Consider the following 1,038,279-nt stretch of genomic DNA (forward strand, 5'->3'; position numbering starts at 1 on the left):
TTTAGTTTAATGATCATTTGTGTTTTATTTTGGTAAAAGTGATCAAAGTTGCTGTGAATTTACACAATAGAATGCCTGCTTACTATTATGTTAGTTTGTTGAACCAGTGAAAAAGTAAATCTCAAATATATTGAGAGGAAGATGTCCATATGAGATGATAAAGAAACTAAATAAATCAGGCTTAAAAGAAAATACCTTTACAAAATATTCAAATTAGTTTATGTGTAAGATAATAAGCTGAATCTTTGGTATAAACTAAGCACTAGGGAGCTATATTACCTCTTTAATATCACCCAAATCTCCATTTGAGAATTACATTGGTTCCAAGAAATTAATTTGCCAATTATGTACACACTTTTATTTCCTAAATATTTAGAAATTTTTTAGTGGTTAGGACTAACTTAGTAGGATTTGGAATGATCCTGAAAGAAACGGATGTGTTTCCTTCCTACTTTCAGATAACATATGTAAATATCCAGATGAGCAATCAGCGATGGGTTCCTCTTATGTCCCAGTGCTAGGAAAAGATGTTTAAGTAATACCCAGCATCTCTAACCTCAAGTTGAGCTTTGGAAACAAACAATACGAGTTTTGAATTTCTGCTCTACCCCATTATTACTTGTGTGATCTTGGAGGAGTTACATAATTTCTCTGAGGCTCCATGTCCATAACTACACAAGGGATAAATTAATAACTCCTTCACCAACTTCAGTAAGGACTGAATTAATTGACTAAAAGTGCTTGGCATAATCCTTCACACATGACAAATGCATAACAAATGGAACCTATGAGATTTTACAGACTAATTTTTGTCCTCATGCATTTTAAGCAATATGTTCACTACCTGCCAATCTGTTTTATACATTTCAAAATGTGACACTCCCATACACAGTATCAAAACTTCATGCAGGTAGATCAAGGTGGAGACCAGTCCTTCAGCTCACCCGGAGCTTAAATAATCCCCAGTCCTGCATGGCACTGAGGAACCTGGTGTCTTTGCCACTGGTTCACCCTTGGTACTGGGAGTGCATCTGCCTCTGGAAATGATCAGTACATTAGTCTGGCAGGAGAAAGGAGGCTGCCTATAATCTGTCCTGAATGAATCAGTATCATATATATATATATATATATATATATATATATATATATATATATATATATATAAAGGGTCAGTGATGTATTGACTATTTTGTAAAACAAACTTACCATACCTTATCTATATTCATATCTAAATAAATAAATGTTTTCACCTTTTAATCATAACCCCAAGAAGATATACATGCAAACACAGAAACACACACACACACACACACATATATCCATCCATCCTATGGTGGTTGCCTTTGCTAAAAGTCTTGAAATACTCGTATTTTGAAAACTGCCTTTAAAATCTATGGTCCCTATGCACTATTGTTCTTTATGCTTTCCTCCTCATCTGGGAGTACCTAGAGAGGCCACGATTATCTTCTCATTCACTTGTCCCTGGGGCTTCTCTCTTACATGTGCTCAAGAACAAGTATTTTCACCTTCCATGCAAGCTGGTTCTCCTCCCACCCATATCCAGTCCTCTTTTGCTGATATGTGCTGACACAGTTTTAGCAGACCAACTTCCAATGATACCTCTGCCATTAAACAAGGTTTACCCCCAAGCAGGCACTGCTTCCAATATTAATGGTCTGATAACCCCAAGGTGCTGATGAGGTACTATATTCTCAGGGTTTCCATTAAATAGAAGCTGCTGTGTTCTGTACGTAGAAGAGAACATCCTGTTCATTCTTGGGCTACCTTCTGTCATGTGGGCACTGAGCAGAGATGGCTGGCTCTCCATCAGGATCCATTCTCCTCTTTCATATTACACAGTTGTAATTAGGACGTGGCTCCCTAGCCAGGGACAACATTTTTCTAGCCTTCCACATAACTAGTGTAGGCATGTAACTAGCTCTCACCAACAGAATGATAGTGGACGTGATGTATGTCATTTTTTGGACCAAGACCTTCAGGAGGTGAAAGTTGTTTCTCCACATTGCCTTTTCCTTTTCTAGAGGAAGGCAGAGCCAGACAATGGAAGTGGGCTATGTCCCTGAACTGTCTTCTGGAGGAGAGCCACCAACCAACCTGAAACGGCTACCTTGGAGGGGTTCTATGAACAGGATATAAACTCCTATATTGTTTGGACCACTAGTAATTTGGTGTCTATTTGTTACATCTGTTTAGTTTATTCTAACTACTATCGAGTAGTTAGGACCTTGTATCCTATTAACCTACACTTGTTAATTAAATCAATTATCCAGTTATTGCCTACTATCCCTGCCAATTCTATCTTCACTATTGAATCTAGCCCTAAATGCCTGGGGTATTATTATTTGGTCAAGTTTTTATACCGTAGTCCTTGGGATAAGATCATTCCCAAGGAGATGCCAGGAGTGTTCAAACATGTAACTCAAATTAGGCTGCAGGTGGGAACCTCACCTCAGTTATAGCTCCATCCATTTTACTTCCAGGAAGTTTGTCATAACCTTGGTTCTTCTTCAGTACGAGTTTTTATTGATAGATCAGATCCACGTTTCCTTTCTTTTTCCATTTATACCTTAGCACCTTTGTTCCTATCCTTTGCATCTGGCCCTCTAAATTCTCAGATTAGTCAATTAATACTCAGCTTTCCAGCTGCAAGAGAAATATTACTACTCATCTCTCCTTATGTCTCTGAATGAGAGACCACAACTTATGCCCAAGTTTTCATGTCTTTCTTTAAGTTCTAGGTAAACTTCCCATCTTTCACATCCTTCACAATCCTAATGTTTATAGCCAGTAACCATACATCATACTATGCAGGGTCACACTTTCCATAGACTGAGGAAATGTGTGCATTATTTCTATTTGTACACCTTAATATGTGGGTAACAGAAAATATAAGGTAATATATTTCTGGAAAATTCACACAGTGACTTTTGGACATATTGTGGTAATTGATGACAAATACCTAGTTCTGAGCAGATGAGAAAGCATTGATGAACTGCAGGAAATGGTACATTATGTGGAGAAACTATATTCTGCTCCATTTTTTTAATGTATTTCCTTGAAAATTATCCCTCTGGCGAAACAATCAATTTTCGTAAGTAGGATCCTTATTCCTCATGATTCCATCTTCTTTGGGTCGGACCTGGAAATACTTCCTTCATTGATGCCTTTCCATTTCATCTAATTCATTCCAGCCCCTAGTCTCCTGCCTTATTAATCTATTTTTTAATGTCTCTTAATCATCTCTCTCTGTTCTGGCTCTAATGCAGCAGTCTACTGATACCTTATTGAGCATTACAATCAACATTCTTCTTTCTTTTTATATAATTACAACTATATTATCAGTTTTAAGCCAACTTTCAGATTCCCTTACTGGGGTTTTTTTTTTTTTTTTTCATTTTTTAAAAAAATCACTTAGTTTAGATTCTCTAATTCTGAGGACACAGCTTAGAGTACAATTCGACTATAATTTAACAGAGGCTCAGTCATATGGAAAACTTAGAAAACCATTTGATTTTAAGATGGGATTCAGAGGATAGAACAGAGTAAGCCCATTCCTGTCCATCTGTATACACTTATGCATAAGAACACACTCATGTTTACCCCCTCTCTCTCTCACACACACCTACATCCAGCTTCTTTTGCATATACATCTTTGATGGTGTTTTAGCAACTTGGTTATTAAAGAGTGATCCATAGATCAGCAGCAATGGCATCACTGGGGACTTTTACAGATTCTGAGTCCTTACTCCAGACTTCCTGAATCAGAATCTGCCTTTTAAAAAGACATCTGAGATATTCGCTTGCACATGAGAAGTCTGAGAAGCACTGCTCTGGGTGGTCTCCCATGTATTGACTGTTGCAGCTTAACTCATGGTTTCTCAGATCCAAGAACATAGCAAAGTAAGAAAGAAGGAAGGTAAGAGGGATGGCAAAAATCCCAAGCAGGAAAGCACTGAGACAACATTTCTTGAATGCCTTCCACATGACTCAGGCCATGAGTCATACTAGGGACTTTCTCAAGTGTTTTCACATCATCAGCATTACCTATGTAGGTGGCTGTAGCAGGTACTCCAGGAACACCAGCAAACATGAAGGACAGGGGCAAAGGAGGGGCAGATTGGAGACAATTTGCTCCCTCCTTGGATAAGGAGCAGACTAGGATTTCTCTATATATGTACTTTAAGGATGAGTTAATAGACCCTTTTCCAATACGTCAGAATGCTTTTTTTTTTTTTTTTAAGCATCATCCAGGCATGAGGCTCTATTTAGTTCTTCTAAACTTAAGTCATAGTAGATAAGAAAAAAAGAAAGAACAGTCAACCTCTGACTCAGAAAAGATATTAAATAACTCATGCACTGACTTCAAAGGAAACAAGAAGGAAGTGCAGTGACATCCTGGGAAACTTATAAGTATCTGTGCTAATAGCCAAGGCTGATTTTAAGATAAATGGACCTATTATTCCCCAGCACACATAGTGAATTTTCATCTTTTTTGGCTCATGTACAGCTTTTGGGTCTGATGAAGGTACTGAAAACTCTTCCCTCAGAGAAACATAAACAAACAAATAAATACACAGACACACTACTACATAAATTTAAAGATATGTTTGTGTGTGTGTGTGTGTGTGTGTGTATATATATATATATATATATATATATATGCCTTAAAACTTATCCATGGTAGCCCCAGGGATCCAAGGGCTCTATAATAAGGACTCCACAATAATAATAATGACTCTTTTCCATTTTCCCCTCTCCTATTAATATTAATACTATTATTATGCTTTAGATGTTCTAAGTGTCTTGACTTTGGCATCTGTATTTTTAGGATTTAGTGACTCAGAGCATTATTTCATGCCATTCTCAAGATCTTGGCACTCACATGAGGAAGAATTATAACATTTCTTATGGAAGAATAAGGCAAACATGCCATATCTTATGAGATTGGATTGAGTTTCAAATGACAACTGCCAAAGGGAAAGTTCCCTTCCAGAACACAGAGCGCACGACACAGTCACTCAGGCCATTTGGGGCTGGCTTGATTCCTAAGTTATTATAACAAAATGAGACTTGAACTACTGCCTAATTTCCTTGTATGCTCCCTAATATTATTAAGGATTGCAATTGCATGAATTTTTAAAATGTCCTTGAATTCAATTTTTCAGTTTATAATTCTGACATTGTTGACAAATTTTTTAGTGTGTATTCTGTTATCCCATTGAAAATGACAAAAAACATTGTTTTAGAAATCTTTTATAGTATTATTTAGCCAAGATGTATTTGACACTGTATTTCCACACCTAATAATAATCCATATACTTTGTGTCTGTATTTGGAGCATAAGAAAATAATAAAAATCAAGGTAAATATGAATGTGATTTAGAGGTAGAAAATGTGGTGGTTTTAAATTCATAAACCTGCTCTATCAATGTGTATACATTCAGATTCCTATATATTCCTCTCTGTCTACATACCAGATTTAATGAAAATTCTCTTTATTTCTATCTGACTATAAAAATTACCAACAAAGCAAATTAGGGAGAGAAAAAAGTAAAAAGGAAAAATATTTTCAAAACAAAGAAAATGTGTTAATATTTTAAAGCATGTTTTTCCTTTTATGCATTTTTAAACTAGATTTTTGTACATGGAAAATATTATATGGAAGCATCTCTTTAAAAACTTTTTTTCTTCCTGTCCCTCTTCTTCCCCTAATCCCATTCCTGAGATCAAAGTACATGTTGTAATATGTGTCAATACTTTTTTTCTTCTTAGCATTGAATATATCTCACTGAGTGGTTATACCACATTTTATTTATCCATTTATCAGCTAAAAGACATTTGGATTATTTCTACATTTGATTATTATGAATAATGCAGCAATTAACGTTATGAATAAGATTATGCAAGGATATATATTTTCATTTTGATTGGGTATATATCTAGGAGGTAAAGTGCTGGGTCATACAGTAACTCTACATTTAATATTTTGAAAAACACAAGACTGTGTTGTGATGGTGTGAAAGAGATCTAACTTTGTTCTTTTGCTTATGGATATGATATTGCCCCAACATCATATGTTGAAAAGACTATTCTTTCTTTATTGACACCCTTGTCAAAAGTCAGCTGAATGTAAAAGTGAGGGTTTCTTTCTAGACTCTCAATTATTTTGTAGTGATCTAACTATCTATCTATTATCTATCTCCTTAAACCACATGACACTGTCTTGATTACTGCAACGTTACAGTAAATTTTGAAATTGGAAAGTGTGAGTCTTCCAACTCTGTTCTTTTTCAAAATTGTTTTGTCCATTTTTAAGTGCCTTAAAAGTACTTATAAATGTTTTCAAAGAAGCCAGTTAGGCTTTAAGGGGGTTGTGTTGAATCTGTAGATCAGTTTGTAGAGCACTAACATTAAGTTTCTAATATGTGAACATGGGATGTCTTTCCACTTACTTAGATCTTTAATTCAACAATATTTTGTATTTTTCAGAATATAAGTTTTGGACTATTTTTATTAAATATATTCCTAAGTATTTTATTCTTTTGATGCTATTTAAATGAAGTTGTGTTCTTAATTTCAAGATTGCTCATTGCAAGTGCATTGAGATACCACTGATTTTTGTATATGGATCTTATATTCTGCAACCCTGCAGAACCTTGCTGTTTCTTGGTTCTGATAGATTTTTAATTAATTCCTTGGAATTTTTTACCTACAAGATCATGCTATATACAAATAGAGGTAGTTTTATTTCTTCCTTTTCAACCTGGATGACTTTTATTTCATTTTCTTGCCTAATTTTCCTGGTTAGAACTGGCAGTACAATGTTGAATAGAAGTGATAATAGGGGACATTTTTGTCTTGTTCCTGATCTTAGGAGGAAAGTACCCAGTTTTTCACTGAAGTTTTGGTTGTATTATTTTTAGCTCTCTACTGGTTATTTTTTGGAACTCTAAATAACATACCTAATTATATCTATTGACTTTCTTTTTTTTTTTTTTTTCTGCCTCAGGAACTGCCTTTTTTTCTTATTATGTTATGTTAATCACCATACATTACATCATTAGTTTTTCATGTACTGTTCCATGATTCATTGTTTGCGTATAACACCCAGTGCTCCATTCAGTACATGCCCTCTTTAATACCCATCACCAGGCTAACCCATCTCCCCACCCCTCTCCCCTCTAAAACCCTCAGTTTGTTTCTCAGAGTCCATAGTCTCTCATGGTTCGTCTCCCCCTCCGATTTCCCCCCCTGCATTTTTCCCTTCATGCAATCTTTTTTCTTTTTTTTTAACATATAATGTATTATTTGTTTCAGAGGTACAGATCTGTGATTCAACAGTCTTGCACAATTCACAGCACTCACCATAGCACATATCCTCCCCAATGTCTATCACCCAGCTGCCCCATCTCTCCCACCCCCCACCACTCTAGCAACCCTCAGTTTGTTTCCTGAGATTAAGAATTCCTCATATCAGTGAGGTCATATGATACATGTCTTTCTCTGATTGACTTATTTTGCTCAGCATAATACCCTCCAGTTCCATCCACGTCGTTGCAAATGGCAAGATTTCATTCCTTTTGATGGCTGCATAATATTCCATTGTACATATATACCACATCTTCTTTATCCATTCATCTGTCGATGGACATCTTGCCTCTTTCCATGTTTTGGTTATTGTGGACATTGCTGCTATAAACATCGGGGTGCATGTACCCCTTCGGATCCCTACGTTTGTATCTTTGGGGTAAATACCCAGTAGTGCAATTGCTGGATCCTATGGTAGCTCTATTTTCAACTTTTTGAGGAACCTCCATACTGTTTTCCAGAGTGATTGCACCAGCTTGCATTCCCACCAACAGTGTAGGAGGGTTCCCCTTTCTCTGCATCCCCGCCAACATCTGTCATTTCCTGACTTGTTAATTTTAGACATTCTGACTTGTGTGAGGTGGTATCTCATTGAGGTTTTCATTTGGATTTCCCTGATGCCCAAGCAATGTTGAGCACTTTTTCATGTGTCTGTTGGCCATTTGGATGTCTTCTTTGCAAAAATGTCTGTTCATGTCTTCTGCCCATTTCTTGATTGGATCATTTGTTCTTTGGGTGTTGAGTTTAAGAAGTTCTTTATAGATTTTGGATACTAGCCCTTTATCTGATATGTCATTTGCAAATGTCTTCTCCCATTCTGTCACTTGTCTCTTGGTTTTGTTGACTGTTTCTTTTGCTGTGCAAAAGCTTCTTATCTTGATGAGGTCCCAGTAGTTCATTTTTGCCCTTGCTTCCCTTGCCTTTGGCGATGTTTCTAGGAAGAAGTTGCTGCTGCTGAGGTCGAAGAGGTTGCTGCCTGTGTTCTCCTTTAGGATTTTGATGAACTCCTGTCTCACATTTGGGTCTTTCAACCATTTTGAGTTTATTTTTGTGTGTGGTGTAAGGAAGTGGTCCAGTTTCATTCTTCTGCATGTGGCTGTCCAATTTTCCCCACACCATTTGTTGAAGAGACTGTCTTTTTTCCATTGGACATTCTTTCCTGCTTTGTCAAAGATTAGTTGACCATAGAGTTGAGGGGCCATTTCTGGGCTCTCTATCTGTTCCATTGACCTATGTGTCTGTTTTTGCACCAGTACCATACTGTCTTGATGATGGCAGCTTTGTAATAGAGCTGGAAGTCCGGAATTGTGATGCCACCAGCTTTGCTTTTCTTTTTCAACATTCCTCTGGCTATTCAGGGTCTTTTCTGGTTCCATACAAATTTTAGGATTATTTGTTCCATTTCTTTGAAAAAAGTTGATGGTATTTTGATAGAGATTGCATTAAATGTGTGGATTGCTCTAGGAAGCACTGACATCTTCACAATATTTTTCTTCCAATCCATGAGCATGGAACGTTTTTCCATTTCTTTGTGTCTTCCTCAATTTCTTTCATGAGTATTTTATAGTTTTCTGAGTACAGATTCTTTGCCTCTTTGGTTAGATTTATTCCTACGTATCTTATGGTTTTGGGTGTGATTGTAAATGGGATCGACTCCTTAATTTCTCTTTCTTCTGTCTTGTTGTTGGTGTATAGGAATGCCACTGATTTCTGTGCATTGATTTTATATCCTGCCACTTGACTGAATTCCTGTATGAGTTCTAGCAGTTTTGGGGTGGAGTCTTTTGGGTTGTCCACATAAAGTATCATACCATCTGCAAAGAGTGAGAGTTTGACTTCTTTGCTGATTTGGATGCCTTTGATTTCTTTTTGTTGTCTGATTGCTGTGGCTAGGACTTCTAATACTATGTTGAATAGCAGTGGTGATAGTGGACATCCCTGCCATTTTCCTGACCTTAGGGGGAAGCTATCAGTTTTTCTCCATTGAGAATGATATTTGCTGTGGGTTTTTCATAGATGGCTTTTATGATATTGAGGTATGTACCCTCTATCCCTCTACTCTGAAGAGTTTTGATCAAGAAAGGATGCTGTACTTTGTCAAATGCTTTTTATGCCACTATTGAGAGGATCATATGGTTCTTGTTCTTTCTTTTATTAATGTATCATATCACATTGATTGATTTGTGGATGTTGAACCAACCTTGCAGCCCAGGGATAAATCCCACTTGGTCGTGGTGAATAATCCTTTTAATGTACTGTTGGATCCTATTGGCTAGTATTTTGGTGAGAATTTTTGCATCCATGTTCATCAAGGATTATTGGTCTGTAATTCTCCTTTTTGATGGGATCTTTGTCGGGTTTTGGGGTCAAGGTAATGGTGGCCTCATAAAACGAGTTTGGAAGTTTTCCGGCACTATCTATTGACTTTCTACTTGAAAGATAGAGACAATAATGCATGTTAAGTTTCTTCTATTTTTCCTTTTTAATTCATCACCTTCAAATTTATATCTATCCATCCATCTAAAGAAATTCAATTTTATATTATTTTTCTTTCATTTTATAGCCAGAAATTCTGTCTTCTATTCTTTGTCTATGGGTTGAGCTTTATACCCAATATAAACAAAATTGACTGCCATTTTGGCATATAAATGTTATTTATCATAAAACAAAAAAAATTTGATGTAAGGAATAAAAATTCATCAAATATTTACTTAAAGAAAGCATGCTTCAAGACCATAAAGACCACTAGATTCTTTAAAAATATATTTTGACTTATATTTACTTCTTTGGATCATAATTATCTGTCATTTCTTGTGTTTAATGCTGCCCCCTGTCTTGTATTTTTTTTTCATTTTGTATATTTAATATTTTAATATGGGTTTGATGAGTGGTAACATTCTGACCATCTATCAATACAAAAAGAGATCTTAACTTAATACTGAAGTGATTGTTTGGTTAGATGTGTGTATTGAATATTTCTTCACTATGTCTTCCCTTGGAAACACTACCTAATGATGTCAATATGATATTTTTATCTATCTCTTTCTTTTATAGATAGTATTTTATTTTGAAATAATTATAAATGCACAGGAAGTTGCAAAGTTAGTAGAGGAGTCTCATATACTCTTTGCCCAGTTTCCCCCGATGATTATATTTACACAATTGTAGTACACCATCAAAACCATGAATTTGACATTTGTACAATGTGTTCATATAGTTCTATGCCATTTTATAATATGTGTATATTTGTATAACCACCACCACAATCAAGATACAGAACTGTTTCATCACCACAATGATCTACCCTGTGATATTCATTTATACTCATGCCTATCTCCTTTCCCTCACCATCCCTAATTTCTGGCAAACACTAATCTGTTCATCCCTATAATTTTGTTGTTTTGATGATATTACATAAGTGGAATCATACAGAATATGACTTTTGGAGACTGGCTATTATTTTTCACTCAGAGTAATGCCCTTGAGATTTATCCAGTTGTGTATGTCAGTGGTTCTTTTCCTTGTATTTCAGAGTAGTATTCTGTGGTATAGATGTATTGCAATTTGTTTACCCATTCACTCACTGAGAAACTTTTTTGCTTTTTCCTGTTTTTGACTATTATAAAGAAAGCTGCTATTAAAATATATGTACAGGTTTTTACAGACATAAGTTTTCATTTCTCTGGATTGAATGCCCAGGAGTGGAATTGCTAGGTTGTATGATAAATGTCTATTTTGTTCTTTTAAAACTCAAACTTTTTCAGAGTGGCTTCACCATTTTATATTCCCATCAACAATATGTGATCCAACTTCTCCTTATTCTTGCCAGTATTTGGAATTGTCACTTTTTAGTTATTATAATAGTTGCATTGTGATGTCTAATTGTAGTCTTAATTTGCATGTCCATAATGGAAACTGTTGAAGATTTTTTCCTGGAATTATTTGCCATCTGTATATCCTGTTCAGTGATGTGTCTCTTCATGTCTTTGGCCATTTTCTGATTAGATAGCACTTTTGTTTTATGTTTGTCATTTTCTAAATGTTGAGTTCATTATATATTCTAGATATAGTTTCTTTCTTATATATGTGATTTGTAAATATTTTCTTCTAGTCTGTAGTTTGCCTTTCATTTTTTAAAAATTTTTTATTTAAATTCAATTTAGTTGACATATAATGTATTATTAGTTTCAGAGGTAGAATTTAGTGATTCATCTTTGCATATAACACCCAGTGCTCATTACATCCAGTTCCCTGCTTATTGCCTTTTCATTTTCTTAAGAGATTCTTTTGAGAGCAAAAACTTTAATGTTGATGAAGCCTAATTTATCAGTATTTTTCTTTTATGGATTATATATTTAGTGTCATGTCTAAGGATTCTAAAAAAGCCTTATGTCCCCCAAATTTTCTCTTATGTTATATTTTAAAAGTTGTATTTGTTTACATTTAACATTTAAATTTGTACTTCATTTTGTGTTAATTTCTGTGAATATGCAAGTGCTAGAGGGTTGAAAGACTATCTTTGCTCCCCTGAATTGCTTTTTTACCTTCATCAAAAATTGACTGGTCATATTTATGAGGACTATATCTGATTTCTCTATTCTATTACATTTATCTATTTGTCTATCCTTCCTCCAACACCATACAATATTGATTAATATAACTATATAATAAGCCTTGCAAACAGGTAGAGTGATTCCTCCCATTTTATTCTCCTGTTTGAAGTTATTTTAGCTACACTAAAACATACATGCAAATACTATATTTTATCTTTAATATATAAATATAATAAAAATATTTAAAATACTATATATTTATGAAACATTTCTAAAATATTGTATCTTATGATATTTCCACATAAATTTTAGCATCCTATTATCCATATCTACAAAAAGATCATTTGGGGATTTTGATAGGCATTTTCCATAATAACTTGTATATTACTTTGAAAAGTATAACTTGTATATCACTTTGTCTGGTTCTGATATCAGGATAATACTTCCATGAAATGAGTTAAGAAGTCACCCCCCTCTTTGATTTTGTTGTAATCGATACAGACCTCATGTTAATTACTCTAAATGTTTGGTAGAATTTTATAGTGAAACCATCTGGGCTTAGAGATCCTTTTTTTTTTTTTTTTTTTTGTAAATTTTAAATTATGAATTCAAATTCCTTAATAGTTGTAGGCCCATTCAAATTACTGATTTCATACTGAGTGAGTAGGAAATTTATACTTTTTGAGGAAGTGCTCCATTTCACCAAAGTAGTAAAATGTATGTGTGTAGACCTGTTGCTAGTTATATCCTATTACACTATAATGCCTGCTAAGTGCGTAGCGATACTTCTAGTTTCATTTCTGTTATTAGTAATCTGTGTTTTCTCTTTTTGTAAGTCTTGGAAGATGGTTGTAAATTTTATTTACCTTTCCAAAGATCTATTTTTTTCATTGACTTTCTCTATTGTTTTTCTGTTTAAATTTTATTGATTTCTGCTCTTAGCTTTATGATATCATTTATTCTGTTTGCTTTGAGATTATTTCCCTCTTCTTTTCCTTATTTCCTGAAGTGGAAGTTCAGATTATTGATTTGAGACTTTATCTTTTCTAAAGCAAGCACTGAATGGTATAAAATTCCCTTGTATCACTGCTTTACCTGCATCCACAAATTTTAATATTTTGTATTTTTATCTCCATTCAGTTCAATTTCCTTTGAGACTTCCTCTTTGACCCATGTGTTGTTTAGTTTCCAAGTGATTGGAGATATTTTTTTGTTTATCTGTTTTTTTTTTTATGATGTTATGTTAATCACCATACATTACATCATTAGTTTTTGATGTAGTGTTCCATGATTCATTGTTTGCATATAACACCCAGTGCTCCATTCAATACGTGCCCTCTTTAATACCCATCACCAGGCTAACCCCTCCCCTCTAGAACCCTCAGTTTGTTTCTCAGAGTCCATAGTCTCTCACAGTTCGTCTCCCCCTCCGATTTCCCCCCCTTCATTCTTCCCCTCCTGCTATCTTCTTTTTTTTTTTTTTTTAACATATAATGTATTATTTGTTTCAGAGGTACAGGTCTGTGATTCAACAGTCTTACACAATTCACAGCACTCACCATAGCACATACCCTCCCCAATGTCTATCACCCAGCCACACCATCCCTCCCACCCCCCACCACTCCAGCAACCCTCAGTTTGTTTCCTGAGATTAAGAATTCCTCATATCAGTGAGGTCATATGATACATGTCTTTCTCTGATTGACTTATTTCAAAAGGAATGAAATCTTGCCATTTGCAACGACGTGGATGGAACTGGAGGGTATTATGCTGTTTATCTCTTTTTGATTTCTATTTTGATTTCACTGTAGTCAAAGAACATGTTCTGTATGGTTTTAGTTCTTTTAAATTTATTGAAGTTTGTTTTATGTCCTACGATATCTTGGTATATGTGTATTATATATCTATTCTGCTGTTGTTGAGTGGACTGTTCATTAGTTGTGAGATCTTGTTGGTTGGAGATATTGTTGAGGTCCATATTCTTGATAATTTTCTTTTTCTTATCAATTTTTGAGAGATTGAAGTTTCTTTTTTCTTTAATATCTATCCTTTCAGTTCTGTTTTTCTTCACATATATTGCCACTCTACTGTTTAGTACATAGACGTTTAGAATTTCTCTTTGTGCTTAAGTGATCCTTTTATCATTACATAATATCTCTTTGTGTCTCTGAAAATTTTATTTGTCTGTACTCCACATTACCTGATATTAATATAGTCAGTCTTGCTTTATTTTGATTAATTTTTGCATGGTATAAGTTTTACAATTCTTTTTGTGTCTGCCATATGTATATTATACTTGAAGTGAATTTTTCTAGAAGCAGACATGTAAATGAGACTTTGGGAGGTAGAACTTTAGTTCACAGTTTTCTCAGTACTATACACCAAAGTTACTTGACCTTCGGTTTTCAGGGAGAAAAATTATTTAAGTAAAAATTTTATATAATGCTCATATTGTGATAACCATTCTAAATGACCATCTGACTATGAGCTTCAGTACTCAGAATCTCTTTTCAGTCAACCAACATTTATTAAACAAATATTTATTGGGAACTCATTATACTGAAACTGTTCTGTTTATGTTGGACAGAAAAAGACAAGTAAATTTTCATAAAGGCTTTAATGGAAATAATATGGGGTAATGTAAAAGAAAGTGATTTGAAAAAGTTCTCTAATTGTGTGGTCAGTGAAGATATCTTAAAAGATATATCGATCTTTGAGCTGAGATTTGAATATCAAGCAAAAGACATCCGTGCTGAAAATTCTTGGCAGATTTGTAAAGAGGAGATGTGTAAAGACACAGTCTTTACTGATCAAAATATGTAAAACTGTAATATGACTTTCTAAGACATTAGTTCCTCAATATCAAAAAATAAAAATAGTATTGTTTTTGTTAATGATTTTTCTACTTTTCAGCTTTCCAATAAGACATAATGTTCTTTTATTAACACACTACAGTCACTCTGAAGTTCTTCAAGTCTTTATTTTGGCCTACTTTATATTTGGCTTTTATTTGTTAAAGCAGTTTTTAATGTATCCTGAAAGTTATAAGACCAATATATTTTGCCTTGAACTTAGTATCTTCATGCTGTAACTTAAAATTTTTTTTCTTTGACTAGATAGTAGGCTTACGTTCCTAGCCAGTGCATTTTCAATTATTTACAAGGCAATATGTAATTATTAAAAATTAATACAATCATTGAATTGATTCTTTAAAGTAAATTTGCCCTTTATATATTCTTATATATTAGTATTATCAGAACAGGTAAAAAGCTCCTACTGAAGATACCACATTTAAATACAGAGCTGCTTTTTCTGACTTGAGGTAGGGTATGCTACACAGGCCCAGGTCAGTTAGAATCTGTGTTCAGGCAGGTCAAACATCCATATTTGTAATATCAGTTAAAAAAGCAAGTATAAAATTATAAAAATCCATTGTATTGTATTGTTAAGAGAGAAGGTTGGAGTAAGAAATTTAGAAGTAGGACTATAACAATTTCCATTTGGATCTATGTGTAAGTGACCTTTGTTATACTATCTTCTATGGAACTTAGGAGGGAAACCATTCTTATTTAAAACTTTTATTAATATTAATTCACCAATAATGCCAATATATGTACTCAATTCACTTCCTAGTTTACTTGGAATCACCTCCCTCTCAATATTTTCCACAATTTTAAAATTAAAAATAAAATAAGCCTTTCTTATATGCGAAGGACCACGTACATACATAGTCTTATATTTCATATTAAAAGTTGCCCTGGAGCACTTCTAAACCTTCTCTTAGAAAAGCAAACGCACACACACTTAGGACTTCCTGATAAATACAGACCTCAATTTCACCGGTAGAACATCTCCCAAATTAGTTTCTGAAAGCGAGCAGTTCTTTACCTTCAATACTGAAAACTCACCTTATCACAAAGGAAGCCACTGTTCCTGGTGCCCACTTTATCACAATCACAGGGTTTGCAAACATCCATGGCGGAAGGATCTGCACCAACTTGTCGGAAAAAGTAATCCTTACATAGCTCACAGTTCCTTCCTGCGTCAGAGAAAGGTTATGCATTATGACTTCCAATTCATTAAAATCAGCTGCATAATTCAAAATTAAAGACTGTATTCCTTTGAGGGAATTCTATAATTTTCGGGACGTCCATTTTAATGCACCTTTCATCTCTACCTGCCAATTTAGTGATCCAGAGCATATGAAACAATGAACCTGTTACAAACTGTGCTTTACTTCATTAAACTCCCATCTGTTATATAATACCACACTTATAAAAAGCTCTGCTTTGTTGGGGCCCATACATTTTGAAAGAGTTTGTTTCTAAACTTAAAACTTTTCTTTATTTCTAGGACTAGGCACTTAATCTAAATCAAATACGAGAAATGTTTATGTGTGAGGTAGATGATGGTTATACAGTTGGAAGCAAGTAGGCATGCAGTATTAGAAATATTTTTCAAGGGGCGCCTGGGTGGCTCAGTTGGTTGAGCGGCTGCCTTCCGCCCAGGTCATGATTCCAGGGTCCTTGGATCCAGCCCCATGTCAGGCTCCCTGTTGAGTGGGGAGCCTGCTTCTCCCTCTACCTGCCGTTCCCCCTGTTTGTACTCTCTCTCTCTAATAAAAAAAAAATTTAAAAAAAATATTTTTCAAGAACTAGATCTTGTTTTAAAAAAAAGGACACTGTTCTAAATACATTATTCTATAGTTAACATTATTAAAAGCAAATGTTTCTCTGCTTATGGCCATTATTTTTTATTTCAAATAGCAAAGTAGAAATTGATTATGTTTAGATATATTAGAAATATGAGGAAATTCCTATAGTTTACAATTTATTATTTAGAAATTTTCTCTTGCCATTTTATATATTAAAAAAAATCTATACTGGGGGGGTTCTAAAGTAAATGTGAGTAGTATATAAGACCACTGAAAGAAGCTGAGTTAAAACTCAAGACTATCAATTCCCCTTTAAACATTATGTACTCTACTCTCTTCAAATATTATTAAAATTGGCTCAATATCAGAAGACTATAGAAATAACTTAATCAAGTGAAAAACACATTCTGATGGATATTGGCCATGGACTAATTAAAAATTAAATGAATTTATAATATTTCTAGAATATTTCTATTTGCATATGCTGATGACTCCTGAATTTCTATCTCCAATCTAGAAATTCCTTCTTTATTTATCATTCAATGAATATTTATTGAGTGATTACCATGTTTCAAAAACTGTGCTAAGTGCTGAGAAATACAGCAGCAAGCAAAAATACATATTATACCCCTTTCACAGAGCTTTCTTACAATCTAATAGGTAAGATGATGCCACTAAAGTATATAGATGATACTGATCTATTCTGAGGCATCACAGTAAGGTTTATCTTAAGAGAAGAGTTTCAGGAGTTTCTATTTGTCCACAAAAGTTTCTCCTGTGTCTCCTGGAAATACTGTGAACATTTCCAAAACAGAATTTTCCATTTTCTCCCTAAGCTTTGATCATTTTGTGTTTCCTATCTCAATGGCTGGCACCAACATTGACCCTGTTGTTCAAACTGGAATGTTAAGATTGAGTCTTGACTCTTTCTTTCCCTTTCCTACACCCTACACTTTGCTCAGAAAATGCTGTCACTTTCCATTCCACATATCTCTTGGATCCACTTCTCTCTATCCATACCACCTTAAATGTACTCGAGCATTATTTCTTACCTGGACTACCACAGTATTCCAAACCACTTTTGGCCCTCTCCAATCCATTCTCCACTTTATAACAGCTGTGTCTTTCTAAAACACAAAACTTGTTATGTCTCTTTCTTGTAAAATACCCTCAAGTGGCACCTATTCACCTGAGGATAGAAACCAAACTCTTCATCATGGTTCATAGAGCCTTCTAGATCTGGCCCCTGCCTTCCTTCTTAGCACCTTCTCTTATAATCTTCCATTTGTCCTTCCATCAGTTCTTTCAGGGTGCCATGTTCCTCTCTCCTCTGGGCCATTGTACATCTGTTACTCTTACTAGAGATCTTTGTCACCACCCCCCTAATTCCCTTCCCTCTCACTCTTTCACCTGATTAACTCCTACTGCACTTGCCCTATCTTAGCACTCATCAGACAACTTTGTAATTGTTCCTTTAATAGTGTGCCTTTCCTACTATGTAATAATCTACACAAAGACAGGAAAATTCATTATCTTGTTCGTCTTTATATTCCCAGCACCTAGCCAAGTTCTGGTGACATTTTAGGTCATCAATAATTATGTAATAAATCCATTCATGCTTCAGAGCGGTACACTTTCAAATCCATCAGATTTGGACCATTATATTTTACAAATTGAGATACTGCCTCTTTCTGCTTTTCATATACCAGCCCTTCAGAGAATAGTAATTTTCAACGATGAGTCAAAATGCTGTATGCTTTTAGAACAAGACTTTGATAATCATCTTGTGCATTTAATTAGCATTTTTAAAAAGTGTTCTCAGATTACCAGGATCCTCGCCAAATCTGAACGAACATAAACATCACTACATGAAAATCCAGACAAAATGGAAGATCAAGGTCACACAAAGAAACTTAAGGGTATACATACTCAAACTAACAATTCCTGAGTTTTCCAAAATATACTCATGGTTTAATCAAATGGCCTGTACTTAAAAAAAATAGAACTTTCCTGAAAAGATATAGTCGAAGATTAGAGTGCTATTTCTGAAAACTACCTAATTATTTGGATTCATGAAGATTTAATGAACAAGCTTTACTTTTCTAACCTAACAGTATCATTTTTTAAGTTCTTATTTAAATTCCAGTTAGTTAACATACAGTGTAATGTTAGTTTTTCAAGTGTACAGTACAGTGATTCAACACTTCCATACAAAACTGGGTGCTCATCACAAATGCGCTTCTTAATCCCCATCACCTATTTAACCCATCCCCCCACCAACCTCCCCTCTGGTAACCATCAGGTTGTTTTCTATAGTTAAGAGTCTGCTTCCTGGTTTCTCTCTTTTTCCCTTTGCTTGTTTGTTTTGTTTCTTAAATTCCACATGAATGAAATCATATGGTACAGTATCAAAACACTTTCTTAAGTGAGATAGCAAAAACATAGTTTAAAATGACATGCATTGTATAAGGCACATGGGTCTCAAAGGCCAAATCAGACTTTGTTATTTGTTATCTATGATTTACTAGTTACCTGTCGTGTTATGCTCACAATCATCACAGACCCCTCCACCTCCTTTGTGGTGCTCAAATGGAAATGGGTCCACTGAGATGTTGTAGTGGCAGCTTCTGGAATGGTTGTTGCATTGACAAGGTTTACAATTGAAAGCATGTACTTGATCACCTTGGTGGAAAGGCTTATCATTATAAAGAGGCAAGCAGTGATCACACTGAAACAATAAAGTAACAGAACAATAAAGAAATATAAAGCATTTTTTATGTAACAGACACTTGCACTAGATGCAAAACTAATATCAAAGAGTTAAAAGCCAGCAATAATGTTTTTGAAAAAATGTTTTATAAATCAGAAATTAGCATATTATAGGCATGGTAGTGTGAAATGGTAAGTGTCCATACAAGCTGAAACTATGCAAAACGATCTTAATAACCAATGAGGAAAGTTATTATTGTTCAATAATCTTCAATTTTTTTATCAAAACATTAAAACGTAGCTTCTAGTTTGGGGTTCCACAAGTAAAGAGATTGGAGTCACCACTCTATCCTAACAAGTAAAAAGAAAAATCAACAACTCTTCTTGATCACTAAGGGGAAAAAACAGGACAAACTGTCCCCAAGACTGGAAGGACAGACTGACAGATAACACAGAGTCTCAGTGACAAAAGCAGAGACTCACTAGCAGAAGCTTCCTTGGGAACCGTTTCCAAAGGAGGGGGAAAAAAATCTCACTGTACTTAACAAATTGCTGGAAGTTCAGTAGGAACAAGTCTGAGAATTGAAGACTCCAAGGGGACCTAGTTATAAGGGGGGCTCCCAAATATTTTGTGAGATTTACTTCCAGGAGTTTGACCAGGTTCTCACAGTAAATCTTAGGGGAGTATTTCCTCATACTTCTGGCAGAAAGAGGAAAAGGGAACCATTTTGAAATAAATCAGTGCTCACTGCACTTCTTAACAATATCTGCCTTCAGGAGAAATTAGTGAACCAGAGCCTAACCTGCTGGGATATTATCAGAGCCTGACTTAGGGAAGGGAAATACCCAACTCCAGCCCACTCCAGTCATCCTGTCCCACCTATGGGTGGGAGAGACAGAGAAGCAACTCCAAAGCTCACAGTCCAAAAGCACAAGCTCACTAAAAGACTGAGATCTAATCATAGGACTATAGAGTGCTTCCCCCACACTTCACCACATTGCTAAAGGCTTGTGTACAGCAGTTCCTTTTACCAAGCACAACATCTGTCTATGAAGAAAATATTACAAGGAACACTAAAGGCAAAACAAAACAAAAGAAAAACAAAAAACCACTGCACAATTTGAAAAGAAAGAGCAAGCATCAGAATCAGATGTGTAAGGAATGTTGGAATTATCAGACTAGGAATTTAAAACATCTATGATTAAAATGCCAAGGTCTCTAATGGATAAAGTAGACAGCATGCAGGAACAATGGTTGGGCAATGTAAGCAGAGAGATGGAAATCCAAAAAAAAAAAAAAAAAAAGAAAGAAAGAAAGAAATGCTAGAGAGAGATTACACAGAAATGAAGAATGCCTTTGATGAACCTATTAATAGATTGGACTCAGCTGAGGAAAGAATTTCTGAGGTACATGATACAGCAATAGAATCCTCAAAAACTGAAAAGCAAAGAGAACAAAAACTGAAAAAACAAAACAGACAATACAGGACACTGGGACAACTAGAAATGTTATAACATACACATAATGGGAATACCAGAAGGAGAAGAGAAAAAGGAATAGAATAAATATTTGAAACAATAATGACTGAGAATTTCTCCAATTTAATGTCAAACACCAAATCTCAGATCCAGGAAGCTTAGAGAACACCAAGCAGGATAAATACTAAATATATATATATGTATATATATCTATACCTGGGCCCATAATTTTCAAACTACAGAAAATCAAGGATGAAGGAAAAATCCTGAAAGAAGCCAGAGTTTTAAAAACACCTAACCTGTGGAAGAACAATGGTAAGAATTATATCTAACTTCTCCTCAGAAACCATGCAATTACGAGGAGAGCAGAGTGAAACACTTAAGTGTTGAGAGAAAAAAAGCCACCAACCTAGAATTCTGTACACTGCAAAATTTTCCTTCAAAAGGGAAGGAGAACTAAATACTTTCTCAAACAAAAATTGAAATTTGTTGCCAGTAGAACTGCCTTGCAAGAAATGTTAAAAGTTCTCTAGAGAGAAGGAAAATACTATAGGTCAGAGACTTGGATCAACATAAAGAAATGAAGAACATCAAAGAAAGAATAAGTGAAGGTAAAACTTTAAAAATGTTCTGTCAGTTATAAATATGAAAGGAAATAAAAATTATAATAGACTAACATTTAGTAGGCTATAAGTTAACATTTGAAACTTTGAGAATTAAATTGTTTTATTTCTTTGTGAAAAGTTAAGTAGCTTGAATCACGCTTGCTTTCTTATTCTATGACTTCCATTCTGAGCAAGCATCCTGTCTATGCCTTGGCGAATGGTCATATTGCTTTGTAAGTATGGATGGGTTTCCATCATTTCCATCTTTGTGCTTTCAATGTCATCTTCACCCTATTCCTCATAACCACTGTCCTCATTTTTAAGTTAGCCTTTGTTGAATTGCTCTAGCTGCATATATAAAGTCTTTCAAATGGCAGGGCTGGTCAGCTATTTCTTCTGTGAAAAAAGGAATGCTCGATTCCCCTTTTTTGAATTTGTGTTTCTGAAATGTCACATGGGTTTATTACTGACAGACTAGGAAGAAGCACAACTACAGGCTTCATTGAATGGATGTGCACTGACCAATCCCCAACAGACTTTGAAAGAAGAGTCACGAATGGTCACTGATCATGATATGCATTGTTTCACAGTAATTTGTAGATTGAAGAGCCAGCAGCTAAATCTGTACTTTATGCAATTACTCACAGTTAATATACCATAACAACTAATATTTGAACCATGCTGTTGGAGGATTGGTATTATCTAACTATGGTAACTGAAATTCATGTAAATTAGAATTGTACAAAGAGTATTTTTAAAGATTTTATTAAATATGGCCAAATTCCTTCTAAAAAAAATTAAATTCATAGTCCTACCACCAGAAATATCTGAGAATGTCCATTTTATGTTCTGTTCAACTTAAAACTTTATCTCTTCATGATTTTAAGAAAAATATTAATCCCTGTTTTAGTATGTAAGTCTTTGGTTACTAGTAAAGCTAAATGTTTTTCAACTGGTTCTTGGTCAAACATAATCTTTTTTGAGGAAACTTCATTTGTATTTTGCATATTTTTTCTCATTGATTTTAACTATCTTATTATATATTAAGTACATTTTTCTTTTGCCAGCCAAATAGTGAGGATTTAGTTCATAATTTTCAATATATACTTATATTTTACTTTTTTCTTCTACTTCACTTCTACTTTGTTGGCCAAAATTTTCAGCAAAACAGGTAACATACATCACATAGTCATGATGGTACATATTTGTATTATTTCTGAATTTAATGGATATGTTTTTAAAGTTACAACCTGTCTAATGATGTTGACTATCTCAGGTAAATTATCATTTAAAAGAAGAATTATCTATTCCAAAATAACAAGATGCTTTTATATAAAAAAAATAATATATTGTCCATTTTATTTAAATGTCCTGATTTAAATATTTAACCTACTGAGTTTATAAATTGTTATATAGGTTAGTAAGTTAATTAGAATCTATGCTTGCATGCTTAGAATAAACTCAACATTATTAATGGTAACATTTTAATGGAGAATCAGTATGTACTTCAACTTATCAAGTTAATTTTAATATCTGGATGATCAGAAAGAAAATTCTTATTTTGTACACACCCTAAAACCTACTATAGTTTGTCAAGTTATATTGCATATAAAGTATGACTGATTCAAGATAAGATTTAAAATAATAGGGGCACCTGGTGGCTTAGTCAGTTAAACATTCAACACTTGATTTTGGCTCAGGTCATGATTTCAGGGTTGTGAGATCGAGCCCTGCATTGTGGCTCCATGCTCAGTGTAGTCTGCTTGAGATTCTCTCCTCCCTCTGCCCCTCCTACCACTCACACTCTCTGTCTCTAAAATAAATAAATAAAATCCTTAAAAAATAATATATTACATACATAACAGAATTTCTGAATTATTTTTCTTGCCCTTCCATTTTTTTGTAAAATACTTAATGAATTCTAAAAGTGTCCAATTTTTTTGAGTTATATATTTAGATTATGAATTAGGGAGAGTCAAACCATGTAACATCTCAAAAATTCTCCCTATCTATTCATAATAATGATCCCAGGCAATTTGTTTTAAGACTGTTAAAAACTATTTTGATATTTTGGACAACAAAGCTTATTTCCTTTTACTATTTTCTACAATAAATGCTTAATATTTCAGAACAGTTTGACACATTTCATAATCATTATTGGGACAAACTGCAGTCAAAAGCATTTTTGCCAATTATTTTCCTCTACCAGTTCATAGTTGAACAATTTTTCCCTTAATATTTTTAAAGTTAGAAAGAAAAAAAAATATTTAAGAATTTAATTGTCCAATGTGTCACGATTTTATGGTATTCTGAAATTTTTAGCAGGAAAGCACACAGTTTTTCTACTTAGCTGAGGAAAAGGAAAACAAAAGACAAAGAGGGGAAAATGAGAATGGAAATATCACAATTTTCCCATCATGTAGTGCTGCATTCCAATAATTGGCAACAAGTGCACTCTTCCATTTTGGTCAATTTTTAAAAACTGGTATCATATTCTTTTTGGAGTGATGAAGATTCTTTCTCCCCAAAACCATTTCTCACCCTTTGGGCTTGGATAGCTGCACCTTTTCTCTTTTCCCATAGCACTCGATACCTTGACCATGCTCCTATCACTTTGAACCAAAATTATTGGTTTACTTACATGTATCTTCCAGTAATTGAAAGCTATTGACTTTTGTACTCCCTGTGTCATCTACACAGAAGCTTAATAGACAATTGCTAAGCTGTTAACTGAAAATCCACATGTGACAATAACATTAATATCCAAAGTAGTCATTCTTAAGAAAATGTAGAGAGGGGAACAATGGGAACAATTAATAAACAGGGTAAGGTTATGTAAAGACTTCAGAATTGGTGGTTATTAGGTGATTTGCAATAACCAACTTACAAATAGAAGTCATTTTGTAAAAGAAAGATAGGTAGCAGTCAGAATCAGAATACTGTCAGTTATGGCTCTTTGCCCCCAAAAAAATTAAAAGTGGAGGAATTGACCTCTTCAAGTTTTCTTTCACCAGCAACAACCAATTGCCAATCAAATTATATAGAATCCAATGTTCGATATTAGGTATTAACTTGAAGTCAGACATTTTAATTCAATTACTGGTACTGCCACTAACTAACTATAAAAGGTAACATGAAATGCAGATTCTCTGTGCTGTGCCCTCTATGAAGCATTTAACGTGGGTTATTTCGTTGACTCCTTTAGGCTTTGGGTCACATAAATATCTCACATCTGATTTCTGTTTCTTGATTCGCTAGCCCTGTGCTCTCACATAATTAATTCTACCTTTTTAAGCCTTATTTTTCTCATTTATAACATGGTGGTAATAACACCTGCCTCATAGCGTTGCTGTAAAGACCAAGCGCTTAGCAGACTGTCACATAGTAAGCTTTCAGTCAACATGGCCTACTACTTTATTAGATTGGCAACTGAGGGTTAAAGAGATGAAGTAACATGAAAAATATCATTGGACAGGCAGTCCTTGAATCTACTTTACCTCTGTGAATCTCAGTTTCTTCATCTCTAAAAGGAAGACAACTCAATACCTTAATTATTTTTGACTCAAAATAATCTGAAGATAAGTGGTAATATTTAAATAATGTCCAACACAAAGCCTGGCACATATTACATATTCAAAATCTGGAAGTTACAAGATGGAGGAGGAGGAAAGAAGAGGAAGAGAGGGGTAAAAATCCAACATTGGTGTTGATCTCAAGTTTGAGTGACACCAGCAGAATGTAAGACTGTCCTGGCGCAATATATTAACTATAACATTTAACAGGGGATTCTCTGATCATAAATGTTCTAGTGCATGGTCTGATTTAGAGGATGTAGCCTACAGAATGGAACAATGAGCAATTCATGACCAAGATTCATTTCTACTTAATTTTATCATCTGTAGCTGTAGTACAGAGAAGGTCTTATCTACACTTACTTCCTAGGAGCCAACAGATATCATTAGCATACAACCATCACTTCTTCTAGTGGGCTTAACTGTGGGGGAGATATGTTCTAACTGGATAAATGGAAGAATAAATGAAAACTCACTTTCTGAGTTCCTGGCTTCGGAGGAGAGAAATGAGCTCATTAAGTTCTCTTCCCCAGGTCAATTAGCCATGCAATTAATCTCATTTCCAATTTAAAAAAAAAAAAACTCTATTCCATTGCAAAACTTTGGCCAAGTGCAAAATTTTGCTACAAGACAATGCCAGAAGCCTATTTTTTTTTTTACTTCATTTGAAAGTCTTCGTACTGACAACTTTGTTCACCCAGTGATGGTGTTTTTATTAGTCAACTTATGCTTTCTTGAATAAAAGGTGGTGGAAGTGATGATATAGAATCTGTGGTCCTGTCATACTGATTACAGATGCAGTTTGTCTTACAAAGCAACTGCCGGCTGTTTGAGTTTGAGATGTTGCCTACATGAGTTAGTGGAGTAAATCCAGCAAATCCATGCCTTTGATATTTTTATGAAGACAACATTTCTGTTTTTTATTGTGATCTAAAAAATAAATCTAAGATTTTACCTTTACTGTTAACCTAAAAGCCATTATCAAAAAGGCTTGTAAATTAGACTACACTAATTACTATAGCAATGCTTCAAAGATACAATCCTGGCTTTTTTTTAACATTTAAAATCGAAGAGGAATTTGCCACTGACCTAATGGAGTGCCTTGAGTACTACCAACTAGCTGTGATTGAAAATGGCTAGCCTCCCTTCTGTGGACAATAAAAACCCTGCAGAAATATTGGTACCATTTTATCTCTACTTAAAGAAAACAGCATAGCTATCATTCACAACTCTCAAATTGAACTTTTTAAAAAATATATTATCGTACTCGGTTGGCAAGAGTTTGTAGAAAAAGCCAGAGCAGACACTAGTCCGAAGACAGCAATTTATTCACACCTGCCAGGACACTCCACTGAACGCAATAATTCCAGTGGGAATGCAGAAAAGTACATTTCTAAAACTATTTGAGAAAGATTTTTTTTAAATTGTGAAGAAAAGGATACAATGCCCCAAAGGGAATGGTTTGAAAATGCCATATATCTTCAAAGAAATATAATGAGTAATTATTTTACAGTGCTTCACTTTTAAGTTTTGAATTGCCATTGGTATTTACAAAACACGGAAATTCATAGCAAGAGGGAGATAAGATATAGAAATATATCCTTTGGAGGTCTCCTCAAGATATATTAAGGTTTTGTAGGGTTTTTGTCTCTAAATAACATATAATATTTTGAGAAAATAGTGTTAAATGTACAGACATCACCTTGTCCAAATTGGTGTGAAATATAAGCAGAAGTCTATTATTCTGTTTTTTTTTTTTTTTGGTCCACATAAGACCAAAACTTGGAGTTTTCTACAATATAGTATTTAATATAAATAAAAATCTGAAACTTAAAAAAATTATAAATATAAATGTAGAAAAGTATTCAAAATATAGTTTGAATTTAAAAACAAAGTTAAAGATAACATGTAAAGTATAATCCTATTTTCTAGAGAGGTAGATTCATCTGTGGATATGGATATAAAGGCTACAACTTTAAGAAGATAGAGACAGATAATACAGATTTACAATAACAATAATAAAAGATCTGTAAGGATATAAACTTAGAGCATTTGCCAAAGTTATCTATGGGTGGTGAAGTTACAGATGACTTTACTTTTTATAAGTTTATTTTTTCCACAGGATGCATTTATTACTAATGCATTAAAAAATGGAGGGCAAATAAAATACAACTGCATGGATAGTTACAAGCAAATTATACATAATTTGCATGTAACACTTCACAAAGAAAAGCTAAGAAAATTAAAATGTTCCAGTTTTAAATTATACACAGATCAGCAAGATACTACAGAGAAAATGATTATCTTTTCAAGTACAATGTAGGCTGAGTTTATGAATTACCAGCAAACAGTATGAATTTTTTACCGATATAAATGTTTCCAAACAATGAGATTAATAAGGAGTTTGAGAGATGACAGTTGAAATTTCTGTTGTAAAATTTGATTTAAAAGATACAGAACTAAATGACACACTGACACATCAGCCTTTGGTCTTAAGGACGATGCTGTGTTACTATCATTTTGTGTGGTTTACAAAGAGATAAAAGACAAGCAATACTTTGTAGTCTATTCTTTGATTATAAAATTTCATGAAATTTAAATTTTTGGTTTCATAATTGTGTCTCTTTACAATTCCTTCCAGATAACCCAGAGAACCATGACAAAATAGAGTAACGTTTGAGTAAATGATGAGCCTCATGAGTAAATTTTTGAAATCTCCCAATTTTTTCCTATCTTTTCTATCAATGACTTTTAAAGTTTTATTTAAAACTTAGGAACATTTGTGTATATTTTATGCAGTTTCTGAACCAGATGGTTTTCTATTTAATGTTTTCCCAATCTCCAGTTGATCATTTGTCACTTTCAATTATGGTTTCTTCTCTAACAACTGGATTCCCCGTGATAAGTCCCTGGATGCTCAGATTATAAGATTAAACAATTGGTATATCAGGGTTGAGGACCTTTATTACTGATTCATTTAATTGTTTTCATTTTGATAGCTTCTTAAGGGCTACTAATCAACCCCATGAAGTTGCAGCCAAACACTTAGACATATTCAGGTAGGATAGTCATAGAACAATCAGTGAATCTAGAAGACACAAATAAAAATCTATTTTATTGCATTATACTGTAATAATACACAATGGTATTTCTGTCTTTTGGATCATTAAACTGGAATAGTATTCTTTTGTTACCATTATACACTAGCAATGACAATATTCCAAAAAATAATCCACAGGTCCAAAAGCATTTGTACCAACTCACACCCATCACTCTTACTTTTGATCCATTATTTATGAATACCTTCAACTTTACAGAGAAAATATGAACTTTATATTTATTCAGTCACTTATCCAACAGTCTTTAATGACCATTATGTATCTTTGAAGGAAGAAAGAAGAAAATGTCTTCTTAGCCAAAGATACATCAAATCCCTGGGAGGGCTGGTGGGAGGGGTGCAGGGGTTGGGGGCGGGTGGAGAATCTCCCTGAAAGTTACAGAACTGCTCAACATACTTAAAAGACTCAATGCCCTTTGAAAACTCAAGTTCAGAAAAATGACCATGAATCATCAAGAAAACAGCTTGTCTTCAAAATTCACAGATTAAGAAAACAGAGAAGTGAACTATCTGCTTTTGAATTATTTCAGAAAATGTATTGAATGGTTTCTTAAATGTTCATTTTAAAAATCACATCTGGAGGGGTGCCTGGCTGGCTCACTCAGAAGAGCATGCAATTCTTGATTTCCAGGTTATGGGTTCAAGCCTCACGTTGGGTGTAGAGATTCCTTAAATAAATAAAAAACTTTAAAAACTTTTAAATTAAAAATAAAAAGTTATATCTGGAAAATCTGTAAGAAGTAGTTAATTCCCCAGTAATGGTAAACAATGAAATATTTATTTTTCCTTAAGTCTAGTACATAACATACAGACTAAAATTTTAGGGGCACAAAGGACAACTACGGGTGCTGCCTTATTTTATTAAACATTTATAGAGAAAATAGCATATTGTCTATACTTTTTAAATCACTGCAATTATCATGGACTATTTTAATAATCCATTTACTTATCTGTTGTCCTTATTTGACTCTAAGCTTCTTCAATCAGAAACTAGATTTTATTGATGTAATCAACCACAGCATAATGCTTGAAACATTGTAATTGCTCAATAAATGTTTATTAAGAGAATGAACAAATGAATGTATAAATGAGTGAATAAACCAATGAATGGGTGATACAACAAGAGCTCATTTCTATTAGTGAATTCATTTCCTTCATTCCTGGTTCTAGCAAAAAAACCAAAGTGAAAGAAAATTATTTCCTTTTCTACCCTCAATAGTAAAATTCCCACAAATGTCTTTATCTAGGCAATGCTTTTCATGCAATAAGAATAGCCAATATGTTATGGTGTCAGTCCTAAGTTATTCATATTTACCAGCTAAATCTCTCCAATAACCTATAAAGTATGAGTTATTATTACCTCCATTTTACAGATGGGAAAACTGAGGAATAGGAAAAAAAAAAACAATTTTCTGAAGTCACCTACTAGAATGACAATTAGTATAAAATAGAATGTAAAAATTCATAAGGATAGCAATGCTTGCTGCATTTTATTCATTAAAATATTCCTAGTGCCTAGAAGCCCTCACACATAGTAGGCACTCAATTTACATATATATGAAAAATATATATTATATATATATAAATATATATATATGTATGTGTGTATTTGTATGTATAATATCCTCTTTGTTCTCCTTTAGAACTCTCACTCCTAATCACCATGTTATGCTGGCTCCAGGGATAGAAAATGCTCTCCAGGGAGAGAGGTGTTGAGTGCATCCATTATGACTAACTGTCCATAATAACCTCCTTCTGCTCAGAGCCTAAACTGGAATGACAGAGTCCTGGAAACCCAAGGTTGGAGACCGTCCCCCGCTACCTCCCACAGCTGGAAAAATCAGAGGTATGTAGGCAGCCCCTGCCTGTGTGGGAAGGGGAGGAAGGCAATCTGTTCCAAAGTGAAAAATTATAAAACGCTCACTTTTTAGAAGTCAGTATGGTACTACTTACTGAGCTAAAAGAGGCAATTTGTTCAACTATTCCCAAATGGTGTAAATGAATTAGAGATCTTCTGAAAGTCTGTAAATTACTCCTTTCTCATCAGATCAGTATGTTGGAAATTTTAAGAGCCTAAATCTCTAATAATAATAATTGTCCTCCGGCTCTATTCACAGCTTCCTCTTTCCTTTGGATGTAGCAGTTCAATTGTAATTCAAATGATGTAGTTTCAGGATAATTTCTTTTGTCTACTAGATAGAGAAATCATCTTTATAAACATAAAAACTTCAGTGTACTCTTATAACTACTTTTTCCAATAGAAGTTTCCCTATGCAGCTCTAGTGCTCCAATCACAAAGGTATGATTAGACAAACTTGCAAATTTCTTATCAATGATAGACTGGGCGGGTGGGGGTGTGTGAAAGCACAGATGAAACTTCCAACTGCATAGAGAATCTAGACAGAAAGTGGCTCAGTGCTTTGCACATGATAGGTGATCAATATGTTTTATGAATGCATGAATGAATGATCTAATAGATTGTTTACATTTATGACATGTTCAAGGACTGTATTTTAATGTTTCTAGTATTTATTTGAATAGTAACATTAAAGGTTTAAAGATAAATGCAATATTTTCCAGCAGATTTTTACCTATAGATTATTATGTAATCTCAGTTAGCAAACCCCAAACAATTACCATGCCTTGCCATTGAGAAGGCAGAAATCTTCATGTATTTATCCTTCAATTCTTTCCTCAGTAATTATCTTTCCCCTGGTTAGAAATTCTCATATAATTAAAGTGCCCACAGAAAATATGTACTTAGCTGCTCTCTAGGTGCTGAAATTAATAGCATAAATTAAATACTAATACTATTGGACAAGACTGATCAGACATTTGTGGTAATACAATGATCATGAACACTTAACATACATAGCCTGACAATTCAACCATTAATACATGTTGGCTACTTTTAGAAACTTTCTAATTTATGCAATGCCTTGTCTGTACCTCTGAAGGCAAATTTCAATGGAGCATTAGAAAATCATCCAATAAAACAAATTTCGATAACATGGGAAACAAAATCAACATTTGTAAAAATACAGACTGTAGGGGGCGCCTGGGTGGCTCATTTGGTTAAGCATCTGCCTTCAGCTCAGGTCATGATCTCAGGGTCCTGGGATCGAGTCCCACGTCAGGCTCTCTGCTCTGCAAGGAGTCTGCTTTTCCCTCTCACTCTCCCTCTGTGGTCTCCAACCCACCTCTCAAATAAATAAATAAAATCTTTTTTAAAAAATAGAGACAATAAGCAGAATCATTTGGAAAACTGCTTCAGTTCTACACACAGTCTGTATGAAAATATAACTGATGGGGTGGCCTGGGTGGCTCAGTTGGTTAGGTGTCTGACTCTTGGTTTCAGCTCAGGTCATGATCTCAGGGCCGTGAGATCAAGCCCCACATGGGGCTCCATTCTGAGTGCAGAGTCCTCCCTCTCCCTCCCTCTTTGCTCTTCTCCCCACTTGTGCTCCGTCTCTCTCTCTCTCTCTCGCTCTCACTCTAAAATAAATAATATCTTTAAAAAGACATATAACTGATAGTCAATAAACGTGTAAGGAGGGAACTTCTGATTGTGAATGCAGACAATCTAACAATGTATAGCTGTTGAATGAGATTTGTACGACCGGCACTGCCATCGTATTAATTTTGAATACTGGTCATTGTTTAGTATTTGATTTCTCCCTTGGCCTGCCTGCCCTTCTTTATTGCCTCTTTCTCTTTAATTGTAGAACTTGTCATGGCACTAAATAGAAAAGACACATATGAGCAGATGAGACACTTTTCTCCCAAAAGTCCAGAAGGAGGACTTTATGGTTTCTTCCAGTTTGTAGATAATGGCCAAGCCAAGACAATTCTATTGAAAGGAAACCATAATAATTTACCCCTGATATGCCAGAAAATGTGGCCTGGAATAGAGAACATATTTGTATAGGATAACCTGCACTATTTTACAAAGGAAGTCAATGAAGAGAAAATGGGGTCATCGTATTAAAATGTTCTTTACATGTACCTCTTCAAAATACAGATTCATATTTTAAGAAGTAAAATACATTACTTCTTAAAGATTTTATTTATTTATTTATTTTAGAGAGAGAAAGAGAGCACATGTGTAAGCAGGGAAGGGGAGAACAGGAAGGAGAGGGAGAAAGAATCTGAAGCGGATTCCTCACTGTGGGCGAGCCCAACGCCGGGCTTGATCTCATGACCTGGAAATCATGACCTGAGCTGAAACCAAGAGTCAGGATGCTTAACCACCTGGGCCACCCAGGCACCCCACCATTATGTCTTTTAGTTTTTAGGGTTTCTCTACACTTAATGAGTAGACACAAAAATGCATCTGAGTTACTATGTGGATAGGAAAATATTTTATATTGGAATTTTTATCTAATGTTAGGGTTGAGTACCAGATTAGTAAATTTTAAAAATCCTTTCATTAGTATAGCTACATTTAAATTTTTCTTTTAAGATTTAAAATGTCACTGATGTTTATATTATCTATTAATTACAAATTGTTGGTCTGAATAATTTGTTAGCACTAAAGTCATCTCCATTCATTATAGTAATTAGTGTCTGCCAGGAAATCTTTTTTGACTTTCACAAATGAAAGTCCTTCAATATTTTCAAATACTTGCATCTGTAATCAAGATGTTATGGCTTTACCGTAGCATAATGTTCTACACATAGAAAGCATTTCATAAATATTTGTTGAATGAAGCTAGCAAATGATCAATCTTCACATTAGAACTATAAAGGTACACAGTAATCATGAATTTTGTTACAGTCATTCCATGCTGCAGAGTCACCTCCCCTCTGTTTTTAGCAGTAGCATGAATACTTAACATAGATGATATGTTCCTGATAGATTAATAAATCCTATTATAATATTTTAGGAAAATTATATTAAAATATTTAGGACTGAAAAATTTATAAATAATAAAAAAGCAAACAACTGTGTTCTTTTATTCACCATCTGACTTAAAAAACAAAACACCACAATATACGTTCCACTCTACCAGTAACACCTGAACTTAGTAATATTCACTCACATGCTTTTCTTCATACTTACACTTTATATTTTTGTATTACTTAGTAACAGTATTGTTTTGTGTGTTTTAAATTTTACATAATGGTTTACTCCATATTTTATTCTACAAGTTTTTGTATTCAATTGTTTGAGAGTCTAGTCACGTTGATGTAATAGCTATATTCATTCAGACTCACTGCTATAAGTACCCATTTAAATATTTGCAAATTGTTTTCCCATAGTGGTGGCACCTTCCCGTCAGTATGGATGAGTTGTCAGTAATCTACACCCTTGTCAGCAACTGAAATTTTCAGATTTTTTGAATCTTTACCAACCTCATGAAAATAAAATATTATCTCATGGTTATGATTACTGATAACCAGTAAAATTGCAGATGTTTTCATATGTATGTATATTGATCCTTTGAGTTGTCATTTCTAGCCTCTTCTGCAAATTACCTGGTTCAATTTTCTTGGCCTGTTTTTCAATTAGTCTGTTTTAAAAGTTCCTTTTGTCTGTTATATGTGTTGTGTTGCTAATATAATCTGCTAATCTGTAGCTTTTCTTTTTTTTTTTAAATGGTAGCTTTTGATGAAGAAGCTTCTAATTATAATGTAGCCACATTTATTAGTTTCTTCCTTTATAGTTATGCTTCTTGTATTCAGAAGTTGTAAAGACATACTATATTTTCTGTGGAAAAAATTTTTTTTTTAAAGATTTTATTTATTTGACAGAGAGAGACACAGCGAGAGAGGGAACACAAGCAGGGGGAGTGGGAGAGGGAGAAGCAGGCTTCCCGCTGAGCAGGGGGCCAGATGCGGGGCTCGATCCCAGGACCCTGGGATCATGACCTGAGCCGAAGGCAGACGCTTAACGACTGAGCCACCCAGGTGCCCCTGTGGAGAATTATTTTTAAATTAAGTTTCCTGTTTGTAATTTTGGCATATAAAAGACGATTATTTTCATGTTTCTATCCTATATCTAGCCACTTTACTGAATTCTCCTTAATATTTAATAATTTGTGGAATTTTTTTGCATTTTCTGGCTAATTATCTTCAGATATTGGCAGCTCAGTTCTTTCTTTCTAATTTTTAAGAGTTTATTTCTTTTTCTTATCATATTGAGTTGGCTAGATCCTCCAATAAAGTACAAAATAATAGACATCCTTGTCTTATTCCTGATTTTGAAGGGAATACTTTAATGGATTTCCCATTATATGCACTGTTCATACCAGAAAACTGCAGGTGTTCTTTATCAGGTTAAGAGGATCTTCTTCAATGGAGAGTGTTCTAAAAACACTTGTCTAGATGTGTGCTTTTTTCCAATTCTATTGAAATGATCATGTTTTTCCTTTCTTGGTGAATTACATTAATAGTTTTATTAATATTAAATTTCACTTGCATTCCTGGGAGAAACCCAATATGTCTACTATATATTATTGTTTTTATAAAAAGCTAGATTTGTTTCATCATTTTAAAATCTTTGGCTTTGTTTACATGGGAGAGTGATCTTAATTGTACTCTCCTTGTTTGATTTTGCATCCTGGCCTCCACAATTTATTCTACTGACACAGTTCAAAATAAAGCACTATGCCTTCAGATAAAACCCTAGCATACTATATATTTAACTTGCTTATTTTACTTCTTTCCCCCCTACCCCCACCACCAACTCCTGACAGAATGTAAACTCTTCAAGAAGAGGAATTGTATTTTGCCCAGAGATGTAAACCTACTGCTTAGGAAATGACTACTCAATAAAATTTTGTTGGATTAACAAAAGGTTCATAATTTTAGTTGGGGTTTTTTCCATCTATTTCTACTTTTCTTAACTCATTTGTATAATAGTGAAATGACTGTATGCATTCATTTACTTAGAACTATTTACTTAATATGTACAATGTGTTGTGATTACAAATTCTATATAATTCATTGAGACTATTGTTATCAATTAGTATATGATCAATGTTCATAAATTTTCCATGTGATCTTGACATGAATGTGCATTTTTTCATTATTGGATACAGAAATCTATTATACCAAGCTTCATATTAGTTCAATTCTCAATTATTAAGGATTTTAATTTTTTAACTGCCTGTTTGATTAATTACCAAATGAGATATATTAAAGTCTCTTACATTGATGTTGGATTTGTCAATTTCCCCTTCCAGTTCTGTCAAATTTTGCTATATAGTTTTGGATCTATGTTATAAAATGCATGTAAGTTTAGAATTATATCATTTACCATTATGTAATAAAGCACCTTATCTCTAATAAAATTTTTGCTTAAAATCTATTTTACCTAATATTATATAGCTTAAGCAGCTTTTAAATTTTTAAACTTCATGTGTGCTGTGTTTTAGGTATATGTCTTACCATCTCAACATCAGTGCCATCTGAACCATATTGGAACCTGAGGCCAAATAAAAATATGTACCCCTATATACATTTATAAAATATCCCCCTGTATTAGGACCCAAGTGGAGAAAGTTAATAAACACTCTATTATCAAAAAGTATAGCTATATATAACTCGTCATCTTGACCAATCTGTTTCCAAACCACTGCCAACCTCCATATGAGGCAGATACAGGGTAGCCTTACAGAACTGTTAGGAAGGAACTATGGCTGACTGGAAACAGTTCTCATTGCTTAGTAACAAAGAGTTACAAAACAAACAACATCTTATTTTTATTTGAAATGTTTATATATTTTTCCTCATAGATTTTACTATCATTTTGCCTTTTTTAAGTATTATATTAAAATATTATTTATCTTGATGCATAAGTTTTTTAGTGCCTTCTTAAAATTTGTGCCTAAGGTACTCTCTCACATTAATGCTCAGACAACAGTGGATATTATATTTTTTGTGTGTATGACAGCACTCCTGACAAGTTTAACACATTTGTATTTGTTATGATTATTGATATATTTGGACTTTATATTTTCTATATATTTTACTTTTTATTTCCCTCTCCTTTTTTGCCTTATTTGGAAAAAGAAAGATGTTTCCTTTTTATTCTCTATATTTTGGGGAAGTTATAAACTACATTTCTTCTCTTTTGCTGTGTTATTCTTAAATAAAAATGTTGCTTAAGTTAAAATTTGAAAATATTCCACACTCTTCGAGAATAACTCAAGGACTTTTGGGGCGCCTGGGTGGCTCAGTCAGTTAAGCAGCCATCTCTTGATTTTGGCTCAGGTCATAATCTCAGGGTTCTGGAATAGAGCCCCACCTTGAGCCTCACATCAGTCTCCATGCTCAGCAGGGAGTCTGCTTGAGGATTCTCTCTCCCTCTGCCTCTACCCTGGCCCCCACTTGTGCTCTCTCTCTCTAAAATAAGTAAATAAATTTAAAAAAAGAATAATTCAAGAACTTTGGTCTCTTTAAATGCAATCATCATTGTCTTAAATGCTACTTTTTCAATAGAGTATAATTTATTTTTATTTTCTTTATTATTAACATATAATGTATTATTTGTTTCAGGGGTACAGGTCTGTGATTCATCAGTCTTACACAATACACAGTGCTCACCACAACATATACCCTCCCCAATGTCCATCACCCAGACTATAATTTTAAAAGCATTTTCAAGTTGACAGAAAAATTGAGAGACCAATACAGAGTTCCCATATACCTCCTGCCCCAACCTATTCACAGAATCCCCAACTTTCAACATCTGGCATCAGAGTAGTATATTATTATAAACTGATAAACCTAAATTGACAGATTATTAATATCCAAAGTGACAGTTTTTACATTAGTGTTTACTATATTTATGTGGGTCTATTTCTATTCCATTTCACTGATCTATTGTTTATTTTTGCCAAGACCATATTGTTTTAATTACTGTAACTTTAATGATAAGTCTTGAGGTCAGGTAGTGTCAGGAGTCTGACTTTGTCTTTCAATATTTATTGTCTTGGCTATTCTGTGTCTTGTACCTCTCACATGTGCAGAAGACATGAACAGACACTTCTCCAAAGAAGACATACAAATGGCCAACAGACACATAAAAAAATGCCCCACATCACTAGCCATCAGGGAAATACAAATCAAAACCACAATGAGATATCAGCTTACACCAGTCAGAACAGCAAAACTTAACAAGACAGGGAACAACAAATGTTGGTGATGATGTGGAGAAAGGGGAACCCTCCTACACTGTTGGTGGGAATGCAAACTGGTATAGCCACTTTGGAAAACAGTAATACAGAGGTTCCTCAAGACATTAAAAATAGAGCTATCCTATTTTTAATACCCCAAAGATACAGATGTAGTGAAAAGAAGGGGCACATGCACCCCAATGTTCATAGCAGCAATGTCCACAATAGCCAAACTGTGGAAGGAGCTGAGATGTCCTTCAACAGATGAATGGATATAGACGATGTGGTTCATATATATAATGGGATATTACTCAGCCATCAGAAAGGATGAATTCCTACCATTTGCACCGACATGGATGGAACTGGAGGGGATTATGCTAAGTGAAATAAGTCAAGCAGAGAAAGACAATTGTCATATGGTTTCACTCATATGTGGAATATAAGGAATAGTGCAGAGGACCATAGGGGAAGAGAGGGAAAACTGAATGGGAAGAAATCAGAGAGGGAGACAAACCATGAGAGACTCTGGACTCCAGAAAACAAACTGAGGGTTGCAGAAGGGAGGGGGTGGAGGGAAGGGGTAACCAGGTGATGGGTATTAAGGAGGGCACATGACATGATGAGCACTGGGTGCTATATGCAACTAATGAATCACTGAACACTACATCAAAAACTAATGATGTACTATATGTTGACTAATTGAACTTAATTTAAAAAAAAAAAGAAATAATGTGTGGATATCCACAAAATAACTTTCTATGATTTTGATTAGGATTACATTGAAGCTATAGATAAATGTAGGAAGAACAGACATCTTGACAATATGGAGTCCTCCTGTGTATGAACATGGGATAACTAGTGCAAGGATTAATAATAATAATATCACCATGTGCCAGAGAGGAAATGAAATTCTAGGCCTTGACTCACTAAATGTACAACTAAAATAGATTCTATAATATGAACTGTCTGAATGCTAGTTACATAAAAAAATTAATTCACTAGTATTTACAAGATTAGAGTATAAAGTGAAATATATTTAGAGTAAGATCTTTCTGTGAGCAAACAAAAAACATTACTGGGAAAGCTTGATGTGTAATAAAAATATGACTCAAGTTAGTCATGATGACTCATACTTTTGGACTGTAGTGCTCTAAAGGAACACACTTTCTAAAATAACAGGAAATATTAATTTACATAATAAGCACTGTAGAGTGTGATGTTGGCACCATTCAAATTATTGAATGGTAGAAGGGCCTATTATACAAAATGTTTTAAGCTGGCTCTGTTATTTATAATACTAACAAAAATGCATACTGATAGCTTGATTGTAGTTAATTCATAAAAGCCATGATTAATGCTATAAAAGGGTCACAAATCAGAGCCAAAGAATAAGAGAAGTATTCATGGTTACTAATAAATTGCTCTGTGAACACTTGGCCACCCTTTCAGGTAATGATGTCACAAAATGATGAAAGAATAGCTAAGTAGCCAACAAAGTGCCGGTGTTTGGCGGAGGGACTGGTGATTGCATCACTCTTAGCCAAGAGCCCCTGAAAGATGAACATAACTAAAGGATTATGGAAATTAAAGGAAAATGAAAATGAAAAATCATAAAGATGCAGGTTTCAACTGATAACACATTCCTTAAAGCTAGGTTCTATCAACACTTGAATTCTTAGAATAGGTAAAGAGAAGAGGAGGAGTAATGGGTATACCGTAACTATGCAACCATGTTAGTTGACGTATAATATACACACCTAAGCCTCCAATTCCTAGGTTGTATTCTGTATCTAAGACTTGAAGCATACTTTTTGATAGTTATAATGGAATTCTTGAGCAGGTGAACCAGAGATACATTATTACAATAAACCTAATAGCACAAGTAGTTAGGAAATTATTTAAAAAAAAAAAAAAAAAAAAAAGGCGAGGGGACTAGCAGTGGGGAGGGGAGGAGTTTTAGAAACCTATGTACCAAAAGAATGCATGCTGTATAACTCCATGATATAAAATTTTAGAACAGGCAAAACAAATCTATAGTGACAGAAGGCAGATTGGTGGTTTCCTGGGATTGAAGTTTGGGGAGGAGGCATTGACTGCAGAGGAGTACAAGAGAATATTTGGAGACAAAAATATTCCAATCCTGAATATAGAGATGATCACACAAGAGTATATATTTGCTAATACTCATCAAACTATACATTTTTAAATGGGTACATTTTATTGTGTGCAAATCATTTCAGGAAAGTTGCTTAAAAAGAAAAATCACTAGTTTTGCAAGACATTATCATGGTTCAAATTGAGAAAAGGGTACAAGAAATCTGTATTATTTCATACAACTGTACATGAATTTACAATTATCTCAAAATAAAAAATTCACTTAAATTTTAAAATACATGTATACAAGTAACAGTGATTATCTGTTATCCAAAAATTAATTATTTAAAGAATATATGTGTTTCTTATCAAATGATTCACAAAGAGTGAAATGCCATGTAATCCTGAATTCTGCTTTGAAACATTCAATTCTGCTTGAAAGTTACTGAATAGCATATAGTCTTTTGGGATTTGTTTTGCTCTCGATGAATCCTAAAGTGGAACCAGTAAATTATTCACGGTTTCAGTCATTTCTAGAGAAGAAATGTCACAAATACTCTAAAATTATTCTCTATTAATGAAATATGCAATTATCATTTATGGTATGCACCATACATTAATATGGTGTGTACATACTTACAACTGCCAATACAATACCAAAATATGTCAGAGTTCCTATGCAGTAGCACTGAGGAGAATCACTGAGCCCCTCCAAGGTAGATGTTTTAGGTATCACAAAATACAATGAAATATTTAAGAAAAAAGTAAGTGTGGCTTGAGGTGTAACTCAGGATCAGTGGGGTCTTCAGTAAGTTTTTCTTAAGGGTTTTTGTTTTGTTCGTTTTTAATTTTATGACTGGATAAAAGAAATAGGATATACCAATGGAGTTATGAATTAGTCAGTCTTGCTATTCCCAGAATAATTAATCATGTATTCTAGCTCTTAGTGTAAGTCTTAATCTATTAAGAGGGCCAGGTATTAACATAAGTGAGGTCACCCAGATATAAGACTACAGATAGTAGTGAATATGGTAGTAAACCAAAGAGTGATACTGCTCCAAAGAGGGTAATTGTTACCTTGCGTTAGGCTGTCATGGGGAAACGTAGGCATAGTGTTGGATTGTTTTCTGATTAATATAAGCCAGAGATGCAGGAGGAGGAGGGAGGAATAGGAGGAGGAGGCGAAGGGAAATTTTTTTTTTTGGAAACTGAATAACAAACTATTTAAACACTGTTCCCACCTGTGGACCACCAGTTTGTGACAGCAACTTTATAAACTAAAGAATGCTTTATGTAGAAAATTCCCTGGAATGGCTATGTATCAGAACTTGCTTCTGAATTTACCATTCTATTCCTTTCTCCCAACTTCATTCATTTTCACTTCCGCTAAGAACACTTTCTTATAGAACTGCCAATTGCCAAGAACTGGCATATTCTCAAGGCTTACGTTTTCATCTGTTTGCCAAATGGCTGTAATGCAATTCACAAAAGCCCTGTTTATTGAGTAATATTATTAATGGTTAGCATAATACTGTGAAATTGAAGACATTCTTTTTGGATTATGTCCAGATCTTTAAAAAGAACATTGGTTCCAATAGAAAATGGGTGGCTTATATTCAAACTTATTATTTTAAAAAGTAGAACAATGTGAAAAGAATTTGAATAAGTATATTTTCAAATTATTATAAGATACATTTTTCAAACCAACACCAAAGAAATACAAACAATTATAAGAACATATTATGAGCAACTCTATGCCAGCAAATTAGATAACCTGGAAGTAATGGATGCATTCCTAGAGATGTATCAACTACCAAAACTGAACCAGGAAGAAATAGAAAACCTGAACAGACCTATAACCACTAAGGAAATTGAAGCAGTCATCAAAAATCTCCCAAAACACAAAAGCCCAGGGCCAGATGGCTTCCCAGGGGAATTCTACCAAACATTTCAAGAAGAATTAATACCTATCCTTCTGAAACTGTTCCAAAAAATAGAAATGGAAGGAAAACTTCCAAACTCATTTTATGAGGCCAGCATTACCTTGATCCCAAAACCAGACAAAGACCCCATCAAAAAGGAGAATTACAGACCAATATCCCTGATGAACATGGATGCAAAAATTCTCACCAAAATACTAGCCAATAGGATCCAACAGTACATTAAAAGGATTATTCACCACGACCAAGTGGGATTTATCCCTGGGCTGCAAGGTTGGTTCAACATCCGCAAATCAATCAACGTGATACAATACATTAACAAAAGAAAGAACAAGAATCATATGATCCTCTCAATAGATGCAGAAAAAGCATTTGACAAAGTACAGCATCCTTTCTTGATCAAAACTCTTCAGAGTATAGGGATAGAGGGTACATACCTCAATATCATAAAAGCCATCTATGAAAAACCTACAGCGAATATCATTCTCAATGGGGAAAAACTGAGAGCTTTCCCCCTAAGGTCAGGAATGCGGCAGGGATGTCCACTATCACCACTGCTATTCAACATAGTATTGGAAGTCCTAGCCACAGCAATCAGACAACAAAAAGAAATCAAAGGCATCCAAATTGGCAAAGAAGAAGTCAAACTCTCACTCTTTGCAGATGATATGATACTTTATGTGGAAAATCCCAAAGACTCCACCCCAAAACTGCTAGAACTCATACAGGAATTCAGTCAAGTGGCAGGATATAAAATCAATGCACAGAAGTCAGTGGCATTCCTATACACCAACAACAAGTCAGAAGAAAGAGAAATTAAGGAGTCGATCCCATTTACAATTGCACCCAAAACCATAAGATACCTAGGAATAAATCTAACCAAAGAGGCAAAGGATCTGTACTCAGAAAACTATAAAATACTCATGAAAGAAATCGAGGAAGACACAAAGAAATGGAAAAACGTTCCATGCTCATGGATTGGAAGAACAAATATTGTGAAGATGTCAATGCTACCTAGAGCAATCTACACATTCAATGCAATCCCCATCAAAATACCATCCACTTTCTTCAAAGAAATGGAACAAATAATCCTAAAATTTGTATGGAACCAGAAAAGACCCCGCATAGCCAGAGGAATGTTGAAAAAGAAAAGCAAAGCTGGCGGCATCACAATTCCAGACTTCCAGCTCTACTACAAAGCTGTCATCATCAAGACAGTATGATACTGGCACAAAAACAGACACATAGATCAATGGAACAGAATAGAGAGCCCAGAAATGGACCCTCAACTATATGGTCAACTAATCTTTGACAAAGCAGGAAAGAATGTCCAATGGAAAAAAGACAGTCTCTTCAACAAATGGTGTTGGGAAAATTGGATAGCCACATGCAGAAGAATGAAACTGGACCATTTCCTTACACCACACACAAAAATAGACTCCAAATGGTTGAAAGACCTCAATGTGAGACAGGAGTCCATCAAAATCCTAAAGGAGAACACAGGCAGCAACCTCTTCGACCTCAGCCGCAGCAACTTCTTCCTAGAAACATCGCCAAAGGCAAGGGAAGCAAGGGCAAAAATGAGCTATTGGGACTTCATCAAGATAAAAAGCTTTTGCACAGCAAAGGAAACAGTCAACAAAACCAAAAGACAACTGACAGAATGGGAGAAGATATTTGCAAATGACATATCAGATAAAGGGCTAGTATCCAAAATCTATAAAGAACTCATCAAACTCAACACCAAAAGAACAAAGAATCCAATCAAGAAATGGGCAGAAGACATGAACAGACATTTTTGCAAAGAAGACATCCAAATGGCCAACAGACACATGAAAAAGTGTTCAATATCGCTCGGCATCAGGGAAATCCAAATCAAAACCTCAATGAGATACCACCTCACACCAGTCAGAATGGCTAAAATTAACAAGTCAGGAAATGACAGATGTTGGCGGGGATGCGGAGAAAGGGGAACCCTCCTACACTGTTGGTGGGAATGCAAGCTGGTGTAGCCACTCTGGAAAACAGTATGGAGGTTCCTCAAAAAGTTGAAAATAGAGCTACCATATGATCCAGCAATTGCACTACTGGGTATTTACCCCAAAGATACAAAAGTAGGGACCCGAAAGGCTACGTGCACCCCGATGTTTATAGCAGCAATGTCCACAATAGCCAAACTGTGGAAAAAGCCAAGATGTCCATCAACAGATGAATGGATAAAGAAGATGTGGTATATACATACAATGGAATATTATGCAGCCATCAAAAGGAATAAGATCTTGCCATTTGCAACGACGTGGATGGAACTGGAGGGTATTATGCTGAGCAAAATAAGTCAAACAGAGAAAGACATGTATCATATGACCTCACTGATATGAGGAATTCTTAATCTCAGGAAACAAACTGAGGGTTGCTGGAGTGCGGGGTGGGGTGGGAGGGATGGGGTGACTGGGTGATGGACACTGGGGAGGGTATGTGTTCTGGTAAGCGCTGTGAATTGTACAAGACTGTTGAATCTCAGATCTGTACCTCTGAAACAAATAATGCAATATATGTTAAGAAAGAAAAAAAGAAGAAGAATGTAGCAGGAGGGGAAGAATGAAGGGGGGGAAATCGGAGGGGGAGAAGAACCATGAGAGACAATGGACTCTGAAAAACAAACTGAGGGTTCTGGGGGGGGGGTTGGGAGGATGGGTTAGCCTGGTGATGGGTATTGAGGAGGGCACGTTCTGCATGGAGCACTGGGTGTTATGCACAAACAATGAATCATGGAACACTATATCTAAAACTAATGATGTAATGTATGGGGATTAACATAACAGTAAAAAAATTAAAAAAAAAAAAAAAGATACATTTTTCAGATATGTAAGTCCCACATGTATTAAAATACTTTGAATAATAACAATAAGAGAATGTCATACTTATGAATGCTTTATAAAATCATTTCTCATTTTCAACACATTATTGGAAATATCATAGGACTGAGAAATCATTCAACAGTCTATTGACTTTTTCCCTTCAACTACACTTGCCAAACTTTGCTAAGTGAATGATATTTGTTGCTTTTTTATTTATGGCTAAATTCATAAATTATCAAAATATGTCAAGGAAGAAAATAACAAAAAAGTCAACTTTTTACCTTTGTTTCTAAAAGACGCTTAATGTCTAAATAAGAAGCATTAAAATGTATTCTCAACCTAAATTATAGTTAATTATTTTGCTAGTTCATAATCCAACAGTCACCACCTGAGACCAAGCCTGAAAATCCCAACTTGACTTCTGAAACCAATCATGAGCCTTGATTCATTTAATGGCTCTATTTTTAAGGGGAAGCATGAAATCATCCAAGAATCATAAAATATCAATCACTCAACTGTGAGCAATTAGAGAGAGAGAAAGAGGAAAAAATGGGATGGGATATCAAAAGGAAAAGGGAGATGGGTGTAGGGTTTGAGGGGATGAGAACTAACTAGTCAAAACAAAGCCAGAGGAGCTCAGGAAACAATATATCATATGAAAGCATCACCCAGTCCTTAATTTGCATATACCGTATAGATTCAGATCAAGGTGCCTTACTAAATTCATCCCAGAGTGTTTTTTAACTGAGCTCTTGGTGAGTTTGGGGAGGAGGGGTGAGCTTAATAAAAGATATTACTGATTGCAAGGAAAAGGGAAGTGTCTATTTTAAAGAATCAAAAGGAGAAGACACTAGGAAAAATAAAATAAAATGTCACTTTAACTTTAAAATCAAGAACAAATCAAAATGGCAAAAACTTAAACACACAATTATGGCTAAATAAAGAGTGAATCAATCAAGTTCATCCAATTAATTTCCTTTCTGGGACAATATGATAAGCCACACAATCAAACATACTAAAATCAATGCTTTTTAAAAAGATTTTTTTTCTCATGATACTTTAATCAGACCAAATTCAAAGCCTCTCGATGTTAGAAATCCAAAAAAATGTAAAAGATTCCTCCCTTCAAAGCAATTATCAACCAGTGATGAAGACTAAACGTATAAATTAAAAGATCAGCAATATAAAGCAATGATCTGGAGAGTAAGTTCAAAGGAACATCTGAATTAGAACATAAAAGTTTTGGCTTGAGCACATAGAAAGAAAGAAAGCTATAACCAAATCAAAGACTGAGTTGAAACTGAGGGCCAGGACTACATCCTAAATGTGCTAGAGGAAGTCTGCATTGTAGATAATATTCTTGCTACTGAACTATATGCACTAATGTTGTCACTGGAAACAAATTAGATCAGATTAAGAATCTCAGAAGACAGAAATGGAGTTCCTAAAATCTTGATAGATGGTTTTTTAAAAACAAGATGTTCCATGATATCTTTAAAAAAAGCGACAGAGAAAAGTGAAGTGACTAATTAAACACACATACAGGGCAAGGCTTAGGAGACAAGTCAAGTAGGAATCTATGAGACTGTGCTACATTGTGAGGTTAATAAAAGAAATCACTGATTGCAAGGAAAGAGAAATATGAGTCTCAAAGAATCAAAAGAAGAAAACACCAGAAAAAATATAATAAGTATCACTTTAAATTTAAAATCAAGAACCAATCAAGTTGGGAAAAAATTAAACACACAATTATGGCTGAATAAGAATGAATCAATCAAGTTCATCCAATTAATTAGTCCTTACACTGTAAACAATTTTAAATATGTATATGACAAAATATGTCAATAATTTTCTTCATGGCTCTGATACGTTTCTTTGTTTCTATTTGTATTTGTTTTGCTTATAAAGTCCCTAGCTTTAGATTTAGAAATTTTATTTTAATCCTTACTTTAATAGATTTACAATTATTTTTACATTTAAGTCTTTAAGTCACCTTCTTACTTCTATACATGCCATGAAGTAGGGCCTTAACTTTTTTTTTCCAAATTGACATCAATTGCCTTAAATATCACTTACCAAAGACTCCATACTATTTATTTTTTATTACTGGTATGATTGTTACTGCTGCTGTACTTGCTTTCATATCAGCTGTTACTGATGTTGATGCTGGATATTTCTATAAATGAATACCTCTCAATTTCTTTTCCATTTACCCCTTTTTCTTAAAGATGTGGCTAAATCTCTACTTCAACTATGAAACTTCCCCTGACCACCATAGACAAACAAAAGTAACATAATCTCTGAGTCATTTTACTATAGATTTTCAAATTAATTAAAATTACTGATATCAGCAATGAATTCAACTTAATTGCCACAAATTCATAAAGATCTCTCTGCATCAAAAGAGCAAAGACTCTTATGCTGCATAGACACCTTTGTATAAATACTCTTTAGATGCTGGATTCAGACCCTTATTTTTAGTGCCATTCTATCCAGACACCTTAAAAATTGTTTAATAAAACATGAAAATGCTGATGAAACAAAGACAAAAAAGTAAAATAAAACCCCAAGTTTCAATCTTAGGTGTTATTTTTCTGATAGAGTTTATTTTTAAAAATGACATTTTCATCTTTTTGATGGCTTTTCTTTTTTCTACCAAAAATTTCCTGAAATAATTGATATTTCAGGCTCATATCTATTTATTTTTATTCATACCCAGAAGGTAGACCAAAATTAAGTTTAAAAAATTTATATTCGCCATTTCACCACCTCCCTCTCTCCTCCCCCACTTTTTTTTTTTTTTTAAGATTTTCATGCATCTAACGAGAACTCACATGAAGTCCTTGGGTGAAGCTTTCCAGAGAGCAGAGGCATCGATAGGGCTGGCTTGTTGTGTCACATTTATCAGCATGACCATAGCACTGACATCTGCGAACAGGAACATCAGACAACTCCTAAGTCAACTCAACTATGAATATATTTAAGGGCCTGTGAATATATCCACTGGGTGGATCCAAAAAGGAAGTCAAGTATGCTAATCAACACAAAATTCAGTTTCTCGTTTATCATATAGATGTTCATGAAAGTTTTTAATTAATCCTAAAGTATTGGATAAAGTGTCATCAATATCCAAATCACATTGTTCTGAGAAGGTAATTTTCAAGCCTCCCTGGGAAAGGAGTCGAGGGTTGTTAAAACTTATATCAACTATGTGGCAAACTTGCCAGGAAAGGCATTTACTGAAACTGTTAGAGACACAATTAAAACTATAAAGTTTAAAATAAACTGCAGAATGAAATTAACATATTTCAATTATTTGGGTTTTTTTTCCCCAAAATTAGATGGTGAATATTTAATAGTATTATTATTTACATTACGCTATTACTAAACAAACAATACTTATTTGGTATTCTGGTCTGTTTTTAAAGATGTACTTTATTTACAGAGCATATCACTCTTCTAGCACAACTTGATTCTAAATATAATCTATATGTACCATTTCCATAACAGAGAATATCCCCAGCTAACCATGTTTTGATATTGTGTGAGCAGTGTTCTCAATTATAGTCAGATGTTTATAAATTATTTAGGGAATATTAGATTTTTCTTCCTAGGAAGACAAATATCCCCCATATAATTGTGAATTGTGAACTCGGGGAGACCAAGTCCCATACTTACAAACTAGCTGGTAGTATAGTTGTAACTTGAAATCTAGTTCCTGCTCTCCGATTTCAAGAATACTTGAAAATTATGTTCTAGAAAAAACCTAGCAAAACATTTGGTAAATTATTTCCAAGCCCGATTCAGGGTATCATACCTTCTAAACCCAATTTTAACATTTGAAAATTGATTCTATAACAATGTGGTCTTACATACAGAAAAGAATTACATACAGATCTTTCCAAAAAATCTTAGAGTAAGAAACCATTTCAAAATGTGAAACTTGGAATCTGGCTTGCTCTAAATCTTAATGTATTTTTAAATAAGTATGGCAAAAATCTCATTGAAAACAAAACTCATAGTGAAAAGGACACTGCAATCAAAGCTTGGTAATGAACGTTACCTCCCAGTGATGGTGATTTCGTCGACTGCATAGTATCTGTGCCTGAGGCTGACAGGAGTCTCAGTTGTATAGTACTGTCCCTGAAAATGAAGTCTTATTTGTGTGGCTTTTACAAACTCTTGAAGAGATGGGGTGTTATAAAAGTCATTGTAGCCAGGCCGATGATTTGGTCCAGGTGTTAGGATGCTAAATGTGACGTTACCATGGGAATATGGAGTAAAACTGTTGATGAAAGAAATCTGAAGTCATGAAAAGCTATTCATATTTTTAACGAAGCAGAGTCACAACTTTGAGACATTACTACCCAATATTAGTAACAGCTTAAATTCTCCATTCTGGGAAAACAAACATATCTCAGATATTTCATGTGCAAACAATATAATTGCATCATAGAAAAGTTTAGTAAAACATTTCCTTGAGGGCATACTAAAATTATATTAATATAGATAACTTGCTAAAACAATCTGAAAATCAGATTATAAAGCCCAAATGAGACTATAAACAAGAGATACTCTCAAATCTTTTATGAGAACTTTAAATGCAATTTTAAACTCAAGTTGTGGGGGAGTCTTAGAAGAATCTGCCTCAAGAAGGTTGGTGGTGGAGGGAAGTCTCTTCCAGCCTAATGAGTTAGTCTACATGTTGCTTATTATCAACCCATTAGTCTATTAAAATGAACTCCTTCAAATATAATTATTTGTTAAATATTCATACGTGGAAAGCTGAAGACAGTTGACAGAATCAGGATTTTCCAATTTTCCATTATTTTCCATTCCAAAAGCTCTGCAATTTCTAGCAAAAAATTGCCAGTCCTCCCAATCTAGGCTGTCCTCCTTCTTCCTTTGAATCCTTATTGCTGTTGGTTGTGGACTAAGGAATTGAATGATAATATAAAACACCTGAAAATGGATAAGTTAATCATTGTCTTTAAAGTTTGACCCATCAGTATAAATCAAACCAGGGACTTGTTAGTTTCAAATATAATAGCTTACTTCCTCATAATGATAATTATCAAATATTTATCAGACATCCAGAGACTTCATAGCCCTATAGTAAAAGTAACACATTCTACAATTGCATATCCATCCCTTCTCAAGGATTTTATAAATTAAGTGCAAATTAATATTAAGTTTGATATAAAGACATGGAAAAAGAACCTTACTTCCATGACATAATTGTTATATATGTTCTTCTTAAGTAGTTAGCTAGAATAAGCACCTCAGTTTTTATTAATTTGTACTACTTAATAATAAAAAGAATTAATTTTTGATATCTTATATGATTTCATACAAATATCTAAAAAAATAGGCCCTTCATATTTTCTTTTAGATATTTTTATTTCATATATTATTATACACTACTTTAGTGAAGTAATGTTCAATCGCCTAATTCACCTTGTAGTAGATTGAATTTCATCCCCAAATATGTACGTTCAAGTACTAACTCCTGGTACCTGTGAATGTGACCTTTGGAAATAGGGTATTTGCAGATGTAACTGAGTTAAGGATCTGAATATGAAATCATCCTGGATGAAGGCTGGGCCTTACAACAGAACGAGGAAAAAGAACTGACACAGAGAAACAAGGAGGAAGGTCCCTGCAAATAGAAGCAGAGATGGGAGTTATGTAGCCATAAACCAAGGAACACCAGGAGCCACCAGAACCTGGAAGAAGCAAGGAAGGATTCTGCACTAGAGCCTCTGGAGGGAGAATAGCCTTGCCAATACTTTCATTTTGTACTTCTGATCTTCAGAACTGTGAGCGAATATATTTCTGTTGTTTTAAGCCATTAAATTAGTGGTGATTGGTTGTGGCAGTTACAGGAAACTAATATACCCCATTATTTCAAATTACCTGATACTGTCCATTTTCCAAATCTATTGAAATAGTCACTCCTTGATGAAGCTGGGTAATATTGGTAAACACTTGTGAAACCCAGGAAGTACCAATATCATTATCATTGACAAAAGAAAGAGGATGGGCTTCAGGATTCAGCCGTAACACCCTATCAGTGGTGGTATCTTCTGCGTCATTAGGAATGCAGTACCGCTGTCCCAAAGGATGGACCCTAGGGTGGCTGCCAGGGCAGCGGCAATGTGACTGGATATGCAATCTGAACAGATCTCCAGAAAAAACTTCCAGAATCTCCCTGTTGGTGTAAGAAACAGACTATAAGGACAAATAGCTCAGCAGTAATAGAACTTCCAAGGGTTGTTACAAATGAATATCACTATGTTAATGCTTTGATGACTTTCCATTTAATTTTAATTATTTTCTAAACAGGACATAAAATCAAACTCATTCCTGGCCAAACAAGCATACTCATAAAATGGATATTAGAAACAGTAAGTTCTTAAGCGTTTATTTTTACATTGAGAAGCGTGGGCGAGCCCTTGTCTGATTATTGAGATATTTATTTACCTATCATAATGTTTTATTGTACCTATTTGTGATGAAAAAGAAAGGTAACATTCATTCAGGCTGTTAAACTGACTTACCCCAAAAGTGAACAATAATATACTGAAAATACTAAGGGTTATAGATAGTGTCTCCAATTCATCCATGGGAAAGAAATAAAAAACAAGTACCATTTTATCTGCTGTTGTTTTAAGTAAAGGGACTGAGGCCAAGACCATTTGTCAGTAGTTTCCTGGGACTCATCAGTACAGATCTGGGCCCCCTAAAGTGCTTCAGCGGCTTCAGATCACCTGGCAGCTGCCAAGAGCCAAAGAATAATGCCAATTCCAGGCAGACATATTTAATTTTTCCATTAAGGGCAATATTCCTGTTCTAGGTCAGAATTAGTCATTCTATTTATAGGCATTCTTTGCCATAATACTTTTCCAGACATCTCAGGTAGGCCAACACCAGTAACCCAGGTCTAACTAGGGAGACCAGGCTTCTTCTCTCGGATTCCAGTGGGGCGGATGAGTCCGGCGGTTTTTCCCATTCACTAAATCACATGAAATCATGCCTTCTTCTTTAAATCTTTTTGATATTTTCCAACTGATACTGATGAGGAAAATCTGTGTCCGAGGATGGCCCACCGAGCCAGCAAGAGAGTCCCAGTCCTTGACCCCGGGGTTCTTCCAGGTTCTTTTCCCTGCCCCGCTTCCCGCACGCACCAATCCGGGTCCTTCTCCCTGCCCCACTTTGTGCACTTACTTAGTGCCAAGTATGTGGAAGTAGAAGTGTATAAATTGCCCCCTTTGTTTGTGCTCAGGGCTCAGACCTTTGGAGACCACTCTCCTCTGAGCCCGCCAGTGTTAAATAAACCTCCTATCCTCCAAGATCTCTAGGCACCGGTTGGTTCTTCCATCGGGCGATCCAGTCCAGGTTCCGTAACAAAACCAGGTTTTGAATGGGACCAAAAGTGATATCTTGGCCCCCAGGAAAAACCTCATCAACCCCCCCCAAATTATTGCAACAGAATTTTAGACAGAGGTGATTTAAAGGATAGTGAGACTGCTGGCAGGGAATCTCCCTAATAATAGGTTTAGTAAATTAGTAATTACTAAATTACTTACATTACTTGAATTAATTAGTAAATTTAGTAATTACTAATTAGTAAAGTAATTAGTAAAGAAAGTTTATAATTCTAATGGACATACCGCTGACCATAGCAGCGCCTCAGGAGCAAGGCTCCTCAAATTGACAAGAGCTACTCCTGTCATTTGGAAATTCACCACACTAATCTGCATCTTCCTTTAAGAAATATGAATAAACATCATTCTTTCTGATCCTTAATAGAAGTAAACCACATCAACAAATCCATACAACAATATACTATTACACAATCAAATCATTACTTGGGAAAGAAACTTCAGAGGACATCTAAGCAGAATTTCACTTGAACTTTTCTGAAGAGAATGAAAATCTATGTGTCTTTAAGAAACCCTAGGAAAGATTCCCCACCTACTCTCAAGTTGAGGAAATACTTGATTAACACTAGTCTAAGTCTATATAACTTTTGTTCACTGGAAATAGAAAAATATATAACAAAAATACTCATTCTTCTTGTCTCCAAGTCTAATAGCTCAGTCTCTTGAGACTTTCCCATGTATCAAAATAATCATTTTCATTGTTCTAAATTCTCAGTACTTACAAATTCAACAAAGCAATTTTAAAAGGCAGATAGAGCAGTCTCTTACATATCAGAAACTACTTCATATAGAACATTTAAAACAATGTACCCCAAATTCTATAATACAACTTGTTCAAAAATCTAGTTTCCTTAGAGAAAATCCTGTGTAAAGAATTTCATCAATTTCATATTATAAGGAATTACCCAACAGAGTAGCACTAGTGAATAACAACAATAGACTAAGCCAAAGCAAACACTGTAAACATTAATTGGGTGATATTTGTCAAATGCTGTAAAGATGAAAATAATATAATCTTTTGTAACTCTTACTTAAGCGAATTCAGGAATTATTCTTACACCTCTTGAGATCTACAACACCACATTCACTTACCTGTTTGTAAGTGCCACTTGGTAAAATCGAAAATCTTGCATTCTTCCAACAAACTGCTCTAATCCTGCAGAGGACATATAATATACATAATATAAAAAGTCGCAGTTTTCCAAGCAGAGGCTGACAAACATGCAAGTGAAATTCCTTTAAAGCTATAAAATTTTCAATCATATTTATATCAGAGCCCTTTCGAACTCCTACAGACCAACATATGTTTTGCCTGTTCCACATAATAATTAATAGTCATAGTTACCTCCACAGACATTGCAGAATTTAAGTCAAAGTGAGTATTTGCCCAGCCTATTTACTGGCCTAATTTGTGGGTCAAATAAAAAATTTGTTTAGTATTTCTTTTAATTGGGATATAGCTGACATACAATGTTACATTACTTTCAAGGGTACAACATCATAATTCGACAACTCTATATGTTATACAATGCTCACCGCAAGTGTAGCTCCCATCTGTCACCATAAAACGCATTACAATACCATTGATTCTATTCCCTATGCTGTACTTTTCATCCCTGTGACTTATTCATTCCATAACTCTCCAAATCAAATTTCTTTCTAGTTTATAAACCTATAAATCTATCATGTTATCAGCGCTAAATTTGATTGTCATCTACTTTCAACTGCAATTTCCAGAGCATTTGCATTGCCAAGAGAAAGACTCCCCACCTGTTCTGTCATCCCCCCTGTTCTGTCTCCAAGCTCCAGAGTATCACTTTGGGTCATCTCCAAACTTAGATTAATGCCTGGTCTAGAAAATCTCCAGTAAATGAGGATAAATTGAAAACCTCCTACTCATAAATTCTGAGTTATTCACATGTATCAATGGCATTCTACCTCAGTCTCAAATTCCATTATCTCCTGAGAATTCTTCAAAGACAAGCCAGATTCAAAGCCCACTCTTCACTGAATTAGGTGAACTTTCAAGGTGTAGGTAGATATCAACCTTAAACCACTTAATATTATTTTATTGATTCATTTAGCAAATATTTATTTAGGATTTAATAACAGATAAGCCCAAGAGAGTGGGAACAGAAAAACCTAAGGAAACTACTACCTCTAAGGGCTTTTTTCTTATGCTTACAATAATGAGAAAAACTTGATTAAAATGGCAAAATTCTAGCTAGAGTTTGGATCATGGGAACACAAAAGGGGATGTGATTGTACCTTCTTGTACCAATTCAATAATTAAGTGGTTTTTAATTAAATTTAGAGCAATGGCCAACTTATCAAATGACCATTTCCTCAAATGTGGTTTTTTTTTTAAGCTGTACTCCTTTTATTTTGTCTTGATGATAGAGTTTTAAAGAATATTTGACCGGGCGCCTGGGTGGCTCAGTTGCTTAATCGGCTGCCTTCGGCTCAGGTCATGATCCCAGGGTCCTGGGATCGAGTCCCGCATCAGGCTCCCTGCTCTGCAGGGAGCCTGCTTCTCCCTCTCCCTCTGCCTGCCTCTCTGCCTACTTGTGCTCTCTATCTCTCTGTCAAATAAATAAATAAAATCTTTAAAAAAAAAAAAAAGAATATTTGACCAATTTTTGCTCCAGCTTCTTGCTGGTAACATGGAAGAAACTAGGGCAGAGTAAGGATATATCTGATGAATAGAAGATGCAGAGTAGAATTAGCACACTGAATAGTCTGAGATGTTGATCTCAGAAGCAAGAGGATGAATGAGCAAAGAGGGTGACACTTGGCATAAAAAGAGTATGTGTCTGTGTAAATGTGTGTGTGTGCATGTGTGTGTGTATATATATATATATTATAAAACTTTATAGAAATTTTTAAACCCCCAACACAGTTTACTTTAAAATGTATAATTAAAAGAAATAAGAAAATGTGATAAAATATCCATTGGTGGATTGGCCATCTAGAAAACTTGATAAATTGACCTGGATCCATGATCTAAAGCTACGCAAAAGGGAATGGCATAAGGAAGGATATGCCTTTCTTGGAGATAGGAGGAAAGATAGGAAGAACAGATATGAATACAGTTAAGTCAATGTGTGCTGTGTGCTTTTGTCTGGGGAGTAGGGAAGACAAATAAAGGAAATTAGTCATGATATGAATTTTCTTTCTGATGTAAGAGGTAATGTTGTCTTCCTAAATGAAGGAAGCTAGATCTACCTCTTGTTTATTTCTTCACCTTCACCTATTCACATCCAATCCACATCCTTTATAACCCATGCTCTATTTCTACACCCTGAATTTAAAATGGCCCATTGTTAAACGTTTTATCTCAATTAACCCAGAAAATACAGATCATGAAAAATAAGAGATAATCATTTGTGATTTTGAAAGGCCTAATACAACTGAAAGCAAAAATGATGAATGCTTTGCTTTTGTCAAAGCCAGAATCATGGCTTTAAATTGTCAAGGTGGTTTTATTCTTTTATACATTAATTCAACAAGTATTTATTGTGAACCTATTACATGCTAGGCACTTTTTTTAAAATTTTTTTTTTATTAACATATAATGTATTATTTGTTTCAGGGGTACAGGTCTGTGATTCATCAGTCTTACACAATTCACAGCACTCACCATAGCACATACCCTTCCAAATGTCCATCTCCCAGCCACCCCATCCCTCCCACCTCCCTCAACTCCAACAGTCAGTTTGTTTCCTGAGATTAAGAGTCTCTTATGGTTTGTCTCCCTCTCTGGTTTCATCTTGTTTCATTTTTCCCTCCCTTCCCCTATGATCCTCTGTCTTGATTCTCAAAATCCTCCAATCAGTGAGACCATATGATACTTATCTTTCTCTGATTGACTTATTTCGCTTAGCATGATACCCTCTAGTTCTATCCACGTTGTTGCAAATGGCAAGACTTCATTATTTGATGGCTGCATAATATTCCATTATATATATATATAATATATATATATATATCTCACATCTTCTTTATCCATTCATCTTTTGATGGACATCTAGGCTCTTTCCATAGTTTGGCTATTGTGGACATTGCTGCTATAAACACTGGGGTGCATGTGTCCCTTCCGATCACTATATTTGTATCTTTGGGGTAAATACTCAGTAGTACAATTGCTGGGTCGTAGGGTAGCTCAATTTTCAACTTTTTGAGGAACTTCCATACGGTTTTCCAGAATGGCTGCACCAGCTTGCATTCCCACCAACAGTGTAGGAGGGTTCCCCTTTCTCCACATCCTCGCCAACATCTGTCGTTTCCTGACTTGTTAATTTTAGCCATTCTGACTGGTGTGAAGTGATATCTCATTGAGGTTTTGATTTGGATTCCCCTGATGCCGAGTAATGCTGAGTACTTTTTCATGTGTCTGTTGGCCATTTGGATGTCTTCTTTGCAGAAATGTCTGTTCATGTCTTCTGTCCATTTCTTGATTGGATTATTTGTTCTTTGGGTATTGAGTTTGATAAGTTCTTTATAGATTTTGGATATGTCATTTGCAAATATCTTCTCCCATTCTGTCAGTTGTCTTTTGGTTTTGTTGACTGTTTCCTTTGTTGTGCAAATCTTTTTATCTTGATGCAGTCCCAATAGTTCATTTTTGCCCTTGCTTCCCTTGCCTTTGGCAATGTGTCTAGGAAGAAGTTGCTGTGGCTGAGGTCGAAGAGGTTGCTGCCTGTGTTCTCAAGGATTCTGATGGATTCATGTCTCACATTTAGGTCTTTCATTCCTTTTGAGTCTATTTTTGTGTGTGGTGTAAAGAAGTGGTCCAGTTTCATTCTTCTGCATATGGCTGTCCAATTTTCCCAACACCATTTGTTGAAGAGACTTTTTTCCATTGGACATTCTTTCCTGCTTTGTTGAAGATTAGTTGACTATAGAGTTGAGGGTCCATTTCTGGGCTCGTTATTCTGTTCCATTGATCTATGTCTGTTTTTGTGCAAGTACCATACTGTCTTGATGATTACAGCTTTGTAATAGAGCTGGAAGTCCGAAATTGTGATGCCACCAGCTTTGCTTTGCTTTTTCAACATTCCTTTGGCTATTCAGGGTCTTTTCTGGTTCCATACAAATTTTAGGATTATTTGTTCCATTTCTTTGAAAAAAGTGGATGGTATTTTGATGGGGATTGCAGAATGTGTAGATTGCTCTAGGTAGCATTGACATTTTCACAGTATTTGTTCTTTCAATGAGCATGGAATGTTTTTCCATTTCTTTGTGTCTTCCTCAATTTCTTTCATGAGTATTTTATAGTTTTCTGAGTACAGATTCTTTGCCTCTTTGGTTAGATTTATTCCTAGGTATCTTATTGTTTTGGGTGCAATTGTAAATGGGATCGACTCCTGAATTTCTCTTTCTTCTGTCTTGTTTTTGGTGTATAGAAATACAACTGATTTCTGTGCATTGATTTTATATCCTGCCACTTTACTGAATTCCTGTATGAATTCTAGCAGTTTTGGGGTGGAATCTTTTGGGTTTTCCACATAAAGTATCACACCATCTGGAAAGAGTGAGAGTTTGACTTCTTCTTTGCCAATTCAGATGACTTTAACTTCTTTTTGTTGTCTGATTGCTGAGGCTAGGACTTCTAGTACTATGTTGAATAACAGTGGAGATAGTGGACATCCCTGCTGTGTTCCTGACCTTAGGGGGAAAGCTCTCGGTTTGTCCCCATTGAGTATGATATTCACCATGGGTTTTTCATAGCTTTTATGATATTGAGGTATGTACCCTCTATCCCTACACTGTGAAGAGTTTTAATCAAGAAAGGATGCTGTACTTTGTCAAATGCTTTTTATGCAACTATTGAGAGGATCATATGGTTCTTGTTCTTTCTTTTATTAATGGATTGTATCACATTGATTGATTTGCGGATGTTGAACCAACCTTGCAGCCCAGGAATAAAATCCACTTGGTCATAGTGAATAATCCTTTTAATGTACTGTTGGATCCTATTGGTACCGGTTGAGACCTGATTTGTGATCCAGGATGTGATCTATTCTGGAGAATGTTCCATGGGCACTAGAGAAGAATGTGTATTCTGTTGCTTTGGGATGGAATATTCTAAATATATCTGTGAAGTCCATCTGGTCCAGTGTGTCATTTAAAGCCTTTATTTCCCTGTTGATCTTTTGCTTAGATGATCTGTCCATTTCAGTGAGGGGGATGTTAAAGTCCCCTATTATTACTGTATTATTGTTGATGTGTTTCTTTGATTTTGTTATTAATTGGCTTATATAATTGGCTGCTCCCATGTTAGAGGCATAGATATTTACAATTGTTAGATCTTCTTGTTGGATACACCCTTTAAGTAGGATATAGTGTCCTTCCTCATCTCTTATTACAGTCTTTGGTTTAAAATCTAATTTGTCTGATATAAGGATTGCCACCCCAGCTTTCTTTTGGTGTCCATTAGCATGGTGAACGGTTTTCCACCCCCTCACTTTAAACCTGGAGGTGTCTTTGGGTCTAAAATGAGTCTTTTGCAGACAGCATATCGATGGGTCTTGTTTTTTTATCCAATCTGATACCCTGTGTCTTTTAATTGGGGCATTTAGCCCATTTACATTCAGGGTAACTATTGAAAGATATGAATTTAGTGCCATTGTATTGCCTGTCAGGTGACTGTTACTGTATATTGTCTGTGTTCCTTTCTGGTCTATGTTGCTTTTAGGCTCTTTCTTTGGTTACTTTTCAGTATTTCTTGTAGGGCTGGTTTGGTGTTTGCAAATTCTTTTAGTTTTTGTTTGTCCTGGAAGCTTTTTATCTCTCCTTCTATTTTCAATGACAGCCTAGCTGGATATAGTATTCTTGGCTGTGTATTTTTCTCATTTAGTGCTCTGAATATGTCCTGCCAGGTCTCTGTGAATAAGTCTGCTGCCAATCTAATGTTTTTACCATTGTAGGTTACAGACCTCTTGTCCTGAGCTGCTTTCAGGATTTTCTCTTTGTCTCTGAGACTTGTGAGTTTTACTATTAGATGTCGGGGTATTGACCTATTTTTATTGATTTTAAGGGGGATTCTTTGTGCCTTCTGAATTTTGATGCCTGTTTCCTTCCCCAAATTAGGGAAGTTCTTTGCTATAATTTGCTCCAATATACCTTCTGCACCTCTCTCTCTTTCTTTTTCTTCTGGGATCCCAATTATTCTAACGTTGTTTCACTTTATGGTATCACTTATCTCTTGAATTCTCCCCTTGTGATCCAGTAGTTGTTTATCTCTCTTTCTCTCAGCTTCTTTGTTCTCCATCATTTGGTCTTCCATATCACTAATTCTCTCTTCTGCCTCATTTATCCTACCAGTTAGAGCCTCCATTTTTGATTGCACCTCATTAATAGCCTTTTTGATTTCGACTTGGTTAGATTTTAGTTCTTTTATTTCTCCAGAAAGGGATTCTCTAGCATCTTCTATGCTTTTTTCAAGCCCAGCTAGTATCTTTATAATTGTCATTCTGAACTCTAGTTCTGACATCTTACTAATGTCCATATTGATTAGGTCCCTGGCAGTCGGTACTGCTCCTTGTTCTTTTGTTTTGAGGTTTTTCTGTCTTGTCATTTTGTCCAGAGGAGAAGAGATGAATGAGAGAACAAAATGCTAACAGGGTAACAATGACCCCAGAAAAATATACACTAAACAAATCAGAAGAGACCCGAAACCGGGGGGAGAAGAAAGGGAAATAAATTAAAAAAAAAAAAAAAAGAAAAGGAATATGATCAGGTTGGTGAATAGAACAGAGCCCCATACTAGATTTTTGGGTGTATTTTGGTCTGTTAGAAGAAATTGCCTCCCAAAGTTTTAAAGAATGAAAAACTTATAGATATACAAAAATAAGGGTAAATACAATGAAGGGATGGAATATGACTGTGAAGATGAAAATTAAAAAAGATTTTAAAAAAGGAATTGATAAGAAGTTGGTTGAAAAAAGAATGAAAAAAAATTTAAAAAAAGAGAGAAAGAAAAATGTGATCAGGCGGGAGACTAGGACAACATCATACACTAGATTTAGGGTATATTTTGGTCTGTTAGAAGAAAGTGTATCCCAAAATTTTAAAGAAAACAAAACATATATATACAAAAAATAAGGTTAAATACAATGAAGGGATAAAATATGACTGTAAAAATGAAAATTAAAAAAGATTTTTAAAAAGGATTGATAAGATGTTGGTTGAAAAGGGAAGAAGAAAAATTCAACTAAAAAAAAACAGAAAAAGAAAATTTTAAAAATTAATTTTGAAAGACTAAAGAATCATGGGAAAAAGCCATGAATTCTATGTGTTGTATTCCCCTAGCTCTGGGGTTTTGCTGTTCTCATTGATCAGTAAACTTGGTCTTGGCTGGCTATTCTTGCTGATCTTCTGGGGGAGAGGTCTGTTGCAGTGATTCTCATATGTCCTTGCCAGAGGCAGAATTGCCCCGCCCCTGCCAGGGGCCAGGCTAAGTAATCTGCTCCAGTTTGCTCTCATAGCTTTTGTTCCCTGAAATCTTTCCGTACAGCTTTGGAGGACGAGAATGAAAATGGCGGCCTCCCAATCTCTGGTCCCAGAGGAGCTGAGAGCTCTGGGCCCCACTCCTCAGTGAGTCCCCAGAGAAAAGCAGTCAATCACTCCACTCTCCCAGGTCTCCGGCTGCATTCCCTGCTCACCCGGCCTGTGACTGAGCATTTCCATCTTTTGCATATGACACTGTTTGGAGTCTCCATACCCAGTAGATTCCTGTGGTGAGCTCCCACGCTGCTCCTCCGGGGGAAGAAGGGGAGTCTCCCTGGATCTGTCGCTTGTTGGGTCATAGTTTATGGCAACCCTGAGCGGAGAGCCCACTCCTTGGCTCCATCTTTGAAGCCAGCTTCTCCGCTCTGATACCTGGGAGCTCTGCTGCACTCAGGCACCCCCGGTCTTTCTGTGACCCTGAGGGTCCTGAGACCACACTGTCCCAGCGAGGATTCCACCCCCTGCTTAGCCACTGGAGGGACGTCCTTCAGCGGAGCAGACTTCTAAAATTTCCAATTTTGTGCTCCACTGCTCTATCGCCAGTAGCTGGCTGACGGAGGCTCCTTCCTGCAATGGTCTATCTTCCCATATATCACCTCGGATTCACTTCGCACGTCTTACCTTCCAGAAAGTGGTCGCTTTTCTGTTCATAGAATTGCTGCTATTCTTCTCTTTGATCTCCTGTTGAGTTTGTAGGTGTTCAGAATGGTTTGATAGCTATCTAGCTGAATTCCTGGGACCAGAGGAAATTTAGGTCTCCTACTGCTCTGCCATCTTGCCAAGGCCCCTCTGTGCTAGGCACTTTCATGGATTCCAAGGATATACTGGTTTACAAAATAGGCACAAAACAAACAAAAAAACTTCTTTTTATGGAGTTTGCATTCAAGCAGCTAGATGAACATAGTAAATGAGCAATTTATATAATATCCTAGAACATGATAAATGCTATGATAAATTGGGAAAATTAGACCAGTTTGGAAAGCATAGACTGGATTTTTAATTTGGATGGTATGTTCAAGAGAGGCCTCATTGAGAATGTGGTATTGACAGGAGAATGGGAATGAATCATGCATATATGTAGGGGCAAAATATTCCAGACAGGAGTCAATGAATGCACAGACCCCTAAGGCAATATGGTTGGCATGTGAGAGGAACTGCAAGGAGCTAGCTTCCTGGGGCAGAATAGAAGGGAGGCTATTGGAAGAGTAGGTCAGACAAGTAACTGGCTGGGGGTAATGGGATTCAAATCATTAAAAACCTTTCAAACCTATTGTAAAGACTTTGATTTTTATTCTGAATGAAATAGGAAGTCACTGGAGGGTTTAGAGTAGAGGAGTGACATGATCTCAGGTTTATTCAAAGTGTTAAGAATAGAAGTAGTGAGAAGTAGAAGTAGCAGGGCCAGTTAAGCTATTACAGTAATACAACTGAAAGATGATGGTAGTCAGGCCAAGGTGTAGAAATGGAGGTGTACATTTCAATGCTGATAAATGAGAATTCACTTCCTATATTTTAATAATAGTTAAAGGGAAGCTCTGCTGCAGAGGGATAACGAAATATATTTTATCATCTATAAAATAAAGAGGCTGTGTTTTATGACCTTTAAAAATCATTTTAGTTTTAAGTTTTGGAGTATGAACATAGAACAATTACATCCTCTACTGCAGAATTCATATTTGAAGAAATTTTCCCAACAAAAAAGTTAGAAAAAGTTCTCTAAAGACCTAGAGTTAATGTGAATCATCCATTCCATGTAAGAGAATTATGATTTTGATTTCTGGGGAAAATGTCACAAAATATTTCAAGGATACAGTCATAAAAAATAGATTTTACTCATTTCTTTGCTAGTTACCAATTCTTTAACAATAGATATTCGTTGGAATAAGTATTTCATAAAAAGATTCTTCTTTGAAAAAATATTCATGTGGCAAAAATAGGTCTAAATAATATAAATAGATCAAGGAAATAGATATGGCTCATGCCAGAAATATCTCATAGTTGTCTATTCAGAAAACAGATAATGACTGGAAAAAATTAGTATATCCACATTACAACAGGTAGCACAGCAAAAATAGTTAAATGGGAAAACTGTGAGTAAATAATCTAATATATAAATCAGGGTAAAGACAAGTTTTCAAAAAGCGTAAATAAATAAATGTCACACAAATGGGAAAGGAAGAAATAAAACTGCCTCTATTCATGAATAACATGAGTGTCTACTTAGGGAATCCCAGTGAATCTACATAAAAATTACAAGAAGTGATAAGAGAATTTAACAATTTTACATGATACAAGTTAAATATATAAAAATCAATTCAATTCTTATATATTAGTGATGAAACACTGAAAATAAGTTTTTTAAAGTACCATTTATATTAGCCACAAACATGAAATACTAGTTATAAATTAAAACATGGCAGTGTATATAGGAAAAAATGCAAGACAATGATGAAAGAAATCACAGGATGTCATTAGGAATAACAGAATAAGAATAACTGACAATTCTCTCTGCCATAAAAGCAATGAAAACACTAGCAAAGAGTGCCAGATCAACTTCTCTGGAAATCTATAAATTAACCAAAGTTTTGTAACAATAGAGGGAGGATTTATTTTTTTTTTTGTCTGAATATCAGTAAGAATAGCATGTTTTTGTGGCATTTTAACTTCCTCTCTTCCCATCCTCCTCTCAGTGGTAACCTTGAAAATAAACATCCATAATAACAGTGAAAGGCAGCAGCCTGCAGCCATTGGAAAAATCAGAATGAGACTGGAGTTCTTACAAAACCCCAACCTCAGGAAACTGTCACTATTTAATCTTTCTAGCGATATCCTCGAAAACCCCATGAGCAAGACCTGAACAGACTCAGAGCTTATCCAGTGGAAAGTCTTTTCTCTAGGGATGTTTGTTGGGAACAATCAGTGGCAACTGCTTAACATTGCAGTTGCCTGAGGCAGTGATAACAGTTGGAGAAACAACAAACAAATCAAAAAAGTAAAATAGAAAAGTTGAAGTATGACATGTCCATGGGGGGCTTTACAAAGCTCTGAAACATTACTGGAAATCTAGAAGCCCATGCACATGCAAAGGGCTATGTGCATGGCCAAGAGTTCAGGTCTAATCTCTTCTCTCTGCTTGACCTTCCAGTTCTGCACAAGCAGGGAGTGGTGACTAAAGAAGACAGCTTACCCCCTTACATGTTGGAGGCACACTGCAACACAAATACAGAGCTTTTAGCAAAGACTGAAAAACTTATTCATTCTAGAAATTTAAGAAATTCTCTCTTCAATCCCTTAGCTGAGCACTAAGTTAATTGAACAGGGATTTCAGTGCCACATGTGACAATAATACAGACTTTATGTAATTCATTCAGGAAAGTCACTACACAAGCAAGAAGCAACAAACAGAAGCAACAACAAACCCCAGGAAAGGGAAGACTGATTTCCAGACCTGCTATATTATTTAAAATGTCCAGTTTTTAACCAAAAAAAAAAAAGAAAAGAAAAACTGACACATGCAAAAACAACAACAACAAAAAGAAACTATAGTTGATAGGTTGATACACAGTTGGCAGTGGGGGGAAGCAGCCACAGAAACTTGGCCAATTGTAAACCCATACAAGACTTTAAATCAACTAATTTAAATATGTTCAAAGAACGAAAGGAAATTATGAGAATGATGCCTCAGCAAATAGAGAATATGAAAGGAGACAAATTGTAAAAACAAAAATTTACTAGAGGAGTTCACCAGCAGATACAAAGGAGCAGAGGAAAGAACTAGTGAGCATGAAGATAGGTCAGCTGAGGTTACCTAGTTTGAGAAAGAGGGAAAAAAATGCAGAAAAATAAACAGAGACACAGAGACCTGTGGGACACAGGTGTTACACACAAGTGTACCAACATAAGTATAATAAGAATCCCAAGAAAGAGATAGAAAAAGGAGGAAAAAAAATTTTTTTTTAAATAATTACTAAAACCTTCTCAAATTTAATGAATACCATTAATCTACACATTTGAGAAGCTCAAGAACTCTGAGATGGATAAACTCAAAGAGATCCACACTAGATATATCATTATCAAACTGTTGGAAGACAAAGAGAAAATCATGGAAGCATCAAGAGAGAAATGATCCATCTGATACAAAGTATATTCAATAAGATTAACAACATATTTTTGAAAGATTTACTTATTTTATTTGAGAGGGAGAGAGGAAATGGGGGAAGGGGCAGAAGGAGAGGGAGAGAAGCAGACTCCCTGCTGAGCATGGAGCCCAAGACAGGGCTGATCCTACAACCTTGAGATCATGACCTGAGCTGAAATCAAGAGTCCACGCTTAACCAACTGAGCCACCCAGGTGTCCCAAGATTAACAGCATATTTTTTTTTAAAGATTTTATTTATTTATTTGACAGAGAGAGAGAGAGAGCACAAGCAGTAGCAGCAGGCAGAGGGAGAAGCAGGCTCTCTGCTGAGCAGGAAGCCTGATGCGGGGCTCGATTCCAGGACCCTGGGATCATGACCGGAGCCAAAGACAGACGCTTAACTCACTGAACCACCCAGGCGCCCCTTAACAGCATATTTTTAATCAGAAACCACAGAAGCCAGAAGGCAGTGGGATGACATATTTAAAGCACTAAAAGAAAAAAATTATTATCAACCAAATATTTTTTCAGTAAAACTATTCTTCAAAAATTATTAAGACATCCCCAGATAAGCAAAATTGGAGACAATTGTGACTAATAGACCTGCTTCATAAAAACTACTAAAGTAAGTTTTTATGCTGAAAGAAAAGGACCCTAGACTGTAACTCTAATGCACATGAAAAAATGAAGAGCCCCTTTAAAAGTAACTACAAAGATAAATATAAAAGAGAATATAAATGTATTTTTTAGGTGTAATTATTTTTTCTCTCCTGATTTAAAAAACAACCACATAAAACAATCATTATAAATCTGTGTCAGGGCACCTGGATGGCTCAGTAGGTTAAGTGTCTGACTATTGATATCAGCTCAGGTCATGATCTCAGGGTCTTGAGATGGAGCCCTACATCGGGCTCTGTGCTGAACCTAGAGCCTGCTTAAGATTCTCTCTCTTGCTCTCCCTCTGCCACTCCACTTGGGCTCTCTCTCTCAAGAACAAACAAACAAACAAAAATAAATAAATAAATCTGTGTTAAGGGGCATCTAACACCATAAGAATGACAATAACAAGGGGGAGGGAAACAAAACTATAGAGGTACAAAGTTTTTGTACACTATTGAAATTAAGTTGGTATTATTTAGAACTAGCCTGTTATAAAATGTTAACTGTAATACCCTGGGAAACTACTAACAAGATAATGAGTATAGTGAAAGAAATGAAAGGCGGTTAAGATGGTACACTCAAAAATATTAACACAGGGACGCCTGTGTGGCTCAGTCGGTTAAGTGGCTGCCTTCAGCTCAGGTCATGATCCCAGGGTCCTGGGATCGAGTCCCGCATCGGGCTCCTTGCTCAGCAGGGAGCCTGCTTCTCCCTCTGCCTGCAGCTCTCCCTGCTTGTACTCTCGCTCACTCTCTCTCGCCTATGCTCTCTCTCTCTACCAAATAAATAAAATCTTTTAAAAAAAATTAACACAAAAGAAGATAGTAATGGAGAAATAGAGGAACAAAAAAGACATATAGAAAACAAATAGCAAGGTGACATTTCAACTACCTTATCAATAATTACCTTAAATGTAAATGGTATAAACATCTCCCAGAAAAGTAGATATTGGGAGAATGGGGGCAAAAAACACAATTATGATCTAACTATGTGCTTTCTTTGAGAGATAAACTCAAAGAAACAAAAAGGTTGAAAGTTAAAAGGTAGAAGAAAGATATACCACATAAACTATAACCAAACACATTCTCAATAACCAATGGGTCAAGGAAAGAATCACACAAGAAAACTAGAAAATACTTTAAGACAAATGAAAATAAGCACACAACATATCACATTTCATGAGTTTCAGATAAAGAGATGCTTAAAGAGAAATACAGCTGGAAATATTTATATCAAAGAAGAAAGTAATCAAATCAATGACCTAATATTCTACCGTAAGAAACTAGGGGGAAAAAGAGGAAACTCCACCCAAAGCAAGCAGAAAGAAGGAAATTATAAAGATTAGAGTGGACATAAATGAAATAGAAAATAGAAAAACAATAGAGAAAACCAACAAAATCAAAAGTTTATTCTATGAAATGATTAGCAAATCTGACAAACATTTAGCTAGACTGACCAAGAAGACAAGGAGAGGAGTCAAATGACTAAAATCAGAAATGAAGGAAGGAACATTACAACTGACCTCATAGACATGAAAAGATTATAAAGTAATCCTATAAACAACTATATACTATTAGATGACCTAGATAAAATGAACAAATTCCTACAAAGGTACAAACTACTGAAACTTACTTAAGAAGAAACAGGCAATCTGAATAGAATTTTAATAAGCAAAGAGAATAAGTCAGTAATTTTTAAAAAATTATCCACAAAGAAAATCCAGGATCAGATGCCTTTACTGGCGAATTCTTCTAAGCATTTAAAGAAGAAATAGCACCAATCCCTCACAACCTCTTCCAAAAAAGAGAAGATGAAGAAACAATTCTCAAATCATTCACAGAGTGAGTTGACTCTATGATGTCATCTTATTCTGATACCAAAACCAATAAAGACATCACAAGAAAACAAAGTTACAGATCAATATGTTTTATAAATACAGTCAAAATTTTCAACAGAATACCAGTAAACCAAATCCAGCACCATAAATAAAAAGATTATATACCATAAGCAAGTGAGATTGATCCCAGAGATACAAGGCTGATTCAATATGTGAATATTGAATAATGCACAATATTGATAGAATAAAGGATAAAAAAACAAATGATCATCTCCATAGATGCAGGAAAGGCATTTACCAAATTCCAACACTATTTCATTATATTTTTAAGTAATCTCTACAAAAACACTACTTCATTAGGAAAACAAACTATGAAAGAAGGGAACTTCCCCATCTGATAAAGGGCATTTCTAAAAATCTACAGCTAACATTACATTTAATGGTGAAAAACTGAATGCTCTCCCCTACAATTAGGAACAAGACACAGAGTCCCCTTTTGCCACTTCTATTCAACATTGTTCTGGACATACTAACCAGGGTAATTAAGCAAGAAAAATAAACATTTTCCAGATTGGAAAGGAAGAAGTAAAACAAATGTGTACAAGGAGAAACTTACAATTACACAATTTTATAAATTATAAAAAGAGATGAAATCTAATTCTAGACTTGGGAACAAATAAGTAATACATGCTTTTATTCATAAAATGAGATATTAATAATGCAACTAAAATGAATGAACGAGACTTGAAGTAATTCTTAGAAACAATTGTGCAAAAACCAAGTTGAAAATATACTAAGAAGCCATTCATACACATTTTGAGAGAATGAAGATACAAGCCAGTATTATATTACTTAAGGATATTTACGTACATATTAGGTTGAACCATTTGAAATAGCTAATATTTAGCCATTTTTAACGTATAAAAATGGCAATTTTATATGATTCAACCTTATAATAAAAGCATAAAACATACATGAGAATGATACATGTAAATATAGAATAGGAAAGGGGATCTTTAAGAATCTTTAAAAATTGTTTTAAATACATTTTGAAATTTCAATGCTATAAATGTCCATTGCCTGGAAAAATCACTGATGTAAAGAAAGTGGGACATTTCTAAGTTATTTTAGAAAGTTAGATGCTACTATAAATGTTAAAGTCAAAAAAATGGTAATAACAGGTTAAGTTACTAAGACTAGATCTGCCCTTTGTGAACCAAAAATTTTAGAAGTAGAAGTATAATAATTGGCATAGATGCCTTTAAATAGAGATATCTACCCAGAGGTTAAAAAAATTAAAGATAACCACTGCATTTTTTTAGAAATAATATCTAGTATGATATCAAACTAAGAATCTTTATTTTTGAAAATAACAAATATTAAAGACTGAGCATTTTGACAACACCATTAATAGATTCACATATGTAAAAAACAAATCTGTGTCCTTTCAACAATGGCCTTTCATCATTCCTATCAAGAATTCAAATTGAAAATAAAGGTATGCATGAAGGGATCAGGTTAATTATCTGATCTCTATTCACTTCAATGTGACACTGAAGAAAACATTATATTCAAAAACAAATTTAAAAACAAATCATAAAAATCTAGAACTTCAAAATATGATGATTCTAGAATAGAGCATCAAAACAGCTTGCTCATTTACTTTTTTAATGCTCAAAATGGTAAGGGTTTTATGCCAAAAAAAAAAAAAATGGAATTTTTTTCTGGTTTTGTTGTTATTGTTAATGTTGTTTTGAGACATCAATAGCAAAGGATAAGAATATACTCCCATTGTTATGGAACCATAAGAAGAAAATAAATCTCCAAATAAAACTATCACTGCAGACAATAACAAAAAGCAAGCATTCGATGTACAGTTACATACAATTAATACAGGTATTATTATACAAATGTACAATACATACACTATTATAAAATTTCTTGAACTAAGAAATTTTGCAAATTCACCTCCAGAATCATTATTTACATTAGTAAAAAGAAAGTTGTTATCCTGAAGAATCAACAGATGGCCATAAAATATTCAAAAGTTGTAAACCACCACCAGAAAACAGAAACTTATGTGATGCTCACTTCATCCAATTCCTTCTCTTCACAACCAGCTTTCTCCAGTATCTACACTCAAAGCCTCTTTTTCCTTATCGTTCAGTCTCATTGTAAATGATCTAGATCCCTTTTCTCTCCTAGACCACCAGTGCACTCTTGATGGCCAACCTAGGTGTGATTCTCAGTTTTATAACTTCTTCTCCTTAATATTCTGCTGCTTGATATTATTAAAGAACATCTTGAAATGTTCTTCACTTGTCTTCTAATATCATAACCCTTCTAGACCACATCTGTATCTCCTCAGTTGCCTCTCCTCTTTAACCCCATCCCCCAAACTTCTAACTGTAGCTCTAGATTTTTTTCTACAGTTCTCTCCTTCAAGAATTTTGTCTGCTTCTAGAACTTCAAAAATAACCTTTATAAGGAATATTCTTACCTCTGTATCATTAACCCTAAATCAATCCTCAAATCCAGTCACCTGTTTCAAATGACCTTTTGTCACTTCTAGTAGGATATTCCTTTTCTATCTCAGATAATCAATGCTCATTCCCCTCAGTTTACTCGCTATGCTCTCCCTTCCCTCATCTCCTCCCATCCATTAACCATTCCCTCTTTTTCTTCTTCTCCCGTCTTCCTTCCTACCTCACATATGCACCCATGTACACACAAAACCCCAACATCCCTCTTTCTTTTTATGATACATCCTTGACTCCTTTTTCTCCTTTATTCAGTGTCTGCTCAACTACTGCTTTGCAACATTTTCTATTCTAATGAACAAAACAAGTTTATTAGATATCACTTCTGGAACATTACCAGAGAGGTAAGGCTGACTAACTTAAGCTGTACCTATAAGCTCTACCCTTTAGATCCTCCTACTCCATTCATTTATTGAGCAAACAGCAAATATTTACTGAATGCTACCATGTGACAGGCAATCTTCTAGGCTCTTGGGATACATCAGTGAACAATGTAAGCAAAAAAATCTCTGTCCTCACAGAATTTACATTCTAGAGGGCAAAACATACATATTCAACAAAAATAAGTAACTCCATTTTAAAATGGTAAGTGTCATGGGAGGAAAAAAAAAGAGCAGCATAATGAGGACCCAAAGTGGTGAACTGGTATTTGCAATTTTATTTTTTTATTTTTTTATTTTTTTTTTAAGATTTTTTATTTATTTGCGAGAGAGAGAATGAGAGACAGAGAGCATGAGAGGGAGGAGGGTCAGAGGGAGAAGCAGACTCCCTGCCGAGCAGGGAGCCCGATGTGGGACTCGATCCCGGGACTCCAGGATCATGACCTGAGCCGAAGGCAGTCGCTTAACCAACTGAGCCACCCAGGCGCCCCGAGGTATTTGCAATTTTAAACAGGGTGGTAGGGAAGATTTCATTAAGAAGGTGATATTTGAGCAGACCCAAATAAGAGAGGGAGTCAGCCCTGTGGATATCAGTATGTAAAGACTTCCAGACTAAAGGAAGTGAATACTGCAAAGACTCTAAGACAGAAGTGTGCTTCACATATTCAAGAAACAGCAACAAGGCCAGTTTGGGCGAGACAAAGTGAACACAAGAAATGATAGTAATAGTAAAGCCAGAGAAGTAACTGCAGTGAGATCATATAGGTCTTATAGGCCATCTTAAAAATCATGGCTTTCACTCTGGTGAGGTAGGACAGAGAAGTAACATGATGTGACTCATGTGTAATAGAACACACATGGCTGTGTGGGAATAAAGTGGAGGGCTAGGGTGGAGGCAGTTAAAAGACTTTGCAGTAATCCAGGCAAAAGCAGCAACCATGCCCTGGACTTGGCTGATTCTAGTGGAGGTGGTGAGAAGGAATCAAAATCTGGATATATTTTGAAGGTAACATCAACAGAACTCTTCTGACACATAACATATCACACGTGAGAAGAATTGGCAAGGATGACTCCAATCTTTTATTCTGAATTAGTGGAAAAATGAAATTGCCCTTACCTGAGATACGGAGGATTATGGAAGAAACGGTGTGTGGGTTCAAGTAAGAGATCTAACACATCAGAAGTCCAGTTTGTGAAAAAATAATTTTGAGATATAAGTTAAGCATCCAAATGGAGATTTTAGCTAGCCTGATGTAGCAGTTGGGAACTTAGGAAAGAGGCTGGGGGAAGGAGGACAGAAGGTAGATTTCAATTTAGCACTCAAGCCATTTAGATGGTATTTAAAACTGTGAATCTGGAGGTGAAGCTTAAGGGAGTGCATGTATATAGACTTGGGAAGAGAGCCAAGGTGTGAGGCCTGGGATACCAATATTAAGAAGTCAAGTGGATAAAGAGGAAGCAGGAAATCAAATTGAGAAGTAGCAACTAGAAACTCAGAGGCAAGCCAGGAGCTAATGTGGTCTTAGATGCCAAGTGAAGAAAGTATACCAATGAAGGAGTGATCTCAACTCATTAAATGATGTTGATGGGTCAAATAGGATAAAGATGTGAAATTAACTATTAGTTTATGATGTAAAGGTCAATAGAGATTTAACAAGTATAGTTTATAGTGGTGAGCTAAAGCCTGACTGTAGACAGTAGACCTGGAAAAGAAGAACTAAAGACAACTATCATTGACAAAACTTTGAGGGAGTTTTGCTTTAAAAGAGGAGCAAAGAAACAAAACAGTGTCTGGTGGAAAGTGGGAGTCAGAAAAAAAATTTGATGGAAGAATAACAACATATCCATATTCCTTGAAATGTTCCATTAATACTAGAAAAGTTCCATTAGATGTTACAATAATGGCTGGACTTCAACTTTGGATTAAGACATAGAAATTTGTGGGGTGCCTGGGTGGCTCAATCGGTTAAGCATCTGCCTTCTGCTCTGGTCATGATCCCAGGGTCCTGGGACAGAGCTGTGCATCAGGCTCCCTGCTTTTCCCTCTCCTCCCTGCTCCTGCTCTCTCTCGCTCTCTGTCTCTCTCAATCTCTCTCTCTCAAATAAATAAATAAATATATCTTTAAAAAAAAAAGACATAGAAATTTGCAAGGGACCATCACTTTGCTATTAACCCAATAATCAAAATATGTCAGATAAGCTACAAAATGATTTTTTAAAAGATTTTATTTATTTATTTGAGAGAGAGAAAGAGCAGAGAGGGAGAGAGAGAAGCAGACTCCCAGCTGAGCAGGGAGCCCGATGCGGGACTGGATCCCAGGACCCCGGGATCATGACCTGAGCCAAAGGAAGATGCTTAACCAACTGAGCCACCCAGGTGCCCCTATAAAATCATTTTTTAACCCATTAGAAAGTAGAGGACACAAAAAAATCTAAATGAATTAAAGTCTACAAATTAACAAGATTTTCACAGGAGAGATGGGACCCCAGGACTGCTTATCTCCCTAAAAGAAAACAGGAGGTGGGAGAGTGAGCCATACTAGGCTGGATCAAGAGCTTAGAATTCCAAAGAGCCCAAGCACACAGTGAGTCTGCACCCATCCTGATTCTATCTTTAAACATCTGAAACCAGTGGTGAATGACATAATAATGAAACTGTAATAAAGCCCACATCCAGATCAACTTCAAATCAGTTTGATGCTGTTCTTCTACTCATTTTCCCCCAATATATTCTCTCACTCACTCTCTCTCTCTCTCTCTCTCCTTAGAAGCCTGACAGAAACAGCAGTGCTCTTTTCTCAAAATATTATTCACTGTGTTTCCAGTCCTATATACAAAATGTCTAGCACACAACAAAAGTATTGTCAGACACATGAAGAAAATGTGGCCCATTGTTAAGAGAGGAAACCATCAATAGGCAGTGATGCATACGTAGCCCAGACATTGGAATTATCAAATAAGGACTTGAAAATACCTAAGACAAAAATACCAAAAGATCTAGTGGAAGTGGAGAATGACAATATGTGTGACTAGACTGGGGAAATTTGCATACAGAATAGAATCTACCAAAAAAGTAGCCAAATGGGAATGCTAGATATGAAAAGTATGATATTAAAAATGAAGAATTTTCTACAGAGACTTAACAGTAACCTAGATAAAAAAGAGAAAATGATCAGTGCATTTCAAGACAGGGCAAAAGGAAATATGCAAAGAGAAACACCAGGACCAAAGAATAGGGAAGACAAAAACAAATAAACAAAAATGCTCTGGATCTGTGGGATGATATCCAGTGCTCTAAAATAAATTTAACTGAAATTCAAGAGGAAGAGGAGAAAGAAAATGGAAAAAGGAAAGAAAAGTTTAAAGAGGTAATTATCAAGAACTTTCAAATTAATGAAAACATCACTTTACACATCTAAGAGTCTGATCAAACCTCAACCAGGGTAATAGTAAAAACTACACATAGGCACAACTTAGTCAAACTCTTAACACCAGAGAAGAAATCTTAAAAGCAGCAAGAGAAAAACAACTACCACATACAAGGGAACATTGATAGGAATCATGGTTGATTTCTCACCAGAAAAAATGAAGGCTAGAAGGCAACAATAAATCAAAATTCTTTAAGGTGTTGAAAAAAATAACAATTATCAATTCTATACCTAGTGAAAGTATCCTTCAGAAACAGAGATAAATTAAAGACATTTTCACAAAACTTGAGTGTGTTTCCCTCTGACTAAATTATAAAAAGTGGAAAAAGAAGATCTTCAGGGTGAAAAGAAATAATAGCAGGTGGAACATAGGGTTTGCAGAAAACAATGAAGCATATCAGAGAGGGCGAATCTTTAAAGAAAAAAAGATTATTTCATGGGGTTCACCTACACAAAATAACTGCACTTTCAAACACCTAGCACATCATTACTCTAACATTTTATCCCTCCTCACCCCAGGAAAATTTTGACTTTGAGCCAAAAATTAAATATTGTTAATGACCATTATTTAAAAATACTTAAGTTTCACAAAAATCAATAAACTTAATATCTAAATTAACAATATTAACATTAATATTTATGACAGCAACATTTTATTAAGTACCTAACATGAACCAAATACATATTATTTATAAGTTTTACAAGCACCTTGAAAACTATGTATACACATGACAAATTAGAAAATTTAGGAAGACAAATCAAGAAATTGGATTGAGAAGTGAAATTCTTTGCCAAAGTCACTTAGCTTTTAAGAAGCAGAGCTGGGATTCAAACCCAAAGCTGTCTGATTCTAAATCTCATGCCTTGCTTCTTAGGCACTAATTATTACAGCAATAATAATTTGTATGTACAACTTAAATGTCCAATGTAGATTTGTGTTTTGTCAACCCATGTTCAATTTAGAGTATATTATACTCTAAAGTATGTAGTATGTTATACTACATACTTGCTTTTTCATGTAATAACACATTATGAACCTACAGCCATGTCTCTACAAATAGACATATTTCCTTTTCCATTGTAGGTATAATTTGAAATTTGTTTAATGAACTCCCTTTGGATTTTTTTAATTGGTTCCAGTTATTTGTTACTTGAATTCTACAATGAGCACTTTTGAGTATATATTTAAGGCCTTCTCTACTTATATTCTTGAGATATATCCTGGAAGTACAATTCTTGGATGAAATAGTATTCACATTTTTACTTTTCATAGTTTGCCAGATTATCTCAAACTCTTTCCACACTAATATCATCTCTTTTTTATTCCTTACCAAACTAAGTACAAAATGACAAGCGTTGTTTGAATTTTAAATTCTCTGTTTGTTAGTCAGATGTTTTCAATATTTTCCTTTAGTGTTTCTGGCCATGGAATCATGCTAATAAAAGTCTTCAATATGCCAGGACTGTAGAAACATTTGCTCTTATTTTCCTCTACTACTTCATGATTATATACTTTACACTTAAATTTTGACTCATCTGCAGGTGTGTTTTTTTTTTTTTTTTTTTTTTTGGTATGGTTGTAAGGCATATACTTTTAATTTTTGTAACTTCATTAGCCAATTGTCCTGATTTATTGTTACATATCTTCTCTAGGACCATCTGAAACACCACCTCAATCTTTAAACTCCTCTTCACCTATATATATGCCTTGTTTCTATACTCTTCTTCCATTCTATTAGCCTGTCTTAATTAATCAATTTCTATACTTTTCTATTTCTTTTTTAATCTAATTCCAAAAATAATTCTCTCAGAAAAATTTTATCATAATCTCAAGTACAAGGAAAATGTCAGATGTTTCAGTATTTTCCTCCTCTGTCCTCTGTACCTAGCTGAGCTTACACATGTTAACCTATGGGATGCCAGCAGAAGTTAAAGGTAGTATTTCAACTAAAGAATGAAAAACAAGCAGATGAATTAAGATACAACACACAGCAGAAAACATGGAAGGGAAAGGAAGCTGGAGTTAGCTTTAGATGATTATTCTTTTCTTTCCTGTGTTTTCACTTTCTCAGATAAACAACAAATCTTCATTGATTCTTTAATGTCCAATTACTTTCCTAAGAAAGTGCTTCACACCTTTAAATACATAACATAGGGAAATTAGAACTCTGTTGATAAATGAGTTCAGAAGAAGCCCTGAAAAGGTTTGATTCGTATAATTTTGTATTTTTAAACCCAAAATTTGGGGGGATGTTATAGTTTATACCAGAGTGAAATTAGAGACTTGTAATTACATGTCTGCTACCATAACTCCTCTAGGTTTTATGCCCAACTGGAGGCATTTGAATAAACCTGCAATGGAAGAAAGTGCTGTAAGAAGGAACTGACACATACTGGTTGATAGAGATGGTCTAAGGTGTTTCTATTTGTATATTAAAAAATCAGCCCAACCAAATCATATTATCTCATTAGCATATATACTTTATATTTATACATATTTCATTAATATGTATACAGGGGTCAGTGAAAAGCATTTATCTGGTCAATGATTAATTTCCTAGGGGAGGCAAAAACAAGGCCTGCAGCAAGAGAAAGTGTCATTGGTAACATATTTTTCTAGAAAGTTATGGTAGTTAAAGATGAGAAACCCCCCCTCCCCCAGCCCACACACACACACACCCAAAGCTCTGCAGCAAGCCAACACTCATGTGAAAAGTTGTTGCTTCCTGGGTACAGAAACAGGGAAACAAGTTAAACCCAACCAGAGAAAGAGAGGAAAGACATCTTGATCTCCTTTGGGCCTTCATTTGATATGCCTGGGTTTGAGGCAGTGTCTGCTCAAAGCAGAGACAGCCGGCCCGGCACTGCATGAGAGCACCCTTAATTCAGCTCGCGGTAATCTCCTGCACAATTACCTCTCCTGAATGAAACCATCTTGGGTATGGAGAAAAGTATGGAGGACAGTGACTTAATTTTTTGATTAAAAAAAAAAAGGAGCGAGAGAAAGAAAATGATTTATAATAAGTCCATGGGAACATTCTGTACCTATCTCTTTTCTGATTAGAGAGGTGGCATGGAGCCTGGCTCATTAGGCAGAAGTAATGAGCCAGTCTATATGCCATCTCTAATTAGAGAAAAGATACAGTAGGTACAACTGTACCTATAAATTGATAGAATAAAGACAAAAATTATTTTAAAGTACCCTTTCCCTTGTAGCACTCTGATGCCCAAATCTTAAGGAGAAAATTGTAATAAAAAACTAAGCAACATTTGAAATAAACCCTTTCCAATGATATGTTTTCTAATCAGAAATTAAATTTATTTTTACATAGTTTAAAAACAAATATCATATTCAGTCCCCACTGTCCTTTTGAAGCACTCATTCAACATTTAGTGTACTGAAGAAGAATAGAAGCAAGTCATTTCAATCCCACAGTGCATAGCAGACTAATTTATAGCACTTTCAGATAGTTTGAGCAACATTTGGTGCAATAAAACACTTTTAGAAGTACTAATGGGGATTAAATATTGAAATAAGGCTCACAAGATTTAATGTTTTATTAAGAAATTCTGCATGCAGAGTACTTTATAAAATTCTCCAATACACTAATTACTCAAACCCAGTTTCTAAATATATAGTTTCCTTCAATTACTTTTTCACATAAGTTTAGTTTGATCGAAGAACATACGCAAATTAAAATAGAGTTATGTCTAGACATTTTGTCTTCTGATCTCTCAACAATTCTATAGAAAGATATCATTATCCCTACTTACAAGAAAATAGGTGTTCAAAGAGGTTAATAATAGTTGCCACTCAATGAATATTAACTATATGACAAGCAACATATACTACCCACACATGATCTCATATAATTCTTGTTATAGTCCTATAAACTATTTATTAAAACATCATTTCATAGATTAGAAACCTGAGATTTACAAAGGATACATATTTTCATCAAAGGCACACAATGGGATTGGATTTAATTCTAAGTTTTTTGACACCAGGGGTAGGAAATTTAACCACAGAGTTAGAATGTATTTTGAATAGCAAAAATACACACTTTTTCTCTATAAACTAGATCATGTCTAGACAACTCAGACCATAGGGCAACGCAAATTGAAATTTTGTATTACTTCAAAATTAGTAACACCTATCACTATCTACATGACAACTCCACAGCCATGACAATTTATGCATTTATTGAAAGTATTTGAAAAAATTGAGTGTCTACCATATACAACTGACAGGATTGTATAACTATTAGAATTAAAATTTAGCAAAGTCACTGGCCTTAATTAAGGTCAATATAAAAATTGATGGTATTTTTATATAATAGAAAATGAAGTTCAAAAACAATACTCAGTATAATTGCATGAAAAAAGAACCAACAAATACATAGAACTAAGTCTTACAAATGAGTGAGACTTCTGGACAAAAAATTAACAACATTGCTGGAAGAAATTAAGAAATGCATTATATTCATGGATTGGAAGATCTGATATCATATAGATGCCCATTTTCCCAAAATTGAGTTAATGATTCAAATCCCAGCAGAATTTTTGTGAAAATTGTAAAACCACTTCTCAAATTCATATAATAGCCAAGAAAATATTAAAAGGAAAAAGAGTTCAAAAATTAAGTACTTTCAGATTTTAAGACTTTTATAAAACTACAGTTATGAAAACTAAATATTTTGATTCAAGTATAGGCAAACAAATCACTGGAACAAAATAGAGAGCTCAGAAACAAACCCATCTTCACATATACAGGTATATGATTTGTGACAATTACCATGCACTGCAAGGTAGTGAAGAAATGATCTGTTTAATGAAAATAGTTCTGGGTCAATTAAATATTCAGGTGAGAAATAAAAAATTAATCTTGACCCCTACCTTATACCACACCCAAAAATAAATTCAGATAGAAAACAGACCTAAATTTGAGAGGTAAAATAATGGCATTTCTAACTAAAACGTAGAAGGAATATCTCCATGAGATCAGGGTTTGCAAAGATTTCCTAAACAGGACATAAAAAATACTAAGTATAAGAGAAAAATTAGTAAATTGGACTTCATTAAAATTAGGAACTTCTGTTGATTAAAAAATACCATTAAGTGTTCAGCAACTACAGTGTGCCAGATTCTAGAAAAACAGTAATGCTTTTCATGCATAGACTCTTTTGATCCTCACAATGGAACTGTAATGTCATCATCATCATTTTAAATTTGGGGTAACTAAAAGAATACTAGAACTCTAATTCAAAAGGATACATGCACCCCATGTTTATAGCAGCTTTATTTACAATAGCCAAGGTATGGAAGCAGCTGAAGTGTCCATTGATTGATGAATGGATAAAGAACATGTGAGATACACACACACACATACATATATACACACAATGGAATAATATTCAGCCATAAAAAGAATGAAATCTTGCCATTTGCAACATGGATGGAACTAGAGAGTATAATGCTAAGTGAAATAAGTCAGTCAGAAAAAGACAAATACCATATGATTTTACTCATATGTGGAATTTAAGAAACAAAACAAATGAGCAAAAGTTAAAAAAAAAATAAGAGAGAGAGAGGCAAATCAAGAAACAGACTCTTAATTATAGAGAACAAACTGATGGTTACCAGAGGGGAGGGGGTGGGGGGGTGAGTTAAATAGATGATGGGGATCAAGGAGTGCACTTGTCGTGATAAGCACAGGGTGATGCATGAAAATGTTGAATCACTATATTATACACCTGAAACTAATATAACACTGTATGTTAACTAAGTGGAATTAAAATAAAAACTTAAAAAATACATAAATTAAATAAATTTGGGGTTACTACATTTTAGAGTCATTAAAAAGTTGTTCCAAGTCACATGGCTACTGAGTGAAGAGAGGGGATTTGAATCCAGGCAGACTGACACCAAAGTTTAAGGTCTTAAGGAATTGTGCAGACAATTGTTCAAATGCATATGTAGGTATATATGTGTGTCGGCATGGACTACACAGATATAGAAACAGAGGTATAGAAATATAGACATATATAGTGATTTCTAGCAAATAACTGCTAATAATATTGAAATATTAGGAATAATCCAAATGCTCATTAATAGGAGATTGTTTTAAAGTTCTTGTTCCAGATATACAATTGTGCACAATGAAGCCATTTTAAATGAGAAGGCATATTAACATGGAATGTTGTCCATAACATTTGGAGGGAAAGTATTTATTTTTAGAGGGCTCAGAGAAAGCATATGTATTATAATTTCATTTTTGGAAAATTATAATTATAACCATATCTCCAGCAATATGTACTAAAATTCTGGAAGGGTATAAAAAAGTTAGCTGTGTCTATAAAGGTAGAAAAATGTAAAATATTTTTTATTCCATAGAGTTCTGTATTGTGTGAATTTTATTATAATGAGTATTTATTATTTAATAATACAATAATTCCATTTTTAAAGTGCAGGTGATTTATAGACAATTGTGCTAATTATTTCAAGATAATTCTAAATTCAATTTCTGTTTTTATTCAGGATGTAGTGTATAGTATCTTTTAAACCTATATGGCCTGTTTTTATGGCAGGAAGATACGAACACCATAAATCCAGCCTATTATTGTTGAATATTATTTTTTAGTCTCCAATACTCTAAGTCCTACTTTAAAATTCAAACCAAAAAAAATGAGAAAATATAGTTTATCATTCATTGTTCTTCTTTAAAAATTGATCTTAATAGGTTACCATTTAATTTTAAAGTTTCCCTAGTATAGTGGGTTGAAGAGTGATCTCCAAAATGTATGTCCACCTGGAACCTGAGATTGTGACCTTATTTGAAAATAGGGTCTTTGCATATATAATGAAGGATCTGGAAAGAAAAGCATATAGGATGGAGGGGGGTGAGAAATTTAACCACAAGTCCTCTTAGAAGAGAAGGGAAGAGGACACGGAGGAGAAGGTCATGTGAACATGGAAGCAAAGATTGGGTCTGTGCAGTTACAAGCCAAGGAGCACTATGGACTTCCAGAAGCCAGAAAGAGAGGCACAGAACTGATTGGAACCTCCAGAAGAAAAACGACACTGCAAACCCTTGATTTCAGATTTATAGGCTCCAGAACTGTGGGAAGAGGACACATATCTGCTGTATTAAGTCCACCCAGTTGCTGCTAATTTGTGGCAGCAGCCCTAGGAAACAAATAAACCTAGATATTTTAAAATATTATTTTTGACACTTTCTTTAGTAATACTGTAATTGGATAAAATAATTTTCTGAAGTCAGAATCTTACCATTTAAACTCTGTCCTATTTGTGTAGTACCAGAGGCAAAATCTATAATTGAACCACTTAGAGTTCTTGCATCAAATGCTGTATTATCCTCCTCCAAACCATTGATGAAGAAACTGATTTTTGTCTGATGCACCTGCAAGAAATTATCATCATTATTATTTTAATTGTGTAACCTTGTATTTTATAATAACTACATTTCAGCAGTCTTTCTCAAGTTAATTTCCTACTTCACTACTTTCTTCAGTTGGAAAGACTGAAAACAATTTATTTTAATGGCTCAATGATATATCTGTGTGTTTGTATATCTAGATATGAACCTACATATTACAGTTTTGTGCTGTGATATCTACCAGGGTATTCACAGGTATATATAACTATTTGTCCCATATATTTAAGCAGCTCTGACTGCCATGCCTTCATAACTTTTTTGAGAATATGTTGTTCCTTTAGATACTACATTTGTTACAACCATATTTGGAAATAAACAGAAATGAATACAAAAGGTAGAAATATTCAAAGCTAGATATACCAAAAATGTATAATATATGGATCTAATACAATTTAAGTTGTTAATAGGAAATGTTTCTTGTAAATATTTCCTTTATTAGTGTTGGTACCATAGTTGGTGATATTCAGCTGTATTTATTTCCCCAATACAGAATATAAAAATTTGACAAAAATATTCTAGGCTAATTAATCTGACAACCTAACAACTCTCTACATCAGGGATCAACAAACTTTTTCTGTAAACAGGCAGAGAATAAATACTGTTTATCTGCAAGCCAAGTGATTTGATTTTGTGGTCCAAATGGTCCGGGTCACAACTGCTCAACTCTGCTATTGTAATAGGACAGCAACCAGAAACAATACACATGTGAATGAGCATGGATGTGTTCCAGAGAAATTTTATTAAAACATTTGACCAGGGCGCCTGCATGGCTCAGCCAGTTAAGCATCTGCCTTCAGCTCAGGTCATGATCTCGGGGTCCTGGGATCAAGCTCTGTGACGGGCTCCCTGCTCAGAGGGGAGCCTGCATCTCCCTCTCCCTGTCCCCCTCCCCTCGCTCATGTTCTACCTCTCTCTCTCAAATAAAATCTTTTAAAAAATAATAAATAAAATAATAAAACATTCAACCAACCAGATTTGTTCCAGGAGTTGTGGCTAGATGATCCCTCAATTACATTATAATTGTGAAATTATGAAATTTTATTTGTGTGCAGTGATACCTGAATAGTCAATTCAAACAGTTACTCAGACTACTTCATGGATGGTATCTATACAAAATCTTCAATGATTGCATATATTTCTGAATAAACTGATCAGCTGTTTGATATCAACTTTAGTATCAACAAACAGTCCTGTTCAAGTGCTTTTAACTTGAATGTACAGGGAATCCCTGGTGCTCTAGCTAAGGGGCTGAAATGGCAAACAAAACATGAGGGGGGGAGTAGGGATAGGTGAAAGAGAGAAATACAATGTCTTGCAGTTGAAAGGCTAGATGCTAACATTTTAATTAAAAATACAATGAAATCATAGCATTCAAAATGCTATTCTCCTAAAACTTCCTCACAATAACTGATGAAAGTAGGCCATTCTCCAACATCTTTAGATCATTATGTGAGTGAGTGACTGTCTGACTTTTCAACAGCCCTCTCTCTCCAAGCAAGCAAACAAACCAATCAACTAATCCTGGGAGTTAACAACATGATTACTTGGGAATATTAATTCTTCAAAAAGTTATTCCATATAGCTTTTGTCCATACTATCTAATCTGCTTTTATTAAAACCATGTAGTTCTTTAAGTCTACCGACCCCATGTTACATTTTACTTAATTCTAAAACAAAGCCTTGACATAAAGACCCAAAACCACACACCAGCTCCTCGTGGGCCCGCATATATACCTCTCGGCTGGGTCGTAGGGCTGCATTTTTTTTGCAACCCATTTTTTACAGCCTGTTACTGTCATTTGGTGTTTGACTGTTATCATTATAAAAGATACAGGCTTTTCTACTTCGTTATTTGTAGCATTATCTCATGTTTTACAACATCTTTGTGCAACATGCAGGCACATGAAATATAACTAGTGAAAAGTTCTCGATGGTATTAATGCATAAAAAGGAATGTGGTTCCATCTCTACTGTCTTTACCCAGCCAAAAGCTGATGAACAGCCAATTTTCCTTTATCACATTAGCACAGCCATGAGGGAAACACATTTGTTCCAGTCAGCTACACTAAAGATACTATTACCAATCTAACATGTACGCGTTTTATATCAGCTGTACTCTCAGAGCATGAGAGAGCCAACAATATATTAACACTAGCATGACAGTTTATTTAAGAAAAGAAAATTGTCTCTGTAGAGGGACAGAAGTTAGAAATGTATGGCTAAAGCTCAGTGTCACTGGTCTAATAAAGGTAATAATTCTTAGGCTTTCTTTATAGCAGGTAACACTCCTGTGACAGTTCTGTCATATCATTCAAATAAAAATGTTGTCTTTTACAAGTTTAAGTGCACCTTTATTTTGAGTCAGATAGAAAGCATGTTTTTGATTTTCTATATTCACTGTATTACATCTGTAGTCAAGAGTTCAGGACCTTCTTCTCTTCTTTTTTTTTTTTTTTTATCAACTCATCACATATTTGCTTAGTAGAAGGATTCAGTGTCACTTACAGTGAATTCTGGAAGGATGTTTTCACTTTGTTGGTACTTACGAAATGATTAATGATGATCTCAAGCCACTCTCTTCTCTTGTCCCCTCCCCTATCAACCACCTTTCTATAAATAAGATTAAATCTTCTTTGGTGCTCTGTACCATGTTTTATATTCCAAGATTCTCTTAACTACTTTGCAGTTCTGGTCTGGGGCCCCATCACACTGGAACCGTGAAGATGCAGGTAGCTCTTGGCAATAGCTCATTCTGATGATCCCCTTGCCAGTTATCTGGAGGAATAGGAATATGTGTGGTGGAATTTCTGATTTGCGACAAGAAAGCCTTCTGCTGAAGTAAACTTCACACCCATCTCATTTTCCACCTCTCGGGGATTAGAGGAGTTTGTACGTGTTTATTGGTGTGGCTTGAAGGAACGAATTGGCCAAGCCAGTAGCAGTGGTAGAAAAGCCTTAAATCCCCTCATAAGACATTCAAAAAACACATTGGAAAGAAGATAGAGGGGAGCAGGTCATTCTCGACCCTTCATTCTCCTGAGGTTTTATATTTCATTTTAATGATTTTTTGGGGGGGGTCAAATTTGTGTCCCTATGGTAGTCTGTGCTCATTCCTTTGAGCACAAGAGTGTATTAGTTGTTTTTTGTTGCTGTTGTTTTAAGTAGAACTCCTGACCATTTTCATGCCTGATTAGATGGGGGTGTAATTCAAAATTCCAGAAAGTCACACAATAGCTGAGAAGCTACCAAGAAAAAAATTCAATCAAGTCCACCTGGAGTATCATAACTATCATCAGCTGTTCCACTGAAATGCCAAATCTTTGTTGCTTTTCTGCTCCTGCCGGCCACCAACAACCAAAAGAAAGTACTGACTGAGGCTAGGAAATATGCAGAATACCTGTGCTAACTCCCTCACCAGAGAAATCCTTTTCTTGTTGCTTATATTCTTCTAATTTCATTTTAATTCAATAAAGCTGGAAGCCAGTACTCACATTTCCCCTATAAATTATAAATAAAGAAAATAAAGTCATGATCCTTTTTCCCAAGGCACTTATATGTATGAATAATTTTAATAGACTAGATAGTGTTTGCATCACTATAAATGATGACGGTTGTTTTTGACTTAAGTACTGATTTAGTGCGGTTAATAAAGTGTTGTCTTTTTCGAAGAGTTGCTTTGAGAAGTTGTGCCTCAATCCATTCATGTATGGTGTATAATATAATTTTGACCCTTTCCTGTGGGACTTGTCTTTTCAGAACCAACTTACAAGCCTCCCAGAAATACCAGTTTCATTAATTTAACGGGTCTCATTTTAAAGCAAAACCATTTTAAGAATTTTGAATAATACCTTTTTTATAGATTTAATATAAAGTGATTTGGCAACATATCTTGAATTCAAATTTACCCTCAAAAGATGATGATGGATGATACAAATATAAAGATGATCATTTTGAATATTAAGAAATTCAGACAAAAAAGAAAACTACTGTGATATGAATCTGAAGGGAAAACTTTGTGGAAGAAACATGTCTTGGACTTTCTGAAATAGAAATTGCCCTAAAATAGAATTTCTATTTCTAGGTTAAAGAAGGCTTTGCAAAAAAGCATCCATAATTTTTTAAGCATAAGGAAGGCAATTTATTCTGAAAATTCCATAAGATTATTTTAAAATATCATAGTATGTTTTGTTCCCTTACCTGAGCACATGTGGAATGTCCCTCTTACTGCTTACTATCCTAAACCAAAAGTTTTCTGAGGTTCTTCCTTACTCATCCCATCCAATTTGATTTCTAACTAATCACCAAGAGCCAACTTCATCTAACTGGAGATGTCTCCTCACTGTCCGATGATCACACAGTGCTTAATTCCATCTCCATGCTTTGTCCAAGATATTTCTATGGGAATAACCTTGCTACTGTCTTTCACTTACCTAAATTTTTAGTATTTTTCAAACATATCTCAAGTCCTGCATCTTTCAATAATCCTTTTCCAGCTACTTCAGCATTATAAAAGTGTTCACATTTATAGAAAAATCAGCATGTTGGGCATTAAAATTGTTATGTGTATTTTCTCTGTTTATCCTTACAACAATCCAAGGAAGGTTTGTTATTTTATCTCTATCTTAAAGGTAATGAAACTGAATCACAGAGAATTGAAAACAAGAAGGTTACAATATTCAAGGTCACATAGAAAGGTTGATGGGTTCCAGAGGCTGTTCAAACCGATTTTTATTAGTCAGTTACACCCAGTTAGCATTTCGAAGTAACAGCCGTCTCATGTGTCAGACCCATCCGTGAGTCTTTCTGCTAGAACTCCACTCAGCGATGATTTCGGCTTCACGTCAAACACCTCCCACAATGAGAAGGGTAACAACCCCGATGAACTACATAATCACTTGTCATATTCCTGACACTTTGCTGAATGCTCTACTTACATTACCTTGCTGAGTTCTCAGATTGCCCTTCTGCAGCGCTACTACCCCCAAAATAAGGACGCTGAGTTTTAAGTGCTCCAGTGTCCCCCTTCTGCAGACTTGGGGAACCTTTCATCTTTGAACAGCTTTTACTATTATAAATGATTAAGCTGAAAAAGATCTCCTTATAACTTTAATTCATAGTTCCCAGCTCTAACTATTGAAACCACACCAGACAAATCCAATACCAATCCCTTTCCCATGTGAGAGCTCACAGATGTAAAGAAAGATGGCGTTTTCTCCTAACTCCTAAGTCTTCTTCAGGACAAATGTGCTTCGTTTCTGTTGTGTTCTAAATATGACATGGTTTGGGGTCTCTCTCTTCTTAAAACGTGGCTCTCTTCTTAAGTACTGCAATCTCTACATGTGATTTGACTTGCCAAACTGAAACAGGATTATCACCTTAATATAATCCAAAATTGCATGCTAGATTTTTGGCAATGACATCACGCAGCTAAAACTGATAAATTAAGTTGAGCTGACTACTCACTAAAATACTAAGTCTTTTCTTTCTTACATACTGCTTAAAACACATCCACCCCATCTTGTATTTATGCAGTTAGTTTCATGGACCCAAGGACAGAAATTTATATTTATCCATGTTACATTTCATCTTGTTAGATTCAGCCCATTGCTCCAGGCTGTCAAAATCTTTTTGGATGCTCTGTCTGTCATCAATGTATTTACCATCCTCCAAGATTTGTGTCATTTGCAAATTTGATGAGCGTGCCCTAAGTGCTGGGCAGAAGCTCAATAAATACTAATTGATTGATTGACTAATTGATACTCCAAAAATAAAACCACCAACACAATCTACACTGTTACAATTCTAAGCGATGAAGGCACCAGTTTCTAACAGATAAATGTGTCATATAAGGATTCATCACCTTTGCAGAGTGTCCTTGTTTACTAACATGAATTTTTATATAATTATAAACAGTCTAGTCTATTAAATATTCCCTATTGAGCCACATTTATACAAACAATATGAATAAAAGAGGTGAGGCAATTATTCTGGGAAGGCTGATTTGGCAGAAATTAATCACTTGGGTTGCCCTCAAATATTTGGAATGTGCATGTGTTCCCACAACTAGTTTGATTCACTAAATAACTGCTTATATTTTCATTCCCTTTGACCATATGAAAGATTCTACAGGAAAATGACTTTATACACAGATAAGTTCCTCAAAGATTTTTCTTGTTTTTATTTCTACTTTTCATTTTCCATGAGCTCATATGTTTTATTGCAACACTTACTCCTCTCCCCTCCTCCCATCTTCCCATCCCCTCATCCCATCCCTGTGCCCTATACACATACACACACTTTGCTTTTCTTTCCTCTCTGAGTAACTCAGACAAGCCAGGCCCTTGAAGTAGTCTATGCCTCAACATATTACATTTTCACTCTAGGTATGATGCTTTGGATTTGCTAGTTTCCCCTTCATATCTATTAAAGCTCTCTGTTTACTACAACCTCATACAAACATGCCTCCAACTAAATCCATCTCTAAAAATTTAACATAGGAACATAACCGGTTTTCTTCATCCTATCTTGACTGGATGGGAAACTCTCATGGCCACTTCCTCCCAAACTGTTAAATTACTCTCTTTCTCTTTTAAAAAAAAAAAGAAAGAAAAAAAAACTATTAGCTTACAGATATGTGTTGGAAAAATCAGCCAGTGGTCTGATTTATTGTTGATTTCCTAGGGCATGGGGATAGAGCCAGCCCATTTTCTGTAGATACTGGCTAGGAACATTTCATGTACAATTCCACATTTAAGAATGCTTTCAGTGGGGCACCTGGGTGGCTCAGTTGGTTAACAGATTGCCTTCGGCTCAGGTCATAATCCTGGAGTCCTGGGATCGAGTCCCACATCAGGCTCCCTGCTCAGCGGGGGGTCTGCTTCTCCCTCTGACCCTCTTCCCTCTCGTGCTCTCTGTCTCTCATTCTCTCTCTCAAATAAATAAATAAAATCTTAAAAAAAAAAAGAATGCTTTCAGTGTACAGATGATCACACTATTTTACACTCTTAATCATCTCACTATCTCATTGGTTCCCTTTTCTATTTTATCTATACAAAACAGAGGACTTCCAAAAAGTAACTAGAATTAGCTGTAAAATACCCTAGTAACCGTTCAGTATTTTATACCCCAAAATCTAGAAGTTATTTGTTATAACTATAATTTCCTCTCCTTAAAACTAAGTCAACTTATTTTGTCTTCCATGTTTAGCAAGGAAACTGATCATCACATCTTTCATTAAAAGCCATAGCTTTAAAAAACAAACAAACATAGCTTTTTTGAGAATGGTTCTACTGTTTGAATATTTAATGAGCATATTATGATATGCTAAGTGTTATGCTATACATAGGAGATATATAAAACACAGGTCTTTTCTATAAGGAATTTACAATCTGTAATGAAAATGGGCCTATAAAAGTTCTTCCAATGCAATGTGGCAAATGCAATAAAATAAATATGAATAAAATGCTTGGGGACAAGGATGAGAAACAGAAATAATCTTAGCATTCTGCTTCTCCAAATACTTCCCCATTTCTCTTGTTCCCACAACAGTGGTACTTCCCAAATGAGTTGTCTATATGTGCTTTGTCCTGTGTCTCTTTTCTTATTCTCTCTGTAATACAGTTCAATTAGTTTGTTTTTACTACTTAAAAAAACTGTCTCGAAATGACAGGTAAGTTGCAAGAACAGTATATTTTTTTTCTGAAACATTTGAGATTAAATTTCTGACATATCCCATTATCCCTGAATACTGTAGTGTATTTGCTCTTAAAAAAAGACATTCTTCTACATAACCACAATACAATCATCAAAATCAGAAAACTAACATTGACACAGCCTTACTATCTTATCTTCAGACCAATTCAAGTTTTGCCAATTGTTCCAAAAATGTCCCTTACAGATAAAAAAAAATCTAGTCCAGAATCACATGTTGCATATAGTTATCATGATTCTTAGGTTTTTGATCTGGAACAATTCTTCTAGCTTTCCTTGACTTTCATAATCTTAACACTGTTGAAGACCACTGTCATTTTGTAGGTTGCCTCTCAATTTGGGTGTGTCTGTTTCCTCAGGATTAGATGCAGGTCATTCAGTGATCATTACATTTTATCATGTATTATATAATTTCTATTTGTTCCATTATCGATAACTTTAATCTGTATGAATAAACTGGTATCTGTCAGGCTTCTGCACTGTAAAAATACACAGTTTCTCTTTGCAACTAATAAGCATTTTGTGAGCAGATACTCAGAGACTGTATAAATATCCTGCTTCTAATTAAGCTTTCATTGTTTACATTTATTTCTATGCAGACTCGTGAATCTGTATGTTATTCAGTGGGATATAATACTCCCAATATGTATTTCAATGCTCAAGTTGTTCCACATTGAGACAATGGAGGACTCATGAAGATGGATTCTGTGTCATATTGACATGTCCTCATAATTCTTTAAGCATCCTCTTGCTTTCTGATACAAAATATTCCAGGATCATCTTTACTTCCCTGCCCTAGCACCAGATATTTCTCCAAGAAATTCTGGTTTCTTTCTTTTTTAAGATTTTATTTATTTATTTAAGAGAGAGAGAGAGAGAAAGTGCAAGAGAACACGAGCAGGGGAGAGGGTCAGAAGAAGAGGAAGAAGCAGACTCCCCACTGAGCAGGGAGTCCAACTCAGGGCTCAATACCAAGACCCCAGGATCATGACCTGAGCCAAAGGCAAACACTTAACCAACTAAGCCACCCAGGCACCCCGAAATTCTGGTTTCTTAAGTGATCAGTGACATTGAGGAACAAAGATCATTGCTAAGTATATCATACTGTTTGGTTGCTATTCTCCCAGACCCTCCCTCTCCCTCTCAGTGGATAGAAGTAGGGACTATGAAGATGATAGATAGATAAATGATAGATAGATAGATAGATAGATAGATAGATAGATAGATAGATAGATGATAGATAGGTAGATGATAGATGAATAGGCAGACAGACACAGATATTAGGTATACACATACATACACATTTGCTTCTATGTTGTTTCTACATCTATGTATATATGCTTGCGTGCACACACACACATATATGAAGTGAGATTACACTGATAAATTCACTTCTAATCTAACACTCTTCATTCTGATTTTCTCTTTCCATATTTATAACTCCTTTTTCTGAAAGGGAGAAACCTACCTCCCCTTACCCTCAATAGGTGTACCAATTTGATGAATTCTCCTATACATCACTAATATCCTGCCTGCCACATCATAATAACTCCCTTATCATGGTCACCAACGATTTCCATGAGACTAAAAGCAAAGAGTAAATTCCCAGTTGTCATCTTACTTGGACCACCAGCCCCATTTGACAGAGCTGATGGTTCCCTCCTCCTTGAAACACCTATGTCATTTGGCTGCAAGTACATCAAGCTCTCTTCATTTCCTCTTATCCCTCAGGCTGATCTCAGTCTCCTTTGCTAGGATCCTCTTCTTGGACCTATAAATATAGAAGTGCCCCAAGACTCAGTCCTTACACCTCTTCTTCCTGAATATATAAGTAGTTCCTCGATAATATCATCTTATCTCAATGATTTAAGTAGCATCATTATGTTGATTACTCCTAAGTGATTATCTCTACCTTAGACTTCTAAACTAGACCACTACATCTATCTTTCTATTCAACATCTTTTCTTGGAAGTCTATTAGGCTTCTCAAACATAAATGTTCCAAAATAGAGCTCTGCTCTTAAGCCCCAACCTGCTTCTTCCACAGCTTTCCTCATCTTGGAACATTGCAACTCTTTTCTTCCAGTTGTTCAGCCCCAAACCCTTAGAGTCCTCCTCAACTCCTCTCTTTCCCTCATGCCTCTCATCTCTTCCATCAAATCCAGCAAATGCAGAGGTTCTACTTCCAAAATAGATCCACAATCCACTCACTGCTCATCACTCCTCTTGCTGCAACTCTGGCCCAAGCCACCACCACCATCCCTCCCTGTAATTTTTGCAGTGGCCCCCTGATTTGGTACAGGTTGCCCTTTGGTATATTCTCAGGACAGCAGCCCAAAGATTCTTGCTAAAACAAAAGCAGATCCGTGTCACTCTTCTGCAAAAATACCTTCAATGAGTTCTTACCCTGTGTAAAAGTTAAAGTTCTACAAAGCCCTACCCAATCTGGCCCCTTGTTATCCCTGGCTTATTTCCTATTAGTATGTTCCTGTACTCTCAGTTGTAGCTACACCGCCTTCTTCAAACATTCCAGGCACTTATTTTCCTCAGTCATTGCTTTTCCTTTTCCCTCTACTTAACATTAGTCCTACAGACACCTGCTGGCTTATTTGCTCATCTCTTTCAGATATTTCCTCAAATGTCGTTTTTAGCAAGCCTTTCCTAGCTACCCTATCTAGAACTGTAGTCTAGTCCTTCCTAGCCCCCTTCCTATATGATTATTCTCTCTATCCACACCTAACTTGCATATTTTATTTACTTTCCTTTTTAGCATTAGTCTCCTCTCCAAGCCTATATCATAAACTCCATGAGAGGAGGTTCTGTTTTGTTTCTTTTTGCTGTTTTATTCACTGCTGTTTCCTTATTCCCCAGAACAGTAACTAGCAACGACTGGGTACCCATTAAATTTTCACTAAATGAATGAAGCTTCCTCTAGAGTAACTCTTGAAGGATGAATAGGAATTAGCAAAGTACAAAGTGGTAGAGAATAGGAAAGAAGTGAGTTGTAGGAAGACAAAAACACAAGAAACAAGAAAATGGAGAGTCTTAGAAGTTACCCCACGCCTTCCATTTATGCTGATCAAGCTCCATTCTTTAAATTTTTCTTCCTTCTAATGAGTTGAATTTAAAATCACCTTTCTCACTTTTCTTCAAATATGTTCCAGTTTTTAAAATCCCTTTAAATTGTAATGTTAAAGTTAAATATCACTAAGTCAAATTACGCCTGAAAGAGGATAATAAAATTGGTGCATATTAGATTTCTGTTTATACTTTCAGGGAATAAGCCAAAGCCCTGCCAAGAGATGTGAACTCACTCCTGACCCAAAGTCAGGAGGGCCATCAATCAAACCCTCAACATGTGGACAGATACATAGGAAATCATTTCTGTGTACAGTCCAAAACTAAACTTCATGCCAGTACTCAATTGACATCTTAAAGATCCTGAGCAGTAATTTGTAAGTTGAAATGGAGTCCCACCATATGAAAAAACAGAGGTAACAATGCCTACTTATACTATGCCTGAGTTACTCCTACTAAAATCTTCAATAAGGGTAGAATCATCCATGAATTAATGAATGGATTATTAATCTTACATTCTTCAAATACATGCTTTTTCATAAGAGCCACCCATCTTCTAGGCTTTGTGTTCTCTTAGATTATTTTGTTTTTCTCTTAGATTTTTTAGCAGCTCCAATGATACTGAGCAAAACTTATTAAAAATCAGTCCATAAACTAAGTGAAGATGAGCCATTTTTGGCCAAAGGAAAAATGTGAATTTCTTTAACCTCCTTTAAGTACTGTATCATGTAATCTGATGTGAATTGCTTTGTCTTTAAAGACATTCTAGAATTGAGAATAAGGTCTTCATAGTGACCCTTGTTTAAAGGGCTCTCTGCCCTGAAGCTGGTGAGAGGATAATTGTCTAAGCAGTTTTTTCCTCAATCAGTAATGGAGACACACACATTTAACGTGGTTTAGACAAAAATAAATATTACACCAGCAAATAGGCATTCTTTTAAGGTAAGGATTATATCGGCCCTAAAAACAAAAGTAGCTATTTATGGGTCAAATGCAAAACACTCAGCAGTTTCTTTTACACCCCTTGACATTATCAAAAAAACAGGGATAATATCATCTGTTTGGGCAAAATAAATGTATGTTTTTATTACCATCTTTAGAACCTCATGCTAATAACGGGATTACCAGATACAAGTAGCACTCTTGAAAATAATATTCATTTTGTCTTTTTATAATTCCTATTTATTCATTTCAATTCTTACATATTTCTTCCCAAGCCATTTTCCCCCAAGAAAGCAGCAGCTGTCAACAAAAATCTGTAAATTTGGTGGGGCTGTGTATTTAGAATAGTTCACCTCTTTTTGAAAGCCTGGATTAGCCTTCTCCAAAGACTGGCAGGCCTCAGAAGCGTGAGGTCCAAAATAAAGATATTGTGTGGGGGGAAATATTTGCATGTTGATTTCACTTATTAAAAAGAAAAATGAGGTTATAATTCTTTTCAGTGTATCTTTAAAAAGGGTGAATCAAGAATAAAGGTGGACATTAAAAGGTAAAAGAATTAAAAGGTTAGGGTAAGAATTACGAGGCTTCTAATATCTACCATAGAAAAATTCAACTGAATATCCGATGTCTCTCACGTAACACCTGTGTCCAGGATATTTCTCTGAAGCTTTGAATCTCCTAATATCTGTAACATTTGTAGGGCAGGGTAACTTCCTGCCCAGGTAAGTATAATTAGGTAGTAGTTTATCTCTACTTTCTACAAATTTGCCTTTGAGTTATAATGTTCAAATACTCAATTTAAGTTGAGATTTTAGGACTTGAGACTTTTTTCTAGCACAGATTGTAGGGATGAAGGAATGTAGGATTAGCTGAGTCTTTATTTTTACCAAGACCTCAGCCTGTATGTTGCCCCTTGGAGAGACCTTTAATGCTGAAGCAGGCCCCAATAATCACCAAATAATTTGCTATAATGTTATCCTATTGTAATTCCTTGGATACTACTTTTCTCTCAATATATTTCTTGTTTAAGTTTTTGTCGCCCCCACCATCCCTGAACAAATGCATGCGCGCGCACGCGCACACACACACACACACACACACACAATAACATCAGCTCTGATCATTCACTGCACTCATCTTAGCTCAAGACACTTTTGACTCGAAGACATTTCCTTTCATGACTCTAACATCACTTTTCTATCCATGGCTTTCCCCCCATCCATTCTCTGTTTTCATCTCTGATACTCCTATAGGCGGGGGAGGGGGGCATCGGGTCTGTCTGTGGATATGATCCTCTTCACTCTAGACTGGATCCAAAAACTTGCAGCGAGCACAGGTGTGCTGTACAACTCCTCTTCTTGGCACAGGGACTCCCTTTCATCTTGGGGGCATCAGCCTGCCTCCTTATGGCCTGGGACCCACAACCTGTACTCCAAGCTGAGGTCAGATGTCTCTACTGCCTGCTGCCTCATGACGGGGAAGAGCATAGGAAGCTGACCCAGGTTGCCACTCCAAGTGCCTTCTGCCAAGTCATTTCCCTGGCAGTCTGCCAGACGTGCTTACTTACAGTACCCACAACACAGTGCTCTCCTCGGCCACAACTTTTCCCTCCCGTGTGTATTTTGGGCTGTGCTTTCTTCTGCTATCTACTTTCATAGATTCCTAAAACAAATGTCATAACAATGGTATTCTTTTCTATACCTCACAGTAGTAACATTTTTGATGGACTGCTGTTACATTTGAGCGAGTGAAAACTGTAAATCCCCTTCTCTAGCAAAAAAACAGCAAGGACATGATAAACTAACTGTAAGAAATGAATATAGGTACTGCCTAAGTACCTTATTCATAATGCACTTGAGATCTTATCAAAATTTCACTTCACCATTAGGCTTTCACACTACTCGGAATTAGCGTCTAAGTCATTTATACCATTAGACCAGCTAGATGACAGCAAGTCGTCAACAGATTTCTCAAGGATTTCTCTGAGGGACTAGAGACTTACAAGGGGGAGAAAGTGTCATTCCATCTGAATCCAACCATTACACCAATTGACCTGAAAGCTAGAAAGGTTCTATTTCTCTAAGGAAAATAAAACAATTGGAAAGCTTGAGTATCCAATCAAACAAATTACATTTACCTCCCTGGAGGACTACACCACTTCTGCTCTAACCAGAATTTAGAAGGAATATATATTTTAATGGACAAACTTAGCACAGGATACTGCAAAGGAACAGAAAACAGAATTAATAAAACTGCTATATGTAATTGAACCAAGAATCCATATAGGCATAAAAACTCAATCTTATTTGAAATAACATTTTATATGAACTTAAATCTAAGCACTGCATTTAAAACTAGATATTTATGGAATTAAGGGGGGAATTGGTAAGAATTCCAGTTTTATTTTGGATTTTCATTAATGATCTGCAAGAGGAATTAGTCTGTTAATGAAATCCAGAGATGACACTAAATTGATAGGTATTGCAAAAAGTCACTGAGAAATAACATAAAAGAAAATGTAAGAGGTCAGATATTGGGCAAGATCTGAGTATGAGATTCACTCTATTTAAATGGAAGGTCATTCCGAACAGACATTTTAAATAAAATCCCTTTCCAAGTAGCTGAAAATGTGTATGTGTTACTATCACTACCTTGTGTTTACTGGGAAACAAGACTGTCCCAGACACCAGGGAGAAAACAGAGCCAGAATCATAAAAAAATCAGAGGTCAGAAATGTCAAATGCAGAAGAAATAAAGTTCTAGGGAATGTGAGAGAAAGCAGTGTTTGCATCATTTTTCCTTGATATGAACAAGTTAAGAAAATGTGTTAGTTTGAAGTAAACTCCAGTTATCCTCTGTGCAGTAATAGTTAGAAAAGGCAGAATATGGGTACATTTGTGGAGGAAAAGGGTATTACTGAATTCATCAAGAGACAAAATAGGAGAGAAAAAAAATCACTAATTTAGTCACAGTTGTTTAACTGATAGAAGAGAGTACTAAGCCAAGCAATCATCATTGCTGGAAAACTACAAAGTGATCACCATCGTGGGAAGGAGAATTTTGTATAGTATAAAGAAAAATGATTATACATAATTTAGCAAAATTGTAAATGCTCATTCATCATTTAAAAAAATGTATCTTGGGCTTTTCATTCCATGACATTTTCCTCAATAACATCAGTCTTTACCAAACTCACCCCATTTCCTTTGTTTATAAATTTATTTGTAGTAAACCTCAACCATGCAACAGACATTTTGCTGTTCTTGACACATACAAATGAATAAGGTATTTGTCATGGAAGACTCAAACCCTACCTAATGCCAAATTTACCTATAAATAACTAATAAAATCTACCTATATGAAAAATATCATATAACCAATATATTTTTAAAAAGCAATGGTATAGGAGCAGGAGATAGGAGAAAAGGAGAAGGAATATTAAAGTGTTTTTTTTTTTTTTTATAAAAGGAAGTTGCATTTGTGCTGGTCACTGAAATATGTTTACAAGAGATCTGGGGGTTAAGAAGGAGAGAAGAAATATAAGGCAGAAGAAACTGAGTGAAGGCAGGATTAAAACTCGGATGAAGACCATGAAGTACATGGTTTTCAGAGACTCAGAAAACAGTGTGGTTAAAGCTCAAGGTACAAAGAAGGACAATGAGGCTACCAACATACAGCCTAGCAAATTCTGAAGACTCTCGAAAGCTTTGCTAAGAAAAGGACAATTCATTCTCTGGAGTATAAGCAACAGTGAGCATGCGGTTTGTTTAAACAAAGGAGGTATGTAACAGCATTTGTATTTTAGAAAGAAAACAATTTTCACTCTAGAGGTTGTTTTAGAGACAGAAGTAACTGAAAATACTGGAGGTGGGAAGTGGGAAGGGAACAGTTATAAATGGATTGCCATATACAAAGCAGAAGTTAATGAAGGCTCCTTTCCTCCTTCTAGTTCTCACTTGCAAGCCATGTTGTAAAGAATGTTCAAAACTTTACTGCTTTTCATCTTTGCTGCTCTTCTAATCTCTAGGTTACCAATGAAATCCTCTCAGTTTCCTATTAACTTTGTTTTTCCTTTAGTTTTCTCCTGCTACATATTTGAGTAATACCTCTCATCTGTATTATTTTTTTTTAAAGATTTTATTTATTTATTTGAGAGAGAGAGAATGAGAGAGAGCACATGAGAGGGGGGAGGGTCAGAGGGAGAAGCAGACTCCCTGCCGAGCAGGGAGCCCGATGCGGGACTCGATCCAGGGACTCCAGGATCATGACCTGAGCCGAAGGCAGTTGCTTAACCAACTGAGCCACCCAGGCGCCCCCTCTCATCTGTATTATTGTCTTGTTTCCCAAATCTCTCTATTCCAATACTGGATGATACCATTCATTCACTCACTCATTCAATCAAAAAAATATTTATTGAGAATTGACCACACTCAGACATGATGCCAAGCCCTGATGGGAAGAACAGTAGATATGGTAGAGTCCTTGACCTAAAGTTCTATGGTCTAGTGGAGGATACATTACGAACATTGAGTTACTTTGTACAAAGGAGAGAACAATACAAGGTATAGAGTATCCAGAAGCTATACATTTCTTATGTCTGTGAATGTAATAGGATACAATTTAGAAAAGACAAAAATTAAAAATATAAATATCAGAAACACTTGTAAAACTAATATCAACTTGATAAAGAACTTGGTTATAAGGAAAATGGTCAAAGACTTACCACTTATAATACCTAAATTTGGTTTTCCTAAGCTATAAAGTAATAGACTATAGAGTAATGACATTACCATTTTGTCAAAACAAACTTCGGAATCCATTTTTAACAATTTAGTTTCTATTTCTCATTTCACAATTTAGTATTATACGGCTGACTGGATGGAAAAAGTCTTCAATATAGATCAAATTTTTCCACATGGAATATTCCATGCAAATTAAACTATCCAAGACCAAAATTGTGGGATTTAGACCATTTTCTTCAGATGCCGAACATTTTATAATTATTAGAAAAGAAGATTTGGGGTATAAAAGTTGTTTTAATATAGTACATAGTCTCCAGGTGGGCCAAAATGCTTTACAAATTAATGATGTAGATATTGGCTGTGTAGTGACTTCAGTAGGCAAACACAGAATCTATTAAGTACTCAATAATATCCTTTACAGATCCTCAAACATTAAAATCTATTTTAAAGCGACACTTCCAAAATGTGTCACAGGGTCTTTAATGCCCTGCGCCACCAGAGACAGAAATAAAGGACCTTATTTTAACATTTAACCTGAAAGGACATTTTAACCTGCCTGCCCTCTTTCTTCCCTTCCCCCATTATTACACTGTCTGAATTAGGTATGAGGCAAAATTCTGGTATGGGAATTCAACTCAAATATCTCATTGAATAGCATCAGGATCTCTTGGCCCTCTAACCTTCTTTTTTGTCCGAATCTCCTGAGAGTCAAGCATGTCACATAGTAACTAGCTTCCCCTTGAATAGCATTATTGGAAAGCGGGGGGAAGTCCTTGTCCAGGACTGACAGACATCCTGCCATGATCCAGTTACCTAGTTATTTAAACTGAAAAACAACTAACTTCTGTAAATTTAACTCAGTGTGTTTAAGTATAACCATTATTCTCTCAAAAACAAAAAAACAAAACAACAACAAAAAACAAACAAACACCTCGCTTTCATGTAAGGCAAGGATGTCCAAAAGGTGTCTCCAACTGGAGAAGTCAATGAAACAACTGCATGGCAAAGAATAATACTTTTTCTACAAATGGGACTGTTTAAGTTTTCCCTTCCTGGGTGCTCACTTTAAGGCAACTGTAAGGACCTCCTCCTTCAGAATCTTATCTTTCACCAAAAATCCACAAATTTTGTGTTTGCCTTATGCTGCTTTTTGGTCGTTGCTGCCAGTAACCAACTAACTTTGTTTCTGTAGTTCTTCAAAAATTCGTTTCCATTCTTTGCATTTTAATATTTGGACTTAAAATGGAAATTGTAAACACACAAAGGAATTAGGACTCAGAAGATGAATTTTTATTGTGAATATAGTGAACAAGAAAGCATATCACTTTTAACATAAAAGCAGCTTTCTCCACATGTCATGAGGCATTTGCACAGGTCCTTGTTCTCAGTCAGACCCAAATGCAAATGCCATGTTAACAGAGAGAGAAATCAAAGAATGACATTGGAAGACAAGCCAGAGCTACAATTTATCTGCATAACGCTCGACAGTCCAATGGCAACTTCTAAGCTGCTGACACCACTTGCGGAAGCTCCTGCCAAGGAAACTCCTGCTGCTTTTTCTGTGAGGAAATTCCTGCCTTTTGTAACTTATTATGCAAGTCTTTCCCTGCCTCCCAACAGATATTCTTCAAACAATCAAATGGATATTGAAACTACGGTATTTAAGGGCAAATCAATTTTAATTTTATATGGCAAATTTTCACAAAGCTACGTATAATTGCAGGACCAGGACAAGCATGTGAAAAGTAGCGACTGAAGCAGAATAAGACAATTAACAGGAGCCGAGGGCCCCTTTCTTGAGCATCTAGTGTAAGTGAAAAGAGAAAGGTTCTGGGATGAAACTGACGAGCTTGAAATTGAGTGCTTTCATAGAGAGTCTATAAACTCCCGCATACATAATACTGGGACCAAATAAATAAATAAAATCTTGTGAGTACCACCTAAATGGTAAATAAATGAACATTATCATTTACTTATCTCCTTGTATTTTGAATCTCAGCTGTTATTTACAATATAGAGGAAAGATAAATGGCGGAAGTAAGCAATTAATGCTTCTATGATAAAAATTTTGGTTCAGGTTAACCCAACATGCTTCTACCAATAGATTATGATTCTTCACATCCAACTACTTACATAGCATTTCTTCAAGGAACAAATTTATGAACCAGGATATTTCTAACTATGATGAAACAACTTTTGATCTTGAATCTTGTATGTAAGCAGGAGTAAATTCTTAATCTGATATTAAGTTTTTAACCTGTTTTTTCTTCTCCACTATACACCCTCCATTGGCTTCTAAAAGAGATTTATATGCTGACAAGATTTATAGCTAATGGAACAGAAAGTAAACGCACACCTTAAATAATTGGCCTATTTTCTTCAATACAAATACTAGTCACATCCCTAATGGGGAAAGTATGACATTTCTTTATAAATTTTTTTTAAGGATTTTATTTATTTATTTGACAGAGACATAGCGAGAGAGGGGAACACAAGCAGAGGGAGTGGGAGAGGGAGAAGCAGGCTTCCCATGGAGCAGGGAGCCTGATGTGGGGCTCGATCCCGGGACCCTGGGATCATGACCTGAGCCGAAGGCAGACGCCTAACGACTAAGCCACCCACGTGCCCCGAAAGTATGATATTTCTAAATGCACTACGGTCTTGCTTCAAACACATTTTTATTTACCAGAGAACAGTTTTTCTATACATCCTACCTCCAGAACCATTGGGAATCATTTAGTTTTTATTTTAAAATAGAGCCAAGCATTTCCACTAATGCTCAGGTATCGGGTGGACAAAGTAATAGTGACTTACATTTACATCTTGCTTCCCAACTGTCAGTACATTTACTAGCTGTCAGTAACAGAGAAAAATAAAAAATTGACTGTCAGTTTTAAAAAAGAGTAAGAAAGAGAAAGTATACCAGGAAATATGGAGGAAGTAATTTTGAAAACTATTTTACCTACTTCAGCACGAGTTTTTCTCCTGCGTGAAATGTATAACTACGTAATTTGAATGGTTTGATGTGTTAAAATCGCAGATTCTAGAAAAGATGGAAATGCATGAGTAAAACATGTTTGCTTTGCAATCACTGTTTCCAAGCTAGGTTGAGGCTGATGTAAACACAGCTGCCATTCACGTCGTTAAATAAAGGGATTCCAGAGTTTTGCAGTGTTATTTGTATAGAACAGGAGACTTAGGCTCAGATTATTAGATCTATGTGTCCCTTACATTTCCCAATCAGAATCTTAATGAATTTAGCTGAAAAGTTGAGAATGGAGTAACACAATGAAGAAAGAATTCACACCATAACTGTAACTTTTCCCAAACAAAACCCCCAAGTCTTAATTATTTTCCCAACGTAAACATTTAGAAAAGCCAGTAAGTTTTTTACTTTATACTATATTGGATTATATGTATTTTATAGCTCAATGGAAATATTGTAGATATGTTACTTAAATTATATGCGCCTTTTAAAGAGCTAAATATTCCCAACATGAATACTTCTGTACCTAAGCTTTGAAGAGAACTCACAGGCCTAACTAACAGAAAAATAAAGGAATAATGATATGGCAAGTAAGTGTGGATATGTTCTTGTGGTATCCACAATCACGTGCCATTTTACCAAGATTTAAAGTTTATTAAATATGCTAAGCAAAATAAGTCAATCAGAGAAAGACATGTATCATATGACCTCACTGATATGAGGAATTCTTAATCTCAGGAAACAAACTGAGGGTTGCTGGAGTGGTGGGGGGTGGGAGGGATGGGGTGGCTGGGTGATAGACATTGGGAAGGGTATGTGCTATGGTGAGTGCTGTGAATTGTGTAAGACTGTTGAATCACAGACCTATACCTCTGAAACAAATAATACATTATATGTTTAAAAAAGAAAAAAGATAGTAAGAAGGGAAAAATGAAGGGGGTGAAAATTGGAGGGGGAGACAAACCATGAGAGACGATGGACTCTGAGAAAAAAACTGAGGGTTCTTGAGGGGAGGGGAGTGGGGGGAGGGGTTAGCCTGGTAATGGATATTAAAGAGGGCACGTTCTGCATGGAGCACTGGGTGTTATACGCAAACAATGAATCATGGAACACTACATCAAAAACTAATGATGTAATGTATGGTGATTAACATAACATAATAAAATAATATTTAAAACAAAGAAGTAAAAGTTTAATCAACAATGTCAAATATGGGGCAATGCCAATAGAGAAAAGGATTTGGCAAAAATTAAACCCCTAGTCTAATATTTCCTGAGAAAAATTTCAGTAAATCAGTGAAGTAGAAATTAAATTGTAGGATAAAAAGAAATACAGTTAAACAAGACATCCATCAACAACAGGAAGGAAGGAAGGAAGGAAGGTAGGAAGGGAAAAAAAAAGATGCTAGAACTCTCCCATCACGTGGGAATTTTCTGGCTATCATGTTACAATTGTTCATCAAGGAGACCCTTTGCAATTTATCATTACTCATCTGATTTAATGAAATTAAAACTGGATGAGTGTAGGTTATTTTTATTAAAATAATGAAATGGAATCATTACAGCATTCTGTCCAGAGATAACAAGTGGATGGACGAGAACATCAGCTGTGCATATATTTAAATATAGATTTACACATGCAGTATTAAGGAAGGTAAAAACAGGATATGAAATAAACATTAGGCATCAACTCTAAGCTCACTGTCAAGAGTACGCCCAGGCTTCTAACCACAGAGTTCAGCTGAAGGTAACTATCTGTCAAATGTAATCTGTGCAAGTGAATATGCTTAAGCTGGTGCTATGAATCAACCAAAATTGCTTTGGTCTTATTGACATTCAATTGCAAGAAGTTGCAGCTCATCCAGTCCAATAGACAGTCTGACAACACCAAGAGTGCTTCCAGTGACAGAAAGCTTTAAATATAGATGCAACTATCATCAAAATACACATGGAACTAAACTTTATGATCCTTCATAGCGTCTTTTGAAATTGGTCAGTCAGTCATCAACTGGTCATATGTGCCCCCAAGATCTCATCTCATTACTCTAGCAGCTGCCAGTTTGCTCAGTTAACAAACCATTATTAATCTTTTAAAAAAATAATGAATATAGATTTGATTGACAGGTGAAGTCCTCCTGGATTAGTATAAGAGTTTCTGTTGCATTGTGCTTAACCCCACCTCTTCACTTTGCAGATCTGCCTTTTATCTTTTCTACCATTTGAGACTTGCCCCCAATACATCTTAATAAATAATAACCAGGCATGCATGAAGAAATCCAGAGGGTCAATTTTAGACAATGCTTTGCAGATCTTTTTTGACATGTATTGAGTTTGCATAAGCGCTGCATTATACCAACAAGAGAACTAAGGTGAGGGAGGTTAACTGTCTTGCTTAGAGTTGTTTCCCCCGGGCACTGTGACCTCTCAAGCAGATTCTGCGGTGCCCATCTGCTTTTGTTCCAGGTCTTCATCCTATATTGAACAAACTTTCTATCTATTCTTTTTCTGTCTGTGCTTATTGCCAACCAAGAAAAACATGCTGAGCTTCAAACTGCTTGTGACACTCTAACTCCCTCTGTTAAATATCCTCAATCACTCCGTGCCTCAGTTGCCTTATCTGTACCTTCTTCATTGGGTAGTTCATAAAATGATACATTTAAAACCTTTGACTCAGCAAGAACCAATGGACATAGATGGGTGGATTGGTAGATTTTAAGTTTTTAAATGTTATATAATTACTGTTCTGTCCCTCAAAGAGCTTATAGTCTAAGAGAAATTGCACTGTTAGGGACAAGTCTTTATAGGATATAAGGACAAGTGTATAACTTTCTACATTTTATATATATATATATTTGGAGTATATATATATATATATATATATATATATATATATATATATATATACACACACACACACACACACATATTTGGAATATTTGGAGGTTGCAGAACTCTTGTTATCCACGGACTACATGTATCTAGTATGTAGATGCCAGGGATGTTGCTAAACATCCTGCAATGCACAGAACAACCCCTACAAAGATAGATAGATAGATAGATAGATAGATAGATAGATAGATAGATAGATATATCCAGAATGTAGCAGCTTCCTGAACTCTCATGCTAGCTCTTTTCTTTGGCAACCTGCTTCTTCTCTTGGGGAATCTCTATTACTTCCTTCAAGGCCTGCCTTGAACTATGAAGCTACATGAAAATAAATTGTGATACAATGTTCACTTAAAAAAAAGAAAAGGACAGAAAAAAAGGATAGAAAAAATTAGTATTATAGCAAAATTATTGGAGGGCATTGGTTGGATTTATCTTTTTTCTTATTTATTTTCTAAGTATTCTAAAAATGTGAGTTCTATAACTTTTATGATTTTTCAAATCTCATTTTATTCAAAAATGATCTTCCAAAAATGTCAACCCCACCTCACAATGATTTGTTTCTATTCCCCTTCTTGAGAATAGAGGGCATGGATGCACTGTCTTCAGTAACCTCAAGACCTCTTAAAAAGTATTGTGTGCATAGTAGACATTCAGGTTCTTTTATACTCATGAAGGTAAAATGCTTTAAGCAAGAGGATTTGACTGTTTACCAGGCAGATGGCCACAGAGGTTCTTTGCAACCTATTACATACAGTGGCAGAAGACATCTTTGCCAATCCTGACTTCAACACATGATCTTCCATAAAACATCCTGTGGACTTGCTCTAAGTAACTTAGTATTGTGTCACCAAAGAATACTGTACCACAAAAGACTTTCCCGCATACGGTAAAAAAAAAAAAAAAAAAAGCTTCCTTGACAACCTTATTTTCATAATTTTAAAAAATTATCTTCCAGCAAATATTTACATTATTTGAAAATTTAATCAATATATAAAAATACTAAAATGAATATATAGAACAAAGGTAAGAATTTAACAAGAATTCAGTAAGCCAAGTAACTTGCATTCTAGGGGTTGACAGAACACACTAAATGAGATTTAACTTCTAAAGGTTTATTTTGTCTAGGGGTTTAAAACACTGGTTATTTCCCACATGGCTTTTTATTTATTTTTGGTCAAAAAACTTATCAATTTTGATGCTTTTGTTTTCTTACATAGAAAATGGTAGTCAGAAATATGGATTAATGTTTCTAAAACACTGAAAACTAAAAAGGCATAATATAGGTCTTCTGATTCTGACCAAGATGGAGTAAACCAACTTCAGCCTATCTCTCCCTGCCAATGACAACTAAAAACTCTGAATAAAATACAAAAAGCAACCACCTGAGTGTTCTGAAAAATGAACCAAAGCAAACAGATTGTTCAAGGAAGTCAAAACCTGGATAATTAAAAATTTCTGATCTGTAAAAGATACTGTTGAAAGAATGAGAAGACAAGCTACAGACTGGAGGAATATTTGCAAAACAAATAACTAACAAAGGGTTTGTATGCAGAATACATAAAAGGCCACTGAAGCTCCATAATAAGAAAACAAAGAACAAAATATTTTTAAATGGGAAGATTTGAACAAATACTTCGCCATAAAGATGCATGGAGGACAAATAAATGCAGGAGAACTTCAATGTTATCAATAATCAGGAAAATACAAAACCAAACAACAGTAAGATAAATATCTATCAGAAAAATGGCTAAGATAAATGGATGAATGGATAAGAGATAAAGAAAGGAAAGGAAAAGAAAGATCTCTTGCAGATCATGAATGAAAACCTGAAATAAACTTCAATTCTTACTAATTTTTTTCTTTCTTTCTCATATCAAGCAAGTGCTGGTTAGGCTGCAAAGCAACTGTAATCTTACATTTTGCCGCTGGGAAAGCAAAATGATACAAAAACTTTGGAAAAAATTTGGCAATTTCTGATAAATCTAAACATACACATACCATACAAGCCAGTGATTCTGCTCCTAGATATTTATTCAGAAAACAAATCAGAGGTTGACAGTGTGGGAGGGTGGGGAAAGGGCAGTGATTATAAAAGAGTAACACAAAGGAATATTTGGAGGTTGCAGAACTCTGCTAATCACGGACTACATGTATCTAGTATGTAGATGCCAGGGATGTTGCTAAACATCCTGCAATGCACAGAACAACCCCCACAAAGAGAACTGTCCAAAATGTCAGTAGTGCTGATTGAGAAATCCTTCCCCAAAGCAATTAACCTCTTCAAGAATGTGACATATCAGGGTGCCTGGGTGGCTCAGTCCGTTAAGCGTCTGCCTTCGGCTCAGGTCATGATCCCAGGACTGAGACCCGAATTGGGCTCCCTGCTTAGCAGGGAGCCTGCTTCTCCCTCTCCTTCTGCTTGCTGCTCCCCCTGCTTGTGCACACTCTCTCTCTCTTTCTCTAATAAATAAATTATAAAAAAAGAATGTGACATATGCTAATAAAAATGTGAATACAAACAAAATCCAAACTTGGGGTAATTTCTATGCATTCCACTTATTCTGTTTCCAACCGCTTCACATCTATATACATATACACTAGTGGGTATTTCAATATCAAGAAGCAATAACTTTACTTTCACTGGCACTTGTTATACAAACACATAAGATTGAATCAGTTTAAGAATTATATCAAAAATGTGTAATAGAAAGACATGCGATGTGACTCAGGGAAACAGAAAGCCATACAGAAATGAGTCCGAGTGCAAGCAACGTTGAATCAAAACCTTCCTGCATGGGGACACAGTTCTGGTTTCTAGTATTAGGCTCAACAAGCAAACCTAATCTTTTTGTTTATGCTAAATCCAAAATTCCACATGAATTTTCTATGATTCTATTTGAAATATTACCTAAAATGTGTTTTCATTGTATACATTTTCCATGAAAGCATCCACTGTACATTCATAAAATAAGTCACCTATCATTAATGCTCATTTACACAAGTGTCAGTGATTTAGGACAGTATATCTAATAGGTTGCAACAAAAATTAACAACAGCTCATAATTATAGATGCTAATTTGGATAAGCTCTCACTAATTAATAGAAGAGTTTATCCTTGGTATTTATTTTAACCATGATCAAGCATTGCTTATTATTTTAATCAGTACATGAACCAGTTACACATGTTACAAATGAACATCAAACTACTGATATTAACACAAGAAACTCCTGGTCATGAGATCTGCAAATAATGATAATCATTTTGCATCCTAATGACTATTTTCCCCCATTCACACATCAAATATGCACTGAGGTGATGGCAATTGTAACACAGAAAGAGACAAGTCTTGAGGGTTTGTAAGTAGCTTTTCCACATTTAAAGTTGCTTCAAAAAGACATACCTGCCAAAATTAATGGAAATAAAGTAGAAAAACAAGTACAAATTGCATTACTTCCCCCCGAGCTCCATCTCCTGTTTCATATGAAACATTAGCAATTTTTCTTTCCCCTGAAGTGTTCACGGTCAGGTAAATTAGCTGAAATGTTGATGCGCTGATGCCAAGTTAAACGTTGCCCTTGCATCAAGCCTATATTTCTAATTGAGAATTAATCTTCTACTTGCCCACATGAAAGGAATGGCTCTCTGCCAGGAGCTAGAGTTGCAGTAATCACAGGCAATAAAGGACACACCTCGTTGGCCTAAGTGGTTATTTTACATATATCCAGTCTGATATTGGGTGCAGAAACAATTTCAACCTTATCTTTTAACTGCAATTTTGACCAAATAGTTGCTAAAAAGTTTTGCAAGAATCTGCAATGTTCACGTACAGGTTTCTCATCGGCACTTAACAATTAGCTAGCACATCTGAACACTGCTGTAATTTTATGCCAGATTTTTGCTTGTAAACAAGACCATGTCTAGCTTTGTTAGAATTGACTCTGCAATATCTGACCAGCATATTGTCTAATATGTCTAATATGTCTGACCAGTTGCTTTTTCGTTCCTATATCCAATTCATTTTACAAAAGATTCTTCCTTACTTCTCATCATTTTAGCCAATGTGTTTTAAATATAATGAAGTTTATAGCCACAGGCATTAAAAAATGGTGGGCAAGGTCCTACTGAAAACACTGTGACTTCTGGTTCTGACAGAGATGGAGTTGCCCTAGTCCTCCCAGATGCTCTCTCTATAATTAAAAAAAACTGTGGGCATAACACAACAAACAAGTATAGGACAACTCTTCAAGGTAGGAAGAAGGTGGCAAAAAACTTAGGGACCTTTGGATTGGAGGAACATGACAAGTCAGCACTGCATTTCCTTCCACCCTTGTCAGGGCCCATCAGGAACTGGACATTTATACTTGCCTAGCATCCATTAGACTGAACAAGGAAGTATGCGTCAGGGCTGTTTGGTACTTTATTTTTCCCAATCATTGGTGTCGGGGGAGTCTGGCTGAGAGCTGAGCCTCCAGCCTACTTCACAGCAAAGAGAATGAACGCAGGGTCATGTATCAGGGCTGGTCTATACTCCGGTTCCCACCCCACCTCCATCAAGGAAGCAGGGATTGGTGGGGAGCTGAGCCTCTATCCCCATTAGTACTAGTGAGATTGAAGTATGTGGTATGAGTTAGGGTCAGGCAATATCCCACTGCCCTCTTCACTTCCCTGTGAACTGGACCTTGTGGGAAGCTGAGCCTCCATTTACAGCTGGCATCAATGAGGTGCTAGGAGAGGGCATTGCTGAACATCCACTCCTCCTTCCCTTGGTGTCAACAGGGACCAGCAGGAAGCTTGGTGTCCACTCCCACCCCACAGCCACAAAGTGGTGTGACTCAGGAATGTGCCTTCTCCTCCCTGGGGGCAGTGGGGCTCAGTGGGCATTTCAGAATACATCACCATGCAGAAGCAACAGTGTGGTGCCAGCAGGTGGCTCACATTCCCTGGGAAGGTATTGAAGGGAAAGCTAAACTTCGACCCCACCCATCAGCAACCAGGCAATGTGAGACAATGCTCCATGTGTTTAGAGTGGTGGTGACAGGGACAAGTGGAAAGCATGTATATCCACCTGGCCATTAAAAAGGAAGCCAACTCCTTTCTATAAATTCCTTAGTGCCAACACCCCCAAAATGGCTACAGGTGATAGATTTGATCCAATTAGGATGATACAAGGGATTTGCATCCCAGAAAACAAACAACTTAAAGTTACATAATGTATGTCCATAATCTAAACTTTCCTCTTGGTCAACCTCTGCCACAGTGAAATTGACATAGGCTGAGTCTCCTCCCCAGGCCCCTGGACTCTTCTCTATCCCCATCCTTCCCACTGCAACACAAATGCCTTCTGTCACTTCTCCCCATTTTTTTCCATTCTTTTCACCCTCCCCAGATTGAGAAGCATGAACACTAAGCATAAACAAAATTGATTACTTTTCAAACAAAATTGGTTACTTTTCTACCTCTAGAATATGCAACTCAATTTTTTTAAGGATTATTTCATGCAATCTTTGGAGAAGAGAATGAGATCGCTTTTTCTGACACTAGCACTTATAATATACAATTATATAATATAATATATACAATTATATAAATAATCTATAAATATCAGTATTTTTTCACTGTTGTAGTTAATTAGAAGATTAAAAAACCTATTAAAGGGCGCCTGGGTGGCTCAGTTGGTTAAGCGACTGCCTTCGGCTCAGGTCATGATCCTGGAGTCCCGGGATCGAGTCCCACATCGGGCTCCCTGCTCAGCGGGGGGTCTGCTTCTCCCTCTGACCCTCCCCCCTCTCATGTGCTCTCTCTCATTCTCTCTCTCTCAAATGAATAAATAAAAATCTTTAAAAAAAAAAAAACCTATTAAAGCCTTTCCATTCTTGGAAAAGTTCTTTTAATTTGTTTTAATTTTAACTATTCTTTTTTTGGCTTATAGATATCTAAACTGGTATCTTGAACATATGCCTTTATTATGTATCCAGAGCAATGCAGCTGCTTGAAACACTTGAATGTTATATTTGAGAGAGAGAAATACCAAGGGAAACAGTATGGGAAAATAAAACTATTAAAGTCCATGTTTAAATAAAGTCATATTCTCCATTCCATTACCAAGTGATACATACCATAGGCCCAATTCTGCCCTAGGTTATATGCACACTGTTCTTTCTCTCTTTAGTGGTAATTGTTCATGTATAACTGAAGCCATCAGTTAGCCCTGTGGGCACAAGAATGCCTATCCTCAAAAAAAAAAAAATCACAAATTATCCGTCTTATTATATTTGGCTTTTAGATGAAAGTGACATAATATAAATGACAATTCCATTAAATAATATAGGTTTTAAAAAGCATTACCATCAAATTTTGACCATTACAAATTTTACAGGATTACCATAGTGGCATTTTCAAGACTAGAGATTGTTGAAAACAAATACGTAGACACTGGAAAATACTCTTTTGATAGCACTTTTCAATTTTACTAGTATATGTAATAAATGTGTACGATAATATTCATATATATTTTCCTTTTGTATTTTATAGCTGGAGGCTATATATTTATAGCTATTAGCTCTACTAACAGAGAATCAACCATTTTCAAGCAAGAAAAATTGCTAACTTCTTCAAAGACCATTTTCTGAGTTTAAACATTTATTTACTCACGGCTTGCTTTAGAACTTGATTGGAGGTGTTTCCATAGGAAAGGTCTTACCGAACTTAAATTTTTGCTATGAAGTATTAGACTGATAACACTCAGATCTGTAAAAGGTAAACATTATAATGTGATGTGTGATGATTTTCTGTTCATATTAGCTAACCTGTGTGTGCGTGTGCGTGTGTGTGCGTGCGTGTGTGTGTGTGTCTATGCATTGTTTATATACCAATGGCATACTAATGGCCAGTACCAAATAGATTGGATTAGGAACAGGTGGAAAAAAAAAAAAATGGGTTGCTTGTCAGGAGGAAAAAAACCAAACTCCAAGCTCTATGTAAACCTCTAATCTATTGTTTTTTTCAGCCTTTTTCATTTAAGACACGATGTATTTCTTTCGAAGAAACTCAGACCCCCACTCTTACTGAAACCTTTTGCTATTTTCACCTCCCAAGCATTTTTCCCCTGTTTTTGATCTACTGAACTTTTCCTTCCTCTTCTTCTCCACCTACTTAAATCCTATCTAGCTTCAAGAGTTAACTCACACCCTAACTTTTTTTTTTAAGATTTTATTTATTTATTTGACAGAGACAGCGAGAGAGAGAATGCAAGCAGGGGGAGTGGGAGAGGGAGAAGCAGGCTTTCCGCTGAGCAGGGAGCCCGATGCCGGGCTCGATCCCAGGACCCTGGGACCATGACCTGAGCCGAAGGCAGACGCTTAACAACTGAGCCACCCAGGCGCCCCTCATACCCTACCTTCTTTATTCATGTTTCCTGACATACCTGAATTGGAGATGATCATTTCCTGTCTGGAATTCAGATTATCTTATTTTGTTACACACTTTAACCCATCGAGCAAGGAAGGAGAGATAATCCTTGGCCCTCACCCAGACGAATGAAGACATAATGGAGTGTAGGCATCAGAATATTTTTTTAAAGTTTCTATGATGCTAATGATTTCTATAGTTGAGAATTATTGCCCTGAGCCGAATTCTAATTCATATATGCCAAGTACCAAAAATCTGATTCTTGGGTGCCTGGGTGGCTCAGATGGCTAGGCATCTGCCTTTGGCTCAGGTCATGATCTCCAGGTCCTGGGATGGAGCCCCACATAGGGCTCCCGGCTGGCTCAACGGGGAGTCTGCTTCTCCCTCTCCCTCTGCCTCTCTCCCTGCTTGTGTGCTCTCTCTCTCTCATATGAATAAATAAAATCTTAAAAAAAAAATCTGATTCTCTTCTAGTGTTTTTATTTAAGCAAATGAAACGTATCCACGCAATTGCCCAAGCCAGGAATCTGGGATTTATCACAACTCCCTTCCTTTAACCTCCAATTTCTTCCTTCAGCAAGTCCTTTGTTTTAAATTCCCAAACAGCTCTCAAACCTGACCACTTCTCTTCATATCTGCTATCATCTTTATAGTTCAAGGCATACTTCTATCTCACTGGGGAACATGAGCACAACCTAACAACCCTGTAATCTTGTCCTCATGCATACTGTTCTCCTTCATAGGAGCCAAAGGGGTTTTTATGAGAAGATCATCTGCTTAGGTCATATATTTTCCCCTCCTTCTCCTTCCTCCCCCATCACCTATTCCCTACCTAAAACATTTCAATAGAGTCCCACTGAAAACATTTGAACATGGTCAACGATGTTCTGTAAATATAGCTTCTTCCAACCCCTCTGGCTTATTGTACATGCTGTTCTAGTTTGCTGCCTTCTACCCACACTGGCCTTTTTGTTCCTCGCATGCAACATACTCTCTTTTATAAAAGGGTGTTTGCACTATTTGCTATGCATGTATAGAATGTCCTTCTCCCCTCTCTTTGCCTAGTTGGATCCTATGCATTTTACTGAATACATTTTGTTACCCACCGAATTGTGTCTCCCACAAAGATGAAGTCTTAATCCTCAGGGCTCATAAATAGGACCTCATTGGGAAATAGGGTCTTCCCAGATGCAATCAGTTAAAACGAAGTTATACTGATTTAGGGTGGGTCTTAATCTAATATAACGGCATCTTTATAGGGAGAGAAGACAGTGTGACACACGAAGGGAGAAGACAGCCTCGTGATAATGGAGGCAGAGATTTGGTGTGAGACATCTAAAAGCTAGGGATAGCCAGCAAATACCAGAAGCCAGAAGCAAAGAAGGATACTCCTCTACAGTTTTCAGAGAGAGAGAGAGAGCATGGCCTTGTGGACACCTTGATTTCAAATTTCTAACCTCAAGAACTGTGTAATAATACATTTCTGTTGTTTTAAGCTACCCAGTTGGTGACCTTTTTTTTAGGGCAGGCCTAGAAAACTAATACACATGTCTAATGTAATTTCTTCAAGTAAGCCTTCCTTGACTTCAGTGATTTGATCAAATTGTCCTTCATATGATCCCAGAGCACATATCACAGTTATAATTTTGCTCTTATTGGTGTGATTGTCTTTTTCTCCTAATAGACTGTAAGCTCCATCATAGCAGATGATAAGGTGGTTTATCAGACATTATTGTCTTTACACGTCACGTTTATGGTATAAACCAAATAGGCTGGGTTTCTCTTTGTTCCATATTTGTAATGGGTATCTAACACTTCAAGGAGTTACATGAGTTTCTTGAGGGTTGCACAATTTAAGTAAAATGTCAAAAATTAAAGCCTCGCCTTCTGACCAAATACTGAAAGTCACGTGCAAAAATGCACAGAGAATAATTTTTGCTTGCATGGTTTTACGTCTCTCCATCATCAAGTGGGAAGAATCCTCCTCTTATTTCTACTGTATCATACCATGCCTTGGTTCTGTACATCACGGATCTGGTGACCAGGACGGGGTAAGTGGGATATTCTTTCTTTAACCCACTATAGTCGTTCCGTTCCTGACTGCCATAAGCCAGAGACATATTAAGCAGAACTTTATATAAAATTACACTCTGTTGTGCATTTAAACCATTTGTCCCAATGAGGATATAGTTGTAAAATACATTAATTTTAATTATTTGTACAAATCATGCCAATATGGGAAGCATTACAAATATTTACATTACAAATATGTACAAAAATAATTTATATTTATTTTACAGATATGTCTTCAGTTCTTGTACTTTTGGGTAAGAGGATTCAAATAACTTTACTCCTTAGATCATCATAGTGACCTAGGTTCATGGCAATTTATTATTTATTTATTTATTTTTATTTTTTTTTTAGCTAAAGGTCAGAAAAACTAGAGATTATAAATCCAGGCTGTAAATCTGACTTAACCTACCTAAGGCTTATTTTTCTCATCTCTGAAATGGAGACAAGCCGATGACACAGAACTATTGTTAGCATTTGAAATTTAAGCACATACCATGTTTAATACAGTATACATAATCAGTGCTCAAAAACGGCAACTACTATTATCAGCATTTTTAACTAATTCTGAAATATAATTTGGTAAATTCTATTGATATTCAGTTAGTTTTCGATAACTAAAACTAGTCAACTAACTCGGGCGACATTCAGCAGCTGGTTACAAACAGAAGACTTTGCACAAATAATAACACTTGACACCTGCATCCACACATATCAACAGTTGCAGTTAAAAGCAATGGGACGTATTATACAATATGGATTGGGATTCTCTTGGAGTGAGGGCTGAGGTGGTGTTCCCATGAAAATCCCAGCACACAAAGCTTATTGAACTGAAGGAGGAAGCTTCCATCAGGTTGCATGGACATTCTATGCTCTTTCAATCAACAGAGACATGGAGGGCGCCTGGGTGGCTCAGTTGGTTAAGCGACTGCCTTCGGCTCAGGTCATGATCCTGGAGTCCCGGGATCGAGTCCCGCATCGGGCTCCCTGCTCGGCAGGGAGTCTGCTTCTCCCTCTGACCCTCCCCCCTCTCATGTGCTGTCTCTCTCATTCTCTCTCTCTCAAATAAATAAATAAAATCTTTAAAAAAAAAAAAAAAAAAAAAAAACAGAGACATGGAATACCTTTATAAAATGAGCACACGGGCATATACCCCAGAGATTAATTGAGAGAGTTGGCTTATCTATTCCAGCAAGTGTTAAATTGCATTTTCTTTTTCTCCAGAACTATCAATAGATTTCTTTTTTCAGATTGAATACATAAATCAAAAGAACATATTTCATGAACAAACTGTGATTATGAAACCCCTATTCTTCATCTATTGATTCCTAAAACTTGATTTACCATGCATTCTTTCCTTCATTGTATTAGATTAGAACTGCTCTTTTTCACCTCACCGTGGCTAGAACCATCTTTGGCTCTTGAACTGTCAGTGTATCAAAGAGCCTTCGAAAGAGCACAGAAAATGCATGCAACCCCACTGCCAACCCACGTCTTGTTTCCATGGTTGTACTACTTTGTCAGTTGCAAATTATAAATTGTTTTACTGTATTTCAGCATAATTACTACAAAGGTTACTATACTAATGATTCTTTCATGCTTTTTGTCCTATAAAATGTATAGAACTGCTTAAGGGAAAACCGTCTTTCCATAAGAAAGTCTGAGCTTTGACTTTTAAATGATAGGCCGCTAAATGTGAATACATTTCCAAGTTGTTCTACCCCCCAACCAATAACAACTGCTGAAGTAAAACTCTTTTATGTGTTTCAAAACTTTTTTTTAAGAAAGAAAATCAAAAGAGATCTCTTACAATAACTATAAGCACGTGCTGATTCAATTTGAAAACCAAGCTTTAAAAAATCTGCTAATGTTATCAGTGTTCCCCATTTGATAATAAAAAGTCTGAATGATTTTTTCCAGTTTTAGTACAAAAAATATGACATAACGAATTTCAGCTTGATATAATTTGAAATAGCCAATATATTAAACCCCAAAGTGAAATTTAAATTGGCAATCGTGTCAGATTCAAGTCCCTGAATGAATATTAATTTAAAAACTAATCATTTTCCAACAGGTTGAAGCTTCAAAATGCTAGTTCTTGAATAAAAGCTGTTAGATCCATTACTATGACATCTGGCATCTTTTGTTTAAGAAACTAGACCTCTAATGTTCAGTATGTCTGGCTCTTCCTGGCATCTTTTTTGCCCAGGGATTTAATTATTTAAAACTCATTTCTTTTTTCTGAATTTGGGAAATTAAAATTCTTATTTTACTGATGGAAAGCTGATACTGAGTGAACTGTCTGAGGTAGGGTGTAAGGTCAGATCTGTTAATTAATTTTATGTCATAGCCATTTCTTAAGTTAAATTCTGGTTTCTGAGCAAATTTTATAAGTAAAGGTATATGTTTTATTTTTACACACACACGCGCACGCACATGCATGCACACCCCATATAAATACATTGATGTGTGGCCATATTGGAGGATGAGTAAAAATATGCATTCACATTAATTAGACTTGCAATTTGAAATGAGACTAAACCAGATTATCAGTTATGTGTTCTATCCTATGCCCAGCATGATGGAAGTCTCTAATCCCCAAATCAAACAGAATTTGGATGTACGATATAATAATGCAACAGTAAGTTGCATTTTATATTAAAATATATTCTTTGCAGTTACACAGTGAAAGAGTTACAAGCTACATTTGTCTCAATATTGGCCAGAAAATCTACCAAAAATGTTTCTGTATGAATACCAGACAGCATGGGGAAGCAGAAAAAAGCACAAGCTTGATGGTCAGCTCACAGAGCTGGCTCCATCACTTACCATCTAGACAACCCTACAAAACGCAAGAGATTTCTAAACTCCAACTGTGCCTCCCCCCCACACTCCACTTACTTTTTTATGTGACTTCAGAAGGAATTCAAGGAAGCCTCCTTTGTCAAACCTCTTTTTACATAAGTAAGGAAACTAAGTCAAATGGTTTCATTAAAACTACAGAGTAGCATTACCTGAATAAATTATCCCTACATCTGATCTCTTGTCCTCCCCACCACTTTATAGCAACCTTTAAAGAATGAGCACATTCCTTTTAAGACATCTATAAAATGAATTATTACAAATTTCATAGTATCTTCAATGTATTCAGGCTGGTGTCCAACTTAAAGGAACCCTATGCAGATCTCCAATTTAGAATAAATAATCACTAATTTTCCTTTGAATGAATCCAGATTCTCATAATGCTAGGTTGTACCCAAATGCACCAAGAAAGCTAGGTGAACAAATGACTAATCTATACGATTTTTCTAATGTTTTAGGATTGTTCCGTCCTTTTAACTTACCATGTAGAATGGGGAAAAACTTATGTAAAAATAAATTTTAAAAAGTAGTACACAAATTGGAAAGGACAAGTTTTCTCTTGATAGTCCAACAGATATGAAATAAAGCAGCCTCATTAAATCACAAGTACTTTAACCTTTTCTTGAAAGAAGGGAAAGATTTAAAGATTTATAAAGAAATTTTTGCCTAAACTAGGAAATGACTCATATTTGACATGTATTGAAATGATAATGCTGATTTCAATAGGCACTCTAAGAGCATTTTACTCCCGGGAGAGTAATTCAGTCATGGTTACCTTTTCACATTTGGATTTTAAACTTTCTTTTGTAAAGCTTTTAATGCACTACCGCCTGCCAAAACATGGCACAGTTTCACAGATAAGGCAAAATAAAGAGAAGTAAAAAACACTTTTTATCATTGTTGATACAAAAATATGCAACAAACGTTACCTATGTGACATCTTCTACAGATTCCCTTTCTTCAACAGTTTCTATTTCCATATTTTTAACATTATAACCTAATTCTGCTGCACTGGTCAGTGGGTGGGATGGACAATTTCAAGATACAGAACAAATTAGTCCCCTATCTGTAACTACCGGAAAATGAGAGGTAAGCACAACCATATTAAACCCATCATGTGCTACACACAGGGCCTTAAAACCAGACATGACTTACCCTTTTACAGTGCCTTTCAAACCTAGTACTATGGAAATGTCGCTCACTGCCAACTGCATTTGATAAACTCCTATCCTAAGTAAAAGCTGAGTAGATAAGGCAAAACACACTGATTGGATATTCCTCTGCCAGTACCTTCCTATCGAAATCAATCATTGTCACCTCTCTGCACTCATATTTTAAATTTTCTTCCTAAGGCTTCTAATGTACTACTATGCCAAGACATGGTGGAATTTCAGTTACAATCAGGCAAAACAAGGATATGTACAAAGTGTATTGAAATCCTCAAGAATGATATCTGTGCTGAAATAAACTTTAAAACCCAGATAACAATTCCCAAGGCCCGCAAAGGAAGTCTACTTCCAAACTGCTTCAGGTTGCAAAAACAATGTGAGACATCAAAGATTACTGTCCTAACAAGAATGAGGGTGCAACTGTCCTCTAGTGTGAATGGGGTTTGCATGAACCACTCTTCGGCCACTCCTGGGAGCACTTGGGACGGGGACGGCTGCACATTGGACCTCTGGTATGACAGCCAAGAGTAGTAGCTTTTGGCTGCATTGGGCCATTCTAGGACCCTGAGGAGAAGAAAGGATAAACTCCGTCTCCATTCCCAGGAACTGTAAAATACCAGATTTCTCACCGTTATCTCAGCCTTTAACAGCTTCTAAGGCTAAAACAAACCGTGGCTGACAACTAAAGTAATCATATAACACTTTTTGAGCGTCTGAAGTATAAAGTTCATGAGTTCTAAGGTCAGCATTTTAATGCAACAACCAAATTTTATTCACATCATCAGATGCGATCTGGAAGAGACAGTTGTTAACAACCAGGCGGGAGGGTTCATGGTGCCATAACCAGTAAAAGCAGTACCAGGCACTGAAAGAGCCCTGCCACATTTTTTCAACAAAATACACTAACCAAATAAAACAAAAATTTCCGGAGGATGTTATCATCCCAAAGAGCATTGTCCCAAGCTTTGGTGGGAGTTTTCACAGCAATTTTGAGGGGGAACTGCTGGAATATCAAGAGATACATCACTAGGTCATTTAAATGTTATTTTTCTTTAGTTGTCATTTACACGTAAGTGAAATCTAAAAGCACTGCTTCAGACCTTGTGGGAAGATGCCATTTAAAGGAAAGACAGGAAGACTGATCCTTGTGTTTAACCAAATGTTAAATATTTTTTATTTTACTCACCTGCACACTAAGATGAATCCATTTCTTCACAAGAATTCTCCCCAGTGTCATTACTTTTATTGGAGGCTGCAAACCATTTACTGTGCGATAATAAAACATGGTCTCTTTCTCGGATATTGTAAGTTTGAACACAATCTGCCCATCCGCCGTCTTTTCTATAACACACCTTAGGAAGCAACCAGAAGAGAGAAAAGGTCAGCATCCAACCAAAAGACATGCTAAGGCCTTGTGCAGTTACAGTGGTGTGAAAACAACTCCAAACTCCACTCAGAGGGGCGCCCTAGTAAGTGCCTGAATGCCCTTATATTAAGAGCAGGTTTTACTCCAATTAAGAAGCCCTTTTATTTCAATAAAAAATAGAATTCTTATTTACAATATATTCCCCAGAACTTCAACACCCTTTATTAGAGATTCATGATGGAAACGCAAGTGCTTGAATCATCCAGCAAAACCAGCATTTAGCCTGTTGGCTCATTAGTCTTCTGCTATTTCTTTTATAGGAAGTGGCACAAGACACTATGTCCTGCTTGGGGACTGAGTCATCTGCGCAAATCTTTTTTTTTTTTTTTTTTAATAATGTAAAGAGAATTTAGTGTTCATAGAAGACTGGAAAGTGTTAGCCCTGAAGTCAGAATCGCTCTACTGAATTCCCATGATGAAATGGAGAATGGACAACTGCAATCTCTACTTCCTTCCTCATCAACTGGCCAGAAGCCAAAGCCAGGGTCTGTAAGAGCTCTCCCAGGCCACACAGCCCAACTGAGGCACTGAGAGGACATTGATGCTCTTGGATGAAAGGTCATACAATCGTCTAAAGACAACAGTGAAATAATATTTTGATAAAATAGAAGAACGTTCAGAAATTTCCTAGGTCTTATGTCAGGCCAATTACCAAGTTATTTTTAAAAAATCACTTCTATCCTCATCATAGTGGCACACTTTTCCCATCCCTTTAAATCGACAAATGGTGTTTTTATACATGTTTATTTTCTATGTTAATTTATGCTTCATATAAATTTTCTTATGTTGATTGTATGATTACATGTTTTGGGCCACTCCGTACCCACTGAACAGAAACAGCTATGAACGGAAGCCTCATTCCTCTCTATCACATTTCAATTTAATGATTCAACTTCTTAGCAGAAGAGAGAATATGATGAATGCTTGCTAGTAGCCTCCAGAGTGGATTATTCCCAAAGATCTGCTATTTAAAGACATATCTCACTGACATTAGCCATTAACATCTCCCCGAGTAACTAGCTCTTAAAGATGCTCATCAACCTGCATCTCACAAACAAGAACTCAACAGGGAGGAGAATTTCACCAGGTACTGGAGGAGTCTGGGTCCCTTTCTTCACCCAGCTGCCTCCTACTCAGCTCAGGCATCGCCAGGACTATGCCTGATCCTGGAACCTTCTCTCTGGCTCAGGGTTGCTTAAGCGGCCTTCCTTGGTGTTCAGTTAACACACTGTGCTGCATTAGTTAATGGCATGATGCATCTGTCTTCCCATTAGCTCATGAGTTTTCTCAGAACAGCAGAGCCATGTATACAGCCGGCCCTAAAAACCAAGGAGTCAAAGACCAAATCGAGAAGAAACAGCATCAAAGAAACAAAGATAAGGTGAGGCCAACCAAGAACTATTGCTAAAGAGGTTTTCAAACTTTCCTTAAAGGTCACGTTTTCCACAAATTGTCCCTTCTCACTTACATGTATTCTTTCTTGGAGTTGAGAGGTGAAAATAAGATTGGAGAACACTTACTAGTTACTATTTCACAGTTTTCCTATATTTTGTACATTTTTCTAGTGATAAAGTTATGAGGACAAGGATATTTTTAACACAGGCAAATAGGTTTAGTTGACAAAGTTTTTATATAAAGTAGAAATATGGCTTTATAGAAATTCTACTGTGATTTTTTTTAACCCTCCGGTGGATGGATATTTCTAAATCACTGGGATGAAAGAACTGTCTCTTGACCCGCCCACGCCCCACCCTTGCCTCCAGGTCTCCAGGTCTCAAACAACCTAAGAAGAGTTTGCCTCTACTCATTTTCCTTGAGTTTAAATCAACAAGTTTAAATTTGACCATTACTCAAGAATATATTTGCCAAATGCAGGCTTATTTTCCCAAGCTTACTGAAAATGCATTTCTTAATATGTTATTGATTATCTTCCTTGCTATTTTGTTTGCTTGTAAACATACTAGCTTTGGGAGATAATGAATGGGAGAGGAAGGCAGGTAGCAAAATATTTAGGAACTGGATTTATACTGCTCCTGGATAAACAATAATTGGATAATCCATGCTTTGTTTGTTTTACTTATCTCGTGCAAACACCTCAAAATTCCCCCAATTCCCATAGTTATTTTAGTTTTGAGAATGGAAATGACCTTGATGCATGGAACTCTCCAGACCGTAAACCAAGTACCACTGCCTCTATCAATACCTTCTCTGTCTTATTTATACAAAATGATACCGATAGAAGAAGAATTTGGTAGAGACTTATCCCATGGAAAAAAATTGGGGGGAAAAATAATTTTTCCTAGCCATATTTGTCAACAGACAATTTTTTTAAGACTCTTTGGATACTCTTTATATAAACTGAGTAGGTTGGATTTACTGACATTTCAAACAGTAAAAAAAAAAAAAAAAAAAAAAACCGGGTTTGCTTTTAGGGGAGATACAAAAATAGAGATAATGGTTTGTGATCATTTTCACTCCAAGTGAAGAAAAATGCCAACTTTCACTTGGCAAATTAAAACTAAACACCAAAGACATTTAAGTCATATTTGCTTATGAGATTATAAGACTTTTCTGGTTTGTTTCACGAGTTTTTAGATATTTGGCCAACACTCTCAAACAAAGAAACTGTCAGAAAGGGACGAGCCAAAAGCCCCTACAGGAAGACAAAAGATAAGCAAAAAATGCCTCCAAACTTCCTTACTTATTCAAATCTCCAGATTGGCTCTACAAACTGAGAGAAAACACATGGGAGGTCAGTTTTAGAAACTGTTGCAGAATGAAAAACAGGTGATTATATAGACTAACAAAAAATAATGTTAAGGAAGCCCCAGTCCAAACTCACCAAAGGCATTTCTACTGTGATCAATGGCATAAAAGCTTCTGGGAATCTTCCATGCTTACCTATATATTTCCTAACAGAAAACACCACAGGGTAAAGCACCAAAAGCTGTTAACTTTTCAGAGTTAGAGGATTATTCATTTATTCAACTTATATGATTGGGCATCTTCCATGAGTCAAACAAACATCTCTTCCTGGGAAAATAAGGATGAATAAAACACAGTCCTAAGCCCTTGGAGAGCTATCTGCCTGATGAAAATTTTCCACTCGGGGCGCCTGGGTGGCTCAGTCCTTAAGCGTCTGCCTTCGGCTCAGGTCATGATCCCAGGGTCCTGGGATCGAGCCCCACATCGGGCTCCCTGCTCCGCGGGAAGCCTGCTTCTCCCTCTCCCACTCCCCCTGCTTGTGTTCCCCCTCTCACTGTGTCTCTCTCTGTCAAATAAATAAATAAAATCTTAAAAAAAAAGAAAGAAAGAAAATTTTCTACTCTGGCAGGAGCAGGTTGTTTATAAAAACCTAGATCAGAACTTAGAAAATATCAGTTATTTGTGCCACTAGCCCCTACACCTCAAAACTCACACTGAGCCTGGCTGAGCCTCTAAGACCAAAGTTTTCGCTCAATGGCTGGAAAATAAATGAGACGTGGAAACAGATCTGCCTGCAATGAAAATATTTAACATATTCTTTTTTGAGGGCTCACTTCATCCATGAAAGAGAGAAAAAATTCTAAATTTAGTGGGGAAAGGTTGGAATGTAAACCTGAACAGGAAGACTATAACACAGGAGTTGATCTTCAATCGCACGAATTCCAGGGTTAGCCTTCATTTCTAGTTCAGAATTCATGTTGCAATAATCTTCACCACTACGGATGGTCCAGGACCCTAGGAAAGCTTACACTCACTCTACTACTTACATTACACTTCCTCGCTCAGGTTTCAACCACACAGCTAAAGTAAATGATGCCGGCAGCCTCGGAGAAGGAGGAGAAGAAAAGCAATTCTTGTGATTTCCGAAAATAAAGCTTGTGGAATTGCTCTGGCAGTTGGGACACAGATCATGCTTGTCTACCGTGACGCAGCTCCCAAGGCCTGTGGAGAACAGGGCAGTGTAGACGGCAGGTGAAGATCTATAGGGGCAATCCTGAATGCAAAGCCGCTGGGTACAGAACCCAAGACCCTCAGCAACAGCAGAGCTATGACAAAAAGTGCTTCGGTCTGGGAGTCCACACGTCGCTTGGGTTGGCACAAGGGACACGTTCTTGAAAGCTCCCACATTCTCCAGCCTTGGGAAGAGACCCTGCGAGTCAGCCAAGGAGATGGCAGCGAAATACGCAAAGAGCAAAGTTTCTGGGATGTGGGTTAAGAAGCGGAAGCCCAGGGAAAGAGCCAGGCAATGCATGTTCACAAAAAACCATGCTCCTCCTGGTGAAACATTCCTAAATAAATAATAAGGCCAATGCCGCTCGCCAGCCACGCTCTGAAGCAGGGCACCTTAAGTAACGTTCAGATACTCCATTTTCCAGAAACCGCAGATACGTTTTCACACTGAGGTAATACCAGAGACGTCCTTAGCAAAGGTGAGGACATGAGAAGCAGCTGGTGTCTGGGAAGCAAAAACAAAGTGTCAAGCAAAAGCTACTACATCTTTAAAATATAAGTTCATCCAAAGCCTGAGGACTTTGAGCCCCTGACAAGAAACATTATTGAACTTCTCAAAGAAAAAACATTTTGAAGTACCTTGTCCAGAGGAAAATACTTCTTCTTTTGGTAACTATCTTCCTTTTGTGGGGCAAATCAGACTCTTGAAGAGTCCACAGGACAACCAGCTTTATGTATATAGTTATACGCAGATACATATATATTTTTGTGCCTATATTTCATTACGCAGTAATTTCAGATGACTACTCTACCCCAGGGAATTAGCGCTATCTACTTAGCAAGGAAAAGAATTGCATAGATTTTCTTTACACATACACCTTATGTTGTAGCACACAGCTAACTTACAGATGTCCGAAATAAAGCTGCCAAAGCACTTTGGGCCTTTCCCCCCATCCCAGCATGTGCAGCAACTTTAAGCTCACAGTAAAGCTGATTAGAAACCCAACACCATCTGTCTGTCCTATGCCTTCGTATTTAACAAACGTTTGTGTTCGTGTTTCCTCATATGACTACTTATTTGTAGGTTAAATATGGACCCCTAATACCGTGTAAGTAATTGTATTGATAAATAAGCTGAATTACCATTTCTTTATTGCATTTCAACCAGTCCCCTCAGTGTGACAAATGGTTCTTCACAGGACCACTGTCCCCTGTTGCCTGGCAACACTGTGGTAACCCCTGGGTTACTCTCAGCAAATAGGCCACGGCAGCAGGAACGCTGCAAGGAAGACGTGGGTACCCAAGGAGAGTATTCTGCACAACAAACACTTGGTTACCTGAAACTCAGAGCGCAGTCTGCTTGGTGGCCCGCCTGGAACTGAGCTCCCCAAGCTTTCAGCAGGTGCTTCAAGCAGTGGGAGGGACCTGGATGGGGCCAGGCATGCATAATTTTAAAGTAGCAGTACACCTTATCCTATAATCCCCTTTGTGCCCCTCCCCTTTCCCCCGCTTTCATGCACCTCAATCCATTTAATCATGGAATCAAAATGATCTACCACTATTAGACAGTAACACAAGGAGTAATTTCTAGTGCTCTCTCTTTTTTTCTGGGGAGCAAAATGGAATTCTAAACCTTAATATATTGACGCCCTAGAAGCTTGGTCAGTGGATGTAAGTTTCTGTTGTTGCTGCCTTCTTCACCCCTGGAGACCCTCTTCTAAGCAGGCATTTCGCCACATCATGAGGAGCAGCTGGTGTTATTTCTAAATGTTGCATTTGGAAATGGAAGATTTTAATTCAACTACAGAAGCAATAGGATTGTTGACATTTTAGCTGCCTAACTGGATATGAATATGTGTATACTTATGAGTGCATTTTTTATGTCAATTCTATCGAGACTCTCTCTTTTCTACTATCTGGGATATCTCATCCTAGATGAGAAATATCCTAAAGCAACTGATACTTCTATCGCTCCATTCTTAGCTCATAAATGGAAAACTTGTTTGTGAAACAACTAGTCCATTGTGGTTCCGTTTTCTCTAAGTTATTTAGAGAAATGTTTAGAAATGAGAGAAATGTTTTATTGTGTTTCTTGTTGGTAAGGCAGCCAGAGACAAACCCCAAGTGTCATCTTTTCAACTTCCTTTACTTTCTCTTCAGTGAGAGATCTGGAAACCATAACCTTTTATATATCAACTTGATCAGAACTAGGTGCTTCTAGAGGAAACTTTCATCTTTTGTCAAAATATCCTATTTTCTACCTGTTGATTATTACAATCTTGCAAGGGCAACTTTCATTAAAAACAAATTCAAATTAAGACCAGCTAATATGTAGGGCCTTGGGAATTTGGGAAAATTGGAAATAGATACACAGGATGCAGTGAATTAGACAGATGCATCGTTCAGACCTGTTACAAAACATGCATGCTTGTCTTTAAGCAAGTTAACCAATCACTGGCTTCCCCTTATGCCTTGTGAATCCAAGGCCTAACTTTTTAAATTGTGTAACTACAGTATATCTTTTGGGTCACCATTCTGGGGATAAGAATTCTTCTACCACGTAACTGCTGCTTTGTAGTAGGAAGTCATGACTCAAAATAGACAATCTAAGATTAGCGAGTCTGCTCCACATTCAGAAATTCTGCCTGTAATTTGCAAAGGCAGATAATGGATTGACACATCCTTCAACTTTTGCAGTTCTGTCCTATCAATCCTGAGGACACATCTGGTAAATGAATTGGGCACCAACAGTTCCACCACCCCTATAACTGCTTGAGAAATAAGTAGAGAAAAAATAAAAGTGTACAGGAGGGAAGTTCAGCTAAACATGTAGCTGTAAGCTTTCTCTTCTTTTTTTTTTTTTCTTCATCTATTTTGGATCAGCTTGGCTGAGGTTGGATGGTCTGATTTGGCCTCACTATTTCAACTAGCAGTTGTCTTGACAGTTTTGGGAGTCTAATCCTAGGCTCATTGTGATAGCGGCAGAAAAATTCCCAGCAACGTAAGATGGGAGGCTGCCAGGTGCAAGGACTTTTCACACCTCTGCGGCCACCACATATGCTGATGTCCCATTGGCCGGAGCAAGCCACATGACCAAGCCCAGCCTCGGGGGCTATAAAATAGACTCCATGCTTCAAAGAAGGAATGGCAAAGTCGCACTGCAAAGGGGCACACGTACAGAGTGGAAAGAGTTTGTGACCATTTTGCGATCGACCACAGAGAGTTGCTAGCAATTTCTCTTCCTAGTTGTAAAGACATCATGTCACACTGAATCGTTATTTCCTTGTTCTGAAAAAAGTCAAGAAAATGGGGTTTTAGTTAGACAACTCTAAGCAAGTTCATACTCATTCTGGAAAAACTTACTGTAATAAGCTTAGGTTTTCAAGCACTTAAGAGAAAGTTTTAATGGGCAAAATCAAGACGTTATTTCCTATTCCTGGGTTTTTAGCACCCATGGAATTCCTATTAAAATTGTTGAACTTCTGGCATAACTGATCAAGGAAAAATAATGGATGTGTAATAAATACTGGGTATGAAAATACAGGCATAAACTAGGTATAACCTGATTATAAATATAAGAAAATAATTGTAGACAATTTTATGAGAATTGAACTTGAATTCTTAGACAAATTAGACAAATTCCTAAACACATTTCTAACCTAAGCTAATTCAGGAAGACAAGTAGAAACAACTCGAATTACACTAATTCTAATTTTTACAAACACTCTTACAAATGGAATAAAAGAGAATATTTCCCAATTTATTTTATGAGGCTAGTATAACTGATACACATATTAAAGAAAAGCAGACAGGAGAATATAAAAAAGAAAAATTATATGCCATTCTCACTAAGGTATATAAACGCAAAAAAAAAAATTCTGAATAAAACATAAGCAAATTGAATCCAGAAATGTACAAAAAAATTAAATCTCCTCACCAAGTTGGGTTCATTTCAGAATTACAAAATTTACTTGAACTTAAAAACATATTAATATAATTCACCATAAAAAATATATTAAAGAAAAAAATCCATGTGATATTTTGGGGACCAAAATCCTTAAGAAAAGATTATTAATTTAGAACCAAAAACTATTTATTTAGAACCAAAGCCCTTAATAAACTAAAAACATAACTTGACATAGGTTTAGCACTTTTGTAAAATCAGAAGTAGAATAAGGACATGCACCATCACTGTCTCTATTAAATATTTCACTAGCCAGTACATTGAAATAAGGACAATAAATACCGAGTAAGTACCAAAGTGATTATCAAATGAGCTCTCTCTCTCTCTAGATAACACAATCTAAAGACAAATACTTGACCTAAGTTCTAGAGAGAAGATGTACATATGATTCATGCTGCTCCTCAGTTTCTGGGGCTCTCTTTTTTTCTAGGCACAGTCCACTTGACCCCTTGTCAAGTCAGAGGTGGTCACGTGACATGCTTTAGCTAATGAAATATGAGCAGTGACATGTGTCATTACCCAGGTAAAGCTACAAGTAGTGGTGTGCAATTTACTATGTTTGCTCACTCTCTCACTCTGCCACGTCCAGATGGTGCTGCTCTGTCGGCCTCTTTCCCTGGCTGGGAAGACATAGATCAGAGTCCCCCCTGCCGACCCTGTTGAACATGTAGCATGTGTGAGAAATAAACTTTTATTGTTTAAAGGAACTTTTTTGAAATTTTGGTCTTCTTTACTACTGCAGAATAATTTAACCCAATCTGATATAAAGATCAATGGACAAAAATCAATTGCACTTGTCTATGCCAGTTAAAGAATGAAATAAGCAAACTAGAAAATGTAACTAGTCAAACGATGCTATTTATATTATAAGGTACTTAGGAAGAAATCTAAAAAGTGCATTAGTACTATGAAAAAAAACGAGCTAAGCTTTATTGATTAACATTTAAGAGACCTAAAACAAAGGGAGAGATAGATTATGTTCTTGGATTAAATGACTATCATAAGGATTATATTTTTTATATGGTAATCTATTAATCCAATGCAATTCCTATAAAAATCACAACAGAGTTATTTATGGAACTTGACAGACTTACCCTAGAGCGTATAAAGAAGAACAAAGAACTACGGTATCCAAGGCATTGCCGAAGTAGAACAAGGCAACAAGAATCTGTCTTTGCTAACAGATTTCAAGACATATATTAAAGCCATATAAAGTAGGAGAGTGTAACATTAGTGCAAAGATAGGGGAAAAAAATCCAAGAGAAACACAAAGAACCACAAGAAAATACATACCTCTTGGAACTTATATTTCTTTCTGCATATCAGTAGGAAAAAGACAAGTCAGTAAGAGTTGCAAGGAAAATTAATTACCCTTACTAGAAAATAAAAGGAAATTGGATCCCAATCTCTCACTAAATATAAAAATTACCATATACAGGTAGATTGAGACTTAAGTTAAAGCAGCAAAACTTTAAAGTCTTTTGAAATTAAAGAACACATTTTAATGCCCTTGAGACAGGAATGTATTTCTTAAAAGAGCACAAAACATAAAAGATAAATGTTACTACTTTAAAACTAAGAACTTCTGCCCAAATGTCCTCATACGTGGTGACATAAGCCATTTAGGGGACATGTCACACATAACAGAAGAAAGATTACTATACAAAATGTTTACACAATTCCTACAAATCAAAAGGTAAATACTGGAATTTTTCAAAAGATGTGATATGAACAAGCATTTCACAGACGAGTGAACACAAGGGTCCAATAAACTTATAGGAAGTGTTCAACCTTATCACTAATCAGATAAAGGCAAATTAAAGCCACAATGAGATTTTATTTAGATAGTATAAATTTTAAATCCGGAAAATGCCAATTGTAATGGACAGTAGGTAGTAACAGGAACCCTAAATATTTCTGGCGGAAGAGTAAATTGATGTAAATGCTTCAAAGAACAATTTGGCATATTTAGAAAAGTTGAAGCTACATACATCCTAAGAAACACAAGTTTCCACTTCCACACCTTCATTAGAAAACCAGCCCGTATATTCCACATGTGCACGACAGCTGGTTTTGGTAATGCCAGGAAGTTGGAAAACACTCCATGTCGGTGACAAATATCAATAAGTTGTTATCCTATTACCATGAATTCTGCTGCTTATCTCATTCTATATTATTTTTTTTCTTATTTATTCTCCTTTTCTCCCATCTTTTGTGGATTTCTGTGATACAAGTTGGCTATCGAAACAGTTCTCCAATCCATTACAGCATGTCTTCTGCCACAGGTTAAAATGGGTAAGCACAATTAAAGCATATTTAAAAAGAGGAGGAAAAACAACTTCTCTCCTCCACCCCATACATTTTCCTTGTCTTTTAGAATTACATAGTACCATATGAGCACTGTAGAAAAGACTTTTAAAGCCATGTGGGGAGACCAACTGAAAGACTTCAGCCACATCCCACAATCATCTACTCTATCCCTCTGCTGTTAGAATCTTTACCTTTTTCTACAAACACGAAGCACGTATTTTCTACACAAAACAGATTCAACATTCTGAAAAAGTTTAGGAAAATTCTTCCTATTTTTGAAAACTCTCTTCCATTTCCTTTTGCAATTTTCTGAACCAGTACGACCCTTTGCAATGCTTAACATTCAGAGAGTAAATGAAATCACTTTTTTCTTGGTGCATAGCAATAATTCGCCTGTCACTTGGTTTCCAAGTTCTTCCTAAGGCTGCTAAGACAAGGTACCTGAGAATAAATCTAAGAAACAGTATGTGAGTAAATGTGACATGTGTCACCTGCAGGAGAAAGTTTAAAGAAGCCAGTGCCGGAGTGGCCCCCTCCCCTGATGTGATTTTATCAAGACGGAGCATCCAGCATCTTGCAGGTTTCCAAATGACTACAACACCTAGAACACCCTGATTACCTGCAATGTACAGGTAACATGGGGAACATGTAGCAAAAGCAAGAAGTAAACCCATATGGTTTGAAGTCTTTGAGATGTTAGGATCGCTTGTTATGAGAATAAGGACTACCCCGTGTGGTACACAGGGCCTGCTGCATTTCCTTATACACCCACACAGGCACTGGGAAAATTGCCGGCACTCCTATTAAATGTTCTAGAACAAGGCTGGTACGCTGCATGGACAGCTAATGACCTAATCTGCAACCACAGTAATACATTTCCTCCTGTCAGCTGGCAGGCCTGACCCTGCAGAGGGGAAGCATCTACTTGCAGTGCCTAGAAGGGAGTTAGGGCATCTCTAATTTTCCCAGTGTATCTGAGAAAGCAGCAGCTAGCCGACCCACAGAAGCTAGTGTTGGATCCAGTGGGTCAGCAGATGAAGACCAAAACAAACAACTGACCACAATCTTCTCACATGGGTCTTGGAAAAGGAGATCATTTATTCTGGCAAGCAAGACTCTTCCAGAGAGGAAGCTCCCCAACAAGGGCCTGTGGGAAGAAAAGGACAGGTAAAGGGATGGCTGGAACAAAAGAATGAGACAGTATGTAAGGTGGAGGCAAGTTAAGTCAGAGAAAATAACCAGAACCATTGACAGGGGCATTGTGTGCCGAACAGTCTCACTTCCAGTCACCCACCCCCTATGGTGGGGCAACTAGGAAGTTCCTTAAGTGTCAGGAAGGAGCTACACCTTAATTCTAGGGAAAACTCAACGATGCCATAGAAGGGAAGCCATCTTTCTTGGAATGGGTTAGCCATTTACCCCGGGGCTCCATGGAAGTTGACTTCTCCCCATTGTTTGATTCTCAAAGGCAGGCCTAGAACCTCGATAATGGAGCATTTGCCTCCTTGAAAATATCAGAAACTTCAGAACGTCTCACAGCTAAGGATAAGAAGCCAGAAACTGATAAGCCCCAGGACAGCACTGCCTGATGGAACCAGAGACATATGCACAGAAAAGTGACCCTTGAGGGCTTAGTGGGCCACAGTGAAGGAATGTTTCCCAGTCTGAAGAGATAGTCACTGGAAAGAGGCAAAACGTCATGCCTCGTTGCTGTGGCTTAGCCCCATCTCCCATAAGATGTAGAGAAGCTGGTGAGGGAAGTATTATGTTTTAGAAAACCCCTCCTCCTCCCCCTACCAAAATAATAAAAGGTTGGATGAATGAACCATATTCCCTCCATCAGCCAGGGCATCAGGATGGGTGGTTAACCATTTAGTGGTTAAGAATGCAAGCTCCAGAGACAGCCTGGGTAAGAAGCCTGGCTCCCCTGCCTATTGCCTGTGCGTTGTTGGTGGGTTACTTTTCTTGCTTTGGCTTCCTCATCTATAAAATGAAAATGTGACCTATCTCCTAGGGTTGTTGGGGGATTAAATGTAGAGAACAAAAGCAATGACTGGGTTTTCACTATTAGCGTTCGTTATATTATTTTTTACTATTTATACTTAATGAGATATTTTGTAATTGAACATCCAAAAGCAAATAGAATAAGCACATTTGGAGAAAATGCTACCATAATATTTCTCTGTCATTAGAAAGTTTACCAAACACTTTCACAGATTACTTCATTTGATATTTATGACAACTCTACAAACTGGACAGAGACAACATCGCTCCAAAAATATACATGAAGAAAATGAGAATCAGGGCTTAAAAGTGCCTTGCTCAAAGTCACTTGACTGGTAAGTGGCAAAGCTTGGACAAAGCCCAGATTATCTGGATTGAGCCTCGTGCTTTTCATTTTATACCAAAGTTGAGCTAAGCAGGTTTCATGGAAGGGGGGTGGGGTGTTGAATTGTGCCTGGAAAGTTGATGGTTTTTATAGAGAACAATGAGCATTAGGTTGACAGAAACAACCTAAGACATTGAGCTTAGAATAAAGATTGTCCCACATTTATGGGACATATTTTTCCTATAGAAATATGTAGAGAAATACAATTCAGCCCTCTAATGTCGAATTTATCAGATTTCCAGATTTTTCTGAAAATGTTCAAAGCTTTAACAAGGGTATTATAAAGCAACTTTGAAGAGCCTCAGTTTTATATTCAATATCTAGGCCCTATCAATTCTTATTCTATTGCCTTGATCAAAATTGTTGAACACATGTTCTTATACTTCTTAAATTATGCAAACTCTCCAATGATCCAAGAATCGTATTTGTTTGAGGTATAAAAGCTTCACATAGATATTTCAGGTTACACTGGGACAGGAGGAGAACTTGATACCATTGATAGAATGTGGCAGGCCATCTAATTCCTGTCCATTCTTTCTTCTCAGCCTGGGTAAGGGCTCAGACTGAGCCTGGCAGATGAATTCAAGAGTGGCTCTCTAGCTCTGCGCCTGGCAGCGAAGTAACAGCTGGGAAGCAGTATGGGACAGTTAGCGGCAGGCAAAGTAATGGCTGGTGAGCAGGACAAATAGGTGGGTGTGGGTCTGAAAATGAAAATGACACAATGTGGGCAAGGACAGCAGGCAAGCAGAGCACAGAACTGAGCTCAAGCCAAACAGACAATCGGCAATAATTAAGGGTCAAGTTTCTACAAAGAGCCGTGCCCCTCAAAATGACATGGCGCCTCTTTCACAAGGTGGGAAACTCTGAATTGCCTGAAATCCATGGGTGTGTGGTTTCGAAACGTGTTTGGAAAAGTGCCGTTATCTTGAGGGGAGAATCATGAAGACAGAGCAGGATGCGTGGCGCAGGGAACTAAGCAGGGAGGGTGGTATATTTGGTCTTTGACACTCCAGCCGATTGAATAACACCTAAAACAAAGTGAGTGAAAATTAATGTGTGCTATATTTAGAGGAAATGGAGGACATAAAAGTCATGATGATGGGGACAAAAATTGCTTTGCTTAGGAGAAAAAAACAAATGTGTTTGAGAGTGTTTTTGTTTCGATTGCTGGGAAATAATCTGGAATATGCTATACTAGTAAACTCTTCTAAAGTGCTCTTTGTAACCTTCCATTGTAACCTACTTATGTGGCTTGTTCATATGATTTTTAGGTTCAGAAGCCAAAAGCTTCGAGAAGAGAGCAAGAAATAGAGAAATGGTTAGGACAGTAAAATTGGAACAAAATAGATCTGCAGAACAGTTTCTAAGACATATGCAAACACTCACATTATTGGTATAACTAAAGAGGATAGTTTGAGAAATAAGAGGTTTTACTAAGAAATTGCGTATAAGAGAAGTGACATGATGCTCAGTCCTGATGGGACAAAATATTGTTTGTATTTGAACCAACCCAGGTTTCCTGATGCCCAAGCCAACATGATTCCTACCTCACTCCATACTCATGAACATATTTGATTAGTATGTAAAATCAAAATGTGCATGAAGAGAGCAATGAAGGAACATGAGCCTGTGAACAATTTTTTGAAATAGTAACAATACTACTAATGATGCTGTGTGCACCGTATGTGTCAGACACCATGTGGGAAATAATAACCTGATCTAACTTCAAGCAATAGTTAATACTGCCCCTATTTTAGATATCAGGACATTGAGCCGTGGATATTAAATAATTTATTAAAGTCTGACAATTAATATTTAGGAGGAAAAACAAGATTCAAATCTAGCTCCATCTAAATCTTCACCACAATGCCAGGTTGTTCTTAAAAGCGTTAATCTCAGAGAACATTCCAATAGTAGATATTTTCTTTTATTCTAAATATAGCCCTTAAAATAATTAAGGTGATAGTAAGCATCTACAGTCTACCAGGCACAAGGCTACACTAATTGATGAATGGATACAAATCCTAAGAAAACTCTTGAAATTGAGGATTGGCCTTTTGCTTTAAGAAAAAAAGATTTTACTTCAGGAGGGAATAGAAAGCCCTCAGTTTAATTGTGATCCACAGAAGCAGCACCTTTTGGCTGTAGTGTGTTCAGATGTCTCCAGGTCTGTTGTTCTAAAATAACATTAATAGAGCAGGTTTAGAAGGATTAACTGAGAAAAAGCCATGAAGATGAAAAAATGTAGAGTAAAGCACAGTTTTGAATGAGTACTTGATAAGACTGAAGTTATTGGCAATAAGGGAATCACTTTATGTAGGGGCAAATGAATCAACTATAATTTTAACCTAAAGTACCACTATAGGGGTTGTAAAATTCTTTCTACTTGGATAAATACTCTCTCTTTCAATCACAGCTTGCATTGAGAATGCAATAAAGAGTAACCTAACTTAACAAGATACTATGACCACAAAAAAAGGAACTCTTTGTTAGGCAGTTGCAAGACTGACTACCAGAATTGAAATGGAATTGGAATACAGTCTTCAAATAACTCATCTAAAGCAGAGTAGAGTTCAAAAGAAATTAGTATGGGCAAAGGTCTGATGAGACATATAATAGGTGAGAAAGTGGGCTACAGGAAAGAATTACTTGAAGATTGACCATGGGACATACAAGATCTTCAGCAATTCTACAAGAAAGGGTCACTGTGCATGACTGTATCATATCCAGTTGAATACCAACACATAGCTAGTAATTAATGATTTGTTGAATGAATGAAGGAGTAAACAAATGATCCAAATCTCGAATCAGCTTGTGGTTGGGGTGCCAACCCATATGCTGGACAGCCATGCTCTATGTTCCAGTTTTAGCTTCAGGGGACATATAAAACCCAGAACTATAGCAAGATATACTAGCTTTGAGAGCTCCTAAAAACACCAACAAAAGGTAAATAAAGATATGGAAGACTGGCAAACAGAGGGAAAGAGAAACTAAAAGAGTCAGAGGGGAAAAATAAAAGAAAAAGAATTTTAAACAGGGTCAGAAGCCCCAAATGGACTTTTTAAAAAGTCAACATTCCATCTCTATGAATTTGGCTATGATAGTTACCTCATATAAGTGCAATCATACAATATTAGCCCTTTTGTGTCTTACTTATTTCACTTAGCATAATGTTCTTTTTTTTTTAAGATTTTATTTATTTATTTGACAGAGAGAGAGAGAACAAGCACAAGCAGAGGGAGAGGCAGAGGGAGAGGGAGAAGCAGACTCCCCACTGAGCAGCAAGCCTGATGTGGGACTCAGTCCCAGGACTCTGGGATCTTGACCTGAACTGAAGGCAGATGCTTAACCTACTGAGCCACCCAGGTGCCCCATCAGTTAGCAAAATGGTCTCAAGGTTCATTCATTTTGTAGCGTAGGGCTAGAATTTCCTTCCTTTTTAAGGCTGAATAATATTCCATTGTAAGTAGATATCACATTTTCCTTATCCCTTCATTTCTTGATGGGCACTAGAATTGCTTCCACATTTTGGCTACTGAAAATAATGATGGTATGAACATTGATGTACAAACATCTGTTCAAGTCCTTGCTTTCAATTCTTTTGGGTATGTATCCAGAAGTAGAATTGATGGATTACATAATAATTCTATGTTTAATGTTTTAAGGATCCACCATAGTGTTTTTCACAGTGACAGCACCACTTAAATTCCTGCCATCAATTTGTAAGTGTTCAAATTTCTCCATAACCTCACCAATACTTATTACCTCCTGGTTTTGTTTTGTTTTGTTTTCATTAATAACCATCTTATTGAGTATGAAGGAATATATCATTGTGGTTTTGATTTGCATTTCCCAATGACTAGTGATATTGAATACTTTTTCATGTGCTCACTGGCTGCGTGTGGGTTTTGACATAAATTTATACCTAAACATAAAAATCACTTATCCAAATTTCTTCTTTGTGATTACTTTATTGCTTTATGCTTAAAACTATGGAAACTTTCCTGTGATTGACAAGAAACTCATTTTGTGGTATAATTTTAAATTCAAGTATTGTTTTTAAAGGTAACTATCAACAGAGCACCATTTATTAAGGTCATCTCCATTTCTACTATAAATGTGACAGTGGCACTTTTATCATAAAAAATTATTACATATAAGATTTGTTTCTGAACTCTCTTATCTGTTATAGGATTCTGTTAGATCTTATACCTTGACTTCATTAAATATTAAAGAATTACATTACGTCTTAATAACAAGTGAAATAAGTAACCCCCCTTGTGTCCCCATCCTTTGAAAAAGTTACTGATGCTTCTTACAATTATTCTTTTTTTCTTAAGATTTATTTATTTGAGAGAGAGAGAGAGAGACCAGGAATAGGGAGGGGCAGAGGGAAAGAGAGAGAATCTCCAGCCAACTCCCTGCTGAGCTGGGAACCTGACATGGGCTTGATCTCACGACCCTAAAATCATGACCTGATCTGAAATCAAGAGTCAGATGCTCAACCAACTGAGCCACCCAGGTGTCCCACAATTATTCTTTTAGACTCTTTTGAATTGCATTACTCAAAATTGAATAAAGAAATCTTGTTAGCATATGTGAGATGATGTTAACATGTAAGATAATCTAAAAATAATTAACAATTTTTAAAAGTTTAAAATTTTATCCTTTCCTCCCATAAACATGGTACATCTTTATGTTTATTCAAGATTTCTTTTAAATTCCCAGGTAAAGGTTTTTAAATACAATTATTCCTAAAGTTCTCAAATATTTCTTTTTATTATTTTTATGTAATTTATATTTTCTCAAATGTCATGTATGACATAATTTATTTTCAGTAAAATGTTTAAATGATCATTGTCATATACAAAAAATGTACTTATGTTTTATACATATATATACCTGGTCAGCTTATTGAAATATATTTCAATTTTTCAGTTAACTTAGGTCTTAATTGCAGAATATCAATTGCAGAGTTGCTGATATTACCTCCTATTTTCTAATAGCTACTGCTTTTATTTTTATTTTATACAATATCACATTTTCTGAAACATTCAGAACAAAATTTAGTGATGAGGGTGACAGCAGGCATTGTTATATTATTCATTACTATAATGTAAATGATTCTTCCACCACTGGAAAACTATAAGGCCAAAACTGCAAAAATCACTTACTTTATTAAAAAGTCAACAATGGGGTGCCTGGGTGGCTCAGCCGGTTAAGTGTCTGCCTTCAGCTCAGATCATGGTCCCAGGGTCCTGGGATTGAGCCCTGCATTGGGGTCCCTGCTCAGTGGGGAGCCTGCTTCTTCCTACCCCTCTGCCTCTCTGCTCCTGCTCTCTCTCTCCTGCACTCATTCTCTCTCAAATAAATAAATAAAATGTTTTTAAAAAATGTATCAACAAGGTATGTTTGTATTTCTAGGTGTTATTCATACTGCTTCTACAAATTTTAATTCACGTTTCAAAAAGATTGTTTTTTCCATTTTGATATAACAGTGTAGCATTTTATTGATAGGTTATTAAATGTTAGATACCTCTACATTTTTGGAGGCAAACCCACTTGGTTGTGATATATAAGTAGATTAGATGCTGTGGTATTTTATTTAGGAATTTACATTAAAGATACCACCTCACACCAGTCAGAGTGGCTAAAATTAACAAGTCAGGAAATGACAGATGTTGGTGAGGATGCGGAGAAAGGGGAACCCTCCTACACTGTTGGGAATGCAAGCTGGTGCAGCCACTCTGGAAAACAGTATGTAGGTTCCTCAAAAGTAGAAAATAGAGCTACCATATGACCCAGCAATTGCACTACTGGGTATTTACCCCAAAGATACAAATGTAGTGATCCGAAGGGGTACATGCACCCCAATGTTTATAGCAGCAATGTCCACAATAACCAAACTATGGAAAGAGCCAAGATGTCCATCAACAGATGAATGGATAAAGAAGATGTGGTGTATATATATACAATGGAATATTATGTGGCCATCAAAAAAAATGAAATCTTGCCATTTGCAACGACGTGGATAGAACTAGAAGGTATTACGCTAAGCGAAATATGTCAATCAGAGAAAGACATGTATCATATGATCTCACTGATATGAGGAATTCTTAATCTCAGGAAACAAACTGAGGGTTGCTGGAGTGGTGGGGGGTGGGAGGGATGGGGTGGCTGGGTGATAGACATTGGGGAGGGTATGTGCTATGGTGAGCGCTGTGAATTGTGTAAGACTGTTGAATCACAGACCTGTACCTCCAAAACAAATAATACATTATATGTTAAAAAAAAAAAAGAAGATAGTAGGAAGGGAAAAATGAAGGGGGGGGGAATTGGAGGGGGAGATGAACCATGAGAGACTATGGACTCTGAGAAAAAATGAGGGTTCTAGAGGGGAGAGAGGTGGGGGGATGGGTTAGCCTGGTGATGGGTATTAAAGAGGGCATGTATTGAATGGAGCACTGGGTGTTATATGCAAACAATGAATCATAGAACACTATATCAGAAACTAATGATGTAATGTATGGTGATTAACATAGCATAATAAAATAAAATTTAAAAAATATTCAAGGATTAGAGGACTTTTTGTAAGATTTTTATATTTGGGTTTGTTACTTTACTAAAATCATTTGGCAAGTTTTCATTCACTGACTGTTATGGAAAAATGTTTATAAAATGGTAATTAAATGTCCTTTGGAAATTTTGGAAGAATTCAGAAAAAAAGTGATTGACCCTGGTGCTTTTGTTTGGGAAGGGAGTACAATTATTGAATAATTTTAAAATTCCCCCCCCAAAAAAATCCCCAGAGGAATGATGTCAGTAAGATGGCACAGTAAGAAGCCCAGAACACTTCAAATCCCAACAAAAACACCAATTCAGTAACAACTGATGGCCAAATTCCTTCTGTGAGAAATAAAAACTAATTGAAAGGTTCCTGCACACCAGGTGAACAAAATACCAAAATCACCAAAGCTGGAGATTCAAGACCTCTTATCACCAGAAACTCTACCCCTGGCACAGTGCCATGCAATCAAAAGACACACCAGCTCTTGGATTTCCTCAGGGGAAGGAGAGAGTTCATTCATGCATTCAGCATCTCAACTTTTCAAAGGGGAATCCCTAAATGACTGGCTTCAGTCTTGCCAGTCTTGGAGCTCTGAGAGATTGGAACAGTCTACCTGCATGGGAGAAAATGGAGACAATGACTTGACTAGTCGATATCAAGGCTCTTCCTCCCCCACCACCCTACCTCAGCACAGAGAAAAAAATCCCAGCTCTCAGCTTGCCTCTGGGGTGAGAAAGTGTTGATCGATGTGCCCAATGCCCCAACCTCTCCAGGGATAACCAGAGAATGGGCAACTCTCTTTTTAGTCATAGACTTTTGACAAAAAGAAACAGTCTAGCTATCTAGGGGCAATTAAGAACAGACAGACAGTTTGGCTGGCAGTTGCCATAGTCCCATCTCCCTCTTGAGCACAGAGTGAATGGCTGAGTAACCCAGCTCACAGCTTCTCCCTGGAGAGGGAAGGAGTTAGACACAGTATCCAAAGATCCAACTATTCTGGGAGTGGCCAAAGGAATAGGATTCAGTTTCACTTTCCCCAGTGCATTGGCAGGACACTAGATGCCTGGGGACAGCAAAAAAAAAAAAAAAGAAAGAAAAAAGAAAAAGAAAGAAGAAAGAAGAAGAAGAAGAAGAAAGAAGAAAGAAAAAAGAAGAAAGAAGAAGAAGGAAGAAGAAGAAGAAGAAGAAGAAGAAGGGGAAGAAAGAAGAAGAAGAAGAAAGAAGAAAGAAGAAAGGAGAAAGGAGAAAGGAGAAGAAAGAAGAAGAAGAAGAAAAGAAGAAAGAAGAAAGAAGAAAGAAGAAAGAAGAAGAAGAAGAAGAAGAAGAAGAAGAAAGAAGAAAGAAGAAAGAAGAAGAAAAAGAAGAAGGAAGAACGAAGAACGAAGAAGAAGGGGAAGAAAGAAGGAAAGAAAGAAAAAGAAAAGTGAGTTAGACTACCAAAAAAATTTAAGAGGCCCACCAGACTCTCTGGCTGGCCTGGTTGGTAGGTGTCTTCTCCTGTACAAGACCAATCTGTTAACAATAAGAGAGGTGGCCACTTTGATGTGAAAACACCACAACAGAGTCAAAGAAAATGAAAAATTAGACCAAGATTTTCCAAATAAAGGAACAAGATAAATCTCTAGAAACTGAACCTAATGAAATAGAATTACATAATTTATCTGACATGGAATTCAAAATAATGGTTATAAAGATGCTTACGGAGTTCAAAAAAGCAATGTATGAACCAAATGAGAATTTCAACAATGAGAAAATATTAAAAAGAAATCACAGTGCTGAAGAACCTAATGATTGAACTGGAAAAAAAAAAAAAATCACTAGAGGGATTCAACAATACACGAGGTCAACCAGAAGAAAAAAGTTAGTGAACTCAAGGACAGGTCAGTGAAATGATTCAGTCAAAGGAATAAAAAGAAAATAAGATTTAAAAAGGAATGAAGAAAGCTGAAGAGACTAATAGGATACTACAAAGCAGAGCAATATACACATTAAGGGGGTCTCAGAGGAGAAGAGAGAGAAAGGAACAGAAAGCTTATTTGAACAATTAATGGCTGAAAACTTCCCAAAATTGGCAAAAGAAATGCATATCAAGATTCAAAAGCCCAAAAGACAAAGAAAAAAAAGAATACAATAGAGACATTTATAATCAAATGTCAAAAGTTACAAAGGGATTTTTGAAAGTAGCAAGAGAAAAGGGATTTGTCATATACAAGGGAATTTCCATAAGATTTTCAGCAGATTTTTCAACACAAACCTTGCATGTCAGAAGAGAGTGGGGTGATATAGTCAAAGTGCAAAATGGAAAACAAAACAAAACAAAACCTGCCATCCAAGAATACTATACTAGGTAAAATTCTCCTTCAAAAATAAAGGAAAGATAAAGATTTTCCCAAACAAAAACTGAGGAGTTCATTACCACTAAACCTGCCTTACGAAATGTTAAAGGCAGTTTTCTCAGTTGAAAAGTTGCTTAAATAACAACACAATAGCATAAGAAAGTCTGAAACACCTCACATCTATCAGAATGGCTAAAATCAAAACACAAGAAACAACAAGGTTTGGTGAGGATGTGGATACAAAGGAATCCTCATGCACTGTTGGTGGGGATGCAAATGGTACAGCCACTGTGGAAAACAGTATGGAGGTTCCTCAAAAAATTAAAACTAGAACTACTCTATGATCTAGTAGTTACAGTACTTGGTATTTACCCAAAGAATACAAAAGACTCATTCAAAGGGATACAAGCACCCCTATGTTTGTTGCAGCATTATTTGCAATAGCAAAACTACAGAAGAAGCCCAAGTGTCCACTGATAGATGAATGGATAAAAATGTGTTATGTCTATAATGGAATATTACTCAGCCATAAAAAAGAATGAACTCCTGCTATTTGCAACAACATGGATGAACCTAGAGAGTATAATAGTAAGTGAAATAAGTACAAGAAAGACAAATACCAAATGATTTCACTCATATGTGGAATTTAAGAAACAAAACAAATGAACAAAGGACAAAAAAAGAGACAAACCAGAAACCAGACTCTTAACTCTAGAGAACAAAAAGATGGTTACCAGAGGAGAGGTGGGTAGGGGGATGGGGGAATAGGTAAAGGGGATTAAGAGTACATTTATCATGAAGAGCACTGAGTAATATTTGGAATTGTTGAATCACTATACTGTACACCTGAAACTAATATAACACTATATGTTAACTCTACTGGAATTAAAATTTTAAAACAGAAGCAAAAAAAGACAAATAGAGAATTCTGTACTCCTCTAATGGTGGTGAGTAAATCACTTTTAAACCTTATATAAACATTAAAGGCAAAAGTATTAAAAATAACCATAACAAAGAAATGGTAAGACATACACAATAAGTATATATATAAATTGTGACAACTAGGACATAAAGTGTAGGAAGAGGATTTAAGTGTAGTTTTTGTATGCAGTTGAACTAAACATGTTATCAGCTTAACATAGATATATTAAGATATATTAAAATAGACTATATATATAGACCAGAATTTAAAATAATTATAGCCATCAGATATTTTATGTAAGTCCCAAGGAACACACACACACACACACACACACACACACACACACACACACTAGAAGTTGCACAAAAGGGAAAACAATCAAAGCAGATCAAAACAAAACAAAACAGAGAAAAAGAGAGACAAAAGGAATAAAAGACTAACAAAACATTTAACAAAATGGCAGTAGTAAATCTTTATCAATAACTTAAATGTAAATGGATTAAATTCTCTAATCAAAAGAGAGTAATATAATGGATTAAAAAAAATAAGACCCAACTATATTCTGCCTACATGAGACCCACTTCAGCTTTAAAAACACACATATGCTGAAAGTGAAGGGCTGGAAAGAGATATTCCATGCAAATTGTAACCAAAAAGAGCCTAGCTGACTACACTTACATCAGACAAAATAGACTAAGTAAAAAACCATCACAAGAGAAAAGGAAAGACATTATATAATGATAAAAGGGTCAATTCACCATGAAGAATCATAAATATATATGCACCCAATATCAGAGTACCAAAGTACATAAAGTAAATATTGACAGAACCAAAAGGAAGAAATACACAGCAATAAAATAATAGTAGGAGACTTCAATATCCTACTTGCAATAATGTATACAACATTCAGACAGATCAATAAAGAAACACAGGACTTGAATATTATAAACCAAATGGACCTAGCATACATATACAGACATTCCACCCAATAGCAGCAGCATATACATTCTTCTCATTCACCCACAAAACTTTCTCCAGAATAGATCATAAGGTAGGCCTCCAAACAATTCTTAACAAATTTAAGAAGACTGAAATCATACCAAGTATCTTTTCTGAACACAATGGAATAAAACTAGAGATCAATAAAATAAAGGTAGAAATTTCACAAATATGGGAAAATTAAACAACATACTTTCAACAGCCATTGGATCAAAGAAGAAATCAAAAAGGAAATTAGAAAATACTTTGAGACAAATGAAAATGAACACAATCTATCAAAACCGATGGGACGTAGCAAAAGCAGGACTAAGGGGAAAGTTTGTTGTGATATGGGCTTACGTTAAAAAAGAAGGTTGAAAATAAACCTAACTTTATACCTCAAGGACCTAGAAAAGAGGAGCAAACTAAGCCCAAAGTTTGCAGAAAGAAGGAAATATAGAGCAGAAATAAGCAAAATAGAGGGGTGCCTGGGTGGCTCAGTCATTAAGCATCTGCTTTTGGCTCGGGTCATGATCCCAGGGTCCTGGGATCAAGCCCTGCGTCGGGCTCCCTGCTTGGCTGGAAGCCTTCTTCTCCCTCTCCCACTCCCCCTGCTTGTGTTCCCTCTCTTGCTGTCTCTGTCAAAAAATAAATAAAATCTTTAAAAAAAAGAAAAAAAGAAAAGAAATAGAGAATAAAAATTAAAAATGTTGTGGAAACTACATTTTCTGAAAAGGTAATTAGTTGACAAACCTTTAGCTAGACTAAGAGAGAGAGAGAGGATTGAAATAAAACAAACCATATTGAAAGAGGAGACAATACAACTGATGCTGCAGAAAGAACAAACAAAACAAACTCTAAGAGCTGATAAATTCAGAAGAGCAACAGGATACAAAATTAGTGATAGAAACATTACTGATTTTTGGGGCGCCTGGGTGGCTCAGTTGGTTAAGCGACTGCCTTCGGCTCAGGTCATGATCCTGGAGCCCCTGGATCGAGTCCCGCATCGGGCTCCCTGCTTGGCAGGGAGTCTGCTTCTCCCTCTGACCCTCCCCCCTCTCATGTGCTCTCTCTCTCTCTCATTCTCTCTGTCTCAAATAAATAAAATCTTTAAAAAAAAAAAAGAAAGAAACATTACTGATTTTTGTATGCTAACAACAAATTATCTGAAAAGGAAATTAGGAAAGCAATCCCATTTACAATAGCATCAAAAGAAGAAAATAATTAGGGATAAACTAAGGCAATAAAAAACTTATATCCTGAAAACTACAAAACATTGACAAGAAAATTAAACAAGACCAAAAAAAAAGAAATTAAACAAGACAAATGGGACAAAAGGCATCCTGTGTACATGACTTGGAAGACTGGATATTGTTAAAATCGCCAAACTCCCCCAAACCATCTATAGATTCAATGCCATCCCTATCAAAATCCTAATGACATTTTTTGCAGAAATAGGAAAAACAATCTTAAAATTCATATAAAACCAGAAAAGACTAGGAAAAAACATGTAATAAAATTTTGCTGTCCATTCTTGATAGAAATCAAAATTCTATTTAGCTGTGTTCGTTATAAGGCAATTCAATTATAAAATTTATATGAGGGACTCCTGGGTGGCTCAGTCGGTTAAGCATCTGCCTTTGGCTCAGGTCATGATCCCAGAGTCTTAGGATCAAGTCCCACAACGGGCTCCCTGCTCAGCAAGAAGCCTGCTTCTCCTTCTGCCTGCCTCTCCCCCTGCTTGTGCGCTCTCTCTCTCTGACAATTAAATAAATAAAATATTTAAAAAAACAAATAAAATAAAATTTATATGAAACTAAGGACAAATAGTTACAACAATCATGAAGAGGAAAAACAAGTTAGAGAGATAAAAAGAAGCTGGGAAAGGACACTAGTGGACAACAAGACATAATAAAGGTACAATAAGACATTGTGGGAGGGGTAAAAATAGACACCAAGGCAAAGAGAACAGAGAGCCCAGAAACATACTTATACCTATATAGACACTTAACTTATGAAAACATTGCACTTCAGAGAAGTGGGACAGGTATGTTGTTTTTGTTTTGCTCTTCTTTTTGCCATGATATGAAAGAAAAAAACTCAATACCTTAAAATTGGAAATTTCTGTTTATATAAAACATCAGTAAGACAGTAAAAAGGCAAGTCAAATAGTGGGATAAAACATTTGCAATATCTGATAAACAATCATTATCCAGAGTATATAAAGAACACCTACATATAAAGAACACCTGCAAGTCAATGACAGAGAAACAATATAGAAAAATGGACAAAATACTTGAATAAACTTTTCACATGAGGTCAGTAAACATATGAATACATGCCAACTTCCTCCACAATCAAAGAATTAAAAACAATAGCAATAGCTAAAATGAACCTCAATCAAAATAGAGGAAATTAAAAAGATAAGAAATACCACGTAGGGGCAAAGATGCAGTATAATTGGAGATCATATATGCTGCAGTTCTATTCCTAGGCTTAAACTGAAAAGAAGTGTGTACATGTTTACTAAATGACATATGTTTATATGTATTATCATGTTCATAGCAGTGCTATTCGTAATGGCTAAAACTGAAAATTCAAATCCAAATGTCCATCAACAATGGGATGGATAAATAATTGTTGAATATTCATACAATGAGACTCCATGCAGCCTTGAGAATGAACAGCTGATAACTACATGCAATGACATGTTTGAATCTCACAAACATGATGAGTGACAGAGCCATCCATGAAATAAAACATAACATAGATTGTATTTACATAAAATTCAAAACCAGGGAAGACTAATGTATTATGACAAAAGTCAATATAGTGGTTTCCCTAGAAGAGGTAATGCCTGAATGGAAGGAGGGTTAAAGGGGTAGGTGGGGGGAGGGGGGAAGAGGGGATGTTTTTGAAGGTCTGTAAATGTTCCATTTCTTGATTTTGATGCTGGCTACTTGGTATGTTCAATTTGTGAAAACGTGTTCAATTTGCATAAAACACACTTATGATTGGTACACTTTGCATATATGTTAGAATTCAACAAAAACTTAGGGGAAAAAAGCCAATCAGTGTCTGTATTTTAATAGGTGAGCTTAGTTCATGGATTAAATGTTATTATTTCTGATATTTTAGGGCTTACTTATTTATGCTACTATTTATCCCTGTTTCTGCCTTTAAATGGGTTGAACAGTTTTCCTGATCCATTTTCTTTACTCATTGATGACAAACTTATACATTTAATTCATACTCTTAAAAAATAATTCATATTCATATAATGATTACCTCCTTATGATTTTCTTCAAAATATGTAGAGTTCATCAGAATCTTTTTTCTAAAAGTCAAGGATTTCAGCATAGTTTTACTTGTTCCCACATTTATCGTCTTCCCTCTAATATGGGTGTGTCATTTTGAATGAGTTCCAAATTGCATTTTAAACTAATGGTCGACATTGACATGGACACATCCCTGAGTTTTACTAATGCAACTCAATATTCCTTCTTCCATTCCATTTATCACCCCCCACACATTTACCTTCCTGCTGAAGCAATGGTTTATTTTTCACAGGATGTCCATGAATGGTTAAATTTCTGAGTTCCTACATAGTTGAAAATGTCTTTAACTCATTCTCATATTTGAGTGATATTTTTATTTGGTATAGATCCTGCGTTAAAATTCTTTATCCCAAGATCTCCGATGTTCCACATCCTTCTGCATCCGGTTTTGCTGATAAGAAACCCAATATCAAACTGGTTATTGTGCCTTTGTAGGTAATTGGGTTTCCCCCATTCCCATCTTCAGAGTTTCACAATTTTTTCTTTCTGCAGTTTCCCAGTGTGGAGCCTGGAATATGGAGTCATTGTTAGAATTTTTGCTGCTAGACATAGTTAACCCTTTCAATTTGAAAATTCTTATTTTGCTGTCATCCTGGGACATCATCATCTGCCTATAGTTTAGATGGTTTCTCTATTCTATAGTCTCTGCCTTTTTCCTCTGGACATTTTATTAGACAAATTATTAAAAGTAATGTATTTATCCCACATATTTCAGATGTATTTCTCTTCATGTATTTGTACTACATTTGGGATAATTCTTTGTTCATCTTCTAGTTTACAAGAGGCACCTTTGGCTATGTCCCTTGGGCTAATCCAGCCAGCTCTTTGTTTCAATGGTAAAATTTAATTTTACTTCCATCTCTCTTGGTAGTTCAATTGTCCTGTCTTTTGCTCTGATATTAATCTTTCCATGGATACTTACTATGATTTTTCTAAAGTCACGCTTATAGTGCAAACTCTGTTAGAAACTTTCTCTATTTTGAATCTCTCCTCTCTCAAGTGTTGAGTTTTCCTCCAACGTTTGAGGAGTCCTGAATGCAGGCTTTTATACAGATTGTCAATTAGATAGTCTGCAATTTCTTTGTGGGCAACCTGATTGAAAAGACATGAAACTGAAGGCTAGTTCGTATTTCTGCATATTTAGAGAGAAAAGGTCAAGGAGATGTTTTAGTTACTGGTTTTGCAGGTGCCAATGTTTCGTGTTCTTCCCGTTCTGACCAGCCTTTCAGTCTGTTTGTCTCAAGCTCCCATACCTAACCTCTGTCTCTGTCATTTTTCCCTGGCCTAAGGAAAAGGAAAGGGGGATGCTGCCAGGATCAATCAAGTAGTGTAGCTGGAACTCATCAGCCTGTGGATCGCCTCTCTGCCCCGCCCTGCTCCAGGTGCTACTTCTACCTTTGTTGGCATTAAGGTTCCATTGAGCTTTCCACTCTGATTTATTTCTTCAATCTGGAACAATCTCCTTACCATCTATAATTTTCTCTCCTTGCTTTTGGCATGAAGATTCCCCCTTTGTGTTTCAGCATGGTTGTGGTGTTGATTTTTGGTCATCTTACCAACATTTTTTTAAGTCATCTCTACACCCATAGTGGGGCTCGAACTCACAACCCTAAGATCAAGAATCACATGCTCTATGCTCTATGACTGAGTGAGGCAGGCGCCCCCCCCAACATTTTTAATATTAGGGGGCACTCCGTGTGCTCAGTCACTCATTTTGAATAATATAAGTCTCAAAACATTCTTTAACATTGCTTTCTAATTTGTCAAAGTTAGGAGCAAAACTAAAGTTCTTTTGGTTCCACCATTAGTAGGGGGTGATTTAATTACATCTTCATTCATCTCTACTTTTACCTCTTCCTGATCTTAACAAGCTACTTTTGAAAATATTTAGGATCACTGTGACTTCTGCAGTTTACATTGCAAATCTTCTTTTGGATTGGTTTTACTGTTTCCTACCCAAATTTAGAACAATGTGATTTCGATCCTTATTTAGATTTCAATATTCTTTTTCTGATTTTTTATACCACTATTTCCTTATCCTTAATTTCTTGGTGTTGCTTCTTCTCTCACATAGCAGGAGTCTAGAATTGTGCCTGAAGAGTACCTTTTAGAAAGAATACAACGTGAATAGTGCCCTGATTGTTTGATACAATGCAGCGGCATGTGTATTTTGCAGAAAGAACACAGGAATTCTGTTTTTCTCTTCTGAGATTTGTTAATGTAGAAAAGAAGTCTGGAGTCAAATATGCAGTTCAGTTACACTTCAAGTCATTAATTAGTCTGAAACATGTTTTGAACATTGAAAGAATTTTAAACGAGTTTGATCTTAAGTACTTTAGGCTTGAATTTTAAAACCATTTGTGACAATTGCATTCTATGAAGCTTTTTAAAAAGGAAGAAACATCTACTTTCAAGTAAATAATGAAGTTTTTTTTTAAAAAAGAAAGGGCAATGGGCCTATCTACGAAACAAGTATCCATGTCATACAAGTACCCCTTCATTGTATTATATACAATCTCTCCAAAAGCATATTCACTAATCAACAAGCTGTAGAAGTTTTGCATTCTATGTAGGAACTAAGCAAAATCAGCTGTTACTTAGGCTAATTCCAATAATTTCTCTCTCATTTTCTCTTTGGAATCCCAGCCCTTCAATTACTAGAGCTACAAAATGGTACACCAACCAACTTGGTCTAGAATTTTCATCACTATTTTTCAGGACTAGCTTAGGTAAGAGATTTGAGAGTGCACTAATTTCAGAAAGACAATTTATAGGTCATATATGGGGGGGCCTTTCCAAAATACCGATTACTCTTCCACAAAATTTACTTTCCCTTCACATCCCCTCCTTCTCAAGTAGCCAAGCTTTTTGCTCATTGTCTCAAGGAAGGGATAAGAGAGGCCAGAAATAGAAATAAAATTAAAAATTCACTAAGAGACAGCTGTTATCTCTGTTTTTATAAATGAAAAAGTCGAGGATCACAGAAATAACCTGCCCAACATTACCCTGGTGGTAAAGGATAAGAGTTAGGATTCCAACCCAGGATGGTCTCTCTTCAGAGGCTACAAACCTGGGCTACACCCTAGACTTTATCAAATTCACCACTGCCATCTCACAACTCAAATCACTATGCAAGTTCATGAAGAACCCAGGCATCTGGACTCCCTCCCTCTCTCACCCCAGTTTATCATTATTGTGCTACAATCAGCAACTCACGGTCTTCACTAAACCGAGGGTATTGTGGTCACCAACACCTTCCCTACTCTGAAATCTTAAACCAAGAAATCCCACTTACAGCTTACAACCTTTATTTTTCCCACCTCTTTCTCACTCCCTCACTTTTAGTAAAGTACAGCAAGACCTCATGAAGAACCATGAATCCTTGCATCATCCTTCATTATCCCAGACTAGCCTCTTCACTCCACACTCCTACCCACACCATAAAGTCATTATATGAATCCCGGTGCTCTAACAGTCTCATCACTTTCGTTCTTCCATTTTACCCCTGCCAGTCCCAACCCAGATGCAGCCTTGTATTTCCCATGTATGAACTGCCAGCGGTTGCTGGAGAGACTCACTAGGCTATCTGGTTTGCTGCCACTATAAATCTAGGACTTCATATCCCAGTGGGACTTCTGAACACCATCCAAGAGTGTTTATATTGGTCATTTCCTCTAGAATTCCCCATGCAAACAATTAGCATTCCCTCAAGCCCTCCCTCATCCTCCAAAGCCCTCTTTCACAGTGGGCGATGGTAAATATGCTCCCATCCCCACTGACTACCCCTTCCTTCATCCTTACCTCTTGTTCTCAGGGACAGACCATGTCTTTCCTCTTTACATACAAAACTCTGAACTTCTCCTCTTCAGACTACTTCTGGAAATATACTTAAGATTTTCTTTTTAGGGGCGCCTGGGTGTCTCCGTCAGTTAAGCATCTGCCTTCAGCTCAGGTCATGATCCCAGGCTCCTGGGATAGAGTCCTGCCCCGGGGCTCCCTGCTCAGAGGGGAGTCTGCTTCTCCCTCTTCCTCTGCCCTCCCCCTGCCTATGTGCTCTCTTTCTCTCAAATAAATAAAATCTTTTTTAAAAAATTATCTTTTCCTCTGGTATTTTCTTTTTCAGCTACAAATATTTTAAATATTTTAATTCATTCATATAGAGAGAGGAAAAAGAGAAAGGGAAAGATGGCATTAGCCTTGCTCTTGCTGTAAGCTGTGTTCCAGATCTCTTCAAACTTTGTGAAAGTGGGGACGCCTGGGTGGCTCAGTCGGTTGAGTGTCTGCCTTCGGCTCAGGTCATGATCCTGGGGTCCTGGAATCGAGTACCACATCGGGCTCCTTACTCGGCGGGGAGCCTGCTTCTCTCTCTGCCTGCCACTCCCTCTGCTTGTACTCTTTCTCTCTCTCTTTCTCTAGCAAATAAATAAATAAAATCTTAAAAACAAAAAAAACAAAAACTTTGTGAAAGTAGTCTGAGCTCTTTGTCTCCATGTCCTCAAGCCTTTCTCTCATGTTTTGTTTTTAATTTGAGAGAGAGAGGAACCTTGGGTGGGGGGTGGGGGGAGGAAGCTGGAGGAGGGGCAGACTCCCCTGCTAAGCAGGGAGCCTGACACTGGGCTAGATCCCAGGACAGACCTGAGCAGAAGGCAGATGCTTAACCAACTGAGCCACCCAGGCACCCCCTTTCTCTCGTTTCGATCTCTATCCCACTCCATTGAAAATACCTTCCCTAAATCGTCACTGATCGCCTATTGGTCAAATCCACTAGACTATTTTCAGTTCTGTTTCTCTTCTGCCAAAATCTCTATTGAATGTAGTAATGTTACCTATTCCTACTTTTAAAAAAAGGGGGGGTGGGCACCTGGGTGGCTCAGTCGGTTAAGCGTCTGCCTTCGGCTCAGGTCATGATCCCGGGGTCCTGGGATCGAGTCCTGCATCGGGCTCCCTGTTCAACGGGGAGCCTGCTTCTCCCTCTCCCTCTGCCTGCCGCTCTGCCTACTTGTGTGCACGCACTCTCTCTCTCTCACTCTCAAATAAATAAAATCTTAAAAAAAAAAAACCTTTGCACAGTTAACATCCAGATATTTTCATTTCTGTCTTTTATGAATCCTTTTTCTGATCTTCAGATCTTTTGCCTTCTCGAGTATTCTTTTTTTCTCCTTCTAGTTCCTGTCTACAGATTAGAATCACTTGGGGTACTTTTTAAACAAGTTGAAGCTGTGGCCCCATCCTAGCCCAATTAAATCAGAATCTCTTTGAGGATGAGTCCGTGCATCAGTATCTCTGTACTTTTAAAAGTTCCTAAGATGATTCTAATCAACAGCCAAAACTGGAGGCTTATAGGTTTCCCAGAAACTAATTATTCTTATATGCATAAGCATCACCTAGGAAGAGTCCTTAAAATGCAACCCTTCAATAACTGCTTGCCAGGTATTTCTATTCAGTAGGATTTGAGTGGGATCTAAGATTCTGCATTTTTATTTTTATTTTATTTTATTTTTTTAAGATTTTTATGTATTTATTTAACAGAGATAGAGAGAGCACAAGTAGGCAGAGCGGCAGACAGAGGGAGAGGGAGAAGCAGGCTCTCCGCCGAGCAGGGAGCCCCATGCGGGGCTTGATCCCAGGACTCTGGGATCATGACCTGAGCTGAAGGCAGCCGCTTAACCAACTGAGCCACTCAGGTGCCCCGAATCTGCATTTTTAATAAGAGCACCAGATGATTCTCATCAAGCATTGTCCAGAGGAGCTCCCTTTAAGAAACATAACTTTAAGAATTTTCATCCATTCCCTTTCTTTTAGAATGCCTTCTAAACTGCCTTCTAAGCTTCCCCACCTGGATGTCACAGTCACCTGAAACTTAACCATGTCTACAATCAAATGTATTTCCCTGTCCCCTGCCCTACCTCTCCAGAACCCCATCGCTTGCATTGTATTCCCGCTCACTGCTAATGGCATCAGTGTTTACTCTTCATCAAGGAAGAAATCTCTGAGCCAACATCTTCTCTTCTTTCCTAATTCTTCACATCACATTGATCGATACAACCCTTTGATTCTATTCAAGAAACATCTCCACAAAACTCTCCTTCCTTCTCACTACATTGTTCAGGCTTTTGCTTAAGCGAATGCTACTACCTTCTGTTCTCTCTGCTTTGGGATTTGCACATTGCTGCCAGAATGAACTTTCTAGTAATGAAATGTGCAGCAGATGATAATGACTAGCGTTAAGTGCCTCGTAGATTCCAGACATTGTTCTAAAGATGACGCCTGTTGAATTCACTTACCCCTCACCCTCCTCACCCTAGCGCTTTGCCAGGGAACTGTTGTCTCTGTTTTACAGATGACAGTCCGATAATAAGAAACTTGCCCACGTGTACTTACCTAATAAGCAGCAGAGCCAGGGTTTGGGTCCAGGCACCTGTGTTCTTAATCACTCCACTGTATTGATGTCTGATCACATCGTTTTCCATCTTTCAGATCTTGGTTTGCTCTACATTGCCTACAGAGTAAAACAAAAGACTCTTCAGCACAGCACACAAGGCCGTTCAAATTACCTACACCTCCTACCTTCTCCAACTTTATTTCCTACCCGACCTCTTCTTGGCTCTGGCCTCGGTGAGATTCCCACTCTCCCTCCCTACCAGGTTCTCTTCTGGTTCCACAACTTTGCTGTAGGTGCTGTATCTTGCCTCTCTGATTCTTCCTCCCCACCTCCCACAGCTGACCACGCAATGCTTAGCCATCCTTTTAAAAATACGCTCATTGTTAATTCTATAAAAACGTTGCAGGTGCTTTCGACAAATAGCTGCCTGTTTATCTTGTAACATCACTCTTTCAACCTCTTAAAGACGAGTACTGTATATTATTCATTTTAGTAGCCAGTCTCCGGGAAGAGTGTCTGCATCAGTTTCCTAGAGCGACTACACAAATTAACACAAACTTGGTGGCTAAATCGAACAGAAAGTTCTTCTCTTGGTTTGGAAAGCCTAAAGTCCAAAATTAAGATGTCGGCAGGACCATGCACCTGCTGAAGGCTCTGGGAAGAATCTTTCTTGGCTTCTTCCAGCTTCTGGTGCTTCCTGGTGTTTTTGGCTTCTGGCAACGTAAAGCCAATATCTGCCTTTCTCTTCATGTGGTCTTCTTTGTGTTTCTTTCTGTGTACTTGCCTCTTTTATCAGGACACTAGTCATTGAATTTAGGTCCCACCTTATACTGAAGATGATTTCTCTTGAGACCCTTAATGAATTACATCGGCAAAGACCTTATTTCCAAATAATGTCACATTCTGAGGCACGAGGGGGACATGAATTTGGGAGGACACTATTAGATCTACTAAAGTGTCTAATAAGGAATAGTCAATAAATAATAATAGATTATTTGGTAGGAGGTAGGCAGAATGAACACATGACAGATGAATCAAAGGACTTATGTGTAGAATCTATAAAGAATTCTTTCAATCAATAAGACAATCTGATTTTTTAACTTTCTATTTTTCATCTACTTTTTAAAAAACTTTATTTTTTAAAAGTAGTTTTAGGTTTACATCAATATTGAGAAGGAGGTACAGACATTTCCTATATACTCTCTGTGCCCACACATGAACAGCCTCCCCCTTATCACTGTCACCTGAATGGCACATAAGCCTATCCTGACACATCATAATCAACCCGAGTCCATAGTTTACATTAAAGTTCACTCTTGGTATTGTACATTCTATGGGTTTGGACAAATGTAGCCTATGTCTCTCATTATAATATCTTCCAGGGTATTTTCACTGCCCTGAAAATTCTCTGTACTCTGCCTACTCATCTCTTCCACTCACCCCAGAAAGAAATTCTTTAAAGTCTCAAAATGTTCACCATAGTGGAAATTTTACTGGCCACTTCCCCTAAGAATGCCCTGCCTTACCCCCTCTTGCCGACCTTCCTCCTCTCCTCTATTCTCAGTATTCTCACCCATGTTTTCTTCCCACCAAATTGCTTATCAACAGGAATTCTAACTCTGATAAAGTAACATTTCTTTACTTCCTTACAAATATAAGTGATTGACACCTACTTGTGAGATTCACTGGATTCCCTCCACTCCAGTTTAATCTCATGATATTGCATTTGCTTATTTGAGTCATAAAATAATTATCTTAATTTTTTTCATTAAAAATCATTTTATCCCATTATTCCAAGAAGTTTTGGGGATACAATTAATTTTTCCATTTTACCATGGGAATGAGAATGAGCAGTATCTGCTGCTAATTCATAAAAATGGACTAGAAAATCCCAATCTGGAGGGGAGGGGAGGCGTGCTTTGGCTACTCTCAACATTGACTATTTTCTCATTAGATTAAAGAATAATATTAAACTCTGAATGGATTTCCTTAATACCAAAGAGCAGTCATTTTCCTTTGCCAGCTTTAAAACACAACCATCCTATTGAACACAAATCCCTGCTTAATTCACAATGTCAATTTTTACTGTTTTTATTCAATGATCCTGAAGTAAAATTCCCTTTTCTCCACAAAAATAAATAGATAGTTAAATAAATCCTACCTCTTGCAGTCGATACTTGCATAACCTTAAGCAAAGTCACCGAGCCTTTGTTTGTTCATGCATAAAAGTGGAATAATAATAATAATAGCATCTACCTCATAGAGTTTGCTGGGACAATGAGGTGAAATAATCATATAAAAGTGTTTAGTACCATGTATAGCGCATAGTAGGTGCTCATTAGAATTAGCTTTTATTACTGCTTAGACCAAAGTGTAATAAACAAAGTTTAAAATCAGAGACGAGAGAAGAAAAGCGAAGGAACTAAAAAGGGCTAAAAAGAAAAATAAGAGCTTCTACTCTGAGCTACACTGATCATCAGGGTTCTAACACAGTAGGTGTTCCTCTTGTCCTCCTCTTTCTCTGTCCACGAGATAACAAAACTCTTCTCAGTAACATGCTAACTGTTGGAAACTGATCTTCCAGCGACTCTGTGACACAAACATTGCTTCCTCTGAGGCTGTTTCTTGACCTTGTAGCCATCTTGACCGGCCATCTCATCTCTTCTAGCTGAAGCCCCTGCTGTTATTCAATTAAGCCTGGATACCAGACCAGAAGCTCCTGGACGGAGAGTCCCCAGCCCAGATCTCCTGTGGGTACAGCACGGAGCTCACCCAGGCAGAGCAGAGCAACTAACAGTTGGATTTAGAGCTTTCTGGTTCACCCTGCACTGCAGACAAAAAGCAATGTTCCTTTGGGTTTGCACAGTGTCTGGATGGAGTGAGTCATTTAATCCCATAAGGTAAATAACATCACATTTTAAATGGAACTCATTAAATACATTCATAAAAGCAATTAAGATATTTCAGTAACACCACAAAGCATTTATGCAACTCATAAAAAATACTGTTTTACTGATTACCAGCCTTCAAACACAGCTCTGAAATAGCACGTTTATCTTTAGCCTATTGATTAAGGAAATATGACATGTTGCAGCCAAATTTTGGCATGTTTCTAAATATTTTCTGAGTGTTGTAGATTATTTTTTAATATGAGAACTGCGAGCCAATCTCAGTAATCAACATTATATCTTCTAGAATCATTAGAAGATTTAGGAAGGAAAAGAAATGACACGTATGATGGTTGCATATCTAGAAGAAGACAACCAGGAAGGAATCGAGTGATTGTAAAAACTTTTCTAAAAACAGACAAATTATTTAAAAGTACATATAGGCCAATGTTGCTATAAATTTACTACCTCTGCTCACATATACAGGCAGAAATATTTCCTCCTCTATGTTTCCATGGCATTTCGAAAATGCCTCTAAGATAGGACCTTAGAGTGACTCGGAGCAGTTTCCCACGTAGGTCTTGTGGGACAATAAGCCTTAGAGGAGAAGGCAGTACAGTAGGTCACATGGGGGTCAGGCCAGGGGAGAGGACAGTAGAGCAGGTCACATGGGGGTCCACCCTGCCACTTACTCAGTGTGGGTCCAGGATAAAGTTACTTCACTCTTCTGTCTTATTTTGGGGGGAGAATCCATTGAGAAATATAAGTGCCCAATAAATGGTGCCTACATATGACATCATTGAAATAGGGCCATGTCCTTGGGCCATTTAACCTTGTCTTTTTTTTTTAATTTTTTTTTATTATTATGTTATGTTAATCACCATACATTACATCATTAGTTTTTGATGTAGTGTTCCATGATTCATTATTTACACATAACACCCAGTGCTCCATGCAGAATGTGCCCTCTTTAATACCCATCACCAGGCTAACCCATCCTCCCACCCCCCTCCCCTCTAGAACCCTCAGTTTGTTTCTCAGAGTCCATCGTCTCTCATGGTTCATCTCCCCCTCCAATTTCCCCCCTTCATTCTTCCCCTCCTGCTATCTTCTTCTTTTTTTTTTAAACATATAATGTATTATTTGTTTCAGAGGTACAGATCTGTGATTCAACAGTCTTGCACAATTCACAGCGCTCACCATAGCACATACCCTCCCCAATGTCTGTCACCCAGCCACCCCATCCCTCCCACCCCCCAACACTCCAACAACCCTCAGTTTGTTTCCTGAGATTAAGAATTCCTCATATCGGGCGCCTGGGTGGCTCAGTTGGTTAAGCGACTGCCTTCGGCTCAGGTCATGATCCTGGAGTCCCTGGATCGAGTCCCGCATCGGGCTCCCTGCTCAGCAGGGAGTCTGCTTCTCCCTCTGACCCTCCCCCCTCTCATGTGCTTGCTCTCTCTCATTCTCTCTCTCTCAAATAAATAAATAAATAAATCTTTAAAAAAAAAAAAAAAGAATTCCTCATATCAGTGAGGTCATATGATACATGTCTTTCTCTGATTGACTTATTTCACTAAGCATAACACTCTCCAGTTCTATCCACGTCGTTGCAAATGGCAGGATTTCATTCCTTTTGATGGCTGTATAATATTCCATTGTGTGTGTGTGTGTGTGTGTGTGTGTGTGTGTGTGTGTATATATATACCACATCTTCTTTAGCCATTCATCTGTCGATGGACATCTTGGCTCTTTCCACAATTTGGCTATTGTGGACATTGCTGCTATAAACATTGGGGTGCATGTACCCCTTCGGATCCCTACGTTTGTATCTTTGGGGTAAATACCCAGTAGTGCAATTGCTGGATCCTATGGTAGCTCTATTTTCAACTTTTTGAAGAACCTCCATACTGTTTTCCAGAGCGGCTGCACCTGCTTGCATTCCCACCAACAGTGTAGGAGGGTTCCCCTTTCTCTGCATCCCCACCAACATCTGTCGTTTCCTGACTTGTTAATTTTAGCCATTCTGACTGGTGTGAGGTGATATCTCATTGAGTTTTTGATTTGGATTTCCCTGATGCCAAGCGATGTTGAGCATTTTTTCATGTGTCTGTTGGCCATTTGGATGTCTTCATTGCAAAAATATCTGTTCATGTCTTCTGCCCATTTCTTGATTGGATCCTTTGTTCTTTGGGTGTTGAGTTTAAGAAGTTCTTTATAGATTTTGGATACTAGCCCTTTGTCTGATATGTCATTTGCAAATATCTTCTCCCATTCTGTCGGTTGTCTTTTGGTTTTGTTGACTGTTTCTTTTGCTGTGCAAAAGCTTTTTATCTTGATGAGGTCCCAATAGTTCATTTTTGCCCTTGCTTCCCTTGCCTTTGGCGATGTTTCTAGGAAGAAGTTGCTGCTGCTGAGGTCAAAGAGGTTGCTGCCTGTGTTCTCCTTTAGGATTTTGATGGACCCTGTCTCACACTTAGGTCTTTCAACCATTTTGAGTCTATTTTTGTGTGTGGTGTAAGGAAATGGTCCAGTTTCATTCTTCTGCATGTGGCTGTCCAATTTTCCCAACACCATTTGTTGAAGAGACTGTCTTTTTGCCATTGGACATTCTTTCCTGCTTTGTCGAAGATTAATTGACCATATAGTTGAGGGTCCATTTCTGGGCTCTCTATTCTGTTCCATTGATCTATGTGTCTGTTTTTGTGCCAGTATCATACTGTCTTGATGATGACAGCTTTGTAATAGAGCTGGAAGTCCGGAATTGTGATGCCGCCAGCTTTGCTTTTCTTTTTCAACATTCCTCTGGCTATTCAGGGTCTTTTCTGGTTCCATACACATTTTAGGATTATTTGTTCCATTTCTTTGAAAAAAGTGGATGGTATTTTGATGGGGATTGCATTGAATGTGTAGATTGCTCTAGGTAGCATTGACATTTTCACAGTATTTGTTCTTTCAATCCATGAGCATGGAATGTTTTTCCATTTCTTTGTGTCTTCCTCAGTTTCTTTCATGAGTATTTTATAGTTTTGAGTACAGATTCTTTGCCTCTTGGTTAGATTTATTCCTACGTATCTTATGGTTTTGGGTGCAATTGTAAATGGGATCGACTCCTTAATTTCTCTTTCTTCTGTCTTGTTGGTGGTGTATAGAAATACAACTGATTTCTGCCCATTGATTTTATATCCTGCCACTTTACTGAATTCCTGTATGAGTTCTAGCAGTTTTGGGGTGCAGTCTTTTGGGTCTTCCACGTAAAGTATCATATCATCTGCAAACAGTGAGAGTTTGACTTCTTTGCCGATTTGGATGCCTTTGATTTCTTTTTGTTGTCTGCTTGCTGTGGCTAGGACTTCTAATCCTATGTTGAATAGCAGTGGTGATAGTGGACATCCCTGCCATGTTCCTGACCTTAGGGGGAAAGCTCTCAGTTCTTCCCCACTGAGAATGATATTTGCTGTGGGTTTTTCATAGATGGCTTTTATGATATTGAGGTATGAACCCTGTATCCCTATACTCTGAAGAGTTTTGATCAAGAAACAATGCTGCTCTTTCTGATTACAACATCCAGAAAGAGTCAACCCTGCACCTGGTCCTGCGCCTGAGGGGTGGCATGCAGATCTTCGTGAAGACCCTGACCGGCAAGACCATCACCCTGGAGGTGGAGCCCAGTGATACCATCGAAAACGTGAAGGCCAAGATCCAAGATAAAGAGGGCATCCCCCCTGACCAGCAGAGGCTCATCTTTGCAGGCAAGCAGCTGGAAGACGGCCGCACTCTTTCTGATTACAACATCCAGAAAGAGTTAACTCTCCACCTGGTTCTCCATCTGAGGGGTGGCTGTTAATTCTTCAGTCTTCAATTCATAGTGCCCAGTGATGGCATTGCTCTGCACTATAGCCATTTGCCCCAATTTAAGTTTAGAAATTACCAGTTTCAGTAACCGCTGAATCACTGGTTTTCTCAATAGCTGTTCAAAATGTTAATAAAAGTTTTGTTGCATGGTAAAAAAAAAAAAAAAAGAAACAATGCTGTACTTTGTCAAATGCTTTTTCTGCATCTATTGAGAGGATCATATGGTTCTTGTTCTTTCTTTTATTAATGTATCATATTACATTGATTGATTTGCGGATGTTGAACCAACCTTGCAGCCCAGGGATAAATCCCACTTGGTCGTGGTGAATAATCCTTTTAATGTACTGTTGGATCCTATTGGCTAGTATTTTGGTGAGAATTTTTGCATCCATGTTCATCAAGGATATTGGTCTGTAATTCTCCTTTTTGATGGGGTCTTTGTCTGGTTTTGGGATCAAGGTAATGCTGGCCTCATAAAACGAGTTTGGAAGTTCTCCTTCCATTTCTATTTTTTGGAACAGTTTCAGAAGAATAGGTATTAATTCTTCTTTAAATGTTTGGTAGAATTCCCCTGGGAAGCCATCTGGCCCTGGGCTTTTGTTTTTTAGGAGATTTTTGATGACTGCTTCAATTTCCTTAGTGGTTATAGGTCTGTTCGGGTTTCCTATTTCTTCCTGGTTCAGTTTTGGTAGTTGATACATCTCTAGGAATGCATCCATTTCTTCCAGGTTATCTAATTTGCTGGCATAGAGTGGCTCATAATATGTTCTTATAATTGTTTGTATTTCTTTGGTGTTGGTTGTTATCTCTCCTCTTTCATGATTTTGTTTATTTGGGTCATTTCTCTTTTCTTTTTGATATGTCTGGCCAGGGGTTTATCAATCTTGTTAATTCTTTCAAAGAACCAGCTCCTAGTTTCATTGATCTGTTCTACTGTTCTTTTGGTTTCTATTTCATTGATTTCTGCTCTGATCTTTATTATTTCTCTTCTCCTGTTGGGTTTAGGCTTTATTTGCTGTTCTTTCTCCAGCTCCTTTAGGTGTAGGGTTAGGTTGTGTATTTGAGACCTTTCTTGTTTCTTGAGAAAGGCTCGTATTGCTATATACTTTCCTCTTAGGACTGCCTTTGCTGTATCCCAAAGATTTTGAACAGTTCTGTTTTCATTTTCATTTGTTTCCATGAATTTTTTTAATTCTTCTTTAATTTCCTGGTTGACCCATTCATTCTTTAGTAGGATGCTCTTTAGCCTCCATGTATATGAGTTCTTTCCAACTTTCCTCTTGTGATTGAGTTCTAGTTTCAAAGCATTGTGGTCTGAAAATTTGCAGGGGATGATCCCAATCTTTTGGTTCTGGTTGAGACCTGATTTGTGACCTAGGATGTGATCTATTCTGGAGAATGTTCCATGGGCACTAGAGAAGAATGTGTATTCTGTTGCTTTGGGATGGAATGTTCTGAATATGTCTGTGAAGTCCATTTGGTCCAGTGTGTCATTTAAAGTCTTTATTTCCTTGTTGATCTGCTTAGATGATCTGTCCATTTCAGTGAGGGGGGTGTTAAAGTCCCCCAGTATTATTGTATTGTTGTCAATGTGTTTCTTTGCTTTTGTTATTAATTGGCTTATATAATTGGCTGCTCCCATGTTAGGGGCATAGATATTTACAATTGTTAGATCTTCTTGTTGGATACACCCTTTAAGTAGGATATAGTGTCCTTCCTCATCTCTTATTACAGTCTTTGGTTTAAAATCTAATTTGTCTGATATAAGGATTGCCACCCCAGCTTTCTTTTGGTGTCCATTAGCTTGGTAAATGGTTTTCCACCCCCTCACTTTCAATCTGGGGGTGTCTTTGGGTCTAAAATGAGTCTCTTGCAGACAGCATATCGATGGATCTTGTTTATTAATCCAATCTGATAACCTGTGTCTTTTAATTGGGACATTTAGCCCATTTACATTCAGGATAACTATTGAAAGATATGAATTTAGTGCCATTGTATTGCCTGTCAGGTGACTGTTACTGTATATTGTCTGTGTTCCTTTCTGGTCTATGTTGCTTTTAGGCTCTTTCTTTGCTTAGAGGACCCCTTTCAATATTTCTTGTAGGGCTGGTTTCGTGTTTGCAAATTCCTTTAGTTTTTGTTTGTCCTGGAAGCTTTTGATCTCTCCTTATATTTTCAATGACAGCCTAGCTGGATATAGTATTCTTGGCTGCATATTTTTCTCATTTAGTGCTCTGAATATATCATGCCAGTCCTTTCTGGCCTGCCAGGTCTCTGTGGCTAGGTCTGTTGCCAATCTAATGTTTCTACCATTGTAGGTTACATATCTCTTCTCCCGAGCTGCTTTCAGGATTTTCTCTTTGTCTCTGAGACCCATAAGTTTTGCTATTAGATGTCGGGGTGTTGACCTATTTTTACTGATTTTGAGAGGGGTTCTCTGTGCCTCCTGGATTTTGATGCCTGTTTCCTTCCCCAAATTAGGGAAGTTCTCTGCTATAATTTGCTCCAATATACCTTCTGCCCCTCTCTCTCTTTCTTCTTCTTCTGGGATCCCAATTACTCTAATGTTGTTTCATCTTATGGTATCGCTTATCTCTCGAATTCTGCCCTCATGGTCCAGTAATTGTTTATCTCTCTTTTTCTCAGCTTCTTTTTTTTCCATCATTTGGTGTTCTATATCACTAATTCTCTCTTCTGCCTCATTTATCCTAGCAGTTAGCACCCCCATATTTGATTGCACCTCATTAATAGCCTTTTTGATTTCAACTTGGTTAGATTTTAGTTCTTTTACTTCTCCAGAAAGGGTTTCTCTAATAACTTCCATGCTTTTTTCAAGCCCAGCTAGTATCTTTAAAATCATCATCCTGAACTCTAGGTCCGACATCTTACTAATGTCTGTATTGATTAGGTCCCTGGCAGTCAGTACTGCCTCTTGTTTTTTTTGTTGAGGTGATTTTTTCCATCTTGTCATTTTGTCCAGAGGAGAATAGATGAATGAGAGAACAAAATGCTAACAGGTAACAACGTCCCCAGAAAATATACACTAAACAAATCAGAAAAGACCTGAAACCAGTGGAAAGGAAAGGGAAAGAAAGAAAAAAGAAAAAGAAAAAAAAAAAAGAAAAAGAAAAAGATAAAAACAAACAAAAACAAAAACAAAAAAAACAGAATATGATCAAATATGATCAGGCTGGTGCATAAATCAGCGCCACACACTAGATTTTGGGTGTATTTTGGTCTGTTAGAAGAAAGTGCCTCCCAAAATTTTATTTTATTTTATTTTATTTTATTTTTTAGTGCCTCCCAAAATTTTAAAGAAAGAAAAACTTATATATGTACAAAAATAAGGGTTAATACGATGAAGGGATGGAATATGACTGTAAAGATGAAAATTATAAAAGATTTTATAAAAGGAATTGATAAGAAGTTGGTTGAAAAAAGAAAGAAGAGGATTTAAAAAAAAAAGAGAATGTGATCAGGCAGGAGACTAGAACAAAGCCATACACTAGAGATTTAGGGTATATTTTGATCTGTTAGAAGAAACTGTATCTCAAAATTTTAAAGAGAGAAAAACTTATATATATATATATATATACCAAAAATAAGGGTAACTACTATGAAGGGATAGAATATGACTCTAAAAATGAAAAATAAAAAATATTTTTTTTAAAAAAGGGATTGATAAGATGTTGGCTGAAAAAGGGAAAAAGAAAAATTAAAAAAAAAAAAAGACAGTTAAAAAAAAATTAACTTTGAAAGACCAAAGAATCATGGTAAAAAAGCCAAGGATTCTATGTGCAGTGTTCCCCTAGCGCTGGAGTTCTGCCATTCTCATTGATCAGTAAACTTGGTCTTGGCTGGCTGTTCTTGCTGATCTTCTGGGGGAGGGGCCTGTTGCCGTGGTTCCCAAATGTCTTTGCCGGAGGCAGAATTGCCCCGCCCTTACCCAGTCCGGGCTAAGTAATCTGCTCGGGTTTGCTCTCCGGAGCTTTTGTTCCCTGCGAGCTTTCCGTACAGCTTTGGAGGCGGAGAGTGAAAATGGCGGCCTCCCAGTCTCCGCCCCGGAGGAGCCGAGAACTCAGGGTCCCGCTCCTCAGTGCGCCCCCAGAGAAAAGCAGTCAGCCACCCCCGTCTCCCCGGTCTCCGGCTGCACTCCGTGCTCACCTGGCCTGTGACCGCGCCTTTCTATCTCTGGCACACGACCCTGTATGGAGTCTCCAAACCCAGCAGATCCCTGCGGTGCGCTCCCGCGCCGCTCCTCCTGGGAGAGGAAGGGGAGTCTCCCCGGATCTGCCGCTTGTTGGGTCCCTGCTGGAGGAGCAGTGGCCCGACTGTGCCGCGGATCCCGGTTTATGGCAACCCCGAGCTGAGAGCCCGCGCCTGGGCTCCGTCTCTGCAGCCGGCTTCCCCGCTCCGATACCTGGGAGCTCTGCCGCACTCAGGTACCCCCGGTCTTTCTGTGACCCCAAGGGTCCTGAGACCACACTGTCCCACGAGGGTTCCACCCCCCACTTAGCCACTGGAGTGACGTCCCTCAGCGGAGCCGACTTCTAAAAGTTCCGATTTTGTGCTCCGCGGCTCTATCACTTGCCAGAAGTGGCCGATGGAGGCCCCTCCCCCGCTGTCTATCCTCCCGAATATCGCCTCGGATTCACTTCTCCGCACGTCCTACCTTCCAGAGAGTTGTTCAGAGAGTTGTTGCTATTCTTTTCTTCGATCTCCTGTTGAGTTTGTAGGTGTTCAGAATGGTTTGATCCCTATCCAGCTGAATTCCTGAGACCAGACGAAATCCAGGTCTCCTACTCCTCCGCCATCTTGCTCCGCCCCCTGGGCCATTTAACCTTGTAAATGACTCTGGTTTCTTCTTTGCTTTGGATTCTGGGGAGCTTACGGAACAATTTTTCTGACCATCTCTAGTAACTACAACTGCATGAACCCAAATGGTACACTTTCTGTGTGCAATTTGATCCCTGGTTTTGTTAATATTTACTGCCTTTATGTTTCCTTCCCTTCAACTGTGTCAGTTATCTGCCTCTACCTTTGTAAAAGTGTGTGTGTGTGCATGTGTGCATTATATCAAATATTCGTGGAACGGAGGAGTATAAGAATGGAAGTGAGTAAATAAATATTTTTTAAATTCTATCTGGTATAAATAAATAATTATGCTTACCTAATTATATCACAGTTGCCTTGTGTTGTCCCCACAGCAGACTGTGAACTCCAAACTCCAAACGCTTCAAGCAACATGTCTTTTTCACTACTCTATTCAATGATTGTTAAATAACAAAGTCCATTTCTTACTGTATTACTGTATTATGGATTCTTTTGCTCTTTTAAAAAAGATTTTACTTAGCTTTGCACAGTGGCAGTATTGTAGCCAATGAGGTTTATCCGAGGCGCGATTATTGCTAATTAAAAAAGATTTTACTTATTTATTTTAGAGAGAGAGTGCATGAGCAGGGGGAGGGGCAGAGGGAGAGAGAGAATCTCAAGCATACTTAGTGCTTAACAGGGAGCCCAAAGCAGGGCTCGATCTCAAGACCCTGGTATCATGACCTGAGCTGAAACCAAGAGTTGGCCACTCAACAGAATGAGCCACCCAAGCACCCTATGGATTTTTTTGCTTTGACCAGTAAGGAATCTGCTCAATTTTTTTAGAAACAGAGAAAAAAAATATGAGTTTTAACTAAATATTATGAATGCAGGTCGCCTTTATGTTAAGGGTAATTCAGAGTTAAGTAAACCAGACCATCTCAGGGTCCCATGGGAAGCCAAGCCAGGATTATAACCCCATACCCTGGCCATCCACTGATTTTTCCCTCCATATTTCAGCATATCAACTCTATGTTTATTAATAGGGTAATAGATATTCTGATTTCGAGATAACAGTAAAGTCAGCTTTTAATCAGTCTCAGAAAGTAAATTATGAATAAAAATAGACAGGGAACAGTTACACAGGATGAACTTGGACATTCAGCCCTCATTGCATAAACAAGCTCAAAATCCAACTAATGCTTTTAATAGACTCTACATAACTATCATTTGTCTCGGAAAGAGATAATAAATTAATGGTGTAAGCAGCAACCAGATTTATATATACATTAATGTCCTAATTTATGAAAACCAATTTGTGTGGTAGGGGAAAAAGAGTGCAATGCATTTCTCAATTTGTTCCCATGATCTCATTTACCTTATTACTTTGTTATTATTTGTAAAATTAATTGATTTCCCTTTTGCTCCACACTTTTCTCTGATTTTCTAGAAGGGGCAACAGCTGCTTTCTCAGTTCTGAAAGGCACAGGGAGCCAGTGGTGGCTGAGATGCTGACTAGTGGCTTGGTGCCCGTAAGTGCTGTGATTTCCCCTCAAAGCTCTGTCAATGAACCAGAGAACGGCTGAAAAGCAGGCCCTGCTATTCTCAGCACAGACTGACAATTTGTGCTAAATTGCATCGAATTTGGGGATCCAGACAAATGCCCACTCGGGACTAAGTTTAACTCACCTGGTTTCTCTGAGTAACAGATAAATCCCAATAGAGGAAAACAGTTTTCAAATAAAGAAAAGGAAACTTGAAATTTTCTAATGTCTCCGGATTTGTGGATGCTTCCTTACCTCTGCTCCTCATTCCTCCACTTTTGGGAAAATAATCTTATGTTCTAACCTAAGTTTGTTCACATTTTTCCAGGTTTGTGCCTGATTTTTTAACAGAATACGTGTGTCAGTATGACTTTGAAAGTTAAAACATGGGGCAAAGTATTCCCTGGGTATTAATAAGTAAAAATAAAGATAATCTTCACAACAGATACTAATGAAGAAGGTTTCTAGAAAATATCACAAAGCCTCATTGTATCTTAAATATTAATTTAGCCAAGTCGAATGGTACAATCACATTAAATCAGCTATCGATCATTGAGAGTTTGGGCATTAGGGTAAGTGAAAATTCCAAACTGACTGAAAAAAAAAATTACATTCACTAACTCTAACACATGACATTTCTCCAAGTGTCCCAACGAACAATAAGAACTAGCCAGACCCACTTCTTCCCCATCCTCTTACCTGACTGGTTTTCAGTCTCCTGACTCTCATGATTTTTAGCTCCTCTTCAGACCTTTCTGTATCCTTAATGATCCTTAACATTCCACCCTCACATCTTTTATGTTCTCAAATATCCTTATAGTCTAATGACTCCCTGTGCTTCACCTTTCCTTTCACAGGCAGGTTTCATACCTGTGTCTCTAACAACCTACAGGACATCTCTATCTCTATACCTGTGTGTCTAACAACCTGTGGGGCATTTCTATCTAAACCTGAGCAGCTCTCTCAAGGGCCACTAGTCTGCATGAAGTGCTCAGTCAGTCACCCTCGACTCTCCACCCCCGATATCCAATGGGTCAACGATATCTATCAATTCTGCTTCTTCCTCTCAGAACTTAAACAACATTCCCCTTGGAGACATTTGCATTTCCACTTGAGGTGATCTCCGTCATTGAGCCTGTCTTCCAGCCCACAAAACTTTCCATCTGATGTCACCATTCTGCCCAAAAGTTTTCAAGGACCTCTCCCTGTCTCTGAGAGAAAACGAATGACTTCATTACAATATTCATTCCATCGGTCTATCTAGTCACTCATCTATTTGTTTACTCAACAAATATTCACTCAGCCCTTCCTAAAAGCCAGGCACTGTTTATACTGAATGTGCAACAGGAGGTAAAATACAAGACCATGGCTTCTATGAACCCTGGCCCTTCATCCAGCCTCATCCAGCCTCATCTCCATCCTCTCTCCCTACTATACCCTACACTCCATTCACACCAATTTCTGAGTTTCCTAAATATGCTTTATACGTTCTACCTCCCTGTCTTTCACACATCGTAGGCTCTCTTTTATTTTTATTTTTATTTTTTTAAAGATTTTATTTATTTATTTGACAGAGAGAGACACAGCGAGAGAGGTAACACAAGCAGGGGGGAGTGGAAGAGGGAGAAGCAGGCTTCCCGCTGAGCAGGGAGCCCGATGCAGGGCTCGATCCCAGGAGGCCGGGATCATGACCTGAGCCGAAGGCAGATGCTTAATGACTGAGCCACCCAGGAGCCCCTAGGCTCTCTTTTAAAATGAACTTTTTTTCCCTCTGAATTGTGAATTCCTAATGATACTTAAAGACCAATGTCAAGTGTCACCTCCTCTGAGAAATACTCCCAGGCTGTCCTAAAGAGTGTGGAGCACTCATTGAGAACTCTCAGTAGGGTTTTATTCCTATGATAGACATCCTTCAATTAAACACATCTAAAAAGTGGCCAATAGCTAAGCACTACAGGATGGACTGTCGTTTTCTATTTATTTATTGCTTTTTTTTTAATTTGCAGCACCTCAAATAATGCCTTTCAAACCATTAAATGTATGTTGGGTAAAACAAATTTTTCTCATTCCACTTCATAAATGTAAAAAGCAAACTAGTTTGGTAAAATGAATTGTCTATTTCTAGTGATGGAGGCAAAACAAATGAATTTAAAATAAACCCTACTCCCAACTTTTCTGGGTGAAAGGAAAAATTGGTCTTCTGGCAATTTTCATTGCTGCAATTATTTTTATGACCTAGTTAGAAGGTAAATGAATGACCTAAATGAAAAATCTGTTGTAGATGAATGTACTGATGGGTTTCAGAACTTGAAGACAAGGTGCTTTTCTCACACATGCAGCTTTGAGATGTTCTAGGAAAATTGTGTGCTTCCACATCATTTACTCCCAAAAGTTAAGGATTTTGTGAGCACCTCTCTAATTACACTTTAAGATGTAAGTATGCAAAATGACCTCCTTTGGCCGTATTAGCAGTAGCTGTCTTATTCTCAACCTGCCACTTCTTGAAAGAACGTTAGTTTTTACCAATGGCTACTATTCACATAGTTTAGAATAAATGTCTTCACAGTCCCTCGGCGTAACTCAGGAAACTGACAGGGTAGAGCATATTCTCCTACCCAATCTCTCCTTTGCTCCCCACCCCCACCCCAAACCCTTTCCAAGGCACCAATGTAAAAACTAACTGATAACATTCTGTATTCTTCACCCATCGCTGGTCTATTATGATCTAAAACTGGGCTGCTTCTGGCTACCGGGTGGAAATCCCATGAGCATCTATTGCTACATCATTCAAAGACCAGCAGCCTGGGATTCTGAAACACAGGAGTAGAGGAACAGGAAGAGGCTCTCATGGGGCATTTGTTTCTTGCAGATTCATAAAGCCAAAGTCTTCCTGGCTGCTTTTCATACATGGGTTCATTCTTTGTTAAAAAGATATGGCATAAGGCTTAGCGGGTATACAAGAACTCAAGCTGTTGGATTGTATAGAAAGGGGGAAGGTATTTTGTCAGCTTTTGAGATTTCTTTTTAAAATGTGACCAGACATTCATATACGCATACAGACTTTCATTTTAATCAGCAACATGCAAATTGCATATTCATCTGGCTAGTCATAGGGCAGGCACTGTTCATAGAGATAGGGCTATGCATTATAGGCACAATTCTGGTGAAAAGGAATCTTTGTTTTAAAAAAAGTACTGGAGGTGAAAAGAAACAAGTGTTATAAAAGCAAACACAATTTGGGACCAGGACTCCTGAGATGTGGTTCTTATTTCTGGTTGCCTAGTACAAAGCCAATCAAATTTCCCATGATTGTTTTAAAAACGTCAATACAAACTCCACCATAAGATACAACTATTTGATTCCCAAATGTTTCTGTTTGCTACATTGGTGCAGTTTTCCTAACAAAAACCTTTTAGTTGATTATGAGTGAGTCATATTTCCATGCTGGCTTATTTTTAACAACGAATTCCAATGCAGTCAGGACTATTTTTGTGGCTGAATATGCTGAATGTTATTCCAGACTCTTTGTCAAACTCATCAGTATCATGCTATATACCTATGTTTAATGTTAAAATAATAATAAGTATTTATATACATTTTATATTTCTTATATGATAAAAAAGACTATTTTCACCCTACGCTTTTATTTGGTCAGTGATTATCTCTTTCACATCCTGGGGAGCATCAAATTTATACTTAATTGTAATACTCTACAGGAATGGTGAATCTGCCTTAACATTCCCACCCCCATACCTACTTCTGAGTCACAGGGAAGAGTCATGGGATGATTCAACTTCCGTTTGATCCCAGGTACATATGATGACTCTCTTTTCTTCTATTTCTATAACACATGGAGATTTTGGAAAACTATGGCCAATCTCTGCTTCCCTCTTCACCGCACTGACCATCTTTTACTGTTAGTACCTAATAATCGCCTTCCAAGAGAGGCTGCAAACTACATAAAAGTGAAGGTTGTCATCTGCTTTGTTCATTGCTACATCTCCATTGTCAGGAACAAGGATAGTACAAAGAATTACACGGATGAATCAATGTTTGAATAATAAGCTCAGAAGAAACAATAACTAAATTGCCTAGATATCTGCATCTTATTTGTTAAAATGTGAATAGTTAAGTAAATTTTGGAATTAAACATCAAATTGATAACAAAATAAATATACATAATTGAACAAAAATTTAAATAGATGAACAGAATACAGTCTAGAGTTCACAGAGAGAGAGAGAGAGAGATGTAGTGGCCTGCAACATACAGTCAAACAAGGTAAAGGAAGGACTTCTATGGGGCAGAAAAGCAGAGATGTGACCATTCCTTTATCAGCAACCAAGCTGTACCATACTTCTCTCACATTCATCTTTAAAAGGAAAGGGAACAAAATGAAGAGAAAGTAGACAAGTACCCCTCTATCAATTGCACTGACTTAGATTTGGGAAGTATAATTAAATATATGCATGAGATGATACTAACAGGATACACACCTCCCACCTGGTCCTATACTTGGTCTACCTTGACCCTTTCTCATTTCAGGAGCTCCCAAAGCTAGGGAAATATGTACACTGGGACCACTCCTCCATCATTATCTTGATTTTCACTTCAAAGTGCTTAGTCCAGATGTCAACCTATAAGAAAAGATGTGTAAGAATGTGAAATCCTACAGAACCAATTTTGTATGGTTCTCCTCCCATCTCCAGCTGCCACCCCCCTCACTCCAAGCTAGCAAAAGAAGGAGGAGCAGAGTTGAAGAGGGCAAAAAAATGCCCTGGTAAGTTTGATTACATAAGTGTGGGAAGGCCTTGAAGTCACTTAGGTGGAACCCAATGAAGTAGATGAGATACTTTGCCAGAATGCAAAAGCAGCAGTATAAGTCAGGAGCAGTAAGTGTGGGCAGGTTCAGTAGAGAAGACAGGACATAATATTCCTTTCAGTCCCCCTAGTTCTACCCCCACAAATCTCCAGAAGCATAGAGAACACAAGATAATTTCCCCAAATTTCCTATGCCCCCAAAAGAATTGTGTAGGTGTTGGGATATGCTCAATGTAAAGAAAGAAGGCCTTGCATTCAGGACAAAGAAGCTAAGAGTTCCTGACTGAAGACTTGAGACGGCACAGACTGATGGCCATTTTAGTTAAGGCATCATGGCCAGAGATTCTACATGATGCCATGATGCTATGGGAGTCCCAGGAATTAAATGGTACTCATGGGGGTAGAATAAAGAAGGGGAAAGTTTTAATTAGCTGAGTTAAAATGCCTGAGAAAACCCAGAAGTGGCTAAAACGTATTCAGCCATCAGCTGGAATGAGGACTCGATAAAGAGACTTACAGCATGATGGACAAAGTCCCACAGTACAGCTAGGAAGCATTCACATCTATTAGCATATATTGTAACTCCATTTGGCAAGATACATGCTGAGGATGACAAGCATAAGTGTAACTAAACAATCTTTAAAGTGTCATGAATACCTGAGAAGAGATAAATTCAAGTTTAATGCATTTTATCTAAATTGAAGGCAGCTAAAATAAAGGAGGCGGCAAAATACACTGTAGACACAGATGTGACCAATAATTTCCTTGAAAATATAGTTTAAAACCATTATTAATATTTTATATCAAATGAAAATATTATAGTACTATTTAAATTTCACTGTTCCTAGCAACACTGTCACCAGGAGGGAAAATGAGATGTTGACCTACTGTATTAGGACATGTATTTTAAATTTCTGCACACTGAGTCATTCCCTTACTTTACCAGAAATATTTGCTCAGGAGCTGGGTCAATGATTAAGGAGTACAGGATGATCAGAAAAAAGTCTAACCTTCTGATCCATAAAAAATATACATATACATGATTTTGATGTAATTATTATTATTATTTTCATTATTTTATTGTTATTCAAGAAGCATCATCATATATGCTTATGACCATGGACTCTAGAGTCAAATTCCAGCTCATTCACTTACCAGCTATGAAACTCTGCAGCAAGTTGCTTAACCTCTCAGTTTACCCAACTGTAAAATAGAGATATTCACCATACCCACCTCTCAGTAAAGTTAAGATAACTGAAAGAGGTATGACATAATAAAGCACTTGGAACAGAGTCTGGTACATAGTAGATGCTACTAAGGTGTTTATATTTACATATATTACTCCTGGTAGTAAGTTTGGTGGCATCTAAACAAAAGGGTATTTTACAATTTAAAAACCATACCTATACACACTTATCTATTTTAGTCTTCATAAGATCCCTTGAGAAGTAGGTGACACTGACCTCCACTGTTAAGAAAGAATACTGAGGTTTGGAGAGATTAAGTGACATCTCTAGTGAATGAAAGAGAATGGGATTGGAACCCCAGGCTCTCGACTTCAAATTCAGAGCTGTTGCCACAATATTTGCATTCTCGACTACACTTGACATGAATTGTTCTCCTTTTAGGGAAACATAGATAAAGGCAAGTGGAGCTAATACTACTTTATCCAGAGACATCCTATATGTAGACAGTGTGAATCAATGATGACAATGGCATCAGAATTGGGAAAGAATAGGTTGCACAGGAAGAAGTTGTCCTGGGTCACAATGCAAGAGACCAGCCTGGAGGACTGAGATCCATCCAAACCAGCAGAGCCACCTAAGGAAACCTCACTGTGCAGGAGGTAAGTTGTATACAAAGCAACCCCACTTCTGTGGATTGAAAGGCTGAACAAAGAGATACGTTGGTAGTCTTGGCTTGGAAGATCTTCTTTCTAATCATTGTAAGTGAAGTTGGATAAAATTTACAATGACCTTATGTGTCGGCGATTAATAGGACCTTAACAGACACCTCACCAAAGAAGATATACAGCTGGTAAATAAGCATATACAAAGGTATCCCACATCATCAGGGAAATGCACCTTACAACAACAATGAGATACCATTACACGCCTATTAGAATGGCCAAAATCCAAAACACTGTCAACACCAAATGCTAGTGAGGATGTGGAACAACAGGAATTGCTGTTGAGAATACGTTGCTGGTGAGAATGCAAAATGGTTCAGCCACCTTGGAAGATGAGCGGTTTCCAAAAAAAACTAACATATGCTTACCATATGACTCAGCAATTGTGCTCCCAGGTATTTACCCAAATGAATTCAAAACTTACATCCATACAAAAACCTACATATAGCAGTAATTGCAGCTTTATTCATAGTTGCCAAACTTGGAAGCAACCAAGTGGATAAATAAATTGTGGTCCTCCCAGACAATGGGATACTACTCAGTGCTAAAAAGGAATGAGCTACTAAGCCACAAAGAGACATGGAGGAATCTTAAATGGATATTACAAAGTGAAAGCAACCAATCTGAAAGGCTGCATACTGCAACAACAGGACGTTTTGGAAAAGACAAAACTATAGAGACAACAAAAAGATCAGTGGTTGTCAGTGTTGGTGGGGATTAAAGAAGGAGACATGAATAAGCAGGACAGAGAGGATTTTCAGGGTGGTGAAAATATTGTTTACTATTATAATGATGGATGCATGTCATTATACATTTGTTTACACCCATAGAACACACAACACCAAAAGTAAACCATCATATAAACATAAGGACTTTGGTTCATTCTAATGTGTCAATGTTGGTTTATCCTTGGTTAAAAAAAAAAAAAGTATCATTCTGCTAAGTGACGTGGATAATGGGGAGGTTATGCATATGTAGGGCTAGAGAGCCTATGAGAAATCCCTGTGTTTTTGTCTCAAGTTTGATGGAAACCTAAAACTGCTCTAAAAAATCAAGTCTTTAAAAAAAAAACTATATGAATAAGAATAAATAACAGTACTTTGAATGATGTCTGAGTGAGACCTGTCCAAGGTTAAAAATATGTCAGTTCAAAGAAATATGGAGGCCAATATTTGCAAAGATTATGCTGGAAGGTAATGGAAATAATCCTCACAATTAGATAATAGAGCCTTTCCATATTAACATAAATGATATTTAAAAATTGAAACATTAAGCCATAGTAAGCATAAGCTCCAATATTAATGGGGCACATAAACAGAAAAAAATGGCTTTGTGCTATTTAATCACAAAAATGGTTTAGTGACCCTTATCTGATTATGAAAACAGCAGAGGCAACTGTATTAGATAAATAGGACATTAAAAATACTGCTAACTGGTAAGCACCTTGAAAATATCCAAATGAATATATTTTTAAATCAAATTTAATAGTCACTGAAGGAATATTAAAGAGATGTCCTGGATATGGCTGTGACATTGGCAAATATGAACACATACAAAGAAAGTTAAAGAAAAGCACAGAATACCAGCTAGGAAAACAAATCACAGAGTGAAAGTTAAGAATTTGGTTAATTTAGTTAAGTCTTGGTTTCTGCTACCTCAGATACATCGATCTTCAGACCAATAAAAATGCTGAATAGTACAGTATGCTTTTAATGCATAATTACAACATCCTAATACTAAAAACATAGTCAAATAGTTTTCTCTGGAATTAGGTTTATTTTATATTAGGAGTCAGCTCTTCCAATGGACTGGAGAGAGCTTAAGAAAACCTCTCTAACATACCATACTTGAAGCTACCACCCCTCTTTGCTACCACTTCACTTGTCAGTGAGTGTCATGATGACGAATGAATGAGCATTGTTTGTCCTTCAGTGTTTGATTGTTGGTGGATTTGGTTTGGGACGATCCTGGCTACCCTTCTGATGTGCTCATTCATCTGCCTTTCTCCCTTCTTAAGGTGTTAGTATAATGGAGAAGAACTTTACCCCGGAAGAAGATGACTAGGTGTGGGATCTTGCTAAGCCTCAATGCTGTAACTTGTAAACTAGAGCGAACAATAATGCTTCATGGGTGGTTGCATAAAAGAGGTAATTGTGTGCTTGGTAGAACCCACAAGCTCAATAAATGTTACTTGCTCTTCTACACCTCACACTACACTTTTAGTTCCTGAACATTGCTAACTGGCTCCAATCCCATGGTTCAACCCACTACTGATGGCCATCTGGGAATCTCCTGATGTGGGCCATGGTTCTTTAAATTGCTCTCCTGGTACTATAACAGTGCATCTGAAATATGTATGTTAGATTAATTGTAGTTAGAAATACAAGAGAGAAATATATGTCACAGATAGTCCCAAAGAGCCGAGTAATTACCCCAAAACATTTGTTTCCATCCCAAGAGCAAAATTAGAATCACCAGACAATCTCAGCACCATACCACTGATACCCTAGAGCCAGAAGAGAAGTCTGACTGATGATAGTTGGTTGGAGCCTGTCCCACCTGTACTGGCCACTGTATTGTTAGGTTTGCACATTTAGTTCAGCTCTAGAGGTGGATATCACTGGGAAATGATGACTAGGGTTGGAAAGGATCTAGAATCAGAAAGGGCAAAACTTTCTGTCATTCTATGACATGATACTTAGATGTATTTTCCCCTTGCCACTTACCTCACAAAAACTCAACAGTCTATTCTCTCCTCATTTTTCATGGTCTAACCTTTTGAACTCTAATTTGGAGGAACGGACCAAAAATAACCTCTGTTAATAAAACCTTGTTGACTTGTTTTCTTTTGTATTCTCCAGGGAGCTGAATGTTTTCTTAAGGAGTTCCCAAAGAGATAGCTGTCTTTATGAATTCATTTTCCAATTGGAAAATAGACGTGAAATCTAAAAGAATGAGAAAGGCAGTGAGATAATCTAAAATGTATTCCGGCTGCTAACACCTAGGTTTGACATCCTTTCTCTGAGTTCTGGAAACTTCTCCAACCTTTCCTGTAAGAACTCTAGTGCTACTGTCAGCTGCATCCGGAAGAGCCAGCAATGGTTTATGTGATTCTCTCCCTTTTCCTTAGGAACTCCTTAATACCTTATCATCCACATGACTGTTTGTTCCCAGATACAAGTTACTGAGCACTTCCTATCTTGCAGGTGCCATCCTGAAACAAAATGTATAGGACCAAATGGAGAATGCTATGGGAGGCCAGCTAATAAATTCTACCATCTGCGTATTTCCATAACTCCCCATAAAACCATATACAGTAAATGATTTCCAACTGTGAATTTTGTGAACTCAGTTTTTATTTTTTTTAATCTGTCTCTGGAACTACTTCATAATGGGAATATATTTGTTTCTTTCATTTTTATCCAAATTCTCTTTGGAACCCAGTAGATTACAAAGGAAAAATCATTTTTCCAACCAGCATAATTCCCTACAACACCCTTAGCAAAAGGAGGAAGGTATCAGATTGTTAAGCAAATAATAGTTGGGTGTGACATTCAAAAAGATAGGAATGACTATTCTCATTTACAGACAGAGCAGTTGGAAGCTACCTTTCTTAATTGACAATTATAGATACAGTGCATCAAGTGGGTATGTGATAAATATCAGTGCTTGCTTGACTTACCAAATGTATTTTGCTTGGGAAAATATAAATGACAAATTGACCTTCAGATTAATAGCTACCATATTGGTAAAGTACAAATCACTTTTAACAGCCACATTACTTTAGGAAAGAGAAGCTTGCTAACTGCTCTTTAATTAACTACACTAATGACCTTAAGGGGATTAGTAGTCTTGTCTGATAATCAATAAGCATGGCGAGATTGCTGCCTCATAAACTGGGGTGGGAGAACCAAATTAATCTGCAAAGATTAGTTCCCCCTACTTTCTTCCTTATAGTTTGATTCTATGCAATCCTTAGGAAACTCATAATCCCAGACAAAAAGAACATACCAATAATCTATTTGTTCTGAAGATGTGTATTTATTCTAGCAAACATGGTTTAAAAATAATGCCCAAAATCCAAGTGATAAATAATAGGTCTTTGCCTACACATCATTGTTTGAATAATGCTCAAAAAGAATTCTCTGTTGCCCTATTTAATAAGTGATTGACTAATGGATTATAACTAACTGTACCACAATGAGATTCAGTTTCTTCATTTGTAAAATGAAAGAGGTGGCCTCGGTGAATGGATAAAGAAGATGTGGTATATATATACAATGGAATATTATGCAGCCATCAAAAGGAATAAGATCTTGCCATTTGCAACGACGTGGATGGAACTGGAGGGTATTATGCTGAGCGAAATAAGTCAAACAGAGAAAGACATGTATCATATGACCTCACTGATATGAGGAATTCTTAATCTCAGGAAACAAACTGAGGGTTGCTGGAGTGGGGGGTGGGGTGGGAGGGATGGGGTGAGTGGGTGATGGACACTGGGGAGGGTATGTGTTCTGGTAAGTGCTGTGAATTGTGCAAGACTGTTGAATCTCAGATCTGTACCTCTGAAACAAATAATGCAATATATGTTAAGAAAGAAAAAAAGAAGAAGAAGAATGTAGCAGGAGGGGAAGAATGAAGGGGGGGAAATCGGAGGGGGAGAAGAACCATGAGAGACGATGGACTCTGAAAAACAAACTGAGGGTTCTAGAGGGGAGGGGGGTGGGAGGATGGGTTAGCCTGGTGATGGGTATTGAGGAGGGCACGTTCTGCATGGAGCACTGGGTGTTATGCACAAACAATGAATCATGGAACACTATATCTAAAACTAATGATGTAATGTATGGGGATTAACATAACAATAAAAAAAAGAAGGAAAAAAAAATAAAGCAAAGGGAAAAAAAAAAAAAAAAAGAAAGAGGTGGCCTCGGGGCACCTGGGTGGCTCAGTTGGTTAAGTGTCTGCCTTTGGCTCAGGTCATGATCCCAGGGTCCTGGGATTGAGTCCCACATCGGGCTCCTTGCTCAGTGAGGAGTCTTCTTCTCCCTCTGCCTGCCACTCCCTCTGCTTGTGCTCTCTTCCTTTCTTTCTCTCTCTCTCTCAAATAAATAAATTAAAAAGAAAAAAAAGAAAGAGGAGGCCTCTAAGTTCCTTTCATTAAGTTTCTACATTACATTTTGAATGGATAATAATGGATTTATTTATGAATTATCCAATTTTTAGTAGCCAGTCAGCCTTGTGCAATCAGACTCTAAAGTTCTGGGCTAACGCTCATCTTCTTCTGCTCCCACACACTCAGCAAAAGCAAGCATGGTGGACAAGAAAGAATATTTGTACTGCATTATCAAGGTAAAACAAAATAAATAAATTAAAACTTTGAGCAGTATTTGATGCAATATGGCCCAGTGGAGAATGGAGGAGATGGGGGATGAGGTGGAATTTGGGAATAATAGTTTTGGAGCCACCGTTTTGTTCAATATTTGACTCATCTACTTTTAAGATTCATGACCTTAGACAAATTGTTCTTTTCTTCTCAACCTCAGTATCTGTGTATGAGAGGATTAGCGTTTAGATCATCAGAATTATGGTGAGTAAATGCCCTACATACATATTATGATATTTTCCATAGCAGATGCTTAGTACATGGCAGTTGCCTTTCCCATCCTATCCTCTGATGTTTCTGGGTCACAAGTAGATAGATCTCACATGCAAGTTGACATAGATATGTAAAATTACATGAAGTCTATATGCAATATAAATATATGGTATATAAATTCTACTCTTGTGTCTGAGTACCCATAAAACCCTTTGAAAATAGGACTATGTCTTATTAATCCATTGTTTTCAGCTCTCAGTGTAGTAAACACACATATCGATCAAACTATTAACTATACTTCGTAGTAGTTTATTGGGAGCATTTTTATTTATTTTAAACCTTTAATGTTGTGTTGAGGCTACCTAGCCAATGAGCCTACTTGCTAAAACTAATACGTAGGATATGATTTTTCTTTAATTATGTCAGTATTACCAGTTTTATGCTCATTAGTTTACTTATACAACAATTAAGCCAATGTCCCAGGGATTGTGTGAAGTAGTTTTAAATATGAAATGACTAATTTGATCACAAAAACATTATGTAGCTATTTAATATGTGCATTCATATTAGATAGGCTTTTTCTTAAGGTCTTTTCATAGTCACATTCAACTCATTTATTATCGTAAATGTATGTCAATTATTATGCAAGAAATACTGTAAGCCTTGGGGACTCCATGACCGTGGCCATGAAGGTGAGGAAAAGCTAGCATGAGATAACCCCCTATTTACTAGGAACATTAAGATAATGTAACAAGAGCCACATTTGCAGGATAATCTCAGAAACTTCAAAAGCGAAAAAACAAAAACAAACCACAGAACGTCTAGTGATGTTCCTGATATTTCAGAGACCCTTTACTAGGAATTGGCTATTAAACTTAAGTAAGCCTTCTAGGAGAGGAAAATGAAAAAGTTCCTTAGAACAAAATCTCTGAGCAAGGGAAAGAATCCTCCTTACCTGGTTGTAAAAACTGTTAACATTGCCCATATTCTAAGACTGAGAAATCCATACCATTTGTGGTAATGAAGCCCATTCTGAAATTCTTGTGTGAGATGCCTGCTTTCTACCAAACACTGTTATCCATATTTTTAGATCCCATTGCAATCCATATTTTTTCCGTTTGTGGAAAAACAGATAGAGAGGTCAGTTCACCTCCAGCACTGGTATAGCGTGTAAATGCTTAAATACTATTGTATTTCATTCCCAAAAGCTTGTATCTGGGCAAATGTTTCTGAAGCCATTCCTCAGCTTCCTCACCCTTAGGGGTGATTAGGACTCATGCCCTCTTTCCCTAAGGGCAATTTCGGCAGCCCCTACTCTGATCAGTGAAAAGACACTACACTATGTAACCATTGCTGATGCTTGTGGACTGACTGGGTTTTGCTCTTGGTAATTTGACCTGCCAATTGATCTTGAAAAACTGCTGAAATATATATATGTTTCTGGGGTCACTCAAGAGGTCCTATCATCAGAACCATGAGCCATCGCTATCCTTATAGTCATCAATTTAATCTAGAGCGTCATTATAAATTGCAAAATGCTTTGTTCAACTGTTTCCACATGGATGTGTTAACCTCAATATCACTACATTGTAGGAGGTCATGAGATTTTCTTAATCTCTCTCTTCCTGATCAGCCATTCCCATTAAAACAAACAAACGCCAACCATTCACACTCATAAATATTTCCTCAAAGTCCCTAGCTAGCAATGGGATAAAATAATAACAATTATAAAATTATCCTAAATTTCCACTGTGCCTACAAATTCAGTGAAGCCCTACAAATTCAAAATGTCCAGGATGCAGTGATACGACTGTCCGAGGAACAGCTACGGAAAATAAACACTCCTGGAACTAAGACTTCATTCTTGATTTAGCTCAAACAGTACTACAAAGTATTATACAATTGAAAGAGAGAATGATAGAGTATTATTATTATTATGCTATTAGATATTTATAGGCAGCAAGAAAATGAACCAGAAGGATAGAATATTCCAGAATGGGGGGTGTCTGGGTGGCTCAGTCGGTTAAGTGTGGGACTCTTGGTTTTGACTCAGGCCCTGATCTCATGGGTGGCAAGATCAAGCCCTGCCCCCCCAAACTCCATGCCTCCATGCTCAGTGGGGAGTCTGCTTGAAGATTCTCCCCCTCTGCCCTCCTCCCACTCTCTCTCTCTAAAATAAATAAATTTTTAAAAAGAACATTCCAGAATTGATTCAGTTGAGGATTGATGGGTCTGCTAAGCACTCCTCCTCCTTTCTCGCTCTTACACATGAGTCTGCCTGAAGCCTGAGAAGGCTGTGATTTTTACATTGTCTCCAAAGGCATGACTAAAACATCACAGGGGTAAATGCAGAACAGTGAGGAAAACACAGGTGTTGCTACCATCATCTCCCACGTGATCTCCATGGGACTTGGGCAAATCCTTTCACTTCTCCAGGCCCACATTCCTCTCCCATAAATATCCATCTCACAGGGCTCTTGAAGGTTCAAAGCCTATTTATATGAAGCACCTAGCAGGATGCTTAGGTTCAGAACAATGATTTTTAAATCGATGCTTTATTTTTCAAAAATTAAAATTAAAAAGGCAAATAATTCAGTGGTGTCAATGCCCATTCATCCAGATTAATTCATTAGTAGCTAATAAGGCCCAAAGAGAGCTGAATGGAGAGCAGAGAAGGTTCGGAGAACACACCTGTCCCCTGACCTGGGAGTGGGACCTGACAGAGGTCAGGGAGTAGGAGGTTACAGAAAGGTAAGCAAAGAGGATGCTCAGAAGCAGTTTTGTGAGGCATCAAACATAGTTTCTTTGGCAGTTTGCTCTGGACTAGCACTGAGTCTGGACAAGGATATTTGATCAGAGGGCAGTGTTATTAACATCCAATTATAAATTTTATTCTGGAATAGTCGTTTTCATTTCTGTTTCTCTCTTGCAGAAAACACTTTTCTCAGCATTCTCTCAAATTGGCATTTTCTTCCCTCACAATGGTGTTGGAGGTTCCAGTGATGGAAGACCTGACCGGAGGCGTGAAGCACATCAGGAGCCCGGGGTCCTACGTTTCGGTTGGATATATTGATAAACCACTCTGGAATCAGGTTGCAGATGCGTTCTGCCACAGATTATGAACTGGGGGCCAGGCTTGTGAAACTCTCGGCAAAGAGCATTCTTTTTATGTTTTTATTGCCTACAAAATGCCAGGAGAGTTTCCAAGTAAGAGCAATCACTGTTAAAGAAAATAGGACATAAAATAAACTGTTATTACCTGCAAAACAGCTGTATTTCCTTTTCTTCCCACAGATGCACATAAACACTCTGTATACTCTGACATGAAGAAATGTAATAGAACTTTTATTTCTGTAAACACTAGATATTTGTTCTTTGATAGGTAACATCTGAAAAAAAAAAACTGTACTTAAAATTTTATCAGCTGTTCCATGATCACAAAATTAAAGAAGAGATTTCACAAATTAATCTGATCCATTCTTGGTCTAAGACAAGGGATTTTCAAGGTTAAGAGCAAGGGTTGTCGGTCATCATTTTATAATATTGAAGGGGGCCTAATGTATAAGTTAAGGAAATGAGCATATTTTAATTGCATACTTTCTTTTCCTTTTATTTAAACTCATTGCTTTTCCTGATTGTCTTCTTTGAATGCTATGAATGGTTTCCCAGCACCTGTCTTATAGACATATTCTTCACATATCTAGAATCATGATTTTACAGCTGGAAGAGATGTCATATATAATTTAATGCAAGTCCCTTGTTTTCTGGATGATGGAACTGAGCGTTAAAAGATGACATGACTTGTGCAATGTCGTAGGTTTATCCCTCAACAAGACTCCAGATATTCTGGGCCTCTGTCAGTGTTCCTTTCAGGTAATGTGTTCTCTCTCTCTCTCTCTCTCTCTCTCTCTCTTTTCCTTTAACAGATCCTGCCTCAGGTTTACTTTACAAATAACCCAGGAGGACACCGGCCCCATGTGATAGAAGCCCAGGGGTCACTCCAGTCCTTCTGTCCTCACATCAGAAGGCAGAGGTCTCTGTACTTGAAGCCTTTGGAGGGGCCTGGGCACCTTTGGGAGCTGAGGCCACAGCTGCCACTGGGCCTTAGTTTGAACCTTGGCCTTGGCCTTTGGCAGGCAGAAGCTGAGAGCCTTGGTGATATGAGCAGGCAAATTCCTTGAGGTTGGGGTGAGCAACGTAGGCAGGTCAACTGAGCTTGCAAATGCTACCTAATTGAATTTAAGTACATTTTAAAAACTTCCAATATTGAGCAACATTTGACTCTGAAATCAAGTATTGGCTCCAAAATGAAGCAAGCACAGAACAAGCCACTTAATCACCTGCAATTGTTGAATGAAAGCTTCGTATGAAAGGAAGAAACGATTCCCCCTCTTCTTTCTAGTTTCTGTTATTTTCATCTTGCTTTATTCACACATCTATTTGTTCTTGGAGGCCACTTGGCAGGATGGATAAGACACAGACTCGAGAGACACATAGACCTGGATTCAAGCCTCATTCTCTCCTCCTTGTTTTCTGAGTGATCTTTCTCTCTTTCTCTGTTTTCTAACCTAAAAAGTGGAGATGCTAACATAGATCCCCCCAGGGTCCTGGAAACATAACCTGAAATAACGATGACTTCCTTTTCCCCTTTAAAAAAACTTTCTTTTTTTATAGGCCACAGTTCCTTTCTTGTGATTAAACTTTTACCTTACCTCCTTCTGATGAAGGTCAAAGAGTATGGATTTGGTGTGTAAAGTTTTATACATCACTTGTATCAGTTTGAAAACAAAGATGTTAAAATTTGAAAACTGCTTCCTATAAAACTTTATTAAAACTGGTCTGAAGTAGTAACTTAACCGCTCCCTGGTTTCACTGAGGGGTGGAGTGGGGATTGTGGGGTATATACAGAAAGCTAGATGATGACAGAATTACTTTCAAGAAAAATACTTCTCCTTTTAAACCTGAGTGAAATGAATAGAAACCCTAAATGGAAGGGAGGGGAGTGGGCAAAAGGATGACACCACATTCCCCACCCATAAAAGCATCTGGCACAGGGAGGATGTGTAGGAAAGGAAAACAGTATCAAGCCCAGATGGTAACCAGCTCTGACACAAGCCAGGGAAGTCTCTATGGACAGAAAGGCCATAAGGGATGCCTGCGTAGCTCAGTCAGTAAAGCGTATGCCTTCGGCTCAGGTCATGAGCTCCAGGTCCTGGGATGGAGCCCTGCATCAGGCTCCTTGCTCAGCAGGGAGTCTGCTTCTCCCTCTCCCTCTACCCCCTGCTTGTGCTCTCTATCAAATAAATAAATATCTTTAAAAATAAAATAAATAGGGCGCCTGGGTGGCTCAGTTGGTTAAGCGACTGCCTTCGGCTCGGGTCATGATCCTGGAGTCCCGGGATCGAGTCCCGCATCGGGCTCCTTGCTCGGCAGGGAGTCTGCTTCTCCCTCTGACCCTCCTCCCTCTCATGCTCTCTGTGTCTCATTCTCTCTCTCTCAAATAAATAAATAAAATCTTTAAAATAAAATAAATAAAATAAAATAAATAAAAATTTTTTAAAAAAGAAATGCCATATAGATTGCAGGTGAGGAAACACAAAATACAGTCTTTAAAAATTACAGATGGAAATGTTTGTGTCCGGGTAGAGGAAGAGAATTAGAATTGAGTCACCATTCTAATAATGATTGCTTTCTAAGACCTAGAACATTAATTTATGTCTATGCTTTCCTTTGGGATGTATTGTGAGATATACGGCAGTTTTAAGCTGGGCAATCACGTTGGGAGGGTGTCTGTGTTGCTGGGGGTTGAAAGAGCCAACTGGAAAGGCAAACATCCCCCAAACTGGTCTGCATGCTCTGAAATGTAGTTTAAGGTACAACTGGGAGGTCAACAATAGGCCCCTAATTGTTCTCATTCAGCATGCATTTAGTGCCTGGCATTGTTCGAGATCCCCTGAACCAATCTATTCCCCTTCTCTACCCCTCTCTCCCCAGGGGAGCTAACAGCTAGTTATTCTCAGTTCATATATTTCTTATTCAGGGAGAGTTTCTTCAACCCAGAGAGGCTGGATTAGGGCTCTCACTTCACACGCCTTAGAAGCCAATATTTCCTTTTTGTAAGAACTCATTGCAGTTTCAAAGCCTGTCCTCCCTCTCACCCCAAAATGTATGAATGCAGGGAATAAGCCCACTTTCACACATCCTTCTCCAGGGGCTACAGCACGCAGTGCATGACGGGCTCTCAGTCTACCTAGCAGACATTGTTCTATGCACCTGTCACATGGTGATGAGCAAAACAGACACAAACCCCGCTTTATGGAGCTTACCTTCTATGAGGGGAGACAGGCAATAAGCAAATAAGCAAGACATTCTCTAGAGAAATGTTTGATGGTGATGATGGCTCTGGAGAAAAAGGAAGCAGGAAAAGGGGATAGTGAGGCTGGGGAGGGGGTTTTCAGTTTTAAGTAAGTGATGAGAAAAATGTCACTGAGGGTTTGAACAATGATTTAAAGAAGGTGAAGGAGCAAGGAAATCTGTCGGAATGGTGTTTCTTGGTTGAATGAACTAGTAGATGAGAGGAACGGAGAAAGAACACACCTGCTGGTCTAGGGCCTCTGTCTAGGGCCTCCATCATTGGACTGGTTCCAACCTATGTGCCCGGTAGCACGATGGCAAGTTAGAAATGATCCAAATAAAAATCTGAGTAAGGAGCTCTGGCTTGGAGTTACTTGCTTTCTAGTTAGAAATACATGACTGGAAAGAGAAACCAGATCATGTGGTATAGATCCACAAGAAGTCAAGGAAAGGAAGGATGGACACCAGCTGGGGCCAAGTTCCTAGAGAAGAGCAGGGAGGGGCGGGGCACCAGCATGAGCAAAGGTGGGAAAGGAAAAAGGAACAGGAGACACAGGGGAGGATTTGATTTCTGGGACATTTGGAGATAAAGCCGGCTTGCAAGGGTGGGTCAGAGACAGAGAGTGTTTAATGCCAGAAAAAAGAAATTTTGTGCCTGATGTGACAGACAATTGTATTAACTAGCAGATTTTATGATGATTAATTTGAGACCCAAGATAGATGGAAAAGGAGCAGAGAGGAAAAGCAAGTCAATTAGTGTATGACAGCAACATTCAAAGCATGGAATGATGAGGGCATGGCACCAAATAGGGAGAGATGAAAAAGCAAGTAACTAACTGCAGGATGCTGGGCAAACCCTAAACCCTCTCAGTCCATGTTATTTTTTTGCCTGTACCATAAATGAATTGGGTCAGATAATACATGCAGTGAGTTCCATCTCTAATACGCTATGACTTTGTTTATACTATAAAAGGATAGCATAAAGAGAGAGATCTGTATTTTATATTAACCGAGCTACAATATTGCCTCTTTCCATGGTCCTACCATTAGCTATTGTGGGGATACCTAGACCAGCATGCTGAAATATTCATTGGAGGCTTCACTTAGAAAGTCTCTTTTCAAGATTCTTCTGAAATTCACATTCAAATCACTTCGAAAAATACAAAACTTCACATGTGTGAAACAGCGAGAGTTTTCAGAAATAGTTTACTTTATTCTGTGGCCATTGTGAGAAAATATCCAAAGCAGATAAGGAAAAAAAAGAGAGGGCTATCACTATTGAGAATTCTACAAGTCCACACTTACCATGTATGAAACCACAAAATGAGGTAGATACTAACTGTAAGAGCCATCGGTCATTTGAAAAACAGTAGCACATTGGCAACACCATCCTTTGGAGTCGAGAATTCTTGTTTTCCTTTCTCTCAGCTACATTGACTGTAGCCGAATTCATGTTTGGCAAGACTTGGCCCACATCAGCCTGGTAATTGACCAACTTGTCTACGGTGTGAGGAAATCTCAGGCAAAAGTTCTATATAGGCAAGTAAAGTAAAAGTTCATTGAGATTTTAATTTGGGGGATCTACCTTTAACTCAGTTTGACTATTCATAGATTGTTGTTTTGGATTCATATGCTAAACTAATAGTTTCATTCTGTTTTGGTGTTCTCACACTGTAGGGTAAAAGAAGTCTTCGTAAGAAATTTTAAAATTAGTTTTGTCCAAACATATTTATAACTAAGCCTGCTTCAGGACATCCGGTTGCCCACCAAGTGCCACCACCAATTCCAGTGTTCGTCTGTGTGTGTGTCCACAATTACTCTGGCATCAAATTGTTTCAGGACCATGACAAAAGTATAGAGGTATATTTACCATATAATGTGGTCTGAACATCAAATGCATGCTAAAAGTTTACACAATCTGCCTCAGAGCAGAGGGTTCAGAATAGCGCCTCCAGAGAAAAGTGGTCGTCTCAAATTCACAAACAGGGCTGACTCTGTAATTTGCAGGAAGTAGTGCAATATGAAAATATGGGGCCCCTGGCTCAAAAAAAGCAGAGGGAAAATGCATTTATGTTTCCCCCATGGATTCTCTCTTGCCTCATTATGGCCATTTTATCAGGTATTTAATATCCCAGCCCCTTGAGTGCAGGGATACTCCCCAGGCTAAGGCAGACCCTCGCAGACACCCACGACTTGGCTCCATGAGGTGGCAGTCCACCCGCAGCCTTCCCTCCACCTGCATTCACAATAGCACGTAAATGCCAAACGCGATAGGACCTGGGCTTTAGTGGCTGGCAGCACACTGAGCCTGTACTAAATAATCTGGTTTTAAGCACTCAGCATCATCGATCACTTAACTTACTCATTTGTTTTGTAGAATTGTTTTGTTGTATAATTGCATTAGAAGTGCACCTAATTTTGCATCTGTAACTATTTAAGTAACATTATTATAAAAAAAATAAGTAAATTTTGGAGATCTGGGGCTTTTTTTTTCCCTTTAAAAGCAACAAGATTATTAACTAGCATCAACTGCTTATAACGCCCCCTCCACTCTGCACCAAAGATGCCACAAACATGAGGTGGATTTATGAAGTGTTAAGAAAAAAAACCACCTCTGAGAAATCCTTGGGGAAGCATGTGGGAGGAAAACCACACCAAGAGAGTGATGAGGAAGAAACAAAACGCAAGAGATATTTGTCTTTGTCACTGTGGAGCAGGGAAAGAGAGTGGGGCCAAAAAAGGGAGGGAAAATGTGTATTATGAAAAAACTAATAACACTAGTAGAATTATGAGAAAAAAATAGACTTTAAAGAGAGAATGGATCCTAGAGCTAAGGCAGGAAAGCTCATAATGGTAAAGGTGTCATTTGCCAAAACCATCTAAGAGGTCTATAGCCCAAAAATAAAAAGAATTGACAAATCTACAATGAGAAATAAACAAATATATGATAGTAGGATAGTTAAATATACCTCTCTTAGGAACTGGTAGAATAGGCTGGTAAAATATCAGTAGAATTTTAAAATATTATAAATTGTAGACAATTTGATCAGTAAAATTTACCTAATGGAACAATATATAATGCTGGACCTAACAACTGAAGAATTCGCATTCTTTTCAAGCAAATAGGAACATTTATAAATATTGGCCATATAATGAGTTCCAAGGTTAGGTCTCCACAAATTTCAAAGGACTGAATTTGTACAGAGCATGTTGTCTGACCCTAGAGCAATGAAGATAGAAATTAATAACTGAAAGAAATCTAGAAATATACTTCTCAATAAACTATGATCAAGAAGAAATAGATCAGGATATTAGAAATCCTTTTGAATTTTATGTTGACGGAACAGTTAATGTTAGTGTATATAGTTGAGCAAAGGCTGTCAAAGAAGAAAGTTCGTAACATATTAGAAAAGAAGGAAAGACAAAAACTAAATTAGCAGGCATCTATTTCAAGAACTTAAAAAAACAAAGCACGTGATCTAAGGAACAAATAATGAAGGAAAGATTTGAGAACAGAAATTAACATAACGGCAATCTTCTAATAGAAGGGGGAAAAAATCCAAGTTTGTTTTTTGAAAAAACTTTTAAAATTCATAAACTTTGGAGAGAATGATTAAAAAAATAAGAGTACACAAGTACCCAATGTAAAGGAATTTCTAGTGGAAAAGGAAATGCCACCGTAGCAGGCTAAGCAACACCCCTGAAGATAGCCGGTCTTAATCCCTGGAACTTGCAAATGTTACCTTATTTGGAAAAAGTGTTTGTACAGATGTGATTAAGTTAAAGATCTTGAGATGGGGAGATTATACTAGATTATCCTGGTGGGTCCTAAATGCCATCACAAATATCTTTATAAGAGAGAGGTAGAGGGAGATAACATACAAAAAGAGAAGGCCAAGTGAAGACAGGGCAGAAAGAGATTTGAAGATTGGAATAATATGGCCACCAGTCAAGGAGTGCTAGCAGCCCCCCGTAATTGGAAGAGGCAAAGAGTGGATGATCCTCTAGAGCCTCTAGAAGGAATGCAACTCTGCTAACACCTTGATTTTGGACCAAAGAAACTTATTTCAGACTTCTGGCCTGAGAATAAATGTCTGTTGTTAAGCCAGCAAGTTTGGGGCAATTTGTTATTGTAGCCACAGGAAATTAACATAACCACTCTACAATAGACTTCAAAGTCATAACCTGAGAATTACATTATGAAAAAGGAAAATTATGAAATTTTCTTGCTCAGAAACAGAAATGGAAAAATTCTCAAAATATAAGCAAACCAAATTCAGTGATATATAAATAGATTAATATACCATGATGAAGTTAAGTTTATTTTAGGGAGGCAAAATTAGTTTTACAATAAAATAGCAATCAATACATGTTGCCACATTATCAGAATAAAGGAGAAAAATCTCAGAATGCCTCAGTACATGCAAGAATAAGTATCAGATGAAATTCAAAGTCCATGTATTATGAGAATTGTTAGCAATAAGTGGAAAAGAAGGAAACATCCTTAGTCTATTAAAGGCTGTCTATAAGAAACTTACATCAAAATTAAGGGTGAAATGTGAACCCTTTTTCTTTGAGATAGGCGAAAAGGCAAAGTTTCTTGCTCTCACCAGTTTTATTCAACATGGAATGAAGGACTTTACCAGTACAATGAGACAAAAGAAGTAAAAGATATAAGGACTGAGAGGGAAGAGATAAAACAGTAATTATGTGTGAAAGATATGTTTGGGTACATAAAAACCATAAATCATTAGATAATAATTTATCTAATATTTATCTAACAGATAATTATTAGAATTAATAGGTAAGTTTATCCAGGTTGGTAGATGCAAAATAAATATATGAAATCAATTGTAATTTTATATATTAGCAAAAAGCATGAAAATTTAAAAACTAACTATAGATATATATCCTTTATAAAAGTAGCAAAATATTTCATATGCTTATAATGTATATGCTATAAGAACTTTTTTAAAGATGCCGTTTTATTAAAAGCATAAAAAAGTTCAAGAAAAGTAAAAATGAGTGTTATACTCATGAATTGAAGTCTCAATGTAACATGGATATAAATTTTCTACAAATTGATCTATAGAATCAATGCCATCTCAATGAAAATATTAATAGGTATGTGTATAACTTAGCAAGATGATGTTATATTTTATACAGAAAGGCTAAATGACAAGATACTTAGCAAAAACACAACAGTTAAGTAGAATTGCTCTGTCAGCTATCAAGCCTTATTTTAAGTATTATAGGAAGTAATTAAGAATGTGCAGGATTGGCATGAAGATTGACGAATGAATAGAAGAGGGGACCCAGAAACAGACCTGTGTGTATCAAAGGTGACACTACAGAGCAGCAGACAAAGGTCAGTCTTCTCAGTAAAGGGTGTTTACACAATTGGATGTTCGTATAGATAAACAGAAAGATAGAAAACTTGGCCTCCACTTTATGTCATACGCACAAATCAATTCCAGATAATTGGAAGAACTAAAAGAGAAAGGTAAAACAATACAAATTTTAAAGGCGATGTTTGGAAATATTTTCGTAACCTCAATGAAGTGAAACATTTTAAAAAGTAGGGCACTAAAAGCACAAACTATAGAAAAAGATTGATAATTTGGATCATATTAAAATTAAGAATGTCTTCATCAAAGACAGCATTCAGAGGGTGAAGATGCAAGCCACAGAGTTGGAGAATGTATTTGCTATACATATAACCCCCAAATGCTTCATATCTACAAAATATTAAAAACACATACAAATCAATAAGTACAGATCATCAGAAATGTGGATGAGGCAATTGACTGAAACAGAAACTTCATAATAAGATATTCAAAGGGCTAATAAAAGTATAAAAAAATTGCTCGATATTATTAGTCCTCTGGGAAATGAAAATGAAAACCGTTATAAAATACTACTATGTAGTCATGAAAGTGACAAACTTTAAAAGCATGCAGTAACATTCAGACTTTTAGAATTTTCTCCCTGTTAGTGGGAAAGTATATTAGTATAACCACGTTAGAAGATAGTTGAGGATTAACTACGGTTGAATGGATGCAAGCTCTGCGATACAGCAACAGTGCCCTTTGGAGCAGAGTAACAAACGTACATAGAAGCCAGGTGGTGTAGCAAACAGGTTTCCAGAAGCATTATTTGTACCAGCAAAAATTATATACAACCCAAATATCCATCATTAGGAAAAATAAACAGTAGTATATAGCACTGAAGATAAACAAACTACATTAATCACAACAGGATGAATTTCTCAAGAGTAATGTTGATTCAAAGAATCCAGTCATGAAATGCTATATAGTGTATAATTCAATTTATATGCATGTCACAAGCAAACTTCTACTATGTTGTTTAGAGTCGTACAATTAGAAGAAAAAGTAGATCGTGATCATCTTTGTTTTAAGGAAGGGGCGTAGATGTGGTGTTTTTGAAGTTCACCATGTTCTAATTCTTGATTCGGTTGGTCCTTTCATGGGCATTAACTTCATGAAAATTCTTTAAAGGGTATCTATGTTTTATGCCCTTTGTATAAAAATATTTTAGAAGAAACATTATTTACTCTGAAAGTGAATGACTGATTAAAATGTCATGAAGATGATAAACATATGTAGTTGATGGTATAGACTCAATATTTATAAAGCCCTTAAATGAAAAAAACTACAAATAAATCAATGATTATAACTGGTGATTCGAACACACTCCTCTAAGAAACTCTAATATCAAGCAGACAAAAATAAACGGTGATTAAATATTAAATAACATTAATAATGTGCTAAAATGAAGATTTCATCCACCATTCAGAGTATTCACATTCTTTCTGAGCATAAGTGAACTTCCTCAGACACTGGATCCTAACTTAGCCACAAAGCAAGCTTTATTAAACTCCATGTTTCAACCTCATACACACTATGTTCTCTGACAGTAACAAAATATAATTAAAAATGAATAACAGCACATATTTAAAACAAATATTTAAAAACATACACCTGCAAAGAGATACACATACATAACATGCCAGTAGAAAGCCTTTAATTAGAAAGAAAATCATAAGAAAAATTGTGGAATACTTAGAAGTGAATACCAACAAAAACACTGCATGTCAAATTTTGTGGCATACTGCTAAAGCAGTATTTAGAGGAAAATTTGTGGCTTTGGATAGAGTCATTAAAGAATTAAAAATTGAAACAAAATTATCAAAGCATTTATGGTATATTAAATTACGGTTTCTATTTCTTTACTCCTGCCTATGTCTATACCACTTTGCCATGTAAATTTGAAGTTTCTTCCACAAAATTGCACAGTGTATTGCTCTGTTCTTTGACTGTGAACTCGGCTACATGATTTGCTTGGGCCAATGGGAAGTGAAGAGACATGAGACAAGTAAGAACTTGAAGTGCACTGGTACCTTAGGATTTGCTTTCTTGTGCCTTCTGCCACCATCATGGTAGAAGCATCTTCTGAAGTACCTGCTGGCCCTTCGGCCCAGACCTCAGAGTGAGACAGGAGGGGCTGACCTGAGCCAGCCAGACCCACAGGTTGAAGTAGAGCTCCTCAGTCAAGCCCTATCTAGACATCCCAGCCAACTCTGGAAATAAGTACCTATCTTATTCTACACTGAGGTTTCGTGGTTATTACCCAACAAAAACTGCCTGATAGGAAAATCAGTACCTAGAAATGCAATTGCTGCCATAATGAAAACCTAAAATATATGGAAATGGCTTTGGGACAAAGGCAGTGGGAAACTTGTATAGAAAGCTGAAAAATGTTATTGAAGGCTGACAAATGGCGGTTCCTGTTACGTACCGGCAACCCATTTGTAAAAGTTTTGCCTTCAGTAACTTGGAAGAAAGAAAATGAATCTAACAGATTTATGAGTTTGGGAAAGGTGGTTTGTAGTCAGAATGCCAGAAGCTTGAGTAGACTGCTCTTAACTGCCCATAATAAGGTACAATGGGAAAGAGATGGATTCAGAAATAAGCCAATTAGTTTGCAATCTAAATTTAGAGGGGCTATAGATCATTTCCATTGAAAATTCAGGTCTGATTACAACTAATAAGGACGTTCAGCAAATTCCCAAGTGTAAGATCAATGTGAAAATGCAGTAGCATTCCTTTATTCAAAAACAAACAACTCACTAACGCAACAGAAAATGAGTGGTATTTGGCAGTAGCTACATATCTATAAAGTACCAGGATTTGACTTAAAAAAATAAGCCTTAAAAAATAAGCCTTTATGTAGGTAATTTTAAAAAATCTCTACTAGGGCGCCTGGGTGGCTCAGTTGGTTGGGCGACTGCCTTCGGCTCAGGTCATGATTCTGGAGTCCCAGGATCGAGTCCCGCATCGGGCTCCCTGCTCGACGGGGAGTCTGCTTCTCCCTCTGACCCTCCCCCCTCTCATGCTCTCTCTCATTCTCTCTCACTCTCTCAAGTAAATAAATAAAATCTTTAAAAAAAAAAATCTCTACTAAAGATACAAAATATTAACAAAATGGAGAGAGATAACAGGTTCATTGAATTTGATTTATAAAAATGTTAATTTTTTTCCAATTTAATTTGTACATTAAAAATTCTAGTAAGATTTATAAAGGGATCATTTTGAAAACTTGAAAAAGCATTTTGAAATTTATGAGAAAGAATAAAATTTTCCAAAAAACTAAGAATTTGAAAAATAAGACAAAGTGTATATGGGTGACTAAAAGATGCATTCTCTCAGCTATTAAGGCAAACTATAAAACTATAGTAATAAAATAATAAAGTATAATATTAAAATATACTACTAATAAAATATAGTGATAGTATAGTAAAATATAGTAATAAAATATGGTATTATGTCAATAACATAGAGATTGTCCAAAGAGCAGAATAAAAAAGAATCAAGAAATAGACTTTTTAATATATGGTAGTTTGGTATAATATAGATGTGACATCACATATTGGTAGGGAACAAGGCAGTTGAGAAATAAAGCTTCTTATATCACATTAAAGATACCCAAATTGGATTATAAAAGACCTACTGGTGAAATTTATACTATAGAAATAATTGCAAAAAAAATAGAAACAGATTTTTAACTCTGAAAGCATGAGGATGAAACTGATGAATATGACTTTATCAAAATTAATAATACCTAGTGAACAAAGGTCAAAGTCAGTAGATGCATGACCGACTAGAAGACATTTGCAAAACCTGAAACTGACAGGATCAATATCTAGAATATACAAAGAACTCCTGCAAATGAACAAGAAAATGATAAGAACCCAATACAAAAAAGAGTTTGCTCTTTATAAACAGGTTATCAATACGCAGTTCACAGAAAAGAGAGCCTGATCTGGTACAAGAATAAGATGTTCAGAGAAGCTTAAGTCAAGACAACAATATATTAATTTTAAAATAATCAAATTAGTAAAAAAGTTAAAAGTAAAATGTATCATTTCTGCTGAAGGAAAATAAAACCCAAACAGACTGCTGCTGGGAGTTCAAACTGCTCTAATTGTGTAGAATAATTTCTGTAGTGAAAATAAACATACAAATGGTCAGTAACTCAGTAACCCCCCTCCTGGGCATATAACTTAGAAAAATAATTATATTGGTCCATAAGGGAAAGCACCCCAAGACGTTCATTGCATTATTGATTGTATTAAGGAATTGAAAGCAACCTTATCATTCATCACAAAGGGAACAGATAAAATGTGATGTGTGACTTCAGTGGTTTACTATATGCAGCAGATTTCTTCCCCAAACACGGGTAAGTCTTAAAAACCTAGTGCAGAGTAAAAAATAAGAAACAGAATAAAATAGTCAACCCAGCACAGTTTCTGTATATAAAAATTCTGATGCACACAAACCAACATTATGTAGTTTCCAAAGATTCACAGGGAGATTTATGGTGGGGGATGGGAATGAACTTGTTGCCGGAGAATGAGGACAGTATTCCTTGATCAAAGCAATAGGATTAATCCAGTCTTGTGTCCCATATGTCCAAATAAGAAAAAAAAAGATGTATTATCTACTATCCAATTTTGAGAAACTGTTAAATAGAGTTAATGTTTTAAGATACTAGTCTTGGGAGTCAGACAAATTGGATTCAAATTTAGTCAGACTGTGTACTAACTAGATGGTCCTTGGACAAGTCATTTAACTTCTTGGAGCTTCCTTTTCTTCATCTATGAGTTGGAGATATTAGTAGTATTTACCCCATAAAGCTGCTGGGAATATTAAATTTTATAATGCATTCAAAGAACTAGTATAGTGCCCAGCACATACTTATGTCCATGACTGCTTTCTAGGTAGAACTGCGCTGTGCATAGGCACGTGGATGCTGACTTTGTATTATTTCAGTGCTGCCCACTCAAGAGGGGCTCCCCAGAGCAGCAACTATGCATCTGGATCCAAGATACCTACATTTCCCCCTGCCCTAATGACTTTTTCTCCCAGTTTTAATTAGATTATTCTGGAAGCTTAGCCAGCCTCTCTCATGGAAAAGGGAAAAAAAATTTCACCATAATGAATACAAGATATTTTCTTAAGGGGCACCTGGGTGGCTCAGATGGTTAAGCGTCTGCCTTCGGCTCAGGTCATGATCCCAGGGTCCTGGGATCAAGCCCCGCATCGGGCTCTCTGCTTGGCAGGGAGCCTGCTTCTCCCTCTCCCTCTACCATTCCCTCTGCTTGTGCTCTCTCGCTCTCTCTGTCAAATAAATAAATAAAATCTTTAAAAAAAAAAGATATTTTCTTAAATTACCTAAATTCTAATAATAAGCCCTTGAGAGTATATATGTATCCCCATTTATTGAAGTTGAATAGACTTTAGTAACAAGGTTCCATAGCTGGTTAGTGGCAGAGCTGGGATTTGAACCCATGTATAACTGATTCAAAATCCACGCATGAAACTAGTAAGGCAAACTGCATCTCTTCATTGTTACCCCTAGTCTACTTCAGCACAATCAAATCTTACTAAACCAGAACAACAAGGAAGTCACATGGTGTAGAATTCCTTCCTTGTAAAAACATCATCTTATCTAAACATCATTTTACTTCTTATCCAGCCTGGAAATTATTCTCACCTACATATTTATTTCTGCGGAGGAAGGGATTTTTGCCATACATATCCTTAGAAATATAGTCTATATATCTGTTTTGATTTAAAAGCATAGAGTTGATACTTTAGGGTGAGTCGATTCATTTTGTTCACGAAGGGAAGAGTACCAAGGGAAAATACAAGTCTAGTGGAGATAACAAATCTCAGATTAATGCAAAAGGATCCACAGGGTATTTTTTTTTTTTTACCATGAATATTTACTATTTTTTCATTTGTAATGATATGAAACCACATATTTAAAAGGAGAAAACCCAACCCTTATCTAGCTCTAGACCTCATTTTAGAAACCGCTGTTCTGACGTTAGTTTTCTATGCTGTTATTTTTTTAATAGCAGATCGTTCCTCACTTCCCAACAAAACTGTGAAATTTGACTGAGCATGGCGGATGGCATTGGAGTGTGAATCGTGTGATTTAATGCTTCCGCTAGTCTGAAATGTTTTCCTGTTAGGTCCTTAGTCACCCCTCCCAACAGCTTGTTTGCATTTCCCAAAACCAGCTCTCCAAAGCTCAGTCCGTTATGGAACACACGGGCTTCTGTGATTTTTCACAAAGGTAACAGGCAGTTTTTGGTAGAGTGAGGTCCCAGCCTAATGCGACTGCATGTAACATTTGTATTGACTGAGCTTCATTGCCGCAGGGTCCTTTGCCAAAGCTGCATGAGAGGGCCTCTGGCAAAAATGATCCCAGGAATTCCGTATATTCTAGGACATTTAATTCTTTTTAAAAATAATATTGGAAAAAATAAATTATGCTCAAAGAGCATTTTAATTCATGCTTTGGGCTTCTGTGCTATTTATACTATGCTATTTAAAAGTATTTTTACACACACACACACACACACACACACATTTGATTTATGACCTTAAGTTTAAAACACTTCTTACTTGGGGCAAAATTTCTCATAGCCAAAATTCTGTGGCATGCTATGGCAATGCAGTACTATGTTGGGACGTCTTTTCTTTTTTAAGGTTGTACAACTGACAGCATAGTTAATTATTAATCTGGCTGGCATCTGTAATGAAAAAGGGAGTTCTCTCTCTCTCTCTCTCTTTTTTAGGTCACGGACTTAGTACGTAAGTCTCTCGTGAGGCTGCAATCATAATATTCCTGCAGCGACGGCGTCACCTATTGCAATTTTTCTGCTAATAAACAAATTTGAACTAGCCAGGAATCCTAAATTTTGAGACTAGTTGTTTATCTCAAATATACTCCAGAGAAATAGTAATGCAGTTCTGCTTTGAATTTAATTTAAACAGGAACAGGCAAAACAAATCTCTATGGAGGACATTTGACAATAATAAAATATTTCTCCCAGCGGGTGAGCTGGTAGCAATTGTATTGTTGCAATCCAAGCTCACGTTTCAGTAGGTCATTACCATCATAACAAGCCCTTGGACCAACTGGCATGGACATGCAACATTGAGCCCCTGATGGGCACATTATTTCAGACCTTTAACTTCATGGAGAACAAGACAAATACTCCTGGGAAAGGGGGATTATATTTTGAAATTCTTTTCTTTTCTGTTTTGTTTCATAATAAGATGAGGGGGGCAATCAATCTGCTGCTACTTGTTTCATTGTGTTCTTTCCACCCTACCAAGGGGCCCGAGAAGCTAGACTTCCAGATTCGAAAGGGCCTGAAACACTGATTTAAACCCTTCGGTAATCTCTGGGACTGTGGAAATAGCCATTCAGTATGCGAACCATCACGGATGAAACAAGAAACTGAAACAGACCCCTTTTCTTTTCCAGTCTGATCACAAATTAAACTTCACAATAAGCAAAGTGTACCTAAAGTTTTTGCATAGGCCCAAGAGTGAAATATTTGATCTCTGTTCTCATTTCTACCTCTTACTTACCTAAATCTGCAACTTGGAAAACGTAGGGAAGAGAGGTCATTCTGAGAAATGAATTTTGTTCGAATTTTGTTCCTGTTTTGTTTTTCAGTAGGGAAAAACAGGTAGTTGAGCCATACCTAAATTCATTTTCAAGCACACGGAAGGGTCAAATGAGGATTTTTTTTTTTTTAAAGGGATCGTGAGATATTCTGCACAAGGTTTTGAGCAGCTATCTCTACTTTCAGATGGGGCATAACCAGAGGATGTGGCTTGGGAGCCACCAAATAGAATGTGTCCCCCATGTGGCCAGGGAAGAACGGGTGGGAAGAGAGGACCAGCCAGTGTGTGGGGAAGGGTTGGGAGAAGTGGCGGTCAAAACAATCCAGGTGCATTTCATTGGCCTTGTGATTAACAAGGCTGAATCTTTTTGTCATGATATTAAAAAAAATTAGTCTAAAACTCTCACAAAAATTCAGAGCCAAGGTACTAGAAGTTTTTATTTTTTCTGGATATTCCTGGCCTATATGAGTAACATACAAAAATTTGAAGCATCATTTTCTCATGTTGTCTTCACATTACAATCACCTGGAGATTATTTTAAGCAGGCTCCATGCCCAGTATGGAGCCCAACGTGGGGCTTGAACCCACAATCCTGGCTCAAGACCTGAGCTGAGCTCAAGAGTCGGACGCCCACCCGACTGAGCCACCCAGGCGCCCCTGGAGATGGTTTCCTGAACTGTTCAAAAGCCCAGGCCACAACTAAACCCCAACCTTCCGTGGGTGGGATACGAACATCGGGAATCTCGAACACTCTTCAGGGGATTCCAATCTGTGGCCTAGTTTGGGAACCACTAGATTAAAGCAAAGTCCTTTATAAACGTCAGGTGAAAATAAAGGCGATCCCTTGACACAAACACATAACCCATTTGTCAGTTATTCCTTGTTTATCTATCAAGAAATAAACATGTTAAAACGTCAAAATCCTGTTTTCTTTTCTTTTACACCTGAGGCATCTCTGATAAATACGTCAATACCAGCGAAGTTACTGTCATAATTCAGAATTAGAAAAACCAGCAAGAGAAGTCTGACATCCAAGTTCCTAAAGGCGTTTGCGTGTGACTTACATATTTTTTAAGAGAGGACCTCGTTGGAAGATTACAGACACGCTTTCCCCTGTTGGGTCTGTATCTTGCATTGTGTCAGTTTCCGCCCAGGTACTTTGAAAATACCCAAAGGAAAACACCTCGGATCCTCTGCTGAGCTGTTGCCACTCGAAGGACACGAACACAGGAAAAGACCCTGTGTGATGCTGCAAGCTAGCGCAGCTTGGTGATTTAGGTAATCTCACGCCCCGAAATCGGATTGCGTTTAGTGGCCTTTGTGTCACCAGCCTGCGCTAGAGATCCAGCCACCTCGGAAAGGTGAGAAATACGGTGGGCAAACACAATGACAAAACACTCTCAAGATGGGCAGAGAAGCCAAGAAAGCACGTATCAGCACCTCGGTGATGGCTCCAGGAGGGTCCGGTGGACGCGCTGCTTGACCGGGAGCAACAAGGGCCGTAACCTCTCCGAGTGAGAAAAGCGAGGGGAGGCCATTTGCTGTGAGCAGTGCTGTTTAACCCTCTTGAATTCGAAGACAGCTCCCCCTCCTCGCGCACACAGATCTGTAAGCTCCGCTGTTGATTTCCCATTCAGGAAATCTGGCCGGCAACCCCCTGCTGCTCCACGAGGCCTGCAGCTCGCTGACGAGCTCCGTGCAAGCCCGTGATTTAATTGTGGATGGAGGGAAATAATAGGTATCTCTAGCAGGTTTTAATATGATCTTAAAATAGGGGGAAAGTTTTCTGTTATGACATTGACATAGAGGCGATGATTTTGAGTAATGCAGGATGATGTGGAGATGCTTTAAGATTAAATAAGAGCTATATAAAGGCTTGTCAGAATGAATTCTAATGTGCCATGAGACACTTTGCATACTCTTAAATATGCAAAATGTCTCTTGGCACCCTAGAATTCATTCTGACAAGCCTTTATATAGCTCTTATTTAAACTCCTACTTTATTTTTAGGGGATAGGTACTCAGAGATACTCTTTGAATGGAAGCAACAAAGGGCAGTGTTTATTGATTTCGTTCTTTAGTGGGGGGAACAAAAAGAAACACGATACAAAAGAGCAATCAAAAGTGGAAGCTTGTTTAATATTGCTCTACCATCATCCTGAAAGGCATAATAATTTGAGTTACACATCTGAACTGATTGGAGTTACAGAATCATATCTCCTTTTTGCATTTAACAATATATACAATATAAAATAAATACATTTACACAAATGGACATTTGCTGGAGCACACAGTATGGTACACATCACAAAAATATACAATTGATTGCTTTACAGATGTGAAGCCCATCTACAGCTATAGACATGGTTTTATTATTATTATTATTCTTTTTACTACTGGCTATAATGCAACTCCTGGATTATGATAAGCAGTTTAAATTTTTTGTCCTTTTACGATCTTTGCACATAAGACTGCCATAAAATGTTTTCCTAGGCAGGTAAACAGAGACGCTTAAATAATTAAAATACAATCACCAACACCCATTTTCTCTTCTATAAGAAAAATAGCAGTTTTAAATATTTCATATCTTTTATGTTATCATTTAAATGCAAAATAGTGGAATAAATACAACAATCTGATCTGATTGAAACACAAGTGTAACTACAGGAAGTCACACCATCCTATTGCTTTAAATAAGAACAAACCTCTAAAAGAAGCAAAATACAAATTTAAATCATATGGCAAAAACATACACTTTTATAACTTTCAAAAACTTCACATTAAGTAAATGGTCTTGCTTGAAACTTGAAAAAACTTACCTCGAGCGAGGTTTAAGATGAGCATTTTACCCTAAAGCCCGTGCAGTTCTTTTAGATCTACGTTTTAAGTTGTGTTTCCTATTTGTGAGATTCGTGTTCTCTGTAATGCCGAGAGTCACTTAAACTGAAAACTAAAATTTGTACTTGATTCTTTTTTCCCCATCTCCATCTGGTGTTTTCAGTTGGTTGGCTCTGTGTTCTGAAGCCCAAGTACTTTAATGTGATACAGTGAAAACAATGGATATAGCATATATATTTTACTTATATATAGTGTGGTTGAATAGTAGCAACTTAAACCCTGCACAAACGTTCTGGAAAATAATCTTTTTAAATACTCACATATATAAATAATCTTATAGAATCAGCACCTTTTGTTCCCAGGAGTTGTATTTTCTGTTGTTATTTTTTAAAGGGATGTGCCAATTTCTGAACTCCTATCACAGCTATAAATTTCAAGTTATTGACCATCTGAATGAATTGCTAATGATGATTTATCTAGAATCACACTACAGCCACTTCTCTACTGAGAAACCACAATCTACGATATAGTCCCATATAGCTAATGATAGATACACAGTATTCCTAGCACTAGGCTGATGAAACATCAACCCAAGGTATTTTGTTTAAAGCACACAAAGTAGCAATAGTTTTGGAAACGTGTCCGCACCAAAAAGTTTTGCAACAACACAGAGCTAGTTAATAACAACATCTGAGAGATGATTGAGTGAAAGCCATATATACAGCATTTAAAAATTAGACTTATCTATATTCTTGAAATATTCAAAGTTTTATTTCTAAGCTATACATTGGTATTCTATAATAAACCGTTAGAGAAATTATTCCTTGTTTTGAAAATATTATTATGATTTTGATGTGTATCTGTTCATAATGAGTACTTGTTTGGAGTTTCAATCTCTTAATTATTATTAGGAAGAACCTTATTACTGGTAAGGAATAGAATATACTACTGTAGTCTCCTGAGGAATTGTACATCCAATATTGTCTCTAATTCTACCCTGTGTCTAAAAGCACACACCACAAGAATTCCAAACACCACAAGAAGAACAAGACAACAGTCTTTGAATGCAACATAAAATTCAGAAAAGCACAGCAAACATGAAACATTGAAAAGCTGAACTACATTTCTTTTGTTTGTTAGGATTACAATTTTAATTACATCTGTGTACATAGAATAAGACTGTTCACATAGTACAGGGAGCAGCTACTAACACTGGTCCATTGGTATAGCATTTGATGGAGGTTACTGTTTATTGGTTATTCAGCGACTGTAGATTTCGGGGGCATCTAATTGATTTCTTCATTAGATTACACCTCTTAACAGTCTGGAACCTGACTGACTTTCTTGCTGTGAAAATACTGGTTGAAAAAGCACATATATTGGCTTAGCTCTTGGTAAAAACTGCAGATTAATTTAAACAAACATTCCTAAATGAATAAACTTATAAAGATTAGGTTTTAGAATTTGGTCAGGCATCTGCTGTCTTTGATGGTTTTTTTTTTTTTTCCCCCCAAATTCTGGCATTTGCCTTATTGCCTCTTAAATGAATACTGGCTCACAGCTCCTTCTGAGACAAGGTCTGTAACTTTGCAAACAAGCAGTATCTCATTCCTAACCACCATGGCAGCTAGAAATCATATGGCAACTATACCTCCCAGGTAGAGAGGTGCACTCCTGATCACTCTACGGATCTGTACTCCATGTGCAGTGCTTTATAGACGTGACTACTCGGAGTCACTGCAGGTGTAATCTAATCCTTTGTGTCAGTGAACATTTAGGTAAACTGGAGCTCATGTTAAGAAATTGATGTTTGGGACCAGACTGGCACACGACATAAATTGCATCCGTGATAATATGCACCTTCCCTTCAACTATTGCTTGAGTTAGTTAAATTCCCATATTAATAAATGGCTGAAAAGTGGTAAAGCTGGTACAAAAAAATCTCCATTTGTAAGAAGAAACAAAACATTTTTAAAAATCTTCCTTCAGGATTCATTTGTCCTTCATTATTGTTCATAATTGTTCAAAGCCAGCACAAAATTGCAGTATTCTTATTTCTCTTTAGTATTGCATGAATGAATAAAGCTTAAACTATTCCCTGAAAAAGTTACATAGTAGCTAAACTAACAAATACCTGGAAGACTTGAAAAAACAATTAAGGAATCAAATGGCTGTAACTGATCTAGATGGAAAAGCAATGATAAGAAGCAGCCGATGCCACGTTGCTTAAGTTGTCTAATTAGAGGCTGCTCCCGTGAAATCTAATACTGCACTCAGTCAATTTGTCTGTGTTGCACTGTACTTTTAGGTACGTTGGTTCTCTCTCTTTGATTCCTTAGTCATTGGGGACGTTATGGTTCACAACAAGCTCACTGGTATCCATATTATGGATCTCCATCCTTTGGCAGGCCTGGCTTCCATCTCTCTTCAGTTAGAGACCTCTTTTAAAAGTTCAGCAGCAGAAGGAAGGAAGGAAGGAAGGAAGGAAGGAAGGAAGAAAGGAAGGAAAGAAGGAAGGAAGGGAGGGAGGGAGGGAAAGGCAAGGCAAGGAAGGGGACAATTCCCTTACAACTAGAGATATTTCCAATTTAGGAGAGAGGGGAAGGACAAGAAAAGAGAAGGAGGTGAGTAGGAGGAGGAAGGAAGGACAGAGGGAAGGAAGGAAATGAAGGAGAAAGGGAACCAGTAATGAAGGAAGCCAAGAAATGAGGAAGAGGACAAATAAGGGAGGGAGGAAAAAAAAAAATAAGGAGGGAAGGAAGGGAGAAGGAAGATGAGAAAAGGGAGAAAGACACTCATCAGGAAGATACAGAGGAATCTGAAAGCTGCTTCATAGTCTTGCTGCTAAATGATCAGTGCAGTCCGTTGATTTTTGATGTTGGTAACTAAACTCTAAGTTTCTTCGACTTCACTCTGGGGTTTATTTTCCCTTTTTCGGCGTGCAGGACAGGAAGGCCCAGGAAGCTTTTAGTCAGACCTTGGCCTCCAGCATTTCCAAAAAAAGTTTGTGCATGGGCACTTTGCCTTCTAGTTTGATGTTGTAGAAGTGCTGCACTGCCTTGGTGGAGGTCTGCCTCAGCAGGGGCAGCGTCATCAGCATCTTGCCGGCCCTGCGCGGGTCTTCCATGTGCTGGCCGGCCTCGTAATCCTGCAGCGCCTCGTGTAACACGTCCTGAAGCTTCTGAACAGCCTCCACGTCTTCTATGTGCATGGAGTCTGTACAACAAAGCGCAACACAGAATCATGTCAATAATAACCAAAACCCATGTGGGGGAAGTTCCACAGTACACTTGATATTCCCTAAGCGCTAAGCTGTGATTTGCTCCGAGCACTTTCCATTTCCAAAAAATCTCTATTTTTTTTTTTTTCTAAATTTCCCTCCAGGAGATGATTTCCAATATGGATTTAGAGCACGGAAATTACTACCAAAATATCCATTATTTAAAAGTGCGTTTTTTTTTTTTTTCCTCCTAAGATGGAGCAATCAGGGAAGACTTTCTTTTAATAGATGACAATCTTGGTTACTTTATTCATTATCTCATTCATATATTTATTCACCCATTCAACAATTATCAAAGGTCATCTATTGAAAGTATTATTCCAAGTGCTATGGAGGTAACATTGTCTAAAATTATGATGTTGCCCTCAAAAAGCCCGTATTTCCCAAAAGGAAAAAAAAAGTAGATGACCAAGGTTTTAAGAACTCAGTATAAATACACCGAATTTGGGGCGCCTGGGTGGCTCAGTCAGTGAAGCGGCTGCCTTTGGCTCAGGTCATGATCCCAGGCTCCTGGGATCGGGTCCCACATCGGGCTCCCTGCTCAGCAGAAAGCCTGCTTCTCCCTCTCCCTCTGCCTGCCACTCTGCCTACTTGTGCTCTCACTCTCTGTGTCAAATAAATAAATAAAATCTTAAAAAATAATAAATAAATAAATACATTGAATTCAACACTATGTTCAGGTATAGACTATACAGAAATCACAATAAAGTGCTTATCCTTTCAAGATTTTCAGTGTACTGTTAAGTTCATCAAAGCATCCTTACACAGTCCGCTTCTACTGAAAAACAAACGAAGTCTTTAGATTAATGAGTTCTGAAATATTTTTCACATTGGTGAAGGTGAACTTTGCCCTTAAGTGACTCATTTAAAAATCTAATTCAATCAAGCAAGGAAAGGGTTAACAGGGTTGCCACAATTATTCTTTTGAGAAATGTGAGATGTGGGGGAAAAGAAAAGTTACTGCTCTAGCTCTAAAACAGACACTTAATTATATACAAGTTTGAATCATTTAGCACGTTTTATTGATTCTGATGACAGTTTATCTGTTAATTACACATAATGGAGTCTTTGGGGGATTCTTCATGTTTAATAATTCTTGTTCTCTGAGAATGCAGAGCTCTAAGATATATGTAGTTAGCCTAATCTTTCATATAATTCAAATATCAGTTCACATGCACAAAAAGAGAGAGGAAATGTAATTTAAAATCAAGGGGCTAAACATATGATAAAAAAAAATTATGGCAACATAATTAAAAGGCTGACAGTTATAACCAGGAACATGTTTAAAAATTTCTTTGTATTTTGTTGTTGTTTTTTCTCTTACACTGTCATTCTGAAATTTTTTCACCATATCATTGGTAAACTGACCACTGTTTACATGAGGTGGTTAATGACACGTTTCTCAAAAAGAGTTTTAAATAACTTGGAATACAGTGGCTTAGGAGGCTTTACCACTCAAGTCAACTCCTGCCTGGATGAGCCAAGAGGAGGAACTCTTCCAGGTTGTTAAGGTTGATAGAGTGGTTGATAGTGTCCCTGGTGGAACTCAGGACATTTCCCAACACATAAGCTAGCCGGTCCCTATAGATTGTTTCTACCCAGGCTTCTCTCCCCTCTGGGTCCTTTCAGTGAGACAATCCCATCCACTTCCTGCGTGCCTTCTCACAGCAACAAGCACACATCATTTCAAAGATGTCTACGGGCTGGCAATGTGAGAGAGGGAAAAACTGTCACGGAGCTCACAGCGCACACTGCATTTTTTTTTTTTTTTCTATTTTTCCTCTGAAATGTTATCTGAAGGGAAAATGGTGGGCCTGGACGCACACTAATGGTGAGCGTCCAAGGACACAAAAAACTGACCTTGCACATGAGGGAAGGGAGATAAGGTGGACTTACCCAATCTGTCCTGGGACTCAAAGCACTCGAAGTGAAAATGGGAATAAATGGATAGGGAGAAGAGGAACTGCATCTTTACAGACAATATTAAAACAAATAACTATTTTCCCACCAGACCAAAAAAAAAAAAAAAAAATCTGAACATAGTTAGGTCTAACTCGGGTTTCTTTGTATCAAAATATGCTGCTAGAATGCATACCACTGCATGTGGCATTTCCTTTGTTAAAAAAGAAAATGAGTTAAAATGATCTTCTGAGTCCATTTTATTCAACCTTCCATCTTCATCAAGAATCTTCTCTACATTCCTAATGAAGACATTTCCAGATGTATGTAGAACATTCTATTTTATAAGGGACAGAACTGCTCCTTAGAAATGTCTTCCTCAGATTTTTCCAAATTTGTCTACAACATCCGTCCTTCGGTCCTGGTTCTAAATACTGGAACGATACAGAATAAATGTCCTTCTTTTCCATGGCAGATCTTTAAATACTTGAAGGGACTGCAGAGTCACCTCAGCCCCCACCCCAAGCCTTGTCTTCCCCACTACTCTTGCCCAGCAGGAGATATATTATAGGATGTCACAGGAAATGAGGCGAGAACAAATAGCAGAGAGATATGCTCACAAACAGCAATTAAGACTTCAAACTATTCTTTAAAGGCTGTGATTTAGCTTGAGAGATTTAAAAATGATTTAATCAAATTACTATGATAATTTAACTTCCCATTTACAGAAAAGATTCTAACTCATTTTAGCTTTACCCATTCTCGGATCTGCTAATACTTCAAATGCAAACTCACTAAATCTGAACTATTTAATTAGACCATGATTCAGCTGGCAGACTGCTGAAGAAAATATTAATCTCCATTAGGGATCCTAGTTCAAGTTCTGGCTCTGTGGCTTTAATCTCTGTTTTGCTCTTTGGGCTACATTTATACATTTATGCTAGGCTCAATAGAACTGGCATTAATTTATGTAATTATTTAGCTTTGGTTGTTGGAGCTGGTTTCTTTTTAACTGTATATTTTAAAGGAAATGGTCCCAGTATTGTGCTAATGAAAACCAGTGAAAATTAATCATGGGAATCATAGGCTTAGGAACTAAGTAGACATGGTGAGCCTATCCATTAAAAACACTGGGTGAGTGGTTAAAAACAAGGATGTCTGGGCCCAAGTCCAGACCTATTAAACAGAAAATTTTAACTAGATCCAAGGCATCATCTGTATTTTTTAAATATCTAGGTGCTTCTACAGCCAAGCCAGGGTTGTGAACTACAAAACCAGACTGCTATTCTAAAAGAATCCAGATTTCAAAAGATAACCAGTGTTCACATGATGCACGTATTGTCAACCATATATTAAATTTCAACACTTAATAATAAAATAGAACCCCTTCATTGAATTCCAATATTTTATTCTGTGAAGTGGGACCATAAAGGAACATGTCTAGTTCAGATCACTACTTTGGGAAGGGAGCTAAATATCCTCACACCTACAGCTGCAAAATTTGGTGAGACTCAGAGTCATTGCAAAAGATGATTTGTCAATTGCCCACATGAATAGGGTAATAAGGGGTGAGCAGATGGGACTCTCCAATCACTAAAGGAATGAAGCACCACATGGTGGAAAAGATGGAGAAGTGAGCAAAGGTCTATTTCTTAAAAGATAATTTGATCTCAAAATTTTTATCTGCAATATATACGGAGCCTAACAGAGCGACCCTCCTGGCTGCCATCGGCTGGGTACTGAGGAACATTGGGTGACTGTAATGCAAACTAGCTCTTGATTGACATAGATAGTTGACCCTAAATTTCAAAAAATGGTGCCAATCATAAACTTTCTAGGAAGATGGCAGTGGCGGCAGCAAGATATTTTAATCTTTCCAAATCTGCACATAAAAAAAAAAAAAAACAGAACTAGATGGCCAAACTAAAAACCCATAGACAACACTCACAAATGAAACTAAGTGACAAGGTATCCCCAAGATACACACACACACACACAATCAGGATTCTGTGTGTTCCTAGCTCTGTCCACGGAGAAGGCCTAGGAAGGATGGCCAAGCCAGGAATGCAATAATTAGCAATGAGCAACCTAGTACCCAGCTTATAATTAGATTCCAGGCTTCAGCTGGGAAATATTTAAGATAAGTATGGAACATCTTATAGTAGATAGAAAGAACACTATCTACAACTACTAAGTCATTCAGAAAGATTCCAGAAGCCAACCTGAAGAGACTCCTGCTGACCCAAAATGGGACAAGTTGAGCTTCCACAAAAGGATTATAATTGCAATTAATTGAAATCCACTGAATAGGGATGCCCGGGTGGCTCAGTTGGTTAAGTGTCTGACTCTTGATTTCAGCTCAGGTCATGATCTCAGGTTGAGATCAAGATCTGTGTTGGGCTCTACACTGGACATGGAGCCTGCTTAAGATTCTCTCTCTCCCTCTCCACCTCCCCCTACACTGCCCCACTTGAGCTCTCTCTCTAAAGAAAAGAAATAAGGAAGGAAGGAAGGAAGGAAGGAAGGAAGAGAAGGAGGGAGGGAAAAAGGAAGGAAGTAAGAGAGGGAGGGAGGGAGGGAGGGAGGGAGGAAGAAAGGAAGGAAGGAAGGAAGGAAGGAAGGAATCCACCAAATATGTTTAAATAAATTTGAATATAATGACATTTTAAAAAGATAGGGCATCAATTCTTTATTTTGAAAACTGGCAAATGAAGGGAAAGAATCAAGCTCCTATATAAACTGAATCATCAGTCATCAATAAGAGATGAGAAAAAGCATATATATATACATATATATATACATACAGATTTATATAAATAAGTATCCCAATGATTGAATGTAAAAAAGAGATGAAAGAAAATCAAAGATCATCATTTTGCAACCCCCAGCAATGAATGGATTTAGGTAATGAGCATCAATAGCTGCTCACAGAGCACAGAGACAACCGGACGCCGTATGCCTCCCAATGAACAGCTCACTGCCTACAGGTGTCACAGGGATTGAACCTGAGCCTGATTAAGTCTCTGGATCCAGTTGTTAATTTGCACAAAATGCAAAGGGCAGAGAAACATGATGAACTGCACCCAGAGTATGCAATCTGTAACATCCAGACTGTGGGAAATTCTGCAGGTCAAATGCCCTGGCTTCTTCAACAGAGAAATTGGAAGAAAATGAAAATGAAAGATGAACTTTTAGATTAAAGGAGAGTTAAAAACTCCATTAAAAAATTTTTTTTGGAAGTGGGCAAGACTAAACTATCATGTCTGAGGATACACATTTAGTGATAAAGTCATAATGAGACATGAGGAAGTGATAAAAACTACAACAGGATAGTGATTACTTTTGTGGGAAAGGGGGGGGCAGGCGGTGAGATTGGGACAAGACACATGGAGGGGTTTCTGGGATATCTAATAAATTTTCATTTTCCATCCTTGCTCATATTGCCATTGTGACAGACAGCAAAATGGCCCCCAAGATACCCAGGTGGTCCCTCCCTGGAAGCTGAATGTTACCTCCTAGATTATCCAGGAGGGTCTTCAATGAAGTCAAAAGTATCCTTATGAAAAGGAGGCAAAGGAAGAAGAAGGCAAGGTATGGTGCTAAACTGCTGCCTTTGATGATGGAGGAAACGATGTAACTCAAGCAATGCAAGGAATGTCACTCTAGAAGCTGAAAAAGGCACAGAAACAGGTCCTCCCCTCGAGCCTCCAGAAGGATCACTGCCCTGTCTTTATCTAGTCTTTAACCTTATGAAAATGCTTCTGGACTTCTGACCTCCAGAACAGTGAGAGAATAAATATGTACTGTTTAAAGTCACCAAGTTGTGACAATTGGTTGGAGCAGCCATAGAAAACTAAGGCACTCCTTAAGTTATACATCCTGTTTGGGTGTGTTTTTCTTTTAAATCTATGTTTTATTTCATATTAAATTGGTGAGAGACAGAGACGGAGAGAGGGATAGTGAGAAACTTCCAATGGAATGGTCCCTTCTGGAAAGTAGTGAGTTAAGCAGAATTCCGAGCAAGCCGGCAGAAACACTTGGCAAAAATGCCAAGGAAGCTGTTCACATACCAACTAGGAGGTTGGATCAAAAGACTTTTTAGGTCTTTCCTAATGCAGGAAAATTATAATTCTAATGTTGGAAATAGTAATAACAATTCTTATTACGCGCTTTATCACGGCGAGAACAGAACTGATTTTATAGCTTTCCATTGAGACACACACATTTTGGGGGGAGGACTATTTTCCTCATTTCTGGCTCTGGCTATCAAGCCAGACTTCGACATTTATACCAGCCCCACAAATCACTCCTCTACTGTGTTTATATTAGGGGTTGAACCACAGATCCAGAGCCCCTGGTTTCTTTCCTCCCGGCTTCCCTCTCATAAATCCCAAATTATTGTTCCCATTATTCTGTTTACCTTGCGTAATCGGAATTCCCTGCTAAGACTCTTGTTTCTCTACAAGTACTCAAGGCCTCTCTCTCCCTCCAATATCTAACACCTCTCCAGGAGCTTTCTAACTCCCTCTACTAGAAGTGATAAAGACAATTATACTCAATAAGTGAATGTCGAGGGGCTCCTGCGTGGCTCAGTCGGTTGAGCGTCTGACTCTTGATTTGGGCTCAGGTCGTGATCTCAGGGTCCTGACATGGAGGACCCCACCCCCACCCCAATCCAGTTCCCTGCTCAGCAGGGAGTCTGCTTCCTCTGTCTCCCTCTCTCTCTGCCCCTTCCCCCACTCATGCACTCTCTATTTCTCTCCTTCTCTCTCAAATAAATGAGTAAGTAAATCTTAAAACAACAAGTGAATGTTGATAACAACTTGGGTGGTAAATATTTCAATCTTCCACAATATCATAAATGATCTGCACCATGCTAATGACCTTTTTATAAGGGATTAGTCATTATCTTAAGATCTGTAAATGAAAATAATGTTATATTATGTCATTCTCTAGAAGTAAAGCAATTGTATTTATGTGCTTATTACGCAGTTGGAAGCACAGACACTTGTAGCAAATATTTCTTACACTATGTCAAGGCATAGCGATCACTGAACGTGATAAGAAACACTTGAAAACCTACCTTTACTTTTTACATAAAAATTTGATATATCATAATAGGTATGAAATTAAAAGGTTACATTAAATAAAACCACCACCCACTTCAACTCAATCATATCATCTTAAGCAAAACTGAAATAATCCAAATAGCGATGGCAGATTTGAGCAAAAACCAAAGAAAAGTAGACTAGAAGATGGAAAATCATAATTTTGATTTCCCAGAGAGTAGTAATTATGGTTTGGTCTGGGTAAAAGTTAAATATAAATATCTACCTGCCACAAAAGACCTACCCATACTTATTTCTTATTAAATCCTATAAAGGTAGTAAACATTTTGTTTCCAAATCTTTTTTATCACTTTCAAGAGTGGTTTTATACTACGGGAACTCCAAGAAGACAGCAAGATAAAGTGAGTGCAAAATTCTAAACTAAATTAAAAGTACTAATTTCGGTTGGCAGATGTAAAATTGCATTGGCTAGTCTTCTGTGTTGATCCTTTTAAAGACGTTGTATCTACTTATTTGTGGAATAGAAATAGCTTATTGATAGCAAGGGACAGAGGGTCCAACCCTCTGCCTCATAGTGGTAACACATCTTTATCAGCTTGCTTCAGTTACCTGCAAAAATGCTATTGGACATGTCTACCTCACAGGCATGTCATGGAAATCAAATGAGATTCCCCAGCAAAAACTGAAAAAAAAAGAAGTGTCTACAGAAAGATTCTAAAAAAAGGATAATCACTTGATCAATATCTAAAACTAGGTCTAGAATATCACATCAGCAAATTTAGTCAAAATTTCAATAAAATTGTGTTTGAGGGCCCAGGAGATACTAAGGGACTGAAGAGGTTTTTCACTTTTATACTAATTGTTCAGATCCATGAAGATGTTAATATCCCTATATTACAAATTCAGCATTAATACACACATAACCACACACAAAATATGTGACCAAACTCACGGCCCTCACTCAAAAGTCACTGACATAAAAATTTTAGGCCATTTAACAATATGAGACATTATTCACCTGCCTCATGTTACAGACAAGAAAACAGTTATGTGATTAAAGCACGCATTCTTAAAGGAAGTAAAATTTGGAATTGGAAAGTAGGGAAAATCTCTCTTTTTAGGTAAAATGCATATCTATCCAGTACACAAACAGATACATATTTTCATGATATTAATATTTCATTGGGGACTTATTAAGAAAAAATATCTAAAAAGGCTACCCCAAGGGAGAGATAATGAAAAAAGACTGAAAAACGAGACCAAACTTATATGACTAAAGATGGCCCTCATTCCAGTCTCCTACAGTAATCATAAGCTTTCTATCCCTTGAAATTATATCACAATTCTACACATCAAACATTTGTTTTCAAGAACAAAATACTGTCAGGATGTGGTTATAATTACTTATGATTTGAAATTGATGACCAAAATATTACTCACAGCTTTATATCAACAGATGCTATTATCCTAGAAGTATGGTGTAGAAATAAAAAGAAAAGTCAGCTTTAAGCATAGATTCTGTTTATTCTTGAATGAGTTGGGCTCACAGGGCTCCAGGTTGGAGGCAGGGCTGGGGATACCACTTGGGATGAGTGACAGCTGTGAAGCTGGAGGGCCTTGTGAGCAAAAGAGAATGACCAGACTAAAAGTAATTCTTACTCTTAAAGTGCTTTAGTCTTCTACTATATAAAAATGAATATATCTCCTTGGGGCCAGTGATAATAGTTTCAAACAAATTCTTAAACATAAGAATCAACAGAACCAAACTGAGACAACAGAATCACATGAAATCATCTTACCCAAAATGCATGTAGTAATATTTCACTAAATTTTCCAATGAAGACATAAAATTAATTATAGAATCATAAAACTCCCCAAATGGAAAGAATTCTAGAGATGAGTCTAACTTCTTGGTGTATGGATGAGAGAACGGGGCCTAACAACATTATTACAATGTTAACATTGTGACTCAGATTTTCCTTTTTAAATTCAATTGCACCCTGGGGCACCTGGGTGGCTCAGTCAGTTAAGTGTCTGCCTTTAGCTCAGGTCATGATCCCGGGGTCCTGGGCCCCGGGATCGAGCCCAGCATTGGGCTCCCTGCTCAGCGGGGAGTCTGCTTCTCCCTCTTCCTCTGCTGCTCCCCCTGCTTGTGCTCTCTGTCAAATAAATAAATAAAATCTTTTTTAAAAATTAATTAATTAATTAATTTAAAAAAATAAATTCAATTGCACAAAGATGTATCAGGGAGAAAATAACTGCCTAAGAGAAAGCTGGTGCTCAAAAGTAAGAAAGTATATAGTTTAAGTGAGCCTGTGAGTTTCTTACCTTCAAAAATAATTGGGACAATTATTTGGGGTTTCCAAATATTTGATTGTGAGAATGACAGTATTGGTTCATAATATATTGGTTTTTTTGGGTTTTTTTTGTTTGTTTGTTTGTTTTTGCCCATATCCTTTAAGATAGGGAAAGTTCTTCCAATGGTGTTCCTGGTGCTGTAAGTATTCCTGAATTCACATATGCCAGAAACAGAGCTACAAAAATATATGACAGGTATTATCAAGAAGACAATTCTCTGTTTCCTGAGCATAAGCACAATATTAATAATTATTGAATAAAGGCAGATGTTTAAAATAAGCTGAAATTGAGATTAATGAGACATTGGTTGTTAATACCTACAGCCATAAAGGGAATGCTAAGATACCTATAAATATAACACTAAAATCGAATTTTTTTTTTTTTTGCACAAAAACTCACGTTCATCTGAAATTTCTAACTATTGAAAGAAAAACTATGAGCTTTTTAGGGTATCTTTGAAACCATTTTTCATACTGATGTACTTTTGAGCAGTTTAAGAATCACTGGATCTAAGCAAGAATGAATCTATAACTTTATTACTGTCATCCAAGTAATGGTCAAAAAATGGAATAAAATAGCATCATATTGACAGTATGAAAAAAAAGAAAAGATTTCTGAGTGGTTTATCCCATGCTAAAATGGTGCGGTTTGGGGGTTGAATGCAGGAGAGAAGGGTCATATTTATATAGCACACGAGAGGTGGCACAATTTAGACATCAATATAATCCTTAATCTTTTCTCCTTTATTATGAACTCTGATTCAATTAACTTTTCTTGGTATTGAGAAGTTAAAAAAAGTTACAAGCATTTGCAGAATAACTTTGTGACATGGAGAAATTTCCTGAAAGAAGTTAATGTTACTCACTACCAGTATAAGAGAAAAAAGAGAGGGCCTGTTAACCATTTCTGGTTTTAAACAAGAAAACCAACTAAGGAGTTCTTTAAAGACTTTCTGATCACCAGTCATTGCTCTCAAGTAGGTCACTTCCTCCTTCTAACAGCAGAGTCTGTGGTATTTGAATATTTACATATCAAAACACTAATGATTATACTTCTAAACAACAGACAGAAATGCTGCTACTAATTAATTCAGGTACTCTAAATTACAATCCACAGCCATAAAGTATATATCTAACACCTAAAATTATAAGATTTTAGCAATCTTGATCAAGTTTTAGCATTGCTCAGCACTCACAATTAGTTAATAATTTAAAAAAGCATTATGTAATATAAAAGATATAAAACATGCTTGCTGGATTTTAAACATAATTGACCAAGTAGACGTTTTCAATTAGAATCACTATATGACTACCAAACAGAAATTCTTCCCCAAACCATTGCTACAGAATTTTTCATCTGACGACGAGAGATGCTATAACACGAAGTCCATGCAAACTAATAAATTCTCGGAAAATTTCTCTCCCATCTCCCACTTTGGTCTTCTAGAGAGCCAGACCCGGGGCATCTGAGATGTTTGCATCAACAGTGCCACTTGTCATAAAGAAACCTATGTTACAGTTTCACAGGGGAGGAGGAAAAGGGAGGTGAATGGTGTGCTCAGCAATTAAAAGTATGCAATGCTAAACTCCATTATGAAGACAAATAGGAAAGTACAACTTCATTGTTGAAAACAATTTCCCTCCTATCAGTCCAAGGATGCATGCATCAATATTGTAGATGAACTGTTAATTACAAAATCAATTAAAAATTATTTCTAAAAACAGTCACGCGTCCCTGGCTCTCACGGGGGCAATTTGGGCAGAAGGGTCTCATCTCACTAGGACCGCGCCAAATCACAAAGTCGTCATCCACAAGTAAGCAAAAGCAATCTGGTTTTTCATTTTTCAGCGCGGCTGAGCCCAGCCTGAGATTGATCGTCACATATGGCCCCAGAAAACAAACTGTCAATACCTTGAATGCTGCAGAATTTGAACAAATAGCCGTCCGCCCATTCAAGCCACTCATTGCATCCCATTTAACAGATTTTATTGACAGTTTCCTTCTTGTAATTAAAGGGAAAACTACTGGCCAGCAACCAAGATAAAGTTCAAAGATAGGGTCAAAACAAAAGCAGATGGAGGGGCACGGTGTGACTGTCAATGGTACATAGCATCAGAGCACGTTATTGACACGCAGGTATCTAAAGATCGGCACGTCATTAAGGAGGGATCTATCCTGAACTATATGCAAATGCTAAAAGAGACTTAAGACCACAATAAAGCATTAGGAGAGGCACAAAGGGAAAAACAACAAAGCAGCAACGATTTTTACTTATCAGAGATTGCTATTTTAGTACGTTTCAGTTCAAATGTAAAGACTGTTTATTCCCATAATTCTTAACCCTTACTGCATAGGTGGACCTCTCAGAGAAATACTCCAGCAGAAGTTGCCTTCTGCAGAATTCCAGAATACAAGAAAACAAGAGTATTCTTTGATAAGCAAAATGAAAAACAACACTACATATGTTTTTCCAACTGCAAAATGTGCATTTATGAGGGGGGAAAAGTGCTTTCTGGGTACCCACCGTGCACACTTACTTTCACTTGTGCCTACAAGACAATGGAGGTAATTTTGTCCCAAGACTGTCCATTTACACTACAAGTTAGGAAATGCACAGGCTGGTAAAAGTTTCACCACTTTCAAGAAGTAAATATAATAAAAATAATTCAAGTGGACTTCTCTTATTTCTAACTTTTCACTAGAAAGCTGTAATGACTATAATTTTGCTGTCTCATACAGAATTTACAACTGGGTTTAGCAAATCCCTGAAGAAGAAGTCGAGGGAAGGGTAAAACTGAAATATTAAAAAATGTAACAATGACCATGTCAATATGCCAACCTGAATTAGCAAGAGCTATCGCTTTGAGGGTGACAAATTCTTCTTTCTCCAGCTTCATGCTCTTGTATTTCTTTACCAGCTGCAGGATAGCATTATTTAGGTCAAGAAGGCCTGCTAATTTGGACTGGTCTTCATCCATTATATAATCATCTGCATAGACAAGTTCATCCTCAAATGAAAGAGATCGGTATACGACACCAAGGATCAAAATTTCCATCCAAGCACTCTGCAGAAGGCTCATCTGGTCCGCCAGGGACAGCGTGGAGAAGCCTGCATGGGAAGATGGGCAGATCAAGTTACTTTAAAGCCATAATTTCATAATGCAACATTAGTTTCATATGGTAGTCGGCTTCTGCATCAGTGCTCAAAATTATGCTGAGCTTTGATTAGATGCTCTTAAATTTTCCCGATCATTTTGCGAATGGCAAAGTAAAAGTCACAAACCAGTTCAATTTGTTGGCGTTTTTTATAGGTTTTATAGACACAGGTGAGGTGACTATAACAAAAAAGTAGGTTTGTTTCTTTCATTTCAGAAGAAAATAATATGTAGCCTTTAAATATAATCGATTTCTGGCTACAGTTTTTATAAATGTCTTTCAGGAAGTCAGATTTTCATCCACTTCATGTCTAACAACTACTATTGATAAACAACATAAAAGTTAAAAAAAAAAAAAAAGAGCTCCCAAATAAAGGAAAACAGTTTAGACTCACACCGTAGAGTGCAATTTGGAAACATTTCTCATTGTAATAGTCAGATGCTCAGTGAATAATGAGTATTCGTACACCCCAAAGAGCCTTCTTAACTGGATATTTTGCACCCACTGATATATAACACGAATTCCTCTTACAGTGGTGTTTATTGGTATAAAAGAGAGTAGAATACTTTAGCAGCTTGGCCTCTCCACCAAATCAAAAAGCTGCAGTTTATTCTTCTTCTTAAGATCCAGTTATTTAAAAAGTTAAATATGGTGGCACCGGAGTTCCATGGATAGGATATAGGCAGAACCAGATCCTCAGTTTAAATACTGGCCCCGCTGAGCTCCTGGCTCTTTCACCGTGAGCAAGACAATTTACTTGCACCTCAATTTTTGTTTTGGGGACATACAAAATAACACCCAGCAAAATACTAATTTATAATATGCATTCAATAAATGTAGCTATATTAAATAGTATTTTTATCTGAAATATCTGGATGAGTCCTTTAATTCTTCACAAACAATCTGGTCTGAATTCACACATAACACACATACAGGCTTAAAGTTCCTTGTGAGCTTAAGAAAACATGCAAAAAAATGAAAAAGAAAATGTGGTTCAATAGCGAAAGAGGAAGTAGTAAAATTAAACCTAGTCAGGAGTAAAAATATTTATATCTCAGAGGGACTAGATCTGGATTCTAAACAGAAGTCTTAGTGAAGATACCTGATGATCAGCCACGTACTTTTTCCAAGAGTTCTAAAAAATAAATGTTTCTTAAATCTTCACTTTCATTTCTAATAATAATTTATGCCCAGGGATTGGTAATGCCCAGGGATTCCAAGGGTGAGCAACCACCCCTACGGTTACTGAGGACAATAGTACTATGATTTAAGATCCTGCCACCAATAATTCTATAGAAGGAGAAAATTTTAATAATGCAACTTATAAAATCTATTTTCACTCCTTCTCTAGACCCTGCTATCCAAATCATTACTATCCACTGCTGTCCAATCTTCTTAGTTTCCTGTTTATGGTCATTGCTTTTGTCTCATTTTTATTCATATCAAATTGTTCCCATCCCATGTGATATTAGAAACTACTGCACAATGAGGAAAAGAAAATGATTTCCTGCCCTGTTGGTGAAAACTAGTGGTTTGCCACTTGGCACCATTAACTGGAGTGTTTAATAAAATCATCAAGAGGGATTAGTCCAGCTTTTACTAAAGGCGGGTCTTAAGACATGTGTAAAAAGCATCTCTTTCATTGTTTATCAAGCCATTTACATATTACATGACAGATCTTCTTTTGAATTGGCGTCGTCAATCCTTCTTTCTCTTTTTCCACTCCTTTTCTTTTTTTGGTCATCCCATTGTGGGGTTACATAAATTTCTTATTAGAATTAGAGCTAAAACATGTGGTAACATTTTCAAGAGAGAGTCCAAGGAGAAAAATAATGACCTAGTCTGACTAGGTTAGGTTCCATTTGCTTTCGATCTTGAGACTGTTAATACTCACAGCAAACAAACCAATATTGCTCCTTTTGCTATCCCACTCCCCCCCCAAGAAAAGAGATGCGACGCACATCCAAATATCTAACTCAAGCAAAGGGAATGGTTGGGATTTGTTTTGTAAATGAAACAGATGAAGAAATAAATGATCATCTTAGGAAGTTATGAGCCAAAACGGATGAGTATTCTCCCTTTGCCTTCGTGTGCTCGCTCCTTTTCATGCTCCCAAGCAGTTTTTTCTGCTGCAGCAGATGGACAGAGTGCGTCGCCCAGAGCACCTTCCTGTGACAGCCCTATTCTCCCTCCCAGACACTGCTGTTAGTAAATAGATTTACACATTCTCCAATCTCCACACATCTTTCTGCCGAATAATTAAAAGCAGGATGATTAGTTTATTGAGTGGAAGGAGGAACTTTTTTATTGAGGTCCGTCCACGATTTTATCAGGCCCAGCACTTTTACGGTTGTCAAGAGGATGCAGGCATCCAATTTTTCTTATCTGCCTGATTAATACAAACGCTGTTTCAGGACGCATTAATTAACAGATACAAATCTACGTTCTCATGGAAGGATCAATACGGAGAAGAAAAGAGGCATCAATGTGAATTTAGTGCTGATGATGGAGAAGGCACGCTATCGACAGTTACGTGCACGGAAACTTTAAAGTTGCACAGGGGCCCTTTTGTCCCTGTGATTTACAAATGTGCAATTTTCAGCCATAACAAGGTTTCGTACATTTCTTTGGGGTTTAATTAAGCAAAAAACAATAAAATTTCATTTTTTTCCTAGGTTGATCCTGCAATTTGTTGGCTCTCTGTCGATGACTGTGTGTGTGTGTGTGTGTGTGTGTGTGTGTGTGTGTGTGTGTGTTTGAGAATCCTTCCTATAAACCTAACTTTTTTCTTTCACTTCTTAATGAAATAAAAAGAAAAAGGCCAGGGAGGATGGGGAGATGGATACAGCACAAAAGGTTTGACAAGTTTGCTTGCTTGATGTCCTCACATCTATTTCAGCTGGTTAAAGGAAGTGTAATTTTGCAAAAACGATAGGAAAAGGGACCATCCATGCTTTCCAGAATGTAAATAAAAGTCTGGACTTTTATCTCTTCGTGCTCTAGAAAGAGCTGAATCGCAATACTTTTAACCCTTTCCTACCACACCTCTGCATTCTGGAAGCTGGCACAAAGAGCTCTTATGCCCAAATACCTGGGTGACAGTGACACAGCCTTGTTAGGAGACTGTTGTGCTCACCTGGTCATGAAGGAGGCGGAGTACGTAACAGCTAACATCTGAATACCACAAACTTCTACCTGCCCTGCAGGAGTGCTCGCCATAGATACTTCCCATACATAACGACATGGATAAGATAATATTTTGACCAGCACGCCTGAGCAAAGTATAAAAGCCTAAATGGCCAAGATCTAAAATAAGCTGAGTTTAAGGAATTTTCTAAAAGCACAATGGCTCTCTTGGTGTACCCGTGCTTGTATCCAAATGACAATTACTTGTGTGCACCTGTGCCCGGTGCTTAGCGGTGTTTTATAGCAATCGGGCTACAAATGAGAGGTCCTCAGCACCTACACCATTTAGCTACCTCTCTCCCAAGTGAAATAAAATATGCTTCGCTGTTGTGTTGCTCGAACTTCATGTTTTGTACATCCCGGGATCTTAATCTTTGGTGTGTGACAGATTATAGTTTTAAATGTCCAGCCGTATTACAGCTTTTTAAAATACACTGATACATGGCACATTTTTTTCTCCTCCCCAGCCATGGCCCATTCCATGCATATTGCTGACAATCCTGATCTCTCTTCGTCTCCATCCTGGAATCAGTGCCATTTAATGTATCTCGGGCATTTTGCTAGCAGAATGACTCTCTACCTTGACCCACTGTTAAATAGCATGTTTATCTGCAATACAGCATGCTCCAAATAAACCAGATGACAGTTGGGAATAACATCATTTGGAAGGATTGAAAAGCATCTCAAGAGGCAGGTACCCCTGAAGTAATAGGCTTGAAGAAAGTATGTTTTGTGCCAACCCTCTTGCCTCCTTCCCCTAGAAACTTTGGAGGATGACAGTGGTACCATGGGCACTTGTCAACACTTTTTTTTTAGCCTGGCAAACTGATGCACTTTGCAGTCAACTTACAGAAAAGGCTAAGCATTTGAAAGTGTGAAGGGCAAAAAATATCTGACGGCTAGTCTTCAAAAATACACTTTCATTTCAGAAAGCATAAATGTTTATTTCCTGAGCGGAGTGTTGACAGAAATAGGCTGCAGTGCAGGCATTGGGGTTTAACCCCTGCTAGGCATTTTCTTCTCGGCTGCTTCCTTGAAACAGAGAGCAAGCATTTTAAATCTTCAGGGTGTCTGTTAATATCAGTTAATCATGGCATTGATTTGCCTGCTCACCGTTTTTGAACTGTAGTTTCTCTCTTCCACAAAAAATTGACAGTTTTCAACAAATAGCATATCATGCCAGAATTGTAATTACGCCGTAATGACTCACCGAGATGGTAAACGAAATTCACTGAGAGAAGCTGAGTGAGCACTGTGGCACAAGCTAGATTCTTTCTCTCCCATACAAATAAACCCAATGTTTACAGGAACTAGGGGAGAAAAGAATCACAATAGCACTAAGGTTTGGTCTTAGCTACCAACAGATACACAGATGCATAACCCTTGTTCGAGATAAACTTTATTTTTCAGCCAGTTGCTATTTTCATGTATGAGCCAACATACCATGTGTTGTATGATTCACAAAACACACAGCTCTGGGGTTGCACTGTGTGTGTATATAGAATATACAGAATTAACATCTATAGAGAGACCTTTATTCTAGTCTGCTTTTTAGAGAGATGGACTTTATGGGCTGGCACTCAGCAGGGGCTGGAGTTAGGCAAGTACAGATGGTCAAGTGCAAACGTGAAAGCTGGAATCTTTACTTGGTGCTATCAGAAGCACTTTATTGAAAACTTTATTATGGATGACAAATATTACCTATTACATTAGCACGTAAGCATTAGATACAATATCTAATTATTGTTATCTATTATCCTTTGAGTCTTTATTCTTTCAGTCTGACCATAAACCAGATTTCAATAATTCAGACTCCATTTCAATTAGTTGGGTCAAATACAAGAATAACTGACAAAAATGGGACAGCTCCCCTTCTTGGAATTTGATTCTGTTTTTCAACATTTGTTGATTCCCTGATAACTCTGTTTCTTTATTCCCATTCTTATACTCCAAGTAGGATTCACAGAGATTTTATGAAACCATTATTTTATTCATTTTTTTAAAAGATTTTATTTATTTATTTGATAGAGACACAGCGAGAGAGGGAACACAAGCAGGGGGAGTGGGAGAGGGAGAAGCAGGCTTCCCACGGGGCAGGGAGCCCGATGCGGGGCTCGATCCCAGCACCCTGGGATCATGACCCGAGCCGAAGGCAGACACTTAATGACAGAGCCACCCAGGCACCCTGAAACCATTATTTTAAAATAGTGGTTTCATAGGACAAATGTGAAAATCTGAAAGAACTCCAATTCAAAAAATTCCATCTATGTGGCAAACTTGACCACCATCCATAAAACTTAGCAAACAGTCTAGGTGATGGTGATAAATTAAAAGGAGGGTAGAATAGAATCACAAAAGCAGTATCTACCAGTCCAGGACAGAATTATCACTGTTAACTGACCACTCATGCTGATGATGGGAACAGCCAGAGGAAGTTTCAATTAGTCCACTCATGGGCACAGAAATTAAAAACATGCCTCCATGGCACTTGTGAAATGCTATCTTTAGTAATTGTTCCTTGTTTCCAAGGCCAGCTTGCTAGAAAAATTAAAAGTATAATAGCAGCTAAAGAAAGATCTTCCAAGTGGCTATGCAGGGAAGCCTCAAAATGGTGACCAGAGGGGTTTTTTGTTGTCGTTGTTGTTTTGTTTCTGTGAGTGTGGGAGGGTGACAACTGCCAACCTGCTTTGAAAAAAGGACTAGATATGGGGCAGATGACTGTAATACAAGAATACAGAGAATATCCAGATGAAGTGTACAGTTCCTCTGTGGAAATCCCACTTACCCACCTACTGCTGAATGATTACAGGGGCCCTAAAAATACTCCTTTAGCTTTCCCCAAACTCCCTGTTACTTGACCTCAACTTTACTTCTCCCATCCTTTCATCTAAGCCAGGAAGAAAGACAAATTATTGGAGGGCACGGAGAAAGGTATAGGCTGAGCTGCTTTAAAGGAATGATACCTAATGGCTTTCTTTTCCTTCAACTTTTATTTTGTACTAGTTGAAAACAAGAGAGCTCTGCCTGGAAAGTTTCCTTTTTGATGTGACTTAAGTTTGTTTGACCATGAAGAAAAAAGGAAGGCAGTGCCATATAAAGTAGGACTCTAAGAAAAAAAAATCTTGTAAAAGGGCATTTTCAGTCTCACTTTGGGATTAGATGGACATGGAGTAGGAAAAAAGCTCATTTTGAAGCCACATTTCTGGTTTGAAAGAAAAAGATCCTGTGCTTGACTCTGACTCACTCTACCTAATCACTGCTGGGACTGGTCAAGAAATACCACAGGGTGTTACAGGGCCCCGACCAGTAGTCCAAGGAGGATCGACCCAGCCTGTGCATCAGATATGCACAGGAAAATTCGGAGCCCTCATCAAATGTGCTCTAATATTTGATTTAAAAGGGTTAAGCGTCTGCCTTCGGCTCAGGTCAGGATCCCAGGGTCCTGGGATCAAGTCCTGCATCGGGTTCCTTGCTCAGTGGGGAGCCTGCTTCTCCCTCTGCCTGCTGCGCCCCCCGCTTGTGCTCTCTCTTTCTGACAAATAATAAATAAAATCTTTTAAAAAATAAAATAAAAAAATAAAAATCAAGCCTCCAAAATAAATGCATGTTGACTCTATCTGAATTTTGAGGATCTGTAGGATGACAGACATTTCCACAGACTTTTAAATAATCTGTGGGAAATAATTAATGTCAAATAACCCAAAGCTAAGGACTTACTGCCATTGAGTGATATATGAGGGAAGAGGCTAGCGTGGGGAACGGTGACCTTGAGGTCTGGAGATGTGGGTTCTAGGTCTACCCACACTATAACCAATAGTGTTAACTTGATCTCTGTTGTGGGTTGAATTGTGTCCCTCCAAAAGATGTTATAATCCTAACTCTCAGTACCTGTGAATGTGACCTTATTTGGAAACAGGGTCTTTATAGATGGTCAAGTTGAGATGAGCTCCTTAGGATGGGTCCTAATCTGACTGTAGCTTCATTAAAAAGGAGGAAATTTAGACAGAGACAGATACAAACAGAAGGAAAATGATGTGAAGGTACACAGAGAGAATGCCATTTACAAGCCAAGCGGTGCTTGGGGCCACCAGAAGCTGAGAGCGGTTCTTCCTCGCAGCCCTTGGAAGTAACCAACCCTCCCAAAACTTTGATCTCAGACTTCTAGCTTTCAGAGACGTGTGACGATACATTTCTGTTGTGAGCCATCTAGTTTGCAGTACTCTGTTACAGCAGTCCCGGCAAACTAATACAGACCCACAGTTGACTCCTCATCTGTCAAATGTGCAATGGAGACTAGACATCTCTGAAGAAGCTTCCAGTTCCAACGCTGTGTGATTTGGAGTAACACTGTGAGCAGTACTGACATGAAGCACAAGGCTGTGTGGGTAATGGTGAGCACCTCAGGTAAAGATCACTGGACTGGAAGTTAGCAGACCTAGCACTGGGGGCCACGGCTCCCGCCAAGTAACTGTGTAACTCTGAGCAATGCGCCAACTTCTCTGGTTCCTGCTTTTTCATCTGTAAAATGAGAAAGGAGAAAAAATGTTCCCAAGGGTATCCAGTCCTACATTATTCAGTTCCCAATGGTTCCACTGTAACAAGATTCAAATCAATTGCTATTCAGTGCATCTATGGTAAGTGAAGCACCATGCTCAGAGTTATATAGTATATCCATTAGGATATACAAGATGAGTACAATATAATCCCTACCCTCTGAGATGTTACAGCACAGTAAAAGTAAATTAGATCACAATGAGGAAAAGAAGGTAGGTACCATAAGGAATGATGAAAGTGCACGTACATGTGAGGGAGGAAAGATTGGTGTTTGGTTGTACACATCCTCTTCAATGTATCCATCACTTCTCTCCTTCCTGCCTCCCCACAGTTTTGGTCCAGACCTCCATCATCTCTTTCGGGATAAAGGGATATTGGTATTTCCTTCTTCCATCCTACCCATGGCTATTCAAGCATTCTTCTAAATATGAATTCTAAGTATGCCATCCACTGACCAAAATCCTTCCTTGGCTTCCACCCTCTGAAGGACAAAATGGAAACCCTCTGGCACAGGATGGCATTTCTTTCACTATTTGGCCCTTTTCTTCCTTTCCTGCCATATTTCCTGAAAAATCCTCTTCTGGTAACTCCTCTGTAGACAGACTAGCATGTTGAAAACTGGCGCATTTTTCCAACCCCAGAGCTCCAGTACTCCTCAGATTAATGGCATCATCATCCACCTGCTGCCTCATTCGCAGGCTTTCAATGATCTATCACCAAGTCTTCCTTTTTATATTTCCGAAATCAAGTGCATACACTCCTTTCCATTCCTACCACCATTATTGTTGTTCCTGTGTAACATCCATGGGCACAGGTGCAAATTGTAAAATATAAAAGTGGAGCTTCGGGGAAAGACAGAAGCAAGTAATGTAGTGAATGTGATGATGTGCCACCTAACAGATAGATCTTTCCCAGTGGGTTGCCATGTTCTCCGAGCTCTTAATAGTGGAGGCCTCCTCTCTTTCTTGTTCCTTGCTGTAATCCTAGCACCCGCAACGGTGCCTACCACATAGCAGGTGCTCAGTAAGTATGTGCCAAATCAATTAATGAATAATTCCTTAACAACTCATTGACTGGCTTTCAAAAGGAATGGGACACTAGGAATGAAGACAGCATCCAGATGTCAGTCCCCTCCCCTGGAAAGAAAATCTGAATATGCAACAAAAAAAAGTCGCCTCATTTATTTTTTCATAATTCAACAAGTGTTTATTAAAGCACTGATTATATGTAAAGCTCTTTGCTTCTAAGTACCTGTATAGTATATAGGATTTCCTCTGGAGCCACTTAAACTCTGATAAAGTCCTTTCTCAACATCAGCTAGTTCCTTTTTAATTTATAATTAAAGTTGACCTTTTAATCATATGGCCTAACTGCCTTCTCTTATATTTACAAATAACCAGTCACAACAGATTCCATGATAATGTTACAATGACTTTTATTATTTACAAGTATCTATGATTAATTTCTCTACTTTTTCCTACCAGTTTAACTATTTTGACAACGTGTGAATTTATTCTCTGTAGCTAGAACTTTAAACCTCTGAAATCTTAGCCGAGTCAGGAATGAAAACAAATACGCTTTGCTTCTTTCCACTTGCAGGAATAATAAAAAAAAAAAAACTGTAGATCTACTTTTTTAACATAAATTCTCCAGAGAGTCCACATCTAGTTTCTGTAAAACCCAAATAACTAGTAAAGGCACTTTCCACACTTTGAAAAAAAAAAAAAAATGGCAAGCAGATTGAGAAATCTTGGGTTTCCTTTCCCTGAATCAAAAACAGCAAAGAGAAGACAACGCAAGAAAAATGCATTCATACGGCATCTCCCTCTCACTCCATTTTCGAACAATGGGATTCTCACTGAGTAAATACTCACCTGTCAGGAGTGTCTGCAACACGACAGCCACTGAGCGGCGTCAAGGGAGTAAGGTGCCTTCCCATTTTCAAGCAGCAAATTAGACATTTACAAACAGCGAAGACGGTACTTGTCGGTTATGACCTTTCACTGTGTCTGTACAAGTAGGTGTTAATGTAATTTAAATGCCATTTAGACATGTTTCAGGTTTATCAAACTGGTTTGTATATCCATTCCTATGGAATAATTTTGAAGGAGAACCATTTCCACCTGCTGTAGGAACAAGCATGGCTGGAGATGGTCCTACGGAAATATTCTGAGCGAGTAAAAGAGGATCCATTTAAGTCTATAAGAAGTCAGGTTGGACCTTAAGGAAATCAAGCAGGGGGCCAAAACCACTGTTAGTCAGACAGGTAGTAGGTTCACATGATTTTTGTATGAAATTTTTCCCACCATTTTTCATACACATTTAGTTGAGAGTTTGGGCTTAAGGGCAAACAAGTTATCTCTGTTAGAGACGATAGTTTTTTCCAATTAAAATACAGATACGGGGAGAAACACAAGAAGATGAATTTTGTTAACATCAGTTTTAGGGTCAAATATATGTTTTTTCACCATCCAACATTAATAAACTAGCCAATAAATTATTAATAAAGCATGTCATTTGTCAGACTTCAGCAAGAGATAAATGTGTCTCAAATAGTCTTTAGAACTATTGGAGAAACAACCACAACTGTAACTTTTAGTTAACTTTTTTTTAAAAAACAACAAATTCTTGGCATGTTTTACTTTCCTCCATAATTTCTAATATTGGATTTTTTTTTTTTTACTGTTTCTGACCTAAAACAGATTTTAAATTAAAAATGAATTTTTGTGTATTTTTCTTTTGCCCACACATAAAGTTTAATAACTTTAAAAAAAAAAAAAAGAGATGAACTGCTTCTCTTGGGAACATTCAACCATTAAAGGAAATCTATAAATAGCAAGTTAGCCATGGTTGCTTTGTTTCTGTTATATGTGACCCAACATAATATTCTGATACTGAAGAATTTAAAAAGCACATTCCACACACTGGATAAATTAGGATTAAATATATACATATATATTTAATATTTATGTTAAATATTTATATGTATATATAAATTTACTGAGATAGCATAAAAGAGAAAATTAGAAGGAAAAGAGAAATGCTTGATCCACCCCAGTCTGACTTTGGATTAAATACTGCCTATCTACAGAAGGTGAGAGTTCAGAGTTTGTCCCAGTACATCAGCTTGCATTAATGAAGGCAGAGTTGCAGACTTTAAAGCTCAGGTTATCTTTTCTTTTTGTTATTTTCCCATTCGTGAAGGCCACAGCTACATGCATGTTAATGTACAGAATGACGTTTGCATCATGAAAACCTAGGTGATTTCATGAGCTCACCTAAAAACTTGAAAATGTCATGCCAGCTACCAATTACAAAAAAAAAAAAAATAGATTTGTGATCATCTCGTGTGCTTTCACTGAAATGACCAATAGCTGATTCTACGTGAGAGTTCTCTTATAATTTCTATTTTAATTTTAAATAACATGCCTTCAAATCTTTTCAGATTTACCTAATTGGTCCCTTGGTAGAGAAACACAAATTCTAACAAGAGCACTAATTGTTAAAGAAAGGGTATTTGTGGAGTTAACGCTAACATCTCTCCTTCTCTCGCTTTCTTACTAGTTACAAGTAAAGCAGAAAAACAAAAACAAAAACAAAAAAACCTTCAGGTGTGCTTTTCTTGATTTTCCCCAAATAGAAAGACACTATAACTCAGTGTCTCCAACATATGCTGCCCGAGAAGGAGGAGAGGCAGGAAAAAAAAATCAGGAGGTCTTCTGCATAAACACATGTTAAAGGATTTACAGCACAGGCCATTAAAAACAAAGTGTCATATGTATTCATGAAAGAACGTAGGAGAAATATGTTATCCATGAGATGCATGTCACAGATATGAAATTACAGCTTGCTGACCCTGAAACTCCACATTCAAATAATATTAGAAATCCTCACTCTCTATGCTTAAAGACCTGGGCATAATTTGTGCTCTGGACAGAATGAAAAAACAGCTTCTCTGAATTTCTAGCCCCGAGAGTTCGGTTTAAAGTCAGGCTCCCACACTATTTTTCTCGGTGGCTAATGAAGATCTGTTTACGAATATTTACTCCCAAGTTCACGGCTGGTGTTTGCTGGCTCAAGCAGAGCTAAGTCATTACGGCTTGGCATACGTTCCGCTGGGGAGGCTACAGTTACCTTCTCATTGACAATAGAGGCAACCCCTTCGAGTCCTCTCTGCCTTCCCTTCTTCCTCTCTTCACTGCCCCCCATTTGGATAACTGGCCAAATTAAAACAAAACAGAAACAAAAACATGAAACAACACAGCTCTTGGAATCCCCCAACCACATGAATGCAGAGTCGTTATCAGGAGTAAAAGGCTGCCTGTCGTATTTACCACGGATACATAATATACAAACCAAACCTGTGCCTCTTATAATAACTCTTTCGGAGACAGTGTTCCATTCAAAAGTAGAATGGAGGAGGGAAATGTAGCTGCGGTAAAAAGCTCTCACGCTATAATTCCTCTCCTCCCTAAATGAACAAGGGCACTCGGAGCACTGCACCGGAGTCTCCCTGCTTTGATCTGTTGGAAAGTGTATTTATCTTCGTATCCCACCTCTCCTCTACACTGTGACCAGTCCCTTTCATGTCACTGAGATCGTGCAAATAGACCCAGGAAATACTGGAAATTCCTATATGAGGTTGATTCAAGGAAATGAGCACAGGAAAAGGCAAACGTTCCTGTCCATGGCTGAAATCTGTTTGGAAGTTGCACTGTTTCCTAACTCGTTCTGAGGAGCATTAAGACTACCTCTGCAGGCAGAGACTCTTACGTCTGCAACAGTCCAAAATGAAAGGGGGGGGGGGGAAGGAGGGAAAAAAAAAAGCTGCCTGATTCTAATACACCTAATTAGCCATCGGCAGACTCTTAATTGCATACATTAGGATGATTCCATAGTGGAGATTAATTCTAAATATACCCAAGCAGCTGGTTAAGATGCCATGGATTACAGTGTGGACTGTACTTTTCCACTTAATTAGATATCAAAATTAAGCAGCAACAAGCATTTTGACATAACGGGGATCAAGCCGCTGCTTGGTATCCCAGAGCTGCACTAAAGTGACCGCTAAACAGAGCCGCACAGATGGAGAGATATTAAATGCCGCACTGGAAAGTAATTTCAAATAATAAAATATCAATATTTACATTTTAATTACCCCTACTGAGAGCCGCTCTGTCATTTTCACTATTGCCGACGCAGCAAGGGGTAGTGGAATGACATTGTGGCTCTGGATGCAATGACTATTTTGTTTCCATTAAAGAATGACAAGTGTTTTAGAGGCAGGGACGCTCGGTGTGTGAACAAGAGTGACAGCAGATCAGAAAATTCCTATTAAGGGACTAAATGCCTCAACAAGAGAATTTACTCTGAGCAGTAGCTCCTCCTTGAAGCCCATAATCCTTTCCAAATTTTCTGCCGAAAGTTTATTATTGGGGATGCCCCAGGGAAGTTTTAGTCTCCCATGAAATATTTAGATCTGTAAAACGTTATATGATGATTGTCAATTTAAAAACAATAATACTTGACATGAACAAATATCCAGGAGTTAGGTGTAAATTGCAATGATGTTAGGGGTTTCTTTTTTTTAAAATTTTCTCTCAGGTACGTCGATGGTGCCATTGATCATGTTGCCTTGAAACATGTCTGTTTCCTACTGGTACATGCATGGGATATGGCTCAGAATCATCATAATAAAAATGCTGGGCTTGTTTTCACCGTCTTGTCATTAGTATTTTATAGTACGCAACCATCTCAATCATAATTTCCTTGGCATGGAAAACAAAGTCAAGAATGGGTCATAATTTGTATGCACAAATGCACATACACGTGTATGTATACTGTATACTTTACTTTAGCTTCTGTTATTATTTAAAAACAGCAAATTCCTACCAGCTCCTATAGGCCCTCACAAAATTTAATTACTCTTTATGGGGTGTGAAGATGAGATAATGGAAAAAAATAAAAGGTATATATTAGTTGTGACATGCTGGATTCACAGGAAAATAAATGAAAACAGTAAAGTCTTCCTTTGGGGATGACTGTCAAAACTGTAGAGATCTTGAAAGAATTTTAATGCCTCCAGATATGAGAGAGTGCATGAGAGAAACTCCTTGGTCAGTATACTATCATAGGCAGTTAACTGACCCCCTATCTGGGAGCCTGCATTTATTTAATGTGTAGAGATGAACAACCATAAATGTGATAAATGGCTATAGCAGGAGGCTGAATAGAATTTTTTGAAGAAGAGGAAAGGGAAGTTGGGTAGTTATATAGACCCCTAGCACTCTCACTCCCATGCCTTCTAAAATAGCAGTTTTGAAGTTGGAATAAAAAGTTGCTAATAGCCACGGTCTACTCGCGCTTTTTCTCTAATTAGAAGGTGTTCCTCGTCACAAAAAAATAAAAGTGCCTAGGAAAGTTATTTCTTAAGCATCCCTAATGCTTTTAGGACAAGATAGATCCCCATTTCTCAGCGACTAGCACCTTTTAATTTCTGAAAGAGCCACGGTTGAAAATCTTAATTAATTGTTCCATACTGCTTCAGGATCATTATGCAATGTAATAAAGGCCGTGTAATTATGAAATTTTACAGCCATTACCAAGGCTGATGGCTCGTATTTCATCCTCAGCTGGACCCGATGGCTTTTAGGCACTCGGCTCCCCTTTGATGAACTACAGACAGATCTATCAGGCCCAAACAATATCCAGGCGAGGCAGCTATAATAGCTACCTACAGATGAAGCCATTGATAAAGATAAACTATAAATCTACACACACAAATGCAGGCACATGGCCTGGGGATGACAGAGAGAGGATGAGGCACTGGAGAAAGACAGTTGCCCCCACGGAGGTGGCCTCCTGAGTCTCTAGCTCATTCACTCCAGAATGGGTTGGATTTCATAAAAGACAGCGAAACCCAAGTGAACATCTCATTTATTCTCTGTATCTCGAAATCAAATGAGAGAAGGAAGGGGTGTGAGTGTGTCCATGAGCATTGTATTTAGTGCATTATTTAAAGGGCAGAAACTACTCAGATATCCTAACATCTATTTCAGTGGTTTAAAAAAAAAAAAAAAGGTTAGATATCTGGGACTTTTTTTTTTTTTTCCTGCACATAACACTAATATAGCAATTCAAAATAACTACTCTGAAACAAAGTAGATTATAGCTCAGGAGTATCTTTTTCAGAGATACTAATGTTTAAGAATATAATTTAAGAACAGAAACCCATGCCGAAATGTAGACAGGGAAAATAAAATCACATTCATATATCACTAAAACATTTGTAGCTCAAGCATATTTTCATTTTGGAATATAGGAATTCATATAGCCTAAGAATTGATAAAACTATGGTTTGCTTAACATGTTTCCAACAATATCTTTTTTTTTTTTTATTTAAGCATTTATGTAGATCATTTTAAATATCAAGCTCAATGGAAAAGGGCCATCCAGGAGGTTCATTTGACAACCATAAGTGCTACACTCCAGGGAGCATCTAGTTCAACTCTGCCTTTGGGATATGGCAGCAACTTCACAGAGCTAATGCCCTCAGTCCTTATGATGGCATCAGCCTCATGCTGGCTCATTTCATGAATATGACCAGACAGCCAGTCTGCAACATGGCTTATCCAGGAGAAAAAGCCCATCTGAGGGTCAATCCAATTCAGGCTGCAAGCTGAGACAGTGGACCACGCAGGGCAAGAAAGACAAGCAGCAGGATGCATGTACGCTGATTTTGAGATTGAAGACTGGCAGGGAGGTAGGGTGTATGTGTACATAAGGGGGGGGTGATGCCTATAAAAAAAAAGATATATTACTGGTTTAAGTGGCATTAAGTCTTTGGAAAGCACAGCTTGAAACACTTCACTGAGAGTACAAATGAAGAATGAGAAAAACTGGTTTCAGTAGAATGCTGGCTACTAACTAGCCGTATAACCTTGAGCTAGTCACCGAATTGCTCAATGTCCTTATCTACCAAACAAGGATGCTCGACTGGATGCACTAGTCTATAGTACATTCCATACTGAACATTCTATTATATTTGGTGTTCTTTGTTTTGGGCAGGAGAAAGTGTGGATCTGAAACATACCTTTCCTGCACGAATGGATGGTCTCTCTGACTGAATCCCTTTCTCGGCTCGGCTGTATTTTATTCTGCCCATGTGATCTCACCTCCCACTTTATTGAGAAATGAAGAATAATAGATATAAATGCCCTTGACCTGCTTCTCCTTCTCATCTATAACAGGACCAATTCCTAACACCTTCCCATTGTCTCTAAAGAAAAGGGACTGTTATTTCTTCCCAAGGAAGGTCTTTACTATGTTCTCAATCCCATCTGTTCTGGCCACCTTGAAGATTTGTTCCATCAATTTTCTGCTCAGCCTCTCTTCCTTTCTTGTGTTTATTCATCTCTCCTTCTCCTGAGTTCTCATTCCTTCATCCTTCTATTCTCATAAAATTTCCTCTCCTCACTGGCTCCTCCTCAATAGCTAGCTCTCTGTCTCTCTGTTGGTGTCTCTCCACTTCCCCCACCATCTCACCATTGGAATTCGCAAACAAATGGTATACTCACACTGCTCTGCACATTCATTTGCAGTCCACTGAAGTCGAGATCATGTCTCAGCCCCTCCATCCTACTATGGTCACCAACAATCACCTCATCACCAAATCCAATGGCCTGTCCTTCAAATCCTATTGGCTCTTCTGCCCTTCTCTTCCTTTCTGAAACACCTGTGCCCTGCCCACCCCCTGACATCGTACCACATATTTCTCCTGGTCTCCCTTCTTTTGTGCCAATCCTTTCCATGCCATACCTTCAATAATTCTGCCCTGGCTTCTTTTCTTCTCCCTCTACTGCTCTCCCCACTTCTAGGGATATAAGAAACCTGTGTTACAAGTACACACTTACTTCCAGCTCCCTGAAAGCCTCAGACAACTCATCTCAAAACATATTCCAAGGTATTCCCCAGAGCATCATCAAATACTCAACAAAATAGAATCAAAATTTTGTTATTTTCTTGGACTCTTCTCCAATGTCCGATTGCTTCTATGAAATATCCCTTAGTTGCACCTTTTATTTCCAGTCCCACTGCCTAATTCAGCCCTCCATTATCTTCCACCTGAACCCAACTCATGGTTTCCCTAACTTGGATCGGACCCCTTATGGATCTAGATCATAGATCACCTCTTCCATGCTCCTTTGATTTCTCTCTGTGAGGTCTCCTGAATCCTTCACAGCCAGGGGTCCATTCTCTTTTCTTTATTTCTTGTTCAGAATGATGGGGGTGGTAAAAGTCTATAAAATTCATTCAAGGCTTTATATGTGCCAGGCAGAACGCTAAACTCTTCCATGTATCATGTGTCTGTCATACTCCAGGCATGAGAGATACCCATGGGACAAAGGACTGGCAGGGGGAGAAAAACGAATAAAAATATAAAAATAAAAATACAGTAGTGCTATGGAGAAAATGTCCACAAAACGAGGGCAGAAAACGGGCACCAGGAAGGGGCTTGAGGAAGGAGCTGGAATTTTCAGCAGGGCCACCCAGGAAAACTGCCCTGAGGCTGGACCTTGGGGGAGATCTGAAGGAGGTGGGAGAGCAAGTCTTGCATCTCTCTGTGGAAGGGCATTCCAGGCAGAGGGAATGGCAAAGATGCGCCAGCTCAAAGGGGCCTTCTTTTTGAGGTTTGGAGGACTGCAAAGAGACCAGCGTAGCTGGAGAGGAAGAGAAGAAAATGGGGCTGGCAGCATCTCGTGGCGTGGACAGGGTACAAAGGTTCGTGACTTTTTGCAAACTTTTGCAGCTTTCACTTTGAGTGAGATGAGAAGCCACTGGGGACTTTGAGCCAAGAGGAAACAGACTCTGACTTGCATTTTAAAAAGATGGCTGGGTAGAGGAGAGCAGTGAGCAAGCTATAAGCATTTAATTCTCACTAAATCCTTACGGAGCATGTAGTAGTCCCTTTCCCATTTTACAGAGAAGAAACTGAGGTGCAAACCCACTCAAGGTCACATGGCTAAAAGTATTAGCGGTATGATTTGTACCCACACCATCTGAGTCCAGAACCTGTCATCTGACCACCGTGACGCCTGGTTCTCTACCTGTGTTCCAACCATTAACTATCCCTTCCCCAGACAGGCCACATGATAGTGTACTTCTGTGCTTTTGATATTTCTTTACCTCTGCATGGGATGCCTTTTCCCTTCCTCTCCACAGGGCAAGTGAAAACTATCCATCTATATTTGAAATAGTTTTCTATAAGCATTTCTTTAATGACTTAGGGAGAGTGACGCTCCTTCTCGACTGTTTCCTCCCCCACGACTTTGCCCTATTTCCACGATCACTTTGCATTGGCACAGCTGAAGTCACTATGTCTTCTGTGATATCAAACCGTTCATTCATCTCTGCATCCCCAGTGAGTGACAAACAGCATTTTTAATTGAAATATTTTGTATGTGTATGCCCAGAGCTTGCAGGGTGTCAAGGACCTAAATGGTCTTAATCCATGTCTAGGAAATAAAAAAATAAAGAAATGACTGGTGGGAAGGGAAAGTGGTCAGAGCTTGGGTAAGGGCAAAAGCAGTGAGTCTGTGGCATCTATCCCTCCCGCCCCTTACTGGTCCCACTTTCCACTCTAAAGGCTGGAAATCAGAATGCAGGGAAGATTTCCCACTGCTGCTGTCCAGTTAGAGGTGACTCAAGCAGCTGAATAATTCCTCAAGGGGAACACAGGATAAGCCTGAGAAGCTGGACGAGTTTGAGAGTGAAAAAGGAGCAAATGCATCCCTGAGCCCAAAAAGAACATGCTAAAAACCTTTGAAAAGGGCCCTCTCATCATATTCCCCAGCTTAACACCAAGCTACTGCTCCACATTCTTGGGTTTAATTCTCCAGCACTCCAGGCACCCAATTAATAGCAAAACACTTTCAAGGTAACTTTGGAAAGCTAAATGCCATAGTATGATCATGTTACCAGGTCTTTATTAAATGAGGTCCATAAGAGCATAGGATACAAGCCCAGAAAGCAGTTTTAAAAATTATCTTATTCACAGTGCTCATTTAAAAGACAAGAAAGCTGACAGCCCTTAGGAAAACAAATTCCATCATTATATTAGACACGTCGTATCAGTTAGCAATTGCTCTAATCAACAGCAGTGGGACTTAAACATTTGTTGTTACGATATATGTTTAAAATGGATTTTGATATGTTTGCTCATGTCCCATAATATAAGTTCAACATTCCAAATACAGTCAAGGAAATGAGGATAACCACTTTAAATGCAGAAATGAAGTCTAACCTCAAATCTTTGGAGCGATTGCTCCTCAGATACAAGGATAGAGTTAGGGGCGCCTGGGTGGCTCAGCTGGTTGAGTGTCTGACTCTTGGTTTCAGCTCAGATCGTGATCTCAGGGCCGTGAGATCAAGCCCCATGATGGGCTCCAAGCTAGGCAGGGAGTCTGCCTGAGAGTCTCTCCCTCTCCCTCTCTCTCTGCCCCTCCCCCTGCACACATTCTTTCTCTCTAAAATAAATAAATAAATCTTAAAAAAAAAAAAGGAAGAAACGAGCAGTCAACAGGGACATTTTTTGCCATGCCACATGAGATAATGGCTAAAATGTGTTTGTTGACAATTTATTGAATGAATTTGTTTCACAGATTGTACGTAAGCCTTTAATAAGGAGAGCATGTCCCTAACCTCATTTGAAAGTACAAAATTTTAATATGGTTGATCATTGACAATATTAATGCACAGGTGATTAAATAAAATGATGCATTTGAGGAGCACCTGGGTGGCTCAGTCAATTAAGCATCCGATTTTTGGCTCAGTCATAATCTCAGGGTTGTTAGATCGATGCCCCGGGATGGGCTCTATGCTCAGCAGGGAGTCTGCTTCAGAGTTTCTCTCTCCCTCTCCCTCTGCCCCTCCCCCCTTAAAAAAATACATTAGAAACTGCATGACAGTCAGTGGCCCTCTTCTTTCCCACCTCATTTTCTACCACCCTCCCCCATCCCAGGGGATTGCATTCTATTCCAACCAGCTGGGCATCCTTACTATTCCTGGAATATTCAAGCACACTCTTGCCTCAGGACCTTTGCAGATACAGTCTCTCCTATATATATTTTCTGTCTCCTCTATTAGAGCTTAAATTCCACAAGGGTAGGGATTTTTTTTCACTTTTGATCACTGCTACATCACCGGTGTTTAGCACAGCCTCACACAGAATATGTGCTTTATAAAATACTTGAATACAAGAATTTAGGGAAGAATGTCAATATGCTCAGCACAAGCATCATATTGTGAACTGTCTAGATTTTTAATGGAAATTGTTCAAAATGCGTTAGTTTCTTTTCCCATTTCAGAGCAAAGGAAGATCAATTAACTCAATTTGAGATTGAAGAAATACATACAATACTTTTATTTCAAAAATATTTCTTCAATCTGCTCTCTAAAGGGCAGTTTAAAAACATTAAGTTTTAATTAGACTGGAAGAATACTTAAAATTAGAAACAGGAAAAAATACCATAATAACAAAGAAATTTGAAATAGAACATATTTCCCCCTCTCTAATCATTCCAGGATATACTATCTGGCCACACTGCATGTAGAATTTATGTACTTTAATATTTCCACCTTATCATATACCTAAGATAGAGGTAGCTTTATAAGCCTTCTCTCTTATTAACACTCCCCACAGAATTCAGATACTGCAATTTTTATGTTCTGAAGAATCTCAGCAAAGCCAGTGGAGTCAGTGATTCATACATAAGGAAATGGGAATAAACTTCCATATTCCATGCAGAGAAAAAATTTGTAGATGATATATTACACATATTTTTCATTTATTACATATTTTTAATTAGAACAAAAAGGTATAATATCAGACTCATAACTGAAGCCTCTAACTGAAGCCTACACATGGCCATAGAGAAAGGACTTTACTTAATTTCTTGACTGGTTTATTTTTTTACCACAAAGTAGTCACTCAAATAAATATTCATTAAATGTATACACTCATAAGAGCACGTTGCCTCTATCAGTCAATATCCTGTTTGAAATAATAATGTGTTTTCAAACTTTTCATTTCTAAGTCCAATTTTAATAAAAAAAGAACAGTCACAAATAACTTAGCACTTACAAATTGACAGTAAAATGCAGATGTAATGGTGCTACGTACTAACCTCGGTTTCGGTTTTCTAGGATCAAGGCCTAGAAAGTACTTGAGCAATTGAACTATGGGACAAATAATAGCTAGAAGTAAAGACTAATTCAAAGCCAATTATATCTCAATCCGAACCTTTCTTTACTCTGGAGCTTTTACTAAGGTGTGTTCCTTAGAGTAAGTCCTGTTGTGCTTGATTAGGATTTTTTGCTACTTAAAATTCAACGGTTGAATTATTTCTAAAAAAAAAAAAAAAGGCCATCAAAGAATTTACGTTTTCATTCCTATTGAAAACTGGCAGTTTTTCAAGAGGTTTCTTTATAACCCAGGAAGATGACATTTACTAATGTGGTGAGGAGACAGGGATTCTCTTTCGAGGCAGGCAGCACTAATAAGAAAGATATGGTTCAATGTCCTAGGTATTCTTCCAAGTTTTATTAATTAGGTGGAAAGCCTACTTTCCCACTGGAATAGTGCAAGGTATTTATTAACACTTCAGCCCACAAATAGAACAAATGTACAGCAAAGGAGGTAATTATTAAATACACCGATCCCTTTATCAACTTGGCAGGGACAACCCAAAAGACGGTTTCTGATTATGATCTTTTTCATGATATTTTAATTGTGCTTCTTAACCTGCTAAATTAAAAACTACAGGGCAATCTCACTTAGATCACAGACAAAGGAGATCATATCAATTTGCAACAAAATGTATGAATGCTCCTATCTGCTTTAATTACATCAAGAATTTAACAGGCAAATTCAATAGGATCACAGAAGGATTGAGAGCTAAATGTTATCTCTTAGCCAATGGCATTATCATCTCCCGTATGTTGTTACACATTATGGAGTGTGAACCTCTGTTTAATAATAAGTTTGGGAAATAATGATATTTAAGTAAAGGAGGCTTGTTCTGAGTCTGTTATTTTTATATCAGCTACCCTATATATATCCTGGCCATGGGCATTAAGTTCTGGGACTAGAAGATAAGCCCCTGTCTCTTAAACCAAGTCAAGATATGGATTCCAAATATGCTTTTTCAATTTTACTTTATTCTGTGTCTGTAATCCACTTTAGACCAAAATCCTGCCAGAATCTCTTAGCCAAACCTGTAGTTTTTCTCAAGTAGTCCATTTACCTTTATCCTAAAACCATCATACCAAACTTTCTTGTGACCCCTGAGCATCATTACAGAGCAGGTTCCTGGGAGTGTCAACAACCAAGTTTTTGATTTTTTTTTCGTTCCATCCACAGCTTTGGGAGCCTGACCCAGGCCAATTTCCTGGTAACAAATTTACCTAAAACATGCTCTTTGGTGAGTCTTCAAGAACTGGATATACTCTACTACATTCTGTGGTTGTACTATGTGTGTTTTGTTGGGGGGGGGCAGGGAGTTTTCTGATTCTACTACTAATCCTGGTTGATTGATTCCTATTTTTTCTATGCTATTTGCAAAGGAAATCCACTCTAATGCTCAGATCCTGCTGATCTCCATTTTTTCCCCTCTTTCTGGTACTATCTTCTATCTCCGTCCCAGAAGTGAGACTTCTTATTTAATCACTTCAGCAAAATTCAAGCTTTTTGCTCCTAAAGGAATAAAATGATGCACTTCTTTTTGATTCCTTATGTAGTAATCCTTAGCACAAACACCTGAGACATTTCTTCTAGAACTCTACTAATCCCTGGCAGCTCTAAAAGAGTAAACAACTAATTTCCTTGAGCCCCAAGGCTGCAAGACCATCTTGGCAACCCAGGCACATATCACGTGAGCATTCCAGCGAGCTTCTAATTTCGTTTTATTATTTCAATATTAATGTCCAATTGTTACCTCTTGGAGACTTACTGCTAAAATTTTGGGTTGGAAATGCATGCATTTCAGTATCTATTATTACCATTATATCATTTATTTCCACTGCCTATCAAAACTACAATTACATTTGCAGTGTGTTCTCTCAGTTCATTGAAGAAAAATATAGTGCTCACCATCTGTTGAATGGTATTTTTACCCCATTCCAAAATTTGTAGCATTCCATCTATACTTAACATCATAATGACAAGTAAAGTCACTTACATTTCTTTTTAAGAGATAGAGCCATTTTTAAAAAAATAGAAAGAGGGGCGCCTGAGTGGCTCAGTCGATTAAGCGTCTGACTCTTGATTTCAGCTCAGGTCACGATCTCAGGGCCTGGGATTGAGCCTGGCATTGGGAGTCTGCTTGAGGATTCTCTCGCTCCTTCTCCCTCTGCCCCTCCCCCTGCACTCTCTCTCTAAAATAAATAAATAAATCTTTAAAAAAAATAGATCATAGAAGTTGTCATTTTTGTGTTTATGTTCAGTACATGTGAAGATGAGAAAAATCTTGGAAAATTGCTTCAAATGTCAAAATAACAGAAACTTGATCATTTGAATTTACGTATCTTGTAAAATGTATATAGCAATTACCTAAGCGATACTATTCAGGAGATAGATATGCATACAGGGTCAACTGTGAATTTGGAGAAAATCACTTCATCTTTGGGTCTTGGTTTCCTTATCTGAACAAAAGAAGAGGGTGAATATAACAACTTCATAGGGATGATGTAGGTATCAAATGCAAGTAAGGATCAAATTTATTTGGAATCATGCTGTAACCTAAGCATCCCTAGGCAAATGACAGTCATTGTCATTATTATTCTCTCATTGATGGCAATACTGATTCAGACTCAGAAAGGATGGTGGCATCTCACGTAGGTGTATTTCATTATCTAAAACTCCAAAACTTGGGGCGCCTGGGTGTCTCAGTTGTTAACCGTCTGCTTTTGGCTCAGGTCACAATCCCAGGGTCCTGGGATCGAGCCCCGCATCGGGCTCCCTGCTTAGCAGGAAACCTGCTTCTCCCTCTCCCACTCCCCCTGCTTGTGTTCCCTCTCTCGCTGTGTCTCTGTCTGTCAAAAAAAAAAAAAAAATCTTAAAAAAAAAACAACTCCAAAACATTTCTAAAGATTTCAGGTATCTTGGATAGAGTCCTTTAAAATGATTACATATTTCTCAGTCTTCTTAAACTATGTCTTCTTAAACTCAGTCTTCTTAAACTATGTCTATTATCAGGAAAATTAAATATTTAATTTTCCTGATGACTCAGAATCAGCATGCTAGGAACTGACAGATCATCCAAACTGCGCTGAGCTGCCCTGAGAGGTACCTGAGGAAGTGGGGCTGCCCAAACCCACATTACATAACTTCCAGTGCTAGGCTTCCCAGGACCTGATCTGCATTCCATAGTTTTGCATGCGGACTCTTATTTCCTAGTGCTGTCCCTGGGATTCCTTTTGGCATCAGTCTCTCCTCAGATTTGCTGTGTGCTAGAAGAGCAGGCTAGTTGGAATGGTTCAAAGGAAGAGTGTAAGTAGCCCTATGAGTGAGGGACTTCACAATTACAATACGTTTGGAGGTTACCCAGGGGTTTTTTTTTTTTCCTGTTTTTTTTTTTTCAATTATGCTCTAGGCTGCTCGAAATTTGACATATTATCCCTAAAATGGAGAGAAACTGAGTTGAAAAATAGTGACATAAAATTTATTGAAATGGAAGTTTCTGTGGAAAAATCTGGTTATTATGGTTTATTGGGTTTTCCTCTTAAATGATTGGAAAAACAGTTTAAGCATTAGAAAATGCCAATAAGCATTGAATTATATAGCCTCATACATGTTTATGAATAATTACCAAAGTATTTATGCAATATAGCAATGTTTTTTTACATATAATGACTTTATATAAACTTTATACAACTCATTGACAAGCTTATGACATATCCATCCCAGCTCACCAATTCTAAGCATGTCCAGACTAATATTAACATCTTTAGAATTATTCTGATGTTATTTGTATACGCTCATATAAAAGATCTGTCAAAAATTCAAATGTCTTTAAATATACATAGCATCTACCTGAGTGCTTAGAACATTTATCATTTAATGTTTATAAATTTTTATAAACATTATTTACATCAAATAACTAAGAAAATGTTTCTGTTTGGTGAATAAATACATATTTATATATCTGTTAAAATGCATATTGTTTATTCGATGTGCTAAAAGGGCTCCTTTTTCTCCATTATATGTGAATATGTAATTAATCCCATAATAAATATCTCCTATGAAATTTCCAAGAAAGCTCTTAATTCAAATGTGCCACAGTCACTTTTCAGGGTTCACTAACCTTTCCGTTTTATTTTTAAATACCAAAGATAAAACTTACAGCTTGGCCACAAAGTGCTGGAGCAAATGCATCTTGGCTGCCCAATAAATATTTATTGATCTGGTTGATGAAGGTGGCTTCTTGTGAAGTAGGCCTTCTCCTCAGTAATAAAGCTACCATATTTATTTATGTATGCATTTATAAGATTTACAAAACTGAATACTAAACTCACAAACCTTACGAGGATGATAGTTTACAACAGGTTTCTCAGCACTGCTGACATTTTAGGCTGAATAAGTCTTTGTGGGGGAGCAAGGGGGGAGGGGCTGCTCTGTGAGGTGCAGAATGACGGTATGACGCATCCTCCCAGGCCTCCCAGGCCTCCACCCACTAGATGCTCCTCCTTCCCTGCTGCTTTCCTGACTACACCCACCAAAATGTCTCTAGGCATCCCATCGCCAAATGATCCCTGTGAGGCAAAATTACCCCTGGGTGGGAAACACCAGTTGGGGCAATGAAAGACATCTTTTCCTTCCTAAATGAATGACGAGTTGTTGAGAATGATGGTATCAAAAATAGCGTGTTTTGGTCTCTGTAGCATCTTCCCAGACCTAATCATACACAGACTTGAGGAAACATTCCTCCATTTATGAAACTTGTCCCCAAGCAAAATTTCCATCTCTCACAGCAATACCAGGCCAAGTTCCTGGGTATGTGACCCGTACAGAGAGCCAGACTTGGTTTCATGCTCTGCTGTCGCCACCCTGGAATTCTTAGTAATTTTTTAACAATGAGTTCTGCATTTTCATTTTGCACTGGACCCCACCAATTATGTAGCCAATCCTGCAGTGACTATCATATCAACATGATTGGGACGCACCAATGAAATCTGTGTTTTGCCATGCCAGCAAAAGATTTTAAGATCCCCTCGTGCTAAACAAAAAAATCAAGTTGGAACTTTAAAACAAAATGAATGAGTTCATATCAGGAATTTGGGTTAGCACTGTAGATAAAAATCAGGGTCTGGAATCCAATAGATCTGAATTTAAATCTCACCTCCTCTGCCGTACTAGCTTTGGGAGCTCAGACAAATTGTTTGATTCCTCTAATATTTAATTTTCTCAGTTATAAAGTGATGTCAGAAGCAAACCACAATTACAGGGTAGCTCTGAAGAATAACTGAGGTAATGTACATAAAACAATTAGCACTGGACCTGGCACCTAGTAAGTGCTCAACGAACACAGCTCCATGATGATGATGACGCTGCCCAAATCCATTCTGGATTGGGATGAGAGAAAAAAAATTCCAACTCAAAAGTGTCATTGTACAGTTTTTGAAGGAAGTTTTACAGAGTTCAAAGAGTTAGTCTCTTACAATGAATAGTACTTACCCAATATTTTCCAATCACTATGGACAAAAAAAGTGTCAGATCTAACTTTTAAAAATGCTCTCAGGTGCTCAAAACCTGGCCCTGAATTTACATATCCAGGTCCGAATGTCCAGAGGAACACAGCCGAATGGGACTGCGTGTGCTTGACTGCTGATATCCCCCCTACGTCGATGGTGCGAGCGTGTGTGTTAATACATTTCATACATTAAAGATGTAAATTTTATTCTTCAAGCTGAAAGCCAGGTGATTAATTCTCATAGCATAGTGATCAATTGGTGCAGATGCTTCACCTGTATTAATGTTTGTTTTTGTACGCATTAGTAGCAGGAGAACACCAATAACACAGGTGTCTGACACAGAGCTGTGCGACATTCCCGTTAGCCGGCAAACATCGAGATCCGTAGTTAGGCTGCACGCAGCACTGCCAATTTTTTCAATTAGACCCATTATTGATTTGATGAAAAAGCAAATTAAACATACCATGGTGGTATGTAAATCGGTTAGAGAGAGCATCAGGTTCTGGTACAAAGCTTCAAAGGCACGAGCTGTATGGCTTTCATCAGCTGTAGCTCATAGGGGTTCCTGGCAATTGCTGCGATGTATGGGGTTCCTTGAGCTACATGGGCTGGCTGGCAAAACAGTCTCCTGGAAAGACCAGAGCTGTATTTAAAAAATTCATCACAGTCTTGCAGAAAGGAAAAGAAGGCTGGAAATCTACTAACTTTGAGAGGATATGGCGACTGAGGTGCAAAAGCTGCATAAAATTGTTTTCATGAGGTGATGGTGCATTCTGCCTCCCACGTGTACGGCATGCAGACGGCAGCCAACGGGCATACACAGGAGACGCTTAAGGAGCTGAGTGTGCTGTTTCAAAAGCTGTTTTGACCACTATCTCAAGCTACTGGATGTTTTCATTGTCTAAGTTTGAAACCTCCTGGCTTGTTTTTCTTGCCAAAATCTAAGCCAACTTCTGTATTATAATTTTATTAAAATTTGGAAGAATGTTCATTTTTCAATGAATGATGTTTCTCAGTCCTGCTAACAAATGGGGCAGAGGTATTGAAAATGGGCCCGTTTAACCTACACTGTTTCATTAGCAGAAGGAAGCCAATGCTTAACTAAAACATCTAAATACCTCTCTATAAATTTATCTTCACTGGATTTCTATACAAAAAGCCTTCAAGGCTTCAGGAAGCCTTCTCTGATTCCTAAAGTTAGAGCGTAGCAATGCTTCTTTGTTTATTTTTATCCCCAACAGACTGTGACTGTATCTACATGGTTTACTTTTGTATCCTTCCCTCAGCAGTGATTAGGTTACGAAGGTACCCAACACATTTAAAACAAATAAGTAATGCAGTCAGAAATTTAATTTTAGGGCGCCTGGGTGGTTCATTTGGTTAAGCGTCTGCCTTCGGCTCAGGTCATGATCCCAGGGTCCTGGGACCCCAGTGGGTCCCTGCTCAGTGGGGAGCTTGCTTCTCCCACTCCCCTTGCTCCTCCCCCCTGCTCATGCTCTTACTCTCTGTGTCCAATAAATAAATAAAATCTTAAAAAAAAAGAAATTTTATCAATTTTAAATAATAGATTTTATTAAATAATATTCCAATGAGTTTGCCTTTCTCACTGCAAATAAGAGAATCTAGTAAGCCAAAGGGTTGGCTTTGCCAAATCTTAAGCTCTAAGCTTTAACCATAAAGAGTATGATAAATCTGTCAAGACAAACTGGAATCAGTCAATGATGATTGGAAGTGCCACCAAAATAAAGTAGCAGGTGCACCGAGGTCATGTAAATTATGTTCTTCACATCCTATTTAGCAACTTACACTGGAGAAGGCAAGTAACTTTTGTCGAGAAGAAAGCAAAAGAACAAAAGTGATGTCAGTAACTAGGTGAGGCTAAGATGAAAAACAAAAATCAAAGAAAGAAGTATTGCAAATTTTAAATATCATCACATCAATGATTTAAAAGAGCCTTTTATATTAGAATTCAGAAAAAAGAGAAATAGACAAGAGACATTATTGGAAAAGGATGGAAAAATACGAATATTGACGGTATTGAGATAAACAGAGCCAAGCAAGATTGGGGAGGATCCTCCATTTGTGAGAAGTTAATTCCTATGAATGAATAAATGGATGAGGGAATGAATGAGTGAATGAATGATTGGATGGATAGGCAATTGTCACAGTTCATCAGAAGACACTGAGTTGCCAAGCATAATTTGGGAAAAGGCATTCAGATCAGCTATTCCAGCCAAATAATTTCATTTCTTATCTTTTGAATTATAACATTTTTTATTTGTCAACATTTCAGTATTGTGCCAAAAATTAACACTTACTCTCTTCCTTGGCCGAATCAGGGCACTGCATACGTGCACAACTTCGCAGAGAAGGGCTTAAGTGAAAAGAATACACTGTCCAAACAGAGAAGCTCTAAAAACGTGAAACTCAGAAAAATGAAAAGTTTTTGCTCCCTTCCTGCCCCGAGGGAGATTTTCTGTCAAAACAGATGAAGATGGTACAGATCCTCTGAAGAGTTCTTGGCTGTTTTTATTTTTCTTTATTTTTTACGTTTGTGAGTTCATTTTCTTTTTAACAGAAAATATAGGAGATTGGAGCTGGTACTGCCACGAGTTTCTGATAGGAGAGAGCATATGTCTCCTGTCATGTTGGCATCTGACTGCAAGAGCCGCGTGGAAGTCAGTTCAAGTCCTTACATCAAAGTTTGCTTGCCATTGTAGGGACGTTGTTAGAAGTTGAAAAAAAGCAATGTCCATTTGAAGCTCGTCTGTGAACTTTGCATGAACTGCTAGGAATAATGTAGTGTGATGACAAGCCAGTTATACCTTCCACTAAATTTGCTGTCTGGAATGAACTGAAATAGTGTTTGGTTTGTGTAATTACGTCCATCTATCTTTATATTCCAGCGGCATATCGCAAATTGAAAATACTAAAAATTGACTGTTGGTTCTGATATTTAATGATTGCCAAAGACAAGACGATGATTTATTGGTTACTTACCGATGTGACACATTTGCATCTTATTAGACGGAGATTACTATTCCTTAAAATGCGGACGAGGCCTGATCATGTCTGATGGATTGATTTGATTTGCAAATGTAATCAAACTAATAAGAGGGAAAAAATGAGCAATAATGCCTTGTTTTTCAACTGGCAATCACTCCCCTGCCAACAAGGCTGATATCCCTGACTAAGCAGCCTTTACACAGTCTTTCTGTCGCCTCAAATAAACAAAGGGATGCTAAGAGCTTGATAAGAGGATAACAAGCCAAGTATGGATGCAACATGGAGCCCACACCTCTGAACTGTGCTGCTGCAGATGAGAACAAAAGTTAACGGCAGGAGATGCAAGGAGACCTTAATCATCCTGAGCAAAAGCTCCTGCTGAAATCAGCTCCATATTCCCAGATTATGCCAAGGTAGATGGAGAACCCTTTCTTAAAGTAAAAACATTGCAACCCTCCCTAATGCAGTAGGCAGGTCTCTTTTCATAAAGACACTCCATTCCTGAGGTAGTTTAACCATTTAAAATCCAAATGGGTTCAGAACAACCCCCTCTATATATAGTTTGAAAACCTCTTAAAAATCCTTTCAGGCAGCTGCTGGCCCTCAGTTTGGTCCATGGGATACCACTGATGCACAGAACCCAGGGATAAAGAGCTGTGGAGGGGAAAACACTGAAATACTGGGCCAGGAGGCACGGCTGACATCTGGCTTAGATCACTCTCAAAACAGTTCTTCAGGACTCTTGAGTATGTGTGACAGAAAAATGAAAACAATGATCCTGAATGAGTTGTAAAGCAACACTCTTGAAATAAAAATCCAAAAGAAAAAATAATTCAAAAGAGATTTTGATAAGAGATCAACTCTGCCTCATAGTCATATAATAATGACAAAGAGAGACTCTCAAGAACAGCAATTATATATAGTATCAGGCCAATCAGATAGCAAGGAGGCCTCCAATATATATACTTTTTTCAGTGCAGGCGTGAATAGGTATTAGCTTGTTACAAAAATATATTACACACGGTATTTTTGTTGGGGAACTGAATATTACAGAGAGTTTAGGGAAATGTTGAATTGAATTTACAGAGCTTATTACCATATTCAGATATCTCAAATATTATCATAGTTGATGTTCTGAAGATAACATATCACCCATTCTCAGCCCATATAAAATTTATTCAACCATACAATCACAGCATGGTCAGACTCAGATTAAATAATAAATAATTCTATTCTAAATATGTCAAATTGCCTTGGAAGTTTGAGTTAAAGTTTCATGGCAATTACAGAGATGTCAAAACCTAAAACCCTCACTGAGTGTAACAGGTCAGATAACTAACCAGGTTAATTAGCATCCGTGGATTATTCACAAGAGAATTTTAACCAAATGTTATATACTGATCTGTCAGAGACATTGTTTCAAAATAGCATCAGTATTTACAGAGAAGTATATTCAAAGATGCTTTATAAATAAGGCCCACCTCATGTATTCATGTTATTTTATCCTTATGCTATCTAGACACTTAGTTCTGCACTAAGATCCTCCACTGAGCAATCTTGAGGCTACTTTGGCCTCTTGGCTATGTTTCCCCACCTCCAGCTTTAGTTAGGGATTTTTCTCTACTGTATCGCCCTGTATGCTACAGAAGTATTCTGAGCCATGCCTATAGATTAATAATCCCTCAGAAAGGGTTTCATATCTGATATATCCGGATATTATACCCAGGCTTTACCAAAGAATAACAAAAGAAAAGATAGGTGTATTGCTTATAATTTGCAGTATGCAGTTTAAAAATATATCACAATAACTTTTCCATAACATTTTCACTGCTAGTCTATCTTCAAGAAATGTGTGTCCAAATAAATACATGTATATGTATTATATAATGTAATATAATGTGATGTAATATAGAAGAGACATGAAGTTAACATGATAACTCGCTAATATTTAATACTATGCATAAGGATGCATACTTTTTTTCTGAAAAACTGGTAATGACAATGACAAATATCAGTAATGCCCAACTGGGAATTAAAAGACTGAGTTTTCGTCTCAACTCTGTCACTGACTAGCTTGTTACTCTGGATAACTCATTCAGTTTTCCTGGCTGTAAGTGTCTTTATCCATAAGTGAATTTATAAGTGAAGGCATTTAACATTCACTGAACACATACGATTAAAAGCCAGGGATGGGATTGGGCAGTTTACAAACATTAACCCACAGAATTGTCCTAGCAACCTATAAAGTGGGCATTATTATCCCATCTTACGCATAAATACACTGAGTTCATGGTATGCAGCAATATCAGAATTTGAATCATAGTCTCCAACTCTAAAGAGCACACTGCCCACTACAGTTTAGTAAATGAAATGCACTTAAAATGCAAAGTTTTAGCAAATGATCTCTAAGGTCCATTCTGGTTCTGTCATCCCATGATTAATTTTTTGGGGAAAGAGGTCTCTCTTCAATATTATTTCATTTGTTTAAAAAAAAAAAGGGTGTCACAAAGATTCCTCCTGGCATGTTCCTGAATAAACAAGTGTATTTTTAGAACTCTGGGGAAAGTCTCTCATAAAACACTTTACTTCAGAAAAATAGCAACTCATAGAAATAAATCCGAAATGCTATCAATAGTTACTCCATGTTTTTCCACAAAAGGTTAATCTGAGTAACATGCAGAGGCGAAACAACCATCAGGAGTGTATTCTTCTTTCAGATATATGGATCTGTGTTTAAGATACCCTGCCACTGGGCTCTGCCATGACACAGAAAAGCACAAGAATAAGTACAGATGGACCTTTTTTTTTTCCCCTAAAGTGCCGACCACATCGGGAGGAGCCAGTCTTTCCATGATCTCCCAGCTGCTCCTTCTCCCTGTCTCCCTCCTCAGCCGAGGGCACCATGTGCCCTGGCACAAACGTGCTGACTGGCTGAGGGGCCCACACTTCAGGTAATTAATCCTTTCCTAATGTAGGTTAAGCAGGTGTGAAGCCTCCTTCACAGAGAGAGGAGGGAGCCACTCTTCAGAGACACCCCTGGAGTGATAGCATTTATTAATTGGGCTCCGATGACTCTCTAAAACCAGACAGTCTGGGCTGCTGACCTGGACATCCAGTTATCCACTTGCTTCATCTAAATCCAGCTGAAGAAACTGGTCCTTTCCCCTTCTTGATCTTATAGTAATAATTTGCAGTCAGGGCTTAACGCCCATTTTGGCAACAAAAATATAATTTCTGTATTGGAAGCAAAATTATGTGATTCGTAGAGACTGGTAAAATTTTGGGATTAACTAAGTTGAATTGACTATAACTCTCAGAATTACCAAGGGGTGATGTTTATCCATTATATTTTCCTCTTTAACTAAGTAACAATGTACTACACTTTTTAATTCATTTAATAATACTGCACTGCACCATAAGAGATCCAAGTATATGAAACGTAAGCTGAACATTCCTTTTACATGGAGTTTGTGTATTTTGTACATCTTTCCTGACTCTTGCTGGGGGGAAAAACAGTTAGCAAAAATAAATAAAAAATGAAAGTTGTTGATTGCTTCAGAGAGAAAAATTGTGGTGTTTTTTTCTGGGAAAAAGAAAAATTTTCCTAAGAAAAATATCAAGGTATTTATAAACAAATGGAGGTGTTATGTGTTTATCAGATAGCATAAACTTCTTAGAAATTCTGGTAAATTAAAGTGATTTGGGCAGATTAAATAGGTTCTTTTAATTGGATTCGTCTAATTAAGAGTCATTTATGATGTTTGGAAGTGGGCTGAATTGGGAAAGAAGTAGCTTGATTTTAGGGAAATCACATGCCTATGGACAGATCAGATACATTGTTAAGACATCTGATGAGTAAAATGCCACTGATATGGAGAGTTGGGGTCACACTGGATATATTCAAAATAAGTTAGATTTTGGGACGCCTGGGTGGCTTAGTCACTTAAGCATCTGCCTTCGGCTCAGGTCATGATCCCGAGTACCTGGGATGGAGTCCCGCATCGGGCTCCTTGCTCAATGGGGAGCCTGCTTCGCCCTCTGCCTGCCACTCCCTCTGCTTGTGCTCGCTCTCTCTCTCTTTTTTAAGATTTTATTTATTTATTTGACAGAGAGAGAGCGGGAGAGCACAAGCAGTGGGGGCGGCAGAGGGAGAGTGAGAAGCAGGCCCCCCACCAAGCAGGGAATCCAATGCCGGGCGCGATCCCAGAACCCTGGGATCATGACTTGAGCCGAAAGCAGCTGCTCAACCGACTGAGCCACCCAGGCGCCCCAATAAATAAAATCTTAAAAAAAAATAAGTTAGATTTAGGGGCACCCGGGTGGCTCAGTCGGTTAAGCGTCTGACTCTTGGTTTCGGCTCAGGTTATGATCTCAGGGTCCTGGGATGGAGCACTGAGCGTTGGGCTCCCTGCTCTGTGGGGAGTCTGCTTGTCTTCCTATCTGCCCCTCCCCCACCTCTCTCTCCAATATTTTTTAAAATAAAATAAATTGGATTTATTGAATATTAAAGGAAAGAGACTAATAATATAGAGTTAAAGGGAGAGCACCTTGACTATGTGGACCCCAACTTCAGTTAATAAGGAATAGTCATACTGAACAGGAAAGAGGTCAATGAGCACCCAATTCCAGCTGTAGATTTTACTTGCCCCTTATCCTTTCTCTGCTCTGATAATCCCTCCACAGAAGCGAGGCAACAGTCTATTAGATCTCAATATCAAAAAATATTCCCTGATACTCCTCACACCTTTAATTCCTCCCCAAGTGCCCCTGGTGAGTTCAGTTCAACTTCCCTTCCTTTGCTTCATCCTCGCTCCAGCACTATTTCCTTTTACATATCAAAACCACACTTTGTGTCTTGAACCTGATGGTTACTTACTCACTGAACCTTGGTCTAACAAGGAAGTAGGCTGGCTTAAGTCACATAAAAGAACACAGCCAAGGCTGACATTCTTGGGAAAAAGGCATACAGAAGTGCCAAGCTGCATGGCTTTTCTCTACTGAGATTGTGATCCAAAATTATTTTAAATTCTCCTTATGGTGCTGAAGTAGTTCCATTCTTTACAACACACACAGCTACAAAGTACTAGCACTTTCAAGCTAACTATTCTATTTTGTATAGGATTATTCTTGAATATTTCTTTTCCAAAGTAATTAGGTTACTCCCTTGCTTTCATAAACTAATTTTGATATATACAATCCTGGATTACATAGCTATTTTTATCTACAAGATATAATGTCTTGTACCAGAAATTCTGAGTTCAGCTGAGTAATACAACTTCTTTCAAAAAGAAAACTCGGCAGTTAAATTTTTTGAAGACATCACTTCTCTCCGTGTTTAAAAAGTGCTTTTAAATTACTCTGTATTCTATAGAAAACTGTTTCTCTGATGCTTGAAGTCTCCAGCTGCCACACAATTTATATCTCTTTCTTCTGCTCTTTGTTTTTCAGCCATTTTCCCTGAATGTCAAAGTCAATTTAGTGCATTTCACTTTGCTGAATAAATCAGAGGCGAAATCCTTGCTAAAAGTGAAAATTTGATTTGCTAAAAGGAGCTTAGGGCAACTATTAATCAATATATCCAGAGTGTCAAAGCCAAGGCCAGGATAGACATGCATTCATTTGGAGATTGGCTGAGGCAGATAAAGGGGGACGCAGGGGAAAAGTGCAACCAGCCCACAGAAGGTAGGCGGGGTTAGGGTTGGAGGGAGGGTCAAAAAGGAGCAAAGAGAGAAACAAAACATACTGGCGTCATGTTCTGCTCTTCTCCCTCAAATTCTTGTTTTAGAGGTTAAAAAAAAAAAAAGATATTTTGATTAAGCATTTAAGCATATATTAATTATACTAATTATAGCAGCTCTCATATAACAATTTCCTCCCAAGACACAAAAGTCTTTCTTTAACTCATTAAGTAGCCTCGAGAAGAATCTAAGAGTCAGAAGTAACAGCTCCATTAACAGAATTCCAGAACAGAAAGAGTTGGGTCAGGTCTATAGGGTGTCAATATTTTGATAATCTTCAGGTAGATTTCAAGCTATTTCAGGCTTCTGAAAGATCATGACTTACAGTAAACCAAATGACTGGACTCATCCTATCACCTCATCATGCAAAAGAGTTTAACAATTACTAAGAACTTGCTTGAAAATGGTATCCTATTTTAGGACCTGGTACATATAGAAATCTTTAACACTCAGAAATTTAACAGTGTTGTTTTCAAAAGTACACTGAGTAATCTTTCTCTATGTAAGTTGGCTCAAGGTTCGGATTTTAATCTTTTCAAAATGCAGTTTTAATCATGTCACTGAGTTAAAAATGTTAATTGCTTCTATTGCCTTCAGTATAAAATGCTATTTCCTTTGCAAGAAACTCAAGATTTTTCATGATGGGGTCCTTGGCCACGAATCCAGTCCCATGCTGCTCCTCCCATGCTTCCATGTGACTCTGTGACAGCAGCATCACAGCCCACATCCCAGAGTTAGAGCTGTCCTTTCATCTCTCCGAATTACCCACTACACTGGGAGGGTCGTAAAAGCAGATCCTGTGCTGTATTCATGCTCGTGTGCATATCCATTGTGCACAATGCCTGACACAGAGCTGACTAAATGCTTTATGGAAGGAAAGAAGGAAGGAAGGAAAGATGGAAAGGAAGAAAGGCAAGAAGGAGGGAAGGAGGGAGGGAGGGAGGAAGGAATGGATTCAAGTTGGTTGAGCGGTGGAGCTAACATTTTGATATTTGGTGCGGCTGAAAGTCACTTGACTCACTTCTGCTCCGGTTTACCTATAACTCTCAATCAAATTCAAAGGCCAGTGAATCCAAACACAATAAGGGGGGGGGGGAGCATCCAATTTTAGCAACTAATCATTTAAGGAACGTTTCAACTACTCCGATGAGTAGTTAAATGGCAATTACCTTGTTTCATTAAAATTTGTGATCAGGCATATCTAGGGTACACTATCAAACACGTTGATTTTCACTGATCGAAAAAAGTGTCATACATTTCCTTTTTTATTCATCCTCCTTTCCTTGAATCTTGCATTTTGTAAATGTATAGACAAAATTGAAAGATAGGGCAAATATGTTACATTCACCTAAGCTTGTTATGAGAGGTAGGTAGGTAATCTGGAACAAATGATAGAGAACACAGGGGAAGGAGATGAGGACAGGGAAGAAAGACATAATGAAGCTACTGGTGAAAAGCCATTTAAGTTAAATATTCTGGGGGTCCAAGTAACATAAATAGGGTGAGTCAAACTTCCTGACTCTCAAGTTTGCTCATATATAAAGTGGGGATAATAAGAATAAAACCTACCCAGAGAATAACAACAGAATTGTTGTAGGTATCCAATAAATGTTTATGAAAGTGCTTTGTCAACAATAAATAACCATATAGATGTTAGTTCTTTTTGTATTGAGAGCTTAATCTCATTAAAATGAGATTATCACATATGTATGCACACACACATGTGTATATATTTATTTGGACAGAGATACATGATTCAGGGTAGAGATCATGTCATGTATATTTTTTATATTTCCCACAGTACCAAGCATAGAGTTGGGTACGTGGCACCTACTCAAATACTTAAATCGGATTCAATGATTACTATGAAATTACAATTCATTTTTGATTAGAGGTATACAATAGCATGGCTATGTATGGGTGGCAAACATAATTTGGAGACACCTAGTAATGGAGCCTAAGGAATGCTGGAATAGAGATGACGTGAGCACAGGTAATCCAGCCTGGTTACAGAACGGGCATTAGGTCACGAACCATGGACTCAGTGGTGACAGTCAATCTCTATGAGCATCTTTAACAAGATTTGGGTTGTCTCTTGAACCGGATCTCTGTCTAGGAAAACTGGCAACTTCTTATCGGTCTACATATATATATATTTTTTTAATTTCTAGGAAGGGTAGCTGCAGAAAATGAAGGACCTTAGGTGACCTTTCAGATTATTTTTTTCATAACATATTTTTCGACTTACTGGTTCCTGTTTCCCTATCATAGTTGTGACTTCAGAAACTGATAAACATTCAGTTATTTTAGGTTTGGCCAAGAAGGATGAACTAGATTATTTAGATGCTAATGATCCTGCCCACCTAAGACAAATGATGACCATATCCATACACAGATCCTTTTGGTTAAATAAGCTTCCCTCCTACTTTTGTATTAGAACCGATGTTTATGGTGGATATCTTTTGAAATGGATTTTATTAACACTGACTTTTTGGATCACTTGGTTTTAATTGCAATAAAATGACAATCTATGTGCAGTATCTTAGGAACTAAAATGAACACTGATATTTTACATTTAGATCATGCTTTATAATTTGCAAATTAATTATACATATGTGTTTAATTTGCATGTGTATTCTTTCCCTCATTTGATTTTCACAATATAACTAATGGCTAGAGCAATTAAGTGACTTAAAAAAATTACTCCACTACAGCTTAGGTTGTCTGATTTTACTTTCAGGTTCATTCCAGGTTTGGAAACCACAAGGATAGGTGCAGAGGTAGACAACTACCAGGTACATGAAACAGAACTTCCAAATATTTGGTAATTGAATAGAACTATAATTTAAATAGTATTTATAAAGTACCAAGGCTTTGGGTCTAAAATTTATATTTTCTCCACTTAACTAAAAGACTCAACTACTTCGTAGTTCTGCAATCATTAAGTTACATACACAAAAGAAAAATTAATCCTGAGAAAAGAGGCTGTGATCACTTCAATTCATTCACAGCAAAGTAGAAATTACAATTCCCTGTAAATTCAGTTCTGGGATGGGCTCTAGAGAGGGGAGCCTCAGGGCCAATGAGCAGTTTGGGGCTATGCATATTTTAAATCAACTAATCAATAAAATATTTATCAAGTTCCAGTGATAGAGATCCCAAACTGAGTCTTAGGTGCTACTTATATAATAACTCTCTCTTAGTCAAACATGCCCTTGACCCGCACATCAAACCATAATCACACGCATATACACATGGAAACATATTTTTGTGTTATAAATGGAAACATAATCTTATGGTAATTATTTCCACCACATTTGTTTGTGTGTCTTTTTGCACATATCGTCATCACTTAATGGTGCTACCAGTTTAAGATAAGGAATGGGCATTTTAAAAACCTCCACAACTTTGGCTGGGGATGACATCATCTTAAAAATCGGTCTCTACATAAAATGCTGTTAGAACAATAGAACAATCTTTAAACAGCATCATTAGCAATAGATGTTTGAAATACCCTTGGGTATTTGCCCACAAAATTTATATGCTAATGTAGAAATAGTTTATACATGTTCTTTAAAGATTCTGCTGCTTCTTGAGAAGTCTCAATACTTCTGTTGAGAAAAACATAAAAATCCACTCAACGAGAAATTTTTGATACATTCTTCTAATTGCATATTTTTTTTTACCAAAAAAATGCTTCAGTGTAAATGAAAAATACCGGTTTCTATACTTTAGATTTCTGTTTCTCACACGAATAAACTACACGTAAAGATTGATCACATTATCTTCCTAGTGTGGTTTTCCTGTAGAGCTTAATATTTCCTGCCTTCACTGAGTATGAGTAAAAATTGTAGAGTTTTTTTTCTGTTTTGATATCATTCCAAAAGATACCATTTTATAAATGTGACTAAGAGGCCCCAAACTTACAGAGTCCTCTTCTTTAGCAAGCGAGGGTTTAATTTGTCATGTTAAAAATAAACAAACCTACCTGAAAATCTGCCATCTTTGATAAGGGAAAATTCTTCTAAAATACATTCATTCACTTAATTGTTCAAATACGCTTGTATTCTCTTAAACTGTCGGGTGAGACCCATAATATATTTAAGCCACTTATATAGGTCAGCTAATATGGGTTATGCTTTTTTAAGCACCATCTGACTAAGCACATTCTACATTTTGCTAACAAAGTAACAGTACATAATAATATTTTAATCAACCACAAAGAACAATAATAGATCTGACTGCTGGGCTGATAATCGTCTTATCACACCCTGTGAAACCTAGCTCTAATATTTGGTGGAGCCTCCATTACTTGGCAGCCCATTCTAAAAAAGGCCAACAATGGGGAGAGAATGAAGTGGAGTGTGCAGTAACTCCGTATCTACATAAAAGAGATTAGAGGCGACAGCGTTCCATTTTACAGCTCAATCATATTGTGTTAGCATGCGCTTATCCGAGCGCGGACGAAATTGAAAGAGAAATAAAAAAGAGTCAGGCAGATAGGAACCAGAAAAGCGAGGCATGAGCAATTTCCAAGGATATAAAAGGATGCTAATGGCGGGGCCCTGTCATTCTTAAAAAGGGCTATTAGGGCACCATCATCTGTTCTTGTGCCCTTATGCTCCTCCAACTAAAGTCAAGCATTTTCTAAAGCCCTTGTGATCTTTTTTCTTCTATAGATAAAGTATGGTCATGTTTCCTAAGAACACACTTTTCCATTTATATGATTTATTAAAGTAAGTCAACTAATTCGATTTACTGATAAAAAAAAACACTCCATATGTATTTTTCTTCAATATTTTCTTTTGTTGAATTCTGCACTTTTTTATGTAGCAAAAGCAAGGATGTAAGAGTCCATTCCCAGCAGTGCAGAGAGGCTACTGATCTTATCTTAGATGCTAAACTTAATTTTTGAACTGCGTGTGTGTGTGTGTGTGTGTGTGTGTGTGTGTGATGACACAAACTGAGAACAGCATAAAGAGAGCAAAGGCTTAGATTTTAGCATTAAAGAAAGATTTCACTTTAATTTTAACAGAAGCCTTACACAAAGAGTTTTAAAGTTAAGACAAAGACAGGTGAAATTTCAGTTCTGATTTGACTTTAATTCAGGCTCTGACCCCAGTTATGAGGACTGGGTCATGTTATCAAGAATATGATTTTACTTCCATCAAGGCAGAAATGTGACCTTAATCTTTATACTCTCTTTGTCTCCCGCCCTACCAGCCCCCCATCCTATACTCCAAATTGCTGCTAGGCCCAGCCTCTCTGAACCCAGGGTATACCAGCACTCTTAACATCAGAGCATCCTCTTCTTCTACCTCAAAACACCGCATGGCACGCTTATTATTTAACAATTTAAAAGAATTCCAGTTAATTCTTGTTTGGCTAATCCTTTTCTGAAAAGCCAAGCCACTCCTTGTAATCATTTAAACACCCTGAGGGTATCACAAGCACCAGGGCTGTGAATCATCACTCCACAGTGACCTCCTCTGGCATTTGCTATGGAGAGAGAATCACGTCAGTCCCCACCAATTCTAAGCCTCAGCTTAAGACTGAACACATAATCGTACAGTAATTGTTTCCACCACTGGAAATGCTGTTACTCATAGTTATTTAAAGTTACTGTCTTCACTAAAGTCACCAGAGAGCCCCTTTACTGTGACAGGTTCCTTTGTAAGCTGACATTTCTACTTAGATGCACAACTGGACCCACAAATTTATCATTGACTTTTCCTTACCAGACAGCATTGTAAGAAGTTGTTGACTTTTATTGGTCTTTATTATGGGATGTCTGGACAATATTAAAATATTGGCTTAACACGTCTCTTAATTCAGGGAGGACCTGTGCAGAGTTCTCTAAAATAATGGGTGGTTTCGAGTCATAGTGACACAGTCTTTCATGCTGTTGTTATCAGTAATATGAACACTATCATCATTATTATTTTGAAGTGGCTCTTTCAAATGCAGTCAACCCGGTATCCTGATTCTACTCAGGAAGCAATGCTGAATATGCTTTGAAGGTATTGGATACATTTGTGAATTTGTGTAAGTGTTTTTACCTCTTTATGCCTCAAACATCCCTATCTTTGAATTAAAGATAATAGTACTTGATTTCTGGATTAAAACAACAGTTCTCAGTTGGGGAAGACGGGCACAGTTTTGCCCACCAGAGGACATATGTCCACATCTAAAGACATTTTTGTTTGTCATAACTCAAGGGTGCTAGTGATTGAAACCCAGGATGCTGAACATCCTACCCCAAAAAGGACAGTCCCCCACAACAAAGGATGACTGGTTTCCAATATCAATAGTGTCAAGGCTGAGAAACCCTGGGTTCAGATAATGATTTTTTTGGTCTTTTTTATTTTATTTTATTTTTAAGAAAGAGAGGGAGGGAGAGAGAGAGAGAGAGGAGAGAGGGGCAGAGGGAGAGGGAAAAAGAAAATCTTAAGCAGGCTCCACACCCAGCAGAGAACCCCATACAAGGCTCAATCTCACAACCCTGAGATCATGACCTGAGCCAAAATCAAGAGTTGGATGCTTAACCGACTGAGCCACCCAGGTGTCCCAGAACAATGGTATTTTAAATATGTGAGTGTAGAGGTGCCTAGCTGGCTTAGTCGGTAGAGCGTACAACTCTCGATCCCAGGGTTGTTGGTTTGAACCCCACATTGGGTGTAAAGATTACTTAAAAAGAAAATCTTTTTAAAAAATTAAAAAAAATAAAATATGTGAGTATGTACGTGCGTGTTTGTACATGTCTATATATAAAGTAATGAAATATATAAATACAAATGATACATATTGATTATCTAAAAAAGTGTGGATACTTCAACAAATGTTAAATTTTTTTGCTCTAAACCCTTCACAGCACTTTTCATCTAGATAAGTTTTCATACACTGTTTAAGCAAATTCTGATAGTTCCCACTGTCACAATTCCCAAATGTCTTAACATCTTTTAGCATATCCTTTTTTTTTTTAGAAATCACATAGATGTGATTACAATTGAAATGTGGCATCAACTACCCATATGATCAAATTCTCATCCTTCTCGTACGTGTAGCAACCCTTGTTAGGTATCTTCTAAAGAACACACTCAAGCTCACCTATTTAACTAGTTTTGACTTAATTTGGGGTGCTTTATTAGCAAACAGTGTAAGACAAAGTAGCTAGTATAATACAGAGTGATGTTTAAATTAGTTTACAATTTGCTTGGCCTCATCTAGAACTGCACCGAACAAAGCCATTCAGAAATGTCAGCTGTGTTCCTAACCACTGTAACAAATTGTCGCTTGAACGCTGCACACCTAATGACTTCAAATTAGCTTCACTGCGATATCGCCTGACAGTTCGTTACGACTGTTAGCAACATAGCTGGCGTATCATGACCAAGAAATTGGTTTCAGTGTGGGCTGGGAAAGGGACTTCCATCAATTTGATTAAAGAAATTACTGTAGCATTCAAAGCATAAAGACAAACTAGTTTAAGGAGACAGAAGTAAGCTAACCATACCAGAAAAACATTGCTCATCGTTCAAAAACTTGTTTACAAATTACTTGAAGATCAAAGTTCAAACAAACAAACAAAAATAATTCAGGTAGGCTGCTAAAATTCTCAACACTTGTGACCAGGTGTGTTTACTGATGTTATGGGATGGGCCAGGAAAGAAAAGTAATAGGATACTTTAAAATACTACTTTTAAGTTACCACCTGAGAAGGTTTAGGTTGTCTATTTAATATTTATTTTTACAACTTGTGTACAAATTCATGGTAAATATCTAATTGTCAACCAAAGCTGCGCTGGTAAATACGAACAGCAATTCAATGTAAACAGCCACCATGAACAACAAAATGAGTGAGTCTTAAAAGGAAAAAAAAAGGTACGTTAGATGTGTGCTGACAAAGACATTTTTTAAAGTGAAAAGAAAAAAGCGAAGGATTTCCTTAGGAGAAAGCTCAGAATTTTAAGAGGGAGAAAGATATATTTTTTTTAAAGTTATATTCTCTTTACCTTATGTTGGCAATAGTACCTTTGCATACGAAAAAAAAAATAACTAGAGTTCAAGGTGGTACAGACAGAGAAAGGTTTATGATTCTATTAAGGTCAAGCAAAGCTCGAAATTAAGTATGATAAAAGCAATGTAAAGGTTAAAAAATACAGTAATGAGAAATTTTTGGATTTGCCTAAAACTACATATTAGGGAATTACTGAAACCTTTTCTGTTTCTGTTTTTTTTCTTTTCAGAAAATGTACCTGGAATATGCTTCGCCCATCCAATGATAACCACCAACTCGCGGTCAGCCAAGTCACACAGGGTAGTGAGAGCTTTGATGTCACTGTCGGGGACAGTAGGGTCAGGCATGGCATAGATCTTCTCCGGTTCGGCCACCAACAAATGTGAGACAATCTTGTTATCTGCAGGATCAGACCAGAGCACTACAAGATCACTAGCAGCATCATCCCTCTTTCCCAAACCCTAAAGTATGCTGCGTTTTGACAAATCATTCCAATCGCCTACAATAAACCCCAACTATTCTGTTTCTGGTTCAATATATGCAGAGTAAACAGCGTTCAGGAAAACTCAGAGGAAGAAATGAGCCACTGCAGTTGTAACGGAATGCATTCCTTTCTTCTTCTTTACTCTACCTGCCTTTGCTGGAATGAAGCATTTGTCCTGTAATGAAATTTTTTATAGCAAACAGATAAGAGAAGTTAGATGCTTTCTGGGTTGGCTCTTTGATTCTTAAGTGGGATTTGGGGAAGCGGATTCAATAGTGTACAACATCTTTAAACTAAAAATCCACAGTCAGCCCCTGAAATATAGAATATAATGTGGAAGGCAAAGAACTACCTACGCCCATAGTCATAATGGGCACGGAAGTCATTAATTGTCTTAATTCCTTTAAAGAAGAGCAGAGGTCACAGCCCTTCTGCCTGGGTGAATTACTGACTATATAACTCTATCTCTGTGGGATGCATTAAATAGGAATTTCTCTCCTTTCTCTCCCTCCCCACACACCCAGCCAATCTTTCAAATACAGCCAACATCCGTTTGCAGAAAAATACTCCTACTTAAATGTTACAATATTTTCTCTTCGGAGTGTCTAATTCTTTAATCCTCTATTTTCATCTGTTGTCTTTAGCTCATTCTCTGGTTCAGATTTATCTGTCTGAAATTTGTGATGTATGTTTTTAAAATCCTTCGTAAAATAAACACTAGAGACAAATGGAAAGCATCACATCAAATGTGTTTTATTGCTCAGGGGCATGTGAGAGTTTATGGAAGGGTGGTAAAGCCTTGCTAACAGAATGATTTTTCTTGTTAGCCCTATTTTCAATTTCTATATGTAGCTTTAGATTTTATACTTTCTTCTAAGTGAAGAGATACAAACGGGTAAGGATAAACCCAAATATTTCAGTGTTCTGTGTATTATTACTCTAGCAAGCCAGGGCATTAAATGGGACTTTTGTGAGCAAAGCCCGTTTCCTCTGTGTTTACTAGATAATTTTCCTTTCATTCTAAGTTTTTAACTTTTTTAGCCCCAAATGAAAAGACTGCATATACCTTAGAATTGAAAACATAGCATTCCCTTTAGTCTTCTTTAACGAAATGACAAGGAAATTATCCAAGCTATAATTAGCCACTTTTCTAACATTTTAACATTCTATTATTATGGCTGTTATATGAATTACATTTATTGCAAATAATCAACAGATAACCATTCATTGACAGTAATACTCAATTATCACCAAATTGAAAATGCAGATTTGGAGATTTGGGAGGAAATATTCCCAAACACCATATTTTGTAGGGAAAAAAATAAAAATAAATACAGATTCTTTTTTTTTTTAATTTCTAGGATCTGTTAAGAATGGCATTTGTTTCTTGTATATGCTATGGAAACAACACCCTGTATTTTTAGTTACGCTTGGAAAAGTTTCAACTTTCATTGCTCTGACAATGCAACAAAACCTGTCAGCAACCGCGAGTTTTCTCAGGATTAGACGAAAATGCAGTATTTAATAAAGGGCACAAAAATGTGCCCAAAGGAAAGCCTGATTCTGGTTCTTTTCATCCTGGGAAGATGGTTACCTGCTTGACCCAAGTCAATGGATACTTGACCGGAAGGGTCGGAGAAATCTGGTTGAAGCTAAGAAATTCCCATCATTCAGAAAATGGAATAGCCAGCAGCACTGTTTCTAGGTAAATCTTATTTAATGTTTCCCTAATTAGAATCAATAGAACCCAATTTCCATTCTTGGGCTTCTGTAGTACACAAACAATCAGTCAGGGTCCAGAAATCTCCCTCAGCCACTTTCTCAGCAAAGCCCATGCACAGCCTCTTGACACTTATCTGACAGGATCTGAAAATTAAGTTTTATAAATGTTTGTTACAAAAACACACTAATTGGATGGACTAAGGAAAATTAACACAGAGGCCTTGAGATAATGAGTAATGATTTATTAGGAGTCCTCTTTATCTCAGACAAATGGAGCTCGCTGAAATTGCTATAATCTTCTTAAAGGTACTTGACGAGCCACTTCCCAATTTCTCAGGTTTACACCGAAAACCATAGATGTTCCTCCATCATGTGGACTTGCAAAATGGCCTAGAGCTCATTTTTCTCCCAGTCGAGGAAATTATCAATGGTTTCAGTCAATGCTCATGTAAAATGAATGAGAAATGGGCAGTCTGTATAATACTAAGTCTAAGTCTAGGAAAACTAACCTCTAATGAAATTAAGCATTAGTGTTTATTGCGTTTTATTGTATTATCAGAAAATTTTTTACTGTAATGTGCAAAATCTGCTTAATGCAGTCCTAGATTGTATTTGTAGAATGCCAAACAGCTTATGCAGGCTAAGGAGGAGATGCCAGATTGGACAATTGAAGGTATAATCAACATAATGTTTTTTGGAAAGGCGAAAGGAAACTATGCCATATGTTCACTTAAGCTTTAATTTTATGTAAAACTGGTTGTTTTTCCTTTGACATAGCTAAAATGTCCTTTCATTTACAGTTCAGGGTCTGTTTTATTTATTTAACAGATCCCCATATGCTCACGTGTGTGATGCCCAGCAGCGACCCCTCCTGGAGAGTCGGAATGAGAAGCTGACACTTTCTCTTCCCTTGAAAGCAGATCAAACATTGCCCGTGTCTCTTCTACAACCACTATGGATGCAGCCTCCTCTGATAAGTGCTGGTTGTATCTTCTTGAGACCGCGACAGCTAAATGTGGGGACTGTTTCCATCAAGCACTTCTCAGTGTCTCGTACGAACTCTATGCATAAATATCCTAAAAGGCTAGTTCTGTTGCATTAGAACTATGAACTGATTTTTCAGAAAATGGGATGCAGTTATTGCCTCAATCTACATCCCAGCTCCTTCTAGTTAATGACAAAGAGAATGGGGCTTGCGTTTTAGCAATGTACCCATCATCCTTTCAAATTGCAATCTGGCATTATAAAACCATGGACTCTTTAAAAGCAATTCATAATGCCCACAAGGGCATCTGAGATAGAACCATCAACCTATGCTTGTTATCAGGAGGGCCTATTCTTGTTTTAATCTATTGCTAGGTAGTGTGTTAACCTTCTACAGCGCCAAATTAATGAGGCTCCTAATGTATTTTCATTGGGAGGTTGAGCAGTCATACTCATTTAGTTAGTGAAAACTACAAAAATCACTTTCTTGTGAAATCTGAAACTAACAGCTCCAATGAACTAATGATTACAGTATGATCCATTTTATGTACCTCTGGAAATAAAGATAACCAGTAAACGTAAAATTTGCACTATATAAGCTATGCCTTAATATGCTTATGCTTCTACAAAATGACTAGGTGAAAAAAGGGCAGGGGAGAGAAAATCATAGGAAAAAAAAAGGAGAAGATAATTAGCGGAGTAGCTGTTGCTCCTCAAAGGCAATCCTTGGGAACAGAGCCACAGCCCCCCAACAAAGACAAGTCTCCTTGGAGTCGGTAGGGATGGGCATGCCAAAACTGATACACATAGAGCCAACTGGGAGGATTCTGTGTGCTGGAAAGCCAGACACGTCTGCTGTACTTACATGGCTTTTTGGCTGGCTGAACCAGCTGAGGGTTCAGGTAGGGGCTGTTCTCCGCATCTATTCTGCGCTTGTACTTCTGCCGACCTCCACGTACTCTGTCAAGACGCACCCCTGTGGGCAAAGACAGGCACTGGCTTACTGCTGACGTATCCATCTTTGAGACCAGTCAAATACATAGAGTATCACCCATGGGTGCTGTGGAGACAGACTGCAGAACACAGAATGGTCCAGAGGTATTGGAGGAATGTTTAAAAAAGTGGTGGCTAAACCAAAATGGCCAGTGGTTGGACACCAAATCTGGGAGAGCATGACAAACCTGAAACACATTTCATGCAAGGCCATCAAAATCACATTTATATACCAAAGGAAAGGCACATTTCCATGGGAGTTAATACAAAGAAACTGTTACTTGGTACTAGCCTAGTTTCTCAAATTAAAGACAATGGCAATCTGGTATCCTCTTTACCAGTCACCCATGAAAGCTGACCGCGTAAGAGTGATCCAACCCTCCCTAGTCTACCAGAGGGTTCACTATGGACCCGTGGAATTTAAGTGAACTGAAGACACCTTCATGCTGTGGAAAGCCGGAATTACATTCTGCAAGAGGAGATGTAAGGACTGTTCCCTATTATAATGTCAACATGTCTCAGAGGAGAATGTTATTTACATTTTGGCGCACATTTGTTTTTTCTTCCAAATGAGAGAAAACTGGGAGTAAGTTTGGACTAGACATGGGACAGAAAGAGGAGCTTCCTGAAAGAATTCAGAAGGCTAGGATGTTGCAAGAGGGCTGTGTTCGTGAGGCGGACCTAAGGGTGAAGCCAGAAAAGGAGGTAGACAGGCAGTTACTAAAACTTCCCAAAGAGTGATGGGTTGGGTCAAGATGCAGCAGTTTTTGCTGGCATGGGATTTAAAAGATTGAGGAAAGAGGTAAAAGGGAAAGAAAGGAATTAAAAATAAATGTTTCATGTATAGGGGGGAGTGATGAGAAGAGCTTGTTAATAACTTGGTTACCAGTCTGTCATGGTGAAGTTTAGGACAGGACCATGTAACACTTTATCTAATACAGAGGTTACTTGGGAGTAAGAGCAAGGCAGAGACTAATTCTGTGATATTATCTTAATTGATAAAACAGTATAATATTATCCCTTACTAAATTCAACCGAGTAGTTTGCTGTACATGGCGTTTCCCAAAATGTTTAGAAGATAGATTTGGTTCCACAGCACCATCAGTATGATTATTTTACTGAAAGGCCTCTCAGAGCCTTTAAAATGCAAATGACCTCTGTAAGACTCTCAGAAGGACATACAGCCTATGCAATGTTTTGCAAACCAATTGTACCAAAGATCCGGTCTTGGGAATATTTATGAATATCACATGGAACATGTGAATTGTGGGTTCTCTGAGTTATGCGACACAGTTTGGGAAACGCTGACACAGTTCTGTGTGAACCCTGAAGTGAATATAGATACTCGAATGTTAAGGATTACTATTCTATCACGAGATAAAGTAAAACACAATTTTTCATATTATCTTAATAATACAACTTTAAGAGTTGATTATCTTTCAGTGAAACACGGAAATACACACTTGGTTCTAGATAAAGCCTGAAATGTCATACTGAAACGTCCGAGCAGCGTTTAAATGAAATCAGGAGATGACTTCAAGAGCAATTAAGTAGGTTTTGACAGCAAATTTCACAAAACAAAGACATTAGTATAGTGCCTAAATATTTACTGAAAATAGTAGCACTTGTGAGTCACGAAGAAGCTGTATTTCCTTACTGCTGCTTTTAAAGCACTTTCTGTCTACAGTAGAGCTCTGTTCCCTTGTTCATCTAATTTCTAGTGTACAAAACTAGATGGCAAACAAACTGTGTAACTGGGATACTACACTTCATCGTATTAGGATGTTGATTTCATAGAGATGAAACACAGAATACAAAGAACAGAAATATTTAATCAAAATGTTTAAAATACTGTAAATCAAACACTGTAACTGAAGATTCTACCTCTATTGCACTTGACAACACACAGGTTTAAACCGCAATTTCTCACTGGTAGGAATAAATGCAAAGGATACGTTGAGTTAAAAAAGAAATACCTATCTATAAAAAAATGAAGAGCATTCAGAGGGAAAAAAAAAGATATTAAAAGCCACCAGATAAGAATATTTTAATGTAATTGTAAGTACTCCTATTTTATAGAAAATTTCTTGGGTTATCTAGTCTAAAATTGTTTGCCTTGCATCTATCAAAATGCAATATGTATCATCAATTTATATAAACTTGTTAGCCAGATCCACAGTCTGTTATAATGATTTTGTGAAAAGATTAAAGATCCCCCTTTTAATGTTTCCAACTATAATAGCATAATAATTTACTCCTAAATATTAGGTGAAGAATATGTTTTAAAAAAATAAAGCATAGTTTCCAAGGCAGAATGGTTGAGTTTTTTTTCTGGCTCTTTAATTAACTGGCTCTGTAAACTTTGATGAGTTCCTTTTTTCCAAATATAAGATGGATATAAAGACAATATCCTTCTGGATGTTTTGCTGTAATGATCCAATATTATATTTACATAATATATTAATATGTTTGGATATGATACACATGCATTATTAAAATATGTCATAAACCTTAAAATGCCAAGGAAAATAAGGAAGTTATTATGTCTGTTTTGTTGAAATATTGCTATATTACTTCACTGATACATATTTTGCATCATGATCATTTATTAAAAATCTATCCCCATGGAATATAATGGTCTACCTTGCCTCAGTTCTGAGGGAAACAGATTGAGGTATGATGGAGTGGTAAGATAATTCAAAGGGTACAAGCCAAATAATGATACTCATTTGATGTCTAAATGATTTATAGAATTACTTGGTATCCCATTCTATGTACTGCTCATCCCTGTCATTAATAATGTCATTTTAGATATTATTTTAGAATAGATACAGAATCGAATCCAAATTCTACCAAAAATGAGGATGCTATCCCCTCATGTGTGCTTACCTATAAGCACACAGTACAAACTTAAGCAGAGACCTGATAATTATCCAATTCACCTAATGCATTTAAAAGTCTCCAAATAGTTTAGCAGACACAAAGATAAACAACAGTATTTATAATCAGGACCTAGGAAATCCAGATTTGCCCTTAAGAGACATCAATCGAATCCACAGTGACGAAGCCTCTTTCCTTCCTCAGTCCGTCGAAATACAAACCATTTCTGTCTGGACTTCACTCGTAACCAGTTTTGAAAAAGTTGAAAAGTAAGATTTCTCCCAGGAAATAAGATACCCACAATGTTCAATGTGTGACAGGATTTGAAGTTAATTAAGGCAATTGGATTTTCTATTCATGTGGAGACCCCTATTATCTTTTTTTTTTAAATAAAAGATTTTAAGAGTTGGCATTACCTACCAAGTAGAATGTTTCACGTCGCTTCTTCTTTCACATACTGCATGTGCCTACCTTGCCACAAGGGAATTACAAATCTTCTACATTGTCAGAATTTACAAAATTGAGAAAGCAAGAATAGGGCAAGGAGGAAAAAAATACGCCATGAGGCAAATAAACGCCAAGAGAAGTAAAACAGTTCAGAGGCAGGTCTTCTTAGGTCAGCTCATTTTAAGTCTACGTTTTATGCCCAAATGCAAATTTTCCAATTTTATACAGTCCAAAGTCAAACGTATTTTTCACATTTTTAATAGCACAAAGTCAGAGGCATTTCATAGGGTAATAAAAGATCTCCCCTTCAGAGAATTATACAAGGATACCCTAGCCTACTTTTCTAAATTAAAGACCAGGCTTTTACAATGTTGTTCCCAAGCAAAGGTTTGCTCAAATTATTAATTACGCAGACCCCTGGAACACTTAAGAAAGATGCAGATAGTCACGTTAAAGTGATATTTTTTAAGAGACAGTGAAGTTTTTTAAAGATTAATTTAATGAATGCTAAGTAAATCGTTGTGTTAAATACATGTTACCACACACGTCTTGTAATTGAGTTTTTGAGATCAGCCTGGAAAAGCAAGCCTTCTGAAACAAGAAGGTAAAGAGGGTGGGAACCTTCCCCTCCACTCTAGGTCTTCTTGATACCAGTTGCCTTTGCTGCAGAAGGAAACCACGCTCCTTCCCTTGGGGAAGAGAGGTACCTAGCAGCGCCCTTGAATTCTCCTGAGATTCCTGTGAGGGAACCACCATCAACAGAGGATAGAGAAAATCCCTTTGAGGAGCTGTAGGAAAAGAAGCTAAGGCAGATTAGCAGTATCAGACAGCAGTGGGTCATTTTAGTGGCAGCCTCTGATGGGGTTCTCCTTCGGGACAATGTCCTAAAAGAGCATACCAGTTTAACCGAGAGTACTTGTGCATATTTATAGGCTGCTCTTACAGGGATGAGTGAAAGTTATTTGTATATTTACACATATACTCCAGCGAGAAACTAATCATATTAAATTGTTGAGGACTGTGTGAGAAAATAAAACGTACCAACCCCCAGCTATCTTCAACTACCATGGCCCCTCTCAAAATAGACAGAGATACTGTTACCCTCACTTCCTGATTCAGCAGTCTTTATTCCTCATACCTACATTTTCCTCCCAAGCCATGTCTTCATTATTAATTGAATGAATCAATCTCCGCATGAAGTGTCTTGGAATACACCAAAATATCAGCCAGGTACTAGCAGTCATTGGCTGTCAAGAGCTTATTATAGTCTAGGCAACGGGTTAATTGTTTTACATATATGAACACATTTAAGCCTTATAGCAATCCTATGGGGGGGTGCTATGATTATCCTGGTTTACAAAATGAGAAAGCCGGAACAAGCGCGCAAGAAGCAGAGACAGGGGTGGGAGCTGGGAGAACGGCTGCAGAGCCCACATTCTTAAGCGCTATGTTTATACTGCTTCCCTGCCATCAAATTCTATTTTTGGAAAAGAGCATTTGGTATTTACTCCAAAAGCTAGAACTGCAGGCAGATACAACCCGATCATCACGGTAAACAATACTTTCGGCACGATGCGGGGTCCCTCTGCCTAGGTAGGAAGGCAGAATGCTGGGTGAGCCGGGGGAGGAATGAATGCTCTTACTCAACGGAAGGGCTAGTGATTGTGCATCACTCCGTAAAGGGGGGGACAGGACTTGAACAAGTTTACAGCTGTGAGACTGTGGACAAACCGAAAATAATAAAAAGATTCCGTGTCTCTGCTTTTCCACCGAGGCAGGGGCCCAAAGACATTCATTTCCTTCCTCCTTCTGCTATTGCAAATGAGACAAGCCTGTTTTGCCTGGGCCATGGATGCAGAGCAACCTTCTGGCTGCATTTTCAGCTCATGAGGGAGGCCCAGACAGCAGCGGCTTTTTGACCAGACACCCCTGGTCTGGCTGAGGCTTACATTTACTTCCGCCGGAATATCATGGCAACAATTCAGGAACTTTGGAAATGGCCTGGCTGCGTGTGGAAACGCTCTGAGTTCTGCTGAAATAAAAGGAGAAAATCACACAGGGAGAAAAAATGCATATCCATTAGGTGGGCTCTTTTTTTTTTTTTTTTTTAACTGAGTCCTTAGTCACTAAAAGAGATAAAAGCCATGACTCACATTAAAACTTCCTTGCTCTACAGATGAATTAACAATTAGCAAGGGGAAGTCTTTCGTTTTGGTCTCCTGATAGCTATCTGGACTATTAAACATGTGGGGCTTGCATAGGCAATTACAAAGGCTTCCCTCTGTTTCAGATTCAAGGTGCATCCAAAATACATCTGTAGATTTCTGCGCATAGGACTTCCTCCTCCATTTTTGCAGAGTTCACGTGATTCACTCTTCTTGCCTGGTTCAGAGGTATGCGCTAAATTTATAATCTGGGTTGGAGCTGAAATCAAAATGATAGAAATTTGAAATAGCCATAGACAAAATATTTTGCAGGGGAAATGTTGTTCCATCAGGAGTAAAGCTGCTTCATCTGAAGCATGCAGCCCTAATCTATGACACATACAGGTACAAATTAGGTCATCTGCAACAGGTGACAAGTTTTAATTGAATGTCTTCTGTCTGCAATTCTGACAAAAGGTGAATGGAAATAAATGAGTCTGGCGACACGGCCCTGAGCCTTACAATACCCAATATCTCATTATTTTTAAACAGCTATCTATAAACCGATGCTGACAAGCCTTGAACCTTTTATTTCTGCTCAAGATGAGGTGGTTGTGAAGGGAAAAAAAAAAAAACAGAAAAAGAAAAAGGGGCATCCAGAACATTACATTAAACATGCAATACCTACCATTATCACTTCCCCGATGTAATTAAAGGAAATCTCCTATTCAAAAGGCACTATTTCTTACTTTACTTCATGTCAGAGAGAGAGAGAGGGAGGGAGAGAGGGAGAGAGAGCATGCTTGGCCTGCACTTGCTAAATATAGAGACAACCTTTAAAGACAAAAAGAAAATTTTCCCTTTCCTGCTTTTTGCCTGTTAAAAATTTCATAAACTATTGAAAGAGATATCGCTGTGACTTATGCCTATCTATTTTGTCTTGTTACTCTTTAATACCAGTGACTCTCCCCTTTATCCTTTTTGAAATTGCCTTCTCATATGAATAAAGTTATGAGTTAGTGGGTAAAGACATGAAATGTGGTCGCACATCAACATCAGGAAAAGTGATTCTACTAATTCACAATTAAATGTGACACCAGCAGCAATAAGTTTAACACAATAATAACAGTAATAACAGTGCACAGCACCCCATGGGGATGCTCTGTGTAAACAGAAGCACAAATATTATTTATGCAAAATTCAATGCCCTGTAAAAATGAATTAAATATGAAATCAACCAAGCTGGGTTTACAAGTTGCTGGGTTGAGAGCCAGAGTCACTTTGTTTCATTCAATGGAGAGGAAGACAGGAGGAGGAGTCTAATGACCAAAAAAGCAGATGTGGATTTCAAAGAGAATACAGGTCTGGGGGGTGGGGTGGGGGGAGTGAAAATAGGTAACAGGGAAAGGTAGCAGTGAGTCTGGAGGTCATTTGGTTTCATTAGGTGTGACTCGAGATCAGATGGATACCCAGCAAAAAGCTTTTGAAGCTCAAAAGAGAAGCACATGATATTTTTAGCAGAAGAAAACTTTAAGTCCTGGCCAATTTGTCAATAATTCACCAAAGGTATTATAAATGTACCACCAGACTCAAGCAGAGATGCTGAGAGCCAATTATAAGATACCAAAGTGACATATGATGTTTAATAATATTTTTCTGGTTATGTTATTTTGGCAACAATTGAGATTCAAAATAAAGTACGTCTCGTACAAAAAACATAATATACATACATCCAGGTCATGTAAAAAAAAGAATTATACCTAGCACATAAAATATGTAGGGAAAAAAATCAGTTCGATAGATTAAATGTTAATGTAATATTAATGTATACATGCCCAAATCTCATACCAGTGAGAAATTTTCTTGTGACACTAAGACACTCATTTCTTATTTCTTGTGACACTGGTACCAATAGTTTTAATACAATAATAATAGTAATAAGAGTGCACAGCACTCCACGCGGATGCTCTGTGTAAACAAAAGCACAAATCCTATTTATGCAGAATTCAGTACCCTGTAAAAATGAATTAAATATGAAATTAAACAAGCTAGTTTTCGAGTGGCTGGGATGAAAGCCATGCTCACTTTATTTCATTCAATGGAGGGGAATACAGTGGAGTCTAGCAGCTCCACTGCAGGTCTGGAGTGGAGTCAACAAGTGGCATGGACTGAATGTATCTCACCAAAAGTCCTATGTTGAAATGTAATCCCCAGTGTGATGGTATTTGCAGGTGAGGTGTTGGGGAGGAGATGATGTCATAAGGGTGCAACCCTCATGATGGGATTTGTGCCCTTATAAAAGAGACCCCAGAGAGCTCCCTCGCCCCTTTGTCCACGAGGGACAAAGAAAAGAGGGTCGTCTATGAACCAGAAAGTTCACCACACAGTAAATCTGCCAGTTTCTCCATCTTGGACGTCTCAGCTTCTAGAACTGTGAGAAGTAGACTTCTATTGTTTGTAAGCCACCCAGTTTCTAGTATTTTGTTACAGCAGCCCACATGGACTAAAAGAAGAAAGGAAGGAACATAAAAAAGGAGTCGGAGAGCTAATCTACAATGGGTTGACTCAGGGTCTGATATAAAATAAAGAAAATACACTGGCCTCCATCCCTATCATCAACTCCATATTCCATCACTAACCCCCTTTCACCTGCCAATGGGTTGTTAAGTATTTGTGAGGCAAGTTAATGGAGAAAAGGAAAGGAAAAACAAGAGAGAGTATGAGAGTTAGCACGAGTCTTGTAGAAATGCCGAAGTAGAGAAGACAAGCATGTAAGAATCGGAGTACGTTCCCAGTTGCCCTTGGAGCTGAGACGTCCACAGCACCACGTGGCCACGCTGGGCCCATTTTCAAGCTAAAATTTTTCTCCCTCAAAGTTGGCAAATTAGATTGTTGAGGAATTTAAGACCTCATGAGAAAAACTGGGGTAGAAGAATCATGAGCGGAAGTGATAATAAGAAAGCACCTTTATATAAATAATATTCACTAAAATTAAATAAAGAAAAATATTAAAAAACTATCAGTAGCAGGGGCACCCAGCTGGCTCAGTCCATGGAGCGTGCAACTCTTGATCTCAGGGTTGTGGGTTTGAGCTCCACGCTGGGTGTAGAGATCACTTAAAAAAAATCTTAAATAAAAAAAGACTATGTTAAAGTAATGTTTCTTGTCCAATTAATTCTCATTTATCATCTTTTGATCTCTTGAGTATTTTCAGCATCTCTGTTCTACCTGGTTTCAGCAAGATGACTATAAGCTCAGTTTGCTGGAGACAATATGCATATAAAAAGGAAAAAAAATGTTTACATCCAGTTTTCAAGCCAAACGTTCAATGACATATTTAGTTTACTACTCTGAGAATCTAGGTTTTAATAAGGAACTACTCCAGACTCATGCTTAATTGATAAACAATGTTGAAGATTTGGGGGAGAGTTATGCATAATGTAAACACATCAAAATGTTCTGTCAAGGAAAGTAACAAATAGGGAAGTGCATACTCGGAGAGCCAAAGAAAGGTGTACGTTTATTTTTTAAAATTTTTTAAACATTTATTTTATTTATTTGAGAGAGAGAGAGCACAAGCAGGGGTAGGGGCAGAGAGAGAGGGAGAGAAAGTGGGAGAGAATCCTCAAGCAGACTTGGGGAGTGTAAAGCCCAATGAATGCAGGGCTCAATCCCAGGATCTTGAGATCATGACCTGAGCTGATATCAAGAGTCAGACGCTCAACTGACTAAGCCACCCAGGTGCCCCAAGAAAACTGTACATTTAAAGTGTTATGACAGGGGTAGGCCATAACCTGTACTTTTATTCTCAAATTAGTACGTGTGAAGAGTATGGAAAGAAATGGAAAACATGAATGATACTTCCAGATGCAAAATACACTGGGTCCCAGCTGAAGAAGCCTGCGCCAGGTGGTGAATTTCCCAATGGACTTCCTGTGTAGAGATGCTACGTGACAAGTTAGTTGGGAGTATACTGCCCCATACTCACATGGTCCACCATGTTAGGAGGGATCTTTAAATCCCAAAGTGTGCCAAGAAAAGACAAACACACTTTTCTAGGCACAAGACAACTCAAGACAGATTTATTATATTTCTGAAATGCAGCCTGGGCTAAACTCAAACTTCAAAATGTTTTATTTATTATATGTATCCAGCTTAATTCCATAAAAAATTGAGGGCAGAGGGCATGGTGAGAAATGACATTCCTAGTGCAACAGCTTCAAGTGATCAAAAGTGATTTTGGTGTATGTTTTAATTGTATATTGCTCATCATTGTACATGCAGGATACATCACATGCCCGCCACACATTAGGCATTCAACAGTACTGAGGAAAATGAATAAGTAAATAAATTTATAATACGCTTTATTGCTATGTAATAATTAGGGGTTTTTTCCCCATCTTTTGGTTTGTTTGTTTTTGATACTTCAAAACCTCGAAAGCAGGGCGCCTGGGTGGCTCAGATGGTTGGGCATCTGCCTTCGGCTCAGGTCATGATCTCCAGGTCCTGGGATGGAAACCCACATTGGGCTTCCTGCTCAGCGGGGAGTCTGCTTCTCCCTCTTCCTCTGCCTCTCCCCACCCTCTCTGTCTCTCTCTCTATCTCTCTGTCTCAAATGAATAAATAAAAAATTCTTAAAAAAAAACAAACACAAAAAACCTCGAATGGACCCATGGAGAGTTAGGAATCTCTTGTCAATTGTCTCAATAGTTCTTGTTGCTTGTGTTTTTCTCAATGCACTAATATATTATAAGTTTAGAAAGGTATAGAAAACTTTTAAAGACAACAAAATAGCTTGAATCCTGAAAAAAGAAGTCGCTGAAAGGTAGGACATCGGAATTTAATTTTTGTATACTCATCCTGGACAATATGAGAAAAAAAAAAAAAACAGCATCTGGTTTGTTGGGAAAAACCTCAGATAGATATGAAGAACACTTACTAATGAGAATTACATTTAGAAACTGAATATTGAGCAAGAAAGACCATAGATCCTCACAGTTGGGAAATTTGACAAATGAAGAAAACCATTCTCTTTCCGAGACGTTTTTATTGCCCTCCTGCCTGGAAGCAGATGAATGAGTTTGATCACGTGTTAAGCTCTCTTCCAGTTCTAAGATTCTATGAATGAAATGGTGTATTTAAAAAGATGGAATTGACCCACAGATTCAGAGTATGACAACTGCTTGGCAGTTGGAAACATCAACATACTTCACATCTTAAATCAGGGAAGACCGGAGCCAAATGGAGAGCATTAATGAACCAGAAGAGCAGTAGGCTTTCTGGCACAGGTCTTAGCATTCCCCTCACACTGACCTTGGCCAAATGCATTTCCTTTTGTTCTTGACAATAATAAAGCAAATAAAGTGCCCACATTTAAAAAAATGCATCTAGCTTATTACTGCATTAGGAAAAGATCAATGCCTGTTGCACATCACTGTGGAGAATGAAGTATGGAAAATCATAAACAGCTTCGGATTTGTGTGCATTTTACAACAGATAGACTACATTATGCTAAGGGGAGGAGAATATGACCTAATAATGGATATTTTGAAAGCAACCAATGAGTAGTTAAGGGCTATTCTATTATTTAACTAAATTTCATCTGGAGTTTAAGAAGAAAAAGGTATTTGACTAAATATGACCAGAGTTCAGTCACTAGATCACAATGGGGAAGGTTTCATCTCAACTTTTATAGCCACCCACTTTTCAGAAATTATAGTGGGTATGTGTATATACACATATGATATACATGCACACACATATATGAACACATCATACAGAGAAAGATAGACACACAATTCTAAATATATAAGCTATTATTCAGTTTCTTTATTTTCCTGATAAAGGTTTGGCTAGTCAAACGATTCTGTGAGAATTTTTTATTTGCAAAATTTTTCCATCCAAACTCATGCTGTGTGAGTTTATATGGATATTTATATCAGGAGTTGCGAATTCAAACAACCATGCAGAGCAAAAGGACTGTGTTTAAAAAAAAACGAGGGGTATGTATGTACCGCGGTGAATGAAAGAGCACTTGGCTCACAGATACACCACTAGCCTCTACCAGCACCCATGCGATATTGCCTCGTGGGAGGAAGAGGCATAACTGAATACGAATCTGGTGTTATTAGAGTTCCCACTTTCAAAAGATGCCAGCAATCTGGATCTTTATATAAAATCACCCAATATATTAGCTAATTGGTACACCCCAGGCTGCCAGCTTATAGCATTGGTCTACATTCTTTTACTCAGGGGCCCACTGTCCGTAATTCCCTGAGAGAGGCCAACTCTGACAATTGGCCAGTTAAACTGCTCATATTACAAGTTGGTAGTTATTTAGAAATTATCCTTTTATTTTATGTAGGCCCTCATTATATGAGCATAAATTAAATTGCCTAACTGCTTAAGTTATTCCATAGGCTACATATTGAAATTCTAATTTTAAAATGCTGTTTAGCATGGTTTCAAGTATAACAATAATAATGATGTATCAAATTTAAGGGGTTTTCATTAGAAATCATTTCAAACAAGAGTAAAAATTTAATCACCTATGCCCATGCATGGCACCTGTCAGTTAAGAATACTGACATGTTTTGATCCACATAAGCCCTCTTCAAGAATCTCTTGTTAAGCACAGATCTCCACAGTTATTTATTGTAAATGGCAGCAAAGGCTTTCTTTAAATTCATCTGTTATGTTTACTAAATGTTTTTACTTTTTGAAGGGACATCTTTCTGCCTAGTAAAATCTGTTGGAAACTGCAAGTTAGTTCTTATAATACAATTGGTGCATTTTCATTCTCACTAAGATTATATCAAATGAATCACCTTTGGGAATTAGCTGACAGAGAATCACTTTTCTGTTGGCTTCGACCTTTTCTCCCCCAACTTCTTGCATGATATGGAAGAGAAGGTCCTTGAAGTGGCAAAAGAGTAAGATCATGCTGAATGCTTTTTGGCACAGTCTTAGAAGGAATTAGGTTGTAATAGTGTTTTCTCTGGGTTAGTAGACTATAGAGTACGAAGGACCAGAAGATGCTGCTAGAATGGAAAGCTGAACGGGGTGAGTGTAGGTGGGAGATGGCCAAGATAGTGTGACTGTCTAGCAAAGATATTGTGAGAGAAAACAAAGAGAAAGAAATTTAATTTGAAAAGCCTTGAGTGTTTAAAAAATAAAACCTATACATTTGAAAGAAGGTGGTAAGAATCATTTTTCTATTAACTGTTCTGAAGAATAGGCAAGTATATTATGAATAATTTTCCGTACGCCAAATAACATATTATATAGGGTGAAAAAGTGAGTCTCTAAAAGGGCCATGACACACACTGGACAGCCAGCAATAGGTCTTGGACCAACATATCATGCAGCCAAGATCAGTAAAAATACAGATTCATTGGTAACAGAGGAAAGCCAACTGTGTATATCTGATGAACTAAATGGTTACTGGCTTCTTCTAATGGCATGAATTTCAGAAACTCACTTTCCAAAGCCTCTTATCTCTGCTGCCATCAAGAGAATAGAAAGAAATGCCCTGAACTTGTCATCACAGTGCCCTAATCAGTCAACAGGGTTGCTATTGGGCAGCATGAAGCATCCCCTCCACTGACAGGGGCTTCCTGGTGGCCCTCTGAGCACTCAGTCCCTGCTGGCCAAGGAAATGAAAGACCATGAAGTTGAACCCAAGTCATCACCTGGCAGGTTAAGAAAGCACAGCACCTGGTCCACCAAAGCAGCCTGGGAGCGAGACTTCAATGTCATAATAACATTTCCATCCCAATGTTGAAATGGAAAAAAGTATGATCCTTAGATTCCTAAAAAAGTTTGGGATAGTCATAGATCTTAGTTCACTTATGCATTTAAGCACACCCTAAGGGAGATTATCAACACAGCCAAGAATTTATGTGTTTTTCAGGGGAAACAGTAAAGTCTTTCTTCCTCTCATCCTCCCTAACTTTTCCTGTCTGCCCAACCAATTTAATTTTATATATATTTACACACATACACACATATATCTGTATTATGTATATATGTATAGGACTGATTAAATCTTTCTAAATTAAATTATATTTTTTGTAAATCTGTGTACTTTGTTTTTAAAAACTTGTAAGTTACAGATGGGAGAACATAAATGCATCAGTAAATTTTTGTCAACATTCCTTGCATAGCCACTATTCAAATTATCTTACAGATTTCAAATAATTTCCCAGCCATCATAAAAAATTTTTGCATATCCTTTGAAAGTTTTCACATTGCTTCTACATGTATTTTACTTGCTATTTATAAGGTTAAAAAAAAATAAGAAAAGTACTGTTTACCTAGTATTAAGATGGGGAAAACAGAACTCAGCTCTATAATTCTCTACATATCCCTCCATAATATGACTTACTTTTTGCTGCTGAGGGCATGATTCAGGAATATCAATATGTGATAGAGTAGTTTTCAGACCAGTTGTAACTTAAACACTGGATAGTATTAAAATGTTCCAGATCTCATGGCACAAAAAATATTCGGTAAAAGTTCATAGTTAGGGGCGCCTGGGTGGCTCAGTTGGTTAAGCAACTGCCTTCGGCTCAGGTCATGATCCTGGAGTCCCAGGATCGAGTCCCGCATCGGACTCCCTGCTCAGCGGGGAGACTGCTTCTCCCTCTGATCCTCCCCCTCTCATGCTCTCTGTCTCCCATTCTCTCTCTGATAAATAAATTTAAAAAAATCTTTAAAAAAAAAAAAAAAGTTCATAGTTAATAAGGATGAAAATAAAAATAGGTGGAATTATTTTAATTATTAGTTCTAATAAAATGAGAATTCAATTCATCTGCCAATGCACATTCAGCCCAAAATTGAGACAAATTTAAAAAGTTAAATCCGATTTGGTATGGACCTAGTACTGAGATGAAAAAAAATCTGCAAAAAATAGTACTTGGTATTTTTTGTTTCCCTGGTCCTTATTATGGATTTTCTTTTTCAACACTGAGGTACACTTAAAGAAAATGGGAAAATAAAGAGTATGGTATGAGCTCTTTAAGTCTACATAATCACACTTATTAAACTACTAACATGTTCTGAATTTTCATGTAAAGTCTTTAGCATAGGATTACACCAAATATTGTACCATCTTTAAATTTGAATTATAGGTTGCCTACTTAAGAGAATGAGGTGGTCAGATATGAACTGAGAATACATAATTATAACATTTCTCTTGAAATCAAGTTAGGTGAAGAAAAAGGGAGTAAATAAATCCTAAAATATTCACTGAATAAATAAATGGGGGAAGAAACCAGATCTTTGAGAAAAAAAAAAACTGTTAAAAAGTAGGCTAAGTATTTCAAATAACGTCCAAAGAGATGTTTGTGAACAGTTGTGCATAAGTAACATATTGTTTTTGAATAACATGTTGCTATTGAATAATGTGACAAAAATAGGAATAAAGGACTGATTGTACAAATTTTCTCAATCCCAATAATTGAATCCAGTGAAAATACATAAAAATAAAGCTTGTTCTTTAATATTTAACAAGTTCTTTTACTTTTTAAAGAAATCCCAGTAACAATACTGCACTTTTCATATAATGAAACGTGAATATATACAAATGACAATTCACAACAAGAGTAATGATTCTTTAAATTAAAAATTGAAATCTTTACAGCTTTTCTAGTTTCCTGTAGGGCATAAGGCTAGTTTCTGAAGCTGCCTGGGTTTCAGCTTCCTTACTACATACCTCAGCACAATCTTTCCAGGACTCCGCAATAAAAATTACTTTAAAAGTATTTAAAAATATTTAAAAAGATATTTTTGCCATAGATGAAACAACATTTTGGAAGCCAATAGTTAATGTTTTCTTATAAAGCAAATTAGTGGCAAAGTTAAAAGGTGCATTAATTTTGGTCAGTAGAGGAATGTGTTGTTTTTAAAATGTAATCTAATAATGATAAAACTACTAAGTGAAATCACAGCAACTCTATGTCAACTTCTACATGTGCAAGGAAGCTGGTTGCTTAAGTAACTTTTGGGTTTCCAAATCTTCCTTTATAACACCTCCCAAATACTTGAGATTTTTTTTAAGATTCTATTTATTTATTTATTTATTTATTTATTTATTTAGAGAGCGGGGAGGGGGCAGAGGGAGAGGGAGAGAGACATTTCAAGCAGACTTCACACCCAGTGTGGAGCCAGATGTGGGGCTCGATCCCACAACCCTGAGATCACGACCAGAGCCGAAATCAAGAGTCAGCCGCTCAACCAACTGAGTCACCCAGGTGCCCCAATACTTGAGCTATTTTATCCTACTTATATCTCCTATGTCTGATGTCTAATTAATACCCATATGATAACTGAAAGTTTAATAAAAATAAATTATTAATTCTCTATGAATTGGTATTATAAATCTCACATGTATATATATGATAAACTGGCAATGGAAGTAAAATAATGGTACATTTAATATTAAATATTTAGACATGCATTCGATGGAATTCTGAGCAAGAAAATCATTTTTGAAAAATTATAAGTCATTTCACAATCCCTCATTTTGTTTCAAATCACTGTTTTGGACCAAAATGAAATTTCATTCAGAAATTCTAATGCATTTAGTAATAGTTAGACAATCTACACCTCGATTACAATATGTGCCCACTCTGAAATTTAAAAAGAAAGCAGGGGCAATTTTATTGTAATCTGATGAAGAAGTATTTGGACCTTTGGGGCCGGAGTTAATGAATTACAGATCTGAAACCAAGTTCCAGGGATTCACTGTGAACTTCCATTCAAGTAAAGTACATGTCTGTCAAATTGCTTATGAGGACAAATTTATGGAAAATAACCAAGAGTAAAGCTTTGTTCTTATTAAGAAACATGAATATGTATGTAATTTTAGCCAGACTAAATTAACCCAAAAATGAATAAATAAAAAAATAAGGACAATAATTCTCACAAGAGAAGGCTTGCCTCCCTTCCCGCTCTTAGAAAGGCATTTATATTTAGAGTTTCACAAAAGAATTCATGTTTTTAAATAAAACTAGTTGGAAAGAAACAAAAGGAATCTGCAAGGAAGGCACCATGGGAGCCAGAAACATGTAGTTTCCCCCTTTCATGATAAACCTTTTTAAAGCAGGGATAGCCTGCAGGCTTACTATGGACATAATACATGAGAATTAGTGTTCATGCAAGCAGTATGTTATTGCTGAGGTGTGTTCATTTCCTAAGCATGACTCTATTTAGAAAGGTTACACTGAGCCATTAATCCTAATTTTACATTAAACATCTTTCAAAACTGCATGAGCTCTGAACAGAGTAAAATCCCATTTTAGCAGCAACAGCATAAATCTGACACGAATATCAAATATATCACAGAGAGTTGTGTGAACTCCTCCGTGTCTTTGTGGGCATGGTACATTAACATGGGCTCACCCTGACTCATGCACAATCATCAATTAATTTGAACCAATATCAATAAATAAGTGCATTATGCCTGTGGTTTCACCTTTATTTTCAATCTAGTGATTTAACTTGATTGATGCCCGTGGATCATTAGGGATTTTAGCATATGAAATCAGTACTATTTAAGTTAAGCAAACTTGCAAATTATACTGCTGTTAACTCTCTTGTATCTATGGGTTACTGTCTCTTGCATAATCTTTTAATATGTGGAGTAAGGAACTACTACATTAAACAACACCACCAAAATTTAAAAACAAAAAAACAACCAAGGCAATCAGGACCGTTTCTATTAATAAATTTATTATTATGAATTAACTCTGGTATTGTCATATATAAAACAGAAATAAATAACTATAACTTCAATACCTTTATGTTCCAGATGGCTCAAATATATAAATCAGCTCTATTTAAAAGAATCTGGAATACAGTAAGTAAAAAGCACCCAAGTGAATTATTAATGTTTACAAAGCACTTTCATCTAGATCATCTCATTTAATTCTTGTAACTCAGTGCCATGGGTTTAGGATTACTGTCTTTAGTTTGTAGGCTCAGAGGAATTAAGCAACCTATGATCAAGATTTTGGACTTGGTTTTGTAATTCTAAATGCTCTTTATACTTATATATATATATATGTATAATATGTTTTTACACATATTATACATATATATACTTTTCAAAACAATAAGCAATTTTTAAAAAGAAGATAGAAAAAGAAATTAAAAGCAGATAACTCACTCACTGATCCTCCCACCCCTTGTCCCCCCAAACAAGCACTTTGAGTATCTACTGGGTCCCTCTCCAAGGACCTGCAGTCAATGGGAACAAAGTGAAAAGCAGCAATCTACAAGACATGAAAGGTGTTATCACCAAAACTCACAACTGAATACGTGGTAGAAGAAAAGACAAGGTCAAAGGAAGTGCCAAAATTTAGATCCTAAAGGAAAGAAAAACAGTGCTCTTGGCTAAAATGGAGAAACTGGAAAAGGGAATCAATTTCTAAACAAACATGAAGTATGGTTTTATGCTCGTCAAATTTGAGATGATTTAGGGGAAATCCAAGATATAACACACAGAATTCACAACTGAAGTTCAGGTAAGAACATAGGATCAGTGTAAGAACATAGATATTTGAAAATACATGTGTAGATTCGTTTTTCAGAGAGTAGAATAGAAAGGCTATAACACCAATCTTGGGAACTACTTATAAATAAACAATAAGTGAAACTAGAAAAAGAAAGCGTGGGTGATTTTAAAAGTAGGAGGGGAAAATCTGTGTAGGAAGTGGAATACATATAAATTTAGCAAAAAGAATGGAGATGGTAAAATTAAAGAAATAATACTACATCAACTTAAGGAACACATGGTAAAATTACTTATAATTTTATCAGTTATATTATAATTTTACAATGAAATTGAGTATCTTAAAATAGTATGAATATATATTCTTTAAAATATGTTTAATCAACTTTAATGAAAATACATTCAGTATATAGACCTTTATCTAAACCAAATCCTTCTAGTATATGTGCTGCCGAAGCGAGCACTAAACCAAATCCTTCTAAAGGCAATCATTATTAATAGCATGATTAATATATAATTATATTATAAGGCCTTATATCAAAAGGGAAACTATTATATCATATCTTATTGCTGTGTGTGTGTTTTAAAGATAATTTTCAGTGTCTGTGTTGCAATGTATCCTTGTGTTTTCCTTAACACACTTAAAAAAAAAACAGTATATCAAAGTCAAAGGAGTAAGTATCTACACACAAAGTTTCATGCTTCCAACAGTTCCAGGATCCATGGTATGTTAGTATTGTTATTTTTCATTAAATTCCAACAAGAACCAAACTCATATGAGATATCTATGTGAAGTACCTTGAAGGTTATGAACTTAAGAACAATACAGTCAACATTGGTTTACGTAAAGATGTCACATATGTTAAGAATGGGCAAAAGAATGTGGATATACATTATATGTATATATAGAAAATAAACCTGGATTGTTCTTTTGCGCCAAACTACATAAAAAGTAGTTTCAGTCAGACTCATATTCAGTAACTAAAGGATAAATATGTGTTCCTTCTATTGTCTCCTAAAGCTTATGCTTTATTGACACATGAGCTTCTAAAGCTTAAGCTTTACTGACAAATGACCATTACCCTGTGGTAAGATGATGTTCCATTTATACAAACAAACAAACAAACAATAACTACGGTATCATACAAAGATATTTAGTCTTTGTCCCCATTCTTGGCACATAGCTCCTAAAACTCTTGGAATTGTCTGAGTGATAAATAAGGGTGATAGGAGCCTCTTTGGTTCTAATAGGGAAACTCCTGGCAAGCTCCAGTTTAGCTTGAGGATTAGGGTTAATCACCAGAAAGACCAAGCCTTTATTAGAAGCTTAGAACTCTCAGCTTCACCCCTCAAACTCCTGGAAGGGGACAGCTGCTGAACATTGATTGAACCACCAATCACCATCAATTTAATCAATCATGCTTATTTAGTGGACACCTCCATAAAATACCCTAAAAAATGAAACAGGGTTTGGAGAGCTTCCAAGTTGACCACACTGAAGTAGGAGGATGGTGCACCCAGAAAGGGCATGGAAGCTCCAGAACCTCCCCCATACATTGCCCAGTGCATATCTTCTGTTGGCTATTCTTCAAGTACATCCTTCATAATAATCAGTGATAATAAGTGAAGTGTCTTCCTGAGTTCTGTGAACCAGTCTAACAAATTATGAAACCTAAGGAAAAGGGGTGTGGGAACATTCCATTTATAGATAGTCAAAAGTATGGGTAGCTTGGAATTTGGGATTGATGGATGAAGTAAAGTAGTCTTGTGGGTTTGAGCCCTTAACGTGTCAGATCTGATAGTAACTGCAGATAGATGGTGTCAGAACTTAATTGAATTGTTGGACACCCAGGTGGTGTCTGGAGAATCAGAGAATTGGTTGTTGGTGTTAGAAAACATCACAGAACAAAAAAAACCCAATAGCAATAGTGTCTAGATCTTGGTTTCTCAATACCATTCTACACCACAAGGAACTAAAGCTTCTTGGAGATATGGCTGACTCTAAGGCCATGACACAGAAAGTAGAAAATGAACTGGATTGTTCTTTTGTGCCAGAAAACCAAGAAAGTGAACCAAGAATGACAGCAATGTATCAGTAACTCACAAGAAGCCAGCTTGAAGAATGTCCCCCGCAACCTTGCTGGATAAGTCTGGGACAGTTTGAGCATCACATAAATAATGATAGCAATGGAGTATATAACTTACTGAATGAAATAGGAATCCATGAATCCATACTGACATAATCATTTGCAGGTTGGATAAAGAATTGAATATTTATATAGTATCAAATCATCACCCCACAAAGTTCTTATTACTCTCAAAGGGGAAAGAGCAACCTTATAGTGGAAGAGCCTGGTGGATACCCTCAACAAGTGTCCAAGCTAACGTCATCAGTAATGAGACAAGAGGAAATCATGTGCCACCTGATGGGATGCAATGAAATCATGATATCACTTCTGTGATATTCCTGTCAAAGATCTATAACCTGAATCTGATCATGAAGAAACATCATAATAACCCAAATTAAAGAAGATTCTACAAAATAAATGGCCTGAAACCTTCAAAATTGCCAGTTATGACAGTCAAGGAAATAATGCAAACTTAATTATAAACCCAAATTTCCTGTAAATGGAAATATATTAGTCTTGGAGTTTTCAGTAACCCCTTGAGTTTAGGGTTTTTTTGTTTTTGTTTTTTTAAATTTTTAGTTCCTTCAATATGGCTCACTCTCTCTGCCTTACCTTCTTTTTCCTCATCTCTCCTTTTCCCCAGACTCCAAAAGGTTAGTGTTACCAGGAAGCAAACTTATCCACCAATGAATTTCCATTTTCTTTTTCTACAGCCTTAACCTGTATTTTCAATGGATTTTAATGACATTGGAGTTGGTGTGATTTCAGGATGGTGCTACTATCTTGGTAAAATCTGTCAGAGGTAACCATCTGAAGAATATTTGTGTATTGCTTTTTGGTTGAAGCACTTCACTAGCTTACCTCTTCTGATTCTCCTATCCACTCTGAGAGACAGGTATTGCTATATTCCCCATTTTATAAATGAGGAAACTGAGGCAGATTCAATCCATTACAAGGTCTGTGGATTTAAGTGAGCACTCTGATATCAGCATCACATGGCAGCCTTCCTTATATCCAAGGGACTATCTGCATTTCAGCATTATAAAACAGAAGAAATCAATTAGACAGAAAATTGCCACTGAAATAAGTTGGTATTGTTCAGATTGCTCAATGTGAATGAATAACGGTCCCTGTGCCATCTCAATTAATGTATGGAAGGATGCAGTAATCTATCTTCTTTTCCATTGCTACTTAGCTTTGTAACTAAAATGGACAGTCCTTTTTTGTTAATTGTGATTTTATTTAAAGAAGTGAAAGTAGAAGAAAAGAAAATGAACAAAATCAATTATAGCTGTTGGCGAATTCCATATATTTGAGGCAGAACTTTATTGTTTTAATTAAATAGAAATATAGACTCATCGTTTTATAGACATTAAAAGACAATTCCAGCCCTGACGCTGGCCCTCCTCCACACCCTAACTGTCTTTTTAAACTAGAACATCTACGACGACCAGGCCACCCACTGCATAGAAGACTGGATTCTGATAATGGCCAATTATAAATAACTACCTGCATTCTAATTATTCCTTTAAAAACCCAACTAATTACAAGTCCACTTTGTATGCTTTTGTAAAGTTTGGATAGTTATCTAGTTTAAAGTAATTTGATAGAGTTCACAGATTTGGAATCAAAAGGAACTATATATATGTTTGAAATAAATTCCCAGTGACTAATTCTAGGATTTATTCCACTCACACTGACTGAATCTTAATAGTAGTATGAATCCTGAAACACAGGGAAACCTTTCATAATTGGTGTAAGGAAGCACTTAATAGGGCGTTGTGACTTTAAATTTGTGAGACAGGATCAAATCCCTGACTCCTTCCCTTCCCAGATGTGTGATTTTCCTCTCATTGGGCCTTAGCTTGCTCATTTATAAAGTGGGCATGATAACAGTATGCACCGCCCTGACACATGATGACTACATGAGATGTGTCTCTAGTACAAAAAAATGTTAGCTATTATTGTATTTACATTTGCATTTCAGATATACTTTCCTATGCGTTAGACTTTGCCTTGGTTTTTTCAAATTCCTATCCTATTTAGAGACAATTATTTATACCTCTTTGAATACTATTTCCAGTTGGAATATTCTGTGGATAGCAAAATGTCCATGGATATTTATTTGCTTGGTGGTTCCCTCAGCCCTGTTTTGTGGCCAGCTCTCCAATCTAGAAGGAAAACCTCCAGCAAACTGTCTTCTCTCACCCCCACCTCTCAACCTTGGTCCTCCATCTCCTGCCTACCAGCTGACGAGAGCACTGAGCATCCTGGAACCAGCTAATGAAATCTGATCTCTCAGGTCACAGTCAAGTGAAGTAGAAAAAATGATGGGGTTTTGCTTGAATCACAGGTCTCCCACTTTCTCACTGTGTGACCTTTGCACAATTCATTAACCTCTCTGAAGGTCATTCTCCTCCTTTCCTGTAGAGTTAGCATGAGGATCCAGAAAAAAACATTTCTAACAAGCCTAGCACAGTACCCAGCACACAACAGACACTCAGTAAATAGTAATTCTTCACTGGCCTTCATTTTACCCCTTCCCAGGAAAGATGAACATATGAAGGAAAACAACTGCAATGCAAAGAAATGAGTCTGTATTGGTGGAATTTCAGGACTCGGTAGTATCTTGGTAGCGAAGATATTTGGAGACCTAAGGCATTTCTAGCATGTGTCACATCCCAATAGGCAACCACTTAATCCATCCCACAGAGTAGACTATGGCTAGAGGTGATGTTTCCCTAAACTCCTCTAGGAATAATCCTGCAAGTACTCGAGCAAGAGAGTGGGAAATCTATCTCCTCTCCTAAGAAAGACGAAGGTCGTTGTGGTCTAGGCAAATATTTGAAATACATGTTTGAAAAGAGAAACTAACATGATTCAAACATTATATAGCACATGAAACAATGTTTAATGATAGAACATGTGGCTTTTTTTTTTTTTTTCCTGGGGTTGATATTATTACCTGGGTAGGCTTCCCTGGTGTCTCAAATTCTCTTGTCCTCACGGCACTCAGCTCTCGTTACTTTAAGAACTCAGGTTCACTCAAAAATGACAGGGCCATGTTCCATACAGAAACAGGAAACTCTGATGTGGAGCAACCTCTCTAGTCTAACATAATCAATCCCAATTGGTCTTATTTATTTTTCCACTTGAGAAAACTTATTCTGGAAATGCATTGAGAAGCATGTACAATAAGAACTTGTTTAAATTATTTGAGAGAATTAAGTTTCCAATAGTTTAAAAAATAAACTGCTGGTATCAAATGTCAAACGTCAAATGCATAAAATGTCAACTTCTTGGAAAGGGTGCAGCACAGATTTCATTTCTATTATGCTTTTAGCACCTTTCCTCTATTTCTGGAGACAAATAAATTTTGAGCAAGCCTAATTAGCTGTCTATTCAAGTACAACTCAGTGAAAAATCTAAGGGCATTCCTGCCTATTTTTTCCCCAACTTCTGATTTCTTAGGATGCTGAATTTCAGCTTACGTTGCCTCAAAGCCCTTGGGATCAAGCGACGGTTTTATTTTGTACAACACTGGATTATGAAAATACTTCTACAAAACATTAACAGGATTCCTTCTCTACATAATTTTGGTAGAAAATGGTAGAACATTAAAAGTAAAAAATGGGCAACAAGTTGGGTGTTTTCCTCGTGTAGGGGGAAAGACAAGGGTTTACTGCCATGTTTCATATGCATTATTTTGACGGGTGCTGCCCCAAAGCCAATTCAAAGAGCAATCAGGGATGACGCGCAGCTGTTCTCTCTGGAGAAGAACATGCATTCTTACATTGCTTCCAACCTGTACAAGCCCCCTCCCTGGGGTCAACTGGCTTACTGAGAAAGTCAGATGAGGAACAACATAAAACACGATTACTACTCTAGTTTTCCCTAAATGCTCTAGGTAGCCGTCACTTTCCTCTGTGTACACCACATTCCATTACTGCCCAAAGTAATAAAGACTTCTGTCACTGCGAGAGCTTTTCATCTTCAGAGCTCCTTTCTCTTCTCCTGATAAGACTGCCAACTCCACTCTCAGTAAATGAGCTCATGTGAACACTTTATTTTCAGTGCGTGAAAACAAAAAGGGCCATCGCCCAGCTTCAGAGATGGAGGGGGTGGTGCTCTGTCTTCAAAGTCAGAGGAGGATGTCTGAAAAGGACTGAAACTGACCTAGGGAGCTTCCCTTGGAATAAGGAAGTTAAAGCTGAGCCATTATACCCTACTAGCCTCACTTTCATTTTGCGATGCCTGAAGACCTGGGAGGGAAGGGGGCAGGGCAGGGATGGCCGGAGGGAGGGAGGAAAGGGGTGGGGGGGACAGAGCAGCTACCTCTAAATCAATTTGTTTGCGAACATTAAATATTTGCATTCACTTTGGCCAACACCACCAGCCAATATCAATGCCACAAGTATATGTGAGCTGAACGTCTCTTATGTGGGACAGATGGCTCAACCATCACAACGCACTCAATTCTGAAATAAGTGAATCGCGGCTTAGGCTTCCCCGTCCAAACAGTAACTAAATTTAATTTTTTTGCAATCAGCGGCATATGTTTGCATCTGCTTACAATATGACTTGGGCCAAGTCTGATCTGGCCATGGCATCCTGAGTACTCAGGCTACACAATTCCTAGTGGTAAATGTATTCCAAATACCAGAAGGGCTGGGGACAGGTTAACTAATAAAAGATATACGTTGCCTTTTTTTTTTTGGTCCCTTGGAGATCTACCATGTTTGTGGTCAAGGTAAGAGTGGCTGACCAGCTAGAGGATCTTCTCGGTTGTGTTTCTAAAATGTTGAAACTTGCCCCACGATTGATGATGATGATAACGATGATAGTAGTAGTAGTAATGAAAAACAAGTGGACCACATATTTAATTTTCTATCACATCTAAGAGGTTGGCTTTATCGTTTGGCCTCATTATAGTCACCCAAGCCAGTTGATTCAGTACATATGGGGTGCCTATTATGTGCCAGGCACTGTGGTAGGCAGGGGGCAACACCAGCGTATTCCTTTCAGGTTCACAGTCTGGTGGACTGGCGGGCATATAGATAAATTAATTACAGTGATGTAATGCTTGCTTACTTTTTTTTTTTTAAGATTTTATTTATTTTTTTGACACAGAGACAGAGAGAGAGACCACAAGCAGGGGGAGTGGCAGGCAGAGGGAGAGGGAGAAGCAGGCTCCCCACAGTGCAGGGAGCCTGATGCAGAGCTCGATCCCAGGAGCCTGGGATCATGACCTGAGCCAAAGGCAGACGCTTAACCAACTGAGCCACCCAGGCGCCGTCATGCTTGCTTTCTAATAAAAGCCGGAGCCAGGCCCTAGATGGAGCATAAAGAAAAGAAATAACTTCTCTGTAAGTCAAGGAAGGTACTTGTGTACCACTGAATTGAGACACGGAAGTATATATACAGGAGAGGAAGGTGGAAGGACAGGACATTTTTGTCACACCAGAATAGCTGTGCCGGAGAAGCAAGTAAAAACAGGATCTGGAGCTGTGTTGCCCGACATATGTCTATTTAAATTTCAATGTAAATGAATTAAAATCAAATCTAAAATTCAGGGTTTTTCCAGTTATACTGCTATATTGCAAATGCTCCACCGTTGCATGGCTAGTGGCTACCACATTGGACAAGGCAGTTACAGAACATTCCCACCACTACAGAAAATTCTATCGGGCAGTGCTGACTGAGGAACGCAGGCTTTTGAGGAGTGACAAGCTATGAGGTTTGAAATGCAGGAAGGGACCTGGTCCCATAGATCCTGAGAAACCACTCCAAGAAATGGAGGCTTTAGCTTATGACGTTTGAAAAGCCGCACGTGAATTTAAGTGGTGGAGTAAGTAGCGTGGGTAGAGGAGAAGAGCAAACGGGTGACTTGATGAGACTTGCATTCTAGAAAGACTTTCACTGAAGCTACAGTGCAGAGGATGGCACACTTACACACATGCACACTCGCCCAGAAACATTCCACACACAGGCGTACCAGCCGTATATGCTTCTCTCCTCTTTTATTTTCAGTAACAGCCACAATTATAATGATGACAATTAACATTTATTGAATGCTTATCACAGGCCAGGCACTGCCTCAAATGTTTCACATGTATTAATGCATAAAGATCAAGAGATAAAAGGATATCCTAGAAAAACATTTTAATGTCTACATGCCAATATTTCTATTTAATCCTTCATTTATATTGTTTTACAGAACTAGAAATAAAAGAACTGTGAGTAGAAATAATTACAGAAAAACATACAGACAGGTTGAATCAGTGGTGTAATTCATCCTGGCAACCAAATTTAAGCCTTAAGCAGGTTATCTTGGAACTTGGGGCTGAGTTAACTGTGCTTGCTACATGTATCTGCAAATAGGTAATATGGCATTCATGGAAGTGCCAATAAAAATTTCTAGAGTTGTATTAATAGGAACTTCTCTACCTAGAGCATTCACCTGCAAGCCCTGATGGAAACTGTTCATGTTGAAAACCCACAGTGTGAAACTTGAAGAAACAGAGGCAACAATTATAAGCAATAAGGAGCAGTGAATTCTCCAGTGACCTGCATTTCGCTTAAATGGTGAATTGAGGTGGCTGGATGTCTGGCCAAATCTCAGCTTTCTTTATTTTCTTGAGTAGGGTATTTAGCTCACCATCCTAATCACTTAAAGTCATGCTGTGCCTCACAGTACACTCGTGAAATATGTTTTCTTCTTTAATGGACAAAATTTGATCCAGGTTCTGATGAAACAAACAAACAAAAAAGAGGTCTGATATGGTCTGGAGCCTGGAGCTCCTTCCAAGCTAGCGTCTGTAGTCCCTATCGCTTTCCTGTAATTTACTGAGCAGATCAGCCAAAATAGAACTAATTGAATTCCTACTGTGTACAGAGAAAAGCTCATGGCAGGTAAAGAAATTCGTAATTCTGACATTCAAAGTGTCTAAAATCTACTTAAAAGAGACAACATAAACATATAGAAAATAATATGACAACAATTAAAAAGCAACAAATAGTCAATATTTAAAATAATATGTTCTAAACTGAATCCTTGAGTGCTACAGAGATTTGAGAATTTAGGATACAGGATGAGTATAATGGTATGGGGCTCAGAAAGGAAGACTACCTGAAAGAATTGGTTGTGAAAATGAGTAAAGGAAACCCCACTTAAAATCAAGTTGGGAAGTCCTGGGTGGAGGGTGGGAGATTCATACATCACTACTTCCTACCATTCAAAACCTCCAACTGGAATAAGCTTACCCTACATACTCTAGTAGGAGGAAGAAAGATTTTCTCCTCACCCAGCAACAGCCCAGCCAATGACAAAATGCCCCACTCAGCCAATGAGAAGTCGTCCCCACCCTGAACTCTTGTTCTTCTCCAGTGGATCTGCATTCTAAACAGCCCCTCCCAGATCCCTCTCTTTCTCCCCAAAGGAATACTCCTTTCCTTTGTTTTCTGGACTTGCCTATGGATCCATAGTCTGCATGTCCTGAATTGCAATTCCTGTGCTCTTCCTGAATAGACTCATTTTGCTGATAAAATAGCCGACCATTTTATTTCTAAGGTTAACATTACATGATATCAGGAATGGGATACAAAGGAAATGAGCCCCTGAGGAACTAATGACCCAAGGACTCGGGTGTGGAACCCACTGGAACCCACTTAAGCCCCTCTGTGCTCTCCGTTTCCTTGAATTACCTTTTTCCTTTCCGTTTGGATGATCACCTCTTGGATTGGAGCTCCCTCCCTTTGGCTCAGCTCTCCAACTTTATTCGGATCTGTTTTTGTTTTTATGAAGCTTCTCAGTAAGCCACCCATCCTGCTCAAAATGGGGAAAACATGTGGATCCTGGTGTTTTAGATGAGCTGTTGGAAAACAGAGCCCCTCGTATTTAAGACGTTTTAGGGAATCCAAGGCAAGACAGATTCCACCTGGTCCTTACACCAAGATCTTGTGCCATTCTGAAAAAAGGGGTGAACTTTTGGATCATTTGGAACCATAATGGCCATTCTGGGGAACCTTTGACCTAGGTAAATCTACCTTAAGAAACACCTTAAAAGAGAAGATCCCAGACATCTCAGGGACAACGGAATATATTTTTTTGATTTGTATGCATAAGTGTAAATGACTCCAAAAACAGCTCTAAACAGATTCTTATGGCATGAAAATAAAAATCTTTAGCAAAGTACTTTGGCCACCTGAGCAGGTGACCTTAACTTAGTCCATCTGCCAGAAGCACAATTTGCATCCAGCTATTCTTTTGAGTTTTGCACCTGATCATGGCTAAGATTTTTTTAAAACTACAACTCTAAGATCTTTGTGTCTGTCTTCATGTTTATGTATGTCTATGTATGTATATGACATTTTTCTACCTCCAGAACGTATTGCCAAAATTAATTTTTAAAGAGCTCTATTAAATTGGCTTAAAGAAAAAATCAGTGCTTATATAAATGAAGTAAACTAACCCAAATGTTTTTCAAGTTCATGTGATCTGGGATCATCTATGATAATTAAAAGATAGTTTAAATTTGTTGGTTTAATTAAGACAGACATGTCTTAGAGTTATCAACATTGAATAGAATGCAAACATACAACTTTTATTCTACGTGGGTTTATTAGTCAAATATGTTCATGTTATCTCTGTTGTAAAATCTGTCAGCAAGAAAATTCACTTGAGATGATGCCTGACTTTGTCTAACTTCTCAAAGTTTTTGAGAGTAATCGAAACATAACTGTTGGGAACAAAATGATTTAGACAGATGAATGAAAATGGGATAGTTTTTAAATGCAATAATTATGTTTTTAAAAAAATATCTTACCCAAATCTTTTTTGGTAAGTCAAAACTTTAGAGTTTTGCTCAGTTAAACTAAATGATGGAATTTCACTGAATATCTGGATCATTTTCTAAACAAGATAAAATACTAAACCAGTAATTTTTTTAAAAGATTTTACTTATTTATTTGAAAGAGAGAGAGAGCACAAGCAGGGGGAGTGGCAGGCAGAGGGAGAGGGAGAAGCAGGCTCCACTCTGAGCAAGGAGCCAGATATGGGGCTTGATCCCAGGACCCTGGGATCATGACCTGAGTTGAAGGCAGACACTCAACTGACTGAGCCACCCAGGCACTCCTAAACTATTAATTTCTGAATGTAGGTTTATCCACTTTTGGCTTCTCGTTAGGGAGAAAGTAAAGATATTGGTGTCTATCAGTAAACATGTTTTATATCACACTGGGAAAATTTTCTATGAGAAAGAACATATTTTTAGAAATTATAAAATGTATTTATAAATTTACCAGTTTACAATTGCCTACTTCTTAGTTTTTGCTGGCAATTAAGGATTCTAAGGGTTAAGAATTCTAATTAATATATATAAAATAAAACTACTAAAAATAATGAGGATCAAAGAAAATCACTGTATATGGGAAGTATGAGAGGAAAATAGGATTTTTTTTGCTGTTGTTAAAAGATGGTATGAGGAATGGAGATGCATTTTGTTGAAGGAAATGGAAGTGTTTTTTTTTTTGTTTTTTCATGAAGTAAAGTTGGTTATTTCAGAAAGAGAGAACAAGGGACAAAATAAAATGGACACAGAAGTTTTAGGTTTGTGGGAAATTAATTTTATGTGTAATTAAGCAGGGTAAGATTAAGATGACTTTATTTAAAAATAAGTTTAGGGGTGCCTGGGTGGCCCAGTTGTTTAAGCATCCAGCTCTTGGTTTCAGCTCAGGTCATGATCTCAAGGTTGTGGGACTGAGCCCCACATCAGGCTCTGCACTCAGTGTGGAGTCTGCTCCAGATTCTCTCTCCCTCTCCCTCCCCCAAATAAATAAATAAATAAATAAAATCTTTAAAAATAAAAAAAAAGTTTAAGTATCAAAAGCGCACTGGCAAAAAATTAGAATTTGTTTTTTCTTTCTACTGAAAGGACAAAGTTGTCTTAGATTATTGGTCATTCTTATTAAGAAATTATAAAAAAGTTTCTTCACCTTTAATGTAAACTGACTAGGAAACAAAGATCCCGTGTTTTGTCTTTATCAGGTCTTCGATTACTGTAAACTAAAGCTGTGATAAATTTAAGATCAGAACACTGAACTGCGTAAGAATTTCTAAAACTAACGAAAAACTGATGGCTTTAATGTTCTGTTTTTCCAGATTTAAAGGACCTCCTTTTCTCCTTTTAGCTATCTGTAACTTACAGCAGTTCGGTAAAGTGTATCTTTACAACAAAGACTGAAGCATTGATCTTTTTCTCCCTACCTGATCTATTCAGAATTCTGAAGCTCTTATTAAATATTCTTATTTTCCATGATTATATATGTACTTGTATAAGTTCAATGAGAATATGTTCTCCTTATAACAGGACACCCAATGCACCTAGCCCCTGCTTCCTTTGATTTACAGCTGATAAAAAGCGATATACTTCCATTTTGCAAAAGCCTAATCAAATCCACAGAGAATAATCATACTCTGGTAGGACAATCTTCCACAGTGTGCTCCCGGGAGGTGAAAGCATCACATGTCATAATCTGCAGCCCTGAGATTTCATCTATTAGAAAAGATACCTCCAGAAAGATTTTCTTCAACCCTGTTGGAAAGGCTCCTATCAGGTACTGTTAGCCAACCCTTGTGTTGTCAAACTCTAGGGAATAGACTCATGGATTCATGTGTCACATCTGAAAAAAAAAAAGAAAGAAAATCGCCAAACCCAGACTGGACCTACACACCAACAGGTGACCTAAAAGAAAAGATTTCTAGGGGCACCTGGCTGGCTCAGTCAGTAAAGCATGTGACTCTTGAATTTGGGGTAGTAAGTTCGAGGCTCCTGTTGGATGTAGAGATTACTTAAAATCTTTTAAAAAATACAAATAAAAAAATATAAGAGTAAAGATTTCTAGAAAGAGATGAAAAGAGGTGACACTGGACGGAGACAGATTTGCCAAGATGTTCAAGCCAGGCCAGTACACCTGTTTCTTGCTGTTGCTTCTTACCTTCTCTTCTCCCTCTTTCTCTTGGAAAGACTCTAATCTGCATTTCTCAATCCACTGCAAAGGGGAAAAACTTTCTGACTGTTGGATCTGTCACCAAAATCTCCGATCTGTTCATGATGTAGGAGATCCCCTGGTCTCACCTATAACCGATTCCTCTTCAGTCTCAAATGCCACTATTAATTATACCTGCAACTTTACAGGTGTTACTATCAGGTTAGGCTATTAGAGCCAAGTGTTCCCATACCTTGTTCCAACCTTTCTCCAACCAAAACCATATCAGTTCAGCTGAACACCTCTACCTTTACCAATTGTACAACCTTTGCCTTCCCCCTACACATTCTTTTCCCTATCTAAATATGAGCTGTTTCCCCGCACTCAAAAGAAATACAAGTGGGCTAACTCTTCTCTGCAAGGCTTTTAAGAAAAGACCCCTTTAGGATGGAATGGACCCCTTTTCAGAATGTCAGCCCAATTCCTCTGCTACCTGGCTTGGAAACATCTATCAGGAAATTCCAGCTAGCAGACCAATCAATAACCAGACCGTGGCAGAAGTCCTTTGTACTCCACCTGGTTTCATTTTTGTCTGGGATAGACGGCATTTCCCATGAGCACGTGAATATTTAGACAGCCATTGAATGGGAGGTCAGTGCTTATTGGAATGTTTAACCATCCCTGTCAACCTCCATAATAAATCAGAAGCCTCCCATTGGCCCACGCCATTAAATCTCCATAGCCGCCTTAAACAGGAACTTACAGGAAGTGCACATGGGTTTGCCTCCACAGGGAGAGCTAGCTGATTTCCACAGTCAAAGCAGTAACAGCCCAACAATTACCACTTGACTCATTGGCCAAAGTAGTTTTGGTCAATTACATAGCTCTTGATCACTGACCTGCTAAGCAAGGAGGTATTTGTGCAATAGCAAATACCACTTGTTGCATATGGATAAATGTCTCTGGAGAGGTAGAAATTCAATCATACAATATTAGCGTATGAGCCCATTGGTTTCTGACAAATTTCAGCTAATGACCCCTGGTCATTTGCCCTATATACCTGTTTATCTTCAGGTTTGGAATCCTGGTTCAGAACCATAATACAGACTGGATTTGTCATATTCCTTTTAATTCTGCTGTGCGTAATTATTTTTAAGTCTTATATCTGCTGCCTGTCAGATATATGCCTGTAGAAATGACATGCCCAACAGGGTGATGCTAACTCAGCACTTCAAGATGATATACAGTGATTATAATCTTGATTTAAGATGAAAAAAGCCTGAAGGTCCTCCCTCTTACCCTTCCTTGTTACTCAAATATGGCTTCCACATTTTCCAATCTGCACTCTCCCTCTGACATAGGATATGACAATCCGGAAAGGTCCTTCCTGGCACTGAGGAACAAAACCACCAAATGCAGAAAATCTAACTCCTGATCGGCAATGCTTTTGAGGAAAGATCTTGATGTAAAGGAGGAAATGTGAAAACGAGGACAGGAAATCTCACTTAAATTGAATCTGGAAGCCCTAGGGAGGGAGATCTCATGTACTACCACTCACCACCTTTGGCAGGCTCCAGCGGGAGGAAATGTACCTTCTTTCTCCAAGGAGAAGAAGCTTACCTTCACATACCCTAGCAGGAGGAAGAAAGATTTTCTCGTCACCCAGCAACAGCGCAGCCAATGACAAACTGCCACGCTCAGCCAATGAGAAGCCGTCACCACCCTGAACTCTTGTTCTTCTCAATGGACTTTCATTCTAAACCGCCCCTCCGAACTCCCCATTTTTCTCTATAAAACAATGTTCCTCTTTTTTGTTTTCTGGACTTGCCTAAGTTCACCATAGTTTGCGGTTCCTGAATTGCCATTCCTCTATTCCCAAATAAACACATTCTGCTGATAAAGTAACTGCCTATTTTATATTTAAGGTTAACAACTGTGAATCAGGTCATGAAGGAAGTATTGGGGAACTAAACGTATTGTAGGTTTGGATATTTATAATGGGTCCCCATGAATTCTTTCTGATTTATTTTATAATAAAACCACAATCAAAGGATTTAAAAATCTGAAAAGAGAAATAAGAGATAAAATACATTAAAGCGACGACTGGTTCATAAGTCGTTTTTAATTAGAAATTACATGTACTAACATCTCACAACAAGAAAGAGAACTTTACACATCATACTTTCCTTATAATTTCTTAAAACATTGCTATTTACAATTTCTAATATAATTAATGGGGTGTTTATAATGCTTAATGCTGAAAATCCTCCTAACTAATTTTTAAAATGAATTATTCCACTTAGAAAAAAATCCTTTTGATTTTTACCCACATGCTACAGTTCTCCAAGTATTCCATATTTTCAGCTATTATCCCTTCCTTACAAAGAGCCCACTTAATAATGTTCACTCTAACAACCTCATTTATTTTCCAGAAAATTAACTCAGTTTCAACCCTGATTAATGATTTCATCTAAATGAATCAAATTAAAAATTGAAAATTATATTTCAAAAGCCAAAGGAAAAAAAATTGACCATTTCCAGTTAACAAATGATCCTTTCAAATATTAAAAGATGACCATGAAGAGTGCGTGATAGTAATGAAATCTGGCTCGGGCCTGCTGCTTATCTGGAGTTCATGGAGGAAAATTAAAGAAAAAAAAAAGAGAAAGAAAGAAAAAAAGAAGGAAAGAAAGGAAAAAGGTACCCTATGCATTTTTTAACACTAAAATCCCTTGGGATACCAAACTGACTTCTACTTAGGCTTTTCTTGTAATCAGTGTACCAAAATAATACAAACATTTCCGTGTTAATTAAACCTGGTTGGGCTGGAGATGCCCCTCAGCAGAAGAGGGATTAGGGAGTCACATGCACACACACTAATAGCCCCTGTTAACAAAACCCAACCCATGAAATGCTGCTTCATGCTATCATGTCTTTTCTATGAGGCAGAAGCAGTCCATAAAGAAAACAAGCAACTCATGTGGGAGAAACTTCTTTTCTGATATTTATTTTCAAAAATCCACTTTTGGTTTAAGGGCTGGGGGGGAGGGAAGGATGAATAGGGGAAGGACACAAGATACTCAGGGCAGAGAAACCAATTCTGTATGATATAATAATGGTGGATATGGGTCATTATACATTTGTCAAGACCCACAGAACACCTACCATGAACCCCGATGTAAAGTCTGAACTTTGGGTGATAATGATGAGTCAGTGTAGGAAGGATTGTAACAAGTGGACCACTGAAGAGGAGTGTGCGCATGCGTGGGCGGAAGAGGGTTTACGGGAACTCTGTGCTTTCCGCTCAGTTTTGCTGTGAAACTAAAAGTACTTTAAAAAATAAAGTCAATTAAAAAGGAAAAAAAGACAGAATCCTTGCCCTACCACCAAATCCACTTTTAGGGTCTACAGGCTTGCTCCATTTATCCCAAGGTCTATGGAAGAAATTTAGAATAAAGGATCATCTAGTTCTCGGCTAGAGCTCATTTGGTTCCATTTTTTAAAATGTATGTACAAGAGTAACAGACGCCGAATGACTGGCCTTGCAGCCCGTCTCAGAGAGTGTTAACGTAGGCCTGTGCATAGGCTGCATCCTGTGTCCTCGACAGAGAGATGCACGCACCCCAAGCTTTACCTTCTGGGCACAGACTGTTCAAGATAAAACAGCATCTCCAAGTCTGCGGGCGAAAAAGCAGTTCTGCATTCCTCCCCAATTTTTCTCTTCTCTGGGCTGCGGCTCTCCGGGGCCCAGGCTGCTGGGGCCCTCGTAGAGACGCCCCTTCCCCTATCCCCACCCCCACCCCCAGCCGCCAGCGAAGGCGGCCGCGGGGCAGCTGTGAGGGGGGAGGGCATACCGGGCTCAGCCTGCCAGCTCCAGCCCCGGCCCCCCGAGGGCTGCCCCCGACTCCCATGGGCGCCAGACCCCGGCGGCGGTCGCCGCGCAACGGGCAGCTGCGTGGAGGAGACACCGTGGCGAGGTCAGCTGGCCTGCAGCCCGGGCACCCTGGTGCCGCCTCGGGCCCCCCTCCACGGGCTTCTCTCCGCAGCCTCCGAGCCACCACCAGGGGCTGTGCGCCGCAGAAGCCAACGTCCCAGGCGGAACAGAACCGGGGAACACCTGCCACAGGGAACGGGGGAAGCTCCCAGAAAACTAAAGACCATAAGGAACACCTCTTGTGCGTTACGGGGAAACAACTGGGTATAATTTTTTTACAACATTTACTGAACAGTATGAATTCTCATGAGTTGTTTGGGTCTGATAGAGAAACGCAGTTTCAAAGTGCAGAAGCAAGGGGTGCACCTGTCTTCAGGGCAGGGATGTGGTGAGTTCGGGATTTATATGCTGGGGCAAGTTAGCATTCCTCAGTTGCTTTCTCTTCAGTGGCTTGTTTCCCACATCCCTTGTCATAACTGTTGTGGCCACACCCCGCTTGCCCACAGGTTGGAGGATTACTTCATTAATCACCACAACAGGAGGCAGACATTATTACCTACAATTTACAAGGGGAAATCAAGACCCAGGAAGAGATGACTTGCATCAAAACAAAAAACAAAAAAAGTGTCATGTTATATTGCTCCTTAACTAGTATTAATCTGCCAGGCTTTCTAGAGCATGCATCCTAAAATTCTAGAATTTTTCAAAAGTACTTTATAGAACTGTAAAAACCGAAGTCCATTCAAAGCCCTGACAACTGAAGTGGGTCTTCGGGAGCTTTATTAAAATGCCTCCATTTAACAAATCCATAAATGAAGGCTCAAAATGGTAGAATGACTTGTCTAAGGTCATGCAGCAAGTAAGTAAACATAAGAAAAAATATATGAAAATGTCTGAATAAATCCTAGTCTTTCTATGTTCTGCTGAAATTCCCAGTGCTTTCAGATATAGTAATTATTTAACACAGTTAAGGCTATTATCCACATTAGCACAGAAAGTGTTGGCCTGAATGAGCCTTTAACATCTGCAGGGATTTTGTAATGATTAGTGGGGAGAATGAGAAGGATCTGGTGCTGCTGTACATATAATTCCTCTCCATTACATTTACCCGAGGAGGCTAAATGCCCATTGACCCTATCTTGTCATGAGCCTGACAAGACTTTGTAGACTATTCCAGGTACTATCAGCTTCTGATATGAAATGTAAAGCAAAAAATAAAATTTTGCTTCTGAAAGCAAATACTCTTCAGTACCAAATATAATCTGTTTCTTTGCACTTTTCAAACAATAAAGCTGGGATGAGAAAATCAGAATGAGGTCCAACTGTAACAGGTGCTAATAAAATTTTTCCATGAACCACTGTGTTGGTATAATCCCTTCTCTGACCTGGAACACTTTGGCCATTTTAATGCTAGGACTCCCTGGATTATCTCTTCCAGGTTAAATGTTCCCAAGTGGATTGCTGACTCCATGTAATGGAGTGAAGGTCTGTAGGGATTATTCCAGAATGGCACAAGAATATCTCTGACATACAATCTAGATGAACCAAGTTTTCAAAACTGTGATTCAGTGAATTAGCTACCAACGAACATCTTCACAGCTTAACAGAACAATGAAATGATTTTTCCTCCTGTTCAAAGTTCTGAAAATAAATGTAAACTCACCGTAAATTAATTTAGTCTTTAATACCTGATCAATAATCGGACATTGTTTTCATTGCCTACATTGCCTATAAGACGAAATAATTTCTCAGCTATGTCATAACAGTGTAAACAATATCTATGCAGCAGAAAGGAAAATAATAGGTGGAAATTCTATTTGCTTTGCTGGCTCTAGATTGCAAAATCCAATAAAGATTTCAAAGCATTGTCTTTTTAGTTAAATCACAAAGTTAGCTGCTCTCTGTATTGATCAAAATAACCACACTAATTTTCTTGCTTTTACATTTCATATTACTTAAAACCCCGTTTTAATCATTAAATGTGCTGAATGACATTTTAAGGGAAATGAATCTAAGTAGTCCTTAAATTTCATTTCATTTTCATTAATATTTCCTCTTGTTCCTTTTTAACACTAACTCCTTTGCTTACTTTAAAATATAACTCAAAACCCACACTCTACACAGTTTTTCAAAATCCATTTTATTCATCTCTTCTCCCAAAGACTCACACAATCCATGAATTGACCCTAATTTTCACTGAAGTTGTATGCAAATATTTGCTATAACTTTATGTACCTATCTACTTTATACGGTTTGACTTCTAGCTGGATGAAGATAGATTTCTATTTAATCTTCACTGTAAAAAGACACTACTGGATGCTAAGGAGCCTGGGACCATTTCATAGAAGTTCCCCCCTCCCCCCGCAAACCAGCTGAAGTAAGAGGCATACAAAGAATAAAAAAACACAGAGGCTCATCGATCTCAGTAATTTTCAGAAGATTCTAGAAAACTCTGATATTTCCAGTCAAGAAAACAAAAACTGTGCCATCACACCCTCGTCACACATTCTCGCCCCCAGTGTGAGGCTGTGAGGATAAAAGAACTCATGTATATTAAGTTATCAGATTGTGGTTCCACCTTTGTCTGTGTCCAGATAGGAAAATGGAAACCACCCTAGGCATTTCCACAGGGAGAATTTAATAGGAGAAGTTGGTTCAGAAAGGGCTGGGGAACTACAGGAACAAAAATGGAACAGGGACAGTAACTATGACCACGGCTTCTATAGGTTATGGGAACAAAAGGAAAAGTCTGGCTTGGAGACTCTGGAAGCCCAGGGAAGACACCCTGCTGGCTGAGACTCCGACCTCTGAGTAGGAGACGCCAGTGACCAGTGCTGGGCTGTGCAAGGTGCACCATGGGCCTTGGCCTGGAGTGCCAGAAAGAGCTTGAAACTGTGCCAACTGCCACTGCCAGGGCAAAGGGTCTCCGATGGGGCGGCGCTGTCAGGAACAAGTCAACAGGAAGCAAACATAAAGATCAAATTTCTTCTCCCTCCTCCAACCCTAAGTCCCAGCCCCCGCACCACAAAAAAGGGTGGGTTTAGAGCTGAGAAACAATAGCTTGATAAAGGGCACTGGGCTTAAGAGGGCTTTCATAACTGGATCATCAACCTCATCTCTAAGAAACAGTAACCTTTCTATAAAAGTGCATCCTATGGCATTAGAAAGGGATTGGGTCACTTTCATGAGTCAATAATCTGTTGCTAATACCTAGTGTTCACCCCCTGAACTCCCACATTTTCCATTCTTTTCCATGGCCTGTGTCACCTAAAATATTTCTCCATTGCTCCTTGTTCTAAAAGCATATTCTTGACCTTTTAACCTTAAAAAGACAAAGTATATCGTCGTTTGTCGCCAAATACACAGTAGTATTTTTGTGCAGGATGAATACATCTTTGAAATATATTGAAATCCTAGCCCTGTGGCCTTAGGGCTGCATTGGCTTGTGACCAGGTGGACAGGTGGATGGAAGGGGGAAGGGGAGATGCCTGTATGTGAAGGGCGGATGAATATGTGTGCACAATGAGGCTGCCTGTGTAAAGAGAAGCACAGCACAAAAACTAGGCCAAAAAAATGTAACCAGGAAACAGAGCTCCAACCAAAACTTGATAAAGGAGTTATGTGGCTGGTTTTTTTTTTTTTTTTTTGCATTAGTGTTTTTGGTCAGCTCCTTAATGTTATATGAAAACAGAACTATGGCCTGTGAACCAATTTACTAAACAAATAGCAGCTGTAGTAAAACATCTGTTTGGGAAAGAGGAAATATAAATTCATAAAATCAAATGAAGGCAATGCGATCTGTACTTTCACAAATATGTGAATGTGAGACATATGGAGCAGGTGGTGAAAGATTATCAATCATTCTATTAAAAAACAAAGTTTGAAACAGGTAACATTATGATCTTCATACAACATAACAGCCAGTATCTGAATACGATCTCAGAAAACGGTATGTGAATATTTCTCGGGAATGAGGGTAGCTATGAACATCTTCCTTGCAAAAGAAATTTTTAAAATAAAAAATAGGATTATATATCTGAAAATAACTATATGTGTCTATACTGTCGCCAATAGTAGAATGGTAGAATATAATGATATAGAGCTAAATAAATTAATAATAACAATAGGAAAGAAAGACTGTATATGGAACTCGGGAAAGACATTTGCTGTATTACACATAGACCTGCCTTATAGTTCCTTGGAGTCAAAGTGATTTGCTTTCTGAGATCAATCATTAGAGGACCTCGAATAAAAATTGCAATGAAACTAAGAAAGAGAAAAGCAAACGAAAGACTGGGTTTCATCCTTATACATCCAGCCTGGAAGAGAAGCAAAATCAATAAAGAGAGCTTAAATTAAAACAAAACAAAAAGTACGTTCTGAAGAAGCTGTTGCTATCTTCATAATAACAGAAGAGCTGATTTCTTTGTTTGTTTGCAATACTTTTTTGCCCCTGCTCTCCTTTCTCTTTGATTCACAGAGTTTAAGTTAAAACCAAAGAAAGACATAATACACCCAAAAACAAAATCACATCACTAGGATAAAGCAAATCTGGGCATAATAATAAAAAATGTCAGAGCTATAAAAGCAAAGGCAGTAGCTAGGTTCTTTTTTTTTTTTTTTCTTTTTCCCCTCTCCATACTTAAAAGTGAAATACCTAGCTGTTATCTTGGTGCCTGCAGGGCCTCCCCATTGTAGATTCAATAATACAAGAGGCTTCTTATCAGCAGCTGGGGTGACTGATTGGAGCTGTGATATGTTTAGACAATGCACTGTATTTAACTGAATTTACAGATGCCCCAACTCAGACGTGGTAGTAAACGCCAGAGACTAATAGGAAATTAAACATGTACAATGGACTAACTCCATTTGCTCTCACACAGTGTAATATGTTTAGTTAACTTACTCATAGTCCCACTTTATCTTTTTCTCTATGGATTCCCTGGGATATGTTTCAAATTGGCCAGAGATTAAATCTTCTTTTCAATTTTTTGTTACCATTTTATTGCCGCTTTCCCTTATTATTGGCCACTCTTTCTCTTGCAGAGATAAGCTAAACAAGATGACCCTCAGTACTCCACCCCCCCAACCCAATTATCAGATACTCAGCAAGGAATGCAAGGATACAGGATTCCATAATATTAATATTAATATAACATGAGAGGAACAAAAATCAGTCACTTATTTGAAAGCAATGGTGTATTTAACTCATTTGAAATTTAAATGTGAATTTTAATGTACCTGGTATGTAACACATACGTACAGAAAGAGAGACGGTGTGGGAGCAGCATGCATAGGTCAGTTTGAGAATTATTTTAACTCTTCATTGTTTCACATATTTGCTCACAAAAACAGCAGCAAGAACACACGTGCCTGCGGAAGTGTGCAGCACAAATGTTGAGAGGGGAAGGAAAAGATGTCACAATGCTCTAGTACTTTTCATCTGGTTAACAGAGAAAGGTAATTTATCCTTAGATAAATCCACAGATTGATCTGTAGATCTGCTTTGAAAGAAGCTGTTCACAGAAAACTCTCGCTGTATAATAGCAAGTGAATCCATAATGGTTTTGTTGTCCTTAGGAAACTGTGAAGAACTTCTACATTCACGAGAGCCTGTTACCTAGAAAGTATAGAAGAAATCTCTAGCCTGTTCTGATCACATTCAGACTCCTGCGAGGGTTGGGGCGCCTGGGTGGCTCAGTTGGTTAAGCGACTGCCTTCGGCTCAGGTCATGATCCTGGAGTCCCGGGATCGAGTCCCACATCGGGTTCCCTGCTCAGCGGGGAGTCTACTTCTCCCTCTGGCCCTCCCCCTCTCATGCTCTCTCTCTCTCATTCTCTCTCTCAAATAAATAAATAAAATCTTTAAAAAAAAAAAAAAAAAAAAGACTCCTGCGAGGGTTAAAGACCATTCCATCTGAATGCCGACCACATCCCCACACCTCCGTGACCCTTTCCTTGAGAAAAGTGGATGGAGTTCGGGGTGAGAAAAACTGACGACTAAGGCTGACATCAGTACAGGCTAGACCATGAGGACCTCCGATTCACCTGTTTACATTTATGACCTAGACAAGCAAAAATCCTTTGGGGTCAGCCTAACTTCTAACATAAAAGTAAGGAAATCCAGAGCAAACATGATGGTCCAGAAGGTTGGGCAGAGTGGGCATTTGCATGACAACTCACATGCCTCAAAATCTAAAGAATGAAACTGGATAGAAAGATTTTGCAGCCTGAACCCTGTCTCTACATATTCACACCTGCTTCGGAAATTTTGGTGCCTGGATCCTACCACAGAACAGCCAAGTCTCCTTTTGCAGGGAACCCAGGCCAGGGACAACGGCCTTAATATTACCATTAACGCTGAGAATGATCCTTTCTGCTATTTCTTCAATTGCTATTTTTACTGAGTACACAAATGATTTTATCAGAATTCTGTATCTAATAAGACATTTGAATACCTAAAACAGAAAAGAAACATTTGACTATGTTGATCAAATGATAAGTGCCTGAATGTCATAGTCCTTTTAATCAACTTTTTAATTGGCTTTTTTTCAAAAGCAAGGATGGTGCTAAGGAAAAACACTGAAGCACATATAACCACATAAAACCACGAACAAACAAAATTTATATCGTTAATCACCCCAAAGCACTATTCTCCTCCACCTCCAGATCAAAATTCTACTCCATGGAAAGAACAGAGTGGCATGATATCAAGGAGCACTAATGTCATTTGAAAATCAAGTTATAATCAAATAACCATTACTCAGTAAAATGGACTTCATAGTAATCATTTCTTTCTATAACTGAGCAGTCCAATAAATGTTACTTCTCTTAATCAGTTCTGATTGGTATTTGCTATATGAGACACAGACAAATCTTTGACCAATCTTTAATTAGTATCACTGATGAAATATTTATTCTTTTAATTTGAATTTAGAAACCCAATAAAGCCATGTTTGCATCTTTTATCAACTTAAATATTATCCTCCTTTATTACTTTTGTCATGACTGCAGACTCTGAAAATGTTCTCCTGAAACAATGCGTATTTCATATATGCATAGTTGCCCTGGTCTCATTGCTTTTAGGGCAAATATTTAATATAGGCATTCAGGTTATAAATTCATTTCAGTCCTCTTTCTGAGGGGATCATGGAGTAGATTTCCTCTAAGTGTCAAGAGAAAAAAGGAAGATATTTTTAGACATCCTAAGACCTTCTTAGGGAATCACAGATTCACCAAATCATAACCTAATCCTCCCTGGAGCTCCCGGTATCCAATTCACAGAAACGATGGGGCTGGACGTTACTGGGCCCTTGTGCATGGAATGTGTGGGATATTCTAGTGCCCAGACACTGAACTCAGAAGCCAGTGTTCTATTTTTGGCTCTACAACTGATGAGCTGCCACCTTTAGCTTAACTCATCTCCCCAGCCAGAGGCACACTTGTACAGTTCCCAAGCCTGTACTGACCGGAGCTCATTTAAAATAGGCAGAAATCACCAAGCATATTATTAAAATCTAATGAAGCAATCAGATTGCAACTTATTATAAAAACACCTTTACCAATCTCCTCTAGTCCACAAAACACCTCTGAAATTAGTATGACCAGAATAATCTAGAAACAAAAAAAAAAGAGGGATCGTTTCTTCTGAAAGACACACAAAGAAATGACATAGATACCTTCTGTGTTGCTCAGAGAAATCTCTGGTACATGTACATCTTTCCTAGTTATGAGTTTTGAGTTTCCTTTCACCTTTTCTTTTGCATGGCACAATCTCTACTGAAAGTGACCTCTTTGTAACAAATCTATCACAAATGGGTGTTTATAATGTGTAGAACATTAGATGTTCATACCAGTCGTGCCTGTTAATCTATTACACTTACTTCCCAGCATCACCTACCTCTGCTACCTAGCACTTTTCACAGTTACATTTACTCAGGAGATTATTACACACGACATCATCAACTCTTCTAGAACATGGATCACATCAGCTTTTGTTTAGGAATGTATACTTAAAGCCTAGCACAATGGCTAGCACATTAACAGCAAAAGACGAGAACACAGACCTTTTCTCAAAGACGCCAACACTTATTCTGTACTTGTCTCAAAGAGAGCCTTTGATGGAGTCACACCTTCATCTACCCTGCAGAGCTCACTTCATCCTTGCCAATGGCTTCTGCAACAGAGCTGTGACCCGCTAAGTGGCCACAGTCTCTGATACTCCAGCATTCCTACTTCTACCCAGAAATAAAAGCAATAATCAAGGCTTCATGTTCTGGCAATATCTGTTTTTTGTTTTGGTTTGGTTTTTGGTTGCCTTTATTTTTTAAGAGAGAGAGTGTGGGGGTGGGGGAGTGGGGGAGAGGGAGAGGGAGAGAGACAACCTTAAGCAGGCTCTACTCCCAGCATGGAGCCCCGTGCAGGGCTCAATCTCACGACCCTAAGATCACGACCTGAGCTGAAATCAAGAGTCAGATGCTTAACCAACTGAGCCACCCAGGTGCCCCTGTTTTATGAAAAAAATGCAAACAAAGTGGTTTCCCTAACTATTTTAACTATTTAAGATTCAATAAGGTGGAATACTCTGGGATACACTAATTAATCATAGTTAAAAAACACTTTAGAAATAACAAGTCTACTTCTTCTTAAAATAATCTTAAAATTTATTAAAAATAACCACAAAAAAGACAGGAGACATAGATATAAAAATAGCATTACTGTTGACACACTAGGTAACTATATATATGTTGTGTATGCTCGCATTTCTTGTCAAAATCTTCATTAGTTGTTAATTCTGTCAAACAAAATCTTGGCCTATAATTCTATCTGGTGGTGGCTGTCAGCTTATATTTTGCATGTTTCAGTATTATTTAAAAGTACTTTTCCATATTTAATATGTGACGGCTTACTGTACCTTTCCACTGGCATTTATCACCTCTCAAGAGTGATCAGTCTCCAAGAAGGTGAAGTTGATTGTCACAGAAGAGCCTAGCCCTCATTTATTTCCCTATCCAGTATTTGGTACGGAGCAGCGTGTAAAATAGCAGGTGGGCCTGCGATTTAGAGGTCACACATTTAACAATAGATATAAGTTATTAAAATAGACTTGAAATCTTTAAAAACATAAAGTGCCCTTAGAGTAAAGTCTAGATAATTGTACAAAATTCAGTGTGTATATTTTCTTTGGCTCCAAGCTCCAAGATGATCCTAAAGATGCTGCCATTTCCCAAACCAGAAGTCCTATTGTCAGCAGGATTTAACATTGAGTTTAGAAAAATATAGACTTTCAATAACCCCATCAACCAACTTTATCCTTGCCTAATTTCCCCATCTCTGTAATAGGTTATGTCAACATAGCTTACAGGGCTCAGAGTCATCCAAAGAATATCTAATGTTTTTTTCCCATTTGATGTAGCTTCAGTGTGATCATTTAATTTTAAAAAAATATTTTCTTTCTTCTTTTGAATCATTTAACCAATGATTTGGACAGGCTCTGATAGTGGATTTTGGAGGGGGAGGCATGCTTCAGTGGAGAAAAAACATACGTGCCTAAAGCACTGAATGATTTTGCAGCCTGTGATCCCCCAGGCCCCCAGACCAGCTTTGCTGCCTCCTAGCTATGTGACTTTGGGCAGGATACCCAAACACTCTCTAAGCCCCAGCCTCTTTAGCTGTAAGGATATAAGGATAGTAGGTGCTACTGAAAATTATATGTATGTGTAGATATTTGATATATACATTTGTTGACAATATTGAGCACTTAGTATATGCAAAGAAATGTCTTAAGTGATTTACATGTATTAATTCATTTATTATTTATATAATCTATGAGGGAAAAAAAAGCAAAAGAAACAGAAGCACATAGTGGCTAAGTAACTGCCCAAGTTGACACAACCAAAAATGGCAAGCCTGGGATCTAGCTATTTTACTGCCTCTGAGAGGTATAACTAAGATTATAAAAAGCATCTAAGGACAGAATTTGGCACACAGTAGCTACTCAATATAAATGGTAGGTTCTTCTCTCTCTTTATCTCTCTCTATTTTTTGTGTTTCCTTTTCATATATATTAATAGCCAGAATTTCTTAGTGCAGCCTAGAGGACTACTTCAATTGGCATAACAGATCCTAGCATTGAGTCATTAGATACAAAATCTTATAAAAGAGTATGTAAAAATTAAGTCTAGTAACAAATATAACACACACACACACTCATACATGCATGATCACATGAAACATACACATTTCAAGTGAGCCTCCAAAGAATGTTCCTGGCATATCCACTGCCAATGAGTTTATCATCAATATTGATGGAACATGGACTCAGGTCACAAACACTATGCTGGGTTTAGGGGCAGGAGGAGAGAAGGTCAGACAAGAATGAAACTTATTGTCTGCCCTCAAGGACCCAGAATCCACTGGGAGACTCTTTAATAACTCACTGTGATATATTTTGTGCTATGCTAGAGGTATGTAAAAAATCCTATGGGAATGTGGAGCAAAAAATAATTAATTCTGCCTGAGGATTCCAGAAGTCTTCACAAACCAGAAGTGATTTCTTCTAGATGTGTTGAACTTCTCCAGGCAAACATGAGGGTAAGAAGGGCATTCCAGGTTGAGAGACTGAACAAACAGAGATAGGTAGGAATGAAAACACACTACATGCAGGCAAGCATGAGAAAAGCAAGGTGGCTAAAATATATGGTACCTGAAGAAGGCTAGGGGGATAAATTAGGTTCTCATTGTGAATAGCAGCCTCTCTGATGGCTAGGAAGTTTGGAATTCATCCTATGCAGTGCAAAAGATGATGGGCACAGATGGCTCTGAAGACATATAGACCAATGGAGATTATTTCAGTCGTGCAGATGATAAAAGAAAGTGACCTGTACTAAAGTGGTGGCAGAGGGGATGCATAGACAAAGATCAAAGGATCCTCTGTAAGTGGAATCCACTAGGCTTAGTAACTGAAGAGATGTAGGAGGTTAGGAAAAGGATGACTCCCAGCATGTGTCTAATGATAGTAGTTTATATACTTGATACTCTTAAGATTTACATATACTTGATACTCTTAAGATTTACTCTTGCTCAAAAAGAAAGAAACAAAGGAAGAAGGAAGGAAGGAAGAGGAAAGGAAGGAAGAAGGAGGGAAGGAGGGTGAGAAGGAGGGAGGGAGGGAAGGAAGGAAGGAGGGAAGAAAGGAAGGAAGGAAAGAATGAATGAACGAATGAATGAACTTGCCTTGGAGGAAAAGGCAGGAAAAGAATTGTTTTAATTCTAAGGTGTCAAACAACTGAGGTAGAAACATAGGATCTTGGGTTACAGTGGAGCTTGCTAGGGGCCCTTCATCACTTCCCAAAATATACATATAACGTACCACACTTGACACTTCCTTTCTCCACTCCTCTTTCTTCTACCTCCCCCCTCTCCTTTCCCCTTTCCCTTCCCTCTTTGTGGTCTGTCCTAGGTCCAAACACACAAGCAGAGCTTAGCCCTCCCAGGCAGGAAGAATCTACACCGTCTGCACTCCCATTCCACTCACACGGGCACACCCCTATTTCTACTCCTCAGAATCCCATTACGAAAATTCAGGTTTTTTCCAAAACTGCTTTGTGGGACTTGTTTAACCTAAAAGCTCAGCGATGTTTACCTCTGCACCTCTAGCACTGCAGTGGGATAACTTAATACATGGAAGTGCAGAGACACCTTTATGTTTCCTATGCAAATACTGCTTAGAAAAGCCATTAGTGGAAATTATGGAAGGTGAACACCAATGAAATACATGGCCCAAAATAAGCAGGATGACTCAACGGGTCTTTGGGGGCCTTCTCCTCTGCTGACAATTTTATTAGAACATTACCAGTGAAAAAATTTTTAGCTTTTTGAATTGAACTATAAATTGTTTCTGCTTTCCATGGTATCCTGAAGGAATTTCAGGGGGAATTTTTCTTCGGTTTATGGAGCAATTCCCTGTGGACTGGGGGAAGTCTTTTGGAAATTTCGAGGTTCCTTGTGGGGATTTTTCCTGAAATGGATTCTTCTTTAGAAATATTTTGGTTATTAAATATATATGTTGGAAATTTTTTGTGTAACAATTTATAGCATACCCTCAAGTTTCTGTTTACAGTGTTCATAAAACAAAACAAAACAAAACAAAACAAAACAAAACAAAAAACTAGCATGCTTGTAACATCTAATAATGGTGGAAGTGTTTCTACCAATTGGTATGAAACCCGGTACCATGGCTTTAACCTCTGCACCGAGAAGTCATTCTTGTAAAAACTACAAAACATGGAATGTGTTTTTGACAATTATTCTTTCCCAATTTATTTTTGGCAGAAGTGCTATAAAGTGTCTCTTTTTTATTTATAAAAACATATTATTTGTGATTCTGAGAAACAGACTAAGAAATGATGTGGAAAGCACCTTATAATGTTTGTCTATGAGACCACTTAAATGCTCATAATAACTACTCTGATGTACCGCTTATTGTGTTCAATCATCATGTCATTTATTGTATTTAAAAGTGTGTGCCTCTGCACACATCCCACTTTTAACAAAACCGTCTTTTACTGTGCCCGGCCTCCTCAGCAAACTCCAGGTTCCATTAATAATGCTCACCATTCACAGGAGATAACAGAAAAACTCTTTTCACCACCTCCTCTGTTGTTTCTCCTGCAGCCAAAATTCGAACAGTAACAACAACAACAACAGAATGTATTTAAAAGATGAGTGGATATGAATGGGGAACTGTTTCTCCTCTGCTGAGAACAGGATCTTATGATGCCTGTAAGGTTTTATTTCATGGTTAACCTTTTAACGCAAATAGGTTTCCTTCGCTATTCTCCCTGCTTTGTCCTACGTTTCCTGAGGGTCTTTTCTGGGTTTGCAACTCCTGTAAAGTCAAACATCACTCTTGGGGTCTCCATAGGGGCCACATTGTCCAGGCTGGACTAAATTTAAAGTCCCTTCCCCCTGACTCTACACCCTGCTTTACAAAAACACACCATTTGCAGATCAAAGAGAGACGATTTATGCTTTCATCCAGCTGACGGACGATTAAATTAAAACAGATCAGCAGTGCGGTTCCTGGGCAGGTGGCTTCCAACACCACTGTCGGCCTCAGAGCGATTAAATTGTGGCGGAGATGGAGGGCCTTCCGCTCCCATTCCCGCACTTACAGATCAAACGGTGACAAATGAGATGTTACTGCTCTTGTAAAGCAAGGCTACAATCTGTCAAAATCCAACATAATTTGTGACCCTCTGTGACATCCTCTTTCTCTCTTTTTTTTTTTTGACATTTGAATACAGTGATTGTACTAGAGTCAAGCCCATTTAAGTGAATATACTCAATTCTATCTAAAGGAATACAGCCTGTTAGCTCCAACATGGGAGCTGAATATATATCTGGTGAGTACTCCAGCGACCCTTTGTGTTAAGTGCATACCATTAACAATGAATTCTGATTTTTTCCAAGTTATATAATTTGATATCTTGACAGCCCAGACACTTAAAGCACTACTATTTGTTTTAAATGGCTTTATTTTATTGTTTAAATGTCAGTATCAAAATAAAGTAATGCATACAGCCATGTCAGTTCTAGTGCAGGGGAAGTGTTCCCGTTGAGGAGAGTCTTGAAAGAGTTTGTTCTAAAAATGGACTCAAAAGTCAATTGCAATGTCTCTTGGCTGAATCCTTAAATGACTCATGAAACATATTTATACTGCATTTTCTGTTTAGCTGGTGCATTTAATAAGGCACCGAAGCAGAAACAGCAAAAAGAAGCACAGCATCTTAACTTACTGAAGTTGACATCGTTGCCAGGTCAAAAAAAAAAAAAAATACCGACTATGCGAAATAATTGAGGAATGCTTGATAGGAAACCATAGCCCAGATACATGAACAGACCTCTCAGTGGGCTTTAATTGTATAATCTGCTGGATTATTATATGTGGCTTGGCATTAAAGGAAGAAAAAAGAAGATTCAAGAGACTGAGCATAGTTTGTCATAGTTTTACCTACTAGAATGGCAGGGAGAATTGATTCTCTCCTGCCTTCACTCCATTCAGACCTGTTTGGGGTTTACGAGCCTGTCACATTTCAGAGCAGGCATTGACTTTCTACTTCAAAGTGGCTAAAAATCTTTCCCAAAAGACTTTTGTTGACCACAAACCTTTAGGCAGGGTAACGCTAACCTTCAGGGAAATCACTCTGAAATAACTGTTTACAAAGAACAAAAGTATACCTAGACTCTTTGAGCACTTTTTTTTAGGGTTATTCTTTAAGGTTCTTGGACATAAAATGTTTTTCTACTCATTCTGTGACCTACCTAAGTCAGTGTGCTCAAGGAATTCTGTCCATCCTGGTTTATTTCCTTAACTCTGGGGTTGTTTTCCCACATTTTAAAGTAACTGTCCCACTTGATGTATGATCCCTGTTAATGACTTTGCTTCGGAAACCCAGCTGGCTACAAAGCAGACCTCAGTTTACAGCATTTCAGAGTAATTAGCTGGGACAGAAGAGTTGCCTCCATTTTTGGTACATTGCACTGTGATATACTAATCTAGCCTTATTATGATGGACCTTTATATCCCCTCCAAGCTTTCATGCCTGCCATCATCCTATTATAGGGAGAGTGTGTTGCACAAGACCCACAGGCCTTGCCTCTTAAAGGCAGGGTGTCCACCGTAGTCTGAACATATCATAGGAGTCATGCATTTGCTTTCCATAGCCAAGAAAAGGCTTCTCTTCACCAGAAGACGGATCCAGGTCTATGGCCGCAGTTCCATTTTTGTCAGAGGTTGCCAACAAGGATGCTGTATGTAGTGGATGATCCCAGAAGAAGGTCTACTGGGTTTTGGCTCCTCTACTATGTGCCTATAGGTATCTGAAATGTAGCTGCCCCAGAGCTACCCTCCCCTGCAGACTGGATGGGAGTGGCCTCTGCTGTCACTAAAAGCCTGTGGGGAGGTTGGAAGTAAATGAAAAGTGTGTACTTTGCTCTGAACCAGCTGGGGAATGGGCACAGAACACAGATAAGGCAGGTTTGGTAATGCTCTCTTCACAATAATCCCTCCCAGGTCAAAAAGTGCCGCGGGAAAAAAAAAAATTCAGAAGGGTTCATTTTTTTCCCCCTTCATTTCATCTTGCTATTTCTCCACCTTGTTTGTTAACACGAGTATGATAGAATCCTTTGTTGATCTGTACCTACTGTGAGGACAAACAATAGTCAAGGGGCCGGCGTTTGTTAACAGGGCACATCTACTTTGGGGGAGTTCAGCCTGGCTCCTGTTTCAGTAAAGGCCTTTCCTGATTTTATAGTCTGCCACAAAACACAGGGCTGATCTCTTTCCCTCACTTTGCTCTCTCTTCTCTACCTTTCCTGCTTTTGATGTAGATTCTCTGTTAGACACATGGGATACAGGGCAGGTTTTTGCCTTTGCCTATAAGCACAAGGGAAGGAAGGAGTAAGGTGGCAGAAATATTATTAACTTTAAAATCTTCCCTCTACCTCCAAGATGAGAATAAATGTCCCCCAAAGATTCCCCGAGATATGCACAGACAGCTTCTTCCCCCATAGGAATCTCCTGTCACCTCAGGTTTTTTTCTTCTTTTTCTTCTTTTAATGGAATATAAGACTCTCAATGTATGGAGAGATCTTTTCAAATAAAACCACTGTTCTGCATCTGTCAAATGACATTTTCATAATATAAAACTCATCCAATCTGTTCCTTTTCAACATTTTCAGTGTTTGTTATCTGATGTCAATTATCTCTTAACTTCCTTACTTCTAACAATTTCCCAGAGTTTCATTAGATGGGCCAGCTAAAACTCACATATTCCCATTTAACTTTTCAAGCAACAGAACAGAAGTGCATATGAGTGGCTGATGTTAACCAAACCAAAGGCCACTTGAGAATGCCACTAAAAGAATAGTGGCTGAAGGTTATAAATAGGTGACACTATTTATAAAGCATCAACAAAATGTTTCATGATGTGTAACATAAAGCCCAGGCAGTCATATTGTTAAAAGCCTGTTCTTGTGCCTAATGTCTACATAAATAGCAGCATGAACACAGTATCATGAGCTGCTTTGTTTGGCATCAAGCTAATCACAGGCACAGGAGATGAAACCTTTCCTACTAATGGCTGGTCTCCCTTAAAAAAAAGAAAAAAAGTTTGGGGGTGGGGGGAATTAAGGTGTGAGGAAGCACAGTAACACACAGCAGAGTTCCAAAGAATCCAAATTATTTAAACATTTAGCAATGATCATATATTGGGGTCCTTAAGTCCAACAATAGCATTTTGATAACAGGAATGCTAAACTCCTGGCCTTAACCTCACCCAGCACTTGTTGCTACTGAAAGATTAATGTTATCTCTCTATTTAAGTAACCCACATATATGTCCAAAATTAGACTGTAAAGCAAAAGCCTTCTTGGCTAGAATAAAGTGGTTTTTAACATCAATTTATAAATACTCTGAAAATGCAAGTCACTTTCCCTGAGCTGAATGACTAATGCATTACAAGACTTTGTGATACCCAAACCATTGAATGTCAGAAAGATTTAAGTTCAAATCAACATGCATTTATTCTATGGTATAGTAATATGGAAAGCTGATGGCATGAATATTTTACGGTAATGTTTCAATATTAAAATCCCCACATTGAGATTCCTGAGTAACATACAAATTATATTTAACCATCAAAAAATTCATTGAAGTACTTATTAGAGTATCAGTAATAATAGTCATTAAAATTTTATGATCACTTAAAAGAACACTAAATAAAGACAGTTTAGTAAATGCCCTATTTACATATTTTAACAAGACTTACATAGTAATATCAAAATCACATTGAATTTGAGAGTCAAATTAAACTTGCCCTCAAAAGAACAGATACATTATGGATCCACCCTGATAAATTTGCTTGTTTTCACAATAGTGGGGTGAGTTGCACTGATTCATTTGCTTTGCCTTCTTGGACCAGCTGTAATATTATACGAGCTATGACCAAGGGTCAGAGGTTCAATCTATGGATTAAGAACTGAATTAACTAAACAGGCTGTATAGCAATTGGGTCTGCAACCTTAACCTCATTTAGTGCCACGTCCTATTTTGCTCAGCTAAATGCTTATGGATATACACCACATAATTTTACGTATGTATAAATAAGCAACGTGTATAGGACTATTCCCACCTATGTATATCCATACACTTACATATGTGGCTTACTTTCATTCAAAATATTTTAGAATATTTATGAAAGCTCTAGTCCTTAAGCATTTTGCTGTATAGAATATATAGTTGATTTTTCACAGCCTTTTAGAAGGCTGAAGAAAATCATTTTCAAAATTGTGACCCTTATAATTTGCATACAGGTACAGTGTAGAACATAAAATGGTGGGATTTGTTTTCTTTACCTTATATATTTAAGGTTAAGAGTGATCACTGTAAATTCAATGAACTTGAGTAAACTGTAGGCCACTAGAAATTCTCAAAGGGTGATATATGTAGGTACTCAGGGAAGATCAGTGGCCTGGGGTCAACAACCAAGCCTTCTGAAAACAGCCATGCCATTGACACGGGTCACTTTGGTTTCCTTGGAATGAGTGATTTACTGGCAAACCCGTCCACTGGAACCCTAGGGTCTGTCAGAATTTGAGGTTCATGGATGACAAACTCATTTGGCAAGGCATGCACTGCCACAAAACCCAATGAGGAATAAATAAGCCGTACCACATATGAGTCCTTAGCTATTTTCCTTGTTGAGTGCATTTACACTCTGGAACATTATCTAACACTATGAAATCAAAGAAGTGAAAGACTTCCTAATGTCGTACAGTCCTGGATGTGTGTGTATATGTATATACACGCTCGTGTGTATGAGAGAGAGAGATAATTACAAACTCCAGAAACTCCTGCGATCAGAAGTATATAGAAAAAAATAAATACAAAATGTTGAATGATGTTTTCAGAAGTACTACCTAAATAAAGAAAAGATACCATCAGAAATATTTGGGCCTTAAAAAAATGTATTTAGGCCTATCTTCATTCTATGGTGGGTTACAGATTCAGCAAAAGGCTCGTGATCATTTTTCCTGCTTCCTTTCTTCAAAAAAAGAAAAATTAAGGTCTCTCACTTCCATTGGACGCCAAATAAGGAAGACAGAGCAACAATTTATATGGTAGCAATAGTGAGCTTTACAGTTAGGATATTAACTTTTTTCTGGAAAACAGCGGCTAACACTCAGCTAGAAGCTCTACTATATTTTGAAATATATGCAATGGCAGTGGAAGACCAAAAAAATCCACAAACAGTAATTTACAATGTATTATGGGCCCTTCTTCCTGAAATATGTTTAGTTTCCCAATCATATTTTTTGAGGTTCATCTCAACATCTGATTACATTTCTCATTATACAGAGTGGTTTGTTTAGTTGAAAAGTGGATACCCAGGAAACTGACTTGCTAGCTCAATAATCCACAGAGTATACCCAATACATGTAGCTGCCAGACAGTCCGACTGAACTAGAAATACCTAGTCAGCAAAATACTTAAAAATGTTTTTAGACTGAAATGTTCATTCAGTGTGACTTTCCGAAAAGCCTGCATCTACAACAATGACTCAAGAAGATCCAACACACACAACTTCTCCACCTCATTGCCCTTCCCAGTGTTTCAAAAATTAATGAACAATCCCTTTTGATAGCAAAAAGCTCTCAACACATAGAGAACTAAATTTTTATATAATTTAGGAGTCCTCCACTCTATAATAGTAGATAGTATCATGACATTTTTAAAAGCCCGGGCTCATAAGTCAATTTCTGGGTTGGAATCTCAGCTCTGTAACTTATCAACTATGTAATTCTGAACCAGTTATGCAATACCTTTGTTCCCTGATTTTCTAATCTGCAAAATGGGTTAAAAAGAGCACCTAACCCACAATGTGGTTTTGAGGATAAAATAATACATGTAAAGCTTGTAAAGCTTGCACTGTAAACCATCATTATTATCTAATATATGTTGATCAGTCCATCACAGAACCAATTTGCTAGTTTAAAAGCTATGCTGCCCCCAGAGAATCCTATTTACCAATTCAGGCTGTTATTCACTCATTCATTTAATGTTCATGTTCTCCAAAAGAGTTTGGGGAAGGACACACCACTAAAGGAATGGCAAACCAATAAAAAGAATTAATAAGGCCTAATCTTGACAATAAGCATGCATTTTAGTGGGCTGGAGTAATTATCTGAATTATATAAGCCAATCTTCTCTTCACTAATTCTAATTCATTCACATTACACTGTGAGCACAAAATGAATAAGGAGTTTAATCACTTATATGTAACCCAGGAAAATGTTTAAGACATATTTTATTTGACCTCAAGAAAAACAAACATATAAATATTTACAACAATGTACATTTCCTATAAGATGGTAATCCCCCTTCATCCATGGCCCTTTGATCTGTGTTTATAGTTATCATTTGGAGCATCTATCTACTTAAATATTCTCCATTTTGAGAAAATAGTTCAAGGCAGAGAAGTACTTTGAATGATGTAGAAAAGGGGACTGATCTCTACACGTTTGGTTCACCAATCTGAAATCTGCTATCCCTTGAGATAATATCAATATCGACATCAAGTTTGGACACCAGACGTCAACATGCAGGGTGTTTTCCAATGAAGACTCCCATCCCATTTTGCTTTTACATCAGCCAATGAATATGGATAAGACCCTGAAAGCAGCCCTTGATATGTATCCACAGCACAAATTTAATGTAAGTGGCATATAAGTGATATTTATGTATAAAATTTTGCTTACTTATTCTAGGCTAAAGCACTCAAAGCACTAACCTTGACCTACCCTATCCAGATGGGCAAAAATCCAATTTATTATCCAATTTAAAGAATTTTCTTTTCTTTATGTTTTATTGGAAAATTATGCCTATCTCAGGGTACTCCTTAAAGAAACATCCTAGTGATATGTGCTTAAAAGACTTTTGACACAAAGATACAATATTGAGGGTCACACATGGTCATTATTTTTGTCAATTCCACATATCCAGTCAAAAGATGGCTACCAGTTGTTGCAGCCTTGTTGCAGATGAGGGAAAAGGAGTGGAGAAAGTTCTCAGCCCCCATGTGCAGGATATGTGATGATAAAGCCACACCCCGTGGAAGAAAGGATTCTTTAGTTAACATCTGAAGTTCTCAACAATGCTGTCCTCACATTTGTCACCCAGAAGAAGCAGAATGTCCTGTAATTAAACAAGCCATCTGGGGGCAGGTCATCAACCACAGAAGACAAAATTCCACTCTCCCAAGTCATGTTGGGTTTGCTGTTCAGAACTACAGACTGATGGTATGCAAGGATTAATCTATGATAATAGATAGCTCCACTGATTTTTCTGATGAAATGATTATTGCTCCTTCTAATATTCCCAATTCCAGTTAGGCACTGGGTCAGGTAATTCTGCCTTTGAAATGTTTCTTGAGTCCATCTCTTTCTTTCAAGGAAAAAAAAAAAAGAATATTGTTGAAATGATGGTATCTTCTCTTGTATAGACCCTCATTGTTTGACACTTGAAATATGTGCAGTGTTGTGCCTCAACAGACTCCACACCTGTCCCTTTCTCCATTCTTCCATCATGGATACATGTGCACCTAAGACTTCCCTTAAGGCACAAAAGCTTTAACTGAATGTCTACTTAACTGGATGCTACAGGATATAGGGCACATATTTGGTCTGGAATTCAAGCGATCCCCTCCACGCATCTGGGACTTATCTACTTCTACATCCTTATCTCCAAACTACCTTTTAAGAACAGGGAACCGAAACTTAACTCTAGCCAGAATGATACTTACAATAGCCTGAAAACACCACTTAAGTTACACCTGTGGTTTAAGTTCTACCTGCATGATTTTGCTGACCACAATTACCCCTGTGAGGAAAGTACCTCCTCTTGGACTTCTGCTGTTCTAAAAACTAACATTCATTTAAGAACAGTAGTAAGTCCACTTCTAAAGGACTTCTTAAAACACTCTGGTCATCTTTAATCAGCTCGGGAAGTGAACTCTGATAGCTAGTGTCTGCCATATATACATGGGACCTCTTCTGTGCTCTCGTAAATTGTTAGTTTTCTTTTAGGTGTTCTTTGATCTTTCTTGACTAGAGCATCAGCCCTTTAGAAGCACAGACTCTACACTTGAAATTCCCTGTACATATTAGAGTGACCAACACATAATGGAAAATTTGTTCACTATGATATTAAGAGCAATGTGTGTTTCTCCCTTTTATTAAATAGCTCCAATGGGAAACAAAGAAAAAAAATATATATTATATAATATTATATATGTACATATGATTATATATTTTTTCCTCACAAGGTAGTACACATAATTATTTCATTAGTAGGCCATGCTTTTTATCAATGTTTTGCTTCTTATAAGCCCAATTTATAAGGTCAGGATTTTCCTGAAGAACAAATTAAGATGCACACAAATTGCTCTGGTTACAGGTTTCTTTTTTCAAAATACTCTCCGTTGATTTGAACCTTTTGAAGTTCCAAAATAAATAAATTGCTAATGTATTTGAAAGAAATTTCCATATTTCTAGATGAGATTGGCACTTTTTAAAGAAACGGAAATAAAGCGGGGAGATTACAGTCACGTGAACTAATCTAAATGCTTCCTACAGAAGATACCATCATTTCAACAATATTCTTTTTTTTTCCATAGGAGTTCAAAATATTTACCTCTACAATCATAGTTCAATGCAACTTATGACTAAAGTTGGCAGAAATCAAAATCATTAAACTACCTTTTAAGAACAGGGAACAGGAAACATCTTGTTTGCAGCACTATGGAGATTAGCATTACCCACATAGGTGATATCATTATATCTAGCTAAATTCCTGCATCCTATAAATGGTACAACCACATGTGCAGAAAATCCTGATATAAACAATTCCCTGCCCCGGCTCTCCAGGCAGGAAAAGTGCCAGTGACAAAGCTCTGTTATTGTGTCACTAAGGCAACTGAAGAGTTACTTTACTAATTTTTGAGGGTACAGGGAAAGAAGAAAGACATCTTAAAACTAATCAGATGCTTACAAATACTGACAAAGATAACTAGACTATGCAGCACTGAAAATTTCCTCACGTCACGTTAAACTAATGACCTTTCTAGGGCACATTAACCTCCCAATGATGTTGAAGTCAGTAGTCACTAAACACAAGAAATATATTGAGGATTTGCTGGTATCATATATGGGCTGGACTGGGCATAAAAAACTTGTTTGTGCATGTGTATAGCAAAATGCACAAAAACACAAACAAATATATAACAAGGCAGGTTTACATAGAGAGTAAATATTTATTGTGCTCAAGGGTGTATATCCATGTGGCTCCAAAGCTGCTGTTCTAGTAGGATCGTCATTCAGAACTCAAACTCTACCGGTCATATGTTCATACTCTCAGACCAGTATTATTTGGAAAAGATGTGACACACTCTCCACAACCCAAAACTATGCTAGGTCAGTATCATTTCCTCTAAGACCTAGAAAAAAGCCCAGAGAGGCACAAAAAACCCATGAGTAACCACCAAATGCTCACCTTGCTGTCTTTCTTCCATAAATCATAGGCAGCTGGGTGTTGAACCCTAAAAATCTGAAGAGGAATAAATTCCTAGAACCATGAACAGAAACTTGCCTTTGCTCGTTTCCAGCAATACTATGAGTTTCTGTTACTATGTTCACTTATCACTTGAAAGATGAAAAGCATTCAGATACTTAACAGTGTCTAATAATAGGAGACAGTTTAGAACAGAAATAATTCCAGACCTCTAAGAAACCTGTCAAAATTTCCCAGAGGTAAGAAAAAATGACCTACAGTAGACTGTGGCCATGACCCTGGGGTCCAAGTGCTAACTCTAAAAAAGTGCCAGGAGATATTTGATGACAGGTGATCAAGACATCATTTTTGCACCCTATCTGGAACAGATAATATACCCTGAAATGAATATTCAGCATACCCGCCTTCAATGCTGCATGGAAATCCACACAGAGACACAAGAAAAAAATTAAATTCTTTTTCAGTTTAGGCTATTCTTGAATTGATACATGACCCAATTCTCCTCTCTGTGCCATTGCTCTCAAATTAATATCTCCCACCCTGAAATGCTTACCCAGATTCCAGTCTCATAGTTTTAATTGCTGTGAGCCATTTTTATTTAGAAACCCCATTATTGCCTAAAACCCAGTGCCCCTGAACTAAATAAACTTGTGCTGAGTTCATGGTCACTCCTTAACAGAGGGCTGGGCTCATAGGACAGAGGGAGCACTCAACAAATATGGGTTCAGTGAATTGTTTCTTCTCATACCAGTTTCTACTCTCACCTCCCCAATTCTGTTTCTGGCCACTGGTTTCCTACTTTGCTTTTTGAAATATTGAGTCTTATTCAGTTGTTCCCTTCCCCACCCCCTACCCGAGCTGAGGGTGCCTCATTCAAATACTCATCAAATCATTCAACTCCTGAGGCGCCTGGGTGGCTCAGTCAGTTGAGCCTCTGACTTTGGCTCAGGTCATGATCTCAGGGTCCTGGGATTGAGTCCCCTGTCAGGCTCCATGCTCTGCAGGGAGTCTGCTTGTCTGTCTCTCTCTGCCCCTCCCCCTGCTTGTGTGTTCACGCTTTCTCTCTCTCAAATACTTATTTGAGAGAGAGAGAGACAGCGAGAGAGGCAACATAAGCAGGGGGAGTGGGAGAGGGAGAAGCAGGCTTCCCGCTGAGCAGGGAGCCCGATGCAGGGCTCGATCCCAGGACACCGGGATCATGACCTGAGCGGAAGGCAGACGCTTAACAACTGAGCCACCCAGGCACCCCAAATAAATAAAACCTTAAAAAAAAAACCTCTCAACACTTTTCACAAACTCTGTCAGAATGACCTCTTTGAATGCTGCACACCTCAATCAGATGCTGATCACGTTATACTTGGGCCAATGACATGGTCTCCCAGCTCAGCACTATTACCAGCCATCTCACTCCGCTTTCATCTAATCTGACTACTTCTACAGGATTAGGATTCGTAAGAATAACAGCTTCGTTCCTTTCTTCCCTTCGGAACCCACACTGGCTCCCAACTGTTTGTTACGTTAAGTCTAAACTACCCACAGCTGTCTTTAGATGTCTCTCTAAGCAGAGTCAAGCCCGCCTACCAATCTTTATCACAGAGGGAATGTCTTTACAGCTTCCTTGATTGCTTTTGTCCCGACTACACTTAGGTAAACTCTTTACTGTTCTTCCATTGGGGAAAAAAAAAAAATCTATATTAACATTTGTTCTCTGTATGAAGTTGATCTTTATACTGTCGTGCTTCTGATTTTCTTCACCTGATCTCTAAACAAAGACTAAATTCCAGGTTGCTAGAGCTGGTAATGTAAGAGGCAATATACACAGTGATTAAGACCCAAACCGGAGTAGACTGCTCAGGTTCAATTCCCAGCTGCAGCTTTTAAAAGTTCTGTGAACTCCGGCAACCCTTTTAATTTCTGTGTCTCAGTATTCTCAAGTGTGGAATGAAAATAATAATATCTACTTCATATGGTTGTTGTAAGAATCAAATGGGCATATATACACATATGCATAGAGGTAGATACATATAAAGTGCTTAAAAGAGTACATGCATGGTTAGTAACTCAATTACTTTTAGTTATTATATTTCCTCTAGCTACTATTCTCCTTCATTCTCTCTCTCTCTCTTTCTCTCCTCTTCCCCGCCAAGACTGTGGAAACGTTTGTCCATGTTCACTGCTTCTACCTCACCCAGCCTATGCAATCCCCAAAGTGCCACCACCTGACTTCTGCCCCCAACCAAGCTAATGAACTGTTGCTGCCAAAGTCAGATTTGACTTATTTGTTGCCAAGCCTAAAGGTACTTTTTAGTTCTTTTATTTGACCATTCTATGGCTTTTTTGAAACCCCGCCCTCCTTAAATCTCCATTTCCTTGGCTGCTGTGACACCACATTGTCTTGGATTTTCCTCCCACCTCTCCAATCTTCTTAATCTCCTATAGATTCCTCTTCCGCTACCCTTGACTTAACATCAGCAATTCCAGGATTCTGTCCTGAAGGCACCCTTCTTCTTATGTATTAAACAACCTCAAATCCCACCTCAAATCAGCATGTCAAAAGCTATTCGCATCTGTTCTCCAGTTTTTTTACCCCCAATCCTGCTCCTCATCTTGGATTCCCTAGAGCAGTGGGATGCAGCATGACTGACCCCGTGGCCTACGTCAGAGATGACTCTGTATGTCCCTGTCCCCCATTCCACTAACTTTCCTACCTCCTGACTGTTCACTTCTCTCAGTACAGAGCTGATATCTGACTTCAGTCTCTCAGTCTCTCGTTGTTTCTTCCCTGGATATCTGCAGCAGGATACGAACTGGCATTATTGCAACTACCCTTACAGGCCACCTTGTGCTTGGGCCACATTACAGCCTAGCTTTCTAAACATGGGGATCTAATCATATCAACCCCCAGGTTACACCTTTCACTGTGTCATCCACAGTTGTCTGGATAAAATGCAAACTCTTGAGGAACAGTCTTCAGCAGGACCCTGAAGCTCATCTTGCCAGCCTCATCTCTCATCATTCACCTTCTCAGACTCTAAACTGAACCCCCTGCTGTTCTGGAAAAGTGTCATTCTCCTTCATCGATTCTGCTTGAGATTCTTTCATACCACCCACCCTTCTCTGCTTCTCTAACTCCTACTTGTCCTTTAGGGTTAAATGTGGTTGTCACCTCTGCAATAAGCCTTCCCTGGCTTCCCCAGATTGAATCCGGCAATCTTTCTTTGTGTTTCATTTGCATCTTCTGCATACCTATAACACCGCAGTTCTGGTAATCTTGTCATTCCTTTCTATCCCTCGGACTGAACTCTTTAGGGACAGGAGGTGTGTCTTATTCATCTTATCCTCAGAATACAATAGAGTCACTGCTACTTAGTAGCTGATCAATATGCATTGAATGAATGGATGAACGAACCTTGGTGTGGTTCCCATTGCATAATATGCACCCTCATCATATTTTTGGTCAAAAATGTTTAAAGTCATGACTAGCTTTCTTGATAATGTAATGCCCCAGGAGAAAGATACAGTATCAAGCGAATTAATCATGCCATTCTCCACAATAAGGAAGCACTGTTGGTAAAAAGATTGGTGAGTATGAAAGTAAAAAAATCTCAAGAGTAAGTGACCGCATCATCTTGTAGATTATAATTGTGAAAGAGGTCATGGTGGCAATGTGCAACCAAATACTGACTCTAAGATGTATGTACAGATATAGCTGTAAAAAACCTCCAGCAATGTTTATGTTATATCAAGAACTACAGAACTGCCCATACAACTTGACCCATTTTTCCCTCCCTTATAAAGTTACCCTAAAGAAATTATTCAAAAACCAAAAAAAAAATGCTAAAAGATATGTAGGTTGATCTTGTTTATAATGGAAGCAACAAATAATCCCCAGGAAGCAAATAGTTAGGAAAATTATGACATTAATTTTTAATGGCATAGCATTTAAGAAAAATACAAAAGTATATGTAAGAAACAATGTATACACCCTGATTGCAACCGTGAAATCATGTGGGAATCAAGGAGTCATAGAAAAATAAAAATAAAAATTGTATTTGCTGTAAATTGCTTTCAAAGTGGAAAAATGGAAAGATCAGAAACAGTATGACTCCAAGGGAAGGCAGTTTTTAGATATCTAATTAGTTTTTTTAATCTAATTATTAAATTGCTAACAATTTAGGGGCACCTGGGTGGCTCATTCAGTTAAGTGTCTGACTCTTTTTTTTTTTAAGATTTTATTTATTTATTTGACAGAGAGAGACACAGCGAGAGAGGGAACACAAGCAGGGGGAGTGGGAGAGGGAGAAGCAGGCTTCCCGCAGAGCAGGGAGCCCGATGCGGGGCTCGATCCCAGGACCCTGGGATCATGACCTGAGCCGAAGGCAGACGCTTAACGGTTGAGCCACCCAGGCGCCCCAAATGTCTGACTCTTGATTTCAGCTGAGGTCATAATCTCAGGATTGTGAGTCTGAGCACCCCCTATGGATCTGCGCTCAGCAGGGAATATGCTTCTCTCCCTCTCCCTCTGCCCCTTCCCCCATGTGCAAGCATGCTCTCTAAAATAAATAAATAAATCTTTAAAAAAAAAATTGCTAACAGATTCAAAGGGAAATGAATGCAGTATCTTCAGAACCTAAAGTGACTATTTACTGAACATCTATTATAGACTAGGTCCTCTGAAACATGTTCTTAGTTCATAAAATTATATTACAAAGTAGGTACTCTTATTTCCATTTTATAGATGAAGGATTTGAGTTGCAGAGAGGCTAACTGGTTTATTCAAGTATCAAAGCTATTAATGGGACAGCCAGAAGTCCAATCCATGTACACCTTGGTTCTGACCCAGAACCTTTCTAATACAACATCCCACTGCAGGCCATTGTTTCACAAATTTGAATTTTAACAAACAAAAGAAAATGAAAAGAAAAGAGAGGGGCGCCTGGGTGGCTCAGTCATTTACGCATCTGCCTTTGGCTCAGGTCAAGATCTCAGGGTCCTGGGACTGAGCCCCCCTTAGGGCTCCCAGCTCAGTGGGAAGAGTTGGGTTCTCCTTCTGCCCCTCCCCCCTCGCTTGTGCACACGCACGCGCCCTTGCAAGCTCGCTCTCTCAAATAAATAAAATCTTTTTTAAAAAAATAAAAATAAATTAAGAAAAGAAGAGAAAAATGAAAATAATTCAGAAGGAAGGAAAAATTATAAATAAGAAATACATATTCCCTAATGAGCCAAGGCTTATAAAAGATGTCAAAACAAGTATCTTTTAGTCCATTTTAATTGTTTTGCTTTTCATTTGCTTAGGAAAGATGGTTATAGTAAGTATGTACTTATGTATTAATGGCTGGCACTGGCCTCCTACATTCTGGGCATCCACCAGTGTGTGAATCCGGGGTAAGAGGACAGTCCTACCTCCCCCCAAAATGACAACTAAAATTTAAGACACTTGCTAACCTGAGCCCCAGCAGCAGAGTGGGTACCTGCTCAGCAATCAGAAACCCCTGCCTGATCTATCAAAAGGGAATACGACTCAAAGGAGTAGTGTTGACAACTGACCCCAGCGCACCTTCCAGGGTGTGCTGACCACATCAGGGTGCTTTAGAGGATGTTCCTGGGCATGAACTAAGGGGTGGGCTAGACATTCAGCTTCTGGCAGCCTTGCCCATTTCCTGAGCCTGTTTCTCAGGTAGTCCCATTGAGTTACCAATTTTCCTGCCCATTTATGTTGAAGTTAACTGAAGGTGGTTTCTGTTGACTGCAATCAAGAGCCCTAGTCAATAAAATAATGCAATAGGAACCACTGACCAAGTGATGCTAAACTATTTTGCTGCTGTTTCCCCAGGCCTCCCTCCCCATTTCCACCAAACAAAAGGTTCCTCTGATTAGAGCAGGATAGATACCATAAAATAAAATAATAAGAGAGCAGCTACACACTTTAATAAAAGGCAAATTTCTAGGCCCAAGGAGGCCACATCCAGACTCCTAGGATAATGTACCTATGAAACTAGAGATGCACTTTCTTTAATCTTTGAGAGAACATGGGAATGGAAGAATCCCATCTATAGATGTGAACATGCCTAGCCTCACCAGAAAAAGAGAAATAGAGGATTTTAAAAACTACAGATCCTGAGGTGTATCCCCTACTAAATTTTGCAGTAAATTAGGCTCAGTGCCCCATGAGCAAGCATGTGTTCACTAAAGCACACAATATAAACAGTAGTTGCCTTTGGTAGTGAAGTTTCCTTCTTCCTCATATTCTGTATTTTCCACATTCATTTTCTATCATGAATAGTTTATCCTTTTAGAATGGAGGAAAACAAATTTAAAGGTCAAATCATATCATATCATGAAAATCCTCATATCTCTTTTTGATTGGGTTATTCTCCTAGTACATGAGTGGAATACCACAGACATCCTGATAGTGCTTTCAACAGGTACTGAGCAAAATCTCCATGAAAATCCTGTGGATAAGACAAAAACATGCAGAGTGGATAATAGTAAATTTAGAAGAATTCAAGGCTGAATGACATTAGAGTTGGGTAAACTCACAGCTGGATTTACTATCATACTCAAATTATATGTATTAATGAGCTGGTGTCAATTTGCAGAGGAAAAGAACTCCAAACATGAATTAGGAATTTTATGGTATGTCCTGCTCAACATTAATTACAATGACTTGAATGTGTGATGGGTATTAGGGAGGGCACTTGTTGTCATGAGCCCTGGGTGTTATATGCAAATGATGAATCACTAAATTCTACTCCTGAAACAAAGACAAAAAATTACAATGACTTGAAGACAAAGACTATACATGTATTATAATATTTACAGGTGAGCCAAAGAAGCATTTTGCTTATATAGGATGACAAAGTGACTCTGCAGGACCCAATTCAAGAAGATTAAAAAAAAAAAAAAAAAAAAAAAAAAAAAAAAACCTAATATGGCTAAATTTAAAATTCAAGATTACACTGAAAAATCAATAAGGTAAGTAAAAACTACAGGAGTCAAAACCAGATAATGATTCATGAAAAAAAAAAAATACCAGAGAATTGGAGCTGATGAGAAATAGCACCAACAGTCTAGAAAGAACTCCTACAATATTAAAGGGAACCAACAGATCTGGTAGGCAATATTTAGTCATAAAACATCAGTCCTATTTTGTGCAAGTCTAAGAATCACATTTTCAAGAAGGACATATGAAGTAAAAAATAATGCAAGTAAGACAACCAGAATGATAAGGGGCCTTAAAGTAATTTTAGGGAAGAATTAGAGACACTCAGCCTGGAAAAGTGTGAAAGAGGGAAAAATAAGCAGTTTCTGATTTTTAAAACACTTTGATATGCATAGAAATATAAACCGCTGTGTGGCTCCAAAGGCAAAAGTAGGGATAATCAGCTGTGGCGGTGAAAGGCAGTGAAAAAGTTATTTATATTGAGATAGGGCAAAGATAGACAAATAGGTTGGAGTTAAAAGTAGCAATGCTATACCGTAAGTTTATTCCACTGAACCAAGATATCTTTTGCTCTGTCTTTGTGCTCCATGGCTCTGCCAGAGCTTAAAAGACTTAAAGCACAAGAAAAACAGTAGCTCTGGGGTTTGTGGCCATTAATATCTATGAAGGGCAAGGAAATCCTCAAGAGTAGGTTTTTTGACCCATTTTTAAAGGCACTGGTTCCCAGATATTTCATATGATTATGATGGTATGATTTGATACAGAAAGTCTTGCTCCTTGTGAATGCAAATAATAACTAAAATGTCTCTAACCCACACAAAAATAACTAGTTTGTGGCTATGAATTTTTAAATGTCATCTGTAAACTTGGAAATCCCTCCATTCCCAGGTGCCATTCTTTTCTATTTGCAAATTTCCTGATCATAATCCTTCCCCTCTACCATTTCCCTCCACCTCTAGCTTCTTACTCATCCCACTTTTGAATTCTCTTCCTCTTCTTTTTGGTCACACTGTGTCTGGTTCTTACTTTCTCAGATGCCATCTCAGCTTGTCAACACATCCCACTCCTGCTTTGTTCTATTTCTACTCTGCTCCATCTAGTGGAATGCATTTTTTTACAGCATGGTGCCAGCTTAAGAAAACATAATACTCTTTGCAGTGACGGGCTAAGAAATAAATGTAGTAAACAGTATCTATATAAAGGTATCAAAACTTCTACTCTGGTGAGATAACTTAGGTACCATTTCCCAAATACCAGACAGAAACCTAAAATTCTGATAGCATACTTATTTGAAGAAAGTGGAAACATGTTCAGTCCAATAACAGCATATAGTCTATAAGGGCTATAAGAAATAAAAGACAGGTAAATGATTATTTTCTCTCCTCCTATGGAAGCTTTGTTAGCATGGTACTGTTAGATATAAAGTATTTGATAATTGTGAAATATGCCTTAGAGATCATTAAGAAGTTTATGCTGGGTGATAAAGTTTACAATATTAGAAAAGTGAAAATACTCCTACGCTTTGTTTCTTTATATTTATACAAGGTGTGCCTGGAATTGTGAAAATTAATTTCATCACAAAGGCATGGGTATGGTTCCCTAGAAAACATTACATATTCCTCTATGAGGGTATTTTACAATGTTCATGGAAAATGAACTGTACAATTTACCTAGAGCCTGATGGTGTACTTTCTTTAGGTATACTCTGATTAATCTGCTCATGATATCCTCATAAGAATAATGGGTTTTTACAGTTGGAAAGGATCTTAGAGTGTAGAGCCACAAATTCTAATTTTGTGCCCTTCCTGCATTCATAGTGAACACCGTATTTGTGAATACAAGTAACTCTGTTGATCCTGACTGGACCAAACCTTAAAGACTCAAGCTAAGTCCAATCTGGAGTAGTTTCTCCTATAGTCTCACTTATGGAGTTGAGCAACACATGAATAAACATGGGCCTGATTATTACCACCATAGAAATAAAAACTGTTATTTTTGAATTTGACTGGGAAGAGAAAAATCAGAAATAAACTGGAAAGAAAATGAATAAAACTCTTTCTGAAAATGACAGCAGGTCTAGGCATACCCCACTCTCATGCCAACACCACCAGTTCATTCATTCAGTCATTCGCTCCCCAAACCTGTAGCTAGGGTGTTCTTTTTTTTATTTTTTTAAGGTTTTATTTATTTATGAGCGAGAGAGAGAAATAGCACAAGCAGGGAGAGGGGCAAAGGGAGAAGCAGACTCCCCACTGAGCAGGGATCAAAACAATCAAAACAATGCAGGGCGATCCCACAACCCTGGGATCATGATCCAAGCTGAAGGCAGCCACTTAACCGACTGAGCCACCCAGGTGTCCCTAGGGTTTTCTTCTTAAAACATAAATCTAGTCTTATCCAAAACAAGAAAGAACAAAACCTTTAAAACTCCTCATTAATTCACTAGGTGTTCATTCTTCTGGTATCACTTCATACATCACTTTCTTCAAAAACCCAACCCTGGGGCAGATGTCCTCCCTATGTGCATGGTACCTTATGGTCATCACCACCCCCCACCCACCACCAACTGGACAGTAAACTACTCAAACTCCTATTCACTGTTCATCCTCATCACCAAGAACAGTGCTTAGAACAAAGGATGTAGATAACACACTCTTTTTGAGTGAGTCAAGGAGTAAATGAAGGGATGAAACTAAGATGCCAGGGGAGCATTGGCACATAAACCAATGAGCTGACACTGGAAGTTTCAGAGCTCAGTTTTATTCAACATAAATATAGAAAGATATTTTTTCCCAAACATAACATCTGGATGCCAAATAATTTTGCCCATTGGGTGTATATGGATATGAGACAGCACTGTGAGAAGCCAATCTAGGACATAGTTAGCGAGTTAAGTCAGAATGGAAGTAAGTAAAATCTCCCTATTGGACTTATTAGCTCCAATATCTAAGTCACTCCCTGGGGAGAATTTGGCTCTTATATAAGAATGCTAACTTTTTTTTCACCAGAACGGAGTCTAATCAAGTGTGTAAATGCTGCAATACACCAAATTGGCAGAGGAAAATTAATGTTCCTCTTGTGGGCTCCTGAACTGTCTCACCACCAGGAAGTAACTTAGGCACTGAACAGAAGAGAGATCATTAGAAACAGTTATGCAAAACTTATGAAGAGAAATACCCTTGCTTTACGTGAAGGTTAGAATTTCATGATCTCTCTTTAGGTGCCGTTGGAGTAGAGACTTAGGTAAAATACCAAATCTTACCCATGCATGTTCACAGGGCTCAAAGTAAGGAAAGATAAGAAAAAAAGCCAGCTTACAATCCCTGTGGTGGTCTATTGTTGGCTTCAAACACTACCTGAACAATGTTATCTTAGATGGTCTAGTGAGTTAATTCCTTTGTCATATAAAAAAAAAATTTTTTTTTAAAGGCCACACATACCCACAAAGATGAAACTCTGACATCACCATCACAAGCAGAATCCCGGGGAGGGGCTGAAGTCACCAGAGACCTGGGGGAAGTAACTTGACTTTTAAGCACATATTGCTTCTCATCACAAACTCAGAATCAGATGACAAACAGGTAAGAGGAATGTTATGGCAAACTATTTGCTAAACGACAGCCACACTGGTGAATTTTGGTTTGTACATCATCAGGTTCCTTCATCCTCTGTGACTAGAGCGCCTTTGACACCCTAAGTCACAATCACAGATGATCGGCTTGAATTATTTCTCCCTTCCGACACAGTAAGATCACTGAATTATAGTAAGACTTTGGAAGTCCTGTCTACCTGCTCATCAAACTTCATTTTGGCAATTTTTTTCTAACTGTTAGTAAAACTAACACACACACACACACACACACACACACACAATTAAATCTTATAGGAAAAGGCTTCTACCTCTGCCAAATTTCAGCTGGGAACAAATTTTTATGGCCAGCTAATAAACCTGCTGAAAATAGGGGTTTGATAATGGAAACCCTTCGGAGCCCTTAACTACAGTGTGCACGGCTATAATAAAAAGAATTAATGCAGTCAATTTGTACTACTGTTCTCGGAACAAAAAACCCTATTTCAACCACAGTCTTTTCAACAGCTGATTGGCAGCCCTGTCCATTTCCCCTCTGCAGTGTTGTCAGGAGTCTTCAACATGATAATGAGCCTGTCACCATATTCAAATAGCCCTGTGACAGCAAGTTTTGTGAGTGTGACGTCCACTGCAAAGGGTCTGTCAAAAAGCACCTTTCAGAAAATGAAAAGAGAATGCTTTCCTGATGATAAACCTAATTTCTCCATAGATAAAAGAGTGAGACTTTTCATCAGATTTTGTCAGTGTTGTGTTACATTTATCTCTTCAAATGTTCCTGCTTTCTTTTTAAAAAATACACATAAATTTAGATTTGTCAGTGACGGGGGGGAAAAATGATGATGAAACACATTTTTTGTTCTAGGAAACTGAGTCCATCATGTTACTGCAGAGAGGAAAGGGGAAAGGGGAGAGAAAACCCTGATGCTTTTTCTATCACATTAAACACTGGCAACAGGAGTGGAAGGCTAACTTGTTACTGGCCGTCTTGTAAACTTCCAAGTGTGGGACTCCAATACTGTATGCTGCATTCTCTGAGGCCAACTGCCTCCCCCAAATACCCACAGGAAGTTGCTGTGTTGGAACTGTGTCTCCATACGGGCACCTCCTCAGTGACCTAGAGAATCCGTGACTATTCACAGCAGAGAGGCTGCTCCTGCTTCAGGATTTGAGGGTTATGTTACTTCGGTAAATTGTATTGGTTGGCAGAATACCGGGAAAAGTGTGTTTTCACATTTCGGCACGTTAAAGTATTTTGTGTGTAACTAAGATGTTAAAAATTCCTGTTGTTGAGGGGAAAAATTAGGTTTTCGTCAGTTATAAAGTGTTATTTTATCAAAAGCCCACACTCTCTTGAGCATTGTTTAAATTTCAGCTCCCCACTCCTCACCAATGTAGATAAAAGCTCAGTGTGTTCAGCATAAATACGAAAACCTAATTTAGGTATCTTCTCAGAAGCGATGTGTGTATATGTATATATATGTGTATATAAAATACATATAGATGCTGTACATACATGTTATCAACCCACATAAATGCATGTACTGTACATGTGTATTGTGTGTATATAACACTCATGCAATATACCTATGTACATGCATAAGACATATACACATACACGCACAGCGGGAAGAATGTCAGTGTTACACTTTGGGGGTGTTAGCATCTCAGATTTTAATAAAATTCACACACACCGGACCCACAGAAAACTGGGAAGCTCCGTGGCATTGTAGTGGAGCGGTGGAAAGAGGGTTGGGATGAAGAAGCAGGGGGACAGGAAGCCAGCAGAGAACTGTCATTCTCTCACTCCTGAGCTGCCCTGAATACCACCTTCAGCAAATCAACACATGCAGGAGGTCCCAGAGGCTTCTAAGAAAGAAACCTATGTAGAAATGTAAATCCCATGCCTACTTTATCTCAGGCTCTGTGACAATAAAAAAAAACCTTGTATGTTAGAAAGCACACATATTCTGTCCAGTGTGCGACCATATGGCTTAATTCATTACTATTTCTATATTAAACTATATCCAAACATCTTTAAAAGGTATTACAAAACATACACATAACTTGTGTCTCAGTAGCCTGGTTTCGGCTGATGGCTCATGTCGAAGTCCCATTTTTAAAACAGTATTTTCTTTAATCCTCTGATTGTAGGACAACTTCTGTCTCTCTATGAGGGGAACAGCATTTGAGAAATCCTCTCACTATTCAAAAGCAGGGGACTCGCAGGAATTCTCATTCTACCAGTTTCAAAAAACACACCTCCTTTTGGTTGAGGTTCGAATATTCCAAAAGGGTCTGTTGATTAAATAAAATGATAATTTCATGTTTTTGTATGTACCACATATATGAAGCTGACATGAATACAGAGTTTTCTTCACGAAAAATTAATACATTTTGGTGGTGGGGGAAGGAAACCTCAATCTTTGCAACAGAGATTATCCTAAATAGACCAAGGAGGATTAAAGTTAAAAACACACATGAGGCTTCTTTAAAAGTATGATTCCCCCTTACTAGTCAATAACTAGTGAGGCTGAAATTATTGAAGAGTTTCTAATTTTTTAATTCCAGAGAAAGAAAAGGAAGCAAAGGGGTAAAGCAGGGTGGGGTATGGAGGAGAGTAGGGCCTCCCCAATATGTGTAAATGCAACCCCTGAAAGAAGATAAAAGTAACCAATTAAGGATCAGCAATAAATTTGACTGATTTTAAGTTCGTCAGCTGGAGGGAACTATTATAAAGCCAATAAATAGAGCTGTAGACAGCTGGCTTTGTGCAGTACCCTGCTCCTTTGCCTAAACGTTTAAACCATTGATTTATTTGGGATTAAAAAAAATGAAATCTCAAACTAAGCTATTCCCAACATACAAAGCAAATTCCAGAATCTTGAAGACTTTCATTGTCTCTGAAAGTCATTGTCACCACCCTAATCCCCTCATTAAAGCTAAAGAAATGCTGGGATGGCATTAAAATGAATGCAAACCATTTGCAGCAATCTCCTGCTCACACCACCTCCAAATGAAGGCAGGCACATTGCATAATCCAGGCAGCACGAGCTCCTGACAGGTGGATGATTTATGCTCATAGTCAGAAGAATCGGAGGGCCTGCAGAGGAGACAGCATGAGCAAGGCGGTGGCGAGACAGATGCTCTCAGTGGGCTTGCAGGGGCTGGCAGGCTCCAGCTAGTTCAGGTGCAACCTGGACACTTTAAGTGCTGAACTCCTATTGCCTGGATTCCAACACTCTGATGTGCCATTTGCAATACTGTATGCAATGTACACAGTGAATAAACTGTCAACTCCAGGCAAGCACTCTCTACATGGTGCATATACCCCTTGTATGCCTAGATGCTACCCCAGCAACGGAAGCGAAAGGAAACCTATTTTTGTCAAATGAGTTTTATAACACAGATGTAAATATCATGTAGTTCAAATATCTGCAGTCTTGAAAATATGTAGTCCAGGTATGGTAAGTGGAGAGTGACAAGATCTCCGAACAACCGGATCGATATTAAAGATTGCACAGTGGGATTAGGAGAAACACACCTCAGCAGAAAACCGACATTCCTGTCAATTATATTAATTATTTTTCAGATACATGACATGCTTTCATGACATTTTATTCTGAAAAGGCATTTGAATATTTGAGAGGAAAATGAATAAGGGATGGATAAAAGAAAGGATCCCTAAAGGGCTGAACAGCTTTGAAATCAATCTTTAAAATAGTTTTTCAGAATTTCTCTCAATATCCCCACACAATAACAATCTGGTAAAGATTATGGTATTGGTTAAAAGGGTAGATAAACCTAATTACAGCTATTGATGACAAATTACTGCTACTCCGATCTCTAGCACAAGGTATTAGCCAGCATTTAACTGGCCAGCAGTAAACCACCAATGGACAGAGAAATTCACTCCATGGATCCACACAGAACTGTACAGATAGATCACCATGTCCCTGCTCAGCCCAGTATCTCTGAGGCACAGAGCTTCTGGCATCAGGCAAAGGGATAAGCATCCAAATGTACAAGCTTCAGGTTATCTTGGATGAATGTGACTTTACTTTCAACTCCTAGATACTGCAGGGTCAAAGGTAGAGCTGCCAATGAGAATTAAAGACACAGGCATCCCTTTAATTAGATAACAGTATTCAAAGACATGTAAATTCCCAAGAAGCCACTCTGCAAAGTCTGAGTTACAGTGTTTTCTGGGGGGCGGGGGGGGGGGAGTGGGGGTGGAAGGTGGGCAGTGGGCTTTTTTCAGCTATGCACCACCAGAAGAGAAATTTTTTAAAGAAGAAAATGGAATACATTGTAAGTAATTCAAAATGCCTCCAGACTTTACAGTTCTCCCTAGAGAAAAAACTCAAACAATTTCAAGTCTTCACAAACTGCATCCAAATCCTTTTTCTAACTTCATTAAGCTCCAGTGCTTAAAAATCGTTCATAGCAAGTACTTTAATTAGAGACGAGCCATTGCAGGGAGAGCTCAACAGGAGGTGCGTCCACCCAGTAACCAGACTGCCGGGGGGAGAGTCTCTTACTCAACGGGGCGATGCAGCAAAAGGGCAAACTGGGGGGCTGACACATTCCCTCCTTCCCCAAAAGGAAACTGGGGGCCTGGCGGGGGGGGGGGGGGCGCTACAGAGAGATTCAAACATCATTCTGGCCTCACCAGTACTCTGCCAGTTTACCATTATATATACAGAGAAAATCTGTTAAAGAAAGCACATTCGGAGAGCAGCAGAGAATGAAGTCATCTGCGCTATGTACCCTGAATTTTCCTTGTTTGTTTCACCTACTTCCTCTATCCTCCCTCCGTTTTCCTCTTTGCCTTCTCTGTCTCTCTGGGCAAAACCTTCCAACCCCCATACTTGGGGACTGAAACCACCGCCCAGAGTCCCACAGCATAAGCACAACACCAACATAAGCCCACGCAGGTGCCACACGGAACTCCGAGATGCTGCATTTATTTCATGTCTGAAAGTCAATCCAAGGCTGGAAAGGGGGTGGCAGAAAGGGGATGGAGGGGAGAACCAGAGGAGAACAATTCCCATGCAGGAGTAATGTATGCTCCCTCCTTCCCCGGCTGGAATAATGATTTTGAGGCAGAACTTGAGAAGCCAAGTGAAGAATTCACAGGTTCCAAGTGGCTTGCCATTTTAAACTCAAAGTTGTTTAGAGATCTAAACACACAGAAACAAAAAACCTAAAACAGAACAGTTTTTGTTAGAAGTTCTAGGTGGAGATAGAAACCCTTTCTTCCCCAGTGACTCATACACTCTTTATCCTGAAAAGCCAGAACTGAATGAACACATGAACATGTACAAAAGTAACCAGAGAGACCGTAAATTCGACTTTGGAAAAAGTTAGCAATGATCTGGATGAGAAGTGATTCCATGAATTCAAGGTCATTTGTTTCTGGTCCGTGACAGACTTTCCTGCTGTCCCCCCCCCCCCAAACCACAGAGGGGTCTCTATAATTCTGGCAGGTTCTGCTGACCCTGCCTGTCACCTTCAGATCTCCTGCACACAGGCAAGGGTCTGGGGCTGGAGTCACACAGAGCATTATTGGGGACCTCTGACCCAGGGAGCCATGAAGAGCAGCAGTGGAAAGACAACCCAGGCCTGCTGTGAACATAGCACTTGGTCATTTTGGAGGGGAAAAAAATCCCAGGAAGATGACATTTGAGAAAAGCACAGCCGATCCATTTTTGGTTTATCTAGGCAGTGTCCTAAACACTTGGACAACAAAATAATAGGGATGCTCATGCTAATAATGAGAATAATAATAAAAATAATAGCTAATATTCACCAAGGACTTACATTTTTTTTTAAGATTTTATTTATTTATTTGACAGAGAGAGACACAGCGAGAGAGGGAACACAAGCAGGGGGAGTGGGAGAGGGAGAAGCAGGCTTCCCGCGGAGCAGGGAGCCCGATGCGGGGCTCGATCCCAGGACCCCGGGATCATGACCTGAGCCGAAGGCAGATGCTTAAGGACTGAGCCACCAGGTGCCCCACCAAGGACTTATATTTGTCAGGCATTGTGCTAAGTATTTTAAATACAGTATCTTATTTAATCCTCACAGCAAACTCTGCAGGATAGTCATCACGATTACCATCACTATTTTACAGATGGAGAAACTGAGGCCAGAGGCATTAAGAAACATGGTAGTAATTGACAACTGAACAGCCACTCCGGGTTGTCTATTAGCAAATCCCATACCTCAATAATGCGCGGTGTGGAATGACGGATTAATAACACAATTCTAAATGCACTAGCTTCATTTTGCAAGTATCTTACACCTGTGCCTTTGTAAGACACCCCACGACTTAGTGGAATTTGGCCATGTGAAAAGAAACTAACAATTCCTGATTCTTCCCTCCACTCCCCTGAGCTCTCTGATCTTTTAAAAAATCCAGCCATGAAGAAAAATGAAAGTAAAAATTAAAAAAAAAAATGACTAAGATATAGGTGCCTTAGCACTTCACGCTGGGAGACTTTTTATCAGTGATCTCTCTCACTCTGATGGGAAGGAGACAGTAGGAATGGCCTCACTACTAACCCCTGCTTCCCCGGCCCATTAGCTGTTTTCCAATGTGCAAATGACTCTGGTCTCCCAGGACTGTTTCAGGGTTCAGCTGACTACAGCACCGTCTCCTTCTGGGTTTCCAGTTAAAATCAATGCATTAACGGAGGATGCTAGTTAGATTCTGTAACTGCAAGTTAAGAAACGTGAGGAAGAAAAGAACTGCTAGCTTTATAAGCTTGAGAACTTTCAAAGAGGCCAGTTCCCGAGTGGCATTAAAATAGAAGTATAATTACTTGTAAAAGCTGGGGGATTTTGTTCTTTTCTACCTTTACAAAACTTCTGATAGATTCTCCTTGCTGCAGCACATAACCAAACAGCTAAAAATGTGTGAGATAACCAGGAGATGCTCTAACATTTCTTAGGCGCACAGCATTTGAATTGAATTTCTGTTCCTTCTCTTTTGTCACCATTAGCGAAGCTTTACTTTTCCACACTATCCTCTCCAGATCCTAATTAATGACTTCTGGGGAGACCTACAGACATATACGGAATTGTTGAGAAATACATTTCTTCACAGACCACAAATTTGGACCTGTTGACTGCAGAGCATGAAATTTTCTGCTACAAACTGAAAATGAAATCATCAGACAATGACCGCGACTGCCTCTTGGGGACAGATGCTAGGACTGGCAATCTCTTCCTCTAAACAATAGCCTATGATAGTCTACGTGGAACGGGTGCTGGTCAGAAATAGGAGTAGCTCTAACATTATTCAAACCATTGCTAAGAAAAAGTATAAAATATTCTACATAGAAACTTCAAGAAATAATATTGCGTTCTGGTACAGAACAATATTTGCAGGAATCAGAAAAAGGTTCCCGTTATCACCCAGACTCCTTGTTTTAGAGTATCTACAATAAGGAATGATTCTGGAATTTTAGCAGCTCTGGAACCAAAACCATTCTCTGAAATAAAGGTCTCCTTGCTCACAAAAGGAAGTAATAACGGAGACCCAGAGGCTTCCCTGTGAGGGAAATAATATTTCACCTCTTGACACTTGTAAGATTAATTAAGGGGAGAACCAAAGGACTTCATTAGGAATATCAATACAGCATATGGGCTTCAGAGTCTGAAAAATCCAGATTGAATCCTGGCTGTACCATTTACTACTTGTCTGATTTTATGCAAGTTATTTACACAAGTTATTTCAAATAGATCTTAGTTTTCTCATTTATATACACCAATTTATCAAGTATCTTTGGGAAAGATAGATGAAAAATGTTTTTCTTTCTTTCTTTCTTCCTTTTTTTCTTTCTACTCACGATATACCAATTGCTATACTGTCAGGGTATTCAATATAAATTCAATACAACATGACTTCTGAAATACAATTCTGTCATGGTCATGTACATACAAAGGAAAATGTAAAAGTAATTTATATATGATGATAGCCCACAAATTGTTCCTAAAAACATTATTTGTGACAAAATTGTTTCTGCACTCAAGTTTTAATAATGTAACTGAAAGCTTAGTAAAGTAGGCTTAAAAAAAGAAAAAAATATGCAGCTATATTTTACTGAGCACCTACTATGTGACCATCATTATGCTAGGTGTTATGGAGGACTAAAATATAAATAATACAGTCCCTGTTTTCAAGTTGTTTATGCTTCTCTATGAGACATACTAAGTGACTACAGAATACTAAAAATAAATACTAACGATATTTTTGGAGTGTTCGTTGCTTGCACCATGACAAGAATATTACATCTATTACCTCATTTAAACCTCAAAATAACTCTCTGATGCAGTTATAATTACAACGCCCATTTTACAGATAAGGTTTAAAAAGGGTAAAGTAACTAACTTACTTGAGATATCACTGCTAGTAAGTAGTAAAGTTTGAACTGAACCCAAATTCTATTTCTCTGCACTGTCCAATATGGTAGTCATCAGCCATGTGGGGCTACTTAATTTAAGTAAAATTTAACTAAAGTAAAAAATTCAGGGGGCACCTGGGCGGCTCAGTCGTTAAGCGTCTGCCTTCGGCTCAGGTCATGATTCCAGGGTCCTGGGATCGAGCCCCACATCGGGCTCCCCGCTCAGCGGGAAGCCTGCTTCTCCCTCTCCCACTCCCCCTTCTTGTGTTCCCTCTCTCTGTGTCAAATAAATAAATAAAATCTTAAAAAAATAAAAAAATAAAAAATAAAAAAATAAAGTAAAAAATTCAGTTCTTTCATTGCTTTAGACCCATTTCAAGGGCTCAGTCAACACCCACAGGCTCCATTTTATCTGAGAGACCAAGCTTCTTATCTTTATACTCTACTTCCCTCTGTGGAAAACATGATGTTAAAAATGCTAAGTTGTATGAAACAGAATATAAAAGGTGGTGAAATTCAGAAAGGGGAGAAACCTATATGACTGTACATAATCAGGCCCATGATGGATTATAAACCCCACAAGGGCAGAAACATGTCTGTCATGTTCACTTTTAATTAATCCTTGGCACTTAATAAAGAGTTGTATGGAGCTGTGTCTCAAAACACCTTTATTGAATGGGTGGATAAAAGATGGATGAATAAACATTTGGAGATGGGCTAGACAACTGTGTCTCATTTGGATCCATAAGTAACTAGAAAGCAGCTCCTGGAGAAATAACCTGACCCCAACTCTAGGTGTTACAAAGAACAGGGTGTATTTCTCACGTGGCAGATAGAAATATTTACACAGATTAGACCATAAAACAAGAATCCACTTTCCTTCCAAATATTTCCAAATTACGCATGAATTGATAATAACCTAAGACTGGCTAAGGTCAGAGTAACTGCCATTTAATTGGCTTCAAATATACTAATGATTATGATAATGTTGATACTAAAGAAACTTAATAGGCCTGGAGATAAATGTCCAGGAGAGCAGAGAGGTAAATCCATGGGAGGAGGGGGTCAGGAGGGGATAATTATAGAGGTCATCAGCTTGGGAATCACCAAATAGCAACTCAACTACAATTGTGAAGAAACTCTGCTTTCAGAGGAAATTTTGACATTAAAAAAAAAAAAAAAATTAAGGGTATGGGAGGAGGGGAAGTTGTGTGGCCCAAAAAGTTACATGTAAGGGAGAAATTTAGTTGGGGGGAATTAAATGGACAGGCTAGGGAGAAGCCACTAAATAGTGGCTCAGGTGGCCTCAAAGGAAACCCTTAAATAGCTAAGAAATAAGAGGTAGACCGGCAAAATGGACTTATATTCCTATGGGGGTAACATGCTGGCTGGAGCTCCGAGACAGAACCAGAAATCGGCACAGATCTAAGTTGAAATACATGCTAAGTTAAACTAGGTAATGTAAACCATCTCATTCTTTTTTTTTTTTTTTTTAAGATTTTATTTATTTATTTCAGAGAGACAGAGAGAGAAAACCAGAGAGAGAGAGAGCAGGGGGAGAGGGTTAGGGAGATGGAGAAGCAGACCCCCCACTGAGCAGGAAGCCTGACTTGGGGCTTGATCCCAGGACCCTGGGATCATGACCTGAGCCAAAGGCAGATGCTTAACTGACTGAGCCACCCAGGTGCCCCTAAGTGATCTCATTTTTATATGTTCTACTCCTTAAATTCTCCACCTCCCCAATGTACCTAAAAACTCTAGGAAAATAGTCCAGGCATCTTAAAATTATGATTATGCAGCCTATGGGGCGCCTGGGTGGCTCAGCTGGTTAAGCGTCAGCTCTTGATTTCAGCTCAGGTCATGATCTCAGGGTCATGAGACTGAGCCCCACATCGGGCTCTGTGCTGAGAATAGGATCCGCTTGAGAGTTTCTCTCTCTCCCTCTCCCCCTCCCCATCTCGCACGCGTGCATATGCTCTTTCTCTCTCTAAAAAAAAGAAAAGAAAATTATGATTATGCAGCCGATGTAGCAAAGACTTGATAGCTAAACATGTAATCACTGAGAAAAGTAGGGAAGCGATTATGATCATAGATACACATAATCCTGGGAGAAACAGGTTAACCAAAGGGCAACTGCTAAGAAACCCTTCCTCTGGGTTTTGCCATAGGTCCATCTTATCACCACAGTCAGCTATAAAGGGAGCAGCTGTTACCATTGGGATTTTAAAATAGTAGAAATCCTGGGGTGCCTGGGTGTCTCGGTCGTTGGGCGTCTGCCTTCAGCTCAAGGTCATGATCCCAGGGGCCAGGGATCGAGTCCCCACGTCGGGCTCCCTGCTCAGCGGAAAGCCTGCTTCTCCCTCTCCCACTCCCCCTGCTGTGTTCCCTCTCTCACTGTGTCTCTCTCTGTCAAATAAATAAATAAAATCTTTAAAAAACATAAAAAATAAATAAAATAAAATAGTAGAAATCCTAGTACTCCTGTCAAAGGTCTCCATAACGCTTCCTCCCTCCCAAACCAGCTCCATGTTAATCTCCTTTAACGGCAGGAGTCCCATTCACGTCAACTTCAAAAAGCCGAAGTCAGGTAAAAATAAAATCAGCTGCAACCCATCGCACCTGAGGATCAGTTATTGTGCTTGGGCTGTCCAATCTACTTGGTGAGACTGAGAGGGAGTGGCGGGTCCCTGCTGTTTGTTCTAGTAGCCATAAAGCCACACTGGCTCTCGAATGGCACAATCTGCCATTCACTTCAGTCTGGTTTGCCAGGAAGCCCAAGGATGGACTCCCCACCAGTACCATCAGGCTCAGGGAATTTGGCTAGCACCAGGCACCTCAGACTTCTGCCAGCTAATTGGCTTTGGGGAAGCCACTGACCTACTCTCCACTGAGTGGCTTTTGTGAACCTGGAACCCAGCCTGCCTCTCATCATTGATCAACCTTAGCCAAGCCAGCTGGCTTCTTCCTTTGCAGACAGCTTGCCTTAGGGCAGCTGGTTGGGGGCTCTACAACCCACTAAGGGAGAGAGAGGCAAAACTATAGAACAATCTCTCAAGAAATGACCGGCACTGACTTTCATTTGAGGGAGACTTAGGAATGAACAAAATCATGGAGGATACCCGATATACCACAGACGGAGTTGCGCTCTGCACAGCCTTAACGAGAAAGGTAACTAAGCCAACCGGTCGGCAGTGGTACCCGACTGAAATGGGCCTTATTCAAGTGTATGCCAGATGCCTTTACATTAAATCCAAGCACAAGGTCGTGAACATCCGTGCCACGTTGAGAGATGTGTGCGCTGGTGGAAAGAAACCGAAATCTGTTGTCCGGAGGCCGGTGGGAGGAAATTCCATATCAGAGTCCTGTCTGGCAGGGCCCCCTCCCCACCCCTCCCCACACACGGTGCTGCCACTGTACTTTCAGGGTATGAGCAAACGTGGAAACAGGTCTGCCCCCCCCCTCCCCGCCGCGGGGTGAAATCCACTGGGAACTTTTTATAATCCAAAAGGAATAAAAAAAAAATTGGTAGCATATTAGATAAATGCTGGCTTCCTATTTCAAGTTCACAAATGGAAATGACAAATGGGGACAATCAAATAAATGATTAACTTTTAATAGTATTCCAATTAAAGCAGGAGGAAGGGAGTTAAAAAGAGCCTTTTCTTACCATTTCAATCTTTCTGTCCTCTCTAACCCAAATGCAGCAAGGATAGATTTACTCCGTTCAAATGATTCTTGGTGCTGTGTCTGGTAAGTCCACAAGAGAGAGTCTACTTCATTTCTAATGTAATTGTTATATTTCAAAAATAAATAAATATAAAATTGTTCCCGAGTACCGACGTGCACAGGGAGTATGTGACAGCCTAAGATCCACATAGATTATATACAGAATCATGGATAAATCTTTAAAACTTTGGTACTCCTGTTTTCCCCGTGAATAAGAGATAAGATCGTAATACTCCAGTGGTCCACTGTGGCCATATCCTCCAAACAACTGAGGCAGACTGTACTCAAAGTCAGTAAATCAAATTCACTCCTTTCTAGAAAGGCAAAACTTATAAGGAATTTGGTTCTAAAGTTCTAAAAATTGGAGCCAGAAAGTAAGCCGATGCCAAAATGTTCCTCTATGCTCCAACCTGGATTTATAGAAGATGTCATACACTCTATGACAAAAACACAGACCCCTGAAATAGGGTTCCCAGGAACTGAACAGCTTGAGTGTTGCTGATATTTATTCATACAGTTTATAACGGGCAAGTTATTCCAAAGTTTATGTTGGATCTCAAGAATCTCAGAATGGGAAGTGACCATAAAACATACTCTAGTCTAAACCCCACATGGTACTTGAACTTGTTCTCTACATCTCCCGAAATGATGGGAAACTTACTGCCTTCCAACACAGTTCATTCTATTTCTGGACATTCAGTGAAGAACTCAAAGCAATGAAATGAGTCCTGATTTTTTTTTAAATGGTTGACTTAAATAATTTTTTAAGAGTTTGGTATTTCCTGAATACCCATAGCCTCTGAAGAATCCCAAGCTAAATATACACTTTTTTTTTTTAAGATTTTTTATTTATTTGACACAAAGAGAGAGGGGGAGAGAGGGAGAGAGCAAGCACAAGCAGGGGGAGGGGCAGAGGGAGAAGCAGGCTCCCTGCTGAGCAGGGAGCCTGACGCGGGGCTTGATCCCAGGACCCTGGGATCATGACCTGAGCCGAAGGCAGCCACTTAACCAACTGAGCCACCCAGGCGCCCCCTAAATATACACTTGAATAATCCTATGGTTCACAAAGACAACTATATTAAACAAATATAGAGCACAGGCAAAACAGCCAGAATGCCTGTCATAAAATCTGGTCTCTTATTGTGCATTGTGAGAACTCTGGCAAGTAACATTATCTGTTCAAGCTTTCATGCCTCTGAGAAATGGGGAAATACCCACCTCTGGGGGTCACTGTAAGGAATAGCAAAAAGAAAAAAAAAAACTAACTAAAGCACATAGCACATAGCCTAATGCATATTAAGCTCCCAAGAATTATGTTATTACCCCTTACCTGCAAAACCTTCGCTATTCATTTTGAGACAGACGGTTCAAGTCTCCTACCAACAAAGCATGACCAAAAAAATCACCATCTGGTAATGCAGTATCTGCACATGAAATAACTTTTTGTGGCACTTAAATATATTCCCAAATGGCTTCATGTCAGGACAAAGCTCACAAAGAAGGTGCTCTTTGCTATTGCTTATATTATAACTTGGGAGTTTTGTTCAATACTCTGCATTAATGAGGGAGCTTCTTAGGATAATATTACAACAGAGAGTGCAAGAAATACCAGTGAGGTCAATGCAGTTCTATTAACTGTCATCTAACACAGAAATATTTTCCTTGAATACCATTAAAGCTTTCTCCTTTTCTTTGTTCTGCTTTTTGAAGGCAGTAGGAACCCAAATTTCCCTACCAATAATTTCTGTTTTCGACTTGGCAGCATAATGATATTAGACTTGAGGAAAAAAAAAATCACCTTGGCAATGTCTTCTTCAGAGGGTTTTTACAAAAGATATTTTGTTAGGATAAATTGCACTAAGCAGGTTCTTTAAGTAAGCAAAAACAAATCAGCTTGTTACCAAATGACCTGAGTAGCTTTCTATTTTTTAAAGAGAACTTACCTGGAAAATGCTACACCCTTTGAATGAACATTTTGTTAAAATGGAAGCTATGAAACAGAAGGGTAATTAGACAAGTAAGTTGCTCTTTGCTCTCCTGCTGATAGGGTAAACCCAGAAGACTCTCAGAGTTCCCACTGCCATATACAAATCAAGACACAAGCTGTGGTTGCAGGAAAACAGTTCTGGGATAATTTTTCTTTAGATCCTGGGGGCTCAAGATAACTGACTGAAGAGATGTAGTGGCAGCTAAATGAATAAATGTATAGTTTGTGTTCTGTCTCCTAAACATGCATTTATGTGCATGCACGCGCACACACACGCACACAAACACACACACCGTCTCTTAACTAAAAAGCAGAAATGGGAAGTATACCCCATGGATTGTGATGAGATTCCTCAGAAGAAACAGGGCCTCTGGACAAAGAATCTTCTAATGAGGAGAAGCCACTATCATCTCTCTACTGCTACCATTTCTTCCACCCAAAGATTTCCTAAACATTAGGTCAGCCCTGTTAATTCATGAGTCAGAGCAAAAGATGAGGGTCTTCCATTCTAGAGTTACTGGCAATGATTTGTCAAGCCCAGATTTAAGCAGGGCAGAGATGAGAGGACCTTCTTAAGATACTGGAGATCCACCCACCCAGGAATGAAAATAAAAGAGAATTCTAGGGACGCCTGGGTGGCTCAGTGGGTTAAGCGTCTGCCTTTGGCTCAGGTCATGATCTCAGGGTCCTGGGATAGGGTCCCACATCCAGAGCAGGGACCCTGCTTCTCCCTCTGCCTGCCGCTCCCTCTGCTTGTGCGCTCCCGCGCTCACTCGCTCTCTCTCTCTCTGGCAAATAAATAAAATATTTTTTTTAAAAAAAGATAATTCTAGGTCCTCAGACTTTTTGAGGTTAACTTCTCTCCCTGGGGACCTGGTATCCAGAGACAGACATTAACTCGGCCTGACCAAAACAAATGGACCGAAATGTATTGTTCCATGCTGGGTCTTACACTGTGACATTCGGACCTCCAAAACTTCTGGTACATAATGCCTCCTCACAGTCAGCCCAATACTCTAGCTGCTCAGTTATTCTTAATGGCCTTTTCTGGACCGATCCCCACCACCACCTGTATCTTCAGTGGCCTCATCGAACCCCAAATGAGAAAAGCTTGGTTTCCTGAGATCAGAATCCTAAGGAAAAGTCTCCTCTTTATGAATGTGACTTATAACTTAGGCACAAACCCCTTTTTAAACCCACAAGCTCTGCTGCTTCTTGGGAGCACCAGGACTCTTTCCCATTTCTTCTACCCCCAAATGAGTATCTCAGGCCACTATCAGCCTGCTGTGCTGAGACTGTGGGCAATCTACATGAAGCTGGAGCAGGAAAAACCCCTTGTTTGGCCAAGACTGCAACAAAGCTTGATAGAGATACAGAGCCTGAAAGGTGACGTACCTGACTTCTAATCCCATTCCCACTCTATCTGTAATGGGTCACTGAGTAAGTCACTGAAACTCTCTGAGCCTTGGATTCCTCATCTGATTAATGAGAATCTCACACCCAGGGTCCCGCTTTTATCTACTGAGTGAGGCTTTCAAGGTGATAATGGAACCTTAATATCCTGTGCCCTTTCCACACTGAATGGTGACTTATTCCAAATGCTGATTCCCATCCTCGGCTTTGACTTTATCCTAAAGAGGAAGACTCACAATTCTAACACATCGTTTAAACTGCCCAACTGGAATCTTCATGTTAGTAGTTTTTGGACTTTAAAAAGCAGGGGGAAATATTGAGCACCTCCCTAACAGAAACTTACTTTAAAAATGTCAAATCAAATATGAAAAGCAAATGTGCTTATCAATAAAACATATAACTATGTTACTGGTTTTGTTAGTTTTAATGACTCATTTCCCCCCCAGAGGAAATATTTAGAAGGCCTCGAAAATTATATAATCTTGCTCTTCTCCTCTCCAACTTATGTCAATATTTTTATTTTAAAAATGTAACAACAAAACTTCAAATAAATCTGACTAGTAGCAATATAGCAATCTGCGATGAGATTTCAGATGCTCACAGAAATAAAACTCTACCGACTGCACTTCAATATATTGACAAGAGTTGGTAGGGACTATAAGGGAATACAGAGGAAAAGTTTTTCAAACACAGGCAAAAGTGCAAGACCCCATTTCCTAAGTACTTAAATATCTATTGATGACTCCACTGTTCCTTCAACTCTCACTTCTATTAACTGTGGCAAAAATAACACACTTCCTGCTTTTCCAGAAAGATGAAAAGCTTCCAAAGAATTATCCGGTTAAGACAAAATTGACAAAAGAGCACAATTCACTAGACAAGTCTACAAATCATGGTTCCTATGGTTTGACCAGCCTCACAGATATTGTCAACATCATGTCACAATTACAAGTATCTTCATGTCTATATTGGTGTAATGTTTCTATAGACCTTATATCATTTTCTAAATAAAACTTCTTTTAGAATAGAAGGGATGAGAAAGAATGTAGTCTAACTGCTCCCCTGCACATATGGAAATGAAGAGAGAGCTCGATGGACTTCCCCAAAATCACAACGCTAGGTAGAGGAAAAATCAGAATTAAAAGCTAAAGTGTGGTATTTTGCCAGACACATGGGAGAAGCTCAGTTAATATTTATGGAGGTGTACTAAAACTTATGTCCATCCTCTGATTTTTTTTTTCCATGATGCTCTGCTATCAAAATTTCCTTAGTAAAATTTAATGTATCTATGAGATTAGTAGAGTTCCTACATTTCTTTGTGCGCATTTTAAAATGTGTATGATTTGTCCTTTTTCTCTGATAGACAAAGGAACGAGGCCTCCTTTCTACAGCTCAGCCAGTAATCAAAGGCTTTCTTCACCTGCATTGTTGTTGGTAAAAACTTCTGCTTGAAGTCCCTTTTTCCCTTTTTATACTGTTGTCCTTCTTTGTTTGACCTAGGGTAGATATTAAAAACTCAGTGGGTTAAGCCTCTGACTCTGCATCTCAGTTCAGGTCTGGATCTGACGGTCATGAGTTCAAGCCCCACGTAGGGCTCCATGCCGGGCATGGGGCCTACTTACAAACAAACAAACAAAACCCAAAAAACTAAATTCCCTTATGAAATTTTGGAACAAGTCTTCACCTATTAATGTGTTTCTATAAAAAGTTTGGAAAGGACCCCTAAGGTCATTGATACTGCCAAAAAATAACAAAATGTATATGAATTTGTATTAGTCCAGCAGGTGAATGTCGTATATCCAAATTCTAGCTCAGAGTGTCACCCACTAACCATGTGCCAGACCCCGTGTCTCTATTGGCTCTCTCGTTTTTCAAAAACCTCACAAGGTACATTCTATCTGCAGTCCCATGTTCACAAATAAATAGGCTGATGTGGGTCTTAGAGGTTACGTAAATTGCCCAGGTCCAGGAGGTGGTAGAGCCAGGAGCTGGTAGAGCTGGAATCTAGGTCCACCTGACCCCACAGCTTGACTCTTACTGTCTCTAGCAACAATGGGTAATGTTGATTTGGTCCTCATTCTACACCACATGGCATGCTGAACACTTAACATGCAGTTTCTGACTGGATATTCACAACATTTCATTTGCAAATACTACTGTTGCTACCATCATTTTACAGATGATGAAAGGAAAGATCAGAAAGGTTTAAATAACCTTTAAAAAAAAAAATAGGCGGGTGGGAGGATGGGTTAGCCTGGTGATGGGTATTGAGGAGGGCACGTTCTGCATGGAGCGCTGGGTGTTATGCACAAACAATGAATCATGGAACACTATATCTAAAACTAATGATGTAATGTATGGGGATTAACATAACAATAAAAAAAAGAAATAGATGATTTTAGTAAAAAAATAAAATACCTATTACATTTAGATTTAAAAAAAAAAAAAATAGGCAAAGTGGGATGCCTGGGTGGCTCAGTCAGTTAAGCGTCTGCCTTCGGCTCAGGTCATGATCCCAGGGTCCTGGGATAGAGCCCCATGTCGGGCTCTCTGCTCAGCGGGTAGCCTGCTTCTCTCTCTTCTTCTGCCTGCCTCTCCCCCTGCTTGTACTCTCTCTCTCTGTGTCAAATAAATAAATAAAATCTTTAAAAAAAGAGGCAAAGTGAAAAGCATTGTTTTTGGCATGAAATAGCTACACTGGCCCTCCATGCTTCCTTGATTCATCTATATTTTGGCTGGGGAATATAACGCTGTGTATATATAAATGTGGGTACCTTGCTCTCATCTACAAGAGTCAAAGAAAAATACTTGAGTTGTCAAGGTGAAACCCATCATACCAATAAACAGCAGAAAGCCCTTCAATCCTTCGATCAGTGAATTCTATACCTAAATAAAATAATTACTGCTTTCATAAAATGTCTCTGTTTGCCACTGACAGAGAGTAAACCGAATCAGTATGTCCTGCAATAGCCTTTAAAGAACCAAGGAGAGAGATCAAAATAAAAATAAATCTTGACCAGATTTATAGGTGCACCTTGATTAGTTCTTGTTTTTTCCTTCAAATAAGCAATACCTGAAAAAAATGAAAAGGGAATGTTGAGACCAGATATCTTGTAATAGATGGGTTTTTGCTGACATCCAGTATGGCATAATGCTGAAAAACTAATGCTGGCCCATCATTCCTGAGGCTTACCAGCAAAGTAGAGCCCAGAAAAAGAAAAGGGGATTTTTTTCAGGATGTGGAATGGTGCAACCACTTGGATTTGAACAAACTATCATTTTTTTTTTTAACTGTACTTCTTGAAGTTTTATTATGTTGTGGGATTCTGTCATTTTCTCCATATAAACAACTGTTCATTTCAAACAGTAACAGTTTTTTGACTCAAAAATTCTAGGGATGCCTGGGTGGCTCACTAAGTTAAGCGCCTGCCTTCGGCTCAGGTCATGATCCCGGGGTCCTAAGATCGAGTCCCACATCGGGCTCCAGAAGCCTGCTTCTCCCTCAGCCTGCAGCTCTCCCTGCTTGTGCTCTCTCTCTCTCTGACAAATAAATAAATAAAATCTTTAAAAAAAATTCTAATGTTATAATCAAATGTAGTTCATTCAGACATAATTCTGGTGCTGGCTAATGAGAAGGCATAGGTTGTAAGAATTTAATTATGCACAATGTGATGCAACTGGAATCGTTTGCCCACTAAGCCACCACTTCCCTTTGGCACCCTACATCATTAGTAGAAACACCAGTCAATAAAACTAGGGATTATTGTTTTTAAAAGAGTAAAGTCTCATTTTCTATAAACGACCTTTTTCATGAAACTTCTTTATTTCCCTCAGGCAGCACTTTACCTAAGATGTATTTGGCTAGTTAAATAAAAATACCTGTTAAAGGAAAGAAGGTTCCCATCAAAGCTGTTGAAATCTGATTTCATTTCACATTCTACAACTAACGTTGTTTTTTGTTTAAATAGATTTTGTCTGTCAATTTCCAGGCCTGCTGTGCCATCAGGCTGTATGGACTGCTGTGGTCAACACGGGGGTTGTAGAAGCAAATTTTATTATGGACTGGTAATTGAATTGAACAGGTTTACATTTGAATAGATTTACTACATCATGATCTCTGACATACTGCATGGGACCGAAATCCCTCTCCATCCATAAAGATACATTTAAGACAGTATCATTCTCTCCAGGCTGAGGAGGCAAGTCTTGAGCCAAGGAGATGGCCAAACATAATTGTGTATTTATATGCAGGGTGTAATGCAATATTTCACTGCATTTTTAAGTATGAAAGAAAAGGAATATTCCGTATTTACTCATAGCCATCCTTTTGGGGGGAGGGGCTTAGAGAACTGGCATTTTTCCATCAAAGTGGGCATAAGGAAGTAAAGGAAAATAAATTATTTGAGTATTTCAGCAAGTACAGCAGCAAGTCCCTTGAAAACAGACCCTCTAAAGGCTTGATAACAGCAACTGAGGAGGTGTGAATTACAGATAAGCACCAGCCCATTTCTTTCACCAACAATGTTTAATTAAACACAGTTCACACCTCCTCAGTCACTCTAACCACCCTTCAGGATCGCTCCTGCTTAAAAACCACAATGGGGGAAATTATTTAGGGGAAAATTTATTTTTGTTTTCACTTCGTCCATAAACCTGGAAGTGCAAAGAGTTGAATAAATCGTAGTAGTAAAATTAAACTAGTCAAAAAATTCTATCAACCTGTAAATGGAGACATAGCTCCATGTACTTTAGTTTTTGAAAATAAAATCCACATCTAGGACACATCTATTTCAAGTGCTAACTGATATATTCGTTTTATAACCCACTTTAAAAAAATAGATTTGCTCTTTGAAAATTATTCCTCAACTCCCAACTTTTAATTAACGCTTTTTGAATGAGCTTAAGTTCAGTGTGAGTCTCTACAGTTCAACTCAGTGGCCATATAATGACCAAAAATGGACCATCAGTTACTTATCATGTTATTGTGAACTAGGTTTTTGTTTGCTACTCTGCTATAGGATTTAAGGCAATTACGAAGATAAAGTTTCAACCTCAAAAGGAGTAAGCTCAAAGGAAAATTCCTTGTCCTGTGGGTTGGGTCATTATGGTTGGGTTTTTATATGTATTTTTTCCTTTGTCAAAACTCTCCCACTGGCATTTCCATGTCAGTTTCCTCTAGCAAGAACAACCACATCCAACTTCCTCATTGCGGCACTGCTGAAGCCTAGAATGGTACCTGGCACACGGGAGAAACTTAATAAATACTTAGCAAGTGCATTCTAAATGTAAAATATATCAACTATGAAAAATCCTAATGGTGCCAAAGGCTATACAGCGAAAAGGGCAAGTACCCCCCTCCTCATTGTATTCATAGTGTCACACTGTTCCCCATCTTTATTTATCCCTCCTTCCACTTCTCCATGTATATCCCATCACGATGCACATCTCCCTTCTACCATTCTTCCTCCTTTTTCTCTCTACAGATATTTTAATATGAATTATTAAAATATAAATTTTTATAAATTTTTAAATTTAATATAAATAGATATTCTTATATAAAAATAAACTCATATATACATTGAATCATACTACTAGGGAACTTGTACTTTATTTTTTTTTTTACTTGACAATACATCTTGCATCATGTTTTCATAAGGCTTTAATCATAAAGTTATATACTCTTTGTTTATAGCTTCCTCCCCCCACCCCACCTCCCCACTCCCGCCCCAGGGGAAGAGGAGAGTCAAAGATGAGGAGAATTTGAGAGTCTTCTTTGTTCCTAGTCAAATGAGGGGTTAGTTCTTAGCGATCTAGTAAAGGGTGGAGAAATACGGCATGAATTCCACATACCCAAATATAACTGATCCACTCCTCTTCCTATGACATTGTTCACAGTAAAAATCTTGCATTAAGAACAAACCAGGAAAAATTATGAGATCTAGGAATGCCATACCTAATTGAAGCTCTGGTTTGTTCTCAGGGAATAAACACTTAGATCTATTTGGATTTAGAAGTTAAAAAGTCAGGGATGCTCCAGTAACAGCAAATACATAAACTAATAGGGCCAACCCTGTGAACAAAGTAACAGAAGCAATACATTTAAATGTAATTTACCTAATTTCTTTCAAACTTTGATTACCACATTTTCATTTTGTTACTTTATAAAATTATCATATTTATTTTAAACCCTGGCAAGTTTTCTGAAGAGAAAAAGATGGTAAAATCTAAAACTGTAAAAAAAAAAAAAACACACATTTACAAAAACACACACATAGAGATGCATTTAAAAACAAAAACAAAAACAGATCTAGGCTTTCCAAAGAAAAGAATAATTTCTCTCTAGCCACAAGCTAAAATGTTAGTTTCATTGGACATGCTGACATATACAATTATTTCAGGACCTTGGATATGGGTGGAAGAAGTCAATGAATTCTAGAATCTGACTCTCTGTTCAGTTTTGGGCTCTACCACTTGTGAGCTGTGTGAGCTCAGGCCGTAACTGAATCCATGGTCACTGTTATTATTCTGTGTTTGTTGGCGTTATCCCTAAGTGAAAGCAACAATTTTAGTATCATTATTAAAAGCTCTTTATAATAGAACATAAGTCCAAAAGATAAGATTGGAAAAAAATACAGCCTAATATTAATTTTTTTTAAAAAGTGGTAACAATATGAAATGATGGGTATGTTAATTAGCTTGACTGTGGCAATTATCTTACAATACATATGTATATCAAAACATCAAGTCATACACCTTAAATGTTCACAATTTTTATTTGTCAATTACATCTCAGTAACGATGGAGGGGAAGATCTCCCTGCAAACTTAGAAATGAGAAGAAACACAAAAAGACAAGGACTAGCCTCTTGGTGTCCTTTGTCCTTTGCCTTCTGCAACTCGTAAAGAGGAAAAGAATCAGAACGACCAAGCATACCTGGTGGGTTTAGCTGCACATCAGATGTTTCCTACCTTGTCCCTTCCTGTTGATATCAAGCAGTTAGCCAGGACATATCAGAAAACTCAGGCGTAAAGATGTATTCTGCCATCAGATTCAGAGTGCTTACTGTGACCCCATCTTTTCCCAGTTTCTCTAGCCCTTCCCCCATTCCCAACCTAAAACACAGAGCCCCCAGCAACATGCCTTACCTTCTTTCAGCATGCCCACTTTTAAACACTTCATGAAGCGGCAAGCCTGGCAGGATTTACGTCTGCGCTTTGTGATTTCACATTCATTTGTGGCAGGGCAGCTATATTCTATATTACCTAAAACACAGAGTTCAAAGAAAAACAGTTAGATTTGCAAGACCCAGGAAATGTGAGCATCCCAAAGGCAATGCCCACTCTGTTACTTCTGCCTCCCCTCTCAAAAAAAATGTCACATAAGATTCATTAGGATGTCACAAATGTCATGAAGCTGGATGCTCTGTGGCAACCACTTAAGATGCACTGAATAGGGGCGCCTGGGTGGCTCAATCAGTGAAGGGCCCAACTCTTGATTTTGGTTCAAATCATGATCTCCAAATCTTGAGATGGAGCCCCATGCTTAAGATTCTCTCTCCCTCTGCCCCTCCCCCTGCCACTTTCTCTCTCTTAAAAAAAAAAAAAAAAAAGATGCACTGAATAATTGGAAGATACATGGTAAAGTATCTCAAAAGATTAAGTTTAAAGTTAGCCTTTAAAACATTATGCTTAGTCTACCCATGCAAAATAACAATCTTCCAGAATTTTAGAACCCAAAACAAATTTCAAAGCAAATTATTTCCATAAAAGCATGAACATCAAAATCATATTCTTGTATCATCAATCCTGGATTTCTTTTGGTTACTAATGTTCCAGTATATCAGGCTTATTGTCTTTCTGACACTAAACAGCATAAACCCCACTGTGAAAAATGATCAGCAGGCTCATCTGGGGCCTTACAGTAAGCTCCTAGATGGCAGGGACCGAAATGACATGGCTCTCGTGTCCACATTTACCCGGGCCTTACAACACAGTTCTCTGCTTAGTAAATGCTTATTGAGGAGGAGGAGGAGGAGGAGGATGACGATGATGACGGTCATCATCTTGTTTGTTACATTATTTGCATAATGAATTCCAAACACTCAAGCTCCATGGACGTGTTATAAATAAAAATAAACTGCTACGAAACAATATGTTTAATGTCAGAGTTGACATTACTTATGGTCCTACTTACACATTTGAAGCAATAAATATGTAGCCAGAAGAAGATCCGAACTTTAACTCAAAATTTTTTTTCAATTAATGCCAATGATAGTGTGTGGGATGTGCTCTGGAGCTGCCTACAGCTTTGTAAAGAAGCTGCCTTTAAAATAAAGCCTCTCTCCCCTATCAGTTCTGTCACATAGTGCTTGAAGGTCTTTCCTTACTTCCTAACCCTTTCCCCTTGTGATTAAGTGCATTAGTATCTTAATGAAAATGCATTCTCTTTATTGCCCTCTTGGGAAGGGGGAGGTCATCACACCAAATGCATAAATTGTCATCAGAGACGGTCCGAGCATAATTGCAATTTTGCTGCTCTGTGTTCGCAATACTCAGGGTCCGTCCAAGTCCCCTGAAACATGCGCAGAGTCTAGTAATTAGCATAGAGTCTGCCTGGGACCACAGCATTGATGAAATATTTCAGAGTTAATCACACTTTGTAAACACTGATTTATATTGACTACCTTTCTCCAGACTGATGTCTCCTCATTAAATATCACATTAGTGGATTGCAGGATTGTACAAAGACTCAACTACTCAGCAACTGCTAATTCAACAGGAAGTAATACCTAACCACTTATAACTACTGAAAATTGGTTAAGTATGCATGACTAAAATATACATATTAAAAAAAACTGTGCATTATAACTTGAGATAAGCCTATCAAAATTATTTGGCTCAATTAGCATTCTAACTCAGGGCATTTATAATAATAAAAGCAACTACTTTTTAATGTAAGAGGTTAAATAATAAGAGTAATATTAACTACATCAACAGAGGCACACACCATCACCTTCTTCAGAGATACTACTAACACCCAGAAAATCAAGGATAAGTCAAAGGAACCAGCCTGGCTGGATCATGGCTGAGAATAAAAGGATTAGATTCTGAACTTTAGATGAACCATTTTTCACTGCTGAGTTTCTTTAACCATCACTGAAAATGTATTTTGCATCCAGGGAGTATTGCTAGTAACTTCCTAGAGGTTAATTAGTATTCTAATACCAGAACCTTCCACTCTACTTACCTCTTCCTATACTTATTTAAAAAGAAATTCAGTCTTTGCTTTCTTAGAAAGAGATGAACAATAACTAGTTAGGAAAAAAAAAAAAATGGTTTCCAAACAGCATTTCTTGCCCCTTTTTGCCAGAAAAGTCAGTATGAAGTCCTCACTTTGCTTACTTTCCAGTACTAAAGCATGACCCACGTTTTAACCCAATGCTAGAAACTTCTACCAGGGTGACCCACCATCTCCCTCCCACCCCCACAAAAACAATCATCTTTCATTTCAAACTGGATCCTCTTCCTCCAAAAATTCTATCCTCATCCTCCACGAGAACACACTTCTGACAGGAACCTCAATCAGGCATGTGTGAGCTCACACCTGGACTATGGCAGTTCTCCCCTACGTGGGCATTGTGCCTCCATTCTGTCCCCCTGAATCCATGCTGCCTGCCTCTTCCTAGGACTGCTTAATTTAAAAAGAAAATACCTTAATTGAAAAAAAAATCACTACACTTCTATGGCCTCTTGAATTAAATACAGAATATTAGATTAGCAAACAAAATCGCCACTCCAATATGACTCCCATCTACTTATCCAGCAATATTACAATTATTACCTTATATGAACTTTCTGATGCAGCCAAGTCAATTTATTCATTTTTTGCTGTGTCCTTCAGACATCCCTCTGAGAATGATCTATCTTTGCCCCTCTTTTCTTCTTAAAATTACTTCTAAGGCTCACTGTTCAACTCAAATTCCATTCAAATCTTTCATGAAAACCTCTCAGACCATCATAGCAGAAAATGACTTCTTGGTTCTCATATCTTTTCACGTACTCTCATCACATACAGACATGCTGAATTTTTTCATACCTTTTTTGCATGCATATTACCCATTAGATGGTAAGATCCTGGAGGCAAGGACCATTTCTTATGCAGTAGAAAAATCTTCTTCCAAAAGTAGTAAATAAGTAAAATAGTATGCTTCAAAAAAACTTATATTTTCTTGATACCTCAATGTCATTGTTATGAACACCAACTATGGTGCTGTGATGTAGTAATGTCCACAAGGTCAAGTGAGCTGGATGTCCCATCAGGAAGCAATATTAAGACCACTAGGAAAACCATTTCACAAATTAAAAAAAAAAGTATTAGGAAACCTAATTAATTTTTCAAAACCTTAAAAAGTAGCTTTGACAAAAATGGAAATGCATGGTAAAACAGAAAGAGATCATTGAGGGGAAAACCAAAAAAAAAAAAAAAAATATTAAGGCTTCTGGGGAGCACAATGTGAAAAGAAAAAAATGAATGTGAGAGACTTTAAAGGAAATAAAGTGCATCTTGATATGAACAGGATAAGAATAAAAGGAAAATAAAACAGGAAAATGTTTTAAAACATGAAAAAAACAGACAGATGGCACTAAAAGGGTTAATTTTTATCTTGTTATACTACTTAGTATTACTTAGAAAGCAGATGCTCTCAGAACTGGAGCCACACTGGAGAAAATATTTAGGAGTGATTCAATGATAATAGCTAAATCTATGAATGACTTGTCTAAGAATGACTGTAAGGATTTTTAAATTTCTTCAAAAAACAGAAGGAAAATTGTACAATTACCACATGAGAGCTTCAGATCACATATAAAGAAGTACTCTAGTTCCCTTTCTAACCATTACATTCTGAATTCTTCAATGACAAAGGGAAACATAAAGGCAGAGAAATTTTTAATAGTGCCTCAGAATGAACTCTTGAGGGAGAGGCTCTGTCTTATTCATTGCTAGATCCTTGGTGCTGATCCATGAACCTGCAATTTTGGATCATGTGCTGGGTTGGGATAGAAAGAGGTAGTTCCTGCTCTTGAGAAGTCCACAGTCTTACAGAGGAGATAAAACATGTAAGCGAATAACAATACAATTTAGTGTGGGGGGGCGGTGTTTCTGGAATCACGACTAGCATGCACGCACACACATATGCATTCCCACAAATGCAGAGATTATGCCTAAGAAAGTCAATGAATTCTCAATCTAGAAGTGAATGACTGAACTATGCTGTGAAAAATGGATAAATAACTATATTGGGGTAGAGGAATCTTCCCAAAGCTATTGGCAACAAAACATGTTTTGTAAAAATTTCACTGTGAATGGATGGAAATTATAGCGGTCCTGAATGTTTTCACAATTGATATATTTTCAGCTTAAGTGTATAGAAACTGTTTACGATGAATCAGGAATCCTTCAGCCAAATTTCCATAAATTAGTCTTGACATACATGAGTGATAACCTTGATTTCACTAAGTAACACTGGTTTATATCTTGAAAAACAAATCAACATTATTCTAAAGAACTTATTTGCTGGAGGAAAACCTCTAATTTCAAAGCCCTCCCATTGAGTTACTTAGTTCACCGTTGTTGGCTATGATCGCCCACCCAACAAAGCCTTTGATGTGTGTTAGAGTCTACACAGATTCTGCCCTTGAAATACCTTCCCTGGTGCTTTTTCTATGCAACAACAACAACAACAAAAAAAAAACCATTTTATCCTAAAAATGTGCTGCCCCAAGCACCTGGATAATAATGTTCCATCTATTTTGGTAATGGCTCAAAGACATTACTCCCAGTAGACCACATGATCTCTATGGAGCACTTGTTTTCCTTCAATTCACGAAAAGTGGAAACTCAACAAAAATATTTCCAATAGCAACTATGGGCACCTGAAATGTGAACACTGGACAGTCAATCAGGAGGATGCAAAAGTTATTGTTCACAAGCAAGGATTCTCATTTCAGACACGGAGTTTTCTTGGCTTACAGCTTGCTATTTCCTGGGACACATTTGTTAGAGGGCACCAGGGACTGAATTGGGCGACTACTGAGGACACAGCTGGAATTTTCCCAGTTTTGTTAAGAGCTGGGGAAGTGAGCTCTGTTGCAGAGGGAACCAAATCAACATGGAAGCTCTGGGTTTTTAAACCAGGCTGACAAGAATGATAGAGCAATTTATAATATCTCCTGGCAGCTTTTCAGAAAGTCCTGGGCTCTGATTACTTATTTCAGAGTCTTTTGTACAATTAGTTTGTAGGCAATATAATTTTCTCACTTACCGCTTAATAGAATCTTGCAGCTAGCTGGCGGATAGAATAACAGGGTGTATGTAAAACTCCAGCCTGGAGTGCCAGTGGATAATTTGTATATTCCTTTCAGTCACTTAATGGACTTTTACAGTTTGGCAGTGAAAGGGCTGAATGATGTAAATTAGCATGGCATCTCAAAATAAAAATATATGTCAAATCCTTACTCCCAACTCACATCACTCATACACAGTAATGGTGCATTTGGCTTTACGTAGTTCCTAAGAGTTGTCCTCTTTTTCACACATACAGACATCCTAATTGTAAAACCCATTTGAAAGCATTTGTATATTTCCCCCAGTTGTTTTAATTTTATTAACAGAACCAAAAGGCTTGAGATGACCCACAGGGCACTCCAAGCGCGGTTTATCCAATTGTTCTCCAATATTAAGTGATTTTAAAATAATGGGATTTGCCTCGGTACACAATTACAGAGCATTAAAAACATGCAGCCAATAATCCATAGTATTTTTGTTTTACATGATGAAAAATATTAAAAAAAGACTTTTTTAATACTGATTCATAGTAAAGGTTTTTCCATACAGCGATACAACTTCCCTTTTTCTCCTTTTTTTTTCTTTCTTGTTTTTAATGCTACTTTTTTCCTCACAGCTTTCTGCCCATTCCACCTGAAATTGAAATGGTCTCTATAACTGGATTATATAATATGGAACAATAATTGATTACATATCTCTAGCAAGAAAGTCATAGTTCTATCAGTGCACATACTTTTTAAGTTTTTTCAAAGAATCCCAAGTTAGACTTCAAAATAAGTTACCTAGGGACACTATACCTGTTCCCAAGGGATTGTTCTGACACTTTCGGAAGCTCCCTTTAGAACTGCCACTGGAGTCAATTTATAAGCTATGGGGGGGGGGCAGTCAAAATACATTTCATTCATATTCACCCAAAACATCTGACTGCCTTCTTTATCACAAGACATGAGGCCAAATGATGTCTGTCCACCATTAAATTTCAAATTTACCTTCAAATTTCAAAGATCTCCAGATCACTGATGACAGTCTGTGAGAATCTGCCTCAAGCTCTGAAAGACGATGCCCAAAAGTATTATAAGGAATGGCGGTGTCAGACTCCCAAAGGGGCAGCAAGGCACCTGTGACATGGAGACTGTGGCATACTGACAGAGGAGGAAAGGAGCGTCACAGCCAGTTAATTGTCATACCCAGCTCTTGGCAAAGCAATTTCACGTACAGGATTATGCCAAAGTCGCACGTTCTTTGCCTTTTTGCTGCCATTCTACCCTCTAAAAAATGAGGTGGAAGATAGGGTATAGAAAGTCTTTTTGGTATTTGGTTCTTTCAGGTTCTATAGGATTAAATTCTGATAATCACAAACATAGTATATAAGAGCCATAACAGTATTTTGGCACAGACTGTTGCATTTTCACACTGAAGCTCAGGCTTAGCTCCCACATGCAAATAAATGATGGCTTATCTTTAAGGATGAGAAGATCAGAAAGAAGCCTACAAGCAGGCAGGCTCATAAACTCTGAGTAGTATCTACTGACTGCAGACCAAGACCATACACTCTGGTTTCATCTTCCAGTGAACCGTATTGGGTGGGCCACTGAGCTTATAATGGGTACCAACCATCTCCCTCTATGATACATCTAACTACAAGATTGTATTGACCTGCTGAATTAAATCAAAAATAGATTAGCAGCGGGGCACCTAGGTAGCTCAGTCCATTAAGAATCTGACGGCTCAGGTCATGATCTCAGGGTCGTGAGATCGAGCCCCACACTGGGCTCCACACTGACCATGGAACCTGCTTAAGATTCTCTCTCTCCCTCCCCCTCCCCCATCAACTCATGTGCTCGCTCTCTCTCTAAAAAAAAAATTAATTAAAAAATAAAAAATAGACTAGAAGGAAAACAGTGTTGTAAAATGGCGGGGTGGGGGGGGTTATTTAGCCTTGATATTTTTTTCCAGTTTAAACAAAACATATCCTACCTTAGTTTCCCCCAAGTTTGTAAACATGGACATTCCTTTATTGCCTTATTCCACAACTATTGACTCAACACTAGGCACTGTGCATATTCATCTCAAATAAAAGGTGGAAAAAATTATTGTATGCCCATTGCATGTCCTTCCTTAACATACTACCTTGTATAGGGTTAGACACCTGGAAATGAACGAGTGAAGGCAGAAGGCAGAGGAGGAGAGGAGAAGGAGAAGAGAAATGGTAGATGAAGGTCCAAATTATAGCTCTGCCATTCATTAGCCGTGTGAACTTGAACTAGTTACTTTACCTTTACTACTCTCGGATTACTAAAATATAAAAAAGGAACAATCATATGAACTTTATAGCACTGTAAGAATTACATGAACTATAAGTGTTAAAATCATAGATCATGTTGTTCACCCTTCTGAGAACAAAAGGGAGAGACATTGTAAGATTTCATCAATTACTAAATACCTTCACTCTAAGACCTAAATCTGGAGTTTGGGAATATTACAAAATAAGTGTGAAAATGAATATGCCATTCACCCAGAGAAACTGAAGGACAATTTTGCCTTGCCAACAACTCCAGCATGCATGGCTATATTTTACACATACTAGGAGGAGAGGAAGAAAGATAACTCAAGTCATTTTTTTAAAGCACCAAATTGTCTAAGAAGTGAATTTCTGAGACATCAACCAGCAACATCTCCTTGTGAGCATTTCCTGTCACTACACTGGAGCTTATAAACTGCGTATCATTGGGTGTAATCTGATTATAATGGAAGGTAAAGGATTTGCAAAGATCTTCAATCCCACCTCAGCCTTATCCCTTCCCACAGTCTCAGGTCAATTTCTAACCCTATCCAAAGCCCACTCCCCCCTTGTCCGACATGAACCCTGAATTACTCCAAATTCCTAGAAAGCAGCATTCTTTCCTGCTGGTCCTCTTCACGTGCCTCCTTTATCGTGTCTTCAACGAAGCTTTCCAAGAGCCCACAAGACCGTGTCCTTATGGGTGTAACTAACTCATCTCACACTCGTCTTCAGGTGGGTCCTTCTCTTAGAACTCAACATACTTTGTGTCTACTGAATCAACCTCCTCCTGTTCCAACTGCATATTCCTTGCGGATAGGGACTTACACCCCTCAGAATCCCTTGTGTCCAAAAGAATGTGTGGTCAAGTCAATGGCCCACAAGAAGCCACTCATTACCTGTTGATTTGATTTTTAGTGATCCTATTTCTCGTTGCCTCATTTTAATATTTAGCCCCAAATTATTCATCAAAAAAAGCTAAGTATAGTCAATGAGACAGAATAAAACTGATAGGAATCTACCAACAACATATCACTGGGTATTAAGCAACATAAATTTAAAGGATATTAGACTTTGAGGAAAACCTAATTTCTAATTGGTTCAGCCTCCTTGTTTTATAAAGATCATAGACAGGTAAATATGTACTGATTAACCTATGATCACTGGATCTTCCTTACAAAAATATGGACTAGTTTATTGGAAAAAAAAAAAGACTAAAACTCAAATATCAGGGCACCTGGGTGGCTCAGTTGGTTAAGCGTCTGCCTTCAACTCAGTTTGTGATCTCGGGGTCCTGGGATCGAGCCCTGCATCTGGGCTCCCTCCTCAGTGGGGAGTCTGCTTCTCCCTCTCCCTCTGCCCCTCCCCCTGCTCTTGCTCTCTCTCTCTCTCTCAGATAAAAAAATAGTCTTAAAAAAAAAAAAATAAAAAAGACTAAAACTCAAATATCCTGACATCCAGTCCAACGGTCCCTAAATGTACCCATTAAAATTTGCATATCAATACCTATAGTAAACACTAAGTGTGAGGCACTACTTTATGTGTTTTACAGATACGAACCTCATTTGGCAGATGAGAGAATTAAGGCACTGAGACAAGAGGTTACATACCCAAAATCATGTAACTAACAAGTGCCTGAGCCAGAATGTGAACCCAGGCACTCTGGATCCAAAATCCATGCTCTTAACTATGATGCAATGCTGCTGGACTCCAATCTTTTAAAAGTAATTAACTAAGTGTTGTTTGGAATAGAAATAAAAAAAAATGAAATTCCTATCTTCTGAGAGTGTGCTTTGTGTAGCTGTCGTTGTTGCTATTGTTGCTGGTTGGAAAGAAAATCTTGATGCCTTGGAGCGGTAAGGTAAGGGTGGATCTTGGCATTGTCTTTTGCTGTTGTCAGACTTACGGTACAAGGGCAGCTGCAGGACAGGATAGGGTTGCTTTTGGGGAATGGAATCTCTCAACACCTCAAAAAGAAATCCCTCAACTTGTCTCTGTACCACTATGGTTTGGGGCCAGTTTAATTCCACAGAAACCAAACAGACCATGTCACCAAAGCAACAGGTATCAGGTTGTAAACAATGCATTTTAAAGATCCCAAAATAATGCTATTGTTCATGATGGGAGAAAAAAGTAATCCATACTCAGCCGGGTGTGTTCTGAAATGCATTTAGGAGGGAATAAGTGTCTAATAAAAACACACTCACTGATGAAGATGATGGAGAATACAAATATCTCTCCATCCAGGGTAACCAGAAATTCAATGTTTTTTAGCTTTGATGTGATGACATCTTCTTGGAAAAGGCAAGTAGGCCTTTTGCAGACCCTACGTGATGTGTGCAGCCACTGCATCTCAGTTTTTAAGCTTCGATGGAGTAGGGATGGTATCACAGGAGTATTTATAAAAAAGCTCAAAGAACACCACCGCCACAAGAAAGATGTTACATCTGAGCTAACCGTTGCCCCCAAATGTGCTGTGCTCAGTATTCAACATCAACATTCACATGTTTTTTCTCTACCTACATATTCTGAACAACTTTGATGAGTTTGCTTATCTCTTTTTTAACACATATGACTAAAAAACAGTTGGTGAACAAAATACTTTAGGTGAAAGAAAGAAATGCTAACAAAAATCTAATGCAGCCACTATTTTTTAATAGAAATGTACATTTTGCAGTGGCAGTTATCAAGTGGTACAAGCAGTCCATATGGCAAGCATAGCGGCATTAGGATCATATCCTACGTGACAAAGCAACTGCCTTTTTCTTAATTTTTTTAAATTTTTTAACTAATCTCTACACCCAATGTGGGGCTCAAACTCACAAGATCAAGAGTCACATGCTCTTCCAACTGAGCCACCCTGGCGCTCCAAAAGCAACTGACTCTTAAATACGAATTTGACTTCAGAGCTTTCCTTGAACCTTCAACCTGAAGGTTTCCTTCAACAAGTAAAACCAAGCACATCTTTTCCTAATATTGTCCTTAAATGCTTCTGTTCTTGAAGGCCATCAATGTGCCAAGAACTTTGTCAGAGATGAGATATTGGTATTGGAGACTTCCTTCGCTCAAGATCGAGTTGATGTATTCAACAGTATGTGTCTGCATTCTCCAAAGTTGATACAGAGTTGGGGGAAATCCTGCAGGACACAATGATGGTAACTGCTCTGTACTTAAACTGCAGGAGGCAGTATAACAATGATTATAAGATAGGAGTCAACTTGGATTCAAGTGCTGGTTCTACCATTTTCTGTAGGAGTCAGGGCAAGCGTTTCCTTCTTCAGGAATGAAATGGTAATGGGTCACACCAATGGATACTTTTATGGCGTTGCTGTGAAAATCAAATGAGATCATGTATTCAAGGTGCTGAGCAGAGTGCCTGAAACAGAAAGTGCATTGATTCTCAACAAGAATTACAACATTATAATTATACTAGGGAAGGGATTCAGGAAGCAGAAGAGCTAAAGGGGCTCTATAAGTGGCCAGGAGCTAGTGCTCAGTGCAGAAATAAGGAAATGCGAGACAGAGAATCTCTTCCCGCCTGGTGCAAGGAAGCCAAAGGGCATAGACCTGATTGATGTCCACATCACAGGCACATTATAAGAAGTACAAGCAAACAAATACTCAAAAGACCATAACCACTAATTACCCCAAGGGTCAGGGAGCTCAGACGGGACTGCTAACTGGATGCAGAGTAAAACAAGGAACACCCAGGTGAGAACCACGAAAGTTCCCAACTTGCTGTGTTGGTGCCTAAAGATTTTCCTCTCTGAAACAAAACCCGTGCACTTGACTGCCTGCTATGATAGGGACTGCAGAGAAGTGCCTGGCATTTCCTCTGGGAGGAAGAGCATAGAAGGAAACATAGTGGGGGGTAGGGGGTGTCTTCCTGTGTACTGATGGTCCAGGAGAGGTAGGGCAGGGGATGCCTCCTCCAAGGGAATACTTGCTTAGCTCTCACTCCTTCACGGAACAGCAGGGGAGGACAAGTTTTTTCCTTAAAGGCCCAGATAGTTAAATATTTCAGCTTCAAAGGTCATTCAGTCTCTACTGTGACTCCCCAGCAATCTGGTAGAAGCATAAAAGCAACCACTGACAACACAAGAAAGGGCGTGACTGGGTTCCGAACCTTCTTTAGCAAAATGATTCTGGCCCTGGGACTTGGTTTAGGGATCTCTGGTCTAAAAACATATGGACAAAAGGCTGCAATGATACAAAATACTTTACAGTCTACCCATTATTTCCTTTCTTACTTACAATCCTGTAAAGTAGCTTCCTACAAGTTAGTTGCAAATATTACAAAAGAAATCTTAGTAAATTGGTAATATCCCAGAAGAACAAATGGAGGGCTTTCACTTTAAATATCTATAAAATTTGAAATTGTTCTCCATATAAAACATAATCTGAAGACTCTGGGGGACAGTGAGGGCGTTCCAGAAGCAAGGAGGTACCTTGGGAGTAGTGAAGATGCTTTAGAGGCAAAAGGAAAAGGAAAGGTGCAATCAAGGACAAAGTCTTGGGCTAGATTCATTCCTTTGAAGATTCCTGTACTTGTCTCTGATCTTCTTCAAATGAAAACTGTGTTAATAGTTTGCACTGAAAAATGGATATCAGAAAGTAGACTTGGCTCTGCTTTCAGATTCACTGTAAAGATACATTCAGATTTCAAGCTCTAAATTCTAAATTAATCAAAAATTCCTGTGTACTAAATCCTCCTCTTTCCTTTTTGTATTATTACTCAGCTGTACCTTTTTTTAATTAATTAACTAATTAATTAATTTGGGGGGGCAGAGGGAGAGGGAGAGAATCCCAAGCAGGCTCCATACCCAGCAGGGTGCCGACATGGGGCTCGATCTCACAACTCACAACCATGACCTGAGCTGAAATCAAGAGTCAGATGCTTACCCAACTGAGCCACCCAGGCCCCCCTCAGCTATGCCTTTATTAAAAAGTATAGTAGAATATGGTTGTCTCTTTTTGTTCAAACCAAAATAAAACAAGATTTAACAATGAATCATGGAACACTACATCAAAAACTAATGATGTAATATTCGGTGATTAACATAACATAATAATAAAAAAATAAAATAAAATAAAACAAGATTTAATCCCAAAGAATATAGCTTTTTCTTTAAAAATACAGATCCATTCATATAATCCTGCCCCCCCTCTTCTGACTACTACTCATCATAAAAAAGAAAGAGTTGCCCTCTGTTGCAGTCACAAAGTTTATGCAAGTGGTTAATCACCGTCACATCAAAATGAGAAGAAATAAGCCTCTTTCCTTCTAAAATCAAGAATTAAAGAGTCAGGGAGGTGTTATCACTGGTGGTTGTGGAGGTACATTTTGGGGATCAATCTAAAACTAACAACTAAAAATCCAGCAGTGAAATGAGTGTCAGAAGATAAAAATCCAGGGAACTGAGATAGATATGATGGTACTGAAGAACTGAACTCTCACACTTCATATATAGGGGGGTTCTAAAAATGAATTATAAAAAGAAAAAATAGATCTTTTTAAGGCTTACTTCTGTCTCCTTTTTTAAAAAGCCTTCAATATTATCTAATCATAACTTTGGGAATATTCTTAATTCCCCATTTTTATTTTATTTTATCAACTTAATGGAAAATTTTGCCCATGGGCTAAAATCTCTCAAGAAAAATTCAGTCTAGAATTATTCAATGCTTTAAAAGCTTTAAAAAATATGCAAGTCAGGGTATTGAGAGGTAAAGAGCACAGGCTCTGGGTTCAGGTTGCCTGAGACCCAATTGGGTTTGGCCCATTACTTCTCTGTGCCTCAAGTTCCACATATATATAAATAAGATACTGTAAGAATACTATAATAGTAGCATCTACTTCCTTGGGATAATGGAAGAATTAAATAGGACAATCAATGTAAATCACTTAGAACAATGTATGGCACAGTGCAAAAAACTGATACAGTCATTATTATTATGACAAACTAATGAATTCCTCATCTATTATTATTGGTAAAGGCATGGTATGCAACCCAAGAGGCTGAAAATAACTATTTACATTGTCCACTTATGTAATTATTTATGGACAGCCTAACGAGGTAAAAGTTTAGAACTTCAAATTCAGGGAGTTATTTGATACCCCTCAAAAATGTTTAAACATTCACCTTCACATTCATTAGGATGGCCACTCTCAAAAAAAGAAAAAAAGAAGGAAATAACAAGTGCCCAAAAGGACACAGAGAAATTGAAACCATTGTGCACTGTCACTGGGAAAGTAAAATGATGCCGCCATTACGGAAAGCCAGTCAGTATGAAGGTTCCTCAAAAAATTAAAAGCAGAATTACCATATGATCCAGCAATTCCACTTCTGGGCATATATCCAAGAAATTGAAAACAGGATCTCAAAGAGCTATTTCTACACCCATGTTCACTACAGCATTATTCACAATAGCTGAGAGGCGGTAACAACCTACTGTCTTTTGATGGATGAACGGATAAAGCAAGTGTGGTATAGACTTATAATGGGATATGATTCAGCTTTAAAAAAGAAGGAAATCCTGTCATATATTACAACATGGATAAACTGGACAATTTGCTAACTGAAATAAGCCAATCACAAAAAGACAAACACTACATGATTCGAATATGGGAGGTCAAAGTGGGTCAAACTCATCAAAAGTACAAAAATGGTTCCCAGAGGCTGAGGGAGAGGGAAATGGGGAGTTATTTGGCGTAGAGTTTCAGTTTCGCAAGATAAAAAAGTTTTAAAGATCTGGTGCATAATAATGTGCATATAGTTAACACTAATATACTATACACTTAAAAATAGTTAAGATGGAAATTTTTATGTTCTGTGTTTATGTCATGTGCATTTTTTGGTATGTGTATTTTATGTTATGTGATTTTTACCACTAAAAGAAAATAAATATTAAAAGAAATAAATATTTAAACATCATTTCTTTTAAATGTAAACATTTAAACTTTTAGTGTCAACTATAATACTTTGCCAGCATCTTTTACCTAATTTTGCTTTTACGTGAAACTTTTTTAAAAATTGTCTAAGTGAGGGACACCTGGGTGGCTCAGTCGGTTAAGCATCTGCCTTCGGCTCGGGTCATGATCCCAGGGTCCTGGGATCAAGTCCTGCATCGGGCTCCCTGCTCAGTAGGGAGTCTACTTCTCTCTCTGCCTGCTGCTCCCCCTGCTTTTGCTCTCTCTCTCTCTCTCTCTGACAAATAAATGAATAAAATCTTTAAAAAAAAAAAAAGTCTAAGTGAGCTCCAATGACTAGGCCTTCACATTGTTGAATCCCATTATCAACAACTTCAAAAGAAAGTAAATTAATGCAATGTGTGTACTTTATCACATCTAAGATAGTATCTAAGTTTATCAAGTAATATATCAGATAAACGAACCACTGCCCTTTAACAGTAAATAAAAAAAGTTCTGACCCAGGCCATGAAACCCCACCCTGACGTTCCTCACAACCAGCCTCACAGCCTCTAAAACTTGAATTTTAAAACAAGTTACTGATGTTTCCTTTCCTGGGGGCCCAAAAAATCATATTGAGACATATGCTCCTACAACAAATTACCAAAGTGACCCACATTCACATCAGTAGGAACCTGAAAGGGGCGCCTGGGTGGCTCAGTTGGTTAAGCATCCGACTCTTGATCTCAGGTCAGGTCTTGATCTCAGGGTCATGAGTTCAAGCCCCATATTGGGCTCCAACCTGGGCATGGAGCCTACTTAAAAAACAACAACAACAACAAAACACAACAGGAACCTGAAATAACAGAACTCTCATCACTCATTTTTTGTCTTCTTTCCTACCTTTAGGGTGAACGTTGTCATTTACTGTACCTGAATTTAGCCATAACCAATTCTGTGTTTACTGGAAGGATCTTATCATGTAATTACTTTAACGTAGGCATAAAAACACGCATTTTGAAAACGACAAAGCAGAGGGTATCATTCCTACTATAGCTACTAAGGCTATTCTAACAAGGTAATTTATCAGTTGTTTCTCTGAACAGCCTTATTTGTCAGGGCTTGGTTCTGGGTCAAAGGTGAACAAGAATGAAAGAATGAAAGCTATCAGAATGGAAAAAGAAGCCCTGATACCTTTGCCGGGCAGTTTATCTAGCAACCAAAAAACAGCCTCCAGGCCTTCGTTAAATAGTCATCAGATAACACTAGGGTGACCAGGGTGGCAGGTTCTCAGAAGAAAATCCACCGGTCTGCAAGCCGAGTATCACAGCCACATCCCACTTCCTGAGAAGTCCATCACAAATGTAAAAATCTACCTTGCTAAAAGACAGGAAAGCAAATGGCATTTTTTAAGGATTAATTGGAACTGATCCTTGAAGTCCCTCAGACTTGAGCATGTAAACTACATCAAGCCCTTCTCAACCATTACTTGCCAAGAAGAGGGTTAGTGTGGAGTGCTGGGAGGCGTTTCAGATTTGACAAGTGGTAGGCTGGGGCAGGCTAAGAAAAGAAAATTACTCACCAACAGAATCCTTAGAAGAAATGGCAATGCACATGCTTCCTTCCCATAAGAGGGTGACTGAATCAGGAACAGGCTTGGGTGGCACAGGTGGGTCACCATATGAGATGGTGCCCCACTGGAGCCAGACAGAGTCCCCGGCCTCTTGCCACAATCAGCACCCTTCCTCCCATGCTGCTTCTTCTGAGGACATTAGCTCAGGTGAACCATGAGAAACTGACTGTATTTTCTGAGTGCAGAGGGTTTTATTCAAGTAAGGAGGTTTACAAAAATAAAGGAGAGCATAGCCTCTTAAGTATGCATATGTACAGATAATCCAGAATTACATGCTTATTTTTTCTGATTCTATAATGTAGGCCATATCAGAGTAGAATCAAAGGAGAATATATTAATGCTACAGATAGATCAGAACTTTAGTTAAAGTATAAAGATAGAGCTAAGTTTTAAAGATTACTAAAAAACAGGACACCTGGGTAGCTCAGTTGGTTAAGCAGCTGCCTTGGGCTGAGGTCATGATCTCAGGGTCCTGGAATTGAGTCCTGCATCGGGCTCCTTGCTCAGCGGGGAGTCTGCTTCTCCCTCTGCCTGCCATTCCCCCTGCTTGTGCGCTCTCTTTCTCTCTCTCGCTGACAAATAAATAAATAAAATCTTTAAAAAAAATAATAAAGATTACTAAAAAGTTTGTCCTTCTATTAATTGTAACTATTGTACTTTCAAAAATTAGTGATACTATTACTACAAATGTCCTTTTTTAAATGAATAAAAATAGGGGTGCCTGGGTGGTTCAGTCGGTTAAGCATCTAACTTGATTTCGGCTCAGGTCATGATCTCAGGGTTGTGAGATAGAGCCCCCTGGGCTGAGGTGCTGGGCATGGAGCCTGCTTGAGATTCTCTCTCTCCCTCTCCCTCTGTCCCTACCCCCTCCCTCTCTAAATAAATAAATAAATAAATAAATAAAAATAAATATAATGTAATCTGGCGGAGGAACATATAATGCATACTATCACCTCTTCCCAATCACTGTGAAATAACACAGACAGTAGGAAAGTGTCACTCATTTTGCAAACTGCTAGGAAAGCAAATTTTGTCTGCCTAATTCGACAAATTAATAAATCTCAGTAATTTGAGATTATATAAATTATATAAACTATAGTTGGACATTTTACCACGGCATAAAAAGTTTCACTGAAAATTCATCTCCTCCCTGAATGCCATTGGCAAAAACCCCTTACAGAGAACAGGTTCTTAGCCACTGTCACCCAAGTGGTAAACTTTCCTTATGAGTCAACAGTTACAGTAATATGTCGATTTTAAATGACTTTATACAGTAACATAATGAAGAGTTTAAAAAAACATGTAAATGACGCCAGAGAGTGTCGTGTCACAAACTTGAGTTCCTAATATCTTTTTCAGACAAAGATATCATGAGGGTGGTTAAATACTCTATTTTCTTTGATCAAAGATCAACCATGCAATTTAATCTCTGAAAATAATCAGCCTTTATTTTATACGACCCAAGATCCAACTTTTTGTCAGTCACCCTAAATGTTACTTTATTTTAATTTACATTGATTCTGCTTTCCAATTACCTAGCTAATACACATGAATATGACATAGTGAACAGTGACAAGAGACTAGAAAAATCTGATCCCTGAAAAAGTAAAAACATTCTGAAAACTGAGATAACACACTTACGAGGTCATCGTGATAAAGAACTTGCTTCCAGTTTAAACAAATGATACGCATGCAAAGTTGCCTAAAGTCCTCCCGATGAAAATCTTGGTAGTCAAGACTGCCTACCAGGAAGATACATTGGGGTGTTGGGGTCTGCTAGCAGTCAAATCGAGCCCGAGACATGCTTTTGTATGGCCCCAAGCTCAGAGTGGTTTTTATATTCTTAAACAGCTTAAAAAATAAAACAAAGCCAACTAGAGTATATGACACAGAAGGCATGTGACCCCCTGATACTAAGATATTTACTCTCTGGCTCTACAAAGACCTCAGGAGTGGTGACAATTTAGGTCCATTCCTAAAAGTCAGAACAAACCAGGGAAGACATCACTACTCATTTATCCCAAGAAGTGGGTTCATTAAGTCAAAACTGAAAGAGATGAATCTGTAAACTATGCTGTTTCCTAAAACATCCAATCACATACTACATACTCTCTACCACCAAAGAGAGTATGTAATACTAAATTTTACTATTAAAATAAACACTGATGTTAACAATTAAAATAGCAGGAGTATAGCATATCTGTCATTTATAATTTGGCAACATTCATGTATTTCTAAAAATCAGACAAAACTGCCATCAAATGCAAGAAAAAGTGGAAAAGTCAATTACACTTTAACAAAGCAAGCTCTGAGTTAGAGCAAATGAACTGTATACAATATTTCTTTTGTAAATATTAGTATCAATATTTAATTTAATCCTGCATCCAAACTGACCACCCCTGAGATTCTTCAAGTCAATTTAAACATTTCCATAGTATTTTGAGTTTTAATCCTAGAACATATTAGAGTTTTAAAGCAGCCATTTATAAACTAGGATAATTATTTTCTCTAAATACTATTTAAGTTAAATAGATAATATTTTATTATTTTCTTTTGTAAGGTTCATAGGATGTTCAGACACTCAATTTGTTTCTTTTTCCTCCAGTGTTGCAAATATTCTGTTCTAAGACCAAAATAGCACATAATGGCAAAGAAAACGTGACACCCAGGAACGATCCTCCAGGACTAGGCCGCCTGCTTCAGCAAAAAGTCAGCAGTGTGGAAAAGAAGTCAGCACATCAGATCCACAGGCCATGCCCACAGCATTACCAGATGGCTAGCAGGCAAATGCCTAATCTTTAACGCACCTTGTTTCAGGTGATAGTTAGGCTCTTATCTGTGTCACCTTCAGACTCAGACAAAAAGAGCCCCCACCCGAAGGCCCTGGGCTTTAGAAGTCATTTACAATGCAAGGGCTCCTTTGACAGACTAAGGGGACAAGACCTGCTGGAGCCAACCCCCTTGTACTCCATGATCCCCAATACCTGGGACCCTCAAATTCTGTGGCCAAATCACCATAAGCCCCATTCCAAGGCCTGCATGGGCCTCTCCCTTGGGTCCATCCTCTGGAAGGTGCCCTGGACCGGACTGGACTGCTGGTGTGCCCATTATGAGGCCCATGCATGGTCAAAGGGCAGCTGTTTGGAAGGGTCAATGGACTGTGGACATGTGAGCAGGATGTCCACACTATGCACAGAACATGATGGGAGGTAGAGGGGAAGAGAGAAATGGGGTAGGTTGTGGCTAAGGACTGATCTTCCTTCTACTACCTCTTGCTAACACAAAATTCATGAGTCTAAGAACTCAAAATGCAGAGCTGGCCTCCTAGGCCATTATGAAGGTATGTTTGTCCAATAAAAGAATAGAACATATGTTCCTTAGCAGTTTGTTATCTTGATTTATAAACTTCTAAGTATTATAATACATTATGTGGCTGACCATGGTACTCCTCTCTCAGGTCCCACAAATGTCCAGAGTGAACTTAGTCCTCATAATGGTCACTCCTACATCTCACGCTGCAAGGATGTCCTGCTACTTTACTCCTGAATCCCACATGCAAAGCTTAACTGGGAATCTGATATTTCAGGCAAGTTCTAGAATTCAGGCTCCTGTTCTGATTTACCCAGTTTCCCATGCATGGCCACAGGAAAAAAAAAAAAAAAAAAAAAAGCTAATTGATCACCAAAAAACTATATAAAATTAATTGAATTTCCAGTCGGCCCACCTAAATGCCACCTAAAAGGGCACTATTATGAAGAATGGCTGCAGGGAGAAAGGGTTAATTATCACAGCATAAGGTGGACAACTGTGATCTGAGGAAGACTACACATCCTAGTTTAGCATCAAGGACACCCCTGTGCTGGGATATCTGAACCACCCAGTGTTTGAGTATCCTGGTCATATTGCCAGTAGCAGTCGAAGTTAATAATTTATTGAGCACTTAGTATGGGCCAGGTACTCTGATGGACATTCCCACTTGAGAAACAGAGGCACAGTGATATTATCTCTCAGCTCTAAGGGGCTGAGACTTAGGCATGGTTTTATATGAACCCAAAACCTATGCTATAATGGATATCTTAAAAAAAAAAAAAAAAGCCAAACCCTATTTTTTTATTTTTTATTTTTTTAAGATTTTATTTATTTGGGGCGTCTGGGTGACTCAGTCATTAAGCGTCTGCCTTCGGCTCAGGTCATGATCCCAGGGTCCTGGGATCGAGCCCCGCATCGGGCTCCCTGCTCCGCGGGGAAAATTTATTTATTTATTTGACAGAGAGAGACACAGCGAGAGAGGGAACACAAGCAGGGGGAGTGGGAGAGGGAGAAGCAGGCTTCCCCGCGGAGCAGGGAGCCCGATGCGGGGCTCGATCCCAGGACCCTGGGATCATGACCTGAGCCGAAGGCAGACGCTTAATGACTGAGTCACCCAGGCGCCCCAAAACCCTATTTTTTAAATATATAATTTCCTCTTCATAAAAGTGGGGGCAAAATAAAATGCCTATCTCTCGCACAGAAATGAGCAGCTGAAATGGCTATGTCAGCCATACGAATATATATATAAATATTTATTTTCCATACTCTAATGGAGAAAGAGAGGGAGCTACTATTTTGTATGTTAAATGATGAACTATGTATTGACATTTTGAGGGGAGCATATAAAGATATTTTCCTGCTCTTGCTTCCTTCACTAGAGTCCGGGGAAAACTCTTAACGAGAAGGTACACACACAAAAAATTTCCCACTCATTTATGAATTGGGACTAACACTGGAATAAGAAAGAAATCAGAATACTGACATCACACACAGAGTAAAAAACCTAGAAAGTGGCAATGAAGTCACTGGTGCCCTTCTAACCCTGTCAGATGATAGGACTGTCAAAGTCTTCTAAAAAGTTTTTTGGTCAGCAGAAAACAAAACAAAACAAAAACACCCTGAATTTTCCCTAAGTGCTGACCTAATTCAATAGTTTTCCAATGATAACTTGGAAACAGTCAATAAATAAAATATGCCTTTCTGGTTGGCCTTCACTGAAATTTATGATTAATTGCCTTTCACAATTGGAATACCAAATTCATCTATGAAAAGAACAATTCTCATTATTTTTTTTTAGAGAGAGAGAGCACACAGGGCAGGGAGGGGCAGAAGGAGAAGGGGAGAGAGAGAGAGAGAGAGAGAGAGAGAGAGAGAGAGAGAAAGAGAGAGAGAGAATCTCAAGAAGACTCCCTGCTGGGCATGGAGCCCGATGGGCTCAATCTCATGACCCTGAGACCACAACCTGAGCCGAAACCAAGAGTCGGACGCTCAATCGACTAAGCCATCCAGGCACCCCTCATTACCCTTCTTAAGATGTGCTCTGGATCTATGTTCTTTTGGCTCTAAATTTAAGAAGTATTTTGCCCAACTTTTATAATTGATATTCATTATATATTGCATAATCAATCTTAAAAATAAATTATTATAACAGGAAATAAAGAGTCTAAAGAGGCAATATTCCCCATGAATATGCCTTTGGATGCACAGGTCACTCAGTCATCAACAAGAGCACCAGCAGGTGCTGGTGAGGCAGAAGCCACACTTACATAATGTCTGGATCCTAAGGGTTGTGAACCGGAGAAAGACTTGTTCTTAAGGGGAATTGCATTATCTCTTCTCATTCCCCGAAGAGCTGTAGGGGAGGGAAGGGAGCGACTACTATCTGTCAAGGAGAGTTTGGCTGCACTGCTGCCTCAAGGCACGAGAACAGATTCCAGGTCCCTTCGGCATCAGAATAAGAATCTGTGATGATACAAGAGATTTCGGGCCACTTTCAGTATCTTTGGAGTTCAATCGCTATCACACTTCACTGCAGAAAGGAGGGGCTGTTGCAGTCTTCCTTACAATTACCACCCTAATTATTACATTATACTTTCACAATTTAATCCCTTTATTTGCCTCACTGCCTTTTTGGGGCTAAGTGAGCACCACGGTGTGATGCCTGCTGATGTAGCTAGCGGGGTAGCCTTACTGAGTGCTGCCCAGCTGCCAGCTACAAACACAGCCAGGTGGGCAGGTCCAGAGTGCTAATCTGGACAGTGACATCTCTGTCTCCTGCTCAAAATCCTTGAAAGTTGCTCTCTCCAATATGGAGTAAAACTGAGCACTATACATCAATGCCAAGAATCACCCTGTGCTTTGCTCTGTTAAGCTTTTGGTAGCATTTCAGCATCCTAAGGAATAATCAGGCATAGAATTCCAATTGCTCTATTCCAGTTATTGCTCAGTAAATAACTATTGCATAGCTATTAATATCTAAGCTATATGATTTAAAAAAAAAAAAAAAAACTGCCAGGAAACTGTTTCATAGTTGTTCTATCTTTGGAAACATACTAAGGACCAAGGAGTTTAACCACTGCCCCCACACCCCCCGCCACCATCCTAAAAATTTGGTATTCCCTCAAGACAGGAGATGTATGTAGAGGAATTCACCTCAATGCACAAATGTTTGAGAACAAAGCTTTAATAAAATGTTGGTAAGATGCAGCTCCAGACAGCACCCTCATGTCTGGCTCACAGTAGGTTCTCAATAAATATTTGTTGAGTAAAGGGGAGTGGTTTTCATAGTGAGAATCTCTTGCTTATATCAGCATACACAGCATTTGTTAGTTTATCCCAAAATATTAGCTTTCTTCGTGTAGTTAATGCCAGAGCTGTATAAACTGAATAAACAAAATTGTATTACTAACAGTTTGAATTTTAGCTACTCTTTAACAAAAGTATTCTAATACCTTTGGACAACGGCTAGTAAGAACCCAAAAATTTGAAAGGTGTTTTCATTCTCAAGTTTTACAATGTTAGTAAACAGGCTGAAGATATTTCTCAAATGCCCAAGAATGTAAGGAAGCTCCGCAGATTGACCACCATTGTTTTTACTCACTCACTCTACCTATGATTTCACATTTCATTTTACCCTTAAACACTCCATGAGGTAGGTATTAATGCCTTCAACTTACAGCTGAGAAAAAAGAAACAAAAGATCCAGTGGATGAAGGATTTTTCTAAGAAAATGCTAATAAAATATGGCAATGGTGAGCCATAAAATATGAAGATAGAGCCATTAAAATATTTAGGTAATTCATATGTACTCCATACTAACTTGGCTTGTGTTCGTCATTTAAAATTCTTAAAGGCTATGAAAAAGTTAGGCTTAAATATCCACTCAATTTTGTAAGAGTAATGATGTCTTGAAAACCGGTGCCCCTTAAGTAAGCTCCTTAAGTGTGCCTTCATCAGCCACAAATCAAGGAAGCAATGTCACAGACAACGCAAAAGCAAACGGGAGACGGTACAATACATTCCACTAAGAACAGTAAGTGAAATCTTCAGTGCAGCTAATGGAGAAGACGTGCCCTCCCAGCTGCTCTTAAAAAAAAAAAAAAAAGTGGGAGATTACTCTATGTACACATAAAGGGTTTCATAATCACCTTTTGTTAAAACATTTAGAAGGATCAGAATTTAACAAACATAATCTCATGTGCACTTTAAAAATCAGTATATAACAAAGTTACTAAACTGATTTCAGTTACATCCAAGAAGGGACCATTAGAGGACAATGGTCAGTCATGAGGGGTAAATCAGCAGCAACACGGGATATATAGCAGTGGTTCTCAAATCTGGGTGAACATCAGAATCACCTGGGGGGGCACACACAGATTGCCGGGCTCACCCCCAGAGATTCCTATTGCGGTAATCTGGGATGGAGCCTGGGAATTTGCATTTTTAATAAATTCCCAGGTGATACTGATACCGCTGGTTCAGTGGCGCATACTTTGAGAAACACTTTATTCACAGAACACAGCACCGTAGAAGGCAGTGATTTTTAACCTTGGCTTTACAGAAGCATTAAGTAGGAAGCTTTCAAAACTCCACTCCCACCCTGCCCTGGCCACACCCAAAGCCAATTAACTAGGAATTTGGGGGTAGGAGCCCTGGTATCAATATTTTTTCAGTCTCCAGGTGATGAGCTGGCAAGGATGAGAACCACTGATACGTGGGAAAACACACATGTATCCAAAAGTGCTTGTTAAGAAGAAAACATTTTGTAAACCACTGAGAATAGAATCACCGATGACCTGAGGATCCTCAATAAGCAATTATTCTTTCCTTTCCCTATATTCTCCAAAAGTGTATCACACAGGATCTACAAAAGTGAAAATTATAATTTCCTGTGAGTCTATAGATCTATAGCGTTTAACATGAGCGGAGCTCTGTATTTGTGGATTGCTAGCTGAAAGGAGCACATACAAATTTCGGCCACATTTTTTCTACATTTATATTGTTATTTATAAATCTGAAAATCCATAAGGGTTTGGGTATATGTTATATATGTTGCAGGTATATTCTATAATTAGGAATAATTTGGAAGACATTTTTACAAATTCATTAAAAAGGTGAGAGAAGTATATCCAACCACAGAGAAAGAAGGAAGGTAGTAGACAATTAAATTTGTTTAGAGTAGTGGTTCTAAAAGCATGGTCTCTGGACCAGCAATATCAGCATCACCTGGCAATTTGGTAGAAATATAAATGCTTGGGGCGCCTGGGTGGCTCAGTCGTTAAGCATGTGCCTTCGGCTCAGGTCATGATCCCAGGGTCCTGGGATCTAGCCCCGCATGGGGCTCCCTGCTCCACGGGGAAGCCTGCTTCTCCCACTCCCACTCCCCCTGCTTGTGTTCCCTCTCTCACTGTCTCTCTCTCTCTCTCTGTCAAATAAATAAATAAAATCGTAAATAAATAAATACTTTAAAAAATATATATGTAAATTCTTGGGCTTCTACTCCAGATGTGATGAGTGAGAATCTCTGGGGGTAGGGCCCAGTGATCTGCATTTTAACAGGATCGCAAGGTGATTTTGATGCACGCTCAAGTTTCAAAACCACTGCTCTAAATTATTTATTATTTCCACGCATCTGCAAGAAGAACCAAAGAGGCAAAAATACTACTGATCCAGTGTGTAGCTGTGTAGCTGCTATCCAGACCCACGTTGCTCTGATAACAGAGGTGCTTTTCTTAACCCAAAGCTCAATATCATTTCTTCGTTAGAGCTTAATGGTGAAAGCAGAACTGATAGGAGGCCTATCCGGGAGAGTTTATTCTATAATTCCTCCACAAGCTCTTGTAACCTATTTCTACTTTGTACTCAAGACAGAATTAAGACCGTACAACTTGATTAACAAGGATAAGAACTAAGGAAAATCAACTAGCCAACCATCACGTGAGGCTGGAAGAGGGCAGGGGGTTCCCAGGGCCAACACTAACCTTGAATCGTCCTCTTGAAGAATGCCTTGCAGGCTTCGCAGGATGCTACCCCATAGTGGTACCCAGAAGCGATGTCGCCACACACCAAACACAGCCTCTTGGGCATCGAGTTGAGCATGTATTCACACTTGGTCTGCGGGTCCTCGACAATGGTGCTGGAGCAGTCGTCATACAGTTTCCTGACAGGCCCACTACCTCCCAGGATAGGAGCAGAAGGGTAGAGAGGTGGCGAGTCAAGTCCGTTCTGGTGGCCATTCATGGTTGAACTGTAGCTCCCGCTGGCGTCCGAAGAGCCACCTGGGCTGTGGTGGTTGATGCTGTCCGTCAGGGAGGCCGGGCTGGAGGGTTCCGTCTTGATGAAGGACGAACAGCTGGAATCAATGTGTCGATCTTTGTTTGACATTCTGCAGAGAAGCCTAGATGTAGGGAGATACAAACGGAGAGAGAGAAAAAAAGGAGAAAGGGTCAAACCCGGAGACCAAAAGAGGTAGAAAGAAAGAGAAGATTAAAAAAAAAAAAAAAAAAAAAGAGGAAGTCAAAGGGAAGGACGAAAGGAGGAAAAAAAAACAGAAGAATTCATATGTTAAAGACATTGCTCTTTGAGAGCCCTGCCTAAGAGCTGGGAGTACACATCATTCATTCTCTACTCAATATCTCTTGTTCTACAAGAAGGTAATCAGCATAAGGGCATGACAGGGTTACATCAAAGTGCCCAGACAGGCCATAAACAAAACCTCTAATGGGTCCAATTCCTTTTATTTTTACCTTTCTCCTGGAGAACCACTGTCAATATCTAAATCAACACTCTAGATTCTAAATTTACCCATGGAAGAGGAGTGATTTAAGAGGAGTATCATTTCCAAAATTGGATTTATCCTCACTCTACTCTTCCCTTCCACGTTCTGATGCTGCCATCATTTTATTGCAAGCAGAATCCAACTTTTATTTCCAACACCGAACAGATGATTCCTCAGCTCTGTAATTACTGTTTGTCAACACGCTTCCATAAGCATAACTGTGTCTTTTATTGATCTGACTAAAACACATAGGGAATATATCCTCAGTCACTTTGCTTTATTTAAATGGCTCTATTTCATAGCCATTTAGCAACAGAGAAAGACATCAAGTATAAAATTCCAGCCAATATGGAAGGATGATATCCTAGAGCCCACAAAACTTAGTGAAACGATCACCAACACTGATTAATACATATGTGCGTGTGCCTGCATGTGTGATTTGCCATTGTTTAAGAGACGAATCAGGAAAAGCCATTTGAGCCTTCAGTATACCTGTAAGTCCATAAATCTGACACTTTGTATTATATTCAGCAAACTAGGAATGTATCACATTTTGTCATGAAAAATGAGATTTGTAGGGGCGCCTGGGTGGCTCAGTCGTTAACCGTCTGCCTTCGGCTCAGGTCATGATCCCAGGCTCCTGGGATCGAGCCCCGCATCGGGCTCCCTGCTCAGCGGGGAGCCTGCTTCTCACTCTCCCTCTGCCTGCCGCTCTCTCTCTCTCTCTCTCTCTGTCAAATAAATAAAAATCTTAAAAAAAAAAAATGAGATTTGTGATGGTCCCTTCCCCCCTTTCGTCTAGTCTTTTAATATCAAACCTCCTAAAAGGAAATAGGATGAGGCATCTAATCTGACAAACTATCTCTCTTATCTAGAAGAAACATACTGCCCTCTTTCTTTGTTGGACCTATGAGTGATTAAATTTCTGAAAAGGTAATTAGATGAAAAGATATAATTGGTCCTATTTTCTTTCCGATTAGCCATAGTGCAAAACCCCTTTTAGCAAAGTCTCTAAGAACATTCTGAGAGCCTGCTATAGAAACAAGAGGTGACAGTTGAGAAGGGGACTTAGCTAATTGCTTCCCAGTGGAAAGTTGATTTATAGGAATCCCACAGGGGGAATGGTCATTCACTAGAATTTGGGGAAGTAGTCACAATATAACCAAAGGGATGCAATTATCTCCACCACTATAAATCTAATGATATTTCATCATTGCCCAAATTTCATGTTCTCCTCCAGGTCCCCCTCCCCCCACTATCCTGTTCCTTTAAAGAAAAAATAAATAAGTAAATAAAAATTTCCTATTGGGGAAGTTCACTGAATTGTTCCAAGAAGGCTGTCTCAAAAGCAAAGCATCAAGAGCAAAAATTTGCCTCTTAACAAGTACACTGCACCTTGGGAATTTTGTTCTGCTTTCTAAAGTAAAACGGTATCAGGATGTGAAGAGTGCAAACAGGAAGAAGAAATCCACAAAAATATCTTCTCGCTTTCGCCCACCCACTTGTGTTGTCCTTTCCTCAAGAGCTAGCGAGAGAAAAACTATCCCCCTCGCCAGCCTGAACTACGGTGTCCTCTCCCCTCTGCATCTGCTGCCTTGTACCCGTCACTGTTAATGAGCGCTGTAATTAATAGATCGCTCTCCCTGTCTCCCTGCTTGCACTCTGGGCTAAGCACTTTTCCTCCAGTCAACGTTTGAAAGAAAGCGGGTCGGCACTGACTTACAGCAGCCCTGCGAATTCCTTTTAATTTAGAGCACTTACCCCACCACTTCACTTATTACCTTATAATTACTAGACTGCTCGCACATACATTATGATCTTGGACTAGAGTTAGAAGTTATTAGGGTACTAAAACATGGTTGCTCCCCTTTCCTCTCTCTGGCACTGAATTTCTCACAGCTATGACAATTAACTCTTTCACCATCTGCCCTCAAGGCACCATTTTTTTTTTTTTTCCTTTTTCCAGAGGAGAGTGGCTTGATCACAAAACATACCACGTCTTCTCCAGGCCCTCTTTCCCCCCTCTCTCTTTTCTTGTATCATCTGTGGTCAATTTCATCCCAATTTTCTTTCCCTCGGGCTTTTCCTCATGGACCTCTACAGTTGGCAGAACTCTTGATTAAGAAACAAGGCCAGGAATTGCTTTCCTGTTTATGGAAGGGTTATTTGCTAAGTCACCAAATGTTTACGTGTCAAATGCACGTTGTTAAAGTCCCTGAAAAATAGGGAGTCTGCAGCCAGCTGTCTCCTCCAAAATCTCAATCCATGACTTTGCAATAGCCTGCACGGAAGCAAGGACGTTAGGAAGTGAAGTTGTCGGGGAAGTCTCTGGAAAGTGTCACTATCTTCTCCTACACAAGGTCTGGCCAGTGTAGCTGTAAAAGAAACTGAGCAAACTGGATTTGTGCTGTAGGTTATATGTGTTTCTTTTCAGACAATGAGCTGCTTCCTCAATTAATACCTTTTGCCAAGTGGAAACAGGAACAGTCAGAGTTGCCATTTGTCACTTACTGTGTGGCAGGCACTGACCTGAGCACTCTACTCATATTACCTCATTTAAACCTCAAGACAACCTTGTGAGGGAGGCATTCCTCTTCAGGAAATGGAGCCTCAGATGTCACACAGTGTCCTGAAAGTCATAGAGTGAGTACGTGGGAATGTCAGGATTGGAACTCAGGTCCGATGCCAAAGTCCAGTGCAGAAATGTCATGAAGCCAACAGAGAATTTTTTTTTAAAAAAGCCAAGCAAGCAGGGGTAGAAGTGACACCACACACAGAGACCTACAACCTCCACAGCATCCCGATAAATGGAGAGGGACCGCGGTGGCCACCCCACCGGCCACAGGTCCGCCCCCGCTGAGTCACCTTCTCCAGTGCTAGGAGTGACACCTAAACAGAAATCTCTGAAAGAACACAGTTGTCTCCTAATTACTACTTAGCTCATTACACTGAACACTTCCTAGACACCATTACATTATACCCTAAAACTACAGCGGGGCTTAATTCTCTTCCTCTCTGTCTCTGAAATTCTACAGCTCTATTATTCAAGCCTGAAATATTCACAACTATCTATAAATTCAATTGTCAGCTGGTGGGTTTTATTCTAGACTTCACTTCAATCTAAAATTAGAGGCACTAAAATTCACATTAACTCTAAGAGGAAAATAGTGAATAAGACTTTATTTCAAAAGAACACCTTTTTGTCAGAAAGAGCCATTTTCAAGATGATGGCTTTATCTGTAGCCAAAGAGAATAAGCCCAATTCTACATTGTGCTGTTAATGCAGAAATTTTAGGTCACACTGGATTAATACAAATCTAAATTTAGTTAAGAATTACGAATAGAAATAACATGTGTAGAAAAATATGGGAAATATTTATTTTAAAGCCTCAGTACATTTGCTTTTATTTTATTATTTGAAGAGAAATGATGAGAAGCACAAGGGAGCGAGACAAGAGACTTCCCAAAAAACTTCGGAGGAAACACCCTGAGAAAAAACTGGAGGGAGAAACAGCTATGTCGAAACCTACAGTTTGTTTCTGTATAAGAAACTAAATTTGAGGGATTTGGGTGCCTGTGTGGCTCAGTTGGTTAAGCGGTTGCCTTCAGCTCAGGTCATGATCCTGGGGTCCTGGGATCGAGCCCCATCTTGGGCTCCCTGCTCCGCGGAGAGCCTGCTTCTCCCTCTCCCTCCGCCTGCCGCTCTGCCTACTTGTGCTCTCTATCTCTCTGTCAAATAAATAAATAAATAAAATCTTTTATAAATAAATAAATAAATAAATAAATAAAATTTGGGGGATTTAACAGCCTTCCTGAGGCCAGGGTGAGTCCAGTCCTCTATAAAGAGGCATTTTTGACATGGTTTGAGATACAGTCTCAGTAATTCTGATGATCATGCTTCCTAGCTTGGCTCAAGAGCCAGCAAGGGTAAAATTTACCTTTGGTGTTAGGTACTAACGATCAGGCAAATACAACTTCTTACTTGCTGGACTACTTCAAAATGTAATTTTTGAAAGTTAATTAATTGTGTTAGATCCGTGAATGTATAGAGAGAAAGAAAGAATAAGAATCAATTAAAGTGGTTGCTGTAGGGGGAAAGAAGAAGATAATCTGTAAGTTAATATTCAATTTATATTATAATTATCAAGCTTAATTGTTTTCAGAGACTCTACCTAGATACAGGTAAATGTGCGACCTTAAATGAATCGCCCTGAGTTAGAATTTCCACGCGCATGCGTCCATGTCCAACCAAGGTGGTCTGCATTTCACAGCAGCTTAGCCAATACTTTTGTTAAATGCTGGCAAAACAACAATGTCCCACAGTCATATATATATTATATGCTTTTCATCAACAGATAAGTTCTTCAGCAGCTGTTATTTCATCCTTTAAATTTTATATGAACTCAAAACTATTTGCTACTTTATTTCCCTACTTAAAAAAAAATGGTGCATGGAATTCTCTTCAGGAACATATTATGCACAGGTCTTCTTTGGGTTTCCTAATTGTCAGACTAAGACAAGATTTTTTGAAACTTTTATTATACCCATACCAAGGATAGGCACCTTTTAATAAGCTAAATAAATGCCAACTAAAGAAGTCACTATTTTATTTTCTTCCTTGTCATCCTTAAGGGCCCCAAAAGGTACCCATCTTCATTATAAATTCCAAACACTTTATATCAATTTGTATCCAAAAATTTCAGGTAAGCACATTGAAGACAGCAAATCTGCAAGTTTACAAATAGGAGAGAGAAGTAAGAGAGTCCTTAGCTTTCTTAGCAAATCACAGAATTTCAGGGTTGGAAAAGAAGGTTTTCCGGTCCTGCTACCTAATCACTATCTATTCAAAATAGGAATGAATCTATGAGGACTGGCCAGTTTTCTACCTTCTGAAATCACCAGATTCAATATTTAAGTATTTTTATTTAAAGAAAAAAATAAAATATTAAAAAAATATATTAGCCTTTAGGTTTGTTTTGTTTTAATGTGCTCAGAAGGAAACTTCCAAGACTTATGCCAAGCTCCCTGAGTCCCAGGCTTCAGAGTCCATGACCCCAGCAGCTCCCTTTGCAGCCTGAGTTACAACTTCAAGCGTCTACTTTACAATGAGCTTTTTTTTTTCCTGCTTCAACTAATTGCACTCTCGTAAAGTGGCAAAATGTGAATCACTTAGTAACAAAATGGGCACCAGCTGCTATTGTCAGAGAATGGTGATGCTGAAGAAAAGGGAAAGCAACCGAATGAAGTGTCATGTCAGAAATCAACGGTGCAACGTGTGATTTGAGAAAACATGACTACTTTACAGAGACAGGGTGTCATTATGGCATCACGGTAATACGATGCTTTGACAACTACTGGGTCTAACATATCATCATTGCATTAAGGTACACTGGCTTAGTTGGGGAAGGAAAAGAAAGGATTTTTTCTTTTAATAAGAAATATCTTAAGGTCTGCCTGGTTAACCTAACAAAAAGAGATCATTAATTGTAAAGGAAGAATTGTAAATCCTGACCCACAATGCTCAGAAAGAATAAAACACACATGCACACATATGCACACACACTTCTGGATAATTTTAGGCCTTCTTTAATAAACCTTGAGGCCCATCTAATGGAACAGATTTCTGAATAACAGGGATCGCAATCATTTAGTAATGCTGCTTCTTGATTCTTCGAACAAATAACTTGCTCATTTAGTCTGAAAGAACTTACTCCATCAAGAACGAGAGTAAGCAAACAGCTTCCTGCAAAGCTGATGCTTGAGATGCTGACAAGAAATGGGGCTCAGTGGTGTGGGGACAGAAAACTAGCTCCTTAAAACATTATCAGGGCCTCCATCGAAGCTGAAAGCTCCCCTAATTCTGTAAAAGGCTGTGTATTACACCAAAAAAGGAAATTTAGGACAATAAACAAGAGACTTTTAACTCATTTCTGGATACTCATTGAAAAGCAAGCACCCCCTGAAAATAACTGCATAGTTAAAGACAAAATCAAGACCTGGAAGGATCTTGCTGAAATCCCACCTGCTTTTAGGGTTCTAGAGTTCAGTGATCTTCTCTTTTGCAATTTTGATCTGACATCACACTAGGCTGACCATCCTGGTTTAAGCACCGAAATCCCACATCCTGGAAACCCCTCAGTGCCAGGTAAATCAGAAATGGCTGGCCATCCACTTTGACAGGTAGACTCTAGAACACCATACCTCCACCCTTGTTATATCTAAAGCAAAGGAAGGTAAAGGGAGAATCTTCATTTTCAGCAATGAAGGCCCAGAAAACCGGCTGGAGAAATGTACTAATAAGAGCATGCAGCCTAACAAGACTGGGGGTGTTGTAAGCACATGTGTTAGAAAATACCTATAAATATACCAGCATCCCATTTCATCGTGCCATGCAAGCTGGAGGCCACTGCTGATCACCTTGTTAAGTTATCCAGACTATTTTAGATGTAGGAAATGGCAGTAGCTTCAATTTGTATTGCCAGATGATTTCTGGTGCTTCCTGGTTGATAAACTTTATTAATGGGAAAAGAAATCGTCCTGTGATATCACAATGTGTTGCACATTATGATTGTTGACAGTTTCTGTATTTAAGGATTCGATCTGATGCAGAGGCGCTTAGTAGTGTAATTTATCCTTAGCTTGTTTCCTTGGACCTATTTCAATCTAAGGGTGAACATCCCTTGTTTATAGCTCTGAATACAGTAAGTGAGCTACTGGCAAATCAATAAAACTGTTAAATGCATAATAATGCTGGGTAATTGCATACATGACGTTTTGCATAATTAACTGTCTGAGCTTTTCTTTAATATAATGGGCACTCGTGTAATATAGAGTAGCTATAAGTCTATAAAATATACACAGTTTATATGAACCATGATTCTGCTTAAAACTCTGGCTAATCATCTACATCGGCTTTGAAGGAAGAGCTCTCCTCCACTGCCAAGTCCAAATCAATTCTTATGACATTACTTTATAACTAACATGATATTTAACTGATGATGGCTATTAGCTATTATACAGATTACATTCAAGAAGTGTAACAGTGGGGGGAAAATACCATTTAGTTTAAACAAACTTCTGCCATGTAATCAATATTATTGAGGCAAATTAAGTGTTTTAACAAGTGTGTATATTTGCCCTAATGCAGCTTAATTAACTATATCCTCACAAGTGCCCAACTCCATGACACCTATGGATGTTAAAAGAGAATCTCAAGAAATGCCTAGTCAGAAATTCAAATGCACAACAGAAGCACAAACAAGCACAACTCCGAGCCCTAAGAATATTTCTTACCTTACACAAGTTACACTCCTGGGACCAAGAACCCTAAGGACCAGAGGGATTTAAATAGTGTCCCCCACTCTCAACCCACTTGGGTAGCAAGTGCCCATGTGGTGATCATGTCACTCTTCCCAGGGCAGAGTGGAATAGCCTCGGGCAAGAGGTGGGAACCACTGCTAGAAAAGAAGGTTACGATGGGGTAAAAACTGCATAAGATAAATCATCAAAATGAAGCTTACGATATATGCTGAATGTAACATTTATTCGGTCTTAGAGATTTACTACGCTCATGAGCAGACCTCCTCCATAGTAAGCTTTCTAGAGAAAAGAAATAGTCTCCTACTTCTACAAATCTCTGGTCTTTCAAACAGAAATATGGATCAATAAAGTTTGCTTGTGTTCAGACAATTCCGTTTTCAAGCAGTCAAGGAGCACACTGAAGAGAAAAAGCAGACACAACAGGAGAGGACTGACAGCTAAATGAAGACCTTCTGGCGGCATCTCACTAGAGGAGAAATAAACAGACATTCAACTCATAGACAGTCTATGCACTGATCTTTACAAATTACAATCGAATATAGATGCTTTACACACACACTCCAGTGATGGGAGTTCACAAATCAAATCCAGGTCAGTGAAAGCTCAGGCTGACTGAATTTCCCTTTCCCATTCTCTTTGCTACACTGAAACAGGAAATAGGAATGCTACCAGGAGTTGATGCAAGAATATTGAGATCATGGTATTGATGTCACCCTTTACTCGGTAAAGGGTGTTTTATTTTGCAAAAGCAATTACAATGACCAATAAACCCACTGCCTTCATGGAGATAGGCCAGTTCACTTGGAGTGGAACTCGAAAACATACCTGAAACTGGGTGAATTGCAGTAGTGAGAAAATTTAAATACTAAGAAGGAATCATTGTCGAAATAAAGGTTGTGCATATATGGACATCTCTACACTAGACAGATTCACAGTGCAACCAGAGATAATAAACCACATCATCCCCTCTTGGACAAGTGGCTGAACTATACTTACACTTCTAACTTAATAGCTTCGTCTGCAGTGGTTAACATCTAGATGCAAAGGCAGCTGGTCTTGGGTGATCTATGAGGGCACAGGTTATGATTATATTCAGTTGGTATCATGTGTTGTTCGGCTGAAGTAGGAGAGTGGGGGGAGGCATGAAGAGGGGAAATTGCTAATTAATTAGTCCTAAATCTTCCCCTGTCCTCCTTTTTTGAACATTTCAGTGAGCTAGCTGCTTGAAGAGAAGATGAAGTTGAAATACATGGACCACCATTTGCAGGTAAGGGAAAATAACATACATAAACACATATACCTAATTCAAGCCACTGAAACGACAAAGTTGTTGTTCTGTGGCAGAATGAGTTTCTTAAAAAGGGATTATTCAGCAGTGAGACAGCATCCAGGGAAGCCAAGGGAAGCCATCAACAAGCCTGGAGTTCAGACAGGAAGGACTTGCTTGTCATTTGTTACTCAAAGGTCCAAAACCAAACATGCAGAGAAACATCCCTAAATCTTCTTTGCAATTCTGAAAAAACGAATTAAAAAAAAAAAAGGTACTACACCAGGGTTCCCACCGCTTGCTTGTCTTCTTTCCCCTTTCTCAGGAAACCCGGCTTCGTATGGCACTTGACGTTAGGCAAGTGGGTTCCAGCTCTGGACGTGGCACTGTGTGACCCGAGGCGCGTCACTGTACCACTCTGACCTTCAGGGTCGTCACTTGCTAACTGACAGGATTCGCCCACATGCTTTCTAAAGTAACTTCCGCCATTTAAAAAAAAATCCTATCTTACTAAATAAAAACTTACTTAATAAAAACCACACTGGTCTGTAACTCCGATTAGATCTGAGAGGAAGGGCTACTGCACTAACGCGCACTCCCCACACCAAGTCTTTGGCGGTGGCTGCTCTCAGATACCATTGGGGGGCCATGGCCGTGCGTGCGCGTGCGCATGCGCGTGCGCGTGCGTGCTGCAGGCGGAGGAATAATTACAGAAACCACTTGCTGCATAACAGCAACAACATTCAACTGAGGAATCGTTCCCAGTGGGCTACAAAAGGACAAATACAGCAGTGATGATTTGGGGGGGAGCTGGGGAGCAGGACTCTTGGTTTTTCCTAGAAATGGTTCTCTTTTTGCTCATTACATTTTTGGTGGGAGGCGTTGGCGGAAAGGGGCAATTCCCTGCAATCAGTGTTTAAGTGAATGTTTGTCCCAGTGTGTGACACCACGCTGTCAGCAAGCAGCAGGGCGCCGCTGAGTTGTTACTACATTTGATTTGACTGCCAGTAGGAAGCTTCATTTCTACCAACTGTTAGTTGCTCGCTCAAAGAATCTTCTCTTCATTTCTGGAGTGATTTTTTTTTTTTTTTTCCCCTCTCTTCTATTTCCTTTTCCTTCATATGTGGTAAGCCCAAATGCCACGTGGATTTGTAAGAGAAAACCTGAGTTCTTGTCTCCTGAGCTTGTCAGACCTGAGGACCTGGACGTAAAGGGTCCAAGCAATTTGTTCGATATTTCTAGTCTCTCATTTAGAGTCTGCATTTTAATTCTGATTTCCCAGCTCATCGCAAGGTCAACACGGACATAATACTGGCTCTGCCACGCTGTGGTCACATCTTTTTACTTGGTGGGGTTTATTTTAGCCAGTGGAGCAGATATTTCTACAACCCTCATTAACAAAACAAAACAAGTGTTGTCACTCACCTTCTCATGCAATTTGGTTGAAATAATTGCTATTTTTGGTGACTGCTTCTCACACTTTTCATAATTTTTCTGATTTGGTAACTTTCCTACAGCACATGAAAGCCTCTCTCCTTAAAAATAATGATTTGGGTAATTATGATTCTCAAATCGTGCCCCTGACAACTTCTGACAATGAAAAGCATCTTTAGAAACAACAAAAGCATGTGCAGGAGTAAAAAGGGTAGGGGGAAAAAAAAAAGAAAGAAGAAAAATCCCTCAGAGATATGACGAAAATTCAGGCTGAATGGAAAAGTAATTAACACTAAAGAGCTAAAACTGTAATTAAGAAAATTTTCATTAAGGGGAGGCAGGTGAATCTGCTTTTCTAAATATGACAAGGTGCTGTGTAAAAATAAAATAGAAGCAGGTTTCGGTGAGTGGAGCAGGAAAGCCATGTCTTTAACCAGATCAAATTCTCGAAATTGGCTGTCAAGACAGGATTGTTGTGATTTATACCCGTCTATCAAGTGCATGAACGGGACAGGCAGAGAGAACAGAGGCAAGCTGCTGTCATTTCCATTCGCAAAGAACCTTTAATTTCCACAGCACCATCTGTTACCAAATCTAATTCACATTCCCCCTTAATCTGGTTTAGTTCCATAATACTAATTCTTCCCCAACCCCTATGAACACAAACCACCACCAAAAAAAAAGGCTTCGGTTCTTGGTGAGTGAGAAATTGAATATTATAGAGTTAAGGTGTTAAGGCTCCGGTGACTTAAGCGAAGCATGCTCTTCTCCATTAAAATGTATTCCTGGTAAAGGGATTTGTTTTCAGCCAATGCAGAGATATGAAATTGTTCATATTTGGGGTAAAAGAAAAATGCTGATATAAAAGTAGGCCGGGGACATGAAAGCAGAGGTTGTCATAAAATACAATTGTTGTCAAGTTTAGTCACTTTCAGAACTGGCTATAAAATCACTTTGTCATGGTTTTCACATAGACAAAGCCTGGAATTGTATTTTTGTTATGGAAACTCGAGATAGTGATGTGTATATATTCAGAAAGAGTAGAGCAGGGTAGAGGAAACACCTAGGAGAAATAGAAATGGAAAAAAATCATATATAATTTAAAATAAAGAGATGTGTATCGGTAAACACGCATTCACCTCCCTCGATCTAAGATTCTATTAGCGCATACTTTTGATGCACCATCATTTCCACTCTCAGCCAATATAATAACTGGCATTCACAATAATGAGGTTGTGGAGCTATAAAATTATAAAGTGCTTTCTGCATCAGAGAAAGATTAAACTATGCTCCGTAAAGATTTAGTGTTAAATGTATTTTATTGCTTTCTAAGTCTGTGAAAATTTGTTATCTCTAAAGGCAATAGTACATAAAGATCGCAGACAAACATTACAAAATGAGAAAAGATATCGTTTGAATATGGGGGTGAGAAGTTTTGATTACACGTTTAATCAACTGGCTCACTACCTAATTCTTCTATGAACATTAGAAGAATTATCTTTTTGTTCTCTAAGCCAGTAGGTTAGAACACTAGGTGGCTTCCATGATATCAATCCCTCAGTTTCAGTCAGTCATTGGAGAGGCTGTGATCGAAATATTTATTTTCATGGCAGCCATGATTATCACCCATAAATACATGTTTTTTGTAGAGAAAACTTTAATATGTAAAGTCTACCACTTAGCTGGAACTATCTTAATACCCAATTAAAAAGAAATCTTAAGTCTGTCATTTAAAGATATGTACTTTCAGGAAAGAATCTCTCATTTTACTGATGGAATCTTCTGATTTACCAGGTATACATATATTTTCAACTATTAACTACAAGAAAAGCCTGATTTTTTAAGCAATTTGGGAGATGATAAAAGAAGATCAACTGTTTGCAACACCGTAATAAACGAAAAACCTTGAGACTAGAATAAATATGCTTATACACACGTGAACATATATATATATATACATCACCTATACAAACATCAGCGGTGTCATAAATATAAGTGATTAAAGATAATAAAGATGATAAAATATAAGATATGCTAATTTTAATATCCCTAAGTTTTTTGTAGCAATTTATATTTTATAATTTTAGGGTTTCTATTTACAGCTGTAAATTAAAGAGAAATTTTTATTTTCTTCTCACTCATAAGAATGGCTAAAATTCCTAGGTGATACCACTAAATACATGGGAGCAACTGGAACTCACCTACATTGCTCGTAGGATATAAAATGGTGCAATCTTTTTGGAATAAAAGTCTGGAACTTTCTTAAAAAGTTAAATAGACACTTAGCATATCACAATTCACTCCTATATATTTACTAGGAATGAAAACATATGTCCACATAAAGAACTGTACACCAATGTGTAATCACAGCCTTATTCATTACGGCCCTAAACTGAAAACAAATCAAATGTCCGTCACCGATGAATAGATAAACAAATTGTAATATATAGAAGCAACCAAATCGTAGTCAACAATAAAAGACAAATGAACTGTGAGAAAACGCAACATCGCTAAATATCAGTGACATCCTGATGTGCAAAACCAAGGTAGATACAAGAGAGTACATCCTCGCAGTTTCTGTTCATGTAAGTTCTAGAACAGGCAGGACTAATCTGTAGGGATGGAAGCCACCAGGGGTTGTCTGGAGCAAAGGGTGGGGAAGGCCAGGAGGGGGGCATATGGAAACCGGTGGTTGATTGTGTTAGATGGATCACGCTTGTCAAAACTCATCTAACTGTTCATGGAAAATATCTATTTTGCTGTATTTATGTTTTATCTTAAAAAGTTGATCTAAAAACATTTTTTAAACAATAGGTTAAACTCCGTTACTTTGTATGACCAGAAGTTTCCACTGATTTCCCATATTCTATACCCAGTCTCAAATAACCACATCTAGCATATTTTTCATCAACACCTAGTTCTATTTCTCATTTATACACAAGGACACAGTGGATCAGGGAAAGGAGACAGATGACGTATTGAAGCACACCCAGAATTAGAATAGAACCCAGTCCAAATTCTGGGTTTCCATCTCTTAGGCTAGATCTTCCTCTAACTTACTAATAAAGCAAGGGATGAAATAAAAATCAGACCCAAACTGAATAATATTCTACTGATCAGAATGATAGACACCTTCCTGTATCCTGTTTTTAAAAGCTTATAAAATATCTGGGGGCACCTGGCTGGCTCTGCGTGCAACTTTTCATCTTGAGGTCATGAGTTCAAGCTCCATGCTGGGCTTATGGCTCACTTAAAAAAAAAAAAAAATTAGAAAATAAAAAAAATAAAAGCTTATAAAATATTTGTTACTGTAAACACAAATAATTCCATGCATTCATGAGGTCATGCACCTGACTTCATTCCCCATTGTCTTCCCCCAAAACATGGCCCATTTTAAAATGGCCTTAGGTAAGCGATATGTGGGTGGCAATGTGGTGGTATGTCTTTGTTATGTAATTCAAGGTGGGCTCTGAAAAAAAGTTTTTCTGGCTTGGTTTTGTGTTTGTGATAAGGAAGTAAGTACTATGGGAGATAGGATAAAGGCAAAAAATGAGATTTTAAGAAATGGAAATAAAGGGGTGCCTGGATGGCTCAGTCATTAAGCGTCTGCCTTTGGCTCAGGTCATGGTCCCAGGGTCCTGGGATCGAGCCCCGCATCGGGCTCCTTGCTCAGCGGGAAGCCTGCTTCTCCTTCTCCCACTCCCCTTGCTTGTGTTCCCTCTCTCGCTGTGTCTCTCTCTGTCAAATAAATAAATAAAATAAAATTTAAAAAGTGGAAATAAAAGGAGATTCATCTGATCCTTTAAAATATAGTTTGGATATAAGTGTAAACAAAGTAAAAAGTGTTAGGGGAGAAGGTGCAATCTATAAAACCTGAGTAGGTAAAATTATGCATTCCAAGAGAAATGTAGAATTTCTAAGAAGCTTCCAAGAGAGAAAACTTGTAGAGTAACTTAAACAAATTAAAAAAATTTATTTCATCCCCAATTTACCAGATGCTTCACAAGTAAGACTATCTGGATGACTTTCCTTAGCAGAGAAGGAAATAAATCACAAAGCACATTTCTTCCCTTTCTAACTTTCCTACACACAGGTTACAGCATTTAGTACTAGCAGGGAGAAACAGCATGATTATACAGCTAATACCTATTTTCCTGAAAGGAGGCTTCTGCAGAATTATAAATTTGTGTGTATTCCTGAAGACAAATCTGGACAAGCTTATGATCTATTCCTTCCAATGCCTCCACACACTCAACAGGTTGGCAACCAAGCCCCTCAGCCAGGGAGTCCAGATCTCACCTTCCCTTCAGCCCCCAATCTCACTTCTCCCCACCTTGAACCTCCTATAAATGCTGTGCTTCACAATATCTAATTCCCCACACCCAACAGCTTCCCCTTCTTTCTGGAATGCCTCCCCCTGGCCCCTTGCCCCATCCACTGGCTAGCACCTACTCATTAGTAAAAACTCCACTGACTTATTAAGTCTCCACAAGTCTTTGCTGACACTCCTTCCCCCTGATGTTCCCATAATACCATGAGCCTGTTTCTGCAAATGCACTTCGCACATTGTGCTTAATGTACGACTGACCTTTGAACAACATGGGTTTGAATGCAGCACGTCCACTTACATGCAGATTTTTTACGGTACAGTACTGTAGATGTATTCTCTCTATCTTATGATTTTCTTAATAACATTTTCTTTTCTCTAGCTGACTTTATTGTAAGAATACAGTACATAATACATACAACATACAAAATATGTTCATCGACTGTTTAGGTTATCGGTAAGGCTTCAAGTCAATAGTAGGCTATTAGCAGTTAAGTTTTGGAGGAGTCAAAAGTTATAGGCAGATTTTCAACTGTGTGGGGTGTTGGTGCCCCTAATTCCTGTGTTGTTCAAGGGTCAACTATATGTTCTTATATTTCTGTCCCTCCACTTGGAGAGAATTATGCCTTAATTGTTCTCTATCTCTAAAATTTCACTCCGTGCCTTGGTTGTTGAATGAATGAATAAATCATGAATTCATATACACACTAAAAGTGGTGGGCTTTGAATTTGAGAGCACAAATTTCCTAAATTAAAGTGTTGTTCCTATCATCTCACGAATCTGCAAGATAAAGCATAGAAAAGCTATTTTGATATCTCCTCAGGTCAGAGTAAATCCGCCAAGAGATTTGATTTAACACATAACAAACAAAAAACAAAACAAAAAATCCCTGCAGGGCAGAGTGGTAAATGACTCTAAGATTTTTAATTAGAAGACCTGGCCTTGCGTTCACCGCACTGTCACGTGGGCTCTGACATGTTATCTACAAACATCAGTTGCTCAATCAGTTAGTGGCAAGGGTATCTCACAGTAGGCGTGGGAAGATCAAATGAAAATTATGTGCAAAGGCAGCACTGAATTTAGAAGGATATCAGTAAGCAAAAAGAAAGAGATCATTCTAGGATGAAGAAGGATAGCCCAGAAGTGGGGGAGTACAGGGTAGGCTCAAAGAAGAAAGGAGGTTGTGGTTGTGAAGAATACTATAGGGGATCTGGAATCAGCTGTGGGTTCAGAAAGCAGGTTGGGGCCAGACTGTGGAAGGTTCAAAATACTACACTATGCAGAATAGATGTCACTTTGTAGGTGCTGAGAAGCTGCTTAAGAATTCTAAGGAGAGGGGCACCCGGGTGGCTCAGTGACTGCCTTTGGCTCAGGTCATGATCCTAGGATCGAGCCCCGCATCGGGCTCCCTGCTCAAATAAATAAATAAAATTTTTTTTTTAAGATTTTATTTATTTATTTGAGAGAGAGAGAGAGCACATGAGAGGGGGGAGGGTCAGAGGGAGAAGCAGACCCCCCACTGAGCAGGGATCCCGATGCGAGACTCGATCCCGGGACTCCAGGATCATGACCTGAGCCGAAGGCAGTTGCTTAACCAACTGAGCCACCCAGGCATCCCAATAAATAAAATATTAAAAAAAAAAAAAACAGAATTCTAAGGAGAGGGGCACCCAGGTGGCACAGTCAGTTAAGCATGGAACCCTTGATTTCGGCTCAGGTCATGATCTCAGGGTCGTGAAATCGAGCCTTGTGTCGGGCTCTGCACTCAGCTCTGAGCCTGCTTGAGAGTCTCTCTCCCCCTCTCCCTCTGCCCCCCCCAAATAAATAAATAAATCTTTAAAAAAAAAAAAAAAGAATTCTAAGGAGAAAAGAGAAAATTTGTGTTTTCATTAAACACAGTTTTGGCTGAAGCACTGCCCATTATTCATTCACCCTGTTACATTTTAGGCATGTAACCTGATAAAACAAACAGGCCAGATCTCTGAACTCACAGTGTGTAAAGCCCAATTAGGAAGCTATTATATCCATCCAGATAAATGATGAGGAAAACCTGAATGAAGATAGTGGCACAGAGAATGAAAAAAGAAAAAAGGGAGATAAATATTATAAGCATCATCAAAAGAGGTTTTTCCACCCCTAGTGATCCATAATATATAAGAATCAATCAAGCTAAAATTCCTTTGACAAACTAGAATTTTTTTTTTTTTTTTTTTTTTTTTTTATTTATTTGTGATAGAGAGAATGAGAGACAGAGAGCATGAGAGGGAGGAGGGTCAGAGGGAGAAGCAGACTCCCTGCTGAGCAGGGAGCCCGATGTGGGACTCGATCCCGGGACTCCAGGATCATGACCTGAGCCGAAGGCAGTCGCTTAACCAACTGAGCCACCCAGGCGCCCCAAACTAGAATTTTTTTAATAAAGTGTAACATAAAAACAAATTAACACCATGTGATGAAACAGTTCTTTATCTTGACCGTAGTGCTGGTCACAGTAGTAAAACTGCTGAAATCTGAATAAGGTGTATAGATTGTATCGGTATCAATCTCCTGGTTGTTATACTGTACTATAATTATGCAAGATGTCGCCACTGAAGGAATTTGGGTGAATGATGTGGAGACTTCATTCAACTGCATGTGTCTACGATAATCTCAAAATAATTTTTGGGGGTACACACCTGGGTGGTTCAGTCAGTTAGGCCTCTGGGTCCTGGGATCGAGCTCTGCATCAGACTCCCTGCTGAAGGAGGGCATCTGCTATCTCCCTCTCCCTCTGCCCCTCTGCTCCTGCCTTCTCTCTCTCTCTCAAATGAATAGATAAAATCTTTAAAAATAATAATAATAATTTTTTTTTAAGTAGGCTCAACACCCAGTGTGGAGCCCAATGTGAGGCTTGAACTCATGACCCTGAGATCAAGACCTGAGCTGAGATCAAGAATAGGACACTTAACCAACTGAGCCACCCAGGCGTCCCTCAAAATAGTATTTTTTAAATTAGCATTTACCTAGGAGACATGGACGACAGCACCTATTTATTTGACTTTGTATCTTCAGCACTCTGTATTATGCTGAACTCATATTAGCTACCTAATAAATTTGTCACTTAATAGATTTGTATTGAATGCATAAGTAAATAAACTGCAAGGTATTATATCAATTGAAGGCATCATTTTTTTATTAATGTTATTATAAACCTGATCACATGGGTTTCTCTGTCTGACTCATATGTGTTTATGACATTACTTTAAATAACGAAACTCTAACTGTAGATACCAGTTAGTCAAGGTCAAAAAGACAATGGTATAGATGGTCCTCTATTCTACTTCTCAGAGAGTGTACTGAAGTCTCAAGATAATGCTAAGAAATATTGACATGATTTCCCCTATGCCCCAAGAACATATATGGAAACCATTTTTTTCATTTTCTCTTTAATGCTGGGAAAAAAAGTTAGTCACACACTGGTTCTCAAGACAACCTTGTGGGACAAATTTTATGTCTACTTTACAAATGAGGAAACAGGACAATGACAGAGCCAGAACTTGAACTTGAATTTTCTATGTCTAAACTCTTTACTCTGAATTACAAAATGCTGCACCACAGAGATTTCATAACAATACTTTATAACAGCCAGCTAAATATGTCAATTGTAGTCATACCTATAATTACCAATACTTGAATCTTTTTAAGATTTTCTTTTTCTTTTTTTTCTAAGATTTTATTTATTTATTTGAGAGAGAGCGAGCACGTGCCCAAGTGGGGGAGGGGCAGAGAGAGAGGGAGAAGCAGACTCCCCACAGAGCGGGGGGCCGGATGCGCGGTTCAATCCCAGGACCCGAGCCGAAGGCAGACGCTTAACCGACCGATCCACCCAGGTGCCCCAGGATTTTATTTCTCAATGGTTTAATTTTTTAAAAAACTGTATCCTCAAATAAGTGCTATGATCTACCTTGATGACTATTTGAAGCCACAATAACAAAAATGTGACCAAAATGAAACAAAAGCAGCTTAGTTCTTAAATGACCAAGAACAAAGAATAAGTTAAACAGTCAAAATGACTAAACAACTTAGAAAATACTATATTATTTATACCAGAGAAAGGAGAAGGCTAAAAATACTATATTATTTATATCAGAGAAAGGAGAAGGCTGAAGTATGATTATTATTTAATTGCTACAAGAATAGGATTACAGCCTTCTAATAAGGAGAAACTGACTTATTTCACAGCATGGAAAACCACGGCTAGATATTAGATAGAACTTCCTGGCCAATTAGTTGTTGTAGTTAATTAACTGTATCAATTTATAAAATTAATATATATTAATTAGCTCACTATGCCTCAGTTATCTCTTAATTAAAATGGGGGCACTGATTAATGCCTATACTACCTACTGCACGGGAATGTTGAGACTCAAAAGAGAAAACATACGAAACTCTTCGAAAAACTTTAAAGCCTTATGTAAATCTAAACTGTTACTATACATTTGTACTTGGAGATTTGTTGCGATTTACGTTTGTTTAAACATTTTGATAATGCATTCTGACTTTTACTGATTTTTCACCAACATTAGCTCTAGAGTATCACACAACATGACTTCTTCGTACCTGAGATTAAGAGGTTGTTTTTAGCAGAGCTTTAAGTCAGTTCACAAATCTTTAGTGAGTGTCTACTATGTGCAAGAAATGGTGCTGGCTATGAAGAGTAATGGGATATTTTTCCAAAGGAAAATGTGAGTTTCAGAGAAGGTCAAAATTTCCATGCTAAGAATTACAGTTGTGTGGAAGCTACCCAAGAAACTAATGAGGTTAGAGCCCTCCATCAGATTCCATGTGGATAACAATTAATTTAACACAGGTCTGGGGGAAAAATGTAGTTAAAGACAACTTCTGAAACCACTTAACTACATTCAACCATCTCAGCCACTAACCACAAGGAGAACAAGACAAGACAGTGTGGATAAACGTATTACCACTTCAGAGTGGGGGTGGGGGGTAACTCCTCTGACTAGAGGCAGAGTCTTCATGCAAGAAGCATGGAAAACTGGAGTTACTCCAAGGCATGATATTAGTTACAATCGTTTTCAGCCTCAGCACCTGCTAGGTCCCACTCTGAGACCTCAGTCCCTCCCTCCTCCACTTGCCCCCTGTGTGAGGCTCTCCTACGACAGTCAATCTGTCCATTTTCCAGAAGGCAAACAGACAGGGCAGGAATAGTCTTGTTCTTACCTAAAGTCCAGGAGGGAATATTGAGGGAAAATAGAAAAAGGGAAAAATTTGTGCAGTCTCTCATGAAACACTTGACCGATGTTACATAGTAGCTAACTAGTTAGATACATAAGATTTCAAGATTTATGCTCCTCCTGAAGCATAAATGTCCTCAGGCTTCCATCTGAGCCTGTTTAATGGGAAACCACAGAACTCACAGTAAATGAAGGTTAGTGTGTAGACATGAACTTTTCAGACAAGGAAACTAACTAAGGTCCATGGTGAGAAATAAACTTGGGCGGGGGGTGGGGGGAGATCAGAGACAGGACTGGGAAGTGGAGTAAGGAGTTTGCTTTCATCACTTCAGAAACTCCGTGTGAGAGGTGGAGGGATGCCTCTCTCCCATGCCTCAGGAACCCAAAATTCTGTGAGTGAGGAAAATAGAGGCTTCAAAAATATGAGTCTCTTGAGAAATGGTCACTCCTGTCTTAGCCTTCCCCCACATGTACATATTTCTTCCCACTCTCCAAAACTCCGCTGACAGATGAGCAGGCTCAGATAATAATGCTGACTGATGCTGGGAACTTTATTCATTCATCCATCTTTCTATCCACGGAACCTCACGAAGCTGAGGGCTGCATGCTGAGGTCATAGCCAGCGCATAAATAAGGTCATCCACTTATTTACCTGCTTTGCTATATCAAATATGCTGTCAAGCCTAAACTAGACGATCTACTAAAATATCTGTCGCAAGAAAACAAATAATGATAGTCAAATGATGGTGTGTGATTGGTTGACTATACGGAGTACAAGGGGTTGTTACCCTCGTAGTTTTATTAAATATGAAAGCAAAAGATTTATGCTATGGGTGATAAGGGCAAGAATGCTGTAAAAGTGAGAAAATATGGCAACAGTATGCTGTACATCACCAATGGGATAATTATTTATCTAAAAAGTTGGCATTCTTAGACTTCTAACATGCAGTGTGTGAAATTCATATATTCAAAGGAGACATCATAATAACCTGCCGGCTGGTGGTGATGGATAGGTTTTTAATCCAAATGACCACAATCTTCAGTCTGCCTGTCATGGAGGGCCAGGAAAAAATGGAATTTTCCTTTCATAACTCTTGATGTTGAAAGAGGAAAAACCTGGAAGCATGATAAGTGGCTCATTCCAATGGACAAATGGACATGGAGCTGAGAGAATGAGTGTGAATAAAAGTCATTGTTCCCTAACTAATACCATTTTTACTTGTTACACTAAAAAAAAAAAAAAAAAAAAAATGAAGCAAAGAATGATTTCTGCCTCCTTCATGTCTGGAAAGCACAAGTTCAAACTGCAACAAAAGCTGGAAAGTCTTCAACACTGGCTGAGTTCATTTACAAATCACCCCTTACTAAAAAGAGTCAGGCAAAGAATGGTATAATATTTGTCTATTAATTAAAACTTACTGTACAAACACAGCAAGAAGAGTTGATGCTGTAGTGCTTTATGGACTAGAAAGCCTCGCCTATGGATTTCCTCCTTTGGGGTTTAAAGGAATTCCTATTTCTCATTTACAGTCTATCAGAAAAGGTATATGACCTGTATTTTTTAATTTATATAAATCCATTCAGTCAATCAGCCTGGGCTGAAATTTAATGGATGTATCAGTCATCGTTGGTCCGGGGAGAGAGAACGAGGTACCAACGTCTACCACCTGTCTCTGCTTCTTCCATTATATTCCCCCTTTTTCCTGCCTCACCAGCTCCAGCGTCTCCCTCAACTGCAAGCTAGGGCTCTTTTGAGGCTGTTGTTTTTAAAGAGAGAAATCGGAGTGCAAATAAACTGAGGGAAATACAGAAGACCCTTTGGCTATTTCAGTTTTTAAAAATCTTCATTTTCCTATCTATGTTATGGCAATTTTATTACATATTCAGCAAATTTACAGTAACAAGATGTTCCCCTGACAAATTAATCACTTTCCAAGCATTTTATCATATAAATAAAATATCACCACTGGAGAGTAAAATCAGCTCAACCAGTTGATTTAACCCTTCCTTCAAGAAATTCACCTGAAATAGATTGAAGACCATCTCTCTTTCTCTCTCTCTCTCTCTCTCTCTCTCTCTCTCACACACACACACACACACACACACACACACACTCATTCACACTCTTAAAAATATGAGCTGGGCACTCATAGTACTGGTAACAAGGCTTATAGGGACTTCTAACTTCACAAACCAGATTGCAGTGTTTACTGGATTAATATAAAAGAGAGATATGCCTATGCTTTTTAAAGACAGAAGAGACTGAAAAGAAAAAAAAAGATAGGAGAAACTAAATACAAGAGAACCTTTTCTAATCTGCTAGAATCTACACTTTCTCCATAGTTTTATTTCTACATTTCCCTAATAATAATAATTATTTATATTTTTATAGTCCTATTCTTACCCTAACATTCTAGGCAGGGAAGAAAATTGCAAGCGGCTAGGTTTCTGTCTTTACTGTGCTTTCCCCTTTGCTAATTTCAGAAAGTGAATCCAGCAATTATAAGTAGTAGGAGACTGATAAGGAGTCACACATGCACGAGAAATAGGTTCAATTCAAGCTTCCCTGACTAATCCTTATTATGACTCATTTCAACTTCAGAATTTGTCGGTTGAGGTAAGAAGCTAATTTGGCTTTGAGAAGTGAAATCTCAGTTTTGTACTTTCCTTCTAGTGCTACTAACAACCCCATTATTAAGAGCAAAGTAGGAGGGGCATGAAATTTTTATTGAGTGCCCACTCTCACCAAGCATTTTTTGCATGCTATTTTATTAGATCATTAAACTTAACATATTTTAAGGAACAGCATAAATTTCTCTGGCTTCCAAACCCATAATCTGTAGCATAGTATCTTCCATCCCAAAATAAAGTACCATAGTATCTTCCATCTCAAAATAAACTGCATTATTTTTAAAACCTGTACCCAACATGACCCTCAAACTATGACCCTGAGATTAACAGTAGGACATTCTGCCAGGTCTTGACAAGAAATGGTAGCAGAAAGGCCCTCAGAGAGACTTCTCCTACCTGCTTCATCCCTGTGTGTGCACAGATGCTGCTCCTTCTGTTTGCACTCATCAGCAGATCTGTCTCTTCTCTTGCCATCGGTTCTGTCCCATCAAATACAACCCAGCTCTAATCTACATATTTTAGGAAAATAAAAAAAATCTGGCATCATACCTGGGCCGGTTGTGACACCCCAAAATAAAAGATTGACCAGGCCATGCTGACTATCTTCAGTGCTTAAGTAAATACCATTCTATTACTAGCCTCGCTTTGGGGAAACCCCAAATAGTCACCTTACCGCCCCACTTAAAAGCCCATAAAAATACCCATGATTTATTATTACTATCCCTCTTCTTCCCCATGAATGGGGTAATAGAGTTCTTTATGGGAGGCTATTAAGGAGCAACATGGATGCTACTATTTGCTACTTATCCCATATAATTAATAACACCGTAACTGTTATTAGAGTGCAGTATTTAAAGCAGCTAGCCTTCCATAAATATAGCTGATTTGACTAAAGTGTCAATGGTAAATTTCAAGAAGAACCACTAAAAGGCGATTTACTTTTGAAATATATAATATGTTACACAAAGGCTTTTATTAACATTTATTTTATTTATTTTTTGGTTCTAATGAAATCATTAGACTTACCAACTGACTACATAATTACAAAGTCAACACTCCTAAAAAGCAAGTAGTAACACTAATTAATTTCCTTCTGGGTGTTTCCTTGACAGCTTATGAAATTTCTCTCTTAAAATTCCTTGCAAATATTTGGGCACAAAGCTTTCTCTAAAAGTTGATATTCAGATCTTTAAGTAACACCTTCAATGAAAATACCAATTGAATAAAAGTAAAATTAACATCCATACTATGGATCTTCTGGTCTTATGAGAGAGGATGAAAGAAAAAATCTGTAAAATGGTAAAAAATGATGTTCATAGCAAGTGTGATGTGTCAATACATGTTCATACACTAAGTTTCCACTGCAATTTATGGAAATAAACATACTCTAAACTTCTCCTTTTATGACGAATACACTTTTTATCATGATCACAGGGTAAAGTTAAGTTTTTATGTGTGTTTGCCTGTATTCCAGGCAAAACTAATGCAGTTTTTGTGTGTGTTTGCCTGTGTTCCAGGCAAAACTAACACAAGCACAAAATTGATGCAAAAACTAACGCAAGCACAAAACTAACGCAAGCACAAAATTGACAAAATTATATGCATGTGAATTATTCAAAGATAATATAAAGCTAGCCCTGCCCAGATTAGATCAGAGAGACCTTCTAACACCCAAATGTCAGGATACGAAAAAAGATAAAATAATGCTCAGGAGGACTCTTGCCTGTACGTCTTAAATGAAAACAAAATTTTAAAAACGAGCAATACAAGTCGTGGTGAATAAGAGCAATGAAGGCGGTATGTAAAATGTTTGTGTTCTTCTTTTTTTTGTTTTTTAAAGGTTTTATGTATTTATTTGAGAGAGAGAGACAGTGCGCAAGAAGGGGGACGGAAAGGGACAAACAGGCTCTGCATTGAGTGCGGAGCCTGATGCGGGGCTCAATCTCAGGACCCTGATATCATGACCTGAGCTGAAATCAAGAGTTGGGCACTTAACCGACTGAGCCACCCAGGCGCCCCAAAAGTTTGTGTTCTTGTACAGATATATTTAATTTTTTTTCTAAAACAGTTCATTACTTTGTACACCGACGGAGACTCAAAATACCTGTAAGTGTCCCCTTAAGTTACCAATTAAACCTGGGGTCAATTTCTGTTTTTGCAGTTAACGGCTACCACTAATACATACATGTTCCTTCTAAGTAATTCACCTCTCTGTCAACTTTGTCCTCTGCCTGGCAAGAGGAAGCATTCGATCAGCAGCAAATAGTATCCAAGTGACTCTAGGAGGAACAGGCTGTTTTTCAGGAAAAGATAATTTAAGAAGAGTAAGGAAAGGTCCTTGTTACTAATGGTGGGAAAATATACTCTTTTTTTGGGGGGGGGAGTATTTTTATCATGGCATGTTCTCAAAAGCTGGGGGTGGGGGGTCATGTGATTCAGTGGAGGAGAAAGTGAGCTGGGGGATCCAAGGAGGAAATGTCAGGCCAAAGACCAAAGACGAGAGAGCATGTGAAGGGATGAACTAGCTGTTGCCTAATGGTCCTGAATTTTATTTAATGCCCTTAAATTTTACGGAGCTACTTGGCTGAAGACAAATACCTCATTTTCTTTGGCACCAGAAAATGGTTTCAAATGCAGATAAAAAGGAGTCATCTCAAATACTTTTTGGAAAGAGACTGGTTATAAATAAATTTCCTTGAATAAAAAGTACTTTATTTGAACAAAGATGAAGTGGGTTACTGGTTCTATTTTGAATTAGCAGTATGATTCATTTTCATGCATATTTTGCTCCAGATAGATGTTGCTTATTTAAGTGCCTGGCTAGAGCTTTACTGGCTCAAAAAAGCAGATCCATTAACTTTCCTTTGCAACTGAATGGAGTCAAATGGGATGGAGTGAACAAACCCTAAAGACTCCAGTCTATTCTGGAGCACAAGACGTCACACCGCTTTCTATACATATAGAACCAGGGAAGAAAATATTCACAAAAACATTCTTTTTTTCATGCTCTCTCAAACCCCTTTTTCGGCTTGCAGTTAAAAAATTAACAGGCTATAAATAACATAGAACCTTATCCATACATCTGTATTAATCTATAAAGTAAAATACGAGAACAGTGGATAAAGAATCATAAATTAATTTAACTGAAGCCCCCATTCCCACCCTAAATTTATATTATCCTCTCAATGAGTCTCAGAAAAGAAAACAGGAACAGTCTGTTTCAATTCTGGGGACCACCAATTCCATTCACAGTTCTAAATCTTCATTTACTGTTTAGAATATTTTTTTCATTTGAATTCCAGTATAATTAACATATAGTGTTATATTACTTTCAGGTGTATAATATAGTGATTCGACAATTCTATACATTGCTCAGTGCTCATGACAACAAGTGTACTTTTTTTTTTTTGAGTAATCTCTATGCCCAACGTGGGGCTCGAACTCACGACCCTGAGACCAAGCACAGCATGCTCTGACTGAGCCAACCAGGCACCCCTACAATTTAGAATATACAACCTAGATCTTCCTAGACTTCAGTGACAAGTATAGCCTTATAAACCCATCTTGTTAGAGACATATGATAAGCTTTCCTTATTTCAATAATGTATTTCAGTATAAATGACTTTTTGACTCCAGTTTACAATTTAAGTAGTTCATTTTGCATTAATCAGGTAATTCCCCTCCATGTGGTTTATGCAGACCCCAAAATACAAAGTCATACACAGATTTCTAGGACTGAAGTCTTTCATTTTATATTTAGTATATATTCAAGTGTACGTTGAATTCGGTAAAGTGTTTTGTACATGATAGCTAACTAGAATATTTTTGACTGGCCACACATACAAATAAAAATTAACACAGAAATTTATTCTAATTTTTCTGTCTAGTAAAAAAAAAAAAGGACACAATATATATAAGTCACAATTCACTAAAAGTCAAACGTGTTGCCCCCCCCCACACACACACAAAATCATCTGTTTCAGAAAGGACACACAGTTGTTTTACTTCTGCTAAATCAATGCCTAAAAATATTACATTTCATCAGTTTCACTTATGCTGAATGTCCCCAAAGGTTCCCTACCTGAAGCTGGCCATATTTTAAGTGCAAAGCAGGCTGGGTGCTATCTAAATCTAGATAAAACTCATTGGGTTGTAATCTGCACAATGATCTATACATCTAAATCTATATGCAAATCAAATGCTTCCGTGCATTCGAGCATTCCAAAGCACCCAGGGCTAAGGGAACACACACAAGGTGCTTTCAGACCCTTCCCCTGTTACCCTTCTCCTTTCCTTCTATTTATTTATACTAGCTACCTAAATAATTCACACCGCCTGCTTTTCAGCCCGAATGTTCCTCAGAAGAGGCCTACAATGAGCTATTGCAGTCACCAGATGGACTCAGAAAAGCAGCAGGTGGGGCAGATGGCAAGGCGCCCCGTCTGATGCTGCTTGCTTCGGCATGGACTGCGTTTTCCTTCCAGGTACATTATCATCATCCTAACACTGAGAGGTGTGTAGTTTGGGGGTGGGGTGGAAGTGGGGCGCTGGCAAATCCTTTACATGCAGTATTAGAGGAATCATAAATTACCAGCTGCCCTCTTCCTCCCCGCTCCCCACCCCCCAGCAACCCCCGATGTTTTAGGCTGTTGCTTTGTTAGTGGGTTTTCTTTCTTTTTCTTTCTTTCTTTCTTTCTCTTTCTTTCTTTCTTTTTTTTTAAGACTTTGGTGAAGGTTCCGCAATGCATTTTGGCACTTTGCATAAAGAAAGATGCATCACCCATTGCAAAATTTTACCTCAGCTTAATAAAAAATAAAGAAAGGGGGATTAGAGGGAGTGACACCGGAAAAGTCAGGAAGACTGTGGGGGGATAAATGTATTTTCACAAATATTTTGCAAAAACCACCAATGAAGGGAAAACATAGGTGAGTTGATGACTCAGTTTGCGTCTGCTGTGTCTCACATAAAGGTAAGCTGCCCTTTGCATGTATCTATCGAGTGGAGGAGATAAAAACTACAATTCTATAGCTTTTTGGCATTACAGAAAATATTAGCTATACCTGAACTGGGGCAACTCTTTGCCTTATATTTCTGGTGTCATTTCCAAAAGTGTGGCATTTCCCCTCCCAAGTTTGTACTTCTATAGTACTGAAATACACACAAAAAATCGCATTGCCTATCACTTGCAATTGGAAGCTTATAACATCATGATGCCCAAGCTATCACGAGACAGTCACTCAGTAACATGTAGTATAAATTTTAATTGAGCATAAACACTTGACAAAAATTCTCCGGAGATATTTCTGGCATATTCTGATGGGCAATGGTACCACAACACCATGATTTTAATCCTTCTATAAACTTAACTGATGCCAATATAAATCTTATTACCTAACTTCACTAATCATCTAATTATAAACACCTAAAAATGTGAAAGACAATAATTTTAATGACCTGAAGCGAACCAATCTGTATCTTCAAAGAAATAAATAAATAAAACACTGGAGTAAAAATGCATCCACTGAAGAGATGCTGCAAAGAGACAAGCAAATTGAAATCCCAGGCTTCTGGGAACTCTACGGGGCAGTTTTGCAGGAATTCTGGACAGACAGTAGCTGTGAAATTATCTCAAGATTAAGGGCAAGGTCTTCTTACAAAAACTACCTTTCAATAGTCATTTATTTTGGTTAGAATGAGTTTACGAAGTCAAACCTTTCCCTTAAAGTCAAACTACATAAGCCCTTCCAGAGTTCAAATAAATCCCCCTTGCTTTCCCTACGATCTATGAAATTTTTTTTTTACATGATCTTTTAAAAAATTAATTCCCCTCTCATTTCCACTCTGAAAAACAAACCATATACAACTAATTTAGAGCATTTTAAGATGTAAAGGCAACTTTGGTGATCAAATCTTCAAAGGCTTCCCAACGAAACCCTGTCAAAATGGCTTTTGCAGCTGAGGGAAGACAGGCCAGACCAGACTTGACTGCTCCAAGACCCCCAGTCACACTCTTGAAATACTCAGGATCTGAATGTACCATTCCTAATTGTGTTCATGGTGCTAACTTCGTAACAGTCCTAAGAAGCCAAAACCAGAAAATTAGGCGGGAAGCTTCAGTATGCTTAAGTTTTAAAACTCCTGCTACCTAAATTCCTGAAATCGTTTTCTGAAGACTGACCCAAGTTGAAACTGGAGACACAGGTATAAAAAGGCACATTTTTAAGTGGTTTTTATGCACCCAAGATCATTTTATAATTTTTAATCATTTATTTCAGGATCTCAGTGCCCAGGACAGTGCTTGTACACAAATATTTTTGAATGAATGATCAAGAAAATGTAGTTTAATGCACTAAACTGATTTCTGAGTGATTTAAAAGATTGCAAAACAATGCATGTAATCTTTTTCGATGCAACATGAAAAGTTACTATAAGCAATCAATTTGACACCAGAGAGTTGGTTATGAAAAATACACTTCCAAAATCAATGTTAAACTGATATCTTTTAAACTTGATTTCATTAACTATCATTAAACTATTTGCCCAGAACCTAATTAATGTACACTACAGAGGGTACTTAATAATACTAACCAGAAGGGGATGGACATTTCTTAGAAAGAAGCGCATTATAAGGCAAATGGCTATAAGTTAACATTTAAAGGTAGGAACTGCGGAATTAAAATGTAATCTTAGAATTTATATATTTCATAATGATTGGGATATTCTTGGTATATTCAAGGTGTGTTAAGACTCCCACAATTAAACTGGCAGACAATATTCCTTCTAAAATAAAAAGCAGCAAAGTCTCACCTAAAAAAACCTGCTATTTTAAAAATAAAAAACAGTAAGTATAAGCAAAGAGTGAAGGGATGAATAGGTAATTTCAATTTAAGGCCTGGATATAAAAGATAATAAAGGTAATGTATGCTATCAGATGTTACTCAAAGTGAATGGTAATTATAATTGTGATTTTTAACATTTCAAAATTATCCTTTAGTAAAGTATATATGATATTCTCGAACAGATACATCTTAGATAAATATCTATAGTTGAACATATTTTTGCAGTGTTAGAAATCATATAATGTCATATAATGACATTTCATACACACACAAAAAAACCCTATATTTTTTTACATGTGTTGAAAGAATAGATAAGGCATGTGTCTGTGTGTGTGTGTGTGTGTGTGTGTGTGTGTGTATCTATACATATAATACAATTTCTGTAACTGGTTGATTTATTTCCCAATTTCAGGACCCCTCCTGGATGTGTCCAACTCCTAAAGCTCCACAAGACAAGTTAATCTAAACCTAACAAAACATAGATATCCCAATTCAAAAAATTTTTAATTTTATCCAAATATATAGTATATACTATAATTAGCATAATTTAAAAAGAGAAATAGATTTTGAAGTGCCCCTTTTCTCTTTCCTAAACAAAATATTGATAAAGTGACTCAAATGTCATAAATTTGATGCAATGCCCAATTTGTTAAAAACAGGCAGTCTTCCTAAATTAACTATGATTTTTTGTGTGTGCCGGCTGGCTTTCTTCTTCATATGTAGGTATCACTGATTGAAAAAAAGAATTTGGGGAGAGGGGGTACAATCTCTAATGAAATTACTTATTTTACTTCCTTGTGGTTCACCTACCTAAGGTGAAAAATATAAGTTAAGGCACATAATTAAACACACACAAAAATCGTAGGATAAACCAACCGATAGTATCTTTTAGAGGTTGGAAATACAGAACACTGAATAACCATCAACTTCAATTAGTAACTAAGGACAGTACCTTCACAATATTAACTATAATCCTCGTGCAAGATTTATCCAGATCACATTGGTTCTGTTTTGTGTTTCCCCTCTGAAAGTCTAAGAAGAATTTTCTACCTAAGTTTTGAGTTTACAGTTTAAAAAAGCAAGTGAGAGAGAGAGAGAGAGAGAACAGGATCCTTTGCAGGCCTTCCCCGCACCTAAACAGAGCCATTTGCATAGTTCATTGAACACTGTTTAGTAAACACGGAGTGTACTGGGACCACAGTGGCTTCTATCTTCCAGGCCTGCCGTCCTTTTAAAAGCAAGGCAGGGGTTCTGTTTTTAGTACACACTTTGGTTCAGTGTTAATCCTGTTTTATGTTGTTCACACCTGCTGCTGACTAGCAGCCTGCTGATGGGCTGGGGCTCACGCTGCTCAGAGAAATCCCACTCCCGGAGAAGCTGGACAAAAGCTACCGTACAGAGCTGCAAACAAAGCCTGACCAGGGTCCAGAAGACGGGACAAGCAGACCCCGGCAAATCTTTCCTCTCATTTGCAAATAAGGCTCCGATGTCCCCCAGTTTGCCACCCAACAATAAATGCAACCACTTGCTCTTTTTTGAAAGAAAGACTGAACCCCATTGGCTTATTTATATTTCTTAGCTTTGTATGTCTTTTGGTAAAATTCATGCCCATGCAGTAAAAACAAAAATGTTGTCCTAATCAGGTGGACGTGTCAGCCACGCTTTGTGTCCTTGCCAAAAGAATCTGTACCTGAAACAAACCTAAATATTAATTTAAAGTGCCCTATGGCTAGACTCTCTATTCCTAGAATTTTACATCCAAAATGAACAGAGATACAAAATATATGTTCCCCCATCAGTGGCCACCGTGTGACCAGGACAGTGACTCGGATGCTAAGGCCGCTCTCCCCCAGCTTCCCACCCTGCACTGCATGTGCCTAATAGCAAACATCAAAAGGAATGACTTCTTTTTTGATCTTAGCACCAGTGATAAATCAAATTCAGTGCCACAGACAGGGGGGAAATACACTACTGAGGGAAAACTCTGAGACTGACAGTGGGACCAGTTGGAGGCATTCGCTCAATCAAGTTTCCAGTAAACGATGCCCACCCTCCTCTGCTCTGAAACAAGATGCAAGTTGCCGTGTGCTTTCCCAGAGTGAGAAAAACGTACCCAGGCCTGACCTGACCCTACGTCAGGACGCACTTTGGGCTGACATTGCCGGGGGTGGTACTAGAGCCCCCCTCTCCTACCTACAGACCCCGAGCCCATGTCCTTCCTCCCGGGGAGCCAGACTCTGACCACAGGTGGGCACAGAGAGCCCCTACTGGCCAGCACGGCACAGCTCCAGGACGAGCCGCACATCTGGGGGGTCAAATGGGAACTCTGGGATCGCTTTATTACATCTCCCGACGCACCTTCTCTACCTGCAACAGCCAATAAAGCATCATGGGCTCCACGGCCAAGTCAGGGAGTTCTGCGTCTGCCTAACCCTCAGTGGTGCACAGATTTAATGGAGCATAGTTTTAATACTTCTCTCGGGGAAAGCGTGCAAAGTGCTAACTAGCATATTAAGGTTCTGTTAATGAATGAAAGCAAGGATGAGACGTTTGAGGTGTCGGCATCTTTTCCCCAATTTGCTTCCTATCCATCCTCAGCAATGTGCTCTTTTTTGGAGGGTCAGCACTCGAGCCTACTCCCTTGTTCGTGCCATGCTCTCCCTCAGCGGAGGGAAAATTCACATGGATTCTCAGAAGCAGCTTAGCTCCCACAGGTGAGAAGCCAGATAAATGCAGACTTTCTCAGCATGGATAATACTGTGTACTTGGGAACTCTCCCAAGTCTTAAAGAAAACAAAAATTGCTGTTAAAAATGATCCCATGATATACTCGCCATAATTGTAGACAGAATTCATGTGTCTCCCATAACCTGACACAGCGCATCATAAAATCAAATAAAAAAAAACAGTTGTCGCTTTCAATCTGTTTACATAATATGAACAGTATAGGAAGAAATTCAATTATTATGCTGAATCACATGAAAATGCTGATAGATGAACATTTCTTGACCTACAAAAATGGCAATTTCGTGTGGTTTCATGAAAACCTAATTAGAATCCTATTATCTCACTTTCAGGCAAAAAAGGCTGAAGTTTTGTCAGGGAATTTCATGATTCCCAACTTGACTTTCCTCCTGACTTTCCCTCAGAGTGCCACCCCTAGTTTCGTCTTGTTTTGTTTCATTATTATCAAAATGGGACAATTTATCTAAGTATATATTTCACACTTGAACCTGTGACGAGTTGGGGTGCTCGGGCCATAGCAGTCGAAATTTCACTGGATATCAAGTTTTGCACATTCGATGGCTCACATTTTCGGGGGAGTGTTTACTCCAAGGCTCACTTTTTTGAGAGGCAATCCCACGTAACAGAAGAGCACATGCTTCATTCCCAGCGCCAAGACTGCACCACGATGGAATATGAGGGAAAAAATCTCATCCTTGATCCTTCCCCGAAGGGCTTGAACCATGGATGAGTTTTTTCCCCCCGGCGACTTTGTAAGTTTGCTCAGGACAGAAAGACTCCAGTGTATCAGCAGTGGTCGCAGCTTTGAAATCAAATGATATTCAGCGTTCTGCATGTAGTAGTGACGACATGATGAATACCCTCAGATAAGAAGGAAAAGCACCAGCGGTGTGTGCTTGCTTGATCAAGGGGCTGAACCAGCCGCTGCCTTGCAGGGCCGCTCCTAAGCATGCCCACTTCTGAGGAAAGTTAAGACCACCTTATTTTGATTATAGTGCTTTCCTCGGGCAGGAATTTTTATTTCGGTCTGAATCTTAAACCATTACATTTCCAGTGATGCATTTTTATGTTTACAATTGACATCTTCATAAAAGAATGAAACCTTTGAGCAACAGCTCAAAAGCATGAAGGTTGCCTGCAGTAAGTACTTAAATTATTTTACACCTAAATGGAGCCCAGTTGTTTTTAGTTAAAATTTAATAAACCTTAAACTGATGACCTTTCTTCCACAGAAAGGCCCAGAGTTGCAAAAACGAACTTTCCAATGAAATATATTTTAAGGAACTAGTGCTGAACAAAGGGCTATTTAAAGCTGAACGCTTTGTCAATTTATCAGCTTGTGAACATTCTGTTCCTGAATTCCCCACTGCTGCCGAATGTATAGAACAGTGGTGCCTTGCTTAATCGAATCCTATTGATTCGAGTGTGTCACAGTGATCTCATTGAGAGTAATCAATAGTAATCCAAAATCAATCAATCTGCTCTTGCACTATCATTTATCAAATCTGAATACACCAAATTATTTGTAGGCGTCAAATTACAAAGAAGAGAAGATGGTTGAGCTGGGAAAGTTAATGGTTTATATTAAGAGCAAAACCAATATCTCTCTCTTTGTAAGGGGAGGTGTTTTAAAATGGGCTGTGGCTTGGACAAATGCATTTATCTGCTCATTAAAGCACTCTAAATTTATAATTAATCTTATTCCATTCCTGAGAAAAAAAGCCAAGGTTTCTTCTATAGGACTTTGCTGGTTCAGCACAAGTGCCATAAACATCCACATGCCCTAACTTATTCAACAACAGCACACTAGCATTTTACAAGTCCGATAAGCTAAGTTTCAAATGCCTGTCACCCATCTGCTGGAAGACAAGGGGACTCGACTGACACAGGACAGAACTGCATCTTCTAACATCAGAAATGATGTTTAATAGAACTGGAGTGGAAAAAGGCGTACTTAATTTCTCCAGAGAATGTACAGCATAGATGCACCTGCTTATCAAAGAAGCTGCTGCTGATGCTGAAGGTTCCTTTATCAACATATTCACCTGTAATTTAGTCAAGGTAATAAATCCTTCTATTCATTATGGCACACTCAAAGGCACCCCTGCTATTTAACTTGAATGAAAAAAGGCACAGAGTGTCTAAAACATTTACTTTTGCTAATGTAAAAGTGTTGGCATTTTACTTCGTTCCCGATAAGCTGGTGCCAGTAGCAGAGTGATTATTCTTTTCTTATTCAAAGCCTATCAGCATTTCGAAAAGCTCTCTCAATCTTATCAGGTGTATGAACAGCACAGTTACTGAAAACAGTTTGTACTGCTCCTCTCTCTTTCTGCCAAGCTATCTGATCAACCCCCCCAACTAACTAACTGTATTTACACACAATCACACAGAAGTTGAATCTTCCACGCCCTGTAGCCAGACTCCAGTTTGCCATGGATTTTTGTGCTGGGACATTAACTTAACAAAAATGTCAGCAGTGAGTACCCCAAACTGACAACAATCAAGAAAACACCATAAAAGCACTCAACTAGAATGTACAACAAACAGACACAAAAGGAAAACAAATAGGAAAAGTTGAAGGCAATCTCTTTGGAATTCGAGAGGGGGTTAAAATATACTGTGTATGCAAATACGGATGAATCTCATGTACTTACCTCTAATCAAAGTAAATGATCCCTTAGCAAAACAGATGAATAGAAACAGAAATTTTAAAAGAAAATATTGCTGCAATTGAGGGGGTTGAGGGAAGTGTTTTAGAACTGAGCAGGCATTTCCCCCACATTTCAGATTATCTCAATATGGAGGCAGAGAGGTTCTATAATGTAAGCAAAGTAAGACAATAGACAGTATCACCGAACTTACCCCATAAACTGAAGACAAGATAGAAAGCAGGGCTGTCACATATGGTGACCACATTCTCAGGACAGATTTTCCAATCATTAAAACCCTCATAAATGCTCTAGACATTAAAGTTTTGTTCACTATAAGGAAATAAAAAAAAATTTTTAAAAATACAATTTGAGTGTTTAACCTCTTGGTATTTTTCTCATTCTTCAGACTTAACCAACTGAACAGTTCCATATAAAGGTATGAGGAAAGAATCATCATCCAGGCTAACATAAGTAGGTGATCTGCTCTCCATTTCTATTAAAAAAATGCTTATACCAGTTCATGGTTCATACGAATTGACAGACATACCTAATCATTTATGGGTAGTTCTTCAGAGCATGAAAGACAACAATGACATTTATAGAACATAAGAGAAATCTAAAATGTACTTGGACAACTGAATACTAAATTTCTGACCCTGGGAAAGAATCTCTGCTTGGGCTTCTGTGCATAAATTGGCCATTTGTTCCTCACCTCCTTTAATGGCTAGGAGAGGACAGAAAAAGGCGGCCACATGCTCCCACCTGAGCCCAACTCCTGATTCTGTCTAGACTCCAAGAATAGAATGGGCCTTTCCTTAGATGTGTAGAGCAGTAAGATGAATTAGCCAAGTGTGTAGTTCAGTACAATTCAGCTGATGGTTGCTTCTCCATCTGTGACACTATGATCCCATGACTGATGAGGCAGGTCTCATTTAAGTCTATGGATAAAGGGATGCTTCTGTCATTTATTGGCCCCAGCACCAACTGTATACCGTCACCTTCTCATAGAAAGAAGACGCGATTCTCATCAACCATATATATCTGTCCCTTTCTTTGGTCATGAACAGTTGCTTACAGGCATAATATCCCTCCTCAAAATATCTGATCTATTTTAATAGATTAGTGACAATGAAGAAAGCATTGTCAGAGGATTCCTTCATTTATGGAAAAATGAACATAATTTAACACAGCCAGCTTACGTTTTTGGAGAAGTTGAAGTTCTGTGATAATTTGGAATTATGGAGGGCAAAGGGCAATTGATTAAACAACCTCATATTTGAATTTTTTTCTCTAAATGAGTACCTTGGTCTCTATAATTTTTCGTATTACTCACTATTTTTGCTAACTGTGGATATAATTTTAGACACTTTTCAAAGTATAATAAATTCTTATAAATATAAGATGTAAATATAATAACTGCCTTGAAAAGAACACCTTTTAAAACATTTTAATTCACATTGTGAGTATTAAAAGCAAAGTAAATATGTTTATTTAATGCGCCTTTTGTTTAAATTCTCAAAAGCCATTAGAAATAAGTAAAATCTTCCTAGAATCGATGAAAAATCAATTTTCATGTACAAGAGAAGCATTCTGATCATGGAGGAGAAAAAAATTAATATGCTTCTGCCTATTTTCTGTGCTTAAGCTCTTTTTCAAATTTCATTTTTCTTTTTGCATTTTGAATAAGCCACACGAAAAGAAGGCACAAGATTTTTTTTTTCCTCAGAAAATGTATGCAAAGTGCAACAAAAAAGAGATGTCCCTTGTTAAAGATGGATTGCCCATGCTCCTTCTGATTCTCCACTTCTTAAAGTCTTTATTTACTTCACACTTAGGAGCAACTGAGGTTCACCACTTCAATGACTTTTAAAGCAATAAATCCCTTTGTTACTTCCAAGAGAGTAGAAAGATGTGAACAAGTTTAAGTCATACTCCTTTTTTTTTTTTTTTTGGTACAAAACTCATTATTGTCTATGCTGTCTGTATTCCCACAGAGTTTTAAAGAGAAGTAAGCAAGCAAGCTGGTTTTCATTACACTTCTACTAGCCATCAATCTCTGATATAATATGAGAATTTATCGGTAGCTTCCCTTTTATTTAGTACCATCTTAACCAATTGTTTGCAGAGAAGGTGTATGATGAAGCAAAGTTAAATTGACACATCTGTGATATGCCTGACAGCCTTCAGTATGCCTAGTATTAATTTGTTTTCTTTGGCTAGGTAAGTGCTGCCAAAGCATATTACACATAATGTGTACTTCCAATCAAAATGATGAAACGTATATATGCAATTCTGTGTCACTCAAAGCAGTATGAGAATGCACAGAGGAACGTATAGGACAAAGACTGCCTTTTACAATTAAAATATAAATGTACTTTTAAGTTCTTTTTTTTTTTTTTTTGAACAACGTAATCTAATCCTAGGTAGGCTCTCCATGAGTTTAACACTTCAAGTATCAAAGAGATTTTAAGTGCCAAAGCCCCAGCCATAGGCTGCATTTCTGACGGCCAGTGCTGAATGTTGCATATCTATATTCAAATGTACAGACAGCTCTATGCCAGTATATTGAAGTGCACTTTAATTGACCAGTGAGAAGTCAATTTACTTAAAACTGCACCTTTCTTTTAATGGTTTGCCTTAGTGAGTTATCTTCCAAATATACATTTGTTGCCATAAGTTACGATGGCATGACATCTGAAGAAATCAAAGCATAAAAAGCCTGTCCTCCAAACATTTGTAAATTTTTTTCATTAAAAAGAGGACTGATGCATGCATGTGCACACACGTGCATACCACACACACTTACACCACACCACATAATCTAAATCCTCTCAATGTGATGGTTTTGTATCATTGATTAGAAAAATACATTTGGAAAATAATGGGAAATATTGTCCAAGTCAGAGAAAAAGAAACACCTGGCACTTCTGTAAAGAAAAAGTACAGAGGAAAGATGTGTTTGCTAAAACTCTGAATGGGAATTATTTTTAGTAGCTGAGGTTTCCTAGATCTTAGAAAGTAGAAGTCTAAAATGAACCTGACACAAGAATGAGATGCCAGGTCAATCCTTCAAAAGGCAAAGGTTGTCAGTTATCACCCTCAGATAATAAGAAGCTAACTTTGACCTGATGGATTGTCAAAAAGAAACAGTAGGATTTAAAAAAAAAGAAAAGAGAGAGAAACATTAAATTTATTAAAGTGCTATACATACAAGTAACGATAGGAAATGAATCTAGGAATTTAAACCAGAATATAAATAACAAGAATTACAACAGAAAGAGCAGTTGGCTAAGTGTTCTTTCTCAACACTCTCAGATTTACTAAGCAAAATCATAGATCTCTAAACTTACCCCTTAGAGTAAAATTCAAAAATTCTGAAATCTGTGATGTACTTTAGAGAAATAGAACACTTACTAGTTTTCTATATTTGCTTTCAGTAAAAAAAAAAAAAAAAAATGAGGAAATGACATATTTATGTAATACAGATAAATAAGATTCCTATTTATGCATTTATCTGAGAGCTATCATGTTTACATTCAGGTATATTTGTCAGGCCCTTGTATTAAAAAAAAAAAAAAAAAAAAAAAGGAATGTAGCCAAGAGCTGATTCAAAACTATTTCTTGGACATGGGCCCAAACCATTAAATTATGCATTTAATATTAGTAGCTTATTTCCTATTTTACAAATTATTTATGATTACCAGCTTTTGAATTTAGGAATGACAATAGTTAAAAATTCATAAAATCAGAAACAAATGGACTTATTAGGTTACCTGTTACCTGTCTTTCTATATAGTTAAACCAATTTAGTTTAAAATCAGACCTGGCAAATACCCGAAACACTAATTCCAGGTTAAAATCATGCCTGGCAAATTGAACTGGCAACTAATCGATCAGAAAAATACTTGAGATTCACTTTATTTTATAAATGTAATGAACACCTTTAGCAGCCTACCTGTAATATTCTACACATATAACTCTTCCCACAAAGGTACATATTTCACGTGCATACTATACATGCAAACACACACGTGTGTGTATTCTGTCGACTGCTTAGATTTTAAAGTACCATATGTGTATTGATGTATTTATAATAGTACAGACCATGTATATCCATATACACATGGTGATGAAAATAATCAACAGCAAAACATACGAAATGCAGTCAGGAGAATGAGAAGCGGCAGAGATGCCTGGCGTCATCCCTGCGCTATCAAATATACACATAAGTATGATTGGAGAAAGAGAACCTAAATATTTCACTGTCAGAGAATGTAGAGAACTGCAATTCATTTCTATCTCAAGCGCTTTAGGACAATGACAATTTAATACAAGGCCAGTGGATGTAAAAGAGATAAAAACTGAACAAACTGGGCCAGTGTAATCAAAGATTTTCTCCAGAGAGCTGGCTAGGGCCGGAGCTCATATGCACTTATAACAGATCAACGTTGTATTGTTTCTCTCTTCCATGAATTTGCTATGAAGCAAAATTCCAAGCCAAGCCTCTCTACTGCAATGACTTTAAAGTTCTATTGAAATACCTCCGATGCTCTTCTCTTATTTCTAAATGCTTAATAGGTGGTTCTAAAAAGTTTATTGATATTAATTGGTTTCACAGAAATCACTGCTATTAATTGCCACTTGTCTGACAAAGTATCAACCATAAGCACAGAATTGAATGTTTTATGAAATCATACAAGCAAAACCTTCGGTACTGCACAGCACTTTAAAAGTAAAACAAAGAAATATTTTTTTTAGTCACTAGGCTAAAACAAATGTTGAGGAATTTTTCACAAGTGATACGGACTTGAGACTGGGCATTATGCCTACCTTCCAAAAGAAAGGTCTCTTCTTTGTCTGTAGTTCTTGCAGGAGTAAGGTATTGTGAAAGTATTGTTAAACAGACTCATAGAGAAGTTACCTGCCCTCTTTGATGAATAGCACCATGTATCTAAAATTAATTGCAAAAGTATGGCCCAGCTAATGAGATGGTCCTTATCTTTTCTCAGCACAGGAAGCACAAGTATTTTTCTGCTGGCTCAATATTTTATAAAAATGCCTAAAGTGTTATTAACTAAGTAAAAATCTGATTAAAAGACCTCAAAGACCCAAATTATCGTAAATTCTAAAACCTGGAAAACCAGGAGTTAAACCAGATTTCCTATATTATTTCCTTTTTAAACCTTAATTTCTTTTCTTTTTTACTTTGAAAAGAAAACCAAAGGGGGGGAAAAAAATCTTTTCTCCAGCTTCTATTAGCATTTTTAAAAACTGAATTACAATATCCTTTTTTATAAGATGGTCAATATATATTACAGGTCAGATTAAATCAAAGAAATATATCAAAGGCCGTCAATTTAGAATTTAAAAAAAAAAAGAACAATGATACCTTATTGGGGGGAAAACACTGGAAAAATGATCATCCATGCAAGAGAATTAATGGATATCCACAAGGGCTTTGCTAATAACATGGGTTAATTACCGCTGCAACACACAAGGCTCAGTAAATAAAGCAGCAGTACCATAAACACATTAAGATGAGAAACCATCACTTTAAGAACCAGCCAACACCATCACCCTTGCCTCTGCCCAGGAAAGGGAAAGCTGTTTTCCAGCCCTTTCTGTCAAAAGGAGGATTTCTAAACTTAACCACCAAACGTATATAAGGTAATACATAAATACACTGACACAAAGGGCTGGTGAAACATGGGGTGCCCATCATTTACTCACCACTCCCATTCCACATTTATTCCATTAACTCAGGAACACTTATTTTTGCTTACTCCAAGGAGAAAATCACATGTTACATAAAATAAACTGTCTGGCTATTTTGACTATCTATAGTTTGGGATATGTAGAGTGGCTGTTAAATTTTCAGAAAAATAGAATTCATCTATTTGCTTTAGTGCTGTGATGAGCAAGGTTACAGATTCTACAGCTTCAAGAACACTCACTCCTAAGTGCAGCTAGTTGTCACTTCCAGCAATTTACAAAGAAATCATCTGAAAACCCCACCTACACCACCTACCTTTAAGTCTGCAGGTGTTTGCAACAGACTTAGAAGAAACAGCAGGAAAAGTAAGATGAGCTCCAAGTCTGGAGTTTAGGTGTTCTTTCTTAGAAAAATAAAAAAGTGTCTGTTCATAGTTTTCAAATAATATCACATCTAAAGTGATTTAGGCAAGCTCCTGTCTTTTTTTAAAAACATTTGAATCCACTCAGATTTAGGCTTTTTGTTGCTGTTGTTACTGTATAAATTTTTCCTTCCTGCCTATTTTATCTCAGATATTTTGACATTATAGTATTACTTTTGGATAGTTGTGTTTCAATTTACATTAGCTTTTAAAAAGGAGAGAGGAGGCCGAGAAAAAAAAAAAAAATCAAAACCCTGACACAGAAAGAGTGAACCATACAAAATAAACCTTGCATACCTCCAAAGAGGAATTTTAAAACACAAATCTGTTTCATTTGCAATGCTTGGATTTCTATGATCAGGCTGAATCTACTAAACTGTTCCTCCTCGCCTTGCGTGTTTTGGAGTGTTTCAATTGCCTTTCCTTCTTCCAACAGCTGTGACAACTGTTAAAACAGTCAGTAAAATTAAGTCCGCTCTATAATCCTGTAGTCAATGTTACATTTTAATCAGAGGTTGAAAGGGATTCATGTGATGAGCACACTCATTTAGAATGATTAGACGGACACATATGTCAAAATGAGCAGATATATTATTTTCATCTATGTATGCTATCAGTTATTACTGCTATTAAATGTGAAACAAGCTTTCAAGCATTATGTTCTTTAATGTGCTGGCACATTTCCTAAAATAAAAAACACATAGTTATAGGTTAACATTTTAGGCTCTCCTAATGGTGGTCAATAAATTGTATGAATCTTTTTTAACAGTCTCCAAAACAGAAATTGCCTAATATTTTCCTCTGAAACTGCATAACTCTGATTTCATTTCTATGTATACGCACACGTGATAGGGTTTAACCCAGTACAATTACTATGAATATTAATAGCATGTATAAATTCTGTGGTTTATTAATTGAGACAGAGAGGCAGATGTGTTGCTTAGCATTAGATCTTTCTGTCTGTCCAGTGAACCACATAACCATCAGAACTGCATCCAGACAATAAATCTGTATTTTTTAAAGATGACTTTTAATTGAGCCAAAAAGAAAGCTAGTTTGAATCTTGCGCCAAAGCCAAAAGGACATGTGCCCTGATTTCATTTAAATGAATTTGCTTTTAGAGGCTTATTTAAACAAATTATTCAAATTAGCTATAAGAAGTTAAATTCAAGAAAACTACTTTAAAAAGAAGCCTCTGGGGAATTTTTAAAGTTTGTTTTGTTTATTTATTTACAGGAGAAAGTTCAGAATCTGGGTGAGCTTGGATAACGCCTTCTTCCTGACATGAAGACATTTACACCCTCCAATTCTAAGGCCCCAGGTGCACTAACCTTCAAACTACACTTGAGTGGGCAGTCCTACCTTTGTTTATTTTTCATTTTTATTTTCACACAATTTAAAGTTGTTTCTTGCTGTGAGTGTTTCAAACTGGATGCAACCTTCCAAGCTTTCCGTTCCTCCTACGTCCATCTCTTGGAGAATATCCCTTGTGCAAGTGTGTGTGTGTGTGTGTGTGAGCACGTGCGAGCGTGCACAGACGTATCTACACACACTCACACTCCTACACACACGAGCAACCACTGAGACTGCAAGTCAGTTTTCATCTCTTACTTAATTACAAAGCAATGCAATATGCAGTCACTAAGGACAGCTAGTGGACATCTACCTATAATGCACTAAGCTCATCTTCGCGAGTTTCAGATTTTCTTCACAGTCTATAGAGAGATGTTTGCCAAGAGCACTCTTTTCAGAATTATAACAGTTGGTATTACTGTAATGTGAAAGCAAAGCAATATAACTGACTCAACAGAAAGATAATCCAGTGACAGCTCCCGTGGTATATACTAATATTTTATCTTAACAGTGGGTTGAAATTAAGTTTGTGACCTACTCATTTACACAAGAATGCCTAATTTACTTGTCCTACCCCCATCCACTTCTCCCCCACCTTTAGCGTTCCAAAGATACATATACACACACACACACACACACACACAAATCCCTGTGCATAAAGATATTCATAAATCCAAATTAAACTGCATATAAGAACAAAAGTACTTTTCTGTATTTTCTGGACAGGATACATGACACAAATCCACAATCTCAACGTTGTCTATTCAAGGGGAAATTTTAAAAGTCACTACTGCTTCTTCTTTAGTTTTTTCTCTCCTTAAATATTTATAATGTGTGAAAATCTCATGTTACTTAATGGACTGATTTGTCAGTTAAGTGCTGACTTAACGCTAACCATGCAAATAACATTATTCTAGCCCTGAATTGCACAGGGCTAGTTTTTAAATTGTTCTCTGAAGGAGAATTAGTAAATGTGCAATTTTGCCTCTAACTCTGCGCGGCAAGAAATGACAGAGAGCTGAAAATATCTGTCAAACTGCAAATACATAAGAGGCACTCAATAGTATAAATCATTTTGAATATTGTATTTTAAAACATCTTTCCTTGGGAAAATGGGTCCTAGTAAAAGATGCATTTTAACAGTTCACTAAGCATGTGTGCCAAGTGCCTATTCTTAGCACCTGAATAAGAAGTGACTGTCACACAGCTATTTTACTGACAGTCACTGAGCTTTGCCTCAAAGGTAACATTGTAGTCAGAGAACAATTCTCGACTTACTGAATTAGGAGATCACCCTCAACACAAAAGGCACAAGACAGACACAAACAAGCACTCGTGCACACAACATTCCCGGGGCATTACCTGAATCCTTGTGCAAAGATACATTCTGTCCACCCCCACACACACACGCACCCCCACGGCGAGTTTTAAAAAGGAAAGAAAAAGGTACCTACTCTTCCTCGTAGTGCAGGGAAAAAGATTCAGGCAGGCAAAGTTCTACCGAATCCATGTGCGACCGGCAACCATTATTTGTGCACCCCAGCTATAAATCAAAGTTTCCTTGACAGAGCACAGTGCAATTAACACAAATGTTCTCCTAGTGACAAGCCTATAGGCACAGCCAGTTGGGACCAAAGCTCTCACACTCTCCTAATCAAGGACTTAAAGCCCCGATTGGAGCTTATTAATATGAAGTAGGGCTTTACATATGCAGTCCCACCGGCCCAGCCGCGCAGCCGATTGGGGGGCGTCTGCCCAATCAGGAGGGAGGCGACGGGAGGCTGCACGGAGCGAGCGGAGCCAGGCAGGTAGGAAGGGTGCAGAGAGCCGCGGGCACTGAGAACCGCGAGTGGGAGAGGAGAAAGGGAGCGGGCACGGCAGCCATCGGAACGCTCCCAGGAGAGACTGTGCTTTTTCTTTTCCGTCTGTCTTTCTCTCTTTTTCTGGGAAGCTACAAAAGAAACATAACTAACTTAACTCTCTAGGCACTGGAGGGATTTGTCTTTGGTTTCCAACCTAAGACCTGTTTTGCCTTGAAAAGAAGAACTCACGCACGCACACTTCCCAGTTAATTTGGGAAAGGATTCTGCGGAAGGTAGAGAATTAAGTTTGTCCTGCCGTGGTCTGTGTTTTAAACCCCTGGGGGCTGCTGCTTATTTAGTGCTGTACTTCCCCATTTATTCGTCGTAATCGCGTCTTTTCCTGGTTTCCTGATACATACTGGGCATTTGAAAAATCAAAGACATTCTTCTAAATTGTTAGGGCATGTGAACCCCTAGGATCGTCCTCTCTGAGGTGGGATGCAGTTTTGCACAACTACAGAAGAGGAAATAGTGCGTCAATACAATCTGAGAGCATGCCTATGCAAATTATACGTGTAAACATTTCTTTACCTGCTGTCTCTCTACCTATAGATATACAATGCATAGCTTTTGAAAGCAAAGGTAAACAACTGCAGGACAAATTGGCTTCTCCAGTTACAGGGGTGGCGGTCTGAGGGCTGTAGGGGAAATAGTACATTAAATCCATCTCAGTGCATTTTGACAAAATAAAGACTGCGTTTCCTTTTTTCTCCCCCCCCCCCCCCGCATGGAGAGCATTACTACACAGTGCACTAAAAGTGTTCTTAATCATACTTATTTCAATACAAGCTTCCAAACTGGGAGGCATATACAAATACATATGATTTTACCCAAAACATCAGTTTCCAAATGAAATGCAGTGTACATATTTGTTTCTTTACATAACACACCCCGAATACTTTAAAAAATCAACCCAGAAACATTTTGTAAATCATCGCACAGTCTGGCCATTATAAGGACTAGTTTCAAACAGATAATAATTTAGGAAACTAAGATTCTCAATCAAAAGTTTGTTTTTCTTTTTTTAAGGGCGTAAGAAGAGAAGGTTATTTTTCCTTCAATAATGTAGAATGTGTTCTTAGTTTTCTTACAACAAAGAGTTTTCTTAGGTCCTATTTTGAACTACAGGCTATTTTATACTAGCAAATATATTGGAATAGATACCAGCTATTTATGGCAAACTGCTCCCTTATGGAGAGTGGAAGACCCACAATTTTGATATAATTCAGCTCTACTGCTACCAACCTTTTGCATCTTAAGTGTTCCACGATATAAATAGTATAATCTTTGAGATCAAAATAAATTAGTTCAGATACTCAGTGTGTGTTGAAGTCACTATATCAGAACTCAACTCTCTCTCTCTCTCAACCCTTTCAAATTTTCTAGGTCTTTAAAAAAACAAACACTAAAATAGAACAGCCGCATTAAAATTCAGAATGTAAAAATGACAGACATGATTTGGTCCCCCCACAGAAAGAAAGCAATTTTCCTGCCATGTATTTGGCCATATCTAAGATATGGGCCTGATTCCTTTTATTTGGGGTCTAAATTCATACAAGTTCTTAGATGAGAACTCACATAGCAAAAATTGTGCCTGAGAATACTGTATAAAAGCAGGTAGTAAAAGCTTAATTACCAGTAGCATTATGCTGTCTATATTGTTAAATGTGAACTCTGCAATTAAGATGTAAATTTGGTTGTGAGCAGTGAATTAAAAGAGCTTTGAGATGTAGGAGAAAATCCAAGCATTCTGCAGACACCCAGAAAAAAAAAAAAAAAAAAAAGATTTGTCTGTTCAATCTAAAATGAGACATGTAATCATTTTATAATTAAAAAAATAAATAAAAAAGCATTTGAAATAGAAACATGATTTTTCTAAAATACAATAAAAGAAATATGGAAGCTAATACTGCATTAGAAAGAAAGAAAAACATCTTTGGTTCAAAGATCACTATCTTCATTTCTGAACAAACCAAAATTCTCAGGGTAATTAATAGATCCAGTTGTACACATTTTTAAACAATATCCCAAAAACAGAGTTGTTTTTTTTTAATTTCTTCTAAAGACTCTTTTTTAGAAAAAATAAAGATTATTTAAAGTACTCAACCCATCTTAAAGCACTCAATACATTCAGATTTTGGACCTGTGCAGAATCCTACACTGTATTCAGTTTCTTTGCATTATCACGCTGTGACAGAACCTTTTATTATTCCTTTGAAATGGCTTTTTAAAGACAAGATTTGTAGTCAATTATTTACCGATGGACCTTAAGTCACCACATTTCATAGGAGTCTTTTACTTCCCAGAATTTTCTTATTTCCTTTTGGGTACTTATTTGCCCCATTATAAACCACTGGATTTCATTGGTATATATTTTAAACATATTTAGACTCTTCCATGTGTAAGTCTCTCCCGTGCTCACAGAGACACATGTACAAACATACAGCGCATTGTCCCCACTGATCTTTCACTAACCATATTTCATCAATGCAAGGTACAGTGTCCACTGAGCTAGCTGCTTTCTGAATGACCAAAAGTATACTAGTGTATATACTACACGGATCTGTATGCTTCCCTTTGGGATCAAAGTGTCACCTTTACAAGTCAAGGACCTAAGATTACACCGACTGTCTTGAATCCAGTTTAACCAATTTAAAATTTAAAATAATATCTACTGCACTAAACTTGCAAGACAGCTTCCAGAATATTTTATAAACACGCAGCTTAGTCATCTCCAGAATCTTCCCTAGCCACAGTTTTCTCACCTTGAAGGAGGAAACAGTGGATAATCACAGGGAATACACACATCATGAGCAATACTGAGCATAAATCTTTTAGAATCTCAATGACAAAGGATATGGGGAAAAAATGAAACAAACAGATAAACAGCCTAGAATAAACACATATTGCTAATCAGTCAATACACTTCACAATCTTACCACAAGGAGTCTACCCAAAGCAGGAAAAATGGAACTAAATAAAAGAACCTCTTAGGACTATTTCACACAAACTATTAATCAATTAGTTAATATCCATCTATTATGCACCAGGTCTTGGGTCCATGCATAGTTTCAATCTCTTTTTCCTTACGCAATGCAGTCACAAATATCCAAACAACTTCATCCTCAGGCCCCAACTCATGCACAGACACCAGCAGAAAATATACTTCATTTCCATTTGAAAGAACAGAATGGCAACAAGCAAAACTCAAGTGCAAACAAAACGTAGCTTCCTGTTTTCTGTACCGGAAATTTTACTGTATTTTAGTCAGAATCCTTTCCTAAAACATTCTAACAATGAATTCTTATGTTGATGATGAGAAATGTTTCATCTTGCCATTATTGCATACTAATAGCTACTTTTAGTTCCCATCTTCCTTTTGTGAAAATTAACAGGACTAATCTGTATTAAAATGCTTCTAGCTGTCACACTATTTTTGAAGCAAATTTTTATTTTAGATTGCACATCTGTCATTTGTTAAATATTTAAAACTAAACAAGGCATAACAAATTTAGATTTTCAAATCGCCTTACAATCTACCTTTGTGGATCTTTCCTCAAGACCATAAACCCTTAAAAAAGCTGTTTAACCCTTTGAACCATCTTCCCTGCTGTCTTTGATGGATTTTGTATAGTATAATGTACCATACTGCAAAAAGCAAATCAAGACTATTACAAACTACTATCTTTAGCTCTAAAGAAAAGAAAAAAGAAAAGCCACAAATGAACATCCCTGCGAAAAGAACCCTGATGGGCACACAGGCAGCTTAGACACCAGGATCGCTTCTGCATCCTCTCGTGACTTGGGTGGCCTTGAGCAGGTCATCTCGTTTACCTATGCCTCTTTTCCTCATCTGTGCTTTGGGATTTCTTTTATGCTTTAAACCTGCTTAAGAACACACCTTTCCCACTGGGAATATGAAGACTGCTTTCAGAGTCAGTATGACTACTTTCCTCTCTATCACCACCAAACCCCTATCAATTCATCATACCTCATCTTCTGTTGCCTTTCATTTCTAGGGCACAGGCTTTGATATTTAAATTATTGTCTCGATTGGCAAGAAGCAATCATTTTGACTGAAAGTGATCACTTCCACAGAGGCACTAATAAAAACCGTGCCTTTTGACAAACCTCTTGTCCTATAAATCCATCCCATTCCCAAATTACCAAGTCCTTGTAAAAAGTCCATTCTCTGGGGAGCAATTACCTCACCTCTGTAAGACACCAAACTCTTTTTCCAGTATTTGTGAAAGTGGGGGGGGGGAGGGGGGATCAAAAGAAGACAGAGAAACTAATAGAGGCAATTTGGTTTCTGTTTAATTAATTCAGGTTTATTTCACTTTCATTTCATCAAGCTATTAAGATACATGGTAAAATATCAGGAAAGATTAAGTTATAAACTATGGTAGCTTCAATGGGAAGAGTGATGTTAGTTATGCTGTATTTCCAACGTATGTACCCTGGTGAAATACCAGATGCGTTTTCTAGTATCCTGTGAGTGTTCTACAATCTATATGGCATGTATTTACAGAGCAACAGTTAACATTTTGAGATTATACATTAATAAATGAGTTGCAGTTATATTCTTTCCTGAATGTTAAGCACCACGAGCTAAATGCAGAAAACATTCAAGGTCAATGTCCCGTTTTAGACCTTTTCAGGCAGCTGTAATATTATGATAATCAAGCTTAAAATATTCCTATAGAAAGAGTAAATTAGCCTTTTCATTTGAAAGATGATTATGATAAACAATAAACCTAAGAGAGGACAAAATCCCTATTTTTAAAAGCCATAAATTGTTGACTCAATCATGTGTGTGATAGTGTTGTCCAAAATAAAGGGTAGCTTAACTCTGAGAGGAAGGGGGTGGGGGTGGGGAGTAGTGGAGACAGAGAGGGAGAGGCAAGTGAACAAATATGACAGAGTTTAGAATAAGCAATACTTGCTTTGATACTAGTAAGATGATCAAATTATCCATCTTAACCACCCCATTCAACATTGATTCGAAGTCAAAAATGCATGTGGCCATGAAATACCAAAAAAACACAAAGTATTTTTTTTCCTGACTTAGAGGACTCTTCAACCCTATTTGAAAGTTCTCTTTTCCTATTGTTTCCTTTAACCCTTTCGTCCAAATTTTCAAAGGACCACTAAAAAAAAAAAAAAAAAAAAAGGAAAGTGAGCTATATAGCATCTGGTGTCCATATAAACAGGCTTAGAGGCTATTACTTTTTTTTTTTTTTTTATGTTAGAACTGTCTGACACACTCTTCTAAGGTTCCTTTTTATAAATGAACACATTTGATAAAAATTTGCTTCCCCCAAGCAAGGCAAATTAATTAGGGGTGTGTGTCTGTCATGCCTGGCGGAAGTCAGGAGATGGTGGAAGGCCTCAGCCCCTGGGAAGGCCTCACAGCCTGCTCTGGAGTCAAGCCTTGGGCTCGCATTGCAATTATGAGGGATGAGACTTTGGCCTAGGGTCATGCCATGGATCTAACTCTCAGTTTCCTTCGCTATTAAATGGGAATAACAGTAAGAACAGTCTTGTACAACTGTTATGGGGATTAACTGAGTTTAAAGTAATTTAGCCCCATGTCTGGTCCTAGTTGGGGTGGGGGTGCGGATCGCCCGACCCAGTGGGCCAAGACATTCTGACTTGCACCAGCTGTCCTAGCCTGATAATTTACAGCCCTCCCTCCTTACACTCTCCAAAGTGCCTCGGTTTGGATAATAAATTTTACTGTCATCATCCACATAGTGAGCCTCCCATAAATGTTAGCCAAGCTATTTTTAAATCTCACTAAATGAAAGAAAAAATCTGAAGAAATGGCATTACCTGTTCATTTGGCCTTCATGTTTGACTAGGAGTTCAAGGTGCTTAATACGGAAAAGGAAACAAAGTGCAAGTATTCCCCCAGCAAACAGAGCAGGAATGTTTGCCCTAAGAGGACACGAACTGCTTGCTAGAATACTGCCACGCATATATGGACTCAGTATAATGAGAGGGGGCGAAAGCAGATGTCCCCCTTAAAGCTAACCATTGTTTTGTGCATGAGTGTGAAGAACACAGATTTGGGAATGCTCAATGATTCTGCTGACTCTCCAGAGCATTCAATCGTACATTGTTTACCAGAAAGAAGGGGAGAGAGAAATTGCTTCTACTCCTTTTCTCTTCCTTTAAGACATTCTTCCACATCCCTCCACCCTAGCAGTTCAGTCAATAATGCTGTTGATTTTATTACTATCCCGAGCACAAGCTCATTCACCCAGGAGCTCCTTTGATCAGATATCCCAAGAACTCAATTTCTTCACAAGGCTTTGCTCTTGTTACACTGAATGGCCACTAATCTATGGCAGAACACAAAGTCTGGGCAACAGGGAATTACAGACAGGGAAAGACCACGGGGATTATGAGTCCGACTTGGTTACCTTAACAGGTGAGGAAAATGAGGCTCAGAGTGGTTAAGAGTCTTAACCCAAGTTTCACACTCAGGTAGTAGAAGAGCTCATATTTGAAAAGATTACATGTCTCCTCTTTCCAGTGCTTACTTAGTAACAAGCTACTAATGTTAATCTCCCAGTTGTTGACAATATACCAGTGCACGGAACTCCAGCCGAGAGATGAGCCCTCCGAGGACAAAGGTCCCAAGTAAGAGCCAAGGGACATCAGATCCCAAGAGATAAATACCCAAGCGTATACCAAAGTGTCCTTTACTTTCTGCAAAAGCTTAGAAAGGTAAAAAGAGTCACATATTTAAAAAGAAGTAGGGATGAATTGGTAGAGAGAAATTCTCTCTCTCTCTTCTCCCCAGGGAATTAGGTGCCCTTTCATAAACACATTTTGACTATCATTTCTTTTAGGGATCTGGTTTTTATTAAGCGGCCACTCCTTTCCCTACCTTAACACCCCCCCCCCCACTGTAATCTGTGAAACTGCACCAGCTCTGAGGGTATCCCCAGAGCCAGCAACAGCGCTCAGTCAATAGTCCCCTCAATGTTACAGAAACATACGAAGATGTCTTGAATGAATGAATGAAGTGATGACCGATGTTAACACTTGGTGTCTTGCTGCCATATTTGAAGATTATAATTCGGTTAAGTTATTAGAGCAATATAGGAAATTTATAAAAGATTAGATATAGATAGATATGTATCTATATCTATATCTATATCTATATCTATATCTATATCTATATGAAGTCAGTGGAGAGGAGGGAGCTGATAGAAAAAGACAAAAGAGAAGAAAAAAATGAGAGGACAAGGTCCGCCATTCAAGCTGCTCCAGACCTTCTAGACCATTTAGTCTTCTGAGAGATCGCTTTCTTCCTCCTCTTTCTATTTTTCTGTTTTCCAAATATTCATACTAAGTATGAGATAATGAAAAACAATACTTATTATTAAAACGATGCTACCACATCAGTACCTAAATCTATGCCCCTCACCAGGGTAACATGGAAACATTTTCTCATTTAAGCTGACAGCTTTTAAAAATTACCATATCCCAGATATGTCTGGAAAACAAATACTTTTTTTATAAAAGCATTCAAAAATGGCTCTTGTATAGAACATAATTTCTATATTAAGGATTCCGGGGTTTCCTTGGTTAAATGTTGACACGGCTCCCAGGAAGAATGGCCACAGAGCTCCATTTCTCTGTGGTATTTTGCTGGAATGGCACTGAATACTGAACACTTTCAGAAAGGGGGTGGATTTCTCTTCTTATGGGAGGGGAAGAAGGGAATTAGAAAAAGACAAAGGTCTTGCCTTTAGGCCACTCTCTTCCTCTCTTTAATGCCTGTAATTCTTTAACCAAGTCCTGCCTATTCTGTTTGGGGGTTTCACTCCAAGACCAAGACACTGATGAGAACACATCACATCAGGGAGAGACAAAAACATTTCTAGAAAACCAGACTTTGGATGCAAAAGAGAATGAGACAAAGAATTCCTTCACCATTTTCCTGGTAGATTAAAATAACAGGAATGGGAAAAAACAAACAGTTATGGTGATGGGGAGGGGACATGAGGACAATAGTCACTCTAAAAACCCTAGGGTCTTATCTCACCTGTGGTTTGTCACTAAACACACAGCTATTTGTGTCAGGAGCTTTATCCAATCAAACTTTGTGTTACAGAAAAGCAAATAACATAATTAAAGACCCCCCTTTTTTTTTATAGTTCAGTTACCACTTGAATTAGAACATTAAATAAATCAAAGCCAATTTTCATCAGTGAGAAGAGAAAAGAAATAGATTAATTCACCCTTGGATAAATTGAAACTCTAAACAAAGAAGTAAAATTTAGCAAAGGAAGAAGATTTTTCAAACTTTATATTTTTAAAATATAACTAGCTAGAGAAGTTTAGCTATATAGGAATTTTTTAACTATAATCAATAACTAGAATATCTAGTATTTTTTGGCTATAATTTAACATTAACAATGCAGTACTCACAACAACACTGTGGCGCAGTTAGAAACTATATTATTATTATTCCCATTGTATTGATGACAAAACTGAGGTCCAAGAGTTTATTTGCTTGCCCAAAGACATTTCCATTGTTAGGTTGCAAAATCAGGACCTGAATTTCTTGTTTTTTTAAATTCTACTTGTCTTACCCTCCTAATCTTAAGCAGTTTCCCATAAGTTTTGTGACCTCCTCTTAAAAAGACACACAGGAATACAGAAAAGCACTCACCAGTACACATTTGTTGCTCCCCAAAATAGTTTTGTTTTAGGAAAGTGTAATAAAGCTGCCCCTACCAATTGTACACCTTCGCCCTTCCTTTCTACTGAAGAAACACACATTTTTGGAAGCCCGATCTGTACCAGGCCCTGTGTAGGTTTCCTGGGATAAACATATACCTTAGTAGTGAGAATGTAAAATACGAAGAGGGAACTTGAGGTCTCCATCTCCCTTCTCCATCACTGATTTCACAGAAAAGTTTGGTACAGCTCTCTGTTCCTTAGTTTCTCTCCCACAAGTTTCAGAGTAATGTAACTATAGTCTAATTCTAGAATATCTAAGCCAAAGAACAAAGACGCCAAAGGAGGAGCAAAACAGAAACAACAGCATATTTTTAAATTAAGTTAAAATTTAAAATCAACCTATTTGTCTGGAAATATTCCAAGATTTCATCATTAATAAAAAAGAACTATAATCACTCATATAATGTAACAGCTCTGTAAACATAGGTGTTCTCTTCAGGATTATTCTATTTCATCTCTCCAATCTTTCCAGAAGTCTGTCGAAGGGCTGTGCACTGCATACTGCCAGGTGCCTTGGTCCTGGCTATATCACGGCTAGGAAGATCTTGAAGGAAACATGGCCACATTTTGTCTTCTCTATTAGCAAGGATGATTAAATGAGACAGTATGAGCTTTAATGGGTTCTTTCTGTGGTCAGAGCCTCCCAGTGTGGCCCCACCATTGGCTTCATTCCCATCGACTGAGCAGTTAGTCCTATTCAATTATTCAATCCCAATCAATACTTTGAGATGTACAGTATATAAACACTTCGCTTATTTCTACGAGACTTAATTCATGTGCTTTTACTGCGTGAGAAAGTTAACATATCTATAAATAAACCATGTGGTATTGCAAAGAAAGTATTCCTTTCTTTGTAATCCTGGCTATCACTTAGCTACAATGCTTAGCAACACAATTTACAGAGTACACAGAACACCCTCCCGACCCTTGGAGGCCAGTGGAAAGGTCTCCTCTTTCCAGGGGTCCCCAGGCTGAATTAGGGCTCGCTCCTCTGTGTCCCAGAATGCTTTGCACCATCGACATCCTCTAACTGCTTTTACGTTGGGTTCTACTCTCTCTGTGTGTTCTCCATTTAGTAAACTTCTTGATGGCTTTTAATAATCTGCGCAGTACCTAGCACTGTAATCTGGACATTTTAGACTCAATAAATATTTGCCCAAGAAATTGCTGATTTGGGCCAAAATCATCACATTCATGCTGCTTGATTTTTTTGTAATTGAGTTTCTGCGTTTCTCTGAAGAAATCCTGTCAGTATTTTAATGGGTCCAATATATTTAGTCTTTCAGAATTAACTACTCACTAAATGAAACTGTATTTAGACTTATGAGAAAAGAAGTGTTGTTATTTTTTAATTTCCCTCCCCCGCCCTTGCTCCGTAGATAAGGAGAAAATGGTGACTGTGTTTCTCAGTATTTGTTTCATTCTTTTCTTTTTTTTTTAAGATTTTATTTATTTACTTGAGAGAGAGAGCGTGTGTGAGCAGGGGGAGGAGCAGAGGGAGAGGGAGAATCTCAAGCAGACTCCCTGCGGAGCATGGAGCCTGATACAGGGCTCGATCTCAGGACCCCAAGATCATGACCTGAGCAGAAATCAAGAGTTGGACGCTTAACTGACTGAGCCACCCAGGAGCCCCAGTATTTGTTTTATTCTTAAAAAGGGGTTGCACAGTCATGACAAAACCCTGCCCTGTCCCCACCCCCACCACAGGAGAGAACCTCTAGAACAATTGTTTCCTACTTTTGAATCATATTTAAAGTCATATTCATAAATAAATCTACATCCTTATGTAGCCCTGCCTGGTCTCAGGTAACTGAATGATTTACTTAAGAGCTTGATTTTCTGGGTCATTATACTCATCTCTTCTTGAGAAAGAAAATAAGAAGGAAAACTCCAAAGTGGCAGTTTCTAGTGTATTAATGAGTAGCCTTTCTAGACTCTATCATTCATCCAGATCTGATGCTTCTAAAGAGTTAAACAGTATTTTATTTTATTTTTTTAAAGATTTTATTTATTTATTTGAGAGAGAGGGAGAGTGAGAGGGAGAAGCAGACTCCCTGCTGAGCAGAGAGCCCCATGTGGGACTCGATCCCAGGACTCTGGGATCATGACCTGAGCTGAAGGCAGACGCTTAACCGACTGAGCCACCCAGGTGCCCGAGTTAAACCGTATTTTAACACAAATATTTATCCCCTCAAATTAATATCCAGCTGCTTTATAGGGTAAGAGTAAAAAAAATAATAATAATAATCTCTTAAGTTCCCCAGTCTTTTTTTTTTTTTTAAAGATTTTATTTATTTATTTGAGAGAGAGAGAATGAGAGACAGAGAGCATGAGAGGGAGGAGGGTCAGAGGGAGAAGCAGACTCCCTGCCAAGCAGGGAGCCTGATGCAGGACTCGATTCCGGGACTCCAGGATCATGACCTGAGCCAAAGGCAGTCGCTTAACCAACTGAGCCACCCAGGTGCCCTTTAAGTTCCCCAGTCTTGCCCAGAGAAGTGAGATGTGGTAGAAAAAATGCTTAAGAAACAATGATTCTTCTCAGTCATCTGTAACCTTGGCCATAGCATTTCATCTCATGGGGCTTCAATGAAGAATGCGATTGGACTCATTAATGCAGTAGTAGAGAAGTGTGGGTCCCAGATTAGCAGAATGTGCATCAACTGGAAGCTGGTTAGCAATGCAAATTCTCAGGCCCCACAGGCTGGAGGTTGGAGGCTGGAACCAGTAATCTCTCTTAATAACCCCTGGAAGAGATTCTGATACCTGCCAAAGTGTGAGAATCACTGGGCTAGAGGATCACTATTTTTTTTTTGCTCTAAAATTCTTCAGCAGCAGTATCAGGAACACACAGAGCTTCTATTATAACAAATTGCTCAGAATTCACTTTGTTATTCACTTACTGCCAACCAGGGTTTTTAAACTTCATGTGTCAATACATTGACTCTTATGAATCAAGTCCTACAACAACAAAAGCCAAAATAAATAAACAAATAAACTGCCTCTGACTCCTATGGCTAGTTCAAAGACAAGAATGTGGCTCTTCAACATTTAGAAAACTCTTAAATTTGGTATTTTGTTTGTTGTTTTTTTCCTTCGTGTATGCTCACTTGTTTCACTCAGCTCTTCCTGATTCAAGATCTGAAGGAAAAACCTGAAAATCCTGAGGGACAGATATGGCGACTGGACAAGCGATAGACACTGGTTCTCTCCTTGGTCAGAGTCTGGCTCCCACCATGCTTTAGCTGGTGGACTGGTGGGCTGGTGGGTTGGCCTCCTCTTTTTTAACATGGTGATGATTCTAACCACATGTTGTTAAGAGGATTAAATGAAATGGTCTATATAGCAGTGGTTTCAACCTTTGAAAAAGCGTGATCCCCAGGCTGCACCTCAGCCAGTTACAATCTCCAGCATCAGGAGTTTTTAAATCTCTCCGGGTCCATGCAAGATACTGCCAAAGTTGATACGAGAGAACCACTGGTAAACTGCTTAGCACGGGACCCGGCATCATTACGTTACCATTACTGAACCACATAAAGGAAGTCAAAGTAAAAGCATGAATGTGGATATCGGACGACCTAGTTTCAATCCTGGCTTTTTGGCTTGTTGGCTTAGTGATCTTGGGCAAGTAAGAACAGCAATCAAACTAATATAATACTGTATGTTAACTATACTGGAATTAAAGTTAAAAAAAGAAAGAACAACAATCAACAAGAAGGAAGAGAGGAGAAAAAAATACTTGTCCTACTTACTTCATCAGGTATTTATAAAAACAAATGAGATCATGTAAATCCAAGCTCACTGTGAATTATGCAAATATAAGGAAAGATTATTCTTCCATATAGTCTATAAAAACTGTTTCTAACCTGCAGAAATGTCACTAGCCCATGTTACAAGTCTGGTCATAAATGCAAGTGACTTCTAGACCTTCCCTAGTCCTGCTGATGAAGCATCAATTTTTTGTTGTTGAGACCATGCTAATGTCCTCAAGTCCAACAGTAATCACAGAATGAGATCACCTGGCTCCAAGTGGACTCGCAGGGAGACTTTTTGAAACGACAGAAGCCTCGGTCTCACCCAAACTCACTGAGTCAGAATCTCTGTGGGTGGCATCCACACAGTGGTGTTTTGGGGAAAAGGTCCACTGGTGATTCAAACTGCACCCCATGTTGAGAAAGAGAGAAAAAAAGGTGAAGTTGAGCATTACAAGTGGCTTAAGTCAACCTGAAAAGCATTCTGGGCCTCAGCTTTCGTATGATGTCACGCTGAGGAGCCAGATTTTCATGGATCCATCGGTTTATAAAACTTAACTAAAATTAAGTACCTTACATTCAAGCATCTAGGAGAAAAAAAGTGACCCATACAATGTTTATCACTCAGATGTTGAGTATAATTTAAAAGTATATTCCAACACTGTGCTTCAGAATAAAAACAGATGCGAAATGCTTAAACGGAATATTAATATGGTATCAAAAACAATAAAATTTAGTTGCTTTTCATTTTCTTCTCTAAATTCTTATGCATTGTTTGCAAGGTTTTATAATGAATGTGGATTATGACTCAAACAGATAAGAACAAATGGAATTGAGAGGGTGTGTTGGGGCGGGGGGGGGGGGAGGGGGGAAGTGCTAAATCGATATACCAGATGCCAGACCTCAGAGAGGGGGAAATCAGCTCATTTATAAGTAAAACATTCTAGAACTTTCAAACTGCTGGCAGACTCCTGAACACGCTCGCCCGCATTTCACTTTTCTCTGCTTTTCCCTGTTCCTTCTGCTTAGCAAAATCCTACTTATCCTTAATACTTAATTCACCCTGGGGGGTCAGAGAGGCTTCTTGTAGGACAGAGACCCCAGCACCTTCTATCATCTCCACTAACCAAATGCTATTGACGTTTTCCTCCTCATTGTCTGATTCTCCCAGGACTATAAGCTTCTTGAGAATAAAACTGCGTCCTGTTCATCTTTATAAATAATCCCAGCTCTTAGGACAAGTGCACAAAAGGTGATCTCCAAAGGCTCATTAAACTGAACTAAAAAAGCTGCCTGGCCGTGGGAAATAGAAGAGGCAAGAATAAGATGTCATGCAATTATAGCTTTATTTTTTTTTAATAACACTTAGTGAGGAAGATTCCTATACATAAACTGTCTTCCACGATCTTCCGGGCTTGCTACTTGAGGTTAAGTGACAGAGCTGCCAAGGACCCTTGCCCAGTGGAGTTCCTGGTAGGTGCTTTGAAATGCTGATTTCTGATGCTCTAGGGGCTGACACCTAGAGTCTACGCACTGGTTCTCCAAGTGAAGCATCATCAGTATTACCTGGAAACTGTTCATGTAAATTCTCAGGCCCCACCGGAGAACCCCTGAGGGTGGGGCGCAGCAATCTGGGCTTTATCAAATCTTCCAGGTGATTTTAATGCATGCTCAAGTTTGAGACCCACTGGCCCAAACGAAAGGATTTAGAAGATAAATGGAAAAAAAAAAAATCTCCGTGTTCAACCTCTTTTCAAAGTCAACTTCCCTACTATGGCTCTTCTATATCCATGGAAACCCCAACTCCTGAGCAAGAGTCTCAGAACAGACCAAGACACAGCTAAACCTAAAATTCCCACCTCTGGCCCCTCCGGAGAATGAGGTTGAATGCAGATGGCAAACCTGTCTCTTTTCTATCATCTGTCCAGACAGACGCCTTCAGTCTTCACCGCTTTCCCTGCAGATTGTCTCGTAAATGTGACCACAGTCACATCTTCAGTCCTGAGTCTGACTCCTGGCCTCGGGAATGTTAGCCCCTTCCCTGCTGAAGAACAACCGCTTGGATCACTGACTTGCTATTATTTTATGCTTAATAGGCCTGACCTGTGCAATATTTTTTATCAGGCTACAGTCCTATCTCTAAATTCTCTATTTTGAATGAATACCGATTTTGTGACATGAAGTCAGCTATATAATGAAATGCAAACAATGAAAAGGCTAAATCAGTTTACAAAAAATCTATTTGTCAAACAGTGTGGAGATGTTCCCAATTTAGTCTGGGCAGTTCATGCAGCTCTTGATAAGGGAGTTAAAATGTATTGTTCGCCAAATGAAAATAAAAGCATCTGCACCACAGATACATTTTCCTTTCAAAAGTCTTTGTTGTAACTTGTAGCTAATTAAATGCCCTTACACAAGAGACTTACACGCACAGCAAAATCGGAGAATTTTCTTACAAGGGAGCGAGGGTTAAGAGAAGAGAGCAACCCTAGCTTCCCACACACCGTTCCTTATATTACATTTACATTTCTATACAGCTTCATCAGCCTGACAAAAAAAGCACAAGGGGAGGCCTTTTTTGTTCAATTTTGGATTTAGAGAGATTTCTAAGGCCTGCAAAGGAATGTACTTAACATCATAAAAAAGAACAAGAAGGAAACAGTAACCCTGTCTTAGATGCTTGTGGAAAAATAATGCTTTCCACACACCTTTCTATAAAACCAACAGAGTAACTAAAAAATTATCAAGAGCTAAAAGGGTTCCAATGTTTATTTGTAACTATCTTCCTCGCCCCGAGAGATTATTTGCAGGCAAAGGTGTTCTGTATTAAACTTGACATTTACTGGAATGGCTTTGAATTTACCATGTCACATTTATCAACATGAGATTTTATATATATATATTGACATTCCTTAATTTTTCCACCTTCTGAATTAACTTTCCATTGAACAGATTTTAAAGTGTTAATTTTCAGTAGAAATTTTTTTAATCGTATAAGAAACTGATTCTCCACCGTAACTGGCACTGACTTATCACGGCCCCTACCCTGTGTCTTTTCTCTTCTTTCACAATCTTGTCCCCAATATGGGAAGACTGTCCAACGTAATAAAATCGCATTGGAGAGAAAAACAGAACATTGTGTAAAGAGAGAGCCATTACTAGAGAACTAAAAGCTCTCTCTGGGGTCAGTGTAATTTATAATGACTTCTTTACACCTGTTCACAATCCTGTGTCACTACACACTTGGATTCCCACAACCCTGTCCCAACATGCCCGCACACCACCCCCCATCTCTTTGTCACCCAGAAACTCAGAAAGATCTTCTCCCTGGAGGCATAGCTTATCGTCCCTTTGTATTCTCATTTCTGTTTGTACCTAATTTTACTTCTCCCGTTAAACTGTAAGCTCCTTGAAGGCAGGAACCCTTTCTTGCTCATCTGTGAATGCTTGGAACACGGCTCAGGGCCAGACAGAGAGAAGATGTTCAATAACTGTTTACTAAATGAATGAATGAATGCAAGTATAGCACATGCCTATTGAGCTTTGAATTATCACTGTTACGAGAAAGAGTAGGTTTTACAGCTATTCAGTCATCAAAAAAATACCACACTTTTGCATGTAAGTGATGAGAATAAATATGTAAGTTTTTCTCAGACCTGCTGGTTTTATCATGAAGTCATCTCTATATTCTCAAAGTTAAATTCCAAATGCCTGAATCTCCTAACGAGTGGTTTAACTGGTCTCCTCTCCATTTTTCTGCTTCTTTCTCATTCAACTCCTACGCTGTTCTCAAGCACTCCCTCCCATGTTTTCCATTGCTACGGAACAAAATCACGATTCTTGTAACCCGAAATTCAAGTCTGTTCATAATCTGACATAATCCTCTTTCCTGGCGTATTTCTCATAATTCTGCTACAAAAAACCTAGGTATACCAACCTCCACTTAACCTGAACATATCGAAAGCACTCCTACTTCTGGGATTTTTGCTCCAGCTACTCCCACCACCCCCGTGTAATGTGTAATGCTCTTCATAGATGTGATAGGTCTTTACAAAGCAGGTGAGAGCCTTAGAAAGGACATAGCCAATTCTACCTGGAAGACAGGAGGAAGAAGACAGGTTTTCAGAGCTAAGCCTTAAAAGATGGTAGGAAAGATTCAGGGTAGGTGAAACTGTCTTTAATGACAGAAGAGAAGCAAAGAATCACCCTTCTTCAATGGACTGTAAGCTCCTTGAGGACAGGAGCTGCTTGATTCTTTCTAATAGTCCCTGTCAGAGTGCCTTGTATTTGCCAGTTGACCAATAAATATTTATTTAATGAGCCTTTATCCATTCCTGCACTAACCCTCTCTAAACCTTTAATATGCTGTCTTGCATATAGTAGGTACTCAATAAATACCAGTTAAATGAATGACTGATTTCTTAATCTTTCAGCTGTTTGAAAACTGCAAAAATGAGAAGAGTGAATAAAACTTCAGTTACTAGGAAAAAAAAACTTACGAAGAAAAATTAATGGTTGGGAACACAAAATATGCTTATTTTGTTTACACACCAAAAATAAACTCCATTTAAAAAGTAGTTAAAAATGTTGTGTTCACATCGCCCTCTGGTGTTGGACTCTCCCAGACGACAAAAAACCTCAAACTCACAGTTTTGGGAGATTTTTACCTCAAGAAAAGGGAGAGTTCTGCCTTTCCTGATAAATGCAAAATGTAGCACTGAATGAGAAGTGTGGTGTGTCTCCACTTTGCTTCAGCTGTTAAAGACTGAACTCTTAACTCCCAAAGGTACGGAGCCTCCAGTCTATCTGCTTCCTGGCGCGCTTTCCTCCTCTGGTCAAAGTCACGGCCTCGCCGCAAGAGTCATTAGAGACCCGTGTGCTGAGGCTGTCAGCTGCACCCCAGCTAACTGTAAAAGGTGTGCTTTCGAACCAAAGACATGACTTTGCACCCGTAGCATACAGTGAAAGTTTATCTCTTTGCCAAATTTGCTAAGTATGAGAAAAGTCGTTGAGCCCGGAACAAAAGTTAGAACACAGGCACAGTCTAGTCATTTGCTATGAGTGGCAGGAATGTGTGCCAAGGTGGAAAAAATAATACCCCATCCTCAAAGTGACTCTTAGTATCGCGGGGAGAACCCTGGAATAAATAGCTCAGTCATAAAACCGTTTCTCTGGCTATGGCATACAATTTAGTAAATCCCTCATATTAAAAAAATACAATTATTGGTCTTCAGGGTAATTTAATTTAGAGGGTTGGCTTAAATTTCCCAAAAACAGAAAGGATGTTTGAAGGAAGTCTTGGATCCAGAAATATAAACTAGAAGCAGATCTTGGCATGATTCCTTTTAAGAGTTTGCCTAGCAGGCTGTTAGCCACAAAGTGCTCTCCCATCGCCAACAGCATCCCCATCCTCATCATCCCTATCCTCCTCATGGGCATCGGGATCATGGTCAATGTTGCTACGTGTCACAGGTTTATCGTATGCTAGGGCTGTGCTCAGCATTTCCCAGAGGTTAGCCCACCTGACCTTGACAATAATCTTAATAACATTCCAGTTTTACTGATTAGGAGGCCTCATCCCACTCCTGGAACATTTGACTGTGCTCTCACCATTCTATTTCCAGCTACTAGGTACCAGGCCTTCCTTTACTTGCGATTGCTCTGAACGTGGTGCCACATGGAACGTGGGTCTGTTCCTTTATTCTGCATCCCTCTTTTCATCTAAGGTGCTGATAGCAAGGTTTGAAAGGGTTAAGTGCTTTAAGAGAAACAAAAGTAAAGGGATCAATCTCTGCTGGACAAGGAACCATGGGGGAGTAAGAAATGCATTTTCTGCTAGAGTCTCTTTTACTTTGTGTCTAAACAAGTGGCAAGAAAATCAGGAATACCAAACTTCAAGGCATCAGATCAATTTATTTATTTATACTATACTTGGCAAGCATTTATCACATTGTTGTTAGCACTGTACTAGGTGCTAAACAAAATATTTACACGCAAGAGAAATGTAAGCCTACATCTTTTCCTTAGAAAGTAAACATCAGCCGTACGATATTCATAGAGTAACTCATTTGATGTTTTAATCAAATCTTTCCCCTCATCTGAGTCTAGCCCTGCATGCTTGCAGATGCACAGACAGACAGACACGCCCCTCCACACACACTCCTGAAAGCGAAGGCTCAGCACTGCTAGGAATCCACAGATTTTAGCCAAAGACTTTCAAAATACAGGCAACAATTAAAAAGTAAGTTTAAGAAATGCATACAACATAGGACTTATAGAGGTTATTTCCACGTCTCACCATCTTTATTCCTGGCAATGCATGCTGTGTCACCTATGAGTAGTCTCTTTTTGGCTACAAATGTGTCCCATCTTCCATCTGTTCTTCTAGCAATATTGCTGGCCTACTGCCACTGGAGCTTCATCAGCCTTCATGATGTCACTTGACTAGATTTTCTCTAGTACCCATTTGTTTCACTCTCCAGGTGAGATCAGGCAAGTATATTTTTCTGTAGTTCCCTGAGCAGGTTTTAATTTTGGTTCCATATTAGCAAATGGCTCTGTTTCTGCTCTATTTACCAAAGCTTGCAGCCTACTTTGCTAGGGTCAAAAAGAGAGTCTAAAGTTCCTCCAGAAATTGCTGGCTGGACCATCTGAGGACTCAGCACAGGACCTTAACTTCCCTTTCTATAACCGGATGTCATTTAGAGGTAGGTCTATGAAAGATACCACTCCCTGACTTTTCTCATCTGCTTTGGAATTCTGCTTTTCTTTCTTTCATTCGTTTCATAAATATTGACCTGCTCTGTTCCAGGCTCTGTGCTAGGCAAAGAATCTTTACCCTCTTGCAGTGAAAGCTGAGGTGTTTCCCTTTGCCGACTGCTCCAGGCCCCTGCAAATAGTCATGCAAGCTGCTTGGGCTACTGGTTGGGAGGTTGCATGACCTTCCAGGTCAGCGTTGCCCCTTACTAGGAATTTGTCCTTGGCTGAGTTACTTAACCTCTCTGTACTTAACTTCCTCATCTTTGAAAGACTCAGTAGTGAGGCTATTATTTTTTAATTGTATTATGGTGATTTATATTTATATTTGTCTTCCTTATAAGGCAATTATCTGTTTATTAAACTCAGTCTGTAAATTGCCAAGAAATATATAAATATAAAGTGGTATTATTATTTCATATAGGGTTCAGTAAGTTTTGCAGTGGAGTTTTTGTCAAAGAAAAAACAAAATATTCGTCAAGCACCTCCTATGTCTCGAGGGCTATGCTGTGAGCTTTACATATATTATTCTGTTCCACCTCAAAGAAGTTCAGTGAGATAAAAATAACAACAGCCTTCTTTTACTGTGTAAAAAATCTAATTTAATGTTAATAGTGTATATAAATAGATATTATCATGATTCCATTTTGTGAAGAAATGAAAAGAAGGAAATGAAACTCAGACATTAACTTACCCAAGAAAACCCAGCCACTAAGTGACAGAACCAGGATGTGACCCCAGGACCCTCTGTCACTAGAGGCCGTTACATGATTGCTATGACAAAATGCAAAATTGCTTTGCATGGATGGGCCCCAGTGAGGCTGATTAAAAGAAAAAGAAGACTGAACTGATAAAGCATTGATACTTATAGGCAAAATCATCTAAAGGGCAGGATATTAATTTTATGCATATCATGTTCTACATCCCACTTTGGCATCCACAGAACTGCAGGCTGAAGACCTGTCAAAGCCAACTTTTAAAAGAATTCTTTGCTTAAAGTTCTTCATTTTCATAGCGTTTTTTTCCTTGTATGATAATAGAACAAGAATTGGATCAAATTGGAAAATACAGATTTTATTAATTTTTAAAGGAGTCACTTGGAAGATTATATCATTTATTTATACTCTGTAGCTGACAATTGGCCTGTATAAATGGACGGGGCTGGGGTGAACTTCTGAAGAAAGACTAAAAACACCCACTGGGTCTTCACCCCCTAACTTGGAGATCTTAGAGAGTTGTCACACTAAATAAACAAGAATCCATTTCCGATGCCAAAAACTGCCTACTTATCAGATAAATGAACCATGTGTGTACATTATGCCCCCAACTCCACACAAACACACACTTCTTATGCTTTGTTCTGTGTCATCCTTATTTGCATAAAATTCTGAACATTTCCCTTAAAACAGCTTAATTTCACTTAAATTTTTTTTTCTTCAACATATTCAAAAGGCCTTGGATTATTCTCAGTAATTATCAGTAGGACTTAGCAAAGGAGACCTCATCTAAGAACCCATGAAACTGGCCTAATGGGATTCATATATTTTATAGGCCTACTTGTTTTATTTTGTTCATTTCTAGCACAAACATATCGCTTTAAAGCTTCCAAAATCCTCATACATGCATAATCTCCTTTAGCCCATTTACCTATTTGTGAAATAAATTGTATTAGTTTTCCAGTCCCATGGATTCTGAAACAAACATCCTGAGAGGTTATTTAAACTGCCTTGGAACATATCAACTCATCAGTGGCAGAGACAAACTCCAAAGTCATGGCCCCAATTCTACCACGCTTCCTCTCTCTGTTCTAGCACCTTCTTCACTCCCCAGCCCATTCCATGGCAAGACCACAAATAAAATAATGGCAGTGTTCACATACCTTTGTCCCAGTGCTGGGTCTTCACGAGATCACTCACACAGCTCTGTTTCTTGGTAAGGATCCTTTATACCATCACGACACCATGTAATGAAAGGGCTGAATCCCTGTCCCCTCCCCCCACCCCACCCCCACCAACAGAGTTTCTCTCTGATTTCTCCAGATATCCCTGATACAAGAATGTAGAAGAACTGGATGTATAGGCGCAACAATTGCATGTCCTTCTAAACTAGGTATCGGGATTCTGTCAAACACTTTATAGACACTTAATACCCAAATATCTATAGGTAGTTTCTCTCCAATCCCGGTTCTACTATGAACAATTTGTGTCGCTTTGGACCCATCATTCAATCTCTTTAAGCCTCAGTTTACTGATTTTGACAGTGAGAGAAATGAACCAACTTATACAAGGAGTCTATTCAAACACGAAAACATGACTAATCTATGAAAATGGTATTTGGTATAATTCAAGGAACACAAGTATTCAGGAGGCAAAACAAAACAAAAAACCCCACAAAAAACAAAAAAACAAAACCCCACCAAAAAAATGCACAATTAATGAGTGGTGTCCCATCAATTTTCACCCTTATTTTGTATATAATGTTGCTTATTCCATCAACTCCATTTGGCTTCAGTTTCCCGCAAATGAACTAGAAAGGAGATTTTATAAAGATTAAATCTATGATGTTGCTAATGTGTACTTTGAATAATAAATACTCCTGAAATAGAGTCCTTATTCTTAAAACAAAAAAACTTAAATGCGTGTGTTCCAATAAGACCATATTGGGGTATAATTATTGATTTTCAAATATAGTTTAGAAAAGAAAAGGCTTTTTGAAGCAGAGGGTAAAGCTGGAATTTATCATCAAGAACAGACTCTCAATTCACCTGCAAATGTACACCCTTGATCCAGGCCCGCTCGGAACAGTTACAAGTATCACATTTTTAATCCACATTACCCAGACAGCAAAGAAATGGACATTTTGTGATACCAGAATGCCGAACTACTCTAATTTGGCGGCGACATTTTTTATCCCGAATTAGAAGAATAAGGAAAATATACAAAAGAGTCAAATGTTTCCCCAACTGCAGAAGCAAACACTTCCCCCCTGTAATTTCAAAGAACTTAACATGCAGCCTTGCTTCTCTCTCTCTCTTCTTTTACTATCAGTACCAAACCAAGAGTCTGAATATTAATAGAACTATTTATATAGGCTGTTTTCCACCATAATGCAGATTTTTCAAATTTCTTCTGCAATTTGCTCTATCTTAATACACAGGATCCCCTAAGTTTTTCTCTAGTGCTTGCTCAGAGTGCACATATAAGTTCATGAACTTTTTGTCAATTCCCAGTTTCCTATTCCTTATGGGGAATATAAGTCACCCCTGTGTTTATAAAGTGATAGGATTTGGAAGGATATTGTAGGGCCAGCCAAGTTTTTCAAACTCACTTTAATCAAGTGTTGTTATTGAGAAGGGTGATCCAGAGCATGGCCAGGACAGCAAATCTACCACTGAACAAAGTGGACTTCACAAACTAGAAATAATCATGAGATGTGGCATCCGGGTGTGGTCCACTGGAGTGTGGCTACCCTTGCAGACAAGGAGAGTGACCCCTCCAACTATGTATGTATATGCTTATGTGGCAGCATTCATCAGTTGATTATTTTCAAAATAGGAAGGCACCTGCTTCCATCAAATCTTTCATCCATCCCTTTTAATTCTGAGCAGGTACATGCTCTTTACCCCCCTGCATTCTGTTCCTGGCACACTATGGAGGAGGGGGGAGCAGACAAGAGACATCCCAACAGCAGTCTGTTTGCAGGGGACTTGCCCAGCTAAGGTGTCTAAATATTTTTTTTTTTTTTTTGCACTGTTATGCCATCACTTAAGGATCAATTAACTGGCCTCTGTGGCAAACTGCTGTTCAGTGGCCGGTGCCATCCTCTACACCCGGGCAAACAGAGGCTGCTGACCAGCATCACCCATTGTTTGTCCTGTCTCTCAGGTTCCCTAAGACCTCACCGATGGCACCTGTTAAAGCTGCTTCCGCTAAGCTGTTCTGCATTTGTCTGGCTGGATTTGGACTTCCTGGATCTCTGACTGAATACAAAGTGATTAGAAAGCCCAGTGTTTGGCAACAAGCAGGGTGGGGAGTAACTGTGTGTGGGTCGAAAGGAGCACAATGTGTTCTGCCTAGCGCCCTGCTCCATCCCCGGGGTTGTGGAGATCAAAATCGTCTCCATGGTCCTCAGCTGTTTAACGGCAGCTGGTTAATGTAATGCCACATGATCTGCTTGAATGAAGTTGTCATTCTTGCAGTGATCTTTAATTTAGTAAAACACATAACTGAGCAACGTTCATTTCAATGTTGTGTTAGTTTAAGAAAAGTTTCCACTGCCTTTTCCGCTGTGTTTTCCACATTGACGACAGAAAAAAAGCATCCCTGAGGAATATACATTGAGCCAAGGAGAACACAGGATCAGTGTTTTTCCATCCAAGTTAAATGCTATTGTGTAAAGAGAGGTTCGCCAAAAAAAAAAAAAAAAAAAAAAGGCGTGATGAAGTTACTAGAACTTTCCCATTATGAACCTGGTCTTCATCGTTACTAAATTTACATCGCAGCTTCCCTTCTATGTGAAGAAACTCAAAGAGCTAGGCCAGAAAAAAAAACATATTTAATACATTTTATGTTTTAAACATTTGGACAATTGTGCTCCAGTTAATGCAGAGGTGACCGCAAATCAATCTGTTTCTTCCTTCCTCCCTCCCTCCCTCCCTTCCTTGTTCTTTCCTTCCTTTCCCTACGGATTTCCATCAATTACAGTTTGTAGAGAAGTCTGTGCACAAGGCGAAATGCCTGGTCTGTTCAGGCAATTCTGCAGTTCTCTTGCTAACAACAGAGGGCACTGATGCTTCTAATCTGGAAGACCCATCGCCTCGGAGAGAACAAAATAGCTCCTCTCCTTGGGGCTTGCCTTCCAGCGTGCCTACCTCGCAGTACCACATTCCATTTGCTGTAGACCTTCTCTCTCTCCAAAGAAAGCGGCCTTTATTCTTTGTCTATTAGTCTATATTCTTCTTCTAGTTTTCAAAGCACTGCTTTAAAAAAGCTGTTATTCGGTAATAGCCTGTGATCTTTTTTTAATATATCTTGGCTTTTCTGATTATGAATAGCTGTTCTCAAAGCATTTCTTCTTACCTTATTGCTCTTCTTCCTAACCCCATTTAAATGCAATTCATTCACAGATTATGCTACCACTAGCATCTTGGCTTAAAAAAATGAAAGCTCCATAGGCTGTGACCCTTTAATATATGTTCCAGCAGCCTACTGTCCAGTGGAATAGTGGCTACCAAACGTCAGAAATGGACAAGCTGATAGGGGCCCAGCCACCACCTGCGGAAGAACATACTGTAGGTAGAATTCTTTACTGTAGACGCTACTTACCTTCTTTTTTTTTTAGACTGAAAGCCATAACAATTTAAACTGTTTCAATTGAAGCAAAAGAGATGCATCATCCATTTCCCTGATGTGCTTTCAGTAAAGAAGAAAAGCATTCATATACCTTAAATACCTTAAGAGAGCCTCTATGTTTAACCCTTTCCTCAACATAAATACTAACATCGCCTAATCAGGTAGGACTCTTATCATTTTGCATTGAATGGTTCATAAGAACATAAGATTCCATTTAGCACCACTACCCGTCCTCATCACCCACCCCTGTAACATGCTTACCCATCGTTCTCATTGCTATTCAAAGAAACAGATTTATTTCTCACCCTGGAGTTGGGAATTTTGGCATGCCAGATTGAAAATGTACCCAACACCAAGTAGAGGATGGGTTATTCTTAGTCTCCTTACACGCTCAAGAGAAAATGGGGCAGTGTACGCCTCTAAATCAAGCAAAGTTCTTTGGAAACCATGACTTCAGCTATAGCTAGATCTGCAAGGCCTTTGTCATATTATAAAAAGAACTGGGACCATGAACGATAGGAGTTGTATCTCCAGTACAAGAGACGAAGGGGCGAGAGCTCAGGGACTGTGAGGAGGGGTTCCAGAATTATTACCGTATTCATTGCATGTCTGATTTTTTTGAAGTTTTGGTTATGGAAATGAGAGAAATTCCTCCAATGTCTTTTTGATGTCTGGGATGTATAGTGCAAAAGGCAGCTACTGACATTTGGTGGGGGTATTTTGCCTCAGCCCAGCTGTGCAAACCCCTTTCATTGTTTCTGTCCTGTTCCTTTCATCCACTCTTCATCCTCCCTCCATCCCCACCCCCAGGCCTGGGCATCAGGGCCCCTGAGACACAAGTGGGCTCTAAAGACAACCTACAAGTGCAGCTAAAACAGTTGCTGCCCCTTCCCTTAGAAAGTTAAGGGAAAAGGGCTCCCTGATTAACCTATCCCTATCTTCTTTCCTCAAGGGTTACGAAATAAAAATAAGAATTGTCTCTGATAATCTTCTGCTTTAGACTGTTTATCATATTAGGTGGGAGAATATTAGGCTGATGCTCTTTTTTTTGTTTTCCTTTTTGGAAGGAGCTGTTTCCACGCTGTGGCGGATCCCTCCAGCAGCCAACAGCGCCTCTGATTAGAAGGCTACTTCATAAATTACAAACCACCAGAGTGAGAGTCATTATATAGAATGGGTTCTGCCATCAGGTCATCCACTCTCCACATGATAAAGGCCATCATCTTTGCTCTGTGGCTTGGTTACTTCAAGGAGCCCTCAGCCACAGCAAAAGAAAAGAGATATATTTTCATTCCAAACTCACTTGGCCTTTTAACCCCAGATGATCCAGGCACTTGGAAAGGTGAGTGTTCCCATTTAACAGATGAGGAAACTGAGAAATAAGAGGTCAGTGTTTTATCTGCAAAGAGCTTTTAAAAGACAAGTGAAAAAAAAAATAAAGAAAGCAAGCAGGATTTGCTCTTTGTTTCAATAGCAAGAGAGCAAACACGTCTCTTTTTTTCTGCCTTGTCTCTGTATAAGAAATTTCACACACACTGCATTTCCATTCTCTGAAAAGTTCTATCAATGGAAGTTGCAGATGCCTGTGATAGGAGGGAATAGATTTCTTATTGAACAGGTAGGCACTTTGCAACAATCCATCCCAGCTGCCTCTAGAGAAAAAAAATAAAAGTTTTTAGTGAAGTTGATAAAATGCCAGACAGGAACTAATTCTTTACTTTTATGTATGTTTTGTTCCTGAAGCAAACAGGAGAAACACACCTCTCTTTACCCCTGGCAAGCAGTGCAGAATACATTGCCAGAGGTCCTCCTCGCCTCAGAAAGAGTGGCTGAGCAGTAACACTACAACTAGCCAAACCCAAGAACAGGTTAGCCCAGCAAGGGTTCGGTGGGATGGGAATTACCAATTACTTCAGTCTTTCACATTTCTTCCCTTACAGATATCTTTCCTACATTGTAGTGTTGTAGAAGCAGTACGGCATAGTGTTCAAGAGCGTGAATTCTGGAACCCATGTCTGGGTCCATTTTATGCCTCTTTTTGGCTGTCGGGCCTTGGGTAATTTACTGAACATTGCTGTGCTTCAGTTTCATGCCCTGTAAAATGGGTTTTAATGGTGGCTACCTCATTGGATTTTGGGAAGAACTAAAGAGTGAAATTGTTATGGTGCTTAAAGATTTTTTATTTATTTTAGAGGGAGAGAGAGAGAACTCCCATGCGCTTGAGTGGGGCAGGGTGGGGGTGGCGGGGAGTGGTGGGGAGAGGCAGAGGGAAAGAATCCCAAGCAGATTCTGCACTGAGTACAGAGCCCAATGGGGGGGGTGCTCTATCTCATGACCCTGAGAGCTGAAACCAAGAGTCAGACGCTTAACCTACTGAGCTACCCAGGTGCCCCTGTTATGGTGCTTAGAACAAAATTGTTCCAATGAGAATCCTTTGCTGTCTTCTCAATTGTATTTTTATGATAAGATTGAAAATACAAGAAAAGCAAGATTATGAACTGGAGGTAAATTTATACCAAGACGATGTCTTACTTTTATTAGTGGAAATACTACAGCTGACTTTGCTGTCTTCATAACCTACATCCATTACCAGTTGGCATGGGGCAACTGAAACTGAAGGCAAAGGATACACACACACACACACACACACACACACACACATGCATGCACACACACACCATGGTATCATTAGAAGCTCCTATGCATAAATAAATATGTTTCTTGTATTAAGAATTTAAAACTGCACACTAGTGCTTATAGATATGTTTACTCCTTTGCAAAGATATGCCAATTCAATTGGATGCTTTCGATTAATACTCAGAGACTTTTGCTTAGTTTGTGGTACCAGAGTCTTCTCATGATCAAAGAAAGTTGGTATTTATGAGTCACGGCAAAAGAAAACCATCAAAGAATATTTTTAAAGTCCATATTAACTATTACCACCACCCTCCTTCAAAAAAAAAGTGAAAGAAAATATCAGTAAAGGAGTTCAATAAACTAATACTACTTCTGCTTATGGGTCTCCTTTTATCTGGAAGTCTTTTTTTTTTTTTTTTTTTAAAGATTTTATTTATTTATTTGACAGAGAGATAGACAGAAGAGCACAAGCAGAGGGAGTGGCAGAGGGAGAGGGAGAAGCAGGCTCTGCACTGAGCAGGGAACCCGATGCGGGACTCGATCCCAGGACCCTGAGATCATGACCTGAGCCGAAGGCAGATGCTTAACCATCTGAGCCACCCAGGCGCCCTATCTGGAAGTCTTTGTTCCATTAAAAGAAACTCCGAGAAAAAGAAAAGAAAATCTCAGAGGTACATTTGGGCTTTCTGCATATTTTCTAATAGGCGTGCAAATACATTAAAGTGCATATATCCTTACATTCACACATTGTAGTCCTTTAACAAAGTCCATAGGTACAGTCTAAATAAACTTAAGGCATACAGGGGGGCCTGGATGGCTCAGTAGGTTAAGCATCTGAATTGATTTCGGCTCAGGTCATGATCACAGGGTTGTGAGATCAAGCCTGATGTTGGGCTGGTGCTGGGCATGGAGCCTGCTTGAGATTCTCTCTCTCCCTCTCTCCTACCCTTCACCCCCCCCCCAATCTCTCTCTCTCTCAAAAAAAAAATTAAGGCATACATAATTTCCTAACTGAAAAACAAACCCTATTTGGGGGATATTAAATATGTATTGTGACTTCATATCTGTGTGTAAGAAACCCCGGTTTCAAATATCACAGACGGCTGGGGGGGGGCAGTAGAAGGAAGACTTGGTGCGCATGCATTGTCTACATTTTCTTCAGAACGGAATGAAATCAGTCACCATGACCATGCACGCCACAGAAAGCTGGCCTTCCTGGGCGTGCGCTGCTCAACCACGGCTCTGCTGAGGTCGTCAGCTCGGCGTGGCATTTAGTCATCCTACCCTTCTTGCTCACAGAGCTTGAGTCAGAAACCATGCTGATTTTACTGCCACCTTTTTCTTCCCAAACCCTAAGAGCTTTCTAAAGTAACTTCATGGGAAACAGCTAGACATTTTCAAAGAGAAGGAAAAAAAAAATTCCTTCCATCCACATATTCTGAAACACAAGACCAAGAATGTATGTGACCTTGACGCACCCTATTCATTTCTCCAAGGGATCCAGGCCCTAGGGAATCCCATCTTTGTTCCAGACCATACACACTCTCTCTCTCTCTCACACACACACACACACACACACATTCATTCACACAGGTTAGTCCTATGTCAGGATTCATTTTTTCAGAAGGACAGAAATATCTCACACTTTTACTCCAGAGTCTGGTATCGTACTCCCAGAACATTTCAATTGTGTTCTCCCTTCTCTATCCCCTCGCAAAAGTGACAGTCGACTTTCTTTGTTTAACATCCTTTAGGGGGCATCTTTCCTCCTCTCTTAGTTTACCAACAACTGTTTAAAAAAAAAAAATCTTCTAACCTCTAGACAGGAACAATGAATTCAGCCTAACCTATTGCTGTGCTTATTCAGAGGCAGTCATTCAGCGTCTGGGCTCTTCAATCCCTAAATTAGAATCTTATTCCCCAGTATTTAAGTCAGTAGAGCCAGAACACGGGAAAGAACTCATGTGGATCCGTGTTTGCCACATTTTCATCAAGTTGGGTAAAAGATTTGGTGGGAAGCTTTGAAAGTAGTGGCTTACAGGAACTTTCTCAATGATTTGTGGATTTCACTCTCAAACGCTCCTTTCCTATTTCAACTCCATTATAATGGATAATTGAGAACTGAGGACACAGATGGGAAGGCATCCATCCATTCATTCAACGAATATTTCAAGACGATGACAGGGACATCAAATTTGCTAACATGTAACAAGGCCTCCTTAAAAGAGGCAGATGATGACAGAATGTGGAAGAAGGATAGTATATCTTTTTTTGTTTATATATTTCAGGTATTCCATGCACACATTTACAAAGAACACTAAAGACAAGGGGGCTACACAAAGGATATTTTATGGGTTCCAAGGCAGTTCATATCTTTAACTCTTCTGTTTTCTGAATGAGATAAGATATTCTTCACAACATTTGACTTTACTTTTTTGAAAGCAATAAATTGGTAAATTGTTGATGTTTTATAACTTCTTAAATCATACTTTTATGTGAAATTTCAGCACGGTAGCAAATGACATGACTTGTCTTCAAAGCAGAAATCAATTTGGGAATTTCTAGCCATGGTTTGTCTTTGTCCCATGCAGACTAGAAGCTTGGATCTCAGAGCCCCCATAACTCAGGTACTGCATACAATGTTATGAAAAGCGAGCATTTGGTTAAACAAATGACTGAACGAATTGTCAAAGTAACTGCATCATTCATCTTTTATACAGAATTTCTCATCCTGAATTATTAATTTTACATATATATACATTTATTATATAGAATAGCATATATACTGTTGTTGGGGAAAATGAAGTTCGTTGTTAGTCACGGTTACTTGTATTTACCTCACATGGTCCTCCCAGATGAGGGAAGAATGACCTTGAACTCAGCCGCTGCAGTCCACTCCCCCTACCCAGTCTTCCAATGCAGTGGATTCTCAGGTGGCCCTATCAGAGCACACACTCATGAGATGTTTATGAAATGGAATCTCCTCTCTTGAGTGTAAATGATCAACCTGAGACATGGAGAAGCAGTATGCAATTTTATGCTAAGGATTTACTTTGCAACATATAATGTTAAAAAGCCTTTCAACACCTTATGTACCAGCAGCTATTTGCATCTGCCAACTTCAAGGATTCTGGTGAAACAAGGAACACTTTCTCCCCTGTGAGCAGCAATCCAGAGATGCGGCCCGACCCTGGTCCACTGCGGGTTACAAGGAACCTAAGGAGACAAACCTGTCCCAGAAACCAGAAGGGGTTTGGATAAGGTGCATTCCCAACTCTGATAGATCCAGATAAATCTAGCTTCTTGCTGCCAGATCTTAAGGAAGCCTGTGCACTTTAATCTTCTCACCTGAAAAATGTAGATAGCATCTGCTCTGTCTAACTTACAGGCTTGGGTGGGAATAGATGCAATAAAATGGAGAGCTGTGGCATTCAATAAAACCCATTCTCCCCCACAAACCCCACCAAAATCAAACTACTAAAAAAATGATATATAAAGAGGGCTTCCCCCTTTTTTCCTCTATATTGCAGGATATCAGAATGGTTGCCCTATCGTATACAGGTTCAAAGAGCCTGGGAAATAGGCCCTTGGTTTGTCCTGGAATAGGAAAGAATGATCTAGAGCGGAGGAATTTTGGAGATTATTTGAACCAGCAAAGCATTCCCGGTCATTTCTCTGCACATTTCCGCAACTTGGACACAAGTGCACCTTCAACAAGAGGAATTTGTACTTATCGGAATCAAGAAAATCAGGTTCCTCCTCCCTGACAAGTACAGCTCTTAGTGTGGGTCCTGATAAAGCCTTCCCCCACCCCGGGAATTGAAAGATAGCTCCTCGTAGGTGCTTTAAAAGAGGACAAGAGAAGGGAAGTTTCCAAAGCTAAGGAACCTGCAAATATCTAAAACAGCCAGTATTTATGTCAGATAATTAAAGAGGGAAATAATGCCAACTGAAATAACATAAAGTGAGAAAAAGAATCCTCATTATATTCAATCATCACCTTAAATGTGTATAACAATTTTCTATACAAAACCAAAAATTGTCCTCAGGAAACAAACTGAGGGTTGCTGGAGTGGTTGGGGGTGGGAGGGATGGGGTGGCTGGGTGATGGACACTGGGGAGGGTATGTGCTATGGTGAGCGCTGTGAATTGTGTAAGACTGTTGAATCACAGACCTGTACCTCTGAAACAAATAATACATTATATGTTAATAAAAAAATTTAAAAAACCATTGTCACCATCATTCATTTTGAAAATATCTGCCGGGTACAAGAGGAAGGACGTGTATTAAGTAGAGATTGAAAAATATTATCCTGAACTCATATCCGGTAACCAGTAGGTTTCTAGGGGACCTACCCCCACGTCTCTGAGACCAACGGGAAAGAGGTAGGTATCCCAGAGCCCTCCCCCTCCTCATGAAGCCACTGTCACCACTGCCTGAACTCCTATCCAAAGGTTGTCATTGCAACTCTGTGCAAAGCTTTGCTCCAAACAATTCGCTAATTCAAACTGTAAATCTTTATTATAAAGATTTCCTTCTTCTAAGCAGTAATTCTCTCTGCTCTGGTGGGGAGAGGAATGATTTGTTTTTTCGTTACTGGTTATTTATAAGATATCTACTCTAGATTAGTCCTGCTTGAGTGACATCCTAAATGGCTCCATTCCCCAGCACTACTCTACTTCTGATGGGGGACTGACAACCTCTACTTAGAATGTCTTTCATGGGACACAATGAAGTGTAAAACTGCTGGGGAAAAGCCTATGTTTCAAAACAAACCATCTCTATAATAAGCACTTAAAACACTTTTCATTAATATATTTCTCTGTGTATAAAACAAAAGCTTAATGCTGCAACATGGCCTTTGACAATTTTTTTTTTTAAATAAACACTATTTCAATTTTGAGCTAGACCAACATAATGAAAACGCAAGTGAGGCTTGTTTGAGATCTTCCCCACACCCATTCTCTTAACGCTGCTTCAAATTGTGTGTTTTCATCCCAGATACTGAAAGTTCAATAAAAATCCAAAGGCAGAAGCCTGAATTAGTAAGTACAGAATCTAACAACCTTTCTGTCGTGGGTATGAGCATTGGTCTAGAGAGATACAGTCCTGTCTAATCCTTATCTGAATTTGCAATTAATACCTTAGAGCTGCAGATAACTGTACACAATTCTGTACACAGTTCTGCTCTCTTCATTTTAAATGGCTAGACCTAAATCAAATCAGGCTTCAAATACATTGAAAAGTAATTGTCTAATGCCTAATTGAACTAATAGATTCCACTCTTAATACAGCTAATGCTTAGTACCAGCTCTAGGCTGCCAGGAGCTGTAGAGGTAGGAGAAATGAAGGAAGGAAGGAGGAAGGAAGGAAGGAAGGAAGGAAGGAAGGAAGGAAGGAAGGAAGGAAGGAAGGAAAGGAAAGGAAGGAAGGAAGGAGGAAGTGAGGGAGGGAGGGGGACGGAGGGAGGGAAGGAGGGAAGGGGGGAAGGAAAGATGAGAAAAAATCCTCCTTGCAAAACTTGTCAGGAAATTATGATTACTCAATTTCTTAATATAAATATAAAAGCAAGCAAAGTCACATTGGTTCTTTGCTGACTTACCCCCTCCCTCAATCTAAATGTGCTCTGAATTAGATTCCCATTCACTTCCGTCAATTGTCAGCTCCAATAGAATATCGTAAGAGCCTCAAAATGAAGCACTTATGAATTTTCTTTTTCAATCTCTTGTGGGCTTCTCTCAGTTTTATCGCAAATGAACAATCATGTTGGAAGGGGCTCCGTCTGTTTAATGTCATTAGCCATTGTTTCATAAAACAAACAGCTGTTCCACCGTTGGGCTGCAGTTAATCTTAAATCTAAATGTGGCGGCACTCGGGGAGCGCCTCGGACGGGGTTTGTTCTCACCAATGCAGGTCTCTTAATCTACTGCAAGTCAAGGCGCTTATCTCTCTGCTCAGTGCAGGGATTTCTTTGTCCAAATACGAAACCAAACCCAGTTAACATTGTACGTCCTGATTTTTTTTTTTTTTTTTACCCCCTGGGTAATTTTTTTTTAAAGCAACTAAAAGTCTCCAGTATATTTATTTATTGACTGTACTATTTTACAAATATTTTCCCAATACTCACAAAGTCAAATTCTTTTTCAGGTTGGCGCCTAAGAGCCAGCCTAATCAGTGAGTTTGGGAATCCTGATAAAGGCTGAACTGAGAACAAAAACACATTTACAGACCTGGGAATGATGGGTCCTGGGAAAGTCAAAGATTTCAAGGGGTTCTATGCTCCCCGAAGGGTCTGGGCTCTGCATACATTAGGCTTATTATTATTATTATTATTACCTTAAATGACAATAATATTATTCAGTACATATTTTGTCACAGGCATGGTTCTAAGAGTCACTGGATGTTAATGTTTTTCATTGCCTGGGTCAATAAACCTTAAGAAAGTATTATTATCCCCATTTTCAGATAAAGTAACTGAGGATTCCAGAGGTGAAGAAATCTGCCAAAGGTCAGACTGCTAGTACCAGGCAGACCCATCATTTAAAATAAGATCTAGGGGTCAGGGCACCTGGGTGGCTCAGTCGGTTAAGCATCTGCTTTCGGCTCAGGCCATGATCCCAGGGTCCTGTGATCGAGCCCCACATTGGGCTCCCTGCTCTGCAGGGGAGTCTGCTTCTCCCTCTGCTGCCCCTGCCCCTGCTCATGCTCTCTCTCACAAGTAAATAAATAAAATCTGTTTATAAAAAAAGACCCTTAAAAAAAAAGAAGATCTAGAGGCACCTGGGTGGTACAGTTAGTTAAGTGTCTGACTCTTGGTTTTGGCTCAGGTCATGAACGTGGGGTCCTGGGATTGAGCCCCATGTGGGGCTCTGTGTTCAGCGTGGATTTTGCTTGCCCCTCTCTCTCTTCTCCTCTCTCCTCTCTCTCTCTCATAAATAAATAAAATCTTTAAAAAATAAAATAAAATAAATTAAAGTAAGGTTTAACTGGCTTTAAGCATATGTTCCTAGCCATAAGGTCCTATTAAACTGGTCATCACATCAATATGAAAATTCGTATCTATAGTGGTCATATATTTTGGAGTTCCTGGAAGGGTCCTTATTTACAAATTTTTGTACCTCTGCCAGATAATGCACCCCAAATTTTTGGTGGAAAATATTAACCATGATGCTAGGCTAGAGGGTCCAGAAGCAGAAGGCTGTCTGCTGCTTCAGCTCCAGATGGTGAAGGTCATTTCAGAGTTACAACAAATAACTACCCAATTTCCTCATGAGAGCTTAACAGAGGGGCTCTGGCCAAGATGACTTAGTCTCCATAGGTGGAAACTTTCAAGTACCAGTTACAGCTCTGTGTACCCCACCCCCCACCCCACCAGTATCTCCTCCATCCACCACTTGGCCACCCACCCACTCAGTGGCCCTTTAAACCCTGCCTGCTCTTTTGTTGACTTCTGGTTTGATTTTAAAAACCATGTTGTTGGTTTTAAATTTTTGCCAGTTCCATAATAAAATGAAAAAATACTGAAAGACAGAAATCAAAGTGTTAAGCTCATTCCATAGTATTGAATAGTCATTCAATCAGCCAATCAGCCAGAAAATATTTATAATATTTATTCAGTACCATTTGTGTTCCAAATACTAGGCAAGGCACCAGGCATACTTATAGAATATTCGTTTCCCAGTACACCTAATATACTAACATAACAATTTTCTCTTGTTCTAATAACTTGTTAAAGAGAATCTGAAGGTCATACTTCATTCATATCTCTCTTCTAGGGCCTTTTGGAATTACTTTTAGCTCTTCCGAAGAAACAAACACTTTTGCCTCCAAGCATTTATACATACAGTTCCCTCACCTAATTTTATCATCCCTCTTCTCACTTGGCTAATTCCTGCTCAACCTTCAGAACTTAGATCAGATGTCCCTTCTTCAGATATATGTCCCTATTCACTGCAGGGTTTTCACATGGCCATCGCACTGACAGAATACAAAAACCCCACCAGCCTGTAAACACCATGAGAGACACGGGCTGGCCCATCTTGTTCAGTGTTGCCTCCCCAACAGGAGAGACAGTACCTGGTACAGAGGTGGTGCTCAATGCATATTGTCTGCATGGGATGGATGAATGAATGGATGGATGGGAGGAAGGGTGTCTATCTTAAATTATTTTATTCTCTTAACAGCCAAAAGCAGCTCAAACCCTTTTAAAATGGAAATAGGATATATATATATATATATATATATATATATATATCCTATTATATTATATTATATATATTATATTATATATTGATATATATATATATCAATCACACATAGGCATATATTCTATCAGGCAGATGTCACGTGAAGAATGGCAGTTAACTGATAGCCATGGTCTGGGATTTATTCTTTATTAAGAATAAATAAAGAATATTCTGGATGGAGTGTAAAAATTGCCAGAGAGGGTAAGGGTAGGCTTCAACAGAGGGATAGAGAGATCAGAAGACAGAGGATGTGTACCTTTTTCCCATTTTGCAAATGTGACCAAGGAAATTGATACTTTATCAAGATGTGTCAATTCAACTTAACAAGTCGTCATTGAGCCTCAGGTGATAGGACAGGCTCAAGAGTAAGCTTTATGGGGTGGTCAAAGATGATTAAAATATTGTAATTCTAAGAACGTATGAGCAGAGGAATTGAGGGCTAGGCAAAGACAGTAAAGGCACATGGATTTTTCTTTGAAGGGCTCCAACCCAGTGTCCCCTTCCAAAGTCCACCTAACCCTCTGCTGGGAAGAAACTTAAGTCCAGGAGAGGGAGGAAAAAAAAAAAAAAAAACAGATTGAGAAAGTGAGTTCCACCACTGTATGCACTCTTTTCTATCTCTACCTGACATTTCCATTTGCAAACTTTAGATCTTTTAGCATCAGCTAAGAGTAAAATGATTAATTTATGCAATTAATTCAAAAAGTACACTGGTCTTCAGAATCAAACAAGATTTTAAAGTATGAAACCTCATTAATGGCAACTAGGAAAAAATTAAAATCTTACAGTCTTAGTTCCTTACATAAAGTAAATGTTTGTTGAGCGAATAAATGACCCATGATCTCATATTCACCGCAAATATCTATCCCAGCAAATCTTTAAAGCAAAGGCAACAAATAACCCAATGGGCTGACGTGGATTCACAGTGTGCTCCCTGCCCCTGTCAGTGCCTTCTATGTAAAAACAAAACGAAACAAAACACTTAAAACCAAGAATAATAGTAACAAGAAAATACTTTGAAAAGAAGCAAAATTAATTTTTACCTGTATTTTCAATTATTGAAAAGGCCCGTGCTTTCTGCAGTGGGACCACAATTTGCAATACCATAACATTAGTTAAGTAAATGTAAAAAAGCACTGAGCTCATTTATAAATCCTTTCTTCCTTTGAACTGGTATGCAAACGGTTCCTGCCTTCAGGTTTACAACTCGGAGCTGTCCAGCTCTTGAATGCAAAGCTTAGTTTACAGCCCGAAGGTAAACCAGTCATCTGACTCTCAAGTACTGTGATAATGACACTCAGTGGCTGTGAACAGTAACAATAATACCATCACTCTGCCAAGTGCTTTAGACCCAGTGTTTATTAATTTTTATAAATAACACTCTAAGATGGATGTTATGTTATTCAATGCTCCCTTTTCCTACAGCCATAAGGAAAATGAAGCACAGAGAACTATGTAAGTGCTCAAGGCCATGAGCTAGTAAGAACTAATGCGCTACAGAAACTAATCAGGCCAGGGAGCACTGTTTCTACAATTCTTAGTCCTACAAACTTGACATTAATTCTTGAGCTCAAGACGCTTTCCCAAAGGTAGATACTCAGTGACAATATATAGTATAGAAGTACCTTACACAAATAGATCCATGGATTAGCATTTGAGTGAAATTCCCAAGATTGTAAATTTTTGAAAGCATATGCAGTAGGCATTTAATAAATGCTTTTGGATTAAACTCACTAGCTACTATACCTAAGAGCACTAACTCTCAGAGAAATTTTTTTCTGGGGGTGCCTGGGTGGCTCAGTTGTTGGGCATCTGCCTTCGGCTCAGGTCGTGATCCTGGGGTCCTGGGATTGAGCCCCGCATTGGGCTCCCTGCTCAGTGGGAAGCCTGCTTCTCCTTCTCCCTCTCCCCCTGCTTGTGTTCCCTCTCTCGCTGTGTGTCTCTCTGTCAAATATATAAATGAAAAATCTTAAAAAAAAAAGAATTTTTTTTTCTGGTCTGTTCTCATTATTTATAGGCTAAAGAGCAATTAAAATAGATTAACAGAAGCAATAAAGGGGGGACAAGTATATTGGGGACTATTTACACTGGGACACAGCATTTAGGTGACAAAATCAGTTGAGTTCATTTTCTACACATCTTCATTTTGGTTTCCTTCCTAAATGTATTGAATATACTTTCATATGATAACTTCATAAAAAATTTGCTAGAGTGTGAATATTTCAGGCCATAACATGTTCTTTATTGGTCATGAAGCCTTCTGGGGAAATACTACAATTTTCAATAAATCACTAAAAAAAACCCAGCATCTTTTTTTTTTTTTTTTGAAAAAAATTCCCTTGCTCTCTCAACTGCAATGATTATGCTAATTTTGAATACATTCTTTTTACAAATCACATTTTAGTTCACATTGTTGACCAGGAAGGTAGAATGGAGCGTAAGGAGAAGAAAGGAAGAGTGAGGGCAAGAAATAAGAGAGGAAGCTGAGGGGCGTCTGGGTGGCTCAGCTGATTGAGCATCCGACTCTTGGTTTTGGCACAGGTCATGATCTCAGGGTCATGATCATCTCAGGGTTGTGAGATCAAACCCTGGGGTTGAGCTCCGTGTTCAGCAGGGAGTCTGCTTGAGGATTCTCTCTCCCTCTCCCTTGTCCCCCCCACCACTTGCGCACACACTCTCTCATTCTCTCTCAAATAAATAAATAAATCTTTAAAAAAAGAGAGAGGAACCTGAAAATAAATCATCAAAGAGAAAACTGGTAACAAAATTAATGTATACCTAGCATTTTTGACTAGTTAACATCAATTACTCCTTCCCCTGGTATTCTGAGACTACTATCTTCAATTCTAATTATTATTATCATTATTATTATTATTATTATTGGTTTCTGGAGTAGAAGTCAGTGACTCATCACTTACATACAACACCTAGTGCTCATCACAAGTGCCCTCTTTATTCGCCATCCCCTATTTAGCACATTTCCCACCCACCTCCCTCCATCAACCCTCAGTTTGTTTTCTATCATTAAGATGAGTCTATTTTTTGATTTGCAATTGTGCTTAAATTTGCTCCAACATTAAGTTGTTAAGGTCAGTAATAGTACATGATAAGAAGAGCAAAGGTTCTGGATCCCAAAAACTGCAGAGGTGGACTGACCTTGACAAGTACCAGCTCTGAGTACACTATTCAAAGTGTCTTTCATTTTGCCATTTACAAGATAAGAATAATGTCTTACATAGGTGGGTGATTATTAACTACAATAAAGGTAAAAACTAACAAATAGTAGGCATTCGCTGTGCTATAGTCTTATAAAGAAGACAAATCTAGGGGCACCTGGGTGGCTCAGCCATTAGGTGTCTGCCTCCGGCTCAGGCTCTGATCCCAGGGTCCTGGATCAAGCCCCGCATCGGGGTCCCTGCTCGGTGGGAAGCCTGCTTCTCCCTTTCCTGCTCCCCCTGCTTGTGGTCCCTCTCTTGCAGTGTCTCTCTTTCAAATAAATAAAATCTTTAAAAAAAAAAAGAAGACAAATCTGGAAAAAATGTAATAAAATTCAGAACAGATTGAAATAAATATGAGGACACTTAAAAGCAATGTCTTACAAGCCATGGTACTTCTATAGCTATCAGAATCCCCCTGAGGCTCTTGTTAATCATGTAAATTTCTGGGTCCCAAGTCAGACCTACAGAGCAGAGCCTCTAGGTTCGGATTCAAGAATTTGCAAATTTACATTTTCAACAAACTCACTAATGGATTCATATGTTCACTAAAGTTTGAGAAGCTTGACCAGGAAGAAAAAGAAAACACATCAGTAAGAGATCCAAAGGACACAGATGGTGCACTTAGCCTAGGCTGATTCTGGGAGGGTTTACTTGTAGAGGGTCTAAACATGAAGGCTCTAATTACAGTATGGAGAGGAACCACAAGAGCTAATGCAAGAACTGTTACCGCCCCAAAGCCCAAAGGGTGGACGCAGAATCTGGAAGCAGGAGAGTCCTGTGAAAGAGCCTTTCTTTCAAGAAGCAGTGACCTTTGGTTGAGGAATACAGCCAGGACAAGCCTGGAGGGGTGGTCATTTAGAGAATAATACTCTGTTCTCACTTTTCTTCTTTCCAATCACCTATTGAGCCTCTGCATTAGCTGAAACCAGCCGGAAGCCAGAGAACCCAGGAGTCCCATTGATGTGGTTTACAGAGGTCACTTGCTGGAGTAAAAGCCAATGGGAAAGGCTGGAGATTGACCTGGAGAGTCAGGTGAAGAGAATTCGTATGGAAAAGAAACAGAGGGCTGGCACCAGGGATGAGAAGACTTCACACATGAAATAGTTCTTCACGTTGAGAATAACTAAAGTGTTAATACCAAGACTAATGATAATAGTAGCTCTATTTATTGAGCTTTGATTTTGTATTACTGTTCTAAAGACTTTATAGGTATTAAGTTGTTTCATCCTTACTCCCATCTCTTAAGACAGGCCCTACAATCATCCCTATCACAGATGAGGAACCTAAGGCACAGAAAGGTTAGCTTTCCTGCCTAAGGTTATACAGCTAGTTAACAGAAAGCCCAGTTTAACCAAGACTGCGCTGACAGAAGGAGCTCTCTGAGGGCAAATGGGCTACGTGCTGAGGGAAGAACAAAGGAATAGGAGAGGTAAAAATGCCCGGCGTGTGAGAAAAACATGAAGAGGGTGATGTGGCCAGACACGAAGGGATCAGGAAGGAGAGAAGAAAGCCTTGAACATTATACGTTGGATGGAGTTGTTTTTTTCATGTTGGGAGTGGGGAGTTCTGCTGCCTCACAAAGCTTTTCAACATGCTGTTCCTACAACCTGGACACTGAGCTAATCCCTGGGCTTTAGCTGAACTCAACATGCTGAGGTGGAAGATAGCTTTTTATTACTCACAAATGGAGTATTACAGATCCCTGCTTCTTTTTCACCTTTCATTTCTTGCTACTGATATAAAAAGTTGTATCAGAGGTGATAGAAAACACAAAGTCAAAATATCTCAAGGCAGTGGAGGTAAAAATAGAATGTAAGAGTAAAGCAAAGCAGTCTTCATAACGAATCTTGTAAAGCGAATCTGTCGGCTTTTGCTCTCTTCATTCAGCCTACTTGTCCTCAGAGAGGAGCACTCACATGTAAAACTGTGACAAAAGAGCCCAATCCTCATGATTCTGTTAGTGTTATGTCTCTCGCTCTTCCTCTCTCTCTTTCTTTTACTCCATCAATTCTCAGACCACCACAAGGATGCAGGTGCAACTTCTCCCACTGGATGGTGGAGTTGACATCTGGTCTTGTTCAGGGTGCTTGGGAGGTACAATTATCCGGAGAAGATGTACGTGAGGAGGGAACAACATAGAGTTGGACTGAGGACAATGAGACAAACAACCGCCCCAACTTTTCCTTCTTAACCACAAGATTCTTACTGAGACTCCTACTCCTCTCATCTTTCCCTTGCATTCTCCCAACCCTGGATCAAATGTGAGGATTACTCAGACTGAACAAAGAAATTAGAACCTGGCTATTTTTCATGTACTGGAACTTTTCCAACACCATAGGACTTGCTTTGGGACAGGAGCACATTCCATGGGGTTCAGTGCTAAGACATCTGGTCACTTTGAAAGTCTTTGCCTGACTTAGTAAGAAAAGTGTGATTTTTGATGGGAAGGCCATGAGTACTTCATGAAACATCAAGAAGCCATTCATAATTTATACCTGAGTTTACGCCATAGACACTGATCTATTGTCAGCATTTATATATAAAGAGCGTCAGAGTCTCCTTGGAAGCCCCTACTTTATCCATCCCGATCTCAACAACTCTGTTCTCTCGGGTCAGACGTGACTCAGACCAGATGCCTCTGGTTGTAGATTCAGTGTTCTATTGCCATTATTCAGTTAGTGCAGATGCTATATATTTGATTGTGGTCATCACATAATCTCTTTTGTGATCTCAACCAATTTCTTTTCCCCTACAAATAAAACTGGATGAAGCTCAAATCATTTATAATCACTGAATTTAAGAACGAGAAAAGGATCTTCACATCGTATAATCCAACTCCTTGTTCTAACAGACATCTAAGACACAGCAAAGGGAAAGGCACTTGTCCAAGGTCATAAGAAGTAGCAAACTGGACTCAAATTGTTTGAGTCCTCTCATCGTGCTGACTCAGCAAACTATCTGATTTAACACGGTTTTCGTTTCTTTCCCTGTTCCTTATATCTTTAAAGTCACATTGGCTTCTAAAAAAAGAAAAGAAAACACACACAAAGGAGTGGGTACTGGCCAAAATTTCAAAGATACGATTTCTGAAAAATAAGGGCAAAAGGAAAGAGGGGGGAAATTTTTTAGCCTAATGCCTAAAAGGCCAGTGAGATAGGTTAATCATAATCTAATCACCCTCAATGTTTATCATGGGTTATAGTAACAATGAGTTTAAAACTATTTGAATAACAAGATACTGGATGCTTGTCAACTATAGTTCCACGATGTCTGTAATTTTCAATATATCTCATGGTGGAAAATATAAGCAATCATTAAGGCTTTGATTGCTGCTAGTACAGTTGACTTAAGTAGATACATAACGTATACAGCGCAAAGCAGATAGCTAAGTCACTAGAAAGCAGTCACATGCCCATGGCTGGGTGAATGTCTAAATGCACACGAGAGTCTTTTGCAGGTTTTTCTTCTTCAGATGGATTTTCTCATTACGATGGTTTATATTTATTCTGACCTTCAAAAATGAAAGATGCACTTTGATCCTGGGACAAGATAGGCAGGAAAGGTACAGTCTGTTAAAAAATAACTGATTAAAATGCCAGTTGACTTTGTTCATAAAACAACATTTCCATGAGAGGATTGTCAACCATTAAAAAGCTACACTTGAGATTACTGACTACAATAAAATCTTAAAAGTCAAAGTAAAAAGTCGACAAAGCCTTTGCACCTACCCAAATTGCTGGCATGCTTTATTATTGAAGGTGGCCCATGATATGCTGCCCATGTAATGTATATTGTCTCTATCTCTCACAAAAATCCTGTTAGAAAGGTATTATAAGCCCCCTTTCCAGTTGAGGAAATCAAAGCTCAGAAGCTCAGATGCTAATATCAGGGCAAGGCCACGCAACTAACAATTACAGAATCCAGCTCAAATTCAGGTCTGCCTTGCTCCAAAGACCAAGCCCTATCCTTGAACTATACTGTCCTGTTACAGTCTATAAAATACCAACACACCATTGGGGAAGGGTAGGTTTTATTTTTTATTTTTTTAAATATTTTTAAAAGATTTTATTTATTTATTTGACAGAGAGAGAGATAGCGTGAGAGGGAACACAAGCAGGGGGAGTGGGAGAGAGAGAAGCAGCCTTCCTGCTGAGCAGGGAGCCCAATGCAGGGCTCAATGCAGGGCTCAATCCCAGGACCCTAGGATCATGACCTGAGCTGAAGGCAGACGCTTAACAACTGAGCCACCTAGGCGCCCCAAGGAAGGGTAGGTTTTAAATGACTTCAAGTGAATACTACAATCTCCCAGTAATATCATATAATATCCTAATACCATCCTTCTTCAAAGACTTTTGAGAAAGGAGGAACCCGTTTTATTTACTGACTGCTGATAATTATCCTATGAGATAAATATTATATAAATAACTTAGACACACAGGGAAGCTCAGTCTTGGTAAAGCTACTATCTTGTCTAGGATCACACTGTAGAAAGCACAGAAGCCAGGACTTAAATCCTGCCATGCCTGGTTTAGAGCCTCTGTTGTAACTACTGTATTTTAAGCCTCAAAAGCTATCATCAATATAGAACCACCTTGGGGCACCTGGCTTGCTCAGTCAGTGTTGCATGCAACTCTTGATCTGGGGATTGTGAGTTCGAGCCCCACACTGGGCATGGAGCCTACTTTAAAAAAAAAAAAAAAAAAAGAGCAAAATAGAACCACCTTATTTTAAGCCACATTTTTATTATGAAATACTTCAACAAATGCCCCATATGTGTCGGTAACATGAACAGCATGAAGTAGATGCTTTGGGAAATAGAGACTAAAGAAATGATTAAAACATTGCCTCCTGGTCTCAGAGAGCTTAGAATTCAGCAGGGGAACTGAAGAAAGTGATAAAACCAATCCAGCAGACAGTGTTTGATTAGTATCCCAAAATAAGAATGAACAGAGTACAGTTCCATTTCAGAAGAAAGTCCACTTCCAAACAGAGTGATCAGGGACTGTTTCCCAAGGGTGTCCTATACAGTGGTCCTTGAATAATGGATTTTGACAAGACGTTTCAGGCAGATTGAATGGCGTAAGTCACCATGGGTAAGAGGGAAAGAGTGATTAGGCCAAGTTAGCTTCAGTATGTTTTGCATGCAGGAAAATACTACAAGATGGCATTGGAAAGATCATTTATGGGCATCAAAAGTCTCAACTTTCAGGCTATAAAATTATGGGCATCATTGTTGGATGAGGGGAGCTACTGAAGCTTTACAGTATAGGAGAGGAATGATCTCGGGTACACATAAAGCAGCCATGTGCATGGTGGCCTAGAGTGTTTAAATATTAGTCAAGAAATCAGTAATGAGGCTCTTGGAATACAGCAAGTATTAATGCTAATTACAGTTCTATGTAAGTATGTAGACTAGCAGCAGAGGTGGTAAGAAATTACAAAATCAGGAAATAAGGCCAAGGATAAATTGCCAGGAACTTCAAGCGACTAGCAGGGGAGGTACAGACTTAGAAACATGTAATTTGAACTGCTGAAGGGACACCCGAATTCAAGTTTCTGGTAAACATTTAAAAATATGGCAATTGAGTGAAGATATGAAATGCGTTGGAAATTATGATTTGTGATTTCTCCTACATAGAGAGGGTGGGTAGATAATATTGAGACAGAGAACCGAGAAGTAATAGAGAGGAATATAAACTAGAGATTAACCCACATTTAGGAAGTAGAAAAAAAGAGAGCAACCACCCAAGGAAAACTCAGAAGTACATTGGGGTAGGGCAAAAAAAGCAAAGGGAACCTGGGCAAGAAAGTGAAAGAGTTTTAGTGATCTAAATTACTGCAGAAATTGAGAGAATGAGAGAGAATATGAGACTGGGCATGTTCAGGGTGGAAGGGTCACAGACTGGATGAGGAATAACAAGTAAGTAACAAGGTCAAGTCACCCAATGTGGCCATAGGAAACACTAGTGAGTCTTTTGGTAGACTGGTAGCCGGAGGCCCCAAGTGCAAGTCACTTTGAAGAAATGTGGTCAGAAAGAGGAGAAAGCAGAACTGGGTCATGAATATAGTTGGGTCTAGATGGGTTCAATTTTTATTATCTACATAGGAGACCTGAGCATGTAAGAGAGAGCAATCTGAAAGGCAGTTCCATTATCCTGGATTCTTCGGCATTGATTAGCATTTATTCCTATTTTACTCTATCAATGCTTGCATCTTTTCACCAATACATGTTTCAAGCATGTGCCAAGGTCCTTTAACATTGGAGACACGTCAGCTTTGTTTTTTGCTCTCCACATGATCTTCTCAAATCATAGCACAAGATTCATGTTTTTGTTTCATTGAACATGTTTTTGCATATATGTATTTCTCAGGCACTTAAAATTAAAAAAAAAAAAACAGGACAAAGGAGCAAATAACAGTCATTACAATAAATAATAATAGGTAAAATGTTAAGCATTAAGTAGGCAATGCTTTATATGAATTATCTCATTTAATTTCTAAAACCATGGTTTGAACAATAAATACTTGTTTTATTTTGGAATTCTATTTTGTACATAACTATTGAACAATTCCTGCCCTTTCATAAAAAGCTGATAATAGATCTGCTGTCAAGGCCCTGCTGCAAAGACCCATTCATGCACCCATTTATCCATTCATTCATCCACCCGTCTTTTCATTTATTCATTCATTCCTTCATCCATTCACCCAATATGCCCATGCTATGCCAGGCACTGGATAAGAGAAAACATCAGCTTTGATTTATCGCCCCACTTTGTTACAAATAATTCTAAAGATACATTTCTTTGTCAGATAAACTAAACACCGTATTTCTATTAATGACATGTTTTAAAGTCCAGATAAATAAGAGAAGAAAATAATAGTTTTCTTTTATATTAATTTTACTCATCTAATAAAGATGCTCAATAGTGCTTTAACATAAATACACATATGCTTATAGCAGTATGAAAAAATTCAATTGGAAAATTTAAATTAGGCACATTTCTAATTTAATGCCTTATTATCTTTGCCATAGCATGTGCAGAGAGTTATCTAATAAGTAAAATATGTAGAACAAGGAAGAAGAGCCCTGCCCTAAGGGAATTTATAATATATTCTAATGTATTCTAATGGTGTGTGAAATATACATCTAAAGTCAGAATTTGTCAAAATTTTGTAACTGGGAGATGCTGATAACTATGTTCAAGTATGCATCTAAAATATTCCTGCCATAGGAAAAAACATGTCTTTATTCACTGATGCTCATATACTGTATTTAAAAGCTTCCTTATGTACTGCTAAAAAAATAATTAATAGGCCCCTACCCAGAAATATTTTGAGAAAATAATGTGGGGCAGCCCTGTTGAGTTTATTTACTGTATTGCGGTTTTTTTTTTTTTCTCTTCCTGAGATATCATTAGGTATGCAGGTGGTAAATTTACTTAAAGTATTTATTTTTAAAGCTGTATGATTTCTTTTTTGAAAAGCTATAGCTCATGAGGTAAATTTTAGTTTCATTCACCAAATTGTGTGATGAAAATGACACCGCTTTAGTCATCAAGGGGCCTGAGTTCTGGTCTTGGCTCTCCTGAGTTTAGGTGAACACCACCTCTTTCAGCTTCTAAGACCATCCTTTATGAAAGGAAGATGGTATCAGCATAAACCAATGGCAGTTCCAAAATGGTGGCATTCCATAAACTCAAATGCCTTTGGGGCCAGGCAGGTACCAGGCAGGTTTAAACAATCGGGAGTAGTGAGATCTAAAATGAACTGGAGAAAGGAGGTCCCATCTAAATGCATTCAAATTCTAATAATGCTGTTCAGACCAACAGGAAAAGAGCCAAACAAAGCATATCTGCAGCCCACGAATAGGACGGCCAGTTAACAAAATCTGCACTGGATTATTGCAAAGGTAATTTCCAGTTCTAAAACGGTAGGCCTATGATGCTGAGCTTCCCAAAGAATTCTGCCCTTTTCAAGTGTTGGCTCCTTCCACCCTGATATCCCGGGGGAACTTAGTAGCTTGGGCAGAAGCTGCATATAACTAGTTCCAGAAGATTCTTCTCCACAGCACTCAAAACTTCAGATTTATATAGTTCCACCTTTATCCAATAGCTAGAACATAATGTGAGAAAAACAGTAACTGTCACACGAAGATAGAACACTGAAGTGCTTAAGCTTTCTTTCTCCAACATAATTTCTTAAACTGTCAAAACATATTCTTTTTCATTCTTCAACATTTAAAGACAAAATTTTTAGCGTGAAAGGTATGTGTTATTTGCCAATGACCTCGGAGAAAGTTAGTTTTATAAAATAGAATGACATGCTGAGTTATTTTTCACTTACCAACATCTTCTGGCTTTGGAGCCAGATTCCCAAATAGCTTAGTGGATCGGACCCAGTGTCAGATTACCCAAAGAGAGGCTAAGAAATGGGCTTGGGCGGCAGCAAAGCAGGGACACTAATAATTTTTTTTTTTTTTTTTGGAAGAAGCTGTTATTTGATGTTTCCAAAAGAGAGAGAGAGAGAGAAAAAAAAAAAAAAAAAAAAAAAAAAAAACCCTGATGTACTCTTTGGTGAAAAAAATCAGAACTTCGTTGATTTCTTACGTTGCTTTGTAGTTTGATACTGCTTTTATTTTGAATACCTTTAGGTAGGAGATGAAGAGGTGGGCATCCCTTCTAATGCTCAAAATGGTTTCTACAGGTCTTAACCTGGTCATGATCTGACCATCTTGGTGGAGGGAGAAGTGAAACAAGCAAATGAGGGTCTTAAAAAAAAAAAAAATCCAATCAAGGAAAGTGGGATTTTTAAGTAAAGAAAATTTGGACTTAAACTATATATGCTTTTCTGTAACATTTATAGTAAAAGAGTGAACTTTTTTTTTTTTCAAGAGATAGGAACTGGAAAATGGGATGGTTTACCAAGCAGATAAAAGATTCACCATGGAATTCCATGCAGATAAAGCTTGCTTTGGGTTTAAAACTTGGACTAGAAACGCAATGATCTGATGTAAGCAAACAAATAGTTTTTTTTTACACCATGGACTGCCTTGATATAGATTCGGTATCTTACTTAGGGAATTTATTTCTGCACTCCTGACCCCACTGAAGAGTATCAAACCCCTTAGGGATCTCTCCGCTCTCAATAAAATTGTTAATTGTGGCCAGCTATTAAAATGCTTTTGTAAAAATGGTATTTGATAGATCTAATAATCAGAAGGAAAGAAAGAAAAAAAGAAATGATCTCAGGGGCTCCAGTAAATACCCAAAGATAGAAAAACATTCATAAATCTCCATCAGGCAGCCTCTAAGTTCTTTCATGAAGAAAAAAAAGATCCATCTAAGGGAAAATAGCGCGACTTGGATCTTTTCAAGAAAGCAGCTGAAGATCAGCTTGTTTTGAGGCAAAACAAAACAAACAAACAAACAAAAACAAGATAAAATGAACCAAGGGGCTTAAAGGATATGAATAGGCTCATGCACTATTAGAAATGAGGTCTTTACAAATCAAGCAGTCAGACCATGAGAGGTTCCTCAGCACAGAGACTATCTAGTCATAATATGGAAAAATACTAGAAGGATTTTATGCCTACAACTAAAGTATTAGATAATTATAATAATAAGGAAACAGCAACTAATACTGAAGTATGACACATCATTTATATTTCAGTTAGTCTCCAGAAAGGGACATGTAGCCACAACTTAAAGATGAATGTATTCACAGCCATAAAGATCGTACAGCTTATGAAGGGCAGAGCCAAGATTTGAACCCAAACACAGACTTTCTGACCTAAGGACCAGTGCACTTAGACCCAGTGCTTCTTCAAAGAGCTGAGTCAGACTCTGCTCTCAGAGTCAACAGAACTGATATGATATTCTGTAGCTCTTTCTCCTTGGCTCCCATTTCTCCGTACTTTGTTCTTTGGGTTTTCTGGGTTTTTGGTTTTCTATTTCTCCATACCTTGGAAGCTGTGTCGGGAAGCACGAGAAAACATTTAGGTGCCTTTCAAGATGATGATGTACCCCATGTCATGAGCCTGTCAAGGGCCACAGTCTTGCCCACATTCAAGCACTGCTCACGTATCGGATGTGAGAGCACATGATGTTCCATTACACACTGTGGGCGGGGCTTATGAACCGCAAAGCAACGTGAAATTCTAAACTTAAGTCTCCTCTGTACACCAGTCATGCTGTGCCATCATCATATTACTCTCTCACTTTATGAATGAAAATCTTTGTCGCTAAACCCTCCAATTCTGTCTTTTTTTGCCCCCTCCAAGTAGAGGACTGTTCACGTTCCTAAAGGCACGGACAGGTTGCAAAGGCACCGTTTGTAAATGAAGACTGAAGAAACAGCAAAAAATGTTGCTAATATATTAATGAGAAGGGCCAGGATGCAGCACTAAATCCACACTCTGATTAAAAGTGTGTGGAAACTGTAAATACATAGGAATAGGGTCTCAAAAGGAATGTGGGAACAAGGGTGGGGGACGCTGCATGATTTCTTTTTTTTTTTAATTTCTTTTTTTTATTTTTTAATTGTTGTTGGAAATGTTATTTGCACGGTAGTAAAATTGTGAACATGGAAATATTGCCCTGTCTTCAGTTTGCCTTCTGCCATCTGTGGTTCATCTATTTATTGTGTAACAAGCGTGTTTTCTCAGTTCCAAGATCAGTCGCCTCTTCACTTCCCATTCTCCCTGTGGGGGTTCCTCCACTCCCCTCCCTTCGATTACTTTGTGATGATGGGAATGGCCTTTGTCTCTAGCTCTTGAGTTCAGCAACCATGTAACCGGGGGCCTCGTGGACAGCACATCTCAACGGTCCCAGAAGCACCACAACTTTAAACGATGTCACCCCCTCCCCACATTGGTTCCTTTTCCTCAGTTCCTCATGCTGGTGAATCATACCGCTCTCCTCCCAACTTCTCAAACCTGGCACCATGTAGTCTTTCCTACATAAAGAAAATGTCTTGTCTTTTTTTAAAATATCATCCTGAATTATCACTATCCCCTTTCCCATCATCACTGTCCCAATTGAGGCTACTCTCACCAACACCACTGCAAAAGGTCCAACCTCACCTTAAATCTCTGCAATGAAGCCAGGGAGATCATCTCAAAACAGAAGCTCTCCCTGCCACTCTTTTATGTAAATCCCTTCAACAGTCCCCTGTTACTCTTAGGATTAAGGTCAGACTGCTTACTAGGCTCTATAAGGCCCTTTTTGACCTGGCCTGAGACTCCCTTCCTCCCTGTTGTCACCTCCTCCTTCCTTACCAACCATAATAACCATCACCAGTGCCCACAGTCTTCCAATAATACTCTGTTCTTTGCACAACATGGCAACTCCTCCCTACTCTATCACTGATACAAATCTCCCCTGACTAATCCTAGTGTCAGTCCTTCAAGGATTTTCCAGCCTCCCCAGGCTGACTTAGATGCACCTCAAGTGATCCCAAGGACCCTGGGTCTATCCTTATTCTATCACTCACCATACTCTATTATAATTACTTGCTCATGAGTCTGCATTCCCTTACTGGACTTCAGACTCCTTGAGGGTCAGGACTGTGTCTTATTCATCCTTGTGTATCCCTAGCACAGTCCTTCATATGATTTATTACAGCAGAAATGGATGGAGAATGGCTAAACTTGACTAAAAGTCAAGTTCTATTCGAACGTGTCAGCATAGACAATATTTATATATACTTGTATTATATATACTTAGCTGTAGATTAATATAGAACCCCTTCAAATATGTTGGTAGTAAGGGATTCTATAGCATTCAGGAGGTAAAGGAACATTTCATGACTTCCAAAAAATATTACAAGAGAGGGGGACAAATTCTCCAAATCCTGCTGAAGTTAAAGGAGAAAGTGGTGACTACTGAAAGATGAGAGGCACTTCTAGGAGTACGACCAGGTGGGCAATGAGGAACTGCAAGTGTTTACAACAGCTGGGCCGAGCATGTTCCATAGAGACAAATGCAGAGCTAAAAGGTTACAAGATAAAAGAGGGCACTTCGAGGCATTTTTAACTATAGGTTTCTCTCCAGACCCAGGCATCTCTGAACCTCTTGAAGTACATCTATCATTGTTTTGGATTTATCCTCTCTCTTCCCAGCCAGGTACTACTGGCATGATCTATGGTGAGGGGCATAACTCACTAGTGTAGCTTGCCCATACACACTGTAATCAACAGTGACGTATTTCGTGACAGTTCTGTATAAAAGATGACTAACATAAATAAAACGCATTGTATATTATGGGGTAATAGAATATAAAGCACCACAGATATACTCCTCTGGCAGAGAGGATCCAGGATTTAAGTCTGTGAGAGATGGCATTCTGAGGGACGGTGAAAAGTCTGCCTGGCAGCTCATCCTATTACCCAAAGGTATCCCAGCAGTCTAGCTATCAGCCATCTCAACAGGAAGACCTTCTCAACAAGAGTTAATGAGGAGTTTAAACAAATATTTATGACCTCAAATCAAGCATCCAGTGTTATTTTAGTCTTCATTCTACTTGTTTGTCACAGAGGCTTTTCTTTTTAATATGTTACAGACCACTGAAAACAACTGATAAGAATCAGCAAGGTATTGTGTAAAGGACAACAGTGCAGTTAAATCTGAGTCTGAATTCTGACTCCGATGCTGAATAATTATATTACTATTGAATAATCATGAAGATTCAGTTTCTTCATCTTTAAAATGGGGGTCTTGGGGCACCTGGGTGGCTCAGTCAGTTAAGTATCTGCCTTCAGCTCAGGTCCCAGGATCAAGCCCCGCACTGGGCTCCCTGCTCAGCGGAGAGCCTGCTTCTCCTTGTGCTCTCTCTCTCGTGCTCTCTCTCTCTCTCTCAAATAAATAAGTAAATCTTAAAAAAAAATGGGGGTCTTGTCTTATTCATTTCTATAGTCCCCAACATAGAACACAAGATAGTAGTACTGTTACAAATGATTCACATTCTCATTCTCTTTCTCTTTCTCTCTTTCTCACACACACACACACACACACACACACACACACACACACCCTCTATTGGGCATCTACTATTCTGAATGCCCAGATAGCAATGTTCCCAGAGATCTCTAATTGTGGAATGATACATGTACTCTCTATTCCATTATCTCTCCCATGTTGACTTATGAATACAACCAGGGCTGCTTACCAACAATCAATCCTAGAGTTCCCTGCCGCCCTTACATTTGAACAAAAGCTGCCTTTACCCTCCTGGCACCTGGCACTGCACACTAATTATCAGAAGAACAACATTCAGGGACTAATACTAATGAGTAACTATTTAGGAGATATTTAGGAAACATATCTGGTCTATGAAAATAATAAAACTGACCAGAGAAACTTGTTGGAAGTTGTCACAGGTTGATTCCTCGAGAAACAGATTCTGAGATTTGTGTGCGAGAGGTCTATTAGGAAGTGCTCTCAAGAACTGAGAGGTGAGGGGGCGCCTGGGTGGCTCAGTTGGTTGGGCGACTGCCTTTGGCTCAGGTCATTATCCTGGAGTCCTGGGATCGAGTCTCGCATCGGGCTCCCCTCTCATGCTGTTCCTCTCTCTCTCTCGCTCTCTTTCTCTCTCAAATAAATAAATAAACAAAATATTAAAAAAAAAAACTGAGAGGTGAGGGAAGCAGAGTGGGCAGAGCAGGAGAGGAAGTGTGATGCAGTGGATCCCACTAGGAGCTCTGGAGCCCACATGGTCCTTCAGAGCTGTCTCTATTTGAAACAAGGGAGCTGGGCCTTGGTACCTCTGAATGGACTAGTCATGGAGCCCTGGGAGAGGCAGCTTCCTTTGGCAGGGTCTAATTCCAAGCAAAGATTCAACTGTGAAGCATGACTTCTGGCAGATGGGAAAATGAATCTCTTGATCCTGGAAGGGGATCTGGGCAGCACATCACAGCATCCCCTACAGAGGTGTGAGTCAGACCTCGACTACTGGTCTATCAATTCCTGCCGCAGAACACCAGTTTCCAGTTACTTTTCTTAGCCCACTCCGGAGCTCAGAGGCTGGGTTCCCAATGACCCCAAAGCAGTCCCTGACCAGGAAGTCCTCACCAGACCCCAAGAGATGGCAGCTATATGGAACAGGCTAACCTTAGGCTGAAATGCACAGTATACCTATTGAAATTCTACTACTTGGATTAAAAATAAGAAGTCCTCCTCTGCTTTGAGGTACATCTAGTTGAGATTATATGCTGTAAGGAAGAAAAATCTGACTTCAATGTTCTGAGAAGAGGAAATAGCAAGAACAGAGCATCATTTCTCAAACCTGATAAACACTCTGGAGTTGGGACAGCCTAAGCTGTCAACTAGGAACCTGACTGTGGCAATGGGTCCTTGGAGGCTCACACTGAAGAAGCAGTGTTAATCTGAACCATGGGCCTTCTCCTCAAGGTCATTCCACTCAACTGACACAACACTAAACAGAATACAAACCTGAACTGTGAAGAGAATCCCTTTCTTAGTGATTATTCACAGGTTATCTGTATCTCTGTTATTATAAGGAGACTTTTGAACTATGTATGTCTATATATATATGTGTGTGTGTGTGTGTGTGTGTAAAGTACAATATATATAATATTGATCAATATATATATATATTGAATCTTACTTTTTAAACCATAATAGATTTAAAATTATTTTAACACATCTTTCTAACAATCTACTCACAAATGTTAAGGTAATTAGAAGCAGCTTTGAGGTCAGAAAAAGGTAGGTAAGATTAATCCAGGCAGAAGTTTGAAGAATATAAGAGAAGGTTAGGGTATAGTATTTTAGAAAGGACCTTGGCCAACTGGTTTATCTCTCTGAGACTCAGTATCTTCACCTGCACAAGGGACATGATAATGCACTGCTGGTTAATGTTAGGGATCAAATAGATACCATCTGTAAAGTGACTATATGTATAGAATTATGTTAGTTTCTTCTGCCACATCCTCTTCTACATAAACTCATGGATAAATTTTCTAAGAATGAGTCTTTAAAAAAAAAAGGCACATGATGTTTCTGCAGCTCAGATCTATAGCAAAAAAAAAAAAAAAAAAAGTGCATCAAGAGGGCAAGTGCAAAGAAATTGTGACTCATGTTCCACAGCCAGTGATTAAACCTTAATACAACCTGACAGTTTTAATTTTTACATAAATACCACCAGGGCCTATCACTCACATTATGGATTTCAAGCTTAACAAATGTAATTTAAAAACAACAAAGCTGCTTTTAAAGGAGTACTGTCAAAGCGCTGACATTTTCAAAATTGAAAATGCTCTGTGTATAAGATTTGAAATGGAAAACCCACCAATTTTTCTCTTTACCTGACAGAAGTTATCAGGATGGACCCTGAGAATGCCTGGACATTTTTTAAGTTGAGTTATTGAGAGGTTGGGACAATTCCTCATGGAATCATATATATTCAGATATAGAACAAGAGCTAGTAATTGCTGAAATTTGCTAAATACTGAGACAGTTTATATATACACACACACATAGTTCAAAAGTTTAAGTCTCCTTATAATAACAGTGCATAAATTATCTCTTTAATTGACACAGAGACTCTACGGGTCCATTACTATCATTACCTTCATTTCACCAAAGGAAAAACAAGAGCAGAGGGAAAGCTGGGGGCTCTGTGCCATTGATTCCAAATCTCCTCTAAATACATATTATCTGCATAATATGACAAACCACACAGTGGGAGTGAGGCTTACAGAGGTCCAAAGAGAAGAGATTTCAAAGTCCCACAGCTAATCAATGACAAGGAGAAGACTGGAACTCAGTTCCCAGACCCCTGTTCGTCCTCATGTATCTCACATACTTTCTGGACCGTGGCTCTAGCACATGAGATTAGTGTGTATGCAGCAAAACGAAGCTCTATACGTTCAAGATACAGAACTATTGCAACTCACCGATCTGTCAACAACATATGTGGGCCCCCTATCTTTCGACCTCAGCACTAAATTCAATTAGTAAATATCAAAATAAATAATTTTGTGTTGCGCCTAAAACCGCTAGCTATGCGATTTTTTAACCAAATTAAAAATAGTAAACAATATCATTATCTTATCCAAAGCAAATAAGAAATACACCTGGTTTGTGGGTAATAAGTCTATAGACGAGGCTGGTACATTACTCTTCTCACTTCTCCACTATTTGCATAACACACTTATTCTTTCATTCAGCAAATATTTACTGAGTATCTACTATATGACAGACACTGCTCAGCACTGGGAATGCATCCCTGAGTAGCAAGAGAACAATCTCTTCCCTCAATCTCTGCTAGAGAAGAAGACCAGAGAGAAATCACGGTGATTTTTTTTAGTCCCTTTTTTTAAAGAGCAGTGGTGAAAACAGTAGAAAATAAATACTATTTTTGCAAGCTTCTTGAAATAGGCTTCAAATCTTTCTTACTTCTCAATATCTAATAATGTATTTTACCATATGAACATATGCAGAAGAGGTCCCTCAACAAAGTCAGCCAACATTTAATATCTTCTGCTTTCCAGATGCTAAACCAAACATATTGTCACAGTTCAAAAGAGCTTATATTTCAGTGAATTAATCAAAGCAAACAAAAAGTATTCAGCCAACATACATACCGCCCCCGGTGCCCTAATGCAGGAAAGACCACCTTGGCGCGTACAAATATCCCCCTCTTCACTTCTGTCTTCTTGTTTGGTTGCCTCGGGTAAAGCTAGGAATGTAGCCAGGTTAAGACAGAAATCATAAGAGAGTGGCAAGCCTAACCCTCTAGCTCATTTCCAGACAATTCCTGGGAATCGTTAATGTGCAAAGAGCCAGATTGGCCAGATTCATATTTATGTCCTGCACAGTAGTATACAGACATTCCGTGTGCAAATGTTGGCGATTTCAAGGTGACAAGCCTCTGATTGAAAAGTGTAGAGGTCGATAAGTCTCCTTTGGGGTCACCTGGCCTTGCTGTCACCTCAGCTGACAGGAAATTTTTAGAAAATCAACCTTAATAAGCTTTAAACAGCAAGGCCTCTGCTTTCAAAATAATTATGAGACACCATTTCTTCCAGCTGAAAGAAAAACTGATTTCACATTTCTTTCTGTTATTTGCAAGTCTCGTGTGAGTAAACAGGTACAAACTGACTACAAAGACCTCAGTTTTCAAGCAAAACATAAGAGCACTTAAATATAATGGGTAGATGCATTTTAAATACATACCCCACTTTTTTCTTTTCTTTTCTTTTTTTTTTTTTTGGTCTGAGAGACAGATTTGCACTTGTTACAGAATGACTGAGTAAGTCACTCATAGAAATGCCACTTGTGAGTAATGGCACGATTGCTTCCTTCTCGGGGTGTTAAGTATTTTCTCTCTGTCTCTGTCTTTCCCGGTATATATTAATATCTAATTTTCATGTTGGTTATCAAAATGCAGGCAAACATTTTCTGCTATTGCACGGGAAGATAGAGGACATTTTAGAAACTCCAGAGCAGTTCAAGCCTCAATCATGTTCTAACTTACTGATTTATGTGAATCAATATGCATTTTTGCAAACTATCTTTTAGCGCTCTCTCTCTTTTTTTTTTTTTAAAGTTAGCACTTAGCAGCAGAATTAGGTCATTTTCATTAGAAAAGAGTTCTAATTAACTAGTTCTTTATTTAAAAGAATACAAGTTCTCCTCTCAAGATTCTATAACATTTTGTCAATAGTTCAGAAGAGGGCTAATGATCATCATTAATGAAAGCCCAGAGTGAGTGTGAGATCTTTATTTTATTCCTTTTATCAAAACACGAGATCCTAGACAAATACGGCTTTACAGTAATCATTTTCTACCTCACAAATAAATAAAACAAGCATGCCAGAGAAGGTGACAGAACATGTGTGGTTGAAAATAAAAAATATCTTTTGCCAATTTTAACAGGTATTCAATCTTTTGAACCGATGAGAAATTGGGGGAAATATTTCCTCCTTCTTTGTTTTGCCTCCTCCTTAAAAAAAAAAAAATTCTACTCAGATGTCCCATGTTCATTATAAATAATCTCATATATAGATAACAGAAAGACAGAATAAGAGGGAATGAAATAACTCCAATCTTTGCATTTCTCTTAAGAATAGAAGGCATATTAGAATTTCATGGGGGGTGGGGCTGGGGTTTCAGGGAGTTGGGGGATGGGCTTGCGTAGTCTGAAAATGCTTTTCAGGTGATTATGATAGATCCTCTGGTTGAGGACTTAGAATTTATTTCCTTGGTTTGCCTGATCATGTGTCTCAATTACATTATAAATGGCTCCAATCTCTAGTCTCTTAGAACAATACATTTACTAGGAGAGACCCCCTGCACAGTGACTATATCTGAGGAATGGGGCTAATTGTAACTACTGTGTGTGTGGGGGGGGGGACACACAGAGAGATATTTGTAAAAGCTATACTATTTTATTAGCTGCACATGTACTAATATTAATGTACTTAACAATAACACAATCTGCCTTACAACATCTAGCTCCTTCAGAAATTATCTTTTATAGGCCCAACATTTTCATCATTAATCTTTAATTAAAATTTAAGATAATTTATTTTACCTCCTAGGAAATCCTATTTCCTGATCTCCCTTCAGTTTTTGTTATGCGGCTATAAACGCATCTTCTCGTACAAGAAGACTAGTTGCTTATGCATTCATAGTTTCCCAACCAAAGTTAATCTATTCCCTCTTCAATTTCTCACAAATTCCTAATGGGATTCCTGTGTCCCTTTCCACTGTCTGGACAATACTATGGTGACATCTATGATAAAACTGCATTCCAAGGGACCTCCCAAGACTGTGTTCCCATTGGGCTCCTGCCTGAGCTTTGCCCTGACTCTCCTGATGTTTTCTAGTCCAGGGTCAATCCAAAACATTTCCCCCTATGGGCTTATAAAATCTCTTGCATCTTCCCTCAAAGAATGAGAATAAAAATATATTTGTTTTTAAAACTCAAAATCACATTATACTGCATTCTTCTGGAATACTGAATAAACCAGGGTACCATTTACTTGGTTTGCACCAAGCCTTTTTGCTTTTGTTTCTTGATCTCTTAGTTAATACAGTTCTTCCTGAGCTAATTACAATTTCGTTAGATTAAGGAAGGCCATTAAAGGCAGTACTCATCCATTTCGTACATTAGCTAAAAGTTCCTGTCACCCCATCATACGCCTCTGAGAGCTTCTTTTTCATAATTTACACCTTATGTTTCTCTCTCCAATGTTTACTGTTTTCCCAATGATTTAACACCTTTGCTCACTTTCTATTCCTCATCTAACCTGTTTAAAATATTCATGATGTTATAGTTAATTGTAGTCAAGATTTTCCTTTTTATTTTTTTTTTTAATTTTATTTATTTATTTTTTTGTCAGAGAGAGAGCGTGCGCACAAGCAGGGGGAGAAGCAGGCTCCCTGCTGAGCAAAAATCCCAACTCAGGACTCAATCCCAGCACCCCAGGATCATGACCTGGGCCAAAGGCAGAAGCTTAACTGACTGAGCCACCCAGGCACCCCAAGATTTTTCTCTTTTTAGCTAAGAATAACTTTTGCTTGAGATTAAAATAAGCTTGCAGAGACCTTCAATCTCTCCCACCATGGCTCCATATCTAAGTTATACCTTAGGAATTACAACAGAAGAAACTCTTCCATACTTCATTTCTACAAACACAGGAACACACATTTATCTTACTTAGAATTTATGTTAAAAAACTACATATGGCACTAGATTCAAATTCTGAGGTTCAGTAGAGAAGAATGTTCATAAAACATTACTGTTATTCCAGACAATCTGGAAACAGATGTACTAATGAATTTCTCTGTGGTTTCATTTCCTTATCTTCAATACAGTTAGGAAATTATAAAACAGATGATTATATCAATGTGTCACTGAGCACGCTCCATTTCTAAAAGCCGACTACTTGGTCCCATTTCCTTTCTTCCTTCCTCCTCCCTGTCATCCCAAACTCCCAACAAAAAGCTTACCGGTTGGTTAGTCTGTGTGCTATTAGTTCATGGAAATGCCAGTATTATTTAACAATAAAAATAAAAATCACACTCAAGCAAGCACTGAATTATTCATGTACTCTGACTTTACATAATTTGGCCATCCCTCTTTTTATTGCTATTTCAGTTTCTATCACTAAACAATTCTCCACTAGGTCCACCTTGGGTTCCTGTGAACAAGGAGATAACACTCGTAAAGTGTTCCCTTGGAGATGATGTTCTGAGCTGATGTCCAAACATTTGCAGCCAAAGCCTAAACTACGAAAACCAGCAAGGAATACCCTCAGTGCCCGGAATGAAAAGTAGAGTATTAACAATACTTTTTTTTTTTTTTCAAAAAAAAAAAGAAATCAAATTTCTTTAGAATTTAAAAATCTGTAGTGACACAAAAGCTAGCAAAATTGAACCATCACAGGAACAGACTTTGAAGACTCACATGGTCACTCTATATTTTCATTATAAGTGCACAGACCCAAGACATCATTTAAAACACAATTAAGGCACTCAAAGTGGTTTTGACATTAAAAGTTCCTAATGGGCAATGTCAGTCTCTCTGTTCAGTCAGAGGCAAGGGGAAGGAGCACAACCGAGCAGGTGAATGTTGAGGAGGTAGGGTGTAGAAATAAGAATGCACTTTGCACTATCAGCAAAATGTCAAGAGCTGGCCAGGGGAGCCATTACAGTGGCCAATATTCTAGAAGTCACCGTGTTCGGGCACTGCGGTGCAGGCCTGTATCTCATGGAGCAGGCCCTCTGAACTTCACTGGAATTCTGCTCAGATTTGCAGGGGAGAAGCTCCTTTCAGTGGCAATACCCAATCAGAGCTGAAGAAAGCAAGAGAGAGCAAGGAAGGTGAAGCAGCAGAAACCAAACAACTAAGACTGGCTAGGAGAACTGCCTTCCCCAGCAAGAGGAGGGGCTCCTCTTTTTAAACACTGTTTATTGTTTTGCTCATTTCCAAAATATGGTTTTAACAAGTCATTAATGTAACTGACTGGAAGTGTAAACTAAACCTTTGTGGCGACAGTCAAATGTTCAGTGTTAAGTGGGGGAAAGGAAAAAAAAAACACAGATGGAAAATACGGTAATGAACTGACATGTTCTATTTAAAAACTGTTTGTCAGCCGTAGTTAAGTTGACGCTGTCAGCATGGCAACAAATCATAACATTTTGCATGTTTCGTTGCATGCTTGAAGCAGGGATAGCACAGAGCACGCCGAGATCACCGTGGTGGGAGTTTAGGAATGGGCCAGTCAAGGGAATGGAACAGAGCATGTCCGATCTGCTACTCCCTAAAGGTCAGCTGCTGGGGACGTGTACCATGTCTGTGTGCTATTTCTTGGTGTCTGTAAAAGACAACCACTGTTCAGGGTTTTAAGAATGGGATATGAGTGGCCCAGGAGGACTAAGGGGATGCTCTCCTCTACAGGCTTTAATTGTCACAATTCACGTAGAGATTCACGCACCGCAAGCATGGCGTCCTCCCCCGCCCCCCGTTGTGGCTTGACCACCAGGGCAGGAAAGGCAATGATAAATCACACAAACTCGAACCAGCCTTGGAGGCAGGTGATCTGTATTCCTGGTCTGTGACAGACAGGGCTGGTTCCTGGTTCCTGGACCCAAGGCCAATGTGCATTTCCTAGTCTAGCAGCTGGTAGGCCACATGACTGAGCTCTTGCCAATGAATTCTAGCAAAAGTGCAGCTTCTACCTCACTCGCGAGAAAATATCTGCACGTGGATTTTGCTCTTTCCCCCTTTCCTTGGCGGGAACGACCAAGATCAGTACAACCATGGAGGCCAGGTGTTAGAGATGGTTGCCTGAGCCTCCCCGACATTCCCAAGGGGCAGAGCCACCCCTCAACCTAGAGCTGTCACTTTAGTCTTTCACAGGAGAGAGAAATAAACATTTATATTCTCTGTTCAGCATTATTATGGAGAATGTTTGTTACAAAAGTCTATTGCCCCAGACTCACTGAAGTCCTGACTCTAACATTTGGTTATATGACGCCTTGGGAAAATCACTCAAGCTCTTTGAGCCTGTTCTCCATCTGTAAAATGGACACAATCATATTTGCCTTGTTTTACCTAATGGAATATGGACATAAATCATTCTGTAAAATGCTGTTAAACAAACATAAAATATAAACTAATATAAGGATTCAAAAGAAAGAGCAATTCCTTCCAGATGGAGTGATTAGACAAGATTAAAGAGAAGAACTTGAGATGAATCTTAGTAACATTTTGATAGGATTTTAACTTGAAAAGAGGATATACAAGAACAGAAAAAAAGCATCGTACAAAATTAAAAATAGTGCATCTTTCAGAGGAGAGTAGAAAACAGTTTGACTAAAACAGAGGAATCTAGTAGAAGGATAATGGGAAATAAGGCTAGAAGATAAATTTGAGGGACAGATTATAGTAAGTAAGAGAGATGAACACTAAGATAATGAATTCTGATTGATCTGTAGGTGGTGGGGATAATGTTGTTCTCTTTACCCATGGTTGGCTGAGGATAGGTATTTGCTTGAGACGCTATAGTGACGCCTTGCTTGGACCTGGGACAGCCATTCTGTGATCTTAATGGAACAGCCAAGAGAATCCAGAATCTCAACACTGCAGAGCAGTTGAACAAACCTGGAAGTATATCTCTAAGTTTTCTGTGGTATGGAATAATTAAATGCTTATTTTTAAACCAACACTGGCTGGCATTTGAGCTACTTGCAGCTGAAAGCATTCTTAAAGAGGAAGCAGCATAAATGGTTAACTTAGTATCACAGAGAACAACATATTTGATCTCTGAAAAGGTTATTTACAAACTATCACTTTAATTTTTCCGACATGTGCCCTTTGTGATCAATATCCTGGAGCCATAGACCCTGAGAAAAACATTCTAAGATGTATTTATAAAAGCAATCTAGAAATTCACCTTTTATAAAGAAACTTTTTTGTGACTGATAATTTGTAAATTTGTACTTATTTTACAAGCAAATCATTTTTATGGTACTATTGGTACATAAAAATTACACATATTTGGGGCTCTTGGGTGGCTCAGTTGGCAAAGCATCTGCCTTTGGCTCAGATCATGATCTCAGGGTTCTGGGATTGAACCCCATGTGGGACTCCCTGCTCACTGGGGAGTCTGCTTCTCCCTCTCCCTCTGCTCCTCCCCCACTCATGCTCTCTCTCTCGTTCTCTCTCTCTTTCAAATAAATAAATAAAATTTTAAAAAATAATCCAGACATTTAAAAAAATTACACATATTCAAAAGAAAGTCAGACAAAGAAGTTTTTGATAAAACTTCAGAGCTAGAAAAAGCCTGATAAATCAACTAGATGTTCTGCATAGCTTTACAGAGGAGGAAAATCAGGCCTCGGTACTCTGATACACGCCTTGCTAAAATGTATGACCCAGAACCCAGCCCTTGCTTTTTTTTTCCCCCACCAAAAAGAAAAAAAAATCACAATTAGTCCCATTGCTGTCAAGTAGATTTTCCTTTTTTTTTAAAAAGATGTTATTTATTTATTCATTTGACAGAGATAGACACAGCGAGAGAGGGAACACAAGCAGGGGGAGTGGGAGAGGGAGCCTGATGTGGGGCTTGATCCCAGGACCCCGGGATCATGACCCAAGCCGAAGGCAGACGCTTAACGACTGAGCCACCCAGGTGCCCTAGATTTTCTTTTTGTTCCCAGTATAAGAAATGCACACAAAATTTTATTTTTAAGCTCAAAGCTCAAGTTTTCCTGGCATTACCTATAAACAATGCATCTTACCAGGAGCATACATATCTAAATATCAACTTTAAAGTGGAATATCTTAATAAGATTTAGACCAAAAGGACGTACCTAAGCACATACACAAGGACAAGAAGCATGTTGCCAGTATTATTCATTATCTCTGTGACATCCATGCATGATTTGCTAAATATCTCATTTCATATCATGTCCTATATCTGGCCATTTCCCTAGATCTAGTTCTAAATTAAGCAAGGATCGGAAGTGAGTCTGAACATAAGTACAGTACTAGAAAGTAATACCAATGTAATTTCTTCTTCTCCCTCTAGCTATTACTCTCTATATTCCTGAGGTTTTTGCCAGGTTAAAGCAGGGGAAGCCAGGGGGAGAGAAGCCACCTTAGACAATTTATAGCCCTCAATCATGCCTCAAAAACAAACATACAAGAGAAAGGGGAGGTAAAAATTGGACCTGCTTAGTATATTTACATATTTGAAGTCAAGTTGGGGTGGGGCAACAAGAAAAATGCCTAGAGTACTCTGCTGTATTTTCTCAGATTGAATAAATGCTATTATATAGACTTCTTTATGTAAAATAATTCTGTCATTAAGAAGAGCACTAGGCAGGAAAAAATGATGCTTCAGTCCAAATCAGAAATAATTTTGTTATTGCACTGACAAAAATTTTTCTTAGATATTCTTACAACAAACACTGCATCATTTTGATAAATAGAGTGGTACACAAAGAAAAACTGCTTAGCTGTGGTTAATTTTGATTCCACACTGTAAGAGCCATAGCGGGCACTCATTCAAATACAGTCTGTCCCCTTTTAAATGCTGCTCCCATTTCAATTTTCATAAAGCACCATGATTGCTTAGTGAAAGAGCATCACTCATCTGCTGCTGATAGGAATATGATCAGTAATCTTCAATCCCTTTCTTTGCAAAATCAGAATTATGTCTGACACTTAGAATTCAGACTTTCTATACAACGGATTTCCTAGACAGATCCTGGAGGCTGCTGTCGCTTTGGGCTGGCCCATAGCTGTGCCCCATGTCCATCACCCCACCTCTAAATTTTACTGCCTTTTTCTTCCCAGGGTGTTGGCTGACATCATTAGATATTTTTGATCATGCTTCTTCATTGTTAATCTTAGAAACTGAGCAGGTCAGTATTTGGATGGAAGACTGTGGTGGCAAGCCTCCAAGATGTCCCCCAGTGAGACTCCCCCCTCTTATATTCATACCTGTGCAGAAGCTCCTCCCATAATGTCCCAGGGTTGGTCCGGGTGACCAACAGAATACAGCAGGAGCACTGGTATATCACTGCAGAGATCAGGTTATCAGAGAACACTGCAGCTTCTATTTTGTCCTTTTCTTCTCTCTCTCTCTCTGATCACGAGCTTTGGGGAAAGCAAGCTGCCATGTTGTGCACAGCCACAGGGAGAAGCCCATGTGATAGGAAAGCAAGACCCTCCAGCCAGCTGCCATGTGAGTGAGCCTGGAGACAGACCCTCTGTCCTGTCATGTCTTCAGGTGACCTCCCTCTTGGCCAACACCTTGAGTGCAGCCTCTTGAGAGACCCTGAGCCAGGACTAGCCAACTAAGCTGCTCTCATGTTCCCGACTCTCAGAAACTGGGGGAAAGGACAGATAATTTGTTGTTTTCAGCCAGTAAGTTTTCAGGTCGTTTGTTACGCAGAATAATACCTACTAAGAGGCACTACAGAGTTTTTGGTTCAGTTTTGTTTTTCTTCTAGTCTTTAAGTGACTGAGAATAGGAGCCATATCTTATTCATCTTGAGGGTCAGCAGAGTGCCTAAGGACTCAGCAGATCCAATAACTGTTTTCTGAATGATGATCATCTCCTTCCTGTTTTTATCATTAAATTCAATGACAATTACACATCCAGACTTCTGACTTAACTAATTTTGTTTTAAAATAATGTGGTTTAAACCAGAGAATATAGAAGAGAAAAAAAAATTCTAAAATGAGATCACCTTTCAAAAGCTCCAATTTTTTTAATGCTCCCACCATTAAGAGTTCAATATAAATTTACAATGAGGCTCAGTGAGCAATTTAGGAAGCCTTGGCCTCCTGCCTTGTAAGCATTCATGATTACAAACTAAAACTTGGCCTCACCAACTAAGCCATGACAGCATGATGGGAAAGATTAAAGGCTGACGTAAGTTAAAAGAAATAAACTGCTGTAGGTCTTAGGTTTTAGGGGACAGTAGAGTTATACTCAATATGATCTAGGGAGAACATTCCTAAAGGTGAATATCCCTTGCTAACTTGGCGGCTTAGGGAGAATCAGGACTGAACACCTTCCCCACTTCTGTAGGTGACAACTATATTCTGTAGTAGGAGGAGTCTCTTCTGATAGATACCTCATGGTAGATGCATCCCTCCATCCCTCCAGGTCCACCAACCCCCATATTCTAATACATTCCTATTGGGAAAACACAGGTTACAGAAAGGGGTAAAATAATCCCATCACCATGTTGAGAAATGAAGATGCATCCATTTGGAAATCTCTTAGGAGATGTGTTTGTTTGAGCTGACATTTACTAACAGGGCAACATTTCTTTTCTCCCCCCTCCGCCGCCCCCTGAACCCCCACCACTACACTCAAGGTGTTGGCCAAGAGGGAGGTCACCTGAAGACATCTTCCCCCCCGCCCCCTGAACCCCTACTGACTAAGCCCTTTTCCTAGACTGTAATCTCCTCTGGAAGAGAGTTATTGGAGTTCTTACTCCAGAGTGTAGTGAAAAGCGTTCGCTGAGTAGAAAGAATTTGAAAAGCAAAGGTTTTGCTCAGCACACTTGAAGTTTTACCAAAGGAAAGTTCAAGTTGCATGAATGAAAGGGACAGCATTTCACTGGGAAATCATTTTCCTGGATTGCATGAGCTGTATCTTTAGGGACCACAAATCTGGGTAATCTCCAGCCTTCTCCTTCTTCCAGGAAAGAAAAGATTCAGGAAAAGCTGGTTTCCTTCCCTCCACCCTCAACTAGCTGACAAGTACATACAGCTCAAGGAGTAAGGAGACTGGGGATCTTTTTTTTTTTTTTTTTTTTTGTCATTTAAAAAAAAATCACTAAAATATTAAAAGAGAAAAAAACTGAATGGGGGTGGTACAAAAAAGGGCCTCAGGTTCAGTTAACTTTCATTCCACATAACAAGCTTTGATTCTTGAATCACTTGACGAAGACTGCTTACTTCTCAAAAATGTGAGGACTGCCCCAAAGGCATAAGGTAATATGCCCTAAGGACTAAACCATAAACCAACACACTCTTGGAAAAATAAATTGACAGTTCTGTTCCTTAATTACATTTTGCTTTTTCATTAAAATAAATAATCAGACTATGTAATGCATTACATTTAAACCCATATTTAGAAAACATGAACACACACATATATATATAAGAAAACGGATTTTAAATGTGAACTTCTGAAATTTTGATTATAAGAACATAAAGACTCTTCTGTTGCTTTCATCTCAGAAATTATCAATAAAATACCAAGGAGAAACAGAAACAGTCTCCATTTTTTTTTTTCATATTCTCCATTCTTGATGAAAATAGGAGACATACCAAACCTGAACCATGGTATAAGGAGTTGAAAAGCAGAGTGTAGAGCAGTAGCTCTTCAAGAGATATGCAGGAAGTGAACTGTAAACATAAGCAAAGTGGGACAACAAGAAGATGCAGGACTCTTCACCCTGAAAGCTCAGGGATCAAGGGCACTGGGTATCAGGCATTGGTGTAAGGCAGGGGTAAGGCATGCAGCTGACGTCAGGTGGGGCTGGCTGAAATTCTGTCCCCCACATCCTCTGCTTATTCCCTACGAAGCACAGCATCCACTCTTCCTCCTCACGTTGTCTTTGGAGAAACCAAGCTAGAGAAATTCTAAGAACTACAATACCAGGAGTGTGGGGTGTCAGAGAAGAAGATGGGGTCTCAAAACACCTTAGTGAAAATGAGGGCATTGTAGGAAAGCCTCCACTCCGTCCTCTTCTTCCCCATGGGCTCTCAGAATGCCCCAGGTAATTGTATATACCCAAGGCAGGACACCGGAGGACCCTGTTCATGAGAAATGGAAGGTTCTAGAGAAAAGACCTACAGATACCAATATTTTGGGATTCTCTCAAATGAAACAACTGGCTTACAAAATTATTGTAAAGACAACCCATCCACAACTCTAGCCATGCATCTATCACCTATTTAATTCCTCACTCTTATATACGAATAAAATGAGCATGTGAACAATTTCTTCCCCCATGTTATGGATTAATACGCATCTTTCTAAATCTTGAAAAATCCTTCACTGGCCTCTATTGTCTCTTCTAGCTCTAGTCCAATCCCTCCATCCTTCTTTTCCCTGCCTAACTTTCTATGGAGCCCCCTCTTCCTCAGCTCCTGGCATCTCCTTGACCCTGAAGTTTAATTTCACCACCAGCCACACCCCCACATAGACTTCCTAATGCTCAGGGCCAGTGACTTCATGGTCAAATCCCTGCTATTTTAACACTACTGACTTTCCCAGTCACCCAACCTCAAAACCTCAGCATGACTTTTTTTTTTTTAAAGAAACCTGTTACTTTAGAACAATTTTAAATTTGCAGAAAAGTTGTGAAGATAGTAAGAGAGAGCCCCCATTCATATATCTACCACCCAGTTTTTCCTACTGGTAACATCTTAGGTTAGTGAGTCACATTTGTAACAACTAATGAACCAATATTGACGTATTATTTAATGAAACTCCATACTTTATTCATATTTCCTTAATTTTTACCTACTCTTTTTCTGTTCCAGAATCCCATCCATATCATATTACATTTAGCTGTTGTGTCTTTTTAGGCTCTTCTTGATTATAACAGTCCTCAGACTTTCCTTGTTTTTGATGACCTTGACAGTTTTGAGGAGTACTGGCCAGGTATTTTGCAGATTTGAGATTTGTTTGCTGTTTCTCTCATGATTAGACTGGGGTTATAGGCTTGGGGATGAAAGACCTCAGAGGTAAAGTGTTGTTTGCATCACATCATATCAAAGGTACATACTATGAACATGGCTTATCACTGTTGTTAACCTGACCTTGATCCACCTGGCAGAGATCCACTGTGAAGTTACGCCTTCCCACCCCTCTTTCCACACTGTACTTTTGAGGAAGAAGTCACTGTGCAGAGCCCACACCTCAGAGGTGGGGAGCTGTGCTCTTCTCCTTCAGGGCAGAAGATCCAGAGAGATTGCTTGGAATTCTTCTCTGCATCAGTCCTGATGCCTTCTTTGCCCTTGTTCCCATTTTATGCATTTTCACAGTAAGTGAGCAGGACAGTGGGGGGTCCAAGTCAGAAACCGTAACTCCAAGCCCTGACTCTTTTGATTGAGTCAAGATTGAATTACTCCTAGCACCTTAGGGCTCTCTTCCTTCCTTCCTTCCTTCCTTCCTTCCTTCCTTCCTTCCTTCCTTCCTTCCTTTCCTTCCTTCCTTCCTTTCCTTCCTTCCTTTCCTTCCTTCCTTTCCTTCCTTCCTTCCTTCCTTCCTTCCTTTCCTTCCTTCCTTTCCTTCCTTCCTTTCCTTCCTTCCTTTCCTTCCTTCCTTCCTTCCTTTCTTTCCTTCCTTCCTTTCCTTCCTTCCTTCCTTTCCTTCCTTCCTTCCTTTCCTTCCTTCCTTTCCTTCCTTCCTTTCCTTCCTTCCTTCCTTCCTTTCCTTCCTTCCTTCCTTTCCTTCCTTCCTTCCTTTCCTTCCTTCCTTTCCTTCCTTCCTTCCTTTCCTTCCTTCCTTTCCTTCCTTCCTTTCCTTCCTTCCTTCCTTTCCTTCCTTCCTTCCTTCCTTCCTTCCTTCCTTCCTTCCTTCCTTCCTTCCATAAATGCTGATTAGCTATGCACCCCGCACTGTACAGGGGACCCTGTCTTATCCTTGGTTTGGCTTCCTGTGGTTTCAGTTACCCATGGTCACCCAGTCTAGAAGCTGACGGCCCTCCCTCTGATGTACTGTCAGAAGGTCAATAGTAGCCTAACACTACGTCACAATGCCTATGTCATTCACCTCACTTATCAGGTATCAGGTGGGCATTTCATCATCTCAAATCATTACAAGAAGAAGGGTGAGTGCAAGCAATACGATATTTTGAAAGAGAAAAAGAGACCATATTCATATGACTTTTATTATAGTATATTATTATAGGTTTTCTATTTCATTATTAGTTATTGTTATTAATCTCTTACTGCACCTAATTTATAAATTACACTTTACCATAGGTATGTCTGTATAAGAAAATCCAGTATATAGAGAGTTTGGAACTATCATCTGTGGCTTCAGGCACCCACTGGGGGTCCTGGAATGTACTGTATTCTCCATGGATATGGGGGAACTCTTGTATCGGCCTTAGGAACACAAGGGTAAATCAAATCCATACAGTCCCCAAGGGCTCAAAGCCTTGTAATTGTGGCTCGTGGTTTAGCTAGGGAGTCAGAGAAGGTCTCCCCGAGGTGGAGACCTCTGAGGTAGGATCTGAATGGTGGGTAGAAGTAAGTCCACGAGAAATGCCAAGGTTCTGACATATGAGGGAGTGTCAGGCAGGGGCGGGAGCATGAAAGAGGCCTCTGGAAAGCCAGGAAGGGCTGCTTCCTGCAAATCCTACAAACAAGGTGTGGTCACTAACAGCGGGGCAGTGCCTTGCACAGATTGGAGTTTTAAATGAAGCCCGCCAAGGGCCGAGAATCTATCTAGGTAGGGAGAATGGATGCAGGATGACCAGTGAGGAGGCCCCTCTAAGAAGTCCAGATAGGAGGTGATGGTAGGGACAGTGGAGATGGAGAAAAATAGACAGATTCTAGAGATAGAAACATCAGATCTTGGGTGACTGACCTAACCTCTTTGTACCTCAGTTTCTTCTTCTATAAAAGAAAAATAAACATAAACCTACCTCATGAAGCTGTTATGAGGTAATGAATTAATATGCACAAAGCATTTAAACAAGAGCCTGGCTCCTAATTTTACTATTAATAATACGCCTTGTATGTTCTTGAATAGGGTACCTAAATCAACTGAGGAACTGATCCCCTCACTGACAAAATGAGGAGGGTGGGCTACATAATTTCCAATACCTTCTCCAACCCTAAATAGTTAATATTCTTAGCCATTATCGTTCGCTAATCTTAGAGGACTATAAGTTCTTATGTATGCTGTTCCCTGAGACATAACTCAATAAATGCTACATATCTTATATAACCGAGTGGGTTATATAAAGGAGTGGGTACTCCTTTTCAAAAAATTGACAATGGGCACAAAAGTGTTCTCCTGAGTAATTCTGAGAAATATGAAACTGATTTTTCAATCCTAAACATGCATTCAGGACTAGTAGAATTTGGCCTAGCATTTCCACCCATTACACAGTGACTCTATCTTGCTGTTTCTTCCATGGTTAGAAAGCATTTCAGGAAAGAATCGACCCCGACAAGCTTAATCCAAAGACAGGGCCAAAGCCTGCAGAACCACAGCTTAAATGGCCAAATTGATTACTCAGGATAGAAGGTGGCCATTGTAATCACTGAATCAGTGAGGATTTAAAAGCATCACACCAGGATTTATGGGCAGGACAAAGAAGAAGGACCTTGTCTTCTAGGAGCTTCCAATTCACACAGGAAGGCAAGGGGAATCAACACACAAGAAAACTGAAGATAAATCCATAGAAATTATGAATGATTTCTCAATTCAGACTGTAGAGGGACAAAAAAGAATTCAGAGGAGAGGAAATGGCAATATTTAACAACAAAAATAGCCAAGAACATTGGGATATAGTATCACACTGAGGTTTTTATACCAATAAAAAAGTTGCAACGTCTCAACCAAGAGGCCAAACTTGCGCTTCTACCCACTTCTGGCACAGCTCAGATCTTCAGTACAAACACAAACTAGGAGGAGCAAAACACAAACACGCCAGAGCCTTCTGTTAGACGGGGTGAATTTATCTGTAATGATAACTGCAAATATTTCATTTTTAGTAATTTGGGATTATCACATATGCAGTCCTAGAAAGATGTAATATTCTTGAGGAAAGGGGACCCCCCAAAAACCCTTGTTTATTTATGGTAAAGATAGCCTAACTTATTGGGGAGAGGGAAGGCGGAATCTCAGTCCTTTTCAAATGAAATTACATGGAAACAAAAGAAAGAAACAGAAATTGCTAAAGGTGAAAAAAAAAAATAGACCACAAATTCAGTTGTAAATGAGCTAACATTGCAGGTAAATCTGAGCTAATAAAACAGATGAATTTACTGAAAACTTAACACCTCTCAGCACAGCTGTCTGCCCAGTCAGGAAACTATTAACATCTTGTCACCAATGCCCCAAGCACATCAATGATGTGAATTCTAAAAACAACTCAGAACAACAAAAGAAATGCACCACCAAGTAGCCAATAGCACACATCCCTTCTCAATTTCCCTCTCCTGGTACACCTCTACCTGCTGAAGAATTTGCAAGAGCAGGAGGAATGAATACTGGAGAGAAAAGGAGGAAACAATGCAGACAACTTCGAAGAGCAAGCGCAAATATTTCAACCAACTTGAGACCACTTAAGAAACACCTTTTTAAAATTACAGTTAATAAATTGGCATGGGTATATGTGTGTGAGGGGGTTGTTAAAAGTCAGGAAAACATCCCTTTAATAATGATAAGTCATTATAGACAGTATTCTATTTTAATAAGAAAGAAACATCATTTTCTCAAATTGAAATACCAAAGCAGGGGTCTTTAATTACTTTTGGGCCAGAGGTTCCTTTGAGGATCTCATGAAAGCCAGAGACTTTGTCTTCAGGAAACTGCATGTGCTCCCAAAGTTTAGCATTTGATTTCAACAGAATTTACTGACTCACATCTCTACCCGCCATCAAACCCATTGCTATGCGGGTTCCCCTTTGTCTTGTGGGTCCGTGTGTTAAAGGCTTCTAAACCTCTGTGCCAAAGAAACATGCTTTAAGACCTCGGAACATTAGTTTAAGGGTCTTAATATATTATCAAATAGAACAGGAATTACAAAAAGCATTTCATTTTACCAAATGGGCGGTCTACAATGATAGCCACTTAATTGCCCACCAATTCTTAATATTTAGGAGCTGGTTTCTACCTCAGAGGCAATCCTGAATTTGTTTTTCCATTTGGTCCCTACTGCAGGTATGTGAGGCATCCATTGCTCAAAAACACAAAAGGAAAGCAGAAAACAATTTTTCAAAGGTGAGATGAAAATGAGTCAGTGGTGCTCTTGGAAGCTCTGGTAATCATTTTGTTCATTCACTTGTTGAGTCAACTAGGAATACCAACTAGGAGTCAGAATGGTGGGAAGCAGCAGGTTTGAAAACAAGAAAATCTCTTCCCTCGAAAGAGCTTACTATCCAGTGCACTGACTGGAGGAGGGTTAGAATAGGTGTGCACCAAGATGCTGTGAGGACATGGAGACTGCCGAGCAGGGGGTTCTTTCTGCTTGAGAAGTGGAGAAATTGAGCTGTAGGGACGCTAAATAAGGCTTATTCAAGAGGAACAGGAAGGGTACTGGAGACACAAAGGAATAGCCGTGTACATCTTCTCAAGGGAATGGGGGCTTGGGGCAAGATAAGGGGGGAGAACTGCGGTATAGTTGGAGCACACGAGGCATTAATGGGAGGCACACAGCAGCAAAAAAAGTAAAAAAAAAAAGAAGAAGAAGAAGAAGAAGAAGAAGAAGAATTAACTGAGCAGTTAGTTTGTGCCTGATAGTGCCAAAAGCTAATTTAAAATATTCAATAAAAGTTGTAGCTGGAAAATAAATAAAAATCGTGGGCAAAGTCAAATAACAATATTCAGGACCAGCTACATAGCTTGTGGGGCCCAATGCAAAAGGAAAATGCCGGGGGGTGTCCCCTGTTCAAAAAGTATTAAGACTTTCCAGATGGTGACAGCAGAACGTGAAACCAAGTGCAGGGCCCTTCAGAGCATCAGGCCCTATGCGGCCACACAGGTTACGCAGCCATGAATCTGGCCCAGTTTATACTAGAAGAAAATGTCAAGTGTCTACACCTCTTCCTTAAGACTACAGACAAATAACCCACCTTTCTCAAAGGGGCTACCATGAAGCATTTCATAGGCGCTAAACTTAACCAGGCTGGGAGCTTTACTTTCACTTAATTTTTTCAGCAACCCTGCAAAGTAGATATGACTACCCCCCACTTACAGATTATGAAACCTAAGTGAAGAGAGTGATCCACTGAAGGGAAAGGTGGTGCTCTCTACGTTGAAGATATCCCTCCATGCCTTGAGCCATGCTATATTCCAGTGAGCACTCAATAATGACTCATAAATGGGGGTTTTGATGTCTTTGCTAGGGGTTGGGCTTTGGCTGAGCCATGAAAGTCCAGAGTCTGTGAAGTGAGTTAGACGGTGTGTGCTTAGAGCGTGAGTGAAGGACTGAAGAGGGAAGAGCCACCATTCCCCGTGCGGTCAGGCCGCCCCGCGGAGTCCCACGGCACCTACCTCTAGTAGGAATGTGAGCTGGATGTGGAGGGAGCAAAATGCCAGCACTCTCAGAATTGTCCTTTTTCAATACAGACTCAGCTAGGAGGAGAAATTACATAATTTCCATGAGAAATTATGCATTAAAATAGCACACGCACGCTACAAGAGCCCTGAATCGATTTTAAAAGAAGTTATTAAATCTTTAGAACCTATAGTAATTTCTGATTTCTCCCAGAAAACCTCCAATTAATAGTTTTTTGAGACAAAAGCTTGCCAGAGCGTTCAGGTTCATCAGGAGGCTCTCCCCTCCCCCATTCCCTCCCCCTCTTCTCTCAGATAACCTGAATCCTCTATTGCCATTGGTAAAATGCAGTTTTTTCCACTTTTTCGGAGGAGAATAAGAACTGCCACGATCACAACACATCATTAATTCAATAGTGAAAAACAAAGAATCTAAATATTTACTAAAACTCCTTGGATTTTTATATACTTTGTTTAGCCAATGGGGATAGGTCTGCCCCCTCCGCCTTGCGGGGGTGAGGGGTGGGGGAGGAGGGTCCTCTGGTCTTACCTGCCCTCCTGACGCAACCCCTGTTGTAGCTCAGAGCACTCTGTGATTAATTGCTCTGCCAGCCATTCCTATTTAAAAACTATTCCTACTTTATGTCTTTTTTCCACTCCGTCCCTGATTTTTCTCTGATCCTTATTTTTCTCCTCAGCAGAAATTACCTACTGTCAGAGTGTTCTCCTCACTCCAAAGCCCTGTAACTGTATTCCACAGAGTTTTGTTTTGGGAAGCTTTTGTTAAGTAGATAATAGGCCCATTCCAATGAAGCAAGTAGCCGGCCAAAAGGTTGTACACAGGGTTATAATCTGTCAGCACCTCCCCTCCACCCCCCATCCCCGCCCCGAACCCCCTGCCACTTCATTCCACATCCACAATCGTGAGGCAGGAAGTAAGAAGAAAAAAAAAAAAAAAAATTCAACCCCACCAAATGACACACCACGTCGTACCAGGCCAGCAGCCGTTCCCCTGTTCTGCTTGTACACTGGAAGTGTTAAGTCGCATTTTCAAAATTATTCTGTCAGCCCCATGACAATTTAATTTATATATTTTTTTTATCCAGTTTCTCAACTCTGTTTGGGTAGCAATGTGTCGTCAATATCTCATTCAGGTGTAGCATGGAAAAGCCTAACAACCCTGGGCCAGCAGCCAAGCTTACCAGTGACTGACGCTCGCTTAACTGAGCAAAGATTTGCTCTGCACGAAGTGGGGCTTGACTGTACAAGAAACCAGTAGTGACAGCGAGTGTGCCACTGGAATCCTAACAAAGCTGCTTCCAACTTGTGCTCGAGCAAGTGGAACCAGCACTTAAGTTGAATGTTAAGGGGCTTCAATCTTGGTACTTTTTCCCCCCCATCATTTACCTTCTGAATAAACCCTGGGATTTTACGGGGAAAACAGCACATTAGCACACTTAAATCACAAATCCTTGTACCTTTTTAAAAGGCTGTTGAAGATTTATTAATTTGTAGGAGCAATCATTTAAGTGCTTGCCCCTGCTACACCACACACTTTTTTTTTTTTTTAAATGACCAAATTAAACCTGCCCGCGCAAATTTGTGCTTTGAAGTTCCTGCAAAAGGATCATTCCTTTGAGGGAATGATAAAAAGAAGAAATGAAATGCTCTCCTTTGGTACAAATGTCCGCACACCCCCACCTTCCCCGCCCAAGATGCTTTCATACACAGAAGCAAATCGATCTCGTTTAAATGTTTCGAATTCATTTTCCAAGCCAGGTCCAAATTTCACTGTCACATTTCCCTCTGTCATTTCAATGAAAGCCCATAAGCATTTACAAATGGAGGAACATCATACTTACAATTTTGGGATGTGTAATGCAGCTGTGTATCTTATGAAAACACTGTTATGTTTATATATTGCTGTCCTTCCTGTTCAAAGACCACACCACTCTTGGTAAAGCTGAAGAAACTAGTGAGAAACCCAGAGTCCTTTCCACACCACGAACATGTGCAGACCATTCTTTGAATCGAGCTGCAACGGCAATTAGCAGAGTCTGTTGTTGTTTGAGACTTCGTCTCTTAGGTCAAATGCAGCCCAAAGCCAACAAGATAATTTACCGCCTAACCACAGTGAATTTGGTGAGTTGCAACCGCAGAATCAGTTAGCCTAATTCCCATTTCGCATATAAAAACAGTATAGACATGAAGAGGGACACACAACCGCCGATTTGCACGTTTGTCTAGTGAGCTCACCATAATCCGAAGATGTGTGTGGATAACTAGACAGCGTCTGAGTGACAGAGGGAGGGCATCTGGTTTTTTAAGCGCTGGATGCCTTTTCCTTGGGAAGGAGCCCTGTTCCATTGCATCAGCCGTCCAGTAACGCGATCTCATGAACCTATGTGAGAGCATCAGAAGTACGTGCGGGGTCACAAGTGGAACTCTCTTCTTTGCCAATTGAGACTGACATGTGTTGTTGTCCTAAAGATCGCACCGTCCAATTTGGCCAAATTGGTGGTCTCGAGAATCAACAAAGGTACAGTCTGTCAAACCGAAAGGCGTTTGCAGGGCTGAGGCATTAGATTTCCCCCAAATGACAGTTTCCCGAATCTCTGTGGGTTAAAACACCATGTTTTGTAATTGGAAAAAAAGGGATTTTTTTTTTTTGTCCTTTTGGTATTTTGTTTTGTTTTGGCTTTGTTTGTTTTGTTTCAGTCTGTTTTTTAAGGCATTTATGCCCAGAGTACTACAAAGCGATGTGAGTAGGGCCTCCCTGGCAGGGACATAAAAAGTGTATGGGTTTTGAAGGCGAGAGAGTAACTGGAAGGCTGTTATAACTCCCTCAAACCCAAACCTGGTTAGCCGGGAAACAGTTCTTTGGAGTCGTCCTTTCTTTCCTCTGTGGGACTTGGAACCTGGATGCTATAATTGAAAGCCAGTGTATTAAGCATAACACATCAAACTACTGTTAACACCCAGCCTCCCGCAAGGCTGCCTCCTATAACAGCTCTGTTTTCTGCCTACAGTATGTTCAGGCAAGTGGAACCATCACACACACTGCATGCTAAAGGCCACAGCCTTTGTCTTCTCCAAGTTCTGTCTATTTCAGAGGCTAACATGCAGCAATTAGTCTAATTAATGTGAAACAATGAGCTGTGTTACCACTTATCAAATTGATTGTTCCCCTATCAAAACAAAACAGGCTGGCTTTTTGATGTAATTTCAAGAGATGATTTGAAATGTCATGTTGCTGCAAGCCAATTACCTTATGACTAGAGTCACGGTCAACAGAATACATAATTAGCGGGAGTTTGGGAAGGCTGCTTACTGCTAGTATGTTAATTAACTGTCTTTTGTCATAAAACAAAAAGGTTGTAAGGAAGGTTTTGAAATAGGTCTTTTTTATTTACATTTCTTTGTGCTTATCAACGTGAGGCATGACAATGCAAAAGAATAGAAAATTTTAATTCCACTACTTCAAATTAATACTCAGCTGCAAGGTCAGGCATAACGTGGAGGCTGCAGTACCGTTCACCTCGCTCTAGTCCTGCCCCAGTGTATTATATTACTCATGGAGTTAAATTAAGGATCGGGTTAAAACTCGAATGAAAGAAATACTGAGCTCCATGAAACAAATCCCCCAATAGACTTCTTTGGAGCTTCCCTGGCTTTTGTGCATCTTGTGAAGGCTGGACAGCGCTAGCCTGCGCTGGGAATTATATTCAGGTGTCGTCTTTCTATTTCAATCTTGAAATTTGGAGAGAATAAACCCATCATCAAATGATGTTATTGCCTTTACCTCACTATGGTAGAGAGAGAATGCATAATGGGCACCTGTGGGCTTGTAAAGGAATCCTATCTGTGAGTCCAGGGCTCTGTAACTCATCTGCAGCTTCCCCTCGTATGTGACAACCTGGCAATTCCACATTCTTGATTAAGGAACCAATTCTGTATTTCTGTACTTCTTCAGCTTGAAGGCATGCTGGAGATACCTATAATCAGTAACTGACAATTAACAACCAAGTTCATGGCAACCTTGAGTCAGGGTTTGACATGCATATTAGTAAACCAGCTTCTGGTTTCAAGAACAAGTTGGAAGTTCCCAAAATTCTAGTACAGTTGTTCTACTGCCTAATGGTATTGTTTTACCTGCAAAGTTACGGGAGCCACTACTGGACATCCCACAGTCTACTAAGAGAAATGTGTTGTTGCCATTGTGTTAGGGTTCAGGACTCTTCAAATGTTTTTCTTGGGATATGGTTCAAGTCTTGGAGTCATATTAGAGTGGTCCTCAGGAGTTGCAGGAAAACACAACACCTTGCTATTAGAAATACTAAGTTTAGTTTGCAAACTGGATTTTCCATCCTGATTTTTTTCCATTATTCAACATAGTTTTTTCATGACAAACACTTAAAAAAATAAAAGAAACTGAAGAAGATACAAAAAATGGAAAGATATTCTGTGCTACTGGATTGGGAGAATTAATATTGTTAAAACGTCCATACTACCCAAAGCCATCTACAGACTTAATGCAATCCCTATCAAAATACTAGCAGTACTTTTCACAGAACTAGAACAAATAACCCGAAAATTTATATGGAATCCCAAAAGACCCCAAATAGCCAAAAGCAATCTTGAGAAAGAAAAACAAAGCCAGTGGCATCATATTCCCTGATTTTAAACTATATAGCAGAGCTATAATAATTTTAAAAGTTTGGTACTGTCATTAAAATAGACACACAGATCAATGCAGCAGAATAGAGAGCTCAGAAAGAAGCCCACACATATACGGTCAGTTAATTTACAACAAAGGAGCCAAGAATAACAATGGGGAAAAGACAGTCTCTTCAATAAATGGTGTTCAGAGAATTGGACAGCTACATGCAAAAGAATGAAACTGGAGCACCTTCTCACACCATAAATAAAAATTAACTCAAAATGGATTAAAGACTTGAACTCAAGACCTGAAATCGTAAAACTCCTAGAAGAAACCATAGGTGGTTATGATGACTTTTTAAGTCTGCTAGCAAAAGCAAAGGCAACAAAGGCAAAAATAAACAAGTGGGACTACAGCAACCTAAAAAGCTCCTGCATAGCAAAGGAAACCATCAATAAAATGAGAAGGCAACCTATGGAATGGGAGAAAATCATGCAAATTATATATCTAAAAAAGGAGCTAATATCCAAAATATATAAAGAACTCATACTACTCAACAGCAAGAAAGCAACCAATTTGAATTTTAAATGGACAAATGCTCTCAATAGACGTATTTTTCCAAAGAAGACATAAAGATGGTCAGCAGGTACATAAAAAGATGCTCAACATCACTAATCAACAGGGAAATGCAATCAAAACTCCAATGAGCTATCACCTCACACCTGTTAGAATGGCTAGTATAAACAAGATAAAAGACGAGAGTTGGGGAGGATGTGGAGAAAAGGGCAACCCTTGTGCACTATTGGTGGGAATATAAATTGGTTCAGCCAATGGGAAACAGTATGGAAGTTCTTCAAAACATTAAAAATAGAACTACCATATGATCCAGCAATTCCGCTTCTTAGTATTTACTGAAGAAAATGTACACACTAACTTGAAAAGATATATCCATCTTCATTGCAGCATTATTCACAATAGCTAAGATATAGAAACAACCTAGATGTCCACCAGTGGATGAATGTGTGATATATACAATATATACAATAGAGTTCAAAAATCCAGACATAAATAAAAGAATGAAATCTTACCATTTACAACAATATGGATGGGCCTCTAGGGCATTTATGCTAAGTGAAATAAGTCGGGACAGAGAAAGACAAATATTGTATGATCTCTCTTATATGTAGAATCTTAAAAAAAAAAAGCTCATAGATACAGAGAATAGACTGGTGGTCACAGGAAATGTGTGTGTGTATAGGGGGAAGAAATGGGTGAACTGTTGTTTGCTTTTTAGTTTAAATAAATTAAATATAATTTTTTAAAATGTATGGAAAACATTAAATGGATGGGGCATAATGTTTTGTTGTTTTGTTTTGTTTTTTCTTTTGGAACACGGGTTATCTCATTTGGGTGATGTAGGGTGGGGAAGCTTGCGGTCCAGAGAGCGGACAGGAAGGAGGCAGGCTCAACAACTGTGCTCAGTGGGAGAAGACAGGGCATCTCTGTAAAATTCTTCACCCCTCTGAGTCCAAAATGTTTTCTGGAAATTTAAGGAAAATTTAAAAATATATGCAAACCATGAATCATGGAACACTACAGCAAAAAACTAATGATGTAATATATGGTGATTAACATAACATAATAAAATAAAATTTAAAAAAAATATATGAGGAATTGTGATTATAGTTTTCAAGAGAGTAGATGGCAGAGAGAGAACCAAGATGAGAATGGTTACCCAAGAAACCTGGATCATTAAGAGGTAATAACAGCTAACCATTGCTGAGTGCTTTTGAGGTGCCAGGGTAATACCAACCCCGATACACTCAAGAGCTTAGTATGTGAGGAAGGTAGACAACAAACGAGATTTACTGATGTCCTAGCTTGGCAATTGGATTCTGGAGTGTGTGGCACATTCCTACTTTGGGATGAAAAGGTCACAGAACTCTAGCGTTGAATGAAATCTTAGACCTGGACTCACCAACCTCTCTCCAATGCCGAATTCATCCCACACTAGCCCTCGCGGATTGAAATGAGACTCTTTTCAGGGACAAGTTCCTTTGGGGCAACTTAGAGAGACATCCATATATGTCCCAAAAGTTTTTGGATCCTTGCTGACCAGAAAACTTAGAATGCCTGATGTCTGGGTGGAATTCTTACCCGAAAGCTAAAGCATGGATCATCGATAACGTGAGGCGTCACAACCTCTGGGCTTCCATCACTTATGAGGATGAGACAAAGGTCATGTAAAATGACTTGGCTGAAAACAAGTCCCATCTGAACTAGAAACTTGGATGAGTCTTGGTGAGAGATCATCAGTGAATCTAAAATTAGCAATGTGGAGACTCAGCATTGGGTTTGGTAACAATCGAGCACAACTGTTTACTTGTCATATTATTTATTCCTGACCCCAGTCCCAACCTAGCCATACCTTGGTCCATAACATCATTATGCATAACATCAAGCTTCATTTGATATCATTCTGTCAAAGGATTTTTTTTCCTGTTTTATTTTTTTTTTTTTTCCTCAAATGGGAAGGAAAGAAGGAGACAAGTTAAAAAGAGAGGAAGGGAAAGCAGGAGAGAAGAAATTTAAGTGGGTGGAAGAGACCAGGAGCTCTGCATTTGCATGTGTCCATTTCTATGTGGTAACCTACCAGGTGTGATGCTAAATTTCTGTATTACCTTATCAAATCCTCACAACAGCCCTGCAAGGCAGTTACTATCTTCCCAACTCTGTCCCTTTCTAAATGTTAATGATAAGTTAAGAAGGCTTACAAAGGATAATTAATTATGCCAAGGCCCTGACCTAACTCTGACTCTAAAATTCTACTCCTTCCCACTACACAAGGCTGTTTGCTGTTCTGTTGTTTTTACATTTTAATGTCATGTTGGAACTGAATTAAGGTCTGATGCTTTGTTAGAATAAAAGAAAACCCCAAAGGCCTCTGGTCAACATCATTAAAAAAAAAAAAAACAACAGAATAAGGTGACTTGGGGACAAAACCCAGCCCCACGAGGAAGTAGTTTGATGAGTTACACTTCTAATATTTGAGGTCTGACAGATGAGGGATTTAAGGAAAACTGGGCCATTGCAACCTTTTTGTGCTGAATCCAAAATGTTTTCTGGAAATTTAAGAAAAATTTAAAGCAAATCCATGTGTTCAGAAAATAGGGCATTTTTTTTTTCCCTCCATAAAAGCTACAATTCCTCAGAAATGTTTTCTTCAGGCTTTAAGCAAACCTGAACACCTCCTTCAGAAAACAAGCACTAAACCAAAAACCGTGTCTTCGTCAGCAGATCTAACAAGGTGTTGAGCGTCAAAGCCCGAGGGACTATCACCGCTCTCGCGCAAGGTAGACAGCTCTCCGGGAGCCAGGCCGCGGTGGAGCGAAGAGCCATGGAGCGAGCAGTCCTGCAGACACAGTGTTGGGACGTCAGTCAGGCCCTCGGCTCGCTGCCACTACCTTCCACTGAGCTAAACATCTCTTTATGTCAGGACAAATTGGGCAAGCCTCAAATCTTTTTTCTTTTCTCCAGCTTCAATCAGAGGAGCACAGGGAATGAGGACGAGAGAGATGGAGGACAAGACAGGGACAGTTCAGTTCACAAGAAAGCACCGGGACACAGCCACCTGCCTGAAAATGCTTCCTGGGAACTCAGAATCCTTTATGAGAGTGGGGGCCACGCAAAGAGCGGCCACGTCGCCCACTGAACATACGTGTTCGGAGCGTCAGTGTTATAAAGCCATCTCTACGTGACTTTGCAGTGACATATGTGTCAGTGTTTCTCTGTATTATGTCTCAAACAAAATCTAAAAGTCTGGAAGAATATAGATTGTATATAAGACTATATAAGACGATAGCAAGATAATGCACGAGGGAGGAGACAGTCTAGGGAGAGCCTCATAATATGGTTGATGAAGAGACAAGCGGCATACTGAACATGTGGGTCAGTAACAGACGGCATAAATAATGTGTAATACACACACACACACACACACACACATTTTTGTTTACAAATTAACCCACTTCCCAGAAAGAAATACTTGGGAACAAATAATCCTATTTGTTCCCATATAGAAACTAAGATATAACCCATCTTTACGCACAGCCCTGATCAAAACATACTAAATCCCTGGGCTCCATTTTAAGATGCAAAACAAATTTCAGAAATTAAAGAGAGCAAAATATTGGATTACTGGATTTATTAGCAACACAGATGAAGACCTTGAATTCTACAAAAATTTCTTTTTTAACCAGGAAGCTATGGTTGCTCTTGAGAAAGTGTTTGGTATGGAAGAAGATGGAACCTATCAAATAAAATGAGATAATATAAATATTTCATTTAGTCGTTATCATCTCTCTTTATGATGATGAGAAGACATTATTATCATATTTTTTATTCTAACTCATAAAAAATGGTCAATCTTCTACATTTGTAATGGGCTATAGCACACTAATCTTAGTTTGGCATAAAGCTCATACAAACCACTCAATATTTTCAATATAAATGTAATGACTTCTGATTTTAGGGAAAAATAACAATGCTCAAAAACATCACTGGTTAACTCTAACTTCTCCTATTGGTCATTTACGTAAGTATGTGCACTTGCAAAAAATAAAATAAACTTTCTGCATATTCATTATGAAGACGACGGATGATAATCAGTAGGAGAGACAGCAAATTTCTTCTTGAGGATTAGGCCCCAATTGGTTGAATTTCAACATCAACCTGGCAATTTTACTATTAAGTCAGCAGAAGTGAGTTCTTATATACTATGCCACTTACTACCGGAGAACATCAGGCAAAGGGAAAAGAACACGCTAGAATAAATTGTGCATTATTTCTGGCATTAGTTAAAGGAACAGAGCATCAGAAGAAAAAAAAAATACAGTACCATTGATTTTTACAGGTGTTTAATACAGATAAGCTGAGAAAAGGGTTTCCATTTTAAGCCCAGTGATGGCTAAAGATGCATTCAAATATGTTCAAAAGCAATCTAAAGTCTTCTAAAATGGTGTTTAAGCTATTCAAGCAAAACGTAAATAGTTTTTGTCGTAGTACTGAGGAATGTAGAACAAAAACAGAGTCCAAGGAGCTGACTCTGGCACACTGCCGGCCACTGTAGAATCAGGGGGTCATTAAAACAGAGGTAATACTGTTTATCCATTACATGATCACAGGTTATTTAGAGAAAACAGTAGCAGACTGTCCTTAGAAAGGTAGGAGGCATAATTACCCTGGAAGCCTCCAAGTCACACTCTCAGAGAACATACCGAAAGAAACAATCAAGTTGACGACTCAAATATATGCTGAAGAGAGATATTATGTAAAGAAACCAAATCCATGATGTTTTCCCTTGTCTGTTTTTAATGTTTCTTTAAAGCTCATTAGAAAGAATAGGAAACATTTTGCTTTTATCTGAAAACACCAAGTGGATACATTTAAGTGCTTTGCAGAAACCAAATCATAAAAAAAGTTCACGTTTGCATGAACACCGAATGGATAGTGTTTCTACTTAACTTATTTTGGAGGGCCATTGACCTCCATTTCTTCAGACCTCTTTGTACAGCAGATTACATAATGAGCAAGGCAACAAAGAGAGCAACTGTTTTGACCACATGGACGCAGCATTCCTAGATGCCGTAAGACAATGAGACGCTGGCTTTGGACATTCTTCACCATATATAACGATTGGTCTTCCTCATATGAGCAATCAGTCTTTCTTTCTTAGAAATACATTTTGACAGGCCATACCACCCTGAATGTGCCTGATCTCAGAAATACATTTTGATAACTCCAGCTCAAATATAAGTCTAATTTCCATAGTCTGTGTCCCTTGTACATTTTTTTATCTACTCCTTCCTCTCCATGAGCTTGGCCAGATACCGTCTCTTTCCCATTACTATCATGGCCATACCCTAATTGACAGCAGGGCAGGTGCTCTTGTGTGAACAAATAAGAGGGGTCGTGGTTAGCCAGAGCCCTCTGGTCAACTGACCAGTAAGCATAATTCTAGTGCCCATTTTCTACGCCGTACAGCAAGGAGGGCCAGGCTGACATAAATGAGGTTAAAAAGGGCTCAGTATACAAAGCATCCTTCTCATCACAAGTATTAGAGTAAGTACAAAACATCATGTTAACTAGGATAAAGGAACACTGCACAGCTGAATGGGTCCGTGTTAGGCATTGTGCGGTATAAGCTAGAGGAACGGCCAAAGCTGGATGGGATTATTGTAAAGATGTCCAGTCACCAACAGATCCCGAGAGCCTTAATGGCTGACTCCTATTCTGGAGATGCTAAGGGAGAAAGCCCACACTCGATGCTGCCCTGTGTTAAGCACATGACATGATCAGCTAAAAGTCAGAGCACCTAGAGAAATAACCTTGACAAGTCTGGTGAACGATACTTCGGATGCTAACCTGCTCTGCTAAGCCATCTGTGTGTCTCAGTTTCCATATGTAAAATGTCATGGGACTCCTTTATGTCATCAGTACTAAGGGGACATGTAAGGGCAGTCTTTGTAATGTCGGGAACTTAGTAAGATTTTGGAATTTAGTCGTATTTGTAATATTATGGAATTGGATTAAAAATGGATGAGGGACCATAACTCAGAGGATATCAGAATTTATATTATATGGAGTTATACTAATATATAGATTTTGACTCTAAGTAGGTGGGGCAAGGGGGTAGCCAAGATCACAAGTTGTGAAGCTAGAAAATCAAGATCCAAATCTTTTTTTTTTCAATTTAAATTCAATTAATTAACATATAATGTATTATTTGTTTCAGGAGTACAGGTCTGTGACTCACCAGTCTTATATAATACCCAGTGCTCATTACAACATATACCCTCCCCAATGTCCATCACCCAGTTATCCCATCCCCCAACCCCCCTCCCCTCCGGCAACCCTCAGTTTGTTTCCTAAGATTAAGAGTCTCTTATGGTTTGTCTCCCTCTCTGGTTTCATCTTGTTTCATTTTTTTCTCTCTTCCCCTATGATCCTCTGCCTTGTTTCTTAAATTCCACATATCAGTGAGATTATATGATAATTGTCTTTCTCTGATTGCCAAATCTTTTTTTGACCAACACTGAGTCCCATTTGGGAGGTCATGTAACTCCTCAGGTGGCTTCTCTGTAAAATGGGGAAATAGGAAAACCTGTCCCTCCCAGGGATGTCCTAGTGAAGCTCACACAAGTTGATATGGATGAAACTGTCTGTTAATGCTCCAGCACTATACACATACAATGGTTATTATTATTTAGCTGGGTTTATACCACAAAGTCCAGCTTACGGAGGGAGAAAATCATTCAGTAAACATGCTCACTCCCTAAGGGAAGAATTCTTACCACTCTTGCGAATTTGAGGAATAGTATCTCAGTTGCATTAACTGGTGTTTATTAATGTATTATGAACCTCTGCCGTGGCATCTGATTCACAATAAAGAGATTAAGCAGACTAATTTGTCATTTATTTTCCAATGCCTGCTTTCCTGCCCACAGCACCACTAATATCCCAGGAGCTCCTCAACCCAATTATTTCCCATTTTTGCATTACTTGCTGAAAGTAGTGCTAATGTGCCCAAAAGGCTTTGCTCCTTGGTGATGGGAAAAAACAAAAAACCAAAAAACAACAACAAAACAAACCAACAACAAGAAAGCTCCTGCTCTGCCCACCACAATACTGCTGTCATTTGAGGAGAAGAAACACCCCCGGACCACTGGGCCGTATATAGCCATCAAACCAAAGTAGGAGCCTGACTGCACTGTGGACATGAGCTGCAGACGGGTGCTTATTCAGTGTTTGGTTTGGGGGTGGAAGGGAATTCCATCTGTAGAATGAAATTCACAACCTAGAGAGAGCTGAATTATACTATGCCTGTATACACGAACAGTTTTCTTTGCTTGTTTGGGGAACTGCGTGTCAAAATCACTCAAGTAACTGGCAGATTCAACTTTTTTCCTTCTCAAAAAATTAATAACCGGTTGTTTAGCCAACTCCAAATATTAATTTGCAAACTAATTTGTGAATGTAGACACAACTCAATAGAAGAAGCATAAAGATTCCTCATTGTCTATGCTTTTTAATCCAGCCTCATAAACGGTTTTCAACCCTACCATGTAATATTCCTGCTACTTTCTTCAGTCTGTTTCACTGTGAAAATGTGCTTTTTGCTTATCCCAGGAGTTTCTGTATTGCTTAAGGCAAAATACTCCAGCGCACGTTCATAACTATGAACTGTAAACATTTTTCTACCTTATTCTGCCCAAGGCACAGAGCCCGTTTAAACGCCTGTGGATAGTTTCAGAAGCATACAAGACTCCACAGAGTTACCAAAAATAATTATTTTCTAAAACTTTCCAATTTTACCAACAACATAAAACCTATATTTTAAAAATCTGATAATTTTAGCTGTAGGGAGATACTGAAAACAAACTCTGTGTGTGTGTGTGTGTGTGTTTATTTCAAATACAATCAGCTTCAAGGATGAGATACAATAGATTAAGTTCATCTCTATAAGGTTACTTCTTACCATTATTTTCTTAAATCCTCCCCCCAGCCCCCCCACCCCCGCCATGTCTTGCTTTAATCAAGGATAGAACGTTAAGGGCTTGATGCAGGGCAGAGGCATAGATTAGTGGTTAGCATAATAGCATGAAAGCCAGGAAACACGAATTCTATTCTTGGCCAAGTGGTCTTAGGTGAGCTCATGATTTACAGCCTCAGTTTCTCCATGTATAAAAGGAAAGTGTTGCACATCCCGCAAATGAGGGCTTCACAAATGGTAATATTGTTCAGTGCTGACTATGTGCCCGGCACTAAGCTAAGCACTTTAAAAGGATTATTTTATTTAATCCTTGGAAGTAGATAATATTGTTATCCCGATTTTACAAATGAGGTGCCTGAGGTATGAAGACGTGAACGGTCCAGGGTTGCACAGACGGGAAATGCCAAGGCTGACTTCTAAGCCATGGGCCACTCCGCTCTCTACTTTGCTCCTTTCAGCATCATTGGAAAGCGCTTCAAGGAATGGCATAGACCACATACCAATCCAGAAATTTTCCAGACTAGGGGTCCAGATTTTCCCTCTTCTCTTGGGGGTCTGTGGCTATGCTCCCAAATGCACACACACTAGGCCACTCCCGCCACCTGCCCCGGGAGCAGGACCCCTCTGGCTCAGGCCTCCCTGGCTGCGCGGCACCTGGGTGCCCCTCCCCCCACCCAGCAGCAGTTGCAACACAGCGGAGCTTGGTCTGCCAACTGAACCCAGGACACGCGGTGCACAGCTGGTGGCAGGAGGCTCAGATTTCTGATGCACTGAACACCATGGAGGAGCCCTGTCACACGACCATTATGAAATCACATGCTCGATGCTGATTTTTCTAGCAGAAGTGTGTGGACTATTTAAAACTTCCCTCCCGCAACCCCCCCACCCCCCCGCCCCGGCTGGGGGTCAAGTTCAGCTTGGGGAATATTGGCCATATGTCATTTGCCGTCATTATTTTCTTTGCAAAATTAGCAAAAAACACACAGAAACTGGCTGGCAGAGGACAATTTCTACAATTGCTGACAGCATGTGTACCAAATGGCAGACTTGCAAAGTGTAAAAGAACGACACCAGGCCTCTCTGCTCGAACCTGGTGTTTGCAGGAAAAGAAAGCCCAAACTTAACCCACGCGGAGGCTAAGGGAATGCCTCTTTCACTACTAGGATTCCTCTTAGGTATCAGAGCTAACTTGCCAAAGCAGAAGCAAAGGTCTAAAAGGTCTTACCACAGAATATCTTTGGGGTGCTGTCTGAAACATGGTTTTAAAATATACCACACTGCTGAGGATTCACTGGAAACAGTGGTCATTTAACACATTTCCTAACTGTGAAATTAATAAGAGCTGTCAATCTTCACATTTCATGATTTGGGTCTGTCTTTTGTGTGTAAGCCAAAAATAAATAAGGAATACTACATTAAAGGAAACAAAAATGTCCTGATACTTTAAAGTATCTGGAATAAGGTTGCAATTGGTGAACTTCCCTGAAATTCAAGAGTGTTTGTATGCAATTGTTAGATCAGTATCTGCGCGATTAAAAGAACTAAACTGGGTTAAGAAAAGCCTGATATCCACTAAAACCTAATTGGAAGGAAGAGAAAAAAAAAGAATTATACGTATGACTTTTAAGATGTTTTGAAAAACTTCTCCCTATAAAGAGGCCTTTTAAAGAGGGCAAACACTGAAGATTTGCTAATAAAGAGAGGATATCTTTCCACCAAAGAAGTCATTAACACACTGTGGGGTGTAGATCAAGGCTTAGGGAAAACATTTTTTGGTCTTTTTATGTTCAGATATTCTCTTTACAAAACACTGCTTCCTTTGGTTAAAAAATCAAAATTAAATTTAAACAATTTCATAGCATTGCAAACTGTTTTTATTAAAGAAAAAAAAAAAAAAAACAATAAAAAACCCAGGAGCTTAGTGCATCAATATAATAGGAGCAAACTTCCTTAAAAGAAGGAATACTTTGGGAAAACTTGCCCTGGACACATATTGAATGATTGGAAGTTGTGACAGACCCTACAAAACTAACTTTTCTCCTTATAAATATTGAAAAAAACACCGACAGATGCAAATGAACTCCTGAACTCAATCCTTGGTCTTTAAAATGTATTTCAATAGAATAGCCAATGTATCATCTAAGTATGAAGAAGATGTACAGTAATAGCATTCTGAAAAACGAATTAAGAACACGTTGTCATCAACTCCAGCAAAAATAATAAAGGTAGAAAAGATTAAGAGGCAAGCATATCTTTCAGAATTGTAAAATGGGTTTATAGGTCTTCTAATAACAACTTTTACTCAAACCTTACATAAATAGGCTTAGATGATACAAATATTATGTGGGCTGTGTGGACACTCCCAGGTTCCTAATCATGTTTAGGGATTACTTGATAGAACAGAGACATTTCATTCCAATTGGGCCGGGGGATTACAGCAAAGAAACATCTAATATTCCATTTTTTAATTTCATGCATTTTTTATTTACCTTTAATGATGCTGTATATATTCATCATCCTGAAATATTAAAACAGTATGAAAAAAGTAATAAATTGGTGGAAAATTTAGGGAATAGGAATGCAACAGCACGCAAATCATACACTATCAAGTGCTTGATACACATTTAAAATTACTGCCTACTACGGCAAAGCCAAATTCCTAGCAGATTTCTGAAGCACAAAGTCACAATAAGAAGATCAGCAGAACAGACTGAAATAATAGAATATTCATCCCTCTAATCCATATGCAATTCTTTAGGGCTTTTTTTTTTTTTTTTTAACAATGCATATGAGGTCTGACTGTATTCAGGATTTAAATAAGTTGTCTCTCTCCTTCCTGCTCCTCTCTATTTTTATGTAAAAAAAATGTATATACAGTTATCATTTCTGCACTGTTGCACCCACGAAGACAAGGTGAGCACATTCTCTCACACCTCAAATGAAACAAAGGCATTTTTAAACAACAAAAGTGTTAGAAGAAATACCGATCACTCAGCCCACTAAAGCCTCCTGAAACAGCTTTTTGGGAAGAAGGAAAGTTGGTGTCATTCATGGGGGGCATGAAGTGATGCTTTTGTCCTTTAATTACCAATTAATGGATTGATATAATGTTACATTTAAATACCGACAAGAAGTGCTAAGGGCATTTCATCGTTGCTCATTCACCTTCCCTTGCAGAGAGATGAGACTGTCTACTGGGCATTAATAAATATCGTAACAAGGAATAGAAAATCACAGAGGCAGAAGCCTCCATCACCTGGCTTGGCATGAACATTTCTGGGAGAGCCCCTGGAAGTCTGAGAGAGGGCAGGACACACTGGACATGCGATGTCCGGCACTAAGATCCCCGGGCAGACGCCTCGCAGCCCGTGTTCTAACTGCCCCATGTTCACAGCAGTCATCCTGCAGCAGGAATGGTGTTTTTACAATGACTTTCTTTCGATTTCTTTGTATATTCTGATTTATTTTTCTTTAATGAACACTTACTACCTTATAACAAGGAGGAAAACCAAGAAAAGAGAAACTACTTAAAATGCTACCTATTCCTTAAAGCCTCACACATATCTCCTTCTTTAAGAGGCTTTCTTCCATTCACGCAAAAGAATGGTCCCTCCTTTTTTTTTTCCTAAAGATTTTATTTTCAAGTAATCTCTGCACCCAGCGTGGGGCTCAAACTCACAACCCCACGATCAAAAGTTGCATGCTCAACTGACAGAGCCAGCCAGGTGCCACCCTCCCCCCCCAGCCCCGTCCCTCCTTTATGCTAATGTTGCTAGCAAATTTCTTATGCCCAAATCATATTCTGCCTTGTGATATGGTCCTTTGCCTTATAAGCATGACTTTTATAAGATTAAGTCCCTTCAGGACAAAGGCTGGGCCTTCTTTTCTATTATTTTCTCTCTTCTAGTACTCATCATGACTCTTACCACCTAGTAGGTATTTAATAATTTGTTGTTGTTGTTGAATTGATTAAAACTAGTTTTATTAAGTGTTTTTATTTCTGTTACACTCACTGTTTTTCAGCTCACTACTCCACTTAGACAATTCTGCCAATTGTAGATGCGCTTAGTTACCATGAATGACATGAAATACAGAGATGTAACACCTTCTAGAAAATCAGCTGGAGGGGGACCTGCATGCCCTACCACTTCAAACACTGACCCGAACAGAAAAGGCGGTGTGCAGCTCTGCAGAAAAATGAAAACATTTACAGGATGTGGAGCAGAGACAAACAATAAAAGGTTAGAAATAAAAGTTCCCATTTTCACCAAACAATAGCAAAATGTATAGGAGATGATGGGGGTATGTGGCAGAGAGAAGAAAAGAGTTCTTCGTTCCACCTAGGAGAGAGAAATAGGAGTTTCTTTGGGGGAAGAGATGCAGCTACACCCAAATTTAATAAGTATAAAACCATAGCCTGGTAAAACTTTAATTGAGAAGAAAAGCCTTAAGGAAATTCTCACATTCCAGACTACAGCTCTTAAAATCCTTTGCCAACCCCTCTCTGCCATTTGCCTGGTAGTCACACGTCACCATTTCTCTCTAGCTCTCATGATACATTCCAGAGTCAAGATAAGCTGAGAATCCATCCGATTTTAATCCAGTTCCTTCCTGACATTTTATAGCTTATTCTTTCATTCCTCTTGAAAGACATTAAAACACTTGAGAGGCAAGATATTCAAAAGATGGAGCGATGAATGCAAGAGGAAAAGAGGAGAAAGAACTTGTTAAAGCTGATGTAAACTGCAGAAAAAAAAAAACAAAGCTAATGTCTTCTTATTCCCTCTCTGTCTTATGTCAGAACGAACTGCCTTCAATTCTAAAGATGATTGAAGACCATCTTTTTTTTTTTTTTTTCCAGTTCAACTTCCTATTCCAGTAAGCCTTTGGACTCTAGGCAATCATTCAAGAATTCAGGAGCGTTCTCAAGTTCTTGTGTGAACCAAGATGTGTCAGTCTACAGCAGGTGTTTCAGTTGCTCCGAGATTCTCTGCCGAGTACACCCAGCATTTGGCTCAAGCTTCTTCCAGACAATACATGGTTTTGCAATTAGCCACCCAGACTTGTTAGGGTTAATAAATTACCTGATATTTATAACTGGTGACAAGAGGACAAGGTGTCACAGATGAGGGGGCAGAGAAAGTGATAAGATTTTGCTAATTTAAAATTCGATGCCAAGTGCCAACTCCATTCACGAAAGCTTGTCTTCCTTTTCCCTTAGAAGTATTCCTTTCCTTGTCTATAGGTTCTCTCCTTAGGATTTCAGGAACTGTGCTTTCCCTACCTTTGAGGGTGAGGAGGTTAGGAGTTCTAACTGTGTGTGGCACAAACATACCCATCTTTGGAAACTCTGGCATAGTAAGTCACAGGATATCAGACTGGGATCATTTTACTTTCTCTATAAAGATGGAGATGTATTTTTTTAGAGTTGTTTGAGGTTGACATTATTTGATAGTGAATTTCAACCTGTGCCACGTTTCTAAAATGGAATTTCCTTATGAAATAATGATATTTTCTAAAAGTCTAAATGGATGACAAATTATATAAAATAACACTTGGAGGAAACCAATTTTTAACAAACCCAACTAAAATCACCTCAAGTGTAAAAAAAAGATGATGAATAACAACAGAAAATTTATCACTTGAAAACAAAGAATGGTATCAAGGTTGTAACTGTACTTCTTGGCAAAACGCTCACACATTAATAAATTTAAAGAAAGAGAGATTGTGGGACACCTGGGTGGCTCAGTCGGTTAAGCGTCTGCCTTCGGCTCAGGTCATGATCCCAGGGTCCTGGGATTGAGTCCCACATTGGGTTCCCTGCTCAGCGGGGAGTCTGCTTCTCCCTCTCCCTTTGGCCCTCCCTCTGCTCGTGCTCTCTCTCTCTCTTTCTTTCTCTCAAGTAAATAAATAAAATCTTAAAAAGAAAGAAAGAAAGAGAGATTGTACTGAAAGTAGTAAATATTTTTTTCCCAGTCCTTCCCTCTTCAGCCAATCAAACCCACTGGCACACATGTACTTGTTGTTTAACAAAGTGAATTACGCAGGTGTGTGGAAGGCTTATCTGTAAGTCATCAAGGATTTATGCTACTCCTTAGGCTTGGGCTGCTTCCGGGTATCACGGATTATCACTGTGTTCCTTCATTTGTTTATATAAATGGGCCAATGGCTGTTGAAACACTTCAGAGCGCTTAACTAAAGCAAACAAAGCTCTTGAACTTTAAATATCCAACAAGAGGAGCGATTGACAAGTAAGACTACTTAGCAAATCTCAGTATCATTTGGAACCTTAATACAATCTTCCAGATCTACAAAGAAGGCACACAACCCAGACATTTATCTTAACTTAGGCTCCACGTAGAAGACACTATCCTGATTTGAGAACAATTTTAAAATATAATGCTGCCATCTAGTAGTTTTGCTTGCTTTCTTTAATTGTTGCTGAGACTGAAGATGGGTCTACCCACACAGAGAAGGGAAAGAGGGTGTTGGCTCCTATCTTAGCCTTCTAGCTTTTTGATTCCCTCTCACTCTTCACTGCTTAAACTCAAAGATATTTCAGAGGGAAATCTTGTGATGGGAAACTTAGATTAACATCACAGTACCTGGATCTCTGTCCCAGCACTCTCATTATCTGAAAGACTGTGCACAACTCACCATCCTTCCCTGAGAACCATGTCTCTGATCTGTAAAAGGTGGGAACAGGATTGAATGCAAAGGTCCCCTTCAATTCTACTAGCCAATTATTCTACTATTTAATGTATTTACAATAATGAAATCAATTATTTGATTTATATTGGTAGCTAGAGAAAGAAGGCCACAGTACTGTTGCATATAAGGTTATATAAACTATTCCCAAACAGTAGCAATGGTTTCTTTGTGTTGTTTCTTTTATGTTTAGAAAGAAACTAATCGTATGTCTCTCTGGTGATTTTTGGAGATGTTAATATCATGATTGCATCGGGGATGTTGGAGAATCATTCTTGTATCTCCCTCTGGAATTCCGTATCTTACTATAGTTACTTGAATATGGCTTTGCTCTAGTGCCAGGAGGAAAAACACAAAAGAAAACACATTCTTTTTAAGAAATTTGAATCACTTCATCTCATTTCCATTTTCCTTTCCAGGCTGACAAATATGTTGAATTTCAGTTCTTCCCGAACTTTCAGGTTTTCTCATTCAACCGACTGTCTTATCTTCTCACCTGGAGTGTTAGAGCGACCAGGTTTCTGGTGGGAATGCAAGCTTTCTTTACAGGGTTCAAGGCATTAGCCTGCAAGAGATTTCTCAGGAAAATGCAAAACTTCCGGCTAGCGGACTGTGATTTCATCACCTATTGTTCAAAAAGCATTGCAGTTGTGATTGCTTCGGCAGCCCATATACTAAAATTGGAATGATACAGAGAAGATTAGCATGGGGCCTGCACAAGGATGATGCACAGATTTGTGACACATTCCAGATCTTTCTCTATGGCCACACCACCCTGAACATGCCGGGTCTTGTCTGATCTGGGAAGCTAAGCAGGGGGGAAAGACTGCTTAGTTATACCCAGGTGCTGTAGGCTTCACAAAAAAAAAAAAAAGTACAAAGCATTAAAGTAATATTCCCAACTTTTGCTACTTATCCACTGCCCTCCATTACAATGACCACGTTCATTTTGTTTACACCCTTTACAGGCTCCCAGCTGCAAGACATTCCTCTTCTTTATCCTTTTCCTGATAGAACCACATGCACACCTAACTGTGGAGCGAAGTCCAAACCAGCTGGGAAACGAGATTCCTTGCCCCACATTCCTCAAGAACTGCCATTTTAGGGAGCAATGGCAAGGTCTTGTCACGTGCTTCTCTGTGTTTTAAGCTTCTTTTTCTTCTTCTTCTTCTTTTTTTTTATGGTAAAAGCCTGTATTAGAGAGAGTTTGAACCACTGAATGATAAAATGTAGTCTTAGGCACAGATGCTGCAGGGAATAGCTTTTGAAATTCTCCAACATACTAAGTTATAATTGGGTTTTAATGCATTAAATGGCTGAGTAATTTAAATGTTAGGAAAAGAAAACAGTCTTTCCTAGAGTTTATGAAGTGGGAAGCCTATTTCTTATAATGATTAACTGTGAGTCATCATTTCAAACACAAGCATCCGTTTGCGTATGCTCCAGATAAGGCGTGCTGAACGCACACAACAATTTACCAAACTAGTGTCTTATGCTGATGGCTGCTGCACATTTTATCTGTGAAATGAAGATGGGAAGTAACAAACCAAGCACCATGTTGAATTTGCTGTCTACCTGCTCCACCCTACTCAAAGAAGAATACTGTTTTAAAAGCATATATTCAATGTCTGCCTGCATCCGGTCCTGCTTGAAGAGAGAGACTGTACTAGGATTAGGAGGTCAACAGCCTAGAGAATTTGTCACGGTGGCCTGGAGGCCTAGTCTTGATAACTTGATCCATCTGGCTGCTTCTTACAGAAGCCTCTCTTTATCATCAGGTTTGGGCCCCACACCACGAAAATCATGAGAGTCATGGTGGGCCCTCTTCCGCACTTCATGACCAGGGATGCAGAAAATGTGGGCAAAGTTACCCCTACAGATCACTTCTGAAAGCTCTGGGCCAAGAGACAAGTCCTTCTTGTACATTCTTCCTGCCCTTTAAGGCAAGGTTTGAACGGAGAAATCCTTGCCCTGAGCCTCAGAAGAACAGTATGTGGGAATGAGCTGTTTACCACTCAAAACCACTACTGTTTACATATGTGAATAGTGCTTAGATGTTCTCCTGGTAAAAAGAACACAGAAAAACATGGGTAATAATACCCACACTGAGTTGCTGTAAGTGTCCAACAGGATAATGCAGGCAAAGACAGTGTAAGGAGCTTTGCAAATGCAATGTTATCATAAGGGAAACGAGGCCTCTGAATTTGTTAGCAATGCTTCAGAGACTGAAAGAAGGAAAAGACAGCCTGAAAATGTAAGATGGTGGATTCCAAGTTATACTGAATGTAACACAAAGAAGCTAATAAAGAATGAGACAAGTCAGTTTGGTTCATATTGATGCTGGAAGGATGGACAGTCGGTAGAACTTAGCAGCTCTGGGTTCAATCCAGTGTCTGCCCCCAAATAGCTGTGTGATCTCAGTGAGGTTGCATATACTCTAGAAAGCCTTTTAAATAGAGGAAGACTTAAAGTAATATATCTCCTTGGCATCAGCATCCTAACAAGGACCCTCTGGAAACATAATGGTACAGTATCCTCAGACTAGTACTGAAAGGTACATAGTCTTAGGCAGATGAGTCTCCCATTACCAGCTGAGTCCCAGATTCTAACAGATTCCATTAGCTCTTCTGTGGCAAGTCCTTCCCAACCAAGGGAGCCAACCTATTGTCTCAGTTGAAGGGTCAATCAATGTCAATTCTGTAGCATATAGCCGGGAGCATAAATTCCCACTCGAGTTTCTTATATTTCCCTTGCTAACAAAACTGGAGAACAGCAATATTAACCTAAATATTCTCATATGTTGAGATGTAAAGGGAGAGCAGATAGAGTTACTTTGAATTTAAGCTGAGTGTTAATGATAAAGTGTTCAAGTCACCATGATCTAAGCAAATGTTGAAGGAAAAAACACACACATGCACAGAGACACAGAGACGGTGTGCAATCAGTAAGTCAACGCACATTGGCTAAAGTACAGTCTAGTACAACACATTTATCTGGATTTGTAAACAAATAATACAGTGAACTGTAGTATCAGAATCAAATGCGCGGTGCGGAATAACGCATGCTGGCAAACCTACTGACCTTGAGTGGGAAGTCCCCGCTGTGTGATCTGAGCTTGCCAGTTCTATCGAGCGCCACTTACCACTTGGCTCAGGAGTCACGACAGGTGATAAGCAGAGGTTAGTGATAATACCGCTATTACATTATTCGAATATTATTGGCTATCATGTGAAAATTGCTTTAGAAGCATTTCTCAATTTAATTTCATCCTTATACTATTAAGCTTTTAGGGTGAATATTATTGATCCCATTTTACAGATAAGGAAACTGAGAGTTTAAGGGACCTCATGTTTCTGAATCCAAAGGTCTCGCTCTTAATTTTAGGCCATACTACATAAATTCCAATCTCAGGTTGGATCCCAGAGTCTTTTTTTTTTTAATTTTTTTTAATTTTTAATTTTTATTTTTTTAATCTTTTTAAAAGATTTTATTTATTTGAGAGAGAGCAAGTGAGGATGAGCAGGGGGAAGGGCAGAGGGAGAGGGAGAAGCAGGCTCCCTGCTGAGGACCCTGAGATCATGACCAGAGCCAAAGGCAGATGCTTAACAGACTGAGCCACCCCGGTGGCTCTGGATCCCAGAGTCCTCAGTAAAATGATCCTAGATTATGTCTGGTCCTTAATTCAGAAAGGAACTTGAAATTATTCCTTTGTACGTTTCCATAGTTTCATTCTAGAAGGGCTTGGAAAGCTCCGCAATGATCAACTGACCAAGTGGCCGTTGGTTAGTAACCTTCAATACCTACAACTGGGGCAGAATTTTCGTGAGAGCGCTTTAAGTTCTTCTCTCATTCCCAGCTATATCAGAAGGAGACTGACCCTCACTGCCTGTCACAGACTTTGACATTGAAGTATTGATTGCTTCAAAACTGCAAGAAAAATACAGCTCAGATTTACAGGTTATGATCATAAAAAAACCTTGGAAGAATTATTTATACTAAATGATAATAGTGTAAAATTCTGCGGATAAAGGAATTATGGTGATGTTCATTTTCTTCTTTAGGTTGGTCTGTATTCTTAAAATATTTTACAGTAGATATGCATTATCTTGTTACTGGAAAAGTTATGTTAAAAATAACATGGTCGGGGGCGCCTGGGTGGCTCAGTTGGTTAAGTGACTGCCTTCGGCTCAGGTCATGATCCTGGAGTCCCTGGATCGAGTCCCGCATCGGGCTCCCTGCTCGGCAGGGAGCCTGCTTCTCCCTCTGACCCTCCCCCTTCTCATGTGCTCTCTCTCTCATTCTCTCTGTCTCAAATAAATAAATAAAATCTTTAAAAAAAAAAAAATAATAATAACATGGTCATACACTGGTCTGATGATTTTATTTAAAAATAAGTCTCTAAAATGTTCTCTCTTATTGTAACAAGACACACCTTATTCTGTGCTGGTTTTTTAAACTTATTAAAATGTGATCTGTAGTTACGTCATATTTATTTTGATTTCTATCATCTGAGAGTAACTGTGGGGAATGCTGTGATAAAATCCGAGCTCTGTCCCTCACTAACTGCATGACCTAGAGTAATTTAACCTCCCCATGAATAATGATACAATTTCCTTGCAGTGAGGTGAAGTTTCTTAAAATTCTCTATCCCTCCATAGTTTTTCTTCCCTCTTGTTTAATATAGAACTTATTTCATATAAGCCATTTGACACTCAGCCTTTCTTAAATTGACTTTTTGCGTGTTACTCTGTTCCACCAACTGGTCAAATGAATAGAAGGGTACACAGCTCTGTCTATAGTGTCAGGTTGAATGTATGGAGAATGTGAAAAGTAAATGAGACCTGGTCGCTCACAATCAAGTAGGGCCTAATAGATTCATATAAATAACCATAAATACAAGTTAAATGCTAAGGGAAATTGGGGAAAGGGAAGGTTAATTCCAAACAGAACTGGAAGCCACAAAGACTTTATATATAGCGTAGCATTGAAGAAGGGCCCTGAAAGATGGACAGTGTTTCACAGGCTGAAAAATGGGGGCATGATCAAGAAAAAGTATGAACGTTTGCATTCTCTTTACATCTCTAGCTCTTAGTATTGTGCTTACACAAATCATCTTCCACTGTTTCATTGCTCATTATTCTCTGCTTAAACCTTTAGTCTTAGTTGGTTGAAATTAACAATGATGGAACATCTCTCATGCCCAAGAAAGAACCAGATTTTGAATTTGGGAGCTATTTCCCAGAGGGAGGAGAGTTTGGCCAGAGCCTGGGACCTTTATAGCCCTCTTAGCTATGCAGGAAACAGATTCTTTTGATACATGACAAAGCCAAATTTTTATCCATATTCTGCAAAGGATAGAAGGCAAGTTGTGTTTTTGTTTGGTTGATGTGAGCTTAAAACTCTGAAAATACCTTAACGTAAGGATGTTTTTACCTGCTTTCTGTTTGGTTGGTTGGGTTTTTCTGCAAAGTGCCTCCTTCCCCAAAGAAAGGTATGCAGCGGCAAATGGAAGCCACGTTACCTAACCTATGTTTTCATTTTTTTAAAGACTTTATTTGTTTGAGAGAGAAAGAGAGAGAGAGTGAGCAGGGGGAGGAGCAGAGAGAGAAGCAGACTCCCTGCTGAGCAGGGAGCCAGACATGGGGCTGGATCCCAAGACCCCAGGATCATGACCTGAGCAGAAGGCAGATGCCTAACAGACTGAGCCACCCAGGTGCCTCACCTAACCTATATTTTCACATCTGCCAGGTGGGGATGCTTATAGTATCTACATCAGAGGATTACTATTCAAAGTATTTAGCAACAGTAAAACCTTAACAAACGTTTAAGACAAAGGAATGCATGTGCCTTCTCAATAAAATAATCTATTCTTGGGGGTGGAGGAGGCACAACAAGCTCTTTTTTTTTTTTTTTTTAAAGATTTTATTTATTCATTTGAGACACAGAGATAGAGAGAGAGAGAGAGAAAGCATGAGCAGGGAGAGAGGCAGAGAGAGAGGTAGAAGCAGGCTCCTCGCTGAGCCAGGAGCCCAATGTGGGGCCCAATCCCAGGACTCTGGGATCATGACCTGAGCCGAAGGCAGATGCTTAACCATCTGAGCCACCCAGGCGCCCCAACCAGCTCTTTTCTTTAACATTTTAGAGACCTCTTGTTGTTTCTATATGTATTGGCATTTGTATTCTCTACAAGTAGAAAAACCTAGGCACAGTGCATTAACCCCCAAATGAAAAACTGGCCATAAGGAAGTTATTTTACATTTTTTTAATGTCTAATTAACAGGTGAAACCAAAGGCTGTATTTCAGTGACCAGTAACTTCGCTACTGCATTTTCAGTGATGCTGGAATCGGTATGTAAAGAATGCTGTTCTCTCTCCAGTGGTACACCATTTATCCTTACTCTTTTATTAACCCATCGTCTTACTCTACATTGTTTTTATAACAGCTGATTGTGGTACGCAGCTTAGTGAACATTTGTCAACTCCCTGGTATCCCATGGTTAGGGATATAAATGCAGCATTAAGGATCATCCTATTTAATACGGAATATGCACACAGCAAAGGGGCTCAAGACCTTGTTAAAGAGAGGAAAAACAATGGGAAATAGGTATATGCCTAAATGACACTTAACAGAAGATGAAGCTGTCTCAATAAATATGAATCCCATTGATAGAATGACCACGGTTTCATTGTCTAATCAACAGCCCGTTTGATATTAACCTGTGAAATGTATCCTTTCACTAACACTATAACCATTACTTAAAGAACACCAGAGTTCCTGCCACACTGGAGCATATACATATGCATATGCAAGGAGAAATATGCGTAAACAAGGAGAAATCTCCAAGGATAGGAGTGATTGGGCTGGTTGTGTTCAACCAGCTGGCTGCTGGATGATGTTCATCATCATCATCATCATCATCCTCGTCACCGCCACCATCACAAGAGGGCCGTTCACTGAGCACTAACCGAGCACTGTGCTAAATTCCTTGAGAAATGTTTTCACTTAATTCCCTACAACTACGCTATTCCCATTTTACAGATGAGGAAAATGAGGCAGAACAAGGTTAAGCGGCATGTTTAAGCTCACGGCTAAGAAGCGAGGAAGTCACGATTTGAACAGAGACCTGACTCACTCCCAAAAACCTCACTGTTAACCACCCTACTTCACCGTCTTCTCACCTTTTAGAGGATTTACGGGACTAAGCAGTAACTAAAATAGCAGCAAACTCAATAATACAAAAACTGCGGTCTCAGTAAAGGCCTGCAAAAAGGCCATGTTTTGAAATGAAAGCATCAATGCGCCGACGGAAAACACACACACATCTACTCGGGAATTTTATTAGCATTTTCTTCCCTGCTGCAACTTTTAATGCGGCTCAACAATGTATTCATTGCAAGGTGCCATTAGGGCTGGGCTCACTTCAAGTGTTACCAATTCATGAGCACATTAATAACATAGTTAATATGAAGTGTTTAGAGCCTCCACATCAGTGACAAATACGACTCAGCCAAATTTCCTGACCACTGAGGCCACGGAGGAACAATTTGGTAGATTTCATCAACAGTTCTAATTATGTTCCTGTCAAGTCGAGAACGAAGTAATCCATAACTGGGGGGTGCTGGAAGACAGTGGCACAGAAGAGTAATTTATGCCCCAGACACGGGGTCCTTTTTGTAGTTAGTGTGCACAACGCTTGACTAACAAGTGGGTTCAAAAAGGAATGTATTAGGGAAAACACAGCCCTCTCTGTTGGAGAGGCTTGTCAGGTGTAAGCTTATGAGGAGTTATGAGGTAATGACTTCCAGAAGTCTTGTTTATACAAGCATCTGGAGTTCAGGGCTCTTGGCGGTGTCAGAACTGCGGGTTGTAAGATGTAGGATATCGGCTCCAAGCCTCTCTCAGACTTTTTTTTTTTTTTCCCAACTGTTCCATTTGAGCCACGTCTCCAGAGAGGATTTGTGGGCAGACTTTTAAGTGTGACAGGAGGGATGCTGAATGGAGTGAGCCAATGAGGAGTCAACTTAGGGAATAGATTTTTTAAAAATAACAGTTCAATCCTCAGATAGCATTATCATCAGAGATACAAGGATATTGTTAGAAGGGGGAGAAAAGGACCCTTTTATGAAGCTATAAATAATGTGCTAATGGAATGTGCAAAGGAATTGTTGGGAACAGTAAACTGAAATGTCACAATACCCCAGCATGCTCCCACCCACACAACTGAACTATGGGACAGACAATTAGAAAAGAGTGGGGCCGGGGGGGAGGGCGTCATGCAGTTTGGAGTGATTTTCCACTGCCGTCTATATTGGGATGCAGCTCCTGTTCTCTCCAACAGGGTAATTTTATACATGGCATTCTTATTAAATATTTCAAAGGGGGGAGGGGAAGGAGGAGGAAGAGGTATGTGTCTGCTGCCTTTTTTCTCTTTTTTTAAGAGTTAAGGCTGGTAACTAGCAGCCGCTTGGTTATTATTACCGATCAGTTGTTAATTAAAATAAAATGAAGCTTTTTAAACTTCAACACCGTATTGCAAATTATGCAAAAGATACAACTAATTGCATTATTAGCAAAAATTACATTTAAAAATAGCTCCACACAAAGAACTAAAATTATCTAATCTAAACTTGCTTTTACCAAATGAAGCCTGAGGAGACAGAGCTCTGGGGAAAACAAGGGTTTTTCTGTCTCTCATTCAACAAAGAGAGAGACAGAGAGACAGAGACAAAGAGAGAATAAATCCTTAAACTTCATTACTAAATATTAATAGAAATAACAAATACATTTGAAATTACCTAAGATAAACTTTTAGATAATGATGTTAGGTCATTCTCACCCAACACAACAGGATATTCATTTGGACATAGTTAATTCTTAATCATCTACAAATAATTTTCCAGGCAATGGGTTGAAGGAAACCAGGACTCATTATTATTAATAAGGCCTTCTTAGGTTTTTAAATGTAAGGGTTGGTCAGAGATGGGGTAGAAACAAGCCCCCAAATGCTAAGAAAGATATTTGTCATTTGTCATTTGCTGGCCACTTACGTGGCATGCATATATATATATAAATATACACACACACACACACACACACACACATATATATATATATTTTTTTTTTAAGCTAGAAGACTATTATCCACTGTTCCTTTTCCCAAGTTGCTTTTTTCACCTGGGTGGATAGCTGGGAGCTGCCAGTGTCTGCAAATGAATTTTCATGTTTTATTTTGCTACACAGAGACTCCAAGGTGCCCACAGGTCCCTTTGGGCTCACTCACGCCTTATAACTGGCAATATACTAATGCAAAAGTAGAGGGTGCACTTGTCTCTGCAAGCAAGCACTACAAAATGGCTCAGTTGATATCATTTTGCATTTAGTATTTTTTGGATTAAATATTTTTCCTATCCACCCCCGCCCCATGTTTAAAGCCACCACCATCTCTCAGGAGCGGCATTTACTTTGGCAAAAGCAAAACACTATATGGATGAAAGGACAAGTATGATATGCATTTTGGGGAATTCCTTCTTGCTTAACTTGGACGGAAGCTCCCAAGCTGAATGGAAAGTTCCTTTTAACTATGCGTTTTGGCCAGGTTACCCCTGTAGGTGGAGAATACAAGCATTATTCTCCTAAACCATGAGAGAGAAAGAAGTTACTTATGGAAATGTCATCCCACTTCAGGATCATACATATAACCCTTTCAGTAAACAGTCAGGGCCTGGGGAGCATCTTATATCTAACAACTCTGGGAATAAAAGCAGCAAGCTACTTTGGTAGAATGATCATATTCGCTAATGAGTAAACTGGGTAATCTGACAGCAAGACCCCAGGCCCGGAGTCTGGCAGAAGACAAGGCTATCTCATTTTATTCTTTTTTTTTAAGATTTTATTTATTTGAGAGAGAGAGAGAGAGTAAGACAGCACAAGCAGGGGGAGTGGCAGGCAGAGGGAGAAGCAGGCTCCCCACTGAGCAAGGAGCTGGATGCAGGGTTCAAACCCAGGACCCTGGGATCATGACCTGAGCTCAAGGCAGACGCTTAACCAACTGAGCCACAGGTGTCCCCATTATCTTCTTTTTTAAAAGTCCTCCACCATCAGCTTCACTTTTTAATTTGATTTCATTTTTCTCTTAGAGGTTGTCCACCGCGATTTAGGAGAGTAACAGAACAACTGAATAGAACAACTGAACAACTGAAAGGCAACAACTGCACTAAACTCACATAACGGTAGGCATCCTGTGTTCACAATTCTTGACCACTTTGCTCTGAAGCTCCAGAGGCTGATCAGCCCGATGCTCACTCATCTCATGGAATGCCTTGCAGATAGTAAGGGCTCAAAAAATTGCTTGTGCAATGACCTTTTGCAGGGAAAACTGGATATTTTATCAAAAGAACAAGAAAGGTACACTTCAGATATTATTATAAAAATATTATTCCATCACACAGTATTTTGAAAATGTGTAATTTAGAGATAATACATCAGGTGAGGAAACCCATTTCGTCACAAAAGTTCAACGATAAGATCCAGAGCCTTTGAAATCCAGTTCCAAGGCTGTGGGTATCAGCACCAGTCATAGCAACAATTTCCTAGGCTGTTTTGTTTTAATAATAATTATGAGGTATCTGTAGATCTGCAGGCTTTATGGTATTATGGTATGTTGGTACTTTACCGCTTCTAGGTAGCTTGGCCACTCTTCAAAATCTGGACTCATCACTTCTGTGAAAAATTCTACATAACAATTGGCCAATTAGTACCCTCACTGTGGTTCTTTTTTTACCCCTCTTTAAAGGAATAGTCAGTAGATACTGCTTAAGGCTAAATTTAGGGGAGAGAAATATCATCTGTCTAAATCAAGGTGGTTAATCCAATTACCAATTTCTCTCAGTATAGTTGCCCTCAGGCTACTGTATATCATTGTTCATCTAAAAAGTGTTCTTCAGAGATTTTGCTGGGGAAAACCTGCCAGCACTGTGCTACCCATTCATAGCTCTACAGAACAAGCAGGGGTCAACATCATAGCATGAGTAACGCATATGTTGAGGCTGGCTTGGGGAGAGCCCCGAATGTCATGTTATTCTCCATGCAGTAGGAGGAATGGGGCCCTGAATGTCAAAGCTGAGATGACACCAAGGGTCTCCAGTCCCTCATTTTAGAACGAACAAAGTGAACAGCAGTGTCCTAACTAACAGCACCGCAATGAGGAAGGAATAAAATATTGCACAGTTAATGCAATTTGCAAGCTTGTAAAACAAGATGAGAAAGAGTCAAGATGACGTGGGAGGTTTTTTCCACTGTGGATGTTGGCATAAAGGGTGAGCCATTAACAAAATCAGATGGTCAGGAAGTGATAACTTGGAAAAGAAGAGAAGAAAAACTGTTTGAAAAATGGGCAAGTGGATCTTCAGGCAGCACACCCAAGTGGGTGTGACCAGCATTTGAAGGGTTACTGGCAATTAGAAGACAGCCTGAGACTGGAATGTACAAATGGATGTTACACACACAGATGTAAGCTTTGAAGTCCTACTCGTGGAACAATGATAAACCAGATACTGGGTAGCAATGGAAACAAAATGTCATCCGAGAAATAGGGAGAAATTCAGGCAAGTACAGGATCATGTAAGCTGAGGAACAAGGAAGTGTTAGATACAAGAAAGTGCCATTAAACACAGCAGGAACTCAAGAATACGGGAACTCAAAAAAGATCAATGGGTCCCATGACTGGAGGGTCACTGGAGACCACAGAGGCAGGAACTGAAGGACAGTGGTGAGGCAACACCAGATCACAAGTAGGGTGGGACAATTTGGTGGAGACCAGGTCCATGAAACATTTTTTATGAGAAAATTGATGGTGAAGGAAGTGAGAAAAGCAGGGCAGTTCTTTGAGCAGTTATCAGGATGTGGGAAGTTTTTTTGTTTGTTTGCTTGTTTGTTTGTTTTTTCCTACAGTAGAAAAGAGGTCATTGGAACCAGAGGAAGTCAGCATGTGTGGGACCAACCCATAAAGTTAAATCTCAGGGAACCTAGGCAGGATTGGAATTAGCTTTGTCAGGGAGGCGTGCTTCACCAGAGGTGGGAGAGGAGAGAAGATACCAAAAGCTCTATTGAACTTGACAATGGAAAAGAGTGGCAAGATGAAGTGCATGACAATGTCCAGTCCTTTAAAAGAATTACAAGGTAATCAGTAACAGGAGTCATGTGAACTAGAAAAACAAAGCTCAAAAAAAAAAAAAAAAATAGCTGTAATATTTATATTTATATAAATACTATGTAATATTTATATTTATATAAATACTATGTAATATTTATATTACAACATTTAACAATGGAACTTAGCTAGAGCAATTTTTTGATGTTTTGCAAATGAAATAACTGCTTGATTTATTGAAGTTTCTATTTTTTTAAATCCCATTGCTCTAGAATCATGTGGACTTAGCTCAACAGAGTCAAATTGTCTCAAACAACAGAGTTAACATATATATATATATATATATATATATATATATATATATATATACACACACACACACATATGCTAAATTATGTATTTGCCTCCCAAACAAATGCAATATTTTGGGCATTCTAGGTCCTGCTTATGCAGGGTGAGCAAAGAAGCCAATGATGAGATCTTAACAAAACTCTGGAATGGTAAACAAAAGATAAATTTTTATCATTAGACTGATTTTCAAACCTAACAAAAACAATGAAGGTAATTGGTAAGTTTTACAAAACATGATGCCCCACCTCAGACCTACTAATAGCAAACCATTTTAGAAGCCCCAAACTTTTTTGTCCTCTAGTTTCCTTCACTGTGGTTATACCCTTAGGCTCCTCATGGCAAGAATCCGTTCTGTTAGTCTCCAACAACTTGAGGACAGAGAGGATGAAATGAAATAAGAAAATTAGGTTCCTCTCTCACCTGTGAGTTAAAACCCATCAGCAGCAAGTCACTGAATTTAAGTGCACATCTCTTATTATTTCGTTTTATTTTTTTACTGTTTTTATTTCTACAATCATAGGCCTTGCAAGACCGTAATCTCCCAGCAGGAGCCTGGCACAAGCACAATGGGATAACCAGCTAGGCAGCAGGAAAACAGGTGATCTCTCTCCTCTTCCCTCTCCGTTGTATAAAAGGGACTTGGCATGAATGAGTCTTACAACAGCCACCAACCATCTCTTATTTTTTTCCGCACACTCATCAATATCAGCATCAAGTGGTGTGGCGGCTCTGCGACACATAGTGGCAGCAGAGTGAACCCAGCGTGCAAACGTTTTGGCTAATTTAAAACCCTTGTGCAGCCGAATCAAACATGACAAGACGATGGCAAAAAGAGAGGCTATTATCCCAAATGAGAGCGGGTGGATGGCTGAAATTGGTTTGAGTGGCAGAGACAAAAGAGGGGGAAAGAAGAGAAATAACTGAGAATGATAGTCCCAGATAAAACAGGCTGCTAGATATGCAGGTATACCCATGCAAAGGCTCTCTCTCCCTCTCTCTCTCTCCTCTCTCTCTCTTTCTCTCCCTCAGGGAAGAAAAGGCAATTACTTCCAAGCTTTAGTACTGGGGAGATCAAGCAGAAGAAGACCTTTAACAAGAAGGAATACCAAATAAACTACCATATGATAAAGCATTGATCCATTCACAGGTAAAAATACATTTAACTTTAAAAAACATAAAACTTTCCATAGAAATCTCTGATTTTTAGAATACTAAAACTGTCATTTCGTGCTTGAAGGAATGTGCTGGTATCTAATTGTCATTTCTAGGAAGAGAAGTGGGGAGTCATGGATTTAGGACTGGCAAATCCTGAGATAAGCCAATGAGTTTGTGCCCAGAGCCTAAAGGTTTCCTCAAGTCATCAAGAGAATTTGAGGGGACTACTACAAGATGGTGGTGTAGGAACACCCTGAATTTACCTCTTCCCACAGACACACCAGATCTATAGCTACATAAGGAGTAAATCCCACTGAAAAAGATCTGAAAACTAGATGAACTACTTCTCCACAACAAAGATAAAAAGACCACATCCAGATGGCCAGGAAAGGCAGAGACATGGTCTTGACAAAACCCCACACTGGGTCCAGTGACACACAATAGGAAGGGATCTCACCAGTCTGGTGCTTCTTTCAGAGAAGTGAGGGGTGGTGTCTTAGAAAAGTCACCCCAATCTCTGGGATCTGCATCAGAGAGGAACCTCCCAAACACCTGGTTCAGAAAACCAATAGACTGATGTCCAAGGGACCCAAAATGCTATGGGAAACTGAGATTCCCCTTTTAAAGGGTTCATGTGCAGTCTCACTCAACATGAGAACGAGCAAAAAACAAACAACAACAACAACAAAAAACCCCAGCAGTTTGAAAAGTGCCTAGACCATATATGATGGAGATTCATTTATTGATCTGAAAGCACCTGTTGGAGGGGAAGGGAATGGTTGAAAGTCTCCCCAGAGATGGAGGTGCTAGTGGATGCCATTTTTGCACACTCCGTCTAGCCAGCTAGCACAGGGGCCAAGCTTAGAGGCAGCACCCTCCTACAGCCTAGGTAAGACAGTGGGGGTGAGCAGTCATGGCACTATCCCACTGCCTTGCCAAAGCCAGAGACTGCAGGTAGTTGCAGCACTCCCCTGCTTCTTGGCTACAGCAGGCAAGTGCAAGCAGTCACGGCATTCTCCCACTCTATGCCTGGGGCTGGCAAATGTAAGCAGTTGTTGCCTGCTCCCACTCTCAGCCTAAAGCCAGCCCGCATGCACAGACAAGGCATTCTCCTGCTGCATTCCTGAAACCCGCAGGTGCACACAGTCAAGACATTTTCCTGCTGCCTTTCCAAAGCCAACAAGTGTGCCCCACCCCCTACCATCTCCAGCTGCCTTGCCAAAGTCAGTGGGCACATGCAGTCCACACAGACGACACACCTTGATCATCTGGCCCTGGTGGCCAAGATGGCTGGCATTCCTGCACTCCATGGGAATGTAACAATCAGAAAGACAGTTCTCAGCAGGTCACCACGCCCAGGGCACCACAGATAGCAGACTGAAACAGGAACCCAGTCGTCCTATGAAAAAGACCTATTTATTTCACCTGGAGCTTCTGCCTGAAGGACAGGCTTTAGGTTTCCCACACATCTATAGGCTAAGGAGATACTCCTAGTAAATGTAAGCAGGGAGACACCATCTTTGTGCACACCCTTGGCCTCACTACAGCTTGACAAGACCTTCAGAAAGGAGCTTATACACTCATCAGGAACCTGATTTTCACAGCTATGGCCAAAGGGACACCCTCAGATCACCTGGTCTGGTGGCCAGCAGGAATTAGGATTGAAGCTCCACAGAAATGTGCATATTTGCATACTTTAAAAGGTGGTCCCTGAGGGTCTGGCTTCCAATCAGTCTAAAACTGGGTGCTAAATGAGACTTCCTCACTTGGAACACTGATATGTCTTGGCAAATCCTCAGCAACAAGGACATAACAAGAATAAATCAGGTGGTTTAGGCAATCACAAGGGTTTGAGAGACAAGCAAGAGCTAGGACAAGGTTAACAAGAAGCTCATCACCTGCACAAGGTCTTTCCTTTAAGACTGAGAGAGGAAGCTGCTTCCTCTAATACATAGAAACAAACACAGAGAGTTAAGCAAAATGAGGAAATAGAGAAATATGTTCCAAATGAAAGAACAAGACAAAACTTCAGAAAAAATATCTTAATAGTACAGAGATAAGTAACGTACCTGATAAAGTATTCAATGTAATGGTCATAAAGATGCCCACTGAACTGTGGAGGAAAATGGATGAACACACTGAGTACTTCAACAAAGGGATAGAAAACATAAGAAAGTACCAAACAGAAATCGGGGACCCGAAAAATACAATAAGTAAACTAAAAAATACACTAGAGGGGTTCAACAGCAGACTGGATGGAGTAGAAGAATAAGTTAGTGAGCTGGAAGACAAAGCAATAGAACTCACCCAGACAAAGCAGAAAAAAGAGTTCAAAAGAATAAAAAAAATGAAGACAACTTAAGAGACCTATAGGACAACATCAAGTGGAACAACATTCATATTATAGGGGTGCCAGAAGAAGAAGAGAGAAAAAGGACAGAAAATTTATTTGAAAGAATAATGGCTGAAAACTTCCCTACCTTAGAGAAAGAAACAGACTCCAGGACTTGAGGAATCCCAAAGAGTTCCAAATAAGATGAACCCAAAGAGATCCACACCAAGACACATTACAATTAAAATACCAAAATTTAAAGATAAAGAGAGAATCTTAAAAGCAGTAGGAGAAAAGCATATTGTTACATATAAGGGAAGCCCCATAAAACTATCAGCAAATTTCTCAGCAAAGACTTTGCAAGCCAGTGGCATGACAGTTTCAAAGTGTTGAAATAACTTCCAAGGAAGAATACTCTCCTCAGTAAGGTTATCATTCAGAATCAAAGGAGAGATAAAGAGTTTTCCAGATAAGCAAAAGTTAAAGGAGATCACGGGTGCCTGGTGGCTCAGTCGGTTAAGCATCCAACTCTTGATCTCAGTTCAGGTCTTGATCTTAGGGTCATGAATTCAAGGCCTGCTTTGGGCTCCATGCTGGGCATGGAAAAAAAAAATTTTTTTTTTAAGTTAAAGGAGTTTGTTACTACTAAACTAGCCTTACAGGACATGGTAAAGGGACTTCTTTCAGCTAAAAAATAATGGCACTAATTAATAACAAGAATATATACAAATGTAAAAATCGCATTGGAAAGGGCTAATATTTGGTAAAATAGTGGCTTAACCACTAATAAAGCTACTATGAAGGCTTAAAGACAAAAGTAATCAAATTAAAACTACAATAATTATTAAGGGATACATAAAATTAAAATATGTAAAATGAGACATCAAAAACATAAAACATGTTAGGGGTAAAAATGTAGTTTTGGAATGTGTTCAAATTTCAGTTGTTAACAACTTAAAATAGTTTGTTATATATGTGAATCTCGCAAACCACAAAGCAAAAACTTAGAGTAAATACACAAAAGAAAATGAAAAAGGAATCTAAACATAATTGTAAAGAAAGTCATCAAACCACAAGGGGAAAGAGAAAAAAAATAAGAAAGGAACAGAGAGTCCCCCGCTCATGTGCTCTCTCTCTCTCTCTCAAATAAATAAATGGTTCTAAGAGGGAAGTTCATTGCAATATGGGCCTACCTCAAAAAACAAGAGAAATCTCAAAGAAACAATTTAACTTTATACCTAAAAGAACTAGAAAAAGAACAAATGAAGCCCAAGTTAGTAGAAGAAAGAAAATAATAAAGATCAGAGTGGAAATAAATGAATTACAGACTAAAAGACAATAGAAATGATCAATGAAACTATGAGCTGGTTCTTTGAAAACATAAACAAAATTGACAAACTGTTATCTAGTCTCACCAAGAAAAAATAGGGGGCTCAAATAAATAAAATGAGAAATGAAAGAGGAAAAGTTCTAAGTGATCCCAAAGAAGTAAAAAGTATTATAAGAGGCTACTATGAACACCTCTAAGCCAACAAATTGGATAACTTGGAAGACATGGTTAAATTCCTAGAAATTTACAATCTTCCAAGACTGAACCATGAAGAAATAGAATTCTGAATACACTGATTACTAGTAAGGAGTTCAAATCAGTAATAAAAAAACTAGTATGAAATAGCTTTACTGGTGAATTCTACCAAATATTCAAAAAAGATTTAATACCTAACCTTTTCAAACTCTTCCAAAAAATTGAAGGAGGGAATGCTTCCAAACTCATTTTATGAGGTCAACATTACCCTGATAGCAAAACCAGACAAAGACACCATGAAAGAAGAAAATTATAGGCCAATATCCTCAACAACATATTAGCAAACCAAATTCAACAATAGAGGAATAGGATCATACACCATGATCAAGTGGGGTTTATTCTAGTGATGAAAAGATGGATGGTTCAATATTTACAAATTAATCAATATGATATACCACATAAAAAATTAAAATATAAAAATCATATGATCATCTCAATAGATGCAGTAAAGGCATTTGACAAAATTCAACATCCATTTATGATAAAAACTCTCAACAAGGTAGGATTGAGGGAACATACCTCAACATAATAAAGGTCATATACAGCATAACATACTCATACTCAATGGTGAAAAGCTGAAAGCTTTTCCTCTATGATCAGGAACAAGACAAGGATGTCCACTCTCCCCGCTTTTATTCAATAAAGTATTAGACACTCTAACCACAGCAATTGGGCAAGAAAATTTTTAAAAAGGCATACAAATTGGAAAGGAAGAAGTAAAAATACCACTATTCACAGATAACATGATACTATACACAAAATACCTTAAAGAGTCTACCCAAAAAAACAACAACAAAAAAACCTGTTAGAACTAATAAATGAATTCAGTAAAGTTGCAGGATACAAAATTAATATGCAAAAGTCTTGCATTTCTATATGCTAATAACAAACTTTCAGAAAGAGAAATTAAGAAAACAATCCCATTTATAATTGCATCCAAAAGAATTAAATACCTAGGAATAAATTTAACCAAGGAGGTAGAAGACCTGTACCCTTAAAGCTATATGAAAATGATGAAAGAAACTGAAGATAACAGAAATAAATGGAAAAATATCCCATGCTCACAGACTGGAATAATTAATATTGTTAAAATGTCCATACTACCAGAGACAATCTACAGATTCAATACAATTCCTATCAAATTACCAATGGCATTTTCCCAGAATTAGAACAAATTATTATAAAATTTATATGGAACCATAAAATATCCTTAATAGGCAAAACAATTTTGAGGAAGAGAAACGAACCTGAAGGTATCACACCCCTGATCTCAAACTATATTACAAAGCTATAACGTATGGTATTGGCATAAAAACAGTTACACAGGGTGCCTGGGTGGCTCAGATGGTTAAGCGTCTGCCTTCGGCTCAGGTCATGATCTCAGGGTCCTGAGATCGAGTCCTGCATCGGGTTCCCTGCTCAGTGCAGAGCCTGCTTCTCCCTCTCCCTCTGCCACTCCCTCTGCTTGTGCTCTTCTGTCTATCTCTCTGTCAAATAAATAAATAAAATCTTTAAAAAAAAAAAAAAAACAGTTACGCAGATCAGTGGAATAGAATAGAGAGCCCAGAAATAAACCCACACATATATGGTCAATAAATTTATAACAAAGGAACCAAGAATATACAATGGGGAAAGAACAGTTTCTTCAATAAATGGTGAAAATTGGACAGCCACATGCAAAAAAAAAAATGAAATGAAACCACCATCCCACACCATACATAAAAATTAACTCAAAATGGATTAAAAATTTGAAAGTAAGACCTGAAACCATACAACTCCTAGAAGAAAACATAGGCAGTCAACTCTTTGACACTGGTCTTAGCAAAGTTTTTTGGATAGAACTCCAAAGGCAAGGGAAACAAAAGCAAAAACAAATGAGTGGGACTACATCAAACTAAAAATCTTCTGCACGGCAAAGGAAACCATCAACAAAAAGAAAAGGCAGCCTACTGAATAGGAGGAAATATTCACAAATCATATCTCCAATAAGGGGCTAATATCCAAAATATATAAAGAACTCATACAACTCAATATATTTTAAAAAACAGTCTGATTAAAAAATGGGGAGAGGATTTGAATAAATATTTTTCCAAAGAAGACACGTAGTTGGCCATTAGGCACATGATAAGATGCTCAGTATCACTAATTATCAGGGAAAGGCAAATCAAAACCATAATGAGATATTACCTTACACTTGTCAGAATGGCTATTATAAAAAAGACAAGAAATAACGTGTTATTAAAAATCGAGGATATGAAGAAAAGGGAACCCTTGTGCACTGTTGGTGGAAATGTAAACTGATGCAGCCACTATATAAAACAGTATGGAGGTTCCACAAAGAATTAAAACTAGAACTACCATGGGATCCAGCAATTCCACTACTGGGTATCTATCTGAAGATAATGCAAACACTAATTCGAAAAGATATATGCACCCCTGTGTTCATTACAGCATTATTTCCAATAGCCGAGACATGGAAGCAACCTGTGTCCATCAACGGATGAATGCATAAAGACCATGTGATACATATACAATGGAATACCACTCGGCCATAAAAAAGAATGAAATCTTCCCATCAGCAACAACATGGATGGACCTTAAGGGCACTATGCTAAGTGATATAAGTCAGACTGAGAAAGACAAATACCACATGATTTCATTTACACATAGAATCTAAGAAACAAAACAAACAAGCAAACAAAATAAACAAAATCCAGGCTCATAAAAACAGAGAACAGACTGGTGATTGCCAGAGAGGAAGGGGCTCGTGGGGCAAGCAAAATGGGTGAAGGACATCAAGAGGTACAAACTTCCAGTTATAAAATAAGTAAATCATGGGGATGTAATGTACAGCATGGGGAATGTATTCAGTAATGTTGTATTAACTTTATATGGTGACAGATGGTAACTAGACTTACTGTGTTGATCATTTCACAATGTATCCGAAAGCTGCATGGCTAGGTTGTATACCTGAAACTAATATAACATTGCATGTCAATTATACCCAGATTGAGGGAGAGGGGGAGAGAGAATTTGATATAGTTAGCTAGAGGAGATAAAGAATTCATTCTGAAAGGCAGCAGGGAGCTCAAAAGCAGGCTGATGGGGTCCAGAGCCACGAACCTTGACCACAGCTTCTAGCACGCTGGCTTCTAGCATACGGAAAGATGACCTGCGGGATCCGTCAAGGAGCTGTCCTTTGTAAGATTAACAATTTAAAAAGTGCTGAAATTAATTCTGTCCAACAGTGATGGGTGCAGACTTCTTATAAAGTAGGTTACAGGGTCAGCCAGCTTTCAGAAACTTTACATTGAGGGTTTTTTTGTTTTGTTTTTTTTGTTTTTTTTGTTTTTTTTTTAATACAGTAGAGTTAGGGCAACATACAGCTAAATGCCTTGTACAACCCAGGTATGGGAGATGAGCATTTCTTGAGTCGACTTCCTCAAAATCATCTCTTCATTTATACAACTGGCGTAAATGAAGACCAAAGCCACCCTTACATCTAGCTCTTATGTCGTCTCTGTACCCACTAGATGAAACATCTCCTTCTGCTTTAGACACCCCTCCCAGCTGAGCCCCAGAATCCAAGTAATGAGAAGAAAGAATGAGATCCTTTCCTGTTTACTCATGTCACAGTATCTCAGTATCATCAAGTGAAATTGGTTCTGATTCTGGTAATGGAGAAAAGAAACTGTGGTACAGCACCAAAATTGGTTTAATTTCTTTTTCAATCTACAAAAGTGTCTTTAGTATATGAACATCATACCACGAACTGACAATTAGCATACATACGCTTTGTCATTTTTCTCCCTGGTTTTGATAATGACTTTGAAACCTTGACACTTCCTTTTCTGATAATGCAGTGACTAGAGTCACACATTGTTAAGACATTTGATGCATTTTAGAATACTGTGACATTATTTAAAAAGAGTGAAAATTACTGACAGGGATCATATTCATGACCTTGGCCTCAACTCATTATGCTCTAACCAACTACATTAACCATAAATGGCATTGCCTTAAGGTTGAAATAATTGTTAAATAGTTAAGTTACCACCAATCAACCCAAAATTGTACCGGTAGCCTCTTTGTGAAAGGGTAATGTGGATCTTCAAATTAAAATAGGATTTGTTTTTTTAACTTCTGGAGAGGGAGCAAGACAGGGAGATGTGGGGAGGAGATGTCGAGAGATAGAGAGAAGGGGGTGCGAGAGGGAGGAAAGGAAGAGATTGAAAGAGAAACACTCATAAACACAGGGTAGACACCCAGCAACAGCCTTCCAACAGCCCTCTTCCCTGCGGGGAAGTCTCAGAGCACAGGGTAAACCCCACACTCTTAACTTCAGGGACTAGCAGTCTGGTCAGCAGCTGTTTGCACACTACCCTTATCCTGGGGGATTCTAGAGAAATTCAATCAGGAAGTAAACTGTAGAGGTACATGAGCACTGGGCAAAACCAGCTGCCAGCTTCATTCCGGACAGAACTTTAACATGAAGGAACAAGGGCTAGGAGCATTTTGCTGCCCATTTTGGAAAGCCGTCAAGAAAACGGACTCCCCAGGACAGTGGCCGGCCAGGTGAAAACCTAAAACAGTAAGACAGGTAGCTGATAGCAGCTTTACTTTATCATGGGACCAGCACCTCTTAACCTCTCCTCCACCTGCAGGGCCAGATGCAGCTTGCAGTCTGGAATAAAAGACAAAGCGAGCATCCGGCTCTAACATAAAACCTTTCGAAGATGTCCCTGCTAGTTCATCCAGGTTCAGCAAATACAGCAAACGTCACTTTGATTGTGATAATTATGAATCTCTACATTTGAAAAAGACAAAGAAGGAGAAAATATATGGGCTTAGAATGGCACAGACAATTTTGAAAAAGAGGAACATAATTTTCATAGTGAGGTCCAGTTTTGATATCTGGTTTTTATTTTTCAAACCTAAATTAAGGAACACTCTAATATAAAATAAGTGTTTGGCCATTAAAATGTTGGCCAAAATCCATTTGTCTAGGAGTTCATTGCCAGACCGGACAAAGTAATGCCAGGAGATATTTTTCTCCGCCATTCATACTGGCAAGAATGACTCCAACAAAACACCCAACATCCCAAGATCATTTTTGGGGCAGGACAGTGTTACTTATGAAATCTTTGGTATCAGCCTCTTCACAGTGCCTAGTTCTATGTCAAGTCCTTAATTTTCTTTTACTTTTTCTGTCTCAGAGTTGAATTTATATCCTCAACCTGTGGCTTAAGAGAATCCCGGTTCATAGTTGAGTGAAGACATTACTTACAAGGAAAGTCCGATGCAGGTCTGCAGGGCATCTCAGGCATCCTGCACTCGCATGGACTTACTTACAAGGGACCCCATTAGGAAATAAGGGCCCAGAGGAGGCTGGACCGAAAGGGCACTGGTTGCAGCAGCTGTGGTTGAGACTCTATGTGTCTTCAGAGCATCAGAAACCAGCACAGTACTCTGTCACAAACTCCACTCCTCTCCCCAACCCAAAGTGTCCTTAAAGCAAGAGACAGCTGTACATTCTGCCTGAAGAAGGAGCAACAAACTGTCAACCAAGACTCCAGTTAAGTGGTATGTGACACACTTACCAGGTAACACAGCCAGAGACTAATGTGGCCATTTTACTGAGTTGTAAGTGGTTTTTGCAGGAATACCTGTATCTTTATTTACCCATTGGCCAGAAAGCACTACTACTAGTCCCAGAAACAAAGAGGCTATGCATTTGACAGCGAATTTATACCACAGATCTTTGAAGAAAAGATTGCTAAGATGGCTTTATTGCTCACATGCCTCATGAGAGGACATACACAAATGCACAACAGTATTCTTCTCTGAGCTGGTCAAATCTCATGAAAACCCACTAACCTGGAATCCAGACTTTATACTTGTATGATGTGTACCATCAAAAAATTAGTAAGCAAACAACTGTATGAATTCATTCCTGTTTCTGCCTTGAAGGGAATAAAATTACCCCTTCTACCTTGTCCTAAATTCATGATGACCAGGCAGTCAAATAGACCACCTAGTTGCTCCCACCCAAACACAGGAATAGGAGACAAATGAGACTTTTTTTTTTAAATTCCATTTCCATGCATCTTTTTCAATACTGTCCTAACAAAGTGAGCTATGAAGAAATTGAATTTTGTTTGTTCTGTTTTGCCTGAGTTTTGTGAGATTTCTTTTTTTTGTTTTGTATTTTGTTTTGTTTTGTTTTTTTGCACAACCATAGCATGAAATGCAGGGAATTTCAAAATTGTGATTTTATTAATGAACAGAAGACAACCTTTTTTCAACAGGGATTTACAAAATATTCCATCAGCAGAAGTGTGAGGTAGGTCGGAGAGACTAACTTTTCCAAGGTATTAAATTAAAAGATGTTGAATTAAGTTAAATGCCCCACATTGAATTGACATTTCCCCTTTTTTAATGCAAGCTAAGATTGATGAAAAATACCACTTATCTACATTAAGGGTCAAAATCTCTAGCAAAAGGAGCTTCTGGTTCAACACGTGAGAGCAGAGTCAGTCTTCCATAATCCAGGGACCAGGACGCGGATCACATTCTGATGATCCAATTAATGGTGGGATACTTTGCAATCATCCAGCAAGCAAGGCCCCTAACAGATTGTAGGGCTGTAACATCAATTTCTTAAGTGCATTTAAAGGATTACAAATGTTAGTCCTGGCTTGAGATTGAAACACCTATTGAGGTGCTCTGAACCACATTACTGTAATTGGGTACCTGAATTAATGCCATTTCTTCTGATGGGGGAGTTGAATACATTGGAATTAAGAGTTCTTTTTGCTTTATTTCATTTTCCCATTCTTTCTTCCATTTTTTGTGTGTTTGCTTGTTTCCTTGGAACACAAATCTGAATTGAAATAACTCTTTTTTAATCCAGATAGCTTTAATTACAGCCCTCAGGAATCCTAGGATTGTCCTAACTTTACCTCAGGCACTGTTTGGGTGCATTCTCCTTTGGCTTCTGATCTTAATATGCAGCGCTTCAGGGATGAAAATGCAATCTTTTCTTAATGAAAATAAGGGGAAGGGAAAAGAGAGAGAAAGAATCCTTCCAGCCAGATGAACCTCTTTATGAACGCAGAGGCTAAATGCATCCCATTTCAACTGGGAACTCAGAACCAGGTCCTCCCTAAATCTTTCTTTCTGTGGTCACTTCAAGAAAAGCTCTGAAGAGAGGCTGGAGAATTGAATGCCTGGACATTGTCTGGGTATTTTCAACTCTAAAGTAAGTATTTACACCTTCTTTCCCACCTTTTTCTCTAGTAAGCCCCTCAACGGAGGGGAAATCACATGACACCACTCCCCTGCTTCAAACCTCCCGATGTTTGTTTAGGGTCAAATGAATAAACTCTAAACTCCACACGTTTGTCCACAAAGCCTGACACACTCCACCCTGCCCAGCTCTGATGGCACATTCTACTGCTCTCCAGCCTGTGCATGGAACTCAGCCTCCTCTGCCTTCTCCCTACCATCCAAACACACCAAGCTCCTCCTCCGCTAAAGCTAGGCTTGGACACTCTGCCCTGAAACCTTGCCCTAGCTCCTTTCAGGTTTCTGTTCCAATACAAACTTACAGGTAGTTCAAGGACTCTGCTACAAAATAACACTCAGGCACCCCATCCTGCTCACACACTCTCTCATTCTGATTTATCGTTCTTCATGCACTATACATACACACACACCTCCTTACAAGCAGGGGCTTTTTTTGTTGTTCACTATTATAACCCAAGAGACCAAAACAGTACCTGGAACAATTAAAATATGTGCTTTAGTTGAACACAACTGAGTTTTTGCACGGCCGATTCTGCCTCATTATTCTGGTCTCAGCTCAAACGTTTTCTCCACAGAGAACCCCTGGATACCCCTCATATAAAGTAGCCCTTTCCCAACCCACTCTCCAAAGTCACTAATTTATTTTATCATCTTCCAGCCTTCTCTGACCATCTTCCTAGCACTTATCAGTACCTGAACTAGTGTATGTGTTATGTATATGATTATTGTCTCTTTCCTCACCCTGTCACACAATTTCCATAAAGGCAGAAAAACATTTTTCTGTCCTATTTACCTTGGTGTCTTTAGTGCTAAGAATAGCACTTGGCACAGAGGAGGAGTGCTATAAATATTTGCAAAAAGTGACCACATCTAATTCAACCAAAGACAGTCAAACACCCAAGAGCCTTTATCGGAATGGGTTATAGACGACACACATTTTCTTCACCTAATTTTTCTAGTGACACAATAAATAATCTAAATAACAGAAGGATAACAGTGTAACTGATTCTACCTCCTGTAGAAGAACAAAGCTGGTCATGGTAGTTCTCATCTGCTTTCGTGGGGAGACACAGAAGAGCTGGATAAACAGTCTGACAGAGCAAAGGTGGGTGTGGGCAAAGCTGGTAAGTAGATGATGTCTGTCAGAGCCACTTTCCCGCGTCCCCTCTCCTGTGACCCCTCCCTGCTGGTAAACTCTATTGTTCCCCTAATCCTACCCCAAGGCACCCTTGGCCCCTCCTCAGGACCTGACTCAGTTGTTCCCACCAAAACACTCCAACTCTGGAACTTTCTGACTCATCCTTGTCCTTCCTTCAACATTTCCAAGTTCAAGCATGCACAGTCCCCCAAGTCCCTACTCTTAGACTTCAGCTCATCTGATAAACCTCTGGATCTAAGAAGCGACAGCTGGGGTTAATAGTGAACATGACCTCAGGCTCCCAGACAAATGATGTGCCCTCCACCCAGGGTACCTCTGCTCCACCTTCCCTCTGAGACCAAGGCAAAGGCAAAGGCTCTTCCACTGGTCAAAGGAGGAAAAAAATCTGTGGAAGGATTCCCAGTGCCTCTTCTCTTTTATTTTCTTTTCACCATAACTATTCAACCTTTCTCTTTTTTCCTGACAATAGGAGTAATTAAAACACAACACACACAATAGAAAATGTAGATCATGTATATAAAAAAATAAAATTAAAACTATCCATAATCCTACTATCCCTAAACAACTATTTTGTAGTTTGTTTCCAATTAGTCCATTCTTTCTGGACATCTTTATATAGTTAATATCTTATTGTATCCACAATTTTCAAATCTACTTTTTCCCACTTACTATATTGTGAAAACATTTCCATGTCTTTAAAAATTCTTGATAAATATTTTGGGCAGAACAGGATATTTCATTAGCGGGATTTATTGCCATTTAGTTAACAATGCTCTATAATAAATTCTATTTCTCCTTCTAGACAAGGAAACAACAAGCATATGTCTTTGTGTAGAAAGGTTAGCAAACTTTTTCTTTAAAGGGCAGACAGCCAATATTTTAGGTTTTTCAAGCTGTATGGCTTCTGTCTCTATTCAACTTTGCCATAGCCATAGAGAACATGTAGATAAATGGATGGTGACTACAGTTCAATAGAACTTTATTTACCAAAATAGGTATGGGACAGAGTTTGGTCTCAGGACAGCAGTTTGCTATCCTGACCCCTGGTTTAGATCTCTGATTATTTTCGCAGGATGCCTGAAAATAGAATGAACTGAATCAAAGGCTGTGAACATTTGTAACAGATTTTTTATATACATTGGTGATCTCAAATATGGTTGTTTGCTTAATTTTTCACAATCACAAAATCATTTATTTAGTAAATTTAGGGGAGTCCTATGCTAATTAACATTCCTCAAAAGAGAGAAACTGAGCTCCAGGTAAGCCTAAGCCTGGATCTTCAGTTTCATTTGACACTCCCCTTGAGCAATTTTCTTCAAAGATTGATATTTTTAACCAATTCAGTGCAGAAAGCAAGTTTCTGGGGTCCTGCTACCATGCGGTCACCAAACCAAGAAAAGACACAGTTGCTTGAATTCTCAGGGCGCTGGTAACTCCATATTCCTTCCAGGTAAATAATCCAATGACCATCAAAGGCAGGGTGACCACCACTTTTATATTTTAAAATGTGCAAGACAAAAGGGTTAATCACATATTGAGATTACTGCTGAGGCCACAAAGCTGAGTTGACAATATCAGTCACAGTACATCAAGACCTCTGTGCATAATTCCTATTCCCAGAAAGCTGTATTATTGAAGTCTGAAAATGTGGGAGGGGACGAATGTCTTCTATCTAAAGTTTTCAAGTAGTGTTCAGTGTTTTCACTATAAATCTACTTTAACATGGCATTATGTTCCAATTTTAGTTTACTTAATAAACTGTATGGGGGTGGAGAGCCTATTGGCTATTTATCTTTATTCTCAGCAGAGAAGGAATCGCCATAAATGCGAGTCCAAAAGACACCATGATTTAATGAAGTAGAATGGAAAGGGATACGTTTTAAGTCCTCAAATGACTTTCTGCAGGGGACTAGGAGCGGGTCTCTTCGCATTCTGTCCTGTTTCCTTCCTAACTGTACACACACCTTGCCCCACAACCAGTCGGGGGCTGGAATGAATCTCGCGAGACTTCTCAGTCAAGGTTCCTGTGTCAGCAGCGCAGCTTCCATTATTCTCCCAGGTGGGGTCTCTAACTTGGGTCTGCCATTCTACCTCTTACAAAGTGGTCCTCAGCCCTGCCCCGGGGAAGCTTGCTCTCCATTCATGGCCTCTTATCAAAACATCCCAACCCACACGCAGACACTGGGGATCCTGTTGGCAAGGGACATCATGGCAGTGGCTTTGCCCTCTAAAGCTCTAAAACACAACAACATGCTTGGGGAGTGGAAGGCTGACAACTCCATTCTTGCTTCCTTTTGTAGCTATTGTTACTAATTTTTTTTTTCTTATGTTATGTTAATCACCATACATTACATCATTAGTTTTAGATGTAGTGTTCCATGATTCATTGTTTGCGTATAACACCCAGTGCTCCATGCAGAACGTGCCCTCTTTAATACCCATCACCAGGCTAACCCATCCCCCCACCCCCCTCCCCTCTAGAACCCTCAGTTTGTTTCTTGGAGTCCATAGTCTCTCATGGTTCGTCTCCCCCTCCAATTTCCCCCCCTTCATTATTCCCCTCCTGCTATCATCTTCTTCTTTCTTCTTTCTTCTTCTTCTTTTTCTTCTTCTTTTAACATATAATGTATTATTTGTTTCAGAGGTACAGATCTGGGATTCAACAGTCTTGCACAATTCACAGCGCTCACCATAGCACATACCCTCCCCAATGTCTTTTTTTTTTAATATAAATAAAGGCTGTTCCAAGGTTTGGCACAGGAAAGCATTTCTCAACCTCAGCACTACTGACATCTGGGGCCAGATAACTGTTTATTGTAGGGGCTGCCCGGCGCGTTGTTAGATGTTTAGCAGCATCCTTGGCTTCTATCCACTAAATGCTAGGAGCAGCCACCCAGCTGTGACAACCAAAACTGTCTCCAAGGCATGGCCAGATATCCCCTGGGAGGCATAATGACCCCAATTGAGAACCACTGGATTCGAGGGACATAGAATGGCAACCAAAAGGCAGAAAAGTGTGTGCTCTCTGCCATCTCCTCTGCTGGCTCGGGTTCTCGGATGGGAAAGGCAATACACCCCACGGCCCTGACAAGAGCCTCCATGAGGACTGAGCCCTCCATGGACACGTGAACTGTTTCTCTACCTGCAGGCTGGAGGGGCTGGCTTGTTGTGTTCAGAAGGCATTACAAAGCTACACATGAGTTTCTAGGGTTGTTGTTGTTGTTGTTGTTGTTGTTGTTGTTTTTGACTCATTAGATCGCCCTGCTCAAAATGATTTACACACAGATAATTAAACCTAAGCCCTAAGGACTAGTTAACTGTTTAGCAGTGTATACATTTCATATAACCATTTCCATACATCTAGTTTTAAATTCATTAACAAAAATTAATAGCTACCCGGTGCTCTCCATGGCGCAGCATGTTGCTATGGTATGCTTGCTAAATTACCCCTTTCTATCACTCCTCCAGCCATCTCCTAGACAGTTAAACTTTGCTGGGCTGGAAATGTTGCCCACCAATTTGCAGCAAAGCTCATATTTACTATATTTAGTGAGAATCATTGACTGAACTTCAGAAAATATTTGTCTCTGCTCGGTGTGCCTCTGGAACATTCCATCAGTTTTAGAGAACAGTACATGCAGTTTTTTTCACTCTGAGAAAAATTAGTGAGAAGCATTTAATAGGCAAGACTGGCTTTGAATATGCATTAGAAATATATTTTTTACTAATATATCTTTCATCTTAAAGTCTCCTAAATGCACCCAAGTATCTTGTATTTTTTCCTTTTGGCATATTTTATGAGGATAAAATGCCTTTCTGTTATGAATTACCTATGACCCAATAATTATCTCTTTAGTCCTGAATACCAATATAAAAAGAAAAATCCAATAGTTGATCCCTTTTCTTTAAACTTACTGCCACATTTACATACACTTTAAGATTTGGGGTAATTTGAAAAATATGTTTTATTAAAAATAATCTTCATACTCTGCTTCAATGATATTTCACCAATATCTACAGTGTACACCTCAGTTCTGAAAGAGAGTCTGGGTGAACTGACTTCATTCATTGTTTACACTCAGAATCCTCGGTGGCCCAACGCCACAAAGGTAGTACAAAGCACTGTATCTTTCGTTCTTAGTACTTATCTTAATCTTAATAACTAGCCAGACAAGTGACTCCAGAGTCTGGGTCTTATCGACGGGAATTCGTCACATGAACCCAACAGAAGACAAGAAATGCATTATATAACAATGCTATATACAAATCATTATCTTTTGATATTTAAAGGTATTTAAAGATATTCAAAAGCCTATATGAGACTTTCATTTATATATTTATTTATCTTTTGCTGAATTCAAATTCCACTTGTTCGTATTAAACTGGATAGCAAATGAACAGAAATTCTCTTGTTGGGCATTATCTGCAAAGAGAGTTAACTCCCAAGAGATCAGAAGGATTCTTAACTGCTTCATTTCAGCACTGGCTATCAGGAACAATCTGCTTTAAAAACTTGCTTTGATAGTGATTATTTGGGAAACAGAATAATGAGAAAATGAAAAGGCCCAGGTTCCTCAAATATTAAGAAATGTCAACTGCTTTAGTTGAACTTTCAGTGTTTTCTCTATTACAAGGCTATCTGGATTTCTTCAATAGAGCTTACAAAAACAACAGCAGTATTGAGCTATCCACTCTACAGTTTTCCCAGATCATGGCCTGGGGTTAAAAATAGGGTCTGACTCTTAACTGGATACACTGAAGGTATCTACTTTAGCAGGAAGAAGTTTATGACATTTCTTTCCGGGGGGATGATTTAACTATGAATATTTCTAACTATACCTCCAAATTTTCATTCTAAATAAATGGAGACTCTTGAGAAGTGTAATGGATTTTATTTTGGTCCTTCCACAAGATAAGACTTATTTATCAGTTTTACAGAATATTTTATTATGTCTGTAACAAGTCAAGTATACTTACTGACATTTCAAATAGAAATATATACACAATTTAAAAATTTAGATGGCCAGGTAATCAGCATCTTCCAAATGAATTTTCCCTAAAATCATTCTTTTTGAATTTTTTTTTCAAATGAAATGAATTGTAAAAATGGTTGTTAAACGGCAGCTGGGTTTTCACTCCTTACTTATTGTTGTCAAACTAAATATACTTCCTAATAAATAGTACCTTATTACCTTTCCTCTTTTCCAGAAGAAAACACTAATTCATTAGTTATTTTAGAAATTCATAATTTTAAGAACATATTACTTTTGGTGGAAGTGCAATTAAGTTCATTAACATTTGCATCCTTAAAAAGAAGTCGTTGCCACTCAACTCACCAGATGTAGTTTCAATACAAAGATCTCATCTAGAAATTGCACCATGTCTGGAAACAGGCTAAAAACGAGATATAGTGATTAAATGTATGTACATGTATCTTTGGTCTGATAATTATATAATTTTCTGGTTCCTATCTCCTTTATACCAATAATCAAAAGTGTCTTCTTTCCTTCCTTCCTTCCTTCCTTCCTTCCTTCCTTCCTTCCTTCCTTCCTTTTCTTTTTTTTTAGAGAAAGAGAGAGAACAGGGGGTGGGGGAAAGGGGCAGAGGGAGAGAATCTCAAGCAGGGTCCTCGCCCAGCATGGAGCCTGATGTGGGACTCGATCTCAAGACCCTGAGATCATGACCTGAGCAGAAATCGAGAGTTGGACACTTAACCATCCCATCTAGACACCCCAAAAAGTGTATTTCTTGATGACATTTCAATATGTGCAAAATTAAAGGCAACAATATTTAATATAAAAAGACTATATTACATATCATTTTCCCCAGGAATTAAACTCTTCCTATAATCTGTAATAAATAGCCTGCTGTTTTCTAAAATGGGAATGAGAAAGATTGATGGAATTGATTATAGATTTTATGCTTCTCACCGAATCTACTGATACAGAGTTTATCAAGAAAGAAAGGGTCAAAAGATCTACAGAAATATCACTATAGTTAATATCTACAGTGCTTAATATCTAAGTGCTTAAATAATAGCACTGTATTTTATCAAGACTGTAACCTGAAGTGCTGATGAATGTTTTATGTTGTCCTGAAAAAGTGGCCTTCTAGAAATTTGTCTAAACATTTTAAAAAGTGTGGTAGAAGTGCATGTGTTTAGATGTGTAGTAAACTAACATGATATATGTAAAACTCTCCACCAACATATTTTGCTTTTATTGAATGCATTTTATACTTGATCAGATATTTTGATTAAAAAATTTTTCTAGACTCTTCTTGGAATTCTTGGCAGAACCAGCATGAAAGGTTAAAGACATAAGCCTAATTAGAAAGATAATTTTTTTGTAAAGAAGGAATAAATACACTTGCAGAGTGCCCACTCATTACCAAAAGCTTCCTGCTTTGAGTCAGTATGACCCCTTAAGCCAACAAGAAGCATTTTCTGTTCTTCCGTTTTGGCATCAAAATCAGTTTTGAAATACAGCAATTTAGCAGAGAACTACTGTTGCTTGTAAATTTGCAGAAGTGTGCATCTCCCATTGGCCATATTAAGGGTCCTTTTATCTTTTCCTGAGTATTATCGAAATAAGGGAACTGGTATTTAGGAGAGATAAAAAACTGGGCCATTGATTTCAACTTTACATAATAAAGAATTATGAAGAATCACTGAATGGGTCAGTCAAAAGGAGAGGACATAACACTTTGAAAAAGGGACCTCAGGATGAACAATAAGGAAGAGCAGTGATCAAGAAAGAGCTAGACAAACCTCTTGCTGCTGAGAAGTTTACCAGATAAATCAATAAAGATTCAAAGCAAAGAGAAAAAGCAAGTGTCTCAAAAGGGTTGCTTATGCCTGGTTTACTTGAGTTAAGAAATACTCCTTTAAAATTATGTTTAGCCTGAGTCTTCACCTTTGAAATCAATTAGTCACCAGCTTTAATGAGTTTAGTGGTAAATGCTGGCCTCTTCATAGATACTACCGATATATGCTGGGTTTTTGGCACTTTCTCTTACAAGGATGTTAATAAAGAACCAATACTAGTTAATCAAGATAATGAGCACAACAGTGGTAAGCAGGACACCGCATAGGAAATGCCTTGGAGTAGAAACCATGGTACAAGGATTTGCAATTAAAGACATAAGCAAGATCAGAGTTCTGATATAATTGTGAAAAATAGCTCATTTATCTTCTAAGCATTTTATTGTTCATTAAACATATTTTGACAGTTTAACAAATCTTGTGGTTTATTTCTACAATGAGATTGTAAACTCTTGGAAGGCAAAAAATATTTTTTTGCTATCTTGTTTAATATCAAGCAAAACTGAGCGTAGGTAAACAGCACTTATACGTTATAGTTACACTAAGTTTTGAATAAAGTTGTGTTTGTGGGACTCTTGAAAAATCATAGAATTGTCGAGAAGAAGAATTTAGTTGACTAATATGATTTTTTTTTTTTAAATTAAGAAATTGAGGCCCTAAGTGGCTGAGAATCTAATCCAAGTTCTGGAAGTCTGGCATTCAAGATGGATCTCACTCAGCTCTGTCTTCTAACTTGCCACCATAGTTCTTTTCAGATCAAGATGTATTTGGTCTACTGTCTAGAAACGCAGTTAAGCCCTTCTGACCACGGCTCTACTCACCTTGTTTAGGTCCTAGGAGATGGTAAGCACCAGGCAGTACCCACCCATTCCACATATTTTCTGTAAATGAGATTTTTATAGAAATGCCTTTAGCCTTCAATATCTAAACCTATTAGAATGCCTGTTCTTTGCAAGAGTTTCCAAACTTTGCAGCAGTCTACATCTTATCCAAGAACACACATATCATAAATTTTTGTACCCTGACAGGTATATATTATGCTAAAGAACTGAACCAAGTTAAAGGTGAAAAATAGCCAAACTTCTTCTGTGGAGCAAGGTCTGTAGGCCAATTGGCTGTCCAGTACCAAAGGGAAACGAGACGGCTTTCTTTTCAGAATGGATTCTACGCCTTTCTCAACAAGCCCTTCCCGTGCTGCCAGTCATAGCCTCCAAACATCCAGTGTAGATCCTGTCACCTCCAACCTCAAAAATGGTCAATGGTACAGGTTCGTACATAATAAATAACTCCAACTTCTTTTGTATAATATTTGCAATATTTCCTATTTTGTCCTCAATTCACTGTTCTTCTAGTTTAGCAATCCCACTCTGTTTGCAAACACACCTCCGCTTCCGCCCCTCCATTTTTCTCTCTTTCCCACACCTCCTGGTCTTTATTCCTATGATGCCAGAACCACAAATATCCCCCTCACACACGCACACTCACTTATCTCCTCCTGCCCTCCCCCCTCCCACCAATGTATTCACCCGTCATGTTACCTTCCTTTCTAAGTGCAGCTGAGCTGGCCCATCCTTCAAGAGGCCATTCCCTATCCCCCGAGGCCCAATAAAACATTGTTCCCATGAGCTTCCGTAGTGCATTCCTTTGATGCCAATCTCTAGCTTTCTCGTCTTTTTATTTTATCTTTCCAACATTTCAACCACTCCGTGATAATTCCTTGATGAAATCAACTGATACAGCTACGGACCTCTCTCTTCATCAGATATATTTTTTACCATTTACATTTTTTAAAGTCCATTTATAACTTCTAGAACATGTATGACTTCTGTTAAATCAGAAACACTGTGATAATCCAGACACAGTGCCATCAATTACTTTGTGAAGAAGCTGGGGCTTAGGCTCTGCAGCCACAACAAAGGCCCCCATCTGTCTTTTTTACTAGACTGTAATCTCCTTGAAGATCAGGGAGTTGTCTTATCCATCTTTGTACATCTTTGAGCATCTAAGGAATACCCTGTATGTACCCAAATATATACAAAGTCTAAGCATAAGTGGGTACTCCATAAATTTTGTTGAAAGGCAGTTTAATCGACTTCCCAGTGTAAGAGTACTCACCATTTCAGTTTTATGCCTCAGGGAAGGAGAAATGGAAGGGATTCACATTGGAGAAATGGCAACGTCTATATGGAGCTGGAGGTTGCTACTCATGGCTGTCTGATAGTCTTGGCCAATGGATCCCAGAAATGGCGGGTCACATTGCTCAATGCTCTAGAAATGTCTTGTCCTCTGAAGATATCTATGGGGCAACTAAAAACGTCTCGGCTGGAGAGTCTGCCAGGTTAGCTCTCTGGGGGCAATGTAGGGCTCCATTTTGGAAGAATCTGTCCTACGTGTATTTTCATCCTGAGGAACAAAGGCAGTATGCTTTTTAAAAAATCTCTTGGAAAAAAAAATCTCTTGGGACCTACAGAGAAGTGATATAATATTTGGATTTGATATTCCACAACAAGAACAACAAAATACCCCTGTTAAAGTTGGCTCGAACAGTACCAGGGCTTAGAGACAAAGCCAGGTTCCTGAGAACGGCATCAAAGCAACAACAAACAGTAGCCCTGTCTTTAGCCTAAAGTTGCTGCGGATATTATTATAGTTGACTTGCATGCTTATTTGGTGCCAGACCCTAAGGTAATTGCTCCCTGTGAATTATCTCATTTAATTCTTAGAAACATCTCGGTGGCTCTCACTATTTCTCCATTTTACACATGAGAAAAGTCAAACTCTGAACAATTAACACAACTGTAGGAAATGAAGAGGTAAGTTAAGCTGTGGCCAGCTGACTCGGAAAACAAAACGCTTCTTTAACTCACTTGTGAGGATGATCATGCTAGAGTGGCAACAAGTCTGAATATGTGACACTTGGAGGGCAGGACCCACCCTGCGACACATCTGCACTCCATCCACCCAATCAGTTGCCCCGGCCTGCCCACTCGCCCACTCACCAATAAGCCATAACACCTGCGAGCCAACAGGATAAGCCCAGCTGCAGAGGTGATTCTGCCGATGCTCCCGCAGAACATGCCTCATGGCAGTTGTCAACTTGCAAATCCAGTTGCGCAAAGAAGTCCCCTGACAGGACCGTGCAGAGTGCGTGTTTTCCCTGCCCCTCTTCCCACTCTCATTTCTCCCTCTCATGTTTATGGACTTTCTCTCAATTCACATTAAGGCAGTGGTGCTGAATAATGATGAGGTACTTCCTTCAAACTGGCACAGTGATAGCCTGATAGTTTCAGCCAGCTTGGAATTCTTCAAATATCTTCTTTTTATTATTATCAAAAGAGGTGACCTACTACCTGGGGCACTGTGTTGACACCTATGGATACCAAAGAAAGCAAAGTATTTCGATTTCCTTCTTCTTCTTCTCCACCCCCACCCCCCCGCCCGTCTCCCCTGGGATTATAACTCAGTTGCTTTGCTTCTTATAAAAAAAAAAAACTTTCTGTGAAAAGAAAATATAGAGTTGAGTTGATACACTGTGTGTTGAGCAAAAGGAGAAATGGATGAATGGATCTCCAACTGATATAAAGGGAAATTTTCTAGGAAGCCTGCTCTTTCATTTTTCCATATAGATATTACCAGTTGCTTAATCTCTGTGTGTGTGTCTCTCTCTGTGTCTGTCTGTCTGTCTGTCTCTCTCTCTCTCTCTCTCTCTCACACACACACACACACACCCCACAAGCCATTTGAAAGTGAAGACACAGACCTTGATCTTGACCTGTAACTGCTCTCGGACCAAGTCCATCTCTGACATCAAAACAGTTCATGTCACACAGGGTCCGGGTTAAAGCAAACCACAAAATAGCAGCTTATTTAAAAACCAAATTCACTCCTTGTTGGAAGGGGTGGTATTTGAAGCACACACAAGTAAAACTAATTTAACCTTTGGAAACTTATCTCTGGAGAGAGGAGTCAAAATCCCTTGATAAGATTTTTAAGCACTGCAATTATTGACAAGGAGTATACGGCTTCAGTTTTCTCTGATCAGGAAGAGAAAGAAAGAGAAGAACCCACAAGAGACATCAGCAGCTGTCAGGCTGTTTTCCAACTGCAAAGAGGTAGTTTACAGTAGGCTTGCGCCAGTCTCTTAAGACCCAGTTAAGAAGCCTTTTTAAAATGCCTTAAAAAGCCAACTCATACATTAATCAACTTGAGCCCTCATCCATACTTACTGCAATACATCAATTACTATGTCTTTTTTTTTTTAATAAATTCTGGTTGACAGCAGACACCTTATTAAGGCTCACTAAAATGATACAATAAGTAGAAGGCTATTAATATTGCTCTTTTTTTTCTCCCTGCTATTGTCTTGCTGCGCTGGTCTGCAAACAAATTCAGGCTGCGTTACAATTAATGCGAGTGGAACTCCTTCTAACGACTTCCAGCTTGCTAATTTTTTACGCTAATAATAAAAAAAGGCATTGCTATGCAAGAACGACCCCCTTTTATCATGCTAGCATAGCACACCAGAGAGTGTCTGCGATTGTTCACATGAAAGACAATTAAACCCTGGAACATCAAACCTAAAAATGACAATCTGCTAACCAGCACTGGGCATTGCTCAGTGCTTTCCTCTATTTTCTGAACTGATAGAAAACAATTCTCTGAAGACATTTCTTTCCTGTTCTCCCTTAACCACCCTTTGGGGAAAAAAAAGTTAAAAAATACCCTTTGCTGATTTATGCGTCTCTGCTTAGAATTTATTAACTGTCTAGGGCCAATTTCACTCCACCACTCCTATTGCCTGCAGGTTTAAAATTCTGGACACAGAAAAGAAACGCACCACTATCACCCACATAGCACCACATTTAAAAATAAACATTAAAGGTGTTCTTCAAAAATGCACACAATATAAAAGTCGAGAAGGAGAAAGGAAAATTTAATTCTGCAACTCTGGGCATCTCATCATCTCTGGGGATCATGCTGGAGTCACATGGCTTTCAGAAAATTAAGTGTGGTCCAGATGCTGATTTTCAACCAAGCCAGAGCTGAGAAACTTCTCCTTTCATTCTCAGCAACGTGAGGGCTCATTCACCAATCCACGCCAACTTACGGGAAAAATACCCCTCATTTGGGGCGCCTGGGTGGCTCAGTCGTTAAGCGTCTGCCTTCGACTCAGGTCATGGTCCCAGGGTCCTGGGATCGAGCCCCGCATCGGGCTCCCTGCTCTGCGGGAAGCCTGCTTCTCCCTCTCCCACTCCCCTTGCTTGTGTTCCCTCTCTTGCTGTGTCTCTGTCAAATAAATAAATAAAATCTTTAAAAAAAATACCCCTGATTTGGGTTTTAGTGATAACACACAGAACATAAATACACCCACTGAAAAGTTCACTAACTTTCTGAAAGCATTTTTTTTTTCAACTTTTGACTGACATTGTGTCCGTGGTATAAAAAGAACTGGGTATAAGTCAGACATCCTGAATGCTGGCCTTGACCCAATCTTCTAAACTTCTCAGAGTCTCAGTTTCTCCCTTTGTAACATAAGGAGAAAAGGCAGTTCTTTCTTTAAGCGTGACTGTAAAGATTAAATAAGATGGATAGGAAAACTCTGAAAACCCAACCACTATATCTGGTAATTAAAGATAAATAATTAAACAGTGTAGCTGTCTGTCCTCACCAGAGTTGCATTAAAAGCCTTATTATCCAATTAGAAGTGGCTGAAACTCCCAATCTCTGCCCCGGAGGAGCCGAGAACTATTAAAAGAGGGCACGTTCTGCATGGAGCACTGGGTGTTATACGCAAACAATGAATCATGGAACACTACATCAAAAACTAATGATGTACTGTATGGTGATTAACATAACATAATAAAATAAAATTTAAAAAAAGATATTTTAAGACAAAAAAAAAGAAGTGCTGAAACTCAAATGCTGAGAGTGACCACGCCTTATAGTCAGCCAGCAAGCAGAGAGAGCGGCCAGGAACTATACCAGTTTCTTTACATTTGGTATTTTCTTTTGTCTTCGCCAGAACTCTCTGTGGTCGGGATAAGCATTCCCTATTTACAAATGAGGAAACTGAGACCCAGGAAGGTTTAGCGATTTGCCTAAGCAGCAGAGCTGAGATCTGAATCCAAAGCACAAGCCATAACCCAAACCTAAGGCGGCTTCCACGGTGAGCTTTTTCTGTGGAACAGCGCTCTGTAGAGCAAGATTAAGAGACAAATTCAGGCAACTTGTGCTGAAATTGGCACTTACTGGCTGACATTTACTGGCTCTGGAACCTCGGGCCAGTCACTCATACCTCAGTTTTTACATCTGTAAAATCCAGATAATATTCCAGATCCTGGGTTTGTTATGAGGATCAAATAAGCCAGTGAAATGTTTAGAAAAATACCTGGCTGATAGCAAGTACTCAATACATGTGAACAAATGTTATTACCCTTATCCCCCCAGCACTAAGTAACAGGCTCTAATATATCAAATGAGAGTAAAAGAGGATCAGGAACTTCGACATTTCGCCAAGATGGAATAACAGGGACCAGATTTACCCTACACTCAAAGGGAACCATTTGCAGGACACCTGAGTGAGATAAGGAGAGACAGTGATCTCTGAAAGATGAGGAACAAATGAGGTAAGACCTATGATCATCTCAGCTTACTGCCTGGAGAGAGGTTCCAGGCCAAGTGCAAGGTGTAGTCAGGCAGAGTCCAGCAGACTATGAGTCTGAGGAGATCAAAGCCACTAGGATTTGGAGGCTGGACTACTGGAGAAGAGAGTACTACATGGAGAAGCTGAATACTAACCAACACATGCATGTAAAGAAACTACACAGGGGGATGCCTGGGTGGCTCAGTCGGTTAGGCGTCTGCCTTCGGCTCTGGTCATGATCCCGGAAATAAAAAGAAACTACACAGGCTGGAGAAAGAATCACTCAAGGGGATCAGAAGCAGGGCACCTGGGTGGCTCAGTCAGTTAAGCATCTGCCTTCGGCTCAACTCACGATCCCAGAGTCTTGGGATCGAGCCCCACATCAGGCTCTCTGCTGGGGGGGCATGGGTATCTGCTTCTCCCTCTCCCTCTGCCCCTCCCCCCCAGCTTATGCTCTCTCTCTCTCAAATAAATAAATTTTTTAAAAATCTAAAAAAAAAAAAGAAATTAGAGGCAACAATGCCTGGTGCTCACACAAGGCCAAGAATAGTACCTGTTCCCATCTGCAAAACTGGAAAAACCTCATGATTCATGAGGCATTGGGTAGGCTGTACAGAAGGTCTTGATTCAATACTGGAGAGCAATTAGCTCTATACAAAGCATTGTTCTAGTCCACCTAAACAAATTTTAAAAGTAGGATAAAAACATCAAACAGCTTCCAAGTAACTTAACTGCATCTCAGAACAAGGCTCAAGAATATTAATAGAAGTACAAAATATCCAGCACACAAACAAGGAAAAATTCTCACCATCTGGCATCTAATCAAAAGTCACCAGACATTCAGAAAAAGCAGGAACATAAAACCCAAAATGAAGAGAAAAATCAGTCAATTGAAACAGACCCCAAATTGACCCAGATGTTAGAGTTATCAGACAAGGATATTAAAACAGTCATTTTAATTGTATTTTATATGTTCAAAAGTTGAGGCAAGGGAGATTTATAAGCCTACAAATCAATGAATCTTCACAAATCCCAACATAAAAAACTAAATAAAACAATACCAAGGCATGTCATAATCAAGCTGCTCAAAATCACTGATAAAGAGAAAATCCTAAAAGCAGCCAGAAATAAAACAAACATACAGAGCTGCAGATAAGTATGATGGCGGATTTCTTCTTAGAAACAATGTGAGTAAGAAGATAGTGGACCGATATATTAAAAAACTGAAATAAAAATATCTTCTAAAAACAAAGCCCCAAAAAATTCTTTTACAGACAAACAAAGGCTGAAATAATTCATCACTATCAGCCTTTCACCACAAAAATGTTAAACAAAGTGCCTCAGACCAAAAGAACCTGGTACCAGATGGAAATCTGGACATATACAAAGGGATGAAGAACACTGGAAATGGTAGCTATATGGGTAAATATACTTATATATTTTCTTATTATTTATATCTCTTTAAAAGATAATTTACTGTCTGAAAAAGATAATAGCAACGTAGTGTAAAGCTTATAATATTTGTAAAATATGTGACAACAATGTCAAAAGGAGAACAATGGAAGCATATTATTATAAGTGTCAACCTATAAATGAAGAGGCATATGACTTGAATGTAGTCTGTGATAAGTAAAGATGTATACTATAAATCCTAAAGCAACCACTACAACAGGTTATAATAACCTAACATAGGTGATAAAATGGAATTATAAAAATTATTCACTTAAGTCAAAAGAAGGCAACAAAAATAAGTAAAGGAGAAAGTAAATAAAGAACAGATGGGATAAACAGAAAAGAGACAAAAAAGATGCTCGATTTAAAACTAACTGTATCAATAACTACATTAAATGTAAGAGGTCTAAATATCCCAGTTAAAAGATGGAGATGGTCAGATTGGGTTAAAAAAGCAAGATTCAAATATGTTGCCCACAAGAAAAACATATATAGGAGAAAACCTCTGTGACCGGTTAGTCAAAGTGTTTCCTTTTATACATAAAACCAAAAGTATGATCCATGAAAGATGAAATTGGCAAATTAGACTTCATCGAAATTAAAAATGTATGCTCTTTGAAAGCCACTGTTTAGAGAGTGAAAAGACAAGCTACCTTGGGCAGAATATATTATAAATCATAAAGTCTAATAAAGGGCTTGTATCTATAATACATAAAGAACGATCAAAACTCAATAACAAGAAAACAAAAAAAAGATACAAAAGTGGGCAGAAGATTTGGATACTTCAAAAAAGAAGATATACAAATGACAAATGAGCACATAAAAAGATGCTCAACATCACTAGTCACTAGAGAATTGCAAATTAAAACTACAACAACATACTACTACATACCTGACAGAATGAATACAATCAAAAAGCTTGAAAACAGTCTCGAGGATTTAGAGCAAATGAAACTCTCATATACTTTTGTTGAGAATGTAAGACAGGTTCGACTACTTTCAAAAACAGTTTGCCAGTTTCTTAAAAAACTAAACATACACCTAACATATGATCCATTCCTAAGTTTTCACCAAAGAGACATGGACATCCTTGTCCATACAAAGATTTGTATACAAATGTTCATAACTGCCTCATTTATCAACAGCCCAAACTAGAAACAATACAAATGTCCATCAACAGGTCACTGAATAAACAGACTGTGGTATATCCACAAATAAAATAGCACCCAGAAATAAAATCAGACCAACTACTGATGCGCCAGCATGGATAAATCTTAAAATGATATACTGAGTGAAAGAAACCAGACTAAAAAGAGTGCATACTATATGAGTCAATTTATATAAAACTCTAGAAAATGCAAACTTATCTATAGAGACAGAAAGCAGGTAAGTGGTTACACCTTGAGATGTGGGGCAGTAGTCAGCAAGGAATCAGAGGGAAGGACTACTAAAAGGTAAGAGACAACTTTTAGGGCAATATACCTGTTCATTATCTTGATTGGAGTGTTTCATGAGTGTGTGTTTCATGGGTAGTTAATTGTCTGCCTTCAATGTGCAGTCTGTTAAATGTTAGCTCTGTCTTAATAGAGCTGTGAAAAACAGTATTATTGTTCATAAGGAATTTAACATAAGGTTATTAAAATGAAACATATATACAAAATGAGAAGATTTACAAAGTGTTTCCCACAGAAAACATAAATAGTATAGATGAGTGGTTATCCAATTTTTGTGTGTATCAGAATCCTCCGGAGGGAGTGTTCGTATGGATTGCTAGGTCCAATGCCCAGAGTTTCTGCTTCAGTAAGTTTGGGATGGGGCTTAAGAATTTGCATTTTCTAACTTGTTCTCAGTTAATGCTAGTGGTGCTCAGTCGTGCCAGGACCACACTTTAAGAACCCCTGCTATGTATGAGAGGCTAGGACAATATAGAATAAAGAGCAAACTTAGAAAGAGAAGAAATTATAGCATTTTGGAAAAGCTTTTATTTTTCCTTAAGTTCACAATGAAATAAAACAAAATTTAAGTAAATGAAATGTTATTTTATTCTAAGATTTTTTTTCCCCCTAAACATTTGCTGTGTTCATAGAGAAAATTCCAGGCTTTGGGAAGTATCTTGTACAAGTTGCATTACCTTAGAGACAATCACAATCCTTTCAGACAGCAGTTAAATCTCAAGCCCATGAGCAAATTTAGAATCAGACAAGGGTGTAGTCTAATTACTCAAACCCCTGGTCCCCACTTTCTGTCCTATTTCAGCCATTCTCCTCCTACCACCTCCTTTTGAGAAATAGTTACTATTGTAAATTAAAAATAAAAATATTTAATATCTCTTTCTCAATCATGGGCTTTGATCCTTGCTATTCCTTTTGAATGCAACACCTTTTATCTTCCCTGTTCCCTTTCATCTGGCTAATTCTAATTAAGTCTGAGCCTAGAAATCAGCTCTTTGAAGAACTTTGTCTGGTATACTCCCACACCCAGCTTAGGCAACCCTCTGCTTCCTGAATCTCTAACTCTGTGCCTTCATCTAGAGCCTCCAAAGGCCTACTCTTGAATGTTTTCTTCTAAATCACTTGAGTATACTCATCCCATGCCTTTCTACTTCTTAAATAATTTATTTCTCTTTAATTTAATGAAGGAGCTTTGGGGACATTCCAACTTCCCTGATCCTTTCTGATATACAGAGACTATTAGGGATAGAGAAGGAGGGGGGACAAGCGTAACAAAATCTATAATCATAAAATTGGAGAGGAAGGACGTGGGATGAAGTTATAAATATGCAACATACATATGCATACAAACTATTTGGGAGGATGTTAACTTCTCTAAGGATAGTAATTTCAAGTGGCACCAACCTTTAACGTAGATTGGATCGCAGGACAAATCAACTTTCCCAAATCCTACTCAGGCATTTGACATATTTATGGTCTGTTTTTATAGCTTTTGATCACAATTTCCTAGAGGCATCTGGTCCCTAAATCAACAAGTCAGTAAAAAGCAACCACAGCCCAGTCCTGTTAACAGAATTCCCCATGAGGAGGTCAGTGCTGTTTTGGAACACATTTAAAACATTTATGAGAACCATTTAAAATGTCTGCCCATGAATTCGGGTTACATTTAAGGAGCCTGATTGTACTTTCTCATGATTCCTGACTTCTGCTACAATAGCCCAAAACAAGGCTTATGACAAGATCGGGTGCCTTGGTATGGCCATAGACCCAAAAACAGGTTTAAAAAAATGAAATAGCAAAAATAATAAAGAAAAAAAAAAAATCTTCCCCGAAAATTTTCATTTCAGCCAGAAGGAAGGATATGCTGAGAACACAAAGTAAAGTAGAGGACACATGGGCATTTCCCTCATGATTCACCATGCTGTTTTCACATTTCTAGGGGTTGGTATGGAATAACTGGGCTGACTTCAGCAGGAAGCATCAGGGAGGATCGGTTCACTGCAGGAGGCGCTGCTGAGGCCCAGCAACTTGGAGGAACATCCCGAGGTCTCAGGAAGGTAAGCCAATGTTTGGAATGCAGGGTGACGCTGAATAACCCAGTCCAGCAAAGCAGCGGGCCTGGGATATGGACTCCAGCCTTCCAGATTCTACCAAACCCGCAGGGGCCAACAGCTGGGGACCATGCCCTCAAAAGCATAATGGATCCCAGCCCTCAGCACGACAGGAACTGACCTGCAAAGGCCTTTATTCTTCTGACAGAAAAATCTGATTCGCAAAGGAGACTAGTACCTTTACCTCGAAGTCTTTCTGGAGGACCCATATTTGAATGACTAAGAGAAAAAAAAAAAAAGTTGGACTCTGACTAGGAAAGTTTTTTTTAAGAGGTTTCCAATAGGCTTAAATTTTTTTTAAAAGCTATGAAAAAAAAAAAAAAAGACCAAAAAGGAATAAAGAGCACTATCCAAAGAAATTTCCTTCACATATTGTGTAGCACCTCAGAACTTCCTTGGAAGGAAAGGACAAAGCAGCCGTTTGCTCAGCTTAGATCACTTTGACTGAGACTCATATGTTATTTTAAATGAACATTGCTCAGGTAGTTAAGCCTTAAAAATCAACCATCCTTGACAATTGTCCTTTTTTTTTTTTTTTTTAAATCTTACCTTAAGGGTTTCAGAAACACATTTCTACAGTATGCTGTAGTGGGCAGTAGCTAAGCTTCCTACCTGGCTTCATAGCTCGTAGGGGACTGACAGTCTTTGTTCATTTTTGCCTTTGAAAACTTTATGTTACAATTAAAAAGACAAGAACATTAAAGAGGGCAGGTATTGAATGGAGCACTGGGTGTTATACGCAAACAATGAATCATGGAACACTACATCAAAAACTAATGATGTAATGTATGGTGATTATCATAACATAATAAAATAAAATTTAAAAAAAAGACAAGAACAATCAGAGAAAATTTTAAAAGCAAACAGGGTATGACTGCTTGAGCAGTTGGAACAACACAAAATTCCACGCCTATTAACTATATAATCCAATAGAACATTTAATTTTAAAGATTTAGCAGCTTTTACATCCATCCATACATAATATAACATACTTTTTTTTTTTTTACTTTGTAAAAGTTCCAGAGTCTTAACACCTTATATTAATGCCAACAAAAATGTTTAAGGAAAGATCATCCCAGAGAAGACATGACATTTTGCAGAGCCTTCAGTTTATCTTTAGAAAGTGCAATTATAAACCATGCTTGAATTGAGCTGCCCAGATATTTGTGTTAACACAGAAATTCTGTTACCATTAGTTCTTGCTCAGTAAATGCAAATATTATGAACATGCTGTTCAACAGCAGTGAATGTCATCTCTACAGCTTTTATGAACAGTAATATTGTCAAACATGTAATAAGTAATAACATATTTAGTAATAAACATATTTACTCAATGGGCCTCCATACAAGCTATGTGTACATACATACACACACATTATATTAGACAGCCTATTAAGTGGCCACAGTTTCAGTGCTCATGTACCTTATGATATGTATGCACACTCCTTTTATATTGTGCAACTTTAGTAACATAATGATGCATGTTATTTAAATATGTATCTTTATCAATATTGAAATGTATATTTCTTAGAGGAAAGCAGCAAGTATACATATTAGTTTCTACCAAGGTCTGCCTTAAGCTTCCCTAGGACAGCCATACTGAAATCACATAGACTATCTCTCCAATGTAGTGTGTGTGCATGGAATATATGTATCTTCTATTATATATATGTATATATATATTCCATGATATATTCATCTTCTAACAGGGCTTAAGGCAGTCCCTATTTATTCCCCCCACATGGCTTTTCTTAAAGCCTTCGAATTCTGGCATCTGTGATTAAATTCCCTTTCATTCTTGGATGTGTGTTTTCAAACTTAAAAAAGAGAGTATAAAGCGATCTTCCCTCCTTTTTTTTTCTGCCACATAGACATTTTTCTAACTTTAAATATTTTAAATTTCCCTAATTACAAGTTTCTGTCATTTTCTTCATCAGTGTTCAAACAGTGAAATGAGAAAGAGATATATTTGGTTTTAAGAAATAAAATGATAAAAGTTTGTAAATACTGATGCTCTTCTTCAAGGGCCTTCAAACATCGTGCTTACATTTGTATGTCGTATGTATGCGGATATGGTCTCAGGAAGGGCATCAGCTGCCAGAATACCTAGTCTCACATTTGCATATGGAGGAACTGAGGCATAGAATGACATCACTGTCCAACAACTCACTAAGACTATATCTGCACACACAAACGATAAAGAGGGACACACAATAATATGAGATCACTTTTTTAAAAAACTCTCCTTTTGCTTTAGTGATATTTTCCTAACCTTTCATTTTTACACACAGCCAAATTCTCTGCCAAAGTTGGAACATCAATTCAAATATCATTACCTTAAATTTGCAATAATTTTTATGGCTTTAGCAGAATTTTGCCTTCATATATCTATGAAGAAAAATTTCTCTATGTAAATTAACAGCAAAACAAATTTGCATAGGTGATGTTTAGCTATATAGGATAAAATAGCTTTATGAGCCACTGCAAATTTAGAAGCAACCCTTTTACTACAAAAAATTGATAAGTAAATCATTCCTAAATTTATTTTTTAAAAATGGCTCTAAGTACCTCTATTAGCGTGCTTTGTGAATCAAATCTAAATTCTGTTTGGGTAAATTATATTTCTTATCTGTCTCCCTATTCTTCCCCCACTTTACTGTAATTGCCATGGTGGCAGGAATTTTTTTCTTTGCAGTATAAAAGATGTTTAATTTTGGGGCACCTGGGTGGCTCAGTCAGTTGAGCATCCACCTCTTGGTTTCAGCTCAGGTCATGATCTCAGGGTCATGAGATGAGCCCCGCTTGAGATTCTCCCCACTGCTCTCTCTCTCTGAAATAAATATATAAATCTTTAAAAAAATTTTTTTAATTTTATTTTCTAAATTATACAATACAATAAAATCAACATTTACTTTGATTTATCCTATGAATTGTAGCATATGAATAGATTCATGTAATTACCACAAGAATCAGGATACAACACAATTCCATTAATGCCCCAAATTCCCTCTGGAGTTTTCTTCTCCCTTTGTAGTCAAACTGCCCTTCAAGCCTAACTCCTGGCAACCACTGATCTGTCTCCAACAGTACAATTTTGTCTTTTTGTGAATGTCACATAAATAGCATCATAGAATATGTGACCTTTTGAGACTGGCTTCTTTCATTCAGCATGAAGATTCATCCAAATTGTTTTGTGTATCAGTGGTTTCTTCTTTTAATGCTGAGTAGTGTTCCATTGCATGGATGTACCACAGTTTGTTAATCCATGCGTCCAGGAAGAACATTTGGATCGTTTCCAGTTGGGACAATTATGAATAGAGCTGCCATAAAGAGTCATGTGCAGGTTTCCGTGTGAACATAAGCTTACATTTCTCTACATTTAAAACCCAGGAGTGGGACTTCTTCTTCATATGATAGGTGTAAGTTTAGCTTTATAAAAAGCTGCCAGATTGTTTTCCAAAGTGGCTATATCATTTTGCATTGCTACCAACAATGTATGCAAGTTCCAACTGTTCCGCATACTCATAAATACTTAGTATTATCAGGCTTAAAAATTCGCCATTCTAGTATGTGTGTTAGCGGATCTTATCAAAGTTTTAAAATGGATTTCTCTAATGACTAACGATGTAGGACATCTTTTCATATGCTTTTAGGCATTCTGTACATTCTCTTAAGTGAAGGGTCTGCTTAAGTCTTTTGCCCATTTTAAAATTTGGTTGCTACCACACTGCTAAATTTTGAGAGTTCTTTATTTACTCTTGACCCAAGAGCTTTGTCAGGTATGTGCTTTGCAAAAAAATTTTCTTCCCAGTATGGAACTTGTCTTTTCTTGTTCTTAACAGTGGGAGAGCAAAAGTTATAAATTTTGATGAAGACCAATTTACCATTTTTTAATGTGGATTATATACTTTCGGTGCCATGCCTCTGCCTAAGCCCTAATCATGAAGGTTTTCTCCCATGTTCTCTTTTAAAAGTTGTATAGTTTTATATTTTGGTCAATTTTGAGGTTTGTTTGTTTGTTTGTATAAAGCACAAGGGTTAGGTCAAGGCTCATTTTTTTCGCATACTGATGTCGAGTTGTTCTAACACCATTTGCTGAAGAGACCAAATTGCTTTGGTACCATTGTCAGAATCCACCGGCCACACTTGCATGGGTCTATCTGTAGATTCTCTGTTGTGATCCACTGATGACTGTCTATTCCTTTGCCAACACCAGACTGTCTTGATTAGTGTAGATACAGATATGCAGTGAGCCTTAAAATCAGGAACTGTGAGTCCTGTAAGTTTATTCTTTTTTTTTTTTTTAAAGATTTTATTTTTTTATTTGACAGAGAGAGACACAGCGAGAGAGGGAACACAAGCAGGGGGAGTGGGAGAGGGAGAAGCAGGCTTCCCACTGAGCAGGGAGCCCGATGCGGGGCTCGATCCCAGGACGCTGGGATCATGACCTGAGCCGAAGGCAGACGCTTAACGACTGAGCCACCCAGGCGCCCCAAGTTTATTCTTTTTTAAATTTGTTTTATCTATGGTAGTTCTTTTGCCTTTCTGTAAAATCTTGAAAATATCTGTATCTATAACAAATCCTGCTGGGAATTTTACTGAAACTTCATTAAATCTATTGATCAGACTGGTGAGAATCAACATCTTTACTGTTTTTTCTCTTCTGATTCAGGAACTCGATGTATCTTTGAATTTATTTAGGTCATTGATTTCTTCTATCACTATTTGTAGTTTTCAGCATACGGATCTTGTAAAAATTTTGTTAGGTTCATATCTATGCATTCATTTTTGGAATTATTTTAATTATTTTTAATTTTTAAAGTTCAGGTTTCAATTGTACCTCGCTAATATATAGAAATGTAGTGATTTCTGCACGTTGATCTTGTGTCTTGCAAACTTGCTAAATTCACTTTTATCTATAGGTAATTTCCTGGGGATTTTCTACATAGATGATAATAATTTTGACTTAAAGAGACAGTTTTCTTTCTTTCCAATCTGCATGTCTTTTTTGTTTGTTTCATGACAATGCTTCTCTGGCTAGGACCTCTACGACAATGTTGAATAGGAGTTTTATAAGTGTTCTTGTGTTCTTATAATCTGTTCTTGATCTTGGGGGAAAGGCATTTAGTCTTTCACCATTAACTGTATGAGCTGTAGCTATTTTGTAGGTGGCCTTTATCAGGTTGACTAAATTTCCTCCTATTCCTACCTTGCAGGGAATTTTTATCATGAATCTGTATTAAATGTTAGCAAATTTTTTTCTGTACCAATTGATATGAATCTGTGTTTTTTCTTTAGACCATTAATATGGTGGATTTAACCAATTGATTTTCTAATATTGAACCAGTCTTGCAATTTCAGAATAAATCCTGCTTTGTATGTTCTTTTTAGATCTTAAAATAGTTTTGATTTGTTAATAATTGATTGAGAATTTTTGTATCTGTGGTCATGAGGAATATTGGTTTACGATTCTCTTCTTCTTCTTCTTCCTCTTCCTCTTCTTCTCCTCGTTCTCCTCCCCCTCCCCTTGCCTTCCTCTTCCTTACTACCTTTGGTTTTGGTATCAGTGTTACTCTTCTGACCCCATAAAATGAGTTAGAAAGTGTTCTGTTGTCTATTTTCCCAAGATTTTGTAAAATTGGCATTATTTATCTTTACTTGTCTGGGCCTAGAGATTTCTTTTTCAGGGGGTTTTTAAGAGGAATCAGATTTCCTTAACAGGTACAGGAGTGTTTAGGTAACCTGAATTATCTTTAAGTGAGTCTTAGTCATTCATGGTTTTCAAGTAATTTGTCCATTTCATCTACGTTGTCAAATTTCTATGCATTGAATTGTTCATACTATTCCCTTATTATCCTTTCAATGGTTGTAGGATCTATAGTGATATCCCCTATTTCACTCCTGATAATTGATAATTTGTGTGTTTGGTTTTTTTTTTCTTTGCCAGAAATTTATCCATTTTATTGATCTTTTTAAAGAATCAGCTTTTGTTTTTATTGATTTTTCTGTATGGTTTTTAAGTTTATTAATTACTGTTCATTTTTCTTATTCTCTTCATTCTGCTTCTTTGGGTTTATTTTGCTCTTCTTTTTCTAGCTTATAAGGTAGAAACCTGGAGTGCCGATCTTTCTTCTTTTCTAATATAAGGATATAATGCTATACATTTCCCTGCAAGCACTGCCTTAGTTATATTATACACATTGTGATATGCATATTTTCATTTTCGTTGAGTTCAAAATATTTTCTAATTTTCCTAAGACTTCCTCTTTCACCATGGATTATTTATAAATGAATTGTTTAATATTCAAATTTGGATATTTCCCATTATTCCTATTATTAATTAATACATTAATTCTTCATATCCAGAGAACATATTTTGTATTATTTTAATTCTTTAAAAATTTTTAAATTGATTTTATAACCCAGGATATGGTCTATCTTGATGAATGTTCCATGTTCCCTTGAAAAGAATAGGTATTCTATTGTTATTGGGTGGAATATTCTAAAATATGTTAATTAGATCCAATTGGTTAATGGTGCTGTTTAATTTTTCCATAATCTTGATGATTTTCTATTACATCATAAAGAGAGGAATAGTGACATCTCCAACTATAATTGGATTTATCCATTTCTCCTCTCAGTTATTGGTTTTTATTTCATGTATTTCGAAGCTTAGTTTTTAAGGTCACACACATTTAGAACTATTACATCTTCCTGATGAATTGACCCCTTCATCATTATGTAATGTACCTCTTTATTTCTGATTCTACTCTTTTTGGTTTGTGAATTTTTTCTTTTTTTCTTTTTTCTTTCTTCCTTTTTAAAATTTTTTTGGCTCTGAAGTCTATTTTACCACATTAACATAGTTGCTCCAGCTTTCTTTTGATTAGTATTTACATAAAACATCTTTTTCTATCCTTTTACTTTTAATCTACATGTATCATATTAGAAGGGAGTTTCTTATGGACAGTATAGAGTTGGGTCCTCTTTTATTTCTTTTTGATAATCTCTGTTTTTATTTATTGCATTTAGACCATTTATATCTAGTATATTTATTGATACATTTAGATTTATAGCTGCCAACTTATTTTTTGTTTTCTGTTAGTTTTCTATGTTATTCAGTTGTCAGTTTTTTTCCCTTTTTTTAAGATTTTACTTTTAAGTAATCTCTACACCCAACATGGGGGCTTGAACTCACAACCCCAAGAACAAGAGTCACAAGCTACACCAACTAAGCCAGCCAGACACCCCTCAGTTCTCAGTTTCTAAGGAGAAATCTGAGTTACTTAAACATTTTTTGGATTCTATTTTATCAGTTGTGTTTTTTTATTTTTTTTCCTAAAGATTTTATTTATTTATTTGACAGAGAGAGAGACAGAGAGAGAGGAAACACGAGCAGGGGGAGTGGGAGAGGGAGAAGCAGGCTTCCCGCGGAGCAGGGAGCCCTATGGGGGGCTGGATCCCAGGACCCCGGGATCATGAGCTGAGCCGAAGGCAGACACTTAATGACTGAGCCACCCCGATCAGTTGTGTTTTTTATCTCTTGTATAGTTTTGCAGTGGTTACTCTAGGGAGTGTAAGATATATCCTTCACTTTTCAAAGTCTACTTTCAAAGATATATCCTTCACTTTTCAATTTTACCACTTCAAGGGGAATGTGAAAACCTTACCATCTTAGAGTTCCCTTTATCTTTCTCCTTTATGTTATAGTTACAGAACTCATGAGAAGAACAGTCTACAATTTGTACCCAAATATTTACTGTTTCTTTTGCCCTTCTTTCATTCTTGATGTTTCAAGTTTCCTTCTGGCATTATTTTCCTCCTATCTGAATAACTTCCTTTAGAAATTCTTTTAGAGGGAAGCCTGGGTGACTCAGTTGGTTAAGTGTCTGCCTTCAGCTCAGGTCATGATCCCAGGGTCCTGGGATCGAGTCCCACATCGGGCTCCTTGCTCAGCAGGGAGCCTGCTTCTCCCTCTGCCTGCTCTGCCTGCCACTCCCCCGCTTGTGCTCTCTCTCTCTGACAAATAAATAAAATCTTTAAAAAAAAAATTTTTTTTTAAGAAATTCTTTTAGAGCTGGCAACAAATTCTTAGTTCTTCCTCATCTGAGAATGTCTTTATTTCACCTTCATTTCTGAGCAGTATTTTTGCTGGATATGGAATTCTGGGATGGCAGTTCTTTTCAGTAATGTTGTGCCACTTCCTTCTGCCCTCTGTGGTTTTTTTTAATGAGAAATCCATAGTCAGTCAAATTGTTGTTTTCCTATAGGACATGCATACTTTATCCTCTGGCCACTTTCAAGAACTTTTGTGCATTTATTTTTTTACAGCATTTTAATATGAGGTATGTGAAGATGGATTTCTTTGAGTTTATCCTGTTTGGTTTTCACTGAACTTCTTGAATCTATAGGTTATTTTCTTTCTCCCCATGAGGTAAGGTCTCGGCCCTTATTTATTAAAAAAAAAAAAAATTAGCACTACATTCTTTCTTTTCTCCTTGTAGAACTTTAATGGCACAAATGTTAGGGGTTTTTGTTGTTCTTGTTGTCTCCCCCCCAGTAATCCACCCCCCCCCAGATCTTTGAATTTCTGTTTATTTTTCCTCCAGTCTTTTATCTTCTCTATCAGGTTCGATCATTTCTACTGACATATTTTAATATTTACTGACTCCTTTGTTTTTCATTTCCATTATGCTAGTGAACTGATCCAGTAAGATTTTTATTGTGGTTATTGTATTTTCTGGTTCTAAAATTCCACTTTGATTCTCCTCTGTTTCTTTTTTATTTGTTGAGATTTTTTTATTTTATCATTTGTTTCAAGAGTGTTCACGATTGCTTGTTGAAGTGGTTTTTAAAACCGTCTATAAAAGTCTTTGTCAGATAATTTCAACATCTGTGTCTTCTCATCACTGGCATCTGTTGATTATGTATTCAGTGGAGGTTGAGATTTTCCTTTTTTCTAAATGGTAACTAATTTTGGATGGTATCTTGGACATTTTTACTGTTATCTTATGAGACTATGTATCTGGTTTAAATCCTAAGGACAAAATGAAATGTTTGTTTTAGCAGGTAATCAAACCAGGGAGGTTCATCCCACAAGTTCCAATTCATCTTCTGTGGGCTATGGTTCTAATGTTAGGTCAGTTTTCAAAGCTTTTGTGGTGCTCTTCAGATTTTCCCTATGTGTGTGCCACCCAGTGGCCAGAATGGACACAGGCAGTGGTTTATCTGTTTAATTCTCAAAGTTTTGGAATAATAAATTAGAATCAGATCTGTGTATGTCAGTTCAGGGGTGAGCCCAGGAGCATAAACACCTTTGTGGGGTCATTTCCCCAAGGCCTTAACCTGCTGCATTATCCCTGGTATCTTCTATTTTCTTGGGTTCCGATTTTGACCTCTCCACCCGTAAACTGGGGGCTTTAGTTACTTTACTCAGCAGCCAAGTACTACAAGAACAGAGGGAGAGAGAAAAGCAATGTGCAGGTATTCCACCCTGCTGGGACCACAGCCCCACTAATATGACAAGAAGGCTCTGTGCTCTCAGATGTTTGGCTCCTGCTGCCATCACTGTTGATGCTACCATGAAAACTGTGTGGGGCCTGCATGCAAGAAAATAGAGAAAAGAAAGGAAAAAAAAAAAAAAAAAAACCCTTCTCTCTACCTTTACCACTCCTCAAGCTGAACTAGAGGATTTCTCTTGAAGCTCTCTCTGTCTGAGCTATGGTATCCACTTCTGGATTTCAACTCCAGTAAGATCAGGCCAGGAGAGACAAGAAGGGAAACAATGGTAAACTCACTACCAATTTAGGAGTACTTCCAGTTTTGATCTTCTCCAATCCACCTGCTATTATTTACTTTTCGGTATCCTCGCATAGTGCCTCCCTGAATTCTGTCCAAGTGTTATAGCTGAATTCAGTGGGAGACATAGGGCCAGTTGTATTTACTCCATTTTATCCAAAACCAAAACTCAGTTAAAATTTTTTTAAGTTGTGAAATGAATGTATCAGACACAAAAATATAAAACATGTATGTAAGGTTTGAAGAATAATATAATAAATACCGTGTACCCCCACCTAAGTTAAAGCCTAAAAGACACACTAACTAGTCCCTTAGAATTCCACTGTGTACCCTTCCCATGCTTATCCTCCTTCCTCCTACATAGAGGTAATCAGTAATTTGATCTGAGAGGCAATCATTCTCTTGCATCTCTTCATAGTTTTACCACTTAAGTATATAACCCTGAACAATATACTGCTTAGTTTTCATTTTCCACATTTAGTAAGCTTTTCAATTAAAGTATAACATATATGTAACAAAATACACAGATCATACACATACAACTTGATTAATTATCCCAAAAAGAACACACTTTTTAACTATCACCTGATCTACATATAAAACATCATTACACCCCAGAGGCCCCTCAGACCTCTCCAAATCATTATCTCTACCTCCTCCCCATAGGCAACCATTCTCCTGCCTTCTAATATCTCAGATTACTTTTATCTGTTTTGAACTTTATGTGAACAGAACCATACAAAATACACGTTTTATGTCTAGTTTCTTCTCCTTGATATTATATTTATGAGATCTAGCCATGTTGCACATAGAACTAGTGGTATAATTTCATTGCCATGTGGTATTCTTTTATATTAATACTATATTTATTTATACTCATTCATTTCTTCATTCTCTTAATGGACATTTGGGTTCTTCCCTTGTTTTTTGTTTTGTTTTGTTTTTGTTATAAATAATGTTATGTCATTTTTGTTGGGTATTTTCCTGGAAGCGGAATTGCTTGGGTCAGAGGCTATGCATACATTCAGCATTAGTAGATATTACAGTTTTCCAGAGTGGTTTTTAACAATCTACACTCCCAATAGCAGATATGAGCACTCTCATTGAGAAGGAAGGCATTTTTTTGATAGAGAAACAGCCACTTTTAGAAAGAAATGCCCTCATCTAGAATGGCATTAGGAAAAAAAAAATGAAAAACTAGAATCACAATGCTCCCTAGATTTAAACCTGGGTCTTCAGTATCATGACTAATGTAGTCAATGGAAGATACCTCTCTAAATTGATAAAACTACAAGAATAGAATAAGGGAAGCTTTAAAATATGAAAATAAGGGGTGCCTGGGTGGCTCAGTCATTAAGGGTCTGCCTTCAGCTCAGGCCATGATCCCAGGGTCCTGGGATCGAGCCCCGCATCGGGCTCCCTGCCAGGCCGGAAGCCTGCTTCTCCCTCTCCCACTCTCCCTGCTTCTGTTCCCTCTAGCTCTGTGTCTCTCTCTGTCAAATAAATAAATAAAATCTTTAAATTAAGAAAATAAAATAAAATATGAAAATGAAAGTATATATCTACTAAAACAGCATAATTCTGGATTATCATACACAGAGATTAAAATATCATTTTTAATAAGATTTTTTTTTACTCTAAGGGCTCCACATAGTAATTAAACAATTTGAAGAGCTCTTGATAGTCCTTAAATTGTAGCTACTACTAATATTTTTGAAAAGTTTTATATAACAAAGAACCAAATATATGAAGTTTTGAGCTACCTTTCATTACCGACCCATATTCTGCAGGAAATACATGGGACTGCCTGGGGAATGTTTTGAAAAGGCCCTACCTGCCAAAACAAGAATCCACCACAAGCCTGTTGTAATGTCAGAAATTCCCACTATTATCTCCATTTCTATTAAAGACAAATTAATCAATACATATAGAAATATGTATTTTACTAACACAGGAAATCTACTTTTCATTAATTTTTTCTAAGCCATAGTATCATCTCCATCATCCCTTCTTTGTCACAGGGATGAGTGGTTATTAGTGCTGAGGCCCTTGCGTACCTGCATCCTATGTGTTTGGTAACGAGTCACTGGAAATTGTGGGGTGGTTGATCATGGCCAGTATCATTCACGGCAGCCAGAGAACCAACTGTTAGGTCATGAAATAACTGATCTGAAGCAGATTTAACCACCATCATGTCGTAATGCTGCCCTCCACTGAGCTGTCTGTGGTCAAGTCCATGTCCAACATGAAACAACATGCAGGCTAAAGGCTCTACACATTTTAATAGAATTATACTGAACACAACCAAATCCATAGTGTCAATGATGAAGAACAGCATTTTTCAAACGCTTCTCAGTAATCCGAGGATCTCTGCGCCAATATATATATAGAATGTATGACATATGAATTAGTACAAGAGCAAACAAAAATAACAATGTAAAACAGTATTTGACCTGGGGCACCTGGGTGGCTCAGTCGGTTAAGCGTCTGCCTTCGGTTCAAGTCATGATCTCAGGGTCCTGGGAGGGAGCCCTGCATCAGGCTCCCTGCCCAGGGGGATGTCTGCTTCTCCCTCTCCTTCTGCACTCCCCCCAGCTCATGTTCTCTCTCTCTCTCTCAAATAAATAAATAAAATCTATAAAAACAAAACCATATTTGACCTAATGGAAACCTTAATCTAGTAGGAAAGCAATACATGAATACTCTGCACAGATCCCTATAATTGTATTTACTACATTTCTTTATAATTACTATGTGCTGTCTCCACCATATTCACCATACTGTGATGGGCGTGGAGCCTGATGGGGGCTCGATCTCACGGCCCTGAGATCATGACCTGAGCCGACATGAAAAGTTGGACACTTAACTCACTGAGCCACCCAGGTGCCCCCGTCTCATGTTTTATATGTTTCTATTTCTTATGCCCCTACAGCAAAACTGCAAGTATTTTCATTCATATATGTTATGTATTCTTGAAAAGTAGGCATTGTTATTTTTGGTGTGTATGTTTTTAAAATATGTAAAAATGGTATCATGTTACATAATTTATTCTGTTTCCTTACTTTTTTCACTCAGCACTGTTTGACAGACCCATCCACATTGCTGTGAGCATACCCAAATGACTGCTATACGGTGCTTCAAGGTATAAACCCACCACATTTTACCTATCTCGTCTTCTTGTGACCGACACTCCAGCTCCTTGCCACCACAAATAATACTGTAATAAATACTTTTGCATATATGTCATTATGAACAAAGTAAGAAGTTCTTTGAGAGGTATCCCAGGAACAAAATTGCTACACAGTTTTAGAGCACGTGGTATGGTTATACCAGCCTATCAACGTGAACTGTGAGAAGTCCCAAATATCACTTTCTTGACAAAACTTGGCATTATAAAATTCCAGTTTCTAGCTTATCTAATTCATGTTGTTGGAATTTGGACTTCTCTTATTTTTTTTTAAGTAGGCTCCATACCCAGCATGGAGCCCAACATGGGGCTTGAACTCACAACCCTGAGATGGAGACCTGAGCTGAAATCAAGAGTTCAACACTTAACTGACTGAGCCACCCAGCACCCCTCTCTTATTCTTAATGAGTTTGAGTACTTCTAACTATGCTTGCTAGCTCTTTGGGTTTCCTCTTCTATAAACTGCCTGATCACATCCGTTGTCTATCTCTTTAATTGGGATTGCTCTATTTTAATATTCTTGGTTTTTTTTATTATTTTATTTATGTATTTGAGAGAGAGAGACAGAGAGTGAGAGAGAGCAGGAGCGGGAAGGAGAGGGAGAAGCCAGGGAGCCCGACGCAGAGCTCGATCTCAGAACACTGGGATCATGACCTGAGCTGAATTGAAGGCAGCCGCTTAACCAACTAAGCCACCCAGGCAACCCTTAATATTCTTCTGAATTTGCAGTTCTTTTTAGAGCCTAGATATTAATCCCTCATCATGTCAAACACCATAAATAATTATTTTGTTCTATTAACTGAGTATGAATTATATTTATGGTTTCTTTTTTATGGAACATAAATTTTTACATTTAATATAAATAAGTTAATCTGTTTTTGTCTTAATTTATCCTTTTGAGGTTTTAAAACAAAATTTTCTATCTCTAGATCATGAAGATACTCTGCATTTTCTTCTATTATTTTTATAGTTTTACCTTCCACATTTATCTCTGTAATACATCTAGAGATTATCTTTGTAAAGGGTTTAGGAAGAGATTCAGCTTTATATTTCTCTATGTAGTAAGCATTTTCTAAAAGCCACATAAAATACAATCTGTCCTTTCCCCATTAATATTTTGATGCCACTCTTAATAAATTTTGTTTTCACAATTTGTTTCTCTGTGTTTTTGTCCTGTACTGTGGTCTCTTATCTGTTTGAAATATTCAAAATAAGTTGTTGAATGAACAAATTTTCATTTTACAAAACTGTAATTTCATACTACTATGGAAAATTCCACAAAAGTATAGATTTTACAAAAGTATGGGTTATATTTTACAAAAGTATGGCTATTATAATTTTATAAAATTATGAATAAAGTTCTAGGAGATTTTTATTCATCCATGGAAATTTTGGATTTGCTTAACTTATTTATCCTGTATTTCCTATAATACAGCATCATACCTGGGACAAAACTGGCCATGCAATACATTTCTGAATAAAGAAATTATTAAAATATAACGGTATAGACATACAGAAAAAGTGTTAGTTGAGCATAAAGGACAAAGACCAAACATGGAATGAAAGAAACTGAATTTTACCAACACTTTTGGCTTAAGTACAAAGAGTTCAGTTCTAAAGGCAAATAGGTGAACACAGAGCCCCTGGAATATAGACCATTTATATAATTCTTCAGCAAATCTGCTTGGCCATCTGTCTTTGTCTCTAAATAACTTGCAGTTCAAGAGTTTACAGAGAGTTGCACGCAAGCTCAACTTTTTGGTAAATGGTTATGGAGCACTGAGCTCACTCTCCAAATTAACAAACACACAAAACAGTGTTGACTTCCTGCAATTGCCATGACAATCTCTGATTACGGGTATTATTATCCCCAGAAGAAGGTTCACGGAAATTCTCGTCCCCTGCTAGGCTGGCCCAGTTTTATAAAGTGAAAATCTGGTTGGCTTACTCTACAGGAGGAAAGAAAAGGGGGGGTTGTGTAAAAACCAGCAGCTGCTATGAAGCCACATTAATGCAGACACAGCAGAGTGAAGACAGAATGTCCCTTTCGCTGTTTTGTTTCTCTCCTTTGTTTCTCTCTCCCTGGCTGTTAGTGACAGTATCACTAGAGAGTTAATGGAAGCACCGTCATGGAATTTTCTCAACAACAAAATGGTTACCCTCTGTAATTACCTCGATCCCAATGCAGTTCTCCTTCCAAAGCAGGAGAATTTAGTAGCAATCTTTCTCTCCCAAAATTCATCCCCATCTCCCAGTGCCCTTTTCCAAGACAGCTACCCTCGCATTACATTTAAATTGGCAAAGCGTCTCAGTGGCACCAGTGAAATCAAGTAAGATATCATTATTTAGGATTTTGCGAATTCTGAATTTGTGACTTGTATAGACAGTGATCCGTCTGAAATTACTCTCTATTAATGAGGTATTTATATCTACAAATCGTTGTAAATAACAACCTACTTAGAAAAGGATAAACTGTTTTCATGCACCTTAAATATTTTGGGTGCACCCATTAATATTTAGAAGGCTGATATAGGAGTGCCAGAGGCAACCGCAAAGATAAGTTCATCCAACATTTATCTTACAGATGAGGAACTAAAACTCAGAAAGGAGAAGAGACTTGATGTGATTTTTAAGACAGCTACTTAAAGACCTTCACTAAACAAGTTTCCATTGGCTTAATTCAAATGTAGTTCCAAAACTGCATTCACAATTTTCTAACACACTTATTAATGTTTTACTTGACTTTAATCAGGCAAATGCTTCTAACTTTAGTAGTATATTTCTAACACCGATTATCATTTGCTCTTTCCTGTCTATTTATCTTAGGACATAATTTGGCACACTGATTTAAAATCCTGTGACAGTAAAAACTAGATATGGTGGAAAAGTATACTATTAAGGAGTATGAGGTATGAATCCACAATCAAGGGAAAATTAGAATTCTCAAATACACTCTCATTTATATTAAAAGTATTCAATATAAAGACAAACTATTCTGCAAAGATTAAAAGCATTGCTGATCCATTATTACTGAGCCCACACTAGGATAATTATTACCTTTTAATATGTTTTCTTTCTACCTTAAAACAATTGAACCTACAGATAAAAAAAATAAGTATTAATTGAAGCTGAGGTCGTTCTGCAGTGAGCCACAGGGAAAATCCCTAAAATACAACATGAAAGAAAAGACAAAGCATAAATTAAACTAGCAACGTTCAAATGTTGCTATTTTCATGTCTATAAATGCTTCTTATAATGAGTATGAACAAATGTTATCAGAGGAAATCTTGGTAAAAATTATTTGGAGTGAACCAGTTCCTAAAAACCCTTAATTTTCTCAACACATTCCATAATTTTCTTACCAAAGAAGGGTGCTATCCAGATATATAAAGACTATAGAAAACAGATGCAGGTTATCCCCAACACAGTTGCAAAGCTTGATAGCATGTCAAATACAGCATCCTCATCTGAAGAAGTTAGCTGCAATTAGTAAGTATCATTAGCACTGGAAAGTCATTTTTCAAAGATATTAACAGATGTAGGCTACCTCTCCTCTGCCCGTGAATCGCCATACAACTTGCTCAGGCCCTAATACTAATATTAAGGGGAAGGGAGTAGGAACTAGGCATTAGAAGGGAGAAAGAGAACAGTAACCGCATTAAAAGAGGGGTAAAAACAAATCAAGACTCCCCCAGATTTCCTTATGTGTTAGGGTCCCCAACATTACTGTAAGCCCTTCTGTGCTACCACCTTCCCCTCTACCAAAAAAAAAAAAGTAGAAATTAATTTTGCCACCTAGGTCAAGTAAAAGGATACCTGACCCTAATTCTAATCTCATGTTAAGAGAGCCAGATGTGTACACAAGCATAGGGAAAGGGGAGAAAAAGTTATGGACACATTCAAACAAACATTTCAAGGGGAATGAAGATTTATTACAGAAATCTAATAGGAAAAATGTGTTGTGAACCATCTGGTAAGTGACTTATATAGCCCCATACATTAGCATCTGTTGTCATGTTTTCAAAGTACAGAATTCCAAAACTGTCCTGATGAGTCTTCTGAATGCAATGAGTTTGCAGCACTGAATTGGGGAAGGGGGGTTGGAATCCTAAAGAAAAGGCTTGGACTTGACCACCAAATAATATTCTGTATGGTGTTTTAGAGGTTAACAAGAACACCTCCACATCATAGCCTCGTTCAGCCCTTACAACCTTCTTATGGGATTGTGGGCACTATGACGATAATCTCCATTTAACAGAGGAGGTAACTGAGATTCAGAGGGTTTCAGTAACTTTCCCACGATTGCTTGGAAAATGGTGGCATAGTCAGGACCCTGTACTATATATTCCTTGATCTCCTTACTTCCTTAGGCTGCCTGTAGGCTGTGAATCAGAACGCAAGCCTTGTTGGCTATTAGATCATCCACCATCTTTTGGCTTACCAGACTGCTCATGAACTAGGTATAAGCTTTCGAGAGGAGGAGCTAAGGGTTCTGAGAGCCAGGCACAGGGCCTTCACTGGCAGAAGAGTGCTGAAAGCTTGCTGAATGAATTATTCTAGAAAGGAATGCCAAGCAATTCTCAATACCTCAAATATACTCAGCAATGTGGTAGGTGCTGGAATAAACAAAATATAGGGTTTTGTCCCAATAAGGCTAACAAAATGGAAAGAGCCAGGTACAAGTAACTAGAACTAAATGGTTTGACTGAAAGTACAAGTACTAGAGTAGTCAAGGATGGCTCACAAAAGTTAGGATTTCAGTCATGCCTGGAAATAATTAACTTATTAACGGTAGAGGGACACCTGGGCGGCTCAGTCGGTTAAGCGGCTGCCTTCGGCTCAGGTAATGATCCCAGGGTCCTGGGATCGAGCCCCGCATTGGGCTCCCTGCTCCGTGGGGAGCCTGCTTCCCCCTCTGCCTGCCGCTCCCCCTGCTTGTGCTCTCTCTCTCTCTGACAAATAAATAAAAAATCTTAAAAAAAAAACAAAACAGTAGAGAAAATGGGGCAAAATGGGAAATGGACCTTAAATAGACGAAGCAGGAACAAAATAACAGCATTTCTTAAAGTAGCAATAAAAATGACATCGGTAACATTGGGAAGGTATTTGTGCTACACTTAATTTTTAAGATTACATAATAGGACATGTAAGCATTTTCACACTGTCAGCTTTCGAAGAGTCCCAGAGGCAAAATATGTACTAATATTTTTACTACTTTTTTAGAGTCACAGTTTTGAAATCATTGCCTTGATAAAAATAATACTATCCAAAAGCAAATAAGTCTGTATCGACTGAGATCTACCTCTTTTCCTACTTCAGCCCTACATAGAAATCCAACAACGCGCTAAGGCACTTGCAAACCCACATGCAGACAGGGTCCATCGTCTGAAGGAGAGCTTGTTTCTGAGATGCACCGCTCAATGTGAGGGTCATGACACGCTTGCTTAACGTTAAAAGTTCAAATACGCCGGTTACAGAAAGGAGGTCAGTGGCTTTGAAGCTTGAACTTAACCCCGCAAAGTGGACGAAGGGGGAAGCTCAATGGCGGTCATATTTGGGCTCTTTAGAATCAGGCATGTCTTCCTGCTCCAATATGAGGTCCCTGTAGTATAAGACTTCGTCAAAGGCAAGTAGAACAATTAATTAGCTGCTTCTCTCCAACTAATACACGCCCCCGCCCCCCATGGTAGCACCACAAAGATTCAGGGGCATGCCTGTCAGAGCAGTCAGTTCCAGGTAGTTACCGTGAAGAATATCACTGCAAATGAGGATCAATGTCCAACACCACTTCGGAATAGTAATTTCTTAATTCTTATTCAAATCTGGCAGGCAAGATAATATAACTTGATCTGAATTGGCCATGTGATCCTGATGGCGTCTTGCTAATGGGCTGTTCACTTAATTTATGTAATTTTAAAAAATTAAATAGTCATATTTTAAATCCCCACTGCAGTCCTTCAGATTGAAAGTACACGCTTAAAAGTTACAGTGTCTTTATAAATCAGCATTACCAAACTTCTTACCTTGTTGACTGTGCTCTCCTAGAGTTTTACCTTTTCTTGGCTCCCCTTTTAGCTTGTGAGGAATATTCCAGAATCCCACCAGCAAGTCACTTAATGCTCGGCTGTGGGAAACTAGGTTTGTCAATTTGGTTTTAGACTGAAACATAAATCTGTTGCTTTATGAATATGTAGTAAGAATCCAGCATACTGAGTGACAGATATATTTGCAAAGAGGACTTACCTAGCTGGGTAAATGTCACGTTCAAAAGTCAACAAAATCAAATTCACTCTGTTATACACATGATTCCAGAAAAAAATACATCTTGATTCATGAAACATTTATTGAGAGCCTACTATGCTCAAGGCATTGTGCCAGCTAATGGTAACTTTCTCTTTGTTTAAAAATCAATTTATTTACCCCGCTCTATGTATATAATGGCAGCCTGAACCTTCCTCAGGGTTCCCTTGGATTCAGGGTATAGAACCACCATTCCAACAAAGGGAAGCCTTCTCAGAAGCAGGCAAAACTTCTCAGTGGGGGTAAAATCTTTGCTTTGAGGGTTCTTTAATATTGGAGTTGTCCTCTTGGTTTCCTCTAGTCTAGAATAGCACCTTTCTCTCTGGAATCTTCTATCAAGGATTCAGAGAGAGAAATGGATGGACATTATGTCTCACTCAGAATATATCTGAAGGCATATTCATTACTTTCTACATTGGACTCTGATATCATTGTGGTAAGGTTCACAGCTGCCTTGTTCTGGCTTATAAAGAATTTCCTAACAAATTAACTAAACCTTTGGTGATAGCCACATGGCGCAGTAGTAAATAAAGAAGCTGGCTACATTCTACATACTCTGTTCTTTTGGTTCTTGTTTTTGCTTTGAGGTGTAGGGAATAGGATGAAGTCAAATGACTTCGTATTCAGCTAATCCACTCCCCTCAGCTCCTATTGGGTCCCTTAAATGAAGGGAAAAGCAATCACTACATTCAGAAGTCCAAATATTCCAAGGGGAAGGAGAAAAGTCATTAGATGACTTGTGGTTAGAGCAGATTTCAAAAGGGTAGCAAGAGAAATGACACAAAGAAGGAGTTCAATTCCTTTAGATATAAAAATAAACATATAATTTATGTGTGTTCATTTAATCTGTATTTATTTACTCATATATATAAAATGTGTAACACATGTACCATCTATATACTATCTGAATATATATATAGTCTAATGCATGTCATGGATACATACTAACTATTAGGTCTGTGAATACACATGTGAAAAGAAGTACGAGTCAGAATTGCTCAGATGTGCCAGCGAGAGGGCACAGGATGGGCACAGGGGATGCAAAACCACTGACCCGGAGGGCTCCCTTTTATCTATTCCATGCATTAGAGCTCCAGGTTAGATTTTGTTCGGGAAAACCTCCTACTCCCTCACTACTTTCCAGGCTGATGTTTCACTCCTCCCCAAAGGTACAAGCTGCCTTTTCTTCAGAGAAGTTGATCTTGACGTGGCCGTCCTCTCCTCATCCAATAAAACAAGCTATGTTTCTTCCCAGCTCTGTTGCTTTCCACCCATCAGATTACTACTTATTCTTTAAGGTCAAGCTCAGATGCCCTTCCTATCTCAATTCCTTCCTAGAAACTCCAGCCTGTAATGGTCATCCCTTTTCTTAACTCCTTTTCTTTTAGTTGACCTTGTAATTAATGTCGTCAGTTGGTGTTTCTGAAGACATTTTCCAGGTTTTCTGATTCACTTTTAGTTTTGAGTTGCCAGACTAAACCTAGTATGGATAATCTCAGAGTATGACTATCTTTTACAAGTAGGATCCTTTTTCCTAACCCCATTCCAGCCAACTTGAGCTTTATCCTCTCCATTTTACATTTTCACTTGAGACAATACACTGTCCATGCCTATAGGGTCACCTGGAGCTGGAACAGGGAATTGTCCCTCCTTCTACCTCACTGGTTGGAGCTAAGACAACTGCACATCTCCTGATCTGTTTGGTTAACATAAGAATACTTTTGTGGCCCAAGGGTGAAGACATTCGCATATGCTGTTAGCTACAATCCAATATTTTATTTTATTATTATTTTTTTACAGTCCACTATTTTAAATGCAGCGTAAAATATATTCATAGAGGAAGCATCTCTAATGAACAAAACATGTAAGAAATAAAAGTTAGGGCATATCTGCATATGGAAAAAAATTTAACAATTTGCAACAACAACATAATCCATGAATGTGCTTTGAATAGGCCATTAAAATTTTCCTCATCCTCCTAGAAGCCTGTATTCCCTCAAAAATTCATTTAATAGCTAAAAACTATTATTCAATTTAAAAAAATAGTGGTTTTGTTTTGTTTTTCTACTTTCTTAATTATTAAATTGTCAGGATAGGGGCGCCTGGGTGGCTTAGTCAGTTAGGCATCTGCCTTCGGCTCAGAATCCTGGGATCCAGGCCCCATTGGGCTCGTGTGTTTGTCCCTCTCCCTCTGCTCCTAACCACCGCCACCCCGCCCCCCCCGCCCCCTGGGATGTGTGTGCACTGTCTCTCTCACTCTCTTTTTCTCAAATAAATAAATAAAATCTTTTTAAAAAAATTGCCAGGATCTAAAAATATTATAGTAACTGCTTTTTTCTTTGGGCATTTACCTACAACCATTTAAGAAGGTATCATTTTTCCCATTTTTCAGATTAGAAAACTGAGGCTCCAGGGGGCAGTGTAACTTGTCCACAGTCATTGAGTTGACAGAAAGATCTGAGCTGGGTTCTGGCTGGCTTCAAAGCCCAGGACTTCCCACAGGGCCACTCACTGTTTCATATGTACAGTACTTCGGCTGATGTATCCCTTGAGTAAGCGTTCCTGAAACAGTCAATTGCCAGATATTAACATTCTTACTATAAAAAAAAAAATCTTCTAAGTTTCAAGGAACCAATTTTAAACTTGAACTACCAGAACTATCAGAACACAATCACTTTTAATTCTGAGACTTCCTATCCTCATTCATGTCTGACTGAGGTCAAGAAAAATGGGAAGATTTACTCTGGGTCCTTAAATGAGCTGTCACTTTTATAAAAAGATGATATTGCATGTACATCCCGGCATGTACTTGGAATTGCTTCACAAAAGTGTTAATGCTTTTTCTTTTAAATTTTTAAAAATTATATATACTATGGCTCTGTTTGTGGAAGGCTGCATTTTTCCATCTATTATCATAACTGACCTATTCATAAGTGTTTTCAATTTTCTGTCACATGCGAAGACATCCACCCTCTCCTTTGAATGGCTAATTTTTCCTCTCTGAATTCACTAATCATCCTCATTGAACTGTATTAAAAGATATACGTAAACACGTTCCTATCTCTCCATGGACCTTTTATATGAAAATAATAGGAAACACTCCTTCAACACCATAAGGAGGAATATTTCCATCATTTAGAAATGTTAGTTTTTAGTCTCCTGCTGAAAAATGCAGTTAAATCTTAGATTCAGCGAGGTTCTATTCACTTTAAGTATTCATTATTATGGAGGTTTCTCTGCCTGATTGGTTAAAGAAGACAACACAATTTGTAATTGATTTTTTTTTTTTTTTACCACTGAACAACTAATTTTGTCTTCCAAAAAAAGCTCAAGGGTTTATTAACTGTGCAATCACAATTTACTGAGGTCCCTTCATCAAATTAGCCCTGCAACAATGCAATTTTTCCCTTATTTTACTTCTATTTCAAGAAGGGCTTTCCACTATGGCTCTTATTAAGACAGACAGTCACTCTCCTCTAATTTAGGTGTTTTTCTCATGGCAACAATTCATTATTACAGCTGAAGATTTTTTTTAACCCAATTCTGGGCTTCCCTTTCCTTATTTCCTATTTCCTACAACATCATAAAATGTGTTATCTCCAAATTGTAGTAACCTCTGGCTCTTCAAAGGAATATGCTCTGTTGATCTTTAGAAATAGAAATTTCAATCTAGGAATAATCCACTAAATTTCTTTGACTATTGGTCTGTTTCTTTATTTTATCTATTCATTTATTTCACACTCAGCTCTACAATAACAAGCTCCAATGAAATGACTACCTCGTTAAAGTCTTTTTTTTTAAATTGCTTTTTTCCTTCAGCATTCCCAGCAAGATATATTGACTGTATTTTACCTTTCTCCATTTTACTTTCAGGAGTACACGACTCACAGAGCCTCTCATCAATACTTACATAAAAATTTGCTTCTATAGAACCAAAGAAATATTCTTTACCTAGTTCCTGGCACCCAACTTCACTCTTGTCCCTCAAAGGAAGAGCCGATATCCCAAACACCAAATGACTACATGAATGGAAACCCAGAAACAGAGCCCCGAAGATGAATAGATGTGACTGACAAAGCATTTACATTCTCAGGGGTAGAGCTCACTGTGTTTCTAAGTGATCAGAGATACACTCCCTGGCCACTGTGAATGGAAAGGAAACTGGATGCCATCAGAGGGAGATACAAGTACTAATGCAGTGAGGTAATGTGGCAAAAAATAGAAGAGTCAAGGAATGAAATGCTGCCCTTAGGAATCTTAAAATAAGCTCGCACTTGCAGCCCAATCCTCAGAAGAATGAGAAAAGGCAAAGACAGAACTGCAGAGTTTAAAACCCTGGGAACGGAGAGGGGTGAACTCTTACTTCCTCTGCTTATCAACTGAAGCTACACCCTGAGTAGTTACAGAGTTATCTCAGCATGTTTTCCTAGGAACATAATAAGTGAAAGATTGCTGACATCTTTCTAGTTTGATGGGAGAGGGGGGTCAAAATGCTGACTCTCCACACTGAGAGATATCCAGCAGAGGTGGCCCTGACACACGCTCTGACTAGACTTTTCTAGGAAGGTTGCTGAAGCACTAATTTCAAGCCAAAATGTCTGGGAAATGGTCAACATAGAGGGTTTTTGCACGCGCTAGGCACACTGCGGCAGCCTTTTTTTTTTGTAGAGGGCAATTCAGCAGTCTGTCAATCAAAGGTCCTGAGGCTGACAGATCACAGACACCCACTTCTGACCTTGCTGAGCCACCAAGACTAGGAAGACAGAAAGTGGCTGACAGCAGAAATCCACCCCCCCCCATAAAATAAAATGAAATAAAATTATTGCTAAAAAAATTTCTCCACTCTGGCCTCCCTTCAAATCCACTGTGTGCCATTCTATGTCTTCACCTGAACTTCCAGAAGGCAGAGGCGGGCTGCCATTAGAGGAAAAGGGTACTCTTGTGGCTTTCCTTTAGAAGCAAGTATTCATAATTTGTTTGAGGGTTTTGGTTTGTTTCCCAAGAGTACTTGTCATTGGGCAGGACATCCCATATATGCACTGGCTTTGCTTTCTTGGTAAATCAATTCTTGATAAATGGAGAGTTAATTCTAGGTGAATTTAGGGGAGATCATTTAAATCTAAGAATTATTTTATGGTGTATAGAAGTGGAGGAAAAAGACAGAGAAATCTCTTTTTATTTACTTTAGGCTAGAGTTGAAAATGTTGGATGGAATCTAAACATGGAGACAACCCAGCACATAGGCTGAATAAAATAAATTTTATCTCCGCATTATATTCTTGTGATAAAGTGAGTTTACTTCCTTGAGGACTTGTTGTTTGGGGGGGGGTGGTTAAAGCCTATATCATTTTTTTCCTGTGAATGAACTTTTTTTTTTTTTTTTTTAAAGATTTTATTTATTTATTTGATAGAGATAGAGGGAGAGCACAAGCAGGTGGAGTGCCAAGCAGAGGGAGAGGGAGAAGCAGGCTCCCCGCTGAGGAAGGAGCCCAACGTGGGACTCGATCCCAGGATCCTGGGATCATGACCTGAGCCGAAGGCAGCCGCTTAACCGACTGAGCCACCCAGGCGCCCCTGAATGAACTTTTATAGATGAATAGTTCTAAAAGCTTTTATCAAAATCAACTATAAGCTATGATTTGGGGATGCAATGATGAATAAAATACAGTTCCGACTTTATTCAGGAGTTCATGGTCTAGAGGGGAAGCCTTAACACAATTGGACATTTAAGATGTACTGAGTTATATGCACCATCACTGTTCTTGTTGGGCTGGAAATAACAAAATCAAGGCTCTACAGGGAATATTTACTAAACAAGTCCAATGCACAGATGCATGCACTCAACCAAATACATCCCCGTCTGCCCCCACTCTGAAAGTGTTCTTCATCACCCAGTTGGATATGTGGATGCATCAACCTGAGACAGATGACCTGTGATACAAAAACCCAACCTATGGGAGTCTCACCTTGACCAAATAAACACGAACCAAGTATTTTAAAATGAATATTCACATAAGCACACATACACCCACCTTGTGTGTGTATCCCTCCTATAGCTAAGTTTCTCTTTCATATCTGTATTGTCAGTACATAAAACAATCCATTTGCTTTCTTCCCCTCCCCCCATCTTCCAAACCGTAGAGTAATAATTTCTAGGAAAGAAGAGGTAATAAAGAATGATTACACAATCTTATTTGGGCAAAAAGCTAACATATGGGTATCAAGGCCAAAAATATGGATTTCAAGATAAAACATATGGACGCCCATATGGAAAAAAAGTTTCCTGGCCGGAAACTCTGCTGTTGCATCTTTTACGCCTATATGTATGGTACAGTTTTTCCCTTCTGCTGGATAATGCTGTCTGCTGACAGATTCTAATGTTATAAATTCACATACAAATTTCACAAGATGCTCCACTGTTATCATCTTTATTAGATTTTTGTATTCTCTTAATCCTTTTCATCGTTTAATAGCTCAACAAGTAATGGATTTTTAGTAAAACAGTGAGGCTTATTACAATCAATCCTGTTGCTGAATCTCTCCTTGACGCTCAACTTATAAAACTTATTTTCCTTCAGAACCTCAATAAGAAAATTCTTTCCTCCACACTCACGTGTGCATGAGCATGCTCACACATGTGCATGTGCGCGCATGCGCGCGCACACACACACACACACACACACACACACACACACACAGTTATATAATAGGTTGGGTCTCTTATGATTCTGTCTCTGTCTTGAGGAGCTGCCCCAGGCTTGGCAACAGATACTTGCAGGCACCTCACGAGTTTATATTCTACAATGGAGATAGCAAAATGTGGGTCAGCTAAGAGAGAAATTCCCAAGGAAGTCTCTATGTTAGTCTCTTAGATTTTACTCATAGAAACCTTTTTCCTTTACAGGAGGGTCAGGGGAGGGAATGGAAATATCAAAACTCAGCAAGAGACTTTTTGAGGAAATGTGCACTTAGTGCTGTGTCTACTTTTAAGTCAGTGGATTCTTTGTGAACAAATATTTAAATGTGAAGTTATCATATAATTTACAAAAGAAAACATTTTTGATGAAGAACCTTTAGTGTGCTTCTTTTGGCCTTTACATAACTAGCACATAAATTTAAACCCTGGCTTTATAAGATTGTGGGGGCAAATATCCTATCGGGCGTGCCCACCAAGGAGACCCTCCAGCTGAACATGCGTTTATTTTGCAGTTTCAGAGGGGGAAGGGGAATGCTTTCTGATTTTCAGCTCCTAGAGCTCCAGATTTCAAGTAGGAGCACTGCCTTCGATCCTGAAGGTTCCCTGTGGGGTTTACACATTACCTCCGACAGGGGAAAGACTCGCTCCTATTAAACAGAAATAATATTACGGGGAGTTTAGCTGTGGTATTAAAAGCTATGAAGGAACCTTTCAGTACCTTCTATCCTCTTTAAGGAAGCAAATCGTGGATACTGGGGTTTAGAGGGGCTCAGGTTATGCAAGCCAAGTCTGTTGGATTCTCTTTGAACCAATTCATGCCAGTGGTAGAAAAGGCACAGAAAAAAAGGAGAAACTAAATTCAGGGGAAGGACGAAGCAGTGGCAGGCTGATCTACAGCAACAAACACAGACCGTCCTCACATACTTTAACAGGGCTCAGCTATTACAGCAATTACAGCCAGCGCATCTGAATTATTAGATCGTCCTCTCTGCCACCCGCCCTGCTTGGTATCTCTAGAACCAGAATAAAAGACAACTCTTTGTGTTATTAGAGGATGGCCAAGTTTCCTTGTTTAAAGGTAATTTGCTTTGAAAAAGAAAAAAAGCCACATTTATCAGTCATTAACCATATTCTCCATCCACCTACAAGAATCAAGCCCAAATTCCTTAGTTGGACATTTAAGACTATTCACAACCTGGTCGCAAGTTACCCTTCTGAACTTATTTTCTATTCTTTCTTTTGATATATACTACACTCAACAAACTGTCTGCTGATTCCTGTAAAAGTAAATACAGCTTCCAAGCTTTTGTTCATGCAGTTCTTGCTGCTTCGAATGCTCCCTCCCATCCATTTGTCTTCCTTCAACAGCATGTGTTGAGCAAATAACTTGCCAGGCAATATCACAGATAACAGAAATATGTTTGGCCAACAAGTAGACTGCAGTTCCTGAGTTCAGGAAGCTTACGATCTACTCAAATTCTAAACTGTCCTCTGAGGTTCAGCAATAACTCAGCAATGTCTTCCTGATGCTTCTTCAGCAAGTAGTCATTACCCAAATTTTCTATCAGGTCAGACTGAAATTCCATAGTGCCTGATATGCCGGGGCCTCAGCAGACACACAGTAAGGACAAAATTTAGAGAGAGTGAGTGAAATGAGCTTGAAAGATAAACCATGAGGGAGGAACATTACTATTAAGGAAACATTCAGTTCCTTCAATCATTCAGCTGACGGCATCACTCATCCTGAGCACAAGGGCTCACAAGGAGAAAGCCACCAATATGTCTTTATTTAATCTGAAATGAGAACAGAGCTTAGTTCCTTCCCTCCAGGAGCTTCTAATCTCACATAGATGATAAGACATAAACAGATAGTCAAGAAACATATACTCAAATGCCCACTGGAAAACCAGTGATGGCAAGAACAGTGACTTGTGCTATAAAGCAGAAAAAAAATGTGAAGTTTGTCTTCTAGCGATCACTCCTAAAAGGTGGATTTGAACGAAGCCGGCTTTGTGATTACTTAGGGAATATAATTCCTCAAACTGTAAAAATCAACACTAATTTGAAATTATTTTCTAAATGCAATGTAATGTTTGATTCAATTAAAAGAGACTTGATGATTTGGAATCAAGTCAAAACAACAATTATTCAATGATTCTGGAAAGGCTTTTCCAAAATGCATGTTGGCTTGAGTTTATGGAAATATTGACCTCTTGACCTGGAACAGAAGCAAGTGATTTTCATTATGTTTATACTGTGGATTTTTCCCATCCCTAATCCTGGGTTGCCAAATTGAGTATTCGGCTTCGATTATCACCTATGTTCTGCTTGACTGTGGATCATCTTGCAAAAGCTGTAACTGTAGGTCAGATCAGAAAACTATGACCTAGCAGTGAATTTCATTTCACAGACCCAGGAACCAAGACCTAAAGGGTACACCGTCTTAAAAACACAGACGCCTTCAAGCCAATGGCCAATTTCTCTTTTAAAGGTCTTTGGTTGTAACTCCTTTAGTCAGGTAATTTGTCGTAAATATTCTGCAAAAGCCTGAATCAACGAGACAAATGCAAAATGAACCACGCCAGCCAGTTCATATGGTAGCCTGGGTGAATCATCCCTATTTACACAGCCCTTCAATCTAATGCTCGGGTAGAGTAGCTATGTTTATTTCTCTTGCTTGCATAGAATCTCTTTATTAAGTTTGCTGTCTTTATAGAGAATCTAGCAGGCTATAACTTAAAGGCTATCCTCCTCCCCTCTGAGCTGAAAATCTTATTTTTAGGAGGAAGAAAAGATGAGGGAGCTGGGGATTGGGAAGGAGGCAGTGGGGGGAGGGAGGGAGGAGAGAGCTATTACTTGCCAAACCAGCACATGTTCACCAGAGAACACAGTCAAGTGGTCAGAAGCAGCGCTGATGCTAATTAGCAATGAAATGAGGAATGAACCAGCATTAGCCCTGAGACTAATCAATGGGAAAATCACTCCAAGCAGCAGCTTAATGAAGTAGTATACAGCTGTTTATTTTTAGACCATTTTATCCTCACCAAAAGAAAAAAAAATCTCCATTTTAATTAATTAAAAAAAAAAACTTGCTAAAGTATATTTCTTTTCAAAGCCAGGGTGCAGCTCTGATTTACACATTTATAACCTAATGCCCTATACTTACTTCTTTCAATTAATAGGACAAACAATGAAAATTGGGTGGGTATAAACACGTACAACCATATCAGAAATATGCCTTTTCTTTTCACTTTTACATACGTGTTCATAATTGTTTTGATGTATAAAAGAACATCACTTTTCCCTGAGATGTAAAACTGCTCTAATTTTTTTGTAAGTGGACCACAGAAAAAGATGTAATAGACAGGAAATAAGAGTCTTCTCTCATTTCTTTCAAATGTGAGGGAAATTACTTGGGAAATATTTTTGCAAACAAAAATTGTTTCTCACTTTTAAAACAATGACTGTCATCTATCTAAGAGCAAGGCCATAGAGCCTGTTAATTAAGACCTACTGATCTCTGGGGTTTTGTGATGGAAAGCACATCATGACATATATGGGGAGACAAAGCTACAGGGCCAATTAGGGAGAAAAAAAAATCTTTTGTCATTTTATCAGGATGTTGAGGAAATGGGGTAGTCAGTTTAAACAGAGTAAGTCTCTCATTGAGAATTTCTTCCTCAGCACTAATTGGAAGATAAAATTTTCCTCTGAAGGATACAAATGTTCTTCTACCTTAGCAAGTTCCAAATAAACTAAAGGAACTTCTCAAATGAGAAAATCTTACTCACAACTCTGGAAACAAGCTTAGACTCAACGTTTCCTCCTAACGATGGAGAGGTTACTGAAAGCACATCCCCTAACTAGAGTCATCCAGACTTGAGTGAAAATGTAACTGGGCGGGAGGGGCTGGTGGAAGGAAACAAAGGAACCCCAAAGAGCTTCCCTCTCATTGCCTCTTTTTTCCTTCCTCCTCCCCCCTTTCTATTTAAAAATGCGCTGAATAACGCTCTTCCCCCATGATACAGAAACTTAGTGTTTGCAAAGTGTGTCCAAGTGGAAATCAGAACACAAGTAAAAAAACCAAAACAAACAAGAACAACAAAACACAAATAGGTTTCGTCACTTTCTCTTTAGCTAGAGATGCAAAATCCTAAGTAAAGATGAAATTTGTCCTTTTACTCCTTCTTCCACCAACTTGCAAGTGTTAAGCACCGACTTTGTTGATCCTTCATTGTCTCCAAAGGGGAAAGCATGGACAAATGATTTTCTTTTTCACATCGCACCAAGACTAATGAACACACACTCTTCCAAAGAAAGTCTACGCCAACCTTGATGCACAGCTGCAAAAATCAAGCTAAAATTTCAACAGATCAACAGTTAGATCAGTTGCTATTAATGCAGAAGAAAGAAGAGCACCCGGTTCTTGTGCTCAGTCACACTCAAGGTGTCTTCAGCTACGTGGCCTGGGCACCGTCATCCAGGGCCACTGCCACTGTTTAAGCATACTTTCCATACAAGGAAGCATCTTGAGAAAACAAAAACAAAAAGCAACAACAAAAAAACAAACCCACTGCTAAGTGCAAACCTGGGAAAGCACGGCACTCAGGTAATCCCCTTTATGGGTTGATTTGATAGCTCAAGGAAATGGAAACAAAGCAGCAAGCCCGAGCACACCAACAGCTGGTTGGGAAATTGCTGCAGATTGTTAGGGGAAACCGCCAATGAAAGATAGGCAATGAAAAGGTTAGAAATGATAGTTTAAAAAAGACAAATTACTCCAAAGACCGTATTCTTTAAATCGCTGAAGCAAAACATGTTTATTCGATTTGTTTGTATGCCTATTACAAAAATGCTACTTTGGGATTCTAGGAACCCAGTCTGTCAATTTTTCAGTTTCTGCACTTTCATGGTTGCTTAGAGCTGTTTAATGCAAATACACTTCCAATAAGAGATTTCATGCCCCTAAATTACACCCAGTTAAAAGCGAATGAAAATGTAAGGTAAATAACTATAATCAGCCATATTATCTTTCTCTTGGCACCTCTCACTTTACAGGCATATTTAAAGACATCTCTGGGGTCCTATCCTTTTTAACAAGCAGCAGCGGATTTCCTGGAATATTACTTAAGATGCTGTGCAGTGAACATTACACAGGTTAAAATGTTACCTAGAGACCTAGAAGGAACTGCATCTGTTGCAGAGCATTCTTTTTTTTTTTTTTTTTGCTACATTTTGGAATGTCTGAGAAGATGAAAAGGCATTTGCTATGGAGGGGATGAAAAGAGATAAGAAGAGTTTAAGTTTGTCTTTTATGTGCAAGTTCATTGATCAGTCATCGTGAAGAGTATGGAAGTTTGAAAAAGTCACTCTGGGAAGAAATGAATGGGGGCCAAAAGGGAATGTACAAATGACAAGGACCTGCCGGATTTGCCATACAAAGAAAGTACTTACAAGTAAACCACAAAGTTACTCTTGGAGGAGAGCAGCTAATGCCCTGACCATTTTTACCTTAGATCACCCCCTTTTTTTTTTCTTGAGTCAGTAAATCTCAAAAAATCAGTGTGCCTAAGGATCCCCTTGTGAAGTGTCTAAGATGCAGAGTTCTGGACCACTCTGAGAAATCTGGATTCAATAGATGAAGAGAGGAAGACAGGAATCGACGTTTTTAACTAGCATCAGCAATGAGTTTGTGTTCACCAGTTTGAGAAAATGGCTCTGTGATGTTAAGAGCACACACGTTTAAAAAATGACAAGCACCATGTCAAAAAGACTTTCAGTCCATTCACGTAGGCTTTCCCTGCAAAGCACACAATTATGACTTATAGTCAAGCCTCCAGGAGTATGATTAGCAAGGGGGCAAAGGGGAACGGGCATTGGAAGCCAAATCAATAAATGGCTCAAATATGTGAAATTACCTTGTTCACCCAAAATATAGGATGGCGTTGTTCTAACTGTCATCCCAGGGTTCAATTGCTTCAGTTCAATTTTAGGAGAACTGGTAATCATTTCCTTTTGTGGGGGGCACAATTTCCGAATAACCCAGTCTTTGAAAAAGTGAAGTATCACGTCTAGTTACAGAGAAGTCACTATCTTGGTTGGTTCTACCCACCTGGGCAGCATGGCAGATGGGAGAGACGTAGGTCTGAATCCAGTCCCATCCTGTCCTTTACAAGCAGGGCAATCTTGGGCAGGACCTGGCTCATTTGTATATGAGTTGTGCCGATGAGGAATGCCTCCTGCGTGTCAGCAAATGAGCCAGGTCCTGCCCAAATCTGCACAACTCCTATACATTCTAGGCAAAAGCAGACGTCTGCACAATAAATGTAAAACCACCTCTTCACAAATTATAAGGGTGAAATGAGATAATAAAGCTGAGCCCTTTGCAGAGAGACTAGAACATGAGACGATGAGAAGTGTGGACCCCCCGCCCCCCCAAAAAAGGAGAAATCTGTTTGTCAAACCAAGTGTCAGGACTTAAATTTCAGTGACTCAGTTTGGGGTGTTATTTTCCTGACTCAATTTATGAGAATTACCGTGCTTTTTCGGTTACTTAAAGAATCATCAACGATTTGGCAGGGGGAGGTAGGGCTGGTTTCCTACACTCTTACTGTGTAAGCCGAGAGTACTGTAGGAAGTTGGTACCTGGTCACTCTCTCTACTTGACCAAGAAGTTGTCACAACTTATATTCTCTTGAAAGTGTTGTTTGACTTTAATGATATTTTAGAATGGTTTTTCCATAGAAACCAAGTCATACATAAATTATAGGTCCTAGGTTACTCCACCAAAGACAATTTAACTAATAAGTAAATGAGCCGTTGTTTTTATGGAAGACATGAGGACCCAACTCCTACCGCTGTCCGAGGTGGAGAGGAAATCTTAGCTCGGCAGTGAGAAAGACAACCCCAGCCCTAGCTTCTTCAACTCAACACACCCCCACTAATTAAAGTGTTTCAGGAGTGGAAGAGCATGTGTATCTCTCTGACAGGACCTTGGGTCACAGGCAGGGCTAGAACGCACTTCTGAGGTCTCAGAGGAACTAGGTCATTCGGAATTTATTCTTGAATAAATATTCTCATTAGTGCTAAATTTTATAGACAGTGTTCACAGACAGTATTGATGTTCTTCAATACTGTTGAGCAGTGATTTGAAAGGAATTAGTTCACGCTACTATTTCCATTCCTTCCAATGCGAATTCTATCCTTGCAAACAAAGGCTTGGAAGCAGGCTCAAAGGCCCTGGGCTGTCTGCTCAGGGCCACTGAAGATAAGGGAAAGAGATGCTAGTTTCTGCTTGGAAATTCTAGGAGACCTAGGGTATCATTTTGGAATTCCCATCGGAACAGGATGTCTTCTGACACTGCTCTCTGACTTCAACGTGTGAACACCCGAAGGGAGTTACCAGCCATGGTGAAAGTTTTAGGGGCTTTGCGTAAAGTCTCTTTCAGTGTGCTTTGCCCCCCACCTGCATCGACAACAATGCAGTTGCAGATCTCACACGGCACATACAGAAGCTGTCAGAGACACTGAGATGATGAGAACATTCATATGCTTAGGGAGGAACACAGGGAAGGTCTGGCTAAAGCCCAAACTAAAGGGGGTGGAGAAGGAAGGAGAAGCCAATCAGCCCATCCAGAAGGTGGGTCTGGCAGGTGCTGGTAGCCACAGTGGCCCAGAAGGTAGCTGGATTTCCTGCCAAGTTGCTGACTGCAGAGCCATAACCCCCTGCTTCATCAACTGAGTTATGTCTCATGCCTAAGGCTTACATATCACAATCACTCATTCCAGTACACCGATGGGGGTTTTCCCTTCATCTCTTTGCTTATGTAAATTCCACAATTCTGTCTTTATATGGTATCATAAAGGTGCTTAAGAAATCCAAATTAGTTTTATTACCCTTCAGAATCAGGAACTCTCGAAACCTGTTTGTAAAGGATTTAAATGAGAATGCATAGAATACCCCATAAATAAGCATTTGTTGCACTTAATACAGACCTCAATGGCCAGGAGCTAGAGCAGAGAGTCGAAGAAGATACACTAAGTTATCTCTAAAAATGTTCCAATGCTTCCAGGCTGATAATGCACAGATCTGGAATTCTTAGAGCTTTGCCAAAGACAAACAAAAAATTCTAACTGTTCAGGTTTAATACGACATGCTTACTGTTTCTCCAGAAGGGTAGGGGAATATATCGCCCACTCAAGTTGGTGTTCAGATTGTGGACACTGGAAAGCTCCCAGAGTAAAGCAGGAATGAGAACAATTCTCCTGGAAGCAGTTAGAGAATTGAGCAAAATAATATCTAGGGCACAGATGTGTGGGGTGGGGTGTGGTGTGTGTGTGTGTATGTGTGCTCATGTGCCTGTGTGGGGGTGGGATAGTGTATGATCTGAAACAGTTCAGTCTGGTTTGAGAGGAAAGAATTTTAACCTAGTGTATAAATTTTATCCTACTATATGCACCATATTATCTCAAACCTTTACATGAAGAGCTAGCCTCACGTTTTATCTCTTGGTCCCAAATCATAAGGACCTTGACACTTTAAGGAGTGGACCAAGGGTAGATTATGTAATAAAATTTTAAACCACGGCAGCTTGATCCCCTTTAGTTACACTAAGGGCTCACAGGTAATCATAATACATTTACTATATCTCTATCTTTAGATTGCAAAATGCACACTAGGGAGAACTCCAGGACCTGTCACCATATCCAGGTCTCGTGAATCTCAGATAATGACTATGAAGAGAAATAGCAGAAGTTAGAAGTGCACTAAGGGTGTCACATTGCCAAACGAAATAAGCTTCTAGAATATTCATGCAGGGAGCCCAAATTTCTCACTCACTTGCTCCTCCCTGTTGCGCCAGAGGAAAACTCTAGGCTAGACCAGGAGAAGCAATCCTAGATTTGTGGCTGCCGTGGCTTGCTTCTTAATCCTGTGATTATGTGCCCGTGTTAGGAAAACGTTAGTGGATTTGAAAGAGGCCACGGGGGGTGGGCTGGCCTAGACAAGAAGTACATCCACCTCGCACAAACGGTGAGGAGCAGAATCTGCATCAGAAGCTAGAGAGGCCCCTGGGAATGTATGGGGTGCTCCAAGCAAAGCCTTAGTTAGTTCATCTAAAGAAAATTATCAACCCCCCTTTCTCCACTTCCCGACAGACAGGATACGCGAGCTGGTCCCAAGACATTCTTCTCTTCCCAGGATATAAGTCAAGTCATCCTAAAATCCAAGTGTATCTCCTCATCTACGTAGCTGGACTCTCACAGAGCCCTCAGTGACGAGGGGCCTACCGCCAGCTCTCTCTATCCCTCAAGTCCATCAGCATGATCTTTACAAGGCTTGTCTCCCAACTGCTATTCCCTGAACTCCTAATTTCCGAATCATCTCTTCGTCCTCCGTATCAATCCTGGACTTCATTCCTGCCTCCATGAAAAAGAGGGGACAGACCGGGGTCCTCTCTGTGCATCCTCCAGCGCATCTCCCCATGCACACCTCAACACCGGAGCTATCTCTAACACCTTCTAGAGCTCAGCAGCAAGGTGAAGATGATATCTCTTCTGAGACTTCACCAGCTAGAAAGCGGGACCTCCTCTGCAGTGGTTTTGTGGCGCTTACTGAAAACGATCCTAAAGGCCAAAACAGTCCTGGATCCAGAGGGCACGCTAAGTCACGGAACACGCTGGTAAGTTGCATGGCTTACACGTGTAACACGGCTCCCAGACTTGTTAGTGATGGTTCTCTCTTGCTGATGACACATTTGGCCTGAGGTCCACGGGGACGGCAGGCCAGCTGAACTTTCTTCTGTTTTCATGGTCCCACTCGTCCACATAGTACAAAGTGGTCACTGTTTCATCAAACGTCTATGAATCGTCTTTGTGTCAGGAGCATGGCGCGGGGGTTGCTTGCTAGCCCAATTTTCAGGGAATTACCTGTGTAGAATTATATGTTTGTACTGCGTATGTGTAAATGCATATGTATTGCATGTGTGTGTGTGTGTGTGTGTGTGTGTGTATGAGTGCACAGGGACAACTATGGAGGAAAGAACAGACATAACAAGATTACAGGTCGGGAGTGTTCTGCGAGGGTCTGATCCCCTCCCTGGAAGGAGTGGAGGGTGTGAATGTGATTCACAGAGGGAACAGCAGGGAGCAGAGCCCAGCAGAGTTCGTCCCCCCGGCCTATATACTCACGAGACAGACCGAGCCTCATTTGGAGAAACACCCAGACATGCAGAGGAGAAAAATCCAGGGGGGTGGGGGACATCAGAAGCACCTCGGGGAATTAAGAATGAGAACAGCGCCTCTGCGGGTTAAATGAAATGCCACGGACATGCCATCCACACCCACCCCTCCCTGCAGCTCTGACAGCCTGCTACTAGGCACTGACCATTATTTTAGTAACACAACAAGGGGAAACTCTGCATAGGATCCAACTGTGTTCTTGCTCAGACAGGTACACATTGCTTCAAGGAGGGCAGCCCAGGTCCAGGAGGAAGAGAGCCTGGGGCAGCTCTTCGCTCCACACACACATGACCTACGGAACCTCTTGGTGGTTCAGTGTCCTCATCTGCAAAACAAGGCTAGTATTCCCACCTACCTTGCAGGGTTGCTTTGAGGATTAAAGATGATTCTGATAAAGCCCCTCGCACAAAGTAGGTAGGACTCAGGAAGCAGTAACCCATGAAAACTCAGGAGAGGGCTACAAGGTAGAGTAGTTCCTGCAAATGCCATCACCCCCCAACTCATCATTAGATGCCATTTCTGAATACTCTTAAGTAAAATAAACAACAAAAATTCCCCTCGTACACGACATATTGCAACTCATGTTCCTAAAATAACTCAGAAGGTTCTAGCTGCAGATAAATTGGTTCTGCCAGAGACAAGTAGTTCAATCAAACCCTCTGTTAAACTTCTAAGTTTATGGGATATTCAGGTACATGGAGCGTGAGATTGCTAAAATTAAATAAAATCATTTTTTTAAAAAGTATACTTAGTGCCCGTTGTAAATAGAAACAACTTCTTTTCTCCTAAAGATGCTTATTTTTTCCTTCTTTTCTCCTAAAGATGCTTATTTTTTTCCCTCCTCTTTCTTATCTCTTTCCTGCTGGAACTGCTGAGCTTAACAAAGTAAACTTGGCTTTACTTATCAGAGTGAACTCAGGAAGCCCTCAGCAAAGGAGTAACCCAAACACTGGAGAGACGATGCTCAACAAGGAGCCCAGAAGACAGTTCAATGCCAACCACCCCCTGCAGCTTCGTGACTATTAGGCAGGCTTACATTTGAGAAACACAAACGGGTCACCTGCATTTTATGTGGCTGCAAACCCCAGCCGCTGCCTGCAAGTTTACGAGGATGAGGCAGACATTCTGGAGCTCTAAGTGGTTTCTGGGATCTTAGCACCAAGCAGAGATATAAAGAGAATACACATAACAGAAGTCTCCTCTCTTCTGAACTGCTCAAGGAAAACTCCTCATCCAAGATGAGATTAGGGCCCAGCGCCGATAACCGCCTGGGACATCCGTTTCAACGCCATCCGGCACAAAACGGCATTTTATTTCATTCAAACTGGAATTATTTTGGAATTCTTGTGAAAATCCAATATACGCTGAATTTTTCTTCATACTCTGCCTAAGGAAGGATTAGCCAAGCAAATTAAAGATGCAAGGGATATTGCAGGGAGCGTACTTATGGGAACTTTGGGGTTTCCTACATACTGTAGGCAAACAGATCCTAGCAGCTGTCCATCACGTGCAGAATGAAGTGTACCCTTCTTACCGGGCCCCCCGAGGCTGAATGTCACCAGGTCTCAGCTTAGCTGCAACCCTCAAATCCAGACACTCCTTCATTCACTACACTCGGATGCTGTTCATCTTTCCTCTGTTCTCTGAACCAGTTCACTCTTTCCCACCTCAAGACCCTTGTGCTTGTTCTTCATCTCCCAGGAACATTCCACCCTCAAATCTTTCCAGGGTTGGCTCCTTCTCATCAGTCAGCCCCCAGCTCAAAGGTTACCCCTTAAAGTTCAAGTCTTCTCCGACCATCAAGCCATTCTCCTTAATACCTCCATCTTATTTTCGTCCTAACACTTTTCACCCTCCGGAATTTTATATACTTCTCTTGGTGTACTTCTTTAATAATGGGATACCCTATTCAACTTTCAGGCCTGTCAATGCTTGGACTCTGTCTTGTCACTGCTGTAGCCCCAGCACTTAGAGCTCCCAATACATATTTATTTATTAAAGGAACACTAATTATATATTTCTTAAAGAATATTCTGAAAGACCTCAACTTAGCAACAACTTGAGAAGCACAGCATGTACTAGAAAAAAATAAAACATCATACTTTCCTAAATTGTATTTCTTTTTACTCGCTTCAAATGGCTACCTCTCCCCCACTTTTCCATGAGACATGCCGCCCCTTTCCATTTTATGCCTTTGAACTGGAAGAGAAAAGTTGTCAAACTCTAGATAAATATAATAAGCTAAGATAAATTGATGGTGTTACTGATAGCTTTATATCCTTAGCATCACTGTGAAGAGCAGGCTCCCCTGAGAAATCTCAGCCTGCGCTCAAGGTGAAGACAGAGAGCACTTGCCCAAGCCACAGAGGCCCCCCGCCCCGTGCTCAACATGGACCTCTGTCATTGCACCAGAGGGCCAGGAAGTAGGGCCTCAGCTGAACAGCAAAGCTCTACTGTACCCTGCTCCATGGGTGGGTTCTGCCTCCTACCACATGCAACACCAGCCAACCTTCTTCAACAACATCACAAATTCCAAACATATTAACATGCCAGAAACCAAAGATTCACGTTCTGGAAATACAGTTATCATAACAAAGAGATTATGTCACACATGAGTGATTAACTTGAACGAAGAGAACTTCCTAGGACCTGGGACTGAGCACCTAGAAGAGAGAAAGTAAAAGGAAGAATCCAGAGAATGCTTGCAATCTCTGTTATTCCTCCCACTGTCAAATGACTGGGGTGGAACTTCTCTTTCCCTTTCAAAGAAGGAGCTACCTAGAGCTTTTCCTCCCTTCTCCCTTTAAAAAAAAAAAAAAAATATATATATATATATATATATATTTAGAGATAAGGAACAAACATGTTTCTAAAGAAAGAAATGAGATAAAGTGTTAAGCATGGATTCATTCATAGCATCCAGAAATACCTGCGAATATTTTTTGTGTACATTTATAAGTATCTGCCTATATGTGTGTGCATGGATGTACGTGAGTGCATGTGTGTTGGTTGGTGGGGTGGGGGGAGGATGTGTGTACGTGGGCATGCGTTTGGAATGCTGAAAAAGTTAAGGTAGGGCCTGTCATGTTGGGCAAATCTCCAAGAGCTAGAACATTCGGAGTAGGTAATACTCCACGTTGTAAACTGCTCATGCAGCAGGACTGAGGAAAAGGCATCGCCTGGCCACCGGCTGTTACTGACTCTGGGAAAATGAAAATACAGCATCTCTGCACCTGTTCACCTGATGGTGAAGGAAGGAAAAGCCATTACCGAGTGACAGGAGACAAAAAACCAAAATCCACTTCAGCAACTCATCCCACTGCTGGTGATTAATCTCACACTCCCACAGCCTGATGCACATTAACCAGATAATTAATAATTTCTTTAGGGATCCGGCTCGGCAACTGTTTTATCAACCTGCACAGCATTAGCGGGGAAATGCTGCATTTGTGATCAGACGTCGGGGACCAGGAAGGGGCTGTAAAGAAACAGCAAGGGCTTTGCAGCAATTTGTGAGCCTGATTCAAAATGAACGAGTACGGGATGTGCGGTCAGACTAATGTTTTTATCCCTACTGGTGGTCAACCAGCATCCCCACCAAGAGAAGACCCCTTTGTACCGTGACATCTCACAGATGTGAAATCACATGCACTTTGCTACTCTGTAGACACACTAGAATAAGGCAGACATACATAAACTCCAGAAATGCATCTTTATAACAAGTGCATCATCTGAGACCTCCTAAAATCAAAAGTTTTGACGACGTGTTTGATTGGAACCATGCCAGCTGACAAAATTTCTTATTCTTGCTGGCTTTCATTCACATCCACCTAAGGAAGGAAGGCACAAAGAATCAAAGTCCATCCTTTTCTGAGTCTCCTGTGCAAACAGATCCTGCTTCTCTCGTGTTAAAACTTGTTCCACAGGGAGAAACCAACTCCTTTTTTTTTTAATATATATTTTTATTAAGATTTTAAGACTGTGAGTAAAATCCCAAGGAGAATAATAAATCATAAGGGTGGTTATTAAAAAGCCTCACCATTAAAATTTCAATATATTCATTTTCTCTCCTAATGAGAAAAACACGACATTGAAAATATTATTATACATTTTCTCTTAACTCTATCCAGAATGTGATTTGGATGGAAAAGGAACAAGAATGTAATCCATCCTTGTCAGAAATCACAGTGGATGTGTAGGCAGAAAAGCCGGGTTGAGGCCTGCCATGGCCACACTGGGTTTTAGCATTACAACCCTCCGGCTTCCCTCTGGGATGTTATCACAGGCATCCAAACGACACTCGGTGTGAGTTTTGCCATGGGAGTGCTAATCGGGGTGGCTGGCAATCACGGAGCGTGTCCACCTTCTGTGGACCCACAGGAGAAATTTCCCTCAGATCTCAGGGCTCGGATAACTGGGGCCCCTCCTAAGTGTGAATTATACAGATAAGACAAAACTTGGGGGCTCAGAGTGTCTGGGCTGGGAGGAAGCTTGCAGCCAAATGCATTGTCTAGTTCTAGCAAATTTGTAGGAGCATATATCGGCATCTGCCCCCAACACACATTCCAATTTCATCTTGCTAGAAGAGCCTGGTTTTTCTTTTACCCTGATTTTCAGATGTTTTTGTGTTTACTGTGTGTCCTTAGGAGAATCCCCTCACATCATTTTTAGGATAAAATAGTAGATAACAAGTTAGAAGGACAAAGAGAGAGAAAGCAGAAGAAAAACAAACTGGAACACATTGGGTAAATTTGTTAGCACTAATTCTGACACAGAACGGTCAAAGCTGCAAGGGCCTGGGACTGGCCTGGTGCGAGGCCTTGCGCCATGGGATACTTAGCCCCAGAAAAAATAAAAATATACAGCATCCCCTGTAGCATGGATTTTATTCTCATTTGGGCTTGGGAAACAATGTTTTATATTAAAACATATATTATGGAGCAAAATGCAAATGCCACATGCATATTAAAGAAAAGGCAAAGACTTAAAAAAAAAAATGTTTTGGTTGCCACTGGTCATTTCAGGCCAGACCTCTGCTGTTATGGGCCCAATTTTTGTGTCCCCTCAAAATTCACACGTGGAAAGCCTGACCCCCCAATGTAATGGGATTCAGAGGTAAGGCCTTCAGGAGGTGATTAAGTCATGAGGGTGAAGCTGGAATTAGCGAACTTATAAAAGAGGCCTCAGAGAGCTCCCTCCCCTCCTTCTGCCATGGGAGGACACAGAGAGGTCAACCATCTACAATATGGGGAGTAGGCCCTCATCAGGCTATTGAATCTATCAGCGCTTTGAACTTGGCCTCCCCAGTCTCCATAAATAAATAAATGTCCAATTAACTTATTTATATAAATAAATGTGAGACATCCATGTTTGTTGTTTAAGCTATCCAGTCCATGGTCTTCTGTTATCGCAGCCCAAACCAACTAAAACATTCACAAATCACATGCCCAATGTTCCTTGACCTCTGTTTTTGGGGAACATGGGTAGAAAATTTCAGAAACTTTCAACTAGATCACATTATGGATAAGAAAAATGAGACCCGGTCCCTTGACCTTGTATAGCCTTAGGCTCCTCACCTCTAAAATGAGGGTAATCATAAATATTTCATGGGATAACATGGGAACCCCATGATGAGATAATCATATATGAAGAATATCACAATCTACTGAGCATTGATACCTACTAAGACTCAATCAAGAATACATGATCCAGATTCACAAAAATCCAGTTTTGGCCAAAACTCTGCGACTTTCCCCTGCCTAGGAAGGCCGGAGCCCAGAGTCAGCCAGTGATTTGAGTTATTAAACCATGGTCGGCACCCACTTCCCAGGGGGCAAAATGAGACTGGGAAGACTGGACACTGTAAGTTACACTATTCACTCCTTGAGGATAAGGGCCTGACTCAATTTAGTTTTGACTTCCTAGGACCAAACACAATGCCTATACTAAGCACCAATATATCCGACACTCAGAAAGTGTCAGCCCAACAACTCTTTGTTGAAGTGAAATCTGAGGGGCAGATACATGCCATTAAACCTAAAACCTACCATACGTTCAACTCTATACTACTGACAATACTTGTGGATGGTTTCAAAAAGGAAACCAAACTATCACCATCAATAACAAACAAAACAAATGAACAAAAACAAAACCCCCCACAAACGTGAATGTGGTATAGTACAAAGAACCTTGCATTTCAAGTCCCAAGACTTGGCTTAATTCCCTGATTCCTTTTTAGTCACGTACGTTTAAAGGGGTGATCTTAATCATATACAGCCTATTTCCTCATTAAAATAAACAGAATAATAATACTAACCTCAATGTGTTGTTATAAGGAATGAGTTAATATGAATAAGAGAAGAATTTGTGAACTTATAAAGCACTAAAAAAAATTAGTCACTATCTATTGTTACACTTTTGCATGGAAATGAAAAAGCCCTTCTGAAATACACACACACACACACGCACACGCATTGTAGGTTTTTCTCTTTCCCAAATGGCTTGATTCCAAAGCAAACTAAACCAAGATCTTTACAAACTAGAAACAGTATTTTAAAATAACTACACACCATCTCAGCCACTAATTATTTTTAGGATTTTACTATATGCAGCTAATTGAAAATGTTCAGTCCTTTCCATTCATTAGTTTTATTACAAGCACTCCAATGAATTAAAGAAAAATCCATCATCACCACCTTCCTTGAAACTTTCACTATATTGTCACAGAGGCCTTGACCTTACAAAAGCAATTCACATTAATTCAACACAAGTAACAGGACTGGACAGAGGATGAAAATTTGGCATTTCTAATAAATAGGACACCATTGAATAAGTTTGACAGAACACTATTATACTCTTGATGTCAGGAAATGGGGCAGACAATGCTTTCCTTGTTATGGTGAGGTGCATTTTATACATCACTGACTATATGGAGACTCCATTTGACCTGGAGCAAACCAAAAGTGTGAAGTGAGGCACTCCTTAACAGGACTGTCACTTTATTAAAAACTCACCTTTGCCCACTGATAAGAATTGAGCCCTGAAAAAAGATAAATTACAAAGAAATCTACTAAGAAAATTGTGAGACTGTAGGCCATGTCCACACGAAGAAGGCATATACTCAATCTCAGCCAACTCTATACGTCAACATAAATGGAAGCTCTATACATCTGTTGCTTTTGCTTCTTGGTAAATAACTATTTATTGAATGCTTTTCATATACAATGTGCTTCATATATATTTCTTCAGCATTCATTTGACCAATACAAATCATCTTTTCTAGTAGGTCTTTTAATCACCATTTTACAATTGAAAAAAAAATTGGAAAAAGTATATGAGTATACTTATACTCATTCGCATGTGGCAGAAATAGGACGCAAACCTACTAGGTTGGCACAAGTTCAATGCTTACGCTTTTTGTACTTACTTATATTTTTTTAGTATATGTGCTGCCGAAGTGAGCACTGTACTTACTTATATTTTTAAAGTACCTGGAGGGTACACAAGTCAACCTCTTCTACATCTGTATGTCCCCAAACATATCTGCAATTATATTCATACTGGTAAATTATATATATTATATATATTATATATATTATACATACTGGTAAATTATGTATATTATAATATATAATATATATTATATATATCAAATATATATATTATAACATTCTGTTAAATAAACACCTACTACACGTTCAGTTCTATACTACTGATGATATAACTATTACAAATTATAAAATTCTGGCACAGTATTTCTATATAAATGCATCCTTCATATTTATATTTTTCTAATCGTACCAAAGGAAAGTATATAGAAGATTATATTCACTATTTTGTTTTTTTTGTCTTTTGTTTCTTAATGTGCCATCATTGCCCCTCATGATCAGTAGATGGTGGCTTTGGAATCACGAGACAAGCACTGACTCCCTACTTTCTTCAAGCTGAAACTATGCGGCCCTTAAGGAACCCTCAAGCAGGCTGAGTCTGTTAACTATTTCCAACATGGGAATAAAAATAGCTGTCCTACCTTCTTCAAAGGGCAGTTGTGAACATCAAATAGTCTAGTGCATACAGTATTTTACAATGTATAAAACTCTATATGGGGACGCCTGGGTGACTCAGTCAGTTAAGCCTCCGACTCTTGATTTCGGCTCAGGTCCTGATCTCGGGTCATGAGATCAAGCCCCGCGTCATGCTCTGCACTCAGCATGGAGGCTGCTTGTCCCTCTCCCCCCGCTCCTCCCCCTGCTCGCATGTGCACTCTCTCTCTCAAATAAATAAATAAATAAATAAAATCTTAAAAAAACTCTGTATGCTGTCAGCTTTGTTATTGGGGATAATTATAAACTTTGAGAAGGCTTATAATTAAAGCAGTAGTTCATATGGTTTGGGCCCTTTTAGGACTTTGCAAAGACTATGTTGTATCCTGAGGAATTTTAGGATAGGAAAAAAAGATAAAGACACAGTGCATTATATTTCAATACTGCTAATAGAAAACCACAATTTTATATCTGCAAGCAGAAAATGACATGGAAAGCACCAGAAGAGTTTATTTCAGCAGGTCTTAGTCAAGAAAAATCTATTTCAAGTTCTTAAAAATCACATCAACTCTCCCTACCATTTTTTAAACTTTATACTATCTTCCTATACTGCTATTTCCATGAGCTCTGCTCTCATCAGAGGATAAGTGAATCAGCTGGCAGGCAAAAGCTTGAGTTCTAATCTCAGCTCTGACATGGGGGATTAATAAACAAATATTTGTAATGTTTCCTGAAGAGGAAAATTCTCAGGTTTTTTTGTTGTTGTTGTTACTATTAGCAGCACATCCTTATGTGCACTTGGCCCCAGCATAGCATTGCATGTTTAATATTGATTATTATATGGGCTTCATTACACAAACGAAATAAAATGTTACTTATAAAAATGCTCACTCTTCCCCCACTGTAATTTAAACACGCTGCTAAGAGGTCATTTTTCAAACCATTAGTGGCCTTGCAATTTTCTGAAACCTTCAGCTTTTCTCAGAAGGAGCACTCAGGTAAAATGTCTCAGTATGAAAAAGGGCTTTGACCATGTAAACACGTCTAATTGTCAGTTGAAATCATGAAAAAAACACAATTTCCGAAAAGGCTCACTTAGCTAGCAGTGTGAATGGCTTGTTCTTGTGCATGTTAACCCTTGATGTTTCCTGTACTAAGCCAGCAGGGTGCCCAACGCCCTCATTCCTGGTGATCAAGATTGGAGGCCACCCACCCCTTAGTGCCCTCAGGCGGCCTCTCAGGCACTGGCCCCCATAACTGCTGCCTGGCGGGGGATACAAGGATTCAACAGACCTGCAGGCCACAGAGAGCAGACCCCTTGCCTACATCTTTGCCCCACCAGAAATCCTAGGTTCTGAGAAAATGTTCAAAGGAGAGGAGGAATTTATTTGCAAGTATTATTTCCCAGACCTTTGTTCAATGATTCAAATATAAACTGAAGAAACTGGAGTGAGAACAGTACTCCTCGTAGCACGTGAAAAAGTGTGGATATTCACATTTCTCCCTTAACTTTCCATCAGTTTCCTCCATTTGCGAGGTTTCTGTTAGTCTGGCTACTGGCGACCATCATATCCTCACAGAGCTCGGATGGGCAGCCCGTGGTTCCTAGCTGCCCAGAAAGCTTCTGGTTCATCCCTTGGTGGGGCTTCTTGAAGAAGACAGGCAAGACGAAACAGCAGGGTCCCCTCTGCTCTGCTTCTGAAGGACTGCCCAGAAGCCAGGCTGCTCTTCACCCCCTCATCTCTGGATTGGTGTGAAGAGGCCAACTGGATTGCCACAAGTTAGAACAACTTGGAGAAAAATGACACACGTTCTACTCTCCTCAAGCAGCGGTAGGTGATGTGGAGAGGGAAAAGGAAGAAAGTGTTCTTTCAACACGCAGACTGCATTAGTATGCATATATATATGCATAGTATAAACCTATGTAACTGTCCAACCCAAAACAGGCAATATAGTTAAAAAAACAAAAAACAACCCTGGAAATGAGTACTTGATTACAAAGAGAAGTCTGAACTAGGTGTATTGAACTGCCTACACAGGAGGCCGGGTAGTCCACTCAAGGTCATCCTAAGGAGGGCTGGGTAAATAACACTGAGGCATAGCATGGTAACGCGGAGCGCAGTGCCCAAGAATGGCTGTTTCGGCCGATCAGGACCTTGCTGTGTGGCCCGGAGGTGCTCATGCTACCACGCGCCCCTTGCTGCGTACTTGACCACCACAAGCTTCCAAGGGAAACGGCCCGCGATCGTAGCCTCATTGGTATGCACCAAGACGGTTCAACATCCAAACTCCGGACGATCTTGTGAACTATGTATCAGGGGAGGAAGATGGCTATTTTCCTTTATATCATATTTCTAAGAACTTTTAGTCATTTGTGATTCTTTCTATATCTCAGTGTGTGTGCGCGCGCGCACGCATGAGCACGCACACGCGCGCCCACCCTCTTCCCTCTCTTTCATCCTCAATTCAAGCATTAACCTTTGATGTAACATTTTTGCTCCTCATCAGAATGCAAAGAATGAGCTTCACAGAAGCAATTGAGTTGGGAGAATAAAAAAGATGACATCACTTCAAACGTGGACTTGCCAGAAAACTCTCCTTTCAAGTCTCCCCTGTGTCACCAGCCAGGGACCCTCCACTCTCCCTGACCGCTGCATGCTGCCCCCATTTCATAGCTTTTGATCACCATTTGTTTCATGCCACGGTTCATAACATCTCCCATGTGTGTATGTGTGTGTCGCACTTCTGTACTTTTTTAAAGCTCCTATCCGCGTTCTCTTTATAAACTCCCAAGTGAATGACAGGAATTCATTAGCATCCGTTATTAGTTTGATAATTCTAAATAATGTCAATACAAACATTTACATGGCATTTGCCCGGGGAAGAGTATCAGGAATGAGAATTTGGGGTGATCTGCTCCTGTTCTTTCTGATGCATGAACTATAAGGTACAAGCGCAAGAAGGCCACCGGGGCGGAGGCTGGGAGGGGGGATCCTACCACTGGTATGTTTCCCTTTTCCTCTAAGACACAAAGTTAAAAGTCTTCAAACTTTTCCCTTTTCACAATTCATTCAGGTCAGATGCAGACTATCTTAGGAGGTGTTCACGGATCATTGAATTCTGTTCTGCACCCCCCACCCTTTTCCCCACTGACTCAAACACAGAGCAAACGCAGTGAGAAAAAACATGCATTGGAGTCAGACTGACCTGGGTTCAAATCCTACTCAGCCACCACTCTGGTCTTCTTTTGCCGCCTGACTGCTCAAAACTCTGCAGCAGAAAACAACAACCATTGTATTTGCTCATAAGTCTACAACATGGACTCTTGTTCTGTTGACCCTACTGGTGGTCCCTGATGCAGCTGCAGTCAACTGGCTGGTTGGTGGGAGGCTGGCTTGGCTGGGAGGTCAGTCTAGCTGTCCTTTCCTCTCTCCCCCCCAGCGGTCTCAGAGCCTCTCCTGCACCACGTGTCTCTCCACATGGTCTCAGTGCAGGGTCTCTCCAGCAGGTAACCAGACTTTTCTCCTGGCGACTCAGGACTCCCAAGACTACAAAGGGAGAAGCTGTGAGGCCCAATGAAGGCTTAGGTCTGGAACTAAAACAATGCCATTCTGGCCATGATCTATTTGTTCAAGTCAATCTCAGGGCCAGCCAAGATTCAAGGGGCATGACGGACACCATAGGTGAGAATACAGAAAGTGGGGGTCATTTGGAGCCAGCAACGTAGGAGACGACCGCCACCATTTAACAAATCACTTAACCTATACATTTTGATGAAACATGGGTTTCTCCATCCATTAGAAAGGAATAATAATATCCCCATTTTTATGGAGTTCTAATAATTAAACATAATAAATGTGAAGGCTAACAGAGACACTGATACCCAGTAAATACTCTAGAGTCTCTTTTGTGTATCCCAAGTACTTGGATTACCCAGAAATTCGTGAGCCCCTCTCTACCACTGTCTACCCCTCCCATGAGTGTGGAGTCCACAGTTCATGTCTCCATCCAGGGAGTTGTGCCAGTGTGTAGTACAAATCCGGGCATTCAGGGAGCACCCAGTCCTAAGTTCTTGTTGATTGAGTATGTGACCAAATGAAATTGGTATACACTGCTCCAACAACTCACTTCCACAGCACACGAACAGATTGAGCTATTTCACAAGAATTTCTTAGATGCGAATGAAAAGTTATCAAATTCAATGTCATGAGCAATCATAGCAGTCTGGAGTTCATCTTCACCTCTTTTTAAATATAGTATATATAGCAAATTTCCCAAAAATATTTTGCCAGATTTCTACTGCCTCAATTTTAAAGCTCAGGCACACTATAAGTAATATGTAATCCATATGTCTATGATTCATTTTTACCCAGTTCATCAAAATGCTGTTTTTGTATTAAATGTCAAAATGCCTTTTATGTCTTTATTTATGAGCCCTTTAAAGTTGTTATTTTTAAATGATGGTAGAACATGTTTTGCCAAATTTAAAATTTACAAAGGCATTTGTAATTTCATTCCAAACATCAGTTTCTGGGAGAGTTAATTTTGTTTACTCTTGGGAAAATTCCTATTTTTCAGATACAGACTTTAAAAGTTTACTTTAGGTACTCAAAATTCTCTTAACCTTCATTTTAAACATACTAATGAATATAATCACCTATGTGTGCATGGAGAATTTAGAAAACCGGTATGTGACCCACTGTCCCTCTGAAGGAAAACCTCTGTCATCTCATTCTACCTCAACTCTGTACCTTGATGAGAAAAAAAGAAAAATGAGAATGCCATTTGTTAACTATTTGTAAGGGGAAAATAAAGTGAGGACTTCCTTCTCTCCAGTTCTAGACTGCTCACGCTTCTCTACGTGGACACTGTATGCTCATCTTCCTTCTGATGTCAAACTTCATCAATCCCTCTTCTCCTGTCTTTCTTGTCTCAATTATTCTTTAACCTTTCCACTATGAGATTTAAAAAATGCTAACAATCTAAGGGACCTCTCCATAACTCAAACTTCTGTGATAAGTTAATCGCAACTTGAATTAAAACAGAACAGATATATACCCTAAGGCAGAGCATTAGGTAAAAAAAAATAATCTGTAAAAGTCAATGCCATAGAATTTTAAAACACCTATGTTTCAAATAAGAAAATCTGAGAAAAGAGAAGAAAGAACATCTGAAAACCAGGTAAGGTCTGTGACCTTAGACAAATCAAACTCTGAACTTTATTAATCTATAACATGAGGGTAATAAAGCCTATACTACCCCCCATCACAGACTTACTACGAACATCAAGTGAGTAATATAACATTTCATAAACTACAGGCAATACTAGTGATAATAATTAAATATCTGGTATTAGCTGTTACATATTTTTATCTCAGTTTCAAATATAAACTGATGTAAATCCACTTTATCCCTTAATTATCCATTTCAGAGTAAAACTATTTACAGCTAACCACTAAAGAAACTATGGACAATCAGCTTGCCATAACTTTGAAGATCACAAATGTGAGGCCTTCTATGCTGATTTGCTCAGGTTCATGCTCTCTCTCCCAGAGCCAAGGGTTTGCTAATTCCAAGTCACCTGCTGAGCAAAGGATAGTTGTCCATCCCTTTGTAAGGAAAATGCCAGCTACATGGCACCAATAGTCCTGTGCTCAATTTGTCAAAATGTTAATCACTCCAGGAACTGCATTTATGGGTTTGAACTGAGACACATCCTATTTCTAGGCTTTGGTGAGGAGGCCAATCACACAGCTAGAGCCCAAGCTCAAACGGAAAACTAGCTCTGAAATGGGAACACCAACCAGGATCAATCCAGTGCTAGGTGAACCATATTTTCTAGTAAACAAAGTTTGCTTCCTTAAAAACTTACTAAAACAGAATACACTCTTTTCAATCTTGTCTTAAAGAATGTAAGGAAAAAACAAACAGCCTATCACCATAGCTAGGCCCCTTCTCTGGAAATCAGACAAAAGGAGCTCCTACTGCTCACCCAAATTAGTCCTGCACGTAGGAGGAATATCACGTTTCTGTACTACCACAGAGCTGACCGGGTGTTAATTTGAATTTTAAGTAGTATCAAGCTTTTGCTCAGGTCCATCCCACCTGTCAGTGGATAGTAGTATAACAAGATAATTACTTCCTCTTATTTCAAAATGCCAGACACCCAAGACTTCCATGGAAAATGAACAGAGCACCTGTATTACATTTTATTCTAATAAGTCTAGGGCTGAGTATCACAGACATCCTCTTATGTTATTCAGGGAAATGGTGGTAGAGGACACGTAAACCCTACAAAAAGGTAGAACAACAGTGTGTGATGACTCCAGAAATATTCTCAGGGAAAACTTCTGCAAGAAGCACGATGAAATTGTATATCATTCATTCATGTTAGCAGTGCTTCCTTGGTAAAACAGACGAGGTCGAAATCCAAGGTTACTTAGAGAAAGAAACTAGCCATGCTCTGCTCCTGCTACAAAACTATTGTTTAGTCCCTCAAAATGCTAAAGATTTTAGATGTAATAAGATCTCCTTTAAAAGCCATACCCAGAACTTGGCCTTGACATAGCAAGGCATGGCTCCTCGCAGAAGAGCGCGAGATTATTTAAATCTTACAAAAGATTTGCTCAGGATAACGAACACCCGTCAAAGTTGCACAGAAGACCTAGAAAACGGAAAAGTCTGGCTGTGTGTGGGTGTGCATGTGTGTGTCTGTTTGTCACTACACACAGCGGCGTGCCTGAATTTGACTGACACGTCATATCCTCTCATCTCAGGATCAGTTTGAATGTTTAATGATGCCTATTTACTTTTCAAATTCCCCATGAAAGAACAGACCTTTACTGATGTCCAGTGAGATCTATTATCACTTAGTGATGGTTTATAGGATTTGGAAAAGAAATTTTTGGGTTATGGCAAAGGAAGTCTAGGGACAGTCCCCAGTTGACCACTTTATGCAACATAATGGCACTTAGAACAACGCTGCCTTCCCTCCATACCAGATTTCAATCCCTGCTCATCTGGTAATTGGACATCTACCCAAAGATCTGTCCTGGAGTGTGGAAGGAGTGGTGAAAAGAAGGAACCACACAGAAAGGTCACTATTACAGGCATCAGCTCCATGCAAGCAGAGAACACCTCACTCCCTGTGTATGTTGAATGCATCTTAGCGCCTACCGTGAGAAACCTGCAGCCCAGGCAGCATGATGGCCTAAGCAGGGCATGAGAACAGGGCATGTCAGGCAGCAGAACCAGATTCAAATCCCAGATCTGAATTCCTGCTTACGTGACCTACAGCAGTTTTACCCCATTTACAGATTTGACTCTACTCTGCTCTCTTGTTTGGAAAATGAATTTAATGAGGCTAATGTTATCCTGAGTGGTCCGGTTCCACAAGCCTCTGACTCCAGATATTCAAAAGCGATCATCAAAAAATAACATTTACAAGATTTTTCCTGTTTGATGGAAAGAAAAACATCACGGAGACACCAGGCCTGTCTTTGAGCCGGAGGCCGAGCACAGCTGTAGGGCTGGGCAGTAAGCGGCTGGCTCTCCGCGTCTTAGTCACACAGTGACTTCTCGCAAGTACTTCCCTGAGCTTACTCTGCACCCCGCATTCCATCAGTGCAAAGAGGAAATGCAACCTGCCTCTTCGGGTCTGAAAATGTCAGACGCAGCACGTCCCTCCTCTGCCTAAAACTCCCAGGGGCTTCCCATCTTCCTTCGGGTAAAGGACAGAGTCCTTGCAGGGAGCTGCAAATTCCTACAGACCTGACCTCTTATGCACTCTGACCTCCCCCATTCTTCCCTTCCTTCCCTAGAACACTCCAGGCTGGCTCCTTTCTCAGGGTGGGGACACTTCTTCTCCACACACCCACCCCTCAGGGACCCACGTGGCTGCCACCTCACCTCCATCAAGTCAAGTCTTTGCTCAAATGGCACCTGCTCACCTTTTCTACTCACCTCATCTAGAACTGCAGCTCTTCCCTGCCCCTGCGTTCCCTCCACAGCACTTACCACCTTCTAATATAATCACTATTTTTAAATGTATCCTGTTGTCTTAACTCCCTACACTGGAGCCAAGACTTCAAGAGGGCAGGAATTTGTATCGATTTTATTCCCTGCTGTATCTCTGCAGCAGAGCGGGGTACAAGGACGGCTCAATAAATATTTACAGAATGAAGAGATTTGTTGTAAGGCATCAGATAGCATGTCATCTGCAAAGCACTTAGCACAGTGCCTGGCACACGGTAAGAACTTAATAAACGATAGCTATTCGTTCTGGAGGGTGGTAAGCAAGGGTAAGATTATAGTCTTTGGAACCCTGAGTGGGCATATGCACTGCTTTTGGCCAGTCAGTGATGCAACTAACACCTGGGTTTCCCCAGGGTACTAGAAGGCCACTGTTCTATTGTCGGGCCTTGCCATGACTCATTTGCAGGCCTTGAGCACCCCAGTTTCTGCATCTGTAAACAAATACAACAGTATCTACCCCCCAGGGAGAAAGAAGCTAGGGAAAGCTCTGTTTGTCACTTGCTCTGCGATCTAAGGTAAAAGTATCCACAGAATGATTTAAAACATTCGATAAGATTAAAAACCAGAAAATGTCCTGATCCGAAGGGGCACCTGCACCCCAATGTTCATAGCAGTAATGTCCACAATAGCCAAACTGTGGAAAGAGCCGAGATGTCCATCCATGGATGAATGGACAAAGAAGATGTGGTATATATAGACAATAGAATATCACTCAGCCATCAGAAAGGATGAATATTTACCATTTACATCGACGTGGATGGAACTGGAGGGTATTTTGCTGAACGAAGTAAGTTAATCAGAGAAAGATAATCATCATATGGTTTCACTCATATGTGGAATATAAGAAACAGCACAGAGGATCATAGGGGAAGGGACGGAAAACTGAAAGGGAAGTCATCAGAGAGGGAGAAAAACCATGAGAGACCCCTAACTCTGGGAAACAAACTGAGGGTTGCTGGAGGGGAGGTGGGGGGGGTGGGGTAACTGGGTGACGGGCATTAAGGAGGGCAAGTGTTGCGATGAGCACTGGGTATTACACCCAACTGATAAATTACTGAACACTACATGTGAAACTAAAGATGTACTACATGTTGGCTAATTGAATTTAAAAAATTTTAGAAAAAGGATTAAAAATCAGAAAAAAATACTATGATGTTTCTGCCTACCAAAGGCATCTTTCGGCTGGCACTCACACATCCCACCTAAGAGGGTTTCAGCTACAACCTCTTCTTTAGATCAAGCAGCAATGAGGGAAAACACAATCAGACTTTACTGGGGAAATCTGAGAATCACATTTGCCCATTGGAGTAAGTCCTTCTTTTCATCAGGGTAGAAAAATACAGGGAAGGATACAGTGCTACTCTCCTCTTCACTAACTGGGTAGCATCACTGCAGCAAGGAGGTTAACAATTACACAAGTAATTAACATGTCCTTGATTTTCATACTCTAATCCTATAGTTGCAGGATTTCAACTTTGGTCCCAGAGTCCGCGGGAAGAAGAGAGCAGAATGACAATGACTGGGATTGGTGTTGAGAGGGGGCTGGGCAACCGGGAGATGGCTCTGGGTTTCTAACCACTTCCTAATGAGGTACAACTACAAGGGATGAACATTACCAGCGAGCACTCTAGTTTTTATTTTTTAAACGATAGGGTGCCTTGCAGGTATTTGACACCCCGATCTTCCCTAAACCCTCACTCCCACCTCTTCACGCCTGCATACAGTATATTTGGTGTCACTGTTTATTAAAGATAACTAATGCCCTAAGTCTTTATTTACTTCTGTTTATTGCTATTTTAGCAGGAGTCACTGGAGAGCTGCTATGTTTCTGGTCCATTCGGGTTCCTTAATCACTGTTAGTAGGTAAAATCATCTGTGACAACTAATCCAAAAAGCAGATTATATTTATTTTGGCTACAGCGGCTTGCAATTCGTTAAAATCAACAAAGCCTTTTCATTAGCCCCCTGCTGATGTCCTAAAAACAGACATTTCAAGAGTCTCAAAGCACTGAGCTACACATATGCAGCCAAGCTAATTCTGACAGATTCTCAGTGCCATTCTTAACACAAAATCTTATTAAACTAACAAACAAGAAACAGAACCCCTCTGCTTTCAAACAAAGGTTTAATTAACATGCCTAAACTCCAAAATCAAAATCATAGCCTCAAAGCTTCCTGAATGCGGAAGCAAAACAGAGACTGTGTCATTAGTTAAGCAAGATTTACCAAAAATCGGGCCTTTTTTTTTTAATAATGTGGTAAAGGATTAGAAAGCAGAACCATGGTGCCTATTTCTAAACAGTTCTGCATGGGCATTCTGGCCTCCCAAAGCTGGGATTGTGATGAACTGGCCTATCGATGGAGGCTGCAAATCTACTGAGCAAAGGATCAAGGTCTTATTCCGGGGTTGCCAGAGATTAGAAACAGCTGCAGCCTGTTTAAGGACAACATCATTCCATCAACGTCCCCTGTGTCCTCCCTCTCCTCCCCTCACTCCTGAGACCACACTGCTGCCTTTTGCAGACATGTGTCTTTCACTCGCCACCATCCAGCTGTCCATCGCAAAGAATGGCCTCTTTAACACCGAATGGGGTTTTAGGGCTCAGTGTCAGAAATGGGGGCGTTCCAGGAAAGATGCTCACAGCGGTGACTCAGCCATCACTGTGCCACCAGGCAACGGCCATTATTAATGAATGTACCAAAAGGTCTACTCGAGGAGCAAAGAAGGTAGACAATGATTTATGTTTACCTAAGGGGAAGATTATTTAGCTTTGTAAGAGCTTTCAGAATGAGGAAGCCCAGAAATATTTAGATATGGTGTGGGTGCCTCTCCAAGCCTGAGGAGAAATTCAAAGAATGGGCAAGCAGATCCAGGAAAAAAGGTGGGGGGGGGGCGTGGCACGTGCCTAGGAAGAGGTGCTCTCTCCTGCCTCTTCCCTCCACAGCTTGATTGGAGAGCTGCATTCCCATGACTGCCACTGCAATGGAATTATCTGTCAGCACCCCCAGCATAATCCTGAACGTTGTCAAGGATGATTACCAGATAGTACTTCATACAAGTCTCTGTCCTAACGCGTGGTTTTCCACTGGTCAACAGGGGAAGCCAAAAGCAGCCCTTGAGAGCCACGGTTTGCTTGGTTCTGAGATTCACAAGGGATGAGGGCATCAGGCTGCCTCTAAGACAAAAAGGTCCAGCTCGTCTCCCCAGGGTCTCTGTCCACCAGCCCCTCCTGCCAAGTCCTTCAGCTTCCTCTGGTTCATTCCATGAGCAAAAGAGCTGTCTGTTAGAGCAGATAATAAAATCCAGCCTAGAAGGAAAATCCACATACAAAGCTGCTCTCGAATCAGAGTTTTGTCCACAGGGAAAAGTGAGCCACATCTGATACACAAGTTATCATTTTGGCTCTCCGTAATTAAAACTATTGTTGCCATGGCAACCCAAAGGGGGCGGCGAATACATGAAAGGCTCCTGTTGTGGCTTTTTTGTTGCTGATACAGTTTGTAGCCCCAGCCTGGGTTTACTGATGGCAGGGCAGAGATGTGACTTGGGCAAACAGCAGAGCCACACCGGGCAAGGTGAGAAAATCTGAAACTCAATTATGTACCCAAGATACTGTCTTCAATTGTCCCTCGGTCCCCGGCCTGCCTTATTCAATAGATAATAAAAGTGCACTGTCTTCCTTATGTATATTTACATCCGGCAGCTCTCCCCAGCACATGGCAAAGCTTCCTGATTTTCTTCTCTATCATCTACCACTATCTAGAGGATTATACTCAAGAAGATTTCCAGGTCATCGCAACAGGTCACTTTTCTGAGCCACCTTATCAGGGACTAGGAACCACATGCAGTTCTCACGCAGGGAAACAAAGAATCCACTTCATTTTGTGATTTAAACAGGATGGTGCAACAGCCTTTATTACTGTTGTCATACAAAACATGTTGAGACCAGCAAGACAGCAGCCGTAGCCCTGAGGACTATTTCAACTATGTACCTCCTGAGGTTATTCTCAAATAAAAGAGAACACACCCCTCAGTTTTTGTTTTCGGGGTTTCTTTTGTTGTTGTTGTTTCGGGTTTTGTTTTGTTTTGTTTTGTTTTAAGCAGGCTCCCTCTTTTCCTGGTTTAAAATGGGCCTGCTCGTCAATGTTCATGATCTCCTTGCGTCAAAAGACTCCGAACCAAGCAAGAGAACGAGGCCAGCCAAACAACCCCACACCCTCTCCGGCAACCCCGAGATCCGGTACACCTTCGTGAGCAAAACCCAGGAATGAACGGAACAGTGTTTCCCAGCCTTGTCAGACCCAGAGGGGCACCTCAGGCACTTGTTAAAATACAGAGTGCCAGGCTCCTGCCCTGGACACTCTGCTTCAGCAGCTCTGGGCACCTCTGGGAAACACCGAAGTCGATGACACTGGCCAGGTGCTCTGAGGGACACACGGCCCCTCCATCAAAGAGTAAAGAATTAAATCCAGAGTCAAAGAACCTGAGGAACTGTTTTCTGGCGCATTCTGCTACACACTCAGCTACTTTGACACAACCAGCTTCCCACCCAGGCAAACTGAGAACATCCATGGAAAAGAATTATTCCACGTACGTTCGCGTGGTTCCTGCAAATATCAAATCCAAATAGCGAATGGGTAGGTCATGTTTATTCGGCACAGGAGGGGAGGAGAGGAAGTTCTGTTGGGCTTCTAATTTTATTTTTTAACTGAAAGTAATAGGAGAGAAACTAGCAATTTACAACTCAGGTGAATGAACTGGCTCCTTTGGCGGGGGTGGGGGGGTGGCACGGGAGCTGAGCGGGACACCGCACCTCACAGCAATAGTTCAGAGATCCAGAAAAAAAAAAAAGTATAATGTTTCACTTAATGCCAGGGACAGTAGCTCAAGATGTTGAAAGAAGCATATAATATTTCCCCTGGGGGATCTGAAGGTAGCAGGGTACGTGACAAAAAAGGCTGGAGGACGGAGGTAGAGAAGAGAGCTTTCATCTGGCCAAATGAGTAGCCAGAGAGCCCGGCGAATGCTGAATGCAGTTGCTGTCACCAAGCGGGCTCCCCCTGCAAGAAGAATAGCTCACCACAGCCCCAATTACGATAACTCATGGACACTCCATCTCACTGGAATACAACTTGTTGGGGGATTAGTGTCTAGAGAGAAATTCTCAAATAAGCTTTTACTAAAAGACCAGACGCCTAGCTAAGGCAACTGCTTCTTTTTAATTCCAAAAGCAATCCGCACCATAACCAGTAGTCCTGCCCTCTGATAACGGAGTAAAATCTAATACTGTTCCTGAAATTTTATAGACATTGCTCTCTTTCTAAGGACATGAATAGTATATATACACTGTTCAAAGGCTCGATTTTTCTCTTTTGTAGCAAAATGGCAAGAGCCTATGGGAGAGCAGAGCCTGGGGCAATGTTCCTTTTTGCTTAGAAGCCACCTGCTAATCACCTGCAAATAATAACAGACTACAAGGGAGGGGGCCCAGAGATGGCCCCTTACCACCATGGAGGGCAAGGGTTAAGTAGAAACAAAGTGAGGGAGGCTTTCTTGGCCTGAGGGGACTCTGCAAAGTGACCAGTGAAAGCCTCCCCAAGGATGGATTCAAGGGGCTGAGGAGCAGCAGTTAAAGATCAGAGGCAACTTGAAATGGGCCAACGAGCTGGACTTCTGAAATAGAAAGACAAAAATAACACCTCGGAAAAGGTAACACAATCTCAGGGCCAGCAGTCTCTTGGAAAGTGACTTGCTCTGCTCTAGGCTGGGAGGTTGAGCTTGATGGGTAGGGCCCCTAATGAGCCCCTCTCGTCAAGCTGCTTCCAGAAAAATAATGGCACTTTCCCTCAGCGGCAAGGCCAGCACCACACTAGACACATTGGACAAAGGCATGACGAAAATGGAGTTAGCGGATCAGTAAGGAGAACACTAGCTTCAAACAGGATGTGGCAAAATCTGACTATTCTTTAACCCAAGAGACCCTAGGGCAGACAATTCAAAGGGCATTAAAGGCTTAGGAAAACTGTAACTGAGAAGTCGTTAAGGGAAAAGATATTAATCCAGTTCCAATCTTTAACTGAGAAAGAACTCAGGCATGTAAGGGATTTTGATGGAATGAGTATGAATAATTATTTTCCAACTACTGAAAAGTCAAGGAGAAGAAAAGGGCCCAAACTAGTCTAGCTGAAGAAAAGAAAGTCTTGAACATCCTCACGCGGTGCCTCATCGTGGCTGTGGAATCTCTTTCTTTGGACTGTGATGAACTATAGAATAGATATCCATTGATCTCATAGCATGGAGGGCTCTTCCTACATGAAAATTGTCGAACAGCTTTGAATTAAGACTTTACTGGCTCCACAGGGCACTGGGGAGCCAAAGTCCCCTTCATCTTCTATCTGGCTCTCCCCTCCTTCTCCTAGATGATGTCTCATTTTGTTCTGCCCCTTCTCATTCTTATCCCCCTCCGCCATTTTGATAACAAGGGAAGGGGAAAAAATGAGTTTCTCTCCAACTACTTCTCAAAATTTACTACCATGTGAAATTCATGGCATACATCTTCATTACCCTCTTCACCTGAGGGCTGCCATGGCCCAGTGGGGGCATTTCCTCTCCCTCCTGTCTAGTCTCCATGTGCTTGGATATTTTTGTTGATTTTGCTATGCACATGGATGATTCCTCAATCTACTCTTGTTTTTGCTGCTTGAATCTACCAGCCATGGCACCACTGACCAGCCCCAGGTACTAGATTACATGACAGATTTTGTATCTAGGACTTAAAATACTGGTCTCCTGTGAAAACAGCTCCCCCCACCGGATATTCATCAATTAATGAATGGAAAAACAAGATGTGAAATATACATACAATGGACCATTATTCAGCTTAAGAAAGGGGTAAGATTCTGATATATGCTACAACATGGACTTTGAACACATTACGCTGAATGAATAAGCCAGACTCAAAAGGACAAATATTGTATGGTTCCACTTATGAGGTACCTTGAGTAATCAAATTTCACAGAGTCAGAAAGTAGCAGGGTGGACGCTAGAGGCTGGAGTGGGGGGGAGTGAGGAATCATTGTTTAATAGGTACCGAGTTTCTGTTTGAGATGATGAAAAAGTTCTGGAAATGGGTGATGGTGAGGATGGATGGCCGCAAAACAACGTGTATGTACTTAATGCAACTGAAATGTATGCTTAGCAATGGTTAAAATTCTAGGGAAAAAAACCCAACCACCCAAATCTGTATATGAATGCTCAAGTCACACCTAAATCAAGCCTGACTGTACTTAGTTTCAGAAAAAGCATGGCAGGCCCTGTCAACAATTGGGGGTGAAACTTTAAAATTTACCTACCTTCCTTCCTCCCCCTTCCTTCTTTCCTTCCTTCCCCTTCCTTCCTCCCTCCCTCCCTCCCTTCCTTCCTTCCCTCCCTCCCTCCCTCCTTCCCTCCCTCACTCCCTCCCTCCTTCAAGAGATACTTCCCAGGCAGTCACTAGTACAGTACAGTAATCGAAGATGGGACCGAACAGAATATCCAAGGGGTGCCTGGGTGGCTCAGTCGGTTAAGGATCCAACTCTTGGTTTCACCTCAGGTCATAATCTCAGGGTTGTGAGACTCAGCCCCACCTCAAGCTCCAGGCTTAAGTATCTCTCTTTCCCTCTCCCTCTGCCCCTCCCCACCCACTTGTTCACACTCTCTCTCTCTCTAAAAAAAAAAAAAAAAAGTAAAAGTAAAAGTAAAAAATATGTTAAAAAAGTAAAAAAGAATTTCCAATCTAGAAAGCAACGTCAAGAAGCAACTCTATGTCCCATATAAGTTAAGAAACAGACAAATGTTTGGGAACATGTAATCCTTCCCAAGGAGGGGATGCTTTAAATAAATGGTTTTTGAGCAGAGATCTAGAATTTGAATAGGAGTTAGGCAAATAACAAAGAGTGTATAGAAGAACATTCCCGACCATGAACTGCAGGTATGAATGAGAAAGAACAACCAGGTGTGGGGAATGTAAAGCAGTTTGGCTTGGCTGGGGTAAAGGGAGAGCAGTGAGCAATGAGGCCTGCCCAGAGGTGACATTAAACTCTTCAGACTTTTCCCTGAATGCCAGATGAGAATACTGAACCAGACCTCCCAGTCTCTTCCTGGTGTAGGATGCCATTCAACTATAAAGATGCTAAGTGCGATCCCTTTCCAAGCACAATTGTCTTGCCTGCTAGGCCACCATCCTCCCTGTGTCCTCACAGAAACTATGCCTGATTCCCCCCACCCCAGAATACCCCTCACCCCCACCCACACCGTGTCGCTCTTACCTCACCCCAATTATTAGGCCCCTCATGGCTTCCTTGGATCTCTCTCCTGTCTACGTCCAGGATTGACGTCCTCACCACTGTCCTCACTTCACAGACATTCTGCCAAGTTGATTATGTAATCTTCCTTGCTGACTCACATCCCCTCTGAAGAACCTTTCTCTGACTCACTTCTCCCTCTTCACAAATATCCTTCTTCTTCTCCTGCCACTTTAATCTCTCTTCTTACTCTTTCTTTCTGATTCAGATATTCTCAGGTCTCTTCTGCATCTATATTGCTCTTTGGCCACCAAATGCTGAGGAACATGTGAATGTGGCCCATTTCCAATTCACTCTGTCTAACTTCATCTGGGCCCTCTGCCACGAGTATGAGGTGATCCACTTATTCATGCCCGGTGCTCTCCCAGGCTCACTTCCTTCGGAGGTTTATTTAGAATTACGCTCTCCTCAAGCTCCTATCCCCTTATTTTAAGGAAATGACTTTATATTTGATTTATTTTGTGCATTCTCTCATCCCTTGCCTTCTCCTGTCTTTGCTGTCCATGGGTCTGTTTCTACAAATGGGCGTTGTCTTCCAGTCTTTTTTAGGGAGGATGGGACTTCTCTGTATTAAAGTGGAATATGGCCAAGAAGTAGAACATGGTTCTTGCCCTTCTAGAAATTTCAACCTAGTTAGGAACATGATCCCTATATACTTTGTTGTTTTAGGATGAACACATAACTAGAATATATATTATATATCACTATCTATGTCATGATAACATACATCACTGTATATCATTATAAAACACACTATTATACTTTGTTGCCTTAGGATAAGTCTTAAATGGTGCCAGGGAATATTTCAATATCTAGGTTTCTTCTCACTGAAGAAGTCAGGGAAGGCTGCAGGAAGAGACGATATGTAAGCTGGTCTTGAAGGATAAGCGGGATTCCAGTAGGCCTGACAAAGATTTCTCTCTCCCAGAGAGAAGGAACTGCAAGTGTGAAGCATGTAGGTTAAACATACAAGGTCCCGTAGTGGTTCTGTGTTTTCTTAGTGAAGAGCAGAAGAATACGATGGTGTGTGAAAACTAGAAGTGTGTGATGAGAAAAGGTTGTGGAGAATTCACTGCCATGTTAGTCAGAAAGGACCTCATTATAGATAATGGGATATTACTCTGGAGTGGCCTGCAGTGAGGCTTGAAAGTTGAAATGCTGAAGGCCAAGTTCAGTTAGCAGGCACCTGTCACCATCTGGCCCCAGAATAACTGGAGGAAGGCACATGGATATTAAAGATGCATGCACATTCCTCCCAATCCTCAAACACGGATTCCTGTCCCTCTTTGTCCCATCCCTAATCTTGTAGGTCGAGGTGTTTCCTACCCTTACTGACTTATGATTTAACTTCTTTAATCCCACACTCAGAGGTTTCATTTCCTTCAGCTTAGAATTACTTTTTCTGACCATAAAGTAATACCCACTCTTTGTGGAAATTTTAAAATTCAGAAAAATAGCTCTCCCCTGATATTAAAAATGCTTTCCCTTGACCCACCCCATGAAACCACATGGCCCTTCTTTCCCTGTCCTGTAAAACATACTGCATCCCAAAGTTTCCAAGTCTCCTTAACTTGCCATTTCCCTCAACTGGGAACCCCATCTACTCCTGCTACCTCAGCCTTAAAAGTTCAGCTCAGATGTCAACCAGTCAGAAAACCCAGTTGCACCCCTCTTTCCCCCCCCACCCCACTGATCCAAGTGCCCTCTTTGGCGTTCTCATGGCTCTGGGGGTACCCCTCAGTGAGAGCTCTAGCCAAATGAAATGGAAATACCCACTCTGCAGTCATCTTCACAACTAGTCTCTGAGCTATGGGGAATCAAGTATTATGTGGAAAAAACATGTAAAAGATTTAGAATAAAATTAAAATTGCTTTTCCTTCTTTTGAGGGAGAAGGATCAAACTAAGCAAGACAGAAAAATGTGAAGCCACAAAAAATAAAACAAAAAAATATTCAACCACTTCTCCTTGATGACAATCAAAAGCAAAATGAAAACGTAAAATTAAAATGGGGAAAGATTTTTGTAACATTGAAGAGAAAAGGGCTTAATGTTCTTAGTGTGCAAGAGGTTTCAAAAAATAAGGAAAATGATGACTATTTCAACAGAAAAAAACTGGTAAGAGAATAAAAAAATGCAAATTCACTAAAAAAGATACAAACAACCAATAAAAATTAAGATGTTCAGCTTCATTAATAATTTTTAAAATGCAAGTTAAAATAACTATAATACACCACTATCCAATAATAGATTGGCCAAAAATTTGAGTCTGATATAAGTATGGCTAATTAGGAAATGGGTGTTCATAGAAGGCTGGTGGAAGTGCTATTTTATATAATTTTTAAACAACCCACTGACAGTTTATTGTAAAATTACTCTGGCTCAGCAATCCTACTCTAGATATCTCTCCTACGTAAATAAGAACACAAGAATTAAAGAAGTACATAGCGTTATTGAAATAGCGCCAAAAAGGGCTAAATGTCCATCAATAAGAAAATAGGCAAATATGGTATGTTCATTTAAGAGGTTACTAAATATTTACTCACCTGAAAAGATGTATATATGTTTAACAAGTAAATTGTAGGCTCATATGTGCATGTTTCATTGTTTTAGTTGGAAACAAAACTAGTTAGATATCTCTATAACCATTGGAATATGTAGAAAAAGCTATTAATACACTGTGAAGAGTGACTACTTCTGGGTGTGTGTGGCAAAGGAAGATTATGCTTCATCCACCAATTTTCTCTGTTTTCCCCCCAACAAAATATTTTTTTTAACTTTGCCATATGTATCTTTATCTTTAGCACTTTGCATTCCTCACAGTAAATGCTCAGCAAATGTTGGTCAAAGAGAAATAGTTTCCAGACGATCATGAATTCTTAGAAATCTATCAATTTCATCCATTTGTAAACCTAGTGTGGCCATACATCACTCTTGACTTGTTATGTTTGTTTCCTGGCCAAATTATTAATAGCACCCCCTTCACTCCCAAAGTGATCAATTGGGATGAGAAATTATATGGTTACCATTAAAAATCTCACAGAAGCCGTTGGTGTTGTTGATTAGCAACTCCTTCCCCAAACTCTTCCTACCTTATCTTCATGACACTGTTACATCATGCCCTCCCATATTTCTCTTCCCTTTCCAATTGCTCATCCTCTCCGTCATGGATTCTTTTTCTTGTTTTTCTCCCTAACACTTACTTTTTCCCAAAAGCTCTTCTTTCTCTGCTTAATCCATGTGATGATGAATATTTTCGCACATCCACGCACAGGGGTTTTCTCTATTTTGGGCTTGGACTCCTTCTTTAAGCTGATTTGCTAGGGGAGACTCATCGCTTAGATTCTCCACACCCCAAATTTTAATTGTCTACAATGGAAGGAGTACCCTTCTCTCTCCTAAATGCTCCTGCTATTAGTTCAGTTTCTCAGAAATGCTCCCGGTGGCGGGTCCTCACCGGATGTCATGTCTGCATAGAACAGCAACAGAGCAGATTGAGCTCCTCGGTGGAACCGTCTGCATTCGAATCATACTCCTTTACTTGGCTGGACTCCTGCACTTCTCTGTACCCAGTCTCCCCATTTAAAAATGGGATAATAGTTGGGGCACTTGGGTGGCTCAGTCGTTAAGCATCTGCCTTCGGCTCAGGTCAGGATCCCAGGGTCCTGGGATCCAGCCCCGCATTGGACTCCCTACTCAGTGAAGAGCCTCCTTCTCCCTCTCCCCCTGCTCGTGCTCTCTCCTCTCTCTCTCTCACTTGCTCACTCTCTCTCTCAAATAAACAAAATCTAAAAATAAATAAATGAAATAAAATGGGATAACAGCAACCACTTGATGGGGCTACTTTCAGGATTAAATGATTTATTATATTTGAAGCACTTAAAAAGTGTGGGGCACATACCAAGAATTATAGAAGTGTAAGCTATTATTCTCTTTCAAGTTTTCTACCGTGAACATGTATTAGAATAATAATAAAATGTGTTAAAAATAGCCAATGGCTCCCAGTGATTTTTAAATGCCCTGCTCTTCAGTAAGAGAAAACCATGGTCCTGGTGTAACCCTGCCCTCTGGCTTCTGTCCTCTCATGCCTTCCAGATTTTTAGCCCCGCTCCCGCCCCTACTCCTTATGTTTGTCTGGTTTGTCTTTAATAATCGGCTCTCAGGGGCGCCTGGGTGGCTCAGTTGGTTAAGCGACTGCCTTCGGCTCAGGTCATGATCCTGGAGTACCGGGATCGAGTCCCACATCGGGCTCCCTGCTCAGCGGGGAGTCTGCTTCTCCCTCTGACCCTCACCCCTCTCATTCTCTCTCTCTCTCTCTGTCATTCTCTCTCTCTCAAAAATAAATAAAATTTTAAAATTTAAAAAAAATATTTAATAATCGGCTCTCAAATGAAAAAAAGCCCCAATTTCTGTGGAGTAAATACTCTTACCATGGCTGAGGTCAAGCTACCCACATGGCATCATGGTACATGCCGGGGGGAGGAGATGGGCAGCAAATGAGAACAGCACAGATTTTTACCATCTAGATATGACAGACACGCCCCAGGAGCATAGGTGATTGATTGCAATGCATGAGGGGAAATAATTAGGAAGTGATAAGTTTTCAGTATTCATTACTTTTGTTTTTAATAGGATGGATTTATTGTAAGTTTATGTAATTTAATTTTTAATCATATGTCATAAAAGCTGGCTCACTGAATTTCTAGAAATTTAACAATTGGCCCTCGGGGTATGAGCAAGCTCCAGCGCACCACTGAGCCGCCACCTCAAACATTCTCCCTTCCACTCCAGCTTTACATCCCCCCGAACGGGCTCTCCTCATTTCCCTCCACTGACCCCTGGCCTACCTACTTTACAATGCAGGATTACAGCCCCCCACTTGCCTTCCCCTACCTGGCGATATCAGCATGTTTTGAGGAATAGGATACACTTAGCACCTAAGTATGTGTATTTCTTATCCCTTTCACTGATTATTTGTGTATCATCCTTTCTCCCATCTCCGAGTTAGATCATATTTGTTTCAGACCAGTGGTTACCGCCTGAGGAAAAGGAGAGGGACTGCATATCTGAGAATCATTTGAGAACCTGGGGGCTTCTCAAGCTTCACCTTCTGCTGCCTAATTGAGGCTGATACTTCATCTCCCATGTCTACCTCACTTGGGTTTAGAAAGCCACTATTTTGTATGTTACAAATCTTAGCACAATGAATGTCTAGCACATAGCAAGCACTCTGTAATTACTTGTCTATTGAAGCGATCTGACATTTTAGTAGAAAAGTTAAAATTCTATTAACTTAGTGACTGGCTAAAAAGGTGGATTCCTTGTCAAGGTAGGTTTTTGGCTTCTTATATTGAAGTCAAAGAAACAACAATACAGTCTTAAGGTATAATAGTGAGAAAACAGGTTAATAAGTTAGGGTATTCTTTTTGATAAAGGCAATAAAATAAATGTCTGTGACCAGGGGGCAAATGCACAAGCACATTACTGCTTAGGGGATCAAGTCATCGATGCCTTTATTAATGTGAAAATGACTGTTTAGAAATTCCTGCTGTCCCCTTCTCGGACACCTTGGGGACATGTAGATACATACACACATAAGTATAAATGTATATGGCTTGATCATATACTCACTGCAAAGCATTTTTAAACTCCAAATGGGACGGGTAGGAGCTAATTGCATTAGAGATAATATTTAGGGAGCAAATTGTTTTTCTCCTGTTTACTTTGAAATAACATCATAACTGTCTCTCACAGACCTCGACAAAAAAAAAAGAGAGAGAGAGAGAGAAGGCTAATGGACTTCATGTTCCCATGGAAATTTTGGATGACATTAAAACAGTCAAAGATAAGCACCAGCGGTAAGGCATAAAACCTATATTTCAGGACCAGAATTGCAACATCACATCCTTTCTGAAATTAGAGTAGGGATTTCAGATTATCATTTGTTCAAATCATTTGCATTCCCTGGGCACATATCCAGTGGCAGAGAAGTTTCCCGAGAGGCATTCTCAAGCCTCGCTGAGGCAACCACCCTGAAGAGAAGACGCACTTGCAAACTCAAGGGCTGTACGAGCGGGTCTTCCTCTTTTAATTGGTATTTATATTTGCCCCAAGAAAGAAGACTAATTTTCAGGCAGTCTGTTTAGTGAGGAAAAAACTCAAAATTTTTGGCCTCACTTAGCCAGCAGTAAGCTCTCTGATATTCCTCAGTCATAAATAAAGAGCATTGACAAAGACATTAAAGATGGAAACGATAAAATTGTCAGGAAGGGCAGGAAAAAAATTGCCATGATATTCTGTCTCAGTTTACAAAAAAGGTATTAAAATCCCAACAATACAAAAATAGACTTGAACAATGACTTTTTTTTTTTTTTAAGGGAGGGGGACAATTGCTCCCGACTTCCGAAGATGAGTGTCTTAAAGGTTTCATTGATTAGTTGTTAAGTTTGCTGGTGAATGATTAGTCGATTAGTCAGAAAGGTTTGAATTAGTTACTAGGACTCTGCCTCCCATGAATAAAATGCAGGGAGTGTTCTCTCTCCCACCCTCTGTGACAGATGATATCTGTTTTCTCCTGTGAGTTTGAATTTAAGAGCCACTGAAGCTCAGCAACAGTATATTCTGGCTCAAATGAGCTGAAAATTGCATTCAATTTGAATTTCAAAAATGGAGGGGAAGAAGGGGGGAAAAAAAAACCCTCAACACTCATCAAGTCTCCGTACTTTTCAACGACTTCCTGAGGCTTAGTTGCATTCCGCCAGGCTGAGGACCTGAAACCAGGATGTGCACAGGGGGAAAGAGCATCGCTGGATTCCTGCCCAGTCTGAGTTTAAAAATAAACTTTTAATAGTCAGGATCAAAGCAAACCTCACTTTTACGCACATGCATAATGCAGAATGCGACCCACCAAAGAAATAGATTTATCTTCTCCAAACTCAAATTGGCCTGTTGTTTTTTTTTTTTTTCCTTATGTACTTTGGAGGTGATAAAGGTGAAGGTGTTTTCCCTGGGAAACTCTAGAAAGGTAAATTCTTTTCTAAATTAAAATTAATTCCTATTCAGCTCACTTAAGACCCTCATTCCTTGTCGCTTGGTTCTTCTCCCTTCACCTGCCTCACATTACAAAGCAGATGTGTTCTTGAAAAGTTGAGTGAGTGGACATTGATTTTTCAAATCAAATCATATTTTGAAAGCTCTAAGAGAGTTGGTTATTTAAAGGAATCTTATGATAAATTATTTTGTAAAGCCAAGGTATTTTTAGAGTGCAAATAACTGTCCCTTCATGCAAAGGCACCGTAAGCATGAGTTTGAAACCCATTCCGGTTCCTTAAAGCAGGGCATACTTGCAGTTCATCAGAAGCACAGATTTAAGTATCACCACTAATTAAAACTAAACTGATGTCACACAAAACAACAGATGATATCCCGGAATCACACAACTGAATGATTTTTGGCCAGAACTCCATTTTATGATAGTTTGAGCTGAAGGAGCAGAGAGAACACCAAACTCATTTCAATCCACTTCACACATGGAAACATATTCTCCCATTGCCTAAATTATTCTCAATTTGCAAATTAAGCAACTTGGGTGCCATGAAAAAGGTAATTTGACTTCTAAAGTGCCATTTTCCACATTGAAGCAAAAATCTGCCGAATGCTGTTCAGAAAAATCTGACTTGCTGCAGAGGCTTCAGTCCCGAGCAGGATGGAGAGACATCATGGGCAGCGAGGGCGCACTGATTTCCTGCACACCTACCAGCCTCTGCAGCGGTACGGGGGGGGGGGGGGGGGAAGGGGCAAATAAATCACTGATATTACCCCCAAAGAGCTGACCATTTAGGGCGGGGGTTTGTCACCTTTCCCGAGTTGTGGACCCATTTGAGAGTCAGATGGAAGCGGGGACTCTTTGCACTGAAAGAACCCCTCCACATTCTGATCCTGTCGGACCGTCATTATAATGGGGCTTGTAAATGCAAGAGACAGACCTGGGTCTAGTTGACCAACTGAGTAACTGATGGTAGCCAAGAACAGGAGGATGATTTTCCTTCAAACGTGAAGTGAAAAAGACTTGATGTCTAGGTATACTGGGAAAGTACTAGGTATTCAATTGGTAATAGGTGGCATACCAAGTACTTTTAGTAAGTTCACAGAAGACTGAATTAGGAAGAGAAGGCTGCCTACCGTAAGCACCGGACAAGACATAAAGAAAAATACTGTATTTTGCTTCTGGTGCATCCCCAAAGACCAGAATTAAGGAACAGTCTGACCCCGACAGCCAGGCTTCAAAATAGCAAATCAATAAAAACAGGTTCCTTTCAAAAGGAACCCCACGATCACCACAACACACACTCAGTGAAGTCTAATTTGTCAGAATATCTCATAAAATAAAACACTCTACAAGCACGAAAAATGACATTTTTGCATTTTAAAAGACAGAATGAGAGAAATATGGGAGCCTCTTCATTGCGTTGCTAATGAGATACATGCTAGGACCACAGTGAATCAAAGCTATCAAGAGGCCACTTAACCCTATAATGGGCACTACCTGGCATTATGTTATATAGGTTTCAAAATGAACATTAATATCTCCTACTCTTGTAGGGGACAGCTTACCTTTCAAACTGCAACAATGTTAGCGTAGGATTTTTTCCTTACATCTTCATAATTTAATATTGTTTCATTGATGAGCCAGTAAATTGTCAGCTCTATTCATTTATGTGACGTGAGCAAGGATCCAACCCAAAAAAGGAAAAAAAAAAGTGAGGTCAATTTCCTTGGCTGCTGCATTTAATAAAATCTCCCAGGCAATAGAGTTAAGCACACATTAATAGCTATGGGTTCACACGCCCTGCCTTTAGCAAGTCTTTGATTTTCCTATATATATACTCAGAGCCGTCTTAACACTCCCAACTAAGGTACAGTCCTCATTTCTTATTTTAAGTTTTCTTCTATCTCAGCTTTATCAGATTTACTAATCTTCGGCTCCACTCTTATTTATAGTGTATGCTCTGGTTAAGGTTTCAAAGCAGTTTCCGTGATAACTCCCATTTATAACTTTCAGAAAAAAATTCTATCACAGGGACCAAAGGATTGTCTACTTATTTCACATCAGACTAAAAATATATGAATTTCTCCAAATATGAGGGTTTGGTCTCTCATTTCTCTGACCCTCAGAAAAGATAAAAGAGAACAGGTAGAGAAGCACGAGTTTCCTGACTGGAAAAACGTGAAGCTTCTGTTTTAAATAACTCCACAGTGGGTTTTAGCCAAGCATGCCCTTCAAAACACACTTCTGTTCGAGGTAGAAGTTCATCAGGAGAAATTCTTAGCTGGACCCTCATGAAACTACCAATGTTCTACCAATCTTGACGGACAAACATGGCAATTCCATGTGATTTAAATGAACATCTCTCCCATCTTTACCCTCTGCTAAAAGACAACTCTTCAGAGCAACAACATGACCCCTGGAACATCCAGGTGAATTCGATATGGGCTTGCAGCCCAGGGAATGGGGGAGGAGAAGAAAAGAAGTTTGTGAGCAATGGACAACTCTAACAATTTCTTCGGTATACATTCCAGTGCAGAAACTCATTCATCAGGTGGCACCCAGGCCATTTTCTGTCATGCCCCTTGAGGCACGAATGTGGTAGCTGTAGCCTTTGGGGAGTGAACACGTCAAAGAGATGCCTGAATTGTGATGAGGAGAGTCTCAGAGAGGCCCTAAATCACATGCACTGAAGACACCATTCACACCCACAGCTTTCGCCCTTTACTTTGAAGAAAGAAGTTAAAAGTAAAATGCTTGACAATTAAGCAAGTTGAGGTTTTAATTCCAGCTACACCTTAATACCCCCAGGCTACAAAAAAGCAACTGGAATCAAACTTTGATCATTTGCTCTCATGCTGAAGAGGAAGGACTTGACTACTGAAAGACAAAGGGATATTTTGTAAATAAATTCTTGCAGACAGTGAGAGCTCAAGATCTACTAAGCCCAGAGACCAAGAAGGTTTCCAGTGGAGACTGGAGGTTGGCAGAGTCTAGAATCAGAAAAGAAAGCTGCTCTGCAAATAAAAATAGGAGGATGTTTCCAGGACACTCAAAAAGCGAGAAAGAAGGCAAGATGACACGAATGTGGGAATTCAACCCTATTTATTTCCTGGGACTGTGAACACAGGAGGCCTGTTAAAAAGCTGTAATTTGTATAAGTCTAAGGAAACATGAGGAGAGAACCCACCCAATGGACACTACAGGGTAAGAAGTCTGAGGGGAACTAATTTAGGGCATTACTTTTTTTTTTTTTAAAGAAAGCTTACAACTCAAGAAGTACAGGCATACCTTGGAGATACTGCCGGTGGGTTCCAGACCACGACAATGAGCAAGAATTGCAAGGAAGCGAGTCAAAGGAATTTTTCGGTTTCCCCGTGCATATAAAAGTTATGTTTACACTATACGTCATCTATTAAGTGTATAATAGCATCATGTCTAAAAAACAATGTACATCCCCTTTTATAAAAATACCTTATTGCTAAAAAATGCTAGCCATCATCTGAGTTTTTAGCAGGTCATCATTTCTTTGTGGTAGAGGGTCTTGCCTCAGTGTTGATGGCTGCCTACTGGTCAGGGCGGTGGTGGCTGAAAGCTGGGGTGGCTGAGACAATTGCTTAAAATAAGCCAATGAAGTCTGCCAAATCAACTGACTCTTCCTTTCATGAATGATCTCTCTGTGGCATGTGATGCTGTTTGATGGCGTTTTACCCACAGTAGAACTTCTTTCAAAATTGGAGTCAATCTTCCCACAACCTGCCTCTGCTTTATCAACTAAGCTTATATAATATTCTAAACCCTTTGTTTTCATTTCAAATCTTCAGTTTCTTCAGCATCTTTACCAGGAGTAGATTCCATGTCAAGAAACCATCTTCTTTGCTCAGACACAAGAAGCAACTCCTCATCTGTTAAAGTTTTATCATGAGGTTACACAATTCAGTCCCATTTTCAGGCTCCACTTCTAATTCTGGTTCTCTTGCTACTTCTACCAGATCTGCAGGTACTTCTTCCACTGAAGACTTGAACTTCTCAAAGTCATCCATGAGAGCTGGAATCAACTTCCTCCAAACACTTGTTAATAGTGGCATTTTGACCTTTTCCCATGAATTACAAATGTTCTTAATGGCATCTAGAATGGTGAATCCTTTCCAAAGGTTTCAATTTATTTTGCCAGATCAATCAGAGGAATCATTATTTATGACAGCTGTAGCCTTATAAAATGTATTTCTTTCCTTTTTTTTAAAGAGAAAGACAGAGCCTGAGCGGGAGGGAGGTGGGCGCCAGTAGGGGCAGAGGGAGAAGGAGAGAGAGAATCTTAAGCAGGCTCCATACTCAGTGTGGAGTCCGACACAGGGCTCAATCTCATGACCCTGAGATCATGACCTGAGCCAAAATCAAGAGTCATGACCTGAGCCAAAATCAAAAGTCAGGGGCTTAACTGACTGAGCCACCCAGACACCCCATAAAATGTATTTGTTAAATAATAAGAGTTGAAAGTCAAAATTACTCCTTGACCCATGAGCCGCAGAATGGATATTGTGTTAGCAGGCATGAAAACAACATTAATCTTGTCCATCTCCAGCAGAGCTCTTGGGTGACCAGGTGCATAGTCAATAAACAGTCATACTGTGAACAAATCTTTTTTCCAGAGCAGTAGGTCACAACAGTGTGCTTAAAATATTCAGTAAACCATGTTGTAAAAAGATGTGCTGTCATCCGGGCTTTACTGTTCCATTTATAGAGCATAGGCAGAGTAGACTAGGTATATTTCTTAAGAGCCCTAGGATTTTCAGAATGGTAAATGAGCATTGGCTTCAACTTCAAGTCACCAGCTGCATGAGCCCTAGCAAGAGGGCCAGCATGTCCTTTGAACCTATGAAACCAGGCATTGACTTCTCCTCTCTAGCTATGAAAGCCCTAGATGGCATCTTCTTCTAACAGAACGCTGTTTTATCTACATTAAAAATCTGCAGTTTAGTGTAGCCACCTTCACAAATTATCATAGATCTTCTGGATCACTTGCTTCAGTTCCTACATCAGCACCTGCTGCTTCACTTTGTCCTTTGATGTTCTAAGGGCAGCTTCTTTCCTTAAACCTCATGAACCAACCTCCGCTAGCTTCATACTTTTCTTCTGCAGCCTCCTTACCTCTCTCAGCCTTCATAGGATTGAAGAGTTAGGGCCTTGTTCTGGATTAGGCTTTGGCTTAAGAGAATTATGTGGCTGGTTTGATCTTCTATCCAGACTTCTAAAACTTCCTCCATATCAACAATAGGTGTCTCACTTTCTTATCATTCCTGTGTTCACTGGGAATAGTACCTTTAATTTCCTTCAGGAATGTTTCCTTTGCATTACAATTTAGCTAACTCTTTGGAGCAAGAGGCTTAGCTTCTGGCCTGTCTCAGTTTTTGACACGCTTTCCTCCCTACACTTAATCATTTGTAGCTTTTGAAGTGAAGTGAGAGACGTGCGACTCTTCCTTTTACTTGAACACTCGGGAGGCCATTGTAGGCTTATTAATTGGCCTCATATTGTTGTGTCTCAGGGAATGGGGAGGCCAGAGGGGAGAGAGAGAAGGGAACGGCCAGTTGGTGAAGCAGTAGGAACACATACAACATTTATCGATCAAGGTCATTGTCTTCAATGAATGCAGTTCGTGCCCCCCCCCAAAACAATTACAAGCGTAACATCAGAGATCACCAATCACCAATCACCATAACAAATATAATAACAAAAAAGTTTGATATATTGTGAGAATTAGCTAAATGTGACATAGAGTAAACAGTGTTGGAAAAAAAATGACACCAATAGACTTGCCTGATGCAGGGCAGTCAGAAAACTTCAATCTGTAAAACACCCAGTATCTGAAAGTCCAAGAAAGCAAAGTGCAGTAAAATGAGGTATATCTTACAAAAGAAGGATTCGAAGGATCAAAAATCCTCTGGGTGCTGATTTCATGAGACAAGATGTTGCTGTCCATGTGATGTTGCCAACGGTCATGATCGACGTGGCTGTGATTTCAAGTTAACGTTTAAAATAAACAACTTGTCAAAGCCCATCGCTGAAATTAATGAAAATTCAAAATAATGTTCACATTATGATAACAGTTTTTGGAATGAGTTCTCCTTTTGATCCCACACACAGAGCCTATGTCTGAGCAGAGGCATTCCGCTCAGGATCATGTTATTTGGGATCTCCCATACATACACGAGGCAGCCCACATCAGCCATCAGCAACATCCTGCTCTCAGAGTCTTGGGGAGGAAGAATTACTATGTTACTAAACTCCCTTTCAGTCACATGCAAGGTGTTCAGGAATTGCTGCAAGGAGAGAAAAGATGGATGCATAGCGCTTTCTAAAAATAACTGGAGTCTTCTGGGACCAAAGATACATAAACTAGTTGTCCCATGGGCAACTGGGATCCTGTTATTTGGGAATTCTCGGGAGGTGGGCAGGGCGGGGGGGGGGGGAAGGATGAATTAGAATCTAGCTCTTTGACTACTCTTCCCCAACTCCAGTGTCTGCGTATTTTTACTACATACATCTTAGACTCCATTTCATGTTCTGTCCCATTCAAGGGTCCTGGGTGAGGGAAGACAGATGGGCACTTAAAGGGTATGGGAATTTATTCCCATTACCTCAATGATCTCCTCTTACTACAAAATGCAATATACATTTCCCCAGATTAACCCCATTTTAAATGGTGACAACCGACCCAGGTGGAAGATTTCTTATTCAATACTGCAGGTAATTTAATGAAGAACAGAAAACAAAACTGTTGCCAACTTCTAGAAGTTCAGTTACAGTATGAGTGAGCAAGATTTTTGTGTGTAATCTAGAAATTCACTACTCCTTATGTAATTTTTCTGTCTGGAAATATTCTGAATTACAAACAACCAGTTTTAAAATGTACATGGGAACACTACCATTTTGTAAACTAGGAACTTCCTATACTCAACTAATTATTGAGATTGGACAACTTGAACTAACAAAAAAAATTAATTCCAGGATTAAAAACTACCAGACATGTTCACATGGATTTTGCATTGCACAACTTGAGGGGGCATCCTACAAATAGATTGCAATGTGAATGGTGCTACCCCACTATGTTTGCATAGCACGGGGTTAGGGGAAGAAGCATCTGGATTCCCTTCCCTATCCCAGAGGAATTTTTAAAAGATTTAGTTCTTTATTTATTTGAGAGAGAGAGAGAGAGGGAGAGCGAGTGCGCACACCCGCAAGCAGGGGGAGGGGTAGAGGGTGGGGGAGAGAGAGAGGGAGAGAAGCAGACTCCCGGCTGAGTGCTCCAGAGTCCAGTGCAAGGCTCGATCTCATGACCCATGAGATTATGACCTGAGCCAAAATCATGAGTAGGATGCCCAAACTGAATGAGCCAACCAGGTGCCCCCCAGAGGATATTTTTAGAGCAAATCCAGGGAACTGAATGACTAGGGTCCCTTCACTCAAAGTCACTGACCCCAAGGCAATAGGACTTGCACCACCCCTACCCTCACCATCAACAGTCTCTAGGTTGTTGCAGTCAGCTCCTTAGATGACAGGGAATTACCTCCCTACCTTCAGAGGGAGGAAGATCTGTTCTCAGGTCCCAAAATGGTACTAAGAATGGATGTTCCAATAAAAAGAGAAGCCACTTAGCACAGAATGTTCCTGAAATGTAGTAGCACTATGGTAGGACCCAACTATTAACCGCACTGCTATCCTTGGCGAAAAGCACATTTTGAATTCCAAAACCTTAGGAGTATATCTTACCAGGAGGCATTACCTCTAATCTACTTACACAGAGATACAAAAGCCTGTGCATAATATAGTCTAAAAAATGAATAGGTAACAGTAGGTTTTTAAAAAGGAAAACACAAATAGTCCCTTTAATCCTTCTGAATACAACTTTAGAATATAGTCAGATAGTAGAAGATACACAGAAGAAATTCCTCAACTTTCTAGATTCCCTGCCATATGTTTTTTGTGTGGTTCTAAATAGGTTTGATTATTTGAAGATTTTTTCCTAAGATTTCAGTAGAGGCAATCAGAAAAGATTTTCCCAGGCCAGCATGGGATATCCAAACAAGCTACTGGTTATGGGGAAGATTTGGGGCAAAGATGGTTTTAGCTCCCCACCCCTCACCAAGCTTGCCATAATAAGAGAGAAAAATGGAACAATGTAAGCAACATGATATTTTAAAATGTCCCTTGAAAGGGAGAGTAGATCAGTCTGTGATACCGTTTTGAGAGTGGACAATAATCCATCAATTTCGATACAGTTTTTTCAATGATGGATACAATGTAAAGCTTTCCCCCATTTAAACTGAGCTCCAACTTAGAATTCCAGATTTAGATCTCCCAGTAGTTGCCACTTTATAGCTAGTCTTCCCAAATTCAGTAATATTGGCTACCTTCAGATACAATTTCTGATGGAGGAAGCTCTTCTGTGAAGGCAGGATATTTTAAAAATAAGAGGCTGAGATCCTTGACTCTAACACATCGCCAATCATTTTCCTTCCACTCTGACCCTGGTAGTGTGGAAGGTCAGGAAAGGAAAGGAAAGGGGTAAGTAGCAGAAGAGAAGAAGTGACAGACTAAAAGAAAAGAAAAATAAGGGAAAGAAAGAGGAAGATGAACCATGAGCGAGCACACAGTCCACTCACTCCAAATTGGAATACATTAATGCTCTCAAATGGAGCGCAACTTCCTTGTGGTTCATCCTCCTCTCTGGAGGATGCAGGAATACCAGTGCTGGCTAGATGCTGGAGATAATCCTCTCCGAAAGCTGCATTTCACCAGTGACGAAAGGGAGGCCTTGCAAGGCAAAGTGACTTACAAAGTCATGACCAGAAGCCAGGTTCACGGCGAACCAGCCCAAGTTCCTACCGACCACACCTGCCTTAAAACAGGGATGGTTTTTCCAAGCTGTAGACAATTGCTAATGACTCAACAGTGAAGTAAGATGGAGGTGCCTTTCTCTCTCTGGGGGGGAAAACACAGGTCAGTTACAGTATTTGAACTTGCAGAACAGATGGGGCTGGCAAGGCCCAGCCAACCCAGCTTCCGGGGCAACCTGACCCTTGGTGACAGCATACTTTGAATTTAGAGGGACAAGCTCTAAGCCTCATTTTTTTTATAGTCCTAACAAACTATCTCTGGTGGTGATTATGACATAACATTTCTGGTGATTAATTAAGAACTCTTCATTACATCAGTCAGCTTATAATTAACAGTTCCCCCATCTTTAATAAAATATATAGAATGATATGAAACAAATGAGGGATACCAAGTGGTAGATAAAATCTAAGTCCAAATGAGATCATCATCCTGTACCAGTCAAGAAGGAGGCAAAGCAGCAAACAGGGGAGGGAAGAGATGAGTGAGGAGTGTTCAAAAAGGGAATGGGGAGGAGGAAGGAGGCATTTGCTCAATCAGTACCTATTTTCAGAATTTCCTTCAAGCTGGCTTGGACTGAGAGCCATCAATTATTTAAAAGATGTAACATGATGCTTCCTTTGTTGAAGCAAACCTGCAAGAGGACCCCGAGAGAAAATAAAAAATGAATTAGGCAGAATGTATTAGTCTGCTTGAAGAAAACAAAGACTTAGCTGTTGGGACTGACTCTGTTTTAGAAATAGTTCGGTTTTGTCTCTTAAAAGCCACAAACCTTTTTTTTTTTTTTCTCTCCTTACCTATTTATTTATTATTTTCTACAGTAGCTCACACAAAAAGAGGAATGAATCATTTCCTAAACTTCTTTCTTTTCAGATTCAGCTTGATGTATTGTCTTCATTTAAATTACAAATACACTAATCTGAAACACTGTTTACCAAGTAGCATTTTAAATGAAAGATACAAGAAATTGCATCACTCACATTTTAAAAATGACTTTAGACTCTGGACCTCATAAAAAACAGCCGACAGTGTTCTCCGTCTTGGCTGCTATATTTCAGTCCAGTGAATGAAATTCAATTAGTGAGCTTTGTACTTAGGACATTATGATTCCGATGGTTGGTCTGATCAAAATTGGTGTGCCAAGCCCTAGTTCTGTTTTTTTGGCAGATCGCAGTTAACGAAAAAAAAAAAAAGAAAACAATAGGGCAGGTTGGCATGAAGAAAGTTAGTTTTTGGAGCAGCTTAATTTTCACCATCATTAAAAAATATGGGAGGAGGAGAGCTGTTCCCCAGAACAGCTCTTTACTAAGTGAACGGATTAACTTTTTGAGAAACCTCAATGTTTGAGTCTGTCATTACCAGTTTTAGTACTTTCCCAAAATAGTCATCAGCCTCAGACAAACCAGTAACGGATTACAATGAATGCATTACAGATTTCATTCATTCTTAGGTTTTGATCGGCCTCAGCTGGTGTTCCAAACAGAAAGTACAGACTGGAATCTTGCTGATGTTTTTCTAACCCTCAGAATTACATAAAGTGACAAGCACCGAATAGGAAACCCTGAGCCTTTACAGTGTGGACTCAGACCACACCATCAGTTCAAGAGGTGCTACATCTTTAACACTTGAAGCACTCTAACACTTGAAAACAAAACCACACACAACAAAAACCACAGGGCTAAGCCAAGTGCATCACACGCCTTGGTCCCCCATCTGGACTACCGCACTCTGATTCAAGAGCACCGCATCTGCATGGATCAAACAGAATGGTTAAGAGTGACTCCAACTGATCATTACATGGCTTGACTCTTTGAAAAAAGGTAGACAAGGAATAGTGGAGATTTTAGAAGACTATACAGCCATTGGTCTATTAATAACAATCTTAAGTAATTCACCAATTGAGATCTGAGGACCCATTTGAATTTCAGAGGTTTGTTGTTGTTGTTTAAGCACAGACCAGCTCCCATCACTTCTTTGCTTCTCTCACAGGGAATGACACCACCATCCAACTCATTGTACAGACAGAAACAAAGGAATCTTCCTTGGCATCTCTTTTTTCTCATCACCATTATCCATTCCATCTCCAAATCCTTCCCTCTTTTGGGAAAACAATTACGGGAACAATCATATGAAATTCCAGAAGTGACATCTGACTTCTTGGTAGACTCTTTGGAAACTTGTTCTAGAGGCTTTAAATCTTTCCTGAGAGTGACCCAGGATTCAGTACAGATGGGCAGCTTGACTCCTTGTGCCCTTGGAGCTATTTTTCTCTGACTCAAAAACTGTATACCCCCATCTATTGTTGATATGAGCATATCATTTTGATGTTTTTTAATTTTTTAAAGGTTTATTTATTTATTTATTTGAGAGAGAGAGAGAGCTCGGGGGTGGGTGGGGGGGAGGGAGGAGAGAATCTCAAACAGATTCCCTGCTGAGCATGGAGCCCGATGCAGGGCTCAATCCCACAACCCTGAGATCACAACCTGAGCTGAAATCAAGAGTTGGACACTCAACCAACTAAGCCACCTAAGCGCCCTGATGGTTTTTAATTTTTTAGTTTATTTTCAAAGTTTTTATTTTAATTCTAGTTAGTTAACAGTGTTATATTAGTTTCAGGTGTATAGTCCAGTGATTCAACAATTCTATACATCACCTGGATATTGATGGTTTTTTAAGTGATAAAGAATCCATTCTGAAATGAATCTTTCTTAGGTCAGACACAAAAGGGAAAATGCACATTCACTACCTGCTCACAAATGGGCTGCCTCAGAGGTGTCTTCTTAGAATTCATTAGTAAAATGTGGTGCTAGAGTGGCTTGTTCCAGCTTGCTAGAACTGACTCTGTGAATCTCTTCTCAGATCCATGTTGAGTGACTTCATGTTGGTAGCCTGAAGTCAGCCATCATGGGGATATTTACACCATGGAAATCAGCAAACATCACAAATTACAAATCAGGTGGGTATTTTTTTTTTTTTTTTTTACCCTCCAGAGAGACAGATTACCACCACATCACTGATGTGAAAAAAGGCTTTCATTTGTTTCCCTCTTAACAAATAGAAAAATGGGGCGCCTGGATGGCTCAGTGGTTAAGCGTCTGCCTTAGGCTCAGGTCATGATCTCAGGGTCCTGGGATCGAGTCCCGAATCGGGCTCCCTGCTCAGCAGGAGGCCTGTTTCTCCCTCTCCCACTCCCCCTGCTTGTGTTCCCTCTCTCGCTGTATCTCTCTCTGTCAAATAAATAAATAAAATCTTAAAAAAAAAAAAAAATTAAAAAATACTATAGAGTGTCCTGCATCAGCACCTATCTTTCCCTCTTTTCCTCTTACGGTGGAGACTAGCCAGCAATTCACTAAACTCATCTCTTATTCCTTGGCACATGGCGGGACCATATTCCCCGGCCACCCTTGCAGTTAGGTGTGGTCATGTGACTGAGCTTTCCTCCATGGAAACAGAACAGAAGTTACAGAAGCTTCCCAGTAGGTAGTCCATAAAACCCCCCCACACACTATATTCTGTAGCATTTCCCTTTCAACAGGCTCTTGCAGATGACATGGGCAACCTTGGACGCCATTTACTGAAGTCAGAGAGCAACAGCACAGAGGGAGCTCAGCCTTCAAATCACCACATGAAAGAGACTCACCTCAATCAGGAATACCCACTGTGGATTAAATGGACTTATGCTTAAACCATTTACTCTTTGGTGGTTTGTTGGTTACACCAGTCATTACCGCCATAACTAAACACTCTTTCTCTTCTTTCAATTATTGTCTTTCCTCCTTCCAGCTGATAGAATAAATCTAGCTAAATCTATGGATGAGGGCTGGTCAAGATTGAGAAGACAGAAACAGAGGGCCTAATATGTTATTAATTTCTCACTTAGAGCTTGTATTTCACTTGAGAGTTTTTGGTTCTCTGTGTTATTCCTTTCAACAGTGATCCACTAGAAAGCTGTGTTATTTCCATATGCTTGTGGTAGAGTGTGCAGCTAATTCTTTTTCACTTCCATGATGTCACCTAAATGAAATGTTGCAGTTTAGAATCATTTCCATGTTAGAAATATATGAAGAATCCAATCCATAGGCCCTACAACTTGTCAAGGAAATTAACTCTAAAGACAGTATTGATAATAAACAATTAAAATGAGAGCTCTTAACATATTTAATTTCCCCCTGACCTGACTTTCTTCAATCATTATGGACAGAAAGTATGAATTCATTCTTTGCAAATACCCTGGATTGCTTAATATATTCTAGAAGGAACGAAGACACCCCCCTCCGTGCACACGCACACACACACATTCTAGCGCATGTATTTCTCTAGCAAGGGCAAAAAAAATCATGAAGGTAAAGATAAGCAACTATCCTAAGATGTTGACCATGTAGACTCAGTATAGTGGAATTATAAATGTATTTTTAGTCTATCTATACATTTGTATCTTAAGTCTTTCTCATTCTATAACACTTATGATGAAGAAAGAAAGGGAGGGAGGGAATGAAGTAGGGAAATCAAAAGATTGTTTAATCCCTCCGGATTATTTACTATAGAAAGCATTCCATGTTTTCCTCCCTATAAACTTGTATAAGGAGTCTATTTGGGGGTGTTTGGGATTGTTGTGTTTTTAAAACTTTAACAATCATAGCTCTGAAGCTTAATCACTTGTATGTGTTACAAGACCAGATGGTTCAAGTGGGTGTTTGTTTACAAGCTCTTTGCATAAGGTTTTTAGCTGTTTTTAGACCAAAGCTGAATATTTCAACGAACAAAGGAAGCAATGAGGAATCAATGAGAAAGCACTGGATTTCATAGGTCCTTGGGCTGCTAGCCTTCACGCTGCCATCACTTCGTGCACTTTTACAAGGCTGCATTTAGGGCCCAAGAAACAATAACATACACCTAATGTGCTTTGAGTTCTTTATGGAACTCTGCCAGACTTTGGAGGAGAAAGGTGTCTAATGTGGACCCAACGCTATTCTGAAAGCTGTCGGTAAACCAACTAGAAAAGAACAGAGCACCCCTGCTTTCCCAACACCTTCCCCATCCTGAAACTCGAGAATTTAATGTGTCCTGTTTCCACCGGCTGCTTGAACTGTACTGTTTTGACCAGCCACATCCACCTCCTGCTCCCTCCTTCTGGATGTGGATGAAAAAAGAGAAAGAAACCTTTCGTGGCGAGTCCCCCATTCTTTGTTTCCTGCCCATTAACCACACAGTCGCTATCTGCACGCACGCAAAGGATGCAGGTTTATTTACTGCAAAGTAAGTCAAATAATACTGAAGTTTCCTTAAGGGAGAATGAAAGGTTGCATGAAGGCACAAACTTTCATGGCTTTGAAAAGATGAGAGTGTATTCCCTGTTTTCTGGATGAGAAAAATCCCCTTCTCCTGGCTCGCCGTCTACTCTGGCACTTACCTTCTTTCAATGGAAAGAAGGCAATCAGTGCTTGCTTAACTTCATTTTTAAGAAGATTAATAATGATGAGCATGGTTGGCACACCTAGCATTAATACCTTACATCATAAGCTCTCTGTCCTTTATGGGTTACCCAAATCAGTATCTTTCTTGTCACCGTCCCGTCAGTTCCAAGAAATAAGGTATCTGAGGTGAAAAAGGCAGTACATGAATATCTTAGCATCTCAATGAGCCTGCCTCTATCATATTCTCTAACAAACTAGCAAGAAATTACAAGCTAACAAAAATGTGCTTGATCATTATCATTTCATGCGTTTAATTCACCTCTTTTATTAGTTTGGGGGTAAAAAATAACTTTTTCATAATTCCTTTGGATTAACTCAGCAAAACGTGGTCTCATTTGACCGTGTCTTTAAGATAAGGGATGTGTTCCGTTTACTGTTAAGTCTCCAGAGGGCCATGTAGTTTCTAGCACATGGCAGGTGCTCCATGAAAGTATGGTGAATGAATGAAGGAATGAATTGCTAGATAGGGCTCTTCTCTTCCAGTCGCAATGAACTCAAAGCTTAATTTAACATACGTCATTAGCCTTTACAAAGTAAAGTTAAAGGACCTTGATAAATTAGCATATTCATGATTTATGTGGCTGTTTTGCCTCCTGAAGGCAACCTTTAAGAAAGAGCGGTTCCATTGTTTAGAGCCTTGAATAAAGAAGAGTGTATCTGGTAAAATTCAAACAGACTTGAAATACTGTCTTGACTATCAACAAAAGAAATCAAGCTTAGCACATATGCTTGTCCATGGCACCAGCGGCCACCACAGGGTAGTTGTTATGGATTGAATATTTGTGCCCATCAGCCAAATTCTTACGTTGAACTATAACGCACCATGTCATGGTGGTTTGGAGGTGGGGACTCTGGGAGGTGATTTGGTCATGAGGGTGAACCGCCCCTCATGGTGGGATTGGTGCCCTTACCATACGGGCCCAAGAGAGATCCCTTGCCCCTTCTGCTATGTGAGGTTACAGAGAAAAGAGAGCGTTCGTAGGAAGGAGACCGCACCAGACATCCACTGTGCTGGACCATGATCTTGGAATCCCCAGTCTCCAAAACTTTAACAAGTAAATTTCTGTTATTTAGAAGCTCCCCAGTTTATGGTATTTTGTTACAGCAGCCCAACCTAAGATAGTAGTCAACCCTCCATTAAAACTAATGACTAAACAATCGTCAGCTTCCTATCAAGATAAAGACCCTGCCTGAACATAGATTACACCAAACTCGAATCCTGATTTGCTAACTATCCTTCCATTACTGTGAACCATGATTATTTATTTGTATTTGTGACAAAACATCAGTGGTCCTGGGAAACAAGAATGTTTAAAATCAAGACACGATTTCCTCTAATCATCTCCCTCTGGCAAACACGGGAAAAATCTAGCAAGGTCTCGGCATACATAGATCTCCTTATCTTATACCAGACCAGAGGAGAGCAGAAACACCAGCAGTAGCCATGAAATATCACTCGTAGTCACTATTTATGTTTTATATACTGTCAGCAGCATCGTCATTTAGCATCAGACACGGTTACCCAGGCACTTAGATGATGCAGCAAGTGTCAGTACTGATGTTACTATTTATAGCCCAATAAACTTCACTTTGAACAATATTAGTAATGTTAAGCATAGGTAGCACTCCTAGTATTAATGCCTTAATACAGATATATTGCTATAAGCATAGTTTACAGCACGGAACATAAACACAAATCCAGTGATAACAATAAATCACTTTCTTGACTGCTTAAAAACATACTGTCAAAGTGGGCTTTATGCATTACACAATGGAGCAGAAGGCAGTGATATATATTTAAATTTTCCATTTTTAAGCTGTCACTCAAAAACTTTTCATACTTTTTTTAGCTATTGATCTTACTGGCTTGTGATAAGACTTCAACTGCTTGCTTGGGCTGTTTTTAGCTTCTGCTTCTTATTAAAAGAGCTAAATCAGGAATCAAAAAATGCTACTAATTTAGTATTTTTCAATAGAAATGAAAGCTAAAAACAGCACCAAAATAGTGTAACTCTCATCTTGTATTGCCCTAGAATCCCACATTTAATTACCATGTGGTATAGCATACTAATGGGTATAATGAAGCCGTGTATCACTATATATATATATATATATATATATATATATATATATATATATATACCTGAAAAGAAAAGCGTGTATTAAATGTGCTAAAATAATTATTATAGGTTTTCTAATACTTTCCATTAAGTACTTTTGCACAGTAATATATAGATAGCATGTGTATACACACATATAGGTTCTGCACCATATATTGGTTCTGCCTGTGTGTATATATAAAGAGAGAGGTTCCAGTTTTCTTTTTCCCCTCTTTTTCTTCCATTTGCAAAGAAACATCCATCCTTAATGTTTTGGCTACTCCTTACCTTACAATATACATGCTGCATCAAAACAATCAGAAATAGCAACAGCAGAATAGCTGGGGTGATTGACCAATTAGCTCATCAAGCAACTCATGCAACCCCTCTCAACATACACAGTTTGGGCTTTGAGTGGCAAATTCCATACCACAATCAGAAAACTTCCAAACGTTGATTTTGGACTCAGCACCTTATTCTCTCAAACCCGTGTCTGCTCTCACATCAGAGTTTCCATGAGCTCTTCAGCAGACTGTGATTTGTTTCTCCCCCCAGTGCTAGTCCCAAAGTTCAAGGCTCAGTGTGGACGAGGCAGGGGCCCTCGTACCTAATTGCCCATATTTTGCAAAGGGCCGCATGGAAAGGGGAAGCCACAGCCTCCAAGGCCAGGATCCATAATAAACATTCCCGTGATGAATGAGTCGCGTGGTCATGGTCGGGGATCTTAGTGCAGTCCTGAATCTTTCTTACCCGCTCAGGCCAGAGCACTGGGTTTGCTCTGATTCCCCACGGTGCCCGCCTCTGCTGTCCTCACCAGAAAGGGTGGGGGGAGCAACTATCAAACAGCCACACGACTCTTTCTCAGCAGCAACAGCAGCTGGAATTCTAGTTACCGGCCATCATACCCACCTTCCGAGAGGAGCCCGAGAGCTTGTAAAACAGCAAAATTGGTTTAAAAAGTACAAATGAATGAAGGGAAGGGAAGATTTTTTTTTTTTCCGTTTCACGTCTCTAAACACATCGCTCTTCTACAAATATTTCCCGTTTATTTGGCAATGCCTATTGTCAATCATTTGAAACTTCCTGCAGCATTTCAAACCGAGCCCCGAATCTTTCCTAGCACTGTCCTGGTACCACCTCCTAGCAGGTGGACACCACCAAGAGCCATCAGTTTGCTACAGAGCTCACTGTTTCATTTCTGTACCCCTCATTTCCACTAATGCTACTGCGTCTCTGAACGTTGACTCACAATCCCTCACATTGGGCCACTCTGGTTTGCCTACAATCTGCAGATGTAGATGCATGTGGGAGTGCGCACACCCAACCAGAGGGGCACATTTCCATTTCTCCTCCACATCAGTATAGTGATGAATTGGCCGCTCCGAGCTTTTCTGACAGCCAGGCGAAATGGTGGCTCCAGTGACCAGGGGTGTCCTGGTTCCTCCTTGCAGAAAGGTATTCAGCGCACGTAATAATTATCCATCCATCTCGTTCACACTAAAGGCATGGCAATGCAATTTTAGCCTTATAATCAAGACCATATGACAAAAACCAAGGCCATTAGGGACCAATTTCGAGTATTCTCTGCAAGACAATGATTTTCCAACTGCACTTACATATGCTGAATAGTTACCTCTGCACGACCGCACCTGCTCTCATTTATGTAACCCCTCTGTTTTCTGAAGCCTCTCTGAGTAATGCCATAGAGCGAAGTTTTAAAGGTTTGCTGGCTTTTTTTTCTTTCATTATTTTTTTTTTTTTTGCATTTCCCCAAAGCATAGTAGGAAAATGCTGAGAGTAAAATTCTGCTCATGCCCATGAGCATATTTCAGGATTTGCTTTGCTCCCTTTCTTCTTTTCTTGCCCCTCTGCCCTGACTCCCTCAGCCTTCCTCTCGGCCCTGCTTGCTTTCCTTTGAACTGAAGCATGGTCTTCCAGGCCCATAGTTACTTCACGTGTACTTCTGACCTCAGCACTTCAGGTTCAGTGACATAATAATGTTGTCTCTGAAAGGACATGATGTCATCATAAACCAAAGAGCTGTCCGAGCAAAGGCTCTGGAGAAGGAATGCCAAAATTATTTTAAAATAATATAAAATGTAGCTCAACTGTTCTTTCAAGTCTCATTTTAAAATGCTTGGAGAAATGAATAAATCCAAGCCCTTTTTACAGATACAGTTGTAAATACTAAAACCAACAACATGGTCCATCATTAATGATGGATCGATTTGGGGGGCAACGAAAAAAAGTCCTAAGACCAGGAGGAAGGAAAACATTGAAAAGCTTATGAAAATTGAAAAATGGCCCAGACGCTACATTTTACTGTCAATACTTGGGATTCTCTACAGGCTCCATGCTCATCCCTGTATTTTAATTGCTAAAGGGAAGAGAGATTATCTCTAAACATCAACTTAACTGTCATCTTGGTTCTTTAGCTTATGAGTAAGTTTGCATCATAACATCTATCTCTGGACATTTTTCTAAAATTATGACATAATGGGACTTGTTAATATGAGTTCCGTCATTATTTTTTTTAAATTGCAATACTGCATGGATAAAAAATGCCATAAGTAATAATTCAGTATAATCACATTTTTTAAAGACATGACTACAGCCCATTGACTACTCTCCATTGAAGAAATATCACACATTGCAGGTGGCCATTTTCGGGAAAGTTCTGTGAAGACACTCCACAAGAAATCCCTATCCCTGCCCTGAAGCCATCAAATCCTATTTCGGGTTGCTTCATTCGATTCTCTGGAAATACCATTGTTACTCCTCTTTCTTGCTGCTTAATTTAACATGATGAATCTTGGCCTGTTCTAAGAAAACAAGAGTGGAATGTATTAGGCAATTTTCAATATAATTCACTTAAAAGTTCCTAATGACTTGATCAAGGCCTACAGAAATAGGGAACGTATAAAATGGGTCCATGATCCTGGACTGAGTGTTCCACCCGTTGAACAACATTCTGATTATCTAATCAGGTTCCGAATGTATATACAATGCATGCCTCAGTATATCAAGGATGTCATATATAAATGGATACAGTTCATGTTAATATATGTGCTGTTTTCTCAATGAAGGCGCTTGCCAGCTGACAGGCAGAGGAGAAAGTTATGATAACTCAGTAGTGATCCTGCCTCAGCAGGTGTGAACTTAGCTGTTCATCTGATTGTCACCTCATTGGAATTATTTGCATTGGCAACAGCATATGGAGTTGGTTTTAACTTAAATGTGAATCTCCTAAAATGCCTTCAAAAAGTATTGCCCTGTGGTGTTTCACTGGAAATAAAGCCATTGTATACATAGAAGCCGGCCTGTCACATGGCTGACGGCACAGTTATGACCAAAGAAATCGTCAACTTCTGAAAGCTAACGGAGGCTGGTGTGAACAATTCCTGTGTCATTCCTGTGCCAATCAACTACCTGCCAAATGTTTTCAATCAAGGAATAAACAAAATTTAAACCAAATTGAAAAAAAATACAACAAAATAAACAAAAACGATGAAACCCTGGTATTTTACCATCATCTTAAAATTATACTTTTGATCCTAATGGGGGTAAAGATTTCCAGATTATAAAGACAGGTTATGAAAAGCACTGTATCGCTGGGATGCCAAAAGTGTTGAGCAATGGATAAAACTGATGCCAAAGAAGCTACCCTTCTTTGCTGAACTTTGGGGATCCCACTTTCTTTTTGCTCTCTTCCTCACTGGTTACTTCTTCCCAGTCTCCTCTGTTGATTATTCCTCATTTCTCCATCCTTTAACTGTTAAAGAAGCTAAGTGCTTGGACCTCTTCTTTCATCTTCTTCACTCACTCCCTAGAGGCTCACAGCTAGACTCCACAGTTTTGAATACCATAAATATGCTGATAAATTCCAAATCTATAACTTATCCAAGATGTCTCATCTGAACTCCAGTCTTATTTCTCCATCTTCCTACCCAGGACAACTCATTTGGATGTCTACTCTGCATCTCAAAATTAAAATTTCCAAAATAACTCCTGACGAACTATATCCTTCCACTAAATCTACACTTCCACAAAATTTTCTGTCTTCTGGTTGCTCAGACCAAAAACTTGAGAAACATCCTTGACTCTTTCTCTCACACCACTTGTCACCATTCATATGGTTCTTCCTTTAAGTTATATCTAGAGCCTGCTGAGTCCTCATTGCCTCATCCTTACTACCCTGATCACACACACCACCATCACCTCTCTCCTAGACCACTGCAATGACATCCCAGGTGGTCTCCCTATCTCTATACTGGCCCTCTTTAATTTATACTCTATGAAGAAGCCAGAGTGATACTATCTTCTTTTTCTAAACTAAAATACTAAGTTACTAATTAATTAGTGTCTACAATAAAATATAGATCATAAGAGTACAAATTGATGAGCTTTGACAAATGTATACATCCTTAAAACCATCTCAGTCAAATTATAGAACATCTCTATTGCCCCAGAAAAATTTCCCTATGTCCCTTTCCAGTCAATTATTTCCCACACAAAGGGAACTAGTGTTCTGATTTCCATGATTAAGCTTAGTTTTTGCCTGTTTCAGAAGTTCACATGAATGGAACATGCATCATGCACGTTTTGGTGCCTGGTTTCCTTTTGCATAGCACAATATTTATGAGATTCACCTATGTTTTGAGTGTATTAGTAGTTCATACCATTTTATTGATGAGCAGTATTCCACTATATAAATAGACCACAATTTACTCATTTTTTTATTGATGGGCATTTGGAATTGTTTCCAATTTTTAGCTGTTATGATTCTATGAAGATGCTGTGCAATTCTTTTTCCGGACCTATGTTTTCACTGTTCTTCAGTAAATACCTGAGTGTAGACTTGCTGGGTCATAGGGTAATTTTTAATTTCATGGAAACTACCTGTTTTCCAAAGTGGTTGTGCTATCTTCTACATTCACCAGCAATGAATGAAAGTTCAGATTGCTTTACATACAAACATTTGGTTGTTGTAGGTGGGGTGTTGTTGCTTGCTTGTTTGTTTCAATTTTTGCCATTCTAGTGGATATGAATGGTATCTCATTGTGGGTATAATTTACCTTTCTCTGATAACTAATGATTTCGAATATATTTTATGTGCTTGTCGACCATTTGTCTATCTTTTAATGTATCTGTTCAAGTCTTCTGCCCATTTTAACAAGTGACTGGTTCAAAATATGTCAGGTTTTGAAACTCCTCTGCTCAGAGCAATCCAAGTGAGCATGTCAGCTCACTTAGTAAGTCATAATCTTTACAACATCCACCAAGAGACAACACGACTTGCCACCAAGGAACTCCACGATCTCATCTCAACCACGGTTCTGCCTGCTCCAGCTGCTGCAGTGTCCTCTGTCCTCAACAACCCAGCAGGTGCCATTCCAGAACTTCCTCATTGTGCCCTCTGCGGGAACGTTCCCACCCAATATTCCCACCTGCCTGCTTACTCACTTCCTTTAGTATCTTTTGGAATATTCTGCATGAAACAGCAACCACATCTTCAGCATTCTCTATTCCCCTTACGCAGTTTCATTTTTTTTCATAATACTTAGCATTAAGATTTGATTACTTTTAAACTTATTTTTTACTTACTTTTGCTCCTTCCCTCCCTTCCTTCTTCCCCTCTCCCTTTTCTCTTCCTCCCTTCTATCTCTCCCTCCTTCTTTTTTCTATTGTTTATTGTTTATCTCCCTCTACCAAAATGTAAGCTCTCTGACAGTAGGAAATCTTTGTTTGCTGCTATATACCCATTCATTCCACAAACATTTTGTTTGTTATCATATCCCCAGATCCTAGAACAAATTTTTAACTGTCTAAAAGTATTGAGAAGACTGCTTGCCTGGACTGTGTGCAAACTTAAACACATGAAATTGTAATCTTCAACTATACAGTATTTCTCTTCAAAATGTGCAAATATATATATTTAAAAGGAAAAAAAATTCCTTATAACTATGCTTCCAAACACAAATCTAAAATCCATGATAAGTTTTTTTATTCAAAATGAGGCTAAGTAAACATATGAACCAGACTTTTTAGAACAAAATGAAAAAATTAAAATAATATATATATATAAAAATTAAATATATATATTAAAAAATTAAAATAATTTATTTTAATGACCCTGAGATCAAGACCGGAGCTGAGATCAAAAGCTGGATGCTTAACCGACTGAGCCACCCAGGCACCCCAAAAAATTATATATATTTATATTTATACACATACATGTACACACATGTATAGAGAGTCTATTAAATAAAGTAATAATAAAATAGATAAATTAATTTTATTGAGTGCCTACCTTTGCTAGGAACTATATTAAATAAAGTAACAATAATAGATAAATAAACTAATTTTACTGAATGCCTACCATATGCTAGGAACTATTAATCCTCACAAGAACCCCATGAGAGACTATTCCCTCTTTACAGATTAGGAAATGGAGGCTTAGGGTGTTTAAGGAACTGGTTAAATTTATGCAGCTAGTCAGTTCCAGAGCCAGGATTTAAACTGGACTGTATTAGATCAGTTTGCCTAGATTATATACATATACATGTGTGTATATATATATATATATATATAATACATATATACATACATGAATTAGAAATAAAACATTAAAGGGTGTCTGGGTGGTTCAGTCATTAAGCATCTGCCTTTGGCTCAGGTCATGATCCCGGGGTCCTGGGATCGAGTCCCACATCGGGCTCCCTGCTCAGCGGGGAGCCTGCTTCTCCCTCTGCCACTCCCCCTGCTTGTGCTCTCTCTCTCTCTCAAATAAATAAATAAAATCTTTTAAAAAAACAGTATGATATATATACAAGGATAGACAAACCGATCAGTGGAACCAGAGAGCTTAGAAACAGGACCACGCCAGATGGTAACTTGGTATCTAACAAAAGTAAGCTGCAGGGACGCATGGGTGGCTCAGTCGTTAAGCGGCTGCCTTCGGCTCAGGTCATGATCCCAGGGTTCTGGGATAGAGCCCCAAATGGGGCTCCCTGCTCGGCGAGACGTCCGCTTCTCCCTCTCCCCCGCTTGTATTCCCTCTCTCGCTGTTTCTCTCTCTGTCAAATAAATAAAATAAAATAAAATAAAATAAAATAAAATAAAATAAAATAAAATAAAAGTAACCTGCAGATCTTTGGGGAAGGATGGACTATTTCAGTCAACTGTACTGAGGTCATTGACTATCCTTAAAAGAAATCCTACCTTATACTATACACAGCAGCAAATTCCAGATGGATTCAAAACTGTGAAAAGCAAACCTCTGAAACTTTAAGACAATATAAGAGAATATCTTTATGACCTTCAGTTAGGAAGAAGAACATTATTTTTGACAACAGAGAAGGTGCTAATCATAAAAGATTGGTAAATTCTACCTAACTAAATGTATGAAAATCTTTTCATCAAAGGATACCATAAAGAAAGTAAACAGAGAAACCACTATTCTTAGACGATGTTTACAACACATAAAATCTCTTTCTAATTAAGGATTTCTTTTTTAAGTATGGTCCCATCTTCCCTGAAGTCGTCACCACCTGAGTACCTTACTGTTTCTTTGCCTATTTCTTCCTAGTGCTTTGAGGAGTAGGCACTCCCTAAACACTGTTGATGAGCAGACTTTTATTTTAGGCTGTTTTCTGTTGCAGCTTATGTAAAATTTTACCTTGGTTTAAACAAAGGCTACTGGCTATAGGTGGCATTGTTGTAACATACACCGTGCTCTCAATCACCTGTATGACGGCAGAGACTGATACTAGTAAAACTTCATTTAAGTTTTTTAATTCAGTTGAACCAGAAGGTCATTGAACCTTCAGTAATTGCGACTGAAAACCATTTGGCTAAAGGAGAAACACACACACACACATATATACACACAAAATAAATTGTGACATAATCTTTACTACAGATTATTCATTTTAAAAGAATGACCTAGTATGGTTCTTCTTACAAGATCATTATTGCCATTATTTTACCTAATCCACTTGTTAATGATTCTAAAGTAAGAGTCAAACTTGGCCTCATGTATACACAGTCCAAATAAAGAAAAACTGGCAGTGCTTTGTTCTCCTGAGTTCATGCTTTAAGCTTTGTTCTAGTTCTAAATGATGGAATAAACACAAAGGAATGGACAGAACTAGAGAGGGGAAGGAAGCTGCTGAAGAATGTGAGGGAGCAGCCCTCGTACTACAGATCGGGGGCAGGACCACCACCAGGCTGGTGACCGCAGTGGGAGGCCCCAGTGTCGTCCACGCACCACCAAAGGTTGGGGGACCTGCTTAATTCCACCTGACTGGGTTCCTTCTGGGTAAGTCTTCGACTTTTTCCAATTTCCTCTCTATTTTCGTTCTAAGACAGGGCTTAGTAGACCTAAGTGCTTAAAACTCCCTTGTCTGTGTATGTTTAAAAATATGTTCCCACATGAAGGCATGACAGACAGAGGGATATAAATGAACACGTCAGCCTAGATATTCAATCTGTAAAGCCCGGCCTCTGTCACCTCATCCATTAGATCTTGGGTTCCCACAAGCAGGGACCTTCTTTTTTTATGCTAAATTGTAAAAGTCACCGTTAGGCTAACAAATCGTGGGGTTAAACAACAAAGCCGGGAACACACCAGAAGGCATGAACAGAAGTACACTATGGAAGGAATCCTTGACACCTAATCATTCCAAAGTTTTGTTGTTGCTTTTTTTAAGACACCGTATTTCAGGGCTAGGTAGCCAATATCACACATAGAAACCACAGAACTCAGAAAAGAACAGGGACATTGAAGGCAGGTGTGGAAAACAGCAACAGAGAAAACATACATTAATATGACATGAGAGTCATAAGCCAGAGAAGAATCAGGTAGACTATCACTCTTCTTGCACACCGAGGTTGACTCCTGATATGGGAAAACAACTTGGGGTTTTGAAACGCCAACACCTGGGTTCAAGACCCATCTGCGTCATGTACAAGTCACATGACTCTGAGTAAGTTCTGTCATCTCTCTGGGCTGTTCTGCGAGAGGGAAGGAAATAACACTCAGCTCCCTGAGTTGTTCAAAAATTCAATGAGATGATGTACTTAAAACATTTTGTAAAGTGTAAGGCACTACATAAATGTGATTCATCTAGGTAAAGAATAATTATCAAAACAGATTCTCCCTGAGGAAAGGACGAAGAGAACAGGCTTATTAAATTATAGCAAGAGGAGTTTATATTAGGCAGCAGGAAAAGCATTCAGACCGTGGCACCAGTTCTAAGGGCGGGAACAGAGCTGCCTTCTGAGGTAAAAACCACCATCACTTGAGGGAATTAAAACAATCTTGCCTAGAGGTAGAGGTGTAGAATACGTGGCACTTTCTGGTGCCACCCAGGATAAAAATTGGGCTCAGAGTTAATAAAATTCCTTAGCCAGTTCAGTCTTCTAACAACAGCCTTCTGTTTGTGTTTTCTGGGACCCTAACAGCATCCAATCATATAGTTCTAAAGTAGTTACTGGCCCTCTCTTGTAAAAGTTGAATGAACACCTGTCTATCCCCCTCCGTTATTCCCAAATGAAGCATTTTTAAATGAGTCACCAACGTATAAAAGTAATTTGATGACATGTTGGCAAATATTAAACATGCAGGGCTGTCCTTAGAAAAACTCAGGGAAGAGGAAAATTGCAGTGTTCCCTGATTCTTCCCACAAGGGACAATATGGACCCACTCTGTGCAGAGTTCTAGGGAAAGTACTAGGAAGACAGAGGAAAAGCTAAAGCAGACACAGTCTCTGACCTCAAGGAGTTTCAGTCCAGTTGGAGAGGCAGACATTACTCAAAGCCACATTATTGAAAATAAGTACAATAAAGGAATTTGACCAACACAATGAGATGATAGAGCAGATATTTGAGGAAACAGTGGGTATTAACCAGGCAAAAACTGGAGATTTCTAGGCAGAGACAACAGCAGGTGCAAAGGTCCTGGGGCAGAAGGCAGTATGTTGAGTCCAAAGACCTAAAAAAAGGCAGCTGGGCAGGTGCACAGGGTGGGGAAAAGGGGCGAACTGAGGTGAGAGAGGTAGGTAAGGCCAAACCAGACAGGGACTTTCAGGCCATGTTTAAGATTTTGGTCTTTCTCCTTAGAGCAATGTGAAGTCACTGGTGCAACGTAGGTTAAGAAAAAAGAAAATCACAGGACCTAAGAATTGCTTAAAGAAGGGATAGAGGATCAAAAACCACGGATGATTCCTTAAGTCACAGGCGTGCTGCCAGCACCTTTCTCTCCTCACAGAGTGGACCATGCATGTCCATTTCTGTAGGCCAATGGCAACTCAGATGAGCAGGTCATCAAACTGAATGATGGCGCCACGGGGAGATTAGGTACGCACAGTACATCATGAAATGCACAGTTCCTAAAACAGAATGAATGAGTTGTACAGAGAGATGAGGGTAGCAGCTGACACTGAATGCAAACCACTATGTGTCCACCTAACCCTACAGGTAGACTTGGAAGGAGAAATCATCATCCACACTTACTCCTCTCTGCTCTAGATAATGGCTCTCTATATTAAAAATGTTCCTCCTATTAGTAGTTCTGTATTTATAAAAGGAGAAGAGAAGAAAAAAAAAAACTCGGCAGGGAAATAACAACAAAATATATGACCCACAGAGGTGGTGGGAAGATATAATGTTATTTTACATATTTGATATAGAGCCTAAATTAAGCCATAGAAAAGAGGCCATGAATCTTCAAAGCCTCATTATCAAGCCTCCCTAAACCTCAAATACAGAAAAATACATTTCATAAACAAAGACCCAATAGGATTTTAATAGTACAATAAATTTCACAGACATTTGCACTAATCACATTTCATTACATTTTTTTTTTTAAAGAAATTCCATTTGATGGAGAGTCAGATTTTGAAAGAGGGTACAGAATATCTTTTAGGGAGCTAGCTTTGGACTAATCGTGAAAATCCAAGTCAAATTTATTATGGGCACGTCAAATATGCAACTGAAAAGTTGTACACGTTTCCCCACACACACACTCCTCAGATTCACTGTGGCAGGGGTCAGTCTCCTAAATCGCTCACAACATATCTTTCCTCCTGAATGACAGGAAACTCAGACCGCAGTTAAGAGTTGTCAGCCCCTAAGGTGTTTGGTGATCCTGGATGCCTTTCAACAGCTCTACGTTTTTAATGTGTAGATGAGTTTTCTAGGGCACGTTTCCATCTATTCATCACCTCATTTGGTTGAAGACACTCTAGCTTGAATGCCATCACCACCATAATCTCATACCCAGAGAAAAAGATACATTTATCCAATATTACCCTTAGACCAGAGCAAGGGCTCTTACCTGAGCCCTGCCCTTTTCCATAGCACAAGAAGTCTATAGGGTCATGGGCATACGCCCACCTAGAGTCTATGTTCAACCTCTAGACCCTCTAAGTCCTGGGACCCTGGAATTCTCTAGCCCTATCAACCTAAGCCTGAAGGGTTCAGGCCTGAACCCATCCTCCCAATGTCTGACTCTCCTGCCAACGGTACATTCCTAGGCTCGAAGGGAAGCCAAAGAGTAACTATTTCAATGGGTATGAATGTGCAGACTGGGGTATTCATTCATGCATGCACAAGGCACTCTGAGATACTGGAAGGAGCAAGGAATGGAAAGAAAAGGGAGTCAGGATAGGAGATGGGGGTTGAGAGACAGGTCTTGTCATGTTGTCATGTTCTAGGGCATCACTCCAAGAAGTCTGAGGACTATACATTAGAACCTGGCCTTCCAGGTCACTTTGAGCAGTGTTTCTCAAAGCTGGATGTGCGAACAAAGTATGTGGAGATCTTGTTAAAATGTAGATTCTGACTCAGTAAATCTGAGGTAGGTCCTTAAAGTCTGTATTTCTAATGAGCTCCATGATGATACTGGTTTGGCCGGTATCACACTTTAAGTAAAAAGGATCCATGACGGTGTATCATCAAAGTACAACAACAGGCACTTTATTTATTTGTTAGGTTGATTTGTAGCTTTCAAACAACTGCAGTATGTGAGCCTCCATGTGCGCTCTTGCCCTAGCCCAGTAAATGTTAGGAATATCCTTGCATTTCTCTATCATCCCTGACCTGCACGTTTTCATAGAAATCTCATCATAAGGGAAGAATGGAGTACAAAGTCTCCCCAAAGGACTAACTGTTTCCATTAATTTTGCTTCAAACGGTGCACCGGATAGTCGCCCAGGCTGTTCACAGATTATAATTCTGGTCCTGTGAACAAAGTGAGGATTCATCCTCCCTAGCAAGTCCATTTCCTCATCTTCACTCTTCCCAAACCCCTGGACACCACCTCTACTTCATAATAGTCATCTTGTAAATAGAGACCAGGGGGACCGGATCAGAGAAGAGAAACCTGACCCTCACACCTGGGAAGCTGTATGCCCTCAGTGGGTGCAGACTCACCTGTGATTTAGCTACCTAGCTACCCCGAGGGACTCTTCTCCCTTCCTCACATCCCCGCTCAACATTCTGGCTCTAGTCTCCTCATTTAAGCATCTTCCTGAGGCCCCTGGAATGAATAAGGGATATCTCTCCATTTACTTAGTTCTTCTATTTCTTTTTATCAGAGTTTTGTCATTTTCCTCATAGAGATCTGGTACACATTTTGTTAGATTAGCGCCTGAGTAGTTCATTGTGAGGGGGTGCTAATAAATACTATTGCCGTCTACTTTTTCTTCTGCAAGAAATGTTCTCCTATTTACTCTTCCCTCTTCTTAGACTAGCGCCTATTGAACCTTCAGGTTTCAGAATACCTGTCAGTTTGTTTGAGAAATCTTCCTTAAGTACATATTTAATCACTTATTCAATCACTCATGCATTCATTTAACAAATAGATAATAGAATTTCTACTATGTGCCAGTTGTTATTCTAACTCGAGGAATAAGACAAAGCCATAAAGTTCTCGATCCTCATAAAACTTCTATTCTAATGGGGGAAAGGGGCAATTTTTTTTTTTAAGATTTTATTTATTTATTTGACAGAGAGAAAGATAGCAAGAGCAGGAACACAAGCAGGGGGAGTGGGAGAGGGAGAAGCAGATTCCCCGCTGAACAGGGAGCCCCATGCAGGGCTCGATCCCAGGACCCCAAGATCATGACCTGAGCCGAAGGCAGATGCTTAACGACTGAGCCACCCAGGCGCCCCTAAAGAGGGCAATTTTTAAACATGAAATCTTCTGACAGCAGGAATGCATCTGTGGAGGTATTCGTTAAATAATGAATAAATGAATGCTGAAGTCTGTTACAGAGGCCAGGAAACTTGATTTTTGGTTAGCCTTTTCTTCCACCAAATTGTAAAAAAAAAACGACAAAAAAATTAAGAGAATCTCTCTTATGTTCCTATTGACTGCAGCCTCTGAGCTGGTTTAATGATGAGTTCACCTTCAGTGCTTAAGAAATACTTAAATGATTGCCTGCCTACTGTTGAGGAAACACATTTCGGACTATGGGCCCTCGTACAGAAATCTGCAAAGAAGAATATTAAAGCTGAGATGGAGGATGCCTTTCAAAACTGAAATGGGTGGATTCCTCTGAATCTGAGGGGAAAGGAGAAGGGCACATAAAAGAATCAACACCTTCTTTATTTCAAATTAAAATGCATCCCTTTCCCTACCCCAGATTCTAATTCAAACAGCTCCAATCCCATAACCCTTCACCAAATCAGGTTCATCTGAGCCACTGATGGTGATGTCTTTAATTTACTCTTCAGGTGTTGCAAGAGGCAGAAAAGTGCCAAGAACCACTCGCAGAAACATTAGTGAAGGCACTGAAAATTTTACTATCAACTGGAAAATCCACAAATAAAAATGAAGATGAGAAAATGCATCACTAAAAATCTAATGTGCAGTTGGCTAAATGATAAACCAATCTGAATTAGTGAATACTAACTGAAAAACTGCATGACAAAGTATTTTCCCATTAAAACACGAATTTGCTAAAGGCATTTCCAATTATGTATCATGCTTCAGTAAACAGCTTCACACATCCTAACAACACAGTGTCTTCTTCAACTTTGCCTACTGATCGAATTTTTAGCACAACAGCACCTAGCCCAGATGACTTTAAAAATTATATGCCAATGACCTTGACAATGTTCTTCAATTTTTATGAGGTTCTTTTTTTTTCTCTCTCTCTCTCTAAAGTCCTCATACCTAACTGAACAGATGCTTTTAACTTGATAACCTAATTATTATCTATGAGTGTTAATATTTTTAACCTTATCAGGGTTATCTGCATCCCAGAAACTCACAGTTCACTGGACTTTACTAGACAAGTAGAATATTTAGAAATTTTAACCATCTAAAAGGACATTTTAGATGAAGGACTATCTCCCTTTGAAGTTCACAAATATTTGAATGTCCTTTCAATTGCTTAGATAACTTACTCTTCTCAAAATCAGGGCAGAGGTGACTGCTGGGAGCCAAAATTGTAGATTCCAAGCCTACAGGGAAGGGAATATATTTGGAACATAATACCCTGTTGGTGCTCAATAAATGTTTATTAATGAGCCCCATTTTTTGACCCAGGCATGGAGAATAAATCCAAGGAAGGAAGATTATGCAAATAGACAGAAAGGTCAACCAGCCCTACATGGGGGTGTGGCCCAGGGTGGGGGCAGGACCAAGTCATTCAGGTGACAGGACATTCTCCTGGGTGTATAGCAGTGACCCCCACAACCCCCATTCCAATAGCTATCTATTCCATTGTAAGGTAACGTAGAAGGAACATTTTAGTCTGTGGCTGCAAAAACTGCTGTTTGAGGAAAAAAAATATGTAAGAAACGATCTCTCCTCATAACAGCTTAAAGAGATTCTTAAGCCAGAAGATTCTTGATGGAGAATAGAGTGAGGAGAATCAAAGCGCGACCTATAAGAACCATTAGTAATTGGTATGTCCACATCGTGTAACTGTAGGATAAGGGAGAGCTCTCATGAAGCCAGGCTTAAAAACACCTTTTCAGTGAACAGATTTATCATGAAAGTGACATGTTTGGAAGAATTACAAGGACTGGAAATTCACGGGATCCAAACTGATGACATCAGGCAAGGGCTACTCCAAAGGCAAAATTAACAAAACAATATCACGTTCTCGGATATAAAAAAAGAAAAGCCACGAAACAGTTACCAAAATGCCTTATAAGATTCATATGTCCTTTCTCTCCAATACTGCACAGAAAAATGTCTGTATGATTTGGCACCAGTCATTAGCTATTTAAAATTATTGTTTTTAATCTAGTAAGTAAACCAAAATTTGCTACATTTTAATAAAATATTTATGATACTTCAGGAAAATAGCTAAATAGCTCTGATCTGAAAGCAAACAATGAAACTGAACTAAACGGATATCTCCCCAGGAGGACATACAGCTCAACACACACATACACGCGACTGTCACGTCTAACATTAAACTCTATTTCATAGACGTTCTCTTCTTTTAATTGAAATCTTATCTGAGGTGGAGATTACCTCTTTTCCTTCAGCTACACTCACCTTTTCTAGCCTGAAGGCCCACAACTTGTGAATTATTAAACAATCATATTTGTAGCGGCAAATTGACTTTTGAGAGAATCCATATTGATTGAGATATTCAAGACTAATGATTTTGAGGTTAAGGTGTTTAGATATTATTACCTCTGATGAACTAAATTGGTAGGGCTTTTTTTTCCCCTATTTATAATATTTTCCATTAATAGATAGTCCAACTTGCTCTTCAGCCCTACATCCACTCATGAGACCAAGAAGTGTGCCCAGTTGGCTCAACTGCGAAAGCATTTGATACGCTAAAACAATGCCAGTCGTTGTCTGCACCCATAAAATGATGGTAACTATAAGTTCGTTAGCTGGTTAGCATTCTAACTCTCAGTGGTCAAAGTCATATTTTTAATTGTTGGTTAGGCTAATGAGTCTTGCTCTATTTCTATGCATAATTCAGAAGGCATTCCTAAACCACAGATAACTGCCAATGGAGTACATAAGAGTCACTACATGAGCGTGCAGTGGCCCAAACTGGGTAAATCAGTTGTTAGTTACCAGAAAAAAGAACACCAAGTTCATGGCCAGATGTACTTTACTGTGGGTCAGCACCTCTGTCTTCATAGACAAAAGATAATACATGTTCACCTACCATAAGAATTCCTAACAGTAGTATCTGAGATGTTTTGCATTGACTTAGGTCCTCAAAGGACTCTTCAGATAACTGAAATGCTGGAACACCAGAAGCTATGGTCCCAGCACTTAATAAGGAAGATTACCTGCATGAAATCTGAGCTTAAGTGTCTGCTCTGCCACTGACCAGCTATATAACCTTGGTCAGAGTATTTAATATCACTGGGCATCTACCCGTTCCTTAGTTTGAATGATGAGTTAATACCTACTGCCTAAGTTCAACAAAATAATGTAAATAAAAGCTTTCCAATTTTTAAAGGACAACAAAGTGCACATCTATGTTTTTGTTGTTATCCCTGACAGGAGAGTGAGAAACTGTCTCAGGTTTTCAAGGTTGTGGGATGAGAGCCTGCAGTTCAAAGATTTTCTTTCTCTCTTACCCCCATCCAAACCACCACCAAATCGTGTTGGCACCTCCTTCAAAGTATATCCAGAGACCCTAATCACTTCTCCTCACCTCCTTGTGTACTTCGAGGGTCCAAGCCACTGTGCCCTGTCCCCTAGATTTGTGCAGTTGCCTCCTAGTGGGTTTCTCTGCTTCTGCCCCTGCCTCTCCTCAGTCTACTCCCTACACAGCTGCTGGAATGATCCTTTACAAAGTAAGTGAGATCATGTCACTCCTCTCATCAAAATCCTCCCCAAAAAACGGCTTCATCTCATTCAGAGCCTTGTCAGGGACTTAAATAACCCTACGCATGTAGCCCTGACCCTATTTCTTCCCTGTCATTACCTCCTACTGTTCTCTCCGGCATACTTCCCTCCATTGCTGACCTCGCTTTCCCTGAACATATCACGCACCTCCTTTCCTCAGGGCGCTTGCATCTGTTGTTCCCACTACAGGGAAACACCCCTCCCCACCAGCCACATAACTACCCCGGCAGCTTCTTCAGGTCTTTTTGCAAATGTCATCTCAGTGGAGTCCTCCCTGACCACCCTAGTGAAAAGTACATCTCCACCTTCCTTCCCTCTCTCTAGTTTTTCCTATCATCTGACATACTGCCTATTATCCTTCTTTGTTTGCTTTCTTCCCAGATGTAAGCTCAATGTGGGCAGAGCTTCTGTCTCCTTTATTCACTGCTGTGTGCCCAGGAGAGTGCTGGATTCATAAATGTATGTTAAAGAAGAAAAGAAAGCAAGAAGGAAGAAACGGATTCCAAATCTAGCCCTGCATTCTGACAACATCCTTGATTTTCATGAACCAGTTAAATGTATGCCTCGTTTTTAACGTAGTACGTGATCGGGCACTGCCCAAAACCATGTTGCCATAAGTGTCCCCACCCCACTGGTTACAACACTGAAAATCAGTCACAAACCCTAGTGTAATTCCTGAGCTTAAAGCTAAAGTGGAGAGAAATGATTATGGTAATTGCAATCATTATCATTAACATTTCTGTTTATTTAAAGAAAAAAGGTAGGTAATTTCCAACTATGTTCATCTTTCCAAAAAATTGCTAACTGCCTTGAGCCTCTGAAATGCCTGATGTGACAATAACCTGAACTTGACCCTTGCAGATAATTAATTTTCCAAAGGAGAAAAAAAATAGCACTAAAAAGATCTCAACATCTCTTAAACTGAGAATCATAATATTTCTATTCCTAAACCACATATACATTAGTCTCCAAAGTTCTCAAAGTAAAGAATAAAAAGGCTGGTTTATAATTTTTTAAACAGAAAAATGGGCAGCAGCCCTTTAAAACTTCTCAGTTGGAAAGGGATATTTTTGGTCAATGGTCTATTTTTATTTCTGCTCTGCTGTTTCTCGAGGAGTCCAATGACAAGGACCTGTCCTTCAAAGTTTTAGTCTGTGGGCACAGAATTAGCATTTTCAATTACTTTCCCTGGATGAAGTATACAAGTTTCTTTCCCTTCCCACCTCCCTCCATTCTTTCTCTTCTTCTCTTCCCTCGGAGGACAGGGAGGGCGGTTTCTGGGTTGCCCTTTCTTTTTCTTCTTTCTTTTTTTTTTTTTTTTCTTCAGGATTATCTCAGCAGGCTACAAATACAAATACTTTAAAAAGTAATTTCTAAATTCCCCCCCCCCAAAAATAGGAACTGCAGATAGGATTTAAACATCATATGATGTCTGCTTAAATTGTCGAGGTTACCTGTCTTAGTTAACATGTTTGTTTTGTGTCATTCTTAATCAGCAGTATATTTTTGTTACTCCTATTGATTCTGCAGCAAAGCTAGTTAATGTCACTATCTTGGATAATATACTTGGAACAGTTACCCTTACAGACATTTTTAATAAAAACAAACAACTGGGGACTCAGAAATGAGATCAGAATGCCTTATCAACCAAAGAACCATTACTGTTCTACTTCACATTCTTCTTTCAACGTCCTATCTTTTACCACTTTTTTAATACAACAATCTGGTCAGATCAAGGACAGATATGGAAAGGGGGGAGACAAAAAGAAGCAGATTTTGTTTCATTTTTGGTAAAGCCAGTAGCCCAATGCGAGCAAATGAGAAAGTGCAGAACATGTAGTTGTCTTGCCAATTCAGTGGATGATGTTGGAAGGTCCTTCCTTTATTCTGGCCTTGATCTCTATCTAGCCAGAGAAGTACATAATGCTCAAACACTTTGGAAATACTCAGTGCTCGTTAAAGGAGGCACCCACAGAATTTTGGGAGTATTCACTTCAGTTCTTTCTAGTATTCTGCTGCTCTACTTTTAAGGCTTGAGGGGAGGTGCTAGAGACACAGAGGTCTGGGATCTAATCTCTTCTACTGCAAAGAGCCAACCTTAGATTCAAAAACAGGCAACTGATGGAATAACCGGAACACCTCGTATACCCATGGAAAAGGACCACAATTTGTTGAGCATCCACCACTTGCTGGGTGCTTTACATAATTCTGTTTCAAAAAGCAGATATCTGGGACAGATCACCTCAACCTCTTCTACCAAAAAGCTCAGCATCAAATTGTCTTACTCTATGACAAAGACTGCAAAAAGGGCTACTGTCTATTATAGGTCCAACCATTGTCTGTAAGTTCATTAGCTCTGCAATTCTCCCAGGGCTTAAGTCTATTTTAGAGTATGTTTTGCAGTCTGTCTAACGTCAACTAATAGAAACATCCAATTCAAGTTACTTGGAAAGGTCTATCCAACAAAACTGCTAGTGCTAACACAGAAAGTATGAAGAAATTGTTAGGTGTGGAAGATGTATAAATATGCAATATATAAATCACTTTAATAATTCTAAACTAATACTTGAAGCTATAGGAGTATAATCTAGCATGTCAATGGAGAAAATGCTCTTAAAAGTATGTGCGTGTGTGTGTGTGTGTGTGTGTGTGTATAACACACATAGTACTTCCTTCCCCCATCTACTCAAGCACACTCAGGTTAAAAGAAAAAGAAGTTGAAAAGAATGAAATGAAGGCGTTCCTCCATGAGGCTACAAATGTTCAGCTATTGGGTGAATCTCTAAACCCCCTGTCAGGGCCACTGGCTGTTTGATTCAGTTTACCTTTGGCAGGTGTAACCTTCATAATCCAGTGTCTCCATTGGTCTGACATTTACTTGGCAATATCTTTTTAAAGCAATAGCCTTCAATGTTAAACACCTCTTAACTATGGGCTCATTGAACAAAGGTAGCATTCATCTCTTCATTTCACAAAGACAGGCAACGGTAGCAATTTTTATTTGTAGGAACCTAACTGCCACTTAGACTCATTTTTATTACTCTTCAATAATGAGGATTGTGTTTTGTTGTGCGCTTAAATGATAGGTTGTACTCAAATGAATCTCTTTCCTCCTTATTACTCTTATGACTTTCATAAGGAAGGAGAGAGAAAGAGAGTGTTTAGGCACATTCCATTCTGTGACGGCCTTAAATCAAGTGCCCTGGAGGGGAAGTAGGTGAATCTGGAGCTCCCCCTCCAGCCCCTCTATTAGTTTAATCACAGTGGACTCCAGAGTACAGAGCATCCAGAGCAAAGACAAAATTATCTTTTCCTTATACTATGCTCAGAACTGTTACATTTATATTCTTAAAAGTGTTAAAGGCAGTGGAATGTCATTTCCTTCTCTCTTATGTCTGTTTCTTGCATTGTTTGGAGAAACGATAATTGATCCATTACTGGCTTGAAACATGTGTAGGCAAAACTTTCTTTGCAATCTTCTAGACCAGCACATTTCCTCTGCCTTCTCCTAGGGCATTGGACCTTATCTGCCAAGTCCTTTGCAGTCAAGTTCTAAAGCAACCCAATGATATTAGGGGGAAAAACCCTAACAAATTGGAGACTACACAACTAATTTTCCAGTGAGGACTTGTACTTCTGTTTTTAATCTAAGAAATGAAGGGACTACTTTGTGAAATTTTTAACTATATTTATAGTCTTAATGGCACTTCCTGTTTGGAGAGCACTTTCTCAAACCCTTCTAAATGGAATATAAGAACTGAAAAGTTCCTTAAAATTTGAGAATAAGTACAAGGTCCCAAAGTTGGCTGGTGCCTGGCCCTCCAAGAGCCTGTGTCCTGACTGCCCACCCAGCCTTCCTTCATCTATGAATTATTTATAATGCCAGGCACTTGCAACCTCCTGAGTTGTTGGGTGAGAATAATTTACCCATGGGTAAATGGGTAATGAATGGGAATGGGAAAACGAGACACAGAGAAGTCAAGGCCCTTGCCTAAAACAAGGGTTAGCAAAGAACTGCTGCTGGGCCAAATCTGACTCCCCCGACCTCCACCCTCCCAGCTGCACCTGTTTTTTAAATAAAGTTTTATTGGGACACAGCAATACTCATTACTTTACATACTGCCTAAGGCCATTTTTGTGCTGTCATGGCAGAGCTGAGGAGAAAAAGGAACATATTTACTGTCTGGTCTTCACAGAACAAGTTTGCTAGTTCCTGGCCTAAGGTACACAGTGTCAAACTCTGTATTAAAACCCAGCTCTCACTCTTTTTACACAGAGAATAAAATATCATCTATTCAAATGTGCTATGTTAATCCTACTAGAATCAAGAAAGATCTGGACACTGTGCTAACTCTACAAAGTCACATGCATTATCTATCTTTCGATCTCTATCCACGTTCTTAACCACAGCCAACCCTGTGTCTCTGTTTCCCAATGCCTTGTGCCATGCTTCTGAATGCCAATCTCTTCAATGACAGGGCAGAAAGAGCCATCTCTGGGGCGCCTGGGTGGCTCAGTGGGTTAAGCGACTGCCTTCAGCTCAGGTCATGATCCCAGAGTCCTGGGATCGAGTCCTACATCAGGCTCCCAGCTCAGCGGGGAGCCAGCTTCTCCCTCTGACCCTCTCCCCTCTCATGCTGTTTCTCTCTCTCTCTCAAATAAATAATAAATAAAATCTTAAAAAAAAAAAAAAAGAAAGAAAGAGCCATCTCTGCATGTACCCCATCCTGCCCCGGTAACGTACAGCTACGTTGTATCGAGTAAGAAACTTTTTCTGTGTATCGACTGACAAAATGAAAACTGTAGGCTATTTTGGCTTCTTGAAGGAGTTCAAGGTCTCTTCCCTTTACTGTTCTCTTCTCTCCACCCTTTCTTTCCAGAGGAACACATGCCTAGAGCTGATTTGCTACATGCTTAAAGGGGCGAACCACTCCAGGAGCTGAAGGCCACAGCAAGCTGGTGCACATGGGCTGGGTCTCTTCTCCTTCACTCACGTGATCTGACAGCCCACCCTTAAGAAGTTTGCTCCCATGCTTTGTCTCTCTTTCCCTCCCCTTCTGTCTTTTCTTTTCTCCGGGAAGCTAGCCAGGTAGACTCACAGATGTAGCTTAGACTGGCTTGACTCTGAAAACTGAAAAGCCCCTCTAACATTCCCCCTTTTCTCTGGCACGACCTCTGGCCCCAGTTCCTGAGACGCCATGGTGGGGACATGCCAGGGAGGCCCTTCTTTGAAGGACGTTAATGTGTGATTCAGGATTGGCCTTATGGGGCATTAAGCCTCTCCTTTGAACCAGGTTCTGCTCTTGGATTTGGCACCAAACACATAGTCCCAATCCTGTATTACAGTATTACCGCCACCCCTGTTCCTACTCTAACCTAGGATTTGCCAGTCATAAATATCCCTTGAGATTCTCAAAAGATAGAAAGCTTGCTCATGGCTGGGATTCTTCAATCCTTGGGTTATCTGGGCATTGTACCAGAGAGAGACAACACAGTATAGGATAGTGGATCCTGGACATCTAGATTCAAAATCCATTATCAGTCACTTACTAGCTGCTTGGCAAGTCATTCAAACTCTGCACCTCTGTTTCCTCCTGTGTAAGAGGGGGAAAATAAGAGTCCCTATCTCATAGGTATTGTGAAAATTAAGGTTAATAGATCTAAAGTACTTAGAACTATGACCAGTGCCATAATAAGAACTAGAGTAAGTATTTGGTAATTAGGATGAAAATTGAAATTTTATTTTAGAGGATAACTGTCACCAACACATTAGGTATATAGTCAGCTGTCCAATTTCAGAAGAGGGCTTCACAGTGATTTAATACTACTGCACATGTGTCTCTGAGCCCTGAGTTCCTTTTAAAGTAATTCCTAAAGCCCCATAACCTCCAGAAACAAACAATCCAATATCTGAAATGGACATCTCCCAAGGGAAGCTTCTAAAATATCACATTGCTAAACCCAAGGACTTTGCTGTACAAAACCATTGCTTCCCCTTCTTTTCTTTCCACCCAACGGAAAGCTTAACTTTCTAGTCCCGAACCCTTCTTACATGAAGTCCTTTTAATCACCCCATCTGTGGCATACTAAACCCTCTTCTGTCTCTCTGATTTGGGAATTCGTGTGATACTAATTCTCGCCTTCTGTATTACACTGCCATGCATGGAATGATCACCTTGCTTAGTAAAATTCACTAGCTGCGACCTCCAGGTTGACTGACGGCTCCTCTTCAGACATGGTCTGTTGCCTAACTTTGCATCATGTGTGTCCGACCGTCTTTTAGACATCCCCAGCCGTGCCCCAAAGGAACCTCAAACCTGAAAAATCTGACAAAATTAACCTCACAATTTTTAAGCCAAGTCTGTACCGTTTTTGTATTCCTCATCAAATTAATGGCAGCCCTGCTTACTAATTTTTTTTTTTTTCAAACCAGTAATCTATCCTCAGTTCCTCCCATCTCCTCTTTCCTCATCTAATAAACCACCAGGTCACACTCACATAAGCTCACCCAGGACTGCTCTAGTCTTGACCACTTCCCCAACCCCTTCCATCCATCATCCAAGGTGCTGCTTCCCTACCTCCACTGTCTCCACATTACTTCAATGGTATCCTCACTCCTTCAAATAAACCCATATCCAACTGCATGGTACAGAATGTCCATGATAACTCTGCCCATAAGCTGAACAATCGTGGCTCCTTCTCTCACCTACACTCCATCATCTTCCATCTTATGCTCCAGCAACACAGAACCAGTGTCGTTTCCAAAATAGTTCAGGTGGTCTCCTGTCTTACGCATGCTTTTCTCTCATCCTGTAATCCCTTTTCTCATCCTGACCACAGGAAAACTTCTATTTATCCATAAAGTCTCAGCTCAAATGTTACCCATTTGAACCCTTTTCCTGACTCTACCATTTATTAACTACAAGAGAGCCAGATACCATACTAGTCACTAGTTATATAGCAGTGCACATGACAGCAATCCTGGGAGATAGGGATGCCTTTTCCTCCATGCCACCTCTGGCCCTAATGCATCTTTCCATCACAGCAAGAATGGGATTAAGTTGGAGGAATGTGCATGTCTGTCTTTCCATTCTACCATCATTTACCACAATGCTTAATAAAATACATGTTGAAAGAATGGAAAACTATACTTTCTCTCTTCAACTAATTTGTCATCTGGTTTCACTGGGTTTTTCAAAGGACATAATCTAATACAGGGCACAGTGGTCAACAGCACAGGCTTTGGAGTCAGACAATCTCAGTTCCAAATTCGGTCCCACTATTCATTAGCTATGGGACCTTGGGCAGGCTACTTCTCTTCTATAAAATGGAGACAATAGTGGTACCCTGCTTCATAGGGCTCTTGGGAGGAATCAGTGAGGTAATACACAGATATTACTCAAAACAACACCTGCCTCAAAGTGACTCTTCAATAAATGTCGATGTTTATTATTTTATATTTAATACTGCACATCTCCATATATGAGAGAACAAATTGTGGAAATAAATAAAAATTAATCTCTTGGTTCAAGTAGTCCCTTCCTCAACAATTTTTACCTCCCATAGGATTTCTGATTGTGTTGAATCTAAAGAGTTAAACACACACACACACAAGCATTTTTCCAACTAAGGCCTGTCGTCTGAGGATGAGGGTCGGGAAGGGAGTGCTGCTGGTTATGGATGTTAAATCAACATTTTTTTCTTACAACAAACTCCTGGCACCCTGTTCTCACCATGTCATGGCCTGTGATGACTTAGTGTCTCCCAAGCATGACCAAGCGATTAGCAGGGCTGTGTCCGTGCATCTCAACAGTAATGGGAGCTCTCTTTCCATTTGCAATGTATTGAAGCCTGAGCGCTTCGCTGCCTCGTGCATCTTCAGCTTGATGAATTCATTATTCTCCATAGTTTTCTCCTCCCTCCTTCAGAGAAAACCTTTCCCTAAAATGCCAGGGTTTTTCCCCATTTTAAAAACTGGGTGTTTTTTTTAAACACGAAACCTTGATATCAAGTCTACAACTGCTTGCTGCACCCAACACCATTCTTCAGAAGAAGAAAATAATGAAATGCAAGTTCTCAGATACAAATACCATGGTATTGTCTTCGAGAGAAAGCACACAGGTGAAGTTGGGTATTTTCTAAGGAAAAAAAAAAGTTTTTATTTTTTTTTATTTATTATTATTTTTTTTTAGATCTGCAAAGGAACAAGGCAAGTTATTTGTCCTAGGTGAGCAATGATATGCTAGTCTAAACAACAGACCTGAGAGCTTATCTCCCACTGTTTGCTTTTTTCCCCATAAACAAAGCCCAGCCACGTTTGGAGTGCATCCTTCCCCATTCCCCCATTCAGAGAGTGTCTGATCATCCTGACCCTGTACTCATGGACAGAGATGCATTTGGAGGGTGACAAGGGCAATTTCTGAAGAGACTGTGGTTTTATAAAGCACTTTCAGGAGAAATGGGAAGGAAAGGAAATTATCCTAATGGAATGGAATAGCAGCTAGTCAAAGAACATCTTGCTTCAAACCAATCTGTAGCTTCCAAACTTACTCTTTTCAGTTGTATGACTGGCCTTCAGTAGCTCTTGCTACTGAACTATAGGGGAGAACTCTACTCCAGGACGAGCAATAGACAAAAAGCCTCTTTCTAATATTTCTGAATCAAGACCTAGAGTTAAATGGACAATAAGGACTCTGCCTATATAAAGGGTGACATCACAGGCTCTGGTCTTTTCAGCCACCTGCAGATGCCCAGTCACAATCAACTTTATCTTCGCACACACAGGATAACATGAACCATCAGAAAACTTTATCTGAGGGCAATGAGGATAATGGCTAAAAGCTCTGGCCCAGGGTCAGTCTACCTGAGTTTGAAACCTGACCAGTTCAGGGACCTTGAATGGATTATTTATATAAGCCTCAGCTTCTTTGTCTGTAAAATGGGAATGTTACTACACACCGGATATGTCACATGGTGATTAAATGAAAGAACACATGAAATGTGCTTAGCACATATTTAGCTACTATTAAAATTAGTATCAAACACAGTGGCATTGTTTTTTTTTCTTTTTGGTCATTTCCTGATATATCTTCATATATTTATTTTCTTTTTTCAAAAGCAGATATACATCTCTGTGGATGAAAAAATTTGTTATTAACCAGAATTATTCTTATTTTACCCAAATATGAATAAAATGACCCTTCTCCTGTGGAGGTGTTTTATATATATAGTCACATATATAGAGAGAAATAAAATAATATATATATATATATTTTTTTAAGAATCTACTCCAAAAAGTTTGCAATACATGACAGCAGTGCTTTGTGCAATGAATGCCAGATTATTACAAAAATGCTTCCTTCTACAAAATGATATTAAAGAGATTCTGCCTGCTAATTAAGTTTCTTACATACAGCAAAGCCTTATCCCCCCGAGGGTGAAACTATCCCAAATGGATATCTCCTCCATTAGGCCAAATAACCCCATATCCTGCCACACTTACAGGCACAACCTTGCTGTGGTTACACAGCGGCTCATGATGATGCTTCAGATCTAAATATAGGGTCATGGTGCTGGGGGAGGGGGCTGAGAATAATAAGAAGGGAGAGTAGGTGGAGACCCATGCACTAAAAATAACCAAAGAGTATGACTACATTTAGAGCTTCCCATGTGTAGGATTCAAGCAAATCTCATGCTTTGTTTCCAGAAACAAAAGAAACAAGAGCTATGTCCAGGTTTCGCTGAACCTCTGGCAGGAATAGACTCTTCTTTATATTTTTTTTTTTTCTTTTGAAGAACTGAGAGCTCAAAAGAAATCCCTACGATCACTTTAAGACCTTCTAATTCCCCAACTGCATCCATACCACAGTTAGGGAACGACCTGCTCACTGGGGCTGGCACCAGCTTCATGCAAAACAGCTCCCCACATATAAAAGTTTTATTCGGCAAAGTCTTAACAAGCAGAACACACACTGCAGTTTCAAGTATCTGTTTCTCTCACATCTTCAAGATGGATGCTTTTTACAATGTTTTGGCAGAAACAAACATCTGTTTTGGGGGATGACACCTGAGACTTTTAACAATTCCTATAATGGAAAAGTGCTGACCAGAGGAATGTTTACAGAGATTCTTTGTGCCATGAGGATGGCCCCGGTATCTTGGTCTGCTCCACAAAAGCACAACCAACCAACATCGCTGAAAATCTCTGGGCTGACTCCCCTCAACATTTTTCTAGGCTATCTGCTAGAGAAGAGAATCTCTTATTGAGCCTCTTAGAGAATTCTCTGCATAAGCCGGGGCTATTCACAGATAATATTTGGTGACGAATCTGCCTTCCTGTCAAACTGAGAGAGGTCTACATGCCAAGTGGATTTGTAGAGTCCCAAGAGAAGTTTGGGTCCATAAACCAGTGAATGAATTCCATTAATACATATATGTAGCTTTTCCATCTGTGACATAAATGACATTTTTTACTTGCCTATTTCTGAAGATTCTTTATTAAATAATAAACTCAAGAATAATTTCATACAAATCACCAGTGTATGTAACTATCATTCCTTGTGATTACAATGGCTGCCTCATGGGCAAAAGTGAGGTTCCAATTTCAAGATCGTGGTGGAGTTTGCCAGTGTGGGCCCTTTTATGGCAGGTCCAGATCCCAAGGCTACTTTCACAAAACCAAATCTGTCAAAGATCACTTGGAGAGAGTCTGTGAATTACTCTTAACTTCAGAATGTATTTGTGAATATCAGAGGCTGATGAGGTAGGGCAAGAAATTCTTTTGAACAGCTTTATAAACCACCTTTTGGGTTTTCCCAACCCTACAAGAAAGGAACCTCAGTAAAGAGATTCTTTAGCTAACAGAGGTGCCTCCCCCAGAGAACCTCCACACACTGGAAGAGGCTGGTCAATATAACTCAGAATAATGTTCTAGAAACTTCACCCTCACACCCATGCTGGAAAAGGAAGAAGTGGTGCAAATTTATCCAAACATTTCAAAGGCAAACTTGCTTCCCTGATAACTGAATTCCAGTCAATAGCTTTATATCTTCCTATGATGGAAAAATCCTCCCCACCCCTATATTTTTCATATAAAGGATAGGCTGATCACTTTTAGTTAATAAATTGCTTTTCCATAAAGCTAAATGGGATAAAACTCACCTCTTCCATATTGTAGAATGCAATAGGGGTCAAGTCTTGCTTAAAAGCCACTTGTCTGGTGTCATTTATGGTATCAGCTACCATAATCTTATTACTCACTTGTGGGGGAGGGGAGAGCCAGCACTCAGGACAGCTGATGGCAAAGCCCTAAGGGGGTAAATTCATTAAAACCTTTCCCTTGATCCAGAAGAGTTAGGCTGGATAGGCGAGGCTGCCACACAGAGACAGGCAATGATTTGGGAAGCAAAGGGCTAGGCAAGATCCATACAGATGTATACCAGTCCTTGGGAGCTAGAATATAGGTCTCCCAGACAGGATGTGAAGTAAGCAAAGACCATGAGAGCTTCTAAAAACTGTGCTGTGGGCAAAGGCAGTGAAGCTAAGGGGAATCTAAACTTTAGGTCTCCTCACTACGGAGATCCCTCCCAAGGCCCTGAATATACACAGTTAGATATTTTGGTGACATTTCCTAAAGCAAGAAATTTCAACAACTGAGCTCCGACTTTCCCTCCGCACTCTCCTTGGTTGGATGGCCTAGGAGTGGCCTCAGGCATTCTTGGCATTTGGCTAGGAGACAGATGAGCTGGTAATATGTTTAGCTTGAGTTTAATGTTTCTAGCTATGTGGTTCACAATCATTTCCACATAGAGTTAAACTGTCGTTAGTCATCCCATGCAGGAATAACCTACAAGAGGGCTCCCACCACTCCATCAACCATGGGTACCAACATGTCTGAGAATGCAGGGCCAAGGGGCATATAGAGATGTAAAGGGGTCATTTGGGGGCACTGACTATATGTGGTCATGGAAGAAAAATAAGGTTTGAAATGTCTGAAACAAATTGTCATCTAGAAGATTCTTCTAAATCTCATAGCTCATATATGAAAGAAGCTTGACAGAGTTTTTCCAAAAACTTGACAACAATCCTAAAAATTTACATAACATTGCCAATAATGAGTAGTGTAACTGAAAGAAGTTTTTTTAAACTATCAATAACAAAAAGCAAATTTCAGTCAACATGCTAGAGGAAAGACTAAATTATCTTTCTATTCTCTCTCTAGAAAATGAAATTACAAAGTCTTTGTTGTCATAAGAAGAGGCAATCAAAGAACATGAAGCCATAAAAGGTAGGAAAAACTGTTTTATAGAGGAGTGTCAAAGAGCTAATTAAATTTTTGTTATTTTTCTGAATTTTTAATATTTTGATATGTGTAAGCTTTGCTAAATTTAAATTTTGTTGTGATTTCCTTTCTTGTTCTGAACAAATGTTCACTTTTGTAGCTAATTTTGCATTTTTAATTTTATATCCTTTCTCTAGCATTGCTGTGTTCAAGAGAAGGATCATGCAGGCATGCTTGAACCAAAAACGTAAAAAGCCAACAACTCATAAAGCAGCAGAATGCTAGTGGTACCAGTGATTCCCCAAGGGGAGAATCATCATTGCTGCTGCCTGGTCCAGCATCCCCTTACTGCTTGGTGCTCAGGTTTGAAACATCTTAGTGTGTATGTCTTGTTATAATGGATTTGATTCCATTACAATCATACTTCCTCTTTGAGGAGAAAAGTGAATTGCAGGGAGAAAAGGACTGTGAAGGGATGTTGAAGGTTTTTATCTAAGCTGTCCATCTAGGTCCTATAGAAAAAGTCCAGGTCCAGAGTTTGATGAAGACACTCATTTCATGTCTACCATTTTTTTTTTTTTTTTTTTGGCCATGTGGGCTTAAGACCAGGACAGTTAGCCAAGGTACTCCATAGTTAGAGCAGAGGCCACCTGCCTATATCTCTTCTCCCTTACCAATTCAGGATAGGCTGCCTCAACTACCATTACCTCCCTCTTTTTTTCTATTTTTTGCCAGAAGGCATTCTCTGGTCACCATGATGGTTTGCTTGCTTGCTTGTGTGGTGATGCGCCAAGGAATTAATCTCCCACCACAGCCCTAACCAGGAAATGACAGAAGAGCTGGTTTGCAAATATTCCATCTCCTTCACTTCTTGGTGGATCACTTTAAGGCTTCCCAGAGTTTTCCAGCAGGACTGAGCTCCAGTTATAACTTCCTTGATTACAAAACCTTTTATTGGCTGCCTTCCCTTCTCTGTCTTACTTCTTTACTTTTCTACTGAGATCACTTCCCAAATAAACTACTTGCCATTGAATCTTTGTCCTGGGGTCTGTTTCTGTGGGAATTCAAACTAAGGCTCTGGGGTATTTAAGCCTCAACAGAGAAAACACATTTGGAAGAAAGTAAAGACACACCCAGAGTTGCATAATTACTATTACGTTACTAATTATAATTAAGTCCAGAAGCTGTATGCATCCATCAGCAACTTTGTTTTCTAGTCACTTTGACTCAGAGACTTCAAGAGGAAAATGACTTACCATCAGGATTCAGCTATTCCATGAAAACTATAGAGACTTTTTGGACTATCTATGACAGACTATTTTATCTTGCCCTGACCTCTGCCCAGGATCCCTCATATTTGCCCTTTACTTCCTTCACTGTAACTTTCAATACTCAGGGCAGGCCTTTGCCTATAGATATAGGGAGCAGGTAAGAAGCCTACTGCCCGCCACCTCCTACCTGCTTTATGGGGCTCCTTCCTCAGCTTACTTCTTTGTCCAGCACTTGGCTCTGATCTCCTTCTTAATTTCTGCCCTTTTGTTTGGGAACCCCTTCTCTCAGATCCAGTGGGTTCTGATTTGATGGCTTGACTACTCCATTCCTACTTGGCTTCTCTTTGTGGATCACTTTGGTAACCTCACACATGTACCTTTCCCTGGCTAAGATTCTGGTCCTTATAGTTGCTTCTTAGCATCTTCTCAGGTGACCTATGCCTTTGGGGAGCAGAATCAGACACTTCTGGGCAGCCTTCCCCTTTATCCTTAGTAACTTACTGCATCTCAAGGAGAATGTCTATTATGAGTACTTATTCAGATAAAACTGAATGAGAAAATAAATGTGCATAAAGAACAAGAAAAAGCTTCATACGCATTTTTGGAGTGCCTCAAGTTTTCGATTCTGTTCAAGGGAAGGCCAAGAGTTAACTGTAGTCCCTCAGCCATAGTTCTATTGTAATGGCAACAATCACACCTCCACCATGATACCTGAAAGACAGACGTTGCAGAAGGAGTCCTTGCATGCCCAAGTGCCTACAGTTTGTATTTCATTATTTGTCTGAAAATTTAGGTGTAGGTAATTCCTGTCAATAGATGATACTAAACATCAGACACCAGTATGTTTTCATTCAAAAAGAGAGATTTCTAGATTTACCTAATGCATCACCCTCTCTCCAGTTAAATTCATTAAGCAATATATGAAAGTATGATTTTTTGAGATACCACCAATCAAAAATCTCAGCCCACATCTTTGATAACATGTGTATGTGTGTTTAAATGCAGCCCCTAATTTCCTTCCTCCCCTTCAGATGTGTACTCATTATTCACTTGTGCCCAACAACGCACGGATGGCTCAACTTTTCCTTCATATTCAGAGAAAAAGTGTGTTCCTGCAGCTAGCTAGCTGCTTCCTGGCAGTATGTCCTAATTTCCATGAGCTTCCACTATGCCTCAACAGCAGGTATTTAGAAGACTGGGGAGAAATGGTGAGAAGAAAGGTATTCTGTATCAGTCATTGCTGGGATGTTTGAACAGTCGCCTGAAGTTTACTTTCTGAGAGAGGGTGTCTGGCTTTCGCCCAGATGAATGATGTGTGAGGCGGTGAGGTTCAGGGGGAAAGGAGATATCCTGAGCCCTTTATAATGACTCTTAGTTGAAATGTAGATGACTAACAAGCTACATAAATAACCTACAGCAACATTAAGAAAATCTCTGTCATATCCAGCAAATTCTCTTAAAATTATCTGAATTCACAAAGGAATGTCATTATTAGAGATTTTGCCAGCAGGGGTCTACTCTTGGGTCAAGCCATCCAGATTTTGTCAGTGGTGTCAGCAAAGGATATAACCTGAAGGATAGCATGAAGGTCAAAAATGATGTCGCTAGAGCAGTGTCTTTTAATCAATGTGCACCCCTACTCCAGAACATGGATGCTTTGTAGCCTGAATCAATGAGCCCTATTGTTAAAGCTGAAGAATCATACCCCTCACCCAAAAATTAAAAAAAAAAAAAAAAGTTTTTAAAGGTTAAAAGTATACATAATTAAAAGCAATCAATGCAAATGACTTAGCCCCATCCATACAGTTCTTTTAACATTTGGCACATAATACCACCTTTGTATCATAACGTTTAGAAAAAATAGTTAATTTCATGTGTCACTATTTCATATGGTCCTAAAAAGAGCACCAAGTGCTCTGCCATCTAAACACACATTAGAAGCCTCGCTCTGATTTCATATTTTGACTGTCCTTAGCCAAACTCTCTTGAGTCCCGAGGGTTTTATTGTTGGTACTGCTGTCACTCTTGTGCATCATTGCTTCACCTCATTAATTCAGCCAATATTCATTGGGAGCCCACTCTGGGCCAAGCACTGGGCATACAAAGGTGAATAAGCAAAGTTCCCGCCCTTTCAAGGCTTACATATATAACAGGATCGACAGCCAATGAATACGTAAATGCATACCTAATAGGAAACTACAGAAGAGGATAAAGTAGAGCAGAAGAGAATGTTCCTCTGAAGAACAAACACCAGAGAAGTGAGGTGGTGCGGTGAGCCAGAGCTATGTTAAGGTGAGGGCAAGCCTCTCGGAGCAGGTGCCATGTCTGGTCCCGAACCGAAGCTACAGACTTTGCCAACAGCAGCAACAGACCCCAGGAAGCAACTGTGAGGTGTGTTCCATTTGTGCCACGTGACACACCCCACGTGCCTCTCATGCGCAAATCGCTTTTTCCCAACTCTACTTCATTCCAGCACTGAAATACACCTAGGCTGAGACTCTCATCCCTAGCCTTCCCCAGACAGGGTGTGATAGGCTGCTCACAAAGGCCAAAGGATAATAAAGAGTTGCCAAGTGAATTTTGGATTCCCATGTAGTCTGGATTTTTCAGACCAAATGAATCCGTTGGACCTGCATGACCTCAATTAAGATGGGAGGTGGGGGCTTCACTTTGGCCACACATCCTAAACCACAGATAGCGCTGCAGTTTCCAAGCTGTCCGTCTTGGTGACTCCCCGGTAGCAATATTTAACTACTTGTGACATGAGATTCTGAAAGCTTTTGGAAAGTCTTATTCACTAATGGAAAAGCCTCTTACATATTTTATAAAACTAAACAAACATCAAAGTTAACACTCAAATGCAACTTGTTTTTTCTACACTCTCCAGAGCCTTGTCAGCATATAAATCCCTCCTGCAGTTTCTATTCAAACAAACAGTGCAAGAGTCCTGAATTATTAAGGGGAAAAAAGTAAGATTATAAGCTTCCTGAGGGCAAAGTCTCAATTTTACATTTTTGTTTCCCCAGTGTGTGACACGAGGTAGGTAGGCAAGAAATTTTTAACTGATAAAAAGGGGGGGAAAATATCTCAAGATATTTAACCACACAAAACAATCAGCTTTTGTTGATTTTCCTTTGAACATGATTAGATATCTCCCAAGTTAAAGTGTAACTGAAAATCAAGATCTTTATATATATAGATATAGAATTCCAGTATAAGTGTGCCCTAAAAAAAACAAAACAAAACAAAAAACAAAAAAAACTTCCTATAATATTTTATAGACTCTCAAATTTTCAAAAGGGCATCCAGGCTTCATGTATACCATTATTATCAAGGATGATGAGACAGTAATTATAATGAGTGATGACCGATTAAGTGCTAACCATGTGCCCAGCTCTGTGCTGGAAGCTTCCCTATACTCTTCCCTCTTCACTTTAGTCAGGAGGGCACTGAACAAGGGCACCTCTTACATCAAAGAGGCTTCTCCTTATCACCCTATGTAGACTAGCACGACCATCTGGTCCTTCTCACTCCTTATCTTGCTTTACCACCCACCTGCTGATATTTTATATATTTATTTGTTCAATTGCGTATTCGATCTATTCAACCACTAGAATGTAAGTTCTATGAGAGCAGGAACTCTGTATTACTCACTTTCTTTACCAATTAGTAATAACTCAATACATGCTTGATGAGTGAAAGAATATATGAATGATTTCATTCACCCTTTAACACAAGTCTGCAAGGTAGTACGTTTAGCCCCAAGGGACTGCCCCTCGTATTTCTCCAAGTCCCGCGTTCTTCTTGATACCCCGCACTGACAAACGTTGAACAAACAGACAAGGTGAGGGAAAGCCATCCCTCTCTTACCCTCTCCCTCCTTTTCCTACCTTTCCTTGACAGAACCCAAGACTCCGGTTTTCTCTTCACTGGCACATTCTCAGAGGAAGGCAATGAGCAAACTCCACACAGATTAATCATTTCCCATGTTATTTTTATATAACTTATTTGCAACCCAAGAAAGAAAGGTTATATCACTTGGAGTTTGGGAGCAGAGACAGTCGAATTTATGAGCCATCTCTGAGTCACCTGGAGCATCACTGCAGTGTGGACGTGGCCTAAGGCACGGACCGGAATCAGAGAAGTTGATTTCTGTGAACTCACCGGGAGCTGATGACGGCACATCCAAGGTTAAGGTGACGGATTTTCCTGTACTGCAGTCTTGCCCATTTATATCCAAGACCCTCCACCTCTGAGGTACCCTGTTGAATGACTCACTCCTGGCTACATTTGTGCTTCAAAAAATATTGGGTAGAGACTGTGCTCACCCTGGCTCCTGTTCCACAATGATCTCACTCTGGCTCCTGGTCCATAATGATGAGGTTCTGCCTGAATTATAACCTATGGCAGATTTTCAGTTACTTCTTTCACAAAAAAAAAAAAAAGGACTTTTATCTTCCTTATATTTTAAATTTTATCTCCAGGTAAATATCACTTTTTCTTCAATACATTTTTATTTCACGAGTATGATGGATGAAAACAGGAGCCAATGTTTTAATTGCTCTAATAAAATGAAGCATCTCTCATGCGCATTTTACTCCATGCAAAGATTTTTTTTTTCTTAAATCTGTAAGTGCATTTCTGAGAGATCTTAAATGTAAGCATATCTGAGCTTGCTAACTACATTTCCCATAGTAGACTATTTAAAATTTATCTTTAAAGTGGATTACATATCTCAGGGGACTGGTAATGGGCTACGGAGTCACTCACTTTGAAGTCACCAGTTCAAATTTAGTCCAGACTTTAGGCTGTGAAAAAAAATCATTATAACTGACGGGCTTACTTTTGTGGAAACGAGTTAGTGGCTCCTCTCCAGGAACTCGTGTAGGTATCCACATCACAAGCACCACCAGCATCTCAGAGGCATTAAATGAGATCTTCCCAGTGATGGAGGCACTGGAAGAGATGTACGCACACGCACGCACACTGTAAACGGACATACATGTATAAACACGTGTATGCACACATAAACACACACACACACACACACACACACGTGTGCATCCTGGTACAACAATTTTGACTGAATTCATCCATAAGGGACAGTAAGAAATCTCTTTCAACCATTTATTTGACAACACTCAATTCAATCCAAGCTGCTCAACAGCGTAAAAATATGTCTGTAGCCCTCCATGGCCCTGCTCTTGCTGTGCAGGATTTCTGCAAACAGACGAGAGCACCTGCAGAAGCCAGGCTTGCTGTTCACTGTGATGGAAGAGAAGATGGCATTAGCCTTCAGGGATGTCAGTCTGGAAGCTTTTAGGAACACTGGCCTGCACTTAAAGATCAAAGATAACTGACATGACTCCTCAGAAATAACACCTTTCCTCAGAGCCCAAGAGACTGAATGCCATTCCTGATCCCCTACTCTTCCTTCATCTCTTGCATCCAACATATCATCATGGCCTGTGCATCTATCCTCTTCATATACCCTCAATTTCTCATCACTTCCATGCTCACCATCACCACCTTGGGCAAGGTGACTGCCATCCCTCCCCTAATGACTACAACCTCCTCACTCTACCCATCTATGATTTTACTCCACCCATTCTCCATGATATTTCCAGAGCATCTCTCCAAACACCACTCCCCTCTTTAAAATCCTTTGGTGGCTCTTCATTGCTCCAGGATGAGGTCCGTACTCCTTAGCATAGCCAATAAGACCTTGATGGTTTCACGAACCCCATGGCCTCCTTCCCTGTATTCACATATCACAGAAAACATATGCCCCAGCCATGTTGTTCCTGTAATGCTTCCAACTGCCAGATATGGATCACTGCCTTTCACCACGTTTCCTAGTTACTATTAAATTATCCTTCTTGACTCAAAGAGTTAACTGTCATTTCTCCCAAGGAGTGTATCCTGATCCTTCCAAGTTCTGGGTTGGGTGCCATTCTTACACTCTTATCATGTCCCTTATCACACTATAGTGGAATATTATCTCCCATAGGAGGACTCTAGGCTTATTCACTGTTAATCCCTAGACACTAATATGGTATCTAGAGTTTAATTAATTTTATTGAATAAATCAATGCGGTCAGACTTTTAAGAATGGCTTATAGACTTTCTCTCTTCCATGGCTATATTTGCCTATACTTTTGGTTCTTCTATAAACTAACCTTATATTTTGATCAAATTTTATTTTGTTTTTATTTTTGTTGTTGTAAGTCTTCTCTGCATATAAAGCAGAGATGAGAGAAATATAGAAGGGACCAGGGTCTCCAGTCAAAGCCAAAATTCAAAAGGTAGGTCACTATGGAAAGTCAAACAATAGCCTTTTTGGGAGGGCTTTTACTGACATTTTCTAAAAGAACAGTTTATCTTGTGCTTGAAGGGTTTTGGGCATGATCTTACCTGAAGATAATGGAATGGATCTGATGAGCAGTTGTCATAAACAAATCTGAGCAAGGTTTTGAAATGAATGTGAAGCATCTGGGATGATTCCTATATGACTATATGTCTCTGCTTCTTTGGACTTTACAGAGAAAAAAAAGAAGGAATGGGCAGATAAGGAGGCAAGAGGATGTATTTTTGAAAGGACAGTGTAAGATGTACATATGCAGAGGACTGGAAGTAGAAATGTAAGTTCTAGAGGAGGTCAAGGGAAAAAGTGGGAAGCAAGGAGAGAGTAAGGCGATGAGAGAAGGAAAAAGTAGATGACAGGAAGATAGGTAAGATCCAAGGGAAAAGAAGAGTAAAAATCAAAAGACATGCATAGATAAATCAGAGAAGAAGTGAAAAAGAACAGTCAAGAAGAAAAAAGAGGGAAAAATGTAATATTATAATTTGCACATAGTAGGGCCCTTATTTTGAAGGATGAGTAAATAAATGAGTGAAGGGAAAATGAGAAAAAGTCAAGGAATATCCAAAAATGTTTGGACTTTGATTTCAGTCTATCATGTATACCCCGAAATGCTGGGCTCTCCCACTGCCCAGTCAACAGAGGGCAACACCCTATTTTATATGGATACTGAGAGTCTAATGTGATTAGGTCTGAATGCTGACATCATTCATTCATTCATTCACTCATTCATTTATTTAACCAACAGTTACTAAGTACTCCCAGCGACCAGACACTGTATTAGGTGTTAAGAATCTGACTGTAAGACATATCACTTATGCCCCCAAGGAGATTGCAAAAGAAAGCATTAAATCTCTTTTTTCAAATTGGAAAGAGTCTTCTACTTTATATTGCACAGCCTACATAATCTGTGAAAAAAAATATCCGAATCAAAAGTAATACTATGGCTTGGCCAAAAGCCACAGGAAACGGGGGCATTTTTCTCAATAGAATTAGATGACATTATGACATGTGCCCATTTAGAATGGAACTGCAAATCATAAAAATGCCAAAAACGTGGAGAAGAAAAACATTAAAGGAGCTAACAGTAGAATATTAAAGACAGACATAATTAAAGAGAGAAAGGCATAATAAATACAGGGTACTTTAAATTCTCTTTGTCATAGGGCTCTACTGCAGTTTGACTCCCAATCCCATTAAAGTCATTCTAAATTGATTCCCTCGGTATAATGAGCCCCTCTTGATAACACCAAAACACTTGGCCTCTCAAGAGCTCCTTAAAGGCGGCCCTGCAGAGCCTGCCACCAGCAGATATTCATGCAGCCACTTCACTAGGCAGCCCTGAGGACAGAAACACAAACCCACATCCAGCTTTCCTCCCTGGATGTTCAGAAGAGGAGCTAACAGCTCTCCTTTTACTGTTCAGCAGGGGACAGACGGGAGACTGAGATGCGTGTTTCAGTAACAGGGTTCTACTGAATCCCCAAGCTTTGAGGTTTTTCTGGCTACGGATGTCTTAAACTTGAAGAGTTGTGATATTACATTACAGGTTTCTTATAACAAATACCCCTTGCTATTTTATATTTGAGCTACAAATTGCAGCTTCGCATTTACCACGAATAAAAGGGAGACTTTATACAATTTCCTCACCGGGGTCATCTTTCCTCTATCCTTGGATAATTCTAAATAGAAAGAAGCTTAGAATAAGAACAGAGGGATTCCTAATAGATCTTATAAGCAATGCCAGCCTCCTCCACCCTACAAAATGCGAGCAAATTTGAGGGACACATGGTATAAGTCAGTGGGACATCCAAGAAACCCGAATTATTACATTACCATTTTCCTGGACCCCATTAACCTTGAGAGAACTGTAAAGGTCATCAGTTTACATGGCTAAATAGCTTCCAGCTATTTCTCTAAAACTGTAGCGCCAACAGCTCTTTCACCTATGCGCAGTTTGGCTTTTTTTTTTCCTTTTTTAATCACTAAAGGTATTTGCATGAAAACAGGATCTTTGTTTCCTAAGGATTGATCCACTTGCTACTTAATGCTTCCCCACCTTTAGTGACATCATATTTCCTGCTAAGGAGCTAATTTTAATATCACAAAGGATTGTGATTTCGAGTAGAAGCAGCTACCCTCTTAAGAAACAAAGGCCCTGTTTTCAAGCAATTGTTTCTTATAATAAAATGCACGAAAAGCTAAATACCTCAAATGTAATACAGATGATTTAGCTGAGGAACAGACACCAACACTGTCTAGGACCCTACTCCTTAAAGCTGCAGGAAAAAGTTAGGACAAAGAAAAAAAAAAAGAAACTAAAAATGAACTTCCAGATGTCAACACGCTTTTTCTACACCTCTGCCAGTGTTGTTTGCCTACCAACATGGGACAATTATATTCTTACCATTTTACTATACTATCCTCATTTCACTGGGTGATGTCAGTCTAAAAATAGGTTTTGAAAATGGCATATTTTACCTAGACATTACTTCATTTTTGCATATATAAAGCCACATAATATTTTCTATTGTTCCATTATCCCTACATAATTTAGCATTTTGCTCACACTTTATTATTTATATTATTGCAATTAAGAATCAGTTTTCAGTGATTTTAGGCTCAGCAGTGTGCATATATGAGTATATACCCTTAATCACTCTACTTATAAGAAGATAAGTGGAAATATTCCTTCATACAGCATGAAATAAACTAGATCTCCTACACCCCAAGGTATTGGACAAGTAAGAAAAATAGAAATGGATTTAGAATGCATTTCAACACATTTATATAATTTATGACAAAATTATAAATGACCATTAAGAGAATCTGGGTGATATCCAGTATCTGAAGCAGATTTCAAAACGATAACCAAACACGGACACTCACACTTGCATGGTCCATGCAACCCAGGAAGCCTGGGTTGGAGCTAGCATGCTATTTCCTCCTATCTTGAGTGCTACTCCAATAATCATGCATGGCATGGTCTACCACCTCTGATTACTTGTGACTCTTATGGTGGGGTACAGAATGGGTCAGAAAAGAGAAGGGTGTGGATCTGACTCTTATGTGAACTATTCAGTTTTGCCCTCTCTCGACCACAGAGCCCCCGTTACCTTGGATAAAGGAAAAACTAGGGGAAGACAAGAGCTGCCACTGGGTTTACACCTCATCACTATTAAAGGAAAGCAGGCTCAAATGCACCTGCCAGAGCAACAGCACAGTTTAGATGTGTGGGAAGATATTAGTCATTATGTGTATAATTTTTAAAGATGATTAAATCAAAAGAGCCACTACCTCACACTTAAATGCTCGGAACTGTGTTCCATGCTTTACATACATGATCTCATACTTATAATAACCTTGCAAGGTATTCTTATCTCTGCTATGAAGATGATGTCTGAGGCCTAGAGGGGTTGACCTGCCCAAATTCACACAGCAAAGTCGGGGCACACTGGGATCCAGGCCAGCCCAGGTCCACTTTTCTTCCTATCCCAAGTAGTAAAATTCTGAACTACGTCAACTAATGAAAAATATCTCATATTTCACCAAAACTCTAAAGACTGACTTAAAACTTTTTTAGGCTCATTTATTCATTTAGCAAACATTGGTTGAGTAGCTACTCTGTGATGATTCAGACTTTATAAGAGAGGAAATTTGGTTTGAAAAACAAGAGTGGTTGGGAATCTTGGATCAAGCCTCCTTCTTAGCTCCTGTGGTCCTACTGAGGCAGACTACTCACCTCTAGTTCCTTCTTCTGTAACATGAAGAGAGTAGACTAGATCATTTCCATGTTTGCTCCCAAAGAGGTAATACCTCTTCAGGGCCTCTGTTCTAAGACCCAAATAATATCTGTAGTCATTTTGTAGCAGGCATAACGATATCAAGCTATTGTAATTCACAAATAGCATCCCACGGAAATGTGAGTTAAATAATTACTTCATAACACGAGCCTTATCTATTCCATACATCTTGCACTCAAGTTTTTTCACATCTAAAATGTGCTAAGTTGATTGTTTTGGTGTCACCTGAGTGCTGCTAAATGCCTGCTTTATGATACATAAGTGAACAGTTACTATATTAGTTCCCTAGAGCTATGGTGACAAAGTGCCACAGACAGATGGCTTAAGCACAGACATGTATTGTCTCACAGTTCTAGAGGTGAGAAGTCCAAAACCAAAATGTCACCAGGTTGGTTCCTTCGCAGGGCTGTGAGGGAGAATCTGCTCTATTCTTCTCTCCTAGCTTCTGGGGGTTCACTGGCAATCTTCCGAGTTCCCTGGCTTATGGCAATGAAAACTCATCTAAACACACCATGCTCTCGGTGCCTCTCTCTGTGTCCAAATTTCTCCCTTTTCTAAGGACACCAGTCATATCAGCTTAAGACCTACCCTAAAGAGAAATCCAAATCAAAACCTCAATGAGATACCACCTCACACCAGTCAGAATGGCTAAAATTAACAAGTCAGGAAATGACAGATGTTGGCGGGGATGCGGAGAAAGGGGAACCCTCCTACACTGTTGGTGGGAATGCAAGCTGGTGCAGCCACTCTGGAAAACAGTATGGAGGTTCCCCAAAAAGTTGAAAATAGAGCTACCATATGATCCAGCAATTGCACTACTGGGTATTTACCCCAAAGATACAAAAGTAGGGATCTGAAAGGGTACGTGCACCCCGATGTTTATAGCAGCAATGTCCACAATAGCCAAACTGTGGAAAGAGCCAAGATGTCCATTGACAGATGAATGGATAAAGAAGAGGTGGTATATATATACAATGGAATATTATGCAGCCATCAAAAGGAATGAGATCTTGCCATTTGCAACGACGTGGATGGAACTGGAGGGTATTATGCTGAGCAAAATAAGTCAAACAGAGAAAGACATGTATCATGTGACCTCACTGATATGAGGAATTCTTAATCTCAGGAAACAAACTGAGGGTTGCTGGAGTGGGGGGTGGGGTGGGAGGGATGGGATGACTGGGTGATGGACACTGGGAAGGGTATATGCTCTGTAAGTGCTGTGAATTGTGCAAGACTGTTGAATCTCAGATCTGTACCTCTGAAACAAATAATGCAATATATGTTAAGAAAGAAAAAAAAAGAAGAAGAAGAATGTAGCAGGAGGGGAAGAATGAAGGGGGGGAAATCGGAGGGGTGGACGAACCATGAGAGACGATGGACTCTGAAAAACAAACTGAGGGTTCTAGAGAGGAGGGGCGTGGGAGGATGGGTTAGCCTGGTGATGGGTATTGAGGAGGGCACGTTCTGCATGGAGCACTGGGTGTTATGCACAAACAATGAATCATGGAACACTATATCTAAAAACAATGATGTAATGTATGGGGATTAACATAACAATAAAAAAATTAAAAAAAAAAAAAAGAAGACCTACCCTAAAGACCTTATCTCATCTGTTCCTGATTCAGGTCAAATTCTGAGGTATTGGAAGTTAGAACTTCAACATTTGGGAGGGAGATACAATTCAACCCATAACAGTTATCTCATAGATAGTTTCGATTTCTGTAGATGCTTCATAAATTGGAAAGCTCAGTTGCCTCTCGCTATATTAATAGCAAATGAAGGAACATGCAGGGACATTTCACTGGAAACTCACAGAGAAGGCAAGACACAGCTTCAGGATTAGGGACGGCGGAAGCTCAGCAAAGCACTCAACTCACATGGTAAGGGTGTATGCACTCTGTCCCCACTCCATGGAGATTCATGCGGTTCAAAATTCCAGCGGGGAGACTGCCCACACGATGCCCATGTCAAAGACAGATACATCTTTCCATTCCATCAGAGACAATTCTGTTCACATGCACCAAAATGAACCATGCTGTGTCATGTGGGATGGCAGCCTCAATGAGATATATCTTGATTTAATAGAGAAATAAAAGCAATATAAGGTCATAAGCTAAGATCATCATAAAGTACATGTAGGCACCCTATACTTTAATACTCCCCAGCTGCTTTTTAACTCCGAGTGAAACAATTTGCCTAATGTCTACAGAAATGGCTCAGCTAATTTCCTCCCTTAAATAATATCAACCTGTCCCCTATAATATGCCTTAGTAGAAGTGTTTTTCATCTCTTCTGTTCTTTTTCTGTATTGGAACTCTAAAGATATGAGGATGGAAATAGTGCTGATTTCTGAATGACAGGAAATCTCCCACAGAAATAAAGAACATTCACACTTGATCACTATGTTTAGAGACTCTTTGCAATGACCAATCACCAGTGTCTGAAAATGAGCCAAGCGGATGATACCAAACTGCTCTGGGCAGTAAAAAGCAGCATCAGCACCTCCCTATGCCCTCATTTCTAATTCCTGCGAGCCCCTACCGTGTCTCAGGTACATTGTTCTAAGCAGAGGGCAACAATTTTAAACAGAATGGTCAATGCAGACCTCATAGAAAAGGTAACATCTGAGAAATGCTTGAATTATGGAAGGGGTTCATCACAAGGATATATAAAAGGGTATTTCAAGTACAGGAAATAGCCAATGCCAAGGCCCTGTGGCAGGAGCAAACCTGGTAAGCTCAAGGGATAGCTAGGAGGCCAGAGGAGCTGGGGTGGAGACATGAGGGGAGGGGAGTAAGAGAGCAGGAGAAGGAGATTGGGGTCAGCTCAGGGCAGGCCTTCTTGGACATCATGAAATACTCTGACTTTACTGAGAAAACTGGAGAGCCATAACAGCATTTTGAACAGGGTGAATAATCACACTTATGTTTTAAAATTGTTTATCTCAGAAAAGTCACCTGCTCATCAAAAATGAATCGCTAAGCCTAATAGCTTACCCCAGCTCAGCACATGTAAATGGCCCCTCACAAGGAATCTCTACTAGAAACAAGCCAAGCTCAAATCTCCAACTGTTAATGAGTTTAGCACATATATACATATATATATAGTTTGTTGTTTTATTTTTGTTTTTTTAATTTTAATTCCAGTATAGTTAATACGCAGTGTTCTATTAGTTTCAGGTGTACAATATAGTGATTCAACATTTCCATACATCACCCAGTGCTCATCATGACAAGTGCACTCCTATATTTTTAACAAGAGACCAAGATTATACACACTGTATATTATTCATTCTAAGGCAGATTCTTCCCTGAAGTTATATGAGCATGAAGAAAAGTCTTGGGTTCTATTTCCTACTCTTTAAAATTAAGAAGTTGGTATCAATATAATATTATCTATAAAAGTACACATACACAGTATTTGTATCTGTGATAGCCAGCCTCCTTGATGGCCTGTGATGACCTTTGTCTCCTGATATTCACACCTTTGTGTGAGCAGTGAAGAGTGAATTAGGTCTGGCCAGTGTGACCACTTCAATATGGCTGAAGCAATGGAGTCTGACTTCCAGTACTAGGTCATCAAAGACACTGAAGCTTCTGCTTCATTCTTGGGAATCACTTGCGCAAGGGGATGCCAGCCTCCATGCCACGAGGAAAGGTCCATACGGAGAGGAAGAAAATTGACAGCTATATGAGTGGTAACTTTGTAAGTGGATCCTCCAGCCCCATTCAAAAATTCCTTTGACTGCAGCTTGGCCAACATCCAACTGCAGATGACAAGCAACCTCATGACTGACCCTGTGTCAGAATCTCCCAACAAAGCTGCTCCTAAATTTTCAAACCACCAGAAACCATAAGAGAGAATAAGTCCTTATTACGGTTTGAAACCACTAAGTTTGGGGGTTAATTCATTCCTAAGTAATAGATAACTGTCATATTTTCTAACATTCAGATATTCTGGGATCATCAGTTAGCTACTGTTTACAACGTTTTTTTTTTAATCAAACATGCTTTTGAATTTCTGAACTGAACCCAAAATTCATAATAAGATCACAACTAGATAAAACTATGTTGGGAGGTTACAAAAATATATACCAAAAACTTTCATTTGACTAAAATACTAAAACTAAAAAGTATTAATTTGGAGCAATGAATGTTGTAGGATGCATGTATGAACTTTGGAGTCAGAAAAAAAAAAGGGTATGAATAATGGCTCTGCCACTTACTAGCTTGAGCAAATTACTGAAGCTAATCAACCCTCAGTTTCTCAATCTGCAAAATAGGCAAAATAATGCTCAGCTTCCGTGTTTGAGAAGGTTAAGGAAGGTAATGTGTAGAAATAATTTTCTTCACCAAACATCAGTTTCTCTTTTATTAAAATGAATCTGAGCTATGTTTGTTTTGAAAAGGCAAACACTATAATAATAATAAATTAATTTGCGTGCATAAGTGTTATTTGCTTGTCTCATGGCTCATATTAATACTAATATTAGGCTTGTTTCAAGCCTACCATGAAGCTAACCAATACTCAGAGTATTTATAATCAGTAATTCACTTGTTATTGGTCACTGCACGTCATTTAAAATTGGGAAAGGGCAGATATCCAAATAAATACTTTCCAGAATCAGCTACTGTATTTGACCAGATCTGAGATTCATTTTTAAACTGATGTTTGCCAGGATAAAAGTAACTTCAATGACTAGACACATATGAGTAGTTACATGGTTGGACTAAAACAATGAAAAACTGGAAGTCATGATTAATTCCAGTAATACAATTAGCTGAATTGTAACCTCTGGTTTGGAAATATGGCTTAACTCACAATGAATACCCATAATTGTCTTATTAATCATAATCTCATGAATGAATAAAGTATTAGGATTAAAATAAAAATGAAATTAATACTAAAATCTAGACCTGATATCCATGATATTTACCAACGTCCTGTGTAATTAAACATGGTCTGTGTAGAGACCCCTGGGTGGCTCAGTCGGTTAAGCATCTGACTTTTGATTTTGGCTCAGGTCATGATCTGGGGGTCCTCAGATCAAGCTCTTCAATGGGCTAGGCACTGGGCATGGAGCCTGCTTAAGATTCTCTTTCTTTCTCTTCCCCTGCCCCTCCCCTCTCTCTAAAAAATTAAAATTAAAATTAAAAAAAATAAAAGGAGCAAAATGAGTTCAGAGATGACAGAGATTAAATTCACAGGACATTCACAAAAAGAGCAAAAGAGGTATTTCATCATCTCTGATGCATATACATACAGTATTCTAATGTAGTAGAATGTCCCACCATCCCAACATATTAAGACTTGTTGAATATTGACTTCTCAATCCTTCAGAAAATTATGGGGGGGGGGGGAGTTGAAAGAGAGAGAGAGAGCACCATCACCATATAGTGTCAATCTAAAATTTTTAAGACATTTTTCCATGCTGCCATGTAATTGCTAATTCAATAACTTTAGTTTCTCTTTGCAAAGGGAAAAGAGGGGACAGGAAAGAGACACTAAGTCAACGGCATTTTCATAGCAAACTTTGGAAGGTTGTTACTGCGCTACTGAATAATTCAAAGATATTATCCTTATCTTCAACTTAATGCCTGAAAATATCAGCAGTTGTGAGGATTATTGTAAAAAGAAATTTGTGACTTCCTTTTAAAGGATTAGGGAGTGAAAACCTCCAGTTTTGTAAATATCTTTATCAAGGCAGTCTCCATTAAACTTTTCCCTTCCTGTTTCATTGTTAGGTGGATTTTCTTTGATAAAACCCAAGCTTTCTAAACCTAGCAAAGAAGTGGACATCTTTCTTTCCTTCCTTTCTTTCCTCCTCCTTTCCTTCCTTTCTGCCTTCCTTCCTTCCCTTTTTTCCTCCCTCAGATGTTCATTCAATGCATATGTACTAAGCCTTTACTGGGTGCCAAACCCTATTCCAGGTGCAGTGGAAGAGCCAGGGGCAAACAGGAAAAACAAGCCCCAACCCAATCATGGGATCAAGGTGGGGGCGAATGCACTGGAAGAGAAGGATGGTTAAGTGATCCACAGCGTGTCCAAGAGAGGAGCCATGACACAAACAAGAAGAACCATCTACCAAGGGGAGTCAGAAACCTCAGCTCTTCTGTCCTGTGCGTCTAGTCCCACATCACACTCTCACCTTTAATCCATGGTGCTCAAACATGTCCTAAAGGAACGAGGCACTTAGACAAAACAGCTACATATATATATAGTTTGTTTGTTTGTTTGTTTGTTTTTAATTTTAATTCCAGTATACTTAATACACAGTGTTATATTAGTTTCAGGTAGTGATTCACCAACTACCACAAACGCAGCGCAGGAGACATTAAAATCTTCACCACTACAAACCATTCACACTCTTCCACTCCTTTGAGCCTGACAGCTGGCGTGTGATATGGGCAAGCTAAGTCTTACTATCTCCATTTTACAGATGAGTACCTTGACACTCAGGAAGTTCCAAAGGGGTTGTTCAAGGTCACAAGGCTAAACAGCAAAGCTGTCTTAAATACCGACTTCCGATTCCAAATGCAGAGCTCTTCCCATACGCTATATCATTTCTCCCCAGTCAGTACATGTATCTTCCGTGTAAGGAGAGAGCAGCTGAATCCAAACTCTTCCCTCCAGTGACCGCCACAAATCTCTGCATAGTGGGATACTGGGCAGTAACCAGTAGGGAAGGAAGATTTCCCTGAAGTTGCATGGGAAACACACTGAATTTCCTGAGGTTGTCTGTACTCTCTGGCTGGTGCTGCCAGTGGCTGTCAGAACTCTTGGAAGGGGAGTAGGAGGGTAGCGAAGACCAGTAAAGATAATGAATGAACCCCCTAAGACAGCACAGGTGTCTATGACAAGCTGCCGTGTCAAATACCATCCCAACTGCCACCTCCAAAAATTTTACAAGTCTTATTTTATTAATCAGGTACAGGGATGCCTGGCTAGATCAGTCTGTACAGCATGAGACTCTCGATCTCGGGGTCATGAGTTCGACCCCCACCCCCACTGGGTGTAGAGAATACTTAAAAATAAAATCTTAAAATCAGGGACAATGACCTTGATTTCTACCTAAGTCCACACTTCCAAGGTTGTGCACTGAGTTGACTGAGTTGAAACAAATCCCACTTCCTTCTGAGATAAAGAAACTTAACGGAACAGACCGGTGTTACCCAACTAACTGCTGCATCCTCCCACCAGATGCGAGGAATACTTTTCAGGATTTAGAAACTCAAGAAACAACTTTCTAAAATCTTGTCCAAAGACTTCAGTGGCCACGTTTCTGTGTCACCTGATGCAAACACACTTGGGAGGATTATCTTGCAGATGTCCAAACTTTTATTTGAAAGCAGTTAAAACATCCTCATTCTTCGTGGTAAGAAAAATATTTTACGTCTCAACATGTTACATGCACTTCCAGCTCTGTAATTTCGGTCTGCTTCTTTGTCACTAAAATATTTCCTGCTCCAGTCAATCTGATATAAATTCTACATGTTTAGGACTAGGTGTTACCTCCTCCTACTGCTCTCAGAGCACCTAGCATAATGCAGGGCTCACAGGGGCATGCTCTGTGTTGGCTGACTTATTCCTTTAAGGTATGGTCTCGAAGACTGCTCTTTAAAATTCATTCCATAGGATGGTAGATAATGGAGACTTTTGCTGAACCTGGCCTAGAGTAGATGCAACTCCTTTGGTGATGAAGTCACTGGCTTTAAGGCTTTTAAAACTCTCAAATCCCAAAATCCAAAGACAAGCCCCAAGCAAGCTCATTATTTTATTTGACTTGAAAAATCAACAAATAAAAATGGCAGGCTATAAAACAAATGTAAACTTCCCATTGCTTTATGATGCTCTGCAAGTACAGCTGTTCATTGTCTATTGTTGATGGTGTTTGGCATGAATACTTGTGATCTGAAAGTTGTTTAAGGAATGCTCAGAGTAGCAGACCTCTACATCCATGTATCTCGTGAGCATATCCCATTGAGTATGGTTTTCCAATTTTAAATTGCTCTAACTTACACTCAGAGCATAAACATCAGACCAACCATGGGGATTTTTTTATTTATGGAGTACAAAATGAAGAGATCTCACTGCAGGGGGAAACACCAGCAAATCAGAAGAGCAGAGATGATCCCAGCCAGCCCAAAATGAGAGGGGCAGATGTAGTCATTAACACAGTTTCCGATGAATAAACATACCCTTTTGTACTATTTTGATGTTTGCCTGTTCCTGCATGCTGTGTCTCTTTGGCGAAGGAGAGCCAATATCTGTGTCTGAAAATGACTGTTAATCACATTTTTGAGAAACATATTTTAGCAAAGGATGAAAACACTCACAAATGCAGCTGGAACGCAAAAAGAGAGAGAGAAAAGCAGCCACCCCTGCAGCCAAAACAACTCAGTGTGGGAACAGTGTCATGTTGACGCATCTCTGAAGCCCAACTGATTTGTAAAATCATCAGAAACGAGGCGGCTGGCTCTGATTACCATTGTGATTTGGGGGTGTATTTATCCTTCGATAGAAAATCTGTTCAGATGAATTCTCCCCCATATATGCCACCCGTCAGGCGGTGCGCTAACGCTGATCTTCATACAGAACTGAGCCTCGTGAAAGGTTATCTTGTCATTCAAAGGTACAGAATGAAAGGGGGAGATGTAACTTCCCACCAAATTTTGCTCTGTGAAAAGCAGTCCTTGAATGACTGTCTGAAGAGGCGAAGAGAGTTTTGAGTAAAATAGGCAGGGACCAGAGAAACAATGATCTTGATTGGAATATGATGGGAAATAAGCGAGGGGTGTAGTAGAGTCAGGGAGGCTGAGGCAGAAAAAGGGAAGACAAGAAAATTCGATTCTCTTCCCTATGATGTCAGCCCCTTACCTCCTTACCCATCCTTTGAGACAGTTCTGAAAATGCCTTCGATCTCTGGTCGACAGGTTTCAGCACCAATAGGCTAAAATATTCATAGGCAACTGCCTGCAAATTCCAACAAGCCACATTAAATAATTAGATATACTCATGATTCCAAGGTTACCCACCAGATGCCACCAACTCCATATGATCTGCTTGCTATGCAATATCCACATACGTGCAAAGTCTTATTATTATAAATAACTCATTTCCCAGCTGCATATATACTCTACAGAGAAAATGACACATTGCCTGACTATCACTAGAAGAAGCCAAGTGCAACTGATGTAAAATGCTGGCCTCCAAACCTGTTTCTCCTGCTTTTAGGTTTTATTTGGAACATAAAAGGAAGTCCCAACCTAAATGAGGGTTCTCTAGCATTCAGTAAACAGGTCTAGAGGTGCGTATTACAATGCCAGGAAGCAAGGCTGGCTTTCCTTCTCAGTGCCTATCTGAGTGCTGACTTAGGAAACTGTGACATGAATTGAAACTACTCAGGGGCTCTGGAGGGAACAGAGGCTGTGAGGGCTAAACTCTTCTGTACGCCCCGGTTTCCCCTCTACATTAGCTAACTGGTTGAGTGCCTACCTGCAAAGCACTTTGCAAGATACTCTCCCAAAGGGGTCTAAAAAATCCTGATCCCTCATTTTATTTAGTTGAGAGCTTACTCCCTCCTCTCTCCTTGTTTTGGGATTGGTTTCTGTCCTGGAAAGGACATAAGAGAGTTCTGAGCGCGCACACACATCCCACCCTTCATGCCCCACAGAAAGCCTCTCACTTGTGGGTACTTCACATTCAGATGTTCATCTAAATTCCCCAGGGAATTCCTCCGTGGTCCCTGATTGCCCACCTTTAAACTGTAATTGTCTTCCTCCTCTTGTCCGAGTTTGAACACTAGTCCCTGATCACTTGTTTCATTTGGACTATTCATATGCTTGGCCTTGACTTTTGTATTCAGCCTTGTTCTAACTTCCCCTTGTCTGGCTTCCTGCCCCCTTTGCAGGATTTACTGATTACTAGAAGACCCACCATTACCGGAACCAGGCACACATCCAGGTTTTGAGGTGCCTGAAACGTATCCATCAGAGAGGGACTCTTTTTAATTAAAATAATACAAAAATATACACATAAAATAACAAAGCTTTGGAAGGAACCCAGGCAAGGGAGATGATCCAGCACCTAAATTTCATCAGCTTCTCAGTAAACCCGCCCCTAAGTAGAAGTCCATAATTCTAGTGGATTGTCACTGAATTTTTTTTTTTTTGGCCAATCTTCTGAGAAGTCCACCTATTTCCATAATACTATGGAAGGAATACTAAAGGAAGACTTTGTTTTCCTTTAGAACTTGAGAATTTAAGAAAACATGCAAGTGTTTATGCCCACAAGAGGCATACAATCAATATCTACTGAAGTAAATAACAAAAGTGATGATAAGAGGAAGTCATAGAGGCCCCAAACTACCAATGCATAAAATTAAGCAAAAAAGAAGTTCCTGGACGCAGTTTTTATTATCTTGGAAACAGTTACTGATGCACACCTAACCTGAGAGCTTCTGAAGGAGCTCTTCCCCTGACAGCCTTAGAAAAACCCTGGTTTCGAGTTTTGAGATCCTGATGCCAAGAAGCTGACATGGAGATTGGTAATTTAGAAAAGGCAAATTCAGAGGCTGAGTTTAGGCTAAAGGAACTGGAGCATACGGGAGCATTTCTCCCCTTCCTCCTTCCACAGTTTTCTCAGTGTGCCTCCCCAAACGTTTGCCCTCAGGAACTATGCTCTGTGGCCTCTTTCATATGCTGAGCAGTGAACAAGGCCTGCTGCTCTCTCCTCATTGAGCTCTCTGAACACCACCGAAAGCGGACCCTTCAGACTTCTATTAGGTTGCTAGGGCTGCTGTAGAAACTATTACAACCCAGGTAGCTCAAACCATAGAACTATACTGCTGCCGTGCTAGAGGCTAGAATCCGGAAACCAAGGTGTCGGACGGGGTGGTTCCTTCCCAGGTCTGTGGGGGTAGAATCTGTTCCAGGACAGGCCCCCGGGCTTGAAGATGGTGGTCTCCTTCTTAAGTCTCTTCATGCATCCAGATTTCCCCTTTTTACAAGGATATGAGTCCAACTGGTTTAGGACCCCCACTACTGACCTCCTTTTTACCTGGTTACCTTTGTAAAGACCCTATTTCCAAACAGGTTCATGTTCTGAGGCGCAGGGGGACACACCTCAACCCACAACAGGCCCATCACATGCTGTCTTTATTACACACTGAGACAAAAAAGATGTGCAGCTAAGGTGACCCTATACAAATGAGTTTTTCTGAGCATATGTAACTTTAGAATGCCAAAGAAGTGTTTGAAGAATGCATTTCATTAATAGCAAAGAACAGAGGCTTAGGAACTGATACGATGTTGAATGACAATTATACCAAATTTGGCAAATAATGTGAAATTGTGTAACCCTTGTCAATTTGCTTCCATGTCCATAGACATTCTAACAAGTTAACTCAACATGTTCCAACTTTGTGAAGGATGAGCATTCTCTAGTCTCTGACAAACCATAGTTCCTGAGAAGGTCCCTCTGGCTAAGAAACTTAAGACTCACTGAAGAGAGAAGTGAAGTCAGAAGACTTACCCTGAAGGATGGTATTAGGCTTTCAATGTATCTTATCTCTGGATAAAGAAGGGAGGAATGCTTAGTGCTATATGCTTGGAGCATACTTCAGCAACTAAGGACATAAAATGGCACGTGAGATCATGCTAATTGCCAAGAGGGTCAATAGGTGTTTGTTTAATGCCATTCCCCTGAAAGACTGACAAAGCATGTTCTTCCACTCAACTGGCTATAAGCACCCTGTCTCACCCCATCCCATCAAAATGAGGGGCTGGACCATTAGCACACCACAGGGAATGGAGAAGGTGAATATGATGTGATCATGAAAATCAAAGCCAAGCATCAAAGCAAGAGGAAGAAGATACGGATGGATGACAGTTGATGTTCCTCTAGGTGAATAATGCTTCATTGGGTGACACTAGGAGGGGGCTGAGGGGTGCCTATCCTCCCTTTTTTTCCTTCTTGCACCTGCTTTTGGAGAATTCCTTTGGCCCTTGTTTCTTTTTACCCCCTTTTCTCTCCTTCCAAAACAAAATTTACTTTTGTGACTGCTGTGGGTATTTGGGTTCTTATTTTAATTTATTTTAAATTTTGATTTTAAATTTGGAACCTGCATAAGACTTTTGACATTTATTTCTGGGGGTGTTTTCTGAAGCTCGATGAAGTGGGTGTTGATTGACAGGCACGTTGCTATGGAGATAGCTGTCACTGCAGAGACTAAGGTTTTATTTCGTACTCTTCCTTTGTCAGGCAAAGGTTTGTGGGATATTTTAAAAATAGTGTAAGTGCCCTAGAATTAATAGGAAATCGTTCAGTGACTTTTTTCTAACATACCTATCAAAACCTGCGATTGTTTTCATTCTGCACTGTTCTGTTCTGCATATGTATTCATAACTGCTTTAAAACAAGTGCTTTCCAATATTGCTTTCTCTCATTGGTTGCTTGTTCTTCACATTTCTCCTAAGATACTGGTCCCCTATGAAATTGTACAGGTTGGGAAATAGAAGTAATAAAAAGCACTGAAAAGTTTTCCCCAAGAAATTTCCCACTAGTACCATCGTGGTGTGGGACAGCCCGCCAGATCCAGGCTAGGGCTATATTTACTGGGCAAGTTCTTCATCCAGGGCTTTTAAGGAAGAAATTCCAGAGATAAGAAAATGCACATATGACATTAAAAGAGAGGCATATTAATTTTAGTTTCTGCAGATTTAAAATGGGTTCAATTATCTTATTTCTATTTATTTATCCTCCACTTTTTCTAGCTTTTTGGACAGTTGAGCATATGATTAAATAAGATGTAGAACTTCTACACCCAATACTGATCAGATCCAAATCTCCTATTGCCCATGACCCCAACTCCCCAGACATTCATTACAGCCCAAAAAGCAACTGAATTTTGAATACTTTCTAAACAGCACTAAGAAAAAGAAAAAGCAGAAAACCCACGGAATAATAAGCTCTGCAAATAATGAAGAGTGACCCTGCTCTAAAGTCAGCTTCTTAGAAACCTGAATCCAATCATCTATTTTCTATATGACAGGCACCTCTCTGTAGGACTCCACATACCAACACAGCCCAGGACCCCGAATAGGTCAGCGCCTGGGGTGCTGAAAATAGTGCAGGGGCCGAGTGTTTGCCTTACTTTGTATTTTTCTGGCTGCAGCCAATTTCTACCACCTCTTCATTGGTCTTCTTTAGCTTCCTTTTACATGAATGTCAAATTTTGCATTGAAGGACCATCATTCAGACCCCTGCTGGAAAAGCAAATTTTCTCCTTTGGTAATGTTGCAGATTTGTACTACCTAAATATGAATTGAACCCAGAGTTTGGAGGAATATAAAATATATAGAAACACAGGTTTATTTTCTTGAAACCTGGCTCAAACTCACACAATTTCTTTAATCCTTCCATTGTGGGAGTTTATAGAAGGATTTCTTTTTCTTTATGCAGTCTCTGTTTATGCCATCTTGATGTATGACATTTTGCTTAATAAACTAAAACCGTTCACTCTATCATACTTTTTAACTAATTGAAAATATATATAATACCAAGGAAGAAATAAGTGGGGATCTTAATTATGCATGACAGAGCATGATTTGACATTTCAGGGACCTCAGATGGTTTTGGCTAGATCTGGAGTGAGAAAAGAAGAAAGGTGCTCAGAAGAGGCTTGGGTCAATCTTACCTTCTCATTCCTAGGGCTGAAAATGCTGATATGGGGAATGCACTGGAAGAGATATCTACTTCTTGGATCTTAATGCAGAAAGTCCAGTGAGTCCAATGAAGAACAAATCTTAGAACTTGATAAAGATGGTGGGAAAATGAAAAGGTCAGGAAAGTGAAGGAGTGAGGTATGTATTATCATAATGTAGACTGAGATGTTAGTAACTTACACACCCTAAGCACAGAATTATGCATACATTTTATGAAATAGGTACCATTTCTTTTTTTTTTTTTTTTTTTTGAGATTGTGTAATGGGACAACTACTGAACTTTGAGTCAGTGATCTGGAATTTGGCTTCTCGAGTCATTAAATAAATGACCTTATGGAACTAACAGTTTAGTTGAAACTAAATCTCATGTTTAAAATGATGCCTTGCCTACCTTACAACCTCTGAGAGCAGGTGAAACTGTAAACTGCTCTCCAAATTAAGTTGTTATGGATATTTTCCTCCTTCTTCTTCTTTTTTTAAAAGATTTTATTTGGGGAGCCTGGGTGGCTCTGCCCTTAAGCATCTGCCTTCAGCTCAGGTCATGATCCCGGGGTCCTGGGATCGAGCCCCCCATCGGGCTCCCTGCTTGGCAGAAAGTCTGCTCCTCCCTCTCCCACTCCCCCTGCTTGTGTTCCCTCTCTCACTGTGTCTCTCTGTGTCAAATAAATAAATAAAATCTTAAAAAAAATAAAATAAATAAAAGATTTTATTTATGTATTTGAGAAGGAGAGAACAAGTGGGGGAATGGGGAAGAGGGAGAAGCAGACTCTCTGCTGAGCAGGGAGCCCAAAGTGGAGCTCGACCCCAGGACCCTGAGATCATGACCTGAGCCAAAGCCAGATGCTTAACCAACTGAGCCACCAGGGTGCCCCTCCTTCTTCCCTATCTTCTCCCTCCTCCTCCAACTCTGACTCCCCATTATCATTCCTTCTCATCATTACTTGGAGTAAATGTATAGGCTGGAAATCACGTTTTAGCATTTGCTTCCTGCAGGAAGAGAACCCTCAAAAGATATTTCCCTTATATCCCCTCTCTTTGACTCTACTGATCATGTCTCCAAAGCCAGTGGTTAAATTTTGCTGTAAGTGGATCCAGTTTGGCGAATGTCATTAAGAAATTCATAATCTGAGTAAAATATGGGTGTTTTTTTTTAAAGATTTATTTATTTATTTATTTGACAGAGAGAGAGACAGCGAGAGAGGGAACACAAGCAGGGGGAGTGGGAGAGGGAGAAGCAGGCTCCCCGCCGAGCAAGGAGACAGATGCGGGGCTCAATCCCAGGACCCTGGGATCATGACCCGAGCCGAAGGCAGACGCCTAACGACTGAGCCACCCAGGCACCCTAAAATATGGGTGTTTACAGAATTCATTTGCAAAGTATAATTACCAACTCAGCTAACTGATGCCTATATATCCAGGTGTATGTCTATGTAGTTTATCCTCATACAATACAGGAAAAGTGAAAATCCAATAAGTGAACTCTTTTACTGAGAAACATAACCCAAAAAAAGCCAGTTGTCACTTTTTAACAGACTGCAAATCAATAAGTGATGTAGGGTTTTACTTTTTGGTAACATTAGGATGTTGACTTCAGCATTAAGCATGGTATAGATCAGAAGTTGGGACAGAATACTCTGCAATGATATACAAGTAAAAAAGCTTCTTATTTTAGAACCGTAGACATCAGTTATCTTATCCAATGACCAGCACTGCACTTGCACTATCTCGTGGAGTAGTGTGTAATCTATGGCCATTGAACTACAGTTGCTAGCCAGCGAGGGGGAAATGCAATACATTTCAGTGGAAATCACCAACACACAAATGGAGAAGAGCGTAATATAATAAAAACAACTCTTCTCAGCCTCATTCTCATTGAGGATAAGTGAAAGTGTTGTTATTAATGCTGCTGTCAGACAGGATCACATCTGAGTCACATCAGGCACAATGGAACCTATCCTGATTTTTTACTTATAAGATCCCTGGAGAAGTCTACAGAACTAAAAAAAAAAAAAAAAAAAAGGTGGGTGGGGACCTATTCTATATCCAGTGTTGATCATCAGGGCATTTGTACTGATTTTGTTTAAAGTTACCTAAAAAAGAAAAATCAGAGTCAATTTCCAGGTTGACCCCTTCCTAAATATGTTTTTTTGGCAAGTCACCTCACTTGATTGTGCCTCGGTTTTTTTCATGTATTTAGATGGAGGTAATAATAATATCTATCACATGAGGTTTTTGAAAAAGTCAGTTAAAAAATATTAAAATGTCCTAAAATCTCTATTATGCCGGGGAAATGTTAGTTGACAGTGATAGTTGCTGGTGGCAGCATTAGCAACAACGGGAATGACAAAAGGCTACATATCGATTACATAACCCTTCAGCAGGGCCACAAACACATTAATATTTCTGCAGCAACAGACAGAAATAATCACACTTAGTGGAATAAACAAAAGACCATAATTAGCCTGGTGTCAGATCAGGTCAGATTTTGGTGCCAAATAAGTTTTGTGGCCAAATTTATAAAATAAAAATAAAAACCAACAACAGCATCTTTTGGATTTCAGAACTGTGGATGACAGATTTTGGATTTGAACGAATCAACAGACACATCTGATCCGATCCCCCAACTCTTTCATCAGCCCATCGCTCTTCCTTTACAACTCTCTACAATCTCTGCATCGTTGGGCCACGTTCTCCAGCACAATGGGGAGACAAATACTCAAAAATACAATGTAAAGGAGGATCCTATTCTGACAGGTCTTTCAGTTTCCATGCAATCCATCCTCTACCCACTAGTGAGTGATCTTGTTGAAATGAAAACTGAGACTTGTCACCTTCCTGCTAAAATCTTTCAATGCCCTTCCATAATTCTACTCAACACAGAACAAACTTCTTAAATATAGTGCACAAAGCCTTTGTGACCTGGTTCCTGCCTCCCTTTCTAGCCTCACCTTCCTGCTCAGCCCCTTTCTTCCCAATCCACAGACCCCATAGTCCAGTCTAGCCAAACGATTCACAATTCTCTGAAAATAATTTCTTACCTCTGCTCTTTCGCCCACACTGTGCCTTGTGTGGTGACTGCTCTCTCCCTCGTTGGGTCCTGGTGGGGGACTATTACTATTACTTTGTACATTCTCCCAAACAAAATTTCATCTGTGAAGTCTACCCTGACCTCTTCACACTTCCTTGGAGTTCCCACTGCATCTTGGGCCTGTTGCTGTCATGCACTTGCCACATGGCCATGTGGGCCACATTATGGCACAAGGACATTCTGTAATTATGTGTCTACTCATCTTCCCTGACTCTTTAGGAATCCTCAGTACAGTGACTAGTATAGGCACTTTACAGAGCACATGCTTAATAAATATCTGCTTCATGAATAAAAGTGCTTCACAGAACTTTTCACTGAAACTAGAGACGTCAAAGGTATATGAAAAACCTCCAGCCACTAACCTTCAAGTTGGAGAAAAGTTCAGATGTCATTTATTTATAAGATAAATTCGGGGTTTGTTCTCTATTTGTGGTTCTCGTGAAAGAACTCTCAACAGTTCGGTACTCAGGCTGAAGAAAATTCTCTGCTTTTGACCTTGCTTCAGTAACCAAATTAGAAACATACAGCATTTAAACAGCTATCACCAGCAGTAGACAGAGATTAGAACTTGGCCAATGAGGTCTTGCTTTACAGTTGCTTTAAAGTTTCCAACAGACAAAGACACAGAGGGGGGACTTAGGTCCATAGAATTTTCCACAAATGCATGACTTTCCCACCACCTCCAAAGGAGATTTTTTACATGTTGATAACATTTGCTTATATACTGATGCCTGAAAAATCCTGACAAATATGTTACAAGCATCTCTGTGGTGAGGAGAAAAATGTTCCAAGCAGAACAATGTTTAGCGTATACAAGGATACCATTGTAAGGTTAGCCCGACAGGACCAACACATTCATCTCAGGTATTCAAATACTACGTAGTGCAACTACTAACTAGTACATTCCAAGTGAATCTGGGACAAATCATTAAAGAAGATGCTTTATGTATTAAGAAACACAGAGCCGGTCACATTTGTCCTTCTCTTTTCCTCAACTTTATTTTTCTTTCTTTCTAGAAATGAGATGTTTTTCTTTCATAGTAAGAGGACCATAGCAAGCACTGGTGGGAGTCTCTCTACCTTATTCATCCTCAGTGCCTGGTACAGGGGCTGTTCCAATAGGAAGCTCTAACTTTGTTTACTAAACAAAACCAGAAACTTTGACTTGGAGAACATACTTAAAAAACATCTCTTTCTGCATTTTAGCTGTAATAAGGAAGTATTTTGAATTTACTGATTTCAGTGGTTGCTTGGCAAAGGCGAAGGCCATACTGTGACTTATTCACAATGAGCTACCTGGATAAAATACCAGAACTCAGGTATCCCTAATACCACTCTCTTTGTGGACCTTCAGCCATAGGCTCACTCAAAGCCACAGAATAACTACATGGAATCTCCCTTTCCTGTTCTGCCCTAAATCTCAAAGGTCCAGGTACACCTTCACATAATGTTTTGCTCAAATCAGCAAAGAAGCATGAAAAAAAAAAATCACTGGGGAAAACAGCATTTAAGTGTCTCATACTGAACTTTAGGAGATCTTTTCCTCTTTATTTTGGACTTGGATGTTAACCATTAAGGAAGACTGGTAGCATAGTGCCACATTTTAAACAGAAAAATGTAAAAATGCAGGAAAATAGAACACATTTTCAAAATTTCTGAAAAGAAGTTGTAAAGTATTCACTTAGGCATCAAACTCAGTCTAATCATCCACCTTACCTGGAATGTTACTACTTAACTCTCAACATTACCTACTATAACATTTCACAATGAGGAAACCCAGCCTCGAGCAGTAACTTCTGTGAGTTCCAACATTCTAATATCCAAAGGGAAATAACTGTCTTCCTCTTCTTTATACCAAGGTTTTGTCAGTGATGACACCTCTACTTGAAATGGGAAAAGAACCAATACTCTCTACCTTCCATGTAAGATCCTTCAAAGATGGAAGCAAGAATATACATTTTAGTGGGCCTCAGAACACTTGCTTGGGGTGGCAATGTCAGGGAGAGCAAGAAGTGAAATGGTACAGAGGATCTCTTGCTCTTGTTGAAGCCTTATAAGGTACTGTTGAAAAATCTACAGATAAGCATCTTAAATCATGGTAAATTACACACTGCATGCTGGTGACTCGGTCATGGAAAATTATGAAGCTACGTGATGTCTCATTTGTTGTGCTGAAAACAAATGTAAATAAATTACTGGGAGAATCTCATTTACATTTAGAAATTCATCCTGATGCATGACATGACTACTGATTTTTTTTTTAAAGATACTTTGAGAAGAAATGCCACTCATTAAACCCACATCACATGAGGATCATAGTAGGAGTTTGATGTGGTGCAAGCTTTTTAAAACGAGGAAAAGCCACCTTTCCATAACAGTAGGAACACCCGCCCCTACCCCGACACCCTTCCCAAACCCTATACTACAGCCAATCCCCCCCTCCACACACACACACAAGGGAGGACAAGCAGCATTAAGCTCATGGTTCTTCCACTTCTTCTAATGCCCCATCTGCTGCCACTCAGAGAGAACACTCTTGACCCACTGTCAGTGGGACTAGTTGGCTGCCCAGTAGTGGGGATGGCTTTCAGTGAGCCATTCACACACTCTCACCCTCTTCCACCCATGCCCTAGGCAGCTGGCAGGGGTTAATGGGACAGAATGGAGTTAACTGGCTCCTGTAGGGATCAAACCCATGACCGATCTCATTAACGGTCTGCTTTGACCAACTGAGCTGCAAAGCCATGGACTCATTGAATAGGAATTGGTCATCAAGTGGCACAGATGCCCTGCACTAAGATGCAGCTGACCTGAAAAGGCAGATATAAAATACAGGAGATTGATGGGATTTGAGCAAAAACCTTGAAGGGCTTCAGGTCTAGGGTGGCTGTTAGGCTTGCTGCCATCCTTAATTTATCCCATCCACCTCTCCATGACTCCATTCAAATAACCCAGGGCAAAAGCAAGGACTTATGAAACAGGGACAGAGTTACAGCACATTGAATGTAATGAGAGCAAATCGGGCAAGCACTTAACAAAAAGTTGTGAGAACCGTTATATATATATAGCCTATAAAGCTGCAGCTACAAAGGATTAGACTGTTGTTCCTCGTTGTTACGATTCTACACTTAGCACAGTCCAGCACACTCCGTGCAATATTCTTCCTTCCCCACCAAACACAGCCACACATCCTAAAGCCTCGCCTTCTGAGTGAGGACCTGAAACTCCCCCTGCTTTGCTCTGCAGCTGGGACTGTGGACTCACTTTCCAGCCATTCAATTTCTTCCCATCTTTTTTCTCTTCCCCATTCTAAATAGATATCTCAAAAAGTTGTCGAGTTTTGCTTTCCACCCCACAAGGGTGAAATACAACCATTTCCTAAATAGGGATATTATGGTGTGCTCAGCTTCATCCACAGCAGAATATTTACATAAGCCTGAAGAGGTCTGAGAGTTTATTGGTTAAGGGAAAAATAAGCAGGCCATGAAATAATTATTTTTCATTGTGCCCTGCCAAAGCCATTCAGCCAAAGGCTAAATTGAGCTGCTATTGTGATTATTTGAACTGTGGAGCCAAAAAGTCTTTGCTGCAAAGCATCCCAGCTGTCCTAAATTTTGTTCTGATGGCTAGTGTTCATTCTGGCTCAGACCCTGCCAAAAAAAATGGTCCCCAAAATAGGCGGGTGGAAGGGTTGCTTTATCCAGACCCACATCAATTACAGATTTAGGGCCATTCAGAGAACTTGATTATTAACAAATCACTTACTGAAACTGTTATGACAGGGTCCCCATATGCAAATGGCAGACCGCTCATATGCACACAGCGAGGCGGGGAAATCAAAACTAAGACTTCCCAAATTTACTGATGGTCATTTCTTTTAACGCTCATTGTACTTCATAGCAAATGAGTTCTTCCCAACGGTCCTCACGGCTGGGAGGCTGCAGCAACAGCATTACGGGGCCGGCTTAATGGGGGCATCCACCCCATGCTTGCCTGGCACCTTGACAGGTACGTCTGGTGACTGTAGGATTTCACAACTGAGTCAAATGGCCCTTTCAGGGCTTTAGGAAGCAATGTAAGCTCTGTGTGCTCAGCGTGGCACCCTGAGCATCTGGAGCAGTTCTGCCCACCGCAAGCACTCAACATAGATGTGGAAGGAGAGGAGGCAGGCAGGCTGACAGTCCAGTGGGACTAAGGCATTCTGTCACACCTTCTTTATAAATACGTCTTCTGTGGGCTATGATTGACACATTTCTGAAAACTAACCTAGAGTTAGTTAGTGGAGGTGCGGAAAATTGCCAAATCAGCTATCTTTTAGCAAATCATCACATCCCTCTCCTTAGAACAAGATTCCCTTCACATGGAGAAAAGAAGCAAAGCGAAACAGTTGGCCCTTGTTCAATGTGGGGGTTAGAGGCACCGACCTCCCCACCCGACCCCACACAGCCAGAGATTCGCGTATAATGTTTGACTCGCCCAAACTTTACTAATAGCCTACTGCTGACCAGAAGCCTCACAGATAACACCGCTGACTAGCGAGTAGTTTCCATTGTTATTTATGTACTGTGTTCTTAACAATAAAGTAAGCAAAAAGAAAATGTTATTAAGAAAATTATGAGGAAGAAAAACTACATTTATAAGGACTTGATGTGTTTATTGCAAGAAATCCACATATAAAGTGGACCCATACAGCTCGAACCCGTGTTTTTCAAGGGTCAATGGCGCTTTAATCTGATGCATCATTCTCTCAAACTGGATGCTAGGCTTGAACAAAACTCAGTGTGCCTCTAAAAAATCTACAGTTGTCCTGCAGTTTACCTCTCAATATATGTTAAGAAATAAACTCAGCTGGATTTGTGTATCAATTCCCTGTCGAGCAGTGAAGCCGCTATAGAGAGTACAGGAAGGAAGGAGTCCAGCAGAAGCTCTGGATCCACACGGTGTCCAGGGGGGTTTCCCAGGGCGTCCAGTTACTTCTACTTTGGGTATTACAAGTTCCACTGTCCTCAGTCTGGAGACACTGAAATCACCAGTCAGAGTGAAGGTGCGTTTTTACCGTTTCTTGGAACTACTTGGAAGGAAGACAAAATCTTTAAGAGCTAAATTTATGTAACACCAATTACAATTTCCAAAGTCATCTTCCACCCATATTCAAATGACTCTGGAAATCCCCTTTTTCGAGACGCTTTCCTGGAACCCTTACGGGAGTGGGGACTTCCTTGACATCCTTCTGTTGTGATAGGATCCACTCCCCTGCACACTCACCTTCCCACCCTGCAGGTCCCAGACTAAAAGCTGGGGGTGGGCAAGGGCAATCCTCACTCCCTGGGCAACTGAGAACCTGTAACCGGTAAAGACCATCTGTGCCATACATCAGCCCTCCCTGACTGCCCATCAGGACTAATGGGCGGTTTCTGATTAGTCTGTGGAAAGTCACCACGTGTGGCACGGGATGAGAGGACAGACCAGCTTTTAAATAAGATGGCAGCTGGAAGATATAGCTGTGACATGGCAAGAAATCCAAGAGATACCATAAACCTAAAAGTTGCATTTGGAAAACAAAATGGTTTTGCAATGAACAGTGGAGACATAATGGTATATGGTTTCCAAGGAAATTTTAGAGCTGTACATACTTCAGGCTGAAACAGATGGGTTGTCTTTGTCACGGTTGCTTCCAATGACATTACAGAGCTTAGAACCCAGAGGGATCACTCACTCCACCCTCACCCACAGCACCCACTCCAATTTCCATGATAAAGGGATGAAGACACTGAGTTCTGGAGATACAGGTATCATTCAATCGTTCATCATCAAACGCAATTTTTTTTCTTGATTTTTAATCTCTATCTTTCTCTGCCCCATTTTTCCTTTTTTTCTGTTTCTACTCATCTCCTTCAATCTTTATCTTTTCATTGACTGTGCGCCTTAGGTCTTCCTTCCCAGCAGCTATAAGAATAATAACAATAACACCAAGATTTATACAGCACTTATTAAGCTAGGAACTCTTCTGAGTGTTTTATTATTCATCACCTCATTTATTCTTCACAGAAGCCCTGTGGGGTAAGTACTGTTATTAACCCATTTCATTATAGAGGAGCAAACCGAGGCAAGTCACTTGCTCAAGATTACTCAACTGATCAGGAAAATCTATTTCTTTATTATTTTTTAAAGATTTTATTTATTTATTTCCGTGAGAGATAGAAAGAGTGCGGGGGAGGGTCAGAGGAAGAGGGAAAGAGAAACTCAAGCAGACTCTGTGCTGAGCCTGGAACCCGATGCAGGGCTCGATATCATTACCTTGAGATCAGACCTGAGATCAAGAGTCGGACACTTAACCAACTATGCCACCCAGGTGCCCCAGCAAGAGATCTATTGTAAAACAGGCAGGCTGGCTCCCAGAGAGCTTGCTTTTAACCATTATACACAGTACCTCAACTACTAAATGTTACTGTGCATTATCATGGGCCAGCCACTGTGCCGAGTACTTTATGAACACTCTCTGTTATTCCTCACAACCGCTTCATGAGGTATTTAGCAACATCCTTCCCTTTTTACACAGGAGGAAGCTGAGGCACAAAGAGTTTCAATAACATGCCCAAGGTCATACCTCTAGCAAGAATGGCACCCAGTTTTAAACTAGGCCACCTGACTGTGAAATCTGAGCTTCTAAATACTCCCCACCTTCCCCAACATTCCACCAAGGACCCTTAGGCTCGAAGGCCAAGGGGACAAGGATAACTGATGAAGGCAAAGAGCCCTACCTGGTTGGTCTTAAAGTGTACAGTGTCATCTGGCTCAAAAAAGTCTTTAGAAATCTAGGAAATAGGGAAAAGGCATACACAGGGTGCTTTTGTTTTGTGAAAACAAGGCAAGAATTATTTAGCATGTGTCTCTGCAGAGTGATTTTTGCCAGTTTCAGTCATTAAAAGTAAAAGCTCAATAGTGTGACGTCTGTTTCACATAATTGTGGCCAAAAATAAATCTCTTTTTAAAAATCCTAAGTAACATCAGCCTAGGCCTTTTGATTCTAACTTCTGGGGTAAATCAATATGTACTGTGGAAAAAGTATATGCACAAGAAAAATTAACTCAACTATTTGTGGTCAAGGACAGTGGGGAAAGCCAAAAATGTCCACAGATAATTGAAAACTCCATTTTAATCGTTTTCAAATGCTAATGTTTTTCCACTACCCACTACGGCTGTTGTTCATCAGTAAAAGAGTGAAATCTACAAACCTGACCTCTTCTCCTTGCCCATGCTCTATGCAGAAAGTCCCAAATCAGTCCATATCTACATTACACAGGAACCAAGGATCAGGACATTTGATGGTAATAGAAGAATAGAACTGAAGTGTCCTGAAAAACATTGGATGAATGTTAATTATACTAATAAATCATTTTAAGAAGGAGAACCATATCAAAGTCTTCGGAGATCCCCATCCTGGAAAACAGCTAGTATAAGGTTACATGGTTACCAGAGTCACAGTAGGTCATTTTCACTCTGATTTTCTATTCTCCCTTTTACAGATTATTCCTATCAGGAATAATACATGGCCTAAAATGAGAGAAGAGCTAAAAAAGGAAAATCCTTGTAAAACAATAAAAAGCTAAGCCCATGACCCCCAGCAGAGAACAACCTTTGGCCCACTATTCCCCACTGAGGTCAGCCGTGCATGGTGACTTAACACCTTGCCTCTCATTTCCTGACCTCTCATCTGGCCTGCTGTGCCCCATGGAACTTTCAGCAACTCGTGATTTAATTCCTACCTGAGTTGGAGGCACGAACAGAGCTCTGACCTGTGGCCTGTGAGTCCGCCACCACTGTACCCGCTGACCAGATCCCCTCCTGGATCCAGCCCATCGGCCCAACAAGAGCAACAGAACATCCTTCCCTTTCAGGCAAAGAGAGAGAAGAAAGGCTCTATTTCAATTAAATACAGCAGAAAATCAGAACTAAATTGGTCACAAGTATTGGAAGACCCCGCAAATGGCAAGAGTTTTAAAGACATTACTGCATTTAATTAAAGAGTATGGAAAACGTACACTCGCTCAAGGCTGTTCTACTCCTTGACAAAGAGTTATGGATTCAGAGATGGCCAGGGCTCCAGCAGAAGGATTATTAAACAGAACCTCTATCCCGAGCTCGGCTGACTTCTGTAATGTTTTACATGGGATAACACTTGTTGCTATCCACTTGAGGGTGTCCGACTCAGAGGGCTATTAATATGTAGACTTTTCTAGAGAATCCGCCTAAGGGATTAGTAACCCCCAAATGTTCAGTTGAATATTAACTGCATTAACTTTGCCTGCAATATACTTCTACACACGAACAGCCTACGGTACCTTATGGATGACTTGCTTAACAGAAAACATTCCACGCAGAGCCCCACTGCTGGAAATTTGTATTCCATCAAAAGGGATGTCCTGCCTGCCAACCCTGGCTGAGGCCCAGAAGAAATTCATATATTCAGGTATTCATGGTTTCACTCAACTGCCAGAATTTCTCTGACCAGGCAGTACCCCTTTCTTTGTTAGGTATTACTGCAGGCCACCTCCCCCAAGATTGCTTGAAAAGATGTATCTTATAAGGCAAGATGCAGAAATGTAAAATATATATATATTTCCCACTCCAAAGAACAACTTCCTGACAACTCTACTAATTCCGGAAAAAACCACAGAGAACAATCTTGTTACTATCTCCAGCACACACACAAAAAAGAATGCATAGAGCTTGAGCTCCTACGATAAGGAGAAGAAATGGTCACCAATCTTCCGCCCAATGACAGGCACCAGCGTCGAGAAGATTAGGTGAATTCTACCCCTCTCTCCTTAGACTCTAATTCTCTCTTATATGCCTTCTTCAACCCTGATGTGCCACTCTCACAGAGGGGGTTCGGTGTAATTAGAAATCAAGTTAAATCTTAGGGCCTGGGACCTTTATTTTTTCATAATACTGTACACTTAATTGCCCCTGCCAGTTAGCAATGCAATTATGTTGGCTAGAAAGGGAGACACACAATAGATTTTAGTATTTAAACAGGAACTGAAACTGCAAGCAGAGAGCCGCAAACCATACCATTAAACTGAAATTAAAGCAGTATGTGAAAAGAAAAAATTTCACTCCTGGCCCACCAGGTGAAAAGAAGCTACCCACGGATCAGAAAGGGGTCAGAATACGTGAGGCAAATCCTGGGCTCCTAATTCAGGATGGGATTATGTGAAAACCCCAGGCATAAAAATATGACGGAATAAAGCAGACAAATAACAATACAGTACAACACTTGCCCTTTTAAGGGTTAAACAAATGAAAGATGCCTTTGCCATCAAGAGCGTCATGTGCATAATTATTGTGTCCATTTAGGCTTTCTCTAATCTTCATGCCTATCAAGGCTTTCTAGACCAATGCCTTATTATCAGAACAGGGAAAAAAATCACAACAATCAGGGGTTCAGGGGTACCTGGCTGGCCCTATGGTGGAGCATGTGACTCTGGATCTTGAGGTTGTGAGTTCAAGCCCCAGGATGTAGAGATGACTTAAAAACAAAATAAAATCTTTAAAAAAAAAAAAAAGAATAACAACAATCAACCGATATTTCTCCCCATTCTCTAGAAAGTGAAACAAGAATCCCAAAAATTCAAATGATAAGCAGATTTGGCTTTGCACTTCTCTCTGGATCCCATTCCTAGAATTTCAATACAACCCCCTTCACTCATCCCCTCCATCAGGCATGTACTTTTACTTAATATAATCTTCAAAGGGAATCAGACATTACAGAAGACCGTCTTATTTCAGCTTTATGGAAGGAAGAAATTCAGTCTCTATCACCATAACCACTCCACGATGAGATCTGGAAAGATTTGAAACATCCATGAAGGAAACAACCAGAAGAAATATTGCCAACAGACTTTTCTGCTGGGAAGCTATGCAGAAAATAGACTAAGAGAACCCACATTGAAGGCAGAAATTTTACTCATACTTGCAGAAAACTGTGGCTGGTAGACACAGCCCAACACTCCTTTCGAGGACAGACTTATCAAGATTTGATGCCAAGTTCAGAAGAGGCCTGCGCATTGCCTGTTTAGCTGAATTTGCAAAACTGTAGAACCCCTTGTGAAAATAATTCCTCCCAGGAGAAGGGGGAGAGAGACTTCTGAGTTTAATTTTGTGTTGTTAGGAATGGCAAATTTAGGAGTCAGCCACCAGTATTCCCCTCCAAATACACAAGCAGTTTTTCTGACAATATAAAAGTAGGAAAGAATATTTTTTTCAACTTCTGGAAATAAGCACAAAATAACAAAAAAAAAAAAAAAAGGAAAGAAACTCACATGTAGTTAATGGGTTTGTGCACAGCCCACATACCTAATTACATATATATATAGACACCAGTTCTTGAGTAGAATTTGTTGAAGACTCTGATTAGCCTCTATCCTGCCTTTTGCTTGACTTGAAAGAGACTCTTTAAATATTTTTCTAGGCCTTGCCTTTAAAAAAAATATGAAGTGTTGGCACCCTATGCCTCTGCTTTCTGAAAGGCAAGGGTTGCACCAAAAGCCACATTAACCGTCCATATACTACAACACCGGGGCCTCCAGAAAAAGATCTGCCTTCCATTTCCTCTTCAAAAGTAATTGCCCATCACTAGAACTCAGAGTTTAAAACGAGTTCTCTGAAAAACTCAGAAGAAGAAGAAGAAGAAGAAGAAGAAGAAGAAGAAGAAGAAAAAGAAGCAGCAGCAGCAGAAATTAATTCTAACCCTTACCTTTGGCACCTTATAAGACTTTTGGCCATGACTTACCTGGATAAATAGAAAGAACTAATTTACTACAGAAATGCCCATGGGCGAACATGTACTGGCTAATGGAGTGTTCAGCTTTTGCATGATTAACCAGCTGGTGGGGGTAGTGGAAAAAGCAGAGGGCATAAAATAATAAGAAAAATTGATTAGCAGCCCTCTTTTAAAGTAGTCCATGAAAAATTCCTTTTTTTCTCCTCGCTAGCTTAGAAACTGACTGCAAGGGATGATAAACTTGAATGAGTCACCAGGAAACTAAGCAGGTCCCATGGCAGCTCTTGTGTCTCCAAAATTCACTCCACAGGGAGAGAAGAAAAGACACCAAACTGTTTCCAGACTGACCGACTCACACGACAGGTCCTGCCGCTTGTCATTAAGTTAATTTTCTAATATATTGCGAAACACGTTACATAAAGTCGAAAACTATGACTGGGCTTTCTGTCCATTCAGTTCTCTCTCTGGAGCACTCTGCTAGACCACACTTGGCTTTAACTACCGCCAGACCAATTCATTAAGAAAAAAGGGTATAGTCTTGAGCCAGAATATTTATACACTTGACTCAGAAACAATCTATTCTAAGGGACATTTCCCCAAGCTAAATGCACTACAGGGCTTTCCTATTCATAAAATTCTTTAGCTGGTCTGTAACTCCCTTAAGTGGAGAGAAAAGGAGTCAGGTCCAAAAAAGAAAAATGCACACTGACCAAAAAGAAAGAAAATGCCCGAGGAAAGGCAGGGGTTTGGGCTACTTAGAAAGCAATGAAACTTCTCTTTCTTCCATTTACTCTGATTACACAGCTAATATTTACTCAGCGTACTCCTTCCTTTAGCACGAGGGGCAAGCATTTCCCAGGCAAAGAAAAGAGAACAACCAGTACTCAGTATCCTTGCCATCACAGCAGATCCTAACCCTCAGATCCCACCCTTTATTTGGGATGCTGCCTGAGTTCAAGAGACAGTAAGATGGTCCTGAGGCAGGACCCCATAAAGATACACACACACACACACACACACACATGCAAGTATGCACTATGCATGCCCGCGCCCGCGTATTCTTATCTGCCTGTCTGTTCAGGTGATCCAAACACAGGTCTTCCCTTCCCTTCACTTCCCCTACGGCCACAGACACTACCCTTTTTCCCAGCCAGACCTCTCACATTTGCCACAGATCATAAATGGTACCTAACACTGGGCTATGCATAGGTCACCGCGACCAGAATATCAACCATTTTCCTGATGACCCCCAGGCACAGAGTCATTAATGGCAATTCCACAGAACGGAGAGACCTTGCGGTGGGGTGGGAAGGCCCCTGGCAGGTCCAGAAACCTGAGTCCTAGTAACAGGTCTGCTACTAAACTAGCTGTGTGGCCTTGGGCCAACTACTTAGCCTTTCTGATCCTCGGCTTCCTCATTTACAAAATTAAGTGTGAAACTAGATGATCTCTAAGCCACCTTCCAGTTCTAAGATCTTCTTGTTTTGATTTGTTTTGTGTCTGTGCTCATCGAAGTGGTAAAGGACTAAAGGAGAAGGGCTAAATATTTGCCACATTATACATTATGAAGATACTCCAGTGCTGTGCCGTTCAATATGGTAGCCACCGGCCACGTACATGCAGCTATTACACACTTGAAATGTGGCTAGTCTGGATTTCCAGGATTTAGGATCCAAAAATGGAAAATATCTCACTAATAATTTTTTTACTGGTTACATGTTGAAATGGTAATATTTAGGACATACTGGGTAAAATCAAATGCATTATTAAAATTCAATTTACCTTAACTCTTTATTTTTTTTAACATTGCTACTAGAAAATTTAAAATAAAAAATGTGACTCACATTATATTTCTGTTGGATGGCAATGCTCTACAGGGGAGTTTGGTTTAGAGGCCAAATCTGGTCCACAGCCTATTTTTATATACCCTGAAATCTAAAAAGAGTTTTTACATTTTCAAAGAGTTGTTTTTAAAAAAGAAAGAGACCGTGTTATAGAGACTATGTGTGGCCAGCAAAGGCTAAAATATTTACTAACTTGCCCTTTATAGAGAAAGTCTGCCGACCTTCCCTAACTCCTGTCCTAGCAGGGTTTGGGTGCTATGGTAATACTCCAGTCGGCTTGGGGAGAATTCCCCCACCATCGTCCTAAATGTGGTGGAGAGAATATTCTAGAAGATGGAAAGGATAGTCCAGACTACTGCTGCTTTTCAGTTTCCCTCCTTAAGATAGCTGAGCATGAAGAAACTTAGCTTCTAAGGAAAAATATGACAACTTTAACCTAATAATGTAGCTTTTTTTTTTTTTTTGCCAAATTCAGTGTGACCAACCACTCCTGTTTGTCCAGGACTGAGAGGTGTCCTGAAGTTTGAAGCATTCCCCATGCTAAAGTGCAAAAATCAGGACTGTCCTAGGCAAACCAGGAAGAGTCAGTCACTTTAAATTTTACCAATGAAAACTATGCTACCATGTTACATTAAAAAATGCAATGCATACCTCATGTTTTTCTAGTAGACATACCTTCTTTAGCAAAGCTGCACCCTGAATTTTTGTCTCTACTACTTTCACTGTATTTTAATTACCGAAAATTAAATTTTCAGTAAGTTCTCCATTGACCATTCAGTTCTTTCATTTTATGATCTTGAATCAAATCTCTTATCCTCAACGAACCACATTTTTTCCTCTATAAAATATCTTGAGTGGATGGTGAATTTTTTTCCAGTGACTTCTATTGGAGGATAAAATAGCAGACTTTAAGAACCTTGAGGGAAATGAGGATTCTCAATTCAGGATTCCCATTCAATTCAGGACCACTGGACAACCACCGTCAATAGGATGGAATTTTCTAAGTGTTTTAAACTCTTCAACACTATAATATCTTGAGCTAGAGATAAACTAGAACCCAACAAAAGTTCGATTTCCAAAGAAAAGGGTATATATATGCTACTTCAAACCCAGAAAAGTTCTATATCCTATATACAGAACCACAAATGGTGGTATTTTACTATTACTTGTTTCATTATTTGGGGGTGATTGTTTTCAAAATCATGGATAAAATGATAGTACATATCACTTTTGCAAACAACTGAAACATCCGAATGGAATCTCATTCTCCCCAGTGGCCTGGAAATGTTCTCATTGTTTAGAAGAAGACGGTGTCACTTGTTGCATATTAAACATACACTCTCTCTGTTTCACTGGGGATGCTCTATTGTGCAATAATTGGTCCCCATTGTTACATGCACAATTTGGCTGCTCAGATGTAAAAGTAAAACCTCTTAAATAGCTATCTCCACTGATAGCCTTAGGCATAGACGGTCCCCCGTGGCCACGAGCCGGCAGCAACCCATGACTAAGGCTTATGGCAGGGAGGGGTAGATGGAAAGGGGGTGTATCTGTAATCTTTGATTTATAGTAGAAAAAGCACCCCCTGAAACCTCATAAGCAATGGCTGAGTGCTGCATCCGGTCCCCAGCCAGGACCTTCTACCCAGAGTGCAGTCTGAGAGAGGGTAGGGAGTGGCCCGTGCGCCCAGGACAGAAGGAGGACAGTGCAAGAGAAGTGTTCCTGCAGGGTCCTGGCCCTTCTCCCCACAGGAGCACCTGTCCTCCTCTCTGCAGCGCCTCCTTCCCACACACCCCCCCTGACCCCGGCACCCGTGCTCCATCCAGCACCCTTTCCAAACCCACAAGTCCCAGGAGCTGTTTCCCCACGGAGCTATGGGTGTCCTCCCAGCCTTTCGAGCTGAGACAACCTCTGAATACGAAGGACATTCCCATTTCTCCCATATTACTGAAATCCTCTCTTTTCAACTCTGAAATCCTTTTATGTCAAAGTCCGACTTTGAATTTTTTTTTTTATTGTTTCAACACATATCTTTTTGAAATATCTTTGTTCCCCTTGGTCTGTCTCAAACCCTGCCACTCCTGACTCTGAAGTCCCAATCAGCCCGAGGGGACTTTTCTCCCCAATTCGGCTCGTCGTGTGAACCACTGGGGGACCCTGCACTCTGTAGTAAGCTTCACACCGGCCACAGAGCAATGAAACACATTGTCCTGCCGTCCAGGTGCTGACATCTGAACCACCGGGACAATCGCGGCTTCCTCCGAGACAGAAGCCAACTTGCTCCCACAAAACCTTCTAATGCAGGTGGACAAAGATGGGAGCCACTCGAAGGCATGGAAGCAGGGTGAATCAGCCCTCTCCTCCTCTCAGGTGGTACTCGGAGCTCTATGAGCACAGGGCAGGAACCAGAATGCAGAGTGCCCTGCAGAACAGCGGGCTCACTGTGTGCTTCCTGGGACTTTAGTAACATGGAGGAGCTGTTGGCAAGCAATCCAGAATGGAACATCCCACCATAAACGAGAGGGTCAAGAACGAGGATTCCCTACATTGTATGGAAAAAATGGGAAGTAACATCTTCTATCTACAAATTACTTTGGTTTTTTAAATTTTTTATTCAAATTCAATTTAGTTAAGATATACTGTATTATTAGTTTCAGGGGTAGAATTTAGTGATTCATCAGTTGCATATAATACCCAGTGCTCATTACATCACGTGCCCTCCTTAATGCCCATCACCTGGTTACCCCATCCCCCCACCCACCTCCCCTCCAGCAACCCTGTTTGTTTCCTAGAGTTAAGCAACTCTTATGGTTTGCCTCCCTCTCTATTTTCATCTTATTTTATTTTTCCTTCCCTTCCCCTATGTTAAATTACTTTGTTTTTTAACACATTCAAAGTATTTGGAAAGGTTTTCTAATTCAATGCGAGAGTCTCCTTGCCAATGGGAGGACCACACAGAGCAGGCTCGTCCTGAGTTCAAATCCCTGCGGTACTACTTTGGCCAGCTCACTGAACGTGCCTGGGTCTCAATTTTGTCACTGTTGAAGTGGGACTAGTAATATCTACCTCATTAGGATTGCTTGGACAATTAAATGGGTGATGTATAAAAAGCATTTCATGCATCTGAAATGAAGATGACGTTACATGTCAATTATATCTCAATTTTTAAAAAGGTATTTAGCAAAATGCTAACACACTTTTAAAATAACGAATGGCGATAGACATTGGGGAGGGTATGTGCTATGGTGAGCACTGTGAATTGTGCAAGACTGTTAAATCACAGATCTACCTCTGAAACAAATAATGCAATATATGTTAAGAAAAAAAAAAGAGAAGAAGATAGCAGGAGGGGAAGAATGAAGGGGGGGAAATCGGAGGGGGAGACGAACCATGAGAGACGATGGACTCTGAAAAACAAACTGAGGGTTCTGGGGGGGGGGGGGATGGGTTAGCCTGGTGATGGGTATTAAAGAGGGCACGTTCTGCATGGAGCACTGGGTGTTATACGCAAACAATGAATCATGGAACACTACATTAAAAACTAATGATGTAATGTATGGTGATTAACATAACAATAAAAAATTTAAAAAAAAAAGAAAAGAAAATGAGAACCTGGCCTATATCAGATAAAGTAATTAATGGAAAAGCAAAAAATAAAAATAAAAATAAAATAACAAGTGGCTATTGTTGTTACTACCAGTCCGGATAGGTATATAAGGGGAAGTTGAAGAATGGGGCCAGGGTTACTCAGTGTGCCAATCCAGAAACAGGCCCTCAAATGATCTTCAGACAGTTATCTCCACAAGGCCAGCCCCTTCAAAGGTCTCCGGTCACAGAACTGAGATACACAGAGAAGAAAACTCGCTAGGCCCTGCATTATTTAACGGGATGTTTAGGTTTAACACAAAAGTCAAAAACTTGACTGAAGTTAAAACTCTGGTGACTCTGTAAAAAATAAATCTGAGTGGAGGCAGAGCTATTCCAAAAAAAGACTAAAGTACTTCTCAGAATTTAAAGAAGATCGAAAACTCTCCCTAAGAGCCCAAGTCACAGTGGTGCCTCTGCCCAAAGACCACACCCCATTATTAACAGTCTCCTACGTGAAGTCAACCAGTCAACATCACGGTATTTCTTCTTCCATGCCTATCCTGTTCTTTGTCAGCTCTCGTCAAGGGATGCCAGAACTGTGAGCTAAGTAGCATCCTCTCATCCCAGCTGAAAAATACAGACTAGAGAAGACTCCTCCTCCAAGGTCAAAGAAATCACTTCCAGGCTGCTTGCCTCCGGGCCGCAGGCTAAGCGTGTTTGGTAGAAACTGGGTAAAGTATTGACAAATGCCTCCAGGCTCCTGCCTCTGCCCCCCCATGACAAATATTTCTCTTTCCCTGTTACATCTAGTCTCCTGAGATTCATCTTGAACACCCAGACGGGGGAGATAGTTAACAGTCCCCCCTCCACCTTTTTTAAGAGTATTTTCATGACTCCACAAGTTTTTTTTTTCTTCTGATTTAAGTAAATCTAGTATGAGCTCCCTTTCAAAGCATTTACACACATAAGCTTTACTCTATCAATTTCACAAACTTTCAATACATTCTCACATGGCACTTTGGTACGTTCTGTTTCTGCACCATGAGTGTAAGCTCCTACAATCTGAAGACTGTCTCTTTTTTTTTTTTTACTTTTTAGCCCTGTCTCAAAGCCTCCTGAATAGCAATATTCTCTAACCAGTGATCAACATGACCCCACCAACTCTGTCTGAATCTCTGTAGACTGGCCTCTATGGGAACTTAAACTACAGATAAACTACACACACACACACACACACACACACACACACACACACACACCACAATACTCACAAGAGAGGAGGGAAGAGAGAGAGAGAAAGGATGACAAGAGCTTCTAGTTTAATTTTAATATGTAGTGACATCTCCCACAACACACATATTTGCTTTCACATTCTTAGCCTCTATTTCATGAGAACTATGGCACTATTTTCCTTTAAAATTTCAGACTAGTGGTCTCAAAGTGAGTTATATAAGTAGCAATTGAATAGATCTTTTGGACTGGTCATGGAAGAAAGTCCCTGAACTGGTGACTTCAAATTCTGTCTCTTCAGCAGCTTGGCTGAGAAAGTTCTGAAATCACTGCCTTGTCTACTGTCTACGGTCTGATCAAGAAGAAAACTGAGAGGGCACCGTGTGATCTTGACACTCCCTTTTTCTTCCTTTCCACATTCACCTGCCCTCCAACTGGAATTTTCTCATTCTTTTCAAATTATTCATCTTATTACTGTGGGATTTAATAAGTGGAGCTGTTGCTTTAGTTAAACTTTTATGGCAGTGAGTTAGCAATCAAAAACCTTTTTTTCTTTCTTTTTTTTGTCAAGTGCTGAGAGTCCTAGTTTTGAAATATTTCAGGATTTTTCCATCAACAATTAGATTTTTTCCTCTCCTGTGAAATATCTTCACAAGGCTAGTATACCTTTTACCTTTAAAGAAAATAAAAAAGACCCTGAGATGATTTGTTTTGATGATGAGGAAACTGTGAATTAGGGAGCTCAGGTATTTTTGTCTAAGGGAACACACTATGAGCATGTGTTTGGCTTGAGATTCAAACCAACCTAATTTGACTCCAGACTCCACTCCCTATATCTGTGCTAGGTACACAGTGGTACTCAATAGGGTTGTTGGCCCTACTCCACTCAACCCAAAGGGAGGCTCAGAAATTTGCTGGGATTAAAGGAAAGACATACCAGATCAAATACTTCAACACTAAGCTTTATTTGTAGCTTCTTGCAATACAACCCAGTGCCCTAGAGTATATTCAGATCCCTTCTACACTGGGCACCCTCCACAGCTAGGATAATCTGTATTAGTTCATGCCCTCCCCCTTGATCTTGACTTAAAACTCTGTAGAGAGTAGGTGCTCAGTAAAAGCAGGAAAAATGTTCTCTCTTTTTTTTTTTTTTATAAAAAAATGAAATCCCAAAGACCCAGGGATCTCTAGCTCAGAGGCCCCATAGTCAGAAACACTGAAAAAAGATCATAGTTGACACCCCAGTTGGTGAAAGTAACAGCCTACAAGCTGTGCCAACAGCCCTTTTTCCTCATTGAATCCCTCCGTCATTCTTCTGATACAAGACAGCAAATACATTAAATCCTTTAAACATTCACTGCAAGTTGGTATAAAGGTAGTGTGCATTTTTAAGAGTTGAAAGAATGTCTATATACATAATCACACGCCTACACACACATCCATCGGTATATAACATGGTACACGGTTCGAAAAGGACTAGGCTCGGTAGAGACTTATATTAAAATAGTCGTTTAATCCAATTGATCTCGGGTGTAACAGCAAAGAAGCTAGCTATGTCCAGATTAGATCTGAGAAGCAGATTTTCCATCTTTCACGTCTCTGGGAACAATCAGTCTCCACAACAAGCCTTGCATCGAAAGTGTTTGTTTATTGTTTCTACTTTGTTTCCTCCCGGGAACATTAAGTGGTCTTGGATATTGGAGAGTAAACAGGCATCTGACTGTCACCGTCCCAGCTGGTGGACTCAAGTGTCACAGCTCAGGCCCACACCTGCTTGGTTTCCTACAGAATCTCCACTTTAATTAGAATTAGTTATTGGTCTGTGAGTCTATGTTCTAATTTTACTTTTTATTTTAAATCTTGCTTTGGCATGCAATATCTTTTTTACATTCTTTGAAAGGAATAACTATGCTTGTCCCAAGAAATCATCAAGATTCTATTCAAAGCAAAGCACCCAGTGGGTTCTCTACTGACATTTTATGATCTGGAATCAGCGAGAACAGGGCAGTGTTCTATCATTCGACCACGCCGCTGTCATCTTTTTGATGATCCCTGATAGCATTCCATTTCAGTCTGCAAGAAACCATCACTTCACTAGGTGGGCTCATTCTAACCACAGATATGTATTTCTGCTTTGATAAAATGTAGAATTATTTATATTATGGAGAGCTCTCCCTATTTGTTTTTCTTGAATCACTCAGCTATACAGTATGCTGAATGACATATAAATATAGAAATTATGGAAATAGAGAAAGCGTTTTATCCAATGCAGATCCTGAGTTGCTAAAATTAGTTGCTAAAATTTCTCTCTAGGGTGTCATTTAAAATCTAACCTTGTCCCAAATAACTGACCACCAATTTCTTTGATTCCCAAGAAAGGAGAGAGCCCTGCAGTGTGACGCAGGCCAAAGCATTTGCTAGATGGGCTGGAGGCATCCACCTGGGAGGGAAGTAAAGAAAACATTCACACACACACACGCGCACACACACACACACAGACACGTGCTAACACACATACATGCACATAGGCACGCTGCCTGTGTTGTAGCATCTGGGAGGAATAAGAGAACACGCAAACAGAGGGAGCCCGCCACCCCCCACCCCCGTTTTCTGTGCCTGCACAGCCCATTCCAAAATGATAAACATGCACTATTGATGCCGGTGTTTGTAAACAAGTTTGGAGAGGTTTCTAATTATAAGCTGTCACGGCTAAAATTAGAAACCTGATCTGTTCACTTAAAAAAAAAAAAAAAAAACCTCTCCAAAAGGGTTTATTTAAATGAGAGCAGCCAGGAAGCTCTGATTTGGCAAGGACTGATGAGCTCTGGTGACACAGCCAGGGAATTGCTGTTAGTCAACTCTTCCCCTGGGCTATGACGTAGGCTTCCGAAGTTCCTAATGAAAAAAGCCATGACTTTCATCCATTGTCATGGTAAGCCCCCACCTTCTCTAGAACAGTGTATTAATCACTCAGTGGCCTGGTATCTCCCCCTGCGTCCTCAAAAATACCCTCTCATAAGTTCCTATTTCTCCTTTTGCTCCCAGCTCCAGCTCAAATGTAATACCAAACATGAAGCCCTTGCTGGCGTTCACAAGCAAACAAGCATAAGCAAACACCCCGTAATAACCTACGTGTGGATGCTCAAGCCCCAACATCCATCAGAAAACTCAGCAAAGAGGATACTTCATGCATCTCCAGGGGCAATCACTGCGCTTTCCACTCCTGGACACAGCAAAGTGAACACCCTCGCTGGTTGCAGCTAAATTGGGCCTCAAAGACACTTTCCATAAATGGAAAGAAGGAAGCTGGGTTCGGTTCTAGAGAGAGGAAGGCTCTCTCTCCCCATTACACAAACAATATAAAATCACTGAAAAGTCTGTGTCATTTTCAAAACCTATCAATAATAAATGAATATTACATAACTTATCTTTAGTTAACCAAAATTCTCAGCCATACTTCCTGAAATGAAGCACATCACTGTTGACCCTTTTCAGTCTTACAAGAGCCAATAAAGAATCTCGTGACAACAGTGTTCCTCCATACTTTCATTAAAGAGCCATTATCTTAAACCAGAGTTTTAAATTTAGCTATTTTTGTCCTTATTTTCATTACTCTCATATTGAGCCACCTTCTCAGGATAAAAGGCAAAAGAATTACGTTTATTTGCACCCACATCCTGGCTCTTAAAAACACATATAGATGGTAGTTTAAGTCATATTTCTAAAGACAAAGCGTTAATGTTCTTTATATAGATTGTGCCCATATGGGAACTAGACAAAAACTAAGAACTCAAAGTGGAGAGCTAGAGATCAATTGTCTGGGGTTGCAGAAAATAGGGATAATAATCTTTCCTGAATATTCACCCACGTGCATATTCGCAACAGCTACAATCTCATCCCTTCACTCACACCATTACCCAGACTTCTGAACAACCACCACCACCACAACAAAAAACGGCCACCAGATTTAAATTTTACCTTTCTTTCTTCAATTTCTAGAAAAGATACCAGTAACATTTAAATAGCCAAAAGCAAGGAAAAAAAGGAGAAGAAACCAACTACGGATCCTTTGACTATTGCACCCTGGATAATCTGTCTTTAAGACAAGACTTAGTCAATTCTCTGAATAAAGCAATAATCACCTCTCAGGGGAGCTGGGTAGCAGACCTTGAAATGCAGAAGCTCAAAGCATTTCTTCCCCCTCCAGAGGATGACCAATAGATCCTTCTGAAATCATTCTGTCTGCTGACCACCTTCCCCTGTGGCTGCATGGGAATCCCTACCCAGATTGGCCTCTGTGATTAGCCTCTTGAACACTAGCCCTACTAATACCTGATGCTCTCTGGCTTACCTAACTTTCTCAACCATGGGGCCCCTCCCACCACTGGCATGCACTCACTTCTATTCATTAACCACAGGACTATCCTAGAAAGATCCATGGAGTGACTCAATCCCATCCCACTCCAATTTCATTCTGTACAAAATCATGTGGCCCCTTCCTGGATATCTTTAATCCACCTCTTATTAGTTCCTAATATAATCCACACACTCGCTATTCCAAACCTAACCCATACACCTCAAATCCCTATGCTGACCTCCAGCTCGTATTACAGAGGAGACATAAGGTGCAAAAGAGCTCCAGATAAATTATAAAGAGGCACGCAATCATTGACTATAACTGACACATAAAATCCCAGGCCATTTTCATATTTTCTGACTGGCACTTTTAAAAAAACAAAACAAAACAAAACAAAAAAGAACCCCAGCTCCACGGGAAAATGGACTTCCTGCTGAAAGCCTCAGCAAAAACAGCCACCAGAATAATTCACTGGCACTGGGTTATTAAAATCCCTGACAGGTATTACTTAACATGTTGGAAAATTATTCAGGCACATGTGTACACATATATCTACCTTCCGTGTTTGTGCGCTCACACACACACACACACACACACACACACACACTCACATTTTTAGTAAGTACTCATTAAGCTATCTGAGATATTAAAACTAATCACGGCAGTTTTCCTTTAATGTTATCCTCAGCATAAAGACAAATGAGCCCATTGTCATTTATTTCAAAATCATTCTTTATAAAAAATAGCTAATCTCCAAAAGCACACCTGGTTTATTGAAGTGAATACAAAGATGCAGCATATAGCCTTAATGTGCTCAGCTGGGAAAATATATTTTTTAAATGAGCATTTGTTAGGGCTTTATTTGCAAATGCAAAACTATCCAAGGCACTCTTTGTGCATGTAGGGATTTTTCATTTCAAAAACCACATTAATATAGGAGGATTCACATCAAACACTAACAGCAACAAAGAAAATTAACCCCTACAGGACTGGAAAAACAAACAAACAAACAAAACCCCATAATACCAGGTTAGAGGACATTCAAAACCCAGGAAACTTATTGACACGACCCTGAAGGGCCTCTGGTAGGCATTTTCAACCTAACACTGTTCCAGCAAAACCTCCTGACTCATATATTTAGAGTTCAAGTTTCTACAAAGTTGGCTCAGGTCTTAAAATTGGCAGAAAAGGGAGAAGTGCTAGGTTAAATATTAGAAAGAAAAGATCACCCATTAACCACACTTGGGAACTTCCAAGGGAAAATAATGGCAAATCTAGAGCTTTTCCTAGTCTTCTCAGATGGCCGGTCTCCATGAGGAGGCACAAGGTTGCCCCAGTTGCCAAGGATGGGATATTGGAAGGCTTTCACAGCAAGGCCATGTGGGAAGGAGTGTGTGGCTCTTGGCCATGTTAGTTGGGTGTTTCCTAGATACGATGGCAGGTGTCATTTTTTTTTCCATTTGATCAGGGAATGTAATACATCTTCAAAAACAATTTTCACCCAACTGGCCAGAGATGTTAAAACCCAATCCTGAAAGAATCCCTCTGCCACTTTCCCTCAGAGGTACACTCTCCTACCCTGCCTTGATTCTTCTGAAATATAGAATTTTCACACAAAAGTTTTCGGTCTGTTTGACTCTTCACTTTTCTGTATTTAAAAATAAAATTAAAACATAGAGTTAGTATAAATTGAGATGCTTTTCCATTAGGGGTCTAAAGAAAAATAAAATAATTCTGCTAAATGGCAAGCTAAACACACAAGGCTGGCACTTCCAGTGCTGGAAATGATAATGTTTACAGAGCTTGTCATGACCTGAAAGGGTTAAGGCATGTCTTCACTAAAAAGAATTATGTCAGGAACCACTGACATCCTGTGTTGTGCATCCCTTTACAAATCAAATCTAAAATTAGTGCTAACTTTTTCTACTTATATCCCAAATGGATATTAGCATAATAATTGGAGATTTTTTTTACCTTTTAATTTTATATCCACATAGCATCCAGTACAGTATCTAATACAAAAGAGATGATCAATAAATAGGTTTTGAATTGACTACATGAATCAACTTGCTAGCACGAGATCAAAGAAGTCATGCTAGACAAGCACACCCACAATATGTTACTCACTCCTTGGCTTAAAACCCTTCAATGGCTCTCCATTACCTACCTTTAATAAAGTCCAAACATCTTCTGCTTATTTAGCTCCTACCTACATTTCTAGCCTCATCACTCAGCAACATTTTTGCAAGTGTTGGGGAAATGCAGTAACAATAGAAGTAAAATAGAATTTTGAGAGTCATATCCTAAGAGCAACACAAAATGGGATCAGAAGAGAGAGATATGACACATCGTTAGAAAGAAAATTAATCCCTAGTTGATAAGATTTGCTAGAAACTGACTGAATATATTAATTCATGTAAACGAAGTCTGTGTCCTTCAAAGAGGAGGCAGAGTGGTGAACCATGGGATGTGGCATGGAGACAGAGTATTCATCAATGCACTTATTCATCATCTGGTCTCATTGATAAGCCTCTGCCTACGGTGTGATGGTTGCATCAAACTATCTACCATTTGGTTAATCTAGTTATCACTCCTCTAATTTCCTACCTACCCACCAATCTTACAATTATGATGTGATTTCCTTTAGAAATATTCATATTTGAGCTATAAATGTGTACATTCTACTGACTACTCTCTACTTGGATGTCTCACAAAAACTAAATTCAGCACATCCAAAAGTGGTCTAGTCCCCCCAACCAATTCTTTTTCCAATGTTCAATGTCTTAGTAAGCGGCATTGCCATCCATCCACACAAACCAGAAACCTTGAGATTTCCACATTTGATCAATTCACCTTATTTCAAGTACCAAGTACTATCAATCCTAACATCTAGATATTTTTCTAATTCATTAATTTCTCTCCATCTCTATTGTCATCACCCAAGTCCAAGTTACAAATATCTCTCAGGAGACCTTGTTCCTACCTTGAACAGGGAGAATATTTTGTAGTAAATCATAATCCTTTGCACCTATCCACTTCCACAGCTGAGCATGAGGAGACCCATCCCAGTGGGAGAAGGAGATGGAAATGACCAAGAAGAAAGAGCACACTTTTTAGCTTTGAGTCTCAAAGCTGATTTACATGACCTCTGTAGATAGAAGACTCAAAAAAGTTAAGCCTTGGAGAGTGCAAGAAAGGGAATTCTCAATTCCATAGCAAGATCTTTGGCTTGTATACTAGATTTTTGTGTTTGACTACAGGCCGAGAGAGAGAGTAAAGAAAATGGAATTAGGGAGAAAAAATCTAGCTGACCTTTCCAGCCCATGGTATCAGTGGAGGAAGACCAGAGGCAGAGATAGCAGTAGCAGAGACCATGAAATATGTGTCTTGACTCACTTCTCTGGAGTGAAGTGCTGGAGCAGGTAGGCATTTAAAGAGTTGTTCTCCACTTCCTCTTTAGGACCATCTTGCCGGGTGCTCCCCAACTCCCAATATGGAGCAACCCAGCAGAGTGTAAGTTGGGGTAAATATGGGTAAGCGGAAAGGAAGACTGAGTCAAGCAACCTAGTTGCTCCCTTAGCTTTAGTGTAGTATGGAAGTACATAAGGTCTGGTGTGTTCTGTGGAGGGACACGGGCAGCCACGGATGGTGCTGGCTGGGGAGCCTACCAGGATCCAGGGCTGGGAGGTGGTGGGTATCATACTGGAGCCTAGATGGAACACAGAGCCAGACTTCAGTCCTGATGCCACAATGCCAGAGAGAGCTCAGGTGCAAAGGAAACAGTGAAAAGGACCCCAGGCCCTAACCGAGCTGAAATACAACAGACAGTGAGTTCATCCTGCACAAAGTCATCAGCGACCCGGCATACAGTGAGCTACCACTCCCGCAGAGGGCAGGAGTTAAGAACCCAGAAGGTCACCTCGAGTGAAACCCATATGTAAATACCAGGCACTGGACACTCTCCCAGTCCACCAGGGTCATCTTGGGGAGTAGGAGACCGGGTGGAGAACTCTGAGCACTAACCTGGAAGGGACCATTTTAAATGAAAGAAATGATTTAAAACTGGAGAGATTAGGATATGAAGTATTTCCCCTGCTACTCACTAAGAATAGGAACTTCCAGTGTGAGTAAATTTTCCGCCTGCAACATACACTGTCCTTCCTGCTATCTGCTATCAAGTTGTAGCCAGAACAGTATTTTGACAATGAGTATCTAATTAAGCCATGCGGATTATGAAAACCCTTCCAAGGTTTTCTTCTGCCCATTGGATAGATATCAAAATCCTTAATGTGGCCAATAAGCCCTTCCTATCAGTCCCTCCTATGCCCTCCACCACCTCCTCCTGCTTCATCCAGCTCCCCTCCCACTCAGCGCACTATTCTCCAATCATAATAATGGTCTTCAGAATTTCTTGAACCTGTATACTCTCAACCTATATTATTACTGCCAAAGTCCCTCCCCACTCCAAATTCTATTCATTCTATAAGTCAGAATTTAACTATTTCTTCTTCAGGCAAACTTTCTCTGACTACAATTTTTATCCCTGGAAAATTCTAGATTACATAAAAAAAGCTAATTTCATGACTTCAGGAATTCCCAGAGCCTTTATGATGCCAATGTGAATCTCCAAGAAACAGGAAGGAACATATGCAATTTCCTAAACCTTTCTACCTCGAACACTTGTCTCTGTCTCAGAGAATCAGTACCTTCAAGAAAGCACTAGGTAAATGCTGACTCATGAGATTTACAGAACCGAGAATCGTGTCTCTTCAAAGAATAGAGAATAACTAAAGTTGGGAAGGCTTCTTAGAGAAGAGAAGAAATACTTTTCCCAGGTTGAATTTCTCTTGAGGAGGTGATAAAGTGGTAATACAGCATGGGAGGAAAAGGAAAAGAATACCTGGTGTGCCCATTGGCCCCATCAAGAAGATCTAGAGGTGCCCATGTGGGGCATTCATGATCTCCCCACTGTCCACTGCCCTGCTCCCAATTCCATGGCCCCTGGCCATAGCCTGAGCTCCAAGCAACTTCTCAAGCCACAGGCTGCACTAGAGTGGGTTCCAATCCAGGGAGACAAGCCATGGACACTCATGAGAAGTCAACAACAGCTATTCTCACAACCAGAAGACAGAGGCCACAAGAAAAGAAAGTAAGGCAGAATGGGGCAGAAAGGGAAGTGGCAGTTGGTGTTCTCTGCTCCCGCCTGTGAAGAATATATGCTCTGAGACAGAAGTGGCATCATTCTGGATAAGCAAAGTAAGTAAATCTACAAATAGCGGAAATATGAGAAAACTTACGGCATTATCCATAAAGGAGCAAACCAAGTGAGATATGCTTGAACCCCATTCAAGGGAATTTAATAACCTGATTAGAAGGCAATTATACCTATGTGATCCTCTGACCCGGACCCCGAGGATCATCTACAGTGACATGCCAAGCTATGTGAGCCAGGGTGGTAGAAAAGAACTTTTGGCAACACAGCTTAATAAATGGATTTTTTGGCCCAGGGAAGTTGCTGATGTAGTAAAACTTGATGTGGTCCAACAAAAATTAGGTTACACATGAGAAAGATCTTGATAAAATACAGCCCTTCCCCAGCAGAACTACATTAATTGTCTATTAGATGGAACAGACCAGATAGCCTGTGCAACTTTACCATCTGAGGTCAGAGGTCATTAGGGGACAACTCAAGTTTGAATAACAGATGGAGGTCAGACATTCTGCATGTGAATGATTCCTCATCTGGAGGTTGCTGCCAGGAAAGCCAAGTATCTCCTCTTGTTTGAAAGAAACTCACAGAGAAGCTGATGATTGTGGATCAGTTGAAGGAACGGCAACCTCCAAAACCCCACACTCTCAGAATAGCCTTATGGTTGGGAAAGCATGATCTTTAGGACAGGAGGAGATCCAGGCAAAGCATTGCCCAAACAGAGGTGTAGATCCAGTAGTCACATCTCCTCTGCTCAGTTATCGTCTTTCTTTTCCTCAGCATGCTTGTTTATAAATGGTCACAGCAAATGGGACCCCCACGAAAGTAAATCAGTCACTAAACCAATAATCAGGAAATCTGGGGATAATCATGGCCTAACTCATGGTGTCACTAGGACTTGAGTGCCTGCATCCACTATTAAAAGACCTCTCTAGGGCTCCAAATTATAAAAATAGTGCCATTTAAAATGACTGCTCTGGTCAAGGAACATTGCTTTGGCCATCAGGTTATAAGGAGCCAGGCATGGGGAAGAATCGTGAACAGAACAGAGTCCAAGGTAGAAAGAGACATTTTTTTAAGGCATGCATATAGGCTGACTATGGGGGAAAAAACCAAAATTATGGAAGAAAGGTTCTGTGAAAGACTTTTTTCCTCCTTATTTCACATCCAGGATCTAAGCCCTATGTGCTGGCCAATGAGCTGACGTCAGCAGTTGCGGGTCCTCAGGTGGTTCTGAGACAAGAGAGAAAGGCGTGGATATGGGGGGCGGGGGAGTGGGTAAGACTGGGTCATTTGATAATTCTTGGCTTGAACCTACGAGGGTTTCCCTTCAGGTCTTATCCTGAAGAAAGCTCCAGGCAACCTCAGGCTGATTCTTTACTTGTCACTTCTCAAAGGTGAATCAGTTCATGCTTACAAGGGCTGGCTCTGTGCTACTGTTCAAGTTCACATGCACCTTCTAATTACATGGAACAGGCTTCTTGGGCTTCTTCAGGCAAAAGCTGAGAGGAAGCCAACATTATTTTTGCTGTTACTGCAACATCCAAATCATTTTCCATCTGTTAGAGCCTCAAATTAAAAGGGCAGTGATTAGGAGTGAGCGCATGCCCACCGGCACAGGCCATCGTTTACTTATGTTTCTGAGACAGTCACTGTGCCGTTTTTGGGATTGAGGTGACAGAGAAAAGAGCAGCCACATGGGCGAGGACTTGACCTGAGAGACAAGAGAGCCGGCTCACGTACTGACCATGCTTTTAAAAAGCTAAGTGGCATTCTGCAAAAGCAACTTAACCTATCAGGAGTCCTGTTGCCCACTTACAAAACGCTCAAAAGTTCTGTGGAAAGAACAAAGGCAAGTGTATGGAAAGCATTTTGAAGAAAGTACCCTGTTAGAATCGTTTCAAGGTGTACAGGAAGTGGGGTGGACCCATAAGTATACATAAGAATGTAAAACGGAAATATACTTTGGAATTTGAGATTGAATTTTAAAAACTATAGAGAAAGCATTTATGCAACATTTGAAAAAGTGTCACAGGACACACTGGGGTGATTCAAAACAGATCGAACTTCAGACCTGGTAAGAAAGTTATCTGCATATATCCAAAGACACGTGGGGCAACCGTGAAACAGATGCTGGGACAAGTTTCATGGTGACTGATGCATCAACATCAAGGGACCCTCTGCCTGTAAATTATTCCAAATGAATTCCTTGTTACAAGGGGAGTACTAACCATATCTTACACACACGTTACAATGTTACTGTCTCACTCCCACCTTTCTAAAATGATCTAAGAGAGATCTGCATGTTCAGAACCAAGTTAAGAACATCTCTGACAAAATATCCAAGAGTCCTTGGAACAAACCATAAGCTCCCCTTGACTTGATGGAATGTTTCTAGACTCCCTAAGGGGTAACTGGCAGTCAGTGACCAAATAAGTCCTTGGAGAAAGGGACAGTTGGTTACGGGGGTGGGGCAAAATGAGGACCATAATCTGGGTGACTGTGAGAGTTAACTACAGCAGGGCATTCCTTAAATGGTTTCTCAGAGGCACTTTGGGGCAGTTGGTTAAGGAATCCCATGTCTTCCAGCCAGAATCCATGGACTAATCACCCTTAAGCACTAAGAGGGCTCTTGCATATTATGGGGCTTTTGATGAAAATAGATAAGCCACCTGGAGATGAACATGGAGAACAAGAGGTCCTTTTCTTTCATCTTCCTCAATCAGAGCAAAATTACATGTCTCAAAGCAGTTGCCAAAAAAAAAAAAAAAAAAAAAAAACCCTTAAAATCCTGGAGAAAAATTGTGCAGTTCTTGTTTTAGTCATTAGACCTCTACAGAATTATTCAAGAATATTAAAACAGAACTTTTATCTGTGTTCCCAAACTTATTTCTTTGGTTCCAAACGATGTGATAAATAAATTAATGGTCTTGTTCCTAAAATATGGTGGTTGTTTTTGCTCTGTTTTGTTTTTCACTCTGACAGTATAGAAGAGTCTTTTTGTGTTCTTCCGAGAGTTACCAAAGGGCTGGCTACAGTCATGGGTATTACCACCAGAGATTGGGGCAACATGGTAAGGAGGGGTTGGCACATTTTTCCAGGAGGAAGGGCATTTGGAAACTCCATGGTGGGTCCCCATGGCACAAAGGCTCTTGTGTACGGTACTGCTTTACAAGAAAGGCTCAGCCGATTCCTCAGCAGCTGGGAAGTTGTCAGCCGTGGCATTCTTTACAAAGCTGGGTGGCTGCTCACTGCTGACATGTTCAGTTTTGAGCTCTGAAAAAAAAGAAAACCCTCACTGGAATGTTGAGCTAGGCAAAGATAGCAGATGCCCAAAATGAAAAAGCCCATCATACATCAGGTGCTTAGGAACCTTCTGGAAACTATTGAAAAAACATGAGTATTTTTCTACTAAGGTTGCACTTAGCCATTTCAGGTGCTTTTCCTCCAAATCCCTCAACTTCCCCCTCCTGAACCTTGACAGCCAGACTAGAGACGATCCAATAGGCTATCGATCATATTCTCTTCTAAAGGTCACACTGGGAGAAGCATAAATACCAGACAAACCACACACTTCTCTAAGGAAGATGCACATTTCATTTGCTTTCCTATTTAATCTCCTACGGGCTTTCAGCAAGACATGCAAATATCTTGGAAATGACCATGTTAGGTTTGATCCCACACTTGTGATCATTTTCTGAGGTGTTCTCAGTCTGGAGCTCAAATGAAAGGACAAAAAATGCATGTGGCAATCTGCCTAGACTCCAATCTAAGCAAAGAAGACAACTCGACAGCAAGTTTTGGTATCTTCTAATGGAAGAAAAACAGTCTCTTTCCGAGAGCACTGCAACACCGGTTCCTAGGACTAGATCTTGCCACAATGGTGTCTATTTAGGTAGTAATGACCCGGACAAAGCTAAATGTATGGCTACTGTGGTTATTATAAGGGTGTCTGGCAATAAAATACTATGCCTTAGCAAATAAAGAGACATAGGAGGTGAAGAAAGGTCAGAGAAAAAAACAGATGAGAAATCAATGTCAAAAGAGGTCACTTTATGAGCTTCAAAGGGAGCTACAGTCATTGATTATAATATCACTGAAACAACACAGGCCTTGTGAGATCTGAAATTACATTTCCAGTCTGAATTTATAGAACTCACTGCAGACTCTGGTTGTGATTGTAGCACATTAATTGAAGCCTACCAAGTAAGCCATGATTTAGACGGGCGCAGGCAGAGATGAATTCAGTTTTTCCTGAGTTTGTAAAACTAGGTGCATGACCAAGAAAGGTTTGGAAGAGGTTTCTTCTGTAATTTCAGAGACATTGCTGGTAATAGCTGGGGGCTAAAATGATCTTTCTAAAACACAAATTGGATTATGGCACTCCCCTGCTTACAAACCACAGATAGCCCTTTTCTTCATGCAGGACAAGGGATAGAATCCTTAGATAATATGCAAGCCCACTCGTATGAGACCACCACCACAGCCTCCTTTTCTGCCTTCATCCGGTACTCCAACCATACCAAAATTCTCTCCATTTTCCAAAGCCAACATACACTTCCCTACATCCAAGTCTTCATACAATTGTTTTCTGGCTGAAATGCCCTCTCTATCCTGGTAAATTATTCCTTTTTTTTTTTTTTCCCATTTCTTCACCATGACAGATCCTAGGCTCACCAAACCCCATTTCCTTTCCTTTCTGGGTACACAGTTATACTACCTTTTTCATATTCCCTTGCTATCAAATAGTTTTACATGCCTGAACTCTGGCCTGTGGTATGTGGGTAGAAATGATGTACGTATGACAACACTGGTCCCTAAAATCCTCCCCTGGCATACTCTCTGACCTCTCCCTTCCAATGCTTCAGACTCTGAGGCCCTTGGGGATGGCTCTGGGTCCCTGAATAACAATGTGGAGCACAGCACCCTACTCACCCCACCCTCAAATCCAAGTCAGATGTAGCATAAATGAGAAATAATTTAAGACACCAAGACGTTTAGGATGTTTGTTTCAGCAGGTAGTCTACTTTGACTAATGCATTCTACCAGATATTATTAATTCTATTTTATCTCTTGTTATTGTGGTTATTTTTATGGGTCGCCATGCACTGGTTTTTGGAAAGAAGTCTAGCTATAAATAGAAACTCATGCTTACCGAAGGAAAGAAAAGCTGAACTTACACCTAAACAAAAAACAAAACAATGCAAAACTTTTTCCATTTCTGAGCTGACTAGCTGAGTTGGCTAGAACATGGTGCCACTGAAATTGTGTTCATGGGTTACAACCGTACTGGAGGTAGTCATCTTATACAGAAGAAGGCCTTTCTGGAGAGCCAGGCTGCTTCCCTTCTGCGGGGCTGCTCTTTCTCAGATGCCTGCCACTGATCAGATAGGGCACTGCTTAAAGGACCATGGAGAGAATGACAGAAGCATGTTGGCGGCAATGGTGGTACAGTTTCTCCTTTGAACAAAATAAAAATAGAACAACTAGACAACAAAACCCAAAATTCATGGACAACTTTGAAAACAAAATAGAAGACAAAATTTCCTCATGAATCCCAAACCAGTTGACTGGACAACCAACCAAGAGTCACAAATCCTACATGGAATCAGCATCTGGAATGGAGGAAGGAGGAAATAATGGAGTGGCATCTCATGGACGTAAGAACAGGAGAACCATAAAACAGCCAACAATACTCACTGGAAAGCTCAGTGGGCCCATTTGAAACAATAGCTATAACTGGGAGGGGTTTTGTCCTTTTTAACACCTCAGTGGAAGGGGCCCATCCATGCTAAGTAGGACTGAAAGAAATAGAACAGTTTAATTGCTACAACCCTGTCAAGGCACCAGGGTTCCCTTCCAGAGTAGCTCCCCCTAACAAGAAAGTGCCATCAACATTGAGCAGTATGGAATAAAAAATCTGAAAGAAAGAGAAGATTTAGATCAGTGGCAATGAGGAAAGCAGCCAGAAAGAATCTACCATATTTTTGTATACTACTCTACACTGCACACACACACACACACAAAGGGAAAGCTCTGTTTCCTGAACCTACACCTCATTCTAAAAGGTCGGGAAAATTAATTTCACATAAAAATGAACAATGGAAAAGTATCAAGGTCAAATCCCATACAAAGTTATTATAATTACAAAAAAGAATAGGGAACAGAAAAACATCCCTAGAGACAACAAAAGCATGCTGGAAAGACATTCTCATAAAACAGATCAAATCTATAACCTGTCATTTCAAAAGAAGCTTAAAGACATTAAGAAATGATATAAGAAAGAACACCATGGTCAGATTAGAAGAATTTATTAATATGGTGACAGGACTCAGAAAAGAATTAGAAATAAAAGGAAAAAAAATAACTTCATAAATGCCAACTAAACTAGGAACAGATAAACACAACAGGTAATTCCTTAATAAATATAAAAGGAAAAAAAGGGGTAAGGTAAAAAATAAAAAAGAAATGAAAGAGATAAAAAGGTTTGAAAAACAGACAAATAGTAAAGATAAGCAAAGAAATTGAGCATATGGATAAGAAGAGATTCTGAAGAAGAAATCAAAGCAAGGGAATATAATGCATACTAATGACTATAATTCAAGAAAATTTCCTGAAATTTAAAAAAAAAACTTGACATGACACTTAATAATTATACCATGTACCTGACAATAGTAACCCCCTAAAAACCAATACTGACACATGTTCTAATAAAACCCTTGAGTTTGACTTACAGTATAAAGAAAATTAAATTATCATCAGATTTTTCTTTTTTTTTTTTTAAGATTTTATTTATTTATTTGAAGAGAGAGACACAACGAGAGAGGGAACACAAGCAGGGGGAGTGGGAGAGGGAGAAGCAGCCTTCCCATAGAGCAGGGAGCCCAATGCAGAGCTTGATCCCAGGACCCTGGGATCATGACCTGAGCTGAAGGCAGATGCTTAACGACTGAGCCACCCAGATCCCTCATCAGAGCCACCCGCCCCTCATCAGATTTTTCTAAAGCTAAGCTTTAGAAAGAAGAAAATTAAGTTGCCTATTTGGTATCCTAGAGGAAGGAAAATAATTTTATATCCAGCAAAACTGACTTGCAAGTACAAAGGGTTCAAACAAACTGTTATGGATATAGGTCAGAATTGAAAGAGTATTGTTCCCAAGAGTCCTTTCTGAAGAACATACTAGAGAATGAGCTTCAGGCAATCAAAACAATTGGAGAGACCATCAACATGAAGACTGGTGGTGAATATTAAAATATATAGTTGCCCATGGAATTAAGATTAAAAGTATGCTAAGCAGTAGAGAAGCAGAGTACCTAAATGGCTATATGTTCTGACAAGTTACATACAGCACAACTATTTTAAAATGAGGGAAGGATTGGGGGGGTGGGACTATATGCAAAAAAAGTTTTAATGTTTTCAATAACTGCATTGGTACTAGTATTAGTATTGCTCTCCTGAGACTAGTGTGAGGTTAACATGGGATAAAACAAGCGGGTAATTATGGGCTATTCTAATTCTGTTATCCCCTGTGTCCTTGTCAATCAAGATTCTTGGGAAAGGGAGGATATATAAATGTAATGCCGAAGAGATTATATAAAACTCTGGAAACTCAAATCTGAATTGGAATATCAATGTGAACTCACAAATTCATAAAATATTTAATAAAATATAGGTATACTCATAAAATATAGGTACCTCTATTTGATAAATAGGTAGGTAGATGGATGGATGGATGGATAGACAGACAGATCAATCAAACCCCAATTCTGTCCTCTACAAAGGGTTAAGAAACAATGAACAACCCAGCAGCAATGAGCATCCCTAGCACCCAGACTGTAGTCTTGGAATAACATTTCTTACCTAAAGAAATGAGGGCTTGTTGGAAAAATGGCTGATTCCACATCTAGGACAGGAAATGTACAAGAGGAATCTGGAACTTCCTGTATTATCAGACAGCAGGGAAGTTATCAAAGGCTTTTAAGGCAATGACAAAAGGACTCAAGATCCAACTTGAAGAGGTCCTCACTGGCTAACGTGGGACAATATGAGCTTCAAGAAGGATCACCTTGCCAGCCACCACCACAGTCTTGCCAAAGCAATCAAACCTGAGTGTAACCCAGTCTGTGGATCCAGCTGCCGATTTGCAGGAAATGCAGGGGACAGGGAAATGTTTTAAGGTGCACTATGAATATGTAGTCAGTAAAACTCAGGCTCAGGTCTGAGCTATAGGTCAAATGGCCCAGGTTCCTCAATAAACTGTAAAGAGACAGAAGGGATTAAGGAGGAACTTACAAAGTAAAAGAAATTTACAAGGCATATCAATTTTTTTTTTTTTAAATGGGCAAGACTAAACTATAGCATTTGGGGATGCATGCTGGGTGATGGGTGTATTTCTAAAAATATAATGAAATATTGTAATAGGATGATGATTACTTATGGGGGGTACAAAAGGCTGTGATTATGTGAGGCTTATGGGTGGCAAAATTCTAGTTTTTGTCCAGGCTAGCATACAATACATACACAATTTTCCTATACATACATACACACACACACACACGAGATTTTATACAATATATATATATATAATATACAAATATGCAATACTTAATCAGGACCTTCATTTGACTCATATAGTTTTTTCTATTTGTGTTTTATTTACAATAAAAATATTTAAAAAAAAAAAACTGCGTTCCTCACTGCTATCCAATCTCCTACTGAGAAGGCATCACAAAACTCATGGTTGAAATAGAAAAGAATGCTAGGAAATGACGATTGAGGTCATACTGTGAAGGTCAACAAAAGTCTTTGCAGAGTTATAGTTCATTTAGAAGATAATGTAGATCCACTTAAAGGTTTTTGTGAGTCCAGTGATTTCCCCTTTCCTCTGAACTTCTTAATGTCTCCATCAGTTACTTGATTTTCATATTTGTATAATTAAGCTGAGATTGCTGAAGGAAAACAATGCAAGATAAACCGTGACAATAACACCGTGGTCTCACGTGGGTGAAGGGGGATGGCCGAGCGCCCTTATCATGGAGGAGCTACTCTCAGCTCGTTTACTGGGGTTTAACAGAAACCTGCTCATTGTGTTCCATACATTAAATTAAGCTTCTCCAGAGCTTTTGCTTTTCCAAGCATCTAAATTACTCTCCTTCTCAGGGAATATGCCAGGACTCATGAGAAAAGAGTCAACTTTGAGTTATAAAATCAAAACGAGATTGAACACGAGAGAGAGACAGACAGACAGACAGACACAAGGGAATAAATGCCTCAGAGTATGTCTGAACAATCAAAACAAATTTACAGGTATCTTCCTGAGACTGTAGAAAAGACATCCCCCTTAGAAATGATTCTTTTATACCCACTATTCTAAAATATGCCAAATTTTCACAGATAGACTATCATATTTAGTATGCTAAATATTTTTAGTGACCATAAAGAAAAATCATAGAGATTCTGTGGACGGGTTCTTTTTCCCCCCAAAAGGTTTCAAGTTCTTCGACTCCAAATTATCCATCCAGGGGGATTTTCAGGAGGTAATAATGTGTAAAACTCTCCTCATTCAAGACTAAGACAAAAATGAAGCTTTTAAAATTGCCAGTGTCACAGTTAGGATAAAATGGCCTGCCAATCACCAGAGCATAATTAAGCCCCATACTATAAAAGCACTACTTCTCAGTTCTTCTGGAAATAGGTGAAACATTAAATCGCAAATAAAGAGCAAAATCTAATGACAAGAAAGAGAAAATATAAAGCCAAGTAACTACGCGCATGTAAATAAGCACCAAATTTAACAGACATGAGTACAACAAACCTCACAAGAGCCATCTTTCCCAGGACTGCTTTCATGCTTCTAATTCAGAGGAAATAAATGGGCTCATCCCAACCTTAAATATGGAATAAAAAGAGAGTTGTGCTGGACTGCAGAAGAGGCAAGCCCAAATTCACAGAGGTTTTATTAAAAACAGGAAAAGGTCAGTCCTCCTTCCCCCAAAGGAATGTCCAGGGCTTGTCGGAATTATTACTCCAAGATAGTTTCTTTATTAAATTCACTGTGCAGAAATAGAAAGACAAGGCTGGGGAGAACTAGAAAGACACAGGAAGTCTTACTTTAGCCACAAACTAAATGCAATGCAAGATACAAGGAATTGGCATCCTCTTCACCGAATCTACACACCAGATATATTTTAAAGCCTAGAGTAAGTCCTTAATGAACTAAGAAATGATGTCATTAAATAATCCTTGCTCTCTCGCCGCAGTAACTTGGAGGTGATCGGCCAGGTATAACAATCTCACTGCTACCCGAGAACGGAGAACAGCCATCTACGCTTTAACCTACGTTTGCTTCTAGTTAAAATCAAGTGTTAGTTAATGAATGAGTTTGAGTGAATTTATAGATCGAGGGCAGCCCAGCCCTGCCTTGTTTAGCAAACATTTTTCAACACGGGCAGTCACGGGGAAATCTCAAGCCCAAGTTAAGTGCCAACTTAAAATGGATTCCCGAGACGCCCCTGGCGTGTGTATTAATTCTATTTGTATTACTATTTGGAATGTCACGCGGGATGCCGCAGCTGGCTTTGCGTGACGCTCCGGCCCTCTCTCCATAGCATTGTTATCATTAAAATGACCATGTTTTCAAAGCCATGGCATCCTGCGTGAGAGACTTTACAGACATCCTGAAAAGGATGAAGAGCTGAAAATTTCTCCCCTGGTCTCTGCCTATTAAACATCGTAGTCCCTCACCAGCAGGCTACATTCTGGTGTCAAAGAACAGGGCACTGTATTCAATTTCAGTGCAGTGAGGGGTTTGAGTAATCCTGTCTCTTTACATTTCACATCACACCACTTGCAGAAAAGTCAACAGATCAGCTGCTCCAAACTCATGCCCACCCCTCAGGTCCGGGAACACAAAAATACTCCTTGTAAGTCGGTAAAAAAATGAAAGTGACACCTGGCAGAGGAAATCTGTCCTCAAGAGCTACGGGCAGGGATGGAAGTCCTTCTCTTTGGACACCTGCAAACCAGGGCTCCTGTTTTTGTGGTAACAGGGACAACAAGGCCGGTTTGGATCAGCAAGAACGGGGTAGAGACAAATACCTCTTTTCGGTCTCTCATTTCAAATGTTTCCTAACATTAAGCACTTTGATGGCTTAAAGAAATGAAAACATCACCTGATTTGGGTTGTATTTCTTTCCCCTTCCAAGCCTCTGGTGGAGATGTCAATTAAACTAACGTGGTTACGGAAATGAGAGAAAACAGTAAGGACAAGGCTCATGCGACTTCATCAACCCTTAACCAGTCAAAAAGGAACTAGTACGTAGTGAGGTGACCGGCTCCTTTCTCCCTCAGCAGAGATCCAACAGCAGGATCCGTTCTGGGAGAATATCTGATGTGGGCTTTGGGGTTTTACATATTGTTACCCCTCCTCTCCTCCTCCTTCTTTAATGGGTTCTAGAAAAAGCACAGGAGATTGCAGTTTCAGCAGACAGGGAAAAGAGGGTTGATATGCTTTACATAGTTATTTTTATATTTAATCCAAGAGCAAGAGAGGCCTAAGCAACCCAGCCGACTCTAAAAAGCATTTTAGGAAGTTGGCAACTGAACAAGCCACGTCCTGCTATCTTCCACGGTGAAGTAACTGGATCCGGGGTATAGATATGTTCGTCAAAGATATCAATAGCACAGATAATTAAGTTAGCGCAGCACACTATCCGCGTGCTTTGAAGTGTGGATACGGTTGGTGTGCTAACCTTTCCCTCACCTGATAGGCTAAGCCTACAATCTCCTCACATATGTTAACAATCTTGTGACCTTTGGTCCATACTCATTATCACATTATTTAGGTTACCCAACCATGTGGGGCCTACCGTAAAAAGGACTGCTTATGAACTGGGAGAGTGAGTTCACAGGCCAAAGACAGACTCTGCCAGGATGAGAAGAACCTGCAAGTAGAGAGCCTAGAATTCTCTAGATGTAGCTACATCGCTGCAGGAGGGCAAGAGCATCACAGAGCGGGAAAGGCTGTTGGCCAACCCGGTGCTCCCCCAATTCTGAAGTCTATGAGAGTCATATGAGGTGTTTCTAAAAATATGAGGTACTGGATCCCACTCTCTAGAGACTCTTATTCAGACCATTGGGCGGGAGGCATGGAATCTGCATTTTAATGAGTACAGAGGTGATTCTAAGTTTGTAGTCCCTGGGCTACATTTTGCACAAAGCTAAGTACAGAGTCAATTCTCCTAAGACTCCAGTGGTATCTCCAGTCATATTACCTCAGAAACCAGCAGACATTTTACCCATTAAATTTTGGGCTTTGCATATTTTACATCATTTAATCTTGTGTGTCTATATATTTAAGATTTGCTTCATTTTACAGTCATGGAAACCGAGCAGTGTTAAGTAATTTGATCCAAGGTCACAAGTTAATAAGTGGCAAAGCCAGGCACAGAACCCAAATCTGCTGCTACCAAATGGAACCAAATTTTAAAGGGAGAGCCTCCTACCCCTTGAAAACTCTAGGAAAGAGACTCAGAGGACAACAACTTAGAAGGTAAGGGCAGCAGGTGTGAGGGAGAAGTCTCCTGATGTGGGTGTAATTCACCTGCATTTTTCCTCCACAGAAGACAAGAGTGAGTGGGACCAGGAGCTCAAGAAAAGACTAAAGCTAACCGGTGCAAAGTATTAGAAGTCGCCCAAAGCAGGAGCATTCTTTTGGAGCATTTTACTGGAACTTGATGAACAAAATAACCTATATGAATTGCATGGAGGAATCAGCCGTTAGACACAGAGAAGCCTGTTATGCAAAACGTGAATGATGACTCTCCTTTGAAACAGAAGGTAAAGAATGTGCGAATTGGGCCTCTTTCTAGACCACTCTGTTCCCCAATTATGCCAGTCTCTGTAGAGACCCCCGCAAACTTGAATATAACCTTCCTGTGTTCATTTTGGGTTTTCAGTGAGGAAGAGAAAGAAGCAAAAAGGCGAAGACGACGAGACACAAAAGAAAACAAGGACCCGAGCGCCATCTTTCCTCAATGCCACTACTGGGCTTAGGGATGCAACAGCTCCTTGACGGAAAGGCCTTTTACAGTAAGAAAAAAGCAGATGTGTTTCAGCTGCTACAGGAAGATAAATAGCCTAGGATATCCATTAGTGCCCCATAAATCCTGCTGCTCAGAATGCTGATATATTTCTGGTGATTTGTGATGTTTCCCTTTCCGGGTTTTGATGGCAACTGAGGTTTAATACAGTAGACCAGTTTGGCAAGGGTAAGATGCATCAGCTATGACAAACGTAACTCTCTCAACTCAAATCCCTCAGCATGTGTGAAAGCAGCAAACCTAGCTAACTTCCCAATTCCCATAAGAAACCTCCTCTGGGAATATGACCTTCACTGGGGCATTTCCAGGGAAAATTCCATTGTTCAATGTATTCTTGGAGAATCTCCCATGAGGCTTGCTTAGAGAAATTTTACTTATTCTTCTTTCAAACATGAGGTTTTAGTGGGTTAAACCCACCCTGATGGTAAAAAAAAAAAAAAAATGTAAAGACTTATTTATTTGAGAGAGGGGTTGGGGGAGAGAGATAGATACAGCATGAGTGGGAAAAGCAGAGGGAGAGGGAGAAGGAATCTCAAGTCAACTTCATGCTGAGTGCAGAGCCCGACATGGGGCTCAATCCCAGGACCCTGAGATCATGACCTGAGCCGAAACCAGGAGTCGGACACTTAACTGACTATGACAGCCAGGTGCCCCTCAATGGTAAAATTTTAAAAGGAGAGCCTCCTACCCCTTGAAAACTCTAGGAAAGAGACTCAGAGAACAACCAACTTAGAAGGTAAGGGCAGCAGGTGCATTTCCAAGGCTGAGCTGTGGTGGATACTCACTCTCTGTCATTTACACGTCACCTAAAGACCAGTTCCATCAAGAATAGCTGGTAGACAGGGAAACACAGACAGGCATGGGACCCAGTGCAAAACTGGCAAGCAGAGAGTTATAAAACCTTTTTTCTTTTTCGCCCTCTAGAAGCAAATATAAACCTGCTTTATGATGGCAATCCTAGTTTCCAGAGAAGCACTTTTGCAATAATAGCACCGTAGAATAAAAGCTTGAGCAACCAGGGGCATTTAGAAAAGCAAAGCCTTCCTCTTTCCAAATATATTGTTGTCAGTGCTGCCAATGCTCTGTTCCTTACGCTTCCTGCCAGGAGCTCACCTTATTCCTACAGACTCAAGTATTAAAGTGTCTGAGTACTGAAGGGCACAGATAGGGTACCTCTTCAGTAGAGTTTCTTTAAGGATTAACTGAATCACTGTATGGACAGACACTCTGGACAGCGTCTGGTACACAGTAAGTGCTATATGAGTCGTAGCTATTAATATTGTTGGAATTGTGATTGTTATATGTAGCTCAATTAGCCACAACACATATATTACACTCCAAATATTTTTTAAAGCAAACATGTGACATGTTTGCATTTGCCACCTTGATTCTATATCCCATGGGGGAAACTTCTAATTTAAAAAATCAACCATTTCAAAAATCTGAAAATAGTTAAGCTACCTCCTTTCTCTTTTCCCTTTAAAATTTGAAAGAATCTAGAACAAGGCTTCTCAACACTGTTGACTTTTTAAGTTGGATAATTCTTTGTTGTATGGGAGGATGCCCTATGCATTCTATGTTCAGCAGCATCCCTGGTCTCTACTCGATAGATGCCAGTTGCACCTTTTCTCCCAGTTGTAATAATCAAAATGTCCTCAAACATTGCCAAATGTCCCTGGGGGCGGGGAGCAAAACTGTCCTTAGCTGAGAACCACTGGCCTCTAAAATATGCCTCGAACGTAAGATGGTGTGCCCCCACCAAGGATTTCACTTATGCCACAAAGAACATTTTACTAGCAGTGGAGTGCAACCCACAGCCTGACAGGGACAGTGAGATGCTAAGCACTAACGAACTATGGTGAGCGAAAGAGTCCAAACTTCTTCACATATGCAAACTCCACATTTAATTTTCTGCAAGATTACCCACAATAATTACAAAGTTTCTATAATACAGTCTCAAAAGCTTGGAACTATGAGATCCATAAGAATTGATCTTTTATCTTTTACCTTTGCTGTGTACTGTCTCTGAGTAACATAGCAAATTAATGTAGGCAATATTTTCCTCTAATTTCTAGGAGTATTAAAGTGAAACTTTACTAAAATTAAAATGATTATTAAATAATCCAATGGAGAGAAATACAGAGTAAACCTCTAGTGTACAAACAACATTGAGGTCGACCAAGACCCATTTTGCTTTTAAGCAGGCATCTTTTAACTGAACATATTTGTTGTCTATATGATGACTAATAGTTTGACATTCTAAAAGTAATGTTGAAATATTAGCTGGTAGCTGCTTTTGGTTAATGATGGTTTGAGGGCAAAAAGCTGACATCTATATGACACCGGTCTGTTCGCTCTGCCAGTCACACAGAGTACTTTTGAAGCATTAGCGTAGCTTGAATGGACTTCCTACCGGGAATCTATGGCCAAATGCTGACTAATGCCAGATCAACTTGAAGATTTCAGAGCCATTATCAAATACATAATTTCTCTGTCATAGTCTTAGAATTAAGCCAAGCCAAGAAATTCACCTTACTACTCAGAGCTGTATTAGGATCTTATTTAACTGATATTAATAAAATAGAGCTCACATGAGAAAGAGCACACATTAACTTCACCTTCTAATATCCATGTGACTTATAAGGTTTCATTCCAAAGGGAAAAAATATGACACTCATTTTAACTAAGTATCAGACCCACATGATTTTATCCTAAGGGTATTCATTGCTTTGAGGAGGGAATGTTGCACCATCTACCCTCATAATCATTTAGCTGTCCCTTCACTTTAGAGATGATGTTACGGACAAGGATGACTCTTCTACTACATAGTAAAGTGGGTGGGACTATAGGTAAACATGAGAACCAAGCTTGCATGCACAAGGTCATTTCTCTCTTACTTAGAGCTGCCTCAACTCCATCTTCTGACAGGCCAAGAGTATATTTCCACTCTCTTGCCTGACCTAAGAAAGAGAGGAAAGCCTGAGGACTGGGTAGAGAGAGGTATTCTGCATCCTGCATGAGCCTCCAAAGGGTACTCCCCCTTTCCCTCACTGCAGCAGAGGACAAAATCAGAATCTTTGCACCATCGTTAACCATAGATACCACACTCGACACAAAACAAGACATTCCAAGTATTTCTTCTAACATTCTCAGGGTGTTTTTCCCCTTCGTAACTTTCTTTACACTCATCTTTAGTCCTACCCTGCACCGGCCCTCTAACAAGACTGGAATCTCTAAGAGGTAGAATCAATCCAGATCTGGAGGTCAGAGAAGACCCAATTTCTCATCTTCGGCTCCCTTTCTAGCAAACTGTTACTCTGAACAAGCCACTTATTCTTGCTAAGTTAACTCAGATGTAAAAAAGGGAGATGATAATTTGTGACTTCATAAACTTTCACTATACAAATATCATGTATTATTAGAAGAAGTACTTAAATTTAGAGAAAGAGTGGAAGGGAGTCATTTTGCATGTGATTTCAGTGAGCACAGTAAGAGAAAATTATTCATCAACAAGCACAATTATTCTTAGGCGTCTTCACTCAAAACTGGTCATATGGTTCCATGACCTCCTAAAGGAAAAGATGGAAAGCCAACACCTCTTCTCCTTTCAATCCCTCCTTTCCACCTCCATCATTGTAATACTGAAAAAAGGGTCATTGGGCAGGTTTTTTTTTGTTTGTTTTTTTTTTCCCCACGAAGGGCCCTGGAGTCTTTGTCTCATGGCCTAACCTCAGGGATTTTGCTTAAACTGATTTAAGAAGGTGGCCTGGCTTGGCATCAACCTTGGAAATTACAGGGATTTCCCATTCTCCTTTTTCCTTGGACTGCATCTCATTGCTCACACAACCATTTGGTATCTCCCTCTTTTCTTGGTCCCCTGTACTTACCCAAACCCACATCCTCAAAACAAACATGCAGAGAGGGAAGTACCTCTCAGAAGGGAACTCCATCTGCTCTACAAACAGAGTGCCAATCGGACATAATGTGGGAGCAGCAGGCTACTCTCTGGGGAAGACACCAGAGCGTCTGGTGGACCCCAGGAGGCTAAAGCACAAGAAGGCACAGGATCCTTTCCAGTGCACAGCCTGGAACCCAGGGGGTTGGAAATGTTGTAAACCATAGACCTTACGCCATTCCTTAAAGATCAGATGACGGTATTCCGGACTGGAAGGCAACAGCAAAACCTACATGAAAAGGTCATCCTCTGAGTCCATTTCCCAGACAGGCCCTCATGATGTACACCAATGTGACCCTCCTCTATCATGTGTTCCCAAGTTCTTAGAAGCTGATTACGTGATAACCGTACCAACTAGAAGAGATCATCACAGGAAAGAGAAAAATCTTTTTCTGGAGGCTTAAAACCAGGGAATGGCTTTCACATCTGCTAGAGGTTGCTATGATTTTGTGGCGATCATTGAATCTCTGCATAACACAATTTCTTCATCTGTAAAATTGGGAAGAAAATGTGATTTATTTAACTCATAAGATTTTCTTTTTGAAAATCAGTTCAATAACAGAAGTAAAAGCTACTTTTAAATAAAAAGCATTAAATATTACTAAACACCTAGTCTCCTACATGTAGATTAATCTAACTTATGCCTATAGTTGCAAAAGCACAACGTGACTTTAGAAAATCTTCAGTGTTACTATCTGAAAAAGCAAAAAGATGGTTCTAACATGATTTGTCCCTATGTCAATGAACCCATTAAGTCTTTCTTTCCACAAGTCTGTCTATATCTTTGTATAAATCTCTGTGTCTCCAAAGGTAGCATGATGAAGTAGAACAGTGTACTGGATTTAAAGGTAAAATACCATAAGGCAAATCCCAAAACCATTATTTTCAATTTTATTGTCTTGGAAAAAATAATGTCCAACACCATCTACCTCTAGGATTGCTTGAGTGTTAAATGAGAGGCATCTAATTATACCTCTGCCTCATTCTTTCTGTCTCTGTCTCTCTGTCTCTGTCTCTATCTCGTCTTCTTCCTCCTCATTATCCATGATCCTTCTCCACCTCTGTCTCTCACCTTTTCCTGTCCATAGGATAGAATTAAGTTATATTTTTAGATTTTCTGATTATTGAGTAACTAAATTAAGTTGCTTTTTATGATGATCATCTTCTCTGTTTCTGGTCTGAGTCTTTGGAATGTGCTAGAGGAAATCCATTTCATGATTTCTCTTTCATTCCAGAAAATACACCTTTCCCACCACCTCTGCAAATTGTCTCCAACTTAATGAGGTAGTGTGCAGAAGATATATAGGAAAGATTACACATTTGAGGCTTGGCTCTGTCACTCATGAGCTGGGTAAGTTCTATCCCTTCTTGGAGGTTCAATTTTCTCATTTGTAAGATCAGGGTAACACTATCTCATAAGAGTAATGGGGGAATGAGATCAATTAAGATGCCATATAAAACACATGGCATAATGCCTGGTTAAATGGTGAGTGCATAATAAAGAGCAACTTGTATTATGTTAAAACTAAAAAATCAGTTTTATAAATTAATGACACCATGGATAACATTAATAATGGCAATTTTGGGAGAGATTCTTAAGATAGGATACTATCCATGAAATAGCTTGGAGACAGAAACCTCTAAAAATTGCTAGCACCGAGCATGAGCTATGTGCCAGGCATTCTTCCTAGTACTTTGTGTGTGTGAACCCATTTCATCCTCATAACAATCATATGAAGTAGGTACCATTATTGTTCCAATTAAAGGTGAGGGGATAGAGACTTCTAAAAGTGGTTCACTCATTTCCTTAGATCATCACAGCCAGTAAGTGGTTGATCCAAAATTCAAACCCATGGAGTCTAGTACCAGAGGAGGAGGAGTCACGCTCCTCCAGGAAAGACGGCATCTTCTAGACCAACCAGGACGTTGCCAGTAATCTGTTACCAGGAGTAAAGTACCGAAGGCTGCCGGTTATTTTCTTTTTAATTGAAATGAGTGTAGCTGAACTTATAACGGCACGGCTCTTGCCCACCACCACCCTGATCTCCTGTCTAGTGTAGGCAAGACAGCAGCACGGTCCAAGCCAAAGCCTTGGGAGCTGCTCATAGCCTGGGCTCATCCGTGGTGTGTGCACATCACCCACCAACATCAGCATCTTTGCCACCACCACTGCCACCATTATTGTTACCACCATCATATCATGACTAATGGGTCACTCTAGGCCAGGCATATGGTAATTCTTCATAGTCGTTTTCTGTGTGTGTTGCGGCAGGAGAAAATGTTGAAAACCACTGAGCTACACCACTCCAGATGCATCCATAAAAGCCCTTTCTCATAGTTCTACCATCCATGACTGCACGGCTGACCTTGGAAAGGGAAGAGGGATGGCAATAATGTTTACTGATATCTGTCTTGTGTCAAGCATTGGACAAGGGAATATCCATGTGTAATCGTACTGAATCCTCAACACAACCTAAAATATAAGCACGATAGTTATTTTAATCTCAGTTTTACAATGAAAGAAACCACAGCTGGGAATGGTTAAGTGTCTTTCCTGAAGATCACAGGGTTTCTAAATTATCACTGCGGGATTAAAACCAGACCTGTATTACTCTTTTGAGCAATTCATTTAGAATAGATTCGCCATTTCCTAATCTAGATTTTTTCCACTATAATATAAGCTTTCTCTTTTGTAGTCTATACACCAGAAGGCAGGAGCCCTCCAAAAAAGCACTAGCTCAGGAATCAGAAATCCCAAGACCTAGTCCTGTTTTTACAACTCATACTTTGTGTGACTTTGAGTAAGTTGTTTACCCATTAAAATGAACAGTTTCCAGCTCGAACTTCTATACTCTATGATGTCCCTAGAAATAGATAGCAGATGCCTATTGCCACTCAAAGGACATCAATTCTGATCACAGGCTTTTTCTCTGCCCTTGGACGGAAGATTATGGAGAGGGGCCCACGGCATGAGTGAGCTTGTTGACCAGACCATCAGACACGGGTGGTGAAGAAGGTTGGCTGGGAAGTGTGAGAAAGTCATCCACCTAGCAGCTGTCCCTGCCTGAACAGTACCATGGATAAACAAGAGTCCCTCTCTAGAGATCTCTGCTGGCACCTTATCTTCATTCCTTTCGGAAAAAAAATTTCATATCCTTGTGAAGAATGTATTGCCTTCTACATGCAACTGCCAAAAACCCAACTGTAGGCAAAAATCCATCTGACAAAATCCCTTAACCGCTTTGATTCAGTTCTTAAAGGAGATTAGTTGTTGGAAGGTCACAGAGAAGCCATCCTACTGCACATGGCAGCTTGGGGTTTCAAAGCTTTCAGTACTGAGGGAATCTCCGTGCTTGATGTCCCTTCTCTCCATGCTGTTTAATCAATGAATCAACAAATAGTTACTGAGCAAGGCTTCCCTGAGGTCTGCAGGTCACCTCAGATGTGCCTCTCCAGTTCAATAGCAGGAGAAAGAAAAACAGATTTTTCTGACTCCTCTTAAACTTTCCATTTATAAAATCAGAGCTAGCATGAAAAGACCATGGGTCTCCTGTTCCTCTTTTTTCTCTTCCTTGAACCTTTATGGTTCACAAAGAAAAAGAAAATGCTATATAGCTGAGATAATATATAAGAGCTAAAAGGAAAGAAGGAAGAAAGGAAGGAAGGAAGGGATGGAGGGAGGGAGGAGGCAGAGATGGAAGGAGGGAAGGGGGAAAAGACGGAAGGAGGAAAGGGAGAATCAGGCCCTTAGGTTTCCGGAAGGTCAAAGGACACTGACCATGTCTACAGTCCTCTCAAGAAATGTCTCTTTAGTAGCATGTAACCTCCATGTTTACTAGTCTATTAATTATTACTGCTCTTTAGTACATATAATTACCTACTGCTAGTTTTAAGCTTTTAGGATTGATATAATTATGAATCTCTTATACCTTGAAGTGTCCTTCTGCTCTCAACTCTAGCAATAGGATCACAGACAGAATGTGCAAGTCGCCTCAAAACCCAAAGCTTCGGAAATCCTAAATTAAAAAAAAATAATTTTCCTAAATAATTTGCAAATAAATGAAAAAATACAGTAATAAGGGACTACTTCTGGCTTTTAATAAATGTTATATAAAACACTACACTATGCTACAAACTGAATCACCATGTCCTAAGTGATGACAGTTACTGCAGCACAGAGTTGTAGAAAAAGACCAACTTACGATGTGAATACTATCTTTCTCTGGTTCAACACTATTAGCAGGATTCTACTTAAGCATAAGTTTCCTCAATTAAAAAAAAACAAGGAAACTGGCAAGAGTTTATTGGACACTTGCAAAGTGCCAGACATGGTATGAAACACTTTCTATGCATTATCTCTTTAACCCTTTCCTTCACGCATGGGTGTGCATTATTATCTTCAATCTACAGATGAGGATGTGGAAGCTCAAAGACACGAAGAAACTTTGCCCCAAGTCCTAAGCATAGTGGGGTCCAGAGAAAAGACTGCAACCCACGTCTGACTCCAAAGATTTTGCTCCTAACTACCCCGTAGCCCACACTTTATTCCTATCCTTCAACTTGGAGAATCAAGGCCAGGAAAAGTAAAAACAACGCAGTTTTAATTATAATTTACCCTACTTGGAGTTTCCACATCTGCTTTGAAATTGCTCCCTTTTCCCTCAACATGAATTACTAGAGTCTTCTCTTTCATTTATTTTTGATAAGCAAAGCTAGTATTAGAATAGTAAGCCATGAGGTTGCAGCTAACCATGACCTTCTGAAGAAGGTTTCAGTCTAAGCATGCAATGAGGCACTCCAACATCCTAAAAAGCTTGATTTTTTAAAAACCTTAAATATAAACACTACGTTAACACTTACAGATTAAAAAAAAAAACAAACAAACAAACCCTAGTTCACTAGATAAAACTCTTTAGGGCATATAGAGGGGCTGATGCTCTTACATCCTACTGAGATTCTAAATTATAAGCCAATGCTTTTCACATGCTGATTGGGTCTGTGGAAGGGAAGGCAGTAACAGAAAAATCAACACCAATACTCCGTATGACATCTATACGTGTACAATTGTGCACCTATTCAGAAGTATCTGTATGTTAAAAGGAGGTAAAATATAAACACAGCATTATCTTTTGTTCCAAGATGGTGCGATTATTTATACCATTTGCATGTGGCAGGAGGTGTGGCTCAAGAGACCCGTTCAGGTCTGTTTCACCTTGAGATACAACACACCTAGAGACAGTCCTTGGCTTCAAGTGCCCGTGGGTGCCCGTGGATGCCCGTGGGTCTCCAACACGGTGACTTAGCCCCTTCGTTCCTGAGCACCAGGTACCCACTTGATCCACCCTCCAATGGCTTCTAAGGGCCCCCTTCATCCCCCAACTTTTATGGCTAGAGTTTTTTCTTTCATTTCCTTTTTAATAAGCATAGCTGCTATCAGTACACCAAACAAACCACAAGATTAACACTTCGCACGGGTACAAGTTGTTAATATTTCTTGGTTGAAGGCAAATTTATGAATATAATAATTTTCACATAGAGAAACCATCTCTACCAAAGAAATGCAAATGGAACTGTAAAACTTGGTCCTGGTAGAACTCAGCCAAGGTGTGCCTGGGTGAGAACCCTGAAGTCAGGCACAGCACTGCTCCAGGGACTGCGCGTGCTCATTACCATACTGCAGAAGTTGCTTCTAGAGCAAGTAACAGTTTTCAGAGAGATTGAGGTTACAAAATAATCCAGAGACTTCAGAAGGGAGAGAAAAATTAACTGTATCACAGAAAAGCTAAGGAACAAAATGACCTATTCCTCTTCGGTCAAAGCCTGAGGACTTCTAGCCCACAATTAGCATGACCTTCCATGAAGGAAGCCCTGAAATACACAGATTTCCTTTTTGTTTCTAAAATAAAGGTACTTACCGGTGAAAATCCAGAAGTCACCACACTGTGCACAGGATTACCTTGGCCGCCCTTCTCCATGGAAGCAGAGAGTGGGACCTGCCAAGTTTGTGAAGCCATCTACTTGGGTTGACTGGAAAGAGGTGTGTGGGGGTGGGGGGGGGCAGTGGGGGAGAAAAAGAAGGACTTGCCCTTTAAAACGGAACAGAAGCAGATACCACATCACATGACCTTTTACCGTAATTTCTATTAAAATCATTTCATGTCTGGTTGCCTCTGCTCTCCTGGCTCATTTGTATTGTTTACAACAACTCATTGCACTGGCAGTTAGTGGTGGCTGAATCCATGGTTACCCGTTTTTACATTCACTAGTTAAATGGCATGCAGCTCTGCTGTGGGTTTCAGGGAGCCAGCTCTTAAGAAACCACAATCCAGCTATCAATCAGACTAATCTGAGAGAAATTAATCTTATAAACATAAGTATTGGCGCATATTAAAAATTGATAGGAAGGGGGCACGGGCTTTTATTGGTTAGAGTTACAAAAGTGGACAAGCTGAGATCTGACTTAAGAGTCTCGGAGTATTCGGTCTGTGGTCTACATCTGACAGCCATTCATGTGGGGCATCTAAAGATCTTTCAAGGGTAATACGACCACCCTTTAAAACAAATCCAGCATCCCTCAAAATCTTGTGAGCCTTTATTTTATGCAAAGGTGCTCAGGATCTACAGTGCACCTAAAAGACAGATGTAACCAGACTGCAATCCCAGCAAAGTAACTTAAACACATACGTATAAGACAGTAAAACACCAAACACACAGCACTGGGTAGCATTCAATTAAGACAAACCTCAGCAGAATGCTCTTTATGAGTAAATTAAAACTGCAAACTAATATGTTTTATTGAGAGCAAGAACGGTACAAATTCATTCTATTGTCTGTGAATTTATGTGGTTAATTCTTTAAAAACAGTCCCCACAGCAAACTTGTTTCTCCAGATGGACATGACCAACAATTATAATTGCTAATAAAAATTTAGAAGTTTTATAGTTTAATGCCCACAATAATTGTCCCACAAGTCACATCTAAATGCTAAATGAGAACAGCAAATAGTTAAAGCTAACATATTACAACCCCATCTACTGCAAAGTCACTGTATCAGAAGCTAGAATTGATTTGTTTCCTCAGAACGAATTGAAAATGAATGTAACATAACGTCGGAAAAAATCCCTCCTACACTGCTAATCGGATATTGTATAATGGTTGATTGCAGCTTTGCCCTGCGCTATTGCTGCCTAAATCATACATACTTACACGTTCTGGGTTCTTCCAAGAGTTTGGTGCAGTTTCAAGGACAAATGTCTTAAGGAAGCCTCTCCTACTGTGCAGCAGGGAGCCTAGCTCGGATCTGATGACAAGAGCACAGTGCTAAATCTGACAACAGAGAAGGAAACTTCCTGCGTGAAGAAGAGATCTTGGAAAGTCTCAGGGTTAAAAAGGCAGCTTTAACTGTGCTGGTTGATTTGCTCCCTGGTTGTGTATACACAGTAGCAGCTGATCTGTGTTTGCAGCCCTGCAGAAAGGAACCTTTACTGAAAACCAATGGCATCACATTTCCGCGGAGCTGGTGCCAAGTGCTGGAGAGCAGAACAACCTTTGACAACTTCACACAATTCAACCCAGCCGACTTACCACAGGTCAGGGAGGACTGTGGAAAGTGTCCCCCCACTGGGTTTCATCTCGGGCATGCTAGCGCAGTTCCTGGGAAACCAAACACTGTTACCAACTGGACTCCGGCAACAGTGTAAGGTATTCTCCAGACTTATCTTAAATATAGTCACTTGTCTCGGCTCTGCCTACCTACCACGTACTATATTGTCACAGAATTTTTTTTAATGCGTCCCAATTTTTAAAATTTTTTTTCCTTCTGTTTCTTATATAAACCTTCAAGCCCACAGTATGTTACTAATCTGGAGTAGCACAGGAAGCAAGCAATGAAGAACATGGAATATGCCCTTTGGTACTGGAATTACCTTCTTCACCACCCTTAATATGGAAAAGAATGGAAATGTGAGCCTTTGCGAACTCTAAGAGGGAAAGTGAGAGAGTGTAAGAGACAGAAAGAGTGAGAACAAGAGAGTGAGAGAGAAAGAGATGGACTGACTACTGGTCACTGTAACAAACTTAATCCAATCATTGGTTAACCACTTTGTTATCTGTGTTCCTCGCTGCCCTTCTTCTCCTTCCTGTCCCTGTGACAAGTCTAGGTTATGGTATAATATATGCTATTTTCTCACTATTGTGCATTTTACTTCAAAGGGCAGAAATCAGAACTGACAGTTTAACAAAAGGCCATGTTAAATGTGTCAGACAGGACAGGGAAGTGCTCTCCTACTTATCTGAAAGCCAGCCCAGGAGCTGCTTGGGCAACGGGGCCAATATTATCCTAGGCCTTGGCTTTTCATTTTGGCCACGCTTTTGTTCAAAAATCACAATTCCCTTACATTTGAGAGCCCACGTAATGTAAGAAGCATCTGGGCCCTGGTGCCAGGTAGATTTAGCTTCTCATCCTGACCCTACTACTTCCTACTTGCATGAGGGTGGGAGTTGCTTAAAAGCTCTGGATGTCTGTTTCCTCATCTATGAAATGGTGACAATGTATCTACCGCACAAGATTACTGTGAAGATGTAAAAGATAACATATGTCAAGGGCTTGCCAGGGTACGTGGCATGCAAGCATATACACACATTTCCTGAGCCTCCTCTGGGAGACAGGCACAGTGCCAGACATGGGGGGGAGGTACAAAGTCAACTGAGACACAGCCCCCACACTCAAGTGCACTTGTCTGCTCTTTCTTCCATCCTTCCGATAGTTTGTATCATCTCTATCATAAAGCATAAAAACACTTTCAAATACTCTTCTCATTTGAGCCTCATAAGAGTCTTGTGAGACAGATAAAACTGTACCCAATTTGCAAATGGGAAAACCACAGCTTAAAGAAGCAAGGGCTACATGGTTAGTAAATAACGGCCTGAATGCCAACCCAAGCTCCCATTCTGTTGCATACTTTTCTGAGGGTATATATACGAATTTGCCACAAAGAATTCATTTTGCATAATTCTACATTATACTATTATCCTTATTATACTATTTTATATATATATATATATATATATATATATTGTACTTCCCTAAAGATCTACTTACAGTAGAGTGACTATATCTTAAAACTACATGCATTTAAAATTTTCCTATATTTAAAAGAAACTGAAGCTGAGTCCATTTTATGATCTATCGTCAATGTCAGAAAAATAGAACTCCCCATCAAATAAGGATTTGGAGGTAATTTGTGGCCTTTTGGTACTCATGCTACCTGTGTCTTCAATTATTTCCAAATAACTATATACATGTCAAAGTTTTTAACATTGACACATGATTAAACCTCCCAAAGACTGTTTTCTTTGTTTCCTATTCAGCATATATTCCCTACATTGAGGGCCTAATGAATTTTGATAAGAGCAATTAAATATTTACTTTTAAATTCAAACTTGATCCCACAACATCCTGATTTCTAGGTTCACTTCAGTTTCTAGGTTAACAGATCACAAACTGTAGAATTCTGTTGATCATTATCTTGTGAATCAGAGCAGAGCATCAGGCCAGGCTCAGGTAGAATCCCAGCAGATTTTTGGATCTGCTTTTTTTTTTTTTTAGTATAGTGTCCATAAAACAACCCAGATTTACTGAATCATTGTTGATCTACTGCTTCACTTTGTGCTTTAAGAGGTAGACCACTTCTGATGGAGGAATTGGCTCAACATTAATCAGTGAATCATACATACAAATAAAAATATTCTTGAAAGAGATCTGTAGAGTATCTAGACCTTGGAGTTCAACTCATGTATTACATTAATTAGTTCTGTTGCATCCTGGAAATCTTTTTTTTTTTTTTTTAAATGGAATTTGTATCATTATTTATAAGCACTTACTACCAATGATTCCTTCAGCCTTAACAAAAATCCAGGAAATTTAGATTAATATCAATGTCACGGCAAAGGTGCAAATGACAGGCAGTGTTTGAGACAAGGAAAGCCATTTTTGAATACACTGGTTTTGTTTCCAAATCATTTTTTTTAATTTTTTAATTTTTTAAATTTTTTTAAATCATTCATTTTTTTTAGACAAGCTGTGGCCATCTGTAAGGGAAAGTAAATATGCTCCTTAGGTACTGATGTTGTGTAAGTTAGGATTATCAAGCTTGCAATATTCAACTGGCTAGCTGCATACTATTTCCTGCTTCCTCCCTAAATAAAGTAATATGTAAAGTACCTACCACGGTTCTTGGACCACAAGGCAAGAAATATGCCTACCAAAGATCACTCTGGAGCCAAACAAATTGGCCTGGGACTCTGTCAAACCTGGGTTGACCCAGTGACTTTTCCTCACCACATAAAACTAAATATAGTTCTCAAGCGCTTTATGCCCATGAGTCTCACTCAACTCTCATAGCCAACTCGGAAGTAGATACTTTGATTATCTACATTTTTACAGAGAAGACAAATTCAGAGAATTTAATAATGTCACAAGATCATACAGGCCATAAATGACCCAGCAAAAAAGTTAAAATGGATACTCTCACTCTAATTTGTAAGCTTTTCCACATAACTAACATACTATAACATACTTTCCCTTCAGGAAGAATGTACACACATTAGTTTCCCTCTTTTTCCTTTTGGTTTCTCATCGAATCATCAATTAAATGCAGACCAGGCTGCCTTAGACACACACACACACACACACACACACACGCACGCACGCATCGCCTCTCTCCTCTATCTTCACATGCCTTCCATCTTCATGTCTCTCACGTCTGGGCCAATTACTTCAGAGAATAATTTTTCTCTCTCCATTTTTCTTCACTCTCCTGCTTTTCAGTGCATTTGGGTGTCAAAAAACAAATCTTATCACAGGTGATAAACTTAGAAGTAGTGCTAATGTTACACTATTCCAAGGGAAAGAAAAGCCATATACTTTGCAACCAGCCTCTAAAAATCCTGAAAGTTTCTAAAAATCCCCTTCACACACACTGCAATAGTTTCCATCTATCTTTTTAACTCCCAGTTATATGTGCATTTCTCTTAAACATCAACCCTCCAGAGTCTAGATAAATGATAAACTATCAGTTTTATTGCCTTTATGTTATGTTTATCACTTGTATCATAATAGAACTCTTTTTCATATTTTTTCATCACTGATACACAATATTTCACTCCAATAAGTTAACACAGGCTTTTACAGTCTAGCCTAGTGAAAGGAGTCAGTATTTAAGATTGTTTTATGTAGGGGGAGAAAAGTGTGTTTTGAATAGCTAATAATTGATCTACAAATGAAAAGTTTTTATGTAAAAATGAGTGTCTAAATTTCATGAGGCTTTCATTTCAAACCACTGAACCTGAGCTCATTTCTTATTCTACCTACTAATATTTCTGGTCATGGCAAAGGCCAGACTTCAGTAAATAATTCCTTTATAGAATGGAAATAAACAGGAGTATGATTAATTGGTTGATTCATTACTAATCAATCATTTAATGCAGAATCACAGAGGTGAAGTAAGTTGGAGACCGTCAAGTCAAACGCCTTCATTTAGAAATGAAGAAACAAAGGTTCACTGGTCTCGGATAAAGAAGACAACCAGATCATATTATAAACTATGCTTATGACCATTTCGACTGATCCTTAGCTGAAGATCGATGTTCAGTCATAGACACATTAGCTAAAAAGAGCAAATTTCTAACTCTGAAGGTGATTGATCCAAAGGATCATCAAGTATTATGTCCCATTTCTGCAACCTTTGGAAAATAAATGTTCATATTAAATAGAAAATGAATTTCTAATAACTGAATTAAACTGTTCATCTAAATAGCCAACTTTGGATTTCTCTCCACACATATTAACTTGGAAAAATATATAGCCTGTGTTTACTATAGCACTATGGCCACAGTCTCTAAGAAGAGCTATAACTCGCTAACAATTTTCCTGATTTATGTTTGAAAACATACAGGGCATGAAATGATTTCTGCAACCTTACATTTTCCTCAGGAACACTGGAAGACAGAAGATATAGTCCAAAAATCATGTTGGGTTCCTTGTTAAAGCTCCCTTAATAGAAATGTGTGATAAGCAATTATGCATGCCCCACCCAAAAAAAGTCATTAGTTTTTTTTCCCCATTAAGAGAGGAAAGAAGAGAAAAGGAAGGGAGAGAAGGAGGAAAAGAGGAAGGGACAGACAGAAATAGGGAAGAAACTATGATAAAAGAATCTATTTTCTTATAATGTTTATATTGTAAAAACCGATTGCCTTCTTGAATAAGAAAGTGCCATAAATATTCTTCCAAAGAGCAGTTTATGGATAATGTATGGTTATATACTATAACTCAGTATACAAATGTTAGTTATTCTTGTTCTTAGTATTTAACATATATGGAAATTTGCTTCACAATCTATAATTGTGCTAATAAAAACAGGTATTTGTGAATATAAATTTTATTGGTCATAAAATCAGCCTTATTAACCTAATATATCTTAGAGCAGGGTTGAATTTAAATGGGCCACTCTGGTAACACAGATATCTGGAAACACTGTTTATTCTATTACATAAGTATCTGCCAGAATAACACAAAAGTTTCGCTATGCTTCACATAACGTTAACATCTTAAATTTGAATCTTCAAAACAGTAAAAAATGACAATGTCAGGGATGCATATTTGCCAAGTTCAAATAATGTGTTTGTATAAGGGAAGTAAAATAAGCACATTCATTAATTAGCACCCTTCCTAGAGACCCGTCCAGGTTATTTATTTTAGCAGGTGGGCCATCGGAAACAGCCGTTAAGTGTCCCTAAGTCAATAAAATATCTTTGAATCTCCAGTGTCTTGCATTTTATCACAGGGATTCCAAGACATTCAACCTTCTTTCATGGTAACTATGACCCTTCCCTTGTTTAAAGGAACAAAGTATCCGTCATAAGAGAAATATAAACAAAGGCCTGATTTTAAAACTATCAATGATTCTTCTTCACCACTACAGGTATTATATTGTGCATAACGGTATAAACGCACTATTAAATAGGGTGTACCCTTCGGAGGGAGTATGGGAGGTGGGCTTTATACCCAATGCAAAGGAGGAGGTAAGCTAAGGAGGTGGGGGCCTCTCACCACTGGAAATCATCAGGGTTAAGTAAACGAATGGTACCTACTCTCTAAGAAAAAGAAAACTTCCCTAGCTATGTGATCAAGACACACAGAGACTTAACATTATCATACTGCGTACCTCAGGAATTTGTATTTCAAGATGTGCAAAGATTTCTCCAGTTACCCGAATCCAAGACCATCAGACTATGTATCTACATTCTATGTCAAAGGCCTGTATTACTTTCAGCAATCATCTCTTAAAAGAAGGCCCCACAGGCCCTGGCCCTCCTTTTTGTCCACCATCATTGATTCCAACACCAGGTACTATTATGAATGAGGCTCAAAATAATCAAAAGAAGATCATTCCAGAGAAACGTCCTTAAGCTCTCCTACAGTACCTCACCCCTACCTACTAGCATGACAGCATGACGGGGCACATAGAACTTATTCATAATTCCCTGCGCTGATTCCTGAGGCCCACTTACTCTACTGGGATGGCCATGTTAACCTAAAAATTGAATGGCAAAGCTGAATTATCTCACAGCTTTAAAAAACCAACAACAAAGTGACAAGACAAAATTTCTCTGTTTGCACCAGGGCCGAGTACGTGATTTTTTTTTTTTTTTTTGACCTCATAAATGATTTTGATATTTTAAAGGAATTTTTTTTTTAAGAATCACAATATTATAAAACTTAGTAATTATTACTTCAAAACGACAGATGCTATTGTTCATGGAGAAATTTTCAGTTGGTTTTCTCATACCACTGGTTCAATTGAAAGATTCACCAACTGCTCCCTGGAGGAAACAGAAGATCTGCATTTAAATGGAGATATAGTATTTCCAAATGCACCGTACCTAGAAGGCGGGTACTGTCGGGGTTTCTCAGAATAACTCAAATTGTATTAGGTACATCTCGATGCTGTAGTCATCCCCATTCTCACAGGGCTCTGTCTGTTTCCATCCCATTCTTTCTCCTCGGTGCATTCTTTGTAACATTTGTCCCAAGGAGTTAAAATTAAACCTCGCTCCACTGCAAAATCCCCACACTAACAACAAGCGATTACTACTGTACATATCATTTCTGATGTGTACAGAAAAAGACCACAGAAGATAGGTTGGCCAGAAATGTTAAATAATTGAAAAGTATAATGACTTAATAGAGTAGTAAGCTTAGTTTACAATGCAGCCAATTTAAAGCCATAAAAATACTGTGTAAAAATTTTATCTTGTGGTTGACCATTACATATCCTATCTATTATTCAAAAGTATCTCAACACTGTTTTTCTTCATTAATGTGGCTTTTGGCATTTCCCTCAAAATCTTTTTGTTCCCGCAGTTTTCCAACAATTTTGAAACAAATACAAAATTCCTGCATGGTATCATAAATTCCCCTCACCAGGATAATGAGCTCTTCAATGCCTAATTGAAATTAATTTTATAGGTCAATCTGTAAGGCATACTTCAACTTCCTCGAAGATGATTTGTTTTGCATTTAAGGCAGTCAAGCACGCAAGACATTTTAAGAAAGAAACAGGACTACAGCTACTTGTATCGACACATCTGTGAACAAAAGGAGAACCTCATAAACAACCCCTTTTCCTGTGACACGCTAATCCAGGGATTTGTCTATATTAGACAATGTCATGGGGCATCAGGAAAGTTTTGCCTTGAGTGTTTGGCTAAGGTGTGCACAGCGTGTCTGTGAAGGAGAAAAAAAGAGACACTTAGGATCAATTTCAAACATAAGCCCATTATCACTGGCAGGTTCTTGCTAAAATTCTCGCTGCAACCAAAATGTCTCTGTAAACAAGGTTACTGAGAACAGCCCCAGAAATTCTCAGCGATACTTTTCCCATCCTTCAGCTGTCCACCTAGTTATACCTTATCTTGCTGCCCTGCCATTGTCATGCTGATTCAAATTCAGAACTCAAAATGAAAGATGAAATATCTTGAAGATCACTTAATATTGAAATACTGTTGCAGTAATAAGTGGTGCTCAGTTGGAGATGGGAGCATGGTACTCTCTTGGTAACCTTTTAATTTCTCGAAAAATTGTACAGAATAAATTGAGGGGCACACACGGAAACCTAATCGATTGATCTGCTCTATTTTGTTAAAGCACCACCTATCAGAAAGTATCTTTGCTACCCTTGCAATTCCTGTTCAAGAAGACCAACAGATTTCAGTCCTACCGTGCACAAAGATTTAAATGCTTATTTTGATTTATTAAAGAAAACAAATCATCTTTCATCTGCGTTCACCGCCCCAGTCAACGGACAGTCTCATGTGCCACCTGACACCATTCTCAATACACACACCTCTCTGTCATGTGAGTTTAAAGAGTTATGAGAATTGTTTTAGTAAAAACAACAGTCATGCAGAACACGAAAATACATGCCTGAAAGGTCATCTGGGCCTGTTTCATGATATACTTGACTCTTTTCATATTTGAAGGGGAAATCACTGTCACTCGATCTCCATCAATGTGTTCAGGCACCTTATTTCTGTCGGCTCTTCCTCAACTCAGATTTGAGAACTGTTTAAATTTCCCTCTCTTTCCCACAATGATAGGACTGTCTCTTAGGTTGGCTACCTCATTCTGATAACATCAAATCTACTGGACAGGAAAAAAACAAAACAAAACACAAAAAGCACCCTGACACTCTTCCCCAATCCCACTCTCTGCCTTCCCCTTGAGGACATTTCTTCCTCTTTTCTCCTGCGTGCTGCTTCTGAATTTGGGCATTTTCCAAACACACTCCCCTATTTGGTCTTTGGGCAGCGTGAGAAACAAAGGAGAGTTTCTCTTCAAAACTAGACCAAGTCATTCAGCTGCTCTGAAACACTTCAAAACATCCGCAGGTCTCTTGATCCTGACTTAAAGTATTAAGCAGTAGTGTTTTGAAAGTAGTAGGAGGTCATATGTGGACCTAACAGCTTCTCTTAACTCACATGCTGGGCATTTTTCTTTTTTCTTCTTCTTCTTTTTTTTTTTTTTTTTTTTTTAAAGAGAGAGAGAGAGAAGGTGCTATTTTCAACATTGCCCTCTGGTTTACGTTAGCAAAATCATTTGCTTTCCGTGCCTGTCTGTGTCTTATCCCAGGGCCAGTGGTTCTGGTACTACAACACACACACAGCAAACGTGTCTCCCTAGCTCCAGCAGACCCATGTGGCAATTCACAACATAACCGAAGCAAGCACAATAAACAAACACATACATAATCATTCCACAGCACTGAGGCAAGCGGGGGTTTCTCCAGGCCCTTCCGGACTCTTCCAGAATTGCTCATTAAGATTCTGAAAGGGGGAGGGGGTGCAGCTAGGAAAAGGTTGCCGGAAGGGAAGAGAAGGGGAGGAGGGGGGATTTGCCCTCTGTGTCTTTCTCTCTCTGAGGATCTCCCGTCACCAAACATGGAGGGGGGGAGCTCTATCCTGCAGCCGCTTCTGACACACTTGAGGGGTAGAAGGGGGTAGGTGGTTTGAAATACTTAAATGACGGGCGGGTGACCTCCGTGCAACTTCAGAGACTCCCTCCCTCTGGAAGGTGAACGGGTTGGGGAGCCGGGAGGGAATGAGGCGTAGAGGACAGGAGGAGACACCTAGGACTAGGGCAGCAGCAATCACCAGAAGGATCTTCCAGCCCACGACAGCAGTCCTCAACTCCTGACACCGCCCTCTCCCCCAACGACCCCCTCCCCAGAGCCCCTCGCCCCAGAAGACCCCGAGGACTCACCCCAACCCCTCCCAGTCCACTGCCCTAACTCTGCCCTCACTCTTTGCCACTTTACCAAGCACTGAAGTCTATCCAGGGAGGGGGATGGGAGAGGTGTTTAAAGAACAAATCTCATTGAAATTAGAATTTATCTGTGTCTCCAGCACACACGCTGACAGTTTTGCAGTCATGGTAAGGCAAGTCTACAAGAGGTGGACGGTACTTATGGTTGTGTTATGGGGTGGGGGGGGAGGGAGATTGCTTTTTTTTTTTTTTTTTTTCCAAGAGACTCTAAACAAGTGAAGGGGGAAGGGGGTAGCAATAGCGATTTCAACCAGGACTGCAAATCAAGAATGCCCCAGATGCAAATGTCTGTCTCCAGATGTTGATGATAAGGATTTGGACCAGTTACCTTGGCAGGGTCAGAACTGCAGCAGGTTAACCAGGTGAGTCGTCGGGGATTTTAAAGAAGCCGAAGCCGGTTTCTTGGGCTATGAAAGTCTACAAAACCCCCATGCAGGAACATTGCACATCTTACACACGCCTCCTTTCACTGGGCTCCCGCGACCTCAGCAGGCGAGGGGGTGCTGGCCGGCCCGCCGGTGGCAAGGGCACGGCCACCCGCTCTGCCCCCGCGGGCGCGGGGCCGGCCTGGCCCCCGGGGTCCGCGTCCCGAGCGGCTGTGCACTCACCGAGCCGGGCTGCGAGGGGCAGAGGGGCGCCCGCGGCTAGCCGAAGCGCCGAGGCGCCTCCCTTTTCTCTTGGTAGCGTCGGTCCGCACTCCCTGTGACCCAGGACGTCATGATGCCTGTCTGTTTTCTCAATGATAACTTGGCAGAAGAAGAGAGAGGCTGCCAGGTTCTCCTCGGGTGGTTACGTGGTATGTGCACGTTTCTGTTTGCATGCGTTTCTCTCTCTCCCTTATTTTAAAAATAAATATCTGTGTTTAAAAAAAAAAAACATTCCCGGCACTGTCAGGATGTGATTGCATTATTGCGTTTGCATAATTGACGCCTCTGGGTGTGTATATGTGTGTGTGTGTGTGCGTGTGGGGTTTTTTTCCCCTTTAAATCCTGCCGCTCCAGCCCGCCGCAGCAGCCGCTGCAAAGGGAAAGCAAGCATGCGTTCATCTTTTGTCTTTCATTTTACCTTCAGGGTGACATTCAGTGCTAACTGTTCCCTTTTGACCGTCGCCAATCCCCGCCTGGGCAAAATAAATTTTAAAAAGGTGGAGGGGGGGAGGGGAAGGACCGGCCCCTCAGCCCCAATGCTGGGGTGGCGATTCCTTCCGTTAGCGGACCCCAAACCTACCTCGACCCACCTCCCACCCCTGAAACACCATTTTCCCTTCTACCCACCGGGCCCAGGCAGAGAATCGGCACCAAGACAGCGAGGAGCATCCACCCCGGGCCAGACACTCATGTTCGCGGCTCGCACTTGCTGACTTGCATCTCAGATGCCTTCTCGGTGTGTAGGCCTCTCACAACTGGAGCTATTTTTGTCTCCCAGAGATGTTCTTTAAAGCCTTTTAAAAATGGGAAGGGGGCAGGGAAGAAAAAAGGGAGAGAGAGAAAGAGAGAAATAAAAGCCCAAGCCCCCTATGTGAGGGGCTCTACAGACACACCAGGAAATTTGGGGGGCTCCTGGCACCTGACCCACCAGGGGAGTTTGAAAGGGCAGAAAGGATTACTAGCTTTTTATCTGAATTCCCCTATAACAGCAGGAAAACTTTTTCTTCATACAAAGATATTATTGCTGGCTAGTCACTGTATTTGTCATTTTTATAATTACATTCTCTAGAATCAGCACGAAAGGTCTCAACAATAACTCTGGATATTTATTTCTGCAAACATGAGAATGTATTTTACATGGTGTGGCCACGTGACAGGTAAAGCAGAGATCATGTCTCTTTATAATATTTAGTTTCTGTTATTTGTACATCCGTCTGTTTTATGTAGCTTCTATTGATCAGAATATTGTGCATATTAATCACCATATGCCCATTGCCAAAAAATAAATATCTAGTGCCAGGTTTGGCCAATAGTTTTTCCTTCTTTATCGCTAATCCCCGATCTGGAGCAGAAGAATGGGCTTAGGAATTTTTTTTTCCACACTGTGCCTCTTTTTTTGTTGACCTTGGTCACCATCATGGATTGGTGAAGTCATTATTCCCACAGATTCCAAACCCCTAAAAGATGACGGCATGAGCCAGGGTTGCAAAAAATAAAGTGTGGAGGAGAGTGTCACATCTGAAAAGCAAAGCTGACTGGGAGAAAAACTTTTTCTCTCATCCAAGATCATCTGCAGCTGCTGTAGGTTTAAGACTAGTTTACCTATTTGAGAGGTTGGCTAAATGGAATGAAAATAAGTAACTTGTTAGGTCTTTTCCCTTTAGAGTCCTACGCCAAGAATCACTAGCAAATTTTGTAGGGAGGATATTGTAATTATGCAAAGACCAGATGATCAGAATTGGAAGAGAGCCTCCCTAAAGTAGCCCTAAGAGTGTCTCAGGACTATTGACTAATAGATCCCAGAACTTGAATGGTGCCTCCTCACCCTTAACAATTGGACACAGCTCTCTGGCTCTGCGTATCAGTCTCCTTAGAACGCCAGAAAGATGAACTGGTGCAGTCTTGTCCAGTCTTGGAGGTCATCAGTGTCAAAGATGATTCTAAAGCAGGCAAGGGCCCATTCAGAACTCAAGCAAGTGCTACTGATGTTCTTGCTAACATTTTAGTATCTATCCAAGAGAGGCTTGTTAATATTCAATCTACACCCTGGTTCTCCAGCTTTATTACTTATTAGCCTTAGAACTGGACCTTTAAAGAGTCACTGCAAAAAAAAAAAAAAAAAAAGAAAGAAAAAGAAAAAGAAAGACCCATAAAAATTTGACTAACTTTAATCCCTTGAAATCCATTTTTATTTCCAGACAGACCACCAATCCACATACCACTGTAGGCAGCCAAGGAGTGAGATGTTTGAACAACCGGCAAAGGGTAGAGGCAGAGTATTCCAGTTCTCTGGAGTCTGAACAGATCCTTCCTAAACCTGGATTCTCTAAATCCACCTCTGGCCAAGAACTGCTCTCTGTTGTTTATTCAAGTCCAAACTCCTCAGACGACGTTCAAGTCTTTATTTTCTGGCTTCACCCTAAATATAATAGTTAATATTGTTGTAGCATGTTCGGTTTAACTTTCCAACCAAACCAAAGGGCAAAAAAAAAAAAAGAAAAAATTGCTTACTAAGATGGATGGGATGCATGGAAGCTGCTGTCTTAAACTTTGCTTGTGTTTAGAACTTGTAAATCTAATTAATTAAATCTTCTCTATAAGAACAGGAGAGGAGGATTATTGGTGTTCCCATTCTACCCAAGGAAACTGAGGCACCGAGCAGTTAAGTAATTTGCCCAGAGTTATGCAGCTGGGGTTCAAATTCAAGTGCCTTGAGCCCTCACTCTCAAGCTCTCTGCTTACCTGCCTACTGATTCAACCTCATTTCTACCTCCTCACATCTTGCAGTCAGGCTGCTCACCCATTGCCCACTTCACCCTTTGTTAACCCCAAGGTCACTGCCCAAGCATTCCATGCCCCCTTCTGCCTCTTTGCTATTCAAATTTTATCTACTGGTCAAGGCCAAGTTCAAGTCTGACTTTGCCCACAAAGCCATTATTTACTATTATTGGGTGTATTGATCATTCTCTCTGTTCCACACTGTTCACTTCTACGTGTGACATCACTCTTCTCTGTTTCTGGGGTTTATTTTTCATCTCTTCTTCCTCTCTCAATTCCTTTCTGACAGTGTTATGCATTTTTCCCTGCCTCTTCCGGTTTGCCTAAGTACAACACCAGCTGTCCTTAAATCACTTCTGATGTACTGATGGACACAAAACTGCCCTTTGGAAAGCTAGGACGCCACTTTTCAATCTCACAGAAATTGCAAGTTTTATGTAGCAAAAATTTTATTCCTTTTAACTGAAAAAATTGCAAGCTTGTTTCTCCCTATTTCAGATAGTCCCTAGAAAACCACCAATTAAGATCTGAGGTGGAACTATTTAATCGGAGAAGCATATTATGATGAGGTAGACTGTCATGAGTGTGGGGGGTAGTGGACAAAACTTAATCATTATGGCTTTTTAGCTGTTGTGAGCCTTTTTCTGCCATATTTTGAATTTTCTGAGTGTCACATTAGTTTTTTTGTTTAGAAAGACAGGAAAATAAATGAGGACCAGTAACTGTGAGACCGGTGACCTCATCTTGCATCTGCTACTGATCAACTCTGTGTAACCTCTGGCAAATTATTTAATAATTTTGAGCCTCAGTTTCCCTCTTGTGCAAGAAGAGATCTAACCAGTCTCCAAGGTCAGTCCAACTCTAAGCTTCTACAAGTCTAAAACAGGAATGTGGGAGAGAAAGGAAAAGAGGGCTCAGCCTAGGAAGGCTGGTTTTTTGGGGGGATACAAAAAATATGCTAAGGAGCTCAGGTAAAGCTAACAAAGATCATATTTCTAATTTCTGAGTATACTTAAGGGTAGCTCAATAAAATCCATATACAAAAGTATGTTCAAACTTACATTTTCTAAGATGGTCTCTTTTATATGAGATAAAATAATTAACTGAGTGTACCAATAGCCCACCATATCAGCTAAAATGTTATTGACTATCATTCATGCTTGCCTATAAATTACTGTAACTTACACAATCAGATTGTTATACAGACCTCACTTGATAGGAACTGATCCAACCATTTTTGCCTAGATGCCTTAGACTCATATTTAGCTTGAATTAAATCATGAAGTTAGTTGAAGAGCACAGGCTTATGGTGAAGAGACTCGGGAGCTAGAACCAGAGAATGGTCTCCTACATATTTCCTCTTTGCAACTAACTCTGAGAAAGCCTCTCAGGGTTCCTTTCCTTATTTATCCTTACTGAAGACTTATAACTCATTGACCTTCTCACCAGTTTTGGTTAGGATAAATGAAATAGCAGAAGCAAAAGCACTCTTCCCACACAATAAAATATTATCATGGCAGGTGGACCGCATTTTACACCAGAGTTGATTTTCTAAAAAATTGTACAAAGTTAATAGAACATAAGGTCCCCTGGCTGAGAATCTAAATTGATTTCTACTTGCTAGTTACAAGACTTCACAAAGTCCTATAGCTAGCCAAGGGCAGAATCAGGATGATTGTGCAGAAATCACCTTGTCCCAGTCCAGACTCAAAACCTGGTACAAACTGTGGGCAAATACTACAGCTAATCACATCAACTAGGACCAGGGTAATTAGAACACCTATTTAAAACAGAAAGTTAGGGGCACCTGGCTGGTTCAGTCACTAAGCTGCCTCTTGGTTTTGGCTCAGGTCATGATCTCAGGGTCATGAAACAGAGCCCCCGCGTCGGGTTCTGGGCTCAGTGCAGAGTCGGCTTTACACTCTCTCCCTCTCCCTCTGCCCCGCCCCAACCTGCTCGCTCACTCACTCTCTCTCTAAAATAAATAAAATCTAAAATAAATAAACAAACAAACAGAAATTTATACCATGCCTCTGACATGAAAACAATTTCATATGGGACAGGGGTCCTCAGGCCAGATTGCATGATAGCTCTAAGGATCCATGGATAGATTAAGAGTCTTAAAGTTGTAGGCAAAATGCACATATGTGTGTGCATGTGTCCGCATTGTTCTCAAGAGAAGACCCATAACTTTTACCACATTCTCAGAAGGGTTCATGACTCCAGAACGGCTAAGAACCAGTGATGTAAGAATAGTTTATTTTAAAACTGAACTTAAAGAGAATAATACATTCCTTTAAGCCGAATGTCGTGCTGACTGCAACATGGACAGTGTATAATAATCACCAGTGTTGAGAATAATGGCCTTGAGACACAATAAAAGCTTAAATCATCAAAGAAATTTATCATCAAGGTATTTTCCTGAACTGACACAGGACAATGTACCAGCGTTTTAGAAAGATCTGAATATTGAAATAAAATAAGAAGAGGTTTCTGGTTTTGTTTAAGCTAGCTGGACAATTCTCTGTCTGCTAAGAAAGATGAAATAAGTGTCGGAAAATTCTCATTGTTTCTGGGAATACTGTTAAGGTCCACTCAGCTGTGAGGAGGCAAAGAACGAAGGCCTGGGACAGAAGCATGGCAGTGAGGTTGGGGAGAGGGGGTTGGAGGGATATTTGGCAGGGACCTGGGATCAACAGACTTAAGTGTCTGGCTTGGACAACTAAATTAATGGTATCATGTTAAAGAGGTACAAATTAAGCCTATGCTAAGAAAATAATGAATTCGGGTGGAGATATGTTAGGTTTAAAGGCCTATGAAATAGCCAGATTCCGCTGGCCTCAGGGAAGATGTAGAAGAAATCTGTGGCTGGAGAAACGTATTTGGGAATTATCAGTGAATTGGCAGTGGCATGAGCTGGGAATAAAGATGGGGGAGGGAGGATGATGAATGCAAATGATTTAGGAGCATCTGAAATAAAAATTGCATTTATTTGTATAAAGTCTAATTTGTAAAATATGAAACTATGTAATACCCAAGGCAAAATAGTGTTGGTGATTTTAAATATTTATAGACACCTGTATTTGGACCATAAATTTCTGAATAGAACTATACATCTCAGATTTTATTTTATACCTAAGGCTTTCTGGAGTTCTTCATTTTAAGGCTCTCTTTTCCATTTGAGATAGTGCATTCACTGCCTGGGTTCAGAAGGGAGAAAGACTTTTCTTTGGCAACCTGGTTCAACTGGAAAAAATAATCAAGATGTCACCTGATGCTACATGTCACTGACGACGTTCTCAGCTACGTGGCCCGGCCAGCAGCTGAATCAGCAGAGGAAACTCAGTGTCATGGAAAGCACACTAAACTCGGAGTCAGAACACTTGAGTGGGAGTCTAATTTCTCCCTCTGACTGTTTTTGCGACCCTGGGAAAGAAGTCATTCAACTGTTTCTACCCTGCATTTCCTCTTTGACAACTGCCCTACCCACCTCGGGGAACGAACCCTCCAGCATTGGTGTTCCCATGATCACCAAAGGGGTGGAATGAGGGATCCCAACCACCTGCTTCAAAAGTGCCCTCCTTGATGAACTACTCCAGGATGCTGTCTCCCACTGTCCTCCCTGTGGTGGCCCAGTGTGACCCACCACCCCTCCTCTGCGCCTCCATCAACACACTTCTATGACTGTAGTCCCCATATTTTATTGTAATTATTGTTCATATGTCTGCCTTTGCTACTCAGTGGTAAATGCCTTTCAGGTCATAAATATTTTAGTTATCTTTTCACTCCTCGTGCCTAGCACACAGTAGGTGCTCCAGGAATGCTAAATGAATAAACTGTTATCCAGGGAGAGCATTTGCCTACATCTGTTCCTACTCCTTGCAAATTCTTTAGATAATCTGGGAGGTGGAAAAGCAGGGCCAGCCTTACTGATACACAGCCATAAGCTATCCTGTACCAGTGCTTTGCTCAGAAGGGGCCCCTTTCTGCACTATATGCACTGCTTATCATGCTACCGTATGTATATGGCTACCATACGGGAATGAAGTAGGTCATTTCCTGGCCATATTTAAACGTAAAATGCAAAACTGCTCCTCCCTCCAAAAAAAACTATTAACACTGACTTTGTTTGGCACTGATACATAAATGCTGGATACCAGCATTTTGCCAGAAAGCTAAAGAAGGGAAGATGAAGAGGGTGGGAGACAGCACTGGGAACACGAAGGAAGGAAGGCTAAATGGCTGTCACAGAGTGGTGGAAAGGACCCAGAACACAAAACCGAAGGTCCTGTTTCAAATTCCTAAGGAATGACCTTAAGCTCTCTGTGATCAGTTACGGCATCTTTAAAATGGAATCATAATGTTTAAGTAGCAGAGTTACTGAGATAATGGGTAAAAGAGTCGAATGCCCTTTCAAAACAGGTGCCTGATAAAAGCAAATTCTCCTATTTCCCCCCTTCATTCTTCCCCTCCTGCTATCTTCTTCTTTTCTTTTTTTAATATATAATGTATTATTTATTTCAGAGGTACAGGTCTGTGATTCAACAGTCTTACACAATTCACAGCGCTCACCATAGCATATACCCAATTCGGAGGGGGAGACAAACCATATGAGACGATGGACTCCGAGAAACAAACTGAGGGTTCTAGAGGGGAGGGGGGTGGGGGGATGGGTTAGCCTGGTGATGGGTATTAAAGAGGGCACGTTCTGCATGGAGCACTGGGTGTTATATGCAAACAATGAATCATGGAACACTACATCTAAAACTAATGATGAAATGTATGGTGATTAACATAACATAATTAAAAAAAAAAAAAGGCAAATTCTCCTCCCTCCCTTTTTTTTCTTCTAACCTGTTTACCTTCCCAGAAGAAAAAGGAATCCAATTCATTGATTTACAGCCATGATCAACTTGGAAGCTTTACTCTTGACCAGGCTACTAAAAAAGAGGATACAGGGATTAGCTGAGACCAGGGATCCAAACTTTGGGGCAAGCTGGAATCACTTGGGAAGCTTTTTAAACAATCTTGATTTGCAGTATGTGCCCCACAGCAATTAAATCGGGATGTCCGAGGGTTGGAGCCAGGCAATGTTTTTTTTTTTTTTTAACTCCAAGTAATTCCAGTGTGCCCCAAAGTTTGAGAACCATTGGCTAATGTAGAGAAATGGGCCTTTGGTCAGTGAATCAGTCTATTTAGAGCCTGATGCTAATAAGGCACCCGTTTGGGATTCTGGTCCAGGACAGCAGCTCTTCACTCTTCCCCAGACCCAGAATACTTATTCCTTCCCCTTCAACCCTCCTTTGGCAAGCTCTTTATAAATGAACCCTAGACAAGGTAATAACAGTAGAGCAACTCATCCTAAGTACCAAAAAAGCAAATAGAAAAGCACATAAGACATCTGTATTTGTAGTACTTTACCATTTAAAAAGGGCTTTAACCCCTCATTTTATTTACTCTTCACTACAACCTTGCACAGTGGATATTATGATTGGGCCCAATTTATAGTGATAAAACCAAAAATAAGAAAAGTTCAAGTCTCTCAAGGACAAAGTGGCAGATTCGGGTCTCACACTTGTGTCCAGGGTTCCAGAATGGAGGCAGTTTTCCTGGACCGTACAGCTTTAGAAGCCTTACCGATCATCAGTCGGCGGGGTCATGGCCACATTTGAAGGATTGCTCAGAGCTAGGGCCTAGCTGCTTTGTCATGTTGGGGAAGGAGGAAGGGCAGGAGAGAAGGAGGGAGGAAGGAAAATATTTTAAATACGCTTGAATTAAATAGGTTCCTTTCCAGCAGGCTTTTCAAATTATTTAATATGCTAACAAGCACTGTAAATATCTAGAAATTATTATTTCCCAACTGATTGAACAGTGAAACCCTTTTTAAACTCAGCATTTCTTAGGACTAATGTCCCTTGGAATGCCATTAAATAGCAACTATTTTCCTCACCCGCCCCCAAGATTTATTTAAGTGTCACCCTTGCAGAGAGGAACCCCCCCGAGGACCTTATTTAAAAGAGAAGGGGTGCCTGGGTGGCTCAGTGGGTTGAGCATCGGACTTTTGATTTCGGCTCAGGCCATGAGTCAGGGGTCCTGGGATCAAGCCCCATGTTGGGTTCTGTGCTCAAGGGACACTCTGCTTGCCCCCTCCCTCTGCTCCTCCCCAGCGCGTGCCCTCACACACTCTCAAGCACTCTCTCTCTCTCTCTCTCAAATAAATAAATAAACAAAATCTTTAAAAATAAATAAATAAAACAGAAACACCACCTTCTTCTCCCCAGTCCAGTCCTCCCCACCTGCTTTTCCGCTTTGTCTTCCCCATAATCCTGAACACCTTCTAATATAGTGCACAGTTTACTCATTTATTTTGTCTACTATAGGCCTCGCTCTCTCTGCCTGTGGGCTCTATGAGGGCAGAGCTTTTTCCGACGATGTTTTTTCCCACAGTGATATCTCCAGCAGCTAGAAGCGTACCTGACCCGGAGTAAGTGTTCAACAAATATGTGTTAAAGGAATGAAGGAAGAGTCAAAGAGAAATGGTCCATGGAAAAAATTCAAATGAAGGTATCTTCTCCATAGTTAGGGTCCCTTTAAGGATATCTTTTCTAATTGTAGTTATCCCTAGAATACAACCTAATGAAGTGGATATGATCCTTACCTTATAGAAAAATAAAATTAGAATTAAAGCAATTAGACCTATAAGCAGAGCAAAAAATTGGTTAAGCAAAAAGATTGTTAAACTGGAATTGATTCTTTTTAATTTTCTATGTAATTATTGTGAGATAAAGTAGACATGGCAGATGTTTCCAACGGTATCTGGGAAACCTAATATAAACGTGGCTAGCCATTAATTAATTGCACCAAGGCCTAATGTACCAGGCCAGGAAACTATTTTCCATCTACCAAAACTGACCGAGCCAAGATATAAAAATTCAGCAAGACCCAGATATAACAATGTTAATCATTGCCTGAATTTAGATTCTCCATAAGTTAAATCATATTCTGAGAAAGCTTCTAGAGAATTCTAATGGAAATCAGCCTCTAGCCCAGGTGTTAGTTGAATCCTCCCCCACCATTTCACAAGGGCGCCGCTATATAATAACAACACTTGGCATCAATGTAGAGCTGTTCTCTGTAAAGGTCAAAGTGCTGTGAACAATTCAAACATAAGCAGGGATGATGATGGTCCGCGGAGCTCAGAAAATGACCCAACCGACCAATTCCTCTCCAAACTCAAGAGTAACAATGAAGTGGAGAATACACAGTAATAATGTCAGATGAATGCTCTGCTCCTCTATGTTTTCCTTTTTATCCAGAAAAACCACATTTATGAAGTGAGGCTCTTTTAGTAATGAAAGTGGTATTTATTAAACACATCAGAAACTACAAATCCAAATAAGCATTTCCCTACAAAATAGTCACTTGGGGAGGCTATGTAATTACCTCAGCGATCCTGTGATTGCTCCAAACATTTTGGGAATTCCTCTTTTAAAATCACCTTCATAGCTGGTTTAAAACTCACAAGAAAACCAATATCATTCTTTTCATTTCAATCCCAGTAATCTTGGTGGGTCAGAGTAGTGGGTAACCAACTGGTTGCCCCTCACAATCTCCCAGGCATTTATTAAAGACACAGTGTGCCAAGGCTGACCCTGATTCACTGTACAGCAGGTCAGGGCTGGGAATTGGGATTCTGTTTATGAGTAACCATCCCAGGTGATTCTGATGCATCCAGTTTTCCTTGCGAACTGGGGCTGTGAGTGCCTTGCTGCTAGGACAAGGTCTGGCAGTTGAACCCTGGCCTGAGGGTTTACTTTATGGCCACAAAGCCAGAACCTCTAACATCCAATTACACATTCTCTCACCCAACAACCATTGAACACTTACTATTTGTTTTGCAAAGAGGAACCTGTTGGCAAATGAGAAAGCCCCAGGTGAAAGAGTGTGGATGGTTAGGTCAAAAACATTGCTATTGGACACATTCTCTTTCTCACCATGCTTTTTTTGACCAACCTCATAGCTTCTGCCTTTGCTGTGGAGACAGTCCAAAAAGAATAAAGAGTGTAGGCGACAGAATAAAATTGCCTGGAGTCAAACTCTTGCTTGACCACTTAATCAGGTGACCTGGGACAAGTTACTTATCTGCTCTGTGCCTCAGTGTTCCCCATCTGAGATGTAGCTGATCAAAGTACCTATGTCCTGGAGATGCTGAGAGGATTAAGTGAGATAATATATTTTAAATGTGCAGTACAGTGCTCTTAGTTTTCAAAAAATATCAACTATTATTACTTTTAGTACTTAGATGCTGATAATTTCTAAATTATAAATTCTAGATCTGAAATCCCAACCCCCTTACTTACCCTGAATATATAGATACCCATCACCATTTCAAACTTACTAGATAAAAACTTGAATTAAATATTGGTCCAACTTTTCAAATTTATTCTAGCTTATTTGCTCCAATCTTGAGTCAAGTTATCATCATCTGCAGACTCATAAGGTCTCCAAACCAATTTATCTCAGATTTTTGTCTCCTACCTTACTCTACCTCCCATGCCAACAAATACACACACACCCACATTCACTTAGTTATAAAGTCATGTTGACTTTTACCTCAATAATTTTTCTTTCCACTTGTGTGTGTATATTTTTTTAGGATTTTATTTATTTATTTATTTGAGAGAGAGAGCATACTTGAGCAGGGGAAGGAGCAGAGGGCGAGGGACAAGCAGACTCCATGCTGAGCATGGAGCCCTGATGGGGCTTGATCTCCCAATGGTGAGATCATGACGTGAGCCAAAATCAAGAAGAGTCAGTCACTCAACTGACTGAACCACCCAAGCTCCTCGCACATGCGTGCGTGCGCGTGTGTGTATGTGTCTGTGTGTGTGTGTATTTTAAACCAATGCTTATTAAGACATTACTACATGCCAGGTCTAAACACCATACAAGCATTAAGTCATATAAGTCTTACAACAACCTCATGAATTAAGTGCTATCATTATTTCCCTTTTGAAGATGTAAAAACCAAGGCACAAAGAGGTTAGGAGACTTGCTGAGGTTCAACCAACTCTGGGAATGGGGAGTCAATGTTGGCAGCACGGCACAGAGCTGTGCTGTGCTTTTTACCACTATACAGGATTGCTGCTAGTATTTGCAAAATAAAAATAGGTGTTGAGTTCTCAGCACAATATACCCTCACAACAATCCTATGACATAGATAGTGTTAAAACCCCTCTTTTGGAGATGCGGAAACAGGGGCCCATAGAGTATGACCTGCCACTTCCCTAGTTTGGGTTTCCATTATGTGTTGCCTGGGCTAATGAAATGACCTTTTGTCTCTTCTCTGCACCTCCCAGTTGAAATGGTGCTGGAAAAACTGGGTATTCTCATGTAAAAGAAGAAAACTAGACCCCTATCTTACATCATTCACAAAAATTAACGCAAAGTGAATTAAAGACTTAAAAGGAAGACCTGAAACCATAAAACTCCTAGAAGAAAACATAGGGGAAAATCTCCTTGACACTGGTCTTGGCAACAATTTTATGGATAGGACACTGCAACCACAGTAACAAAAGCAAAGATAAACCAGTGGGACTATATCAAAGTAAAAAGCATCTGCAGAGCAAAAGAGTCAACAAAATGAAAAGACAACCTATGAAATGGGAGAAAATATTTGCAAACCACATATCTGATAAGGGGTTAATATGCAAAATACATGAGAAACCCATACAAGTCAATAGGAAAAAACAAATAATCCAATTTAAAAATGGGCAAAGGATCTAAGCAGACATTTTTGCCAAGAAGATACTCAAATGACCAACAGATAGAGGAAAAGATGCTCAAAATAACTAATCTTCACAAAAATGCAAACCAAACCACAGTGAGCTATCACCACACACTTGTTAGAATGGCTATCATCAAAAAGATAAGAGATAACAAGTTCTGGAAAGGAAGTAGAGAAAAGGGAACCCTTGTACACTGTTGGTGGGAATGTAAAGTGGGATAGCCAGCATGGAAAAAACACTTTTGGGTATATATTTATATCTTAAAGAAATGAAATCACCATCTTGAAGAGATATCTGTGCCCCCAAGTTCACTGTAGCTTTATTTACAATAACCAAGACATGGAAACAATCTAAGTGTCCATCAGTGGATGAATGGATAAAGAAAATGTGATTGATTGATTATATATACACACACAGATATATATACATATATATACATATATGTATATATATGTATGTTCTGCCATAAAAAAGGAAGGAAATCCCACCTTTTGCAGCAACATGGATGAACCTTGAAGGCATTATACTAAGGGAAATACAGAGAAAGACAAATACTGTATGATCTCATTTATATGTGGGGAATATAAAAATATAGAACTCATAGAAACAGAGACCAGATTGGTGGTTGCCAGAGCTGAAGAAATCAGTGAAGATGGTCAAAGGGTACAAACTTCCAGTTGTAAGATAAAGAAGTTGTGGGAATGTAGTGTACAGCCTGCTGACTATAATTAACAATATAGTATTGTATATTTGAAAGTTACTAAGAGAGTAGACCTTAAAAAGTTCTTACCACCAAAACAGAATTGTAACTATATGAGATGATATATGTATAAACTAAAATTATGGTAGTAATAATTTCCCACTATATACATACAACAAATCATTATGTTGTACACCTTAAACTTATACAATGTTAATATGCCAATTTTATCTCAATAAAACTGGGAAAAATAAAATAAAATAAAAAAGAAGAAAGGGTTCTCTCGGCAGAGGGGAAAATTGGCTGTGAGTAGGAGATTCCAAATTATGCTGTTCAGCATGGCTCCAGCCATTCTCTGTTGAATGGGTTTAAGGACTCAATCTGGAAGGTGTGGGTTGGAGATCTGTCTCAAAGCTTGGTTTGCACATAAGCACACAGTTTTTATAAGTTTATTACACATTCATTCGGGCTTGCTTGGAGGAAGTGGGATGTTGATGGAGGGTACAGGGCTAAAGCATCCTCCCTCAGCCACCCTCCCTCCACGGGCATTGCTAGAACATGAAGCCAAGAGGAGATGGAAAGCTCTTCAGCCAGTTCATGGGGGTATGGATGTCATGCTGCAATGGGAGGCAGCGACAGGTTTCTGAAAGGGGAATGACATGATGGTATTTATGTCAAAGAATGGATTACACAGGTGACGGATGCCACTCCCTGACTCACAGTCCTCAAGTGGCACGTCTTCATGCCCAAAGAAGGAAGTGTAATCTCTTCAGCATTCCCGGAAGAAACACCAAGCGTAAAAGGTCTTGAGGTGCCTGCATATCTGCTCTGTTCAAGAAACAGCAAGCAGACCCAAGGGGTCGAGGCAGAGCAGAGGGGAGAACAGGGTGGAGCACTGGAAAACAAGAGGGAATGTGAGCAGAGAGATGACAGTCTCTGGTGGGTCCTGAGCAGAGAAGGAACCTGATCTGACTTATTTTGCAAAAAAAAATCACTATTGGCTCTGATCCTGGATGTCGTCAATAATAATATACAACAACTGTGCCTGGAACCGGGCTCTGCACCCCAAGCATGCTCTCAGACACTGCTCTGCCTTCAGTGCTTACTCCTTTTTAAGGTTCACGCCTGTACATCTGTCACATGCTTTATCTTTGAGCCAAAAGGAAAACAAAGTCAAAGACAAAACTGTCGTTTTTGTCCCCTCCACCCCTGTGAACCGTTGTGGTGTAGAGCACCTGGGGGGGGGGGTGGTGAGTGCTGGTTACCTAGTGGTGCCTAGGCAACCGGCGAAAGCTCTGGAAGCCACTGTTTAATACACGAATGAAATGGGAGGGGAGCAAAGAGCAGCCCCCATCAGCTTGCAGTCAACATGGGAGAGTGGAAAAAGTCACCGACCTTGCATTCCAAAAACCTGGCTTCTAGACTTGGGTCTATCATTTCCCCGCTGACTGGCCTTGGGCAGTTGAACTAACTGAGCCTCATGACCTCATGCAGTCCACAGAGATCCCTGCCTCACCATGTCGAGGAGGGAGACATACATGAGACTGAAGGGGCAATGCACTTTATCAATGATAAAACAGGCTCTATGAGAGTGAGACATGACTATCTTATCAGCTGCCTAGTCCCTAAGCAAGGTCTTGAAGTCAGAGAACTGGAGTGGCTTGAAGTGGAAAGAGAGATAAGAGAGACTCTGGAGCAGCAGGTGTTGGGTGGCACTGGGCTTCAGTGGAAGAAGTAGAAGAAAAGAGTGACGTCATCGTGTGATGGAAAGGAGCATTCTTCCTATTCATGATATGTTTCCTATCTGATCTTTTCAAATTTTGCAATAAAAAACAATTATATAAACTCTATGGTTTGAGAGTCGTCGTAAAACTCTCCCTTACAGAGGAGGCTTCTGGGCGAGAAACAAATCTTGGGGAAAGTTCACAGAACGGGTTACTCTCTGGCAAAGAGCTTTCGAAGGATTATGGGTTCCGTGTGAACTCAGCTGGACAATTAAAGTAAGTGCACTCTTCCATCGAGCTCCTAGTCCCTGTGACACTCTCATTCCCAAAGACACCCCATCAGACCCACCAGCAAATCAGTTCCATCCGAAGCATGATATCCCTCCTGACCCCTAGGCAGGGGCAATCCAGCAAGGCTAGATGTTATGTCACAGTCATCATTCTTCTTGTCTCTTGCTGACAGGTAGCCTGACTCCAGGAACTGAACTCTTTGTTCCTATAATCAAATCCCTACATTGCTCTAGGCATAACCCTAATAACCAATTTTGTATAAAAGCTATCATATGTTGCATTCTTAGTGTGGTTCAGGCATGTGCTAAGTGCATTACTATTTTTATCATCACAATAACCCTATAAGGTAGGCTCTATCTCATTTTTATTGGCTTTACAGAAAGTAAAGAGAGATTAAATAACTTGGTCAGGGCTGTAAGTAAGTGGTGGGGCCAGGATTTGGGTTGAGCTATTCACTTCCCAAGCCTTAATCAGAATGGTCTGGATACTCTGCCGGGCTCCTGAATGCTGGCCATGTGCATGGGTCCTCTCTAAAGCCTGGAGTCAGCCTGGACCGATGCTGACTGCTCTCCCTTGGACAACTTGGCTGGTTGGAATAGCCACCACCTCGCTGGACTTCCCTGATGCTGACTCCTACAAGAACGCTGGCCTGTCTCCATGGTAACATATTCTGTGCACTGGTCTCCTGCTTAGACATCCTCCCCAACCCACAGGTAGCCAAGCAGCCCAGCACCTGCCCCATCCTACTAGCCACCCCTAGTCCCAAATCTCATTTTTTCTGGCTGGTGATTTCCAAGCATGTGAAGTTATTAGGCTGTGTGAACTTGGAGTCTCCTAAGCGGAAGGAGGAGAGGTTTCATGAAGTAGAAACTAATAGAAATGCTCACCTTCACCTTATTTCACTTTCTACATAAATAAAATAAACCTTGATACCATATAATTATCACTTTAAGAACTAAATCAGTGACCGAACCAGATTGTAGTAAATTCATTTGCTGTGTAAAAATTAAACATCAAGGCAACACCCCTAATTTGCAACCACATCATATTTTTTAACTCTTGCTAAAGAGTTAAAAAATATGTTTTCTTTCAACGACTACAGGAAAAAAAAAACAACCTTGAGATTAGTTAAGTCTTCAAATGCAATAGCCTCTGAGCAATAGATCTCAGACAGTTTTCAAGCAAAGGAACCAAGCACTGTCTTTGAAAGTGATGGTACTTGGGACCTGGATACATAAGAGATCAAAGAGGGGTATCTCTGAGTGCATAGCAGTATGAAAGCCAGACCTCCTCTAGGTTGTCCCTCTCTGCCTCATCACACACCACCCTCAACCTCAGCTAACACACACACACACACACACACACACACACACACACACACTTATAACACCTGGTCTCGGTGGGTTTTTTGGTCATTTTGAAGTGATTTTATGACTAGTTCCTGAAAGTATTTAGTTAAGCATGAATTGAGATGACAGAGTTGCAAAAGAAACTGATGTTTTTACTTTAGGTACAGGATACAATCAAAGAAGAAAAATTCTCAATTGTGTAGGATAAAGAGGCTCACATTTCAGGAAAGGGGGTTTTTTGAAACAAAAATTCCCTTCACAGTCCCCTTGGTAACATCAACTATCCTGTTACAAGCTGCTTGGCCAGCCTGAAGTTTTGCTGACATGGGACACTTGGCCTTGAATGCTGCCACCCTCCCCCTGTGACCATGACCCATCCTCTAGCCTTACTGCCTTAACTTTGACCCTCTCCTTTGCCTGGCTTTGAAGCCTGCCAAACTTACTCCCATTACTCTGAAGGAGACAGTATTGTAAAACTCCTTCTTGGCAAACAACAGATTTTGCCCAATTTTATGCTTTCACCATGTTCTACATGCCTATCAGGATTTAAAAACTGGTCTCCCCAAGGGGAACCCTCCGACCCTGTTGGTGGGAATGCAAGCTGGTGCAGCCACTCTGGAAAACAGTGTGGAGGTTCCTCAAAAAGTTGAAAATAGAGCTACCATACGATCCAGCAGTTGCACTACTGGGTATTTACCCCAAAGATACAAACGTAGGGATCCGAAGGGGTACATGCACCCCGATGTTTATAGCAGCAATGTCCACGATAGCCAAACTGTGGAAAGAGCCAAGATGTCCATCGACAGATGAATGGATAAAGAAGATGTGGTAGAGATATACAATGGAATATTATGCAGCCATCAAAAGGAATGAAATCTTGCCACTTGCAACGATGTGGACAGAACTGGAGGGTGTTATGCTGAGCGAAATAAGTCAATCAGAGAAAGACATGTATCATATGACCTCACTGATATGAGGAATTCTTAATCTCAGGAAACAAACTGAGGGTTGCTGGAGTGGTGGGGGGTGGGAAGGATGGGGTGGCTGGGTGATAGACATTGGGGAGGGTATGTGCTATGGTGAGCACTGTGAATTGTGTAAGACTGATGAATCACAGACCTGTATCTCTGAAACAAATAATACATTATATGTTAAAAAAAAAAAAAAAAAAGAAGAAGAAGAAGAAAAAGATAGCAGGAGGGGAAGAATGAAGGGGGGGAATCGGAGAGGGAGACGAACCATGAGAGACTATGGACTCTGAAAAACAAACTGAGGGTTCTAGAGGGGAGGGGTGTGGGGGGATGGGTTAGCCTGGTGGTGGGTATTAAAGAGGGCACATTCTGCATGGAGCACTGGGTGTTATACGCAAACAATGAATCATGGAACACTACATCAAAAACTAATGATGTGATGTATGGTGATTAACATAACATAATAAAAAAAAATAATAAAAAAATAAAAACTGGTCTCCCCTCCCTGGCCCTCAGTTTACCACCTACCTGGAACTAAGAAATTTTAAAAAACTAGAACAGTTAAGACAGTCTTAAAAGATCTGGATGTATCTATTAGACTGATCATTTTCCATATATTCATCTATTTTGCAAACTAGGCAAAGATACTACAGCAGAACTCAAATGTTGACTAATCTCAATATCCTCTGGCTGATGTTAATAGTCTGGCTTAATCTTGAAACTTGGAAGAAAAAAAGCAAGAAAACCTTGCCTCTCTGTTATGTTACATCAAAAAATTTAATGTTAAATCAATAAAAGTATGGTAGTCTCCCCTTATCTGCAGGGGTATGTCTCAAGAAACCCAGCAGATGCCTGAAACCACAGATAGGACCAAACTTTAATTATATACTGCTTTTTACTATCCATACGTATCTGTGATAAAGATTAATTTATAAATCAGGCACAGTAAGATATTAACAACCATAATGATAAAACAGACAATTATAATACTGTCAGAAAAGTTATGTGAATGTGGCCTCTCTCTCACTCCAAGTATTTTTCTGTACCGTATGAGTACAGTCTTCTTGCAACAATGTGTGATGATAAAATGCCTGCATGATGAGGTGAGTGAGATGAATGACATAGGCACTAGGACACAGTGCTAGGTTACTACTGACTTTCTAACGATTCCTCAGAAAAAAAGACCATCTGCTTCCAGAACACAGCTGACCACGGGTAACTGAAACCACAGAAAGTGAATCCCACAGATAAGGGGCCACTACTATACTTCAAGTCTTGTCTTCCTAAGAACACTTAGTAAGATAACCCTTGCTAATGTTCACCAGATTCTGCATGACTCCAACTTTTCTGCCCTGGATTAACAGCTTAGGTCACACTAATTTTTATTAGTGATGACATTACCCAGTGTTCAAAGCACAACCATAACTTTTGCATGACAAGATCAAATATCAATGCTTCCTTAACAGAGAGTCCTGTGTGACTTCTAGTCATCTCCTTTAACCCGGAAGCTGAAAGTTATACATAGACATTGCACTTCTTTCCCTTTGGGCTTAGTTTGGGAAGTTTGTTTTATTAGTCAACAGACATAGGAAAAGGTTCAAGTTCTTCTTAACAGTTGCATTTAAATGCATGTATGAACATTTCATTGTAGGTAGTAGGGCTGGAAGTTCACAGAGAAGTTACCTATTAGATATATGGTCTGTTTCTAGGCCCAAACTTAATGCTGAAATGTATTTTAAAAACTCCCCTAAAATTCAGTGTGAGCTACTTATGCACAAGGGCCATGGGATTGGCCTCCACACAATTATTTAAGATGTTATAAAGAGTGTTTTCCATCTTTCTTATGCTTGGAAATAGTTAGATTTTATGACTGCTGAGTCAGAGCCAAAAAAATATAATTTTATGCCATAAAATATAGCCTTTTCCTTTGGCTGTGGAAATTTATATGTACATATTTATGTGCTTATATAGATAAAAATCTTCATAAACAGAGTGGCCCATTTCAGATGAACTCTACTTAAAGCCTGTCGTTTCCCAACTCTGATAATATTACAGCTAGGCTTTAAAAAATTCAGTACCTCCCCGTAACTTACCAAATTAAAAACAAATACCCAAACTGACATTCAAATCTCTCCACAATTTTTAAAAATCTTTCCTGTCTTTTCTCCTAATTCTTTACCACACAGACTTTAACCTATTCAAACAAAACCAAATATAATGGCTACTATGTCCACACCTTTGATTCTCTCTCAAACTCCACCAACATTTCTATTTGTTAAAATCCCACTCATCCTTAAAATCTCTTTCTAAATACCACCTCCTTGTGTCATTCCCCACCCCCCCCAAAAATATAATTGCTCTACCACATGGACTTCCACATAGCTTCATTATAGCTCTATGATGTTATTTGCCAAAACTCTGTTTAATCAAATCAAATGGGTCTTTTTTCAAAAAATTTTTACAATAATTTATTTAGAACAGATTGCATGGGCATATATCTTCTAGCCTATACCCCAAAATGCAATGTGGTAGTCTAAAAGACAAGGACCTTATCCAGCAGACAGATTTGGGACAACAGCAAGTGCACAAGAGCTGAGCATCAGCTTGATTTTCCCACCCAGGTGTTCAAGAATGAATGTGCATAAACTAGTGAAGAAAATGTTCCAAGAGAACTTCATGGCATGGAATGGGGAATTTCCTTTCATTTGGATGCCATGCCAGGCTGCTTTACATGGCTACTGAGCAAAAATGCAAAGGAAATTGGCTACAAACTCTACGCTCTGTTCCATATACTCCTTTTCAACACCTACAGGTCCAGATTCAGAGGCCATCGTAAGCCCAGGCATGAAGTACAAGGCCAAGGTCCTTTTTCTTTTCCCCACAGTCAAATGCATTCAGATATGTTTGCTTGCTTATGTTCTGGTCTGAACTAGATGAAACACCCCGTAGTTCTGGACATATCATCAAAGGAGCCTGGGAATAGCAAACATTCCCAATTTTTAACAGTGGTAGAAGGGGATACTCTCACCAGGTGCCATATCAAAACCTGCTTAACGTAGTTTCTGGAACTACACATTTTCCCATATCACCAGACACACCCCTGCCCGGCGGGTTGTTATAGGAGGTTGCTTTCATCCACCTGCCCTCAGAGGGAACCAAGTACTGTAAATGAAGAAGTCCCAAGTCATCCTATGATCAAGAAAAAATTGAGGGACGGAGACAGGTGGGGTTAGCCAAGTTAAAAACATCAGTGGAAGAAAAGGCCAAAAAATCCCAGAGGCCAGTGGTTAAATGGCCATAGTTCATGAATAGCTCTGGTGTTAGTAAACTCTGAGAAGTTTTCATTTCTGGCCTCCAGAACTCATCATAAAGGGACTTTGAGATACATGAACTGTGACCTTGATAAGGGGTAAATCATTCCTGTTCAATTAGTTTCTAATTCCAAGCCATTTCATCTAGCCTGCTTTGTTGCTCACTAGAGAGCTTTCCAAGATCACATCCTGAAGTTCATGTGCCAGCCTCCTCTTCATCAGCTTGGCCACAGATGACAACCACATGGCACGTAGGCTGCCGACACTACCCAGCCTCAGCACCGTGGCAGATGTTGGCCATCAATCATGGCACCCTTTCACACACATACCAAACATGGCCTGACTTGTTCTCAACATAGCACTCTGAAAAGCAATTATCAGTTGATGAGAGTGAGCTGACACCACTACACCACACTTGTAGTAAGGCAATCCCTTCAAATCACCTACACTTGTCCATTTGGCCTTCCAAAATGTGATTGCCTTTCACCACGTTGCCCTCCTGATTCACAGAACTTCGGTTTGCTCCTAGCCGTAACAAACATCTGCCTGTTTGCCTCTTTCTTCATCTCATCCTCCAAACCCAGCTTATTGTTGACCACAGGGAATCACTGACTTTGATTTTTGCTGTGATTTCTCAGTTTCCAAGCCATTGCATGCAGCTGATCTTGAATTTTGCCCAAGTGACTCTTGCTTAATTTCATCCCTGTTAGAGTCAGCTCTACTTCCACTCATGTCTTTTCTTTAATGTCACTTAGGGTTAGAGTTCAAATGTCCACCCTGCTTCAGAAAAGTCCTGAATCTTCTTTATTGTTTGCTCCAAGTGTGCAACGATACAAAAAAAGTATTGTAGGGTTAGGTCCTCTTTTAAGAAGTAGGATAGAACTCAGTCACTGGGGACCAGGAGCCCAAGATGGCACAAAGTCTGACAAAGACAAGGGTTTACTGAAAGTGCCCTGGGCTGCCTAAACATACATGTTGAGAGCCAGTAGGCCTCCATAGCTGGCATAAGCTCAGGAGCCTGCCATACACCCTCACACTTGGGATATAACCACAGTGTTTTCCTGCTCCAGCCTTCTTAGCACCCAGCTCTCCAAAACAAAAGGTCAAGATTTTGATACACTACTGTTAAAAGGTCACTGAGTCCTGGTGAAGACTATAAAATAGGATGGACTGTACAGCCGAAGTCAACAAATGGACCATTCTGACAAGGATTCACACAATTTCAACATTTATGTGCAGATTAGTCCATGGCAAAGTACAGGAAATATGAATGAACTACAGAAGAAAGAAGGCATCTCGTAAAGCTTTGCAAGATTTCCTAAACTTACATTTTCAGGGCAAAAATCTTCCAGCAAGAAGACTTCTCTGGATTAGAATTCTTTATGCACATCCCCTAGACCACAGAGTCCCCTGAACAAGCTCCCAAATTTTCAGATACTTGCTCTCAGAAAGCACACGTCACCAGTATCTCCCCCCAAAGTGGTGTAGTTTGGGAGGGCTCTGAGAATCAATGTGGGAAATTAAAGAGGGCCACAGATGATTTGTTCTTTTTCTCATTGATAGGATAATAGCTCCACCCATTGAACTTGAGCTGTTAGAATTCACCCAAAATGATATTCTGGGACTTCCAAAGCTGAGTCCTAAAAAACTTTACAGCCACTATCTGGATCGCTTGGAACATTCTCTCTCAAGACATTCCCTCTTAGACTTGAGCCACTATGCTGTGAGGAACCATGACACAGGAGAAGCCATATACATAGATGCTCAGGTTGGCAGCCCCACCTGAGCTCCCAGACAATAGCCAGTATCAACTGTCAGCCTTGTGAGTGACCCTTCTGGAGTTCAGCTACGTCAGGTAACCATAGCCCTACCAACATCTGACTACAACTTTGGAAGAGACCCCAAGCACCAACTATCCAGCCAAGCTCTTTCCAAATTCCAGATCCACAAAATTATGAGCAAAATAAAGTGATGGTTTTAAGCCACTAAGTTCTGGGGTGAGTTTTCATATAGCCGTATATAACTGAAGTAAAATTTGTTTCCAGAAGTGGGATTCTATCTAAAAAATCTAAGATGTGTTGCGTTGGCTTTGGGACCAAGTGGCAAACACTGGCTGTTAGGGCCTCAAGGAGATGGGTAGTGAGAGCTGGAAGGGCCTCATGAAGATGAGAACTAGGACAGAGGGGAAGGTGTGGGAGGCTGCAAAAAAGGGCACCTGAATTAAATATGGGCAGAACAGTTATCAAACTTGCCTATAATGATGTGGAAAACAGAAAAAAAACAGAGTACCTAATGATCTTGAGGATATGACTAAGATTTCCGGGCAGATTGTTGAAAGTGCTAGCTGGCTTCTTCTAGCCACCTCTAACAAAATTCAAGGAGACAGGAATGGATTAAAGAAAATACTGTTCAGTTTTTTTTTAGTGGAGTTTAGATCCAGGATTTGCTGGGTTTCAAAAGAAATGGTTTCTCATTTCCAGCCTCTCTCGAAAAAGGATTCTCCAAGCAAGAAATGCTTAATTGTGTCAAGATAAAGATCAAACCCAAAGTCTATGTTAAGACCTCAGAAAGATGTGAGCTGGTGCCCCACAGAAATTTTCAGCTCTAAAGAGGGCTTTTTGAGGTTCTTAAAGCAAGTTTCATAAACTTTCTCTGTTAAACAACAGAACTTCTGGGCATCTTAGGCCTTATTCTCTAGTAGCCTCGCACATGACTCAAGACCGAGAAGCATGTGTCTTGGAGGGATATGTAGGTGAGACTTTTGACTAACAGAGTCAATGCCAGTAAGTCACGGGAAACCCATATGTTTTTAAGAGAATTTTATCAGTATCAGAAGGGCTAAGACAGACAATACAAAATGAAAAGAGGCCTTTAGACTCCCAGTCCTCTACCAGCAAGAAACCAACTGACAAAGCTATTCAGTTGCAAACATGGGCCTTTTTTTTTTCATGAAGGCTGATTCAAAGATGGAACCAAAATATCAAAGGGCAGAGACAAGACCCTCAGAGAATCATCCTCAGGCAGCAGGACTAGACTGTAATCAAGGACCTGGCAGCATGTGACCTGCTCAATTTCAGAATTGCTATGGACCAGTAACTACCATGTGCCTCCTAGTCCTCCTCCACCATTTTGAATGCAAGTGTGTATAGCAGTTATCCCCGCACACCACCATATATTGAGTGGGGAACGCAGGTGGGGCAGAAACCTTATCTCTTTAGTTCACAGGTCTTCAGATTAAGAGAAACCATTTTCAAGGAACTGCCCTCTGGGGAATCCCATCCATGTGTGGATCTGATTTCGATGACAAAATCCCGACCTTGACACCAACGCTACAATGGAAAAAGTACTTTGGGGGTCTTGGGAGGGAATGAGAGTATTCTTCATTTGGGAAGAATATAATTAGTTTGTTACTAGAGGGCAAACGGTGGTTGATTACAGATGTCTGAAATTCCTCTGCTACTCCTCCCTTTAAGAATTTGGAGGAAGAGAGCAGCACCTCTAGCAATATTTAAAGATAAGGCTCACCACACAGATCAGAGATCTTGCCTTACACAGCACCACAAAAAGACAAATTGTTAAAATTTGAAGCTTCCTGCCAGTCTGATGTATGAAACTGTAAATAAGTGCTAGGTAGAAGAAAACAAACAGGAATAACCAAGAAGAAAAGAATCAATATGCCCCTGACCTGGATGCAGAAGGCAGCACTAGCCTGTCAGCTGGAAGGATTTTATACTCCTGCTACACAGCAATTTGGGCAAGGCTGAAGGCAATTAGTCCTCCCAGACCGAGGTGTCTAATTACGGCTATTTCTTACTTAGCAGGGTGGGAAAGTTTAGCCTTACTGAAACAATGTGAGGTGTTTTCTCATTTCACAAGATGATAAGTCATGGATTTATTGGCATTACTGATGACTTGAAATTCACCCTGAATATAGCTCACTTTGACCCAATTTCAATTTATCTACAACTTTTCAAGAACATTCAAGAACCTTTTCAAGGCAATGGGATACACTGTCACTTGTGCATGGCAATTGAAAATGTCGGATAGCTAACTGTGTCTTCTCTTCTCTGGAGAGATTGTGTTGCAGGTGGGGAAGTGAGGAAATGGGCAGCCACTCCATGCTGCTGAGAGAGGGGGGGGTCTTGTGATGTATCACTGTGAGCCTTCCCTCAGCTTCTAGGAAAAATACGGCCAGGCCAGACCTGTGTAAAACTCTCACTTGACAGAAGGAAGTTGAGAGTGCAGCATTTTTAAGTGTTTTTAACTTTTCCATCTTCTCTACCAGACTGAATAACTTGAGGGAAATATATTTATTGTTCTTCTTTGGGCTTCCAGAGTATAGCACAGTGCATGCCATGTGGCTGGTATTCAATAAACGTCCGTTGAAATGAAGAGTCTCATCCACGCGTATTCCAAAACAGCTCCTACCTGCCCACACTCACCTGCTTTTGGCATGATAGGACATCAAATTCTACAAACTCTGACCTACAGGGCCCCATAGAACCTGGAAACCCTCCACCCCATATCCTCTCCCATGCACCTTCTATACTCCTCCTCCTGCTCACTGTGCTTCAATGTAACTGTCCTCCCTGCTCAAACATGCCAGTCCTGCTCCTCCCGCAGCACTTCTGTGGTTGCTGTTCTCTCTGCCTGAAATGCTCTTCCCCCACGTATCTGTGAGGCTGGCTCCCTCACTTCGTTCACGTCTGCACTCAAAACTCAATTTCTCGTGGATGTCTTCCCTGTCCACCTGATCTAAATTTCACCTCCCAAATATTTCATATCTCCTTCCCTTCCTTTTTTTCTTCACAGCACTTACAAAGATCTTATATCCTATACATTTACCTACTCATACTGTTTACCAACTGTCTCTGTACTAGAATATAAGTTCCACGAACTCACAAACTTTTGTCTGTTTCACTCACTCCCCAGCACCTGGAACGGTATCTAATAGTTGATATCTGTTTGATATAAATTTAATGAATAAGTGAATGATTTAACCAATTTACAGCAGGCTAATTTCCAATCCATGGGCTATTTCTCAATGGTTCTTTTTGGTACAAGTGGATACAGAGAGGAAGAAAGACTGAATGAAAAATTTATTAATATGGGGTTTTTTTTCCCCCAAGATCCTGATCTCATACTCAGACTGTTAAAATGTCTGCATTCTTGGGCTGCCTGGGTGGCTCAGTCAGTTGAGTCTTCAACTCTTGATTCTAGCTCAGGTCATGATCTCAGGGTCGTGAGATCGAGCCCCACATCAGGCTCTATGCTGAGTGTGGAGCCTGATTAAGATTCTCTCTCTCTCTCCCTCTGCATCCCCCTGCTCATGCACACACACACACACACACACACACACACACTCTCTCTCTCTTTCTCTCAAAAAAATGTCTGCATTCTATGTAGGTGTTATAGATAAAATACATTAAGACAGGCACTTTTCCATTTTCTGGATACAAATATCTTAATTATCTTGAGAGAAACGTACATATAAAGCCATCACCACAGAGAACAGTGATCTCTGGCAGGTCTTAACTCTGGTTGTCATCCCACTGGCAAGTTCCCAATTAGAGTACAGTGATTTGCTGCTAATTCAAACCAAACTAAAAACAACCCATGGTTTGCTTGCTGTGTTTAAAGAAATGAGCTAGCTAATGCAGTATCTATTGGACTTACTAACAATATTTATCAAAAAGCTGACTATTGGGGACCTGGGTGGCTCAGTCGGTTAAGCATCTGCCTTCAGCTCAGGTCCTGATCCTGGGATCGAGCCCTCCATCGGGCTCCCTGCTCAGTGGAGAGCCTGTTTCTCCTTCTCCCTCTGCTGCTCCCCCTGCTTGTGCGTTCTCTCTCTCTCTCTCAAATAAATAAATAAAATCTTAAAAAAAAAAAAAAGAAAGCTGAATTTCTGACCCTAAAGATGCTTACTTCAAATATGGTGTGCTATTTCATAGGATGATTATCATGTTCTACAAACTCATGGGGAAAGCAGTTCTCTATAACCCCTTAGAATTTTAACACCCACACACTCAGAATATTTTTACTAAAGTCTAACTTAAATATTTTCTGTTATAATTTTGACATGGTTTGTGAAAAACAGAAAATAAAAGGAGTCAGTCATCATGTTACAGAGAATGTGAAAACCAAGCTAGATATTTTCTGCCTTGCAGAGACAATGAAGAATAGTCACCACGGCCCTGTGTTTCTCTCCGCGCCCTTGCTTCCTCCCCTCCTCCTTGAATCACTTTCCCACTGGTGTTTCTGCAGAGTCTCTTTCTCCCTACATCAGCCCCCTGGGTCGGTGGTAAATATGGAACTGGCAAGCATGTCTAGTGCTAGATGGTTGTGGATAAATTAGAAAATTTGGAGGCTTACAAATGAGGTATGCAGTAACTGAATCATCCTGGGAAAGTTAATTGACTCCCTTAAGCCTCCATTTTCCTATCTGTAAAATTAGGACTTAAAGAATGCTTAACTCACAGGGCTTCTTCTTCTTCTTCTTTTTTTTAGAGAGAGAGTAGGGGTAGAGGGAGAGGGAGAGAGAATCCCAAGCAGGCTCCCCAGCTGGTGCAGGATCTGACACAGGGCCTGATGCGGGGCTCCATCTCACAACCCTGAGATCAAGACCAGACCTGAAATCAAGAATCAGTCACTTAACCAACTAAGCCACCCAGGCGCCCCACTCATAGGGCTTTTAAAGGGCTTTAAGTGTCATACTGATGATGCTTATTAATATATATAACAGCACAGAGATAGAAAGAAAGAAATAGTAGTTAAAAATATTGGCTTTGCAGTTTATCATAACTGGGTTCAAATCCAGATTCTGGTATTAAACAGCTTTGGAACTTTAAAAGCTACATTACCTCTCTTAGCCTCAATTTAGCTATATATAAAATGGAGATAATACTTTGCGAAATTTTGTGAGAATTAAATGAAGTTAAATAATTTTTTAAATTAAGCAAAATTAGGGGCGCCTGGGTGGCTCAGTTAGTTAAGCATCTGACTCCAGCTCGGGTCATGATCTCAGGGTCCTGGGATCGAGTCCCCAGGTGGGCTCCCTGCTCAACGGGGAGTCTGCTTCTCCCTCTCCCTCTGTCCCTCCCCCCCGCTCATGCTCTGTCTCTCTCTCAAATAAATAGATAAAATCTTTTTTAAAAATTAAGCAAAATCAAAGAATTAAGTGACATTAAAGTTCTTGTGGTATAGTAAACACTCAATAAACAGTTGGTATCATTATGATTGTTAATAAACCCATTTCCAATTCCACCCAGGCAAATTTCCTTTGGCTTTCTCTTCACCAAACTGAATTGTCCTGAGGCCCTTACCCTTCACTAGATGACACCTACATCTTCAACTTCTCTGGAATATTTTTTGATATCTGCAATACTTTCAGAGAGTATTTATAGAAAGCAGTCTCTAAAATAATTCAGTTTCAAAGGTCAAGCAGATGATATATAGTTAATGCTTCACCAAAAAGTTCAAAATTCTTTACATTTCACCAAGAGTTGCATGGACCTTGCTTTCACAAATCTTCGTCTCTACAAAGCCCATATCTTAAGCATCTTCCTGATGTAATAACAGTAGTTAGAAATTATTTGGTACTTACCGTATGCCAGACCATGTTCAAAGTGTCTTACTGATATGAATGCCTTTAATTCTCCCAATAGCCCTGTGCAGTAACTATATTACTAACCTCATCCTAATGTGGGAAAACTGAGAAACAAAGAGTTACGTATAGCTGGAGGACCAAGGTTATACCACTAGGAAGTAGCTAAGGGAAGAAATGAACCCAGGCAGTCTGATTCTGGATCCTGGGCTCTCAACCACTCTACTCAACTTCATAATGTGAACACCAACAGTTCTAAGACCTTATTCGGCTTGGCCAACTTTGTGGCCCGATGTTACTGGAGAGCTGCCAGATCTACACTCTTCACGGTGTAGATCTGGCCTCAGAGTCTGTAGCTGTATTTAGTCATGCTTGCCACAGACAGTTATTAAAATCGATATGATTGGATCATCAGTCACATGATACTCTATTCTGAATCTCATCATTAACATCTACAGGAAGAAACTCTGGATTCATTCAAGCCAACCAATATTCCCTCTGCTCACATTAGATAGGGATACAAGCTTACAAAGAAAGGAAATGAGTCACACAAAAATGCATAGAAAGGGGGAAAATACACACTTTGGTCTCAGTTATCTGCCCATTTCATGCGGGGGTAAGATAGGCATAGGGCCTTAAGAAATACAGTTGACCCTTGAACGACACAGAGGTTAGGGGTGCCAACACCCCAAATACAAAAAATCCACATATAACTTTTGAGTCCCCATAAACTTAACTACTCATAGCCTACCGTTGACCAGAAACCTTACTGATAACAGTCAATTAACACATATTTTGTATGCTATATGTATTCTATACTGTATTCCTATAATAAAGTAGGCTAGAAAAAACATTATTGAGAAAATCATAAGGAAGAGAAAATATAATTACATTACTGTATCAGATTTATTTTTTAAAAATGGACCTACACAGTTCAAACCTATGTTGTTCAAGGGTCAGCTGTACTGATTCCTAATAAAACAGTAAGGGATGATTTATCCCATTTTGGGATTAAAGTACAAAAAATTCTCATTCTAGCCTGGGTTAATGAAACTGAAACCGCATCATGCACCACTGTGCACAAACATTTCAAACAAGGCATTGCACAAGCCAGTTTTAGGGGGCCCATACCCCAAACACGATACAGGGCATTTATAGACTTAGCTTGGTTTCACTCTAGATAGAGGCTGTCTGTATGACTGCTACTAAATTCGACAGATTCAAAATACTGTTTTATCGCTCTGACTCCAAGAAATGGTGCTAACCCTTCCACCTGAATCCCCTCAGATCCATGCTCATGCTGTGAAAATCACCCAGCAACAGACCATGTAAATGTCTGAGTCCCTCTCCAGATCTGCCCTAATGACTGAATGCTAACCTCCAATACAAAATGAAAAAGAAAGAGAGTGAAAAAATACACAGGCCTGGTTACATTTCCTTTGTATCTGCCAACCCTCTTCCAGTAAATTCATTTTCATTTCATTTAGTCCTGCAACATAAAGGCATAGTTCATTTTCCAAGTATGATCTCTGTGCTTTTCTTGTAGGTTGGCTGGCTTTGATTTATTTAGGAGAGAACGTCCCTTGAGTAAACATTACGTGGTTTTAAAAATAACAGAAGCATTATTTGAAACAAAGGTTGAATTGGAGAGTACATGTAAACTTAAGGTTTAATGACATGTTGTGTCATAATGTAACTTCTTAGCCAGGGATTGAAAACACTCTACAACTGAGCCCCAGCTTGCCTTTCCAGTGTTTTCTTGCCCTTATTAATGATGTGGGAGAAATCATGTGGGCTTTGGGGGTCAGTTAGATCATTTATTCGCCAACATTTACTGGGAAAGTATTATGTATAAATTATAGTAATAGGTACTGGGAACCCCAAAATGAATATTATTAACAATAATGTAAATGCTGCTCCATTCCTTTGAAAAGTTCGGTTTAATAAAAAGAAACACACACAAAAGTGATTACAACATAGCATATGTGAAGTAATAGAAGTACACTTTACATAGTGAAATGACTCCTCCTAGATATCTCCAAGGCACCTCCCATTCAAACTCTGTCCAAACTAGTCTTCTTCTAGTGTTCCTAATCTCCAGGACTGGCTTCATCATCCAGCCGGGAACACAGGGACCAGCCTTCATACCACTTCTCCCTCATCTACCATACCCAGTCCTAAATATGAATTATTTCATCCCCATTATCACAACCCTAATTCAATGTATCTGTATCTCTTCCTCGAACTAACAAGTCTAGCATTTTCCACTCAGCTCACTCTCAAACTCATTATTCAAAGTAACCAGGATGAATTCTTTAAAAAAACAAACAACCATGATCATGATCTTCTCGATCTCATTTTAAATGGCTCCCCATTTCTCTTAGAACAGAGAATCCTCCTTAACATGGCTTATGAGGTTCTTCAGTGTCTAGCCCCTAGTTACTTCTGCCTCATCCTATACCTCATTCCCCCACCCATGTCCCCACTAAAACTGGTCTTTATTCAATTCCTTCATATATTCTAATGGGGTTCAGGACATGCTATCCCAAAATATGGTATCTTGGCATATTGAATATTTTAAGCTGGAGTCTGAGCAATCAGCAGAAGCAAGAAGGTCTCTCTGACCTTCCCCCATGCTTCTCCCCTCAAGCAGATCATAAGCCCCTCATGTGAGAGGTACCCTCTCTATAGCCATGGGAAAGGAACATTCTTGTCTCCAAGATGGAGGGACACTGGGAAGAACCCAAATGAACAGGCCTTATTTTTTTTCCCCCAGTTTGCTACACTTAGCTCATACTCTTTGCCTTATCATATCTTTCTACAGCTTTCCACTCAAACCTAGCACAAAAACACTCAGGCTTAACCATTTCTTTGGGTCTTCATTTCCTTATGAAAGTTCCCGTGTCACATAAAACTTACATTAAATAAATGTGTGCGATTTCCTCCTGTTCATCTGTCTTTGTCAGTTTAATTTTCAGACCCATTCAGGAGCCCCAAGAGTATCAAAGGAAACCTTTTCCTCTCCTAGAATCCCAAATTCCCTCCTAACATAAAGGTTTCGTACACACTGTCACCTCTACCTACAATTCATCTCTCTCACCTGGTGAATTCGTCATTCCATTTCCACTTAAGCACACTTCCTTGGTGAGAGTCTCCCCTGTACTCCCTTACCAAGTCAAATTCTCCTACTATGGTCTAACCTCTGTGCCCTTTTTTGTTTTTCATAGTTATTTATCACAGTTGTAATTTTCTGTTTGTTTGTGAGAATATCTGACCAACTCTACCATTAGATTATAAACCCCACAAGGGCAGGAACGATCTCTCTTTCTCCCCATCACATCCAATGCTCAGCACAATGCCTAAAAGTGACAGATATTCAATAAAGTCCATGGAATACATGAAACAACAAAGAAACAGCGCTGAGCTTTGCCTACAGAAGGCTGGGCTATGCCACAGACGAGGTGTTGGCTGTGTCAGGTGTTAAAAAGTATATACTGATTCATTAGGCAGAAGGAACACACGAGCAGAGACACAAAGAAATGAAACAGTCTGACATAGCTCAGTGTAACCGAAGCTGTGGGTGTGATCTGTTTGGAGGAGGGGAACAGTAAAGTGTCAGAAATGAGGCTGGAGAGACTCAGGGACTAAACCACAGAGGGCCTTTTGTGCTCTGCAAAGCAATTTGGACTTTTGCCATGGGAAATCACTGAAGGGTTGTAAAAAGGGAGTAAAATGATCATCAGATTTGCATTTTAGAAAAATCACTCTCATGGTAGTGTGAAGGATGTCCTTGATAGGTTGATATTGGAGACAGGGTGACCAGTTAGGAGGCCATCCTACAAGTCTATGTGAGGGATGATAAAGCCACAAACCAAGGCAGTACTAGGGGATTAAGTGGAGCAGGCAGCTTCAAAAGACATTGAAGAGATGAAAACGACTGATAATGGGGAATAAGGAAAAAGAAAAAGTCAAAGTATACCACCACCATGGTCTCTGGGCATTCGGGAGGGTGGGGCGGCCATTAACCGAGTTAGGGAGTACAAGATGACAACTCAATTTGGGTAGATAGGTGAGTATGTTTCTGAACCCACTGAGGCTTAATATTGAGGGCCTTCATGCCAGAATGATGATTAGCCTCCGATATCCTTCTCCTCTTTCATCTAATGCTGGTTCAGCTGAGCACAGAACCACCTACTAGTGACCACACTGTTTAGCCTCTCTATGTCCACATGACTAAGTTTCTGACAATGGAATAGGAGCCAAAGTATGCAACCTCTCTGTCATTTGTTAAAAGGAAATTGCTTGTCCTGGATTTCTTCTCAGGTAACCAGGAGCTGGGTTAGCAGGAAAGCACTATGGAAAGAACCAATAGGTCAATGAATCAGACAGGCCAGACCAAGCATTCCATTAAAAACACTTATTCTGGGGGGATATTTTTTTTTTACTTATTTAATCCATTGTATATTGGAATCTAATCTATTTTTTTTATTTTTAAAGATTTTATTTATTTATTTTTGCAAGAGATAGAGAGCGTGAACACACACACAAGCTGAGGGCAGGGACAGAGGGAGAAGCAGACTCCCCCTGAGCAGGAATGCCAATGCTATGCGGGGCTCCATCCCCCGCAGGGACCCCAGGAATATGACCTGAGCCCAAGGCAGATGCTTAACTGACTGAGCCACCCAGGTGCCCTGTAATCTAATTTAAAGGCATTTTTTATGCCCTAAATAATATACACTTTCAAGTAGAGAAATCTGGTAGGCAACTGCCTATACCAGTCTGGACTTCCAAAAAGAAGTCTAGACAACAGTAGAGAACTGATACCTATTAACATATAGATAGTAGTTAAAACTATGGGAATAGAATAAAAAAAGAAGCACTCTGAAGACAGACCTGGATTTGTATCCTGGCCTCACTTCTTACTATTCATGTGATTTTGAGTAAGTTACATCTATGAGCCTATATTATATAAACCTGTAATAATATCTATATTAATTAGGGTAATTAGCTGCTATAAAGTTAAATTTCCACATCTCAGTAGCTTAACACCAAGAAATTTATTACTCATTTATGTGAAGTCCAATTGCGTACTGAACAGGACCCAGGCTCCTCCATCTAGTAACTCTTTCTCCCTTAGGATCTTGAAATCCTTTGTTTACAGGCTTTTCCTTTCAACAGTCCATGGTAGAAAGGGCATACATGCTTTCAAACCACTTTAGCCTGAAAGTTACTGCATACTTCATTGTTGAAAATAATCCTTTGTCCCCAACTAGATGCAAAGGGACCTGGGAAATGTACTACCCCCTTGGCAGTCACTTCCCGGCAGAAACACTACAGAATGGAAATGCTATGCAAATTTTGATGAACAATGGCCTCAGAAGTAATCTTCCCTGCTGTCTTAAAGATGAAAAGCAAAAATGAATGGATAATACATCCAACAATGTATCATGTCTAAGAGCCCCTCAATAATGTTAGATCCTACCTTCTTCCCCGTTACTTCCTCCTCTCTCTCCATCCTAAACACACCTTTGTGTCCCAAATAAGCCTTATATTTTCCCATTTTCATGCCTTTATTCACATTCTTGTCTTTATATACAAAACCCTAAGCATATTTTTTTTCTCTTTTCTGCTACAACAATTCCATTTCTACCCATTTTTAAAGATCAATCTCAAAGCAATCTCTGGGAGTCTGCTTTTTATAATTCTTCATGGCCATTAAACTCCTTTGAACCATCATCACCATACTTATGAACCTTTCATTTAGCATTTATCAGGTATGTGTTTGGTATTATAACAATATATGTACTTACCCTTCCTGACTACCTCCAAGCCTAAGATGTAAGCTCCCTGAAGACAACAATTGCATCTAACTCCTCTTGCTCACAGTCATTAAAAAAGTAAACTGAACTTAGACTTTGAACTTAAGAGACCAACACTTAAAGATCTGGGGTCTCCTCAAAGAATAAAAGCTGAACACTTACTCAGGCAACTCTGGAAAGGGGGAAAAGCCCACTTTGTTTCCAGTATTTATATATTCAGGTGATGACTATATGAATTACTGGGATACTGCTACATTTCTTTATTTCACTTTGTATTTACATGGGGAAGCCTGTGTGGTAAAACCTGTTTATGAACAAAGCACATACTTAACGAACAATAAAGCAACATATCTTTCAATATTATCATAACTAAGAAAAACAAACAAATCTGAAGAGACTTCTTTAAGAACTCTCCACATGTATGAGTGAAGGTGGTGATGTGGCAGTTCTCTGGGTAATCTGATAAATGTCAACAACCCAACTATTGAAATCCATCCATCAGGTGAACACACCTCTCTGAGCTACCTGAGCAGTTGCCAAGTCACTTTGTTCTGTTTAGATATAGCCACTGCCTCAGAAAAAGAAGAAGAAAAAAGAAAAAAAGGGGGAGTCACTGGACATTAGGTGGTTCACTGAAAATGCTTGTGTTTTCCTTTTCCCGACAACTATCCTGGTAAAAGTAGACAATGCATTGGCAGGCAGGAGGTCTTTCTCAGCAAGGAATCTGATCATATGCACCTAACCAAAGGCTGGGTGTTCCTCAAACAGCATGCAGCTTTCCAAGTAGGGAGACTGGCATGTGAACCCCATTAACACTACTCTTTCCAGATGCTCCCAGATGAACTCAGAATCCCTGAAGGAATCTCAAGCAATCCTTCTGACTTTACTCCCCAGCTGGAAAGAGCAGAGACTTATCCAGGGATCCACTCCATGTTCAAATTCATTACCTAGTCCAACTCCAAAGACAACCTAAAGTTCATCTAATTCCTGGACATTAGTGCTTTGACTAAAGTCTGCCCATCCCTTATCCCAGTGCTCATTAGGCTATCAGAAGCAAACTATCCTGGGGGGTGAAGGTGCAGTGAGGTTCCATTGTTAAGATACACTTCATATCTATACCACAGATTTGGGCCTTTGGGGGGATAGGATCTCACCGAAATGTGTAAGCAGAGCGAGATCCAAAAGGGGTTCTGTAGAACACGAGACCTAGTTGTTCTGTCTATGAAGGATCCTGTGATAAGTCTGGAAAACATCACAAACAACAGTCCTCTCTCAGATATTCATAGGACATATTGGTACATTGAAGGCTCTGACATGTCCTACCATGAAGAGACCTATTGAACCCAAATTTATTTGTCTACGTGACAGCTTCTGGAGCAAAACACTTATTTTTTTAAAGATTTTATTTATTTATTTGAGAGAGAGAGAGGGAGAGTACAGAGGGAGAGTGAGAGGGAGAGGGAGACGTAGGCTTCCCCGCTGAGCAGGGAGCCCTGCATCTTAGGACCCAGAGAGATCATGACCTGAGCCCAAGGCAGAGGCTCAAGCAACTGAGCCACCCAGGCACCCTGGGACAAAACACCTATTACCATCTTGCCTCAATAGTCTGTGGGTCCCATGAGGTCAGAGTCCACACTGTTTTCTTCAACTGCTGTTCCTTAACTGCTTAACATAGCACTGGATACTTCAAGAAATATTTGATGAATTAATGAATATCCTATGGAAGTAGGGTACCACAGAACATGCTTTATAAAACTATTGACATCTCTATGGAATAGTCTGAATAAAGACAACCTCCCCAAATAGAAGGACCACTTTGAATCTCATATTCAAATCCCAATTTGTGATGTTACTGTTAAAAGAGTACACAGGCATTTATTGTTTGTGGTCAGAAAATTTCTCCTTTGTTCTCAAACTATATTCTGTTAGCGTCAAATCAACCTGACCATATATTTCAAAATTTTTAGTATCTAGACCAGCAATGCTTAAAACTTACTGTGTATAAAAATCTACTGAGGGATGCCTGGGTGGCTCAGTCGGTTAAGTGTCTGCCTTCAGCTCGGGTCATGATCCGAGGGTCCTGGGATCGAGACCTGTGTCAGGCTCCTTGCTCAGCAGGAAGCCTGCTTTTCCCTCTGCTTGTGCACTCTCTCTCTCTCTCTGGCAAATAAATAAATTCTTAAAAAAAAAAGTCTGAGGGGACTCTTAAAAATGCTAAGTCCTGGGGATTCAGTATTTCCAGAGTATTTCTAGAGCAGAAACCAGGACTCCACATTTTACACAAATATTCTAGGTCATCCTGACATAGGTGTTCAGGTGGAACACACTCTCAGAAATGCTGAACAAAAGTCACTATGGAAGAGGGGTCCTTGACTTGGTATCAGAAGCCTGGTTTGAAGCCCAGCTCTGCATCCCCACCACTCACGTGGCCATGGCAGTAATCTCTCAGCTTCACTTCCCTCTCTGTGGGACTCATAATACATTTCCTAACCTAGATACCTAGCTCCTACCCACCCACCTCACAGCATTGGATAAGGGGAAAGCATTTATGAAACTCTGTCCTGAAACCTGACAGGTACTCACACACAGTGTTTAACAAATCAGTAAGTTCACAGTTATTTTAACATTCTACAGTATTAAACAAGCTCTATCACAGCAAGTGTTCAACACAGCAAGATTTTCTGATTGTTTAAAGATGAACAAAACAGAGCTGGACCAATAGTGTATGCATCCATATCAGTCAACCTGGCAAACCGGCCCTCAGAACATTTGGCTCATGCTTGTGGACACAGTAATTAGCCAAAGCATGGCGAGAGCCAAACTATGTGACATTGGCTACCACATACAGAATGTTAAAATATTTCCTCTGCTTGATACCAGGCCTTCAAAAAGTGGACTCTTTATTCTTTTTTTTTTTTTTTTAAGATTTCTTATTTATTTTTGACAGAGAGAGAGAGAATGTGCAAGCAGGGGAAGCAGCAGCAGAGGGAAGGGAGAAGCAGGCTCCCTGCTCAGCAGGGAGGCCAATGCAGGGCTCCATCCCAGGACCCTGGGATCATGACCTGAGCCGAAGGCAGATGCTTAACCATCTGAGCCACCCAGGCACCCCTAGACTCTTCATTCTTAAGTGGGCTAACAGCTAGAGTAAACTCTTCGGTTGGCATCTATGTATTTACATAGGTGGTTCATGCTTAGCAAATACCTTCATTAATAATAATTAATCATTGTTCCAAAAGTAGAATGCAATGGAATACACATAACGATAATACAGTACTCAGCATATTTAATTTTCTCTCCATCCTGAAGAGTCTTTTGGAGCCTGTAGCACTCAGGGTAATTGCTATGAAAACTGCTCAATCATCCTACAAGAATCCTTTGAAAACACTAGAGATGCTGTCGATTGTTTCCAAACTTTGCAGTATATTCTGAAGCCTGCCTTGTGGCATAGATCCAATATTGCTTATTTACCTTTTCTTTATAAAATAAGAAAACACGCGCTATGACTGAAAAATCTCTGCCTAAAAGATGAATTATTAAAAATTTCCAACTAGCAAAAGTATTACTGTACTTTCTATATATTAATTTGTCATCATTTTTTGGTGTTGGCTTTTCTTGTCCTTCTGATTTTAAACTTTTAAATTTTAAGTGTTTATCCCACTGCCTAAGCATTCAGTGGATATCCAACAAATTTTGTTGGCTCATTGACCTGTGGTGAATGATAGCAGCAAGAGAAATTGGAAAACTGAATTCATGCCATGATGTTTATCATTGCCTTTGTGCTTAATGTTCTGGTTGTGATCTACTTTCCCTGCCTGTGTCTCATGTTAGCAAGTAACAAATGTGACTGATTATAGGGCTCATGCAGGTAAACAAGTCAATGAATCAAGCCAAGTTTGGTGACCCCATCAAAAGATGGCAGTGAAAGCTAGATTTCAGCTAACTATTGTCATGAAGAAAATATAGTAATGCATTCCCGGCATTCCTGGATCTTCCAATGTTTCCACAGATGTTGGACACATAATAGGTACCCAATAAATATTTACTGTATCAACTAATTCAGAGACTTCAATTTTCATCAGAAATCTCTAGGTTTTAAATGTAAGCAACATAAAGTAGTAGTAAGAACATAGAGTCTCAAGCCAGACTGCCCAGGTTCAAAATTTAACTCTGTCACTTCTCAGCTACATGACCTTGAGAAAGTTATATAAAAACTCTGTGCTTAGTGTTCTCATCTGTAAAAGGGGGAGAAAAGAGTATCAACCTTATAGGGTTGTTTGAGAACTTAATTTTTTAGTATTTATTAAATCTCAGGACAATAATCGGTACATTGCATCTCCCACATAAATAAATAAGGAAGCTCACACTTAAACTTCAAAATGCCTTATAATTTTCACATGTATCATCCCATCTTTTCCCCACCATAACTGGTGGATGAACGTGTTGCTCTATAGACAAGGAAAAGGAGTTTCCTTCAGGATCCTTCAGGGCTGTTCATGGCTATGTGACTCATGCAGGAACTCTGGGCATGCAGACTTAGAAAGTGCCTAGTGATTTACCCAATAGCATATTCCATAAAATAACAGATGTAGAAATCATGTGAAAGATTTCTAATGGACAGAATCAGAGATGTCTCGATCAATGTTCACCATAAGCCTTCTTACTCAATAACTAAATAATGAAATAAAACAAAGATCTGATTCAAACCACTGTCTGGTTATTTTTAACTCATACATTAATTACTCAAAAGCAGCCAATTTGAGAGAATAAGCAAAACCTTTACATTCAGTAATGTCTATCTATATTCCTCCCCTTTTATTAACTTTTGCTTTTAAATTGCATTGCAATATTTTAGTTTCTCTTTTCTCTGACTCCAAGACCTTTCTCCCAGGGATTTTACAAATACATCACCTGGCTACAGGCCGGTGTGTGGCTGTGTGTAGAAACTGCTAAGTTAGGAACACCCTGTCAAACTTTTCTTTTATTTTCCTGGTTGTTGTTGGTTTAAGGCAGATCCCTTAATGTCATTTAAACAGAGCAGACTATTTAAAATTTCTTGGTAGATGAATTTGATAATGATAATTTTTTCAAAAACAACAACTGTCTTCTTGGGATAAAAGATCTCATTCAGCAGGGTAGACACCTTATCTGAGTAACTCAGGACTTCTTCGAAGAAAAAGGTCAATGTAGCCATAGCTATTTCCTTGTCCTGAATAACAGCAGTAACTTTATGTAGTGCCTGATAACCTGCACTTCACAAAGTCTCTGGGCATTACAGAAGAATCTTCTCTTTTTAAGGGTTTAGAGTTTTAAAGATTTGTTTTGTGTTGTGTTTAAATCTGAGTCTTTTCATGGATGAGAAAAGCACTTACTGTTTTTTTGTTTTTTAAATAACTACTGCGGGGTGTCTGGGTGGCTCAGTCATCAAGCGTCTGCCTTCGGCTCAGGTCATGATCCCAGGGTCCTGAGATCGAGCCCCACATCGGGCTCCCTGCTCAGCAGAAAGCCTGCTTCTCCCTGTCCCACTCCCCCTGCTTGTATTCCCTCAATCTCTGTATCTCTCTCTTCAAATAAATAAATAAAATCTTTTAAAAAAATACTGCTAAATTGGACTTTATACAAATTTAAAACTTTTATGAATTGTGGGGCATTATCAAGAAAGTGAAAAACCCAGGGGTGTCTGGGTGGCTCAGTCTGTTACATGTCAGACTCTTGGTTTCAGCTCAGGTCCTGATCTCAAAGCTCCTGAGATCAAGCCCCACGTCTGGCTTCACGCTCAGTGGGAGTCTGCTTGGATATTCTCTCCGTCTGCCCTCTCTCCTGCTTGTGATAGCTCTCTAAAATAAATAAATAAATCTTTAAAAAAAAAAGTGAAAAACCCAGAGAATGGGAGAAAATATAAATATTTGCAAGTCATATACCAGATAAGTATGCAATACTCAGAATATATACAGAACTCTTACAATTCAACAACAAAAAGACAAGCAACCCAATTAAAAAATGAGCAAAGGGGCGCCTGGGTGGCTCAGTCGGTTAAGCGGCTGCCTTCGGCTCGGGTCATGATCCCAGGGTCCTGGGATTGAATCCCACATCCGGGCTTCCTGCTCAGCAGGGAGTCTGCTTCTCCCTCTACCCCTCCCCCTGCTTGTGATCTCCCTCTCTCTCTCTCTCTCTCTCTAAAAAAAAAAAAGTTCAACATAGAATTATGGTATGACCCAGGAATTTGACTGTACCTGACAGATCTGAAAACATACATTGAAGCAAAACCTTGTAAGTGGATGCTCATAGCAGCATTATTCATCATAGCCAAAAAATGCAAATGTCCATCAACTGATGAGTGTATATAAAAATGTGGTATATCCATAAAATCCAGTATTACTCAGCCATGAAGAGGAATGAAGTACTGACCCGTGCTACAGCATCGATGAACCCTGACGCATGATGCTAAGTGAAAGAAGCAAGACACATAAGGCCCCATGTTAAATGATCTCAATTAGAAACTGTCCAGAACAGGCAAATCCATAGAAACAGAATATGGATGAGTAGTTGGCAGGGATTGAGAGGAGAGAGGAACAAGGGACTGTTTCATGGGTACAGGTGATGAAGATGGACTTCAATAGTGGTGTTGGCTGCATATCATTGTGAATCTAGTAATATGTAGTTACGTTATATGCTTTAAAATGGCTTAAATGTTTAATTCTATGATAATCTGAAATTTTATCTCATTAAAAAAAAATACTGTCTTGAACCGTCAGTAGGAAAACAAGAAACTGCTTCTTCCCATACAAAGTAATTTCACACAGTGTATCACCCAAATGATATTAAGGAGTGAAATACTGAATGTAGAAGATCAGTGGCTGAGAAGTTGTGCTTATTCCCTTTATTTCACTGTGCCATTTATCATTAGCCTTTCGCTCTTGAATGGCATTTTTGGTTTGTCAGTTTGCCCATAGAAATTTCTTTTCTGATGTTACATTTCCATGTCCAAAAGTTTCTTGTCAATTGTTTAGCCAATTTGGCCATCACTGATTAATGAATAGATGTTGGAACCTTCTCCCTTCTAAATTATATTAAAATGTTTAATTTGAAATAATAGAATATTGATGACTCTGGTAAGGGGAAGGATATGATTTATCATAAGTCAGTAATTTTTTCTTTCACTACTTTACAAGAGATTAATGAATAAGAAACATTGATATGTCTAATAGAAAAAGCAAAGAACATTAAGAAAAAACTAATTATCCAGTAAGCCTCCCCCCAAAAGAAGACATACATTTTCTCCCAAAAATAAACGTCTTTTTTTACTATTAAAATGTTAACAATAAAATAGAGCTTATATAAATGGGTCAGAAGAATATACTATGTGCTCCAAACTTAATTTTTTGTCCCGCAAACTTTCCTGTCAACTAGGTAATACAATGGAAAATGTTGAAAAAAACTTTAAGCTGGGGAAAAAAATCTCATTTGAATATATACTTGTTAAGCAGTTGAAAGCAGATTCAGTTAGATCAGAGGACATAACTAAAGATTCATGACAAAGTTACAGAGAAAGGTCTGAAAAGAAATCTAATTGTCAATGAATTTCAAAGATACAATTTCCTGAAATGATGTTAACTAATTTTAACATAAGCCATGATTTTTTTAAAATCTCAAAGAAAATTTCTATATTAAAAAGTCATGTTTACCTTTTATGACAAAACTATTCAAATGTTAACATGGCCAGGTTTATTCCAAATAGGCAGAGGAGAAAACAGAGCAAGCATTTGAATATATCAAGTTTAAAACAAAGAAACTCACTTTCATCTCAAGTATGTGTCTCATTGAGGTGAAAAGCAAAGGCAGTTTTAACCAGAACTACCTGGAGAATTGTGGTGGGAATAATCCTACCTCATAGAAGCTGAACAAATCTGGTTCATGTACTGTTATTGCAAGGAAATTTGAGAAATGTAGAAACTAAAACCAACCTGTTGAAGGTGAACAAGATTGTGATGAAAAGAAATGCTTATATTTTAGGTCAAAATTAAGTGAGAGAGAAGAGTGCACAGAAGAGTTTGCAGGTAGCATTAGGTATTCAGTGGTCAAATTTTAAAAACACTCAGCCAGAGTATACATCTGAACATTTAGCCAAAATAGTCACCTAAGCTGAGAGCTCTATTTCTTCACTTAAGGGGGAGGAATGAAGTTAAACAGGTGAGACAAAAGAGGAAAGCACTGAGTTAATGGAAATTCCTTGTCAAACAGTCACTTAGCTCTTCTTTCCACTCTACAGAATTCCCCTTCTCCATTCTTCTTTCAGGCCTCAGGTCTTTTCCCAGATTTGTGTTAAATTTAATGATCAAATGGAATCTTAAAGAAGACAGTACTCAGCCCCTCTAACTCTCACATCCTAGGAAATATAAGGGAGAACACATAGGTTAGGAATTCCCCCTTAGCTGGAGTCCTGGGGCTCCTGACCCAAGAAAAATTGTTCAGGACGACAGGGAAAGGAGTTGCTCCAGCTTTTAGGAAAAGGGGCCATTGCTTCATCCATACACACACACACCCAGCACAGTAATTTCTGTTTCCAGTCAAAGCTCTGGCTGGGGAAAGGGCGAGGGACAACTGGTGTTGGTTCTAACACCACTGTAGTCCCCAGATAACCGAGCTTCGCTGTAGAGAGAACCTCATGGTAGCCAAGGGATTAAGGGTGACGCTGAAGGAGACAGGGATTGGCATAGCGCAGCTGAAAGTTTTAGGGCTCAGAACACTCTCTTAGTCTGGGAGGGTTCAGGCTGATCTTCCCACCCTTGGGACAGAGCTGCTCATGGCACCATGAAAACATGATTTAGGGACTGTCAACTTGGGCAGGGAGGGGGGGCACAGGTGGCCACCTCTGCCAAACCCTGGTGCATTGTTTCCCTGCTTATGGCCTCTTCTCAAGGTTTACAGGTCACAGACCCAAAGAATTTAAAGAGCCAGTCCCTATTCTGACACTTTCCAGAGTTCCTTGAAAAGAAGAGCTATTTTGTTCGCTAGTACTGTTTGGAAACAAATAGGCTCCTCCTTCTCTGCCTTCACTTCATTTCATACACAGTTTACTCTCTAGTTTTGTCTGTACGGTGGAATGTCATCTTCACTCGCTCTCTGGTAGAGAATTTGGGGTCCTTCCTACCCAGGGCCCCAGCCAGCGGGAAAAGCCCCAGGGGGGCTGGAGGCCACAGAGGCAGAGCACAGACGGGGCTGGGCCAGAGAGAACGAGGATCCCGGAGCACCGCCGCAAGGAGAGAGCTAAGCCAGAGCTTGGGGCAAGTTTATTTTACTTCGCTAAGCCGAGGAAGCTGCCAAGTTCTAAGATCCCATCAGAGACCGGAAAAAGCCCTACGGGTTCCCAGAATTCCCAATAGCAGAAGGCTTTAGGCGAGCACTCCTCCGGCTGCGCAGTCCGGGAGCCTGGCGCGCCGCGTCCACCTTCAGGCCCCAGAGCCTATGCCCAAGCAGAATGGCCTGCGGTGGGAGAGAGCAAGCTCGGCCTTTTCCATCTTCACCCAGCTTCTGAGTGATACGTGTCCTAGACCACTGGGGACAGGTCTTGTAATGTGACTGAGGACCGGGAGCTGAGAAGGCTGAGAAGCTCAAGTCAGTCCCGGCGAGGGCAGACGCGCCCACTAGCCAGCCCGGCCAGAGCCCTTGGGCTGGGGGCTTACTGTCTTGGGCTAACGCCCCCGCTCTTGAAAACACCGTGTTCTTTTCAAAGGAGACAAGGAAGAAAAACAGCTAGCTAGAGGTCATTCTTTTTGGCATACCTTTCCCTTACCGCCTCTTTTCTCTCATTTCCTCCTAACTTCCACGTTTCTTTGATGTCCTTCTCTCCTTCCTTCCCTGTCTTCCTCTTAGGACTTAGGGAAAGAGTAGAGGCGCAGACAAATGCGGGACAGGAGAGCTGAGTGGCATGTACAGTCCGGGAAGGGGGCGGGGTAAGGTAACTAAGACGTCACACGCCCCAGGCCCCGAATGCGAACATTTGCGGGTCCCTGCCCCTAGTTTCTGCTACGAAGTTGCATGAAGTTTGACATCTACCCCTAACCCCGCATGCGGCCCAGGGATAATAGCAGAAACTTGCTTCTGCTTCTAACTTGGCCGTTGAGTTTCTGAAAGCTGTTTCGGGCAGGCCGGGGTGAGAATCCGGACAGCTCTGAGCCAGGTATGGGCGGCCCGCGTCCTGTCTGAACCAGACTATCCCTGCAGTACCAGCTCGGGAGGCAGGCAGGGACGCGGGCTGGGAACAGACCCCTCCCCCCTCTCTGTGACGGGGAACTCTGGGTGCACACACGCTGGACAGTGAGGTCCCCTCTCCGGGGCACTGCCACAGACCCGTGCCGGCTCTTCGCTCCCCACCAGTCTATGCACACGGCGGACTGAGCGCTTTGGAGATGTGGCCATAGGGGGATTCCACGTGTGACACCCACTGTGAGAGCAGAAATTGGAGGCGGGTAAGAAGTTAAGCCTGCGAGGGCACAGGGCCCTGCGTGCGCGCCAGAGAGGCGAGGCCTCAGTTCTCCCCTCGCTGGCTCCTAACTCCTCCCCACCTCCGTTCTGGGGCTCTGTCCTTCGGCCAAACGGATCAGAGCCCCGGGTTATTTTCAGCCACCACCTCCTCCACCCCCGCCCCCCCCCCCCAAATGTCGTGCCTCGGTTCCGGGGTGGGGGAGGGCAGTTGGACCCGCGGTGCGCGAGTCTCACGCCTGCCGCCGCTTGCCTGCGAGAAAGCCGGCCTGGCCGCGGCTCGGCGCGCACAGCCCTTCCCCGCGCCATAAACGCGCGCCGAGCGCTCCTCTCGCCCGGGACTCGCGGAATGCTCCAGCCGGCCCCGCTCCCCGCCCTCTTGACGTCTCAGTTCTAAAACGCAGAAGCATCGTCCGAGGCTCTGGCATTTATAAAAAGAGGACAAGGGAAAGGCCCACGGACCTGCCGTGATCTCCTTGCGCCTTTGCTGTCTGCGCAAGCGAGTCCTGTCCGCAGCCGCTGGGGGGAAAAAAGGCATCACAGCGCCCAGTTCCACCTGGAATTTAGGGAACTGACTCTGACCCTATTTCCTGGCTAGCCTCATCCCGGACTCAAGTCGTTCCCTCCTTTCTACCGGGGCGGTTCCGAGATTTTAATTAAGACATCTGTCCCTGCATCGCAGAGGGAGGGTCCCAAATGGCGAGGCTTCCAGAGCACTTGGTTCCCATCCCGCGATCTGTGCCACCGCGAAAGGAAAGGTCGCGATCCAAACGCTCCTAGTCCCCTCCCCCAGCGCGCGGGGCCGCGCTCCAGGCCCGCTCCATCACGCCCCTCCCCCACCCCCAGCCCCACACAATTTCCTTCTTTATGAAACACACACGCCCAGCCCACCCCGCCTGCCACGTAAAGGCCGGTCCTATCTCTTTTTGTGCCCAGATGCAAACTCAGCTGGAAGTTGAGAGCAGGGCAGAGTCAGAGATACACGGAAAGAGAGAATGAGAAAGGAGAAATCAAAGGGGGAGAGGGCACAGAGAGGAGCTGGAGGTCGCAGGGGCAGGGGCAGAGGTGGAGGACAGCCCGAGGGGCGCGGGCGCCGCGGCGGAGCCGTAGCGCCTCCCCCGCGTCTGCCACCCGCGCGCGCCCAGCGGGGTCAAGCGCGGACTCACATGGTCGTACTGCAGAGCCGCTCTCAACTACTGCGAGTGGGTGGTTTCGGGGCTCCCCGAGATCTTCTCCCCGGCTGCCTGCGGTGTGAAGGCAGAAACAAAAACAAAACAAATCACGGGACACAATCGAGACGGGCTGTTCGGCGCCGCGGGGACCTCTCGCACTTCGTGCAGGAAAGCGGGCGCGGGGATTGGGGCGGCCGCGTGTAGCCTATAAATAGCGAACTTTTAGACGGAATCAACTAACAAATGAGAGTAGCGGGCGTAAATTTGCGCACAACCCCCCTTTCCAGGGACGACCCGACCACCCCTCCCGCCACTCTCTAGGCAGGATTTGGGAGGGGACAGATTCGGAAAGGCAGGTGGAATTTAATTTTATGAGAACTTGCAGTAGTTTTGTTATTTTGCAACGGGGGCTCTCCGCCTCTTTGACCCTCCCTTTCCGCCTACCTTTGCAGCTTCGCCCCCCCGCCCCCCTTAAGCTAGGCACTGTAGGTACCTGCTAGGAAGGGCAAAGGCCCGGGAAAGGGGAGCTCCTAGGGGTTGGCTGTAGAAGCGGGGCGGGGGAGGGGAACACGGAGTCGGGGTTCCCCGGGGATTACTGGAGCGAGGGAAGGAAAGCGGAAAACTGCCAGCATTTGGGGGTACCCTCTGATGCCAGGACAGGAATTTAGGTTATCCCGCGTTTGGGAGGGAAATGCAAAAGGGTGAGTACAGAAGGCACAAAAGAGTTCCTAGAGTGCAGGTTTCCTTTCCCAGGGCAACAGTAACCCTCCAGAGCTAGCAAACCCCCTCTCAGTAACTTTACTTGAACCCTCGGCCCTGACGGGGCCGGGAGAGCGAAGGCGCACGCCGGGGTTAAGTCCTTGCTTGCCTTGGGGGCCGCAAGCTCTCGAAGAAGCGCGTCCAGCCGGATGGTGCCCCAAGGTCTGGTTCGCTAGCTCCCCCGGGCCGGACGCCTTTTCGCGGAGCCCGCTCACACCTGCCGACCGGAAGAGATCTATTTCACCGCGAGTTCTGAGCACCACTAGCCGTCCGCCCGCCCCCTTTCCTTGCGCCAAGGCCGGATTGCCAATGGTGATTGGGTTAGTTCGATTTTCATTTTCTTTCTAGGTGCTTCTTCGAAAATAAAACCCCGGAGGACGGCAGACACTCGCTCTCCACTCCAAACTCTCTAGTTCAGGAGGTTGCTTCACTAAATTTTTCCTGGATGTTTCACACGAACTACAGTCAATAGGGTATCCCTTGGGGCGGGAGTGGGGGTTGGAGAAATTGAGGGCGCTGCAGGTGAGGGCCAGCAGGTGAAAGGCGGTTGCACTGATCCCCTTTGGAGGCTCGGTTCACGCAAGGCCTGTGGAGCGGGGGCCAAGCCCGCTTAATGGGCCTAAAGGCGGCCTCCAGCTGGGAGGAGGGAGGAGGGAGCCAGCGAACGGTCCTGCTTTTTCTTTCCATCGCCTACCCCAACCCCACACCACCATCCCGCCCCCAATTAACGGAAATGTCAAATGCCTAACCTCTATCCCTCACCCCCGGGAGAAGATCAGAGAGGGTTCCCGACACGGTGTGGGGGCGTTGCTGCCCCATTCGCGCTTCTTCCAACACCACTTCCCGTCTGTTACCTCCCCATAAACGTAAAAGTTATTTTGTTTTTCCTAGAAACCACCCAGGTTTGGAAGGAGAGGGAAAAAGCAGAGGTGCTAAGGGGTTACAGCAGCCACTCACCCTGCGGGGTGTACCCACCGCCCCCGACTCCACGCGAGCGGGCCCGCAGGACATTGCCAGCCCCCCGCGAAGCCCGCGCGGGAGGCGCTCAGGCAGAAGGCTGCGCTTCCCGCGCTTCCCCAAGGGCCCGGCCCGAAGCGCACTTCAGGGTGCTCCCAGACGGAGTTGGACGGAGCCTGGGGATCCCGAGGCACTCCAGCCGGGCTTGCGCTCCCCTTGCTACGTACCTGTCCCAGCCTCCCCGCTCCAGTTGCTGCCCCGGCTGCGGAGCCAGGCCTGCAGCCCGCCACCTCTAGTGGAGCCCGCCCCCGCCGTGTCCGCGCGCCCTGGCCCTCCCGGACGCTGGGCCAGATATGGGGCGGTCTCTCGCGGGCCATTGGTTTGGGCCACTGTTTCGAACTGGCTTTGAGCATATCCCCAGATTTTGCGGCCCCTTTGTGGGCTGGGAAGAGAAGGTCCAGGCCAGCGCCTTACCTTTCACCCCACCCATACCTCCCCCATTCCCTCGGGTTAACTCCGCAAAGAAAGCGGGTGGAAACCTCCTTGCGGGGCCGAGTGTGGAAGTCAGATGAGTGCTTGCGGCTTTTCTCGAAGGTTCTGGGTGTTCGTACTAGAGGAACAGGCCCTATGGAGACAGAAAAGACAGACGCACAGGCAGCGCTCCCGTGGCTGTGTTCAGCGCGAAGTTCACGTCTATTGTTTTCTGCCTCGGGGAAAGCTGCCCAGTGTGATAGATCTTTTTAGAGCCCATCACTGGAAGAAAAATCCTGGTGATAACGATTATCTCCCGCTCGCGCTATCTCGCCATCGCCCCAATTCATCTCCCTCTCGCTTTAGCCCCTCGGGGAGAGGAGGAGAGTAAGGGGCTGGCGGGAGGACGGGCCAAGCCGCTGCCCTCGGATGGAGCGGAGAGACACGAGGCCACCTCATCCGTCCCATTCCGCTCCGGGCTGGGGAGAGAGGACACCGCGGATTTCTTTCCCTGCCAAGCCTCACGCTTCTTTCAAATGATTTTAGTCTGGTGCTCCGGTCTATCCATATACATTTCCAATCTCATGGCTCATAAACTATTAGCAAAATGGTTTCATTATTCACCTTCTGTATCCTACAAAAGGGAGAAAAGAAGGGAGCGGCAGGAAGGCAGAGTGGGGGTGGGGGGGACAGTCGTTGGACACTAGTTAACAATGATACTGCCCGCGTTTAAATCATGGTTCAGACTGCCTTCTTCAAGCTGACATTCAACAAATCTGATCCGTTTCCAAGGATCTGTAGCCGACCCCTTCTCTCCTCCTCTACCCTCCCCTCTTTCGCTCTCTCTTTCTCTCCATCCATCACTATCCATCTCTCTTTAACACCCAGGTTTCTAGAAGGACCAGATGAATAGCTAAGATACTGCAAATCCATTATTTGCTTCATTAGGTGTCATCAATAAGGCACGCCCTTCAGATACGACACATACAATTATTTGGTTAGAATGGCTACCCCCGGTACCCTTAAGGGTGGTGTTGGTGATGGAATCACATACCATCCCTGAAACCAAGCCATCGTAAGTGACAAGTCTAGGATGATAACCAAGAAGTTGGCTGAAGCCTCGGTGGGGCGTCAATGCGCCCATCTGGGCACCAAGTCCTCATCTGGCTTCCGCAAGACCGGGAAGCGAGGAAGTTGCAAAGTGGTGTGTATGTGTGTATATCCTTGTGTGTGCGCGCGCGCGCAAGCGCGTGCCCGTGTGAATGTGTGCAGAGAGAAGAAAGGGAGGGGTAACTGATCGGGGTCTTTGTTTGCCTCTGAGAGGTGGCAAAAAAAAAAAAATTTTTTTTTTTTTTTTTTTGCACGAGTAAGCCCGAATTAAAAGACAAACAGAAACAAACTGGCTCGTGGAGGCCCGAGAACTCTGTGCATGGGGCTAAATAAGGTAGAAAACTGCAGGCAGGCGGGAACTGGCAGAAGCAGCCTTGGGCGACTGGAATCCTACCGGCTTCTCCGCTGGGGGCGATGATGATATTAAGTGTCTCCACCAGTACTTTTAACTTTTCATAAATTTTTATCTAGAATGACTCTATCACAACACACACACAGGCGCGCGCGCACACACACACACGCACACGCACACGCACGCTCTTCCCCTGCACTTTTTGAAAATATTAAGGACGCTAGGCAAGTGAGAGTGCGGTAATTATCCCTGGATGTAGAAACCAATCTGGCTGCGGGAGGCCCCTCTGCAATCGCCGGCGGCGGCGGCGGCGGCGGCGGCGCGCGGACCCGCGCAGAGGCCGGGGACTCCGGGCGCTCGCTAGGTCACCGCGCCGCGCGGCCGCCGCTCGCCGGCTGTTTAATATACATGGGGTGGGAACGGAGGGAAACGGATCTCGGGCCTGCACGTCCTGCAGAAGGAAAAAAAAATCAATTTGCTATTTATTTTTTAAAAATATAGATTTAGGGAATTTTTTTTTTCCAGCCCGACCCCCTCCAAGAACGGCGGCCCACATTTAATTACGTCTTTTAATGACTTTTCCCTTATTTGCCATTGCTATTTCACGTTAAGGGCGGGGGCGGGGTGGGGTTTCTTTGGGGGGTTTTCAATTCTGGTATCTTCAAAAAGATTTGCCTTATGTGTTAATTGCATGCTGTTAAGCACATCTGGGACTGCGTGCTGACCAACTCGGACCAACTTTTAATTAACACATTGACCTGGCGAAGAAGCAGCCGCCCAGCCTCCCCCTCGAAATATGTATATTAGCCGCGCGGAAGCCGCTCGGCCCGAGCCGCCAGGTGCGTGCGAGGAATTGCCTGCGTCGAGGGGCGGGAGGGGGTGCAAATTGCAGCCGCTCGCTCTCTTCCAGCGAACATTTTCTCGCCTTACCTCTAGGAAAACAAAGAAAAAACAGTAAATGACCGGCTCCAGAAGCAGGATTCTTCTATCCTTTAATGTGACTTGACCCTGGGCGGGGAATTTAGGAGGATGGAAGACCCCCAGAAGCATTTCTAACCAGCCTAACCTGGGCTCATTGGGCCTGAGCTGAGATCTGGAGCCTGAGCTCTTTAAATGGACTGAGGTCTCTGTTAATGAAGAGGAGCGGTGGCCAAGAAGCCTGGTGGAAGGAGAGACCCCGTCGCCGACTGCCTTTTGTGGTTCTGGCCTTCCTACTTCCAACCTCCTCCCCTCCGCCCCGGGCTCCCCGAAGCAAAACCACAAACTCCCAGGCCCTGGGTCTGAGCACGGGGAATAGGTGTCCCCCCTGCTTGGAGCGCGCTGCAGTCAGGGGGACAAAGGGAACTAGTGGCTAATGTTAGGGCTCTAGGCCCAGTCGCCGAATCTAGACTATTCAGGGGTGATCTTCTAGCCAGTCCAAATTCCGGCTGGAGGGAGGAGGAAAGCCGGAGCCCCCACAGGCGATGCCACCTGCAGATACGCAATTTCACCCTAAGTAATTTCATTCAGAATTGATGGCGTTTCACTGGAGTGGTGCCTTCAAAGTGAGTGCCTAGCCTGCTTCCCCGTAGAGCACAAATGCGGGTTAATCCCCAGATACGTACTCATTTTCTCTTTCCGCATCTAATCTCCACGGACTCGCTCTTCCAAGTGCTTAGCTGCAGCATACATCCCTATAAAAAAAATGTCAAAGTGGTACTCCTTCTCCCAGCCATAAAAAAGTTGGATTGAATCGCTCCCAAGTTACCGTTTAACGTCCCCTCCGGGTAACAGTTGAAGTTTCTTGTTTGACATTTTTCATTTCCCAATACAGAACTTTTCAATAAATAGGTAGTACCAGCACGAGGAGAAGTATATGTCGCAATAAATTCATGGCTCTATGCTCTAACTATGTCGATGCTTTGCAAAATTTAATGTGACTAGATTGCTCCCCAAATTCCTTCCACCTCTCTTTTTTTTTCTTATTCTTATTCTCCTTTTTTTGTCCTTCCCTTGAATCTACTTTTCCTGTCAATTTATCAGAGAATCTGCAAAAATTTAAAACTAAAAAAATAGAGAAGATAAAGACAGGAGAACAAAGTTCTGTTACTCAATAATTCCTCTGAGTTCCTCCAGATCTTTTTATATTCGGATAAAGGTATAAGAAACACACATCTTCAGTCAGGAAAAAAAAAAAAAATCAGTTGGTAAATCACAATGTCCCTTTGCAGAGATAAGGCCTTTGGAAAGTTAGCACAAGCATTACCCAAATGGCTTTATTTTGAGTTTCAGTGGACCACAGCTACTTATTTCAGCTCACAAATTGATCTGCAAAATTGCAGCACACACCTGATATCCAGGGAAAAACAAGAGTTGGTAACTCCAGCTGGTTCTTTTGATTTACTCTGCCTGGTAAGATGTATGCTGGGGTGTTTTGATAAGAGAAAAAAAAGAGAGTCAGCAGTTTGATTTGGAAACTCTTTTATTGCTGAATATGGTTGCAGGTTTAAACTAAAGACTGTGTTTCTGCTGGGGACATTTGCATGACACATCCATATGCATTAGCAGCTGCACGGTGTTATATCATCAGTTCCTGTGAGCATTTATCTTTTTTTTCCCCTTCTGTCTTTCTCAAAGGAAGCTGGTAAGTGGCTTATAGGAGAACCATATAGACTTTAAAGATACATGAATCTTCCTGTGTCCTTCAGGCCCTCAGCACCTAATTGGCCTACAGCAACTTATTTCTTTTGAGGATCTTGGAATATTTGAAGTACCTCGCCTCCCTGGTTACTTTTTTTAACCTATAAGGATGGATTGACTGGGGATGAAATATAATAAAAATTATCCAAAGAAAGGGGCCTTGGCAATTTGACTCTGTATTTACGAAAAAGGTGTTGTCATCAACATTCCTCTGCTAATTTGCTTTGTGACTTTACAGAGGAAGTTTTCATCAGATACATTCACCATAAAGGCATTAGTTTTCATTTCCTGATACTTGATAGAGGTAATATTTTTGAATCAGGATAGCTAAGACCTTTCCACACTGGCATGTAGTGATGGCATCAGAGACCACAAGAGCAGATCTAGAAAAATGTGTGCTCCTTCAGACATTGTATGAGCTGTGCAAAGGCCATTGTCTGATACCCACAGCAATGGTCTGCATCTAATCCTACCTGAACTTTGTTTCATATGTCTGATTCCCTCCGAATTCCAGTGATCTGTAAACTGCAGGAACCACAATGTCAAATTCAAATCAGAAGGAAAATGAGGTTATATTTTGGTTCACTTCTGTTCAATCTCACAGCCAATTTATTAAAAAAGAAAACTGTACCTTTAAATTGTAGTCATCGAGTCAGGGTGATTAGGACGCTTACAGACCCAAACCAAGAGACTAACCTAAGCACATTTTTAAAAATCACCTCATATCTGCTCACCCTCAGTGTTTTGTGGGATTGTTTGAGAATAACCATGCTCAAATTTTTAAGTATTAGTATATTACAGGTGTATTACAAAGTGAAACAAAAATCTTACATACACGCACACACAGCAAGTAAACAAAAAAGTAATAATCCTTAGGAATTGCGATGGTCAATGAAGATATCCTACTAGAGGTATTGTGGTTTTTTCTCCATTTTTTGTAGCTTTTTTGGTCATCAGAGAAGATGTTTAGAGGAAAAAAAGAAATGACAATAATTAGTAAAATGGTGTCATCCGTTTTTTTCCTAAAACACTTGGAACTAATATGCACTACTGTACAAGTGGGCATGCACAATGACACATAAATATGCATGAGCCTAAATAATAATCTATTTTTATGTCTTGTTTCCAGATGTTTGCAAGTAACACTAGTGCATTGGTTTGACCTAACCAAAAGATAGCTAAGATCTCTGCCATTCAATTGAATACTAGATAAGTATCACAGAACAAATTTCTTCTGCCCTCCATTGCCCAAAAGTTGTTAGCCTTTTTTTTAACTCTTCAACTTTAAAACAGTAATTCAGTATCATGTGGATGAAAGTAAAAACAGTTGCTTGATATTATATAATGGAAAATTAACCAGCTGCATTATTTTGTTCAATTAATTATTTTGGTGATAACTAGAATAGCCAATAATTAGAACTGGTGAGCTTAGTGGTTTAGTTTAGAACATGGGCCAGAATTGATCCTGTGGCTAACTATGCTCAGGGACTGCATATTACACCCCCCGCTCTGGCCAGCCCTGGACAATTATGTCCCAGAGGTGACAAAAGGGACAAATGAGAATGCAGATGAATTTGCACAAACCAAAGAAAAATATTTATTTTTTAAAGTACACATCTTACTTATAGCATTAAGTACAGAAGCTATGAGATACATGTCTACAATCCAAATGAAATCTCTCTGGCAAGATTTATTAGAGAACGGGGACAGGGAGCAAAAAGACCTAACGAAGGGTACAAGGAGAACTTTGGTATGGTGAAGAACACTACTCTACCTGCCTGGTATTGGTATGTCATTTAAAACTCTTACAAATCAGATGCTACTGCTTCAGTGTGTATTTGCTTTAAGATGAAGAAAGAATTTGTTTGCTTTCAGATTGTATTTTGACATTAAACATTTCTGGATGCATTAATGGTATCAATAGACTTTGGGATATGGGGGATCTGGAAGAATTACTTATTTGCTTATCCATTCATCTCTTGGTTATGTTTTCAAAATAAGTCTATTTCTTTCTCTAAGCCTTTCCTTGTCACAGGACACAATATCATAGGCTCTATGAAACATGATTGCTAACAAAGATAAACCAGAGGCCATGACAACAGATCACCTTGATTCAGCTGATCTAAATCAAAAAGCAGACAGAAGTCTTGTTAAGTCAGTATTTAATTCTATGGCCATTTATTCATACTCATTTCCAAGAAGTATGAACTAGGTAATATGGATATTCAAAAGTCAATGATTGTAGTCTGGCATGTAAGGAGCTCAGAAGTTGCTACTCTGTTCTAACAAGTAAAAAACTGAACGATCTTCTTAGATCCACCAGAGAAGTGAGGTCACAGGGCAAAATTCTACCCCCCAAATTGGAAAGACAGACAGATGAAAACAAACGATCACAACTTATGGCAACAAAATCCCAAGTGTGAAAATCTCCTTGGGAACCAGTACTGGGGTAGGAAAATAGGAACTGCAATTGACAAATTGCTGGAGGCTCAGTATGGACAAATCTGAGAGCTAAGAAATTCAGAAGGAGCTAACCACAGATGGGACCCCATGCTTGTATGACTTTTATTTCCGGGAGCTCTACCAGGTCCTCACTGCAAATATCAGATAAAATTCCTCATACTTCTGGCAGGAGAAAGGGAAAAGGAACTATTTTTCAGTGTGTCTATTTTGTTTTGTTTTGTTTTGTTTTGTTTTCACAAAGCCTGATCTCAGGAGAAACTATTTGGCCAGAGCCTAACCTACTGGGGCTTAACAGAGCCTAACCTACCTGAGGGAAGGGAAATATCAAACTCCAGCCCCCTCTAGCCATCATGTCCCACCTAAAGGGGTGAAACTGGGCTGCACCAGTGAAATTCACAGCCCAGGGGCACAGGCTCATCAAAATACTGAGATCTAATCATAGGACTATAGAACATGTCCAGCACCCTGACACCTTACCACCGCATTACTAAAGACCTAATGATTGCAATTTCTTTTACCCAGTATATCATATCCATCTCTAAACAGAAATTATAAGGCATACTAAAAAGCAGTAAACACAGTTTAAAGAAACAGAACAAGCATTAGAATCACTCAGCGATGGCAGGAATTTTGGAATTATCAGACCAGGAATTAAAAAAAAAAAAATGACTAATATGATAAGGGCTTTCATTGTAAAAGTAGATAACATGCAAGAGCAGAGGGATAATGTAAGCAGAGATATGGAAATTCTAAGAAAGAATCAAAAAGAAATACTAGAAATAAAAAGCACTGAAAGAGAAGTGAAGAATGCTTTTGATGGTCTCACGAGGAGACTGGACACAGCTGAGGAAAGAATATCTGATAGAGAATATGACAATAGAAATTTTGAAAAACTGAAAAGCAAGAGAAAAAAAAAGGAAACAATAAAATATCCAGGGACTGTGAGACAACTACAAAAGTTGTACTACACAAAATCAGAATACCCTAAGAGGAAAGAAAGAAAGGAAGAAAGGAACAGAAGCAATATTTGAAGTAGTAATGACTGAGAATTTCTCACAATTGATGTCAGATACCAAACCACAGATCTAGGAAGCTCAGGGAACTTCAAATAGGATAAACATCCAAAAGAGACTATACTAGATGTATCATATTCAAACTTTAGAAAATCAAAGATAAAGAACAAATCTTGAAAGAAGCCAGAGGAACAAAATCTAACCCTATAGAGGAACAAACAAGAATTACATCTGATGTCTCCTCAGAAACCGTGCAAACAAAAAAAAGAGTGGAGTGAAATATTTAATGCATTGAGAGAAAAAACTACCAACCGAGAGTTCCGTACCCTTTGAAATTATCCTTCTAAAATGAAGGTGAAATAAAGACTTTCTCAGACAAACAAAAGTTGAAGGAATTTGTTGCCAGTACACCTGGTTGCAAGAAATGTTAAAAGAAATTCTTTAGAGAAAAGAAAAATGATATAAGTCAGGAACTTGGATCTACATAAAGAAAGGAAGAGCTTTAGAGAAGGAACAGTGAGTATAAAATAAAAACATTTATTTTTATTGTTCTTACTTGATCTAAGAGATAACAACTTATTCAAAATAATAAAAGCAGTAATATATTTGATGATTATAGTTTATGTATAAATGAAAAGGAATAACAGCAATGATACAAAGGACAGGAGGGAAGAAATAGGATTATTTTATTATTATAATGTACTTGCACTAACCACGCTATAGTGTTATTTGAAAGTGGACTTGCATTAGTTGAAAATATAGATTGCAAACTCTAAGGCAACCACTTAAAAAATAAAACAATATGCATAATTGGTATGCTATGAAACGAGAGGGAATGGAATAATATAAAATGCTCAATTAAAATCACAAAAGCAGAAACAATTATAGAAGACAAAAATAAGGACAAAGAATAAAGGCAAAGAAAACAGTAACATATATGGTAGATGATAATTTAACTATACAATAATCGCTTTAAATACCCATGCAATTAAAAGACAAAGGTTATCAGAGTAGATCAAAAAGCAAGGTTCAACTATGTTATGTACAAGTAATCCACTTGGATTATAAAGTCACACATAAACTGAAAGTAAAGGGATGGAAAAAAACATACCATGCTAACACTAATTAAAAGAAAATGGGAGTGGCTATATTAATTTTGGACAAAGCAGAACAAAGAAACTTGTCAGGGATAAAGAACAACATTACATAATGATAAAGGACACAATATCTTTTTTTTTTTTAAGATTTATTTAAGAGAGAGATTAACTTCTTAAGTTCATATGGAACATTCACCAAGATAGGCCCCATTCTGTGCCATAAAACACAACTTAACAAATTTAAAAGAATAGAAATTATACAATGTTTGTTCAGAACACAATAGGATTAAACAAGAAATCAAAAACAAAAATATAGCTGGAAAATTCCAAAATACTTGGAGATTAAACAACACTCTTGTCAATAACTCACAAGTCAAAGAAGAAAGCTCAAGAAAAAGATATTTTGAACTAAATAAAAATGAAAATACAGCTTATCAAAATTCATGAGATTTGGCAAGAGCATCACTTAGAAGGAAATTCATAGCATTGAATCCATATATTAGAAAAGAAGAAAGACCTAAAATCAATAATCTAAGCTTCTGCATTAGGAAACTAGGAAAAAAAGAACAAAATAAATCTGAAATAAGCAGAGGAAAAGAAATGATGGAAATTAGAGCAGAAATAAATGAAATTGAAACCAAGAGATCAATGGAGAAAATCAACAAAATTGAAAGCTGGGTTCTTTGAGAAGACCAATAAAATGATAAGCCTTTATTTAGCCAAGCTAATGGGGAAAAGAGAGAGGCAGACAGGAAAAACAAATTATTAATATCATGAATGAAAGAAAGAGGGAGCATCATTACATATCTCATGGATATTAAAAGAATAAAGAAATATTATGAACAACTCTATGCCCACAAAGTTGATAACTAGATGAAATGGATTTTGATATTAGGGTGATGCTGGCCTCATAGAATAAGTTAGGAAGTATTTCCTCTTCTTCTATTTTTGGAAGAGATTGTAGATAATTGGTATAATTTCTCCCTGAAATGATTGATGGAATTCACCAGTGAATTCATCTGGGCCCGGTGCTTTCTGCTTTGGAAGGTTACTAATTAGTGATTCAATTTATTTAATAAATATAGGCTAATTCAAATTGTTTATTTCTTCTTGTGTGAGTTTTGACAGATTATGTCTTTAAAAAATGTTTCCATTTCATCTCTCCATTTCATCTAATCCAAGGAAGTATAAAAAGATTTGTATACCACAACCAAGGAGGATTTATTCCAGATATACAAGGCTGGTTGAACATTTGATAAAACAATTAATGTAATTCATCACATCAACAGGCTAAAGAAGAAAGTCTCATGACTGTACCAATTGATGCAGAAAAAAATATTTGACAAAATCTAACCAGTTTATGATAATTATCAGCATACTAGGAAAGAGAATTTCCCCAGCCTAATAAAGAATATCTACCAAAAAACCAAAAAAACCCCAAAAAACCCACCCTATAACTAATATGCTTAGCGGTGAGAAACTAAAGGTTTTCCTGTTAAGATCAAGAACAAGGCAAGGATGTCTCTTCTCACCACTGCTTTTCAACATCATACTGGAAGTCCTAGCTAATGCGATAAGAGAACAAAAGGTCATAAAATGTATACTGCTTGGGAAAGAAGAAATAAAACTGTTCATAGATGACATGATTGTTTATACGTAGAAAATCTGAAATAATCAACAAAAAACCCCCTTCTAGAACTAATAAGCAATTATAGCAAGATTGCAGGATACAAGGTTAATAAATAAAAGTCAATTGCTTTCCTATATACCAGCAATAAACAAAAGGAATTTTGAATTAAAAATACACTACCACCTACATTAGTGCCAAAAAAGAGAAATACTTAAGTTTAAATCTAACAAAATATGTGTAACATCTATATGAAGAAAACTATAAAACTCTGGGAAAATAGAAGTCAAAGACAAATTAAATGGAGAGATATTCCATGTTCATGGATAGAAAGACTCAACATTGTGAGGGTATAGTCCTTCCTGATTGATGTATAGATTCAGTGCAATTCCAATCAAAAGCTGAGTAAGTTATTTTGAGGTTATCAACAAACTGATTCTAAAGTTTATATGAAAGAGGCCAAAACTCAAAATAGCCAATTCAATATTGAAGGAGAACACTGTTGGAACATTGACATTACCTGATTTCAAGACTTACTATAAAGCTACAGTACTCAAGACACTGTGGTATTGATGAAAAAATAGACAAATAGATCAATAGAACAGATTAGAGACCCCAGAAATAGATATATATAAGTATAGTCAACTGATCTTTCACAAAAGAATAAAAGCAATATAATGGAGCAAAGATAGTCTTTCCAACCAGTGGTGCTAAAACAACTAGAGATCCACGTGCAAAAGTGAATCTAAACACAAACTTTACACTGTTAACAAAAATTAACTCAGGGGCGCCTGGGTGGCTCAGTCGGTTAAGCGGCTGCCTTCGGCTCAGGTCATGATCCCAGGGTACTGGGATCGAGCCCCACGTCGGGCTCCCTGCTCAGCGGGGAGTCTGCTTCTCCCTCTCCCTCTGCCTGCCTCTCTGCCTACTTGTACTATCTCTCTGTCAAATAAATAAGTAAAATCTTTAAAAAAAAAAAATTAACTCAAATTGTGTCAAAGACCTAAATACAGAACACAAAACTAAAAACTACTATTAGATAATATAGGAAGAAACCTAAATGATCTTGGGTATGGTGCTGACTTTTTACATACAATACCAAAGGCATTATCTATGAAAGAAACAATTGATAAGGTCAGACCTGGTTAAAATTTAAAAGGTCTACTCTGTGAAAGACAGTCTCAAGAGAATGAGAAGACAAACCACAAATCTGATAAAGGACTGTTACCAAAATATACAAAGAACACTTAGAACTCAATAATAGTAAAAGTAACAACCCAATTAAAAAATGGGTAAAAGATCTGAACAGACACTTCACCAAAGGAGATATACAGATGGCAAGTAAGCTCACGAAAAGATGTTTAATATCATATGTCACTGGAGAATGGCAAATTAAAACTGTAATGAAATAACACTACACACTTACTAGAACGACCAAAATCCAAACACTGACAACAACAAATACTGGTGAGGATGTAGAGCAATAAGAACACTCATTCAATACTGGTAGGAATGCAAAATGGTACAGCCACTTTGGAAGAGAGTCTGGCAATTTCTTACAAAACTAAACATATTCTTACCTTATGATCCAGCAATTGCATTCTTTGGTATTTACTCAGAGGAATGGAAAACTTATGTCCACACAAATACCTTGCACGTGGATGTTTATAGCAGCTTTATTCTTAATTCCTAAAATTTGGAAGCAACCAACAGGTCATTCAGTAAGTTAATGGAGAAATAAACTGTGGTACATTCAGACAATGGAATATTATTCAAGGTTAAAAAGAAATGAACTATCAAGTTAGGAAAAGGCATGAATGAAACTTAAATGCATATTACTAAGTAAAAGAAGCCAATCTGAAAAGGCTACATATTGCATAATTCCAACTATGTGACATTCTGGAAAAGGCAAAACCATGGAGACACTAAAAGGATCAGTGGTTGCCAGAGGCTAGGGGAGAGGGAGGGATGAGTAGGTAGAGAGCAGAGGATTCTTAGGGCAGGGAAAGTATTATGTATGATACTACAATCAAGGATATATGTCATTATCCATCTGTCAAAATCTATCGAATGTTCAACACCAAGAGTGAACCCTAATGTAAACTATAGACTTTGGGCGACAACGATGTGTCCTTTGTATCAAAAGCACCACTCTGGTGCAGGATTTGATAGTGGAGGGGGCTGCACATGTGTGGGGGCTGGGGGTGTATGGTAACTCTATACTTTCTGCTCAATGTTGCTGTGAAGCTAAAAATGCTCTACAAAGTGTATTAATTAACAATAAAAAAATCAATCAATTATTATGATTTTAATAAGTTGTTACTAGCATATCCTCACTCTAGACTCTAGGTCTTGTAGCTTTGCAAAATCTTTCTATAAATATTTCTGTTTCTACCCACTAATAATGAGGGAATAGCCTTGTGAATAGTATGAATTGGTACGAGGGATCACCCACAAGAAATATTTCCAAGACAGACAACGAACATATTCTGGAGTACTTCAGTATTATATTAAGTGGAACACAATATACTGTACGACGGGGACACACGAATTAGCTCAGTTGGGGAAAAGGATAATATTAATTTCTCTCCACCGTCACAGTCCCCACTGCTGCCACCTGCCCTATTGAGTGCTTGCTCTGTGTCAGACACTGTGCTAGCACTTTCTATGTACTTTCCCAGTTAATTCTCACGCAACTCTATGAGGTAGGCTCCATTATCCCTGGTTTACTGATGGGATATTGAGAGGTGCTCTACTCTTGGACACCTGCCAGTCTGCATTAGGAATTTGTGGGTTCAATTCAGTTTCATTTTTTTATTATTATGTTATGTTAATCACCATACATTACATCATTAGTTTTTGATGTAGTATTCCATGATTCATTGTTTGCGTATAACACCCAGTTTCATTTTTTTGGAACAGATTTTTATGTATGCCCGTGCACAGGAGAATAATAATTGTTTTCTAAAAATGTATCTGAAACACACTAGGTAAGGGAAAGCCTTTATATAAGGCAGTCATCTGGGCTGTTTATCTGGTCTCTCCACTCTATTTATGATAAAAATAAGTTTTACTGTCAAGGGGGCCATCTAGCCCAGATATCTATCTGCAAGCATATCTAGCAATAATGTTTAGCTAGGGACAGTGGGCAGGGCTTGAAGGTGGGAGTGAAATTCTCCCAAACAATTTAGAAATAAAGCAAATAAGGTTGGCGGCTGAGAGAGTGATATGTGACAAAGTGATCTAGCCCTGAGAGTCCTACCAAGGACTTGCCTATAAATATGCCAAGTTAGGAAGCACCCAAGATTCCAAATGAGGCAGCACAAGTATGTCCTCCGAGACAAGCAGGGAATGTGATTTTTAATTTAGTATGAACAAGCCTGACAATTTTTTTTAGTATCTTTTCTGAGGACATACCTTCTGAACAAAATGGGGGAATCAGGTAAGAGAGGACTAATTGTCCAGAAATTGGGCAGCTATGACCAAGACTTGGATCCCAGAACAGTTATATCATCATTCATTGTAAATTCATGTTTCTATATCCACCATTTATTAAGTGCTTACTGTATGTCAGACAGTTTACATACATTTCCCAAATAATCTTTTTTTTTTTTTTTTTTTTAAGTCTTTAAAGCAAGTTATTGTCTCCACTTTGCTGGGAGAAAGAAAAAGACTTGTGTAGGTCAGACAGCTAAGTATATGGCAGAGCCAGGATTCAAACACTAGTCTGTTTCATTCTAAACGCACACTTCAAAGCACTGTCTGGTTTTATACATCAGTCATTCGTTAGTTATAATGATATGAGTCTAACCCTTGGAAGTAGACAGTCTTGACATAGCATTGAAATCGAGTTTCTGAATTTAAGAACCATATTCTGGACTCCATGAGTTCTCCATGAGCTGTAAACACTATCTCAGGAGATCTCTTGGCGGGCAGCTGGCTGACCTTTCCCAGTGATGCCTTTATCTTTCTGTGTGCTTTCATTTGAACAGAAGCAGGAACTTTGTAAAGGCTATGAAAGGATGATTTGAGAATGCCTGAATTTATATTATGGATGGGGAGTGATTCAGTATCAGCAAAAAGATACTCTCAGCAATTACAAATGGCATAAAGTGAGGATGTTAACTTCCACTTTTGTTTTCTAATTATTAAACAAATTTGGAAACCCTTATCTGTGGTGGGTTTTGGGAAATGCCTTTATTTTCTTCTTCCTCCATCCTTTTTTTCTTGTGGGTGCAGCTGTCATGATTGAAATAATTTCCTTGTACAAGGGCTTTTAAGAATAATTGCAAAGGGGGCACCTGGGTGGCTCAGTCGTTAAGCGTCTGCCTTCGGCTCAGGTCGTGATCCCAGGGTCCTGGGATCGAGCCCCACATCGGGCTCCCTGCTCCGCGGGAAGCCTGCTTCTCCCTCTCCCGCTCCCCCTGCTTGTGTCCCCTCTCTCGCTGTGTCTCTCTCTGTCAAATAAATAAATAAAATCTTCAAAAAAAAAAAAAAAAGAATAATTGCAAAGAACGCCCAGCCTCTCAAATTTTAGTGTTAGTTCTCTAAAGTTCATACTGCATGGAAGGCCTTTATTTATCACCTGTGTTGCTGGACTATAGCTGCTTTCCAGATCTGTTCAAAGTCAGCATTTAAGAGGATTGCTTTCCTTCAGTGGGCCCTGCAAAGTGACTGCCACCAGCATTAATACCGGCAAGTGACTTTGGTCGGTGAAGCATAGTAATTCTGCTATCTGTCTCTCCTACCTGTGTTCTGTTTAGTGGGGCCAGAAGCTGGATATTGGGAAGGTATAGTTTATAACCCCCTGGGAAGAATGGTCTCTAGATTTGGAATTAAAAAAAAAAAAAAACCTTCGCCTCTCTCCTTGCATCTTGAGGAAACAAAGATTCTTCCTTATATCTGATATAAACAGGAATCATCCTGTTTGGCTACAAACTTCAGGAAGCTCTCTGCTTAACTATTTCAGATTTACTGGAATATAGACACACACAGGTATCTGTCTATATTTATAGGAGCATAATTGTATTCCCCATAAGACTTTAGTTGTCTGGGCAGCTCAGTGGGTTAATTTGGCCAAAGAAGCTGCTGTGGGGCTGGTATGGTCAGTCCTTCTGATTCGGTTTCCTGGTCACAGAGGCTCTCCTATGCTTTGTTTCAGTACGGAGATGTAGATAGTGCTAATGTGGGGCCACATCCAGGGTGGTGGTGCCATAAATGTTTCTTCAGTGAATTAAAGTAATACGAGTAAATGCAGATATAAAAGATAACAAGTCTCACCACTGGACTTGAAGAAGAAGAAGGAGAAGGAGAAGGAGAAGGAGAAGGAGAAGGAGAAGGAGAAGAAGAAGAAGAAGAAGAAGAAGAAGAAGAAGAAAAGAAGAAGAAGAAGGAGAAAGGATGTGTTGTGACTTTTAAACAGACTATTGACTTTTGCTGGGATGCATGGCTCACACAGTGATTAGGAGTCTGAGCCATAATTGTTCTTGTCATCCACACACTGGGCTATAGTCGATATCTTTTTATCATATACATTTTTAATCATGTATTAATAAACAAGAAGTTTGTATCTTATCGATGATTGGATTATATTATTGACTAACTCCACAATTCTACACATGGCTTCTGAAAACACCAACAAGGTCAAAATGTAAAGATCAGGTAAAGTGCTTCAAAGACATAAAAATTAGACTTCTCTCTTTGTGTGACTCTTGTGCAGAATGATTCTAAGGAGAGTGGAGGAGTTTTGAAATTACTTACTAATTGAATAAATGATTCAGTCCAGACTAAAGAGAATAATATAAATAAAAGTGAAACTCAAATTATTTTATCATCCTGGAATACTGAAAGTGTTTTTGCTTTTCAAACATTCAGGTTGAGACTGATTTGCTGCAGCAGAATTTGATCTGGGCTGCTTTAAGAATTCTCATTGAAGTTATAAGGAAATAAGGCCCCTGGCAAGCAGAAAATGTTTACTTTACCACTTGCCAAAAGGATTAGGATCTTCTCCTTCCAAGGCTGGGCTCTTCATATTATGTTTCTCCTTCTCCCTCTCCCCAGACACCTCGATGCTCTGTAATACCACCCTTCCCATCTACGGAGTTTATTCCTGGTGTGGGTTGCCCAGACACTGGGAGACTTAGACAAGCTATGGGTAGAAAATCTCAACATGGGGGCGCCTGGGTGGCTCAGTCGTTAAGCGTCTGCCTTCGGCTCAGGTCACGATCCCGGGATTCTGGGATCGAGCCCCGCATCGGGCGGACTCCCTGCTCCGCGGGAAGCCTGCTTCTCCCTCTTCCACTCCCCCTGTTTGTGTTCCCTCTCTCTCTGTGTCTCTCTCTGTCAAAAAATAAATAAAATCTACTTAAAAAAAACTCTCAACATGATTCATTTCAATTTGAAATACTCTCATGTACAGCATTATATTTTAACCGTTCTTCTTTCTTCCTCACTCTTCATTAAAACCTCTAGTTAAACTTCACAATGGTTCTTATATCATCTTAAGTCACTGAGAAATTGAAGGAGACGTGTTTCTCTGGACCCCACCTCAAATACCAACCCCCCACACCCACCCCGGACACATTTGGCCTGTGAACTTTGTCTTCTCTCTTCTAACCACATCCCCTCTTCTTCCACTTGATCTTTCTTTTTCTAAAAATTCCTTTTAATTCCCTGCCACTCCTGAAACTTGTATCTTTAGCTTTCCTTTTGAAGTCTGGTTAATTGTGCCAATGTGTCTTTCTTGATTCCGATAATGTGCTCAGGTTATATAAGATGATTCCATTTGGAGGAAGCAAAGTGATTGGTATGTGGGACCTCTCTGTGCTGTTTTGCAACTTCTTTTGAGCCTGTAATTATTTCTAAATAAAAAAGATTTTAAAAAATAAATCAGGTCTACATGTGCTAAAAGCCAATCTCACCTACAGCTCATATTTGCATGTGAATACAAATATTTCTGCACTCTCTGGGCATAATCCTATAACTCACAATTACATTTTTTATGGGGAGGGGTGTCAGAGAGAGAGATTATCTTTTTTATTACAGGCGTTATCTCCTAATTTGCAGTTTTAACTACTTCAGAGAGGAGATTTGGGGGCAGGGTGGTAGAGTATGAGGGGACAGGAGGACAAACAGACATTAAGCAAAAGAATAAGAAAATTATCACCTTTGGGCTAGACTGGAAAGAGATAATCAAAAGCACAAATACCTTGAATGTTCACATAAAGTCCTGTCTTTTCACAATGAAATGTATTCAAATAGAATTAATACTCCTTTGGAGCTCTTCATTTGCCTCCGTTAAATATGATAATAATACCTTATATATATAGTGATTTACACTTCTCAAAATTCACATTTTTATCTCTTTGGTCTTCATAAAAAATTCTGTGACACAGGTAAAGAGTGATTATTATTCCCATTTAAATAGATTGCAGATCAGAGAAGATCAGTATACTTTCTTAGGAGAAGCTGAGATTCGAACCCATATTTTCCAATTCCTAGTCAGATGCTCTTCCTACTTCACTATATAAATTATTAGAATAACCAGTCTGGACTTCCCATTTTAATCTACTTAGGGAGCAAGAACTACAGAAGTTGTTTACTTTGCTTGGGGAAAAGAATCACTTTAAATAGTAACAATATCCTGAAAAATCACATGCTTACTTAATGAACATTTTTCCTTTATCTGTCACGTTGTAACTTTCTTTCTAAGTATGAAACTCTGGAGTCTTTCTCTGAAGCTCTTCCTCTTTCTGGTAACACTTTTGACTCTCTTTCTTTACCCCCCCCCTCTGGTAGTCTCTTTGTTTAAATGTATAAGATTTTTAAAAATTTACTTATTATTAGAGAGAGAACACAAGCAGAGGGGTGGGGAGCAGAGGGAGAGGGAGAAGCAGACTCCCTGCCGAGCTCCAATGTGGGGGTCCATCCCAGGACCCTGGGATCATGACCTGAGAGGAAGGCAGATGCTTAACCAACTGAGCCACCCAGAGGCCCTTACCTTGGTTTATGTAGAAATCAACTCTATCCTCCCAGTCTGTAGCTTGTCTTTTAATTCTCTTAATAGTGTCTTTAGCAGACCAAGTCTTTTATTCTGATAAAACTCAATTTATCAATTTGTGTGTATGTGTGTGTGTGCTTTTGGTATCATGAATAAGAACTTTTGCCTAACCCCAGGGCACCAAGATTTTCTCCTAGAAGTATCATAATTTTACAGTTAGATCTGTAATGTATTTTGAGTTCATTTCTGTACAATGTGTGAGGTTTGGTTGTGGCTCATTTGTTTGTTGATACATGTCCAATTGTTTTAATGCCATTTATTGAAAGGAGTATGTTTTCTCCACTGCACTGGCTTTGCATCTTTGTCAAAATCAACTAGCCCTGGGGCGCCTGGGTGGCTCAGTCGTTAAGCGTCTGCCTTCGGCTCAGGTCATGATCCCAGGGTCCTGGGATCGAGCCCCGCATCAGGCTCCCTGCTCGGCGGGAGGCCTGCTTCTCCCCCTCCCACTCCCCCTGCTTGTGTTCCCTCTCTCGCTGTCTCTCTCTCTGTCAAATAAATAAAATCTTTAAAAAAAAAAAAAAAAATCAACTAGCCCTATTTGTGTGGGTCTGTTTCTGGGTTCTTGATGTTTTCCATTAATCTCTGTGTCTACCACTCTGTCAGTACTCCCACTGTCTTGGGGTGCCTGGGTGGCTCAGCTGTTAAGCGTCTGCCTTCGGCTCAGGTCATGATCCCAGGGTCCTGGGATCGAGCCCCACATCGCATTGGGCTCCCTGCTCTGTGGGAAGCCTGCTTCTCCTTCCCCCACTCCCCCTGCTTGTGTTCCCTCTCCCACTGTGTCTCTCTCTGTCAAATAAATAAATAAAATCTTAAAAAAAAATACCCCACTGTCTTGATTTCTGTAGCTATATTGTAATTCTAATCATCAGGAGGTGTGATTCTTCCAACTTTATTCTCATTTTTCAGAATTCCTTTTGCTAGTCTACATTCTTTCCTTTAATTCTTTCTTTCCATATGCTTTTAGAAGGAAGTTGTCCCTATTTACAAAGAATCTTACTGGTATTTTGGTAAGAATGACATTAAACCCACAGATCAATTTGGGGGAAATTAATTTTTTTCCTATGTTGAGTCTTTAAACCCATGAACATGGAATATCTTCATTTATTTAGGTTTTCTTTGATTTCTATTATCAACTTTTTGTAGTTTTTAGCTTAGCAACCCTCTCTATGTTTTTAAGTTTATATCTATTTCTTTTTTTTTTTTTTTTGAGGCTATTTAGAATGTTACCATTTTCAATGTTAGTTTCCAATTGTTCATTGTTTGTATATAGAAATATGATTGATTTTGCACATTAACTTTGTATCCTACAACTTTGCAGGACTCATTTATTGGTTCTGGATTTTTTATAAATTATTTGGCATTTTCTGCATAAACAATCAAGTAATTGTATTTCTTCCTTTGCATTTGTGTGTCTTTTTTTTTTTTTTTTTTTTTGCTTTATTGCACAGGTAAGGACAGATAACCCAATCAAGTTTCAATGTTCATTTTTTTTGGTCCAATATAATGTATGCTTTCTGATCTCAAACTTTCTGATTTCAAACTTTCTGTTTGAAAGTTGTTTCTTACAGATTTCATCATATGAGATTTTACTTTTTCTCCTTCAATAATAGTTTTCTTTTTTGGTTTCCAACCAGTGAGTCACCAGAGGAGATCAGATAAAATTCCATTCATTCTTTATTAACTTTGAACAATTTAAATGCCCCTGCTCCCCATAAATATTGAAGCCATGCTAAAATCTTTCAAAAAACACAAATGATCCTAACAAGTCAACAAAATTTAAAATTCCTATTCGTTTGGCAATTTTCTATGCGATTTTCTATATTATGAAGAGTTTACTTTATCTTCTAAGAAGACTAGGATATTATAGATTTCTTTTTTCAATTTCATTACAGATGAGACACGTGCTATGTCACAGAATACAGCGAGATAGGTTAAAGTAATTGAGTCACCTTGCAAGCGAAGCAGAGTATGGGGAGACCAGCATCAGGAGATGATCAAAGCCCCTAGGTGGCTGATGTTAGGGAGTACAGAGAAAGCTGATGTGCCAGTCCTATAGTTAGGCAACTAGGGTGGACTTCAGAGATCAGATTCTAGCCTCCAAACTGTCAAAAATCCAAAAGCACTCATTCCGTATGACTGAAGTAAAGGTGAGTTACTGAGACAGAAAACGGGTTAGAGCGGTGTAAGTTGGAACATCAGCCTTCAGGACTCCAGTAATCAGGCTGCCTCCAGTGGTAATACCAGAGTTCCAGGTGTTGGGCGAAGCTCTTACTTCAAAGTCAAGACGGATCCTCAAATAGTGAATTAGGACTTAGTGGTGACTTGGGGGACTGACCTCTCTTGCGGGAAGAGGAGACACAAATAGGCTATGAGTCTCACAGATTTTGATACCACAAACCACGAGTGAAAAGTTTCAGTCATCTTCACTTTTTTCTTTTTCCTCGGACTGTGCAGAGAAGCCATTTTCTTCCTATTTCAAAATCAATTTTTAAATTGGAGATGTTTAGGGGCACCTGGGTGGCTCAGTCAGTTAGGTGTCTGCCTTCGGCTCAGGTCATGATCTCAGGGTCCCGGGATCCAGCCCTGCATCCGGCTCTCCACTCAGTGGGGAGTCGGCTTCTCCCTCTCTCTCCCTCTCTCTTGACTAAATAATAAAAATCTTTAATAAAAATAAATAAATAAATAAATAAATTGGAGGTGTTTATATGTGAAGTTTTATTAGTTTCACACATGTAGACTTATGTAATTAGCTCTCATCAAATAAAGCAAAAAAATTGAATGATTAAGTAGCTTCTGCATCATCACTTACAGACAAGGGGTTTCTTTCATTATTAGCATTTCTACAAATACCTTTTTTCTTGAGAAAGAAAACTGTTTAATCACCCAGTAGGTATTTTGGAAACATACGGAGTGCTAACCTATGGTAAAAGATCTAGTATTTCATCTACCTGATTCCGTTATTAGCGACAGCCAAAGCATCATTTTGTACAGATTCTTGATCAGAAGAGCTTTCAGATAATGAAAAAACAATTTATTTCTCTCCCATATCACATCATATTAGGTCATGGTTCAGTCTTAATTATGTTCTCATTTTACGTATAGGTGTAGACCTGCCAGGATATAAAGGAATGTGATAAAACGGGCTGAACAGATAATCCATTCTAGTGGTTCCATAATTTTGCTCAGGTCTCCTTATACCATATATCACTCATCTGGTGGTAGGGTGTTGAAGGACCCCATCATTTGCCACAAATTAGCTCTCTGTATCTTTCCAAAATACCTACTGGGTGATTAAACATGTTCCTTCCTCAAGAAGAAAGTATTTATAGAAATGCCAAAAATATATCAAAATCCCTTCCTGAATTCAAGTCACTCACATCACTGGTTTGGCTCTTACAGCCTCCTAAAGGTCACCCGTGTGGTTATTTGCATTCATTGTGCCATCAACAAATATAAATTAAGCCACCTGCAAGAAAAGGAACTTTAAATTTAGGCGATGGGCATAGACTGGGCCCAAAGGATCCATTTCCACTAAATGAGGCTATAAAAACTAAACATGACCTAAGCATTCTTCTGCCCTCCAAAATAAGGCTCAAGATGACAGTAAAGCCAAGAAAACATACTGCTTAGAAGAAAGGAAAGGACGGGACAAATACTTACTCATCCCATCATTTCTTGGTACAACAAAACACTGATAAAATACAAGTTTGGAAAGAACCACTGGTGTGATGCATTAGCTTTTCTTCTAGTTCTCAAATGGCAATGCTCTGATTATCAGAGATTCGCACACATATACACACACACATTTTCACAGGAAAATATCATCTCTAAGATGTATTGGCAGTAAGCACAACCCAAAAGACACAAAATAAGAGTATCCAAAGGGTCATTACTTAGATATACTGCAGCATGCATTGTTCTTCAGTGTAGCATCTTGGTGTGTAAATATAGACAGCAAAGACTCTCCACTACTTCACTCTAGTAAATTCATATGAAATAGTCTGTGGTGATCCCACTGGGTCAGCGGGTGCAGCACAGGGTTGGAATCAGCTGAAAACTCAGCTTGATAGCAGTGAGAAGAAATAAAGCAGCATTCGATATCTGGTATCGTGTCATTTACTGCCTTTATTCTTTTGAGGAATTGAATGGGCTCTTTGTCATAATTGCTTTCTCTTAGAATTTTTGAACAGCTTTGTGGTTTCCATTATATTAATTAACCACAAAAAGGTAAATCCCCTGGATATTTTTCTGTCATTGAACAGTCAGATCAATTTGTTTAGTTCAAGACCAAACTAAAATTCTGTAAACCAACACTTCCCGAAGGAATGTTATGGGGAAAAATTTTAATACTTACCTATGTTGAGAAAATATTGTTTTAAATAAAGTTCAATAGGTTGCTTTACTCGGAGGCTTTGCAGTGCCTGTAACAGGCTAAGGTACATTCAGAATGTCCTAGAGGGGGACAAGCAGTATTTCCCAAAGTTGCTTGACCATAGACTCTTTCTCTTGCGGAACATCTCACTTGACAAGTATTTCCCAGAACACACTTGAATAAAACGCTGTTTCAAATGGTTTCAACAGAGACATCCTTAAATCCAGGAGATCTTGTTGCTCCTTCCTGCTAACTGGCCCCAGGCTACGGGTGGCAGGGACCACACCGAATGTAAACTTGTTCCTTTTGTTTTCTCCAGGGTGAAAGGAGCTTGTATATCAGCTGCTCTGTTTGGTTTGCTTTTACAGAGCTCGGTAAATCATCCTGACCAAACCTACATACCCATCAGGGTACACAGTTTGGGGGATTCAAAAGAAGCAGTCAGCTCTTCCTTGGCTGACTGCAAAAAAGAAACTGCAATGGTAATCGGTCCTAATATAAAGTTTTGCTGTGAGGGAGTCCTGAAAATTTGTACCATACTATTTTTGTTGTTGTTTTGGGTTTTTTTTTTTTTTTTTGCTTACTGTGAGTGGATTCGTGTAAGAGGCTTTACTCTGTATGTGCATATCGGTACGAGTAAACTCTTGGTAATAATTTTATCGAGATATGCTGATTATAGAAGATATTCTATACTGAAGAAAGTCTCTTATTTCACAAGACCAATATAAAAATCTCATTATGTATAGAATGAACGTGAATTCTATATTTATTAATGTGGAAATAAATATACATATATATTTATATGTTGCAAATATTCTGAAATTAAAAGCAATTCTTTCTCTACTTCCTCCCCACAGTTAAAACAGTTAAAATGGTCATTTCATATCAGTAATTCAATCAAGCCTACAAATTCAAGACATGACTTGTTTCAATTTTTTTAAAATAAATTCAGTTGTTTGGCATTTTGTAGGTAATTTGAGAGATCTAAAATTTTACTTTTTGGGGCGCCTGGGTGGCTCAGCCGGTTAAGCATCTGCCTTCGGCTTAGGTCATGATCCCAGGGTCTTGGGATCAAGCCCCGCATCGGGCTCCCTGCTTAACAAGGAGCCTGCTTCTTCTCCCTCTCCCTCTGCCTGCCGCTTCCCCTGCTTGTGTGCTCGCTCTCTCTCTCTCTCTCTCGTGTGTGCACTCTCTCTCTCTGTCAAATAAATAAAAATCTAAATAAAATAAAATAAAATAAAATTTTACTTTTCAACCAGTTAGGTTTTTTAAAAAAAGATTTTATTTATTTATTTTAGAAAGAGAGAGAGAGTGAGTGTGTAGCAGGGGTGGGGGGGCAGAGGGAGAGGGAGATAGAATCTTAAGCAGACTCTGCGCTGAGGGAGGGGCCTGACGCAGGGCTCGACCTCATGACCCTGAGATCATGACCTTAGCTGAAATCAAGAGTCAGATGCTTAACCAACTGCGCCACTCAGGTGCCCATCAACCAGTTTTCTCTGGCACAGACATAGCTTGTGTCAACACTGTTTGAGTGTACCTAATGAACAGAGACTGTAGTGATGCTCTGTCTTGTAGGAGATCCGAAAGAAGTGGTACAAGAAGTCATTCCATCAGCAGGTGATTCAGTTAAGTAAAAGGTCTGACTAGTTTCGTTCCTACTCAGTTGATGAGTTGTTTGTGTCTTCTAGCTTCAGCCTTAGTCTCTGTGCTTTGAGGAAGTACAAACAAATATTTAAGAACACCCCAAAAGGACAAATCTGACTCATACAAATTAACAGTGCTCATAAAATGCTGAATTGAAAGGAGACATTTCTGGGGGAAGGAGGCCACCACCTCCCTTTTTATATCCCTCCCTCTTCCTTCCCCTCACAAAAAGTACCCTTGGGGACTTAGGAGACAAGTGAGAACAAGGCTTAATGGAAAGATGGAGGCATGTTTCAGTCATTCGCAAAAGGAGGAAGCCTACCAAGTGGAATACAAATGAACGCAAATAACAAACCAGAAGTTGGGCGAGAGTAAGTCCCAGAAAATGCCTATAGTTGGGTGATTCAAAGATGAGAAGCCTTCAAATATGGATTGACATGTTTGTATTTCATTTGGTGGATGATGGGAAAGGTAACTTGAAGTTTTAGGATATAAGTAGATACTCCATAGCTGTATTTATCTATAGGTAGATATGCACGTTATAGATAGATATATGAAGATATATTGCATACGTGTATTTGTGCAGGTAATCAAGGGTAAATGAGGTCATAAGGGTGGGGCCCAATTCTCTAGGATTAGTGTCCTTACAAAAAGAGGAAGAGACATCAGATCTCTCTGTCTCTCTCTGTTTGTCTGTCTCTCTCTCCATGTGCACAAAGAGAGGAGGCCATGAAAGGATACAGTGGTGAGAAGGTGGCCATCTACAAGTCAGGAAGCAAGGTCTCCCCAGAAACTAACACTGGAAGTGCCTTAATCTTGAACTTCCCACCTCCAGAACTGTAAGAAAATATATTTCTGTGAAGCCACACAGTTTATGGTATTCTTCTACGGCAACCTGAACAGACTAATACAACAGCCATTATGATATTATTCTTTTCCCTCCCTTTCTATATCATTCCTTATTTGATCTGACCCCTGTCATGTGAATTTCTAATACAGAAAGAAGAAAGATTAGTAACTGAAGTCTCCACTAAGAGTAGCAGAGCTTCATTGACGCTTTCCACTTAAGAGACTGCAGATGGGCATTGGTGATGCCTCCATAGAGCTGAGAAGTCATCTCAGCAATGGGAACACCGAGTGTCTTCAGGGTCAAGGAGAATATATCTTTCTGGAGTGTTTGAAACAGTTCTTTTACTATAGAAAGTACTTAAACATGAGCACTCAGCTAAAGGACACTACAGGCTAGATGAAACTTTTCTTAAGGTGCCTACATAAACTATAATATGGCCTCTCCATAGCCTTCAAGGAAGTTTCTTTGAGGGAAATACAACACATTTGGGGATATTCTATAGACAGTGTCGATATGCAAGGTGGAAGCAAAAACCAACAGACCTGTCCCAGTCCGTGACCAACGCTATTCCTTTTCTCCCTGGACAAAGATGTAGCTGGCTAATGACAGGGCAGCCTCTGGTCACATGGCACCCATGAGCCTATCATGTGAAGTGAAGCTACCCAGGCCCCACATTATTGAATATAATCTGCCCTCTCTTGCCATTGACTACTTTTGTCCCAACCTTAGTTGGACAATAGTCTCAGTAGTGTGTCATGAAGGACATCCAGGGGACAGAATCAACTCTAGCACCCTACTGGTAGAATGGAATCATCACAAAACTGAATGCCCTTAAATTTATTGGGCAGAGTTTTAGAGTATAGGTAAGGATGGGGGGAAAAATCAGCTACAAGCCACTAGTAGTTACAAACTCTATAAATACTGAGTATAAACTGCTGGACAAAGACAAAAATTAACATCCCTGGAAGGTCCAACAAAACTTGACCTTATACTAATGGCAATCTTCTTTAAAAAAAAAAAAAAATCCCAGATACCATCACGTCAGTGTTTGCAAAAAGTAAATGCTTGATTTTATTTGATGCTGGTTTCCTATGAAAATAGCTTCTAATATCACTGGTTCCCCACTTACCATCTTACCACTGCATGTATGCCTGGAAACACACACACACACACACACACACACACACTCCTATAGAGTTTGCTTCTCAAAATTTGGAATATTTAGGGGCGCCTGGGTGGCTCAGTCGTTAAAGCGTCTCCCTTCATCTCAGGTCATGATCCCGGGGTCCTGGGATTGAGCCCCGCATGGGCCTCCCTGCTCAGCGGGGAGTCTGCTTCTCCCTCTCCCACTCCCCCTGCTTGTGTTCCCTCTCTTGCTGTGTCTCTGTCAAGTAAATAAATAAAATCTTTAAAAAAAAAAAGCACTATTTAAAATGTGGACAGACATTCCCTCGACCACAACAGGAAGCAGAGAAGTGGGTTAATGCTTAGTGAACTACATTCGGTAAATGCTCACTGACCTGAATTCATGACCTCCCAGGGCCCTTTGTGTCTATCTCTGAAACTGATCATCTTTGAGAAGTCAGTCAACTTTTTTCTCTACTCCGCAAAGTCGCATCCCCACGCCAGAACACAACTTCTAGCTTCTCAGAACAGGCTGGCCAGCATACCCGTCTAACTCCATCACTGTAGGAATCCCTGGTCTGAGAAACATAAAGAAAGTGCTGCTTCCTTAGCACCTTTCCTTATCCTCCTGAATTCTTCTTCCCAGTTCTAACCAGCACCAGAATATTCATATCATCTCCCTTCTGTCTCCTAGCTAGAACCATGCATAGAGAAGCAACGGCCCTAATAGCGTCCTGTTATCCTGTTATCCAATGGTTTCCCATTGGATGTTTACCCTTCGGGCCTGTATCTTTCTAAGAAGGAAGGTGCAACCCATGCCGTCAAAGCCTGGCTCCGTCTGGCTTGGCCTCGCCTGAGTTTACCCGCAAGTGCGAGACCAGGCCCGGTGTGTAGCAGTTTCCCACCTGACCTACATCTCTCGCCTCTGCCCAAGGCTTGTTCTGGTCCCTTGGAGCTTGCGCCTTGTAAGCATGAGCAGTCTGAAAATGTACACATGAGGTTGCTGCTCCTAGGGGCAACTCTCCACCAGTGAGGGATGGGAGCCCACGGGCACATCCCCCAACCACTCCACTTCTGATGCTCATGTGGGTTCCTCAAGCTTCTCAGTGGGTCCCACTGAGTTTGAACCCCAGTTGCCCATGGAGGCAACTTGTCCTTTAATATACCTTCTCTTGACATTTCTGCCTTCTCTTATTCACATGTGTTTCCCAGGATCACCTTCCAAATGAACCGCCTTCCCCCACGACCTTGTCTTGGGGTCTGCTTCTGGTGCCCCAATAAGACAAGTACCATGCCCATCAATCAAATAGCATCTCTGCTTATCAAAGGGGCCATCAGCTGGTTACTAATGGAATGTTTGCTTTGTATAATATTTTTACCAAAATTTACATCATTTTATAAATCATACTACCACATCAATCTAGATGTCTGGCTTCTTTTAAAAAAAGGCCTGACCGCTCAGCCCAGGAAGGCAGAAGGCATGTCTATCCACTCTGCTCTCCTTCCTCAGATACACAACCTGCCAGGCTCCTGTAGGCAGAGTCAATAATGGGCACTAGGCTCATGGCTTTGTCACTGATAAGTAGGGGGAAAATAAATGCCCTGTGGCACGTTGGGAATCATGCTTTCCTGGGTGTTGTTGGTCCTGGTGAATAGCTGCCCCATTCTCAGCATAGAAGTGAGGAAAGCTCAGAAGCTTTTTTCCTACCTAATTCCTGGAGCCAGGGTTACATGATGGGTGGAAAACCCGACTTTTTGAGAGTGCCTGGATAGAAGCACAGGAACATGCAGGCCTGTTGGAATCACACTGGCCTGACACAAGGTCCATGCGACTGACCAGTTCCATTGCTGACCATGTCCAGGCCTGTCTTGGGTTGTTTCCTGAGCATCACAAAGAAGTAGACATCCTCCAGACCTAAAGAAACAATAACTCTAGTTTTCTCTGGTTTAGGATCTCTTCTTATTTCTCCTCTTTACTAAGAAGGCATTTAGAGGGGCATTGAGAAGAAACCACGAAAATCAGGCTGACTCTTAGAATGAGTTACATTTACAAGCTTTGACAATAGCTTTGTGTGTAGGGAGTGGGGAACTCACTTAACCTCTCTGTTCCTTAGTATTTTAATTTGGCCAAAAGTGATAATCATCATATTTAGTGACCTCACGGGCACCCTGAGCATTAATGAGACAATGTGAGAAAATTATCAAGTAAGTGTTATGGTAATGTTAGTCCTAGTTCTACTTATTTTATGCTTCTCATTTATCTTTAAGGAAAAATTTGTTAAATGGAAAGACCTAGTACTACAGAGGATGGAGGAAAAAAACCCAATTATCAGAACAACTTTAGCAAAGGAAATAGCAATTTTATACAGCTATAGAGGGGACCCTGCTATGTCCACTTCTGAAGTACTGTCTCTTGATCATTTCTGCCATGCTGTTTTTGGAACATGAATATAGCTTAATTTTGGAAATGTACATACATTCCAATTTCCCCTTTCCTCGATGATTATAGTTAATGAAATAGATCTAAAATATCCCTAGCTATTTACATATAGTAGGTGGTAAAAAGTATACTAGAAAGAAAGAAGGAAAGAATTTTCACTTGTTTTACTTTTACAGTATTAAAGCAGAGGTAGAGAGGTCAGGAACAATGGAAGAGAGTTAGGAATGTGCCCTTAACTACTATGGCACCCAAAATCATTTCTCTCCACTCATCAATCGACTGGTATATTAGTTTCACTGTGCCCAACACAGGGAAAGTCAGAGACATGTAAAATACGGCCCCTTCCTGGAAACAGTTCGAAATCTCGTTGGAGAATCACAGCAAACAAATACACATATAGAAATATGAAATCGTTACAAATGATGAGATATCAACTATGCATTACGACTGTACACAGAACAGACATTCAGAGAAGGGAAAGGTCACTAGGGAATGATACAGGCAGAGAAGCCTCCTGAAGGAGATGGTGCTGGAATTGGGCTTTCAGATGAACTTGCTTATCCCCATCTATTCCTCACATTAACCCTGTCACGTTAATCTCTTTTCATAAATGAGGAAACACTAAGGCAGATTAAGTCACTTACCAAGGTCACACAACTGAGATCTGTGTAGCTGCAGAGGTCTCCCCACCTCACGGCACTATCTTTTCTGTCCCGTCTGCTTTGTTGGAGTAACAGGATAAAAGCCAAAGCTGGCCTCTTCCGGTCCAGTCCCTGCTCCAGGTAAGTCTCCTCGCCCACCAGTCCTCCACACGCTTTCTGCTTCAGCTACACCTTGTGGTTTAGGCAGGGTCCCAGCCGGAAACACATAGCACAGTTAAGAGAATTTAACTCAGAGTAATTTAATAAGGAATTATTTTCAGAAAAGTGGGCAGTTGGGGAACTCATGAAGCCAGTGAGGCACCCAGAAACTAGCAAGAGCAGGAAGCCATTACTACTCCGGGACTGAAGAGGCAAGAGGAGTAAGTGGAGACAGTGAAGTGTGGAGAATGCTAGAACTAGGAAGGCGGTCAGGTAATCGGAGCAGTAGCTCTCCACAGGCACTGCTGAAACCACAGTGGGAATAGTACCCTCTCTGCCCACCCTGGCATCTCCTGCTAGTATCTTCCATTGGTCAAACCGGTGGAAGACAGAGAGCAAGGGAGTCCAAGTGATGCAGTCCATAGACATCAACCTCCCAGACACAGAGAAGGGAGGACAGAGAATATAACTTAGGGGCAAAAAGAGATACAAAATCTTCCTCCCTTTGTGAACACTGCTACTGCCCAGAAGACCGTCCATTGACTGCCTAACTCCTCCTCATCCTCTAAGACTTAGTTCAAGGATCACCAGTCCTGGGAAGCAATGTATTACCCACCTCCCGAGTTGGGAGCCTCTCCTCTGCATTTTCAGTCTCTGTACATACCTTTATTATTGCCCCTTTGTGCTGTTGAATGGACTCCGAGCAACCCAGAGGCATTAGGAGCTAAGGAAAATTGCTACCTTAATGCAACTAAATGCACACAAGGGAGCTGATGAAAGTGAGCAGAGTGACAAGCACATATTTCCCAAATTGTAAATTGTGATTTAATTTTAAACTTAGAGAAAAGTTGCCAGAATAATAAAAGGACCTTCCATGTTCCCCTTTTGCCCAGATTCACCAATTACCCTTTGCCGCCCCATTTGCCTTATTATTCTCTCTCTATACACACACACACACACACACACACACACACACACACACACAGGTGAATTTTCCTTTTATTATATGAATTTTGGAATGATTGTATTCTTTTGCCCCTAAATACTTCAGTGTGTGTTTCCTAAAAACAAGGACATTCTCTTATATGCTTAAAATACAAAAATCAAAATCAGGAAATTTAACATTGATATAATGCTATTATTTAGTCCATAGTCCATGCTCAAATTTTATCAGTTGGGTCAATAATGTCCTAAATAGCTATGCCTTCTCTCCTCCCCCAGTCCAGAATCCAGTGCAGGATCATGCATTGTAATTTGTTGTCATATATCTTTAGTCTACTTTAATCTGAACACTTCTTTTGCCTTTCTGTGTCTTGACCTTGACATTTTTGAAGAGTATGAAACACTAATTTTGTAGAATGTCCTGCAATATGGCTCTAGCTGATGTTTCCATATGATCAGACTTAGCTTCTTCATTTTTGGCAGGGACACTCACAGAAGTGATGTTGTGTCCTTCTCAGTGCCCCACTGAATGATGTCAGTCTGTCCTGATATTGGTGATGTTAACTCTTATGATCGACTCAGGTATGCCTGCCAGGTGTCTCTATTATTAAGAGATAGTATTTTAGATTTAGAAATAATTTGGGAAGATTCCTTGGGACCATGTAAATAACTTGTTCCTTGTCAAATTACAACCATTTTTTTTTAAAGGAAAAGGGGACAATTCACTGAGTATAGTGGACAAAGAGGAAGTGATACTAACCTTCAGTCACTCCTGATCTCCTGCCCCTGGTGCCAAGGCAGGTCATTCTCACTGTCTAGGGTTTTCCCTTTTGAATCACAGCTTGTCTCTGCTGGATCCCTGCTAAGGCTTCTATTAAGAGAAAACCGAAGGGGTTGATCTGAGTCTCAATAAAAAGAACAAACCAAGCCCAGCAGCGGCTCCATGGAATCAGGACTCAGTCCTTTTATCCTTCTTGTGTCTCCTCCTATCATCATAAGCAGGGATCTCTTCCTGCCTATTGCAACTTAACTAAATGTACATCAAAACTGGGCAGGCTTTCCACGGGCTTATTTACTTCTAAGGTCTGAGCGGTAGAAGCATAGCCTAATTATTATTGACCCAAGTCATTTTTCTTGCTTAGGAAATGATTTAATAGTATTAGGAGCTGAAGTCTGGTAAAATTGGAAACCAAAATAATCTTGTCCTTAGACCTTGAAGACTAATACAAGGTTAATGTCTCCACCTTTTTTAAAAAAAGTATTTTTTTTAGGGTGCTTGCTTTCCTCTCCTTATCTACCACAATAAGATAATCACAATGAGAACTCTAAACCCCTGTAAAATATTGCATTGTAGCTCTGAGTTGAGTTGCTTGTCCCACGCTGGAATGAGATCTCCTCGAGTCCAGGACTGTACACCATTTATTGAACGTGTGCTTCTCCCTCTGTCTAGCTTATCGCCTAGCACATCATGGGTCCTCAAGTTTAATTGAATAACTGAATGAATTAAATGGAAGCCAGTATTATAAATTATTCTTCAATGCAGTCTGTCTCTTTCATTAAAATATTTCTGTCCAGGAGCCCCTGGGTGGCTCAGTCAGTTAAGCATCTGTCTTTGGCCCAGGTCATGATCCCGAGGTCCTGAGATCAAGCCTTGCATGGGAATCCCTGCTTATCAGGGAGTCTGCTTCTCCCTCTCCCACCCCCTGCTCATGCTCTCTCTTTCTCTCCAAATAAATAAAAAATCTTTAAAAAAAATGAAATATTTCTGTCCGGGAGCAAAAGGAATTTAGTTAGAATCTATTTCTTTTGGGGAGGGGCTATACAAAATTATCGAATTTTATTGAAAAACATTTCAGGAAATCTAAATAAATGTACAAATATCATTTTTACAGAGAGAATCTCTTTTATACTGTTTTGTACTCTTAACTTGAAAAAGTTTCAAAAAAAAAAAAAAAGAAAGAAAAAGTTTCAGACTCACAGCAAGTTACCAAAATGGTGCATGGAGTTCCTGCGTGCCCTTCACCCAAGCTCCCCCCACTGATAACATCTCACATAAGAGAGTGCATTTGTTGAAAATGGGAAACTGACTTTCCTATAATGCTAATAACTACACAGCTACTCTTTTTGGGATTCACCAGTTTTTACAAGCACTTGTTTGTTTGTTTGTTGATAGTTCTAAGAAAGGTTATCCAACGTACAATTTTGTGCAGCTATCATTGCAATCAGAACACAGAAATGTTCCATCACCACAAAGAAGCTTCCTCATGCTATTACTTTATAGTCACACCTCACTAACCCATCCCACCCACCCCACAATAAGACTAACATCTGGCAACTTTTGATCTGTTCTCTATAATTTCATCACTTGGAGAGTATGACATAAATGGGATTTTGCAATATGCTATGTTTCATGATTGGCTTTTTTCCCCCCCACACAATAATAATGCCCTTAAGATCCATCCAGGGCTTTGCCCTGAGTCTCCTTCCCATTTTAATCTCCATAGCTTCTCTAGGTGATTTCATCCAGTCTCATGGCTTTAAATACCAAATTTATGATGATGATTTTCCAAATCTATATTTCCAGGTCATCAGAAATCCAGTCTTAGGTATTCAGACATCTACTATATAATTTCATGGTTGGTTAATACATTTTTCAAAACTAACCTGCTTAAAATAATTCCCTCCAAACCTCAGAAGATTAAAGAAACTTCAAACTTTTTCATTTCAACACCCACAATTTGTCAAATCACTCAAGACAAATATTGAGGAACTCGCTGATTTCCCTATTTCTTTTACTTTTCTCATTAAATTTGTAATTCTGTTGATTTCACCTACAACCACATCCTGAGTTTGAATGCATGTTCTTTCTCTGGGAGAGAGTATGGAGCAGATGTTAGGAGCTTGTAGGCTGGGTCCAAACCCTGCATCTGCTTCTAGCTAGATATGAGACCTTAGCTCATTTGCTTAGGGGTTTGTATACCTCCATTCTGTCATTTGTCACATAGGGACAAAATGGCACATAGCTTGTAGAGTTGTTGTGAATCACTTCTTTTTAAAGTTTTTTTGTTTGTTTGTCTAAGCAATCTCTATACCTGACTTTGGGCTCGAACTCATGACCCTGAGATCAAGAGTCGCATGCTCTCCCGAGTGAGCTAGCCAGGTGTCCCAAAGTATGCACACTTTTAACAATCCCTGGTGGTTAGTAAACACTAAAAAAAATATTAGCTACTGTTAGTCATTTGTTCAGAAATGCTACAGAACGGCTATTATGTGATGGGCACTATTATAGTTTCTGGGGATGTAACAGTGAACAGAGCAGAGCAGAGATCCTGAACTTAGGGAACCTACATTCTAATGGGGTCTGGGAGGTGGTGATAGAAATGAGCAAATATACATGACAGCTGTGTTTACTACAGAATGGAGTCACTGATCTTTCCTTCTAGATACACAGAATCATCGTAGAATACATAGAATTATTGAATGCCTTTTTAATCAGATAGGTAGAATCTTTTAACTCATGAGTAAACGAGGTGTGCAAATATCTGAAGACAATGTGTTCCAGGGAGAGGCGAGAGCAAGTGTAATGATTCTGAGATGGGAGCATGCTTGGGGTGTTTAAGGACCTGCAAGGAGCCGAGACATCTGGAATGACTTGAGCAAGGAGGTGAGCGAGAGGAGATAAGGTCAGAGAAGCAATGGAGAACCAGACCACATAGGGCCTTGCAGACTCAGATGAAGATTGGATTTTTCCTTTCACTGAGATGGGATGACATTGGAGTGTGGTCAGCAGAGGACTGACATGATTTGACTTTTTTTTTTTTTTAAGCAGGATTATTCTATTTGCTACTCCGGGGGACCAAAGTTAAAGTTGGTGTGGTAGACAGCATTCTAGATGGGCCCCGAGAACCCTGCCCACTTTGGTACATATGCTATATAAATCTCACTCATTGAGTGTGAGTGAAAACTGTGAAAATGATGGGGTATCCCTCCTGTGATTTTGCCACTGATCAATTGACTCTGCGCTGATCACCGGGAGATTAGGCTGCTCAGGCCTGAGCTAATCAGGTAGACCCTTAAAAAGAAAAGAAGTAGCAGCAGGTACAAGCCTGCTAGCATGGAAGTAAACGAAGAGCCACATTGTGAAGCGTCCAGAAGGGCCCCATGGTGAGGAGGGAAAGGCAGCATCTAGAAGTTGGTGTGATCCCTGGCCAACAGCTAACAGGAAGCAAGAGCCTCAGTGATATAACCACACCGAACGAAATGCTGCCAACAAGCTGTGAGCCTGAAGGAACCTCAGAAGAGATTGTTGGCACCCTGATTTCAGCCTGATAAAACCCTGAGCAGGAGACCCTGTACCTGGACTCCTGACCCACAGACTGGGAGAAAATAATTTGTCGTTTTCATAATAAGTAGTAGACAAATATCATAAATAATAAATTGGTATTGTTTTCAGCTACTACCTGTGTAGTAATTTGTTATGCAGCAATAGAAAATGAATCCAGCTGGCAACAGGGGAAAAAAGCAGAGAGATGCGTTAGGAGGAAACAGCAATGGGAGAGGATGATGGCTTGGATCAGCATATATATTGGGTCCATGGTACATACTGTGATGGTCAAGCCAACAGGACCTGCCGCTGGAATGGATGTGGAATGGGAGAGAAAGGTGTTAAGGATAACTCTAAAGTGTTTCACCTGAGCAACTAGAAGTTTGGGATGGTCAATTATTGAGAATAGGAAGAATATGGGAGGAGCAGGTTTGACGTCTTTTTGGCAGGTGGAATCATGGATTTTGTTCAACTGGAATGCTAAGTAGACATCAGAATGTAGGTAGCCAGAAGGCATGCATGGATGCACGAGTCAGGAATCATAGATGAGGTCCAGGCTGCACATGTAAATTTGGAGTCATCAGCAAATAAACGACATAGAACCGTAAAACTGGATGAGATCACAGCAATTGTTATTGCTAACATTTTCAGACTTGCCCAAGCCCCCTTCATCTCTCACTTGGACTTCGTTAACTTTCTAACTGCTCTCCCTGTGCCCACCCTCCATACTGATGCTGCAGTGACTTTAAAAATATATATATATGCAGGGTGCCTGGGTGGCTCAGTTGGTTAAGTGACTGCCTTCAGCTCAGGTCATGATCCCGGAGTCCCGGGATCGAGTCCCACATCAGGCTCCCTGCTCAGCAGGGAGTCTGCCTCTCCCTCTGACCCTCCCCCTCTCATGCTCTCTCTCTGTCTCATTCTTTCTCTCTCAAATAAATAAATAAAATCTTAAAAAAAAAAAAGAAAAAAATATACATGCAAATCAGATCAGGTGACTTTGTTTAATATCCTCCAGAGGACTCCTATCACACTGAATTAGTTAGCTTTTGTTGTATTTCAAGCCACCCCAAAATTTAGTGGTTTAAAGCAGCACGAACTTATTTTTATTCTTGCTTCTGTGGGTTGGCCAAATGGTCCTTCTGGTCTAAAGAGCTCAGCTAGGGCTGAATGGTTTAGGGAGAGGCCTTACTCATGGGTGTGGCCGTTGCCTGGTTGGTCAAGGAGTAGAGGATTTAACTGGGATAGCGCCTTTCTTCTCAAATGTGGTCTCTCTCATTCCAGCAGCCTAGCTCAGACTTTGTCCCATGTGGACTCAAAGTTCCAAAGAGCAGCAGGAGGGAGCAAGCCGCAATGTGCTAGCACTTTTCTAGCCCGCGTTTATGTCATGTTTCCTAATGTCCCATTGGCGAAAGCAAGCCACGATTCTAGACACAGACACATAGGCTCCACCTCTTTACGGGACCACTGCAACAGTGCACTGTAAAGAGGGATGAGCAACAAGGAAGATGGGAAGAATTATCATAACACATAGACGATAAATAAGTTTCTGTTAAGCACCTAGTCTATGGTATTTGTTGTAGCCGCCCAAGCTAACTAAGACATCTCCTTTTTCTTCTTTTATCCATCTTCTTTCTCCTCATTGAGTCCATCTTTTCTGGATCAACTGGTTTTAGTGGCTCTGCTTTCCAGGGGATATTCACAGCAATTCATTCTTAAATTAGATTCATTTGTTTGCTCCAGTGTCATTCACTTTTCTTAAATGAAACATGTCTTGACTCCTCTGTTCTACACCAACATTCATCCACGTCCTTTCGTATACCCCAGGGAAAATCCATTCTCTTGGCAGTAGGCAGAGAACATCCCAGGTACTGCACTGGATATCTTAAATCTGGTCCCCAAAAGTCAGTGTGCAGATAGAGATAAGTGCAGATCGTATGGGCTGGGGGTAAAGGGGCAGCAGAATAATATTCCTGGGGTTCTAGAGTACTGAAGTTGGCCATTGAGCAGGGTCACTGTGTAGAGACAGGCAATATGTTTACTTGCTATTTTTGTTTTCCTTTTGGGCACAGAAAGACTTCATTTCCCAGCTTCCTTTGCACCTCTGTGGGCCATATAACTAGTTCTGTTTAAGGATATATTTGTGGAAATAATCCACAGCACTTTCATGCCTGGAGCCAGGCAGGGTGGGATGGATTGAGGAGGGTGGAGAGAAGCTTGACACAGCATCCTCTGAAGATTATCTATCATGAAGAAAGCCATGGAAATAGGTGTCTTGCTGAAGAGCAAGGAAGCAGACTTTCCTTTCCCTGGAATAAGGGTAGAACTTCGGAAACATTCATATTTCTCAGTAGCTCCTGGTGACATACACACACAAGTGTTCCTTTGGGATTCATAGCATGTAGAGTCGGACCCTTATTAAAAACTAAAGGACCAGATTTTTTGTTTTTTTGGGTGTTGAGTTTGGTAAGTTTTTTATAGATTTTGGATACTAGCCCTTTATCTGGTAAGACATTTTCAAATATTTTCTCCCATTCCGTAGGTTGCCTTTCAGTTTTGTTGACTGTTTCCTTTGCTGGGCAAAAGCTTTTTATCTTGATTTAAGTCCCAGTGGTTCATTTTTGCTTTCGTTTCTCTTGCCTTTGGAGACATGTCTAGCAAGAAGTTGCTGCAGCCTAGGTCAAAGAGGTTACTGCCTGTGCTCTCCTCTAGGATTTTGATGGATTCCACTGTTGGTGGGAATGCAAACTGGTGCAGCTACTCTGAAAACATTATGGAGGTTCCTCAAAAAGTTAAAAAAAGAGATACCCTATGACCCAGCACTACTAGGTATTTATCCAAAGGATACAAACATAGTGATTCAAAGGAACACAGGCACCCCAATGTTTATAGCAGCAATGTCCACAATAGCCAAAATATGGAAAGAGCCCAGATATCCATCAACAAATGAATGGATAAAGAAGATGTGGTATATATATATACCATACACAATTATATACACACACACAATGAAATATTACTCAGCCATCAAAAAGAATGAAAGCTTGCCATTTGCAATGACATAGATGGAACTAGAGGGTATTATGCTAAGCAAAATAAGTCAGTCAGAGAAAGACAAATACCATAGGATTTCACTCATATGTGGGATTTAAGAAGCAAAACAGATGAACATAGGAGAAGGGAAGGAAAAATAAAAGAAGATGAAAAGAGAGGGAAGCAAATTAAGAGGCTCTTAACTCTAGGAAACAAACTGAGGGTTGCTGGAGGGGAGGTGGGTGAGGGGACAGGTTAAGTGGGTGATGGGCATCAAGGAGGGCACTTGTAATGAGCACTGGGTGTTGAATGTAACTGATAAATCACTAAACTCTACCTCTGAAACGAACAATACAGTACATGTTAATTATATTGAATTTAGATTAAAAATTTAAAAAACACAACAAAACTAGAGGACCATGTGCTGGGCTGCCCTGCCTGTGCTGGGGGCATCTGGGGGCAACAGGAGGGGGCCCTGTGATGGAACCACTATAAATCAAGACTTAAGATTAAAATTTTTTGAGGCAGTTTTGATTTAAAATTTTAATTTATTAAACCCATCCGTTATTCTGTCCATATTTAATTTTGATGTATTTGGCTTGTATTTTACCCAATCAGCTTCATCATTGACAGTTGTTAGTTTATCGTGATTTGCAGTAGGTAAAATAAAGTCTCTATGATAGAAAAAAAAAAACTAGCAGAACCACAGAAACAAAATAAGAAAGAGGGGAAGAAGTAGAGACAAAGACTACAGCCACTCAGAGAAATGGGGGGAGGGAGGGACAAAGATAGAAAAGGGAGATAACCAGGGTGTGAGAACAATTATGGCCACTAGTTCATTGTTTTAATTGTTGGCCCCCACGGGCATCCCTAGGAAACAGCCTCTGCTCTTGTGGTGCGGGGAAGAGGAGCTGCTTGGTCACCGCGGCTGGGGCAGGGGTCCAGGGCTAAACACCCTTTATGAAGACACTCAAGTAATTCTTCTGTTGTCAACCCCATCTCACACCCCAGCCTTCATGGGTCATGGGGTTTGTGATGAGAGCCAGCTTCATTCTTGCGGGTGTTTTTCCCACAGGCAGTGAGAGTCCAGTTTCCTCTGTTTGTTCTCTGCCTTTAGCGGCCACTTGGGGGTCAATGTGGGCCACAAATCTTCGGTCCAGATGATTTCAGGGCAGCGGTGGACAGTCCCATGCACATTGTCTGTGTCCCACATGAAGCATGGCCTCAGCCTTTCTGGGCTTCACTGCCCAGGGTCTGTCTGAACCCCTTGTCTGGAAGCAGCCCAGAAATGGGATCATTTTAACAGTCTTGGAGGCAGCCCTTCATGGTTGGGGAGGGAGTCATGAATAAGTGTTCTCGCTGCTCTGAGCCAATTCTACGTGGTTCCTCAGCAAGCTCCCAAAGGACCTGAGACCCCAGTTATGCACAGCAGTAACTAGCTTATGAGCCCCCCTTTTCCGTCTCACATTCCCCACCCCGTCATTTCTGCTGTCTCTGTTCACTTCCCATAGAAGGCCTTTCTCATCCTCTGTTTTCAGGGGAACCCAAACTAAGACTAAATTTTCCAACTTCTAATATCTTATTAATATGGCTGTTGTGGTTTCTTCTGCCATTTTTTTTTGTCCTTATGGTTTATAGTTTTAAATTTCTTATCATCATTTCTGTGGAGTTAGGAAGGAAGTAGAGATAACATGAGTTTTCAAAATGCTCTTCCTCCCTTTGCTGACTCCTACTCAACCCTCAGCTTCAATGTCCCTTCCTCAGAGAAGCCTTCCTGGATCTTACCATCCAAATGAGGTCCCTCATTTTGCTTTCTCATGATATCCTACATTTGTCTTCATAGCACTTAACACTATTTGCAATGTATCTTTATTTGTTGGTTTACCACTCTCCCCATAGAATCTAAGCTCCATGAATCAGCCTGCATCTCTTTAATAGACATCTATATGTTTTTGTTCAGCGAACGAAGGACTTTCCCCTGCCCAACATGTTCTAAACAAATCCAACCTCCCTATCCATCTGTATAGTGGTTAGGGAACCACTCAGGTCACCCACCTAGAGATCCAATTTTGCACCTCTTCTTAGAAAGGCTCAGCTTTGAACCCACTAAGAATTATGTCATCAAGAACTGGTTGTCAACTAGCAAAGCCTATGAGCATGGAAATGAGTGGGCAGCTGATTTAGGGCACAGAGACAAAAAAAGGAGAAGCATAGGGTCACAGAGCTAGACTTGATTTGCTTCCCCACCATCTGCTCTGGTTAACTCACTGCCCGACTCCCAAAAATTTATGATTTGAATTGCTCATTAATGCAGAATTATACCCCTCCACCCCCATGTTCCTCTTCCTGGGATCCTGATACTGTCTTCTCCCTTGCCTGTAGAGAGGGATTCTCATCCCTTGCTGAGGCGCCCTATACCTGCCCACTCACAGGCTTCAGATACCATCTCTGAAGACAGAACCCAGACGCTCCGAGAACCACTTTCATAAGACCTTCGACCACACAGTAAAAGAGAATGCGAGGATTGTGCCTCTAAAGTCTTATGTAATGGATGCTTCTTGTTTGAGGGACAAAAATAAATGATTACTTCAAATAAAAATATCTGAGACCATTTACCAGGATAGACCAAAGATTGAGAAGGTATCCCCCCCACCTTTCCTGAAAGTCCTTCATGTGACATCCATCTTCACACTATACCTGATTTTAAAACTAGCACATGTATGACATATAATACAACATTTATAAATTAAGGAAGCACACCTCTTTTAAGTAATATTCTTTAAATCTCTCTTTCTGACAGTCCGACTATTTGCACAGTAACTGTGATAGGCGCGTTTTTCAGAAAATAGTGAATAAAAACTGACAAGCTATCTGGGGAATCTGAATGTATAATTGATAGGGGCATAAATTAATATGATTAGGCCTTTATTGGGTGCCGTGGCTGCCAAACCTACAAAAGGGGCCTGGAATGAAACACGGCTGTGGTCTCGGTGCTGATAGACATCAATATGTAATGTGGATTATCTCAAGCCTTCTCATGTGGTCTGCGTATGACAGTACTGAGCCTAATTGAAATTTTTATCTTTTTGTTGCATACAGATAGTTTTGGCTGGTCATTTCCTTTGGAAAGAGGAGCAAACCAGGTGATTAAAAAAAAAAAAAGAAATCAAGGTTTTCAGTGAAGGTCTTAATAAAATCATTTGATAAAGGCTTTAGAAATTAGTCCTTTGTAAAGCCACTTCGGAGAACCTGACTTCTAGAAATTCCTTTGCACTATGGTTTTTTTGAATATTAAGCAGGCATGTCCAAACCAAAGTAACAAAGACACAGAAGGTTCAGTCACTTCTGTGGAAATGGATGGGTTCTTCACCACATCATGGTTAATAGTTTAGCCTTTGACATTGTATAAAACCATTTCTTAATGGCCATGCTAAAATGCATCTTTGCAGAATAATATCTGTATTTCCATAAGTAAAGAGTAAGATAAAATAACAAAATTAAAATGATTTCCATTCTAAACAACAAGTTCACATGCTTTGGTTATACAGTTATCATCCCTATTTCTCAGTATTGTTGCTTATTTACGGTTTTCCACTGTATGTTTTAGGTTGTAATTCTACAATGAGAAATAGGAGGTCGGAGTTGGGGTATTTACAGAATGCCATGTTAAGCTTCCTAGATCGAATCACATACATCTGCAATTTTCCAGAACTTCATCTTTTTATAGCATGTAAAATATTAGCCACGTTTTCCATCTGCCCTTGGCAGAAATAAGTTTAGGATGTGAAAGAGGCTCCATATGATTTTGGGGAACATTTGTGTACTGCAACCAGAAAGGTTGTATGTTTTATGTACTTTGTGATAAAAGTGAGTGTTGATATCTGGGGAATGGGCAATGAAAACTAATGGGGCATTGGAACTTTCTTGGTGACCTCATGAAGCAATTTACGATCCTTTTATCACCCTTAATATGATGTTGTCATAAAAATGATCTTTTAATTAAATGTAACAGGAAAACTCTGCACCCTCATTGGGGTGTTTCTGGTCCTGGTGAGTTAACATTTTTAATGGCATACCTTACGCAGTCGGCAACGTTAGATTTATAAAATACTGTTCCTCTCGGGTACTTTCAGAGCTCTGATCTCTATAGCTGTATCTACCAAAGAGACTGAGGAATAAAAAGAAAATTGGAAGAGATTCTCCAAGAGAAAGGCAGTAGAGTATCATGGAAAGACAACTGGACAAAGAAAAGAAATAGACCATCCTTTACAAGGTGGCTACTATGTGCTAGGCATTCAGCTAAGAACTTTACCATAACTTTAATTTCATTTAGTGTAGCTCTTTTTCTCCGGAGAACTGGGTTCTATTTCTGACTCTGCCACTATTTGGTTGTATGATCTTGGGAACGTAACTCTGATCGAAATGTTCCCTTCTGTAAATGGGGTGGAAGAGAAGAGAATAGGACCAAATGTTCTCTAATTCCAGCTTTAAATTTCTACAGAAGAAATAAAACAATGAGGATAGAAAAGTGAAGGAGAATCAGAGCAGGGGTCATTATTGAAGGTGGCCTTGAACCATCCATTGTCTTGGGTTTTGGAGACACAGATGATCAAAATCTAGTCCCTGCTATTCAAGACCTTGTAGTTTTGAGGGAGAACGCCATGTTAGTATAGAAAGAAGTTCACTAGGAATCACAGAGCACAAAGGGCTATGAAAACAGAGGTGGAGGCTCAATTCAAATGAAATGTTTAGGGAAGGATTCTAGGGGGAGTTGATGACTAGTGAATCCTTAAGTAATTAAGGTTGTGGCCTGGGTAAAGACAGGTGGGAAGGATGTCCCATGCCAAGGAGAATCTTAGAGAGATGAAATAGCCTGGCGTATACAGGGAACTGCAAGAGGTTTGCTATTACCGGGGCATGAAATACAAGGTGGGTAGTAGGAGGAGCAAAAATCAAAGACAGAAGGGGACCCCATTCATGAAAATTCTTGCAAGTTGGGCTAAGGAACATAGACTTTATCCCATGGGAAATGGGGAGCCACAGAAAGGTCAGATTGAGTTGTAGGAAAATGACCCCAGCTACCATTAGGGGAGAGATCTAAACAGGGCAAACATGGAGGCAGGGAGGTCAACTAAGAAGCTACTGCACCGTTTGCTGAAAGATGCTATGTCCCTAAACCAGGGAACTGGCAAGGGGGTTAAAAGGAGAGGGCAGTTACCAGTAATGTTTGGAAGGTAAAATCAGCAGGGGGTGGGGGCTTGACTGGATGTGGGGTTAGTCTAAGAAAAGAGGATAGTCTGGAAACGTGCTGATCGACTCAATCAACTCGGTGAAACTCAAAGTCTGTTGATTTAGTGGAAACATTCAATTACACACTTTCTTTGTGACTGTGGTCTCAAAAAACCAGAAACAGTTGATTAACTGATATCTTCGCTTTTCACTGAGTGGTTGGCATGGGCCTCCCTCTCACTTGTCTTCTCATTTGTGCCTCCACCCGGCAACTGGAGACAGAGAAGACCTGGGATATGGGGTGATATGCCGCCATGACGGTGGGTGCAGAGGAGAAAGCCAGCGCCCTGGCTCCTGGTCCTACACCATCATTCCTCGCACAACTTGTCTCCTCTGGGACAGGGGGACTTAAAACAATTCTTTTCGATTAGTATTGATTGTTATTAGCATTAAGAACTTTAAAAATGTTTAAATTCTTTTCTCTGCTACCATAAAGACTTATAACCATTCGTTTTCTTTAGGGAAGAAAATTGTCCTTATATTTGAAATTTGTTTAAGTTCTTACATATTTGCCTGAATAGTGACAAGTAGTAGCTACAATACTATTTAAAAATGGACACATTTAAAATATCAACACCTTTCAACTTGAAAAAGGAGCCCCAAATAATCCACTAGAGCACTCATTTACATGAGATGTGTTCTATTCACAGAAGTGTTCTTGACAGTGTGACTGGCTCTTGATTTTCCATGGTGATTGGATAATTGGAAAAATAAATAATCCCAAGTCTCACTCTAACAAATATTTTCAATCTTCTCGTGTACCAACTCTTCTACCACGCTGCAATCAAGTAGCAAAATTAACCTGCTTGAGTTTTATCTTTTTCCCACTTCAAGACCTGTTGAGGATTCTACCCTGGGAAATATGAAACACAAAGGCCTTGCATATTAGCAAACAAGATGCTATTTAGCAATGACCATCCACTGCATTTGGTAAGTCACTGACAAATTCGTTAACTCTGCCCTGTATCTTTGAATCTTCTGAGCTATGAAATCCTAACAATTCAAATCAACATTATCTCAGCCCTATGTTAATAAAAGAGTTGCTCAGGGACCCGAGTCAACAGCCCAAGAATTAAAATCAGGTAGGAAACAGCAACATAATGGCTGCAGCCACAGTGTTGGGATGTGAATGTTAATAAAGCAGGACATTTGGTGCCTGACATGTGAGTTCTATTTAGCACAATTCTATTACTTTTCTCTCAGAAGGTTGGCAACAAATGAATTCGGGAGGCCAAACGGTTCTCACACTGACCCTCTCTCCATTGTTATTGGTTTGAGCCACTTTTAGGTCTTGAAAGGACTCTTTAAACATCGTCCTAACTCATCTCTTTATTTCAGATAACTTCTGGAATACCTTGCACTCCATGTAAGAACTGTGATCCTGACTTGCCTTCACATTTCAGGATCTTTCCGTAGTGTATATGGTAATGCAAACTCCTTTGTTGGTATAGAATCCATTTACGGTTCGTCCCATGGCTGTGTGTCTAGCCTCATGTCATGACACTTTCCTTCACAATCCCTGAGTTCCAGCCAAGTTAAAACACCTGTTGGTCTTTAAAAATACTACTGTCTCTTATGCCCACCCCAGCTGGCCTAGTGTGAGCCTGACAATCCATCAAAAATAAGCTAAAGGCTTACCTGCTGAGGCCAGTGATGTTGTGTGGCTCCTAAAAAAAGTAAGGGCATGGGGGCTAGAAAGATGTGGGCTGGAATCAGACTCCACTGGATTGGCTGCACGAGCATGAAGGAATTACTTAAGTCTTTTAACTATCAGAATCCTTACTGGAAAAATAGGATAACAATGATATCTACATCACAGGGATGTTGAAAAAAATTGAAGAGTAAACGTATGGAACGCTTCTACAGAGCTTCTACAAAGCTTCTAGCAGTACCTGACGTTGGTAAGGACTCAAAGTATTAGGTGTTAAGATATTCTTAGCAGTAATTTTTAATCACCCTTCCCTGCCTCCCTCAAGTCCAAATGAGTAATCAGCCATATTCCTAGACATTTGCTTGCTGTAATTGTTTGAATGTCTGTCTCTTCTACCACGCTCTGCAGGATCTGTGTATCTCACATGGGAGGTTCGAGACCTGTCTTCAATGAATTAATGAAGAAAAGAAACCTTCACTCTATGGCTCCTGGAAATGCAGAATAGGGTACCTTTCTTTTCACACCCGTTTCAACTCAGGACGAATTCTATATGAAAGTTTATAGCACATTATTAATCTCATTTTTATTTGAAAATGGGCTTTAATTTTTTTTCAAGAATATGTGAAGGACAGCTAACAAGCCCATGCTTCACTGATTTGAATCACATACACTGCATTCTGTAAAATAATTATTTTATGGCACATTTTAGCAAATTACCTGGCATCTTGGTAGTGGGAGTGAGGGTGTTACTTTGTTTTTATTTGGTCGTCTTCTCGAATCTTCCTTCCTGTTACTTATAACTACATTCTTCTTACAATCTCTGTTTGCTTTAGCTCTTCTTGTCGCTCTCTTATGTTTTGGTCAAGTGGGATGAGGTCTGTTAGAAGAAGACAAAAGTGACCTGGGAAGGCACACACAGAACCACTCTTTGGACGTATCTAGTCCATCATCTTGAGACAAAAAGTCGACATTTACTTTTCATTTCATTTCATTTCAATTCATTTCATTAATATATAATTTTACAGGTAATAAAAAATAAATTTTCATTGTATAAAAGCAATGACACAGAGACTGAATCTCCCCTGGACTCCCAGATATTTTTCTGGGCTATATTAGAACATGTATATAGATATGTGTATGTATTTATGTATTTTTAATAATGTTTTTATACTGAATTCATAGTTCTTTTTATGAGCGTTAAGTTTTTAATACTTAACCGTATCTCTTGGAGAGCTTTCCATTCCAGTATATAGAAGTCTTAATGTTTAAAATTTTGTGTAGTATTCCGTTATATAGCTATACTATGATTTATTAAACCAATCCACTGGATACATATTTAGGTGATTTCCACGTTTACATCATTACCATAGTGCTGCACTAACACCTTTATACGTGTCTCCTTGTATGCATGGATTTACATTTTTCTGGGAGTAGATATGGAGAAGAGGAATCGCTGTGTCACAGCGTTTGGTCTTGGAAAAATGTAATTTTATTCAATTATTTTTTCAATAAGAATACAATCTTATTGTACAAAATTCAGAAGTTATGAAAGGGTATTTACCTTCCTATAACTGTCCTCTGGTCACATAGTTCCCTCCCAGAAAGCAATCAGTGTAACTATTTTTTTCATCTGTCCTTCAAAAGATATTTTTTCCCATATTCAAGCAAAGAAATAAATAAATGTATTTACACTTATATGTATATTTTGTAAGCAAATGGGTGTGTAGGTGGGTTGGCAAGTCTACAATTCCTTACCTGTCCTTCTGAAAAAAAAATCTCTATTTACAATCTTATACTATCTCACTTGACATGAATTTTCAAATATTTTACCACCAAAATATCAATATATTTGATTAAGGGGTGCTGCTTCAGGCTGTACAAGGGGTATAAGTTCAATAATGCATTTTTTAAATCGAAAATATTCTGAATTCTAAAACCACCTGGCCTCAAGGATTGCAGATAAGACATGACAGACCTGGATCTATTCTTTTTAATTCTTTGACCCCTTTGATCCCAGAAATCTTAACAAGTTTAACAATATGCTCTTTGTTGTTTATCACTGTATTTAGAAATATTTTCATATTTCCCCCCAAAATATGTATATTTTACAAGTAATTTATCTTAGGCATATTTTCATATAATATTATAAAGCACATTCTCAGTGTTTTTAATAGATATATATTACTTCATTGTAAGGATGTACCATAATTAGTTTAATGAGCCACTGATCTGATGGTCATTTAGCTGACAAAAAAATACTACAATGAATAAAGTGCTGAGACAAAGTACATATGCATTTGTATTCTTATAGATACTGCCAAATTGTCTTCTATACACATTGTGGTGGGTTAAAGATGGCTGCAAAGTCTCTGTCATTTCCACATCAAGAGGCGAAGTTTGTATTCCCTGCCTTCGAGTTTGAACTGGCCCTGTGAATAACTTTTTGACCACTAGAATGCCTTGGAAGCAATACTGTGTACTTTCTGAGACTGATCTTAAGAGACCTGCAGCGTTTGCTTTTTGAAGCTTGAAATGCTCACTCGTGTGGAACCTTGACAATAAGGAGTGCAAGCCATGTGGAGGAGAACCAAAGTACTCTGGTCAAGAGCCCTAGAGGAGCTACTAGGCAGCAAGAACCAACCATGTCAATCAGCCTTCCTGGATGTTCCAGCCTAGTCAACCCTCCAGATAAACCACCCTACCGAGCCTAGTCAACCCATAGTATCATGAGGCGTAGTAAATGGTTGTAATTTTAAGCCCCTGAGTTTGAGAGTGATTTTTAAATGCAATAATTAATACATTCAAATATTATCTCAACATAATTTCCACTCTCATTTTTATTATGAATAGAGTTGAGCATATTTTCATATTTTACTTATTTTGAATGACCTTATAGCAAAAGCTTGAACCGCCACTGGTCTGATGGCTACAGATATCTCCCCTTCCCACTCCCGATCAAGTATAGCTCAGTGATTTCTGGAAGACCCCTGAAGAGTGGTCCCATACAAGCTTGTGAACTCCCACAGAGTCTCTCACTGTTACCACCATGGTGACTTTTTTCATCGCACACAGACCCAGACCTTCTCCATCCAGTTACAAAATAAGGTCTCCATGCTTATCAGTAGCTGATAACATACACAGTACCAGAAAGTCTGGCAGAGAGCGGTTAGCACCAAGAGCTTTAGGGCTCTAATTCTGCCAGTCATGAAGTCCCTGCACCATTTAGAGTTCACCGTGGATTCGTTCAGTGCTCTCACTTTAGATAAGAGAAAACTGCTCCTAGAAAGTCTGAAACCTTGATTCAGGGTTACAAAGTCAGTCCGTGGTGATCTGAGACTTAGGGTGAGGGTCTTGACTCTAATTCAATATTCAATATATCAACTGCCTATTATTTTTGAGTAAATGTTTCTACATTTTAGTCTTTGTTCTGTCATATAAATTCTGCTGTATTCTATGTTTTGTAATAGTAGGCACTCTTTTGGTTGCTTGTGACAGAAACTCAACTCGGACTAGCTTAAGCACGAGGCATTTATTGGCTCTAGTACCTGAAAAGTCCATGCATGGTGGGATTCAAATGCCCAAAATGTATTGTCAGGGCTCTGTTTGTTTTCATCTCTCGGTTTTGCAATTAGCTTTTGGCTGCATTCCCAGGCAGGCTCTTTCTATGAAGTACAAAGAAAGCTACTAAGAGCTTCAGTTTTACATGGTCTTTTTACTTTAAGATCCAGAGGAATGTATCTCCTGATGTTCTGTTTGGGTCATGTGACCGTCCATGAATCAAATACTGTAGCTAGGGGGATGAAATACTCTTCCTGGATCTGGGTTATGAGCCCAGCCTTGGGACCTGGGGTAGGGGAGAGGCAATACCAGCCCCGTATAATTTATTTTGAGTCCACTGGATAATTATAGCATGGGGCAGGCATAGTGTACAAATAACAGGGTATTAAGTAGACAAACACGATGTGCCCATTACATGTGTTAGTATCTATTTAGTCTCCATTCTACTAAATGTGGCAAAGCCTTGTACTTAGCTGAGGGTTCTTATACTTCTGTGGGTAAGATTTCCTAACTAAAGCTTTAGAAGGCAATTTAATTACCAGTTCAAGTATAAGATGGACTCTGCCCTTACCTGGGTGAAAAAAGGGAAAGGGAATGATAACAAGCTAGTGAATAGCTGGGATTATTGGGGTTCTCAAATGGGCATTCCACATTCAGTGGTACAGTTTTCACCACACAACTTACATAACCACGTGCAGTAGCCCTGATTATCACCCTCCGGGATCCTGAGAAGTTAAATAATCTTAGGACTGAAATTGCAATCTTTATGTAAAATAAAATCCGCTCATTTTAATTGTCAGTCTCATGTAGTCTTACAAATGCATATAATCATGTAACAGCCATCTGAATCAAGATATAGAATATTTCCATCATCCCAGAATGTTCCCTCCCTCTCCCTTTCACTGAAACCCTCCCCAACTCCAGTTTTTGGCTACTTCCGACCTACTTCCTACAACCATAGTTTTTATCTACTTGAGAATTTTCTATAAGTGAAAAAAATATATCTTTTATAATGGCTTCTTTCACTTAGCATACTTTTGAGATTCAAATGTATTGTTGCTTGTATTCGTAGCTTATTCCTTCTTACTGCTGAGTAGTATTGCATTGTATGGATATTCCACAATTTGTTTATGTATTAGCCAGTTGAGAATGATTTGGATTATTTTCAGCCTTTGGATAGTATGAAGAAAGTGCTACAACTTTTTGAACAGTACATATTTTCATTCCTCTCAGATAAGTATTATGAACGGAATTGTTGAGCCGTAAGTTAAATATAGATTTAATTTTATGAGAAACTGCCAAACTTTTTTTGCAAAGTGGCTGTACCATGTTGCATTCCTACTACTAATATATGAGGGATCCACTTGCTCCACATCTTTGCCAACACTTTGTATTATCAGATTTTTTAATTTTAGTCACTCTGGTAGGTGTGTATTGATATTGTATTGTTTTAATTTTTCATTTCCTTAGTTAGTCCTAAGGAAATTATTTCTCATGTCTAATGGTGTGAACATATTTTAGTAGCTTATTGGCTATACATCTCCTTCAGTGAAGTGTCTGTTCAGATCTTGTTTCTTTTTAAATCAGGTTGTTTGCCTTCTTATTATTGAATTGAGAGAGTTCTTTATGTATTCCCACAACATTCTTTCAATTCATGAGGAAGTGGTGTATTTAAGCTATTTAGAGTCAAGATAAAGTAACAGAAAGTGATTGACTATATATATCCCTAGTTCTCTATTGAGGGAAAACTTATTTTCCTCTTCCTTCATAATACCATATAGAGGCAGCTCCCTTAGAGTTACCTTTCTGCTTCTTGCCACACACCCCCAAGGTGGGAAGGGGTGGGGGGGGTTGGGGGGAGCAATGAGAGAGCTATCTTGTTGGTGAATTTGAAAGCAGTTCTGAGCATGCTCATTTAAGCCCCTTGATGTTCTGGGACCTGTTGTGTCCAGACAATGTGTCTTTTGTGCTCCTCACCACTGTGACAGTGTCATAGCCTATGGTTTTCTAGCAACTGTCTGTGACTGGGAGGCTTCATTCAATTCAGAAGGTTCTAACAAGCCTATTTGGTCCACATTCTAAGCTTTATTTAAAAAATCAGCTTTTTCAGTAAGGTAAGCATGAGACTGACTATCCCATTATCTTTGTCATATAACATTACCCAATCAAGGAGGGACTATCCTGTCATATTCACAGGTCCCAGCTACACTCAGGGAAGGAGTTTACATAGGGCAGGTAGACCAGGGAAGGGGAATGTTGGGGCTATCTTAGAATTCTGCCTGTCTCAGTACCTTATACCATGAGGATATGAAACTATCTGTACCCAGGACAGAAGGCACATGGAAAGGATCTGTTCTTAGGGGATTTTACATGCATCAGAGCAGATGGTGAATTCTTTTAAGGACCCCAAGATAAATCAGACCTCACTTCAACTACTGATTTTGGAAATAATCAAAAACTTACATATCAAAACAGTAACAAGAGTTCTTTTAGGACTTATTTTCCAATGTAATCAATATATCATATTAACTATGATACATGTAAATTACATTATATATATATATATACACTACATATATACATATAGTCATCAACTACCTCTAATAATGTTTTCTTCCTTTCCCAATATTTTTTTATTTTTTTTTTTATTTTTATTTTTTAAAGATTTTATTTATTTATTTGACAGAGAGAGAGATAGCGAGAGCAGGAACACAAGCAGGGGGAGTGGGAGAGGGAGAAGCAGGCTTCCTGCCGAGCAGGGAGCCCGATGTGGGACTCGATCCCAGGACCCTGGGATCATGACCTGAGCCGAAGGCAGACGCTTAACGACTGAGCCACCCAGGCGCCCTTTTTCCCAATATTTTTTTAAAGATTTATTTATTTGAGAGAGAGCAAGAGTGAGAGAGATCACAGAGGGAGAGGAAGAGGGAGAAGCAGACTCACCACTGAGCAGAGAGCCTGATGTGGGGCTCGATCCCAGAACCCTGAGATCATGACCTGAGTTGAAGATAGATGCTTTAACCAACAGAGCCACCCAGGTACCACCCTTTCCCAATATTTCTAATGTCCCTGCCCTATCATTTCTGTTGTATAGACTTCTATTCTTCATTTCTGTTTCATAGAAATCTTGTAATATTTCCCCTGGTACTTCTGGAATCTATTTTTGTACCAAATCACTCAAGATGGATAATTCCTGAGAGTCCATGTGTTCAACCCAGAACTTGGCAGATCTTTAGGAAACAGATCACAAAACACTACTGAAGTCTAAACTGAAAGCCGAATTTCTTCCAGAATGATTACTCACCATCTGGCTAAAGATGGGCACCTGCCGACCAGAGGTTCTCAAGTTAAGTTTCCCATGCAGCTTCCCTGTAGGTGTCTGTCAGTTTTGTGAAAATGAGCCCCAGTCTTTTCATTGGGAGTGACCATACAGTCTCAGTTTACACCTGTTGTCCTGCAAGAGTTATTCATCATGCACTCTTCTACTCTCAGAAGTGTCTCAGTTTGGACAATGAATGATGTGATCACTCTATGATGTATTGCAGAATACTTTCCAAATTAAAACAGAACTTACACACATACACACACACACACACACACTCAAAAATAGCTGTTTGGGAGTATTTATTAGTAAATGCAAACCCAGTCTGTGTTGCAAAAATTCCAATTATTTGACACTTACTAAATAATCGTTCCATACTTGCTGTCTTCTGTATTCTGTGGATTTTATGTATTCTGTGGGTTTTATTCTCATAGTGAACACTAAAATTTTTTAGTTAGAAAAATCACAAACCTACCAATAAGTATTTCTGTGTATCCAAATTAAAATCATCAAATAATATTTTCTGAAACCAATGAATGTATCTATCTATATTTTTTATGTATATATTGCTAGAGACTCATTCTCCAGTTCTATTATGTTGTGCAAGACAGGAAATGCTACACCATGGTCTGGGATCCTAAAGATAATTAGGGATCAAAACAAAATTCAGAGAAAGAAAGGGATGGGGGTGGTGGAGAGAATGCACTGAGGAAGTAAGTCCACTTGCTTAGCTAGGTCAAAGGACATGTGCATATCTAGGTCAAAGAAAACTCTGAGTCCAGGGCTGACACAAAGATGAGTAAGGGATGATACCTTTAAAACTGTCTGCGTGGAAAGGTCACTCAAGTAACTGAAGTCAAAAATGAGGTAAAAAATCAATGGCTAAGAATCTAGAACTATCATGGATAATGAAGGAAATCAAGTAAATCTAACAGCGAAAGCATGCTTTTGACCAAGTTTAACTATTATTTCCCTCCTCCTCTGGTAGAAGACAATTCCTGATTGGGATAGGACTAACTACCTGCTAGGGACTCTAAGTGAAGTTAGATGACATGGTTTGAGATGTTGGACCAGGGACCAGACACTGTTTTTACCAGATACGGTGACTGGGAATTATTTTATTTGTTGAATATACTTTCCACAAGTATTTGAGTGCCTGTTATGTTCCAGGCACTGTGTTAAGTGTTGGATGCAAAATGGGGAGGAACAGAAAAAAACAATCGTGACAACAAAAGGTAAGATGGCTGCTCTCAAGGAGCTGATTCCTGTCCTTTAATTTCCGGTTTCTTTCTGTTGCTATATCCACTTCAAATGTTGCTGTGTTAATTGAGTAGACATGATACCTTTCTTATCATTTACATGTCCAGTTAAGTATTTAGCAAAAAATTTTGTGCAGCAGATATATTTTGGCCACTATCTTTGGTGCTGGGGCCCATGCTTGCATGTAATTACTGTAAGCTAAAGCTCTAAAATATTCTTTCAAGCAGATTCTAAATATAAGCATAATGCTATGTTATTTGCTGAAAATGTCCATTTTCTCGAGCTCTTTTTTCCAAAAAGCTCCGGACAATTACACATTCATTGCTCTCCTTAAGTGCTATCAGTTACATAGCCTCCACATAGTATTTCAACATGAGGTTAATTGCAGCTAAAGAAAAGTTTATGATTAGTCCAGACAGGTATTTTTCTTCATTGTCTAATACCATAAATCCATTAAATTCCTATCCATCTTGTCATCCTCTCCTTGAAGACTTGGTTATATGACCTGCAATACTAGTTCAGTTTCGTGATTATAATTGTGATTGGCAGAGAGCTTTCAGAGTTGCAATAAATTTTGCCACAGGCAGAGAGGGATTTTGTACCAACCCAATTCCATTGTGAAATCTGAATTTTTAACTATCTTATTACTGGTGAACAGGATCATTGGGAAGAAAGAACGATAGCAGTCTTCTGGCGTTAGTAATTGCAGTAATTTGCTTTGGAGGATAAAGTGTGAAGTAGCTTACAGAAATATGGCTTTTCTTTTTATTATTTGTGACTAAAGCATACCACACTGCCTTTAACCCCATTTTCTGGAAGTATCCTGTATCCTTAAATTGTTTTTTTTTTTTCATGGTTTTCATAGCCTACGGATAATCCTGGGATATAGGAGACATGGTAGAGCTCTTGTCATTGGAAGTGGACAACACATTTTCCTCCGCATTTTTTTCTCTCTGGAAAAAAAAGGGCAAATTTCAGGGACTCTCCAGTGTATGTGTATATGTGTGTGTGCACGCATGTGTGTATAAACAAGTAGCCCATATGCCCATGATACATGTATTCTTCCTTGAAATTTCAGTTGTTGACATGCTGGAAAAATTGGGTACGTAAATTATTTCTGCCCGCAGGCACTTTAACTTGAACGGCCAGCACTTACTCAGCTGACCACCATAGGTCTCCCTGTCCTTGGCAGCATTACAGGGGTAATATTTTTTAACATGGTTGAACAGCTCTTGAAAATTTCTCCAATGTATTAAGCATGAACAAGCCTTTCTTCAACATCAGGCTTGCATGTCTTTCCTCCACATTTATTTCTCTACAACAAACATATTTATTGGGGCCATTATGAGAAAAATCTCCCTCTCCATAAATGTTTGTCTTCCCCTTTGTCCCTTTTATAGGATCGTGAAGAAATGATGGAGAGTCGTGTGTGTGTGTGTGTGTGTGTGCACAGGCGTGTGCTTTTGAAGGGGAATTCCCTTTCACTGCATTATCTCCATGAGGTCTTCTTTAAAAAGCCAGACACTAGGTTTGGGTAGTTTGCTTTGGGATGAGAAATGGGCTAAGTAACAAAATAGGTGTAAATAAAAAACGGGTATTCTCTGTACCAGCATTTTTCAAATGATTTCTTGTTCTAATGTGTTAGCTAATCACCCTCTGGCCAAGTAACTATATAAGATCAGTTTACATTGTGCAATTCAGGTAAACAACTGCTCAGATGTTAGTTAACTTTCAAAATCTTCATGATTGGAGACATAGCTGAGAGAAAAGTAATCAAATTTTCTCACAAGCATCGAGAGCAGTGATCTCTGGTACTGGACCATATTGCCAAGATGGCTTGATATGTCTGTTGTCACAACTTCTTGGCTCATAATTAAAATAAAAATTCAGAGTACATTTGAATCCTATTTGTACAAATGGCTATCATTTAAGATTCTGTGGAATCTAGGGTGACCCCTGGATAATATGAAGATGTGTTTTCTCTGGTGCCTTATAGTGGGAATGGAGAAAGCTATAGCTACAGCCATTCCAACCAATCCCTGCCCCCACTTTGGCCAGCCTGGAATCCATTCCTCTTCTACAGTACTTGTTCACTACTCGCTGGTAGCCAGGGGAGTAAGGCAGGGGGTAGGCTTTCCTATATTAAGTTCTATATCAAGATTTCACACAATTCCTAATTAGTGGGGAGCTGGGCCTGTTGGGTCAGAGAACAAAAATACATTATTATGGTTATGATTTTCTGGGTGAATTTGGGGCACACTTCCCCCTCAAATACTCATGTTTACAATCACATTCCATCAGATTCAGTTAGGGAGCAGACAACCTGAATGCGTTTCTTGGAGGACATTTCTCAGAAAGCCAGTGACCTGACTAACCTTTGAATTGGCAGCCTCTGTGAAAGCCATGGAGACCAAATGACCCACTTCTGTCTTCAAAGCAAGGCTGAGGGAAGATCGGAACCGAGATCAGTCCTGAGCTCTAGCTGCCACTGCTCTTGCTGCTGCTGCCTCATGGGCAGGTCTATTTCTAGGGAAATTTAGGAGGTTCTATTTTTAATCCTCTCACCTTTAATGTATAACTACACTGTTGCATTTGAAGACATGAGATCAGATTCTGAGTTCTAAAGAGAGCCTTTCTATTAAAAATATATTTTAGAACAGTTTGAACATGGGCACATATCCTAGAGTGCTTTCTGTTTTCTAAGACTAACAGCCACCACAAGAGATTTTGGGGTGGGAAATTTGTTTATGAATCTATTTTATGTATCTTTTAAAACTTCAACTTTTTAATAAGTGAGGGAAGATTTTTACATGTGAAGTGGTTAGATCTTAAGTGTATAGTTCAATGACTTATGACAAATGTTTGCACTTGCATAACCAACAGCCAACTCAAGATAGAAAACATTTCCTTCAACCCAGAAAATTCCCTTGTGCCCCCTTCCAATCTTTCCCCACCATCAGCAAACACTTCTTTAATTTCTGTCACTATGGATTACTTTTGCTTGTTCTTGAACTTCACATAAATGTAATCACATAGTATATACCCTTGTGTCTGACTTGTTTTGCTCAACAGAGAGTTCTAGAGATTTATTTATACTGTTGACTATATCAGCAGTTCATACTTTCTTATGATGAAGTAGTATTGCATTATATAAATATAATACAATTTGTTTATTCCTTCTCCTATTGATAGACATTTGGTTTGTGTACAATGTTTGTCTATTATTTAAAAAGCTACTAAATACATTCTTGTAAAAGTCTTTTTGTGGACATGTGTTTTCATTTATCTTTAGTATGCATTTAGGAATGGAAATTCTAGGTGATCAGGGGTAGGTAAATCGTTAAGTTCTTAATAAGCTATTGAACAGTTTTCTGAAGTAGTTGTACCATGCGTTCTGGCTGCTTCATGACCTTTGCCAATATTTGGCATTCTCAGCCTTTTTATTTCTAGCTATTATTCTCAGTGTGAAGTGACGAGCCATTATGATTTTATTTTGAGGTTCTCTAATGATTTCTCTTCATGATTTGATATTGATCAAATGTTCATGTGCTTCTTCACCATTCATGGAGGGTTTTTTTGGTAGAGGGTTCAAGATTTTTCATATATTTTCATCGGGTACTTGTCCATTTGTAATGGATTGGTAGGATTTCTATCTTCTAGAGAGGTCTTTTGTTGCATAAGTATAATGCAAATATTTTCTTCCACTCTGTAACTTGCTTTTTCATTTTCTCAATATGCCTTTTGAAAACAGAAGTTTTAATTTTGGTGAAGAATATTATGACTTTTTTTTGTAGTTAGTACTTTTTGGGTTCTAAGAAACATTTGCCTATTTCGAGGTTACAATCGTATTCGGTTTTCCTCTAGAAGCTTGTAACTATAGCTTTTAATTTTAGGTGTACAACTTACCTCAAACTAATTTCTGTGTATACTGTGAAGATGGGTTTAGGATCATTTATTTCTTCATATTGTTTCCAATTGTTTCAGTGCCATGTGTTCATAAAATTGTCTTTTCCATGTTGAATAGCCTTAACACATTTATCAAAAATCAGTTGAAAATTTATGTGTAGGTATATTTTTGGACTCTATTATGTTCCAATGATTTGTCTTCCTTACATTAATACCATACTATCTTGATTACTATTGCTCTATAGTAAGTTTTGAAATCAGATAGAATACGCCTTCCAAATTTGTTCTTTCTTTTTTAGAAGACATTTATTGAACATTTAGTGTTTTCCAGGCCTGGTTGTTCTAAGTCCTTCATACGCATTATCCATTTTTGTCCTCATACCCTAGTGCAGAAAGTCCTCCCTTGGCAAATGAAGAACATGAGGCACACAATTTAAACACAGATTACAAATCCTGTGATTAAGTTAGGATTTGAATCCCAGCAGTTTCTTCTCCTCTTTTTAAATTTTGTGTTCAATTTACTTAAACTAAAAAACAAAAAGCACAGAGTTCACCCATTTTCCCTACTCTTCACCACCCATCTCTCCCAAACATGGGTCTTTTCTCTGTATCTGTGAACTTGGCATTTTTTTTTTCTTTAGAGAAGGAGAGAGAGAGAGAGGATGGGCAGAAAGAGAGAGAGAGATTGACTCTCAAGCAGGCTCCATGCAGGGCTCGATCCCATGAGATCATGACCTGAGTAGAAATCAAGAGTCGGTCACTCAACTGACAGAGCCACCCAGGCACCCCTGTTTGTTTTTACATTTGTCTTTTTGTTGACTTACTTAATTTAGCATCATGCCCTTGAGGTTCATTTATATTGTGGCAAATGGCAAGATTTCATTCTTTTCTGTAGCCGAATAATATTCTGTTGTATATATATATATGCCACAATTTCTTTATCCATTCATCCATCAGTGGACATTTAGGTTGTTTCCATAACTTGGCTATTGCAAAGAATGATGCAATGGACATGGGGGTGCAGCTATCTCTTCCACTTAGTGTTTTCATTTTCTCTGGATAAATACCCAGAAGTGGAAGTGATGGATTATATGGTAGTTTAATTTTTAATTTTTTGAGGAACTTTCATACTGTTTTCTATAGTGGTTTGCACTAATTTTCATTCCCACCAACAGCATACAAGGTTCCCTTTTCTCCACATGCTCACCAACACTTATTTTTTGTGGTTTTTTTTGATAATAGCCATTCTAACAGGTGATATTTCACTGTGGTTTTGATATTCATTTCCCTGATAATTAATGATGCTGACCTTTCTTAATGATATCAGGCACCTTTTCATGCATCTCTTGGCCATCCAAATGTCTTGTTTGGAAAAGTGTTTGTTCAGGTCCTTTCCTTATAATGATAACAGAAGGATTTCATGGCTATTTTGTTTAAAGATAATTCAAAATTGATTTAATATTAATGCAGAGCTGTTGAAAATTGGTTACATAAAACCTGATATATCAATACAATGGAATATTCTGTAGCCATCAACTGTAAAATATGCCTATATACCTGGGAAATATTCATGGTATAGTGGATGAAAAAAATTGAGGTTTTATAAAAAAAAAATTCTGAGGGCGCCTGGGTGGCTCAGTTGGTTAAGCAACTGCCTTCGGCTCAGGTCATGATCCTGGAGTCCCGGGATCGAGTCCTGCATCGGGCTCCCTGCTCAGCAGGGAGTCTGCTTCTCCCTCTCCCGCTCCCCGCTCTTGTGCTCTCTCTCTCTCAAATAAATAAATAAAATCTAAAAAAAAAAAAAAAAAAAAAAAAAAAAATTCTGAATGTACTTTTGCCCGAATCTTGTGGTTAAAATAAGGTCCTATTTCTTTTAATAGTTAAATTAAAGATAAATTAAATAGTTAAATGAGTGCCATATTGAGAAAGAGAAAGAAGAAGAGAGAAAGAGAAAGAGATTGATAGGGAAGGGCATGAAATATCCTTCTGGGATATTGGAAATGTTTTATATCTTGATTTGAATGGTGATTACATAGTATATACTTAACTAAAAAATCAGTAAATGGTACACTTAAGATTAGTGTACCTTACCCACTTTACTGTATTTAAACTTTACCAATAAAATGTTTAAGATTTGATATGACTTTAACTACAATCTTGTCACCAAAGAGTTCCCTATTCTTCCTGGTCACTCAGGCTGGGATTATCCCACCCTGCAGAGTATTTAATATAATTCAGTCCCAATAGTTCACCTTTGGAATGAGAATTCAATATCCACCTTGAGCTTGGAGAAAAGCCATCCCATCATCAGAAGCTGGTTGCTTTGCCGTGGGTTATTAAATTGTAGTAATAGACTGCATGCCTACCAAAGAGGAATCCAGAGATACTTGCTGGTCACCACTATTGCTAAAATCCCTTCTAAAAATGTTCATCACCATGCTTAGAAGAAAATCCAACCTGACATCATGACTACCAAGCCGTATAAGACTTGACCTTTCCCTTCCTCCCTGACTTCATGTCCCACTGCCTGCCACCATTCCTCTTGTTCAAACTGCTCCAGCCACACGGCCTTCATTTCTGGATCTTGAACATTTCAGTTCTGGTCCAATCTCAAGGACACTGCATGAAATTGATCTCCTGCTTAGAATATTTCCCCACTCCCCCAGGTCCCATCATGGCTGTCTTCTTTTCAGTGTTATCCAACTCAGGTATTAACTCTTACTTTCTCAAAGAAGACTATCCTGACAGATCTAGCTAAAGTAACCTCCTCCCCTCCCACTTAAATCTCTTCCTATTACCCTATTTTATCTTCTTTAAAAGACAGGCAAATACATAAAACTATTTTTATACTTATTTATAAGTATTTTTGGGGAGAGCCTATCTCTCCCCTAAAACTTCTCTGCTTCTTAAGAGCAGAGGTTCTGTCTTGTTCAATGCCATATCCCAATTACTAGTGTTTAGAACCTAGTAGTGTTCAATAAATATTTTGACTGATTTTGTAACTGATTTGTTGTGAATAATCATCACCACTGAGTGTATTACAACTAAATCTTCACACGAAAAACCAATCCTGATCGAAACACGTAGGAAGTTGGAGGGAAGTATTGGAGAATCTGCAGTTACTGCCACATAGTATGATTATTAAAAACAGATGCATTCTCACTGTCATAGGTCATCCCCATCCACTGTTGTTATAATATTTTAGCTGTCTAGCACTAATATTTCAGTGTGTATGTGTGTGTATAGTAGGGAGAAAGTAATAGTGGCAAGTCAAGGTCATGCACTTGAATGTTACCTTCAGCTATGATTACCACTACCCACCTATGTACCAGAGTTCCCAATGTTACTCATATTCATAACTTTTATTTATTTTATTTTTTAAAAGTAGGCTCCATGCGCAGCCTGGAGCCCAATGCAGGCCTTGAACTCACAACCCTGAGATCAAGACCTGAATTGAGATGAAGAGTTGGACACAACCAACTGAGCCACCCAGGCACCCTATAGGTTTCAATTCAAAAGCATACCCATGGTGCTTGATCTGCCAGATTAAGAAATTTTACTAGCCATAGTGATGTACTATGCCCAGAAATTACTCTTTCCCTAAACAACTTAGGTCTTGAAATTAAACCATTTTGTTTCCCTTTGCTAGCTATTTTGGTCCTCTTTTCTGCCCAGTGGTCTCACTCAACAGGGACTGTATCAATGATTCAGTCTGGTGGGTTTTTTGCAATACACAGAAGAGAAATGCTCTCTTTATATAAGGCTGCATCATCATTGCAGAATGATACCACTGTGTCAGTGTTTTGTTTGTTTGTTTGTTTGTTTGTTTCTGGTTTTAAATTTTATTATGTTATGTTAGTCACCATACAATACATCACTAGTTTTTGATGTAGTGATCCACGATCCATTGTTTTCGTATAACACCCAGTGCTCCATGCAGTACGTGCCCTCCTTAATACCCACCACCGGGCTAACCAATCCCCCCTCCCCCCTCCCCTCTAAAACCCTGTTTGTTTCTCAGGTCCATAGTCTCTCATGGTTCATCTCTCCCTCCAATTCCCCCCGCCCATTTTTCCCTTCCTTCTCCTAATGTCCTCCATGTTATTCCTTATGTTCCACAAATAAGTGAAACCATATGATAATTGACTTTCTCTGCTTGACTTATTTCACTTAGCATAATCTCCTCCAGTCCCATCCATGTTGATGTAAAAGTTGGGTATTCATCCTTTCTGATGGCTGAGTAATATTCCATTGTATATATGGACCACATCTTCTTTATCCATTCATCTGTTGAAGGGCATCTCGGCTCTTTCCACAGTTTGGCTATTGCGGACATTGCTGCGATGAACATTGGGGTGCATATGGCCCTTCTTTTCACTACATCTGTGTCTTTGGGGTAAATACCCAGTAGTGCAATTGCTGGGTCATAGGGTAGCTCTATTTGTAAATTTTTGAGGAAACCTCCACACTGTTTTCCAGAGTGGCTGTACCAACTTGCATTCCCACCAACAGTGTAAGAGGGTTCCCCTTTCTCCACAACCTCTCCAACATTTGTTGTTTCTTTCCCTGTCCATTTTTGCCATTCTAACTGGTGTAAGGTGGTATCTCAGTGTGGTTTTGATTTGGATTTCCCTGATGGCTAATGATGATAAACATTTTTTCATGTGTCTGTTAGCCATTTGTATGTCTTCTTCAGAGAAGTGTCTGTTCATCTCTTCTGCCCACTTTTTGACTTGATTATTTGTTTTTTGGCTGTTGAGTTTGAGAAGTTTTTTATAGATTTTGGATACCAGCCCTTTATCTGTAGTGTCATTTGCAAATATCTTCTCCCATTCTGTGGGTTGCCTCTTTGTTTTGTTGACTGTTTCCTTTGCTGTGCAGAAGATTTTTATCTTGATGAAGTCCCAAAAGTTCATTTTTGCTTTTGTTTCACTAGCTTTTGGAGATGTATCTTGAAAGAAGTTGCTGTGGCCGATGTCAAAGAGGTTACTGCCTATGTTCTCCTCTAGGATTTTGATGGATTCCTGTCTCACATTGAGGTCTTTCATCCACTTTGAATTTATCTTTGTGAATGGTGTTAGAGAATGGTCGAGTTTCATTCTTCTGCATGTGGCTGTCCAATTTTCCCAGCACCATTTATTGAAGAGACTGTCTTTTTTCCATTGCATGTTTTTTCCTGCTTTGTCAAAGATTATTTGACCATAGAGTTGAGGGTCCATATCTGGGTTCTCTATTCTGTTCCATTGGTCTGTATGTCTGTTTTTGTGCCAGTACCATGCTGTCTTGGTGATCACTGCTTTGTAGTATCGCTTGAAATCGGGCAACGTGATGCCCCCAGCTTTGTTTTTCTTTTTCAACATCTCCTTGGCGATTCGGGGTCTTTTCTGATTCCATACAAATTTTAGGATTGTTTGTTCCAGCACTTCGAAAAATGTCATTGGAATTTTGATCGGGATGGCATTGAAGGTATAGATTGCTCTGGGTAGCATAGACATTTTAACAATGTTTATTCTTCTGATCCATGAGCATGGAATATTTTTCCATCTTTTTGTGTCTTCTTCAGTTTCTTCCATGTGTGTTTTGTAGTTCCTAGAGTATAGATCCTTTACCTCTTTGGTTAGGTTTATTCCAAGGTATCTTATGGTTTTTGGTGCTATTGTAAATGGAATCATTTCTTTAATTTCTCTTTCTACAGTTGCGTTGTTAGTGTATAAGAAAGCAACTGATTTCTGTGCATTGATTTTGTATCCTGCCACATTACTGAATTGCTGGATGAGTTCTAGTAATTTGGGGGTGGAGTCTTTTGGGTTTTCCACATAAAGTATCATGTCGTCTGCGAAAAGAGAGAGTTTGACTTCTTCTTTGCCAATTTGAATACGTTTTATTTCTTTTTGTTGTCTGATTGCTGTTGCTAGGACTTCTAGTACTATGTTGAACAACAATGGTGAGAGTGGGCACCCTTGATGTGTTCCTGGTCTTAAGGGAAAGGCTCTCAGCTTTTCCCCATTGAGGATGATATTCGCTGTGGGTTTTTCATAGATGGATTTTATGAGCTTGAGGAATGTTCCCTCTATCCCTATACTCTGGAGAGTTTTAATCAGGAAAGGATGTTGTATTTTGTCAAATGCTTTTTCTGCATCAATTGAGAGGACCATATGGTTCTTCTCCCTCCTCTTATTAATGTGTTCTATCACATTGATTGATTTGCGAATGTTGAACCACGCTTGCATCCCGGGGATAAATCCCACTTGGTCATGGTGGATGATCCTTTTAATGTATTGTTGGATCCTATTAGCTAGGATTTTGTTGAGGATTTTGGAATCCATATTCATCAGGGATATTGGTCTGAAATTCTCCTTTTTGATAGGGTCTTTGCCTGGTTTGGGGATTAAGGTAATGCTGGCCTCATAGAATGAGTTTGGAAGTTTTCCTTCTGTTTCTATTTTTTGAAACAGCTTCAGGAGAATAGGTATTATTTCTTCTTTGAATGTTTGGTAGAATTCCCCAGGGAATCCATCAGGCCCTGGACTCTTGTTTTTTGGGAGGTTTTTGATCACTGCTTCAATCTCGTTACTGGTTATTGGCCTATTCAGGTTGTCAATTTCTTCCTGTTTCAGTCTTGGCAGCTTATAGGTTTCCAGGAAGGCCTCCATTTCATCCAGATTGCTCAGTTTATTGGCATATAGTTGTTGATAATAATTTCTAATAATTGTTTCTATTTCCTTGGTGTTAGTTGTGATCTCTCCCCTTTCATTCATAATTTTATTAATTTGGGTCCTTTCTCTTTTCTTTTGGATAAGTATGGCCAGTGGTTTATCAATCTTATTAATTCTTTCAAAGAACCAACTTCTAGTTTCATTGATCTGATCTACTGTGTTTCTGGTTTCTAATTCATTGATTTCTGCTCTAATTTTAATTATTTCTCTTCTAATGCATGGCTTAGGCGTCGTTTGTTGCTTTTTCTCTAGTTCTTTAAGATGTAGAGTTAGTTGGTGAATTCAGGATTTTTCTATTTTTTTGAGTGAGGCTTGGATGGCTATGTATTTCCCCCTTAGGACCGCCTTTGCAGTATCCCATAGGTTTTGGACCGATGTGTTTTCGTTCTCATTGATTTCCATGAATTGTTTAAGTTCTTCTTTGATTTCTTGGTTGACCCAAACATTCTTGAGCAGAGTGGTCTTTAGCTTCCAAGTGTTTGAATTTCTGCCAAATTTTTTCTTCTGATTGGGTTCCAGTTTTAGAGCATTGTGGTCTGAGAATATGCAGGGAATAATCTCAATCTTTTGGTATCAGTTGAGACCTGATTCGTGACCCAGTATATGGTCTATTCTGGAGAAAGTTCCATGTGCGCTCGAGAAGAATGAGTATTCTGTTGTTTTAGGGTGGAATGTTCTGTAAATATCTATGAGGTCCATCTGGTCCAATGTATCATTCAAAGCTCTTGTTTCCTTGTTGATTTTCTGCTTAGATGATCTGTCCATTGCTGAGAGTGGAGTATTGAGGTCTCCTACAATTAACGTATTGTTATCAATATGACTCTTTATTTTGGTTAACAGTTGGCTTATGTAGATGGCTGCTCCCATGTTGGGGGCATAGATATTTACAATTGTTAGATCTTCTTGTTGGATAGACCCTTTAAGAATGATATAGTGTCCTTCTGTGTCTCTTATTACAGACTTTAGTTTAAAATCTAATTTGTCTGATATAAGAATTGCTGCCCCAGCTTCCTTTTGAGGTCCGCTGGCATAGAAGATAGATCTCCATCCCTTCACTTTCAGTCTGGATGTATCTTTAGGTTCAAAATGAGTCTCTTGTAGACAGCATATGGATGGGTCCTGTCTTTTATCCAATCTGCAACCCTGTGCCATTTTATGGGAGCATTTAGGCCATTCACGTTGAGAGTGATTATTGAAAGATATGAATTAGTTGTTATCATGTTGTCTGTGAAGACGTTGTTTTTATAGATTGTCCCTGTAAATTTCTGTTGTAGATCACTGTTGGGGTCTTTCTCCTTTTATAGAACCCCCCTTAATATTTCTTGCAGGGCCGGCTTAGTGGTCACATGTTCTTTCAACTTCTGCCGGTCGTGGAAGCTCTGCATCTCTCCATCCATTCTAAATGACAGCCCTGCCGGATAAAGTATTCTTGGCTGCATGTTCTTCTCATTTAGTACCCTGAATATGTCTTGCCAGGCCTTTCTGGCTTGCCAGGTCTCTGTGGATAGGTCTGACGTTATTCTGATGTTCCTCCCTCTGTACGTAAGGAATCTCTTCCCCCTGACTGCCCTTAAGATGGTCTCCTTGGTTCTAAGATTTGCAAGTTTTACTATTACATGCCGGGTGTTGGCCTGTTTTCCTTGATCTTAGGAGGGGTCCTCTCTGCCTCTAGGACTCGAATGTTTGTTTCATTCCCCAGATTAGGGAAGTTCTCAGCTACGATTTGCTCAAATACATCTTCTAGCCCTCTCTCTCTCTCCACTCCCTCCGGAATTCCAATTATTCTGACATTGGAACATCTCATGGTGTCACTTATTTCTCTGATTCTATTTTCATGGATTCTGAGTTGTTTTTCCCTGGCCTCCTCTTTTCCCTTTTTATCTATTATACTGTCTTCCAGATCGCTTATTCTTTCTTCTGTCTCAGTTACCCTAGCTGTTAGATTATCTAGATTGGATTGGACCTCATTGATAGCATTTTTAAGTTCTGCCAATTCACCTTTTATTTCTGCCCTTAGAGACTCTATGTTGCCACTAATTGATTTCTCCATTCTAGCCATTGTCTTCACAATTGCTAGCCTGAATTCCATCTCCGACATCTTGGTTATATCTGCACCCATTTGTAAATCTGCAGCATAAGTCATAATCTCTGAGTCTTTTCTGTTTGGGGGCTCCTCCTCCTAGTCATTCTGTTGATGGGTGTTTGAGGGAATGTATAGAGTTGAAATTATTGACCAGAACCCAAGCAAGATGCACCTGTTTTCTTGGGACCTTAGGGTTGCTGGCCTCTTGTTTTCCCAGCCTGTCTTCTGCGGGAGGGGCCTGCCGCGCTGTTACTCAGGCAACCCTGTTTGGGCGGAGTTGCACTGCACCCCTGTGGCGGGGGATGGGCTCAGTGGGAATCAGTCTTTGGGGCTTTTGTTCTCTGGCGCCTTTCCCTGGTGGTTTTCCGCGTCTCTTCCGCGAGTCAGAGCAGAAGAGACCATTTCCAACCCTCTGCCTCAGAGCAGAGAGACCTCAGTCTGTTCTTCAGTGAGCTCTCCAGGCCACACTGTCTCCGTTTCTGTCGGGGCTGCTATAAACTGCAGCGTCCTGGGTTGTGCACCCCTCAACCCACCTTACCCCCCCGCACCCCTGCTATTGCCTTTTGCACACTTATCAGGATGGTCAGCTAATGTCATACTGCAGCAAACCAAGATACGGTGCAGTAATGCATCATGAATTTTCATTTTTGCTTTCATTATAGCCCTTGAAGACCTAGATGGCAAAAACACTCAGAAGGACAGATTTTAAGATGGTGGGCTGAAACATCAAGACCGGTTATAATAGGGGAGGCCACAGAGTTTAGGTACATTTGCCAGGTAGCTTAGGTATTTTGAGCAGTCTTACTTGGAGAAATTAGAGGTGAATTTTATGGATGCTGGGTATTTTAAGTTGATTTGACAGTGTACTTCTAGGTTTTACAGAACTACCTATTTCGAATGATTCTTCTATTGTCAGAATGGGATATCTTTGGTACTCCAAACACGTTATATTCTCTCTCATCTCTTTTTTTGTATGTATTGCTCTCTGTATCTCCCTTCCCCTAACATGTTAGCCTCTCTCTGTTTCTTCTACCTAACCTGGCAATTGCCTTAGTACCTAATGTCAATGTGTAGTTGTGATTTCCAATAGGGAGTCATCCTTGAACTCCCAAGACTGGGTTAGGAATCCTTCATATGACCCATAATACTCTATTCTTGCATCTAAGACAGCATGTACACATTGTAATGTTACTACCTTTTCACTTGCCCAGCTCTCCAATGAAACCAGAACTGGTTTTTGGTCTTCTATGTCTGGTTTACCATAAGATCCGTTTTGCTGAGTACCATGCTTACAACATAGTAGGGGCTCAGAAATATTTGAACCATCTCTGCCATGTCCGATATCTATAACCAAGTGTCTTCCCTACCCCTCTTTTCTGTGCCAATCTTAGAAGTGGGGGAATAGTATTTATAAAACTGTGCATTAATCTCAGAGATGTTTATTATAACATTCATTGTCTTATTTTCAAAGGTTTCCAAGAACTTAAAGCAAGTCAACAGAGAGAGTACATTCTTATGAGAATAGTGAACTTGGGCTTGGGGAGTTGAATTTGAGGAGGTGGCTAACATTCTTGCTGTCACCTTCAAATGAGTACATCAAATTCAGGTCTATCCAAAGAGTTCAATCTGGAGGGAGGGTTAGCATCAGGAGTCTCTGAAGAATATGGCTCTATTACCATGGTTTTAGGAAGTTTTATTAGATTGGGATAAACTTCAAAGAAGTAATAAGGTCTACTTTTTGAGAGAGAAGAATGAAGCAGGAACTGGCCAGGGGACCAGGTCACCAGACAAATGTGCCAAGGAGTATTAATAAACTGGAACACAGCCCAAAAACCAACATAGAAATTCCATTAAGTGGCTTTGGCCCACAGAGTGAGAGGTGGGAATGGAATCTGCAGCTTTGTTAGCATGTGGACACACAGAGACTCACACTGGGCACATAAGACATCATTCAAAAGGTAGTAGTCAAATGCTAGTCTTCCTAATACACCCAGGAAAGGACCAACAGGTGCTTCTTTTGCAAAAACTATTATAACAGGGCCTTTGGCAAGAACCTCTTTCTCATAAGCTCGAAGATTGCACCAAAATGGAATTCAAATTCAAATTACTTTCTAGCAAGTGATTTTGTTACCAGCATGTGTACCAAGAAAGGTGGAGGATAGTTTCTGAACGTCACAGTATATTGAATTGAAATGAAGTCATTTTTTTTTTTTTTTTTTTTACCATTTAAAAATCAGGCCAGTTTGAAAGCGTTAACTCTTGGATTGTCCATGATACAAATGCTCCACGGATACAAAATTACACACTAAAATTGCCATAAAAACCTTGGCCAAAAGCAGTAAGCCAAGTTCATAAAATTGTTGAGCCTGTTTGTTTTGCAGATGATTTTTTTAAATCACAGTTGAGAAGAGAGAAATGCTTTCTACACTGAACTGCAACAACAATGTGGGTTACCAAAGCACAACGCTGCCATTGCACCTTTATATTGTTTTATATTTTTCTGTTTTTGTCTCTGTCTCCCTAACAGATTATGATTTCCTGTGGGAACTAATTTTGTATTTTCTGTTCCTGGTGGCTCACATTCAGTCGGTGTTATACAGACCAATAGTTGTCCTCCACAACTGGTTTTCCTTTCTTTGGCCACATAGCAAGATTTCAGTTATCTGTGAGTAATTTGGCAGTACTCTTCTTCTTTTTTTTTTTTTAATTTTATTTCCAGCAAATGTAACATACAGTGTTGTATTAGTTTCAGGTGTACATTATGGTGACTCAACAGTTCTATACATTACTCAGTGCTCATCATGATAAGTGTACTCCTTTTTTTTTTTTTTTATCCCCTTCACCTGTTTCACCCATCCTCCCACCACCTCCCTTCTGGTGACCACCAGTTTGTTCTCTGTAGTTAACAGCTTGCTTTTTTAGTTTGTCCCTTTTTTCTTCATTCATTTGTTTTATTTCTTAAATTCCACATATGAGTGAAATCATGTGGTATTTGTCTTTCTCTGACTAGCTTATTTCACTTAGCATTAGACTGTCTAGATCTATCTATGTTGTTGCAAATGGCAAGATTTCATTCTTTTTTATGGCTGAATAATATTCTAGTGTGTGTGTGTGTGTGTGTGTGTGCGCGCACGTGCGCACTCATGCACATGCACATGTGTGTTTATCACATCTTTATTCATTCATCTATTGATGGACACTTGGGCTGCTTCCATAGTTTGGCTATTGTAAATAATGCTACCATAAACATAAGGTTGCATATATCCCTTCGAATTAGTATTTTCATATTCTTTGGGTAAATACCCAGTAGTGAGATTACTGGATCATAGGGTAGCTCTATTTTTAATTTTTTGAGGAACCTCCATACTGTCTTCCACAGTGGTGCATGAGTTTGCATTTCTACCATCAGTACATGAGGATTCTTTTTTCTCCACATCCTTGCCAACACCTGTTGTTTCTTGAGTTTTTTATTTTAGCCATTCTGACAGGTCTGAGGTGATATCTCATTGTGGTTTTGATTTGCATTTCCCTGATGATGAATGATACTAAGCATCTTTTCATGTGACTGCTGGCCATCTGTTTGCCTTCTTTGGAGAAACATCTGTTCATGTCTTCTGCCCATTTTTAATTAGATTATTTGGTAAAAAACCAGAAAGAGTGTTGAGTTGTATAAGTTCTTTATATATTTTGGATACTAACCCTTCATCGGATATGCCATTCACAAATATCTTCTTCCATTTAGTGGGTTGTCTTTCAGTTTTGTTGGTTTCTTACTTTACTGTGCAGAAGTTTTTTATTTTGATGTAGTCCCAATAGTTTATTTTTGCTTTTACTTCCCTGGCCTCAGGAGACATATCTAGAAAGATGTTGCTATGGCCTTGTTAGAGAAATTACTGCATGTGCTCTCTTCTAGGATTTTTATGGTTTCAGGTCTCACAGTTAGGTCCTTAACTCATTTGAGTTTATTTTTCTGTATGGTGTGAGAAAGTGGCCCAGTTTCATTCTTTTGCATGTTGCTGTCCAGTTTTCCCAACACCATTTGTTGAAGAGACTGCCTCTTTCCCACTGCATATTCTTGCCTCCTTTGTTGAAGATTAATTGACCATATAATCATGGGTTTATTTCTGGGCTCTCTATTCTGTTCCATTGATCTATGTGTCTATTTTTGTGGATTTGGCTGTACTCTTAAGTCATGCATAAATATGCCTTAACTTAGTCCTTTGGTCTCAAGACAGGAAAACCAAGTCTCATCCATTGTATTATAAACAAATGACATAGACAAAACCTGGCAAATTCTCAAGGACTTGGATTGATATGGGGTCACCACCATAAACCCAAGCCAGTCACAATCACTTTATGAATATATTCAGACCATTTTTCTAGCAGCTTACATAAATAATGTTTTAGAGTTTATTTTCCTAATAGGAAATGATATTTTTAGAAGGGTTATGATGTACAGTATGGGGATTTTAATAATGGACACATATGAGTAAAAATGTGCTTTTCTCTTAGGAAAGACTACAGTAGGGTGTATTACCTCCAGGCAAGCATATTTTCTAGTCTTTTTCTCCCTCTTCTGCTTCTGCCCCTGTTTCTTTACACACATTATTTCTCCTTCCAGAAATCCATCCTAGCTCACATTCTTTATCTTAAAAATTCTATTCAACATTTATTTGGGGGTAGTTAGAATGTTCTAGTCTAGGAAGTGCATATTTGTCAGCATAAATCACATTTGATCTTTCCATTTGTTTTGAGAGTCCTCTAGACCTTGGGTATATATAAAGGTCCTTGTAATGAAATCATCTTGTTTGGAAATTGGACAAATAGTTTGAAAACCAGCAGCAAACTTTCCAAGTACCAGAAAAAATCTGATTCAGAGATTAAAATAAATGATGACATTAATTTAAAAGTCTATTTTTCTTTAGTCTAAACAATTAATTAACAAACACTTCTTGAGTTGACATAGTAAGTTCAAAAATAATGACAATAATAAAAAAGCTTTTATTTAGTTTCAAATCAATGATATTAATTCAATTGGTTCTAGACCCATTATTGCTGAACTCAATGCTTAAAAATTAACTTCATAATTTTTAAGTCATAAATAAATCTTCTGTGTTTTTAAGCAATAAATAAAGCTTCTGTACTTTCATAGGTCATGTCTCTTAATTTGCAAATGAGCCATTTTCTGCCTTTTGATTATACTCAGGTTAAATTACATTGCAATAAATTGCATTGCCATGAAATCTCCCTTTAAAGCCAGAGAATTTTAACTCTTATTTCCCCCTATTTCAAATAATAATTGTTGCAACAAAATTCTAATACAAAGAAAGTTTGACTGATCCCTTGAGAATTTTGAAAAGTTGTTTACCTGCATTTATTTATAGCTTTTCCAAAAGTTATCATAAGAAAAATTCTTGTGCTAAAGATATAGCACATATATGGAGAGGAATAAATTCAAGCTAGTTCTCTAGAAAGTATAAAATGATTAGGTTTGTGATTTATTTAAATTAAATATAGATAAAACTTCAAACACACATTTAATCTTCTCTTTTTTTATTCGGATTTTGTTTAGTGGGTAAATAGGCATGCCACAAATGTTGCAGATGGATTGCTGTTTGTGAGATCTACAATTGTCTTGAACTACCAACCAGTGCTTCTAGGACCCCCAACCCTATGGAAAGTTCCCTATTGTTGGTGAGAAGAGTGCTGAATGATTCGAAGTCTCTGTGCATCTTCTGTTATAGCAGACACTAATCTCTGCACCTTGGGATCACCCAAGTCCTTCTACAGTGGATCACATGATCAGACATCCATGTGTGCAGCCTATGTAAACTATTGATAACAATGGTGAAACATAGCTTGTTGGTTATTATAAGATGACTTAATGAGACAAATAATTATTAACAATAATCAAAATAATTTTTTCAGTAGATCTAATTATATTACCTGTGTTTATATTAAGCATGGAGTTAAAGTATTGGTGCTGGTCAATAATCAAATTGATAAAAAAATACTGGCATTGAGCACAGTGACTTTTTCTCATAAGTATGCAATGAATTCACCATTTCTTATATAGATGTAAAGCCACTAGCACATCGTGGTGAGGGAGGTTGGAGAAGTACGTGCTCCGTATTTCCATTTTATCCAAGGAAGTAGGTGGCAGGGTGTCAGCTGGAAGTATGTTAGAAAGCTCAAGGAGATAGAGATTTGGGGAGTAATCTCTGATCAAAATAAGAGAAAAACTGCCGAAGTGCAAGAAAAAAGTGTGCTATGTTTTGAGCCCACCTAATATTGAAAAACCATAAATTTAGATGCAATACTGAGATTCCATAAATTTTTAAACACCTATTATATGCTTGGCTGTTCTAGGCAATGGTGATTCAGTCAAGCTCTCATGGAGTTTACCTTCCGGATGGATGATGGTTATGTGATTTTTCTGTGGCATAAGAATAAGGAAGGCTGGTTGCTTAATTGCTTCAGACTAGGGAAACTGAGGAGCAAGTATGGATGAAGGGTAGGGATTTAGTTTATTTTGTTGCAGGAAACATTTATGGAGCACCTCTAATATCCCAGCTACTCTAGGAGGTGTTGGAGAGTCAAGGATCAAAAAGTAAAGTCTCTTTTCCAGAAGAGCTTCTAAGTTTACTGAGAAAGACAGAAATGTGAGCAGATCTTGTCACTAGCATGTGGTCAGTACTGTGATGGCCATGAGAGCAGTGTGTGCAGGGGAAGAAGTCCTTAGCTCAGTGGGGAAGAGGCGTGAGGAAAGTGTCAGGGATGAATTCGAAGTTAGAGGATGTCTGAGCCAAATCTTCAGACAGCCTGGTAAGACCCAAAAACATAAACAGCCTTGTGTGATGTTTTCAGAGATTTGTAAGGGAGTTGATACTCCTCCTGTGTAGAGGATGAGGAAGGCAGTGCCTGGTGGGGAGGCTGGACGCAGAACCAGGGGACCGCAGGGAGCGATGGTGGTAGAAGACACACCAGCTGGTCAATTACAGGGTCCAAGCTGGACAACACATGTGAAGCCTGGAGGGCTCTGATAGATTGTAAAATAATGAAGGGATCAAAGGACTGGTCTCTCTCTGGCAGAAGAGAAGGAGAAGCGAGAGAGCTGCGAGGATAGTATATAATAATCTGAGTGAGATGTATGAGTTTAAGAAGTCTGACACGGAGTTGCTCTAGATGAAGAGAATGTCCAGAATGTGACTGAATATAAGGGGCTCTAAGGGACTGGAAACTGAGGAAGTCCAAGAACTCACCCGTTGGCTGTTTCGTTAGTGTGCATATTGTAATGCTTACTAATGATGTCAGAAGGTGGAGGTAAAGATGAAATACGAGGTAATAACCGGGAGATCAGTGGATCATAGTTATATGAGGGGAGGAGGCTTGGCTTATCTAGATGCCACGGACCTTAAAAGCAGAGAATTATGTGTGTGGGATTTTGCAGATCCCATAGGACCCCAAGGCACCCAAAGCCCTTGGAAGGCAGCTAGGTACCTCCTAGTCACCAGAAAGAGACACACTCCTGAAGCTCTAACAGATACCTGAGCTAAGGTACTTCATACTTTTCAGTCTTTTCTGGATGTTTGCCTTGTCCACACAGACACTAGAAGCATAAATGAATTCTATAAGCTTGCATAGGAAACCAGTGCTTGATCCAGGACCAGAATGAAAAGATTTTTGCCTATACTATGACTTCACTGTGTTTTTCAAAAATTAGATTTCTTGCTCAGACAATGTTTTTCAATAACAAATTATTCCTTTTAATACAAAAGTACTGGTGAAAATTATTTTCTTGGAATTATAATTATGCAACCTAATGAAGCCTTGCCGATAAATGGAAGAACTCTCTTGGCCCATGGATTTTCCCTGGGCTTCTCACACTAATGTCACAGTGCTGGGAGAGTTCAGAGCCCCTAGCATTAATGCTCATCTAGCCAGTTCATCCAAAATTTCGTTTTTGGATGCAGCCTGATTTTTTTTCTCCCCTTAAATTTGATAAAGGTTATTTTATTTATTTATTTATTTATTTATTTATTTATGATAAAGCTTATTTTAATGTCTTTATCAGCTGGAACTTTTGCTCAATGTAGAACTGACCTCCACATCTGGAACAAATGCTTCAGTGCCAAACATCTGGCTCAAAAGCAGCCAACAACATTCAATCAGCTGCAAGTTTCTAAATCTCAACGGCTTATCTTTGTATGGGTAATGATTGATTTTCATTTAAATTTGAATACTTTGATATCCTGCAATTCCCTATTTTCTTTTCTCAGTCTTCCCAAATGGAGCGGATTTCCACAGTACGCGAAGTTTCTGGAAACCCTCCTGACTTGGGTCTGCCGGGTACCCTTCCCAGAACTGCTTGCACATGCGGATGAAAGGGACTCAGTTACTTCCTGATGGGCTTTCCACGGTCCACTGTTGTCTTTCTGGAAGGCACTGATTGGTTTTCACAGCCGTCTGACAGTGTTTTTAGATCATGCCTCTATCAGCTCATAGAGGCTATTGTTCTAACAGTGCGGCTGCACCTTCCGTGATTTCCGTATGACGCTGGCGTCACTCCGGCTGGGAAACTTTACGGTTCTACGTGCTTGTATTTTTGCAAAATATGATGGTCAATGTTACCATATTTCATCCTCAAAGCATCCGTCTGGGGCCGAACCGACGCTCTTCTCCCTGGTTTACCGATGCGGAGACGGTTATGCACAGAGAGGAAATAATTTTCTCAGGCCTCCAGACCACTTGGGAGAGCTGAGGCTTAACCGGTCTTGGAGGATTTGAATGGGCAACGTACTTCCTCTCCTATTTGATACAAAGAAGGTAAAAATTCAGTTCACATAATCATCTAATACATATTTGGTTGATTTTAAAACTGATTTTGATCCATTATCTTGTCGAGTCTTTGAGGACCGATAAAAAACTAAAATGTAGGTGTTTGTCCAAAACTCTTTACCTCCGATCTTGAATCTGGCAGAGAAGTCATATCTTTCTAAGCTTGTCTTTATACTTCGTAAAATGAAGCATGTTTCATTTTATTTCTAAAAGGGAATGGATGCAAAAAAAGAAAATTTTAGAGCCTCTGTGGATCAGGGTGTGGCAACTTTTTTTGAATAGTCCATACTTACCAAAGGGCCATGACAATTCAGCGAACCTCATGTTCATCTTTAAAAGCTAATTTTTAGATTCTGCTTCAAGATACATAAGATATTCATATTTATACTCTTTTTTTTTTTTTTTTTTTTTAACTGGCATCTCTGTCTTTTAAAGATGCCTGAGGGGGTATTCAGGGAGAAACATGTGACCGGAACAAATTGAACACCCACACTCTTGTCTTCATGAACCAACCACTTCAGACTCTCTCCCAATGGGTTAAGCAACAGAGTTACCACATAGAGAGTGAAGTTATCAAAGTTAAAGAAGAAGTGATTTTTTTTTTAAATCTCTCTCTCTCTAACCCTAGCCATTGGCAAAAAGGAGGCTATCCAAATGCACTTTATACTTCCTTTATTTTATTTTATTTTTTTTTTTTCAGGCTTTCCTCTAAATTGTCATTTATTGCTAGCTCTGGCAAATTTGTTATTCCTTGTTAAGAATCAACTTTATCGAACTGAAAATCTCATCCTCTTACTATTTATTAATATAGTTTTAGAAGAATCCTCCCATTTTGGTTGGTGGCTGCCCCGTTGGGTTTCAATGTGATGTACTTGTTGGCTGTTTAGTCCCATGGGGACTGTGCTGAGACAGACTTACCCAGGCTTCCTTTGAACACAGAAATGAAAATCAATAAACAATTTGAACTTCTTCGAGGAGAATTTTTCTTCTCTAATGAATATACAAGCTTGGTTACAGCTTAATTCAAAGATTGAATTTAGTGAGTGTTTTTGAATGCACCATAAGCATGACAAACACAGGCTGCAAACGACATGCCCCACAGGGAGACTTAATGTTGAAAAAAATCATCATACTCTCCCATTCTAAGCCCACATAAAAATGAGACAACTCAATGGTAATAATATTTACTTGAACCAATCTTGAGAAATGGCCCAGTGAGTGCCCAGTGATAAAATCTCTGCTGTCTATACACAAAGAGTTTTGAAAACAAACACATATACAAATAAAAAAGAGCCCAATTAAATCAAACAAGTACATATTTTATCAGTTAGGATTGTTTTATATTTCAAGTGACAGAAAACTCAACTCTGGTTTTGATTGAGTCTTGATCCAGGGGCTCACGTGGTGTTACTAAGACTCGCTCCTTTGCTTCCCAGCGTTCTCACTCCTGTGAAGTTCACCTCATCCTTATTCTCTACTTGGAAGCAAGGCACTCCCACATGACAGCAAAATGGCTTCCAAGGAAAGCTTTTTTCACACAAGAGTTGAAAAGGAGCCCAGGTCCTGTCTCTGGCTGGCTTGACGAGGGTCCTATGTCCATTCCTATCTCTGTATCCAGAGGGATGGGATGTCCTGGTGGAATATAGCCATCAGAGTTCATCTTTTGACTTTGAGAATAGTATCAACGGAAGGCAAGTCTTGAAACGTTTGTTAGAGGTGATTTCTCAGAAGAAGTTTGAGTTAATATTTTGCCAAAAGTGTGGTCAGAGACTCATATGACCAAAACCACGGAGAGAGACAAGTAAAACAGATTGGAGAAATGGCTGAACAAATTACTTAGTTAATGGTACTATTAGAACCCATCCTTAAAAGTGTGGTAGTAAGTTGAGCTGCACCCATAATTTATCACCAGGAGCTTGTAATATTAAACACATGTGTTAATGGACGATGACATTTTTAAAATATGTAAGAACAAAGGTACATCTGTATAAACACCTAGCCAATATCATACATGGAACTAACTGCTTTACCCGGGTCATGGTCCCGGGACCCTGGGATGGAGCCCTGCATCCGGCTCCCTGCTCAGCGGGGAGCCTGCTTCTCCCTCTCCCTCTGCCTGCCTACTTGTGTGCTCTCTCTATCAAATAAATAAATAAAGTCTTTTACAATTTATTTATTTATCTTAGAGAAATAGCACAAATGGGAGGGGCAGAGGGAGAGAGAATCTTAAGCAGACCCTGCACTCAGCGCAGAGTCCGACCCAGGGCTCGATCTCACGACCCTGAGATCACAACCTGACCTGAAACCAAGTCTGACGCTTAACTGACTGGGCCCCCCCAGGGCCCCCCCAAGCTTTCTCTTGACTGTAACTTCAGCCTATACCTTGACTTCAGCCCCATGAGAGACCCTGAACCAGAACTACTTGGCTAAACTCTTCCCAGGGTCATACAGAAAATGTGTGATATAATAAGCATTTGCTATATAAGCCTTTAAATTTGGGGGTAATTGGTTATGCAGCACTAGGTACATAATTCAGTACCCAATCTTATTTCCCATTGCTCATCAAGATGCAAACTCTCCTGACACGTCAGCCAATCAATTAGCCAGTAAAGCAACCAACTGAGTGTATATTCACTACTCACTCCTTCCCTGCCCAGCATAATCTCATATTTAACTTCAGCACCTTCCTTATCGCATCTTGCCTTCTTTACATGGCTGGTGATTTTTTAGTCAGTGGCATGCAGTTGAGCACATAACGTCGCTTTAATTGACTTATATATGTTATATTTGGCCAACTTCCCAAAAGGCAGAGGTCTTCATATTTTAAAATATTTCTGAATTTATTTCTGGACTCAATAAATCTTAATTAATTGAAGTAGCAAATTAGTTTCTTCAAATTGCTTGACTCCCAGGAAAATTAAAGAAATGGCTCTGTTTGTTTTGGAGCAAGTGGTGTTTTAAGCAGAGAACAGTCTGTTTTGCCCATATCCACCACATCCCACCTTATTCTTGTTTAGAGCAGGGGTCAGAAAACTGTTTCTATAAAGGGCCAGAGAATAAATATTTTTGGCTTTGCAGGTCAGAGGCAATTACTCAACTTTGCTGTTATATGGTGAAAACAGTGATAGACAAGTAAATGAATGGATGTGACTGCATTCCAATAAAACTTTATTTACAAAGACAGGTGACAAGAATTTGGGCCTATGGGCTGTAGACCCAATGTAGGACCCAAGCCCTAGGGTATTTCCCAACAGTACCACACCATCATAAGAATCACCTGGAAAGCCTGTTTTAAAATAAACACATGTACCTGCAAATGTGTTTTAAATAAGCACCTCTGGTGCTCCATATAATCTGACAAATTTGGAAAACCTGAAGAAAAGAATCAAACTTACTGATTCCTTCCTACCAGGGGATACTTTCCCTGTGAGATGTGTGAGAGAAGTGAAGCAGAAATAAAAAATCACATTTCTTTCTTTTTTTGTTAAAGATTTTATTTATTTATTTGAGAGAGAGAGAATGAGAGACAGAGAGCACAAGAGGGAAGAGGGTCAGAGTGAGAAGCAGACCCCCCCTGCTGAGCAGGGAGCCTGATGTGGGACTCGATCCCAGGACTCCAGGATCATGACCTGAGCCGAAGGCAGTCGCTTAACCAACTGAGCCACCCAGGTGCCCCAAAAATCACATTTCTTGATGACTAGGATTCTTATGATTTTGCAAGGCCACATGCCTCATCTAAGGACTGACTATTATGTGTCTCATAATGACACAGCTAAATGATTTATGGTAGTAAAGACAAAGGGTAAAATCATCATTTCCCTATTTCATTAAGGAAAACTTTTGGATTTTTCACTTGGTTTAAAGGATGCAGTCACCCTAACTACTCTTCTGTAGAGTGCAGGATTTTCTTACAAAGATAGTTGCTTTACAAGATTAAGATTTTGAAGATACAGAATCCAGAGACATAACATGAAATTAGGTGTAGTTCAGAAACAATTAAATGTGACCTAAGTTCAACCAACGAGGTGGCTCATATCTGCAGTGCTGTGCTGAGGTGTGACTTATCTGTTAAAAATAAAATTTTAATGCAGTTTTGGAATGGGTTTCCTACATACATTCTGGGTCCCTGTCCTAGTCCATATTGATGAGTTATATAGTATCTCAGGGTTGTCTTTCCATTCCTTTCTGAATGAGAATTTTATGTTATAATTTCAATAAATATGATCAAAGAGAAAAACTAACCCTATTAATTGCCCCCAATTTTCCACATAAATATTCAGATATAACATACTATAAAGTTGTGGAGAGCATGGTTTGGTTCAACCTTGACGCTACTGACGTGTTGGAACACGTTCGTCGTGGGGGGCTGTCCTGTGCATGTTGTAGGCTGGTGATCAGCATTCATTTCTTCTATCTGCTAGATTCCAAAAGCACTCTCAAGTTATGAGAATCAAAAGTGTCCCCAGACATTGCCAAATGTCCCCTGGAGTGGGGGGCAAAATTGTGCCTGGTTGAGAAGCGTAGACATCAGGAGCCCCAAGCAAAGTGGAGAATAGGGATAGTTTTCCAGTCATCTCATATTAAGTCCCTGCCCTCATATTTTCCTGAAATAGGTAGATAAGGAAAAGAAGGATTCATTCAAGCTGTAATTATTCAGATAGTTGACTCAATTCTTCTCTTTGTTTTCCATGTGAACACCAACAGTGGCACTTAGCTCTCCTGGGAACTGCTCAGGGAATCAGTTCTATAGGAACACCTGGAGACCACCATTTGTGAGATCCCTCAGTAATGATTTTCTAACATCCAGATGCTAGAAAAACCATTTCAACACACTGACCCAGACTCTGCGCGTTTTAACAAATCCATACCCAGAGAATGCCAGGGAGTATGAGCGAGAACCAGGCAGTATACACCATCTGGCATTTTAAAAAATATATACCACAAGCCTGATGAAGAATTTACTTTTAGCTTATTTATGAATGGGCTTATTTTGAATGAAACAGGAGAATCCTAACCCCCAAGTAAATGAACTAGCTCAAAATTTTCTCTTAAATTGAGTTTACTGACATTATTTCATAATAATGAGATTTTAGAATATAGTGTAAGGAATTGTTTTGGCTGAATTGTTTCTACCAACCCCCTGCCAAATTCATATGTGGAAGCTCTAGCCCCCAGATTTCAGAATGCAATCATGTTTGGAGATCAGGTCTCTAAAGAGATAATTAAGTTAAATAAGATCATTAGCGTGGGCCCTAATTCAGTATGACTCATGTCCTTATAAGAAGAGGACATCTGGACACAGACATGCACATACACGGGAAAAACCACTTGAGGATACAGTGAGAAGGTAGCCATCTACAAGCCAAGGAGAGAGGCCTCACAAGAAAGCAAACCTGCTGACATCTTGGTCTTAGACTTCTAGCCTCCAGAAACATGAGAAAATATCTGTTGTGGAAGCCACTCAGCCCATGGTATTTTGTGATGGTGGCCCTAGCAAAGTAATATGGGTCATTATATTTGTTCCCTCATGTCACATATGACATATATGAATAGGGTCATTATGATAGGAAAATGACCCAGTCCCTAAAATTATCCCTCCTTACTCTCCACTCAAGTCAAGACAGTAAATCAGCAGCATATCATATTCCCAAAGCAATGGCAGAGTTCAGTAATATTGAAAACCAGAAGGATACAGGCATGGTGGTCTCTCATCTATCCATTGAACTCACCTGTTTGGTCTCAGCAAAACCTAATAGATTTTAGCAGATGGTAGTGAACTTCTGCAAACCTTGCTAGTTGTTAGACTCAGTTGCAAGTATTGTCTGGATGCACAGCCTCTAGTACTTGGTATGCAGGTATTGATTTGACAAATTCTTCTCAAAACTGTGGAACGGGGAGGATCACTTTTCCTTTACATGGCAGAGACAGGACTGTACCTTCATTATCTTGTTTGTGAGCTAGGTTAACTCTCCTGCCTCTTGACATAATGTAATCCATGGGGCCTTAATCATCCTTATATTGCATAAAATTTCACACCAGTCTACTCTATTGATGATATCATGTTAACTGGCCTTGAAGAACAAGAGAAGTCAGGTATGCTATAGTCTTGGTAAGACATCTGAACGCCACAGAGAGAAAACCATAAAGATTCATGGACCTACCATACTGCTGAATATTTTAGGAGTTTAGTGGCCTTGTGCATGCTGGGATATCCCGTCTGAGATAAAGAGCAAATTGTTGTACCTTGTCCTTTCTACCATTAGGAAAGAAGCTCAATATCTGTTGGATCCCTTTGAATTCTGGAAACAATGTTGTGCAGCATTTGGGAATACTATGAACCATCTGTGAAGCTTTCTGGTCTTGAATGAAGCTCAGAGCAAGAGGGAGTTCTGCAGAGTCCAGGCCATGGTAAAAGCTTCTCTGATGCTTCTGTAGCAGTAAATCCTATGGTGCTACAACTTTCTGTGATGGATGGGATTGCTTGTGTCGCATCCCTGGCAAGGCCCTACAGGAGAGCCAGAGTTCAGAACCTTAGGACGCCAGGATAAGACGATGCTGTATGGGACAGAGTTCTAGTCTATGTTTGTAAAACAGCTCCTGATTTACTGCTTGGCCATAGCAGACACTGAGCATCTGACCACAGGCCTAAATGACTCATCCACCTGAGCTACCCATCATGAACTCCATATTACTGGACTCACTTATACATTTGAATGGACACGACAACTATTCATTAGAAGATGGCAGAGATGCTTGCGGGAGCAAGCTCAAACAGGTGCAGAAAACACAAAAAAATCACCTGGGGACCTAGCCCAGATGCTCTTATCACCCACCTGTGCTGTCCTACACATCGCTTCTTTCAATCCATACCATGGCCTCATTGGAGGTGAGTACGTGTGTTGGGGGACGAGGGTGGTTTTTCCATGACCAACCAGCAGAAGAGAAAAGGACATAGGTCTAGTTTTTAGAGGGACTGGTGCAGTGTTGGTTTTAACTGGAGATGGACCGCTGCTGCATTACAGCCCCACCTGAGGGAGCCCTGGAGGACCGCAGTGAAGGGAAATTCAGTAGGTGGAGCTTTGAGGTGTACATTTAGTTGTACATCTTGTATGAAGGGAGGTGGTCTGAAGTCCAAAATACAGATATGTATTGATTCCTAGACAGGAATAAATGGTTTAGGGGTCATTGGTCAGGGGCCCAAAAAGACAAAGAGGTCTAGGGAAACACTATGGGATTGGACGTACGGGGGAGGGGGGGCAAGGATCTTTGTGAAGATCTTTGTGTCTTAGTTTGATGTCCACCAAAAAACGTCTCTCCTGCAGTAGAGATTCTCATCATCCTGCTGGGGGGACAGAATAATCTTTCCTAGGGATGTCAGCTAGGCTTTCTTAATGATCACTTCAGTGCAATGGGCCCATGAACAGAGTGGCCATGGTGGCAAGGAGGCAGATTATTCTGGGCTCAGTATGGGCTCCCTTTCGCTAAGATTGCTCTCACTGCTGACACTGCTGAGCGCCCTGACAGCAGACAACAATGCTGAGCCCCCTGATATTGCCCCAATGACAAACCAGTCACTTGGGAGTAGGTCAAAGGTAGCTCTGCCCTTCTGCCTTGAAAAAGCAGATATTTATCATTCCTCAGATTGATACATAATCTGAATCTGGGTTTTCCTTCTCTGCCCTCAGTGCCTCTGCCATTCAAACACACAGAGAATCTGAGGGCTTCCAGAATGCCTTGGCCATCAGTATGATAGTCTGTACACTAAGCCTCAGACTAAAGGACACCTTTTGTTACAAAGATGTGATAATGGACTCACACTGGTTTTACCATGTACCCCATAATCCAAAAGCAGTCAGCTGTTGAAGGCTTAGCTAAGGTGCATCTGGGGAATATGTTATGGGTGTGGAGTGCCATCTTCAAGTATGAAGTGTATTCACTGAACCAAAGGGTTGTATATGGATCGTGCCTCTAATAATTCAAATATGGAAATTTGGGAACCGAACAATGAAGGTTGGAATGGACCCTCCCAACTGTCACACTCAGTGACTCACTTGTGGTATATAAGTCTCACAGGCCCGCAGCCTCAGGCTCTACTGGAGTAGATACCTGGTTGTCACAGGTGGGACATTTCCTGCAGAGGAAACAAGAAGGATTCCCTTGTACTGGAAGCTTTGACTAGCACTTGGCCACTTGGACTTCTCATGCCAGCATGCCAACAGCAGGAGTTGCTAGAATAATTGTAGCTGATTATCATGAAGAGCAATTGACCCTGATTACCATGAGAAGTTTAGCTTGCTACTACACAAAATAATTAGAAAGAGAGGATTGGTATGTCTGGATCCCAGGGGAGTCATTTTTAAAAATTCCAGACCCAGAAATACTGTTAATGGACAATTACAGCAATTGCAACCCAATAACAAAGGGCAAGTAATGTCTCAGACTCCTAGGGGATAAAGGTCTAGGTCACAACATCAGGCCTTGGGTCTTTCAGGAGTTTGAGTGGGTTATCATCGTGATGGGGACTAAGAAACTGAGCTTGTGATTCTCCTCTCAGAAAGAAATAAGGGCATCTTATTCACACACACACACACACACTCTGGAGTTTCCATATTGTAGTATGGGAACTGGATATGAACTGGGAAGGTCTAAGTGTGTCTGAGTGCACAAAATTTAACTGTATTAAGCATTTCTTATCTTCTTCCTCAGATTCTCTCAGAATTTCAGCTACCTGTTCTGCCTGAGCCATCACTTCAGCCTAAATCTATGGTTCAGCCACCTGAGCCCTATCAACCACACACCCAGAGTTTCTGACTTCTTTGACTTCCAAATTGGATGAAATACCACATCACAGAGTGAGGAATCTGGATTCCCAAGTAGTTGCCAAAGGGGCTCAATTCAATGCCTAGAAGAGGAAGGTATTTATCTCCCTATGAGGTGAAATTTAACCAATGCCAGGAGATGAGAAGGAACCAACTAGATCAATTCCTTTTCTCTCAAAGGAATTTATTGTGAGCATGGTTTCTCATTCGTTAGCCTGTGGGAATATATCCTATTCCGCTTAGTCAGTGATATCATGGAGCTGGCTCCTACCATTTTGCGAGAGTGATTTGTATGCATCTCTTCCCAACTGTGCATTCAGTGAAGTCATACTGGTAGCGTAAAATCAGTTAAAAGAGGAGTTTTTATGCCATGGAAAGTAGAGAACGCTAGAAATCAGGGCTTTTCCTCCATGGAGAGCTGGTTGTTAAATATTTACTCCACCCACCCCTGAGCCTAATGGACATACCTGCTGAATGACTTGGAGGGTCTCTTCATGGCTTATCATGAAACCAAGAGCATAACTGTAAGGTGTCACCTCACATTGCCACCCACTTTTCACTGCTCAATTTTCCCCCAACTTTACTTTCAGTGCCATTGTGTATCACTTCCCAAATAAATCATTGGCATTTAATTTGTTTCAGGCTCAGTTTACTGGGAAACACTGAGACAGGAATTAGATGGAGTCGAGTGAAAGGATTTCAGATCTTTGTTAACACAGGTGGTTGTGGAACCCATGTGCACACTGTGGAAACTTTCTCTGGCAGCTACCTGCCAACCTGAGAGCAAGAGTGAAGACAGTTGGCAGGACTGACTCAGGTTTGGATAACTGAGAGATGGTCCAGAATGAAAGAGATTCTGGACTGCTGTGTTTCTCTAGTTGAGGTGGATGGTCTGGATTTTTCAGCATGCATACAGGGTGAAATATGGGAGAAGGAAAAGGACTGGGCGGTCAGAACCAAAACTCACCAGAGGTATTGAAGAGAGCAAAAAGCTTATTTAATGAACAGTGAAGGAATCAGAAACTTCTTGGAAAATAAAGTTTACTGAGTATTTCTCCAAAACATATCAAAACATATGTATAGGTAAGTCCATTTATATTAGCCTACGATTTTCTTTTATACTTATTCTGCTCTAGCCACTGGGTCTTCTTGCTGTTTCTTAGATAAGCCAATCTCGTTCTGCCTCAAGTGCTTGGTAGATTCTATGCCCAGACATTCATATGGCTTTTTATCTCAATTATATTGGGTTGCAGCTCAAATATCATTTCCTCAGAAAGATTATCTGAAATTGCCCTATCTAGAATATTCCAATTCTCTCCATTCACTTACCCAGCTTTACTCCTCTTTATGCCCCTTATCACAGTTTGAATTATTTTATTTACTTGTTTTGCTGTTTGTTTATTGCCTGTCTTCCTGACTAGAATATGCACCCTATGAAGGCAGAAATGGTATTAGTTTTTAATCTCCAGACTTTTAATAGTGCCAAGTACATGGTAGATCCTCTGTGAATATTTGTAGAGTAAATGAATTGAGTATTATTAATTGCTAATTAAATTATGTGTAATTAAATAATCATTTTTTAAGTAGGCTCCATGCCCAGCATGGAGCCCAATGTGGGGCTTGAACTCACAACCCTGAGATCAAGACCTGAGCTGAGATCAAAATTTGGAGGCTTAACCAGCTGAGCCACCCAGGTGCCCCAAAATAATCAAATTTTAAAAATTAAAAATGATTAATTTATCAAAGACCCTGTGTGTGCCTAGTTCTCTGCTAGGTAGGGAGACTCTGGTGTTTAAGACTTAATTCCAACTTTTGAGCAGCTTGCAGTTGCTTTGAGGTGAGAAGGCATGGGCACACACGACGCCTAAACACACTGTGGTTTAGTATGTCATACACGTCAAACAGTTTTATATCTGACAAGTGTTACAAGAGTTCAGAGGAGAGAGAACACAGTACACTGGAGCAGCTAGAGAGTTTTGGAAGAGGTAGGGTTTAATTGTGACCATGAGGATTGGTTTGATATTGGGGGTAAATGTTCCCCTCTCATGACCTTACCAATGCTGAATGTACTGGTATCCAAGCAAGCAACCCATTAAAAAACTCCAAATAACCATCTGTCCAATTACTTTGCCTACATGACACATGCACATACAAAAAAGTCATCTAAGAAAAAAGATATACATTTAAGTTAAATACTCAAACATCTCTGTGTTAAATTTTTAACTCCGTTGCATTGAGATGAATAAGGATTGATTGGTTTAAGTGAAATAAGAAACACCCGATTCAAGTGCTGTATCTGTTTACCACTTGAGGAAGGAAAAAACAAGATGGATTCCATTTGTCAAGGACTGACTGATGTCCGGTCCAATGTCCTCAGTTGGTGTCAGCCTCTGATAAAAATGAAGCCAGTTGATTTATTTGAGTATTTTTTCACTGTGACTATTTGACAAAAACCCATTTAAATTGCCCTCATCAATTGTACTCTTTTATCCTGGTTTCAGCTCTTATTTGTGCTGTCTTATCTTCTCAACCCTGGTATAAATTTTCTTTGCTTTAACTTTAAATTTTTGAATCCAAAAAATTTCATGCAAAGATTATTTATTCATCCTGGTTTAGAAAACTAATAATTCAAAAAAATAAATCTAACCCTCCTACTCCAAAACATTGGCTCCTGAGGGTTTAAGCAGTTATAGATGGCAGTTCATAGATGGCATCCTGCACACAATCCTTTTCTCCCCTTGAGCTGATTCACTGATGTGTTAACACCAGGAGCGTTCTCCTCCTTGCAGAATCAGTCCTCATCAGAAGCAACTAAAGGAACATTGTTGTCCTTAGTGACATTAGAATGGAAACTAGAAAGGTCCTTTATTTCTAAAACTATATTTTCTTATCCCATAAACATCCTGCCTTCCTTCCATAAGCATCTGATATATTAGTAACTCTGCACAGGATGGTAGGGTAACATCAACTCGGACATTAAGGGGTCTGTGTTTTCTTCTCCCATAGAAAAGGAAGGGGAGTTCAGCTCCTACTAATATTTACCAAGGCCACTGTGGTAATTATTCAGAGGCGAGATATTCTGAGAAGAAAATGCTGTTTTCTCTTTTTGGGTTAGGAAATGTCATGAAGGTATTCTATAAGCGTTTTCCAGAAATTTGATAATGTGAAGAGTCATTCCAAGAGTAATAAAGAGCCAAGCAAGACTAGGAAGACAAATTATGGTAAACTTAAGTTACTCATGAAAGAGAAGCCAATCAGGACATTACTATTAAATATTTCAAGAAACTTGAAGTTAGAACTAAAGGAAGAAAAATACTCAGAAGAATAGTTAGGTGCTGAGTGTTGATTTAAAAGAATATAGGAAGGAAGGAAGGAAGGAAGGAAGGAAGGAGAGAAGGAAGGAAAGAAAGGATCAGTAAACCTTAGAAAAATTTTTACTCATTGCTTAAAGTATAAAAATTGGTGAAAACCTAGATTTACAGCAGCAAGGTGTGTAAATCTATATCCCTGGATGATGTAATCCCGCTGCTATACTCACTGAAAAAGTATTCCTACTTGAGGCCATAAGGATTAATGTTGCTCTCTTGGTAATACACCAAGAAACAGTTCAATGTCTTTTAAGACAAAGCAATATAACACTCTAAATGTACAAGCAACATTGCTCCAGGAAACACATTTGTCTGCCAGAGCCAAATAGTAATCCTAATTTAATGAACATCCCCAGTTTGTTGAGCCCATCGGGGAATGAAAGAGTCTTTTGGGAAAGCCTGAAAATGAACTGTGCCAATTGATTAGGCAGCTTTTTATTTAGGGGGAAGTTTAAGTGCCTGGAATACTTGACTGAAAGATTTGAGAGTTCTCTCAAAATGGAGTCTATTATCCAAGATTATCCCTTCACTGCTGAGGGAAGGGGAAACAGTCATCTATATATTAGATACTTGTCCTGCTTCCAGACAAGTTCCTTGTTTCTTTGTATCTTAAGATCACCACAAGATATACTAGCTACAAGAAACAAGACTCCTGTGCACAATCAAATAAGGAACAATATTAGATCCATTTGTTCATTCATTCATTCATTCACACCTGAGGTGTTGGAAATGCTTGAAAGATAGTCTTTTCAAAGGGCCCTTTTATAGAGAATTGCATGCCATAAGGCAGGACCAAGAAAATTTAAAACAACTGGTATTTTCTTGATTTTTGTGGTAGTGGTAGCTGGGGGGCTCACTGAGCAGGCTTTAGTCAGGAGTTATGTCAAAGTGTAGGTAATTATTCAGAGAGTCCTCACCACTTCTCAGACACCAGCATCCCTCTCCTCCTTCTGAAGCCCGTTCTCGAGCAGTGACTGTTGGTTTTAACAAGGGAGTTAAACAAGGTTTAACAAGCGGTACCTGCCCAGTCTAAGGAGACGCGTTTTGCAGTCAGCTCTGAACTATTCTGCACTCTGTTCTCCCTGGATAAAACTTTTATTGTTCTCTAAGATTTGGTATCTCCTTTTCTACAGGACTCTCTGGTGGTGGCCGGAATTCCCTTTTGCCTTAGAATTTTGTAGTAGAAGTAGTGTCCTCTCTTTTCCCCTTCTGTGGCATATATGATTTCTGTGTTTGAATATTTGTGTTATCTGTTGATGAGGCTGGGCACTGGGGAGGACACATATGTATCTGCGTGCCAGGATGTTGAGAATGCCCAGATCTACCTGACAAATTTTCCAGTGTTTAGGAGCTGGTACATTTTTCACATGATGCCAAAAGTTCCTGAGGAACAGCTAACAATGAGATCTCAATTATAACCTTCTCTGATTTGGGAGCTAAGATCACAATTGCATGTTTATTTCTTCCAAGTCTCCTGAGAAATCATCTGTAGCATAGTATGGGATGTGGATTGTTACAGTAATTGGGGGGTGGGGTGAATTGTTCATATAACAAGAACAGGGGCAGAAACCATATAAATCGTTATGAAAATTTCTTCCTCGAAACTGGACTTGTGATATTTTATTGCCTGCTCCCAAGATGTCAGTAAGCATCATGAGATCAATAAAATTGCCTAAGATTCAATGAGCCAAACTGGTCTCTGTCTTCACTACATTACCCTGGATCCCAGGGAGGCTGTGGTGCTGAGTGGGGGTCCCAATAGCTCTAACTGCCATTTGCTTAAAATAACAAGTGATCTGTGAACATCCCGATGCAGAGGGAAGAAGGGGACAACAGAAGTAAGGAATAGAATTTATTTCCTTAATACCTCCTGTATTACACTTCTCTGGCTGCTGTAACAAATTACCATAAACTTGGTGGATGAAAGCAACAGGAATTTATTCTCTCATGAATCTGGAGGCCAGAAGTCTGAAATCAAGGTGTCAGTGGGGCCAGCCTCCCTCTGGGGGATCTAGGAGAGAATTTCTTCCAGCTTCTGATGCTTGTTGACATTGTGTGTGGAGGCACCACTCCAGTCTCTGCCTCTGTGGTCACCTGCCTCCTCCTCTGCTACCCCTGTCTTCTCTGCTTCTGTCTCTTGTAAGAATATTTGTCATTGGGTTTAGGGCCCACCCAAGTCGTCCAGGGTGATCTCATCTCAAGACCCTGAACTTAATTACATCTGCAAAGACCCTTTGTCCAAATGGTAACATTTCCAAGTTTTGAGGATATGGACGTGGACCTATCTTTTGGGGTCACCATTAAGATCACTATGAATCCCATGTGTCAGGTTCTCTTCTGAGTACTTGATGTATGTTATCTTTGAATTTCAGAATTCAAACCCTATGAGAACTCTGCCAGGAGCTGGCCACGTTACTGTGGACAAGTCATTCACCTATCTGGGTGGTAGCTTCCTCATTTGTAAAGTGAAGAACATGGATTAGATACTTTCTGTTGTTTCTTCCAGGCTTTACTTTAATGATTCCAGAGAGAGAGGGTAGACCCCTTCTAGAAGGGGACAACAGGGGAGGCTTTATTCAATAGTCCACAATGTGAAAGGTGCCTCCTGGAGATGTGTAATGAGCTTCCCATCTTGATGGTTGGTGTTAGCAAGAAACCCTCCTAGCCACACTTCTCCCGAAGTCCCATGTGTATACACAAGACTTCAGACAACTCCCCCACTACCTAAATATGACCTGACCTCACTTCAAACATCCTTCCCACGACCTAAACATGACCTGACCATTCACTCTGATTTAATGCTTTTATTCTCTTATGTTTCTGGCAACGTAGACCCAGAGCAACACTATCCATCTTGAATTGTATTTCCATATTTTATTCTATATTGTATCTCTATAGCAGCAAAAATACACCTACAAAACTTTCTATAATGACCAACACAACATCTGAAAAAATGATATCATCATAATAACAATTGGTATCTAACGTCCTGTTAAAGGAATCGAAATAATACAGTAAGGCTATACAGAGCCTTGATCTGAGAAGACTTAAAATAATTTTGTTCAGTTCTACCTAGGTACCAATCACCCACAATCTTTCAGGCATTGTACTAGAAGACTATAGATGGATATAAGAGCCTGTCCTTCCTCTTGCACGCTCATCTTCTAAAGGAGGCAAAAACATAATACTTGTGTCCAAGCATTGGTACTCAAGTATGTGAAGCTGAAGAAAGTTCTCATGAAAAAAAAAATAATAAATTGAATCAGGGATAAGACTGGGGAGAAGGAGGGGCGCCTGGGTGGCTCAGTCGTTAAGCGTCTGCCTTCGGCTCAGGTCGTGATCCCAGGGTCCTGGGATCGAGCCCCGCATCGGGCTCCCTGCTCGGCGGGAAGCCTGCTTCTCCCTCTCCCTCTCCCCTGCTTGTGTTCCGTCTCTGGCTGTCTTTCTCTCTGTCAAATAAATAAAATCTTTAAAAAAAAAAAAAAAAAAAAAGACTGGGGAGAAGGAGCAAGACACAGAGCAAAAGCTTGTTGGCTTCATTGCTAAATCATGAGAACGTGAATGCCAATCGCACTGCCACTGAAACCCCAGAGGATACAATGACTCGTGACCATCAGGGGATTAATGGTGCATTTAAATTGTTCTCTCCAGAGGTTATATATGCACTGAGGCACAGAGTGGAGGTCAGAGCTGCGTGGCCCCTAATGGCAAACTTCAAAATGCCCCTGCTTTTTTCTGAGAAGGATTGATAACATCCAAAGAAGTTGTGGCAAATAGTCAGATGAGATATCTAAACTCCAAGAAGGCCTCACGTTCCATGAGACCCAACAGTGGGTCCTAGAAATGTGTCCAGGAGAAATCTGTCCCGTGGCCAGATGGAGGTTCAGTGAACATGCGTTTTGGTTCAGTGAACTCTCCCCTGCCAGGAAGGAATTAGTCATCATCCTAACAACAATAACGTGGACTGGGATACTGTGCAAAGTGTGCCTAATGTCTCCACTAAACGTCAGGGTGAGCTGTGAACTTGGCAAACTCCTATTCATTCCCAGTTAACAATTCTCTCTAATTCCCCAGTAGACTGTGGGGCCTGGTTGGCGGCTGGCTCATAAGAGACCCAGAAATACATAATCGGTTGAGCTGAGCAAGACTTAGGAAAGAGATTCACAATAGACACAAGGCTGCTCAGGTTCAGCCTTAAAGAGACTGACAACAGCTTCCCTTCTGGAAATGGAAGGAACACCCGGAAGCAGCTCATGCAGAGGAAAGCCAGTAAGGCGTTTGCAACGTCCAAAATTTATCTGGTCATCATGAGAAACAGGCTGTGTAAGGGAAAGCTCAGCATGGAGAGAAGTGCTCGCAGCAGCCCAGGCACATGGCAAATCAGAGAGCCACAGGTGGATAATACAAGAAATCTATAGTCATGCTGGTTGCCAGCCTCAAAAAGTGCCACAGAATGTCAACGCCCTGCAAAGCCTAAATAACTGGAATAGCTTTCATGTGACACACAGGAGATGTTTAGGGTCTGGGCCTAGCTCAAAATTCATAGTGCCCTGCCCCTAATGACATTTTTTTTCCTCCAATTAAGTGTTAGTGACTGGGAAGTAGAAATAATAAGAGTAGTAGTAATAATATTAGTTTTAGTCAACTCAGGCTGTTATAACAAAAGACCATAGACTGAGTGGCTTAAACAACAGACATTTATTTCTTACAGTTCTGGAGGCTAAGAAGTCCAAGATTAAGGTACGAGTAGATGCAGTTCTTGACAAGGGCTCTTTTTCCCACTTGCAGTTGGTCACCTTCTTGCATCTTCACATGGCGGCGGGGTCGGGGGCTATCAGGTCTCTTCCTCTTCCTATCAGGGCACTAATCCCGTCATGGAGGCTTCCCCCTCAAGACCTCATCTAAATCTTATCACCTCCCAAAGGCACCATTTCCAAATACTATTACACTGGGGAGTAAGGCTCTGATATACAAAACTGGGGGGATACAAACATTCAGTCAGTAATAATAATAATTAATAATAATAAGCAGACACTACTCCTGCCCTAATGAAGCTTACACTCTAGAGGAGTTATAGATGTTGATCAAATTGTCATACACAAATATGTGAAATTACAGTTGTGCTAAGTTTTAAAAAGAACAGGGGCATGAGGCTATGAGAGCACATAATGGGGGGATTTGCATCATGTGAGGCCAAAGATACTCCTGTCAGAAGGTGACAGCAGAGCTGACGTTGGACAAGGAGGTGCTAACTTGTGGTATAAGACATAGAATACAAGTAGCTGCCAAGCAGAGAGATAAACAGTATCCAGAGGGACCTGTGCAGTCCGGGAAGTGTGTGTGTGTGTGTGTGTGTGTGTGTGTGTGTGTGTGTGTTATTTTAAGGAAGAGACTTAAATGAACAGAAGGATGGAGCTGGGCTTCATACAGCCACATGATGAGCATAACTCCCACGGGCTTTCTAATTCTTCACATTTAAATTGAAAAGAGTCTTCCTCAGTGTTGAGGAAATTATAAAAATTTCTATCTTATTTTATTGAGGCTGGTCTTCTCTCTGTCTTCATGTAATGTCCACCTCCGCCCCTCCTTACCTCATGCCCTTTCCTAAGCTCTTCTCCCACTTCCTTTCTATAGTGCTTGGTGCACAGATCCCTAAAAACTGAATTCCCATTCTGTGGTGGAGTCTGGGAGTGTGTCTGCACTTCTCGGTCCTTATTATCTGAATTGTCATATTTTAGGGCTTTTCTATTAAAATGAGCTGTAATAATCACAGAAATATTATTATAAGTTGAAAAATGTTCCATTAGGAGACAAATTACCTCCTTGGAAAAGAAATTCTTTGTAAATAACATGAACATGTTGGCTATTTTTTGTATTTTACTTTTTGAGAACAGCTCAGAAAGGGTCATAGTTCAATATTCCTGTGGCCAAAATAAGCAATGAGTTCTGTGAAACATGCGTACGTTAAAAAAAAAAAAAAAAAGGCTTCTAAAATTGAAGACAAGGAGTCTTACCAATTGGACTTCTAAAAAAATTCCATTAGGAAGTTTGTCATATATACTCAACCTTATAAAGGATTTTCTGAATGGCCACCAGCATGCCAGACACTGAATGAGATGAAGAAGATAAAAAGAAGCATAAGACAGAACCTGAGGGCATGTAGTCTAGATAGAGAAGAAAAATCAAGACTCATTTATTCATAAATATTCTTGAGCACCTATTAAGTGTCAGTGACCAACTAGGAATAAATCCTCCCTACATTTGCTGAGATTAGAGTCTCGGCAACACACTCAGAAAAAGAGAAAGACAAAAGCTTCCAAACATGACTCCTAGCCAACTTCAACATTTTCTGTTAACACAGGGACAAAAAAGAGTAGTATGATGACTTTATCAAACTTATTATACAGACTTAATTTATTTAAAATCAAATTCCTCACAACGTACTACTGAAGTCAAACATTTATAGATAGAGGTAGAAATAGATTATGATTGTCAGAACATCCAACACAAATAACTCAACAAGCATATATCAATGTTTAGGAAATTCATGTACTCTATTACCAGGAATCTCCCCATCAACTAATATGTCTCCTCCTTACAATAATTATGTATAAAGACACTGACTGATGAATGAGACAAATTATTAAAGACTGAACTGTGTCCCTCCAAAATTCATATGTTGAAGTCCTTATACTCAATGTGACTGTATTTGGAGACATGACCTTTATGGAGGAAATTCAGGTTATACAGGGCTATAAGGGAGGGGCCCTAATCCAATAGGACTGGGGGCGGAAAAGGAAAAGATGCCAGTGCTCTGTGTGTGTGCATTGAGCAAGGGCCATGTGAAGACACAGTGGCCATCTGCAAGCCAGGAAGAAAGCCCTCACTAGGAACTGTATTGGCTGACACCTTGATCTCAGACTTTTTGTCCCCAGAACTGTGAGAAAATACATTGCTGATGTTTAAGCCACCGAGCCTGTTATATTCTGTGATATAATCCAAGCAGACTCATAGAAAAATAAACTAATATTTATTGAGTACCTGTTATATACCAGAATCTGTGCATCATGACAGTCAATATTTATTAAATACTTACAAATAAAAATATTCTTAGGGCATTACCTTCTTTTGCATAGTTCAAGATGGCTTGCCACCATGTCCACATCACAACTACAAGATGAGAAAAGAAAAGGAAACAACCCTTCTCTTTAAGTCTCCACCCAGAAATTGCACATTATATTTACTTGCATCCTATTAGGAGAACATAATCACATAGCTAACCTCAACTACAAGGGAAGTTGAGAAATGTAGTCTTTATTTTTTTTCCAAATCAGAAGTTCTATTACTATGGAAGAAGGAAAGAATGCATATTGAGTGACACAAATCAATCTTTCCTATACCCACACCCTCACATGGACTTAGACATTCCTGAGTAAAATATTTAATGTTTATAACCCTGCTGTTATGCTTCACCCTAGATCCTCTGATTAAACCATTGGATAATATTACCACTTAGTTGGGGCTAATATTTTCTATACATCTTAGTTAACTGACTCCTACTGCAAAGAAGCTAGCACATCCTTTTGTTGATTAACCCCAGTTGTTTATTGCCCTTATAATGGAAGAAACACAAATTTTTCTCATAGCCATAAAAGCAAAGTGATTTGCTTAAGGCTTCACATAGGCGGTAAATAGAATAACTGGGATATGAATCAAGATTTTGGCATTCCAAGTGCAGTTTTGTTCCCACTTAACTACCAGATGATTTAGAAGTGCCTCCTAAAACACTCTAAGATTTACAAACGAACTAGTCTCTACATAATAGAAGATATCAGGTAGATGAGTTGGATGGGGAAGACCAACCTGAACAAATGGGAAGAAACTTTTGTGGTTCATCTATTTCTTTTTTCTTAAATAATTTGACTTTCAATCACTAATATTCCATGATGTGAATATATCATGTCTTGCTAAATCTCCTGTTACTGTCTATTTAGATTGTTTTTATTCTTTTTCACTGCTGTTATAAACCACACTGCATTAAACCTAACTGTGTATAAATATTTATATGAGGTGGATAGTTCAAAAGTTATACACATTTTTAAAGCCTGTTGATTGTCTTTGGCAATACCATCAAGCTGCCATCCAAAAAGACTTACTAATATTTACTTCCATCAACAATATATGGCCATAAGGATTGAGGTCTTAGACTGGGTTCTCTGGAAACAAATGTGATATGAAGATCTTTATGCAAGTGATTTATTCAGGAAGTGCTTCCAGGGGAGGCCAGTCCGGAAGTGATCAACAGGACAAGGAAAGAAAGGAAGCCAGGCAGAGGTGTGCTGTCAGGCAAAGTGCTATAGAGTTTAAGCTTCAGCCCGATTCCTTGGGAGAACTCTCAAGAATAAAGTAAACCTCAGAATTGTCCCAAACAGAGGCAAGGAAGCTGGACTTTCACATTCTAATGCCTGATAGTCATTTGTCAAAGGCCAGCTTGGGGGAGACCTAAGTCCCAAGCATGTATGTTTTGCAGTAAAACAGTTCCAGTAGCCTGCGGGCAGTCTTCCAAACAAGAGCTTCAAGTCTCAGACATTAAAAGCACACAGAAGTCCGGGTGCCTGGGTGGCTCATCAGTTAAGCATCTGCCTTCGGCTCAGGTCATGATCCCAGGGTCCTGGGATGGAGCCCCGCATCAGGCTTCCTGCTCAGTGGGGAGTCTGCTTCTCCCTCTCCCTCTGCAACGCCCCCTGCTCATGCTCTTTCTTTCTCTCTCTCTCTCAAATAAATAAATAAAATCATTAAAAAAATCAAGTACACAGAAGTCAGTGTTAGAGGCACTGTAGATTGTATACAGAAAATATAAGAAACCCGAAAGGATATGGGCAAAGCATTAATGTTTTCTGCTACAGTCCACCCCTTGCCCTGCTCAACCCTCTCACATTTCCTGTTCACTCCATTCTAGTAAAAATTCTTGAAGGTGAGAGTGACTCAAAATTTTTGAGGAAAGATTGTAAGTTTGAGAGTTAGTTGAACAAGCTACAGTCTCTACGGTTGCAGTTGGTCCCAAAGTGATGACATTTTATCATCTCCCTCTCCTACCACCTGTTCTAGATTTTTCTCAACCACTACTGAAAATAACCATGATGTGACGCACTACTGCCCAGCACGTTCTTCTTTGCCTTAGTGAAGGAACTTCCCTCTAGGCCTTACGTGGAACAGTCATGCTTATACCTCTAAATCTTTTGATCCTTTTCTCACTACTCTGCCAGGTCATTATTTGTTCCAAGCTTCCAGGAGCTATTCTGGTAGCATATTAGGACCAGCTCCAGGTGTCCTTGCCAGAGTGTTAAATACTGAGTCACAGAATATTTTTATTTGTGAGTATTCAATAAATATTCACTGCTATGATGCACTCTCCCTTATCCACCATCTTGCTCTGACCTCTTCAATATCTACTTCTAGACATCCTCCTCCTAGAAACCTAAGAATACATATTACCCATGCCCTACAAATCTTTTAGCAAATAATTTCTTCTTCCTTTAATAAGACCCAAATTTCCCCAGTTAGGTCATGTTGAGGCTGGACCCTAGTTATTTATCTACTGGCCAGGAAGAAATGTAGGGGGAGATCATGAGGATAGCAGGTATTACTTTTCAATGCATCCACCTTAGTCGAGCCTTCTGAATCATCTCCAAGCATGAAGGGGAAGATTATCCTTTAGACAACAAGAGCTGGCAATTTTGCAGGCCCAGAGGATTCAGTAGACTCTAGAGCATATCCACTCAGACATACCTATCTTGAATTTCATTGTTCCCCTCCTTCCTTACTAGGGCTCTGATTTTGGTGTAGGGTATTTGCTAGGGTCCTTAAGTTCTGTCTTTTCTGAAGTTTTGTTACTCCTAAAATAGAGCCCAGTGCCTGGTATTCAGCATACTTTAAACCTCTTAAATGGTTCCTGGGTGGCTCAGTCGGTTAAGTGTCTGCCTTTGGCTCAGGTCATGATCCCAAGGTCCTGGGATTGAGTCCCACATTGGGCTCCCTGCTCAGCTGGGAGTCTGCTTCTCTGCCCCTCCCCTGGTTCATGTGTTCTCTCTCTCTCTCTCTCTCATAAATAAAATCCTTTAAAAAAAATAAATACTCTTAAAGTCCTGCTGGCTTTCCTACTGCGTCTTAAGTTGGTAATTGACTGCCTTCACCCTATATTTGTCTCTCCTTGATGCATTAATAGCATTCAGCAAACCATCAACCAATTTCACAGTTCTTGTAATCACAATTTTTCTCATATCTTTTAAATGCAAGTGATGTCGTAGGAGTCAGAGCATCCTTGCCATCTGTATGCCAGCCCAACCTAACACAGGTGAAAATCTTGGTAACTGCATGCTAATGCCAAGAAGATATTACTCCACTTAGCGCCAATAAGAGGGCCTTTGTTTTCAAGTGGCCATTGAATAGCTAATTCCAGAACCTGGTCCCCAGAGTCTGCTGCCTGGGACCACTGCTGGTACAAACAGTCTTAGGGGAATTCTGCAGAAGCAGTCCCTGAGATGAGGGTTCGTATGCAAACAATTTCAAAAAATGCTTCCAAGGAAGGCTAGTAAAAGAGTGGGGAAGCCAGGACAAGAAAGGGAGGAAGAAATATAAATATCCGAATTTTGCCATCGCTTGAGGTAAAGAGACAGTAAATACTGCCTAAATATATAGGATTTACCATATTTTATACATTTTAGCTGTGACTAATACCCCTAGAAGATTAAAAATACAGTACAGACATGCAGAGGGAAACGTTTTAAAAAAGAGCAAAGAAAACATAGAAATACAATGAAAGATTGGAAAAGGCATAAAAATAACAGAAAGATAACATAAAACTGAAAAGTATATTTCATATCAATAAATATAAATGGTATATGCTTTCCTATTAAAAGATAAAGGCTCTCACATTGTACAAAATGTAAAATCCAACCATATGACATATAAACACACACTTAAAACACATTGACAAAAAAAAATTGAAAATGAAACAATTTAGGGATACCTGGGTGGCTCAGTCAGTTAAGCAACTGACTCTTGATTTCAGCTGAGGTCATGATCTCCAAGTCCTGGAATTGAGCTCTGCTTTGGGCTCCACTCTCAGCAGGGATTCTGCTGGAGGATTCTCTCTCTCTCTCTCTGCCCCTCCCCTGGCTCGTGGGCTCTTTCTCTGTCTCTCTCTAAAATAAATAAATGAATCTTTAAAAAGAAAAATTTAAAAACTTACAAAGGTTTACCATAAAAATAAAAAGTTCACTGGAAAGGACATAAATTGGTTTTTGATCACATGAAAAGATCCTACCCTCACAATAAGAACAATCCAAAATAAAACAACTCTAGAGGGGGCTGTTCACCTATCAAATTATTAGAAATCAAAAGTCAGATAACACATTGGTTGTTGGAGATGAGAGCAAACAGTCACTCCTATACATGGCTGGTGCGACTGTAAATTATTTATGGAGTTGTAACTTAATAGTACCTATTGAAATTACAAATATATTTGCTCAAATGATACAGCAATCCCAGTTGGACAAATTTATCCTAAAGCAATCCTCACACATACGTACAAGGATATTCAATGCAGTACTGCCTGTAAGAGCAAATATTTGAAAGTAAGCCAGTATGTCCATTAACCAAATCTATGACACCATTAAAAATAAAAATGTAGCTTTCTGTGTATGTTTATGAAATGAGCTCCAAGAGTAAGCGGGGAGGAGAGTGTCTCTCTCAACTCTGCTAGCCTACATGTTGCTTTTGTGCAAATTAGAAAAAGATGCCACCTTCTTCTGCATGGGCACAGCCTTTGCATGGGCCCATGGTCTGTAGGTGGAGCAGAAGAGAATTTTAGCCATACTTGCCCCTCAACCACATACCTTTATGAAGGACAGAGCCATATGTGGCCATCCTGGCTCCAAAGCAAAAACCTGCATTACTTTTTCATATGGCATTTAAGAAAAAGGAACATCACAAATTTATTCCTATCCTTTTAGTACATAGACATACTATCAAACAATTACCGGAGGAGGAATAATGGCTTGAAGATATCTTAATGTAACCCACAAGGAAAATAATAACTGCAGGATCATTAAGGTTTAATCATCTAGTGGAAGGAGTAGCATTTTATTTACCAGACGATCTTAATTTGTTTTCTGAATTGAATTAATTGATTAGTTAATTTAGTGCTTAACACCACTTGTTACCTTTGAACAGCAACACTAAAACTTTAAATTAGTAAAGTTTATAAACAATGAATTTGAAGACGGACCACGATGTCACAGATTTGCATCAAATGAATGTTGTAACGTATAATATTTCTATTATGCCAGTACATTCATACATGTAAAACATTAAAAAAGGTCAAGTCAATTATCTACAAGTTTGGTCCATATCATGCTGAGATATGGCTTATATTAAAGCTCTTAAAACACATACCAAAATTTCAGTAACATAACATAATATCCCAATGCAGTTGTTCCTGGCTGGCTGGTGGCTTTCCACTTGAGAGATCTAGATGCATGGACTCTTTTCATCTTGTGCTCAGCAGTGACCTTGGGCCTTGGAATCCTCCACATTTACCTGACAGAGAAGGAAAGAAAGAGTGGAGAGAACCTTGCCTCTTAAAAACCTCAGACAGGCAGGGACAAATATCAGTTCCCCTCTTATTACATAGGTGAGATCTAGTCTTATGGCCACGCCTAAATACAAAGGCCTCTAGAAATGTCTGTAACCCCACAGCTGTCAATCATAAATAAGCCTACACCACGAAAGGGGGAGCACGAATTTTTGAACAGCTAAATATCTCTGCCACAGGGTTGGACCTTGTAGGGCAGTATCTGACTGAATCACTTACCCTGAATTTAAGCGCTTTCCGTTACATGAACCAAAGAGAGGCCTATACATGGAATGAAAGATCTGAACTGAATAAAATACCTGATGATTCTTCAAAAAACTGTTTCCATGTGTCGTCTCCTTCTCATTGATTTTTCATCCCACTTCTACCTGAAATTTATTCTCAAAATTTCACCCGACAATATTGGTCAAAAATATATTGAGCGCTTCCACAAACTCAACCGGCATTTTTTGGTCTTTATGTTGATGGACCTTCACTGCAGTGACCCTGGTGACTTCTTCCTCTTTTATAGTATTCTCACCTTTGTCTGTACTTGCCTCTTCTTCTCCTACTTCTTCTGGACATTTCACCTCAGACCTCATCCTGGCTTTCCTCTTCTGATGTTCCCTAAACGTTCGTGTTCCGGAAAGGTTAATCCTGACTCAACACTTCCTTTTCCAAACCTTCCTTGAATGGTCTTATTCTTCCTGTGATTAGAACCACCACCTGAATGCAATTAGTGCTCACATTTGTATCTCTAGACATTATCTGTAACCTGAGCTTCAGACTGTGCTGGACATCACACAAAGACTTTTACTTTATTAAGTCCAAATATACCTTTTTCTAAATTTGCTTTTCCCCCATTATTTCTGTCTCAACAATGAGACAGTATCCACCCAGTTACATAAACTAATAACCTAGAGTTCATGCTTGACCATATTGATTTCGAACCCATTAAATTAATCATAAGTACAGTCGGCTTATTTTACCTCCTACATGTATTTCAGATCTATTCCTTCCTATTCATTTCCTATTATTATTTTCTTAAATTGGAAACTTCAAAATTTCTCCTCTGAATTACTGAAATCATCTCATTTTGGGTCCTCTACTATAGCCCCCCTCTCTTTAGATTTTACACCTTGGCTAATAATGATTCCATCCCAGACCTAGTGGCTCAAAACATTGGGTCATGATGTCTAATTTGAGATTGTAGAGGAGATCCTAGGTAATTTTATTACCAGCCAATTTTGGAAATTACTGCCCTAGAATAAGTCCTATGGGCAAGCCCCAAGTAGCAGGTCATACAGAAACCAATCCCTTTGTATATTTTCAGGTCTTTCTATATTGTCAGTTTTCTAAGCCCTGAAAACAACAAATGAGTGACATTGAGGCTCTGACATGATAAGTCTAGTTACTTCAACAGCTTCAAGTTCAATTCTATTATCATCACTACAGAGTGATTGTGAATTGGAGAAACCCTTGGGTCACACTGTGTATTTTATATATCCCTGTGTGCCGAGTATTAGGTCACAGAAATTTTTTGTCAGGTCATGTCAGGCAAACGTTAGGGGATGAATCAATGTATTGGCAAACTAACAAGTTTAACAAGTATAACCTCAGTTGCTGAGCTATGAATGCCATCACTTAATAGAGAGCAGAATGGGAACTAAATGAGTGTGTATCAGGGTTTCTTGGATTCTTAGATTGGCTGCCTTACAACAAAGTGGGTTTGTTGGAAGGATACTGGAGAACTCATTAAGTTGGCTGGAGGTGGAAAAAAAAGGCTGGTCAATGAGCATAAACCAGGGAAGCCAAGAGGTCTAGAAAGCATGAAACTGAGTGATCATCTCATTAGCAGGAACAGGCTGGTCAGGACACTTGCCACCACTGCTCAACGGAAGACCTCTAGGAGCTCGTGTTGGCCTCGTCTACTTTGTTTCACATTCAAAGATCTCAGGTAGAATATCTAACTGGTCAGACTTAGGTCATGGTCAGCCCCCTCAACGGTGCCAGTGCTAGGGAGAGGGTGGACTAGGACTGGTCACAATAAAGAAGAGCTCCCTTTCCACAAGGATCTCAGGGTGCTGTTAAGAAGAGAGAATAAAAGCTAACAAATATCCCCTGCCAGGCACATAAGGAGAAATGAAGGCGAGAAAGAAAAAGGATGAGGAAACAAAAGATTGAGGAAGGGAGGAAAATAGTAGGTCCCAGCTCACACAAACAGCCAAGTCGGAATTTTATTTTGCTTCGCTTTGTTTTTATTACTTTTTAAATTAATTGAAAGAAAATCCCTTATGGACCTGATAACAATACATCTGGTCCTAATAATCCTAAAAAATCTCTATTTATAGACATTGAATATGTTGTTGAAATTAAACATAACGCATGAACCAAAATTTCAAGATCAGTTTAGGGTTTGCTTTTTCAATAAAGTATACCACAAAGGGAATAAAGAAATTCTTTCCTCAAATTAATGGTGAATTCTTTTGTCATGAGAATAGGAGTTTATATTCATTTCAGTGAAAGCACATAAATTGTTCTCGACAAGAAAAACAAAACTAGCCCAAGGCAGTATTTTCATTATAGAAAAAGGCACATGTCCATGAATATCTAGTTTAATATTAACAAAAGTCATTCAATTAGCTATGCATGTGCCATTGTTATGAATATTTATTCATGTCTCAGCTAAGTAACACTGATATCTTTTATTCACTGGTTCAGAGATTCAGATGTTATAAACATTACCCTTCTTGCCCTGGCGTGACATACGGGGATTTGAGTCCAAAAAAGACCTGACATTTCCCAGCACTGGAAATGCAAATTTCTTTGGAACTTTCAACTTTATGTTAAGAAAATTGCCTTTGTTGTGGGCTGATTTTATTTCTTCTCTAAAATCATTAAAGGGGGAAAAATACTGATACACTAATGTTGCTTCTGTAATAATAATTTTTAAAGAAATAAAAAATGGTTTCCTTTTCCTTGTCTCCTGCCATAGCTCTAGGTGGCCAAAGGGGAATGTGAGCAGGGATATTTTAGAGCAGGGCTAGCAAACCCATGATACACAAACTATCACACCACTATTCCCTAGTCTGTGATAGGCTTTGTTAATCAGTTAGGATGCTCTTTCCTGCTAAGCCCAGATACAGTGGTTTCTGTATCCTAAACTCAACTCTTAAGCATGTGTTTTGGATCCATAGGACTTGCCTTATAAAATGAAATCTACTTGCCATACATAATTTAGGTCAGTTCAACTTACTGAGGAAAAAAACCAAGTCTTTTTGTGCTGCCCTATTCAGGAGATGTATAGCAGCATCAGTGACTTGATGGTCTCAGTTTCCACCACTTGGAAACTCTCACACTGTCCAACCATTAGTAACTTAGAATCTCATATTTTTCCTTCTCCCCTCAACCTTGACTTTTTCACCTACCACCATGGAGAACGCGTTATCTCAACTCCTGCCTCCTTTCCTTTCTGGGTTTTTATCTTCCCTCCTGATGGCCAGTCATTTCTTATTTTAGCAGCTTCTGTACTAGAAGTGGGACATGCACACACACACACACACACAGACGCACATACACTCACACATGCGTGCGCGCACACGCGTGCACACACACCCTCACACATGCGCACACGCGCGCACACACATGCACACGCGCGCGCGCACACACACACAAGTTATTTACATGCACTCCAGAAAATTCTGGCTCAGAGAAGAAAGTAAAATGTTTTCTAAAATAAATATACTTATTACCTGCAGATTTCTATGGTCTAAGAATGATCTATTCTCTACCCCCTTAAATAAATTTTATTTACCACCTACCATTAAATTATTAAGTTTTACAAATGTATGAAGTTTCATTTCACAAACACACTAGAAATAATCTATCAAAGATATTTTTATGTTCCAGCAGATGTACCATCCTCCTTGATTTGCCAATAAGAAGCGCCTGGGTGGCTCAGTTGGTTAAGCATCTGCCTTCGGCTCAGGTCATGATTCCAGGGTCCTGGGATTGGGCCCTGCATGGGGCTCCCTGCTCAGTGGGGATTCTGCTTCTCCCTCTGCCTGCCGCTCTGCCTACTTGTGCTCTCTCTCTCTGTCAAATAAATAAATAAAATATATATAAAAAAAGAAATGCTATCAACAAAAGTGGTCTCTAAGACAGCTGAAATCTACTCTAATTCGGGTCAAACACTGCCTTCCTTCTTTACTTCATCAATTTCTATCCGTCTATATTTCTATTTCAGATACCATTCGAGGGTCACTTCCTCAAAGAAGCTTTCCTTCCTTGACCTCCTAGTTTAAAATCTTTTTTTTATTAGTGACTAGTGCATAAACTGACATTCTTTTATTTACCCGAGTTTATGTGCACACATTTATTGTTGCAATTTTTTTCTGTTAATATCCATTTCTACTATGAGACCATAAACTCCATGAGATTAGGAGCTGTATCTTCCTTTGCTTCACGTTATCTGCCCGGTGCCCGGCACAGGGTGTGACCGACCTGTGGCTCAATAAATAACGGTTGAATGAATTACTAGGTATTCAACGTTCAAGCTATGAATGATTAATGATAGTTTGATATGGCATATGTACTAAGTGAATTTGCAGACTGGAGGAGAAAACAGCTTAACCCAAAGGAATCTCCAGTGGAAAATTTCCACCATCTGCGACAGAACAGAGAGAACACTTCTCCTGGGTAGGAGGCAAAGTTCCTTCCAATCACTCTTCAGTGGATGCACGTAAGGGGCTTCTTAGTTCTCTCAGTAGATTATCTAGGATAGCTGCTTGCTTTCCCAGAGTGCTTCAAATACCAGCTCCATTTCTGTGAATGTGAATGCTCATCTTCTTCCCAATGTCCCCTCAAGGGCCTCAGCACGTTGGTGGGTTTACGGCAAGCCGCTAGGTTTGAGTTAGGATGTAACAGAAGCCGTGGGAGAGTAATGTTCTCCTGGCCCAGGGCTCAGAGTGACCTGGATAGAACAGGAGCCTTAGTACTGTCAGCCTCCTTTGCAACCTGTCTTTTTGTTTGTTTTTACATTTGGGTCAACATTATAAAAGTGACTGAAATTGCTGTCCTCTGTTGGTATGGAATTAAGGAGAGACTTTGGTCCTTATAACCATTAAAGTCTTAATTAAGCCAAAAGTGGGAACTCATTACCTCCCGTGTAGCTTGAGATCTAGCTTTCAAATTACATCACTGCCATCGGCCTGGCCCTGCAGTTTCCACTTCTTGCCACAGGGCACTTGGCCCTCCAGAGAGGTCAGCAGACAGCCCTGTCTCTTCACAAAGGTAGTAGCCATATCCTCCCTGAACACTGCTTCCCTTCTGATTGTCTGAGATACAGTATTTGAGCTTCTGGAAAATGCTGGAACTTAAAATATCTTGAAGCACTGTCAAAGGCAAGTTGTCAATTCCTTGAAAAAAAGGATGGTCTTACCCATTTCTTATGACCTGATGCTCAGAGCCCAGCAGCTGTTGGTACTAAGTAAAAATTGTTCTCAGTTCACTGGTCATTTTGTGTATGAATTGAATTGATATCATTAGTCTGGGGATAAATAGGACTTGAGATTAGTGGTTCCTTGAGATGCTGGTCCGAGGACTATATCAGAGTCACTGAGAGAGTGTTCAACAAGAGCAGATCACAAAGCTGTACCACCCAAACATGATGGCTCAGTGTGTTTGGGGCAGGGCTCTGAAAGCTGTATTTTGTAAAGTTTCTCTACGTGAGTCACCACGTTTCATCAAATCTAAAAATACCATCAATTATGGTGGGAGCATTATTTTGCCTATCTCCAAGAAAAAAAAAAAAATCAATTAAACTGTGCCATACTACTCATGATGTCATTGATTGTAAGCTGCATCCCAACTTTTGACCTGTGACCATGTACAAATGTGAAAACACCATCTTAGAGCATTTGGAGTGAACCTGAGGAAACAGTGACATTGGGGTTAATCAGGAAGGAACAACACGGAGGCGAGAGGAGAAGGATGGCAAACAGGTAAGTGCATACTATTAATCTGAGAAAAACTTGCAGGTGGTTCCTATCTATCAATAAATAAGGTTGCAGATTGCTAGTATGACTCTATTTTTTTTCCAAACTCAGAACACCAAGTCAAAGCTTTTGGTTTGATTTAGAAATTTATTTTGTTACGGGCGCCTGGGTGGCTCAGTTGGTTAAGCCACTGCCTTCGGCTCAGGTCATGATCCCGGAGTCCGGGGATCAAGTCCCTCATCAGGCTCCCAGCTCAGCGGGAAGTCTGCTTCTCCCTCTGACCCTCTCCCCTCTCATGCTGTTTCTCTCTCTCGCTCGCTCCCTAATAAATAAATAAATAAAATCTTTAAAAAAAAAAGAAATTTATTTTGTTACAAGCATAATGAAAATAAAATAGCTAACCATATGTTGTTATCCATTTAGATGTCTTTTTTTGCAAAAAAAAATGTATAAAAATGTGACAGTCTTATAATTACAGCCTATATAAACAGGAAGTGATATTGATATAAATGGTTAAGTGGATCTAATCAGGTGGTTCTGACAACCCACGTTAAGTTGGATATAACTGCTCCTTTATCAGCTCTGTCCGGTAGAAATATAATGGGAGCCATAAGTGAGACTTTAATTTTCTAGCAGCCTTATTTAAAGAAATTAAGGGAGGGGCCCCTGGGTGGCTCAGTCATTAAGCGGCTGCCTTCGGCTCAGGTCATGGTCCCAGGGTCCTGGGATCGAGCCCCACATCGGGCTCCCTGCTCCGCGGGGAGCCTGCTTCTCCCTCTCCCCCCCACCCCAGCTTGTGTTCCCTCTCTCGCTGTCTCTTTCTCTCTCTCTGTCAAATAAATAAAAAAATAAAAAAAAAAAAAAATAAAGAAATTAAGGGAAACAGGTGAAATTGATTTCAATAACATATTTTATTTAATCAACATATGCAAAATATTGTCATTTCAACATTTAGTCGATACAATAATAATGAGTGCAATATTTCACGTTATTCATAGTATCTTCAAACTTGGGTGTGCATTTTACACTTGAATCATGTATCAATTTTGACTAGTCACATTTACGGTGCTCAGTGTCCACATGTGGCCACCACATTGGCACAGTGTAATTTTACATTCTCTCTGGCAGTTTATGTATCCCTAGGTGAGAAGAGTATTCATCCCTTCATAATAACTTAATGGCAGTGCCATGGGAAAACTTGTTGGCACGGATATTGAATTCCCTTAGAGGAAAGACTTCTATACCATTTCTTATTATAGTATAAAACAAAATAAATGTGATAATGTGCTGGTGAAAATGAAGCTTATGTAAATACCTTTAGCTAATTCAAAAACAACTTATCTAACATAACTTTATGTATTCATATACATACGTACTTGTAGACACAACGGAGAAATTTGTGTATGTATGTCAGTCTCAATTCCAGATTCAAATTTTTTTTAGAGAAGGAAGGGGGAGGGAAGGGGCAGGGGGAGAGGGAGAGAGAGAGAATCCCGAGCAGGATCCATGCCCAGTGTGGAGCCCAACACAGGGCTTGATCTCACAACCCTGAGATCATGACCTGAGCCAAAATCAAGAGTTGGACGGTTAGCTGACTTAGCCACCCAGGTGCCCCCAGATTCAGCTTTTGCTCATAGAAGACTGAACTGGTAGCTGAAATTTAAGGGGATACAAAGGAGTATAAGACACAGTCTCTACTCTCCGGGAATTTACACTACATTTAGGGAGAAATTTATGAGGCTCAATCAACTCTGTTCAAGTTACTTTTGCACACTGGAATTCTGTGTGATGTTAAAATATAACATGAGAAAAGCAGGATATTAACTGGGTTTTATATATCCTTTTGGCAGGTAGGAATTTTCATTGCTGTAAGTTCATGTAATGGGATACCCCGAATCTTACTGAGTATCAATTCTGAGGCCATAGAGTTTTGATTCCTCAGAGGATTTCAAAGCGACTCATGGCACCACTAAAACAACTCTTGCTGGTTATCATATTAGTTTTTATATTGATTCTTTTTTAAAAATTAAAAAAATTTAATTCCAGTATAATTAACATACACTGTTCTATTAGTTTCTGGTGTACAATTTAGTGATTCAACAATTCTATACATTGCTCAGTGCTCATCGTAAGTGTACTCTTTTTTTTTTTAAGAGGTGGGGGAGGGCAGAGAGAAGGAGAGAGAGAATCTTAAGCAAGCTGCTCTGCGCAGCATGGGGCCTGATGCGGGGCTCGATCTCACAACTCTGAACCCTGAGATCATGATGAGGGCCGAAATCAAGAGTCAGATGCCTAATCGACTGAGCCACCCAGGTGCCCCCATAAATATATTCTTAATCCCCTTCACCTGTTTCACCCATCCCCCCACCTTCCTCCCCTCTAGTAACCAGCAGTTTGTTCTCTATATTTAAGAGTCTGTTTTTTGCTTGTCTCTTTTTTCTCTATTCCTTTGCTTTGTTTCTTAAATTCCACATATTAGTGAAATCATATGATATATGTGTCTCTCTGACTGATTTATTTCACTTAGCATTATACCCTCTAGATACATCCATGCTGTTGCAAATGGCAAGATTTCATTCTTTTTATGGCTGAGTAATATTCCATGGTGTGTATGTGTGTGTGTTTGTGCATTTGTGTGTGTGTGTGTGTTACATCTTCTTTATCCATCCATCTATCGATGGACACTTGGGTTGCTTCCATAATTTGGCTGTTGTAAATAATGCTGCAATAAACTTAGGGGTGCACATATCTTTCTGAATTAGTATTTTCATACTCTTCGGGTAAATACCGAGGAGTGGAATAATTGGACCATATGGTAATTCTATTTTTATTTTTTTGAGGAATCTCCATGCTGTTTTCCGCAGTGGCTGTGCTATCTTGATTCTTAAAGCATATATGTTTGCCCTCAGCATGACAGACCGCCAAAATGTGGACTGATGGATTGTCAAAGAAAAACACAATCAGATTTACTACTGTGAACCACAGAAACCGCTAAAGTCAAGCTAGAGTCTACATAAACATGTCTTAAATTTAATTTTTCCTTTAGAAGAATTTCCAAGGCAAAGGAGCAGGCTGCAGGCCCCAGGAAACCGTGTTCTCAGACCCCGCCAGTGGGCTGCCCTGGGGCTGTTGTTCAAGTTCTCTCTTCCTTTGACCACCCCTCCTGGTTACTGCTAGATTTGTAGGTTCACAGTCTGCACGTTTTGCAAAATGCTCTGAATAGGAAAAGGAAAAGAAAATCCCCTGTTTATTTACTTGTTTCGGTTTAATACCAGGTTAAGAAATCCTGCTTGCGAGCGAAACTCCATTTTCTGAGCTGATAAGTCAAACAAATGGGAGTACGAGAAGCCAAACGGAGAAATGCCATGATAAAATATCAAAGATTAAAAGCCCATTTTATTTTAGTTCTTTTGAATCCACTTGTGCTCATTAGTCTTTTATTTTATATCCCTCTCCAAAATTACCTGATGGCTGATGGTTCTGAGGAGAAAACAGAAAAGGTTCTTGGCATCTTATCAGAAGCCAAATTATTGAGGAGATTTATACCCTACCATAATGTTGGCTTAGAGATATGTATGTCTCCCATCAATCTCATATAACCTTCCCTCTGACTTAAACTACAGGTAATCAATTCCATGGCAATAGAAAGAGACTTACCTATTTCTTGGAAAGGAATAGAACAAACAAATGTTTGGACAACCGCAGCTGTATTAATATACATGAGAAAGCAACAGCTAGTGTTATTCTACAGAAATGAATGAATGAATAAATAAATAGACTCTAAGCACTTTATTCTTCTCACATAATTTCTTCTCAGTGACATTATTGAACAGGCTGTTGAAAACAAACATCGTTAAATGAGAAAAGAAGAGCGGCAGGCTTTCTTATTCCCAGCTGCAACGTTTTCCAATGACGAATGCTCCCTAAATGGGATTGAGCTTTTTGAAAAGAAGTCAGAGAGAAATTTGCTGTGGCCCCCTGACCCCTGGTAAGCACATGTATCTTCACCTGTCACATAACACACTGGCACTTGCTTACTTTTCAGCAAAGACTATTGATTTTGCTTATTGGCTGCAGGCGAGTCCATAAAGAACAAATTACAAAGTCAGAGGTCCACAGTTAGCAATTGCTTGCATGATAACAGGGGCCTCACTCCACCCCCACCGTTTGCCATTAACAACCTCACAACCCCAGCCAAAGGAGAAAGCTGGATAAGAAACCCAGGATGTGTTTTCAACTGCCATCAAGTCGGTGATAAATATGAAGGTTTCTGTAAAGTAGGAAACTATAGGAAATGGGCACCAACTTGTAGAGGGTGGTGAAGGCAGGTGTGTGCGGGCCCACACACACATGCACACATGCTTGCGTGCACACACACACACACACACACATTTTAGGGACCGAATGCAAAGCAGAAGCCTTAAAATAAGGGAGGCGTTCCTTTCTGGATCTAGAAAAGGGACCATGGAATAGGCATTGGGCGCAGCTGTGAAATTGTCCCTTCTTGAGGCTTAAAATAAAAACATGTAGATTGATACAGATATGTTTCTGCTTGAAGGCAGTTTCTCAAGATAACTGCCAGGCCAAAGAATCTATGATTTTTCTTATAGAGATTTAAGAATGGCAGAACATGTTTCCCCTATAATTGAACAAAGCCTGCAGGTTGAATTTTTAAATAAATAAACCAAAGTAAGATGGGAAGCAATGTGATTCAAATCAACTTGAAGCCACTAACGTGGCTGTTCTCCCATCAGCTCATTTCTAGCCACACCTTAAATAGCTCCATCAACTGGATCGAGCATGCAGGGAGCTGAAATTGTTGGGTAAACTTCTCAAAACTGCTTTCTCATGTGACAGTTTTCATCAGGGTTATAATCCAAGATTTGATGGTCACTATCAAATAACCCAAAAAAACTGGGGGAAATTAGTGGATGCTACTTACAATAAGTAGGTAATCTGACATTTTTTTGGCCTAAAATGATAGTCTAATTCCAAAGCCTAAGCACCAAGACACTGAGAATGAAAATAAAGAAACACAGGATTTAAAAAAATACATGTCCTAAAATTCATACATCATTCCCATAAATGAATCTTCTGGCAATTCTAATTCTCCAGAGGGCAGACACTAGAGACACAAGCCATGTACTGGAGGTATAAAATTATTGATGGATGTAGAGGGGCGCCTGGGTGGCTCAGTCGTTAAGTGTCTGCCTTCGGCTTGGGTCATGATCTCAGGGTGCTGGGATCAAGCCCTGCATCGGGCTCCCTGCTCGGTGGGGAGCCTGCTAATCCCTCTCCCACTCCCCCTGCTTGTGTTCCCTCTCTCGCTGTGTGTCTCTCTCTGTCAAATAAATAAATAAAATCTTAAAAAAAATTATTGATGGATGTAGAGATGGAAAGTAGCTTCACTTAGTGTTTTCATAGAGCTTGATCAGGAAAATAAATATTTGAGAAATATATCTGAAAGTTATCACTAGGTCATGATGACCACACAGATAACCAAGAATAAAAACTATGGCGGAGCCCGGAGGTTGAGGTGTGGACTTCATTTCCATCTTGTCACGTAAAAATGAAGATTCGGTTTGACTTTGCCGCATATTTGCTGACAGTCGTCTTCTATATTTGAAGGGATGCCATGCTAAGGAGACTGATCCACGAGCCTTAAATAGCTACACGGAAAGGAAAACTTCTAAATATACCCTCCCACAAGGCAGGGGCTCTTATGAATATGATTGTGCATTAACATCACTTTGACAGAACTGCTGAGCTAGATCACCGTTTTAAATGAAAACTAAAATCCTGGTCACTTTATTTCCGATGACACCATTGAGATTCCCAGGTAAACTCACCCCAGAGAGAGTTAGCAAGAAATGTTTGGCTATGCAAATTACCTGCTAAAATGGATTCGGATGCAAAAGCTTGTGGGAAGATTATGTGGGTTTGGAATGAAAATGACAAGTCCAGCTTGGGACTCAGGGTAGGAAGCATGGTGGAGGGTTATTGGCTGCCCTCTTAGGCCCTATAAAACCTACAGAATGTTGAGCAAGGAAAAGTCTCAGACTGCAAAGCCAAACTTCTTGCCCTCCCAGGATGTTCCTCTTAACCTCTCTCCTATCCCCCTTGGTACCCCACAGACCTCAAGCACATAGCCTTTTTGCACTGTCAGGTGGATGGATTAAGTTTGTCATCATCTTCAGCTAGGAGTAGCTGTGAACCGGTTTGGGGATTGAGAGAGGAGCTGGGACATTTATGATCTTCCACAATGATTGCTGTTGCTAATTCTGCTGTGAAATATGTAGAGCATCTGGAGAGGGAATTCGATAAAGTGTGGCCAAAATAGCACTCACTTTATGCCCTCGCTTCTGGCACCGTTTAAGACAGCACTGAGACAGATCATATGACCCCAGCCCTTGCAAGACCTCATCACTTTTCATGGGAGAACTGAAAAGTGCTGATCCCAGAGCGTTTATGCTGATGGAACACAGATAAAAATCTGCAGGTGTAACTTTTTAAAAATTTAGTACATGAAGCATAAAAAATATATCAGTACCGCTATACATCATCCAGACTCTACTTCAACACCGTGTTGTAGATATAAAAACACTCATCAGGCTCTTTCAAGGTGCAAGAATTCCTATAAAAATAAAAGGTTAAGAATGGTCCTCTTGTAATTTTTAAGGGATATTGGGTGTGGTATTTGCTTAGAATAACCCTAAGAGAACACATCTTTTCAATATAAAGATACCAAATATTATTGACATGTATTGTCATCATCTAACTTTTTACTGGGTGAGAACTTGTTATCTAGGATGCTTGAAAGAACTATCGAGGGAAGGAAAAAGAAAAGAATGAAGAAGATGGATAATTCAGTAAGAACTGGAGGTGAAAAATAGCTAAGCCATGGGTAAGTGAAGAAAGAGGAAAATACGAAGTCCTAGCTAGAGGATGCCCTTCTTGAAGGGCTGGGAGACATTGAATTTCCTCACCTATAAAGTAAGTTAAACTAGATCTTGAAGCCAATTCAAAACTCTTCCCTAAGAACTCAATCAAGAGAATGAAGGCTGGGCATACAAAGATCATCTGTATGCTTGGAAAGTACACAAATCCATTTTCTCCTTAGAACAGCTTACAGTGAATCACAGATATAGAATGAAATTGTGTTGGAAAATAATGGACATATTTACCTGATTCCTGTGTCCCAAACAAATTCAAAGCACTTTATCAAATGTATGCCATTGATGAAAACATGATGGTAATGTCTTCTCTAGAAGAAGAGATAGAAACGATATTGATTCAGAGTGGGAGAGAGTATACAGGTAAAAACCCTCCTGGATGTTTGGCATCACCTGCTACCAAGTTTAGATTCTCAAATGGAAATCTTCAGCTCCTTCCACCTCCTCAAACTTAAAATGTCCCAAATTCATACCGTCTTCAACCCCACCCCGCCACACCAACATCATTCTCTGCCCTCAGTTCCATTGCTCCATGAATGAGACAACCACTATTTGAAATAGAAACATGGGAGTCAGTCCAGGAACCTCCTGTTCTTTCTTTATCCTACATCCTCAGTCAAGGGATCCCACAAATTTTATGCCTAAAAAATCTGTCTTGAAATTCCCCCCCCTCCCGCTTCCATTGTTTTAACGTAAGTCCTTTTTATGCCTCTCTGGATTATTGGACCTCCTAACTTCCCAGCACCATAACTCAACACCCACCTCTCAACAAAATATCCTCACTCTTGCCAGAGAAATCTTACTAAAAGAAAACCTGCTATATTACTCAGCATTAAATCTTTCAGTGGGTCTCTATTATCCTTTGGAATCAAATCTGAATTCCTTAGGATGGCATGAAGGACACTTTATCATCTGACCTCTGCCTCCCTACTTAGTCTCATCATCTTCTAAAGCCCTACATTCACCCATATTCTGGTCCACTGCTTTGAGCTAAAGGAAATCACAGACTATTCCTCTGCCTCCCTCCACCAGCTTCCCTCAGCCCATTCACTGAACTTCAACAATGAGCACAGAAAGAACATCGAACTAATAGACCAAAGAGTCTTAGCCTCAATTTTAAAATAACACCCAGGCAGACCATGTTTTTAGATTCCCCTAAAACGTGTCTTTCTCATAAACGTGACTCTTACAAACCAAATGTCCTTTGAGTTTTCAGATCATTATCTCTGTTATGGGCTCTGAAAAACTCATTCTGAAGCTCAAAGCTCAGTTTCCTTGTGAAAGGCTGACTCTGCCTTATGTTTGAGGCGATGAATGATATTAATTCAGCAAAGGGAAAGTTGTGTGTAGGTCAACTGAGGAACTCTAGGAGCTACCAGAAATTAAAAAGACATCAGGTGGTATTTAAGGATTAGGTTTTCTACTATAGAATCTTATCAGGAAAAGTCAGCTCTGGTCTAGGATATCTGACTCCCTAGGAAACCACTGGACCATTTCAAAACAATGAAAAACTATCCCTAAAATTCCCAGTGACTTCATGTCTGTGAAGGAACTCCTCTGGTAAACACCAACTTATACTACCCAAAGATATAATATTTATGATAGACTTAGAATTTTATGCAAGAGAATATCCAGCCTAACACAAAATTAATAGCATACCTCCATTTGTCTGTTGACACTTAAAGGATTAAAAAAGTGTATCTCTCCATGTGGCACTGGGTGGAGACTGTTTGGGTGGTCCCTGAAGGGAAACACTGCTGAGTACACAGAGGAGAGAATTTTGCTTCTCTCCTCAAGAGCAGTGATGAGAATATCTTTGTTTCTGTGACTCCTGGAGAAGCCTTATTATGTCCAGAGGAGCCAGAAAGGGAGAAGTAGGGTGGTGGCATTGAAGCAGTCAAAACCAAATAAGACAAAGTAATGAAATGTTTCTGGGTGCCTTTACTAATCTCTTGTAAGATGCCTAGTTCAATCCTGAAGAAAAGTGAGAAAAACAGAATTTTACAAGTAGAAAAATTAGCACCTAAGGGAACCATGCAATTTATATTTAAAAAAAAAATAGTCACTTCAAGAAAAAACTCTCTTATCTTCAAATTCAGTTTCAGTTGATTTCAAATTCAGTTATTTCTTCACTCATTACCATATATGTAGACTCAACTAAGAATTTATTCATGCTTTTCTGCTATTGATCCCTGACTCAAACTGTGAATAATAGTTTTATCTCTATTATTATCAAATGACATGAAATTCCTAAAGTGGTTGTTTAAAAAAAAATCATTAAAAAAGAAGCAAACATCCTATAAACATGTTTTTTTTTTTTTTTTCCAACTCTCAAGACGGATGTAAAACAACTTTTTTTATTCTGAAGCTTGAAAATTTCCTAATGGATTATTAGTTTTACCGGAATTTTCAGAAGCAAATCCTATGTGGTAAATTAATGGTTCAGAAAGTGTATGTAAGAGAAAAAATGCTTACATTACATAGCTCTCTGCCAGGATCAGTGATGTTGCTTTAACACAAAAGGACATCCCATTTCCTTACTTGGGTTGCTTCCTTGGTTGAATCACAGAAGCAAGCAAAGGATAGCCTCTTCTTTAGGTAATTCCTTTGTTATGGTTCGGCACATCCCTGGGTCCTAAACTTAAGAAGTCCAATCAGAAGCCAGGCCTGCTCATTCCTGGATTATAATTCATGCCTGCATACTGAGGAATTTATTACTCCAACAGTTCTGAGTACCACAATCTGCCCTTACTCCACCCCTTTCTAATCTGAGTTCTCAGAAAAGAATTGTAGGAACTTAAATTCATTAGAAAAATTCTTAATTCCAGAGTATACAAAGAATCTTCTCAGGAAACATCATTGCTCTGTATCCTTAGTTTAATATCTATCAAAGGAAAAAAAAAACCTAGTATCGTTGAAGGTATACAAATATCTTATTTAGACTCCTAGATATGAGATCATTGGGGAACTTTGATTTCTAGAAAGTTTCCAAGTACTCCTCCCATAGTATATTATCATTACTACTAATAATAGCTTACACTGATTAAGTACTTATTATGTACAAAGCTGTATCTTATTTAATCCTCATAGCAATTTTATAAAGTTGATACTCTTACTATCCCTTATTTTTACAGATAAAAGTAGGCTTCCAGAGTGCTGCTAGTACATTATTACCAAGACTGTAAGTACCCATTAGCAAGTCACCACGTCTCCAGTGGTGACGCTGAAGAGGTCCTCTGGAGCTTTAGGGTCCACCACCCACACAGTGTTTCGATAGTCACTGCATCTCCCCTCATGGTTCCCAATCCCATGTAGAGCTAATGTTTCAGAAAATGTGATCCCTCTTAAAGACAGTCCTCATCCAGTGGATATCAATGTTCTCTGTATCTGTGGATGACCTCAAAGGATAAAAATTGAATACTGTTGATGCTTACCAAATAATTATGATTATTGTTGATTATAATGATAAAAGAGTAGACCCTATGATCAATAATAGTTAGTCTTAATTTTTAGCACTTCATGTCATTTATATCAAGTTTTTGTGAAAAATACCAGTTAGCCATCATTATAGATAACTTCAGTTTGTCTACAGAGGAACTTGTCTTCCTTTTTTTCTCCTTGAAGATTTATTTATTTTAGAGAGAGAAAGAGAGTGTGTGTGCGAGTGGGGGGAGGGGCAGAGGGAGAAAATCCCAAGCAGACTCCCTGACATGGGGCTCAATCTTTCAATCCATGAGATCATGACCTGAGCCAAAATCATGAGTAGGACGCCCAACCGGCTGAGCCACCCAGGTGCCCCACTTGTCTTCCTTTTCCGCATGCCCATAACATCCTCCATACTGACAAAGAGTCACAACCAGTTATGGAACAATTTCTCTTTGACCACTCATTGATACCCTTACTGTGTGCCCAGCCTGTGTGCCCAGCCAACAAGTCTTCTGACTACAGAAATCTTTCATCCAATCGGCTTGTTTCACAAACTGGATATTAACCAGCTTATGTTGGTATTTAATGGAGTAACCAGGGACCCAACATTTCCTTGATCTGGTTTTACCTCTCTTGAAAGTTTGAATCATAAGATTATAGGCAAGTCAGGGCTGGAAGGAACCTTTGGGATGATTTCCAGTTCCCACATATTATAGAGAAATGAAATTCCAGACAGATCAAATGGCTCATTCGTGGACATACATGATTAGTAGTTCTGACTCATAGTTTAGATCCTGTGCCACTTTTTCACACCATTTCATGATTGGTACTCTTAAAAAAAGAAATAAAATTTTGGTTGAATTGAGTAAATCCAATGCATGGAGAGAGGCATTCTGCGTATATATCTCTGAAAGGCAGGGGAACAAGACACCATGGAAAAGTAGCTCCCACTTATTCATGGACTCCACAGACATTGTACAAGGCATCCCACATCTGTTTTCTCTTTCAAAACACACAGTCACTCTGCGAGGTTTTACATATAAGGATACAGAAGCTGGGAGAACATAGCTAACTTGGCTGAAGTCAGAAGTAGTAAACAGCCTGCCTGGATTTTGAACCCAAATTTTCCTGAGTCCAAGCTGGGTTCTTCTCAATATAAAACATCCTTTGGCTTTTGGGAAAAGGGAAGTGACTTTTTGTTTTAAAGTGGAGTGATGTGTTGAAAAGTATATTAGAAACTGAAAACTTGGTGCTCTTTTCCATTCCTGAAAGAGACTGCAATGTGAAAAGGATACTGGATGAGGGCTGTTTGCTCGCTTATGGTGTGAGCATTCTGTACTTTCTATTGTAGCTCTTTGATATTTTAGGCCTATTGATCAGGTGATTTTTCTGATGAGGTACTTTTTTATTTTATGCATTGTTTCCGTGTCTGGCTGTAACTCATTTCAGCAAAATGACATGCCTCTTCCCTGCCAAAGAGTACGTAATGTAACATGACTCATCAGAGAAGTAACATGACACATCAAAAATAAATGCTCATGACTAGTGATTTAGGTAGCTAATAAAGGCAAGAACACTGTATTATTCATGTCTAGATAATACTCATGGATAATTCAGTATGCCCAAACCCCTAAGGATGAGTCTTCTAAGGCAAATACACTCTTTCTGTGGACTTTGCTAAATCAAACCAGATGTGCTGCAAGATACATTTTTATCAAAAGCTTTACTTTATAAATAGGCTCACCAGCCAGACTCATTTTCATCCTGTACACTGTCTTGGGTATTATAAGAAACGATCTATCTCAGAGGACTGAAGTTTCCCATCAGATTTCTCACTCTGAACCAGCAAGTTTTTGAAGGCCTCCCCCTCACTGCTTTCCTCAAAGCAAGGGTGGGAAGACATTGTTAAAGAGTAGCAGGAACCACTGGTCCAACTCTTGCTTCATTGGGCTGGAGAATAAAGTGTATTTCAATAGAACAACAAATCGGTTCCCACAAAGATGCACATTCATGGAGGCCCCTGACTTGTATGTCCTTTTACAGTTCCCTACAATTTCAATAGCTTCCAATGTCCTAAATTACTCACAGAACCTGTGTACTTCCTTCCTTTCATTTGGACTTTTCCACTCATTCCTCAGGAACACAGAAAAGTTGATGGAAACATCTATATGAAATAGGAGGTCATCAATCTAGAGGTTAAGAACAGGGTTTTGGACTAAGGCTGACCTTGGTTCAAATACTTGCTTTGCCATTGACTAGGTGTGAAATCCTGGACAAGTTGCTCAACCTCTTCAAGCCTTGGGCACCTCATGTGTAAAATTCTACATTTTAGGGTTGCTATGAGGCCTAAATAAGATAAGACCTACAAAGAGGCTTTCAGGCTTACCTTTGCTCAGCAAAGGTAAGCTACTTGTGGTAATAGAAAGCCCAAAGATCTCATATATAGGAGCATAAATAAGGTATTTATCAATTTTCAACCATTTTCAGGATCCTCGGGGAACACAAAACTAAAGAGGAACAGTCTTCCCATCCAGAAGGTTCTGTGATACATGAGAATTAACAATGTTCACTACAATTACTTTCTCCTGCCTGGTTTTTTGATTTGTCATTTTTGGTGATTTAAAAAAAAATTTTTTTAATTTTTTATTCCAATATGATTAACATACAGTGTTATATTAGTTTCAGGTGTACAATATAATGATTCATCAATTCTACACCTTACTCAGTGCACATCACAATAAATGTACTCTTAACCCCCTTTATCTCTTTCCCCCATCCCCCCCCACCTCCCACCTATGGGGAACCACCATCATTTTTTATGATTTTAAGGCAAAATATACAATGTCTTAAATTTACACTGCCAATAGGAGCCATATTTATGGCACAAATTACGTAAAACTGTTTTTGTGAATTTAGATGTCTGTCTTTGCAAACAGACTGTTAGCCCCCAAGGCAAGAAACCCAATTTTACTTTCTATTTGCAGCATGTTTCATGCAATCTGGCACCAAGTAAGTACCACGTAAGTGTTGAGAAAAAAATGAATGGAGAAATTATTTCCCCCTTTTCTAGAAAAGTTAAAAAGTGACAGTACCGCTTACATGAAGAATAATATAGTTTGTCTTTACCAGATCATTGTACTGTGTTTGAACGCCCGCATTTGTGAAAGCTTATGTGGTATTTAGAGTCATAATGGGCCTTTTTGTTTTTTTTTTAAATTTTTTTTAGAGTGAGGCCAAGCGGAGTGGGAGGGAGAGATAGAATCTCAAGCAGGCTCCATGCCCAGCGTGGAACCCTAGGCGGGGCTCGATCTCACAACCCTGAGATCATGACCTGAGCTGAAATCAAGACTAGGACACTTAACCGACTGAGCCACCCAGGTACCCACCCCATAAAGGGCCTTTTTAAAAGCAATATTGATAGACTCTTTTCCTTGTATTCATAGTTCTTTGTTTCTTATCGTTATTATAATTTATTTTCTTCATAGTTATTCTGTAGTGTGTGTGTGTGTGTGTGTGTGTGTGCACATGTCTGTGCGTGTGCACGCACACACACGTCACCAGAAGCAGGAGGATTTGACTTTGCCAGCTGCCTGGTCTCTTAGGTTCATTGTCCAGTTGCATTAGACAAGGTCTTTAACTGAGACCTGAAGGTATGTACACGCTTCTGGCTGGACTTTCATATAGTGCAGCTCACAGAATACAGACCCAATGGGAAGTGAAGCACAGTCAGAGAAATCTATATTCTAAGTCATGCTAGTTTCTCTTTGGAATTTAAAAACTATGGATTTCTAAAAATTTTGTCATTTACTAACATTTGTAATCTCCAAATGGCTGATCCACGATGTTCCTTGTCATCTGCTGTCTGCCCGGTACATAATTAGAAATTCTTCAATCAAGGCATATGACAAGTAGCTGTAGTTTGCATGGCATGGAAAAGAAAAACCCTAAACAGATAAAAATATTTTTATGATGCTAGCAAATCAAACTGATTTGAAAGTAACTATTTACTTGATTGACACCAAGAGGAATGGGCATTTGTTTCTGGCCCAGCATGGTGTAGGGCACAGAAGAAGCCCTCAATGAATGTTTGTTGAACTGAATTGCTGAACTGAGTAGACATAGCCAAGGGGAGTCAGTTTTAGCATTGGCAATACGGGGGCTACTTAGTCATTTGACCCTGCAGCATAGGGTCAATTGTACAGAAATCTTATTCAGATCCTGATTTTTAAAAATCAACTAGTTGAATCAGTATCTTGTATAAAACATCCTTTAGAATCCATTTCTGATAACTAACAAACCAAAGGAAGTTTTTTTGCTATACTCAACAGAAACACTGCACTGTGTTCGAGCAATCCAGGGAAAGCAGTAGAGAACAAAACAAAGCTGAAGGTGATATCAACTTTGGTATGGAAATAGATTCACAATAATGATGTGAAGAGCATCAACACTGGCATTCAGAATAAATTCACAATTTTTAGCCAGGAGAAAAAATATTTCTATCATTGCCAAGTAGTTCTTTGCTGCCATGAAACGGGACAAACTATCCTGAGCAGTGAACTAAATGTTCTTGCGGTCTGATTATGTATAGATCTTTTCCTACATTCATTACTATAAAATCTAATTTTTTTGCTCTGCTCTTCTCTAAACCCTGTCTTAAGAGAAAAATAAATTCTGCAAACTATCTCAAATTATGGTAACAGAAATGATAAATGCAGCCTCTCTCTAAACAGTCTCTCTGGCAATCACTAGAACTAGAAATGCAACAAGAAGGGCTCTTGCTGCAGAGTGAATTTGGAAGACAGACTTAAAATCTGTCCTGGAGCCAAATGCATCAAATATGACACACTAAAGGAGCGATGTGGATCATGTTGGAGAAATACATAGAAGACGAGCTCAATTAAGAAGTATGTGTTTACTATCCTGCACAAAGTGTCAACTATGGGAATTGGGCTCTGCTGATGTTACAAAACTATAGCACATTTCTTATATAGCACAATTCTTCAAGGATTTTACAAATGGCCTCTTGGTTTCTGTTGTCATAAGAGAAAGACAACAAACAAAACTAGATAAAGAGAATGGTGAAGAGACTGCTACTGATGAAAAAGAAATCGTATTTTTGCACCTATGAATTCTGAGCCAGTTGAGGAAAAAGAGAAGAGTCAGCAAATAAAAGCAAAATATCACTTTCATTAATGACAAAGGACAACTTGGGCAATATAGCATATGCAGTATTTTGACCCAAATGGACCTGCTAATAAACAAAGAGAATTAGGCAGACTTACCTGCCCCATCTCGGGTGGGGGCTGGCTGGGGGATGGGAGCCCCATGCCCTCCCCACCTGCCTCACCTGATGAGAAAATCCTCCAGCCCTGCTGGAGCTGAGGAGAATATCTGCTTCCATGAGCCTCTTGCTCCCAAGATGGAGGAGGACAGAGTTAAGTTGGGTATCCCCAGTTTATTCTTTCCAGTTATACCAGTAGTTACTCTACCTCCCTAACGTTAGAAAGGTTATGGAGAAGCCAGCAGGTATACCGGTGTATGTCATGGAGTGGGAAGATGTGTCAACTGGTACAAAATTGTTTCTTCCTGCCTATCTACGGTACAAAACTACCTTGAGGGACACACATAAAAAAGATTTTTGTGGAGAGGAATTCTGAGTGACTCCTGTAAAATAACAGTTGTGCTGCATTAATTTTATGAGGAAAGGGAAACCTATGTAATGATTTTTAAGTTCATCTGGAAGAATATATTTTTCAAATGATAAGAAGGAAGAAACCTAAAGATAGAAAAAAATGCATTGCAGTGCTAATTAATTAACATAGAGATGCAACTTGTGTAAAGACAAACAGAAATGACACAGAAGACAAAGTCCGGAAACATTCTCAAATATTGGTGGTTTTTCATTTCAATGGGGAAAATATCTGGATTATTCTGGATTATTCAAATATCTGGATTATATCTGGATTATTCAAATGGACCTTGAATTTGTCCATTAACTCCTCTGAGCCCTAATCTCTTCCTATGTAAACTGTGGGTAATAGTTGTTCTTTTCTCCGACTCACAATTAATTTCTTGAACAAAAAAGGAGAGAGAGAGAAGAGTATCTTTACCTCAAACTACAAAGCAAAATAAATCAAAAATAGATTGAATAATTAAATATAAAAAATGAAATAATCTGCTTTGGAGGGCATTTCTAACATAAAAATGAAAGAAGAAACAGTAAGGCAAAAAACTGATAAATTACACTATGCCAAATCTTAAAACATATTAAAGGATCCATGAAAATTAAGGGAAACATTTATAACATATACAACAAAATTTATATTATTAATACAAAAAGAGAATTCTTATAAAGTAATGAGAAAAATAGAAAATACCCCAATAAAAATATTCAAAATGATTTTTGAAAGTAATTTACAAAAGGAGAAATATAAATGGTCAATAAACATAAAATGTCAACCTGGTTTCAATGAAATTAAGGAAATACCATTTTTCCTATAAGAAATTGACAAGTATATAGAGACCCTTATAAATTTAAAGATAGGACACACAGTTTGTGAGGCATGGGAGTTGGCATGGAGTTGGCATGGAGAAGTGGCATTCTCAAAGACAGCTGGAGTTTAAACTGATGTAATCTTTCTAGAATGTAATTTTGAAATATGAATGAAAAGCCTTAAAAAAATATTTCATTTCCTCTAACCCAGCAATTACATATCCAGGGATTTTTCCTCAGGAAACATTTAAGGATGTCCAAAATTATTTCAATACAAAGATATTTATCTCAGAGTTATAATAGCAAAAATTAGAAACAACCTAATAAATATTTAATAGTAAGAGACTGGCTAAATAAATCACAGTGAATCTTACAAAGGAATTCTAGGTAGCCAATAAAAAAGGTGTTTGAGAAAAACAGGAGAAAATGATTATAATATATTCTTATTCTTGACTTCAAAAGTACATTTAAAATGTGATCTTCATGATGGTCTTAATTTTATTTTAAAAACTTGATTTGCAATCATCTTAAATCAGGGGTTGGCAAACTTTTTCTGCACAAGGCCAGGTAGTAAATATTTTGAGGTTTGCATGACAGATATGATTTCTGTTGCATGTTCTTATTTGTTTACTAACAACCCTTCAAAAATGTAAAGACCATTCTTATGTCTAGGATCATAAAAATACAGACCATTGGCAGTAGTTTGCCAAATCCTGGTCTTAGATAAATGGACGTACTAGCCAAAAATTAATAGCGGTTGTCTGTGAGTAATAGAATTTGGGATAATTTTCATTTTCTTTATGCCTTTCCATATTTTCTAAATTGAATAATAAATCATAAATCATTTTAAACTCAAAGTTAAATGCAAAAAAAATTTAAAAGTCCTGTAAAAAAATCTAAAAAGTTAAACCTAGATATTTCCATTTCTACCATTACCTCTGAGATTGGATAGTGAGAATTAGGCTGACAATGTTATTATTGACTCTTAAAGCAAAAAGGAATTCTATCTGCTCATGCCATGATTTATGCAAGTTTTCACAGCAAAGAAACAAAAGACGTCCTTTTCACATGTCCTCAAATGGCTGTGTGTGCATGTGTGTGTGCACATGTGCGTGTGGGTGTATGTGTGTGTGTTCAAGCTCTTGAAACCTCTTGGTTTCAACCTCTTGGGGATTTTTCAACCTCTTCCCTAGCTACTTCTTCCTGTTGAGCTACAGTCAGCATATGAAATAATAAAATGATTGTAGTAGACTAGTCATTATATTGAAGAAGAGAGCCATCGAGGAGAGAAAAAAAGTACAATTGTATGAAAGAATAAAGTGCTGCTAAAGAGATTCACACAGTCTTAAATCATCCAGTTAGCTGAGTGTAGAAAACCCTGGGATCCAGGTCTCCTTTCTCTCCTAATAGTAAACATCCCTTTTCCTTCTGTGGAATGATACATCATCATAGTAGATCATAATCCTGTGGCGACAGATGATAAGCTCCTTTCTCAAGAACATTCTATTTCCAGGAGGACTGGATCCTCACACTCCACACACATGACTTCATGCCCCGACTCATACTGTGTCTTCCCATCTAAAATGTTCTTCCTTCCAAAAGAAACATTGTCTTTGTTGTCAGTCATCAATTTGAAATCTGGTTTTACTACTGTGATATTGTGATTTATAAGAAATTTCTCTTTGGTTATTCAGATGACCAAAATCTATTTCTCATGTATACTTGGTCTTTTTCCACAGTTCCTGGCTCACAGCTCCCCAAACCCTTGGACCTACCTAAGTGTTGAGAATAATAGAGATGTCTTATGTTTTATTAATGAGGGTGACTTTTGGACTCCACCCAAGGGTGGTTGCCAAGAGGACCAACCATGTGATTAGAGAATTGGAATTCTCAGTCCCTCACCCCCACCTCCCCACCCCTCACTCACCTCTGGAGAGGGGAGAGAGCCTGGAGGTTGAATCAACCAATGGCCAATGACAGTAAATCATTTCTATGTAATGAAATCTCCATAAAATCCCAAGAGAACTGGATTCAAAGAGCTTCTGGGCTTTCATCTGAAATTCAATAGAAAATCAAAGAATTGGATATAAGAAAAATTTCACTGTTTATGAATATTGTACCCCATTTTATTCATATTAAAGCATGCTTAAGAATATATAATTTTTCCCATGTGGCTACAAAGTCTTTTATTATGATTTATTTATTTATTTATTTAATTAATTTATTTTTTAAGATTTTATTTATTCATTTGAGACACACAGATACAGAGAGAGAGAGAGCATGAGCAGGGGGAGAGGCAGAGGGAGAGGGAGAAGCAGGCTCCCCGCTGAGCCAGGAGCCTGATGCGGGCCTCGATCCCAGGACCCTGGCATCATGACCTGAGCCGAAGGCAGACGCTTAACCATCTGAGCCACCCAGGCACCCCTTTTATTATGCTTTAAATAGGACATAATATTGCCTTAATTTGATGTGCAAGAATATAATAAGCTCTCTTTTTGTTATTGGACTACAATTTTGTTAGTATGAATAAAGGTGTTTTTACCTTTTAGGGTTATTTCCTTTAGGGTTATTTCAGGAATGAGATTAATGGGTTAAATATGACAATATTTCCCCCCAGCTGCCACCATTACCACACACAGACACCCCTTAAATATCTTCAATAAATTCTCACTGGTCTAAGTCATGGTCCTTGGCACGATGTACAAGACTTTCATATCTTGCTTTGTCTACCTCTAGAGAGAATCCTCTGGTCACTAAACTCACTTTATGTCCCAGTAGAATCAAATAATTCATATCCCAGGACAATCCCTGTTACTCCTGTCTCCTGCTCTTCCACACTGAATTCCTTTCCCAGTCTTACTTCCCTCACTTCACCCCTCCCCAGAATGCCTGTCTGGAAACCTTCCCATTCATCCTTTAAACCTCCTCTGGGAAGTTTCTCTGCTTTGCATGCAAATGGATTCAACACATTCCTTTTCTGTGGCTACTGTTTTGTTTTGGTTTGGTTTTGGTATGATGGATGTCCGAGCCAAGAGCAGAGTTCTACTATTTACAAGTCCTTCTGTGTCATAATTATTTACTTACAAGTCCGTTTCCCCTGCGGAACTTGGGCTTCTTGATACCAGGAACCATTCCTTCTTAGCCTCTGCCTACCCTCCACCTGGCACCTAGTGTGGCCCATGCTTAGTAAATGTTTGTAAATCCCTTACATTTGGAAGGCATAAACAATTAATTTTACATTAAAAAATATTTCCTGAAATCACCTTAAAAACGATTTGTATTCATTATTAGTGCCACCAGAACGTAAGTGTGGAAGATCTTCACTATTTGCTTGCTCGCGTTGGGCAGTAGCTTCTTGTGACGGTTATATGTGACCATCAATGGTGGAAAAATATAACCTAAAACATAAAAATCATTACCTTATATTTCTCAGGTAGTAAGTTGGGGACAGAGAGTTGGGGTTACTTAATGAATTTGGCACCCTGAGTGCCTCTCGTTAGGCTTCTTGATGAATGGGAAGAACCACATTATAAAATGTTCACCCTCGGGGCGCCTGGGTGGCTCAGTTGGTTAAGCGACTGCCTTCGGCTCAGGTCATGATCCTGGAGTCCCTGGATCGAGTCCCGCATCGGGCTCCCTGCTCGGCAGGGAGCCTGCTTCTCCCTCTGACCCTCCCCCCTCTCATGTGCTCTCTCTCTCTCTCTCATTCTCTCTGTCTCAAATAAATAAAATCTTTAAAAAAAAAAAAAAAAAATGTTCACCCTCAGACACATCTGCAAAGTGAAACATCAGCTGTGTTCATGCTTGTTTTGGGCCAAGTGAGAGTTTTTCCCTCCTTCATTATTCACAGCTGATTACATGACTGTGGATTTCAAAAATCAAAGACTTCCTTTTTCACTTCAAATTGAAGTCAACGTTATGTTTAAGTTCACTTCTTGTTTGGAAACAAGGCACACAAAATAAGGGCACCGGGTGACATTTTTACGCTCAGCCTTTTGGAAAGCTAAATAATTGTCTTTCTTCTCCAGAGTATATCTATTTACGAAAGATATTCCCTGCTTCACCAATAGGAATAATCACAGGGGACTTTCCCCCCCTAAGGTGTTATTTTGATTTCAGGCATTAAGCTCTAATTGAGCAGCTGAAAGAGATTCTGCTATAAATGTTAATGATGGAGCAGCTTTTCTAATGAACGCCAGCTGATGGGGGCCAGGAAGAAGGAGAAGGGAAAGCAAGCTGTACGAGGGGATGGGTTGTGCCATGGGGTGAATAGTGACCCCTCAAATTCATGTCCACCTGGAACTGCAGAATATGACCTGATTTGGAAATAGGGTCTTTTTGGATGTAGTTAATTAATGATCCGGGGTTTCATATGGGTCTTACATCCAATAATTGATGCCTTCTAAAAAGAGGAGACCCAAGAACACAGCCACGTTACGGCAGAGGCAGAGATTAGAATTATGCAGCCCCAAGCCAAGGAATGCCTGGAGTCTCCAGAACATGGGAGAGGCAAGGAAGGGCTCTTCCCTAGAGCCGTCATAAGGAAACTGTTCCTGCTGCCACCTAGATTTCAGACTTCAGGCTCTAGAACTGTGAGTGAATAAATTTCTATTGTTGTATGCCACCAAGTTTCTGGTAATTTATTATGGCACCCACAAGAAACTAATACAGGTTGTATATGTTTGTGTGTTCAGCAGTTGTTTACTGCATACCTATTGTTTGCCATGCGCCGTGCTAGGCATGGGGTACACAGTGCTAAGTGAGAGAGGCATTAAATAAATGTTGTACTTATACTACCATGAGAGCATAAAACAGAAAGTGTAGTTTGAGAGTTTGGGGAGACTTTTGCCCCAAATAAAGCAAACAATGGGTAGGATTGCTTCGGTAAATAGGGAAGATGATGGAGACCATTACACTAGAGGAAAGCTAAAAACTCTAAGGAAAGTGCCAACACTCTGAGATAATGTAGGAGCTTGGCAGGAGAGTGTGTCTGGATCATAGTGACTGGGAGATCAGTGGCACAAGATGAGGCAGGAAATGCAGCCAGGGATGACATCATATGGGCCCTTTAGGTTATGTTAAATGTTAGAAACAGTATTCTAAGGGCAATCACAAGTCTTCTGAAGAATTTTTGGAAGAGTGTAATGTAATTAGAGTTATTTTTAAGAGATCATCCTGGTTTCTTCGTAGAGAAGGAATTGGCAAAAGACAAGATTGGATGCAGGTCACCAGGTAGGAAGCCACTGCAGTGGTCCAGGAAGGAATTGATGATGCCCTGGACTCAGTTCATGGTAGTGGAGATTGAGAGATGTGGACAGATTTAAGATATATTTGGGGGGGAAAGGTCATAGGACTTGATGTATAGAAGAAGGAATGAAATGGACAGATGTCAAGAATATGCTATGTGCTAGGTGGAAAAACTAGAAAAGGAGTATGTTTTGTGGAGGCAATGAATTTACTTTTGCATTTGTTCTCAGCAGTATCTTTGAGACATCAAAGTAGAGATGTAGGGGCACCTGGGTGGCTCAGTTGTTGGGCCTCTGCCTTCGGCTTGGGTCATGGTCCCGGGGTCCTGGGATCAAGCCCCTGTTGGGCTCCCTGCTCAGCGGGAAGCCTGCTTCTCCCTCTCCCACTCCCCCTGCTTGTGTTCCCTCTCTCTCTATCAAATAAATAAATAAAATCTTAAAAAAAAACCCAACAAAGTAGAGATGTAACATTGGTCATTGAGTCTACAGGTATAAAGTTGAGATGTTCTCCATGAGAAATGATGGACTCTAAAAAACAAACTGAGGGTTCTAGAGGGGAGGGGGGTGGGAGGATGGGTTAGCCTGGTGATGGGTATTAAAGAGGGCACGTTCTGCATGGAGCACTGGGTGTTATGCACAAACAATGAATTATGGAACAGTACATCAAAAATTAATGATGTAATGTATGGTGATTAACATAACAATAAAAAATTTTAAAAAAAAAGTTGAGATGTTCTCTCTGGCCCAAAGATACAAATTCTACGTCATCAAAATTAGATTGTATATGAAACAATGGGAATAAAAGTTATGATCTAGGGAGAGAATGGAGAGAGAGAAGAAATAAGGAGATAGGCTTAAAAGAAACTGGTAGGAAAGACCACAGGAAAAGTGGGTGAGGATCATATATGGAAGCCTAGGGAAAGAAGTGGTTTGAGGAGAAAAGGCCAATTAGGTCAAAAGTTGATGGGTGTCTTAGTAAGATGAGAATGAAAAATATCTCTCAGGATGCCTGGGCAGCTCAGTTGGTTTAGTGTCCTACTCTTGATTTCGGCTCAAGTCATGATCTCAGGGATATGAGATCGAGTCCCACACTGGGCTCATACTGAGCACAGAGCCTGCTTCAGCGTCTCTCTTGCCCTCTCCCTCTGCCCCTCCCTCCCAGCTCACTCTCTCTCTTAAAAAAGAAGAAGAAGAAGAAAAAGAAGAAGAAGAAGAAGAAGAAGAAGAAGAAGAAGAAGAAGAAAAAGAAGAAAAGAAAAATATGGAGTGCACTGGTGGCCTTAACCAAAACCAGAGAAGTGGACCATGGTGGGTGGAGGGTGAGGGGAGTCCTAAAGACCTCAGGAATGAGGAATGCCAGCTGAGTAGATGATATCAAGTCAGGAGGCTGCCCTCATCCTCACTCTGATGTCTTGGTGTTTCAAAAGGTTCCTGAAGTATTCCCATATTGCCTGAGATTGGGTCCCCATGCCCTAGTGGAATGGAAGCTTGAAATCGAGATGAAGTTCATTTGTAAAAGAAAGCTGCCTGTCTTCACAATGTCTGGGCGCTGAGATTCATCTTGCTACAATGAAATTACAAACATTTTAGCAGTATTGTGGATTTCCGCTCTCCAATGAATATTTGAATACATATTTTCAAACTACTTGAGGTAGCTGACAGTGCAGGGAATAACCAGGAAGGTGTTTCTCCCAAACAGTTTTGGTATTTAAGATGATACGTTCTTAATAGAATCTCTCTTTTTTGTTTTTACAGGTATGCTTAATCACATTGTTTACAAATATTCGCCAAAATCACTCTAACAAAATTATTTTTAAAGACCTGTTGCATTATGCAACATTATATGTTAAAGAAATATAGCTGTGGATTTATATCCTATTACTTATTGATAGTAGTTAGGGGTACCCTCCTTTCCCTAAGCCTCACGTTTCCAAGTGGAGGGACTTTAATATGGTGGGAAATCCATTTGAGTCCCTCTGGCGTCTCTCTGCCACCTCCCTCACACCGCCAAGGTGTCAGATGGGTGAATTTGGGAGGAGAAAGGGCTCCATAGCCTAACTTGTTCTACTACCCGTTTTCTTTCATCTCTGCTCCTCGCGCCACTGTTTTTACCTCAAGAGCCTCTGTCCCTAGGAAGCAGGCCTGCAGCCTTTTGCTGTCCCAAGGGCTGGGTGAGGCTGCCAGGAAGCCCACTGTGACTGCACCACAGAACCCCATTCTCCAGAGCTTCTGCCTCACTTCGTGTCTACCTCTCCACTGGCCTTGAATCCATGGGTGATGAGGGACGCTATCGGGGATCCCCTCAATTTCCAACAAGCATGTCCTCACTATTTAATGTTTCTGGGGAGGAACAGCACACAAAATAGCTACTGATCATTCACTTCACTATCCTGGACCTATATAGACAGATCGACAAATAAAAAGATGGGCTCTTCATATATTTTGTTTATATAAGTTTATACATTTTGACAATTTTGTGGACACCTAATCAAATGTTAGCACCTCATGAAATGAAACAGATATAGGTGCATTATGTGTTTTGATCAAATGCAGACAAGCCCTAGGATGTATTATGTAATTCAGTAAGCAAGCAGTTTTTCCTTTTAGGCACCTAGTTGCCTGACTCTATAAAATGCATGTGTAAGTAATTAATTATGTCATGTACGTAAAAGTGTTTTATATATTTCAAAATATTATGCACATATAAATGGTAAGCTATTATTTTGGTTATAATTATTCCAAACTTAACACCCTTTCTGTATTCCCACCCGAGCGTTTAATACATCAGGCATGGACTGGTTATATAGGATACAAGAACAGCCACCTCCTTTTCCAATTCTAGAATAATTATTATCAAGTAAATTTTGTCAAGTAGAAGTTAACATATTATTCTTGCATTCCAACTAGCAGTCTTTAACCGACAGGAAAATCAATGCCATTTCCTCAACAGCAAATTATATTCCACTTCTGTACATTATAGCACTTTTCTTGGAGTTGATAAATAAGGGAAAAATACTGATGGTCATTTAACTTAGTAGGATTTACTTAAATGAACTGCCAGAAAGAACTTAACTCTTAAAATAATTGATTTTTCTCTATATCAGATGAAAAATGTACAATAGAGTAAATGAAAGTCTTTTAAATAAAAGTAATTTTCTGTTCATTAAAGGAAACATAAAATACACTATAAGATTGAATTATCCAAATCTTTGAAAAAAAAATTGCTTGCAGGTTATTAACCTATTTTTAAAGCACGAAGCTTTAAAGAGCCTTCAGAGCATTTCCCAACCCCATCTGCCCCGAGATGAAGAAATTTTAAAACAAGTCATTATTATTACTCAGTGTTTTTGCTACCTACGGATGCAGTGAAATAGCTGAAGGTGTGTAAGTGATTTGAAAATGACAACTCTCATCACAGGCAATGGCTTCAGGGAGACCCAGGGGAAAAATCCATACTGACCTCACTACTGTTTAACTCCTATCGACAGTTGTCACTCAAACTGTGATATCACATAAAAGCTTTCCGATCTGTGGCTTACGTTTCCATAGTAGGGCAAAATCCTATTACCTTCTGACCCACCTCTCAGACACCCATTCTCTCCTCTTCAGGTTTGCAAACCACTGACAGCTTCTCCGGCAAAATGTTTTCTGCTCAGGTTGGTTCTTGTTATCATTCCATCTTCAGACCTTCTTCTGAGAAATAATCAATTGTATAGAATGATATGCAGGTTGATTATGTTTTTCCCAAAGTTAAATTACGTAGCACCCAGCTCCGTTTCATTGCCATCCCCTACCTTCACTGGTTTAACTTAATTTTTCCAGAGCTGGAACTTTACTGGTATCCAAATTGTCGGTTTTTGAATTTAATTTTAATATATTTTGAACATTTAGCTTGTCTAAGTATTCTTAAAATCTAGGAATAGAAGAGATTAGTTGTGGGTTCCACAAACATGGCTTATCATTTAGAAAATGTGTGGAATTTATAGAAAGCGGTCTACAGTTCTCTGTTCTGAAGAAATTGGTTAAAAAGTTAAAAAGGTAAAAAATTCAGCTTATTTTTGCTCATTTATATGATGTGAGATGATATGCATTTCCTTAATATCTCACCAAACTTTAGGTCTGTATTTGTAGACACAGTCTAGGATGGGAGGAATAGCAATAGTGTCTTCTAAGAGTTCATCTGAGGTCAGTCCAGTGAGAGAGGTAGAGAGAGTGATAACCTGAGCCAAAGGCAGACAAGCGCTTAACCGACTGAGCCACCCAGGAGCCCCTAGAGAGAGTGATACTTATAGGTGTTTTATAACAGAGGAAACTAATAAGGTCATAGTTTTGTCATTGTGCAATCTGCCAAAGGACAGTGGTTCCTCACCCCGTTTGGTCACATGATTTGGCACATGAAGAAGGGGCCATTATGACATTTTCAAGTCATGTAATTCTCCAAAATCATTAATTCATTCAAAAATATTTATTTAAAATCTATTAGGTGTTTGAATCATTCCTTTTACCTACTTGTCCTTTTCTGTTCCTTTCATCAACTTTACTCCTACTCATCCTTGACTATTTAAGGCAGATATTAGTGCCCCCACCTTTCTTTAACCCTGCTTTCCTGGTGGAATGAATCCTATTATCCCTGAATTTCTTCTTTTAAATAACATTTTTATTTAGATATAATTCATGTATCACAAAATTCATTCTTTTAAAGAGTACAATTCAGTAGTATTTCAGATATTCACTGGGTCATACATTGATCCCCACTATCTAATTCCAGGGCATTTTTATCACCCCAAAACAAATCCCATACCATTATCACTCACTTCTCACTCCCTCCTCGCCCCCAGCTCTTGGCAACCACAAATTTACATTCTGTCTCTGTGGATTGGCCTATTTTGTATATTTCATATAATAGAGTCACAATATGTGGCATTTTGTGCCTGGTTTCTTTCACTTAGTATTTTTAAGAGTCACCCATGTTATAGCATGGCATTCCTTTTTATTGCCAAATAATATTCCATTGTATGGATATACCATGTTTGTTTATTTATTCATCAGTCGATGGTAATTCAGTGCGGTTCCCACTTTTTGGCTATTATGAATAACGCTGCTGTGCACACTGAAATACCAATTTTGTGGGGACATCTGTTTTCAGTTCTCTTGGGTAGACACCTGGGAGTGGAGTTGCTGGGTCATATGGTAACTCTATGTTTAACATTTCAAGGAACAGACAACCTGTTGTCCAAAGTAGCTGCACCACTTTACCATCCCACCAGCGACACATGAATTTCTCTACATCCTTGGCAACACTTGTAATTGTTCATCTTTATTATTACAGTCATCTTAGTGAGTATAAAGGACTACCTCATCGTAGTTTTGGTTTGCACTGACCAGCAATGAGTCATGTTCCTCAGCATGACTAATGACACTGAGCAGTGTCTTACCTATACAGGGAGATTCTTAATTGTGGGATCCAAATATTATTTATTTTACTATTTCTAGTAACAAATATAAACTGGCACCTAGTAGGAACACAATAATGTTTACAAAAGGAATGAATACATATTTAATTTTTAACAGTACTGTGCTTTGAATTACTCATAAGAAAGATCCTAAGTACATAATGTCTATTATAAATATTCTTCTCAAAAATATCTCATTGATATCATTGATATTGTCCTATTGCAAACACATTGATATCATTCTATTGATTGATCGATAGATATAGATATAAACACACACGCATACACACACACACACAAATATGGATTCTTTAAACCCATTTTTAATAACCAGTTTAAAATATGTGTTTTTTAAATGATGGCTTACTTATATTTTTCTTCTTAAAAATCAATTTTAGACAAGCAGTATGTCAGGGCTCTTCATGGGAACAAAGTTTAACTAAGATTGGGTTGTAGCTATGTGTCAGCCAAGTTGATTACAGGGTCAGAAAACTAAGGCTTGGTGTTTGTGGAAGGCAGAGGCAGATACGGATCTTGCATGAGAGCCTGTCCCCTGAAATTAGAGATTGAAGAGAGATATGGATTTAGTTTTCAGGATATGTTCCTTCCTAGATGTCAGGTGCCATTTGTCACACCACAGATTTTTGCTGTCTATCAGGATCTAGGTAAAAAGGTATTTCAGAGCTTAAGGAGTTTCTTTCCATATGGCATTTTATCCAAAGGAGCAGTCTCAATTCCTCTGAGAAGTTTAGAAAGTTTGAGAAAAGCCAAACTGTGGACGCGCCGCAGTATCCACCGGGTTAGTTCTGTATCTCAGCTGTTGTCTAACTTAAGAATTTACATTAATTTAATTACTTTTCAGAATGATTTCAATAAATCTTGTGTCTATGATCTAAGCCTAACCCCAATAGCTGTAAAAATTTTTTTTCAAAGGTGGCAAATCCACTACCAGTGAGTAACTCAAAAACTAGGAGAATGCATTCATTAAGAGTTGCCCATGAGAATATAGTTTGACAAAATATTTCAAAAACCTAAAAAAATGGACATACCTAGTGATGCAGGAAGCTTATTTTTAGGGTTGTAACTTTAGGAAATAATTAGACAATTGTGCAATGATTTATGAACATAGATGTTCATGATAGCATTGTTTAAGATAGAGAAAAACTATAAAAAATAATCTAACAATAGGGGGTTGACTTACTAAATTATAGTACATACACGTATCCATCTTGTAGAAGACTATTTAGTGATGTAGAAATTTTCAAGATATATGAAGTTAAAAAACAGATTATAAAACATATGCATGTTGCAATCAATCCTTTTTAAAAATATATATGTATAGGTATATATATTTACATAAAGGAAAATATTGAACTCTGAGCAGTGACATAATAGCAGCTTATATATTCTATTTTTTTAAAAGATTTTATTTATTTATTTGACAGAGAGAGAGAGATAAAGAGCACAGGCAGGGGGAGCAGCAGAGGGAAAGGGAGAAGCAGACTCCCTGCTGACCAAAGAGCCCGATGCGGGAATCGATCCCCAGACCCTGGGATCATGACCTGAGCCGAAAACAGATGCTTCACCTCCTGAGCCACCCAGGCATCCTGCAACTTATATATTCTTATTTGTGCTTTTTTTGGTCCACTTTTATAATTAAGAATTTATTATTAGGGGCACCTTGGAGGCTCAGTTGGTTGAGCATCTGTCTTTGGCTCAGGTCATGATTCCAGGGTCCTGGGATCAAGTCCCACATCAGGCTCCCTGCTCGGTGGGGAGCCTGTTTCTCCCTCCCCCACCCCCCCTGCTTGTGTTCCCTCTCTCTCTCTGTCAAATAAATAAGTAAAAAATCTTAAAAAAAAAAGAATTTATTATTAAGTGGCACATTGCTTAAAAAAAGAAAAAAGCAGAATTCCTGGTGAGATACTATATACATAAGATGCCCAGATCTTAGGAGACAATATTATAAATAGGACTGATTTCATGGAAGTTTGATATGCATGATATGAGAGATGTACAAACACACACACACATACACACATGCAAACAAAAATATACAGTAAATTACTTTTTGAGACCACTTTCAGCTTTGGCTTTCTGTCTTAATTATTAAACTGAAGAGGCTAATAAGAAATTTTGGAGGGCATTTCTATTCCACAGTCTCATATTTCCCCGACTCTCTCAGTCCCGGACCCGCTCTTGCCCCTGAGAGGTATCATAAGGCTAGCTCTGTCCCTCTGGGCTTCTCTCTCCCTTTGTAAAGGGCCCTGTTCACAGGACTCATTCTCAGTCCTCTCTTTAGTGATCTCCCTGGGGCAGTCTCTTGGACGCTTATTTCTCTCCAGTGGTGTCTGTGTAGACGAGATGGTCTAAAAACCATTGTGTTGCAGAGCCAGAGTTATATCCATTTCCTCAAATCCAGCTTCACTCGGTAATAAATATGATCTTTAAAATCTATGTCTACATACACAAGTAACTGTTTTCTGATATGCTGCCAATGAACAATTTGAATTTGAAATAAAACACTACCTTTTGCATTAGTACCAAAAACAAAAAGAAATACTTAGGTATAAATCTAATAAAATATGTACAAAATCTATATGAAGGAAACTGTGAAATTCTGATCAAAAGAAATCAAAGGAGATCTAAATAAAGGTAGAGCTATTCCACGTATGTGGACAAGAAGACTCGACATTGTCAAAATGTCAGTTCTTCCCAACTTGATCTATAGATCCACTGCAATCCCAATCAAAATCATAGCAAGTTATTTTGTGGATATTGATAAACTGATTTTGAAGTTTATATGGAAAGGCAAAGGACCCAGAATAGCCAACGCACTATTGAAGGAGAAGAACAAAGTCAGAGAACTGACAGTACCTGACTTCAAGACTTACTATAAAGCTACAGTAATCAAGACAATGTGGTATTGGAGAAAGAATAGACAAATAGATCAATGGAATAGAACAGAGAGCCCAGAAATAGACTACATAAATATAGTCAACTGATCTTTGACAAATGAGCAAAGGGAATACAATGGAACAATGATAGTCTTTTCAACAAATGGTGCTGGAACATGTGAATATTCACCTGCAAAAATGAATCTAGATCCAGACCTTACATCTTTCACAAAAATTAACACAAAATGGATTAAATGTAAAATGCAAAAGCATAAAACTCCTAGAAGATAACATAGGAGAAAATTAAGATGACTTTGAGCTTGGCAATGACATTTTAAATACAATATCAAAAGCATGATTCATGAAAGAAAAAAATAAGATAAATTGGACTTCATTAAAATTAGAAATTAGAAATATTTAAATTAAAATTAGAAACTTGTACTCTGTAAAAGACACTGTGAAGAAAATCAGAAGACAAGGGGTGCCTGGGTGGCTCAGTAGTCAAGCGTCTGCCTTCAGGTAAGGTCATGAGCCCAGGGTCCTGGGATCGAGCCCCACGTCGGGCTCCCTACTCCACGGGAAGCCTGCTTCTCCCTCTCCCACTCCCCCTGCTTGTGTTCCCTCTCTCGCTGTCTCTCTCTGTCAAATAAATAAATAAATAAATAAATAAATAAATAAATAAAAGAAAATCAGAAGACAAGCCACAGACTGGGAGAAAAGATTTGTAAAACACATATATGCTAAATGATTAGTATACAAAATCACAGAGCATGTTTAAAACTCAACAATAAAAAACAGACAATCCAATGGAAATCTACTTGTCTGTCTCCTGTCTCCATATGACAATTGGTTATTAACTTGGAAAAGTAAAAAACATGTGCTGTTTATACTACTCCCCCTACAAACAAAGAACCTTGATGGAATAATTTTATGAAGATGTTTGGAGAATGTAGAGTTCTCAGGGAATTCATGAGTAACATTTAGTGAGCTGAACCTACCTGAGATGCTTATTGGAGAGAGATGGGACAGATGGGCAGGAGCATAGTAATTTGTTCCTATGGAGTACACTGAAGAAGTAGAGACAGAATCTCAAGTGAGGAAATAAAATAAAAGGGGTTGACATGAATATTTTGGATTAAAAAAGGAGACAAGACAGGCCAAAGTTTACAAAGTCAAGCTCAAGAGGCAATGGGCCCTGTGTGAATCTTGGCTCTGTCCCTTATTAAGTATGTGAGTGTGGACAAGTCATTCAACCTCCGGGGGCTTCAATTTCTTAATCCATACAATGGGAATGATAATGTTAGGAAGTACTTAATAAACATTAGTTGTTAAAACAAAGAGAATATCTAGGAAAGTAGATTGTTGTCTTATGCTTTTTAGCTTATTGTTCAAACTCCAGACTAGATCTCTCTGGCTAATTCTTGAGATTAGGGTGGTTTATCCTAAATGTTCAAAAGGAGGCAAAAATGCAATATCCAATTCAACCAGATCAAAGCCGAATACTAAGTAAATAAAAAGAAAGACATTATAGAGATACTCTTGAATCACAGGCTGAATATTTGGAGGTGAAACATCCTTTCCGTTTAAGATCATCTGCAGACACATAAGATGCTTCTGGAAAAACAATAATAATGACATCCCTATAAAGAGCAACAAAACACTTACCTTGGGCCACCAGGGACACTCTGATCTTTTATTAAATTCACCAAACTTTACATGTAGTTTCCCCGAGGGGAGAGAAATTGCTGTAACACTGTGATATAATGTGGTTTTGTGTAGAGCTCAGGGATGTGGCCAGGGTGAACTTTCCCATCCATCAGAAATGACTGGCAGATGCCCCACTGAAAGTTACTCAAACATAGTTGTAACTCAATGAATACAATTGTTATTTTTGTATTACACTAATTAATATTTTTGAAGAGATTCAATGTTTGTTCTTTAGGTCACACAGTAAGGAAAGGATGAAGTCAGTATTGGAATGAGGTCTGTCTGACATCCAAACATAGATGCTTTGAACTGGATAAACTATAGAGCAAATTCAAATTCATATTTCTTCTTGTAGGATTGGAGCCAAAAACACTGGTTAGGTGAATGATTAATTTGGAATATAGGAATCAGCCCTGAAAAATATTTTTTAAAAAATAAACCAGGGGTATGTCTCCGGAGTTGATGTTTCTCAAAGTAAGCCAACCAAGCATTTCCAAGTGAGATCTGCAGACTGTAGTTTTGAATAAATAAGAATTATTTTAATTAGCACACTAACAGTTGCTATGTAGAGAGGTCCTGTGAAAATATTAAAAAATAATCTGTTCCCATTGATAAGTAAATCAATTCCATGATACTGAGTTTATAATACTTGCTTGCTGAGGAAACTTTGCTTATAAGACAGGGCAAAGTTAAATGTCTGGTCTTTCTAAGTTTTTAATTTAATTAAAGTCTATATTTTAAGGCACTTCAAAAGAAACATAAATACAGGACGTGAGTTGAATAATTCCAAAAGTTCCTGTGAAAAACTTCTGATCCTGGGTGGATAAAATATAAATAACCTCATTGTCTACTGCCCACTCCTTCTGCCCAAGCATTGGAACTTCAGCTGGGCACAAAATGCTTTAATTTGGAGATGGAGAAGGGTTTTTTTTTTTTTTTTCCCTAAGTAGAAAGCGCACCATTGAGAATATGAATCACTAAGGGCGACATTAAATCTTGCAGAGAGATAATATATGTCTCTGTGGTGGCTCAAGAGACTAACAATAAATGTTAAATATTAATAAGATTGTGGAAATCCTCATGGATACTGTGATAAAGTAGCACCAGAAAAGGGGAAAAGAGAGAGGAAAAATAAGCAGGGATCTATGTAGTGGTCTTCACTGCACTGCAGTGTATGTTTTATATTTGGGGTAAAAGTAAATAAAGAGAAATGAAATGTTTTTTCCACTAGGGAAAAGACAGGTTTGGAAGTGTATAAAATTAGAAAATAGATAATATTCTTTAGGGGTAGATAGGCAGCTGACCTTCCTCTTGTGCTCTGAGACATAGAGGAAAATTAGCAATATTTTGGGGAAGAATCCACTTACAGAACCTTGACATGAATCCATTTGCTTTTGAGTTCATGGTTTTCTTAGCTTTTGCACTTGCTTTGGTCTCTAGAGATGACAGAAACAATAATGCTGACATAAGATGATAGTGTCAACCCATCACTCAGAGAGCAATGGCTAGGCCAAGCAGAGCTTTACCTCATGGCTCCTCTTCAAAGCCTAAGGCCTTCCAAGTCTCTGAGTATATCTGCAGACCAATTATGAGGGAGAGACTTTCTGTCGATAACACTGGCTCACCCTGCACTTAATTCTGAAAGGAGCCCTACTTTTAGACTCCCTTTCTTCTATACTGACTACACGGAGCCTGATGGATGGGGCCACTTGGACCAGTGGCCTCTGATGGAGGAGCAAATGTGTTTTCTCACACAGAAAAAGGGGATGGAGAGCAATAAAATAAAAACAAGAAAAGGCAGGAAATCACTAGGCTTACAGTTTTGGAGGGCTCAGCCCCATGTCTAGGTTGAATTGCTATGTTAAAATAATCATCATCATCATCATCTGGATATTCTGGAAATGGTGAGCAGAATAACAAAGGAAAAAAATATCAAAGGGAAACAGCCAGACTTAGTTGAAGGCTGAGTGTGTGGCGGCCCATGGGGGATATTCTGAGAGTCTCAGAGAAGCATATTCCCTCTCCATCCGGATGCAGAGGGAGCCGGGAGGGAGAGGGCGGTGATACCAAGGATCACAGAAGTGTGTCTGTGTGTGCTCAAGAGGACGGAAGGATGAGAGCCACAAAGCAGTAGAGGAGGACAGGGAAGTGGAGTTGGTGTGTGAGCAGAAGATGGTTGTGGGGCCTACACCTCCCTGAACTTACAATATTACCTGAGCCTAACTCTGAATGATGAAAATGGAAAGATTCTAATTGAGTGCTCATTTGGACTTGTTCCATCTTGGACAAGGAAGAAAGAGAGATAAATTAATAATTATTTACAATCTATGGAATATTATTTTGAGAATAAGTAATATTCTGGGGTTTTTTTTCTCTTTCTTTTTTTTCTTACATATTTAATTGAAGAGAGGAGGCTCAATTAAGCCAAAGGAGGACATATTTGACACAAACTTGATCCAATTCTGCCAGAGATTCACTGTGATATCTGTCTCCTTGAGGAATTTTTTTTAAAAGGTAGTCTGATTTTCGTTTTGATTTATTTGATATCAGAGATTGAACCAAATGACTCCCAAGACTGTTCCAAAATCCACATTTTATAATTTTAAGAAAGAAGATGTTTTTTTAAAAGAATTCCAGGGGTTGAAAAAGAGTTTCGGGGCACCTGGGTGGCTCAGTCAGTTAAGCTCTGTCTTTGGCTCAGGTCAAGATCTCAGGGTCCTGGGATTGAGCCCTGCGTCGGGGTCCCTGTTCAGTGGTGAGTCTGCTTCTCCCTCTCCCTCTGTGATCTCTCTGGCTCTCACTCTTTCTCTAATTAAAAAAAAAGTTTTTTTTTCTTATGTGAAGGCCCAGCCCTCAGCAGGAAACTGGGGAGGATGGTTGGATTCCCTGGTCTTCCAAGTTCAGGAACATAGCACAGACTGATGAAGGGAAAACAGAAAAGAAGTGCTCACTGCTCCTTGTGCGCAGCAAGCAGTGGACCTGGAGAGCTCCAAGCTCAGATGTCTCTGAATGTCATCCAATTTCTTCTTCCTCCAAAAACTTGAATTTACTTGACTGCACATTTTATCTGGGATTAAGGAGCAAAGGCGATTATAATGGCAACGTGAATGCAAGGTATGCCCTGTTTTGCAGAAAGAGAACCTGAGCTTCCTATACATACACAATTTCTTTATGAAGCCAGATCTGGGGACAAAATGACAAGATCTTTACCTCCTCGTTGTCTGTAAGGTGTAGTATTTTCATAACTAGTAATCCCCCTTTATGTGGGGGAGTCAACAGGGGTCATAACTGATCATGGTTCATAGGAAGCAGGAAGAGTGATCTCAGGGTTGGAACAGAGCTCAGTATGTGAAAATGTGCTTGGCTGCAAGTAATGAAACCCTGAAACCTGAGCTGATAGTAGCATATTTTTCTGATATAAAAAGTGAGGGGCACCTGGGTGTCTCAGTTGGTTAAACGTCCAACTCTTGATTTTGGCTCAGGTCATGATCACAGGGTTGTGAGATTGAATCCCACGTTAGGCTTTGCTCTCAGCCTGGAGTCTGCTTGAGATTCTCTCTTCCTTTCCCTCTGCCCCTCCCCCCACCATGCACTCATGCTCTCTCTCTCGCTCGCTCAAATAAATAAATCTTTAAAAAAAAAAGTAAATGAAAGACAAATACTGTATGGTTATCACTAATATGTGGAATCTAAAAAAAAGATGAACTTGTAAAAACAGAGAGCAGAATAGTGGTTACCAGGGGCTGGGAGGTTGGTGAGGGAATTGGGAGATATGGTTTGAGAGCACTAACTTGCAACTAGTAGTCTTGGAGATCTAATGCATATAGACAAGGATACTGTATTATAAACTTAAAAGTTGCTTTGAGATGAAACCTTAATTTTTCCTACTACAAAAAAGAAATGACAATCATAGAGGTGATGGAAGTGTTAGCTCTGGTGGTAATTATAATGCATTATATAAATGTATCAAGTCAACAAGTTGTATATCTTAAACTTACACAATGTTGCATGCCAATTATATCTCAATAAAAATAAATTAAAAAAAAAGAAAGTCAAGGGGGCGCCTGGGTGGCTCAGTCGTTAGGCGTCTGACTTCAGTTCAGGTCATGATCCCAGGGTCCTGGGATCTAGCCCCGCATCGGGCTCCCTGCTCTGTGGGAAGCCTGCTTCTCCCTCTCCCGCTCCCCCTGCTTGTGTTCCCTCTCTCACTGTCTCTCTGTCAAATAAATAAATAAAATCTTTAAAAAAATAAATAAAAATTAAAAAAGAAAGTCAAGAAGTAAGTGGTTTCTGGTGTTGGTTCAGCAGCTCAATCATGTCAGGGCTCAATCTCCTCTAATTCCCTTGGCTTTTCCCTCATTGTTCCAAGCTGGCTTCTTTGGACCCAGCCATATGTCAGGAACCAATGTAAGAGAAATAGGGGAAGGTATCCATGCCAGTCATGTTTGTCTCCTTTTATGGAGGAAACAAAAACTCTCTTAGAAATCTTCCCCAGCAGACTTCTGGCTGTATCACATGACCACCTCTAGCTGCAAGGGAGGCTGAGAAATCCAAGATCTTTTTTTTTTTTTTTTTTTTTTTTTGGCTTGGGTTCCTTCTGAGCTCTTGCAAGGTTGGCCCTATAGGAGACATTTATATGTCTGTTGTCATTAAAGTAAGACAATTTTAGTGAGTTTTTTCTCCTTGCTCTTCCAAAAACACAAAGAGGACCATGCGACTCCGTTGCTTGGAGACTTTTCAGTGGCATCTCTTTGTCAAATCTCCTTCCATCTCAGGCAAGTGTCTCCATGTTATACTACCTGACCACCTACACCTGCCTCATCTGCAGTTCCTGTGTCGTGTGCTCTGATACCACAGTTCCCAACTTTAGTTACCCCAGAATCGCTCAGAAAGCTTGTAAGAACTCAGCTTTCTGGGCCCTGCAAATAGTTCCTGATTCAGGAGGCAAGACCCAAGAATGTGCACTTCTAACTGATCCATTCAAATTGGCTGCCTTTTATTTTTCTTTTTCCTTTTTTTAAAAAAGATTTTATTTATTTATTTGACAGAGAGAGAGACAACGAGAGAGAGAACACAAGCAGGGGGAGTGGGAGAGGGAGAAGCAGGCTTCCCGCTGAGCAGGGAGCCTGATGCGGGGCTCGACCCCAGGACCCTGGGATCATGACCTGAGCTGAAGGCAGACGCTTAACGACTGAGCCACCCAGGTGCCCCATGCCTTTTATTTTTCTTAAGAAATCATGACTTTAAAACTAATCCATAATTCATACTTTTCACTAATACAGAATTTTCCCCCCAGATAGACCACGAGCTGCTTGAAGTCTAGAATCTTGCAGATTCATCTTTGTCCACCTAGGGCCTGGCCCATTGTCCAGGACATAGTTTCTCAATAATGTCTGATGTTCAAATGAAATTCAGATGACAGAGGCTTGGCTGTTTGTAACTCCTTTGTATATGTTCTGTCCTTCATCTACAAGCCAACAGGGCTGACGGAATGATCGGCAACAACTTTGCTCAGTTGCGGTGGTGGGCTGCTCAAGTTTGACCCTTGAGGCTTCCTCTGGGACCCACACATTCATTGGTGAGAAAACTGTTTAAAGTCAGATATGTTCAGTAGAGGCCCAAGTACCCCAGTATGGGGATACATCTACAGCCTTGGTCCATGGGACACGTAAGATGTCAATGTAACACCCTGTTCTCTTCTCTAAGCTCTTTCCTTAAGCACGTATGGAATGCCCATTGATTTCACTTTAGATATAATGAATACAGTTTTTCTTTCATTTTGGCTGGCCAGTGCAAAAGGAAGAGTAATCACACAACTGAGACTAGCATAGCCTTAGAGAATGTCCCTGCTGTGGAGATGGGCACATAACAGCCTGGCCTGAGAGCCTGCTTAAGCGTAGGAAGCATATTGGAAAGTGAGGTGTGAGCTCACTTTCTGATCACTGTTTTATCATATTTAGCCCACTGTTTTATGCATTTTTTCTCAGATAATGAAAATTTCCGTTTGACTCTAAGTGAGCACTAACATATCCGAAGGTCCTTGACTAACTTGAGTGAAGCTGAAATAGCATCCGGTGCAATTCTTGGCTCAGGATAAACAACATTCAGTAAACAACAACTACTTTTATTATTACCGTCATTAGTGCGATGATGAGGAGGAGGAGGTGTGACTGTTAGGACTCTGATCTCTCTAGACCTAAGAGAAATGGTCAAACAGGATTTGTTTCTAGCCACCTTCCTTTCCAGCATCACTCTCTTCTCCTCCTGTCCAGGTGGGGCTGTTTCTCTTTTATGCCCTTGCTTCCGTCATGCTTGTGATGGCACCTGCATGCAGTTGCAGAATTACTCGCTCATCACCTTCTGCTGACACTGTCCTGGTTCCCCCAAGAACACTGAAATGCCCCTTGCATATGTCTTATCTCTGTAGCTTTGCTTCCTATATTCCTTGCTCATGGGCCACCGCTAGTGAGCAAAAGCTGGGCCACTATACTCTATACATCTCTAGACCTAAGCCTCGTGATAGTTATACCAGGAACTTCATGGATGTCACTGAAATGAAGTTTTGGCCTTTGTTTCTTTCTTTCTTTTTTTTTTTTTTTTAAGATTTTATTTATTTATTTGAAGAGAGAGACACAGCGAGAGAGGGAACACAAGCAGGAGGAGTGGGAGAGGGAGAAGCAGGCTTCCCGCGGAGCAGGGAGCCCGATGCAGGGCTCGATCCCAGCACCCCGAGATCATGACCTGAGCCCAAGGCAGACGCTTAACGACTGAGCCATCTAGGCATCCCTTGGCCTTCATTTCTAACTGACGCCAGTGTCTGAGTAAAAATGAAGTCCAACAAAGAACTCAATCGTATAATACTAATTTCTGAAAACAACAACAGAAAGTTAGTGAGTTCACTCCCCACATACAGCAGGCGTGTTAAAAATAGACTGTAAGAACAACCCTCACCCATTAGTCCAGCTTTGCAAAGGGGCCCGATCTACCCTCATTGCTAACCAGCCAGGATGCCCCGAGATCAGAAACCCTGAGATCAGAGGAAGTGAGTGGAAAAGTGGGAGAAGAGAGTTTCCTAAGATACTGTTAACAGCCAAGATGAGAGGCTGACACTTTTTAGAAGACTGGGGGTGCGGGAGAGAAGCCAGCCCCCCAGGAGGACAGCAGCAATGTACAGCCTATGATTTCAACTTAGATACGCAACTTAGTTGCCAAGATAACTGCGTCTGAGGTATCTTGGAAAGAAACGACATCCTGGCTTGATGGCTAGATGTGAGGGAGTTAGGGGATTTAAAAGCAGTCATCCAGCCTGTCTGCCCCAGATGTCGGTAAAAGTCTGTCTTGAACTGTGCCACTCAGACAGGAGTTAAAAAGAGGCCCACGCTAGAACAGAAGAGTTCCGGTTTGGAAGCTAGAGGCCGCCTGAGGTCTTACTCAGCGCTTCTGCCCCTTGCCCACACCTCACTTTGTACCCAGTTTTGATTGCTTTTTATGCTTTTTGTTATTTGTAAATTGCTTTGACGACAAAATCCGGATTCGCACATTATTAAATCCCTCCCCAGGGCTAGCACAGAGCATCGAACATAGCACCATTCCCACTTCCAGCCATACGGGGGTGGGCAAGGGCACGACCTTTGAGTCAGGCTGACCTGGGTTTGAGTCCTGGCCCCACCGTGTGACATTGCTGGGTCGCTTTTGCCCCTTGTGCTCATCTCTGTGCTGATCCCTGAGCTACTTGTCTCCAAGCCTCAGTTTCCTCATCTCTAAAATGGGGGCCATAATAACACCTACCACATGGAATAGTGGTACCTACTTCAAAGAATCCACCTCATAATAAGACTAAGTCCTTTCTCGTCCTGAGGATTAAATGGATATCATTGTTCTACAGCTCTTAGCATGGTATTGGACACACGTTAGGCGCTCAGTAAATGAGCGCTATTAATAATAATATCAATAACACTGTCATTTTCAATTTCCCCTTCCACTTGGGATTTCTTCTGAGTGACAATTTTCACTGCTGTACTGAAAAAAAACAACGACACCAACTAAAATAAATATGTCAGAGCATTCCTTGAATGTTGGTGTCACTGTTCCTGCCACGTGAAAGTGGAATTGTGTTCTGATCATTTGATTAACTTATTAAAATATTAAGATAATCCATTTAACGTATGTAAGAGGATCTCTGATTATACGAAGTATTATTATGGAGTTGCTGGTGAAATGATAGTAATATTAATAATAATAATAATATTAGCTCAATTTCTCATCATCTGCCATGTGCCTCACCCCGGGCTGGGTGCTCCACATTCATTACCTCACCTAATCCTCAGAACAGAACGGGCAAAGATTTTAGCTCCATTTTACTGATGAAGGAACTGAAGCTCAAAGGTTAGCAACTTGCTCTGGTCACACAGAAAGAAGCAGGGGCATGATTTTAAGTGGGCTTCGACTTCAAAGTCTGTGCCCTCGCCAGGACTCCTGACATCTAGAATATTCACAGCTGGCATCTGGACCAGGTGACCTGCCCACAGGTTTCATGGCGGTTATGCACATACCAACCTCATTTTAATGATTCTTCAGCTTGTTTCCCAGAATTCCACAGCTGCATTTTAACCCTGTGCAGATAGTCCACTGTAAATTATTCATCTTGAAAGTTGGATAATGCACACGATGCGTCCAATGGCCACAGCAAACAGCAACAACATTTGGAGAGTAGGTGGTCCATGCCTCATTTATCTCAATCCTTCTCCACACACACACCGCCTTGTTCCTTTGGCCCTGGCGCACTCTGTCCCTTCACCCATTGCGCACGAGTGGTGTGTGGCCAAGGTCTTATGGGACAAGGGCTCTTGCAAACATTCCCCTTGATTTCAATTATACTTAACGCTCGTCTGCTGTCTGCTGGGTTTGGAAGACCAGCATGCGAAAACATGGTGCCCTTGGCACCGGTCTGGAGAAACACACACAGTGGACGTTCACAGCTGCCCTCCATTCTTCTCCAATCACACCGTGGAGCTCCTGTTATGTGTGGGCTGAGGGGAAAACAGAGAAATATGAGGCCCTTCCTCAAGGAACCTGCAGTTGCCTGGGGGAGACTGGCAGGCAGAAGGAGTCTTATTCCAGTATGGAAAGTGCTATAGTAGAAGCACGTGCATTGGGTGACATTGAAGAAAGGTCCTATGAAAGGCCGGGAAGCATGAAGGCCAAGCAAGTCCCAAATGTTGTTTTGGTTAAATGTACGATGTCTCGGCTAAGTGCAAGGAGTTTAGTGTTAATAGACCAGTGGATCTCGAACTGTGGTCCCTGGAACGAGAGCTTGACACCTACCATGTACCAGGAACTATCTGAGCCCTGGGGACACAGAGGGAACAAAACAGAACTGATATGAAGGAACTTCCAGAAGCAGACTCCTCGGCTGCTAATATGTTATGTAACCTGAGGTAACCTTCACCCTCTTAGACTCAAGGTCTTGATCTGTAAAAGAGGAAAGTTAAGAAAGATATTCACTGAAGTTCTTCGTTCTGCTTCAACCCCTCGAGTTTCCTTGTCATAAGGATTTCTGAAAGGTTTGATGTTTTTCACCAAATATTATCCTGGCAAGTACACCCATGAGCTGTATACCTTCCTCGGTTCTGAAGTTCAAAGAGGACAAAACATGCATCATCCTTGCTCGCGTACAACCCACCAGCTATGTGGCAGGCAATTGTAAACAAACAAATAAAATGCATGACTGCCTATTACCGATGGTAAATGTTCTAAAGAAAAATTTTTGGACAAACATTTCCTTTTCCTAAGTAGTTTGAATGTCTCTGTGGCTCTGTTGATCATTAATGTGTGTGGTTATCAAAACTGCGTCTCTTCCATGGGGCACGTTCTAGATGACATTGGTCTGGGAGTCGGCCGCACTGGTGCCCAGAGAACGGGAGGCGTTGCTGAGTCAGTCATTGAGCACTGTTTGTCATGCTGCTCCTTAGACCCGCTTCAGAGCCGTCTGAGAGCTCAACACAACTTCCTGATAAGGAAGGAGCAGCCCAGAAAAATAAAGCGCTCACGCCAGGCTGGAGAAAAGCAAGAGGCATGGCTCTGCGGCAGGGTCACATCTGATTTGGACCGTGACACCAAGACATAACTGCGAACTGCCAGTGTTTGCTGCTCAGGCTGCAAGCAGACAGCGGAGAGAAGACTCCCTGGAGCAGAAGACGGCCATCCCCAAAGTACTTCATCCTGGCCAATGGGCTTTGGCAAGAAATGGCTCACCAGGGAGAGATGGGTTTCACTGTGAGCAATTGCTTAAATCTAGGCTTAAGGAAGCTAAGTGCTCCGTCTTCGGTCATGTGGCACTTTGATTAGACCACCACGGTGTGAAAAAGAGGAGGGGGGATGATTTCGGCTCCCCTATCTTTATGGTTGTGAATTCCCAAAGTTGTAAGTTACTCATTGGGATCAGAAAGGAGATTAATGACAGCCAGGCTTTAAAGTGTCAATTTTCCTCAAAAGTTTTCTAGAAAGATGGTCACATTTTTCTCATCACGATCCTAAAACTCTCCACATGGTTTATCTGTTTCTGGTTTTTATGTTTTGTTTTTTTTTAAAAACACATTGAAAAGACATAACCTGCTAAGGTGATCCATTCAAGGTCACCCACCAAGTGAGCAGTAGGGCCAGGAAAAGAACTGCTTGTCTAACTCTTTACTCTTTGTTATGAACCAGGCTATTTCTTGGTTTATTTTTGCATTCTCAGGAACTACAAATTAGCCTACAGGAAACTTCTATCTTGGGGAAAAATATAATTGGTCAACTCATAAACTGGAGAACTCACAGCAGAAAAATAAAGTTCCCATGAAGAGCAGGAAGGAAAGCTCCTGAATTTAATCCCCAGTGCACATTCTCGTTGTAGGCAAGCATTTGCCCTTGCATGCCTGGCTCGGGGCCAAGCACCACAAGTACTAGATCTCTCGCTGGGTTGTCTTTAGGACAAAGAACTTGGAAATTAGACAGGGCAGAGGTATCTTGTGCTTGGAGTCAGGGGACAGTCCAGGCAAGATGATGCATTGCAGGTAGCTCCCTGTCATCAGAGAGCCCCCAAATCCTCCCAAACCTGGGTTAGCCATGCTTTTCCAGAAGTTATTAATGTAAGAGCTCTGTGACCAAAGGCCTTTGACACACAGTTCTACTGGGCAGTGAGAGTGACATCAAGTGGATGTAGGAGTGAATGAAACAGCCAACTTAACTCGGTGCCATGCTGGAGGATTTTCCTTCCGTGAAGCGCGCCTCGGGTGTGGAGTCACGTGCTGGGCTTGGGGGCTCCAATCTGTGCCACACAGTTGTTTTCTCACCCGCGCATTCCTCCTTCCCCAGGAATTAGAGTTCTCCCTCCACAGGATGTGTCATCCTCTAAGTTTAGTCATTCTGGCACCTGAGGGGGGTTTGGGGAATGGGGTGTGTTAAGGGGCTTCATATACTGTGAAGCTGGGGGGCCTGGGTGGCTCAGCTGGTTACATGCTGACTGTTGATTTCGGCTCAGGTCACAATCTCAGGGTCATGAGATCAAGCCCCACGTTCGGCTCTGCGCTGAGCATGGAGTCTGCCCAAGATTCTCTCTTTCCCTGTCCCTCTGTCCCTCCCCACCCTGCTCCTGTGCACTTTCTCTAAATAAATAAATGAATAAATAAATAAATAAATAAATAAAACAATATTGTGTGAAGCTGAGTTTCACAAATATCATGGATCATCTACTATGTGCCACAAATGGCCTTGAGTATTGAGGATTTAAACATAGTCCTTATGCTCCGAAAGTTCACTCTTCAGTTTAGGGAGAAAGACAATAAACACAGGTGGGCACAGAGAAGAGGTATCTACTCCATCCCACCAGGAGAGGATGATACCCAAGTTGAGTCTTGAGGGGATAAGTTACCCCCCCAAAGGGGATAGGAGGTGCGGGTCTGGGTAACGGCCTGAGCAAAGTGTGGAGACGGACAGCAGCATCATGGGTGCAGACACAGAGTTCAAGGCTATGAGACAGTGTGCCAAGATCCAGTTGAGGGCTAGGGGACAGTGGACCAAGATCTAGATGGGTTGTACATGGATCCCAGATTCCTCCTCTGCAAGAGGAGAGGGGAGACTCCATCCTTGGCTTTCTCTGAGCACATTTCCTATGAAGAGGATGAATTTGAAGAGTAATTTACTGGAGAGGTTCATCCGGATCTATATCCCTCCAATGCCATTTGTTTGTTTTAAAGAGTCATATCATCATTTATGTTAAAGATGCCAACGTTGAAATATACTCGAAATTTAAATCTTTGAAACTATCTGAATCCATGATGAAAGATTTTTTTAAATTGTGGTAAAATATACCTCACATAAAATGTATATCTTAAACATTTTTAAGTGTGCAATTAATGCCATTAAGTAAATTCACATTGCTGTGTATCCATCACCACTATCCACCTCCAGAACCTTTCATCATCCCACACTGAATCTCTGAACCCATAAAACCCATGAAATGAAAGAATTCTCCCACCCCTTTACCCCTGGTAGCCTGCTCTTTTTTCTTTTTCTTTTTCTCTTTCTCTTTCTTTCTTTCTTTCTTTCTTTCTTTCTTTCTTCTTTCTTTCTTTCCTTCTTTCCTTTTCTTTCTTTCTTTCTTTCTTTCTTTCTTTCTTTCTTTCTTTCTTTCATTCATTCATTCTTTGAGAGAGAGCTAGCTAGAGAGCATGCACACTCCCTCACGCAAGCACGTGCTAGTGTGGGGAGGGAGGGGGAAGGAGCAGAGGGAGAGAGGGAGAGAGAATCTTAAGCAGCCTCCACACCCTGCTGGATGCAGGGCTGATCTCAGGACTCTGAGATCATGACCTGAGCAGAAACCAAGAGTCTGACGCTTAAAGTACTGAGCCACCCAGGCGCCCCCCTGCCCTCTGTTTTTAATCATTGAACCGTTTTGTTTTTCATGTCAGAGGTTCCAGGCTGCTTTGCCACAGCACGCAATAGACAGAACCATCCAAGAGACTAGACAGCTCCTGATGGAAAGGCTTCTGACACAGGGACAGCTATCAGCTTCTCGGTGCTTGCCACAAGGCTCATTCACTGTGCGTTTTGAAGCTGGATGAAGTTTCTTCTCCCAGTCTAGAGCACAGAACCCACCAAGGAAGCTTGAGCTCCCCCTAGAGTTTGGTGTCTCCATTGCAGCAAGCTGGGCAAAAATGCCAGGCAAAAAGTTTGAACTGTGGGCTGGTGTGGGAAGGAAGGGAGGGACGAGATCTGAGAGCCACTAAGGAGTATCTGAGTACTACCTGTCCGCACTTCTGAAATAGCACTTACTCCCTTCCGCTCTCCTACTCACACACTGGACTGAGTTTCATAATCTTGCCAACACTTACATCCCTTCGGCTTCCTAGACTATCCTGAGTAATTGATGATGCTGATGCTTCCCTTAGCAATGCTGTTCCTCAAGTCAGTTGGAAAGGAGTGTTTTCGGCAAGGGGCCACTGTGTTCTCGGGGGTGGCAGAAATCAAGGGAAACATAAAACACAGACCCTGACCACCGCTGGTCCCCACAGCTTGCTCGGAACTTCTCACATGATGGAAGCTTTCCTATTTCTGCATTAATCCCTGTTTGCTGGCCAGGTTCCAACTCTGGTAATTACAGTCTCCCATACCCAAATCCCTGCTGGCAGATTGAGTCTTTTCCTGTGTCTTCTTGCAATTTTTAGGTTTTGTGGTGTTTTGCTCTTGACACAGCATTTTTTCTGAAGAGATTTTGCCTTTCAGTGGGAGGGCAGAGATGGATGGGCCCGTGGGCACTGTGTATTATCCACAGAAAAGTTGTAGGATGAAGTAAAAATGTAGCAACGCTGACCAGAGCAGAAACCTAGAGAAGCAGAGACTTCAGGAGATCTTCCTCCCTCAGGTGGGTGCATAATTAAACCTCTAATGTCATGCACTGACTTTTTGAGGTACAGCCTTCATAACCTTCTAGAGTTCGGGGGCCAGTTTTAGCACTCTTTCAGTGTATGATTCTAACTTACCCTCAAACTAAACCCCTGGGGCTTGGGTGTTGCTAATCTACCCTCTGTTTTTCGTGTTTGGCGAATGGTTTATCATTCTGTTCCCCAGGGTTATGATCTACATTTTACTTTGGGATCAAGGGGTTGTAGACATTTTTATTTGGATTCAGAAAACACCAAACTGGGGCGCCTGGGTGGCTCAGATGGTTAAGCGTCTGCCTTCGGCTCAGGTCATGATCCCAGGGTCCCGGGATCGAGTCCCGCATCGGGCTCCCTGCTTGGCAGGGAGCCTGCTTCTCCCTCTGCCTCTGCCTCTCTCTCTCTCTCTGACCCTCATGAATAAATAAATAAAACATTTCAAAAAAAAAAAAAAAAGAAAACACCAAACTGTCAGCAATTTGTCAATGATTTTATTTTAAATATCAACTGGCCCTCCAGATGTGATCAATCATGTGACACACTTCAACTAATAAAGCATGTATTAAATACTTGTGCCATCTTCCACCTATACGACCTTGAGGAAGTTAGCTAACAATTTCATGCTTTGGTTTTTTTTCATTTGTAAAATGAGGAAGATAAGAATAACTACTTCATAAGGTTGTTGTGATGATGAAATAAGAGTACCTGGGAGGGCACCTGGGTGGTTCAGTCAGTTAAGTGTCTGCCTTTGGCTCAGGTTGTGATCTCAGGGTCCTGGGATCGAGCCCCGCATCTGGCTCCTCACTTAGCGGGGAGTCTGCATGCCCCCCTGCTCCTCCCCCTGCTCATGCTCTGTTTCTCTCTCAAATAAATAAATAAAATCTTGAAAAAGTTTTTTTAAAAAATTAAAGAAGAATACATGGGAAGCCATCACCATCATCATTACCATCATATTCACCATTATCATCATCATCATCACTATCATTGTTATTAACCAAGCAAATATATTGTGGAGTTAATCTAGAAGATAATGGAACACTCAAAAAAATCTTTTAAATAGGCTAAGGACACCAAGATGACTAAACAGTGGTTCCTGCCCTTGCTATGCTTGTGGTCCAGTGAAGAAGTCGTATATTCTCTTTCATTGCTCTAATCCTAACACCTAGATCCATTTGTAGAGGGCCTGGCATTTGCAGAGGGTGGCCAATAAATACTTGTTAATGGAATGAATGTAGACAGGACTTAAACATGAACACACAGAAGGGAAATACCAATGGGGGGAATTGAGGACAGTTTCATAGAAAACTTTGCATTTGTTCTGGTTCTTCAAAAATCGATATGAAGAATGAATATTGTGAAGAAGTGAAAGGGATTCAGATCATTTATTGGAACAGTGTTCCCAATCCTTTTTGCCTTATAGCACATGGAGAAAATGAAAATATTATGCAGGACACTGACCAAAGGCTCTACACTAGAACATTACCCCTAAAGAACAGAGACTTTGTCCATCTTGCTCAACCCTGTATTCCCAACACTTAGAATAGTACTTGGCACATATTAGTTGAAGGCGAGCAGAGCGGAAAGCATGAGCAAACACTTGAAGTTGGTCTGGAAAAGCCATGATAAGGGCCATTGGAGCACTGGATTCATAAGGAAATGTAGAAAGAGTCACGAGAGACAGGCTGGGGGCAGATCTAGGAAGATTTTGAATGCTCTACCAGATTTGGTTTACTCAGTAGGGCATGGGATCCATTACAGGTTTTGGAGAAGGGAGCTCTTAATATGGAAGATGATCCTGGGTGGGGGCTGGATAAAGGACAGAGTGAAAAAACACTGAGAGAAGAAAACCCAAAAGGTGGCTATTTGTGTTGTGTGGATGGCAGACAATGAGGGACTGAAGTAGGCGGAGGGAATATGAAGAAAGGAGATGAATTCGATACTTGAGTTCAGAATATTCAGTAGGATTTCACTGGACTGAATAGAAAAAAGCAAGGCAAGAGTCATATTACCATGAATTTGCTGTTTCACCTTAGACAGTATACTTAACCTCCCTGTGCCTGTTTCCTCATCTATAAAACGACAGACCTGAACTATTCCTTTAGTCCCATTAATTTTTTGTATTTTAGAATTCTCTAATCTTACCCAAATCCTCACTTCTACCTCTCCTATACCTGAATTTGTTGTGGCATTTCAGCTTCTTACTTTGGGCTCCCTTAGTTAGTCCTTTGAAAAATTTCTGGTCAACATTCCATTAATGTATGGCATATAAATCCTTAGGGTGCAGGGTAGAATATTCTCTCCTACTGCATTGGAAGAATATTCTACTGATAATTTCCTCCCTCCATAGAGCTCTTATTTACTTAGTCTTCTATGGAGACCGAAGACAGAACACTTTTTCTTATGCATAAGAATTGTGTCTTACTTCCTTTTATCCGTCCAAACCTGGCACATAATAATTGCTGAAAACTATGAAGAATGAATGAATGAATGAGTTGAATGAACAAATGAGTGAATGAGGTGATGATGGGAAGACATCCCTTGGATTATGTCTCACTGGCCACTGGGAAGTTATAGTTCGATGCATTGTAACAAGGGACTGGTAACATCATCTTTGGTTTTTCTTTCCTCAAGAACCCTTAAGAATCTAAATGATTTTCTGAACCTCTGTCCTCCTCAAACTCTGGCTATTACTTGCTGCTCAGCCTTTCTTATCCACAAGTGGTTACCTGCCTGAGCTCATCTGAAGGCTGGGGAACCAAGGGTACCGTCCTTTTAGGACTAGAACACCAACAGTTAGGCACGCAGAGATTCCATCAGCGGTATCAACCCCGATTTTCTAGGATAGAGACCGAGAATGAGTTAACAAGCACCAACACATTTGCTAAGCTTAAAAGAATACTCTATTATTGTGTGGCAATTGGTAAAGAACTTATTAATTAAGGATATAAGATAGAGAGAAATCTCCCAGGAGGCAAAAAGCCATTACAAAGACATTGTGGAACCAATCTAGCAGTTAATGGACTACTCAGAGGTTCTTAAAAAAAAAAAAAAGAGGGGGTCACTTTTCAAAAGAATAGGTATTACCAAATGAGTGATATTGCAGAATGGGGGCCAGAGCAGGGGGGAGGGGGAGGGTGACAAGGTGGAGGGGGGAGACTTAGCAAAAGACAGGTAAAATCTAATAACAAAACCAAACCTCACAAGCATTTGTTTTACTACAATCCAATCTTTCTATCATAACGTGCCTAGATCCTAAACACATACCCACACCACCACAAAGCATAAAAGTAAATTGAGATGAAAATCGAAATCAAACTAGTGTTGCAAATGAGAATTAATAGTACATTTGCTTTTGTTCTGAGATAGGGGCATCAGAGGCAAAATAAATAACTCATTTCAAATGCCTGTGAGTTGTTTAAGAATAATTACCAAATTAACAAGAAATGCCAGACTCTTCTTTATTTCCCCTCTTAAATTGTAAGTTTTCCCTCTACAGGTGATCTCATCGCGTGAGAACAGTGTTGTTTTAGAGAAGGATTTGGTGAGATGAGCCAAACAGTGAGGATTAGCCAGGAATTGGCTCGTCTGGAGTGATAACGGGGATCATACATACCTGTTATATTAAGATGTTTATCTCCGGAAGGTCCTGATAGCTCCAACCCTGTGAGCAGGCACCCATGAGGACTGGCTGAAGCCATCCTCCCAACCATACAGTATCACAAAGCACATGGTCTCAAGACCCTAAGAACTCAGTGTGTTGGACCCACTGAAACTTTCATCTTTGAGGCAAAACCAGACCTGAGAAATCCCTTCATCAGAGGAACAGTATATATGTTAAGAGCATGAGAATGAGAAAAATCAGAGACATTAGCTTGGTTACACTGGAATTTAAATGTAACCTAGGCACATCCTCATACATAAATGTACATTAATCAGTTAAGCTTGTGAATGATTTATTCCACATTTCTGGGAAGGAGGAGGAAGACACATTTAAATTAACAAACATAAGATATTTAAGTATAGGGGCGCCTGGGTGGCTCAGTCGGTTAAGCATCTGCCTTAGGCTCAGGTCACGGTCCTAGAGTCCTGGGATTGAGTCCCGCATCGGGCTCCTTGCTCAGCACAGAGCTTGCTTCTTCCTCTGCCCCTCACCCCACTCGTGCTCTCTCTCTCAAATAAATAAATAAAATCTTTAAAGAAAAAGATGTTTAAGTATAGAGAACATGGGATATGGAATGCAGAGATTTGATTTTGAGTATATACCAGCAACTTCTCCGCTCTGTTATCATGACATATGGCTCACACTTTCTGAGCCTCCTCTTTCTTATCTGTAGAACAGGGTAAGATCAGACTTGCTTTGCCAGCCTCACAGAGAAGATATAAAAATCATATAAGATAAAGTGTGTCAGAGCACTATACTATCCATAAAGGTGTTGTTGAAGATGATGATGATAATGATATTGAAGAATTTATTAGCTCAAGGCAATTACCTTAGTCTGTCGTGCAAGAAAATGACTAAGCTTTGTGACAAATGATGGTGGAAATTAAGACAGTTTTCTGAGAAAAAAGTTCCATGAGCATGTAAATACTTCTAATAGCAATGATTCCATACTGCCATTGAATACTCTGCTAAACAGAATGTATTTATTTGCCCTCGATTTTTAGACAAAACCTAAATCAGAATGATACAAGCTGGGGCGCCTGGGTGGCTCAGTCGGTTAAGTGGCTGACTCTTGAATTCAACTCAGCTCATGATCTCAGGGTCATGAGATCGAGCCCGGCGCCTGGTTCGATGCTGAACAAGAAGTCTGCTTGAGCGTCTTTTCCTCTGCCCTTCCTCCCACTCAGGCGCACACCCTCTCTCTCACTCAAATAAATATATCTTTAAAAAAAAAGAATGATACAAGCTTATGACACAAGCAAAGATATAATACCAACAAATGGCTGTCCTCTTCCATGTCAAATCTTCCCACTGTGAAGCGCACATCCCAACACTTCTTATTCTTTTTTTTATGCCCGATTCATCTGCACCATTATCTCCATCACTGTAGCCTATCCTGGAGTTGCATGTCTTTTTCAACATTTTTGTTCTGTCTGTTTAATTTATGAGTATCATTTTACTTGATAAATAAAATCTAAAAAAAAAAAAAAGACAGAGAAAGAGAGAAGAGGCCAAATGGGAGTTGAATAACTTGGCTTTCCTTTCATAACCTACCTGCTAAATATTACACCAAACATTCCAAAATATGTGTCGCTTACATCTTCTTCCTCTTCTCTTCAAATATAGTTAGATTTTTCTTCCATTGTCTTTTTCCAATGTGATGAGCTTTGCCCACTGTTGGCCTCGGTGTTCCCAAGCCTATCTTTGTGCAGTTTTATATGTATGTTCATCAGAGAGTTCTTCAGTCAGTTGCAGTGGTTTCTGCAGACTTCTCTCCCAACACTTTCTTATGTGTGCAATTGGCACTGTTTGTGATGAAGGTAGAATTTAATTTCTTAGCCTCTTGTAATTACCTGTCTTTTAGAATTTCTTGTAGTCTTTGTTCATAGGACCATTTAGCGCCTATGAGCTTGGTTTATGGAGAATCCCCCTCTATGTTTGATGCTCTCCTCCTTGATATTGCAAAATTCATAGTAGTGCCCTGCACCCCATTCCCATAATTCCCTATTTTCATTATCTATTTATGCCTTTAGGACTTTTTAAACTTTCTATTCCCTCTGCCTGGAATATTCTTTCATATCTGTTCTTTATATGTCAGGCTCCTTCTCACTTTTAGGTCTTAGTTTAAATGTCATCTCCTTAGAGAGGACCTCCATGATTATGATAATTAAAGTACCCTTGATATACATCACCCACGCACTCTTACTCTAGCTCATAACCCAATTGATTGTCCTCTTGATGTTTAACATGATCAGTTACTATTACGTTGACTGATTTGCTTCCCTGTGTGTTCTCTCTCCCTCACCCCTACCCCAACCACCAACAAGGACTTGGACCTTGTCCATCTTGTTCATTGTTGTTCCCCAGTTCTTGGCATAGGGACTATCACACACACAAAAATAAGTGTTGGAGGAATGAATGGTCTAGTTCTACATTATTCCGTAAGCCCTAAGCAGGGAGGGTCTAAATGCATTAACTGAGTGAAAATTTATTAAAGGCAAAATCAATTCTTAGAATGCAAGAGATTACTTATTCCATAATTTCCATTTATAGGTAAGTGTTTAAGGAAGTGAACTAATTTGTGCAAGATTTTATGTTTTCATGAGTGGTAAAGCCAGGAGTAGAATCTATGTCTTCTGACTTCTAGAGAAGTAAGTATTAATCGAAGGTCCTCTTCCTACTGGCACTTATCAAGTTTGTTATCAAATTTCCCCATAATTGCCCAACCTGAACTCTCTACCCCAGCCAACAAAACCAACAACACATAGCTTGTTAACAACAGCAATAGCAAGTGCTGGCTATTTCTACTGTACTAAGCAGAGTCTCCCCAATCCACCCCAACTCACAGAGATTCTGCTCAAAAGATCTTCAGCCAGCTCTCATCTCATCAGGTGCTCTGTAAATTATATGGTTCTTTATATCCCTGCCTTTCTGCCTACATAGTGGATCTGGGACTCCTATTACATTTACATGTCTTCACTGTGGTAGATTTTAAAAATATACCCACAATATTTTGCAGCTTCTCACATAAAGACACGGAGTCTATTTCTCTACCAGATTCTTTTTGTTTTAATCTAGGCTTAGCCATGTGATTTTGTTTCTTTCTTTTTTTTTTTTTTTAAAGATTTTATTTATTTATTTGACAGAGAGAGAGACAGTGAGACAGGGAAGACAAACAGGGGAGTGGGAGAGGGAGAAGCAGGCTTCCCACCGAGCAGGGAGCCCGATGCGGGGCTCGATCCCAGGACCCTGGGATCATGACCTGAGCCGAAGGCAGATGCTTAACAACTGAGCCACCCAGGCGCTCCAGCCATGTGATTTTCTTTGGCCAATGGAACATTAACAAATATGTTGCAAACAGAGGTTCAAAAATGCTTGTAATATTAGGGGTTTGCTTTCTCTTGCTGCAATTAGAATCCTGAATCCATCATATGAAAAAGCACGAGCTAGCCTTCTGGAGAGGTCACTTAAAGGAAAACTTACCTGCCTTCACTGTCTGGCTGCCTACTGCTAGACATGTGAGTGGGGCCAACCTAAACCAACCAGCCCTTGGTCTATCTGACAGCTGACTGCAAACATATGAGTGAGAACATCAAAAGAATTGCCCATATGAACTCAGCCCAAACTGGCAACCCATGGAACTGTGAGCTAACAATGATTGTTGTTTTAAGTCACTAAGTTCTGGGATAGTTTGTTACACAGCAAAAGCTAATTCATACACTACTATACTTCCTACATTGCTTTCTAGTCATATTTATTTGCTGCTTCTCAGATGTATCTCACTAGTAAATGATCCATTTATCCCCATTTCACAGAGAGGAAAAATCAATGTCAAGAGGCTTTGCTAGTAGTGATGCCCTGACATGCTTAATTCTTTAGATCCCATATATTAGAGATAAATCCTCCTTAGAGACTTTTTAAGGGATCAGCCACTAGAAATGTTTGGAAAAGGATTAGGTAATTGAGGACGTGCAGATAGTTCCTGAAAGCCAGACTCCAAAACAATAAGCATGAGCTTGAGTCGGGTTTATAAAATTAATAAAGCCAGAATCCAATTTTGTCTGCTTACCTCTTAGTTTCTAACTAGCAGCTGTCAAGGGTACAAAACATCTAGGCCATTCTAGGGCTGCAGTCACTAGAACCCACACGATAATAGTCATAATAATTATCAATAACATTTATTGATCACCTTCTGTTAGGTACTTTCCACATTCATTATCTCTGATAGGAAGCCACAATAATCTTATTAATTAATAGGTATAATTTCCCTTTTGCAGAAGAGGGATTTAAGGGCTGGAGAAGTTAAGAAACTAGCCCCAAACCACAGAGCTGGTAAGGCAGAAAACTGAAATTTAAACCAGGGTTAGTCTACATACTTTCTCATCTACAGCTTTTCTCCTTTGGATTGACTGCAGTACAATTCCTGTTTCTTTTCACATATTAAGGATGCAGGTCATGAGCCTCACATCCAAGGGATACCGGCAGGGACCGTTCCTCAGCAAGAAAGCAGAGTTTCTGTCATGTATCAAAATGTAAGTGATTTCCCTTTCAAACAGCTTAAGTCTGTTATCCTTGCTATACGCCTAGAAAAGCCTCCTATTTGTCTATAGCTTTTACTTTTCAGCCCAGGTTTTGAGGAGGCAGAGGGAATATGTTAGTTAAGTCATGAACCAGACACATTTCTTCCTACCTTAGAGCCAAACAGAGTAAAAGTTGTACCTTCCCAAACTTCTGATTTCAATTCCCAGAAACTCCCCAAAGGAGAGACCTCAATATTTAAGAACTTGCGAGGTCAGCCTCACAGCAAAAAACAGCCTTTATAAGTATGTTTATGTTCCTGGTGATAAAATAATGCACAGCATACTCATCTCTGTTAATGATGTTTTATACATCTTAAAGTAGTGAAAATGGGCGCTGGGCTTTTAATTTAACTTAACTGATCATCTCTTACCTGCTAGTTACATTCTAGTATCTCCCTTCCCCCTCAGTTACAGGTTCGAAAAACTCATTTTATTTTGTTGCATCTAATAGGTGTTTGTTGTCTGTTCCACACCCCGGTGACCTTATCATTTAGCAACTTCAGAGTCTCACTTCCCGGATGCCCCCCCACATCAAGTCCTCATGATTACACTTGTGTTTAGAGATGTCTAGCCCCCTCCCTGACAGCTGGCCCCAACCTTAGTCCTCATTGTATCCCAAAGCTTCAGACAGCTCTTGACACATATCAGAGCCTACTAAGTGTTCGACACATTGAATTAGACCTTTTTGCATCCCTACTTTGCACATAGAAGCAATTCTCTAAATGTTTGTGAATTACTCGGTTAATGAAGGAATGATGGCAATGATCAAACCAAGGGAAGTTAATCATGATTGTAGGCAGATCTGAGGGGCAAGAGATCAATGATAATTTCCTCCCTCTATTTTCACTTATCCTAGAAGGAGAGGATTCCTTTCTTTTCTCAGTTCTTTCCCCCATACTCCAAACTAGATATCTAATCCTGGTAAAATGAGCCAGTCTCTCTTTCTTGCAAGGCCAATTTCATAAATATAGTTCCACTAACTTATATACCAGTCACCTGAGGAACCGTAGCAACCCATCTCAAACCTGGAGAGAACTAAGTGACCAACATCGCTGAAAAAGCACAGCCTAGCATCCTTTCAGTTCCCTTAAAACCAGCAGAGTTCTAAAGAAGCCAAACTGCAGAATTCAGTTCAGGAAGTAAATTACCACAAACACAAGGAAATTGCAGCAAGAATTCTCCCTTGGCCGGTTATACCTACTAAGCTAAAACGCATGCATCTAGAAGAGAAGAGAGCAGTTTTTAAGCGCCGCTTTCTCTGGAATCAGGACCACCTCCGATCTGGTGCCTCTCGCAGCTGCTTTGACCAAACTCTTGTCAAAATGAAGTTATCTAAATGTCTGTGCTGGGTGAGCAGGCAGCACCAGGCCAGCACAAAAGAGAGGAGAAAAGAGCAAGAGGAAGGGAATATGTCACATCCTGACTCCAGGGAAACAGTGCAAAACATCTAATCACAGCAGTACCAGGGAACTCGAACCTGTCCAAAGAGATCCCCAGCTCTCCATGTTTAATTGCCGTTGATGGCTGCGGGCCAGCCATGCATGACAATGCCTGCATGTCTCACGGCTCCCTGCCTGTGCTCATTCCTGTCAGCTTTCACTCCACGTGATGAACACGGTCCTCGGACCCTGTGAGAGGGGCCCGAGCCAGCGACGGGGGTGGGGCGGGCTGGAGGAGCCCCTCCCGGACACACAGCGGCTTGGGCTCCAATAACGCCTAGCTAAGCAGAGTTCTTTCGACACAGAAGCGTTAAGACCAGCTTCAACCCCTCACTTCCTTTCCACAAGGATGCAGCATATTTGTTTTCCTTCAGAGGAAAATAAAACTAGGACACACCATGCAGATGGGTAGGACATCTGTGACCTGAGGTATGTCAATGGGCAGCATGCAAATCTCGCTGTTTGGTCGATTATATTTGAGCACACGCTTGAGGCTGGATAGAGAAATTTGAATTACACTTGAATGGCAAAGAACATTATGTTTCTGTGGTGACTCGATACTCTTAAACCTCTTCTTTCTGTCTGCACAAGAAGCAAAATCACGTTTCTATTGATTCCAGTGACAAGAAAACCTCCCCGGAGCTCTTGGGGGAAACAATGGTTTATTAAGTCTAGCGTGGCGTGGATAATTTGGAAGGAATTCATCAATCCTCTTGCAGCCTAATTGCTCATTTTTAGTGTAGGAGCAGTCTAGAACCTCTCCGGAGTTTCAGATCCAAGATAGGCGGCTTCGAGGCACCGATCAGTGAGAAACTTCAAAGCACAAAAGCTCCAGACAGCACAAAATCGTGCGGTTAAGTTTGGGAACCACTCTGCAGAAGGTCTGCCCCTTGTCTACACTCTGTGAAGTGTTAAGAAGAGCTTAACTTCTCTCTGAGCTTTAATTGCCTTATGTCTAAAAATAGGCACCTCTACCTCCTGGGGATTCGATGAGGATTAAATGGGCTGATGTCTACTTATGAGCTTCCTCTGCACATAAATAAACAAACTGCAGGCACGTAAGGACAAGGCTGTGTGGTCTATCTGTTTTTGTAAACTTAGTGATAGAGCATAGTGGCAAGCGATACGAGCTCTGAAATTTGTCAGGACGAGATTTGAATCCCGACTCTGTGACTAACCAGCTGTTTAGTCATGTTAATTTTCTCATTTTAAAAATAGAGAGAGATAGTCTTACCTGAGAAACAGCTGAGCTGATGTACTTATGAGATCTGACATACAGGAAAATGTCCAACAAATGGTAAGTAGCTCCTAGCACATAGATGCAGAACAAAGATCCAGAAGTCAGTTTATGCTTTTGAAAATTAAATCATCTGTGATGGGAACACAGTTGTTGCTGATTAGCAGTTTGAGATAAACAGTATCAGTATTTTACTGTTTTCTCAGCAAGAGCCAAAAAGAAAAAAATGGGGGCAATGAATTTCATTTCATTATCATACCAACCTTTTTCTCCACAATAAAACTAGTTTCCTTTTTTTCTGATTATATAAACGACACCTGCTTATTGTGAAAGTCGAAAGAAAAAGCCAACCAGTCAATAAAGGTAAAGAGAAGAAAGTAAAAATCATGTGAAAGTTCATGCATCATCAATATTTAGTAACCAGGAGAGTAAAGTAAGCAGGAAGTCCCAGGAGAACGTTCCTTGATCACATCCCTCCCTCAAGAACATCATTTGGCATCCGTCCATGGACAAAAGTGCCTTTTTGGGAACTGTGGGGTCCAGTATCATACCCAAGGAACTCAGGAAGAGTCTCGCTGGCCTGCATGTTGGGTAATGGGCATACAGGCCTCACTCCCAGTTGTAGGTCCTGAAGTGAACTCTGAACCAGCCCCAGTCCCAGGCAGCTGAGGTCCAGTCCAGTGGTCGGCTGACGAGTCCCTGGAGAACAGTCTTAGATAATTGCTTATGAACAGAGAGCCTTTGGAAAAGTCCAGATTTCCAGAGAAGATCTAGCACACCATTAGAGAAAAAAAAAAAAAAATCAGTTTGGATGCATTGGAGAGGATAAGAGGAGCAGTTAGACTTTACCCTTTCCCTCCTCCAATGCACCACAGCTCAGTCCCAAGAGGACCTTCAGGGCCTGCGAAAGTGACAGCACGTGAGTGAGCATCCAGCTTCCCCCAGCTAGGCATGATGCTGCCAGAGAGGCCCATCTCTCTCTCAGCCCATCCAGAATAGTGAGTCTTGAGCTGCACTACAAGGGGGCAGGAAGCTGCTGGAAGAATGGCAGATAGGACTCTTGGAGGGCACGAAGGGGGTATGAATTCTACTAATTTGGTTGTGGGCTCCAACAAGAAGCTTTTCCACAAGCCGCTGGGGAGGCCCCACCCATGGATTCCCCCACCTGGCCCATGAGCATCCCGAATGTCCCATATGCCACACACACACACATGCACACACACACTGTGCTGTGGTCAGCTTTGTGGGTGGTCCCGATGGTACTAAGAGCATACTTTGGCAGATGGCCAGTGAGCACTTGCAGAAAGCTGGCCCAAATCTGTGGGCCAGGGAGAAACCAGAAACTTAAGCTTTAGCAATACCCCTGGGAAAGCAAAAGAGATGCTGCCAGCACCCAGACTAATGCATTGCAAGGTCAAGAGAGAGCATACAAACTTAAGAATTCTGCCACAAGAGGGAGAAAAAAATGTGGAGCAGGTGTATCCATAGATCCAAGAAAGCCTAAGAAGCCTCAGCAGCGCTGATGGAAGGCATTTCTCTTCTGAAGTCAATCAATAAAAACTAGAGGAGATTCGCTATTTTGCGTATGAAGACAACAACATGAGACCTTAAGGAATAGGAAAAATCCAGAAAAACATGACACCACCAAAGGCTGACAATAATTTCCAGTAACCAATCCCGAAGATAAGGGGATCTGTGATTTACCAGATAAAGAATTCAAAATAGCTGTTTTAAGGAAGCTCAGCAAGTTACAAGAAAAAGCAGAGAGACAAGTCAATGAAATCAAAGCAATACACAGACAAAAATGCGAAGTTTAACAAAGAGAAATCACAAAAAAGAACAAAAATTCTGGAGCTGAAAAATACAATGAATGAAATGAAAAAAAAAGCAAGACAGAACATCAACAGCAGAATGAAACAATTACAATAAAGAATCCATGAATTAGAAAACAGGACCCTTGAAATTATCTAGTCAGAGGAAAATGAAGAAAAAAAAAAGGAAAGCCTACCTGATCTATGAGATGCCATCACAAGAAACAGTCTGCAAATTATTGGAATCCCAGAAGGAGAAGAGACGGACAAGGAAGCAGAAAGCTTATTTAAAGAAATAATGGCTAAGAACTTATACACCGTAAGCTTATACAATATTACATGTCAATTATATCTCAATAAAGCTGGAAAATAAAATAAATTTCAAAATTTGTTACTAAATTAAAAAATATTTAGTAATTATCCTTTTATGTATACGATTCTCTGTGTGCGTGTGTATGTATGTGTGTGTGTTTTACTTTACAACCCAACACAGTTTCTTCATTAGAAGAATGTAGCCCGTTCATCTTTAGTGTTAACAACAATCTTCAATATTATTGTTAATATATTTCTCTTTGATATTTATTTACTTTGTTTTCTTTTTTTTCCTTTATCTTTATTTTTTTCTTGTTTGATCCAATTGCCATTCGTTACTCTTTCCACCATTTTTAATTTAGAAGTTCTCTTATTTTCATTTTTTTAATAATTCTGCTAGTGGGTACATTTCCATCCCTTACAGTCATAATGAAACACATATTTCTGAACTCCTTTGTGGAAATAAGATGCCTATTATTATATCCTCTATTTTTTTCATCCACTGCTCCTGTCCATCCCAATAAGATGAAACTTTTAGACATTCTTTTTCCTACATAGTCCACAGCACACATACACATATTGGCACCCCCCATAAATACAATATTTGGGATACTATTATTCTCCACTTCTACATCCACAGCTCCCATTTTGCTTCAATAGTTTAATTTTTTTGTTTTAGATAATTCTTGGGTTTTCCTTTATAGAATGTCATTTTTATTTTAGAAATCATAATTTGGCATTTATATCACAGATTGCTAGTTACTTTATCATTAATCATTTAGATATAACTGTAAGTATTGCAGTGTTAACTGTTCATCACTTGCTTTTTCTTTTATCTTCTGCCTTAAAAATCTCTCTTCCGATTCATTTGCTATTTGACTATAGCATTTTGTGAGTACTCTCTTCAAAAAGAGTGTTTGGAGGAAAAAGTCTCGGAGCCCTTGCATATCTACAAATTTCTTTCTTTCATGCTGATCGGTAAATATTATCTAAGGTGTGAATAATTTTTTGGGTCACAGTCTTTACACCCAGTAGTCCAGACCTCTAATTCTGAAAATCTTCTAGTTTCCAATGCTGCAGCTGAGAAGTCTGATTCTTCCTCTTCTCATTCTCTTCCTCTTCCTTCTTTCTAAATAACTCGTTTTATTCACTCTAAAATATTTAGAAGTTTCTCTTGGAGTTTCAGGAGTTTTAGCATACACTAAATAGGTGCTTTAACATCAAGCCTGCCTAGAATTTCATAAACACTTTTTTGATAGGCAGACTGAAGTCTTTTTTCCTTCTACTCTGTGCTTAATTTTTGCCTCTTGTCCATCTATCTATTCCTTGTTTCCCCTCCTGGAACTCCTCTTATTTGTATATTAGGGTTCCTGAACTATTGAATTTTAAAAATTTGATATTTTTCCCAATTAAGTCTTTTTATGTGATTTTATATACATACCTACATACGTGTGTATATATGTCTGTGTGTGTGTGTGTATGTATATGTATTTCTTTTGTGGCTATTCAAGTTGTTGTCTGTCTCCCCCCCAAAATTCTAGTTTATGTTCTGGGTATTCTGCTTATTTTTCCTCTCTCTGGTTATCAGACTCCATAAATGAGTTAATATTTCTCTTTGCCTGGTCATGGACAAATTTATCCCGAGGCTCAGCTCTTGCTGCTGGGTAGCTTGCGCATGAACAATTCCATATAGGCTGAAGAAAGAGAAGCCACTGCCCTTTGCGTCAATGATGTACCAGCTGGCAAATGGCCAATTCCTTATTGAGAAATGGTTTCCTATTATTCCAACTTCAAAAGCTTGTGCTCTCCTCTCTTTTACAGTGCAGGACTCAGCGTACTTCTTCAGAAACCCCTCGTGTCTCTTGCAAGAACACAAATACAGCCCAGCATTTCCTTTCTCGCTAGTCCATCAAGGCCTATAAGCCCCATGTTACCCGGGAAGAAGAGTCTTGCTCCAACTTCCAGCACCCTCCAGTCTCTGCCCGTCTATGAGCACCAGGAATACTAGGTCAGAAGTGATATTTGATTGAAGAGGGCTGGGGACGGTGGACATACTGAGGATACTCTCTACTTGCAGAATTAGCCACATAAAATCTTTCTTAATCAAATAAGATTCTCTTGCTATTCATCCTGTAGCCATTGATAGTAAAAATTGCTATAAGTAATGTTTTATATAGTGTTTTAAAAGGTAAAAGCTTTGGTACTGCCTGGGTGGCTCAGTCAGTTAAAGCGTCCAACTCTTGGTTTTGGCTCAGGTCATGATCTCAGGGTCATGGGATTGAGCCCCAAGCCGGGCTCCAAGCTCAGCAGGGAGTCTGCTTGACTATTCTTTCTCTTCCTCTCCCTTTGCCCCTCCCCCTACTCATGCTCTCTCTCTATCTCTGTCTAAAATAAATAAATAAAATCTTTTTTTAAAAAAGGTTAGAAGCCTTGATCTGAACCTGTGTCTACTTGGGAACTCATTTTCCTCTACTTTTTTTACCACTTACTTTTGTGTATCTTTCATTATCTATAATTTTCAACTCATATTGTCTAATTTTGAGTATATATTAACTTTATAAATTATTGAATTTATTTAATATTATAATTTTTCTTATTTGTTCTTTCAGAGGCTTGATCTCTATAAGTCTTTGAGGATATTTCTTTAGAATATTCACTAATCTAGCTTTTTTGTTCATTGTAAAAATACAGATTTAGGTGATTGTCATTTATTAAGGCATCAAGCATTCACATGATTGCACCTCAAGCTTCCTTTTACCATCTCCATTGGTCATTTCTGGAGAAGGACATTTAATTATATTTTAAAAAGTGACAGCATCTTTGTTAAGAGTCTGATGAACTATGGATGAAGAGTTACCCTCCTTGGGCTTTTGCTGGTACAGATCCACTTACTTGAACTATTTCTGAGAGTTGATTTAAAGCACTGCCCTCCAGTCTGGAGAGAGGAAAATCAGTTTGTGTGCTCATTTGGTTTGGGGACAAAAATCTGACAGCTCTGTCAAAGGTGTGAATATTTTGCAAGCAAGTAACAACCCTGACAAGTTGGACTTCATCATCCTCTGCAGCCCTGGGTGAGAGTGAAGCCTGTGGTGAGAATGGAGATGAGTCAGAATTAGACCTGGAACTTTCTGGAAGACAGGGGAGTCTGGGCATAACTACAACATTTATATAAATACACACACATGCACGCACACACACAGAGCTCTCTGAGGCTGTGTATCATTCAGAAAGCTGTATTTTTGGTTCTTTTCATGTAGAAATTATCAAAGAAATTCCAAAGTCAGATGCTTTTTCATCATAACCAGAGTGATGCATTTAATCTTACATGAAATCAACAAGCATGCATTTTCTAAGGAAATATGCTGTGTGCACTCTAGGTCAAACCATTGGAAAATACCAAGAAATGTCATACATCTTGTGTTCAGAAGCTGATACTGTTGGGCAACTTTTCAAGAGAAGAACTGGTTAAGCCACAAATGGTGAGAATAGAATATAAATATTACAGGGGTCCAGAATTGGGAAGATTGGCAAATTCTGGAGTTAACACAGAAAGACTCCATGACGAAGGTGTAGCTTGAGTTTAATCTTAATAATCGATGGGATTTGGATTTGAAGAAAGAAGAAAGAACAGTTACAAAAGCACAGAAGCAGAAATAAACATGGTGGGTATAGTGGATGGCGAGGAAATCTTCCTCGTTCTGAGCTGACAGAAAAGTACCCCTAAAGAGTTGTGATTTCTTCTAGCTAGAATCAAACAATCTTGAGGTTAAAACAATGTAGAAGCCCTATATGGTCATTTTTGGAAGAGAACAGATACTGGGAATCCTGGTGATTCAAATGAGTGGGCAAATGGAGAAACTAAAGCTGGGGTTGGCTTAGAGCAGATGGCTTGGGGGCATGGTGGGGGTGTGGTTGAGGAATGCTGTGAGGCCTGGGGTACAGGGAAGTGGCAGACATCTTGAAAAGCCACTTTCGGGGCAGCTGGGTGGCTCAGTTGGTTAAGCGTCTGCCTTTGGCTCAGATCATGATCCCAGGGTCCTGGAATGGAGCCCCACGTCAGGGAGCCTGCTTCTCCCTCTCTGTCTGCTTGCCTCTCACCCTGCTTGTGCATGTTCTCTCTCTCTCTCTCTCTCTCTCTCTGTCAAATAAATAAATAAAAATATTAAGAAAAAAAAGAAAGGCCACTTTCATATTAGATGTTATCATTTATATTATGTCTTAGCTAATTTTGACATTCTGTGACATTGGATATGAGTTGAAACTTTCTGTTGCACCAATGTGGAGGAAAAGGGAAGAACGTACTAGAGAGAAGGAGTACACATTTGGCTGTGAAGCAGCATGGGTTTAGAGATGAGTGCTAAGAAACCAGATTCCAGTCCCCGTGTCCCTGCTACCTGCTACCTGAAGGGTACTTGCATCCATTCATTCAATGCTGAACAGGTGTTTGAGCACCTGCAATGTCCCAAATGCTGGGGGGAAATGCAACCAGACACTGCTCCTGCCATCATAGAGCTTACGGGTCCTTACAGAGCCTGGTGGCCTCTGGAGTCACTGAACACAACCTACTCTTAAAGGGTAAATCTTCCCTCAATAATTAGCAACTGCTTGGACGTTTCCAATAATGAGGGGCTTACTGCCCCCCCCCCCCACCGACCAAGGGCAGACTGACTTCAATTTCTGCTTCAGAATAGTAAAAATTGTTAGAAAATTAGTTCTTATGTCAAAGTGAAATTTGCCTCCTTAGAGTTGTTCTCAAACCAAGGTGAACATCATTCCCCATAAAATATTTTCAAAACTACAGATTACCAAGCGCCACCTAAGAGCCACTGAATCAGAATCAATAGGAATGAGGCTCAGGAGTCTTGATCATAAAAACTCTACAGATGACGGGCGCCTGGGTGGCTCAGTCAGTTAAGCATCTGCCTTCGGCTCAGGTCATGATCTCAGGGTCCTGGGATCGAGCCCCGAGTTTGGCTCCCTGCTCAGCTTCTCCCTCTGCCCCTCCCCCTGCTCTCTCTCTCTCAAATAAATAAATAAAATCTTTAAAAAAAAAAGAAAAACTCTACAGATGATTCTGAGGGGCAGCCAGGGAAGGGCTGCTATCATGTATCTCCTTAGTATTGTTTCTTGTTCTGTTCCCTACAATTACGTTAAACCATGAGACACAGGCTAAGCCAGCCTTTACTCATAGTCCTTCAAAAAATGTCTTCTCTAACTTCCTCAAACCCCTGCTGCTTCTGTTGTTACCTTGTCCACAGGCTGAAGACCTCCACTTGCTTCATCTGTTTTTTTATATAATGTGATTATCCGCACTCTTCACTACCACCATTATCTTTCATTGAATGGATTCTCTTTTGTCAGTATTTTGTGGTGCTAATATGCATCTAAAATCCAGATGTGGTCTGGCCAAAAGACCACTTACTCCCCTTGGTCCAGACACTGTGCTTCCATTTATGAAGCTTGTTTCTTGGTGGCACCTAGTTGCTTCCCAATGCTATTAGCCCATGTAGAACTTGGGCCAATGAATCTGCCCCACCAAATATTTTTTGAGTAAGCAGTTATCAAGCCAAGACCCACCCATTGCTGCATTTATGCCCTTGATCTTTGAATCTCAATATTTAAGACTTGATTTACCTTTATACCTATACATTTTAATTTCAGTTAGGATTACTAACTTTCATCTGTCATCAACGTATTTGCTTCACATCAATGTTTGGGTCAAATATGAAAATAGTCCAGAAGTAAACTGGAATTATGGATAGTTTGTCAGTTTCTCTTTCCTGAGCTCCCTTTTTAGCAATAAAACCTAGACTCACTTAAACAACAAAATGGAAAAACAAAGGTCCAGATTAGAATTCTAAGTTGATTAATTCTTTATTACTAATGCTGGTTTACAAGCTGTGAAGATATGCAGTACAGAGATCTGGTATATATTTTAAAGGGTGAATTGCTGTGATTAAACAGTATGAACCATGCAATGTGGTTCACATCTCATAGGAAAACTGGTTGCTTTGGGTTAATAAATAAGTCCTTTCCACTCAGAAACAACTGTTACAAATATGTAAATTTTAGATAATAAAACAGTGTTCCTTGAAAAACGAACAAACGAACAAACATAGATGAGTTTAGTATCCCTAATGCAGAGAGAGAGAGAGAGATGAAGAAGAGAGGAGGCCGAAGTATTGAAGCAGAGCTGGTCCTTGAACATTTTAAGAAGCAGGTAAATTTCCCCCTGCAGGCCTTACATTATACAAGTGAATGCCAAATCTCTATTTCTCATCAGGCTGTTCACACATATGCACTCAAATGTTGAAGATGTGAGAGAGCAAATCTAATGAGAGTTTCATGGGCAGGCAGTTACATGAATGATAAAAAACTTCTTAAAGTATCTCGACCCAAATTAGAGTGGTGCACACTTTATAATAAGGGCAATGATAATCAGGATGATTTAGAGCCACTTTAATCAAAGGCTATATTAGAACGTAGATCCCAGAGGTGAGAAGGCAGTTATTAGTTCACTGAACCACCCCAATCCCTAGGCATTCATAGCTCAACTCACACTGAAGGATTTTAGTGTCTTTGTAAAAAGAAAATCCCCTTCTGAAATTATTTGGCTTGTGAGGAGTAGGGATGGTCTAGTAAAAAATAAGAGAGATAAGGAAAAGAATTTGATGTTTAAATGGAAAAAATGGGTGGGAAGTTGAATGGGAAATAAATACATTTACTTCAAAGTTGGGATGGGACAAGGAGAATCTAGGTGCTTGCAAATGATTCATAATGTTTTTGGTCACATTTAAGTTTGATTAAAGCACCTAGAAATATACATTAGCAAAACAGTCAAGCAGTAAATATATTTTTAAAAAAAATTATTTAGGAGGCTTATAAAGCATTCAAAAATCACTTATTTGTATGCTGATGAATTCCAGATTTATATCTCCATGCTTGACTTCTTTCATGAGCCCCAGACTTGATTATTAAGCTCTCCACTTGGATGTCCAAAAGGAAAATCAGAGTTACTAGGTCGTAAACACAATTTTTGATTCCTGTTCCCACCCCACAATCGTCCTACTCTCCAATCTTCTTTTTTTAAACCTCTGTAAATACTTGTGTTTAATTTTTCAGGCAAAACCCCGAGTCATCCTTGACCCCCTCATTTCCCTCTTACCCCCGTATTTCTTCTGCTTTCTCCACTGCCATCCCACAGCCTGAGTCAACAGCCTCTTTCTCAAGGATGACTATATACCCCTCCCAACTAGTCCCCATCTTCTAAACTTGCTTCTTCCAGTTCATTTTCTACATATGGCCAGGAGCCATCCTTTTAAAATATAAATAAGATCATGCCACTCTCCTGCTCAACAAACTCCAAGTGCTTTTCTGTACACTGGGAAATAAAATCCAGGCTCCTCACCATGGTCTGTAAGGTCTCACACCATCTGGTACCTGGCCACCTCTTCAACCTCATCTGCTACCAGTCTCTGCTTCACTCAACTGCACTCGTCTCCCCGGGCTCCTTGCTGTTCTTCACAGTAAGGATGCATCATCTCCTATCAGGACCTTTGCACTTGTGGTGCCTTCTGCCTGAGCACCCTCCCAGATGCCAGCATGGCTTGCTTCCTCATTTCAATCAAGGTTCTGCCCAAGTACCTCCTCAGAAGTGAAACTCTCTTCAAATAACACCCTCTCTCCAGGAACCCCTATTCTTGTTCCTGTCTTTAGTTTTCTTCATAGCATTATCATTGTCTGATACTATGTCACGAGGGGGAGAATGGAGAGGGGGGGCTGGGCATCAGGATTCCTTAAAGTTCCCCAGGTGATTGCAGCCAAGGTTGACAATCTCAGGACTGGAGGGCAAGAGCTAAATACACAAGACATCCAGCCACTAGAATGAAACTGGAATGTTTACTGCAGACCAGTTTGGTTTTGTGATACTGGAGGAGTATCTCAGAACTCCCTTTATCTCCACTGTAGTTTGGATAAATGTTCAAAAACAAAGACGGCTAAGCTCACAAGTTGTTTTCTCTTTCACGAAGTTTCTTTCCTAAGGGAGAAGAGCATGGTTGTTAAAGCAAGACCTCTGGAGTCCGACAACCTGGCTTTGCGTCACGGCTCCACCACCTGGGCAAGTGACTTTTCTCTGTGGCTCAGTTTTCTCATCTGTAAAATCAGAATAACAGCATGATTTCACTAATGGAGTTGCTGAGGGATTAAATGAATTCTGTATAAAGGGCTAGAGCAGCACCTAACACAGAGTGAGAGCTCTGAAAGTGTTTGCTCTTATCTCCGAGGAAATGGCCCTCAAGCAGAAAATGTACGAGGAAAATTCCTTTGGCCAGTGATTTTGAAAGTAGCTAGAGGGACGGAGACAGACCATTTTCTTTGACACTCTAACTCCACACAAGAACAGAGTTGGTTAATGATTAGACCCTATAAAATTTTCCATGTCATGTGCTTTTCCCCACCAGGCAATAGAAAGTAATTAAGAATTATGGGAAGCGGATTCCAAGAGAGGGAAAGCATGCCTTCCTAGGGACCAGCTCCAAACCCTAACGAGGTTATTGGTACAGGTGTCTCCTGCAAATAAATTAATGGGGAGGCAGATCCAATCATGAATCTGTCATCCAAACTTGGTGTTTAGAGTCATTTGGGGAGATGGGGTTTCCTTTGCCCAACCTTGGTGGTGTCTGGAGCAAAGATTAGGAAGCAGAGTGATTTCATTAGGATAACAAGGCTGTTAAAGAACAATCTGGTTCTTTAGATGGTATTTATAAAGCATTTCAAAGAAACTGTGTTCTGACAGCTGCCGTCAGTCTCGCACGTTGGAAGGGTGGTGATTCATTGATACAGCAGAGGAGCTGTTATTATCCTTATTCGTAAAAGTTTTACGCATACTAAGAATCCATCTTGACTAGGTGCAAACTTCCCAAAGACAAATGCACCTAATTGAACGTAAGTTGCCCTAGCATGAGGATGTGCTTGAACAGGATATGAGGAATTCTCAATTACATGGTGTCATGTGTAGTTTTGTAAACTGCTTCAAGTCCTTTTTCATAAAAGATAGTAGACAAAATTACATTCTCAATTATCTATAAGTGGATTGCCTGCCATTTCTTGGCTAGTTTCCTCCAGCTTGAGGAGCTCTTTTCTAGAGGCAATGTGAATCACTGGACTATAAAAATGCACAATTTTTTCAAAAGACGGATGTATACTTATGCAGAAATCAGCTCTCCACAAAATGTGCAATAATGCCAAAACTAAATATGAATGATTTTTAATTAATGGTGATCTGTATTTAGCCATGCCATTTTCCCCCCCAGTATAACTGATTGAGATTTGACTATATGTACATCAACTCATGGAGTTCTTTCTTTTCACTCTTGAGAAGTGTAAGATTGTAGAACCTTTAGGACAGCAAGGTGACTAGGCAGTCGGGCTGTCGTTAACAGCAGAGGGCGGGTGGAGCCTTTGTGTCATTACTAGGAATAGGCTTATCTATTCATTACTGTGTTGCTAGAAGAATGGGATTTCCTGAAACATTTCATCAGCTCTGATGCTGGAGTCCTAGGATCATGGACTTTTCCTGGGCTGGAAGGGATCTTAGAAACCATCCAGCCTGGGCTCTTTCATTTTACAATTGAGTTAGCTGAAGCCCAGAGAGATGAAATGTCATCACATAGTTACTGTTGAGCCAAGACAAGAAAATTAGTAAGTGTTAAGTCTTAAATGTCTGTGCTCAACTGGTTATGCTGTTACCACTAGTTTCTGTAGTCAGGTAGTCAGGGCATTGTCAAAAAGCATGTGGTCAAGGGCAGGAAAGAAAATTGCTGAAGAAGACAAGAAGGACTGATGTTGGGGTGTGAGGGCATTAAAAAAACAAACAAACACAAAAACTCTTCCCTTTTGGAATGGGAATGCCAGGATCACTAGGAATAGGTAGATTATCAGGGTGGGGCAGAGCTACTACATGACTTTTTCCTCACAAATTAACTAGAATGAGCCAAATTTTATTCACCTCAGCTTAGAACACTAGGTAGCTCAAAGGAGAGGCTCTTGAAACTTGACAGAGATAAATTCTGGACAACTACAGCAAGTGCTAATTTATATAGTGAGTAATAAATTTTCATTACACCAAGAGATAGTTTGAAGATTGAATAGCTTCAAAACCTAGCTTCAATAAATTACCGTATATACAGGCCATATAGGTTAGTACTGAAAGCTAAGATGTTTCTGGATAGACTTTTCAGGTTTTCATCAGGGAAATGATCCCTGTCTTAGGCAAGCATCTCTTGCCACAGTCAAAGTCTATTGGGTCATAAATCTGGCCATACATTGCCGCTACTCTGTGCAAAACTTTGTCTCCACAATTTCCAACATGAAAGGTGTTAAATATGGAGAGTTTTCACTCTACTTTTGGTTACCCAGGAAGTGGTACTCTGGCTTTGCATCTTCTGATTGCCAGCCTTTTGATCACTTCATCAGACATTATTTTTTATACACCCCTAAAAATTAGTAGCTTAGTTTCTGAGGTAGATATACCTTGTTGTCACCAACAATATATCCTCAACTTCTCTCTCAAATTAATAGAACCTTTATTTTCAGTCAGACATATTGACACCTTCACTTAGAACTACATTTCCAGCTTCTCATGGGGTTAATGTTCACCTTGGTTTAAGGGGCAGAGCCATGTGAGACTTCTGGGAAGTATCTTTAAAATGGGGGTAAATTTCTGTTCCTGCTGTCTTCCATCCTGCTGTGAGATGTGTGTCTGTGATGGCTGGTGCCCATAGCCATCTCGGAGAGGAGCACCATGGCCGCACCCAAGGGATACTGCAATACTGCTTCGAAAAGAAGGCCGGGTCCTGAGGACTAGAGCTGCCATGTCACTCCTGGACTGGCCATCTCCAGACTGAATATGACAGAAAAATTAACTATTTCACTCACAATTTGGGGAACATCCTCTACCATAGCTGAACTTAATTCTAACTAACATAATATTTAATTTTGCTTCTTCTTAGTGGAACTCAGAAAAAATTAAAATTGATTTTTTTTTGAGAAAAAAATTGAAACTACTAGTTAAAATTAAAAACTTAGAATTCAGTACAGGCCTCAGTTATGCACAAAATTCCAGTCCCCTATTATCTCAGTTAGTCAAGAGTTGACTATGTTTTCTTTTTCCTAACCATGACTGGTTTCAATCCTAAAGAACACCTCATCCTTGAATGCTAATCTTGTGGTTCTAATGGCAGGCAATTTGGGTAAGGAAATTGGCAGAGAATTTGAAATTTAAAATAGAAGTTCCTATTGTTCTCCTGCAAAACAGTAAGGCCCTTGAAAGTACTTTCTTGGAATATGAATGAGGAATCAATGTCATCAGAAACATATATATATATATTTTTAAAGATTTTATTTATTTGACACAGAGAGAGAGAGAGACAGCTAGAGAGGGAACACAAGCAGGGGGAGTGGGAGAGGGAGAAGCAGGCTCCTTGCCAAGCAAGGAACCCAATACGGGGCTTAATCCCAGGACCCTGGGATCATGACCCGAGCCGAAGGCAGACGCTTAACGACTGAGCCACCCAGGTGCCCCGAGAAACATATTTATCCTATGTAATTTTTTTTTTTTTAAAGATTTTTTTATTTATTTGAGACAGAGAGAATGAGAGAGAGAGAGAGAGAGAGAGAGCACATGAGAGGGGGAAGGGTCAGAGGGAGAAGCAGGCTCCCCGCCGAGCAGGGAGCCCGATGCGGGACTCGATCCAGGGACTCCAGGATCATGACCTGAGCCGAAGGCAGTCGCTTAACCAACTGAGCCACCCAGGCGCCCTATCCTATGTAATTAATAGCAAACTTTTAAAAAAAATGTGGCCACACATTCTATCCATGTTTGACATAGGACAGAAAGAGCTTTTTACTTGGAGTCAAAAGATATAAGTTCTAATCTTGGCTCTGTGAATTATTATCTATATAACCTTGGGAAAATCATTTAATCTTCTTAAACTTATCCCCTGAATTTAAAAAATGATAATGATAATAATCATTCATATGGTTGATATGAGTATTAAATAATAGAGATGAGAATATTTAGCCCAGTGCTTTTCACATGGTAGTTGTTTTATAAATGTCAGTTAATATAATTTAATTGGTGTTGTGTTCATGCCAGTTTGAAGAAGATATGAGTTAGTACTCAAGTTCCATTTAAAAATGCACAAGGTATCTTTTGTCCCTAACTTTGTGGGAGCAATGGCGACAATCACTGTTGCTCTTGAAAAATCAGCTTAAGAAAAAAAAATCAATGATCATAAGCTGTCCAAGGATACATTGCAGCTAATCTCTTAACCCTTTGGGGTATAAAACCATCTAACACCAACAACATTCTCATTTTTAGATAAGCTACAGAGCAAAATACATTTTTATCAAAGTTTGGTTGAGAGTTTTCTGTAACAAAATATCTTCAAGAAATGTTTGTGCATTTGTCTTACAAAAAGTAAATACAAAGAGGAGACATAAATTGCCCTCTGTATCAATTTACTTTCACACCTTTTGGAATCTGGTCTTTCAAATGATTTATGACATTGGGGATAGCAAAATTGCACCACAAAGAACTGGATTTTATGAGTTCAATAAGGATCAGAAGAATTGAATTCAGGATAAGAGTAGTCTCTTATGGGATAGATATGGGAAAAGTATGGAATAGGATAGGACATGTGTTTCTGTCTTAACTGCAGTCATATTCAATCCATGGTATTCAATGTAGAAATATACATGGGAGAGAGGGAGAGAAAAACAAAACTAAAATTAAGATTAATTTCCCATCTAAAGCACCTTTCTCCTCTACAGGCACCAACTTTTTTTTTTTTTTTATGACCCAGATGATCTGAGCAGTCTCCAACTCTCTCCTGGCCTGAACAGGAGCATGTCTCTCACTGTGAGTTTAGGCTTTCGTTAAAGAAGTTTAAAGTTCTCACCAATAAGGAATGTACTATAGGAGCACCTGGGTGGCTCAGTCAGTTAAGTGTTTGCCTTTGGCTCCGGTCATGATCTCAGGGTCTTGGGATTGAGCACCACATCAGGCTCCCTGTGCAGCAGGGAGTCTACTTCTCTCTCTCCTTCTACCCCTCCCCCTGCATGTGCTCTCTCTCAAATAAACAAAATCTTAAAAAAAAAAAAAAAAGAATGTAATATATTTAAATATTTGGTCATAAGCATAGGCAAGCTATCTAAGTGATTTTTGGACCTCAAGAAAAGTTCCTTTGCTTAAAGAAAATATTCATGTTTCTGTCTGTTGAATTTCCACAATTGGGTGGGGTATGAGGAGAAAGGAAACTAATTGAGCATGAATTATAAATTACATATATATATATATATATATATATATATATATATATATATAATATAGGTTAGGATTCTATATATATATCTTTTTTGATCCTGAAAGACTTCTCTGAAATAAGTGATTTTATTCCAGTGACAGAAAATAAAATAAAATGAAGATCAGAAATATTAAGGATCATGAATAAAATCACAAAGCTAATGAGCAATAATGCCAGTAGTTAAACAAAGCCAGTTATGTCAGACCCTAAAGGTTTTTTTTTTCTTTTTTTTTTTTAAAGATTTTATTTATTTGACAGAGAGACACAGCGAGAGAGGGAACACAAGCAGGGGGAGCGGGAGAGGGAGAAGCAGGCTTCCTGCTGAGCAGGGAGCCCGACGCGGGGCTCGATCCCAGGACCCCGGGATCATGACCTGAGCTGAAGGCAGATGCTTAACGACTGAGTCACCCAGGCACCCCAGACCCTAAAGGTTTTTTAAAACCAAAACCAAACAGAACAAAACCAACTTTAATGTTTTGCTCCTGGGAGTAATTCTTAAGAGCCTGAATATGTTTATTTTACCTTGTCCTGAGACAGTAGAACGTGTTTTCTGGCACACTTGAGGGTAAATAAAGTGCCCCTAATCTGGAGAGGCAGTACTATGTAGTGATTAAAGTATGGAAAACAGCAGAATGATCTGATTCAAATCCCTATTCTAAAATATTAACTGTGTGTTCTTACACAGTAACTGTAAATCTTAGTTGCTTTGTCCCTGAAACACATTAGGAATGTGACACCTACTTCATCCATTTACCCTGGAGTAGTAGGCACCATCGTTCAAGATGGTCCTGAATGATCTTTACCTCCCGGTATTCAACTTTTGTATAATCCCCTCCCCTTGAATGTGGGCTGGATCTAGTGATTCACTTTTAACAAAAGTTATGGGATGCCATTTCTGAGACTAACTTACGAAGACTACGACATCCGTCTCAGGCACTGACTCTTTCTTTTGTTAGCGCACTTACTCTTAGGGAAGCCAACTGTCATGTGCTGCCCTATGGAGAGGTCCATGTGGAGAAGAACTGAGGTCTCTACTAACAGCCAGTAAGGATCTGAGGTCTGCCAACAGCCACGTGAGTGAGTTTGGAAGCAGAACTGCCCCCCGTTGTCACCTTGAGCACAAACATGTGACAGGCCCCCTGCTAACGTCTTGATTACAAACTTCTAAGAAATCCTGAGCAAAGGTATCCAGTAAACTTCATCAGGATTACTGACCACAGAAACTGGTTAAGAATACATGTTTGTTTAAATCTGCTAAATGGGGGATAATTTGTTACACAGCAGTAGATAATGAAGATTTTTTTTTTTTTTTTGGATCTAACAGCGAGGACAGAGGCAACAAAAGCAAAAATAAACAAGTGGAACTACATCAAACTAAAAGCTTCTGCACAGAAAAGAAAATCACCAACAAAATGAAAAGGCAACTTATCAAGTGGGAGAAAATATTTGTGAATCATATATCTGATAAGGAGTTCATACCCAAAATTTATAAGAATTCATAAAACCCAGTAGCAAAAAAGCTAAACAATCTGATTTGAAAATGGGCAGAGGATCTGAACAAACATTTTTTCAAAGAAGACATACACATGGACAATAGGTAAATAAAATGATGCTCAACATCACTAATGATCAAGAAAATGCAAGTCAAAACCACAATGAGATATTACTTCATACCCAGAATGTCTATTATAAAAAAAAAAAGACAAGAGATAAGAAGTGTTGGTGAGGATGTGGAGGAAAGGGGAACCCTCATGCACTGTTGGTATGAACGTAAGTTGCTGCAACCATTGTAGAAAACAGTATGGAGGTTCCTTGAAAAGTTAAACATAGAACTACCATATGACCTTGCAATTCCATGTCTGGGAATTTACCCGAAGAAAACAAAAACACTAATTTGAAAAAATATATTCACCCCCATGTTCATTGCACCACTATTTACAGTAGCCAAGACATGGAAACAACCAAAATGTGGGTGAATGGAAAAGAAAATGTGACATACACACACACATACACACACACACACACACACACACACCAGAATATTACTCAGCCATAAACAAGAATGAAATCCTGCCATTTGCAACAACATTGATGGACCCACAGGATGTTATGCTAAGTTAAATGTCAGACAGAAAAAGATAAAAGAAACACTATTTTCTCACTTACATGTGGAATCTTTAGAAAAGGGGCACCTGGGTGGTTCAGTTAGTTAAGTGTCCAACTCTTGATTTCAGCTCAGGTCATGATCTCAGGGTTGTGAGATTGAGCCCCACATTGGGCTCTACGCTGGGTGTGGAGCCTGCTTAAGATTCTCTCTCTCTCTCTCTTCCTCTGCCCCCCCACCCTGCTTATGTGTGCTTTCTCTCTAAAAAAAAAACCATGAAAAACCCCCAACATCCCTCTAAGCTCCCCCCTCAAAAAAAACTGAGCTCATGGAGATGGAGAACAGTTTGGTGGTTGCCAAAGGTGAGAGAGTGGGGTGGGCAAATAGGTAAAGGGAGATAAAAGGTACAAATTTCCAGTTATAAAATGAACTAATGCATGGCATGGTGACTATAGTTAATACTATATTGCATATTTAAAAGTGGTTAAGAGAGTGGATCTTGAAGTTTCTTGTTAAAAGAAAAAAAAAGAAAAAAAATCACCATGGATGATGATGGATGTTAACCAGACTAGTGTGATGATGATTTTGCAATATATACAAATAGCAAATGGTTATGTTATACACCTGAAACTAATATAATATTATATGTCAATTATACCTCAATAAAAAAATAGATAATGAATACACTTGAGCATAAAAACAAATAAACGATAAAAAGCATCTGGTATAATATGACTCCCCTAAAGAAAAAAATCATAGGTTTAATCATTTAAAAAGTTATTTATGGAGGGAATAGTGGAGAAAGAAGCAGATATGGGTGCTGAAAGACAACCTTTTTCTACATCAAAGTATTTCCTGTAGCTTGCTATGACATTAGGAAGCCATATCTTTACTTTTGACAGCTCACTACCCGACGCCCCCATAATTGGGGAAAGAAAATTGACTCAACAATAATTATAATAATAAATGGCAAAATTCACTTGAGCTTTTGCCTATCAGTCATATGTCACATTTGTCACTGGGCTTCTAGACATTGATGTGACCAGTGTCTTAGATCAATGGACAGATGACGAGAATATGAATGATCATAACCACAAATGTCAACTTTATCCCTTTAAATGCACTCAGTGTCCTGTAGATAACCTGAAAGGTCACATCGATAGTTGCCACCTGCTATGTCTCTCGTTCCAAACACTATCAGACGACATGGCGTTTCTGGAGCAGGGAGGGTAGTGGAACGCAACAGCCGCTTGACATTTGATAATGGATCAGGGCACATCATCGTCCTGTTAAGCAATGGCATTTCTTCTCTGGCTTTGAAAGACAGACGAGGGCAGTCTTCCGGCTTCTCTCCCTCAGACGGGCAGTGGTGCTCCTCCCAGCCAGGTCTTTCAATTACAGGTATGAGCTGACCAAGTACATTTTCCCCGAAGCCAAAGAACTTGTGATACTTAGTGTTAGTGGCTCTGAGCAGTGCAATCTCCCCCCACAGCTACCAAAGGTAAAAGTCAAAGCTCATTATTTCCCACCATGGAATGGGGAAAAATCTGAATTAATGAAAAGTCTAATTTATAATACACTTTAAAAGAAATGCAGTTTAGTGCTTTTTAATACATATAGTAACTCCAACTAATTGCCAAAATAAAGTTTGCTCCCTCTGGCTTTAATGAACAGATTAGCAGGACTAGCATTAGCAACACCATTTGCATAAAATTAATTTGCTAAAGCCCTTAAAAATAGTGTTCAAAGTGGCTTAAACATGCTCACTGCCTATTTACACTATTAATTTGCTAAGTAAACCTTTTTAAGTAGGGCAAAAGTGAATCATCAGTCCAGCTAAAGTTGAATTACCACAAAATCCTAAAGTAAGTGAAGTCTAGGTTAATACAGTTTCCCCATACAAAGGTGGTAAAAAAGCATGTTTATGAAGTTAACATTCAGTAAAATGATATTGCAAATATTTTATTAAGCACTAGGACAATAAGAAAAATTAGATAGTTTTGAAGCTGATTTGGCCCTCCCTTAGCTAAAAATGCCTATTTTCCTAGACTGATTCCTAATTTAAAATAAAGCTTCATTATGATTGAATCCTACTCAGTGGATATTATGGGTTAGAACTGTAGAACTGAGTTGGAAAGTTTATGGAAAGACAGAGAATGGAAGAATGCAAATATAAAACTAATTATACATTTTCTTCAACTAGGATGGAAGTTCTCACCCATATTCTTTTTTTTAAAAAAGATTTTATTTATTTATTTGACAGAGAGAGAGACACACAGAGAGGGAACACAAGCAGGGGGAGGGACAGAGGGAGAGGGAGAAGCAGGCTTCCCGCCGAGCAGGGAACCCCATGCAGGGCTCGATCCCAGGACCCTGGGATCATGACCTGAGCCGAAGGCAGACGATTAACAACTGAGCCTCCCAGGCGCCTCTCTTCACCCATATTCTTAAAAATTATGATTACATGGAATAGTTTATTGCTTAAATGCTGACAGTACTCTCCAAATTATTCCTTAAATTCAAGGCAATCCCAATTAATATATCAAGAGAGTTTGTAAAATACTTTTTTAAAAGATTTTATTTATTTGAGAGAGAGAGAATGAGAGAGAGCACATGAGAGGGGTTAGGGTCAGAGGGAGAAGCAGACTCCCTGCCGAGCAGGGAGCCTGATGCGGGACTCAATCGAGGGACTCCAGGATCATGACCTGAGCCGAAGGCAGTCGCTTAACCAACTGAGCCACCCAGGCGCCTGAGAGTTTGTAAAATATTTGATAAGTTAACTCTAAAACCCATTTGAAAAAATGAAAACGCAAAAGGAAAACAAAGAATATTTTTCTGAAGCAAAATACTTCAGAAGTAAAGGCGGCACCTTCTCCTACCAGATCTCAGAATATATTTTAAAAACTTAGTAATGAAAACACCATGGTATTGGTAGAGTAAAAAATAGATCAGTCAAAGAGCAGAGCAAACTTAGAAACAGACTCATGTATGCATGGGAATTTCTTACATGATTATGGTAGAATTTTAGGTCAATGTTGAAAGAGTGCCTCAACAAATTGTGTTGGAAGATTGATTGCCTATTTAAAAAATAAAAAGATCACTATCTCACATGATTCACAAAAATAAATTACAAGTGGATTAAAGAGCTAAAGGTTAAAAATAAAAATTAGAAGTAAGAAGTAACTATAGGAGGCGAATCTACAGAAGATATTCTTCAACAAAAGAAAATATAAGAGCAGTAATGGAGGAAAAAAAGGATAAACTTGACTAAATCAAAATTTAAAACTTTTGTGTCCCAAAAAACCTAAAGCTGGGCAAACATATTTATAATGTATGTAGAATAAAGAGTAATAATATCCAAAATATGTAAAGAATTTCTATGAAGCAATAGAAAACAAATAACTCAATAAAACTGAGTCCAACCCTAACCCTAACAGATACCATACAGAAAAGGAAATTACAAATAACACAACCACAAGAACATACAAGTTCAACCTCACCAGGAGGCAGGGAAATTAAAATGAAAATAATCATTAAATACCATTTTTTCCACTCATTGAATGTCAAAAAAAATTACACGATGGTAAATGTAGGGGTAAATTTGTTCATTATCAGTTGGTGGAAGCAATAGAGCTTTTTTGGAGGACAAATTGAAAGTGTATTTTAAAATTAAATTTCAATAAACCTTCAACAATTCCAACTCTATTTTTTTCTAGAGCAATAACTCATGCATTTATACTAGGAACTATGTGGAAAGATGCCTTTTGGAGCACTTATATAATAATAAGATATTGGGATTTACTAAATGTCAGTAAAAGAATGGATGCATAAATTGTGGCTCCTCTAGGAATTTTTATCATATATGCAACATTGTAATTTCAAGAAAATCCATTGAAATGTTACTCGTTATAGAAGAAGACCAGAAACATCATATATGTCCATTCATTGGGAGATAGTAGAATAAAATTTTATATCCATATGAAAATATGAGATGTATCCCTGTGTGCTAAAATGGAGTTACAAGATTCATTGTTAATGAAAGAAGCAAAGTTCAGAGAGTGTAGTGTTTACTTCCAGTTTTCAAAAATATTATATATAATTTTTATACAGTAACCTATATCGTATGTTATATATGACATACCTACATACTACACACCCAAATACACATATCTTTAACACAAAAGGAAGTATACCACAAACATAAAACTAAAAAAAAACACATCATATCCATTTTTGTTTATATATGTGCTTATGTGTAAGCAAATATATTTTTTATTATATATTCATAGAATGCCTTTGAAAGTCTACACAGGGAACTGATAGGAAAGACCATAAAGCAATCAGGAGTTTGCAGTCAGAGAAAGACTTAATTTCCCTCAGATACTTCTGTATTATCTGAATTTTCTAACAGATTCATATACTAGTTTTCAAATAAAACTAGTCACAAATAAAAACTGTAATACTTTCTACACTATAATAAACTATACACAGTTAAAAAGAATGAGAGAAATCTGTGTAGTGACAGAAATATGTACACAATACATTGTTAACAGTAAAAGCATGTTGAGTAACAATGCACCAGTTCAATACTATTGATGTTAAAAGAAATAAACAGGCTTATGTGTGTGTTTGTACAAATGTATATATTTATGTAGAAAGAAGTTTATTTTTTTATTTTTTAAATATTTTATTTATTTATTCGAGGGAGAGAGAGAGAGCACATGATGGGAGGAGCAGATGGAGAGGGACAAGCAGACACCACGCTGAGTGCAGAGCCCCACGCGGGGCTCGATCTCACAAGAGATCATGACCTGAGCCTAAAGAGCTGGAGCTTAACTGACTGAACCACCCAGGTGTCCTGTAAAAAGAAGTTTCAAAGTGCATGTATATTAAGTAATAATGCACACATACAAACATTGGAAAATGCATTGGATGATCTAGAATGATATCGTCACCTACTAATGGTGGTAGCCTCTGCAAATGGATTTGTGTTGCTGGGATGAAGGCAAGAGAGATGAATTCTGTTATCTTTGGATTTTTTTACAGTGAGAATATGTTCAAGATTACCCTGGTAATTACATTTTAAAATCTAAAAAAACAGTTAAAATACTAGTATTAATTACTTGTCTAGTATTAAGATGTATACCTAAAGCTCCCCTGGGCAAAACTAAATTTCTTAATAACCATGGAGTTTTAAACCAGCCTATTAGCAACTCTATAACTTGTTGCCTTTAGGCACTAAGTATTTAACTGTCTTAAAAACAGTATTTAACTGATTTAAATACCCAACTTTGCAAAGAGCCCAGAAGTTCAAAACCTTCTGAGTTATTTACTCTCTAAAAAGCTAGGCCTATTAATCTCTTCCTTAGGAAAGAGACTAACACTATACCGTATGTACCTTCCTAGATGAAGTGTAACAGCATCCCAGGGTATAAAACTAGAATGCTTTCCATATTGCCTTAAGATTGGCTCATTTAGGATTCTTTGAAAGGAATGTAGAATTTAGTCTTAAGTATCATTTTACTGAGAGATGAAGCTGAAGCAGAAAACTTGATGTGATTAATGAGAGAGCAATTCAGATGCCTCTCTCTCTCTCCCCCCCCTTCTTCCTCTCCCTCTCCTTGTCCCATCTCCCACGGAAGCCATAGGAACTCAGATCTCTGTCAGGATCCACCTCTTGCAGAATGTCATATAACCAACTCTTACTGTATGTTGCTTTGAGTCTGGGCTCCTTCACTTAGCATAATTTATTTGAAATTCTTTTTTTTTTTTTTTTAAGATTTTATTTATTTATTTGAGAGAGAGAATGAGAGAGAGCACATGAGAGGGGGGAGGGTCAGAGGGAGAAGCAGACTCCCTGCAGAGCAGGGAGCCCGATGCGGGACTCGATCCAGGGACTCCAGGATCATGACCTGAGCTGAAGGCAGTCGCTTAACCAACTGAGCCACCCAGGCGCCCCTATTTGAAATTCTTGTACAGCAATTCTTTCCTTTTTATAACAGAGTAATATTCTATTGTATAGATATACCGCAGCTTGTTTATCCACCTACCAGATGATGAACAATTGTGTTGATTTTTGGCTTGCTATGAATAGAGCCACTACAAACATTTAAATATATGTTTTCATGTAGACTTATGTCTCTATTTCTTTTGGTAAAATACCTAGTAGTGGACTTATTGAGTTATATAGTAAGCATCTGTTTAATTTTATATTAAACTGCCAAACTGTTTTCCAAAGCAGCTGTACCATTTGCATTCCCACCAGCAAGCGATGAGAATTCCAGTAGTTATACTGGATCACCAGCACTTGGTATTGTCAGGTCTTCTAAAGATTATAATCATCTTGATTGGGTAGTGACATCTTACTGGGTTTTAGTCTCCATTTCCCTAGTGACTAACGAGGTTAAGCACCTCTTCATGTGTTTCCAATTTTATTCTTAAATATTCTCAGAGGAGTCTCAACTATATGTTTCTCAATCATAGGAGTGAGTGAACAGAGGGGCTTAAGTGTGGTCTCAGATGTCAACCCATAATGCTAACTAAACAGTGTGTAAGTCTTACACATCTTTATACCCCTAGCATCTAGCACTGGGGCTAACCAGTCAATAAGCCCACTACTTCAGTGGCCAAATTAACTTGTGTTCCCTACTTCCCTATAAATATGCTGATTGTTGCCTACCCACACGATCATCTTGAAGGTGTGGGCTACTCTCTGACATGCCCGAGCATCTGTGACCCTCCCCCCAACTGAGTAGAATGTTTATAGAGAGTTAGTTGTGTCTGTTCCCAAAGCTGTATTATACAAGTTGTACTTGGTTTTGTAAATAAATATTAATTAAATGTTGTGAAAGCTGATTAAATATTAGTGAGAAAAAGAGTTTTTCCTAAGAAAAATGAATTCACTCTTTGGAAAACTTAATAAAGGCAAATGACTAAAAAATGTAGTAGAATAAAAAGGAGGAAAAATAACACTGAGTTTTCTACACTCAGATTGCATCACGAGGGTCTTTAAGTTTTTGTAGCAATTTTAGTGAAACCCAAGTACTGGGTGTGATTTATGCAGGAAAGACAATGCCAAACAGTGAACTAATACCCAAAGAAAGGTTTTAAAATGATAATATAAAGTTAACTTATTAGTATCCAATTATAAATGTTAAACATGTTTGCAATAGATATTTGAAAACTAAAGTAATAAGAATAAATGTACATCAATAGTCTTATCATCCAAACAGTAAACATTATCATCCAAACATTAAACCACAGCATTTTGAAGCATTTATTACAGTTACAAATATTTATATCATACTTACATATTATGCAGTAATTGTTTACTTAACATTAATATATGTTGTTCATATTGTTAAAAGTTCACAAAGTTATAATTTTAATGTCTTCCTAATATTTTATGATGTCATTTTCTTAACCTAGTGTTGACAATTAGGAAATTTCTGTTTTTTGACATTAGAAATCATTGTAAATAATGATTTTTAGAAATATTTTGGAGTATATCTTTAAGATAGATTCTCTGAAGTGGAATTAAGAGATCAATGGCAAAGAACTTAACTAAGATAAGAGTTATTTCTGATTATAAAAATAATGCAGATCTTTACAGAAAACTTGGAAAAACAGAAAAATATGAAGACAACACAGGGATAATATTGTAAAGGATATATTTTCTAATAATTTTTCATCATTTTAAAACAAAATTATGATTATATTTTGTATATAAATGTAGTCTTGTAGCCTGCTTTTAATCCAGCTTCAAATTGTAAGTTTTTCATATTATTAAATTTATTTGACAGTATCTTTTTACTATATGCATTTTAATATTTTTATGAATGTATCATTGTTCATTTAAGCACTCTCTTATTGATGGACATTTAAGAGGGTATTTCTATTTTTAAAATCGTAAATAACAACAAAACGAACATCTTTATCAGTTTCACGTGACTTTTTTAGGTTAGCTTCCTAGAGGTAAAATAACGAGTGAAAGGCTATTAGTATTTTTACATATGTTGCCACATTATATTCCAGAAAGAAGGAATTAATATACTCTCACCAACAGCCAGTGCATGACTGCACATCTGTAAAATGCAAATGGTAACCAGACTAATTATGTAGAAAACTAATCACACCTGAAACTACTTATGCAAATGACCTAATTCCGTGGTGATGCACCCCAGGTGTATGGATTTACAACTGGAGCCTCTTAGGAAATTTTTCTTTAGTATTTAAAAAGTCAGTTTATGTTGCCATTGTGTACAGGGTGCTTCGGAGAACAATGCAAACAATCCAAGGTTCCTCCACAGAGGTATTTATCATTTCAGTCCATCTATCATTACAGACTATCTTGGCTAGACCTTCTGGCTGAGGTTTGAAGACCCCAGTGGGTCATTGTCATACACCTGTAGGATTCTCTGACTGCTTCAATATTGATTTATCCATTTCAGAATTCCTTTCCATTGATTTATTAGGCCTATACATCTTCTTGGTGGCCAGCTTCTGTCTATAAAAGGCGGCTGAAAGAACTGTCATGTATTTTATAGCTCACTGACATTCATTTACTGACTCTCTTATTTATCCAATGTTAGTATTAATATTAATGGGTGTTAGAAGACTGGCCTTGGTCTTGGTATATTTTTGGCCCTGCTAATTACAATATATAAATAATAATAGAATATAATTATCAAACTTGCACAGAAGTGAGAACATTGTAAGCAATACAGGTTCTGTGTCACTTAAAAATAAAGGAAGAACAGGAATAGAAATAGATTCATACAAGAGAGAAATGGAATACATTTCTCAAAACCACTTGCCATACAAAACATTCCAAATTGTCTTTGCTAAGATAATGGGAAATTCGGGGTAAGGAATGGGGGCCAGAGGAGGATGTTATGACAGAGTGTCCACAGATTGTATCTCATTTTTATTGCATCCAGTTACAGGCTTGGTGCCATCACACATTGCACTGGGCACGAAGGAGCAGTACCACTCTTAGATTTAGGTAAAAGGCTCCTGCTCTGTCCACACCCCACGCTGGGTGAGGGGTCTGTAGGACCACTATGAGTTCATGCTCCTCCCTCTAGACCATGCTCCAGGGACTGAGGACCCTAGAATTGTCCACCCAAATGGTCTCGAGTCAACTTTCAGGACCTGCACAGGCTTCTTCCTAGGGTCCAGCCTCCTGAGAGTAAATTGCACCACTGATGTACTCCTTCCCCTGCTCCCAAGAGATGCTGTTTGTGGAGGAGTTGTGCATAGAGCTTGGATGTAGGGCCGTGCTTGCATGTGATCCTGAGGTCACTCACAGTGAAAATCTGGGCCGTAATGGGAGAGAAGGGGGACAGGCCACAGCCTAGGGTTAGGGTCTAGGGCCAGCTCTTTCTGTATTTCCAAGATCTGGCTGGAATTTTAAGAAGCCTGAGAATGCCATATGTTGAAATTTTCCTTCCAGGTTTTTATTAAGAGATACTTGTGAAAGAGAATAGAATATATTCTTTTTAATACCCTTAGGTGGATTTATAACCTTTTTATTAATTGATTTTTAAATTTTTAGACATGCTATGTGAGCTTCCATTTGTATTCTTGCTTCTGGCCCAACAAATCTAACAGAGGGTGACTATAACAAGTCACATAACGAATCAAAGCAGTGGTTCTCAGACTTTACTGTGCTTTAAGGTCACCAGGGATACCTATTAAAAATATAATTCCAGACCCCAAATCTCCAGACATTCAGGTCCAACTGGCCCGAGTTGAAGCTCAGGACAGTGCATTTTTACTAATTTCCCAAATGGCTTTAGTACAGATGGTCCAATGACCACTCTCGGAGAGTCAAGTCTCCCCTGTGGAGTTAATGATTTCACTGACAAAACACACCCAAGAGAAAATGCCAAAGAACAATTTTAAAGCATTATGAGAAAAGTAAAAAAAATCAACTTTTATACAAAACCAGAATTAAAATATCTAAAGTAGTATTGTCCCCTACAAAGTAGTCCCCTTGGAGGTTAGGCACTTATCCTAAGCAGACAGCTATTGCTCAAAACATTTTGACACTGATTTTTTTAAATTGCCTTTGGAGGTGGATTATGAGCCACATCAGAAAGCCAATCTCATTATTTCACATCACAGTTTGCATTTGACAAAAAACAGCATTACCCAGAAGGATGATGCATATTACTTAGCAGATTTAGTTCCTATGTTTTCCAAATCAAATATGTAATAAAAGAAGATCTATTATATAAGCACACCTGTTTATTTCAGCCTCCTTCTAAAACTATACTAAAGTGACAATGAAGAAAGAAAAAGAGCATAAATCTCTAAAGACAAAGAAAGTGAGAGAGAAGTTTCAGGAGGAAACAGGAATCAGTGCTTTGGAAACTGGAAAATGGATGGAGAAGTGGCCATTGACTTAGCAGACCCCAACAAGCTGAAACTTGAGCCCATCACTATGGTACCTAAGAGACAGGCTGATTTTACCTGAGAATCTTGTCTCAGGAATTAGAGGCAAAAAGTAATTCAGAGTCAGGAGTGCCAGGTGGGAGTGATAAAAAGGATTTGTTGAAAATTTCCTTAAGGAACAATTAGAACCCTAGATCCCTTTCCCCATCCAGGTAGCAACCCTTCTTCAACTCCAGAAAAGGACATGAGGGTCATTCTCTGGAATACCTACCCAAGAGACTGCATTCTGGAACACCAGTCTGCAAGGCAAGGATGGGAGTCCTTACTAAAATTAGGCCAGTAAGTTAAAATGTGCTAAACACTTACACCCCAGCTCCCTTCTTCTTGATAACCAAAATGCAGACTTAGACCCACCAGGCAGGAGATTGAGGAATATGAACAATCCAAAAGAAAAGACAAAAATAAAAGAAAAAAAGATTCTGTAATTGAGGATCCCCCAGTGAAAGGGCCTAGTCTCCACTAGGTCACCCTATGGGGCTTACAGTGAGCTTCCTAGTGATTTATTCTGAAATATAAACAGACAGCTAAGGGATCACCAGACATGTGAGGAAAGTCTGTACCAGGAAAGGCAGAGACTAATAACAAGGAAAGTGGAGAGAAAAGAGGTAATTCAGGAAACTAATAAAAACTGTAAAATGGGGTGTCTGGGTGGCTCAGTGGGTTAAGCCTCTGCCTTTGGCTCAGATTATGATCCCAGAGTCCTGGGACCTGCTTTCAGCTCAGGTCATGATCCCAGAGTCCTAGGATCGAGCCCAGGCATTGGGCTCTTGGCTCAGTGGGGAGTCTGTTTCTTCCTCTCCCTCGGTCCCTCCCGCTCCCTCCTTGTGTGCGCTCCCCCCCAAATAAATAAATAAAATCTTTAAAAAAACCCTGTAAAACAGATGAAAACACTTTTTAAATCCTGTAATTAATATCCTCAGAAAGAGAAGATATTGAAACCACACACACACACACATACACGAGTAGGATGCTATAAAAAGAAAAGAAAAATAACTCCTGCAAATATGAGAGAAACTTAAAAATCTGACAGAATAGATACAAGATAAAGTAAAGCAGATCTTCCAGGTAGCTTACTTAGGTAGTATGTCCTAAGACAGGAGTATACTTGTTGTATAAGGTCTCTCTGAGCCATGCAAGTGGAGATGAGGAGGAAGTTGTTCAATATGTTGATCTGAAGTTTATAGGTGGCATACAAAGATAGGTGGCATGTAGATAATCACCAAGAGAGTTAGTGAAGATAGAAAAGAGGGCTAAGGACTGATTTCTGGGATATACCACTTTAACAGGTCTGGGAAATGGAGAACTAGTAAACGAGTTTGCAAAGAAGTGACCAGTGAGGTCAGAGGAAGAAAGAATATCCTGGAAGCCAAGTAAAGAAAGGATAGTGACCAACTATGTCAAATGCAGCTGATTGGTCCAGTCAGATGAGTTTAGGATCTGAGCGTTGAACTTAACAATTTGAGCTCTGATGGTCCTGCTGATTCATAGCACAATGAAGTTTTTAAATGATCCATACCAAGGCATGCAATCATATACTTCAGTACTCTTGGGTGAACAGATCTTAAAACCTTCCAGAAAGACAAATAAACAAGCTAAAACAAAATATAGGTGAAGTGCAGAGGATTGGGCGTCAGGATGTCATAAGTCTTCTCAATAGCAACACTGGAAACTTGAAAACAGAGGAGGAATGTCTTCAAAATTCTAAGAGGCAATGATTTCCAGACTGGAATTTTGTTCCTAGCTAAACTATCAATCAAACATGAGAGTAAATAAAGATATATTAGACATGCAGGGCCTGAAAAAATTTTTTACCTCCCATGTACAATTTTCTTAGGAAACTATTAAAATATGTGCTCTATAAAAACTAAACCAAGAAAAAGGAAGCATGGAATCCAGAAGGCAAGGGATCCAAACCATCTGAGCAGTAGCCTGGAGAGCTAATAGCACAGATTATTGTGGAATTAAAGAAATATAACATAGAGCGAATAATGTAAATGCTATAAAATGCCTTAGCCAAAAACAATAGTATAACTACTTTGGAAAGATACAAGGAGAGCTGGTATGTTGATGTATTGGGTTAGTGGAGAAGTAGAGTTAAGGGGCAAATGGGGTATCAGGGAAGTCAGTTCATTCTTTCCATAGCAGGACATAAATACCTAAAACCAAAAAACGAAGAAAACCATATTATTTAGAAATAAGAAAAAAGAAGAAGTGTGTGGCAGGGAGGAGAAGAAACATTTAGGAGGATTGAAAGTGGTTGCCTCAGAGAGGCAGGCATTGGGAGTGGAGATAAATGTGACAGCAAACACTTATTGAATATTTTCTGTCTGCCAGATCCTGTCATATACTTAGCCTTCAACAGGAAGAAGGACATAATTCCTGCCCCTCTTGGGTTACTGTCTAATTTATGTTGCATTGCTTACTGATCTACTTCATACATAAATATTAAGGGATATTGGATATGAGGAGGCCACACAAAGATGGTGGGATTTAGTAGGAGACAATCTTGGAGGCTTATGGATGGGTTTATTGATTTGTTGATTGGCTGGTTGGTTAATTGAGGAATACTTTTGCATGGGCTTAAGAGAAAAAGGAAGTGCAGGAGCAGAAGAAGACATAAGCAAAATAAGTTGAGAGTAAATAATACAGATATAAACCATAAGGAAATTTGGGGAAATGTTGAAGGGTCAAGTTGCAGATAAAATAAGAAAGAGGACTTGAGAAGTGGTGATGAGCTGCTCGGGTTTAGAAAGGTCCCTGAGCAGGAAAATCTCCAAACTGAGGCCATATTTGAGGCCACTAAGTCTAGAAGCTGAAGATGGTTAAAGTGGGCATGGGGAGTGGACAGTTCTACTAGGCAGAAAGACCAAATAGCTGGCTGACTTCACAGCAAAGACACATAGTGGCAGGGATCTGGATTAAAGCTGTGTTGGGTAAATTGAGGGAAAGATGAAATTTATAGCTAATGAACCATCGTAGGTTTTAGGCTATTGAGCAACCACCCTTTATGTTCACTCCTTTCTATGAGTATTTTGATCTCCCTTTTGAGGGAACATCCTATTGTATATGGTTTTGGTGGGTGAGTGTCCATCACTCTATCTCCCACTATGGGCTCTAAAGGGGCCAGGTTCTCTCTCTGGATCCCGATGGATAGTAGGAGTGGGAGGAGAGGACGGGGCATGAGACTTCGGTCTGACAAATGGGACATTGAACCTTGGATAGGTAGTAAAAGAATGTAGAGTGAGTTGAAGGTGATTTATCACAGTGGCAGTGGAGTGAAGGTGAACAGACCTAACTCTTCCTCTGCTGAGGTCCCAGCCCCCTTGCCTCTTGCTTGCTCTGTAAGGCATCCATTAGTTCTTGGAGCCATCCATATCTTTTCGGTTGATTCCTATTTTGAAAGATATTGCCAGGGGCACCTGGGTGGCTCAGTTGTTAAGCGTCTCCCTTCGGCTCAGGTCACGGTCCCAGGGTCCTGGGATTGAGCCCGACATCGGGCTCCTTGCTCCACCGGAAGCTTGTTTCTCCCTCTCCCACTCCCCCTGCTTGTGTTCCCTCTCTCGCTGTGTCTCTCTCTCTGTCAAATAAATAAATAAAATCTTTAAAAAAAAAAGATATTGCCAGATTCCTTTTCTGGTGACTGATGTATCAGGAGAGAGCATAACGGAAAATTGGTCAGATAAGCTAACTGGATGGGAGAGAGTAAAGACAACTTGTAGGGGAAATGTGAAATGGATGAGTGTTACCCTCAGCAGAGATGGAAAAAATAAAGAAGCAGAATTTGTTTGGAGAGGATAATACTTTGGTATCTTTCAGGCCTAAATTAAATACCCTTTGAGCATCTGGGGAAGGAGAACTGCAGTAGCAAAATTCAGAGATGAACAGGTACACTTGGAAGCAATCTCATATGTGACAACATTCAAGAACAGATGAATCCTGCAGAAGGGATTACAGAAGAGGAAAAGTAGAATCCTACGATACAAGCCTTCCCAGAGAGATGCAGCACATAGAAGGATATAGTTATTTTAGGGAGGAAGAAGTAAGGACTCAAAGAGAACTGATGCTTATCTTATTTTAATGCTCTGTTTTTATAAATGCCGAACTTCTTGTGAGGGCTCAGTGTCCTAGGTAATACAATATAGCTTGATGTAAAGAAAGATGACTTCGGATGCAAGTACCAGAAAACGATGGCTCTAATTATCTTAAACAATAAAGGACTTATTACCTTAGGACAAGAAATCCATAGTTAGGGCAATATCCATGAGTGGTATTTCAAGGTTTCAGCTCTGCTCGTCTGGGATGCCACTGGACCTGTCCTCCTTTATGTGTTGGATCAGACCTCCAGTTGGCTTCCTTCAGAGTGGCAAGAAGGCAACATTAGTTCTAGATGTGACAAGGAGCAACAAAGGGCCATTCTTCATCATGTCTGTTAACAGTACGGAAGCATTCCCCAGAATGAAGCCTCCCTACCCTGCTTTCCCTCATGTCACATTGGCCAGAATTGTGTCACATTCTCACTCCCTCACCATGATTGACTCGGACCATTCAAAAGGGCCCCTGTGGGGTTGGGGCCAGCCTGCCTGCACCACAGGACTAGGCAAAGGAGTAACAGCTTAGGCCTTTGAACAAAACCAGGAGTGGACACATGAGGCTAATAGAATAAGAGCTACTAACAGAAGGCAGTGATGAAGAACGAAGTCACCGAATCAGCATTGCCTGCTCCGAGGTGTTAGGCTAATGTCGTACGTGAAAATTCAACAATTAATTTAGCTTAATGTTTCATTCAAAGGCAATTTTTAGGATATATTGTGCATTTTCATGAAAGTTAAAAAGATCCATCATTACACAATTCCAATTTGAACAATTCCTAAGCCATTGCTTTCAGCCACTGCTCATTTCTAAGTTTTTCTTCTGTCTCTCTCCTCTCCTACTAAAGCTTTTCAAAATTCACATGTAGTGCAGAAGCTAAACCCTGCTGAACTGCATTTTGTCCACCACCATTCCACCAAAGCCAGTGATTTGTAGGCAGAGGGATGGACTTGACAATGGCTGCTGGGTCAGGAGTAATTAAAAAATGTCAATGGTCAAGGAGGCGGAAATCAGTTCAGGTCCAACTGAAGCATTTAGCTATTTTACTGCTGCATCCTTTTAGGCCTTTTCGGCTTATAAATATTAATTTAAAGACTACCAACAAGGACAGTAAACGGATTTAAGCATAAAACTTCCTGTCAGGGGTGATTTATATCCAATAAAAGGAGAGCAGGATAGAGAAAGCTTGGTTCGCTAAGTTTATGATAGACAGTGAAATAGTACCATCAAAATAAAAAGGCTTTCTGTCTGTCGTCGGCTGTGTGGGTGTCTCCCTTCTTAATAAGCAGCATGCTAGAATCGTATTGTTTGCTTTTATCAGTGCCTTGCACTGTTGAGGCAAAGTTCTACCGCATTGCTAATTGAACTTGTACAGATTTATAGGCTCAAGGCCTGTGCATGAGAGAGATTATTAGGACTTAAAAGATAATAGCGCCAGCAAGAAAATTAAAACTGCTTTCACCACTTATATTTCAATAGTACATAACTTCTACCCTTTAGACATCCGGCGATGGACTGAGAATTTGTTTGAAAGGAGATCTGTCTTAGAGCCCATGCAGGAGTGATTCAGGACCAGAGAACTGTGTCGCCATCTTACCTTGCATGCAGCCCAGTGCGTGACGTTTCAGTAAAACTGCTTTGCAGGTAAAGGGTCAACAACTTGACACTTCTAGATGATCACCGTGAGGAGCCATTTCCCCATGAGTCTTTCATATGTCTGTCCGGCTGCAAGCAGAGGCACACTCTGCCTTTGCTCCCAGACTGCCTTTTCCTGGTGTCTACACAGCAAACAGCCTTGGAATAGAGAAATAGGGTCTCCATCAGGAGCAAAGAGCAGGTTTGAAGCTCAGAATTCTTCTCCCCTAACATAACCCACTATGTGCACGGGGGCCTCTTATCCGTCTTCATATTGCCTTGTAGGAACTGGGGCTTGGGGAAGGGGGCTCACGCTGATACTCTGGCTGCAGCTTTTGCCGTAAGTAATACATCCCTTGTCTCTGACTCACAAGTCTTATGTCTTCTGCCAGCAGGCATGAGCAGGCTAGCTTCTTAGCTTACAAATAGGTAAAATCTCAGACCCTTCCCAGTCTGTAAAAGGCACCAGTAATGTGGACTTAGAAAAGCAATTTGTCTAGTTTTTCAAAGAAAGAGGAACCTAACACCTACCTTAAACCATAAAGTCACCATTTCCCCAAATTTCCTCATCGAAGAGAGTGCTATTTTCCATTGGCCATAAACAATGTGAAGCTAGTATAATGATGGTTGTTGGGGAGGGTTATTGAGGAACTCCTCCTGAATCTCTGGGAGAAAGTTCTCAGGCTTCTAACGAAAGACAGGATTAACTAAATGATCAGGTAATTAATTAATGTCCCTTCCAGCTCTTAACTTCAGAAGTTTACTTAAATATTAAGAAATATTTATGATAGAAATGCCAACAGACTACTGTATATAAAAATATAGAAAAACATGTTTACATAGTAACATATAATTGGAGAGTACTTTTCACACAATTTCCTGAAATTTATGTACTTTCCAGCTAGTTAGAGCTAAGATCTTCAGCAACGTCTTCTTCTTCTCTCTTTCTATTATTTCTTTGCTTACTATTACAAAGCACTGTTAAAGTGCTAGTGGATGGAAGAACAACAAGAAATAAAATAATCCATGTTCTCAATCTAGCTGACTATCTAGTAACAAGAAAGATGTACACACATGAGCCAAATGAGTGAAGGAGAAAGACAAGGGTAGAAGTGCCATGTATGGGGTCCATATAGGCATGGCTGGCCTCAGGATTTTAAATGGGGAGATCCATATTTCAAGTAATGGGATATATTACTCAAAAATTCTACTCCAGTGTCTGGTTGGTGTGGTGGAATGAGGTCCAACGTCTATGAAGTTCTTTATTTGTGTCTAGATGACTAGAAAAAATGGATTTGTAGATGGCTAATTCTTTGCCTATTGGAAGTCACCAAACACTATTAGTTTAAGTCTAATAATTTTCAACATCAATACACTTTAAAATTTTAAAAACTATTGCTGACTCGGTTTGTTATAAAAGTATAACTTTAGCCTTGCTTCTCATAGTCTCACAATCTAACTTTGGCTTTGTCCTGAAATCCGGTGGGGTTATTAGGATCTAAGATATTCAGCCCATCAGGAACTTTTTATTGTTTAATGGCTAATTACCTGGCCCCATTAAAAAAGCTGGAGGTCACACCAAGGAATATATGAACTATCATGTCCATTCTCCATTTGTCTCCAGGTAAATAAAGTGAAACTTTCCCCTTTCTTTTACTGCCCTCACCCCCAGATTGTGCTGAAGGAAAGATAATGCCTTTAGCCAAGTTTTCTCCCATTCACATCTTCAGAGATCATGGGATTATTCCTTTTAGATCATTAAGGGAAGAAATAAGCTGAACATTGTCTCTTTTAAATGGACAAGGATGGGATTTATATAAGGAGTGGGAGACTGAGAAAGCCCATGATAAAAAATGTTGAGGTTGCCTGAAGTTCCACATGGAGATCACTCCAAGATTTAAAAATAATGGGGATAGATGTGGGGAAGCAAATCCTGAATGAAGATATACATTTCCTGAAGAGAACAGTATGGTTGAACAAAGCTTTGATGATGGAATTAACATGAAACAAAGGCCCTCTGAGGAAGATCAGTCTGAAAAGAAATGAAGAATACATAAAACTTTGTTTAATTTATGGAATTTATATGCTGCTGACCAGTAAGTATAAAGTTCCATTCCCTTGGTCCTCACTATCACTCATGTATTACTTGTCAGTAAATGCGATGCACTCAGAACATAACAGCTACGGTAATATTTCTGTTCCCACTGCAGCTTTACTACACCCATGAAACTCTGTAATCTTTAAATTCCCTCACTGTTAACATCTGCTGAAACATTATTGGTCCCAGCATAGCCAAGCTGCTCTGAAATTACATTCAGCAGAGTAGTTAATGCTAACAGTATAATTCTCGGCGCAACCGTGTTTGAAAAGAGCTTTATAACCGGCGCGATGATTGTGTCTCCTTTAGGTTTTATTTCTTTCATATCTGTTTTGTATCACAATCGCATTGGCTTGGAGCGTGCCATTTGAAAAAGAGGATATTTCATAGGCAGTGTTCAGTAAACACCACACTACATTCTTATTTTTAAAATTCCATAGTCTAAATTCACTTTTCTAGCGCCTTTTTTTTTTTTTTAACAAAGTGAAATTCCATTGCAAGATATGATTAGAAGCAATTAGCAGTTTCAGGTAGGACATTAATCAAGTTTCTGTAAAATGAAGATACTTTATCACCCTGTTAAGGTGCTTTGAATGTTTAAAATCCAAATGGTCCTACGCATAAACAAAATAAGCAGGTTGCTTATGGCTCTTGTTAATGAAGATACCTTCATTCTATACTCATAAAGTAGTTAACATATTTTTCAAAAAACCTTTGCCCTGAAAGATTTTTTGTTAAAAACCCAATAATCAACATTTCATGGACATTACTTTAAAATTAATATTAAATTTTAAAGTAACACCTAATATTACTTTAACATTAATAAATATTAATATCAATATATTTCATATCAACATATTTTATTAACATAATTATTTCTATTTAGTATTATAAAATGTGGTATTTAAACATTCTTAAATGTGGGCATTTGTCTGATCTAGCAAATGCTATACTAAATATTACAGATTACAGTACATATAACAGGCTTGGTAAATATTACAGATCTCTCTTGGTCAGAGAATGCTCTTCCCCAAGATTAAGATATAAATTTTCATTGAATTTCACCATCAGGTAAAAATATGTATTAATAATTTGATATTAAGCAAAGTCAGATGGATTTATTAAGTTCTAATCTTTCTGAGGGCAGGCAATACATATTACGAGCAAAGTGTAGAGAGGAGTATTTTTAACTAGTTAGTTAAACATTGAACATATAAAGGAAGAAAGGCTGTGCTCTAGAATGTTCACCCCGTTAACTCTAATAAGCTTTTACAGTACTTTTCTCAAATGAACAAGATATTTGCCAAGTCAGTGCCATAAATATATTACAGCCCAAGATTATAATGATATGAAATGTATTCCTAATGTATGTTGCTTCTTGAATATTTCTGTATTTGTGTCATATGTAATAATCTGTTGAGATCAGAGGGCAGATTATGTTCTTAACCCTCTCTGCAAGACCTATGCCAGGATACAAGCGAGATTAAGGTTTTCCTAATAAAAAAGGTGTTGGATTTATCTCTTCCTCCAACTCCCACCCCCAGGAATCCTCATCGTCTCTGGATTTCTTTATTCCCCATGCCAAGAGCAGTTACGGCCGTTATTCAGAAACACTCTGGCCAGAAATTCTTTGCTTTGCACTAGTGCTCTCTACTTGCTGGCCAGACTCTTTGCTTGGGTCCCCTAAGCCCTCTTTATTCGGTCTCTGCTTGGCCAGATTTCTGGGTGTCTTCTACTATAACTGCCTGTAGTCCAGACCTATGGCTTGCGTGTGATCTGAGGAGGTATTCCGTCTTCAAGCAGCAAATGCCTGCCAAGCTCCTGCTTACCAAGTACTGACCCTTAGAGTCGCTACTTGCCCAACTGTGCTCTGTGTCCAGATTCTCGATCCAGATTCTGATTTTGCTCTGATCATCGGCTTTCCACTCTGAGCTTAAAACACTTCCAAGACAGCTTTTATTTTGTTGTTCTATTTCTTATTTTTAGCTTTCCAAATTCAAACCTCTTTCTTTGCATCGACTTTCCATGAGGTCAAAATATTATTTCTTTTATGGTATTCGATTGCCTTTCAATGGTATACACAAAAATTTATAATAAAAGCTCTATCCAGAGAGAAGCAAAACAAAAAAAAATTCTTAAGTTTTAAAACGTATTCACAAAGTAATTTATCAGACAATGCAAAGCGTTATATCATCATTGAATGTTTACCTTTATTATACTCATCTCCTAACCTTGTACAAGAATATGCATGTAGGAAATCTTATATTTGAGATCTAAGCGGTACCTGATTAATGAACAGCAGTAAATTATAACTTGCCAGCTGGTTTTCCAGCATTCAACTGTAATAATAATCTGACTTCGTATCTCCTTTTTCTCCTTCCCTTTTCTCATCATTACCATAAAACTAGAAGCATATGGAATGATATTTATTAAGGCAAGGTGAAATCTGTGGAAAATAGTTAGAAAAAGGAGACAGAAGGTTATTTAAAACCATTATCTTGGGTGTGTGTGTGTGTGTGCGTGTGCGCCTGTGTGTTTGAGAGAGACAGAGAGAGACAGAGAGAGAAATTTATCCCTGTTTCCTTTTCATCTGCTTTAAGGCTTGTCATCCATAGTGCATGAAGAAGAGGCTCTATCAAGTGACCTAAAGAGACATAGTAGAAACGATGATCACTGCCTTCAGCTGCTGCTTTCTTCTTTAAAATTCTTTCCCAGCCTCTAGACCCCGTGGGTGGGCTTAGGCAGCCCTGTTTATGTGTCCCTCTGGTTTCTGCTGATTGGACTGGAGGTAAATACATGACCCTGAGGGGAGCGAATACCTTAGCTGAGCCCGAACCAATAGGATTCTGCTGTTTTCTTTTTCACTCCCTTCTCTTTCCCTTTCTCCAGTTAAGATACACAGTTTAAACTGATAGTACAAATGTCATTTTGAGTTGAGGTTACACCTAGAACAAACCAGAACACGGTAGGTTGAATAAGCAGAAACCAGAGCCCTGCAGAAGAAATTAGTCAGTAGAGAAAATAATGATACAGATAAACAGAAAAAAGCAGAGATAATCATTCATGTAACTCTAGAGAAAAAGATGGATATGGTAGCTCTAGAGCAATTTTCCAGTCCCATGAAGTGTGGCTCTGTCCCCTCCTCAGTAAGACGTGCTTCCACGGGGTTCTCCTCCATCTTTAAAATTACCTCCTCCCATGCCTTGCCCTTGAGCTTCTTTAGGTGAGTTTCTGTTCTTTACAGCTAAATGAACATTGAAAAAGATGATGGACAGTTACATTCTTCCTGGAAGGAGCACACACCCCAAGGCAGACACCCATGAGCTGAAAGGGCACATCCACAGTATCAGCTCTAAACACACACTGATGACCAGTGATCCTGTGAATCCTAGGCTTTTTATTGCAACCATCTGACTATTCATTAAACTTTTTTGTAATTTCTTTAGAGTTACAGAAAAAAATCCATTTGAAAAATATATCAGTTGCCTATATACAAACAGTAGACAGAACAATAAATTACTAATATTTAATACTTCATATACATTACTGTTCATAATGTTATACTAAATGAGGTTAAAATCAATGGCCAACATCAAATGTCGACATGGAGTAAACAGTATGACCTGTAGAAAGATAGGTAATCCCAAGCAACAAAATTAAACCTGAAATCTCATGTCGCATGGTCTTGAAGGCAATTTTCTCGTTATATTCGGCAGACTTCAGAGAGAAGATTTGATTATTTTCAAGGGCACCGTTTTCTGATAAATCATATTTTACTATTATTTGTATGTGTATTTTTCATGGTTTTTTTTCTCCATATTTACTGGGGGAAAAAGTGCTTAGCTAATCCCCTAGGACACCTAACTTAAGTTTTAATTTGCATACTTGAAAAAATAATATGAAATTATTAGGTAACATAAAACGTTTTAGTGATACTTATATAACACAATATATATGTAACATTGAGGAATCAGCATTGAACTAGAAATCACAAGGCCTTGGTTCTAGTCCCAATTCTATCCACTTAATTACTTATGTCATCCTGGGCATATCTCTATCTTTCTGAGCTTTTTCCTCAGCCATATTAAGGCACAAGAACACCTCCTCTAAGGACATCTTATCAATATCAGACATTTGAATGCTAGAGAGTTTTATAAATCACATGCCTTGGATTATTATAATGTTTGGGTGACAACAAATAGATGTATAGTGTATCTTTTGGCCAAATTTGAAGTTTCTTTCACGTTAAACGTTTTGCCCACTAGTGAGTCCCCATTGCCATTTTCCTCAATGATTAGCCAAAGCATCTGTTGAACAGAAGAGAGTATTTATAAGTGGGGGTGGTGAGGAAAGGCTAGAGTCTTGATATAAAGCAGACTTAACAGGATTTATGAAACAACAAATATGGGATGTGAAAAAAGGAAAGGAATTGAGACTTCTCAAAAAGAGTTGACAGTCATTCCTTCAATGACCATCTCAACTCAGCCTCCAATAAATAAAATGCTGCCACAAATTCTGTTTGCTAATTTAATAAATATTTATGTATTCAGTATTTGTATTCAATACTTTGCTAACCCTTGGGTATAAATCAGAAAATAAGCCAGAGTCCCAGCAGTCGAGAATGTAAGTCTTACTGGATGAGACAATCTAGTACAGTACAGTGAAAGATAACCGTATTTTTTAAAAAGATTTATTTATTTATTTTAGAGAGAGGGAGGGAGGGGAGCAGAGGGAGAGGAAGAGAGAGTCCCAAGCAGACTCTGCTGAGTGCAGATCCCGACATGGGCAATCCCACAACCCTAAGACCACTACCTGAGCCAAAACCAAGTTGGAAGCTCAACCGACTGCACCATCCAGGCGCCCCAAGATAACTGTATTGCACGCAAGAGAGGCACCTAGTGTAACTGTTTCCCACAGGAAAGTGACAGCAAAAGGAGAGAGGTATGGTAGCCAGAGAAAGTGACATGGGAGAGCATGTGGGGGAAGGAATCATGTGTATTCCTTTAGGACATACAATTTGTTTTGCTTTTTAATGAAATTTATATGCAATATGTGGAAAATAATATAAGCAGCTAAAATGTAGTACAGTCTTGACCTTCTCTTTAAGTGATTAAGGAATTCTGAAATAGAGATTATTGTGGGGATTCTGATAAAGTCTTCAGACTCCGGTGTTGAGAAGAATGTTGAAAGATGGGCAGGAATTGAGTTGGTGGGAAAGGAAGGATATAGGGGTACATATGTTGCTCCAGAATCTTTCCCCTGCAGGCTCTGTATATATATATATACACATATATATATGTATGTGTGTATGTATATAGATGTATATAAATATATATGTACATATATACATAGTTTTTCCCTCTCAAGTATAGGATTTTTGTAAGCAAAAGTCATATGCTTTTCTTTTACATCCTTTGTAATTTCTAATGCTTTGCTGTTCACAGAATATTATAAAAAATTTTTTTCTCAGTGTTTGATTTTCTTTGTGCATTTGAGTCTGAGAGTTAGGAATCAGAAATGCTTGACCTCATTTTCTATACAGCAGAAGTCCAAAAATTCAGAAAATTCCAAAGGTACAGCATTTGATGCTTACTGACTTGCCCCCAAAGCAAGTAGAGTGTTGTGTGATAACTTTGAGTAGTGTGTTGGTAGAGTAATTGTATTTGAATATTTTTACTTACTCACTAGATTCATTGATAAATTTTTTGGATGTATGTCCTTATCAAACCTTAGGAGTGAGTCTACCTCCTCATGATGCATTTTGGAAGTCAAATATTTTTTTTTTTTTTAAAGATTTTATTTATTTATTTGACAGAGAGAAACACAGCAAGAGAGGGAACACAAGCAGGGGGAGTGGGAGAGGGAGAAGCAGGCTCCCCGCTGAGCAGAGAGCCCGATGTGGGGCTCGATCCCAGGACCCTGGGATCATGACCTGAGCCGAAGGCAGACGCTTAACGACTGAGCCACCCAGGCGCCCCTGGAAGTCAAATATTGAATTGTACTGTGACTATCTCCAAGTATCATTTTACTTATAACCCATTCATAGTTTATCATGGCTTAAAGCAGATAGTAAGGATGGAATTAGTGACCAAAGTATGAAACAAAATATGTGATCTTGGTAATACATCAAAAGTTAGAACCAATAGAACAATTTAAACAAAGCAAAAGAGAAATGAATTCATCCAAGAATTTGATATAGGATTATCATCATATACATGAATATCCGAATATGCTGTGAATATGTTTTATCAAAAAATTTCAGACTAAGCTACAAATACAATAGGAGTTTTATTCATTTGTTTCTATCATACAATATCATAACTTAGAATTTGCTTAACAAAATGTCTACAGAGGATTACTTCCCTTATAAATTAATATGAACATGAAGGTAAACATACTATAAAATCTTAAACTAATCCGCATGTTTTATCAATAGTTGCTGGTTTATAAAGACACTGTATTGAATTCAATATAGTAGTGATAGTGAATATTCTTTGAATATATAGGCTTCTGAACCTTATTTTGTCATCTATAAAATGAGAACAATAATCCTTACATTGTAAATCTGTGATTAGGATTAAATAAAATAATTTATACAAGATGCCATGATTAAGATTAAATAATTTATATAAAATGCTTGTTTCCTAGGAGGGTGTAGTAATGACTTGTTATTATTTTTAATAAAAGCTAATATGTTTGCAAAACTGTGGAAACAGTAAAAAGATCAGTGGGTGCCAGGGGTTTGGACAAAGGGAGGGATGAGGAGGTGGGGAATAGGAGATTTTTAGGGGAGGGAAACTATTCTGTATGGTACTAGAGTAGTGGATACATGTCACTATACATTTGTCAAAACCCATAGAATGTACAACACTAAGAGAGAACCCTGACAGAGGTTATGGACTTTGGTTGATAATGATATATGTTGATGTTGGTCCATCCATTGTTATAGATGTGACACCTTGATATGTATGGGAGGTCCACGGTAGGAAAGGCTTGAGGGCAGGGGGTGTATGTGGGAACTCTTTGTATTTTCCACTCAGTTTTGCTGTGAATCTAAGCCTGCTCTAAAAAAATAAAGTCCATTAATTTTTTAAAAAGGATCACCCCCCCAAAGCTAATGTGAACAGAACATTTACTACTTTAAAGAGTATATTCTAAGTGCTTTATACATTTGATCTATCTAATCCTCATATCAACCTTATGAGGAAGCTAAAGCCCAGAATAGATGAGTAACCTCACACGGCTAATAAGCGGTAAATAATGGAGCCTGGATTCAAACCACTACGCTATACTGCTTACAAATTGAAACCACTTTCAGTGAATAATGCATAAAAACATTAAATCACACAAGCAGAGGTGATATTAAGAATAACTGAGTAAGGTCCATAGAATAATATCCAAAAGTCCCCACATTTGATAATTCTCCATAGTCCAGTCAAATTCAAAATCAATGATCGGAATTCTTATGAATAATATACCCAAAATTGGTGGATTCAGATAGGAAGGGCTGTCCCGCCTTCCATTTGGGGGATCACTATGAAAAGGATAAGGAAATCTGAAAACCACTTCTCAAACAATCCTTTTGTCTGGATTGTTCTTGCCATTTTACCAATGAGGAAATTGAGGCTATCACAGATTCAGTAATTCACCTTGGCTAGAATCTTCTATGGATCGAGACAGAGTATAAATAAAATAGGTAAGTAATTCCTGGAAGGTTACCCAGTTAGGAACTGCAGGGTCTATGCGTCAGACCCAGAGTTCTCTTGGGAAGTCCTCTTTGTTAAAACTGATCACCACGGGCTCTAAGTAACGTTTTGTGAACCAAACTGTTCTACATGGACTGTCCCTCTTCCAGGTGTCATCAACTCAATATGAAATTAAAAGATTTAACTCATCTCAGTTCAACAGAATAGTCACACGAGACATTCATGCACGTATCAGACTTTACACACATTTGAAGGTATGGAGGGATTTGACTATTACAAATCCTTCCGATTGCACGCCCCTTGGTCATATTGCCTGCGTCCTTGGCCTGCACTCCTATCTTCTCACTCTCTCCATCCCTTCTCAGACTCTTCTGCTATTTTTTTACTCACCATATTTGCCACTTCTCATGCAAAGTGATTTAGCTCTTCTTAGCCCCCACCCCAATTCTACTCAGAGTCTCCCAGACAAAGCCTTGCCCAGCGCTTTGAAATATGTTTATAAGGCATCTCCTCTAACTCAGGTCTAGGCAAAAGTTTCCTCCAGTTTCTATCCAGTGGCGGTGGTTATTTCTCCAGTTACATATTCATCGTGATGTTTTACAAACAATAGAGAAAAACAGTCTAATAAATTTGTTCTAATTGTCTTTTATACTCCAGTTGTGAATGTTTTAAAGAGTGTGTTTTAGGCTGAGAAAAGCACTTCCTAGAAAATATTTGGGGAAAAACAATTAAAATTAAGTGGAAAGTTAAAGAACCGTTCTGTGTGTGTACTAAAACATGTCACTCTGGGGCATGTTTTAGGGGCCCATTAATATATGCAGCAGGTGGTTGAATGCATCAAGTTTTAATTCCAAGGCAAATGTTAATGGAGCACCAAAATATGCCCTGTTGGGTCCTAACGCTGAATTTCAGTGTGATGATATCTGCAATGACACCTAAATTAAGTGAGAAGCTGAAGTTTGCAAAACATTACAATTTGTTGATTACATATGTCAAATTTCATGGTCAAAATCTACTTTTTCACGTGGAATAAAAAAAATGGGCTCAGCTTAAAATAATCTAATGGCATACATCATATCCTGCCTTCCTAATAAATATTAACTAACGAAATTGAACAGGAAGCCTATGAAGGGAAACTCCCTCTCTCAGTTTTGAAGAAATTATTTTACAATGTTTGGCTCTATCTTACCTAAGTGAGCAAAAAATATACAAGACAGAAAGCAACCACATTAAGCCAACCACGAAAAGAAATACTTTTAAAAGATGATTATCTGGCTGGTTTCATTAAAAATCAACATACTTATTTTTAAAAATGGATTCTTTTTTTTTTTTCTTTTTTAAGGTTTTATTTATTTGACAGAGAGACACAGCGAGAGAGGGAACACAAGCAAGGGGAGTGGGAGAGGGAGAAGCAGGCTTCCCGCAGAGCGGGGAGCCCGATGCGGGGCTCGATCCCAGGACCCTGGGACCATGACCTGAGCCGAAGGCAGACGCTTAACGACTGAGCCACCCAGGCGCCCCTAAAAATGGATTCTTATAACTAATTTAATGGTTATCTTTGCTTTAATCATAAACAAAACTAAACTGTGACTATAAACCGTAAATGTAAAAGAAGAAAATATCTAAGACATTTTTTACACTTCAAGCTTCATCCATAAGACTAGCAGTACATAGAAGGCATCAAATATTTATTAAATGAAAAAATGATCAGATAAAAGAATATTGAGATTAAATGTCTTATTAATGATAAGTACCTACAGAACCATTTTTTTCTTATCAATAGACATTTATTTTGCATTCCCTTTATATAAGCACTCTGTCCAGTTGAAAACAGAAAGAATTATGGGACCTGGCTTCTCTCCTCGAGGAACTTAGAATCTTATTTGTAAGAAAAATGCAAAGATTTGATATTTTTAGAATTTCTTTGAGTACAGCAGGTAATTTGCAGAAAATGATACCTGAAAGAGCATGAATACTGATTACCCCCTGGATGTGTTCACTTCTGTCAATCTGGAAAAATAATGACCATAGACATCTGGCTTTCTACCAATAGTAAGTTCCACGTGTGTGTCGACGGCAGGTGAATTTTGTACCGTGGAAAGACACAGTTAGAATGATGCAAACCACACTGCTACAGGTCTGCTCAAGCCTTGAATGTTAACACTCTTCAAGGCCCATTTTGGAGATCGTCTCCTCCTTCTGAGAAATCTCTTTCACTCCCATGACTTCCACCAGCACCTGTTGGCCGAGGATTCCTAGATTTTCATTTTTAATACAGACTTCTCCCAAGCTCTGGACCTAAACATTCTCCTCTTCCTGTGTTGCTTCCTCTCCCATATTTTACTCTAATCGTTCCCTTAGAGAGGGAACTGTATCATGGGGGAAAAGAACAATCAGATGAGAAGGTTATCCCAGCTTAATTGTATTGATGGTGTATGGAAAGGCAGTTACTTTATTTTCTTTTTTTAATGATTTCATTTACTTATTTGGGAGAGTATGGGGGGCGGGGTGACAAGCGGACTCTACACTGAGCATGAGCCTGACACAGGACTGGATCTCAGGATGCTGAGATCATGACCTGATCCAAAACCAAGAATCAGAAGCTTAACCGACTGAGCCCCCAGGTACCCCAAAAGGCAGTTATTTTAAACTGAAAGTAATTTGGGGGTCACTTGAGGATTTGGGTTATTCATGTTATTTCCAAGTGTAAGTTATTTTTATTTGAAGTTTACCACACTTTTTATGTCTTAATTTGACTTTTTAAAATCAGTCATTTAGTGAAGTTGCCTTAGGACAAAATACAATAATCAAATACAAATAGAGTCAAGACAAAAATAGTGTAGGGATAAAATACTGTGCTTAACAATAAGTTCTGTCAGTGAATATGATATTTAATAAAGAGAGAGAGAGTTCATGATATTCAGGGTTATAATGAAAATGGTCAGAAGTTGGTAGAGATTCTGTGTGCACCATACGATCCCACCCAACAAGCACTTGATGTGAGTTTCTCACTATATTTTCCAAATCAGGATTTTGAATGGGATGAATGAGAGCTTTCAATTTTAAGGCTGTTGATTCTTTCCTAATTCACTGATTAAATAAAGGTTCCCCAGGAGAAGAAAAGTTGTCAATTATCACTCTCACTTCTATTTCATTTTTCCATTATGATGTCATTCAAGTTATTGACAGAATCCTCAATTGTAGATTCTTTCATTCAGAAGATATTTATTTTGAGTACCTACACAAGAAAGAAAGAAAAAAGAAAGAAAGAAAGAAAAAGAAAGAGGACATGGAGAGCAGAATAGAATATTTTCCTTGCATTTAAGAATCCCAATCTAGTTGGTAAATGATCTCTGGTCTTCCTTCAGTGGTTAAGTTTTGCTTGACCCCTTGTCCTTGTATTGCTATAACCTCCACAGCTAGGAAAAGTAACTGCTCTTTTTGAGAATTTTGAAATAGTTCTGCCTTTAGTCAGAGAAGATTTAAAAAGACCTATCTGTTGTTCAAGGGTAGCATACCCAGTTGGGATGGCTGCTGGATTTGTTCAGACTTCATACGTCATTGGACCCAGGAACGGAGTCTTTGTCTTATTCCCCACACAAAGACTTCCGTTCAGTAATTCCCACTTCACCCAGGGGTGTGGTTCTGACTTGCTCTGTAATCCCTTCAAATGCTGGAGCATTGCCCAACCCCAGCCCTGACGCAGGATCACCAGCTCCCATTGCCTGCCCTTCTACAGGCTCTGTGAATTGCCTGCTCGTCTTCCTGGCCGTGGCCTCAGCAAAGCCCGGCCACCTTCCTAACAAACTTCTTTTGCCCTAGTTACCTGTCCCTGGAACTTACCCGATTGGCACCCTCTCCTGGGTCTCTCTAGTCTGAGGGTATGCCTAGCCAGGCCTTCCTTTAGTTCGGGGGAAAGCAAATAGTCCTCCAAACCACTTAAGGGAAACATCAGATCAGACTGGTTGCTGGGACTCTGTAGAACATGTGTTGTAGAGAGATGACTGGTTCCCTACAAGCGCAGGCATTTGAAATACCCAATTTAGTTCTTCGCTTTCCAGAGCTCTCTGCCTGCCTTGAATTCCAAAGTTCTGATCCCGGTATCTTGAGGCCACGGTAAGTGTGTGGAAGGGGGAATCAAGAGAAAAATGGGTGACAAACAGAAAGAAACCACCTGACCAAGCTGAAGGCCACTTGTTCCTCCAAAGCCAGCTTGAATCTCCCTGCCTGGGCTGCCAAGTGAGAGATGTGATTAATGAAGAGGTGTCAGAGAGATAATTCTTCTAGCTGGGAAGAGTGGGGAAGGATTTCTTTTTTTTAAAGAATTATTAGACACTGAGTGGAAGGAAAGCAAGAGAAAGGAGCGTGTGGAGGTTGTAAAGGAGCGTGTGGAGATTGTAAAGGTGCCAAGAAGAAAGAGTTGGGCCCCACCCCACCTGCCTCGCTCCGCACCTACCCCGGGGCTGCTCTTCCCGGTGTGGCTGTGAGCTACCTCCCCTGTTATAAATAGCAGCACAGATGTTGACAGAAAAATGCTCCCTTAATTACCATACAAACTGCTTTACTTGAGTGAACCGTTTAAAGCAGCCTCCAAAGGAAGTTCACTCAAGCAATTCCGTAGATTACAGCTAATGAACAATATTTCCTCGCACCTATTTAGTGCTCATTAAAATGTAAAAGCCTTTCATTTTAAACAGACGCACAATAAATAATTCCGCTCCCCCTCTCTGTCTCTGAGCGGCTAGGATAAAAGCAGGGAGGAGAGGGAGCTGAAGGGGCAGGGCTGGCCTGGGGGCGGGGGCAGAGAAGGGAGCAGGGGATGGGAAAGGGGAGCTCTAGTAAAGAGCTGGGGGCTCATTAGTATCCCGGGAAGCCACAGCTTGTCTGGTCGGAGGGGTGTCTGTGTTTGGAGTTCAACAGACAGATCCCAGGACCCACTCATCCAGTACAGGCAGCCAGCCATGAACGAGAACAGAAGACAAAAGCTACCACAGGCGACACGGAAAGCTGAGAGGGGCCAACTCAGGATAGAGCTGGGGGTGGGTAGAGCCCTTCCAAAGTGATGAATTATGAGTGCTGTGTTTCTTTGGACCCTCCTGTGTTGATTTTTTTTTTTTTTTGTCCTTATTTATTTTTACGCCTGAGGTTAAGAGATGAATCTCAGATAAACCATGAAAGGCTACTTGTTGCAAGCGGGAACAGAGAGAATCTACAAAATGTTTGCTTGGTCCTGCAGGGTCGCAGACCACCACCTCTAGTACTTTGATCGCATCAGGCATGTGGCACAAAAGATGGAGGCCTTCTTTGTGTGTGTGAGTCTGTTGGAAGCGCAGATGGTGGCAAATGAGGTGGATTTCTGGAGCACCGTGTCTGTTCCTTTTGAGATAAACAGCAAAGGAAAAGTGGACCAGGGACTTGGTGAGATAGATGCCATGAGTGGATTTAATAAACCTCTGCTTTATCCTAAAAAATATCTTTTCCCCTTTAACAGAGCTGTTAATCCCAGAGATTGGTGGGACCAGAGTAATGGAAATGTTAGTGGTGATGCATATATAGGGAGGGGGAAAGCCCAAGAGGATCCTCTGTCACCAAATTAGACACAAATGAAAATGACAAAACCAGCATGTCTCAATCTTCCGGGATCAGGTGTGTAACGTTAAGTTGGCTTGGTCAGGACTGACCAAGAGATTTCTTTTTTTTATTTTTCTCTTCTTTAAAACAAGCAAGCAAACAAACAAACAACAGTGAACAAGGGATCTTGATTCTATTAAGGACCATTGTGTTTCTGCCAAAATAGACAATACACCTTTTGACTTCATAGAGGGCATGAAAATGCAGAGAGATTGTCATTTCAAGTAGAAAAGATAACTGAAAGCCACCATCTTTTGTTCTAGACAGCATGCATTTATTACCCAAGTATTGAGTGCCAGATACTATGCCACATGAGGAGGATACAGAAATGAATAAAAGATGTTTCTGGAAGGATCCCACAGATGTATAAAAAAGGCATTATGCTGTTACAGTAATATGGACAGAGTGCTGTAGAGGTTGAGAGAGGGCAGGGAGAGGGTCTAGATTATTACATGAAAACTTGACCTTTCATAACTTTAACTATACTCTTATCCCAGAGCTCAGCAAATACTTGTTGATTCTTGGTACGGTTTCATTCACAGAAACTAAATCTTTGTTGGGAGGCAGTTACAGGGAGACAGGTGTAGAGAGAAGGGGATGAAAGCGTACATTTGAACCAGTTTCTGTGAGCATGAAGAAGAGAGGAGGAAAGAAAAATTAAGTCTGTACTTAGCTTTTCACTAAGGTCATTTGAAAATGGTCTTCAACACCCATCTCATTTGCTTTTTTATGCCTGCCAATTTAGTGTTGTATCCAAAGTGATTAATTAGTTTGTAGTGAAGGTTTATTAGGTAATCTTTCTGTCAATCAAAAATCACTGGAGTCTCAGGACAGAATAAAGAGCATCCAGAAATCTTATAAGGATGGGGAACACATCATTACTGCATTCAAAAATAGGCACAATCCTAAAACTTGAGAATATATAGAGGAGTTAATGTGGATATTATTAAAGCTGACATGAGTTATTTGGCCCTCTTGAATATTTATGGTTTATTTTCTATTAGGATAAATTCATTTTCAAAGTAGGAATCAATCCTTCATATTTTTTCTGCACTACTGATTTAAACAGAACGTATTTTCACTTTTCTTCTCATTCAGACCCATAAAAATGTGGGAAACATATTGTAACAGAGTAAAATACTTGCTTAAAGCTATGTTATGCTTTAAGCCAAGGTAAATCGAGGGAATAATAATATTTCTAGGAATCGAAGATATTTCCCCAGTTAAGAGTACATTCACATTATGCTACTCTAGAAACAGTAGTTGCATTTCCTAAGTAATAAACCATTACTTGATACATATTTTTTCACACACATACATACATAATTAATTTTAATTTATTACCTTTAAATAAAAGTTTTACCACAATAATTTGCTTCCTTTGCAACCCTTGAAAGTTCATGTCCTTTAAAGAATTTTAGGAAAATCAGTAGTAAATATCACTCCTTAATTTCTGTGTTTATATGGGAATAATTATGTAGTTGTAATAGGGCAATGGAGGTAGTGAAAAAAAGAAGAAAACTATTCTTTGGGGCTTTTTCATTTGCACTGTTAGCTGTTTTCCTTTACTCCTCTACCAATTACAAAATTAATAGTTACGTTTCTCCTAACAAATGTTAACACAACAAAGGAAAATTCTAACAAATAGAATTCAATAAATAGTAAATATTGTCTTAACTACTTCTTACTGACAAAAGTGTCTTTCACCTAAAAGAACTTTTAAAATTAAATTGCAAACTGCAGTGGTGTATTGCTGATAACAACAGGAATATGAAATTCGTTCATGCTAAAATGTTAATACGCCATTTCGGCATCATTTGTGCCTTTCACTTAATATGTTGTTTTGCGTCTCTGAGTTAGTGCACATGTCTGTGGATGTTATGGATCGGATTATCTGAAATATTGCACAAAATATTTCCTCAGAAGAAAGAGCTCTTAGGCTGACCATGGGAATTGAAAAAAAACCTAATAAATGAGAAATATATATTATGATATATATATATTCACACACACACACACACACACACACACACACACACACTGTTTAACTGATACAAATCAATAATCCATAGCCAGAATTTTGTTTTTAAATTTTCCAGGTAAGGACCAACAAACGGTAAACAAGTTTCATATCAGACACTCTGGGATATAGCTTCAATCACTTTTAAATTCCCCCAAATGCCTACATTTAAAAAAGAAAATATATTTCATTGATTTACAAAGGCCCATATAAATATAGGTATGGTTTGGCCAGGGAATTGTAAATTTAGTCTCAGGTGGGCTTCACAGTCAGCCTGAAATGAATCTGCAGAGAGAGTGAGAGTCCGAGTGTTACAAATTCAGTGGCTCTAGGGGAAATTTGTTAGAGATCATTCTGAAAGTCAGCACTGTTTGAAAAATAAAAGACCAAAAAAAAAAACAACCAAAAAACCAAAAACAAAGAAAACACAAAAATAAAAGGACTCATCCCACATCGTGTTCAAATGATTTTTTTTCCCCCTCAAATAGCATCATTTTAATTTAATATTTCTTATATTTGCCCTTCCTTCTGCTCCGTGGATTTTCAGAAAAGCAGTGCGGAGCCATTTAGAATTATGATTTTATGCATGCGACATGAAGTGGCAATCCAGGCTGTCTTGGTGTGTGGAACGAAGAGCGAGAAACAAAAATTGAGCAGGCTATCTTACTTGTCTCATTTGCCAGGCCCCATCATAAAAAAGCAAATGAGTTGTTTAGCTGAGATCCTTCAGAAAGAGGTAATAACAGCCTTGGGTCCATCGGCACGTGGGGGAGAGGCCACCCCACACGGCCGCGCGAGATGGATGATCCTGATGGCCAAACACACACATCCTGCCTGAATATGAACAACAGATTTGTCAGTGTGTGACAGGCGGACAGCCCAGCTCCCAGCTGCTTGTCCACTGTTGTTATATCAGTACCTCGTCTAAGGATTCAGCAAAGAGGCAATCTGCTTCCACTGTTCGTGGCAGGCAGGTTGCCAGTTAAAAAACAAGTCTTGGCTTCAGGCTGCAGTGCCAGAACGCATTGAAAAGATGCAGTTTAAACCCTTGTGGGCTCCTCCGGCAACATATCACAGGCCTGGGAAGTTCAGTCCTCCAAATTAAATTTGTAAAACAAAGAAGATAACTCAAAATGAGATCTGTGCTGGCAAACCATGGTAATCTGGCCTCCCTAAGTGTCACAGCGGAACTCGGTTCTGAGAGAAATGCCGGCTTGACTGGAGCACTGGGTGCGGCCCAAGCAGAAGTTTGCCCAGTGGTTCGCTCAGGCAGTGGTATTTCGGGAGTCGTGGAAAATGTGTCAGTGACGATATACCCGAGCTCATAAGGCCTCCAAATTGATGATGAGGGTGGTAAGTTTTGATTCTTGCCGGTTGGGCTATGTTGATATAGTTGACGATCAATAATGAACTATTTAACAAGGTAAAAACTGTAGACATACATATTTCAGACTTCCTTCCAGTCATTGTAAAGACTATGTATTAAGTATCCGAAACTTTTCACTCGAGTTCTAAAATCTATAGAAACGGATTAGAAAAATTAGAGAAGAAGTTCCTAAGGAAACGTGCACGCTATTTTTAAGTGTCTAAGAGAATGAATTAAATACATTATGTTAGGGGCGCCTGGGTGGCTCAGATGGTTGAGCGTCTGCCTTCAGCTCAGGTCATGATCCCAGGGTCCTGGGATGGAGTCCCGCATCGGGCTCCCTGCTCAGCGGGGAGTCTGCTTCTCCCTCTCCCTCTGCTCCACTCCCAGCTCCTGCTCTCTCTTTCTCTCAAATAAATAAATAAAATCTCTTAAATAAGTAAATAAATACATTATGTTAAACAGAGAAAAGTGGAAGAAGCAATGTATTTCAGGGGAAATCACCAATTTGTTCTGGATACTGTGGACGGACCATTCAGAAGTTAGAGCATCACTTGCTACTCTGAGCAGCCTGATTCGGTGCACGTGGGGCAGTCTCCCACAGGTTGGGTCTAAGAAATAAGAACTCAAAAGGATTTACACCATGGTCTTTAATGGCTCCTTCAGAGCCGTTAGGCCTGTCAAGCCATTAATAAGCAGTATTTAAGAGTCCCTAAGTACACATTTGCACAACAGTCCCCGAGGACTTGGGGAAAGCTATTATAGTTTGTTGGATCAATAATTATCATCATTTCATTCAAGTCCCCTGAAAAATGAAGAACTACCTATGGGGTCTTGTGGCATCTTTGCCCCAGGTCACAGTATGGTGGTGTAGGTCCTGGAAAAGTTCCAATGACTGCCCTCTGGAATCCCTGGAGACCCAGGCCCCACGTACCATCTGTATTATCCATTTGTTTTGCCTTGTGTAGGACTCAGGAGTTGCCAACATCCTTTTAAGTTTGAGGCACTCTTACCAAATACAATCTTAAATCCACTAAGAAAATTTATGTTTACCTTAAAAAAAATGAAAAAGTAATCACAAAACTATGTTAAAAAGCATTAATGAGAATTTAGGTAGAAGTGCTGTGCCTATTTTGTTTCTGCTAAAACATACCAGACCAAATATCTAGTCATAGAAAACTAGCTGAATAAGTTATTTTCCATGGACTCAAAGGGATGCTCTGTGGCCAGTAAAAATAGTATTGTAGGAGACACAAGAAAATGTTCCTGATATTCTCGAATGAAATAAAAAAGCGTCTTACAAAACTATATGTGAGTTTTTTATTTAAAAAATGATGTACCACAAATTAGATGATAGATAGATGGATGACTGGATGGATTCCTGGAAGGATATATTCTACACTGTCAAAAAAATGGATGTAGAGAATAGGATGCAGGACATTTTTGTGTTCTTCTTTGTGCTTTTCCGTATTTCTGAGATTTTTCTCCATGATGGTGTGGTGCCTTTTCTGTTAGGGGAACATGCTACTAAAATGAAAAGCTGTCAACAGTAGAGGTGCATATTTAAATGATGACGTTTTCCCACTTAGTTAATTGCTACTCTCTTACAATTTTTTGTGAGATATTTGTGCTAGGCATAATGTAAAAAATGTAATATGAAGCATCACAAGTTAAAAGCCTCAGATTGCATTTTACTTTTGTTTTTTATTGTATAATATGCAAATGTTTTCACAAGGACTCCAGATATAGATCTTTCTATCTATATATATACACACACTAAAGAACATTTTTGCTAATTACGTTAGGACAGGTTCTTTGATCCCATTTTAATCCTCCAAGTTTTTTTCTTGGAGCCATCAAATGAATTGCTATTTAAAAACTATGATGGGTTTTCTATTATTCCTTTTTTTTAAATGTGTTTTAGGTTACAAAAGTTAGTAATTTGCTTATGAAAAAAACAAACAAGTCAATAGTGTCTCACCCTCTTTCTAGTTGGACCCACCTGAGATACTGGGGGAACCAGCCTCCTTTCATATTTCCCCCATGTTCACTCAAATATATATACACAAAGTCTTTCTTCATAAAACCAAAATAAGCTTCTAATAGGAATATTATTCTGCATAAGTACTTCATTCACTCAATATATCATGCACGCCTTTTGGAACCCAAACACATTATGTTCAAGAGATACTTAGTATTAAATGACATATCTGAATGATAATTTATTCAATTGAAGGGTATTCAAGATGAAACCAGTTTATGGTTTTACAAACAATTTTGCAATACATCTTTGTACTTATATTAATATGTACCATTGCTTTTGTATCCCAGATGTGAAATTTGCCCATTCTGAATTTTAGAAGACATTGCCATATTACCTTCCAAAAATGTTATAGCCATTCACCTAAGTGTAGGAGAAAACCTGTTTCCCCTGATATTTGCCAGCATTGGGCATTACTAGTTCTCCATTTATCTGATGGACAAATAATGGTACCTCCTTGTTTTGATTTGCATTTCCACAACTACCAGTAAGGCTATCTTGATCTTAGGACTCTGTTTACCTTAAGAAGCTCCTATTTTCTACATATTTAGGATGTATGTGCTTAATCTTGAGCTGGAAGTCAGGGGCCAGGTCTATGCTGCTCAGCCCTGGGTCTCTGGTGCCTGGACCTGTTCTTGACCTTAATAAACACTTAATAAGCATATGTTTAGTAGTATAATGTGTGCATTATAATCTTAGAACTCCTTATATTGGCAAGAGAGGGTATAAAATGGTGTGAAAACATTTTTAATTATTTACTCAAAAATATTTGAAAAGGCCTCCTGGATCTATATTCCCGATTGGACGTTCCAAAGGTACCTTCATTTCAACATGTCTGAAATTCTCTGTCTTCTCAAACTGATCTTGCTTTGCTACCCAACCAATGCCCAATCTAGAAAACTCAGATTCTTCTTGTATTTCCAACTCTCTGTCTTCACTTACTTTTCATATGTCACCAAGGCCTGTCCATTCATGGTCCTAAATACCTCCTGATTTGGTTCCTATTCTTGATCTAACATTATCTCTAACTTAATTTAGACACTTTCCAGTTTTAAACTATTCTATAATAATAGCTCCAGGAAAAGAAGGACGTTATTTTGTCTACTGCTGTTATCTCCAGCATTTAAATTAGAGACCCACTGACTGTAGATACTTTATATATTTATTGAACGAATACATAGTCTCTTAAATGTGCTCATTCTCTTTTGCACTCAATCTATCCTCCAGACTACTGCCAGGTTTGTTTTAAAACAAGAGTGTGATGATGCATTATGGTCTAGTGGTGAGGAGTGTGGGCACTAGTCTGTTGGGTTTAAATCGTAGCTCTATGATTTATAGTGACCTTTGGCAGTTTATTTCAATTTTCCATGCCTCAGTTTTCCTATCTGTAAAATAGAAATATTGTAGTACTAACCATAGAACATTGTTGTGGGGAGTCATCATAGGGATGAATCATATTACAACGCATGGAGCATGGAACATAATGCCTCGAATAGAGTATGTGTTTTCTAAGTGTTAGTCATTCCCATAGTCCCGACTGTCATTGTGATTAGCCTTCACCCTCTGCTTGAGAAGCTTTATTGACTCTCACTCCCCACTATCTACAGATTAGAGGATGAAATCTAGTCTTCTTAGAATGGAAGACATAGTTTTTCTCTGTCTGGTCTCACTTGACCTCCACCATCCTCTTATGCTACTGCTCTCCAAATCCCTCCATTCCACTTGTACCAGACAATTTGTCCTTCCTAAAAATAGAACATGCTCTGACAACTCTCTACTATTGAGATAGGGAAACTTAAAGCACTCCATAAATATCTGCTTTTTATTCTCTTTCCTGCTTCTATTCTTGCTAGAACCTGCACCGTGTCACCCCCCTCCCCGCCACCACTTTACACATGCCTCATAATGTAAATAGTGTATGTCCTCCTTCTAAGGGACAAGGAGTTAATAATTTCTTTAGAACAGATAACAACTAAGGAAGGACCAACTGGAGGAAGCCATTATCTGCATATTCCAGACCACCAGTACTGCCCCCAAGTAATGAATATTCTGTCCCCTAATTAACAACTGTCAATAAAAGGTAGAAGCCAACCCCCAAGGTATGAAGCTCCAGCCCTCTCTCTCTCTCTCTCTCTCTCTCTCTCTCGCCTGCTGTCATCTCTTGAGAGTGTACCTTTTGCTTTAATACACTTTGCTGTTTCTGTTACTTATCTGCTGTGCTGCATGTCTATCCTTGAATTCTTTCTCATGACAAGACCAAGAACCTTTGGCAACTCCTTCACGTCTGGCTGGGTCAAAGCCCCAGGGCCTGGGGTCTCCCCAATTCATCCAGCAACAATATCAGCATCAAATAAAATAGCAGATACTATCACAAAGCTGACAAAAAGAAACACTGAACATAATATTTTGAGCTGTTTGTTGGTCACGGTAATGTCTCTTCTAAAGACAAAATAAAATAATTTTTTGTTTATACTGCACTTTCTCTTGAGATGTCATTTTTAATTTAGAATTATCCTATTTGCTATAGCCTCAATGTTAGGAAGCTCCAGCCAACTGTTAGGAATTAACTCTACAATATACACATTAAAAATACAGTTGGAGCTGTCACATAGTATTTCTAACATATTTCCATTTGGATGAAGGCTTAAAGAACGTGAAAGTTCATTTTATTTATTTATTCTTCAAAAAAAATATTTATTTATTTTAGAGGGGCGGGGAGGGGGGCAGAGGGAGAGGGAGAGAGAGTCTTAAGCAGACTCTCCGCTGAGCCCAGAGCCCAACACAGGGCTCAATCTCATGACCTTGAAATCATGACCTGAGCCTGGCCAAGTTGGACACTCCACCAACTGCGCCGTCCAGGGGCACTGAAAGTTCATTTTAAAAGAGCAACTTCACACTTTCCTGCTTTTATTTTCATGATTCAATTGTCAAGAAGAAATAAATATTCTCTAGAATTAAGAACAGTGGATAAATTACAAAGGTCTCTATTAATATAAAAATACTATGAAAAGGAAGAGAAATATTTTAATTGTATAGTATTAATTAGGATTTTAGGGAAAGATGGGGTATCATATTTAAGGCATCCTTGGTACACATGTGCGTCTTTTACTTTATTTTACTTTACTTTACTTTACCCAAGAAAACGAAGCATTAGAAACATGACTGTTTTTTAACATCCTAGATTTTAGGACGATGTTCTGTAAGCAGATATGAAGCCTATTGAAGTACATTTAAGATCTCTCGTTTAGAGTTAAGTGGAAGAAGAAAAGGCAAAATTGTCTTTGCAGATGTTGAGAAGGAATTCATTGCAGGCAATCATCATTTAATATCCAGTGCTGACTTTTTGAACAAGTGCTTTCTCTAAAGGATAAATCAAATGAGTTGGCACTAACAATCATCTCTTAGAATATGAATGAGAAAAGCAAGAATATTAAAACAATAAAAACATTAACATAAAAAATCAGCCATTATAGCAAAGAACAGCAAAGGAAATTGGGAAACTATTTTTGAATTTTTTATGGTTGATGTTAACAGTTCTACTATGGGGAGCATTGTGTAAAAAAAGCTAAAATACAGATTGAGCTGTAAATATTTACCCATTTCGATGTGACATGTGGTATATGAGTTGTTAGTATCGCTGTAACTAACATTTGAAATGAAAGGATGGGAAATTTTGCCATTTAAAATATAGACACCAAAAACAACAATTTTCTTAATACTCTCTGTCCCATGCTCTCCACGAATGAGATGATCTTCTAAATTTTAATAAGCCATGTATACATTTTCCCACCTCCATTTACACTCTGTTCCCTCTACCTACAATGTCTGCTTCTACCTCCGTGTACGGAAGGCTTAATTTTCTTTAAAGTTCAGTGGAAGAACTAATCTACTTTAATCACCTCTACCAGCAGGTATCTTTAATTTTTGAACATCTATAGCTTTATGTAAAATTTTTGGACACTTATAATAAACTCCTCTGTACAGAGTTACATAACATTTCAAATTTCAAAGTGTTTTTATATGATGTTATTTCAATTGATTTTGGTTACAACTCTTTTAGGAAGTACAGGGCGACCCCATAGGGTGGAGAAAGAATTCCCCTGAGGCAGAACAAAGGAGACAGTAGTTTACTGCATACAATGCAAGGGAGCCTCAGAGGCCCAGAGGCCCTGACTACAAAGGAGAGACTGGCTGCTGGTGGCGGTGGGGGGGGGGGGGGGGCTGTAGTTAAGTGTGGGGGGAGGGGAATGAGGGGGTTTGGGAACATATGGAATTGTCCTTTTTTGGTACCTGTGCCTGGGTGTAAGTAGCCCATTGGTCAGCTAGGGCTTATGGGTATTTTGAGGTGCTTCCCCCCCTGCCCCCCATAGTCATGTCTGTATTCAGCCGGTGGCCCCTGTGGGTCTTTCCACCTTACTCAGGTTTCATTACTCCAGCTGGTTGCCTAAAAGCGGCCTCTACAGAAAGCAAGAGCAGAAAAAGAGCAAATAGAGGCTTCCAAAGAGTCACACCGCCCAGGACAACGCAGTGCGCTGAGGCCATGCACTGACGCTTTTTCTAAAATACCACGTAGCATCTCAAAATCTTTCCTGATTGGGTTGAACATCCTGTGACGGCAAAAAGGACGCAAAGTTAGCTGACTTCTCTCCAAATTTCCAAATACTGGCAGGTTTTACACTGATAGATAGCCCTAAATGTTGCCCACGCAGTTTTAAGAAATATACCAAATTTCACCAATCATTGTTTACATTGCACATGTATGCAAATCTTGTCATGGGTAATCTATGTTCTATAAAAGTGGTCCTAGCCTCACTAAATAGACAGATTGCTAAATTATAAAGGATTTAGGAACACAGTTAATAGCAGAGCATTTTCCTTAACAAAATTCAGTGAGGACTCAGTGGCCAGGCAGGGTCAGCACGGGTGTGCCTACATGAAGAAGGTGGTTCCATCATCATTTTTGTTATATGGTGATTTCCTCTACTGAGGGAGGAAATGGAAATAACCCTAAACCTATCCTGGCGGAGTATGTTAATATAGGGATTTAAAAAAATACACTGTTTTCTATGATCCCGGGAGTGTCAGAATGGTTTCTGATGTTGATGTTTCTTTCTTTCTGCTCTGCTACGGGGATGCATGATACAGAAGTGGCTTTGATCCCTTTCTTCACGTTAATTCTTTTTTCCTTCCGGATATAAGCCTTTTTGTGCCCAGCTTCGGCTTTGTTTTTATTCCTATTATTAAAGTGTTCTTTCACTACAAGCTGCTTCTTTAAGGCATTTATGAGGATTTGGCTGTTATTTATTTATTTTTATTTCAGTGGTGGGGAGGCCAAAGTTCAACTGCAGCAAGGGGTCCATCCGACTGTATTTTGTGGGTTGATTATGCATGAGGCCGACCCACACCTTGGCTCTGCTTTCGGCTTTATGGGCCTCCTCTTGTCTCGGAGCCTGTGGAAAGTTGCCTTCCCAGTACCTCCCAGAGTGGGTGTATATAGCGGGAGCGACTAAGGCTTTAGGCGAAATTGCCAAATCCCGTATTTGTACACCAGCAGGCAATAAGTGAGGAAGCTTAAGCATTGCATTCCTACTGTCTGGAGCCTGCAGACCCTGCAATCAAACACGGAGACCATATTCCAAAACGATTGTATCCTATGATGGCTTATTATGGGAAGAGTCCGTTTCACTAGGGATGCTTGCCAATAAAACAAAGTGAAAAACAGCATCTCTTCCTAGTCTCTACTTGATGAGCCACAATTTTGGAGATGATAGCTGAGCGCTCATTCAGATTTCAAGAACCACTCTGTGGGCTTATGGACCATTCACTGCCACAGGGGCCCGAGGCGGGGGCACCCGCTGCCGGCAGCTAGCAGCAGCAAGCCGAGAACAAGCACAGCCCTGGGTGTGCTAAGCCCGTCGCGGAGCCTGTCCCCTGACCTCCGCCCCGGGCACTGGGACAGCCTGAACACTGAGTTAAGCACCGATGCCCAGACAGCAGCCGGAGCCAATGGCTGACCGCTTATTTTGGCGTTGAAGTTGGGATTTATCATCCTGCAGAATGATTTTCTAGATACCTCCGAGTCAATCCTTTATTTCTAAATCAGAACACCACCGTTAACCAGCAGGGTTGACACCAGGTAAGCCTTTGTAAAATGCCAGCCGGCCTCACTAAGAAATTACACTCACGGGAGGGAATGCTAGTGGATGTTTTCTTGTCACCTCCCGCGGACATTTGTTTACAGATTTCTGTGAACTTTTCCTCTTCCTTAAGAGATTCGGCCGGAGGCAGCCCTGTGTGAAATATTTACACTCTTTCCTACCGCATTTGCTTGCAGAGGTATTTTACCTTAAATAAAATTGTGCAAACATCTATTCTGCTTTGGGCATTCTCAAAAATGTGAGGCAATTTTAAACATCCCTAATTTTTGCATATAGCCTTTGGGCCTGTAGAATTTTGTTTCTTGTTCATTCATTTATTTGGTCGGTTAAATTTCAATTATGGGTCAATTATCATTGTGTACAGTGTCACTAAAAGTGAATATATACTCTCTGGGCCAAGGAGATTAAAATAAAAATAAGGTTAGAAGATAGATACAAAGTAAATGATGAGAGAGCTATTAAAAAATAATCCTAATCCTTGCCTCAAAGAAAGTTAAAAATATTATTTTAGCTGTGCTAATCAGTGCTTTGAAAAGATGTATAAAAATTATAAGGGTAAGATTGGTAGCAAGAGATGAGGTTTAACCTGATTCTAAATGTACAGAGATTCCTGGGAAATCTTTTTAGCCAGACAAGAAGAAGAGCATAGGAAAGGAAAGGGGATGGGAAAGACCAATATGTGTACATTTGTAAGAAGGGAGATTCACTTGATGAAGGGTAGACAAGAAGTTCCTGAAAAGTATCAAGAAAGTATCACTGAAGGTTTATATGGTTAGGTGTTTTGACATTATCTCCCTCTGTGACCAACGCTTATGGAATCTGTAAGGGATTGGAAATGGATTTTGTTGCACGAGTTAACTTTGACTGCCTTTGACTGCCAAGGACTGCACCTGGGTTCATCGTGAAAGAGCACAATTATTGATCAATATTGTCCGCCATGGATGGGGAAGGGTAGCACATACAGCACTGATGTTCCATTGTGTATATTGGCATATGATTATGTTCAATGTTTCATTTTAGGTATAGTTTTTTTTCCTCCAACTTAAAAAATCATCAGATGTAAGTCAGCTGGGATTCAGCAACACACATCATTACACCATATCAATTATTTACAGCTGGCATCCGTTCAGATAAGATGACTAGCCACTCTCATTGGCCAGTGCCTATGCCAGTCTCATTATAAAATATTTAAATATCATTCCTGAATATATGTTGGATGTCTCTAAAAAGATTCTAAGTCTCTTGTGGGCAGTGAGCACACTATGAAATTCTTATGAATCCTCACAGTGACCAGCTCAGTGATAAGCATATGGTAGATGCTCCATAAATACTTAGCAAGTGTCATTTAATTAGATGGTAGGAAGTAGACACAGTCTGCATTGGCAGAATATGACTATCATTGGTCTCATTTCACTCAGTAATGAGCAGTTTACCTAGCCTAATGACCTGTGAGGTACTTTGGTTATTTTCACAGCTGCAAAAGTCAGATTAAAGAATAGACTCAGAAAGGGCCACAGCAAAACCTTATGCTACTCATCAGCAAAAGAATGGACAGAATGCCTGTGGCCATTGAGAAGATGCACCTAACAACCTTTCCTGGTTTGGCAGTGGAGACAGGAGATGAGATTCTCAGGTATGTTAGAATATTTCTGCCCGTCATCCCCGAGCTGGGCTGACTCATTGCCTTCAATGGATTCACAAAGGGCTCCAATTAATTCAGAATGAGATTTCATAAGAGTTTTTCCTTTGATTACTTTAATGTTTTCCATTAAAATAGACATGTTTCTGTTTCCTTTTACTCAAACATCATTTAAAAAAATTTTAAACCAACCAATCTACACTTTTCTCATTCTAGAACGAAAGGGTAATTCCTGAAATAATTCTATTCCTTCTGGATGTTTGTGTCTTTAAAATATTCTTGGGAGTATTAAACCTTCTCTGTGGTCATTATTTAGCAAACTCTACATTATTCATTGCCTATATTTTTCTTAAAGTCAGTCCCCTTAGCCTTTAGCCATTTGTCTTGATTTTTTCTGAACCTGTTCCAATGCTTCAAACTCTATATGGAGTTAAGGTCATTACCCTGGACCCTAGTTCTTAAAAAAAAAAACAACAAAAAAAACCCATCACTTTCTTCTTCATTGTTCTGGGAAATCATGGGCTCTTGACCAAGGTCATATTGTCAAGTTAGTGTTATCCTGTATGATCAGAAACCTGACACATCATGAGATACATATCAAAGGATATTATCAAGTCTTAGTTATACGGGCCCCACCAATTTTGAATTTGTGGTCGTTGAGACTTGGGCTGGGCTAGTGTTTGCCTGTTCACCACAGTGATAGTTTTATCCAGTCAATTAACATCCAAAACACACTATAGGGAGAATAAAGTACTTAGGGAAAATAAAATTTTCAAAACTCTTGCTACCATACAAATGTTATTTGCAGACAAAAACACCGATTTGAATATTACTTGTTCAAGTAATATTTTATTCAATGTGAATTTAAATTATTAGTAATTTACCTGTAAACAATAACATTGTGTGTCCTTAAATATTAAGTATTTGGACTTTCTGCCAGTTTAGGAACATATTTTTTTCCCAGTTTGTCTGCATTATGGAAGTTAAGTGTTGTCTAATCTTCATAACTGAGAAGGACCAGTGAGAGGTAGCCATACCTTTCTGCGAAGTTCACAGGGAAATTATGTATGAAATCCCCAGGATGGAGTAGGCACTCAGAAATATCAATTCCTTTTCCTATCCAACCTTGTCATTTTGTAAATTTGGAAACAGAACCAGAACAGGTAGGTGAGTGTCCTGAAGAGGTAAGAGATGCATCTAATTTTCATCCAGGTTCTCCAACTCCTGGTCCGGTGTCCCTTCTGCTGTAGCATTGATCCTGGGTCCCAGATATAAAAGGAAAACAAACCATGGGAGCTGGAGGGTTAGGCTCTCTGTTTTCTGCCCGCCTTTTTTTCTTTCTTGCTTGCTTGCTTCCTCTCTATAGAGGGGTCCTGGAACTCCTGTCTGATGGGCTGGGGGCAGGTGATGAGCTGGATGGGAAAACAGGGGGGCTGCTGATTTCAAGGGGAACCATCTTAGCAGTGACTGCCAACAACCAGCTGAACCCAGTAGCCTGGGTATGTGATTACCAAGTAGCCGTAAGATGGGATGGAAAGGCTGCGGGAAGTGGCTTCTAATCATATTTTACGGATTTGCCATGCTCTCCTTACTCTGTGACACATAAAAATTGTAAAACAGCTCTGAGAAAAATGTTCTATGTTATATATCCATTAACATATTTAAAAAGTGAAGTAACTAATATTCAGAATTCTTCTTCAATCTTCTGAGAGTCCTTTGCGATAACGGGCTTCTTCTACAGGCAGGAACCACTGGCTTAGAATTTGATAGAGTCGGGCTCAGTTGAAAAAGGAAAAGGCAAACGAGGCCAAGTCATTTAAAATACGCCATTGCTACAAGGTGGAACTTTATTAAAGCATTATAAGGTGTAACAGCTCCTTTAAAACTATAAATTCTTCGATGATTGCACAATCAGAGAAAATTCAGTTGGTCAAGTTATGGTAGTACTTTTTGGTGTTTTATAATACATTTATGTATTAGCCAACATCCAGCAGAATATGAGTACTATATGGAAATAACACAAAGCTTAACTTGTACAAAAAAGGGACATTTATTATAAGATAAAGGGGTGTCTTATGCGACTGAGGATAAGCCCTCAGAAAAGAATTATAACCACGGTACAATGCTCAGGAGTCCTGTATTAACCTGGACAGGCTGTTATTTTAGCTTCCTGTCTGCTAACATAAAAATCTAAAAACTGGACAATTAACTGTCATTATGATTTTAGATTTGCTTTATCTGAATCTATGATGGATATTTAATAAATA

General features: G+C 39.1%; 2 protein-coding genes, 1 long non-coding RNA gene, 1 other non-coding gene and 1 pseudogene across 20 annotated transcripts in view; 3 read left to right on the forward strand and 2 right to left on the reverse strand.

Annotated features, from left to right (window-relative positions):
* Positions 1-122,005, reverse strand: part of USH2A (usherin) — a 687,474-nt gene extending 565,469 nt beyond the window's left edge. Inside the window, exons 1-10 of the mRNA XM_078078672.1 lie at positions 121,521-122,005; positions 117,529-117,694; positions 80,320-80,452; positions 52,631-52,694; positions 50,010-50,304; positions 48,871-49,055; positions 48,157-48,378; positions 46,928-47,021; positions 19,129-19,324; positions 15,851-15,981 (exon numbers count right to left, since the gene is read on the reverse strand). Coding sequence (XP_077934798.1) covers positions 15,851-15,981; positions 19,129-19,324; positions 46,928-47,021; positions 48,157-48,378; positions 48,871-49,055; positions 50,010-50,304; positions 52,631-52,694; positions 80,320-80,452; positions 117,529-117,694; positions 121,521-122,005 — 1,971 coding nt within the window. The remainder of the gene's footprint in view (positions 1-15,850; positions 15,982-19,128; positions 19,325-46,927; positions 47,022-48,156; positions 48,379-48,870; positions 49,056-50,009; positions 50,305-52,630; positions 52,695-80,319; positions 80,453-117,528; positions 117,695-121,520) is intronic.
* Positions 122,006-162,985: 40,980 nt separating this feature from the next.
* LOC118547572 (U4 spliceosomal RNA) lies at positions 162,986-163,067 on the forward strand (annotated as a pseudogene).
* A 34,732-nt stretch (positions 163,068-197,799) lies between these two features.
* On the reverse strand, positions 197,800-763,764 carry ESRRG (estrogen related receptor gamma). 10 transcript variants are annotated; one of them, XM_078078359.1, is made up of 8 exons: positions 763,649-763,737; positions 629,148-629,239; positions 377,898-378,313; positions 352,587-352,703; positions 261,585-261,695; positions 257,768-257,929; positions 213,965-214,234; positions 197,800-201,735 (listed from the first exon to the last, which is right to left on the reverse strand). In XM_078078359.1, exons 3-8 carry the CDS (start codon positions 378,298-378,300, stop codon positions 201,491-201,493), a joined length of 1,308 nt encoding a protein of 435 aa, XP_077934485.1. In that variant the 5' UTR covers positions 378,301-378,313; positions 629,148-629,239; positions 763,649-763,737; the 3' UTR covers positions 197,800-201,490. The 10 variants fall into 10 exon arrangements, with proteins under 10 accessions (XP_077934485.1, XP_077934487.1, XP_077934486.1 ...); XM_078078361.1 differs by lacking the exon at positions 763,649-763,737 and adding an exon at positions 762,983-763,112; XM_078078360.1 differs by lacking the exon at positions 763,649-763,737 and adding an exon at positions 762,703-762,811.
* Positions 516,031-516,135, forward strand: LOC118526778 (U6 spliceosomal RNA). The gene has a single exon (XR_004912780.1). It is a non-coding gene; the product is annotated as a U6 spliceosomal RNA (small nuclear RNA).
* On the forward strand, positions 762,568-770,526 carry LOC144382626 (uncharacterized). 8 transcript variants are annotated; one of them, XR_013449951.1, is made up of 6 exons: positions 762,568-762,736; positions 763,059-763,170; positions 763,658-763,757; positions 764,091-764,178; positions 766,492-766,648; positions 768,988-770,525. It is a non-coding gene; the product is annotated as an uncharacterized LOC144382626 (long non-coding RNA). The 8 variants fall into 8 exon arrangements; XR_013449956.1 differs by lacking the exon at positions 762,568-762,736 and adding an exon at positions 765,623-765,682 and having other exon boundaries at positions 763,061-763,170; positions 766,496-766,648; positions 768,988-770,526; XR_013449952.1 differs by lacking the exon at positions 762,568-762,736 and adding an exon at positions 765,623-765,682 and having other exon boundaries at positions 763,061-763,170.
* Positions 770,527-1,038,279: the final 267,753 nt, after the last annotated feature.

This window comes from Halichoerus grypus, chromosome 7 (genome assembly GCF_964656455.1).
Source record: "Halichoerus grypus chromosome 7, mHalGry1.hap1.1, whole genome shotgun sequence".
Lineage (NCBI taxonomy): Eukaryota > Metazoa > Chordata > Mammalia > Carnivora > Phocidae > Halichoerus > Halichoerus grypus.

What these genes read in the sequence shown, in the direction of transcription:
- ESRRG (XM_036111130.2), bottom strand. Translation starts at nt 422,140, where the DNA reads ATGGATTCGGTAGAACTTTGCCTGCCTGAATCTTTTTCCCTGCACTAC. An exon ending in TCCCTGCACTACGAGGAAGA is followed by an intron (nt 378,314 to 422,084) that starts GTAGGTACCTTT and finishes CCCTACATCTAG; the next exon opens with GCTTCTCTGCAGAATGTCAA. An exon ending in ATGGGCGAAGCATATTCCAG is followed by an intron (nt 214,235 to 257,767) that starts GTACATTTTCTG and finishes CTTCCCATGCAG; the next exon opens with GCTTCTCCACGCTGTCCCTG.